Source organism: Mesoplodon mirus (assembly GCF_964341445.2).
Source record: "Mesoplodon mirus genome assembly, chromosome: 17".
Classification (NCBI taxonomy): Eukaryota; Metazoa; Chordata; class Mammalia; order Artiodactyla; family Ziphiidae; genus Mesoplodon; species Mesoplodon mirus.
Window position 1 is genome coordinate 68,738,152 of NC_138993.1, and position 1,153,433 is coordinate 69,891,584.

The 1,153,433-nt window shown below is 39.6% G+C and overlaps 5 protein-coding genes across 14 annotated transcripts in view; 2 read left to right on the plus strand and 3 right to left on the minus strand.

The window, feature by feature from the left end:
- The first annotated feature begins 27,011 nt into the window (after positions 1-27,011).
- LOC309792706 (uncharacterized protein) lies at positions 27,012-103,156 on the plus strand. Of its 7 annotated transcripts, XR_014291765.1 has the most exons (7): positions 27,018-27,149; positions 29,436-29,525; positions 29,647-29,823; positions 31,478-31,573; positions 36,415-36,468; positions 100,730-101,216; positions 101,964-103,156. XR_014291765.1 is itself a non-coding variant. In XM_082602470.1 (6 exons), the coding sequence occupies exons 3-6, from the start codon at positions 29,770-29,772 to the stop codon at positions 102,191-102,193; spliced, it is 438 nt and encodes a 145-aa protein (XP_082458596.1). In that variant the 5' UTR covers positions 27,027-27,149; positions 29,436-29,525; positions 29,647-29,769; the 3' UTR covers positions 102,194-103,156. The 7 variants fall into 7 exon arrangements, 4 of the variants coding, with proteins under 4 accessions (XP_082458596.1, XP_082458594.1, XP_082458595.1 ...); XR_014291764.1 differs by having other exon boundaries at positions 27,014-27,149; positions 100,730-103,156; XM_082602470.1 differs by lacking the exon at positions 100,730-101,216 and having other exon boundaries at positions 27,027-27,149; positions 29,647-29,827.
- Positions 99,289-361,175, minus strand: NALCN (sodium leak channel, non-selective). The gene is made up of 44 exons (XM_082602462.1): positions 360,689-361,175; positions 344,125-344,271; positions 341,071-341,253; positions 331,229-331,312; positions 329,519-329,658; positions 329,302-329,430; positions 321,805-321,959; positions 279,386-279,528; positions 279,153-279,257; positions 270,812-270,898; positions 263,225-263,356; positions 247,309-247,476; positions 244,771-244,962; positions 219,745-219,882; positions 206,198-206,272; positions 184,012-184,148; positions 182,546-182,684; positions 168,927-169,000; positions 151,320-151,421; positions 150,833-150,902; positions 146,723-146,814; positions 146,513-146,635; positions 144,459-144,515; positions 144,061-144,181; positions 143,834-143,965; positions 142,718-142,885; positions 140,852-140,956; positions 136,956-137,062; positions 129,087-129,207; positions 128,904-129,002; positions 122,869-122,962; positions 122,255-122,361; positions 121,977-122,051; positions 121,160-121,279; positions 117,151-117,219; positions 116,059-116,207; positions 114,698-114,791; positions 112,907-113,039; positions 112,122-112,237; positions 110,095-110,252; positions 107,322-107,472; positions 105,618-105,767; positions 103,260-103,377; positions 99,289-100,275 (listed from the first exon to the last, which is right to left on the minus strand). Exons 2-44 carry the CDS (start codon positions 344,230-344,232, stop codon positions 100,082-100,084), a joined length of 5,214 nt encoding a protein of 1,737 aa, XP_082458588.1. The 5' UTR covers positions 344,233-344,271; positions 360,689-361,175; the 3' UTR covers positions 99,289-100,081.
- On the minus strand, positions 242,517-243,797 carry LOC309792617 (HIG1 domain family member 1A, mitochondrial). The gene has a single exon (XM_082602347.1). It carries the CDS (start codon positions 243,756-243,758, stop codon positions 243,477-243,479), a length of 282 nt encoding a protein of 93 aa, XP_082458473.1. The 5' UTR covers positions 243,759-243,797; the 3' UTR covers positions 242,517-243,476.
- A 13,304-nt stretch (positions 361,176-374,479) lies between the features above and the next one.
- On the plus strand, positions 374,480-591,707 carry ITGBL1 (integrin subunit beta like 1). Of its 2 annotated transcripts, none has more exons than XM_082602463.1 (11): positions 374,480-374,887; positions 375,808-376,025; positions 470,452-470,598; positions 476,193-476,315; positions 480,422-480,562; positions 483,159-483,299; positions 493,430-493,576; positions 555,536-555,652; positions 578,209-578,355; positions 585,275-585,406; positions 586,364-591,707. In XM_082602463.1, exons 1-11 carry the CDS (start codon positions 374,790-374,792, stop codon positions 586,453-586,455), a joined length of 1,503 nt encoding a protein of 500 aa, XP_082458589.1. In that variant the 5' UTR covers positions 374,480-374,789; the 3' UTR covers positions 586,456-591,707. The 2 variants fall into 2 exon arrangements, with proteins under 2 accessions (XP_082458589.1, XP_082458590.1); XM_082602464.1 differs by having other exon boundaries at positions 374,488-374,887; positions 585,293-585,406.
- Positions 591,708-593,646: 1,939 nt separating this feature from the next.
- FGF14 (fibroblast growth factor 14) overlaps positions 593,647-1,153,433 on the minus strand; it is a gene marked incomplete at its 5' end in the record, with an annotated part of 593,007 nt that continues 33,220 nt past the window's right edge. Inside the window, 5 exons of one of the 3 annotated variants that reach the window (XM_082602466.1) lie at positions 593,647-593,803; positions 596,810-597,008; positions 721,969-722,072; positions 727,869-727,979; positions 777,150-777,342. In XM_082602466.1, coding sequence (XP_082458592.1) covers positions 593,667-593,803; positions 596,810-597,008; positions 721,969-722,072; positions 727,869-727,979; positions 777,150-777,342 — 744 coding nt within the window. In that variant the 3' untranslated portion in view covers positions 593,647-593,666. Of the gene's footprint in view, positions 593,804-596,809; positions 597,009-721,968; positions 722,073-727,868; positions 727,980-777,149; positions 777,343-1,153,433 lie in introns of those variants that run through there. The other 2 variants (XM_082602465.1, XM_082602467.1) reach the window with 2 other exon arrangements.

Genomic DNA, 1,153,433 nt, shown 5'->3' on the forward strand with positions numbered 1-1,153,433 from the left:
ATGCCAGAGAGACATTTTGGGGCAGCACATTTTGAGAGTCAAAGAACTTACTTGCCACTTTGTTATCACTCAAGTCTGTAATTTATATTACAGTTCACTCTTTATATTGTATCTTCCATGTGTTTTGACAAATGTCTAATGACCTGTATCCACCATCAGAATACCTTACAGAGTATTGGCAGGGTCCTAAAAATCCTCTGTGCCCTGTCTGTCCATCACTCACTTCCCACTTGCCCAGTCTGATTGGCCTCCTCTTATGATAGTTGCTCTATCATAATGCATATCCACCCCTCTTCCTTCTCTCTCCTCCTCTTTTTCTCCATCACCCTCTTCCTCCCTTCTTCCTCCTTTCTTTCCAAAGCTATTTATTGTGCATCAGCTGTGTGCTACGTTCTCTGCTAGGTATTGCGATAATGCAGTGGGGAGCAAAACAGACACAGTATCTGTCCTCATGGAAGACAGATTTTAACCAGTGTTCCCCAGATAAAAATACAGTGGCATAATTGTTGGGAATAATGAGAAAAGGATTGTATGAGAAATAACAAAGAAGGGACCCAGTTCAGGGTGTAGGAATAGCTTAAGCTGAGATCTACAGGAAGAATTAAGAGTTTACCAGGGGTGTAGTGTTCTAAGCAGAAGAAATATGTCGCCTTCTAGATAGGAAAACTTCTCAAGATTTCTTTTTGTTTGTTTGCTTTTAAGTAGACTTTTAACTTCAGAATAGTTTTAGGTTTATAGATAGCACAGAGATAGGCTTTCAAAGATAGTAGAGAGAGAGATTTTCAGAGACAGTACAGAGAACTCCTATGTACCCCTCACCTGGTTTCAGTAAGATATTGTTATTATCTTACATTATCATGATACAGTTGTCACAAGGAATCAAACTTGGTAGATATTATTAATGAAACTCCAACCTCTATTCACATTTCACCAGGCTTCCCTTAACGTCCATGGTCTGTTCTGGGTTCCAGTCTAGGACACCACATTGCGTTTAGTCATCGTGTCTCCTGAGCCTCCTCTGGTCTGTGACAGTTTCTGACTTTCTTGTTTTTCAGGTCCTTGGCAGTTTGAGGAGTACTAGTCAGGTATTTTGTAGACTGTCCCTCGTGTTGGCTTTGTCTGATGTTATTTTCTCATAGTTAAACTGTTTTTTTGTTTGGTGGTTTGTTTTGGGGAGGAGGACAACAGAGGTATAGCGTCATTCTCATCAAATCAAGGGGACATGTCACATGCTATCAACATGACTTATCACAGATGATATCAACCTTCATCACCTGTCTCAGGTAGTATTTGCCAGTATTCTCCACTGTACTTCTTTTCCCCACTTGCTTTTCTCTACTTGTTGGAAGCAAGTCACTAAGTGCAGCCCACACTCAACCTCCTTGATGGGGGAGTATCTACATAAATTATTTGGGATTCTTCTGTATGGGAGATATCTCTCTTCTTCTCCATTTATTTATTTAGTCAGTCATTTATATCAGTATGGATTCATGCATATTTATTTTATACATTGAGTTATAATCCAGTACTAAATTATTTTGTTGCTCAAATTCTTCTAACTGTGGCCATAGGGAGCTCTTTCAGGTGGGCTCCTGTGTCCCTTTTACATAATCCCATCTTTTTTTGAGTACTTCCTGACTTCCTGGCACTACAAGATGCTCCAGGCTTATCCTCTGTAATCCCCGTCCCAGCCCTGGAATCAGCCAGTTCTTCAAGGAGCCCTGGTTCCTTTTATTGGACCAGTGGTATTAGAAGCTAATAGGTGGTCCTAGGAGTGCTCATTGCTACTGGGGTGTCACTGCTTCCAGCCCTTCCCAGCTGAGAGAGCAAGAAGATGTATGCATGTAGACTAACTCATGTGTATACGTATATTTATAAATATTTCTATATGTATCCTTCTGTATCTAAATTAAGCTAAACATGAAGTCATACTGATGGTCTTGAACTCAAATCCATTACTCCCTGGATCACTCTAGTCTTCTTTTGCTTGTCTGTAATCTCCCACTCCAGTAGTGAAAAATCTGGCTCCCACCATCTGCCATCCATTTACTTAATTGTTCAGTTCCAAAATCTGTCTGTCTGTCTGTCTGTCTGTCTATCTATCTATCTGTCTATCTATGATGGCTTCAAAATTGTTAACCTCTTCCCCATGGGAAAACTTTATCAATTCGAGTACTGTGCTTATGTAAACTTCCTTTTACCTAATTTAGTCTTGCAACCTCTCCTCATTTCCAAAGTTACTTAGGTCGGCACCTTTTTCCTACCATCTCCGTACTGAAGTTATTTCATACATTTGTAGTAAAGTTAGGTTCTTTTGTCAAAATTCCATCCTGGGATAGCCTGACCTCCTAAGTCTTTTTTTTTTTTTCTACTTTCTTGCACTAAGATTCACTCTTTGTACTGTAAAGTTCATGGGTCTGGCAAATGCATGTCATCATGTGTCTACCACTACTGTACCATACAGATTAGTTATACGACCCTAAACAGTGCTCTGTGCTTCCAGCTAGGCAAACACTGCCCCCCTGCCCCCTCTTCAAACCCTGCAATCGCCGATCTGTTTTCTGTCCTTAGAGTTTTTCCTCTTCTACGATGTCAAGTTTATCTATATAACCTTTCAGACTAGTTTTTCTTTTTATTTTGCAAAATACATTTAAGATTCATGTCGTGTATGTAATAACTTGTTCCTTTTTATCACTTAATAATCCATTTTATGCACGTATCACCGTTTATCCATTTACGTACTGAAGGGCATCTTGGTTATTTCTACTTCTGTGCATTTTTTAATGAATAAAGCTGCTACAAACCGTTGCATGTATCTTAGTTCAGGCCACTCTAACAAAGCATCATAGGTGGGGTCTGTAGACAATGGAAATTTATTTCTCACGGTCTGGGGGCTGGAAGTCTGAGATCAGGGAGCCAGCACAGTCAAGTTCTGGTGAGGGCCCTCCTCCAGGTTTGCTGACTTCTCAGTATCCTCACGTGATGGAGAACAGAGAAGGGAAGCAAGCTCTCTTGTGACTCTTATAAGGGAACTAATCTTCTTCATGAGATTACCCACGTGACCTCATCCAATCCTGATCACCTCCCAAAGCCCCCAGCTCCTAATACTAACCACATCGGTGGGGTAGGGTTTCAACATACGAATTGTGAAGGGACACAGAAGAAACTTCCAAACTGTCTTCCAAAGGGACTGTACCATTTTGAATTTCCACTGGGAATGAGTGAGAGTGTCTCTTGCTCTGCATCCTCATCAGCATTTGGTGGTATTAGGTTTTTGGGGATGTTAGCCATTGTACTAGATATATAAAATAGTATCCACAAAAGTTCTAATCAGTTTTGTAGCCTCAGTGGCTAGCATCGGTATGCCAATATTGGAATGAATAAATGAATAATTAAATAGAACAAGAAAATGTGATTTTAAAATTTATGTTAGAGGTTCCTCTGTTATTGAAGGGGGTGCATTTGGGTAGGGATTACATTTGGAAAGAGACTGTAAGCTCAAATGCCTATAAAGTGAAATGGACTGAGTGTAAGGGCAATAGGTAGTGGTGAGGACTGTGGCAACATGGAAACACCAAGAGAATCAGTGAACCTAGTATTGCCAGATTTTCCAAAGTTTTAAGTTGCACCATAAAATCATTAGAAACCCTCCAATTTGTAAATTTTAGTAATCAGCTAAAAATTTTAAAACACTTTGTGGCATAGATAATACATGTTTGTAGGACAGATTTGAACAGCGAACCACCAGTTTTTAAACTATGTGCTTTGTCTCTGGGGATGTGGCATCATGGCAGTATGTCCTTAAATGGCCTAAGATTTGAGTCATTATTTGATTATTATTTATCATTTGAGGTTATTTTGATTATTTGAGATAATCAAAACGAGTTTAGAATGTAGGGGATACAACAGAAGAGGAGAAGAAAATCAATGTGAAGATTTCAGTATCAGAAGGGAAGCTGGAAAATGTGACTTGATGCCCAGTTTAGAAGCTTACGTTAGGGAACAGTATTCAGTGGTTAATTATTTGAACTTCTGTTAGTGTGAGAACTCCCAGTTAGGAAGTCACTTGGATTGATCAGTTTCATCTTGGAATGTGGAGCTTTCATTTAAGCTACTGCCTTCCAGAGCTTTGAGAATCTTTCTCTCTCCATAGTGGGGTTTTGTCAGGGAAAAGAATCAGACAGCCCACCAAAGTGGGGCTAGCCATTTCACTGACCTATTTTGTCTATTGTTTTCCTACACTTTTCTCTCCCCAATGACATAAAAATGTGAACACATTTTATAATTTATGGGGACAGAAAAAGTTATATGTCACAGGCAAGTAAATATTTATGAACTTTCTGCTTCTTAATATGAGGGTGTGAAAATAACTTAGCTCCTGATGGCACATAAGTCATTACTGTAAGTCTGGAGAAGACGAGAAACCCATAGTCCTGAATAAGGTCTCTGTTTCTGTACAGAAATGTTCCTGTGGAATTCTCTCTCCTTTTTGACCTGCTGATATCCTTCTGTTTCATTACTGTTCTAAGAAACCCCAAAGCTGTGTTTCAACAGAATCTATGCATTCTCTAATCAGAGACAACATGATGCATGGTAAAATGGTTTCTACGTCCTGCCTGGAATGGACAACAAGCAAGAAAAACACCCCCTCTCTAATTTTAATTAGAATTAGAAGGTTCCCCAGGCCTTGCTCAGTTAGTGAGAGTGCCCTGAAGGGGCCACGTTCGGACCTGGTTAATTTCGCTTAGTTCAGTAGCCACAGCTTGTACCTCTGGTTCTGCACTGTCATCTGGAGAACATGTCCCCTTAATCATTAAGGAAACGGAATGTCTGAGCACGGATGCATCTCCACTTCTGCAAAACGACTTAAAGTGCAGGAAGCCCTATTGATGTTTGTGGTCAGTACTATTTTCTCGACAGCCAAAGAAGAGAACATTATATGGAAAAATCCCATTAGCTGTGTGATAATGGCCTTTGACCTTTCAGAGCCTCAGCTTTGCTATCAGGAGGTTGGCAGTTAGGATTTAAAGATATCATGTCTGTGAAAACTCTCAAAATGCAAAGAGGGATACAAATCCAAAACAGGGTGGTTACTTATGATTCTTCTCTATGGAAAATAATCTCTAGTCACGGCAATAGCTTTAAATGGAAAATCTGCATTCTGTTTATTTCAAGAAATAATATTTTGATCTCATTCCAGCTCAATGCCATAAACAAGTGGAGATGTTCAAAATCTCACTTTGAACAGAAATCCATGCTTATCTACTGATTCTCCACCCCAGAGTAGTTCATACCCAAGGCCTCACAGCAACTGCGGTGCAGCCCTTGGTTCTGGTGTGGCCCGAGGGGTCGCGCGTGAGTGGGCATATCTGGGCTCTCCCAACCTGCCTCACCGCAACATGAAAGCTGTGCCTTCCTACAGTTTATTGACTGTGAATATCACTCACGTCCTATTTTTTTTTTTTTTTTTTGCGGTATGTGGCCTCTCACTGTTGTGGCCTCTCCCGTTGCAGAGCACAGGCTCCGGATGCACAGGCTCAGCAGCCATGGCTCACGGGCCCAGCCGCTCCGCGGCATGTGGGATCCTCCCGGACTGGGGCACGAACCCGTGTCCCCTGCATCGGCAGGCGGACTCTCAACCACTGCGCCACCAGGGAAGCCCCGTATTTTTTTTTTAAAGAGAGAGTTTTGCTATTTAAAGAGTTATGCTTAGAAACCACCATTCTAAACTATACATGGAAATGCAACAACCAACATCCAGACTGTGGGAAACTTTATGGAATAAATGATCTGGTGTTTTCGACAAATATATTCCAAGGGGATATGTCCGTATAGTCTACCTTCTCTCCATTATTTCTTTTCTCTCTCTTCTTGCAAGCGTGGGTTATTTCCTCTCAATCAGATCTTTGCCGTCAACATACAGACATGTTACTATTTTCCCCATCTTAAAAAAATTTTTTCCTGGCCTGACAGTGGCCACCAGTGGCCTCCCTTCTTTGCAGCCAAACCCTTGGAAAGTCTGTCTATAATTGCCTCCAATCTCTCTCCTCTCATTCTCTCTAGAAAACAATCCAAACAGGTTTTGGTCTCCACTGAAACTGATCTTATGAATGTCTCCACGGATCTTGGTGACATTCCATTGGTCCATCTCTGGTCTCATCATACTTCACCTTTTCATAGATAGGTCACTGTTTTTACCTGGCTTCCAGGACATGCGCTCACCGGATTTCCCCCCTATTATTCTGACTGTTTTCTTAATGCTTTTAAGTTTTCCCCTGGCTTCTCTTGCTGACCTCTGAATGTACACTGTCCCAAAGCTCAGTTCTTAGAACCTTCTCGTTTCTCTCCACACTGCTTGCCTCATGGATGCCTCCACGTTTGTGTCAGCAAATGCCACCCCTGCCGCTGAGCACTCTTTCTTTTTGCGGTATGCGGGCCTCTCACTGTTGTGGCCTCTCCCGTTGCGGAGCACAGGCTCCGGACGCGCAGGCCCAGCGGCCATGGCTCACGGGCCCAGCCGCTCCGCGGCATATGGGATCCTCCCAGACCGGGGCACGAACCCGCATCCCCTGCATCGGCAGGCGGACTCTCAACCACTGCGCCACCAGGGAGGCCCCGCTGAGCGCTCTTGAATGCTTATCTGTAGCCCTGCTGCGTCCCATAGCCTGCAGTCCCTTCTCTATAACTGCACACTTTCCATCTCACTTGGATGTGTAAGAGATTTCTCAGACTTAACATGTTCTGAACTTACCTCCCAGTATTTCCCACACTGCCCTTCAATAACCAGTTCTTCTTCCCGTTAGTGGCAATGCCAGGCCTTCAGTCTTCAGATGAAACATTCTAGTGTTATTCTGGTTAGAGAAAACATTATTCAGCACTTGCTAAAGTTGATAAGACAGACTTTATTGGGGGGGGCTATTGTAATGGGATTTGCAGTAGAGGAGAGAGAGATTGTGCTCAACTCTGAATACAACAAGGAAAAGTGGGAATTTATAGCCAAAGGGCAGAGTGGAGGTGGAGGGGGTGGCAGTCAGTGGATGGAAAGTTCTAAGAGGAAACATCAAGGCTAGGGGGATTCATGCTAGATCAACTCAACAGTATTCTTGCTGAAGGTAGCTGAGGGTGATAAGTCTTAGTTCAGGCCGCTATCACAAAGCACCATAGATTGGGTGGCTGATAAACAACAGAAATGTATTTCCCACAGTTCTGGAGGCTGGAGGTCCAAGATGAGGGTGCTGGCATAGTTGAGCTCTGGTGAGAGCTCTCTTTTGGATTGCAGACTGCCAGCTTCTCCTTGTATCCTCACATGGTGGAGAGAGCTGAGAGAGAGGAAGCAAGCTCTCTCCCGACTCTTTTAAGGGCACTAATCCCATTCATGAGGGTTGTACCCTTATGTCTTAATTATGTACCACCACATTAGGGATTAGATTGCAACATATGCATTTGGGGGGAGGGAGAGTCATTCAGTCCATACAGATATCAAAGGTGGGAGATTTTCACTAAACCAACCTAGCAGAATTCTTGCTAAAACTGGGCTAAATGGGCCAAGGACAGAGACCGAGACTGGGGTCTGAAGGCTCAGGGGAACCTGACTAGTTAGGTCACAGAAAGTCTTTGTCTTCCTCTCTTCTGCTCCTACTATAATCTGGTTTCCCAGCAAACTTTATTTTTGGCCCTTACCTCTAAAATACAGCCAGAATTCGACTACTTTTCACCACCTTGGCCACTCCTCTGGTCCAAGCCACCGTTATATTTCACCTGATATTTTCAATAGCTTCCTGTTTCTCGCTTTGCTTCCCTTCTTTAGATGTTCAACACTGCAGCCAGAGTGACCTTACTTAAGCCCAAGTCAGAGGGTTTCTCTCCTCTGATCAGGACCCTCCGATGGCTCCAAACTCACTTAATGCAAAAGCCAAGGTCCTCACTCTGACCCACGTGGCCATTTGTGACCTGGCCCCCATCACCTTCCTGACCTCACCTCCCACTGCCCTCTTTCTTTTTTACTGGTCTCCTTGCTGGACTGTAAATACCCACAGGCCATCTTTATTTTCTTTCTACTCCCACTCAAATGTAAATTCCACGAGATTATTGGCCATGTCATGCTTTGCAGAATCCCTGCTCCCAGGACAGTGCCTCATACAGAGTAAGCAGGCATTGAATATATCTTGAATAAAAAAAATTAATTTTTGGAAAGCATTGGAAAATATGCTTAAAGGTGCATGTTAAAAATTTTAAGGTAACTATTTAAAGAGTAAGTAATAGATTTAATTTCCAAGTAATTTAGGAGAAAAATAGAATATGGAAATTTTTACCAGTAAGAGACAGGGGAAAGAAAAAAGTTAAAAAGGTGCACATTAAACAGAAAACCAAAACAGGATAGCAGAAAGTAAAAGCATGTCAGGAATAACAATCTATGTGAACGACACAGACTCTCAGAATTGAATTTAAAAATCCCATTATGAGCTGTTTAAAAGAGGCAAATATAAAACCAAATGGTGCAGGAAGTTTGAAAGTAAAGGGAAGGAAAATTATATGCCAGGCAAATGTTAATAAAAAGAAAACAGGAGTAACAATGTTAAAATGACAAAATATAACTCAAGGGTAAAAGCATTGAGAAGGAAAAAGAAAAGATGAATTATATTAATAAAACACCTACCAAGAAAATAGAAGAATCATAAAGCAATTTATAATTTTCATCATAGTTTTGAAATATAAATAAAGTAAAGGAATAAACTGAAAATCTACATTCATAGTGAGATTTTAACACCCCTTTCTCAGAACCTGGCAGATCAGTTAGACAAAAATTGAGGGCACAAGAGTATTTAAATACCCCATTATAGGTTTTCTTGGGTCCTGGGTAAAAATTGTGCTCCAAATATATATCTAGAGAATCGTAAGGACTTAAAAAACGAGGAGGCACACATAAAAATAATCATATGTTTTATATATACTGCCTTAACACAAAAGATTCAATTGGGAATCCCAGTCCATTTTCTAATCTTTCAATGCATCTGCATCTTGACAGAACAGGGATTCTCAAAGTAAGACCCTTGGGTCAGCAGCATCAGCCTCAAGTGGGAATTTGTGAGAAATGCAGATCCCTGGGCCCAGCCCCAGACCTTCCGAGTCAGCGGCTCTGAAGATGGGCCCAAACTTAACACACCCTCTGGGGGCTTCTGATGCCAGCTCCAGTGTGAGACCCACTGGCACACATCTAACCTCAGAAGCCTACCTTCCTTGGTTTGCACGTCCTCAAGGCAATAGAAAAATAAATGCTCACACACGGTTCGCATTTCTATTCCATTATCTCGATGACGGTCTGTTTCACAGTAAAGCTCTAGTCTAAGACTCCAGGTCTTAGGTCATTCTCACACAGTTTCCTGGGTAATTATGGCCTGAGTCTTTATAATGGAATTTTATTTAAGTAAAAAGCAAAAATAAGTAGCTCTCATGCTGTGAATATTAAAAGTGTAAAAACTTTTAAAGGAAGAACTAGATGGCGTAAAATCAATCTGTTACGACAGTTTGTCGTGCCTGAATTTGATGTGTGGATTATGGGCAAAATTTTCACCTGTATCCGCCTCTGGCTTTCCAGTGCTGTGTCCAGGAGGGATGACACCAAGGATCAGGCAAAACTGCCAATAGAGGGAAATTAATTCCCCTGGCCCCCTTCTCTTCTCCATTCCTGAGGCATCCTTTCTCTGCTTCCATTCAGGCATATTCTGCCCAAGTAAAATGGCTAAAACTGCTCCCCGGGCAGCAGTAAGCAGGGCATGTTCTTTGGGGAATATTTGTTTTAAAAAAAGGGAACAGTATAATTTATGCAAATTTTAATTTGCATATGGCTATGGACCAATTGTGTCCCCCAACCCAACTCTTATTTTGAAGTCCTAACCCCACATGTGTTGGCATTTGGAGGTGGGGCCTTTGGGAGGTCATTAGGTTTAGATGAGGTCACGAGGCTGGGGCCCTCATGATGGGATTATTGCCCTTATAAGAAGAGACACCGGAGAGCTTTCTCTCTCTCTGCCATATGAGGACGTGGCAAGAAGATGGCCATCTGTAAGAAAGTAAGAGAGCTCTCATCAGAAACCAACCATACTGGCACCTTGATCTTGGACTTCCAGCCTCTAGAACTGCGAGAAAATAAATTTCTGTTGTTTAAGCCACTGTGTGGCAGCCTGAGCTGACGGAGACAGATTCATCTATAAAATTATTCAAAGATGCATATCAAACACATCACATTGGAAGCCTGTCGGGGGAGAAAAATAGGAATGAGGGTTGGGGATCAAACAGGAAAAAACAAAACACAAGAAAATGAGAGAAGATCCCTACATGAAACAACTATTATAATATGCCCTGAACACAGAGGTATGATTAATTAAAATCAATGTACTGAAGATCCTAAAGGAAAAAAAAAAGTTAGTTAATGGATGACCTTGAGTGGGTCCCTCCTCCTCTGGTCCTTCAGAGACCCCACCTGAGGCTTAGAATCCTGGTTTCACTGATGGGCTATTACCCTTCCTGCCTGGAGGAAGCTGACCCAGTCCCCCTACGAGCCTCAATTCTCCCTATTTCTCTCTGCATCTGTTCACTGGTGCCGAATAGAAATGCCAAGATGGAGTTTTTGGTGAAGTAGAAAAGAATAGCTTTATTGTTTTGCCAGGCATAGGGGGCCACAGCAGGCTAATGCCCTCAAAACTGTGTGTCCCGCCCTGGAGGGGGTAGTGACAAGTCTTACAGTGTTCAAGGAGCAGGGCGTGATCAGCTCATGGACATTCTTCTGATTGGTTGGTGGTGAGGTAATTGGGAGTCAGCATCATCAACCTTCTGGTTCCAACTGGTCCGTGGTCTGCGTGCTTGTGGGCAGCATACAGTTAACTTGTTCCACCAGCTGGGGGTTTCAGTATCTTCAAAACAGCTCAAAGGCCATGGCTCAGAATATTATCTATAGTCCTTGAGGAAGGACTAAAAGTCCCTGATTTTGTTTAATGGCTGAAGTGTCATTATTTTGTCTTGCTTGACAGTTTTCCTTTCTTTCTTCATTTTCTCATTTCTCCGATTAAATTTATTCTTTGATTAAAGTTTTTCTACAGACAAAAGGCAGGCGGTGGGGGTCTCTTCTGGGAAGGCCTCATAGGGTTCTGCTCGGTTACCCTTCTACTGGAGAATGTTTTAAAGGGCCAGCTAGGAGATAACTTTTCATCTGTGGATAGACTTTCATCAGAATGATCTGTTTAAGCTTTCAGATGATACAAGCTAATGCATTTTCACCATTGTTATTACCAGACACTGTCTCTTGGAAATCATTCATACTGTGGAATGCTTTTCTCATTGAGGGCCTTGCATTTTCAGACATGCAATGCCTCCTGTTCTCTTGTCCTTTTATACCCACCTATCATGATTGAGTGGACTCTAGAAAGTGATTTATTCATCAGTTTTGCTGGTGGTTCTTGGTGAGTTTAAAGTTCTTATTGCCCATTACAAAAAGGTATTTAAGCACTCAAGTGTGTAGGGAACTTTCATGGGCTGGAGAGTTTGAAAGATGAAATTGGGTTACTTGTTATTAAAAGCCTAGGTCCAACAGCTGATAAAGTGTGGGACAGGAAGTTTCTTTTAGAAATAACTCTAGCTTTTGAGAATGGAACATATACAGGCATACCTCATTTTATTAAACTTTATTTTATTGCACTTTGAAGATACTATGTTTTCTACAAATTGAAGGTTTTTGGCAACCCTGTGTCAAGCAAGTCTGTTGGCACCATTTTTCCAACAGCATTTGCTCACTTTGTGTTACTATGTCACATTTTGGTAATTTCCTGCAATTTTTCAAACGTTTTCATTATTATTATATTTATTTTGGTGATCTGTGATCAGTGATTTTTGATGTTACTACTATGACTCACTGAAGGCTCAGATTATGACTAACATTTTTTAGCAATAAAGTATTCTTTAGTTAAGGTATGTACTTTTTTTTTTTTTTGTGGTACACAGGCCTCTCACTGTTGTGGTCTCTCCTGTTGCAGAGCACAGGCTCCGGACGTGCAGGCTCAGCGGCCATGGCTCACGGGCCCAGCTGCTCCATGGCATGTGGGATCTTCCCGGACCGGAGCACGAACCCGTGTCCCCTGCATCGGCAGGCGGCCCCTCAACCACTGCGCCACCAGGGAAGCCCCAAGGTATGTACATTTTTTAAGACATAATGCTATTGTGCATTTAATAGACTACAGTATAGTGTAAACATAACTTTTATATGCACTGGGAAACCAAAATATTTGTGTAATTTGCTTTATTGCACTATTTAGTTTATTGCAGTTGTCTGGAACCAAACCTGCAGTATCTCCGAGGTAGGCCTGTATAAATTTGGAGGCTAATTAGAGGTTGACTTAAGCTGTGGGCCTGATATGATTTTAGGCTTGAAAACAAAAATATAGCTCAGGGTTTGGGGAAGGCGGCCATGAATTTGAATCTTAGCTAAGCTGCTTACTTGCTATTTTACCACAGACTTGGTGTTTAGTCATTTTCAAATTCACGTTTCTCATCTAAAAAACAGGGCTAATTCTATCCATTTTACAGATTTGTTGCAAGAATTAAATGGGATACCCATACATAAAGAAACAAGCAGTGTGTTAGGTACAGAGTAGGTGTTAGTGCAAGTCGGTTTCTTTCTTCTTCAGTGGAGCGAAATAAGACTTTTACTAGACAGTGAGCATGGGATCCACACCACCTTACCTGCTTTTTCACAATGTGATAGTATTGCTTACACGGAAAGGTGTGGTAGAAATGATACCATCTTTGAGGGTTGATTAATTTTATGGGAACCTAGCTAGCCTGAGAACTATTTTCAGTGGTTCTTAAAGTTGTGGACCAGGCTCTTTATCTAACTCATTTACGCAGATGGGTGAGGAACAAGATGCTCTCCCCTTCTCCTCTCCCTCCTCGGCCCCCCTCCACTCCCCTCTGTCACAGTGCACACTCGTCCTGCTGTGCAGCACTTGGGATCTGTGCTATCGTGTCTGTTAAAAGGAAGCCAGACTCAGCATCTCTCATTACTCAGTGATAAGACTCTGGGTGAGTCCCTTAACATCCTTTAAAAATGAAGAGTTTGGGTATTCCTTGGTTGTCCAGTGGTTAAGACACCGTGCTTCTGTTGCAGGGGGCACAGGTTCGATCCTTGGCCGGGAAACTAAGATCCTGCAAGCCACATGGCATGGCCAAAAAAAAAAAAGAGTTTATCTTCGATAACTCTTAGGTCCCATCTCACTCTAGCATTTTCCAATTCTGCATTTAAAGAGTAATACCCTCTATTAATCCCACGCCTAAAGATCATTCTTTGATCATGGAAAATTAATGTGCTACTTAGCTTTGCTGCTCAAGTGTCCTCAGTGGACCCGCTGTATCACCATCACCTAGGAGATAGTTAGAAATACCGAACCTCAGGCCTCACCCAAGCCTCCAGAATCAGAATTTTAACAGGGTTCCCAGTTGATGTGCATCCCTTTAAAGTCTGAGAAACACAGCTTTAGAGAACCACAACTCACTTTTTTTGTTCATGTGAAATTCACTGCCTTCATCTTCAAAGTATGTCTCCGGAAACCACATCAAATCCCAGAAAATTCCCACGAGGACGCTCACACTTTGGCCATGTTTATAAAGGGAAAATGAGTCGGAGAAAAAAGGGGGCTTGATGAAGGACTCGGGGTGGTGACTGTCGTAGGGAATGCGACCGTAATCATGCAGAGATAGCTGTCGGCATTTCCCGGCTTGTTGTGTGTGGTGTTGGGATTCCCAGCGGAGCCAGAACAGCCTTTTGATACCCAAGCTAGTTAAACAGTTAGGATACAGGATGTCATTTGCACAAGATGATGCCCTTTGGAAGCTGTCAAAGTTTCTTTGAAAGGGAAGAGACTGATTTGTACACTGGTATTTTTAAGCCTTGATTAATGTCATTCTATCTATTTTGGCCACCCCGGACTTTAATTATAAAATTATGCAGTTTGGAAGGAGACTGTTGCCCCCCACCCTCCCTGTGCCAGGGTTAACTGAACACATTTCTCACTGGTTTCTTGACATGGTGTGGGCTCCCCACAATTGATCCTCCCTTCTGCAGTTGGCAGTCATGCTTTTTTTGAGCACAAATGCTGATGGCTGCTGCTGTGGCCCTTTTCAATTGGGCTTCTGAGGAGACTAACTTCATTTGGCGGCTAGGGGAGTGGATGAACTTGAGCTGCTCTCAAGCCATCGGTTCTGAATTTCTCTTTTTCTTGGAATGTGAATTCTCCCTCTAGAAAGGGAATTACAGGTGGGCAATAAGAAGTATGTCCACCTAACTCACCAAGAAATGCATGGGAAAAATGGCAGCTATGCACAGGAAATGCTATGAAGCTATTTTCTCTTAAAGTCCTTCCCCTTATTCTTCGTGTCCTGTGTAGCTGTGTAAGCTTCCTTGTCATCAACTGGAGCCTCTTATGACTCACAGTTTTAAAAAGGAGTTGTCCCTTTTCCATCTTGCTTCCACCCTTGATTCCTAAGGAAACCAGAACAAGCTCTTGGGTAGAAGTCCTGGGAAGTAAAACTTGGACAGAGTCCCTTTCAGGTGCTTCTGGAACCAGATAGTAGTTTTAAATGAAACATTTCCTAGACATGATTATGTCAGATTTTTGGTTTTTTAAAAAATGACTGTATTTCAGACTTCAGTTTCCTCAGAAGGCCAACTCTATAATCTTTATTGTATAGATAGTTTTGGTTTTCCATTCTTAAATTTTGTAAATAAAATTCCAACATGCTTTTTAACACCTTGTCTCTGGTGAAAATTAAAATGTTGCTTAAAATCACACCGTGGCAATTCTATGCAGAATATGAAGCTTTCACATGACTTGACGCTATTCTAAATCATTCATATTGAGAAAGTGTCAAAAATGACTAGGATTTAGTATCTTAGGGAATAAAATGCTTTTTTTCACTCTTATTGAAAGAATTCTAATGTAGTTTGAATATCTTGGGAGATGAGTTTATTCTGTGATGATGGACATGTTCTATTTTTGTGCTGTCCAGTATGGCAGCTGTTGGCTGCATGTGGTCATTGGGCACTTGAAATGTGGCATGTGCAACTGGGGAAGGGAGTTTTAAATTTTATTAATTTAAATGTAAATAGCCACATGTGGTTAGTGGCTACAATATTGGTTTAGACCAGGGGTTGATAAATTATAGTCTCTGGGCCAAATTCAGCCTGCTGCCTGTTTTTGTAAAGAAAGTTTTTTTGGAATATAACTACACCCATTTGTAAAATTTCAGAAAGAGAGTGAAAAGTAAAGAGTGAAAGTATTTTTCCATGCATCAGTAAGCTCCATTACAGAGCAAATAATATCATTCCGTATGTGGTGTCCTACAGATTTCATGTTATCTCCTTTAAACACTTTATCTTAACATTTAAAGACTTCAAACATTAATCTGTCCCATGGCCAATGTAAAATATCACTTCAGTGATCATTTCCTCTTTTAATTTTCATACTCTTTAAGTTTGTAATATTTGTGTACAAGTGTAGTAATGGAAATTTCAAGCATTTAGCTATGTTTGAAATCTCAAGTAAAGTTTTATATACGTATATATGTCTACTCCAAATTTCAAGCATAAGACTTTTGATAATATCTCTTAGAGTTAAATGTGAGAGAAAATTTATTTATTTTTTAATTAGAAAAAAAAGTTTTTAATTATCTGGCCCTATGTTCATCACAGCATTACTTACAATAGCCAAGATATGGAAACAACCTAAGTGCCCATCAAGGGGTAAATGGATAAATAAGATGTGGTATATATATATATATATATATATATATATATATATACACACAATGGAATACTACTCAGCCATAAAAAAAGATGAAATCTTGCCATTTGTGACAACATGGATGGACCTTTAGGGTATTATGCTAGGTGAAATGAGTCAGTTGGAGAAAGAGAAAATTTAAACTTACTATTTACCCCTGCAGATCTAAGAACAAGCAAAGAAAGAAAACGGGAATGTGTGAGAACCTTAGAAGAATCACACAGGGTTATTTTCCAAATACTGGGAACTGGGTGTACTATATAATAAAGACATTGATTCAACCAAATTCTTTGGGCACTGACTCAGTGATGGCTAATAGGGCTGTAATATAAAGGGAAGATATGGTAGTAACTTGGTTTATGGTCTCTCTGGGTAAAATGCAAGACAATGTGTAAATAGAACTCAGTCAATGTCAAGGAACATCTATCTTGTTGCTCATTTTAACCTGTGCTCTGGCACATAAACCTCAACTAGGCACTTTGATGTGAAGCTCAAGAACAATAAATGAGTCCCGCCTCCCTGGAGTCAACATCCATTTGGTACCCAGGGAACCATGCTGATTCCTAATGTGGAAATGGATATTGTGTTAGTTTGCTAGGGCTGCCATTACAAAGTACCACAGACTGGGTGCTTTAAACAAATTTATTCTCTCACAGTTTTGGAGGCCAGAAGTCTGAAATCAAGGTGTTGCCAGGGTTGGTTCCTTCTGAGGGCTATGAGGAAAGGCTCTGTTCCTGGCCTCTCTCCTTGGCTTGTAGGTGTGCCTTCTCCCTGTGTCTTTATATCATCTTCTCTCTGTACAATGCCTGTGTCCAAATTTCCTCTTCTCATAAGGACACCAGTCATATTGATTAGGGCCCACCCTAATGACCTGTACAAAGACCCTATCTCCAAACATAGTCACATGCTGAGGCTTGGGGTTTAGGACTTTTTTTTTTTTTTTTTTTTTTTTTGCGGTACGTGGACCTCTCACTGTTGTGGCCTCTCCCATTGCGGAGCACAGGCTTCAGACGCGCAGGCTCAGCGGTCATGGCTCATGGGCCAGCCGCTCTGCGGCATGTGGGATCTTCCCGGACTGGGGCACGAACCCGTGTCCCCTGCATTGGCAGGTGGGCTCTCAACCACTGCGCCACCAGGGAATCCTGGGGTTTAGGACCTTGATGTATGAATTCTAGAAGGGATAAAACCCAGCCCATAGAGATACGCAGCCAATTTGTTTTTCTAAAAGGTTGCAGTACTGTTTATTTTGGGGATGTGGCCTTTGTTTGAATCCTTCTAACTGGAATTTCAGGAGCTGAGTCAGAGTTTGAGTTGTGCCTGATTTGTATTCATCCTCTTTAAGGCTGAACTTGGAAGTGTCAGCTGATAGCAATAGCGGGCTCATGGAGCCACGGCTGCCTTTGGCTTCAGTGTGCAAAGGGCTACATGAAAAAGATAGATGTAAGGTATTTGGTTTATCTGAGTCACTGCTCCTTCCTGTCTCAAAAGACTATTTAGAGATTAATTGGATAAAAATTGCAACATAATTGGGCGGTTGGGAATTGGAAGTAGTGACTCAGATTCTTCACAGTACCTGGTATAAACGATAAGTGAGGGCTGGTACACTGAAGCTTTTGTGTCACTGGCTATGTGGAGGGCACGTTTTATATTGATTGGGTTTGAATGGAAAGGAAAAAGGATCTGGGACAGGCTTTGGGGTCTGTGTATGTATGGTGTGGGGTGGGGGATGTGTTTGAGCCGGGCAAGTCAAGGACACAGAGGTAAGGAATGACCTACAAGGAACAGCAGTCCTCAGTCAGGGGGAAGAGAACCCATTAAAGGAAGGCCAGAGGCCATCTGTGTTAGCCCTGCTGACCTTTGCAGACACAGAGTTGTAAACCTAAATGTCTGAGACCAGTGATGCGCCCTCAGAGGATGGAGGTCCCAAGTTGGCTTCTTTCCTCATTTTCCTAAGGATGGAACTTTGAAACGTTCTGAGGCTCAGGTCCTATCTGCCACTGCCTCTTTCCAGTCTCAGATCTTGCAGAACACTGTGATGAGGGGCTCACCTTATCTATTTTGGAAATGGACGCACACCCTAATGGTGCTGTCTTAGCTTTGCCCTGCCCAATGGACACGAATCCTAGAAGAAGTCAGGCTGAGTGTTACGCAGCTGACCAGGTCACCCTTCCTGTTCTCAGAACACAAGCACATTGTGTCTGATAAAGATCCCATGATGACTGCAGTGTTTTTGTTGAGGACAGAGCTTCCTTCATTATCCCAAGGGGATACAGTGCAAAGGGAGGGGAATTCTGCTTTATACCACTTTTGAGTCTTCCTGCTCTTGTTGGTGGCTCACAGTGGCTCTGTGTCTGGGCCTTGCATGAGATATGCAACCTGCCAGAGTATTTAGAATTGTTTATGACTGTTAGGTAAAAGACATTCATTTCCGGGCTTCCCTGGTGGCGCAGTGGTTGAGAGTCCGCCGGCCGATGCAGGGGACACGGGTTCGTGCCCCGGTCCAGGAAGATCCCACATGCCGCGGAGCGGCTGGGCCCGTGAGCCATGGCCGCTGAGCCTGTGTGTCCGGAGCCTGTGCTCCGCAACGGGAGAGGCCACAGCAGTGAGAGGCCCGCGTAGCGCAAAAAAAAAACCAAAACAAAGACATTCATTTTCCCAAAGGAAATCTTATCCTGCCTCTGTGTAATTCTGCTCTTACCTGAGAGTATAAAAGCTGTACTCCTTGCGCTCTCCTGAAGAGAAATCTTTGTTTTCTGATCTTTAACAAGTAGGATGAGTTCAGAATGAGATGAGATTTCAGCCTTTTCCTCTGTCGTAGTCAGTCTTTTCAGAATGAAGCGTTCGTGGATGCAGAAGCACTTTTACATGCTTGGAGAAGTGTTCTCGTAGGAGGACAAGAGGTAATGTTCCTTGTAGAAGCCAGTCTAGTCTTTCGTGTGAAACCCACCAACACTAAGATTTTGCACACCTACACCTTCTAGCTGTGCTCTTCTGGAGGTGCTGTCTCTTTGCTGTTCACTGTTTTCTCCTTGTTATATATGCCCTTGGGCTTATTTACTTACTTTTTAAAAAGAACGCTAACTCCTGAATGGAAACAGTGGCACCTTTCTAACATGCTTAGTTTTGTATTTACCATAGTACCGTAGAAACATACAAATGTCTCGACTGTTTATTCACCTTCATGAAAAAGGATTAAAAACCTGCTGGGAATTGAATTTGAAACTCTGTGAACTGATCTTGCAAGATAATTAGCCATCAGTCTGCCTTCGGAATGCTAAAAAGAACATAGAAGATGAGCTTAACATCTGATTTTTTATAAAAGTAAAACAGGAAAGAGAAGGACCCTAAGAGATGGTCCAGGCATTTGCTACATGGTTCCAGTAGCCCTGGAGGCTGGACTGAGCCCGGAGACTGGCACCAGAATCTTGGGTCTGCAAGAAACAGGGCAAGGCTATGGTCACTAGTCTGCTGTGCAATGGAAGTTTCCTTGGTCATCTCCAGTCTTTTTGAAGGACAGAGGAGGACTGGGGCTGCCTGTTTACTAGCCTCTACTAAGAGTGAGAATAAGGTCAGTGCTGGCATAGTGAGAAGCCTAGGTCTTTGGTATAGGATGAGACAGGTCAAGTGTATTAGTTATCTGTTGCTAGGTAAAAGTTATCCCCAAACTTAGTGTCTTAAAACAACGGACATTTACTGTCTAATAATTTCTGTGGGCCAGGATTCTGTGCAGCTTAGCTAGGTGTCTCTGCCTCTAGGTCTCTCCAAAATCTGCAGTCTAAGTGTCAGCTAGATTCTCATGGGCTCTTGCACTGAGTAAGGGCTTAGGTTCTTGCTGGCTGTTGGCCAAAGACCTCCCTCAATTTTTTGCCTCATGAGCCTCTCCATAGAGCAACTGGTTTCCTCAGAATGAGCAAATGCGAGCAAGAGAGGGTGCCCAAGATGGAAGCAGTCTTTTTGCAACCTCATCTCACAGGTGATATCCAGTAACTTCTGCCACATTTTTCTTTTTTTTTTTTTAAGACTTTTTAAAGAAAATTTTATTTATTTTTGGCTGCATTGGGTCTTCGTTGCTGCACGTGGGCTTTCTCTAGTTGCAGCGAGCGGGGGCTACTCTTTGTTGCGGTGCGCGAGCTTCTCATTGCAGTGGCTTCTCTTGTTGTGGAGCACGGGCTCTAGATACGCGGGCTCAGTAGTTGTGGCTTACGGGCTCTAGAGCGCAGGCTCAGTAGTTGTGACGCATGGGCTTAGTTGCTCTGCGGCACGTGGGATCTTCCTGGACCAGGGCTCCAACCCGTGTCCCCTACATTGGCAGGCGGATTCTTAATCACTGCGCCACCAGGGAAGCCCATCTTTTTAGAAGTGAGCTGGTAAGTCTACCAGGACTCAAGGGGAGAGGATTACACAATGATTTGTCTACCATGAGACAGAATCACTAGGGTCCATCTTAGAGGACTCCCACTATATCAGGGAAGAACAAGATACGAATAGCAGAGATCAGGTCACATGAGCAGAAATATGGAGAATCCAAACTCTAATAATAAAAAACAAACTCACAGGAGTTTGGGCTTTGGAACAGATAGCCAGGAAGGACAGACATGAGACAATGAGACCTTACAAGCTAGGATAAATTTTGCTTAACTCATGAAAAGGGCAAGGACCATAGTCTTACACATCTTCATCTTCACTATAAGGCTAAGTAAGTACTATGTCTTATACATATTTGTTGAATGCACGAAGCAGAGCATTTCATATGTTTTCTTAGTTATAGTGATCGGCTTTTCTGCTTTCTTACAACAGTTTAAAGAATTTGAATCTCTTATAGAGTAAACCCAGATGGAACTAGGGTTTCTGTCATGACTAGGTGGCTATATAGCATATTGTCCAAATATTTTGCCAATATTCACTTTTGAAAATGAGAGGGGGTACTATTAATGACTATGCAAGTTCAACAGATGTACACTGAGATCTTCCACAAAACTGGGGTATATAGTCATCCTAGCTGTTACCCTGGGACCCTTGCAATAACTTCAGAATCCTCTAGTTCGGGGAAGACCTCGGAGTCCTCCCAGCTAAAGAAGCTGCCGGGAGGACACTCTTCCTCCAGTCTGGGCCACAGCTTCCTTATTTGTGGAGTCGGGAGGGAGTGAGACAATGTCCCATTTTGCTCCTAGCAATTGACCCTGTTATGTTTCCTCCACTCTGGAGATTAATGTAATTTTGAGGATCTCCTGGGTACAGTGAGTAATGGGAGTATGAGTCGACAAATGATTGTGTGGATAAGCAACTGTTCCTAACACAAGCTCAAGTTCTGACTTTGGAAACCACTTCACCTTGCTGACTCTCCTTTTTCCTTTCCCTGTGAAATTTAAGGGAAATCTCCTTTTCCTGGAAATGAAAGTAAACAGCTCATGTCCTGTGGTGATGGGAATGAAGATTCTAATTGGTTCAAATACTTGGTAAATAAAAGATATGGCAGAAAGGACAACTTACCTTCAGCATTATCACAATATTTACAAAGAGACTTAGATTCTCATATCAGAATCAATAGCTTTTGATCATTGAGCACTGTGAACTTTCTCTTCAGGCTCAGGGCCATATCTGTGCCAGAACTGCCCCGACAAGGCAAAAGCATCATGTGAGTAAATCTTCATAACTAACTGAGATGTAGGTAGTCATAATCTTAGGTGTAGCATTGAGGAGAAACCATTCTCAGATGAGATAAAGGCTGGTGCCCTGAACCATTTGATTTTCATTTGCCAATGGCTTCTAGAATTTGCTGGAAACATCTGAGGTTGAATCTGAGTGTATATCTTGTAAATCAAGGATCTTTTCCCCTCATCCTCAGCCAACCTGCCTTAACTAGAGGGAAAACTCCCTCATGTCTCCATTCTAGCTTTTTTCCTTGGCCAGATGTATGCAATTATGAATTGTGCTACTGGTCTAACTCCATTGATATTCTGGGAAAAGTCCATCTTATCTGTAAAGTCAGAAGGAAAGATGGAAACCATGGAGAAAGACAATAGATTTTTATAGTATGGTCATGGAAAAACAACAGATTTCACAGTTTATCTCATATAATGGAAAGAGACTCTTGAATAGAGAGAGTCTTAGATAGAGTATTTTACCCCAAATTATGCACAGATAGATAAATGGTGCTTCTTTAACGAATAGGAGTAAAAGTAACCATTTAACCCATAATGTTATGTTCAGTGCAGTTGAAACAGAGGTGAAAACAATGGGCTGAAAAATGCAAAGCTTCCCTTGGAAGCTTTTCAATTTTCAACCCAATTCCATCTGACTTCTATTCCATACCACTCCACTAAAACAGCTTTCACCTAGTTCATCAATGATCTCTTAGTCTATTCAAAATTTAACTCCTTTCAATTCTCACCCTACTTGGCTTCTCATCCTAGACTGTTGTTGAACAACTTCTCCTCCTTGAAACTCTCACACACCTTGGCTTCCTGATTTTCCTCCTATCTCTGTGGCTACTTCGTCTCATGGAAATCATTCTTTCCTCTCTGATGGCCTGTCTTTATTCTCCACCCATTCTTCTATCTTCATCTTCTTAACAAATATTAATTGAGCTCTATGTCTGAGATAGCACAGACAAGTGAATAAGACAGACATGGTCCTTGCTTTGCATAGTTTGCTATCTAGTAGAGTACAAACTATTATTTTTTTTTTTTTCTTTTTGCTGTATGCGGGCCTCTCACTGTTGTGGCCTCTCCCGTTGCGGAGCACAGGCTCCGGACGCGCAGGCCCAGCGGCCATGGCTCACGGGCCCAGCCGCTCCGCGGCATATGGGATCCTCCCAGACCGGGGCACGAACCCGTATCCCCTGCATCGGCAGGCGGACTCCCAACCACTGCGCCACCAGGGAGGCCCTACAAACTATTATTAAAGTGAGCTATGGGATTACGTATCAGGAGACCTCAAAGCTCATACCTCAAAGCTCAGATAATAGCTGTTTGGCCACAGTGAGTAGCTAGGCATGGGAATCAGCATGCTGGAAGGTCCAAAGACAAGAGAATGTGTTATGTTTAAGTAGTTGAGAGATAGCCTGGAATGGCTTCCCCAGCATGGGGAAGAGCAGGGAGAGACGAGACTGGAAAGGTAGGCAGGGGCTATGCTGTGTGGAGTCTTGTGAGCAGAGTGTGGGAAATGAAACACATTGGCTGGAAGGAAAGTGGCCAGAGCAGTTTGAAGTCCAATGTAGTATGTCAGGAGAGAGAGCCTGATGACTTGGCCAAGGGTGACGCATGTGCCAAATAAAACAAATTCAAATTAAGGAAGGAGAGACTTTATTGGAAAGTATTATTGCAACAGGGAGCCATGGGAGCTATTGCAATAAAGAGAACTCTCTGGCTCTGAGATCTTTAAGCATCTCCAAGGTCGGGCAGGAAAGGTTTCTCTTTTACAGAGAGGAGTGAACAAGGCTGGAAAGAACCAGCTGTGGGCAAGTGGGATGAACAAGGAGGGTGGCAAGATATAGGACAGTAGATCAGTTTTACCCTGAGTTCAGCCTATTCTGGGATTAACCTTTAAGGAGGGGGCTGTATGCTGACTCAGGCCAAGGGTGAATCCAAGTTCAGGGCTCTAAAGGAAGGAGAGAAGCTGGACTAAAGTTTGATCAAGTCATGTTAATGGGCATTTTATTCTGGTTGATCAGTGGGGACAAGCAATCCTGTATGAGGCAAAGAATGGGAATTTGGAGGGTCTGTGTGTAGCCTTGTCATAGGTAAACAAGGGGATGTCCATGAGTCTTGCCTGTGTCATCTGGGGAAGGGGTGGGGGTTCTTTGCAATAGGCTGTTGCCCGGAAAACAACAGGGTAGGGGGACTTATTAACCATTCATGATTTACATGAACACGGGATTCAAGTAAAATTCAGCATTGTCAAGTGGGTTGTAAGAAGTAAACATATTTAAGGAGTAATCAGCTGTTGATTCCACAGGATTTGCTGATTGAATGTCAGGATAAAGAAAAGAGAAGAATTAAGAATGTCTCTCCAGGGCTTCCCTGGTGGCGCAGTGGTTGAGAGTCCGCCTGCCGATGCAGGGGACACGGGTTGACCTCAAAAACATACTGTTGAGATGCTAAGTGAAATAAGCCAGAACTAAAGGACAAATATCATATGATTCCACTTACATAAACTACCTAGAGCAGGCAAATTCATGGAGATAGAAAGTAGAATGGTGGTGACCCGGGTCTGGGGGGAGGGAGAAATGGGGAATTATTATTTAGTTGGTACAGAATTTCTCTTCGGGATGACAAAAGAATTCTGGAAACAGATATTGGTGATGGTCACACAACATTGTGAATGTGGCTAATGTCACTGAATTGTACACTTAAAATTGTTAAAATGGTAAACCGCATGTATATTTACAACAAAGAATCTAAAAATCCATAACGTTGAATGAAAAAGACAATTTGTAGACAGATAGGTACATATATTATTTGAAGACTTGTAAAATTGTTTATGATACATGCATATGTGTTAAAAGTATAACAACATGAACAGACAACTTTAAGACAGTGGTTTCCCCTGGAGAGGGAGGGTACAAAAGGAGGGACCTCAGTGGTATCTGTGATGATTCTTAAAAATGTATAAGTTCTGAAGGGAACATAACAAAATGTTCGCCCTTAATTCTTAGTGGTGATACATGTTCATTTGAAATATTTACATTTTAAAAATGCCCCAAATCAGAGTTTTTGGGGAATGCTCTGATCATTTAGTTGACTATTCCCAAAATTTACAAAACAGGATGGTGATGGGGAGGGAAAATGTCAGAGTCCAGGTACTACACGTCTCTCAAACACCTGTTTACATCTTTTTTACTCCAAAGAATTTAATTGCCAGACATTTCCATGTATTGTAGTGGACCAGGTGCGACAAGAATGGTCCCTGTGTTTCAGTAAACAAAGGTGAGCCAGTCTTTTGTGGAAGTCCTTCCACACGAGGTCCTCGAGTGAGGAAAATCATTTGGCGCCTTCTGGCTGGCTGGATTGTATGTGGATTCTAGCTAACTGTAAATAACCCTGAACAAAGAATATCTCAGTAGCCAATATTTTTCTCTGCTGGTATCAGATGAAATTCAGTTGGTATCAGCTGGAGTTTTTACAGTGCTAATGGAAGTTATTTTCAGTTATCACGTCAGTCCATAAGTACACAGAGGCAGCAATTGCCTGGTAATCTGGAGATCCGTCTGTATGTAGGGGGTATGCTGTAGACTGTTTCTGCAGTGTCAGCTTCTATCTTAAGAAATGTGGGGGCATCATAAATAGGGAATGATGAAACAGAACATCCAACAAGGGCTAAGGTTGGGCTTGGCAACATTTCCTAGCGCGAACATCTGAACTCCAAGAGGTGGTGATGTCCAGGAAGTGCTGGGCACGGTGGGGAGCGTGTGCATCTGAGAACTCATTCCGCCAAATGTAGCCTCCCCACTCATTCCAGTGACAGCACTTTAAATGCTGACAGCTCTGGCTTCTGTGCAGCCGCTGTTTGATCTCATTCCATGGGACGGAGGAACGGAGCTGGAACCATCGATTTTTGTTTTTTAATAAACTCATGTAATTTTGCCATACTCCCGCCAGGTACAAGAATGACAGTGTAGCCCTGTAAACAAAAATCTTCTCCCTGCAGGATTTTAATTATTTATATTCTTTCAGCAAACAGAAACCCCACCCGTTGTGATGATAGTGCGGGTGGAGATTAGAGGATCAGAATGCAGTGCCGATGTTGTTAGCCCAGTGAAGGGCCATTTAATGTTTCCCCTCTGCACATGGACCCGCTGAATGCCTGAGATACTTGTACCAAAAAATCATAACTGGTAGCATGGCAGAAAACTCATTTTGCAGTAAGAATTCCAGAGCCTAAGGGATTTTTTCCCCCAAAGCTCAAAGGCAGGGTCATCTGACTCCAGTTATTAGCATGGTCAGTGTCCAGCTCTTGGTAGAAGAGAGCACTGCTTTTCGAAGGAGTAAGCAAGAATCGTACACCTAAAAATGGCTCAAGTGGGAAGTTTTATGCTATATATATTTTACCACAATAAAAAATATGTAGGAGAAAATGAGTAAGCATGTGAACAAGGGTTGATAAATGTTGGTTAGGCATGAACACCGTGCCAGGTAGGGGGATGGTAAAGATTCCTTGAGACAGGATGCTGCCCTAATGCCTTCTTATACCGGCTTTCCCTTCTAATCTGTTTCCTAGCTCTGAGCAGAGTGCCTGGCTAATCATGGGAAGACAAATGTTTATTGAATGAAATAAAAGGTACACTCGTGTTCTCAAAGAACAGGACAGAAAGGGCACTATTTTACAAAAAAAAAAAAAGATCTAAGAGGAATTATTTATCTACATGTATATATCCTGTGTTTGAGTGCATCCGGAAGGCACGGGCTGGGTCTTATGTTTGCATCCTCAGCCCTTAGCCCAGGGCATGGGTGTGCAGTGGGCGCCATTGGGACCCCACCTAGACCCCTTTACCAAGCCGGTATACCCATCTTCCACCTCCTGGGAGCCTCGGAGCTCACAGCTCACGCTGCCATTGGCCAAATGAAAGCCACCCCCTAACCCCTTCAGATGGCCGCATCCTTGCCAGCTTTATTGTTCTATTCTATCCCACTATTCTCATTCTCCTCTGTGATTTATCTCCCAGTGGTGGAGCTTCTTGGTAGAAGCTCAAGGCGTTTATAGGAGTGGTTTCAACTGGAATATGTTTTTCAAGGGGTATATGGCCATGGCAAATTTTCAGGGAATCAGTGTTTAGATCCTTAAATTCCATAGGTCCTTTCTTCTCTAACTCATTCCTGGAGAACTTGCCTGAGTTCACGGTTGATAAGCCAGAATCAGGCCCCTAACCCTTCCCAAATTTTACCCAAGGATTGAAAATGTGCAAACCTCTTGGGCTTCCAACAAAGGGAGGGAGGCCCTCTTTAAATATTAATGAATGTCAATAAACCTGTAAGGATTCCTGTATTTCTCTATCACTAGGCTATTGAGGGTAAAATTTGGTGTTTTAGGGCAGGGTGGGGTGTTCTGGTTCAGATATAGGAATAGTGAGACTATGACAATTTTTGTTTAATGACTTCATTTCCTACATTCCTTTCCTTCTGCCAAAGAATGTAAGTTTCTGTGAGAGCAGAAGCAAAGTGCACTTTAAGACTTGATGATGCTAAAAATGACCTTTTTCATGTATTTTACTGTAAGCAACTCTTTAGCTATTCTTAGGACTCATCCTTAGTCTGTTTTATTAGCTGGAAAGAAGAGAACTTTGAACAGCCTGACCGTAGGTTAGTTCTCCAGAACCTTTGAAATGTAAGTGGAATGCTTCTAGAACTACTGAAAATTTTAGAATACATTATATAAAACCCTTGGGCGAAACTTTTATGCCATTTCTTTTAGATTCAGGATGTGTTTCTCAATTAGATGATTAAACATTATTTTATCGTATCATATAAAATATTTATTCTAGGTATAGTCAGTCTTAACTTCATGCCATAAAATGTTTAATATTTTCAACTTCTTATTAACATAAAAATATATATGGTAGCTTCTGAATGGATTGATTTTAGCAGTATTGCATTAATAGATGATTAATTTCCAATAAAAGTTTTCTTGATTATTATTCAAATTTGAAATACATTTACATTTTTGATCTGTTTACTAACAGTAATTTTAATGATTACATTATATGGAAGCATTTTTAAAACTTAGGACATAATAATCATAGGAAATGAAACAAATTTTAAAAACATAATTTCTATGACATATTTCTGTTGACTAAAGAGTGATGATGTGATCAATAAACGACTTCCAAGCATTAAATTTTTTTACATTAGGGTTCAAATCTAAAGGAAAAGTAATGGAAATATGAATAAAAGGAAGGAAATAGAAACATTTCTGAAAGTTTAGAAAGCTCATTTATATTCTGTTAAATTGATAATAGTAGTGTCAAGAGCTGTGACGAGTCTGAGATATTACTTCCCCTGCAAGCTAACAAGTTAGCCTGCTACGGTTTCATTCATGGATGCTGGTAGGAGACAAAAGATTCCCGGGTCAGACACAAAAGGTTCCATTATTCAGGGTACAGCGGGCAGCATGTACTTCATGTCTGGGCTGGCTCCTCGTGCCCGGCAAGGGCTATGGTGTGATGACTTTGGAGTGTGTCTACTTGCCTAGGCTGAACTATGTCTCTCAGGATTCTCTTTCCTGTATGTTTTTAGTTAGGATGGGAAGCAACAGCTATTTTGTATTTCATGCACATTGTCCCTGATCTACTAATTCCTCTTGTTGGTGTGAGGCTGCACCTGGGTCTGCAGGTATTCCACCTCCCCCCAGATCCTCTTTTAGCTTCTCTGACTCTTGGGCCAGGTTTGTTTGTTCACTTCTGTGATGAAGGGCCCTGGCTTCTGTAGGGTTCCTTTGTCACCAGGGTCAGAAGCAACAAGAAGAAGCAACTGCTTCCTGACAGGTGGCTTTCAAACCATTATGCGACTTAGATTTCATTGCATATATTTAAAAGGATGCTCTAGCTTTAATTTTCAAATTTTAGCATTTACAATCTGCTAGAAGTCACACTCTTTACAACTATTTAAGCTTATGAAGAAAGAAGTATAAATGTCAATTTGAAAGTGTGCAAAGGGGATACATTATTTTTCCGAATAATTTTATGGGGTATGTGAACAATCAAGTTTGAGTCTCGGTTTATAGGATGGTCTATAGGACAGTCAAATATAACCATGTAGATCTCTTATGTTTCTGGTACCCCAGGTGACATCTGGAATCATGGTAGGGCTAGGGCCATCCATAAGCCCAGTTCCCTTCTTCAGAAACAGTTCTGTGAGATAATCCCTAGAATTTTACTTTGAGAAGAAAACAATTTAATATAAAGCTTTCTCATTTGAGCAAGGAAAAACGCTGTTTGTTGATGATGGTGATGATGACAAAATTTCCCTGCAAAGGACGTTATCAGAAGTAGTGTTACAGAACTTGTTACAGAGTAGTGAGAATGTGGAAATCTGGGGAGACTGGCATGCCTGGAGAGGGCATGGAAGGTCTGCTCTCTTTCCCACACCCCTTGCCCTAAGCATCTCTTCCATCTGGCTGTTCCTGAGTTACATCTTTTTATAATAAACCAGTGACCTAGTAAGTAAAAAAAAAAAAAAAAAGCGATGTCACAGTAACAGGACCACGTAACAATTTTAAGAAGAGCAGGTAAGCCTGTGCCTAGAGAGTCTGCTACAGGCACCTGAATCAGATTGGACACTTTATCAACTTGGACAATGAGAATCTCTCTCTTGGGAATTTGTATCGGGAGATGTGGGTTGGAAGGCCTGATGTGAGTTACGCTTTTTGTGTGCCCACGGGCAAGTCATTTAATTTTTTTGACTACCTACATCTCTAAAATAGTGGAATTAACAGAGCTGTTATGAGAAGTAAACCAGGAAATATATGTAAAAATGCTCTGTAAAATAAAAAACGCTATAGAATTTAGTCTATGATTCCTACTACCTTCTCCCCAAGGCCTCTGTTTATGTGCATCCTATTTAGGATTGTGTTGGAATGTGGATTTGTGCATTCAGCCCCTCTGTGTATCCACAGAAAAACATCTATGAACATTTATTGGAATGTAAGAGATGCTGATGCCCAGCTGAGCAATCGGCATGTTGATCTGTGTGTAGTAAGTTCAAGGTGTGTGGTTCTTTTGGGTTTGTGTTTCCAAATCACTTTCTTAGTCTAAAATGTTTCTGCATCAGTGTCTGTGAACAGGTATTCATTTTAAAGATTTTCTTTTCTTTGTTCTCTTTACCAGTTCACAAGAGAGTTTCCCTCAGACTTGACGTGTGAGCCTGAAAGGCAGCCAGACAGGTTCATTACTCTGTCGAGTGGCTGTACCTTATGACCTCCGGTGTGAGGGAGAGTGACACCAGCTACAATGCCTCAAACGCCAGGTCTCGGCTCCTGGGGTTCAAACCTAGAGACCTTTCAGGCAGGTACCGCGAGTGATTTTAATACTGGAGGGTAAACTGTACTGGGAGAACATTTTCCTCTTGCCTGTTTCCTGGAGAACTAAGGAAAGAAAGGTGGCTTCTAAGGTTTCCAGAACCCAAGACTCTTTCTTGAATTTATAAGAAAGCAAAATGTTGGTTAATGCAGCTTGTAGGATGTGGATACAAGTTGAAATTCTGGTAAGACAAGCTTCCAAGTTGCGTAGACATCTGTATTAGTTTCCTAGGGCTGTCCTAACAAAGTACCACAAACTGGGTGGCTTAAAACAACAGAAATTTATTCTCTCACAGTTCTGGAGGCCAGATGTCTGAAATCAAGGTGCCGACAGGCTTGGTTTCTAGTGGCGGCTCTGAGGGAGAATCTGTCCTGTGCTTCTCTCCTAGCTCTGGTGGTGGCTGGCAATCCCTGGCATTCCTTGGCTTGCAGATTCCTCATGCAAAGCTCTTCTCCATCTTCACATGGCCTTCTCCCTGGATGTCTCTTTGTCCAAATTTCCTTCTTCTTATAAAGACACCAGTCATATTGGATTAAGAGCCCACATTACTCCAATACGACGTTATCTTAATTTAACTAATTACACTTTAATGATCTTATTTCCAAATAAGGCCACATTCTGAGATTCCAGAGGTTAGGACTCCTACATTCTATATCATTTTGGGGGGACACAATTCAATCCACAAGAATATCTAAGTGCTGAATGTTTGTCCAGGTGATCTCCCACCTGAAATCCCCCCAAACAGCCTAAGATCCAAAGTCAAGTGTTACTATTTCCAACGCAAAACCTTTATATTTTGAAGTGCTTTCATTTTTGTGATTCTTTTATTGGAAAAAGTTAGGAAAGGATTTCTCAGTAAAGATTTAATAATAGGCATTCAATTTGGTCATGGTTTTTACATTCAGCACTGATCTTGTAATACAAGAATTTTTTTTTAATGGAAAGATTTAGGGATTTAAAGCTCAAAGATTATAGCCTGAGGAGATATGATTGTCTCCTGTTAATTCCTTTAAGTTAGTGAGAAATCTCCTATAAGACCTTAATTAGACCTTCTATGATGCATTTTATTTTTTTCCTCTGTAGATTATCTCTTAAAAGCAGTGTGGGTTATGCTTTTGCAAGCACCAGGATGTTTGGGTCTCACACTTAAAGCTGTGGCTGTTGATCTCAAAGATATTTTATTTTCAAGACACATGGTCACTGAGCTTTTATATCTGGAGATTGAATTTCTGGTAGAAACAATTTAAAGAAATGTTCTTTGTGGGGTTTTGTTGGTTTTTAGCATGGAATAGATGAATGTTAACATAACCATTTGGCTATAATTATAGATACATCAGATGTGATGCAGTTTTAATTATACAAGGCCAACTGAAAATGTAAAACATGAATATGCGATTTTAATTAAGATACATGCATAATTACGAGGGTACTTCTCACAGGGAAAAGCATAGGAAAGTTCATCTTCGCTCCTCTTTCCCCCCTTCCTTTAAATGCTATTCTTGTTCATTAAATCCCCTAATATCCTTGGAAATGTTCTGCTCTAGTTTTCCTTTATTGCTGATAGACATTAGGAGTTAAAACCCCAATCCAACTAAAAGCCACTGTGAGAGCCTGGCTGAAAGCTTCATTGTGTTTTTAGGAGAATGGCAAAATGGTCCACACTGTTTCATTTGTACCATCAGCAAGCAAAATCTCAACAAAAGCAGATTTCTGACCCATCAACTGCTTATTGAAGGTATTTAATAAACATATAAGTAGAAGGAACTATATTACACTGTAAATTTGAAAGAGCTTTATACTTGGTTTAAAGATTGAAGGCTGCCCTTAACACTTATCTCCATACTTGTTTACGTGAGTCTTCATATTTGCATCCTCAAATAAATGCATAAACTTTGCAGATAGATAGTGAAGAAAACTAAGACCATAAATACTCATATACTGATAATACTTCAGTTAGTCACCTTTATTCCCTTTGAATTCAGTATGATTATATATATCTGTTTACTTTGTTTTTATTTATTTTTTATTTTTTAAATAAATTTATTCTTGGCTGCGTTGGGTCTTCGTTGCTGTGCGCAGGCTTTCTCTAGTTGTGGCGAGCAGGGGTACTCTGTTGCGGTGTGTGGGCTTCTCATTGCGGTGGCTTCTCTTGTTGCAGAGCACGGACTCTAGGCATGCGGGCTTCAGTAGTTGCAGCACGCGGGCTCAGTAGTTGCGGCACACAGCCCTAGAGCGCGGGCTTCAGTAGTTGTGGCACATGGGCTCAGTAGTTGTGGCACGTGGGCTTAGCTGCTCTGTGGCATGTGGGATCTTCCTGGACCAGGGATTGAACCCGTGTCTCCTGCATTGGCAGGCGGATTCTTAACCACTACGCCACCAGGGAAATCCCTACTTTGTTTTTAAATAACATGAAAGGTATAAGTTTCTCATTATCAGATGTAACTACCAATTACCTGATTAACCTTTAACAAATATATTAAAACCTACAAACCAATGGAACGATGCCTCCTTCAGTGTTCTCCCTGGAAACAAAGGCCAGTAGTGATGCCATTTCTCAAATCAGGGAGACCCATGATTTGGTCCATGAATCTAGTAGGTCTTTCTGGAGCAGTTCAGAGCTTCTTTCTATTCTTTCTTCTCCCAGGCTGATCCCAGAGCTCCTTTTTACCTGCAGTGTTAACATAATGCCAAGTGCAATCATTGCCTAAGGCTTTATCTCATTTACATCTGATTTCCATGCATTACAGCAATAATTATGCAGATCATTAAATATTAGTCAGTGTTGGGGTAAGATTTATTTATTGCTACACGAAATTCTATTCCCATATGATCAGTTCATATATTTTGTTGCTCAAGCAAAAACTGTTCTACTGAGAAAAACAAATTAAGGGGGCGCACTTTCATCAGTCTGGTTAAAACCCGATTTGGGATTATTCATGGAATTGCCTAGCAACAAACCGCTTTCATTTTACGACACTGGGTGCAATTTGACTACTCAGTGCACAATGAGAAGAAGATTTTCATTTGTCTGCTTAAAGATTTTCCATTGTTGCTGCAAATGTTTAAGTGGATTTCTCAGAAACACGTTGGAATTAAAAACAACAGCCTCCCTTGAATTAGTGCCTTTTTATCTTTTGAAGCCTTTTGGCTAGTGGGGAGGTCTTGTTATTCAACACCATTTTAGCCAATAACACAGTGATCATTGTGAAGATTATTTACCAAAACATTTATTAAAAGCTTTTTCCTGGATTGCAGAGCTCTGTTGCTGTGGCGAGGAACTGGTTCATTACAGAGTGCCTTAACAATACAAAATTTTTTTGCAACCTTCCTTGTTGCTTTCCCAAGAGTTTTGGGAGTCATTCCGATGAGCAATCAGCAGGAATTGAGGCGAGTGAAAAGTGGTTTGTAGTTTAAGTACTGCCAAACTTGACTTCCCAGCATTACCACTCTACTTAATTACAAGCCACTAAGATGATTATCCTTTGTCAGTCTGCCCTACAGAAGTTCCCAGGTGTCTGATTGTGGGTGTGCATTGGCTCAGAGGTGAAAGGCAGAACCACGGCGGCGCCCACAGAGTGGACTGGCTTCTTGGTTGTGTGAGAAACCTGGTTTGCCACTGAACGCTTTGGCTCAGAGGTGTCCCTGTACAACTGCTCTGAGAGCTGACGTGAGATCCCGAGAGATACAACTTTTTAACCCGCTTGTAACCTGTGCCTGTTTGAGTGGTTCAGATGGGGAATGAGAGCTCTGTTTAATCCACTTTTTTCGTTCACCGAATCTTACTGAAATGCAAATCTTGTCTTACTGCTTCTCAGTCACCAATTTTCAAACAACTAGAAAAATACACTTCATATGAAAACAAAGTGAACATAATAAGGATCTGACCTCAAATATCACCCCTGGAAAAAGCCTTTCCTGACTTTCCTATGTAAAGTCATGTCCCACCCTGATTATAATCACGCTCTGTTCCCAGACCAGGCCAATAATATGGTGAAGTGTATGTGGGGAAAAAAAGGTGGAATTGTGAGCCTTGGATGTTGTTGAATCCTAACCTTACCACTTTGTTCACTTCTTTTTTTTTTTTTTTAAAAAGAAGATGTTGGGGGTAGGAGTTAATTAATTAATTAATTAATTTTTGGCTGTGTTGGGTCTTCGTTTCTGTGCGAGGGCTTTCTCTAGTTGTGGCGAGTGGGGGCCACTCTTCATTACGATGCGCGGGCCTCTCACTGTCACGGTCTCTCTTGTTGCGGAGCACAGGCTCCAGACCCGCAGGCTCAATAGTTGTGGCTCACGGGCCTAGTTGCTCCGCGGCATGTGGGATCCTCCCACACCAGGGCTCGAACCCCTGTCCCCTGCATTAGCAGGCAGATTCTCAACCACTGTGCCACCAGGGAAGCCCTGTTCACTTCTTTAGCTTAATAATTTCCTGAGAACATCTCAGGACCACGTGACAAGGCTCGAAGACACGAAAAGGCAGAGCAACAGTTCTGTTGTCACTGGGTGATTTCTGTGAACTTCATGCATCAGAGGCTTATCCATTCAATAATAAGATGATTTTTTCTTTTTTCTATGACAGCCTCTCCTATTTTGCCTTTCAATCACAAATGCTTTCTATTTAAGAACCACTTTTTGATCTTGAGTATACATTTTTCTCCTGGACTTTTGATAAGTTTTTAAAATATAATCTTTTGACTTATGGGATTTTTGTTATTGTTGTTTACTTTTCTCAACTATGCACTTGACATTACTTCCTAAACCAATGCTATTATTTTATATTAGTGCCTTTTCACGAAATTGAATAATCAAATGGTTTTTCTCCCGGTGGTCATGTCCCTCCAGATATTATCATGTTAAATTTGATCCTGTTCTGAGAAAATATTACAGATTTGTCTCAGATATTCTCTGTATCATTTTTTATTGCTCAGGACCTAGTGTAATTTATTTCTTTTGCTCTGGTATACTAAAATGACTTATTCTATGAAATGGTAACTTATCTCATCAAAAAACGCCAAACTTTTGTATTTGGTCCTGGTGAATTTTTTTTCCACTATGTAGAAATCTAAAATGCTCCTTACCAGTAAATAGTCTAATTCTGCCTCTTCTTCAGTTTAAGTAAACATTTCCTTCTAGTCTCATTGCTGGTTAGGTGGTCTGTGTCTGAGGTTCCTGATTTGTGGACCATGAATTCCACTGGGTCAGTGATTTAATTACTGAGTCCACATACCCACTAAACATTGTCTGTAAGCTGAATAAAAAATGTCTTGGGTATGTATGGATAAGTATTTTTCAAATGAAAGTAGACACTTAAAATGAATAAAGTTCAATGTTTTGAAAACATTGACAAATTTATAGAGGTTTTTTTAAAAAATGTATTTTTTCAATAAAAAGGTTATAAAAATATAAATACTACCTTACCTAAGACATGTTTTGCTGTTAAAAGGGTCCTCATTTTCAACCTAAGAAACTCCATGTTACTTCCCTCTTCTAGTAAGATTTTTGCCCTATTATATGTTGTTGCCCCTACATATAATGCTACATAGAATACTGATCCTACACTTTCTCCTATTCCTCTCTTGCCTTTAGAATTTGTACTCAGCAGTGTACCAAATGGCTTTAAAAAGTATGGTACCCATTTACTTTAATAATATTTACTCATCCATTTTTCATACATTGAAAGTATGTATAGAGCTCACACTGAGTGGTTCTCATCCCTGACTGTGTAAAAAGAATCACCTGCAGGGCTTGAAAGACTACAGACCAGTTCCTCCCACCCCCCGCCCCCATCCACTGGATGAGCATCTCCTGGGAGGAGAGGGTTGTTGGGCACCTCTGTTTGTAAAGAGTTCCCCAGGAGACTCCAAGGCATAGCAAGTGGGAGAAACAAGAGCCAGCTGTGGGCCAGGCATCGTGCTCGGCACCCAGCCTCACAGGAGGGAAAAAATTAAGACTTGGGAATCATCTCCTCTACTACTAATCTGGTCTCAGGGGACTCTCATGCCAACTTCTCTGTGAGACCACTCAGCTTGTCACCAGTTGCATTGTATTTTGAGACCCTGCGCTCATTACATAGAAATGGTTTACTTAATTAGAAAATGCCAGACATAAGTGTTTGATTCTTGGCCTTCAAAGCTCAGATACCAGACTGTCTGGCTCTAAACTGCATGCCTGGCAAAGTGAGTGCACAGTGCCTGGCACGTGGACACTAATCAATAAATGCTTGTGTTGAATTAACCAGCAAGGAAAAGAGCAGTACTTGTAAAGGAATTGTTTGCCAACTTCAGAGTTTAGTTATGAGTAGTGGAGAAAAAGTGCCCAGAGGCAAAATTCCTGATTCACAGAAAACAGTCACTTCCAAGCAAGGCTGTTCCTAATTACATCTCCCAAGTGTATTAAACGTCAAGCATATTATAGTCCTTACTGCCAAATATTACAAATCATTCTTAATTCTGAGAAGAATAAATTAAGCTTGGGCTTCTTCCTGTGGAAGCACTTAGCAGTTCTTTCTATTTTTGTGGAGGGGGGCATTGTTGTTACTGGTTCTACTTACTGGTTTTTTCTTTCTTTTCTTTTGGCAAGGCGAAGACAACTTTAATTCGGCTGCTCACTTGCCTGCTTCTTGTAGAAAGTTGGGTATGCAGAAGGCTTTTTAATTTAATTTTTTTTTCATTTTAAACACACTTGGTTCCTTTTAGTTCAGGTACTCCATGTGTCAAAAACCAAAGCCCACAATCTTTAGAAACATACTTCTCTGTCTCTGTTTAATCCCTGGTGTTTTCTGCTTTTTATGTTGTTGTGGGATGATGTCCTTAAGAATCTTGAAAGCCCTTTTGTTGAACTTAGTGGGTCTACAAGGCATCTCCTTAATGCTCCAAGAAGTCTTAACAAAAGGTCTCATGGGTACACCCATAATTTGCTCTGTACCTATGTCCATGTCTTAACTTGAGAATATTTTATTGGCTTAAAAGGCTGGAGATGAAAAACAGTTTTAGCTTCCAAATTAGCAGAGGATGGCATCTCTATATTCTGAATTCAACTTGCAAGTTGTCCGGTTATTTTCTGAGTTCATCTTTTCCTTGTAATACTTTGTCATACCCAGCTAGCTGGAGCCAACTGACGCTTTCAATATTCTGCCTTGAAATTTCATTGCCAAAGTCCAGAGTTTCATCAGGAACATTTTCTGTCTTCTGCTCTACAGTTTGCTACTATGATAGCCGAGTCAGCAATTTTCCATCCTTTTATCACAGTTTTCTTGCCATTTTTTTCTGGATTCCTAGAAGAGTTTCATTTCCATTTTTCTAGGCTAAACCTACCACCTGTTAGGTTTCGGTTATAGCAACACCTCACTCTGTGTACCAGCTTCTGAATCAGTTATTTATCGCCATAACAGTGCTACCTAGCCAGCAGCTCCAAGCTTTATGGCTTAAAATAAAGTGTTTATTACCTATGCTGCTGTTCTTGGGTGAGCTTGTATATTTGGAGGTTGATTGGCTGTTAGTTGTTCTAGGACAGCCTTGGCTGATCACCGGAGCAACTTGGCCCTGATCCATATGCCTCTCGCCCTCCAGCAGGCTAGCCTGTTTGTGTTCGCACAGTCATGGCCATGTCCAAGAGCAAGCGAACACCAATGTGCAAGTGCTTTTCAGGACTCTGTGTTACACTGGCTAACAACCACTGGCCAAAGTAAGTTACATGGCCAGTCCAGGGGTAAGGAATTATACACCCTGTCCACTAAAATGTGAGGATAGTGGGACAGGTAAAGAACAAGGCCATTAGAGTAATTGAAGCACGGATGGAAAGTGACAAAGGACCATTACCTCTAATGCTGGCCCATGAAGGACAGTTGGGTGCTCCAAGACGCAGTGCTCAACTGGGAGTCAAGTACAACTTTCCAAATCGGAAGCAATTATCAACTTTTGATATCAGAAGAGGTGGTGGGGTTCCAGTTTAGCAGCAGGGCACCCAACCATAAAGGAGATAGGCCAGACAGCAAAACGGAAGGTGTGTGTGTGATATTATGATTTTGGATAATTTGTCCTCTCCTAGAAAAGAGCTCATCCAGTAGGTAGGGGATATTGGGAGCAGAATCCAGTCCTCTAGAGAAAGACTGAAGGAAAACTAGTAGGGTTAGGCCCTAGTCATACTAGTTGAGATTGAAGGTTAGGTTCTGTCCTACAGTGGGAAAAAACTAGAGTACAAGGCAGGGAAATAAATGGACTCTTGAAATGGGGATGCAAAAGGGCAGGGTCTATCACAGCTGAGAGGCTCACCCTTGGTATGCAGGCCCCAGGTATACCATGATAATCAGGTAGAGGCTCCCAATTTATCGCTTAACTAAATGAAGATCTTTTTCAGTAACTGGAGTGAGCTGGGCCCTAGAGCCCCTTACATTTAGGAACCATGGGCACAGACTCCATTTCCTTTGATGCTCCCACCCTGTTAGGTGGGCAGAGCAAGAAACATTCTCTCATATTTTCATGTGAGGAAACGGGGGCTCAGAAATGAGTTGCTCAAGGTTCCTGAGCTGACAGGTGATGAAGCTGGATTCAGAATCTGCATCGATGCAGAACACTTAGTGAGGAGTGATGTAACTGGAGAAGAGTCTCCTGGAAGAAGGACACAGAATTCTTTCCTCGTGTGGATTGTAGAAATGACACGGAGGAGGAGAAGTATAACTGATGGAGTCTTCCATTTCCCAGTCACCTCTGAGGGTTCATTCTGGTAGAAGCAGAGAATCTGGCACATTCCTGTTTTGCCTTGCTTAGGAAATAGAGGAATCAGGGAAGGGGGTATTGCTCTGCTGGCTTGTCTCATTATCACAGAATGGGTTCAGGATGTGGACATGATGGGGATCTGTGTAAACAGTGTTAGGTGTGAAACTGAGATGCGAGTGAGATTTCACCCTGCTTTACGACTTAATAGGTTAGTCTGAAACAATTAAGTATATTCTTACAAGAGGTCTCTGGATCAGACTGTTTATGACTCACAAAGTACTGTAGACAGATCCCCAACCCCAGTCCCTACAGAGCTGCAGGGTAAGTTATCTAAGAGGTTGTAGTTAAACCATTACGGGCCAAAGCAAAGTACTCTTCCTTCTGAGCGTGGCCAAGGTGATGCCACTCGTAGGAGGGTAGATGGGATTAGGGGCTGGGAGGGAGGCGGTTGGGAGGTGGGGAAAGAAGGATCAGCTGGGAGCCCTGGGTCCTGGCTGGGATCTGTGGCCCCTGACAGCCTTCTAAGCCCCCACTTCGATGGTGGCAGCGTCTGCCAGGAGCAGCAGTGACCTAGACACTCTCCTGGCCTCAGCCACAGAAGTTGAAGGAGCAGGTTTAGCAGGAGCTAGAGTTGCTTCAGGCCAACAAGGTCAGCAGGCAGGTCGACGGCCATGTCAGGGGCTGCGACAGAGCTTCCTTCCAGCCCTGCTCTGACCTTCAAATCCTGAACAGTAGCATGGCTGCTACTTCATTTCTATCTTCCTAATCTCCAGCAAAATGTCTCTTTCCCTCCCCCAGGAGTCTCAAACACACACACACACACACACACACACACACACACACACGCACGCACGCACGCAAATGAATTCTGGGAGATGTAGTTTCAGCTTAGTTAAATTGACAGTCCTAACCCCTACACCCAAATCTTCAACAGACTTGGGAGATACCTCTGATTACTCCCTTCATGAAGATCTTTCATATGGGCTTTCAAACTGTTCCTACATCTTTTAGCCTTCTCTTCTCTGCAATAAGCCACCCTAAGACCTCTATCTTTTCCTTCTATTTTTGCTATTCTTGAATCATACTCTTTCCCTTATTTGTATTCCCCGAGACTCCCCATCACTCTGTAGCAGATGTGGTTGACTGCCAGGCAGTACCCTGGCAAAGGTCCAGTCGTTCTCGGCTTTTGGGAATGAGAACCTCACGGTTCCCACACTTCATCCTACTGCCTATAATTTTTAAGCTGCATTTATGCCGAGCTAGGTGCATGTTGTGTTTCTGCAGTCGATTGCTCCTCATGAGGAAGCCTGTCTTGCATATATATTTACTAAACCAGGTGACTGCGTCCCCTGATTTTGAGTAGGTCAAAGTATTTTTCCTAACAAAGAAGAGCAGTATGCTTTGGCACAGCTGCTTGGTATTTTTCCTAGAATTCTAGAAGGAAGCAGACATTCATTTGGTTTTTGCCAGTCTCTCTTTGTCTAAATTGTCCTATTTGGCTTGGCCTGTTGGCTTTAGTCTGTTAGAATGGCGATGTAGGAAACTGTTCCTCTTGGTTTATGAGCTTGAACCCAAGTTCATCAACGTGTGCCTTAGCAGGACAGAAATTTACATAAATATTTCTGGGCCATCAGATCTCTGTGAAGAACATTTACATGTTCCAGATGTAGGGTATGCATGTGCAAATCCCACGTAGAGATCACAGCTCACTAACTTGTGGATGGCCCCCCAGAGAAAAGAAGTGATTCAGTATAATGGCTCTGTAGACTATGGAAGAGAGACCAAGAAACCACTATTCTGTTGGTGCTGTTTAAAATTTGGGCAAGGAGCCACATTTTCGAGACAAGAAGAACAGCATTTCCCTTTTCACAATAATAAAAAAAATTTTTCACATTTTGGAATAAGCAATATTCATCTCTCAATTAGTATTAACAGCTAATCAGGGTGCAGCAGGGTAGTGGAGCTCTCATCAAACAGCAGGTGGCTGGTTTTATTTTTTCAACGCCGCTTAAAGATTATTTGAAAAATCTCCTTCAGAGACCAGTGTGTGGGGAGCCACGTACTCCCAGTCAGAATTTAAAGTGACCCAAAATACAATATTAATGATTGATGCAGAGGCTCACAGTTTGGCGTTGGGGTTTAATTAGATAAGCATTGCAGCTGTTTTCGTGTGGAGGCAACTTGACGGGATGCAAAGCTGTTATGTGACTTCCCATTTACAGGGTATCTATTGAAGCGGAAACAGAAGCAAGCTACTAGGAATTATGATGATGACATTTTTTTTTTCAGCCCTGAAATGAGTAGAAGTCTGATTGTCGGGAGGGAGAAGCACTTTGTAATTAAAAAGATGGGCTTGGATCTTGCATTTCATTTATTAATGAACTCAACACTCATAAAAACCAAGTAGGGCAGCCCAGCCAGGATCTGGCAAGTCAAGTATGAAGAGCTTGCACGTGAGTCTCCTTTGGTCTGTACCCCTCTGCGCATACAAAATCCTCTTGTCTCAAACACATCCTTCACCTTCCAAGCATCACAGTAGTGTCAGGTTATGTAATATCTTACCCATGCAGATAAACTCCTACAGTAGCTGCTTTGGAATCACTCTCCCTCCCTGAAAACTTGAGGATTTAAACCAGGGTCGATAGCTTTTCAGTTCACTGGGTCCAAGAGATTGTCCACGTTTAGTCAGAGTTTGGAATCTTCTGTGTCGAATGCTGGAAGGGACTAGAACGCACGGTATAGTGTCTGTCTACAGCTAAGCTTCAGCGTGTGTGCCGACCTCCATCACGTGAGACGGCTAAGGAGAACAATTTATGGAAGCTCACTGTAAATTAAATGTGCAAGATTTTAAGAACGCGTTCCACCAGAATAAGGCTCGGAGCGCTGCACATTTAAAGTGGTATTGTTAGACTGATCTTTAAAACATCTCTATCCAATAAAAAGGAAGCCTGTCTAGGTGTTTCGTGTTGTGAATTAATTATAATAGCCATCTATTATAATACATTAATACATACAATCTATTATAATACATTCTTAGTTGCTTATTGTCAATATCTACAGAGTATGAAGTTATACGTGAACGCTAAGTATTATTATTTTTGGTGTGTAAAGGAAGTTTAATGAGCCTTCTCCTGATTGTTATACATCAGTTTGTGAGGATTTTGAATATACCTGACTCTTCAGTATAAGTAGGGGAGAAATGAATCTTTTTGGAGGTACATCAACTTTCTCTGGCTATTAAATTGTCATGCCTTGCCCTGAGAAGGGATTTATGCACTGCTTTATTCCTTTTTGTTAAAGAAGGGTGTGCAACTAGGAATTAGAAAATTTGAAAGATTAAGTCCTAGTTTGGCCACGTTCTTGTGCACTCTTGGTCAGTTGGCTAAACCTTGAGCCTCCTTTTTTCTCATTTGCAAGATGGGAAAAATAGGCCCTTCCCTCCTTATCTCCCAGGGCAATTCTGAGCATCTAATTTGGTGGAAAGCATCTTCAAGTTTAGACCTGAAAGTAGGTGTGTCTGATATTCTGCAAATATACTCGTAAGGAATTGATTGTTGTTTGATGAGGCAGTTTCCTGCAGTCCACGCCATAAAGCTCTTGAGAACACATGAGTCTTAAATTTTCTGGCAAGCAAGCGTCATGGCTGTGTTTGGGTTTCCAAAGATTTTCTAATAGTAATACTCTCACCACCTGCCTTTTGGGGGGAGGTGAGGAAGAGGTATAGAATTATTCACACAGATACAGAGATGAGGAAAGTGAGATTTTGTGCATGATCGAATGAATTACAAGTCAAAGCTTGGACCTGGGCCCTCTGGTCCCAAAGTGAGTGTTATCCCCTTTATACTGGATTGTCCCTGCAGACAGTCTGCAAATAAATGGAAATAGAGAGAATGGTTATCAAGGAAACATGTGGTTAACTTTGAAGAGTGCAGATGTCAACAAAGCAGGTAATTCATTAGAGCAGATCAGTAAGCTTAACAGCAGGATTGCCATGAGATACATTGTAGATAACTGCCTTGTTTATACATGAGAGTTGGCTATATTGTGGATTTTTAATAAGTAGAACATACCCTTTTTAGTTTCATGCAGTAATGATTGTTGATCATTTGCAAGTAATGTTACTATACTTGTTCCCTTGATAAAATAATTGATAAACATATGGCTCCTTTGTGTCTCTTCTGATTGATGCTGATGGAAAAGCTGACAACAATAAGTAGTAGGATTATTGCAATACTCCATCAGAATCTCTGAGGATAGAGATCGATTACAGTGCTTTAAACATCGCCATACATCCTAAAAGCAGTCAATAAAAATGACTGATGATGGATTGAATTGATGAACCAAAGCGTGGTGGTAATGTTGAATGGAAGGTAGGCATGCGTATTTTGGACAAAGGCAATGGGTGCAATGTAGGACATGCTAATAAAAAGTTAATGCATAGGTAATGAATACAGGTCTTGAAATGTGTGGACAAGCACTTAACTTACAGAATAATGCTAATTGTGACACATGATAACGGCACTTACTTTTATTTATTGGTGCTTATTCATCTTCCAACCCAATGAATCGTTTTTCCCAGAGTTCCAGCTGGGATTCTCTTTTCTGCCTCTACATAAACTTTCCTTGGGCTTTGTTATCCACCCAAGATTACACTTATCATTTGGGTAGCAATGAGCCAAGTCAAGCAACCTTGGTTATGCCTTAGTCACGCACACCTCTGAACACTCCTATAGCATTTTTAACTTGTCTCCATTATATTAGGCAGTTGAAATCATGCATCTGAACAAGATGGCCTGGAGAGCATAGATAAAGTAAGAAAGGGAGAGGGGCTACATTCAAGGATTAAGGAACCCCAACATTTCAAAGGCTAAGTAAATGAGGGTTTTAGACACAGAGCTAATGAGTGGTCAGAGGAGTAGGAGTGCAATCACGAGAGGACGGTGTCACTGTGGAAATCCAAAGGAAGAAAGTGTTTCACGAAGAAGGGTGAGGTCAGTAGGACTGAGATGTCAGGAAGGATGAAGACTGCAAATGCCCACTGGATCAAGCAACATGGAGGCCACTAGTGAACTTGGCCAGAGCTGTTTTGGTGAAATGAAATGGGTGAAAATCAGATTTCTGTGGATTGAGAAGTGAGTGGGAGTTGAGTCAAGGGAAACAGAAAGTACCATCATCTCACCTAGGGTTATTTTAAAATCCATGACGCCATTTACCACGCATTCCCTTGGAATCACAGTTAAGACAAGCTGTGAAGGATTCCATCCAGAAAGACCTGCCATCCGTCTGAAGCTAATGCTATTTCCAGCACTCAGTGAGGCTCCTGGGAACCAAACAATGCTGTTGCCAGCCCACCTGGTCTAGGATTTCCAGGAGCAGCTGGCTTGTTCCAGAGGAGTCCAAGTCCTTCAATCCATCAGAGACCTCAATCCGTCTGAGACTTCCAGGTCCAGTTCTTTGGAAATTTCTAGGCCGGTTATCCTCCGCATGACTCATCTACATTTTTCATCCAGGCTGAAAAATGCTCCTTCAGTTCCCCACCTCTCCAAAGTCCCAGCCTCCTGTATCTTTGTGCCTCCTTCTCCCTGGACCAGATGTCATTGTTTCCCTCCTAACCTTTCCCACTGTTCTCTTCGGAACCTCTACCTAATTGCAAACGACTTCCCACACACCCTTAACCTAGTCACAGTTGCGGCATCCATTTCCCGGCTCTCACTGAAACCTTTCCTCTCAAGTAGACACTCTCATTTGGGTTGGGGTCTTCCTGGCCCCCAAAGCCACTTGCAGATCTTTCCTCCTCCATAGTACCTCCTGGTCGTTGTCAGGGAGCCCCCGGGCTCACTGTCAAGCTTTTCATCTCAGGTATGTAGAATCCACCCTTCATCCTAGGCTCTTAACTCCTTTTCTTCCTTAACAGACCAGGAACCTGGTAGGACCTACCATCCAAATATATCCCAAAGCTGACTACTTTCTGCCTCTACTGCTTCCACCTAGTCCAGGCTACCAGTGCCTTTTACCTGAGGTTCTACAGCCTCATAAATTGGCTTCCTGTTTCTCCTCCTGCCCCTGTAGTCAATTTCCCACTCAGTCACCAGAGGAGTCTCCCCAGGATGTATCCCGCCATGTCATGTTCCTCCTCAGAACCCCCTAGGGGCTTCCATCACACTAGACTGAAATCCAGAGTCCTCTGGGGTAGGCATGCACACATCTCCCTGCCTCATCCCCCACCATGTCCCCCCCCATGAGGGCTCCACCCTCATGACCTCATCTCATCCTCATCTTCTCCCAAGGCCCCATCTCCTAATGCCGTCACAATGGGGGTAGGGTTTCAACATGTGTGTCTTGTGGGAGACACAAGCATTCAGTCTATAGCACCTGTGTCTTCTCTGCCCTCTACTGGGCAGGGACATGTGGGGCTTTGGTGTGAGGGTGAAAAGAAGACAGACCTTTCCTACTTGATTTCTGGCTCGTGTCCAGGCTGTCAGCCTCTCTGTGCTTTGTTTCTTCTCTTTGCAGGGATACCTCCCAGCAAGCCTGAAGGGGAGGTAGCTGCCCAATAACTGGAAGTTTCTCTGAACTTAAAATGTGGGGCTCTTAGTACTTTTTTTTTTTTTTTTTTTTTTTGCGGTATGCGGGCCTCTCACTGCTGTGGCCTCTCCCGTTGCGGAGCACAGGCTCCGGACGCGCAGGCCCAGCGGCCATGGCTCACGGGCCCAGCCGCTCCGCGGCATATGGGATCCTCCCAGACCGGGGCACGAACCCGTATCCCCTGCATCGGCAGGCGGACTCTCAACCACTGCGCCACCAGGGAGGCCCTCTTAGTACTTTTGTAGTCAGCTTTGGACCTAAGTTGCAATTCTGAGAAAAGTAGAAAAATCTTACTGAGCCCCGATGTCATCCTTTCAAGCTATTGGTTAGGAACTCCTCAGTCTCTGAAACCATGTAATACATACCCTGCTCTGACGTCAGCTCTCCAGTCTTCCAGCAGTCCCATCCTCTTTGACCCCTTCAAGACTTTCAGTCTCCTTATCCTCCAGCCTCTGGAGTCTTCCCTTGGTCCCCACCCTGCCTAGACCTCACGGGTCATCACTTCAACCTCCTCGGAGGTTGAAGCCCTTTCCGGACAACCCACCAGTATGCAGGCTCCTCCTCAGCACGGCATTTCATTCGAGCTCCTTCCACCATCAGCAGTTATGGTTTTCTTGTTTGCCTATTTGTTTCTTGTTTGTCTCCACAGCATAATACCACCACCAACCCTTGTCTTTTGGTTTGCCACTGTGTCTCTAATGCCTAGAATAATGCTTAGCACCTATTGGTCACTCAGTAAATATCTGTTGAATGAATGAATACATTTCAGCAATCCTTTTGCCAATACCCTCGACACCTTTGCTGTCTAACTTCTGCCCCATGCACCCACCAAAAGGCCAAGCTTGGTTTATCTGTCCATTTAGTTTCCCTGCCCCTGCCCCAGCCTGCTTAGTATTGTTGCAGAAAACTGTGCAATGCTTGGATTGCAGCTACTACCCATCCTTGATCATGGTCCTAACCTGAGCTGAGGGCAACAGCCCTTGGGTGGTCCTCAGTTACTTTTCTCCCAGTTTTCACAGTATTTGCCTCAAGGCTTCCTCAGTTTCCCCATGCTCCTGCTGGCACCTGGGGAAACAAAAGATAGATGGAAATTATCTCAACGGTCCCCTCTTTCTAACACTTGCCTTCATTCATCCTAACACATGCCTGCATTCATCCTAACACCCTTCATTCATTTCAGTATGAATTGGACTTCCCTTCCCTTCTCCTAGGTGAGTACATGCCCTCCACTGGGCTCCCCCCCCACCCCCTCAGGGACATCCCTCTCTCAATTAGCCTTGCTCCTGTAGCTTCAGCATCTTCTTTCTTGTTGCTTTTGCCATCAGTATTGAAACATGATCACATCTCTCCAGTGTTGAAAAAAATAAAACCCCCAAACCTACCCTCTCCCTCATGTTTTTTTTTAAGATCCTGTCTTATCTCATTCCACTCAGTTTTCTATATATATTTCATCTAATCCTGTTCTTCCTGTTCACACCATAACTCTACACAATCTTATTCCATTCCTACCACACCAAAAAACCCCTCTTTTCCAGATCACCATTGTATTATGCTGATGGATAATTTAGGCTACAGTAAGTGCAGATCATTGCCCCTGATCCATTCTTTGGGAGGTGGGACAGGCAAATGGTCTCTTCCATGTATCTGCACCACTGTGTTTCTCCTAAGGACTAAGTGGTACAAATAATGATGTAGAATTCGCACAGAAACCAGCAAAGTAACTCCTGTTCTTATCTCTTGGGTGGATTTTACAAGTCATCTGGGCTCCATGTATGTCTCATGCAAAGTCACAAAGGTTACAGTGTCCCAAGGTGCTATTCCAGGAGTCTGGAAGTAGCTGCTGTAGCTGGTTAGAGATAAATGTTGTGAGTAGCTTGGAGACAAAAATGCTGTGCAAGCTCAACTGAATTTTTTTGGGAAGACATGATTTTCAAACATTCATTAAGTCCGCTTGGGATAGGGAGAAAGGACGAGAGGTGAACATTTTGGAAAGAGGAAGGAGGGAACCAGTAGTGTTAAATCTAGAGTGAAGGAGGTGTGGAGGATGGACATGTTTTGCCTGGTTGCTGTGTAGAAGATGCCGTAGCTGCCACATTGTGCCTTTGCTGGCAGGGTAGTTTTGCTCATCCACCCTCCACGTTCCCCGTGTCTCACTCCATCCCTCCAGGTTCCCTTCACTCCAAAGCCACACCACACCACCTGCTAGCTCACAGCCTCACACCCCTTCAGTTTCCTTAGTCTGACATTTTCTTCCCCGTGAATTCCCTATTGAACTCATACTCCTTCGAGTCTCAGATCAAATGCCACCTCTTCCCTCTCTGATACCTACAGCGGCAACCCCAGTGGAATGAGCTGCTTCTTGCTTAGTCACCCCAGCATCTTACTACTTTTATCGAGAAGAAACATGGCTCAGTTAAGAGAAAAAACATGGGCTATGTGGAGTCAGACAGACCTGGGCTCACGAGGAATCAATGATTTACTCTGTGGGAACTTGGGCAAGTCACTTAATCTTGCAGGACCTCGATTTCCCTAATTTGGGAAGGTGATAATATCCACATCTGAGGGCGGTGGTGGGGACTAAGCGAAGTAAGACTATTAAGCTCTCTGCATATGCTCCGTTCTCTGTAAGTGCATCCCCACCCCTTGTATCCTGCTAGGCTTTAGAGTTAGTTATCTCTCTCATTAGATGGAAAGGTCTGTGAGGGCAGGGATGACACCCTTATCCTCCTAGGAGGCCTCAAACAATATTTACTAAGTGCTCAATAAACATCTAACAGATTAAGCCCGATTTTCTTAGCATATTACCTCCCAAATTTGTTCATCTCTTGGTACTCACAGAAAGTGATAATATTTGTATGGAACACTAGGGTCACCTGAAGGAGATTTGGGGGCATCGACCTCAGTTGGAGAAATTGAGTACATTTCCTTTATCCTATTAACTATAATAAGGAAAATTAAATGCTGAGAAATATATTAAATATTTTACTTGTATAAAACTTTAAAATGCTATAGTCTTTCAATTACTGGACTGAGGAAGTGTACAGAGGATGTTATCAAAATAGAATTCAAAAATAAGTTTGAGTGATTTTGAAAACGTTCTGTTTTACATTTTTAAAAAATCACTATAAAATGTTTACAAATGTTAATAACTGCCAGGACACTGGTGATCTGTTTTGGGGAACACCCATCAGGAAGACCAGCTTTAGTCAATGTTTATCCAAAGTTCCAGACTCTTTTCTAAATGAGGAAACTGACCGACCACAGGTGGTGCCCTAGTGGTGGGCGGGTAGGAGCCAGCACAGAAGGGGATTTAGGACAGCAGGGCCCGTCTGCACCCAGGCACCCGGCTGGCAACCAGCAAATAACATTGCCTACGTATCTCTTGACTTTCATCTGAGCCCAACTGCTTTTAAAAAAAGGGACATTGATCAACTGATGTGCTTTGTTAAAATGCAGGAATGTCCTGACAAGGTCACTGACTTGTTTGGGCCATGACTCATGCTTTTAACTCTGGGTTTCTGATTCTTGGTAGCATGTGGGTTGGCTTCGATTGCATAGCATCTTGGAATGACTTTGAAAGATACTGTTGATTCCAAGGGACCCACTGCCTGCCAAAACCATGTTCCAGGAAAAGAGATGGAAAGAAAGCAGAGAGGTACAACCTCAGGGATTAGAAAATTAGACAGATGTAGCCATCTGTTACTGCTCCCATCTAGCTTATGGGCGGCTGTTATTACAGGGTTATTTTTACAGGTGCACATTTGTGGTATGTTTGCCCTCCACTTGTCTTTCTGGGTTCATGTTGAAGCACTTGAGGCAATGCAGGAGCCCTTTGGCTCTGTAGAATAGCAGGATGTCTCAGAGCCCTGTCTGGTAGGACACCTGTCCTGACATTCTGGTGCACTTTCACATCCAAGGTTGGGAAGAGTGTTTGGTGGCAGAGGTGGGAGAAAGGGCTCAGTGGGGATGCCAGTTAGGCCGGATGAAAGATACTGAGCAGACATCTTGGGTTACCTGCAAGATAACTTCAATTCTCCCATATGTGCCAAACTGAAATACTTAGGGGTCATGCTGAGCCCAATCAGAATAAAACAAACCACACATACCTGGGAGAATAAGTATTTCCACCTTTATAATCTGACCCTGCAAGTGGTAGCACCCAACGGGCCAGGTTACCTGGGCCTCAGTGAAACTTCTCTCCAGGATAGGGCTCCATTCTGCTCTTGGAAGTTTTCATTCAGAGGGATGCTCAGGTTATAACATCTTGAGAGTTCCAAGCTTTCTCTCTGTTTGGCACAGATGTTTATCATGTATTTATGTTCTTCTTATATTAAATGCAATATAATTATTAAACATCTACCACAGTGCTGGGGACTCAGGACTGGATAAAATGGCCCAGAGGGGGGAAGCAGACACCTAAGTCCACAGTTCACCCAGTGTGACGTGTGCTGTAATGGAGTAGGGTGTACCATGGAGAGAGAGAAGAGGGGCTCTGAAGTCAGCCTGAGCTGCCGCAAGAGCCTCGGGCAAGAGGTAATGCCTGTGCCTCGATTCCTGCCTCCAGGAATAAGTAAATATTATTGGATGAAGGACGTGCAGAGAATAGAACGGGGATCTGAGGACATGGAGCAGCACATGCGAAGGCCCTGAGCTGTGAAACAGCCTGGCCTGTTTTAGGGACAAGGAACAGCAGGTAGTTTGATAAGGTGGAGAACAAGTTGTTTAGAAGGGACAATGGTAGGTGAGCCAGGGGATGCAAGTAATAAGTACTAGACCACAAAGGGTCTCATGTGACAAGCCAAGGACTTGCTTATGAAAGCAACGGGGAGCTGGTAAAATAGTGTGAGTAGGTGATAGCATGGTCATATTTGAATTTGAGAGCAATCAGCTTGGTGGATAAACTGAGGCGCATTAAATTTGAGGCGAGATGACCAAGAGATGAAAAGGGTCTGAATTATAGAGGTGGTAGCAGGATGTCGAGGGGAGGAGGATTTTCAGAACTATTTAGAGAAGACAGTATAGGTAGGACTCAGTGTCCATATAGATGTTGAGTTCGGGGACAAGGAGAGGTTAAGGATGACTCCCAAGTGTCTATGTAGGGAAACTGGTGGGCGGTGGTGTTATTAAGGGAGATACGAATTAAGCAGAAGAAGGTGTGGAAGGGACGGACAATAATTTCATTGTTGGGATGGTCCAATGAGTATTCCTCAAGTTCTGCTTTCTGCCTGATCATGCTCATCTCAAAAAAGAGCCCCCCGTCTGTAGAGTGAGCCTGGCATTCTGTATCTTTGAGACCTGCCCTGCTTCTGTTCTCTCCCCCCCCAACTCCTCTGCACGAGCCCTCTAGGCTTCCTGTGACCCTCTCCGTTCCTCTCGTCTGTGAGTCCTTTCCTTTGAAGCTCACCCTCCTTATGTGACTCGCCTTGGTAGTCCACCTAATGGTAATGTCCCCTGAGCAGCACTGTGTGACATCACATGTCATTCTGTGTGTCTGTGTTCTACCGTCTCTGATGGAGGCGAGGGCATCTGACATGATGGGGGTGGTCACGTGTAGCTGAGGGACGTGAACGTGGTTGGCTGAAGGAAAATGGTCCACATCCAGTCCATAGGCCCTGCAGGCTGCTGAATCTCTGTTTGCAGCATGAGGTCACACTAGCGAGGTGCGCTGGCCTTTGGGGTGGACACACTCATTCCTCACATTGACCCTGTTGTTCTGGCCGCAGCACCCTCAGAGCTGTGCATCTGAGCTTTTGCGAGGAAGCCCTGTGGGTTTGGGATCTGGCTTGTGTCTGCAGAGGGAGAACCAGCAGATGTCCTCCCTCCCTGGGTCAGCTGGCTATCCCAGTCTCACCTGATGACACACCTCTACACTGTGTGCTTCCTCCGCTTCCCCGCTTTCTGATGTACTGTGGCTGAACAGTCTGGGGGGCACAGCTCTGACTCTGGAGGTCTAAGACCCCTTGGTCGCCAAGTCCTCCTTTCAGGAGGGGGCAGTGCTGCACTCCCATAGGCTGACCAGCACCTTGGCTGGGGTGCTGCTCTGGATGCTTACCAGGGTTCTCCCATCCTCCATCACCTCGGATTTTCAGGCACTTGACCTTCTTTTTTTTTTTTTTTTTTTTTTTTGCGGTACGCGGGCCTCTCACTGTTGTGGCCTCTCCTGTTGCGGAGCACAGGCTCCGGACACGCAGGCTCAACGGCCACGGCTCACGGGCCCAGCCGCTCCGCGGCATGTGGGATCTTCCCAGACTGGGGCACGAACCCGTGTCCCCTGCATTGGCAGGCGGACTCTCAACCACTGTGCCACCAGGGAAGCCCCACTTGACCTTCTTGATATCAATATATGAGGCTCTGCAGATTTAATAAAGGACTATATCAGGTTGCGTATGCTTTTAAGGACAGGGACCCGGCCATATCCCTTTAGTACCTAGCATTTGACATATAATAAATGTTGAATAAATTTAAAGGCATGTGACTTGGTACATTTCCTGAAACGATCATTAGCAATAATATTTTATGTATATATAAATAATACAATCCTAGTTTCATGATACTGTTATTTTTTTCAGTACCTATTATGTGTCAGGCATTATTACAGGCACCCTACATACTTTTTTTCTGATCCTCTCAACACTTTCATTAAGTGTGTTCATCTTGTTTTAGACACGTATTTATTGAGGCTTCATGAGGCTACCTGTCTAAGGCACAAAAAAGTGTCCCAAACTGGGGTTTAAAAGTAGGTTTACTTTCAGCCACGTTCATGCTCTTTCATGACCTCATTCTTTTTTTTTTTAATTTTTATTTTATTTGGAGGACAGTTGATTAACAATGTTGTGTGACTTCCAGGTGTATATGTGTAACTGAATCATGACCTCATTCTTTATTTTATTTTATTTGGAGGACAGTTGACTAACAATGTTGTGTGACTTCCAGGTGTATATGTATAACTGAGTCGTGACCTCACTCTTCCCAGCAAATGTCTTTGACAGTAAAGTCTATATGTAAGTCAGCAACATCACATTGTCTTTGGGTCCGTTTGGCTCTGTCCTGTGTTTCCCACCATATGCACCACCAGCCGTGTGTGCTGCATACATGCGCACACATGTATGCGTGCACACACACACCCCTTCCTCTGCCTCTAACTCACTCGTACCCTGCACTCCACTGGGAATGGGACCCTTCCTGTTCCATAAAATGTTCAGTGCTTTCTTTCTTCTGTGCTTTTTTGTGTGCACGCTATTCTCTCTCATTAGAGTGTTAGGAGGAAATGCTCATCAAGGTACGAGATGTTAATAAATTACCTTTTTTTAGTGTTCAATCGTTCAGTTATTTCTGAAGAAAGAATGCCAGCTCTCTAAAAGTACAAATCACTTGGCTTTGCAATTTCTTTCCCTGACATGTTAGTCTTTATATTTCTCCTTCATTTTTTATTTCTCTTTTGAGTCTCCCTTTCTTCATTGTTTCCCTTTTGCATCTGTTGGGACTTGAATATTGGAGTTTCCTTGGAGAGTTCTTACTGTAAAATACTGAGCCATTTTATTGTAGGGCTGCGTAAATACTGTGACTTATTGTGGTAAGATCAATTTAATGGCAAGGAAATGCTTATGTTCCAAGACCAGTAATTACAACCCATTCCTCACCGGCTTCCCTGTTTCTAGCCTTGCCCCCCAGCAGTCAGTCCTTCACGCAACTGCCAAATGCATTTTTCTCACCTGCTACTCTTGACAGTGTCACCTCTCTCCCCAACCCCCACGGTGGCTCACTATTTACCCTTCATGTCCAGTCGTACCCAAAGTCGTCCTCTTGGTTTCAAGACCCTCACTCTCTAGGGTCTCTCACCTTCTAGACCTATTCGGCATTCTGATACAAATGCACTCACGTTGGTCCTAGCACCATTCCTCACTATGTCAGGAATCCATGGGGAGCATGCGGTGGATTCCAAATGGATTTCTGAGTGCTGCTCCCTTTGCCTCTAAATCCCTTCCCAAAATTTCCAGCCCTCAATCCCACTCCTGTCAAGGATTACCTGCTGAAATTTCACTTCTCCCTCAAAGCTCTTTCATCTAATAGAGTAATAAATTGTACTCTGGGGGAATTCCCTGGTGGTCCAGTGGTCAGCACTCCACACTTTCACTGCCGAGGGCCTGGGTTCGATCCCTGGTTGGGGAACTAAGATCCCACAAGCCACACGGTGCGACCATAAACAAATAAATAAATAAAGATACTGTGTACATGTTATTTATTTTTTAATTGTGGTAAAATACGCATAAAAATTATTATCTTAACCATTTTTAACTGTACAGTTCATTAATGTTAAGTAGATTCACACTTTTGGGCAGTGGATCTCCAGAACTCTTTTCATCTTGCAAAACTGAAACTCCATACCCATTAAACACTAACCCTCCATTCTCCCACCCCGCCAGCAGCCCCTGGCAACCACCGTTCTACTTTCTGTCTCTGTGAAGGTGACTACTCTAGGTGCCTCATATAAGTGGAATCCTACAGTATTTGTCTTTTTGTGACTGACTTTTCACTTAGTACAGTGTCCTCAGGGTTCGTCCAGGTTGTGTCAGTTTTTCCTTCCTTTTTAAGGCGGAATAATATTCCATTATATGGATATACCACATTTGTTTATCCAGTCATGCTGATGGACATTTGGTTGGCTTCTACCTTTTGGGTATTGTGACTAGTGCTGCTATGAACATGGGTACCCAAATATATCTTTGAGACCCTGCTTTCAATTATTTTGGGTATATACCCATCTGTACCTCTTTAAACTCAAACAGTAGTTTTCAATATTTGTTTAAAAAGGAAAAAAACAAAAGCAACTATGTAGTGCTTTCAACTGATTCATAGTAAGAAATGTGCTGATATTAAGATAGGTTGTATCTGCTCCAGCATCCAGTGGTAATAAATGGATATTTCACAATGAACTGTGGGTGGCATTTATTTGTTGAATGGCTCAAACCCCATAAGCACCGGGAGAGATGCTAATCTGAGAAATTATGGAGTGTAGTTAGCCAAGTAAATAACCTGAAGTAACTATACTTTAGATTTTACGGGTTTTAGCTCTTAGTCTTCATTTTTATGGCACCTATTGTAGTTTTGTGATGTCAAAATAATATGTTCGTGGTAGAAAACATGGGAAGCACAGAAATGTGTATGTGTAGCCAGTTTGCTAGGTGAAGAGTACACCCTGCCCTTCTTACGAAGAGGGATCCCCCAGCGATTCTGAATGCGTCTCCCACACTGCTCATGCGCTGTTCCAGGCTGGAGTGCATGAGGCTATAATGGTTACTTACTTTAGTCTTCCTGGCTTGGGATCTCTGCTAAATGTGACGCCTTTCCTCTCAGTTCACACCTGGTCTTACCTGTGACTCTTAGTCCTCTTAGGACCAGAGAGACAGGAAAAGAGGACCCCAAGGAAAAGAGCATCACGAGCAAAGACTGTCCTCTAAAACACACAGCAGACATGGCCGAAGCCCCCTTTGCCTCTTCCAGACCGGAGGCTGATTTAGGATATGCTCCAGAGGCAGACGCCTTTCCACGCAGAGACCAGGGTTTGAGCATCTTGTCTGGTCACAGTTAAGCTGCAGCACTGGCACCGCAGCTCTTTGTCCTTGACCTTGACCGTACTGCATGACGCCTCTCCCAGGTGTGCCTGCACGTGGCCTTCAGCTCTCATCTACTCTCAGCTTGTGCCACTGCAAGTCCGCCTGTCCCACACGATTTGTCCTACCTTCCCCAGTGGGGTTTGCCTTATGTAGCTCAGATTTAAAAAAATGAAAGCACTTCATTGTCAGCAAATATGTTGCAGTTTTGCACTTCAGTTTTCTTTCTTCAGTTCCCCAAATACAGATGCTAATATAAGCCTAGTTCTCGGGATGATTTTGTTATGCAAGAGAAGACTAGTGCAGAACAAAACATTTGAAGAAAAGTCATTCAATTACTCACCCTACCCTCTGACTCGTTATTTTTTATATCTTCATCTGGCTCTGATGGCAAATTCAATTGAAAGGGAGCTGATCTATCCACTTTTACTTCTAACAGCACCATGGAATTTCTCACATTAAAGCCAATCTGAAAACCCAATCCATACTTGTTTAAAGAACAAATTAGAGGCATCATTCTTATTTGAAAGTTAAGGTCCCCATGGGATCAAATAGAAAAGCCAAGCTTCCCTCATTTTTGGCCCACCTCCTTTCTCTCTCTCCAGGGTTTTTATTCTTGTGGCCATCTTAACTTCCACTTAATCCCCAACCTCCATATGCCATCCATTCTTTTGGACTTTTTATTTGGGATTCAGGATTTGGAATTGGCTCTCATCCTTACGGTTATTCACAGCAGGTGGAAGAAAATGAAAGTAATAAATGGATTCAAATTCCTTACAAGTCAGCAGTTTACAGAACAGACCCCTTGTTTCTCCGTAATATAGGGGCAAGATGTATACTGATAGAAAACTGTTGAAGGATTATTTAACAGGTTATTGGTGTCTTCCACTCCCTAAATTATCAAGGTATATTTTCACTACTATATCTTATTTTCTAACAGAGTTTCTTTTGGTGGGTTTTAACCTACAAGGCCACAGCTTTTGATATAAACTCATTAAAATGAATGAGGAGACCACAGGAAAGGGTCCCAATGTGGCTGATGTCATATAGTGGACAGAAGAGAGGGGACCTATGTTTATCTTTTCAAGTCTCTAAGTTTTTGAATCAGTAAGACCCTGCATGGCGCCTTAGCAGAAATGACCTGTGGGTTTTTGGAGTTTTTTGGTTGTCTATACCACCATGGTGTGTACGTTACTGAATACCTTCCACATCCCATTGAAGCCTCCTTAATACATCATTTGTAATGGAGTGAAATTAGAACTAAACCAGGGTGTGTGTGTGTGTGTGTGTGTACAAGTAAAATCTAGTTCAATTCTCACAACTACCTAGAAAGTATCTGTTATCCTCTTTTTACAGATGTAGAAACTGGAGGTCAAAGACATGACATAATTTGGTGTCTCACTGAAGTAGTGACAAAGCTGAGATTTTCACTGCTCTTCACGTGCAAAGCCAGTGTTCTTTCCATTTATATCATGCTGTTCCTTTGGGTGTAAAAAACAATGATTATCAGTCAGTCACTTACCCCATCATTTTCTCTCAAATAATGTCTAGCTTATAATCGTCCAACAGTTGTTAACTCCATTCCTTCTTGTTCCTCCCTCTCCTTTCTGGCCAATTTTCTTTGCTGAAAGCATTCACAGACTATCAAAATTCCCCAAACAGTTCAAACCAGTTCTGTGTATGAGCAAAATATAGAATCTGTCATATTGTTGGCCACTCTGAAATTATGTTTTTATACACTGTGCTTTTCAAATTGGGGCCAATCAACTTGTCATTCACTGAAATGTTATCAGCAGAGATTATGCTGACACATGGGGATGCATATGTTACTTTTATAGGAAAAGATTTAAAATATGATCATTCCACTGGCATCAATTCGTTGTTAACCAAAGACAAGGTTATTTAGATGCACTGAGCATGGCTTTTTTGGATCTCTCAGCTACTTGTGATTTTCCCCAGGCTGGAGCCTATTTCCTGAACCCAGGGTTGCTGAAAGTTTTGCTTTATTTTGTGTATGAATGCAGAATAGTTTGAGGATGCTTTTTGTGTACAGATAGAGCTTTTACCCATAGTGTATTTTTTTTGATGTGGACCATTTTTAACGTGTTTATTGAACTTGTTACAATATTGCTTCTGTTTTATGTTTTGGTTTTTTGGCCCCAAGGCATGTGGGATCCTAGCTCCCCGACCAGGGATCGAACCCACACCCTCTGCATTAGAAGGCGAAGTCTTAACCACTAGACTGCCAGGGAAGTCCCTGTATTTTTCTACTAGAATGTAAACTTTATGAAAGCAGACATCATTATCTTAAAAAAACCCTGATATATAGGGCTTCCCTGGTGGCACAGTGGTTGAGAGTCTGCCTGCCGATGCAGGGGACACGGGTTCGTGCCCCGGTCCGGGAAGATCCCACATGCCGCGGAGCGGCTGGGCCCGTGAGCCATGGCCGCTGAGCCTGCGCGTCCGGAGCCTGTGCTCCGCAACGGGAGAGGCCACAACGGTGAGAGGCGCGCGTACCGCAAAAAAAAAAAAACCTGCTATATACTTAGAACAATGCTTGGAAATAGCAGGTATTCATTGCATATTAGTTTAATGAGTGAATAAGCTGAAAAGTCCTAGTTCTAGACTCGGATGTGAAGTTGTGGGACTTTGGACAAGACACTTCAATCTCCTGAAGTCTGTTTTTTTCTCATATGGAGAGACTAGGGTCTGTAACTCCTACTTCATGACTTCGGGGTGACTCTCATGAAAACATTCCAAAAAATAGACCTCACTATGCAAATGTCATGTGGTTAAGGGGCAGCTGCTGCAGATGTGTAGAAGCCCAGTGGCCTCATATGCCCATCTCTGGAGCTGCCTGGCTGTCAGCCCTCACACTTAGTATTGTTCCTCTGAAAAATTATTGTTGCAGTAATCAAATTCTTGTCAAATTCTAGCTTAGGGCTAATGTGTAGCTGCAGTCTGAGTGAACCAAGAACAATTTGGACCATGGAAGAACTAGGCAGCAGTAGTGTTTACAAACTCCTGGTGAAAGGCCATCGCTATGGAAACTTCCCACTTTGCTTTACATGTGTAGCATTCTGAGCGTGACTGGCCAGAATGATATAGCTAGATCCTTGGAATATTGAAAATCACACATCAAATTATTAATGTCTTTGTGCCTCAGCCTTGTTTTAATGATGTGACTGTGCTCTGAAATTTAAAAATATATTGTTACCTGGGGTAACGAAAATTTTTTAATAAGTTCTTTATTAAAGCACTTGCATCAAAATCCCTTGTGATGGCCTCAAACTGATGCTTTGTAATTAGAGCAGATTCACTGGTAGATAGAATTTTAAGAATTTTAAAGGATTTTTCTTCATTTTTAACATTTCCTACCTATACGCATTGTGTGACATGCCTTCGTTTGTCCTTTAAGAAATTAAGATTTCTAAGCAGCTTAAAACTAAAATTTTAAATGTTTACTTGCAAAAGTAGTAGACATTCAGCCATACATATAAGGCTTTTTCTAGAGAGGATAGAAATCATTTTAATCATTCATTTATTCATTCAACAACTATCTATGTTCTAAACCCTGTGTTAAGGGATGAAGAAACAGTAGCCTGGAAATCCCTCTAGTTCCTGTTCCTATTCATGGAGTGTACAGTCTCGTGGGAGAGAGAGAAGTCAAGTCAATAATTAAATACAATTTAGTCATAATTCTGCTAAATGTTACCAAGAAAAAGCAAGAGACTGGACAGCAGAAGACCTAAGCTGGTGAGGGGAGAGGTAGCAGAACCCTCCCACAGTAGGTGTTCTTTCACCTGAGACCTGAAGGAGTCAGCCAGGTAAGGACACGGCGGGGGCTTGCGGGAGGAATGCACATTCAGGCACGTGGGAGAGTGTGTGTGAAGATCCTGGGGTGAACAGGAATGAAAAGAAGACCAGCGCACCCAGAACCTCACAGCAGGAAGGAAAAGGGGCAACACTCCGCAGGGGGCCAGACCATGCAGAGCCTTGTAAGCCGTGGGCAGAATTGTGGGTGATTTCAGGAATAAGAGGAATCTATTGAAAGGAGTCAAGCGGGAGAGTGGTGTGATTGGCTTTTACCCATTTAAAAAGATCATTTTGGGGACCTCCCTGGTGACCCAGTGGTTCAGAATCTGCCTGCCAACGCAGGGGACACGGGTTTGATCCCTGGTCTGGGAAGATCCCACATGCCGCGGAGCAGCTAAGCCCACGGGCCACAACTACTGAGCCTGCACTCTAGAGCCTGCGAGCCACAGCTCCTGAGCCTGTGTACCACAACTACTAAAGCCCGCACGCCTAGAGCCCAAGCTCCACAACAAGAGAAGCCACCACAATGAGAAGCCTGCGCACCACAACGAAGAATAGCCCCTGCTCGCCGCAACCAGAGAAAGCCCGTGCGCAGCAATAAATAAATAAATTTATTTTAAAAAAAGATCATTTTGGTATATGTCAGTACTCTGTAATGGCCTATATGGGAAAATAATCAAAAAAAAGAATGGATATATGTATATGTATAACAGATTCATTTTGCTGTGCGACTGAAACTAACACAACATTGTAAATCAACTGTACTCCAATAAAAATAAAAATAAAAAAAAAAGATTGTTCTGGGTGGTGAGTGGAGATGGAGCTGGAGGTGGAGTGGGGATGGGTGGCAGCACTTAACACGCTTCTGCACTAGTCCAGACATGTTTTTGGTGGCAGCGGTGATGGTGGTGATGGTTGTTGGCAGTGAAGATGGCAAAAAGAAAATCCACTGGACACACTTTGGAAGTAGAACTGACACTTGTCTGTAGGTGGATGAGATGTGTGGTTTATGCTTTCTCAAGAGGGTGTTGAGATATTTCTGGAGCAGGTTCCTAGGCACTAGATGAGGACAGCTGACAGAACGTTAGTAATGGATCCAGACTCAGACCAAGGATGACGGATTCAGCCCCTGGAGATGGGTGGTGACAGAGACCTCAGAGAGCTGATTCCATCCACTCCTCGAGGTTCAGTTCACAGCGTGGTATTTACGTAGCCCTGCTTCCAACTTCCAACCTCGGATTTTATGTCTGTGCTGGTTTCTGGAGGATGCTTCTTCTCCTATGCGTGTCAATAAGGGCTCATTCTCCTCTGTTTCCTAAGACCAGATCCCTAGATCTGTTAAGATTGTCTATTTCTTCTTGAGCCAGTTTTGGTAATTTGTATGTTTCTAGGAATTTTATATAGATTATCTTGATTTGTTGGCATATAATTGTTCATAGTATTCTCGTAAAATCCTTAACATTTCTGTAAGGATTCTGTAATAACGTTCCCACTTTCATTAATGATTTTAGTTATTTTCATCTTCTCTCTTTTTTTCTTAGACTAGCTAAAGGTTTGTCAATTTTGTTGATCTTTTCAAAAAACAAACTTTTTATTTCCTTGATTCTCCCTATTGTTTCTCTGTGTTCTATTTTGTTTATCCCTAATCTTTACTATTTCCTTCTTTCTTATGGCTTTAGGTTTATTTTGTTTTTCTTTTCCTGAGTTACTTAAGATGTAAAGTTAGATTGTTGATTTGAGATCTTTCTTCTTGTTTAATGTAGGCATTTGCAGCTATAAATTTTCTCTGAGCACTGCTTTCACTGCATCCCATAAGTTTTAGAATGTTGTGTTTTTATTTTCATTTGTCTCAAGGTATTTTCTATTTTTCCTAGTGATTTCTTTTTTAACCTATTGGTTGTTTAAGAGTGTGTTGTTTAATTCCCATACATTTGTGCTTTTCCAGTTTTCCTCCTGTTATTTATTTCTAGCTTCATTCCATGTGGTTAGCGAGGGTACTTTGATGATTTCAGTCTTTTTAATTCATTGTTTTAAGATGTAACATGTGGTATCTCTTGGGGAATGTTCCATGTGCACTTGAGAAGATTGTGTGTTCTGCTGCTGTTGATTGGAATGTTCTATATATGTCTGCTGAGTCTAGTTGGTTTATAGTGTTGTTCAAGTCCTCTAATTCCTTATTGATCTTCTGTCTGTATGTTCTATCCATTATTGAAAGTGGAAAATATTGAAGTCTCCATGTATTATTTAGAACTATTTCTTCCTTCAATTTAGTCAATGTTTGCTTCATATATTTTGGGGCTCTTTTGTTTGGTGCATAGATGTGTATAATTGTTATATATTTTTGTTTAATGGACACTTTTATCAATATATAATGTCCTTTGTCTTTAATTTAAAATCTATTTTATATGATATTCATATAGCCACCCAGCTCTCTTTTGGTTACTATTTGCATGAAATATCGTTTCTATTCTTTCTTTTTTTTTTTCACTTTTTTTTTTTTAATCTTTGGGTCTGAAGTAAGTCTCTTGTAAGCAGCATATAGTTGGATTGATTTTTAAAAATCTATCTTGACATCTGTGATTTTTAATTGGTGAGTTTATTTATATTTAAAGTGACTACCGATGATGCAGGACTTACATCTGCATTTTGTTATACATTTTAAAAAATAGATCTCGTATCGTTTTTGCTCCTCATTTCCTCCAATACTGCCTTCTTTTTAATTTTTTTTTTGCTTATGAACAATTTTGATTCTTTTTTCATTTTATTTTCTGTATTTTTAAAAATCTATTTTCTCAGTGATTATTGTGGGAATTACAGCTAATATCATAAGTTAATACCAATCTAGTTTGAATTGTTACCAACTTAGCTTCATACTTTACTCCTATCCAGCTCTGTACCTCCCTTTATGTTGTCACAAATTTCATACTTGTATATTGTGGGTCCCTCAGCATCCGTTTATAAATATGGTTTTATGCATTTATGTTTTAATTCATAATGGAAACAAAAGGGGAATTGCAAACTAAAAATATAATAGTACTAGCTTTTATATTTACCAGTGTCATTTTTCTTTCGGTTAATTTTTTTTTTTTTTTTTGATCTGCTATGTTCACGTTTGCCTTAAAATGTTGGCCGCATTTGGGTCATGTCAGCTGTCAGATTTCAGTTCATGTTGAGCAGACGTGGAGTCAGCCAGTAGGTTGGGGCAACATTCATACATTAATACAGGATGTGGAGGGGTTTGATTTCAGGATCCTACTCCCAAAATTTGCCCCAGCTTTACCCAGATTCAATTTTTTAAAAGGAGAAATCTGTGTTTTTCTCTTTTCTTTCTTTCCATATCCTTTCCTTTTTCTTTCTTTCCCCCCTTCTTTCTTTCTCCATGGAAAGCAGACACCTAGTTCTGCACTTGTGAGTGAAGGAGTTACCTATGTCTCAGTTGATTCTCCTGTTTTGAGTTCCATGTCTCCTCCCCCTATTTTGTTGTCTTTAGCATCTCTGAGTGTGGGGAATCTCTAGAGACTTACTGGTTAGTCTGCCAGTCCTCCACTTGTATTCTGAGCCATGGCTTCCTTCACCTTGGTTCATCAGTTACTGAGCCTACCTGTGCTTCCACAGGCCAGGAGTTATTGAACTGTCTTGTCCCATAATCATCTTGTGCCATGAGTTCTGTTAATCAGTTCTTGCTCTGATAATGCTGCGTAACAAACAACCGTAGTATTTCTCAGTGACTTAAAGCAACAAACTTTTTCCCCTTCATTCATGGATCTTCTGATCAGTAGTGGAAGTTCCTGAAGCTATGTTACAATTATTTTATTCTTTTAATATATTCTAATGTTATGTTAATGTTTAATGTTCTCTTTCAAATGTTTTTCCCCTTTTTTCCTGCAATCATATTTTTCAGGAAATCCATTTAAAACTTATTTTAAACATTTTACTCAAGTCTATTCATGTTGCCATTTAGTGATCTTGTTTTTGAGCCAGGTGTAGCAGAGTAGTTGGATGCAATAACTTCTGTGGCCACCATTGCAGAATTGCCCTTTCTAGTCAATCTTCAAAACTTCTAACAAAATATCATGAAAGAAAAAAGGAAAATCAACTCTTTCCATCCTACCTGCATCTAAGGTTATTGGCAGCATTTTTCTGTGTAAATAAGAACATTTAACCCTCTGTCAGCTTATTTTCCTGGAAAGCTTGAAGGCTGAAGAATGTCAGCTCAATCTTATATGCCTACTCCAGGCAAAATTGAGTAGTTCTTCCCTGTCTGTAGTTATGTGCATTACACAGAGTTTTGTGCTGCTTTTCTCCCTCTGTTCTGAGGGAGGGAATTTTTTCACCACAACGTTCTCAGTGGTGGATGGAACTTTGTTAGCCCTCCCAGGACTATTTGCATTTTGACAGGAATCAAGGTCTTAAGCTGAAGAAATGAGGTAGTATCGTTTTTGGTATCAGCCAGGGTAGGAGGACAGATAAAGCGTACGGCCTTTCCACATACTATCATATTCAGGGCACAGACTCAGATCCATTGTTAGTCTTTCTAGACTTTGTGTATTGATTTCACTTCTCAAGTTTTACCTTTTCTATCGTCTTATTCCTAGATGTCTGATAGGAGCCTTACATGCTGCTTGGGCTAGAAACATAGGTTCTATATTGTTTTCTATAAATAACACAGCTTGTGGTGGTGAACATTAAGTTGAGAATAATATCTATGGGTTTTATTTTCAAACTGATAGTTTTATTGTCCAGGTCTAGTTCATCAGTTGCCTAGTTTGCTTCTTTTTTTCTAGCTTTGATTTGTGGGCTTCTGATGATATGTCTGTTTGGGGAATATTTATTTATAATTGACACCACTCCCACTTCCCAAAAGAATTTGAGCAGCACACAGTAAAAGATGCAATGATAATAACACTTTAAAAATAGTAGTCAGACATTAGAAGCTGTATGGTAGAGGCATGATTTTAGTAGGAAAAAAAGAAAGCAGATTGCTGTTCATTTATCCTTGTATTCTCACTCTTTGTGTGTGTGACTGGTGGCTTGATTCCCTCCTGCAATTGTGGCTTTTTTGGTGCTTGTTATTTTTATTTCCCTTCTTTCTGGGAAGAGATGAATTTCTAGTTTATTTCCCTTTTGACACTCTCTCCCTCATAAATCTATCAGCATTACAAAGGACAGGAGTGTCTTTGAAATAAGACACCCCTAGAAAAATCAACCCCCTCAGACCCAGTCCCTTATATATAAACTGGAAGTAACAATCGTACCTACACCTTGGGGTTATTGTGACAAAGTATTTAGCTTGATGCTATCACATTAGCACAACTTAGAAAAAAAAATAAAGCTATTGTTACCGTGTTTAGAAGAGCAAATAAATGTACCCAAATCTCAAGCATCTCTTGTTCCAATGATTTTACTTTTTAACTTAGAGTTTCCTGGAAGGCCAGGGAAAAATATAGATCATTAAATTAGATAATTCCTGATGTGTTATGAAATGTGGATTTTGCTGGCCAATTGCCAAAGTGCAACCCCAAGAATTTATGGTGTTCAAAAAAAGGCATGGAATTCCTAAATAGCATTCTTATTAAGGGCAAATAGAAGCTGGGTAGGGGTAATGACTAAAATTTAATGAGTGTCTAGTTTGTACTGAGATCTGTTGTAGGAAATGAGCATATTTGATTTCATTTAATACTCTCAATGATTCTATCAAATAGATATTATTTATCTCCTGTTTATGGATGAATAAATTAAGTTTAAGGAAATTTAATACATTTACAGAGTCATTTAAACACTTAGGTCTAGAATTTGAATCCAGGTCTGTTTGATGCCAAAACTCGTGGTCTTTCTATGCCAATATCCACACACCTTGCCTAACCCCGGGCATTAAGTGAACACAGATCGGAGAGTCTACAAAATGTCTAGTTATGCCTAAGTCATTATTTTTAAAAATGTTTTTGTCTTTGCTGACATTGGCTGCAGACGTGGGGAGATTTCCTGGCTTGGTTTCTCACTGATCACTGGTTTTGTGTCATTCATCTTCCCTGAAGTCTTCTTGCACATTTTCTCTGACTTTTTCAGGATTCAGAGGAAGAATGATAGTCAGCTGTGCATTCTATTATCGAAATCCAGCAGTAGGACATGCATGATTTTAGTAGGAAATAAAGAAAGCAGATTGCTGTTCATTTATCCTTGTATTCTCACTCTTTGTGTGTATGTGTGTGTGTGACTGGTGGCTTGATTCCCTCCCACAACTGTGGCTTTTTTGGTGCTTGTTATTTTTATTTCCTTCTTTCTGGGAAGAGATGAATTTCTAGTTTATTTCCCTTTTGACACTCTCTCCCTCATAAATCTATCAACATATCTTCACCTTCCACCCATCACTGTTACCTCTTCACAGTGTTCCCCCACGGTGACAACAGCTGAGTCAAAACCATCTGCTAGAGCTTTCATGTCTACCCACACATTCAACAGCATAATATTATGCCCATTATTTGATAAAAGGAGATATTATGAATGGAAAATGTTCTTTCCAATAGCACTTCTACTGAAGCTTCAGAAAATAGTCTCCATAATGTTCATCCATAAAAACATGAAAGATGCTGTTTAAACCTGGAGCCACCTGGAGCTCCTTCCAAGTTTGGTAACACTTGCCAGGCTTACTTTGCATTCTTCCAGTGATTACTGTGAGTATCCGCCTAGTTGAATGACTAAAGAAAAAAAGGGCAAAGATTTATTGAGCCCACTGGTGATGGTCAAGTTACAGTCTGGGAGAAAATATTTGCAACACATATATCAAACAAAAGGCTTTTATCTAGAATATATAAAAACAATCAAACAAAACCCTGTATAACTATAAAATATAACAGCCCAACAGCAAATTAAATAGGTGAGAGATTTGAACAGATACTTGACAAAAGAAGATGTAGGAATGACCAATAAGCACATAAAAAGATATTCAACATTATTAACCATCAGTGAAATCCATATTAAAACCACATGGGATACCCCTGTATACCCAAGAAAAGGGCTGTAATTAAAAAGACTGACAGCACCCAGTGTTCATGAGGGTAAGGAGCAACTGGAATGCTCCTGCACTGTTGGCAGGGATGTAAGATGGCACAGACAAATTGGAAACAGTTTGACAATTTCTTAAAAAGTTAAATACACACTGACATATAACTCAGTCCCATACTACGTAGTATTTACCCAAGAGAAGTGAAAACTATATCTACACAAAGACTTTTACATGAATTCTCATAGCAGCTTTATACGTAATAGTTCCAAACTGGAAACAACCTATATGTCCATTGACAAGTGAATGGGTAAACAAAATGTGGTCTGTGTATACCAGGGGATACAACTCAATGATAAAAACGATCAAACAACCAATACATGCAACAACATGGGTAAATCTTAAAATCATTATCTGAGAACATAATGAGTATGAGTAAGGTGCTGGATCATCTTTCATGTGAGAGAGAGGAAGCAGAAGAGGACATCTTATACACACAAAATTGGTAGACCCAGGGGCAGTAGCTTCTATAGCAATTGAAGACATCACCCTAATAGCCAGATTAAAAGAGGAGGAAAATGGTTGCCGTGGGTACTTGTGAGTTCAACTAAAGTGAGTCTTGGGGACTCCTAGAAGTATTTGGGGATATACTTTTAGGGTGGCTGGAATTTCTGCAATTATGGGTGGAAATGGACACAAAATATTCTGTTCAAATTGCCTCTCTAACTTCTTCCAGAATGTTATACTTGGGAAACACATATTATAAACACGAACAATAATAACCTTAAAAAGCAGTCAGTCAGTGATCATGAACACAGCAATAAAGTGTGTTACGAATAAGGAGACTACATCATGTCATAGGTTAAAAACAATTATCATGCAGGTATTTTACAGAGTGAGTAACAGTCTTAGTTTCATCAAATTAAGAAGTTTTGTGGTATCAATAGACAGCTCTGTTCATTCCTACCTAAAATTTTTCTGTATGATGAGAATGCTATTAGTAACATTTCTTCTCTCCTTACGAGCTTTAAAACATCCTTTTTAAAAGGATTTATATAAAACCCATCATATAAAATTTACCATCTTAACCATTTTAAATGCATAATTCAGTGGCATTAAATACATTCAAAATATTGCGGAATCATCACCTTTATCCATGTCCACAGCTTTCTCATCATCCCAAACCGAAAGTCTGTACCCACTGAACAATTCCCTGTACTCCCCTCCCTTCAGCCCCTGGCAACCACTATTCTACTTTCCATCTCTATGAATTTGCCTATTCTAACTACCTCATATAAGTGGAATCATATAGTATTTGTCCTTTTGTGTCTGGCTTATTTCACTTAGTACAGTGTTTTTAAGATTCATCCAAGTAGTAGTGTGCATCAGAATTGTATTCCTTTTAAAGGCTGAATAATATTCTGTTGTATGGATGGACCACATTTTATTAACTATTCATCTGTTGATGGACACTTGGGTTGCTTCTACTTTTTGGCTCTTGTGACTAATGCTGCTATGAACATTGGTGTACGAAGACCTGTTTGAGTCCCTGCTTTCCATTCTTTTGGGTATATTTACCCAAATATACCTAGAGGTGGAATTGCTAGAACATACGGACATTCTATGTTTAATTTTTTAAAGGAAATTCCATACTCTCACTAGATTTTAAATAAAATTTCATTATTGCTTGCTCACCTTCTCCTCACTGTCTAGGGAGCGCTTGACCGCTGCTCTCTCAATTCCCAGGCTGCTTATGAAGTAGATGGAGGAGGATGGGTAGAGAGAAGAATGAGATTGTGGGAAGAAAATGGAACGGGTTCCAACTGGCCTGGTTAAGCCCTAGGTGTCCTTTTGTGGAGGAGAGTTGCGGGGTGGGGGGGCGGGGGTGGCGAGCGAAGACAAGCAGAAATAAAGCCAAGAACGAAGACAATCTCCATAAGAAAGAGGTAGGGCAGGAGAGAGGAGGTGAATGTCGGCATCTTGGCAAGGGAGAGGCACTGGAGCAGGTGCGGGATGCGAGAAGCTGTGGGGGAGGAAGCTTTTGAGAAATGTTACTGCTATGGAGTGTGACTTGGAACCGCTAATTGCTCTCAGATCAGCCTAGAGCTTGGAATTCCTCTTAAATTTCCTCTTGATTATTGGGCTGGGTTCTGGCATTTGATTCCTTGCAGAGACTGAGTCATAAGAAGCCCCTGGATACACGGGAATTACACCTGAATTGGCCAACGTAGCTAAAGTTTCTGCTCTTCTAGTCGTGAAATCCCTAATACTAAAGTAAATGAAAAAAGGGGAAAACCTCCCACTCAGTTAGAGACAAGGTTATAATAAAACATTAATTCTTTTTTCTTAGCACTTCAGGCTGTAACCTGTTAATAAAATAAATGTAACTGTGGGAGGATTATTTTCGTTGCCTGTAGCCCAGGCTTGCTCAGCTCTGGCTTTAACGGGAGTTGTGCACTTGAATATTCATAAGTATGAATTGCAAACTCACAAATTAGGATTCTTTTCTGTACAGGATACCAACCAGAAACAATGTCACCATTTATTTGGAAAAAACAATATGGTGTGTGGGATGGAACAAGGTTACGGTAACAAAATTTTCCTAACCCTAAATTGGGCTGTGTTCTGACAAACGGTCTGATAAGGCAAAATATTTTAAATCAGTAGAGTCTTGTAAAACCCAGGACATATGGCTGCCTTAGTTTGGGTGCTAAAATAGGATTCCTTATGTCGGGGATGGGGGAAATCTCTCCTTCTATCCTTCTTGAGTTCTTGTGGCTGGACTAATAATAAAATTGATACACCAGACAGATTAATTGGAGAAAAACCAATTTAATTTCGAGTCCATGGGAGATCGTAAAATAATGCTCAGTGAGTGACCAAAAGCAGGCAACTTTAATATCTTCTTATACAAAGAAAAAATAAATCTGTGAGGATTTGGCAGGACAAAGAAACTTAGGTTTGGGTACTTTAGTTAGTAAGGAATTTAAGCAATGTTTGGGCTTGAGTAGTAAATCAGTATAGAAGTAACAAGGTTTTTGTTCATGAATCAGTAAATCAAGGAATCCGTGAATATTTTGGGGTAACGCTGTTTAATTTACTGAAAAGATCATGATACAACATTCTGGTGGTGTGACCTAAGAACATTTTAAAAAACTATATATTGGTGTTTGAGAAAGCAGTTTTGCAGAGAAGAGTGCTATGAGTTTCTGCTGGTGGAAAGAGGGAGGAGATATGAAGTTTTTTGTCTAGCTCAAGATGATTGGCAGTAGACAGAATAAAAAAGAGCAACTTCAGCATAACTGGGTCAGAGAAAGATTTTTATTTCATTCACTCAAGAGTAGAAAGATATTATACAGGAGGAAAAAAGCAGTTTTCCTTCTGTCCTTCTAAATTCTCATTGGGGGACCCTGTAATGATAGAGATTAACAAGAGAAAAACAAACAGAAGTTTTTAAACATGTTTATCTCATATATACATGGGAGATACTCAGGGAAATGAGTATGGCTCAAAGGGATGGCTTAGAATTCAGGCTTAACCATCTTCAGCCAAATCAAAGGAAGAAGATCCTGGCAGTCGCTGGTTAAGGGGAGGTGATAGTAAACAGGATAAGATTAGTTATGTAGATTTAAGTGAAATTCTTCCCTGTTGATAAGATTTTCTTGTGATTTAGAATCATCCTTTTCTTCCTGGTACAAAGAGGGAGACACTTGCAAATGGAGATACCCTTTATAAATGTAAATTTCTCTTCCAAAAGGTACTTATGCTGTTTTCAGAGCTTCTCCTGTGTCTTGTTTCTCAAAATAATCTTTGTGGCAAAGAGGCATATTTGAGGTGGCACATCGTGGTCTCCTACAGTATCAAGGAGGGAGAAATTTGAAGTACAGATGAGGATGGAACCAAGTCCCAGAGACAGTGTGAGGATAGGATCAGGGGCAAAGGTAGAAAGTGTGGGTCTTAACAAGAGAATCAGGTTCTCTTCCTTAGAAATAGGAGGGGCAGGGAAATAGGATATTGAGGCTCTCGGAGGTACCTAAGTTCAGTCTAGAAGATAAAGTGTGGGAGGTGGATGTGGACATGGGTCTTGATAAGAGTGAAAAATTAGCCATAACATCAGCAGGGAATGAATATACTTGTGAGACAAGAGAGGGATAAAAGTTCTGCATCAACTTGTAGGGGACCCCATTGGCATGCTACCGTGGTCTTATGGTGCAGTGCTTTGGAGTTCAGGGTGAATGGAGAGAAAGTGGTCAAAGAGCTGCCCAGACAATGTTGTACATAAGTCAAGATCTAAAAGGTGAGCAACTCCAGGGGGTTGTGAACGTCCATTACAAAATAGCTCTGCATGTTCTCCAGAGCTATTTGGCAGGAATTAGTTGAAGTAGCATGGGGCAATGTAAAATTGGAGACTAGAGAGTGTCCAGGGGGCTAGGGGTTGGGGTTAACAGGTGGTGAGTTTGATCCATGCACAGAATGGGAGAGACACAAAACCAAGTTTTCTGTGGCCCCGGCACAGATTTCAGGTCCTTCCTAATTTTCAACTCTCTCATTCCCCTACTCCAGAGCATTTTATTGTGACTGTAATTACTCTACATAAAGCTTAAGAAATGAAAGCTTGGGGACTTCCCTGGTGGCGCAGTGGTTAAGAATCCGCCTGTCGGGGCTTCCCTGGCGGCGCATTGGTTGAGAGTCCGCCTGCTGATGCAGGGGACACGGGTTCGTGCCCCAGTCCAGGAAGATCCCACATGCCGTGGAGCGGCTGGGCCCGTGAGCCTTGGCCACTGGGCCTGTGCATCTGGAGGCTGTGCTCTGCAATGGGAGAGGCCAAAACAGTGAGAGGCCCGTGTACCGCAACAAAAAGAAAAAAAAAAAAGAAAAAAAAAAAAAGAATCCACCTGTCAACGCAGGGCATACGGGTTTGAGCCCTGGTCCGGGAAGATCCCACATGCCACGGAGCAACCAAGCCCGTGTGCCACAACTACTGAGCCTGTGCTCTAGAGCCTGTGAGCCACAACTACTGAGCCTGCGTGCCACAACTACTGAAGCCCACATGCCTAGAGCCTGTGCTCTGCAACAAGAGAAGCCATCCTGATGAGAAGCCCTCGCACCACAACGAAGAGTAGCCCCTGCTCACTGCAGCTAGAGAAAGCCTGCATGCAGCAACGAAGACCCAATGCAGACAAAAATAAATAAATAAAGCTATTTAAAAAAAAGAAAGAAAGCTTGGGGTAAACTTTTTTTTTTTTTTAAAGAAGAGATGAGTCCCTCATGAGGCCCCCATATAGCAGTGGTCCTCATGGTTACATAAATATGGATCCACATCTAGAGATGCCAGCAAGCCCCAGAAGCCCATGACATTTGGTCCAACAATCTAATGCAAAAAAAAAAAGGGGGTGGTCTTAAAAAGATTGATGACTCCAGGTGAAAGACCCCTGTGCCCCTGGAGAGCTACAGCCAGAATGGTTTTCTTTACCCAGAAGCCAGGTCCCTCGTTTCTAAATATACTGTCAGATATGTGCTTTTCATTTTTTAAAAGTAAACTTGGAAACATCCTTGTACTGATGGAACCGTAGAATCGAGGCTCATCTGAGCTCTTAGGTTATTAGCCCTGACCCACATTTCCACAGAGCCAGGTTTTCATCTACACATAACCCCACTGTCACCATCATCATCATCTGCTGCTTCTACCCCAATGTCTAACATTATACACTGGAAGCATCATTACCACAAACCGAAGAATTTCAGGCAGAATCATCTGTGAAAATACCAGAGGTCAAAAAAAGCCATTATAGGCTGTTGATGTCACCCTGAGGCCTTGTTTGCTACATTCATGCTCATTTTCCTGCACGTAACCCACTAGAGAAGGAACTGGACTATCATCAACAACAATTTATCGGTGCTAATGGAGGGGAGAGGAGGCACTAGTAACCCAAGGTGGTGAATAATACGACAGAAACAGAGGAAAGAGACCACATAAGCCTACATGCTGTTTCGGTATTATACATAGTATAAATGTCTGCCGTAATAACTTCGCAATTCAACTGGAGTGGTCTGTGGTCTGGGACCGGGAAGGTAGGGAAGCGCGATTGCCTAGGGACAGTGTACATTGGGATCACTGGCAGAGGCAGTGGGAGCTGTACAACAAGCAGAAAATTGACGGCTGATTTGCAGCCAACGACAGTGGGAAACAGGTGGCTGTTTTTGAGCCAGGTTCATACATCATGTCCCATTTTTTCATTTAAAAAAATTGCCAGACTACTTTTATTCTATAACTGATTTTTCAATGAATCACCTGAAAGTAGACCTTACTTTTTGGTCAACTCCAGGGAAAATTCGAATGCAGTATGGCTCCCAACTTTTACTCCTGTAGAAATGGACATGAAGCTTGGCATGTATCAGTCTGATGAAGGAACCCCGTCTTGACTGTCCTTGAAGGTTGCCCATGGGACAGGCTGGGAGACAGGCTGTGGCTGTCTGTGGACAGAGCACAGCATTCTTTGCATCTTGACATCGCATTTCTGTAGGAAGTCATAGATCATTTTGCTAGACTCAGCAGATAAGTCTAATAAATCAAAATCTGCTTTAGAACCAAAATCTCAATTACTTTTTTCATCAGCTGTGCTCAGGATGTAAATGGGAAAAAAGGCAGACACAGAATGTCAAGCAAAAAAAAAAAAAAAAAAAAAACCTGTTTTTTTGTATTTTAACAGTAGCTCAAAAAAATCAGCTTTATAGGACCTTCTGGTTTTTTTTTTTTTTTTTTGCGGTACACGGGCCTCTCACTGTTATGGCCTCTCCCGTTGCAGAGCACAGGCTCAGCGGCCATGGCTCACGGGCCCAGCCGCTCCGCGGCATGTGGGATCTTCCCAGACCGGGGCACGAACCCGTGTCCCCTGCATCGGCAGGCGGATTCTCAACCACTGCACCACCAGGGAAGCCCGGACCTTCTGGTTTTAATGGCTCTGAATGTGAGGCAAATCTAAGCATTGCCACAGTTTTCCCGTTTCTAAAATGTCATTTCCTCCCTCGCCTTTAACTGTCATGTGTGGTGTCATGTTGACCCATGACACACCCTTCACCCATGAAAGCTCATACTCCAGAGTCACAGTTTCTTAATATTTGTTTGGTTAAGTGCCACCTTCCAAGACCCAGGTATTACTGCAGCCAATTAACTATTTCACTGGCTCATGAAAGCTGTACTGCTTCTAGAAGCAATAAAATTAAAGCACATTTTTTAAAGGGCAGAGAGAATTGGCAGGACTTTCTGTTGTTGCTGTCATCATTGCTAGCTGTCCTTCATGTTTGAGAAGCCTGAGCTGAGTTGACTGTATCCTTTGATGTATGAAGAATCCAATTGAGAGCTTAGCCTGTGCACATTTTCCAGAAACTAAGCCAGGTGTTGGGATAGGGGAGTGGTATTTGCAAGGAGGTCTTCACAGAAGTGATGTTTTGCCCTAATAAATCAGGCAGAAACTGGGTAGTTCCTAACCAAACCCATTTCTCTTCCCTCTGAGCCCAGTGTTATATCACATTTTCCAGCCTTCCTTGCGGTGAGGTGTGTCCACATGATTGAGATCAAGCTGATAGAATGTGCTGGAAATCACATTCATACCTCTATGCCTGGCTCCACAGTCTTTCCCTTCTGGCTTGATGCAGACAAATGTGGTAACACTGAGAACCTGGTGTTGAAAATGATGGAGCCCTAAGGTCCCTGAATCACCTCTTGGTGGGGAAATGCCCACTGGTTGGGAGTAGGCTTTATTGATAAAAATAAACATGTGTTCTCTGAAGCCATGAGACTTAGGGTTTTATCTGTTACATCCTTAGTTAGTTCTTCCTTAACTAAAACTCTAAACCAGCATATACCTAAGTTTAATGCGTACTGACATCTTGGCTCACCACGGCAAGCAATTTTAGATTCACCTTTGTTAAAACAGATAAAAGGTTTATGCATTTGCAGTAGTTATCTATTCCAAATCCTTGTAAAGACAAGAGTTTCTTAAAGGTCAGTTAATATTAGTGATCAGAAGGCCTCGGTGTGCAAAGCATTCTTGAAGGCGTTGTGTAGAGACGATGGTCGTAGACAAAATACGATATAAAGGAATACAGGAAAACAAGGATAAATGACTAAAGTACAGAGACTGTGGAGGTTAATGTTCAGAACTCAAACAATTGTTACAAGACGGGGTGGGGAATTTTGAGACTTGCCAAAGACACACTGAGAGCCACACTGAAAGCCAGGAGCTAAATTGAGATGAGGAACCAGTACTTGAACTCATGGAGCTGAATTGATTTAGGTTTCCTTCTGAGGCTGCCTCAGGCCCGGGGGACACAGAGACTGGGTCATGGTTACAAGCAAAGTGACAGTGCTTTTCACCAAATCCAGGAGGTCCTCTGAGCTCTTGCTAGAGATCTTTTTATTAGGCTTCCTAAATAGACCTTAGTCCTCTCAGGCTATTTTTGTGGAAATAAAAAAACACCAGCCACATGAGAAAAACAGGCTATTTATTCAGAGCTTGTTATAGCAGGGAGGCAGCCACCGTCACTTGCGTTTGCAGAGACTCCAAGGCGGGCAGGGGAATGGGAGAGCTTCATAGCGGAGAAAAGGGAAGGCTCCACGTGTGCGCTGATTGTAGGCTGTTGGCTTGGGAAGCTGGAGGTGGGCTAAGTAGGAGGCAGGGCCCCTATGTGATTGGTTAGGGTGCCCATTTGGTTTTCTCTGATTGGTGGGAAGGTGGAAGCAGGGGTGAATATTAGGGAAACTATGATTTATTAATCAAGCCCTGGCCATTTGGGGCAGATTGTTGCAGACATTATTGTTTAGCTTCCTGGACTGTCACTAGGGATGGCAACCTGGCTTCTGCGAGTCTGACTGACAGCAGGCTGGCTTCCTGGGCTGTTTATTGTAGATAGGGGGTTGGCTTCCTCACAGCCTGCTGCAGGTTGTGGGTCAGAGTTCATTTGTATAAACAGTCTGCTTATTGTCCATTTTATATTCAGTCTCTCATTTGTTTATTTTTATGATTCCTTTTTCTAAACAGACTACTTCCTTGAGGTGGTCTTCCTTCTACTGTCATGTTTAAAAGCCTCCCTCCCTCAACATCCTTCCTACCTGGAAGCTAAGACCCTCTGCCCTCCTGGAGCACCTCTCCCGATGAGACTTGGGAGTAAAATTTATCTCTACAGTTTGGTTCCCTTGAAAGTCTTAATATCATCAGTCCTCAAAATCTTTTTCCTGTTTCTGTTTCTCTAGAGGCCGTGGCCTCCTCAGGCAAGCTGGTCCATTGGTGGGGTGGCTGCCCCCGTGACCCGCTCCTGGGTGGCCAGGAAGGATAGGCCTCTCATACTGTTGCATTGAAAAAAAAAGATGAATTAAGATAAAAAGCTCTGCCAACAGTTGAGAATAACTATTGGATATGTATACATTTGTGCATATTTTTCTTTTTGAGCCTGTTGGTTTATTCTGCTTTTAAATCAGACACGAATCTGGCCAAAAGAAGAAAATGAAATACTTTACATTTCCTCCTTGTGCTCCCCTTTCAGCTGTTCAAGGCTAATGACAGAAACCACCCCCTGCCAACCTCAGTATTCTGTGCGTTTAAAAGACCCTCAAGTATTAGCTCTTTGGAAGCCCAGTGTTTTAAATTTGTAAAATAGGCAGGCAGGGCATAATGCCATGATTCCAACTCCCTGGGACTCGTTTCAGGAGTTTGATTAACTCTGGTTTGGCTCAGCAAAGGGAAGCCGAAGTGTCTGCTTAAGTGAAGAGGTGGGGGGCATTCAAATGAGGGCTGTTGTCTGCCAAGATCAGAGCAGCGTTGCACATTTTAAAGAGTCTGATCTCAAGACCTCAGATGGTTGTAGCACCAACCTGAAGCCTATTTGGTCAGAAGTGGCCACTTGAGCAGTCTTAGGGCTTGGCGAGGAATTCTTTGTTTTAGAAAGTGCTTCCCACAGGGAGGAGGGAATGTGAAGTGAGGGAGCCCTCTCTTGGAGGAGGAAAGCTAAGGAGGAAAGTTTGGAGCCTGGGAAAGACCGAGACTGGGGAAGAAGGGGTAAGCTAAGGACTCTCAGGTCGCCTTTATTGGCAGGTAGGTACTCAGGAGAATGCCAGTCTGCATTTCTGAATTCAGCTCAGGGGCAAACCAACCACTGTTTTTAAGACAAAAGGTAAAGGGTATACTACCTGCAAGGAAAACTTTCCCCAGAGTATCTGGATTATAGGTGAAGGGTTAGAAATGTTCTCTGCTCATTTGTTTGGCTGAGATAAGAATTCTAAAGGTGGGAGTGGAGTGGGTGGAGGGGTTATATAGGGAGCTGGGAGCAGGCACCACCTTCTGCTCAGGGACACAGGAGTGCCATTTGAGTGTATTCCGTTTCGGTCCCGAGTCCATTTTCTTGGCTTTTCACAACAAGACTGACAGCAGAGATGATCCAAGTGAAGATAATCCGTGAATGTTTTGAATACTAATTTTGATGAGTGTGGTAAGGAGTTTCTGACAGGGCTTCCAGTGGGCCCCTCTCATACAGGAAATATGAGTAATAAATGTTGTTTCTGCAGCAAGAGATAGCTAACACACTGAAGTATTATTATTCCACTGCACCAACCTCCTTCTCCTCGACTATATACATCCACTTGGCTTCCAAGTTCTGTAGGGATTTATCTTTCTTTAAAGTTTTCACCTCTACCCTCCTCTCTAGTCTTCTAGCCACTGCCTATTCCAAGGAAAGAGTTAAAGTTCTTGGAAAATCATAGGAAAATAGAGCCCTGACATCTGCAGAATGTCCACCAGCCAAGTAGTGGTTCTTCCAGTATATCAAGTCTCCTTTAGCTGTGTGCCAATTAGATGGCCTTTGCCTGCAAATGACATAAAAATATGAAAAAATAGTGAATTACATAAGTAAAGGGTTTAGTTTTCTTATACAACAAAAAGCCTGGAGTTAGGTGTCGAGGATGTTATCCAAGCAGGGATTGGCAAACTTTGTAAAAGACCAGAGAGTAAGTATTTTAGGCTTTGTGGGTCATACAGACTGTCGCAACCACTCAACTCTGCCCTTGTAATGCAAAAGCAGCCAGAGAGGGGCTTCCCTGGTGGCGCAGTGGTTGAGAGTCCTCCTGCTGATGCAGGGGACACGGGTTCGTGCCCCGGTCCGGGAGGATCACACATGCCGCGGAGCGTCTGAGTCCGTGAGCCATGGCCGCTGGGCCTGCGCGTCCAGAGCCTGTGCTCCACAACGGGAGAGGCCACAGCAGTGAGAGGCCCGTGTACCGCAAAAAAAAAAAAAAAAAAAAAAAGCAGCCAGAGACAATATACAAATATAGACAAGTGAATAGCAGCCAGAGACAATGTAAACAAATGAGCATGGCAGTTCACCAATAACACTTTATTTATGGACAATGAAATTTTAATTTCATATAATTTTATGTGCTATGACATATTATGCTTCTTTTGATTTCCTCCCAACCATTTAAAAATTATAAAAATAAAAAATGGTAAAAACCATTCTTGTAGGCCGAATAAAAACAGGCAGCAAGTTGGATTTGCTGACCTTCATGTTAGCCTCCTGCTACCTTCCTACAGTCACATTGTAGTGTATGGTTTGGTCTTCATGGATGCATCATGACTGCTGCTGCTCCAGTCATTGTGTCTGCATTCCAGGGAAAACGAAAAAGAAAGAGGAAGGAAGAAGGAGTAGCTTCTAGATCAGGTCATCAGAAATCTCCCCCAGCTCCCCCAGCTTAGGTCTCAGTGGGCAGAACTGTGTCAACTTTTTTAGCTGCCAACACTGCAGAGTTGATAAAATTTGGGGTTCTGTTAGTAAGAAAGAAGAGGAAGGGTGTTAGAATGGAAAACAGCAGTGTGACCGAGCCGCGTTCCTGCTTTACCCTCTTGTATGTGATCCAGAGGCAATATCCAAGTGCATATTGTCTGCAGTAGCAGAGATCTCCTGAAACCTGATCATGCAGAATATTACGTAATTTTCCAGTGGTAATTCATGTTATATTGGTGATCTCCAGAAATTTTGGTGAGCAAGCATTTCAGAAATTTGACTAGTGATTTTTATTATTGCCGCATAAGTTTTCAGTGTATGGATCTATCACCAGGATCAAGTTTATGTGGGAACATTTAAAGTACAAAAGCAGCATTAGCTAGTATGTGCAGAATGATTCTTACCTTGGACAGCTTGTTTTGGCTAATTTTACCTAGGTAGCAACTAAATTTCTGGCTGCAATAGTTTGTAGTTTCCTATTTTGAGTCCTTAAGTTTAACAGGTTCTGTTGAAGTGAATTGCAAATTGGGAATTGAGATAATTCTTTTTTGTTGTTCATTTCTGTGCAAGTTCCACAGAGGTACCTGCTTTGGAGGTACTGACTTGGGAGATACCGACTAACACCACAGGAGAGGGGGCAGTTAGCCTTGCCCTTGAACTGTAGAGAAATCACAGGGTCTCTCTGCCCATCGACATTGTCCGTATATGAACAGACCACCACATTCTATGGCCCTACAACCGTGACACTTTCTAAAATGGAGAGACCTTAGGTAGCATATTGAAAGAGATGGCCCTGGCACATTTATTAGGATACGGACATTTAAAACCAAAATCTATGAATAAAATAGCATGACAAACGTGGTCAATCATTGCAATGCAGTTGTTAAGTTCTGGGCCTCTGACTAGCTGTGGCACTTCAAACAAGTCACTAATTTCTCGCCATCTCAGTTTCCGCTTCTCAAAACCCAGTCTCATCTTGCTTTAAAATGATATAAAAGAATGTGTAAGAGCATAGGCTTTGGCATTGGACAGACTTGGGTTCCAAGTTTTGGCTCTGCTGCTTTTGATCTGGGTGGGGTTGGACAAGTGACTTGATCCCCAGGAGCCTGAAATCCTCCTACTGTAAAATGGGGCTGAAATAATCTATTTCCACCTTGTTTTCAGGATAGAATGAGGAAATATATGTAATGCGCTTAGCATAGCACTTGACATCTAGTAAGCACTCAAAAATTTTTTTATCTCTTATGATTCTTTTTGTAGAGTCATATGATTGTTTTACTTACTATGTGTTACATTCCTTTGCGTAATATACTCTGTACATAAAACTGTATCTAAGTCTCCACTCTAACTGAGAGCTCACTTCTTCATGAGACAAGCCCAGTCAGCCTGGTGTTATATTTTGGAATTATCTTTCCAAAGAATAGCTGACACTCACTGAGTGCTTACAATGAACCAGGTGCTGATTTAAGCACTTTGTATGTATTATTTCATTAAATCCTCACAATAATCACACAAAGAAAGGAGTATTATTATTCCATTGTTAGGAATAAGAAACTGAGGCACAGTGCGGTCATACTGTCTGAAGTCATTTAGCAGCTAAGTGCTGGGATGGGAACTGGAAACTTTTAGGCCAGAGGCTCTCAAGTGGGGGGCTGATCCCTAACCCCACCCTCCCCAGGGAACATTGGGTCACATTTTCAGTTGTCACACTGGGGGAGGATGCTACTGGTACCTAGTGGGTGGAGGCCAGGTGTGCTGCTAACAAGGATTTATCCAGCACAAATGTCAATAGTGCCAAGGTTGAGAAACCTTTCCTAAGCTCATGTTCTCAACTATTTCTTTATCCAGTTTCCAGATATTTTCTACAGTTAAGACAAATATAATTTAAGATAACATGATAACTCTATGGGTTTCCCTCAGGTCTTGCATGCCATTCTGAAAAACTTTAGGAATAGTAAGTAATCTGAGAATTGATTACTATTTAGTTGTTCAAAGAAGTTAATTGTGCAATAAACTTTTTAAAAAATCCAGACCTAAGATAGTACCAGAAAAAAACAAAAAAGTTTCCTCCTTTGATTCAGAAATAGCAAGTTTCTGGGAGTGCATGGTGAACCTGAAAGGGAATGCTTAAGTGATGCTTCAGTGAAAAGTGCAAAACACTTGTGGAGGTGGCCTCTGCGGATGATGCCAGTGCCACGAAAGAGCAGACACGAAGCAGGTGCTTGCCTGCTTTCTCCCAAAGCCCAAAGAACTAAGCGGCACAGAACAGAATTAGCAACAGCCCTGGAAAACAAAACAAAACACCTCTGAGGCAGAGGTGTAAGACCGGAAGCTCAGGTGTCATCAGTGAGTTGATCTGGATGCTCCTCCTATGTGTTCCGGAGCACACTGCTTATGCCGCTCAGAGCACTTCTCACGCTGTATTATAATTGCCTGTCTACTCTGTTAGCATGTAAGAAACTCAAAGACAGAGACTACATCTCATTCCTGATTGGACTAACAGTGCCTAGCCCAGGACACGTCACTCAGTAGAGTTGAATACGTATTTGTGGAATGAACAAATGAATTGAATGAAAGGTGGGCTGGGCTCAGGTTGTGGATAATCCTGAAAAAATCAATTAGCATATTTTCACTTTCCTTGGTGTATGACAGGGAACTATTTATTGTTTTTTTGTTTGTTTTTGTTTTTTTGAGGAGGGAGGTAATTCCATCAGCACCATTCTTTGGCAGATTAGCTCTAGAATGAGTGCCAAGATTGGATGGGGTGGAAGAGGATCAAGTCAGAAGAACTAGGTATAAACCACTGTATGGCACAGGTGAGAGATAATGAACTGAACTTCAACAGGGGTTATGGGAACATTCAGAAATACGATCAGTGAGGAAGGGTCACAAATGATGTAAAGAAGTGGGAAGAATCAAGGTGATGTGGAGACTTCTAGGCTGCTTGAGTGCGTAAATGATGGTGCTTCTTTCCCATGACAGAGGATGACAGAGTATGAGGAAGCTCTAGCTGCTCAGTTGTAAGGATCAAGCAGGCTGATGCTCAGCTGGGATGGCTCTAGGGTTATGGGTACACTGAAATACTGAAATATTTCCATGGCAAATAGCTTCCATCACAAGTCCCATGCCATTGAGACTCCCCAACCATCACCACCGCCTCTGGGTCCCTCGATCCGCTCATAATTTGTTAGTAGGTGGAAGCGGTGGCTCCGTCGCTGCAACAGGAGTCAGTTCTGGTTGGGAAGTGCCCATGCTGTAACAGTTTTTAAATGTTTTGAATATCACCCCTGGTCCCAAGGGATGAAGGCATTGTGGGGAGGATGTCCCTCAACCATGGTTGAAGTAAGAGAAGAAAAAAAAGAAAACATAGACATGTATGTCTTAGAAGGATATCGAGGTGTCTTAGTCAGCTTGGTCTGCCATAAAAAGGCCCACGGACTGGGTGGCTTAAGCAGCAGAATTTTACTTTCTCACCATTCTGGAGGCCAGAAGTCCAAGCTCAAGATGTTGGCAGGGTTGGTTTCTTCAGCGGCCTCTCTCATTGACTTACAGATGGTCACCTTCTCCCTGTATCCTCACATGCTCATCCCTCTGTGTGTGTCTGTGTCCTAATCTCCTCTTCTCATAAGGACATGTCATGATGGATTAGGGCCCACCTCAGTGACCTCATTTAATCTTAATTACCTCTGTAAACACCTCATTTCCAGATACAGTCACCTTCTGAGTTACTGGGGGGTTAGGACTTCAACATATAGCTTTGGGGAGGGGCACAATTTAGCCCATAACAGGATGCGAAAGGCTAGAACATAAATTCAAACCACATGGGCAAAAACAGGTTCAAAAACAAAATGCAGCATCAGAAAAGTTGAGAAGGTGGGTATGAGGAAGGTGGCCAGGAGGAGTTTAGGAGCTAGAGTGCCACGTGGAGGGGTTCGATAGACCCCCAATGTTTTCCTTGACTGTAGGGGGTCAAGAACTGTTTGAATACAGAGCAGTGGAGATGCTGGTCTAGTGGCTCTGGATTCTACCAAGAGGAAGGTGCCTTCAGGACTTGCACTTGATTTCCAGGAAGCTGTTGGGGGTCAGGGTTTGAGCTGAGAAGGGAGGTCTTCCCTCGAGCACAGAGGTACAAGTCAGCCACATTGAGATGCTGCTGGATCCTGCCTCCACCCCCAGCAGTCTGGGGGTCCGTCTCGGGAAAGGGGACCACCTCTGGCTTGCTCCAGGGGCTCTCATCAGCTGCCATAAACGTTATGTTTAGTGGGGACACACTGTCTGTCAATTAGTGTCATCCTGAAATGACAAGCTAGGGCTTCCTGTGAGTCAGCCCTCTCCCTCCACTTAGAGATGCTTCCTGAAGTGACTAAATTCAGAACCGTTATTCCTTTCCGGTGTCCGGGGCACGAGGAACTCAAGCCCTCCCATTTCCCCTCATTGTTGCTGGCAGGGTAATGCCATGAAGATTTCCCTTTTAAGTTAGCAATGTCTTATTTGACAAGCATCTAGATCACCCTCACTCACCCTTGTTTTCTTGAGCAGAAGAGAGAAAACAAGAGATGAAGCATTGATGCTTCAGCCCTGTGGAAAAGTGGCAAAGATTACAGTATGTCCACAATTTGCCTGAGGAAGATAACTGGGAAATTACATTGCCTGGCTGGACAATCCGCAGTCCTTCTGTCTCTGTCTGGTCATGCAGTCTCGTAAATGTTCAGGGCTTCTATACCTTCAGGCACTTATAATTAATCTAAAAAATTGGAAGATTCTGTGCATAAACTGCCTGAAATTTTGAGATAAGTCAAAAGGGGAAGGGAAAGGGGAGTTTCTTGAAGTAATTGGTTGTTACGTTTTCCACATTGCCTTTCTTTTTTTTTTTTTTTAAAAACTTCTTTATTGGAGTATGATTGCTTTACAATGGTGTGTTAGTTTCTGCTGTATAACAAAGTGAATCAGCTATACGTATACATATATCCCCATATCCCCTCCCTCCTGCATCTCCCACATTGCCTTTCTAACCTACTCTGTTGAAAGAGATGTTTTCAGATCGTAGAGGTCCACGGCTATGAACGTTATTTCAGATAAAGGGACATGATAAGTCTCCGTCGCACCCAGGGGGATTCGTGGGAGATCAGCAGCCTCCAGCCTGCCCCACTGTGGCTGGGGGGGAAGACGGCAGAGAAGACAGGACTTGCCCACAGCACACCTGAAGTTGTACAGGGAAGTCTTAGTTGGAGTTTTTCAGTATTAGATTTTCTGGGGACTCCATTCAGCCAACCCTTTGACAAAGGGAATAAATCCTTTCTGTGTAGGAGCAAACTGGAAAAGAAATGTCTTCTCAAGTAAGGTCATTTCTGAAATTGAGGAACATGAATATAAAGTGTTATATTAGTCTGCTCAGGCTGCCGTAACAAAGTACCACAGATGAGGTGGCTTAACCCACAGAAATTCATTTCCTTGTGATTCTGGAGGTTGGAAGTGTAAGATCAAGGTGTCCGTAGGGTTGATTTCTTCGGAGTCCTCTCCTCTTGGCATGAGGATGGCCGTCTTCTCCCTGTGTCTTCACATGGTCCTCCCTCTGCACTTGTCTGGGTCCTAATCTTTTCTTATAAGGACGCCAGTCCTGTTGGGTTAGGGCCCACCTTCATGACCTCATTTGACCCTAATTACCTTTTTAAAGACCCTGTCTCCAAATTCAGTCACATTCTGAAGTGACTGAAGTCACTAAAGTACTTGGGGTTAGGCCTTTAACATGTGAATTTTGGGGACACAATTCAGCCCATAAGAGATGTGTATCTTATTTTCCAAAATAAAATTACAGATGCTTTTATTCTTATTCCTTCTTCCTTTTTCACATCTCTGAATTTCCTGTGTCAGCTTAGGTGATAGTAATTTAAATTGTCAGCTCTCTCTGTCTCTCTGTCTCTCTCTCACACTCTCACACGCACACACACATTCTTTCCTTCTTCCAAACCATTTTCTTGTTAAGCAAAAATGCATTCTTCTTTCATATACAACTTCCTACCCATTTCTCAGTGGGTGCTGGCACCAAAGGCAGCCATCTATTCGCTCAAGCCTGACTAAAGCTAAATCTCAATAAGTTCCATGAAAGATCTCTTTTACTATCTCCCTTAAGACATTTCACAGAAAACCCAAGGGGAAGCTGTGGCCCTCCATCAGAGATAGAGACGGCCAGGTTACAGGTTGCTGAAAGAGCCAAGGGTCTGTTCCGTACAGATGCTTCTGTTCCTCCTTCCTCTGGAACTGTATTAATTAGAGGAAAACATTTACTGGCTGTTCAGGTTTTCTTGCTGTCATTTCATGCCTATTCTTGCAGATACATAGAGTCATGCCTTCACTCTGCTGCCGATGTGGAAGCTGAGCTGATGATCAGGGACCTAGTGCTCCATTTGACAGATGGTGACATATATTTTAGAGTTGTCTGTCCATAGGTGGTAGTTGAAGCATGAACATCTATATAAGGTCCCCCCAGGAGAACATTTGGAAAGAGAACCTAGGAAAGATGCCTGGGGAACATCCGTGTTTCAGATTCAGAAAAGGAGCCTACGAGAGAGGAAAGCATAAGTCAGAGAGGTGAGAGGAAAACCAGGAGTGAGAGGCACCACGGAATCCCGGGTAAGGACGAGTTTCAAGCAGCAGTGGCTGGGGCTGCTGAGAAGTCTATGATTCTTGAGTAGCTAGGACTAGGTGCGGATTTCTGGAATGCTCCATCTAACTTCCTCTGGATTCATTGCCAAGGACTTTCCTGGGGGTCCCACCTGGGGACGGAGCTTTCCCTCTCTACTTTCATCCAGTGGTTGGCTTGGAGGAAGGGTAGAGTTTGCAGGCATGCTGGTCATCTCTTGAGCACCATTCCAACTCCTCTAGGTCTCATCTTTTATTGTGGCGACTGTGGGGCAAGCTGTTGTGCACAGTTCCAACCACCTTCCAGCAGGTGAGCCTGACAGCACTTACCATGCGACTAAGCAACCTCTCGCTTTGCACCTCGGACTTCCCCATTGTCCTGGCATGTGGTGGGGCCACTAGGACCTGCTCCGTGCGCGCTGAGTTAACTCAGTGCCGCGGGGGGATGTCCGGGTGCAGTAGCCGTTGTATGAGTGGTGGGATGGGGGGAAGAGCAGCCGATGGATAAACACATCCTCTTTTGTTCCCTTGGGACAAGGGTTGTGCAGAATGGAACAGCTCGTTGCCTACAGTGGCAGCTGACTCCAACTCTATAAAGACGTCTCCCTATGGACTCAGCCCTTCTTCGCTTTGCTTGATCTCCTCTGACTGCTTGGATCACTTCCCCAGTACAGTCCTTGCGCTCAGCTCTGGGGGAAACTGAGACTAAGAGAGTCAGCCTGGGAAGAGCCGGGTGACTCAAGTCAGGCAGCAATAAAGATAAGAGGTGGTGATAAGAGGGGTGCTGATAATCCTTGGTACCCGATGGCTTCCTGCTACTACCGTTCTCACCTGTGTTGAGTGAGATGTGCTGCTGGTGGAAGATGACTTAGGTGAGGGGTTGGCAAACTATGACCTGTGGCCTGTTTTTATATGTAAGAATGGATTTCTTTCACACGTTTAAAGGGTAATGAAAAATAAAGAATATGCTACAGAGAGTGTATGTGGCCCATGAAACCTAAAATATTTACTATCTTGACTTTACAGCCAGAGCTTGCCGACCTCTGGCTTAGGTGACTGAGAGCCACTTGAGCAATGCGAAAGTGAGAAACGGCCACGAAAGCTATGTTGCTGTGATGTTACCAATGAATATGAACACCACTCGCAGGGTATGAACAATAATGAGACAAGGCCACCCCATGGCTGTAGTAGAACAAGACAGAGAGACCATTCTAGAATGGTACGGGGACAAGATGGAGACAAGGACACTAGCAGTTCTCCCCAAATAACTGAACATTCCACTCTTCCAACTAACACGGAAGACTAGCACTTCTTACTGACTTACTCTATCCCACCTTCAAACCTCCTGCCTCCTAGTTAAAAATTACCAAGGTGACCAGTACCCATTCTGATGGGTGAATTGTGTACCCATCCTGATTTAGTCTTTGCCCATTTAGTCTTGAACTGCCCTTGCTTCCTTAAACTCTCTGTAGAATCACCCAGCACAGGGGCAAATACTGTAAGAAGCCCCTCTCAGTTCCCCGTGACTAAGATATCCCATGGGTCTGCGGAAATAAACAAGACCACCCAACTGAGAACAAGAAAAGACTGTCTACCCAGAACTTGCTCTGGGGAGGGAGTCAGCCACCATCACTGGTGTTTGGCAGACCCAGTGGGAAGTAGGGAACGGGAGGCTTTATTGAGAATAACAAGGGAAAGCTTCGAGAATGCCCGGACGGGCGCCTGGGGAAGCTGTAAGCAGGATAACTAGAAGCGGGCATGCGTGTGATTGGTTAGGGGAGCATACTTGGCTTTCTCTGCTTGGTCCTGACTTGGAAGTGTGGGCAAAAATTAAGGAAGCTGCTAGCTATTAATCAAGTCCTTGTTCCGCTTCAGGGGCTGTGGTTTGTCTTCCTGGGCTGGTTGCCGGAGGGTGTGGGTCAGTTCTGCAGTGTGTGGTCTGGCCGTCATCCGTCCGTGTATTCAGCTCAGTTCTCTGCTGTGCGTTCCCCTTGCTGCCATGAGCTAAATGAACTTGGAGGTGGGTTTTCCCTGGAGCCTCCAGATGGAACTCCAGCTCTGCCAGCACCTTGGTTTGGACCTGTGAGACCCAGCAGAGAACCCGGTTGAGACCACCCAGACTTGTGACCCACAGAGCTAGAAGATGATCAGTGGGTGATGTTTTAAGCTGCTAAGTTTCAGCTAATTCTTTTGACTGCAGGTGATCCCTGGTGGTCATTGGTGACGGGGCTTTGACAGCTGTATGAGGGCAATGACAGCTGTAAGAATCACAGAGTCAGCTGGGTTTAACTTCACTGAAGCCTTAATAAAAGAAAACGATACCCTTGGATCAGCCAGCTGTCAACTCCAGGCTTACTGTGAAAGCCAGAGGCCTCTAGGGAGGGTGTAAGGAACCCATGATCTCCCACAGCCAAGGGCAGACTGGAGATCTATGAAGACCTGGCCTGAGGCCAGCGCTCCTCAGGATGATGCCCGTTCTCCTGGGGGCCTGCCCTGCCACCCGTGATCATCTCCACACCAGTGACTGGGATCAGGACCCAGAGCCCTGCCTGCCCTGCAGACACAGGGATGGAGCAGAACCCAGTCACCGTTCGTCTGGGAGTTCTGTTCCTTTTAAGTCTGCATCAGCTACTGTTGCAAAACAGCTGAATTCTGCCTTGTCTTTCACTAACCTAGAATGTATTATTAGAGCAGGGATCTGCAAGTTTTTTTCTGTAAAGGGCCAGATAGTAAATATTTTCATCTTGGTGGCCTCGCCTCAACTCTGCCACTGCAGCAGCCCCAGGCAACACGTACATGAATGGGCGTGGCTGCGTTCCAATAAAACTGTATTTACAAAAGCAGACAGTGGCCAGATTTGGCCCACAGGCTGTCGTGGGCCAACCTCTGTCTTAGATAATCATTCAGTCTCTCTGGATTTCATTTCCACACCTATAGTATGAGAGTATTGATCTGAGGCAATGTTTTTTACACTTCAGCAAGCATTAGAACCGTCTGGAAAGCTAGTGAAAGCACAGATTCCTGTGCTTACATGTAGAGGTTCTGATTCATTGAGTCTGGAGGGGCCTGGGGATTTGCATCTCTAACATGCTTCCACAAGAAGCTGCTGCTGCTGGTCCAGGAACCATGCCTTCGAGAGCGCAGGTCTGAGGCAATACTTCTCATCTCTGGCTGCACAGAGGAGATTCGTTGTAAGAACTGAGGCCTCTGTTCCAACTGAGACCAGTTAAATTAAAAGTGGACCCCAGATTCTGGGCATTTTAGGAGTCTCCCTGGAGATTCTACTGTGTAATCAGGGTTGAGATCCACTGGCTGAAGTGAGCTCCAAAGCTTTGCACTCCACGTGTGGGCCGCAGAGCTGTGACATCCGCATCACCTGGGAGCTTGTTAGAAATGTAGAATCTCAGGCCCCGCTTTGAGCTACTGAATCTCAATCTGCGTTTTAACAAGATCCCAAGGAAATAGAGGCATAAATTAAAATTTGAGAAATGCGGCTCTAAAGGAAGGAATGAGTTTCATATTTACAAGTTGTTCTTTTGTACTGTACACCAGGCAGACTACTTAACTCACTTTATCTTCAACTTGCCTGTGTTAGTTTTCTACCACTGCCCTATCAAATTAACATGAACTTAGTAGCTTGAAACAACACCCCCTATTATCTCACAGTCTCTGGACAGACTCAATTGGGTTCTCTGCTTAGGGTGTCACAGGCCCAAATCAAGGTGTTGGTGTGGCTGGGCTCTTTCCTGGAGGCCCTGGGGAAGGAGCCACTTCCCAGCTGATTCCAGCTGTTGGCAGAATCTGTTCCTTGTGGTTGTAGGACTGAAGTCCCCATTTCATTGTGGGTTGTTGGCTAGGGGTTGCTCTCAACTTTTAGAGACCACTCTAAGTTTCTCCGTCTTCCATGATAGCAACTGTGCATCAAATTCTTCTCTTGTTTCTAATTTCTCTGATTTCCCCAAGAAAACTCCCCGCTTTTACAGAGCTTACGTGGGGCTCTCCTGGTGGCACAGTGGTTGAGAATCCACCTGCCAATGCAGGGGATATGGGTTTGAGCCCTGGTCCAGGAAGATCCCACATGCCACGGAGCAGCTAAGCCTGTGCACCACAACTACTGAGCCTGCGCTCTAGAGACCGCGAGCCACAACTACTGAGCCCACGTGCCACAACTACTGAAGCCCGCGTGCCTAGAGCCCGTGCTCCGCAGTGAGAGAAGCCACCGCAATGAGAAGCCCGCACACTGCAACGAAGAGTAGCCCCCACTTGCCGCCACTAGAGAAAACCTGCGAGCAGCAACGAAGACCCAATGCAGCCCAAAATAAATAAATAAATAAATTTATTTTTAAAAAAATAGGGGCTTCCCTGGTGGCACAGTGGTTGAGAGTCCGCCTGCCAATGCAGGGGACGCAGGTTCGTGCCCCAGTTCGGGAAGATCCCACATGCCGCAGAGTGGCTGGGCCCGTGAGCCATGGCCGCTGAGCCTGCGCGTCCGGAGCCTGTGCTCCGCAACAGGAGAGGCCACAACAGTGAGAGGCCTGCATACCGCAAAAAATAAAATAAAATGAAAAAATAAAGAGCTTACACGATTAGACTAAGCTCACCTGTGTAATCTCCATTTTTACTAACTCAAAGCCAACTGATTAGTAACCTTAATAACATCTCCCAAATCCCTTTTGCCACGGGTGTAATATCTTATCACAGTCATAGTCCTGGTGATTAGGGCTGAAGATCTGGGGCTGTGTAAGACTTCTGCCTATCATGTGGCCCAGACCACACAGTTTAAACAGTAAGGCTTAGAGTGAGATTTTGAATCTAGGTTTGTCTGAGCCCAAAGCTCATAGTAACTATTTTATTAACTTGTCTCTCAGTGGTAAAAATAAATGTGTTATAAAGAACTTTATAGTTATTCATGAGCTTTCACATGTATTGCGTCGTTTGGCCTCATTAGAAACTCTTTATGAGGTACCACTATTCCCTTTTATGGATGAGACTGGGGATTGCGAATGTTTAATTATTTGTTCAAGATGTTCTAGATAGAAAATAGCAAATTAAGAAATGAAGAATAGCTCTCTTGAGTTCAAATCCCATGCTTTTCCCTTTACATCATCATAATTTCCTAATTTCTTGTTTAGATCATTCTTGTTATCTATTTGGGAAACAAATTTACTGGGATAGAATAAAGAAACTAGCAGAGTAATTGCAGATTGGATGCAAATGTTTGAGTACTACAGTGGGCATGCGCAGAAAAATGGGCCCACCTGTTATGCTAATTGAGAGATGAATTCTGCCCAAATGCAGAGAAATACTCTATTCGAGTATTAAAAATTAATGTCCATACAGCAGATAGTCAATGAATTTTAAAATGTAATCTAGAAAACAACAAATTTGTGAAGTGAAACTTTTTGTAGAAATTGCAAGTCTATCACGTAATTATTTTTGACAGATTTTGGCAAACGGTGGATTTATCTCAACTTTGTGATTAGGGAGTTAGCTGCTCTGCAGAGGAAGCTTAAGAAGAGGTCATAGAAACATCCTCCCACCAGTGACTATCTTTTCATTTATTTCCTTGTTTCTAATGCAAAAAACCCCAAAACCCAAAAACAATGTGGCCTGAAAGAATACCTACAAGTAAAAAGTTTTATGATTCTTTCAGAAGTCAGAATGATGACTATTGGTTAGGGTTTTCCTGGTCTGACCAACTAGGATGCTGGCATATGGAACATCTCTCACCTGATTCCCCAAATAATTTAATAATTTTTCCCTCTCCTCTTGGGGCAAAAATTGTATCTAGTGAGAAACTATCCTTACATCGGCAGTTCAGAAGTTATGTTTAAAGAATGGCCAATCATTTATTCAAATAAAAAAGGCTAGAAATTCAATAGTATCTTGGGCCTGTTTCCTTGTCATCATTTATAGATGCAAGGAAATCTGTTACAATCTAGGATGCAGGCTAGGATTTAACCAAATTATAAAAAGAATTAGGCCTTGGTCAGGTCAATTTTACTAAAAGCCTTTAGATCTTGGAGGATCAATGAAGGCAAGAGAAAGGTTAACCCCAAGGGCTTCTGTTCGGTGAACAAACATATCAAAGAGAAATTACATTATTCCCTTGGCCAACTTCTGACATTGATATATTCAGATGATTTGAATAGATGTGGAATGATAAACACACACTGGTTATAAACAAGGAACTCTTTCATTACCTCTGTTTAGTCGGGGGGGTTATCCCTTTGTTTTTCATGAAGTGGGGTTATTTTAATAGTAAATGCTGGTAACAACAGTCAACATGCAATCTTTCATTTTCAACACAATCTTTCCTAAGACAATGTTTCTAGCATAGTCGACAGAAAGCACTATCTGTCTATCATTTCCATGGTCCAGTGTGGTCTCAGAAGCAGAAAAACAAGGAGAATGTAAGGAAGAGCTGGAGGAAAAAGTCAGTCATTTTGTGCTCTTTATATTTGTTTGAGAGGATCTGGTTTTTTTCCAGCCATATATTTGAGGGAGAATCAGTTGTAAGAAGAATGAAGATGTTGCTGGAGAAATAGAAGGTGGGCCAGAGCGGTCAGTAGCACATGTGACAGATGATGCTGATGTCATTATCTGAAAGTGCATGTGTCCATGCCTGGTAATTAAGACATGCAAAGATAATTACGACATGGTCCCCTCTGTCAATAATATAATAACGATGGATGAATATTTTAGATGTAATATTCTAGATTTGATCATTTAGGGAAGGTATGTCATGCCTCCATCACAATCATTTAAACAAATGCATAAAATGGATATTCGCTCTAGAATATTTCTGATGAAACTGCTTCTGAAGCTTACAAATAGGTGCTCAAAAACCTGTTGAAAAACAGTTTGGGGTGATCAGTCATGAAATCAAATGCAAACACTGTCATATTTATCTGGGCTTTCTTCATAGCAGGGAGAAGAACTAATAATCCAACGTAGCAGTCGTTTCAACTCTGAACTTGATGTCCCATTTTTGGGAGATTCAGCTCTACTCTTATAAATCAGAAAAAAACCAGAAGCAAGCAAAAAGCAGGCCCGGATAGCAGCAGGGGCCTGTGAGTCCGTGGCCAGTCGATACGAGAACCAGCTCTTTCCCTTCTTCCGTCTTTACCTTCCCAACCAGAGGCTGTTAGGTTTCACTCTCTAACGAGTCAGTTGCCTGAGGGGGAAAAATCTTCACATTGCATTAGGTATCACTCATTTCTCTTTCCTATAGATTGCCGCCCGCCCCCCTTCCTGGGACATTGATTTTCTTCCTTGGGTTTTGGAGAAAGCTTTGCTCCTTGGGCATCTCTATCTGGCTTGCTGTCCGAAGCATTAGTCACACTTTGCCAGCAGCCGTGCAGATTGTGACATCTGCTGCTCGGCTAGGCTCCTACCTCTGGGGGACAGTGGTGGGGATTTCTGGTGGGAGCCGCCGAAAACCTTTGAAGGAAAGAGATTTAAGAACTCTGATCTCCAAGGATAGCTCACAAGCGCTTGCTTTACCTATCGCTGCGTGGTAGATGGTGCCTTCTGTGAGATTAAACAGTTTACAGACTGGGAATGGGCTCAGAGGGAAAACCATGCCCGTCTTGAGGTTTACTGAAGGGCTTGGGATGTCCCAGCCCTGCTTCCCACACGGCCATCTTGTCACCTGTGGCCCTGAAGAATGGAGATTTTGTGAAGAATGGAGATTTAATGACAGTGAGGGTGATCTCTGAAACCCGTTGTGAACGGGTTTGATAATCGCCCGCGTTATTCACATGTGCCTTTTTACAGGCTATAGAAGATGCTCACCAACATCTCATGTGACCCTCACAGTCTTAGTGAGAGGCGGGCAAAGCAGGTATCAATTTCATTTTACAGCAGAGAAAGGAGAAGGCCTGCGAGGTGAGGTGACTTGTGGGAAACCTGCCCGGTGCTCCAGGGAAACAGTGGTGATCAAGACACCCTCCACCCCACCCCTGTGTTCTGAAAAACTGTTTACTGCAAAGAACCACCCTTCGCCACAACTTAGATAGGACTCTCTGCTGTCCCTTGTTTCCCTGTGACAAGGCCAGCCACAGACCCTCCAGTTCCCATTCTTTGCCTCATAAGTGATTAGCTCACTATTTGACTGGTTAAGACAAACTATCTGCTAACTTGACCAGGTCAAACTTTCGTCAGACTTCTCTCCTTCCCCCAGACCCCTGAACTTTGACCCACCCTAAGCCTGAGCCAGATGGGAACGTGGAGACCACTCCTTAAGGCTGACCTCAGGGAAAGACGTTTCCTGCTCAAATCTCTAACCACGCCCTCCATTCATCCCCCACCCCCCCAGCCATACCTGCTTCTTCCTAGCTTTGCTTACCCCTCCCTGTTGCCTGACCTTTGAGAAGATTAGAGCGTTCTTCCTATTGCAATAGTCTTTTTGAATACAGTCCCTCCTTACCTAAGTCAGGATTTGGTTTTTATCTGATGGGTCACAGGCTAAGGATCAAAGGTGGCCTCCTGTCACCTAGCCTTCTTCACCCATGTGGTGTGACTTTTGCACCTGCCAGGGGTGGGTGGTTGAATCGTGGCCCCGACCCCAGGCCCTGCTTATTCCAGGCTTGGTTCCCATGGGTCACTCTCTGTGTTCCTGCAACACTGTGCCCTGTAGGATTCTCTGGAATAAAGCTTTTACAAGAAAGGAAGACTCATCTCATACATCTGGGGCTCCAAGGGCAGATTTGTGTTGCTTTGTCTCCACTGGTGTTTTACCTGAATCTGAGAACAAGTTGTCTGTGTCCCACAAAGGAGTGAGTTAAAGGGAGGAATGGAACAAGAATTCAGGATGAAAAACATGAGACATCTTCCCAGTGGTTGATGTTTTGGGATCAATGCCAGGGATATCAGACATTCTTAATTGGAGGTGAGTTAAAAAAACAATCCAAAGCAGTTCCATTCTGTTAAGCTTTAGGGAGCAGAACTGAGAAGCACACACGTGCCTCCATGCTCTTCAGAGATGCCTGAGCTGCAGAGCTGGACACGGCAGCCAGCCTTGCCCACAGAGGCTTTTGGTTTCATGGAGGATTCAGATACCTGGTCAGGATTGGAGAAGCGAGTTCAAGGTTACCTGCAAAGTGGCCAGTGGGCTCATTAGTACTTGGGTAGTGGTCTCAGTGGCTGTGTAGCCTGTTGGCCCACTTCATAGATTTTTTTTTTCTGCAATACCAAGAACATAGCAAAAGGATTTCATGTAGAAATTCTGAATTTCATTATTATATTGCTTTGTAATAATGATAATCTATGACCTTTGCAGTCAATGTTTCTGTAGCCTCCTGGTCACCACACACTGTATACGCTCAAGTTTGCTCTGGAGAAACCTTCTCCATGAGCCACCTGCAACATTATGGGCTTTTGTGGCTGGATTCCTTCAAATCCAATATATTCTGAAGGACGTGGTCAGTAAGCAGATGGCTCAGCCCTGTATACACGCCAAGAAATGAGGCGCCTAATGAACAGTTCGCCCAGGGTGTAAGGCAATTGCAGAGGGGAGTGCAGACCCTGCCTGGGCTGGGAGACCCCTGCGTAAGACCATCAGGGCTGGTGGTGTGACGTGTCGGCTCGAGGTGGCTGTCGGAAGTGAGGACCCAGCCTGGACCTTCAGGCTGTGCTCCTTCGGGCTTTGCAGAGTTCCCAGTTATCTCTTGACCTGGCCCTGAGCAAGGCCCCTTTTCATTGCCCTGAAAAAGGAGTCAGTGGATCGAAAAGAACACCCGATTCGAAGTTCTCCATGGGTTTGGCTCTGAAGTTCAGTTGGTAGAACACAGAAATGTGGTGTTTGCTGGGATGAGAGCTTGGGGGAGGCAAAAGCAGGCTTCTGGAGTGGGGCAGTTTGGGGCCCTGCACGGAGGTCAGGAAGAGGTTATGTGAGAAGAGCCTGATGAACACCTGAGGGGGGTTTCAGCGAGTCTGTGAGTCCCCCCCAAGGTATCAAGAGAGCCTGGACTCCTTCCTGCCCTCTTGACTCTTGGCTCAAACAGGACCAGAAAGAGGCCTTTCTCTGCTCTGGACCTGGGTGAGCCAGCTGCTGAGTGTCCCCAGCACCAGAGGAGAGAGCTGAGTTCGCTGTGACAGCTCTCCCTGGGGCCTTTGGAATACACGCTCAACCTGTTGCCAGCCTGATGTTCCCTAGCTGACTGTTTTGTTGTTGTGCTTTCAGTGTTTCCCTGGGTAGGGCCCTATATGCTGTTTCCAACGTGAAATGCAGACTCTGAAAGAGAAGATAGTGCCTGGGGTCTGACATATCCCAAGACAACTGTCCTAATGCTCCTGGGACCGATTAAGACAGAGGAGGTCAAGCCTGTACCTGTGGGGAATGACGTGTGTCTCAAGTCCTTTGACGTAGCCTTGTGAATCAGGATGAGCACGCTGCCAACAAATAAACTCATTAATTCAGTGGGTGGTGATGCCAGCCCTCTAAACGTTCAAATGGGACTTGAATATTTACTGGGCATACTACAGGAAGATTTTTAATTTTGAATGAGTGACATACAGCATTGGGGAAAATAATAAACTATCAATATTAAATTTAAACTAGGTATACTGGTCAAATACAGAAAGCAAGGGGGATGTGGAAGCGTAATTTAAGTGTGGCTTTAGGATTGTTTTGTTATTTTAATTTGGCCCCTAGCTTTTCGGATCAGATGACAGAGTATATTAAAAATGAAAAAAATTAATTTTGATAAAATGCATGTAACATAAAATTTACTATTTTAATCATTTTAAAGTGTACAGCTCAGTAGGGTTAAATACATTCACATTGTTGTGCAACCAATCTCCAGAAAACTTTCATCTTGCAAAACTCTACACCCATTGAGTGACAAGTCCCCCCTCTCCCAGACCCTGGCAACCACCATTCTACTTTCTGTCTCTATGAATATGACTTCTAGGTGCCTCATATAAGTGGAATCATACAGTATTTGTCTTTTTGTGGCTGGCTAATTTCACTAAGCAAAATGTCCTCAAGGTTCATCCATATTGTTACATGTATCACAATTTCCTTACTTTTTAAGACAGTAATATTTGATCATTTGCATGGACATTTTGTTTATCCATCCATCAATGGACATTTGGGTTGCTTCCACCTTTGGCTATTGTGAACAATGCTGCTATAAACAGGGCTGTACAAAAATACCTCTTTGAGACCCTGCTTTTGATTCTTTTGGATATATACTCAGAAATGGTAATGCTGGAATCATATGGTAATTCTATTTTTAATTTTTGGAGGAACTACTATACTGATCTCCATAGTGGCTGCACCACTTTATCCTCCCACCAGCAGTGCACCATGGTTCCAGTTTCTCCATATCCTCATCGACATTTGTTATTTTCAGTTTTTTAAAAAATGTTGGTAGCAGCCATCTTAATGAGTGTGAGGTCTAGATGTAATTTTTGAAGGTAGTAGTGTGGCAATGATACTACATGAAAGTAAGTTGCTGAACTGAGCTTACTGGGGAAGAAAGTCTCTAGCCGTGAGTTTCCAGGCTGCACACAGGGATTTAAGGTATCAGTGTTTTGGTGGCTGTCTCTTTCCACATACTGACTCAGAAAAGTGGACCTCTCTATTAATTCTGGAAACATGGGTTTTGTGATTTTAGGCTTCTGGGAAGCAAGAAAACTCAGAGTTGAGTGTACTGGTTAGGGTTCAGGCAGGCTTGGGGCTCACCTTTTTGTCCCCTGCCAGGCTATTCTAATGTGCACCACTGCCAGGGAGACAGACCCTGTTATGGGCTGGATCGCGTCCCCCTAAAATTCATATGTTGAAGTCCTAACACCCAGTACCCCAGAATGTGACTGTATTTCGTATCTGCTCACCCTCTTAGATATTAGAAACGTTCAGTGGTCCCCATAGGTAGCAAATACAGTTTCAATTCAGAAACTGGAATGGTTCAACTTGAACTTAATATCAGATCTTTTCCCTTCCACTGACTCAGGCCTGTTTCAAGCTGGAAACCTGCTATGGTGGATAGAAAAGTGGCCCAATTGACAACGGGTCAACGGGGGATTTTGGTTGGGAGGTTAGACAGCTAGTGCAATGGTTTGGGGTATGTTGCACATCAGCTCAGACTAAGCCCACCTGGCAGATTTTGTGAGGCACTCAGGTAAACGGAGTGAATGAATTCACCTCTCCTGCCTTTCGTAAAGCAAGAAGCTGAATTTTGTCTCAGAGGTATAACACTCAACCAAGATTACACCAGGAGTAACTATAATAAATCCAGGACTTGAAAAATCTGTGGAACTCCAAAGCTCATGATCTTTGAGTTATATGAGTGTTTTTCAAACTAGTTTCCTTGGAACACTAGGATGGTTCAGGCCGTCTTTGGGGGATGGACTGGGCTTGTGAGTTGTTATAACGAAATACTACAAATTTTGTAGCATTTGGGTGGCTTAAAACAAATGTATTGTCTCACAGTTCTCGTTCTGGAGGCCAGAACTCTGAAATCAAGGTGATGGCGGGGCCGTGTTTCCTCCAGTGCCCCTGGGGGAGGATCCTTCCTTGTCTCTTGCAATGACGTGTCACCCTAGGCATTCCTTGCCTGTGGTGGCGTCACTCCGGTCTCTGCCCCTGTCTTCACATGGCTGTGTCTTCCCTCGGAGCCTGTGTCTTCACGTCGCTTTCTCCTCCCTCAGCGTCTCTCTTATCTTCTTATGACGCCTGTCGTATTGAATTAAGGGCCCGCCCTACTCTGGTATGACCTCACCATAACTTAACTCATCACATCTGCAAAGACCCTATTCCCAAATAAGGTCACATCCACAGGGGCTAGGAGTTAGGATTCCAACGCATCTTTTTTTTGGGTAGGGGGGGACACAATTCAGTCCATAACAGGCGGGAGACAGGCCATGTAGGTGGGGTTCTCATCTTCACCCAAATTTCAACTAGGGCTGCCTTGCTTTTGCCTGCTTAGTATTTTGGGATCCTCCGAAGGACGTTGAGAAAGAGTGCCACTGGTAGCAATACACTGGAAACCACCTGTCTATGGTATATGCCACTTTCTACAAAGAAACAGGCAAACACATCATTCAACTGGCCTAGAAACTGCTTTTGCTAAAGGTTTACAAGCCCAGTATCTCTTCTGTGTGCTCGATCTGATGCAGCGCGGGCAGGGCACAAACGGCCAGTCCCCGCTGACGGCTGTGGCTCTTGAACCACCACTGAGAATAGAGTGAATAGCCTCAGTCTGGCCATTCTCTCCATCCCTGTTCCCTTTGAGTCCCCTTGAATCGCCTTACGTGCAGTTCGTCTGTGGTCTGTTCCCCGGGGGTCTCTGTGTCAAGTATTCTATCCCTTACACTTTCTGATGCTTTCGGAACCCAAAGCATCCCTTAATTAAAGGCAGTGGGTGGCATGACGACAGGGTTAGTATCAGTGTCTGCCCTCCCTAAGGACCAGGGGACATTGTGGCTGACGTTTTCCCATCTGCATAACCAGCCTGTTTATAAGTTGATGAAAAATCTAAAAGGGGGTGAGGCATGTATCTTCTGGGCTTGCCGTCTGCTCTCCTGGCTTCAGGAAAAGAGTGGCGTTAGGTCCCACAGGAGTTGTCTGGTTGTTTCCCTTCCTTGCAAATGTAGGGTGCCGTGGCTTTAAGTGCACTGCTGTTCCGCCCCTTGCTTCACTGCAGAATGAGCAACAATGACGTTCTGCTGAACATCGATTACTTTAGGAAGGGCTCAGCCGTTCTGTGAGAATGAGGCTGTGTTACTCAAGTGTAATGAGCCAAGAGGAAACACATCTCATTTTCCTGCAGCACTAGTACAGACCCATGCGCTGGCTGCCGAAGGTCCTTCTGTGAGTGTGGAAGGTACAGAGTAGTCACTCAGCCTTACGAGCACGAACGGGAAAGGAACCTTCTGGCTCAGGAACTGAGCCGAAGTGAAGAGCAGGGACAGAGCTTTTGCCAACTAATTATCGACGGAATATTCAAATACGGAGTTCGCAAAACGCCAGCTCCTTAGGGGCCCCTCCACCAAGCCGTCTCCTACCCCCCAAACCCACACATATGAAAAGGGTTTAGAAATGGTCATCAACTCGAAGTAAATTCTTTTACAAACCCAATATTTATTTTATTTTCTCATGTACAAAAAGTAAACTCTAAATGAACATAACGGAATAAAATCCTTTCGGCTGCACTGACTTTAATTGCCCATTATCTTATTGTCACAATTAATCATATAAACACTATATGGACTGTCACCACAATGTCACATTTGTTATACAGAAGGAATGTGATATTTGGCTAGTTAAGAATGTTAAATAGACAGAAATAGATCATAAAGCACGGGAGTAGGGTGGTGGTCAAAGGATTCTGAGATCAACACTGTATTAAAAGAAGTAATCTAGGAATTTCCCTGGTGGCGCAGTGGTTAAGAATCCGCCTGCCAATGCAGGGGACACGGGTTCGAGCCCTGGCTCGGGAAGATCCTACATGCTGAAGAGCAACTAAGCCCGTGCGCCACAACTACTGAGCCTGTGCTCTAGAGCCCGTGAGCCACAACTACTGACCTGGCGTGCCACAACTACTGAAGCCTGCACGCCTAGAGCCCGTGCTCCACAACAAGAGAAGCCACTGCAATGAGAAGCCCACGCACTGCAACAAAGAGTAGCCCACGCTCGCCGCAACTAGAGAAAGCCCGCACGCAGCAATGAAGACCCAAGGTAGCCAAAAATAAATAAATAAATAAATAAAAAAGAAGTAATCTAAACAGCAAATCTCCAATCAAGAATTGTGTAGTTAGGGCTTCCCTGGTGGCGCAGTGGTTGAGAGTCCGCCTGCTGATGCAGGGGACACGGGTTCGTGTCCCGGTCCGGGAAGATCCCACGTGCCGCAGAGCTGCTGGGCCCATGAGCCGTGGCCGCTGAGCCTGCGCGTCCGGAGCCTGTGCTCCGCAACGGGAGAGGCCACAACAGTGAGAGGCCCGCGTACCACACACACAAAAAAGAATTGTGTAGTTAAAGGCCCAAATGCACTTCTACTTGGTTGACCCAGCATAAAAGAACCACTGTTGCATCCAGAGGACATGGACAGCTGATGTGTGAAACATAGACAGTTGAGCTGTGAGGTAACTGAATAGTGAGTTGGGAGTGAGATTTTGGAGAGTACCGTTATTTCTATAGGGGAGTCTGGTAGCAATGGCATCATTTTGAATTGAACATTGCAGTAGTGTGTTGAGGGCAACTCAATGTCTTTGCTGATTTATGGCAAAACAGACCTACCTTGGGTAAGAAATGAAGCCAAGGGTAACATCACACATGCAAAGATTTTTAAAATAAGCTGAATCATGTAGTTTTACTTCTTTTTTTGCTAAACTCTATTATTAAAAGGCTTTTTAAGAAACTCAACATCTTTAAGTAACTGTGTACCCCAAGTGATCCATGTACACGTTTGTTTTAAACCAGTCAGCTCTTTGGGCCCATTTCTTTGCTTGGTAGCTGCACACGCAGTTCTCTTGGGAGCAGGCCAAGGGGACAGACATTGACTTGCTCTGATCTCTAATAGCTTGTGCATGTTTTTTAAAATAACATGAGATAAAGAGTATACTTTTTAAAATTCAGAATCTAGTTTGTAAAACTACTATCATTTGAGTATGAGCTCAGTGTTGACATTTTCAGGTCAATCATAAATATTAAATTCTCCCAAGAGAGGTATCTCTAGAGGAAGTAGGAAAAACGTGAACTAAAGATATAGCTCCTGCGCCATAAATATCAGCCACTTTGGGCTAAGCACTCTTTCAGGGGGTGAAAATAATGCATAAGAGCATACATGAATATATCTTAGTTTACATAGATGGAATATATGAAATTCTGAATGATCTACATCTGGTATAGTTGGTATAGTTTCTAATATTACGAAACTGCCATTTTGCAGATTCTCTTGAACGCGTGATAATAACCCATCACACACACAGCTTTGACAGACCCAGTTTTATGCCTTCCTATGGCAGGACAGAAATCAGTTTTAAAAATCTCGTTACAAGTTGGACTTAAATTATACATCAATTACGGATTGCTCACTGGACAATGAAAGAACATATCAGCAGTCAGTTTTCACCAGTGGACTTGCATCTTCACTGGTTTCCATCTAAATGTCCAGAAGGTCGTCTCCGCTTTCGTCACTCTCCACGGTCAGCTGCCGAGTCCACCACTTCTTAACCTCGGAACCGCAGGAAGCTGTGTCTGTCATGGGGTTCATTTTGCACACGACAGATTTCATTGTGGTCCGCCCTCCAAACCGTAAGTTGACCGAAGACACCGAGTGGCTTATTGGTTTTGGTGCTGTGGAATCAACAAGGGTCCCGTGAGCAGCCTGGTGTGGCTTCCCCCCATCACTAGCCATCCCTGAACCCCCCAATGGTCCTGTCAGTCATACTTCCCAGGAGCAAGTCCTACCTATAGACATCACGTATGAAACCTTTCAAACACTTGGTTCTTTATATCCATAATGGACTTTAAAATCATGTTAATGGGCAGCTAGTAAACAACATTTGAAAAAAATATATTGCTTGCAATTTGAGATAACTACAAAAACTAAAAAAATCACTATAAGTTCCAATTTGGGCAAATCAAGTGTCATAGAAATGAGTCAGTGTTCATTAGTATATACATATAAAGAAACAACAAAGGAAAAGAAGGGATAGTGTAATAGTGAGGGGAGAGGAAGAGGTTTGGAGAAGGTAAGGGAGGAAAGGTGTGGGTAAATAACTTTTTTTTTTTTTGTAAAAACAGACAGAAGTGTAGCATCAGAGAAGAAGGCGTGATTCCTGGACAGATTTGAAATACGCTAAGGGCAGCATTCATCTTTCCAATCCATGTGCCTGAATAAAGCAACTTGTTTGAAGACTTTGTTGACACACTCATGGCTTTGGGATTCTATCAGTCATGGTTTGGGGTCCCACTTCTGTGACCTGTAAATGTAACCAACATCAAGTTCACGCCTCTGAACCCAAGTTTCCTCAAGTGCAAAATGAAGAAATTACAAGTTTCCTCACTGGACTATTGTGAGAATTAAAATAGATTAAATGAGATGACCTAAGAAAATGCAGAGCAGAACCGCCGTGTGGTCCAGCACTCCACTTGAGGGTGCACACGTGAAGAAGACAAGATCACTATCTTGAAGAGATACGTGTACCCCTATGTTCATGGCAGTATTATTCACAATAGCCAAGATATGGAAACAACCTGTGTCCATCGACGGATGAATGGATAAGGAAACCGTGGTGTGTATTCAATGGAATATTACTCAGCCTTAAAAAAGAAGGAAATCCTGCCATTTGCAGCAACATGGATGGACCTGGATGGTATTATGCTAAGAGAAATCAGTCAGACAGAGGAAGACAAATCCTGTATGCTCAGTTACATGTGGAATCTAAAACAGTCAAATTCATAGAAGTAGAGAGTAGAATGATGGTTACTATGGGTGGGCAGGTGGGGGAAATGGGGAGGTGTTGGTCGAGGGGTACGGAGTGTCAGTTGTGTAGGATGAATGAGTTCTGGCGATCTAATGTCCAGCAGGATGAATATAGTTAATAATACTATATTGTATACTTGAAATTTACTGAAAGACTAGATTTTAAGTGTACTCACCACACACACACACACACACACACACACACACACACAAATGGTAGCTTTGTGAGGTGACGCATATGTTAATTAGCTCAACTGTAATAATCATTTCACAGTGTGAACGTTTATCAAAACATCACATTGTACACCCTAAATGCATACAACTTTTACACAAAAATAAAAGGGAAAAAAGAAAAAAGAGAAAATGCATAGCGTGACACTGGGGGGTGCATCGCTGGTACCCCATCTTCAAATGCTCTTTTTCCTGCCCAGTGCCTCTTCAAACTCAGGGCGTCCCCAATACCATGTCCCTTTAATTATCACCGTTTCTGGCACTGGGGCCACCTATGGGCCTTGGAAGCCACTTTTGACAGCATCCTTTCTTTCATCCTTTTAAGTGAACACCAAGGACTGTGCCTCTCCCCGAGGTCGTCTCTGCTGTCCGTCCCTCCATGGCCTGGACCCCCGCCTGGTCTGGACCTCGGTTGCACCACTGCCTGGCCTGGACTCCCGCCTCCGTCCGTGTCCTCATCGCCTCTCGCCCGCACTACTACACCATCCTGTGGCTCGTAACCCTGCCTCGGGGCTCTGCCACAGACAGCCCACTCTCTGCACTGCCGCCATGTGAGTCTCCCTCAGCAGGATTCCAAAGGTCACGTCTTGCTCAGAAATCTCTCCTGGTGCCTGACCGCTTACAGGACGAAGCTGAAACCACTCAGCCTGTAATTTGGGGTTGTTCGTGGCCTGGCCCCAGCACTTACTCATCTTGTTTCCCCTCACTCCCGGCTTTCCTTTACCAGGTGGAGGGAAGTCCGGGTTCTCTCTGATTCCTGCATAATAGCCTCCGGGGTAGGAGAAAAGAGATTCCCCTCCCTGGTGTTAAGTAAGCAGCGCTGGACAAGGGTAAGGCACACTGTCTTCTGCTTTGCGGGACAGACGGGCTACGGAAGACTTTGCAACAGTCTCTGTCTCCTCACCTGAACCGGGCTGAGGAAGGGACACAATTCTAGAGCCTAGGAAGCCCCCGCTTTCCCGCGGGCTCACTTCTCCACAGAGAAAACCCTGGGCCGGGCAGATCATTGCTCTCCTGCCGCCTCTGTGTGCCCTGAATGGGATTGTCCTGGCTTTCCAGACCCCCATGTCCCTCTAGAAGAAAACGCTCTCACTGAATCAATAAAATGTGGAAAATAATAGGACCGTGAGGCTTAAAGGAGGGAACACGTGTTAAGGCCTTCACAACAGTGATTGGCTGTTGGTACTATAACAGATTAGATTGCACTAAATAAGTTTTGTTGTTCCTTCTTTGAGAAACCTGTGTCATTTCTGAGTGACATGTATCCACCTACTCCCTCTTAGATTATGTGAATGTTGCCTACGTTTGGGAATGCCTGGAACGTGCACCGGAAGTCCCTGGTGGTAATCGCCACCACTTTCTAGATCGTGGTTATGGTGTCTTTGTTAATAGGTGCTGCCTTCTCTATTAGCTAAACACAAGGGCTAATACTGTTCTGTTCAGAGAAGTTATTTTGAGGGAAATGTTTTTGATGAGGGAAATACCTTTTTCATTGTTCACTGTCTATAAATATAACTTTAGAGGCAGACCTGAATTTTGAAGTTCAAGACCCCAAACACACAAAGAGCATGGATGCCCTGAAAATGCCCCACTTGCTCGAGAAAGGACTTGCCATACATACCCGAGGGCAGGCGCCACTGGCCGAACTTCCTCTGGGGCTTCCCGGCCTCGGCCGCGTCCTGCCGACTGGCTCCCCGGTCCGACAGCGTGGGGCTCAGAAGCCGCTGCCGGCTGCTCGTCTGCAGGGGTGCGGGCGGGAGAATCAGGCGGTTATTCCTCGAGCTGTGCTCTCCTCCTCCTCTGTGCACTAGCCTGGACCCTCGTTTCATTTTAAGGAAGGAAGAAAGCCCCGCAGGAAAGTAAGTGGCGAAGACAACATGGACCCATAGTGTCAACAGTGGGGACAGGAAGAGTGAAAATGGGTAAAAAGAGTCAGGGAAAGTGAAAGAGTCACCACTGCACAGGGTGAGGAAGGCAGGCCCGACCCTGCAGGCAGTGCTTTTTCTTGGGCGTCCCTCCCAGACTCCTCCACTCCCAAGGCCACACACCTGCCACCCCTGGGGGCACCGCCACGTACCAGGGCGGGGGGGGGGCAGCGGGACTGCCTGGTTTGGGGACAGTACACGCTTGCCAACCTAGAGCCTCCAGAAGAGTTCTCAGCGGACAAAGCTCTAGGATGAGCCCCGGAAGAGAACAAAACTTAAACCAATTAAGACTGAAGCCAAAGAGAAATGCTCAGATCTCCGTGCATTTCACCCCGTCTCTGGTTCGCCATCCGCATCCCTTTCCTTATCAGCACCGTAGTCCTCCCCTCTCTTCAGTGGCCCCTCTTGGGCTTTTTGACCTAAAACCAGAGAACTCTGTTGCCATCACCTCCCCTGTCGCGCTGGCTGTGAGGCAGGAGATAGATGGGCCCCAGGCTGAACAGCTGGAGTGCATCCCCCGTGGACAGAGTCCAAGACGAAGAGGAGGAGAGGCTGAGCCCTGCCCAGATAAGAGGCCACATATTCCTCATCCTCGAGGTCAAGGAGACCTTCTCCACTACACGTGCGCAGAAAGGTTCCTTGGAGGTCAAAAAGGGAGGGGGGCGCCACCCCATGGTAGGTGATGTCAACCTACCCATAGGCCTCTTCGCTTGAATCCATCTTGGCTAAGATGGAGTGCGCACACGGGGGAGGACCCTGAGATATGCCAAATACAGGCTCAGAACCAGGCAAAGCAAGATGACTGGCCAAAGGAAGCTGGAAGAAATGCCGCATATGAGTAATTCAGACCACCACGAGGGCGCGACTCGCCCTCTGAGCCCGCCCGTGTGTCTAGCCACACGTATTCTTTTTCCTCCTAAAAAACACTTGACTTGTTTCACTACTTTTTTTCTCTTTGTGGCAATTCATTTCTACACAACTGACAGGCCAGGGCCTTGTCCCTGGTGGTCTAGTGGCTGGGATTCAGCGCTCACACTGCTGCAGCCTGACTTAAGTCTCCACCCGGGGAACCGAAATCCTGCTTCAAGCTGCTGCAGGCCAACGTCACCCGAGATCAGCCGTCTTGCTCTTACCCCGGCACCGCACGCGACCACTGCCAGCCATCCTCAGGGCAGACAGGCGGCAGGGCCATTGTAGAAGCCCCACGTCCCTGCTGTGTTGACCGTCCCTGCACAAGTAGTCGGTGGCACGTGATTCCTACTGGCTGGGGAGCCAACGACATGAATCCACCCAAAACTGGGCTGTGGAACAAGAGGGCCCCTTGGAGCGTCCTGCTGGTCCACGGAGCCCCAGGCTTCAGTGTCTGTCACCTGCCCCGACTGTGTCACCACACACCCAGATCCGAGACCAGCTCCAGCTGATTCATAACTAAGCCTCACAAAGGCCAGGCCTCCTGCCAGCTGCTTCTCACACACAAGCTCTCCAGGATGCTGGTGACTCTGTGCTTTTTTTTTTATGGATGTGCAGATGCAGTCTAGAAATGAAGCTATGCCGGGCCCTAGTACACAGAAGGTCCTCAAACTAAGACTCCCCGAATTCCATATGCTCTTCTGATGCCCAGCTAAAGAAGGACAAATCCTCAATGAGCCCGACTATTTAAGGAGGTGGAAGGCCAACTGCAAGCATTTTTGCTCATTTTACTGCAAGTTTCTGTGACTTGGTGAGGAGGAGAAAACACTTAGGACAGAGCTTCAGGCAAGCCATGTTCTCCTAAGTCATGTGATGTGAACTCTTTAGACAAAAATCAACAGGATTATTAAGTGCAGAGCCTTCCCACTGTTTTTTGTATCTGGACAAATCAGAATCTTTTGAGATAACCTCCACTGATTCAGGATGACAAAGACACAACATCATCTGGATCAACGTGTTCCAGTTTTCTTTTTTCAACTTCCTATTAGAGATCGTGTCACTTGTTTAAAATGACCACGTGAACGGCGTCGATTCACGTGTTGCGAACACCCTCCGGTGACGGACGCCTCCCGCCCGGGCCGTACCTCGGGTTGCGTGCTGTTCTCCTGACGGTTGGCGTTCAGGTCCTCACTGGGCCGCGTGGTCTCGATACTGGGCGGGGTCAGAAAGCGGCTCAGCTCCTGCTGTTGGCTCTCTCTCAGGCTGTGGATGATGCTGCAGGACTGCTGCTGTTTCTATGGAAATAGGGTGGTGCTTTCAGGGACCAGGGTTCCAGCCCAGCATCCCCCTGCCCGCACCGCTCAAATCGTATTTTCTTCTGTCTTCTTCAGAGGACCTGAATGCCTGGTGACCTCTTAAGAGCTTCCAAGTAAAGGTTCTTAACTGATTTCCCTGAGGAGTATCAGATGGCTTTAAAGGAGGACTTGGAGACTTAGGAATTGCCTTCCCATCCTGTTTTCATTTGCATAACAACTGGAATAGTTATGCTCACTGATAATACCTTGTGTTTTACTTTAAATAGAGTTTTTTTCCTTCTTTGAAAACATTTTTTTTAAATCGAAGTCTAGTTGATTTGCAATGCTGTCCTAAGTTTCAGGTGTACAGCACAGCGATTCAGTTATACATATAGATACAAATATTCGTTTTCAGATTCTTTTCCTTTATAGGTTATTACATAATACTGAGTACAGTTCTCCGTGCTATACAGTATAACAGAAGTTTTAGATCATTAACATGAGTTCCTATTTTTTTCCCTTCTTATCTTACACTGTGCTCACTAAGCCAATGTGGATCGCTCCTTTCCTCTAAACTGGAAGAGGCAGGAGACTTGGGTGGGTGAGTGAAGCCCTTGCTTCGCTCTTGTCTTGGCTCTGGTTGGAGCAGGCCAATCCGGCAGCGGGCCAACCTGTCTTGGTGCACACTGAGGCCTGGACGGTCTGGGGTGAGTGGGTACTGCCCGTGCCCTGTCAGGGCCTGTGGGGGGCAGACGTGATCCCTGACCTAGCAGGGCTACGGTGGCCCGGCTGCTGCAGCTGCCTTGCTATTCGAGGTTGGACTGGCTCCTTGCTCTGGGGACCTTTTCTCCTCCAATAGATATGTTTCGAAGTTGGTGTTGTTCTGAGAAATAGGATAAAAAAAAAAAATCTGTTATGGATAAATGTTTAGTGGTTAGTTTGATTTTTTTCCCCTGTATGTGAAGCATAGATCAAAACCACTCATAAAAGTAATAACCTAATAGAAGTGCCCACTGTAAACACAGTCTATGTCAACACAGTATATGTTCATGGATTTATGAGTTAGAGAGTCTTAAAGCTTATAGTTCAGGAAGCAGATCATAAACTCTGGGGAGAGGCGGTCTTTAATTAAAGATCAAACAACATTGTCAACAACATGTTGGTATTTTTAGGAGTAACTTAAAAGTAGTTTTGTAAATTCAGTTGCCGTTCAGTATGTAGAGATTTCTGGCATTGTGAACACTCATGTTTCATAAATGGAGATCATAAATATTTTAATATCCATAAACTGCTTTTTCAACATTCATGCTAATTTATAAAAATGTGATTCAATGGAAATTTCTTATGGACTCTGCTCAAGAGGGTATGGCTGAAGGTGGACCAGAATTCAGGTTTGAATCATCGTAAGTGGATAAAGGTGACATGGTTGTGGGCTCATAAGGTGATTACAGAAGGCTCCAGTGTAGGTACTGAAGGAGCTCTTTTCCTTTTGACCCTCCTTCTCCTCCTCCTTTGGGAGGAGGAAGTAAAGCCTGATGGGCCCGGCTCACTCACGGCTCTGATGCGCTTTAAGCACTTCTTCAGCCACATGCGGATGGTCTGCTTGGCCACCTCCTCCTCGATGGTGTACTCCAGCTGCTCCCTTGCGAGCAGCTCCTCCAGCTGCAAACTCTTCCGGATGTCAACCGACCGGTAGGAAAGCATGCTGGTGGGGGAAACACGCAGTGATGAGCTCTGAGGTACCTGGCGTCTAGACTCTCAGAATCCAGACAGAACATCACTCCATCCAACCAATGTAACATTTGGACACCAGCCCTGACCAGCTGGAGGGCTTGGGCTGGTTATGTCACCTCGCTGTCTCTCTACCCTCATCTGTCACACGGGGAGAGTCATGAGACCTACCTTACTACATGACGAAGTTCGCTAGTATTGGCAAGGTACTTACAACACTATAAGCTTTTGTGAAACAGAATGTCCAGGCTAGGCCCTGACCTACATTATCAGCTGCTTAAGACTCTGGAACTTTCCCTGTAGAAGGAAGGCTGCTCTTTCTATACTTTCTTCACATTCAGATCCAATTGGTGATGGTCAGTAGGCTTGGCTGTGGGTCATGCATCCAATCCCCCCCGCCATTTCCCTCTCAATTTATCTCATTTGCCCCCTACATCTTCCTCATTCATGTTAGATGGGTGCAAAGCCAGGGTGGAATGTTCACTCCCATTTGGCCCTTGATACAATAGGCCCAGGCAGTGGCAAATGAAAGCAACACAGTTGACGTGCTGCACTGGGGCCCCTGGGCAATAAGGCACCTCATGCGTCCAGGCTGAGGGGCTCAGAGCCAAAGGCACAGCGCCTTCTGGTGCTCCCTGGTGCAGCTGCGGTACCCAGGTTATTGCTCAGCCTCTGCCTGCCCCGAGCTTCGAGCTCAGAACCATCTGCTTAGTCCAGATCACAGCCTGGAGGCGCCTGAGGGGCCCTCCCCGTGCAGGTGCAGCCCTGGTACAATGACCTACTCTTGTTTGCTAAGGTTCTTCCCACCGTGGGGGAAGAAAGCACGTTTGCTCTTCCTCTCTTCTCTGCCTCATCAAGAATCTCATCATTGTTGAACAGTTGTCATCATATCCAGGGCTAGAGGGGTAGGGAGAGGCAAAGGATGCCACCATCAACTTCTCCTGGGTCCGTGTCATCAGACACACCAATGTGATCCAAAGAGGCTGTGTGTTAATTATTAGGGACAGTGATACGTCTATGCACCTGACTTTCAGCCTAAAAATATTTGTCACTAGGAGGGAAGATGGAGTGACATTCTGAGAGAGATGGCATCCTTTGCTGTTCATTGGTGTTTTCTGCCTCATCTTTTCCTGCCTTTTGGCTTGCCCCTGGAAGAAGTGAAGAGAGGGAGGTAAAATCGATAACTTGAGAGAACTACTCTCAGATCTTTCCTCTGTTCTGGTCTTTTTTCAAATTCCAGTCACAACGTATTTCTGTACGCCTGAATGCTCCTGAAATTTGTGACACAATACCCAACATTTAACTTGCCAGGTATAGGCAACATGATGAAAATAGTTACTGGTGGCAGAGGAGGGTTCTTGACTTTTTCTGGGGCATGGATCCTTTGGCAGCACAGCTGATGGGACATTTCTTAGAATAAGGTTTTAAATGCATTAAAAAATCTGCATTACAAAGGAAACCGGTTATATCGAAATACAGTTCTCAAATTATTTTCTTTGAAAAGGTGATGACGTAGTAACATATTATTATTATTACATTATATTATTATCTGTATTATTACATTAAATAATAACATCTAGCTGAGGTCAAATGACTACTGTAACTCAGAACTGGTGAGCATAACGGATATTTTAAGATATCAGACACACAGTAATGCGTGTGAAAATGTGATTTCTACTGGTGACAAAGATACAGGTATATCATTGAAGAAAATGCTGCATTTCAGTGAGTGATTAGTGAAAATAAAGATGTAATTGTTTCCCTTTCCAAGACCACGGACCTCTGAATTCTATCCATGGACTCCTGTTTAAGAAGCTGTTATGGGTTGCGTTGTTTTCCCCTCAACAAAAGCTGTGTTGGAGTCCTAACCTCCACTACTTCGAAGTGTGATCTTATTTGAAAATAGGTCATTGCAGATGTAGTTAGTTAGGATGAGATCATGCTGGGGTAGGGTGGGTCCTTAATCCAATATGACTGGTGTCCTTATAAAAGGGGACATCTTGGACACGGACACAGACACAGACACACACGCAAAAGGAGCATGCCTTGTGAAGATGAAGGCAGAGATGAGGGTGATGCCTCCACAAGCCAAGAAACACCAACAATGGCCAGCAAACCACCAGCAGCTGGGTGAGACCTGGATCAGTCCCCCCCTCAGAGCCCCAGTGGGAACCCAGCCTGCTGACACCTTGAATTCACTTCCAGTCTCCAGAACCGGGAGACTAAACTTGCTGTTTAAACCGCTCAGTGTATGATATTTTGTTAGAGCAATCCTAGTGAATAATACAGAAGCCTCTCAGAGAGAAGAAAGGGCCAAGCCTCTGTGGGCCCCTTTGTCCCGTCTGGGTTCTCAGGAAATGGCTGGAAAATGGGGTTTGTCAACCAACCAGGGGCAACCGTCCCCGGGCGGGCCAGGCCGACTGTGGCCGGACCCGTGAGTGAGAAGGTCCGGGGGCTGTAGCTCCCGCTTGACCACAGGGGCCTGAGGAACGGAGCAGGTGCCCGGCCCTCCTGGACCGCTTCCTTCCTGCGGAACGAAGGGCGGCCCGGCTCCCCTCCCCGGGCAGCGGAGATGCAGGGCTGTGCACCGCGGTACCTGAGCACGTCATGGAAGGTGACATCACCGCCGTTGTGCAGCCTCTCCATCTCGTAGCACATGTGCTTGAACAGAAGCTTGTCCTTGTCCAGGTCCACCTCCAGCCTCCCCCGCAGAAGCCGCAGCAGGAACTTCACGCGGAAAGTCGGGATCACCCCCTGGGGACAGAGCACGGTCACTCGGAAACAGGCCACAGTGATTCGCTTGGGCTTCTGTCTTCACAGCAAAAGAGCCCACAGCCAGCTCTCAAAAGCTAACGTAATCAGCACCCGTGCAAGGAAGCCTCTGGCCTCCCCGAGGCCGGGGGGCCCTGTGCACCCAGGGGAGCCCGGGATTAGGAGCCCAGCCCGTGGAGTTGCTGCCGGAGCATCTCTGGTTCTAGGGGGCGTCCCGCCGCCACGCGGGGGCGAGGAGGCAGAGTGGACCCTCGGCCTCCCCGGGCCCAGCTCCTACTCTCCCCCCCTTCCTGTTGCCCGCTGCACTGCGTCAGCCCGTGTTCACCTGTTTCTCTAACACACGTGCCAAGTGGGCCAGTAACGCACGTGGCGGAAAAAATGGGGCCGACACGTGTGTACGAGCCTCCACTTAGTCCAGATACTGGGAACTTCTCCCCACGGGCTCTGAGCTACCCTTCTAGGGAAAGACCACTCCTTTTCGGGGCTTCTCTGTTATTAGGACGATGACATCCAGCAGGACGGGGCTCCCAGCTCTGCCCTCTCGCTGGTCGGAGCAGATCCAGATTCCGAGGACCTAACACATGTCACTCCGTTCAGGGCAACAAAACCTACGGTGCCAGCCTGGCTGTGACTTTGAGTTAAGGAGTTGGGTGAGAGGCAGGGATGTTGGTAGCCTGTGAATTCCTGTCCGTTACGAACGTCTACACATGTGAGCGGTGGTGTCGCCTTCCGTGTGTGTCAGTGGAAAGCAGGTTCCTGGCGGCGGCAGTTACGGAGACCTGAGTGGATCCAGGTGAGACAGAGACAGGGCCAGACACCTGCACACGCAGGTCACTGTCTCGAAAGAAACCCCCCCCGCAGGCCAGTGCCTGGGGGCCCCCAGGGAGAGAGGGAGCAAGCCCAGGGGCTGGAGGAAGTCCTGCATGGCGGTGCAGACCCCAGCTCTGGTCCAGGACCCCGTGTGCTCCGCCTCTGGCTCCCTGGCCTCTGTGTCTACCGTCGTATCTTCCAGAAACTATTTTCAGATCTTCCCCCAGGTCTGCCCCTGGCTGAACTTCCCTCGTTTGTCAGGTGTGACGTCAAATAACACGTCCTCAGCCAGGCCGTCGAGACCACCCCGCTAAAGCATCTGCCCCCCACCTCCAACCACTCTGTCCCGTGCCACCACCGTCTTCAGAGTGCGTATAACTTCCTGAAATGGTAATAATTATTACAATCATTATTGTTTCCCCCTTTATCGTTTGTCTCCCCACAATGGAACACAGGCTCTGTGGGCACGGGGACCTTGCCATCTCGTTCACTGTCACATCCCTGGTGCCTGGAACTGCGCCTGAAGGTTTGCTAGGAGAAGGGGGAGGGCGGCGAGGGGGAGGAGGAAGCATCTGCTGCTCTGCCTAACTCTAGGAAATCTGGGGTAAGACGTATGATGAAAACATCCAAATAATAAGTCCAAAATGATAACTTTCAGAAACCACTTAAATAACTCCTTTGCACTTCTAATCAGAATTGCCGTGTGAGAGCTGGGGTGCTCATGAATCTGTATCACACTGTCGCTTCGGTGATCTGAACTTCACCCCCCGCCCTGCCCTGAGCCCCAGCTGGTCTCTTCAGAGCTCCCTTGGTTTCCTTGCCTTGCCAACCTTCTGCATGTCTGAAGGAGAGGACGTCTGTGGTTGGAAAGAACACGATGTCCCTCCCCCTCCCTGGCACATTCTTCTAAATTGTCAACGACAGCTTTCTGCAATTCAGCAGTGGCCTTTGCAAATTCAGTACATGTCCACTGAAAACAACAAAACCACTGAAACGTCTGCAGTACGGCAGTTGGGGTAGGGGTGAGGCATGAGACAATACCTCTCTTTTATCATCCACCATGTTCCATATGATTTGGAAGTGGCGAAGATCGTTGTAACTTAAAAGCTGGTCCTCCTCAGTGGAATAAAACAAGGAGAAATTCTCCACAATTATGGCTAAAAAAAAAAAAGAAAAGAAAAATGGGGATGTTAGACAATTATACTTATCTGTCATTTTTCAGAAAAAGTACAACATCTATTATAAATCATGAATTTTATCACCTACATTATAAGCCAAATTATTAAAGGGCTTTTAGTATGGTTTCCAAGTTGGCATGTTTTACACTTGGACTGAGCTATTTATCCAGCTTCCACCTTTCCAAAACATTGAGGGTCATGAGCATAAACACGCATTCTGTGTCTAAAGATGCTCGTGCCAGCTGGCTTCAATTCTTAGTTGAGTTCCAGGGCAGTTTTTAAAGGTCAAATTGAGTTCTGGATGGTCCCACATCTGGGGGGACAGTGTATATCTTTTGAAAAAATAAATGTGATATTTCAAGCCTGGAAAGGTAGCCTTCCCTGGTATTTGTCCAACTGAATCCATGAGAAGAGCTTTTGAAATTAATGATCATAATAAATAGAACAACTCTTGAAATTGCAATCAACTGTCATTTACATGCCTTTCAAAGGTCTTTTCAGCTTCTGGACCGAGGGGCAACAATTTATAATTAATGCCATAAAACACCCACCCCAAGCAATCCAGGATAATTACTTGGAAGTAGTACATAATTATCTAATAACCTGAGTTTAAAGAGATTGAAAAATAATTCAGTGAACATCACTTACCTACAAGCAGATTTAGCATGATGTAGGCAATGATGACATAAAATGAACAGAAATACATAAGTGCCCCAGCGTAATTCCCACAGTCTGTTGCCCAGTATGTAAATTCATCTGGAGTACAAAAGGGGGGCTGGACCTGCGGGCCCATGGCGGGGAACGGGGGGACAGGGTGAGAGCAGAGAAGATTACAAATTTCCGTTAACTGACTGTAGTTGTGAACATATTCCTAACGATATAAAATATAAGTAACTTCAAAGTGATCTTTCAAAGGCCCATACATTGGGTACCTCATCTGTGGCAAAAATCAAAAAGAATATTTCATTTATACTATGCTTTTGGTCTTGTAGAATCCCAAGTTCATTGCCATTTTAGAAGCACAATGAACACGAACTCCCTTCCTTCAAGAGACACTCTTTCTGCCACCTCCACTAGCCCCAAAGAGTAAGTAGTCACTGTGATGCAAAATGCAGAAAGTCAGAGAAAAAGGTGTTTAAAAAAAACTCTCTGACTTAAGTAATGGGTTAAAATTTAGGAAGATTTGCTATACACAGCAAATTCACATTCAAATTGTGTAAGGAAAAGCCAGTAATCCTCCTTCTTGGAGCATCGTTATGGAATATCATTAAATGGCACAAGATTCGGGTTATCAAAAGCCTCCCCATTCTTCACTGGCCCAGTAAAACTCCAACACCTCTGAGAAACCTCCTGGTTTCTTTCAGTCAGAGAGACTAGTTCTTTCTTCTGCATTTCCATGGCATTCTGCTTGTTTTTAATCTAGAATTTATTTAATTCTGCCTTGTATTATTTTTGATTTGGTAAATTCCATCCCCACTCATTCATGCATAAATTTCCTGAGCTCCTCCTATATGCTAGGTTTATGCCCAGTGTTGGGGACAGGCTGGTGAGCAGGACCCAGACCCCTTCCCTCTGCCATGAAGCTGACAGTCTAGAACCCTGCAGTCCAACATGGTAGTGGCTAACTCCACGTGGCTATCTAAATCCAAATGTATGTTCATTAACATTCAATACAATTAAATACAGTTGAAAATTTGGTTCCTCAGTTGCACTAGTCACATTTCAGGTGCTCAATAACCAGGCATAGGTGGTGGCCACTGAATTGCCATCTTTGCAGAAATTTCTTTTAACAGTTGGTCCGGAGGGTGAGAGGGAGCTGAAATAAACCAATCAAGCCGATAACTCACTGCAGTTGTGCCACACACTACAAAGGAGAAATACAGAACACTGGGAGGACACAGAACCAGCAGCCTTAGCGTTGGGCAGGATTCCTGGGGGAACTGAGCTTTAAACGGAGACCTGAAGGATGATGAAGAATTAGGCTCTAGAAGTGAGGATAGCTGAGGGAGAGTATTGCTCAGAGCCTCTGACATAAACTCCTGGAGAATGCCTTGGAATCGCTCAAGACCGAGCGCCTAGTACAGGGGCCAGTACAAACCAGGGGCTCAGTGAATATCTGCTGAATTAAGTCAGAGAAGTGGAACTCTCCTGTTTGTACTTGACTGCCAAAATGTCGAAGATGGGAGGGAAAGAACAATGCTCACATAATGCAAATTTGTTGAATGGAACTACAATAGCTCGAGTTGGGTTCACTGGAAATTCTTCCTGTATGTCCATGTATTGTAATGTAAAAGAATGCAATTTTATGGACTAAAGGGCCAGGATATGTGTTTTGTACACAGTCTAGATGCTACAAGGATGGCGCTGCCTATATCGTATCACCAAAGAGTTTTATCTGCTTCTAAGTCAAGGCATCGCGAGTGATGAGGAGACGTTTACCATGCAGTCATGCATAATCTTGTTCCAATCTTCTCCTGTGACAATTCGGAACAGTACGGTAATAGCTTTGCCAGCTGAAGAAAAGTTTGCATGCCTAATTTAAGGAAAAAAAACCAGAATGTGAGTAATACGGTTTGTCATGTAAGGGATGTCACCACCAAAACACGTGGATTTTAGAGCTAATGTGATTGCTAAGTTACCATTTCCAAGGGTTACACCCTCTTATTTGTTTCTTATTTATACTTGCCTCCAAGTATAGCTATCTCAATAGTCCAACCCTAGCATGGTGCCAGCCATTTATTGCCATTCATCTTGAATGACTGAGAAAGCAAGCTTTGACAATTAGAAGTGATTCCTTCTTTTATGTGGATTATGCTATAAAAGATGGGGCCACCATATATCAAATAAGTGATCTCTGCAACAAGACACGTTTGTATTTAATTTTTTGTGTAAGGACTTAAAAAAATCCCCTCAGAAATGGTTCCACAAAATTTAAGACAACCTTTGAAAAATGCTTTCCACATGTAACCATTTGGGGGTCCTAACTTCCCATGTTTTGCTTAAAAAAAACAAAGCCATCTCAAAATTGTTTAATTAAAAAAAAACAATGTATCATTTCTGGCAGTATGTGGATAGAAGAATTGCTGGAATTCACCAGGATATTAGAAGTGGTTATTCCTGCATGGTGGTGGAATTATGGATTCTTTTTCTTTTTCTTTTTTTCTTTTTTTTTGCGGTACACGGGCCTCTCACTGCTATGGCCTCTCCCGTTGCGGAGCACAGGCTCCGGACGCGCAGGCTCAGCGGCCGTGGCTCACGGGCCCAGACGCTCCACGGCATGTGGGATCTTCCTGGACAGGGGCACGAACCTGTGTCCCCTGCATCAGCAGGCGGACTCTCAACCACTGCGCCACCAGGGGAGCCCCTGTTTTATTTCTGAATTTTCTAATTTTCTAACAGTAAGCATGCATACTGTTTCAATGAGAAAAATGTCATTTAAAATTTGGCCATTTTATTTTGTTTTAATTTCCAAATGATTGCTTCCCCCTCCCCATCTTTGTCTAAAAAGCATGCAGATATGTATCCATGATTTCATTACTAAAAACATTTGCTTAATATTTGAATAGAAAGATAAATAGGGCTTCCCGGGTGGCGCAGTGGTTGAGAGCCCGCCTGCCAATGCAGGGGACACGGGTTCGTGCCCCGGTCTGGGAAGATCCCACACACTGCAGAGCGGCTGGGCCCGTGAGCTATGGCTGCTGAGCCTGCGCGTCCGGAGCCTGTGCTCTGCAACGGGAAAGGGCACACAGTGAGAGGCCCACGTACTGCAAAAAAAAAAAGAAAGATAAATATATACCAACCTGTTAATGTTCTCTCCGTATTTCACAGTACCAAATAAGACGACTCCAGCAAAAGCATAGCACAGCAGCAGTATGAACATCCCCACTATGATAAAGAAGCTCTTATACATGCTGACGACCACTGTCAGCAGGAGCATCTTCAGTGTCACCTGTATGGAGGTGAGGGTGGGGGCGGGGGTGGGGAAAGAGGAGGAGGGAGGGGACATTCACCTCGTCAAGCCATGGTGAACCCGGAAAGTAAGTAACATTTAAGCAGTCTGGCACAAAAGTGATTCTCAAGGATATCACTTGAAAGTTGCTTCCTATCTGGTATTAAATTTGAATATTATTAAAGACCATTAGACATAGAGAAATTCTGCTCATATTTCAAACTTCAGCCTCTTTAGCCAAATTAATAAAAGTTCCACCACAATATTTTAAGCCTTCTATTTTTCTCTTTTCTTCCTCCCTAATTCTTTATTATACAGGCTGTACATTTTTGGCCAATAGCAAGCAGACCCAGGATTCTTCCACAAACAGACAATCATAAAAACAAAACTAAACGATGGTAAAATACCAAATAACCATCAAATATTTACCATACTGATTATGTGGATATATGGACTCTACATGAAATGTAGTAACAAAAAAGAAAACAGTGCTGTAAAAAATGAAAAATATATGTGGAATGTATTGAACATTAACAAAGAACATCAATAAATCTGGAATCATAGGATCATGAATATTTGTTAAGATTATTCTTCTTTGCAGTAAAATTATTTAACGTTATTAAAAATAAAAACAATAAAAATAAAGAAGCATTTAGAAAGACCATTAGTCTTTGCTTTTGTGCCTGACATGTCATCTGTAGTTGATGATTGAGTTCACTTAGCGAATGAGAAGAATAACTAAAACAACACAAATGTCAGGAAACGAGTCACAAGACAATTAAGCTACCGATTCATTTGATTATTTGCTCATTTTGACTTATGATGTCTAGGAATTTGTTAACTCCACCCCTGGAGACCCAGAAGGGCAGCTAAAGTCAGTTAGTCATCACTCCTTTCTTCAGTGTACGCGTGACCTATGACAGCATCTTCACAGTGTACTTACGTGCTTCCCGCAGATAGAGAAAAACCGGAAGACAATCACACATGCGCCCATCATGTAGGTGTATGCGTTCTGAAATGTAAACAGAGGAGAGCCTCTTGTAATTTGCACGAAAAATCGTGTTACAGTTCCATTTTTCATTTTAAGTCTTCCGTGAAGTCTACTGAATAATGAGTTTAATAAAATGTGAAAATTCCTCTAAGAAATGTATCTTAAAAAGGTGCTGAAAAGGTCACTGCCAAAACTCATGAATAAATATTAGCTATAAAATCAAATCTTAAATGAAACTTTCGTCTCTGTTTTGCTCAGCTGAACTCTGTATTTTAAAACTTATTTTACACGAAGTAGTGACCAGGTCCTTTGAGGAGCGAGAAAACCCTAGGATAACAATGCGAGTGAAGCAGTCGAGGGAGACAGGAGATAAAAGAATCCTGGCTTCCTTTGACAACTAGAGGGGGTTCTGGTGTTGGAAAAGATTGCCGGGGGTCAGCTTCAGCTTCCTTCTCTCTGAGGGAAGCTGAAGCTGGCCACATGCACATTTGTCTGAGCTGATTTCAGAGAAGTCCTCCCTCGGAAACACATCCAGCTCTTCCTTCAAGTGTGTGACTGGCAGCAAGAGATGACTCGGTAATATCCCTTGTGTGGGTACCAAGGGGGAAAGGGTGGTGGTGGGAGGAATTGGGAAATTGGGATTGATACATATACCCTATTGATACTATATATAAACTAGATATCTAATGAGAATCTACTGTAGAGCACAGGGAACTCTACTTAATGCACTGTGGTGACCTAAATGGGAAGGAAGTCCAAAAAAGAGGGGATATATGTATATGTATAGCTGATCCATTTTGCTGTGTAGTAGAAACTAACACAGTATTGTAAAGCAACTACACTCCAGTAAAAATTAATTAAAAAAAAGAGAGATGACTTGGCGTGCTCTGTGACTAAGAAAGCTTCATCTGAGAACAAAGACCCCACCGGCTACAAGTGCAGTAACGACAGTGGCATTAAGCTGATGCCCAGGTGTGATTATTCCCCCGGAGCCTTGCTTAGTCAAATGACAACAGTCACAGATGGTCCCCAGGAAGGGAAGATCCTTGGTGAGGTGCAAAGAAATGAATGTGTCTGCACAGAAGCATCTTTGGATGGGAACAAGGACTGCGTCTTCTTTCACAGCAGTCCACTGCAAAATAGAGTGGAGAAGGAATGACCTTCCAGGACCACAGGTTCTTGGTGAAGAGAGCAGAAGCAGTCAGGCAAAGAGGCAAGCTGGCCTTCCGGGTATGTGATATCCTCTCTGGGGACACCCAGAATTAGGAAGTTTACTCATTCTCCTGTTTGGACCAAATAGCTTTTGGCTACAATTTGTCTAGAAAAAGATACAAACATGGGCTTTGCTGCTCCTCCTTTCCACGTTAGCTCAAAGCCTATTGTAGATACCGTCTCCCTTTGCATTCTGGAAGGGACGACATCCCACAGCTTCTGAGATGATGACTTAATCCTTTACCTGGACTACAAGCTCCTGAGAGGTCTGACACCTTCTTACCCAATCAGATCTTGTACCACGTTCCCCTCGCTCCTTCTACTCCAGCCATACTGTCTATCCTCCTGAACCCTCCCATCATAGGGACAGCTGCCTGGAATGTTCTCCTCTCACCCTACAGACTGATCCCAGGGGATCCCTCAGGGATGCCTTCCAGGATCTCTCTGATGAAGCCATCGTGCACTCTCCTGTGTCATCACAGGGACACGTGTTTCTCCATTTCCCTCACCATAGCTGTAATTCTCACTGACCTGGGGGCATTTGATGAATACCGATCTAACATTCCAGGCTGTGAGGTGCATGAGAGCAGTGACTGTCTTTGTTTTTGCCCATTACATTCTTCTCAATTGCTGGCATGGTGACGTGCAGCTTTTTAGTGCTCTGGATCATTTGTCGTTTAAGGAAATGAATTGGGGTGACAACTGTTTTAAGGACACTCAGTATCTTCCTGAGCACAGCAATTTCATCCTAAAGCAAAGCCTCTGTGGTGTGTAAAGGGGTTCTCTGTGTCAGTGTAACCGAGCAGGACCCTATGGGGCCTTCCCGTAACAGAACCTCCTGCCCCTCCAGCCCATGTCCTCTGCCTAACTCCCATCTGTAGAAAAACTTTAGCCAAAGAATAAATTTAATTGGAGAAGTGAGAAAACGCAGAAGCAAAGAAAAGTAGTCAAATAAGACGAAGTAATAATATTTTAGCCATTAAACAAAGTCAAGGACCTTTAGTTCCTCCTCAAGGGCTATAAATAATATTCAGGTCACTGTATGACCAATTTCAAGATGATTGTCAGAGCTGACAGTGCTGTTCTGCACATAGCCCCCTCCCTCAACCTAGACAACCCTGAAACTCCCCTTTAAAAGCTCTCGCCCCCTGGTTGGCAGTGGCGAGTTGGTTCTTCGGGACATGAGTCCACCTTCTCCCCAGACTGCTGGCCTCCTGACTAAAGCAACCTTTCCTTTCCTACCAACACTTGTATCTCGAGTATTGGCTTTTATTTGGCACCCATTTGGCAGCCAACATGGTGTTGGAACCCATGACCTTGAGATTAAGAGTCTCATGCTTTACTGACTGAGCTGGCCAGGGTCAGTAACATTAGGGATTATTTTCCTGCATGACTCTTAACACTGGAGAGGATGGGATATTGGACAGAAGAGCAGGGCAAAGTAATCCCACCCATTTACTTTTGGGTGGGATCAAGGAAGACTAAAGAAGAAAGTATTTATAATAATGTGTTATGGGGGTGGTGGTGGGATGAACTGGGAGGTTGGGATTGACATGTACACACTAATATGTATAAAATAGATAATAAGAACCTGCTGTATATAAAAAAATAATGTGTTATGGGCTTGTATAATCTTTACAGTTAGAAGAAGTTCACATACTTGACCTTCATAATGTGCATATGGACTAGGTAAATTATGAAAATATATGCCCAGTTCAGAGCAGGGAACAAAAGATCACTGAAGACAAATAACTTGACTGAAGTGCTGGATTAGGAACCAGGTCTTCTGGACCTGTGTTGTCCACCATGGCAGCCACATGTGGTCAGTGAGCATTTGGAATGTGGCCAGTCTAAATTAAGATGTGCTGTCAATGTGAAATAGGCACTCAAAGATTGAATACCAAAGAAAGGATGGAGCCTCACTCCTTCATAATTTTTACATTTCTGACATGTTGAAATGATAATATTTTGGAAATGGTAGGTTAATAATGTATTATTAAATTAATGTCATCTCTTTCTTTTTTTATATCTTTTTTATATTTTACATGTGGCTCCCAGAAAATTTAAAATAGCATCCAGGCCACATTTTATTTCTATCGGACAACACAGCTCATGACCACAATCAAGTACACCTATGGCGTAGAGTCTGAGCTGAATGGAGGGTGGGGAGGCTGAATGCATTTTAGGCAGAACAGTGAGAACTCAGGTGTTGAGATGGGGAAGGATGGCTTTCAAGAAATGGCAGCCGGGTGTCTGGGAGACAATAAGGCAGCAAAGTATCAGAGAATCATACTGTGAAATCCTAATTATAATGTAGTGGCACGGAAGCTACACTTCCACTCAGAGAACTGGGTTCAGGTCCTCTGATTCTGGCTTGTGTGTGAACTTAGGCAGGTCTCTTCATCTCTCGGTTTCCATCTCTCTCTCTGTCTCTCTCTCTGTCTCTCTTGTTTTTTATCCTTTGAGAAAATGAGGGTTAAACCAGAGGATCTTGAAGGAACTTCTCTTTCTGGCTTGCAGGCTCTAGGACTTTGAGGGTTCAGCTTTTGTCTGTGTGAAGAGTTCGAGTGTGTGCACACGTACACATGTATGTGTGTGTGCGTGTGGGTGCAAGCATGTCCGAGGGTCCGAATTTTAGGGAGGTTAACCTGACCCTTGAGAGTAGGCTGACCTGGAGTGAGATGAGACTGGAAACAGGGTTACCTGAACTGAAATTACCAAGTAAAATAAACTTTAGTGATGCACTTACCAGGAGGGCAAAGTGAAGTACCACCCAGACAACGCCGAGTGACGTCACCAGAAGATCGTACCTATTTCTTCTGCTTTGCCAGAAGCCGGCAGGTGACATCGCTATGATCTTCATTGTAACCTGGGGAAAAACAATGAAGACAGTGAACTGAGGCTGAGTGTTCAGCATATATTTAAATGTACTAACCTGAGGCACATTATTTTTTTAAAGGATGTAGAAACCAAAGAGAAGAATTTATTACTGATGTGTCTGTGTATATATGTAAATCTATATTCTCCACACTCTTTTCTCCTTTTTTTTACGACTAGTTCTGATAGCAAGACGTTTTTCTTCCTCAAGTAGAAGACCATAGATTTTGGGAAACATCAACCGGTACAGGGTAAAATAAAAATCTGCTTGCATTTCCAAGAAGATTGCACTGGAAAGCAATGTGATGTGGACCACGTATTAAAATAATCTTGTCTGGGCCAACTCCCTCTGCCACCACATTGTAATTTGAGTCCCTGAATTACAGTGGTTCGTGCCGTTTGCTGTAAATATTTGAACTGACATAACTAGACAGGCCAACATTCAGATACAACATCAACAGCAGTTAGTAATTCTTGCAGTTGGAAAAAATAGAAATATAAAGTGAAGTCTTTGTTCAAGCGAAGCAGAACAGCCTGAAAAGGAAATATACTAAGAGCATTCTGTTCCCCAAAGAGGACTTCAAAAGCAACGGAACGCAGAGGTGAAAGGAAGTGCCATCGAAGAAGGACTTTGTTTTGCTTTAAAATGTGCACTGCAGCCCCCAGCACCAGTTGACTCATTACTGTACCTCTAGAACAAAGATGAACGTGAAAACGACCGACATGGTTGCCAAAGGAACAGTCACTGGGTCCTCGACATCCCACTGTAAGAGAAACAGCACACAGCTCTGTGCCTGCGTTCCATCAACACAGAAAGACTTTCCCCTCTTCCACCCATCTGAACATGATTGTGAATTTAAATTTTTTATAAATGTAGACTGTGAGTGGACATGGCTGCTTGCAATATTCTTGGACCCACCAATGAATAAAAAATTCATTCCCAGAGCGTTAGGGTGAAATAAAGTACCTTGACGGACAGCAACACCGACTGGGCCAGGACGAGTAATGCAATTGTCCTCTTAAAAAATGGATGCTGGGTTATGTCATACATCTTAGCTCTAAAACCATCATTATCTGAAAAGAAAGGTTTAGGCAAGGGCATTTTAGACATCGGTCACATTTACGTTCTTGCCTTTCATTTTCTTTAATGCTCGTCTTAAAACCCATTACATTTTTTTTTCTCCTACAGTTCAATCTACTGTGAAGTGTCTTGCAGGAATGGCTGGGTCAATATTTAAAACGACGGTGCATGACACTGTCTGCATTGGAAGGAGACTCGCATCATTCAATTTCTGTCAGTTTAATACATTTCACTCATATGTTTAAAAGGCAAGCACAAATATATTTATTCAACAATTCATTTTTTCATTAAGGCTTATCCTGAGAGCACTGAAGCATGGCCTTTGGGTGGTTGATTTTAATAGCCTATGGAGAGATCTGTAGTTTGGAGCCTGTTTTTATATTAACTTCTGCACAATCGCCTAGTGGCCTCATGATGATTATTTTAATTGAAATCTTAGACTCCTGGGGAATCATGAACACTAGTGCCCAACATGAATAAAATCAGAGCATCTTTGATACCCGGGCGAGGTGGCAGATGAAGAGGCTGTGCTATCTTCAGGCGGCTCTTCAAATCTTCCCATCTTCTCTGATCTACAGTCAGCAGAGCCGTCCCCTTAATAAACAAAGGAAAACAGAGAAAGACCTTTTGTCATGTGCTCCACACCAAGGACATCGCAAATGGGCTGCTGACACAAACAAGACTAATGTGGGTTTAAAACAAAGATATTCTTCCTATACCATGGTGGTTCGATAAACAGGGTCAGAATTCTCAAACGTGGTCTTCAGAGAAGTTCCAGAAAAGAGGGCCGGGGGTTCAGAGAAGATTCAGCAGCCTTCAGTTGGCATCTTTGAACATGTATATAATATTCAGGTTTGGGAAAATCTAAGGAAGGTTTTCTGTATGATTAGATTTTCTAAAAGAGATACTCTAACAGTGGTTAGTTTCCTTTCATAGAAAAAGCTGCAGCAAAATGATAGCTTATCAATGCTGCTGCTTCTGGTTAAGGCTATTGTGTCTTTTTAGAAATCATTCTGTTACATGCAATCGTGAAACTATTTTTAAGTGGTATGAGGTCAGAGAATTGCATATTTAAGAAATTTGTGCTGTGACAATCAGTTAAATGAGATCAGATATTCTTCGTTATACAATAGAGCACATCATTAAAATGCACTTGAATATATTACATTACATTTCATTACATTATATTACAAAGGCAGAAATATAATTTAAGAAACTGGGAAAAAAGACACCTCCCCTCTCCCATCCTGCCTTTCCTGACACAGAGCTAACTATCTTTCAGGGGTACATCCTCCTATGTTTTCAGACTTTTGCTGCTTATGTATATATAAATATATAAGAATGTGTTTGTTTTTAATTTTATAAATTTCTGTAATGGTATCCAACATGTGGGAATTTACGCAGCTTGTTTTTTACTATTTTTTTTTTGGCCGTGCCCCGCGGCTTGCAGTATTTTAGTTCCTCGACCGGGGATCGAACCGAGACCCCTGCAGTGGAAGCACAGATTCCTAACCACTGGACCGCCAGGGAAGTCCCCAGTTTGTTTTTATCTTCATTGAAAATTACATTTTCCGTACAACTAGATACTAGATCTGATTTAGTTTAGTTTAGTTTAACTGATCACACAGTATCCCACTGTACAAATATGTCAGAAGTTATCATTTTAGGTTTGTGGACTATAAACGATGCTGCAATAAACCCACAGGTACCGTCTTATGGTAAACATCTTGCTCTGTGGTAAATCTCTAGGAAAGGAACTGCTGGGGTCTAGGAGTTTACACATTTCCACACTTACCAGAGATTTCCAAGGTGCTATCCAAAGAGCAATAACCAAGAAAATTGGTTTCATTCTACAAGTGTTCCTATTTCCTTATATTCTTGCCAATACTTGACTTTATCAGACATTTTAATTTGGTCATTTGATGGGTGTGAAATGTATCTGATTTAGTTTTAATATTAATGAGACGAAACATTTTCAATGTGTATACAAGGTGATTCCTGTGTGTTCCTTTGTGAATTGCCTGTTCATATTCTTTGCTCATTTTTGTATTTGGATATTTACTTTTTGATGTTTTGTAGAAATTCTTAATATATTTTGGATACTAATATTTTGTCAGTTATGTGAGTTGTAAGTATTTTCTCTTAGTCTTAGCTTGCTTTTTAAAAAATTTTGCTTAGTGTGTCTATTATCATCCAGAAACTTTTCCTTTTAATGTAATCTGACTTATAAATTGTTTTCTTTATGGATTTCCCTTTGTGGTTAATGTCAAGAACTCTACAACTACTCCAGGGTCAAAAACACATTCTCTATGGTTTAAAAATGGTTTAAAATTTGCTTTTCATAGCTGGTTCTTTCATTCATCTGGAATTTACTCTCGAGTATGCTGTAAGGTAGAAATGTCAGTTTAACTTCTGAGATCTAGACAATCAGTTAATTATCCCAGCACCACTGTGGATGGTCTCATCCTCTCTTGTTGTGCTACTTCTGCTTCATATACACATGGGTCCCTCCTAGGGCTTTCTGTTCTATTCTGTGAGCCTAACTTTCTATCCCTGTAACAATGATGGCACTATTATACTTACCATAGCTTGTTTTTCCACATTTTTGTTCATGCTTACCCCTGTAAGAGTCTTATCAATCTAATTTATTTCAACAAACCACTCTTGAGCTTTTCTATAAGTTACTTTGTTTTCTATATCACTAATTTTCTGTTCTTTTATCTTTGTTATTTTCTTCCTCCCATTTTCTTCTATTTCACTTTGTTGCTCTGATTATAATTTATTGATTTGTGTATTTGGCATGTTAATCACCACTATTTGATTCTTCTCTAACATATACACTTAAAAGCTACAAATTTCCATCTAATTACTGATTTATCTATACCTTTTGAGTTTTTTTTTCTTTTTCTTTTTGTGGTACACGGGCCTCTCACTGTTGTGGCCTCTCCTGTTGCGGGACACAGGCTCTGGACGCGCAGGCTCAGCGGCCATGGCTCACGGGCCCAGCCGCTCCACAGCATGTGGGATCTTCCCGGACCGGGGCATGAACCCGTGTCCCCTGCATTGGCAGGCAGACTCTCAACCACTGCACCACCAGGGAAGCCCTACCTTGTGAGTTTTAATGTGATTTTTATAAATGATTTATCTAAATGCTTTGTGATTTTCTATTCTGATTTCTTCTATAACTCAAAAATTATTTAGAATGCTGTCTTAATATTTCCAAATTATGGGGAATTTTTTGCTATGTTTTAAAATTGTGATAGAGAACATGTTGTGTACATTATCAATTCTTTGGTAATTATTGTTTTATGACTTTGTAGATGATACATTTTGTACTTGATACATTTTGTACTTGAAAGTAATACATAGTCTCAAATTGTCAGAGTCAGAGGCCTTTATATGTCCATTGGACCAAATGTTTTCATTGTGTCAAATCTAACATGTTCTTTTTTTTCTGATTTATGAGGTTCTTAGAGAAATACATTACTATCTATCTTTCATTGGATTTTGGATTTGCTAGCTTCTTAAAATAATTTGGTTAAATATTGCTTTGTGGGCTTCCCTGGTGGCACAGTGGTTGAGAGTCTGCCTGCCGATGCAGGGGACACGGGTTCATGCCCCGGTCTGGGAAGATCCCACATGCCGCGGAGTGGCTGGGCCCGTGAGCCATGGCCACTGAGCCTGCGCGTCTGGAGCCTGTGCTCCACAACGGGAGAGGCCACAACAGTGAGAGGCCTGCATACTGCAAAAAAAAAAAAAAAAAAAAAAAAAAAAAAAATATATATATATATATATATATATATATATTGCTTTGTACATTTTGAGATTCAGGAATTCTATATTCTTGTGGTCATTAGTTTCTTTTGTCATTATTTAATTACACTGTTTATTCCTAATAATGAATTTTGTTTTAATTTTTTCTATATTAATAATGCTAAACCACTTTTTCTCACTAACTGCAAACAAATACTTTTCTCTGAACATAGAGACATGAGTATCATTCCTTTACTAAACAAATCTAGATATTTTAGAAGGTTGAACTCTGAAAGGATCCAAAAGAATAATAAGCATGGTGGTATCATCTGACCATTAATATATGAAAACCTCTGAAAGTTTATTATTGTGAAATTAAGTTTATTAATCAAGCATATTATCTTATAGTAGGGAAATTAAAAAATATGTATTACTGGCATAGACTTTGAACTTTTTAAACAGGCTTCCATTTTTTAGGGAAGACATAATTTTGCATAATTCTGAATTGTGAAAACATTGCCTCCAAAGCTTACCTATTGTCCATATCTTTAGATCTCTCTATTGCCTGTATATTTGGAAATCTATTTATATACCTTGGGAATGACCATTAGAATGTGAGCTCCATGAGGGTAGAAATCTTCATATGTTTAGTTTTTAGTTTATGTATTTAGTTCCTTATGTCCTCAGGGTCAAGAGCGTCTGGCACCTAGTAAGCGCTCAAAGAAATATGTTGAATGAGTGAATAAAAAAATGAATAAATGTGTTATATAGGAAGTAGCTCATGCACGACCACCTAAAAAACTTGCCGAAAAAAATCTTTCCTAAAAGGTTCACATAATTTAGAAATTTATATCTCCAGTGAACTGGTCATGTTTTTAATGTCTGTTACACAATTTCTGCCACTCTTCCGCTTTCCCTAAGCACCCTTTTGAGCTAACATCCACACTCCCCTTTCTCAGGCCAAGAGGCCTCTTTCCTCCTTCCGAACAGGACTAACACCAGTATTGTAAGCTGACCTCCTGTTATTCTTATTTCAGCCATTCCTCTAAGTTCGAGAGCTGCAATTAATTATGCACCTGCCTTCCGTTATGGGACGTTTTATGTTGTTTCATTTATGCTGCTGAATTGTGAGCTACCTTAGGACTGAGCTCGTCTGAAATCAGATCTGCTCAGAGGGCCTGGGAAGGTGTTCTGAGCAAGCAGTACCTAGACTCTGCTAACTGACTGATTAGCTTCAGCCCACGATCTGCAATTCCCAGTGTCTGCTCCATGGCATGGCTCAAAGGTATCTAAAAAGACCCATCTTCCTCTTTCCGCGTGGTATTAAATTGAACACACTGTTGGGCTTAAAGGAACTCGTTTATGAATGTGTTAAAGTAAAACAGGGGGCTGGGCAATATGATCTCTGTTTTTCTTTCTTTCTCTAAATTCCATGTTTCTGTGAGTTGGAGTAGTGTTGCGGCCCAAAGAGGGGGATTTTCAACTCGAACTCTTTGAAAGGCAGAACCAAGTGACATCCTCATTAGGCACACATCAAAGGTGGCAGTTGGCTGAGTAACTGGTACCACACACCTGGAACCTGGGGGGACGTGAATGAGACAGTCCCGTGTGCAGCTACACAAACCAAAGGGCCCGGCTATGAATGGCGTGCAGCAGCACGGTGCAATGCAGGCAAATCTAGCTTTAGTTCAATGCAGTGCATCGGGCGACATTTTTATACCCTTGAATGGCAGTAATGGGCACCACTTCTGAATCCTGGCCCCAGTTTCCACTCCTTATAAGCCCCACACCATGATTTTACCTCTGTAGTCTGCTTTTCCTTCAACTGTGCATTTCAGGGTTGTGAGAATAGAGAGATGAGCGTGTAAAACCTCAGTGCATGATTCCAGAGGAAGGCTGACCCTCACCCAACAGAGGGCATCTCAGCCACGTCCAGAAGACCGACATCGAAAGTTTCTCCCGAGCTCTCTTTTTGACAGGAAACTACACTTGCTGTTTTCTATTTGTGAGCTCTTAAACTGATCATTAGAGCTGTTACATGAACTCGGCATGCTTCCCGAATTCATAAAGTATGCAAAGTTTTTATGCGAAATTAGAAAAATCTTTTTATCCTATGAATTAGGATTTTACAATTTCTACCGCAACCTTCACCTCCATCCCATCAAAATTCTGAGTTCACCTACTGAGTTACACAGAAGCATCCAATTTACACTTAGTGAAAAGCATATTACCTGCAATCAGTGCATCGGTTTCGGCTACTGTATTTTATTTATTTATTTATTTATTTTGCGGTACGCGGGCCTCTCACTGTTGTGGCCTCTCCTGTTGTGGAGCACAGGCTCCGGACGCGCAGGCTCAGTGGCCATGGCTCACGGGCCCAGCCGCTCCGCGGCATGTGGGATCCTCCCGGACTGGGGCATGAACCCGTGTCCCCTGCATCAGCAGGCGGACTCTCAACCACTGCGCCACCAGGGAAGCCCAGCTACTGTATTTTAATAACTTGCCGCACATTCTTTCAATTTGAACAATAGGAAATGCGCTTTTTGGTCCTCGGCAAATTAATGACACCATTACCCAAAGAGGAAATTTAGCAAGAGAACTGTGCTCTGAAATAATGTGCCTGAAAGGCAGCAATGAGGTAGCTTGTAAAATAGTTATAGAGATTATTTACACCGGTCACTTTACAGTTTAATGCGACTTCACGCCGTGTGTGGAAAAGGGAACTCAAAATGAGCAGCTAGGAAAGAATAAACGCTGTGGAATTCAAACCAAGAATTCTTACCTTGTTTTCATTGAAATTAGCAATAACTACTCCAACAAAAAGGGTCAGTCCAATCATGCAACCCAGGAATACAAAAACGTGAATATAGATTCCATGCATCTGTATAAATGAAAAATACGGTTATTCATCAAAGCCAACGAAAGCAGCTGTGGTAACATTCAGAGGATTCCAGTGCATGCTTACCGGACCCACGCGATGAATAATAACATCCCTCACTTCCACCCAGCCTTTCAAGGAGAGAACTTCAAACAATGCCAGCATAGCATTGCCCACATTGTCGAAATTAAAGTTCCGAGGATTCGCCCTGCAAGTCAGAAAGAGGAATGTTCCGTGGGATCCCAGTGAGAAGCACCCTAAGGCAACATCTGTAACTCTTTCCAATCTTGGGTGCAAAGTATAGGTGGCACTTGTTTGCTAACTCATACGAATGCATCGATGTGTTAGAATTTATTAATTATGCAGTTAATTATTAGGCGATGATGGGGTGTTCTCAATCAAAAACAATAAAATGCTATGTCCCTCGACTTGTAGCTCCAGAGGTTCTGCAATGTTTCTGTCTGGTCTTGATTAGTATACCGAGGACTTTCTGGTTAGAACTTGTGCAGGAGATTCTTACAAAAGGGGCCTTGGAGTTTGGATGTGAATTTTGAAATGGTTTTACAGTAGAAAACCTTCCTAAAGGCATGAATTACAAATCCTGGTGTTAGTACAGAAAGTGTAAAATGAGTAGAATTTGGCCACTTTATTTAATTCTGTGTCATCACGTGAGCAGCATGCTGTGACCTAGTGATGCTTTAGAGGCTCCTGAGGTGACACATACCCTATGTGTCTCCAGATCACCCCCTCCCAGGTGGGTGTTTTTCTCTCATTAACTCCACAAATGTTCTCAGCAGATACTTCTTGTAGACCCCAGTGTATAGTGTGCTGTCTACCGCACAGTTAACTCCTGAGTTCTAAAACATTTTGGACCCTCTATTTTTAGGGGGTCAGGGGATGTCTCATTTCTTATTTTTCTGACATGTGTATACTTTTTTCTTTCCACTAATATCTTTCTACTACACTGCATCTCCCCTAGTCATTACAGGTCTTAGCTAACATATTTGTTAACAGAAGAAGATTTCAGTGTTTTTTTTTTTAATCCCCCTTTTCTGAGGCTATTTTAAATAATTAAAAGATTTAGACAACCACATGCTGGAAAATCATGACTATCACCACATTTCCTGAGTTTGATGACCTGAGCTCAGGATTATTGACTAGAGTAGGCCTACTGAAGCCTAGCTGAATTTTATATATATATATATATATATATATATATATATATATATATATTTTTTTTTTTTTTTTTTTTTTTTTTTTACTGAATTATATTTTGATAATTTTTTTTTCTTGCTAGCACATTTATCAAAAGTTAACCTTCACAGGAGGCAACATTCTAGCGGGATTCCGGTTTAGTATTTTTCTACCACCTTTTATGGTTTTTAAAACTAGAGACTATCATGAGATATACTTTTATAAGTTTTCTTTTTTTAATACTAAATATGTGGGAATCTAATAAGAAAACATAAAACTGAGACTGACTTGTTTTTAAAGGTTTAAAGCTGATTGGTAGAAATATTTTCTATATAGTAAAAAAGCCCCACTCAGAGATTAATATTTAGGGATTCTGATTTATATTTTTTTAAGTATGAAAGACAAGCATATTCTCTTGGATTTTTCCAACAATCTTTCCTTTTGGGGGTTTCAATTAAATTTAATATATTTTACAGCAGACAGACTCTGTAAGGATTCTACAGATGCCACAATTTTCTTGAATAAGGATTATTTTTAAACCAAGTGAGTCAGCTCTCAGATCTGATGTTGAACTTTCTTACCCATCCATTTTCTTTATGTAAAAGTGCTTTTTTTAAGCTGAATTTGCAGCAACCCAAACTATTCTCATGTTCCACATCCTTTAGAAGTTAGAATATGTTAAAATACACCTTCAGGCTAAAGCAAGAAAAGTAAAATGGAGAATCATAGACTTAAATTGCTGGAAGAATATACCACATTAAAAGTCTCAGTTTTAATCATATTGGATATGTTTATGCTTTGTTCATGATACTAAAATTGGAAAGTTTGAAGCTTTACCAATAACTACAGAGGACTTCAACAAATCCCAAACACAATCCATTATTGTCATTTTTCCTGTTGTCCTCCCTTGATCTGGAAGGCTATTTAAATATTATCTTTTCTGGTTAATTTTTAAAAGATTACAATCTTGTCTATCCAATTCAGAAAAATGAAGAATCAGTTCTGACCTCACAATCTGAGTTTTCTACCTCCCAGTGACAAGTGCTCCAGGGGCCCCAGGTCATGATAAGGAGAGCTGCTTCTCCTCTGGGAAGATGGGGGTGCCATGGAGGAGAGGAATCTAGCCTCTGCCCTGGGATGTGGAAATGCAGGGGATGACATGGTCCAAAATGGTACCCTGTATCTTACACAGCTCTGCCATCTAAAGAAATCAGAAACTAGTACTTTCTGGAATGCAGACTGCTTTTTGCCTCACGCTTTGGTCATAGCAATTTGAGTTTCCACAGCCTGCAACAATCTTACCTCTGCCTCGCCCCTCACTCTCACCTGCCCGTGGCTCCTCCCCCTTTCACCTGCCTAATTCCTATTCACCCTTCAAGAGTTAACTGTGTGTCTTCTCCTCTAGGTCCTTCTCCATGGTCCAGTCATGGTTTGGATTAGGAGCCTGTCTCCTGCGAGTACCACTGAACCCTTTGCCTCTCCGTACCCTAGCATCAGAGGCTGATACATCACAGAGCAAAAGAAACTTAAAGGTAAGCCTCAGGGCCCCTCCCTGACACAGGTCCCTTCCAAGACTCAGGAAGGGGCCCAGGAGTGAGTTCACATAGTCATATGTTCCTGTTAAACTTAAAAAAGCAAAGTAGTTTTATATTCTTTTTCTTAGAGAGTGTACCCAAATTGTTTGAGCCTTAGACTCGACAAAAAAAATCTGATCTCTTTCTGCCTAGAATGTATCACAGTGTAATTTGAAATTACCTAGAGGTAAGCTTCTGGTGAACTTCAAGTGAGTTTAGGGGCTTATTTATGTAGCATTAAAACTTCAGCATATTGTATGAAATTATTTTAAATTTTATTTTCTGTTCTCCATTGGACTTCTAGCTCTTAGGGGTCAGAGGCCATAGCTTGTTCCTAGTGACAGCATAATTCCTGGCCAAGAGTGAACACTTAGTAAATATGTTTATTGTAAAACTGAATGCTTTGTTGATTTCTCTCCCATGCATTTCCTTTTCCTAAGTCCCAGACCTCTGCTTAAGACAAAACACACAATATTTATAATATATGATATGTTTAATCCTTTTTACCAAGGTAATTTTTATCTCATCAAGTCTGAGTGATTTGGACGAAAATGAATGTATTCATCTGAAGAGAGAATGCAGAAGCCAGACTGTCTCCTGAATTAGCTAGTGCATACTTATGTCCTAATTATAATTATCATAGCATTCCTCTAGGCTAATTCCCAGATATAAGTTATTTTCTTAATCATAAATTAGCCAATATAAAATTACAACATTTTCAGCTGCTAACTCTTGACGAGATTATTGGAGAAACAAAATGTGAAAATTATCATGGTTACAGTTGACATTTATTTGATGAAAGATTTATATTTCGCTAAAACTAACCCAAGTCACAATATTCTGAACAAATGGGAAAAGCTATTGTGCTAACGTTCAAGGGATGTCCCTCTGTTTGCTTATGCTTTTAAAATGTCATTGAACTTGAAGTCCTTAATAATAGCTTACATGAAACATTACATTTCAGTTAGCTGATTTGAAAATCTTAGCTGGTTTTATGGAACAGGTTGAAAGCCGTACGGTCCAACTGGAAACAGCTCACCCTCCTCCTAACGCTACCTTCCAGTGCACCCTACTCGCTTCCTGACACCTTGGGGAGAGCCCAGAGCTTTTCGGTATATAGTCAGCCTCATTCTAAAATGCCCACTCCATTCAAACCTGTACCAGGATCCCACCCTCAGCAGCTCAAGCCTGACCCGTGGTCTGAGGAGGGAAAAAGAGTGTCAGCCACTCTGGTCCACTCCTCCTCTTGGTGACTGCCTGGGTCTTACAAGATGGGGTGAGGGCCTCCCTGGTGGCGCAGTGGTTGAGAGTCCGCCTGCCGATGCAGGGGATACGGGTTCGTGCCCCGGTCTGGGGGGATCCCATGTGCCGCGGAGCGACTGGGCCCGTGAGCCATGGCCGCTGGGCCTGTGCGTCCGGAGCCTGTGCTCCGCAGCGGGAGAGGCCACAGCAGTGAGAGGCCCGCGTACAGCAAAAAAAAAAAAAAAAAAAAAAAAAAAGATGGGGTGGGATGCAGCTGAGGTTAGAGACATCACATCTTGCGTGTCTGACTCTGCTGGACTGTGGCCATTGGCCTCTCCTCACAGAAGCCGTTTTTCCTTCTCGGAGCTCATTTTGGTGTTCCCAAGAAACACTCCATGTTTGAACAGTGTTTCTAGCTTCTGTGAGCTTGGCACTTGAGCATCTGTCGCACATACAGACGCTGGACGCACTGTGTTCTGGACACCCGGTAAGATGCCTGCGTCACCCTTCCTGGCCTTGTGCCTCCCTCGTCCTCCTCCCCACCTTGAGACGAGCCCTTTTCAGGGTGTGCTTTTCAAACACAAACCAACTAACCCAGAGTCCACCCCCCACCCCCCCCACCGCCACCAATCACCTCCTCTATCAGGCTGTCCCACTCTGGGCCACCATCCACCTGCCCGAATCACCCCAGTGCCAGGTACCAGACCACAATGGATGGCCTCTATGCTCTAGAGCCCATTAAAATTATTCAAACTAGCCATCCCTAAGCCTGCTTGCCCCGCCTCACCCATTCCTTCCCAGGGAAACCACAGTAAAGGCTCTCGGCACCAGCTCTCCCCGCCTCTCTGCCTGCTGACCGGCCCTGGTGCTTCCCCAGGTGGTCCCCCGTGGAGTGGCACGCCCCCTCCTCTTGGGAACGATGAGTAACAAACTGTCTTTTCAGTGGTAGTGCTCTCGATCCGTCGGCTTTACTGTACCGCACATCTTCTCTGACTACACTCCCCAGCATGAGGATGCCCCAGTGTGCGCTTCCTGCTGTGAGTGTAGCCTCTGGGTGATTCTCAGCTCCGACTCCTGGAAATGTTCCCACAGCTTCTTCCCATAGGGGCACCCTGTCCGCAGCACACAGCCCTTTGCAGCAGGGTTCCAACAAGAAGGCTCAGGTCAGGTGGCCCTTGGCAGGGATGACGTGGCCCTCCAGAAGCAGCAGATCGCCCCGTCTTCCCAGATGGTGACGAGGGGCTTGCCCACAAAAGCCTCTCTTCTTGCCCTGTCAAACTCTGATATCAACTGGTCCTTCCAGGGGTCCTCATAGGAACAGAAGCACCGTCCACCTTTCCCCACAGGGAAGGTGGTGTGATGCCATAGCACTCTCTGCCCTTGACTTCATTCACTACCAGGATGTTACCTTTGAGTGCAGTGTTTTCTTTTACAGAAGCTGGGTGACGGATGATGTTTTAGTAAGTTCTGATGGGGTTGGTTTAGTTGGCCTCTTTAGAATGTCAAGATACTTGAGTCTCCCCTTGACATCAACTTTGAGACTTTAGACAAAATTCCAAAAAAATTTGGAAAAAGAAATTGATGTCCCGATATAAGTAAATTATTTACGGTATAATAATGAGTTTTAATCTCACAACAAAATAAACATTTTATGCTTCTTTAATTTTTTATTGTAATGTAAATTAGACTGCTTTTCTAGTTAACACTGGGATAAAGATATTCCCATGTGTTATATACTTCTCTACCCATGCTCAAGCCTCACATCCAAAATTAATCATTTTTCCATAGTTCTTTGGTATTAAAAGAAAACCAATATAAATTGTTTTGAATTGTTTATGAAAGTGAATTTCATATTAGAGAAATGCCAAAGCAGGTAACAACGAGTCCTAAGGGTACAACTGGGTGAAATGCTATTCCTTTTAAAGAGTTTTGACATTTAGTAGAGAACATCAATTGTGACAAAAGCAGAGCAGTTTCTGTGGTTCACTCATTATTCTAAGAGGTAAAAATGAAATAAAAAGAAAACAGATAATGATTTAAAAGGACAAATGAAGTTGATGGAACACTCTGTGCATCAGTGAAGCAGACTGAGAGATTTCATTCATAGTCATTAGGGAAATGGTTGAGAAAGAAGGTACCAGATGCTTCTGGCTTTGATGTAAATGCTTTGAAAACTTATTTAAAAAAATTTTTTTAAAGAGGCAGTTAGATAAAATCAATTGTGTTACTGATTATTGCCTTCCAGGGTTTCAATAACAAAATCGTTCAATGTAAATGGGTTTTAAAATTGAAATAGTTTTATGATTTAGGCTTCTCTACAACTGTTATGAGGACATCAGATCTTCCTTAAAGATATAAAGTCAGTATGAGTTTAGTTTTAATTTGATTAAAATTGTTAAAATTTTTAAAAATTGGTTTAAAAGTTGAATTAAGATTTGATTAAAAATGGATAGAAAATCTTTTTTCTTTTAAGCCTCACTAATTTTTATTCTAAAAAATGTTTATTTATTTTTATTGAAGTATAGTTGATTTACAATGTTGTGTTAGTTTCAGGTATACAGCAAAGTGCTTCAGCTATAATATATATATATATACACACACACACACACATATACATGCTTCAGCTATATATACATATATATACACACATATACATACATATGTATATGTATATATAAATTCTTATATATATATTTATTTATATTTATATATACATAAATTATGTATATATATAAATTATATATATAAATTCTTTTTCAGATTCTTTTCCATTATGGTTTATTACAGGATATTGAATGCAGTTCCCTGTGCTATACAGTAGGATTTTATTTTTTATCTATTTTATATGTAGTAGTTTGTATCTGCTAATCCCATACTCCTAATTTATCCCCCCCCATCCTCTTTCCCCTTTGGTAACCATAAGTTTGTCTTCTATATCTGTGAGCCTTTTTCTGTTTTTTAAATAAGTTCATTTGTATCAATTTTTTTTTAGATTCCACATATAAGCAATATATGATATTTGTCTTTGACTTACTTCAATTAGTATGATAATCCCTAGTTCCATTCATGTTGCTGCAAATGGCATTATTTCACTTTTTTTTATAAGCCTAATTTTTAAAGCTATGTGAGTCCAGATACATACTTTAAAGTATTAGAAAAATACTGCAGTGATATTTCATTAGTTTCATGAAGCAACCTGGGGACTCAGTGTACTGCTTCCTCTCTTATTTATCATTTCTTTTATTTTTGCATCCTACTGTAATTCAGTGCTTTGCCTTGCATTACTTAAAATTATTTTAAGTAATTCTAGCAGAACTACTTTTAGTTTCATGCCATATTATACTGCTTTAAAACCTTATACTATATATACTTATAGAGAACATGGATGGACCATGAAGGCCCATTATGCTAAGTCAATAAGTCAGACAGAGAAAGATGAATACTGTATAATCTCACCTGTGTGTGTAACCTAAAAAAACAAAACAAAACAAAAACAAAAGCAACCCCCCCCCAACTAAACTCAATAGAAGAAGAGATCAGATTTGTGTTTACCAGAGGTGGGGGGAGGAGAGGAAGTGGAGAAAGATGGTCAAAGGTACAAACCTCCAGTTATAAGACAAATAAATACTAGGGATGTAATGTACAACATAGGGACTGTAGTTAACACTGCTGTGTGACACACAGGAAAGCTGTTAAGAGAATAGTAAGAGTTCTCATCATGAGGAGAATTTTTTTTCTTTTCTTTCAACTGGATCTATATGAGGTGATGGATGTTAACTAAACCTATTGTGATAATCATTTTACAATATATGTAAATTGAACCATCATGCTGTTTGCCTTAAACTTATACAGTGATGTATGGCAATTATTTCTCAATGAAACTGGGGAAAAACCCCTTATACTGACAAATATAGCATTTTTCAGGATATTTTTCTGATATGCTTACCAAACGCGGGGCACCCAAAATCCAGGTTTTTTCTCTCCAGGTCTTAATTTTAAATTTAAGTTCTTGGACACACTTACATTAATTCTGAATATTCCATTACAATCTTCCTAAAACAGGAAAAAATAAATAAATAAATAAAAGGAGGAGGAAAAGAACCTGGTCAGAAAATGAAGTCAGAAAAGATAAAAAATAAGAAACATTTTTTATGTAGAATGACAGAGGTCTCTTATATAACAGCAGAGATGTGCGTAGCTACTCAGCAAATAGTAACAAAGACTTCAGAGATAAGCAGGTGAAAGTTGATGCTGAAAATGTTAGTAAGTGGGCAAAGGATATGAACTGACATTCCTCCAAGTGAGAGATACAAATAGCCAATGAGCACATGAAAAGGTGCTCAGCATCATTAGTCATCAGGGAAATGCAAATCAAAACCACAATGGGATAGCATTTCCCACTCACTAAGAAGGCTCTAATCAAGAAGTCAAATAGCAAACTGACGAGGATGTGCAGAAATCTTAATCCTCATACTAGAATCCTCATACACTGCTGGTGGGAATGGAAAATGGTGCAGCCACTTTGGAAAATAGTGTGGCATATCCTTAAATAATTAAAGAGTTACCACAGGACCCAGCAATTCTTCTCCTAGGTATCTACCCAACAGAAATGAAACATATATTTACATGGAAATTTGTACATGAATGTTTATATCATTATTATTATAAATAGCATTATTTACAATAGCTCAAAGGTGGAAACAATTCAAATGTCCATCGATCAACAAATACATAAACAAAATGTGGTCTGTCCATACTGTGGAATATTATTCAGCCATAAAAATAATGAAGTACTGACACATGCTACAACATGGATGAACCTTGAAGATGTTATGCTAAGTGAAAAAGCCAGCCATTGAACACCACATATTATATGATTCCAACTGGAGACATGGCACCAGCAACTCAAGCTTCATGGCCTTTAAATGTGAGCTGTGTGATCCAAATGTTGGGGTATCTAGTTTCCCCTTTTCCTTGCGTGTGTCTCTTCTTTTCTAAAGGTAAACTTAAGTATCCCCTTCATCAACGTGACAAGCTTGGCTTTGGCCTCTTATGTTAGGACTAGAAAAGAATTCGTCCAAATACAAAGACACAGGCCACTGCTCACTATGCCAATTTGTTTTGCAATTATTCTGCTTGTTCCTGATGGTCTTTTGATGGCTAAGTTTTCTTAGACTTTCCTTATGAGCTTCCCACACATGCTTCATCATTCTGTGGAAAAGAATAAATGCCTCATGGTATCTGTATGTCTGTCCGTCCACCGTGTGCCCTCCGTCCCCTATACAAGTCGTTACTCTTTAGCTTGGGCTGGGTATGAGCAGGTAGTGTCAAATCACAAGGCTCTTAGGCCATTAATACTCCCCTGAGTCCTCCCCTACTCCTACGAGGCTTCATCTTGAAAGGTTGTTATTATCTTTCTGGCCTCTACTCAGGGTGGACCTAAAATAACCCTTCTTTCCGTACATAAGCTTGTGGACTAAGGCATCAGCTCATTATTACTGCCTTCATTTAGCTCATTTGGTACACCATGGCCTTTATACCATGTTCCTTGCATGTCTTGTCAGGTTTATCAAAATTCCTGGAACCTCTGGGAAGGGGAGTTAAAGGAAGCAGCGACCCGGGCGATACCTCGTGAAATGGCGTAAGGTCTGCCCGTCCTACGTTTGTCTCTTTCTTCTGCTCTGCGATACCTCGTGAAATGGCGTAAGGTCTGCCCGTCCTACGTTTGTCTCTTTCTTCTGCTCTGCGATACCTCGTGAAATGGCCTAAGGTCTGCCCGTCCTACGTGTGTCTCTTTCTTCTGCTCTGCGATACCTCGTGAAATGGCGTAAGGTCTGCCCGTCCTACGTTTGTCTCTTTCTTCTGCTCTGCGATACCTCGTGAAATGGCGTAAGGTCTGCCCGTCCTACGTTTGTCTCTTTCTTCTGCTCTGCGATACCTCGTGAAATGGCCTAAGGTCTGCCCGTCCTACGTGTGTCTCTTTCTTCTGCTCTGCGATACCTCGTGAAATGGCGTAAGGTCTGCCCGTCCTACGTTTGTCTCTTTCTTCTGCTCTGCGATACCTCGTGAAATGGCCTAAGGTCTGCCCGTCCTACGTGTGTCTCTTTCTTCTGCTCTGCGATACCTCGTGAAATGGCGTAAGGTCTGCCCGTCCTACGTTTGTCTCTTTCTTCTGCTCTGCGATACCTCGTGAAATGGCCTAAGGTCTGCCCGTCCTACGTTTGTCTCTTTCTTCTGCTCTGCGATACCTCGTGAAATGGCGTAAGGTCTGCCCGTCCTACGTTTGTCTCTTTCTTCTGCTCTGCGATACCTCGTGAAATGGCCTAAGGTCTGCCCGTCCTACGTGTGTCTCTTTCTTCTGCTCTGCGATACCTCGTGAAATGGCGTAAGGTCTGCCCATCCTACGTTTGTCTCTTCTGTTCTGCCTCTCCCTGGAAAGTCTCATTATTAACAGGACTGATCATGTATTTTGACTGGACAAAGATGTTACCTGTAGTTTCTAAAAATGCGAGAGCGACTAAGCTTTATAATTAGAAGCCTCAAAATGTAGAAATGTCATAGTAGTATAAAATTTATATTAGACAGCCGTATTTGCTGGAAATATGGGAATAAGTGTTGTAGTTCAGCTCTCGTAGCCCTTTTGGAAACAGGCATTTTAATGAGACTTAAGCATTATTTTACCTGGGTGGAAGAGGAAATACTCTTGCTAGTTTATACATCAGCAGAACTGGGTTCACTCCATTAACCTACTTGTAACATCAGGCAGGATTCTAAGAGAATGGGACAGTGGGCAATGCAGCAGAGATTGGCTAATTATTAACCAAACCCCGCCCCCTTTTCTACAAAATACACCACGAAACTACACATCACGGTCTCACTTCAGTCTGGTGAGGCCACGCTCTTTCCAGTGGAACGTGGGGTGAAGATAGATGCGTTGCTTCTAGGCTCTGCCTATAGTCCTCTGAGAGAGAGAGATGGTTTTCTGTTCCTAACTGCCAGCTAAACAGAAAAGACTTTGAAGACAGCAAAGGCTAGGGACACAGGACAGAGGAAGCATGAGCCACTGGGTGGTCATTTGGAGGAGAGCTGCCTGAATTATTCAACATGCAATAAATATATTCATTTCATTACGTTCAGCTACTGACATATTGGGGCTGTTCCAGAAGCCAGCCTCCTCTTCTAACACCGGCCAAAGAAAGAGAAAGAAAAGAGTAGAGGGACTCCCCTGGCGGTACAGTGGTTAGGACTTGGCACTTTCACTTCCGGGGCCTGGGTTCAATCCCTGGTTGGGGAACTAAGATCCCACAAGCCATGCAGTGCGGCCAAAAAAATAAAAAGTAGAATCGAAAGTATCAAGCTTGAATCTTAGTTGTCTTCATGGGGAAGATTCTGGGCCGCTAAGAGCTAATGCAAGGCCCTGACTTCCTAACAACAGAGGAATGTGGAGTGGATAAGTCATAAGAAGGGGTGTGGAAGTCAAACTGTGCCTTTTGTATTTTGGGGGAGCTGTTTGCTGATATGAGTCTCAGGTCACAGCAGAGACAGGATTAAGTTAGGGAAGACCTAAAGGGAAAGTTTTCACATGGAATCTTGGGTGACTATATGGAAGATGTCAACAGTGGCTTGACCTTGGAATAGGAGGGAAGAACAGGACTGTCTGAGATGTGTTTTAATCCTATAAACCTTTACCAGCCAGAAGAGACACACTGCCTGCTTTAAGCAAAGGGAGTCCATGGGAAGAGTATTCTTAGAGCTCTGTTCTCAAAGCAGCCTCAGCACGTGGCTACCCAGGGATGGTAAATGTTCTTGATTTTCATCCCAAAGACAGAAAGGATATCTTACCCTTCTAATAATGTTGGGATCATTGCACTTGGCCAGTTTTCCAGCAAAGAGCTGAACTCCAAAGCTTGCAAAAACAAGCATTAATGTCAGCAAAAGAATGGAGACCTGAAAGAAATGGGTGAGACAGCAAATCTCTTGGTAAAAAATTATAAACAGTAGGTTTGGTTTGAGCAGTGATTATGAACAGGACTTTTCAGATAACATCATATGAAATTCATAGTCTTTGGATGCTACCTTTTAACTTCTCTCCTACAGGTCATTCAGTTAGCCTAGCTGGAATGTTAAAAGAAGGAAATTAACAACAGATTTTGAATTTTTAGAATAAAAACATGACTTCCATGTAAGAAAGTGGGCTAAGGTGTTTTTGACATGACTTGGACTTTTCTGATTTTGAAATCAACACTTTGCTTTATTTTATTTAATGGAACAAAAGAAAAATGTTGAAATAATTCTCTTTCCCAGATTTTCTCAAAATGGATTCATGTGTCTGTTAGCAGAGCCTACGTAAGGGGGATAGTGGCTTTGCTTTCTTGCGAGCATGAGGGCTCAGGGCGTATCAAAGCGCCACACACAGAGGGTGTGAGATCAGAGTCTTGAGAAGCAAATCTGGTAATTGGCTGGTACTCCCTCTGCTGGATGACTATTTTGGTCTCAGCAGAGAAAAGTGGCCAAAATACTGAACAAACGATTGATCTCTACTGGTTGAATAATCTAAACGTATCCCTTAAAGATACTAAAATTACACAGAAACATCCTCTGAACCAAAGCTCAAATAAATCATCTTCTAAATTCTATCAGGGCTCAAAGATGCATACACATTCATTGTCAGGTGCTATTCTGTTTTCCCTCAATTCCAGCTGTGGGAAAAGCCACAGTTTTATGGCTTCAGTGCAAAAAAAATATGGAATTTTATAAATTTATTTATTTTTGGCTGTGTTGGTCTTTGCTGCTGTGCACGGGCTTTCTCTAGTTGCGGTGAGCGGGGGCTACTCTTTGTTGTGGTGCGCAGGCTTCTCATTGCGGTGGCTTCTCTTGTTGCGGAGCATGGGCTTTAGGCACACGGGCTTCATTAGTTGTGGCATACGGGCTCAGTAGTTGTGGCTCACGGGCTCTAGAGCGCAGGCTCAGTAGTTGTGGCGCATGGGCTTAGTTGCTCCGTGGCATGTGGGATCTTCCCAGACCGGGGCACGAACCCGTGTCCCCTGCATTGGCAGGCGGACTCTCAACCACTGCGCCACCAGGGAAGCCCCAGCCCTGCTCTTAGAAGACCCTAAATCAATATTTGCCTGACTAAAAAGTATATTTTCTCCTCAATCATATTTCTAAATGTTCATTACTGTATATTGAGGTAGGGTATACCTGTATGTTACAGTTTTGAAGAGTTGTTTTATGTTAATACTCCAAAGATCAAAGCCAAATTTTGTTCTATATGAATTTGGGAACATAGAAAATGAGATTACAGGCCTAAATGGGTTAACTCCTAATATTGTTTGTGAATTCGATGGTGTTGAAACTTCTTCTTAATTTCCAGATGGGGCAACTAAAACCCAGAGTATAAATTAGGGTCAAGAGTTAGGAATGGAAGTGTCAGAAAATTCTGTCTCTTTGGATTCTCCTTCCACTGTACTTTCCAGAAGGCTTCCCTTTAATTTACTAAAAATATTTGTTGAATATACCAATAAGCCAGAAGCATCCATGGGTGAAGTTTTTGAATCTGTGTTGTGTTTTGCTAGTACCTTTACAATCTTCTGGCAATAAACAAAATGGTAGACTTCACCTTGACAAGCGAGACTCACTTTATCCCCTCATTTGCTACATTAAGAGCTGGACTCCGTGAACCAGGAGTAAAGGGTGACTGTAACGTACCAGAAAAATTTCCTTGAAGCCGCTGAAAAGTTCTCGAACGACTTTCCTCATCTGAGGCACCAGCTTGAATATCCGCAGAGGTCGCAGGCAGCGGAGAACAAGTAAGAGCTGAGCTCCCGACTCCGCAGGCACGTTTTGAGGCATCCAACAAAGAAATATCAAGCTCACCTAGAGGGAAAAGAAGATCTCTAGAATTTATGCAATTTAGCCTCTACTATCTACATTTTCTGTGAGCCAGCTGGCCACAAGTTTCCTTTAGCAGAGACTCCACGTGTTATGTGGGACAAGCCTTCACTGGGTGTACGTGCAACTCACCTCTATGGACTTGATCCAGACCTGTGAGCAGCCCCAAAGGAAGTCATCGGGTGTTTGCAGGGGGTGTGAAATGGGGGTGCCCACACCGTGGGTGTGGGTGCTCCAGTGCCTCCCGCCCCTTCTTTTAACATATATACTGGAGGCTCCGCAGAAGTCAGCAGGATTGAAATTCCCTTGATCAAGGATACTAAACGTCATACTGGACTGAATACTCGCTATTTTGTTAATGATCTAAACATGCTACATGTTAATGGTCACAATTCTCCTTGTTGTGTTGGAAAAGACACTGATTTTATGCCTTCTTGGACATATAGAAAGAAATTTCTTTGAGTCCCTTCTTATGGTTTCCCCATTTAGTTTAAATAGATAGCTGAATGGTTGCCTTCTCTGGCCTGGTATTTTGTGTGTTGGAATTGGCATACTCTCTCTAGTTTGCTTTTAGTGATAAGCGGCTCATTGATCACTTATATAATGTAGTTTTGTTTTTTTTTTTTAGTATAGGTGCCACAGAATTGTGGTGTGAAACTAGATTTGCTATCTTAGACCTCATTAATGTATGTCTTATGCATACAGGAATGTGGTTGATGTATTTGAACCATATCCACAAATACTTTTAATGCTTTTTATTTAGATTTTACATGCATGCCCTTTAGTTGCTATAATAAACTACTGCTCTACTTAGGAACTCAGTTAATGGCACCTAAACCTCTGTGACTCACGTATCTCACTCTTGTACCAAGAAATGCAGGAGATTTTACAAAACCATTAAATTTTATATTCAGGAAATAACCGAAGACTTACAAGGTATATAAATATGTCCATGACCCCACCGAAGTCCCTGATGACAGCAGTTGGAGTGAAGAATAAGCCATCTGCCATAATCTTCAGATTAAGCTCAATGCTCATGAATATCACAAACACATACTCGGCGATCTGAAACGGGCAGAAGGCAGGTTGGTCACAATGAATGCAAAAATTGCAGGTCAGCGTTTCTCCGCTTAGCTGTGAGTTGAGATTCGGCAGAGTACCTGCAAAGTGGGTGCGTGCATGACTCTCCGGAAGGGGGATTCGAACATCATGGAAATGCAGGAGCAAATGGTTACGATAATCATGACCCAGTCCAGGTAAGTCACCAATCCCAGCAGATCACTGCCAAAGACCAGACAAAACTGAGAAACGCAAACACTCTAGGAAAGGTTGCTGAAAGTCAGAGACGATGCTTCTGTGATTCTATAAACGTGACTGGCATTCTTTAAATGAATCGCCAGTGACTGGCATTCTTTAAATGAATCGCCAGTGACTGGCATTCTTTAAATGAATCGCCAATCGTCTATTTCACAGCACAATATAACAAGAAAATAAAGCGAACTTTTATATTTTTATGCGGCATAAGATAGTACATGGAAACAGAGTTTGTAATGCTTACTAAAGTTGATGGTACTTTGTATTTTTCACAGCTCCTGTGACCGGATCTGTTTTAGATCTGTAAGAGAGAACAAACATATAAACTCTGTGACGCAGCATGCGTGTTATAACCCGGCAGCATAGTATGTATAAACATCTCATCTACCTAAAATTTCTCTCACATCCTCTACAAAATGTCTGTTATGATATATGTTAACTGTATGTGACTTTGGAAGGCAGAGAACATTAGATGAAAGAAAAATCAGAAGAGTTTGCAATTGATGCTTAGGAAAGCAAAGTTTACATTTTTCAAAATGCCTGATTTTAGAATTCATGACGCCATTCAACAATTTCTGACAAGGATATTACAAAATTAAATTTTGACTTCCATTTAAAAACATTTAAAGTCTTTGCCTTAGCAGTTTGGAGCTGTTCCTCATAATTATTTAATTAAATATCCATAAATTAAATAGAATTCTTTGCTCTGTATTTAATTGTGATCGTATGGAGTAATTTATATAGAGTTTCTTGGGGTGGGGATTTATAACTTTTACTTTCAGGAAGCCCGTGACCAGTCTTCAAGAATTAGCAATTAGATGTAAACATGGAGACAGCCAATGGGATAATTTCAGATGAAAAACCCAGTTTGGGAACCAATCAAATCAACGCTACACTGCCAGCTTCTTCCTATTGATGCTTTGTGAAAACTCAGCGTTTTAAATCATTATCACTCAGGTGCTTTAAACTGCGAAGGTCTTTCTAGAACAGCAGAAAGAACAGTGGACTGGCAGTCAGAGAGGGCCCTAGCTGGCGTCCTTGAGCAAAGCCCTTACCCTCGGCTGACCTAAATGCCCTCCTCTGTTGGAGAAGGGGGGACAGAAATGACCCCAAATGGCTCCTGAGGTCTCCTCCAGCCCTGAGGGGTTAGGAGAATGTATTAGTTTCCTAGGGCTGCTGTGACAAAGGACTGCAGGCTGAGGGGCTTAACTAACAGAAACTTATTTTCTCCCAGTTCTGGAGGTGGACGTCTGAGTTGAAGGCCGCAGTAGGGTTGGCACCTCCTGAGGCTGTGAGGGAAGGATCTGCTCCAGGCCTCTCTCCTTGGTGTGTAGACAGCCATCTTCACGTTGTCCCTCCTTAGAGCAGTCTGTGTCCAAGTTTCCTCGTCTTACAAGGACACCAGTCACGTAGGATTAGGGCCCACCTGAATGACCTCATTTTAATTTAATTATCTCTTCAAAGTCCTTATCTCCAAGTAAGGTCACATTCTAAGGGGCTGGGATTAGGGCTTCAACATCTGAATTTCTCTGGATGAGGGGGGCACAGTTCAGCCCATAACATACAGTAATGCTCATACATATGCTACTAATGATGGTATCAGGGAAGGTACAACTACTGAATGGAACATTTTCACACTTTCTCTAGACTCGTAATGTCTTCTGGATATTTACTCAGAGTTATGCATGACAAGAATCCCACTTCCTCCCCTGGTTGCCTGCTAAACTTGGCTTGGCTTGTCCCAAATGCAGCATCCCCTGGGCTGATCACCCTGACAGCCTCTCGCACATTTCTTCCACGTGGGGAGGGACAGGGACACTGGCCAGTGGGTTTTCTTATAAGAGTTGGTAATAGAAGCACTAGTCAACCTGATTTCTATTTTGCACTATTCTAGAATTAAGGTATTTTGACCACAAAGAAACAGCGAGTCTAAAAGAAGATGTGGGTAGTGACCTCAGCTCTGTCATTCCATCTCCCCTTGGTTAACTGTCTCCAAAATAAAATATGGAGTTAACAACTCTGCTATAAACGTCTTGGGCGCCTGTGGAACTAAACAAATAAGAATGGCTGTGAAGTGCTTCATAAACGTGTGTTTTCTATAAATGTTAACTACTTGGCAACCTTTGTTTGTTTCCCACCTGGTCGGCCACTCAGCCAAGAGGAGCAGCATGGTCAATCAGCCCAGGGTTTATCTGGTGACCCCATTAGGGCGACACGATCCTTCTTCCTCAGATGACAACTCCCCCTGCTGTCTGCATGACTCAGGGCCAAACCCGTGGCTGCGGTGGAGTCACTTACGCGTTGAATCGAGCTCGGACCACCACTCGGCAGAAGTTTCTGAACCTGTGCTCCCGACCCACGATGAACAGGGGCTTATCGAAGTACGGGTGGTTCTCCCTCAGTTCCTCTTCCTGCACTTTCCTGGACCGGGAACATCACGCAAGAGTTAGGCTAAGGGCGCGTCTGCCTTCCCTGAACAAGAGCCTCAAAACTCCGCCCTGCCCGTACCTTTTCATTTCTGCTTGCTCCTTTTTCTCCTGGATCATCTTGATTTCACTGTCTTCTCTTTGTGCGTTTCTATATCTCACTGTATTGGAATGCTAGAAATAAAATGAAAGGGGACACATCGACGTGGGAGATTTTTCTGACAGTCTTCCTCCGAAGATGACCATTAAAAAAGAAGGAAATAAATAGCTTTCTAAATATTTGAATGGCCACAGTCATCTTAGCAAGGATATTTTTTTTCCTCAAAAGGGTATTTTTTTTTCCAGTGAAAACATTTATTGAGAACCTATTATGTGGATAGGGCAAAAGGGGAAAAAATGACAAAAATCCCTGCTCTTGTGTGGCTAATGTTCTCATCAGGGGAGACAGATTAAAAATGAAATCAAAATAAATAAGGTTAGAAGAGGTTTAGTGCTCTGGTTAAAAACAGAGGGGGATAGAGCAGCGGTCCTCAAACTTTTTGGCACCAGGGACTGGTTTCGTGGAAGACAATTTTTCCACAGACCCGGGGGATGCTTCAGGCGGTAATGCAAGCGATGGGGAGAGATGGGGAGAGATGGGGAGAGATGGGGAGTGGCAGATGAAGCTCTACTCGCTAGCCTGCTGCTCACCTCCTGCTGTGCGACAGGCCGAGGACGGGTGTTGCGGACTCCTGGGACACAGGACAGAGAGCACGAGGTCATAGCAGGTCTCGTTAAGGAGCCGTTCCTTGAGCAAAGAGTAGGAGGATGCAGGTCACTGGACATTTGGAGAAACGTGTGCTTCTGGGAAGGGGCGGGTCTGTGTGCTCACAGGTGGAACAGCCAGGACGCAGGGTGGGTGCAGGACAGCACAGAGAACAGGAAGAGCTGAGGCCAGCAGGATGGCGGAAGGTGGATCATTAGGATCTTGACTCTGGAGTTTACTCCATAGAACAGGAGTCCCCAGCCCCCAGGCCACAGAACTGGTACCGGTCCGGGGCCTGTTAGGAACCGGACTGCACAGCAGGAGGTGAGCGGCGGGCAAGCGAGCGAAGCTTCATCTGCTGCTCCCCATCGCTCCCCATCCCTCCCCAGGCCTCCCCATCGCTCCCCGTCGCTCCCCATCACTCCCCGTCGCTCCCCATATGGCTCCCCATCGCTCCCCGTTGCTCCCCATATGGCTCCCCATCGCTCCCCATCCCTCCCCATGCCTCCCCATCGCTCCCCATATGGCTCCCCATCGCTCCCCGTCGCTCCCCATATGGCTCCCCATCGCTCCCCATCTCTCCCCATCCCTCCCCATGCCTCCCCATGGCTCCCCATCCCTCCCCATGGCTCCCCATCCCTCCCCATGGCTCCCCATCCCTCCCCATGCCTCCCATCCCTCCCCATGCCTCCCCATGGCTCCCCACCCCTCCCCATGGCTCCCCATCCCTCCCCATGGCTCCCATGGCTCCCCATCCCTCCCCATGGCTCCCCATCCCTCCCCATGGCTCCACATGACTCCCCATCCCTCCCCATGGCTCCCCATCCCTCCCCATGGCTCCACATGGCTCCCCATCCCTCCCCATGGCTCCCCATGGCTTCCCATCCCTCCCCATGGCTCCCCATCCCTCCCCATGGCTTCCCATCCCTCCCCATGGCTCCTCATCCCTCCCCATGGCTCCCCATCCCTCCCCATGGCTTCCCATCACTCCCCATGGCTCCCCATCACTCCCCATGGCTCCCCATCACTCCCCATGGCTCCACATGGCTCCCCATCCCTCCCCATGGCTCCCCATCCCTCCCCATGGCTCCCCATCACTCCCCATGGCTCCCCATCCCTCCCCATGGCTCCCCATGGCTCCCCATCACCCACATCACTGCCTGAAGCATCCCCCACCATACCCCACACCACTACCCCCCGTCCGTGGAAAAACTGTCTTCCATGAAACCCATTCCTGGTGCCAAAAAGGTTGGGGACCGCTGCCGTAGAAGATGGAGAACCATTGTTCAACTAACTGGATTGATTTTATAGAAAAGCATTCCTTGGATGTAATGATCTGTATCTTCTATCATTTGGAATAAGTGACAAAGATAAAGCTCCCTATTTTAAATGGCTTCTATTCTGGAGGAAAAGACACTAGGAGAGATCTCTTATGAAATTAGCCTAACCCCGTGACCTTTTGCTATGGAGAAGACGGGGTATGGATTTTTGTTATATGTTTATGTAGATAATACAATAAAAATTCTTTAAAGAAGAATTAAGCCTCTGGAATGGAGACTATTCAAACTGGGCCTTTTGTTGTGTATTTTTAAACACACATTTTCAAAGCCATGTTCTAATTTGATGCTTAAGTAGACCACACATTTCTATTGAATTTCACTGAAGGAAAGTGCTTTGAACTAGTGTTGCCTCTGAATTTTCATGTAGAAATTGTCTCCATGCAATATGCCTGACCCCAAATCATAAGTACACAGGCCATGTGTTGGATCCGATCACAATTCCACGTTGACAGTATGGTAGATTACATCTGACAGAGCTCTGGCTTAACAGCCATGGTGCTAACAGATGTTTGTGCCAGTTAGAACCACACATATTGTTAATGGTGATATCAGGTGTCCTCATCACCAACTTCCTCCTTCCTCAGTTTAGCCTGAAACACTTAATGAGGAGACTGTACTCTGACTAAGCAGTTTCTGCAGATTGAAGGCAGATGGACTGTGCCGAAAACTCCAGAAAACTCCAGTGGTAAAGTGGTGAAAAAGACAAAAACAAAAAACTCTAAGCCTTGCTAACTTTCTCTTGCTTTCTCAAAAGCCCTCCTTAGCTTTGAACATTCAAGACTGCTTTCTTAGCCAAGTTATCCAGACTCAACACCTATATCTTAATCAGGGCTTCACTAATGATAAGTATTTAGTATGTCCTTTCCAACTGTCTCATGGTAATCTCGGCATGATCTCACGGCTGGCGAGTCTAGCCCATAGGTTAGACTTTTGCCTCCTCTGGTTTCCCTGGGATTTTACATGGTTCGTTCACTTTTTTTGGGTCTCTGAGCTAATTCAGAGGTGTCACCCTCCTTTCTAATGTTCCCTGCCCCCAAATCTCCACCTTTGATTTCTTTTTTCTTGGAGTATGGTTGATTTACAATGTTGTGTTAGTTTCAGATGTATAGCAGAGTGAATCAGTTATACATATACATATATCCATTCTTTTTTTTTTAAGATTCCTTTCCCATATAGGCCATTAGAGTATTGAGTAGAGTTCCCTGTGTTATAAAGTAGGTCCTTATTAGTTATCTATTTTATATATAGTAGTGTGTATATGTCAATCCCAGTCTCCTAATTTATCCCTCCCCCACCTTATCCCCCAGTAACCATAAATTTGTTTTCTACATCCATGATTCTACTTACCACTTTTGATTTCTTTACACTATTTGATTTTTCTTTGTAGTACAGAGCAAACCTGACACAGCAATGAAGAGATAATGGAAACTAAATAAAAATCACACCCAGAAAGGATTATATTGATAATATTTGTTTGCTTGCTTATTCTTTGTGTCTTTTACTAGAATGTAAGCTCCTACAGGGTGGGGATTTTGTCTTGTTTCCCTGCTACTTCTCATCCCTTAGAACAGGACCTGGCTCATTGTAAGTAGTTGATAAATATTTTACTGTGTCAGTTAATGAATAAATGGATGACCTAGAGTTGAAAATCAAAGAAATTCTTGGGAAATCTTGTGCAGTCTTTGACAGAAAAATTCCTCTAGAAATAAAATTTTATTTCCTAGTATGTTGACTCTGAAATGATAGACACTGGACCTGTGTTTGGAAATTAGTAAATATTTAAAGTTACGGATGTGATTCATTGCCATAAAGTGCTTTAAATGTCTTTAATTTCAGTCAAATGCATCTGATATTTCACTTTTGTGTTACTATCTAAACGAAGATATGTGCTTTGTAGGATGTCCAGATTTTTCTACAGTTTATGGTCACTTTTCCGTACCTGGCCATTTAGTTTGCTTCCTGAGTTTCCTGATTACTTCTGGTATGAAGTGTTAAGCAGACGTGACAATGTGACAGAAGAACCCAGGTGCTGGAATTGTCTAAGCAACCATTTATATACGTTTTCACAATCACACTTCCAAAATCCAAAGCATTGCTTAGAACTTACATCTTGAGTCAGAGTTTCAAGAGATTTCCCCCTGCTGATCCTCTGGCTGTTTGATCCGTGTCTTAGTGACCTAAAACAATCACAACCAACTGATCAATACATGTCGAGATCAAATTTGGACTTTTAAGCGATGACCATCATAAAAATGAAATAAAGTAATTCCTGATAGCATCACAAATGCTTAATATTTCTTTTTATAGCAAAAGTTTTAGTCTATCCACCTGCCTTTGATCTCATCTAACAAAATTCAGAATTTTTTCCTTCTGATCTTAAAAGTGAGAATTTGGCTATCATCACCAAGGGAAGGGTTTTTGAAAGATGTTTTGATTCTTTGAATCTGATTGTGAGTTTTATTACTGTTGCCATCAGCAAACAGAACTCAGCTCTTCACCCGGGCCTGCCTCCTGACCAGGGCTGGGGTCAGTGATGCTTCCTGTAAAACTCCTTTCCTTCGTTTCTCTGCAGCCTTGGCTTCCGGTGTATTTACCTGCGCTCTTGGCGGATATGGTGCTGCACACTAAGAATTGACCTTTCCTTTGCCGGCTGCCCCTCAAATGATCCGCTCAGCATGCGCTGTCGAGTGCAAGCTCTAGAAAAAAAAGGAGCCGCAGATAAATGCCTGATTTGTACACTTGGGATGAATAATGCATAACTGCTCATTATTCTTCTTATTCTTAAGGAAACACCAATGATAAGACAAAGTACAGCAAATGACACATTGCCAATAATGTAAATGAGCTTTAGGTTCTGTGTCAAGAATACTTTCAAAACAGGACGGTCATAGCCACGAAAAGGTGCTGGAAAATAAATAGAAAACAATCCCCCCAACCATGTGTCCTCATTCCATCCCCACCCCAAACAGAAGAGCCTCTACCAGGATTCTGTAAGCCAAAGGGCCAGCCTAACCATAGGTACCCATGATGCTGGTTTTCAATTTAGACAGGGAGGTTTCTAATAAAAGCCCTTAGGGAAGGATTTGTCCACCTAGGCTCCTGGGCTGATGGAATATATGTTCCAAGGAGATTTTGCAGAACGCTAGGAAAGGGTAAAGTTAGAGGCAACAAACTAATAGAAAAGACAAGTAATTAAAGCTGGAATGAATACCTAGAGAAACGTCAGCTGAAAGCCTGTGGCTTACAGGTAACCAGTTGCCACTTTCTTTGTACTCACAAAGCTCTGAAGACTTTTTAAAACATGTTCGCTTTAAACCGTAACCGGGCTTTTGTTAATTTCAGATTTGCTAATGAGTGAAGACAATTGGGTGACTCAACACCTGTGGTGTGAATGATTCGGAGAGAAAACAACATTTCTTCTCCAGGAAGCTCTCTCCAACTGGAAATGACAGGAATTCCCTTGATGACTATAGTAGTCAAGTGGAAAGAAAAGAAATCCGTGGTTAAGAGACCTGTGTTCCAGGGCCTCCCTGGTGGCGCAGTGGTTGAGAGTCCGCCTGCCGATGCAGGGGATACGGGTTCGTGCCCCGGTCTGGGAGGATCCCATATGCCGCGGAGCGGCTGGGCCCGTGAGCCATGGCCGCTGAGCCTGCGCATCCGGAGCCTGTGCTCCGCAACGGGAGAGGCCACAACAGTGAGAGGCCCGCGTACGGAAAAAAAAAAAAAAAAAAAAAAAGAGACCTGTGTTCCAAGGCGACACTGTCATGAGCCAGTTGAGGGACCTTTGGGCTCAGTTTCATTATCCATAAAGCGAGGAAAAGGCCTTGAACTTGAAGAGAACTCATAGACTTAAAATGCAATGGTTTTGTGATATGCAAATTTTATGACACCATATGTGTTCAAACTGGAACCCATGTACTCTGTCACTGCATTCGTAACACTTCTGTATTTATGGTTCCTAAATTGCATTTCTAGATTGGCTTTGAGTTATATTTTTACTGTCTGTCTCAGAGTTAAGATCTTCGAGAAAAAGATCTATGTCTGTTCAGCATACTTAAAACAGCATCTCTTATGATATCATGTGTATTTTCAAGTACTTAAAAACGGTTTTGATGCCAGTGAGGATAATTACGACGAATACTTATGAGAAATCATACACATGCAACAAATGTAAATGCATTACAGGAAATAATGCCCCCAAATCACTCTTCTTAGTTTAATGAGCAACATGGACCATTTTGAGATAAAATCCAAGTCAAAATTTTATTGAACAACAAGGGTTTCTGGCAGTGATATATAGAGACTGTGCTATTTCCAAGACTGCAATGGGGTCGAAGAGGAAGATGCATTTGTAAGTTCAGCTGAGTTGACAAAGGTATAGGATGATCTCATATTATGTACATTATGAATTATTTTTTGGACAAAGGTCTGAAAATCATGAAGGCATTCTGAAAAAAATCTATTTGGAGAACAGTGTTATTCCAGCATAGATATACAGAGCCTTGTCATTTGTGTAAACAGTCAAGACTTAACCTTCAATTTTATATATAGTAGTTTGTAACTGCTAATCCCAAACTTCTAATTTATCCCTGTATAGCAGGTACAAAATACTATATATAAAATAAACAACAAGGTCCTACTGTATAGCACAGGGCACTATATTCATTATCTTGTAATAAACTATTGTATAAAGGAAAAGAATCTGAAAAAGATTCAGATATACATGTATATATGTAATATGAATCACTTTGCTGTACACCAGAAACTAACACATTTTGAATCAACTGTATTTCAATATTTAAAAAAAAGACTTGACTTTTAACCACTTAGTAACTTTTACTTTTTGTCACAAGACTCTTCCCTAAAAGTACATGAGACCTATAGGTCTTAAATACAAAACACATATAACTTGATTATAAAATACCCATTTGAGTTGGGCGTTCCTGCTATGCTTGAAGTATATAGAATGTAACTGGCTTTAAGCTGCCTGTGATTAAAAAAAAAACCAAACTGCTGGTGTCTGCCCGAAAGCCCAGTCTGAGGATGCCTGGGCATCCTTGCTGGAGAAGAGTCAGGACCACACCTGAGACACCCTCCTCTGACTGAACAAGACAAGCAGGTCTCCATGGAGACAAACCCATATTGGAAGTCCCCCTACCCCCACCCTATGATACCTCCTCTTCCATCTCCTCCACCAATAGCGTGACTGAAGTTGGGGTGAGAAAGCAACCCCTCTTTTCCTCTTTGCTTCAAGATCAGCTCCCTCTTTTCTGTTGGGTCTAGAGAATTCAGAAAATAATACTCAAATGGGCTGGAGTTTCAGCCATACATGTGACATGAATGTTTGCAGTCCATATGTGAGTCTTCAGGTTCTCGGTGATTCGCACTCATCTGGGGTGGGGTTGATGGGCGCTGGCTTTTAAGCTCTATCCTACAATCAGAAAACCCGTGCTTAATCAGACTAGGACAGCCACTTAAATGTAACATATAGAACCATTTGCCTTACTATCCTTTTCCTACCACTTCCTTCTACGTTACAAGCACTGTTTGCTGGAACAATTTCAAACTAGATACTGATGGGAAAAAGAGAAGAAAATGCTAACTCTGGGCCAGTTAAAACACGTAACAGGTGACTTCAGAGCATCAGCCTTGGTGGTTTCCGCTTCCTGGGCAAGAGGCCCCTGCCAGAATCTTCTTGTTCTCTGAGCAGAGGCTGCCAACTCACCTCCTCCTTTCCTGGGGTAACAAGGTGCCCTGTGATCTGAGCAGGGTGAAATCAGGCAGGTGGGGCCCTCTCGCCGGGCTGTTAATGGTCCCCTTTGGAGCCTCAGGCTCAGTGTGACTCTCTGACCCCCTGTGCCAGACCCACAGCCTCACACCTCACCCCCAGATCTGGTACCAAAACCAAGGCCAGCAGTCTCTGTCTCCATTTAGCAGCCAGTGCCCTCGCCGAGTCTCTCCTCAGACCAAACGCCCTGACGTCTCGTTCTCTCCTTTGAGGATATGCAGTGTCTTTCAAACTAGGAAACTCTAAAGGTAAATGCTAGGGTTTCTTTGCTGAAAACTGAGGGTCATATTCATAGCAAATTGGGCGAAGGCAATCTTTTTTTGAGGGGGGCACATGAAAGGCAGTTCATGAAAGGCTCTTAAAGGTTTACGCTTCCCCCCTTTTAAGTACAGTGGTAGAATCTTACTAAGATTAAAAGGCAAAATTTTCTTCTAGGCAAGGTATCCATTATAGTTAATAACTAGCTATTTGTCCATAATAATCCCCCTCCCCCAACAAAAACAGCTAATGGTACAGAAAAAACTTTTCTACAGATACATAAATCCATCTGAAAGAAAACATATGGGAAAAATCTAATTATATTATACAAGGAGACTAGTTGTCAAAAATGAGTTCCCTATGGATGAAGGAAGAAACTCAGATAAAAGGAGATGGATCTGGGGTAGGAGGGGCCTGGTGGGGGCAAGGGTGTGGGAAAGCAGGCGCACAGTACTTCCACCCTGAGGACACCTGGGCTTTGAAGCAGGTGTAGGAAGGAGGCAACGTTAGGAGGTTTCTGCATAGATAAGACAGCCTCATACATAAGCCATTGTCACATTCTCTGATGAATGTAAAATATTTTGTTATTTAAGAAAATAAACTTGGGAGAAAAGTCACTTCCATCTGGCACAATCAGATGCTACTAAGAGGCTACATATTCTCTAATGCAATGTGCCAAGGTTCACACACAAGTACGGTAAAAGCTTGCTTTATTATTTTTATTTTTATTTATTTATTTATTTATTTATTTTTGCGGTACGCAGGCCTCTCACTGTTGTGGCCTCTCCCGTTGCGGAGCACAGGCTCCATTCGCGCAGGCTCAGCGGCCATGGCTCACGGGCCCAGCCGCTCCGCGGCATGTGGGATCCTCCCAGACCGGGGCACGAACCCGTGTCCCCTGCATCGGCAGGTGGACTCTCAACCACTGCGCCACCAGGGAAGCCCTGCTTTATTATTTTTAAAAGGAAATACACTTTCATTATACATACAAGCATCAACTGTAACCCAAACTAGGAAGTACCACGTCACGTTTTGACGTGCGTCATACAATTACAAACTTTGATATAAATGGGTTCTGATAAGTAACATCAAGTGAGAAATATTTCACCGATGTGAAAGCGCAGAAGGATTATGTCTGCTGTTCCGTGTTCCTGCAGCCTGTTATTGGCCGAGCTTGTTTAATGCTTGTGGCATTCGGTCATCATTAGTTACCTCCCTTATTAGACTGTACATTTCTCAGGGACCATTTCATCACTCAAACCCATATTCCTAGAAGCGCAGTTCCCGGCACGCGAACGGGCTGACGGATGGACAGGACGGACACGTGAAGGGGGAGGTGGGGGTGTACAGTGAACTGGGGGGAGCATAGGGGGCAGGATTTACAACTCGCTCGTCTCAGGTTCAAAGTAGCAAAGCCGCAGAGGTTTGCAGGTCTCCACTCAGCAGCACAGAAGCGAACAGAAAGTTCTGCCTCTGTCTGGGGGCCAGATGGAGAAGATGATTTGAGAAAACACATGGTTTAGAACCACGCACTTCTGACCTCAGCTTTTCCCAGCTGTGGGACCTCAGGCAAGTGACATGCCTTCTCCGAGCCTCCGTGCCCCACGTGTAAGATGTGGTGACAATGATACCTTTGCTACTGACTTCATAGAGAGTGGGAGGAATCAAGTAGGATTATGAATGTGCAGCGCTCTGGAAAGGTAAATGCTCAATTTGAATGTTAGTTGCCATTATTGACTTTCTTTTCTTGTCCTATGTCGCGGTTGATGTTAAAACATTCCATAGAGGGTGGAGGAGAGAACAGCGAGTTGGACACAGATCGGTGTTGGGAAGGAAGTCTTCTCTGTTCTGACCGGTCAGCAGTGATGTACACTCCGGACCAGAGCCACAGCCTCTTAAGCGGTCTCCACAAACGTATTATTCTCCCAAGCAAAGTGATTTCTGAAGTGACCATCCACGGTGTGATTGCGGTGGGTGCTTCTCAGATGGCCCCCGATGACCCCACCTCCTGGTTTCCATGCCCATGTGCAGCCCCTTAGTGTGGGCGGGACTTGGACACTTGCTTTTTTTTTTTTTTTTTGCGGTATGCGGGCCTCTCACTGCCGTGGCCTCCCCCGCTGCGGAGCACAGGCTCCGGACGCGCAGGCCCAGCGGCCATGGCTCACGGGCCCAGCCGCTCCGCGGCATATGGGATCCTCCCAGACCGGGGCACGAACCCGTATCCCCTGCATCGGCAGGCGGACTCTCAACCACTGCGCCACCAGGGAGGCCCTGGACACTTGCTTTAAACAAACATAAGGCAGAAGAGATGGAAGAGGTCACCAGACACTGTGCTTTCATCTTCCGCAGTCTCTGGCTTGCTCTGGGGATGAAGGCTGCCTTGCTGGGAGCTGCGCTATGGAGAGACCCCCTTCCCAAAGGGGTGAGGCTGCCCTCCCATGAACAACCCTTGAGGAGGTGAAGCATTCATCCGACAGCCCAGGAGGCACACCAGCTCATCCGTAAACGTGCAAGCGAGCTGGGCAGGGCGTTTTGCCCATTCCCGTCAAAATGCCTGCAGCTTTGTGAAGGACCCAGAGCCAGAGACCCCACTAAGCCAGGCCCAGCTTCCTGGCTGAAACTGTGAGGTTATCCACGTGCTGTGTAAATCACTGAGTTGTGGAGTATTTGCAACATAGCAATAGATAACAAATACAGCTATCATCACTGTCTCAAAATCTTCAACATCCTACTGCTCTTCAGAGAAAGATGAAGACCAGAAGCTCAGCTTGACTTGCAAAGTCCTGTAGGGTCCGCTTCCAGCCTCACCCCCACATCGCTGTCACTGGTCCTGCAGCTCCCCACCCACGCCGCGCTCCAAACAGCTCCAAGACACTCTGCTTGGTCACTGATTACTTTACCTTGTACACAGTAGGCGCTCAAGAAACATCTGTTACACGAAGGAACCTTGACATCTTCTGCAAAGATCAAATGTCTTCATTTCTTTTTTGATCTCTTCATGCTCACGAAGCACGGAAATAATCACAAAGCAGAAATATGCCTTTGAAATAGGCTTTCGTGTTTGAAATATGCTTTCGAAAGGGGAAGTTAAATAATCTTAATTTGATCTCAAGTTAGAATACTACACCACTCAAGAAGCGGGCTGCACACCTATAATAGATGAGACCCTGAAACGGTAACAAAAAACCAGACATTGCTTCTTGCAAGTAGGAAGTTTATAAATCTTTAGCTATATTCTATGAGAGAGCTGTTAAGGGAAACTTGCAAGCCAGCATGAAGCTGAGCTGAAATCAATTTCTTAAACAGGAGATTGGATTTGTCACTGGGAACAGGGTCACTGTGCACCTTGTCTTACAGGAATCTACTGCCAAGCTGAAATAGTAAATAACTATTTAATAGTTATATAACTACTAAATAGTTATTTACTATTTCAGTAAATAACTGAGGAATTTGGCACTTTTCATACTGCACCAATAAGAAATGAGATGCACACATCGTTAAAGCTACTCAGGAATAGACCTAGTCAGAAGGAAAATTACTCAAATGTTCAATTAAGTTCTATTTTGCCACTTTAAATTTTTCATGAGGGTTTAGATGCCTTTTGGTCTCACATAAGGATCAAAGAAATATGTTTTCAGGAAGAAAGTGTTCATTGCTTTGCTGCCTAGAGAAAAAGCAAAGCTCAGGTATCGACACACTCTGTGATCTTCAGGGAAGGTCTCGCTCGTCTTAGGGGAAAGACCCTGAGAGTCGTGGCATGAAGGTTTTCAATATCTTCTCTTTATCTCTTCATAATGGCCAGTCCTGGGAGGCCAGTTTCTTAGAAACTCCATCTAGCGGTTTAAAATTAAACAAACTTGGTCGTCCTTCTTGGCTTCTGGAACCGGGAGACACAAGGCTTCAAGTGTCTGGTGAAAAATAATGAAGTCTTTTGTCTTGTCTGAGTGAGGAAATTCTCCATTATGCAGGCATATGTAATCCCTTTATCCCTGCTCCCTGGAGGAGAATTACAGTGGGGCATTTTCCTTTTCCCAGTTGGGGTTAATGTGATGCCCTCTCTACCTTTGAAAGTAAAACAAGCCTAGGACCCCTGAGGATGATTCAAATGTGGGAATATTCTTCAGCAAACACACATTCCCAGTTGCAAAAATATTACCCCTGGTTTCTTGCCAAGGCTTTGAAAAAAACATATGAAAGATTGACTCTTTTTTTTTCTTCTTCTCTGCATTGCCTTTGTGCTATGGAATTTCAATTGCCCCTTATATGACAGCCATATATTTGTATAAAATCTTTTATGGAGGTTGAGGGGAGAGAATCATGTCTTAAGAAACTGTCTCTATTTTTCTTGACATTTCTCCATCTAAAATATTTTAAAATTGGCCCAAAGGTGATGGTTCTAAGAGAGATCTTGGAGCTTTATTAGCCTTTAAACACCACTAGTTGTTTATAGAAACAGCAGCAGGGGGTCCTCGGTTTCTTTCTTCTCCGTCTCCACATTTTCTTTCTTAATGTTCCAGAACGAGGGTGTGGGAAAAGCCTGTACCTTCTGTAACGAAAGAGAGAGGCCTGTGAGTCTTCAAATTATTTTCATCCGTTATAGAAAACTTAGATTACACGACGATACTATCTGGTATTAAACGTAATTACCATCTAAAGGAACAGCGGTGTAGCTTTGCAGGACACTAAATTTGAGGGATTTTACTCACATCTTGAGCTGCACCTTGTCAAGTATTATCAGATGTGGTTAACATAATGTAATCACATCAACAGACAATAGGAAGAGAGTCCTTTAGTGGTAATTATGTAAAACTATGGCTGTAGAACTGGGTAAGAGAACAGATGATGAGTGTTTCCTGGAAGGGGCTCTTACCTGCCTCCATGTAAGTGACAACGTGATCCTCAAAAGCAGGGTCCCAGTGAGGCTAATAGGTGAGCGCCTCTGTACCGGCCTCTTGCTGCAATGAGGGAATAGCTGCGTTTTTACCCCAGTAGGTATCCTGCTCCTTTGTGAGTCAGCCCAGTCCCGAGTACGGCTCTTCATAGCAACGGTGAATTAGTTCCTTCCAATCTTGTGTTTTTCATGAAAATGTTTTCATATGTAGACATGTAAATACCCCAACAACCAGAACCTCTTGTAGACTGAAAAATGAAAGAAGCCTTACGTCTTATCACACATAGATACCATACGTGAAAAAGAAAGTGACCTCACGGGAAATCCATGCCTTTAGTGCATCTATCCAATTCAGCAAATAAAATGTCTGAAACCCCACACCATTCACTGGGGTTCGAATTTACTAACCCTGCTGTGGACTCAGAAAAATGTCAATTACATTGCAAAGCTTCAACTTTTTATTATAACAAAAGTGAAATTTTCCAAATGTTGCATAAACCATATGGACCGATTTTTCTAGAGATATGTATCCTCCTATATTATTTACTACTTGACCCTTCAATGATAAAATAGTAGAAGAAAAACCTGTTCAAAATATCTCCTTGAATTTGTTGGGTAAAATTTAATAGCAGCTCTCCTAACCCACAGAGCTATTAAATCACTTCGGGGGCTTACCTAAAAGTAATCTACAAATCATATACTATGTCAATGAAATATATATATATATATATATATAATATATATATATATAAATATATATAATATATATATATATATTTTTTTATTGAGGTACGCAGGCCTCTCACTGTTGTGTCCTCTCCCGTTGCGGAGCACAGGCTCCGGACGCGCAGGCTCAGCGGCCATGGCTCACGGGCCCAGCCGCTCCGCGGCATGTGGGATCTTCCCGGACCGGGGCACGAACCCGCGTTCCCTGCATCGGCAGGCGGACTCTCAACCACTGCGCCACCAGGGAAGCCCAATGAAATATATTTTGATTACCACAAATCAGGTACTACCTAGGGAAACACCTTTAGAATATATTATTTTCCTATGTAAGGTCACGGAAGTTGACTAGACTTCTTTGTGGTGATCATTTCATAATATATACAAATCCCCGGGAATCATTATGCTGCACACCTGAAACTAATATATGTTATATGTTAATTGTAGCTCAATAAAACAAATTTTTTCTAGAGTTCAAGGAAAGGAAGTTTGGTTGTTGAAAGCAAAAAAAAAAAAAGAATATAATTATTTTGTTTCAATTAAGTTACATTTCGCCTCCTTGAAACTTTCACCGTTTTATGTTTTATTCAGATGCATGTATCCACAGATCTTATTGCCTCCGTTTATTGTTCTCTGAATACACTTAATTTCCATCCATCTACTTAGTCTTTATATCTCCAAATGGCTTTCCAAACAATCTACAAGAGTTTTTAAGTATCGGAAAAATCTCAATAAGGAAAATCAACCATTAGGCAGCCTTAATAGAGTCACAGATAAATATTTACAATAATATTTAATATTTAAATATTTGATTACTATTTAATGATTTACTAGTAATATATTCATACTAATAATCTATGTATTTATATCTATAAATACAGTAAATATATTATAAACATTTAATAAATCAGATAGTAGTCATAGTTAATTAATAATGGCCTATTAATGCCCAACACCCTCTTTTCTTAAAACTTCGGGTTATTCTTGCCAATGGCCATAAAAATTTGACCCAGTCTCAGCCTCCTCCTCATCCTCAGGGTCTTCCCGTGCATCCCCTCCCACGGCTGGAGCACATCCCACAGAGAAGTTGGCAAGTCTGGCCCCGGGTTCTGGGGATGCTGCGCATGCCTTGCTAGCCGTGCCCAGAATGCAGAGCTGAAGAGAACTCCCACGACCTAATCAAAAATTGCTGAATTGCGGCACTAATGGACAAAACAATCATTTGAAAAGGAGAATTGCCCCAAGGGAAAAAGCAGAGCGGGTAAGAGGCCTGTGCTCTGCATCGTGAAGCACTCTTAGACTCCCCGGTAATGTGCCCACTTCAGAGACCTGGCAGCTTGGGTCTAGACAAGAGAGGACAGATAAGGATGAACAGGCTCTTCCCCCTTTCCTCAAATTCCTCTGCTCACACAGCTGACGAAGTGCGCAGGAGCAGGTGGCCTTCGGAGGGAATCTTTGGGATTTAACTTGAATTCCTTCCTCTAGAAAACTCCTATGATCTCCTCGGTCTCTTCAACATCAGGTTCACCATATCTTCCAGGGGAATATGACTTAGATGCTCACATCCCAGAGAAGAGCCCAGACGTCAGTTCATCTGTCCTAGACCCTGGGGAGAGAGAGCTGGGAGAACTGGGGCCTCGAAGAGGCCAGTGGACCGAGAGAAACACCCTCATTGAGCCTACAGCCCATGAAGGACCACCCCCAGCTAAGCCCTCATCCACCCCGAAGTTACGGAGCGCCAAAGGGATGTGCACACCGAAGGTTCCAGGCAGGTATTACAACCCATGCAGAAGATGATGCTATGCTTGTCTCAGCCCCAGCGGTCACGGATCTACCCGTGGTGCCCACGACGGCAGTTACAGCTTCTGTCCAGCTGCTCCCCTGCCCTGATCACCAGCTGTTCTCAGCCAATGATCTTGATTTAAATTCCACTCACCATCACTCTTCCAGCTGCCAAGTCTATCAGGCTTGACTTTACCAACACCTGTGACCCCCCTCACCTCTCCCTTTGCTGGCTGTCCCTGCGAGATGCTGATCTCTACCTGTTTGACTAGGCTTCCTGCCAAAGCCTCTGTAGGCTGCCCGCTTCTGAGATAGGACTGTTTGATTTCCTGGTGCAGCCAAGCAGAATGGAGAACTTGACAGCTGCCCTTAGGGCACTAGGACGATCACAGTTCTCCAAGCCCAGGACTTCCCGCCAGCCATCGGGGATGCCAACCTTGGCTGAGGAATCTATGTTGTTAGTTCGGGACTATATCCACCAATAAACAACCAGCAAATGATTTAAACAAATGATCTGATGATACCTTGAAGATGTTAGCCAGCCTAGCAAGGCTTAACTGAGTGTAAAGCTGAAGCAGATAGACTGCTTCCAGCTGGGTAAGCAAGAACCTTGGAATCAACCTGGAAAAAGAGTACACCGATGTATCAAAAGCACTTTATGCCCCTCAGATCTAGTCTCTGCTGGGCAATAGTGGAGATTCTGCACCACGCCCTTGAGGATCAGCTTTGAAAGGTAACTGTCAATTGCCTGCCTCTCAGGGGCAACTGTGGGTCTCCCCTAACTTATTGCCAATAATGAAAAATCACCTACAGATACCAACTCGTTTAATCCTCTCCTATAGGGCAGGGGTTATACATTTATAGATCCCATTTAACAGATGAGAAAACGGAGGTGCAGAGACATTAAATAACTTGCCCAATGTCAAACATCCATGAAGTGATGGAGCCAGAATTATAACTCAGTTTGGCTACTGAGTTGCCAAGTGAGTACTTGATACACATGCTCACTTAACTCCTATGAAGTCACCTATAGCCCTACTTGGCAGATGGAGGAGCTGAGCCTTCCCAAGAGTCACTGCTACTCAGGGCACTTAAAGCCAAGTGTGGTTGGCTGCAGATCCTGTCCTCTTTCCATGTCTACTACCCCGACACAGCATATTCTATGTGACTGGACCTGGGACAGGAATGAGGCGCCCTTTGTAGGTCAGTGTCAAGAAGGGCACAAAATTCCAGGCCAGAAATATATGTATTTGTAATCAATAAGAATGACTGTCTTAAAATGATGAGAAAAACTCACCAAACATGTGTCATTATATATATATTTAATTTTTTAATAGTAAGTAGCATTCAACTAAATTCAAAACATTATTAATTAAGTGTGTGGCAAGGAAAATTATGTCATCGATCCAAATATCAGAATATAAATATCATACCAGACTGAGCATTCAAAAAGATTATAAAGATCCATCCTAGCTAATGAGATGCTGATGGCAAACTACAAAAGGATGGCGCTTTCTAAAATAATGTAAAATGTTTAATTATTTTATTCTGACATTTCTCTATGTATTCAGCCTAGCAGGAATGATAATGTATTTTTGTTCAATTTCAGGGCTCAAATTAGAGAAATCTCAGTAGAGGGAGTGATGCTTTTGAAACGCACTGCTCTTTGTTTTGATTTCATCTGATGTGATGTAAAGGTCACTGCCTTTTGAAGGAAGCTTTCTTTAGTGGAGCTGAATGGTGCAGATGAAGTCAAAATAAGAGTGAATTTAATAGCAGCCCTGGATTTTATCATTTAGGTGGTGGGCCATCCTCTCTCACGATGCTCTCCAGATAAGTCTGGCCCATTAGTGCCAAATGAGTCACCTGCATTTAAGCTTGCGACACTATTCTCAAGTTCTGTAAAAATGCCCTACTTGTGTTTCTCATCAAAAGTGTTCCCATATGGGCTTCCCTGGTGGCGCAGTGGTTGGGAGTCCGCCTGCCAATGCAGGGGACACGGGTTCGTGCCCCGGTCTGGGGGGATCCCACATGCCGCGGAACGGCTGGGCCCATGAGCCATGGCCGCTGAGCCTGTGCGTCCGGAGCCTGTGCTGTGCAACGGGAGAGGCCACAACAGTGAGAGACCTGCGTACCACAAAAAAAAAAAAAAAGTGTTCCCATATATATCCAGAAGTTCATTTCAATTTTCAAAGCAGACAATTAATTTCAAAAAATAAGTAGAAGAATACAAATTAAACATGATTATGTGTAGAAATCGTTTGTGGACTTGAACTTCCTGTTCATAGGGAGGTATATAGCACACTCTTTGCTGGAATAATGCCGACCCTGTTTCAAATGAAAGATGGATATTTGGAAATGTGGGTCCCCTGAGAATTGAGCCCCCTGGTAACCCCACAGCTTAATTATCAATACTGAGAATCAAGACCGCTCCATCAACATGACTTGAATATTCATCCTAGGAAATGAATGTCCAGGAACTTAAGGCCTTAACCTTAAGTACTTTCATTGTTAGCTTCAGGAACTTTCCAAAAATCCACTCATCCGAGCTACAGAGTAACGGGCCATTTCCTTTCTCTAGACAACAACAGATCATCAACTGGACAAACCAGTCACGTCAGATCAACTGCTTCTCATCAAGACTCGGGCCAAGACACTGCCCAGGTAGGCATCAATCCTAAATATTTTAAGAATGCTGTTTCTAAAAATTAGTTGTATTTATTTTTTAAAGGTAATACATATATATGGTTAAAAATTCAAAAGGCATAGAATAGAACAGATTTCTGGAGTAGAGATGGAAGCCCAGAGTCACCATTTATTTTCCCTCTTCTCAGAATCACCCCAAATCAAGAAGGTAAGTGAAAATCAGAAGTGCGAACTCCATCTCAATGGCTGATGACTGAACTGTCATGCCATAGAGGGTGGAAAGAGCCCTGAAGGCAGTGGAGAGATGAAGGTGTGTCACCTCATCCTGTCCCCCACCCTGGGGGCTGCCCTCCCCCGAACAGTAATGGTTACCTGTCGATAATAACAAGTACTTGTTACTTGTATATCCTGAAGAGTCCTAAACTTTTTTAACTGAGGTGTAACTGACATATGACATTAGTTTCAGGTATACAACATAATGATTCAGTATTCGTACATATTGCAAAATGACCTAAACTCTTATTTGAAGAATTCTGCCCAATCTCAACCAGACCTCCCCAGTAAAAACACTTAAACTCAGACCCCCAACCTTATGAATATCCACCCCTGACCTATCCCTTCTGAGACATTGTTAAGACCGCTGAACTGGTGGTTTCCCTCATATAATAAGTATTAACATTTCACTTTGCTTCATCAACAGATAGTTCAGATGACCTTTTGGGGCAGTCTACACCACAAAGGCAGATGAGAAAACGGAGGCTCAGATAAGTGAGTAGCTTAAGGTTATAGAAAAGCAGAGCCAGACGCTGGTCCAGGCCTCCTAACACTAAGTCCAGTATCCTGTGTTACACCTGGGGGACCCTGAAGATCATCTCCTCCAAGCTTTAAATTTAAATAATTTCCCTGTTTATACAACAGTCCTCCAGATACCTTACATCTGGGATGTGTTTTGTATTATTTTCCCCAAATATTTGTTATTTTTTAAAGAGTTATTTCTAAGACACTAATATGTGACTAATGCCCGCCAGTGATGGACTTGCCCAAACGTCCCAGCTCAGGTCTTCTTTCCATGCCTCCCGGGGGAGGAACCTCTCAGATGAAACTAAAGACTATAAGTCTATGGAAACAAAACACTTAGGAAAATCAAGAGTGACAGGAACAAGTCTCCATCGGGCCTCCCTTTTGTATCAAGGCAGCCCCATCCATTAAGGTATCGAGTCTGCACCTCCTGGTCTTAAAGTTCTTTCCTTCTTAAAGCCTCCTTTCAAAATGCAGATGGTCAAGGGAGAGGCGACTTCTCCCCCAGCTTTATTGAGGTACAAATGACAAATAACATTGTGTACATTTAAGGTGTACAACACGATTTGATATTCATATATATTGTGAAATGAGTACCACAATAAAGTTAGTTAACACGTCCCTCTCCTCAGTTACTGTTTTTTGTACTGTTTTTGTGTTTGTGTGTGTGTGTTTCTGTATGTGTGTGTGTGTGTATGTCGTGAGCACACAAGATCTACTCTCTTAGCAAATTTTACGTATACGATCCAATATTATTAACTTCAGTCACCATGCTGGACATTAGATCCCCAGAACTTAAAACTGGAAATGTGTATCCTTTGACCAGCATCCCTGCATCTCTCCTACCTCCCAGCCCCTGGCAATCCCCTATCTCCTCTCTGTTTCTAGGAGTTTGACTTTGTTTTTAGATTCCACATGTAAGTGACATCATATAGTATTCGTCTTTCCACTTCTAAGTCACCTGGCAGAACTTCCTTAACAGAGAGAAGGGGGAGGCCTGGGGGAGGAGAGGGTCGGTGGGAGCACGGAGACCCTGGGAGAGTGCTGGAAACCTTCCTTCCTCTCCAATTTGTGCAGGGCTATTTGAACCATTGGCCCCAGGTGACTGTAAATGTTTTCCTTTTCTTTTTAATTTCTCTTCTCCTCTCTCTTTTTTTTCTCTTTTAGTTTTTGTTGTTGTTTCTGCTCAGGTACTCATAAATTTTCTCTTTTTAAAACCACTTCTGTACTTTTAAAAATCAACAACTAAATGTTCCACTCATAATGTCAATTAGCAGTAAAGGATGTATTTTCTAGCATTATTGTATATGTGCTTTAACATAACTTTAAGAAAATACTGGGGAGTCTCATCCATCCAGTCCATTCAATGTTATGACCCTGTGCACCCACAAAGTTAGTTTTTATTGCCAAACCAATCAGCGAATCTGTCAGAAGTCTGCTTGTTATTTTTCAATTCAAATAACATGTTAACACAGGCCCTTGTGACATCCATGTATTGCTAAGGCCTAATTCTAAGGCAGATGAATTCTCGGAAGGAAGTTTTCCAAAAATCTGTCGCTTGGATGGACAATAAGGTGCTGCCGATGGGGCCCTCGTTCTGGGAAAGCCATGCGGGAACAGCCCCTGTGTTCGGTCACCCAGAGGACTGGACATCTCAGATCAGTGAACCCTAGAACTTCACCTTTCTTTTGGGTGGATGGGAGCACCACCTTTCTTTTGTAAACTGGGAGAAGGTGAGTAGGAAAGGTGGTGGAAAAGGGAAAGTGGAAGAGCAAGTTTAAGAAAGAGTTCACAGGAATGGGGTGTATGGAGGAGGTCACCTCCTTCCAAGGGTCCCTGTCTGCCTCTGCTCTGAAGGTCTCTGGGAACCTCTAGGGCCCCTTCTGGAAACTTATTCTGGGCAGGTCAGTAAGGTCGCTTGATTCCTAATTTGGCAGATAGACTCTGGATATTAGGATCTCCTCGTGGGTGGTTTCTGGTTCCTGGGGGTGAACCAGAAATCCAGCACCCAGCTCATGACCTGTTTTGTGTGACCAGGGAGAGTCTTCAAGACCCTAGGGACTGACTGTGCCATGAACGTGTCTAGTACAATTCCAGCTGGATAAAGAACCTGGAGGACCACGTAGTGTTTGAGGCCAGCCTCGTGGTGTTATCTGATGGTAACGCCAGGATTGAGCCAGTTGGAAGCAAACTGAAGTTGGTTCACAGGTGGTTATATTTGCTTAGAAGCTCTCCTTTCTCTATTTCAATGAGACCTTTCAGTTTCATCTCATCATATTCTTTGGTGATAATATCTAAGCCCCAGAAATATTTATTCTTATCTCATAGAAGGGACTCCAACACACACTCAACTGTATGCATGAATCGTCAGCCAACATAAAGAATAAATACACAGAATCCTGTCTCGATGAGTTAGGATTGTTTCTGGCACACAAATTTCAGGTAGTGTTACAAAGTCAAAATAGTTTCTCAAATCATATCTATTAGCCTTATTTCCTCATTCCAGTTATCCAAGTTCTAGTGACAGAGATTCTGGCAAAATGCTTTCATGACTACTCTTAATAACTCAGGTGGGGTAGAAGAGAATCAAACTCCTTCCCTTTAGCACAGTTTGGATAGGGCTTCCTCCTATGAATTTATCTATTCACCTTGTCAGCCATTCCACCTCCAGCTCCAATATTTAGGTGTATTTCTTATACATGTCTATGTAATACAGAAACCAATAAATTATATTCCAAATACTTATGCATTTTTATAATGATCATGTTACTTTATATTAAAACATAGTCTTATAAAATACCCTTAAGCAGCTAGCTTAATTTTCCTTTCTGATACTTCAAGGCAGATTTTAGAAAGTAGCATTAAAATTATGTGCTTATGCTTATTTTATAAGCATTCTAAAATGGATATACTTTTGATTCTTATAGATTTTAAATACATTTATTTTTAATAATTAAAAAGCTTTCCCTTTTACCATTTTCCCCTTAGACTGTGATTTGTCTTTTAGAGATCACAAAAGACAAAATCTGTAAAAGTTATTTTCATCTTTCTGTAAATGTTTATACTTATAATTTATGTTTAAGTGCATGAAAGAGAAAAAATGGCTGGTTGAGCTAATAAAATATTACTTTTTCAGGAGAGACGTTAATGATGTGTTTGACATTATTTTAAAGTACATAGTTACCCAAACCTACTCTGTAGCAGAAAGTATATATTGATACTCAGAAAATTAGTTCATTATTTTTAAAAAAGCTCCTTTTTGCTTAACTTAATCCTATTTGTATTTAAATATGTATCAGTGTTAAACGATGTTACCTTAAAATTTTAGTGACTGCGGTCTCCTTTTCTAGAAGGTTCCTTGCCCTGATGCTGAAGACAGACTTGCGAAGCTGTAAAATCATGAGTGTGACTTTAGTTTCAGAATATAAAAGGGAGAGGGAGGAGATATGGGGATATATGTATACGTATAGCTGATTCACTTTGTTATAAAGCAGAAACTAACACACCATTGTAAAGCAATTATACTCCAATAAAGATGTTTAAAAAAAAAAGAGTGTAAAGGGGAAATATACTGACAAATCATTACACACACAAAACAGATAACACTATGAAAACAATACACATGAATTTTTTCATCATATGATTGATTCTATCATTTAATTTTAATTTCTACCTTTACTTTTATTTGAATAGAACTGCAAACAAGCTTGTGAGGCCACGTGTCACAGCTGTGGGGGCGACACACTGGCTATGCTCATTGGTAGTAATGTCTCCTTACATCCGAATAGGGTTTTCAGTTTCCAAAGAGTTTAATGTTGCAATGACTACTGGACCCTTATTGCCGTCGTTTAGTAAAATGTTGTCTAATCCACATTACATCTGATTCTGGGACCCAATACTAATCTGAATGATGAGTTCAAGAATTGTTTTGCCTATAGACATAGAGACAAATGAGACCAACTTTCAAGGTTTCTTCCTCCTTGGCGACGATGAAATTAACCCAGGAGAAAGGACTAAGAAAAAAAATTCTGGAGGCTGGCTACAAACCAGAAGATACACTCCGCAGACTCAGCTCTGTACTGCTTGATAGTTACAGAAGTAAGATTGGTGACAGGTGTACAGGGATCCAGGGTGGGTAGGAAAAGGGCAGAGAAAGAAGAGAGAGACAACACCAGCCTGGGAAGATTCAAGAACTAGGAAGTGTAGCTGCAGACCTCAGATACTTGGACAATGTCCCGTTCATTCTGATCAATAGATTAGACCAGATTTCCTGAGCACTTAGCATGATTTTAGTGACTATTGGAGAGTCATGAGATTATCAGTAAAAAGCAGGGTGCAGTAGCTAGTAAAATGCTAGGTGCTATGCCCCATAGAAAAGATAAGGGGGGCTGTAGGGCTCTGCGTCGGGGAGAATTAGGTGTGTCTCAAATAGTTAGCAAAGACTTGACTGAAGAAGAAGTCGTATTGGGCCTTGAAGGACAGTTAAGATTTCTACAAGCGAAGGAAGCAGTGGGTGAAGGACTAAAGCTGGACATGTGCACAGGGCAGGTTAACCTGGTGCAAACTCCCTGTGCAAGTGCTGAGCTAGGCGGTCCTTTAAGCAAGGAGAATGGAGGAAACACTTTCAAACAAAGTTGAGGGAGGAAAATCGAGCAGGAGACAGAATAACTGTATTCAGAAAAAACAGACCATCCAGTTTCTCTTGAACAAGAGATGGGTAACCTGAGGTACAAAGCCACAGAGCTCCAATCTGCAAACAAACCTATAAACGAATGCTAGATGTCAACCCATGTGGCCATATTGCCAGAGCTGGGGAAGTGCTGGTCATCACACCACAGCTGACAACCTACATAGCATCATCACTAGCAAGAGAACTTTCCTATTTCACAGCAAATCTGTAATGAAGGGAAGGGTCACTGCACACACTGGCTATTTCCCTCACGTGAGGAGAGGCGGTACACTCTTTTGTTTCCAATAATGAAAAACTGAGCTGGTTTCGTTATTCACTAGAACTCTTGGGAGAATAAATTAATGTGTAGATAAGGAAACCAGAGTGGAAGTCATTTTTTTTCCTTTTTGAAATTATATTTTCAGGGTAACACACAAAAGGCTGTTTGCCATGATCGAATCAGGAAACTTTCTTACATCTTCTCTCCTCTGCTGACGCGTGACTTTGTGCATTGATTGAACCTCCCCGAGGTGACAGCTCATCTCCTGAGGAACAGGGTTTAGAGTCACTTTGGAGACAGAAGACTCAGCTGAAAGTGCTCACCAGTTACGAAAGGGCCCAGGCTACAGAGGCCCCGGGAAGGCGAGTTTCAGGAGAGAACTGTGGATCCCACACTTGCCTCATCTTCAAAGGACGAAGACAGGCCTTAGCCGTCTTGCCCCTAGTGTAAGGTGATGGTCTGAACTCAATCACCCGGCTTCTGCCCTTGTAACTGGGCAGCTGACACTTAAAACAGCGTTCTTCACGCTGGGGAAAACCTTTGCAGACACTGGGACAACATGTGTTGTACTGTTTCCAAATTACTTCTCGCACTGCACATGGCTTCTAAAGGGCTTCCAAGTCTCCTTTGTCGTAAACTTGAACCAGGTAAAACAGAATATGCTATTAATCTGTACCAAGGAGTCCTTGAAAACTGCTTTTGTAATGAACAACAGAATAAGTAGAATAAACACCGTAATAGAATAACTTCAATTCAGGTTTGGGATATTCTTGAAAGAAGAAAGGAGATTATCTATAGCTATCTATCTACCTCATCTATCTACCTACCTACCTACCTGTATGTGACAGCCTTGATATGTACTTAGAAACTGTTCTTTCTGCTGGTAAATAAAGGCCTGTAGTGACTATCTAGTTCTATTTCTTTAGTAAAGCTTCGCGCAGTTCCTTCAGCAGACAGCACCAGCTACACTGCTCTGCAGTGCCCTCTTCTGGCTCCAGAAGATACTGACAGGACCTGAAATAATGATCAAAGCACTTAAGGAATGACAGCTTATGAAAGGTGTAACTGTTCACTCTGGATATAAACCTTTCAGAAATGCAGGACTTAAAAAGAAGGGTATGGGTGACATATTTACATAGCATTTGAATTGAAAAAAATAAAAGATTAGTTGAAAAGCCTCTTTCTTTGGGTGATTTTATATTTGTAAACCTGATGCATTCAGCTCCCCAAGATAACTGTTCTGTGACTGAATTAATAATCAAAAACAAATACATTAAATTTAAATGTTCAAACAAAACATAAGTGATTTTTTTTAAGTCTTAAAATTTTAATTTACAAGATTGTCCCAGAATTGTGCACTTGAACATGGAATTCAAGACCCTGGAACTTCAAATCATTTTGCATCGAGTTATCTGTGGTTGAATACGTTGGAGCTAAAGGGCGTAGCAATGGAGCGGTCGAGCCAATTTTCTGGCACTGCCTTTAGGTGTTTTCATCTACAGGTTCCTCTTTTATTCCCCCTTACAGTTGAAGACCCTGGGCCATTTGACCCATAGCTTCCTGGAGCCTGGATGTTGCTAAGTGTACATTCACGGTATAGAGTTCACCATATTCTTCTGTCCTCTGTACTTTCTGCAAATTGGCAACTGGATTCTGAGTTTCATCACACTCAGGTTTGATCAGAATGCACATCATGTCTGGTTGTCCCTCTTTCTGTGATGTTAGCAGTAGTGATATTCGTTGCTTAGATGATTGATTCATCCAGTTTGTAAAACTGTCATTTCTTTTTCATTTATTAGTTGGATTACTTTTATAATGAGGCACCTCCCCACATGTATTATTTGGTTACTCAGTAGTTCAGTTCATAAGGAGAAGGCAAGATATATGCTTGATTCTTTACCTGTCTATAGGATAGCATTCCCTTCCTGATTCTCTTTTTCTTGTAAGTTTTGTAGGGAACTTGACTTTGGTGATTTTCGGTTGCTCATTTTCATGCAAAATTTGTTTTCCTGCATTTCCAATATTTCTCTCCTAACTTCAGAGCTTCCTCTTCTGTTAGAATACAGGGATCAAGTGTGGCAGCTTTCCTTCTGGGATTTCCTGGCTCTGCTTTCACTCCCCCCTGACATTACCAATTTTATCTGGATCTGCTCTTTCCTTTATCACTCTTGTTATTTTTGATTCCACTCCTGGATGTTTTTCTGTTTCTTTAATTAATTAATTTATTTTTGGCTGCGGGCTTCTCTAGTTGTGGCACGCGGGCTTAGTTGCGTTATGTGGGATCTTTGTTCCCTGACCAGGGATCGAACCTGGGTCCCCTGCATTGGGAGCATGGAGTCTTAACCACTGGACTGCCAGGGAAGTCCCCTGGATGTTTTCCTTTAGTGTAGAGGGAAGAGGGTGTTTGCCTGTTCCCAGAAACATTTGATGCCCTGCAACTAACCTTGGCTTCTTCCCTACAGTGCTGTGTGTTATTGACTGAATGTTTGTGTCCCCCCAAAATTCATATGTTGAAGTCCTAACCCCAGTGTGATGATATTAGGAGAGGAGCCTTTGGAAGGCAATTAGGTTCAGATGAGGTCATGAGGATAGAGCCCCTGTGATGGGCTTCCTAAGAGGCAGCAAGTGTCCTGTTGCTGGCGATCAATAAACTGCTTCATAAAACCTTCCCTTTGCAAAAGAAGTACACATATGTTAAGCATTATTAATGAAATGGAGCAAGGGATGGCATTTTGCAATGATGCATTTGCCTGAGCTAAAATAAAGCAGTGACAAAAGTTCACAGAAAATAAGACATGTCACACCAAAAGGCATTTAGATTTAATTACAAACATAATTTGCAAAATGTTTAATTCAGAGAAAAAATCTGCTTTTATCTTTATTATCTCTTTCTTCCTGCTGTTTTAGTGTTTTGTTGGTTGATATTTTTCTAATTACCTGAGTTGAATACTTGGAACATTAATGTCAACATGTATTCCTTTATTAAATACACAGTCGAGGCTATGATTTTCCCTCTAAAAATGCCTTTAGCTACTTCTCATAAGTTTCATATATATTATGTTCATTATTTTTCAGTTCTAGATATTTTTTATTTCCATTGTGGTATCTTCTATACTCCCTCAGTTATTTGGAAGTGGTTTTAAAATTTTTAAATGTGTAGGTGATTTTTGTGGTTGTTATTTGGTTTCTAATTTTATGTTGGTCAAATAATTCCTTCTCTAAGATACTGATTTGGTTTATATTCAGAATTCCTTTGTGGTGTAGTAAGTGGTCATGTTCTATAAATCATTCATGTGTTCTTGAATCAGAATGTATATTCTTTAGTCATTGAATGAAGAATTGTATAAATGGCCATAACATGAAACTGGTAAACTGTATATTTCAAATCCTCTAAATCCTTATTCATTTCCTTGGCTGTTTGATCATGTGTTGAGGTACTATATTACACATTTTAAACTTAATCTTCAAATTAATCTTCATAGGTAGTATTATTATCTCTTTTTTACAGATGGGAAATCTGAGGTTCATAGAAATTAGGTTGTCTAATGTTACCCAGATAATAAATTGCAGAATTATGATTAGAGTTCTGGATTGTACAGCTTTTCACTACACCATGACGTCTATGTAAAATGTCACCATATTTTAAAAGTATTTTAAAAAGCAGTATTAAAAAAAAAGAAGTATAAAAAAAGAATTTTCCAAGCTATACTGTAATAAAACATTGTCTGCTTGACTTGGAAGATTTGGTTTGCACATATAACATGCTCTTACTTCTCCCAACTCCTAATACAAAATCTAAACTAGCCAATTTTTTTTTCTTTGTTCTATATATCCATAACTGATTTTCAGAATAACAATGCTGAAGCATGAAAAGAGATCAATGACCTTTCTAACCCATTAGAGCCAGGATGGTTTATAGGATTTATATTTTACATTTATTGAATCCTTAAAATCAGGGATCCACCACAACTTTTAGTTAACCAGAACATTAATTCAATTTATTCAATCACCTGGGAGTAACCACAAACCTACCAGGGAATATTAGATTCCTTTGGGATGCTCCATGCTTAGATCTAAGGAACCATCTTTCACTCTAGTGATCTTCAAAATGAAGCCATTAATATTTATTTGAGAAAGAAAACCACAAACATTATAAATATTCAACTAACTTTTCTGATTTGGAGTTGTTAACAGTACATTTCTGTTGCTAAGTGGGAAAAAGTTTGAGAGGCCTTATTTTTCTTTTCTCACTTTGAAAATATTAACAGATTGATATTAAGTGGGAGAGAATTTATAAAAACATATGACCATTAAGCCCCAAATCATGGTCCAGTGAACAAGGCTTGATGAATGTCATTTCTGTTGGAAAGGTATAGTGTAATTATTATAATGAGCCACTTTATTGAATAAGTCTCCCACATAAAACACAGTAATTGGAACTGAGCAATTACTTAAAATTACACAGGTTGAAGGTGGTACCTCATTTATCCGTATTTGAATTTTCATGCACCTGTGAACTGAAAATTAATCCCAAAGTGCATACAACAGATCCTGTGCATGGCAAGATGTTTCCATAAAATAAACTTTTTGCAGAATTGACATTATGCTTAGAAAGAATTTTAAAAACGTGATTAGTGTTGGTGGCAGCAAGATTAAAATAGTCCTATTACAATGTATATAAAGGTGAATACCATTGTATTAGGAAGGTGTGTTAGGAAGGTTTGAAATATGTCTTAGAATGTGACTTTTGTAAAAAGGGAGTTTTAGATGATGGGTCAAGATTTCTGATCTTAAGTTATTTCAACATCATAAATTTATTTCAACATCATAAATTCTGAATCCTGAGAAAATACCAGGCAGGAAGGTTAAAAAAAAAATAAAGATGTACGTGTACAAGCACATGTGCAGACACGTGCACACACACACACAAACCTCCCAAATCTTTACTCTTCCTTTGGGGTCCAGGGCACCCCATACATGTCAGTCCCTGCTCTGTGTGTGAAACATCTTTTTGTCTTTCTGTGAATTCCACTAGATCATAAGCTCCATATGATAAGGATGGTGTATTCCTTGTCCACTACATTTTCCTCCAGTCTAGCACTGTGCATAGTTCATTTCTGAGATATATTGAAAGAATGAATAAATTTCTTAATATTAAAAGATAACTCTCTCTGTGTTCTACCTTTTTTTTCCCTTATGAAATGAATCCTTAAAATAACAGATGTGAAGCAGGTAAAAATTACAAAGGAGGACTGCTTATTTTGAAATGTCTCTATTCACTTGAGATATAGGACAGTCTTGTAAAACTAGAAACTAAATGATTGGAAACTTCATTGGCTTGGCTTTTTGGCACTTGAATTTTATGACTGTGTTTTAGTCACTAATGCTTGTCATTGCAGAGTTGGTCAAATCTCCAACAACTTATATCTCAGCTAAACTAGTATAATAACTGATGAGGCAAAGCATGAGGGGAAAACATTATCTTCAATTACAGAAAAAAGTTAGATATGTTTATATATAGTGCTAACTGGTAATAAAATACAATACATGCTAGGGAGATTTAGATTATATAAGTAAAAAACAAAATGACTTTGTGGTTATAGTTCATATAAACAGAAAGACAAAGACTGAAAATCTGTGGATTTATGATTCTGGGAGAAAATGCCAGATGCTTTTAACCAAGCAGCTGTTTGTGAATTTAAAATCCATGGCACTCTGATAGTACAAGGAGCAGCTATTGGGCTCCAATTATAATTCAACTGTATTTGAACTTCAGATCCAAAGAACAAGAATGTCAGCAGAAGCACCAACTATAACACATTGAGACTTAATGGAAAATACAATTTATAAGTACGACTATACTCAAAGGGGAAGCATGTTTAAAAAGTAGAGCAAAATGTAAATTTCAAAGAGAGGTTTAGCTGCAGCCTCAGCTCTCCCAGACCTGTTTTGGAGACTGTACCAAAAACACCTGATCAAAAGCCTTCTATATTATGTATAAAAGATGCTTAATCTTAGACTGATTTACTTTTGACCACCAATAAATGTGCACCTAAGGAACGCAAACAAATTACATATAATTCCAAACTAAAAATGATCACACAATTAAATATTCTGAAACAAAATCATTGATAGGGAATTCCTATTCTCGTATTAGTTGAAAGCAGCAAAATGTGTTTTTAACCCATGTCCCAGCACACTGCATATAAAAGTCCTCTAGAAATGACTGTCAAATGAAGACTGTGCACATAAATGCAGCCATATTTTAATTTGAGCTCACAAACGTACTGCAAAGATCAATAAAAATGAAAAATAGTTGTCATTTAAATGACGCATCTCCATTATTACTGTGAATAAGTGGGCAATCAATTATCTACTAAAGCATTTGTATGCTGAAGAGAGAAGTGGTAGGGTTTTCATACTGGGTTTGATGGACACACTTCTTCCCTCCCTGGGACCACACTACTTTGTATCTTTGCGATACAGCTTCCGGTTAGCGGTAGTAACAGTAATCTGCCACGCTTCTCCTAGAGATGTGTCTTGAATGGCACTGCAGAGATGCTAAGCTATTATTTTAGAAAATTCTTTCAGAAGAGTAAAAGCCCAAAAGATGAAAATAGGCTATTCTCTTTTTTTAAAGTGAGTTAACGTTCATCCTGGAAATTATAGATCAGGCTGAGCAACTTGCTACATGTGGAGTTACTGGAACAAACCATCAAATACTCTATGATTACGTAGAAAATTATAAAATGCTGTATGGCAATCAACAAGGCTTTGTGAACAGTAAACCTTTCCAGAACAATTTAATTTACTTCTTGAGGCTAAGACACTAGGTAGGCACGGGGGTTGCAACTGAAATATCATCAAAAATCAGACTAAAAAAAAATCAGGCTCATGGACAGTAAGGAAAATAAATCAGTAACTAGTATATTGTGCTCAACTAGACTGTTACATCTGAAGGTTAATTTAAGTAAAAGTAATTTTTCTTGATTGATGAATATGTCTATTTGCTGAATCTGACTTCATGGCATGGTTTAATTAAAGTAACTTTTTTTTTCTTTTTTCTTTGGCTGTGCCGTGCAGCTTGCAGGATCTTAAGTTTCTCAACGAGAGATTGACCCCGGGCCCAGGCAGTGAAAGCATCGAGTCGTAACCACTGGACAGTCAGGTAAGTCCCTAAAGTAACTTTTCTTATCTGGTTTGATAGGCACATATCATATGCTATGCCAGGTGCGATGCTAAGCATTTAACATATATTATTTAATTCTCACAACAAACCTTAAGAGTAAGAATTATCTCTGTTTATAAATGAGGATTGGAACCTACATCATGTAATCAGTATTACTGGTCTTAATGACTATTCTATTCTGCTTCTCACGATCAGTTACATTAAGGAGATCATGCTGTCCATGTTTTGCATGTGCTTCCCTCCCTGCTTGGAGCAATCTGTTCTCTATGGCTCTGTCTTCCTTCTCCTGCAGGAAGGACTTAGGGGGTTCTGTCTCATGCTCCTGTAATAGTTTTTACTTTCATCCATTCACACGTGTTTCTCCCCATTAGACTAAAAGATTCTATAGGGCATAGTTCACATCTCACTCACTGTTGAACTCCCATAGCCCAGAAGAGTGCCAGATGAATAACAGGTGTTCCATAAATGTTTGTTGAATGACGGAGTGACTGTTGGAGACTTATGGAAATGTAAAGGGTAAACAAAACACAGTAATTGCTTTTTTTGTTTTCCTCCTCAATTTGTATACATGTGAGCTATTAATTATGAAGGCTTACTATGGAACTTTCTATGTGTTTAGCAGAAAAGAGACAGGTAAGAGAGAGAGCAGACATTGCTCTATTGTTGGAGAAATAAATCCTCACTGTTCTTTATCATATGGGTTCTGATTACTGTTCTGAGAAGTGCGGGGATACAAGGGGGTGACTGGGACAGCCCTCATCTCTCCATCTGTCTCATGCTGATGTGACTCTGTGATGGGCCCTCATGTTCCCCAGACACGGCAGATTCTGACCCCAGAAGTGGCTCCCCAGCCAAGACAGCTGGGCACAAAGACCAGGGAGGTCCGTCAGAGACAGAGAGAGTCCTTAGATCCAACCACAGTGGAAACCTTGACGTTGATGAGATGATTCACTTGAGGACAGAGTGAGCTGCTTTTATTAACGGTGTCACTGGAAAGCCAAGTTCACATCTCAGTTTACATAAGCACTCCACTTAAGGAATGGAGGGTTTAATTCCAATACTACAGACGGAAAAAATGAGTAGAAAACCACTGCCCGATTCCCTTCTGCTTGGAAACTAGTAAGACTCCTCTGAAGATCTGCAGGTGTATCCTTTAATCAGGAGGAAAGGGGACCCCTTGAAGATGCCCACGGGGGTGTAGGGGAGTGGAAAGGGAAAGAGATGTGGGAATTGGCGCTTGGGAATGCCTTTTCTGTGGGGTTTGGAAGGACACCCCAAGGGAAAAGAGGGACCACACTGTTTGCTGTCTTTTTCCTTTAGGATCTGAGCAAACCACACAGCGGCTTTAAAGGTGTTACAGTTTTGTTTGCTCATTGCTGACAGAGAAGGACAGGTATTTCAAACTATGTGATAAAGGTAATCAGGGCTATTTTTAAAAACATGGTCTCTGCAAAGTGAGGTTGCCATGGGAATTCCTTACAGTTGTTCAAAGCCAGGGTGATTACTTGAGAAAATCTTGCCTAACATGTGCTTTTGTGTTTCCACGTTGCTTAATCAAACAACTCCACCTCCACCCCTCCTGGCTTTTGTTGTCAGGTTTTCCCCTTAACTTGTGATGTCCAGGTCGCTGGGGACTCGGTGTCATTAAGAGAAAACTTTTATTTCATTGCTCCTTTGTTCACATTATGAGAATCACCAAAAGCCAGCCTCTCTTTTTCTTTTGATTTCTTACTACTCTTTGGGGAAAACAGCCTCTGTTTGCAGGGGGCCACGAGAGTTTCTTCACGCAGAGTGAAGGACCTTGCTGTCCACTTGATAATGACTCGCATTTCCAAAGGCAACTGGGATGTAAGAGAAATTTGCAAGCGCTTCCCGAAAAATACTTTATCAGGGGAGCTAACAGTGGTGTGGTCTCTGTTCAGGATTTTTCTCGTGTGTTTGTGTATTTTTGTTTTTATGTGGCTTTGGGGTTTCTTAAGAAAAATGAAAAAGACTTGCCATATTTAAAAATACAGATACCAGACTGCTTTCTCCTCGATTCCTACTTCCCTTAAATCCTTACCACTGAAATTCATTGAGTGGAATTCTCTGTTTTGGGTTTCCCTGGCCCCAAAGCCCTCAAGGATGACAGATCATAAGTATTTATGAAGAACGCCCGGAGCTCAAGCTGGAAACGGGATGGTGAAAGGAACTGTTAAGTCTACTTTCCTAGCAGCCAGAGGACAGTCACAGCTTTAAGGACGGGTGGCAGCATGGTAAGTCTTCTTTGCTGCTGCCCAACAGGGTAGCTACTGCTGAGATGAAGAGAAAGTATGTTCCCCATGTGCCCCTTTCCAGATGCTGAAGGCTGTAAAAAGATAAACAATATTGTTCTAACTGTAGTTTATCTACATATGGCCAATGAGCCTGACGGGGGATGAAGGGCACCTTAACCATGGCTGATCACTGTCCTTGTATAAGACCATGTATTGTGTGTTTGAATCAACTGACTTTATAGATGGGGGACGGCCCGCGGTCGCCAAGAAGTTCTAGTGTCTTTAGAGCTGAGGGGCTTGGATCCCGCCCCCAGGATCAATGTCTTTGCTAGTTCATTATATTTTAGGGGATTATGAGAGAGACAAGTGTAAGATTACAGAACAAAGCTATAATTGTTGTCTTACTTTCAGTTAGTTAAAAATAACTGTTAAATGAGAATATGAAAAGAAGCCACAAACATAGAAGGCTGAAAAGTCCCCTTAGACACCCCCCCATCCCACTCACCTGCCAAGAACCTTTTTATTTATTTTTTCTCACCAATTTCAAAATATTCTGTTCAGGAAATGTGAGAGACATCATCTTCCCTTTTAGAGAGAAAATAAGATTTCACAGACTAAGATTTTAATTTTGTATTTCCAGTGGGATATCGTTACTCTGGATTTAAAAAAGAAAGTTGTGGACTTGCCGTGTTGGGCCTCCATGATATCGACTCTTGGCACTCTTCCTGGAGAGCTCTGGGTGCAACCTGAGCCCAGACTGGGGCTTCACTGCACACCCTCTGGCTTAAAGTTCTGCCTTTGAAATAAATTTAGAAAATAAGCCATCTGTGTTCTCATGTGTAAAATGCAATTTCAGAATGATTGTCTGAAACCAGGCCATTATCCTCCCACTTGCTTATCCACTAACATAGAAACTTTTTGCTTCTATGCCTCGTGCACAGTATTGCGTGAACGTAACTACGGGGAAGGGACGTGACAAGTTTAGTGACAATTCTTTTAGAAGAGTACAGTCTTCTGAAAGTCTTTAAGGAGAGGTAACAGTATTGCGTGTGTGTGCCCCTCTCCACACACATTTCATGATTTTTTCACGCAAACTTTAAAAGCAAAGGATGATCTCAGTTGAAATCAAATTAGTGGCCTGAAAGATTAAGCAGAACAAATATTTCAAAACACAGAAGAAAAAGAGAGAGAACAATCATAAGAGAAAAAAGTAGGGGGGAAAAAGGAGCAGATGGAAAAGTAATAATTGAACAAATAATAAATGAAAATTTCTTATATTCTTAGTTGGCAAACTGAAAAGACTCCCCAGTTTGGGCAGTTCTGATGATAAAAGACATACAAAGTATATCCTGGTAAAGTTTTTGCACTCCAAGGAGACATAGAAAGTCTTACAAGCTTCCCAAGAGAAACCAGAAAACCAACCAACCACCAAAGAAAAACCGAATTACTTTCACATGGAAAAAAAAAATGATATTGGCATCAGACTTGTCATCTACAATCTCAGAATCTCTAAAACAGAGGAATAACATCTGTAGATAACTGAAAGAAAAGAATAAATGAAAATTCTTGAGTGAGAAGAGACACACTACAAAGGAAATCATTATCATCATAATTAAGAACAAAATCACTCAACTACAGCAGAGAAACAAGGAATGGGGGAGTGACAAAGGGCAGAAGTTCATTTCATTTGGGGAGGAGATGGGAGAAAAGGAGGAGGAGAGGAATAAGTAAAGGTCCTTTACAAGGGTAATCTCTGGAGAACGGGGAGAAACAGAGAATCTTGGAGCATGAAGGAGATGCTATTTTATTGTCACATGATAATAGAGAAATATGTATTTGATGACAAGCCATAGAAAAAAGGTGGCAAGAATTTAAAGGATTAAAATAGAAACTAGGACTTTCAAAGAGAAATACTTGCAAGTGAATTAGATGCTTTTGCAAACAAACTCTAATGTGTAATCTCTTTCACAAACTCTGCTATTGATCTTTCATTTTCTGACTGTAGAATCTGGGAAAAAAAATTCCCTATCTACTTTTCAAATGATAAAGACACAGGTAAATCAGAACATGAATAAGATAATGTGCCTAGAGATAATTCCTGCCACAGGCCTTAGTAAACTCAATAAATGGCAGTTATTTGGACTAATTTTAGAGAAACTTGGCTCTGGTTAGTCTCCCTGGCATAATAACTGGAATAAGTAAGGTCTCCTGCAGAAAGGCCACCATTAAACCTGGGCTGAACTTGAGAGCTCAGAGCCCTTCCTTCTGCACTTGAGAAAATGCAGGTTTGGGGAGGCTTTTGATCTACTGGAAGTCACCCGGCTGCCACGTGGCATGGCTCAAAACCTGACCTGTAGAAATGCAAAATTTAAATGAACAAATTTACAAATGTTAGGTTTAGTAATTTCTTCAACCACTAAAATTATTTTTTTCATTATTCTCCTGAGACATTAGATTTCAGGACCCCACCCAGTTACGTGGTTCTTTTCTCTAACACACAGGCTTAAGAAAAATCTGGTTATTTGAGACAGAGATTCTTACTTTTTGGTCGATGTACTTGTCCTCAATAGCAGACCGTTTGGAGTGATCACAGGATGAGGAAGAGGCGGATGGGAGGCTTCGCAAGAGGCAGCAGGTGTCCTGTTGCTGGCGATCAATAAACTGCTTCATGAAACTTTCCCTTTGCAAAAGAAGGACACATTATGTCAAGCATTAGTAATGAAATGGAGCAAGGGATGGCATTTTGCAATGATGCATTTGCCTGAGCTAAGATAAAGCAGTGACAAAAGTTCACAGAAAATAGGACGTGTCACACCAAGAGGTGTTTAGATTTAATTACACATATAATTTGCAAAATGTTGAATTCAGAGAAAAAATTCCTGAATCTTCAGTTATTCCTGTTTTAAAAAACTCACGTCCCTGAAATTACTTTTAAGCAACAATATTCAGTAATTAATGGTATCTTTTGACTCCTATTGTGGTAATAAGATACTTTTTTTCCCCTCTAAGATTTGGAGGAATTAGTTCATCTCTCTGAACTTTCATTTATCATAAGAATCCTTGAGAGATAATTTTACATTTAAAGACTCAAAATAACTCAAAAGAAACTTACTTCATCTGATCTTTAAAGCATGGGGAGAATTCAAATAACATCTTTTCAATAATCACTAATCTTGAATCTAATTTACGGCTCTTTTATATATGTCATATTTTTCACATTTTAAATTTTGTTTTTTTAAAAAATCAGAATTGCAAATATATTTTGATTTGAATTTTAAATATTATGGCACCACATCCAGTCTCATGCTTTTATAACCTCCCCATAGAATTGTTTTAAAACTAGTTACATAAAAAATGTCATATTTGATATTATTCTGGTTCTGTTTGTAATTTTTGAGCTATAACTGGAAGAATTTCCTTTATTTATTAAAAATAAGCATTTTGAAGCATCTTCAATGCAATTGCTTAACTTGAGGGCAAAGTAGTAGAAAATCATATTAGTATGAGTGCAAAATGCCATGGTTCTTCTTTTAAAAAATGGAAGACAAATTATATTGCACCCAGACATGGCATTCTAAACAAACGCTGTCACAGTAGTCTGGAAACCTGGCCAGTGGCAGTTTCTCCATTTCCTTGAAAATAAAAGGGCCTCAGAGGCAATTTTATCCTTACATGGTTGAGGGTCAGAGGCCAATGTCTACGTGCATCTTTGTAAGCTGGACCACCTGTGCCAGTTACCTGTGAAGTCAAATCCCTGAGGGGCCATCTCAGGGCAAAGCAGCGGTCAGCAGCCTTCTTGCCCAGGCTAACACACTTGACTCTGCTCTGGATGTACTGCTTAAAGGGGTCAACGGTTTTAAAACAGAGGAAGACAGAGTAGCAGTATGGATAACAACTTAAAAATAGAAAGAAACCACACCCACATGAGTTTCAAAGGGCTGAATCAGAGTTAAGATGAATGTTTTACAGTGTATTTGAGATATACAATTAAAGAAATACTTTAATACCTGATTTTAGGAACTGTAAAATCTGAAGGAAGCTTTGAGATTTTCACCATTTGCGGTCTGTTTGGAAATTTTTCAAAGATTCGAAGTCGCAAAGGGAGCTTTTCTTTGGTGTCTGCGTTTGCTTCACTTTGCTTTAACTAAAGAAAAAAAATAGAAAGAAGGGGGGAATCTATAGTAATATAAGTCACAGTCTATCAAAATTTTTGAATCAAAGGAACAATGAGTTATTACATGAAGAAACGGTAGATGGCAGTAAAGCCCTACCAAGTATATCTTGGTCTCCTGCCTTATTCTGAGTGTTCAAAGTCTGAGCACAGGGAAAACAAAAAGAAAGCTAAACAAAAAACTAAACCAGAAAAAAAATTAGAAGAAAAATATATGTTATTTTATTCCCAAACATAATCCCCTTTCCATACCAAATTTTTTATCATTGACTAATTATCACTAACATATTTAAACACCAAAGTGTTTTATAAATATGTGTGTTAGAATTAGAAATCAAAAGAATGAAAAAAGAAATGAAAATCCTAAGTGGTGATATTTGAAAGGGGGAAAATGTCAAAGAAATCGATCATTTAGCCTAGCAGATTCATGAAAGAATAGCTCAACTAGAAACAACACATTTGGTACATAAAGCAAAAGTTCTCTATGTAGTTGTAAAGATGCTTGGGAATTATTCAATTACGTGCCATGAAATATCTGGGAATTGACAAGCAAATGGTTTTATTATTTATTTGTTTGTTTATTTATTTCTATAAGTTTGTTTTTATATTTTTACAGTTTAAGTTTCACAGAAGCTGAGGCTTTACATCACAAATGCTGAGCTAAGAGGTCAAAGAGTACTTTAGTTCAGGCAGTCTTTCTTGGTGGGGTTATGGAAGCACGTTTCAAAAGGTACCAGCTTCTTACCCACAATGGGGTATATGTTTTGTTTTTTTTTTTGAAAAATATTGGATATATATTTCTTGATTTATAAAAAGTGTTCACAAACTAATTTTGGAAAAGACAAATTCACAAAATTATACAACTGCTTCAAAATTAATGAAAAGATGCTCAAACACAAATACTTACAGGTACTATAAACACACAAATAAAATTATTACTTTTGCATATCAGATTATCAAAAGCTAAAAAATGTGAGGTTATGGGGAAATGGGAATTTTTGTTAAATATAAAATGGTACAACTTTTTCAGAAGGCAATGTGATAATATGTTTTAAAATGTTAAAGATGTGTCTACTTTGATCAGGCAATATCATTTTTGAGACTTTAAGGAAATATTTGAACAAACGGGCAAAGACATAAATACATGGCAGGGACTTCCCTGGCAATCCAGTGGTTAAGACTTTGCCTTCCAAAGCAGGCGGTATGGGTTCAATCCCTGGTCAGGGAGCTGAGATCCCACATGCCTCGTGGCCAAAAACCCAAGACATAAAACAAAAGCAATATTGTAACAAATTCAATAAAGACTTTAAAAATGGTCCACATAAAAAAAATCTTAAAAAAAAAAAGTACATGGCAGTTCAATGCTACTCTGTCAGTAATATTAAAAAAATTAGAAATAAACTAATAAACTAAACACTTATCCCCAGTAAGGACTGGCAAAATAAATTATGGTACATTCATGCAAAAAGACTCTATGAAGCTCTTATAATGGATGACATAGATCTATAAATCTTAAATCTTATAAATCTTATAATCTGTGTGTGTGTATGTGTGTGTGTATATGTCCTTAAAAAATAGATAATATAAAAGAGTACATATTATGAGACCTCATCATTTATATATAACAAATCTGGAAGGATATATTCCAACTTGTAATAGTGGTTATTTCTAGGGGTAAAGAAGCATAATTATGAAATTAGTTTTCTCTGGTTTGCTCAAATTACTTAAAATTAACATATATTAGCATATATTATGAGAAAACATATTAAAGATATTTCCATAGCATTAGTTCCATGATTACCTCATTAGTTATCAGAAAGTTGCAATTTATAGAGATAATGATATATATCTTTAAAGACTTACTTGAGGCATAAAGTACATTAGCTTATTTTATTAAAATAATATTTTTAAATATTTTAAAATATTAAAATAACCAATGTTATTTTAGTTAAATACAAAACTTTAAATATTTATTATTCTTGGGACTGGTCAACGCATCTCTATTACAGCATGACAAAATATCCCCTAAATATCATGACAAGGGGGTATATGCTTTTACTTTATTTTTTTAAATTAATTTTTATTGGAGTATAGCTGTTTTACAACACTGTGTTAGTTTCTGCTGTACAGCAAAGTGAATCAGTTATACGTAAACATATATCTCCTCTTTTTCAGATTTTCTTCCCATTTAGATCACCATAGAGCATTGAGTAGAGTTCCCTGTGCTATACAGTCTGTTCTCATTAGTTATCTATTTTATATATTGTCGTGTATACATGTCAATCCCAATCTCCCAATTCATCCCCCCTCTTCCCCCACGCCCGGTATCCATACATTTGTTCTCTACATCTGTGTCTCTATTTCTTATGCTTTTACTTTATAATGACAATCTGTCCTGGATTTGTGGAAAGGTGAGCATGAGAGGCCAAGGAAGCTTTTATAATGAGAAGAGAGGTGGTAGCTCTTCCCTCCTACCATGTGGGGATATTCATAATGGCTAGAGAGAACATGAGCATTTTGGGGCAACATCCCAAGTTCAATACGATATATGGCTCAGTTGTCCAACTGGTTGTGAGCCCACAGTGAGATTCTACGTCCTGATTCCTAGTTCAGGAAACTTGCCTTTTTTTCTTACTCCACTATAGAAAATGTTCTTACATTTTGGTTTTATATAATATGAACATTTACCTTAGCCATTTGTATATCTTATATAGCTTTGTGAGTCATCTTTGACTTTCTGTCTTTGGTGGTATCTCATTTAGGGAAGGGGCCACCACTGTTCACCACCTTCCTCCCCTCTCCCCCTGAGAGGAACACTGACCACGGCACATTCTCAATAATTTGATGGTTACGAAGACAACGGTGATAAAGAATTAGCTCCCAAAGGCACAGAACAAAAACTGTGAGCATTTCCAGGAGATGCAGGCAATTAGAAAAATGGCTCCACATATAAAGAGATTCATGAGGAAGAGACTTCTTTTCCAAAAGTTTATTGCCACAACTAATAGAAAAATATTTGTAGTGGTAAGTAGAGCACACGCGGGAAAAAAAAGCAGTTAATATGTTGTCAGACCAAAGAGAAAGGCAATTATAAAGGGCCAAAGACAGGCTGAGAAGACAGAGCATAAATGAAGTATTTAATTCATGCGTCTGCTGACTCATTTATTGATACACCGATGCAGTCACTTATAAATCAAATCCCACAGGCCAGGACTTAGCAGGTTCCGTGCTAGGTTCTGGGGATATAAAAATAACTGAGGCACAGTATTTGCCCTCACGGAACCCACATTATAATGGATAGATAGTTATATAAACAGATAATGACAATAAAATGTAATAGCTATTCTAGCTGAGATATAAACAAAGTGAGGTGAACACAAGGTGAGAAGCAAAGAGAGAAATTAGAAAAAAAAGAAGGAGGTGCCGCTTCTCCTTCCAGAGACTTCTTGGGCAGTGGAATTGCTACACATGATTCTGTGAGTCAACGCTGGGGCTGTAGGCCTGCCGGGACTGGTATGTATATTTTATGAGAATTAAATGTCTTCAAAGAGACCCAAGGGCAGATGGTATATTAATCAGGACAATGCCATCAAAACAGAAACACGGAGCTCTTTCCTAAAAACTGCTCAGCTGGCCCATTCTCTGGATCCCCACCCTGCTTCCCTGGTCAGAGACACCCCCTGGCTCATGTCCTCCCTCCCACGGTCTCCTCATCTGGTTCGGCTCCTTCAAATCTATCCCGCATCTGGGTCATAGTAATCTTCTCACTTTTGGGCTTAGACCCTTCAGTGGGGGTCCACTGCTCTTGAGCAAAACCGTCAACCTTTAGGTTTTAACACCCAATTCTGTGTTACCTGTCCCTACCTGTCCAGCCTCGCCTGGCCCTGTGCCCACACCATGTTCCCGTCAGCTCTTCACAAGTGTCCAGGCCTCTGCCCCAGGGCCTTTGTCGCCTTGGTCCCTCTGCTGGGAGCTCCTCTCCTCCCCTTTCTCTCTTGTTCTTCATGAGCTTCCACTTGCTTTTCTGATTTCAGTTCCACTAGAAATCTCTCCGAGAAGCTTCCTCTCATCAACAAGGTCTTCCTCTCACAAGCTCACAGCACATTGGGTTGAACCAAATGAAGCCGCCATGTTTGTGTAGGTCAAAGCAGTCAAAATGGGCAATTTCTTACGGTTCAACCTAACACTCACTGTACTAGGTTCCTAGGACTATTGTTAACAAATCATTATAAGATCATTAGCTTAAAACACAAAAATTGATTCTCTCAGTGTTCTGGAGGCCAGAAGTGCTAAATCAGGGTACCAGCAACGCCACGTTCTCTCTGAAAGCGCTAGGGAAAAATCCTTCCTTCACTCTTCTCAGCTTCTCAGCAGTCTTTGTTGTTCCTTGGTCTCTGTCATTGCTTAGCCCTCTTCCCTGTGTGTTTCTCTGTCTCTCTGTCTGAATCTCCCTCTCCTTTCTCTTACAAAGACACCAATCATTGAAATCAGGGCTTGCCCTGAAGCAGTATGACCTTAACTGATGACATTTGCGAAAATCTAATTTCCAAATAAGGTCCCATTCTGAGGTTTCTGGTGGACATCGATTTTGGGGGGACACTAGGAAACCCACTACACAGAGCATTGTTTGAACTTACAGTGTATGACTTGAACTCTATATCTGTTCTTCCTGAGACTGTAATCTCTTGGAGGACAGGGATCGTGTGGGAATTTTTCACTATTCTGTATCCGGGGCCCGCCACAATATTTGACACAACGTAAGTTAAACAAATATTTGTGGAATAAGTAATTATACAGATCAGATGGCAGAACTAAACTCTCCAGCAGATAACTGGGAAATAAAAGAAAGGATTTGAGGTATATTCTAAAGGATGGAGAGACAAGCAGAAAACATCTGTTTCCCAATTGAATAAATCTGTTGGTGTGAAGTATCGGTGTCCCTAGATTCACAGAATAGAATAAAATTATACTCTGTGACATTTAACCTGAACGTATGTCTGCCACTGATGAACAGACGAATGTTTAGAATAAGTTTACACGTAATATTTTGTAACATTGAATCAACTACCCTAGAACATAATGTTTAACAGGTGTAGGTTACCAGTATTAAAAAATAATCCCCATGCCTATATGTTTTTCAAATGGAACTCATCTCATTCTAACTTGTATTAGAGTTATACTCCCCGAAGCTTGTAAGCTCCTTAAGGGCAAGATTCCACTTTTAATTTACTTTTATTGCACCTTTTAGAGAGTAGAAATATAATAACTGTTTGTGACCAAATGGATCTGAACTCAGCATGAGTTGATCATTGCACCGTAAAACTGCAAAGAGCAGGTGAGAAGCTCTTTAGATGGCTCAGAAGGTTCTTCAGGATCCTGCAATCCATCCTCTTGACTATCAGGCATTGCTGCCCCGTAGATGTGCCAAATGGGGCAATTAAAATAGAGAAAGGTGAGTGGCTGCTGGAATGGCAGATACGTCCACTTTCACTGCTGAGGCACTGACATGAATCTTCCACCCGTGGGAAGGGGCTTCTTTCTGAACCCCAGTGCTCTTTCGCTTGTTCCCAGAAAAGCAGCATCGATGAGGGATGAACATACACACGCTCATCAGCCGGGCAAATCCTCTCCTGGGCGTTAACCTCCTGGACACGTGTGCACGCCCAGCACAGCTACACCCTCCCAAGCCCACAGCAGTGTCACCTGTAAGAGTCCCAAACTTAAACTCTTCAAGTGCCCCTCAGCCCCTGAATGGAAAAGCAAATTGTGGTCCATTGAAACATCTGAGTCAACGAACAACAACCAAGCACAAAACTTGGGTGAATTTCCCAATAGAATAGTGAGTAAAGGAAGCCAGACAAAACAAAAGAGTACGGGCTGAATGGTTCCATTTATATAAAGTTAAAACATAGGCAGCACTAGTCTATCTGCTTGGTCCCAGGAGAGCGTTTACCCTGGGGTGAGGGGGAAGCATGCTGACTGGACAGGTGTACGGGGAGGGGCTTCTAAGGTACAGTCACTATTTCTTGAGCTGGGCACTGGGCAGGGGGTTCAGTTTGTAAAAATTCAGCAAAATGCCTCTTTCTATAAGTATATTATAGTTTAGTAAAAAGTTTTCTTTTTTTTTTAAGGGCAGATGATGCATTTGAGCACAATCATTTAATTCTTACTTCACTGCTAGTAACCTCCATAACCTTCACCATTGCTTATTCCCCAGCCCATGATCATGACTGAGCTACAAAAAGAGAAGAAAAGAAGAAAGCGCAAGATGGGATTAGAGAGCGTGTGTGTGTCGAGGGGCTGAGCAGTGGAGGGGGATCAGGAAGCCAGGATAAACGGAAGCACTTCATGGTATTTTGAAGCCACTATAAAGTTTCTTTAATATGGGATAAAATGGTATTCTAGCTTTTATCCAAATTCTTTCCCTTTCTGCATGTAAGCACAGATTTTCCAAGATTAAATTTACTTTGATGCAAGTGAGGGAAAACATGGATTATACTGGATATACTGGATAATAATTTAAGATCATTATACTGTATCACAAAAGCTGACCTTCTAACATATAGTAATTGTAATCGTAAATTTCCACTTAAAAATTATTTCAAAGGTTATGATTCTTGAGTGGAAGAAAAGTAGCACAGATAATCCCAAGATTTTATTCTCTTTATTGAAAAACCTAATGTAAAGAACAGTCCGAAGGAAGGAGGTTATAAAGGCTTCAACTGAGCGTGAAGTCTGGCTGTAGCATATAGATCAGATGATAGCTTTGCAACTGACTCACATGGTTTAAAAAAAAATTTGCAAAAAGGAAATTAGAATCAAAGGAAAAAATTTCAAACCTTGAGCTTTAAAATATAAATCATCTCAGCTCAGTGCTATTCTATGGCTCAGCATCTGTCTTGCTGAGATATCATTACACATTGGGTGGCTGAAAGGCTTTTCCTTTACTTGTGCTTCTCAAGAGAGTTGGGAGTAATTGGTCTGCACGACACATACCCCGTTCTGCCTCAGTGCTTAAATCTGCCATATTTCAGCCTGGGCTTTCTTCTGTTAAAATATTCAAGCATTATTCAGTTTCAGTTCCGTTCTGAATGCTGCAACGAATAACTGAATTGAAGGATTACCTTAAATAAATTTTTTTGGTAATTTTTGGTGTAATTTTCTAAAAGAAAACAATTTAAAAAGCATTCAGACTTGGGAAAGATTCTCATTTGAAAATCTAGTCCATTCTGGCTTGGAAAATGTGCAGACATCTGTGGGTTAATGTAACTGAAGAGTGGTTTTTGACTCCTCCACGTATGAAAAAGGACCACATCCCGTTTCACCCGGAGAAGGGAGTTCCTCAGTGTTATCTGAGTCAATTAAGGCTGAATTCTCTTTGCTTCTTTTGGTTTTTTGTTTTTATTTTTTTTTGGCTGCGTTGGGTCTTCGTTGCTGCGTGCTGGCTTTCTCTAGCTGCGGCGAGCAGGGGCTACTCTTCGTTGCCGTGTGCGGGCTTCTCACTGCAGTGGTTTCTCTAGTTGCGGAGCACAGGCTCTAGGAGCGCGGGCTTCAGTAGTTGTGGTATGCAGGCTCAGTAGTTGTGGCGCACAGGCTTAGTTGCTCTGTGGCATGTGGGATCTTCCTGGACCAGGGATCTAACCCGTGTCCCCTGCATTGGCAGGCGGATTCTTAACCACTGTGCCACCAGGGAAGTCCCATATCTTTGCTTCTTTGCATGATGGCTTTTGCTGGTTTTTCTAGATCTGTACATGACTCAGTAATTCAGAATGGAGACTCTTTCTAAAGCATAAACTACTATTTTTCAAGGAAGTTTCCCTTGCTATTTTGCACCTGTGATTCTACAACCCGAGCTGCAGATGACCTATCTGGAGTAATGATCAAACATGCTGGTTTTTGTTAATATCTCTATGTTACTATAAAACCTTCACATACAAATATGTATAAGGGATACTTCTCACTAGCCTATCGAATTCAATAGAGAGTTTCTTGGAGGGGAGAACCTTTCCTTCTTCCTCTGTGCAAATGTCCCTTAGCTACATAATTGCATGTGAGATAGCAATACTTTGTACTTTAAAACTGTTTCCTTTAAAAAGTGTTGAAGTCGTCAGGTCATTAGTTAGGGTCAGTGTCAGGCTGTTAGTTAGGGTCAGGGTCAGGGCAGCAGGATCAAAAAGGAGAAAAAAAAAGTGCTTAAGTCACTGCTTTTTCCTTCTTTTACAAAAATCTTCAATAAACCCTGTACCTTCCAACTTCAAATTGCAGTTTTCTGGATGTAAATTGGAGGGCTCATTTCTTGGTGTGCATCTGGGCCATAAAAGCTACATTTATTTGTGACAGATGGCACCCCAAAATGTTCAAGGTAATTTCATAACTTCAGCTGATCAGTGGCATTTCCTCTTCCACATCCCCCTTATAGCCTGACCCCAAAGAAGTGGGGAGAGGAGGTGTTTTTGGAGGAGCTGGGAATTAAGTGGCTGTTCTTTGCCTCCTGGTTTGGGAGGCCAGCAGCACAGATGCATTTACACCATCTTCTGACGTCCCTAAGCTCTACAGGAAATGTTCACTTTCATGCTCTTGTTACAACACTGAACCTAAGATCTTACGGGCTTTCAATGTCCTGCAGAAGGACATTTTTTGTGCAGTAATGTAGGTACTATTTGCAACAAACCTAAGCTAGCAGAAACTGTTAACAAGACAGTAAAAGAAAGAAAACTATTAAAAAACCAGAATACCAAATGATGTTGAACGGTTGTTTTTCTTTACATTATTGTCCCTTAAAATCCCACTAATGGAATGAACGGTTTCCTTGAGATAGTAACGAGTACAGTTTGCTTTTGCATGTTTTTTCCTCTAGGTCCAAACACCTCTGTTGTACATCGTATCTGTCTTGCGTTATTCAACCGAGACACGGTTGTTTCCATTAGGGAATTTACTGAGTCATAGAAACATGTTTATTATGACAAAAAATGCATTTTTTGCTCCACTTCAAATGAAATTATATTAGAGTTCCATGTAAACTAGATGTTTGGTTCTTGTTATGAGATGAATATTCAGTAAGTAATAGGAAAAAAAAAAAAGGCCAGACCATAGGGAATTCAGAATATACATTGTTGTGCACTCACATAATTGTCGTCCCTGTTTTGCTTTAGAAAACACAGGAGATAGCACAGTGCATCAGTAAACAAGTAAGAAGACGTACATTTAAATTTTTGTTACATTTTATAATCCCTTAACTGCTTTGGATTTCAGTGTTCTCAAATGAAAAATGAGGATCTTCACTCTTTTATATAAATGCCAGATATTTAAGAGAGATGGTGTGCCTGTAATTTGAATTACTCAAGGGAAATGTGCTATAAAAATCAAAGCTATCACTGAGCCACAGCAACTGCTGGCTCCACGTGAAAATGGTCTCATCTCAGTGAGGGGGCTAAATGGAGAGGATGCCGCATGCGCGCTGTCGACCCCTCCTCTCTCTAGCCTGGGGCCACCTCACCCTTTCCCACTCGCTCCAATTTCTTGCCCTTCGCTACGATGATTGATTTATTTTCTCACGATTCTTGGTTTAAAAAATGAAAATGAAAATAGAGAAAGGCAAACCTTTCTCCTCACCTTGTGTCCTTCCTTATTCTCCCTCCCTTTTCAAACTTGCTTCTTGAAGCTTGCTTACCATCTACGCGACTCCTAGGCACTAACTTCCCCTCGTCCACTCCCTCTCGGGCCCCAGGTCTCTCCCACCACCTCAGTGGTCCCAGGCTGCTGAGTCCAGTGGCACTTGGACTCACTATTACTCCTTAAACCCTCCCAACTGGGTTTCCATCTTAGTCCTGTCCCTTTAAATCTACCTTAAAGAACACCTAAGAAAGAAACACCGCCTTGTTCCTGGGCCTTAAAGTAATTCAAGGATGGTCACTTACGTGTAGAATAAGTTCTACTCAGCATGGCTTAAAGTATCCCCTCGTGCCTTGCCTTTTATACTCTAACCATATTGGTTTGTGTGTCCCTCCCACAGAGTCCCATTTGTGCCTTTGAACATACCGTCCCCCTGCCTGCAACACAGTTTCCTTCCACACTTGGTTAATTACAATACTTCCTTCAAAAACCATCTCTTCTAGGATGATTTCTCAGAATAACAATTGGTACTTCAAGTAGCAAACGTGTGCAGATACTCTCTGCTGAACGCTTTGTTCATTGCCTCATTTTCTAACACTATTTAATCCTCAAAATAGCCCCCTGATGTAGGTACCATAATTAGCTCCATTATGTTATAGATGAGGAAACTGAGGTCCAAGGAGCTCAAATCTGCTGCCTGGGGTTGCACAGCTAGAAGTGGTAAGCACTGGGATTTGACCACCATCTTTCAGATTCCAGAACTTCAGCTTCTCAACACTGCTGTATACTGTTTCACCAAAACAGCGTTTTTAAGCAATAGATGTGTTTTTACTTCTGCAATTTTGCACCTGCTATTTCTTTTATATGGAATGCATTTTCCCACTTTCCTAATAAAATTTGATTCATTATTTTTAGACATATCTTCTCGCCCTGGCTCCAACCTGAGCTAGGCACGTCTTCCCCCAGGCTCCCTGGGTCTTCGACCCTAGTGCTCAGGGCTTTGCACTATAACTCCTTAATTCTGTGTATCTCTCCCCTACTAAGCTGACAATTTTTAATTAAGGGCAGGACTCTCTGTGGCCCCATGCCTCACTGGATGTTTATACACAAGAGACAAGGATAACACAATGGTGACGAGATGAAGAACAAAAAAAGGCAGCATCAAGGGTGTCCCACGAACAGGCTAAAGTGACCGATTTGTGGTATTTCTCATCACTTGGTTACCCTTTCCTTAGGCTCTTTACAATGTGGAATCAGCCATATGAACCAGCACAAATGACTCTTCCAATTTCAGATGAATTATATTACTAAGATGAAGGGAAATGACAAGCCATATCAGATTTTCTATCAGAAACAAAACCATAAAAAACCATTTTGTTCCTGATGAAGTCTATGCTTCCAACTTTATAAGATAAAAAAAAATCGTAACTGACTATAAATTCTATACAACATATCTATGGTATAAAGCTTCACAAACATATGAATCTTTGAACAGGGCAACAGAGCAGCCAATTTATGTCTATATATAGTGTTATTAGAATTTACCATAGAAAATTCTTAGCCTGTTAAAAAAAAACCCTCTTTGTTTTGAAATAATTTTAAATGTACATAATAGTTGCAAAGATAGTACAGAGAGTTCCTGTACACCCTTGACCCAGCTTTTTCGTATGTTAGTATCTTACATAACCATAGGACATTGATCAAAACCAAAAAATTAACCTTGGTCAAATGCTTTGAACCAAAATGCAGAGCTGCTTTGGAATTCCCTGGATTTTGCAGGAATGTCTTTTTTTCTGTTTCAGAATCCCATCCAGGATTCCACATTCTATTTCACTGTCACGTCTTGACACCCTTGTGTGTGTGTGTGTGTGTGTGTGTGTGTGTGTGTGTTTTAAGCTCTTCCTTACTTTCTATCTCCACAAAATATTATACTTAAGTCTCATCTTGTGTTTTCCCTGCCTCAACTCTAGAATCAGCCACTTCTCCAAAGAATGTTGATTTGTTTTATTGGAGAATGGTTTTTAGAAATGAAAATTTTAGGACTGGGTTTTCTTGATGTTACTGGCATGTCACTGCTTCTAGGCTCACCCAGAGGAAAGACCTAGGAAATATATGTATGTATATGAGCCCTTGTATACACACATATCTATATTTAGTATCTACTTACTATGTTTGTATCTTATGTAACCACAGAGCTGTATATATGTATCCACCCTTGTATCCATGTATCTATCTACGTATCTATGTCTATATATCTACTGATGTATCTATGTATCTATATATCTATTTATGCATCTATGTATCTATCTATCTTACAATAACTGAGTTCATACTGATACTCCTATTCCAGTTGCCAGAGGGTTCATTCTGGCATCTCCTCTTTGCTTATCTGTAACTTCTTTCTCTGACTGTGTGAAATCTGGCTCTCATTATCTCCATAAATTTCTTTATTTGTTCCACCTTAGTTTACAGATAACTAGTGTCAGTGATGGTATTTACTATAAAATAAATCCCACACTGTAAATTGGAGGTTTGGAAGACACATATTTTGTACTGGAGTCTCCACACTGGGGTCTTGAACTCCCACCCATGCTCTGTCCTCTTAAGTAATTCCTTCTCAGGCAACCATCATGCATTTTCCAAGTATCATTCCTGAGTATGCCTGTGGTAGATTGTCTGTTGTTCAATTTTGCATACTATGAGGGCAAAGGGCTTATTAGATGCACTATGAAAATTCACATTAACATATTTTATGCAAAACAACATGGAAAGAGGGATAACATCAAATAAAATAACGTACGTATACATTTCTCATTTCTTAGTAATAATCTAAGTCATTCTTTTAATATCAGAGTAAAAAATATTCCATCGTCATGTGGCTGTGAGTGAGGATGCCAGCCGTGCCCCATCTCCCACGGTGACCCTTACTGAGCAAGGACAGCGGGTAGAATGTAAGGAAAGGCCGACAAGGAAACCATCAACCTTCAGTTATGAATAAAGAAAAAGACTGGTTGCCCTTCTTAATAAGTTCCATAGCTTTCTGGCCACCTTTGGTTATAAAAACATCAGTCCAGGGCAATCCGGTCTCATATGTGATTCAAGCCTTGCTCCCCTGCCCCACCCCAGCCCCACAAGTATGACTTCCTTTCTAGAACTGGGAAGGGGACCTGGTCTTTTCACATCTCCTTCTTTGGGGTCTAGCTCCTCCAGAGCAGAGGCCAGCGTGGAGAGTTGGGAGAAGAAAGGACTGTCTTAGGAAACCAGCCACATTTCAGGGGAGCCCACTTTGTGGTTTGGTCAGGATGTACCCTGTTCAAAGCTGATGGCTTTCTGTATGGCCGACCAGCATTGAGAGGCAGAGATACAAAATTCCAGCCTAAAAGGAATGATGTTGACTTGCTGGACCAATCAGATTCTTCTCCCATTGGGAGGTTGAACTTGAGACAGAAAAAGTGTTGATTATTTGTAACAGAACAAACATTTACACGGGACAAAAACAAAGATGGATTATTTGTGTTTCCCTAAGGCAAAGCACCAGCATCATTCAGCACCAGCATCATTATTTTTCCTTAAGGCTGCGGGATCTCTTTTCCTTCCACCCTATACAATCTCATCCAGATTTACAACTTCCACTAGTAGAGAGAGCGTCACTAGGACTGAAGAATCAAAGAGGGCAGACATTTCTGTCTGTTTTTTTTTGCTGACTTACCCCTTAGGCCTAGAACAGTGCCTGGCACATGGCAGGCACTGGATAAACAACTGAGAATGATACGGAACGTCCATATTTGTATCTCTAGCCAGCCAGCCCTTGCTCGTAGACTCTAGACCCACACATGCAACCAAGTATTAGGTGTCTCTGCTGAGTCTCAAACCCATCACAAACTCAACACATCCAAGACTGAGTGATGATCTTTTCCCACAAATAAAGTTCTGTGCTAATGTTTCTCGGTTCTGTGAATGGTATCATCATCCATCCAAGGAGATGAACCTGAAACCAGGACTCATCCTTGAGACTCTCATTTATGTCCTTAAATCTAAACATTCACCCAGTCCCTGCTGATTTTGCTTCCCAAACAGCTCTCCCATTCACACTGCCTCCCATCGTAAAAGCCTTCAGTGGCTTCCTATGGTTCTGGGGGCAAAGGGAAAAGTTCTTTTCTTTTTGGCCATGCCACATGGCATCTTAGTTCCCTGACCAGGGATTGAACCCATGCCCTTGCATTGGAAGTGTAGAGTCTTAACCACTGGACCGCCAGGGAAGTCCCCAAGGGAAAAGTTTCTCAAGGTGCTGCATGGTCTATGCCCCACTTACTTTTCTATACTCACTTTACACCACTTCTTTCTGGGGTCATGCTGAACATGTTTCCTTCTCTCTGGAAGGCTCTCCTCTCCCTTTCCCTATCAACACCCCCCATGAAGTTCACGGCTGCCCCTCCTTCATAACTCAGCCCAAGTGTCTCTTTCTCCTTCGCCACTTCCCTGACCCCCATCTGGGTCAAGGTCTTCTATTAACTCCTCACTCAAATGCTGTTCTTTTCTGCAGAAAGTTCATCTCACGTTATAAATATTTATTCACTGCTCTGATTATTTGATTGATGTCCAACTCCTCCATTAGACCCTAAGCTCCATGAGAGCAGAAAATTTAACTGTTTATTCTCATCTCCTTAATGCCTGGCCCAGTGTTTTGCACACAGTAGGGACTCAAAGACTGAAGGAATTGAATGAACAAGCAGATAGCAGAAACGTTTTGGGTGGAATAGACAAGTACATGGGCTTCTCAGAACAAAGAACAGATGGACTGCGTGAAAGCTGAGTCCCAAGGGAATCAAGGCAATGACACCACCTCATGTTGCGTGTATGGGCACACAGAGGAGAACATTCACTACCTCACTCCTGAAACATGTCTGAACGCAGCTACCAACGAGCCTGTTTGCAATTCAATGACCGCAAGACACTGCAGAAGACTGAAAACCAATTGTCACTTTTTTTCTTAGAACCATAACCGTCTAGTTTCCCACTGCCTGTGAAAGGATCTGAGGAAACCAAGCGCTGTTGGTGTTTAAAAGTTTTGTTTTCATGATTAAAGAAAGCAAAGTGAGATAGTGTCTCCATGGCTGGGCAGGGGGCTGAGGACCGGGCATGCTGAAGAGTAACCCTCTTGCCTGGTTTGTACACATTTTCCCTCCAAACCTCACTTAAACAAAAAAAATCGTAATAATGTCAAGAGCCATCTGATTTTGTAAGAATGCCTTTCTCATTCAAGATACTTCAGAATTTAAGAGAAAACAAATTGAGAGGTTATTTTGTAGAACGCTGTGATGAACTGTAATAAGAGTAATTCTGAATTAGCACAGTTGACACAACCGACAACTCCTCGATGTAGACGCGAACGGTCTCCCTTCATTTTATGTTTGTCCAATGTCAGGAGAGACTTGAGCCGCCTTATTAACCATCCTGAGTGCCAGGGGATGAGGCAAAGAGCAAGGTTTCTGAAAACAACAGCCTCTAAAAGTGATCTGGTTTGGGTCAATCACACATAGAATGAAATTTTGGAAGGGCTTAGAGAAACGCTGCTTCCAAGAAAGTCTCAAATTTATAAGATTTATTATTATGGGACTTGTTTGATTAAGGGCAAAAGGAAATAAGTCCATCTGTTGAGAAAGCTGTTCTTGGTTGGTGAAAGCTGCCCGCCATCCTGAGAGCACCTACTATCTTTCAGCTCTGTTACTTCCTGGCGGCCCAAAGCGGTTCTTTGTTTTTGAGGCCAGGGGGTGTATTAGCTTCCAAGGGCTGCTGTAACATAGTACCCAAAACTGGTGGCTTGAAACAGCAGAAATTTACTATCTCAGTTTTGGAGGCTGAAAATTCCAAATCAAAGTGTCTATGGGCTTGGTTCCCTCTGGAGGTTCTGAGGGAGGGTCTGTTTCAAGACTTTCTCCTAGTTTCTGGTGACGGTCCACACCCCAGGTGTTCCTTAGCTTGTACATGCATCGCTCTAGTCTCTGTCTCTGTGTGTCTCTCTTCTCCTTTTTGTATAAGGACACCAGTCATATTGGATTAGGGCCACCCTAATGACCTCACCTTAACTTGATTTCAACTGCAAATACCCTATTTTTAAATAAGGTCACATTCACAGGTACTGGGAGTTAGGGCTTCAGTATCTCTTTTTGAGGGACACAATTCAACCCATAATAGGAAGACATCAATTCTAACAGGTACCTTGTCTGTTTTGTTTTGACTTCCTGGATCCCTGACTAGTACCCGTTGAACTCCAAAATTCCAGTTGGCTGCTCCCCATTTTTGCATCGACTTCTAGATTTCTAGGCTGCTGTCTTTTTTTTTTTCTTTTTCTTTTTAAAATTGAGGTATAGGTGATTTATAATATTATGTAAGTTTCAGTATATAACACAGTGATTCACAAGTTTTAAAGGTTATACTCCATTTTTATAGGTATTATAAAATATTGGCCATATTCCCTGTGCTGTACAACGTATCCCTGTAGCTTATTTATTTTATGCACGGTAGTTTGTACCCCCATCTTATCTGTCCCTCCCCACTCTAGGCTGTTTTCTTATGCTGATAATTGATATCCTCAAATTCTTAGCTTCTGTTGTGACCTATTAGCTTGAACCCTGATCTGAATAGTTCTCAGTCTTAGCTACTTCATCTCTTTAAACAGATCTTATTGTTGTTTATGTCTTAATGTGGCATAAGAATTTATTTTTTAAAAGAAGCCTAACAGCTCTATCAGAAATAGCAGATCAAGTGCTATATAAGATGAGCTTTTGAGATTTCAGTTATGTTAAATTATGGGTAATAATATGTAAACTGACAACAAAAGAGTCATCTCTGACCAAAAGATTGAGAGAGTGGCTTCAAGCGGAGCTGGGTTACATCAAAGGCTTTGGGTAAAATGCTGAGTATTCCAACTCAGCCACTGATGATTTATAGCTTCTTTGGGGTATTGATCTTTGGCCCCTGGGCAGCTGAGTTTTTCCCGGAGCAGCAGAAATCCTAGTGTTGGATGCCTCCAGCCGCATGTGATTCCCAGCTGTCGTACAAATGTCACTCTCTGTGCAAACCGCAATGGGAAAAAAAAATGGTTGGGTAGCACTGTAGTAAATGATGTTACTACGTAGCTACAAAAATTAAGAATCAGTCCGTAACCAGGTGGTCTGTTTGGAAACTTAGAGCATGAGAAGTCTGAGAGGAAAAGGTTAACAGCTCAGCTTTACTTTCTTAGCTGTCATCCCTGCTCATCTGCTGCAATCCAGCTTCTGCACCACCAGAATCCCTGAGCCTGCTCTCACCACCTTACCAATATGGTGACCAATTTTTTATCAAAATTAAAAAAAAAAACTGTGGTCAGAAACACATAACATCACATTTATCATCTTAGTCATTTTTTTTTTTTTGCGGTATGCGGGCCTCTCACTGTTGTGACCTCTCCCGTTGCGGAGCACAGGCTCCGGATGCGCAGGCTCAGCGGCCATGGCTCACGGGCCCAGCCGCTCCGCGGCATGTGGGATCTTCCCGGACCAGGGCACGAACCCGTGTCCCCTGCATCGGCAGGCGGACTCTCAACCACTGCGCTGCGAGGGAAGCCCAGTTCATAAGCTATTTGAAGGCAGGAACAATGTCTTGCTCATGGTTATGTCTGGTGCCCCTAACACGACATCTGAAGTACAGCAGATGGGCATTCAGACCCCAGGATTACAAAAATGGGGAGATCTAGTAAAAGGAACACCTCAAGTGACATTAGCCTGATGCCATTACGTATTTGAATCACACAACCCTCCTTCTCCACACCCCACACTGATTCCCAGCTCACTGAGCTATATTCTGATTACAATTTGACCTCCAGTCTACACATCCACAGGGAGAGAATCTGCTGATCCAAAAATGCAAGCATCTCAACCAACCCATTTTCCAGACACTCGCCTTAGAATGAATGAATGAACGGATTCTCTGAGCAGGTTGTGTGTCACCTGCATTGGGGTCAGAAAGCCCTTATGATCCCAACTTAAGCACTTTACAAATTATATGAAATTGGGCAAGAAATTTATCTCCCTGAATGTTAGTTTCTGTGCCTTTAACATTTAGAATTAAATTCAGTAATTGCATATGAAGTGCCTGGCACCGGGTAGTTTTCAATAGGGAATATTTATTATTGTCACAGTTGCATCCTTCTTTCATGTTACGTTTGTTTGAGTTCACTCCTGTGAGACGGAAAAAGTACTGAGAAGACTGAAGGCTCACCTCAGATCAGGAGATGGCAAACGGTGCTTAGCTGAGTGGCTACTCTGTCCCCTTGCTGTTGCCCTAAATCCAGAATGACTTCAATACAGGAGACAAGACAGAGATGAAAATGAAAGCCCCCCAGGAAGGCTACAGAGAAACATTAACCTGGAGCTCATATATTTTTTTTTTTTTGGAGCTCATCTTTTTAAAAGGACTAAGATTTTTGTTGTTTTGTTAAAATCATAATCAACAAGAGAGAGAAGTCTCTTTACATGTCCATCCCTCACTACGCACTGGACGTCATAAAAGACGAAACTTTATCAAATTTGAACCAGACAAGACTCAAATGGGACTTAATACAGAGCTGGGGAAACAGTTTTAATTTCAGAGCTTTGAACTTAATCTACACAGACTATCTCTACTTCCCTTTTCAATGATTCTTTTCCCTGAGGCTTCTCTATGGGTCTTTCTTTTTCTCATAGCTTAATGAATCTTCTACTGCTTAAAAGAAAACCCTTTATATCTGTCTTGCACTGAATTTGCAAAAATCATTAAAGCTGCAAGAATTCTCTTGCTTTTCAAAGTTTGCAAAACTCCACCTACATTCTCCAGTGTCTTTGCTACATCACAGAGCGTGAAGGTCATTGCCTCCTACTGCTGTTTAGAGGACAGCAGTAGGCCAAGGGGGTTTTTAGCCTTTATATGAACTGATCTGGCTTCTCAGCAGCCAAATTATACATTTACAGACAATTTCATTTCTAGTCAATTTTCTGATCTTATGTAAAAACCCATTATATATCTCTATTTCTATCTCTATCTATCTCCAGGTCCTGTATTGGGTTTTGGTGATGCTGAAAAGAGAATCACTGTCTCTATTTAATTAGATACGGGCTCACATAAATTATGGCAGCTAGGAAATGATTGCTACTGCTATATTGCTGCTAGGAAAGCAAGAGATGAATTTTATGTGAATGCATAATTGGCATGTTTTTTCAGAGCATTATTTATTTTGGAGAGTGACAAAGGAAAAGCTACATTAGTGGCTATAAAGGCACAACATTGGTGATGGCATGGAGACAGGTGGCCTGGGAATGAGCATTTACATCAGAACCTACCCAAAGTCATCCCCAAGGAGCCCTTTAATTATTACCCTCTGAGTCCTCTCTTTAAAAAAGTTTCTGTCTATCAAAATACCTTTATTAAGCAATAAATAATTCAACGCTGTTTCTTTTTCCTTAAAGAAAAGCATATATGAAGAGCCTTCAGAGCATTAGCATTAGGGAAGCAGTGCTGCTGCCTAGAATTCACAAATTTCCAGCTAAAAGTATTAAAGTAGGCATTTTAGTCGGGTAAATGCACAATTCCCTTTAGGTTTCCTGAAGTGTTAAAGAAGGCTGCTGGTCCCATAGTTTCTCCTGAAGAGCCCCACGGGTTAGCATCCCTGGCTGGGAACGACTGTCTTAAAGGGCAAGGAGGCAACTTCAGAAAATAATGGGGAAACAATAAGTAGCATGTTTCTACTTAAGAAGGATACAGTTCCAGCACCATGGATCCTGCAGACTGCGCTTGCCTCAGGGAGCTTCTCCACAGAAGCTCTGGTGCATGGAGCAATCTGATGCAGCATCCGGTCACATTTCTCCCCCTTTATCACTGGCTTAGATGAATAATCTGTGCTCTTTCCTTTAATTTCATCTCTTGGATGTTTTCCTCGTTCACTTCTTCACTTCTTTCTCTTCTCCCATTCTAGTTTCTTCGCTGTACCATTCAGCTTTCTACCATCGTCTCCTATCCCATCTCCCTCCAGGGACATAATCCTTCTCCCAAGCATGAGAACCGACTTTTCCTAATAGCCCCCATTCAGTGTTTCATATTTAACGTCTCCATTTTAGAGGTGGCTCACACTGGTTTCTATTACTTTTGAAAAATGTCTAGGCACCAACATGTATATTTTAACACAACTGTTTTTACCACAATCATAATAAAGTACATTAAGTCTCTAGAGACCTCTCTAAAATGTTCATATGCTGCAAGCACCTTATGTCTGTGTCTAAGGAGGGTCATTGCTCCAGAAGGTCCCTGAGGGAACGGGTGCTTTGGCCAGTGTCTGCCATCAGGTGGAGTGAATGGTAAGCATCTGAGCTCTCAGCTTCTGCCAAAGTCCTAACTCCAGTCCCTCTAATTAGATCATCTGCCTTTTGGATAGTTTTAATGATTGGGTAGCTTAATTCACCTCCATTCCTCAAGAAACTGCCTGTCACATCAATGGTTATTTCATGAATATAATGACATTTCTGTCATCTAAGATATCATTATTTATCAACAAGTAACTAACAGTCTTATGAATGATTCTCCACAGTGGCATGGCTCATGTTTGGCATTTATATGGCTTTAATGTGACTCAGTATAGTGTAGAGGCTGAGTCTGGGCTTTTGGTCCAAATTGCCTGGGTTCAAATCCTAACTCTGCCACTTATTAGCAGTGAGACCTTAGGCAAGTTACTTCTCTGTGCCTTAGTTTCCTCACCTGTAAGATGAAGCTATTAATAATACTTGCATCACATGGTTGCTGGGAAATTTAAATAAATGAAAATACAAAGTACCTGGCACTGAGCCAGTACTCACACAAACGTGACTGTAGCCATAAGACCCTACAGACTAGTTGGTGGGAAGGGTCAAAAATTGAAAAAAAAAGTTTAAACTGAATAAAGACAGACTTTGGAATACAGAGTGCTTTCTGGAACTTGAAACATTAAGAAAATCAACTATTTTTTCACATTTTCCCCATCCTCTTTTCTGGGAATAATAAAAAGAGAGTAAAATCATTTGAATCCTGAAATAAATACCAGCTTTGTAAAGCAAGGACCAAGGTGGTTATACAGCAAGAGATATTTATTGGTTGTGTCTAATTATATAGTTGGTCAATTTCAATTCTGAACTCACTAATTACATATTTCTTCTACAACTAGAAACCATGGGAAGTATTTGCATCCATGGCATAAACAACTTCCCAACCCTCATTTGAAGAACCTAACACTGTTGCCACAAATTGAAAAGATCTGGAAGAAATCATGCCCACCATACCCAGATAACCATTTGCCTGTGTAGCCCCAGGACAGGGAAGAATTTAAACCCTTCCTTGATATGCTCACAGTGGGCATCTTTATATCAAATATGTTTTTTTTTTCTTTATTGACTGCCCTTGGTTAAAAGCATAGGCTTTGGAAATAAACAAGAGTAAAAAAAGGAAATGCTTAAAGTGATTTTCAGATATATAAATAACAACAAAAATTTAAATAGGTTATGTCTTTGTTTTTTAAAAAGTAGACAACTCTATCCAACTTGAAAATTCTAAATGTGTAGGGCTTTCCTAAAATTCCAGATAGGATCTTCCCTGGGATGTTAATAATCCCAACTATTGCAGTGCTGGGGAGGGGGATCCAAGAATATTTATCCAGGCTCCCCCCTTTTATAAATTCTGCTTCTCAAAGGGTCTCTTCTCTTTGACAGAGTCAAATATTCAAGCCAAGTATCTTCCAAGGAACAAAAACTATGAGAATAGCTAATCACACCTGTAATCTTTCTGCCATCAATAACATAATCTTCACACATTTACATTTACATTTTTGGAATATGATTATCAATGCCATAACACCCAATCTATTTTCATATACAACTGGGCACACAGTTGATCAATTATTCTATCCCATTTCGTATAACCACTTGGGGTACGCAGACTAAATTCTCTTTTAATGTCTAGTGGTCAGGCAAGTTTATGCTTAATATTTTTAAGATGAGGATCAAGAGTATTACATATAATTATGCCAAATGGCAATCTGGCCCTGAGGCATTTCATTTCCAAACTACCTTCATTTAATGGCAGAAGGAGAATCTAAATTCAATTTACTATTCTATGTCCATCTTAATTTTACTCAAAGTAATGATATAAAAATATTCCTAGGATAATCATAGAGCAATAAAAATTTCCTTTGTTGATATTAGAGAAGGTTAAACTTAGAAGAAAATTATTTGCCAACTCAGATTGTCTTAATTGATTAAAATCTATCTTTTTTTACTTTGAACCTTGAACTGCTTTAATACTACCTGTAAGCACATGTTTTGCCCTTATTTTCTTTTAATGTCAATTTAAAGAATCCCCCATACATTACTTACTTGTTTAAGCTTCTTTAGATCTTCATCAAGTTCTAAGTTGTCCAAAATAACAGCGACAAACAAACTCAGGAGGATCTATAAAATGGTTAAATAGCAATGAAAAAACCCACATGCCATAAGTATCAAAATATTATATATATGATATAGAATATCTACCTAAAATATATACTTATATAGAATGCATTAAACATGAGTTGTGAATCACTGCATAGGTATTTTAAGATACTTATAGCAAATACATTAAAGGAAATGCATCTGTTAACTGAAATAAACAATATAAAATATTAATTTGCTTTATAAAACTGATTTAAAATGAAAATTAAGAAAACTTTAAAAAAATAACTCAACAATCTTACTTCTAAGACTGTATTCAAAGAAAATAACCTGAAGTACTAATGAAAACCTTTATACACAAAAGTGCTTGAGAGGTTATTTGTAATAATGAAATACTGGAAATAACATCTAACCTTATGTAAATAGCTAATACAGTTATAGAGATCTTTATTGTAAAATTCATGCAGCCATTACAAATCCATTGTGGTAACTAGTCTCCAACATTGTGAGGCACTGGTGTTCACAGTCTTGTGTGTCCCCTTACACATTGAATATGGCTGGTCTGTATAACCAATAGGTTACGGAAAGGATTGTGTGTGACTTATGAGGCTAGGTAGGAAAAGACATTGTGGCTTTCACCTCGCTCCCCCTTGGATCACGCACTCTGCTGGAAGCCAGGTGCTGTGTCCCTATGGAGAGGCCCATGTGGCAATGAGCTGAGGCCTCCTGCCACAGCCATGTGACTGACCCATCTCAGAAGTGGATCTTTCAGCCCTAGTAAAGCCTTCAGGTGACTGAAGCCCCAGCTAACATCTTGACTGCAAACTCATGGGACACTCTGAACTACAGAAACACCCAGCTAAGCCCGTCTCAGATTCCTGAGCTGCAGAATCCACGTGAGATAATAGATGTGTATTGTTGTAAGCTCTTAAGTTGTTCATAATTTGTTCTATAGCAATAGATAACTAATACACTCATGAATTTTAACAGTAGAAAAAATGCTTACAATATTAAATGAGAGTATATATGGTAGAGTGCAAGTAGGTACAAAAGGAAATAACAGAGAAAATGCTAGGAGGAGGTACTTTAGAAATGTTAGCGGTGCCTGCCTTTGTGAAAAAAATGGACTCCCCCTCCCTTTTTTTTTGTATTTCACCATATTTTCCCAAATTAAAAAAAAGGCATATGCTTCATTTGGAATGGGTAAATATGGTAAAAGAAAGAAAACAACAAAAAAGTAGAATTTAAAAAATATTTTAATTTCTAGTCCCCTTTCAACTTTGAATTCTCTAAAGTACCACATTCATTTAATAATCTTTTTCACTCTTAATTTATATTCTTCCTTTTAATTTCCCTCTTAGCAGATTATTCCCATGTGTTACTATTAGACTGTTAAGCACAAAGGTAAGAAAATCGAGGCAATTTAGTCATGACTCTTAAGCACCAGAGAGATCATTATACAGAAGTTAATGGCTAGCTTTTTTCCAAGTTTAATGAGCGTATAACAAGGGGAAAAAAAGCCTCAACTACTATGAAGTTTTGACAATGTTTGGCTCCGGACAATTGCTAACACTCTTCCTGTGAATAGCCACAGCCTTTGGGATCCTACCAGAACTTAAAGAGGATACAGAATGGTCTAGAACAGAGATTTTTTTTCTTTTGTTTAATTTTTTTTTAAAGTGAAGCATAGTTGATTTACAATGTTGTGTTAATTTCTGCTGTACAGCAAAGTAATACACATATATATATATACTTTTTCATTATGGTTTATTACAGGATATTGAATATAGTTCCCTGTGATACAGGAACAATAGTAGGACCTTGTTGTTTATCAATTCTGTGTATAATAGGCGGCATCTGCTGACCCCAAACTCCCCATCCATCCCTCCCCCATACCCCCTCCCTCTTGGCAACCACATGTCTGTTCTCTATTAGACCACCGATTTTTTACTGATGTCACCACGTCCACCACACTGTGCACATCTGGGCACAGATATATTCAGGCTTACTCTAAACCAGACATTATTCTATACAGGACATTTCATAGTTCACTCCAAGTCTAGCCCTTGTCCTGTGACCTTGAGGTTGACCTTGACGTTATCATCAAAAGTACTCTCAGGGTAGGAGTCTCCCTTCTCCTGCTTCCTCTCCCAGACTCAGAGTGGCCACCTGAAGGGCTCCGCTGTGAATCTGAGCTGTCTCATACCACTTCTGTCTCTCCTGGGCACTGGAAGCAGCCCTGGCTCTGTGTCCTAACCTAACAGCCTTTCCTATTTCCACAGGGAAAGGGCCAACACAAATCTAAAAAGAAAAAAATAATTTCCCTGATTAAAAAAGGGAAAGCCACAGTTCCCCTCCCTTTGCTTAGCGCATTTCCTTTGGAAAACTTGTGCTTATAAATTCTGTCCCTTTGAGATGTATACAGATCTTTCTAAAAGCTAAATAAGTCTCATCATTTTACAACCCAGGAAGAGCACCCTGTCTCCCCTCCTCCATGGGAAGTTGGGGATATAACTTAGCCACCTGGACCCATGTTGCAAAACTACCTATTTATCATGGAGATAAGAAAAGTTTTATTTTCCTTCGGGTAAAGGCAATTAGCTATCACAGAGGGCCGCCCCAGTTACCAGGTGAATTTAGGGGGAACTGTATTTAACAAATGATGCCGTCAAGGCTTCTTGCCTGAGGACTACTTGTTTTCATCCTGAGAGAATGGATGTGATATGGGGATGTGTATCAAAGGGTGACACGGCTTTCTGTCTTTGCGGTCACTTTGGTGGATTGCCCGTGATGCCCATCACAGTCTGGTTCAGTGCTATTCAATAATAAAACTGTTTTCTTTCTTGTCTACCTTGGTGGAGGTTTTCTGGATTGTCAGGAGATTTTATTTTTAATTATTTTCCCAACACCAGACAGATGGCAGGCTACTTAACCACAGCAAGGTGATGCTATTCGATTAAATTGGACTCTGTCACTGTGTCAGACACTGCCTGGTCAGGAACATAAATGCAATACCGTGCTCACCGCTACGAAGCTCACAATCGAATTAAGCAGACGTGGGGTGGCAGCCTGGTGGAAAAGAGCAATGTGGTTGGAGACCTTGGCCGGCAAATAGGCTCTGACGGTCACGAGCTACGTGGCAACCACTAGCCCACCGTGAATTTCAGTGCTCTCATTTGTAAAATATAATGGCTAGAATAATAATAGCTTGACAAATTGCAGCTATAGTATTTTTCCATTTAATACTCCCGCAAGAACCCTGGTGTGTGGTATAGTCTATATGAAAATACACAGACGTAAACTTAGATATGCGATGCTAAAACAGTTTTCTTCATATTTTTACATATCAGTTGAATTTAGTTCATACACCCTCCATTTGTGTTGATGGCTGAAAACCAAATCTTGCTACATGAATCCGATTTTGTCCTTTAAAACTCAGTTACATTTGAATAAATGCTCCTTTTCTTTGTAGGTCTGGTTTAAAGTCAAAGATGTGACTGTCATTGGCCTCTGGTCCACTGTGGCCATGTGACTGGTCCTCTGTCCCCCATCAGGGGCAGTGATGGCGCTTATTTGGGGGACGCTGGGCTTTCTCTCTGCTGAACTGATCACCACCTCAGTTCCTGCAGCTCCTGCTAAGATCTCTGGTTCTCGGTGACACCCCTTGTTTTAGTTGCCTGGGGCTGCTGCAACAAATTGCACTAGCTGTATGACTTAAAACAACAGAAGGGGTTCAAGATCATGAGGGTCTGATCCTGAGTCCAGCCAGGTGCCACCAGGACAGCAAGATACCAAGGAGCAGGAGGATTTTGGCAGGAAGGGAGCTGTGAGAAAGTCTTTCCAGGTGGCATGAGGGAAGACAGGGCCTTGGGAGTATGGGGCTAACCAGGGACCTGGTGAGCAGGTGAGTAGGGCCAGAGCATGGGTGCCTGGAAGGAGGCTGGGGGAGACTGACAGGTAGGCCTGGGGGCTGGCAGTTTGCCCAAATGCCACCAAGGGAGGTCGGGAGGTGTGAGAGGGAGGTTGTAATAATCACAGAGTGATGGCATTCTTTTCTTCTCTGTTAAAATTTTCCTTTCACATGTTCTGGTTTTTTATGCAGGTAATGCAGTTAGTTTAAGCTCGCTCATTGAAATAGTAACGGGATAGTGTTAAGTGCAGTTTGACAAAAGTTATTAAATATGTAATGTTTTGTTACCTTAATTTAAAAAACAGTACATTTTATACCTCCCTTTTGGAGGAAAGAGGGAAAAGCTACCCTCAGGGCAGAAGGACAGAGACATAGATGGGGGATTCTAGCTGCACATTCTTTTTCATGGAGATAAGAGTTTGATTTTCATGGTAGAGAGAAGGCAAGCCTCAAAAAGGAAACACTTTGGCTTTGCTGAAGGGGCTTTGCAGGTAGAAAGCCCCTTGTTAACAGCGTCGAGACAAGCTCTTGGGGTGGGTTTTGGTAACAAATTTAAGCACAATATATGAGAAAGTTTAAAGTCTGCTTTAAACTTCATTAAACCTAGGTTCATTCACTATCTGAATGTTCAGCCTTTCCAGCTTAGTTAACATGAAGACGTGATGGCAAAAACAGAAACCGTATTTAAAAATGTGTGTGGAGTTCGAGTTTCCTTGAAACTCTGTGTGGACACGGACGTTTATGGATCCTTGTCACCGTGTTCCTGACGAGTAGGGCCCTGTGCTAAGGTGAGGACTTGGCACTTGGGGTCTGGCTTTGATGTCTCTCTGGAGTGGAAACAGAAGATGCCAGAGAGGCTAGGTCTGCAGCTGATTGCCAGGAGGTGAGAATTACTCGGTAGTTTTTTTCTCAGACTCTAATAAGGTGGCAATAACCACCGTGATAAAGAAACAGAAGTGAAGGGAGGGTGGCAGCTTGGTTTCCATCATATTTAATTTACATTGCCAGTGAGACATTATTTTCCTACAAACCGAGTGCTGTGCGGACTTGGACTTGAGCTTGCAGGCTGACTTGGGTGTCAGCCATTTCTCCCCCCATCCCCCAAATTAATGGGAGTGGGGGACAGATCCTAATCCTGAAAGCAAGAACTATTCCTCAGTCTTCTCAGTGTTGCTTTTTGTTGTTGCTGTTGTTTGTTCTGTTTTTTTTTTTTTTTTTTTTTTTCTTTTTGCGGTATGCGGGCCTCTCACTGTTGTGGCCTCTCCCGTTGCGGAGCACAGGCTCCGGATGCGCAGGCCCAGCGGCCATGGCTCACGGGCCCAGCCGCTCCGCGGCATATGGGATCCTCCCAGACCGGGGCACGAACCCGTATCCCCTGCATCGGCAGGCGGACTCTCAACCACTGCGCCACCAGGGAGGCCCTGTTCTGTTTTTATAGAAAGCTGAGGTAATGCTCGTTAACCTGAACCCGTTATGTTGACGTCTGAGTCTTATTTTCAGCCAATGTCTGCCTACTACCAGTACCATCCGTACTGTGCCAAAAGGCTTTTCATAGCCATTAAATGAGGTTCACAGTTTTATATTAAACGCTACTGATATAACAAAAGAATTTTTACAGGGATTTGTCACATTGAATCACAAGAGCTTCATCATTTGCATGAAACCCTTTTACCTTTACGCTTTGCTGGTTCTAAATTACACAGTCAACCTGTTGTGTGCATTGTTTATCTTTCATAATTTATATAATATTTAAATTTATAATGGGGCATGGAATTCTAAATCACTATTTTTTCTTAAAGATGTAATTTCAGGGGAAAAATGGCTAATGATATATCCTTTCATTTCCTCTTGAGCTTTGTTAAATAAAGCACACATATACTCTCAACACAGCGGTATTTAGTATGTGCAATGCTTTCAAACAAGAAATTCATATTTATATTTTCATGCACTGGCTACTCGCCACTTTTAGCAGATCTATAACACTGCATTATATTAATATGCAACACGTGTATTTGCTCTATCATGCAATATACAATGGATGTAATACATCCACTTCATTATTTTGTGATCAATATTGATACATTATGAATCACCGATTTCAATGAAAAAGTCAAGAATAGCTATTAAAATAGTCCAGGTATCTAATTCTTTATTTTTCTCAGATTACACACCCATTCTCAAGATATTTTTGGCATTGGCAATGCATTTGGTGTGGGACATCAGATCTCTGCAAGCCTGGCAAGTCTCCTTCCTAGAATTTTTATGAATGGGGTAGCTACTGCTTGGTGGGGTGCTGACCTTCCAGCTTAGTGGGTTTCAAACCCAATGTCTCCAGGTTCAATATGGCTCCCGCCACACGTGGCAGGAGGCGTTCAGCCATTGTGATTCCTCACGACCTCTTCTCCTCTAACTCCTCCTCTCACTCCTGAAAAAGCCAGATTCACCTGAGCTAACGTATTTGCTATGTTTAAGTTTGATACCTCTAACCACAGATAATTAACTTGGTTTTCTTCCATTGAACCATAATGCATTTCAATGAAATTCAATAAGTGACTGAAGCAGTGTGTTCCCCAGCATCATTATTTCCTCCAATTTTGTTGTGACACAACCCCTCTGTGCAACACACAAGGGTTTTCTCATTCTCTCTACTGAAGGGAGAGGCTAGGTTAGCATGATTCAGGCTGCTGAAAGTTATGGTGTATTTTCTCAAGAGGGTGGCTTTACTGTCTTAGAATGGGTCTTCTTGATTGAGAATTTCTATCTCTGTAGCTTCCAATCCTGTTCTGCATTCTCTCTAATTCTGCATATAGTCCTGCACCCACCCCATCCATCTTTCCTTTTTCATTTCCATTTCTTTTCTAAAGTTTCTTCTTATTATTTTCTTTTCCTTTTTATATAGCTTAAAGATAGCCCTTTAACTGAAATGTCACCTTTAATCTTAGTTCTTTCTCTACTGTGAACTTTATTAATAATTTCTATTTTTAACATTATTTTCAAGGATATAGTAGAAGCACAGCAGGAATCTGGTCAACACCTCATCATCTTGTGGTCTTCTTTTCCTTTTTACCATTTATAATCACACTCTCCTAAGCTGTCTTGCAGGCGGTAGTTGGAAACAATTTCATTTTTCATATAGGTCAACAAAAAGTCAAGTGTAATCAGAGCAATGTAAAATGGGAAATGCTCATCACAGAGGCACTTTTAAATGAATTCTATAAAATCAAGTTATTTAATTTACACTCTGGAATGCCCATTTTTGTCACCAAAATACGACTATTTTCTGAAAGCTGCTTCTACAGAAGCAAAATCAAGAGATTGCTGTGTTAATGTAAGCACTTCAAAGGTAACAAAAAGACTATACACAATGAGTGCTTAATTACATTTTCTCTCTTTCAGTATTCCCATCCCAGGGCTTTCCTTTGAAACAATAATAAAGGGGAAAACACTGAAAAAATAAAAGAGTCTTTCAACTGCTTGTCTTTATCGTTCTTATCCCCAAATCATTGGCAAAAGTGGGGGAAAAGATGGATTTCATAAGCATTTGGCAAAACTGCAATCGGTCAGGACAGAAATACAGAATATATACCTGGCGAATGAGAGAGACATTTTAAAGGAACAGTAGATAATGGTTATAAATATGCATTTGCTATACACTTAAGCCTGATTTTCATTGTGGGCTGACAAATTGGTGGCCCCAGGGGGCGATGGAATGGCCTGCTGTTTCTTATTCCAGAACAAACTGCAGCCGAACATTTTTTGTTTTTTTCTGCTTGGCACATGCCTGTTTGTCCCTGAGAAGACTCAATCAGGAGCTCCCCAGGTTGTGTGGCACCACCGGCCAGCGTGGATAAAAATCAAATCAGAGCTTGTATATTTATGTGGACCTTTAAAAATTTTTTCCAATTTGGGTTAAAATCCTTTGTAGTATTTTACAAGAAAATAAAAAACTCATACATTTAACAAAAATGCTCCTTTTAAGCTAAATCCAAGCCTAAAGACAGACTTATGGAATAGAGATTTTAACTTCTAAATGTTCAGTTTTGAAGGTTATGCGATGCATATGTAACACAGGCTTATCACCTTCACATTTGTATGTTGGTCCACAAATCATCTCCAGCTGCTTTACTGCCAATATTTTAAGAATTCCAGATCGGGTGGACCTGGAATGATTGGGCAGCAAATGCTTATCATGTGCATCGATCACACAGCAAGCAACAGCTGCCCTCCTGCCTCTTATCACTTGTATCATTAGGTCTTGAATCACAGCTTTTTTTTTTTTTTTTTTTTTTTTTTGCGGTATGCGGGCCTCTCACTGTTGTGGCCTCTCCCGTTGCGGAGCACAGGCTCTGGACGCACAGGCTCAGTGGCCATGGCTCACGGGCCCAGCCGCTCCGCGGCATGTGGGATCCTCCCGGACCGGGGCACGAACCCGTGTCCCCTGCATCGGCAGGCGGACTCTCAACCACTGCGCCACCAGGGAAGCCCGAATCACAGCTTTTATCTGTGTGTTTGTGTTTACTAGTCCAACTTCTTTACTGGTTTAGGTCAGAGAGGACAGAGATCAAGCCCTTTCCCACTATGGCCAGGATGTAGGTTAGTACTTACACATAGGTTAGTACTTATGCAGAGTAGTTGAGATTCAGTAAAACTGTGCTGAATCGAATTAGGCTAACTTGATAGAGCTCATGATAGTGACTGACAGTCTGAGGACATACAGGATAATAAAGCAATTGTCGATAATGTTTAAGCAAAATCTCCAGTGACCTGGGGAAGTGACTTCAGTCCCTAGACTTTTTGGGTAGTACGGAAGTAACACTTTCAGTTTTGAAAATTTAGTTATAGTGTTTTCTTTCACTGAATTAATTACTTCTCATTTAAAAAAATTATTTATAAATTAGAAAATCTAAATTGACCTCTTTGCTTTGTAGATGAAACCAACTACACATCTCAAAGTTTTAAAAATGTCACATAAATCTGGATGAGAAAAATTGATTTGTTTTGTTTAAATAATGCATTTCATCCAACTTATACTAGATATAAACAGTAAGTTGAGATGGGTTAAAGATCTAAAGATGAAAGGCAAAAATTTTAAATAATTATAAGAAGATAGGGGAGAATATTTTTATTACTTCAGGGTGGGAAAGAATTTCTTAAACATGAGTCCAAATTAAATGTTGACCGTAAGTGAAAAACTGATAGTTCTGACCACATCAAAATATAATGTCAAAAGCCATCACAGACAAATTGGAGTAACAAAATATTACCTGAGAGAGGATATTTGCGACATATATAGTAGTTAATGGATAATATCCAGAATCTGTGTAGCACTCCAACAACGAATTTAAGAAAGGCAAACTAGCTTTTAGGAAAAGAGAGGAAGCACACGATTGGGTGAGTCACAAAGAAGACAGCCAATAAACATACTAAGAGGTTCTCCCTTATTAATAACCATGGAAACCCCCAAAACGCAAGTTAAGGCAAAGAGATATCATCATTCAACTCACAAGACTGTCAAAATCTTAAAAGTCTAACAATATCCAGTATACATGAGAATGTAAGAACACAGGAATTCTCAACCACTGCATGTGGGACTGTAAATTAGTGCAGTTTGCCTGTAGAACGGGGGTCTGCAAATTAAAGTTCCAGATAGCAAATACGTTAGGCTTTGAGGGCCAAGAGGCAACACTGAGGATATTGCGTATGGACCTACACAACCATTTAAAATGCACAAACTGGGCTTCCCTGGTGGCGCAGCGGTTAAGAGTCTGCCTGCCAATGCAGGGGACACGGGTTTGAGCCCTGGTCTGGGAAGATCCCACATGCCGCGGAGCAACTAAGCCCATGTGCCACAACTACTGAGCCTGTGCTCCAGAACCTCCGAACCAACACTGCTGAGCCCATGTGCCACAACTACTGAGCCCGCGCTCTGCAGTTCCTGAAGCCCCTGTGCCTAGAGCCCGTGCTCTGCAACAAGAGAAGCCACTGCAATGAAGACCCAACACAGCCAAAAATAAATAAAAATAAATTAAAAAAAATAAAATGCACAAACCATTCTTAGCTCACAAGCTGTAGAAATAAAGCCTGTGGACCAGGTTTGGTGTGTGGGTTTGCAGACCTGTGCAATGGAGCCATTTGGGCAGCATCCAGGATCCTGGATTCTATTGATACTTTCTGGCATATACCCTAAAGAAACTCTCACACAACTGGACACAAAGTACGAACGTATTAGTTGCAACAGTATAAGAGCAAAACATTGGAAAACAACCTAAATATCTACCAGGAAGGGAACTGAGAAGCAAATATGGCATATTCAGTCAACGGACTACTATATCACTCTCTATATTAATGACTGAATTAGCTTTATGTGTATTAAGATGAAAAGATTTCAAAAACAATACTTGGTTAAAAACTCAACTGAGAATATATGTAGAGTTTGATCCTATTTATTCTGAAAATTGCTACTCCTAATGATTTGTAAGGAGGGAAACACATGATGAAAGGTAAGCTGGCCTCAGCATGGAGTAGGGTCATAACAGCAGGAGAAGTGTGCACACCAGGCATCTCCCATCTCCCCCAGGATGCCCATCAGTGCACTGGAGCAGCACTCTCAAACTGAAAAATAATATTGATCTTAAAAACTAAGGGTATAAAATGTCTGTAGGTGATAACCTTAAATTAAAAACATTCTATATTTTTAATGGATACATATATGTGTGGGAAACTACTGTAATCCATTGATTTTAAGGTGCACATTTATCTTCACATTTTAACAATATGAAATTGGGACGCACCTTACAATCTATGCGTATAGTTTAACTGCTGTTTTTTTTTGTTAATGTTACACAAAATATGAGTCTTTTCAGAGTTGACAGTATGTTAAATTTAGTAAAATATGATTTAAAAACTGGAAGACAGATTCGTATCCAATTCATCATAGTCACTGTCTGGGAGAAGGGGCGTGGGGAAAGATGAAAAGAGAGACGGACTTGGGCATAAGTGATACTTTAAACTGATCAATAATACTTTACTTCTATAAGTTAAAAACATTGGAAATAACAATAACATTTTAGCATTTATTAATATATAGCTTGAAATGCTCATATTGTCTTATTTAAACTTGAAGGAACTCAGTGTTGGTGAGAGTTACGATCATCCTCTTACACCATGGCTAAAACATCCTCAAAAATACAAGTTCACCTCACATGTACATGGCAACCTTGGAAAGTAGGTGTGTTGGGCCTTATTATTCTCACTTTCAGATATAACACAACACAGAGATCAGAGAAGTGGTCTGATTCTCCCAAAGTCACATCTAGGGACCAGCAGAGAGAGATCCTGAATCCAGGTTTTTGGACCTCAAGTCTGTAGTCTTGTACTCCACCATATTTACCAGACTGCCCTCATTGACATGTAGACTTTTCAATTCTCAACTGCTTTACAGATTTGAAAAAATTATGATCAAAAGAACAAACGATTTCAATTGTCAGCTTTAGAACTACTTTTTGAAAATCACAATGAAAAAATTACTGTACAATGAGAGTTTTGGGCAGACACTTAAATCAGTAGAATGAAGGTGTGTAATTAGATATGGGTTTTCAAGCTGTGCTCTGTAAATTCCTGAAGGCTCAAGTGAATCTCAGCAGTCCTTGCAAGTGCTTCAGTGTTCCAAAATCAATGCCATGTTTTTGGCCTAATAAGGAAAATTCAGAATGCCCAAGAAGTCTATTACCAGATTTAATATTTTATTTCATTATATTAGTGATCCCTGTAGAAATCCACTTGAAAAAAATTACTTTGCTAAATCATTTACTAGGCTAGATCATTTTTCTTCCTGCTTACATATTGTGTTAGTCTCTGACTTAAGAATCAAACCTTTCAGTGTGAAAAATCTGCAGTGGGGAGCGCAGAAGATTACATTGTTTTAAAAGAACAACAATTAGACAGACTATTCCCATACGTAGATGATTTCAACCATCTATCCTGCATTTAACCCATGATCAATAGTCTCCAAGGTATTCCATAGTCTTAAACACATAGTAGGTGCTTAATAAACATTAGTTGAATTCATGAATAAATGAATGAATAAGTGAATGACACAGATTAGACGTCCTGTCAGGGAGGATGCAAAGACCTTAGGGCCAAGTGCCTGCCAACACCAGTGCAGCCAGATTCATCTTTAGAAGCCAGACCTCCATTCCCACTGCTCAGTGTTCTTTCCTTTTGTGAATATTTTTAAAGTCACCCCATGTAAAAAATGCCAAAACTATTTCTACGTGATTCCACTATTTGAGCCCAGGACCTTCCGCCACATAACAATGTATCCTCATAGACCTTTTGATGGACGTGTTATCATTTTGAAGGTCTCTGCCTATAGCAAATGTGACCTCTAGTTTAACGCATGTAGTTTCTCCAGCACTTATTTGATTCATAGACATTTAGATTTGGAAGGGACCTTAGAGGTTGTATGTAATTTGCTTTATCTTAGTGACTTGGGCAGAGGTTTGATTTGCTGCAGACATTTTCAGTGACAATGACAAGCTTCAGAATCTAGGGAAGCAGCAATAAATAGTTGCAAGACCCCGGGCTTTGAGACCAGGCAGACTTGGGAATGTTCTGGCTCTAACATTTACACTCTTTGTGACACTGGGCAAATTAACTCCTCAGTTTCATCATCTGTAATGTGGGAATGTGACCTAACTTTGTTGTTCCAGATATTAGGAATAAAATTATAAAGAATTTTGCCACCCAATAAAGAGTAGCAGTTTTTATTTCCTGTGTTCCTGATGAAGGGTAACATTCTGGGTCCTTACCTTGGAACTCTTAGCATAATATTAGAGATTAAATTTGGTTCTTAAATATGTACAAATTTATTATATGGAGATGTACATTTGGCATTAGAAAGACCTAAGAATTACATCCCTTAGTATGTCATCGGACATATTTCATAACTTTTTCCTTTCTTTTTAATAGAAATACATCGAAGAGAAAAGTCTGTGTGACAGAGGAAAATTTTTCCTGGATTTTGGTATTCAGTTTTTATCACGCTTTTTACAATATTTGCAGCCATGTGTTTTATTTTTCCCCATGTGTTTCTTTTAGTCATACAAAGTGTAGTAACACTGAGCTAGTTTCTAACTGACTGCACCCTGATGTCTCCAGCTTCTGTTTTCAGTTTCATTATAGCTGTGAGGAGGATGCAGTGAAACTGAAGAGAGTGTCTCTGTATGATAAAAAAAAATAATAATGTAGTTCTGGTTTGATCCTTAGATCGCTGAGGGTTTGAATGCCTAGAGATGGATAAGTCAGTACATGGATGTGGGATGTCCATTTTGTTTTATCTTGTTTTCCCTCATGTAAACCACTTGACCTTGATGGAGACAACTTCTTACTTAGATCTGAAATCTAGTTCCTCAAGTAGTTCTTTGACTCATATACATTTAGAATGGAAGGGACCTCATCCAACGGGACTACTCTACCTTGGTTCTCTGGTTCTGATTCTGAAATTGACAATAGGCCAAAAATCTGTTGATGTTCATCCCGTTATGAATTGTAAGACATAATTGAAAAGAAATGCTAAACTCACCAGAGTGGCGAAGAGGTGATACAGAATGAAATAGATGGCGACCACTGGTGCCCACATGTGTCCCACAGCATTTAGCGTTTGGTCCATGACGTCAACCCATCCTTCCTGGGTAAGGATCTGGAACATGGACATAAATGCCTACAGAGGAAAAGAATGGAAGTATTAAACACTAGCCTTGGGCTTACATGCAACTTAGAATTAGTATATGGTGTTGAGGACTTTGATTTCAATGTTATTGATTCAGCAGGGAAAGAACAGCCTTCATTCGACAGACAGGAAAGGGCTAAGAACAAAGATTCTAAAAGCCTGATATCTAGCTATTCAATGTGGAAAACTAAAATAATTACTCTGAATTAAAATTAGCTTTGTTGGTGGTAAATACTGCTGATCAAGTCAGAACAAAATTCAGGAACCTTTGTTTATTGCCTTTCTTGTTTTTCCCTTTTAGCAAGCTAACTAACATTTCCAACGGATTACTGTATTTTTTTTTTTTGCTGTTAAGCACAACTTATTTTTATAGTGAATTACAGTTGATTGTCTAAAGGCAAATGAGAATAATAACATTAATTTTACTTTTATAGTATCCATCTATCAAATTATTTCAGTTATATTAAAAACATGAGACTCTTTAAAAAAGAAATTTTTCTAAATGATATGGCCATGCTAAGCAACTTAATAAAGATGATCACATTTTTCCTGATTCAAAAAAAATTTTTCAAGACAGAGTCAAGACCATGGAAGAAACCCCAAGATCAAAAATAAAATAAAATAAATAAAATAATTAAAACTAGAGCATTCCAACAAGAGCCAGCCTAGCTAAAAGACTCATTCTCTCTCTGCAAAGATCTTTGGTTAGTTTCATTCCTACATGTTTTTCTCATTAAATATATATATCCATCATTGACTCATATATCTTGTACACACTAGTGGTCAATAAATGTTTCTTAATGAGAACCTATGATGACGCTGGGGAAAGATGACAATTGGAATCTAGTGACTCTAAAAAAATCTTTACAGACTTTAGTATAATGGAAGACATAACTTGAATTCTCACATATTGGGATTCCAGGAAATAAGGTCCAGGATAATACAAAGATGGACTGAGCCCAAGATAAAAGCTCTGTTACACTGATAGTATCTTAGAGGCAACATGGATCCTAAAGGTAACCTAACCTGACTCATTCCTTTTGAAGGTAAGACTGTCAAAGTCTTTTTTTAAAATTTTATTGAAGTATGGTTGATTTACAATGTTGTGTTTAATTTCTGCTGCACGTGAATATAGTTCCCTGTGCTATACAGTAGGACCTTGTTGTTTCTCCATTCTATATATAATAGTTTACATCTGCTAATCCTGAACTCCCAATCCATCCCTCCCTTACCCCTCTCCCTCTTGGCAACCACAAGTTTGTTCTCTATATTTGTGAGTCTGTTTTTGTTTCATAGACATGTTCATTTGTGTTGTAGTTTAATTAATTAATTAATTAATTATTCTTTAATTGGCGTATAATTGCTTTACAATGTTGTGTTAGTTTCTGCCGCACAGCAAAGTGAATCAGCCATACGCGTACACACATTCCCTCCCTCTTGGACCTCCCTCCCCTCCGCCACCGTCCCACCCACTAGGCCATCACAGACCACCAGGCTGAGCTCCCTGCGCTATACAGCAGGTTCCCACTAGCTATCTATTTTACACATGGTAGTGTATTTCTGTCAAACCTAATCTCCCAGTTCATCCTACCCTCCCCTTCCCCCACTGCGTCCACACATCTGTTCTCTATGTCTGCCTTAGATTCCACATATAAATGATATCAGGGCCTCCCTGGTGGCGCAGTGGTTGAGAGTCCGTCTGCCGATGCAGGGGATACGGGTTCGTGCCCCGGTCTGGGAGGATCCCATATGCCGCGGAGCGGCTGGGCCCGTGAGCCATGGCCGCTGGGCCTGCGCATCCGGAGCCTGTGCTCCGCAACGGGAGAGGCCACAACAGTGAGAGGCCCGCGTACCGAAAAAAAAAAAAAAAAAATGATATCATATGGTATTTGTCTTTCACTTATTTACTTTGCTTAGTATGATAATCTCTAGGTCCATCCATGTTGCTGCACATGCAAAGCCTTCATTTTTAACTTTCTCACCTAGATCTTTTATTCCCTCTAATATAGTGTCAGAGAGTGATCCCAGAATCTCACGCCCATTATCAGAGTCCTGTTTCAATTTGTCAGCTAGATTTTCTTCTCTATGTTTTGCTGTCTCAGTATGAGGAGAGGGGTTTGCAGGGAGAGAAGTATTAGCTGAGGCCATGGGCAGCGATGCTTGTAATATCAGACTTCAGATATTTCCCACTGTGGGTAGATTCTGGAAATCTTTATTGCTGCCAGCCCGTCAGTCACCAGGTGTTCACTTCCTCTAATTCACCGGCTTCCTTCCCGCATCACTAGCACTCCGGTGACTCCAGGTGAGGGCAAAGACACGTTGATTCTGCTGGTCTTGGTCCTCTGGGGACCAGGAGAGGACAGCTGCGTCTCTCCCATCACTCTCTCCTTGGGGCTCCTGTTCCCTCCTGGTTTCTGTTTTCTTCTTTTCTCTTCATCCTTTCACTATGCTGAATTTTTGTTTATCATGGGAGATTCCTAGTTTTCAGAAATTATGATCATTTTGCTTTCACTCTCAAGCCTTCTTCCCAGCTGGGAAAATAAAAATGGTGCAACCTACAAGTTTATGTTGCCTCTGGTAAAATGGGGTGCATCAATCACATCTACACCTGTGGGAGATTCTTGATGCCTTTTCCAGGGCTCTGAACATCCCCACGGCCTGAGGCTCTCAAATTGAGGGAGATGAGAACATATTTTACGATTTGCTTTTCCAATGTAATTTCTTCTCAACTTCTGGAAAACAGGCTTCAGGTATGAGCCTGGAGTGTGCATCCTCTCTGATTCTCTCTCTCTCTCTTCCTCCCTCCATCTTTCCTACTAGCTGCTATTCAAAGATAATGGTATGAAATTGTGGCCTTTTCTTTGTGTGGTTACTGCTGATATAATTTTTTCCAGGCCGATAATTAATTGTTTTATTTGTTTCTGTAGGTTTTCGGGACGGAAGGTCTGTGATTTTTGCTATTTTGCCCCCAAAGTCCAATCCTACAGATGTAAATAGGGGTAAAGACCTCATTTACAAGTGCTTTTTCTTTTTTGTGTCTAATGACATAATCACATATTAAACACCCCTATGCAGGTCAGGCTCTGTTCACGCTGCAGGTGCCTGGCTGCAGCTAATTGAATCGGGGATGAGCAGTTAACCTGAGAATGGCCCAGCTGCACAGGACGTGATCTGGAACAAACAACTCTGCCCCAGCAGGGAAGAACAAAATCAATCAAAAACATCTCTAATGGACTGTCATACAGAGTGAAGGAAGTCAGAAAGAGAAAAACAAATGCCATATGCTAACACACATATATGGAATCTAAAAAAAAATGGTTCTGAAGAACATAGGGGCAGGACAGGAATGAAGACGCAGACATAGAGAACGGACTTGAGGATACGGGGAGGGGGAAGGGTAAGCTGGGACAAAGTGAGAGAGTGGCATGGACATATATACACTACCAAATGTAAAATAGATAGCTAGTGGGAAGCAGCCGCAGAGCACAGGGAGACCAGCTCGGTGCTTTGTGACCACCTACCTAGAGGGGTGGGATAGGGAGGGTGGGAGGGAGATGCAAGAGGGAGGAGATATGGGGATATATGTATATGTATAGCTGATTCACTTTGTTATACAGCAGAAACTAACACACCATTGTAAAGCAATTATACTCAAATAAAGGTGCTAAATAAATAAATAAATAGGGATAAGGAAAAGAAAGCCAGAGATTATTATGAAAATATCTGAGTCTACTTTCAACAACCTCCATGGCTCTTACCCTAATTTATTATACAATACAACAAACACTATACTTTTAAAAATCTTTCAGATGTTCTAAAGATTCTAAGATAAGTATAGATGCTACTTCCCTGAAGATGTTACAAGAGGGACACACTCCTTAATATAAAAGAATAAAGCAAAATTATAAAGCAGAAACTAACACACCATTGTAAAGCAATTATACTCCAATAAAGATGTTTAAAAAAATCTCTAATGAATTTCAAGTGGAAGCTACAGTGAAAAATCACACTGTTAGCAGTAGGACCTGGAGGTGAATGAATAAATGGAGACTGGCTATGCAGTCTGGTAGGAGCAAGAAGGGGTCATGACAAAGTCAGAGCTGTAATTATAAGCACATTGATATTCCAAGGAAGGAACATCTCTGAATGAACAGAAGTGGGAAAGAAATGCACTGACTGAAGAGACTGCAGTGATGTCCCCGGAATGGAGAAGGAAGGTTTTGAAAATCATTAGCCTGATGAGTACCTCTTTCTAATCATAGTGTGATGTATTCCCTGGGTATGTGGGAGCAAAGCAAAGGGCGCGAACCAGGCTAGAGGGTGAAAGCCATAAGACCAGAGTGTGAGGAAGTGAGCTGTTCCAGGGATGACGCAGGAGAAAACACATCTAAGAGCAGAGAACAAGGTCTTGGATCACTGGAGGTTCTAAGCGCCTCACTGTAGGGCCACTCAATTCACCACCAGCCCTTCTCAGGATCTTTTGCTGGCTTGTCCTCAATTTCCGAATCTCTAAAGGTTGCAGAGCCTCGGGGCTTGGTCCTCAGACCTCTTTCTTGTCTCTTAACACTCACTAGCTGGTTGATCTCATCCATTATAATGCCTCTAAATAGGGTCCACGTACTGATGACACCCACATCTGTATATCCAGCCCTACATCCAGAATCAACTCCATATCTCCACTTGGGTGTCTGTCTAACAGGGATCTCAAACATTAATGTCCCAAATCGAAGTCCTCATGCCCTGCTCCCTAAACCTGCTCTTCCTACACTTCCTCCCGTCTTGGAAAATGACAAATCCATTCTTCAAGTTCCTCAGGCCAATGACCTCACAGACATCTCTCTGGTCCTCCTCATTTCCTCACATCCTACGTCCAATCTGCCAGGAAACCCTGCTAAAGCCACCCTTGGTTCAGGTCTCAGTTCCACGTTTATCCCCAATATTCCTTAATATTCCTACCAAAGCATCTAACATTGTAGTTTCCCTCTTAGTGGCCTTATGTTTTGGGGCTGTACTTTCCTGCCATAAACTGAGATTGGGAGACTTGAATAAAAATAAGATCATCAAAATGGGGAGGAAGGAGAATAAACAAGCATTTTTACAGCTTCTCTTCTGTTCCAGCTAGCACCCCTTAAACATGGATCCCAGGTGGGGTGAACAGCCTCCTTGGGATCACGCTTCCACCAGGGCCGTCGAGGGCCCACACCGTAGGGTTGGCTGGTTCCTCAATGACAGGACATCCTTCTCTCTCTCTCAAGGCCCCATTTCGGACGCCAAATCTCTTTCTGATAGATCTTCTTAGAGTTGGGTGAAAGCAAAGCAAGGGTATTCTCCTATGTTGAAATAACAGGCTGAAAGTTCTTGTCTGAACCTTGTAAGGTAGTTCTTAGCCTTTAAAAAATATATATCACGGATGCGCTTTGATGACTTGATGACCCAAAGCATGTTTTGGTTTTTAGTATGTGTGGATATCAATTTAGGTTAAGAAAATTACATATTTTAAAAAGTAGGTGAGTAGGGCTTCCCTGGTAGCGCAGTGGTTGAGAGTCCGCCTGCCAATGCAGGGGACATGGGTTCGTGCCCCGGTCCGGGAAGATCCCACATGCCGCGGAACGGCTGGGCCCGTGAGCCATGGCCGCTGAGCCTGCGCGTCCGGAGCCTGTGCTCCGCAACGGGAGGGGCCACAACAATGAGAGGCCCGCGTACCGCAAAAAAAAAAAAAGTAGGTGAGTAAACATCTAGGTTTTCATTAACAGAGAGAGAGCAGAATATGCAGTATGATTCTACTTGTAATATACATATCTAGATTTTGTGTGCATAAAAGTGCTTGAAAGCCTATACAGTCAACTTGGAACTCTGAGGACTGGAATGGGAAGGACTGAGGAACTAGGGAAGGGGGTAAATATTCTTGTTTTTCAACTTTTTAAAGTAACAGCTTTGTTGAGATATGGTTTATAGACCATAAAATTCACCTTTTGAAGGAGTCAATTGAGTGGTTTTGTTTTTTCACAGTTGTGCAACATCACTACTGCCTACGAACTTTTTCATCATCCCCCCAAACTATGTATCCATAGCGGTCACTCCCCATCCTTCCGTCCTCCAGCCTTCAGCAACCAATAATACGCTTTCTGTGCCCATGGGTCTGTCTACTGTGAACATGTTCTATAAATGGAATCATATAATATGAGGTCAGGGTTCATCCATGCTGTAGTCTGTATCAGCACTTCGTTCCCTTTTATTGCCAAATTATGTTTCATTAGATGGATATACCACATTTTATCTACTCATCAGTTGATGGATATTTGGGTTGTTTCCACTTTTTGGCTATTATAAAGAATGCTCCTACGAACATTCGTGTATGGGTTTTTGGTGGACATAAAAATTACCTTATACTTAATGTATGTTTTTTACTGTGTATTAAAACATATGTAAAACATATATTTACTTTAAAAATATAGACATTAAAAATTTTTAAATGTGGTGAAGAATACAACTCAGGTCATTGACAGACAACTTTCATTTTACTATATAATTTGCATCTATCTTATCTATCTTTAGCTGGTTTCCAGAACTCTTTCACTACAAAAGATGTGCCTTCAAAATGAAATGCATTTGATAACTTATATAGTAGCTCAACCTTTTTATTGAGGGTGTCCCTGTTGTGTCTTACTACCAGTCAGCTGTAAAACAGAAGATTTGCCTTGATGGTATTCACTGAGTACAAAAGTGACACCTCCAGTTTTAATTGCCTTAATTATTCACCTACTCAATCTCCTTGCTTCTTCTTTTCCCATTCAAATAGGAATAAAATGTAGAGGAGTTTTTTTATCTTCTGAAAAACCCACTGATCTCACAATCCTTTAGTATTTCGCTGTACAGTTTCATTTAAAACTTATTCAACTATTCAAAGTTCTAACAATATTTAAAATGACATCAATACATAGCAAATTTTGGACCTACCTAATGTTGGAGTTAAATTTCTGAAAAGTACACTGGTTGGCAAAATCATGACCAACAAGATCAAGGTCTTATGGAGAATTAGGGGTTGGGAAAATCCAATAAAAATGACATTACATGCATTTAAAAACCTACAGTAAATAAAAGCTCTAAGAGGCACCACTTACCGTGGCTAAACTAAGGTGTCCATAAATACAAATACTGTGGATTTGAAATCTGGAGTAAAACCATAGTGCTGTAATGTTAAAGCCATTGGCAACAGCCATTTCTTTACTTCAAATTTCTCCCTGTCTGGTTTAGATGGAATTTCATGGCCTATCAATTCAAATACACTCTTCTCAGTTCTCCAGACTCCATCTTCCTTTTTTGCCAAACTCAGGAAACATGCCAACTCCTAGGTGAATCTAACTCTTCATGTCTGCACCTCTCCAGCCCCTCCACTGGTTCCATATGGAGACGGGCTCCCTTCCACCCTGGCCTCCAAAGAGACCTCAACACTGCCCAGCAAACCTCAGCCAGGAGCTTTTCAAGACTTCTCATCTGATCTAACCTCACCCACTGCATCTCTGCCTTCACTCTCAAGAGATGCCCTTCCCAGAAGGCAGAGCCAAAGGAAAGCAGTTTAAAATAGAGGCTGAATGAGCCGAGGATAAAGACGCTGGCCCTCTGCGAGTTGTAGGGCAGGGACGTAAAGAACCAAGGGTTCAGCTCTGCTGTCACAGGGCCTGAGTTTGCGGTTAAATCGCTGACTGGCTTAGCGGCTCTGGGTAAAAGCACGCGGCCAGCCTGACACCAATCTTCCTCAAATGTGCCATCACATTATCACTCTCTGAAGACTGTTTTAAGAATCAAAATAAAGCACGTGTGAATACTTTATTATAAACATTAAAGGGCTATACAGATAACAGTTGGTTTTTTGTTTGTTTTTTTGGCTGCGCTGTGTGGCTTGTGGGATCTGGTTCCCTGACCAGGAATAGAACCCGTCCCTCCTGTAGTGGAAGTATGGAGCCCTAACCACTGGACCACCAGGGAATTCCCAAATAATATTTTAAATAGTGATTTAAAAATCTGTCCCAAGGAAAAACAACTTCAATTACACTAGTTAAAATTTCAGAATTCTTGTATAGTTCTTACGACTTGAACTTTTTACATCATATACAGTGTGATTCCATTTTTGTAAAGCTCAAAATAATATATGATAAATTATATTTTTAAGAAGGTATTTCCTTCAGATACATGAAAGTGTGACAGTGCTTTTTTTTGGGGGGGGGGTACACGGGCCGCTCACTGTTGTGGCCTCTCCCGCTGCAGAGCACAGGCTCCGGATGCGCAGGCTCAGCAGCCATGGCTCACGGGCCCAGCCGCTCCGCGGCATGTGGGATCTTCCCGGACCGGGGCACGAACCCATGTCCCCTGCATCGGCAGGCGGACTCTCAACCACTGCGCCACCAGGGAAGCCCGTGACGGTGCTTTTTATGGCATCATTTTAGTTCATCTTTGAACTAAGTGATTCCTAAGATATCTTCTAGCTATAGGTGTCTACTGTTCTATGCTCTCAATTGGTACTGGCGGTCAATTGGAAAACTTTGTTTTTATACTTTCTGGTCTATTTTCCTTGACTATACTTTCACTATAAAAACTATAGAATAAGGTTACACTAAATGCTTTGATACTAATAGATACTATAAATTGACTTTTAGTGAGTGCTGTCAAGGATAAGAGAATTTATTGAATAAACAGTAAAAATCGTGGTGTTAGCAAGTGGACTGAAAGTAGGGGCTAAATAAAATACGAGCTGTACGTGCTCTAAGCCATCACATATACTGGAATCTTAAAACGCAATGGAAGACTGACTGAAACTTGTTGTAGGGCCTGGAGGGTTGTGAAGAGTTTAGTGACTTCTATGTGACAAAGTTTTTGGAGCTATCTCTCTCCATATACGAGCTCTTTTGAAATTTGAGATCTGTTGAAATCAACTACCCTTGTTAACAGAAGTGAAACATTAAAATATTAGTTTCTCTGTAAAGTGATTGTGCCTTATTCCTTGTGATTTAGAAAGAAATAAAGTTGAAACTGGTGGTTTCAATTAATTCTGTGACTGCCTTTTATGTTGGCAAGAAAGACCGAGCAGTTCTTTGCTTTTATTTTTTTTTTCAAAATGAACCCACATTATTTATTTTGTTTTTATAATTCCTAAGATATGCTTATTGCCAAGCATTCCATTTAAATGAGTAAAAAGAGAGAGAGGGGAGAAAAGCTTGTTTACTGGTCACATTTTAGACTACTATGGAAAAGTCTTGCTGAATCTAGACTAATGTAATTGGCCTTAAATGTCAAAATGAGCTTGAATGTAATTAGAAGCAAAGCGGAAATCAAAATGTTATGCCTATTCCAGCAGCAAATTACTTTAAGTAGAGTCTACACTTAAATATAATTTCAAGAGTAAAAGGAAAGATGGCAGAAGCTCATTTGCAAAAACTAGTGAATCTTTTTCTAGTTATGAAAGTGAGTGTAGGTATATCTGATCATCTCTTTTCTTATGCATGGCCGTGCTTGGGTTAACTTCTACATATAACACCATAAATGACCATGTAGGCCAAACCATAGATTTGTACAGTCTCCTAGGATTCTTTCAGGGTGAGATTTAAGAACATGAGGAGAGACACTGAGCCATGACTAGCATTTATACAGTGCTTTGCAGCCCCCAAAGCAGTTCATTGTCCATTATTTAGAGTAATTTCAGCAATAATCTTGTGTTAGTTACTGTACATTTTGCAGATGGGTAACTGAAGTACAGAAGCCCTAAATGACTGATCCAGGTTGGCAGGTAGCAAGTGATGTTTCTGGGTCTCTAGGCTGGAATCTGTTGATTTCAAATTCCTGCTGTCCTTTTGGATATTACAGGTAACAAGACGTCTTAAGATCTAGTAATTGCTGATCTCCTTTCCTTATCTAAATTACTAAAACAAACAATGCTCTAGTCTAAATAATATTTAAAATTGTTACCTCCTTTGTCTAGCACGGTACTGAGTACATATCTGAAACTCTGTATTATGCTCAAGTGGTTAATAAAAATTAGATATCTCCAGTATTTTTATGCTTTGCTAAATAAGCTTCACTTGTTACCATTTTTCCAAATGAAAAAGACACAACCTTTTCAATTTCATGAGAATCTAAAATTACAAACTGTCTTTTAATAATAAAAATATTTTAATAATTTAAGACTTAAACGTTAAAGTTCCTATATTAGAACATTTATCTTAAGGAAAAAAGATCGAGATAAACTGAATGAACTTACATTTTCCCCCTAACAATCTTTCTTGCAGAGCATGATATTTTTAGTTGAAAGGTATACTTCCCACCGATTATGTTAAAATAATTTTGAAATGCAACCATCTAGCTGACAGAACAAACAGCTGTGAAAATGAGACCTGGAGATTTATGCAAATAGGAGACTTCTGAATTAATTTTCCTCATAGAACAGACTGTCAAGTTCCTTGAAGTATTTATGCCCTATTTCTTAATTAGCGATTTTGCTAATGTCAAGTCATATTAAATTTTCATAATGTAAATGATGCATTTCACTGGCAAATATGTGCTATAAAATTGCAGATGAAAGTTAATATTTTACTTTGGGTGCAACAGAGATTTAGTAACATATACAAAAGAGCCAGTGCTCCTAAGAACACAGATGTACGTCTTACTGTGAAATAAAACTGAGGATTTATTCAGAAGACTTTTGTAACTAAAATACCACCGAGTCTACACAGGAAATTTCCCAGTGTTTTTTTACTATCCACTTGTAGAACTATGCCCAAGAACAAGGTTTTCCTATTTGGCTTCAAATAGAAAGCAGCATCAGTCAGGAAATGCTTATATTTTTGCATACTAAAAAAGCCCCCACTTTGGAAATGGTTTGCCTATTTTTTGCTCTCTTTTAATGGGCTTTGAGTTCTCATTTCTCTTCAATCTACGTTCACAGATAAGAAGCTTCACTGCAAATTATATATATATATATATATATTTTTTTTTTTTTCTTTTTGCGGTATGCGGGCCTCTCACTGTTGTGGCCTCTCCCGTTGCGGAGCACAGGCTCCGGACGCGCAGGCCCAGCGGCCATGGCTCACGGGCCCAGCCGCTCCGCGGCATATGGGATCCTCCCAGACCGGGGCACGAACCCGTATCCCCTGCATCGGCAGGCGGACTCTCAACCACTGCGCCACCAGGGAGGCCCTCTCACTGGTTTTTGAAGTTGGTGCAATGGAGTAGACTGATTATTAAAATAATATTTATGTAATATGGTAACTACTAGTTGGAAAACTACAAATAAGATTGAAACAGAGCAGGACCCTATTGTCCTTGCTCCCCATGTCCTCAGCCTGCCTTTTGTTTGTGGAAAAACTTTAGCCAAAGAATAAGTTTAATCAGAGAAGTGAGAAAATGCAGAAACAAAGGAAAACAGTCCAAGGAGACCAAATAATGATAGTTTAGTCATCAAGCAGAGTCAAGGACATTTAGTTCCTCCTTAAGGGCTATAGATAATATTCTGAGCCATATCCTGTGAGCTGTCTTATAGAGACTGAAACCGCCACCAGGTGGAAGAAGTTAACTACACGATGACCAGGCTGTAGCCATGACATAAGCTGCCACAATTCCGAGAACAGGCCTCAAAGAAATGGGGACAAACCGACCCTGGAACTGAAGATTAACCGTACCTAAAACAATCAAGATGACGCTGGTCAGACCACCAGTGACCAATGTCAAGATGACGGTCGGAGCTGCCTGTGCTGTTTCTGCATGCAGCCCCTCCCTCCGCCTATAAAAGCTCTTGCCCCCGATTGTCAGTGAGGGGAGTCGGCCTTTGCACAGGAGTCCGCCTTCACCCGCCGTTGCCAGCATCCGAAATAAAGGAAACTTTCCTTTCCACCAACCTGGCCTCTTTAATGGCTTCTGAGCTGCAAACGGCCGGACCCCACTTTCAGTTACAAGATGACTGGTAGAAAACTACCAAAATATGACAAGGTGCAAAAAAAGGTTCTCCCCCAAAGAATATGCTTCTGGGATCAGGGGTAGGAATAGAAGGATGCTTTATTCAAGAAATGTAATAATTCCTTGAATACTGAAGTTCAGTAGTAAGTGATATCAACACACAGCCACAGGAAAAGATATGGCCATTTCTGTGTGATTCGTGCTGCATTAAAATCATCCTCCAAGAGGAAGAGCACAGGATAGTATTTTGTCACTATGCCACTGATGAATCACCACAAATATAAATTCAAATAGAAGCCAAAGAACCTCAGATGCCATAGCAGAAAGGAAATAGAGTTAATTTTTCAGGTTTTATGAGAGAAGTGGTTACATTAAGCTATATATTGCATTACTTTAAAATTTAAACCAAATTGCTAGTTTCTATTGCAGGGCCATGTCCAGGCATGGATGACAATTTGGCTTAAGGCCTCAGATGGGACTGACTTTATGAGACTGTGGCAGATTTGACACAATAGTGGTCACACAGATAAAATAAAAAATTACCTCCCCTACTGCCCTGAAGATGCCAGAAGTTCCGCAACTGATCGTAAATTTTTGTCTTTGGTCAATAAAGGTGAGTTTTGTTCAATGAAAAACCTCCTCAGAGAAATAACATGTTCGTCAAAATAGCTCTTCCAGTATTCTCCAGGAAAAATAACAAAGAAAGTAAAAATCTTCAATGGCTCCCCCCTGTCACAATCCCAACCTCAGAAGATACCCAATGGTCAGGCTCCAGCCCGACACTGCAGTTCCTTTCATGCTGTGATTCTCCATGTCTCTGATGTACCCACTCTGTTTTCCTTACATAGAATACTCTCATTTAATGCCATTACCCAAATCCTCCTGGGGAATCATATTTACCCCTGATGACAACTCTTCATAAAGCTCTGCAGACTTCCTTCCCTGGAAGCAATCTCTTCCTCTCTTATTAAGATGAAACAGTAGTTGGAAGCACAATACATAGCACATAATAGGTTCCTGGAAATTTTTAAGTACACTCCAGGATATCTGTGATATTACTTTACAACTGACTACATCTATTGGAGCACATTTCACTTTCTAGCTTGAGTGCCTTCTTATGTTTCTACTAGGGGATAAGTTGAGTTCGTCCTTATGTGCTCAACTCTGCTGTAAGTGAAAGCACGTTGGTTCATGTGTGGCCACCGCATAGCTCCATCACATGGAGAATGCTGCTGAATTATAAACAATAACAAAATAGGCACACAATCTATTTAGTCTTCACTGTGAATGGAAATATGCAGTATTTGTGGAAAACTTCCGGGGGTGTAGCAGATGAGGGGAGTATAAACATTAGGATATAAGAAACAAAGTGGAGATAATATCTGTAATGCAAGCAAATACAAAGAGATGTATAAATATGAGGATATAAGAATAAAAGTGGAGGGACTTCCCTGGCGGTCCAGTGGTTAAGACTCTGCGTTTCCAATGCAGGGGGCACGGGTTTGACCCCTGGTCGGGGATCTAAGACCTCACGTGCTATGCAGCACGGCCAAAAAATAAAATTAAAAAAAAAATCTCAATTAAAAAAAAGAATCAAAGTGGAGATAATAACTGTAATGCAAACAAATGCAGAGAGATGTGAGGCTGCAGGTGGGGAAAGCAGACGCTAGGATGCCTGGCCTTGGGTTGTGCCTATAGGAAAAAAAATAAAGCTATCTATCTGCAAGATAGGCAACAGAGTGGTTTTCTTTTTCCCTTTTTTGCCTCAAAAATTTATAACAGAACCTCAGTGTCTGATCGTACAAGAGGAAAAAATGATTTAAAAACCATAGGAGGGGGCTTCCCTGGTGGCGCAGTGGTTGAGAGTCCGTCTGTCGATGCAGGGGACACAGGTTCGTGCCCCGGTCTGGAAGGATCCCACATGCCGCAGAGCGGCTGGGCCCGTGAGCCATGGCCGCTGAGCCTGTGCGTCCAGAGCCTGTGCTCTGCAGCGGGAGAGGCCACAACAGTGAGAGGCCCGTGTACCACACACACAAAAAAAACCATAGGAAATTCTGGACAACATGCAACAGACATCCTTTAAAAGGCCTAGTTAAGATCCAGGAATATAATGGAAACTCCAGGACCAAAAACTAACGGGCAGTTAGTTGAGTCAAGAAAAGGCACCTCCCTAGGGGATTTATGAGCTCTGCTAGACTTTGGTTTTTAATGTCACGTCACACAAGCGGCAAAGTCATGGACCCCTGAAAGGTGGAGATTGCTAAGCTGGATATTTACTGGGCTTCAGTGGAGGCTGACCAGAAAAAAATTCAATGGCAAAAGGAGATGAAAAGGGAGCATGTGTGACTTGACTTGGGCACACACATGTGGAATCGTATGATGACACAGCTGGTACCACAGAACCGTGGGGAATGGATAGACCAGTCAATAAATGGTACTGTGACAATGGGTTAGACAAACAGAAATAAGATTGTTCCCTATCTTATTACAGCAGCCACAAAAATCAATTCAGGTTAAACGAAGAACTAAATGTTTAAAAGCCAAACAAAGCCTGACAAGACCAAATATTGCTGAGTTGAAGCTGAGAACTTTCTCATATATTACAGATGCCAGATAAATTGGTAAAAGTACTTTGGAATGCAGGTTTATCACTATCTATTAAAGTTGAAGATATCTTTATTCTAAGACCCAGCAATTCCAGTCTTAGCTGCACACCCTAACAGTATTTTCACGTGCGCAGAATTTCACAAGTGCAGAATTCAGATGTGTGCAAGTTAACATGCAATGCTCAGAGCAGCACTGTTAGGAGTCACAAAATATTAGAAACACACCTCTCAAACCTGCATGCATTAGCTTTCTATTTCTGGGTAACAAACCACAAATTTAATGGCTTAAAACAACACTCACTGATTATCTCAGTTTCTGTAGGTCAGAGGTGTGGGCGGGGTGTAATTGGGTTCCCTGCTCAGGGTCTCAGATGCTGAAATCAGGGTGTAGGTTGGGCTGTGGTCTCATCTGGAACTTGGGGTCTTCTACCCTCATTTGGGTTGTTATCAGAATTCCCTTCCTGTGTTTGTAGGCCTGAGGGTCCTTGTTTCTTGCTCACAGCCCCCAGAAGCCACCCTCAGGTCCTAGCCACATGGCCCTTCACAACATGGCAGCTGACTTGTCCAAGGCCAACTGGAGACCCTCTCTTGTTTTGAAGCTCTCTCTTCAGAAAGGGCCCAGTTCCTCTGATTAGGTCAGGCCCACCCAAGAGAACCTCCTTTTTGATTCACTCCAGTTCCATCATTACCAACCTATTCCCAGGAGTGAAATCCCATCATATTCACAAGTCCTGCCCAAACCCAAAGGGAGAAGATTATGTGGAGGGTCAGATGTCTTGGAAACCCATTTTAGAATTCACCTACCACACGGGAGAATGGGAAAATAAATTGTGCAGTGTTTCTCTGAATAGTGCTCTCTCTCTCTCTATATATATATATAATATGGTGCAATGTATAGTTGTATATTATACCCCAAGGGAAATAAATAAAATATAGATACAAGTACTCATATTGGTAAATCTCACACACAGTGTTGAGCAAAAAAAGCCATTAGCAGAAGAAACAGTGCAGTATGAGACCACATAAGGCGGGTTTAAATTACGCAAAAAGATATGTGATTCTCAGCTGATGCCTATATATGTGTTCAAGGCATAAAGGGATGTACTAGGACAAACATCAAGTTCAGAAAAGCGGTTCTCTGTGGGAAAGGGAGGAGAGGGATGAGGGGCATGTGCTCGAGGACTTCAGATCCATTGCTAATCTGCTTTTTGAACTGCAAATGGCCACAGAAGAATACATTTTATTATTATTTATATACCTTTGCATGCCTGAACTATATCACAAAAAATTAAAAATACATGGAAGACCAAACAATAAAAAACAAAAATTAATAAAGATTTCGGCAATATAAATTGAACTAATTATCCTTTTGAAGATAAGGTAAACCCTGAATTGATTAAAAATGTAGCAAATGGCAAATGCTGAAAAAAATTAAGGGGCAAGTTGTTTCTTCAAATTTCTCAGTAATTCTTTCAATGCAACTAAAAGCATGATTAGCCATTCTGGTGGTGAGAGGAAACAGGGAAATTAATTTGTAATTAAGTGTTTTATAGTATTTACTGCTTATATTATTTAACTGCTTTGGACAAGGTTTTATAAGTGAAAATTCAATAGAACAAGTAATTAGTATTTAGAGAATGCAAATTAAGAAAACATATCAAATAAACAGTATTAAAATTCAAGTACCCTGTATTATGGAGGGTAGTGTATTCTTTACGAATAAAAACTATCCCCATTTGTAGGAATGCAAAACAAATGAGGCCTGCTTATTGTTATTTCAGTAGGAAATTAAAAGGAATAAAGATATTGAGCTATTTAAAGATCTGCAGGGGAAAAAAAAAGCTCTACAGGGGATGTTTATTGCAAGTATTTTAGCAACATAGAAGAAAGTTTCTTCATATACCAAGTAGAGGGATAAACAGAACAAGAACAGTGGTGAAATTGCACACATGAGCTTTTGTCGGGCAACCAGGACAAAACGCAAAACTGTTTCTGTCTTTGTTACAGAGAGATGTGGCTCTTGCCTATAGTAACCTGTCTCATGACCTGTATGGGCTTTTCCTTCATGAAAAGCTCATCTAATTGTTCTCCTTATAATACAACCTATTAGTCCCAACAAAACAGGAACGGCAGGATCTTGCCTCACAGCAGGACTTGATCTTGTTATTTCTACTTAGCGGTGTGTCTGTTTTGTCCAAATTAGAAGAGAAAGTTATTGGCTTGAGATGACAAAGTTGTTTTATTAAATTGTGTCAATGTCATTCTTTTTTTTCCCCACTGAAAACATTCAGGCTCCTTTCCTCCGTCTCACGGGGTTTATGCTGAGGCTCCTCTGGCTGTTTCCTCTCTGTCTCTGCGTCCTGATGCTGCAGGTCCCATGACACAGTGCTAGTAAGTGCTCTGAGAGGTGTCAGGAGGGAAGAGCACAGTGCTGCCAACTTCAAGCTACTTGCAGTCTAGTAGAGAAGATGAGACCTTGCATACGTGTCGATGGTGTGCGACAGAAGTAACCATAAAGATGGGAAGCAGGAACCCACTGTGTGCCAGGCCCTATGTTGGCTGCTTGGCAGGTCCTATGTGGGCATCTTGGAAAGGAGCTGGGACCCAGATGCTTCCGGGAGAGAAATTAAACACCAGCCCTCCTCCTACTCTGTGTCTATCTACACAGCCTGTTTGCACAGGGCATATGGGAGCTTCAGAGGCAGAAATGAGTGACAGAAATCTCGTCCAGGTTTTGGGTCTGACCTTTGTAGTGGCTTCTGCGGTTGTCTCCCCAGGATCCATCTCCTCCCCTATGATGAATCCAAGCCAATCACCTTGACTCTAGCCATCTTGCCAGCAATTCATTTAGTAGTGACCAAGTGACCCGATCCTTCTGGATGAGAGCTGAGAGTTGGTTTGCTGGGGGGCAGAGACGGGGCGGGGGGGAAGGCACTGGGAAAGGTGTCCTTGATTCTAAGAAGGAGATCTGGGTGGAGGTGACCCTCCTTCTTCTAGATTTTATCACGAAGGCTGAAAGTGTTGCAAATGTAAGAAAATGCAACATCCATGCAAATGGATGTTGCATCCATTTTGTTAACACATGAAGACAACACATGGACAATGAAACTGCTTTGCTTTGCTAGGGTTGCTGGTACCCAAAACTGGGTGGCTTCAAACAGTGGGAATGTATTATCTCACAGTTCTGGAGGCGAGCAATCAGAAATGAAGGCAGGACCACGCTCCCTCTGAAGGATTCTCCTTGCCTCTTCTGCTTTGGGTGCTTGCTGACAATCCTTGGAGGTCCTTGGCTTGTAGATGTCATGACAATCACATGGCCGTCTTCCCCATGTGTGTCACATTGTCTTCTCTCTGTGTATGTCTGTCTCGCTGTCAAAATCTCCCCTTTTTATAGAATATCAGTCATATTGGATTAGGGTTCACCCTAATGACCTCATTTTAACTTGATTATCTCTATTTCCAAATAAGGTCACATTTTGGGAGTACTGAGGGTTAGGATTTCAACACATCTTTTGGGGGCACATAAGTTAACCCATGACAACAACTGAGAGAATTTCAGTGAAAGACCCAGAGTCCTGGCTTCCGGAAGTCTACCTAATCCCTTGAATTTTGTGAGATAAATTTACTAATTGTTTAAGTTAGTTGGAGTCAATTTTCTGCTACTTGCAGCCAAAGCATTCAGACAGAATTATGCAGACATTGCTGATGGGATGAGGGTAAGGGCAGTGATGGAGGCTGACAGAGGTCTCGGAGCTGTAGACAACAGCAGAAGAAGGCATCTGTCCTGTTGAGCCTGACACAGTGTGAAAGGATAGGAGAGGTTTGTTTTGGTCCAGGACTATTATTCATTCTTCATCCAAACACCTATTCACCAGCTACCCTGTGGCAAGGATTGTGCTAAACATGGAGGATTTAAATGAGCAAGACAGACGCCGTTAGGACTTCCCTGGTGGTCCAGTGGTTAAGACTCCGAGCTTCCACTGCAGGGGGTACAGATTCGATCCCTGGTCTGGGAACTAAGATCCCACATGCTGCGTGGCTAAAAAATTAAAAAAAAAAAAGGCAGACACCATCTCTGCCTTTGAAAGGTGTGTTGGGGGAAATCCTGAAATATGAGCCCAAAGAGGTAAACGGGGCCAGAGAGGAAAAGATACTGAAAACCCTATTAAAATGTTTGTTATCTTGAGGGAAAGGAGAATCTTGAAGCATTTTAAATAGGAGAGTGCCATGAGGCAGTTTACATCGAAGAAGGATCAGTTTTACTGCAAATGGATCACAGGCTGCAGTGTGGTCGAATGAGGCACGGAGACCCACTGGGGAACCGGTGGAATAATCCTAATCCCTTTAGTATCCTTTCACCTTTGAGTATCTCCAGAAGCACCCGGGGTCTTCCAGTGTAGATGGAGCTGCATCAGAGGGTCAAGGCACTGGGCGGTTACTTAGTGTGCCTGGGTTGCTGTTGTCTCCTGTGTCCCTCTGACCCTCCAGGGTTCTCTTCTTGGGATTTGGAAGGGAAACCAGCCTCCCAGGTCCATATCAGCTCCTCTTAGAGGGGTCTCACAGCAGGTTGCTGGAGCCCAGGATACAATCAGGTCCAATCAAACCAGTGTTGGGTTTTACATCTAGTCCTATTTCCCTAGAGAGACTATATCTCCCCAGATGGCTGGGTCAAGGTCAGGTTCCAGAGACAGCCAGAGTAATGATCTCCCGGGCACAGATGCTGGGTCCCCTGCACCAAGAACACTCCTCTCTTCACGACCGGTCCTCTCTTGAGCCTCTCACGCCTTCCTGCCGTTGCTTCCTGCATCCCATGGCCCTGTGTGTGATGGGGGTTGCTAGCGTCCAAGACGGAGTGGATCCAAGTAAAGATAATACAAACAATTGCTGATTTTAAAAGTTCCGATTTTGCATTGGGATGGATCACGTGATTTTTCTTACAGAAAATCTGTTCTCCTAATGTGCTGTGCTTTGGCTGATAATATAATTAACCAACCTACCTCAACACCCAGCCACCGAGTAATGAGGGAGGTGTCCCATGAGGATGGAAGGGGGCAAGACCCGCAAAAATCAGGCATCGTCTGCCCTGTGTTTACAATCATCTTTCCTGATCACTTCATATCAGGCAAGTGCCACCAACAGATGATGCTTATTTTGGCTGGGAATGATAATGATGGCTTTTTGTAATTGTAATATTTTTAACATTTCTTGCAAGATTTGATTATGATTCAGGAATTTAACTCTTAATTGCGTTCATATGCAAGGAGAAACCTAGTCACTTCCCGTGTCAACGCTGTCAGCTGCTGTATAACTAACTGATTAGGGGCCCCATAGTCGCTGGCTGCTTTCATTAAGATGGTCACAGTAATCAGGCGGAAAAGCACAACTGAGTAATTGGAGATCTGAAAATGCAATGCTAGTTGATTACAATTATGGCTGGAAAATTAGAGCAAATCCCAAGGGGCTAAGGCAGGACTGGATCTAAAGCAGCCTTGTCTTTAATACAGAGTAGCCTCTGTATTATGCCAATTTCAAATATATTATATGGGCTATCACTTTTTTTTTTTTTTTTTTTTTTGCGGTACGCGGGCCTCTCACTGCCGTGGCCTCTCCCGTTGCGGAGCACAGGCTCCGGACGCGCAGGCTCAGCGGCCATGGCTCACAGGCCCAGCCGCTCCTCAGCATGTGGGATCCTCCCGGACCGGGGCACGAACCCGTGTCCCCTGCATTGGCAGGCGGACCCCCAACCACTGCGCCACCAGGGAAGCCGGGCTATCACTTTTTTAATGCTTTCTAAACCCAGAGTTGGGTTGTTTTTGTATATCATTCAACACACACAATGCTATGAGGAAAATACCATTTTTGCCTGTATTGTAGATGTGAAAAAATAAAAGCTTAAAGAATAATTCATTTGGTGTCACATAACTAGAAAGTGATGGAGCAGTAAGTATAGACTCTTATCCACAATGCTTTCATATGCAGGCCCACAGCCCTTATTCACAACTTCAATATTCAGAACATTTTGAAAATCCCCAAAGGTGTTTCGTTTGGTTTTGTTGGCAGCTCATTTAGTGGCAAAAGTCTGATCTGACCTAAGTCTTATTTACTGTCTTTATTTACCCTTCTTTGTCTGAAGGTTGACATTTTGCTAGAGAAATATTAATGTGTTCGTTACAGGGTGCTGATTCAGACAGCTGTGGAGGGTGATATCAGCCTTACAGTATCTAGAATATTCTGCACTCCAAAAATCATCTGGTTCAAAGAGGTTTTGGGTAAAGGATATAAAGTTGGTGGGGTGAACTGAGAGGAAAGGGCAGAAAAGGAAGATAAGGTATGAAATTAAGATAGGTCTGTGTAATAAATAAAGGCTTGTTACCATTTAGTACCCATTCCCCACCCCGGGCCTAGAACAATGGCTGACCCTTAGAGGGAGCTGAATTAAACTGGCCTGAGGGATGGACAGTGATCATAATGAGGACGGCAGTCTGCTCTTTGTATTTACCCAGGGAGGGGGCAGTGAGGGGGCAGTCTAAGAGAAGGTGGCCTTGATGACCACACTGTCATCTTCACTTACATCTCTATCCCTGGAGGAAGAGCTGGTCCCACTGCAGAGGAGTCTGGCTCCAGGCCAATCCTAAGTGACCCGACCACGGCCAGGGAGCAGGCTTTGCCCGGCAGGCTCATGCCCTCCCCACACAGTCTCGGGGCACAGCTGTGCACTGCAGTGTCTGCAGGGAGTTTCAGGCAAGGACTTGGCCCCCAGGCTGCCCCGCTCCTGTGCACAGCGGCATTCCCGGCCCGCGTGCCTCTGCTCGGAGGTCTCCCCACGCGGGGGCCTCAGCTGAGGCACTTTTCTCCATCCTGACTCAGTACATTTTCACTTCTAGCCCTTCCTCTAGTCATACCCCTACCCCCTCCCCGGTTCATAAAAGGGCAGGAGCTTTGCTCAGGGCTCCTGGGCAAAGATCCCTCCCTCGTCACCATGCCAGGGCTGGCCCACCTGCCCCTCACCCAGTGCTGCCCAGTGGGCAGAACGGGACCTGGGCAGCGGTGCCGGTTCCTGCCTGCCGCCTGCACTGTGGCTGAAAGTGAACCAAGGCTCGCTGTGACTTTTGGCTCGGCTTGCTGTCCTACAAGACCACCTTGACACCCGCCCTGTGCCAGTGCCCTGCGGGCTGCCTTCGGGACCTTCTGCCAGCATCCTCTTTAGCTCACACATCTTTATTGCCCTCTCCTTGCGCTCTCTCACTGGCATTTAATCGTGATCACGCTTTCACCAACTTAACAGTTCCTTGGCTTTATGTCCTCCTCTTGTCAGCGACTGTCCTTTCTCATTTAAGTTCTGGAACAAGACACAGCTCAGTTCAACCTTCAGCACACGCTGTCGCCATGACCCAGAACACGGTTCTCTGTGCACTTCCTCTGGCTCCATCCAGCTGTTCCTCACTAACTTCCTGTTCCAGGGAGCCTTCCTGGATTCTTCCATTCCTGGTTATGGCCCTCACCTCGGGGTTCCCAGAGCACCTTGTGCTTGCCTTTATCAAAGCCCGTCATGTTTTATGTTTACTTACTGGTTACCCACCCTCAACTGAGAATACTTGAAGACTAGGAACTTAATTGTTTATGTCTCAGGATGGCCAACACGGCCTGGTTCTTGATAGGCACTCAACAAATGCCTGGCAATGAGTAACACATTTAGTACAAGATTAAAAAAAGTAATAACCCAGGGCTTCCCTGGTGGTGCAGTGGATGAGAGTCTGCCTGCCGATGCAGGGGACACGGGTTCGTGCCCCGGTCCGGGAAGATCCCGCATGCTGCAGAGTGGCTGGGCCCGTGAGCCATGGCTGCTGAGCCTGCACGTCCGGAGCCTGTGCTCCGCAATGGGAGAGGCCACAACAGTGAGAGGCCCGCGTACCGCAAAAAAAAAAAAAAAAAAAAAAGTAATAACCCAGAGTATTTTAGTCTATCTGTTAAAATTTAAAAAAATAACCCAGGGTATATTTGTCTATCTGTTATGTTACAGACACGTTTGCCCTCAAAGCTTATTTTTTTTTTTTTTTTTTTTTTTTTTTTTTTTTTTTTTTGATGTGTTCACTTACTTTAATAACACTACATTTACCATGTTATCACCATGGAATGTAAATTCAGGTTAGACGAGAGAATTTCACAAGTACAACAAAGCATTCTGTAGTATACCAAAGTTTGTATAGTGTCTGACCAAACCAGCTTGCTCATAAATCACTTCCATTACAGGCAATTTATTTAGTTTAACATTTATGATTCTTTCAGAGAAAATAAACAGACTGCACACATTTAAAAAGTATTTTTCATTTACCTTTGCATTAGCACTTAAAATACACATTTCTATTTCAAAATGCCATTTAAAAATTATTCTAATATAACAGCAGCAAACTATAATTCTGCAATTACAAAACAGCTAAACGGGGATCTACAGTTAAGTTATTCTCATGTTTACAACTATGATTCTGAAACAGATACTACTTCAAAGCAGCTGTTACCAGCTCTTTAGGTTTGGTTTAAACACACACACATAGTTGCTGGGAGGTTTATAATTATTCCGTGCAGTGTTCTGAAAGGGTCCTTCAAGAGCCAACCAGACCTTAAAAACTGTACTCAGTCCACAAGGCAGTCAGAAAGAGTTAAATTAACTGGGGTAAATAGGATTCCTACATTACATCAAAAGCATATGATATTCTGCAACAACTGGGAGCATTTTCAGGTTTGGCATGTTGTCCTCTTTACAAGCAATTTTATCAGAAGAGTTTAAGAAGGTGGACACTGTACCACTATCAAATGCATTTAAAAGTGACATGTTTTTCTGCTAATCTGACTCCCCTGAATGACCTAGCGAGTGAACTAGTCACTAGGCAAATCAAGCCTACAAGAAAGGAAGCCAATATTCAAATTACTATGTTATTGTCCGACCCACAGAATTTATTTTTAACATAAACATATAACCTCAATATGAGATGTCTAAGTAAAGCAAGCACCACCAAGACCAAGACAGCATCTCCTCTTCTAAGGTTTAGGTTTTGCCCAGAATTCTTGATACATGGAATAGCCCATACCAAGAGTCATTGCTCCCACAACAAAGCCTTGGGCTGCCACGCGCATGTGGATCAGGTGAACAGACATTTTAGTATTGCCCCTGCTCTTCAATTTATATAATCCATATGCAACGATTGCTGCAAAACCTGCCACTCCAATGGGGACAAATGGTGCCTCTCTAGCTTTTCGGATAAGTTTAGATCCCTGATCTTCATCATATGAAGAAAGAGAAACATCTGTGTCACTTGACATAGTGATTGAAGAATCTTCAGACAACTAACTGCACGACGTCGCAGGATCCTACCGGCTTCTCAAAGCTTATTTTTTAAAAAAATATATGTTGTTCTTACCCCAAGGCTATAAAAATATCTATATATATATTCTTTGCCTTGGTCATTATATTTTTTCATATTTCTAAATCCACATGGAGTTAAATTTCAGGGTCGTTCTGATTAGGCGCTGTATCTTCTACACAAGTTCTTTATGGATTGACTGGTTTTTAACTTTCTTTTTAGCCTAAGTGAATTCTAATAAGAATACAGAGTTATTAACTAGATGATCTTTTTTTTTTTTTTTTTTTTTTTTTTTTTTTGCAGTACGCGGGCCTCTCACTGCTGTGGCCTCTCCCGTTGCGGAGCACAGGCTCTGGACGCGCAGGCTCAGCGGCCATGGCTCATGGGCCCAGCCGCTCCGCAGCACATGGGATCCCCCCAGACCGGGGCACGAACCCGTATCCCCTGCATCGGCAGGCGGACTCTCAACCACTGCGCCACCAGGGAGGCCCCTAGATGATCTTTTAAAGACACTTCAAATCTGAAGAGTTTGTGGAATTTATATATTGAAAATCAAAATTTCCTTCTAGATCATGCCTGACATAAAAATATATATGAACTGTAAAACAGATTTAAAATGTTAGCTCTCACAAACACATAAAAGCAAATTTTAAACATTTTTAAATTAATAATTTTAAAGTTCTGCTATATTTTCATGTATAGGTACTAAGAACCCTATCTTCCATCTTTACTGGTTTCTGCATCTCATTCTATTAGATTATTTCCAGAATTTTAGAATTGACACATAATCTGACAATGCTGAAAATGTTCTCAAACACCTGTATTCTGCAGAAAAGACCACTGTGAATATTAAAACTGAATTACTCCAAGTTATAAAAAAAGACAATATTTTAAAACCACTGTTAAAGTGAAATTACTTTGATATTAATTCAGAATAAATGAATTAAACTGACTGCAGTTTTTGTTCTTACCCTTGGAAACGTTGTAAATCTATCCAGCTCTTCGACAAAGCAGAACATCTGCAAACTAACTGCTGACATGACAATCAAGAGGCTGGCAGTAAATACAACCAAACTTCCGAGCTTTTTTCCAGGACCAAATATCTTGTACACGAAGTCTTCTAATGCAGGTGAAATTTTAATAAGCCGAACTACCCGAAGAACCTATTGTGGGAGAGAAAAACACACACACTCGATCGTTTATTTATACTGAATCTTAAATAAGTTCATACTAAAATCTCATTTTTCATAGCACTCTATAAAATCGCACTTAGCGATAAAACAATTTAATAACTAAGATATCAGTAGCTCAGTGACTGCCATATAGCAAGAACTCAATAAATCCCAAAGGAATGAAGGAAAATGGTGACAACTCAGTGTTTTAATATATGATGTGATAATTCAAAGTGGCATTAATTAACACATATTGTTGAAATAAAGTTGACATTTGTTCTAACGTTCAAATATCAAAGAAAACATTAGTTCAATATTAGGCATATTCATTGTCTCATAAAACAAATTTTCCTAGGGATTACTGTACATTCAAAAGGAAATTTAAAAAATCCATCTATCAAGGAGTCTTTACTCATGGCTGAGACTGCTACTCTAAGATCTATTCTAGCCTTCCTTTAATTAACAGAACTTGCTGAATTTTAGCCTAGCAAGGCTACAGACTGCATTTTCCAGCCCCACTTGTATCTAGTTGTGGCCGGTGGACTAGGTTCAGACCTATGGAATGTGAAAAAATGTGATTTTTGCACTTTCAATTAAATAATTTGCCCTGGACACTCTTTTTATACCTTCCTCTGGCTGGGAAATTAAAAAAACTGTAATTGTCCCTTTGGAACAAAAATAGAAGCCTCGTATAGAAGATGATAGATTCAGTCTAACCCAACAGGCCTGCTTTCTGGATGGCCCTGGGGAGCAGGGCCACCTACTTGCCCTGGACTCCCACCAACTGGAGAGAAACACACTTCTATCTTACGCGAGCCCTGTATTTTTTAGAACTTTGTTCTACGTGCTCAGCTGGTTATCCAAACGCACACACGTTTAAATGTTTTGCATATATATATATATATATTTATATATGCAAAAACTCCCACCCATAACTAATTAATTTTCTCATTCACTTAACAAATATTATTATGTGCCAAACACTGTGTTAGACAAATAAGATTCAATGGCTATTACTGTTACAAAGGGAGTTTAATACAAAGGCACAGCTCTTAAGGGCATATCCATAAGATTAAAAACATAAAGTAGAATATAATTAAAAGTTGAAGTATACAATATGGAAAAGTAGCATTTTTCAACAAGTCTAAGATGCCATTGATTTTTTTTATGTACCACTGAGAAATTGAAAAATGCCACCAATTAAAGCATAACACACCACTGATTATAAGACAGATTCCAGTTTAGAGATATTAAAATAGGAAAATTGTGGTCTTGGTATAAATGAAAGATGATAAGTAGAGTGGTAGTCCAAGATGGCTCGATATCAATAAGAGCTTAAGGTGTCTGTAAAGGCTTCTCAGGAGAAGAAAGAATAAAGTAAGGAACAGGAAATGCTTTAAAAACCTAGATTTAAGTTTTTACACAAAATAACACGCGTTTGGATTCTTCCAGCAACCCTAGCTTCCTAATCCTCCTGATTTTCCTTTGGCAAATCATTCCCACTCTGCTTTTAGTCTATGAGGTCCAGAAGGGACTTCCTGACCCCCATGGTCCAGGCCTGGCCAGGGTATTCACAATGACCTCAGTCATCAGAACTTTTGCAGGACCTATGAGAGGTGTCCTATTCTTTAGCCCCAGCTGGAATTACTGGAAGAGCCACATAAGCCCTGAGCTTCTGGGAGCCATCTTAGCCACCACATGGACAAAGACAGCTTAAAAATGATACCAACACAGAAGAAAGGTGAGTGGAGAAATGGACGGGGTCCCAATAATACCATGTTAGCCTCTGAATTTGGCCATCCCTGAAGCCACATTTACCTGCTACCCCCACACAAAGTAAAAAATTATAGGTATTGTTATTTAATCATCACAAAGAAAATAATAGGAATTCATAAATAATGAAGTATGACTAATTACAATCTGTAAAGGTAAGTTCTATTTCTTATTATTTCAACTGTAAGTTAGTGTTGAGCAAACATATTTAGACTTATTGAGAAGGGAGAACTACACTTGGAATTAAATTCATATTTCCTACTCTTTAAAGTGTGTGTCAACATCTGATGTAGTTTAAAATTTTACATGTATGCACAGATGCATAATATCCATGTACATATAAAATATGTACTTCTACACACTGTGCTGATTTATGAACTGTATGTAAAACATCTCCATTTATTACTCTGAATTTTCAGAGTCTTTAAAACGATGAAATGAATGCACTATTTTTGGTATTTAAAATGTCACAGGGCCTATTTGAAGTTTGTATTTACTACAGTTGTTGGTATTTTCCCTGGAAAGAAAAAAATTCTAAAGATAAATAGGCATTATTCGTATTACCTGAAAATATGTGAATTGAGAATGATAAAGATCTGGATATACATGAAGAGTGGTTCCAACTACGAGCAGCAGCTCGAATTTGTGGAGAGATGAGCTAATATATCCAGTAAATCCCAAACACCATATCTTCAGAAGTGCTTCCAAATCAAAAAGTACCGTAAAAGCCACCTAGAGGAACAAAGGGACAGTGAGATTGTAATCTAAAACTATAATTTATTTCAAAATATTTCATATGGTTGTTAGTGCATGAATTTTAGCCACTATCATATAAAATGAGGAGCCATATCATATAAAAATCTAGAACAATATTGTTAAAAATACGATTTTGAAACACACCAACTAGAACATCACAGACCAAATATATCTTAAACAATCAGAGAAAAATATGTTAAAATGTTAAATGTTTGTGAGTGGTATTATTTCCTCATTATTCATCACTTGATATTAATTAAAAGTCATCGCCATTTATAGAATTACAGTACTATATACAGAAAGGCTGCATTTTTCTATAATTTGTATTTTCTAAAAAAAGTTTCTACAATGCACATGATATAGTATAATTACACTTACATATTACTAAGTGTAATTAAACTACAATTTAAAAGTTTATATATCATTTATATCTTGGGTCACATAAACAGCAGAGAATTTTGGATTTTATTGGGCTGGCCATAAAGTTCGTTCGGGTTTTTCCATCACATCTTAGGGAAAAACCCAAACGAACTTTTTGGCCAACCCAATATAACAAGGAGTTTATGTGTGTGTGCATATGCACACATAAATTAATATGTTAATATGTCTACATTATTAATTTTGTAAATTAACAATCGACATTACTGTGTTAATAAATTCGTTCGATCTCTTAATCTATCACATTAATTCTAGGAATTTGCTATTGCAAATAACAATATTATAAAGTACATATACAAACATAGCATATTATTTTTTGTTTACTTGTCCTATGGATAAGAGCACTCATTTTATAAAGAAGTTTACAACTGGAATTAAAATGGCAATATAATACAAACTTTTTAAAATTTTTATTGGATAGTTGATTTACAATGTTGTGTTAGTTTCAGGTGTACAGCAAAGTGAATCAGTTATACATACATCCACTCTTTTTTAGATTCTTTTCCCATATAAGTTATTACAGAGTACTGAGTAGAGTTCCCTGTGCTGTACAGTAGGTCCTTATTAGTTATCTATTTTATATACAGTAGTGTGTACATGTCAGTGACATAAGATTAACTTCTAATTAAAGAGCACTAGTCATAACACATCCCTGTCAGAAGATACCAAATGATTTGTTGGAAGATAGGAATAAAGGATAGCTTGCTTCTCTTTTTCTAGGCCAACATGGAAGGGATTTTCTTCCACACACATTTGGAAAATGTGAGGAAAGTGGAGTTTTAATAATAACATTTTTAGGACTGGAAACTTAAAGGGATTGCAGATGGTTAATTTAGGTGTGAGGAGGAGATTGACATTACTTCTCTAGACCCACCTTGCCTCTTAATTTAAATTGACACGTCCCTTTTAAAAAATGTAACAGACACAGAAAAGAAACTTACGGTTACCAAAGGGGATAGTGAGGGTGGGACAGATAAATTAAGAGTTTGGGAGTAACATATATACACCACTATATATAAAATAGATAAGCAACAAGGATCTACTCTATAGCACAGGGAACTCAACTCAAAATCTTGTAATAGCCTATAATGGAAAAGAATCTGAAAAAGAATACATATATATATATATATATATATATATATATATATATATATATATACACACACACACATATATATGTGTATATATATGTATTTGACTGAATCACTTTGTTGTACACCTGAGACTAACACGCTGTAAATTAACTATACTTCAATAAAAAAAAGTGTAACAGAGTAATACATTTTAACTGTGAAATAATCCTAAATACACAAATATTAATAAAATTCCTGCCCACCTTTCCCAGGTGATTCATGGTAACCATGTTTTATATTCCCTCCTCATCCAAACATACATAATCACACAATGGGCTTACATTTTATGTGTCATTCTGCAGCTTCTCACTAACAATCATGGATGTGTCTTCAGGTTAAGAAATATAAGTTCTACTTATTCTTTTTATCAGCTGCATAATTTTGCATGGTATTCAATGTTTATTCAATTCAACATTTTCTCTACTGATTCGTTAAAGGGCAGTACTTCTTGGATAAGGAATCATCAGGAAAAGTGGTTAAGCATTTTGCTACTTCAAAAACAGACTGTACTGACCATCCTTATGCAATATCAGTTTTTATTGGGCTTTCCTATCTATAAGTAGAGCCTCAAACCTGGTACCTCTGGGGCAAAGGACATGTTTGCCCACTTTAAATTTTAGAAAGCATTAAGAGATTACTTTCAAAATGTTACATTGTCATTTGCCTTTCAGCAAGGTAGGAAAGTGTTTCTTGTCCTAAATCTGTACCATCACCTGATGTAATCAAACGTAATAAAACTTTTGCTTAGCTGTCCAGATGTGTATTGATGACTTATTTTTTTAAAAACAATTTTCTGTTCATAACCTTCCCAATTTTCTATGGTGGTGTTGTTTCTTTCTTATCAGTTTTTGGAGTTGTTGATATTAAGGACGTTCATCTTTGTCTGCTATATAAACTGAAATATTTTTTCCCTAGTCAATAGTTAGATTTTTAACTCTAGTGGAATTAGTTCTATAGGCACTTTAATTTTTATATGGTCACATGTGTCCATCTTTATAACTTTTTTCTTTACCTTGTACATATAAAGCCTTAGAAGAGTTAATAACTAGTCTTCATATCTAGAAACACACTATGTTTTTCTATTTATTTGGCCCATATTATTTAATAAAATTTTCCCCATAAAGATATGTTATTGTTTGATTTTGAAATTTATTTCTATTCATTTAATATTCCAGTCACTAATGAAAATGATTTTTTTTTACCTTTTTTATTTTTTATTTTACCATTTCTACCTAGTTATTTCCAGTGGAAAGAAAAGCTACTGATTTATTTATATTGATTTTTCTCAACTTGCCTTACTAAATTCTTCTATTAATTCTAAAATTTTTAAAATCTCTTGGGCTTTCTAAACATATATATATTTCATGTGCCAATGAAGATACGATGTTTTTCAAGATTTATTTTGGAGTTAATTGTATTAATTCATTAGCTATAATGGTATAGCCAAACAGTAATATATACTAAGTAATGTGGTGGTAATAACAGGAGTCCATAATATGCTCCTTATTTTCAATGAAAGTTTCTCAGTATTCATATATAATGGTTGCAGTGAGCTTAGGGTAATAATTTCTACCATGTTTAAGGACTTTCTTTCTCTTTTATTTTACTTAGAGGGCATTAGCCTTTAATTCATTGAAGCAATGAAATATATCACAGGAGTCCTTGGTTTGTATATTCCTAGGATAAACCCTAGATGCTTATGCTGATTTTATTGGATAATATTTTATTTATAATTTTTGCAGCTACTGTCATAAATACAATTGGTCTGTAATTTTACTTATACTATAATTATAAGGTTTGGGTTAAGCCTATGGTAGCCTGATCAAACTTATTATGGAGTTTCCCATCTTTTGTACAATCTGTAATTTCTTAAATAAGATAAGAGTTATCTCATCTTTGAAAGTAGATAAAAATCCAGCAGGAAAACCACATGGGCCCAATCTTTTTTGTAACGGTAGATCAAAGCTTTCCACTGTTCTTCTGATCAGCTTTCTTACCTAGTCCATCAACTTGGTAGTTTGTACTTTGCCAGGAAAGCATTAATTTCCTCTAGATTTTCAAGACCTGTGTTTAGAGTACATTTTTTTTTTTTTTCAGAAAGAACTGGTTCAGCAGAGGGCATGAGGTATCTTACAAATTTGCTACCCCTTTCAATCAATTTCTTGGCTGACATTTCTCAGACCTGAAAGTAATGTGATTTTGAACTCCAATCCCACGCGGGCAGGCTTGTGCTGATACATTTTCACAAAGCGTACTCTTTCCCTACTCTTTCGGACTCAAGGTCAAGACTGAAGGTTTCCCCACTGTTTCCTTCTGAGGGATGGACATTTTCCTTCTCTCACTGAGATACAGACCTCATGTGTCCTGATGTTACATGGGGCTGTCTCTGTTTTGACTCTTCACCTTGAACAACCCCTCCGTCTGTCCAGGATACAGCTCTTAAAATGGCAAGTTCTAGGTGACAAGCATATGCAAATACCCTCAGGACAGCCACTGGCCTTAGAGCCCATTAGCTGTTCTTCATTCACATCAACGCAATTTTTGGCCTTGAGAATATTCCTTAATTTTTTTTTGCATGGTCTGCTAAGTATTTAAACTGTTTTAATATTTTAGATGTCACTTTTAGTTTTTTCATAGATGATTTTCAGCCCCTTTCTGGGGCCACTTTGTATGCGTCTCCTAGAATCAAGATACTATTTGATTTTGTGTTTAAACATAATCATAGTTTCTATGATTTTTTAAAAATCTGCCTTTTAAAAAAGGCAGACCTTCTCTGTCCCAACCTTTAATCAGCCATTTCTCCTTTAAAGGCATATTTTCTATGATTTTTGGTAGAAAAATTCAACCCTCTCACATACAGCGTGCCAAAGTTATACCTGGTCTTATGTTTCTAGTTTATTGTATGTCATTGATATTCATCTTTTAACCTTTTCTTGTCTTTTCTGGCTCGGTCAAATTGTGGTTAATGTCTTTTCTCCCCCTTGTTTATTTGGACTCTGCTTTTCTAATCTCCCAGTTTAATTCCCAACTGTCCTACATCATCCTATACTTTTTTTTTTTTTTTTTTTTTTTTTTTTTTGTGGTACGCGGGCCTCTCACTGCTGTGGCCTCTCCCGTTGCAGAGCACAGGCTCCGGACGCGCAGGCTCAGCGGCCATGGCTCACGGGCCCAGCCGCTCCACGACATGTGGGATCTTCCCGGACTGGGGCACAAACCCGTGCCCCCTGCATCGGCAGGCGGACTCTCAACCACTGCGCCACCAGGGAAGCCCCAACCTATACTTCTTTATTATTGCATCCAAATTGAATAACTGTAAACTCCTCTCCCGCACAAATGTACTTGCTCACTCTTTCCTCACACCCCTGCCAACCTACAGACTTCATAGTATCCTTCTCTCACCCACACTCCCAGTGATATCACCCCTCTTCCTAAATTCTGCTTTTTCTGAGATCAACCATCAATTTTTTCTTTTTTTTTGGCCGTGCTGCACAGCATACAGGATCTTAGTTCAATGACCAGGGATTGAACCCATGCCCCCTGCAGTGGAAGCGCAGAGTCTTAACCATTGGACCGCCAGGGAAGTCCCAATTCTAGCTTTTTGAATTGTAATTATTTCTTTTTTTTCAAGGACCCTTACTTGACATTTCAATTACCATCTTCCATTTAGATTCAATACCCACTACTTTTATTTCCTTTTCATCTTATCTACCTAGTCCTGTGGACTGTGAAGAATTTATCTTAGGCTTAGCATACTTTGGGGTAGTTTCCTCAAATAAACATCAAGGGTTGTATACTGTCTCAATCCTTTTCTATCAAAAGTGCATTTTTTTTTTTTTTTTTCCCAGAACGCGGGCCTCTCACTGCTGTGGCCTCTCCCGTTGTGGAGCACAGTTTCCAGACACACAGGCTCAGCGGCCATGGCTCACGGGCCCAGCCGCTCCGCGGCATGTGGGATCTTCCCGGACGGGGGCACAAACCCGCGTCCCCTGAATCGGCAGGCGGACTCTCAACCACTGTGCCACCAGGGAAGCCCCTAAAGTGCATTTTTAACACTGAATATTTTGGCTGCATACTGTCTTGAGTTGCAGTTCTTTTCTCTCAGTGGTCAATATATATGTTGGTTCACTGCCTTTACTTTCCAATATTGAGGATGAGTCATCCAAAGCACAATATATTTATCTTGATTTTGCAGGTTATTTAAGCCCATTCGGAGGTTTAAAAAAGTTTTTTCTTTATGCTTGCAACCAAGGAAGGTCACCAGGATATGCCTAGGAATGTACCTTTTTTAAATTTATCCTCTCTGAGACTTAGTGAGCTCTTTCAATCTATAGATTTATGCTTTACCTCAGTTTAGGAAAATTTTCTCATCTCATTTATTATTCTTCTTCTTCCTGTTCCCTTTGTCCTTCAGGGGCTCCTATTGTTCACATCTGAGTGGCTAGTCTCTTGCTTTTCCCTCATGTTTTCTACCGTTTTTTAATTTTTTCCACTTGCTCTCCTATGTTTATAATTAGCTCTCATCAACGACCATGCCCTTTTCAGCTCACTTTTTGAAAATGTTAGTCAAAGTTCAGGAGGTTTGTTTTTTGCCCTAATTATCTAGCTTTGAGACACTGGGGGAAAAAACCCTACTCTCTCTCCCGTCAGTTCTACTCTACTGGGAAACTCCTATACTAGATGTTCATCTTGGATTTCCCAGTTCCATCCTCAGTTTCTGAATCCCTTTGTGTAAGAATATGTTTCTTTGCTTGCTCATGGCTATATGCTTTTTGTTTGTTTGTTTGTCTTTAACGGCCTCTTGAGTCAGACAGAGAAAGACAAATATACAATACCGCTTATACGTGGAATCCAAAAAAAGGCTACAAACGAACTTATCTATAAAACAGAAACACAGTTACAGATGTAGAAAATAAACTTATGGTTACCAGGGGGTAAGGGGGTTAGAGGGATAAACTGGAAGATTGGGATTGACACATACACAGTACTATATATAAAATAGGTAACTAATAGGGACCTACTGTATAGCACAGGGAACTCTACTCAATACTCTGTAATGGCCTATGTGGGAAAAGAATCTAAAAAAGAGTGGATATACGTATATGCATAACTGATTCACTTTGCTGTACACCTGAAACTAACACAACATTGTAAATCAACTATACCCCAATAAAATTTTTTTAAAAAAATGCTCTCTTGAGCAGTGGTAAACAAGGGATGGTATGAGGCAACATGTTTTTTTTTGTGGTAAAAGACCTAAAACCCCGCAGCCGCTTTGCTGGGCAGCAGGAGGAAGCTGCTTCGTGTCAGGATTCTTCCCAGGCTGGTGGAATCCATTCCCAACTTCCCTCCTGGGAGAAATTCAGCTTCTGGGGAGATTCCCTTCCTGGATCACTGAGATCAACAGGATTCTGTTAGACCTCCCAGGGCCACAAGCAACCAGTGGGCAGATGCAACTCCTTTGCAGGGTCAGCCTGAGGCGACCAGAGGTCCCAGATCCCTTCAAGTCATAACAAGAGGCAATTTTTCTCTAACCCTGGCTTCTCACTCCAGGGCCCGCAGCACGATGAGGAAGTCCAGCACCGGTCCCCTCCCCCAGGCATCTTGGCAGAGTTCAGGAAAAGCTGAAACTCAGATGCGTCCATCCTGAAGGTTCCCCTGCAGCCCAGCCTGGCTGCTGTATCAGCAGAGGGAGCATTGGCCACTGCCCACGTCTCCACTTCTCCCTCACCTATATTTTTAGACTTTCACTCCAAAGGAAGGAATGTAATCCATATCAAAGTAGGCTTTTTTTTTTAAAGCAGGGAACTACCAATAAATGCCTGAAATATATCCAAATAGATTGTCTAATTACATATAAATACAATTAATCACTTTACTAACTTTGCATTTGTTATCAAAAGAAAGATGGAATGACCTGTTTAAATGATCATAATTTATAATAAAATAGGCAGCTGGATCCATCTGCATTATTATTTGCCTGGTGGGAAAACTTATATGCTTTTCAAAGACACTAAAAGGCACTAAAAATGATTTAGCAATTAGGTGATTTAGCTATTAGGTGATTATGTATAATACCCATATTCCCACTGATTTTCCTACTAGAATTCCTGATTCCAATTCTCCTGGGAGCAAATACCTTTTTTCTAACATAGTTTGTTAATGGTTAACAAGCTAATGTTCCCATTCTCTGAAAATCAGTATCAATCCCAAAGTGCTGACATTTCATGGAAAAATATTATGCATATGTCTAACTTACTTGTAATTATGGGTTATTCTGGCATAGGGGAGAACTATGTCAGGAATTACGAAAGGGATTTAGGAAAATTAAGTTGTCAGTTATTTTAGTGTAGGTTAGAGGGTTTAGCATAGGATTCCAATTCAGCAGAAGATAACAGTTGGGAGAATCAGGGTAGAAGCAGTGAGGTTTTTTTAGTAAAACCTCTTTTCAATGGGTGGCTCCAGCCTGCCTCAAGGAACTCAACCTTGACAGTTGCTGGACAGGGTGGAACTTGCAACGGTCATGCTGTTGGCTGTATAAAAAGGAGGCTAGCGGGCTGTCTGCAGAACCCAGTTACCTGGAAGGGCTCCCCAGAAGCATCACCTAAGAATGTGTCCAATCTAGAGGTTATCTGCAAATCCTTTTTTTTTTAAAAATTTTTATTGGACTATAGTTGATTTACATTGTTGTGTTAGTTTCTGCTGTATGGCAAAGTGAATCTGCTATACATATACATATATCCACTCTTTTTTCGATTCTTTCCCATATAGGTCATTACAGAGTATTGAGTAGAGTTCCCTGTGCTATATGGTAGGTCCTTATTAGTTACCTATTTTATATATAGTACTGTGTATATGTCAATCCCAATCTTCCAATTTATCCCTCCCCCCCTTCCCCCTTGGCAACCATAAGTTTGTTTTCTATATCTGTGACTCTATTTCTGTTTTGTAAATAAGTTCATTTGTACCGTTTTTTTAGATTCCACATATAAGTGATGTCATATGATATTTGTCTTTCTCTGTCTGACTTATTTCACTCAGTATGACAATCTCTAGGTCCTCTGCAAATCCTTAGCAGTCAGCAGTGCAGCCTCGTCATTCCTAGCCTGGGAGCATCCATGACCTTGGCCCCTAACTCTTCAGTCCCCACGTCGAAAAGGTCACGGGGGACCTTTCCTCTGTCTCGAACCCTCAGAGTACATTACACCATCGGTGGGTGCTTCAAGTTGAAACTTGTCTTTTTAAGAGGGAAGGCAAGATTTGTAAGAGGATAATAAACTTTTCATAAATATTTTTGTCACATTATTTGAAAAAAATTGAAAACAATACATGAAAAAACCAAAATATTTCTTTCTTCTTACAATTTTCCTAAGTCAGTGTTTTGCAATCTTTTTTTTTTTTTTTAACCACCTCCCTGGCTGAGGAGTCTTTTTAGATATTTAGTTTCTAATCACTACACCATATGAAATTTTATTAGCACAGTTATGTTATAAATATAAACATATCAATCCCTTCTTTATATATGGCAAGAATAAGATTTTTTTGCCTCCCCAAGAATAATTTTTATCCCCTTAGAGGTGTTTTCACCTTCCTGTTGAGAATTCATGCTGTACAGATAAATCAGGTTTGATGTCACGACAGCAGAGTTTAACTAATATTTTCAGGAATGCAGGTTGTATGAGTTCTTTAAACACCACATTTTATTATTTATTTTCCAAATTTTCATCTTATAATAATACATATGTCATTTAATATCTACTATAACAAGCCCTCTTGTCCTCAAGGAAATTAACAATAAGGGAATGCAGATTTAATTAAAATTAAATAAATTAAATTAAATTAATAAATTTAAAGGAGTTACTGTCCTAAGAAACATTATTATATCTGTTCTTAGGATGACAGCACATAACTTGTGAAAAGATTTTTTTTTTTTTAGAATGAAATTTGCAAGAAATCAGTTTAAAATGCTTGTTTTCCAAAAGAACTTGTAATTGGATTTGTGAGGCTAGCAGGTAAGACAACAAGAGATTGCCAAATTTCTGAAGCTCAGGAGAAAAATAACTGAACAGAAAATGACATGCTTAATATAAATGGGACAATGGAAATTGTTCTGCACTTTTAATTCAATGAATAATGTATGAACATTTAGAGGTGACAAATTATAAATGAGCTGATTGTACTATGCAGGTCTGAGAAGATAAAATAGTAGAGATACTGCCCATATGTGCAAAGATATTTGAAATATATTATCCAGGATTTGTGTTGCAGACTCTATTTCATAATTTCAGAGAAACATAATGGCAATTCATGAGAAAATGAATGCATATTTATCACAGAAGAAGATAACAGGACAAATGCAATTCAGGCAACACTATTCTCCTAAATAAAATGCAGGTTAAATAACACCCAAATAAATGATGACCTGCATCATTCCAGAGGTGTCTGTAAATCACCTACTCTTAGTCTATAGTGTAACTTCAATATTCTAGACAGTTAAAGGGCAAACTTTGGAGATGGATTATTGAATAATCGAGGATGTCATTACTGTGTTATTTTTTCACCCAGCAAGATACTGCCCAAATCCTATAGAAACACATGAAAAAGCTACAGCCAAAAGATACTTATTTAATTAAAGTTACCCAGAAAATGAAATTAAACTTAATGACAATATGAAAGACTGCTGGTAGAGCAGGATGAGTTACTTTCATAATTCAGTCATTTCTTGTGATTGAGATGAAATACGGTTGTCAGATTTTGTTGGAACTAAAATAAACGGCTCTTTCACTTAATTTCATTTTAACAAATATCATAAAGCCAAATGTCTTCAGAGGAACACAGAAATCACTTTGCTAGAAAAGATAACTTCCTGTAGGACGGCAAAATGATTCTATGCTTATGAAAGCCCTTCTGCTTCAAAACACAGAACAATCATAGAAAAAGAGGAAACCAAAGAGACACCCTGGAGTTCTAAATGAGGTAAACCTCTGTCTCGACCAGAAATGCAACAGGGATATGCTGTTATAACTTCATTGTTCTCCTCTCTCTCCCACCAATTTATGAGTTTCTTAAAAGAGGAATTTAGTTAAAATTGTGAATCTTCTGTGCATAAGGCTGTGCTGATAAACTTCTGTTAAACATACAATCTAGTGGATATACAGATATATTTATATTTTTTATATAATAATAGGAGAGTATTGTTTAAGTTTTACTCTTTATTAAGAAAATGAGACTATACATTGTAAAATATAATTATGTTCATTATAACATGTGATTTTATGTATACTAATGACAATGACTTATCTTAGATCAAAATGAAAAATGAAACTCTTACAAAAGAAAGTAACTCTTTACCTCTTTATGTTTATGTAGAGCCTAGAAAACAAAGAAAAGTTTTCCCTGTTTCTCAACTAATTCTAAATTTATGTTAGTTAATCCAAAGTAACTAAACAAGTCCCCAGCTTCACAGTAGAAGCTAAGCAGGTTAATTTATGCTTAAAGGATGTTGTTTAGACTGCACGTTGACTCCTATTGGGTAGAGTGGTTTATTTTGGATTTTCAAAATAATTTATTCTGGAGTATGTGGGAACTCAAGAAATTACTTCTCTGAAAGCTCATGGCCTCTTGTGATCTATTTTAAAGGTAAACTTTTCAAAATATTACATAATGCTATTACTTTAAACACTATGTTATTATAGTCCATAAACTTGAATTGCTGTTATTATAGCCATTTTGAGGATTAAATGAGATAATGAATCCCTTTAAAGCACTTGGCAACATAATGGAGCCTCTAAAAAAATGGTAGCTATTATGTTGTTAGTCTTACTATATTTGAATTTAACCCATGGGGATGTTAGTTGGCATGCTCTGTGTTTCTACAGCTTAAACCAAGATCAAGCTTAATGCTTATTTTCATAAATAAAATTTCACTGGGACACAACCCTTCTGAGGCCACATTCACTTTTTGCACAAGAGCAGTAGAACTGAGTAGTTGAAACAGAGGGCACATGGCCTGAAAAGCCTGAAATGTTTACTATCTGGCTCCTCAAGAAAAAGTCTGTTGACTCCTGGCTTAAGCCCAAACCATTTTTACCAATTTTTTTAAAAGAGAGTATTTTATAAAAAATTAAGTGTGATTAAAATGACTTATCCACACTCATTTAAAACATACCATGTGCAAGTTTCTGATACAAAGAAAAGAGATAATGTGATTTGAATAAAGACCAAACATGCTTTGGGAAACTCAGACACCCCAAATTGATAAATAGATGTGGAAAAAATTCTGAATATAGTTCAAGAATAAAGTGATGTCTATACATTTTTTAAGTGAACTAAATCTCTACTACGTTGTTTATGAAAATCAAATTTACTTTCAGTGGTTTGGGAAGTGGGCAACAATTAATAGAAACACATGTGCCAGATTTTACTATACAATTCTCTCTTTCTGATCTTTTTTTTTTTTTTGTGGTACGCGGGCCTCTCACTGTTGTGGCCTCTCCCGTTGCGGAGCACAGGCTCCGGACGCGCAGGCTCAATGGCCATGGCTCACGGGCCCAGCCGCTCCGCGGCATGTGGAATCTTCCCAGACCGGGGCACGAACCCGTGTCCCCTGCATCGGCAGGCGGACTCTCAACCACTGCGCCACCAGGGAAGCCCTCTGATCTTTTTTAATAATCTTTTTTTAAAAGTTTTTTTTTGTGTGTGGACCATTTTTAAAGTCTTTATTGAATTTCTTACAATATTGCTTTTGTTTTATGTTTTGGTTTTTTTGCTATAAGGCATATGGGACCTTAGCTCCCTGACCAGGGATCAAACCTGCACCCCCAACATTGGAAGGTGAAGTCTTAACCACTGGACAGCCAGGGAAGTCCCTCTTTCTGATTTTTTAAATTAAAAAATAGTACTATATACAAAAAAGAACAATGACAAGGATTTTTCAACTACCACTGGACGCTACCTATACACTTAAATAGTATCAGTGAACTCTATGATATTAAAATATTTGAAATTTTGTTGGAATTTCTTCCAGCGTGATCATAAATCAGCGAACACACATAAACACACTAGGAAAGAGATCAATTTTGTTTATGAAAAAATTAGGTAAAATTTACTGGAGGATTCTGTTCTGTTCTTCGGTTCCCAGAATGGCTTATGTATTTACTGTATAGGATTGATTTAGTATGACTGAGTATGCACACTGGGCTACAAAGGAAATGTTAATGGAATCTCTAAATATCCAGGGCTCCCTCAGAAGCAAATATAATTTGCTCCTTCCAGTGAGACAGGCATAAGGTCAATCACGTGTAGCCATTTCTGTTTTTATTCTAGGCATTTCTGTCATCAGCCTTTTTGCCTCTGGTTCTAATACTATTGTGTGATTCTTCCACCTCGCCTCTCTTCCCACCTCATTTCACCCAGAGCCTTTAACTAACCTTTGGGTTTCTCGGTCCCTGTTAAACAATTTCTTCTTCACTCTCGATCTCTGAGCACAGGGTCTGCTTCTTCCATCCTTGTCTCTACGGGTCCTGTCCCAAATGCATGACTCCCCCCATTGCCCTGTCCAGAAAAGGATACTCATGCTCCGAGGCCCCGTGTGGCCCATGGAGGACAATGTGTGGATGAGGCAGAGATGCCCCACCCATTACTGCTCCACACCCCTTTGAGATGTACTCCGACAGGTGAAAACCCCCTCTCCCACACTCTCCCTGTGCCCTCGAGAGAGGGCCCTCTATTGATCTCTATTCATTTCTCTGTCAGTCACTCCATGTGCCACTTGCACTCCTTTCCAGAAGAACTGGCCTCACGCTCAATGACGTGCGTCACTGTGAAGATTTAGCCAACACCATACCCCGATAGTTCCCTGCCATCTTTGCCTTGACTCCATCATTACGTTTGAGCCACCCACATCCATGAAACACCCCAGATTTTGTATTTAGTGACCCAGAATTATTCTGAAATATAAATCCTGCACCCCGCTCTCTGATCACAGCCTTACCTTCTAGCTCTCTTACCCCATCCCTTTAGCTATACCTGTTCTTTGACCATTGGAGACCCTTGATCCTTCATTTTTACTCTTTCATTCTCCTCTTATTTTCCCTCTTTTCATATCCAACCTAGACCACAGGGTCCTCATCTCAACTCCTTTGCCAACGACCCATGTTCCCTGATCCCTTGTCCCTCAGCTCCACTAGACTGAAAAAGCTCTAGAGTTGGATCAGTCTGAATGTTGCCTTTCTCCCCTTTAGGAAAGGCCGAAAAAAGTCACAGGCCTGTCTCAATTGGCATCACTATAAATTTGTAGTCTCAATCTTCAGTGCTGCATTCGATGTATCAGTCATTAGCTTTTTTTGCATTCTCCACATTACCCTTGTCCGATCTCTCTTCTCCACAAGCTTCCCACTTTACCGTCTCATCATCAGGCTGGATGGAGACCTTGCTTCCTACTTCACAGGACAGACAGAAATTACTTGATGGGAATTCCTTAAAGTCCCATCCCTGTGTTAGAAATTCACCTGCAAGGATGACTCTTGGTCCATGTTTCCCTCTGCTTTCAATGACAAGCCATGCTTTCTGTGCTGGATTTGCAGCAAAATTATACCCATTTTTCAGGTGCTGGGCTGGACATAATTTCTTCATGAGCCCCTGTCATTTGTTCTCCACAGCATAAAAAGTTGTTATTGTTCACTGTCTATATTTTTGCTAAACTGTAAACTCCATATACGACACAGCTATCAGGCAGTGTCACATCACAGAGACTCTACTACAGTGAAAGTCTAATACTAATGATATTTTCTTACAGGAAACAAACCTCCACAAGAGGGGAATTCGTAAGTGACTCCTTAAAAGGTTCTTGACACCCACACAGATGTTTATATTCAATAGCTGTATACTATCAATTCTTTTTCTGAAAAGTTGATGTGTTGGTGAATTGACTTTTTATTAACCAAATCCATTTTTAAATGCACTGGGAGAAGTCTGCATATATAAGAAACTCAACTATAAGGCAAACTGATTTTGTATATGAAAAGTGGTTTTGTAATAAAAATAATCACATTGCTGGCTTCCCTGGTGGCGCAGTGGTTGAGAATCTGCCTGCCAATGCAGGGGACACGGGTTCGAGCCCTGGTCTGGGAAGATCCCACATGCCACGGAGCAACTAGGCCCATGAGCCACAACTACTGAGCCTGCGCGTCTGGAGCCTGTGCTCCACAACAAGAGAGGCTGCGATAGTGAGAGGCCCGCGCACCACGATAAAGAGTGGCCCCCACTTGCCGCAACTAGAGAAAACCCTTGCACAGAAACGAAGACTCAACACAGCCAAAAATAAATAAATATTTAAAAAAAAATCACATTGTGATGTTTCTGCTTTTTAAGTTGTCTTTTTCATATATTGGATTTCTTGAAGTGTAGCACAGCTGGATATGCATTCCTCAATTATATGATGAATGGGTTTCGAAAGACCTGTCTGTCAATTTTTACATAAATACATAACCACTGAATTCTAAGATATATTTTAGAAATAATTTTTTACAATGAATAAAAGTAGTGGTCTCTGGAAATCATTAAAAAATATTTAAGAATCAAATATTAACAAAGTTACCCCAGCAATAAGAAGTCTATTACAAAACTCTGGTATGGGATGCGGGGTGCTGGATGATGCTAATTTAATCACGAAACCTACCTGTTCCTGACTGGACATCTTTAGTGCAGGTTGCAACACCTCAGATTTTTAGAACAGAAATCTTTCAGTTTCTCTCCAGCCCCCTCCTTGGTACTGCTGAGCTGACTTGCTCATTTATAATATTCTGAATCTGTGCTTGCTTACACTTAGGAGGAAACAGACTAACACAACATGACAAAGGAGAGAAAATGAGAGGTTGATAGGAAAACAGCAAGATGGCCAGAGTAACACCCAGGGCAAGGTTACCGTGGCAATGTGACACACGGTGAGAAAGATCACTCAGGCCCAGGGTGACAGGAAACAAATCAGGCAACACGGTGACCAAGGGAAACACCTCCGAAGCAGACAATGAATCAGCTTTGGTCAAAGTCAAGTAATTACCAAACTGCAATGAATTTTCACATTTAAAAACGGTGCTCTGACTAGCCGAGGTTTTCGTCTACCTTGAAAAGTGACCTGCACCCCGTGAGCTGCTTACCTCCGCAAGATAGAACTCGTCGTAATTCCTTCTGAAGGTTTCTCCTTTGTGATAGTTGCTGGCAGCCACTATCACGTCCACAGTCACCATGCTGAGGATGAACATGTGGAAGACGGATGACCGCATCATTTGCTGAGGAGGCAAAACAGATGAACTCTTAACAAAGAAACAAACCCACGATTCGACAGAACTAGGTGCTTAGGCCTGGGTCTGCAACATCTTTGTGATATGCTGCTGTGCAGAACAGTCTTTTTTTTTTAAATTTATTTTATTGAAGTATAATTGATTTACAATGTTGTGTTAATTTCTGCTGTACAGCAAACTGATTCAGTTATACATACATATATTGACACATTCCTTTTCAGATTCTTTTCCATTATGGCTTATCATAGGATATTGAATATAGTTCCCTGTGCTCTACAGTAGGGCCTGTTGTTTATCCATTCTATATAATAGCTTGCATCTCCTAATCCTGAACTACCAACCCCTCCCTCCCCCACCCCCCTGCCCCTTGGCAACCACATGTCCAGAACAGTCCTTCTAAGATAACTTGATGAATTTCACTAAATAGTGTGAGCAAAGGAATCATTTTTCTGCAGGCAGCTAAAAAATAACTGGGGAGAGTTTCAGAGACTTTTGGTTAAAAGCCGAAAATACATTTCATTGAACTTGTAATATAGCCTATATCTTAATTTTCACTGATTAGTTAGGAAGCTTTTATCCTTACTACTGACTCTATGCAGAAATTATTTTTGGAAAGCTGATACCACATAACAAGTATTGCTTTATTCTGTCAAGAGAAAGAGCTACTGCTGAGGAAAGCATTTTAGAGATAATCATAAAACCAGAAAAGTGGGAGAAACCTAAGATCTATTTATTTTAAAATGTATTGCCTCTGTAAATTATTTATTTCTTTAAATTACTATTTTTAATAATTTACTCTCTGTGTTTTAAACCACTTTATTGAGGTATGGTTGACATTAAAAAAAGTGGTACCTATTGAATGTATACAACTCAATGGGCTTGGGGGTAAAAATACACCCATGAAAGCATCACCATCATCAAGGCCATATACATAGCCGTCACCTCCCAAAGCTTCCTTTCAACTCCATTATTATTATTATTAGTGGTAAGAACACAACATAAGAGCTATCCTCTTAGCAAATTTTAAATATACAATAGAGTATTGCTAACTACAGGCCCTTATGCTGTATAGTAGATCTTCAGAATTTATTTATCTTATATATTGGAACTTTGTACCCTTTGCATAAATATGTTATTGAAAATTATACTACAACTAACAATAGCTAATGTCTATATTTATAATTGTTATGTGCCTGGAGCTGTTGTAGGTGCTTTACATAAATTAACTCATTTAATGTCATAACGGCCCTAGGAAGTTACCCTAACTTTATAGAGAAGGAAACTGAGGCTCAGAGAAGTTAAATAACTTTCTCTCTGACACACACGTGTTGAAGATGGAACCACAATTTGGACCCAAGTCTGGTCCAAGTCTACTGCCTCCACTGAGGTGAAATAATTAGGCATTCCAAAAAAATGACTATTATTATAATAGCTACCATGTATTGAATACTATAAGTATATTATTTATTTCATCTCTTTTCATTTCCACCATATGCACAGTGGGATATATTAATCACTTCTTCCAGTGAGTTCAGAAAGATTAAGTCATTTGTCCAAGGCCACACAGCAAGTATATAGCAGAGCCAGGCTCCGTACCCATGTCTGTTTAAGTTCATTCTGGTAGCCCCTGCCCACTGTGGGGTAGGAAGTATATAAAAGGACAGAGTAGAAGCTAAAGGCCCTGGGCAGAAGAAGGAGGAGAGAGAGGCTGACCACATAACAAACCACTGAATCACATCCCTGGGCGCCAACTGCCCAGGGACTGGTGCCACCATGTAGCAGGGTCTCGCCTGTTCTTAGTACTTACAGACACATACGGACACCATTTGATCTCGACCTGAGACTCCTTTGGTCTTTGCAACTGAAAGAACATAACTAAAGCAGAACCTAAGAACAGAAAAAGAGGCAAAGGATGCCTCTGAGCCCACCACTGGCTCTCTGCATCCACATAGGCACATTCATATGGCTTCATGACCCTGCAGTCAGCAACAGCACGGGCTCTGAGCCAAAGTGTGTGGAGTTGAAACTCTACCACATACGAACTCTGGCCCTGAGCAAGATACTTAAACCTCTCTGTGCCTCAGTTTTCCCATCAGTTAAAATGGAGACAATACTGGACACTCTAAAAAGTTGTTATCATAAACAAGTAAATATCTGTAAGCTCTTACATCAGCACTTGCATATTATAAATGTTCTATTAAGACTTGCAGTAAAAAAATGCAATTCTGTGAATGAGGTATTTTTCTGTTCAGGAATGAGAAATAAACTGTACCAGGTCAAAGAATTAATTATGTTGTATATTTGAGTCCAGAACCAAGTGAGATAAATAAAAGTAATAAAGTCTAATAATGTGAGAGATGTCAGAGCCATTGGAAAAGCAGATAGCTAGTAAGGTTGTGTGTCACCATGGCTACTGATGCATTCTTACATCCATTTATTTGCCCTTGACTTTATTTTATGGGTAATACAAAATCAAGTTCCAGAACTGTCAATCAACATATTTAAATGCACATCAATTTGCCTGCAGGAACTACTGGCCTTCATAAAGTAGATAAGCAAATCAGTGGCCAAGTTTCTATCCTCATTAGAATTTTTATTTAGTCTTTCTTGCATTGTGAGAGTTAAATTCCATAACTATTATTCCTTTTCTATACTCTTTTCAATATAATGTTCTAGGAAAAACATTTCAACTAATTTCCACTTCATCTGCATGACAGAAAAGCCACAACTTTCTATTTTCCTTAGCTGTGGATTTATGTCCTAAGTTAACTGTTATTACTGAAAGGTCCAAACAAAGCTTTTAGCCATGGCTGTCAAAAAACTTTTAAATTGGTTTTGTAACTGTCACAGCTTCACTTTGGTACTGTCATTATAATTAGGTTGTTTTTTGTCTGAATGTCTGCGTATCCCTGTTGGTACAGAGTCATTAAAATAATCACTTACAATGGATTTTGATACGCTATAATCACCATTGCTTGGCTTTCTCCAAAGTAATAACTTTAAATATTAAATAAGAATTAAGGTAATCAGTATGTGCAGTAGCCAAATTTAAATAATAAAACCAGTAACTTTAGCTTTAAAGGTAGAGCTAGCTACATAGACCACTTCAACTCAATCCAATTCAACAAACGTTTGAACTTGGCTACAGGCTTCCTTAGTGTAGAACGGCTGGCAACATTACACTTAGAGTCACGCTTACATCTATGGGACAGTCCAAATTTATACCCCGCGATTTTTCATTTTGTTGTAAAAATTAATGTAAAGGAAAATGTTAAAGTTGTAAGTGCCACAAAATATTATATAACTTGAGATTTTCACAATTGTATGATTTAATATGGATGTAGGCTACATAGATAAACATACACATACATATGTATGTGTGTATATATATTTTTATATATGTGTATATATCTATATATTTATAAATATAAGACTCTTCAGATCCTGCATACACATTAGATTTTTAAAAATTCCCTTCAATTGCCATGTCTTTTTTTTTTTTTTGAGGTACGCGGGCCTCTCACTGTTGTGGCCTCTCCCGCTGCGGAGCACAGGCTCCGGACGCGCAGGCTCAGCAGCCATGGCTCACGGGCCCAGCCGCTCCGCGGCATGTGGGATCTTCCCGGACCGGGGCACGAACCCGTGTCCCCTGCATCGGCCGGCGGACTCTCAACCACTGCGCCACCAGGGAAGCCCCACATATGTCTTTTAAATAGATAGGTAGATAGATACACACATACAGAGAGAGAGAGCGGAAAAAATAAAGTATTATACATCAAACACCCAGAATCACAGAAGCACCAGTCACATCATGTATTTAGTTTAACAGTAGTGGGGAAAGTTAAGCCACATCAGTCAATCATATTTCATTAAATTACCTCATTACTTATAGCTGGTGGGGAAGACAGACAGACGTATACCAATAAACTAGACAAGGGTACAGAAAGCAGAAAAGAAAGTAAAAGTACAAGACACGATACCAGTGAAGAAAGTTAGCCAATGCGAAGCAATTTCACCTGAAACAAGGACAGAGATGATTTTTAAATGTTCTTCACTTATAAGAGAATTTGAGCCAGTCCCCATTTATGCTGAGTTAAGATTTCAACAGTTTGAAGTTATGAAGACATAAAACTTACGGGAAGACTTTTTGGGAATAATGGAAATTCACGCACTACTTACCCTTATGCCATCTTTGTAAACTAAAGTCACACTTCTGTAACTTATTTCATGGGTCACCCAAACAAAGGCCTCCTGACACCCAGCAGGTAAAATGAATGAGAACAGCAGACCCAGAGTCATGTACTAAACACACAGGGACCACCCTCACTTCTACAAAGAATCGGGTTCATTTCTCCTTTCTTTTTGCAAACAATGTTTTCCTTCATGCATGCATTTACGTGTGTATTTATATATGTGTGCACTTATGAATTTATTATTTATTTATTTTCTGTCCATAGAGTGATGGGCAAAGAGAAATACTTTGCTACTCTGAGAAAAGCGACCATACGAATCTGTGGATAAATAAAACACACATTCCCAGTGCTGTCGGGAAAACAAAATGGACCGTTGTGAGACTCCTGGAAACTAGAGAGACGGTGCCCAATGCGGTGGCCACTGCCCAGCTCCAGCCAATTACACCACATGGGAGTGAGGGTCCTATGTTGCCAGATCTTTCTATTTTACAAAAGCAGTAGGATATATGGGTTTTCATATGAAATTTCTGCTTTTTAAACTTGGGGTCAAATTTGGAAACTAAGTTCCACTTTCAAGACAAAATCAATAATTCCTAATACCCAAATGGGGACTCCCAGTCACCCGTTTACCATCTCAGATACTGCTTCTACCTCATTCTTCCAATCTTTTTCAACAAATGGCCAAATCACTAACTCAATTTAATTACAGCTGTTCAAATGCTTCATTCCTATAAATTCTACTTTTTTAGTAGGTAGGAATTGGTTTTGATTCTTTTCAACTGTTATTCCTAAGACTACATTTCTAAACACAGATGTATTTATTTCACATGCTGACCATGACCGTTATGATTCTTATTGTCATGGAGTTTCCTCTGGTTGGAAAAGCAGACATTAAATAACAAATTATACCATTAAATTTTTAAAATTAAAATTATGATAAACACAAAAGAAAAGCATAGGAGGATATGGGCACATATAACTGGGCTACCTGATCTGTTTCTTTGAGGACGAAGAAGGCTTCCTTAAGAAAGTGACATCTGAGCTGAATTCTGAATTCTGAGTGGGAGAGAAGAGTGTTCTAGAAAGAGGAAACACTATGTGCAAATGACAGGGCCTCCGGGAGGCAGAAATGCTGTTTTATAGAAGAGATATAATGTTTAAATTCAGGGGTAAAGGGTCTTAGGAGACTGGCTTCTAACGCTGACCGCTAGGTTACCTCTGGGAAGTGGAATGAGGGAGGATACTCGGAAGAAGTTAAAGCAAACTCTTACTTTTTATTTTATTTCTACAGTTTAAAAGTCATTTTAGAAGAACACACTCACATTTTGCTCGTTTTAAAAATAAAAAGAGCGACCGACAAGGGCTTAATTTCCAAAATATACAAACAGTTCACGCAGCTCAATATCAAAAAACCAAACACCCCAATCCAAAAATGGGCAGAAAGACCTAAATAGACATTTCTCCAAAGAAGACACACAGATGGCCAACAAGCACATGAAAAGATGCTCAATAGCTCTAATTACTAGAGAAATGCAAATTAAAACTACAATGAGGTACCACTTAACACCAGTCAGTATGGCCATCATCAAAATAGCTACAAATAATAAATGCTGGAGAGGGTGTGGAGAAAAGGGAGCCCTCCTACAATGTTGGTGGGAATGTAAACTAGTGCAACTACTATGGAGAACACTATGAAGGTTCCTTAAAAAACTAAAAATAGAGCTACCATGTAATCCAGCAATCCTACCCCTGGGCATATATCCAGAGAAAACTCTAATTCAAAAAGATACATGCTCCCCAATGTTCACTGCAGCTCTATTTACAACAGCCAAGACATGGAAGCAACCTAAGTGTCCATCAACAGAGGAATGGATAGAGAAGATGTTGTGTGTGTGTGTGTGTGTGTGTGTGTGTGTGTGTGTGTGTGTGTGTATTATTATACTATTTTTTTTTTGCGGTACGTGGGCCTCTCACTGTGTGGCCTCTCCCGTTGCAGAGCACAGGCTCCGGACGCTTAGGCTCAGTGGCCATGGCTCACGGGCGCAGCTGCTCCGCGGCATGTGGGATCTTCCCAGACTGGGGCATGAACCCGTGTCCCCTGCATCGGCAGGCGGACTCTCAACCACTGCGCCACCAGGGAAGCCCCTGCTCTATCCTTTTAATGGATACAAACAAATAACTATATGCTTAAACAGCCATATAGATGTAGCCCACAGGAGAGGTTCAGAGGACAGTATTTTGCTACTTGTGTACCAATCCTTGAAACGCACCAGTCCCCACCTGGGGAAAGATCCGAAAGAAAGACAGAAGATGTGTTCTCATCCTGAAGCAGGTGATAAACCTTTCCCCAAATTATAGGGGGGGATCTGAAAAACTATAAGAAGCAGTCCCCTTGTAGGAAGAGGATTTACAACTGAAAATAGAAAGAGGGTGAAGAAAAGAAAATTCTCCAGGAGGAAGAATCAGTTTTCTGCTCCCAACATGGGACAGCTTGAGTTTTCACCCTTAAAGAGGAGGCAAATGGAAATACAAAAAGCCCTGGAACGGCAGGGATGCCGCTCTTGTTAAGGTGATGCTGTTTTGAATGAGTTACTGCTATTGGTGGGCAGGGAGGGGGCACATGAAAGAGTAGAGGCCTCTGTGGTCCACTGAAGAAAAGGATTTTATTAGGCTTTCTGGGGAGCTCAGAGCAGAAGGTAAGTCCAGAAGGTTCACAGGCCAGAGACCGCATGGCCCATCCTCCGGTCGCTTGCCAGGACTTTGGGCCCCCCTGCAATCCCATCGCCTCGTGTCTGGTGCAGGTGCACTTTGTTAAGGAAGCGCCTTTATTATACCACGCTGCTTGGAGAGCTTGCAGACGCAGAACAACAGACTACATATTCAAGACATTTCCTTCCTGCGTACATGGTGAGGTACTCAAGTAAGTGAATTGTGATCTTGACTGCCCCCGGCCCCAAACAATTCAGGCCTTTGCAGAAGAATACCTTTACAAGGTTTAATGAGACAACAAAATTCTTCATCAGTTCATTACCACTGGCCTGCTTTTACCTGTGTGCGTTCATTTACCAGAAATTTACCAAATCCCTAGTGTGTATCTAAAAAGGATGCCAGGTCCCGGGAATACAGGATGGAGTGTAACATTGCCCACAAATTTGGGTGGATCTAGAGCTTGGAGAGCTGTAGATTTCCTCATATAAAATCAAATCAAAGACCTTTGGGGGTAACTTTTAGAAATGGCATCATACCGCACCTGGAGGCAAGCTGGGGCACGTCCCTGGGGTTTGTTGACATCTACGGCTACCAGCTGCCACCCGCCAGCGGAGTCTTCGTGAAACATCTTCAAGACAAAGGGGAAATGCGTCAGAGACACTTATAATGGAACATCAAGAACTCTAACTTTGTCTGCAGCTTTTTACGTTTCCTTTGTTATCAAAGATTTGTCTTCTTATGGCTTTATATTTAGAACATGAGTCATTCCAATGATGTCCATTTTAACACTGCAAACTTAAGTGAATAATCATAATAAAGATTATAGCTTGCATTAATTGAGCACTTGCTATGCATCAGGCCGTTTCTGCCTTACATATGCTTTGCATATAACTGCCCAAATATTCTTCTCCACAAGACTTTAAAAGTAGGTATTTTATCCCCATTATGTTGATTATTATATATAACACCTCAGAGAAAATGAAAATTAGAATTCCAAAGTGTGGTGTGTTTTTACAAAAAGTGGTAAACTTTTATCTTTATTTAGTAGACAGTTCTCACTGAACCAATAGAAAAATATTCTCAGGATAAATAATATAATGTGCATTTAGCATAGGGAAAGAGGGGAATGTTGTTTTATTTTATTTTTAAAATTAATTTATTTATTTTTGGCTGCAGTGGGTCTTTGTCGCTGTGTGTGGGCTTTCTCTAGTTGCAGCAAGCAGGGGCTACTCTTTGTTGTGGTGCGTGGACTTCTCATTGCGGTGGCTTCTCTTGTTGTGGAGCACGGGCTCCAGGCATGCGGGCTTCAGTAGTTGTGGCTTGCGGGCTCAGTAGTTGTGGCACATGGGCTTAGTTGCTCCGTCGCATGTGGGATCTTCCAGGACCAGGGCTTGAACCTGTGTCCCCTGCATTGGCAGGTGGATTCTTAACCACTGCGCCACTAGGGAAGTCCGGGAATGTTATTTTAATGGTAGGAGAATTACAAATCACTTAAAAGACTTTGTGAAATTAGCTTGTGTAAGCCACAATTAATCTGCTCAGCAGAAATTTTATGTATACATATTTATGAAGGGAAGAAGTAGTATCTTTTGGCTTAAAAGACATAAATGATGAAATTCAGGATAGTACAGGATGCTAAAATCTGACAGTCATTGAATTAGACATCCAGGTTGCTGGATGTGTAGGTTATCTTACTCATATTCTACAACCTTAAAAATTAGTTATCTAGGGGCTTCCCAGGAGACACATGAGACACACATGCCCATTAGACACAACTACTGAGCCCGGGTGCCGCAACTACTGAGCCTGCGCTCTAGAGCCTACGAGTCACAGCTACTGAGCCTGCGAGCCACAACTACTGAAGCCTGTGCACCTAGAGCCCATGGTCCACAACTAGAGAAGCCACTGCAATGAGAGGCCGGTGCACCACAATGAAGAGTAGCCCCTGCTCGCCGCAACTAGAGAAAGCCCACATGCAGCAATGAAGATCCAACGCAGCCAAAAATAAATAAATCAATAAATAGATTTATTTTAAAAAATTAGTTATCTATCAATAATATACTACACTGGAAAGCATGTACCACTTATAAATATTTTACCACAAATATATATTTTCTTTTCAATTCCTTACGTGTGCATGCAGGGGCGTGGTGGAATAGGGTAGAATTAAGGATTTTTATTTTTCTAAGAAAAGACACCAACTACAAGCACTCACTGTTTTATTCCAGCCTGAGCTCACTATCTCACAGACATAAACATTTCCTTTGCCATATTTATGTCTTCGTGTTCGTCTGACCCTGTCTGTGTTCAAAAGGGTAACTGTTGATGGAAAACATGAGATGATGCAAAGATCCCATTACCTAGGATTTATCATTATAATTTCAAACTCCTGGTAACAGAGGTAGTAGATCATTTGCAGAAAGAAAACTTGCCCTCTATAAAATAAGGGAGGTGGAGAGTGACAAATGCCAAAATTCATAGGCCATACATGTATTTCTAAAATGACAAAATGGTGGTGCACATTTACACAAAGATTCTCTGATCCAAGATGCCAATTACAAATGGTTCTTCTCAGCTGTCCATTTACAGGATTCTGATTCCCTTTAGAATGAATTTTAAAAGGTAAGTTTAGTGGTAGAATCAAGCACATCCATCACAAATAGGCTCATTCTGAGAATACATACATTGGTTGAGATGCAAACATGCATAAGTGCCTTTTAAAGTATCTGTCAAATGTCTGGGAGTCTCTTTTTAAGGAGAAAAGACAAAAGCAATCCCGCCAGTCACGAGGTAGGAACCCTCTGTACAAGCATCCTCTACTCTCTTACCATGGAGCAAAGGATCCCTGGGGCACATATGTGCTTTCATCAGAAGCAGACTAATTTTCTCTGTTAAATGATTTTTTTTCCAATAGACTAAAATCAAATGAATCAATTTAATTGTTAGTAAAAGTGTTCCCTCAAGGTCAGTTCTTTGTGTGAAATAAAGTGAAGGAAATGCAAACATGGTCCATTTCTCTTTAGTTCCCTGAATTATACAACAACATTTGGATTGGTTAATGTAACAGTAGCTACGTGAGGCACATGGTGGGATATCCAGAGCCATGAATCCTAGGGTGAAGTCCTTGGGGAGTGTGGCAGGGGCAGGAGCTGCCAGCTGTCCCTCCATATCTGTTCTTCTTGTCTTACAAACTAAGAAAAATTTTATGGCCACCAAAAAAAAAAAAAAGGACATTCTTTCCCTTTCTTGAAGCTCATCTTGACCATGTAATTATATATATATATACACTGGTCTATGAAATGAAAGTAGAAACTTTCTATTTTTTTCTTTCCTGCTCTTTGGAATATGGATTAAGAGTTAGAGCTACAGCAGCCATTTTAGTCCAGGAGGCAATTTGGGGAATGGAAGTGATGCAAGGCGGAGCAAAAAGGTAGAAGGATTCTGGATCTATAGCAACACAGACCACTGTAACAACCTTGAATGACATCCTCCAACTTTACATGACAGAGAAAGGAACTCTATCTTATAGAAGCCACTTATTTGGGGCTTTTTGTCCCTTGCAGCTGAACCTAAGTTAACACAAGTGGCTTAAGTTTGAATGTCCAATGACTTATTTCAGTTTTAAAGATACTAACTGTTCTCCTCTCGTTATATTATTAATACAGGTTTACTATTAAATACTTAGAAAATGTGTATGAGCTGTAAAAAAAAATCTTAAGCCCATTCCCCAGAGACAAGCACCCCTAATATTTCAGAGTTAACCTTTCAGGTATATTATGCCCCCACACACATATACATATAAACATGAGACCCTTTTACTGCATTAATATGTTATTTGCATATTTTCATATCGATAAAGTTCAATCATGATTTAATGGCTTGCATTTATTCTAATTTAATAATTTATAATCAATAATTTATGGCTGGAGTTAATTTTCTTTCTCTCTTTCTCTCTTTCTCTCTTTCTCTGGCTTTCTTTTTTACTGAAATGCCTCCATAAACATTCTCAAATGTATATCTTTGAGCATTGACCAGAATTTTTCTTAGGATAAATTCCTAGAAGTACAATCTCTTTGTCAAATAGTTTAAATGTTTTTAAGGCTTTTGACACATATTGCCAAACTATTTTCTAGAAAGGATGCTCTAATTCACACTTAGTAATTATGTATGAGAGTACCCCTTTCTCCACCTTTCAGTCAACAAGAAAACCTTTGTTTGTTTGTTTTAATAGAAAAGAGAAGCCAGAAAAAAGATAGCACATTGACAGCAGGGCCTGTAATGACCAAATTAAAAGGAGGTAGAATCTCAGGGAGCAAAACTGAAGACTCTTATGGCTGAGGAAGCTGGTGTGTTTTGTTTTTTTTTTTCGGTACGCGGGCCTCTCACTGTTGTGGCCTCTCCCGCTGCGGAGCACAGGCTCTGGACGCGCAGGCTCAGCGGCCATGGCTCACGGGCCCAGCCGCTCCACGACATGTGGGATCTTCCCGCACTGGGGCACAGACCCGTGTCCCCTGCATCGGCAGGCGGACTCTCAACCACTGTGCCACCAGGGAAGCCCAGGAAGCTGGTTTTGAGCCCCCATTCTAGCACGTACCAGTTACGTAATACTGGATAAAATAATTAACTTTCCAATCCTTGTCCTTTTTTAATCTGCAAAGCAGAGACAATAATAATACCAACTTCACAATGTTATTGTGAAGACTAAATAAGATTGCTTGTAAAGCCAATAGCGTAGTGCTTAGTGCAGCTCTCAAGATATGTGATTTACTGTAATAAAGTGTTATGAGTTAGTGGAGTATTACCAATAACCACGTGAGCACTTTCCTCTTAGTACAATCACTTGGGAATCCATGGAGGTTTCAGTCTTGAGAATCATCTCATGTTTGCCTGTTTGCAACTGCCAGTGTTTTATAAAGGGTCACTTGATTTTGCTAAGAATGCTTTGCGGATTGTTCTATTGTACTTTAGGCAGAATATCATCATCAATGACAATAATAACAGATTATCTAATGGGAGGTGGTAGAGAATGGATCTTGGTAATACAGGTGACCACTAGCAACTGAATTAAAATTCCAAACCCAAGACACACATACACATTTGGTAATGAAAAGAAAATCCCATGCTCTTTGGGTTCTTTCAAAATCAATCATCTTAAAAAACAGGTAATAGTCACTATCACACAAAATAATGAGGGTGGACACTTGACTTGATTTCTTAATTAAATAATATACTCAATGACTCAGACTCACAAGATATAATTCTCATGTATGGCTTCCCATGATGAATGTATTATTCCATTACTATAGTTTCTTATTAGAAGGAGCTCACTTTTGTACCTTCTACCAAAGCCTTCCCAGAAATTGCTTTCACTAAATTGCTTTCTCACATATTTTAATGATGTATATTCATGTGGAAACTAATAGTCTTGGAACGCAGTAAACAAATTTTTACTCAAGTTTTGTTTTGGAGCATTACGTTGTACACATCTTTTCATGGAGGAGAAATTCTTTTTATTTTCCATCATGTGCCTTCTCATCTATGCCTTTCTGCCTTTAAGCCGGTATTGCACATTTACACAGAAGTTGTTCCAGTATTGTAGGAACCCATATTCTGAGACGGTTCATGGAACTACAAAGGAGAAAGAATTCCTGTGTCCTTTTATCAACTCCACCCTTATCCGTCTTGTATCTTATTAATTCAGAAAACATGGGCCAGGAAATGTGCTCAGTCAGAGACAATGACAGACCCAGAAATTACTGCTCTCTTTAGACAATCAGTATATCTACTTACCCGTCCCTCAATATGACCCTACTGGGCCATGATTTGTATATAAAAGTTAGGTACGGATTGATTGCCGGAGGCTGCCTTGTGTCTCTTGTCACTATATATACAAAACTTAGCCTTGCAGGGCCCTAAAGTTTAGTTCTTACAGTTCTCTTCCAGGAAAAGTGAGATGAGCTCATTCCTACCGTGAATCAGCCTAGATCAGAAAACCACAAGACTGGCAACAGGTATCTGAGGTGAAGTGGCTATTAGAGAATGGGAGTGCAAGTCTGGACCAGACATGCACGATGCCCAGGACATGTTCCGCTAGCACATCGGCCCATCCCAACACCTTTCTCTGGGGCAACACCCCTACAAACATGTAGCATGGGAAGTCCTATTGTGGGCTGACACAGGGGGCTATTATAACCTGGATGTACAAATCTCTTGCACTTTAATCCAACATATAACTGAGCGTGTGGCAACAGTGACCTGTGTCAAATGATTATGCAGGTACGAGAGTCACCCTCCCCACAGAGTTCAGGCAAACTACTGACTACTAAACTGAAAATTTCCACATCGTTTTCCTGCTACCTACTCTATAATGGTCTCCATAAGACCTTTGGATTTAATTTTTCTATAATTTGTTTCTATGCTGTGACTCTGAGGCAGGTTGCTTTGTTATTTTAAAGAAAGAGTTCTCATCACTGATTCTCTTTTGCCTCTTAACATATCAGAGCCAATTCCTGTTGAATCTCTTAAGATGTCAGAAAGCCCCTACTTTATCCTGTTAATGTGTATAATTTTTCTTTCTACTCACACAGCCCTCCTGGAAAGTCCAGGGACTTAGAAATATCGACAAGTCCACCATCCTCAGGACCCTCTTTGCCCTCCTATGAGGATAACTTACAGAGAACAACTGCAGACATCCCACATACTAGAGGAAGACAAGAACTGACTTCATTTCTGAAAAGCTGTGTGCTTCACAATACACAACCATCTTTATTTTATTTCCTTAAAGCCCATCTGTTCTGTTAGAATTAGAAACTTGTGATTTAGTGTTTTAAACCATCGAACGACAGGGCCTTTGTGCAGAGCTGTCTCTGATTTTACAAACGTAACAGAATCATGGCAAATGATGCCTCTCCCTTCCACACACACAAAAGCATCTGGAACACTTGCTGAGTGGCTGGCGAGGGGATGGGCGGGGCCTGCGGCCTGTTGCCAGGCAGCCCAAGTGGTGTTTTACCAGAGAGGCTGCTGCTGGAGCTTCGGTTGCTTAGCAACCAGGTCCTCAGCCACAGCATTTTTCTTAATGAAGGTTTTTCACAATTCTCTGTGCGATTACCTCTGCTGAATACCTAGACGCATTACGTCTGAATCACCACCTTATTCCTCCTGATTAAGGACAATTTTGCATCAAAGCAATTTTATACAACTGTGTTCACAGTCTCTCCACATTTCACTTTCTATTGTGATTCGGTGGCACTTCCAAACACCACTTTTCCAGCTGTGGTTTTACAAATAAGAGTTACTTAATAAGCACTATATGGTTTTAAAGACATTTTAGGTCATCTCTCAGGAATATCGAATGTGAATTCTGTGTGGAGTTCATAGTTCTATGTCCCACTTCGTTCTCAATGTCTATAATGGAAAACACACCTTCACGAGGCCGTCACTCTATTTAAAAGACATGTCAGAATGGACTTGAAACTTTACGATTTCTCATAGTTCACTAAAAAGATGAGAGAAGAAATGAGTACTAGATGTGGCGGACTCACTGAAGGTTTTCCTACATGCCATCTGTGACATAACCTAGATAACACTTAAAAAAATCTTTCATGGCAGTTTGAATAGCTGTTTGACAAAACTGAATAATATAAATACTATTTCATCTATAATGAACTAGACCATTCGAACTTTCACAACATCATAAAAATACTGCCCAAGGCTCTTCCAAATATTAGCATGTTTAATAGCATTTTCACTATTAGTTATTAAATATAATAAATTTTATTTTTTACCTTCGCACTTCTTAATTTTATTCTTTTGCTTCCTCATCCCCACTCCCAGTGAGCCACTATCCTGAATCCTTTTCTTTATAATTTTAATACATAGGCATAAATATAATTATTTTTTTAAAATAATATATTGTCTTAAAAGTAATAATTATATAAATATAATTATTAAAAGTTCAATTTGGAGATTTTCAAAGTAAAATTTGTACCTTGGATCTTTCACAGATACATTTGTCCTAACAGACCTGTGTAAGTATTTACAAACTTATGTTAAATTTCTCTTAAAATTTAACATTAAAGCAATAGTTGCAAGGCATAAAGTAATTTCATTCTCAATTCTGGAATTTTTATTTTCTCTCTTTTTTATTAAGATTGATACCAGAAGAAGATATATAAACCTATTCTTCCTCTTTCTAACCACCAAAAAACAAACACACAAAACCAAACCAAAAATAAAAACAAAAGACATTGGATCTGAATTGCCCTCTTATGTAATAAATGCCATGCCACTTTTAGTCAAATTCTAGGATACTTCCAATTTCTCGGGAGCATAGTGGAAACCTTCTGAATACACAGTTATTCCTCAAATTTCACAGGCATGCATTTGGGATGGAGGGGTCTTCTTCATAATTTATTATATTGTGATTGGTTCATTCTGAATGAAATAAATTTTCCTTCTGAAAAATTCTAATCCTATACATAAGGGCCATTATATTGGTTTCAATTACGTGAATATTTTAAAATGGGGAATTCCACAGTTGCTATATTTTATCAGCAAGTCCTTGGAGGACATGGGATGGTAGAATCAAATCAAAGGTACATAATAAATATGATGATAAGCCTGGTTTTCTGTCAAACCCACCCATGGGGCTGTTAAAAATATAGGTGCCCTTGCACCATCACCCAGAAAATCTGATTTAGTCGCTCTGGGTTTGGGGCTCTGCACCTGTTATTTTTAAGCAGCTCCCTCAGTGAATCTGATTGCAGAATTTGGTGATAACAGGGTTTCTCAAGTCCCATCAAGTTCCATCAATTTCCAGGGTGGTGCAGAGGGACACGCCCAGTTCGAGTGGGTGACATCATCATCTCCGGATACCGTACCTGCGTCGTGGCTGTCGAAGTAGTGCTGCTTCTCGATCCCCACATCTGTTGAAACTGTACCCTGATTTCTGCAAATGTTTCAATGATGACAGCAATAAACACATTCTGAAAGAAAATGACAAACCACATTTACCGAGACTGGGCGTGAGGGAGTGAGGGCAACCGAAAACAAACACAAGATCTGCAGAAACTGTCAGAAGCATGGACTGGATGGGTACTAAATTTTAGAGTACCTTAACAAGCCAGGCAAGGAAGAAAATAAGGGTAATGAAGTAGAAATAGGAACGCCAGCGGGGAAAGCTGTCGATGGCTCTGTACATGAGGAATACCCAGCCTTCCTGGGATGCAGCCTCGTACACGGTGAAGATGCTGGTGCCTGTCGAGAGAGAGGGGAGCCGGCTAAGCTGGGGTGGACTTTTGAAATGAGAAAACGTTTTTCAGAAACACAATCAATATTTATCCATGCTCATTTTCTCAATGACAAACCTCTTCTAAAGGGACTCAAATCACATGCAACATTTTATTGCTCTTACTCTTAGGATTTTGATAAAGTTGCTTCTGACTTCAAGCCAGGGCAGTTTTAATATCTCTAGCAATGAAATAATTTTAGGTTACAGATTTCGCTGTTAAATGCATTTAACAATGAGGAAGAGAACACTAACAATCAAGCCAAGTAAAGATATAATAAAAAAGGATGTGTACCATGTACGCTTGCCACTCAGGGCTTAACACTTTCAGTGTGCTGAAAAGCACTTGAAATAAGTCCGAGAACTGCGTTTCATCTGAAATCACGTTCTCATGGGGAGAACTAAAGTATCTTAGGCTCCAAAAATTCATGTGATGGAGCCCGTCTTTGGATTCCATGGTGTTTACACTGAACACCAAAACGTAAGTTAGTAAATCATTAAAGAGTACTTTGTATCATCTACGAGAATTGCCTCATTGAAAATACTACTGATAATGAAAAGAAGGAAAAGGGAACAATATGTGGGCAGATTGAACGTATGGTTAAGAGAATCTAAAATGTCATTCAGAGGAAAGCCAGTGTTTAATCCTCACGGCATTATGAGTATGTGTCATTATTTCCCTATTTTACAGATGGGAAAACTAATGCACATAAAGTGTAGGGAATTTGTCTTAAGGATGCACACATAATAATTAGGGGAACTAGAATTAACCCAGGCACTCAGGAACGAGGACCTGCATATTTAACTGTGATAATATCCTGTCTCCTGACATCTTTTCTGTGGCTTAGTTTCCCCATCTGTAAAATGGGGAAATAATAATTAAGATGTACCGCAAAGTATTGTGAGGATTAAATGATTTCGTTTCTGTCAAGCACCGACATTTGATGAGCACTCAATAAGTTTTAGGCATTATTATAAACAATGAAAATAACTGCTCATTATTTTGTGAAAAACCATACAAATAAAAAATATAGTACTCAGTTGAAGTTGTTTACAAAACAAATATGATATGGGCTTTTATTCATAAAACTGGTAAACATTTGTTCCTCAACAAATTCCACTGCTAAAATGAGTTAAATTATTATAGAATATAAAGCCAATATCCACCCAAATATGTGCTAATTTAAAATTAGAATGTGCATACAATCAAATGTCCAAACTAAGAAGGAGGTTACTAAATTTGCCTGACGTCTGACTGCCTCTCTGGGCCTGTGCATGCAGGAAGAAGAACCAGAACATCAGTGAATTCGAAAGCACCCAGAGCAGCAGCAAAGAGTAGCAGCAGACGGGGACGAATGGGAAATAACAAGGCTTGAGAGAAAAGCTGAGAGAAAGAGGGAAAGCGGATCCCTGTTTGGTGAATGCCTATTAGGCACTAATCTGTGCTACGTAGTTTATGTAAAATATAACTTCATATATGCACTGCCGCTCATTTTAAGAATCATATTTGGTACATTGGTAAGTCGTTGCCATAGCAACTAGTATTTGTAGAACACGTTTAGTTTCAAGGCTCTTTCACATACTTAAATGCTAAGGAAATCCCTGTCTAACTAGGCAGGTAGATGGGTAGGTGGGTATAAGCACAGATAATATCCATCACATTGTACAGAAAAGCAAAATGAAGGTCACTAGATAATGAAGTTGTCTGAGTTAAAAAGAAACAAGACCAGAAATCTAAACCCACATCATCAGGCCCCAGGTCTTAAACTCTTTTTTTCTTTACCATTTACTTATATATTCTCTTGCTTGGCACCGGGGCTTTAGAAAGACCTGATTTTCTCTTATCCTCAATTCAAATGAAGTTATCGATAATTATTTTCTGAGGGGCTATGATGGCTAAGTTTATAGTCTATTGAGGAACTCATACCAGAATATAACTTTTAAGAGAAAGATTCACGGAGGAACAGCACACACCAAATACAAAATGGCAACAGAAAACAGAAGTGACTGTTTCCATTAATGATCCCTATATACTAAAAATATACAACGTTTTTGCTTTTATGGTCTGAATACGAAGGACAATTTTAACATGACGTAATTTAAGTCCCTTATTTTTTTCTAGTTATGTGAACTAAAAAAGAAAAGTGGCTGCAGAAATCCATTATGAATTACCATTAAAGTTTAATTGCTTTACCAATTGAGCATTTACAGGTAAAATACGAGGATCATCAATATAAGATTAAATGTGAAAGGAATACTGAAAATTATCCTTCCTCTAAGTTGCGCACATCTTTCTTTATTACATCTCCAGGGAAGATGCTATTTGAAATTAAGTAAAAAATAGTATGTTCAATGAGTAATCTTGAAGCTTTTACTCCATTTTTCCTAATTTGACACTGAAGAAAGAAAAGTAGGAACCTTCAGTACAGCTCAGAGAGCAAGGTTTGTTGCTACAAAGAGATGAGACACTTGTCAAAATGGAACCAAAAAACTCCCTGAGAAAATGCTTATTATTATTGAAAAAAGTGTTTCCCGTGTACGTGAACGATGCGATCAAAGGCTTTGGGGATGTCACTGAGTTGCAAGAGCAAAGGCAGTGAAATAAGACAGCCCTTCCTCACCAATTTCCTGCTCCTGACTTCGACAAATGTACGAAAAGAAAATCCCTTTGGAAGAGGCTTTCCAATGTTTAAACTGACAAAATAAAATTTATGATCTTTTTACTTTCTGTGAGAAGCCGACAACCCTGAGCATGAACTGTTGCTGCTCACGCTGACTTTGCACATCCTGCCCCCTCTGGCTGCCCCGGTGCTGCTCTCTGGTCCTCTCTGCCAGCTCCCCTGTGGTCCTCTAGCCCAGCTCACCTCCTGTGCCCTCAGGCCACTCGCGATGCTGCTCCTCCCAGAGAGGCCTGAGCTCACCCGTATCCTGTCACTTGTCACACTGACTTCTGTTACCTTGTTTGTCTCTCTCGCTAGATGTCAGCACTCTAAGTTAAAACTGTATCTTTCACTTCTGGACTTGGCATTGAGAAACACTCCAGAACTGGTGATAAATAAAACAATGATCAATAGTACAGAGACACAGGAAGGCCTTCCTCATATACTTGTTTTTTTTAATCGATTCATCCTTGGCGTAAATATTACACAGATAATTTGGAAACAAAGGGAACTATTTTAGAACTGACTTTATATTTGGCTGATTTTCACAATTCACTTAAAACACATACACATGTATCAATTTAAAAGCTCATGCTATAGAGAAACAGGAAAGTTTTCCTCTATTGTTCAATCCAGAATGGGACATTGCTAGAAAACAACATATTGATACATACAAAACACTTTTTCTAGTTATACTCCATAATATTTTTAGTCCATTTGAATTATGGAACTAAAATTTCTAGCTGAAAAGACCACACTTTTGTTAAATGAATAATGATTCTACAATAGCACCTGGAAATAGAATGCATTCTCTTTCTGGAGCCCGTGTGGCCTGCTCCAAAAATATTTCTGGGAAGCTCCTGGAACAGCATGGCTTCTTAGACCCCAAAATCTCAAAGCACAAATGCAAGCCATATAAGAAACAAAATCCCAACAGTGACACTCAGTTCATCAATTCTCTTAACTTCATTCATTCTTCTTGACCTCTTCCTATGGTGGTTTGAATTCACTAGCTAAAAAGACCCACAAGTCGACATTTAGAAGATAAATCCTCACCTGGGAACTCTCTACAGGCTGCCTATATTGAGACATAGTAGAGGAGTTTTTTAATAGTTCTGAACAAAATTATATTCCAATCTGTTTTGACTATCTTTAGGATTATATTTACTGCTTGGTTGTCTTCTGTGAACTCTTTTTCCATGAAAAAAAGGGAGAAATTGACTGTGTCCTGGGAATATTCCTTATTGTGTCTTCGACTCATACATTACGTGACACCATTGAGTCATCTGACTTTCAAATGACAGGGTCATGAAATTGTGGTGATAACTAAACAAGCTACAAACTTGGGGTTCCTATTCCACCAAACTGCCCCTCACCATCTCCCCATTTACCTCTTCACATGAGCTGTATCCTCAAATCTGATGGATGGAACTCAGGTGATAATAAATTTTACCCAACAGTGGTGATTAAAAAGTACATCTATTTGTCATGAGACAGTTAAAAACACATACTATGTTAAGTTAAAAAAAAAACGAGAGAGATGTGTATTCTTAAGGTGGACATCTGGATTCAGCATAATCAACTTTTGTCACTAAGGCTGGACGTATCCAGATATATGACGTGTGAAGAAGGTCAGGAGACCAACACAGCAAGGAAGGCCCACCCTGACTTACAGAGGTTTGTTGAGTAAATCAACAATAATTAAATTACTTGGGATGATGTCACCTTTCTAATGAAGAAAACCTTCATGAAAATGTTTTCTCTTCCTCGAAATTATGTTTAATTTTACTAAACTATATTTCCAAACTAATTATCACAAGTATTTCCCCTGATAGACTGTGGTATAACTTTATGATTATAATAATCTATACACAACTCATCCACATGCTTAGCTGATGATCGATTCACGGGCATTCAGCCTGAGGACTGCCGAGTGGCCACTGAGTTAACAAAACAAAGTAACATTTTTTTTTTTTTTTCGGTACGCGGGCCTCTCACTGTTGTGGCCTCTCCCATTGCGGAGCACAGGCTCCGGACACGCAGGCTCAGCGGCCATGGCTCATGGGCCCAGCCGCTCCGCGGCATGTGGGATCCTCCCGGACCGGGGCACGAACCCGTGTCCCCTGCATCGGCAGGTGGACTCTCAACCACTGCGCCACCAGGGAAGCCCTTAAGTAATATTTTTTATTGCTCTTCCAGAACATGGAGCAAACACAAAAGGACTTCTTTTCTTCTAAATGCTTCAAAATGTATTTAGAAACCTTATGGGTTTTGAGCTGAATTTTTGCTTAGAATTTTTTTTTTTTAAACATTTAAGCCCTCTTTTGACACAACTTTGCCTCACTGGTGAGACCACTCTGTCAGTTACCTTAAACCTCACTGTTCACAGCACTAAAGCTTTGTGACAAGATCAAAGGCCATATGGAAAAAAAAAAACAAAAACCACATATGTTTATATATATTTTCTAAGTGAAAGTTCTTTTATAAGTCATCAAGATTCTTAGTTGAAATGTATTTCTTCAGAGAGAGAATTTCTAAACACCCAAGTGCTAAATACAAAATACTTCTAGAAAAGGAGAGGTGAAAGCTTTAACTACAGTATTCACAAATGGAAAAGAAGTGTTGACAAGGCTGATGCTGACATTGGCAGGAAAGTTTAGGCATAAAGTAGAGCAGTTCCAAGGACGCCGAGCCCATATGCCAACTAAAACAGTCCCTGCCTCTGGAGCTGGGAAATGTACACGGAGGCTGGGAATAAGAGCAGCAAAGCAGAGGTCATGATAGGTAACTGTCCCGCCCCTGCCTTTGAAGAGCAGTGATTTTAGATCAGAAGAGCTTCTTGGAAATTTATTTTCCATCAGTTGATTAAAAAACAAAACAAAACTATGCTTAGCCGCAGTTAGCTTTCAGTGACCTTCCCTAGCATTCAAACTGTCCACTGCTTCTAACCTATATGACCTTCCAGGGCCTCAGACTCTGGCCATAATGGTACTTGCTGGTCACCACTAACACACTTAATAAATGTTCTTTAGTAGCTTTTAAAATTTTCTCAAAAAGCAAGCAAAACATACCATGTAGGAAATGTGGTTTCTTTTAGAGTGTTATAGCTTTGTCACTCACTTGTGAAAAATCTATTGGAAAGTACACTCAAAAGAAATCAAAGCAAAAAGGCCAGAACATCATGTAATTCTTAGGGAGTTACCAGTTATGACATTAGACTTTCATAATAGTCCAAAATTAGAACCAAGCATTTGGAAAAAGTACTAAGACTTTTTTGTCTTCATATCTGGGGACACACATGGTTCATATCTCTGCATTACCAGGCCCAAGCAAGGAAAATACAAATTAACTTTAAGGTGAAGTTGGTCAGTCTACCTCAGAATAGCCACAATAGTGAGAACTGGTTTTATTTTTAAATAAAACTGAACTAGTAAATAGGCAAAGGATAGAAAGATCAACCAAGATTGGAATTAAATAATTTTACTTTTTTGTTGAGAGGCATTTTAAAATCTGATTCAGGTCTAAGTGGGATAGAAGAAAGACACCTGAGTGATATTGACCAAATGTAATTAACAATAAATGAGATAAGAAATACAAGTAACATATGGCTTTAACTAAAAATAAAGTTCTTGTTTGTGTTATGATAAACATACAATTTCCATAATTTACAATGAAAGATTTAATTATATTGATTTAACCACTGATATAATATAAAACCGAAAACAAGAACATGTTCTAATATAATTCATATTAATACTATAATCGAACAGTTACAACTGAATAGGAAATAATTACTTATTGTTAAAAATTTTAAACTATACATAGGCAAATATTTGGTCATATATCTTCACATTGATATTATGTGTACAAAAATATTCACAGAATTTAGGATTTTGCTGTCTATTTTCTTCCATAGACTCCTGAGGCTAAAACAGGTTTTAAAATTCAGTTTTTCAACTGGTTTAGATTTATTTTTTGGATGTGTCACAGATATAAGTTTAGATTTCTTAAGGTTACACTAAGATTGAAAAACAGTTCTCATGTATTAAAAGCTGTGTTAACAAGGAAGCAAGATACTATGTTTTCCTACTAGGCCAGCATTTCCAATGTAAACCAGAATTCTACATAGGTGAGATAAGAATGTGAGCAAATAGTAAAAACTTTCCAGAGAATTAATAGACTTTTTTTTTTTTTTGCGGTACGCGGGCCTCTCACTGCTGTGGCCTCTCCCGTTGTGGAGCACAGGCCCCGGACGCGCAGGCTCAGCGGCCATGGCTCATGCGCCCAGCCACTCCGTTGCATGTGGCATCTTCCCGGACCGGGGCACGAACCCGTGTCCCTGCATCGCGCAGGTGGACTCTCAACCACTGCGCCACCAGGGAAGCCCTAGACTTCACTTATTAAGAGTAGTTCTGGCTTGCAGGAAAACTGAGTAGACAGCACCAAGAATTCCCATTTATCCCCTCTCTCTGCACCCTATTAACCTCTTGCATTAGTGTGGTACTTTGCTAAATTCGTGAACCCATGTTGAGCCATTATTATTAACTCAAGTCCATAGTTTACATTATAGTTCACTCTTTGTGTTGTACAGTTAGATCGGTCTTGACAAATACATAATATTATGTATCCACTATTACAGTATCATACAGGGTAGTTTCCCCATCCTAAAAGTCCACTGTGCTACACCTAGTTAACCCCTACCTTTCTCTGAAACCCTGGCAACCACTGACTTTTTCACTCTCTCTACAGTTTTGCATTTTCCAAACTGTCATATAGTTGGAATCTTAGAGTAACAGCTTTTCAGACTAGTTTCTTTCATGTAGCAATATGCAGTTATCATTCCTCTGTGTCTCTTGGTGGCTTGACAACTCATTTCTTTTTACTGCTGAACAATAGTCCTTGTATGGAGGTACCACAGTTTATCTCAAGTTATACCCTATGAGGGGGCATCTTGGTTGCTTCCAGTTTTTGTCAATTAGGAATAAAGCTGTTATAAACAATCACATGCAGGTTTTTGTGTGGATATGTTTTCAATTCATAATTGCTCAATCACATAGTGAGACTATATTTAGCTTAAAAAAAAAAAAACCTGACCAAGTGTCTTCTAAAGTGGCTGTACCATTCTGCATTGTCACCAGCAATGAATGAAAGTTCCTACTGTTCCACATTCTCATCAGTATTTGGTATTGTCAGTGTTTTGGATTTGTGTCACTCTGAGAGATGTGTAGTAGAATCTCGTTGTTTTAACTGGGAATTCTTTAATTACATATGATGGTGAGCATTTTTTATATGCTTATTTGCCATGTGCTTATCTTCTTTGGTGAGATGTCCGTTTTTTGCCCATTTTTAAATTGGTTTGTTTTCTTATTGTTGAGCTTTTAAGAGTTCTTCGTATATTTTGAATACAAGTCTTTCATCAGATATGTGTTCTTCAAGTTTTTTCTCTAGTCTGTGGCTTGTCTTTTTATTCTCTTAAGAGTGTTTTTTTGCATAACAGAAGTTATTGATTTGAAGAAGTCCAACTTAGTTATTTTTTCTCTTACGTATCATGCTTCTGGTGTTGCCAAACCCCAAATCACTGCCAAACCCAAGGTCACCTAGATATTTCTCCTACGTGATCTTCTACAGTTTTATAGTTTTACATTTTACACTTACGTCTATGACCCATTTTGAGCTAATTTTTCCGAAAGCTGTACTGGACGTATCTAGATTCATCTTTTCTTCGGGTGAATCTCCAGTACTTACAGCATTTGTTGACAAGACCATCCTTTTTCCATAGACTTGCTTTTACGTCTTTGTTGAAGACCAGTTGACTGTATTTTTGTGGGTATATTTTTGGGGGCTGTCTATTCTGTTCCATTGACCTAGTTTCTATTTTACTGCCAATACCACACTATCCTGACACTGCTTTAGATTAAATCTTGAATTTGAGTAGTGTCAGTCCTCAGACTTTGTTCTTTCTCAGCATGATGTTGACCATTCTAGGTCTTTTGCCCATTCCATATACACTGTAGAATTGGTTTGTTGCCATCCACAAGACCACATGTTGGGGTTCTGATTGGGATTGCACTGGATCTTTACCTCGCATTGGGAAGGACTGGTATCTTTGATGCTCTGTTGTTAGGTGCATATACATTAAGGACAGTTGTGTTTTCTTGGAGAACTGACACCATATTATTATACAATGCCCATCTTTCTCTCTGATAACTTTTCTTGCTCTGAAGTCAGCTTTGTCTGAAATTAACATAGATACTCCTGTTTACTTTTCATTAGTGTTAGCATGGTACATCTTTCTCCATCTCTTTACTTTTTTTTTTTTTTTTTTTTTTGCGGTACGCGGGCCTCTCACTGTGTGGCCTCTCCCGTTGCGGAGCACAGGCTCTGGACGCGCAGGCTCAGCGGCCATGGCTCACGGGCCCAGCCGCTCCGCGGCACATGGGATCTTCCCAGACCGGGGCACGAACCCGTGTCCCCTGCATCGGCAGCTGGACCCTCAACCACTGCGCCACCAGGGAAGCCCTACATCATATTTGGATATAAATATTTTCTGACGTTGGAAACAAGTGGAAAAGCAAGTCCTTGATTTGGCTTTTCAGGTCTCACCGTTACTTCCTGGTGCTTAAAGACAAATGCTGATCCTTGTGTTGACTGGCAATTAGTATCTTGAATTCAACCCTCAGATCAATGTGGACTCAGCCAGAACAGGGGGGCAGCTGCATTCTCCTGCATGCATTACAGAGGTCACTGGGTGCCTTTGTGACCAAAGCTCCCCTTTGTCTCAGGGGGAAAAACCCAGGTCTCAGGCCGGTTAGGTTCTGAGCAGCACAGTGACACCCTGGGCTGCATTAGGCAGCTCCTGCCTGAAGAAACCACAGACCCCTGGCCACGGAGCCAGAGGGACAATGACCCCGGCTCCCTGGGACCGTCATATATCACGCAGATGGAGAGAACCATCCTGGTACATGCGGGGCCCTTTCCACGTTTTAATTCTGTATCGACACCCTGGCAAGTTCATCCTTACCTCTCCTCATTTATAAATAAGGAGACTGTGGCCCAATGAGGCTACGAAGTGTCAACCACAAATTGGCACTTACCTTTAGCACTTGCCATCTACCTCTACAAGGATTAAATCATGTGCTGTTGCAGCTGTTGACTTTCAACACCCCCTGAAAGGACTTCAGGGTGGAGATCAGAAATGAGGCACTTGTGCTCTGGGGAAAACTGGCAGAACAGGCCTTCAGATAGTTAGATATTTTCAGGAGAAGATTTTATGAGCCCAATTCTTGTATCTCCTCATATCTAGAAAAGCACTAAAATCCTTCATGGTGACGTCTGCTCCTCGTGACTTGCAGAAACCTTCATGAGACTAGAAGAAACCTTCGGCAAAAAAATATGTGCTTGATTGCATGTACTCCACCTTCATCAGAATCTCATTTATACTGACCTTCCCCCCTACCTCTTTGGAGCAGTTTCTCAGAGCCATCTGAAATGCTGTCTCCCAGGCTATAGTCCTCATTTTGCCCCAAATAAAACTCAACTCACAACTCTCACATTGTGCTTTTTTTTTTTTAAGTCGACAGACAGAAGCTTGCCAAAGGTCAGCCAGAAGTGGCCGTCTGGAGCAGTGCTCCCACGCCTCTGCGCCTGCCTCGAAAAACTCCGTTCTTTCCACTCGGCCACACATGTCTGAACTTTCTGAAACGTTTCTTGGCTTGGTTTTGAGGAATCTGAACAAATTCCTGGCTGGTATACTTTGTGAAAGCAAAATTCTGCTTTTAAAATTAAACAGACGAGCCCCAAGGAAAGGGAGGGGAGGGGCGGTGAAAATTCCTCCAGTGTTTCTGGATTTGCAATGGTTCTTTGGTGTTTCTGTTTGGGGTGGGGAAAGAACACTGATGGGCCTCCTCTCCAGGCCCTGGATGGTCCTCAGATTGTTGTCTCACTTTAAAGTATGGCCAAAATTTAGTCACTTTCACTTATGGGGAGCGTCTATGAGGTAAAACAGAACCACATAAAGTTCAAAAGGGACACTTCAGTTTTGGTGTGTAGCCTCTGGGCATTCAGTGATACTATCTGAAATTCTATGGCTTTGTTCTGTGATACAAATATTTGAGAAGGAGAACATAAAATTGAGAAGTTCATGATATAACATGCATTTGTGTTCACTTGACTCTAAACGGCTGGTTTTTAGAAGATAGTTTTAATGGACTGGGCTCTTTGTCCTTTGCTGGTTGCTCTTCCAGACTCTTCCTCCCCTTCTTGTGGGCCTATGGCTGCTCAGCTGGAGAATATAGTTCCTGGAATTTCCTGCAAAGAGGTGTGGTCTCGTGACAAAGTTCTCCCTGATACGGGCAACTGCCACACCATCTACGAAAACCCTTTCACTGGACTCGTTTTTCCCTTCCCCTTCACCGGATACAAACAGAGAGGCCAAGGGCAAACTAGGAAAATACGTGTTGAGGATGGCAGGGCTGCCATACACGCTTACCCACCCAGACCCACAAGACGATGACTTCAGAGAGAAATAAACTTGTATTTTGCTTGCACCGTCCCATTTTGGGGTTCTCTCTTATGAGCTTTACCCCAACTATTACATAGACTAATAGTAGCTTATATTCCATGGGCACTGTTCACAGAAATGGCTGGTGTCCAGGGAAATGTCAGTCTGGAAAAATATGCTATCTCAAAATTAATATATAAACACGTTAGGATCTCATACAAATACTTGAAGCAGATTTGGTAGTTCAGGAAAACAAAACAAGGCAAAGTTCCAAAAGGCTTTCCATAAAACAGCTTTTTCTCAAAAAACCACTCTATTAACCTTGCCCGGAATTACTGGCATGCTGAACCACAGGAATTCTTATTATACACAGACTCTCAACCCAAAGAATGAATTCTAATCACAGATCTGAAATAACAAGGTAAAATTAACAATTTAATGTCATATAAAGACTTCCTTAAGATTCTTGGAAATATTCAAAGGAGATACTTTAAACAAGAGATTGTTACTTTTAAAATACAAGGCTTGGGTTTCATGACTAAATGGTTAGGACTTAACAATATGAAGTGATGAATTACTTCTCAAGAATAAGAGCTATACTTTATCTCATTTCAATGCTCCAAAATTTTTGCCAAAGGAGTGTTATTTCTTGCTGAAAAATATTAACACGTAGGCAAAGTCCTAAGAATAATAGACACACACTTACACACACACACACACTTCAATATTTCTAAACTCAGACACACCCACAGAAAGTCACATACTGGAAAGGACTATCAGTCTGAACCTTGTTTTTCTAGTCAAAGAAATATGAGAACTCTTTAGTACTGGAACAGGAAGTATTCTGGCAAACCACCAAAACGACTTGAACTCATAATTTATGATCATAACAATGGCCATCTCAGTGAGATATAAATCTAACACTGCAGAATCTGACGAAATGTAGGATGTATATGCTTAACTGTCCATCAAAACATACTCATTGGCTACTTCAGCACATCAACCAAGCTATTTTATCTATTAGCAGAGAATTCCTAACACAGGATGTTTGATGATTATAAAATAACGCCACATGGTTTAAGTGAAATTCACATTGTGTAGCCAAGCTTTTGCAAATCTGATCATTTTATGTTATAGAGAATATGCTCATCTCAGCCATTGTTGACTTTGTATTTTTGACCAAAATTAAGCAAGTCTCACTGATTCATTGTAGAGTCAAGGATGTAAGCTTTCTTAATTTAATCATGTGCACTTTTCATTAGTCAATCAAGTTTCCTGTTTGAAAAGAAAAAGTTACATGAAGAGGTTCCAACAGCTGTAGCATTTTCAGTCTAATCAAATCCCTCAAATTTAATCTGTGATGAAGGTGAGATCCTCATCCTCCCATCCTTCTCCACTAGTTAACAATGACTCTTTCTAATCATCATTCAGGTCAAAAACCTTGGAGTGATCTTTCTCTTTTAATACTCAGCCAATCTATCAGTAAAACCCATTAACTCAACATGCACTGTATATCCAGAATCTTCCCCCCGGCCTCCACGGCTACCATTCTGGTCCAAGCCACCACCATCTCTCACATGGGTTATTACAACCGTCTCCTAAGGGGTCCCCCTCCTCTGGCTGGTGCTTCTCTTCAGTCTATTCCTAACCCAGCAAGCACGTTGTTCCTGATCAGTCTTGTTTTTCTACTCCGAATGACCCCCTGGCTTTCCATCTCACTTAAGAGTAAGAGCCGAAGTCATTACATTGACACAGAAGGCTCTACATGATCTGCCCCTTGTTGCCTTTCTGACTCCCCTTCTACTCTCAAGATAAGTGCTTTTTCGTATCAAGAGGCAGTATTGAGCGTGTTCTCTCCTAGGGCCTTTGCACTGGATGGTCCCTCTGTTTTGCACAGTCTTACCCCCTGAGAGCCACGGGGCTTGCTTCATCACATTGATCACGTTTTTATTTAAAGGAAGCCTTCACAGCTAGTCTACCCCAAATCGCAATCCCTGCTCACAGCAGCCCCCTTCTCCCTTGCCTGCTTTCCTTTTCTCCTTAACACTTATCACCGCATGACACACTGCTTATTTTACTTATTGATCCTGATTATTTCCTGTCTCCTCTGACAGAATGTGTAAGCCCCACAAAGGCAAGGACGTTTTGTCAGTTTTGCTCACTATATCCTAGCAGGTCCTCAACAGTTAATAATTGTTGAACGAATAAGAATATTTTCTCAAATAACTGGCCAGGAAAGGAACTGAGAGAAAAACAGTAAAGAAACACATACATATACACTAGAAAGAAAATAAAATCAAACCTGAATCAGATAATAGGATATTCATAGTTGGAATGTGTAAAAATCTCATTAGTCATTCACTAGCTGCATGAGTCAGAACAACTGCAAAGAAAACATAAGAGTACATGTGAAATTCTGAGGCCACGGCCAGACTAATGTAGGAACAGGTGGCATTTTCCTAATGTGTTCCCTCTATGGCAGATGGTGTCTATAGTTTACAGCCTGCATAGTTCCGTCACTGTGATTTCTCTAGTTTCTAGTAAAATACAACATACCCAGGGGGTACCTACCCTACGGCACATCCCACATATAGCCAGGAATCACTTAGTTCTCTATTTTCTCTATTTGAACAAATGCACAGAAGAATTTTTCAGCTCAATACAAATCACGAATTACACTGATCAAAGTGAATTTCAGAAGTCACAGATCCACTAATGTGCATGGACCCACCGTTTAAGTCCCATTAACACCCAGGAGCAGCAGCCTCCGAACAGTGGCAGGTGAGCAAACTTTGCCTTTAACGTGTCATCTGGAAGCCGGTAAGGTCTGTTGGACTGTCTGTACTTAAGTTCTCACCCGAGGGTATACCTATTAGTCACTCACACTTCCCGCGGGTGGGTGGAGGACATCGCTGGGAGATGCAGAAGTAATGCTTCCTAGAAACTGCCTCCAATGAAAACCTAAGGAAGAGTTTTCCAAATGGAAAGAAATGCTTTTCGAATGAAAAGGGCACTGGGTGGAAGCTAGGAGGGGCCTCAAGGAGTAACACTTAGTCAACACAAAAACAAATACTCCCATAAAGACGATAAAGAAATTCCTAAAGAAGCCAAGCTGACTACCTAGAGACTCTCTGAGGAGCTCATATTTCATAAAATAACACGAGAAAAAGGCACATGGCTTCTTCACGTGTTATAATTAAAAACAAATACATTAGGTTGGCAGGTCTTTGTACATAATGTGTCAAGAAGGCCAGGGTTAAAATGAGGCTGAAATTTGCAAAGTAATGATGATTCCTGGCAATGTGGAACATGAGGAAAAACAAGGGAGTGACTGATCTAATACCTTGAGGAAGATAATCGTTAAACTGGGTAGAACACAACCAAGACAGTAGTAGGGAATGGCAGGCTAAGGGCTGTAAGGGAAAGAAAATGTGGGTAAGGTATCCTAATCACACTACCTAACAGACTACTTACTAGTAAATAAAGTAAGCTGTAATCCTTGAGAAAAACTGGTAAAAATGAGGACAATTGTCAAACCAGCAAAAAGCCAAAGTAGCCTTGACTGAGAAAGAAAAATTATCAATCATATAAAATAACCACTAATCTTAGAAAGTCTAGATACTCTGCAGACCTTTAGAAAAGAAAGTGAAAACTACCAAGAGCCAGCAAAGCTCACTAGGAAGGCATCAGTTCCAATCTGGTTTCCTTTCCTTTTTAAAATTTTTATTTAGGTATTGATTGATTGATTGATTGATTGATAGGATTACTAGAAAAGTAGATATGGTAGCATTTAATTTCAACAAGACATTTCACATTTTATCCTTCAGAAAACATGGAGCAACCTTCCTAAATGATAGTAGGGCTAGATGAATTCACAGCTGACTGAACAATCTTTTCTATACTAAGTTTCTATGTAGAAATTGAAGGAGAAATTCTATGTTCATTTAAGATATAACAGAAGAAAATTTCTCCTGCATATCACTCCATAAACATATAATCTCTCAAAAAAAGCCATTAAGAGAATTAATTCACTGATTTATAGCAATAATGGTGAATCAATGATAATGATTAATATCAAGTAATCACCTCTATTAATTAATCTAATGATAATGTTTCTTAAATGTAATTAACACAAAGACTAGAAAGAATATGCTTAGAAACTTCAGATGCAGATTCTTTCTAAGAGGGGAAAAATGAACAGTCATGGCAGAGGTAGGTACTCAGAGTTGGCGAGACTTGATTCCTCCTTTGAAAGCTGCCTGTTCTGTTTTTCCTTCTTAGTTAATATGCTCTTGATTTATCCTGAGTCCTGGCATCTCCCGTGAAATAACTGATGGATGGGACAGGGTTTATTACCTTCTTCTTTGTCTTCTTTCCAAGTCTTTCACTGTGTTCAAATTGGAAGAGAACCTAAGCCATCTAATACTCAAGTTGCAGCTGGAGCTCTGACACTAATTAAAAGAATGAATTAAACTTTGTTTATTCTGTCCTGTGAAGATACTTAGATTATATATAGGAAGGCACTCAATAAAGTGTAAAATGCTACCCAACCGTGTTCCTCTCATCAGAACTGTTATGTCCCATCTCCTTCCTCTCCTACACAGCAACAGATGATAGTGGTCTAATTTATCATACTTTTGAGTCAATAGATCAAATTACACACTATCCCTCTAAATTCAAATGACCCTTAATCTCACTGAACTACATACACTGTCTCCAAGAGCTCTTAAGAAAGCATCCAGGCATTTCATGTGAACCACTGAGAGAGACACTTGGGTTAAAGAGACTTCCAAGGATTCTAGATTTATTCTCCATCTACACAAAATTCTGGCACTGCCTACCATCTAACTGAACCAATACATCTTAGGGATTTCTCAAAATTACCTATTTATGCCATGTTTTCAAGAAACATCTTATTTCCACATTCATCTTTCCTGACTTTCAATAGGCACTGAAAATATTATGAAGTCCAGCGAAGATATTTTCCATTTCCTTAAGTTCAAACGCTAAATGTTTCTTGGATGGAAATTTTAGCCATCCTTCAGCACTATGCTTTCTTGTAAAGAATACACCCTTTTATACCTGTACCGTGGAAAATTCTTGTTTTAATTTCTTGCATATATTGCAAGAGAAAAACAAACAACATTCAGTTTATACGTTCCCTTTCTAAAGACCTCACAGGTTGGGACCACTATAGTCCTTTTTAATTTAAAAATTATGTCATTCTGTAGAGTATCACAGAATAGATTTATGACAAAAATTGCTTCACTGATTGATGCAAATAAGAAATTTTATGATGCTAAATATAATGAGGCAAATAAGTAATTTTATGATGCTAAATATAAAGTATTTGGTGTAATTTTAGATTGCTTAATGCCTTTTCATTTTAAAAATAAATTGTTATAACTACCAATCATAGTTAACCTACATGTTTCTAGTTTTTCTTAAACATTTAATTGAATTGCACAATATTCAATGTATTTTCCTCTTTTTGTCCTCATTTTAGGGCTTTCTATAAATTAACCAAAGTCAAATGTAATTTAGGGGAACTATTCAGTCAAATATTTTGAAAGGTTGTTCGGGTCTTTTAACTTTGTTTCCACTTTTTTTATTTTACAAAACATCCTTTTAAGAACATTTAATTATTGATATAAACAATATGCTTGATATGGAACATCTTTAAAATAAGGATAAGTATAACTTTACGAGATGATGTCAAGAAATTTTAGTCATGAACTAGAAATGCTCTGGAGATGCTACAGAATCAATGACATTAGGAATTTTGATCTGATTTACCTTTGTTAGGCATTGGCTCGCCAATATCTACAGGTGAAAATTGAGCACCAGGGCCATTGTCCAGAAAATCTAACTTCTCCCTTGTGGGTGTCATCAAATTAAACCCACACGACATGGTGTGGTATCTCTGATAATCAGCGACTGCTCCCTGATTGCTTTACAATGTCACTATTCAGCCTGACACTCCACATCTGTCTCAGCCCTCCATTACCTCCTCCTGTATCACTCAGGATTCCCTCAGGATTCCCTACGATACAACCGATCAAACGAATCAACTTAGAGAGTCCTGTATTTTATTTTCTCTGGTTGTGTGATCTCTAAAACAAAGTCGGCTTTCTTGCCTGTCTTTAACACCCTTCCCTGGAGTGGTTACCTCTAGAGGGGCCAGGGGCCACCCTTGGAGCCTCGGGTTTTAGGAAGGTTATATTTTAAGTTGGTTGGCGGGCTAAACAGTATTCATTTTATTATTGTTATGCTTACGTAACTCACAGAAATGTTACTTATGTTTATTCTTATATATATATATATATATATATATATATGTGTGTGTGTGTGTGTGAATTATTCCATTATTTTTTTAAAAAGCTAAAAAATTCCTTACTCCCTTTTTTGGCATTCACCAAAATGCCAATTCTTCTGGGATGACCCAATGATAATTTAGAAAAAAATACGTTCCTTTTTTTGTACAGAAGTACATTATTTACAAATATATATCCCCAACTAGATTATAAATTCGTTGATCTGTTCTATCCCATCCCCACCCCTCTTCCCATCTGTAGACTTGCATTCAGTGCTCAGTCTATGTCTGATAAATGTAAAAGATGAAACACTGTGTCCCCAGACAGCTTCCTACATGAAGAGCAAGATGAGATTATGCTGGCATCAACAATAGAAAATGATCATCTTACTGTTCCATATACTCTTTCTGAAAAAGTTCAGGATCCCTAAGCATGGACATTGTTGGAACAGTGAAGCTAGTACATTTGACCAGGAAATAACGCTTACATCTTAAAAGAGCTTTGTGGGGACTTCCCTGGTGGTACAGTGGTAAAGAATCTGCCTGCTAACACAGGGGACGTGGGTTCGATCCCTGGTTGGGGAACTAAGATCCCACATGCCGCGCGGCAACTAAACCCGCGTGCCACAACTACTGAGCTCGCATGCCTCAACGAGAGAGCCCATGTGCCACAAACTACAGAGCCCATGCACCCTGGAGGCTGTGCCACAACTAGAGAAGAGAAGACCCACACATCACAACTAGAGAGAAGCCCACGCGCCACAATGAAAGTTCCTGCATGCTACAACTAAGACCCAAAGCAGCCAAAAATAAAATAAAATAAAATAAAAATAAAAATAAAAAAGCTTTGTGGATACAGCTAAACATAATGCATTTGGAGAGTGACTATGGCACCGGGTAAGAGTTTTTTCACACATAGAGGATTTCATCAAAGCTGACAAATGACCCACAAAGACAGAAGTCCCCAACTACCCTACAAACTCAATAAACCTGGACCAAAGGAAAGGGAAATGCAATCCCATAAGTATCTAATTAACACCCAAACATGGGTAAAGTGTTGCTGGATGTTGCTATGAGTTGTATAGGTTGGGGATCATGAGCTGGGTACAATTAAAGGGGCAGCACCTGCAGACAGAATGCACCCCACGCTGAACATGAATGGGAAATACAGAGCTGTCAGAGGCATCTCTTAGCAGACGAGTGGAGGGAACTCCCAAGGGTGTAGCCAGATACATGAAAGCTCAGGAACTCTTTTCTCTGTTGGCATTTGGGCTTTTTCAGTCCTAATCTGCTCTATTTGCTGAACTGCATCATCAAGACTTCCCAGTTCCTCCAGCCTCTCCTGCCTGTCCTTCTTAGACCCTCTAGTTTGAGCCTTGCTCTATCCTGTGCCAGACCAGCCATTGTATTGGGGGGTTGTGACTCAATCATATAGACCCTCCAAAGGAGAAATAGCTACACTTCTGGAGGATGAAACATTTTGCTTTAAAAAAATGAAATGTTCAGTAAGTATATACCTCTGAATCAAAGAGATTTAATCATTTTCAAAATATTGGCCTGAAATAGATTTTATTGTATTTCATTTACATATTTTCACTTTTGGAAAATATGTAAACCATGTTTTCAAGATGACTTTTTTTGTTACATACCTTTACATTTTGAAACATTGCTAGAATGCTTGTGTTTTACTTTTATAATGAAACAAAACATTTTAACTCAAGCAACCTTGTATATTCTATACACACACTAGTACTCATGCAGTTTGAAAATACCCATTTGTTGTATAGGAAAAGGTTTTCCTTGTATATAATAAACAAAGAAGGCTGAATTTGGATGCCTTTTTAAACGGTGGACTCTACTATAATCAGGAAACATACCTAATTATAATTTTACTTTAAATGAAGTCCATAGTCCAGGGCTGTAAAAATTACAATTTATTAAAAATAATAATTATTCCCTAAGCCTCTGTGGATTTGCAAATAGGTGTTTTTCTTTCGAAATTGATCTCAAGTACATAATCCCTAAAATCACATTCTTCTTATGTTTCTCATGATAGACATGGCTCCTGTTCTCTCTGCCCATCTCATTTCTCACTCCTGTGTGATAACATTTCTTGGCATTCTGATAATTTTATCTTCCATCTTTTTCTGCCTGTTCGCACTGAGTGTACCCTAAGCTATTCAGTACTCTAAATCTACCTGCAGGTATTCAACTTATAAAAACAACAACAACAAAGCAAGTCTTACATATATGTGTGACAACTTCTCAGCTATGAAGAATTTTACAAGACTTGCCTAGTTTCCTCAGATTACAACTCACTAATATTAATAAAAAGTGACGACATTATGAATTTGCAACATCCTTAAATAAAATACTTGTTAGAAAATCTCTCGTTGCCATTTGAGGTTTGATTTTAGATTAAGGTTTTTTTTTCCCCCCTTATTTTCTGTTTTAAAAGTAAAATCACAACTTCTGGGACATTTTCCATGCTGAAGTCATTTGGTTTTTAGCTTTCTACCTTTTAGACACTTGAGATGCTCAGTAATGCCACAAAGTATGATTCTTGCTGTGTACTATTATTTCCAGTGCCATATAAAGTTGTTTTTTACAGGAGAATATTAGGATGGGGAAGGAAAAAGTCTCCATTTTTGTAACCTATTAGACAGTTTACTGCCTTTTAAGACACTGATTGTAAGGGATGGCTCATTATTAGTCTTTCAGGTTCTTAGAATCTGTCTCAAAGGCTTTTTGTTACCAACTGCAGTCAGGCTTCAGAGCTGTATCCTTGTTCCTGACCGATGCCCTCAATGAACTAATCCACTATTATTTTTGTTTTTTGTTCTTGGAATGGAGGCAGCTATCAACTGTGCCTCTCTTGCTACATCTATTCCTCCTTTTATTTGATTCTAATACACTCCCTTGTCATACATCCACTCTAGAAATACTTTCCCAGGGTTAGAAGAAAGGGTAATGGGATTTGTCAGTCTACAGAGCAGCCCTGTTAATTTCTCCATCATGATTAGGTGACAATATCGTTCTACGGTGCCCGTGTTGTGACCAAGACATTTCTGATTCTGCATTGCCCATTTGTGGTAAGTCCTTCATCCATGACACCTCACTCTTTTCTTTCTTTCCACAGGCCAAATCCTTCCTTAGAACATGGCTTCTGCTTAGAATGTTCCCTTGTACCTTTCTGAATTCTACATGTTCAGCATCTTTACTTTCATTAACTCTGAAATACTACAGCCTGGAAACAAATATCAGACAAGAGTCAAGTATACAGAATATATATAAGAATAAGGCAAACAACCCAAGAGAAAAATGGGCAAAGCATATAAAGACCGGCAATTCACAGAAGAAGAAAAATCTGATTGGCCAATAAACATATGAGAAGACGCCTAACTTGACTAAAACCTTGCTAGTTACTAGAAAGATACATAAACACCTTTCCACACCCATTTGATTGGCTACAATTTAAAAGTTTGATAGTATCAAACGCTGACATAAAAACATGCAGTACCCATAGTGCTGGCAAGAGTTTATAGGAGCAACTTGGAAGCATCTGTTAAACAACAGGTGTGCATACGTAGCACTTGTATTTACAGGTATCTGTTACAGAGAACTGTGCACACTGTGCACAAAGATACGCACGCAAGAGTACTGAAGACTCCCCTGTGAGTGATCACACACAAAAAGGAGATGTCTATCAGCTGTAGAAGGACAAATAAAACGTTTGACAGTCGTCGAATCAAAAAGTACCGAGCTGCTAAACCAAGTGAAGAAGATGCACATTTATTCATGTGAATAATAAGGAAACAGCACTACGCAGGCTTTATATAAACATACATATGCATATTCATACGCAGGTGAGCTTAAAGTCTGAAAGGGTACAGGGACTTCCCTGGTGGCGCAGTGGTTAAGAATCCGCCTGCCAATGCAGGGGACACGGGTTCGAGCCCTGGTCCGGGAGGATCCCACATGCCGCGGAGCAACTAAGCCCGTGCGCCACAACTACTGAGCCTGCGTTCTAGAACCCATGAGCCACAACGACTGAGCCTGCGAACCACAACTACTGAAGCCCATGCACCTAGAGCCCGTGCTCTGCAGCAAAAGAAGCCATCACAGTGAGAAGCCCGTGCACTGCAACTTAGAGTAGCCCCTGCTCGCAGCAACTAGAGAAGGCCCACGTGCAGCAACGAAGACCCAACGCAGCCGTAAATAAATAAATAAATAAATTTATTTTTTAGAAAAGTGTGAAAGGGCACAGATTGAACTCAGAATAATGTTATCTTGGAGATATAAGAGAGGGGGCAAAATTGGACAGAGTTATCAAAAAAGACTCTAGTTTAACATTTTTTAAAAGAATAAAACTATTTCTTATGTAATTGATTTTTTTTTTTTTTTTTTTTTGCGATACGCAGGCCTCTCACTGTTGTGGCCTCTCCCATTGTGGAGCACAGGCTCCAGATGCGCAGGCTCAGCGGCCATGGCTCACGGGCTCAGCCGCTCCGCGGCATGTGGGATCTTCCCAGACTGGGGCACGAACCCGTGTCCCCTGCATCGGCAGGCAGACTCTCAACCACTGCGCCACCAGGGAAGCCCTAATTGATTTTTTTTTTTAATTCAACAAGCATATGGATTGCGAGGCAGACGCTCTGTATTACTAAAGTTTTATAGAAGCCCCTCACTTTAAGAGTGAAACACATAGAAAAAATACAGTATTTATTCATAGATTATAATTCACTATCAGGGTAAATTACATGCCTATAGGATTTTTCCCAATGAATTTATCTTTTACATGATGTTACCTTTGTATCCATTAACTGGTTCTAGTTTCATGGAGTATGTCTGTGGATGTATATGAGTGCACGCTTGCATGCGGAATATAGGGAATCCACACAAATGGATTTATAAGTATATACTTTGAATCTCTCTAGTATGCAAAGCAATTGACAATTCACAAATATAGTTATACAAAGTAAAATGGGGCAAATGATAAAAATGTATGAATTTCAGAGTATAAGTTATTTGACAATGTACAACACACACTTTACAGTACGTAATATACTTACAAATGCTAGGCTAGATAGTATATGATTTCATCAGTATCAGTATGAAATTACTCACTTTGAAGTATGGTTTTATACCATCCCAAAAGAACAGTAATTTAAAAAATATTTTCAGTCCATTAATTCAGTATCTTTAAATAGAGTGTCAAAGAAATCATCTGTTTAATGTTTGATGTGCCTTTTATTTGAAGTCTAATATGTCTTGGCAGAAGGATGGAATTGATGATATATTTTGTTTCATCCCTCATTTCTATCACTTATGATTTATGTAGGAACCATTTGTTTAAACTGCTATGTGATTACTGAAAATAATTTAGTTAAGCATCTCTAAGTGTACATATTTTAAAAGAGAAGTCTGTTTTGTAAATAAATCTTTAAAAATTCTAAAAATGTACTCCTACAAAATAACAATCATGATTCACCATCTTTATTAACAGTTTCTGATAACTCAGTAATATTGTGATTTCATTTCATATATGTTTACTTAACATAAAACAGCCTAAGACTAATTGTATCAGTATACCAAACATCAGTCAACTAATAATTAATTTGGGATTGTAGGCAGTACATCAAGAATCATAAATAATGAACTTGCCAAATTTCTTAGCAGATGACAAGGCTTAAACAACTCATAATTACAGCCCTCAACCACTTGTATTAACTAGAATAAATGTCTTTGCGTTGTCAAGATTTGCCAAACAAATTACAAATTTAATGGCATAATCTGTTGACATCACCACCCAGTCTGTCTTCAACACTTCTCAATGTGAACAATGCAGTGCAACTTTACTAATTCAGCAAAAGTACAATATGTTCTTGGATTCTGTTTCTATAGGTCCCATTATTATTCCATCTTTTAAAAAATTTATTTTTAAGATTGCCTTTCCTTAATGCATGATGATTTTTTAAAGTCAATAATTAAAAAATAAATAACACCCATAACTAACCTTACGTGGTAATCCTTTCACAATATATATGTGTAACAAATCATCGCGTTGTAAACCTTAGACTTATACAATGTTCTATGTCAATTATCTCTCAATAAAGCTGGGGGAAACACTAAAACCTAAAAAGCAGCGCCTAAAAATATTGGCCTAATTCAAAGGGTAGAACATGAAGTCTCACATGTAAATCTTACCCTCTGCCCACAGCCTCAACAGACTTGGTTCAATTATTAGTTAGAATTCACAATCTATAAAAACAGAGCATTTATAATGGAATTTATCTGGAAGGAAAAACAGGTCTCATGACCTTCCATGAGTTCAGGAAGCATAAAAAAGGGTAATAGTCACATGTACTAACGTGCAAATAATACGTCTGTGTATTCTCATAAATCCTTCTCCTAGGATGCTGACTTTGTGGAGGTCTATCTGTATATTGTCTGAAGACTTGTGTTTGGTAAAATACCGTATTTTCCCAAATCCCTAACTTTATGCTCTGCCATTTTGCTGTAGGTGGTAAGGGAATTGCTGAGACAGGCTCCCCTGTCATATAGAGGCACGTGTCTGCACTGAATAAACAGTGGAAGGCTGAGTTCATCAAAACGCCCATCACCCAGCAAACCAAAGGAAGTGAAACTCAACCTGTTCATAATTTCATATGATATTAACATTCAGGAAATATACATTATCAATATAACTGTATTTAATCACGCAACCAGAGGGTCAAAATTTTATCAGGGATAAAATGGCTTACATACATCGTAATTCTATAACGTTTGGTCACCATCAATTTAAATAATTTTAGTACTCATAACATATTTCAACCAGCTCGTAGAGGAGTAGACAATACATACAAAACCCACATGCCCGCACAACAAATATTCAACTCTGATGAAAGGAAATAAAAATAATATGAAGGAGTAACATTTTAGTGGGCTTCGCTTTTGTAAAAAGAGAGAAAGAACCATTGAAACTTACCAACAACGGACTTTAAAATATTTTACCAGGTTATGTAGTCAATACATTTTAAATACATTTTGTTCTCTAGCAGCATTTTTTTGGGGGGGGGCGACAATTACCATTGGGCTTGCTCTCCTTTTCCTCAAAGGATTAAACTTCTGCACAAGCTGGTCCCTGGCAATATCACCACCTCACCTATCTGCCCACAGCTTCATGGAGGCTGAAGTGTGTATAGTACTGATGAATTTGGAATACGATAGAAAGACCTGAATCTTCTACATGAAACAGTACAGACTACAGACAAGAAATGAGCAAGCAGGTTGATTTTAGGAAATCTCTCCAAGAAATGTATAAACAGAGGTGACCACAGGTGCTTACACTTGCCAAGAAGCTACCCTTGACCTACAGGATAACTGTTACACCGAAGGGCTGCCCTGGATGTTAGGGTAGCTGACTTGGGTGAAAGTACCTCTCAACAGTGCTTGGCACAACGAAAGCATTGAATCTCTTCCCTCACTAACAAGCTTAATGGTCACCGTACAACACAACGATTCATAAGTCCTCTTGAATCATGCCACTCACCCTGTTTTGAGCTGTTCTGCCAGCTGCCGCCCTTGATTCCAGGCTGTCTGCCTTCAAGGCTTTCCTCCCAGCTTCCATTTCCAGTGGCCCAGGGCCCTCTCGATCCCTCTGTTAAGGTCTCAGTCAAATATGCTTCTCCCTACCAGCTGCCGCTTTCCTTTGTTCATCTTCCAGGCCACTGCCATCTGCTTTCCTGTGGCTGAGTTTCTTTTTAGCTTTTGCAGACTAGTCTCAGACAGCTGCAAGCTAATGAATGCCTCAGCCTCCAGGAGACTCCCCTTAGGTTCAAATGGGGTGTGGTGAGGACACAAGAGTCTAAGAAGATGTTAAGATGTGTCATCCATTATTTTGACTCAATTTCTGTTCGCTCTGGCCTCATTTTACAGAGCTTATAAAATTCAGTTCACCTCCACCAACAAAAATGAGCACAAGGCCCTCCGTAAGTCAGAAAGAGAAAGACAAATACCGTATGCTAACACATATATATAGAATTTAAGAAAAAAAAATGTCATGAAGAACCTAGGGGTAAGACAGGAGTAAAGACACAGACCTACTAGAGAATGGACTTGAGGATATGGGGAGGGGGAAGGGTAAGCTGTGACAAAGCGAGAGAGGGGCATGGACATATAAACACTACCAAATGTAAAATAGATAGCTAGTGGGAAGCAGCCATATAGCACAGGGAGATCAGCTCGGTGCTTTGTGACCACCTAGAGGGGTGGGATAGGGAGGGTGGGAGGGAGGGAGACGCAAGAGGGAAGAGAGATGGGAACATATGTATATGTATAACTGATTGACTTTGTTATAAAGCAGAAACTAGCACACCATTGTAAAGCAATTATACTCCAATAAAGATGTAAAAAAAAAAAAGAAGAAAACAGTTTTGTTTTAGAAACTTGCTTGAAATTTGAGCAACTGATCAAATTCTGCTGATGCTTAAATGGTCTTTTCTTATTAATTGTATTTTGGCCTACATGTTTCCTTTTAAAAAAAACTCAATGGAAAATCCTGTTTGGCAATTGATTTCTTGAAATCTAGCACTATGCTTAGGCTAACCAAAAAAAATTAAGTACAGAACTGGGAGTTCCAGAGCCTAAAACAAGTCAGCCCTTAAGGAAATCAACATATAAGCAAGTGTGAATTTTCAAAAAAAAAAAAGAAAATATAATGTCATCCATCTCTGGTTCTGCGTTAGCATACTCCTTGTGCCTGCCAGTGCTAAAAACAGCACCTAATGTATAGTAGGTTCTCAATAAATATTTGCTGAATGAATGAATGAGTGAATGAATGAACATCAGAGGACTACCTACAGTCCTTGCTTGAGCATTGCTCAGAGATGGAGACTGCATATCTCAGGTCTTCCACAACATTCCTGATTTCAAAAGTCCCAATAAAAACACAACAGAGCGGTGAGCAAATTACATCTCCCAAACTACCTCTGTCTTCAGAGATACTGATTATGCAATCTGTTTAATTTTTGGACGATACAGCATATAGTAGAGAGGAGTGCTTTAGAGTGTGATTTTGTTGCGTTGACTTGAGTCTGAATCCCCGACTTGCCACATGCTACATGAGCTTAGGCATGTTGCTTATATCATGACCCCCAGTTTCCTCTTTGGTAAATTGAGAGTTTTTCAATGATATGCGGCTGCATAACAAACCACCACAAAACATAGTGGATTCAAACCACCACCACTGATTGGTTCATGATTCTCTGGAAGCAACTGGGCTAGGGTCAAATAGGTGATTCTTTCCTGGTCTCACCTGGGTCACTCATACAGCTGTCGTCCAGAAGGTCATCTGGGGTCACAGAGTCTGAGAAGGCTTCATTCACATATCGGGGCAAGGGCTTGCTGTCAAGTGGGGGGCCTCAGCTCCTGTCCACACAGCCTCTCATCCTTCTCTAGGCTACTTGCCCTGAGCATCTCAGAGCAGCACTCCAATGGGCAAGACAGGAAGCTGCTGGGCATCTGGAGGCCTTGCCTCCAAAGCTTATACAATGTCACTGCGTTACATTCTCTTGGGCAAAGAAGTCACAGGCACCAGATTCAAGGGGAGGAGAAAGGCTCCACCTCTTGATGGGAGGGGCAGCAAAGTCCCAGGGCAAATGGGGCGTGTGTCCAGGGATAGGTGGATGTCACTCTGCCCTTGGAGATAACTTACTAGAAGAAGTAGTCGGTGAGTTATCTGAATATTTAAAAAGGCAATACTTTAAAGGGGCTATAAATGGTATTTTTTTTGTTTTTATTAGTCTTTTGTAAGCATAATGATCTTTTCCCCTTCTTTCACTCATTTTCAGTAATGTTTCCTGGCTAAAACAAGGCATTGGAGAATAACTGTTAGTATTTTGATTCTGATTTTCTAAGCAGTGTCTTTAACCATTGAGGCTCTTACACCCATATTGAGGAATACTCATTTAATGAAAACAATCAAGATTCATTAGGTTCTATGTCTAGCCTATCACCCATTCTTCAAAAATGTCTTACTTAACGTCAATGACAGATTCAAGGAACATAGTCTGTGTACTTGAGAGACCACAGAAAGGAGATGACTTTCAGGGGTGTATACAACCAGGGTAACTTTTCTTTGAAAATTTCATGTTTAGAGTTTAAGGGGCTTTGAATCAGGGAAGGAGAGTCTAGATTTTATCACAAATCTACATAAAAATAAGAGATGTGTGCACCTCTGAGTTTCCCAAGTCTAAGGGATGTAAGAAGAGGTGAATATAAGAATTGCCAAGGATTCTAGGCATCTGTGGAAAGATATAATTTAAAAAAAGAAGCACAGGCTGAGTAGTTTTTCCTACCGTTAGTCTAGTCTAGGGGTTGGCAAACTTTTTCCGTAAAGGATCAGATGGTAAACATTTTGTCTCTATGGGACCACAGCATTTCTGCTGGAACTCGAGAAATTCTGCTGTATTGTCAGAAAGCAGCCATGGACCATAGGGAAACAAACGGACATGGAGTTGCAATAAAACTTTATTTACAAAAACAGGCAGTAAGCAGGATTTGGCTCACAGGCCGGTGGTTTGCGGATCCTTGTTCTAGTCAATTGTAAACATACAACTTCAACACTGCTCTAACTCTTTAGAAGACCTACGAGGACAAAGCATCTCAGCTTAGAGATGGCTTTACTGGCAGCATCTTTAAGCAGTGCAGGAAATAGGAAAACATTTTTCAAAATTTTATTTCCAATGAAGGTGTACATGGAGGAGACAAAACACCAGTAAACAACATATACCAGCACAGTAAAATGTGAGTATATGTTAAATTGTGCGGTATGATCATGGATGTTTTGCCAGGACTAAAAGGAGGTAAGCTGATGCCATGGAAATAATATAGATAATAAGACAGATACAAATGAGTTTTGGTCCTATTCCTCCCACTTTCTAACTCTGTGACTTTAGAATAGTTTGCTCTATAATTCACTCATCCATTTACCTGATAACTATATATTTAATAAAAGTGATCATTATAATCAGAGCTAAATTTTACTGAGGACTCATTAGGCATGAGGATGAGAATAACCTAATCTTCCTACTACCCTCTGATATGTATGATATTTATCCCGATTTTAAAGCACAGAGAGGTAAGTAACTGTCCTATGTCACCCACTAATGAGATGCAGACTCCAACCTGAAACTGAGTCTTTCCCTTCCTCAGGTGAGAAACACATCTTCAAGGGCCAGAGAGCTTTCTCCCCTGGGGAGGAGTCACCTCCCTCTTCTCAGCACAGTTTTGATCAGCAGGGCTCCTGTATTAGAACTTGCAGCCCCAGGAGAGGTGGGAATCGCCTTCCCTCTGGCCCTACTGGCCTCGAGGGAAGAGCTGTGTTAGGACTTTCCTAAATGACATCATTCCTTTTTGCCCCAACTGATTAGATGGTGGAATTAATTTAATTTCATAGAGAGTCAAGGGAATTATGCTCCACTGACTGCCATCACCAGCAGGGAACGTTTCTTTGACTGTCAACACAAGGCTTCTCTGATGGTCTGCTCACTTTTGTTTCACAGGAGTATGTGGCTTAACGTGGAAGCCGCTTAATCTCAATGAACAATGTACTTAAAGGCTAGAGTCATATTTGCATTAAATTTACATTTCCAATCAAAAGGTTTCCACAGAATGTTGATTGAAAAAGGCAATGTGTCTAATATAAAATCCTCCTAAACGTGATCAACCTGTCCTCAAAGGCAATAACGAGCTCACAGAGACTTAGAAAGGAACAACAGGAAGCTTTGCTTCTCCTGGAGGACTGAATGAGCTAATTGGGAAGACAGGGGTAAAACACACGCACACACACGCACACTCACCCTAGCAGGAAACAAATCGAAGTAAGCATTGACTTTGTGCACAAACCTTGGTGTCATGGTTCAGACACAGGGAGATAACTGCTGCTAGTGCGGTGGGGAAGCTACTGGAAAGGAGGCCTGGGAGGTGAGTCCCAGACTGACAGGGCCAGTAGGAGGGAGGCATTCCAGGGAGAATGGAATGAAGAATCCAAAGAAAAGAGAGTGAACCGCTGGTGTTCACAAGAGCACAGAATACAATACGGCCTATGTTGTTTGTTTTTACTTCCGTATCTATGCATATCGGAAAGGAATACCTTATACTTTGTAGAACTCACTCTCACACAATAAGGGCTAGGCTGCGAATTTATTTTGAGAAATAAAGCATGAGTTATCTATAATGTTAAAACTGTGCATACCCTTTGACCCAGAAATTGTTCTGGGAATCCGTTTCTAAGAATACTCACACGAGGCTGGTGGCGCAGTGGTTAAGAATCTGCCTGCCAATGCAGGGGACAGGGTTCGAGCCCTGATCCGGGAAGCTAGCACATGCCGTGAAGCAACTAAGTGTACGCGTCACAACTACTGAGCCTGTGCTCTAGAGCCCGCGAGCCACAACTACTGAGCCCACATGCCACAACTACTGAAGTGTGTGCGCCTAGAGCCCGTGCTCCGCAACAAGAGAAGCCACCACAATGAGAAGCCCGTGCACTGCAACGAAGAGTAGCCCCCGCTCGCTGCAACTAGAGAAAGCCCGTGAGCAGCAATAAAGACCCAGTGCAGCAACAAATAAAAATAAATTAATTAATTAAAAAAAATTCACTTTATAAAAAAAAAAGAATACTCACACACATGCACAGGACGTGTGTGTGTGTGAGTGTGTATATTCAACACAGAATTACTTGTAGTAACACACTGAAAATCACTTAGGTGTCTATTGGTAGGGAAATGGTTACAAGTGTTTTATTAAATATCAAGAAACATGAAGATGAAAGAAGGAAGGAAGAAAGGAAAGAGAGAAAGGGAGGGAATTATATATGGCAGAATTTATTACTTTCATTAAATCTCATGTTATTTGAAGCATTATTTTTTTTAAATTTCTCTCGTGTTTATTTTTTTCACATCTTTATTGGAATATAATTGCTTTACAATGGTGTGTTAGTTTCTGCTGTATAACTAAGTGAATCAGCTATATGTATACATATATCCCAATATCCCCTTCCTCTTGCATCTCCCTCCCACCCTCCCTATCCCACCCCTCTAGGTGGTCACTAAGTGAAGCATTATTTTTATAATCTACAAATACTTAACATATAACTATAAGCATGCTAATTTCTTGGAAACCACTAGATATTTCCAATGAGTACTGTCTTCTATGTATCATGTGAAAAAAATCATCACTTCATGCCCTCAGAAATCCACTTTCAAAATTCCTTCTTTCACTGTCCAATGAAAAGTCACTCTAGCAGCTGCCTTTTCTAATCCATTCAGCAAGAACTTCTGAACACCTATCTGCTACATACTAGACAGTGTATATCTTTTTTTTAAATCATGTCTGCAATTTCTATCTTTACACCCCCTTTTTTCCTAATATTCTGAATATTTATCTGCATATCTAATTTTAGTTTAAATAAGTCTGTGACACTGTCAGAATCTAATGAAACCCTAAGACTTAGTTCCTTTAGAAAACCTCAAGCACACACTTTTGCATGTAACCTGAGGGCATTTATGATGACTGAACCCAGGGATAAAACACTGGTATTTGACCAAACACTCTCATAACTATTTCTCTTATTGAAGCTCCTAGATTTTATCCTTTATTTAACAAAAATATGCTGTTTTCCCTGTCCCATGATAAAGGAATTCCTTCAGAGATCAAGTAGAGAATTATCACAGATTAAAGTAAGCACTTTTGTTTGAATTCTAGTACCCTAGTTTTCTCTTCTACATGTGTTTTCATAAAAATCAGTAAGTAATTCCAGTAGCAATGATAAACATAAAGATTAATGCAGGGAAAATGACCCTTTGGTGCTTTTTCACAAAGTATTATAAATCTCAATTACATATTTCACAGATTAGTCTTTACTGTGTCTTTCTTGCAACTGCAATAAAAATGTACATTCTGTAATAAATCATAGTTATTGATACATAATAATTTTCTATTCATTTGTAAAGTTTTCATCTGATATCACATAGAGCCACATGAAATATGGTTTAACATCATTTAAATCTGAGGAATCAATTTTTAGCAGCAGCATCAAGGCAGTTCAATTTACATTCTATTATGATCTGAATAAAAGTAATTTCCTTTCACCAGATTTTATGTCCATATTTAATATCAGATGTAATAAGAGACAAATTATAAAAATAATAGCATGCCAGTAGAAAAAAACATAGGAAGGAATTTTAAAGTAAAGCAAATCCTAAAACGGAAACATTAGACTGTGTAGGTGGATTCACTGTCAATCCTCCTGCAGGAAAATACAGGGGTAATTCCAAGCACTGAACACCACTAGGGATGAAAATAACCTCTGATGTTATTTCTCATCAATATTTAATAAACCTGATTTATGACTCACACAGGGAGCTGAGTTTATATCTTATAGTCAATACTACCCAAAGTTAAATGAGGAAAATACCACAAAAGTAAGTAACAGCTAAAATATATTACCCCTTGGAGAAAAATGCCAGTCCCAAATTTCAGTTTCCATAGTAGCCTTCTTCAGAAGTGACTTGGGAGTATCTGTATAAGAATCTAGCAGGCTGCAGTCTACTGTAAGTTTTTCATTTTCTTGAAAGGCCCAATTAATTTATTGTTGCCAGAAAAAAATTTACAAAAATTGTAAGTCATCCCTTAAGTTTGTATTTGCATTCAAGACTCACATCTTGACTTCTGTGACGCCGATGACCTGTGGTTTTTCTACCTCATATTTTAAGGAGGGCTTTTTTATTTTAAGAAGAGCTTTATGGTTTTTATTTTTTTTATAAAGAGGACAAATAAGTTAAATGTTCTTTATTAATATGTCTAATAAAGAAATTAACTAATATGCATTTTCAAAATCAACTTAAATAAAACTGTTGGTTAATTTGCAGTATTTAGAAGGCAAACTTAACAGCTGCCAAATCGTGAGTCATGGGTATGAAATGTACAGGGTGGGGAACATAGTCAATAACTATGTAATATCTTTGTATGGTGACAGATGGTAACTCGATTTATCGCGGTGATTATTTTGAAACATATAGAAATACTGCATCACTGTGTTGTATAACAGGAACTAACATAGTGTTGTAGGGCAATTATACTTCAAAAACAAACAAACAAACAAACTCATAGCAGAAGAGAGCAGATTTGTGGTTACCAAAGGCGGGGTAGAGGGAGAGAGAATTGGGTGAAGGTGGTCAAAAGGTATAAATTTCTACTTATAAGGTAAGTAAGTACTAGGGGTAAATATAATGAACACTACTGTATGTTATATATGGAAGTTGTTAAGAGGGTAAATCCCAAGAGCTCTCATCACAAGAAAAAAGAGCAAACTTAAATACTCATATCTCAAAAGGAAAGAGAAAGTTAAGTTCAAATACGCAGGAGAAATGGATGCATGTAAGTGTAGATTACAAATAGTAAATAGATGTATCACAGTAGAATTTTGAATTTAGTTCAAATAAGTATGAACCTGACTGCAACGTACCAGATAACATATTTCGTTACTTCCAGAATTTTCTCCCACATCTCTAGTCAATGTGCCTACAATCTCACTTTGTATCAAAAGCATATTTACTCATTTTTGCTGCTACTCCCTCTAATCCTTGACCAAATGTCCATAGCTCGATAAGTATCTCGTAAAACTGCATTGCTGCCCAGGTATATTCTTTTTGTTTGTTTTTAAATTTTTTATCTTATATTGGAGTATAGTTGATGAACAAGGTTGTGTTAGTTTCAGGTATACAGCAAAGTGATTCAGTTATACATACACGTGTATAGATATCTGTTCTTTTTCAAATTCTTTCCCCACTTAGGTTATTACAGAGAGTTGAGCAGAGTTCCCTGTGCTATACAGTAGGTCCTTGTGGGTTATCTATTTTAAGTATAGCTGTGTGTAAACGTCAATCCCAAACTCCCAACCCATCCCTCCCCCCTCCCCATTCTTCCCATCTGGTAACCATAAGTTCATTCTCTAAATCTGTGAGTCTGTTTCTGTTTTGTAAATAAGTTCCTTTTTTTTTTTTTTTTTTAGATTCCACATATGGTATTTGTCTTTCTCTTCTGACTTACTTCACTTAGTATGGTAATCTCCGGGTATATTCTTTTTACGTTGAAATTTGTCCACATAATGAACGCAGATCACACACCAACTCCCTTGCAAGGGGCTAGATTCAAAGGCAGAGACCAGCCCCGAGTGGCCCTCGGTCTGCAGTGGACATGACCCTTCTTCACACTCACCCCTGTGTCCTCAAGACTTCAGGATGAGAAGGCAGGACGTCTGGTGGATTATTACATTGGAGAACATGTCTCCTCTTCCACCATCATGAGACTCTACAATGGACCAGCCATCCTGACAAGCCACAGGGAAGGGCGGTCACTCTTGGCTGACCTCACAGATAAGGCAGAGTTTGCAGACAGAAAACACAGGCTTTGACCTTGGCACATGGGGCCGTAGGCCTTGGCTCCCAACTGTGGCCTGTGTGTGACTGTGGGCGAATCAATTCTTTCTCATCTCTTTCTCGTCACTTACCAATTGGGAATAATGATACCTTATGGATTTATTTTGAGAATTTAAAAACGCAAGGGATGGAAAACCTTTTGCCTGATGCCAGATACATAATAAACAATCGATAAATGATAGCAGTAGTTGTCATAAGTAATGACAGTAATTATAATAATAAAGACTGTCTGCTGGACAATTAGTCACCATAAGAACATGGTGTTTGTTATTTCCTGGCTTTATCTTTGATTACTGTTTAGCTAGAATAAGGAAAATAGTCCACTATATATGGTCCATGTAGCATTAAAAGCATGTATAATTTAAATGTCTTTTTGATTAGCTATCTTCCAAATGCCCTGTTTATAGGTTGATCTTACTTACGGGCTTCCTTTATCTGATATAAATTGTTTCAATCAGGTTTAGTTCATTCTGACATTTTAAAAATTGAGCTTTTCTCTTTTGTTCTTATGATTCTGAAGGCAAACAACGAAAAAATGCCTGATAGCTATTTATTTCCTAAGTGACCTCCCAGGGTGAATTTTATCATTAAATGACATTCATTGGATTGTTCTATCAAAAGGAAACATGTTTTGTTTTTTACCTGACTGTACAATGAATGGAGAGTTAAAAACCACCACCTGAATAGCTTTGTATTCATCTTCTGTACCCAATTTCTTACCCTCTTTTGAAATACCGTGACAAGAAAATTGCCAGTTTCTTGGGCTGTGATTTCCTTCCCACACGTGATGGATTTTGTTGTTGCTTTTTGTTCTAACTGGCACATCACATCTGTTTGCATAGTTGTCCTCTCCACCAGCATTTTACCAAAGGTGAGTGACGCTAACCTCCTACTACAAAATTAAGAACACAGCTAAGCTTTGCAAGGTATTTTTTGAGTTTCCTTCTGAATTAAACACTGATCTGAAATGTAAAAAGGTCTGAGGGAGACAGTAAGTTATAGGGTGAGTCTGCGAATCCTGAGGAGGGAGTTTAGCCCTGACTGGTGTGGAGTTCTCTGGAATTCTGACCAGTCTGGCTCTGATGCTCAGTTTCTCCACCTGGAAAACTGTGTCAGTGAGCCACGGGACTGCCTCATCTTTTCCAGCTCAAAGCTCCTCTAATTTCACGTTTATGCTGTCACAGAAAATTGCAGTGTCTCGGGTTGTACGTCCTGCATGTTGATGAGCATGTGGTAAAACAGAGGAAGAGACAGGCTGAAAGGGGGGTAAATACTCAGGAAGCGGAAGTAGACACATTTTCTAAATAGACTAAGTGGATACGATTTGTTTGGTTTCACCTCTACAGCATGGGTTTTTTGGGTGTGCTCTCTCCACAGACCATTACACTGCGTGCTTACTACCTACATCCACACACACTTGCTTCAATCACAGAATCTGAGTGTCTGCTAAACAGATTCTGGGATCTTCAAATATGTCCTTTCAAGAACGTCTATTCCTCAGTAGGCCTGGACCATGGGGGTGCGGGGTGTCTCAGGTGCACAGGCTAACGTCTTAGAGAGGATGTGTGTGTTGAGGTCCTGAAGAATGAGCCACAGGAAAGGTTCCACTGAAACGATGATGCAGAGGTCTGTAAATGGAAGAGAGGGACAGAGAAGCAGCCAGCATCTCAGTCACCCTTTGACCCAGGGATTTAGGGGAGGACAGGAGACAAGCCACTGAGCGCTGGAAGCGGTCCAGGAAGCGGTGCGGCCGTGGCTTCTACTCAGTGCCCTGCCAGGTGCCCGGCCTAGGGCTGTGGAAGGAGCATCTGTTGAAAGGCTGCTAAAGACACGTGTGGCTGGAATCCGGGGCCCACAAGTTCAAATGCATAGGGATAAATAAAATTACATATCCGAGCCTTAATGAAACTGTAAAAATTCCATGGTGCAGGCTAAATAGGGATAAGATTCTAAAGAGACAGGTAAAACACCGGACTGAGGATAGTTTCCAGAGTGGCAAGAGAGGAATAATTGATTGACAAAGACTAAACACCACCAGAATGTAAAGTGGTGCAGCCACTATGGAAAACACATACGGTTCCTCAAAAAACTAAAAATAGAGTTGCCATATGATCCTGCAATCCCACTCCAGGGCATATATCTGGACAAAACTCTAATTCAAAAAGATACATGCACCCCGATGTTCATAGCAGCACTATTCACAATAGCCAGGACATGGAAGCAACCTAAATGTCCATCAATAGATGAATGGATAAAGAAGGTGTGATACATATATACAATGGAATATTACTCAGCCATAAAAAAGAATGAAATAATGCCATTTGCAGCAACATGGATGGACCTAGAGACTATCATACTAAGTGAAGTAAGTCAGAAAGACAAATACCATATGATATCACTTATATGTGGAATCTAAAATATGACATAAATGAACTTATCCACAATGCAGAAACAGATTCACAGACAGAGAGAACAGACTTGTGGCTGCCAAGTGGGAGGGATGGATTGGGAGTATGGGGTTAGCAGATGCAAACTAGTATATATAGAATGGATAAACAACAAGGGCCTACTGTAGAGCACAGGGAACTATATCCAATATCCTGTGATAAACCATAATGGAAAAGAACCTGAAAAAGAATGTATATATATGTATAACTGAATCATTTTGCTATACAGCAGAAATTACCACAACACTGTAAATCAACTACACTTCAATAAAATAAATTTTTAAAAAAGACTAAACAACACCAAATATTGGCCCTGTATACACTGATTAGAATGAAGTAAAATTTGAGATATTAGTTAATGGGAGAATAATGCAAAGTTAAGAACACCTTGTTCCCATCCCCTCCGCTCTTCTCCTTTGCTGTAAGATCCTGAACAACCTGAGGGACAAACTGGTTCAAAGAAAAGGAAAGAATTATCAGACATCGAGGTGCTAATCTGAAAGCATCTATATCCTGCCCTTCTTTGTTAAAGTGGTCACTTATTCTCAAATAACAGTGATGTATTCCTATTTTGCCACCGTATCTCTAATTTCTAGCTCATTGTGTGTCTGTGCTGTGCCAGACACTATTCTATGTGTAGTTTCTCAGTTGCTTCTGACAAGCCTGTAAGGTAGGTCTATCACTCATCCATTTCACAGATGAGGAAATCGAGGCAAGAGAGGTTCATTACTTTCCCAAGGTCACCACGCTAGTATACAGTACAGCCATGATCCAAACCCCAAGGCCATTATTTTAAGTTTGAATTTTTTCTAAAGTCGTTTTTGACTTTGTAATGCATTTTCATGGCAAGTATCCTTATGCCTCCATTGCTGGATTCATATATTGTATAAAATGATACTTGTTTTTTCCTGCTAAGTATAAACATCCACATCATCACCCTACCTCCCCTGTTGATCTTGTCCTCTGTTCCACACAATCACAGTTTGTAATATTTACACTATAGCCTGTAAATCCTACAGTTGTATTAGCTTTGCTCTTACAGTGAATACATACTAGAGACCAGGCCCATGACCAGTTATTCTTGATTGGCTGAATGGCTTCAAGAAGACTTCAGGTAAAATGAAGTCTCGGAATTCTTGCCTCTTCAAAAATAATCAAAAAGGGTTTGACACATTCTTTCCCTAAGGACCCTGTAAGCATTGTGACATTACATCTGAGAGCTGAATATGGACATGAAGTTTCAGGCCCCTCTGATGGTCCGCCTTAGAACTGACTTGATCTTTTTTTTTTTTTTCTGGATACCCAATGGATGCTTTCTTTAGCTTTGAATTCTAGCATCTTTACTAAGATACGCCTAAGTGTTGACTGTTCTCTGTCAATTTACTGAGTCAATTTGTACCCTTTTAATGTATATATTTAAGTCTTCTTTTTCTGCAATTCTTTTGAGTTATATATATCTTGAGTATTATTTTTCAGTTTTAAGTATACTGAAAGGCACATTTTTATAGAAGTGGTCCTGATTCTTTTTTATTATCCTTCACCTTTGACAGTGATTTTGACAGCACCAGATATTTGTCCTGTTTCATGTAGGGAAGGGTGAAGTTATGCTGTGGGGTAGGAGTGGAGATTTTCACAAGTTGGGTGTGTATCGGTGTTGCTGCAGTGGTTCACACTCTGCACGCATGCTAGAATCACCCGGAGGACTTTCTAGAGCCTTCTGTGCCTTCAGTCACTGTAAGGTTTCGATTTAATTGGCCTGAGAATGATGCTTGAGAATCGGCGAGTTTTAAAAGGCTCTCAGGTCATCGTAAGGTAGAGCCAGATTTGCAAAGCTGGAGTCCTTCCCTCATCCTAGTCTATGCTGATCAGCCGTCTCGGAGTGCTCACAGCTCTCTCTCCCAGCTGCCTGCAGAATAAGGGCCTCCCCTCTGTGATGCCACATGGAATTTCAGAAAACTCCTACCGTCAGCTACACAGTGATGCCCTGACTCGAAGAGAGGACTATTCTGCTTCTCTGAGAACACTGGTCATTTTATTTGATTTTATCTTTATTTTCTGTAATTTAATTTTTTTTTTTTGGTACGCGGGCCTCTCACTGTTGTGTCCTCTCCCGCTGCGGAGCACAGGCTCCGGACGCGCAGGCTCAGCGGCCATGGCTCACGGGCCCAGCTGCTCCGCGGCATGTGGGATCTTCCCAGACCGGGGCACGAACCCACGTCCCCTGCATCCGCAGGCGGACTCTCAACCACTGCGCCACCAGGGAAGCCCCTATAATTTAATTTTTATTGTTGAATTTTCAAACCGAATGGACAATGAACACTGGTTGTTTTAGAACGTCAGTCTTCTTTTGGCTCTGAGGTCCTCAGTAGCCAGAGCCTTTTCAGGAAGTTTTCTGTTAGACACCTGACCCTCTGATATTGTGGTTTATAGTTATAAGCTTTTCAGAGTCCTTAAATATGGAAACTGCATTTCTGTTTCTCAGTATCCTTGATGTTTGGATGATTTTAGAGACGAAAAGGTCTCTTTACTCTGCAATCTTACAGTAGGGGCTCTTTGTAGTTTTTTCTACCTAATGACTGTGGCTCTTAATATAGTTTTAAACTTTGAGTTTTTCAACATCATCAATATGAAATTTTAATGAGACATGAAGCTACTTATAAATAAAATTTTATAAATGCTTGAAATTCAAAGTATTGCATGATAATTTGGACTAGTAAGAAAAGGAAACATGCTCCTTTTAAATTAATCATGATTATTTATATATAGAGTGCACTGGCCAAATTTAAATACACAATTAGGTACCTAATTATGCTCTAAACTTAGCTGCATGCAGAAAGAGATGATCACATGTGCCTAATAAAATTAATTTCCTCATTTTGGTGAAACATTATCTTTTGTTTCCATGAGAACTTTCAAAATAATCTAAAACACTAGTTTTGTGTATCTACGTAGATATCAGGAAATAGTTCCCAATTTCAATCTAAACTCCAGTGACCTTGTTAACATTTTTTGATTATAGTCCAAAGCCAACATTTTCATTATCTAACCATTAGTGCTACAATGATGCTGAATTCAATCATCATCTGAGAAAAAGAAGCAAACAGACCACATTAAGCTTGTATAGAAAGGGAAGCCATGAGGAAGAATGAACACCGCCAACAAAAGCAGACGAAATCAGGGAAAAGAATAACGAGAAAACAACTTAATTCTCTATTATGGCTCTACATCCTAATACAAATATGACGTGTCACCTACGAATTCAAAAGGGCACATACTTTGGTCCATTAGTAAATATTTATAAAGGGTTTCCTACGAAGCAGGCAGTGCTCCAGACCCCGGAGACATGAAGATAAAAAGATGTGCTTCCTGTTTTCCAGGAGCTTAAATCCTTGGGAGATCAATGTGCAAATAAACAGTAGAGCTACAGTAAGATTACTGCCTTTGTGGGAGCTTACCACGCTCCAGGGCAATCCCCTCCTACAACTGGGCTTCTTAAGCCCACATGCTTTAGAAGGAGACTTCCTTGCTCAAAGAGGTATTGTCCCCTGCATTAGTTGACGCTACTGTAGGTCACAGTGAAAAAAGATAAATCCACTTTAATGTAATGCAGCAGTTGGAGGTTAAGGCACAACTGCTGCATTTAAAATGGTCAGGGGGCAATTTGATTTAGCAACATGATCTTAAAGGCCTGGAGGTTTCCAGTGCAAGGACAGCCTAACTCCTGAATGCTGGCCACTCTCCATACAAGACATGGGCACACTCAGCCCCTAAAAGAAAGAGCAACAGGCTCCAACCAGCCATGCATTCCAGTCCTGCCCCAGCTTGGAGCTTGCTCCGAGCAGGTTACTAAATCTATAAAGTATCTCATCTCCCACACCAAATCTGTGATTTCCTGCTCATGCCTGCAAGTCACTGGCATAATCTGTAAAAGTCTTTGCACTTTTGAGACGGGGGAAGGATGTAAGATTGGTTCCAAAGCCAGGGAAATATAAGAGAGACAGTAAATTAAAATGCTTTACATCTGTTGGCTTCTAAATTTTTATGAACCAGAAAACTGTATCATTGGCCAAAAGAAGAATGCCCATCTAACTATCAATGCAATGCTGGAAATTTACTATGAGGGCACACTAAAATATAAGAATAAAATTTAGGGATTTATTTGCAAAATGCACTCTTTAAAAATACCAACTATTTATGTTTCTTTCAGCCCAATTTCAGTATTATATTCAGTCCAAAGGCTGTAGCCTTGTGGTTTGGTTCATATATCTAGAACATATTCCTCACTCAGTGCAAGATCTTCACATGTTCTTTCTGAAATTCAAACACTTATCCCAGAGTTCATTATGCCATCCTGCATACCACTATCCAGGAGCTGCTACGACTGAAGGCCAGGGTGGGAATAGGATTTATCAGCTGCTCTGTCTGATGTGTGAAGGTGGATGGGCTGGGTTTGAACCAGTTTCCCTCCTGGGTAGACAGGGGTGATGTACTCTTTCCTGGCTATGAGATCCCCATTGTACAGCTGGCCCATTAAAAAGTGAAACCACACCAAAAGACAGATTAAAAATAAGTAGATTTGGCTTCCAAAAGAGCACCACCACCATCCTGTCACACACGGAAAGACTTTCCTCTTAGGACCCGGGTAAGAGTGTCTAGAACTCTCTTAAATGTACCTGAGCCTTAAAACTTTAAGAAAAAATTAAATTTTTTCAAATGACTCCAATAATTCTGCTATGGATTGAATGTTTACGTCTACTCCCTCAGCCCCTGCCATTCATATATTGAAGCTCTAACCCCCCAATGTGATGGTATTAGGAGGTGGGGCCTTTAAAAGTTGATTTGGTTTAGACCAGGCTGTGAGGCGTGGGGTTCTCATGATGGGATTAGTGTCCTTATAAGAAGAGACCAGAGAGCTTTCTCTCCCTCTCTCCCCACTCTCTCTCTCCCTCTTCCCCCTAACCCATCCCATGAGCACACAGAGAGAAGCCAGCCATCTGCAAGCCAGGGAGAGGGGTAACCAGACCTAACCATGGTGCATCCTGATCTCAGACTTCCAGCCTTCAGACTGGGAAGAGGTACATTTCTGTTGTTTATGCCACCCAGTCTACGATATTTTGTTATGGCTGCCTGAGCTGACTGAGACAGATTCTCAGAGCATAAAATAATTGTTTAGAATCCCATGGTTTTTTGCTTCAATCGTGAAAGATGTACAACTTGCATGGAATTGTAACAAATGCAGTGATACCAACTAAATGGCAGATGCCAAGTTCTTTCTCTACTGTGCGTGACGGCACGTTTCAGGACTTAGAAGGACAAGCCATGAATCAATGTACACGTTTGGCACAACATATTCACATACAAGCATTTCCCATACCTCTGTTATATAGTTGATGCACATTCATTAAGTATCTCATTAGCTGTATCCTGTCCCAGAATGACTTTTCGGCTCTCATGCACTCCTCAATGCCTAGTATTCCAGTTACTTAAGACTTACCTTGCCTACCAGTTAAATGTGGAAGGAAACCAAGTCTTGTTGACTCAAGGGGTTCTTTGAGTCCACAACCCTGACCCTTACTCAACAGACAAATAGTTTTAAATGCTATAATTAAGAATTGAGACATATTTAAGTCTATACAAACGTTGCTGAATATACAGACACAGACTGTAGATTATAGACTATAAGGGAGAATATATTAAAACTTACAGTTGTGTTTCTTAAAAACTACAGCCAGTCTGAACATAAAATATCAACTATACAACTATTTTCTCCATTTCATAAACATTGTAAAATAGAAACTGAAAAGGTGTTTTATCAGTGAGACAGACCTATCTCATTAAAGCCATTGTAGCCCAGCTCTTGCCTGCTAAGTCCCAGATCTTCGAGGTCCATGCATTTAAATCCTGGGGGGCACTGGTAGCCTTCTTCCAGCTCTGGTGAGCAGTGTGTATCTGGGATAGCTAAACTATTCCAGGTTACATTTCTGCAAACAACACAGAAAAGGATTAGACAATTTCAACAAGTGTAAGTGTTGATTAAAATGCATAATGTAATCATTCTTCATTAATAACTGCTGTATATGGGCACAGATTTAAGATTCCTGATTCATGAATGGTATTCATAACATTAATGCCATGAACATTCTCAAACGATCCCCAATTCATCCACACAGAAGCTCTTTATAAGAAGGTTATTGCCATGACAGTTTTTGTCACTGAAGACCAAGACTCAGAAAAAGCGAAGGAAGGAATTTTTCTGTATATTTGCAAGGAATGTTAACTTGTCTGGGGATTCCTTGTTATTCACAAATCCTTCTCCTACTATGGGCACAAATGTTACTTTTCCACTTCTAAGCAACAGTAAATGATGATAGTCATTTTCCATATGGTACAAAAGTACTGTAAGTCTCATAAATGATACTTGGCTTTCTTCTGGGTTGTCAGATGTTCAGTTTAGAAAGAAAACCAGATAACTAAAGTGAGACTGAAGGAATTAAAGATATCACATTGGAAAGAGAGAGATTATGGGCTGATTTAGTGATAGCTCCAGGAGTATTACAGGTTTTTATTTATTTTTTAGGTAGTTGGTGATATAATTACTTTTCATCTTTCTGGAGGACACACTGGACATTAAATTGATGTGGAAGGATTTAGACATGTAATGGCTTTCTTGGTAGTGAATACAGGTAACCACTGGAAAGGTGATTGTGGAATCTCATTCTGGGACCTTAAAATGGGCCCCAAATAGCTGCTACCTGAGACGACTGACATAGCTTGTGTAGGGGCCAAAGTTTAAGCTAGATGATTTCACAAACCTTACAAACCCATGACTTTATTATAGTCATTTCCCACGACATCAATGTTTCCAGGCATTTCCTAAATGGGGATCAACCTTAGGACTGTCTCAGTCTCCTCTGCTTATGGCCAAATTGAGGCAGATGTGTTGGGTCACATTTCTTTTTTTAATATCTTCTTATATTCAATTGGCCACTTCCTTCCCCTTATAGAGCATGTTTTCTCTAGAGTATGATGCCTAACTCTCCACGCTCCCTTAGCTGCTTGAGGCCACCATGCTCATGTGCACACACACACAATCTCCTACAGAGATATACACAATTGTACACAGTCCTATGCACACACATGCACACAATCCCTGGTAATACACTGCCCAGTTCCATCTCAGTCAAAACAAACCTCTATGTTTACCCCTTCAGGATTCTGCTCTTTCTTAGCAGCACGCAAGCTAATTTGTCGATATATCTCAGGGAATGTTTAAATAATTGTCATATTTTAAGCTCGTCCTTTGGACCCCACATGCAAAAGGAAAGGCTCTGCTGTGGAAATCACCACTTGGTTGTGTCAGAAAGTTATGATTATAGGCACACACATCACTTATTTCCCCTCCTTTTACATTCTTATATGTAGGCCCAATGATGCATCTTCGCTTAAGTCTAGCCTGTCTCTATGTTTCTGAGTTTGTACCCACACATCAGAACAAAGCAGTAAGGGGACTGGGCTTCAGAGTTTCAGAGGAAGGCTTTCTGGGTTGGCTCCAAGCTCTGCCATTGACTGGCTGGGTGACTTGAATAATTTTAAATGTTTCTAAGCTCGGTTTCCTCATCTGTGAAACAGGGAGAGAAGCTTGTGTGAGCTTTAAGTAAAATAAACCAAGTAATGCATTCATCACAGCACCTAGCGTGTTTCAAGTACTCAATAAATGCTTTCTATAAATGATTATTAGTCATTACAATAATAAAATGTGACATAAATCCTGGCAGGTGAAAACACAACAATAAAGGATTCTCAAAAGAATAGAAGGAATTTTGGTACGTGATCCTGAAAGCATTTTGTTCACAGAATTGTGCAGCTGAAAGAAACTTTAGAGATGACCTAGTTCTTAATTCGTAAGTGAGGAAGGTAAGGTGAAGTGCTGGAAGGGGAAAGTGTACTAGCCCCTCAAAATCAGTAATTTTTTTTCACTTCCAATACTTTAAAAAGAAAATAGCGGCAAATATCTGACAAAAACACTCTGTCTACACAAAGAAGTTTCAAAAAACATCATCTTTCAGTTATTTGGATAGCTCGACTCTGGCGCCAGTCTGTTGGGCGTGAATTCCGGCTCAGCCCTTACTACATGTGTGACTTTGCCAATTTGTGCCTCAGTTTCCTCATCTCTACGATGGTGGGAAAATACTTCCTTCAAGGAGCTGTGGGGAAAATGTTACGTCTGTAAAATACTTAAAACAGGCACTTGGTAGACAATAAGTGCTAGGTGTGACCTGTTGTAATTTATAGTTTGAAGCTTGTACGTTCCCTAGATTGAACCCCTAGATGGATGGTCTGCATCTTTGAGATGCATGTGCACAACAAATTTAAAAGCGATATATATGGAGTAATACAAATATATTGCATATCACTATTTTACAGATTCAGATGAGACTGAACCCCCTGGAATATAACCTCAACATAGAGATAGAAACCAGGTGTAATATGGTTTTAATTTTCTCTACGACATATATTATGAAGAGTTTATGTATACGGATGTGGATCTGTATGTGAAATAGGTTTATGAATGTGGGATTATAATATCACAGAGGTTGGTTAAATGGCAGCATAAGCATGGGATGGGAGTTCAAATCCCAGCTCTCTCGTTTACCACGTGGACACATTATTTAACCTCTTTGAGGCTGTGTCTCCATCTGCAAAATAGGGGAAATAATCCTTTCAGATTGTTCTAAAAAGTAGTTACAAGCAAAATATCTGAAACATAATAGGTGCTCCACAATCATTGCTATTAATTTATTTAGAAATCTACATATATCATCAGAGTACTTTCATTTCTTAAATATTAAAGAAAATGTTTCCAATATCCAAACTTCTTCTTATATCTCCCACTTGGCAGATATCTCAGCCTGAACCCTGTAAGTTAAATAGTCTTTTTTCATCTTTCAAAAGAAGTTTAAATATAAATCAAGAAGACTTCACAGACCTTTGCATGAATTTGAGGCACTTAAGATTTTACATACTCTACAAAATCCTCTCTTGATAAGTCCATGGAAATTAAAAATTAATATTCTAAGTACCATGTTTCTATTTTTAATTCTTCTGACCTCTCCATTTTAAAAAAACCTCGTTATGTTGTGAACAGAATTTATAAGATAATCATCCATTTATTTTATAAGTACCCTAAAGGGAAAACTTAAAAAATTTTTATTTGGACCAGCAATAGAAAACTGCCCAAAATCCAGCTTTATATTGTCTCTGGTCTAAGTCTTAGTGATATTTTATAAAATACCACCAAGTTGTAAAAACTGCCTTTGGGTGGGGTAACCATAAAATGTATTGTCCGTACTGAGGCTCTCCTGAGATCACAAAGGAAGTTATTAGTAATTACTCTGCAGCAACAGGGATATACCAGGATTGTCCTTGGTGCCTGTGACATGTGGTCCCCTACCTCTGGGTCTTAAAGCTGATGGTCCAGTCATTACAAATATTCACCTGGACTTGTGGTTAAATCCTCTCTCCACATAGTAAACTTTTATGAACTTAACATTTACATTTCCTTACCTTAAAGCTTTTCTAATGATCTCAGTCTTGGGGATGAGATGTCATTATTTGATACTAAGCTATGAATACATTTCTCTCCTTTCTCAGGAATGATAATCAGGTGTCAGGTAAATCTTCACCTTTTCTATTTCACCTACCAGCTCCTTTTCACATGTTCCTCTTTTAGCTTCAGGGAGATTTCTGCCAGCATGTTTGGCATTTTGCAACACCTGTTTCTGCCACAGGCCACTGCCCTCCTCAGCTCTCTTTAGGATATGAACTGCCTTGCTTAGTCAAATCCCATCACTTCTTCCATAATTGCCTTAGGTCACAATTCATTACCAGAGAAGAAGCTAAAGCTTTACTAGTAATGCTACAGAGGACACAGCTGAGATGCCCCTCTATCTGCTTTAGAAATCAGCTCCATTCAAAAGCAAAATTCCATGTATTGAATTCCTTCCTTATTTATCCTGTTTGCTTCACAGATTAACATAATCAGTTCTGGAGGTCAGCCGTGAAACCTAGGACATACAGGTTTCTGAACAGGCGCATCTCTGCCTGAAAGCTCTCCCGTTATTAGGCTACAGTGCATGCAAATTAAGCAGAGGTTGGAACAATCGTTAAAGGACAATGACAAAGAGAAATGAGGTCATGACAGCAACTGGCAACACTTATCTCTGGAAACACAACCATCACACCAAAGCTTAATATCCGACTCAGGGATGTTTATGAGAAATTCCTAGATAAGAGGCAACAAAAGGAAAGAAAAACGTTGGGAAATTCTTTTAAATTGGGATTTTTATATGTTTCATTCTGACTTTGGACACTGAGTCTCTAAAAAGAAAGCAAATTAATGTCTGGGCTGGAACAAACAGTAAAACTGTATTGACAGTTTTTCTGCGAATGAGTGAGACTTTAAAACTCAGTTAACACTGAACTGAAAATATTTTTTAAAATGGTGGAAATGATTGGTCCTTGAAATAAGTTATCAAACTTATGAAAATTGTTTTTTCATCAGTAACACTGCTCATAAAACCATGTGGCCAATTATGTATTTTCTTCTCAAATAGTAAATTAAGAATCACATAAAGAGAAGGCAAAATCCATGTGTGTGTACATAGCCATTGGGCAGATTTTACAAATATAAGAAAGAGAAAGTGCAGACATCTCCCTATAACTGCTATGTCTCGAGTAACTGAAAAGTCTGCCAACATGTATGAAATTCTTCCCAGTGCACTCCTTGTTTTTAGGATAACGGAATGAGATGGAGCTAATAGAATATGAGAGGTCTTTTAACATTTTTTTCAGACACTCATTTTTGAGAACAGAGTACAGCATGGAGCTGGCTAAGAGGACTTACTGAATGATTCGAAGGCCATGAGTTCAGATGACACTCATACCTGTCTGCCCTGTTTGTATTATATTTTCTGTGTCAAAGTTAAGTTTGCAGCATGATGCCTGATCTCCTAGCTGGGTTAACAGGTTTGAGAATTCTTGCCTTTCAACTTGGTTTTTAATAAAATGGGAACTTTAAACCAGCCTCCTAAACTCACTGCGGTTAGAACACAGCTGCTTCCTTACCCAGAAGACTTCTCTTTTCTTCACTTCTACGTCTATTGTCTCTGCCCACACGATATTTTTCCACCCTCATATTCATTCATGGAACAATCTAGACATATTCTACAGCCCACATACATTTCAAAAAAAAAAAAAAAACTACCTACAGGTTTCCTTCCATGCATTTCTTCCCTCACCCACACAAGTCAACTCCCTTACTCACCACTTCCTTCAGCTTTCCTATCCTGTGTTTGTACTAATTCACTGCTTTCCTCTGCTTTTAACGTTGCTTTTCTATTTTTTAACAATTTCTCCTTTGTCACTTTTAGCAACTTGCTTTTCTTCCTCTGTTCTTTTTTTATTTCCTCTTCTTTATCAATTTGTCATAAAGTTGTTATTATCTGTCTAAATATAACACATTATTAACCATGCCGTCAATAAATAGTTACTAAGTACTTACTCTGTGCTAGGATACTAGGTACTGACCACAGGGAAATGAATCTTACCGACCCTTTCCCAAATGTGTCCTTAAGGACCTCACAGTGTAATGAAGAAAATAGGGAAAAAAATAGCTGTGAGTGCCAGAGTGCTAATTCTAGCAAGATGGACTACATTAAATTTAGCTTCTTCCACTACAAACAGCTAGATCTGTTGGATAAACACTAACATTTAAAAATACATATCTGGGCTTATAAGAAAGAAAAATACATTCCAAAATGGCCACATGTAAGAGGAAACTAAAAACTAGAGGAAGGGAAATACATGAGTTGACTAAATGGTGGTCTCAATGGGGACTAAGTACCCAGTAGCCATAAGCTTGGGTTTTAATGCCTACAAGAAGCAGAAGACAGGGTCCTAAGCCCATATAAGTCTGGAAGCGGGAAATGGGACCTCCATGCATACAGACATATTATAATTTAAACGAGCTCCAGAGTGTGATACTGGTGAAGGTGTCGTCAAACAGGTCAGGCAGGCACAATAGAGATTATAGTTACAGACCCAAATATAGACAGGGAATTAGTAAATGAGAAACGTAGAGTTAAATTCTGTGAGTAACGACACACAATAAATAGTGCGGGGAAAACTGCCTTACCATATGATGAAAATCAGTTGTAGTAAGGTGACATACTTAAAAAGAACAGCTTGATAAATTCTGACACATGCACAGAACCACACTCAAGAAAATGAACATACTGACTAATCCCAAAGGTTCCCTAGTGCCCCTTGGTCATCTCTTTCTCCTACCCTAACCCTTATTCCCAGGCAACCAATGATTTCCTTTATATCATCATAGGCAAGCTTGCATTTTCTAGAATTTTATATACATGGAATCACAGAATATGTACTCTTTTTCATCTAGCTTCATTTACTCAATGTAATTATCTTGAGACTCAAGATGTTATATATACCAATATCTCATACTTTTTTTATTGCTAAATAGTAGTCATTACATGGATATACCACAATTTGTTAATCCATTTACCTGTTGATGGAAATTTGGGGTGTTACCAAAGTGGGCTATTACAAATAAAGCCTTTGTATGTATAAGCATACATAAGTCTACATATAAGTCTTTGTATGGACATAAGTTTTCATTTCTCTTGGTTAAGCCCCAGGAATAAATGAATGGGATATATGGTAGATGTCTGTTTAATTTTTAAGAAACTGTCTGACTGTTTTTCAAAGTAGTTATACCATTTTCCATTCCCATCTTATTTAAATAAGATATGAAAATATCCTGACGGTATTATGTTCCCACGCTGAGGAAACTTTCTAAATGTACACTTTGAATTCGCTGAATCTACTTTTCCACAGGGTTACATTTTTCAGTCTGGCTTGTCTTGAGTATTTGTCTTAAACATTTGCACAAAACAATTTGGAAGCAGAGAATACAGAACATAGAGGGCACATAAATACTTTTTTAAGAATTGAGACACAGAGGGTTTTCTCATGAGAACTGCAGAAAAGTCCTTATGAATCACCTAGATAAAAGTGGGAAGCAGCAGCACAGCACAGGGAGATCAACTCGGTGCTTTGTGATGACCTAGAGGGGTGGGATAGGGAGGGTGGGAGGGAGGCTCAAGAGGGAATGGATATGGGGACATATGTATGCATATGGCTGATTCACTTTGGTGTACAACAGAAACTAACACAGTATTGTGAAGCAATTATACTCCAATAAAGATCTATTTTTTAAAAAATGCAGTTAGTAGATAAACTTACCCTGGTTTCGTGTCATTTACTACACAGTGATAGGTAAATGTCCCAAACATCTGAACTCCTAAAATTCCATAAAGAAGTAGAAAGAAAATGAGGAAAATGGAAACACTCCATATTTGTTCTCCTGATCGCCTAGGGGGAAAAAATAGGTAAAGTAGGTAAAACTTACCCCCCAAAATCATAAACCTATCCCCTTAACTTACGTAAAAGCAGTGCTTACTTCAAAATATTTGTAATTCTGGTCCTTGGTAGTTCAAATCGGAAATAAATCCGGAATGCCCGGATCATAATTAGTGGCCGTGGGATCCGTAACATGCCCCAAGGGGACATCTGATCAACTATATCAGTGATTTCAAATACCTGCAAATTCAGAGGTGAACAAACAATTCAGACTTTCGCTTAGCAATGCTTGTAGTCAGGACTATACAGACAGCATCAGAGGTTCATCCTGTGCCCTGCATTATCTTCCACTGAAATCAACTTTCTTTGGAGTACATTTTGAAGCTATAGCTTTCTTAAGAGAAACAAATACATAAACTAATGAAAGTGTCATTAATCTTGTTCATTTCCTGTATAATCCATCAAGGCACAGTTTTTATTACAAAAATAAGTGCCAACGTAGAATACAGAATAAGTATGCTAAACCTTCCTCACTCATAATGGTCTTTGGTGGAACTTTTTGAGTATCTAGAACACAAGGTAATGGCGAAAGGGTTAAAAATACTATGAAAAAGATGAAAAAGAACTCCATTTACCAGTAGAGGCAAGATGATAATTAGGAAATGTTTGTCAACCATACAATAGTTATTAAATGGAAAAGAACACATTTAAAATGCAGGATAAAATTAATTATTGGAGAGGTGAGCTTTATAAAAATAAGGACAGGGCTTCCCTGGTGGCGCAGTGGTTGAGAGTCCGCCTGCTGATGCAGGGGACACGGGTTCGTGCCCCGGTCCGGGAAGATCCCACATGCCGTGAAGCGGCTGGGCCTCTGAGCCATGACCGCTGAGCCTGCGCTCCTCAACAGGAGAGGCCACAACAGTGAGAGGCCCATGTACCGCCAAAAAAAAAAAAAAAAAAAAAAAGGACAGCTTATCAATAAGCACCATGATGAGTTTGCAGGATGGACTACGAATTTATTTTATTCTGATTTTTTTTAAATGAAGAATACAGTAACTTCAGTTGAATTAAATGCAAAATCAAGCCTGAATGAATGCATGGGAATGAATTCTACTGGTTTTCAATAAAATCCGTCCTTCAGGCCTTTTTAGTCTATGTTCCTCATTTCTCATAGTAAGGCGTTTTCTATTAGCAATACAGCATATGTTAGCCAATATTTATCCCAATGTATTTATATTATTTTAGCTATTTTTAGTGAGAATTCAGTCACATAAAGGACTGGAATTTTAATTTTTAAATTCAAATTTTTATTCTACAAATAGAGAAACCTCACTCCATGTTCTTTCCTTTATTTCAGTGAATATATTTCTAACATCTGCTTAATAAGAAATAATCTCATATGGTACTAATTTTTATTTCTGATTGAGAAATAATTCAAAAATATGACTGACAATGATTAAAATGTTAGGCTTTTTAAAACCAATAAACATTTAAAAAATAATATTTTGGGAAATTACACAATCACATGGTCTTTGGTGGAACTTTTTGAGTATCTAGAACATAAAGTAATGGCGAAAGGGTTAAAAATACTATGAAAAAGATGAAAAAGAATTCCATTTACCAGTAGAGGCAAGATGATAATTAGGAAGTGTTTGTCAATCATACAATAGTTATTAAGTGGAAAAGAACACATTTAATATGCAGGATGAAATATATATATATACTCTTTAACACATCTATTTAGATTTTCAACGTAAAATAATGCCCATTTTGGAAAATACCCCCTTGTAATTTAAAAGTGTTTAATTACCTGTAACACCAACGAAACCCAAAGGCAAAAGACCATAAATCCATCAAAAACACACCAGCGATCTTTCACATAGGAACTATCCCCCTAAAAATAAATTTCACATGGTGTTATCAGACAAAATGAATAATTTCAAAAAACATCTGTGGAGGGAATAATCAAGTGTTAATTCAGTATAAGCTATCTACAATTTTTGTATCATAATTGAGCAGACTTTCCAAAGGAACACTTTTAGCATTTTAAATGGTATTATATACGAGGAAAATAATTTATAAAACACAAGTAACTGCAGAACTTTGCATGTAAAATTTTAAATTCATGCAAAGGTAAAACATCACTATTTTTTCTCTTAGCCACACAGAGTCTACCACATAAGGAACCAGAGGCCATCCTACTTAATAGGCTGCTTAGGTCCTAAAACCTACTCTTCCTATGAGAACCCAGGTTAGTCCTTCACTGACCATTGAGCACACAGTGGTCAGTGAAGGACTTTAAATCTCTGGGAACAACCATCATTAGTGGAAAATTAACCAGGAATTCATGTTGAACTGAATTAAAAGTGAAGATGAAGAAACTTGCCTTCATTTTCAAAATAAACATATATCGACTTAACTTTAATTGGGATTTTAAATGTAAAAGAAAGATAAGGAAGACATACTACTTTCATTTTTTACTTGTGAGTCTACTCTGACATTAGAATGCATTATTTTATAAAATTTTTTTAAATTTTAACTTTTAAAAAATGTAAATATACAGTATATTATGTTGATAAGTGTTACACAGAAAAATTAAAGTATGTATTTTCAAATTGACCTTTATTAAACAAATGTGTTCTTTACTTGTATGTTGAGCAAAAAGTGACAGAAAAATATCACTTGATCTTTATTTGAAGAACTAGGCATAATTGTGATTGCTTAAAAAATGTAAAAAATTCCAAAAATGAAAACTGAAATTTTATGGGGCTCAGCAGAGTACTATTTTAAAATAGTAACAATTAAAAGTAAATATTAGGCAAGAAAGAGAATAATTACAGATCACTGGGTACACAGGCACCCAAATAGAATGAGCTTATACAATATTTTTTCCCAAACACTATTACTATTTTATTCCTATTTTGCATTAAAAAATGTTGCATGTAGTATTACCACAATTAACCTCTATTGCTGCTCATAATTTGCTTTAGTAATGAATTATGTTCAATTAGATACAGGGTAAGAGCTTCTCATTATATTGAGGTTTATTTAAAATATAAAAAGTGAAGATAAATAGTGGTATTTCCCTGGGAGGGGAACAGAATGGCAAGAGCCAAAGGCGGAAGAGACATAATTTTCACAGAATATCCATACATGTGGCTTTTGACTAATGGTCATGTGTTTTTTTTTTTAATTTTTATTTATTTATTTATTTATTTATATTAGTTTCTGCTTTATAACAAAGTGAATCAGTTATACATATACATCTGTTCCCATATCCCTTCCCTCTTGCGTCTCCCTCCCTCCCACCCTCCCCATCCCACCCCTCCAGGCAGTCACAAAGCACCGAGCTGATCTCCCTGTGCTATGTGGCTGCCTCCCACTATCTATCTACCTTACGTTTGGTAATGTATATATGTCCATGCCTCTCTCTCGCTTTGTCACAGCTTACCCTTCCCCCTCCCCATATCCTCAAGTCCATTCTCAAGTAGGTCTGTCTCTTTATTCCTGTTTTACCCCTAGGTTCTTCATGACATTTTTTTTTCTTAAATTCCATATATATGTGTTAGGATACGGTATTTGTCTTTCTCTTTCTGACTTACTTCACTCTGTATGACAGACTCTAGGTCTATCCACCTCATTACAAATAGCTCAATTTTGTTTCTTTTTATGGCTGAGTAATATTCCATTGTATATATGTGCCACATCTTCTTTATCCATTCATCCGATGATGGACACTTAAGTTGTTTCCAGCTCCGGGCTATTGTGAATAGAGCTGCAATGAACATTTTGGTACATGTCTCTTTTTGAATTATGGTTTTCTCAGGGTATATGCCTAGTAGTGGGATTGCTGGGTCATATGGTAGTTCTATTTATAGTTTTTTAAGGAACCTCCATACTGTTCTCCATAGTGGCTGTACCAATTCACATTCCCACCAGCAGTGCAAGAGTGTTCCCTTTTCTCCACACCCTCTCCAGCATTTATTGTTTCTAGATTTTTTGATGATGGCCATTCTGACTGGTGTGAGATGGTATCTCATTGTTTTGATTTGCATTTCTCTAATGATTAATGATGTTGAGCATTCTTTCATGTGTTTGTTGGCATATTTTTTAAAATAGATTTTCAACATTAAACTTTTTAAAAGTTGAAAATTTTAGCTTTAACAAAAATCACTTTGTCAGTTGGTGCAAATAAAGTCAAATTTGAAAAATTTGGGCCTCACAAATTCACAACGTAAAGTTATCAGTAACAGAGTTGGCTGAATTTTTGTTTTTTATTTACTACATAAATTTGTCTGCTAAAGAAATTGATGTTGCAAAGCTGACCTGGAGTATAGTTTGAACTACATAAAAGGATTATTTTAAATCATTTAGGGTCCCCAAAAAAACAAAAGCATAAAAACACATTCGTATTTCAAATGACCTCATATTACGAAAACTGGCTTAGCAAAAACTACCACTGTATAATGTAGAAAGCTATTTCTGAATTACGAAGTCATTTGAGTTGCATTATTTGGAATGTTTTTCTGCTTTAGACGTTCCAGAAATTCACAGTGGCATCTGGCTGTCCCCAGTAAGAACCACCACATACTAGATGGCACGTAATGGTCAACTAAAACTGGCTTCTTTTTACTTGTCTGGTATAATATGTGAAATAATCCGCTGAGCAGAAGTTTTATACATTATGTTTTGGTTCCTGTTTCCAGGGGTCGTCCATTATTTATAAAAACCTTTAACAAGCTGTGTTGTAGTGACCTGGGATACAAAGGCCAATAACACCCAGATTTTTCCCATCTTTTCTTTTAACCTTTTGCCCTTTAGCATCCATTGTTCTTCATGCTGTTCCATCTTCCTGAAAAATTCCCCACAGTCTGTGCCAACTTTTCCCTCCAGACTTTGGTCTGACCACAACCTACTCTGATCTGCACTTTTGCTCACACATCATGCTACCACCAGCAACTCAGCTCATGTAAATAAATAAGGTTCATACTGTGTAACCTACAGAAGAGTCCTTTGTAATCCCCATCCAGTCGTTTAATGAGTTTATATTTTAGTCCCTGCAGTTTGGGCTTCCTACTTAAATCTTCTCTAAACGTATTCTCTGGTGTTGCATCTAAGAAAAGGTCTATTCCCCACTGTAAATGTTTGAGTTTGTTCTGAAGATTAATAGCATCTTGAAACTTACTAGACTATTTCGGATGGCACTCCCACCACCTAGCACCATGTACGACATACAGCAGATATTAAATGACTGATGAGATAAGCACAGGAACCATGTCTTAGAGCCTCTGTAGATTACAATGCAGACAGTAAGAAGTCAATGCATATGCATCATGAATGCATCCACGCATCTATCCAATCACTGAAGCTACTAAAATTGTTCCTTTAAAGAAATGATTCTTTGCGTCAAAAAGAGAAAGATGGAGTACCTTTCAATGCAATACCTTAGAGTTAAGACTCTTTTCCTTCATAATCATGAAAGATCACAGTTGAAATGATGAGGTAACGTTTGGATATTTCTTGGATTAGTGTAGTTTGAATCAGCCAAGACGATGTGCCATGCAAATAGGAATCAAGTCAAGGTTTATATAATTTTTGCATTTTAATGAAATTGCAGATATGATTGAGTTGTAAATATGAATTGAAATTGATATCATATCAATCATTATTGATAATCATCAAGGCTCCCTAAGTGTAAAATACCTTTTAATAAACAGAATAGGGACTTTGAAGCCTGGCACTTTGAAATATAATTGAAGCCAGGTGGGACCCTGCCCTGTCCCCTACCTCTTGTTTGTAGAAAAGCTCTAGCCTCCTAGGCCTTCCCAGAGTTCCAAAGAGCGAGTTTAACCACAGAAGTGAGAAAATACAGAAACAAAGGAAAACAAGGCAAAATAATAGTTTAGTCATAAAACAAAGTCAAAGACTTTTAATTTCTCTTCAAGGCCTATAGATACTATTCTGAGCCCATATTCTTTTTTTTTTTTTTTTTTTTTGCTGTACACGGGCCTCTTGCTGTTGTGGCCTCTCCCGTTGCGGACGGAGCACAGGCTCCAGACGTGCAGACTCAGCGGCCATGGCTCACGGGCCCAGCCGCTCCGCGGCATGTGGGATCTTCCCGGACCTGGGCACGAACCCACGTCCCCTGCATCGGCAAGCGGACTCTCAACCACTGCGCCACCAGGGAAGCCCTGAGCCCATATTCTTGAGGTGTTTTGCCGATACTAAAACCTCCATCGGGTGGAAGAAGTTAACTGCATGCTGACCACCAGCACCTAGACCCCAGACTGGTTGGAACCAGAAGGCAGTTACCTCACCACCAGCTCCATGAGCTGATCATGCACTACTTGACCCTCACCCTCACCTTGCCTTTAAAACTCCTTCCCTGAAAGCCTTCAGGGAATTTGGGTCCTTGAGCATTAGCCACCCATTCCCCTTGCTTGGTCTTGCAGTAAACACTGCACTTTCCTTCAGCACCACACAGTGTCAGTAGACTGGCTTTACTGCGGAGGGTGAGCGGACGCAAGTTTGGTTCGGTAACATAATCTCATATTGCATTTTGTGTCTGACATATTCATCAAGTTGCCTCTATTTCAATTTGTATTTTCAAAGACTCTTCACCATAGCTGGTTAAATGGTGCTATGATTCGATTTGTCAGTATGTCCAAATCCTTTTAAAATCCTACTGTATTAATGTTCAAGTTACAATATTTGTAAATAATAAATTGTCCCTTTCCCCTGCTTCCAAAATATGTAACCAGAACCTAACACACACGAAGGCCAAGTGGTATCTGAGAAATTTTAATGCCTCCAATATGAAAGAAAGGTTTTAACTTGTCTGTTGCATCAACAAGAAAGGGAGAGCAGAGAGTACTTGAGTTATGGGCAGAAATCAGCAGGCTGGTGCCTGAGGAGATGAGTTATTCAAGGGCTGTCCGTCAATTTTTATAAAGATAAACACTTGGCAGCTACCCATCAATTATACAGTATAAGAGAGGAACTTAAATTGCCATGCAAGGATTTAACAAGCAGAGAAACCAAACACATTTACCTGAAGACATTTATAGGGATATAGTTTGCAGTTACAAAACAATATGCTCGGGTGTAGTTTCATAAGCACATGATTTATTGTTCTGAGTCCCCAGGGCCCATCTGTCACTGTGTCTTGGCATTATTATTTATTACTTCAACAGTGCTCAGAGGATGCATGCTACTTTTAGCCAGGTCCATTGCCAGATGAAAAATAGACAACTGAGAATTGTCTGAAGAATTCACAGTCTGCACTACATGGAACGCTTTGCAGCAACACAAACATGTGTCACCCAAATGCTTTATTTTTGCCTGTAGGGATTTGGTGAGCTAGAATGCTTCTTGGAACAAGAATTAGTGGGGGAGGCAATTAGAAACAAATTATTGGGCAGTAGGAATTAATTGGCAGATGTAGTCAAGTTTGGGGAACGTTATAAAAGATGTGAAATCCTTTAAACACATAAATTCCTCTAATGAAAATTTTGAAGGACGTTTTCTGCCGGAAGGACTTTGTGCTCCAATTTCTCTCTCCTGTCGTGCGTGGGGCGTGTGACCTCCACAGTGAGCTTCTCAAATACAAATCAGAGGGTGTCACTCTCAGATTCATATGCCCCACGCATCTTAACTGACCACAGAAGGAAGCCTCAGCTCCTTGCAGGGCTGCAAGGCCCTCCACGGTGCAGCCGGGCTGCCTTCACAGGGTCCTTTCCAGCTGCTCCCTGAGCATTCCATCTGCTACTTCTGACTACACAGAGTGCCCCAAGGCTCCAGGGTGTTCCAAGCCTGTGTGTCTCAAAGCACTGCTTTTCTCTCTCTGTGAAACCCTTTACTTCTCTCTGCCAATACCCCCGCCATAGACTACACCTCCTCACTTCAAGACATCCCTTCACATTGCTCTTTCTTCAAGACTTCTCTGACATCTTCAAGCAGATTTTTTTCACTATTTTTTGTGCCCCCTTCCCCTGTACCTGTTTCAGACCATTATTACAGCATTTTCACAAAATACTGAAGGTCTATCTCTCACTATCTGAATTCTCACTACACAAATCTTTGCTATTTACACTTGCTAAAATACTTGCCCCCAAATCACTAAGTAACTAGAAGAACCACTATAGCAAATCTGTACACGTGCCAGTGGAAACACTGAAGTTGTCTGTGAATCCTGCAAGGAGGTATGATGTGCATGCAGCTCTGCTGTTCTTGGGGGCTAAATCTTGTGCTGGCAATGTTTATCTAAATACTTAACAATTGATAAGCATTAAGTGTATCACTACCTCCTCTTCCCTCTCTTCCCATTAGCCTTTCCGGGGACGTGGACTTAAGTCTACCAAACCAAATAAAGTATATGTGTGCATCGTGTTCTATTTTAAGCATCAGGTTACACTTTTCTTAATAAGTTTTCACATTGTTTGGCAAAGAGCTATACAGATATTTTAGCTGGAAATCAGTGCATAATAAACATACACTGTTAGTAAATTAAACAAACTAAATAGTGGATAATTTCATAAGAAAATTTACTTCATCAGACAGACCCCCAACAGACCAAGCAAGTCTAAACAGACCAATTTCCCTAGGAGAAACAGAAAGAAGAGGGAGTCCTACCAAAAAAGCACTAGAATCAGATGGTTTCACAGGGGATTTCTAACAAATTTCCAAGTTAAAATAATTTCAAGATTACTCAGATTATTTTAGAGAATATAAGTGCACACACACACATACACAGAGAAAATCTAATATCAAAACCTGACAAAGATTAGACAAAATTTAAACAAGGAAAATAATAACAAATATAATGAAATAACTGATTAAAACAGAACAAAACTGTGTCATGACCCAGCTGAGTTTTTTCTGGGAATGTAAGGATAGTTCGATTATTAGGAAATCCACGCTATTACAAGAGCTAAGGAGAAAAATCATCATTCAACAAAATGTAAAAGCTATTCAAAATACAACTCTCGAGGGCTTCCCTGGTGGCGCAGTGGTTGAGAGTCTGCCTGCCGATGCAGGGGACATGGGTTCGTGCCCCGGTCTGGGAGGATCCCACATGCTGCGGAGCGGCTGGGCCCGTGAGCCATGGCTGCTGGGCCTGCGCGTCCAGAGCCTGTGCTTCGCAGCGGGAGAGGCCACAACAATGAGAGGCCCACATACCGCAAAAAAAAAAAAAAAAAAAAACTCTCGAAAGTTGGAATTAATGTTTATTCCCTTAACTTGATAAAATATGCATACTTCAAACACAAATCCTTCAGATTACTTAATTAGGAAACATTAGAGGTGTTCTAAATAAAGCCAGGAGCTAAGCAGAGATGTGCACTGTCTCTAAAACTATTTAAAATTTTGTAGGTATTATTAGCTGGCCCAATTAAATAAGTGGCAGCAATTAGAGGCATAAGAATTGGAAAGAAAAAGGCAAACCTGTCTTTATTTGTATACGATATGATGATATGGAAATAACAAACGAATGAATGGAAAAACTACTATAAACAATACACGAATTTAGTAAATTTAGTAAAGTGGCAGGATATAATATTAACATACAGAAATCAACAGCCTTCATTTAAAAGAACAACAGTAAGTAAGAATACATAATAAAAGATAAGACCCCACGCCAAGAGCAAAAAATAAAAAAAATATATCAGAGCATAAATATAACAAAAAACGTGCAAAATCTACATGAGGAAAACTATAAAACAGTCCTTTAAGGTGTGGGAGCAGACTTGATAGAATGGAAAGATTGCCCATGATCTAGGACAGGAAGAAGTGTGTGTGGTACCAATAACCACAGGCAGAGCCAAAGACAATGACAAATGGGGAAAAATAACTGCAACTTACATCATAAAGGGCTAATATTCCTAACACACAAAAAGTGCCCAGAATTTGAGTGAAAAATAATGACAACTTGAAAATGGCCTTTATATACATAGAATCAGGTTCAACCTCACTAGTCAAACGGAAATGCAAATTAAAACCACACTGAGTTATCATTTGCCACCCAACAGATTGGCAAATATCCAGAAGTTTGACAACCTGTTTTGTGGTGACCCCGTGGTGAAAGAGACACCTATGTACATCACTGGTCAACAGTCAAAAAGGTTCAGGGAATATGGAGTAAACAGAAACTATTAAATAGAGCCACCAGGAAGCAATTATCCAAACCTAGACTGTAGAACATTCTGCAAGACAAAAGACTCACTTTCCCAATGGATCAATGACATGGAAAATTTTTTTGCGGGGCATGTGGGGCTGAGACCTAAAGGATTTAAAGAGACTTAAATAAGATTTTAAAAGATAACAAATACACTTTGTACAGCTTCTTTGAGTCCTGATTCAAAGAAGCTAACTGTAAAAGAAAATATTTTAGACACCTGGGGAATTATGAATATGGATGGGGTGTTAGCCTACATTAAGGAATTATTGTTAATTGTGCTAGATGCAATATGTAAAAACAAAGGTTTTGTCAGTCAGCGATGCATAAGAAGTTGTCTCTGAAATAATCTGATTTCTCAGATTTGCTTTAAAATGAATTAGAACTGGGCAAATACCGATAACTGTTGATGCTGAGTTAGAGGGATTCATTACAACTATAATCTCTACTTTTGTGTAAATTTTTAAAGTTCCATAATAAAAAGTTTTTAAAAAGTTAAAAGTGAAAAAAGTAGTGCATTGACTGTGAACCCCCTCTTTTAAAGATAGCACACAATGAATTGTTGTAAAGAGAAGCAAAAAAATTGACCCAATAACTGTATCTTAAGCATCATCTTGTTAAAGTCTTGAAACCCTTATACAAAATAAGGCCCTTCGTCATCAAAATCACCTCACTTGAGATGCCGATACAGCCAGTAAAAGAAAAGGCTAGGATTTGAGTCAAATCGGTCACTTGTCAGACCCTAACACCCATTCTGCTGTTTCATTATACCACTGTCTCTCTAAATAGTACAATTTGAAATACTTTAAAGACAGCATCATCTACATATTTTTAATGAAGGTTAAAATATAAATAAATAAAAACCCTCTGTGAAGGTTGGGGTTACAAAAGAAAGAGATATCCAGGGACAGAAATTTTCTTCCTTTTCTTTTTCTTTTCCTTTTCCTTTTATTTATTTATTTATTGTCTCCCAACGGTGCCAATTTCATGTTACACATTTCTTGTGTTACAGTCCTGGAATTCCTTTCCATTTCAAGTCCTTTCTTTTTCCCTCTTAATATGTTCAGAATGCCTCAGGCGAATGACATCCGGCTGATTACCATCGCACGGCAAATTTATCACATGACGCTTATTCTGCGTTCCATGAACCAACAGGTGCCTCCTTGGGCTAGGTGGCGTGCTCACCCCGTAGGTGGCATGAAAGACCCTCCTCTGGCCTTCACGAAGTCAGCAGTGGGGCCATCTAGCTCCTTCTCAGATATTCCAAGACTTTGTGCCTTACACAATTGACTTCACATTTTAATTATTCTTAATGTATTATATTTTCACCAACATCTGGAGTTATACCCTTTTTAAAAAGACTTCAATATCGATAAAATAAAGAGATGTTTTGTTTGACTGAAATTAATGTGAAAGCATTAAACTGACTTAGATTTTCAATGCACTTTGGTTTTTAGCTTAAATAACACGGAAACACTCACCTTGACAATCCCCCGGATGTGCATTTTTGCTATCATCTCTGCCGTGTAGAGAAACATCAACAGAGTGTCCAGGGCGAAGGTCACGTATTGCAGAGGAGGGTAGTGTTCGAAGGTCATGGGCGTGTTCATGCAGACAGAAATGACGCTGATGATGGCACAGATGCGCAGCAGAGAATGAACACACTGCAGAGATGGTCCAGAGTTACTATCTTGATGCCATGAAATATCCTAAACTTGTGTTATGAACCATGCTATTTGGAAAACGTAATAGCGAGATGGAAATATTTCACCAGTAGGGAGAAAAGGAAGAAGGAAACTAACACGTTAAATACTTGTAACGTACTAAATGTTTTCACGTATTTTACATCCCTTAATTCTCAAAGCAGCCTAATTTCCATATGAAAACACTAAGACTCAGGAAGGTTAGGGGGCTTGTCTGTGGCCCTGCATTAATAAAAGCGAAAGCTTCGATGTGAACCAGGTCAGGCTACCCCAATGGCTCTGATACTTACCAGGGCATAAGGCCATAATATAGGGAGATTCTGATTCAATCAAAATATGTATTGATAGAAAAGTGATATGCTATTACTTTCATAGGTTTTTATGTATTATGAGCACCTAGAAACGGGGACCATATTTATTGTAACTTCCTGGAATCTAGCACAGTGGCCTATCCTAGTAGACCTCAAATGCTTCTTAAAATAAATTGATACATATTCCATAAGAAGGGTTTTCTTTCTATTTTATCTTATATGTAACACCCTTGTATAAAAATATATTTTAAAATCTGCTCTCATCCTATATTTTCAAAGCTTAATAATAAATGGACTTTCCTCTTTACTTTGGAGAACATGTTTTATAAAAATTTAGCCCAGATATCTCTCCTAAAATGCCAAAAAATAAGTTTGTGTGTAATTCTGGCAGTGCACGTGCTGTTTGAAGACTTTCCTTAACCCCAACCTAAAGAAGTAGGAATTAAAAAGATAAATGTGTGTGTATACATCTGTATATGTGTAGGACATAAAATTACTCATGTATAACATCTTATTATGAAAACTAATACCTAGGATAAAAAATATTAATGCATCTGCATGCTAAACCTACACAATTTATATTGCTAGCCAATCAGTTAGTACACAATTCTTAAACGTAATTTCAATGTGTTATTTATTGGCTGTCCTGTATATATATATGCAGTCACATTAATCCTTTAATATACTCCCCCTGAAAGAAGATGTTTTAGTTTCATAGTAGATGGTTCTGCAGCTACACAAGCTAGCAAGCACCCACAATGAGAAACAGAAAAATTGTCAGAACTTTGAGGAGACTCAGACCCTTGTAGGCTGGTGAGTGGGTTATAATATTAATGACAGTTGTAATATTTGCATGAAGACATAATGCTGCTAATTCCATACCATATAAGTCACTGATGATTAACTTTAAAAGTTGATGTTCTTTTCATGGCAATTAGGAAGTGCTTCAATGAACATCAGTGTGTAAATTTAGCCCCATCTGGGCCTCCAACACAAAGGATCTAATTACACAAGAGTTTCAAAAGATGGGTTCTCCCACAACAAAACTGTCGTGAATCTAAAGAATGAATTCTCATTCAGCATCAATCATTCTAGTTAGTGTTTACACGCCTACCTCTATAAAACTACCTTCTTCAGAAGTTCTCAGAAAGCTCTGTGTGTGGTGGATACTAAGAAAAAGTTAGCGACTGCTTTATTGTCTATTCCGTTCAAACTCTCTAAACGTGAATGGAAGACCTACTACGTGTCAGAAATTATGCTGGGCTCTGAGGACACACAAATGGAAACAACACAGTTTTGACTCATCACTACTTTCAGTCTGATATGCATAACATAGATATTTATATACAATATCATTTCTACTTACATAAAAAGTAGGAGAAGTGGAAAGAGAAGAGGTTCATTCCATCTGTGGTGGGGGAGGGTCAAAGGAGGAAACTCAGAGTGGATGGGGGCAGGGGTCACATCTGAGCCAACCTTCATGGGTGAGGGGGATGTGACTCATCTGAGCTGCTGGGAAAGGGTCTCCGGGCAAAGGAAAGAATGTGAACTGGCTGAACATCTCGGAGGAGCAGGAAGCCACCGACGAGTGAACAGAGTGTGTGTAGATGCAGGAAAGGGCAGTTGCTGAACAAGTTAGAACCACAATATAAAGAGCTTTGCATGTGATACTAACGCATTTTGATTTGCACTGTAGGTAACTGGGATGTTTCAATGATCGTAAAGGAGAAGGGTGACGTAAACAGACACGGAAATGTGGAAAGAAATGTGAGCAGGCGAGAAGCAGTCTTGAGGACAGATTAGACGGGAAAGGGCAGGGGGACCAAGGCCGATCATCTTTATCATGGTCAAGGGAAAGGCAAACACTGCGAGAGTAGTGGTTCATTTCCTGAATTCAGCCCCTGCTGCTGGTTTGAGAAAAGAGTTTACACCGCTCAGGATCCCAGAGCTGAGCTTCCCAGCCCTGTGACTATGCCTTCCGCCCCAGCTCTGGCTGCTAGACTGTCTCGTGTACAATGACCCTTGGTGTAGCCAGGCTTCCCCTCAAGTTCCCATCAGCTTAATTAGGCAGAGAAGGTGACAAAATTCTTCAGAAACACTATCCGCTATCTCATTAACCTTTCCGTGCAACTCAGAAGGAGACCTTTAATTCCAAACGTCTGATTATCTCCTCAGGCCCCTGCATCATGAGAAGGTAAGGAAAGAAAGTCTGGTCGAACAGGTCCCTCATCTCGGTCTCCAGCTTTGGGTCAACCTGAGAAGTGGTATTAACTCTACATTTCGTGGCCCTGAGGGGAGGAGGGGGCGCCAGACCACCTCTCATGCCTTCCTCTGTGAATAACTCACAGCAGCACCTCATTATTTCATCGGGATTGTTCGCAACCTCCAGACTCCAAGACTCATCCACGTTCTACTGCAGTTCAGACATTTCAAAGCCAAAGCGACATGACTTTTGAATTAAATGAATCAAATTTCCTTTATATCGGCGTGGGCCTCGCCACACTTCCAGAAAGAAACTTACTGGCTTGTTAATCCAGAGTATGTCTGCGTTGTCCGACAGAGATTCATCAGGACCAAAGTCAGTGACCGGCTGGGCCTCCACCCTGGAGCTCTGCTTCCTTTTGAGCATGCTGAAGTTAGCTCTGGGGAGCAAGTTCAAAACCACTGTCTGCAAGAGGAAATGGAGAGTGTGTTAGTGCCCTAAACCATCCTTACCCTAACCACAAAAACAGAGTCTCCCACGCATGCCGAGGCATTTGTTAATTACACCCCTGTTCTATTATACTGTATATAATCAATACATGCAGCTAGAAAATTTAAAAGGATGAGATAAAAGTTAATAAAAAAACTTGAATTTTTTTCTCTCAACCCAACAGATCATCTTGTGCACGTCATACAACATTCTGTGTGCTACTTCAGAGACCACTGGGGTCTAGATGAACTGGGGTAAAATAGCTTTGCCTCTTAGGGTTCACATATTAATAGGAAATGGTTTGAGGTCTATGTTCATATACCTAGAGCTGTCTCCACTTAAAGGTGGTCTGTGCCAGAGCACAGCTGACCAATCCAGATAAACTACTCAGATCATTCTCAGAATTTTCCCCTGGGGTTAATTTAGTGTGACACTCGCAGACATTTATTTCCAACAATAGGATAGACCCAAGTTGACCTCCCAATTTTGTCCTTGCCATAGTGTATAGGAGCCAGAGAGAATGGGGCAGAATCTACTCTAAATAAAGCATTTTATTCTTTTATTGATTTTGTAACTATATCAATTCTTCTACCAACCCTGAAGTAAACCCAAAGCATACTGAAGAGGGGTACGATGAAATGCCTGCTTTCCACTTAGATTTCCACAATTCTGAGTCATCCCCATCTTGCTATACATGTCACCTCCCTTTAGCCATCTCTACCACCAGCCACAATCCAGCAGCTACACGTTGGGCCCTCAGGACACAAGTAGCAAATATAAGTGCAAAAATGTGGGAGGAGATACTGTAAAGGTAGGCGGTGCCTGATCACCCCTGCACCCACAGAGACTTCTCCTTTGATTAACACCTGCATTGAATCTTTTTGGGTTTTTTTTAATATTTATTTATTTGGTTGTGCCAGATCTTAGTTGTGGCTCACGGGCTCCTTAGCTGTGGCATATGAACTCTTAGTTGCAGCATGCATGTGGGATCTAGTCACCTGACCAGGGATCAAACCCAGGCCCCCTGCATTGGGAGCTCGGAGTCTTAACCACTGCGCCACCAGGGAAGTCCCTGGCTTGAGTCTTAAAGGAAGGAGAAGAGCTAACATTTTCTGGATATGAACTATGTTTGGGGCACTTAGCAATGATATTTAATTTTTACAACTGGTGGAAGAAAGGAAACATCTCGTCTTTTTATGCAAGCATGAGGAAGTCCAGTCTCGAGGCAGCAACCAAGGTCACCAAAGCAAACTTGAGGTTTTAAAAGAAGCTCTGACCACAAAGTCTGTGTTCGTAGTAGACCCAACTGGTGCTGAGGAATGATTAGGAGAATTTCTAAAGGCAGGTAAGGGAGGGTAAAGGTCCTCCAGGCAGCACACAGCCATGGCGACGCCGAGTCAGGCAAATGCAGTAGTTCTATCCCCAGGAAGGTGCGCTGGCTCTGCTCTCTGCTGCTCCTTGGGGCTGGAGAAAGAAACCTAACCGAGGTCAGCGAGTGCCACGCAATCCTCGTGGGAGCAGGAGAAGAACAAGAATGTGTTTGCAGATTGTGTACGTGTGTGCAACATTCACTGGGAAAGAGAACACGGAAGCTCAGGACCAATCGCCTTTGATCCGATTCCCTGTGTTCGAGCACCTACCTCTATGTCTGTTCTCCTTGATGCACCAAGGTAGGGGCATCTGCCTGGCCCTCTTATTCCCAGAAGAAATGAAGCTAATTGCCTTTAAGATGTGCTAGGTATTTCCAGGCTGCCTTGCCCTGAATATTGGATTTGAATATGGGTTTTGCAGGAGGCTGCACTAATTAATTTTATTTTACATAATTGGTTAGGGACTCTTGACATTGATATGTAAATATATGCAGAATATTCAAATTATGCTTGTTCTCAGATTTACTGTGGTGGGGGGGAACATCTGGTGGCCTCAATTTAGGATGCTTCTTGAATGACAGTCTCCTATGTACCCAACAACTGGATACAGAATCTTTTAGAAATCCTTCAAGATTACACAATGCAAAGGAGGAAATAAAGAGAGGTTTTACAATGTAGTTCAAAGATGATACAAGAAAAATGTATAGGCCTAGCTACTAGCCATTAATACCTTTCCACTGAGCCAGTGGAAGCTTATGAATGGCCATTGATTGCTCTGTGATCTGGCCATAAGTTAAGGTCTCAAAAAATTTTGATGTATAAATGTGAAATCTTCACATATGAATTCCATGCACCTTGTATTACTAATATTCCATCTGGAGCAAAACCGATTTTTGATTATGGATTTGTTATCTTAGAGAAGTAGACATCCAGAATTTTTTTTTTTTTTAAATCTCCACGATGGCTATATTTGAGCCACCAAAACAGTGCAACTACAATGAATGACATTAGTTATCATCCACTTTCAAAATTTACCTAATACAAAAGTGTCACCAAATCAAACAGTGCCCAGGAAAACCTGGTTAATCCACATATATATTAAAACTCAACAAATATGTATTTATCAACAACTAGCTCCTGAATCACTGAACCTATAACTGATTTAATAATACTAAATAAGTTCAAGTTACAAATATATGAAGAATCCAAAATTAATTTGAGGCAATTAATTGTAATAATTTTCCTTTATATATAGAAATATTGTCATACACATTCATTCATGTTGAATCAACATAACTGAGTACAGCAAACCTATTATTCCTCTGATAAAGACCAGGAGGAATATTTAAGTATCCTAGGTACACTTATTATTTTGATGGGAAATTGCTTCTGTGTATCTTAGTCTTATCACTATCATGTACTTATAACACGATGTTTTTTTTCTCTGTTTACAGAAGTGTCCTTCATAAGGCAGTGCACTAAATTTGACAAGCGGGGTTTTCAGTTGCTTTTTCATACTTATTAAAAGTAGCTGGTATTTAAATAGTTCAACAGTGGGTGGAGGCTGCAGAGTTATAATATGTTCATTGGTGGATCTTTTACTTGGAAACAGCTAGTGGCAACTCAGGGAGAAAAGACACTTTGGTTCATGGCTCTCTTTTAAATGGTTAAAATCCAGTTTTGTAGTCCGTGACAGCAATATTTTACTTCCTCAGGTCACCTCAGCTCTCTCTGGACCAAAAGAAAATATATTCATTTTTCTTTAGCTGTGAGGTACTTGCAACCCTGTTGGTCTTTTCTTCTCCTTGGAACTCTCTTGGGTTTGCATTCGTCTTTTGAATCTTCCATCTTCTACATTATGGTTTCTAGCATGTCCCTTACCTGCTGTCCTGTGTGCCTGTCCTCTGTACTTAACCCCTCAAATGAGCATCTGTTCCCACAGTTTCCATCACCATCTGTCGATGGCCAGCAGCTTCTATTACTGAGTCATGTACCTACGTGGCTTCTCCCTCAACTGTAGCCATGCCAACACCATCATCACTTGAAAATCAACAGGACAGGTGCTACCGGTCTGACATACTTCTACTTCACCCCTTCCTCTCAATTCCCAGATCCTACTGCCCTGAACTTTCCCAGTCCCCGCAGGCAGCTCTCCACACGTGCACAGATTCCCTCGTCACAGATCCTCACTGGTGACTTCTTTCCTCCTTCCTCACTCCACATATGTCCAAGGCCCCTTTCCCTTTATCCCCATTACTAGAGCCCTTTCCAGGCCATGGGACCTCAGGTCTGGATGGTCACAAACATCACCCCCTTTTTTTTTTCCGGCCACGCTGTGCAGCTTGCAAGATCTTAGTCCCCCAACCAGGGATCGAACCTGGTCCCGGCAGTGAAAGCACAGATTGTAACCACTGGACCACCAGGGAATTCCTGACATCACCCTTTCTAATATGTCCTGTCTTTTATATTAGAATCAGCTTCCCAACACACTGAGATGGTCTTTCCTGTAACCCAGGCAACCTCCCCTTATCCTGTTTCCCATTCATTCATTCACACAGAAAATACTACAAATCCACTGTGGTACCAGGCACCGTGACATGTGATGGGAACAGCAAGGCATTCCTGGAGCTTATTTAACCTTATGTTTCAAGGACACTGAGAGCCAGGGATTTTCACTTGCGTTTCTTTCATACTCACACCCACACACTCCACTTGAGTCGGGCAAACACCCCGTTGCCTGCCATCCTCCAACCTTTCTCAGCTGCTTCAGCACCTTTTTCCAGCTGTATCCCCTCTGTCGTCTGCTGCCAATTCCACATCAGTGCTCCCTATTCCCTACTTTAACTCAAAAAGGGTTTTTGTCTCTACATGTGATTCGTTTATTACACCTGAAAGATTTGATGTTTGGGAATAAAAGTGTAGACGAGAGAAACGTACCACTCCAGCAGACTTACAGCATCTATTTTATTCTAAAAAGCCCCCAAAGAAGACAGAAGTCACTGATTTATTTCTAGTCATTAGGTGTCATTACAACTGGTGACACATCGAAATCAACAACTCATCTTCTGGTCATTTATGTGCACAAACTCTGGGGTCTTTACAAGTTCAAGTGGAATCATTTAGCTACTGTCCTATCCAAGATACACACACATTTAAGGGTGGGCTTTTATCTCACTGCCGTCACAATTTGGGAAGGAAATTATGAAAACAAAATGTTCAATAATATCCCTCCAACTTCTCTCCCCAAGCTTTACTTCTTTGTCTTTGGTGGAGCGGCCTTCATTGCCGGCAGAGGTTTTTCATTCATTCATGCTTACATAAATGCATTCATTAAAAAAAAAAAATCATCCAAACCATCGTGTTAGGTGATGTGGATTCAGCAGTAGCAAAACACGCCTGGTCTCGTTCCTCCTGGAATTCCTGAATGCCCCATGTTCCTGACACAGCAGACACACTTAGTTTAAAAGCAGAGGAGATAATTAAAGGTGAGCCTCTGACCACTCTGCCCTCATTCTGCAACCTCCACCTGCTGGTTTTCTTATTCTTTCACTACCTCGTCGCTAGCTCCACATCACCTCCTATTGAATAGTTGATCCCCAGTGTGCCTCTGTATCTGTGCTACCAGACACAACGAGATTCACAAACAAGCCAGGACAGCCGACCAACTGGTCCCTTCCTAGACCTCAGATACCTAAACCTTACATTAAACTAGAAGAAAATCATTTTATTTTAATTTTATTCTCATTACACAAAAAATTTGTGGTAGGAAAATTAGAAATATAAAAACAAAACGAGAAACAAAGTGAAAACCATCAGGAATTCTAGGCACTCAACTATATTGGCAAAGTATTTGTTGAGTGCATACATTGCGCCAGCCACGAGGCAAAGTGCCGCAGCAGAGCTATAATCAAATATGCTCTCTCTCCTCCTGAAATTTCCTTTAGCTGGAGCGCTTACTCTCCAAAGGGATACGGAGTTTATCTTTTTTTAAAAATTTATTTGGCCACGCCGCACGTCATGCCTGCAGGATCTTAGTTCCCGGACCCGGGATTGAACCTGTGCCCCCTGCAGTGGAAGCACAGTCTTAACCACTGGACCACCAGGGAAGTCTGGAGTGTATCTCTTTTAGTATCTTCTTTTCCGTATACTGTTATGTTTTCCATGCATATATTTATTTTTAAGTATTTGTGCTTAAACGTTGTTTTGTAACCAGCTTTTTTTTTTTCATCTAGCAGTATCCTGTGAAATCTTTCTCTGTCAATAAATATGCAGGCACAGAAAACCCTAACTATTAATAAATACCACCTTCAAACATCTGTCCTTCCTTGCCTTTCTGGTCTCCTAAGCTCATTTACAACCTTACATGTGCAAGGCCTTGCTGGGCAAACAGATACAAGCACATCTTCCAGCTTAAGCACCAATGTTGAATTTGTTGTTGAGAAAGGTATCACCACATATTTTGGGAGACAACTGAATTTGAGGTTACCAATTTTTTTGATGTGGGCATTACAAACAATTCTTATTTCAATGTTTCTATGTCTCCCTCCTTTTTTAAATGGCCACAGAACCCCAAACAACAAACCACCCTGTATATCTCCATTGGAGCAAGAAGAGTTTCCTGCCTTTCCCCATATGCCTGCTGTATGCATATTAAAAGCTTCCACTGTACTTCAGCGCATCATAACAAGGTGAAGACCAAAGGGGATGCTTATTCCTCAAGCTGGAGCTGACAAATGTCACTGGTTCTTAAAGTTAGACTGTCTGTTTTTGTCTGGCCAAATTTTCTTCCTGACAGAGGACATCTCCATTCAGAACAAATGAATACACAATCATAACATCTTATGCCGTGGTTTTAAATTAGGAGGAAAAGCCCACTATTTCTGTCTTGTTTTCTGTTACCCCAAATCCTTCTGCCCCGCCTCACACTTAACCTACACTGGCCCTTCCTCCAACTCCTGGGTGCCCTGGAGCCTCAGAGCCTGGGGTGACTGCACCTCTCTCTGCCCAGCTGAGTGTCCTGTCTCCCCACCTCGAGGGTCTGAAACTTGTCCTCTAGTTCTCCAAGCCCAGATCAACTCAGTGCTCGGCTCTGGGCAGCGAGGATGGGTGTCCCGTGCTGCCTGGGCACCCTGCACCACCCTCCATGAGCCCGCCTCTTACAGCCTTGACAGCCTGGCACGTGGTGCTTTCCCACGCTGGGCCCCAGCGACCCCGGGGTTTCCTGTTCAGTGATGCTCTTGATCTTAACAAGCAACAGTGCTTAAGGGAAAGTGATACAGGTCGAATGTGATGTAAAACTGAAGAGATACTCCCTAGTCTGAATGCGTTATAAAAAGGAAAACAATCCTCAATTACACACACACACACACACACAGAAATCTACCAAAAAACCCAGAAAAAGGAGATGAAATGCTTTGGAAGACACAGAAGTTCCCCATGGTAAAGTAGTGACCTCATCAGTTGATTTCCTCCCAAATTAAGCTGACCGCCATGTAAAAGACTCCTTCCCACACAGATGTTTACTGAGGGCTTATCCCGTGCCAGGCCTGGTTCTAAGCATGTCATGTATCATGTCATTCGATTCTTACAAGAACCACTTCACAGATCAAGAAACTTAGGTACAGAGATGAGCCAGGATATGAATCAAGACAAAGTGATTCACGGAACTATTAAATTAAAAATTAAGTACATTATAAAATAGATAATAAAAAGAAAACGACTTTTCAACATTTTTTCTTTTCTTTTTTAAAGCATGATTTTTAAAAAATATATTTATTTATTTATTTGGTTGCGCTGGGTTGTAGTTGTGGCTCGCGAACTCTGAGTTGTGAGATCTAGTTCCCTGACCAGGGATCGAACCCAGACCCCACTGCATTGGGAGCTCGGAGGCTTAACCACTGCGCCACTAGGGAAGTCCCTCAACACTTTCTAATCATACAACCTTGTAATTCTAAACTCTCTAAGCATTGATTATTGTTTGCAAAAATACTACAGACATTCTCCTCTCTTAAAACTGAATCCATTTTTATATTATATGAGTCATATTATAGTTATTCCAGCCACACATTTATAAAAATGTGTCGATTCTTTTTTCTGGTAAGAAATCATCAAACGCCTCATCAGATCTATCTAAATGTCACTTTCAGATAGCTGAAGTTATTATGCATGTACCCAGCCTTTTTCCTTGAGGATGAATCCTAGAAATAGTCTATTATGCATCTTTTGTCTAAATTGTGGGGGAAAAAAAACCACATAAAGAAGCATTTACTAACTTCCATCTGATAATCTTACATCATGTAGTAAAGAGACAGCTGTCTTAACTTCCTAAGGATGACAGATTTCTTCATTTCTTAGAGTTAGTTTTAGTCTCATAAATTCTTGACCGAATGTGCTGAGAACATGAAAAATAGAAAACAGATCTGACTTATGATACATGGGTAAAAGAGTGTATGTTTTTCTGCAGAGATTATATTAGGGCAGAAAGAAGAGCTTTATTGAGAGAAGTCCTTCTGTCATAGTCAAAATGCAAAGCTCAGGGCACTGTCAGGGTTGTGATTCTATTTTGTAGTGTTCTTTGTTCTTCTAACAAGGAAAATCCAGACTAAATAGGAGCTACCAATCAGAAGTTAGCAAGTGGTAGCTGTTTATTCAACAAAAGAACCGTTTAATCTAAAAGTTTCTCATAATAATGTGTTTGGCCATCCCAAGAAATGGTACACTTCTTTCCGGATATTCTCAGAGAGAATGACTACACACACATCGTGCAGTTTGCAGAAAGGACTTCTATCCCATCTGGGAGTTTGCAATAGATTATCTCCCAAGAGACTTCCAATGATAAAATTTCTTAACACACTCTTGAAGCTGCTCATAATTTTATGCATTTTATCAACTCAGGGTAGCATGGTGGTCTGCAAATTACTGTACATAATTTTAGAAGAGAATCAAGCTTAAGCATTATGCACTTTTTTTTTTTACTTGAAAGATGAGAGCAAACATTTATCAAAAGCTGGCTCTGTGCCAGGCACTATTCCAAGGTCGTAATACCTCTTTGATGTAGTTTTTAGTATTACCCCCTTTGTACAGATTAAAAGTCTGAGGCAAGCTTGCCCAGATCCACATGAACTGGAAGCAAGTTTAGAACCCAGGGAGTCCATTTTGTTGGGAGAACAGAGGTAGGGGAGGGAGGGAGAGAATGGGCAGAGAATTTGACTTACTTTTTAACTTCAAGAACTTTTGTACAATTCAAATGTTTTGCAACAGTGATGAATTTCATTGTAATTTCTTTAAGACAAGTAAAATATGGAAATCATCAGTTTTTAAGCATAAACAAATGACACCTGACATTTGCTGAGGATTTATCATGTGTGAGGCTAAGAGCTTTGAGTGGATTATCTCATCAACTGCTCCCCACGCCCGGATAAACAGGTGTCTCCGTTATTCCTCTTTTACAGATGACAATTAAGTTCAGAGAACGTGAGTGCCTTACCCAAGGTCACTTTCTGACCTTTACCCCCATGATATTCAGTTGTCCTTGTCTTTCAACCTGACCTTTCCAGGGCTTTGTGAAGAGAACTTTCTCTTTCCCCAGCGAACAGAGATGGGGAGTCTCCAAGTTCTGGCCTCTCCCAGGTCTGAGTAGTGAAACTAAATTAGAGCACGGCAGCACCTAGACTGCAATGCCCCGGGGCAAGTGTCTCCTGTTCCCAAAGTACCCTTTGCTCTTGAAACTTAATTGGCCCAATGCGATGCATCTTTTCTTCTAATTGGTTCCTAGTGGTTGGAGGAAAGGCAGGCAGCTGCCTGAGTTCTAGGTCAGCCTTAGCAACAGCAGAGCACATCACTTAGCAGGCAAACTAAAACATCGTTAAAACTGGACCCCAGATCCCAGCAGCAATCTCTCTTTCTGTATCTCTCTGCCTCTCTCTCTCCAAATGCACTTTTCATTTGGGTGCTTTCTCGTCTACGTCTTGGCCCTAGCTAAATCGGGATGCAGCCCTGCAAAAACAGTGTTACATGCGTGGTCCAGTCTCAGCAGGATAGCAAGAGCCACCCAAGATGGGCCACCAAACAGAGCAAGCGAAACATTTAAAGCGCCACCTCCAACCGCAGGCTCTTCTCTCGTTTCCTTTTGTCAACACACTGATTAAAAACAGAAAATGGTTCCCCACTTTTTATACTGACTCTACTTCCTAAATCCCAAAGAAAAGCAGCATATTTTTTTTCTAGTTCTTTCTACAAATACTTCAAAACAGTCTCATTACTTCCTCAAAGATTCAGTTCTGTTTCATTTTTAATTGTGAAAATTGAATTTTCTTTGACCTTTAAAAATCACTAGATTTGGGCTTCCCTGGTGGCGCAGTGGTTGAGAGTCCACCTGCCGATGCAGGGGACACGGGTTCGTGCCCCGGTCCGGGAAGATCCCACATGCCGCGGAGCGGCTGGGCCCGTGAGCCATGGCCGCTGAGCCTGCGCGTCCAGAGCCTGTGCTCCGCAACGGGAGAGGCCACAACAGTGAGAGGCCCGCGTACCACAAAAAAAAAATAAATCACTAGATTTGGTAAAGGAATTCAGGATAGACTATGATGTCCCAACACCACTGCACCCTGCATGCCAAACTAAAACAGCCCATCAGTAGGAGAGGGTTAGAAGTTGTATTTGTCTCCTAAATCACTGTATTGATTACAAAATGAGGCAATCAGCTCACACATGTAGGCTGACCAGCCTCTTTCCAACCTCTCTACTCAGAAAATTCAGTCAATCCTTTTAACAAGCCCTAGCCTTTCACCCCAAGTTTAGAAAGGATATGCATTTTTAATTTTGTGAGTTATTTTGAGTACAAGGTAGGTGTAAGAAATTTTTAAGAAAAGAGTATCAGAGTTAAAAATCACCACAGGCTGATGGTATAATTCTTTTAGAAAGGTCCAGTTTCCTCCAGGTCGTGGCAGAAGTTTCATGGGTTTTCATCATCCAATGACGGGCATATTATTTTAAGAAACTGCTACTATCATTTAAATATTATGAAAGATCAGAAAAGGAGATTGTCTCTTTTTATTGTAGTTAATTAAAGTTGTAATGAATTTGCAATGGTTGGACAAAGAAGATGGATGGTTAAAACGGTGGTTTTCAAAACTTTTCCATACAGTAGTTAAATAGTATGGAAAATGAAAAGGAGCTATCTATTTATGTATGTGTGTGATTGTTTAATTTTGTAATATGGATTCACAAAATTTGGACAATGGTGAATGTTTTAAAATAGTAGTTTCCAAAGATGGTTAACTTCTGAATCATTAGGGAGGTTTGTAAACACCCTCAACCATGGGCATCTTCCACCTCAGACATACTAAAACAGAACCTTGCAGGGTAAAGTATGGGAAATGGTGTTTTAAAAAAACACTCCCCAGGTGATTCTTAACACACTCTCCCAGTGCTGGAGAGATGGAACTCAAGAGATAGTGATGGAACCACTGGTCTAGATGCTCAGAAGAGCATTTTGACACTACAGAAATTATAGGTGATAGTGAAGACTGGTTATTGGGGGAAAAAATAAGAGAGACTAGTATAAATAATAAAGGTAAAATAGAAATCTGAGACAAAAATTTTGATCTATAACTGAATGTATATAAAGTATATTCTAAGTTTTCCTCAGAGAACTTCAGAATTTTCCACAAAAATATATTTGATATATTTAAATATATTTGAAATATATTTGAATATATTTGATATACAAGAATACATTTTTGTCTTATGAGAAGACAACTAAGAAATTTGGTTTTTCCTTGACTTTTCTACCATAATTTTCTAGTCTAGAATATGGCTATTCATTTCTTGAAAGGAACAAAGCAAAAGCAATTTGTCTAGTTGAACTAACTAGCTTTTAACATTGCTTTCAGTTTTTACTTAATAAAAAGTAGAAAATTGTTTTGAGGCTCCCCAGAGTTTAAAATTTCTTTTCTCCACAAAGTATTGACATATGGAATTGAGAGAAATGGAAAGACTAATCCAACAAGCTCTAGTTCTGAACATTTAACTTCCCTATTTACACTATTTATCTTATTCTCTGAGCTTCAGCTCCTGGGAGGAATAGCCAAGGAAGTTTCCATACTTGAATTACCTTTTTTTTACCCCAGGCAAATTTTATAACATATACTCAATAGTATTTTAAGCCATCACTGACATATCTTGTCTGATACAAATTTGTATCTTGTCTGACACAGGCCTCCATAATTTGTACTTTTCAGAAATAATAAGTAATTTAAAAAAATCCTTCCTCTACTCCAAATGTGATATGTGAAGCTGATCTCCTGTGGATTTCATAATAACAATAAAGAACTAATAAAGAAATAAAGAAGCAAAGGATTTAACCTGCAGATACAGTTAACTGAAAGATAAAGAAATGATTCACTGTTCTACCTAGGCATTACAAATAGGAGGAAAAATGCCCACAATCACCCAAACTTGAGGTCCTGGATTCATTCCTCACCCACCCCTCCCTTTCATTCTGTTGGTTCAGCCACCAAGTTCTGTTAGCATTTGTTCTATTGATAAATCACCATCCAGCTCTGCTTTTCCATTCTTGTAGTCTGAGGTCAGTTACCCATCCTTAGAGTTTCATGCCCAGTTTCTCCAACACCTTCCTTCATTGGCCCCCATTCTTATTTTTCTCCTTCTTGACCTCATTCTTAGTTCTTGGCACACTGATGCCTCCTATAGATAGCTATACATTAATAGGCCTTAAAGACTGGAATGCTGGGCTTTATTTTTTTTCCATCAGATCTAAAACTTTTCTATTTCATCATGAATTCATTCATGTTTTTAAACATTCTGCTCTTTTTTCACCTCTCTAGTTCTTTTCTGTTGTTTTCTTTACTTCCTAAGCTGAAATGCTGCTTCCTTATCCCATTGTAGGTCATAGAGCTTTTGAGGAAATACTACATCTAAGGACCATGTTGCCCAAAATGAATACACACAAGAATAATTTTGACTATCTACACTATAATGCTATGATAATTAGTAGATGTATTATATATAGAAAGCTTGTAATTATAACTTTATTAAAGATAGCAACTTTTATTATTATAAGGTCCTTTTTCCTCATTTAATTCTTTTTTGAACTATTCTGTTTTTACATACTTCTACCTCACCTTTTATTTCTTTTGGTAGCAGGTGCCTAATATGTATTTCTTCATCTTTTTTATATTTCATTTTGATCCGTACTAGTATCGTAAGAGAACAATCTTCTGCTATTTTTCAGAATTACACATTTTCAGTATTTTACTGATCCTTTAATTTTGGAGGAGGAGAATGAAGCTAGTCTAAATTTTCCCTTGTGAATAGTTTTTTTCAACTTGATAAAAATACTGATGGAATATTTTCCTTTTTATATTTTTCAAATTCAAAGTGTTCACCAGGCTAGATCTACACGTGGGCTACTTTTAATTAATTTTTCCTGGTCCATGATAACCCATCTTCATCTGAATATCTTTCCATCTAAAACAAAATAATTATTATATTTCCCTTAGAACAAGGCCTGTGTTCCATTTGCTCTGTTCTCCCCATCAGGAAGAGCACTTATTTGTGTGTCTGTGTTGGCTGTCTTCCACATATAGCATCCTTGCCCCAAACAAAGTCCTCTTTTCATCTCCTTCCTTTGCATAACCGGAGGTAAGTCTCACTCTTGATCTCTGCATAAATGATTCCCTTGGCTGCAGTGTTCTGACTTCTCATACTTCTAATTCTCCTGGACTCCCTCCCCGGAACCCCGTCTCCTGCCCCAACCTCTGGACTCACAGGGTCAGTCCCTGTCATCTGAGCACATTCTATTTGGTGTGGCTGCCCTTGCCCTGGGGTCTCATGGAGAAACTGCCTCAGAAGTCAATGAATTCCGTCTTACCAATAGAATGCTCCACCTTTAACCTTCACCCCTTCACATTAAGGGCTTCTGCAGAAGCTCTGTTACTTATTTTTTGTACAGATCTCTGAGAAAGGGAATTGTGACCTGAACCTTAGTTTTACCCATCAGTTTCATGAGCCCAGTTCCATCGGTACTGAATCTACAAGAAATGCCTTAGGGTTGACAGCCTAGGAACAAACGGTCTTCTTCTCTCTGTACCTTTAGGGCACAGATTTCTCATTATATAAATTCCTTTGATCATTTATTTGAAGTCTGAGTAGGAAAGCAAAAAGCAGAATTAGACACCTGAGCTCAAAAATCACTTTTTCCTAAAGGACCTCGCATTTACTTACTCTTTTTATTCAGCTTTACAACTTTTATAGCATTCCTACTTTGATTTTACTCTAAGAGGTATATTTTATCAGCTGGATTTCAGATGAATTTGTTAAAGGTCAAGTCTTTATATAGTGCAAAGGTCATAAATCCAAGATATTTTATCTTCTATTATTCCTGTAAAAGAGGGAAGATGATCCACAAATACTAAAAAGAAGGCAGATTTACCTCAGAAAGCATATAAATCATCTTATTGAGAATTATAACCTTTAGAAAGTCAACTTGGAGCTATGTACATATCCATAACCTATAATATGTATTTCCATAAATTTATATATAATATATATCTACTTAATTTAGATAATCCATTTTTTCCAGGAATATCACTGTTTGGAATTTATCATGAAAAATAATAACTTCCAATAGAAATAAATCCCTATACTCTAACTATCTATCAGGACATTATGATGATGAAAAGCTGGAAACAGCAAATATCCCATGATAGAGTTATAGCCATGTTAAGTGAGCCTATATTCATAGGGCATAGTCTTATATAGCCATTTATAATTTTTTAAGAAAGAAAATTGTATAGAAACATGAAAAATACTTATGACAAATAATAAATGGAAAAAACAGCATAAAAAATGTACAACACATGACCACAGCTACACAAACGTCATATAGTCTTTAAAATACACAGATAGTACAATCTTTTGTATTACGTTACTGGGACTATGGTTGTTTATTCTCTTTTCACAATCATTTCTGTCATTTCTTTCATATCTAATTATTTTTAAATTGAAAGGATTAATTTTAAAATGTTAAAAGTTTGCACACAACGAGTTTTGAAGGTGTAAAAACTTCTTGCACAAGTCCTTGAGACAGGTAAGAATCATATAACATGACAACCTCCAAAGTGTTGATACGGGGGGGGGGGCAATTTATAGTTTGTTTAGACTGAAGGTCATAGTTTCCAAATCAAAACTAGAAACTAGGCTATCTCGTTGTCTCTCCACTTGATTGCATATTTGTCTTTCCTGACAGATTCATAAGTCCTGGTCTATCTCTTTTCCTTATTGAAACTCCAGCTCCTAGCCCAGCGCCTGGTTTACATTGGGATACAATGTTATGGGGAGATGTTTTGTTTTTTTTTTCTTCACAAACTTGCGACTCTTCCCCTGGGATATATTCACATAGCCATGAAAATTCTAAAATTATCACAGCATCATTGATAAAGGATGAAACAAATATGTACATGCCTGCCCAAGTGTACACACACATATACACACTCACAATGGACGCAGGAAAGAGAAGAGAAGCAAATGGAACTCATTTCAAAGAAATGCCCTACCCAAAGAAGAAGAAAAAAATGGTACCCAAAACTCCAATTCTCTAAACCGCAAGCAAATGCTACGATTTCAAGTCGATATTTTTTCTTTTACAAGTGTAATATTTTTCCTCTTTGGACTATGTCATAGCTAAAGTTGACCACCATTTCACACGGCGTGTCTTCAACTTTTGCAGAGTTCCTACTACGGTTACCATCTACTCTGCCAAAATGTCACATCTTCTATGAACTCCAAGTGGGTCCAACCAGCCTGTTCACTTTTTCATTTTTCTCTCAAACGTGACTTTTCCTTCACTCTGGTTTTAGCAACAGCCAGATCAAATATACTAGAGATGAATGGAAAATCCAACATCAAAGGCCCACAGAACGAAAGCGCACCAATTAGGAAATACATTTTTGCTGTTTTTGTAGAGGATTGAGAAGCCATGATTTTTATTTAGAACTGTCGAAACTTAATCTTTGAATGTTAAAAAAAAAACACCATTCCTGCTCTATATCTGCCTTGCGGATAACTGCCATAGGCCAACCTCTCCTCTCCTATTTAATTACAAGTCACAGTTGTAGCTATGAAAATATGAATCATAATTTTTTTAAAAAATAGCCACCCGTTACTTCCTGATCCCTATTAAAGGTCTTCGCCAAACCGGACCTCCTCGTACACAAACTCTCACCGCCAGGGCAATCCAGGCCTAGCTGATGACTGTACAAACATGAGATTAAAAACACATCCTTCCGAGGCCTGAACCTGAGTGCGTCTGAACACGCATCCTTGATCGTATATTCCCTGAACAATTATGCCTAAAATTGAAAGATTTACCCTATGATATTTCAAGCATTTATCAGGACCTGCGTTTAGACTTATCACGCTACCCTGAAAGAGGAAAATCTGAGTCCGAGAGACACAGCCCTGCTCAGGGTTCTGGGCCCGCCTTGAGTTTCCAGCCAGGAGACCCACACCGGTCTCTTAAGGGCTCAATGACAAAACGGTGTGGCTCTGGCAGGACCCTGCTTTGCTCGCCGTGTGGCCACCCTAATGACAGCCACTCAAACAGGCCAATTCATAAAAGAAGGAATGTGAAGCGCAGAGCGACGCGCAGGAGCCTGGCGGCGGGGTGGGCAAGGCCGGCCCGGAAACCTGCCGAGGCAGGCGGCCCTCACACCTGCGCGATGGCCCCGGGGAGCGCTGCGCATCCGCCTCAAGCCCGGGCACCTGGGCCCCGGGTGCCGGCGGGGCAGGCCGAGGTCTGGCGGCCCGGGGCATGCAGCGCGCATCCGAGGCGGGGGCAGGGGAGCGCTTCGCGGCCGCCCGCGCCCATTCCCCGCGCAGCCCGGGGGGCGCTCGCTCCGCGCCCCGCTCCCGGCCCTCGCCCCCCGCCCCGGCCCGTCTGGGCCGCCCGGCCGGGACCAGAGCGACCGGCGCGCCCCCCCGGGCCTCCGGCGGCCGTGACTAACCTGTAACCCCGGCGCTCAGAGCGGTCATGGTGCCACGGCGGCGGCGGCGGCGGCGGCGGCGGCGGCGGGCGGGGCGCGCACCCACCGCGGGGACGCGGCCCCTCACCTCCGCGGCTCCGGCGGCGCGCTCCACCCGGGATGCTGGGCCTGCGAGGGCGAGGGCGGGGGCGGGGGCGAGGGCGGGGGCGGGGGGGAGGGGTTTTTTCTTTCTGCCTTTTTTTTTTTTTTAAATCAGAGTTGGCTTTGCCGCAGGGGTTGGGATGCTGGAGGCACCCCGGGCTGAAGGGAGGAGACGGCAGAGGGGAGCGGGAAGGTCGGTGCCATCAGGTTCCTTGTCTCCGGCCGCCGCCACCGGCCCAGCCTCCCAGCAGCAGCAGCTGGGCTCTCCCCTACCAGCTGCTCCTCCTGTGCTCCCTGGTGTGCTCACCGAGCGCTCGTCGCGCACTCGGGATGGGCACACGTAGGGCCACGGCGGACAGGCGAGCGGGGCCCGTGTACGTGGAGTCTTGTCTTACTGGACCCAGTATCTGAGGATGCGGACTAGTTTCACCTTTGTGTATGAAACTGCTAAATCATGAGGGCATCGGTGACGTTGATCTCTTTTAAGCATGTTTACATTTTCTCTTAACATTAAAATCTTTCGTTATGTGCATGAGGCTGGATGCCCATTCAAAAAGTGGTCACCTCCAGGCGCTGTAAGGATACCCGGACAGGAAGCTGCACCTGATGTTTCCTGGGGCTCCCAGCGGAGCAGGTTTGGGGAAATCTTGGAAATTTGAGCACCCTGCTCAGACCCAGGGGACATTATCCTCTCAGCTGCATTTGTTGAAAAGTTTACTCAGGCGCTGGCATCTTGCTTTGTAGTCAGATATTAAACCCACCAAGAATCCTTGACGGTGATTTAGTGCTTGTGTGTGGTCCTGTCTTCACAAGCATCATACACACACAGCACATAAATACAGGGAGAGAGAAAACTGAATGAAACTTCCTCTAGAAGAGAAATCAGAACCCCAAACCAAAGAACAATTCCCTATTACAAAATTATAGTCCAAGAGATGGGAGTAAAATCACATACACACATTTTTAAAATAAAATTTCTAGTTCTGCATATTTAATTAACTTATCATTCAAAAAAGAAAAAAAAAACCCTTGCACAATCTATTCACATTGGGCCAGTGTTAGCACTTTTTTATTATTTAGAGGAAATTTAAAAATAATTAGCATTTCATGAAATACAGAACCATGTGGAATATATTTTTCTGAAGATTTTAGAAAGACCAACTATATAAAAAGCTAAGTTTTAAACAAATGAAACCATATGGAAATATTCTTCACAACACAAAATGGACACACAATCCACACACAATCATTTCGAGGCCAGGGAGATGAGAATGCAGAAGTTATAGATAGACAATTCTTTCAAAGAGTTTTGCTGTAAACATTTGGAGAGAAATGGTGTGGGAGCTGAAAGAGGAAGTGGAGAAAAGACAATCATTATTCTTTTTAAGATGGGAGGCATAACAATACATTTTTTGCTAATGCAGTGGATGGGGAAAACTTGGTGATGCAAGAAGATGATGAGTAAATAAAGCATGTCCCTGAGTAGAAGAGAGGGTTGAGCCTCACTAGACAAAGGAGGGCTGGCCCGACAAAGAAGCACAGATGATTCATACATTCATTCATATTAACAGGAAAGAAGGTAGAGTGTCGGGTCCTAAATGCAGGGAGGTGGGGAATTGGATGGCATGAGCTTGTGGAAATTATCTTCTAATTGATTTTATTTTTTATTTCACTGAAAGAGGAAGAAACTCATCAAGTGAGGGTAAAGATTGAGGAAGGATGTGTTGGAGGTTTGAGGGAAAAATAAGTTGGGAAATTGTCAACTAGGACAGTGGGGGAGTGGCTGCACTAGGGAACATGATTACTGATAATCTTAAGGACCCACTTGAAATTATTGATTATGAATTTATTATAAGAAATGCATATTTTTTCCTAGTCTTGTTTAGTTGCATGAGTGAAGGTAACTCCTATGAAATCTGTTTTTCTCCGGATTGTAGTTTATCCTGGCAAATAATACAATATCTTCAAGCCCAATACCATAGTAGCAAGGCTTCTTGTGAAAGTTCATTGATTTCACATCACATTGTTCCTGCAGGTATTACAATATTGCACCTGTTTGGGCCCAAAATAAAAAAAAATAGAATTTAAGAAGATAAAGTCAGATTTAGGCTACTTTCTGAAGTCAATGAATCTTGCGCTAACACAGGTTTCTTTGAATTCAATAGCCCTTTTGCTCATGGCAGATATCTACAGAGAGAAAAAAGAAATGAGAAAATATATTATCAAGGGGAAAGAAAGATGAAGCCATTTGGACAATGTCAAGTAAATAAAAGGATTCTTTAAGAAATAGGCATTGTGGTTTCTCTCCAAAACTATTCAACCTCATTAATCTCAGTGGTAACCTGCAAAGTTGATTTTGAGAAATATATTCACCTGATGTATTATTCTACATTAATATTTTCCAGTGGATAAATTGGTCCTAGTCTTGTTTCCATACTGTCTTTTATGGTAATTAGTTATAAACACGTCTACTTATTTAGATTTAAAGGCCCTTAAACTTAACCTTATAAGCCTTTGCATCCCTATTTTGCTTTGTCTAAAACTTTTTTTACCCAGTAAGGTGCTCAATCAATATTTGTTTAACGAATTAACTAAATACCAATTAGTTCCCAAATTTAATTGTCCAAGATTAAACACTTTGTGTGAATAATTTTCCCTTTGATGCAAAAGGTAGTTCTAGTGAGGCTGTCAAATATTTTTATATTAGGAACAGAAAATTTTCCATTCCCTTACAAGAAAGCAATCTCAAAACACAGCTGTAATAATGTCTAATTACTAAACTGCCAGGGAACTGAAGCTTCCTACTTTAGTGTGAAAATAAAATAGAGGATGATGTTGAATAAGTATGTCCTCATTAATTTTTGAAACATCCTCACATTGTAAGACTGGAAAAAGCCTGCAGAGGCCATTAGATTCAGTATCTACATCTAGGCAGGATGATAACTCAATTATACAAACAATATTGTTGCCTCTCTTATATAAGAACCTTCAGTGAAAAAACTTATAAAATTGTTTTAGCTATAAATTTTCACAACATTATATAACAAAATAAAAAGTATAGATATGATCTGGCTGTTGTGTTTATGTAACATTAAGCCATTGATGTAATGGATCTTTTTAACTAAAATTGCAGACTCCAGCAACAATTTTCTTGTTATTAAAAGCCTTCCAGTGATCCAAGAGTATATTTGTTTTTCCAAAGAGTCACCAGAAATCTTCTTGATTTAAGCCTATTTCCTGCCTTTGTCACCTTATAAGTGGATATAAAATGGTTGCTTATCATGAATTTTATTTTGTATTTGTGTATATGCCTATATGCTATTATTATTATATGAATTTTTTACTTCACAAAGACAGTAGCTAAATCTAACCCAATCTTTTTCTCCAAGTTAAGTAATTAATTACCTCTTGATCAACCATTCTATATTGAGCAACAATTGTTAGATCACAACCATTAGATCACTACCATCTTCCCTGGTCATAAACAGTTGAATAGCAGCGATTGCTTGTGGTTTGAACTAAGATATCCCACATAACATTAGGTGCTACATGTCGTACACGGAAAATATACGATATGGTATCTTAGTTTGAATTTCCCAAAAGCAGACACTGGGATGAATATGTGTGTACAATTAATTTTAAAAGAAGTGCTCCCAGGGTAAATCAAAGTGGAAGCAGGAGAGAAAGAGGAAAAAGAAGCGATTTGAGACGTAAGATTCACAGAGAGTAGGCTTTAACATGATGATGTGAAGGAATGCTGAATTATAACTTACACCTCAGAGATGTCTAAACCTAGGAAATTTGCTGGGCTTTCACCCAACAGTCATTGGGTGACTAATGACTGTTAGTTAATGGCATCAGGAGGGTAAGTGGGGGAGGGAAGAGGAGAAGGTAAGGGAATAAAAATGAACATCCAGGGGCTTCCCTGGTGGCGCAGTGGTTGAGAGCCTGCCTGCCGATGCAGAGGACAAGGGTTTGCGCCCTGGTCCGGGAAAATCCCACGTGCCGCGGAGTGGCTGGGCCCGTGAGCCATGGCCGCTGAGCCTGCGTATCCGGAGCCTGTGCTCAGCAACGGGAGAGGCCACAACAGTGAGAGGCCCGCGTACCGCAAAAAAAAAAAAAAAAAAAAGAACATCCAGGCACTTCTGACTCTCTGCACTTATCGACAAAGTGGTCCCAACAGTCTGAGGGCAGTGCCCTGAAGATCTGTGGGTGCCGGTCTTTGAAAGTGTACCAAAGGGGCACCACTTATACCAACAGAATCTGAGAAACTGAGGGGAACTGGGCAGGGCACCAACATCTGCCACCTATGGTAGATACCTTCAAAGCGCTGAGAAACTACAACCAACATATATAAGGCAGTTACAGTACAATGCGAAAATTAGTTAAATAGCTGTCACTATAAGTCCAACGTTAGCTGAGACTGTCAAGTTTATCCACATGGGCTGGAGAAGACTGAATAGACTTGTGAAAGGCATTGAATTAAAGTTTGCCTTTAAAATGTGGAAGATTTAATTGCATGGAGGGAAAGAGAGGACATTTTAAGTGGATGAAAAAGCAAAATTTTGCAGATTGGGAAGCAAATGTTGAGAAGGAATTAGGAATACAGAAGATCTGGGGGGAGTAACACCTGGGGAAGGGAAATGGAGGAAGCAAGATTGGGGAGGGGGAGCCATCAGAATGCTATGCTGCCCTGGCATTGCCCCGTGCCAGCCCCATGGGCAGCTGTTGCACTGTGATTGTCCTGTAGTGACACTACATTGAGCGGAAATGGCTGGACTCTCACCCCACTGCCTTATCTAGCCAGTGATGGGTCATCGTGAGAAGGGTCATGACCTTGACTGGAAAGCTGATGTAGTCTCTAGAAGGACAATTTATTTCACTTGTGCTTTCTCTTTGATTTATAGAATAGAGAGATATGATAAAAAAATATATATATATATAAGTCTAAAAGATCTCTTTCAATCAGTATAAAATAAAACATCTAACTGATAAGAACACATCACAGTTTAGTTGGCCACATTTTCTCTTTCTCAGTGGTGCATAAAATAATAACAAATGTTATATTTGATGAAATATAGCATGGAAAATGGTTGACATATCATAGGTTCTCAATGAAAGTGAAGGGACTTGATGTTTCAGTCATTTGTAAAGTCACCAATCTTAAAGAACTTAGATATTTAAGGGACTTCCCTGGTGGTCCAGTGGCTAAGACTCCGCACTCCCAATGCACGGGGCGCAGGTTCAGTCCCTAGTCAGGGAACTAAGATCCTGCATGCTGCATGGTGGAGCCAAAAAAGAAAAAAAAAAAAAAAAAAAAAGAACTTCGGTATTTAAGTCATTGCAATAATGCTTTGGAAGAACGAACACAATAAGAAGTAAAAACTAATCATGTAATTAATATCTTTTAAATACATTTGTAGTTTTAGCATTAACTGAAAGACATAGATGCCATCTCTGTTTCTAAACATGCTTATATCCAATCAGTTGTAAATAGTCCTAGGAAGAGAGTTAATTTAAAATATGACAATTACAAAACAATGAACTCAATTTTCCCATTGCTTTAAATATCCTTTCAACACATCAGGACAATATTAAAGATATTTAGGTTTTCAAGAACTGTTAAAAGTGAAGATTCATTCTAATCTACAATGCCAAAGCCACTGATTTACGTGCAAAATTAACTAAAAGAATGAGTTGTTTGACCATTTCAACCAGAGCTTGAAAGGCAAGTAAAATTTATGGTGTTGCCGAGGTCAAGAGGAAAGCAGAAGGTGAAAGGAGAAGAAATCGAGTGAGTTACTCAAAGACAAGATAATGAGCTGCTTATCTCTTCCACAACTGGCTTTATCATCCCAGTTCTTACTCAGCTACTCAGTTATTCTTCTTTTCGGTTACTGACCTCATTTAATGCCTCTCTTTTTCCTAAAGCAATTTAATTCATATCCCATTTACAGTGATTTATCTAGATTGATTACCAGGCTTCTATCAAATAAAATTTCTGTAAAACTGAATTTCTTCATTGTTTATGAAAATAAAAAGGTTTGCTGACAATTTTCATCACAATAAGAAAATGTTTGCAAGCTGCCTAGTCAAACATAGTACATCAAAGTCCACATAATGTTTTTTATACCTATAATTTCAGTTTATAAGTTGCATATTATTGTGGGAAAATATTCATCTCTGATCTGAGCTTTTATACACTTATTATTATTATTATCAATGTCTCTCAGTTGTTATCAATTATTATTATGCTTATCAATGTCTCAGAAAACACACTCAGGGCCCCTGACTCGGGGGCTATCATGCAACCTGCCAAGCATCTCTCTTCACCTAGATAATGTGCCTTTAGTCTGCTTATTTTTTTCTGATTTATGTTGAATGGATCCTTCTCCTGTTGGAATAATATTGAAAATAATGGAAACAGTTATATAAATATAAGTTTTAAAACAGGGTAGTGTATGGTGTACACTGCACAAAAACCGTGAGTAGTTAGGATGAAGAGAAAGCTGAGGGGCTAAGTCACTGACCAGCCTGCATAGTGAGAAAGGCACCAACCAGCACAGAGTTCACATAAAAATACATATAAATGAAATATATTTTTAACTTCTTTTAACTACCTACATACACTAGCTCTATATAAATGTCCATTACCAGAAGACTAAATACAACTTTCTGTCATTTCCACCTCTAATAGATGTGCATATGTAAGTGAATATATATATTTGTTTACATTTGCTTGCATATATTTATATACATATATATATATATATATATATATATATATATCCTATACCCCCTTTATTATTGGAAGACTTTGGACAAATATACAAAGAAAATCTAATCACAGAAATTTAGAATTGGGGAAAACCAACGTTCCCTTCACCCACGCCATTTGGGAACCTGAAATTCAACAGGTTAAGGAACCCAGTCAAGATCAGGCAGCTAGTGGATGGCAGAGCCAGCCTCAGAAACCCTTCTCTGAACAAACAGTTCAGTGTTCTCTCCACTTGTGGGCTCCTGATTTTATCTTCCCGGTTGTTAGTTACTGGTTAACCGTTGAGCATGACTTTAAGAATTCAGAGTCTATTAGTCAGGGTCAAATAACATTGAAGTGATAAATCTTTTTCCCCTGAAGTCAGTGAAAACCACCTCTATATTTTTTTCCCCAAATTTCCCTTCCGCGTCAACCAGAACTGTAAAAATATTCAGAAGACTGAAAGATTATTTCTTATCCGAGAAGTGCCTAATATTTCCAGGTGTTTTTACTACGTGGGAGGAAAAAAAATGCTTCTGGTTCTGCACTAATGCCTGGAAAAGATATTAACTAGACACCTTTTTATTCCACAGCTCTGGCCCAGCTGAAAAGTTATTTTTGTTGGAAATTGAAACTTATTTTTATTGCTGCCCCAGAATATTTAGCCTTCCTGAGAGCTTTGATGTATCCTTTACTATTTGAAAACCTGGACACTTCTTTTTAGCTGCAAATATTATCCAAGTGAGTTTTGAGTGAAATTGTGATTTTTTTTACTTCAAACTTGACTCTAAGTGATTGAACAATTCGTGTGGCACATATATGGAGAGATCAGTAAGAGCTGTTGCTTACCTGACTCTAGATTAGTTTTCTTGATTTTTTCATGGCAAATATAATTTTCTTGATGATTTTTATATTTTAATTGCCTTCATTTATCTCATAACGGTGTGTTAATTCTTCCCTTCCATTAAACCTGAAAAACCATCCTTTAGGCCAAATTGTTGCATCTGATCAAGGTGTATCAAACTTTTAAAAGTCATTCATTCATTCATTCATTCATTCACTTAATCATTCTCTAGGCAAATATTTGTTGAGATGCTACTCTGTGCCAGGCACTGGAATGACAGCAAAGAACAAGGGAGCCGAAGTCCCTGCTTTCATGGAACTTGTATTTAATTGGGGAGAGGTAGATTATACACAGTAGGTGAACAAAGGAAAACCATAATGTTAGATCCTGGGAAGGGTTGCCGAAAAAATAAGACAGAATAAAGGGTGCTTGGTCTGGAGGGCAGCTTTAGACAGAGTGAGGAAGAAGGAAGAAAAGAAGGAAGGAAGCAAGGAAAGAGGGAAGGAAAGAAGGGGAAAGGAAGGGGAGAAAGAAGGAAGGACAGGAGGAAGGGAATAGTAAGTAGATAAATACATAGATACATAAATAAACAAATAAGTAAACCAATAAAGACTTCTGAAAAATCGTGCTCAGCCTCACGTCGCACACATCTTGCTGTCTTCAATTTTTGACACTTTTCCTGCCCTGTCGACATGAATCACAATGATGGAGCTGCCCAGCTCTACCATTTCCATAAGGGAGGTGTTGCAAGGGGGGATTAGGGTACCATCTTGGATCTGAGTGATCAGCCGCAGGGGAGGCTGTTCCTGAGGCTTAGGGCAATTTCCAGCAAGGGGTGCAGCTGTGAGCCATCAGCGGCTGACACTGCCATCAGCCGGGGGATGGGTGCATAAGCCCTGCGTTGGGGGGGATCTGGATGGAGCATGCACTATGGATACCAAACATAAAGTGTCTTCTATGAAGTGCTAGAGTATTTGAGCTTTCTACTATAAACAACGGGGAGCTGTTAACTATTTTTCAACAGGGAGTGAATGTGATGAAAACTGTATGTTAGAAAGACCTCCCAGGGCTTCCCTGGTGGCGCAGTGGTTGAGAGTCCGCCTGCCGATGCAGGGGACACGGGTTCGTGCCCCGGTCTGGGAAGATCCCACATGCCGCGGAGCGGCTGGGCCCGTGAGCCATGGCCGCTGAGCCTGCGCATACGGAGCCTGTGCTCTGCAACGGGAGGGGCCACAACAGTGAGAGGCCCGCGTATAGCAAAAAAAAAAAAAAAAAAAAAAAAAAAAAAGAAAGACCTCCTAGGGAGTGGGATAAGGAAAGACACAGAGCTCTGAGACTGGATGCAGTGAGGCCAGTTTGGAGGCTATGGCAATGGTGTGCAAAATAAAAGTCAAAATAAAGATGTTGAAGCAGGAGGAATCAACACGATTCAGTGATTTACTGGACAATCCAGGTAAATTGTAGAGAGGAACCAAAAATAATTCTCAGAATAAAGACTATAAGAATTCAGTAAAATGATATAATTAATAAAAATTGGGAATATAGGAAGAGGATCTGGTTTTATTTGGATTCATGCTGTATCTGCATGATGATAGGAAGGTACTAAAGTTTGCAAATGCCACCTGACAACTGATCCAGAATCTTCTACATCACCTGCATCCTTTGTTGACTCCTAGATCTATTATTCATATTGTGCATCATTTCCAATTAATTTATTCATGACAGAAATATAATATGTATGGAGTATACAATATGTATTGGGTACTGTTTTAGGCCCTGGCAAAAACATGTAAAAGCCCAAGTTTTACCTGGTAAACTAAGATTAATATGGCAACTGATGGGAACTTTCATAACATTCTTGTGAACAAAATGAAGACATGGGCTGATTCCATACAACTCAGGACACTGGTAAGTGGTTAGATTTCATATTCAAAATGTGCTGATAAAGGGATTCTTATTGTCTTGAAGAAAGGTCTCTCCTAAGCTTGGTGCTCAGCCTAATTTTTTTCAACTACCTCATCAGTTATTTGGAGAAAGATACAGAAAGCATGCTCATCATATTTACTTTGGAAAGGGTGAGAGAAATATGAAATCTGTATCCATAATGATTCTGACCGTCTGGATAAAAGAACTGAGCCTAAAAAAAATTTAACAAGTATAACTATCGTCTTCTATTTGGGGCACATACATTTGTAAAAGCACACAACTGGAGTAATGAGACAGTCAAAAAGCTAATGTGATCTTCAGTTTATTAGCAGAAATATAACATATGAAATAAGAATGGTGAAAGCACCCAGCTGTTTCTGGTTGGTAAAGGTCAAGGTGAGGACGTGACCACCAGTTGACCTGTGAGCCGGACCTCAGAAATCAGAGTCTCCTCCTCTCTTCCTCTGCCCTTGGAATGTACCTTCTGTCCTCTTTTCCACAGTGAGAGCCCTTTAGAAGGATGCAACCCTGAGAGAGCAACGTGTCGTCGAGATCATCTGGACCGTATATGCTCCGTTAAGGCCTCCGCATAAACTTTTAAGATACTGGTGTGTAGGTGAGGAGATCTACTCGTTCTGCATCATCCAAGACAAGCCTCATATATAAGTTCCCTTGTTTATGACACCTGCCCCTTACCCATCTGGAATGGTCTGCCTTTCTTCAGTCTTTCTCTGCCCTCATGTACAAGGCCCATTTTCCCAAACAGCAGTTCCCCGCACTTTCAACCACACCTACCTTATGGTCTCAGTGGTGCCTGCCACGCTTTACAGAAGCATCCACACCAGACAAAGCAAAAATGCTCAGGAAACCAGGCTATTGGAGCCTTGACAGTGTAATACACAAGGAAGAGGTGATGGAAATGATGATGTGTATCTTGAAAAGGGTAGAATTATTTGGGGAGTATGTGGACAGGTGGTGGGCCTGGGGAACACATATATTAGACATCTTAAAATATTTTAAGCAGCTCATGGCCAGGACATTATTTTAAAAGGCCTCTTAGAGCAGATCTGGAACCAAGGGGTAAAAACTTCAGAGCTGCTCCCAGGAAGGGTGTGTTTCCCTTAATTTTCATTCTTATCGAGTAGACTCAGTACCTAATCATTTGGCAGGGGTACTGTACATTGTCAATAAATTTAATTTTAGACTAGACGACCTTTAAAATATCTCTTGAACCCAAGATTCTATGAGCTTGTGACTTGATGACTCAGAACTATATTTAAGAACTAAGATGTTTTCAATCCCTTTGAGCTTGGTTTCAGATGCTAGGACACCCCCAGGCCTTTCCCCCAGAGCTGTCACAGGGTCTTTGGGGTCAGTGAGAAACCCAGGACCTTTCACACAGCAATTGGGTCCTTTCCACATTGGCCCTCAAGAGATGTGTGTCCTTCAGTTTTCTGCAAACTAGGAGAGGGAAGAAAGTAGGTCGTTCCAAGATATTTGGTACTTTGGCAGAAAAAAAATAAATGAAAGTTTGCTAAAAAGTGAAAATGTTAAGTTATTTTCTTTTATCTTGCCAGAGTTTGTGTGGATCCAAGACTTTCTACTGAGTTACCAACTCAGCTGCAATATAACTATTTCAACTTTCTGGGAATATTATTTCTGAGTTGCAGTGGTAATAATGATCTGAATATGTCAATGTTTCAGTCACCTAGAACATACTATCTTTGCTTCACAGCTGCACACTGCTCATGATATTCTTCATTGCACGGGACACTGTAGGAGATTAAAAGAAATGTTTTAATTCCTGAAAGAAATGTTCAAACACCAGTTCCCTATTCCACAGCGATTCTTTTTTTCCCCCTCAGAAAATATGCAAAAAGTAATACATGACTCATTTATTAAAAGTTCCATGTTTTCATTGCAAATTCCTAGTGAGGCTTTGGAATGGATGCTTCCCTTCTATGGTTCCCATATTCTCTGAGTCACCAAGAGTTTTAGATGTTGGCAGGAGGGCCTGTTCCTACGTCCTCATAGAGTTACAACGTGGCCAGGAAGGAACAGGATGCCAGGAGTTGAACCAGGAGTGAGGGTGGCTACCATCCTTAGATCCAGGCATCCGTGGCCCCAGCCCTGGGCCCCCGGGGCTTGCCAAGCTTCCCAAATATGATGTGCAAATAGTGTTCTCAGCTGTATTGTTAAAATGTAGCCGGTGATTCTGTAGGTCTGGGGGTGGGGCTGAGAACGTTCATTTGTAGCAAGTCCCCAGGTGCTGCTGCTGCAGCTCGTTCACGGGCAATCACACTTAGGAAATGATTGGTTTAGTGACTCCCTCTTCTCCAGACAAACCTCCTCCCCTACAGGATGAGTAGCTCACGTGATCCAGGGCATCTGCTAATGAGCGTTTGCGGCTCCTAAACCACGCTGTGGGTACCCAGGACTCCAGAATTCCCTTCCCCGACCACTCTCTGGCCTTTGCACATGTCTCCCCAGTCTGTCCTCCGGATGGCAGATCGCTCCACCAGCGTGTACATGCTTGGGCCTAAGGGTCAGCCTTTTTTTTTTTTTTGCGGTATGCGGGCCTCTCACTGTTGTGGCCTCTCCCGTTGCAGAGCACAGGCTCCGGACACGCAGGCTCAGCGGCCATGGCTCACGGGCCCAGCCGCTCCTCAGCATGTGGGATCCTCCCGGACCGGGGCACGAACCCGTGTCCCCTGCATCGGCAGGCGGACTGTCAACCACTGCGCCACCAGGGAAGCCCAGGGGTCAGACTTTGAAGGAGGCTTAGCTGCCTGGGCTAAGGATGTGCCCCAGGCAGAGCCTCTTCTGGTACAGACGGATTCTGGTGAAGCAGGAGAAAAAGTGTGGGCTCTGTTCAGGAGACCTCTTTTTGCCTTCTTGCCCCAGCAGGTAAATGTTGGGGGTGGTCTTATGTCTGTTCAGGTAGGTAAATGACAGGAGAGATCCCATCCTGTTATATGATCCTTGATTTTAAGACCAGGGCCACTGCTTGAATGGTTCTATTTCATGAGGATCCACTGCATCTAAAGGTCTTCTTAGGGCAAAGGGAGAATGTTTCTTCCCTTCCCTAGAACCTTCTGCAACACCTCTCCCAGATGACCGCACAATGGAGGGGACAGTGTGGGAGCTTTGAGGGCTCACAGCTTTCAGCTGAACCCCAACTTCCTGTATGAATTTGAGCAAATCAGTCACTTTGAGCAAGAGGTCATCTTTTGCCCTCAGTTTCTCGATCTTTATAATGGGAATAAGAATGCTACCCCACTCTCTGCCACCTCTTCCCCATTTCCACCCAACTTACTTCTACTCCTCCTGCAGCCTTCAGCTCAAATGCCATCTTGACTAGATCAGATGCCTGGAGCTAAGCTAGAAGGAACTTTCAACCTTCCTTCCTTTTATCTTTGTGATTTTGTTTTAGGTCTGCCAGCCCAGTGGATTCCGAGAGCAGGGATCCTGTCTCCTTAATTCCCTGCTGTGTCTTCTCTATCTGGCCCAGAGCCTGGTACCTAACAGACGCTAAACCTGTGTTTGCCTAATGAGTAAACAAATGTGTGGTTATTGTCACAATTGGAGATATATGAAGTGACTGGCACATCGTATGTGCTTCATAAATGACACTGATGATTTTTCAGTGCCATTGACACTAATCACACATTTTATTTTCTCATACTTCATCCGTGGCGGAGAACAGGGTGAACTTGGGACAACTACAGTTTGAACTGTCCAAGTTAAGAAAAAATATGGTGTGATAAACTACTGGCCCAAACAACTAGAAGCATGACACCCTCTTTAAAGGATTAAGAAACGAGAGACCCATAATTTAAAACAAAGGATCAAAAGTCCAAAAAAGTGCTATTTATCAATTTTGCTTCCCCCTCACAACTCATACCCCAAACAGTCAAACAGTTCATCTTTTTGAAAAGCATGTGGTGAAACTAATTCCCTACGCAAGTGTTCTTGCTGACATCACCAACCTCCCCCTTCCCCATCCCATCGCAGGGATTATTTTACCTGTCCCTTTAACATCAGCCAGCCCAAATATCCTCTTGTCAAATATTTCTGGGTCCTGCACTTGAAGAAAGAAACGATTTTCTCAAATCTGTGAACAGGACTTTTTTTTTCTTTTTTTTTAATGTCAAAATAAACCATCTGCTTGTACAACTGTTTCTAATTACTTCCCTGCCTAGACTCTCCACTTGAGGGGTTTCGTACCAGCACCCCGCCCAGAGCAGTGCTGCTGCCCAAATCCTAGCAGGCAGCTCATCCACACCCTTGCAGCTCCGGTGAGAGCCCCGGACCTGCACGCCTGGGTGTCTGTGGGTCCTTCTGCCCGGCCATCTGCTGGTGGCACCTCTCCCCACCGGAGCCTCCCCGACCCCCGGCCCCGTGTGCGCCACCTTGCAGCAGCTCTGCTGGCCTCCACAGCCGGGAAACTCAGCATGCGTCCCGCAGGCTTCAGGAACTTCTTGCTGCTGGCGTCCTCCCTTCTCTTCGCGGGGCTGTCAGCTGTTCCTCAAAGCTTCTCGCCATCTCTGAGGTAAGTCTGGTTTGTTTTCCTTTCAGACAGACCTGCCCTGCTTTGTGTGGCAGGACTCAAGCTTCAGGATGGCTGCCCTAAGCCAAGAGCAGTCAGGAAGTTGGACACGAGATAAACTGTTTTCAACCTGATCCTATTTCTTTCCTTACATCTACACTGTGTATTGCTTTACCCTTGTCCTTTTGCTTTTCCTTCGGAAAAATACAATCATTAAATGAATATATAGTTTCCTCCTATTCCAATACATATCAGGAGGATTATCTGCCATCCTATGTGTACCTGGGTGTTCTCACTGCCTATAGGGCAGAGTTATTCCATGGGGTCTGTATTACATTCTGCATTACATTTTAAGAGAGAATTTGGGGCACATCACAATAACCAAACTTTTACATTTTAAAAGTATAGTTCATAAGCATCGCTTATTGCAACTTGAAAATGCATTAGGCACTAAGCTATCATAACATGTAAAGCTCTTTCTATATATTCATCTCTTATTTTTCATAAAATAACTGCCCCTGGCCACCAGCTAGCAATGGGACTTTTTAAAGAGAACTGAAAAGTCAGCCAAGGGTCTTACTTTGGATTAATTTGTATTTAAATATGCATGTAAGATTCAGTGGCAAAACGCCAAGAAGCAGGGCCGGATCACCTAGTCCACCTGGAAGACGGTCCTGTTCTCAGGTGGGCAGGTCACCACTTGGACATTTTGGGTCGTGGTCATTTCTTAAGGGATGGCCCATGGGTGGTATCAGTTTGGTCCCCAGAGAAACGTGGGGTCCCAGGCTTCCTATCCATGGGGTTGCACGTCTCTGTTTGGGATCTGGGATCTGGGTGGACCCTGGGAGGCAAGGTGGACCCCGAGTAGAAGGGGCAGTGTCTGGGCTTGACCGTGGCCCCGCTGTGGTTTGTCGCCCCTGCAGAAGCGGCCCGGGCGCCGCGTGCCGGCTCTCCCGGGCCGAGTCGGAGCGCCGGTGCCGGGCGCCCGGACAGCCCCCAGGGGGCGCTCTGTGCCACGGCCGCGGCCGGTGCGACTGCGGGGTCTGCATCTGTCACGTGAGCGAGCCCGGCGTGTACTTCGGGCCCCTGTGCGAGTGCCATGAGTGGATGTGCGAGACCTACGACGGGAGCACCTGTGCAGGTAAGGGGGCGGCGCTGTCCCCTCCGCGTGGCCCGCCGCGCCCGCCGGGGCGGGGCGCACGCACTCCCGGGGCGAGAGGGGTGGGGACGGCCCCTCCTACAGCCCTGGAAGTTATCGCCGCCGGGGAGGCCCTCCTTTTGCTCCCCAATTCTGGAATCATGTCTCTTAACGCTTGCCTCCGCCCTGGGGTCCAAACTTCAGTGGAAATAATACGTGTAAGATTCATTCGCTTAATTATAAATCTCACTTAGCTTCTACTTCTAGTTCCGTATTACGGACCAAATCTCCCAACTGCCTCGTAAATGGAATGATTTCGCTGGGCTCTCCTACCCTAATCACGACTATTAATCATAATATACGCAGACTGTAAGCCTGTATTTATTTTATTTTACTTTAATTGAAGTATAGTTGATTTACAATCTTGTGTTAGTTTCTGGCCTGTATTTTATTTTTACCAAGGAAACACAGGGGGATATTATTTCCCTAAATTCCAGTGGAGCAGATTGTGTCTTTGAACGTGGACTTGCCCTCTCATACTTAGCATATAGTTCACAAAGAGATGCACATATCAGAAAACTGTATCCGAAAAACAAGCAGGGCCCTATTTTCTTGGAAGCGATGGCTTTTGTATTGTTTTAGCTGCTCCAAGTTTTCGGCTGTGGTGCAACTTGGTATTTTGTAAGGGCGGAGTGAAAATACCTTCATTTCCCTTGCACATTTTTAAGGAGTGATTTGGATTCTGATACTGGAAAGGGTCAAGCTATTTCTTCATAGAGAATACCCCTAACCTCTAACCAGTGTCACATAACCGAGCTCTTTACTTAGGGCCAAAGAACCTCAATCAGGTCATTGTGAATGATCCAGACACTCTGTCAGTAAAAGGACTACACAGTGCCTTCCCACCAGGGTTTGGCAAATACATAGGAAAAAAAAAATCTACTTATTTCACCCACAGTGTAGCTGAGAACGAGAGTCCAACACTAACAGAGAGATCACGCATCAGTTTATAGCAAAATGTTTTTTTTTCCCTTGGCATCTGGGCCCAGAAGTGCCGGGGGGATACTTAATATGCAGGCTGTTTGGCCATGAAAAAAATATAGTCGTATGAGTAACTTGGAGGGGCACAGGTGCTTCTGAGTGTTTGTTTAGCCTTGAAGGCTGCGGCTCAATCCTTCAAACATATTGAATGCCACAACTTATTTTAGCTTTGTCACTCCCACAAGCTGCAGTGTTATTAAGGGCAGCCCTTTGGAATGAAAGCTAAGTATTGTCTAATATTTCATTCCAAATTCAACTGCTACCTGGCTTCTCCGGCTTTGATTGCCTCTGGCAAGGCCTCTTCAATATCATGAGTCTGAACACATTTTTCGGGCCTTTTGTATCACCATTTCATTGGAAAAGTAAGAAACAAGATGCAGTTTTTCAGCCAGTGAGCTAGTTTTGGTTGCCAGATAAAACTCCCCTTTTGAGGAAGCTGATCGGTTCCCTTTCTGTGAAACTAATGCTATGGTATGTATACTTTTGTTTACCTCCCATGGGAAATGATTCATTGTTTCCTCCTACCATCTTTGTCACTACATTCCTTCCTCCTTGGTACAAAATGTGGCACTGAGTCATGCGTGGTTTTATTTGCTAGTGTGTGCATTCCTGTAGAAGGTGAAATGTGTCTATTTAAGGCTGAATGAAATAACTGTGTTCGTTTTCCGTACTCTTCTGACTGTTTCTCATTGACACCTACTCTCCAGGCCTGGTGCAGAATCTGCCTCTGCGGCTACATTTGCAAGGGAAGTGAGGACAGCCTTACACACAGCCTATCTGGCGGTCCTGCCAGCTTGCCTGCCTGTTCTGTGCTTCAAGTTTAGCTACTCAATTCCGTCTTCAAGAAATAATTCCTATATTATAGCCAGCAAGATAGAAATGTAGCAGGTTGTCTTTTATGTTTTTATGTGCACCTGGGCCTTTACCTCTATGATAAGCCCCTATAGGTGATTTCCAGAAATAGAGTAGCTTCCAGAGACTTCCCCCACCTCCATGAAGAGAATAAAATCAGGCTCTGGGAGTGTCTTGTAGAGTGGTTAAGACTATGGGCTCTGGGGGAGATTTTCCAGGATTCAAATCCCACACTTAACAGCTGTATGAACTTGGGCAGTTATATAAACTTCCTGAGCCTTGATTTCTTCATCTGTAAAATGGGAATAATAAAGTACCTACCTTATGGGATTGTTGTGAGGTTTAACATATGCAAAAGACTTAGAAAAGTGTGTTGCACGAAGTGCTCAATACATATTAATATGCTTATATATGTCTATATAACACATTATTTTGTGATGCACAAAAGGTGAGCTGGGATGGATAGATGGATGGATAGAAAGATAGAGAGATTGATAGATACATAACCTGGCTTTGTATTTGTTGGTCATTTGATGCAGTGAAAGCAATTTTGTTTTGTTAATGTAGTCTGTGCCTGTTATTGATCCAAAGCTCAAAAGGTCAAGCAAGGATAACTGTTTTGGCCCAGCCTCAGAGCAGCTGTAGGAGATGCACCATGCCCTTTTAAAGTTAAGTCCATTGGGATCCTTACACTGTGAATCATAAGAGACATACTTATTTTAGTTGCACTGGTTGAGCGTGATGACGTTTACACTATCACAAGTGGTCTGTTTCTCCGAGTCTCCACTGGCTCCTGGCACATGAATCTTCCTTGGACTTCTGTAGCATAAAGTTCTGGCCCAGCAATTATTCCTGTGGGTGTGATTATCTAATGAGGAGTACACTCATTTTGGTTCTCATTTCTTTGAGAATAGTCCAATGTTTGGTTGCATAAAAACAAACTTTCAGTTAGTACTTCAAGGCATCCTGGATAACCCTCTGAATACCTGTGATTACACTTAAATAAAATATAGGTTTCTTAAACATCTTTTTAAATCACTTTTGAAATATATCACTTAAGAGAGTTTCATGGGCTTCCCTGGTGGCGTAGTGGTTGAGAGTCCGCCTGGTGATGCAGGGCACACGGGTTCGTGCCCCGGTCCGGGAGGATCCCACACGCCGCGGAGCGGCTGGGCCCGTGAGCCATGGCCACTGAGCCTGCGCATCCGGAGCCTGTGCTCTGCAACGGGAGAGGCCACAACAGTGAGAGGCCCGCGTACCGCAAAAAAAAAAAAAAAAAAAAAAAAAGTTCAGTTTTAGGAACTTGGAAGAGCTAATTGAATCCAATTTAGCAAATACTATGAAGTGCTGTATGTTTGCTAGACTCTCTGTTTGCTGTTAAAGGTGCTATAAAAGATGAGAAATATATTACAGCTTCCCACTGAGTGGGAAGGTTCAGAGAAATACCAAATGCCTATAAAGCAATGCAGACTATGAGTTTCTACAAATTTCTATGAGGGTTCCATTAAGGTAGGGATTAAATATTGTGGTTAAAAGTTCTCTAGAAAAAGGTAGCATTGGACATAAATCTTTAGGTATAAGGAAGTTTTTTGTTTTTTTGTTTTTTTTTTGGTACATGGGCCTCTCACTGTTGTGGCCTCTCCTGTTGCGGAGCACAGGCTCCGGACGCGCAAGCTCAGCGGCCACGGCTCACGGGCCCAGCCACTCCGCGGCATGTGGGATCTTCCCGGACTGGGGCACGAACCCGTGTCCCCTGCATCGGCAGGCGGACTCTCAACCACTGCACCACCAGGGAAGCCCTATAAGGAGGTTTTTAATCCAAGAGGTAGACTTTTGGAATTCTGAGTGAAGAAAAATTCAAGGAATGGTTTAGAGGCAGAAATGCACATGGGTGTGTTTGGAGAAGAGTGAGGGGCTCTGGGTTTGGCTTCGCTGGATCTTAGGGCTGTGGGCAAAGTGATAGAAGATATATTGAGAGTTAGAGGTGGACATGTGGTAGAGAGCTTTGAACCTGAATGTGAAGCTTGTGCTCAGTTAAGTAGCGTATAGGAGCCGTGAAGCAGTTTGAACATGGGAGCGATAGATGATTAATGCTTTGATGCATGAAAAGTAATATGGTGTCTGGGGGCGTAGCAGGTTGGAGTAGACACTTGATGGGGAGGAACTCAGGTTGGATGCTATTTAACTTATAGTCCTGGGAGAGAGAATAAGAATAGAACTATGAGGCATTTTGAAGACTTTTGGAAGGTAGAATCAGCATGCTTTAGTACCCAAGGATGAGTAAGATGGTGCCAGTGAGCGGGCCTGTGGCAGAAGTGAGAAGAACCAGATAACTCCTAATCAATGGTGCAAAGTCCGTATTAAATTAAAAACACTTATTTTTATCTGGAATTGCTGTAAAATGAAGAATTATTCCTAGAAGAATGAGTCTGGACTTTATGGCCCTTCTGGGGTGGGATAGGAATCTTGTCGGAATTGTTAACTTGGGTTAACTTGTTTCTGTCAGTCACCCTGAGAGTCATTTGATTTTTCTGAAACTTCGTTTCTTTTTCTGGAACGTCTTTATAGAGGTAAAGAACTTTACCTTCTGCATGGTATTATTCAGAAGAATTTTTAATATTTATGTATAAATATATTTAATATAATTTATACATTTATTCAGATTATAAAGATCCTTGTAAGCATTGATTTATATATGTAAACACACATGGTATGAAAATAATTAAGATACATGGAAATGCACCTAATATGCAAATATCAGTAACTTTTTTCTTGCAGATATTTCTGAATTCTACACGGTTAAATAAATAGTATAAGAATTGTATATAATTACTCATGAGAACTGGAACTGGACCTGGCTCTTTATAGCCTTTCCTAGCAGTGTTTGACCTGCTTTTTCATCACAGTTGCATTTTTCTTAGATTGTTGAATAATTGTCTCCAAGACTATTTTGTGGAATCACCCTTTGGTTTTTCCTTTCTTTGTCAGCGTCCATTTTCCACCTTCTCTTCCTTCCTTCATACCTTGTCCTGTCCTACTTGCCCGTTCCTTTACCTCTGCCTGGGCCCCCTGGTATTTACCACCTTTTACTTCTTCTTTTTTTTTTTTTTTTGCGGTACGCGGGCCTCTCACTGTTGTGGCCTCTCCCATTGCCGAGCACAGGCTCCGGATGCGCAGGCTCAGTGGCCATGGCTCACGGGCCCAGCCGCTCCGCGGCATGTGAGATCTTCCCAGACCGGGGCACGAACCCGCGTTGCCTGCATCGGCAGGCGGACTCTCAACCACTGCGCCACCAGGGAAGCCCCCCTTTACTTCTTTTCAGTATCTTCTCTGCCCCTTCACTGAGCACCAAGCACCTAAGAGCATTCACTGCTCTTTAGCGCCCCCTCCAGTAAACGAGTGTGTTGAACAGACAGACTCCAGTTTCTTTGTTGCCTCTTTGCTTGTGTTTTCATCCTGGTCTTCACATGTCTTGAGGTTTTGGAGAACACATTCAAGGAGCCCGCACCACCAGCTTCCCCATGTCATCCAAACTTCTTTTCTGAGCTTTGGCCTCTTAGGTTCATCCATTTTGGATAAATGCATCTTGTCTTACCCCAAGGGACACATAAAAATTAAAGGTTTTCATTCTCAAAGAAAGTGCCAGACCTGCACATGACTTTCTCTCAACTGTCTGGCTTTATTTGGACCGCACCCTGAAGCTCTACTGTAGACACCGAAATACCTTGGCTTTGGACCAGATCATCTCCACACCTTGATAATCCAGAAGAGCGTATTTATCACATCATAGTGTTGAGATCAAATAGTGTCAATGTGACAAGTTCAGCAGTCATCTTTTAAGTAAAATTTCACCAGAAAGAGAAGGGAACATGGGAACAAATTTATTTGTGATACAGATTTTAAATTTGTAGAGCATAAACTGCCACAGTAGGGTTCTCACAGACGTTCAGCATCTTTTGAGACATGATGCTAAAGCTGCCATCCCATGCTTCTTGGGATCAGAACCGCGCCCCCCCCCCCCAACCCCGCCAAAAGCTGCCCAGCTCCCTGGGCCTCAGACACAGATTGTTAAGTCTGATCTGGTGCCTTGTGATGCTCACGGCCTGGAGGTGGAGGACCAGTGCCATAGGAGCAGAGATCCGTGATTTGGTCCTTGGACGAATTCCCTGTCTGAGGAGTTACAAAGTGAGACCAAACATTTTCCTAAGTTCCATATCCTGCCTGCCATTGTGTTAGTTTTCTGTCACTGCTATAACATTGCCACTCATCTTTTGACTTCAACAACACAAATGTATTTTCTTATACTTTTGTAGGTCAGTAGTCTGACGTGGGTCTCCCAGGGCTTAAGGTGTTGGCAAGCTCTATTCCTTTCTGGAGACTCTTGGAGAGAACACATTTCCTGGTCATTCGACATTGAGAGAATTTAGTTTCATGGGGTTGTAGGACCAAGGTCCCTGTTTCCTTGCTGGCTGTCAACTCAGAGTGTCCCTTATCTCCCAAAAGCCTCTCTTGGGGCCTTGCATACCCATCTGCATCTCAGAACGAACAGCAGGTGTCAGATCCTTCTCATGATGCCTCCCTCTAAGCGTCTTGCACTGGCACATACCTCTTTCACCATAGCCTAGAAAAGTGCTTCACTTTTTTTTTTTTAACATCTTTCTTGGAGTATAATTGCTTTACAATGGTATGTTAGTTTCAGCTGTATAACAAATGACTCAGCTATATGTATACATATATCCCCATATCCACTTCCTCCCTATCCCACCCCTCTAGGTGGTCACAAAGCACTGAGCTTGATCTCCCTGTGCTGTGTGGCTGCTTCCCACTAGCTATCTATTTTACACTTGGTAGTATATATAAGTCCATGCCACTATCTCACTTTGTCCCAGTTTACCCTTCCCCCTCCCCATGTCCTCATGTCCATTCTCTATGTCTGAGTCTTTATTCCGGTCCTGCCCCTAGGTTCTTCAGAACCCTTTTTTTTTTTTTTTTTTTTTTTTTAGATTCCATATATATGTGTTAGCATATGGTATTTGTTTTTTTCTTTCTGACTTACTTCACTCTGTATGACAGACTCTAGGTCCATCCACCTCACTAAAAATAACTCAATTTTATTTCTTTTTATGGCTGAGTAATATTCCATTGTATATATGTGCCACATCTTCTTTATCCATTCATCTCTCAATGTACACTTAGGTTGCTTCCATGTCCTGGCTATTGTAAATAGAGCTGCAATGAACATTGTGGTACATGACTCTTTTTGAATTATGGTTTTCTCAGGGTATATGCTCAGTAGTGGGATTGCTGGGTCATATGGTAGTTCTATTTTTGGTTTTTAAGGAACCTCCATACTGTTCTCCATAGTGGCTGTATGAATTGACATTCCCACCAACAGTGGAAGAGGGTTCCCTATTCTCCACACCCTCTCCAGCATTGATTGTAGATTTTTTGATGATGGCCATTCTGACCAGTGTGAGGGGATATCTCATTGTAGTTTTGATTTGTATTTCTCTAATGATTAGTAATGTTGAGCATCCTTTCATGTGTTTGTTGGCAATCTGTATATCTTCTTTGGAGAAATGTCTATTTAAGTCTTCTGCCCATTTTTGGATTGGGTTCTTTGTTTTTTTGATATTGAGCTGCATGAGCTGCTTGTATATTTTGGAGATTAATCCTTTGTCAGTTGCTTCGTTTGCAAATATTTTCTCCCATTCTGTGGGTTGTCTTTTTGTCTTGTTTATGGTTTCCCTTGCTGTGTAAAAGCTTTGAAGTTTCATTAGGTCCCATTTGTTTATTTTTGTTTTTATTTCCATTCCTCTAGGAGGTGGGTCAAAAAGGATCTTGCTGTGATGTATGTCATAGAGTGTTCTGCCTATGTTTTCCTCTAAGAGTTTGATAGTGTCTGGCTTTACATTTAGTTCTTTAATCCATTTTGAGTTTATTTTTGTGTATGGTGTTAGGGAGTGTTCTAATTTCATTCTTTTACATGTAGCTGTCCAATTTTCCCAGCACCACTTATTGAAGAGACTGTCTTTTCTCCATTGTATATTCTTGCCTCCTCTATCAAAGATAAGGTGACCATATGAGTGTGGGTTTATCTCTGGGCTTTCTATCCTGTTCCATTGATCTATGTTTCTGTTTTTGTGCCAGTGCCATACTGTCTTGATTACTGTAGCTTTGTAGTATAGTCTGAAGTCCGGGAGCCTGATTCCTTCCAGCTCCATTTTTCTTTCTCAAGATTGCTTTGGCTATTCGGGGTCTTTTGTGTTTGTATACAAATTGTGAAATTTTTTGTTCTAGTTCTATGAAAAATGCCATTGGTAGTTTGATAGGGATTACATTGAATCTGTAGATTTCTTTGGGTAGTATAGTCTTTTTCACGATGTTGATTCTTCCCATCCAAGAACATGGTATATCTCTCCATCTGTTTGTATCATCTTTAATTTCTTTTATCAGTGTCTTATAGTTTTCTGCATACAGGTCTTTTGTCTCCTTAGGTAGGTTTATTCGTAGATATTTTATTCTTTTTGTTGCAATGGTAAATGGGAGTGTTTCCTTGATTTCACTTTCAGACTTTTCATCATTAGTATATAGGAATGCCAGAGATTTCTGTGCATTAATTTTGTATCCTGCTACTTTATCAAATTCATTGATTAGCTCTAGTAGTTTTCTGGTAGCATCTTTAGGATTCTCTATGTATACTATCATGTCATCTGCAAAAAGTGACAGTTTTACTTCTTCTTTTCCAATTAGGATTCCTTTTATTTTTTTGGTTCGCTGATTGCTGTGGCTAAAACGTCCAAAACTCTGTTGAATAACAGTAGTGAGAGTGGGCAACTTTGTCTTGTTCCTGATCTTAGTGAAAATGCTTTCAGTTTTTCACCATTGAGAACAATGTTGGCTATGGGTTTGTCATATATGGCCTTTATTATGTTGAGGTGCGTTCCCTCTATGCCTACTTTCTGGAGGATTTTTATCATAAATCGGTGTTGAATTTTGTAGAAAGCTTTTTCTGCATCTATTGAGATGATCATATGGTTTTTCTCCTTCAATTTGTTAATATGGTGTATCACATTAATTGATTAGTGCATATTGAAGAATCCTTGCATTCCTGGGATAAACCCCACTTGATCATGGTGTATGATCCTTTTAATGTGCTCTTGGATTCTGTTTGCTAGCATTTTGTTGAGGATTTTTGCATCTATGTTAATCAGTGATATTGGCCTGTAGTTTTCTTTTTTTACAGCATCTTTGTCTGCTTTTGGTATTGGGGTGATGGTGGCCTCATAAAATGAGTTTGGGAGTGTTCCTCCCTCTGCTATATTTTGGAAGAGATTGAGAAGGATAGGTGTTAGCTCTTCTCTAAGTGTTTGATAGAATTGGCCTGTGAAGCCATCTGGTCCTGGGCTTTTGTTTGTTGGAAGATTTTTAATCCCACTCGCAATTTCAGTGCTTGTGATTGGTCTGTTTATATTTTCTATGTCTTCCTGGTTCAGTCTGAAGTTTGTGCTTTTCTAAGCATTTGTCCGTTTCTTCCAGGTTGTCCGTTTTATTGGCATAGAGTTTCTTGTAGTAATCTCTCATGATCTTTTGTATTTCTACAGTGTCAGTTGTTTCTTCTCCTTTTTCATTTCTAGTTCTATTGATTTGAGTCTTCTCCCTTTTTATTCTTGATGAGTCTGGCTAGTGGTTTATCAATGTTGTTTATCTTCTCAAAGAAACAGCTGTTAGTTTTATTGATCTTAGCTATTGTTTCCTTCACCTCTTTTTCAGTTATTTCTGATCTGATCTTTATGATTTCTTTCCTTCTGCTAACTTAGGTGTTTTTTTGTTCTTCTTTCTCTAATTGCTTTAGAGGTTAGGTTGTTTATTTGAGATGTTTCTTGTTTCTTGAGGTAGGTTTGTACTGCTATAAACTTCCCTCTTAGAACTGCTTTTGCTGCATCCCATAGGTTTTGGGTCATCGTGTTTTCATTGTTATTTGTTTCTAGGTATTTTTTTAATTTCCTATTTGATTTCTTCAGTGCTCTCTTGGTTATTTAGTAGTAGATTGTTTAGCCTCCATGTGTTTGTATTTTTTACAGATTTTTTCCTGTAATTGATATCTAGTCTCATAGTGTTGTGGTTGGAAAAGATACTTGATACGATTTCAATTTTCTTAAATTTACCAAGGCTTGATTCATGACCGAAGGTATAATCTATCCTGGAGAATGTTCCATGAGCACTTGAGAAGAAAGTGTATTCTGTTGTTTTTGGATGAAATGTCCTATAAATATCAATTAAGTCCATCTTGTTTAATGTATCATTTAAAGCTTGTGTTTCCTTATTTATTTTCATTTTGGATGATCTGTCCATTGGTGAAAGTGGGGTGTTAAAGTCCCCTACTATGATTGTGTTACTGTTGATTTCCCCATTTCTGGCTGCTAGCATTTGCCTTATGTAGTGAGGTGCCCCTATGTTGGGTGCAGAAATATTTACAATTGTTATATCTTCTTCTTGGATTGATCTCTTGATCATTATGTAGTGTCCTTCTTTGTCTCTTGTAATTATCTTTATTTTAAAGTCTATTTTGTCTGATATGAGAATTGCTACTCCATCTTTCTTTTGATTTCCATTTGCATGGAATATCCTTTTGCATCCCCGCACTTTCAGTCTGTATGTGTCCCTAGGTCTGAAGTAGGTCTCTTGTAGACAGCATATATACAGGTCTTGTTTTTTTATCCATTCAGCCAGTCTATGTTTTGGTTGGAGCATTTGATCCATTTACATTTAAGGTAATTATTGACATATATTTTCCTATTACCATGTTCTGAATTGTTTTGAGTTTGTCATTGCAGATCTTTTCCTTCTCTTGTGTTTCTTGCCCAGAGAAGTTCCTTTAGCATTTGTTGTAAAGCTGGTTGGGTGGTGCTGAATTCTCTTAGCTTTTGCTTGTCTGTAAAGGTTTTAATTTCTCTGTCAAATCTGAATGAGATCCTTCCTGGATAGAGTAATCTTGGTTGTAGGTTTTTCCCTTTCATCACTTTAAATATGTCTGCCACACCCTTCTGGCTTGTAGAATTTCTGCTGAAAGATCAGCTGTTAACCTTATGGGGATTCCATTGTATGTTATTTGTTGCTTTTCCCTTGCTGCTGTTAATATTTTTTCTTTGTATTTAATTTTTGATAGTTTAATTAATATGCGTTTTGGTGTCTTTCTCCTTGGATTTATCCTGTATGGGACTCTCTGCTCTTCCTGAACTTGATTGACTATTGCCTTTACCACATTAGGGAAGTTTTCAACTATAATCTCTTCAAATATTTTCTCAGTCCCTTTCTTTTGCTCTTCTTCTTCTGGGACCCCTATAATTCCAATGTTGGTGTGTTTAATGTTGTCCCAGAGGTCTCTGAGACTGTCATCTATTCTTTTCATTCTTTATTCTGCTCTGCAGTAGTTATTTCCACTTTTTATCTTCTAGATCACTTATCTGTTCTTCTGCCTCAGTTATTCTGGTACTGATTCCTTCTAGAGAATTTTTAGTTTCATTTATTGTGTTGTTCATCATTTGTTCATCATTTATTGTGTTGTTCTTTAGTTCTTCTAGGTCCTTGTTAAATATTTCTTGTATTATCTCCATTCTATTTCCAAGATTTTGGATCATCTTTACTATCATTACTCTGAATTCTTTTTCAGGTAGACTGCCTATTTTCTCTTCATTTGTTTGGTCTGGTGGGTTTTTACCTTGCTCCTTCATCTGCTGTGTATTTCTCTGACTTCTCATTTTGCTTAACTTACTGTGTTTGGGTCTCCTTTTTGCAGGCTGCATGTTCGTAGTTCCCGTTGTTTTTGGTGTCTGACCCCAGGAGTAAAGTTGGTTCAGTGGCTTGTGTAGGCTTCCTGGTGGAGGGGGCTGGTACCTGTGTTCTGGTGGATGAGGCTGGATCTTGTCTTTCTGGTGGGCAGGACTGCATCCGGTGGTGTGTTTTGGGGGTGTCTGTGAACTTACTATGATTTTAATCAGCCCATCTGCTAATGGGTGGGGTTGTGTTCCTGTCTTGCTAGTTGTTTGGCATGGGGTGTCCAGCACTGCAGCTTGCTGGTCGTTGAGTGGAGCTGGGTCTTAGCATTGAGACAGAGATCTCTGGGAGAGCTCTCACTGATTGATATTACATGGGGCCAGGAGGTCTCTGGTGGACCAATGTCCTGAACTCAGCTTTCCCACCTCAGAGGCTCAGGCCTGACACCCGGCTGGAGTACCAAGACCCTGTCAGCCACATGGCTCAGAAGAAAAGGGAGAAATAAAAAAGAAAGAAAAGTAAATAAATAAAATAAAATAACGTTATTAAAATAAAAAATTATTAAAATAAAACAATTAAAAAGTAATAAAAAAAGAAAGAAGAGAGCAACCAAATCAATAAACAAATCCACCAATGATAACAAGTGCTTAAAAACTATACGAAAAAAAAGGAAAAGGACAGACAGAACCTTGGAGAAATGGTAAAAGCAAACCTATACAGACAGAATCACACGAAGAAGCATACACATACACACTCACAAAAAGAGAAAAAGAAAAAAATATATAAATATGTATATATTTATATATAACAAAAAAAGGAAGAGAGCAACCAATCAATAAACAAATCTGTCAATGATAATAAGCTCTAACACTAAACTAAGATAAACAGAAAACCAGAAACAAATTAGATGCAGAAAGCAAACCCCAAGTCTACAGTTGCTCCCAAAGCCCACTGCCTCAATTTTGGGATGATTCGTTGTCTATTCAGGTATTTCACAGGTGCAGGGTACATCAAGTTAACTGTGGAGATTTATCCGCTACTCCTGAGGCTTCACGAGAGATTTCCCTTTCTCTTCTTTGTTCACACAGCTCCTGGGGTTCAGCTTTGGATTTGGCCTCACCTCTGCCTGTAGGTCACCTGAGGGTGTCTGTTCCCTGCCCAGACAGGATGGGGTTAAAGTAAAGTGTTTCCCTTTTAAGGAGGCTTGTGATTAGATTGGATCCAGCCAGATATCCCGTATAATCTTCCCATCTCAAGATCCATGATCTTAATTGCATTGGCAAAGTCCCTTTGGCCATGTAAGGTAACATACGTACATATTTATAGGAACAAGGATGTGAACATCTTTTGGGCCCTTCTTTTTCCTACCGTAGCCATCCTTCTATAAAGCCCAAGAGGAAGGCCATGATGTGTGTACATGAGGGAGAGAGATTCCAAGGCCATTAATACCTGGCTGTTCTTATGCTCCATCCAGGCTATGCAAGTACTGTCTTTTCCGTCTTTCAGAGCTTATCTACAGGATCTAATGTTCCTAGATCCAGACTTTTCCACACCAGTGATGATAAGGAATACCAGGTTTTTGGTCCAGAACATGAAGCGTGACTTAGAACCTCAGCCACTGCTGAGGTTCAATGCCTGACATTATCACTTGCCAGTTGTGGAGCTACGGGCCAGTTACTCAGATGCTTTTAATGTCTGTTTCCTTACCTGTGAAATGGGGTCAATAATTGTATCAGGCGGGGATAATATTCATGCCAAGCACATACGAGTGATGAGCAGGTCACTCGAGTTACTATGTTTACTTCTGTCAGATGCTCCTGTGCTACCCTATTGTGATACTTGGTCCTAAGATATTTACTCCCCAAAAGTGATTTTCCTCCCATGTCATATCTTCTTCTGGGTCTCGATCTATGTTTCACATTTCCTCCTCTGACTGTCAGTGAGCGCTTGGAACTATCTCACCTCAGACAACAGGCCTGCCCTATAGTGTCAAGTCTGGGTGAGCTTTCAGCCCTGGCCAGCTTGAGGAGACCAAGACGCATGGGGTCATGCTCCAACTCAGTGGACTTCTAGGTTTCTGACCCTCATTTCTGTCTTTATCTCAGAAGCTGACTTGTGTGTTCCTGTCCCTGAAAACTTCACCCCAATTTTCACTATCATAATTGACTTGGATGGAAGTTTCCAGAGCCCTCCCCTCAATACTGTGTGATTAGTCTGTGAATCTGGAATTTTCAGTCGTTTTCTTTACTGGAAACCCCAAGATTTCTGCAAATTTGCAAGGCTTACACTCAGTGTGTTTCTGCTTCTGTCTCTTATTTCCACTGAGATGGCTGTATTTCCAGGCTGTTCTTAATCTCCTCCAAAGTCTTGATCTCAAATAGGTTGATCCCAGAACCCACTCATTCCGCTTACAGAAATGGGAAAAGCAATACAATACAAAACTAAATCAAAATAACTCACTTTCACAGAGTTTTTGAGTGCAGCTGACCCTTGAACAATGTAGGGGTTGGGTTGCTGACTGCCACACAATCGAAAATCTGAATATAACAGTTGGCCCTCCATAGCTGCCGTTCTGTATCTGCAGGTTCAAGCAACCATGGATCCTGGAGTGCTGTGGTACATGTTTATTGTAAAACATCCATGTTATAAGTGGACCTGTGCAGTTCAAACCTGTGTCGTTGAAGGGTCAGCTGTATTTAATGAACATTACTAAATGTTCTAGAGACATTGCGGTGGGGTTGTTTAATCACAGGAATGTAAACACCTTAAGACTGAATAGTAATCATTCTAGTTTGTAAAACCCCCAGGATCCCAGTTGTGTGCCTCAGTCATCCCTCTCCTCTTCAGACTCCTGTTTCTTTCACTACTCATAATTTTTATTTCATTTCCAAATTCTGCTCATTTGGGGCAAGGAGTTTAGCTATTATTATTATTATTTTTTTTTTTTCAAATCTAATACTGACTTTTATTTATTAAACAGTTTCTTTTTTTTTTTTTTGCCTTATAACAAATTTAATCAGTTATACATATACATATGTTTCCATATCCCCTCCCTTTTGCGTCTCCCTCCCACCCTCCCTATCCCACCCCTCCAGGCGGTCACAAAGCACCAAGCTGATCTCCCTGTGCTATGCGGCTGCTTCCCACTAGCTATCTATCTTACATTTGGTAGTGTATATATGTCCATGCCGCTCTTTCACTTTGTCACAGCTTACCCTTCCCCCTCCCCATATCCTCAAGTCCATTCTCTAGTAGGTCTGTGTCTTTATTCCTGTTTTACCCCTAGGTTCTTCATGACATTTTTTTTTCTTAAATTCCATATATATGTGTTAGCATACAGTATTTGTCTTTCTCTTTCTGACTTACTTCACTCTGTATGACAGACTCTAGGTCTATCCACCTCATTACAAATAGCTCAATTTCATTTCTTTTTATGGCTGAGTAATATTCCATTGTATATATGTGCCACATCTTCTTTATCCATTCATCCGATGATGGACACTTAGGTTGTTTCCATCTCCGGGCTATTGTAAATAGGGCTGCTATGAACATTTTGGTACATGTCTCTTTTTGAATTATGGTTTTCTCAGGGTATATGTCTAGCAGTGGATTGCTGGATCATATGGTAGTTCTATTTGTAGTTTTTTAAGGAACCTCCATACCGTTCTCCATAGTGGCTGTACCAATTCACATTCCCACCAGCAGTGCAAGAGTGTTCCCTTTTTTCCACACCCTCTCCAGCATTTATTGTTTCTAGATTTTTTGATGATGGCCATTCTGACTGGTGTGAGATGATATCTCATTGTAGTTTTGATTTGCATTTCTCTAATGAGTAAAGATGTTGAGCATCCTTTCATGTGTTTGTTGGCAGTCTGTATATCTTCTGTGGAGAAATGTCTATTTAGGTCTTCTGCCCATTTTTGGATTGGGTTGTTTGTTTTTTTGTTATTGAGCTGCATGAGCTGCTTATAAATTTTGGAGATTAATCCTTTGTCAGTTGCTTCATTTGCAAATATTTTCTCCCATTCTGAGGGTTGTCTTTTGGTCTTGTTTATGGTTTCCTTTGCTGTGCAAAAGCTTTGAAGTTTCATTAGGTCCCATGTGTTTATTTTTGTCTTTATTTCCATTTCTCTAGGAGGTGGGTCCAAAAGGATCTTGCTGTGATTTATGTCATAGAGTGTTCTGCCTATGTTTTCCTCTAAGAGTTTGATAGTGTCTGGCCTTACATTTAGGTCTTTAATCCATTTTGAGCTTATTTTTGTGTATGGTGTTAGGGAGTGATCTAATCTCATACTTTTACATGTACCTGTCCAGTTTTCCCAACACCACTTATTGAAGAGACTGTCCTTTCTCCACTGTACATTCCTGCCTCCTTTATCAAAGATAAGGTGACCATATGTCCGTGGGTTTATCTCTGGGCTTTCTATCCTGTTCCATTGATCTATCTTTCTGTTTTTGTGCCAGTACCATACTGTCTTGATTACTGTAGCTTTGTAGTATAGTCTGAAGTCAGGGAGCCTGATTCCTCCAGCTCCATTTTTCGTTCTCAAGATTGCTTTGGCTATTCGGGGTCTTTTGTGTTTCCATACAAATTGTGAAATTTTTTGTTCTAGTTCTGTGAAAAATGCCAGTGGTAGTTTGATAGGGATTGCATTGAATCTGTAGATGGCTTTGGGTAGTAAAGTCATTTTCACAATGTTGATTCTTCCAATCCAAGAACATGGTACATCTCTCCATCTATTTGTATCATCTTTAATTTCTTTCATCAGTGTCTTATAATTTTCTGCATACAGGTCTTTTGTCTCCTTAGGTAGGTTTATTCCTAGATATTTTATTCTTTTTGTTGCAATGGTAAATGGGAGTGTTTCCTTGATTTCACTTTCAGATTTTTCATCATCAGTATATAGGAATGCCAGAGATTTCTGTGCATTAATTTTGTATCCTGCAACTTTACCAAATTCATTGATTAGCTCTAGTAGTTTTCTGGTAGCATCTTTAGGATTCTCTATGTATAGTATCATGTCATCTGCAAACAGTGACAGCTTTACTTCTTCTTTTCTGATTTGGATTCCTTTTATTTCCTTTTCTTCTCTGATTGCTGTGGCTAAAACTTCCAAAACTAGGTTGAATAAGAGTGGTGAGAGTGGGCAACCTTGTCTTGTTCCTGATCTTAGTGGAAATGGTTTCAGTTTTTCACCATTGAGGACGATGCTGGCTGTGGGTTTGTCATATATGGCCTTTATTATGTTGAGGAAAGTTCCCTCTATGCCTACTTTCTGCAGGGTTTTTATCATAAATGGGTGTTGAATTTTGTCGAAAGCTTTCTCTGCATCTATTGAGATGATCATATGGTTTTTCTCCTTCAATTTGTTAATATGGTGTATCACGTTGATTGATTTGCGTATATTGAAGAATCCTTGCATTCCTGGAATAAACCCCACTTGATCATGGTGTATGATCCTTTTAATGTGCTGTTGGATTCTGTTTGCTAGTATTTTGTTGAGGATTTTTGCATCTATGTTCATCAGTGATATTGGCCTGTAGTTTTCTTTCTTTGTGACATCCTTGTCTGGTTTTGGTATCAAGGTGATGGTGGCCTCGTAGAATGAGTTTGGGAGTGTTCCTCCCTCTGCTATATTTTGGAAGAGTTTCAGAAGGATAGGTGTTAGCTCTTCTCTAAATGCTTGATAGAATTCGCCTGTGAAGCCATCTGGTCCTGGGCTTTTGTTTGTTGGAAGATTTTTTATCACAGTTTCAATTTCAGTGCTTGTGATTGGTCTGTTCATATTTTCTATTTCTTCCTGGTTCAGTCTCGGCAGGTTGTGCATTTCTAAGAATTTGTCCATTTCTTCCAGGTTGTCCATTTTATTGGCATAGAGTTGCTTATAGTAATCTCTCATGATCTTTTGTATTTCTGCAGTGTCAGTTGTTACTTCTCCTTTTTCATTTCTAATTCTATTGATTTGAGTCTTCTCCCTTTTTTTCTTGATGAGTCTGGCTAATGGTTTATCAATTTTGTTTATCTTCTCAAAGAACCAGCTTTTAGTTTTATTGATCTTTGCTATCGTTTCCTTCATTTCTTTTTCATTTATTTCTGATCTGATTTTTATGATTTCTTTCCTTCTGCTAACTTTGGGATGTTTTTGTTCTTCTTTCTCTAATTGCTTTAGGTGCAAGGTTAGGTTGTTTATTCGAGATGTTTCCTGTTTCTTAAGGTGGGATTGTATTGCTATAAACTTCCCTCTTAGAACTGCTTTTGCTGCATCCCATAGGTTTTGGGTCGTCGTGTCTCCATTGTCATTTGTTTCTAGGTATTTTTTTTTTTTTTTTTTTTTTTTTGCGGTATGCGGGCCTCTCACTGTTGTGGCCTCCCCCGTTGCGGAGCACAGGCTCCGGACGCGCAGGCCCAGCGGCCATGGCTCACGGGCCCAGCCGCTCCGCGGCATATGGGATCCTCCCAGACCGGGGCACGAACCCGTATCCCCTGCATCGGCAGGCGGACTCTCAACCACTGCGCCACCAGGGAGGCCCTGTTTCTAGGTATTTTTTAATTTCCTCTTTGATTTCTTCAGTGATCACTTGGTTATTAAGTAGTGTATTGTTTAGCCTCCATGTGTTTGTATTTTTTACAGATCTTTTCCTGTAATTGATATCTAGTCTCATAGCATTGTGGTCAGAAAAGATACTTGATACAATTTCAATTTTCTTAAATTTACCAAGGCTTGATTTGTGACCCAAGATATGATCTATCCTGGAGAATGTTCCATGAGCACTTGAGAAAAATGTGTATTCTGTTGTTTTTGGATGGAATGTCCTATAAATATCAATTAAGTCCATCTTGTTTAATGTATCATTTAAAGCTTGTGTTTCCTTATTTATTTTCATTTTGGATGATCTGTCCATTGGTGAAAGTGGGGTGTTAAAGTCCCCTACTATGAGTGTGTTACTGTCAATTTCTCCTTTTATGGCTGTTAGTATTTGCCTTATGTATTGAGGTGCTCCTATGTTGGGTGCATAAATATTTACAATTGTTATATCTTCTTCTTGGATCGATCCCTTGATCATTAGGTAGTGTCCTTCTTTGTCTCTTCTAGTAGTCTTTATTTTAAAGTCTATTTTGTCTGATATGAGAATTGCTACTCCAGCTTTCTTTTGGTTTCCATTTGCATGGAATATCTTTTTCCAGCCCCTTACTTTCAGTCTGTATGTGTCTCTAGGTCTGAAGTGGGTCTCTTGTAGACAGCATATATATGGGTCTTGTTTTTGTATCCATTCAGCCAATCTGTGTCTTTTGGTGGGTAGCTATTATTTTTATCATCTTGTTTCTTGCTCATCCACGGTCTTTGAAGTCTTGGCCTCTATCCTGAGAGTTGATGTCCTCAGGTATTAACGTTATATGTACATTTATGTTTTTTCACATCTTGCTTTATAATGTATATGTATTTATAAATAACATAAATAATATAAATAACAAGGCCTGAGATGGTTCTCTTTGTACATATATATTCTGATTGCCCATACAAGCATATATATGTGTGTATGAATACGTATTTGATACCTTAATTTTGTACGCACGTCATATACATGTGAATACATAAGTATGTCTTCAAACATGTTTACATATGTATGTGTTTATATCACGTATATGTGAATATATAAACATGTGCACAATCACATTCACATGTGTGTGTTTATGAATGTGTGTGCATCTAAATGTTACACACAGAGACACACACACATAACCCATCTTCCTGGGGGACTGCTACCTGTGGGGGGGGGAGACATTCCATTTTCAAATCTTTGTAATGCTAGTTCTCCTGATAGAAAAGGCACCTTGGGATTGTTATCACATGTGTAAACCTGCTACAAATCAGTATCTTATTGGGGAATTCTTTTGGCGACTGCCTCTTCAATACATTTCATGAAGACAGTGAGAAATTATTTGGTTGGCTCCTAATTTGATTGTCTTTTTCACTATTCTGTCAATTAAATGTTATTAGGCTGCTGAAGTCACATTTGAATTACAATTAATAGTTGGTAAAGAAGTTCTCTTTTTCTAACACTAAAACTTCGTTCAAAGACGGGAAAGATTAAAACAGCTTCCTTTCCTATTTTTTATGAATAATAGTACTACTCTTGTCACTAACATATTTTTATCCTACGTACATTTTATGGAGAGTTTGGAAACTCCTCAAAGCCCCCTGTTACATGCTAAAGCCTTGAGTCTAGGTTTGGATGCAAAAACCATCAGAATTTTTTTCATAGCTGGCGGTCTTAAAAATATAAACCAAATTGTAAATTTTCTATATTCTCAAGGCAATAATATCTTCTTGTATGGCTTTGCATATAACAATAAATTCTACTATTACAGAAATTTTATTCTCTGGTGAGTTCATCTGAATTTTCTAATCATACCTCCACAGGGAGAAAAAAGGAAATAAATAAAATGATGAGATAAACCAGCTTTATATTTCTCTGGATTTAAGATCCTGTAACTTAAGAAGCAGATTGCATTAATGGGAAGACAGCTGGATTAGGAGACAGAAGACACAGGGGGAGGTGTTGTGAGAACCAGAAGGGGGCTAACTTGTAGGAGGAATTTGTTTTGCCTTTCCACCTTTCTTCCTGCCTAGATTGCACCTGGAGTTCCAGCAGCCCCCCTTTTTAAAATTGAAGTAGAGTTGATTTACAATGTTGTGTTAGTTTTAGGTGTACAGCATGGTGATTTTCGGATATATATATGTGTGTGTGTGTGTGTGTGTGTGTGTGTGTGTGTGTGTGTGTGTGTGTGTGTGTGTGTGTGTGTGTATATATATATATATATATATATATATATCCTTTTATCCATTCTTTTCCATTATAGGTTATTACAAGTTATTGAATATAGTTCCCTGTGCTATACAGTAGGTCCTTGTTGTTTACTTTATATATGGTAGTCTGTATCTGTTAATCCTATACTCCTGTTTTATCGCTCTCCATCCCCTTCCACTTTGATAACCATAAGTTTGTTTTCTATGTCTGTGGGTCTATTTCTGTCTTATAAATAAATCTGTATTATTTTTAGATTCCATGTATAAGTGATGTATAATATTTTTCTGACTTACTTCACTCAGTATGATAATCTCTAGGTCCATCCATATTGCTGCGAATGGGATTATTTCATTCCTTTTTATGGCTGAGTAATATTCCATTGTATATATGTACCACATCTTCTTTATCCATTCATCTGTTGATGGACACTTAGGTTGCTTCCACATCTTGGCTTTCGTAACTAGTACTCCAGCAGCCCATTTGAATCAAGGGATGAGTATATGGCCACCTATGAGGATAGCTTAGCCACAAGACAGGAATCTGGATTTTTTTGAGACTGTGGCGCCTGCCACACCTGTACTGGACTGCCTACCTCTGGATTGCTGTTGCACATGAAAATAATAAACTTTTATCTCTTTAAACCCGTCATTTTGGGGTTTTCTGTCATCGGCAGCTAAATATAACTGTCTGAAACAATGGTTTTATTTTAAAAGTTCAAGTCTATTAAAGTAGGGCGAATAGAATATGTACAGTGGTTGAGAGCTTGAACTCATGAGACCAGTAGGGCTGGATTTCATACCTGTTTACCTGCTCCATGGATTTCAGCAGTTTTGGTAAACTTTGCAAGACTCAGTTTACTCCTCTCTAAGATGGGCTCTGATTGACACTCTGGGGAAGGTTATTGTAAAGTTTAAGTGAGAAAACACATGAAGCATCTAATGGAATCACTGATGTTTAATGATCACTCTAAATGGTAGCTATTATTACTGTTGTAATTAAACCTGGCATCTCTAAGGGGATTATTTTAAGGCAAAAGGGAATATGTCTTTGCTTTTAAATGTATTTACTAGTAACTAAGTGACCAGTTATGGACGTATATTCCCTGTACCTGTTTACATGGTCAACATATACTACTTTTTTGCCGAAAAGTATTTATGAGGTTACTATTTCCATGAGAAGACATAATTTTTAAATGTCTGGTTACCAGAATATAAATGACCAGAGAGAATACAAAAATTGTTTATGTATTTAAATATTTAAAAATTTTCAATTGATTTATCTGTATATTAAAATTATTAAAACGTAATACATGTTTGCTACAAAAAGTAAAAAAAAAATACGTTTATTGAATAAAAACTCAATACAGCAGCATTGCATCTTAGGCAGAGAACAGGTTCTACGTCACCGCAAAGATCAAACATCTGAAGTTTAAATATTACCCTGACAAATCTCCAAGGAAGGCTCCATGTCTGAGTTTATTCCACCATATCTCAGTTAGTATAGCACAGTAAACACTAGTAAATGGGGGTTTACTCCATGGCTAGAAGACATTTTCAGGCTTTGGCTGGATCGTTCTTTTGGGGTCACTCAGCCCAGTAATATGCTGACGCTAGGAAATAGACATCAAGAAACTCAGCCCCCAGAGGTAATGTCACTTTCTTGCTCCATTTCATAACCACTTGGGGCCTCCACTCAGTGGATGGAATGACAGAATTTCTATGCTTTTAAATTATTATTCCACCTACCTTTATTGCCAAATATATACCTTAATTGCCTAGGCACATATAATGGAAATCAAGTAAGTTAAATATATGTGTGCTGTGACTTCCCTCTAGACTTACTTTTAATCATAACCTCTGGAGTTAATATTAAATTAGGGTGTATACTTCCATATTTTCCCATGATTATATAAAGATGCATGTTAAGAACACACATACACACACTCACACTCTCACACACACACACACAGGTTGTTTCCCTTCCTCTTTCTTGCTTTTTCTCTTTAGGAATACATCATGGCCCTCATTCTAGTTTTTGTATATATTTATGATTAAGAATTCTCATAGGCATATGATGTTCTATATAGTATGGATGTATTACTTCATTAAACTATTTGCCTATTAGTGAACATTCTGGTTGGTTGCAGTTGTTAATTTTTGTGTTTTTTTTTTTTTTTTTTGCGGTACGCGGGCCTCTCACTGTTGTGGCCTCTCCCATTGTGGAGCACAGTCTCTGGACGCGCAGGCTCAGCGGCCATGGCTTACAGGCCCAGCTGCTCCGTGGCATGTGGGATCTTCCCGGACTGGGGCACGAACCCATGTCCCCTGCATCGGCAGGCAGACTCCCAACCACTGCGCCACCAGGGAAGCCTGCGTGTTTGGTTTTTTGATATAGGAGACTTGAAAGAGCATTCGATTTACAATTGCTTACGCACGCTCACACTCATACACGCACACAGCTCTCTAGCACTCTGGCTGTTGCACAAGCATGTACACATTTCCACTAGAGTGAGTCGGGCTCCAAGACACGCAAGACGGTATCACCAGTCAACAGAAGTGTTAATAAAAGTGTCTTCTTATGTTGAGGATCTTGGCAAAAGCAAACTTCAAACCGGGTGGAACTGGGAGATCTGAAGCCTTTGTCCTTTGGGAAATTTAGATTCCAAGCCTGGTCTGGGATTCAAGGTCATGAGTCACATCTGAGAAGGCGGGAGAAGTATAGAACTGCTGGGACAGGGAGGACCAGGGGGACCTGCCAGGGCATTTTCTGAGCCTCACACAGGTAAATTCTCAAGCTATTTTCCATTAACTCTTAACTTGATAAAGATTGAAAGCTGCAAGAAGGTTGCAAATCTCATTTTCTTTGGAAAAGAGTGCTTTGTCTTTTCAAGGATCACATTTCCTGGCAGATAAGAAACTATATTTTGTAATAGAACTCTTTCTTCTCTCTACTCTAAATCATCTTACTTAAGGCTGGGTAGAATGACGGCTTTGTAAAGGGAAAAGAAAAATAAGACCTTGAGAAGAATGCTTGCTGGTTTGACCTTGTGTAACCTCAGTCCTAATCTATGTGGTAGGACAAGTTTCTATGCCAAGGGCGCTATCATCCTAGTTGTACATAGTCACTCGTTCAAACATCAAATTATTCCAAGTCAATAGTTACCCACTCCAGTTTCCTGTTTTATTATTTTATCTGGATATTTCCTAGGAAAAGCCAGGCTAAAAAAATTTTTTTAAAAAAGGTCAATGAGTTTAGTATTGCTTAGAAACTTCTCTTATAGCAAGGCATTAACATAAATTTGTGATTTAATCAATTGGAGACAGTAAGAAGCCAAAATCAGAAAATCAAAGCATGGTAAATGTATTTCCTAACTGGTCATTACTGCTCTTTCAGGGCTGTCATTTTCTGCTGTGCAGAACAGTTAGACAAAACTAGTTATTTTTCTAAACAAAACGACTTGGCCATTTAATTAAACCTTTTCTTCTCCAAAATACAAAAGACAAGTTACAGACTGTTTTTTTTTTTTTTTTTTTGCTTTCTTGGTCAACACCATTACTTATATATATAAGCTCTAAGAGCAGTATTTCCATGAAAATAACTCATTTTTAAGAAAGAAAAAGAAAAATTTGTTTTTAAGAAAGAAAGAAAGAAAATATTTGATATGTTAGCTATGCACTGGATAGACTTCTTTCAATTGCTTGCTTGGATAGATTTGAGCCCTAAAATTAGTGCTGCATTAGTAATACAAAAGAATAATGGGAAAATATCTATTTATATTTGAGTACTTTGCTGGAAAATATTTTCATATGTATGAATTCTTTCACTTCTCATATAACTTGTAAGAGGTAGTCAAAATTATTATTCTCCATCTATCATACTGAGTAACCTGAGAAGAAATCTATCCCCCAAATCACCAGGCAGCTTCTCTTCAAGCATAATAAAGTTGTCCTAAAACCACATATTTAGGGAAAATATTTTCATGAATTTGGAGTCTTGAAATGAAAACACCATTTTCAGGGACCTCATTTTTTTTTTTTTTTTTGCGGTATGCGGGCCTCTCACTGTTGTGGCCTCTCCCATTGCGGAGCACAGGCTCCGGACGCACAGGCTCAGTGGCCATGGTTCACGGGCCCAGCCGCTCCGGGGCATGTGGGATCTTCCCGGACCGGGGCACGAACCCGCGTCCCCTGCATCGGCAGGCGGACCCTCAACCACTGCGCCACCAGGGAAACCCAGGGACCTCATTTTTACATTTAAAATATATCTTAATTTTTTTCTTAGAGAAGCAGATTTTTGACTCTTCTATCTGTCTTATGTCAGAGATAGTGGGCATAAAAGCTCAAATACTGGGCAGAAGAAAGAACGCCTCATTCATTTAGCATCAAAAGAAGTCCAAGTAGCAGAAATCACTGGGACTAAAATTATTTGTCATACCAACAAAGAGCACTTCTCTTAGCTGTAACTGAAATTCTTAGAGTGATTGCATTTAGCACCAAGTATTATCCAAATAAAAAGGATTCTCTGGAGCCAGCAGTGGGAGAAACTCTTTTACAACCTCTGGTTTTCCTTTTCTATAAAAGCAAAAGGAAACATAGGTAGGAGAGTTGAATATATATTTGTTATTTTCATGGACATTAACTAGTGTTGTTTTGTGTATTACATATTTTGGCTATTATGAACAAATCCCATTAAAGATTTTTTTTGCTTTTATAAAATTAAAGTGTTCATAATATGAAATCCAGAAATTCAAATACATGTAATTTTTAATATATAGAGAGCCTTGTTTAGAACAAAGAGATGTGAACTGACAGAAAGGCACAGGGAGAGAAGAAAAATGTGTATAGAAAACTGAACAATTTTGATTAGATCATCATGAGGGTTTCCTTTGTGCCTTGAAGGTGGGTATGTCCACCTTTGGGTCATGATATGAGGCTTCTGGGGACATCCTGCATATGTCACTCATCAATCTGCCTGGCGTTCCTGCATGTCTATATCTCAAGTATCCATGCTTATATGCCAAATGAAGAATTTTAAGACTTATGAGTGGCAATACACTGATCTGTCATTAATAAAGCCTTTGTTGAATTTTAATAATCTTTCCTGGCTTCCATAGTGGCACAGTGGTTAAGAATCTACCTGCCAATGCAGGGGACATGGGTTCGAACCCTGGTCCGGGAAGATCCCACATGCCACGGAGCCACTAAGCCCATGTGCCACAACTACTGAGCCCTTGCGCCACAACTACAGAAGCCCACATGCTTAGAGCCCACGCTCCGCAACAAGAGAAGCCACTGCAATGAGAAGCCTGTGCACCGCAACGAAGAGTAGTCCCCACTTGCTGCAACTAGAGAAAGCCTGAGTGCAGCAAAGAAGACCCAATGCAGCCAAAAATAATAAAATAAATAAATTTATTTTAAAAACTTTCCTTTGGGAGAGCTAAGTGAGAAGGTTTGGATAGGATGGAAATGCAGAGGCAGGCTGCTCAGGAAAGTGCCTGGGAATTAGAATTTAAAAATAAAACAAACTGTTCTTTCTTCACTATTGTCACTTACTGTGTGACCTTGTGCAAGTCACTTAACTTCTCTGAGCCTCAGTTAAATTACATTTAACAAGCATTTATTAAACATCTCCAAAACGATGTCTAGAGGAGAACAGGGCATCAGGAGCTGTGCTCTGCCCTCTCTACTCTGCGAGGTGGGTAGGCAGGAGGGCGTTGTGGAGCTGTCGGCAATAATTCTCTCAGCCACAGCATTTAACATAAATATTTGAATATAGTGGCTCTTCAGTGAAATTAATGATTGATGTGATTGTGGATATCTGATATTTAGATTTAATTGGGAGGTAATTTTGTTTCATTTTTAAGTGTAGCCATATTAAATTAATTACATGGAAAATTATATTGGCATCTTGGGGATTTTTATGAAGAGGCAAGAAAGTTAAAAAGAAAAAATGTATCTAGAAACTAATATTCAATGAAGGAATTCATATCAGTTGCGCAAAAAGGAATTCCCTAAATATAGATGTAACGTTCTATGAGTCAAAGGGGGAGTGTTCCTTTCCACTGTACTTAAATATACCAAATCTGTCATTTTATGGCACCTTCCAACTGATCTTTGGATAATGCATGTTCCAAATGCCATAAAATACAGTGATTCAATGAAAACCAAACTATTGATCCATGTTACCATGCAAGGAAATAGGTTCAGTTGTTGTCTGTTTCCATGTGCATGTTCAGTAAGCCATTTATCTACATTTTTGTTAAATTACTCTCTTTAATTTTCACACTTATTCTACCATAGAAGAATATTTTATGTAGCACAACGTGTTTGTTTTTTTGTGTTTTTTTTGCGGTACGTGGGCCTCTCACTGTTGTGGCCTCTCCCGTTGCGGAGCACAGGCTCCGGACGCGCAGGCTCAGTGGCCATGGCTCATGGGCGCAGCCGCTCCGTGGCATGTGGGATCTTCCCGGACCGGGGCACAAACCCGTGTCCCCTGCATCGGCAGGCAGACTCTCAACCACTGCGCCACCAGGGAAGCCTGCCTTTTTTTTTTTTTAATGCTTTCAAAATTGCATCAACCAAATGGGGAAAAAAATCTAAAACTATGTGAAGAGCTACAAAAATACATTCTTAGGGGCAATATTTTACAATAAACTTTTCTTTATAATATTTCTTCATAAACCTTGAACTTGTTTTGTGGCTTCTAGGTAATCCCAGTGATGTTAATGACCTATCTTGTTTTTTGTTTCTATATCTTTCTTAGGTAAAAATAAATCCCAGATTTAGCATATTACTCAAGCACATCAGATTTCACAAGAGGAATGTGTAGTTATAGCTCCAAGGCAGGTGTTATGATCCTGTCAGATTGCTCAAGCTAATTTCGAGCCATGTCAGGGCAGTTGCTGGGAGACGCTTGAGGAGCACAGGAAATTATATGGAGCCTGTGGATAACAGCACGTCCTGTACTGTGGCCTAAAATAATACTGAACCTGCCCCATTACCAACACTCTGGCTGAAAGAAAGGCCTGGACTGGAGGTTTACCTCAACATCACTGAAAAAAGAAAATTAGGATGCTTTAAAAATATGGTTGTGATTGTTGAAAAGTTGACAGTGAAAATATGGATAAAATTGGCAATTATAATTGTATTGGCAAAAATTTATTTTAAAATATATTTGATGTATAATTAAATTACTTTGGTGTATTTTCCCAGCTTGGGTGATCATAAGAATTAGTTGTGATGGTTTCCTGTCATCGGCTTCCTAAGCCCCTCTTCTAGAGAAATGCATTTCATAGATGTGTGTCTTTCATCAGTGTTCCAAGTAATTGTCAAGCTCAGACATATTGGCAAAGCAATGGCCTAAAGTAAGGAATTTGTATACTTTTCAAGGAAATGAATGTGGGGAGCTCATAGAAATATATCCAATCTCAGCTTATAAAATGTATTTCCTAGGCTCCCCTGGTGGCGGCAGTGGTTGAGAGTCCGCCTGCCGATGCAGGGGACGCGGGTTCGTGCCCCGGTCCGGGAAGATCCCACATGCCGCGGAGCGGCTGGGCCCGTGAGCCATGGCCGCTGAGCCTGCGCGTCCGGAGCCTGTGCTCCACAATGGGAGAGGCCACAACAGTGAGAGGCCCGCGTACCGCAGAAAAAAAATAAAAATAAAAATAAAATGTATTTCCTTACAGATTATTCAGGTCGGAAAGAAGGGTTAACGCTCCCTAACTCCACTGTTGCCTAGGAAGATAGATGGAAGGTTAGCCAGGTGCATGTTCAGTGTGTAGTTGTCACAGAAGGAGGGCTGCATACAGCTGTGCAGAAAGGTTGGGGCCTAGGAGGTGGTGATGATAGAAATCCTGGGGTTCGGGGGGGAGATCATCACAGTGGTCCATCACTGTGATGGGAGAGGGGACACAGAGGAGGAAGTTGGGACCCCAGTAAGTGGAGATATTGATATTGATATTTCCCAAAGGATGTCTGGATGACACCAGCCATGCCTTTCAAACCAAGGAATCAGCCCTTGCATTGGCATTCGGGGGAGAGCGTGATTCCAGAAGAGGCCAGAGTCGCGAGAGCAGTGGCTTTTCGAATTAGAAGGCATGGTCTTTTCAGAGCAGTCGGCTCATTCTTCGTTGTCATGTTAAAGGGAGTATAGTTTTCAGCTTGACATACACATTGAACGGACTCTATATCCTGACTGAAAAGAGTGGATGGCATTTCAGAGTTCATTCCTTTACTTTGAAGTAGGTTAAGGACATATGGCTGCTTAGTTCTCCCGTGTCGATTGTAAAAGTGGGATGCCTTCAGGAGTGGTCATGGGGGGAGATTCCAGGTCACAGGCTTTGGAACCAGGAAGACTTGAGCTGACTCTTAGCTCTACCTTGTGAGAGCTGTGTCAGGATGTAAAAGCTACTAAACCTGCCTGACAACCATCCTTGCCTACAAACTGAAGAATAGGACAACTTAATAGAAGGTGCTATTTACTCAGTATATACTGTGTGCCCAGGCACCGTGCTAGGTGGGCTATACATTATTCATGGAATTCTCAGTACATCATTCTGAGATCAGAGATCGCACTACTGCGTTCTGACAAGAGCAATAACTATTAATCTCTGTTACAGGACGTTTTGGGGGGTGGTAATCGATGAGATTAGAGACGGTCAACAAACAAAACTCATGTTCCAAATTCGGGATCAAATTCTACTTCTTTTGAGATATAAACCATATACAGCTTTGCAATGATAGGTTTTTTTTTTCCAACTCGCATCCATTAATTTTTTTTTGGCCGTGTTTTGTCATCATTGCTGCGCGCCAGCTTTCTCTAGTTGTGTCGAGCGGGGGCTACTCTTCCTCGCAGTGCGTGGGCTTCTCACTGCGGTGGTTTCTCTTGTTGTGGAGCATGGGCTCTAGGCGCGTGGGATTCAGTAGTTGCAGTGCGTAGGCTCAGTAGCTGTGGCTCGCGGGCTCTAGAGCACAGGCTCAGTAGTTGTGGCGCACGGGCTTTCTTGCTCAGTGGCATGTGGGATCTTCCCGGACCAGGGCTCAAACCCATGTCCCCTGCATTGACAGGCAGATTCTTAACCACTGTGCCACCAGGGAAGCCCCCATCCATTAAATGTGTATGGAACGCTTACTGTTTCTCTGTTAACATGTGGCGTATAGGAGGTGCTCAATGTGTTTTAGTTTCCCTTCAATACTTTGGCAGATGGCTTGGAAAGACCAGATGATGTAGTTGAATATATATAGGCTTCAGGGTTAAAAATATTGGATAGACAGAATCTTGTCTATCTTGGATTGGCTGTGCAACACCGAACGGGTTATTTCACCTCTTCTGAGTCTGTTTCATAGGAAGAATGAGAATCATCTCTCTTGTGAAGCTTAAATGAAATAATGTAACATGACCTATCACAGGGATTGACAAAAATTGGATCATATTTAAATGAAAAATGTCACACTTGAATGATCATTTGGAGAATAATTCTTTGTAAATGCAAGCCTACATCGTCAGATCTGCAGCAGAAAGATTCGTTTTCTGAAAAGCGTGAGTGGAAATAATGTTAGAGTAGCATTTGGTAAGATCCCTTCTGAAGGAAGAGAGTTAGTAAACTTCTGTTTTATTTTGTTTCATGCTAGAGGAAAAAGCCTAAATATACTGCTAGAGATGAGGTCACTGACATCAAAGGACATCAAAATACTGATGCACATTGATAAAATAGCATTCAGTTTGTCTGACTCACTGGTGAAAAAATAGAAACCATTGAGAGGTGGACTAAAGGTCTTGGTGTGAGAATTGCTAGCTTTTAGAATAGGTGAAAAACAAAATGTTTTCATTTTAGACTTTGTCTCAAGAGCTTACTTGCAGTGATGGAAACATTCAATAAGGGTAAACAGACTTCTTGATGGGCTGAAAGTTTGTGTCCCCCACTCCCCTACCCCCGCTGCCCCGTCCCCCAATTCACATGTTGAAACTCCAACTTCCGGTATGATAGTACTAGGAGGTGGGACCTTTGGGAGGTGAGTAGGGTTAGGTGAGGTCAAGAGAGTAGGTCCCCCATGATGGGACTAGTGCCCTTATAAGAAGAGGAAGAGACACCAGAGCTCTTTCCTCCTTCGCCATGTGAGGATGCAGTGAGAAGGCAGCTGTTTGCAAGCCAGAAAGAGGGCCCTCCCCAAGAACCAAGCATGCCAGCACCTTGATCTTGGACTCCCCGACCTCCAGAACTGTGAGAAATCTCAATGTCTGTTGTCTGAGCCACCCGGTCTATGGTATTTGTTATAGTAGCCTGAGCTAAGACACACTTGATGGGCAGCTATTACACAGAGTTCTCGTAAGCAAAACAGAATTGTCCAACCCTGAAGCCAAGACTGATTAAAATAATACTACTATAAGCAGAGGTATGAGTAATGGGCTGTTCACGTACTGTGTGAGAAGCCATTAATTCTGCCTGGGATTATCATGTGGGAGGTGGTGCCTCTGAGCTGGGTCTTGAAGAATGAGAGGGATTTGTATCCTTGGGGTGTGATAACTTCAGAGGGGTGAGAAATTATAAATGAGTACAGAGAAGAGGCTAGACTACAAATCAACGTATTGACAAAATATGCCAAGCCCAACAAGCATGGGCCAAGTCAAACGTAGTAGCTCTGGCTCTGTTTATCTTCTCGCTTCAGATTTTAGTGACAGATTTGCAGAGAAAGAGAGCAGAGTTTCTGGTCATTAGAGAAATCATCACGGAATCACATGCTTTTCTGTCGATGAGCTGGGAATCCCTTGGTATTCCCAGCACCAGCGTTGCCCCAAAGCCAAAGACATTTCCTGACGTTTGGTAAAGACTTCTCAAATTTCTTCTTCATATTGGCTCCACTGTTAATAACTGGTATACTAGTGTATTGCATATGTGAGATCTTTCTGTTTCTGGGTAAACCATTTGGCTGGAAATTCTATAAAATGATTTTTTGAAGGTTCTAATGACTTTTCTGCTCTATCATTTGTAAGTGCTTATATACCTCCAACTTATAATTAGGTAAACCACTATGAGTTAAATGTGTTTGAATTTTGTCGTTTAGGAAACTCTGTCTGTTTCTCTGTCTCTGATGAAAGATTGTGAATAAAGTTCATGGGTCTCCTTTGCAGATGTTTTCTCCTCTTCCAGGTCAACAGATGGCGGAGCTGATTAGGGCCAAGCTGTCCTTCTGACCATCCTTTTAGATCATCTTACCTTCCCTGTCTCAGCCACAATTTACCTTTTAAAGCTGATAGCTTCCAAATTAACCCACTTTTTGGCTTTCTCATCAAGAGAAAGTTTATATAAACAGGTACAAGCTGTGACATTGAATTTGGATTGTTAACGTTGGAAGATATTTTTTAAGGTTAGACAAATGGTAGCAGAGGGTCCATGTCTCCAAATGAATTCTGGCAACTTTTCTTTCATCATCCATGGCCACTTTCTTCTGCCACGCATTCCTTTGATGATTTTAAATATTTCACTTGGTTTAAGCTGAATTCTAAGATGGCAAATTCTGAGTCCCCCGGATGAACGTTTTCTTACAGGAAAATCTGGAGTGTAAGCAGCACCTTCTTTGTCAAGTTCAACTGCTTCAAAGATATGACTGTATTTGTGGTCATGCTTGACCCTTATTCAGTTAGGAGGTGATTTTGCTATTTTGGGAGAAGAGAGAAATGGAATAAATGGGGTTGCATTTAGAGTCCAGAGATGTATTTGACTCAATGGAGCTGACACACTTTATTGCAGTTTTTAGGGCCTCTTTGTAATTTAAAGTGGATACTAATTTCCTGTTCAGGTTTCCTGAGGCCACTTCTGTTAGTCAGAAAGGAGGCTAGGGCTGGCAGTGTTACCTGGAATTTCCTGAGAGGGGTTGTCAGAATTCCCCCTGCGGATCAGATCTGCTTCCTCTGCCTTCTTTTCTCTGGTCCCTCTTTTCTTTGTCTTTCTTTCCCCAGAATTCCTTAGAGCTTGAAAGGATGAGCTTTTCCTTTACTTCCTCTTCGGTGCTCCTGGGAAATCCATTTAGTAAAACACCAGCATTTAATTCAGCAGTCCCAGTGGGTGATAGGTTAAAATGTAGCCACCAAAGGAATTTAGAAAATCTCTAAGATCCTGGCTTTCAAGTGTACTGTCTTGCTCTACAATCCTCTTCTGAGTTTTAGAAGCTGAATATTAATTCTTTCATTCTCTTTGCATTGCTTTTCTAATAATCCTGAACCCTTTCACCCTCCAAATTTAAATGGAGATGCTTCAAGCTGCCTAGGGTATAAATGCATTTAACGGTATTAAACAATCTCTCTATGAAGGCATTTTCTGGGAGTAAATCCCAAGGTTTCTGGGATTGCTAAGCACATAGTAGATGCACAAATAAGTAAATATCAAAAAATAAATAGGTGAATGGGTGTCAGGGAGATGGAAATGACAGGTTTTGTTGAATGAGCAGATTTTAGGTCATGCTAAGCATTTTCAAAATTTTGGTCATAGGAGTTTTTGTTTAGAGCTAAGAAAGCCTCTAGTAGTTCATAAATAAAGGGCTATTTGAATTCTCTAACTTCCTTCCCTAGCAAAAATGGCACTCTTTGCTTTTTGATCTTTTACCCTTTCTCCCAGTGATTTGATGAAGGATGATGACCCTAATGAAGGCTGGGCAAACTTTAAGAAGACAGCATGTTTCAATTACTTTTTGGAAAAAAAAATTGCAGCTATTTCGCATTAAATCATTTTAATATGCCTCATGTCCTGTACTCTTTATTATGATGCTCAATGTTGCAGTAAATTGTGTCCTGAGAGTCTTCGACTGAAACGTACATTCTGCGTTCTCTTACTTGGACCAGAGTGTCTCTGATCTGCGGGTGGGAAATGACACCTGCACCCAGGACAGGCTTCAGCCACACTACTGTTCTCCTGAGTGATATGTGAGCTGGGCCTTCATCACCTGTTCATCCTGCCAGTGTATTTTCCACATCTGTCCTCCCAGTCACCCAAAGATTTATTTTACATGCCTGATGGCAAAATGTCCTTGCACCTGGGGGACTGAAGCCCAGGGAAATCAATCTCATCTTCTTTCTTTGACACTAGTCTATTAGCTTCATCTGTCTCGAGGACAACCCTGGCTAAGAGCCTATCTGATTTTTCTTCTTTGGGGACCTTTCAGAGTTTTAAGGTTATAGAGAAATTGGCTGTGCAAAGCATGTTGCCATCTGTTGCTGGTTTCTAACCTCAGATCCATTTAAGAGATGTGCCAGGTTAGATTCATACAGACGTTTTAACTAATGATATTTCCTTGTACTTAACCCAAGAGCACATATTTAGGTTTGTCCTATCAGTATCATTTATCTAAATATCCCACTACTCAGCCATTTTGGGGGGAACACAGTGTTTATCTGCCATCAATTGTGACAAGACATAATATGTGGTGTGTGTGTATTGGGTAGTCATGAAATAATAATGCGTACAAATGGAGAGCCAAGAAGCAAGCAGGGGGTTTGGAGATTCCTGTTTTGTTTTGTTTTAATTGAGAAAATTGAAACCCAGAGAGCTTATGTGGCTTCCTTTCAAAGTCTCAAAATGAGCTCATGTTTCAGGTGAAATTTGCCTTCAAGCTTTAAATAGACAATAGCACTGAACTTTTGGGTGACTGTTTACTTATTCCTCAGATTTTGTTTGACTCCTTGATTAATAAGTGGCAGATTTTAAAAGTTATGAGCATAATTTTTCTAGTAAAAATTTGAAAGGGGCTAAAAATTATAACACTTCAATCAGAATATATAACTATACAACTCTCTTTATATATATGTGTATATATGTACATATATACACACACCCCCCTATATATATATACTCACCTCTACACAAATAAATATAATATTTATATTAATATTCTGTTATGTTTTATGTTATTATATTACATATGCTTCATATTCACTTTCCTTTATTCACTTTTTCTAAGTTCTAACCTTAGAGACAATAAGCTCTCTTCTAGAAATTTATCCTGAGGAGATAACCCAGGGGAAGGAAAATGCTATATACATGAAGATGCTTAATGCATTGATGCCTATAAAAGCAAAAAGTCATAGGCAAATTATTTATCCAGTAGTATAAAATACATGATAGCACATCAAATTAATATGATCATTTAAGTCATTGAAATGATAAGTATGAAGATTTCATAAAATATAAAATCAAGTTTGAAAAACCACAACCACTATTGTATGTCTCCTCTGTTGTCAACTGTGGGAAAAGTATGTATGCATACAGACAACCGTGAAAAATTCTGCCAAAAAACAGGAATAAGTAACAGGAATGATGGCTGGGCCCCAAACCCCTGGTGTCCATTACTTAGAAATGCGTGATATTGAAGGGGTGGGAATATTAGCAACGGAGCTTGCCATTGGCATAACCATGAAATAGCCCCCCACACAGATAACACCCAGTCTCTATCCCAACAGACATAACCATAGTTACCTCTTCCCCAGGCTTGATTTTCTTTTCCCAACCTAGAGTCTTCTTGTCGAAACATACCTGTCCTCATCCCATCATCTCAAGGATCCTCAGGGCTTAATCTGTGTATGGGTGCTGTTCCTTCAACAGCGCTTTTGCTATGTGTATAGGGGTCTTCAAGGAACACAGGTTTTTTTTGGTAGAAAGAAGTAACAGAGGGAAGATTTTTTTCAAGCAAATAATTTTTGGTACTTCTCCAGTCATACTGTAGGAGGGGCCTCCCTCACATAGGGTGAGCCCAGGTTGGGGAGGTGGAAGAGGATTAAAAAGGTCTTTACCAGGCTTCCCTGGTGGCGCAGTGGTTGAGGGTCTGCCTGCCGATGCAGGGGACACGGGTTCGTGCCCCGGTCCGGGAGGATCCCACATGCCGCGGAGCGGCTGGGCCCGTGAGCCATGGCCGCTGAGCCTGCGCGTCCGGAGCCTGTGCTCCGCAACGGGAGAGGCCACGACAGTGAGAGACCCGTGTACTGCAAAAAAAAAAAAAAAAAAAAAAAAAGGTCTTTACTTGCCTCTGTCTGGAACATAATTAGGAATTAGATTTTACATTTGGGGGGGGGCGGTAAATTTACATGGTCTACATAACCAGCCTAGCTTCCCTTTGTCTTGACACAAGGATTCTAGGTAAAAGGAATTCATTGAGGTAAAAGTTAATATCTTGTAGCTTACAGTGTGTATTTATAATAGAGTGGGATATTTTCAAAAGCTTTATTGTCTCATGTCGGTTTTGTTAATACTCTTTAATTTTCCCACCATCATGTTTCCACAACTTATCTGCATGCAGATACCCTCCCCCGAAATCTGTGTGTTCCATTCTGTATTACTCCACAGTTACTATTTTTCATAGAACATTTCTACTTGAATGATTTACTAACCTCTGAAAATTAACATATTGAAACCAGGGTTTAAAACCTATTTCTGTTGCAAGACAACAGATAATACTCGGTATAGAATTTCACCCTCTAATCAAATCTCATTTACTCCAAAGGGAGATAAACTCCCAGGGAGGCCAGTGGCCAGCAGGGATGGAGCCCAAGGCTGGGAGTCAGGAGACCTGGGCTGGGGTTCCCTCTGTCTGAGCACAGCTCTGTGACCCAGTAAATCATTTAACGTCTCACACTTCACACCAGGGAGTGGCTTGACCTACATAATCTGGAAAGCTTCTTCAAGCTTAAAAATTCTGGTTCTATGATTTTAATATTTCACAATCTGCCTAATTGTGCTTGTGCTGCATGATAATTAGGCATGAGTGATAAACGGCTCACAATGAATGGCTGTAATTAGTTATAACCTACAGAGAACACATCAATTTTTTAGTTTTTCCTCTTCTCATTTTATTGGGTTTTCCAATATCAATAATCAGTATCAATGGTGTTTGATTTTCCCTTGAAACCTTGCATCCTTTTATCATTGCCATTCTCGACTTCCTTCTCTCCATCGTTTTCATTATAGTGATCACACGTGGACACATATGTTAAAGACTGTTAAGATGGATATCACTTCCCACATCCTCCCTCTTCTGAGTCTGTGGCACAGTGGTCCTCTCCCATGTCCTTCCCTCTCATCCAGTGAAGATCCTTTGGCGGCAGCTTCCTGCCCTTTCCTGAACAAAGGTTAAAAGCCTAGAGATGTGCCTGGAGGAATGAAGAAACCGGGTCTGTGCTCTAAGAGTGGACAATCTGGAGAGTTGGATGAACGCGCTTCTGGATCACTATCGCCAGGCTGGGTCTGGAGAGCCAGGGCAGCCAAGGGAGCGTGGCAGAGGGCAACGCCCAGCCGTGGGAAAGGCCCTGGAAACTGCCTTCGCAGTTGGGAGGTCTGATGGAGAGGGAAAAGAGAGGGAGACTTGGCTTTACGGGATGGAGGGAGCTAGAATGGAGGCCATTGGATAAAGTGGTCTTCTGGGCTCTGTACGTAAGTTTACCTCATAAGCACTGTATTCATTATCACAACTCATAATAACGGACCACTACGAATGTACAAGCATTATGGTAAGTGCTGTAAAAGGATTCTTTTAGTCCTCACGTTATTCCTCTTAGGTAACTTCTTTTTAAATTCCTAAATCAAAGGTCAAGAGTCTAAGGCTTAGAGATTTTAGGAAGCTTGGGTTCAGTCACACGGATAGCAGTTGCCAGAGCCAGCTTTAGGAAATGTCTGTTTCAGGCACAAGGAGAAGACATTTGCTTTCCCCTTCTGCTTACCTTATACTACCCACCCCCATCCCACAAATGTATAACTGCCATATTGATTTTTCCTATCGAGTTGGGCCAGGACACTTAAACCAGGAAGGCATCGAGACTCTGGAAGTTCTATGTAATTGAGCAAACTAGTCATAAGTGAAGACAGAAATGAAAGAAAAACTTTGATTCCACTTGGCATCTTTTAATTGAAATTGGCCACACGGAAGTCCTGAGCAAAGGTGCTCTGTGACCCAGGCGGCTGGTACTTGTCTTCCTGAGCTGAAAGCACATCTTGTCCCTGGTCCCACGTGACCATGTAGCTTTTCTTAAGGGCTGTTCCTTTGAATGACGACCGAGTGGTCTCTAGAAAAATTATCTGGAAGTTGATTCAGATGCTAAGGAGTCCTTGAGAGAAATAGCGTGTCCTTTTTTTCAAAGTAATTCAGCTGATAGATATTTTCATTTCAGGCAGGTACAAAATTCTCTGCTGCTCAAAGATGAGTGTTCCTTATGTAGGGTTTGATACTTTGACAGTTCCAGTAGAGGTCGGGGAGATTTTGATGCCAACCTCTGATTGGAATGTTTTTCCAATAATAGCATCTGGTTCCGTGGTAGGATTTCAGTTGGTAAGCTTTTCCGTTTAGTCATATGATTAGGTGCTTCTGGTATTTACATTCTCATTTAATGTATCTGACCCGTCATTTAAAATTTTTATTGCACTTTATTTTCTTTTAATTTAGTACCGAAAAAAATGTTCTCTACCTGAGACCTCATATGACTTCCACTGGGAGCTGTCTCCACTTTCAACTTCCATTTCCTTTGAAATTCCACTGGCTGGCCTTAGGTTCCACATGTGCAGATGACAAGTCTCTTGCATGAAGCCTGGTCATTGTATTTCCTTTGCAGATGTGAGTGCACTTTTCTTTTAACTTCTCAAATATGATGCATAGCCAAGACGGTTAAAATAATCTGTGATGGTGTGTCTGAGGGTGGAAATATGAGGCATAGTTTTCTATAGGGATATATATTACAATCATTCTTTTGTATATCATTTAATGCCTGTGAAATACCTTTATAAGTCCATATGTTTCCCCAGGTCATATGGGAAAGGGTGCTATTTGCACTAACTTATGTCTAGAGAGCTCTAGCGAAGTGTTCAGTGAGATTTATTTAGGATTCAAGTAATTTTGGCTTATCAAGGCTTTAGGATTTTACAAAAATAAAAGAATTATGGTGATGGATGCAAACTAGATTTTTGGTTGTAAGCACATTGTAGTGTATACAGTAGTCGAATTATGAAGTTGTATACTTGAAACTTATCTATATGTTATAAACAAATGTTACTGCAATTAAAGAAGGAATTAGATAAGAAGATGTGGAATATCTTTCAGTTTAACAAATATACAGGTCGTCTAAATAATTTATTCAGATGAATCTGCATACATATTTGCATGCATGGGTATGGGTATGGTATATATGTCAGCTTATTGAACCACCAATCTTATTTCCTTGAGCCTAGTAGCATACATGGCCCCTTGGTTCCCGAATGTCCTTTACCAGCACAATTTTGCTTTGCATCATCTGTGTCTTTAACTACATACTGGTAATCCCCTGGTTATCCGCAAAAAAAGAATTTCAGACTTCTTCTGCATTTACCCTGTATCCTTTTGTTATGGTATACATGCTCTACACCATGTATTAAAGAACAGCTGTTGCTAGATATTGGTTCCTACTTTGGTTCCTACTGTTCTTTTAACTCTGTCAACTCCTACCCCAGATCTTTGCACTTAGAATTACACAGAGGCACTGGATGCATAATTTATTGTATCAACAGCATAGAAGACTGCAATAGTGATTGCTTTACAGTGGAAGGTTGTACAGTTTTTTATGGCTTTTATCTGGAGAAAGAAAGCAGACTGTTTGCTAGCACTGAAATATTCTTTTATGGTCTTCATGTTCATATTTTCTCTTTGACTTTCACTATAAAATGCCCCAACTCAGTTTTGGAACTAGATCAACAAGAGCAAGGAAAGTTGTCCACCGTTGTCACTTCTGGCTTGGACAAGAAGTTTCTCACGTTGTTCCTATCCCCTTAATGTGAGTTGCCTATAAATAGACAGAATTTAGCAATTGATTTTTCTACTCGGAATCAGGTGTCCCCACAGGGATCATTAATGGATGGCTTTGAAAAAGGAAAAAGTTTCTGTGTGTTTGACGTGTTTTCATAACAGTAATCGGAAAAAAGAGAAAGAAGAAATGGGATGCAGCTCAGGCTTTGGGGGTCTCTGGGTCCTAATTTGCCCCTCAGATGGAACCTTGTGTGTGGAGCACATTCCTATCTTCTGCTATTTCAGCTCTTGCCTTTGGCTCAGTTTGGCTCTCCCGGTGGCTGCGGGCTGACCTTGGCCTCCCCGTCACCACTCCTTCCTCTGATACCATCTCCTGGTGCCCCTGTGGGCTACAGGTGTCATCAATAGCACCATCCCACCTGCCAAAGTGGTCCCCTAGGCACTCTCATTCCCAGTGATCTCTTGGGATAAAACCGTAAGGTTGAAGACAGTAAATTCAAAATTGCCTTTAATTGATTGATTGTGGTTAGAGTAGTCTTTGATCATGGCCTGCAAGCTTCAACGTACTAGCAGAAAGTCCACTAAAATGTCTCGTGAAGTATCTCTTGATAAACCATTTTCTTGAATAGTCATGAACAGAGTCCACTGGATTCCTACTTTTAATGGTGAATTTAATGTAGTGAAATTCCTGCTGACCAATATTGGAAATGAAAGTTTCATTTTTAAGGATGCATTTAAAGCACTGCCAAGGTAATGATGTCAGGTCACTCTTTGTCAGTGAGGTTCATCATGCTCTATTATTATATTTGTACAAATCTTTTCTTCTGAGGGGCTTAATGTTCTCTCTGAATGTTAAACAACTGCCACAAAATTCTTGTGAGATTATTATTCTTCCAAATTACATAAAATTAAAAAGTTATTTACTAATTAATCCTTCTGAATTTCTCCAAAATAGGGAGAACTCAGGCAGTCAAGAGCCTCCCCCTTTCCAATGTTGGGTTAGTTATCGGATCCCCTATACTTCATGTAAATCAGTCCTAGAGGCAGAAGAGGCATTCTTTTGGGGAATGGCATTTTACAGCCTTCAAACAGCTCTTTCAAAACAAATAAGAATCAAAACTGGGCACATGTGTAAGTCCTCTGGGAACCCTGTGTCTAGCAGAGGGATTTGAATTGACCCGAATATCCAGTCCGGAAGTGCCTTGGACTTTTCCAGGACAAAAGCAAATAAAGCTTGGAATCCTACCCAGTTGGTTACCAGTTGAAGTCACTCACAATTTATCTAGCCTTATTTTCTTCCCGCTTCCTCTTGACAGTAAATAGAATAATAATTAAAAGTGAACTTTTTTAGACATAGAAAACAAACGTATGGTTACCAAAGGGGAAAGGGGAGGGGGAGGGATAAATGAGGAGAACGAGATTAATAGGTACACATCACTATATATAAAATAAACAACAAGGATTTACGGTATAGCACATGGAACTATATTCACTATCTTGTACTAACCTATAATGGAAAAGAATCTGAAGCTGTACACCTGAAACTAACACAGTATTGTAAATCAACTATAGTTTCATACATGAAAACTCTTTTAAAAAGTTACTTTTAAACAGCGAAGTGAGATGGATCTCGGTGGCTATTGTTATGATTATTACCAGGTGCCCCTGTTCTATTTCACAGCGGGGACAGAGTTTGGTTTGACTTGGGTTCGCCTCTCTGCTCCTGCTGTTTGGCTTGATGACTTTGGCCTGTCCTGCCTGGCCTGTATTATAGGTTCTGGAATCCTTTCTGGGAAGAATGCAAGTAGCCTGTATCTGATTACTCTTCTGGAGGGAAAGAGGGTGAGACGGGGAGATGGTAAGAAGACCTTCCACAGTTCCAGTCTTTCTGTGGCGGCCCAGCCTTCTGGAAACGTCTGAGTTACGTGCCCCCACTGAACACTCACAGAGATGGTTGACCCTGGAGTGGGGAGTTGTCAGGCGATGTCCTGCCGTCTACAGTGACTGCCACCAGCCATTCTCAGCCAGCTCATCCTCTCCTACTCAGGGTCCTGATGGGGTGTGACCCTCGTGGCATGCAGTGCCCTGTCACTCTCCTAGTAATTCAGTTTCCAGGCAAAACCGAGGAAGACCTTTCCCATTGAGGGTCCGGCTGTCTGACACTGACATCCTCACGTGAAATACATTGATTGCAGGAAACCATAACGAAATCTTGTGAAAAGGCAAATGGGGCTTCCCTGGTGGCGCAGTGGTTGAGAGTCTGCCTGCTTATGCAGGGGACATGGGTTCGTGCCCCGGTCCGGGAGGATCCTACATGCCGCAGAGCGGCTGGGCCCGTGAGCCATGGCTGCTGGGCCTGTGTGTCCGGAGCCTGTGCTCTGCAATGGGAGAGGCCACAGCAGTGAGAGACCTGCGTACCACAAAAAAAAAAAAAAAAAAAAAAAAAAAAGGCAAATGACTCAGATATTACCCAGCAAGGAAACCAGAGTGTTCCAGAGAATCGTAATGCCCTATGAGAACCCTTCAAGTCCCTCCCCACTTATGATTTGTGATTGAAAGATCTGTAAATGGTGTGTGACCTTAGGCTCTACCCTCCAGTGGGGTCAGTTTCTTCCACAAAATAAGTTGTACTGCTTACTGTTGGGTTCCCGTGAGGTCAAGATTTCTCCAAGGTCCCTCCCGTGGATAAACGTTTGGACCAGTGATGAGCAAACCATAGTTCGGTGGAGGGCATATACTGCCTAATGGGCTTCCTGAAGTTGCTTATCATCTAATTTTTGGAAATCCCTTATCATGAAGATGGAGAAACTGAGGACCAGAGGATCAAACGTAAGCCAGTTACATCCTGTGTCCTCTGCATTCCTTCTCCCCAAGGGCTCCAGTGATCTGCCTGACCACCAAGGGATGCTTACATTAGCCCCATTAGTGGAAGTGAATGGATGCAGGCAAAACAAAGTGAGAATGTGTGCTGGCTCCCAAGGAGATACCCTCATTTAAGGGTTGAAGGGATTTCATAGGCATAAGTACACACTTAAAAAAACAAAACTGGGGCTTCCCTGGTGGCGCAGTGGTTGAGAGTCCGCCTGCCGATGCAGGGGAAACGGGTTCGTGCCCCGGTCTGGGAAGATCCCACATGCCGCGGAGCGGCTGGGCCCGTGAACCATGGCCGCTGGGCCTGTGCGTCTGGAGCCTGTGCTCCGCAACGGGAGAGGCCAAAACAGTGAGAGGCCCACATACCAAAAAAAAAAAAAAACAAAAAAACAAGATAGATTAAGAAAACCACACACAACCATGTGTGGCATAATGAAGTATTAGAAGATTGAATCCTCGGGCCAGGAAATTGAAAACTGCAGGCACACCAGAAGCCACGTGTCCCGTCCCAAATTTGACCTCACTCTTTCCCTTCAAAAGTAGGCATTGACTGGGTGCCCATTCCTTTAGTCACTTATTCAGCATTTGACAAGCATTTATAGAGTACGTGGCATACATCAGCCTTTTCTCTTCCATCTGAAACTTTTAGAATGGCATTTTAGATAGCCAAGACATAGTTCCAAATAAATTTGATTCTCCTGGCCTGGAAGCTCATTCTCAAAAACTGCTATTTATGTGGCAACTCTGTAGAGGGGCTGGTTCACACATTTATTAATTATATGTGCTTTTATTGATAACTTTTAATATTCAGCACCTTGTGTTGGCAATGATGAGCGAGACCAATATGATTAAATCACAATTTTATTTGTTTCTGTAGTACTTATACTGTAAGGGCAGCAAACATATTGCAAAGGAAATGTTAGTAATAAAAATGTCAAGGGTTCTTTTTCCCCTAAATTCTCATATGCCTGGTTATAGCTTTTGAGATGGAAGGAAAAAGAAAAATGTGTTTAGGATGTTTCTTTTCTCCACCAGCCATTTCCTGGGAGAGAAGAGAGAATGAGGCAAAATGAACTGGATTGTTCCTCAGTCTTTTCCCAGTTTTCCTCTCCCATCTACAGGTTCTATCCTCTAACAGTTTCCTTCCTTCTTCCTTCTGATTTAAATGCAAGGCTCCTGGGATCCTGCTTTATGTATACCCAGTAAAACAGCGTTAGTCTGATAGTGGTTTGTTCAGACTGGCACAAAATTTGAAGCAAGTGCTATTTTCAACCTGCCAGGTGTCATATTTGGTAAAAGAAATATGCGATAATCTACTTTATAGTCTCCAGGGTCTTACCGTGTTGTGAGATTTAGGGAAGTAAAAAACCAGGATTCAGGCAGAAGGATCCAGGACACAAAAAGAAATAAAGTTGTGTGCGTAGCCACATGTACATATTCTTAAATGTGTGAACCCACTGTTTTAATGCTATTTGTAGTCAGGGTTGGGGGTGAGGCTCTCATGGGCATGACCACTTCAGACACTGGGATATAATAGGGGTTCACCAGGCATCTACCCCCCAGAAGGGGCTGCTGGATTTGTGAAGAAATGGTGACAAGAATTTGAGCTGATAGTCAAGGTCTAAAGAATGGAAAATATTATTCTGAAATAATGAAGGAAAACACACCGTGGTCCTACCATGGGGACTGGGATCAAGGGAAGATCTCCAGGACAGTCAGGAAGTCACCCTTTAGCTGGGTGGCTGCCCTGTCCTTTTTCATGGTTAGTAGAGAGCATGCCTTTGAATGTGACACTGAAGGACAGCTCTGAAATGACCTCCCATATGGCCCCTGGAGGATGCACCTCAAATGTCTCAAAAAACAAGGAACCATAGAAATTGAGAGAGCTGGTTTCCTTTTTTGCGGGGGGAAGTTAGTTCCTGGTGGGGAAAAATCCTCCCTTGGCCTCAGCAGGTAAAACTGTGGGGAGGTAATAAGTAACAGTGCTGAGACTGCCCTCTTTTGCTGTTAAAGGTGACAGAACAGAGTCTTTCGGCATCAGAGCAACCAGTAACTAAACAGCAGCACATCATATACCATGATGAATGGTCATTGGGAAGAGGAAGTGTATTCAAGTCTGGGTATTCATAAATCCGGAAGTTACTACTCTAACCTTGATGGTCCTCTTAGGCTAACATGACCTGGTAAAGCGAGGATTATGTGAAAAATTCAGAGTGTAGCTGAAATATGGGCATACCTTTCAATCTGCAACAGACAAAAGCCAATTGGAAAAGAACACCTGATTTTAAAAGAAAGCATATTTTTTTCTGAATGTTGAAATAATTATTAAAAATATTTGACATTTTATAAAGATTTTATAAAGATGTATTCCCAGGGGAGCTGTCAACAGCACTATAGTTAGGATAGATCCATGTTTTTTAAAAAAAGGAAAATATTTTTGTTATAAAACTGTTCATCCCTCAGTACTTGATGTCTCCATCAAGTACTTGGTCTCCAGGTAGATACAAAGTAGATGGAAGGGAATCAAGTTCTCTGATAGAGTCAGTCTAGTGAGGGATTTGAACGTGACAATATGACTGCCCAGCCCGGTAACTTAACTGCTATTTTATATTACATCCCAAATTTGTTTTGAAGATCAAATAAGATAATAAGAATGTGTTGTAACATTATACACAAGTAAAATACCACTAACTAATTAAGCAAATGTTCTGTGCATGTCTTTAAATATCTATATCTAAGTATTCATCAAGAACATCAAAGTGTTACTATCCTTACTGCTACTGTTTGCAATCAACATTTTGACAAATTCATTGTAGATACACAAATCTAAGTATGTCCTGTATATACATTTTACATGAGAGGAGACATTAATAAATACTGAATTCAGCCGCATAGCACAGGGAGATCAGCTCAGTGTTTTGTGACCGCCTGGAGGGGTGGGATAGGGAGGGTGGGAGGGAGACGCAAAAGGGAGGGGATATGGGAACATATGTATATGTATAACTGATTAAATTTGTTATAAAGCAAAAAAAAAAATACTGAATTCAGAATGTTACATGAACATTCCACCTTAGCACCCATTTTGCAGGAAAATAACTTAAAGAAGCCAAAGTAGTACATGGCAAATGACAGCTGGCTGGCTGATTCATTGCTTTAACTTGCTCTGGTAGCTGCTGCTTCTATCTTGGATATGTTTAAGGGGAAAATATACCTAGCAAATTTCTCTAATGTGCGTTATACTATGCTTGGAGAAAATGACAGCTTCACATAATGTCAAAAAAACCAGCATCCTGCAACCTATTTGTATGTACAATTAGGGATAATTCTATGTAAGTGGGAGACGGTGAGGGCACAATAAAATGGTCAGCAGGTCATCTCTCCGTGCAGTGTTAGTAATGAGACATTTTGGGGGTCCATGCTGTGTTTTAAGCTATTACCAACTCTCAAGCTTGCCTACTTATTTATTATGAACATTAAAAGCTGAGACCTTCACAAAAGGCCAAAATTAACAGTCAGTGCATTCACACAAAGAAAATGTATTTGAATGAGATGTCTCTACTGTTAGATGGATTGTCAGAAGGATTGTCTAAAAGGGTATTTGTGCTTCTCTCTAAACTGCTTGCCTTTGACAATCAAGAACATGTAGATACCTGTAGTAGGAGTGTGCACATAAATGACATTTTTACTGATTTCATGAATACTCTTTGAATGCCTAGTATGTACTAGATGTTTATGTGTTTGAAGAACTCAGAGTCTAGCAGAAGATATAAATCAATGAATAAATAGAAATACTGTACTTGGTTCTGGGAATACACTGATGACAAAACATACCAGTGTCAAGAACAGAAAGGATCTGAGACTTTTACCCTCTTTGCAAGCTAACAAGTTAGCCTGGCAGTATCATGAATGCTGCCAGAAGACACAAAATTCCTGGGTCAGAAGCAAAGGACTTTATTTGTTACTCATGTCACAGCAGACAGCATACATTTCATGTTCATATCAGTTCCTCTTGCTCTCCAAATCTTATGGGAAATTGCAGTAAGGGTCCATGTGGATACTATGTACACAATTGTGAATTTATATTTTCTACTTACTGAGTAAATCTTACTGATTTATACTTTATGTCAAAATTACTTGTTACATTAAAAATTTTAAATTGTATTCTAATAATTAATTAATAATAATAAATAAATAAATAAATAATTCTTAATTAATTCTTAATTCCCTGTTACATCTCATGACCATCTGTGATGTGGACAAGAGGTCTGATCTCAGGGCTTCCTCTCAGGCTGAAGGACCATCAGTAACTGACGTTATCATCCTCTTCCCGCTTGCTAACACCCACAGAAGCAATTATACCACAGCTTTACCCAGCTACTGAACACGGGCAGTTTGGGGTGGCAGCTTTCCAGTTCTTCAGAAACTATTAAACTGAGGACAGAAAAGAAACTGGACTTGCTGGAACTAGGTCTGTAGATTTGAAAGTTGTTTTGGTAGCAGAGCATCAGCGCCTGCGTTCTCTTTTTTGGCTGCATGTCAGCCCCGGATGACAGTGCAGTAGTGACACGAGAGGAATCTATTGCCAAGAGGCCCAGCTACTTCTGAAGAGGTGGGTTTTCCTACTAAGTGAATATTCTTTTGATGGTGCGCCTACTGCAATGGGCTTACTGTGGAACTAACCTAAGGACATTTGAGAAAACGTCAGATGTCCTAAAATGTGATCATGTCCTGCTGAGCTAAATAAGACATTCCTGATGTGTTGAATTTTACTCCTTGGTTTGATTCAGGACAAAATACCAGGGGACATAACTTTCTACTTTTATATAGCATTTGTGATATTGAAGATAGAAGAAATGTTATTTATTTATTTATTTATTTTGGCCACATCGGGTCTTCATTGCTGTGCGCTGGCTTTCTCTAGTTGCGGCGAGCAGGCTTCTCACTGTGGTGGCTTCTCTTGTTGCAGGGCACCTAGGCGCGCGGGCTTCAGTAGTTGCGGCGCATGGGCTTAGTTGCTCCGCGGCATGTGGGATCTTCCCAGACCAGGGCTCAAACCCGTGTCCCCTGCATTGGCAGGCGGATTCTTAACCACTGTGCCACCAGGGAAGTCCAGAAATTTTACATTTTTTTTTATCGTTAAAGACAAAACTAAAATACGTCAACGTCAGTGCCATAGTTTCTTCATTTTGTTTATTTTGGGATACATTTCTAGGGTCATGTGTCAGAATAGCAATGGGATTTTGATGGGAGGCACATTTTCCCAGAGCAACTGTAAAGGCCACGTGCAGCAGGGTATTGGGATACTTAGAAGATGTGCCAGATGTTCAGGGTGAAGTAGCAGGTGCATAAAAGGGGAAGCAGGGAGGGTTCAGCTTAGCAGTGCTGGGTGTGGAGTGGCTCTGCCTTCATGCCCTCTCCCCACCCTCTGCCTGCAGGCTCCACAGAGCATCCCCAAGCCTGCGGGGGTTCCTGACTCAATAGGAAACACGAGAGACTCACTAACTGAGATGAAATTTGCTTCAGGTTCAATGTCTTCTTTTTGTTTTTTGGCCTCTGATTTGCATCTGATTTCTGATTTCCTTTGACTTGTGTGACATGAAGGATTCTTGTCTCCTGAGATCTCTCTTGACTCTGAACTGATTACCCAGGGTGATGTTGAAAAAATGAAACGCTTCCAGTTTCTAAGGATTGTGGATATCTAAAGAGAGTCATTTGTTTGTTCAGTAGAGATCGTAGGTTTGAAGGTGTAATTGGGAGAACTAAAGTTTTCTGTGCAAGGAAAGAAAAATAAAGACACTGGGGAAGGGACTTCCCTGGCGGTCCAGCGGTTAAGACTCTGTGCTCCCAATGCAGGGGGCCCGGGTTGATCCCTGGTTAGGGAACTAGATTCCACAGGCTGCAACTAAAGACCCCACGTGCTGCAACAAAGATCCCGCGCACCGTGCCACAGCTAAAACCCGGCGCAGCCAAATAAATAAATAGATATTTTTAAAATTATATATTAAAAAGAAGACACTGGGGAAGATCTGGGAGAGGAGGGGACTGCCGGGGTTGGGGAAGAGGAAATAAAGGAAACCTTGTTGCTAAAGGGTGTATCTAAAGAATACTCCCTCTCCATGCCCCAATAGGCTTCCCACGTAATACAGTCAGCCCTCCATAACCGCGGGTTCTGCACCCCCAAATTCGGAACCCACGGATATGGAGTAACAACTGTACTACACCATTTAATATTAGGGACTTGAGCGTTGACGGATTTTGGTATCTGTGGAGGCTTCTGGAACCAGTCCCCCGCGAACACCCAGGAGCAGCTGTATACAGAGTAAACCCTTTTCCTGCCAACCTCGTGAAATCGTTAGGAAGACATCACTCATCAATCTGTGGTGAAGTCCGAACTGTCTGTTTTCTGCTTTTCCCACCAGAAGTTCTGTAAGGGAGGAAGGATGGCCTTTTCTGTTCTCTGCTTCAGTCCCAACACCAAGGACAGTGCTTGGCACAGAGTCTTCCAGTACTTCTTGAACAAATGACTTATTCATTTAGAAATAAATCATTTTATTTTTATGATAGTATTGACAGGTAAATTATTTTTTCCATATTTATCATCCCACTTCAAATAATATCTATTTCTAGTACATATGGTTTTTAACTTTTTTATGATTAAAATATATAAAAATCCTTCAGTATTTTTAAAATACAGAAAAATGTGGGGCAGGGAAAGCACAATTTCAACTGCCTTAGGAAACCATTAGCTCTTTTGCATACTGTTTTCTAGTCATCTTGTGTGTTTTTATATAGCTGATGCTAACTGTAGCATCAGTCCTATAATTAACTGTAGCTTGTGTTTTAAGGAAATATGGATATAGCAAGCTCACAGACCCACAACACAGCTAAGCGTTTGGAAATAACTTCCCATTGATCTTATTTTCTTTCCGAATCTGCTTTATAAAACTTAGATCTTGTAGAGGCGTTGCTTGCAAGGGAGTCTGGGAAATGTAGTTTTAACGCACCAAACTCTTTCCTGTGTATTATTCCTTGTACTTTTATTTCCTTTGTCTAGAACTCTCCTCTTGTTGCTGTTCACAAAACTGACCCATTGACATATTTTAAGCCTCAGTTCAAAAGTCACCTCTGCAGAGAGACCTCACCTGCCCAGTGACCCCCCATGTGGCCTCTCTCAATTTATCCCACCACCCAGTTCATTTTCTCTAACATTTCTGACATTCTGTAATTCTTGTGTCTCTTGACTCTCTCATCCCCTAGAATGTAAGCTCCAGGAGGGCAGGAGCTTTGTTTCATTTAGTGGTGTATCCACAGTACCTAGCACTTTGCCAGGACTTAACATATTTTTTCCACATTTGTTATCTGATGGAGCCACCCAAAGTTGTACCTTTAGTTTCTTTCCAGCTTTACCACCTTAAGAACTGCAGTGATGGGCATCTTTGCACAAAACTGTCTGTGTACATTTCTGATCATTTTCTTGGCTTAAGGGAGGATGAGCTCTTGGATAGTCAGGTCTGGAACACTTCACATTTGCTGAGCTGTTTTATAAGAATACTGTTCCAGTTCCCTTTCCTGCCAGCAATGTGTGAGAGCTCCCATCTTATCACCTCACCACTGGAACTGAATATGTTCCTGTTTAAATCTTTGCTAATTTTTTTCCCACTGAAGTGTAGAGTTTTTAAAAAAAATTATAAATATTTTGCAAGTTTGAGGGTATTATGCATATTCATTCATATTTTTAACAATAAAATAAAAATTTTATTTTAAAATAAAAATTTACATTGTTTTGTTCCATGTTAGAAGTTTTAAACATCTGTGTAGTCAAAGCAATTGATTTTTTCCTTTGTGATTTCTTTTACTGAAAGAGTCTTCATCTAGAGACCAGATGAATATCCTATTTTTAATTCTTTGATGTTTTCAATGTTTCAGTTCTTTGAGATACTTCCTGTATCAAATTTTATATTCATGAATTATATTTTAAGGGCTTTTAAAATTATCTTCTTTATCAAATTTGAAACTGGCTTATATTAGTAGGTAATAAAAAACATTGGCTTAGAAACCAAACATAAATCACAGACAAAAGAAAGAAAGACCATGAAACTAAAGTTTTATATCTTATGTATTTGTCTATTCTTGTACCAGTGTTAGGCAAGTCTGAAAATCACATTCAAACACTCATACCCCATTTTAACTGTATTCACAAACCTAAATTAATGGTGTGTCCACATTCTAAATGGAAAGATGCCATCAAACCTGGTTTGCTCAGCACCATGTTGTGATTGTTTCAGTATTAATTTATTGGATAACATTATTGTTACTGGATGGTAAGGTTTGTACATGGACCTAATTGTAGCCTTGAAACGGATCGCAGTGACTTCCCATAAGTGAGGATGAATGGGCGAAATCTGATTTTAGCAATGCAGGAAGCCCGTCCTCCTCAGTGTCTGACTCCCGAGTGAGTGAATGGAAATAGTATGCGCTCCTGTTAATTCTTCTAAAGTGCTAACATATCAGCTGAAGCCCTTAGATGAATCTTTTTGAAAATCCACTTCTCCAATTTCCTGTTGCTAACTTCAGGTTGAAATTAAAATCACCAGTATTTTATAACTGTGATTAGTTACTATAATAGTTGATTTCATTTAATTTAACAATGTGCCTGTCTAGACACAGATTATGCAGTGACCTTGAAAGAATGAAGAGTACTAGAACAATTAAATATGGCCCATGCTGATTTCTTAGTTTTCCTAATTTATTGTCTTTAAAAAAATTTTTGGAATAGTCATTCTCTTCTACTCAGTTTTGAAAAAACTCCAGGAATAGGATGGAAGATGATTTTAATTTGCAGAAACTATGGGTTTACCTATTTAGGTATTATAAATGAGAATTGTGAAAGGAAGTTCAGAATTGAATGTATAGGGAAAGTAATTGAGTGTCAGGTAGTGTGACAGACACACCCTAAAGGGAACCCCCAATGAGTTACACCTGTGTATAGTCCATTTCTCTTAAGTGGAACCTGGGTGTTGCCTTTAACCAGTGGAATATGGCAAAAGTGATGGGCTGTCACTCCAGTGATTATGTTAACATATATGGCAAAGGTGATTTTGTTGATGTATTAGTCCCTAGTCTGTTGCCTCTGAGCCAATCAAAAAGGGAGATTATACTAAGTGGAACTGACCTAATCAAGTGAGTCCTTGAAAGGAAGATTCAGGCCATCCCTGAAGTTAAAGAGTCAAAGCAGCAGAGCTCTCCCCTCCTTCTCTGGCTTTGAAGAAGCAGGCTGTCATAAATCCTACAGCCACCAGGAAATGAATTTCACCAACAACCAGAGGGAGCTTGCAGGTGGACCCTTCCCTGTTTGAGCTCCCGGATGAGAACACAGCCAAACATACACCTTCATTGCTAGCCTTCTGAAATTCTGATCAGAGAACCCAGCTAAGCTATGTTCAGACTTCTGATCTACAGAAGATCTGCTTCTGATCTTACATGCCTGTGATATAATGAATGGGTGTTGTTTTAAGCCTCTCAGTCTGTGGTCATCTGTTATATGCTATAATAGAAACTTAAAACAAGCAGTCTCCTTGATGGCATCAGCTAAGGGAGGGAGAATTTCATTTCTCAGACACAGCAAGATGTGCAGTTTCTCTCTCTTTCAGTTTGCAGATTAATTTGCATATTGTCATTCTAATTTGAAGTTATGTTCATGCCTGAAGAACAGTCTGGTCTGGTACTCCTATTTCTTTTTGAGAATTATGTTTTATTTGATGGACAAAACTGAGGACTTAAGCCTGGAACACAGCCTCTCAGATAGCTCTCCTGTGGACAATTTTTATTAAGGGATGCTGATAAAAATACCAAAGGACGATTCTTGAAATAATACCCTCTCTGACTAATAGTTGTTCTTGTTTCTGTGAGTTTTGAGTTTCCCTATGATTCTATTACTCTTCTAATTTTTGTCTATTCTCATTTAAGCCATTTTGCTTCCCAACTCAAGTGGACACCCCCTTTCCACTTGTCATTGTGTTTGATGACCTGATCTCCTCTTCCCCTTGTTCTTTGTCCCTTGTCTTTTTCTGGGTGATGCTGTGTTTCCCCTTCACTTGTACATGGTCAGGTGCTTACTTCAGTTTGCATCGTCTTTCCATTCCCATCCAGGGTCCACTCTTGACCCTTCATCTTTGCATCTTACCTGTGCCACCCAGTATTTGAGAAATCTCTGCCTCTTTCCTCCTTAAGATTTATCTCCACTTAAGAATTTCATTTTCTGCTCAGCAAGTTTCAAATTTAGAAATGTGGAGCTTAGGCCCATTCTTTGTGAGATTCATGTTTATGTTTACCCTGCTCAAGAAGTGTACAAATCAATATGCAGCTTAGAGTGAGCACGGGATTTTTCATCATCATTGGATACACATATGAAAATCTCACCCAAGCTCTAGGATTGTGGACTATTAATTATAGGTTGTGAGTGAGCATGAAAACCATTCACAGTGGATGTATGATCCTTTGGAGCTAGAAGTATTGCAGGGAAAGTTGGTTATTCTTTGAGAAGAGGACATCTGTATAGATTGAATATTTGTTTTCCCCCCACCGAAATTCACATGTTGAAATCCTAATCCCCAAGGGGATGCTATTAGGAGGTGGGGCCTTTGGGAGGTGATAGGTCATGAGGGTGGGATTAGTGCCCTTGTAAAAGAGACCCCAGAGCAACCTTGCTCTTTCCACCACAGGAGGACACAGCAAAAGGCAGCCATCTATGAACAGGATGTGGACCCTTGTTCAGATACCAAATCTGCCGACACATTGATCTTGGAATTTCCAACCTCTAGAACTATAAGACATAAATTTTTATTGTTTATAAGCCACTTAATCTGTGGTTTTCTGTTATAGCAGCCTGAACAGACTAAGACAATCTCTTTTCTGGAGTATATGGTTTCTCACTCATGATTACCTTTCCTTCAGTTGATCTATGTGCCAGGGTCTCCCCTAGTTCTTACATCTGTGCCTCATTCTCAGAAGCTGGGATTCAGAACATATTATAACAGAATACATTATGAGGAGTGCTTGGGTGTTTCCTGTACCAGGACATAGCAGTGGCTTGGTGTCCTGCCCATTTGTGTGACAGGAAATACTTTTATTTGTGCTGGTGAATTCATTTTGTCTCAGACTCTTCCTTCACTAAAAACCTTGCATTCTTTTACTTAACAGACATTTAGTGGCTCATTATGATTTTTCAGGGAGTGTTCAGAGGGCTCTGGAGAGTTTAAAGATGAAAAAGAGTTACCTTTTCCCTCCCAGATGTAACAAATGTGGAATATACTGGGAAGGTACCACTGATGTCTGGTGGGTACGCATCTGCTGTGGCATAAGGTTGGTACTTGGTAAGACTAACTAAATGAAAATTTCTGGCTATGGAGCTTGGGGATCCAAAAAGCCTCCCATGTGATTCTTGTGCACACAAAGGTTTAATAACACTATTACCTGGTGACAAAATAACATTGTTGATGATGATGATGATCATGAAGAAGAAGATAAGACAGAACACCAGAAATTCCCTCAATTTCTTATTAAGTCTTTAAGATAATATTATAATTTTAAAAGAGAAATCATATACTCTTTAAAATTATTTTCACTTATCAAAATTAGCATTTGGACTAGAATTCCTGTACCTTTACAATTCTCTTGTAAGTCTAAAGCTTTTAATATGGTCTTTTATAATTATACTTCAGATTAATTGAGAACCATTGACCCTGTGAAATCAAGTTCTGAAATTGACCTACAAGTAATGAATTCTTAATAAGGATGTATTATTCACACCTGCAGTAATTTTTTGGACTAATTATATTCTAGATTAAAATGACCTTGGAAAATACCTTACATGCAATACTTCTCAATCTCAAAACACAACTTAATAATGGATAATGTGTAGTAACTTTTATTTTTCTGCAATAACTGGGAATGAGGTACTGCCCTGAGTACGTATAGATGTACATATATAGCACTCATTTGTCTAATGTTTGAATTTAATCACATGTAATTAATACCCTAAATTGTAATACTTTCTCATTACTAATCATTATCTTGTATTGTGAGATTTTAAACATATCTAAAGTTTAGCATCTGTTCTTTGTTTTCATGTGATGATATGTAAATGAGGACATATTCTAAAATTAGAAGCCAAATAGCCTATATCTAAATATTCCATCCTGTATATCCCCATCTTTTTGCACTGCATGAAGTGTGTTGATTGGTTTATAATTAAATATACATTTATTGCCAGAATGAAGATAAAAGGAAATGTGCATGTGAAAGTGGTCAAAATGTTGGCATCTGTTAAAAACCTGCCAAATTTCACCATTGACATTACCATGACTCAGTATCCTCCAGTAAATAGAATAAATGTCTCCCTTGGAAAAAACAAGGCACTTAAAGCACATTAACTCTTCCAGGTCAGCAAGGTACTGTTTCATGAATCACATCTAATTATTTTAATTTTTTTAGTTAGGAATCATTTTTAGGAGATAATTTCCTAAAGTGTCTCATTTCTCCTTTTGAGGTCATTTGTGTAGTGAGAGATACATGTTTATAAGTGATGATAAATATTAAAACAAGTTGCTTATATCTGTTAATAATTACATCTGTTAGTATTATGAAATTACAATTTTCCCTCCAGCTGTTCAAAATCACTTGCATTTAATATCTGAATTTCAATTCCTTTGATATTCCTTTTATATGAAAGTTTAAACTTGAGTCTAAAACAACCACTGAAAATATTGCCCTAAAAACTTGAGAACTTGAAGACATGTGAGTGTAGTGTGTTTACACCCTCATGTATCTGAACTTGGGTGATTTTAGTTCCTTCCATCTTTGCTTCTGATGCCCCCGGCCTAGAGGAACCTGAGCTCTACTAACATGCATTTAAATATTGGCCGCCAGAGGGCTCCCATATTCCTTCCATCTAAGTGTAAAAATACAAAGTACAAAAACTAACATAAAATTCACCATCAAACAAAAAGCATTGTTGGTATTTATGATAAAGTTATCTTTGGAAGAACATGTTCCAAACCCACTGTGTTCTTATTCAAAATGATTTGAATGAACAAACTTGAGAAACTAAACACTTTAATTAAAACAAAGTGATGAAATTTTGTGGTTGATTTTGTTTTGTTTCCAGGGACCAAAGAACAGACTGACAATACTTACTACTTGGTAACTCCTTTTAAAAAATATTGACATTAATTTGTGTATAAAACCATTCTACACTTACGAATGATGTAAAATATGATTCTAGTCACTGGAGTACAGTTTTGTTTTGTTTTGTTTTGCTTTTTAAATTACAAGCTAGCTTGTAGATTATCCTGAAATAAAACTCTGGGTATTTTTGTTAGCCCAGCTTTTGGTATTTCATGAAACTTTATAAAACAAGACGGTGGGATTTCTTTGGTTGGTCGTTGGTTGTAAGAGGAATAATGTCATAAGCTGTGGGTATTTCCACTGAAGAGTAAGGAAAGGATTGCTTCCTTTGTGGGTCTTTACTGGTTCTTTATGAGTTGTGTTTGCTGAAAACCAGTCCCAGGAGCTGAGGCTTTGCCAGGGTAACTCTAAAGGTTTCTAGAAGCAGCAGATGCATTTGCCATTTTCCTGTTTTCTTTTATTTACTGTCATTTGTCTGCCTTTGATAATCCAGGCACTGTCCACAGAGTTTATGTTTGCAGGCACATTTCTGCCATGAGATAGAAAGCAGGGTCAACATTTAAGGGAAATGCAATTTTCATTACATGCTTCGAAACAAGCATGTTTAGGAACTCTTTGAATCCAGGTGAAACATTTCAAAATGAGTCGACTGATCTTTGCTGATTTTTTTTTTTTTTTTTTTTTTTTTTCCTTTTGCGGTACACGGGCCTCTCACTGTTGTGGCCTCTCCCGTTCCGGAGCACAGGCTCCGGATCTGCAGGCTCAGCGGCCATGGCTCACGGGCCCAGCCGCTCCGTGGCATGTGGGATCCTCCCGGACCGGGGCACGAACCTGTGTCCCCTCCATCGGCAGGCGGACTCTCAACCACTGCACCACCAGGGAGGCCCTTCGCTGATGTTTTGAAGCTTCAATTCTTTTATCGTCAGTCACCGAAAAAGCAGTTTAACCATTTTACCTCTTTCAATTACTTTTTTCTCGAAAACATTAGTTATTATTTCTGCACTTAAATGTGCCTCAAAGAGAATAACAACATGGAGGGTCTGATTAACTCAATTATACACCCACACCTCCATGCCGTCTTTTTCACTGTGAGACTGCAATATTGTGTTACAGAAGAAAATAAAAGAATCTGTTCCCCCTTTTATCCGTTATGTTCGTCTGGTCTAAGAATTATTTTGCTTTTTCTCTGGAGAAAGAGAATTTAACAATAGAGCTAATTTTGTTTTATCTTGTACTTATTGAAATAGTTTTAAAGCAGCATTGCGAATACTGTTTTAATCTGTTTTGTTTTTAACATCATTAATGGAGTATAATTGCTTTACAGTGGTGTGTTAGTTTCTGCTTTATAACAAAGTGAATCAGCTATACATATACATATATCCCCATATCTCCTCCGTCTTGCGTCTCCCTCCCACCCTCCCTATCCCACCCCTCACCCCTCTAGGTGGTCACAAAGCACTGAGCTGATCTCTCTGTGCTATGCGGCTGCTTCCCACTAGCTATCTGTTTTACATTTGGTAGTGTATATATGTCCATGCCTCTCTCTCACTTCGTCCCAGCTTACCCTTCCCCCTCCCCGTGTCCTCAAGTCCATTCTCTACATCTGTGTCTTTATTCCTGTCCTGCCCCTAGGTTCTTCAGAACCTTTTTTTTTTTTTTTTTAGATTCCATATATATGTGTTAGCATACGGTATTTATTTTTCTCTTTCTGACTTACTTCACTCTGTATGACAGACTCTATAAGTCCATCCACCTCACTACAAATAACTCAATTTCATTTCTTTTTTTAATTTTATTTTTATACAGCATGTTCTTAGTAGTTATCCATTTTATACATATTAATGTATATATGTCAATCCCAATCTCCCAATTCATCCCACCAACACCCCCCTGCCCCTCTCTCCCACCTTGGTGTCCATACGTTTGTTCTCTACATCTGTGTCTCTATTTCTACCCTGCAAACTGGTTCATCTGTACCATTTTTCTAGGCTCCACATATATGTGTCAATATACATTATTTGTTTTTCTCTTTCTGACTTACTTTGCTCTGTATGACAGTCTCTAGGTCCATCCACCTCACTAAAAATAACTCAATTTTGGTTCTTTTTATGGCTGAGTAATATTCCATTGTATATATGTGCCACATCTTCTTTATCCATTCATCTGTCGATGGACACTTAGGTTACTTCCAAGTCCTGGCTATTGTAAATAGAGCGGCAATGAACATTTTGGTACATGTCTCTTTTTGAATTATGGTTTTCTCAGGGTATATGCCCAGTAGTGGGATTGCTGTGTTGTATGGTAGTTCTATTTTTAGTTTTTTAAGGAACCTCCTTACAGTCCTCCATAGTGGCTGTATCAATTCACATTCTGACCAACAGTGCAAGAGGGTTCCCTTTTCTCCACACCCTCTCCAGCATTTATTGTTTGTAGATTTTTTGATGATGGCCATTCTGACTGGTGTGAGGTGATACCTCATTGTAGTTTTGATTTGTATTTCTCTAATGATTAGTGATGTTGAGCACCCTTTCATGTGTTTGTTGGCAATCTGTATGTCTTCTTTGGAGAAATGTCTATTTAGGTCTTCTGCCCATTTTTGGATTGGGTTGTTTGTTGTTTTGATATTGAGCTGCATGAACTGCTTGTAAATTTTGGAGATTAATCCTTTGTCAGTTGCTTCATTTGCAAATATTTTCTCCCATTCTGAGGGTTGTCTTTTCGTCTGGTTTATGTTTTCCTTTGCTGTGCAAAAGCTTTTAAGTTTCATTAGGTCCCATTTGTTTATTTTTGTTTTTATTTCCATTTCTCTAGGAGGTGGGTCAAAAAGGATCTTGCTGTGATTTATGTCATAGAGTGTTCTGCCTATGTTTTCCTCTAGGAGTTTGATAGCGTCTGGCCTTACATTTAGTTCTTTAATCCATCTGGAGTTTATTTTTGTGTATGGTGTTAGGTAGTGTTCTAATTTCATTCTTTTACATGTAGCTGTCCAATTTTCCCAGCACCACTTATTGAAGAGACTGTCTTTTCTCCATTGTATATTCTTGCCTCCTTTATCAAAAATAAGGTGACCATATGTGCATGGGTTTATCTCTAGGCTTTCTATCCTGCTCCATTGATCTATGTTTCTGTTTTTGTGCCAGTACCATACTATCTTGATGACTGTAGCTTGGTAGTATAGTCTGAGTCAGGGAGCCTGATTCCTCCAACTCTGTTTTTCTTTCTCAAGAATGCTTTGGCTATTCGGGGTCTTTTGTGTTTCCATACAAATTGTGAAAATTTTTGTTTTAGTTCTGTGAAAAATGCCATTGGTAGTTTGATAGGGATTGCATTGAATCTGTAGATTGCTTTGGGTAGTAGTCATTTTCACAATGTTGATTCTTCCAATCCGAGAACATGGTATATCTCTCTATCTGTTTGTATTATCTTTAATTTCTTTCATCAGTGTCTTATAGCTTTCTGCATATAGGTCTTTTGTCTCCTTAGGTAGGTTTATTCCTAGGAATTTTATTCTTTTTGTTGCAATCGTAAATGGGAGTGTTTCCTTAATTTCTGTTTCAGATTTTTAATCATGAGTGTATAGGAATGCAAGAGATTTCTGTGCATTAATTTTGTATCTTGCTACTTTAGCAAATTCATTGATTAGCTCTAGTAGTTTTCTGGTAGCATCTTTAGGATTCTCTGTGTATAGTATCATGTCATCTGCAAACAGTGACAGCTTTACTTCTTCTCTTCCAATTTGGATTCCTTCTTTTCTTTTTCTTCTCTGATTGCTGTAGCTAAAACTTTCAAAACTATGTTGAATAGTAGTGGACAACCTTGTCTTGTTCTTGATCTTAGTGAAATGCTTTCAGTTTTTCACCATTGAGAACGATGTTGGCTATGGGTTTGTCATATATGGTCTTTATTATGTTGAGATAAGTTCCCTCTATACCTACTTTCTGGAGGGTTTTTATCATAAATCGGTGTTGAATTTTGTAGAAAGCTTTTTCTGCATCTATTGAGTTGATCGTATGGTTTTTTTCCTTCAAGTTGTTAATATGGTGTATCACATTGATTGATTTGCATACATTGAAGAATCCTTGCATTCCTGGGATAAACCCCGCTTGATCATGGTGTATGATACTTTTAATGTGCTCTTGGATTCTGTTTGCTAGTATTTTGTTGAGGATTTTGACATCTATGTTCATCAGTGATATTGGCCTGTAGTTTTCTTTCTTTGTGACATCTTTGTCTGGTTTTGGTATCGGGATGATGGTGGCTTTGTAGAATGAGTTGAGGAGTGTTCCTCCCTCTGCTATATTTTGGAAGAGATTGAGAAGGATAGGTGTTAGCTCTTCTCTAAATGCTTGATAGAATTCGCCTGTGAAGCCATCTGGTCCTGGGCTTTTGTTTGTTGGAAGATTTTTAATCCCACTCGCAATTTCAGTGCTTGTGATTGGTCTGTTTATATTTTCTATTTCTTCCTGATTCCGTCTGAAGTTTGTGCTTTTCTAAGCATTTGTCCGTTTCTTCCAGGTTGTCCATCTTATTGGCATACAGTTGCTTGTAGTAATCTCTCATCGTCCTTTGTATTTCTACAGTGTCAGTTGTTTCTTCTCCTTTTCCATTTCTAATTCTATTGATTTGAGTCTTCTCCCTTTTTATTCTTGATGAGTCTGGCTAGTGGTTTATCAATGTTGTTTATCTTCTCAAAGAAACAGCTGTTAGTTTTATTGATCTTAGCTATTGTTTCCTTCATTTCTTTTTCATTTATTTCTGATCTGATCTTTATGCTTTCTTTCCTTCTGCTAACTTAGGTGTTTTTTTGTTCTTCTTTCTCTAATTGCTTTAGAGGTTAGGTTGTTTATTTGAGATGTTTCTTGTTTCTTGAGGTAGGTTTGTACTGCTATAAACTTCCCTCTTAGAACTGCTTTTGCTGCATCCCATAGGTTTTAGGTTGTCGTGTTTTCATTGTCATTTGTTTCTAGGTAGTTTTTGATTTTCTTTTTGATTTCTTCAGTGATCTCCTGGTTATTTTGTAGTGGATTGTTTAGCCTCCATGTGTTTGTATTTTTTACAGTTTTTTTCCTTTAATTGATGTCTAGTCTCATAGCATTGTGGTCAGAAAAGATACTTGATATGATTTCAATTTTCTTAGGTTTACCAAGACTTGATTTGTGACCCAAGATATGATCTATCCTGGAGAATGTTCCTTGAGCACTTGAGAAGAAAGTGTATTCCATTGTTTTGGGATGGAACGTCCTAAAAATATCAATTAAGTCCATCTTGTTTAATGTATCACTTAAAGCTTGTATTTCCTTATTTATTTTCATTTTGGATGATCTGTCCATTGGTGAAAGTGGGGTGTTAAAGTCCCCTACTATGATTGTGTTACTGTTGATTTCCCCTTTTATGGCTGTTAGCATTTGCCTTATGTATTGAGGTGCTCCTATGTTGGGTGCATAAATATTTACAATTGTTATATCTTCTTCTTGGATCGATCCCTTGATCATTGTGTAGTGTCCTTCTTTGTCTCTTTTTCTTGTCTTTATTTTAAAGTCTATTTTGTCTTGTATGAGAATTGCTACTCCATCTTGCTTTTGATTTCCATTTGCATGGAATATCTTTTTCCATCCCCTCGCTCTCAGTCTGTATGTGTCCCTCGGTCTGAAGTGGGTCTCTTGTACTACCTGGCCTGCAGGGAGAACCCTCAGTGGGACTGTCTGGCTAGGAGAGAGAACCCGTGGCAGCACCGTCAGCCCAGTGGGGAGCACCCCCGATGGGGCCATCTGGCCAATGGGGAGAACCCCTGACTGAACCACCTGGCCAGCATGGAGAACCCCAGAAGTTGCTGTCTGTCCTGGAGGGATAACCCCAGCAGGGGTTAATCTGTGTTTTTGAAATGATATTTCTCATTGCAGGCTTTCTCTGAAACCTCCTCTATTCCAACCATTCCTGTCTCACTATAAGACACTGGTGATTAAAAAACACTGCAGTCCTTAGGTTTAGCTTACCATGTCTAAATGAAAGGTGCTTGTGAAATTATCAGAGTGTAAAATTTATTTTGGAAGTTCAGGTGGGGTTTGTTGTATTTACAGCCACATAGTAACAAATCTAGAGCAACTCACCCCTGCAATTCACTGGATTTGTTTTGGCACAGCTTTTGCTCAAGGAAACTCACAATGTTGCAAGTGGTAGTTAACTGCATTTTAAACCCTGCTTGTCTCTAGCTCAAAACAGGCAACAGCAAAAGAAAAGATAAAAAAAATTTGATAGCAACTGTATATCACCGTAGCCCACAAGCTAATTATATTATGTTTTACATTCCTTATGGAAGTCTTTGAATTAAAAATGAAGGAAAATTTTCTTGGTTAGATTTTGCTCAGGAAAGTCTGCTAATTGTCATACCGTTTCTAATTTTCTATTATTTAGGAATAAATATAGCTTGAAATATTTTAATTAACATGTCCAAACAATTTTACATAACATGCTTGGTTCCTGGGTTTCCTGAATAATTACTTCAGTTCTGAAATTCTGTATGTTTAGATACTGCACCAATTGTATGTATTTACCATTTAGAAAGTTCATTCCTATCTAGACTCGATGAAATCAAATTGGCATGAAATGAGCTTTGGCTCCAAAGCTTCTCCTGACATTCATTGACAAAGGTTTCTATGGCCAGTATTCCTGCAGCCGAGGTGACATTAGGCCTCACTGGTCACTAGAGAGAAATGTGGCTTTTCTCTTTACTCAATCTGGGTATGAGAAAAAAAGGAACTACTTGAGGATATGCCAACCTTGATTTTGATTTGGCTCTTTCTACCCCAAGCAGTACTTGATATTTACATTTCAGCAAAAGAGCAAGGAAGAAAACCCTGAATTCCCAGAACGGGGAGCCAATGATCAGGGAGGAACTTACAATGCTTGGCTCTTAAAACCTACATAAGTCCCTCATCCTAAAGCCACTGATGGCATCTAGAGGGCTTCCTTGCTCAAGCTGTTGATGTGTATCATTCTCTTCCCAGGATTTGGGATGTCTTTAACAAAAAAATATATATATAAACATTTATCTTAAAATATTGGGGCTCAATCTTGACTGCACATGACAGTCACCTGGGAGTGCTTTTTAGTTTTTAATACTCAGGCTGCATCACAGACCAGCTGATCATGATGTCTGCAGGTGGAACGAGGCATCCATCTTTTTAAAATTAATTTCTATTGAAGTTTAGTTGCTTTACAATGTTGTGTTAGTTTCTGCCGTACAGCAAAGTGAATCAGTTATACGTTACATATCTCCACTCTTTTTAAGATTTCCTTCCCATTTAGGTCACCGCAGATCACTGAGTAGAGTTCCCTGTGCTATATAGTGGGTTCTCATTCGTTATCTATTTTATACACAGTAGTGTATATATGTCAATCCCAATCTCCCAATTCATGTCCCCACCCCACCCCCACCCCGTTATTGGCCAAGCAGAAATAGAGTCACAGAGGCATCCATTTTTTTAAGCTCCCAGGTGACTACAGAATGGAGCCGAGTTCAAGAATCGCTGTCTTATAAACCCACATCCCCAAATGGTGTCATAATCATACATCCTGACATGTGTAGCAGATGAGGATCTTAGGCTACAGGTCCAAATGTTCCAGAAATGCAAGGTATTTTCTTACAGTCTAACTTAATTTTGATTATGAGGTGCACACTCCAACTTCTGTAATTCGACCAGTGTGGTAGAGTGTTGGTCTGGCCAATTTAGGATTCTTTCTTTCCCTGGGATTGCAAGGGGCTTACATGGTACTAATGTGACTGGAGACAGAGCTGGTCTAGGTTGCTACTTAACCACCTGTGCTGGCCTTGCTGAAAGCACACCAGCGTGTCTGTCCCATGATGGGTTGGCGGTCCACCAAGTCCCCACAGCACTGCCCTCCTACTGGGTTCCATCCCACCTGAAGAGCCCTTTCCTTCTCCCAGACCTGGTCACGGTGTGAGGCCTTGAGGTGAGCTGGCCGAGTCTGACTTGAAGCACCATCAACATTTCCCCTCCCCCATCTTCTGGACACTTGGGAAAATAGCTCCAGGGTTGCTGTTTCGTACAGATTTAGTGTGACGTTGAATGAAAATGTTAAGAAAGGAACCAGAATTAAACTGGAGCTACTGGTCTGCAAAACCAGAGTCTCCTCTTCTTCAGACAAAAGCCTGTAAATTCCTTTTTAGTGTATAAGGGACTGTAAAATTATGCCTCTTGTCTTTTTTTTTAAATATAAATTTATTTATTTATTTATTTATTTTTGGCTGCATTGGGTCTTCATTGCCGTGCGCAGGCTTTCTCTAGTTGTGGTGAGCGGGGGCTACTCTTTGTTGCGGTGCGCAGGCTTCTCTTTGTCGTGGCTTCTCGTTGCAGAGCACAGACTCTAGGTGCACAGGCTTCAGTAGTTGTGGCACGTGGGCTCAGTAGTTGTGGCTCGCCGGCTCTAGAGGGCAGGCTCAGTAGTTGTGGCGCATGGGCTTAGTTGCTCTGTGGCACGTGGGATCTTCCCGGACCAGGGATCGAACCCGTGTCTCCTGCGTTGGCAGGCGGATTCTTAACCACTGCGCCACCAGGGAAGTCCTATGCCTCTTGTCTTGAAGCAATTTTTTAGCATGGGATTGTTTGATTCAAAATTATCACTGAAAAGTATATTACTCTAGAAGTTCAACTCCAAATTGTTTTGCTAGATACATCTAATTTGTCTCTGTCTTCCTCAGGTACTTTTGTCATCTGTCTAAACAGTATGAATCACCTTTAAAATTGTATCAACTGGTGCCACCTCCAGGGAAACAGGGCAGGCTTTTTAAAATCCTATTAGTGCTACCTCTCTTGTCATTCAGAACCTCTCCTTAATTATTGATTTGCATTAATTACTTCATTTTAGTGAACCTTTGAAGCTGATTCAGGGGGAGAAGAAGAGTTTATTAATTAGCACCATTATTGTGAGGACATCTTTTCAGTTTGTCTAATTTTAGGGAAACTCTAGTTCTGAATAACCTTGGCCTTCAGAAAATATGATTCCCCCTTACAAAGTCCAAGTCAAATACTCATAGCATTTATGTTACTTATTATTGTAACCACAATATCCATTAATCATGTGCCCATGCTGTGTTGGACACCACTTTCATACCTTATAAAGATTGTCTTATTTTGTGTAACCATCTCCTTTTACAGATGAGGAAACTGCTCAAATCACTTCTCCAAGTTTACTCAGCTTGTTAATCACAGTTAGGACCTGCTTCATGTTCTTAACCATTTTATTGATACTTAGACATACAAATTGAAGGCCATTCTTGATGTTTGAAACTGATGATTGTAAACAGACACACACGTGCACACACACACACATACACACACACTAAAATACTGCTTTTCCTAGCAGGTACTAAACTTAGAAAATAAAGTTAGTGGCATGTAGTAAAAATAAATATGTTCAAATTCATAACGGAATTTCAAGACAAGCTTGGAAATATTTTGGGAATAAAGCTTTTGAAGGTAATGTGATAGATGCTACCAAGGCCTCCACGAAGTGTCTCGATACCTGTGCCTGATACAGGGGACTGTGCTAAGGGGACCATCGTCTAACCCAGAGCTGTCTGATAGAGCAGTAAGCTTGATGGAAACGTTCTTTATTTGCACTGACCAATATGGTAGCCTCTTTGCTTTTCTTATCATTTCTTTTTTCTTTCTCTCTTTTTTGCTTCTTATTGAATAAAGCAAATAAATATAAGCTTTGGAGTCAGACAAACAAAAGTTTAATTCCTAATAATAATAATCTGAGTAAATAACTGAGTTTTTCCTTTCTGAATGAAAAGAGTAAATAGTAGCACCTACTTATATGGTTATTTTTAGGATTAATGGGATGAGGCATGTAAAGCATCCAGTAGAGTTCCTGCTATAATTCATCTGTTGATGGTGATTTGATCATGTGATGGTCATACTGATGCTGATGGTGTGTCGTCCATTTAGCAGACGGGAAGAAAGTGTCATCAGTGTCTCCTGTGCTAAGTCATGCATTTCCTCATTAATAGTAACATCTGACATGTTGTTAATAATCACGCCATGTGTGTATACAGTAGTTTCAGACTATGGAGCAGTTTATCATCCGTGCATAATATGTACATGTGCTTTTGGAGGTAAGGGTTGAAATATTAGGCTCTTTTTACTAGTGGTAATATCAAAACTAGTAAGAGAAGGATTTGCTGTAGATCACAAAGAACTTGCACTGATTTCTTTCTGCACTCTCCTATTGCCTCCTAAAAAATAATGTGAAAGACTCTAAGACCTGGTGAAAAATATAGATGTTTTGGGGCTTCATTAAACCTTTCCGACGTGAAAGAAAATAATAACATATTAGAATCAGTGGGTTTAGTATGATCAAAATTCCAGAGGAAATGATTTTTCAGTAGGCTCCTCTTTTTTAAACAGACCATTAGCAGTGCTTTTTAGAGGGCAGCATTTATTTTGTGTAATCTGCAATTAGAAAGTTTCAGCCCAAGCCCCTGAAATGAGTGCAGTTGTGGCAAGTGGTAGAGGAAATCCAGTTATCCTGAGGGGATTAAAAACTAAAGAAGTAACCTTTTGGCCAGGAAACATGCCAAGTCATGAATCAATTTCCACCCTCCACCGCTGTCAAAGCTCCATGGAAGAGATGGCATGTAATCATGTTCCTCAAGGGTAAATCATCGCTCTGTTCAGGGTGTCCTGCTGACTCCACGGGGATGCCGGCAGGTTGCTGGCAAGGCTGACTCACTGGAACCGAGGGATTTAGCAAATGGCAGGAAAGGAGAGCGAGTTTAAGCTGAGAATACAAGTGATTTGCTGAGATTCCAAAGCAAGAAGAGTGAAACCAGAGGATCGCTGGTACATCACAAGTCCATGGGGCTAAGGAAGGGAATACGGGATGTCAGAAGCTGAGATAGGCTTCCAGTCAAACAGGTTGGTGCCTAGGGCTTGAGAAGGAGGTGGAAATAAGGAACAGACAGGAGGATGAAGGATGATGAAGCGGCAAACTCACTGCCGCCTGTCTGCTCAGGTACAACGATCCTTTTGTATCTGACTCCTGTCTTAAATAAAAATGCCACTTGAGAGGTAGGATTTTGGCAGAAATGAAAGCAGAAGGGGTTACCAAATGAAGGGATGATAAAAAGTACTGGAATGGAGAGATATTTACAAACTTTGGGTGGACTCAAAAGAACAGAACTTTGCTAATGGGATAATATTGGAAAGTTATCCCGTATTCATTAGTTCATTCATTCTTTCACTTACTCATTTTCAGACATTGTGTTAGAAGTGGGAGTCAAAGCAGCAAATAAAAACTGATAAAATTCTCTGCTCACTTTTAGCTTTCATTGTAATATGGGAAACAGACCGGAAGCTAGAAAAGAAGCAAAACATAAAGCCTGTTAGATGGTGATAAATAGTACAGAAAATTAGATGAGGAAAGGGAGTAGGGATTGTTGGGCTGAGGAGAGCTGTGGTTTTAAACCGGGTGGCCAGGAAGAGCCTGCAAATGCAAAGGACCTTCCTTTCTATTCAAGGACTAGCAGGGGACAGTGCAGCTCCTATGGAAGGAGTGAGGGGGGAGGGGAAGGAGATGACGTCAGAGGAGCAGTGGGTGGGGCAGAGGATGTAGTAAAGTCTGATGGAGCCACAGCAGTAGACGTGGACAAAGGAGATTGCCCCACTGCCCACGCTGGCATCAAGAAGGCCTTTGTCCTCCTAGGGAAGCTGAAGAGCTTCCCTATCCCTTTTCCTGACATATTGTCCCTCCACAATGAGCTCAAGTAAAATTGTAATCAAAACATTGTGTTAATTATGTCTGTCCCTCTAGGCTAGTTATTTTTCATACAGAAAACTTAAAAAATTAATTTATTTATTTTAAATTTTATTTTATTTTTGGCTGTGTTGGGTCTTCGTTGCTGCGCACGGACTTTCTCTAGTTGCGGCGAGCAGGGGCTACTCTTCGTTGCGGTGTGCGGGCTTCTCATTGCGGTGACTTCTCTCGTTGCAGAGCACGGGCTCTAGGCACGTGAGCTTCAGTAGTTGTGGCACACAGGCTCAGTAGTTGTGGCGCACGGGCTTAGTTGCTCTGCGGCATGTGGGATCTTCCCAGGCCGGGGCTCGAACCTGTGTCCCCTGCATGGGCCAGTGGATTCTTAACCACTGCGCCACCAGGGAAGCCCCCAGAAAACTTTTTAAAACTTTAAAAATGTTTAAAGATGACACTCCCACCATTCTATCCAATTTACCTCCATTGGCCCAGCCCTGGAGGTTATGATTTCTCTGGCTCCAATGGCGTTATCATGGAAGAATTTGAGATCAGATGTGAGATGCCAGTAAAGTGCTCTCAGAAGTGAGAAGAGATAGATAAAGCTTCCCCAGAAACATGATTTAGGAAGAATAATATGGACAACTGCTTCATGGGAGGCAGAAAGATTAGGAGCACAGAGACCATTAGAGCAGCTTTTAAAAGTACTCTAAGAAAAACATGGGGAGGCTCCTCAGTGGGACACTAAGGGAGGTTCATCCAGTCAGCAGAATTTATTGAGCATCTACTATGTCCCGATATCTATGGTGTCCTGTGTACAGGGTTCTAGGTGCCAGAACCAGTGAGGGCTCCTTGTACTCATGATATTTACATTTAATGAAAATCATGAAAAGTCAGATTTGAGGAGCTTTAAACCCAGGCACGGGAAGACATTTTTTTTTTTTTGCGGTACGCGGGCCTCTCACTGCTGTGGCCTCTCCCATTGTGGAGCACAGGCTCCGGATGCGCACGCTCAACGGCCATGGCTCACGGACCCAGCCGCTCCGCGGCATGTGGGATCCTCCCGGACCGGGGCACGAACCCGCGTCCCCTGCATCGACAGGCAGACTCTCAACCACTGCGCCACCAGGGAAGCCCCGGGAAGACATTTTTTTGATCCAGGCAGAAAAGTGGCAAAGAACAGGAGCAAAGAGTGGCAATGGCACGAAACCTTAGAGTTAGGAAAATGCAGTAATGACTTCAAAGGAAAACAGAGTGGTTGGTGATGCAGCTGCAGGCAAAATAGTGCTGGTGGACACAATACACATTCACTGCTCATCCGAAGATTTCACCTCCAATCATGCAGGGATTTTTTTTTCCTTTTGTATAAATCAAAATGTAAACTAAATGGAAATAATGCTGCTTTATGAAAATTCACTTTTTAGCTACCTTTCCTGCAGCATATGTGTTCCATCAACCCAAAGTGATTGCCCATCCTAGTTGAAATAAATATGGTCCTAGATCCAAGATTTCTTAAGAAATAGATTTTATTGCTGGAAGTGTTTCAGCACTCTGTGAATGACCCTACGTTACCTATTTACAAGAAGAGAAGGCCAGGGCTGGGGGGCAAACAGTAGCCTTGCAGTCTTCCCACGACTTCCTCTCCTTGGCAAACCCTCTCAGGCCTCTTTGTGAGAACCCAATGCTCTGCTTTTCTGGCCAACGGAGTTGGCTTAGAACATGTCCTGGAGTGTGTAGCTTACCACCCACCATATTGGAAACTGAAAGTGTTTTTGCTAACTGAATGTCAAATTAATGAGATTTTACTATCTCGAGAGCATATTTTGACAAAAATTCCGTGTACCTTTATTGACAGGGAGCCTTCTGCTCTGGATTCATGCTCATCTAAGACTGCTTGTTTTTCATGTCAGAAACCCATAAACTTGTGACTTCTGGAAAGTCAAAAACTGAACACATTGCTTATTCACTAGGGGAGTGTGTATAGTTCAAATTCAGGGTTGCTTCTTTTTATTCTCTTGACAACACTTTGAACTTGAAATATGGACACACATCAGACAGTGTGTAGCATGTCTGTGGCTGTAAAAAGAAAATAAAACCCTGTGCACCTGTGTGGGTCCATCCTAGTAATCTTCAGTTTTGTTCCAGAAGCAGTGTGCATCACTTCCAGTGATTCAGGGCCAGCTTGTGGGAGGGACAAGCACTCCACGCTGTCATGAGCAATCGCTGCGTGGACCGTGATGACTTCCCCCAAAGCTTTACTCCTCAGACCAGGTCTGTTGTGGTGGAGGTGAAACGTGATGGCTGAGAATTATAGATTATGGTCAGCTGAGTTGTCACTCCCTGGTCTAACGTGGGCAAGAAAGAGAAGGTGACAGAACCATTTCTACTGCAGTTAAATGTGATTAATCTTTGTCTTCCTAATGAGATTAAGGGAAAAGAAAACTATTTTCTTTTTTTTCACCACCTCTCCTCTATGCTACAAGTTAAAGTATTCTGCAGAAGTGATCAGCAGGGAACTATTGCTGCCTTGCTGGAAATTCTCCCAATTAAAAGTATAGCCTGTCTATATAAAACAAAAACAATGAATACCATTGGTTGTAATACATGGATTATATACCTCAGAGTACATATAATCTGCTCACATTGCCCCAGTTGTGATTTACTTTGTAGAGGAAATAATGCAGTGCTTTTATTGGTGAAAGACAGATTGTAGAACTCAACCTCGCCTCATTCATTCTTCTTGCCATGATTCTTAAATCAAAAAGTTAAAACATGACACTAGAGCTTGATATTTAAAATCGGGAATGTCAAGAAGAATGAATCCATCTCATGTTTGGGAAGGATTTGGATGGTCATTAGGCTATCATTTATTTTGATTTATTTATTTCGATAGCTATCATCACTGATGTAATGTTACATGTGTTTGTGTGACTACTTGGTTAAGAACTGACTCCTATACCAGAGTCTAAGGTGTATGAAGTCCGGACTCACAGACGTGCAGGCAAACTGTTCCCTGCAGAGAACCTAACACGGCCCGTGGCCCAGAGTTGGCTCTCGCTTGAATGTTTGTTGAGTTAAAGACTGAATGAATGAACTAACTAGCTATAACTAGAGTTTTGTGCAGTTTCTGTTTAAGGGGGTTGTCTAAATTTTTTGGAACACTTCTAGCAAAGAGGAAGCCTTGCATCACAAGGGTGCCCAATGCATTTTAGACAGTTTTGGCTATTAGAAAATTTTTTCCTTCATTGAGCTGAAATGTGTTGATGTCTAGACTTTATTATTAAAAAATAGAACATGGTATTGTGCAGAGTAGAATGACTGATATGCTAATGTCAAAAAATGACTAAGGAAAGTAAACTTACATGTAAGTGACATGTTTACATGTTTGAAAGTATCCTGGGCTTTCTTTTTTTTTTTTTTTTTTTTTACTATTGGAACTGTTACAGGTGTTCCAATTCATTCTATTAAGATATATTACAGGACAATCTTGTTGACTTAAAAAACCTTTGGAGGTATACGAGATAAACTTTAAAGGATGGCCGAGTTCATGAAATTCAACTGAAGTATTTAAACTATAAATTGATCTTTGTTGATTTTTGAAAATCTTATACTAGTTGGTTCAAATCAGAAGTATTACTTCATGTAATTAAAATGTGACTAAACAAGTCGCTAAATAGGAAACACAAAGAGTTGCTTACAAGGTAAGATTACAGGGCTCTGATAGTTCTACCACCACTGGACTGAAATTCCTTCTTATAGCTTCAAGTTTCTCTTTAAGCTTTTTGTATCATTAATATTTATTCACTTATTCAGTTGTTAAGTATTCATTAAGGTCCGCCTATTTTCTTTAGGTTAGATATTGTGCTGTTTTAAAGCAGTACTCTGAAGAGGTTAAAAATTAGCCATTAACAATAGTTGTGAAGTCAAGCCCATTGAGAAGGTTTTCACAAAATTGGAAGGGTGATGGGTACTGGAGAAGATGCCATGCCCATTTGCTTCATGGTTTTGTTGAGAATCTACCTTATCTATTAAGTAATTTAGGCACTTTATTGGTGATTTGGACTTTTCTTGAAGGTTTCATACTTTTTAATTTGCTCTCAAAGATTCAAGACAAATGTTTACATCTTAAAATAAGGCATGCACCCTATTTAAAGAACTAATCTTTCCAAATTATTCCCTAGAAGGCAGCTGTTTATTTGAAGACATGTTAATTAAAAAAAAAAAAAGATTCAGGTACTGTTAAGTGCATGTTAAAAAATGAAAAAGTAAATAAGCACTAAAAAATCATTTGCAGTAATTCTCTACTTTTCTAAGACGCTAATTTCTATTTTAAGAGCATACAGAGGATCAATATTCAGTACATTATCTGACAAGTGGTATGTTTATTCATTGCAAATTAAAAATCATCAAGTTCACAATTGTTCTGCTTAATAGATGCTTAAATATATTTTAGCAGATTCCAAATATATATTAATGTGTATTTTTGGAATTCAGTATCAGTATATTTAGATGCTAATTGCATATTAATCTGTCTTCCTATTAAAGTGTAAGCTCCATAGATTATAAACAGCACCCTTATTGCAGATTTTCGAAACAGTGTATATCTCCTGATAAAGTCCTCTTCACTTCCTGGCACTTAAGATTAGGAAAAGGAAAGGAGAACTATTGAACATATGAAATTCTTCTCTGAATATGAAATTATAAAGTGAGAATGTACAAGTGCAAAATAATTTTAGACTGTTACCTTGAAAAATGTTTTGTTTTCCATAACACTATTGTAATAAAGTAAAAAGATTGATCAAACTAATGAATCTAAATAATAGCCTTTCACTGTCATAAAGATGATTACAGTTATCAGTAGAAGCCTAGAAGCATTAGGTCCTAACTCCTAACATTAGGTCCAATTTTTATTGCATGGTTATTTAAAGGCATATAATTAAACTAACCTAGGATTATTTGGAATAGAAAAATTTAAAAACCCTGTTTAAGCAGCATTAATAATACATGATTGAGGTAACATATTCCCAATGAGTAGGTGTTAATATCAACATCCAGCTGAGTTTAGGCCAACACTGAATACCATCATCATAGAGCAAACTTCTAGAATGACAAGAATAAATCTGAAAATTGACTAGTAGTTTAATTCTATTAATTTTATCATTGAAAGGTTTAGTGGTCAAATTTCAAAAGACATACTGGGCAAACTAGCTTAGTTGGAACTTTTAGCCTCATTCAAAATATCTTTGAACCCCTATGAAAATCATACCTGGAGAAATTTCTCTAAACTTCCTTTGACTTGCTGGAATCTATGCTGCCTCGGAATGTGTTTCTGTGGAAACTTTATCTAAGCTTTAGGTCCAGACTCATTCCTTAAGGGTAAGTGGAGAGCTCTCCTGAGCATCTGAGATCTGTCCAGAAGTGGAAACAAGTTGACACTGATTGTCATAATCTTCACAAACAACAACAACAAAACATGTCCCAGACTGTCTTTAAGGTCTTTGAAGACAATTTGATTCCTCAAAATGTTGGTGGAGAGAGTTACAAAAACATTTTCCTTGCAAGATTTCCCAATTTGAAGCCTTTCTTCATAATCATTCTATTAAAAGTTCCAGCTGAATATTTTTCATGTGACCCTGAGGAAGTGTACATCAAACATTGACAATAGGCTTAATTTTTGTTGAGAAGTTTCTAAAGCATATTTCTCATGGTTAGTTCTATAGTTAAGCTTCTTGACATAAATTCTGCATTTGGTCCTCAGTTTATTTTATTCTCTTGTTCTTAAATATGGGTACCTGGAGAAGGCTGGTGGTCTTACATTTAAAAGGACTCTGCCTGGCAAGTAATCAGAAGACAAGGCTATAATTATTTTGTCTAAGAGCAATATTAATTGCTTTTCTCTCCCCCAAGTCAGGCTTACTATTAGAACAATGTTGCTTTTTTTTTTTTTAACTTCTAGAAGCATTTAGTTTCCAGAAGAGAAAATACATAAAACAACATCCAATTTCTCTAGCATAATCAATCTAGGTAAGATTATATAACACATTTTCTTAAGACATTATTCTAAAATAACGAACCATGGAGTCATGTATATACCTGAAAGTTATGTTGGAAAGAGGAAAAATTGAGAGTGAGTGTTGAAGCTGAGAAGTGTGGTAGAAATGACAAGTTCAGGGATACTGGGTTTGAATCAGACTTTATGATTTGAGAGAAGCCAGTCGGACTCCATGGGCCTACATGTTGGCTTCCTCATTCTAAACTCATAAGGTTTTGGTAAATAACCTAATGCTAATGAACATGAAGTACCTAGCACAGAGCCTGACTTATAATAAGTACTCAATGAGAGTTAATTTCCTCCTTTCTTACCCTTGTTTTTACCTTATGAAAGTTTCTGAGTAAACTCATGCAAGCCCTCTATTATTTTCCCATGGTCATCTCAATAGCAAATATTGCCTTAATCACAGAGGATGATTTCTGGTCAAATTATCTTATTTTAATCACATGTTAATAACTGCTCCCTGGAACACATTGAGGGCAAATGATATTTGTGCATATTCAAGGAATGAATGGCATTTAATAAACTTTCAATATATAGCATTTCTTTGCTTATCTCCACATTGAAGCAGACACTTTTTTTTTTCCTATGAGGAACATGATCTACATTTTCAATAAATTATTTCCTAAACCTATTCTGGCATCCAATGTTCCTTTCCCTGATTATGATCACACATTTTACTAGAACGGTGAGCATATAGAGATGACAGGGTTAAAGTGATACTTCCTGTGGCATTCCATGATCAGTCTCCTGAGATGTGTGAAATTCATAATACTTTAATCAAGTTGACTATTACAGCCCTGACTATGAAAGAATTATATCAGCTCTGACTGCCAGAAAGCACATCTTGGTAGTCAGAGACTGCCTCTCCAGGCCCTCCTTGAGAGCCCCTCCTTATCTTTTTTTTTTTTTTTTGAGAAGAATACCAAGAACTAAAACAAATTTTGGCCAAGAAATTTAGGCAATATTTAAAATAGAATACATATCTTAAGTGATCAAAATATATTAGATTAAAATAATTTCATGTACAACTTAGTCTTTAGAGATAGAGAACATTTCAAAGAATGGCTTTTAGTTCAGCCATTAGGACTGAAAATATATGGCAGTTTGAGGATGCTGTTGCCCGTGGTGTGGCTTTGGCAAAAGTTAAGTTGAAAGTATAAATTTTGACAACTGGGCATCTTATTTCATTCAACATAACAGCACTCTGATAATCTCACTGCATTTCCTAGATTCAAGAATCCTAATTAAATAAAATTATTAATTTAAAAACATACACATTTTTCATATAAAACAGAAATGTTCCTGTCCTCTCCGACCTAGATAATTAAAGTTGTCATATGGATCACAACCTATTAAATTTCTATAATGGACTCCCAGGCATTTTACCATAGAATGGACTCTAAATGTTGTCTATATCTTATTTGAAAAAGAAGGACTCTATAAGAGCGTTTGCATTAGAAGCAGTTGATTTTTAGTCATAATCATCTATAGTTGGTTAGTTGCAGCTTAATCAAAAAAAGAATTATGCAATACTTTTATGAGGGTTGATTAATCCTATGTCAAACTTTGGTTATATAGATAGAAACTACATTTGAACCAAGCTTTAAAATCTCATATGAATTAAAGCTTATTATTAATGTCTATGCAAGCCATACACCATAATTTTGCCAGTATTAGAATGAGTGAGTCATTTGCAAGTCATTTGAAGGATAATTATAATTTCAAGTATATAAAACAGGTTTTTGACCTAGGCTTGAGTCCTTTAACTTATATTCATATAAATGAGGAAACTTATTATGAATATATGAAAAAGTATGATTTGCAGGAAGAAAAAACTGGATTCATATGCTACTTTTATTATTTACCAGTAGTGTGCCCCTAGACAGTAATTTTATGCTGCCTTCATTATCTGTATATTTGTCAGACTTTTCTTTTGGCAATTACTATGTGCCAGAAAATCGGATAGGAACCAAAGATATAAAATTAAGATGACACAATCACGGTCCTAAAGAAGGTAACTGTTTAGTGGGGGGCAGAAAGCCATGTAAAGAGATAATTATGGGTTAGTGAAGTAATAGATATGTACATGGTATAATGGGAGCCTGGAAATGATTCCTCTTCCAGTTGAGGGTCGGAAAGCATTTCAAGCAGAAGAGAAAACATAAACAATGCAAGTCAAGAAGAGGCACTCACAACTGTTGGTGGAAATGAAAGTCATTTACAGACATTTTGGAGAACACTATGGGCATATCTATTAAACTTATATATTCATATAACATTTAATTCATCAAATTTACCTTTAGAAATTAACAATAAAATGTTTGCATGTATGTGCAAAGCAATATTCATAGAGAAGTTCACTTATCTGATTCCTTTCCATATTATCCTTTCAAAAATAGTTGTTCCATGGGCTTCCCTCGTGGTGCAGTGGTTGAGAGTCCGCCTGCCGATGCAGGGGACACGGGTTCATGCCCCGGTCCCGGAGGATCCCACATGCCGCAGAGTGGCTGGGTCCGTGAGCCATGGCTGTTGAGCGTGCGCATCCGGAGCCTGTGCTCCGCAACGGGAGAGGCCACAGCAGTCAGAGGCCCGTGTACCGCAAAAAAAAAAAAAAAAAAATTAAATAAAAATAATTGTTCCAGGAAAAATCCCTCTCATTCAGTGATGAATAATAATTAAGAAATTAGTATGAGGACTGTAAAAAAATAATATAAGAAATACAGAACATAAATAATAAACAAAACTCAGATAATAAATAAACATCTGAAAGATCAAACTGTGAAGCTGATAAAAATTATGAACAAATTTTCATGTTATGAGATTAAAAAGAAAGGATTCTTTTTTTTTTTTTTTTGCGGTACACAGGCCTTTCACTGTTGTGGCCCCTCCCGTTGTGGAGCACAGGCTCCGGATGCACAGACTCAGTGGCCATGGCTCATGGGACCAGCTGCTCCGTGGCATGTGGGATCTTCCTGGACTGGGGCAACAAACCCGTGTCCCCTGCATCGGCAGGTGGACTCTCAACCACTGCACCACCAGGGAAGCCCCAAAAGGATTCTTTATAATGGATATATTGCTTCCAGGCAATGAGCTCAAAGAGAACATGCAAGTACTCAAGGAGAAAATTATAGGAAAACAGAGAAAAAAATTTTAAGGATTTAATAAATATTTACATAATGTTTATTATGTGACAGTCACTATCTTAAACACTTTACAATTGTCATCTGATTTAATCCTTATAATAACTCTATAATGCAAATACCGCTATTGTTCACATTTTACAGATAAGAATTCTGGGATATATAGAGAGATTAAATAAGTTGCTGACTTTCACACAACAAAGCTATGTAGCGGGGATTTGTACACCAGCAGTACAGTGACAGAGTCCATGACTTTTACCTTTATACTGTGCTGCCTCTAAGAAGGAAAAATGATCTGACATTATATGGGGGAGTGGGGGAATATAAGAGAAAAAAATCACAGAAATGAATGTATAGAAAAGAAGAATAGATGCTCCCCAGGCCACTGAGGAACAAGGAACACAGGCTTGAGAATATTAACAATGAAATTAGAAATAAGATTAGGGAGAAAATGGTTTATGAAGAAGAAGAAAAAAAATGACCCAATATAACCATAATTGGTGTATCTATAGAAGAGGAAAAAAACAGGCAACAGAATGATTTTCAAATAGATAATTCAGGATTACTTTGTTAAAATATTTGCACATTAAGAAAGGGAAAAACATGTCCTAGAAAAAAATGCAGATCAGCCAGTAGTAAAGTATGGTGTGGTAGAATTATTGGACTTGCAAGATAAGAAAAGAATCCTGTAGGAGAACCAGGATAAACATAAACAAGCAAACAGAAATCAACTTCAGTATTTTACTGAAGGTGCTAGCAAGTGAAGTAAGAAAAAAAATAGTATAAGAATTTGAAAGAAAAATATTCTCAATATTGTAGGGTCAATAGTTCTGTATAATTTTAAAAATAAAATAAAAAACACAAAAGACCCTATTGATTATAAATTTTAAAAATTTCTCTTGAAACTCTTACAAAAAGGAAAATAAACCCAAACTGCAGCCTACCAAGACTTTAAAAATAATCAAAATACTGGTTATCAGAATTTATTATCAGGAATATAGTATTTGATAAAGGTGGCATTTTAAATCAATGGGAAAGGAATAAACCATTCATTAATGGTGTTGGAAAACCTCTCTAGCAACATGGAAAAATAAATTTGAACTCTTCTTACCTTACTTCTTACACCAAAACTTTCCAAATTTATGCATTAAAATCAAACTTTCAAGAAGAAAGCATGAGGGTATTTGATCATATGATTTAGAAGTATGAGAAACAATATATGTCATAAAATATTTGCATTATAATGACAGAAAAAAAGACTAAATTATTTAACATAAAACCTAATGCTCCTAAAAATTATGAAAATATCCAACAACCAATAGAAAAATAGACAAAATATATAAGCAGAAAATTTTAAGAAAATGACACAAAAATGATTTTGTTTATAAAATAAAAATGATTTATAAACCAAAGAAAATATGTTGAATCTCATCCATAATTGACATATGTCAACAAAAATATACAATGTAATTTTTTTAACATCTTTATTGGAGTATAATTGCTTTACAATAGTGTGTTAGTTTCTGCTTTATAACAAAGTGAATCAGTTATACATATACATATGTTCCCATATCTCTTCCCTCTTGCATCTCTCTCCCACCCTCCCTATTCCACCCCTCTAGGTGGTCACAAAGCACCAAGCTGATCTCCGTGTGCTATGTGGCTGCTTCCCCCTAGCTATCTGTTTTACATTTGGTAGTGTATATATGTCCATGCCACTCTCTCACTTCGTCCCAGCTTACCCTTCCGTCTCCCCGTGTCCCCAAGTCCATTCTCTATGTCTGCATCTTTATTCCTGTCCTGCCCCTAGGTTCTTCAGAACCATTTTTTTTTTAGATTCCATATATATATGTTAGCATATGGTATTTATTTTTCTCTTTCTGACTTACTGCACTCTGTATGACAGACTATAGGTCCATCCACCTCACTAAAAATAACTCAATTTCGTTTCTTTTAATGGCTGAGTAATATTCCATTGTATATATTGCCACATCTTCTTTATCCATTCATCTGTCAATGGACACTTTAGGTTGCTTCCATGTCCTGGCTATTGTAAATAGAGCTGCGATGAACATTGTGGTACATGACTCTTTTTGAATTATAGTTTTCTCAGGGTATATGCCCAGTAGTGGGATTGCTGGGTTGTATGGTAGTTCTACTTTTTGTTTTTTAAGGAACCTCCATACTGTTCTCCATAGTGGCTGTATCAATTTACATTCCCACCAACAGTGCAAGAAGGTTCCCTTTTCTCCACACTCTCTCCAGCATTTATTGTTTGTAGATTTTTTGATAATGGCTAAGGAATCCAAATCAGAAAAGAAGAAGTAAAGTTGTCACTGGTTTGCAGATGACATGAGACTATACATAGAGAATCCTAAAGATGCTACCAGAAAACTACTAGAGCTAATCAATGAATCTGGTAAAGTAGCAGGATACAAAATTAATGCACAGAAATCTCTTGCATTCCTATACACTCATGATTAAAAATCTGAAAGAGAAATTAAGGAAACACTCCCATTTACCATTGCAACAAAAAGAATAAAATACCTAGGAATAAACCTACCTAAGGAGACAAAAGACCTGTATGCAGAAAACTATAAGACACTGATGAAAGAAATTAAAGATGATACAATGTAATTTTTGGTGCTCAGATTGACACAGTTTACTTGATAATATTCTGTGGTGTGTGTTGGCATGTGTATCCTCACACATTGTTGGTGGGAGTGTATTTAGTATAGTTTTGGAAACAAATCTGTCTACGTCTATTAAAATTTTAATGATATGCCTACCCTTTCATCCATAAACTCTGCTTATAATAATTTATCCCACAGATCTATTCACACTTCGGCTTAAAGATGCATGTTTAAGGAAGAATCCTTATGACAACGTTGTTTGTAGTGGTAAATGATCAAAACTAGTTAAGTGCAAATCAATGAAGGATGGCTACATGTTGTGGTGTATACAGTGGAACATTATGCATCTGTGAGAAAGAGTTAGTTAGATCTCTATGGGTTGGGATGTTGATATGAATAGGTGTTGTGAGACAATTCTCCATGGTCTCTTGTGTTACTGTACTTTTTGTCAACACAGGTACTGATTGCTTTCATTCAAGAATCTCTTCTCATGGATGCTTGTACAGAGAGCCTTGGAAGATAGACCTGGTGTCTCCCTCTGGAGCAAAGGGAAGTTTGTTTATAGCCTAGTGTAATAAGAGAGTGTATCCTTCTGTGGCAGGTTCAGGCATGCTTACTCCCCAATGTAAGAGTCAGGATCCCTATCTGGGAAGTTTCTCTCCCACAATGCAACCCACCACATGTGCAGGAATCCCCTGCTCCTCCTGTGTTGTTCTGTGGGAACTGGGGTTTAGATAACTGACTCAAATTGAGATTTCAATTACTGATACTGATACGAGTAATAAAGTCCTCTGACTCTGACCCAAGAGTCTCATGTCTTCTTCCAGAATCCATGACACAGTGGCAGGCTAATTTGTTAGTTTCAAATAGAGGAAAATCAAATCTCAGCCCCCCTTTGCAGTTCTTGACAGAATCTCTCCAAGATATATTTTAGGTAGAAAAAATAAAATGAAGGGTAAGAACAAAGTATGTCGTGAATTTTAAGAAAACTGATAAATGAGTGTATGCGGCAGATTTACCTTTACATTATTTAACTTGGCTTGGATATTTGGATAAGCAAAGGAAATATTGCTTTTAATTCCTTTTAAAATTTTCTCTGACATTCCTCGTGATCTTTCCTCCTAGTTTCCAACTGCTCACTCAATGCCAATGGAAAAAAATAAAACAAAAGAAAACAATTAAACATGACTTAGTTCAAGCCTGCTTAAAACTTAGTGTGGGGCTTCCCTGGTGGTGCAGTGGTTGAGAGTCCGCCTGCCGATGCAGGGGACACGGGTTCATGCCCCAGTCTGGGAAGATCCCACATGCCGCGGAGCGGCTGGGCCCGTGAGCCATGGCCGCTGAGCCTGTGCTCCACAACGGGAGAGGCCACAGCAGTGAGAGGCACGCATACCGCAAAAAAAAAAAAAAACTTAGTGTGATTCAGTAATGTAATGATGATCTTAGGTGTAATTCTCTTCAAAATAAATATTCCAGTATTTTTTATTCCTCTTATTTTCCTTATAATGTGTAAGATGCTCTGGGAAATATGATTTTACTGATGCTATGTGTTCCGGCATGATGGAAGGGGGCAAGGAGGTGGAGAAGGACAAGGGGGAGGGTGGGAGAAAGAGGGGAAGACGCCAAAGGAGTGAGAAGCAGCTAATAAGATAAGGACTTAAATGTTAATTGAATTAAGGAATAAAAAGCATATTAATTTTTCTTAGAAAAATGTTCGTAGAATGGTAGGTTTGAAATCGAATTGTAGATAAAAGGTGAGACTGGGAGTGAAAAACTACCTATTTGGAGCTTTGAATAAGGAAGGGAGAATTGACTTGGAATAGAGACTAGAAATAGGGACGTGGGTATAATAGAGGGAGTGTGGATTACATTTTGTAAAGACCAGGAGACGCTTGTTCAGTTTCATGGTATAAGAGGAAGGTGCTAACAATGAAGCTGAGGTTGAACTAGAGGAGAGAGAGGAAGCAGGGCCCCCAGAGAACCAGATGGCAAAGAAATCAAGGCTCCTTGGAAGGAATGGACCTCGACACAGCCTCTGGGGCTGGAGAAGAGGCAGAGTGGATGAGGGTTACGTAAGAGGAAGCTGAGTGGGCGACTTGAGAGCTTGGTTAGAAATTTGGAGGAATCATTTAAAGACATTAACCAAGAATTTCCTTTTCTATAAGTGAGGGTGGTAATACTGGTTTTCTATTTTTTCAGGCCATTTTGATAACCAAATAAGATAATATGAATTAAAGTGATTTGCAACTGAGAAGTTTAATATATATTTGTTATTTTAGGCATTCTATTATAGTTTGGTAAAGCTATTTTCCAGGGTAGATATCTCTATACCAATGTAAAAAAGGAAGGCAAGGTACATTATCTAGAATGATGAAAATGGGATATTTTAAAATTGAATGGTAGGTTAGACTTTTCTCTTATGCATTATGATAACTATAACCTTTCAGAATGGGGAATGACATAACTCATGAGTCAAGAATAGGGAGGGGGTCCTGGGAGTTGGTAAGTTTTGAACTGTTTATATTTTCTTTCTTTTTTTAAAAAAATACTTATTTTGGCTGCGCCAGATCTTTAGCTGCGCCATGTGGGATCTAGATTCCTGACCAGGGATCGAACCTGGGCTCCCTACATTGGGAGCATGGAGTCTTAACCGCTGGACCACCAGGGAAGTCCCTTGAACGGTTTATGTTTTCATGTGAAGATATTCCTTCTGTTTGGAGCAAAGGCTACCTTTGTTGTTATTTTCTTTTCCAGTTCTCCAAATACCTTGACTTTAAATGGTTTCAAAACAAATGAGTGTACTGGCTATGACAACAACCTTTCCTTTCCTTCTGATGCCCTGAACACACTCCTCAGTAAGGTTTGCCCCTCCTCTTCCAATATATACGATTTCTAAAAGAGCTACTTGTCGAAGGAACTGTGTCTAGTTTTTTTTTCTTCCTGAAATGAGGTAGGGTTATCAGAACAGTGTGACAGAGTATTATATCCTAAAAAACATTGCTTGCCCTCTGGCTTTATTTCCAATTTAATTTTTCTGTCTACTGATCTAGATTTAAAATTTTTTAAAAGGGAACCAAAAGTGACACCTCGTTTAAAAATATTTTACCTTGTCCACAAGTTCCTTTTTTCAATTTTCTAAATGACTTCACGAGCTCCTAAAAAGTTTTAAAAATGAGTAGTAATGAACTGAATTCAGTCTCCATGCCAACTACTGATATATATTTTTTCTGGTGACTGATCTTTGTGTTGTAGAAAATATCATGATTTAAAGTCCTTTTACCTGCTTACAAGAGAGTGGTTTCATTTTTTTCCAGTCAAGTGAACCAAACTGTCAGCAACTTTTATTCACTATCCACTTTATAATAGCTTAGAGCAGAGGTACCCTAGATAGTTACTGAATTAATAGGAAAGTCCTTCAGTTAGAGGATTTACATTAAAGTTGACTGAACATGTAAATGTTTGTTAATTTTTGAACTAAGTGAGAAGGAAATTAAAAAGTAGTTACGGGGTTTCCCTGGTGGCTCAGTGGTTGAGAGTCCGCCTGCCGATGCAGGGGACACGGGTTCGTGCCCCGGTCCGGGAAGATCCCACATGCCGCGGAGCGGCTGGGCCCGTGAGCCATGGCCGCTGAGCCTGCGCGTCCGTAGCCTGTGCTCTGCAGCGGGAGAGGCCCAAACAGTGAGAGGCCCGCGTACCGCAAAAAAAAAACAAAAACAAAAAAAACCAAGTAGTTACCATCTGCTCCTTTTTAGTTGGATGAGGAGAAAATAACCAAAGAATTGCTTGATCATAACATTTGAAGACCATGAGGTGATCATAATCTTTGATTTAGCCATTGCACAGACTTCTTTAAGGAGCAATAAAAGAGTTCTTTTTAAAAAATAGATTTTTTAAAAGGTAGATATTATCAAAAGTCCAGGCTTTTTGTAAAGTCTACTTCTGGGCATATTTTGGAAGCTCTGTATAGGGGAGGCTTTCCACAGCCCACTGGAATTTAATAATGCAACAGGGCTAACAGGAGAGGTGTGGTATTCTTTTCAGACAAAGAAAGTGGTTTTATTTTCTAGAAAACAAGGTTTGGGGAATGGAGGAATCCTAAGCAGAATGATTACAAAGATAAGCCATAGAGAATCATTTTGCCCATTTCCCAGTGATCCATAAGCAGTGTGTTTCATTATATGGGGGATTCCTGTTGAATTCTTTTCCTATTGACTTTTGACACAAGGTGACAAAGAGAAATATGTACTTTTCTTTAGAGATTTTTGCCTTCTAATATCACCTTTAGGACGGTCCTGGGTATACAAGGTACCATTCAGATTTAGTTGTTTCTGCCAAGATGCAGGTAAGTGTCAGCCTTTATTTATGGAGTCATCTATTAAGCATGTGGTTTCAAATGTGCTGACTATGCCAGTGGGTGGCAATTACTTCCTCAATCCTTCAGCTCAGAAGTGTAAAATGATACACCTTCATTTTTCTATAATTCTTTAAAAACATACCTTGAGCTTCTGTATTAGTTTGTTAGGGCTGCAGTAACAAAGTACCACAGACTGGATGGTTTACATGACAGACATATTTTGTTTCCCAGTTCTGGGGCCTAGAACTCCAAGATCAAGTTGTCAGCAGGGTTGGTTCCTCCTGATGATTATGAGGGAGAACCTTTCCCATGACTCTCCCGAGCTTCTGGTGTTTTGTCCGCAATCTGTGGTGTTTTCTGGCTAGTAGAAACATCACCCTGATCTCTGTCTTCATCCTCACATGGCGTTCTCTGTGTGCAGATGTACCCTTTTTATAAGGACACTAGTCACAATAGATTAAGGACCCATCCTACTCCAGTATGACCTCATCTTAACTCATTACATCTGCAGTGACCTTACATTTTGAAGTATAAGGGTTAGGGCTTCAACATCTAAAATTGGTGGGGACACAGTTCAACTCATAACAGCTCCCATTCCACCTACGATAAAAATGGTTTTTGGTTTGATTCTGGGTGTATTCAGTTTGGGGTTTTCCCTGGAGTACAGATGCTAAGGGTGATGGGGACATAGGGTCTTCGGGAGGAAACCGCTCACAGTCCACAGGGCACTGCTGCTGTCTTCCTGTTCCAGATCATCTCTGGTTCTCTAGTTGCTGCAGGACAGTGGTGGCCTGTGTCAGGTACTTGCACCTTCACAGCCATTTCTGTTCTATTGAAACTGTTCTAAGATGGTCCAGAGTCAAGTTACATCTCCTGGAATGGGCACAACCCTATCTCTCTGTGTCCTGTACTCGACGCCCCCTGGAGGGGGCAGGGGACAGTGCCTTTTCCTGGAGACCCAGACAGTGCATAGCTCTTCCCTGCACCTTGCTTCCTGGCTTAGCCTGTACCCTTCTGAATAATGGTGTCCTCCCATTCAGATTGGCAGCTGCATTCTACCAGCTCTTCACAGACCCTCAGGTTGTAAAGATTAACCCCACTGTCTCTTCCATGCAGTGTTTTATGAATATGAGTCAGGGTGGTGACATCTCCTGAGAGCTGCTGAAGTCCTAAAACATCACTCCTTTTAACATCATCCCTTGTAGGAGTATTGCTTCTAACGGATGTGTTTTTTTCTTTTTAAAATTTTTGAGTAAAATATCATAAAGTATAAAAAATAATTTAAAAGATCAATATTGTGTCTCCACCACCTAGCTTAAGAAATAAAATCTTTCTTATAAATTTCCAAATCCATTGCTTACATCAATTATCTCCAAACTCCTGATCACACTTCAAAAAATTGAATTTACCTGTATTTGTGTATCCATTTATAATTTATCTAGAGATGAGCACCGCATTTTGGAAACCACGAGCTTGTGTCAGGACCTTTGTTCTGAAGCTGAAAAAGAAAGTTCGGCTTTTTTTTTTTTTTTGCTGCTTTTTGTGCTTTTGCTGCATTGCCAAATGCATCCAATGCCAAAGGCTAGTATGAATGTGGTGGGAATTTTATGAAGCTTAAAAAAGTACACAGACACCTGGATACATACACACACATAAATATGTATGTATTTAAGTGTATATATACTTGTTAGAACACTGTTTAACACACTAAAGTCTTAAACTTATTATTTGGGCACAGTTAATCATAGAATTAATTAATAGGTTTGTCTATTAGTTTTGTGAAATTTGGATCTCCCTCCTGGGAATATTTCTTATCTCTGTAACACATATGCATTCTTCGCTTGGATCAGGAATTTTTCTGTGCAATATTCGAGAGGAAGATACATGGATCAAAATTTGCACCTAATGTCCATTTTTTATTCTGCAAGCATACTTCTTCACTTAAGTTTAGGGTTGGGATTATCATGACACCTCTATTCGGGCTGCCTGCTCCCCAAATGCTTTCAGTAGAGATGTTAATAGCTGACATTGTATTGAGAGGCAGTGTTTTGAGTGCTTTATGGGCACTAACTCATTCCATACCCATAAGCACCCTGTGAGATAGCTGTTACTATTATCCCCATTTTACAGATGAGGAAGCAGAGATAATGAAAGGTGTTGAATTGTGTCCCCAAAAACATATGTTTAAGTCCTAACCCCTCGTACCTCGTAATGTGACCTTGTTGGGAAATAGGGCCATTGCAGGTGTCATTCGTTAAGATGAGGTCACGGTGGATTAGGGTGGCCCTACCCACCAATCAACATGACTACTGTCCTCGTAAGTAGAGAAGAAGTGACACAGGCACGGGCAGGGAGGGGACCGTGTGCTGGCAGAGACAGAGGTTGGAGGGATGCAGCTGCAAGCCAAGGATTGCCAGCACCATCAGAAACTAGGAAGAGATGAGGAAGTGTTGTACACAGAATCTCAAAGTCCATGACCCAGCTGACACCTTTTTTTTTTTTTTCCCCATGGAAAGGCATTTTATTTTACATATAGCAGTGTGTCCATGTCAGTCCCAAGCCAACACCTTGATTTGGGACTTCCAGCCTCCAGAATCGTGAAGGCAGTAAGTTTCTATTGTTGGGAGTCACCCAGTTTGTGGTACTTTGTTACAAACCTAGGAAACTAATGAAAAGCCTAAGTATTTGCCCAAGCTTACCCAGCTAGCAAGTTCTGGAGGCGGGACTTGAATCTAGGCAGTCTGTCACAAGAGGGCATTACACAGCTCTCTGGAGGACACAGAGCGTCCCCATGTTGGCTGTGAGCCATAAGGGCATAAACAGAGTTTGCTCTGCGGACAACCAGCACAGCTTGAGATGAAGAAGGCTAACATAACCAGATGGAGCATATTATTAATATTTCTCAGAGATACACATACACAAAGTTCTTTTTAAAAAAACATTATTTTTATTGATATTGGTATAGTATTTTTTATAGATTTATTTATTTTTATTTATTTATTATTTTTTGGCTGCGTTGGGTCTTCGTTGCTGCACGCGGGTTTTCTCTAGCTGTGGCGAGCGGGGGCTACTCTTCATTGTGGTGCATGGGCTTCTCTTGTCGCAGAGCACGGGCTCTAGAGCACATGGGCCTCAGTGGATGCGGCACGTGGGCTCAGTAGTTGTGGCACATGGGCTCTAGAGCGTAGGCTCAGTAGTTGTGGCACACGGGCTTAGTTGCTCTGCGGCATGTGGGATCTTCCCGGACCAGGGCTCGAACCCCTGTTCCCTGCGTTGGCAGACAGACTCCCAACCACTGCGCCACCAGGGAAGCCCAGCACATACACAAAGTTCTGAAAAAAAAAATCTCGACATTGAGAGGGATGCTGATAAATACCATCCAATCATCCAGTGCTCTTGGTAACCACATTAAAAGACAAAGTTTAGAGTCTTGCTAAGTCTCATATATAAATATATATACACACATATATGTGTATTAATAAACACAGACATACATATACACAGACATACGTGTACACCTATCTCCATTGACCAGATTCCTTGACACACATATTTATCTATAATGAGGAGGAGGTGATGGTGAACAGGGAGTTTCATTTTGTTCTTAGTAAAACTGAGGTGATTTCAGTCATTTCTGGTCTCCTAGTCTGGTTGTAATATTCTGAGATTCTTAGATTCCAGTTCGATGAAGTTCATTTCCATCAGCTAAGAAATACTGTTGATGGACATTGTGTCTAAAGCTTGAGTGGCTTCTGTCATTTGGTGTATTTGAGATGAAGAGACACCTTTGAAGAAAATACCCCAAGACAGACCAAAAGACCAAGACAGAAACCAAAGGAAGTGAGGGCTCCTTTTATTTTTCTTTCACAGAAGAAAATGAAGGAATCTCTGTAAAGATTTCTGATGAATAAACTTGTAGAACTGGGAGCTGGAGGAGTAGAGGTCTGAAAGTTTCCATCTTCTGGTCCAATAGTCCTTCCTCTCTCTCTTTTCCTTCTCAGGACATCTGAGAAATACAGCACATGCTCTATGGGGCAGGGTAGGGGACACCAGCTTCCTGAGAAATGTGGATGAAACGGCAGAGAAGACAGTTCTAATCATTCCCCCTTAAAGACACATACTCTGCAACCCTCGAGAAATACTGAGTTTATGTACATGTTTAACTTACCAGACCAAAAAAAACATTGAGTCCAAAAAGTTCGAGGATTAACTCACCTGTTGAAGGTCACAAGACCAACTATGGCAGAATCTATATGAACACCTAGGTTTCCTGAATTTCCAAGCTAGTGCTTGTGTCTGAGTGTGTTTTTATAATTCTTGCCTGAATATGATATTATAGGTTTGACTTTATGAAATTTGCCATCTAAAACATTGTGTCTTGATTTGCTATAATTTATATTTTATGTTTTATAATTGTCTCAGGTTACCAGAATTCTAATGTTAAATCCCCCAATTTTAGCAGTATTCAACCCAAAACCCACTTTAAAAATAAACATATCAGGATAATCTGTGGTATTTTAATGGGTACTTTGAATAACAAACAGGATTTTGTTTCATGATTGTTTTCAGTAGCAAACAAGATTTGGTAACAATATCCACCACTACCACCCTGATTTAATATGTTGAATGCCCCATTTGAAGGAACTACCTTGGTTTGTTGTAAGAAAAAGAAAATGATTGAGGCTATAGTATGGGATTTTCAAGATGAAAGGAATCGGGGTTATTCAGTCCAATTTCTTTCTTTCTTTTTTTTTTTTTGCTGTACGCGGGCCTCTCACTGTTGTGGCCTCTCCCGTTGCGGAGCACAGGCTCCGGACGCGCAGGCTCAGCGGCCATGGCTCACGGTCCCAGCCGCTCCGCTGCATGTGGGATCTTCCCAGACCGGGGCACGAACACGTGTCCCCTGCATCGACAGGCGGACTCTCAACCACTGCACCAGGGAAGCCCTCAGTCCAATTTCTTAATTTTGCAGATCAGCACCCTGAGATCTAGAGAAATTAGATAACTAGATTCCTGAATTCTTCTATCTGCCAGCTTTAGCATTATTTAATTTTAAATAGTGAAATCTGATAATCTTACTGTTAGAATTCTTTCAAGGTGTATTGACTAATCCAGTTCTGAGCATGTGAGTTACAAAAGGAAACAGTGTCATCAAGCCACTAATCCATAGATTTTACTGGTACCACTTTTCCTAGAGCAAGAGGGTGCTCTCACGTTTACTACATTGCAACTAAACGGATCATGTTGGCTGTAATAGGAAAAACACAGCTTTTCAGCTAATAAACTGTGTGACCTTGAGCGAGCTAATTACCCTTTGCTCCTCCTATTTGTAAAGCAGGGAAACAAAAATCTGTCTCCCAGGCTCCTTATGGCAAAAAGACTAGCCTGTATAAAGTACTTTTCACTCTACCTGCAAACCCGTAATTGTTAGTTTTCCTTTCCTCTCTTCTTTTCCATTTTCTTGATCAAGGTTACGTGGTGGATTAGCGTCCAGGCAGGACTAGAGCCCAGATCTTTCCATTTCTGGGGCAAAACTCCCTTCTACACAGAATTCTTCCGTCATTCACATAGTAATGTTCTCAGAAATGGGAAACAGAAATATCTAAGAAGTCAGTTTTTAATTAGCCTGAGAAGCAAAATAGGGACTTGTACCTCTGTCTTGAAAACGGTCAAGTTTCTATTGCAAACCATGAAGTAATTGTAAAGTTAGCTAAGGGATCCTTGTCTTAGAATTTTAGAGGTGGCATTGTTCTTTAGTTTCTTATACCTAGAGAGGCTGGGAGATCTATAGTGGCTCAGAAAGAGCAGGAGAAAAATTGAGTGTGTCTGTTATTAAATGAACTTGTTTGAATCCACTGGACAATAAGACAATGCAGGTCCTGGGAGTTTACTTATTTGACCAAACCAAATAGATTTGCAGGGCCAACTGAGTGCTCAAATTAAAATATCTATTTCAGGGTTACCATGTGGCTCTATCAGTGGAATACCTAGCTTATCTGACATCCAGAGAGAATCACTTTTTAACATCATCCTCCTCTAGATAATAAAATTGTTGTCAGTAGTAATCATGGAATAATAATTAATCATCAAGATTTATTTCCAGCTTTATTAAGATACAGTTGACATACAGCGCTGTGTAAGCTTAAGGTGTACAGCATACTGAGGTACATATATTCCAGAATAATAACCACAATAACTTGAGTTAACCTCTGTCATCTCATATAGATACAAAAAAAAAGAAAAAGTTTTTTTTCTCCTTGTGATGAGAACTCTTAGGGTTTACTCTCTTAACTTTGGAATATACTATACAGTATATTTGTATGTATATTAACTATAGTCATTGTGTTGTACATGACATACCTAGTACTTATTTATTGTATAACTGCAAGTTTGTACCTTTTGACCACCTTCATCCAATTCCCCTCCTATTCCCGGCTCTGTTAACTACAAATCTGATCTCTTTTTCTATGAGTTTGGTTTTTATGCTTGTTTGGTTGGCTGGCTATTTTTAGATACCATATATAAGTGAAATTATACAGTATTTGTCTTTCTCCATCTGACTTATTTCACTTAGCATAATGCCCTCAAGATTCATTCATGTGTCCCAAGTGGCAGGATTTCCTTCTTTCTTACGGCTGAATAGTATTTCATTATATATATACTATATATACACGATATATACTATATATATACTATATATATACTATATATACACATATATCATATATATATATATACTATAGCTTCTTTATCCGTTTATCCTATACCTATGCCTACCTCTGTCTACAGTTATCTATTATCTATCTACCTTTTTAAGGCTTCAAAAAGACTTGAAGCCAAAAACATATAGCTAATCCAATAGGCACGTTAATTTTGGCAGTTTATTTGCATCCAAAGTATCAGTAGACTTGGAGGAGAGTTAAGTGCCATCCCCTTCAGCTTCTTTTTGTTTGTTCGTTTGGCAAAGAAAGGTACTATTACTTTTCATTGGTATATGCAAATGGCTAATTGATTTTTTAAAGTTCTTCAATACTGGCAAAGTATTTCCAATTGGAAACAGTTTGTTTTACTTTTTTTAAAGAAGCATCGACTTCTCCTCGCCGTACACTAGTGTGTCTTGTCATCACTCTGAGTGGCATGGATGAGCGCCTTTGCATCTCTTTGTAAAAGGGATCACGGAATAGCGGTGGGCAGTGCTGCAGTTGCATGGTTTATTTAAGAATCACAAACCCCAGTTTATTCTGTCTCTGTTGGAATGCCCTTCCTGGCTCAGTGGTGATCAAGGCTTTAGCTCATCTGGGAAGCACCGGAGACAGCCGACCAGGCCTCCATATTCTTACCCAAAAACGGAGACTAAACTACTGGATGTTACCCTCCCCCGTGACTTGTCTTCCCTTTCCAGCGACGGGCGACGCGACTCACAGCCCTGGGAGCAACGCGAATAGCCTTTGGCTTTTTCATCCTTATTCCTTTGTGGGGGTTGTTTTGGCATTTCTCTCACATTCTAGTTTTGTGTGTTTGTTTCCTCTTGACTCCTTGAGAACATATTTGAAGGGCAACAGATTTATTCTCAAGGATGTTGGATGGTTCGTTTTAAGACGGTATTTTGTAGTTGTGGAAACAGAGTTATCTGGAGAAGAGCCAGAACTGGAGTGGTCTAGACAGCCGGGAATGGTGGATGTTCTGCTGGTTAGGACTTCATAGTGCCCTGGGCAAGGGCCACCCTTCGACCTGGACAATAGGAGGGGTTCTGCTCTGGTCCTCCTCTGCCATCCTTTCCCAAGGCGGAGTGGGGTGGGACGCCTGAGAGGCCAAGGGGACATCGCCACCTGGAGCGCTGGGCCCTGCCATCTCTGCTTCCCTAGGCTGAGGTGCCTGGGACCCAGGACCTTCTACCCCGAAGGTCCCCAAATCTCTTCCAGAGCCTGCTGTGGCTTTCCTCCCAGTCAGTTGCAGTGCAGATGTCCTGAGGCTGGGCTGGTGGTCAGGGAGCAGCCACCGCAGGAGGAGCAGGGCAGGGGAGGGGCTCGCAGAGCTGTGGAAGCACATGTGGACCTGGGCCGGGCAGTCTGTGGGAATTCTCAGGCCCTCCCTGTGTAGGATAGAGACGGGGAGGAGGGGGCTTGCTGTCAGCTCTAGCCGATTTATTTGCATATCTAACAGAGAAAAATGATCCCATCTTATACATGACTATACAGCAGGAAAGAGGATAATCAGGACCTACTGTTTGCAACTGTTGAGGTTTAAATTGTGTGCCCCTAAAAGACGGGTGAAATCCCACCACCAGGTGCTTGTGGATGTGACATTTGGGAAGAGAGTCTTTGAAGGTGTAATTAAGATGAGCCTCTACTGGAGTAGGATGGGCACCAATGACTGGTGCACTCATAAGGAGAAAGATGTGAAGACACAGACACACAGAGAAAAAAGCCACACGAAGACAGAAGCAGAGCCTGGAAAGCTTTCACAGCTAAGGAGCACCAAAATCACAGGCAACCATCCGTAGGTAGGAGAGAGGCATGGAAGAATTTCTTGCTCAGATGCTCCAGGAGGAATGGATCTGCAGACACCTTGATTTCAGGTTTTGGGGCTCCAGAGCTGGGAGAGAGAAAATTTCTGTTGTTTTAAGCCATTCAGTTTATGGTACTTTGGATGGTAGCCGTAGCAAACTAATACACAGTGGATAAATTATTTTGCAAAACTAGATGTTTGCCGAAGCCATGTTATTGACACTGTAATGGAGATTACCTTGCTTTGATAATACAGCAACCTCATTCCCTGAGGTTGGCCAAAGCTCTTATTAACCTTGGATAAAGAGTAGAAATAGAAGATTATTTTCTTTCTAAAAAAAAATTATACATTTATCTCCAAATAAGGTTATACAGGCTATTACTTGGTAATTCTCGACAGTAAAAAAAAATCGGTTCTCATTTACTTTCCTAAATGGAGGAAAGTGAATCAAGAAGGCCCTACTGGGCATGAAGATTAGAAAGACCATAAAGACAGAGGACCCTGTCCTACATTGTCTGTCATCTTTGCCTCCAATCAGATGCTACAGGAAAAGCTGAAAACACATTACCTGACACAGTATGTGCCCAAGATGTTAGTATAAGTTGTAAGGAAAAAGGGCCCCCAATCAAAAAAATTGTATATTCTATGTAAAGTTACATAGCTTTTTCATGAAAGGACCTCTGATGGGCTTCAGTGTGCTAATATATATCATGGCACGCTAAGAGAAGAATATAGCATGTCTCTTTCCATGTTTATTTTATCATAGAACCTTTTATGGAAGAAGTTTCTGAAACTGGACCTCCATGGACTAACTTTGGGTTGTAAGCACCTAAAATATTCCTTCTGCTGATGCTTCATTTGGTCAGTGTGGGATGAATAAGTCTTTTCCTATCATCTGTACATTTTCCTTATTTTTCCAAATCTCCCTCCATTTCAAAACTCTGTAACCTTTGACCCACAAACCATTACCCACCTCTGTCATATATACCTTAATTTGGAGTTTAAGATGTTCTATCCAATATAAAAGAAGCACTGAGTATTCTTTTATTCTAGATACTTCATTTTCTTCTAAAGCGTTTTTATTTTCTTTGCAGTTGATATGGAGCTTTTTTATTGGGATGAACCATGACTGACATTTAACTTATAAAAGTAGCTACTTCATGTGGTTTAACCTAATACACTAATATTATTAAAGAGTTGTTACAGTTACCGAGATACTTAATTCACCAAAAGAGGCTTAGCCACTTCAAGAATTTGGCTTAATACTTTTATAAATAGACTGGATGGTTGGCAGGAGAGATCACTTATGCTTGTAAATGATACCAAGTTGGCTGAGATTGGCAATATCATGTAGGACCAGACAGGAATGCAAGACGATACAATCAGTTTGACAGAATAATGTGCACTTGATAAAATGAATCACAATTAGGGTGCAGGGAAGGTTTTGTTTGTAAAATAGAATAATTAATTCGAAAAATGCAACAGGAATAGAAACACTTACATGGACTGGGCCCCACGCAGGGGAGTTTTAAAGTCGTAGCCAATCACAGGTCCAGGCTCTGCCAAGCATGCCCAAATGGCATGCCTCTGAGCCATTCATTCTGACCGACCATCTGGACTTCATCATGTGGATTTTGGCTGCCACCTCGAATGACTGTTGGCCCGAGATCAATGATTCCATTCCATTGTGGCTATGAATTTCAGGCATTAAGACATAGTACTGTTACCTTGAATAATACAAGAATTTTCTCTCTGTAACCCATTCAAACTCTACTCACCTTCCAAGGCCCAGTTAAAAGTCAAGGAAGTGTAGAAAATCTTTTCCCTCTTATTTCTATAGGTTGTAGACTACCTCCCTCAACTTAACATAAGGTCCAACAAACATTTCTGGCTGAAGATAACACAATCCTCTTTGCATATTGGCCTCAACTTTTCAGTTGTAAGTTCCTTGAGGGCAAAGACCAAGGCTTGTATGTGTTTTGTACTTCTTTCTAATATGCACTCAATAAAACATTAGCAGGATTCTTCAAGCAGGACTTAATAAAATTAATAACCACAACAATAAAAACAGCAAAATGTTGATTTGAGAGCATGGAAGGTTGAGAAATTTTTGTGGCAGTAGATGAATATGGCTCTTAGCCTTTTGACTCTTGAACCAGATTACCCCATCAAGAAACAAAATATATACTTATTTTTCATGTCAATCTTATCCCAAAGTGGTATTTAATATATCTATACAATTTTATTACATATCAAATTCAAATAAATATAAGGCCAATGTTTAGTTTAGTGGAATTTCATGTGTTATAAAATGCAGTTAAATGGAAATTGTTTTTACGGGGCTTTTGTGTCTTGAATATGCCGGTGCTAGGTGGACTCCTTTAAGTGCTAAATTTTCTGATCATGTGGCTTTTCAGACCTCTGGTTTATTATCTATCCTAATGTCTCTATGAGTTAAGTGAATGTTTTTAGAATGATTTATCGAAGTTGATTATGAAAATAAAATCCACATACTTCATTATATGGTATATACATAGGATTACCCCTCAGTCACTGTCGTATACCTGTGTTTGAACTGATTATAGCTCGGTCCAGAACCAACATCACTCTTAAGGTCCTTAGTTACAGTAATGGTTTCCTTTGGAAAAGCATTTGAGTCTAACGGGATGTTGTTAAATTCTCAGGCCACGGTGCGTGTGACTGTGGAAAGTGCAGATGTGATGGAGGATGGTCTGGGGACGCTTGCCAGTACCCAACGACCTGTGCCCTGACAAAGAAACAGAGCAGCCACATGTGCAAGAATTCTCAAGATATCATCTGCTCTAATGCAGGTAAGAATTCCATGCCCTGAGAATTCTTAAATGACATAATCCAACGTGGGTTTTTAGTGGAAATAGGCAGGCGTTGAGAAATGTTGAACCTCCGAGTGAGACTGCTTTTGAGCATATTTTTTTGAAGTGAAATTCAGATAAATCAATTGGGGAAAATGTCCTCTTGCTGAGACTGGCAAGTCGGATGCTCTCCAGCTGTTCCAAATGCCTCCTTCAAGTAGGACAGTCCCTGGAAACACCACCCTGACAACATTTTAGGTAAATTGTGAGCCGTGATTTCGAATGCTGGATTAATCCTTTTAAAAAGGACTTGTATAAACGTACTTAATTATCTTCTGTTACAGATCAAGGGTGCTTTGAATTTATACCTTGGCATCAAATAGAACCAAACTTTTCAAATCTCATGGGGGTTTCCGATGCCCTGGATGTGAAAACCATTGCAGAATACAGTGAGAGCAAGGTTTTTGTTTGACTAAAATATTTTTATATCTGATAGACGTCATTTAAAAATATTTCTTAGAAATTTACAGAGGAGCTGTTAAAATTAATTACCAAAATCATATAAAACACAACAACTGGGGTTTTGGTTTCAATGGTGTTCAGCCAGTGTTACTATAATTAAATACTCTTTTAACAGTTGGGCACATAGAACCTCAAAGTCAGTTTTTTCTCAGCCCTGGTTGAACTTGAGAATGCTCCTGTCCTACACTGGAGGCTCTGATTTAATTGCTTTGGGGTCTGATATGGACTATAGTGGGGTTTTTTTTAAAGTTCTCTGGGTAGTTCTTACGTAGATCCAGGAGTGTGAGCCTCTTGTTCTGCATGCTAAAGGCCAGGCTTTGACCACATAAATGAGTATCTTCCCCCCTGAAGCTCCCATTGTTGGTAGAGTCCTTCTGCATTCAGAGCTGGGAGCTTTCCACAGTCTTTGATTGACAGGAATTGCTCTGTGTAGATTCAGTGCAGTAGGGTGTTTTGCTGATAGCAATCAGGTCTACTGCCAAGGCAAGCTGTGAGTGGTGCCTCCGGGGGACCATGACGAAAGTGCTAACGGTCAGATTACTTTCTGTGTTCACTGATACTCTCCTGGCTTCTCTCCAGCACTTCCATTTTTCTTTTCCTCTCAGTAGAATTTCTCTACTTCCCGTTTATGACACTCACCCTCTAAACACACACATACACACACACACACATAGACACACACACACACACTCACCATATAGCCTCTTTTGTTTGAAAACTTCATGTTTTCCAAACTTCTTTCAGTAATAAGACTTGAAATCAGTTTCAGTTTTGTTTCTTTGTACTCTATTTTCAGATTGATGGATGGATTAATTGATTGATTGGGTTTCAAATCCAGGATTATTTTTTCTTTTTAATAACACATTATAACCACATAGGGGTTAGTTTAGGAATCCAAAGATGTTTCAATGTTAAGGAATCTAAATGCATGATTCACTACATCAACACATCTTAAAGGAGAAAATTTACAGAAGTGTTTCAATAGATGATGAAACACATTGGATAAGATATAAAATACGTTTCTAAGGTATCTCCACCTCTATTTTTTAAACATGGGTACAATACTTTTATGTAATCTTACTGTCCATATTCCAATTGTGTCAATTGACCCAACAATGCCTTTTACATCATTGCGCCCACCTCTGTATAGGATCCAGTCTAGGGGCAGTGTTACGTCTGGCTGTCATATCTCTTCGATGTCCTTTAATGTGTCTTTAGACAATTTCCACAGGCAGCACAATCATTTTTTCTGTCTCTTACTCTCCTCTCAGTTTCTAAGCCTTTCAGGTTTACTTTGGGGATCTTGCTGTCACATAGCTTTCTTTTAATGCCTACTTCTTCCAGCCTAGTTCAGGACCACTGCCCCCAAACTGCATTAATGTCTGAGTTCTCTATACTAATCTTTCCCCGTCATATCGCAGCGTGATTTGCAGGAAGCAGCTTGGAACAGAAGGGGAAGAGGAGGTATATGGAATGGGCTGAAGACTGAAGGGCAGGGGGAGATGGAGATGGAGCTGGGGACTAAAGGAGTTCCAGAAGTTGACTCCGTAGGGGTGCAGAATGGCAAGGCACAGTCTGCAGAGCAAAGCAAGGCTCCAGCACCATTGCATCAGGAGTATATGCTGGTGTTCAAGACAGGGAGTCATCCTAGAAAGAGGCAGCTATATTAGGCAGAATGAAAAGTCAGAGCTAAAATAATCTAGCATAAAACAGAAGACCAATCCTAGAAACTGAGTTAACTGGCAACCAAGAAAGAGATGCAGGATGACACAGCATGAACACACGAGTCTGGCACTTTTGCCTGGGCTTCCATATGCCGTATCTTGGAGCCTCAGTTGTGAATTCTACTTGATGAGTAAGACAGGAAGTCTCTGAACTGTTGTAAACTTCCTGCATCACCCAGGAACAGTTCAGATGTGTGGATTGGAGTGAGCCAGCCTGTGGGGGACGTCAGTGAGAAGTTGTAGAATTCAGAGGCAGAGGCTGTTCCTTCCCGTCTTTCCTGAAAACAATGACTGCATACATAGCCCTAACTGTGTTACACCTCTCTCCCTACCCATGAAGGGCTCCTGGTATTCCAACAGATAAATTCTAAAATTCTTGACCAATATTCTTTTTTTTTTTTTTTGTGGTACGCGGGCCTCTCACTGTTGTGGCCTCTCCCATTGCGGAGCACAGGCTCCGGACGTGCAGGCCCAGCGGCCATGGCTCATGGGCCCAGCCGCTCCGCGGCATGTGGGATCTTCCCGGACCAGGGCACGAACCCGTGTCCCCTGCATCGGCAGGCGGACTCTCAACCACTGCGCCACCAGGGAAGCCCTTGACCAATATTCTTGATCCTATACTGTCTGCCTTTAGCCTACCCTTTTTTCCACACTAAAGCCAGACTCTTCACTGTTAAATTCTCCATCCTTATTCCTTAGCCCAGGCTCTTTCTTCAACATCACAAGTTTTTTCTCCATCTCCACTTGTTGAAATTCTATCTATACATCAAGTGCCAACTCAAGAACTTACTCCCCTACTGTGCCTTTCCTCCTTCACAGAGCCAGACTGAGGTTTATACTATCTTTATAGCATTTGTCACAAATCTGTTGCAAATGCCTTTGCATCATCTGGTTTCATATAGATATATGTATATGTAAAAATTATCAATCACCTAGCTCTTTCTTCTTGGTCTATGATTTACTTAGTTTTAATTTTATCCAATTTTATCCATCTTATCTTCTATAGCACTTATGACTTCGCCAATAATATAATAAGCAATGAGAAAATTTGATGAATGGATATGTGGATGGTTGAAAGACAGCATAAATAAATGTGAAAATGAAAAAGACGGGTGATAATTAGAGAACAAAGTGAGATGAGGCAATACCATGAATTGTGGCATTAGATTGGAAACAAACTTTTATAAATTAAAATAGTTTTCAGGGAATAAAAGCAAGAAAACGAAGTTTAATAGAAGTAAAATTCACACAAGTATTCTCAAGGAAGAAAAATAACAAGCTCAAATTCTGCAGAATCACCATTTATATGTGACTGTGAGAGAAAGAACCCTTACAGAGGATAGCAAATCACAAGTGACCTGTGTAACAGAATCATGCAGAGAGTATGAAAACAGGAAGTAGTGGGATCCATAAATATAAAATGCATCTGGAGAAAATATTTGGGAATATGGCTAATATACTCGATGTCTTAATGGGAGAAGACAAAGAACCCGACATTTTCTGGAAGTCTACAGTGTGCTAGACACAGTAGCATTTTTAGATAGATGACTGGGTGATGTATTTATCACTTGATCCACACAGCAGCTCTATGAAGAAGATGTTATTTGCAGATAAGGAATTTGAGAGTTAGAGAGAAAAGTAATGACCTCAAATATGTATAGCTAGTGGGGATTAAGACCTGGATATGCCTGCAAATCTACCTTAGTCCTAAATCTGTGCTCTTTCTGGTACACCACATACAGAATTGCCAGTATCCAGTAGCTCATTTCAAATATCCATAGTATCATCTTCGGTTCCTTCCCATCCTTTACCTCTCATACCCAGTCACCGAGTCATCTTTTCTTTCTCCTGAAAATATCACCATGTGTATTTGCTTTTTTCTAAACTCACAGCCATGACCTGGGTCAGCCTCTATCTTCTTTCCTGCAGACTAATGAACTAACATTCCCTCATATCCACTTGGCCTCATTTCAGTTCATTCTCCATATGACAACCAGAGTAACAGGGTGGGAATGAATACCTGATCACATGACTCCCTTGTTGAAAATATTTCAATGGCTTCTCATTTTTCTTCTTGATTCAAGTTGGAAATGTTTAATGTGACCTCTTAGACTTCTGTAAACTGCATCCTTAGTTGCCTTTTTCCTTTCATGACATTTTCCACTTCATTTTCTGCTATACGCCAGCTGTCTTTTTCTTTTTTCTCTTATTTCCTCTTTTACCTCAGAGCCTTTGCTGTTGTTTCTTGCTGGAAGTGGGCTTTTTCACCTTCTCAATTCTCTTAGCTATTATTTTTACTTGGCTTTCAGTTCTCAGTTTAAGAACCATTCCCCAGGGACTCTATCTCTGACTACCAGGTCTCAGTTAAATCCCCTTACTATGTGTTTCTGCAACACTTTGCACTTCTCCCCTGATTTTATCACATTGCTTTTTACTCATATAAAACTTTAAGAGGAGGATTATGGCTGAATCAATCTCCCATTGCATTTCCAGAGTCTAGGATGTTACTGGTGAATGGCAAAGTCTCAATTACTCTATGGTGACTGCTGTGATGATCGATTAAAAATTTAAAATAAGCATTAAAAAGGAAGCTCCTCAAATGGACATTCTACTTCTCAATATCCTTTGAATGCCGTTTTATTGTCAGTGAAATCACTCTTGGGGTTGTAGTCAAATCCTCAAACTTGGCTGGGTATGTTGTGTGTGGTAGACTAGATGACTCCAGTGCCTCTGTATCACCCTGAGCTGCCCTGAGGTTTTGGTGAGGTCCCAGGACTCTATGCGTAAGAAAACCCACTCTGGTCCCATAGTCATAATGACATGGCTATCAGTTTAACACTGTGGGTATGAAATTATTAGGGACACCTAAGGTTTTCATTTATGCATTTGATAATGAATTCTACAAATATTCATTATATAAATAATATGTTCAAATATTGTGCAAAGCATTGAGTAAATAACTGGTGAGGAAGATAAGCAAGGTTACTTCTCTCACAAAGCTTAGAATTTTCTGCTTTAGTTCACCTAAGACCCAGGTGTAATTAGAAGATATTCATTCACGCATTGATTGGATGGACATGTATAAAGTAGCTCTGCTCTTGGGGAGGTCAGATTCATGAAACTATTAGAGGTCAATCATAATAGCTGTGTGCTATAAAATATAACTGCTGGGCTACAATAATCTCAAGAAAGAATGTTATTATCTATCTCATCATACCCACAGTAAAACCTAATTGGAATACTAAATTGATTCGAATTGGCTTTGTCTATGAAAGAGATAGGTTAAAATTCATTAATTATAATTTATATGCATTTAACAATAATTTTTGCTCTGTTTTAATGATTTAGGTACATGTCACTGTGGCAGGTGTAAGTGTGATAATTCAGATGGAAATGGACTCGTTTATGGTAAATTTTGTGAGTGTGATGATAGAGAATGCATAGATGATGAAACAGAAGAAATATGTGGAGGTATGTATATTAACTTGGCAGAAATTAATAAAAGTACTTGATTTTTTCACCTATTTCATTGCACTTTTATTTCTATGAATTTCTGTGCTAAGTTTACTCATTTAAGTTGAACCTATGTTTATTTGGAATACACTTCGTATAGGGAAAGTTAGACTAAGGCATTCAGAGCAAACTAGTACATCTTAAAAATTGTTTATAGATTTTATTCTTTAACCATTATTTATTGAAGTATAGTTAATTTACAATGTTGTGTTAGTTTCAGGTGTACAGCAAAGTGATTCAGATATATATATGTGTGTGTGTATATGTATACACACATATATATGTATATTCTTTTTCAGATTCTTTTCCATTATAGTTATTACAAGATATTAAATATAGTTCCCTGTGCTATACAGTAGGTCCTTGTTGTTTATCTGTTTATACAGTGGTGTGTTCCTAATTTATCCCATCCCCTGTGGTAAAACATGTTTGTTTTCTATATCTGTGTATCTATTTCTGTTTTTCAAATAAATTCATTTGTATAATTTTTTTAGATTCCACATATAAATGATATCATATGATGTTTAGAGCAGACTAGTACTTTTTAAATGCAAAATCAGATTGTTTCCCAAGGAGAGCCAGATCAATATGGCGACAGGCCAACTGCATGGTTCTGTAGTGGTCCTAGCTGGACTCTATCTTCTCTGCTCACCTTAACTGCTTTTATTCTGCCTCTTTTATCCCAATCTCTCCATTGCATGTTTTAATTGCATTGTCTTTCCTGTTCGGAACCATAAAACGTTAAATAGTCTCATGTCCTATTGGGGACATTGAAGGCCAATAGGATTATTAGCCTAGAATCTATCCCTCGCCACCGCACACTTAGATAACTTTTTTCATGATTGTTTCTACAGACCACCATTACCTCAGTCCATTTTTCTGTTGTACCAGTTATTGCATGCTTGCTAATGTCAAGCACTGCAATAAGTACTTCACCTTCATTGGGTAACTTACCAGCATTTGGAATGACTTACCAGGGTTGAATGGAATTTAGACTCCTGTCTGTCTGATGCCAAAGACTGTGCTGTTGACCTCTCACCATAGAGAATTGCCCTGGAGTTTGGAGCTCCGTGAGAAAAGCCTTTCTCACCACCCGCAGTGCCCTTCTCTTCTGCTTACCTATCTGCAAGCTTGTGCCCAGAGAGAGTTTCAGTCGTGCTGGCACAGGAGAGGAAAGTAAACAGCAGTGAGAATCCCTTCAGTTTAGGTAAATTCTTCTCCGCTGTTATTAAGCGTTTTAACCTGGTTACCTCTGGCCTCATCTCTCTATCCATCAGTAATTGCTTCTTTCGTTGAAATCTGAAAAGACTCCGTGCATGGAATCCTATCGTGCATACCAGATGGGTGATCAGAGGAGTATTTTCCCTTGAAGGATCAGGAGCAAATGGGGCGAGGGGGAGCCGGAGGGCCATGCAGTGTCACTAAGCTGTCCTTTTGTTTACAGAAACACATTGTGGCTTCAATTCCTGTGGTCCTCCAGATGCTCTTAGTTTAGGTCAGCTTGGTTTTTTCTCTCTGGTTTCCTTGCTGTACAACCAACCAAGATAAAACCAACAAACACGAACCTTCATTTTTCAAGCCAGTGACCTAAGCTGGATGCTGCTCAGACAATTCTGCTGAAGGGCTCATTCCAAAATAATTAGAAAAAATAGATAAATCTACCCACAGATATTCTGTGTGTGTCCTGATATCTTATTTCCAATTATTACAGATCAAAAAAGAGGAAGGGAACATGTGTGAAGCCAGTGTTTTCTGATGCACACCACCAAAGCAAAGTCTATTTGCATGTGTAAATATAAACATTGAACTGGAAACAACAGGAAGTGTTTAACTCTCAAGCTTTCCACTCATTATTTCCGTTGGTTTGAGGCTAAAGCAATTTCATGGTGCAAAGTCTCTGACCACAGATACTAGCACTCCAGTAAACAGCCTCTGGGGATGACCTTGACTGGGATTCTAGATTTTTCCATGTGTCATTCACGTAAAACCAGTCTGTTGAGAGGTGATCCTACAGCCCAATAATGGAGCAATTCAAAAGCAGATTTTCTTACACCATTAGTTTGCACAAAGCAGAGAATGATGCTTCTTGTCTGGAGTGTGTATTGTCCTGAGGCTTATATTTTATGTCAATTATTCAGATATGTCTTATTACAGTATTTTCATTTGAGCTATGAATATATCTGCTTAATTTTCCACCTATATCTGCATACAGTATAGCCTTACATGATTTATCCTAGTAATCCTACTCGCCTCTACCTCAATGATTTTTTAGTAAAACCCCAATTCAATGCTGAATTTTATAAATGTACAAAGAATTTGGGTTTGAAGAATGAAGATTTATGATCATTTGTTAATCTCATGGTAAGCCTTACATAGATAGCATCTTAAATAAATTTCCTACAATGACAGAAGAATAAATTTCTGAAGATTTCTGAGATTATAGCGGAAATTCTACTTTTTGAAGTTTTAAAGAAAAACCTGACTCCTAGAAAAGTTATCTTGCTTTCTTCCAGTGTAATCCTCAAGTTCCTAAGGCTTGTGATGTAATACTGGAATGTGATTTTTGTGTGTGTGTGTATACATATAGAGATATTTTGAAGTTTCTAAAAAAAAGTATAGCTTTTATATTTTATTATTGATGGAATCATCTGATAGCCTTTATGTTTGCTTAAGTGAACAAATTAAAATTTGCTGTAGAAATGATCATTGTCTATTAGCTTAAAAAGAGGTTTTCTGTGGATACCCCAATTACAGCTCATTTAGACAGAAAACATGGCATGGTATGCTTGGGTCCCTGTCTCTTTTTCTCTATCTCGCTATAGCACGTTCTCTTCATCTCTCGCTCTCTCTGTCTCTCTCACGTATGCCTGCTGGCAGGAAGTTTCATCCGAGAGACAAGAATGTCATGAGACCAGAATATTCTACTGTATTTCTCCCTTCATATGTGAGTGTCTCAGGCCCTACTGACACTCATGCCATTGGCCAGATATGCCATAGTGTTTAGAAAGAAAAATAGCCTCACAATTGGTTTCCCATGGCCCTCTGGGATGATGACTGTTGGAGAAGAGAGAGGCAAGAGCAAAGGCTTTAGCCATAGACTCTGATAAACCATAAATTCCTGTAAACCACAAAGAATAGACTAAAAACCAAAATGGCCCTGGTTTTCATCAGATTTGCAAGAACAAGAGCATACATTCATGGTTGGGTGGCATAACTACAAAAAGGGAGGATATAAAAAGTGATTTGGGATAAAAGGTATTGTCATCTTTTGGGAATTTGTAGGATTGCTGGACATGGGTGCAGGAAGTGATGATGTGACTGTTCATTACAGATTGTTTGGACATAAGTACAAACAAGCAGAGTAACAGTTTACAGCATGGAGGCAGCTGAAATTGTGTGGAGGCATCTGGACACAAAATGATGGGCTTTCCTTACCTAGCATTTGTATCCTCTTGACAGATAGGAGGGGAATTTGATTGTAAGACCAAGGGTTCATGGTATTTTCTTTGTAATTAGTAGTTTAAATGACTACTAAACATGATTTAGCTGAAAACTCTTTTCCATGTGGTAAGACACAACAGCTTGCAGGACACAGTTGAATGAATAGATGAAGTATTTTCTCTGGTTTAAGAAATGGTCATTAATAATGTGCATCCAGGGAAGTATGCACCATTGCTTTCTCAATGGTTGATTTCAAATATCAAGAAAGGCCCTTAGAGTGAATGCTTATATACATTTGAGTTTGATGTACACATCTGAGATCGGAACAGAATAGACTTGCACAGTCTTTCATGCCATTTCTTTAAAATTCTGTCATTTTAATCAGCCACTTGGCTAGGACAAGTTAGAGGACACCTTGACTTGCTTTATGTGTGTAATTATGTAGGTATAGGCACATTTATGATGTTTTAGGGGCAAACTATATAATTTGATTATTTTAAGCAAGGGCTGTGGAGCAGGTGGATTATTTCCAAAAGCAAAAATGACCACCAAGAGGTAGAAAGTTAATTCTGCTTTTAAAAGTTGCTTTTTTCCTCACCGTATAAAATTCATTTTGGGTAAAGGCCACGGAAAGTGTTACTGTGGAAACTGTTACTGCCAGGCTGGTTGGCATGGAGATAAATGCGAATTCCAATGTGACATCACCCCCTGGGAGAGCAAGCGAAGATGCACATCTCCAGATGGCAGAGTCTGCAGTAACAGAGGTGTGTCTTTCGTACTCGTTACTATGTAATTGGGAAAAAAACAAACCTCTTAATTATTAACCCAGCGTTTCTCTATATTTCCTTCCATGTGGAAGTCATCTTTTATAGTGTTTGACTTTGATGTAAATCAACATTTCCTATACCAACAAGCTCTCTTTCTTATTTTTTATTGGGCAGGAAGCAGAAAGATAAGAAAGTTGCTGTCATACTTTCAGCTTCACTGAGCAGATAGTTAACAGAGGGACTGTAATTTCTTTGGCAGCCATCCAGAAATGGCATAGTACAGGGAAAAGGCAATTCTTGTAGATACTTCTGTTGAATGTCTCTTGACTAACAGAACTATCTACAGCATGAGCATCTAATTATCCGGAGAGCATTCCAAAAAAAACTCTCGTCTTAATTATGAGTAAATTGAAGGCTTGTGTTGCCATACAGAATTGATATGGAGTCATTTAACTTTTACATGCAATAATAAAAATGTGATATTGAACAAAATATAGCCATGTGGAATTGAGAGTGACTTTAAGCAGGAATTTAAAAAATATATTAGTATTGCTAACATATAATTTAACGCGAGTTAACTAAGCGTTTGATATCAAGTCAAATAGTTTTAAACACTTTTAGGAAAATCCTTGCAAATGCTTGTTCTTTTTCCCTTTGTCAGCTGTACTGGTAGATAAAGAGCCATGTTGGACTCTTCTGACTACTTGAAGATATCAGTGAGTGGTCAATTTCCTTCTATACAGTAGTAAAAATCTAGAAAGCTGGAAACTTATTTTTTTTTTCATTTCTCTAAATGAATGATACACTTTAATAGGTAATGCTTACATGAAATCCTGGGCACACAACCGAATTTATCTTTTTACAGGCTGTCATAGAAGAGTGAAATGCGCCAGGTTTCTGTACATAGAGAGAAAGGAAAGCAAAAGGCCTGACCTTGGACCAAAATTATAAAGAAAAGTCCTCTCTTTAATTTTTGCAGAGTAGATCTGATTATGTATCATACTAATTCACCTATATTTTCCTTTAATATATAAGCTCTGCATGGACCATGACTGCATGAATTCCCCATTGATGAACATTTAGGTAACTAGTGGTTTTTCAATAACATGAATACCATCATATTTAATATCCCTGTACGTGTACTTTTGTGTACTTTTCCTTTCCTTTAGATATGTTAATTGAAGTGTGCTGTTATATGTAACACACATTTAAAAAGTATATGTTGTGAAATTGCCACCCAGAAAGTTGGACATTTTGTACTCCATACCCTCACCAACTCTTGATCCTAACAGTCTTTTTTATTTCTGTCAACCGTATGTCTGAAATAATTTCTAACTCACTATTGTTTAAAAGTCCCTCACCCCTTCATCATGGTAGCTTGAGTGGTAAACATTTTTATGTTTATCTATCATCATAACTTCTCTCCACAGAATTGCCAGTTGGTGTTCTTTGCCTTTGTCTATTTTGCTGTAGGCATATTTGTCTTTAGATATGAATTCATAAGAATTGTTTATATGTTTGTGAAAGTAGCTTTGTCTTTTACATACATATGACCACTTGTTTCAGCTGTTTTTATCTTTTAGTTTGTTTTTGGTGTCTTGCCCCCAACCAAAATTTTAGATTTTTATGTCGTTAAAGCTTTTTCTTTTTTCCTTTAAATAATTTGCTTTGAGGCTTTTGAATAAAAATGAATTTATTTCATACTTTATGGTTGTATTTTATATCCTTAAATCTTTAATCTAGCTAGAATTTACTTTGATCTAAGAGGTAAGAAAGGGATTTAACCTTGTTTTTTGTTTTTTTTCACAGTGATTAACTGGTTACGCTAAAGATGATTATTAAAATTCACACAAAGTTAATATGATTTACAACTAAGCATTTCTCCTATACAAATTTCCAAACGACCAAAGTTATATCTCTCCACCTACACCAATGTCCTCTATAACCTGAGCTCATCTGATCCAGCCAACCTTACTTCTTAGTCTTCCTAATATGCACCTTCTGCTCCAATGAGTCAGGTCTACTTAGGATCCCCACGTCCATTCCCACCCTCCTTTGCTCATTCTTGCTTTCTTGACTTTCCTTGAGTTGTTCTACCTTCAGTCCTCCTAGAACATTTCCCATTCTCTATGCTTATCCAAGCCATCTACCTTAATTACTTCAGCCCACACTGATTTCCCCTTCCCCAAACTCTTACAGTATTTATGTCCTAGTTTACAAAACGTTAGTACTTGAGGTGCTTGTTTGTTTTTCATTAGCGTTTTTTTTTGGTCAAATAAATTGTAAGCTTCTTGAGGGCAAGGATTACATCTTACGTTAATTGTGTTGGTATTATCTTCGAGTCAAACCAGCACGGTGCTCATTTCACATCCTGCGATCGCACATAAGTATGGACATCGATAATAACTTTTGTTTATTAAAGAATCTCTACTGTTAACTTTAGATGGTGTTTTCCTCTATAGAATATTTTTCCTGAATACGTGTATTTTCCAAATATAAAGTAACAACAGAAAAAAAAAAGAGCAATGTGTAAGATGCTTTCTCTCATGATTTTTCTTCACTAGACCCATTTAAAATTATTTTTACCCTCTAGGGATTTGTGTGTGTGGTGAATGTTCTTGCCATGATGTTGACCCGACTGGAGACTGGGGGGATATTCATGGGGACACCTGTGAGTGTGATGAAAGGGACTGCAAGGCTGTCTATGACAGATATTCTGATGACTTCTGTTCTGGTAAGTGCTCACCTAACTCCTGTTTTTAAATAATAAAATAGTCATTTCCCCATTTTCAAGATTTACTCAGCTTCTCACAGAAACCATAAAAGAATGGAATGTGCCTTCTAAAGAATTCGGTATCCATAGGACTCCTAAAAGCAACGTGAAAAACTGTTAGAGGAATCACACATTGGGCAAAGATTTGAGATGAAAATGCACCCACTCTCTGAAAATTAGTCTAATTCCTCACCAAGAAGAACTATTACCTCCAAGTATTGAATACTCAACCATGAGAATACAAAGCTAGCAGACCTGACCATGAACAGGAGAGGTACCATTATGGCAGCCATATCAATATAGTACAAGACTTAGGGCAATATAGTTCTCATAGGTAGTTTAATACATTGCTTCTTTGGTATGATTTATATACTAGAATTGTTCTGCAGTGCAGCCTACAATTGAATATCAATTAGTGGTTTCAGAAATTCTATTCCATGAATTTTTATGGAACAGATACTATTTTCCAGGCTCTCGATACTATTTGCCAGTGGCCTCTGGGCCACTGGTACCAGCAGTGAAGGAGACAAACATGATCCTTGACATTATGGAGTTTGTAATCTAAATGCAAAGGAAAAAAAAAAATCCTACCAGAATTTCTAATAGAGCAAAGGGGGAAAAAAACAGGCAGTCAGATTTATCTGAAAAAGTGTCATTTAGCAAAAATAGAGTTACTCATTTTCAGTCTGGTTATATTGGACAATCGAGAAGACAGAGACATGGGCATATACACGTCTTTATGTTTGACTGCTTGGTTGGTACAAGGATATAGAGAGGAAACGCTGCTTGTCTACAGAAAGTTTGCCAGCAAAGGGAAATAAAAGAGCTGCCCTATTTATGATTATGCAACTGCAAAGACTTCTCTGTCCTGGCTGAGGAGAGCCTGCTGCTAAAGCTTCCCACTGCAGAAGAATTTCCCTCTTCTGATGACCCCTTGTGCTCGGGAGAATTTCCTAAAACATTTCCTAAACATTTTGTCCTTTGGCAGGACACACCCAAAGAAACTGAAGTCTACCATGTAGCTCATGGGGACCACATTCTCAAAAAGACACTTCACAAGGCAGCAGCTTTCATTTGTGGTTCCATCCAAGGGCTCTGTGCAGTTGTTGGTGGCACTGTCTTTACTGTCCCACCCCAGGAATGGGGTCCGTCCAATGCCAGAGACAAGGACCAAAGACTATGCCCTTTCCAGGCTTTTCTGTTATTCATTCTGGGTGAGTGTTCTTTATTATCCTCATTATCAACACCATGGGAATAAAACAGCTAACAGCTACTCAGTGACTTCTGTATGCCAGACAATGTGTAAAGCACTTCCCAGATTTGCATTTATTCTTCATAAAAGACTATGACATAGGGAACATATTTATTCTCATTTTACAATTGGGGAAACTGAGGTTCAGGGAATTCCATAACCTGCTGCAGGCTCCACCACTAACAGCTAAAATCAGAATGTTAACAAGGTCTCTGAATCTGAAGAAATCTGAAGGTTCTTTCTTTACTGAATGAATCTTTGTTTAAACTTAAACTTCAATTTAATATAACATTTATTGAGTGCTAATTATGCTATAGGCACTGTGTGAAATATTAGGGGATTAAAATATAAAAAAGCCTAGGCTCTGACCTTAAGAAATTTACTGTTTAGCAAAGAAAACTGCCACATAAACATACATTTCAATATACTATCGTGTGGGAGATTGGCATATTCATGCATATGTTTACTTATACTGGGGACATAACAATGAACACAACAGATAAAATTCCTCTCCTTGGGGAGTTTACATCCTTGTGGGCCTGGAGAGACAAAAAACAAACAAAATGTATAGTAGGTCAGTGCTATATATTTTCATGGCCATTGTGCTATAGACTAAAGTGAGCAGAGAAGGGGGTTGAGAATCTCGGGGCCTGGGCTTGTTTGACATTTTAATTAGGAGGGTGAGGCTCTTCACAGAGGTGGTGATGTATGATATGCATCGCACGATGCTTTTGGATCACTGTGCAGTTCTGCCCTAAAGGGTAGGCTTATGGGTCAAGAGGGATGGGATGGGCATCCCAGGAAGAGGGGAAAGAGGCATAAGATCTGTGCAGGGGCCTAGAATCAATTTGGTTATTACCAGAATGTACAAGTAACAAAGGGTAAAGCTAGCAATAAGGACTGAAGGACTTTTTACCTTGCTGCTGAACTAGACTCTGTTCTAAAGGCAATGCTAGCGATGGTTTTAGGCAGTGGAGTGCTATAGTCACCAGGTTTCTAGTCTGGTTGTCTGGGTAAATGTTGGTGCCATTTACTGAAATGGAGAATATAGAAGAACATTGTCAAATTCGTTTCTAGACATATCAGGCATAGAGGACCAATGGCAAACCAAAGCCGATCATTTTTTTCAGCCTGTTGAATATGCGACTCTGAAGGATCAGGACTGAACATGAGAATTTAGAGTCATAAACACTGAGTTGTCAGGAAAAAACTCTACCGGGGCTCAGGGAACACCATTTAAGGTTGTCAATTTTAAGACTGTATGATAAAACATGAATTCACATAAATTAAAATAGGAAAATGAAGAGATAATCAGATTACATATAAAAATCATAACTTTGTGATTTTCTGATAGGATGCTTTTTTTTTTAAACATAAGGAACACTCTTTCTCGTTAAACCCATGATCCTGATTTTGGAGTGGGGTTGGAAAATTCAAAATGACTACATCATAGTGATAATTCAGGGTCACGTGAGCTAGTCCATCTCACCGTGAGGAGTAGGGCCATAGGGTGAAGATGGGCATTGACACTTAGGCTGACACTTGGATCCTTTTATAAGCTCACAATTCCTGATGCACGTTATTTAGGCTTAGAGTTACTACATAGGTGGGGCAGGTGGAAGCCATTGAGGAGGTCTCCTTGGAATCTGAAATTTTCCATTTCATCTAATCCATCCCTCCTTCCTGCTCCCTCTTTTCTTCTTTCTCACATTTTCCATTCTTCCCTATGCTAGAAGATTATAGAGAAAGTTAAGTGATCAGGCAGTTATGGTTGTGTGGTTGGTAGAGTTTCTCATGGGAAGAGTTTAGGAGAGAATTTGTACGTGGTCTCTATGCCCTGGGTGTAGACAGATAGGGGTGGGAAGAGGTGATGGGGTAATAGGCTGTGATTTGAGCAATGAAACATCAGGCTGTGATTATGATTATTTTATTTATTTGTTGAAGTGAATTAAATGTGGATAGTTCTCCACAGCCTGTCTCCCAGACTTAAAATGAGAAATTTAGGAAAGAAGAAACACATTGACAGAGATCTTGCTCTGTTAGACACCCATCAAGTTCGTTCACACACCTTATTCCATTTTATGTTCGCCCTAACTCAGAGAAGGAGATGTGATTATCCACATTTTTTTTTCTCATCCACATTTTAACAGAAGAGGAAATGTTCAAAGAAATTAAGCAACTTGACAAAGTTCACACTCCCCTTAAGTGTCATCTGAAAACACATTACATGAGCCTAAGTACTCATGTAATTTAATCTCCGAGTGATGCAAATAAAATTCTTCAATTTTACTTTATTTTGGTAAGGAAGAGCTGTCCTCTGGATGCTCAAAATTCTTATAAAACTAAGCTTCTCTGAACATCATTCTGATCTGGGGCAGGCATCAGTCTCTGGAGTATTTCTTCATTCCCACTATATCTGTAGAATTCCATATATGATGCTTAGTGAATTATTAGTTTTTGCAGTTTTCCTAATTGCCTGTCGAAGTTGCACCACAGGAAGGGGGCCATGCAATTGATTACTGAATGTGTTAATACCTTAGTGATATAAGACGGAAGTACCCCAAGTACATGGATATTGTCTAGTGATTTATGCCGGGCTGGAGTGTAATAAGGCTCAGATGAAATGTAGCTTTATTTTTAGCTCCCATTCTTGCCCTCCTGAGAGTGTTGAGCTTATTTAAGTCCAAGGGAAATCTCCCATTGGATTATAGTTATCTTGTTTAATTGACCTTCTCATTTTATTCATTCATTCCCACTGTATCCATTCATCTATTCAAAAATGCACTTAAATGTAAATATTTTGTGCCTAAGGCATCATGGCTATAGGGGATGTGATACAAATTTTGAAACATGTTCCCTGCTTCCAAATAAATCAGTTGTATTCATTCTTTCTTTCACTCCTAAATGTTGTTCACTGACACATGAATTCATCCACACACAAACATGACTCATATACCCACAAAAACACACACACACGGCTCAAAGATGATACTATTGACAAATTTTGAGTGTGACTAAAATGACAGGGGCATGACCAGCCATCCTGAAGTGTACCAACTGCTCTGTTACTTCAATTCTATGAGCTGCTCCCCTGAATTGACTTTCTGATTAGGAAATAACTTCTTTATTCCTGATGGCTGTTTATCACTCTGGTCTATTTCCCTAAATCCCTTAATAGGAAAAATATGCTGCAGTGTGACTTTGCACCTTTTCAGCTTGTTCCTGCCTATCAAAATGATGAAAATACAAAGTTAGTCCTGGCTTAGAATTCCCTTGGTTTGGGAAGTGGAATCATTTGATAGAACCATATTATGTGGGGAAATTTGTCTTTGTGGATTACCAAAGCATTAAGGAAAGAAACTGAAGGAAATGATTATGTATATCCAGTTTGCATTGTCTTGAAAGGGAAAATAATATATCAAATGGATTTTTAAAAAAAATCAAGTACTAGTTAGATCTAACTTATCCCCCCCAACTTTTTTCTCTTGATGGTCTTCATATTACTTTGTAGGAAGCTACTTGTAAATATCAGATTCCAGTTCATGAGCATTTTTTGATCATTTTTCAGGCAAGAAATATCCTCTGTGGAAGAATAGTGTTCTGGAATGGATAGAACTACATTTGTCCTGGATTGATGTTTCTGAGGCTAGATAGCTTAACACAAAAGAGCTCAATGATTACAAAGAAAAAAATAAGTTTTGGTGTCAGCACGCTCGCCTATAATGTCCTGAGAGCCTTTAAAGCTCAGCATGGCCGTGATGCCACTTGATGTGTCTCTTGCTGCCAAATCCCTGCCCTTGTGATGCAGTTCAGGCTGTGATCCCATTTACATACCCAAACTAGACACCATGTTGTTCTTTCGTTGTCATGGATGTGTGTGTGTGTGTGTGTGTTTTCAAACAATGCTCATAGGTCTTTTGAAAGCAATTCTCTAATGTATGTTCTGCATATTTGCTGTCAGGGATAAACAATAACATTCTGTACCTTCATTTTGTCGATCCTCTGCCTACAGAGTTTAAAGGAATCCTTGTTAGAATCAATGAAATTAACTCCTGCAGGCCAAATATATGTGTATATATACTCACCTAGATTTGAAAAACTAGCATTGAAGCATGACATTTCAGATCAGTGTGGTAAAATTCACTTCTTCTAGTTCTCTCATTTTCAAGATAAAGTGAGATGAAGGCCAGAAAGATGAACTAGTGACACATTTATTTATTTATTTATTTAATTTTTAACATCTTTATTGGCGTATAATTGCTTTACAATGATGTGTTAGTTTCTGCTTTATAACAAAGTGAATCAGCTATACATATACTTATGTTCCCATATCTCTTCCCTCTTGCGTCTCCCTCCCTCCCACCCTCCCTATCCTACTCCTCTAGGTGGTCACAAAGCACCGAGCTGATCTCCCTGTGCTATGCGGCTGCTTCCCACTAGCTATCTATTTTACATTTGGTAGTATATATATGTCCATGCCACTCTCTCACTTCGTCCCAGCTTACCCTTCCCCCTCCTCATGTCCTCAAGTCCATTCTCTACGTCTGCATCTTTATTCCTGTCCTGCCCCTAGGTTCTTCATAACATTTTTTTTTAGATTCCATATATATGTGTTAGCATACGGTATTTATTTTTCTCTTTCTGACTTACTTCACTCTGTATGACAGACTCTAGGTCCATCCAGCTTAGTGACACATTTAGATAGAAGACACAGGCCTCCTAATTTCTTCACTTATGCCTTTTTACCCTACTTGTTTAGGAAAGACCTTGATATAGTATGTTATGGCAGTCTAAAGAATTTTCATGCTAAATAGATTTTATCATTTCTAAACTCTACTTTATAAATCAAAACCAAGCATTTTCATCTTCATTTTATCGCTATAAAATGTTTCCTTCTCTCTCTCTCTTTGGCATAACTTTTATGCTGGAATCGAGAAACTTGTGACCTCAGAAAAGAAATTGCAGTTTCAATTTTTGATTTCCTGCCTTTTCTGAAAGGCTAAATACCTGCTTCAGAATCTGGTATCAATACATTGCATTTCTAACTGATTTTCCTAACTCCACTGATAAAATACCATGAAGGATTTTACAGAAAAAGTACAGTTTCATTTAAAGTGGGATCCATAACATATTTTTGACAACGTGTGACTTTGAGTTATTAAAAGATGTAGAACATATTTAATTTTTGTTACTGTGAAAGTAAAGTTATGTTTATGTTTTAACTTGTCAAATTAATCTCTGATCAACATTTAGATTAGGCAGTACCACTGTCGATACTATTTTTCATCGTGCTAGACTAGTTATTTAAACCTTTTCTCTGTTACTTTTACATTTGCTTCTTCTGTGATCTTCATTGGGGCATTTGATTTAGGTATTCCTACTTTCCCAAAACAATGAAACCTTCAAAAACACTCTGTTTGCCACTATTTCATCATTTAACCTGGTTGCCATATATTCACTGACTCTCAGGAATTTCATTATGGATAGTTTAATTTAAGTCATCCATATTGTCATAACCCTTCTTTCCTCAGCTTGAACTTGTTCAGTGGATGTTGGTTTCTAATGGCAAAGTGTAGAAGACGCATTAGTGGATGATTTGAGGAGGGGCAGTGGCCGTCCTGAACTAGGCGATGTTCTCCCACTTTGATACTTTCCTATTTAAAGGCCAAATCTTTTATCCTAAGCCAAACACAGCAATGACATGATCTCATCAGTTCTTTTCAGTGTGTACACAATTGACTGCAGCTGTTTTTGGGTTTTTTTTTGTTTTTTTTGCGGTACGCGGGCCTCTCACTGTTGTGGCCTCTCCCGTTGCGGAGCACAGGCTCCGGACGCGCAGGCTCAGCGGCCATGGCTCACGGGCCCAGCCGCTCCGCGGCATATGGGATCCTCCCAGACCGGGGCACGAACCCGCGTCCCCTGCATCGGCAGGCGGACTCTCAACCACTGCGCCACCAGGGAAGCCCCTGCAGCTGTTTTGGAGAGTGTCTTTTGATCAAATGAAGCAGGGGCTGGGGTACAAGGCTGAGGCAGAGGCACGGAAGCTTAGGGATCATCACACACATGGTAAAAGTGAGGACACACTTTATATCGTCTTCCCAACTTTATTTGGAGTTGGTGATGCCTGGAGGTGATGCGGACACTTATAGGAGTAATCCTTGAGAATGTTTGTGATGCTGCATTAAATGCACAGAGAGTAGAGGTGAAGACCTTACAGGCCACATTTACCCCTGGGGTTTGTAGTAGTGCACAGAAATAGCAAAGGGATAGAAAAGTGAAGCTGCATAACATTAGCGGGGAAAAGCACAGAGCTTAAAGACTGAATGAGGAAAATAGAACAAAAAGAAAACAGAGTGAATATGAGGGCAGAAAGGGGAAAGACTTGCAGAGATTTCTTCTAGCTAGTGCATCTGTACATTTTGCAAAATTTGTTGAAGCACCCACAATTAATCTGACTTCTTTTGATATTAACCGGACCAGATTTTAATTCTAAAAATCTCTATTGATAGCTTCTGACCATCTTCACGGATTTGTTTTATGCCACCACATTTTTTTTTAATGTTGACATGTGAATGAACCTCAGATAGAAGGTAATGGCTGCTCTTAAATCAACTACAGAACTTGAGAACGTTCTCCCTTCAGTCCCCGTCTCCCTCCTCACAGGTTCCTACTTTATTCCACGTGCCAAGGGATCAGGACCTTCACTGCCTGTGAATTCCAGGCACCTGCAGCAGCAGGTGGCATCCTCTTGGGTAGTTACAGATTTCCTGGCATCCTCACCTACTGGATGTTTTGTTCTAACTTTCACAGCTATTTTAAAGTTTCAAGAGTAAAGCTTTTTTCCCCTTTCAACCTAACTCTGTTTTTCAGTTTTATTGTTGAAGTGTCAACTTGTCTTCCACAAATGGCAGCATGTTTTGTACTTTGTCCAGCATCCTCATGGCAGATCTAACTGCCCTTGAAATGAAACCTCTTGTCTCCAAGAATTTCAAAGCCACTGGCTCCCATAAAACAGCAGAATTGATTGTACTTTAAATGTTAAAGATTTTGTTTTAAAAACTGTTATTTATCTATGCATTTGCAACATAGCTCTGTTTGCAAATTTTGCTCTAAATTATTGGGTTGGCCAAAAAGTTCATTTGGGTTTTTCTGTAAGATGTTAAGGGAAAACCCAAATGAACTTTTTGGCCAACCCAACACACGAGGATTGGGAAGATGGGTAGGAACTTCTTAAGCCAGGATAAATGGCAAGAAGCCATGGAACCCAACAATCTCTGAGATATAATTGCTAGTAAGTCAAACTACTGTAATAAAAATTCTTATATTTGAAGGTCCAAATGATCATAGTCACATAATATGTATTTATTAGCAATCAAAAATTTTTTTCCTTTAGAATGTTGAGCTCTAAGGCAAAGTATTAGTATTAACAGCAATTTGTTGTATAGACTTTGTTACATAGTAGGTGCTCAATAAATGTGCATTGAATTGAATTTAGTGTTAAATGAGAGATGTGGACTCTGTGATCCTTAATAGCTCATCCTACTTTGACCTATGATTTTATGATTTGTTCCATGAAGAACCAGGTTTATAGATAGTGAAAAGCTTCCTGATAGGTGGATTGTCCAATACTTCAAACTCAAAAGATGGACATCTGACCACAGACCTCATGGAATACTGATAAAACAGACCAGCCTTCCCTGAAGACTGGTCCATACCAGTTTCCATATTGTGTGATATATATCAATGTCAGATGCCAAATACAAAATAGCAACGATTGTTATTCATTAGCATTATATTTGATTTACTTAAAGAAAGTGGAATTCCACTTCCTTTAAAATTCTTCATACATTTTTGGAGAAATTATAGAAATCTACTTTACATTGCATCTGTAATAATGAGTATCTGAATGGTTATTAGGAGTTAGGAAAAGCTCAGCTAAATTATCTTGCTTTCCTTTCCTTTCTATTCCTACTTGGTTGTATATGAGGGCTCAAGTGAATAAAAATAAAAATTTCTCACTTTTATGTAGCATTTTAAGATATGTTATGTACTTCCTGATAAATGTGGATAGATAATCCGATTTAAAATGAAGAACTAAACCTCAGCGAGGTTGTCATTTGACCAGCCCTACTCTGTAGGGAACAGGGTCAGGATTTGAACCTACTTATTTGATTGATAACCTGGTCTATCTTATGCTATACCATATCAGTACTTGTCACAGTTCTTTACAGGCTCTGTGCCCATGTAAATTTAATATCTTTCCTGACCTCTTTTGTGTATAGGAAATTAGTCTTCAAAGGTTGTGAACTCCACACAGGTTACTGGTTTTAAGCTAAGGGTCGATAGGCTAAGCTTGTAGTATGCAGTAAAAAGATATTGAAAATAAAGTGTGAGGGACTCTAGAAACTAAGACCCTGTTTCAAAAACACATTGTTTTCCATTTCCTATGGCTCACCTCCACGTGAATTAATTGCCCAATTCATCAAATCCTCCTTTTAGGCCCCAGCAGACTAATTCAGTCTCATGCAGTTGGATTTTGAAAGATTCAAGTTGATAGCCCTATGAACCTGTTTATCTGATCTGGAGTTGTTGCTTTTCTTTCCCCATGATCAGTCAATATACCTAGATCAGGTATTTAAGAACATTGAGAAAAATGAGCTTTTGCCTTAATGTTTTATATTGTGCTTAATTGAGATCGTGACTCATTTGTGACATTCACTGTTGAAATGAAAGTTAATTCTGGCTTTGGTATATTTTTCTCATATACATGTGCATATATATATATATGTATGGCTCATAAATACAATAACAAATATATATTATTACTCCCATTGTGAAGGTCATGGGCAGTGTAACTGTGGAAGATGTGACTGCAAAGTAGGCTGGTATGGGAAAAAGTGTGAGCACCCACGTTCCTGCCCGCTGTCAGCTGAGGAGAGCCTCAAGAAATGCCAGGGAAGCTCTGCTCTGCCTTGCTCTGGAAGGGGTAAGTGAGGGTCTCAGGCCTTGTGACCCATCGCCTCCTGTGAGTCAAATGAATTCAGTTCACATGTATCTTATTTAAAAGGTAGCTGAGATTCCTGAATGAGGAAAGATTAGTCTTTTCAGAACTAATAATGACTGCAATATCCATGAGTGAAAGTACATGGAGAAATATAATCTCATTCTTTCTCCCTCTCTGTCACACACACACACACACACACACACACACACACACACACACACACCCATCAGTCTACTTTAGCTCTGAGGTCTGTTCAATTTCTATTCGGTTCAATGCTACATTAAAAAAGAAAAAAACAGTTTGGATATTTGCTCAGAGCTTTCTCAATAAGATCATCTAATTGTCCACTGACATTTCTGAAACTTAATAACATCCTATTGAGTTGTACTGTTGGCTTTTGAAAAAGTATTGTATAGACAGATAGCTTGGAATAAGCTTTTCTTGTCTTAGACGGCATGTAGCCTCAGGTGTGCTCTTGGTATCAGATCAGTACAAATTGGAGGAGAAGGAAGAATTCATCTAGGGGAAAGCTGGTTTCATTCTTTTTGATTTATCAAAATAAGAAATACAATTTCACCTCTCACATGAAAATGGCAAAGTTAATGTGAAATTTGCTTTCAGAGGTACTGGTAATTGAAGTTATTACAAATTTTATTCATGAAAGAGGAAAAGGAGAAAGATTTCCTTTATCTGAATGTTAGATCAGAAATTGAATTTTATGTTGCAGGGTAATTTTTTTTTGAAAAGTGAACTTTTTAATTGAGATATAATTCAAATGTCATAAAATTCACTCTTTCAAAGTATACAACTTAGTGGGTTTTTTTTAGTATATTCACAGGATTACCCAACCATCACCACTGCCTCATTCCTAAACATTTTCTTCACAGAAAGAAACTCTGTACCCTTCCTGGGCACTCCCCACTATCCTCTCCACTCAGCCCCTAGAAACCATTAATCTACTTCCTGTCTCTGTGGATTTGCCTAATCTGGATATTTCACATATAAATATGAAATATGTGTTCTTTTTGCTCCTGTTTTTTTTTCACTTAGCTTAATGTTTTCAATGTTGTAACATGTCAGTACTTCATTCACTTTATGGCTGAGTAATATTCATTTGTATGGATATACCACATTCGTCCATCCATTCATTTGTTAATGAACATTTGGGTTGTTTCTACTTTTTGGCCATCGTAAATAATGTTCTGTGCATATTTATGTTCAAGTTTTTGTGTGGACTTGTGCTTTTGATTTCTCTTGGATATCTACCCATGAGGGGAATTGCTGGGTCATATTGTAACTCTATGTTTAACTTTTTGAGGTACCACAAAACTACCTTTAAAGTGACTACACCATTTTACATTCCCTCCAGAAGTGTATGAAGTTTCCAATTTCTCCACATCCTCACCATTATTTGTTATCATATGTCTTTTTCATTACTTATAGTTTTTTTGGGGGGAGGCAGAAAACTCCCAAAGTCTCCAAGATTATTTGTAACATAGTATTTTCTCATACTCTGATATTCATCCTTAATGATTATAAGGAGGAGGATAGGATATGGGTAGAAGGAATTTTTAATTTCAGAAGCATTTCTGAATTGCCCCATCTTTCATTAATACTCCCAGACTGGAAGCAATGTTCTACCAGCGTTAATAAAATATTGTGATTATAGTGCTTGAGTAAACCTATTATGCTCTTAAAATAACAAAGACTAAAAATCAGTATTCCTCGGACTACTGGTATTATTTATTGCTAAAAATAACAAATTATAGGACTTCCCTGGTGGCACAGTGGTTAAGAATCCACCTGCCAATGCAGGGGACACGGATTCAAGCCCTGGTCCAGGAAGATCCCACATGCTGCAGAGCAACTAAGCCCACAACTACTGAGCCTGCACTCCAGAGCCCACGAGCCACAGCTACAGAGCCCACGTGCTGCAACTACTGAAGCCCACGTGCCTAGGGGCTGCGTTCCGCAACAAGAGAAGCCACTGCAATGAGAAGCCCAGGCACTGCAACGAAGAGTAGTCCCCACTGCAACTACAGAAAGCCAGCGCGCAGCAACAAACACCCAATGCAACCAAAAATAAATAAATAAATACATTTGTTTAAAAAAATAAATACAAATAAATTATACAATGGAAAAATTTTAAAAGCATATAAAACATATCTCAAACATAAATAATGACTTTAAGTAGATATATATATATACACACACATATATGTGTATGCATATATTTGCCAGTGGTTTCTCATTTATCTTGAAATTTTTTTATATAATGCTAGTGCAAGAGAATTATCTGTGGACTTTATATATCAATGTTTAATAAACTCTGACAAACATATTTGTCTCCTACCTTTCTAGAGATTCATTAAGTTATTTAGCTACCATTTTTAAGCAATAGCTTATATTTAAAGTTTATTTTATTAAAAAGGTGTTGATATGTATAGAATTGTATTTTTTACTTTTTTGTAATTCATTCAAGCCTTTTGAAGCACTTTACAGATAAATATAAGCTTCTCTAGTTTCAGGGAAATGGAAGTATTGATGAGTGAAGTGATTTTCCAGGGAACTGTAACAAAATATAAGAATTTTGAGAATGAAGACCAGGGATTTATGACAGGCAGTCCAATGCTCGGACCAGTGGTTAGAGACTTCCTTTTTCATAGGGCTACATCTGCAAACTCCTGGGCACTGGAGGTCTTAAAGCAAATGGCCAATATGAAAACTTTCAAAGGATTAGTTTTGCAATTTATGAATGACAACTGCAGCTGTGGTTACGTGAGTGAGGAAAGCAATCACAAGGCTCATTGGTTCTCCAGCCAGAGAGCCTCAGCAGCTCGCTAGCTGGGGCCAAGGGAAAAAAACAATTCTCCCAGTAGAATTAAATTAGATTACTTCCTTGTGCTGCTGATGACTAAGTGTGATCATTATGTCTTAAAGGTTGGGGAATAATTTAGAGGATCTTTTAAATTCTCTATGAATTCCTGTGATTCCGTGATTTCTGTTCCTTCATTTAGTTAGATGACCTTCATAAAGACAATATTGATGTACAGTGATTCATCCTGCTCCTGGGGTGGAAGGTGGGCACAGCTTTCTCAATTCTCCTATCAGTGTTCTGCTCAAACATTTTAAATGGCTTATGATAATCTACACATTAGTTTTAAACTCTTCTTGATTAAAAATGCATTTTTATTATTATTGAGGTTCTCCTGAGTATGTGTCTAGCTTTGGCCAGAAAATGTGAGCAAAATGTGTCACTTCGGAGCAGAAGTTGAGGCAGTGAGAGATTTGCCATTCTCTCTTTTTCCCTGGCAGGGGGATTTGAAGTTTGAGATGGTGGCAGATCCATTAGCCTGGGTCTCTGAATGAGGATGATCAGAAGAAACCTCTGCTGACCCACCAAGGTTCTGTCACACGAGTGAGAAATAAACCTTTGTTGTTTTAAGCAGCTGAGATATTGGGGTTGTTTGTTATGGCTTCAGAACTCCTGACTCATACTCTCTTCTGCATACACAATTAGGGAACACAGGTAAAGCAAAGCAAACAAACAAGCAAATGCAACAAAAATCACACTCAATCCAAAGAGATAAGCATAAAAACGTTGAGGTTTATAACTATATATGTATATCATATCAGTATCAATATCTAAATCAACATAAATATCTATATATTTTATAAATGATGTTTTTATACAATTCTATCAACAGCATTTATGTACACTTACTCGACAAGTTAAATGCTAAGAGCACTGAATGCATTATCTTTTTTAATATTCCCCAAACACAATGAGATATGAAGAAATATAATTCTTTTGTAAAAAGAAAAAATTAGAAATTTGAACAGTTTACCATCTTACACAGTAGGTGCCAGATGTGCAACTTTTAATAAAAACTTTTAATACAGGCCCTCTGATGCCAGAGCTGTCATCTTAGGTAATTTACTAACATGCCACAATTTGTTAACGTGTTCTTTTAACATGTGAATTTTCTGAACAACTTATCATGAATATATTTTCTTGTTATAAATATTCTTCTGCAAAATTATTGATATGGCTGCATAGTATTCCATAATACGGTTGTAGCAAAAGAATTTAATCAACCCTCTTTTATTAGACATCTAAATTGTCTCTTATTTTCTTCAAGTTATAAATGTTATAATTTACATTCTTGAAGTGGAATATTTGCATAAATCCTAAGTATTAATTCTTAGACGTGGATTGCATAGATCTAAATGAATAAAAATATATTAAAACTTTTTAATAAAAACATTGCCCAAACAATTTATAGCATCTAGAAAAATTGTTCCAGTATACCCTCCTACCAGGAGTGGAAGAGGGGCTCCCTTTGCCCACCAACAGTGACAATTTTAAATAATTAGTTCGCTTTACTTGGTGTATTTTGCTCTTCGTGTTGTAAACTTTTACTTTATCAAACTCCTTTCACTGACTTCTGTAATCATCAAAACAAATGATTTATCTGCGGGCATTAATCTTCAGAAGTTTGTGTTTGCAGTATTTGCCTTCTTTGATCATCATTTGTCCTTATGTCTAGGTCATCTTTTTGTTTGGTATTGCACTCCCATGTGTTTTTGTTGTCTTTCCTCTGTGCCCTTTGGTTTTCTTTCATCAGACATGTTCTAAGAGGTATTGCATATGTTTTGGTCCTTCAACACACATACCCATACACCTCCACAAGGGGAGGTGTGGAGTGGAAGAAGAATGACAAATTGAAGCTAATTATTTAATATTGTAGCTTCCAGAAAATAGGAACCGTGTCCTCATTTTTATCAATTAGTATGCTTTAATTAATTAATTAAGCAAGTTGGTTCAATTCGTCACCTAGGAACGTACTTTCAAAGAATGATAGCATGCCAAATTCTCACCATCTGGAGATTTTTCAATTTAAGCCGTAATTTATCTCTCCTTTTTAGTGGCAAAGCACACCTTTAAGTTCTTTTGCTTTTATTAATCAGAGAAGTTTTCTATGATGCATGTATTTTTTTAACCTACGTGTTTTTGACTCTACGTGATTTTTTGGCAAACTAAATCATTTTTCTTATTCATGTATACAGAGATACAATTATTATTTGGAACATAACTTTTTTTTTAAAATTGGAAGTCCTCTAAAATTTTTTAAAAAATTTTTTGGGAGGAGAGTCTTTTAATTTAAAAAAATTTTTTTATCAGCTTTATTGAGGTATAATTGATATACAAAAACTGTACATATTTAATGTATACAATTTGATGAATTTGGACATGTGTATACACCTGTGATGCCATCACCACAATTAGGGTGATAAGCATATCCATTACCTCCAAAAATGTCCTTGTATCCCTTTGCTTTTGTGTGTACGTATGTGTGTGTGTGTATTTGTGTGTAAGAATGCTTAACACAAGAGAGATCTAAAATAGTCAAACCTATAGAAGCAGAAAATAGAGTGGTGGTGGCCAGGGATGGGGAAAGGAGGAAATGGGGAAGTTGTTATTCAATGGGTATAAGTGGCAATTATACACAATGAATAAGGTCTAGAGATCTGCTATACCACAGAGTGCCTATAGTTAACAATTTAAACTTTTTCTGTGTGGTTTTGTGGACTGGAAAACTTTTTTTTTTTGTGGTATGTGGGCCTCTCACTGTCGTGACATCTCCCGTTGCGGAGCACAGGCTCCAGACGTGCAGGCCCAGTGGCCACGGCTCACGGGCCCAGCCGCTCCGCGGCACGCGGGATCCTCCCAGACCGGGGCACGAACCCGTGTCCCCTGCATCGGCAGGCGGGCTCTCAACCACTGCGCCACCAGGGAAGCCCTGGAAAACATTTTTAAAATTAATTAAATAAAAAAATTTTTGGCTGTGTTGAGTCTTCGTTGCTGCGCATGGGCTTTCTCTAGTTGCAGCGAGCGGGGGCTACTCTTCATTGCGGTGTGCGGGCTTCTCATTGCAGTGGCTTCTCTTGTTGTGGGGCACAGGCTGTAGGCGCATGGGCTTCAGTAGTTGTGGCATGGAGGCTCAGTAGTTGTGGCTTGCAGACTCTAGAACACAGGCTCAGTAGTTGTGGCTCACGGGGCTCAGTTGCTCTGCGGCATGTGAGATCTTCCCAGACCAGGGCTCAAACCCGTGTCCGCTGCATTGGCAGGCAGATTCTTAACCACTGTGCCACCAGGGAAGTCCCCTGAAAAATTTAAGAGGATAGACCTCCAAACATTTTAGCTTAAGTACAACACCACCTAGTGTGATTTTGATTATATTTTTAAAATCCCTAGTGGCTTAATTAGATATCTTACTGTAAGTTAACTGAAGTGGGAAATGTGTAGAGTTTTCAAGAGGCAAGGGAACCCAGTGTGTTCTTCCAGTGGTCCTTTGAGAAGGAGAGTGGGATTCAGATGTCCTCTCTTCTAGGCATTCAGATTGATTGATCCACTCCATCTATCAGAGCTTGAGAACCCTGGGATAGTCATACACTGAATTATGACCTTTCAAACGTAGTTGTTAAGGATCACATCCAAAGAAGATGAAGAAATGACCCTGTAAAATTAACTGCTTTACTCTTCCTTATCCAGAAAGAATCATCCTGCTTTCAGTGATGCACAGAATGGGGATAACATCAGTGAACTGGGAAATAATGTCAGAAGCAAAAGGCTGTATTTTGTCATATAGACATATAGACATTAAATGATGAGAAATCAGTCTGTGGATCCCAGGGAGTCTTCTATGGATCTCTGAGCACATCTTAAACTTACAGTGCTCTCTGTTATGGCTGTTATGTGCTCTATTATCATGGAATAACCCACAATAGAAAGATGGTATCTAGGAAGAGAAAAGCCTGTTTGTTATTTGCTTCCTTTGTACTCAGAAAATACTTATTAGAATGTCTTTAAACTGTATATGCAATCCACACTTCACAGAACCTCAGGAATGTAAATACTCTTTCTTATGACTTTATTGAAGATAGTACAGAGACAAAAAGAGTGGGATCAAGTGGGAGAACTAAATATGGGGCCTCTAGCATCCTTTATGTCCTCATGATGTGTTGGGACTTCTGTGTGTTGGTGGGGCATTTTCTACCTTCATGAGGAAGCCAAAGGTGCAGGTGCCCAGAACTGGTGTTTTTCTGGATGGTCCTAATTCAATCCAGTATTTAACTTCTCAGTCATATGAAGAAGCAGCATTTGCTAAAGGCATAATTTGTGTACATTGAAGGAAACTGCTAAAAATAATGGAAACAAGCCAAGAAAAGATCTCATGCAAGACGGTTATGTAGGCACTCCCCTTTCCAGTGGGTAAATAATTACCTCTGTTCCTTATTTTGCCTTCTTTTTTCATCTTGCCTTTCCTCTTGCTATTTTTATATTCAGCAGAGCACAAAGGAAATTCAAAAGCTGAATTTAATAATTTTGTCTATCTTTTAAAAAGACGGTAGAAAATAATTCAATGGAAAATAATAAACGTAGTGTTTTTTTGGATAACCTGAGTATTTTCTAATCCATAGTCCAGAAAACTGTATCACTCCCAAGACAGAGTGAATATTTTTTTTCGTGTTCCAGTCAGCGATCTTGCCTAAATGCTTTATCTATGGCAACAGAACACTTTGTGTCAAAGATAGGAAGCGATCCAAATAAAAGGACAATTTTTATTACATTTTGCATAATTTTTATGTGGTAAATTGAAAACTGGTGAAATTTTTTGGCTGAGAAACCTTCCTAGGAAAGGCTGCAATGAATATTGTCAAAATCTATTTGAAATGAAAATAGAATATTGGACATGAATTCAACCCCGATTTCTTTAAGGGACCTTAAAATGAAACCTGTGACAACTATGACAATTTTGTTGCTTTAATTATATATTTATTTCTATTAAAACATTAAGCACACAGTGAAGGATGTAATGTGGGGCTCTAGTGGTTATTTAATTGATTTTATTCAATATAAATAAGCAAACCAGCTATTTTTAGTGGGAAAAAACAATCTCTTCTGCTATCAGCTGTAATCTTCGCAGAACTACACAGTCTACAGACTTTCTTTCTAACAGAAAATCAGTGAGGCAGAAGGTCATTATTTTGTCTAGGCGTTAGGGTCATGTAGATGATCAGAACTCTATGATTCCTTTCTTGGATACCTACGATGCCATTAAAAATTTATAAGGCTGGTCATTGTGTTATATTTGCATGATGAATATATGTGCAAATATTATATTCAATAAAAATTAGTATGTACAATGTATGATCATACTAGAGCACACTGACATCTTATGCATCATATTTTCATTAGTGATGTTGCTCATCGAATTGAATAAATCTAATATTTATTGATCACCTTACCAAATATCTCTATGCTAAGCTGGGGATCAGGAAACTAGGACCAGGAGGCCCACATTTTGTTTTTGTAAGTAAAATTCTATTGGAACACAGCTATGCTCATTTGTTTACATATGGCTGCTTTTTTGCTATCATGGCAGAGTTGCCACAGAGGTGTATGGTACACGGGGCCTAAAATGTTTACAATCTGGCACTTTACAGAAGGAGTTTGCTGGTTCCTATGCTAAGCATTTGTGATAAAAGTGACAAAGAACAGGTTGAGTGTCTTGAGGGTCAGGGGAAGAAGATATTATTTTCTAAATAAATTTGGGGGCATATAGGGCTTCATGAAGTGAGTGAAGCTAAAACTGAGTTTACCTATAAGTAGCATTAGACAGATACTGGTTTAGAAAAAAGAACATTCACGCTAGAGGGAACACCATGGAGAGAAACACTGAGTTAACAAGGGAATAAGTTTTTCAGGGGACAGGAGACAAACTCACTTTTTTTTTTCCTGCGGTATGCAGGCCTCTCACTGTTGTGGCCTCTCCCGTTGCAGAGCACAGGCTCCGGACACACAGGCCCAGCGGCCATGGCTCACGGACCCAGCCGCTCCGCGGCATGTGGGATCCTCCTGGTCTGGGGCACAACCCCGTGCCCCCTGCATCGGCAGGCGGACTCTCAACCACTGCGCCACCAGGGAAGACCCAAACTCACTTTTGATGATATATGAAGAATCAGACAGTGGTGGGAAGCAGCCTGGGGGCAAGTGCCATTTCTCCCATCCCCTGTTACCCTCTCTCCATGTTGTGATGGGTTTGAGACAGAAAAAACAACTTCTTTGCAGACCTCTTGTTCTCATAATTGTCATAGGAGGTTGATGTCAGTACGAAGGACACACACTGTAAGTACAGATTTTAAACACACTGCAATGATGTCATAGAAATGCCAGGTTAACCTTGCTTAGTGCCTACCCCCGTGCATCATTGCTAAAATACCAAGTTTAATGTAACTAAAGTGACCAAGGTTCAACCTTCCTATACGCAAGACAAGTATGCTAACATCCTCTCCTGAGCTTTTCTTCCTCTTTCCTATACCTCCAATCATGTTTATTTATCTACTGAGGGAATAGGAGAAGACAAACACAATTCTAAAGTGGCTGTTTTATTGAGTCATTCCTATTAGCAAAGTAAAATGACGGCAGTTTAGCAGTTGGATTGGTCTTTTGAGGGTCACATTGTCTGTAACGGGTATGCATACACATACCTGCGTGTTTTAAATGGCAAAAGGACATTGTGTCCTAGTGAGGCAAGATAGTGGGTTACTGGTTTGGGCTGAGAAACCCTAGACTGAGTCTGGGCTGTGCCACTAACCAGGTGTATGATCCAGCAAGTCACAGGCTACCTTAATGGTGACTTTGAACTTCACTTCTTCAGGCTACTTTTCCTCTCCTTCACTTCTCTCTACAGCAAGTGAACTTGACTCTGTGTTCTGACTCACTTGGATCCGTAGGTTCTGTATGCTCTCACGGGCCCCATGTGTTTCATTTATGACTCACCTTCCTGACAGACTTTGTCTCTGGTTTTGCATAGCTAACTAGATAGCTGACTACTCTTCAGGAGAATCAGGTGACTAGCCAAGCTGTTTTCTAGAGTCTGCTTTCTACCAAGTGACTGTTTTGGGTACAAACTAATATATTCTTTGGTTATGGAATCCTTTCCTTTGCAGTGTAACAGTTAAGATGGATGAGATTTTGGTTCTTCATAAATATTTATTTCTTATGTGATGCCTTTCATTTGGATAAAGGAGGAAAGACAGGATTCTTTGGCTTCTTATTTAAGTTTCTAAATAATTTTGGCTTCTTTGCTGCTCAAAATATCCATGCCATGTGGATGCTTGTAAATAGTACCAAATGGTCTGGCATAGTACAGTCATGGACCGTTTAAGGTTTGAACGGTCCCAAGGATGAAACAGAAAATATTTGAGGTCATATGTAAAGTTCTTTATAAGGACATTAAATCATTTGCCAGGATTTCTTTCTCTGGATTTTTTCCCTAAGGCCCTGTGTTGCACAATAGTTAACTGAAGGAGCTTCAAAGAAATGTAAAAAAAAAGATCGCCAGCAGATATAGAGTATACGGTGACTAGAAAGGTGTCTCACACAGCTTCACTTGATTAACTTGCTGGAAGTGTGCGTATCATTAATGTTAGTATTAAATTATAGTCACAACAGTGAGATGATCGCAGAACTTATACACTTGAGTGTAGTTTACTGTAATCATAGACAGTAGCAAAACCCAAGAGGTGTAATTTGTGCTTGACTCTAAAGGCACTGTTCTGGATGCTTCTGCGACATAAAGAGAGAAGCCCAGAAGGATTATTAATAGATGAGATCCTGGGTGGGGTAGGAGGCCTGAAGTCTTGTGGCTGCACAGAGGTGTGACAGGGCTGGAACATGCTGACATTGTTCAGCCCTGTTCCCAGATGTCACTCCCATCCTTCACTTGTACGGTCCCTGGGAAAACTCTCGACAGGCATCTGCTTCCTGTTTGGGTCGAGAGGCACACACAATGCTGCCAACTTGTGCTTCCTTTGAGCATCTATAGCCTCATCCAGTCAGTCACTTTCCAATCCTCAGGGCGTGTGCCTCTGCGGGGGCAGGAATTCAAGAGATGACCATATGGCCTATGAAAGCCTCTCGGGGCAGATGTGCTTACCCCACATTGTTTGTGTGGCCCTGGGAAGTTGTATTTTAGCTTTATGGACCTGCAGTTGTTATCTCTAAACACAGTATTATTATAACGGCTGTTTCCTCTAAAATGTTGTGAGGGGCGATTAAGATGGCACATAGGAAATTGTTTCATTAACTTTAAAACCAACATGCAGATGTGAGGGATTGCAAGGGTTTAAGCAGACGACATAGCAGCTGAACTCAAGGCCATAGAATTTAAGAGAGAAAACAAGATCAATATTCCTTCACTCATTCATTCATTAATTCATTCATACAGTCAACATATATTTATTGGGATCCTACTATGTGCCTAGAACCAGTCTAGGAGCTTAGGATGGAATAATAAATAAGACAGCCAAAGTCAGGGCTCTCAGAGAGCTTGTGGTAAGTTTGGTCAGAGAAGTTAAACAAGAAAACAAATAACTTTGGTTAGTGCTAGGAGAAGGAAATCAAGATAATTTGGCCAAGGTGGGGTATGGGGCCAGCTCCAGATAAGGTGGTCAGCGACCCTCTCTGAGGAGTCCTGCTTGGCCAGATCTGAGTATTGAAAAGGGGTCAAATATGAACTGAGGGAAGATGGCCGGAAAACAGAAAAAAAAAAAAGATTTATACCAAATTTCAGACTCAAGTAATGAAGGTTTTCTGGAAGAGATCAAAGTTGGGTGGGCTTTGTTCTTTAAGAATCCAGAGAGGAGGGACTTCCCTGGTGGTCCAGTGGTTTAGACTCCATGCTTCCAATGCAGGGGGTGAGGGTTTGATCCCTGGTCTGGGAACTAAGATCCCACATGCCTTGGGGTGGGACCAAAAAATTAAAAAAAAAAGAATCCAGAGACAAGACTTAGAGTTTGTTGAAGAAGTATTTTAAAAGTACCAATGTGAGCTCCTACCTGATTTAATTTGTCTGTGAGATGGCCTGGGCGTCAGGGATTTTAAAAGCTCACTGGTGATTCTGCTATGCAGCCACATTTAGAATCCCTGCTCTGCAGAGTTGTGTAATGGGCATAGTCCTGCAGCAGAAGGACGGACACTTTTGCTTTTGCCCTACTTCCTGCAGAGCAAACTGGGCTTCAGGGAGTGCTTAAGAGTTGCAGAAAAATTACTGTCCTGTGGTGTCTTTGCCTGATGCTCCATTGAATAGATGGGAGAGTGATGAGGCAGTGGGTAGGCACGGGGAAGGTATGCTCTTGGAGAAAGGGATAAAGAATTCTCAAAACAGAAAGTCCCATCAGGAGGCACAGAAATATGAAAGAAGATGGTATATTTGTTCAGGGAATTGCTCCATCCCAGTTTTTGTATATCTGAGCTGAGAGTGAGAATCTGTATTTTTAAATAGATCCAGTGAATTACGAAGCATTTGGGTATGAATGCGGGGGGTAAACCTCATTTCACAAAAATATCCTTCCATGGTTCTCAGTTGTCCAGAGGCCTAGACCTGCTTTTCAAGCTTCACAGATTGTTTTCTGAGAACTAATCTGTGATGTGTTTTTTCAACCAGAATATTTGTATTGTAATGAGGGATTCTTGGAATTCTATACCCGAGAATTCTTTGCCTGAAATTCACACAACTCTGGAGGTCTATGGTTGGGTGCCAGGACAATAAGCACCTCTTATAATAGCACAAATATATTATACATACCTTTTATATTTTTATAAAGAGAGGGTCTGTGGCTTCTTTTACCAGATTCTGTTGATAAAAGGGCTGCATGATATCAACAAAAGGTGGAAGTGATTTAGAAACCATTGCATAAAACCAAAACACTTTTAAAGAGATGTTACAGTAGATTATTAAGGAACGTATTTTGAGGTAGATGTGCCTTAACTAGACATTGTATAGTTTAATAGTTGAATTAGTAAATTACCCAAATAGTAATCAAATATAGAAATACTTTGTGAGATCTAGTTGTATTTGTAACTTACGATGTGTCTTCTTTTCTTCTTAATTGAGGTATAGTTGATGTACAATATTATGTAAGTTTTGGGGGTACAACATAGTGATTTACAATTTTGAAGGTTATATTCCATTTATAGTTATTATAAAATACTGGCTATATTCCCTATGCTGTACCATATATCCTTGTAGCTTATTTATTTTATAGATAGTAGTTTGTACCTCTTAATCCCCCGCTCCTGTCTTGCCCCTCCTCCCTTCCCTCTCCCCACTGGTAACCACTAGTTTGTTCTCTATATCTGTGAGTCTGTTTCTTTTTTGTTATATTCACAAGTTAGTTTTATTTTTTAGATTCCACGTATAAACAACATATAGTTTTTGTCTTTCTCTGTCTACCGTGTTTCACTTAGCATAGTACTCTCCAAGTCCATCCCTGTTGCTGCAAATGGCAAAATTTCACTTTTTATTTTACAGCTAAATAGTGTTCTGTTGTATGTATGTGTATATATATATGTGTGTGTATGCAAATATATGGGTGTATGTGTGCATACATATGGGTGTGTGTGTGCATACATATGCAGGTGTGTGTGTATATATATGGGTGTGTGTACATATATATGGGTGTGTGTGTATATATATGGGTGTGTGTGTGCATACATATGGGTGTGTGTGTGTATATATGGGTGTGTGTATATATATGGGTGTATGTGTGTATATATATGGGTGTGTGTGTGCATATATATAGGTGTGTGTATATATATGGGTGTATGTGTGTTTATATATGAGTGTGTGTGTGCATACATATGTGTGTGTGCATATATATGCGTGTGTGCATATATATGGGTGTGTGTGTGCATATATATGTGTGTATATAAATGGATGTGTGTGCATATGTATGGGTGTGTGTGTATATATATGTGTGTGTGTATATATATGTGTGTGTGCATATATATTGGGTGTGTGTGCATATATATGGGTGTGTGTGTGCATACATATGCAGGTGTGTGTGTATATATATATGGGTGTGTGTGCATATATATACACATACACTCCCCACATCTTTTTTTTTTTTTTTTTTTTTGATACGCGGGCCTCTCACTGCTGTGGCCTCTCCCGTTGCGGAGCACAGGCTCCAGATGCGCAGGCCCAGTGGCCATGGCTCACGGGCCCAGCTGCTCTGCGGCATGTGGGATCTTCCCAGACTGGGGCACGAACCCGCATCCCCTGCATCGGCAGGTGGACTCTCAACCACTGCGCCACCAGGGAACCCCCCCACACACACATCTTCTTTATCCACTCATCTGTTGATGGACTCTTAGGTTGCTTCCATATTTTGGCAATTGTAAATAATGCTGCTATGAACATTGGGGTGCATGTATCTTTTTGAATTTGTGTTTTAGTTTTTTTTTTTGGGGGGGCGATAAATACCCAGGAGTGGAATTGCTGGATCATATGGTAGGTCTGTTTTTAATTTTTTGAGAAACCTCCATACTGTTTTCCATAGTGGCTGTACAAATTGACATTCCCACCAAAAGTGTATGAAGGTCCCCTTTTCTTAGCATCTTTGCCAACATTTGTTATTTGTGGTCTTTTTGATGATAGCCATTCTGCCAGGTGTGAGGTGATACCTCATTGTGGTTTTAATTTGTATTTCTCTGATGATTAATGATGTGGTACATCTTTTCCTCTGACTGTTGGCCATCTGCATTTCCTCTTTGGAAAAACGTCTACTCAGGTTTTCTGTCCATTTTTTAATTGGGTTGTTTGTTTTTTGATGTTGGGTTGTATGAGCTGTTTATATATGTGGGGTATTAACCCCTTATTGGTCATATCATTTACAAATATTGATATTTTCTCCCATTTGGTAGGTTGTCTTGGCTTTTTTTAAAAAAATGTGTTCACAAGATTCAAGTTTGGAACGAAAAATGGACCAAACCCCAAACCATTTTATTCTAAGTCATGAGAATTTGTCACTGAAGTTTCTTATTAGGATAATTGGAAACACAGATGAAATTTCAAGCAGAGAATAAAAATTAAGTTCCTGTTTTTCCCTCAGAACAGAATGACATTTCTTCTATAATGCTCTGGGTTTTAGTCTCTATTCATGACAGGTGTCCATTCTGATTAATAAATGTTGCTGTCCGGAATGCTCATAAGAGTATAACCTGCCATTCTAGAAATAACAGGAGTATAGGAACAAGAACAGAAGGAAATTTAATTTGTATGCTAATCAAGTTCTAGTCGGAATTTTATTAACATATATAAAAATATAATACAATTATATTGTATTATACAATTGATGTTTTGCAATACCTCCATGGCTCAAAACTAAGATTTAGCCAGTCTATAAACTTCTTTCTAATCAACATTCAGTCATATTATTACTGTTTTAACTTTGGCTAGTTAATATCCATATGAGTCTTAGAAATATGAGGGATAGGGATAAATTATCAAAGAAAATTGCAAGCAGTGTGACAGAGCATACAACCTCAGGAAACAGTAGAGTAGATAGAAAAACAGGTCGTGGAGCAGCAATAACTTCTGTGGTTATTAATCTTGAATGATCCAGGCACTACCTCCTGGACTTGTAACTGTTTGCTCATCATATATCCATTCATGTATTCATTTCTTTATTCAATGCAATTAGTTACATTGACAATATAAAATGACAAGGAGGATCTCCCTAATATTTACTTTAATGGAATAATTTGGGTAGCTGTTATTTTAACTTTGATGTTGCTTCTAGATTCTGGTTGAATCCAAGGGCTTTATTTCTATGTATAAACTGGCTTCACTGAGAGAAATGATGCATAATGAGAATATTGGCTATTATCTGTTCAATGTAGGCAATACATTGGAAAGCGTTCACGAGACCATGGTTGATGCTTACTATAGATCAGAGACTCTCAGTAACAAAAAGGTGGAGCATTACTGCTGCCAGATTACATTTAAGAGAGATCCCCAGTTGTGGACATATTAAGAGTTGTTTGGTTTTTATGTTCTTAAAGAAGTCTAGCTTTCTTGATGATGTTTTTAATTCCTTTGTCATTAATTACAGTGCTGAGGATATAACAATATTACACAACATCTATTTTAATTGAGTCATTTGGATGCAAATGGCAGAATCCCAGTTCAACCAGAAACAAAAAAATGAGTTATGTGCTTACCTAACCGAGAAAGACAGGGGAAAAGATGACCTTTAGGAGGAGTGGAAAAGGGATTTCTCTCTCCTTCTCTCTTTGCTCTCTCTCCCTCACATACACACACACACACACGTGTGTGTGTGTGTGTGTGTGCAAGCACATGTCCACCCTCAACTGCCCCCAGCACACACATTTCTGCTTCTGTCAGAATTTTGCTGTTAATCTTGCCTACTGCAGATGAATTTTTCTCCATGCAGGAGGGTCATGGGTTTTAGCATCACCTAGGGTTGTATTTTTACTGTGCCCTGACCAAGGAAAATAAGAGACTTTGCCTTGGCAGTTCAAGGGAGAAACAAAAATAACCGGCGGATTACCTTAGCTTGGAACCACGATCAATTTTGAGCCAGTTCATATTTCTAAAAGAAGGGGTTGATGGAATATTAAACTTGGTTCCACTTGGGGGCAGTGCTGGGGTGGTGAGATGTAAGATTTTAAGACTTCAAGGAGCCCTTCTGAGCCAACAAAACAATGTTTACTGGCTACAGCTGCATTTCAGGCTGGTATTGGTCTTGAGAATCTTTGATGACATCTAGAGCCTTCTTGGTGTAGCAAGGATGATATATAGCATCTTTTTCAGATTCATAACCTAGGGACAGCACGCCATGATTAGGCAATTCATTAATGATTGTGGTAGGCAGAATAATGCTCCCCCAGAGACATTCATGTCCTGATCCCTAGAACCTGTGATTATGTTAGATTATGTGGGAAAGGGGAAAAAGTTGCACATGGAATTAAGATTGCTAATCCGGAGATTATAGTGGATTATCTGGGTTGGCCCAGTGTAATCACAAGGGTTCTTACAAGGGGAAGAGGAGAGAGAAGAGGAGCCATAATCAGAGGGATGTGACACGGGAACTTAACCTTCTGTTGCTGACTTTGAAGATGGAGGGATGGGACCAAGAGCCAAGGAATGTAGTTGGCCTCCGGAAATGTGCAAATACAAGGGAATATTGCCTTTAGAGCCAGAAGGACACAATTCTGTTGACACCTTTATTTTAGCCTAGTGAAATCCATTTAGACTTCTGATCTCCAGACTATAAGGTTATACATTTTGGGTTGCTTTTAGCCACAAAGTTTGTGGTATTTTGTTATAACAGTGATAAAAAACAGTGATCTGTGGATCACTAGTGATCTAGATAGTACAGTGATCTATGGAAATATTCTTTGGCCTAGTTACTAGAATATAAATCAGAATTTTTTTCTGAGTGAATTATGTATTCCCGTGAATTTTTTAGACTTCTTATAGACAATCTGAAAAAAACTAATGTTAAAAAGGTATTTCTTTTTTTTAATTTTTTTAATTTATTTTTTTATTAGTTTCTGCTTTATAACAAAGTGAATCAGTCATACATATACATCTGTTCCCACATCCCTTCCCTCATGCATCTCCCTCCCTCCCACCCTCCCCATCCCACCCCTCCAGGCGGTCACAAAGCACCGAGCTGATCTCCCTGTGCTCTGCGGCTGCTTCCCACTATCTATCTACCTTACGTTTGGTAGTGTATATATGTCCATGCCTCTCTTTCGCTTTGTCACAGCTTACCCTTCCCCCTCCCCATATCCTCAAGTCCATTCTCAAGTAGGTCTGTGTCTTTTTTTTTTTTTTTTTTTTTTCTTTTTGCGGTACGCGGGCCTCTCACTGTTGTGGCCTCTCCCGTTGCGGAGCACAGGCTCCGGATGCGCAGGCCCAGCGGCCATGGCTCACGGGCCCAGCCGCTCCGCGGCATATGGGATCCTCCCAGACCGGGGCACGAACCCGTATCCCCTGCATCGGCAGGCGGACTCTCAACCACTGCGCCACCAGGGAGGCCCAGGTCTGTGTCTTTATTTCCGTTTTACCCCTAGGTTCTTCATGACCTAAAAGGTATTTCTTTTACTGCTAGTATTTCATCTACCAGCATAAACATAAAAAGCTTAGCTAATGTATAATTTCCTCATTGACTTTCCTCTTGCATCATTTTAAAATAATGGAAGCTAGTTTTTAAACACAACTTTATATCCTTCTTTTTGTAATTATATGAGATTTTACAGTTTATTCCATGTTGTAATATAGTCTGGATATATTGTTTTTAATGGCTATATACTGTATTAAGTAAGATCTTTTGGCCAAGAATAATATTCATCTTTATTTCATCATTTAATGCATTATTCTACTTAAATGGCCCATGAACACAATTATACGATTTTAATATTATGGTCTGAATTTTTTTTCCTGTTTCTATATTGTAATTCTGGGCGTACATCATTATCTAAAGTAAATAGATCCAAGTTTTGTAGGGCCTACATTTTCGGAGTCTTTTTTAATAAAATGAATTCAAAATTACAAGAACAAAATTAGTTAAGGTGAATTTTTATTTAGGATGAAAAGGGAAATCAACATACTTTTTTTTAAAGCAGACAAATACCACAAACATTACAAAGTCCAGAATATGATGGAATTATAGCTTTATGCATCTTCTGTAAATGGCTCTATATACATCAAAACTTGTTTCTTCTCAACTTCCCTAATGTGGAAGTTGCCAAATGTGGGCTGGGCATTATGGAATGCATCACTGTTATGACTTGATCTCTGGCTTTACATTGTCATGACCCAATACTATTCCTAGTATTCCTAGAAGCCATTCCTACACCCTGAAAAGCCATGGAAATGACTCTACCCCACTAATCCCAAAGTCGATGTATCCTTGATTCAACTTCGGTCTGGCTGAAGCCCCAAAGTGCCACTTGACATGAGGGGAAGTGTGGCTGAGTGGAAGTTGGAATAGAAAGAAAGTGTGGTCTTAATCAATTCAGGTAAAATGTCTTATTTTTTGGAAATTTTCAAAAATATATGTCACCTATTACTAGGGTCCTCCCCAGCACTGTAGAAGGGACCCCTACATATTTGGGGCTTGTATCCAAAGTAGGGAATAGTGGGTTTCTACGTCCTGTAATTGACTTTCTATGCTTTCCTCTCCAAAAGAATAATAATCAAATCATTGGCAAATACACTTGCTGTGGCCTTCTTTATGTCACTATAAAAGATGAAGGCCACCTGTAACTGTTGATAATGCTCCCCAAGGAACTGTTGACATCTTTGTGGCCTGACATCTGTTTCATGATGTTAATATCATAAATATTCTTCTGAACTATTAACAGGATAGTATCTGTTTAGATAGTTCTATACAAGTAGATGCTTCCAGCCCAGGAATCTTTCCATTCCCTGGGTGTGCATGATACTGGAACTGTTTCTCACTTATCTGCTTCCAAATACATTTTAAAAAAATCTGGGAGTGTATAGCCTGAAGCCTCAGTATTTCTGTTTTTGTTTGTCATGCAGGATGCCAGTTCGCTACTGAACCCCTTACAGACATCAAGATCTTCCAGCAAAATATAATCATGACCTTGAGTCTTGGTTTCACAGTCCATAAAAAGCTAGATTTTAGGTGATGGAAATTCAGAGTTAGAGCCCTTCTATTTTTTCCCCTCACTTAAGAAGAGATAAGGAAGTTGATCCAGCCCAGATTGATGCTAAGCCTAAAATGAGCTTTGCATACTCATTGAAAAGTGTTCCCACACTCTAGAGCCTTTATTCTACCTTTAAAATGCTCTTGTCCATCTCCACAAGCCTTCGGAGACTGGAGATTTTCAGAGTCTTAATGCATTGATATGAAGATAATACAAAAAGAAAGCTTTTTCAATACTCTCTACGACTTCTCTGGGGGGAAAAAGCAGACCTTTATCTTCATCAGAAGGGAATAAGACTGTTGGTCATGACAAATTCAGGTTTGAGGGGATAATTGAAATCAGGAAATGGAAAACGTTGGTGGATTATCCCCAAAGCCTGAATCAGACAAGGAAACCAACCAGAGGCAGCACAGATTTAAGTGAAGATGTGTGCCCTCAGGTCAAGGGCCTGGGCTGCTTGGGAGTAAAGAGATGTAACAGAAGAAGAAATGGGAGAAAATGTTTTACTAGATTGAAGATAGTGGTGTGTGTGTATGTGTGTATACATACACACATACACACACACACACACACAGAGCTGTAGCAGATAGGGGTTATACTTTTTATTTCTTTTGTTTCCTTTGCCTGCACAGAGCCTAGGAATGTACTAGAAGCTTAAGTATTGATTGAATTAACCTTTCCCCATATACAAAAATCTGTATGATTCAATTTTTGTTCTAGTGCAGTGCATCCAATATTATATTGAAGATTTAATGAGTAATAGTAGTTCACATTTGATGAGTATTTACTATTAGCAATAATATGGGAATTTTCCATTATTTATGATTTTTTCTCTAATTGAGAGTAGATTATATGTACATTTTGCAGACAGATGAACAAAATTTTAACTTGTTAATAATATGTAATTTCTATGTCACTGATATTAACATTATTAAGATGGATTTAATTCTCCATTTAACTTGTGTTTTTGTTTTATTTATTGCGGTACACGGGCCTCTCACTGTTGTGGCCTCTCCCGTTGTGGAGCACAGGCTCCGGACACTCAGGCTCAGCAGCCATGGCTCATGGACCCAGCCGCTCCGCGGCATGTGGGATCTTCCCAGACCGGGGCACGAACCCGCGTTCCCTGAATCGGCAGGCAGACTCTCAACCACTGCACCACCAGGGAAGTCCTAACTTGTGTGTTTTAATCTTTGCTATTAAAAATACCTCATCACAAATTTGAAGAAAACTTAAAAAATTAATACAATAATGCAACCTGTTGTTTATTAATTTAACTTGACCCTATGATATAGTGATCTAATATTTAACATATGATCAACAATCTGTAAGAAATTTTAGAGATTACCTCTTAAATTATTCTAGGGTGTTAACTACCTACTGGTTTCTCTAAAAAAAAGTTTGTTTATTGAATCATCTCATATTTTCTTATACTGAAATTCTTTTCTTATTTCTGTCCAAATACCTAATTCAGAGTTCTATTTTATTTCTCATTCCACATAGAGAAGCATTATGTCATTATTTTTATAAAAGGCATATAAATGCATTTAGTTACTCCTTCAGGTATAGTTCCACACAGATTCCTAACAATATGATCCTATAAAATTATAAAACCTACGTCTCCTGTTGACTTTCATCTGACGACAGGTAATGAGTTCAGCTGTGAGTCATTGTAGTTCCAAAGATGTAAAGAAAATCATTGCAATCACACTTAACCTTCACATTGCATGCATCTAAGGGGAGATGCAAGATTTTAAAATGGACAGTTAACATAAGAACTTTCTCCTCCATGTTGGGTGAGATCATCAGGGCAGTCTAATGAATAGTCTGAATGTAGAACAGTTTATTTTTATTTTTTGTTGAAGTATAGTTGATTTAAAATGTGTTAATTTCTGCTGTACAGTAAAGTGATTCAGTTTTACATATATGTATATATACTTTTTTATATTCTTTTCCATTACGGTTTATCACAGGATATTGAATATAGTTCCCCATGCTATACACTAGAACCTTGTTGTTTATCCATTCTATGTATAATAACTTACATCTGCTAACCCTGATCTCCTGCTCCATCCCCTTTGGCAACCACAAGTCTGTTCTCTATGTCTGTGAGTCTGTTTCTGTTTCATAGACAGGTTCATTTGTGTCACATTTTAGATTCCACATATAAATGATATCATATTGCATTTGTCTTTCTCTTTCTGACTTACTTCACTTAGTATGATAATCTCTAGGTCCATCAGTGTTGCTACAAATTACATTATTTCACTCCTTTTTACAGCTGAGTAGTATTTCATTCTATATGTGTCCCACATCTTCTTTATCCATTCATCTGTCGATGGTCATTTAGGTTGTTTCCATGTCTTGGCTATAATGAAAAGTGCTGCTATGAACATGGGGTGCATGTATCTTTTTGAATTAGAGTTGTGTTCAGATACACGCACAGAAGTGGGCATATCTCTGGATTTGTTGCTCTTTGACTACCCCTACCCCTTGCTTCTTCCAGGTAAATTTCACTGCATCATACGGTAATTCTATTTTTAGTTTTTTGAGGAACCTCCATACTGTTTTCCATAGTGTCTGCACCAATTAAAAATGTAGAATGTTTTAAAGGAATGAGATATTACTTTTTTGAATATATACTCTAGCCTTTTGAGTCTGTCTTAAATTTCATTTCAAAATACCCCATTGCATAAAACAACTAATGGAACAAATTTCATAAATATCCCATTAGATTGATTAAACATGCTCATCTGCGGTCTGTTGAAAATAGCAATATATACGGGGCCGTGTATTCATTCAGAGCAGTCATGTGTACAGGGTGGCCCAGAGCCCCCAGGGCTCCTAGAGATATCCTGGAGGGATCCTGGAAAGGTTACTTTGGAGAGAGAAAAATCTGGATTTGTTGCTCTTTGGCCAGCTCTACCCCTCGCTTCTTCCATCTAAATTTCACTTATATATGTTTTATTTAGTAAGGATCTATTAATGATTTCATTTGGAATAAAATGTTTCTGCTGGTTTCTTGTTGCTGTTGTTGTTCAAGTGTGAAAACCTTTGCTTTAGTGAAAGCAAACACCATTTCTTCCTGAATTCATCTCCAGTCTAGGCAAACATTTATATTCTATGCTCCAATAACTACAGTGCATTTCATTTTCCCTGCTCTGAGCCTTTCAGTGTTCACCTGAAATTATTTAAAAATAGACTGTCACTCCAAAAGGAAGCGAAGTAAGTGTCTATGCAAGAAGAGTGGGAAGGGCTCAGGATTATAGATTCACCTGGGGTTGGTCATGGAGTGAGACCAAAAGCTGAGGAAGAATAAAATCAAAAGGATAAGAATGAGCGTTTGTGTCCAGTACTGACACATGGCTTGAAGCCGCTCTGCATTTTATTCCTCTTAAATCAGTGCCTCTACTGAGAATCAGGCAGGAGAGCCCGGCATCAAGGATTTCCTCTGCCTTCAAATCCTGGTCGCTGCAACCAGCTGGAGCCACCCACAGATGCCTTTGTTGATAAGTGGTTCAGGAAGGGAAGGGAAACCCTCCCCATCAGTAGGCTGTAAATGAACTGAACTGCAGCCGGTTCACTACGTAGCTAACAGTTACCCTCATTTTTGTAAGGGGTGGAAAAGGCATCTTTTTTTATAGTAATAAGGTGCAGTCTGTGAATCCTGCCATATACCAGATTAAAAGAGCTGCCGGTACATCAGTCCACAGAGAGAAGAAGCAGGTAATTATTCAGAGATGATGCTTCTGGAACAGAATGTTGTCACCCCATAATGGTCCCCTGCTGATAGATAAATGTAGAGGCAGAGGCAGTGTACTTATTTTTTAAAGCCAGAGTTGTTTTTTCGGTGACACAATTGCAGCTCTTGTGATTATCTTTCCTGTTTTACCAAATGAAAGGTTGTAGGTTTTTTTTTTTTTTTGATATTTCCATCACTTTATTATAAGCAAGTTCAGTGGAGGGGTATGTCTTATTTGTCAGGTCAACATTAGAGAAATGACATGATTTCTTTCCAACGATGTACATCTAATAATCGTGGCTGAAGCTTCAATCTTGTTTTGAATGCTTTTTCCAAGGTTGTAGATTTAATCATCATTGTGCCTGATGGAGAACTAATGTCACAAAGTGAAAGAAGGTGACTATAGCCTGCAGTGTGCAGACTGACTTAGTAAACAGTCCTGGTGCAGACTTGGAAGAACTGCTTAGTTATAAACGGATAGATTCTTGATTATGCACCTTCTAAAATTCTAAATTAGTTATATTCCTACCAGTTAAGACTGAATACGTCTTTGCTTTGACAATGAAAATTCAGCTGGGTAGTAACCCATGAGATGACAGATTTCATTTGATTTCAGGGGATGACACCATTTCATCTGTGGTTCGAGGGTTACCTGTAGGGACTCTATAACAGTATTCTCTGAATGGAGACAATCGCTTTCTCTGATCTTGTATTTATTAAATAACTTACTTCACCATTATGTGAAGTGGGTAGAAATAAGACTATATAACTTGAAATTTCTGAGCTGGCTATTAACTTATGGATCAAAAATACTGGGTAGAGGGTTCAAGAGAAATTTGGTGTGGTTTGTTCTCCTGCAATCTATTTGCCCTAACCCTTTTGTAACTGTTATAACTGGTTTTGATTTTCTGGATGTCACCAATTTCTCCTTGATTTTATCAGAAGTTGCCTTTGCTTCCTGTGATTTTATCATATTTTATCCAAATCCTATTCTCTGTATATATATTTTTTTAAAGGAATAGAATATTTGTAAATAAAGGTTTTTATCTTGTGCAAAGCCAAAAAAAAAAAAAAAAGAGCTCATCTGGCCCAACTCTGTATTCATATCCAATCATAGTGATAGTTAACTTTTATTGAGCATTTACAATATGTTAGACACCGTGCCAAGGACTTCACATAAATTTATCATTAATCGTATAACATTTAAAAAAATAATTTAGGGCTTCCCTCGTGGCGCGGTGGTTGAGAGTCCACCTGCCGATGCAGGGGACACGAGTTCGTGCCCCGGTCTGGGAAGATCCCACATGCCGTGGAGCGGCTGGGCCCATGAGCCATGGCCGCTGAGCCTGCGCGTCCCGAGCCTATGCTCCGCAACGGGAGAGGCCACAACAGTGAGAGGCCCGTGTACAGCAAGAAAAAAAAAAAACAGTGGATATTCTCATTCTACCCAGGAAGAAATTACACTCAGAAGAATGACTCGTGCAAGATCTCATATCATAAATGGTGGGATTTTGACTGACCAGGCCTCAGCCATTGTACCTTTGCTGTTCAAAGTGTGGTCCTTGGACCAGCAGTATCAGCATCACATCGCCTGGGAGCTCATCAGAAGTGCAGGATTCCAGACCCCACCCCAGACCTGCTTAATCAGACTCTACATTGTAATGCCATCCCAGGTGACTGGTATTCACCACAAGAATTAATAAGGGCTGCATTGTTGCTTCTGTTTAAGAAAGGAAGGGTTTAGGGTGTCTGGGTGAGTGATGACGCCTGCTTTGGAGACTCTATGACACATTATAGCAGTGCCTCGAGGCTGAGACTTTTCTCTGAGCCTGGCGGGAAAATGATTCTTCTAGTTTCAATGACAAGGGGCAAAAGAGTGCCCTGGGAAGCATCCCTATGAAACCCTAAAAGAAATTAATGATAATAAATTCAGGAAGATGTATTGAGGTATCCAAGTCTATTTTTTAAATAATTTCCTCTCCGGGCACCACGTGACATCTTTTGATTCTTGATCATTCTACTTCATGCCTTGGCACAATATTCCCTCCCACTGGAAACACATTTGTAAGGTCATTATGAGGGCCTGCATTTAGACCTGATGGAACCAAGTTACTGACTAAGGTGTGCTGGTCTCTTCTAAGCTGGACAGTAAATTTGTACAAGAAATTGAAATTTGTAACTTAAATACGCCAGTAACATACTTAACCTTTACAGTCTGAAATGCTTTCTCAACATGCAACAAAGTAAGGTTGATATTTAAGCATTTGATAAATTAATGTTCAAAAAGGAGGTCACTTTTTTTTTTATTTTGAAAGATTGCATTAATTATTGGAGAGGCCAGGAAATATACTTTAAATGGTTTTTCATCATGGGGTAGTATTTCTATTCAGTATTTTGCACAGACCCTAGAAGTAACATTTAAATATCAGAAACTAAAGGCGGTATGTGCACATCCTGAAAAATAAACCTAATTATTTTCATCATCTTTCATAATATTATGTTTGTTTAACTTTATTTGAACACTCAGTAGAAATGAAACTGATATTTCAGGCTCTGTGATGATTAAAGCTCCTGTCAGCTTTAATATCACCATCCTAATAGAGTAAATTTGAGTTGGAGTGTTCAATGAAATAACCACAAATTGAAACTTTAGAAACAGGTAGAAAAGGCTGGATATCAATTTCCTTGCTGTTGATAGTTGTCTAAAAAGGGACAGTGGTGGTCCAGAAGAGGTGCTTACATCCTGATACGCCTAGCATAACCTATTTTCTAGATCTAAGACATTCAGTGATGAAGCAGACCAATGACTGGCAGTACGTAAAAAATGGTTTGGGGAGTAGAAATGTTATATAAGATGTACACATTAAAAAAATTAAAATTAACAAATATTCATCAGTTTTATTATCCACAACAAATCTAAGCCTTCTTCATAAATAGTGCCTACAAATTGTTCATAACTTTTTTGCTATTTTAAAAGATGTATCATTATAACCCATACATTTTTATAGCCTTTCCCATAATCCTTGATCTTTTAAGCATTTTGAAAATGACACTCTAGTTTCATGGTGCAAAAAAGAATAACAGAATTTTGTGGGCATTTCAGTTTTTAAAAAAAGTGATTGTAAGTGAATAGCATCTTTCTCCAAGACAAGGAGCTGACCTTCAAAGTTAGTCACTGACTGGTGTTAGTACTTGAGTGATGGTCCTTTTGAAGAATCAGTCCCATCTCTCTCACCTAGTTTTTTTTTTAATTAATTTTTATTGGAGTATAGTTGATTTACAGTGTTGTTAGTTTCTCCTGTACAGCAAATCACCTAGTTTTTAAAAGTACCATCTACTCCAGGAAACCCGGCAATTTCTACAGTTAAAGGCAGTAGAAATTCAAACACATTATATAGGTTTGAATCTCCAATGCTTTGCAAATAAATATATCTGATTTTATGTCTCTGAATGGTTACCTTATATTATTTTTAAAACATAGTATAAATTTTTGCAATTATCAAGGTCTCCAAGTAAATGGTATCATGTGCCCTTCATCTATGGAAAATGAAAGATTAAACTTCATTTTATTTTCCTCTCATCTTTACTCACAGGAAATTATTATTATAACTTTGGATTTTAGAACTCATTAAATACAATTAAATTATGACTATTTCATACTGCTTCTGTTTCAAGCACTATTTTTTTTAACATCTTTATTGGAGTATAATTGCTTTACATTGCTGTGTTAGTTGCTGCTGTATAACAAAGTGAATCAGCTATACATATACATATATCCCCATATCCCCTCCCTCTTGCATCTCCCTCCCACCCTCCCTATCCCACCCCTCTAGGTGGTCACAAAGCACCGAGCTCAAGCACTATTTTTGACATTTTCATTGGGCTGTAATGGTCATTAAATCTAACTACTATAAGTAATGATTACAGTGCTTATAACCAGTCCCATTTTCCCCTTCTCCCATATTTTTGATACCTTTTATTCACATTTCTTTGTTATTCTCTTTGAAGTAAATTCTTAAATAATTTTCTTTTTTAAAAAATTTATTTATTATTAATTTTTGGCTGCGTTGGGTCTTCGTTGCTGCACGCGGCTTTCTCTAGTTGCACCGAGCAGGGGCTGCTCCTCGTTGTGGTGCTCGGGCTTCTCATTGTGGTGGCTTCTCTTGTTGCAGAGCATGGGCTCCAGGCACGTGAGCTTCAGTAGTTGTGGCACATGGACTCAGTAGTTGTGGCTCCTGGGCTCTAGAGCACAGGCTCAGTAGTTGTGGTGCACGGGCTTAGTTGCTCCGTGGCATGTGGGATCTTCCCGGACCAGGGATCGAACCCATGTTCCCTGCATTGGCAGGTGGATTCTTAACCACTGCGCCACCAGGGAAGTCCCAAAGAATTTTCTTTGGGTAGTTTATTTTTCAAAACCTTGAATATCTAAGATTATTTTTCTATTGCCCCCAAACCTAAACATCAAGTTCCCTTTAGAAATCATTACCTTGAGTGATAACATTTTATCTCTAAATGTTCCATTTCCTTCTGATATTTTAATTATAATAAATCTGCTCCTTTGTAGGTGATCTACATTTATTTCACATCTGTATATTTAACTTCTATCGTTATGTGAATCTCTTTCAATTGCTCTTTCCATGGAGCATGGTGAATTGTTTGTAGCTTCAATCTGAGATCTGATTTTGGGGTCAAAATGCCTTTGTCAATGATTTCTTCAATATCACTTCTGTACCGTTGTACTTGATTCTTCCTAGGAAGACCCATGATTTATAGATTGGATAATCCTACAGCCAGCATCATCTTCCAGTAATTTTGTCTTTATTCATTTCCTAGGCATTTTTTGGAAATATTGTCAAGTTTCTATTCTGAACCACTGATTAAATGGATCCCCGTTGCAAGTATTGCCCTTTATTGTTTTCATTAGAGACTTTAAATTACAAATGTGCTTGACTTTCTGTGTTCTTCTCCCATTCTCACCCAGCTGCCTTTTATCTTAGCTCTTCTGCATGGCTTTTTTTTTAAATTGAAGCTATATCTCTTATTGAAATCAACAAAGAAAAAAATCTTGTAGGGCTAAAATAGTTTTTAGAAGCATGTGTTTTTCTGAATTTGACTGTTGCTATGCTTGTTCTGTAGTTATTCTTATTGTCCCTCTGTGGATTACTCTGTCCTCTTTAGAAATACACAACGACCATCATTTTGCTAAAGGCACTGATGCATCCCCCAGTAAGGACACTCCTCAACTATCTCCAACCCAGTATCTCCTAAAATTTTAATTGATCCTAGAACTTTTCTCCCCACAAACATCTCACAGAGCCTGTGTTTCATGAAATTATATTTGACCACAAATGACTAAACATATATCATTATATAATCTGTAAATATCAAGAGAAATCCTTTGATTGCTGTAATTATCCACTAGTACTCATTTTCACTTTAGGCCAATTTACTACGATTTTATATTTAGTTAGGGTTTCTTTACAAATGAAAAGAAATAAAGATATGGAGTTGCCCAATGTTTTTTCTTGTTAGGTAAAACTAATACGTAGAAGTTAAGTATATATATATCTTATAATTCTTTCAATGATGAAAATCATTTAATGAGGTTGTTAGATATATTTTCAGACACCCACAAAGAGAAACTGAAGGAGAAAATTGCAAACCTTTATCACACACATCATACTATCCTAGGTCACACTGAAATATTGCAAGAGTGCTAAGAGATGTCAAAGTAACTAATTACAGCACAGGTACAGCTGGCCATCAAGGTGAGCCAATGAGGAAAGGAAACCTTTCAACAAATGGTGCTGGAACAATGGAAAAAATGTATGAAAAAGAATGATTGGACACCATACATAATCAAATGTAAAAGCTAAAACAACCAGTTTCTAGAAGAAAACCTGAGACGGTATTTTAGTGACGTTGGGTTAGGCTGAGATTTTTATAGGGGATGCAAGAACAAAAACCATAAAATAAATATTGATAAATTGAACTGCCTCATAATAAAAAAAATAAACTTCTAGTTGTCAAAAGACACTATTAATAAAAAGAAAAAGAAAATCACACATAGGATAACATATTCTCAATACATATGTCTGACACTAACTTATTTGTATTTAAAATGTATAAGCATCTTTTATTACTCAGTAATAAAGATAAACAACTCAATTACATAGTAAAAAGTCTTGATGAGACTTCACAAAAGAAGACATATGCTTGGCATAACCATATGGAAAAGTATTCAACATCATTATCAGGGAAATGTTAATGAAAACCCCAGTGAGTTACCCCTGTACAACCAATAGGATAGATGAAATTGAAGAGACTAAAAACACCAGATGTTGGTGAGGATGTAAAGCCTGGGACTCTCATACATTGCTGTTAGGAGTATAAAATGGAACACCTAATTTGGAAAAAGTAACTCTATGCCACTTAGGTGTTAACCCAAAATAAATATCTGCAAAAAATACTTATGGGTGAGTTAAGGGTGGTAATTCGTAAAATGAAATATTACTCAACAATAAAAAATAATACACACTATACATAATCATATGGGTTCTATGGATGATATACACAATAATATGGATCTATTTATACGACTTTTATCTCCACTGAAAAATAATTTTGGGAGGAAAACGCATTATTTTCTTCCTTGAGCTTAGTTTTTCTTAAAACAGACTGTCAGGTTTTCAAGTTTGGAAGTAAAAATGCTGCTCTTCTAAAATATTGCTTTAGAAAAGGGCAACTTCTGAGTCACAGACTAAATTCAGCCTTTAGTTTAATTTCCACCTGGTAATATTGTTTTTACATCTGATAATTGCTGTTAATGACAAAGCAGTGGTTCTCAGACCTTAACGTACATCAGAATTACCTGGAGTTTCAGATTCAGCCTGTCTGGGGTGGAGCCTGAAAATTTTCATTTCTAACAAGTTCCCAGGTGATGCTGATACTGCTGGTCCGGGAACAGGGGAGTACTGCTGGATAATGAACTTTCTTGGTACTGGTTGAAGAGCTCAGAAAAATCGTTACTTTCAAATTTGTATTTCAAAGAGTACATGAATATCAGAGTATGGTGGGAGAGCCTGCTGGGTCTTGAACTTCAAGGTAGATCACTGATCTGACTACTGTTTGAGTTCTTGTAAGCCACTTAAGGCACATTCATAATGAATATATCTACTTTTGGACAGAGTTTCCTGTTTTCATATCTACTTGGCCGGTGAGGAAGCGATTGTGAAATGTTATTAAGCCATGTCGCTGATGGAGTGGTAGATTTTATTACTGTGCCCAGTTCTTCTTTCCATGTGTGTTGCCATGTGACTTATGTTGCTGTATGGGGTGGGGACATGGGGAAAGATATATTCCCACTGGACAACAAGCTTAGTTATGTGAGTTGTCTTGGCCAACAAAAAGTGAGTGGGATGTACAGTTCTGAGGAGAAGCTTTGAAAGCCCTCCTGCGTTTTCCCCCCTCTGCCTTAAGAAGCGCGTGTCACAGATAGTGGCCATTCCGTTGGACAAAATGAGAAAAATACATGCAGAAGAGTTGCAGCCAACATGTAACCTGAGCAAGAAATAAATATTTGTTCTTGTATGTCAGTGAAATTTGGGGGCTATTATTGCAGCGAAATCTAGAGAAAATTATTGAATACCCCATACCTCCTACTTCATGCCAGGTATTGGGCTAGGCTGATTATGTGTATTACTTTAGTTTTAGTTACCACAATAATCCTATTAGTTAGATATTTTCCCTCAAATTATAGGGGAGAAAATAAGGTTTACAGGGTTGACTACATTAATTCTGGTAAGAGATTTCTTTCAATTATACCACGGTGTGGTAATGCATAAAATGTTGAACTATAAATAAAAAACATTATGTGGGAAGACAGTAAAGTTTATTAAGATATATTATTAGTTTGACCTTTCTAATCCCAATATCTCAATCAGTGAGCAACTATAGAAAATATAACCTCCTCCACCAGAATTGGTGTTTCCATTAAAAGCTGATTTAAAAAAATCTTAACCACTCAATGCAAAAACCTCCAGTTAAAAATGTTCACTCTTCAGAACTCTGAGTAAAATGTAATTGGGTTTTTTGGAGTAGACAGGCTAAGATTTTGGTGTTTCAAAGTAGAAGATAGATCCCAGTAAGGAGAATAAATGGGGAGACAATATTAACCAATTTAAGAAGCATTTAGTTGAGTAAATAAACATGATAACTTGATAGATCACTGAAAGTTTGATTGTTAGTGAGGCAGTAAGTGAGGAATTCAAAGGAGAGATGGTAAAAGACCTGGAATCCAAGGTTTGTGCTTAGGAGGTGTGTGTTCATGGGTAAGCTTAGGGGTATTCAAGGTGAGGTACTTTCCCATTAAGATGGGAAAGATTCCAATAAAGATGTTTTACTAGGAAAGATTAGAGAATCTACTGGGCAAGTCATTTAGGATTAGCTCTCTCAAATGTTTCATTTTTAAAATAAGTGTTTATAGTGCACCTACTCTCTGCCAGATGTGCCAGGTGTGGGTCATATGCAGCAAACAGGAAATAAACCTCTCACAGAGCTCTTACATTCCAGCAGCAGAAACAAGCAGAAGGGATGATTGTTTGGAAATCATAAATGCAATGAAGCGAAGATAAGGGAAGAGAGGATTGAGTGTGACGATTTGTGGGGGGGAGGTGGTATTTGCAGGAGGAGGGGGACAGTTGGGGTGAGCAGAAAAGGACATGGATGAGAACTTGATAGTTGAGCTGAGCTCTGAATGAACTAAGAAGACCAGCTGGGGAAAGATTTGGAGGAAGAGTGATCCTGGGTGGTACCAGCGAGAGGAAATGCCTTAAGGCAGCAATGAGGTTTTCATGTCACCAAGGCCAGTGTTTCCTACATTTAAAAAGATATATAGATATAGATCTTTTTGAAAATAAGGGTGTGTGTGTGTGTGTGTGTGTGTGTGTGTGTTTCCATTGTTGGGCTCCTTTTAAATAATTCATTTTATAGTTAAATAGGCTCAATTTCTATTTTAATTTCTTTTTGTCCTTTCCTTTGTAGCTTCATGGGCATATCTTAACTGTAACAGCTGTATTGGGAACATGTTAAATTGTATATTATATAGTCAAAAAGAAAATGAGAATGTACAATTATCTGGGAAGTTTCATACCATTCATACATACTTTTTAAAAACTAATTTTGGTTGCCTAAATTGTCTGTGCATCCTCTGCAAATAAGAGTTTCTCAAGGTTTTGTAGCACAAAATATTCTATGAAGCAAAAAAACTCAAACCAAAGAACATAAAACATATGTTAGATATCTGGATAAATAAACCAAATAAAAGAGCCCAAAGTAACTTCTATTTCAATAGAATGAATAAGAATATTATCTCTTTGAAATAAACTCCAGTTTAGTCATAAGCAAGTTACTTATGTTAGTCACAACGTTACTCCATGTCATATAGTTTATGCAGTAAAAAAAAATACTCTCAAAGCTTATTACAGTATAATTGTGTTATGTGCTCAAAGGGTTAGAAATACATAAAATGTGGCCCCATTTCAATTCTTGCTGTTGTATAAATACTTTATTAGTGTAGATGGTGGGGACAGGAGAAACATCCCTTAATCTGAATGCACTCAAATAGAGAAGGTTAAATGCACAGCTCTTTGTATATTTGGATTCGCTCCAATCATGTAAACCTGGACTATATAGAAGTTAGTGGTTATATATGAATAAAGATGGGCATATAAAGCCTTTTCAAATACTCTAAACAGTCCCTGCATTAATATTCTACTTTCATGTGAGGATCTGAACTGAAAGTCCAGACTAAAAAATGCTTCACCATTTATATTCATCATAACTTAATTTTGGCATAATTTGGCCAGTATCTAAAGAAAACTTAGGGGGAACAATTATTGTTTGTCTAACCATCAACACCAAAACCAAAAATCTGCTTTAAGTGGCATATTTTCTAGTGAGCTATTAGAAAATACAGAGCCTATAGAACTCTAAGAATTAACAATTTACTCAGTGATGAGATTGAATGTTTTTTTCCAGTGGGAAAGAGACCACATTTTGATAATTTTCCTTCCAGTTTATTCTTTTATGTTATACACTGGAAAAAATTCAGAATGTGTTTCCTTTTCAGTTTGTTCCTAATGTTAGCCCAGAGATTCCCAATGGCAGTTCAGAATAGAAGAACATGTAAATCTAGAAATGTACTTTTGGGAATCGGAAACCTTTTACAGATGCTTTTCTTGTCAGGGAGAAAGGCGACTTTCTCATTAGGCGGTGGCAAGCGCACCTGTTCTTTGACTCATCAAACATATATCTGCACAGTGGGAAAGTTACCTTAGTTTATTGCCACTTAATCTTACGATTCATTTTCAAGCTGAGTGAATTAGAAATGTGCATGACCTCTTGTTTAATGAAGGGCTACTGGGAGGAACTGGCATGTAGTACTCCCCATAAATATAGATTCTCCATATTTGATTAGAAACCTGTTCAAACATTTGTAGATTAAAGGCTTTAAATATACTACTTATATTTCCTCCTATTTAAAAATTAATTGGAACCTTTTCTTTGACTGTCTTTAGAGACACTGAGTTAGCAATGCTAGGTTAGCAATTTTTCAGTGCATTGAACCACTTAAAAATAGCTTCAGCTTGTGCTCTCCAGAGATGGGAAGGAGAAGCTGTAACAGATCATTATTCCTCACTTCCGCTGTGTAATAAACTGGTCATGATGACTGATAATACTTCAGTGTGTTCCAGTATTTCCGAATTGATATTGCTGTGTCTTGTGCTGGAAATATCATGTCATGGTATTTGTTTGGTTGCCAAAGATTCCGTCTACTGCCTTGATAAATTTTGTTCTAGCTCACCATACCAAATATGTTTTATGAAGGAATTTAATTAGATTCATTTTATCTATGGTATAATTAAATAATCACATCCAACTTAATTCTGAAATTAACTCTTCACTGAGGCTAATGTTTGAATCTACTAAATCTAGACAATTCCATGGGTACTAATTAGAAAGTTTCCTTTTCATAGTCATAAAGAGTTTTAGGTATTGATCACCAAAGTAACAAAATGGGAAGATACATCAGAAGTTGTTTAGAGCAGGCTTTGCTAAACAAAAATTTTGGCATTTTCAGTGACTTAGAGGTGATGGTATTTTCAAATAAAATAATTTTAAAACATTTCAATTTAATGTGTGCTTATACATATATAAAAATGTGAATATATGTAAGCATATGTGTGTGTGCATGCGTTGGCTTTGAAATCAAGTCAGTGATGGGCGAAGCAAAGTGAAAATGATTGGAACAATAATTTGTTCCGTCAATCATTGCTATATTGGCTGCATCACACAGACACAAGTACTCCCATTACTATATGCCAAGTACCTCTTTTACTCCTGGTTTTCATGGAAATTCCATGTCTGTGTGAAAAGAAGTATCCTGGGAATTGGTACTATACTTTCCCATTGTTCAGTATTGCTAGCACTTAAATTAATCTGATGTCATTTATCTGCTCATGACTCAGTTGAGTTGATTTTGTGCAGTATGACTTAGTTTTATAACAAAAACAAATCCTCACTTGTGTCGCCCCATTTAATTATTACTGAATGAAAACTCATTAAAATAAAATAAAGCCCTTTTTCAAAGGAATATTACTAGTACACCACAAAATATATTACCAAATAGTAATGTAAGGTTAGAAAAAAGGAAGGATCTGTAATGAAAAATATATCAAAAAAGATTTTTACTTGTCATCCATGGTATACAATTTCAGGGTGTGTTGAGAAGTCCTGATGAAAGTGTACTGCTCATCTTTAGAAGCTTAACTCCCCTCCTCAAAGAAGGTCAGGGGCATTATTTTATAGACAATGTGGTAGGAATGAAATATACCTTAATGCCTTAAAAAAGGAAAAGCATCATATTTGTCATTGCTACATAGTGGGTATATTATAAGTTGCTGCTGCCCTTAAGGAACAGCATTTGAAGAACAAAGGGAAGGGAATGTGGTGTCAGGTCTTAGCGTGAGTTGAGAATAAAATGAATTAGCATTTGGCTTCCAATATCCGTTTATCGTCTTACTCAAAAAAATAATCCCCCATTGCATTCGTTTTGCATAATTATGAAATACAAAATGAGGTAGAACTGAAAATCTTTCACAGTAATTTCTTTTGGAGTTTTGGCCAGTGTTTCCCTATGACAGAATTTTCTTTTATTCTGAGAGTCATGGGATGAAATTGCTTGAACAAGTGGTATTTGAGGGTACCAATGAGTGTTTCACAAGAAGCAAAAATACACATATTTCTTTGTCACTGGGAGTTGGGTGAGTCATCTTCAAATTACTTCATATGAAATATGATCAAGTCAATTATTTAAAGTACAGCCTACAGATATTCCTGAAATTGCTATTCTTTCAAATATATTTTAAAAGGAATTAAATATTTACTTATAATATTAATTCTAAAACAAACCGTTTTAGAACAGTGAATAGATACAAGATTTCAAATTGGGTTTTTAGGTATAAGGAAGGCTTTTCTTCCTGGCTTTTTAGTTTTCATTTTATTTAAAGTTGATTTTATTCTTCTGCATTTCATGCACAATCTTCATGCATTTTTAATTACAAGACATCCTTTCCTTGGATTCTTTCTGCTTTTTACAGTATTTTGTTTTTGTTTTTGAAATATTTTGTGCTTGTCTCCTCTCCAAAATGCATTAACGCAATTTCATTTAAACTTCAGATCATCCAATTATCAGAATAGCACTATGTAGACAACACATGAAGAAATGAGTCATCCACCCATTTCCCATCTTTTGTTTCCTCTCCTGATTGAAGGGTTCAATAAATTGCTTCAGCTCATAATGACTATGAAAGTTAAATACTATTTTTATACATTCAGCTGGGTTTTAAATACAGCATGTGGACCCATCATTCTGTCATGGGCAAAAGCTCTGGAACTTCTTGGCAACTTGTAATCTTTCCTACTCATATTCACAAGTAAAAATGATTGTACTTAATAGCAGGAACTTTACACACTAATTTTTGAATCAACTTTCAGAAAGGCAAGAACCCCATGAAAATTTGTGCCCTCATTTGCTTTTGGGCAAGTTCTTATCTCAGAGAACAAAGCATTCAGGGTTTAAGGATTAAATTTATTACTTGTTTGTCATAATTTAAAGAATAAAATATATGAAATATAATTATTAGTGATAACACTTTTGATTTACTTATATGTAAATGTTCTAAGATGAAAGTTGAGTCAAAACATTTGGGAGTCTATATGGTAGAAAACATTATTTCCACATAAGGAAAAGAGTATAACATCCTGGTCCATTCAGTTTAATCTAAATCAAACCAAGCCCTCACACTGTTTATCCCTTACCCTGGTATATATTTTTTCATAGCATTTTTTACTACCTGAAAGTGTATTTTTTTGTTTACTTCTAGAAGTCTCTTTTAGTCATTAGAATAGAAATTACAGAAGAGTACATGCTTTTCTTATTTAGCCCTTGACTACTAGTAAATGGCACATCAAGAACTATGGTGTCACTATGGGGTCCCAGTAAATAGTTGATAACTTACTGACTGACTGAATAAATGAATTTTAAAAATCCATTACTTAGTTTATTTAGTAGGAGTGTACATTTTTCTATCAAGTACTTTTCATACCTGTCATCTATGACTAAAGGTTTCGTAATAGTCACTGCAGGACATCACCATGGACCTTTATGTCAGTCAGTGTATTTTCTTATGCCTGTTTTCTGCATGTTATTATTTCATAGTTGTTATATATATATGTATGTATTATAGATTTTTTTCTTCTCAACTAAAATGTGAACATGCTGAAGGCAGGAACTTGTATTATCATCTTATGAGTTCTGTAATGTCTGACATAGCTTAGGAGCTCAGCGACTAGTATATGTCTGGATATATGGTGGGTGTCAAATGCTGGTTGTTGAATGAATGCATTAGTTCAATAATAGCCTGTCAACCAGTTTATGAATAGAGTAACACTCTCTCTGTGTGTATACACACACATGTATACATATGCTTTAGTAAAAAGAATATATTTCTTTTCATTTCCTCTTTATATGCATGATAAAGGAGTTAAAATAGATGCTTCTTAAACCCCCTTCAGTTTTTCCATCATTTATTTATGTAATTCTGGTTCTTATTCTCAGTTCTGCACAGAACTCCGTCATAACTTTTTGTGTATTTCTCCATTCCGTTACCATATTTAAAGTCTAGGTCTACATGTGATTTTTTAGTCACCAGTGAGAATGATCTGCTTTCATTCCCCGAAATTATTGGTACAGGGTGTTCATAGCCTGGGACCTGTGCAGGCACACATTCCCCACCCTCAGAAGGGCTGAGATTAGCTTTTCATGCTCTGCTATCGCTGTCTTGAAATTCCTAATACATTTTGAACAATGGGCCTTGCATTTTCAGTTTGCTTTGGGGCCTGCAAATTATGCAGCCTGTCCTTTTTGTACAATGTTGTAAAGATTAAATTAAATAATACAGTATTATGAAATATTTAGAACTGTACTTCATTAAAAATGAAATACACTTCCCACTTATTTCCTTCTTTTCATCCTAAGATGTATAGATTTGTGTATTTCCACAGACTATTCAATAATCCAATGACCAATAATCCAATCTGAATTAATAATAATGGACTGTATATAATACATTCCTCAATAAATTGGGTAGCTTTCAATGTGGAAAGACAGCATTCTTTTATAATTCAGTTAGGTACTTAGAGTTTTGCAAGGGACGTTTTTTTCCCTATAGTTAAAAAAACTGTAGAGAAAAAATATTCATCTTTCCTTTCTTAGGATAATGGTTAGTCTTAACTTTTCCCATCAGACCATTTCTTTTTGTTTTCTATATCTATTTCTGTTTTATATTACATCATACACATAATTATATAACTATATATTAAAGAGAATACATACAAATAAATGGCTACAATAATACTACCAATAATAGCCATCTCAGTTTTCCATGTTAAAATAATTTTATAAATTAAAATAAATTGGAAGGAAATGTATATTTATTTTATCTCTTTCTTTTTAAAATTTTTGGCTGCGTTGGGTCTTCGTTGCTGCATGCGGACTTTCTCTAGTTGTGGCGAGCGGGGGCTACTCTTCATTACGGTGCATGGGCTTCTCATTGCAGTGGCTTCTCTTGTTGCGGAGCACGGGCTCTAGGTGCGTGGGCTTCAGTAGTTGTGGCACATGGGCTCAGTAGTTGTGGCTCGAGGGCTCTAGAGTGCAGGCTCAGTAGTTGTGGCGCACGGGCTTAGTTGCTCCGCAGCACATGAGATCTTCTCGAACCCATGTCCCCTGCATTGGCAGGCGGGTTCTTAACCACTGCACCACCAGGGAAGTCCCTATATTTATAAAATAAGTATTCAGTCTATAATTAAGCAAAACTAGACAAAGTGTTAAAAGAACACAATAACAAATTGTGATAAATAAATATAAATAATGAAAGAAAATCGAAAATTTTAAGTCTATAATAGGTATGTAAGAACAAAACAGAACAAACGAATATAAGAAGAATGAATCCAAACTGAGAAGCATGAAGTGTCAATAATACAAATAAATCATTCAAATACTATAAAAATCCCAGGGAGGTTTGCTGTTGTAGTGCCATGAAGAACAGGGCACAGCAGGAGCCAGTGGGGTGAATTCCGAGGCTTCACACGGTCTGCGGAGGAGCCCCGAGCCCCGGGGCTTCAGTTGTCTCCTGGGCTTTGGACACAATCAGCCTCTTTCATCTTTGGGGTGTGGTGAAGGGTCCCTGGGAGCTGCACTCCGCTCTGTGTGTGGCTAGGGGTTTGGGGGTATCGGTGACCCTCAGGCTCTCATCCTGCCATTATGTGTTCAGCACTTCTGGTTTTGCAGTGAGAAGCACGGTAACTTTTTTTTTTTTTTTTTTACATCTTTATTGGAGTATAATTGCTTTACAATGGTGTGTTCGTTTCTGCTTTATAACAAAGTGACTCAGTTATACATATACATATGTTCCCATATCTCTTCCCTCTTGTGTCTCCCTCCCTCCCACCCTCCCTATCCCACCCCTCTACGTGGTCACAAAGCAACTTCTTAATCACTAGCAAGTTTTTTTTTTCAGTACGCGGGCCTCTCACTGCTGTGGCCTCTCCCGTTGCGGAGCACAGGCTCCGGACGCGCAGGCCCAGCGGCCATGGCTCACGGGCCCAGCCGCTCCGCGGCATGTGGGATCCTCCCGGACTGGAGCACGAACCCATGTCCCCTGCATCGGCAGGCGGACTCTCAACCACTGCGCCAACAGGGAAGCCCCCACTAGCAAGTTTTTTCCCCTCTTCCTGGGCTTGTAACCTAGTGATCCTCCAGATCGGCCCACAGGGTATTAGCTCCATTTCAACAATAGAACTGACATCTAGATTTCTAGAAACTCCTGAGAAAGCAGATCTGGCACCACTGACCCCGATCCCTGACTGGCCGTGTCCACTCAGCTGAGTGTGGCTGTATGGAAGGTCAGTGCCCTCCCCTTTGGTCTAATACTCCTACCTGCTGCCTCTTCTGATGCTTAGTGTGGCTGCCAGTTGTCTTTACACTTGTTTAGTTCCGTCAGGAGAGAAGAAAATATTCACTCTGTGCCTTCACTCACTTAATTTACAGGCTTGGTCAATGTAGGTATTTGAATTTGTCCTTTCCCCAGCAGAGTGCAAAAGCAGTGGTGTTTTATGTGTCAACTAGACGAAGCTGGCTAGGTGAAATTCTATCCTTTTTATTGCATTTGGAAGCTGAGTGATATTCACGGAGAGGACGACCAGAGGATTAAATATTAGAAGTGGTGTCTAATATTTACTACAGATAATGGTAATGGCAAACGATTGTGATACATGTAGATAGATAGATACTGATGTAACATCGAAGGTATTAAGTAGGATATACTCAGATTTCTAACTACACCCACAAGGAGATTACATCAGGAAAAATAAAATTCACCAAGCCCACACTGTAAAAGAAATTTTTAACAAAATCTGTCAGATGAAGATTAAAATTTCTCTTTTAGGGATTCAGCAATTACTTAGAAATCAAAGCATCTTTGCATGTAAATTGGTAGTAGTGGGTAAACACAACCTTATAGTTTATAAAAGGCTCTGTCACTATTCTATCTTCTGGATATCTTCCTGATTATAATACCAATTTATTCTATATGTTTTTTCCATTTCTGAATTAACCATGCCTCTGATTTTCCAGTAACTCTTTTTCAAATGAGCAGTATTTCATCATTTATATAAATAAGCAATTAACAAATAAAGGAATAAATTAGATGATGTGAAGGACCTGATTAAAAATTTTAGTCTGTATAAGTAAGAAGGATTTCTAAGTCATGTGAAATGTTAAGCACCAGATTCTGGGAGAGAATATTTAGTCAGTTGCAGAGGAACGGATGCTAGATAGAACAAAAAAATAATCAAAATAGAGGAGCAGCAGAGGAAAACAGAGATGAGGTAGTTGAATGGGTACTTCAGGAATTCCATGAGTCAGGAATAACTTTTGCCTCTGATTAACAGATACCCCCACTCCCAATCAAATAGTAACTTCAGTGAATGTCGGGGGCGGGGAGTGCCTCATTTTAAAGGAGTCTGAAGATGGGCAGTATAGGGATAGTATGACAGCTTTACAATGTCATCAGGGGCCCAGGCTTGCTTTGGTTTTGTGGTTCTTAGGTGGGACCACCTTTGCCCTCATGCTTTCAAGGTATCTACTGAGATGCCAGACATTATGCCTGTGTCTCAGGAATGATGGAGGTGAAAAGCCAAGGACAAAAAAAAGTTGTTTGCCAGCTTCACTTCTTTAAAGGAGTTTTCTCAGGAGCCTATCCATGGGTTCTGTTTTATCTCAGGATGCTATCATACCCAGCTACAAGGAAGCCTTGGAATAGAGCTTTTTATTTAGACACATTGCAAACATGGATAAAATAGTTTTGTCCGTAAGAAGTTAGGGGACCATTCTATTGTATAGACCACTAGCATCATGTCATATTTCTCTCATTCAGGAAAATGAAGTATGATAATACCTTGATGCATAGTTGGCAGGCTTTTTGCAAGAATCTTATCTGCTTTGAGCCTGGCAGTATCCATGTGAGTGAGTCAGAGTCTGAACACAGGCTCTTAGAGAGGAAGATGGGTTATAACATGGCCACCTCATGACTCGGACCTTGGGACTGCCTGATGCAGGAGTGATGAATGGTCGTTTCGGACACATGTATAAGGACATTGAATTTTGGTAAATGTGTTTTATAAGTGAATCTTTCATTTCTTGTCTTTTATTTGCTGGGATAGTTTCTTTTCATTTTTTGAAAATTAAATGAGAGGAAATCCTAGTGTTTAGCTTTCAATATTCGAGTTTTCTCTCTTCCTCCAACTGGACTTCTCTTCAGCCTGACTCAAGAAGCAGTCTATAATTTTGGTGCAGGAGTGATACAATGCTGTTCTCTGCCTAATGAAAGCAGAAAATAATGATTAATGCCAATGAGTGTGTGCTCAGTGGGAGGAACAGAACTACTGGGTGTGGTCCTCAGCTGTCCTTTAGATTGATGTGTTTCCATTGGCTTTAACCCTCCATTTCCTTACATGCACAATGGTGCGAACTTTAAGCACCATCTGGAGAATAACTTGCCTTTTGTTGTTTGGCACCAATTTAGTGTGTATTCTACCACTCCGCTGAGTTTCTCAGTGAATGAAGCACTGTTATAGTAACTGGTGTAATTACTTTCCCTAGAAGGAGTTCAGTAGGAAAAAAAATGTTATCATTTCTAATATGAAAAAGCCTAAATATTATATGAAAAATACAAATTCTACAAAAAAAAATCATCAAAGTATTTAAACAACTTCCCCAAAGAAAAAAATAATGAAAAATGTATATATGAAGGTTTCTTTAAAATGGAAATTTAAAGAATTTGTTTACAAATTGTTTACAGATTGGAAGAATGTTTTTGTGCTCTTCAGTGTTTAAGGATTCACTATGAGTAGCGTGCTGTAGCTTAAAGTTTCTTAGGGTAATTTGCCAATGTAAATTATAAGAGCCTCAAAAATTTATATCCCTGACCTAATACTTTTATTTCAAAGAATTTACCTAAGCAAAACCCCCAAAGGTGCAAAGATTTCTATATATAAAAATAGTCTTTGCAATTTTATTCCAATAGTGGGAAAAAGGAAGACACCTTAAATATCTAATAATAGGATTAAATGGTTAAATGCAAAAGGATGAAGAGCCACACTAAAAAAAAAAATGTTTTCAAAGGATAAATGAAAGACATGGACAATGGTTGTGATATAATAAGTGAAATAAGCAAGATTTAAAATACATCCTCAAGTTTGATATTATATATATTGTATATAACCTGTTTTAAAGAAAGGATGGAAACAAGGAAGCCAAAAATGTAAAAGTGATAAGCTCTGAGTGATAGACTTATAAATCATTTTTTTAATTTTCCAAATTTATATTCATTTGGTCACTAAAATGTGATGAAATATCTTGTTAGCATGATGTTTATTATTCACTGAACGATTAGAAGGCAATTTCTGGGACAAATGATATTAAAAAATGCCACATGATTATGAGAATAGTTTTTGAGACTTCTATTTGCCAAAATTATAGAAATCAATTAATGTTAAACAAGTGATTCAGTAGTAATAGAAATAGTTACCGAAATTAATATTTTCCATTTTCAGAATCCTCTGTGATGAGAAAAAAGAATATTTGCCTATAATTTATTTGTAATAAAATATAAAATTTTGTGTGGCAAAAATTCACTGTAAACACATTTTAGAAATTAATAAATTGTTCTATTTCTCACTATGATTAAATAGTTTTAATAGACCAATGCAGTGGCCAAAGACAACAAGAAAAGCTGCAGTGATACCAAACAAACAAAAAAAACTATTTGAAGGAATTGGGCTGCTGTTGAGACAGCCAGGGCTTGAGAAGCCAAGTTCTCATAGAGAAGTCATTTAGGTGTGAACCTGCTATTCTGTGCAATGCTTTCCCCTCAGATCATTTGCCGATTTTTACCTCATGCAGGGAAAGAGGGTGAGAAGCCAGCAGAGGGCTTGGTTACAAAAAGAGGAGACATTTGAACTTTCTGGAATCTGAAAGGGAAGGAAACAAAATATAGAAGGTTGAAACTGCCAAGACTGCCAGGACTTGAAGGGTCATGATCTTGGAGATAAGGGAGGTACAGAAAAGTGAGCCAAGTATCTCACCTTAGTTTCTCTCCAAGGTGTTTACCCATTCATGAGCAGTGAAAGGTTAAAGACTAAGAAAGGCAAGAAGAAAGGGACTAAGAAGCTGATTAGAACTTCAGAGAGTCATGTGGTGCTCAGGAAACAAACACTGAATTTCAGGACCCACTGAGAGCATGGATCACAGAAGTCTACAGAGGTGTTGGGGAATTAGAGAGAGATCAGACCTAGCAAAGGCTGCAGCTTAATCAAGTCAGCTCAGTCCCTGATTGGACTGGGGAGGTCTACCTCTAATGTTGGTGCCTGCTAGAAAATAAGATAAATGATTTCAGGAGAAGTATTACACGAGAGTTTCTTCAGTGTCCTGCATTTAATAAAAATGTGTCAAAACAAACAAACAAACAACAACCAACTAGGACCATTTGGAATACAGACCCAGAGATGCTACTGGAATATCAGATATATATGATCTACGTTTAAGAAAAGAGATGGCAAGATGTAGAATTTCAACATAAATTTAGAATCAATATAAGAATACAGTTACTAATATGGAGAGCTCAGATGGTGAATTTAATAGCAGGTTGGGCACAATAGAAGAGAGGATTAGTCAAAAAAATGAAAAATATATTTAACAGTGAAATGTTTAAAGCAAGACAAGGATGCCTGATGGTACCTCTTCTATTTAGCATAGTTTTAGTGAACCTAATCAGTACATAAGAGAAGAAACTTATAAAAAGACATGAGGAAAGAAAAGAAATAAAACTATCATTATTCACCAATGACATGGTTATCTATTTATCTAGATATTCAAAAGAAGTTCAGGCTAACCATTAAAAATAATAAATGAATTTCAAAAATTCCTAGAAAACAAGAATCTAAGAAAAAATAAGTTTTAAATCTTTATCCTAGGAACAATGCTAGACACAAAAGAGTGTATTCTATGTGATTCCATTTACATAAATTTCAAAAAACTACGGATCTAGTATAGTAGTAGTAGAAACTGGTAGTTATGTTTGGGGACTGTTGAGAGGCATAGTAGAGGAACATCTGGAGGTGTAGATAAAGTTATATGTCTTCATTTGCGTGTTACATGGGTCTGTTCACTTTATGAAAATTCATTGAGTCATAGGCTTATGACTTGGGCACTTTTCTGTACATATATTATAAGATGACTTTAAAATTAATACACTCCAAATACGAAACACCTACATAAGATTTTAAATATTGAAGAGCCATAATTAAAATTATGATCAACACATTTTCCTCTTAATAAAGAGGAGTATACCTATGAATCAAGAAATGGATAATTCTAGATTTAGAATCTTGTTGGCTTTTGAACATCTGTTCGCAGGTTTTTAATTTTTATTGAAATTCACACATGAAAATACATCTGTTTCTCTGATTCATATTTTTATGGTGAACTCTGGAATGAGACAATTGTTGTGAACCCAAGAAATCATTCAAAACACAAGGGTTGTATCTTCATATTATTTATGGGGAAGAAGTACCCAGTAAAGTCCTGAAATCAGCAACTTGTATTGCCGGCTGGTTTACATGAGAATTTATATTAAATATTTACATTTTTACTTGTGTATTTCTGTCTTTTTCAATTAGAGTATAAGACCAATGTAAGTTGGGTCCCTAAATAAACAACTGAAAAAGAAATGAAAGCATGAATAGCTGGGTTATCTTTTGAATTAGAAATAGATTTTAAAAAATATTTTAAGATATTGGCTCTGTGGATTATAATATTTCTTATGGGAATTTTATACTTCTGCAGTTATTTTCCTTTTCAGTCAAATGAAGAAATGTCAGATGCTCTGCACCCCTCTGTCATCCCGTCCCCCAGATCATCATCTCTCATTGCTCTAAGAACCTCTCACCTGGTTTCTCCATCATGTGTTTTATGTACTTTGATTCAGGTTTTCTCCATACTGCTGTCAAGGTAATCTTTCCAAAATTCAAATTTGAGTTTCTAATTTTCAAGCTTAATGCATATTAAACCTTTAGGGAAAGTCCTGACTCCTTTCCTCTCCCACATCCACTTAGGCTAACTTTAGACCTCACTCACGTGTTACTTTACTTTTTCTAAGAAGCTGCCTGCATCTCCGTGTTCCTGCACCTACTTTTATCACATTCTTAGCATACTGTGCTATAATGTGTAGGTTTCTTTGTCTGCTCTTCCCAGTAAAGTATAAGATGGCTGAGGAGCAGTGAGAGCCAGAATGACAGAGAGAGAGAGGGAGAGAGACAGAGAGAGTGAGAGACTGAGATACACAGTTGGCTGTTTGGCTCTCTTAAGTTCACGGTACCATTGAATCTCAATATTCTCCTCAGATCCTTAAATGCCCAAAAGATTTTTGAATAAGGTAAATATAATCGATGCCCCACACCATGGTTTTATATTTTGTCAGATATATACTAATAGAATCGGAAGATGTGCCTTATTTTCTTTCCTTTAAGAAGAAACATTTAGTTTGTTTTCAAAATGAACAAACTGGTTTGCAAATGTGTTTTGTAAGCAGGTGATACAAAGTTTTTCCCCATGCCTGATGTTACTAGATACTGTTTGTGTTAGACCCTTCCCCAGTACCTCCCCTTGCGTTTAGAGTAATTGTTACATCATGACCCTTATTTCATTCTGAAAAGCAAGAAATACATTTTATGCAAACTGATAATATTAACTAATTAATTGTGGCATTTGTCCAATCAAGAATAAGTATAACCCAGTGATTTAAACTATACATTTGTGAGTAAGCCAGATACTGAATTGAATCCTGGCTCTACTATTCACTGACTGTGTGACTTCCAGTAAAGTACTTAAACCTTGTAAGTCTGTGGGCCTCATCTGCAAAACAGGGATACAATCAGGACTTTTTCCCAAGGGGTCATGGTGGAGAAGAAATCAAACAATGGACAGAGAATATTTAGTACAATACCGGGAAATGAGTTGAGTGGTTGTAGTCACACAACTGCCTCAGGGTAGGACTGTTTTCTTGCAGATGTGTAGTCTTAGGACATTGTCAGGAATTCCAACCCCAAGATCAACCAATGTGTGGAAAATCCAAATTCATTGCCTAAGGACAATGGAGGTCTCAGTGAATGTCTTATCCCCTGTAACTGCTTTGTTATAATTAAATGTATCCACTACTAGATAGGAAAAAATGGGAGAATGCTCAGGAACACATAGAATGCGTAAGAAGGAAATGGACATGCCAAAATTACCACTTTGATTGATGGCATAGAATAGGTGTTTGGTTTATCTTCTCTATTTTCGGATGTGGGAGGAGTGGACATATTGCAAAAAGCAGTTGTTAGACATGCATATTTAAATGTAGCGAAACGAGGTGGTAGACGAGATAAATTTAGTCAAATTAGTGCACTAATAATTCATCCTCAGAAAATGCAGATCCCTGTTGTAGTTCTCTTCCTCTTCCTACATATGTAATTAAAGCACTCGTAATGTAAGGAAACCACAGAACTTGAGAGCAACCTGGTGTATAATGAAGGAAACATTGACAATGTTATTATAAGTTTCTCCTCTGCTTCTTAATTAATATTTCTATATCTGTAAACCCAATTTTTGCTTCCCCTTTCTATGATGCTAATTGCTCTATCATCTCTTTGCCTACGTTTGAAACAAACATCCACTATTATGTCTAAAATTCATTTGCTTCCCTATTGTTAAGTCAGATGGTCGCAACCTCCCACTATATGCCATGTTCGGGTACATGAGCTGACTGGATGTTGGCAGTTCTTGTTACAGTGGCCATACCTTTTCCCATCAATTGCTGCAATTGATAATTGGTAGCGCCCTTAAGATAAGCAGTTGGAAGCCTTAATATCCAGAGAATATGATGTATATTCACAGAGAATTTAAGGGCCATCAGTGTCAGTGTAACACCCTACTTTTCAAAATGAACTCATGTTTTAATTTGTTTATAATAATCGGCAATATTTTCCTTTCCTTTGTGGATAACTAACCCTCACCCTTATTGAACATGTTTTGGAGGAATAGTTTAACATTTTTTGCAGCTCCACGTGTACATAATATATTTTCACATCCTCCTTCCTTACTTCTTTTTTGTCAATAAAATACATCTTAGATATATATTCAGGTTCCTCTTGTGCTCAGATAGTGTTGATTAAGTTGATTAGACTGTATTCCCCGTATTGTCTCTGATGGGAAATTAGCCCAGATGCGGAAAGGAAAGTGCCTTGACGTGACCTTAAACATAATAAAGCTGATGTAGTGTGTGTGGGTTAAAATGTTAGTATGAATATAATTGCTACATTTAGGTTGTATTAAATCAGTGAGCTTTAAAATTATGCTTAGCCCAGTGTACCTTCAGTTTTTAATTCGAGTTGCATAAAAATTCATCATTTACTGTTTAAATAAATTATTTATTGTTAACATTTCATTTAGTTCATTGTTTTAAGCCTTTATCAAACCTGCCACCTCTCTGATGATCTGATGATATACTGATCCTGGTAAACAACCTAACACATACACCAAATCCATAAACAAATTACACCAAAGGTATCATTTTACTTTCCTCCTCACTTGCTCATCACACATAAAATAAAACTTTTTAAAAAGCATCTTATGATACATTCTTATCCCCATTCTGCATGTTACTATGGGCCCCTTTCTTTCGTTTTGATTTGTTTTATTTTGTATTACTCCCCTTACGTGTTAGCTAAACCTGCCCAAAGTGCAGTAGTAGTTTTCTTTATAGTTACAAAATATGTTGAGGTCAGTTTTCATTCTGTGGAAATTGGAATTCATATTGGAGGGTAACTTTCTCTTCCTTGGGGCCATCAGTCTTCATAGAATCATCTATTTGATTTAGATTTTAGCCTCTCTCCCTCTGTGTTCCATACAACACCTAGAATGCTGTTCCCGTAGTTGAATATTAATGATTGTCTCCACAGATTATGAAGCAGAGAACAAATGGTTCTCAACTGAATAATCTGCATTAGTACAACCCTGAGTGAAGGGGGCAAAGGAAAGACTCCCCCCCCCCCACCTTTCCATCTCTTCTTATCCCTTGGGTGGCACGCATGACAAAGAAGCTCATTTGTAAGAGTTCATGAGAAATTTCAAAAGAATAGTGTAGAAAGATGAATTTCTTCTCCCACAGATGGCCTACTAACTGATTTTTAAGTGACTAAATCAGCATTCTGTCTCTACACAGAGAGAATGGCCAATAAGTCAAGTTTTAAGTAAATTAATCTACTTGAAATTCTGACAGCAGGAGGAATTCAAGTGTGTGCAGTAGAGGTTTGGGCTGGTACCAGATATATCTGCTCTTTAAAAAATATAATAACATACTCTAGGATTAAGTCCAACCATAGCTTAGGTCATGGAAAGGGCTACTGGAAGAACGATATTAATTAAAATGAATCCTTTACAACATGCTCCTAGCTAAGATATTTATGTTATAACTTGAGATAAAATTATATTGCCTTGTTTACTCATATATGTAAAAATAAGTGTAGATGAAAGTCTAGAAGGAAATTCATTACAATGTTAACGATAATTGTCCCTGGAGCTGAGTTTAATGGGGGATTTCCTGCCTTGTATGTATTATTTTATTTTCATTTACATTTATCCTGCATTGATTTATAATTATGTATTGCCTTGATAATACTACATTTAAATCAGTTAAATCATCATTTTAAAAGTAAAAGGGACTTTGTGTTTGTGTTTGTGTGTGTGTGTGTGTGTGATATTTAAAAATCTTGATTTGAAACTAAGGAAGTGATTTTTTAAATAGGGGATTTTTAAAATAGGGGATAATGGGAGAATACATTTAAAAAATATAGTGAGTGGGAGTCTTACGTAATGGCATAAAGTTTTAACGATTTACATAAAAACTGAATGCAAGATGCAAATGAGCAGCCTAGATTAAAAACTGTTAAGCAGACTCAACACCATGGAGTACATTTTAGATCAACCAGTATCTGTTTAGATTGATCAGTATCGATCAGTATCAGGCTAGAGTGCTGCCAAGGTTCTGTTTTAAACATCATAGTGATACCTAATCAAGCCTTCAGTGGTGGTTGTATATGGGGACTGAGGAAGTGGCAGACAATGCTTCTTAGAGGGGGTGACAATGATCAGTCTTAAAGGAGGAAGTATAGACTCGGGTGGGCTAATTTTCATGTGAGTGTCTATATGTGCATATGTATGTGTGTGCATGAGTGCAGATGCCAGTGTGTTTGGACCTCTTGGAAAGGGGAGGGGTAAATAAGGAATAAATGCAACTCAGCCTCAGGGGAGCTCATCTCTATTTGGATTAAGGTGATCTGCTGTCACTTATCTTAGGGTTTCTCAGTAGCAGCACTATTAATATTTTGGGCTGGATAATTCTTTGCTGTGGGGCTGTCCTGTGCTTTGTAGTATGTTTAGCATTGTTTCTGTTCATTACTTACTAGATGTCAGTAGCACCTCCAACCCATCATTACAGTCAGAAATATCTCCAGACATAGCCAAATGTCCCCCGGGGGGCAAAATTTCCCCAGGATGAGACACATTGCTGTATCTGCTTACAAGAAGTGAACTATTTCTGGGGAAAAGGCTATGATCCATAGGCTCTGTAATCTTTCCATATGCAATTTCTGACATTCAGTCAGAGAAATAAGAAACAAAACCAAGGAAACAACAACAACCAATAGAAATACATGCATAAATGACCCATTTACTGGGATTATCAGATACAGATATTAGAGTCACTATGGAAAATATATTCAAGAGAAAAGATAGCAAGACAGGTTTCTAGACAATATCAAGTCTGTAGCACAGAGCTAAAATTAATATTGTTTTTGCTGGCTTTCACTCATGGTGGTTTGTTTCCTTGTGTGTACCTATTTGTTGGTCTTCAGTTGTAAGCTTATACATGGTTTATTCTAAACGCTAGAAAATCTTGAAGTGTAAATTCAGGACACCTTTCTTCAGTCAAGATTTGTGTTAGATTCTCCCAGGATATTACTGATCTTGGATCTCTTTAGCCTTCTTTCCAGAGTCCCCAGTTTACTCAAGGAGTCTCAAATTCAACTTCTCCACTTTCATTGCTTGAAGTGCTGATGTAGGCTTTTACCCTCAGGACCTCTTTCATATGGGCTTATGGTAATTGCCCTTGTTCCAGCTCATAGGTTTTTTCTTTTTTAATAAATTTATTTATTTTATTTATTTATTTTTGGCTGCGTTGGGTCTTCATTGCTGTGCACGGGCTTTCTCTAGTTGTGGTGAGTGGGGGCTACTCTTCATTGTGGTGCGCAGGCTTCTCATTGTGGTGGTTTCTCTTGTTGCAGAGCACGGGCTCTAGGCTCGTGGGCTTCAGTAGTTGTGGCATGCAGGCTCATTAGTTGTGGCTCTTGGGCTCTAGAGCACAGGCTCAGCAGTTGTGGCGCACGGACTTAGTTGCTCCACGGCATGTAGGATCTTCCCGGACCAGGGCTTGAACCTGCGTCCCCTGAATTGGCAGGCAGATTCTTAACCACTGTGTCACCAAGGAAGTCCCCAGCTCATAGTTTTTGAAGAATTACATGACTTCCCATAAGCCCAGCAATGGAACAGACACTTTATTTTAGGTCCAATATTTTTTTGTTCTTCATATTGCTGGAAGCTAAAGCCTACATACTATGTACGTCATTGTAATATATCTTTTGTAATACTATTTCAAAAAGTGAAAGTTAATGAAAACTCATTTAAAATCATATCTCCCCACCAAAAAATAAAATAAAATTTAAAATTAAGTGGAGGATAAACAAGAAACTTAGATTTGGAGGAGAATAAGTTTAGAATGTTTATTAACTATACTTCCCACACAGCAGTTGTCATTTGCTAGGAAAAAAAAAGGAATATGCTATTTAAAATTCCCAGTGGAATTAATGCAGTTTCTCATTACATAACACATCATGGGCAAGCAATCAATCCTTTGGACTCTCAGGCAATCAGATGTATTTAAGCCAAAGATGTCTCAAGACAAGAGTAATCAGGGTTCCTCCAACAGTGCTTTTTGTGTGATGTAGAGTTTATCATTGTTTAAAGCATCACATAGGCTTTCTTTGTTTTCTTTCATTACCTCATTTCATTCCCTGAATAGCTTTGGCAGTAGCAATGTTAACTCTTATTGCTATAAGTGATTGAATGGCCTATTTCTTTTGATACATCAGGTGAAAGCAGAAGTCGTTTCACTGAAGAGCTGATATTGCAATTTCCTGTTCCTTCAAAAAAGACATTGCTTTTCAAGCAAGGGCATAAATGTTTTTGACCATTAGCAATTACGTGTGATTTTGTTTTTATTATTTTATATTCACTCCTTTGATTTTATTGAAGATTTGAATAAGAGAGACACATAAGCACAGATTAACTCATAATATGAAGGGACCCAAAGTAAGATCAGGTTTTATTTCACACAAACTACTATTTCTCCTACATTTCCCTATAGTCAGGGAGATGTGAAGGTTTGCATGAAAGGTCTGCATTTCCAATACCTTTATCTTCTGACCTTCTTTTCCATTGCTAATACAAGCAGATAATCACAGGTATTTGAGAGTTCTTTCTCTTTTAGCACCCTCCTTCTTTCCTCTTTCCCTTAATTGGAGGCATATTTCTCTTTCTTCCTACATCTGTACACTACCCTGTGATACTCTTATCAAAATGAAATGTTTCCTTTTATCTGGTAACGTCCAAGAAACATAGAGCACCCTCATCGATTTGGTCATCATTCAGTTTTTCTAGGCAGCTAAGATTAGCCATGAAGTCTCTGTGGTCTCTGCTATGACTAAGTATTTCATTTTCTTGAAATAGTGAAAAAGAAGGTCAAGCAATTTTTCTCATAAGTCTTCCCCCATTCTGAACTGTTTCCATGACTTTTAACTACTGTCTTTTTGCCTTTACAGGCACTATTCATTAGGATATACTTTGAGAATATATCTATATTTCCATCAATCTGGATCACTTATGACCCTAGTAAGTTCCATTATTTGGAATTATGTTTCTATATTTAGCCAATGGTAGGAAGTGTTGGTCTTAGTTTCTCCAGAAAATAAATTGATTTGAAGGGAACCACAAGCAACTTTCTATTTGTGATGGAAGGCCATAGTTTAAATATTTAGATATAAGTTGTATAAATTAGTATGATTTTTATATTTGCATTGCATAGTAACAGTCTTTGAGAAAAATACTGCAAGTAATACCTTGGTAGCTGCCGTTAGAGTCTAACAAATTATACAACTTGACCAGACATATTTGGAACATTTAACTAGAAAACAGGTCTGGTAGCTACAATTGATGATTTATGAATCAAATTCTGTGAATACATCTGCGACACTTTAGAGATCATTTAGTTCAATAGCATAGTGTAACAATATGTGAGAAGAGAACAGATAGCAATCTCTGAAAAGCAAAAGTGACTAGTCCAGGCAAGATAGAACCACTTATTGAAAAATCAACCTTTCCCCACTGTACTGTGATGTCATCTCTGTCATAAATAAAGTGACCTTATATTGCATGGGTCTTTTCCCAGTGTTTTCATTCTGTTCCATTTGTCTATTTGTCTAATATTTTACCAGCAATACACTCTTAAATGCTATAACTTTATAGTATGTATTAAAATCTGGTATTGTAATTTCTCCACCCACTTTTCTCTGACAACAATGCTTTGGCTATTTTTGTCCCTCTGCATTTACATACCATTATGTCCAATTCAGTCCATTACAGCACTATTGGAAGTCTTATCTATGACCTCTTAAAATATTACTTCTGCTTCATCCTGTCTTTTTTTCTGGGTACCCAATTAGATGTTTTGGATATTATTTCATGTCCAGTGTATTTCTCAAGCTTTTTTTATCCATTCTTTTTGTTTTCTATGCTTCAGTCTGGATATTTTCTACTGACCTATCTTCCAGTTTACTAAGCCTCTTTTCTCCTGTGTCTGATTTGCCACTGACTCTCTTTATTCAGTTTTTAATTTCAGTAACAGTATTTTTAAATTCAGAATTTCTACTTCATTTTTATAGGTGATTCTCTGAATAATTTCTCCATTTAGTAATATAGTTTTTTGAATATATTAATCATAGTTATTTTAAAGTCCATTACTGACAATTCTAGTTTGGCCACCTGTATCATTTTTGGACCTTTTTGTATTGTCTATTTTTCTCTTTCCTTTTTAGTCATTCTGTCTTGTCTATTGATATAACTATTTTTTAATTGGGTATAAATATTGTTTAATAAAATTGGTAGAATTTTGTAAATGATGTTATCTTCCATGAAGAGATAATTTACAATTTACTTTTTGTCTGGCAGACATATGTACAAAGGCAGATAACCTCAATCCAATCAGGCATTAAAATGATTTCTAAAGTGAAAACCTGGGATGTTTATGTTATGTTTATCAATGCCCTCCTTCTCAAAGGTCCCTGAGTTCCAAGTACTGTCTTTCCAGCCAGATGAAAAAACCAAAAGCTCTGTTTAGTTTATTCATCTTTTAGATGTGGCTTTCTGCTTAATGCTTTATCCTCTTGCCCTAAAAAATTTCAGGCTTGACAAATGCATGAAGGGGATTATTTGTGTATTGGGTAGAACTCACTACCCTGTGGTTCCTTTTTCTCTAGGATCTTGGCCACTTAAATCCAGGCTGCCTTAGGAGGCTTTGACTTATATATTGATGTTTTGCTAGTCAAAAATTATTTCTGAGGCTAGAGATAAAACGGAGATAGGACTTTCAGGTGCCATAGGAGTTTGTTGAAAAATAATGTCAGAATAAAATACCTTTTAAAGAAGTAGCATTACTTAGTACAGAAACCATAAGTTATCTGAAATATATTGTTGGCAGAGCAAAAAAGGAAGTAGACATTCATATTGAGGGAGAAACAGATTAGCTGTGAAAAAATGGTATATTACTTCCAGTTATATAAAATTATAATATGTGGTTCTATTTGTGAAAGCCTTTTACTCTTCAAGTTATACATTTATTTATTTTTTTCTTAAAGTTTAAACACTGTGCCACAAACAAATATCACAGTGGTACTTAGGAAATCCAAACAGTAATACTTAAAAAAATATATTTCTGTTTTGGTGTCCTTAAAGTTACTTATTAAGTAGGTATTCCCAATTTTGAAAATTTTAAAATAGAAAGGTTTAGTTATTTTCTAAGATTATAGAGCATATAAGTGGTGGATATTAAATTCTATCTTAGGTCTTTCTGAATCCAGAGCACAAACTCTTAACTCTTATCAAAGACTGCCTTCTTGGCTTCAGTTCCTTCAGTGATGGAAGCTTACTCCCTACCATGGCAGCACATTCCATAATGGACTACTCTGATGTGTATAATGTTATTTATTACAGTATTAAACTCTGTTTCCTTGTAACTCTTACCTATTAATCCTGAATATGTTAACTGTGCTATAAAATGACAAAGTTAAAGCAAGTTCACTATAGCCTTATATTTTAAGTTTATTGAATTTCTGACATTTTTGACTACATGATTCCCAGGCTCTGCATATATTTGACACTGCTTTATTGAAAAAAGATGGGCTTAAATCCTGAATATGATGTTAAAGGATATTTTCCAAAAGTGAATGTAAAACACGTGGCTAAGTGTATATATAATTATTGACAAGACTTTATTTTTTAAAAAACATTTAGCTGCATAGATAAATTATGTTTAGAATTTTACTTGCATATTTTTAAAATTTAAAATATTTTTATTTTGAGATACTTTTGATCTTAGAAGACTTAAGAATAGTACAAAGAACTCTTTTTACCTGAGCCATTTGAGGATAAGTTGCTCACATGGAGTTACAATAACTTCAAATTTAAATGTACATATACTCATATATTCTGATATATGTATACACTTACATATATACTCAATGTTCTTTCTAATGTTTTATGATTTGGGAAAACTAATATTGGTAGATTCAGAAATAAAGAATAATTAAAAAATAAGTTAGGAGAAAATATTGCTTTATGGTATATTTTTTCTTCATTTTAAAAGATTAGCTTGTTGATGGAAATGTATTATTTATTGTTAGATGGATTTCATTGTTCAATTTGTAAAGTAAATTCTCTCATTATCCCTGATGTGGGAAGAATGTCCACACTTGTTTCAAATCAATTTAATTAGCACTCCTGAAATGTGTATTAAGGAAGTGATATATTCACTCACACTTTTGAATGTTTTAAAGTAACAGAACCAAGCAAGAATTTAAAAGTGATTAAGGCCTGATTCTACCTTATCCCTTTTTTGCCCAAATATAGTTTATCTTCAAGAAACTTTCTATAGAAACGTTTCTCTGTATCAAATCTTTCACTGGTAAATAGCATTTGTTGTCTGTTTCTATCTGTGACATTTGTCCCATAGAGTCTTTCATGGTGAATTACAATTGCATGTGTTTATTTATGCCCTATGGAATCAATAATTCAATACCAGGCATAGGCCTGGATGTGATAGGACTTTTGTTTGCAGAATCCCAAAACCTTGTTTCTGAAGCAAGGTACTGCCCACTGTCCAGTCAATGGGTTTATCAGGTACAAAGAATGAGATTCTTATTCTAATTTATATTGACTCATTCAGGATGGGCCACATTGATTAATTACTTAATTGATTAATTACCTAAGCTCCACATTTCCAACCTCATTCTTTCTCTGATTTTTTAACCTTGGGTCTATCGCATAGTTTCTTAGTTATATTGGTAAACAAGTATGATATTGCTACTTAATTCATAAAATTTTTGTTAGAAATAAATGAATTGAGTAATTTTAGTTATTGTTATAGAAACTAATCTTAAGGTTGAAATAACGAGATACTCTTACTTAGAGTTCTAATAGACTTCCTCTGTGAAGTTCTGCTCAATACCTTGGAAAACCTTTAGAAAAAAGTGAAGCCTGCTACTCCCATATCCCAATTTCAATTTTAGACACTCTAAGGGCAAACAACAGAAAACTATATCAGTACAACATTTGCTTAAATGTCTTATTTCCTCACAAAGGTCTGTGATTAATTACTTTAATCCTTGTGTACTAAGAAAACACAAACAGAAGGATTGACATTTATCCATGTTTTTAAAAAAGTTACGAGCATCTCTTCCTTGGCTAGCAAATGTAGTGTCAAAGTGTGGCTTGAATTATAAGAAGTCTCACTGCTCATTTTGAAATGGAAGGTGAAAGTTGCCTCTTCACTTTCAAATGTCTGATGGAAGATTACTTTATTCTCACACACAAAATATTTGTACTTAGATGAAATAGTACAGAATATTATAGTTCTGAAGTGTTTAATTCCTTCTCATAGAAGTTTCAAGGGAACTTCGGGTGCATTTGGCAGGAGCTTTTCCTAGTACAATCAGGTTGCTATGGTAAACCTATTATTTTAGGCAAAGGAGGACTGTGTTAGTAAAGTGCTAATCTCTTTTCTGTTTTATGTGAGCCTCTAATTACTCTCCAAATATTGAGCATGTACTGCAAGTGTGGTTTTGCCCTTTTAAAAAGTGGAAGAAAATAAGGTTGTAGAGAGTGTACCTTCTGTTCCCAGGCTAGCAGGTGCATTTGATGATATGGTGTTCTTCTTAAATAATCTCATTCTGGATCAGGAAATACAGTTGGTTTATTTTTTTTAGAGAAATAGAATCAGAAAGTTAAGGAATGGATTTTATGTGAGTTACTGAAATTCAAGCCTCCCAATATGTTTTTTTAATTATAAAAATATAAATAATAATATCTATTATTTATGGACCACTTACTATGTGTCAGGTCCTGTCCTATGTACTTGATATGTATGATAATATTTAGCCTAACCAAAACCTTATGTGATCAGTTTTATTATTATCCCCATCCTGTAGCTGTAATAAATGAGGTTTAACTTAGTCTTCCAAAGAATCACATTTAACATTGGGTGTGCCAGGATTAAAATACAGATTTATTTAAAATCAGAGCCCATTCTTTTAACTGAATCTTACGTTAAAATTTATTTTCTTTCTTCTTTGCCTGATTAACATTTAACAAACACTTTAAGACTCATTCCGAATTCACCTTTTCCAGGAACCTTCTGTAACCCTGTAGGGTGTGTGTGCTCATGTACTTTACCTGTATTCCCTCTACTATTAAAAGTTTTTAAATGTCTATCTTAATTTTGTATCTCTCCAGCATTTATTGTTTGTAGATTTTTTGATGATGGCCATGCTGACCGGTGTGAGGTGATACCTCATTGTGGTTTTGATTTGCATTTCTCTAATGGTTAGTGATGTCGAGCATCTTTACATGCATTTTTTGGCTATCTGTATGTCTTCTTTGGAGAAATGCCTATTTAGGTCTTCTGCCCATTTTTGGATTGGGTTGTTTGTTTTTTTGATATTGAGCTGCATGAGCTGCTTGTATATTTTAGAGATTAATCCTTTGTCAGTTATTTCGTTTGCAAATATTTTCTCCCATTCTGAGGCTTGTGTTTGCTACTACCTCAACAGAGAACTTTGCTGGCTGCTAATAGGTTACAAATCAGCCTGGACCATAAATAGATCACTATGTATGGTAGGGTTCAGGCATGTATTTATTTTGTATAATGTGTGCATTCACTGATCTACTAATGGTGTGAACCAAGTACTGTGGGATCAGAGAGAAGGAACAAATCCTCCAGGTGACCAAACAGGGATGGCAAGGAAGGGTTTATAGAGGATTTCAGATTTAAGCTCGCTATTGAACACTAGGTCAAATTTTATAGAGAAAGTTGTAGAGTGCATGGCAGAGAGAAGAAATGGAGCACAAAACGAAGTCTCTGAACACGAGTGCGCTGTGATTGTTGGATATAAGCTTAGGAATATGAGTTGGGTCTTGTGTAGAAAGCCCTGTTGAGAAATTTGATCTCTGCCTTAAAGGTCATGTGGGACCGTCACGGGAAGGGGAGTTACATCATCATAGCTATGTTTTAAGAAATTAGATTTTATGAAATTTGAAATTGAAAGGAGAAGAATGGTTAATTAAAAGAAGGAAGGGATCAAGTATGTCGTCAAGTTTTTTCAAGACCCAGTGACAGATTAAATGAATAGCGACCTTCTCCGGGATAAAAGAATCCAGGAAAAGGAGTAAGTTTGTGAATAAAGGTGATGAATTTGCTGTGGAATGTATTTCATTGATGTAACTGTGGAAAACACAAATGAAGGTATTCAGGTGATTGGAAATGCCTTTGCATTCCAGGGAGAAACGTCTTATTCTAAATTCAAGTTCTTCCATTAAAGCTCATGCTTTGTGTCAAAGTTACCAAACTATTTACATGTGATTATTATTTAGTGCATCTGTTCAATAAATATTGGTTTAAACATTATGAGGACACATGAGAAGTGCAGTTAATTCTGGTGTTTTTGTGAAGATGAGTGATTAGGAGGGTGCAAGTGTCATGGATTTGGTGGAATTTACTTTGGATCTTAAAGGATGAGCGGAAATTTACCTGGCAGGTCTATGTCCTGGTAGTGAATGGAGTGAAGTTGTGAACTGACACAGCAAAATAGTGCCCTTTAAAATGTGGACCACATGAAGAATTTACTCTTCTTTACCTTTCTATCTGTGACAAATTAGCCTTTCTTGATGCTTAATGCTTTGCCATCCCATCAGAATCTACTGTATCCTATAAACTAAATTAGAGCTACATACATAAAGTTAATTCAGCTAATATTTGCCTTAACATATTTTTAAAACACCAACAGATACATGGCCTAAAAAATGAATTGCAAAATGGTTAATTATTGTGTGATATTTTAAACAGATGCTTGAATTACAATCTGTCAGGGAAAAAAGGTACCTAGGACCATATATTAACACTTTACTATCCAACTGTATAAAAGGTGGGGGGGGGATAAATTGGGAGAAATAGAAGACCCCATCCAGAATGAAAACAGTGAAATGGAGATATTTAAACACATATGCCAGTAGTTAGTTCATCCTTTTCAAAGAAGCCAATAATACATATTCAGAAACTTCCTGTATGCCTCAAAATGCTAATAAAATGGTCAGCATAAATACATATGCCCTCAAACTTAAAAAGTGTTGTTTTCTTGGTAACTGGGAGTGGATTACCTGTCAGGAATGATGTGGTTGAAGTTTCCCACATCTGTCCGCCATGGACTAGTTAACCATATAGGGCCACACTGCTGATGGTCCTATATTTTGCCTCTCTCCACAATCTGGATCGTTGTTGTCCTTCACACATCTACCTATGAGAGAACCAGCGTGTTTATGCACAGGAGGAGGTTAACCAGGCCTCAGAAAATCTGGGTTCTAGCACCAACACTGCTTATGTCTACTTTGCTTGCCTTAAGCACGTCATTTAGCCTCAGCATACTTGAGTTTCCTCATCTATTAAATAAACTGCAGAAAGTCATGGATCCTCCTGACATTTTATAGCAAATAAACACGTGCTGGTATATCTTTCCAGGGAGAGATCTGGGGTCTACCAGTCAGAGTTCTTTATTTTTTTTGCGGTACGCGGGCCTCTCACTGTTGTGGCCTCTCCCGTTGCAGAGCACAGGCTCCGGAAGTGCAGGCTCAGCGGCCATGGCTCACGGGCCCAGCCGCTCTGCGGCATGTGGGATCCTCCCAGACCGGGGCACGAACCCGTGTCCCCTGCATCAGCAGGCGGACTCTCAACCACTGTGCCACCAGGGAAGTCCCGCCACTCAGAGTTCTTGATTGCGTACAACAGAAACCGAGGTCATTAACTGGGATGAAAAGTCATTTTATTAGAAGAGTTTAGGCTCAGAACACAAGCTTGGACAATCAGTTCACGCAGCACCCCAGCGAAGCAAGGCACTGCCGAGGACCAGCCCCTGCAGCCATCACTTTTGAACTTCAGCCTCTGTGTGCCGAGCTCTACTACCCCTGGATGCTCACTGCTGTGCTGTTACACTTGGCATTCTGCCACAGCCCTGTGCCTTGCTTTCACCCTCATGAATCCAAGCCCCGGCCAAGAGCGTCTGGCGTGTCTCTGTTCTGTCTGCCAGTCCATAGGAAGAGGGGGTATCACTGGGGAAAGAGGAGGGGCTCTGACTCCTGCTGAACTTGGCACTGCCTCCAAGTTGGCGGAGAGATGGGTTGAAGGGTGGCCAGAACAACATTATCTATCACCATATCTTCCACTGGATTCTCAAAGGGATCATAACCCCACCATTTCTGCCACAAAAGATTATGAGTCACTGCATTAGATTATCATCTTTAATTACAACTCTGAAATTATATGATTCTAAATACTAATTTTTCTTTCTTCCATCATATCCCAGCTCAGAATTTCTTTAACGAGACACAAATGCAGCAACAGAGTGACTAACAACATTGCAGGGTCAGCCCTGAAGTATCTTATGATCATTTCAGTGGGTGTGTAATTATGATGGTTGGGATAATGACAGAGAGTAACAGATGTCTCGGAGTAGTCACTCAGCTGAATTTCCGGCAAACCAGTACCAATTCCTCAGAAAAAAGAAATGTACTTTCTCATACAGCCTCCTGGTGCTGCATTATGAGGATATTAAGATACAATATGGCTTAATGTTTAGATGCACAAACTTTAAGTGTAATGAGAATGGATATAAATTTTGAATCTATCCCTTAAGAACTGGTTCACCGGGGAAAGTAACTTGGCCTCAGTACGTCTCCATATCCTGTTTAGTAAAATGACAGTGATAATGCTAGTCAATGTGTGATATTATGACAACAAAATGACAGAATTGAAGGAATTATAGTGTTTGAGGCATAGTTACAGCTCCAGAAATAATGACAAAAGACATAAAGATAAATAGTTAAGAAATCCCCAAACTATGAACCAAACTCATTCCAAAACATGTTTATATTTTTCAACTTTAAGTCAAGGATAATAAGATATTTAGGTCATGCACTCGGACATGTGTTCCATGTTGAAATGACTTCTATGAACTCAAAAATGGATGCCAAATCATCACTAAAATATCACTATGAACATTTTTTCTTCTGATGTGGCAGACAGACCCACACTAAAAATATTTTTTAAATGACCACATTATGGCAAATTATGTCAAAATATATAAAATTGACTCAGTTATGTTAAATGGTCTCATCATAAGTGGAATATGAAATACCGAGAGAGTTTAATAGTTGGATTATTCTTCAAAAATGAATGAAACAGAAAGTGGAAAGTAGAAGATGGGAACGACATGAGCCAGGAGTTGTCTCTTCAGCTCCCACCGACCTCCTTGGCATTTGCGCTTGACCTTCAGCTTAACCTTAGGGAGGTAGGAAAAGGTATTTGCTGAGCTATTATCAGCCACAGACTAGAACTGGTCCAGGAAGTCTAATAGGATGCTTGCTTCCTTTCAAAGCCTTCCTGATTCTGTGAGCCTCCTACTGAGTGCACTCTGCCTTTATGTTTTGCAGGTAAGTGTGAGTGTGGCGAATGCACTTGCTACCCTCCGGGAGGCGGCAGAGTATACGGCAAGACGTGTGAGTGTGACGATCGCCGCTGCGAAGACTTGGACGGCGTGGTCTGTGGAGGTGAGCAATTCTCACAGCCCTCTGCTCCCTACCTGCAGCCTGCTTCACCTGCCTTTCTTATCCTACTTCTCCTTTTTTTTAAAAAAAAAAAAATTCTGTTAAAAAGAAGATAAACAAAATCAATACACAATTGGACCTAAAAGCAATATACCGTTAGGTTGGTAAGGACCTTGGACTCTTGATTTAATCCACGTGTATGTATGTGAAAGGATAAAGCATGCTATTGATAAAAGATGGTGGAGACTAAACCAAGTCCTCTGAAGACATTGAAAGGGTTTGCTTCAACCAGTTTACAGTTTTGATTACTGATAAAAACGGATCGGGGAAGTAAGTATCACCTGAGACTTGGAAAATAAAGCAGTAAGACTATATTCAAAGTTAATTACACAATCACCAGAGATATACACTCAGTTTCCATGTTGGCTCTGAGACCCCAAAACGAACTTACTGAAGTAATAAACCGTGCAAAGGAAGAATGAGACAGATGGAGGGTCGTCACGAAGGTTAACACAGCAGAAAGGAGAGTCCCAGGCGTAGAATGTTGCCAGTGTCCACCTGAGCTTCATCCAGGGGAGGGAAAGGGGGTCACCAGGGTTCTAGTTCAGTCTTGCAAAGCTCCGTATTGTAGAGAGGGTGCATGCCAATTGTGGTTCCTCCCAGGTTTCCAGGACAATTGAGGTGAACTGGACGTGGAATCACACTAAAAGAATATAACTCTATCTCTTTAAGACAATTATCATAATGCAGTTGGGCACTGTTATTGGGGAAAAAGCCCGCACATGTACGTACAAGTGATGGAAGGCTGGCACACCACCCGCCTCTATCATCTCTCTGACCTCCATGTATATCTATCTAGCAACTCTCTCTCTAACCAACTATAAAACACTTGGAATTTGATCAAAAATATTTTCTTCTTTCCTTTCTCTGTGAGCCAAGGGAAAGGGCCCTTTTTAATAACTGTTGGGCCGGGTCGTTTATCTCTCGCAGTTCCCATGACAGACATCCTCAGAGATAGTTCCTGCTTTTCTCATTTCACAAATGGAAAAGTGAATGAGGTTTGAGGTGTTAATGTCCCATCACTGAAAAGCGCCAGACTCAGGGTTGCAGCTGTGGAGTTCAGTTCACAGATCTCTCTCTAAACCACAATTTCCCCCAGAGTGATATCCCACTGTTTTGACTTTATGTCAATATTATTTTTAGTTTAGATTCTCTTTTCACTCGTGTTAGTTGTCAGACATATCTAAACAGATTATAGTCCTTTTTATTGTTGTTGTTAAGTACTTGACATTTTACAAACCTGTCATATCTACATACCCATTAAATGACCAGTCCCCCCTTCCCCCAGTGAATCTCTCTTCCTCTCTCTCTTTGGGGAGGAAAGCAAAGATGAAAGCAAATCTATATATCTGCTTGTTAGAAGAGATCAAATGTTTACTAGTTAAGTGAGAAAGCATCTCACAAAGTGATAATTTTTTAGACTAATTCTTGACTCTGCGTGTCTACACTCTGGATTTGTCCATTGACTGAGAGTCCTCTGTGTTCCAGAGGGACCTGACTCCCATTAGCCAAACTAGTAAAAGACCAATGTACAAACCAGAACACCAATTACTTGATATACAATCAGAAATATAATTGCCCCAGAGACTAGAATTATTTTTGTAGAGAAACTATGAGAAGTAAGAATCTGAGATAAGGATTTGGATGCAAGTCCTTGGAAAGGGGAAGGAGTTTCTGGTAGGAGAGTGGGAAAGTGTGGCATGGAGGAGGGGCAGCCGATTAAGACTGTGCTGTCAACCCAGTTACTGCTGTGGTCAACTGGAGCTTCATCCCAGCACAGAGGATGGAACTCTAGGAGCCCGAGTAAAACACACAATTCTTATATCATCAGTCATTGGTTGAGGATTGCTTCTAGGAGACGTTAACTGCCAGGCCACATCCAGCATGCCTCACAGGTACAGGATCAGAGCAGGCTTCTGCAGCTGGAGAAAACCTCGGGGCAGAGAACCCAGGGGGTGCCAAGTGAAAGTCATCATAACAGAAAGGATGACGTTGCTGGGAGACTCCTGCAGCTGCCAGAATACACATGCGGAAGGACCGCAACTCTCATGCCGGGTGGTCTATCCTCTGGATAGTGCAGATTCTCATTCTTTACCACCGTCTAGATTTTCCTACCGACAATCTGTCCTCTCTTTGATTGGATACAGGATGGGGCACAGTAGACTAGGCAGTAGCTGGAGACAGGCTAATATATCTTATCCTCCTGGTAGAGCCTTGGCTACGATTTGGGAGATCCTTGCTTACACAGTTAGAGATTAATTCTTAGATGTTGATCTTCCCAAATATAGATGATATTGAAACATAATTATCAGAGCACAAACGTGTTTTCAAGGTTGGAAAAACTTTGCTGCTTCTCCTGTGTCAGCTAGCAGCCAACAAATATTAGTACAGTAGTAATCAGATAAGCAAAGCATCTTTGATCACTATAATTGGATGGATTCTATTGGTATTTCTTCTTAAATTTTAGCAACCAGCTCTAGGAAATCACCTATGCATTTTAATTTTATATTTTAGATTGTATTAAAGACATTTTACTGACCGAAAGATCTTGGAACATTTTTCAAGTAGGTAAAGGAAACTCACCTTGGAAATTTTTCTTGAAAATATTTTGTGTTGTTATTCTTAAATTTCACTTTGACATACAGATAATGTCCTTGAGAGATTTAGGGTTAAGATAATACCAGTAATTTCATTTTTTTTTTTTTTTTGGCTGCATTGGGTCTTCATTTCTGTGCGTGGGCTTTCCCTAGTTGCAGCAAGCGGGGGCTACTCTTCGATGCGGTGCATGGGCTTCTCATTGTGGTGGCTTCTCTTTGTTGCGGAGCATGGGCTCTAGGCATGTGGGCTTCAGTAGTTGTGGCGCACGGGCTCAGTAGTTGTGGCTCACGGGCTCTAGAGTGCAGGCTCAGTAGTTGCGGCACACGGGTTTAGCTGCTCCGTGGCATGTGGAATCTTCCCGGACCAGGGCTTGAACCCATGTCCCCTGCATTGGCAGGTAGATTCTTACCACTGCGCCACCAGGGAAGTCCAATACCAATAATTTAAAAGATTGTCTGTAGGTAACAACGATTGGCTTCACTTACCTTCTCCTGCTTCATCTGAGCTCTGCAGCCCAGTTGACAGCCTGGAGCCTTAAATTCTGCCACACATCTGTACACATTCCAGTGTGTAGTTTTTTGTGACTCTTTACTCTGATGGTCAGTCCTATTGCTTGGAGGGGGATAGTTCCAGGAAGGAGAGGGAGAGGGATGTCCCCATCCGTGGTCAGCTCATGTGTATCTGAACTGACGTGTAGCTAGAAAAGCTGCACATAGTTTACAGTCCACACTGATGCTCTGTTAGTGTTCCTCGACAAGATAAGTCTAGTCTTGGTATTCATGGTGGCTGTGGTCTATAAAGTTGTCTTGAACAGGGATTTGGCAAATACTGACTCACTGCTCCTGAGGGAAATACGGGACTAGCTAGGTTCCTGCCTCTGTTTGCAGCATTTTTATCAACCAATCAATACATAACCTTGTTTTATGTGTGTGTCTTGTAAAGACATATTGTGTCATATGTAGTTGATTTATTAACATTGAACTCGGCCAACAGCCCTATAACTCATGCCTGAATGAAGATTATTTGGCTCACGGATTTTCTCCGTAAGGCACATCGCAGACTATTTTGCACTTAGGGACACTGGATAGCACTTCAGCACTGTACTTGGGGGCCATCTAAAAACATTGAAATCACCAACAAAAAGCACAAAAATGCAAAATGTACAGCACCAAGTATATTGGGAAAAGGACACTTGTTTACAGCGTAAGAGCTGAACAAAGAAGGCAGAGTGTGACCTTCTTTGATCTTTGCTGGGAATGTGAACCTCAGGCAACTGAATTTTTTCACCATTCGGTCCGTGTTCTCAAATGACCTGGAAAGCTTCTCGAGTGTTGATTTCAGGGATACAAATAAATTTTAGCGAGTAGGCAAGTTATCAAATGCGAAATCTTCGAATAGTGAAGATCAACTGTAATTCATGTTCTCACTGGAAACATCACCTCCCACGTGAGTTTTGCACTTGGCCTCCAGTTATGATTTAAGACAGTTCATCAAGGTACTGTGATTTTTAATTCCTCTATTTTCTGAGCACTGCTTTATAGAAGGAATTATTTGAGCCTTGGCTATTATAGCCTTGAATTTCATTTATGTCGCAGCTGTTCTCTGGACAGAAATTACAAGAAACATGCCATTAATTAACAAGTTTGAACGTACAGTAATTTCAGCATTAAAGTATACGACATAGTAAACCTGCTGATAAGGGGATCACAAGTTCCTTTCACAAACATTTATGTAAATGTACTTAACTATTTAGAAATGTAAATGGCAACATAGTACAGTAGTTAAGACTATAGACATGAGGCTTTCTTGGTTCCAACCTTGACTCTGCCACTTACTCCCCATATGACCTGAGGCAATTTACATAAGACCCATTTCTCACCTTTAAAAGATGATTATAATGTATGTCTCTTGTAGGGTTATTGCGAGATTAAGTGAGTTAATGTGTATAAAGTACTTAGCACATGTGTCATGTATATACATTAGATATTATCATTAGTGTTATATACATATAGAGAGAATGATAGACATAACCACTCAGGTGGAATTTTATGCTGTGGATTCCAGTAAATATGCAACACAGAACAGAGCTCCACGTTTGCTTTTTAATTCCTTTTGTAACCACAGTTTATTCAGAACTGTGACTGTCTTGTCTTCAATTTTGGGTGGCATAGATGAATTCTCCTGTCTGTTCTTTTTACATAGTGCAGTTTCTATCCTCACACTTGACACTGAGCTACCAAATCAAAGTGGCCATATGCATCTCAGAAGTATTTTTAGTGGCTCTTACTCAGCAGGGCACCTTCCATGGAGAAGCTTCTCATGGGTTTGCAAGCAGGGAGGAGCACAGGTAAGAAAACACTGGCCGTTAGGGCTTGAGTAAGAGCATGCATCGCCAAAGTTTCTATATTTCTCAGTCTATCTGAAAATATCCATTATCATAAGAACATCTCTTCTTATTTAATAATATCCTATCATGTAATAATTAAATCAACAAATACTCATTGCCTACTTACTTCGTGTAAAGCCCAGCACTGCCCCTCAAACACAAGCATGTCCTTAAATATTTTTGATCTCCTTGATGCCTTTACCTCTGACCTGTATGTCTGCATTCCTCTTGGTTCAATCTTCAACCCATAGAAACTTGCTCTATCTCCCACCATTCTGTATAACCGACTCCATGGGGTTTTTCATAATTCTTAGTTGCCCAAATCCGGGGTGCCGTTCAGGTCTCATTCTACGTGACCGCTTTTCAGTGTAGATCTGTGGTTACTCTACTCAGAATCCCCCTTGACATGGTCTCCTGGACCTCAGAAACACCTTCCCCCTGTTTCTTCTCTCACTTCTCTCATAATCACTTGATCTTTTTTTCTTGCTCAATTCTCAGAGCTTACTAATAAATCTTAGCATTTCCCTAGAAATGGCCTTTGCATGTCTTTTCTGCTCACTGTTTACTGTCCTCGAGTAATCTCCGCTTCTTTCTTCCTCTTTTATCTTGAGGTCAGTGTCTGCCAAGATGATTTCTTAGCATCATTCCCTCCTGGCTTCATACTCTTCAAATTCGAATTAAATATTTCCAATGTGGAAATTCCTCCACATTCTGCATGGTTGAAACTGAAGTAATCGTTTATTTTTTTCTTTAATTCAAGAAATATTTGTTGAGCTCCAGCTCAAACAGCTCAAACACTGTTTGCCAGCCCTGGAGATTCAGTGGTGAATCTATTGGAGTTGATGATTATGCTTAAAGGGTAACATTGAGAAAGGAAAGATAATGAGGCGGATGGTCTGAAAGGAGAAGCACTAGTTCAATGGAAACATACATGATAGGGGCTTTGACATAGACTGGAGGCTATGGAAGGCTTTGCTAATGCCTTCATATCTGGTAAAAATGATATGATGCATGACATGTGCTTGACATGTATTAATCAGCTAAGCATCATGACCACCATACTTGGTAATTGAATGCATAGAATGTAGCCAGGTGAGGAGAGATGGGTGGGACCCAGGAGTCACAGAACAAAGTGTGCCGAGGCATATGCAGGAAGGGAGGGTGACATGTTTAAGGGTTTTTTGAGAACTGGAGAGAAACCCTGTGTGATAGATGAGAATGCAAAGGGGAGCAGGGTATGACAGATTTTGTAAATTGTGTTAATGATTTGGGGCTTTACTCAAGCGATGATCGGAAGCCATACAAGTGGTTTACACAAGACAACAGCGTTATCACTCTGTTTAAAAGGTACCTCTGGCTGCCGGGTGAAGTTTGGATTGCTGGGAGGAGTGTGTATTTGTGGGGTTGGTGGGTGAACGTGGATTTAGGAGATGCGTCCTAGTGAGAGATGAATGTGGTTTAGCTAGATGGAGGACGGTAAAGATGGAAAAACTTGGATGTGTTGGAGACAGTATTAGAAATAATATGGACAACAGGCTAACAAAACCCTTTACTTTGCTGCAAGAGACTCTGACCCTCTGTTAACCTCCCCACTCCAGCTCCCTGGAAACAGATGAAGATGGTAGATGCCAATGTTACCAGGCAACGTTGCTCATGGTAATGTGAACTATGATCGATACATTTCAACTAGATTAGGAAGGGTTGTGAATGAACTGTGAATGTCTTATGGGAATGCCATTGTTTTTGGCTTCCATGAGTGCTGTGACTCTGCCACCAGGCATGTCCCTTGTGGGTTTTCTGGAAGCTATGCTTAAGGAATAATGAGAAGAGATTTTGGGCTCCTATGGGGCATAAGACTTCTAAGCCAGAGAAGCCTCAACATCTGTGCGATATGGAGTTCATTGAAGTGTCCATCTCCAAAACAGGACAAAAAAATACATCTGTTTTAGATTTCTTGATTCACCAGCTACAGAATGTTTTGGAAGGAAGTTGGCATCATACGAATCAGCAGTTCTGTGCCTTGAGGAAGGAATGGCAGCTACTTTGTTTAAAGCATTTGGTCTCCCCATGATGTGGCAGCCAGTGGGGGACGAATCTCACTACGAGGAGTGTGTGAAACACATTAACATCACCCCTCTGGTGTAGCTTCTGAGAACAAAATTGACATCACAAATTTGGGTAATATTCTCAGTTCACTGCCAGACACCGAGCCATAGTGTCTGTGGCCTTCCACCTGGAGGGACGGACAAGAAGCACGTATCTAATGTGTGGCCAGAGATCAAAATGCGGGTCCCTGGCTCCAAAGCAGGGACTCCCTGAGCACTTTAGCAAACAAGGAATAAGTAAAACCAAAAATAACTGTAAACCTACCTAATCAGTGGGCTCATGAGAACTAAGCCAATGATGTTTATCCACCTTCTCAACAATAACACTGAAAGTGATTAAACCAATTCTGTGAGGCTGGGATAAATTAGCAAGTGTACCTGAAGGTGAATGTAAGCAATTACGTAATTTTAAGCAGTTCAGTTTTGATTGCACCAAAATTACAACCTGAAAATGAGGGTCATGGCAGGGACTGTCAAAGAGAAAGTCAATAGGAAGTAAGACCATGCCTCACTTACTTACTGGTAAGTCATGTTCAATGATCATAGACCACATGTGGATCTTCTCAAAACATCCCTATTAACAATAAAAATTTTATGTGACCTACAACTGCATGGATTTTTAAAATCAGATGTCACTACTGAAAGAAAAACACACTTCGTCCAGAGAGGTAGTCCCTAAGATGTATTCATTTTTAGGGTACTTGATTTTAAGATTTCATAAGGAAAATATATCTACATGTTGGCTCATGTGTGTTTAATTGTTTTGAATTAATATAAGCTAAACCAGAGATCTCCCTCCTGTACTCCATATACCCAGGGTGAGACTAAGAAGTGGACTGGTTATTGCTTTTCTCTGCTTTGTCCTCTCTGCTCCTGAAATGAGACTATGAGTACAATTTAAGAAACAAGAAGGGATAATGAAGAGCCACCTCTTAATTATACAGTCAGTTCACATTTCATCTCTTCAGGGAGTTCTTTGGTTTGTGGCTGCAATTTGAAGAAGATCAGGCAGCCTGAGAGTATGAGTGCAGTGACCACTACCCCCTTCCCAGGCATTGCTGGAATTCTCACATTGAGGAAGGTTCAGACCACTCACTCAGGCCACGCCTTTCTTAGCTGGACAATGTGGGTAGCAGTGTGGTTATCTCCAAATTACCTCTTAAAATCACAAACCTCTTTCCTGAGTTTGTAAGTGTACCAGTGTTGGGATGCACCCTGCAGGCCTATAAACTTTATAGTTGCCCAACCTGGAGACTGAAGAAAGAGACATCAGTCGTTTACCGGGCAGGGGATCTTATAAGTCTGCAGCAAAAGGTCCTGGAGTGACACCGCACCATTTATGGTAGAGAGCAGGACATGGCAGCAATCTTTGCTACTCCAGGGAGGAGGAGGTTACCATTTATGGGGGGAACTGATGTCAGGTTGGCTCATCAGCTACCAGGGAAACCAGTGGCTGGGGCAAGGGGCAAGTACATAAACAGTATGTTTATTAAGCCTATAATTAAGAGGATTGGGTGGTCAAGTGAGTGAAGCAGGGACTGGTCGAGCAGGGGATGTACAGAGAGCAGGGGCGCAGCCATCCTGAATGGCCTCACCACACAACCAGTTAGGACCGTGTTCAGCTACAAGCCTGCAGATTGTCACTTCAGGGATGGATGGATGGTGAGGTAACTACCTGAGAGCCGTCAAAGTCCCACACACCTTCTCTCTTTATTTCCTCTCTGCCCTTCGAGTATAACTTTTGTGGTCACGCTCCTTGAAAATCTCCCATTGTGCTCATCTTCCAGGAAAGAAAAAAGGGAAAATAGGACAAAGGGCAAAGGATAACATGCTAGCTGAGTCTGTCCCATTTTCTTTGGAAGACAATAGCTTTCCTGGAAACCTCACCCAAGAGATTTTCTCTTATATCTCACTTATTAGAGCTAAGTCCTAGGGGCACTTTTAGGTCAAAAGGAGCCTGAGTAATCAAATATTTTCCAGATGAACTATTATCACCTCTCTGAAAAAAATGAGGCTTCCCCTAGAATTAACAAGGGGAAAAGAGTATTGGGCAGGCAATATGCAGTATCTGATGCAATTAGATACCTTTATGTGTCAGTTTCCTAATTGAGAACCATCACTGCAGTGTATTGAGGAAGTGTGTCTCGGAGCCCATGGATTCATTGGAAATGTCATTGTCTAGAGCATCACTGTTCAATAGAATTTTCAAAAATGATAAGAATGTTCCACATCTGCCTTATTCAATACAGTAGCCACTGGCCACATATGGCTGTTGAACACTTGAAATGTGACTAGTGCAACTGAGAAACTGAATTTTAAATTTTACTGAATGTTAATAAATGTAAATAGTCACATCGACTAGTGATTACTACATTGGACAACACCTATCCAGAGCATTCTTGGTGAATAATTTGGTGTGGGGGAAGGGAAGAGAATAGGAAGAAAAATTTCTGTTGCTCGAGGGGAGTGCCAAATGCCAGGAGGTAAGTGTCTGGGAGAGGATGAATGGCACTGGAAATGAAAATTGAATGGAAAATTGCTCACCTGTATGAAGAGTTGGGAAGTCACGTGAAGGCAGATTTAGTGGACTTCGAATGATTCATTAGGCTGGTTCTCTCTACAGGTTCATTCTTGAATGATCTATCATATACTTATTATACACAGGTAACCTCACTGTGGATTCTACCACCAAGCAGAGATGTTGTTCTCACTGAATGGTGTTTATAGATGATTCTCCCAGTTCTGCTACCCCTGGATGTTCCACTCATAGGCCTAAGAGACAACTTAGTAGGGTTGGCCTGGCAAAAGTTGACTGAAACTACTCTTATGACCTTTATGGTCTTTTTTTTGTTAACTCCAATTTTCAGAACCATTCTACTCAATAGGCCTGCTTTATGGAATATGCTCCTTGTCATCTTGCAAGACAACATAGTCATCTCATTTTTCTTCTTCTTGACTGGATGACGCTACTTGTCTGGCTTCTCCCCTCTACCCTACCCTAAATATTGGAGTTTCTCAAGACTTATTTCTCCCTAGGTGGGCTCATTCACTTCTAAAGCTTTAAATGCCATCTCCTTTTGGAAACTCCAACACATACAGACCTAGCTCCAACCTGTCCTCAAACGCCAGGTTTGTGTCAGCTGCTTACTTGGCCTCTCCTTGGTTGTCTTAAGAGTATCTCAGACACACAAGGTTCAAAATGGAACTGATTTTCTGCCCTCAACCTCTCCCTCCTGCAGCTTCCATATCTATTAGATAGCATCGTTATTCACAGGATTTCTTGAGTCAGAAAACTAGTCCTTTCTTTCTCTCACCTGCCACATACAATCCAGCAGCAACTTCCATGGGTACCCCCATAAAGGTAGATCTCCAGCCACTTCTCTCCATTTGCACTACCACCACCCTGCTTGAAGCCTGCATCACCTTTCACTTGGACTCTGCAATACTCTCTCACTTTCCCCATCCTCACTTCCTCCCAACACACCTTAATTTCTCCCATCTAGTTGCCAAAATGAATTTGCAAACCATAAATTAAAACACATCCCTCTCTCGCATAACACCTTTCTATGATTTCCCCTTCCTCCTGGAATAAAATGTAGATGCCTTACCAAGGACAGATAATTTTCTCTGTTCTCATTCCTAAATATTTCTCCAACTTTATTATTTTTTCATTTTTTCTTACTCATTACTCTTCAAATACATTGGTCTTTTTTTCACTGCCTATAACATGTGATGCTCTTTCTTATTCCGAGAATCTTCATTAGCTTTTCCAGAACATTAGCTATCTGGCTCTTTCTCAGCTGCTGGGTGTCAGAGAGCTGGCCACTCCAGTTAATAATGTTCTCTCTGCTGAATCTACCAACACCCTCCTTAATTCTTCCATAGCTCAAGTGTATTTGTTTCCTCGTTGTTATTTGTTTTCTCCCCTGGTAGCCTATAAGCCCATGAGAGTAAAGCTAGTAAAATGCCTAGTACATAATAAAAAGTTCTTGAGTGGATGACTAAATTATTAGAGTTTATAAAGAAGATATTATTGAAAGCTTTAAAAAACATTATTTAAGTAAAGAGAAGTCATGTAAATAGCAAAGCAAAACATTTAAATAACAATGCATTTTGACCATTGTCTGGGCTAGATGCCAACTTAACTTTGTGGAAGGATGTGATAAATGAGCTAATAAGTGAAAAACAATCTCCTATTTCCTTGCATATAAATTTTATATTAAATTACTTGTGGTGAGATGTCATTTAATCATTCTCAATGAGATCCTAAATCAAAGGCAGAATGTCTTTCTCTGCCATAGAGATTAAATTATTCCAATTATGTCAAATGATGGTAATTCTTACTAACCCAGGGCTCGTAAGAAGCATAAACGTTTGAAAAGTCCATAGCTGGATGGTATTGATGCTAAAAAGCTCTTTCTCTTCCTCCTCCTCCTTCTCCTTCTTCCTTTTGTATCACACATTATCTGCCTCCAAAGGTAGATAACTTGGATAACTTGTTTTGAACTTCTAAAGTAGGCTTCACTTTAAGTGGACTTTTGTTTTATTGGAGAAATCAAGATAGAATCAGTTTTCATAACAATTCATTGAGTATATAACTCTTACACAGATTTGCTAACTTCATTCCACTCTAAGGCCATAGAAATAAAACAGAGCCATCTAAGAACAGTCTGTTGACTTTGAAGGACAGTTTATTAACCAGATGACCTGTAAACATGTCCTGTATTCAGTTTATGGTTGTCAGTTGGGATTTGTGGGAAAAAATAAGAAGGGGATTTTGTTGAAAAATAACCTTACTCTACAAGTGTTTTTTGAGGATCCACTATGTCTAAGGCAATGCTTGGCACTCTGAAGACTATAGTGATGGATCAGAAGTGATTCCTACCATCAGAGAATTCAGTCAAGTAATGGGTCTATCTGATACATAACTGCATATTATGAGGTAGAAGATAAAAATGTTACACAAGAGGTGAAAAATAAGATAGTATAGAAATTCAGAGGAGGGGAAGATGAATTCCGCTTGGGGATATTAGAAAAATCTTCCAGAGGTGTAGTCACTTTCCCTGGGTTTTGAAAATTAAGCAGGATCCGGTTGTGTAGAGTAGAAGGCATGGATTCCCGTCTCACCAAAGTCGTGAAGTCTGGAAAACACCGGAACTATGTCGGGAAAGATGAGTGGGTCAGGAAGTGTATGAAGGGGAGAAGAAGTAAGGTTGGAGAAGCAGCTGGGAATCCACTTCAGGAACCTAAGACATAAGGAAGGTTAAAGTAGGTGCACTTCATCCCATAAGCATTAGGGAGTCACACAGTCCTAGATCTCAAGGCTGTGATGTGAGTAGAGTCATGTTATGGGAAGCTGAGAGTGAGAATATTGGAGAAAGATGTGATAGAAAGTTTCTCAAAGGTTTCTGATGATGATAGGAGTGGAAATTTTGAGGTTGTTTCAACAGGATCTGGCAACTCTTTGGATGAGGGAAGTGAGAGAGAGTCAAGTATGATCTGAATCATCTTGAACTGGTTGGCTAGAAGGAGAGTTGGGCTGTTAAAAGAGATGGGTGATACAGAAGCGTAGCTTTTGGAAAGAAAATTATACATGCAGGTCTCGATGTATCAATTTCTGATGCTAGTAGAATATGAAGTATGGAATCACGGGAGAGGAATTTCAGAGAGATTGAGGGGCTGGAGATAGAGCCCTGTAATCATTGTGCTTATCTGAAATCCTATGATGAATTTTTCAAGAGAGAGATGGTAGAGAGATAAGAGAAGATGATTAAGGATAGACAATCAGGAGCCCGGAGGAAGATGGCGGAAGAGTAAGACGCGGAGATCACCTTCCTCCCCACAGATACATCAGAAATTCATCTACACGTGGAACAACTCCTACAGAACACCTACTGAACGCTGACAGAAGACCTCAGACCCCCCAAAAGGCAAGAAACTCCCCACATACCTGGGTAGGGCAAAAGAAAAAAAGAATAAACAGAGACAATAGGATAGGGACGGGACCTGCACCAGTGGGAGGGAGCCGTGAAGGAGGGAAGGTTTCTACACACTACAAGCCCCTTCGCGGGCGGAGACTGCAGGTGGCGGAGGGGGAAAGCTTCGGAGTAGCGGAGGAGAGCACAGCAACAGGGGTGCGGAGGGCAAAGTGGAGAGATTCCGGCACAGAGGACCGGTGCCCTCAGGCACACACCAGCCCGAGAGGCTTGTCTGCTCCGCTGCCGGGGCGGGCGGGGCTGGGAGCTGAGGCTCGGGTATCGGCTTTCAGTCGGAGCGCAGGGAGAGGACTGGGGCTGGCGGCAGGAAGAGAGCCTGAAGGGGTTAGTGCACCACGGCTAGCCCGGGGGGAGTCCGGGGAAAGGGTCTGGAGCTGCTGAAGAGGCAAGAGACTTTTTTCCCTTTTGTTTCCTGGTGCGCGAGGAGAGGGCATTAAGAGGGCTGCTTGGGGAAGCACCGGAGACAGGCGCGAGCCGCGGGTAAGGCGCGGACCTCGGAGACGGGCGTGGGCCGCCGCCGCCGCCGCCGCCCACCGCCGCCGCCCGCCGCCGCCACCGCCGCGGGGCCTGTGTCCGAGCGCGGGTCACTGTCCGCCCCGCCTTCCGGGGGGCCTGTGCACCCCGCCACTGCCGGGGTCCCGAGGCCCGGGGACGGCTTTCCTGGGAGAGCGCACGGAGCGCCACGGGCTGCTGCAACGTCACGCCGGCCTCTGCCGCCGCAGGCCCGCCCTGCACTGCGCGCCCCTCCCTCCCCTCTGCCTGAGGGAGCCAGAGCCCCCGAATCAGCGGCTCCTTTAAACCCGTCCTGTCTGAGCGAAGAACGGACGCCCTCCAGCGACCTACGTGCAGAGGCGGGGCCAGGTCCAAGGCTGAGACCCGGGAGCTGTGAGAGCAGAGACAGGGAAATCTCTCTGTGCAGCCTCGGAGGCAGCGGATTAAAGTTCCACGGCCCATTTGATGTGCCCTGCGTCTGCGGAGTGCATGAATGGACAGCGAATCATCCCAAATTGAGGAAGTGGACTTTGAGGACAAGATTTAAGTCTTTCCCCCCTTTTCCTCTTTTTACAACGAATTATCCCAAATTGAGGAGGTGGGCTTGGAGAGCAAGATTTTTGATTTTTCCCCCTGCTCTCTTTTTGTGAATGTGTATGTGTAATCTTCTGTGTAAGATTCTCTCTGTATAGCTTTGCTTCCACCATATGTCCCAGGGTTCTATCTGTCCTTTTGTTTTCAATAATTACTTTTTAATTTTAATAACGCTACTATATTTCATACTTTATTCTATTTTACTTTACCTGCTCTTTCTTTTTTTCCTACCTTCCCTTCCTCCCTCCCTCCCTCCGCTCCTCCTTTCCTTCTTTTTCTTTCCTCCCTCCCTCCCACCCTTCTTCTTTCCACTTTCGTTTTCTTTCCTTCCTCCCTCCCTCTCTCCTGTCTTTCTTTCTTTCTTTCCTTCCTCCCTCCCTACCTTCTTCCATTCACTCTTCCTTTTGCTTTCATCCCTCCCTCCCTCCTTTCTTTCTTTCTTTCTTTCCATCCTCCCTCCCTCCCTCCCTCCTTTCTTTCTTTCTTCCTTCCTTCCTTTCTTCCCTTCTTCCTTTCTTTCCCTCTCTCTTTCTTTCTTCTACTAATTCTTTCTTTCTACATTTTCTCCCTGTTATTCTGAGCCGGGTGGATGAAAGGCTCTTGGTGCTGCAGCCAGGAGCCAGTGCTGTGCCTCTGAAGTGGGAGAGCCAACTTCAGGACACGGGTCCACAAGAGACCTCCCAGCTCCACATAATATCAAACGGCGAAAATCTCCCAGAGATCTCCATCCCAACACCAGCACCCAGCTTCAGTCAACGACCAGCAAGCTACAGCACTGGTCACCCTATGCCAAGCAACTAGCAAGGCAGGAACACAACCCCACCCATTAGCAGAGAGGCTACCTAAAAACATAATAAGGCCATAGGCACCCCAAAACACACCACCAGACGTAGACCTGTCCACCAGAAAGACAAGATCGAGCCTCAACCACCAGAACACAGGCATTAGTCCCCCCCACCAGGAAGCCTACACAACCTACTGAAACAACCTTAGCCACTGGGGTCAGACACCAAAAACAACGGGAACTACGAATCTGCAGCCTGCAAAAAGGAGACCCCAAACACAGTAACATAAGCAAAATGAGAAGACAGAAAAACACACAGCAGGAGAAGGAGCAAGATAAAAACCTACCAGACCTAACAAATGAAGAGGTAATAGGCAGTCTACCTGAAAAAGAATTCAGAATAATGATAGTAAAGCTGATCCAAGATTCTATTTCCAAGATCCATAATCTTGGAAATAGAATAGACAAAATGCAAGAAACAGTTAACAAGGACCTAGAAGAACTAAAGATGAATCAAGCATCAATTAAAAACACAATAAATGAAATGAAAAATACTCTAGATGGGATCAATAGCAGAATAACTGAGGCAGAAGAACGGATAAGTGAGGTGGAAGATAAAATAGTGGAAATAACTGATGCAGAGCAAAATAAAGAAAAAAGAATGAAAAGAACAGAGGACAGTCTCAGAGACCTCTGGGACAACATTAAATGCACCAACATTCGAATTATAGGGGTTCCAGAAGAAGAAGAGAAAAAGAAAGGGACTGAGAAAATATTTGAAGAGATTATAGTTGAAAACTTCCCCAATATGGGAAAGGAAATAGTTAATCAAGTCCAGGAGGCACAGAGAGTCCCATACAGAATAAATCCAAGGAGAAATACACCAAGACACATATTAATCAAACTGTCAAAAATTAAACACAAAGAAATCATATTAAAAGCAGCAAGGCAAAAACAACAAATAACACACAAGGGAATCCCCATCAGGTTAACAGCTGATCTCTCAGCAGAAACTCTACAAGCCAGAAGGGAGTGGCAGGACATAATTAAAGTGATGAAGGAGAGAAAACTGCAACCAAGATTACTCTACCCAGCAAGGATCTCATTCAGATTTGATGGAGAAATTAAAACGTTTACAGACAAGCAAAAGCTGAGAGACTTCAGCACCACCAAACCAGCTTTACAACAAATGCTAAAGGAACTTCTCTAGGCAAGAAACACAACAGAAGGAAAAGACCTACAATAACGAACCCAAAGCAATTAAGGAAATGGGAAGAGGAACATACATATCAATAATTACCTTAAATGTAAATGGACTAAATGCTCCCACCAAAAGACACAGAGTGGCTGAATGGATACAAAAACAAGACCCATATATATGCTGTCTACAAGAGACCCACTTCAGACCTAGAGACACATACAGATTGAAAGTAAGGGGATGGAAAAAGATATTCCATGCAAATGGAAATCAAAAGAAAGCTGGAGTAGCAATTCTTATATCAGACAAAATAGACTTTAAAATAAAGACTATTAGAAGAGACAAAGAAGGACACTACATAACGATAAAGGGATCAATCCAAGAAGAAGATATAACAATTGTAAATATTTATGCACCCAACATAGGAGCACCTCAATACATAAGGCAAATACTAACAGCCATAAAAGGGGAAATCGACAGTAACACAATCATAGTAGGGGACTTTAACACCCCACTTTCACCAATGGACAGATCATCCAAAATGAAAATAAATAAGGAAACACAAGCTTTAAATGATACATTAAACAAGATGGACTTAGTTGATATTTATAGGACATTCCATCCAAAAACAACAGAATACACATTTTTCTCAAGTGCTCATGGAACATTCTCCAGGATAGATCATATCTTGGGTCACAAATCAAGCCTTGGTAAATTTAAGAAAATTGAAATTGTATCAAGTATCTTTTCCGACCACAATGCTATGAGACTAGACATCAATTACAGGAAAATATCTGTAAAAAATACAAACACATGGAGGCTAAACAATACACTACTCAATAACGAAGTGATCACTGAAGAAATCAAAGAGGAAATTAAAAAATACCTAGAAACAAATGACAATGGAGACACGACGACCCAAAACCTATGGGACGCAGCAAAAGCAGTTCTAAGGGGGAAGTTTATAGCAATACAATCCCACCTTAAGAAACAGGAAACATTTCGAGTAAACAACCTGACCCTGCACCTAAAGCAATTAGAGAAAGAAGAACAAAAAACCCCCAAAGCTAGCAGAAGGAAAGAAATCATAAAGATCAGATCAGAAATAAATGAAAAAAAAATGAAGGAAACGATAGCAAAGATCAACCAAACTAAAAGCTGGTTCTTTGAGAAGATAAACAAAACCATTAGCCAGACTCATCAAGAAAAGAAGGGAGAAGACTCAAATCAATAGAAATGAAAAAGGAGAAGTAACAACTGACACTGCAGAAATACAAAAGATCATGAGAGATTACTATAAGCAACTCTATGCCAATAAAATGGACAACCTGGAAGAAATGGACAGATACTTAGAAATGCACAACCTGCCAAGACTGACTCAGGAAGAAATAGAAAATATGAATAGACCAATCACAAGCACTGAAATTGAAACTGTGATTAAAAATCTTCCATCAAACAAAAGCCCAGGACCAGATGGCTTCACAGGCGAATTCTATCAAACATTTAGAGAAGAGCTAACACCCATCCTTCTCAAACTCTTCCAAACAATATCAGAGGAAGGAACACTCCCAAACTCATTCTACGAGGCCACCATCACCTTGATACCAAAACCAGGCAAAGATGTCACAAAGAAAGAAAACTACAGGCCAATATCACTGATGAACATAGATGCAAAAATCCTCAACAAAATACTAGCAAATAGAATCCAACAGCACATTAAAAGGATCATACAGGGCCTCCCTGGTGGCGCAGTGGTTGAGAGTCCGCCTGCCGATGCAGGGGATGCGGGTTTGTGCCCCGGTCTGGGAGGATCCCATATGCCGCGGAGCGGCTGGGCCCGTGAGCCATGGCCGCTGGGCCTGCGCGTCCGGAGCCTGTGCTCCGCAACGGGAGAGGCCACAACAGTGAGAGGCCCGCATACCGCAAAAAGAAAAAAAAAAAAAAAAAAGGATCATACACCATGATCAAGTGGGGTTTATTCCAGGAATGCAAGAATTCTTCAATATATGCAAATCAATCAATGTGATACACCATATTAACAAGTTGAAGGAGAAAAACCATATGATCATCTCAATAGATGCAGAGAAAGCCTTTGACAAAATTCTACACCCATTTATGATAAAAACCCTGCAGAAAGTAGGCATAGAGGGATCTTTCCTCAACATAATAAAGGCCATATATGACAAACCCACAGCCAACATTGTCCTCAATGGTGAAAAACTGAAACCATTTCCACTAAGATCAGGAACAAGACAAGGCTGCCCACTCTCACCACTCTTATTCAACATAGTTTTGGAAGTTTTAGCCACAGCAATCAGAGAAGAAAAGGAAATAAAAAGAATCCAAATTGGAAAAGAAGAAGTAAAGCTGTCACTGTTTGCAGATGACATGATACTATACATAGAGAATCCTAAAGATGCTACCGAAAAACTACTAGAGCTAATCAATTTATTTAGTAAAGTAGCAGGATACAAAATTAATGTACAGAAATCTCTGGCATTCCTGTACACTAATGATGAAAAATCTGAAAATGAAATCAAGAAAACACTCCCATTTACCATCGCAACAAAAAGAATAAAATATCTAGGAATAAACCTACCTAAGGAGACAAAAGACCTGTATGCAGAAAATTATAAGACACTGATGAAAGAAATTAAAGATGATACAAATAGATGGAGAGATATACCATGCTCCTGGAGTGGAAGAATCAGTATTGTGAAAATGACTCTACTACCCAAAGCAATCTACAGATTCAATGCAATCCCTATCAAACTACCACTGGCATTTTTCACAGAACTAGAACAAAAAATTTCAAAATTTGTTTGGAAAAACAAAAGACCCCGAATAGCCAAAGCAATCTTGAGAACGAAAAACGGAGCTGGAGGAATCAGGCTCCCTGACTTCAGACTATACTACAAAGCTACAGTAATTAAGACAGTGTGGTACTGGCATAAAAACAGAAAGATAGATCAGTGGATCAGGATAGAAAGCCCAGAGATAAACCCACGCACATATGGCCAACTTATCTTTGATAAAGGAGGCAGGAATGTACAGTGGAGAAAGGACAGCCTCTTCAATAAGTGGTGCTGGGAAAACTGGACAGGGACATGTAAAAGTTTGAGATTAGATCATTCCCTAACACCATACACAAAAATAAGCTCAAAATGGATTAAAGACTTAAATGTAAGGCCAGAAACTATCAAACTCTTAGAGGAAAACATAGGTAGAACACTCTATGACATAAATCACAGCAAGATCCTTTTGGACCCACCTCCTAGAGAAATGGAAATAAAAACAAAGGTAAACAAATGGGACCTAATGAAACTTCAAAGCTTTTGTACAGCAAAGGAAACCATAAACAAGACCAAAAGACAACCCTCAGAATGGGAGAAAATATTTGCAAATGAAGCAACTGACAAAGGATTAATCTCCAAAATTTATAAACAGCTCATGCAGCTCAATAACAAAAAAACAAACAACCCAATCCAAAAATAGGCAGAAGACTTAAATAGGCATTTCTCCAAAGAAGATATACAGACTGCCAACAAACACATGAAAGAATGCTCAACATCATTAATCATTAGAGAAATGCAAATCAAAACTACAATGAGATATCATCTCACACCAGTCAGAATGGCCATCATCAAGAAATCTAGAAACAATAAATGCTGGAGAGGGTGTGGAGAAAAGGGAACACTCTTGCACTGCTGGTGGGAATGTGAATTGGTACAGCCGCTATGGAGAACGGTATGGAGGTTCCTTAAAAAACTACAAATAGAACTACCATATGACCCAGCAATCCCACTACTGGGCATATACCCTGAGAAAACCATAATTCAAAAAGAGACATGTACCAAAATGTTCATTGCAGCTCTATTCACAATAGCCCGGAGCTGGAAACAACCTAAGTGTCCATCATCGGATGAATGGATAAAGAAGATGTGGCACATATATACAATGGAATATTACTCAGCCATAAAAAGAAACGAAACTGAGCTATTTGTAATGAGGTGGATAGACCTAGAGTCTGTCATACAGAGTGAAGTAAGTCAGAAAGAGAAAGACAAATACCGTATGCTAACACATATATACGGAATTAAAAAAAAAAAAGTCATGAAGAACCTAGGGGTAAAACGGGAATAAAGACACAGACCTACTAGAGAATGGACTTGAGGATATGGGGAGGGGGAAGGGTAAGCTGTGACAAAGCGAAAGAGAGGCATGGACATATATACACTACCAAACGTAAGGTAGATAGATAGTGGGAAGCAGCCGCAGAGCACAGGGAGATCAGCTCGGTGCTTTGTGACCGCCTGGAGGGGTGGGATGGGGAGGGTGGGAGGGAGGGAGATGCATGAGGGAAGGGATGTGGGAACAGATGTATATGTATGACTGATTCACTTTGTTATAAAGCAGAAACTAATAAAAAAAAAGGATAGACAATCAGGGGATTCCTACATTAATCAGATGAGACAAAAAGTAGAGGAATAAGTAGACGAAGGAGGAGGGTTGAAAGGGCCAGGAAAGTCCAATGTCATGAAAACCAATATAGGAGAGACTTCTTAAGAAGAAAGTGCCCACGAACGTCAAATGTATACCTTCATACTATGCAGCAGGTTAAAAAGACAGGAATTAAGAAAAGGCTCCTATGTGTCTCAGATTGATAGTCATTGTTTATTTTCCAAAATGAAATATACAGTCAGTGTGACATGGAAAACGAGGGGACATTGAAATTAGAGAAAACTGGAGTCGGGTTCTGATCCTGTATGGTTGAGTTGTGTGATTTGAGGAAAAATTACTTAATCTCTCTGAGCCTTAGTTTCCTGACTGTAAAATGGTGATAATGCTCGACTCAGAGGGCTGTGGTGAGATGCAGTTCAATAAATCAGCATATGGACAAGAAGAGGTCGGCAGAAATAGGTCTGTTCATCCAGGTGTCTTTTAAGTTTGCCTCCCATTTGCTTTCCATTCACTTCCAGATGGTCACATGTTACAGAGAACTATCACTTGGGTCATGAGTACTTAGGTGTTTTAATCTGAACAATGAATTGCGAACAATTAAATATTGGCCACCAATCCCTCCTTGTGCAGAAATGAGCGTAGAAAGAGGCAGATGGGAGAAATTTACTAGTGAAGATCCCGCCAGAGCAAATGGTCAAGGCAGAATGGTCTCAAAAGGTCCAGTGGGGTTGAGCAGTCTGAATGACGATTTCATATATCCCTGCAAGTAAGGCAGGGACCACCATAACCATCATATTTGATTTTGCATCCCCTGGTGCCTAGCAAAATGCTCTGTTCATAGTAATTAGTAAAATTTTGCCAAACAAATAGCTGTTTTGTTTGTTCTCTTTGGAGAGACCTGGCTGTAAGGTAATGCACCTATAGAAAAAGAATCGAGCATTGATGGGAAGAAAGAGAAATTAACATGGAAGATGATGCAACTGAACGGAGTGTTGGTGGCCAGAGACTAGTCAGATGTATATGCCAGTGTATAAGTGTCACAGATATAATGTTGCATACACACCAAAGAAAACATCCCCAAACCAGGAGCCAATGACAGAAACAAAAGGGAGGAAAAGATATTAGTCTAAGCCTCGTGCTGGTCTTAACTTCTATACAGCAATAGGGAGACACCATTACTTACACTTATGTCTGTTCTTATTAGCAAGCAGAGGAGCGCAGGGAGAGCGTAATATACCAGATGCCATTTGTCTGGAGGTGAACCTTTGGTTTTTATTTGTAAGTGATAGGAGAGTAATCAATAAATGGGGCAGGCAGTGGTGACGTGACTAGCTGTGCAAATTGGTTTGGGTGTCAGGGCGTGCACAGTGAGGAAAAGCCTGAAGACTCCATCCTTATAAAAATGCAAATGGGGGGCTTCCCTGGTGGCGCAGTGGTTGAGAGTCCGCCTGCCGATGCAGGGGACACGGGTTCGCGCCCCGGTCCGGGAAGATCCCACATGCCACGGAGCGGCTGGGCCCATGAGCCATGGCCGCTGAGCCTGCGCGTCCGGAGCCTGTGCCCCGCAAAAAAAAAAAAAAAAATGCAAATGGAGAAGTATTGTGTATCAAGAAAGGATGGTCACAATCCATTTTAAATTGTTTCAAGCTTTCTCTTCTCTCTTGAAACCATCTCTGATGCGACATTCCAGAGGATTGTTTTCAGCGAGAACTCTGTTGCGAAGTTCTTTTAAACACTCACATGCCAAACTGTGCGTGCGGAGAAAGTGTGTTGGCTTGATAGGAAAAGAGCTACTCTGGTTTACATATTTCTTTCCTAAAGACTGTGACTCGGCTGGCTCTCTGCCCATCTACTCCTATCACCCCACCCTGTGGTTGCCTCGCAGGCCACGGCACGTGTTCCTGCGGTCGCTGCGTTTGCGGGCGAGGATGGTTCGGGAAGCTCTGCCAGCACCCGCGGAAGTGTAACCTGACGGAGGAACAGAGCAGGAGTCTGTGCGAATCGGCAGATGGCGTACTGTGCTCGGGGAAGGGTGAGTGTCCGCTGCAGCTCTGGACAGAATCCCTGTTCTGACACGTGGTTTACAAGGCAGCAGGTACAACCAGCTTCTGCAGACTGCACTCTGCTGAACGCAGACCCCTCTGTCCTCTGCCCGGACCAGACTTTAAGCTTGGAATTTCTCCCATTCAAACGATAATGGAAATTATTATCAAAAGGAGAGCCTCAAATATACCTGTGTGCTGCTTTCTTTAGTTGTAAATGAATTTGTGATAGAAACATGGGTTTATCTAAAGCTCCAGGGACTATAGCTCACATGCACACACCTCCTCTGCGTGTGTGGATCTAAATAAATGCCACTATAAATGAAAATGCCAGAGATAAAATAATTTTTTAAATTAAAAAAAAAGTTGCCAAATGAAGTTCAGGGCCTGAGAAAATGAATTGCATGAGGCAGGTTTCATGTGAAAAGATCCCTGGGCACTTGCTATGTTCAACGTCACTGCTGAATAAAAAGAATTGACGATTGTATAAAGAAAACCAACAAGATAGACTGGGCACTGAATGGGCCAAAAAGGCAAAAGGATAAGTTGATTGAATAGGAGCCACTAACTCAATCAAACATTTACCGCAGAAACAGATTCTAGAAGAAAAGCCACCCCACCAGTGCCCCTTCCCCCCACCCCCAAAAAGGGCAGAACAGGGTTTTTTTTTCCTGAGCAGAGAAAGAATACTAATTAATAGATTGAATTGTAACTATCTTGATGTTGATGCTTCTGTATAAATTCTCCAAGAGACTTTAAAATCCTGCTCTCACAGTGCCTGTGGGCCCATCTAGGAGGCTGTCACGTTCCTCTTTGCTAGTGGCTAGGAAAACACCTAGGAAGATTCTGGAAGTGCACGGATTCTCACTAAATTTTCGGGAGCTGCCCTGCAGGGAACTAGATGTCCTGGAGCTTCCCAGCTCTCTTCTTCAGCTCACTAGCCTCCTTGCAGAGCAGATGATGCCCCCCCACCCCCGGCCCCTTTCAGACAGGGCAAAGCTCTAGCTGTAGTTGCATTTACCTTCAAACACCTACCCTGGGGCAGGATTAGCAGGTAAATATCTTTCTGAAGAAGACACAGGGAAGAAAGGGAATCTCTGAATACCAGTGGAGGAGCCCTCAGAGATGTGCCCCTAAACAGTGGCTGTTGCTTCCTCTCAAGGCTGATGCTGTCAGGTTGAAGGGGGCTTCTTGACACAATTGCAAAGATAAAATCTGATGGATGCTGTGACCACATAGGGTGCCGGGAGGAAGGCTGAAAATTGATACGAGCGTGATCATTTCAATAGAAAACAATGTTCTTCATTTCCAGGAATCCTGTATTTGAGGCTCGTGTTTTCATTGTTCAGGCAAGGAGGCCATGCCCTCAACCTAATGCAGTTACAGCAGTCAGGTGGCTCTCAAAGGAGATTAAAGCAATCACTGTGTACCCAGTTTGTTCTCCCATTAAATTCAATCTAATTCCAAATCCCGAACAAATCTTGTACCAGTTTGGTTCTCAGGGGGGCCTCAGCTCCTGGAAACACTTTGTTTGGGGTTCAGGCTCTGTTGGGAGAACCAAAAAGGAAGAAGGAGAGGTTAAAAGGAAGACAAAGGGAAGGAACTGAGGAGGAAGAGATTAATAAAGAAAACAAGGAAGGAGGTAGGGATGGAATTAACCTTCAAGGATGAAACAGGAAAGAAGAAAAAAATGCTATCAGATCAGAATGGAGGGTAGAAAAGAGTACTGAGAATGACTAATTTGTCTGAATTGGATTTTTTTGAGCATAGGTCCAAACACAATATCACAAAGTTTTAGTTGGTTTTCCATAATGGCATTATCCTTAGAATAAGGATATTAGCTTTCCGTATAAACTCTACTGAATGAAGAAACCCATTCATATTAAAAAATTTGTGTGCTTGTTTATATTTATTTTAAAAACCATCAATTGTGTGTGTGTCTGTTTACTAGACACACTATCACATCATTAACAGTGTCCGTAAGCAGGTCTTGGCTAAGTTATGTCCAGTTGCGGGTGCTGGAAGAAAACACAAAACCATGTTCACTGGACTAGTGAATAGCACTCTGTCATTGCCCAAACTGAATTTCATTCCAAAGGAGGAGTTGTCCCTTTCAAGAAATAAACATTCTTATTAAAGTCATTACATTCTTAGGAGAGTGACTCATTTTTTAGCCTCATAAATGTAGAAAATGTAAAAAAAAAAAAAAAAAAAGAAAAAGAAAAAAATAGGTTGACTAAATATTGGCCCAAAGGCATTTCCTCAAAATGAAACAAAACAGAACAAGAAAATCTCTCTCGTTAATGCCTTTTCAAATTGTTTGCTTTGGATGGTGGGAAATATATCCTTGTATCAATGAAGAGTTGACAGCATATTTGTCTAAACTATTTGTTTATCCTTCAACGGGTAGAGAGTTTTAAACTCAGAAGGAAATGTAAAACCTACCTCGAGGCTGTACATTTTGAGATTTCTGTTAGTGATGATGCTGGCATGCCTAGTGTTGGCAGCAGCTGGCTGTGGGCTCCTTTCTTTTCTTCCTATTCTGGAAGAATCCATGCTGGACTATAGAGCAAGAAAGTGCTACAAGTGAGATGGTGGACCTGTGTCTTTCAAAGAATAGTGGGGATGCAGAAGTTATCCTTGTCCCCATAGAGGGCACCATCCAACCCCCACCCCAAGAACCACAAGAAAAGCAGCTCATGAAACAGACTAAGGGTCTTCAGCATGGTGGCAGAGAAGAGAAATCCCTTCCAAGTTATGTAAACTGGGGCCATAGACTAAGGGTCTTCAACATGGTGGCAGAGAAGGAAATCCCTTCCAAGTTATTTAAACTGGGGCCATAGACTAAGGGTCTTCAACATGGTGGCAGAGAAGAGAAATCCCTTCCAAGTTATGTAAACTGGGGCCATAGGCTAAGAGTCTTCAATATGGTGGCAGAGAAGGAAATCCCTTTGGAGTTATTTAAACTGGGGCCATGTATTTCTGGATACATCTCATGGACTTGCCCAAATGCCATGTACTTTGTCCTCAAATTTGTAAATGAAAACCCCTCACCCCGATTTTCACAAAGGAAATCAAGTCTTTTTCTTTCTTCGATCATGGGGCAGGTGCGAGCAGTGGGCCTGAGATTCCCAGGGCACAGCACTTAGCAGCCTAGAGCTGGCTGTTTCCAGCAGAAAAAAACGAGGCTGAAATGTGTGCTCCCCAGGAGCTGTGAATAAAGCTGCTACCTCAGGAGACGATGAAGAAATAGCATTTTATTTCTTTACAAATTTATAGCCAAGACAATAAATCACTCCATAGAAAAATTTAAAACAAGATATACATTGTCGTGATCTTCATAACAGATGGAAGAGTTAGTACAATAGTGAAATCTGCCTGCTGGGATGTCGGGTTGCAGCATTTTGTCAGGCTTGATGGACGAAAAAGAAAGTCCGACTCTGTTAATGGGGCAGCTAACAAAGGTGCCTCGCCCTTATACTCGGTTGTTTGCGGGAATAACCAGAGATGATCTCAGAGCCAGGTCTCCCCTAAACCTAGCTACCTTTGCGGAATACGTGATGTAATTTATAGGCTGTTTGTTTGTTTGTTTGGGGATTTATTTATTTGGATCCAAGAATACACAATAACCTTCTTACCCTGATAACTTCAACCCAGATCTAGGTGATCCACTCTGATATCCTTAAAGATGCTGTTGTGTGACAATGATTCTAACTGCATGTCACTCAATGACCCCTTACACTCTTACATTGATACTCGAGTAATGCGTCGTCCAGATTAAGTCCACGGTACCTCCACCACCTATCCCTCCCCTCGGTCTGACCCGTTCTCCATCTCTGGAAAAAAGAAAGGGTGAAAGTCATGGTTCAAAAACCAGTCTTTACCCCATGCTCTAGTTGCCTCACCCGATATGGCTGTCGGGGCAGATCTGTAGGACACGTGACTCATTTTTTTAAACTATATGAAAGGTTTTTTGTTTTTTTTTTTGTTTCCCCTGGGAGAGGCATCACAGGTAGGTAGGTACAAGAGCAGATTGAATCAGATAGGAATCTTAGGTTAACTGATGTACTCTCATTTTCTCATCTTTGAAGGCAGAAGAATTTCATTTCTTTCCCCTTCTTGTGTCCTAAGGATGCTCTGAAGACAAATGAGAAAATGTGGCTGATTCCTGAGGAATGGAAGCCTGTGAGAAGCACAGAAGGGAGATCAGAGCACTCTTTAGGGTCCTTATACTAAGAAAGACAATAAATGGGTCAGTGATATTGTGGTCGTGAACTTACTACCCTAGAGATCCTGCCAAGATGAGCCAGCTTCTCCCTATAGCTGGACTGGGTCTCATGGGTGTGAGTGGAGCCCGGCCAGCTGAGCTGAACAATTGCTCCCCTCTTGGCAGTCATGTGGCCTGTGCCTGACTGACAGAATCCTTTGCCTCAGTTTTTCCCTTTCTAGAGATGGGCAGTTTGACCGCCCATTACTGATGAAAACAGAGCACTTTACAACGAAGGCGCTGCTATAAGAGGTCCTAACAATGATCACAGTGTGTTAGTATTACATGCTAGTCCTAGTTTCACAAGCAGAAGAATTTCCTACCTCTGAGAGGCACAAACAAGAGAGAACAACACAGCTGGGGAAAACGCTGACTGAGAAAAGCTACTTTTTCATAGCACATACAAAAATCAGTCCCCATTTTTCACTTTTTCAGCGACTAGTAGACTTTTGGAACTGGAATTTGTCAAATGGTCTACCCATGATACCATATTAACTTCAGCTGAGCTTACCAGTTTTAGGAAAATACTTTGCTATAGACCGAAGCTAAGCATTCCAAAAGCAAGAGCAGTAATTAAAATAGTTCCAAGGCCAGAGGTTAAGTTTAAAAATGAAATGTGAGATCTTTTCATGAATTGTGACAAAATACAAAAAAATATCCTAGGCATAAGATGTGAATATCATGGACAAATAAAGTCATTTACTTCTGCTGCTTTGTAGAAATAATTTTGGAATGCAAAGGAAATACTATTTTAGAAACAACTGAAAACAATCCAATTCTTCCAGTAATTACTCACGGAAATAAAGCACGAAATATGGTGCTTTCTGAGGAAATTTCAATGAAAAGTCAATGAAATGTCCCAAGTTGTTTTTTTGTTTTGGGGTTTTTTTTTTTGCAGATATGTTGCTAACCATTTACTAAGTGAGCAGTTGAATGGTGAACACTCCCATGCCTAGAAATTTGAAAGAAATCTTTAAAACTAGGATAAATTTCTAAAATAAGGTAACACTGTACCTGAATGAGACCAAGAAGGAGCCAGCCTTCCTCACAGACTGAGCCGGAAGGCCTCGCTCACTGGTTCCTAAGCAACCATCAGGCTGTCACTCACTCATCAGAACTGAAAGTTGTCTAGATTTTACTCAAGAGAATGCAAATCAACCAAGACCCTCGGGAAAGCAAGTCAAGACTAAATGAAATCATGCTGTGCTTAAGCAAGGACTTAACAAATGTAAACCCAGCTCTGAGCACATAACTAGTACTCTCTTACTTTCCACATGACAAGGAATGTGGAAGGTTTAACTTGGCCATTGGGGATTTTTGCCACTAAAATGCAGATAGTCATTTCCATGAGATGAAATACTACATAGTGCTTAATGCTTGAGATACATTTATACAGATCCTTTCCTGATTCCATGGTATGAGGAAATCCTTTTCTCTAGCCACTTTACTCAGTTTGTTAACTCATTTTTTAAGCACTGTGCTTCCTAGAGGCACTAATGATTGATTCCTGACCCTCTCCGACTATATTTTGAACTTACCGAGTCAGGAATTTTGTTAAATAAGTCAAAGTACTTTTTTCTAGTTCACAATCTCTTAAGGTGATTTTTGACCAGAACAATTTAGTGATAAGCATCTTTTAGTAAAAGGAAAACATGCTTGGAAAGACTAACCCATCCAAGGAAATAGAAGGAAGGGAAAGTCCTTTTTATGTGTTTTCCTTTAAATTTTAAAGGTGTCTTTACTGTGGTTGTAGACGTAATTTTGCCACATGGGGTTTTATAGGCCATCAGATGAAGACATTTAGACTGTGAGAGCTTTCTTCCCTTTGTGACACCATTTAATCCATATATTTTCTCTTCTTTTAAACATATTTAAATAATTAATAAAATTATTTCTCAGCAAAGCAAAATGTTTTTAATAACTAGAGGAATTTTTAAATTAGTGACATTAATTAAATAATTAATTAAAAAGAGGGGATGTGTAAAGTAATGGAAAAGGTGGTTGGACCTAGAGCCTCATAAAAGATGGACATTTTGGGGGAATTAGAGCTATCCTTGATTATGGCAGGAAATCCTGAGAATGAAATCTGATAAGTTGAATATACATGAGTTATTATGTGTGTATTTTTATCACTTTAAAGAGCTACCCAATATACAGGCACGTCCCTATTTTAAGAAAATCATGTAAACAAAAATCCAGAATTGTAAGCACAATAATTTAGTATTTCTTTTATTAATAAATGCATCCCCACTTAATAGAACTTGCTATTCAATTCCTTTAAAAAAACAAGCACCTTTAAAGCATGATTCAATTCAGAAAAAAAAGCAGGAAAAAACATCTATTTTTGAATACCTTTTTTGGAAGGCCATCTATAAGAATCAACCACATTCTGCTCACACTGACATTTCAACCAGGCTGGGCCATGGAACATTTGCTCAAGGCTAATTGCAACTGTCTAGATCCATAATGAGCCTTTCCTGGATAACCTTTACGAATTACAGTGAGTCAGGCTCCCCTCTGAGCGGCAGGCTATTCAATAAACTTTTCCCTTTGGAGGATAGGTTATTAGAGGTCTGTTGTCGCTGCACTGATGATTTTCTGTTCTAGACGGAAACCTTTAGTTAAGTGGTGACAGCAAGTAGTGCCCTTTGTGATTTCAGGTTCTTGTCACTGTGGGAAGTGCATTTGTTCTGCCGAAGAATGGTATATTTCGGGAGAATTCTGCGACTGTGACGACAGGGACTGCGACAAACATGATGGTCTCATTTGCACAGGTGCAGTATCAACCTACCCTAACTGTTCTATGTCACAGTTGGCAATAAAGACAGATGATACCCACCACGTACTGCTGTAGACAGCTGGGCAGGAGAGCGTCCGCGTAATCAAGACCCACTATTCACAGGAAGTCACCACAGAAGGGGAGTGGGCCTTAGCGGACAAAAGTAACCATGCCCTCAACTCACACATATGCAGTTATATGTTGAAAAGAGAAAATAATCGTCCTGACAACCATTTTACTTTGAGCCTGGTGTAGGGAATGGAGTATTATTTTAAACAGGACCCAGGTACCACAATTCAAAGATGGTTGATGTATTGGTTGGCTGCAGGGAGTGGGGTGTGTGTGTGTTGGGGGGATGAGGGAGACTTAGAAGTGTCATAGCTACTGTTGTCCCAAGTTATTGAATCCTGATAATTGGTTATAAAATACATCTGCTTGAACAAGTTACAGGGGAAAGAGAGACATGTTATGTTGGTTCTCCTTGTTTCTAGTTGAAGGTAAAAGATGAATGCTTGTGTATGTCATTAAGCTAGACATTCACTGTCTGTCCATCCCTCTGTCACAAGGCTCCTTTTCTAGCTGATTCCTCAGCTTACCTCATTCTATGTCAGGGGACTTTATGGTTTTTAGCATTTATTCATAAGTCAGACATAACTTGCTCTCTACAGGAAAACAAAATTATGACATGGAAGCCACCTGGAGTGACACAGGATGGTCACTATTAGATGATACACAGATGGTGGCATCAAGCAGATGCCATTAATTATGTGAAAAATCACATTTCCCATAGCTGCTAAATGAGATAATGATAAGATGGCTACAGAACAGAATAAGAAAACTGCAGAGGATGAATAAAATGGTCTTGATTATGAACTGCTGTGGTTTAGAATAACATATTTTAACTTGGTGACTTTCGATCATGATAATGACTCCCCTGTGTACTTTATTGCAGGGAATGGAATTTGTAGCTGTGGAAACTGTGAATGCTGGGATGGATGGAACGGAAATGCATGTGAAATCTGGCTCGGCACAGAATATCCTTAACAATCCATGGCAGAGAACTGGATTCTCCTTTTTCTAGGCCATTAAAACATATAAATGCAGAGGGAACCATATATAATCAGCACTAGGACAGGTCAAACAGACCACTGTATGTTTTTCTATTTCTGAATGCCTCAGTGAAATCTGGGTACCCATTAAAAATGAGTTAAGCAAATTCTGATGTAAATAACGCCAGAAAGATTTTTTTCTACCTTAATTTACATCAGTGGTTCTCAACAGGGCAAGTTTACCACCCAGAAGACATTTGGCAATGTCTACAGACAGTTTTCATTGTCTCACTGGGTGGGGTGGGAGGGCGTGCTGTGGGCATCTAGTGGGTGGAGGCCAGGGATGCTGCAAACATCCTCTGGTGCAGGACAACCTACCACAGCAAAGAATTATCTGACTTCAAGTATCAATGGTGCCTGAGCTGAGAAACATTGAGTTACATCGTTGTTAGAAATGCACACCCCTATACAAGAAAGACCATATTGGAGTCTAAGGAAAAGATATATCCTCACATAAATCTATTGACCATATTTTGCCAGTATTTCCATGTGGAGACATGAGGTATGTGGTATACAAACACACATGGGCTAGGGGAGTAGGCAGAAACTACATAACCAGTGCTTTTGAAAAAAAAAAAAACTGGTCATTTTAGCCATTAAGTCATTTGTCATTTGTCTAGTCCCACTTTAAATTCACACAAGGGACTTCCCTGGTGGTCCAGTGGTTAAGACTTCACCTTCCAATGCAGGGGGTACAGGTTCAATCCCTGGTCGGGGAGCTAAGATCCCACGTGCCTCGTGGCCAAAAAACAAAAACAAAAACAAAAACCAAAAACATAAAACAGAAGCAATATTGTAACAAATTCAATAAACACTTTACAAATGGTTCACATCAAAAAAAAATCTTTGAAAAAAATTAAAAATAAACTCACCCAAAAAAAGACTCTTAAGATTAAGGAAGATATGAAAAATGCAAAATTCGACATTTTTAATAAATGGTGACATAAGTTGCTTATATTCTGTGTCAGTATATATTTGCCTACTGAGGATTAACCCAAAAAATGAATTTTTATTCAGGGGTATCTATTTTCTGTTTCTAGAACATTTTTAAAAACTGGGCAAGAGCTACATATACAAGAAATAAGATTTTTTTACTGTTTACTCCATGGTAACTTGCCTTTTAAAAAGACAACATATAGTTAGATATATGATGGGCCTGAAATATACATTCACTTCTCAAAAGATTCTTATTTACAAGGATACATGACTTACTGGAAAAGTAGGGACATGCAAAGAAATCAAGAAGAGATACTATAATAAAAAGTCTGAAAAGCTCAGAGGATTTTTTAAAAAATCCAGAAATGGCTGAAATAGAAATTACAAATATTCACTCAATAATAAGAACAAAATGTTTATTTTCTTAATGGTGAAATTCTGCTCTGTATGAAATTCACATTGCATTATGAAAATGTACAATAATTTGGACTTCCCTTACATATTTACAGTTAAGTCTACTTATACACATTAGTTTAGTCAACCTTTAATTATTTAGAGCTAATAAAAACCCCACTTTTTTTCTAAATGTGATTTATATTTTGTAAAATCCTAGAATAATGTAACAAAATCATTTCCATATTGTTTAAGATGAAAATTTTTGCTTGGAAATTTTACTTGATGATGTAAATATTCTAGAGTCATGGCTTGGACTTTTCTAAGTCAAATCACCAAAGATAAGGAAACTATGTATCTGCTGAGTTACTTAAAAATTTGATATTGAAAATTATTTAAGAGAAAATTTAACTGATGCTGATTTTTATAGTACTAATAGTGTTCTCATACTTGAAGAGATTTATAAAATTGTCATCCCTATCCTGAGATTAAGGAATGCAACCATGTAAATTGTATCTCTATTATTAAGTATGTCAATTGATATATCAGTTTTTGTAAAATGAGGGGACTATAAGCAGTCAAGAAATAATACAGATTGTACTCTTTCCTCTTCTCTATCTAAACACTTTAAGCCTCAAACAAATCTGTTCTCATTGTTCATTTGCAATTTTGATGCCTTATGTGATGATGCACAAACATTGGAATTCATTACCTTATCCAGCTATCATAATACAAATGACTTTCAGTTTCCCCTCTTACAGAACCCTGCTTTCTATAAAGGACCAGATAGTAAATATTTTAGACTGTGGGTCACATACATCTCTTTAGAAGATTCTTGTCTGTTCATGTTTAATACTTTAAAATGGAAAAAATAAAAATAAAAACCTCATTCTGAGCTCCTGGGCCATAAGAAACAGATTGCAAGCTGTATTTGGCTTGCAGCTGAGCAGTAGTTTGCCATCCTGCTCTACTGGTACGACCCTTAGTTTCCTGTCTCATCACGTTACCCTAAGTGTGTCTTATTTTTCTCATTATTCTCTATATTTGTTATCCCTGCAACAAGAATGCTGCTCTTTTTATATTTTCGTGTAAGAAAAATGTTCTCAGCATTTATGCTTTTTAAGAAGTTTAAATATGGAGAAATTACTTTATTATAAAGTTCAGAATGTGATTTGTCCAAATTTTTTGACAAAATCTATTATAGTCCTCTATATTCTGTGGTTCATTTAGCCATGAATTATTGAACCAAAACTGATATAGCATAAGTCACATGGTACCTAACCTCTAATGAATATTTTTCTTTTAAAACAGAAATATTTTCTTTTTACCTCTGTCTGTCTGCTATAACAGTTCTTGTGCGTGTTTTTATGTGTGATTTTGTCTCTAGCAATGAAACATCAATAGATCTATTAAGAAGTGATTTAATTTACATGTTTTAAGTTGGAGAAAAATAAAATAAACATAGTTACATGTAAAGACATAGATTCTACCCTTCTTAAATGTAATTTTGTACTTTGACTTTTGATTCCATTACTAAGATAAAAACTCCCTCTTCAAAAAAAAGGCAGGGGAAGAACAAACTTGTAATAGGTGGAGGGAAAATATGCAAATTTTGTTGGCTTGTTCAAGTTGGTCGGCAGTTATGGTGGGATTAACGTCAACTGGGAAAGATGCGACACGTTTGCAGATGGTGTTGGCACCAACCCTGCTTGCTTGGCTAACCATCACTGAGGAATTCTTCCATAAAGGACTTTTTAATAAGATTCTACTAACGTCCTAAGACCTAAGAGAACCACTATATCCTGTTGTCTTCCTGGACTCTGAGCTAATCAAGATTCCTACTGCGCATTGGAAGGAATGGCCTCCATGACCTCAAATGCAAACACAACATGGGAATTAGACCAAATGATAGAGAAAACCAGGAAAAAACAAAAACATAACTCAGCCTTTGTTTGCGGATTCACTATCAAACCTTTGAAACCCTACTCAGTATTCGAGAGAGTCAACAGGCCCTGTGTGCCACTTTGTAAGCTAAGAAAGCTACACTATGAAATGTATTTTACTCCAAAGTAATACTATTCACACCTGGAGTTTGATATGCCTGCGTTTAACTCAAAAGCTTGCCCTGGATATAGTCTTGTTCTGAAATAACATTGAAAATTTTTAATGATTTTCAATTCCTTCTAAAATGGATTTCTTAGTCACTCTGGTTTCTCCTTCAAATGTTGTCACTCTAATATTAGGGAGAAAACTTTAAATGAAGTGATACATGTCTAACTTAAAAAGAAAGAAGTTTTTTTCTTGTTGTTTTTTAAAAAAGAACCAAATCTGATGTTGGTCATCCTGAAAACAGTGGACTGTTTTAGTGCTTTAGGCATTCATTAAGCAACTGGCCAGGTGTGATAAAGTCTTCTTACTCTCCAAGAGGCAAACAATTAGACGGACTGCAGCAGGAGACTTGTGGGCCCATCTTGAAGCCAGCCCTTAACCCAAACACTCAGGGCAAGGGAACATTTAGAGCCCGAATCTCTAAATTCTCCAAGATTTGTAATGACATGATGCTCAGTTCCATTTTACTCTTTATATAGGCTGAACCATTTGCGTCTCTTCTATAATTTTTCCAAGTAAAGTTGTAGCAAAATATTTTAGAAAGCAAACTTATAGGAAAATAAAATGATGTCACCTGAACTATCAAAACAATGAACATTCCAGAGCATTGTTGAGGAATGAGTGAAACAGCTACCATAACAAATCAGTAGACATAACCCTCTCACACCAGATATGGATGCAAAAGGAATGTGATATTGGAAAAAGTTGATAAGATCGACATATGTACATGGAGGTACAGAACACGTGGTGGTCTCTAAATACAAATGAATTCCATCAGATTTACTGTACAGAACACCAAAGGTGACAGATTGCACTTACTTAAAACAGCAAACAATTTTTGAGGGGAGAAAATGGTGGAGTCTTATCCTGGAAAAATAGCAAGAGAGGTATCATGAAAGAGCTAAAATTTTCTTTGGCACGGTAAAGGGGGAAAATGAGTTTACCAAACTTATTCACATGACATTTTTCTATATCTGTGGGCGATGCAATGCCATTTCATTACATAAAGTTGTTCAATGTTTTTGAATATGCCATCATATAAATATTTTATTCAATATGTTGTATTTATGAATACAACAAATGATATTCAACACAGAAACTGTACAATGCAGACAAACTCTTTGTATGTAGATTAATACACACCAATGGTTCTTGATACACAGGTCCTACAACATGCAGTTCATCAGTGCTGTCCTCGTTCCATGCAACAGGTCAGACCAGACACAGAGGAAATGATCTAACTAAATCACAAATAACAAGGACCCCTCTGCAATACATCTAAACATATATTAGAAGAAAGTGTTTTGACATCCATTCATAGGGATAAATGCCCTTATAGATAACTCATGTAAAAAACAAAACAGAGATACACATTTACTGAAATCTCAGTCACTTACAAAAATAAATCTTGTCATAATTTTAACCAATAAACAAGCTTACAGGGGAAAAAGAAACCAGCAAGTAGGGCTGATTACCAAAAAACATATAGGTGGGGTTGTTTGATGTGTGTGTGTGTGCCTGTGCACAGTAGGGTAAGTTCATCTAATTGGAATTTCAAGTTGCCACATATTATGGAATATATGTCTTCCCTAAACAATTGGTTAATGAAATTCATCTAATGTATTTTAACTTAGCCTGTTAAAAATAATAGGCTTTAAAATGGTGTAACAAGAAATCAAGAGAGGTCAAAAGAATCATTTGTTGTATTTGTACTTTAGCACTATCGACAATAAATCTACTCAAACGTTATGCTAACATTTTATTTATTAAAGTGGAATTCAATACGAAAATGAAATAAGCATAAACAGTTAAATTGATAGTAAATCTTTAATCAGCTAAGCAGGCCAAAATTTTTAAATGCTGGGCAAGGGCTGTCATGGAGACTTAGGAAAGCAGTGACAAAATAATTTCCCAGTAAATACAATGCAGATGGGAGAAAATGGCGACTGGGTCATCCTTCCACATGGAAATAATAACAAGAGGCCAGTACATTGATCCCACGTATAGTTTTCTATAAATGAGGTTCAGTTTGGTCTCAGTTAACTCTTCTGAGGAGAAAACATTGAAATTTATTAAGTATACACAGAGTTAACAAATATATTTCCAAACAGCTTAGTATCAAACATTTTGAAACTCTTTATATCCAATATTGAACATTTTGCATGGTTTCTTCACTGTGGAGTCAACTATTCATGGACTTTCTTAGTCGTTGTCTTCCCTAAGCTCACAATTCAGCAGTATTAAATTCCAAAGGAAGTTAAGAAAGCAAGATCAAAGAAAAGCAAAAAAAAAAAAAAATCAGACCGAAAACCTGATGTTTGAACGTGTTGGTTTGCCTTTAGTTTTAATCTAGAATAATTCAACAGACTGCATTCTGAGATCATGGCAAGGCACCTCTAACTCAGCCATTGGGCCACAGGGGCCCGAGAAGCTGAGTCAGAGGTATGGACTGGTGAATTACACAGTACCTGACTCAGCATGCTGAGCTAAAAAAAATATTTTTTTCCTAATATATCCAGTTTAAAAACTTGTTAAACACCAAAAATATTAAAGTCTAATTTATAACTAACGTTTGCATTGCTGCTGCAGAAAAGAACACAACAGCCGCCTTGCCCATGCTCTGCTGAGTATGAGTGGAATGCAGCCCAAACCAGGGATGGCATTGTTTGGTTCATTAAAAACAGGAAGGATTCTATCTGAAATGGATTTAGGTAACACAATTCTTGTAGGTTGTAATTATTGATTTTTTTTCCTTTTTTCCAAATAATGAGGATTCATAGATGAAAATGAACCTTAATCAGGCCTACAAGGCCTACAGAGTTCTTTGGACCCACTTTCTCAAAAACCAGTGGGTCTTGCTCGCTGGGCAAGGCAAATGTTACCATTACCAGTAAGCTTGTGATATGTATAAAACACACACACACACAAAGAAACTAAGGGGGATGTCAAACCCAGATCATAGAGCACTTCCCATGACTGGGTTTGACCCCGTTTCTCAGCCCGGCCACGCAGCCTTGGGAGCACAGTATCTGCTACTGGACAGAGCGTATATGTGTGTTTCATCAGTAGTGTGAGCCAGAGACAACACTCTTAATCTTTATAGATGCAATGTGTCATAATAGGTTTAGAAGGCTTTCTGTTTCCCTGATCGCTCTCCCAACTAAGCCAACCGCTACAGTTAAGATTGAGAGGAACACAATCCCTGCAAAAGGTCACAGACAGTGGAGCCAGCAGCCCTGTAAAAACGGGAAGAAGAGAACTCCATAATAGCACAGGTTTACAGCATCTAACTAGAAATTACTCAAGAGTATCTGTGTGCTACAAAATCGAACTTAAACACATGGAATTCGCCGAAACGGGACTCAAAAAGGAATATGGGTAGCTGTCAGCAGGCAAGGTATCGAGTGGACTTGTGAAGTAGGTCATTCACGTGAAGTGTCACAGTCACAGAAAAGATATTAAAAAGGCATTCCATATCTGGTAGGGCATTCCATGGTCTGAGTTGAGCTGGTTATCCAGGTGTCTTCTTGTTGTGAGGGCACAACACGTTGAGATTTATCCACTTGCAACCAAGAAGTTCGAGCCAGCGGGGAGCAAGCGTCTGCTTACTGCCAGCTGCTCCTGGGCCCCGGAACAGGAGGGTGTGGCCAGGATAAATCACTCAACGGTGCTCAGGGCGAGTCAGTCACAACACCTGTGAGGATCTGGCTATGTCGTCTTACTTTTGTTGACTGGTTTGCCTCCATTCATGATTGCAGATGCGCTTGTGCTTTTACTCGGCGTCACCCCAGCTTTTGGGACCGTTTCTCCGACGTCATGCAAAGATGGTTCTCGGTACATGGCAACTAGTGACGGGGAGGGCAGGAGGAAAAGGAGACGTTACCTGGTTAGCTTCACGCACAGACCTCAGCCGTTGGCCCAGTCCCGTTTCCCCTGAAGTCAAGTAACCCCATCAAGAGGGAATTCCTGTCTTAAAGCAGTAAAATCCAGCCCCCAAACAGAAAATATTACTTCCTTTGCATTTTCTGGTTTGTGTATCCAAAATACGCACCTGGGGGCACCTGCATTTTTGTCTAGGAGAGAAGGTTTAAATAGGGGATGTGGCTACACACACACACACACACACACACCCACCACAGGAACTATGTGAGAATGGCAGGCATTTAACCTAATTCTCTTTGTTCAGCGAGAAAAAGACTTTCCTTCCACTGCACGCTGTCAACACGTGGAACTCATTCTCACTCATCTTTTCCATTCTAGGTATTTACACCCCTAGGTCATTAAATAATTTTTCTCTCAAGTGCTTCAAAGGCAATATAATCACACTACTGTCAGCTTCAAAGCCATAAGAACAATACAAACAACTCACTTTCCTTAAGCCAGGGTCTTCTGGAGATCATTGTTTAGATTTCCTCTCCCGAAATCATGCAAAGAGACCCTTAAATAATTGAAGGCAAGTGTGGGGTGTTTTATATTTTTTATGCCTCATTTTCAGGTATAATCATGAAAATCTGTAATTGATGTCATATAAGGCAGAAGTACAGAATGGCAAGAGGGCAAGTGGGAATGACGTCTGAGGAAGCTCTGGGGAATTGATCTGGTGACATCATTAATCACAATAGTTCATGTGGCTTTTTTGAAAATGATTCCAGGGAATCCTGGGAAAGGAGATTTCAGGGTGACTGATGCTTGGAGAAACCTGAGTTAAAATCATCTGCCATCAGAAAGACAAGCTAATTAGAGCTGCCCAACCTGCTTTTTAGGGTTTTGAAAGCCTACATTTTATGAAGAGAACTTAAGCTTTGTTAGGATGAACCACTAGATGCATTCTCCATGTTCAAGGTGGTAGGATTTCACCTTTTGCAAATGCATCGTGAGATCTTTCAGCAGCACACAGACTTGAAAGCACTTGTGTATCAGACCTATAATAAAGGACTTAGCACGTGAAAAGGATTAAGAGATTAATCCATATCCTTGACACATTTTCCAGTCCCTCACTCCCACTAGTCATTTAGTTAGGCGACCACAGCATCAGAGTGCTAATCTTGATCGTCTACACAGTGAAGTTGTGTAAGAAATATGAATACCCCAGAGCACCAAAAATTCATCAAGAATCTAATTTGCCCTAACAATTCCAATGATATAATTTACATCCTGTATGGGTTTTGAAAGTTTGAAATTAATTTTCCCTATCAATTACACTATGTGATAACCTGTCTTTATAATACCCCCTTAATTGTCTTTAGAGTACTTCTGTCTGCTAGTTTTTTGAAAATTCTATTTCTCTCTTCTTCATGTATACATAAACACACAACAAACACATATACACACAACAGTTCAGTGTATTAATAAAATGCAGAGTGATATTACTACCCCATATCTTTAGGGTCTCAGATATTTCCTGCTGGATATACTAAATAGCTGGTTTCCAGATTTTGCCTGATTTTTGTAGAGTTGTTATGGGCTTAGTTTTTAAATTTTTTTCACTCGCATTTGAATATCTGACGGTCTCAAAGTTCACTTGAAGTGGTAAAGCCAAATCATGGATACGTTATTTTGGAAGAACAGAGAAACCCTCTAATTTCTTATTTTTATTCTCATTTTCCTTATGATCTATCATAGAATGAGAATAATTCACTCATATTTCAGACTGGAATAATTTTTCCTTTCCTAGATAGGCCCTGGTGGCTACTTGTTTGCGTTTCAATGACTCATTGTAGAGGCAAATTTAGTTAAGAGTGATAGTCAATATCACTGAAATTATAAAGACGGTATTAACCAACAAGACTGGTTTTCCAAACTTAGGCAAACTGAAAGCTGAATTATATACCCACAGATAGTTAATAATTAACTTCCAATATTTCAAATTATCTTATTCCTATAAAGACAATATGGATTATAAAACCAATATGCATTTCTCTTGATGGCTAATACTTTCCTGTAGGAATAAGAAACAAAAAGAAAAATCGAACCATGTAGGCTGACTTCAAATGTTTACTTAGTTATTGCAGGTCTGATTTTCTGCAAAAGGTAAACAAAAGCATTTGAATAGAAAACTTTTGAAAAACCTCAATATCAATTTCTTTTGGTAGTTCCCAAACAAATGTTACATAGATAAAATGACGCTTCCGGTAGAATCCTTAATGAGAAATGTGCAGATGTTTCTGATTAATTAAAATTTTGTAGCCTCCTCTCCAGAAATCCAATCAAAGTAAATCTGAAGGCTTCATTGTTTACAGCTGAGTGTCAAAGAAGGTCAAGCCACATTTGAATTTACTAAACAATTATGCAGTTTGGAAGGGAGATATCTAATATCAACAAGTTCTTTAAAGGCCAACTTATTAACTCTTTATATTTCCTGTAATTATACTAATTCACAGATATGTGGTTACTTTCAGCTAGATAATAGAAAAATGGGCAAATACTCAAACATTCCATAATACTCAAAACTTAGTTTTTCTAGTATACCTATTGTCATAGTCACAGCTTTATAATGTCATTGCAGATTTTAAATTTCTTAAATTAATTAATTAATTAAAATTATTTAGAGAGGTTGGGGTAGTGAGGATCTGAGACATGAGAAATGAGTACGGGCATATTTAAATTAATGGAATATATGTGTATGTATATATATATATATATACATAATATACACACATATACATATATACAGTGAAGTGTACAAATCTTAGATGCACAGCTTATGCAGACACCCGTGAATCACCACTGAGATCAAGATAAAGAACATTTCCAGCGTTCCATGAGGGCTCCTTGTGGCCATGGTAGAGTCATCAGTGTGAAAGATAAATGTGTGATAAACCTGATAAGGATAAAACACCCATAGCACTCACCTTCCAATGGCTTGGGTAGAAAATGAGCTGCTGCCTTGGTTTTCTTTACTCTGTTTCCTTTCATAACTTGCCCTTCCTTGTTCAATCCCAAAAACCAGGCTCTACCAGATTCCTGTTGTCTGTACAGCATCGATGAGTAGATTACATAATAGTTTTCAAAAACAGATTCTTTAAACTTGCATTCAGGGGTAAAAAGTTCCTGTTGAGAGAAAAGGAAGAAATGAAAGTTAGAGGAAGGAATGGGAGCTTCCTCATGCTTCCTCTTCCTTCTTCCATAAACTTGCCCATGATGGCCAACGAGTCAGCCCTTGGGCAGGGATGGCCAAATGTACCTCCTCCTGCAGGTATTAATTGTCCATATACATTTATCAACATACAATGAATAGAGAAGAAGTTGCTACTTTGGGGAATATACACACACACACACACACATATACATATGTGTGTGTGTGTGTGTGTATAGGCAAAAGTATGGATGTCCTTTAATTAGAAATTAGAATACAGGAGCAAACTCAAAATAATTTCAGTTGAACAGAATACAATTCAACCAGAGTATAAACAGAAACAACAGGATAAAGGAGCATCCTGTATTCACAACAAACTAAACAAAATAAAATATATGTGTAAGGTATAGCCTATTTTCAATATTTCCATAGGAATAATTACATGATACCCTGTTGCCAGTTGTTCACTAGGTCACTAATATTACAGGGTGATACATTTTACCTACAAAGAGACAAGCTGACACCTCAAACTAAGCCCCTGACAATCAGCTGGCATACAAACTAGCCCCTGGAGCAGAGGCCAGATGTCATGTTAACTGATCATAGTGACAGGAGCTGAAAATCACGACCTAATCCATGGTTCAGAGTCCCCCTGGAACTCTTGAAGTGAATCATCAACAGCTGCCCTGAATAAAATTTTTGGAGGGCTTCCCTGGTGGCACAGTGGTTAAGAATCTGCCTGCCAATGCAGGGGACGTGGGTTTGATCCCTGGTCCGGGAAGATCCCACATGCTGCGGAGCAACAAAGCCCGTGCACTACAACTACCAAGCCTGCACTCTAGAGCCTGTGAGCCACAACTACTGAGCCCATGTGCCACAACTACTGAAGCCCGCACGCCTAGAGCCCGTGCTCCACAACAAGAGAAGCCACCGCAATGAGAAGCCCGAACAGCACAACAGAGAGAAGACCCCACTCGCTGCAACTAGAGAAAGCCCGAGCACAGCAACGAAGACCCAACACAGCCAAAAAAAAAAATTTTTTTTGGAAAGAGTACAATGAGTTAACATGACTCTCAAAGCCATTATCTACACTGATTGATGAATAACACAAAGTTTGCTACCTTATGATTATCACTAATAACACAAATATTCATAGATGAGTTTTACATACTTCTAAAATTTAACCTACAAAGGCATTTCAGATAGACCTCTGTGAAAACTAATTTTAAAATTCAGCCTTCCTAGTTACAGACCATGGAAGTCACTTAACTAGTTTTTGTGGCTATTTTAAATAGGCTCAACACTGTGCTCTTCCATATTTATGAAATAGAGATGCAAAACAGAGCTTTATTGTCATTATCTTTTAAAAAATATCAGGTAGTTAAATTTTTTTTCACCTTAATAGATTTTTATGACTACAGAAAATAGTAACTTTTGTTTTTCTTTTAAAAAGTTATTTTCTATACACATTCTGAAAAACATATCCTTTAGGGTCTAAAAATATAAAACCTTTAAGAGTTAAAGTTATGCTAGCCATAATAAGGAATGTGACATTATTGTCTGTAGAAATGTTCTTTCAGTATTTCCCAGGAGAGTGTTAATTATCAAGTGGTGTCTCTTGCAGGATACAATTTATTCAGAGTGCCCCATAACTTTAATTCACTGAAAGTGAAATCGTTTTCCAAGGGGAACAGGTTTTGTTAATGGCAGGTGCTTTTTATGACAAAGATGATAGTTCCAGTTATTAATTTGATGAGGTTAAAACAGCCAGAAGACAGGTTTAGCCGCCCCCCAAAGGAATTTACGTAGACCTTCATTTCTTCGAGATGATGCTACATCAGGTTTGAATTAGATACCATCCAAATAAATATTCCGGTCTTCCGCCAAGTTTTATTTCTCCAAATATCCTCCTATTAGTTCTCTGACTAACAAATGATAGTCTCGGTGAGTCAGTCTCCAGGCCCTACTTCAGAGGAAAGACTGATAAAAGGGTGGGTATTCATACATTTGTGGTGAGGAAAATAAAATGGAATGCTCTAAGACTAATAAATATAAGATATTGGTTGAACGTGTACCTTCTAGGACAAACAGATTAGACTTTGGCAGGTCCTTTGTCTTTTTATTGAGACAGCCCAAGGCAGCTAAGAATACTATTTATTAGTACTAGTTAAAACCGGTTGTAGAACCAACTGGGAGTGGGTATGGTAAAGGCTGACCCAGTAAGTCACTCAGTGGGGAGAGAAGCTGGCACCTGCTGACTAAGATATCAGGTCTCTGCCTGGAGCTTTACCTTATTAAGAGGACCATTGAAGACTGACCTTAATCTCGAGACAGGAAGGTCTCCAGCTTTGGAAATGCAGGTCCATAGGGTGATCAACTCTTCCTTATATTCAATTGATCCCCACTGCCATAATGTATGAAACATGGAGGACACTACTTGCCTTACCATCAGCAATTAGAAGTGTATTGTCTCTACTCTAAATTGACTAAGTTGAATATGAATGAGAATGAAGACCCTTGATGTGGAAGAAGTCGTTAGGTATGTCTCTGTCACTAAGTCTTTTTAAATCAAATGTTTGCATCTTAAGGCTCCAAGGAAGTCAATAACACATCCCCTTTCTACAAGCTGTGCCAGTAACTTCAGAAGGAGGTGATTCTGTCTTCCACAGTGAGAGCCACTGCCTTCAGGTGATTGTGATGGTGGCGACTGGCTGGTACTTTTTCACCCTTCTTTATTCTTGGTTAAATAATTAATGTGCATACACATACTTACATGCATACACACTACATTCAAAGTTACTATTGTCTAATGCTTTTTGCTAGACTCCTCTAGACATTTCAAGAATACAATCTGCTCATGAAATATTGGAGTTCAAAATAATCCCATCATTCTCATGAGAACTGGTAGGACTAATGAAAGTCGAGATTGGTTACTACTTATTTGCTGTCATAAGGGACAAATGTACTTTCAATCTGAAAATGGGAGACAGGGTGACTATGAATGTCATCTGTGGAAACAGACCTCCTGGGGTCAACCCTGACCCCACTCCTTCCTGGCTGTGAGTCCTTGGGAAAATTACTTAATCCCTGGGCTTCAGTTTCCTCATCTCTAAAATGGGTACAAAAATCATAAGATAATATGGTGGTTGGGAGAATTGAGTGAATCAATACGCGTTACATATTTAGAAGAGGACCTGGCATATAGTAAGTACTCAATATTTATTCTAAAAAGCTTTCCCATTATGTATAGTCAAAAATAACCCTGTATCAGTTATTTCAATTCTATCAACAATTCTGCAAACCAAAATTTATTTAAATGATTAGTCAGTGAGAACAATTTTGTATGAACTGTTGGGCTCAGCCTCAGATGTACCAAAATGAACATATACAAAATGAACAGGATTCTTCCTGGAAGAATTTTATTAAAATTTTTGTGCTTAAAAATGCTAGTACCATGCAATATTTGCTGCGGTAAACTTACCTTCCTAGAGGGACTATAGGTGGGGTAAATGGTACTGTGAAAAACAAGATGTGGGCAATGCCATGGTATATTTGGAAAACTCTCATTAGTCCATTACTGGGACTCTGTGAGGGCCAAAGTGCAGAATGATGTGCTAGGTTAGAGAAATGTAATAAAGGGTCTTGGGCACTCTGATAAACAGGTTAGACTCCTTACTTTAAGCAAGAGGTAGATATGCAGAGTTCTTGAATAAGCAAGGGAATGATGATATAGTCTGACTAGTGTTTTATATTCTGTTGTCTTTGTGGAGGATGGTTTGAGAAGTTAGTAACCCTTATTATATACTGATGTGTTGAAGCCCAATCTCCTGTGAAATGGACTTGAAAACTGTTTGTAGGACATGTGTAGTTGTGTATTCATGTTAGTAATTAGTATTAATTTAATAATCAAGGGCGCATAAAGTAAGGAGAGAAATACCACCAGAGTTATGACACATTATTAAATTGAGTTCTGAACTTCCTGGTAGCTGAGACAAAAAGAGAAAGGCTTTATGTAATACAGATTATTAAAGAGAGAAAATCTTTTCTTTTTCTTGGCACTAACTTCTACAAGGTATTTCCTTGCAAGGAAAAAGTGACTTTGACCAAATAAAGAAAACATAACACACATAACCCAAGCAAAAATGCTCTTGATAGTAACTGTACAATGAATAGAGTCATAGTTTTGTGTTTGAATCCTATAATATGCTTTAGAGGGACAGATGGAGTGAATAGTCCCATAGGTAGGATTGGAAAAAATTGTAATTGATGAGATCCCCAGAGATCAGCTTTGTGGCTGGAGCCACAAACTCAAATGCCTATACTGACCAGGCAGATACAAGTGTGAAGCAGGCTGGCGTCATCAGAGCACCTAGCCTCTATGACCAGGCCCCCCAAGATGGCTGCTTTGCTGCTCTCAGGACATTCCCTGCTGGACCAGGGCCTGCTTCACCTACACCCTACTCACCTGATTGACCTTCCTACATACTTGCCCCTGTCCCAGCTAGTGACTGTTCTAATCTTTAGATCAGAACATCTCCGCCCTGATAGCTTAACAAAGGGGTGGGGAGGGGCATGCCCCTCGCTAGTTTCCCTGGTAGCAGATGAGCCAAGCGAATGTCAATTCCCCCTATAACTGGTAACCTCCCCCCTCCCCCCGGCGGGGCAAAGACTGCGGCCCTTCCTGACTGCCATCCGCCAAACACCGTGGGGTGTCACTCCAGGATCTTGCTTCACAGGTGTAAGATTCCCCCTGTCCATTAAACCACTGATTTCTCTATCACTGACTCCGGGCTCTTTCCTAGGTCTAGAAGCTGAGCAAGTACAGGGCTTGCAGGCCTGCAGGCTGCAGCCCAACATAGCATCATGTGAGGATAAATGCCCCCTACTCATGCTCAGAGCTGGACAGAAGAGATGGACAGAATGGCAGAAAGTATGACGGTTCTCATGGGAAAATAAAAACCTTAGATCTGCAGACGTTCTTCCTGGTTTTTCAAAGGAAGTAAAACATCCAGATTTCTGGATAAAAATCTCCTTTGTATGGTGGCAGCTACTTCTTTGTTCTTGTTGTTGTTTTTCAATGTAGCACGGACCAATGGTCTGAGGTGGACCCCTGAGCACCCGGTTTGAGACCTCCAATGTAGAGTGGCAAGAAAACTACTAAAGAAAGAAGGAAGCCCAGGTGGCTTATCAACGCAGCCCTAACCTAACTGATGGTATTTATCTATTTGAGTCATACCACGACTGTGCCAGTGAAACATTCTAAAACTGGCAGTGATAATATGAGAAGACTTATTTAAATTTAAGCTCAAATATAAACTCTTTGAAACTGCCAAAATGAAATAGATAAGGAGTTTGATGTGTCTTTTTCTCTTCTTGCCCAGCCTATATTTAGAGTCACCAACACCATCACAACAGAAATCAACAGCAGTTGAGTTCCAGCAGAAGCTTAAATATTAGTTTGTAACTTTGCCAAACGAAATCATCAAATAACAGAATAGAAAAACACAACAATTAAACAAAAATTTCATATCTCCTTTTATGTTGTGGTTGTTTTGAAATGAAAGGACCATCTGTGGTGTACTTATTATCTTAACAGTAGCAGCAGAATTCCTCTTCTGAGGGAAATGTCTTTGTTTAAGAAAATACTGTGATGGGCCATTTGCATGCACCAAGCAGGGCTTCTCAGTTCAGGATGAGAGGAGGGAGGTGGAGGGAATAGAGGACCCATGTTCCATAATTGGTAACCAGTAAATAAGCCATAAACCCAGATAATTCAGCATAATCATAACCTAATAGCTATCAGTCACCTTGAGAATCTAGCCCAGTGGTCGGCAAACTACAATCCATGGCCAAATTCATGCTACAAAGTGCAGTGGAGGGTTGTTGAGATTGTATGACCTGCAAAAACTGTGGTATTTACTGTATGGTCCTTTGCTAAAAAATTTTGCCAACTCTGATCTAAGGTTGGTAATCTAGTTTCAAATCTTCCCAAATTAAACTTGGATTGCACTTATGTTCATGTATACAAATGCATACAATTTGAATCAGCATTTTCATCAGAGTTTCATCCCCAGAAAAGCCTTTACAGTGTGTTATGAGCCTGGGCGTCTTGTAAAAGTAGTTAGTTATGTAGTAGTCCACAAATTCCATTTAGTTACTACATCTCTTTTGTTTTTATTTACAACTACATGAAAATTATGTTTGGTTAATATTTACAGGTTTGCCTAGTACCAGCACCACCACTGTTTCGAAGGGAAAACATAAAAAGAAACATTCCAGACAAATTTTTAGCAGTTATTAGAATACAAGGCAATTCCAAAATAGATTAAAAAGAGAAATGATATTAGACATATTGTGGGAAATAGCACATAATAAATGCACAGCAAATAATAGCTATTAATTATATTCTAGAGTCATCAAAACCTCAGTCCCCTCCCATCAACAGCCTAATAATGGCCCTGACCCTGGACTTCTTATGAATATTTCTCCCCAGGCTTAAGTTGAGAGGAGGAGGGAGCCTCAGACTTCAAGTTCTCACTTGAAGAATAACAACAAATTACAAAGGTTTCTTGCAAATATCAAATAAGATAATAGGGGTGGTTTAAATCATTACAAAAATAATTTGTAAATTATAAATTGAATTATAAACTATAGCTATATTATAATCTATAAATGGAATCCAAAAGTACAACTCAAATATTAATTGTTATCATGAACAGGGTAGTAGTTATTTACTCTTAACAGGTTTCAACTTAATTAGACACACCTTTAGATGGAAATCTCAATGATCCATTTAACATGTCTGTATCTCAGTTAGCTTTTTCTTCCCTTTCTACCTTTGGGAGATGTAGTCTACCCAGGTTTAGCCTGAGGTCAGTAGAAATTCATACTAATCTCCTTCATCTTCTACAATTTTAAAATTAATTATATCCTGGGACTTCCCTGGTGGCCAGTGGCTAAGACTCCACGCTCCCAATGCAGGGGGCCCAGGTTCGATCCCTGGTCGGGGAACTGGATCCCACATGCATGCTGCAACTAAGAGTTTCCATGCTACAACTATGAGTCTGCATGCCACAACTAAGATCCTGCATGCCACAACAGGGACCCAGTGCAGCCAAAGCAAAGAAACAGACAAATAAACAAACAAGTAAATAAATATTTTTTTAAAAAATAAATAAAATTAAATTAATTATATCCTTTAATGATACTGTTCTGACACTACCCAGTTTTTTAAAAAAGAAATACAGAACACTCTTAAGGTTACATATAAAGGAAAGAATATTCTGACCTTTTGGAAGATTTTATAGTCATGAATTTTGAAACAAAAAATAATTTGTAGTTAACGCTCAAAAGTAGAAAATTTAGTTGACTAATGCATTTTATTTATCTGAAATTCTACATAATCAATATGTACAATATCAGGCTGTGACTAATGCCCACAGGGAGAAAAAAAGTATAATTTTTTACATGTTTAAGAGGCAGCTTTTATTTGATTATAGGACCCAGTGATTTTGAGTATATTCCCACCAACAAAACAATCTCCACAAGTCCTTATATTTATAGGACCAGAAGCTGTTACTTAGTTTCTGGGGAAACAAAATTGTAAATGAAGGCTTTGTTTTGCCAGTAAAGACCTTATTTGACATTTAGAGATGTTTGATATATATATCTTTAGATATATTATTTCATTTACTAAATATTATATTTTAATTTATTATGTTATATTTAATATGTATTTTCTTTTTATGACATTATGCTTTTAAACAATTGTGGCAAGAACAACTTTTATTTGTTATAATGATTCATATTAAGTAATTTAATTATCTTATTTATTTAATGTAAATATATATTTTTTATATATATTATAATACATATATATAAGCTTAAATATATCATTGCTACTTAAAACATGGTATTCAGGGATCAATAGCAACTTCCTCACTTGGGAAGTTGTTAGAGATGCAGATTTCCAGTCCCCACAGCTGACCTATAGAATCAAAATTTGCATTCTAACAAGACCCCAGGTGATTCGTATGCATATGAGAGCTTGGGAAGCATTGGTATATGTTCCTGTTACCATACAGAACAAATTAATATCAATACATGATCACAAAATTTTAGTAAATATCAAATAAATTGGCATTATTCATAAGCTTTCTACCATCTTAAGACTAGTATAAAATTTATTAAAGCAAGGAAATGGAAGCAAAGATATAAAGTACTTGCAGTATATCTTTAAATAAGAACCTCTAAGATTATAATTAAAACATGTGCCAACTAGTTCTATAATGTTAAATCTGTTTTCTCTAGAATATAGACATGTATAATTCCTAAAATAATAATGCTTGTCACATGAACAGATGGTATCAGTGCTATAAATATTAGCAAAAAAATCACAAAATAAATACGCTTAAGAAAGTATTAATACAACCACATACCATTCTTAGAATTTGTCAGTGCTTAACAGTGATGCCTCAAAATAATAATGATGAAGATGATGGTAATAATAATAATGTCAATAACTACAGCTAACAGTCAAACTGTGCACACGTCTATACCAAGCACTGTTCTACACATTTACCTAATCAACTAATTATTCCACACTATAATCCTGTGAGATTGGTACTATTATTATCCCCATTTTAGAAATGAAGAAATTGAGCCCAGAGGGTTTAACTAACTTGCCCAAGTACACTTCTTTTCATCAAGATGAATAATTTAACTATTCCTACTCACTTATCATTCAATTGAAGAGATGCACTTTTCTAGATATGTGATCAATTGCAAAAAATGGCCTGAATTCTTCACCCTCCCTGGATCAAAGCTCTCATAGCATGTAATGTGACTTGTCTTCCCACTATGAGCTAAGGTGAAGAAGGCAGAGGCTTGACAAGCACTTGTACAAGTGGGTTTGCCTTCTCAGCCTCATCCACTGCCCTGAGAGCACCCCTGGGCTAGCCTGCTGGAGAATAGACACACGTGGAACACAGCCAAGTTGCCCAACCTAAACTAGTCTATTTCCAGACAGGTGATCAAGTCCTACCAAGATGTGCAGAGCCACCTAGCCGATCTCCATATGACTCCAGATGCACAAGCATTAATACACTTAACTGTTATAGGCCGCTTCAGCACTCGTTGTTTGCTACATGGTGTCATTAAGGAATTGATAACCGATACAGATAATTAATTCAACTGAATTATTATTCAGTTAAAACTCAGAAAATATGTACCTTATACAGCTGCTCTCTATCTACATCTAACTACATATGAAAACAAACACAGATGGAAAACAGTAATGAATGACATATGCTGTCATCTTGGCAAAAGTGTCACATGTCTTAGGATATCATTGTTAAGGGGGAAAAAGTATATTATTAAAAGAGTTTAAAAAAACAAGAAACAAGAATACATAGGAGTACTCAAAATGAATCTCTTCTCCCCTTTACCCAAGCTGTACGTTCCTTCCCCCCACCCCCCACATTGATCAGTTAAAGAAACGCTGAACAAAGCAGAAACTGAGTTGGCTACCCTCTGTTGCCAACCATCCCTCTAACTCACTGCAGTCTTACATTCCCCAGGGAAAGGTTGGAATGGGATGAGGATGTCATGGTGGGTCATCTCGTGATTAAAAACTGAGCTCTTAGATCAAATGTGTTCTGGTGTTTTGTCATACATCCGCTCCTCAACAGAAGACTTCTCCAACATGTGTAGGGTCAATTGTATATAACTTTGCCTAAAAGAGAAACATAAAACTGAGAGTGCTTTATGTGAAAGGAATCAGACTGGATGTATGTGATGAAACCCAGGAGAAGTGCTGCCATGACTTTTTAATAAGTTTCTGAACAATCAGAGTGAATAATGTCATGATAATAGCAGATGCATACTGTAATATGCAAAGAGTTTCTTGGTCTGAGAAATACTCAGAGGCTTCATCAGAGATTAGTAATGTCTCGAAGTCAGAGTGTTGGCATTACTTCATCCTTTATTTTAAGGATTTTTCAGATTCAGTTAGTGACGTGTAGTTTTGTTACAGCACACATATTACATAAAGCCAAATATATATATATATATATATATATATATATATATATGTATACACTAACCATGATAGTATCAGTAAGCATTTGAACATCTTAGAAATGAGGTTGCCTCATTCAAAAGGTAAATAATAAAATCTATTGCACAGTCCACATCATAGTAATACCTAAAGCATGATCCATGAACTGGTACCTATCTACAAATTATTTATTTCTGGTCTGCAATGAAACAAGTACAAAACTGAGCAAAAACACATATAAACTTCTATAGCAATTTAACAAAATATTTTTACTAACTGTTGAATATAAAAATAAAAACTCTGGACTTTTATTCTGTACTTAAAGTATTTTCTAGTAACTTAATTTGATTATATTTTCTGAAAGTATATCTCTGCAAAAGATTGAAAAAATTTAAAAAATACTATCCTTCACCACAAATAGTCTAGGGAACATCGCTCTATTATATATAGGGTTGGATGTGACTTAAATCTAATTAAAGGAGAACTAAAGTGAGAATTAGTAGCAATTATTATTTTTTTATGAATGTAAGCCACCACAATGCTAAATGCTTTACGCAAATTACCTCATTTTATTCCTTTAACAAAGTATGATGCTAAAGTTAAGTATCTTGGTGAGAATTTATATAGCTAGTAAGTGGTAGAACAGGAATGGATCCTAGGCTGTCTGAGTTTTTGACCTCGGCTCAACCTCACTAGTTATACCTGGTCAACCTAGTATACATAATTCTAAAAGGGAATCAAAGACAGGAAATGTGGCTTGACAACAGGCAGGGCAACCGCAAGGGAAGTAAAATAGTTCCAGAACAAAATTTCTCCAATGAATGACCCTCAAGGAAGGAGTAGAAAAGATTTTTAAATCCACTGGATAAATTACTTAAAATTATCAGCCATATTAGTGTTTATTTCTATTTCATTCCATTTCCCTAATGTCTCTTGAGTGTTGAGTTTGGATTAGGACTCGATCTGGTGTGACCTTCTACCTGGTCTAGGTCCCTCAGACATTTCATATACCAGAAATAGAAGGAAGAAATCAAGGGAGATAGCATTTAAGAAGTGAGTGCATAATTAAGGGATTCTAAAGTTTTGGGGGAAAAAAACCAAAAAAACCTGTGTTCTTAGCATCAGGGTACTAATGGTGGTGGTGATGGTGGGAGTGAGGAATGGTGATGCAACAAAGATTTCCTGAGTGGAACAAATGCTGCAGAAAATATTCAGCTCTTTTATATTTAACCAGACCAAGATATTATCACATACAGTAGCAAACATTTTCAATTCATATTGCACTAGAATTTTTTGTTAGCCAAAACAAGAGCAGAATTTGCTGTGCAAAAAAATTAAGTTTGTTAGTTTTTGTACTTAGATCAATTCAGTATTTTACCGTGTCCTACCCAAACTGAGTCTGGTTGCTTTATCTTACTTTATCAACGTTTTCTTTCATCTCCTTGTAGTTTTTGGCCCGTGTTATCTTGAGAAACTGAATATAAAAATGCCAAATATTTAACTGTGACTTTCACTTTGCCAAATTCTATGAGTGAACATGGGCTTGTTTTCATCAGGTTTTTTCTTCCACCTAACTCTTTGAACTATGTTTTAAAACTATTTTTACAGCTCTGCATGCTTCTCTCCTTAGGCCTATTTCTACATGCATCTACAAGCTTTTTCTACTTTCTTTTCTTTAAGCTCCACTTTAAGTTAGAACTTTCCATAAAAGTTTTTTTATGTGTGTTTGCATTGTGGATTTTTCCTAATAAAAACGTACCCAGTCAAAACCACTTATTTGTATAAACAAAAACAAAACCAAACAGATAATCAAAACTATCCATTTATCCAACCTATAAAATGCAAGCTTCCATAGAAAAATGAAGGAAGTACAAGCAGGTTCTACAATATTCCTAAAATGCCATATTCATTGAATAATATTAATTTGTATTGAGCTTTATGATTTTCAAAGACCATTCACATATATTTTGTTTGATTTAATAATGCTGTTAAAAATGCTTCAAGAAGAAGAATAGCATTATTCCATGTCATAGATGATGATTTTACATCTCTGAGAGTATAGGTCCTCATAAGGAATGGATTAAGATGTTTTTATTTCTATCCATGTGATATTTTATGTACATATTGCTGCTACTGAGCAAATAATTATTAATAATAACAATGTTGAAAATACGAACCAAATGTAAGAGGTTTAATTTTTTCCCCCAGAATATCAAATAAATCATGTTACTGGAATAAAAGAGGTCAGTATCTGATAAAGAATCACTAACACTAACAAAAAGAAGAAAAAGAATCATCATCAACACTGAATGTGTGGAATACAGAGGAAGCCCATGTGGTGCTGAAATGATAACCTGAGGATTGCTTTCCTTTGATTTTTGCTTTATTAGCTAGAAACACATTGGCCATGACTTCCCAGATTCTGGTTGCAAGTTGTTCGATAATTCCAAAGGTTAACACAAAAAGGACAAACATGGAACACTGAAGAGAAAGGTCAGGAAAGTAAGAAAAGGGGCAATAGCAACACTTCCTGGGAAGAAGAGTGACTGGGGAGAGGAAAACGTCGACCTGTTGGCTAAATGACTCTACCCAGGTGAAGCTGTCACCATGAAGCTCAATTCTGCCATGGATTTAATTGTCTAATTACCACTGAATTATTTTCATGTTATATTATGAAATTTTATAGGCATTAATGAATTAAATGGTTTTACTTTCAGGTTGTTGGTTGAGAATGTGACACTATTAAATGGAAAGAATTATATTAATTATAAATAATACTAATACTAAACAAATACTAAACATTCTGTCCCAGATATTACATAATAAATTTGAATACTGTGAACACATGGTAACATGTTTCCATTATTCTATACTTAATAATATCTAAAATTCATGCATTTATTTTTCCGTTGTTTATTGGTTAAATAAATGCATGAATTTTAGACATTATATACTTGTCAGTGACTGTCCTTGATCTGGAGATATAAACAATGAGCAAAAATGATATAGCTGGTACTCTTGGGGCATAAAGTCTAGGGGAGGAGACAATTATTTACACTACTGATCATATCACTACAAAATAAGACAAATCCCTACAAGAAAAGGAATGATTTCCATGAGAACACGTAACAAACATGCCTGACCTAGCCTGAGTTGGTACGGAAAAACATTCAAATCGGAGCTGAGATCTAAAACATCAGCATGAGTTCACTAGAGCGGGGTGAAGAATATTCCTGGAGAGGGCAACATCATGTGCAAAGGCCCTGGGGCAGAAGCAGAGACAGACCATTTGATGGACAAAAAGAAAACCAAAATTGGAATGCAGAGCATGAAGAAGACAGAAGTAGGAGTTGAGATCTGTGTGCTAACCACGTGCCAAACTAGATGGTCATGTTAAGAGTTTAGGTCTTTCCATAGAAACACTGGGAGAACATTAAAAGTTTTTATGCAGAGCATGTCACAATCAGGTAGGCATTTGGAAAGGCCACTCTGGCTAAAGTGTGAAGAATAGAAAAGAGAGCCCGTTTGGATGCAAGAATGCTGGTCTGTCTACTGCAATACCAGGCAAGACTTTGGCAGTGGAGTGGAGTGGAGAGAAAAGCACAGACTGAGGAAATATGTAGGAGGTCAAATAGTCAGTACCCTGTGATTGTACCTGGCAGCTAAGGGAGAAGGAGTGTCAAGCAAAGTATGTAGGTTTTTTGCTTGTGGAACTGGATGACATTTGGTGTGTGTTTATTGCTGTTTTTGAAAGGTCAAATACTGCAGTTCTGTATTCTTGGGCAAAATAAAGCTTACGTGTATAACATAAGTGTACATAGTGCTTTCTGTCCTTTTATAGAACATTATTTCAAATATTTAAAGGGTAATTTTCCACAATGTTTTATTTAAATTGTTTCCCTTAAGTAGCTTGTTTGTGTGTGTGTGTGTTTTCAAGAGTTTCAATTACCTTTTAGTAGAGGGGATCAATATTATGTCAGCAATCACAATACAGAGCTTCCCATGCTGTGCTGAAGACATAAGAGGCAGAGTCTAGAAGAGGGAATAGCTATTCCTGCCTTGGAGAAGGGGACAAGCTTTTGAAACATGATGTTATTTAGCTATAGGTTTTGGTTTTTTTAAAAACATCTTTATTGGAGTATAACTGCTTTTGAAAGGTGAATCAGAGTTTGTGAAGGTGAAGAAGAAAGAGAAAAAGCATCCCACTTGGAAGGAAAAGAACTGCCTTCTAGAAATTACGAGAAGCCCCTTGAGGTAGGAGTCTTGGACCAGCACGGCTGGAAGCTAAGGTCCGTGTGGTGATGTGAAACTGGGATACAGCAAGCCACGCTGGCCATGCCTTGGGGTTGTGACTTTCTGATCAACGAAGATAAGCTGCAGAGATTTTCAAGAAAATGGATGAGATTGTGTTTTAAAAGATAACCGGGGACTTCCCTGGCCGTCACTGGTTAAGACTTCACCTTCCAAGGCAGGGGGTGCGGGTTGGATCCCTGGTCAGAGAGCTAAGATCCCACATGCCTCGTGGCCAAAAAAACCAAAACGTGAAAGAGAAGCAATATTGTAACAAATTCCATAAAGACATTCACAATGGTCCGCATCAAAAAAATAAAAATAAATAAATAAAAAGAGAACCTATCACATGATCTAGCAATCACGTTCCTTGCTATCTACCCAAATGAGGTGAAATTTGCATCCTCAGAGAGACCTACATAGACTTTATTTGTAATTTCCAACTATTCGGAGCAACCAAGGTGGCTTTCAATAGATGAATGTATAAACAAACTGTGGTAAACCCATACAGTGGAATATTATTCAGTGATAAAAAGAAATTATCAAGCCATGGGTTATCTTAAATGTATATTACTAAGTAAAAGAAGCCAATCTGAAAAGGCTATATAGTGTATGATTCTAACTCTGTGACATTCCTGAAAAGGCAGAATTATGGAGTCAGTAAAAAGATCAGTGGCTTGCCGGGGCTGGAGGGGAAGGAATGAATAGGTGCAGCACAGAGGACTTTGAAGGCAGTGAAATTATCTGAATGATTCTGTAGTGGTACATGTCGTATATGTCCTACATTTGTCAATATCCATAGGATGCACAGCACAAAAAGTAAATACTAATGTAAACTATGGACTTTAGTTAGTAACTGTATACCAATACCAGTTCATCAATTGTAATATTTGTACCACACTAATGCTAGATGTTAATAAAAAGGGAAACTTTTGCGGGGGCGGGGAAGGGGTTTATGGGAACTCTCTTTACTTTCTGCTCAAGTTTTCTATAAACCTAAAATTGCTAAAAAAGAATAAAGTCTATTCATTTACAAAATTAAAAAGAAAGATAACTAACTCAGAGTAGAGGAGGATTTTAGTCCAGGGGCAGAGATTTGCAGCATCTGCATAGGTTCTCCCATTAATGTCTTAATAAATTCCATGGTACGAATAATTTGCAGTTATGCATTAAGGAAGATATATGTATTAACAATGCTCAAGAACAATATTTGAATGCCCGGGATGGGGAAGCAAAAGTGGAATCTCTAGATCAGTGATGAGCCAACTACAGTCCCCAGGCCAAAGCAGGCCTGCTAAATAAAGTTTTATTGTCACACAGCCAAGCTCATTAATTTACATATTGCCTATGGCTACTTTTGAGTTACAACAGCAGTTGATTGTATAGCAATTGAGACCGTGTAACCTACAAGCCTAAAACATTCATCTGGCCCTTTACAGACTTAAGTTTGCCAGCCCTTGCAATAGACTCTCACTGGGACTGGCTGAATATGTATAGCTTTCATAGGATTCCCTCATTTCAGAAGAAGTCATATTGAGATACAAAAACCTTCTCAGAAAAAGAAAAAAGAAAGAAAGAAAAGAAACAATTCCATCTATGGACAGATCCCTCTGAGAATATCTGAGATTTGGAGATATGATTCTGGAGAAGGTTTTCCAATTTGATCTATATAGATAATGTAGTATTCATTTCGATCCACTGAACAGCCCAATTATGAAAGAGATTGAGCGGCATTCTATGCTATATATTTTATTACTATTTTATTTATCACACCAATATATTTTAAATTCTATCAGCAAAGTTACAGAGGCACATTTCTAATGAAATCTGTGATTAAAGTATCAACAATTAAAGAGAAAAGTAGAAATCTGAAGCGTTTGCTTCTGTGTAACCACAAACAACATTTGAAAAATAGATTTATAGCATGTTTATCTTCGCAATGTTCTCATGCAGTGCTAATCAGAGAAGTAAACATAAGATAGTCAGAATCTGATGTAAATAAATTTAAAAAATATTTAATATAAACTTTAATCAGTTATATAAGGTACAGAAGGAGAGCAGTAAAAAAGCCAAACAAGCCTTATTATAATGAGTGATGATAAAATCAGCGCTTATAAGAATAACTAAAAATACTTGGGAGAGTCAGTCTCTGTATCATTTCAGAATGTGTGCAGCTACAAGGAGCAAAGAACAGACTATCTAAATTGCAGCGGCTTAAATATTAGAATTTGAACTTCTCTCTCCTGTGAAAAGTCTGTAAGGGTTTGTGCTTCCAGCTTTGGATCAGTGCCTCTGATTTCACCAAGAAAATATACATATATATATATTTTCTCTCTCTCTCTCCTTTCTGCCATGTTGAACGTATGTGTTGGCGATTTTCTCTCACAAAATATTGCTATAGATCCAACCATCACATTTTCATAGAAGAGAATCCCAATTAACATGGAAGAGGGTTGGGGGATAAAAGGGCTGTCTCTATTTTTTGAGGAAGGAAATATTTTCTCAGAAGCTCCTTAACAGAGCTTATTATTTATTTCATTGGTCAGAATAAGGGCATATACCCACACCTAGAATAATTGCTGGTTAAGTAAAATGGGGCTGCTATGATGGGTCTAAAATTTAAGCCTTAAATCAAGCATTATTAATTTCCTGGATTAGAGCATATGACCCACTCAAATAAAAGGGGGATTTTGTTAGCAAGGAAGAAGAAATTACTTTGGAATTGATTAACATTAAGCTAAACTTTTTCTTTCTCTTGCAATATTTTAAATATATGAAGAATACATATTTAATGGCATGATTTCACTATGCCTAACCCAATTTTAAACATGATGTGCAAATGCAACTCAGTAATACCTTATATTGTGTATGTGCAAATACACACACACACACCATACATTACATATTTGCACATATATAATATATGGTATTATACATATGTCTATAATTTAACCTGTGATTAAAGGGGACCTTAATTCCATTTTATTTCTCCCTTCTCAGCTAAAAATATTAAAGAATTTTATTTCTAAATATTGCTTTTGTTCCCTTCAATTTTGTGGTTTGCAAATTTTTATTATTGTTGAAAAGTTAATTTAAAAAATTCTTACTAGTGGTTTAATGGATGCTAATTCCTAAGATATTCAGTGCAATTTGACAACATGAATCACTCTTTCTGGATACTATACTTAGTTCTACTCACATAAAAGATACAAACAGGAAGAATTCTATTATAAAGTTAAAAATCAGAACAACTCATACACTGCCACAAAACTTTTAACAAGTGTCGTTCACTGAAAGAAATGAAACATATTTTCATGGTTGAAAGTTATGGCCATGAACTTACTAGTTGCTACCGATTGAATATTTTGCTCCCCCTGCCCCAAATCCTATGTTGAAATCTGATCCCCAATGCGACCATATTTGGAGGTGGGGCCTTTAGGAAGTAATTAAATCATGAGGGTGGAGCCTTTATGAATGGGATTAATGCCCTTACAGGGAGAGGACCGAGACCTAGCTCACTCTCCTTCTGCCAATTGAGGAGAAGGCAACAGTCTGCAACCCAGAGTAGGGCTTCCACCAGAACCCTATCCTGCTGGCACCCTGACCTTGGACTTCCAGCCTCCAGAACTCTGAGAAATAAATTTCTGTTGTTTATAAGCCACCCAGTCTATGGTACTTTGTTATAGTAGCCAGAATTAAGACACTACGCTATCTGAGAAATCTCTCTATACAGGTGAATCCTGGTGGCATATGTTATTTCAAATAATATCTAAATCAGTAGAAGTTGGTTAGGTGGCATTTGTTTAACAATAGAAATACTCATTCACTCACCCTTACGAACAGTTCCTGGGTACATTCTTTCAAAATAACTTTAATTAGTACATTGGTATTAAAAGAATTTTCTTTTTCCCAGTAACTTTCAGAAGATAATGCCATTATATAACACACAGAAGTCATCAGGATAGTAGATACTAATAAACTAAGAAGTTAGAGACCTAACTCAGATTATCCAATTTAGGAGTTGGCCAACTATTTTTTGTAAAGGGCAGAATAGTAAATAGTTATGGCTCTGTGGTCCATACGGTCTCTGCAGAAGTACTCAACCCCCTTCCAGCGTGAAAGCTGTCATAGACAACACTTAAATGAATAGGTGTGGCTTGTGTTCCAAGAAAATTTTATTTATGGACACTGAAATTTGAATTTTATATAATTTCATGTATCACAAAATATTATTCTTTTTTAAATTTTTATTTATTTTTGCTGTGTTGGGTCTTCGTTTCTGTGCGAGGGCTTTCTCTGGTTGTGGCAAGCGGGGGCCACTCTTCATCGCGGTGCACGGGCCTCTCACTATCGTGGCCTCTCTTGTTGTGGAGCACAGGCTCCAGACGCGCAGGCTCCATAGTTGTGGCTCACGGGCCCAGTTGCTCCACGGCATGTGGGATCCTCCAAGACCAGGGTTCGAACCTGTGTCCCCTGCATTAGCAGGCAGATTCTCAACCACTGCGCCACCAGGGAAGCCCAAAATATTATTCTTTTGATTTTTACAACCATTTAAAAATTTAGAAACTACTCTTGGCCCTTAGGCTGTACAAAAACAGAGAGGGAGGTCATAGTTTGCCAGCTCCTCATTCAGGTATTTCAATCAGGAGCGCCTAATTTGTCAGTAATTTGGGTTTGGACTGCCTGTGGGACCTGTAATTTTCTAAGACAGGGAGAAGCTTGTCCTTCCCTCCTCTTCACTCCTGCCACCCCACTAGAATCTGGAGATGCTCAGGAGAAACAAACTTGGGTCAATATCAGTCTGAGCCAACAAGACCAGTACCTACACCTCTCCCCAGTTTTTGCAGGTGATGACTAGACATTGCAAAGCCAAAGCTATGAACTGTATTTGGCTTGTTTTCTGATACCTGCTTTTCTTTTCTGCATCTCTCCAAGCTCCTGCCATTAACTAGGAGTTGACCTCAAATGCGTGCTGCAAAGAGAATGTGAGCCCTGTCCCAGTAAATAATTTAGGAAATGCTAGAGGCAGCCAATGGGGGGATATGCAAATATAGATGTTTCACATCACTCTGGGGCAGAGTAATCAAAAAATAAAAAATTGAAAATATTTCAAGTAAAGGGTGGACTTCAGGTTAAATCAAATATCTGTGACTAAAAACAAAAAACAAAAACACAAATTCAGTGAGGTTTCCCCTGCACTGTTCAACTTGGGTGTCATAATTAGTGGACAATTATTTCACTCTAATTGGCTTATGCAGACACAGGGCAGGTTATGGCAGCTTCCACTGCATCCAGTCTCCTCCCCATACCTCACTTCCTGCTACGCTCACCTCCTTCACCCCTGCCAGCCACACTGGCTTCCCTGATTTTCTTCATTCATGTCAGAGACTCTCATACATTAGGGTCTCAGCTCTGGTTATTTTCTTCCTGGAATGATCTTCCCCAGATACCTGGATGGCTCCCTCTCTACAGTCTTCAAGTCTTTGCTCAAATTTCACCTCACATTGGCCTGCCCTGACCACTCCATTTAACACTGCAACCCACTTATCGCTTCTGCAGCACACCCCAAGCTCTTTCCATGCTCTTTGTTCTTTTTCCTCTCTTTAGACTTTTTGCTTATTTTCTACCAGAATGTAACCTCTGTGAGGGATAGGACCCTTGTTTTATTCTCAAGTATGTAAGTGAGTTCCTGGCACCTAGTAAGAGCTCAATAAACATCCTCCAATCATCAGGCAGGGAGCACGGCCAGGAGACAGGAGACCTATATTTGGAGAACTTAACAGTATGGTGACTCTACACCCCAGTATCTGAAACAATCCTCTTTCTTTACCTTTTATACCAGCTAGGTAACTTTTACTCTTAAAACTGCCTCAGTTTGCCCATTGACAGATGAATGGATAAAGAAGATGTGGTATATATGCACAGTGAAATACTATTCAGCCATAAAAAAGAACAAAATAATGCCATTTGCAGCAACATGGTTGGACCTAGACATTATCATACAAAGTGAATTAAGTCAGACAGAGAAAGACAAATACCCTATGATATCACTTATATGTGGAATCTAAAATACGACACAGATGAACTTATTTACAAAACAGAAATAGACCCAGGCATAGAAAACAAACTTCTGGTTACCAAAGGGGAAGGGGGAAGGGACAAATTAGGAATTTGGGATTAGCAGATACAAACTACTATATATAAAAGAGATAAACAAAAAGGTCCTACTGTATATACTGTATATAGCCTAGGGAACTATACTCAACATCCTGCAATAAACCATAATGGAAAAGAATATGAAAAAGAATATATACATATATATATATATATATACACACATATACACACACATATATATATATATTTCCTGCGCAGAAGCGCCTAGGGGCCCAGGTCCTTGCTCAGGCTCCTGGGCTGGCAGGGGCTAGTCCAGGATGCTGCCTTCCAGAGGATCAGCATTCCAGGGCAGAAGACTGGTGACACGGGGCAATCTGAACACATGTGCCTCCTCCTGCCTCAAGGTAATTATGTATCAGGTAAAATAAGCAGAGAAGAGCCGTCTTCTTTGTTGCTGAAATTTCTGCCCAAAGGGTATCTTTCCCTGCTGTCCTCTCTTTTTCAGTGTTTTTAATGCTTTTACACCATATAATTAGAGTACACCTTTATTCTAATGATAAAAAATAAGCTGTCTTTTTTTTTTTTTTTTTTTTTGCGGTACGAGGGCCTCTCACTGCTGTGGCCTCTCCCGTTGTGGAGCACAAGGCTCCGGACGCGCAGGCTCAGCGACCATGGCTCACAGGCCCAGCCGCTCTGGGGTACGTGGGATCTTCCCGGACCGGGGCACAAACCCGTGTCCCCTGCATCGGCAGGCAGACTCCCAACCACTGCGCCACCAGGGAGGCCCAAGCTGTCTTTTTTATAAAAATAATCTAACATTGCCTATAATTTCCATTCTGTAAATGGAGAAACTGAAAATCTAAAATGCCACTAATAATGGTGAAGAGGTTGACGATAGGGCTTAAACCTGGGGAAAAATCAAACACCAATTCTCCGCATTTAACTGTAAACCAGAGTTAAAATGCTAAGTGGAATACACTTCCCAAGATAAATGGAAGTTAAATAAAATATCTTTCTGTTTAAGTAGTTAGGCAGAAGATATTATATATGCCAGATCAACTTGGTTGGAATAAAACAAAGAAATAGATATCAAAGTCTACACATGTAAACCTAGACAAATACTGTAGAATCATTACTATTTATAACATAGAAAACATAAAAATGTCTGGAAAACATAAAAATTGCAACATAAATGGTTGAAATTATTTCTGAATTTTGTGCACAAAGAATGCAGAAGAGACATTATAGTAATATTAGGAATAGCTAAAGTTATCTATATTTTCTCATATAGCTGGACAAGAATAAAATGAGAATAATTCTCACTCCACACTCCCCACCCTCTTAACCCTCATATATTCCCTTCTAGCTAGCTTTCTTTATGTCTGTCAATTACCTCTTAAACTTTACCTTAAAAAGGAAGAATCAAAACAGTTGGCTAAAAATGAATAAATGAAGCCTTCAACTTTCAAGGAATTCAGAAAAGTTCAGAAATCTAATCTTAAACTGGGGAGAGAATTGAAGATTCTGCCTGACGAGTGCCCTCCATATGCACACAAGCTGTCAAATCTTAACAGGTGATAGAAAATTAGGCAAATTAGTCATATAGTTTAGTCATAGTTTGCCATCGGGAGGCAAGTCTGAGTGGCACCATCAGGAGGGAATTAAATCGCATGTCCCTCTTCCAATTCTAATTTGCAAATGAGAGTTTAGGTCCACATCATTCTTAGACTGCGGTGGTTGTAAGAGTGTATATGCTTACACATAACCCCACGTAATTTTCAAGAATGCCTTCTATAGTTTTAAAGTGGGAGTTGTTTAATTAATGGAGAAATACCTAGTTTTAAACATAGGCTGCCTAATTTTAAACATAGGGGTAAACCTTTACAGATAAGTAATGCACGAACTTTTAATGCGTGAGAATTGTAAAAGTTATCAGAGCAGTTCTTACCAATTGTATATAAAAACATATGCAATTGCACAGAGACACTGTTCTATTGTAAAATCACAGCAGGCTCATTTTTCTGGGAAGGGAGGTTTTGATTCAGGCTGTGAGCTCTTCTTCCAAGAGTACAAAAACAATAAAAACACCCATCCTTCAAAGAAAGACTTACTTCTTCCAAAGGCAATCTCTTCTCATGAACTTAGATGCAAGATAAACATGGATTCAGACTAATTCATGCCACAGAAAAACCTTTCCTCATGTTTTAATAGATATACATTTTATAAGACAATGTTTTTCTGATTTATAGAGGTGGATAAAAATTAAAATCATTTGTATGTAGGAACCTAAGTTTAATTACTGTAGTCTTTTTCTGCATGAGGTTAATTGATTTTGTCAGTGCGACAGCTATCCTGTGCTCTAGAAACATCCTTTACAATAGTTTGAGAAAAGAAGCAAATAGTACAATCTACATATTTTAATAAAAAAATTGGCATTATCCTATGCTAAGATTTTTTCTTAAAAATTATTAAACATCAAAGTAGAAGAAGTCAAGTTAATATATAAGGATGTAGAACACATTAAATATTACTTGAATTCATAGTGTTGCAAAAGCTGAGTTAATTTTAAATGTTATAAAAAGACATTTACTAAGATAGTTTTATTTTTATAAATTTATTTTATTTGTTTATTTTTGGCTGCATTGGGTCTTTGTTGCTGTGCATGGGCTTTCTCTAGTTGCAGCGAGTGGGGGCTACTCTTCGTCGTGGTCCACGGGCTTCTCATTGCGGTGGCTTCTCTTGTTGCAGAGCATGGGCTCTAGGCGCGCGGGCTTCAGTAGTTGTGGCTCGTGGGCTCAGTAGTTGTGGCTCACAGGCTTAGTTGCTCCACAGCATGTGGGATCTTCCCGGACCAGGGCTTGAACCCGTGTCCCCCGCATTGGCAGGTGGATTCTTAACCACTGCACCACCAGGGAAGCCCTAAGATGGTTTTTTAAATAACACTGAACTCTGATGTTTAAGTGAAAGGTTTTTAGCAGAGTTATTATTCTAATATTTACAAATATTTTATTTCTTAAATCTAAACTATGAAAGCGAAACCAAATCTGGTGTTCAATATTAATTTCTTAGGGTTTTATCTAAACTGACTCTCTGAACACAGTCTGAACATCTTCATTGGGCTGTTCTTTGGTATCTAGAGAATCTGTTTGTCATATTTTTAAATCACCAAATGGAACTTAAAATCCTACAGCCTTTTTATTTTTTGATTCAATCGGGATATATTTTATTTTATTTATTATTATTATTACTGTTATTATTTTTTGTGGTGCGCGGGCCTCTCACTCTTGTGGCCTCTCCCGTTGCGGAGCACAGGCTCTGGACACGCAGGCTCAGCGGCCATGGCTCACGGGCCCAGCCGCTCCGCGGCATGTGGGATCTTCCCAGACCGGGGCACGAACCCGTGTCCCCTGCATCAGCAGGCGGACTCTCAACCACTGCGCCACCAAGGAAGCCCCAGCCTTTTGTTTTATTTTGTTTTGACAAAACAGAGTTCTCTTTCTCTTATTTTCAGTAGTGTTTTATTTGGGGGGGGCAGTGGGCATTTGAGAAGCAGAATTGAAACAGCTAAAGAATTTTAAAAATTCAGACTTGCATTTATTAAGAAGGAAATTCACCCTAAATACACACTGAGAATATGCAACAGCTCAGTTTTAAATGTCTTCGGCAGACTACTAGATCATTTAGAAACAGGTCTGAGTTGGCCTGAAATGGTGCCTTTGCCTTCTTCCTCACCTTGAGCAACGAGATGGCCACAGAGGATGCCCTTAGTTTATCTGTACCCTGACTCAAGATAAAGGTCACCCTCTAGTGGGGTTGACACGTATTTCAATCTCAATCACAGGGAGATCATCTCGGTGCTTTGTGACCACCTGGAGGGGTGGGATGGGGAGGGTGGGAGGGAGGGAGATGCATGAGGGAAGGGATGTGGGAACAGATGTATATGTATGACTGATTCACTTTGTTATAAAGCAGAAACTAATAAAAAAAAATCTCAATCCCCACTCTTGGAGAAGTGTCGCTCACCATGCATTTGAGTTGCGAAAAGATTCAGTTTGAAAATCTAATGCAAGCCCAGATTCAGCAAGTTTTATCTGGGTGTCAAGGAAGACGAGGTAAAGATGATTGTACTTTGCGCTAAGAAACTGGCCCCCATCTGAGATTAAGAAATTGAAAGTCCCACTAAGCCTATTAATGCCATGTTAAAGTTACTCGTGAATAAGTCTTAAAATGGCTTTAAGTGACAATAGAAAAATGGATAGTCTTGTCCCTATTTTAAAAATGGGGAATGAAAAAACCCTCATTTCCCTTAAGTACCACAATTTTACAACATCTGGATTCCTTCTATAACCATCATATGTAACATAATATGACTGCTTATATTATAGGCAACCAATGGATTCACCAGGAAGTACGCAATGAGAAAATAGGAGCAGCTTGAAGAAATTAAATATAGACTCAATGATATTCTTACTATGTGTTCAATACTTTCCTTGGGCCAAGTCCTTTTTGTACATTAGCTTAGTTTCAGAAAACAATAGAAAATAATATGAAGGATAACTATGAGGTATGAATTATTATTGTTTTTATATTACAGGCAAGGAAGCTTAGAGCAGCAGTCCTCAAACTTCGGCGTGCATCAGAATCATCCAGAAAGCTAGTTAATACTCAGTCTGGGGATGGCGCGGGAGAGAATTTGCATTTCTAACAAGTTCCCGGGTGATACTGATGCTTCTTGCCTGGGGACCACACTGAAAATCACTGCACCAAGTTAAAATGCCTATGTGACTTTTGCAGTGGAAATTCCTTCAGCGTAGATAGGATGAGTGCACAGTAGGAGCTTAATATATTTTAGTTTTCTGCCCTTGCAGAGCATAAAGACATAGTAACAACAGATACATAGTAACCATAAAGACAGTAACTAAATAATTTCAGGGGCTTTAAACGCTTTCTCCCACTTCTGGATCTACTTGCAGAACTTTCTAGTTCCTTATGTGACTGGCAAAAATTCGGGGCGGGGTTAGTGAAAGTATGTAATGCCCTACAGGAACATAGATATGAGACCCTGAGTGTAGCTCAGGGTCCTCAGAATTCAGTGTGCATCCTTATCTGGGCCCCGCAGATTTGGATGGGGTATCTGCTTTAAGCACCCAGATGATTCTGATGAAGGCAGTATTCCAACATGCCTTGAGAAACTCTGACTTACAGGTTTTTTGTTTGTTTGTTTGTTTGTTGGCCGTGCCACATGGAGCATGCAGGATCTTAGTTTCCCAACCAGGGATCGAATCTGTGCCCCCTGCAATGGAAGCATGGAGTCTTAACCGCTGGACTGCCAGGGAATTCCCAGGACTTACAGGTTTAACAGCCATCTGGTTGCTTCTGACATGAGAAAAACAGTAACAATGGCAATAACCAGAAAAATGCCTTTTCTCTAAGGGCTGCAATTTTGAGCCACATCTTGGTTCAAGCTGCCTGACCAGTGACTGCTTTAAGAGTCAAGTGAGGGGCTTCCCTGGTGGCTCAGTGGTTGAGAGTCCGCCTGCCGATGCAGGGGACGCGGGTTCGTGCCCCGGTCTGGGAGGATCCAACATGCCGTGGAGCGGCTGGGCCCATGAGCCATGGCCGCTGAGCCTGCGGGTCTGGAACCTGTGCTCCGCAACGGGAGAGGCCACAACAGCGAGAGGCCCGCGTACCGCAAAAAAAAAAAAAAAAAAAAAAAAAAAAAAAGAGTCAAGTGAGAAACAGAGCTACATGCAAAAGTGTGCAGATCTGAGCTGGGCATTGGTCCTTTGACTACTCCAGACCTGGGGAGAATCTCAACAGAGGCAAGAGGCAGGGACCCGCCTGCCTCCCCTCCCCCACACCTCCCCGTCCCAGCCGCAGCCACATGGGCACCGCCTAGGATCTAAGATAGCCAGTCAGACACTCTCACGTGGGGGTCTGAATCTACAGGGAATGGAGCACATACTCAGTGTATTAGGGACCTTGGTCAAGTAGAGATTGCAGTAGTGAAGAAGAGCAGGTGATGACCGAGCCCGCTAAGGACCATAAGGACAGCAGAGGGCAGTAGAAATGGCACCAGGTACAAATCAGATGCAGGCCGCTTCTGGCTGGGCTGGGCTTCTCTTGGTTCCCATCAAAGCCTGGTTATCCAACATTCTTCTACATCCTCTAAGTGTCCACTTCACTGCTGATACATTTCTATAATTCTTAACCTCTGATCTCTAGGTTGGAGAGGCAGGTTTACATCACCTACTTCAGCTTTACATAGGATCTTTCTACCCGTGTTACTGTTGGGGAAATAATTTAATTGTTTGGTCTCAGTGTGCTCAGCTGCGAAGTTAAGAGGAAGGACCCAGGGCTTCGCTGGTGGCGCAGTGGTTGAGAGTCCGCTTGCCGATGCAGGGGGCGTGGGTTCGTGCCCCGGTCCGGGAAGACCCCACACGCCGCGGAGCGGCTGGGCCCGTGAGCCATGGCCGCTGAGCCTGTGCGTCCGGAGCCTGTGCTCCGCAACAGGAGAGGCCACAGCAGTGAGAGGCCCATGTACCGCAAAAAAAAAAAAAAAGAGGAAGGACCCTTTGATCTTTAAGGCATTTCCCAGTCCTCATGATTTCATCCTATCCAGACTGAGAATAGATGCCCTCGGGTGGGAGCTACTACTGTGGAGGAAAGAGGACCAGATTTATTATCTGGCTCTTTTCTGCAGAAGTGGAAATGGAATTTAGATAAATAAGAGCATCAGTCTGGAAGCTTCAGACACGGCTCCCATTTCTCCTTATAAGCTAAACTTAGGGGGAGCTCGATAACCTAATAAATTCCTAAGAGGAAAAAGGATGTCCTAGCTGACAGGGAAACCTCACATCTTTTCAGCTGATACCAACCCCTGAGCCTACCCAAAATAAGGGTGATTCCAATGGTTCTTTCCTCACAGATTACAGCACGAGCAACTAAGGGAAAATCTACTTTTTTAGTCAAGGTAGGTTAACAAAGTGTTCTTAGATGAAACTATTTTTGACAGAGATACATCTGAGTGAAATATGAACCAGGACTCAGAATGAAAGGAAAAACTCTTCCAACTAAATTGTTTGCAATCATTTACTTCCCGGGAAATAAAATGTATCTACTTGGAGCTTACTCTACATTCACTGCTTCTTGTCTAGCCTGTATCCTGTATTAAAAAGCCCTTTGTTTAAGACCTCAGGTTGTCAGATGACAACATTCATTCTATCAAGACCTATTGTCAAATGTTGCCTCTTCACATAATTTTCAGAGTCACAAACACTATCACAGGGAGAATTAAAGTGCTAACGAAGTCTATAAAAAGTAAGCAAAAGTGCACTTTTGGCTTACCAACAGCCAAAATGGCTTTCCAACAGTCCTTGCAGCCTCCTGAGTTCCTTTCTGGAATGAAGCCTAGGAAGGATGGATGGGTAGAAAGAAAGATGGAAGGAGGGAAGGAAGGAAGTAGATAGGTTGGTTGATGGCACTAGTAAGGTAAGAAGGATCTATTAGCTTCTGGACTGTAGAAACTCTATGAGGAAAAATAAATCTCACATGGCACCCATCCCAGATCTCAACATAATAAGTGTTCAATAACTATTTGTTGAATAAATGAAAAATAAAAAAATAAAATAAAATGGCTTTCCAATGATTCAGGTGCTCAAAGCACTCACTCGGTTCCCTTGATTAAAAGCCATCAAGATATGGAAGCAACCTAAGTGCCCATCAACAGACCAATGGATAGAGAAGATGTGGAATATACACACAGTGGAATATTACTCAACCATAAAAAGAATGAAATTCTGCCATTTGCAGCAACATGGATGGAGCCAGAGTATTATGAAATGTCAGACAGAGAAAGACAAATACTCTATCTTATCACTTATATGTGGAATCCAGAAAATAAACAGATGTTTATAACAAAATAGAACAGACTCACAGATATAAGAGAACAGACTAGCAGTTACCAGTAGGGAGAGGGGTGAGATGGGGGTATGGGGTTAAAAGACACAAATTACTAGATGTAAAATAAATAAGCAACAAGGATATATTGTACAGCACAGGGGAATATAGCCATTATTTTGTAATAACTTTTTATGAAGTATAATCTATAAAAATATTGAATTACTATGTTGTACATCTGAAGCTAATATAATGCTGTAGGTCAACTATACTTCAATAAAGAAATATATGAACAAAAGCCATCAGTGGCTCCCCACGACTTGAAGTGTAAAATTTAAATTTCTTTTAACATGTGATACGATGAAATTGCCATAACCAATCATCTTATCCATCATGTATTCATTCTAATAACAGGTAGTTAATGAGCATCTCTTGTGTGCTAATTTACCAGTAATATTATTTTTCTTTGATTCCTTCTAACCTACTTCATACTCCAGCACATGACATTTTCGCATTGCTGTGTTTCCCTCCACCAGAAACATCCTCTCATTCTTTTTATCTTCAGCATTACAATTCTTCTTCTTCTTTTAATTAATTAATTAATTTATTTATTTTTGGCTGCATTGGGTCTTCCTTGCTGCACGCATGCTTTCTCTAGTTGTGGCAAGCAGGGTTACTCTTCGCTGCTGTGCACGGGCGGCTCATTGCAGTGGCTTCTCTTGCTGTGGAGCATGGGCTGTTGGCTCATGGGCTTCAGTAGTTGTGGCACGTGGGCTCAGTAGTTGTGGCTTGCGGGCTCTAGAGAGCAGGCTTAGTAGTTGTGGTGCAGTTGTGGGCTTAGTTGCTCCGCGGCATGTGGGATCTTCCTGGACCAGGGCTCGAACCCGTGTCCCCTGCATTGGCAGATGGATTCTTAACCACTGCACCACCAGGGAAGCCCAGCATTACAATTCTTCAAGCCTCAGATCCTGCTACCTACTCCATGGAGCCCTTTACAATGTCCCAACTGTGAGAAACAATTCTCTGTGTGTTTCCCCGATGATGTTCTTATAACTGTATTACAATAATACTGCCCATGTTCTGAGTTGTGTCATGTTTACTACTATATATGTTTTATCTATAAATCTGAATTACAAAGAAAATATCTGGTGCTTGCAAACTGTTACTTGCAAAATTGACTTAGTTACTAGGTATCTTGAAAAATCATTTCCATTGAGGTTAACTAAGGCAGAATTATATAAATTATCCCTATAACCACTTTTGTAATTTCTCTGTATCCTAATTCTCTTGTGGCCTTATCTCTGATTTTTCATCTTTTACTAAAATAATGCTGGTATTGGAAATATAAATCCAATTCCTAAAATTAAGAAAAGTTATGACTGCTATCTATGAAAGTAAATATGATGTATTATACTCATTGTTAAAAAGAAACACTAAAAATCAGGGTCACAGAAAACCAAGACCAGACCACTCCTCTTTTTGTTCAAAACAATTGCTTGAACAAACTTTAGAACCACCTTTGAAAAGTCTAATAACAATAAATAGCAAGTGACAATATTATGTTCAATTTAATTTAGTATTTTAATGATACGATTCCTAGTTTCCAACTATTAAATTTTGAAGGTTACCTGGGAAAAAAATTGAAATCCAACAAGTACTGAGCGCAAAGGCCTCCTTGTACTCCTTCATCCATTGCAAGGACTTTCCACCACAGGGCCTTTGTATTTGCTCTTTTTTCTGCTAGGAATGCTCTTCCCTTCAGATCCACAAGACCCATCTCTCCATCACTTGTCTCTGCTCAAATATCCCTTTATTAGAGACACTCTCAGAATCACCTTTTATAAAATAGACCCCTCTCCTCTCACCTAACATGCCCTATCTTGCTCACATTGCTTTATTTCCTCTTGCCAATACCCACTATTTTTTGTTTATTTGTTTATTAACTGTCTCCTTCCACTAGAACTGAAGCTTCAAGAGAGCAGTGACTTTGATCTATTCACTGGTATCCTCCCCACCTAGAACAGTCCTTAGCATAAAATAAGCACTCAAGGAGGATTTTTAGAATAAATTAAAATGTATTTTTTTTTTTTTTCTTTTTGCGATATGCGGGCCTCTCACTGTTGTGGCCTCTCCCGTTGCGGAGCACAGGCTCCGGATGCGCAGGCCCAGCGGCCATGGCTCACGGGCCCAGCCGCTCCGCGGCATATGGGATCCTCCCAGACCGGGGCACGAACCCGTATCCCCTGCATCGGCAGGCGGACTCTCAACCACTGCGCCACCAGGGAGGCCCAAAATGTATTTTTAAAAGAAATTTTGAAGTCAGCATGCTTGATACTTTGTATAATTATTGTCTTGAAAGATAAAACAATAGTATTAATTCTCAGAAGCCCCTTATTAAGAATTTAGGCTTTAGATAAAATTCTAATATAGTAATCTTGCTTTTTAGACCAAAATATAAATTAGGTACGTTCTTTTTCCAATATTATTTATTAACAAAGGTTATAAAGCCAAAGGCCTTAAGTTAGGGACATTTGTTACATGAAAACAACAAAATGATGCTGCGTGATTCTATGTTTGATATATATTAAAAATAATTTTTGACTCAAATAATACATATTGTGAATCTCCAAATAAATCACAGATTGTGTAGAGGACACCATAAAAAAACCTCCCCACTGTAATTTACATAACGTTTAAAAATGAAGAAAAACAAGATAATGACATATGGAAAGCTTTCCTAGCTAGTTGAAAAACTCCAAAGAAAATGTCATACCATAATCTAGGTTGTACTTTGCGGTATTTGAAAGTCCACAGTGACTAGTGTCTGTCACTTGGCCAGCCAGGGGAGAGATCAAAGCTTGGAACCCACCTGACCATGGTCCCTATATCAAGAAGAGCCCTTTTAGCTTTCTGAGCCTTACAGGAAGGCCATTGGCAGACACATGCTCATTTAGGCTTCCTAGACAAGTTCACAGCAATGAAAACCCCTCTATTCCTTGCTGACAGCAAAGGGATAAGCAAATATTCAGTTCACAACCCAAAGGCTTAAAATCACAATGAAAGGAGGCTTCCCTGGTGGTGCAGTGGTTGAGAGTCCGCCTGCCGATGCAGGGGACACGGGTTTGTGCCCCGGTCCGGGAGGATCCCACATGCCGCAGAGCGGCTGGGCCCGTGAGCCATGGCCGCTGAGCCTGCGCGTCCGGAGCCTGTGCTCCACAACGGGAGAGGCCGCAACAGTGAGAGGCCTGCGTACCGCAAAAAAACCCCAAAAACAAAAACAAAAATTCACAATGAAAAACTCCCATCTCTGGGGAAATAAGGTGACAGGGGAGTCACAGAGGGAGAAACTGGCAGGGAGTCAGAACTGGGGAGAAAAGTCCTTTTATTTCTGCTTATCTCAGTTGACATTCTGAACACAAATAGGATGCACTGATGATCTGTGCAGGACAAAATACCAGGTACTGTGTTGTACTATAGGTCGTTCCACAGCGAGAAGACTTGAATAAAGCTGATGAAGCCAAACTCAAATGGTAGGGCCATTTTGTCTGATTCCTAATTGCACTCTTAAACATGTTTGAAAGGGCCTATAGAGATGTGTGCTCACTTGAAAGAAGATTAAGTTACAGATGGCTGCATTAAATCTCATACAGTAAAGCAATATTTTGAAATAGCATGTCCTAATATGAAATCAGTGATATCTGCCTTCAGCTGGGTAAACTTTTCAGTGCACTCTTCTAACCCCATTGTGGAAAACCCAGACTTTCAGATTGAATTTGTGATTCTATCCAATAAACTCACCAATTGATTATACCAAAATAGCTTTTTAAAAAAATATAAATTTATTTATTTATTTATTTATTTATTTATTTATTTATTTATTTTTGGCTGTGTTGGGTCTTCGTTTCTGTGCGTGGTCTTTCTCTAGTTGCAGCGAGCGGGGGCCACTCTTCATTGTGGTGTGTGGGCCTCTCACTGCCGTGGCCTCTCTTGTTGTGGAGCACAGGCTCCAGACACGCAGGCTCAGCAGTTGTGACTCACGGGCCCAGTTGCTCCGTGGCATGTGGGATCTTCCCAGACCAGGGCTCGAACCCATGTCCCCTGCATTGGCAGGCAGATTCTCAACCACTGCATCACCAGGGAAGCCCCCAAAATAGCTTTTGTTAGGAGCACTACACTCAAGTAAAGTAAATTCAGGTATCATTGCGCTTTTTTCACTCCATATGCTTTAAACTATCCATTGAAAGACTAACAAGAAATATAACCTTAAGTAACACATGTAAATATAATACCAATTCGTGCCTACTGTATAGCACAGGGAACTCTGCTCAATATTCTGTAATAACCTAAATGGGAAAAGAATTTGAAAAAGAATAGATACATTCAGAATATAACTGAATCACTTTGCTGTACACCTGAAGCTAACAAAACATTGTTAATAACTATACTCCAATATAAAATTAAAATTAAAAAAGATATAAATATAACACCAATTCAGCCAGCTGTTGTTCACCTGTGTGATTACACAATATGGGTGAAGAAGTTAAAAAATGACAAAACCAAAAGAGCTGGCCCATCATGCACTGTTGTAAATGCTCCCCTAGTAAAATGGAGAGAACCACAGTGCAGTCAACATAATTTTAACACCTTTCTTTACACTTCAATACCTATACACTTTCTATACACTTAAATACCTGTTGGGAACCTGAAATGTGCCAGTTTTCTTTGAACTCCAAGGTATTAACAATTGTCACATTTCATTTTCCCAAATCTGTATCATGTCAAACCCTCCCTCCTGCCTTGTCATATTTTTCTTCTTGCCCCAAGGAATATTTTCATGCTAGTCAAGGAGCTGTATTTTAGCAAGCTGCTGACACAGCCGGGGGGAATATCTTTCAGTGCTGCACTAAACACACACCTCAACTCCAGCCTCTAGCCTTCCATCCCATGGTGAACAGGTCAGGGGCTATCTTTTGGACTACCAACTGCCAGTTCCCCTCTTGTCAAAAAGAAAGTCAAATGTAGGGCACTGAGTATGCTGGAAGTTTGTAAGAGGCACAGAGCTAAGAGCATTTGGTCTAATGGGTTTGGTTGGGGTTGGAATTTGAGTGAGTAGTGGGGAAATGGAAGGCACAGCACAGGGGTCTGTAATGACAGTTATAACACATTATTTTACCTGTGACAAAATCAAAGACTCATAAAATTCCCCCAGCCAATTGTCCCCAGAATTGGTAAGGCCAGCAGAAAGGCAGGAAGAGCCTTCTAGATCGCTGATTTGTAGAAAAAGGTTAGTTGACTCAGCTGTACTGAACGTACCAGTATTAATATGGAATCTGCCCAAACGATTTGGATTTAACAGTATTTTAAGGGCCTAGGTCTTCTTTCCCTAGACAGTTATAAAACTTCAGTTATAATATTTAGACTGGGATGGTAAAGGAGCTTTGTGTATAAAGACGACAGATGCGGAATTTGATACTATATCTATACACTCCCGTTTCCTCTCTAGTTTTCATTTGGGGTAAAGGTACTCAATGTCCCAAAGCAGTGGAAGACTAAGTCGGCAGGGCTAGGAGAGGTCTGTCTCGTGGGAAATAGTGTTTCATCGTTGACCGTGTTTAGAAGGATAATTCAAAGCAGTCAATTTCAGTTGGTTTCATTATTACTTTTTTTTTTTTTTTTTTTTTTGCGGTACCCAAGCCTCTCACTGTTGTGGCCTCTCCCGTTGCGGAGCACAGGCTCCGGATGCACAGGCTCAGCGGCCATGGCTCACGGGCCCAGCCGCTCCGTGGCATGTGGGATCTTCCTGGACTGGGGCATGAACCCGTGTCCCCTGCATCGGCAGGCAGACTCTCAACCACTGCACCACCAGGGAAGCCCTATTATTACTTCTTAATTCTCTACAGACAGTGCACTGTCCTGCTGCTGGAGCCCAGGGACCTCTCCCACGGGCTGCAGCCCCTCCCCTAGTGGGTCTCTAAGCTGTCTCTCCACTTCAGTTCTCTAATCTGCATGCGACAAATTGAGGACCTGCTCCCACCACCTCACAGAACTGTAAACATCACATGCGATAATGGGGGAGAGAGTGTGGGATTGTCAAGCAAATTGCAGCAGTTAAGCTCTTGATTATCTCAAGGTGTGGAGCAGAGAGAATATGATGGGAAACTGAAACTCACTGGAGAGCTCCTAACCCCATCTTTGCTCCAGGTGTAGAATGGTCCTCCACCCCACAAGTGAGTGACAATGAAATGAGATTGACTAGCTTGAAAGCCAGCTTCTTCCTTCTCCCTCTCCCTGTTTATTCCAAAGCAGAGTCTCTCAACATGGGCACGACTGACATTTCAACCAGATAATCATTTGCCGGGGGACGGGGTGCTGCCCTCTGTAATGCAGGATGTTTACCAGCATCCCTGGCTTCCCGTGAGATGCCACCAGCACCCTCTCCTCAAACTGTGACAAACAGAAGCATCTCCAAACAGTGCCTGGGGGGAAAAATCATGCCAGATAACTAACTGCTCTAAAGTAATGTCACTATTTGGGAACAAGATGGGCAAAAGGTGGAGGTCATGAAGTAAAGGAAGCCAGCAAATTTTCAAAGCAGTTAATTATTTTCACATAATTTCAAATTTACTTTTCTAAGGTAACTGATTCTACCTTTTTAAAAAAATTTCATTCTTTTTTATGGCTGAGTAGTGTTCTGTTATATATATATATATATATATATATATATTTTTTAATTTTATTTATTTTATTTTTGGCTGCACTGGGTCTTCATTGCTGTGAGCAGGCTTCTCATCATTGCTGTGGTTTCTCTTGTTGCAGAGCACGAGCTCTATGCTCACGGGCTTCAGTAGTTGTGGCATGTGGGCTCAGTAGTTGTGGCACATGGGCTTAGTTGCTCAGCGGCATGTGGGATCTTCCAGGACCAGGGCTCGAACCTGTGTCCCCTGCATCGGCAGGCGGAGTCTCAACCACTGCGCCACCAGGGAAGCCCCAGTCATCTATTTTATATGTAGTAGTGTGTATAAGTCAATCCCAATCTCCCAATTTATCCCTCCCCCCACTTTCCCCTTTGGTAACCATAAGTTTGTTTTCTACATCTGTGACTCAATTTCTGTTTTGTAAATAGCATTTTAATAAACCACAAAGTGATAGTGGTAACACTGGGTTCAATATAATCCCTCACAGACAGTAACTTCCCTCATCTGGGTTCTCCATGTATCTGCCATAAAGTGATGCTTCATGCGCACAGTATATAACTGGCACTTTGTGAGCCCAAAGCTCTCATTGTTCCATTTCGGATTGGTTCATCCATTCTACAAACTGTATATGAGAGTAGTAGCAAAGGATGTCTTCGGTCAGTATAACTAAACAGTTGACTACATGATATTACTCTGCTTCTGGCACTTGTATCCCTTTTCTTAAGTCTATTCTTTTCCCTCCTTGCTTCATATTTCAGTTGTAGGATATCTGAGTTAATGAAATTTGAATTGACTATTAAGATACTCTAACAAAAAGAAAAAAAGAGAGAAATTACTTTAAAATCTCCGGTATATACCAATTAAGTGCAGAATCTTCCTTGGTCAAAGCTATAAATCCATGAAGCCTCTAAATGGCAGGATCCAACAACTGACGATGTTGGTCAGGGGACCTCTGCCACAGGTTAGAAAAATGGTAATAAAATGATGCTTTGCTGTCAACCCTCCAATTGTGCTAGAAGGCAAGGTCAGCTTCCATTAACACCAGCAGGTCAACTGCCTGATTAGGTGAAAGTTTCAGACTTGCTCTGTGTTAAACATTTCCATTCTTCCCCTGAAGAATCTCTATTTGCTGAGTAAATATTCCACCCTACAGATTCCCAAGCTGTAGAAATGAAGATCACATCGGTGGATCAGCATTTAAAACAAAATCTTGTTGTGTATATATAGAATGCTTTTATTTCTTGAATAAATCTATGGAGATTATATTTCCCCAAAATCATGAGGCTCAGTAATTGACAAAAACAGGTTTCAGTAGTCATTGATCCTGATTTTTTTTTTTTTTTTGCAGTACATGGGCCTCTCACTGTTGTGGCCTCTCCCGTTGTGGAGCACAGTCTCCGGACGCGCAGGCTCAGTGGCCATGGCTCACGGGCCCAGCTGCTCTGTAGCATGCGGGATCTTCCCGGACTGGGGCACGAACCCGTGTCCCCTGCATCGGCAGGCGGACTCTCAACCACTGCGCCACCAGGGGAGCCCGTACATATATGTTTCTTGATGGTGCTCATGGGAGCAGACTGGCGCCTTGCTGCTGTGTGCAGGTGGGTGACATGCACCCTTTTTTCTTTTAATTGAAGTATAGTTGGTTTAAAATGTTGTGTTAGTTTCAGGTGTATAGCAAAGTGATTCAGTTATACATATATACATATATATTCTTTTTTCAGATTCTTTTCCATTATGGTTTATTGCAAGATACTGAATATAGTTCCCTGTGCTATACAGTAGGTCCTTGTTGTTTATTTTATTTATAGCAGTCTGTATCTACTATTCCCAAGCTTCTAATCTGACTCTCCCCTCCCCTTTCCCCTTTGGTAACCATAAGTTTGTTTTCTATGTCTGTGAGTCTGTTTCTGTTTTGTAAATAAGTTCATTCATATCATTTTTTTAGATTCCACATATAAGGGATATCATGTTCTATTTGTCTTTGTCTGACTTATTTTACTTAGTATGATAACCTCTGGGTCCATCCTTGTTGCTGCACATAGCATTGTTTCATTCTTTTCTTATGGCTGAGTAATATTCCATTGTGTATATGTACCACATCTTCTTTATCTATTCATCTGTTGATGGACACTTAGGTTGCTTCCATGTCTTGGCTATTGCAAATAGTGCTAACATTGCGGTACATACATGCATCCTTTTCTTTCTCTCTTCCTTTCTTCCAGTGTTTCCATGAGCCTGAAACCATATTAGGTGCTCACATACAGCCTGAATAAGTCACTCCCCCTGCCCTCTAGGATTTCACAGACTGTGGGAGAAAGTTATATAACAGACTTTTGCAACATGTTGTTAGGGATATTATGACAGAAGTAAGCAAAAGATGTAATACATAGAAGATCTGGCCAAGGGGCGGTTTAGGAAGAGTGCCGAACGACACCCAAAGCTGCAGCAGAGAAGTCAAGTAGTAACGAGCACTGTCTCCCCAAATTCACATCCACTTGGAACTTCATGTTGTGCCTTGACTTGGAAGCAGAGTCTCTGCAGATGTAATTAGTCAAGTTAAATTGAGGTCATCCTGGATTAGGGTCAGTCCTAAATACAATGACTGACGTCCTTATAAGAAAGGGCACATGAAGACATATGCACCCACGGAGGGGAGAAGGCCATGTGAAGATAGAAGCAGGGATTGGGCTGCGGAATCCACAAGCCAAGGAATACAAAGGATTGCAGGCCACCAGCAGAAGCTAGGAGAGAGCCAGGGAACAGATCTGTCCTCAGAGCCTCCAGAAAGAACCAACCATGTGGACACATGGATTTCAGATTTCTGCTTCCAGAACTGTGAGGGAATAAATTCCTGTTGTTTTAAGCCACCCAGTTTGTGGTCATATTTTACAGCACCTTAAGGAAACTAATACAAGGACTAAGATGAACTTTCTCTCTAGTGATCCTATAGAGAAATATTCTGAATTAAAAGCAGAATTTTCCTATATTATACATGACAGTCTTTACTTTACTAAACCAGAAACACAATTTATCACTCTCCTGGAATTATTGTCTGCTTGTCCTCAATTTATGACAGAAGGTAAAATAAGAGCTCTCCTCAAGTAGCCTAAACTATAGCCAGCCTTCACTTCTCCCTTTGTTCCAAAAATTTTCCTAGCGCCTACGTGATGATGAATTAATATAGACTATGATTAATATGTATAAGGAAGCAGCCTGCTGTATTGTATGGAGCCATGGTTTGACACCATCACTACATTTGAGAATCACCTGGGGAGCTGTTTTAAATACCGATGCTGGAAGGCTGGTCCTTGGAGATTCTGATTTAATTAGTCTGGTGTGATATTAGGTCATACATTTTTTTTAAAGTCTCCCCAGAGTTTCAAAAATGCAGCCTGGCTTGAAAACCACCGATACAGAGCAAGGCTTTCCTAGAAGCTGATACGCTGCAGCAAAGGATGTTAAATGACCTCCTGAAGCTACTAAACTGAAAATACAAATAAAATCCAAGAATAAGCTCTAAATTTGTGTTTATGCCTTACTAAATCTCTGTTATAAACTCATACATATTTTACCCCAATATGATTTCAATAGAAACTGGGGAAATTAAGAAAAAAAAAAGAAAATAAAAAGGAATATGACCTGAATCAGAGAGCTAGCAATATGATTGATGTGGGGACAGTTGGGGGTAGAGGGAGTGGTCCTCCCAGAGTAGCAGAAATAAGGGGGTGGAAATTTTAAAACAGTAATAAAACCATTATGGCCATGCTACCCTTTTGGGACAAACCTCCCCAGAAAAAGCAACTAAACAGAAGAGAAAAAGGGTCACTTTTGTTACCAAATGTGTTCTTCTAGAAATGATTATATTGACTTTTTTACATTTTTAAGTGTGGATTTACATTTAAGTATCTTGTTACACAAATGAGATACTTTTGAATACAAAATTGAGAATACAAAATTGAATACAAAAATGACAACCTAAAATATCTTTCTCATTTTCCTCTTTGATGTCACATTTCTATCTTAGTGTTTATACAATTTAGAGGAAAGCACTGTTGGTTCTAAATCGGAAATGGGTCAAAGGAAACCATAAAAGTCAACAACATGTAGACATCTTGGTGTGAGCAGGGAAGTCTCTAACTGTACATATGATAAAATATCTGTTATTTTTAGAATCATACATCCTAAAAAAAATTTTACTCCAAAAAGAGTGAATCAAGCATTAAAAATGTGCTGAATATCCACGTGAAATATTAGGAAGAAAATGTTTTAAAAAGTATATTTATATAGAAGTTTTTATTTCTCTGAATTTTCCTACATTCATGATGACAGAATAACTTATGAATGGTTGAATCTGACCATAACTTTTGTCTAAACCATTTGCTAGGGACTAATCGGTGTTGACACATTCAGAATAAGTGATGTTAGTAATTTCCCCATCTTTGCTATGTATTTGTATTTCTGTCTTGTCACAGTACATGTTATTAAAACACTGTGAAAGTACTCCAGGGCTTCCCTGGTGGCTCAGTGGTTGAGAGTCCCCCTGCCGACGCAGGGGACACGGGTTCGTGCCCCGGTCCGGGAAGATCCCACGTGCCATGGAGCAGCTGGGCCCGTGAGCCATGGCCACTGAGCCTGCGCCTCCGGAGCCTGTGCTCCACAACGGGAGAGGCCACAACAGAGAGAGGCCCGCGTACCACAAAAAAAAAAAAAAAAAGTACTCCAGTATTTTAACTGGAATATTAACTAGTGTTTATAAGTGGGATTTATTAAGACAACTATTTGAATAATACATGAGAGTTTAAATATTATCTGATTACTAATAAAGTAAATATTATATTAAAATATTAGCCTGAAATACTGATGTTAGTCCTATTTCCTAACCTCAGAGCTGTGAGTAGCTAAATTATTAATAATATAAAACTTAACCCTCTAATTATTTTCTTATAGGATATGTCTGTAACTATAAGAAAAAAATGTAAGTCACATATTGATAAGTAATTACTATGAAATTTCACAGTCAAAAATACTAAGTAAGAAGCTTAAAATAACTGAAATGACTTAATTTAGTGGCTAGATATTAAATCTGATGCTTTAAAAACTTTTTTGTTGATTTGAAGAACAGATAGAGCATACTACATTTCTAAACAACCCAGTCAATAGTATCAAAAGATATAGTCCAGTGTGCCAAGAACATTATTTGGAAACAAATAATGATACAGAAACAACTATCAAGGAACTGACTGGGGAAATATGTAAGCAATACAGGAAGAAATAGACACAGATTTAAAACTACTTGAAAATTAAAACAGTGCATCAAATGTATTTTCAAACTACCAATATGATATTTGTTGGGTCTATGGAATTTTAAGAGATGATTAAAAGTGCATAAATATCTCAACATATCTATAGTGAAGAAGGATGTTTTGGTGCAAATCAGCATGAATCTTCATGTTGAAAGACTCAAGTTTCTACAGGCTTAACTTTAGCAGGTAATATATTTCACTCACATATATAGTGCATTAGCATTCTATCTCTATGGGCACAATGAACAAAGAGGTTTAAAAAAGCCTTGGCAAATACACTGAGGTTAATAAGACACATGATGAAAGGTTAATTTAGCATGTTGCAAGGCTTTAATTATTTGATGTGATAAATGGCCCTTTTTTTCAAGTATTGACCTGAAAGAAAAGATTTCTTCTCATTACAGTTAGGCTAACAATCAACAAAAAAAGCATTAGTAGGTAATTATCATTTATGTGAGTCTATTCATGCTACCAAAATGAAAACTGAACATGACATAGACAACTTCATTGAAATTATACTGACTCAGAATTGTGGACTTTAGACAAATAAATATCTTGCTTTTTACTTAATAAGGTTGTTGTAGTACTGAATATTTATTTGGTCCCCAATGTATAACAGATAGCCCAATTCTCTGATCTGTGAATTTAAGGCATGGTCTGACAGAACATTTTCATGTAAAACTCTCTAAAGATTTTCAACTTGAGTTTTATGAAACTCTAGGGATTCTATATATTTGGTTATAACTGCTGTTTTCAAAACACATTTTAATAATTTTCAAACTAAGAATATACATAATTTAAGGGGAACCAATTAAAAAAAACTCTTAAATTGCTAAGTACTTGTATCACCTTGACTTTGCACGTACATTTATTAAAAAATAATGCTATTGAACAGATATGATTTGATGCCAGCCTTTGATACATTTCAATAAAATGCAGTAAATAAGAAATAATATATTTGAATACAGTAGCATTCACAGCTTCAAGGAAGGAAAGACATTATTGGAATAGAGCAAGGATTATTGTACTGACAAGGACACTGGGGAAATTCCCTCAACCAGAAACAGCCTGGATACATTATAAGAAGCCTTTGAACAACTAAGTAACAGAAGAGTGCCAGAAGAATTTTTTAGTTGCACAATCTAGCAGCTAATTCATTGTTATTTGTTAATTAGTCCTCCATGGTTTCATATAATTAACACAAAGTCATCTTTAAATGGAGAAATAAAATATTTCCAATATTGCTGACATAGATGCGCATTCCAAATAGTCTGTCTTTAAATCACGGTACCAGGATAGAACTTTCTATACTACTCATTACATTTTGGGGTGGGTACCCTCTTTATTTCCTCTCCTCTCAGGATAGAGAGGCTTTGGTTTCTGTAATAACTTCCCATTTATCTCTGGTTGAAAGTGGTGGAACTTTCTATTAATTAAATTTGAATCCTCTCTAATTAGCAACTTTAAGATAATGACAGGAATTGTACCACATATTGCAACCCAAGTAGGGCTGATGTAAAAGAGATACATTATGTGACTTAATGAAGCAATATTAAGAAAAAAGAATCCAGAAATTACTCAAGTTCAAAGACACAAATAAATTGTAGCATTAAAGTTAGAAGATAAGAATTGCCTTTTGTTAGGCAGATTTTGGAAAGAAGCCTGTGAGGGGTAGCACGTGTAGAATCAAAGATAATTTTCCTACATAGAGGAGAAAAAGGGGACTCACTGAAGACCCCAAATTATGGACTATTCTCAAATAAATATTAGTTTTTATAATGTCTGTTCATTATTGGTTTCTAAATATTTTTTAAAAAATAGACAGCAGAAGAGACTGTTAGGGGTTTCATGAAGCCATTGTCTTAGATTAAGACAAGGTTTGACAACTATTACACTTTGGTCATTTTGTATGGCTTTTGGGCCAGTATTTGCTGATTTGCTTCCTTTCATTAGTGAAGGGGGGGTGCTACCCATCAGTTCATATTTTGCATTTCTTTTTTTCCACACCAGAAGAAAAGTATTTAAAACTCAGCATAATGCTTTAAAACATATTGGATCATAAAACTTTTAATACAGGGAAATCCTTTCAGCATTCTCTAGCCTAGTTTCTTCATTTCACAGATGAGTAATCAGATTCTCTGAGAGAGGATGTTGTTTGCCCAAGGTCACTTAGCTGATAGGAAATCTAATTTGCAACTAATGACAAATTTCCTTCACACAAGCACTTGTGGACATTTTTTTTGCCAGTGATATAAGTGAACACAATTTCATAAAACTTACAGATGAACAGAAACAGAGAGGGAGAACTAATATGTTAGAGATGATTAAATAAAAGTTCAAAAGTATGTTGGCTAGTTAGAGTGATGAGAAAAAATGGCAAAATAAGATTTGATAGAAAATTGATGTAAAATTCTCCTTTAAGTTGAGTATACCTGTGTAGACCCCACCCAATTCTAGTTACAGAAAGGAGAGGATCAATCTAAAAAAGAGCTCATGCCAAAAAGACTGGTTGTCAGACAGACTAGTTTAACTGAACCTCATTAACATATACAAATGAATGTCCATTTCAATGAAGGCAATAGTCCTACTGAATTTGTTTAGAGGCAGAAGACTTGTACTGAAGTTCTACCTCTGTCTCAATTGTGACTATTATCTGAGTATCATCTGTAGTGATTTTTTAAATGTATGCCATTTCCACTAGATTACAAGAGGTACAGGAGTGGCACCATATTTGTTTTATTCCCTCCTATATCCCAGGATTTTGCACTGTGCCTGGCATATAGTAGGCCCTCAATAAGTACTTGTTGAATCAATTATTAAGGTATGTGACTAATCCTTCCTGAGCCTTGGTTTCCTCATTTGTAAAATTAAGAAGCTACAGTTGTTGCTGTGCATGTTCCATAAGAAAGTATGTAGAAGGGCTTTGGAAACTCCAAAGTGCTATAAATAAATAAGCGGTCACTATTCTTATTGATAAATGCTACCCATGATGCTTAAAGAAACAAACAATTTAGCTTGGAAAAGCCAGGGTTAGTGGAATGGTATAGCTGCCTCCAAATAATTGAATAAGAATTATATTAAAAAGAAATTGGGGGCTTCCCTGGTGGCGCAGTGGTTGAGAGTCCGCCTGCCGATGCAGGGGACACGGGTTCGTGCCCCGGTCCGGGAAGATCCCACATGCCGCGGAGCGGCTGGGCCCGTGAGCCATGGCTGCTGAGCCTGCGCATCCGGAGCCTGTGCTCCGCAACGGGAGAGGCCACAACAGTGAGAGGCCCGCGTACCGCCAAAAAAAAAAAAAAAAAAGAAATTGGACCCTCTTTTTATGTTGCTGCAGAGGAGCCAGTTGGCCAGGCAGGTGTGTGTCAGTGTCAGGACAATCTGTAACCACTAGAACGCATTCTAATATCTTCCCTCTATCACTGGAAATCAGTTGAGATGTCAGAATTTCTCAATGTAGGGCCTTAAAGGGTAGAGCAACCTGGTGGTAGACTGGGGAAGGGGACTTCAAGTGACCCATCATGAAGCAAGCCCAATTCATCACATAATAAGCTCAGTGTTTTGCTTTGCTTTTACATGTATTTATTGCACCCAAAGTGGTTGAAGAAGATTATGTTGGTTCTGAAGTCCTGTCCACCCTGACCCTCACTCCTATCTCTGGCCACACTTTGACACCACCATTGGGGGAAATGTTTAAACAAAAGCTAATATAGATGATAGAGTGAATCACTCATTGGGCAAGAGAGTGGACTTTTGAACTTCAGGGTCACATCCAATTGCAAGTTTCTGGATATACGTTGGAGAAACTAAAAATTTTGAATTTGGTGATGAATAAATGAGCTTAAAAAGGACTGGAAAAGAGGGATACAAAATCCTCTTTTTGCTTCCCTGTGATAGAGAAAACATAATTTAAGCAATGATTTATATTGGCTACACCTTCTACCTTCCAAAAAAAACCACTATATAAAATGCTATATAGGAAACAAATATAATTTTGTATTAATATATAAATATGACAGTTTGTATCTATAACACATACACATGCAAACCACACACACATATAATACAATTATAGAACTGTTATCTAATTTACATATCTCATTTTGGCACTTATGTGAATTTAGTTTTCAAAGGCATTAACCAACAGAAAACTCTTAGCGATTTCATGAACCTTGAATCCACTTAGAATCTGTCTTCTCTGCTAGAAAAAAAAAGAGTATGTTTTTAGAAAAACATTTGGCCCAAAGATGATATAAGGAAAAGCTTTTCCCATTTAAATAGCTGCTATTTTTATAAATGGAACCAAATCAACTTCTCCATAAGGAGAAAACACACTTGTGGAGAGCTGAGAAATTCTGAGAGGCTGACGAGAGGGAAGGAGGAGTTCGAGTTGCCAAGTTGTTTTCTCTTACATGTAAGCAACATATCTTAGGGGGAAAAAAAAGAGATGCACTGAGACCTATTTCCTTGCCTCTGTGTAGATTAGTATAGCAAAGAATGAAGTCTTAAGGGAGGATGAGGCTACTAGGGAAAAAGTGCAATTATGCCTAAAGGATTTCGTGTAAGTCAACAGGGAGTATAAAATGAAATTGGAAAGGCAAAGAGTCTGTGTTCCCCTTGATGCCAATATGTGCTTTCATTTGATATTAATAGTCACTGAGCCAAGGGGAAAAAGCACCTTTACCTTTTGAGTTATTCCTAGCTACCAATTATGTACGTGAGCTAGAATACTCAGGCCACATACACAGACTTCTCAATTAGAAACACTATATTTCTAAGAGTAATTATAACATACATCGCATGGCAATATTTTTCCAGGAAGATGGAAAGTTCATGAAAGCATTATATAATTCCCTGAAATGAAAAACCAGCCCAGTCAACAGGGATTACTGAACTTCTATTTTCTTAATCACATGACACATTTGGTAGTTCCATTAATATGGCTGGAAATTACGCACAGGTATCCAGGAAAGATGTCTCAGACCTTCAGCGCTTTCCGTTATAATCAGTGGGGAAATCAGAAAGCAGTTTTCTTTCTGAATCGTTTCTCTCTCTGAATGAAAGCTAGTTATTTAACTGCATTTATTGGTTAATCAGTCAGAACCTGAAGATATTAAAATTTAGAACGGGGCTCCAGAAAGGTAGTTGTTTTGTGAAACACCAAAATGAAAATTGCTTGGTGTTATTACTGCCGTCTTAAGTTGAAGCCATAATTATTAGGATGCCTTTCTCAAGGGCAGTGTCCAGGGAGCACACAGGTCATTATCAGAGTTTATTTTCTCCTGAAGCTTGCCATTCAGGGACTCTGTTTTCAGTTCAGAGACATTACAGTAAATACTCTCCCAATTTCTATAGATCAGTGTCAGATCTCAGCTGGCAAAAGGAAGCTTTCAAGCTGACCTCTTCAAGATGCAGAAGGCCATAGCTCCGAATACGGTCACTGAAAGCTGAGAAGAGCTGAAGGAAAACTCAGCTCGTGAATAAACCCCACACTTCTTCAAAGCACATCCCTGTGTCGAGGTCTGGTCACATGCAACATGTCCTAAAGCTGTGCTTCTGCCTCCTTGCCAACCTCCCACCCCCATAGCTCCTGTGTGACACCAGCCTCTCAACCTGCAATATTCCTCCCATGGAAGTACCTGGAATTAGAGGCCAAAGAAAAGACCAGTGACAAAACAGCAGCTCCAAGTTCTTCCCCAATCAGCTCGATGGCCGGTCATTGCAAATCTCTCAGAACGTTCTCATGAGTCCAAATGCTGCCCAGAAGAAATATGAGAACGGGCACGACCCTTCCTATCTACACACTGTTGTGGAGAGTTAGCCATGCTTGGAGGAAAAAAGTGACAAAATGAATGAAAAAATTATGCACTGGTACATGAGTCACCAGACTCCACAATTACTATAAACCAACAAGCTGGAGAGACGACTGATGATCTACAGCAGAATCAGGCAGACAGCTTTCTTTCTGAAAGGAGAGCACTGACAGCAAACTCCATCCGCCTCACACTTAGAACAACCTGGCTCGGCAAACTCTTTTTCTTTCGTGTTCCTTATCGTATCTCTCTCTCTCTCTCTCTCTTTTTTTAACATCTTTATTGGAGTATAACTGCTTTACATTGTTGTGTTTGTTGCTGCTGGATAACACAGTGAATCAGCTATACGTATACATATATCCCCATATCCCCTCCCTCTTGCGTCTCCCTCCCACCCTCCCTATCCCACCCCTCTAGGTGGCCACAGAGCACTGAGCTGATCTCCCTGTGCTACGCAGCTGCTTCCCACTAGCTATCTATTTTACATTTGGTAGTGTATATATGTCCATGCCTCTCTCTCACTTCATCCCAGCTTACCCTTCCCCCTCCCTGCATCCTCGAGTACATTCTCTACATCTCATTCCTCTGCTGCCCCTAGGTTCTTCAGAACCATTTTTTTTTTTAGATTCCATATATATGTGTTAGCATAGGGTATTTGTTTTTCTCTGTCTGACTTACTTCACTCTGTATGACAGATTCTAGGTCCATCCACCTCACTACAAATAACTCAATATCGTTTCTATTTTATGGCAGAGTAATATTCTATTGTACATATGTGCCACATCCTCTTTATCCATTCATCTGTCGATGGACACTTAGGTTGCTTCCATGTCCTGGCTATTGTGAATAGAGCTGCAATGAACACTGTGGTACATGACTCTTTTTGAATTATGGTTTTCTCACGGTATATGCCTAGTAGTGGGATTGCTGGGTCATATGGTAGTTCTATTTTTAGTTTTTTTAAGGAACCTCCATACTGTTCTCCATAGTGGCTGTATCAATTTACATTCCCACTAACAGTGCAAGAGGGTTCCTTTTCTCCACACCCTCTCCAGCATTTACTGTTTGCAGATTTTTTGATGATTGCCATTCTGTCCTGTGTGAGGTGATACGTCACTGTATAGTTTTGATTTGCATTTCTCTAATGATTAGTGATGTTGAGCATCCTTTCATGTGTTTGTTGGCAGTCTGTATATCTTCTTTGGAGAAATGTCTATTTAGGTCTTCTGCCCACTTTTGGATTGGGTTGTTTTTTGATATTGATCTGCATGAGCTGCTTGTATATTTTGGAGATTAATCCTTTGTCAGTTGTTTCATTTGCAAATATTTTCTCCCATTCTGAGGGTTGTCTTTTCGTCTGGTTTATGGTTTCCTTTACTGTGCAAAAGCTTTTAAGTTTCATTAGGTCCCACTTTTTATCTTTGTTTTTATTTCCATTACTGTAGAAGGTGGGTCAAAAAGGATCTTGCTGTGATTTACATCATAGAGTGTTCTGCCTATGTTTTCCTCTAAAGAGCTTTATAGTGTCTGGACTAACATTTAGGTCTTTAATCCATTTAGAGTTTATTTTTGTGTATGGTGTTAGGGAGTGTTCTAATTTCATTCTTTTATATGTAGCTTTCTGGTTTTCCCAGCACCACTTATTGAAGAGGCTGGCTTTTTTCCATTGTATTCGTGACTCCTTTATCAAAGATAAGGTGACCATATGTGCACGGATTTATCTCTGGGCTTTCTATCCTGTCCATTGATCTATATTTCTCTTTTTCTGCCAGTACCATACTGTAATGATTACAAAGCTTTGTAGTATAGTCTGAAGTCAGGGAGTCTGATTGCTCCAGCTGTGTTTTTTCTTTCTCAAGATTGCTTTGGCTATTCGGGTTCTTTTGTGTTTCCATACATATTGTGAATTTTTTTGTTCTAGTTCTGTGAAAAATGTCATTGGTAGTTTGAGAGGGGTTACACTGAATATGTAGATTGCTTTGGGTAGTATAGTCATTTTCACAATGTTGATTCTTCCAATCCAAGAACATGGTATATCTCTCCATTTGTTGGTATCATCTTTAATTTCTTTCATCAGTGTCTTATAGCTTTCTGCATATGGGTCTTTTACCTCCTTAGGTAGGTCTATTCATAGGGATTTTATTCCTTTTGTTGCAGTGGTAAATGGGAGGGTTTCCTTAATTTCTCTTTCAGATTTTTCATCATTAGTGTATAGGAATGCAAGAGATTTTTGTGCATTATTTTTGTATCCTGCTACTTTACCAAATTCTTTGATTAGCTCTAGTAGTTTTCTGGTAGGGTCTTTAGGATTCTCTATGTATAGTATCATGTCATCTGTAAACAGTGACAGTTTTACTTCTTTTCCAATTTGGATTCCTTTTATTTCTTTTTTGTCTCTGACTGTTGTGGCTAAAACTTCCAAAACTATGTTCAATAAAAGTTGTGAGAGTTGGCAACCTTGTCTTGTTCCTTATCTTAGTCGAAATGGTTTCAGTTTTTCACCATTGAGAACGATGTTTGTTGTGTGTTTGTCGTATATGTCCTTTATTATGTTGAGGTAAGTTCCCTCTATGCCTACTTTCTGGAGAGTTTTTATCATAACTGTTTGTTGAATTTTGTCAAAAGCTTTTTCTGCATCTATTGAGATGATCATATGGTTTTTACCCTTCAGTTTGTTAATATGGTGTATCACATTGATTGATTTGCATGTACTGAAGAATCCTTACATTCCTGGGATAAACTCAGGAATGATCATGGGTTTATGATCCTTTTAATGTGCTGCTGGATTCTGTTTGCTAGTATTTTCTTGAGGATTTTTGCATCTATGTTCATCAGGGATATTGGCCTGTAGTTTTCTTTTTTTGTGACATGTTTTTCTGGTTTTGGTATCAAGGTGATGGTGGCCTTGTAGAATGAGTTTGGGAGTGTTCCTCCCTCTGCTATATTTTGGAAGAGTTTGAGAAGGATAGGTGTTAGCTCTTCCCTAAATGTTTGATAGAATTCGCCTGTGAATTCATCTAGTCCTGGGCTTTTGTTTGTTGGAAGACTTTTAATCACAGTTTCAATTTCAGTGATTGTGATTGGTCTGTTTATATTTGCTATTTCTTCCTGGTTCAGTCTCAGAAGGTTGTGCTTTGCTAAGAATTTGTCCATTTCTTCCAGGTTGTCCATTTTATTGGCATAGAGTTGCTTGTAGTAATCTCTCATGATCCTTTGTATTTCTGCAGTGTCAGTTGTTACTTCTCCTTTTTCATTTCTAATTCTATTGATTTGAGTCTTCTCCCTTTTTTTCTTGATGAGTCTGGCTAGTGGTTTATCAATTTTATTTATCTTCTCAAAGAACAAGCTTTTAGTTTTATTGATCTTTGCTATTGTTTCCTTCATTTCTTTTTCATTTAGTTCTGATCTGATCTTTATGATTTCTTTCCTTCTGCTAACTTTTGGGGTTTTTTGTTCTTCTTTCTCTAATTGCTTTAGGTGTAAGGTTAGGTTGCTTATTTGAGATGTTTCTTGTTTCTTGAGGTAGGACTGTATTGCTATAAACTTCTCTCTTAGAACTGCTTTTGCTGCATCCCATAGGTTTTGGGTCATCGTGTTTTCATTGTCAGTTGTTTCTAAGTATTTTTTGATTTCCTCTTTGATTTCTTCAGTGATCTCTTGGTTATTTAGTAGCATATTGTTTAGCTTCCATATGTTTGTATATATATATATTTTTCCAATACGCGGGCCTCTCACCGCTGTGGCCTCTCCCGCCGCGGAGCACAGGGTCCGGACGCACAGGCCCAGCGGCCATGGCCCACGGGCCCAGCCGCTCCGCGGCACGCGGGATCCTCCCGGACTGGGGCATGAACCCGTGCCCCCCGCACTGGCAGGCAGACCCCCAACCACTGCGCCACCAGGGAAGCCCCTGTTTGTATTTTTTACAGTTTTTTTTCCTGTAATTGGTATCTAGTCTCATAGCATTGTGGTTGGAAAAGATACTTGATACGATTTCAATTTTTAAAATTTACCAAGGCTTGATTTGTGACCCAAGGTATGATCTATCCTGGAGAATGTTCTATGAGCACTTGAGAAGAAAGTGTATTCTGTTGTTTTTGGATGAAATGTCCTATAAATATCAATTAAGTCCATCTTGTTTAATGTATCATTTAAAGCTTGTGTTTCCTTATTTTCATTTTGGATGATCTGTCCATTGGTGAAAGTGGGGTGTTAAAGTCCCCTACTATGATTGTGCTATTGTCGATTTCCCCTTTTCTGGCTCCTAGCATTTGCCTTATGTAGTGAGGTGCCCCTATGTTGGGTGCATAAATATTTGCAATTGTTATATCTTCTTCTTGGATTGATCCTTTGATCATTATGTAGTATCCTTCTTTGTCTCTTGTTGATAGTCTTTATTTTAAAGTCTATTTTGTCTGATATGAGAATTGCTAGTCCAGCTTTCTTTTGATTTCCATTTGCATAGAATATCTTTTTCCATCCCCTCACTTTCAGTCTGTATGTGCCCCTTGGTCTGAAGTGGGTCTCTTGTAGACAGCATACATATGGGTCTTGTTTTTGTACCATTCAGTCAGTCTATGTCTTTTGGTTGGAGCATTTAATCCATTTACAATTAAGGTAATTATTGATATGTATGTTCCTATTACCAGTTGCTTAATTGTTTTGGGTTTGTTATTGTAGATCTTTTCCTTCTCTTGTGTTTCCTGCATAGAGAAGTTCCTTTAGCATTTGTTATAAAGCTGGTTTGGTGGTGCTGACTTCTTAACTTTTGCTTGTTTGTAAAGGTTTTAATTTCTCTGTCAAATCTGAATGAGATCCTTGCTGGGTAGAGTAATCTTGGTTGTAGGTTCTTCCCTTTCATCACTTTAAATATGTCCTGCCACTCCCTTCTGGCTTGCAGAGTTTCTGTTGAAAGATCAGCTGTTAACCTTATGGGGATTCCCTTGTATGTTATTTGTTGCTTTTCCCTTGCTGCTTTTAATATTTTTTCTTTGTATTTAATTTTTATAGTTTGATTAATATGTGCCTCGGCATGTTTCTCCTTGGATTTATCCTGTATGGGACTCTCTGTGCTTCCTGGATTTGATTGACTATTTCCTTTCCCATATTAGGGACATTTTCAATTATAATCTCTTCAAATATTTTCTCAGTCCCTTTTTTTTTTCTTCTTCTGGGACCCCTATAATTCAAATGTTGGTGCATGTAATGTTGTCCCAGAGGTCTCTGAGACTGTCCTCAATTCTTTTCATTCTTTTTTCTCTATTCTGCTCTGTGGTAGTTATTTCCACTATTTTATCTTCCAGGTCACTTATTCGTTCTTCTTCCTCAGTTATTCTGCTATTGATTCCTTCTAGAGAATTTTAAATTTCATTTATTTTGTTTTTCATCATTGTTTGTTTGCTGTTTAGTTCTTCTAGGTCCTTGTCAAACGTTTCTTGTATTTTCTCCATTCTATTTCCAAGATTTTGGATCATCTATACTATCATTACTCTGAATTCTTTTTCATGTAGACTGCCTATTTCCTCTTCATTTGTTTGGTCAGGTGGGTTTTTACCTTGCTCCTTCATCTGCTGCATATTTCTCTGTGTTCTCATTTCGCTTAACTTATGTGTTTGGGGTCTCCGTTTCGCAGGCTGCAGGTTCGTAGTTCCTGTTGTTTTTGGTGTCTGCCCCAGTGGGTAAGGTTGGTTCAGTGGGTTGTATAGGCTTCCTGGTGGAGGGGTCTGGTGCCTGTGTTCTTGTGAGGCTGGATCTTGTCTTTCTGGTGGGCAGGACCGTATCCAGTGGTGTGTTTTGGGGTGTCTATGAAGTTACTATGATTTTAGGCAGCCTCTCTGCTAATGGGTGGGGTTGTGTTCCTGTCTTGCTAGTTGTTTGGCATGGGGTGTCCAGCACTGGAGCTTGCTGGTTGTTGAGTGGAGCTGGGTCTTAGCATTGAGATGGAGATCTCTGGGAGACCTCTCGCCAATTGATATTCCATAGGTCCAGGAGGTCTCTGGTGGTCCAATGTCCTGAACTCGGCTCTCCCACCCCAGAGGCTCAGGCCTAACACCCGGCCAGAGCATGGAGACCCTGTCAGCCACACGGCATAGACAACTGTGGTAAAAATCTGACTGGTGTTTTGGATTTTCTTTGCTGGGCGATTTATTCGAGCCAGGTTCCCTTTGTCAGGAACACAGCAAGCCAAAACGCTGAGACATCCAAGGTTTGCAGTGAAGACAGGGCTTATTCACAAGGCAGCCAAGGAGAAGACAGGAAAACAAATCTCAAACCTGGCTTCCAGCAGACAAGGGGCTGGGGTATTTATGGGATAAAAAATAATGCAGCAGGGCCATCTGAGGTGTAGGGAGTGTGGGGAGCATCTCTTTATTGTATCTCTTCGTCTAACTTTTAGCTTCCCGGAGCAGAGTGCTACTGTTTGCAGCCCCTCTTCCACTGAGACTTCTCTAGATCAGAGTCCGTGGAAACCTGCTTTGTTACAAAAAGGATTTGTTCTGCACTAGTGAATGAAGGAGGGACAGTCATTAAGAGGGGTCATTTGTTAAAATGCCAGTCTTCATTAGACAGTCTTTGTAATATCCTAATTGGCAAAATTCAGAAATTGATGTGAGACCTGGTGTGACCATGTTACACTCCAGGGCTGTCACCAGAGTCAGGCTGACATCTGAATTTAACTGACACTGTTTGCTTGCTTTGAGGCTGCCTCTCCGTTGTGTCTCTAACTGCAAAGGAGAATGAATCCCTGAGGGAAACCTTTGGGATCGCAAATGCATAAACATCTGGGATTCAAAGCTCTTTCAATTACATTAATGATCTACTATGTGCAGGAGAAAGTTTTGAGTCTAAAATAACATTAATTTAGTCTCAAGGTTAGATAGAGAGATTTCAAACTTCCTGTACACCCCAAATGCCCTTTAAAACCCCAGAGGGGAAAAAATCTGTATGCATCCTGTAATGAAAGTGTGATTAGACATGTGAAGGGAACCATATCCTTGAGCTGCTTGGTGAGAGTAGCTGATAAATCAAATGGCTATGACTCTTGCCTCTGTAAATCAAGAAAGTCCAGGCAGCCAAATTATTTACTTAAGAAGTGGTTGTACTATGTTATTCTACCTGAGAGCAGTTGTCTGCCCACACTAGCTTAATGGTCAAATATAGTTAAATTTTGTTGGTCCTTTAAAATCTCACTTGTGTTTTTCCGACCTAATATTCTCCATTGCCATTAGCTAATCCAACCTATTGTCCACTTCTTGCCAATACTACCCACATCATGTGAATATTACAGCACCATTTCAGCATGGTTCTCCTTGTGTAAACAATTCACGCATCAGAGAAAGTCTAAACCATCAGCAACTGGCCTAAACTTGCAGCCAGTGCTTTTTCCCACTGTTCCTACAGGCAGCCTCTTCCAGCAGGCAGGCCGGCCTCCTTGCTGACTCACTGACATTGACCTACGATATGCTCATTGACTCCTGTCTTTGCATTACCTATGCTCTGCTCTGCTCACTTCTTCTTCCCTGTTCCCCATTATCAAATGTTCATTATTCTCAAGGCACAGTTCAAGTTCTTTTCCATTTATGAACCCTGGCTCTTTTGGTTCATACAAATCTCCCCTTCTCTATAGAGTGTATATAGACTGTACTACGGGTTTTGAATATGGTTGCATGTATTTGTATACATGTGTGAACACATGCATATTTATGGACACATAGACAGTAATTTCTTAAAGAAAGTGGCTTCTACTCTTTCTGTTTCTTCCAAAATATCGAAGACCAATTTGTAAATTTCCTCTGTTCTCATAAGGTATCCCTGGCAACAAAGGATTAGTTATACTTGTTAACCCTTCTGTCAATGAACAAAAAACGAATGACTGAAAAAGTCATAGAAGATGTCAAAGCATCATCTTCTCTTCTTCCCCTGGCCTCTTAATCCTGGTACCTCCCTTAGTTGTCTCATCCCTTTATCTTTATATGTTATTAAAGAATCATTTGAAAGGGCCAGAGACTGCAGCTGGGACCAAAAGTCAGGCAGACAACAATGTCATTTGTATACACTACTACTAATAAACGTTTCTTCCTAATTCAGAACATGGCTTCACTACAATCAAAAAAACAATAGCAGACCCAATACTCAAAGCCTTAGAGAGCTTCAACTATTTTAATCTATTTCGGGGACTAATAAAACTTTCAAAGAAAAAACAGTTGAGGGAAAAATTTGCCTCAACAATACTTTCAGATAAAAATATGCTTAAATTAATATTAATTCCATTTGAAATATTGCTCAAGTGTTTCTCATAAATGTAAAAAATGCTGAACATAAAAAGCATATAAATCAATGAATTAACATGTATCCAATAAGAAGCTATAAATATTTGGGGTTTGAACTGTTGGCCTGAATATTCCATGGAAAACACTCCTATCATTATTATTGTCTTAATATGCTCATTTAATGTCCAATGGTAATTTGGCTTATTTAAGGTGCTCCAATGGTAATTTGATTTGAGTACTATATTTACAAAAAGAAAACCTGACACTTTCTTTTCTGTCAAATGATAAAGTTTTGGAGGAGCAATGAGATAAATTATATGAGCTATGTGTTTCCCTAAGAAAACTTTTTTAGCACATAAAGTAGTATTTCTTTATTTTCAGTAAATGTAATGCCCTGAATGACCTCCCACTCTGCTGTTCTGTGTAAGATATTAAGGACACAGAGTTTGGAAGCCGATGGACTTGAGTTTAGTCGTGGCACAACTACTTATTAACGGAATGGCACTGGGTTATTCCCTTACTATCCTGGAGCATTGGTTTTGGTATCTGGAATGGCCTGAGTGGCAGTGGTTCAAAACTTACTATTCAAAGTTAAGATGAAGCTAAAATAACTCATTGCTAATAAGTTGTCCCAGTCATTTGATTGAGAGAATTACCATTACTAGCTAAGAACCAAGCTATAAAATACCACCAACTGTGTGGAGTTATAAAGGCACCCTTGGTTTCTTTGTTACCATGTATCTTTCGGAAGCAGCTGTCACAGTATCTCAGCGGCCAGAAATATTGTTGCCGATTTTGTGGTTTTTCAGCAGGCACTTGTGAAGCAGCATATGTTCTAATTTTTTTCTCTAAGAAATTCTTGCAACACTTCACAAAAAAGGATTCATTATGTGCAGGCCAATCTACAACTTAAAGTCTCTGCTACTTTTGTACTTAAACATGAAGTCAAAGTCTCCATCACTAACTTGTAAAGACTGGTGTCTGTCTAAATAAGGAAGCTGTGTATAATGACATATACTGAGACTTTCTTTTGTTCGTTTGAAGTAGGGTAAAGGAAAAGTATGTGCCCTGGAAATTTGTTTCATCATTTCTTTTTTTTTTTTTTCCAATTCAAATCTTCCTAAACCCTTTAAAATTGTGCGATTGTTTTTCCCTCGCTTCAGACTTGGAAGGATCTTTGCTGCAGTTCACCGTGAACAGAACTCAAAGCACAGCATTGATACACAGGCTATGGGCTGGGGGAGGAATTGAGAGGCTTAGAGAAGCACAATGTAGAGACTTAATAAGCATTTCTCTATCTGAATTTAGGAACTCGAATTTTCCTTCAAAGCAGATGATGCTACCGCCTTGCTCTAAAATCGCCGATGGCATCTCATCCCTCCGAGATGAGATTCTAGCTCAGAGGACCCACATGATCTTACCATTGCCCGCAGCCCTGACCTCTGGCCCTTGCCCATGCCACGCCAGCCACAACAGCTGTCTTCTTGCTGTTCCTCGTATTTCCCACTCAGGGCCATCGCATGAACCTTGAACTTGCTGTCCACGCCCCACGCACTCTCTCCCCAGCCATCTCCCCACGCTGATACCCCCTGTCCCCCATTTCATTTAAGTCTCATGTCCCTCGAGTATCGCATCTAAAATAGAGCTACTCCCACATAAATCTTGTCATTCTCTTCTGCTGCTTTATTTTACTTCAAAGAGTTTTTCACTGCCTGAAGTTATATATATTTTCAGTTTACTTGTTTAGGTCTCTTTCTGCCACTAGTCTAGGAACCCTAAGAAGAAGAGAATTTGTCCCGCTCTCTGATGTATCCTCAGCATCTGGAACATGTGTAATCATGGTAGAAACTTTAAGTCTAAATGAATGAATGGGTGTTACGCATGACTACTGAATAGTGGCCTTTTCAGGTTGCATTTTCTAAGGAAGTAGGGAAGAGTCGGGACTAATACTTAGTTCCCTGGCATAGCCTCTTTATCTGCATTAGCACATTTACTTATCTATCATCTATCTATCTATCATCTATCTATCTATCATCTATCTATCTATCTAACAATATTGTGGAGTATCTTTCATCCTCACTTTTTAGCGGAAGCCTCAGATTTTAGAACTTGCCCAAGGGCATATACTCAGCAAGTGACTACCAGAATTTGAGACCTGGTTTTTAGATTCCAAATTTGTTAATTTTGTCATGACACAGATGTAAAATAAGTCTTAAAGAACTTTTAAGAACTTAAAAGACTTTGATAATTCTTAGGTAAGTGTTTAATATTATAAGGGAACTCTGATTCAGAAGCTGGGATGTGAGACAAATAATTAAATAAATGTTTATATAAGCAAAGAATCAAACCACCATGTGAGTTAATAAAACCTAAATATTTCTCATTCTTCTCTGGCTTTCTGTCTCTCCAATTTCCCTTGATTATAGGTAGGTCTTTAAAATTCAGTATGTGTTCTTTTCAATCCATCGTTTGCCCTTTAGAAAATTCATCTTTTTGTATGGCTTCACAACTTAATTCTGCATTTCGATGACTGAACTTGCACTTGAACTCCAGTCTTGTCTCCTAATATCTAGCAAACACTCTCACATTGTAATCTAGCCATCATGTCCCTGAGCAAAGTCAATAGTCCTCCATGTCCCCAACTGGCTCCTTTGTCCTGAATTTTCTCCACCAATGACATCATAGTCTAGACACTAAGGATTTGCCATATTTAACTACTTAACCAAAAAGGAGTTATATTCTATCAATTCTTATTTAAATTACATCTATGCCTTGTTTTCATCTCATTTTTACCATTTTCATTGCCAATACCATATTTCAAACCTGTGTGGAACCATCTGGGTTATGAAATAGCTTCTTAATTGATTTATTTCTTGTGTCTCCCTATTAGAATTAATCCTGTACATCACTACACATTAGTATTCCTTACAGATTTTTTCAAAAAGTTACTGCCTACAGTTCAAAGTTTGCACACTGTAGCTTGGAAGTAGCCATGTACAATGTGATCCCATTATTTCTTTTCATACTAACTCCTACTATTCCTTAATATCCTCTAGTTCAGGGAATGCTTCCAAATATATGCCCTACTCAATTTCTGTTGCCAGGACTCTTCCCACACTCTCCCATTTCTTGGGATGCAGCCCCATTCTTCTCTCCATTTATGCAGATCCCTCAAGGCTCAGCTAATGACCTACCCTCAGGAAGCCTTTCCTGACTGAGTTGCAACATGGCTCAACTCCAGAAGACACCATTGACGGGCTCGTGCTCTGGGGTGCATATTTCTTTTTCACTCTTGGACATTAGCCTTTCTTCCTTTCTTAATCTTAGGTAATGCTTAATTGATGCCATTCTGAAGATTCTTTCATCATTCTAATGCTTGAATTGCACCACATCCTGAATATAATCTTCCTGTTCCCCATCTATTTGCTCACTCCTATCTCATCTTCCCCTTGTCCTACTTGTCAATTTCCCTCTTGGGTCAATTTCCCTCTTGGCTTTTGGGGCTCAGTCCGTGTTTATTAAATACCCGCTGCTGATCTTGGATTGTCTCAGGCAATGGGTGTGCAGTGGTGAACAAATCAGACTGATGTGTGCATCCCTCACATCGGTGCACATTAGTACCTGCAACCTACAAGACCAAGTGCTGAGGGGGTGGACTATCTGATGCTCGCGGAGCTGACCAGTGGGTTGGTGGGGTCACGGAAGGTTTAGGCTGGGTCTCTGCCATCTGTGTCATAAATAGCCCTCAGGATCCCCTCTAGCTTTACTCACACTCTTCCCCATGAAAAGAGAAAGGCAGATTCCACGTGTGCTGAAATATGTCCATTTTCCCCCATTGCCCCCACGATGCCCTATCTGAGCAGGAGGACAAGTGACATCATTGCTCCTCTACATAAAAACACAGCTCTCCCCGATATCTGCATGCAATGTGCCCATGGATGTGACATTGACATATCTGGAGTCTTCATCTTTTTTGAATTACATATAGATATGGAAACTACTCAAAGGCAGAGAGCATAGTTTCTTTTTGCTTGGATGACACATTCAAATAGGGGTCAGCAATCACAGCTGATGACGACTGCCTCCACTCTCATATTCACAGTTGCAAAGGTCAGCTTCCCTCACAAGCTAAAAGGAAGACAGGAAAATCAACCAAAAATATAAAGTAAAATGATATTATTTTTCAGGGCTGGGCAATTTGACGTATAGGTTTTTGCAAATTTAAACATCATTTTAGGCCCTTCTCGACAGTAGTTTAGTAACTGGGCACTGCAATTAAACATATCTACCTTTAAATTAAAATGCATTATGTATGGCTACCTTATTCCATTACCCTATTCCGTTAGGTACCTGACTTGATAGTAATATTGTGTTAAAGGACTTTTTCCTCCTTTTGTAAATTGTTTCTGTGTCTTTTATAGGTAGTAGAAAGAATTGAGTGTAAAAGATTAAGTTAATTTATTGTAGTTTTGTTTGTTTGTTTGTTTGTTTTGCTTGGGCTTTTTCTGGCTATCAGCATGTTCCTGATGTTCTAATAGCAACGCTATGAGAGCACTACTGCCCAGGCTTGAGAATGTAGACTAATCACAGCTTTTTCTAGTTTCATTATTACCTATTGTAGAACTGTACTGGGCATAAAATTGATCAGTGATCTGAAAGCCCCTTCTCCAATATCTGGCTCACTCCCTGAGTCTGTGTCCAGGAGCCTGGCTGATAAAACCAGCCACTGGATGTCACCCTTACCCTACACCAACTGGACCAAACTGGCTGCTAATAACTCCCATCAACGTGCCATCATTGGCCTGATATCCCAGACCAAGGCATTGGCTCATGGCTCAGACTAGGTGTTTTACACTATTTCACAGAATTATAAAAGTGCCAGTATTTACTAAGTATCATGAACTGCTTATTTCACCCATTTCTCTACAACAACAGGGATTTTACATAGGTAAAGACTTAACTGTTTGCATATAGAGAGTTCCATTGATTCTCACAATGAAGAGAAAATGCTTTTTGTCTTCGTTTTCTGGGGCTGTCATTACACAGCACCACAGACTGGCGGGGCTTACACAATAGAAATTTATTTCCTCACAGTTCTGGAGGCCTGAAGTCTGAGATCAAGGTGCTGGCAGGGTTGGTTTCCTCTGAAGCCTCTCTCCTTGGCTTATGGATGGCTGCCTTCTCCCTGTGTCTTCACCTGGTCTTCCCTCCTGAGTTACTGTGTCATAACCTCCTCTTTTTATAAGAACCCCAGTCATATTGTATTAGGACTCACCCTAATGGTCTCATTTTAACTTTACTTCTTCAAAGGTCCTGTCTCCAGATACAGTCACATTCTGTGGTAGTGAGGGTTAGGATTTCAACATATACATTTTGATGGGACACAGTTCAGCCCATACACTTTTCTTTTCCCAATTTGTCTGATTCTTGGGTTTCCTCCCATGGTAGCTGACTATTCAACCAAATACCATTTATACTGACTGCTAGAAGGTTGATGGTGTGCCTTTTAAGAAACTTAAATAAAAATCAACTGTCTCCATGATGGATACACACACCAGGAAGGTCAACGTTAATAGCTCCAGTTACGTTGCTAATTAATCCTGTTCCAACTGCAAATATGCAATCTGTTTTGTCTTCCTTATTATACTATGTTATGTACTATCTAAAAGCCAGAATCCAAGGATAATTCTACTTTTGAGTCTCCAAGTGAATATTCAAAACATACAATAAACAGTGTGGAAAAACCACTGGACTACAATTTAGAAAATATGACATCACCCATTTTACCAATTAGCTGTGTATTCTTCAATACATTGCTCAAGTGTATATTGTAAAACTAAGCCAATAACACTTTCCCTAACTTTCTAATACTGTTCTAACAAAGACAGTGAGAATCTATATAAATGTCCTCTGAAAGCCATAAAGCACTATCTAACCTACTGGATAGCCATTATTATTGGTTTTTGTGATCATCATTGTATGAGTGAATGAATGACCCACTGTTTTTATACCTCAAGCTCCATTAGTTCTGCCTCCCATGTATTCCCATAATGCTCTCCACTTATCCTTATTATGGCATTCGTTAGACTGTATTTTTTTTGAATTTTATTTTATTTATTTTTTTTATAGAGCAGGTTCTTATTAGTCATCCATTTTATTCACATCAGTGCATACATGTCAATCCCAATCTCCCAATTAATCACACCACCACCTCCACCCTGTGTTGCTTTTCTCCCCTGGTGTCCATACGTTTGTTCTCTACATCTGTGTCTCAATTTCTGCCCTGCGAACCAGTTCATCCATACCATTTTTCTAGGTTCCACATATACGTGTTAATATACGATATTTGTTTTTCTCTTTCTGACTTACTTCACTCTGTATGACAGTCTCTAGATCCATCCACGTCTCTACAAATGACCCAATTTCGTTCCTTTTTATGGCTGAATAATATTCCATTGTATATATCTACCACATTTTCTTTATCCATTCGTCTGTCAATGGGCATTTAGGCTGCTTCCATGTCCTGGCTATTGTAAATAGTGCTGCAATGAACATTGGGGTGCATGTGTATTTTTGAATTATGGTTTTCTTTGGGTATATGCCCAGTAGTGCGATTGCTGGGTCATATGGTAATTCTATTTTTAGTTTTTTAAGGAACCTCCATACTGTTCTCCATAGTGGCTGTATCAGTTTACATTCCCACCAACAGTGCAAGAGGGTTCCCTTTTCTCCACATCCTTGCCAGCATTTGTTGTTTGTAGATTTTTCTGATGATGCCCATTCTAAATGGTGTGAGCTGATACCTCATTGTAGTTTTGATTTGCATTTCTCTAATAATTAGTGATATTGAGGAGCTTTTCATGTGCTTCTTGGTCACCTGTATGTCTTCTTTGGAGAAATGCCTATTTAGGTCTTCTGCCCATTTTTGGATTGGATTGTTTGTTTTTTTAATATTGAGCTGCATGAGCTGTTTATATATTTTGGAGATTAATCCTTTGTCTGTTGATTTGCTTGCAAATATTTTCTCCCATTCTGAGGGTTGTCTTTTCATCTTGTTTATGGTTTCCTTTGTTGTGCAAAAGCTTTTAAGTTTCATTAGGTCCCATTTTTTATTTTTGTTTTTATTTCCATTACTCAAGGAGGTGGATCAAAAAAGATCTTGCTGTGATTTATGTCAAAGAGGGTTCTTCCCATGTTTTCCTCTAAGAGTTTTATAGTGTGCGGTCTTACATTTATGTCTCTAATCCATTTTGAGTTTATTTTTGTGTATGGTGTTAGGGAGTGTTCTAATTTCATTCTTTTACATGTAGCTGTCCAGTTTTCCCAGCACCACTTATTGAAGAGGCTGTCTTTTCTCCATTGTATATCCTTGCCTCCCTTGTCATAGATTAGTTGACCATAGGTGCATGGGCTTATCTCTGGGCTTTCTACATTGTTCCATTGATCTGTATGTCTGTTTTTGTGCCAGTACCATATTTTCTTGATTACTGTAGCTTTGCAGTATAGTCTGAAGTCAGGGCATCTGATTCCTCCAGCTCTGTTATTTTCCCTCAGGACTGCCTTGGCTATTTGGGGTCTTTTGTGTCTCCACACAAATTTTAAGATTTTTTGTTCTAGTTCCATAAAAAATGCCAGGTAATTTGATAGGGATTGCATTGAATCTGTAGATTGCTTTGCGTAGTATAGTCATTTTCACAATATTGATTCTTCCAATCCAAGAACATGGTATATCTCTCCATTTGTTGGTATCATCTTTAATTTCTTTCGTCAGTGTCTTATAGTTTTCTGCATAGAGGTCTTTTGTCTCCCTAGGTAGGTTTATTCCTAGTTATTTTATTCTTTTTGTTGCAATGGTAAATGGGAGTGTTTCCTTAATTTCTGTTTCAGATTTTTCATCATTAGTGTATAGGAGTGCAAGAGATTTCTGTGCATTAATTTTGTATCCTGCAACTTTACCAAATTCCTTGATTAGCTCTAGTAGTTTTCTGGTGGCATCTTTAGGATTCTCTATGTATAATATCATGTCATCTTCAAACAGTGACAGTTTTACTTCTTCTTTTCCAATTTGTATTCCTTTTATCTCTTTTTCTTCTCTGATTGCCATGGCTAAGACTTCCAAAACTATGTTGAATAATAATGGTGAGAGTGGACATCCTTGACTTGTTCCTGATCTAAGGGGAAATGCTTTTCAGTTTTTCACCATTGAGGATGATGTTTGCTGTGGGTTTGTCATATATGGCCTTTATTATGTTGAGGTAGGTTCCCTCTCTGCCCACTCTCTGGAAAGTTTTTCTCATAAATTGGTGTTGAATTTTGTCAAAAGCTTTATCTGCATCTATTGAGATGATCATATGGTTTTTATTCTTCAATTTGTTAATATGGAGTACCACATTGATTGATTTACATATATTGAAGAATCCTTGCATCCCTGGGATAAATCCCACATGATCATTGTGTATGACCCTTTTAATGTGTTGTTGGATTCTCTTTGCTAGTATTTTGTTAAGGATTTTTGCATCCATATTCATCAGTGATATTGGTCAGTAATTTTCTTTTTTTGTAGTATCTCTGTCTGGTTTTGGTATCAAGGTGATGGTGGCCTCATAGAATGAGTTTGGGAGTGTTCCTTCCTCTGCAATTTTTTGGAAGAGTTTGAGAAGGATGGGTGTTAGCTCTTCTCTAAATATTTGATAGAATTCACCTGAAAGCCATCTGGTCCTGGACTTTTCTTCGTTGGAAGATTTTTAATCACAGTTTCAATTTCATTACTTGTGATTGGTCTGTTCATATTTTCTATTTCTTCCTGATTCAGTCTTGGAAGGTTGTATCTTTCTAAGAATTTGTCCATTTCTTCCAGGTTGTTCATTTTATTGGCATAGAGTTGATTGTAGTAGTCTCTTAGGATGTTTTGTATTTCTGCGGTGTCTGTTGTAACTTCTCCTTTTTCATTTCTAATTTTATTGATTCGAGTCCTCTCCCTCTTTTTCTTGATGAGTCTGGCTAATGGTTTATCATTTTTTTTTATCTTTTCAAAGAACCAACTTTTAGTTTTATTGTTCCTTGCTATTGTTTTCCTTGTTTCTATTTCATTTATTCCTGCTCTGATCTTTATGATTTCTTTCCTTCTGTTAACTTTGGGTTTTGTTTGTTCTCTTTTCTCTAGTTCCTTTAGGTGTAAGGTTAGATTGTTTATTTGAGATTTTTCTTGTTTCTTGAGGTAGGTTTATATAGCTATAAACTTCCCTCTTAGAACTGCTTTTGCTGCATCCCATAGGTTTTGGATCATGGTGTTTTCTTTGTCATTTGTCTCTAGGTACTTTTTGATTTCTTCTTTGATTTCTTCAGTGATTTCTTGGTTATTTAGTAATGTATTGTTTAGCCTCCATGTATTTGTGTTTTTTACATTTTTTCCCGTGTAATTGATGTCTTATGTCATAGCGTTGTGGTCAGAAAAGATGTTTGATATGATTTCACTTTTCTTAAATTTACTTAGGCTTGATTTGTGACCCAAGATGTGATCTATCCTGGAGAATGTTCCATGTGCACTTGAGAAGAAAGTGTAATCTGCTGTTCTGGGATGGAGTGTCCTATAAATATCAATTAAATCTATCTGGTCTATTATGTTATTTAAAGCTTGTGTTTCCTTATTAATTTTCTGTTTGGATGATCTGCTCATTGGTGTAACTGAGGTGTTAAAGTCCCCCATTATTATTGTGTTACTGTTGATTTCCTTTTAGAGCTGTTAGCAGTTGCCTTATGTATTGAGGTGCTCCTATGTTGGATGCATCTGTTCTTCTGCCCCAGTTATTCTGATACTGATTCCTTTTAGTGTCTTTTTCATTTCAGTTATTGTATAGTTCATCTCTGTTTGTTTGTTCTTTAATTCTTCTAGGTCTTTGTTAAAACGTTTCTTGCATCTTCTCAATCTCTGCCTCCATTCTTTTTCTGAGGTCCTAGATCATCTTCACTATCATTATTCTGTATTCTTTTTCTGGAAGGTTGCCTATCTCCACTTCATTTAGTTGTTTTTCTGGGGTTTTATTTTGTTCCTTCATCTGGTACATAGCCCACTGCCTTTTCATCTTGTCTATCTCTCTGTGAATGTCTAGACTATATTTTAATTGTATGTTTATTCATCTGTTTTCCCACTGGATTATAAACCCCTGAAGGAAGGGATCATGTTTGCAAGCAGCTTTGCTTCTTCAAGGCATAACTTTTTATGGTTTTCAGTAGAGATTCTCCGTGCCCTCTGCTTACTGACTGCATCTCCTTGGAACACGTCAGCCTGATTTTCATTCTGGGGAGCATGCATCCTGTCCTCTTTCCTTCCTGCTCTCCAGACAGCTCACAGCCTCTGTCCATCAGTGGTGGTTGTCTAGGCCCACTTCCAATGCTTTTAAACAGTCACCCCACCGTGTGTGGGATTGTAATTGGGTTTGGTGTTTGTTTTCACCCATTGCTCGCTTCTGCCCACTGAGAAGGTGAAATCACATAGAAATACCTGGCTTTTTCCAATTACCTTTTTTGGCTCTGAAATCACCAGTGTGGTTCTGCTGGCATGTAGAACATGGGGAGTGCAGGCACTCTAGTGTTGGGTGCCTCAATGATTTGGGAAAACCACCCGGCTAATTCGAGGTTGCTGAAATGTCTGCCTTCTGATTTCCTGTTCAGGTCACTGCCATCAGATTAGAGCAATTAACTGCTAATTAGGAGTCTGAATGGGAAAATTAATTTGGGTGACTGTAATCATCCTCCTCCCTCTAGGAAACCTATACATGTGTGTGAGCACTGAGGAAAACTTTGAAATATCTTCTAGTGTAATAAAAATCAGCAGTCTTGAGATGGAACCCTTGGTTAAATTAACTTATTATGAACCCAAAGCATGTAGCTATCAGAGACCTAATCAATTCCTTTAATATGACTGGGCCATTACATGCTTGTCTTCCTTTCTTACTTTGAATGTGATCAAATTCAAAACCAAATACAAGGGGGAATAGATGTAGACATTGATTGGATTCTTCTGAGTGCATTTTCCACAGAATTGCCTATTTTGTGTTTGTCATATCAACCAGAAGGATTTGCTTTAAGTTCTAGAAGTATCAACAGCCTCACCTGTCTAGAGTTTTGAATATTTCTTCACTTTTTTTTCCCTCCAACATGCTCCCTGATTTAAGAGAAATCCTATTCCTTCATTGTTCTTTGCACCTTTAGGACTATATGTTTTCTAACTATATTCACTGTGAGACCTTCTTCCCTCCTAATGAAGGACCCATGATTTGCCTTGCCTTCTACTCTATACACACCCTCTTTTTAGGGGTTTATTCGCCACCACATTTTCAATTACCATGACTCAGAAATGTCTCTGATTGCATACCTCCCTTCTTCTCTGTCGTTGTGGTGTAATTGAACATGCCCAGAACGTTTTCGATTCTAATGTCTCAGTAGCTAGAATGAAGTGTATCTGAAATGGAGCTCTCTTCCCTAAGAAAACATTTCTCCTACTAATTTTTATGCTTCCCATCATTCTCATTGCCCTGCTGTGTCCTCAGGCTTGTAATTCTGGAATCCACTGAGAGTTCTTTCTCCCTGCATTGCTCCTGACAGGCACCAAGTACCAAATATTATTTTCTTTCAATTTCCAATATTATTAGTTTTTCAGAGTTTCACATGTACCCTCATGCCCCCTTGTCTGATCTCCATGTCTTCTAAGACTTTGCCTTCTTTTCCCAGCTCAAATCACAACTGGGGAACTGCCTAGAAAACCATGCTCTTTACTGTGCACCAAATGCAATCCTCTCTTCTTCAAATCTTTCAGATTCCCCAACCAACCTGAAGTCGATTCATATTCTAAACTCTTCTCTCGTTATTAGGATCACTTCAAAATTTAAAGCACCAACTACCATTCCCTTGAGATTAATGTGTTCTCCAGTTTTAGAAGATTCCTGTAAAATTCTAAGATTCATAGGAACTTAACATATTATATAAAACTATGGTGAAAGACTAATTTTTGGAATGAACATATGGAAGTCCTTATAGATGTTACTAGTTTCCTAAGATGGAACATCAAAGAGCATGTTAAATGAAGAAAATGTAAATTATGTTTTATACGTATCATATTAATGATAAAAGACCTCTAAATTTTAAAAGATTTATCGTCCTGGATCATCAGATAATTTTCAGAATCTCCCCACCTCAATGTTTCAGTGAAACACCTCCACATTACTATTTTAGTTTTATTACAAATAATACACCTTTCAAGGCTCCCCCTCCCTGCTTTTGGCCTTCAACCAAATGTTAAATGTCATTCTGATTTTATGAACCTTATATTCTGCCTCCTGAGCCCCATCTCCTTCATCTGCTCTTATAACTGTCTTAGCTTGTTCTCTGGATGAAGGTCTAATTCTAACATTTTCCTTTTGTTTTTCTTTAATTTTCCGCAAATCTCCTTTTAACAAAGCTTTGTTTATTTATTTGCAATAACCTCCCTTTACTCTCTGCTACCCACTCTACCTCTCTTCTTTTCAATTTGTAATCCAGGAGTTCCCTCTTTTTCTAATAATATCCAGTAGGAGTTACCATTATAAATGTGTGAGAACCAATCTGCTCCTAATTTCTGGAGAGTAGCTACAACTACATTGGAGGGACAGGAACTAGAACATGGGTAGTGTTATTGGCTGACTTTATTCGTTTTCTTTTAAATATCTATATTCACTGCAAAATTAAATGTAAGTTCACCCATAATATATGAAATACCTAAACTCCATAAGCTAGCTGTATTTCTCAGACTTCAGTGTGCCTCACTTTTGGGAAAGTGTTTAAAGGCTTAGTGCTGGGTCCCACCATGGACAGGTTGGTTAAATAGTTTGGGGGCTTATGGTCAGGAATAAGTAATTTAAATAAGGATCCAAAAGTTATTTTGATGTAACTTGACCTTGGGGTGTGTTATGATAAATGCTGATAAAGGATTAGAGGAGAGCAATTAGTTGTACATCTTTAGAGTATCAGCACTTTGTCATATTTGTTTTCATTATACCAACTACAATGTGGATTTGGTACAGACATTTGTGTCAAAGAACTCTTTGCATTTGAAAGCATTTGCTATTTTTTCCCTTGCTCAGTCAATAAGCCAAATGAAGGGAAGGACTGACAGTGTTGATGGAAAATATTTACTGTGACCTGCACACAGGTTAGCTATTCCTGAGGGTGGCTATGAAGGGGTGCTACGTGTGCAAGGAAGTCCTGGGCTCCATTTCCGGCCCTTTCTTTTTCTATCTGGGTGGGCTTTGAAACACAACATGTCTCAAATCTTGCTTCCCCTGAGTGTAATATGGGAACAACACCCCTTCACTTCAAAGGGTTGTTGTGAGCATTAAATGAGAATGTGATACAAAGTTGTATGAGCAGGAAACACACGTTAGACATTAATATTTTAGAATGTGAAGCATTGTGAGATTTAATATAGTAGATGAGGTCCTCTGGCCCTAGGGAGCTGACAATTTTACTCTCCTGCCATTCCTACAACCCCCCACCCTGCACTACCTTTAAATTATAATTTTTGTAAGTTCAGAAATCTCATCTTACTCCTTGGGAACTGTGTGACATTTAGCAGTCTGTAGAGAACAGTTTTTCAATAAATGTTTCAAGTGAGTTATTTTACAAGCACATCTACTCTTCGGGAAATATCCTCTTCTTGCTAGTATTATTTTCAACCCCTTTCTCCTACCAGAAAGGGGATTTTTATTAGTGTGTCTATCGAAACCTTCTTCAGTAGCTCAAAGACAGTAGAATGGCAGATTTCTAGAAGCCACGTTCCAGTCAAGAGTTGACCTACCCTCTCATTCCCCCATTAGTGTTAAAATTAACACTTTCATGGACAATTTCAAGTAAAGTTTATAAATGTTCAGTGAAACCCACAGTATAAAAAGGTATCCAAAAAATAGGATTTGTGAGCATTAAGGGAATGAGGCAACTGAGTCCAACTCATCCATTTGGAAAGTAAAGTTCTCTGGATGTCAAATGACAAGCTGGATGTGTCCATACATTGGCATTTAAGCTCAAAATGAACACAGCATTAACACTTCCTAGAGGATGAGTGCAATGAATTACAGCACCTACTAAAGGTAAGTAGAAAATGTTATTGAAGCCTCGTTTAGCCTTTATTTGTGATGAATGAGAAAAGAAAGTGTAAATTAAAGTGGTTACAGATAAAAGATCTGGAACTGTCACAGGGAATAATATTAAAACTGGAAGCCACCTTACTAATAATACAGAGTCTAAGAAGAATTCGGGTAAAATAAGTAAAAAGAAAGAAACAGAATTGGTGAAGATGATAAAAAGATGACCAATTACAATGAACTGTAAGCTATTTTCTTATTGTCAGATGAAATCGTTAGATGGGAGGTAAAGAGCCCTGATTCACATCCAGACACCACCATCTCTTTGGATCACTGAAACAACAGGAAATAAAGCAAAGAAGTTTCTGGTACAAAATGACAGCTTCTCATTTTAGTGTCACTTGGGTTGACAAATGATATACAGGACACATGTCAAAACTCATCACTGCCCATCTTGCAGATAGGGGCCTTGGAATTTTCCAGCAGAAAAGGAAAACTCAGAACAACACAGTGAAATCTTATTTCATGAGCTGAGCTAAGATCAAGGCCATTTTTGTGAAGGAAAAAAATATAGAAAATAATTACTGATTTATGCCCCAGACTGCCATTGCAAGAGGGCAATCAAAAATCAGCCTTGTGGGCTTCCCTGGTGGTGCAGTGGTTGAGAGTCCGCCTGCCAATGCAGGGGACACGGGTTCGTGCCCCGGTCCGGGAAGATCCCACATGCCGCGGAGCGGCTGGGCCCGTGAGCCATGGCCGCTGAGCCTGCACGTCCGGAGCCTGTGCTCCGCAACGGGAGAGGCCACAGCAGTGAGAGGCCTGCGTACCGCAAAAAAAAAAAAAAAAAAAAAAAAAAAAAAAAAAATCAGCCTTGTTAGTTTTAAATCCAACAGCATAAAACAAAGCTTGTGCACAAATATTTTCTTTTCCCTTTTCATTGTTTTTTTTTTCTAACCAATTGAACCCACATTTAAAAATCAGGAGAACTCACATAAAATTGAGATTTCTAGCTTCTCTTGAAAAATCAGAAGATTTCGCGGCACAGGCCCTATACACCTTTGACACACAATCAGATGGAGCTGAGAAGTTGCCCCTGTTGCCACTACTGCCTTTTGCTTCCTATAGCCAGACTGATTGGCTCATTTACCTGCCTGAGGTTATGGACATTGCTAAACCATAGAGCTGTTCTGTGATTCGTTGACTCTACATTTTATTATGAAAATGGTCAATTCACTGAACATATTAGTGGGACTTTAATGTTAGCAGCTCTGTTGACCTTAGGTGATAAGGCTTCTTGGAAAGATGCAAGGAGACACATAGCGATAGGTAAATACACTGAGAGAGAATTGGATGCTCCCCGTATTACACACACACACATGCACACACACACCCTTCCAATGTCACATCGACAACTCAAGCAGTTATCTCCTTGGAAAAGGGTGTAGTCTGCTTCTAACCACATCCACTCTGTCATTCTCATGACTCAACTTCTTTCCTTGCTTCACCTGTTTCTGCTTTATTTGCTCTCTCTCTCCCTCCTTCCTCCCCTCGACTCCCCCTCTCCAGCGAGCCACTACCCAGGCTCTCAGGAAGCAGAGGCATGCTCTCCCTCTCGGTAAGTCTCTAGGCATTCCTACCACTTGCAGTCTGCCCTTTTCTCTCTAGTTCTTGGCTCTCCAGGGGAAGTGTCTGCTTGGTCAGCCGTCGGTCCGTCTCAGATAGAATGGTCCTCTTGGCAGACTTCTCACAGAGGCTGTGGAGGAGCCTGGACACGGCTGCCAGCAGCCCAGCTCCTTCCTGCTCCCAGTCAGAGGCGACTAAGATAAATGGTCACAAGGTGCAAAACATGGCGATTTATGTACAAGGAACTGCCAGTGGCCTTTTTTTCCTAGTGCCAAATAGCAAGCATTTTGACCCATGTCGAGTGAATACATGGACTGTGTTTCTACGTTTAATCAGCAGTTCAGAGCCTGAAGTTTCTATTCTGGTGCACATCTTTGAACCCCTGGGGCTTAGAGATGCCTAGCAACAGGGGACGCAAACAACAACAACCCATGTTATATTCAACTGGATATTCTAATTTGTTTTTTATCAACTTCAGCTCTATTGAGGTATAATAGACTGTCATACAGAGTGAAGTAAGTCAGAAAGAGAAAAACAAATATTGTAAATTAATGCATATATGTGGAATCTAGAAAAATGGTACAGATGAACCAGTCTGCAAGGCAGAAATAGAGATACAGATGTAGAGAACAAACGTATGGACACCAAGCGGGGAAAGTGGGGCAGGGGTGGTGGTGGTGGGATGAACTGGGAGATTGGGATTGACATATATACACTAATATGTGTAAAACAGATAACTAATAAGAACCTGCTGTATAAAAATAAATAAATTAAAAAAATTCAAAAAGAATTGTACGATATTTAAAATGTAATGTAGTGATGTGATACATGTATACATTGTGAAAGGATTCCCCCCATCTTGGTAATTAACACACACATCACCTCACATACTTATCTTTGTATGCATATGAGAGAGCATTTAAGTCCTACTATCTCCCCAAATTTCAGTTATACAATACAGTGTTACCAGCTATAGTCACCATGTTATACATTTGATCCTCAGACCTTATTCATCTTATAGCTGAAAATTTGTGCCATTTTACCAACCTCTCCCTTTCCACCCCCTCACCCCCAGCCCCTGGCAACCATGACCTATGCTCTGTTTCTATGGTTTTGACTTTTTCTTTTTTTTAAGATTCCACACATAAGTGATACCACACAATATCTGCCTTTCTCTGTCTGGCTTATTTCACTTCATATGATGTCCTCAAGGTCCACCCATGTTGTCACGAATGGCAGGATTTCCTTCCTTCTCATGGCTACATAATACTCCTTCTTCCTTATTCCTTCATCCATTAATGGATATTTTGGTTGTTTCCACCTCTTGGTTATTGCTTGTTATTTCACTCCCAGCAAATAGTGTGGAAGTATTTCTTGGTGAGTGGAATAACAAACATAAACAAATGGTCGAGTTTCTAGTAAACCCTCTGCAAAATAAATGGCGAGGTTGGGAGATGGGAGGGTGGTAGCCACAACAAGAGCTGACCAAAAAAATACTTATTGGTAGATGATTAATCAAGAGAGAACACATCACATTAGCAGGCAGACTGAGCTTTGGTTTCAGCCTTTGCTTTTTACTGTTATGTACTGCTTTTAAAACAAATTGTACTCCATTTCTTCATTTTAAAATTTATGACCAGACCAAAGAAAATGGAAATTATCAACCTTAGGGATAAACTTTAGGGATTCAATTGTTATGAATTACTCTGTGTGTGTGTGTGTGTGTGTGTGTGTGTGTGTGTGTATTCAAACTCAATAGAAACATGGATGTTTAAAGTCAGTACAGAAAGAATATGTAGGAAATTACAAGTCTCTAAAAAACAAAATAATCTTTTCATTGTCTTGAAGTTATTTCAAAATTAGTTTTTTATTCAGAGACAAAAAACTATAAGGAAAGGCTGGATTAAGAAAATGCATATGGTTATTAGTAGCTGTTAAGATTTTTTTTAATTATGAAAGTATCTGTTAAAGGCATTTCCTATCCTTGGATAAGCTCTGGTCTGAAATTTCTTCCCTGTTATCTCCTTTCAGTGCTTTGGAAGGACTTTATTTTCTCTCTCTCTCTCTCTCTCTCTCTCTCTCTCTCTCTCTCTCTATATATATATATATATATATATATATATATATATATATATATATATATATATTCAGATTTGGTTAAGGACCTCTGCATTGTCATGCAAAAAAAAAAAACCCAAAGAAAACAAAACCTCATTTGAATGGCTTTTTTTTTTCTAGTGGAATAAAACAAACAAATCCCAATCTCCATATATATTTCACATTTTCCCCTAGAGTAATAATAAAAATAAAACATATTAAGAGCATGTAGTAGACATTTAATTCCACACAGATATTTTGCTATGATGCAAATCCAACAAATAAGGAGGTAAGGATTAGTTTTTAAATTAAGGATGTGTGCTCTAGAAAAGCTCTGGGACACTTTTTGGTTTTATCTCAGCCTCTGATCTGAAAAATATACTGTGATAAAATAATTTGACCTCAGAATAATTATTATGTTGATTCACAAACAGCTGATTTTATTGACATTGTAACTCATAACTCAATTTGTCCAGAAGATAATAGGTAAGAAAAACAATCTAAACTGAAGTTTGAATAATACTATTCCACATCTCAGATGTCTAACTGGTATTTTGGGGAGGAAAGCATGGTCAAACCTGAATATGCCTTGATCAACTGATGAGAAATTATGATGTCTTAATTTTTTTCAAAGACATAACTGTTTTTCTTTCATCTAGGTCCTCACAACTATGCTTTAAAACAAATCAGAAATATAAATTATTTTTTCACACTCTAATACTGAAAGAATCTTGAAATAAAATAGCAAAAATGTGACTTAAACCGTTTCTTCTTATAAGAAGTCACAGTGTTCTTATACACCTTTTTTTCTCTTTAAACTTTTTTTAAAAATTGTCATTGATTTCAAGATTTCAAACCATTCCTAAAGATCATATTTCGGTAAATTAAGCTAACATACTAGACAAGCATATCACATTCTATAGTTTAATACTTTGATCTCTAAAAACTTAAAGAGTTATCATATATTTGGCCTACAACAAATAATAGCAAATGTGTTTTCAATGTTATATTATCAAATACAGGTGGACCAAAATGGAGAAAATATCAGGAAATATTAAATTACTTATGTCTTAGCCATAGGAAACCACACTCAAATGGCATTATATGTGAATTATATTTATAGACTTTAAACCCAAAACACAGCCTTAGATCACATTCTCTACATATCACATCACATTGAGGACTGGATTCTTATTTCCATCCATTCACTGATGACGGTAGTTGTCTAAGTAGTGGAGACTAAAACTTCACCTACCACATATGTTTGAGCAATGGGCTAGAGATCTTTGGGAAAGGGTGACTTTAAAATAAAAGTTTATTTTCAACATAAACGCCTAAAGGCTAGGTTAGTCTAATTTTATTTTATGATTCATTTATATAATAAAACTCATTCTTAAAAAAAATGAAATATGCCTATAGGTCAATGAACAATCTTGCAATGAATAGACTAACACGAATTTTAAATCATATGCATCTCACAAGTTGTCATTTTAAGTTTTGTGTGAGAACGTAGGCTGTGTTTTCCTGTGTCTATGGGAGGGCTGTTCAGATAAATAACTGTCTATGTAAACAACTGATCTATGGGATTAGGTAGAGGGGTGTGTGTGTGTGTGTGTGTGTGTGTGTGTGTGTGTGTGTTGGACTTATGACGGTGTGGGCTAGAGTAAATAAAAAGCATAACAAATGACCTTGGGATGACATTTGTAACATTTTGAGCTAACTTCAATTTTGAAGTATTATTTCCTAAAACTAGTTACAGTATTCTACTACTGGGCAGAGGTATGGTTGATTAGAGCATTAATCACTTGGCAATGAGTTGATCTGAGGCAAAGACTACCCTGTACAGACATTTGATGCATAGGAAAGATTTCCAGTGAATTTTGAATGCATTGTGTGTGTACAGAATTCGCACAACACATCTACTCAAGTCTAAGTGTTATTTGGCTTTTTCTTTAACTCAAGTCCATTTGGGGAAGGAAGGTTGGAGACATTTATTTTCCCTGTCTGATCTTTCTCATTTCACATTCAAAGCTGTTCACTCTGATATCCCTTTTGTCTTTCAAATCTGAAGCTTCTTAGGCTATATGAGCCCAAAGGATAGAAAAGTCACATCAATGCCTTGGTGTGACATTGATGTGATGTCTCATAAACCTCCCTGCACTCTTTCCCAACTCAGCTGTTGTTCTCTTGGTAAGCAGAGGGGTGCCTATGAGCAGTGAGGGCAAATGCACTGCTGGGCCGATTTGCTCCAGCGAAATATCTCTTTTCATAGTTTGGTGCTGGAAAAAAAAAGATTTAGAGCTGAGAACCATGGCTTTACATCAGTTTGAATAATGTGTGGCACTGACAGAAACACTGAGCAGTCAAATGTTTGGGGGAAAATGAATAAATATGTGGTGTGTGTATTATTCTGTAATAGTCATTACTTTTTCTCACCATCCCAAATTCAGAATTTTGTTTCTGCTCTACCTGGAAGACCACTTCCCATTCCCTTCCCAGAGTGAAACATTCTTAGGATAATAGGAAGATAACCCAAGGCAAGGAGAAAAGCAAGAGGACAGTGATATAGTAAAACATTAGAAAAGAAAGCCTTTAGAAAAATACTTAGAATAATTCAAAGGGAAGAAGTCTTCAGAATTGTCAACAGTAATAATTTCATGGAAGTTATGGTAGGAATTACATGATAACAGATCTAGAAGCATGCACATGGGTAATATCAGCCTTAGTAGTGAGTGCAGGCAAGTGCATTGCCTTTTTGCTAAAATTTAAATAGAATAAATGGCTCTTTTTTCAGGATGTTCTCTGACTAGCTCTCCACAGAAACACTGAAATAGCACCATGATGTAATAGGCTTTTATTTTCATGAATTAATATTTTAGAATTTGCAAACAGAAAGGATGTCTTGAATTAAAACTGAGTATATCAAAAATCACCCTGGGCTGCATGTCAGCTGAAAATTTCTTTTACTTTCCTAATGGGACTATGCTCTCCTTTCTATTAAATGAGTTTCAAGATAATTTATAATTCAAAGATGACTTCAAGTCCTCAAAAGTGATTCAGGAATATAAAATATAAAAATTAATGAGAATGGGGCTTCCCTGGTGGCGCAGTGGTTGAGAGTCCATCTGCCGATGCAGGGGGACACGGGTTCGTGCCCCGGCCCGGGAAGATCCCACATGCCATGGAGCGGCTGGGCCTGTGAGCCATGGCCGCTGAGCCTGCGTGTCCGGAGCCTGTGCTCCGTGGCGGGAGAGGCCACAACAGTGAGAGGCCCGCGTACCGCCAAAAAAAAAAAAAAAAATTAATGAGAATGATACCTACTCTTCAAACTTAATTGCTAAATATAACAATAATCACAATTTATGTATATAATTGATAATGTAGGTATACAGTAATAATAATGCATATTATAATAATCATAAAGTATATCCAAACCTAAAGAGACTTATCCAGCTGTTGTTTGCATTAGTATGAAAATCTGGTCCTCAATTATCCCTCAATTAGGATAGCAAATGATCATAATACTTACCTTGACCATAATTAAAAAAAAATGCCTCCACTTGTAAAATAGATATCTACTTCACCAAAATGAAATCAGATTTATTTCTAAATCTGATTTATTTCTATTTATTTATTCTATAGAATCTCTATATTCTTCGAGTTTGTGCACTTCCAACTGACACATTTTGGTGAAGTACATAGCAAGATAATTTGACAAAGTACAGCTCAGCTGTATTGTGTATAAGCTTCTACCTCCTTCTAGAGAGCTTTGGAAATAGAATTAGTGCCTTATGAGGGTATCTCTTGAAACCATAATCAAAAGATAGAATATCCTCAAGCTTCACAAATACTTACTTAATGATGAAACTGCCTGGATAATGGACTGTTGAACTGTTTCAGAAAATCTGACATAATAGCCTGGCATAAATATATATTGCATATTTAATATGTGCTGAATGCAGGGGTCAAAAACTTTTCCTCTAAAGAGTCAGATATTAAATTTTAGGCTTTTCAAGACATAAATTCCATCTCATAACTACTCAACTCTGCTGCTGTAACATGAAAGCAGCCATTGATAATATAAGTAAATGAGTGTGGCTATTTTCCAATAGAACTTTATTTACAAAACCAGGAGACCTTCTGGATTCCGCCCAAGGATCCTATCTTGCAGACTCCATCTAACGAATCAAAGAAACAGTGGAGCAACATGATGAGATTTGGATGTTCTTGAAAGCTCGCTCTGCCTGACCTGTTGAGAGGGGTGATTAGAACAGGTGAGAGCACCTGAGGAAACAGTTAAGGACTCATTTGCAACAGAGACCCCAACAAGAATAGGGGCTGACTTGGACAGGCTACCTTACTGATGGCAGAAATGGAGAACAGTTGATGGATTTAAGAGCTATGTAGGTGGTAGAAAATATAGAATCTGGTAACCAATTGACTATATGATCTGATAGATGTGCCCTGGATGGCACCCAGGTTTCTGGCATGAGGAACTGGGCAGATGTTGCTGTATTTACTGAGCCAGGAAGCATTGGAGGAAGCCAGGTTTGGGGCAGAAGAACATGAATTCAGTCTAACACATAGTGCATTTTGGATGCATATGAGGTATTGGTGTGGAACTTTTGAAAAGGCAGTTGAATTAATATAGAAGTTTGGAGCTCAGAAGAGAAATCTAAACTAGAAATATAAATACAGAAGTCATTGGCATTTAGATGGAAATTTCGACTATGAATATATTTAGATGAGTGATATTAGAAAGAGCCTAAGATCAAGCCTTAAGGAACCAAAATATCTACAATTTCACTGGAAGAGAAACCAGCAAAAACACAGAAAGGAGGGAAGAGCATAGAAAGGTGTGCTACTGTGGATGTCACTGAAGTGGTTTAGGTGGGAAATGAGTGATCTATGTCTAAGGCCACTGAAAAGTCAAATATGATGAGCACTTAGCAGTATGTAGGGACTTTAGTAAGAATGGTTTCAATACTGTTTCTGAGTTTGAGCTGGGTAGGTGAGTAGATTGTCAAAGCCAGACTGAAGTGGGTGGTGGAGTAGATGGACAGTGATGAGATGAAGTGGAGGCAGGAATATCTACAATAGTGGTAATTACGATGGGTGGATGCATCCTAGAGGTATTTTGGGAATGTGTTGGTGTGTAGAAGCAAGTGCTGCTGGCATTTAGTATATAGGAGTCACAGATGCTGTGCCCCACAGTGGGTGAGATAGTCTCACAGGATAAGAAGGAATTATTCTGCATCCTACACAACTGGACCTTCCATAGGACATGCACATAGATGAAAACACTATTTCTAAATATCGGCACTTAAATCACGACTCCATTACACATACACAGACATACACAGACATACTCACCTCCTTAAGGTGATTTATTTTTCTTTTTCTGGAATAAAATACAATTTATAATGTTCTGCATGAGCTTCTATCCAGCCTAACATAGCCCACTAAATTCAGAAGGAGGAAGAGGCAGGGAAGATTATAAAGAAAAGCAAAACAGAAGAAATGGTGCAAGAAAAAGGACAGAGGAAGAAAAGGATGCGTCACGACTTTATTCACTCCAGACAGCACATCACTTTTAGTGGACTAACTGCCAAGGCTGAACATAAAATTATATTTTTTATCAGTTCCTGGGACATAACCAAGACTCTATTTACAATAGCCCGGAGATGGAAACAACCTAAGTGTCCATCATCGGATGAATGGATAAAGAAGATGTGGCACATATATACAATGGAATATTACTCAGCCATAAAAAGAAATGAAATTGAGCTATTTGTAATGAGGTGGATAGACCTAGAGTCTGTCATACAGAGTGAAGTAAGTCAGAAAGAGAAAGACAAGTACTGTATGCTAACACATATATATGGAATTTAAGAAAAAAAATGTCATGAAGAACATAGGGGTAAGACAGGAATAAAGACACAGACCTACTAGAGAATGGACTTGAGGATATGGGGAGGAGGAAGGGTAAGCTGTGATAAAGTGAAAGAGCGGCATGGACATATATACACTACCAAACGTGAGGTAGATAGCTAGTGGGAAGCAGCCGCATAGCACAGGGAGATCAGCTCGGTACTTTGTGACCGCCTGGAGGGGTGGGATAGGGAGGGTCGGGGGGAGACGCAAAAGGGAGGGGATATGGAAACATATGTATATGTATAACTGATTAAATTTGTTATAAAGCAAAAAAATAAAATAAGATAAAATTACCTCAAAAAAAAAAAAAAAGAATCTGTGTAGAAATGTGCTGTAAGGAATTCTGGATAATTTGAGGCAGAGAAATGGTGCAGTGTCACTTAACAGCTGAATGTCCATTTTCTCTGGCAGGTTAATGTAGTTTGCTGATGTAAATGTGTAGTAGTCAGGATAGGCTAGGTTATGTTGCACTAACATACATTCCCATTATCTCATTGACAACAAAGATTTATTTCTTGCTTATGCCACATGTCCCCTGTGAGTTAGCTCAGTCTTACATCCTCTCTGTTAGGGGCTAAGGCTGATAGAGGCTTCATCTTAATTTCCATAACCATCATGGTAGGGGGAAGAGCACGTAGTGAATTACACACTTACAAAAAAAAAATTATATTTTTTATCAGTTCCTGGGACATAACCAAGACTCATTCCCATTGCAGTTCTTGAAGAAAACTAGAATTGCATCAAAATATTGAACTTATTTATTTATTTATTTTTTTGTGGTACGCGGGCCTCTCACTGTTGTGGCCTCTCCCATCGCGGAGCACAGGCTCCGGACGCACAGGCTCAGCGGCCATGGCCCACGGGCCCAGCTGCTCCGCGGCATGTGAGATTCTCCTGGACCGGGGCACGAACCCGTGTCCCGTGCATCAGCAGGCGGACTCTCAACCACTGTGCCACCAGGGAAGCCCTCAACTTATTTCTTGAGCAAACCTATAACCTGATAAATACCCCTCAGTTGCTAATGCTGCAGAGCAGAATCAGTTTCTACTTGAGTATAGAAAGTAGATAGACACAATGGCTTTGTAACATTATGATTTTTCCTGGAATTATAACCTGATAAATACCCCTCAGTTGCTAATCCTGCCGAGCAGAATCAGTTTCTACTTGCGTACAGAAAGTAAATAGATTCAATGGCTTTGTAACATTATGATTTTTCCTGGAATTGGATGTAGATTACTCACCTTAAATGCTCTCTCTGAAACCTAAGAGGTATCAAAGCAAGCAGACCCATATACTCATGTGCTTACTGCCTCCTATTAAGAAGGCTTCCTTTTTCCTTTTTGGTACCATATGTTCATTTTTCTGAGTTGGGCTCTGAACTAAAGCATCATTTTTCTCCTCTAGTATTTTATAACTTGGAAAAAAATAAAAGAAGAAGAACATGCTGAGGGTAGGTACACAAGACACAGGCTAGGGAAAATAATTGCTGAATATACATAATTTTTTAAACTGGAAAGGTATACTTATTTTACAACACTTGCAAACAAAGGAGTGAGTGGAAAGGGAGTGGCAGGAATTGCAGTTTTGAATCGAAGGTGGTTGGGAGAGAATGGTACTTGTTACCAAGTCAGGGAGATATTTCCATTATTTTGAGCTCACGATTTTGTTTCTAATAACTTTCATAATATATACCATGGGAGTAAGAAAAATGCTAGATTCCTAGGCCCTCAGCTGGGTTTTATCTGATACAATAGTGATATTATTTTGCACAATGCTGGTAAGGCCCAGGAATTATTTATGTCTGGTAATCCATTCTGAATGGAGAATGTAAGGTTTTCGGATTGGTGCAGTTAAAAAGCTGTAAATAATGGCTAATGAGCAAGAAATATGCTTTTTATTGTTCTCCTTCATAGAGTTTAGTACTGTGTTTGTATCTAATAGGTACAATACATGTTTAAGGAATGAGTTAAATAAACTAATGAACAAAGGTTTCCAAAAAAAATAGCAATTAGCAACTCATAACTCAAATGATTTTCAGTATAATTATAGAAAAGAACATCATCTACTGTAACTTATATGTATCTGTGAATCTACTGAATATCTTTTTGTCTTTCTTTATCTCTCATCCCTATTCCTTCTCTTTTCCTTCTTTTTCCTTATCTTCCACATTTCTCTCTTTCTGTGCTTCTTATAACATTTCTCTATTAATTATTCATTTTTTGAACAAAGTGATGCATTTTCAATCCAATAAAAATTTGTAATCTCATGTTTAATTTTACAAAGCTGTTAATTTAATGTTTTCTAGATCTTATGGTAAAAAATTACCATAAGAAATTTAGTTAAGATTCCTTAATAAATTATAAAAAATAATGTCTCCACCACAGATCAAGAGTATGAGTAATCAGCTTTTGCTAACAGAACCAGAATGAGCTATTAGTGATAAAAATATGGCTTGAGGCTATAATTTGGCATCTCTGTCTTATTGGAAGGCATGACTCTACAAACACCTACGGTTATCTGGCAATACCTACTGGGACATTGGTGTCCAAATAGATAAGAGATTACTTATTCCTTTAGAATTTTTTTCTACGTAAAGGTTTTGAGCATATACTGGATGAAGCTGGCAATGTCTGGATATCAAAGAGAAAAATCAAAAGCTTATGTTACTTTTTAATACTTTGCTATGATTACAGGGAAAACACACTCATAAAATATAGTAACTTAGTACATGATGTAATTCAGAATTTCTTCTTTTCCTAAATCACGTGAAAACTATGTTTTAGTCCTTGCTACAATTCTTGGATATTCTGCTATTAACTCATCTTACATTCTTCCATTCTAATTAGTTACCAGAATGCAGGCAAAATTTGAGTGTAAGCTTTGAAGCCCTCTGGAGTTCTTGACTTCTGAGAGATTGGAGAATTGATCCAGTGCTATTTCACTTGCGTATATGTCCTATATTAAAAGTGTGACAGTGATGCCTATATTTTCACAATTCAGGCAAATCTTTTCACCTGTTTATATGTTTTACAGTGAAACAATGTCAAGATGAATTGATGGAAGTGTACATAGTTAGAAAAATACGTCATATAGAAAAAAGAGCTCAGTTTAGATTCTAGGATTTTATTTTTGTTTTCACAAAACCTGATTAAACATACTTAACCATGTGCCTTTTTACAATAGCCACTAAACACCACAGCAGTCATTAGCCTCACGTCACATCTGTGGATGTCATCACACACACACCTGGCTGTCCCAGGTGCAGGCTCTGAAGAGCTTATCATAAAATCTAAAAATAGCAAAACTCAGGATAATGAAAAAAGGACTTTGTCTTCTCTAATTCACAATTTATTAATTATCCTCAAATGACTGCAGAAGGCTGTTACCAACTGAGATGACCCAAACTAGCAAAGCCAAACAGGTAAAGGGACCTACAGCAAAGTAAGCAGCAACAGCTCAAAACAATTTTGCTCTCTGGATCTAGGGTAAAAGATTCATTCAAAATGCATGATAGACTAAAGGATTTTAATATAACAGAGCATGAAAAGTTCAACCAGAGATCTAGGACTCTTGAACTAAATGAAATTAACTCTTGGCTAAATGGGTCATGGTGTTTATTTGTTGATCCTAAAAACAGGTCTGGCTATCCAATAAACACACTTATTCCTCACAACCGTCCTATAAGATGTTTCCATTGTGATCCATGTTCTGTAGAGGAAGAAACTCTTGAAGGCCAGACAACTAGTCAGTTACGAGTGAGTTGGCAGAGCTTGTATTTGAATCAAGAGTTTGACCTCTTAACTAATTTAGATTGTAAACTTCTGGAAAACAGAATCTACATCTTAATCATTTTTGTACACCTATGGTATTTATAAGTTAATAGGCTTTTGGTTATTGTACACAATTGTTCTAGGACATGATTTCAAAAATCCCACTTCATCATTATCTTTCAAATGTACGTATTATAATAATCACAGCTCTTTCCTTCTCAAAATTCATTTCAAGTGAACAACACCATAATTCACTTTACATGCTGTTCGTAGCATTAGATACAGCATACTTACTGGGCAATCTAACACCACCAGTGACCGCATCATTGCTGTACCCTGGATCTCCTACTCATCTAGGCCAGATCCCTGTCTCCTTAGCAGGCGTCTGCAGGACTTCAGCCCTCTCTCATCCCGGCTCTGTTCATCTCTGCTTACAGCCTCCTCCTCACACCCCAAGCCTGCTCCGACACTGGGGTATCACCAACCAACGGTCAAGGGGACTCTTTCTTTAGGCTGGTTCACAGTTCATTCCTATAGAAACGGATGCTTATTTTACAGTTTCCAAAGTATCCTGTTCTCAAATATTTCTGACATTTTTGTTTGTTTGTTTTCAGAGAAATACCTGAATCCTGTCCTTTTCATGATGAGGTGCTGAAGGGCAAAACTGGAAGAGCCTGGGCCATCTCCTAACAGTGTGACCTTGGGCATGACACAGTTTCTATGAGCCTCCCTTTTTCATCTGCAAAATGAAAGGATTGGCCTAAATATTTAAGCTTATCTTTTAGGTCTCAAGTTTGAAGGTCTCTAACAAGTAATTTTGTTACTATCTGAATTACACAGTGAAAGATGAACAAGTAAATTCGTTATTTAATTTCCTAAATTGAGAGATGATATGAAAAAGGGTCCCAGAGATTGTTATTAGATCTAATACCAAACGATTTATCATTAACCAGTTATATGACTGCTAAACCACTTCAACTTTATCTAAGTTCCCTCATCTACAATAAAAGTGATTAAAAGACACTCATTTTCCCCAGTAGGGTTGTTCTCTGGAAAATATGTGATAGCATTCTGAATTATTTAACGATGTTACGTGATTGGAAACTCTTTATATTATTACCCAAATCATCATCAGTTCATTGGTAAAGTTGAGATCTTGGAGAGTTTCTAGGGAAGATGTTCTTAATCTGGGGACCACAGACTCCCAAGCAGTGAGTGAACTGGATACAGAGGCTTTGCAAACTAAAATGGGAAAGAATGCATCTTTCATGTCATTAATCTTTTACTGAACTTTAACATTTTCTTCCACGATGCACATAGCAGCAAACCACGGTGGTATTATCCATACCTAACATTTTGTTATTAATAGAAAGTATAGGTATTTTCATTTTGTAATTAGTTGCAGAGATCTCAAAATATTTATGCTCATCACTATTTAGATTGGCCACTAGATCTTATTTAATATGTTAATTTGAAAAAACACATCACTATATCATTTTTTATATTTTGAAAAATGTATCAATGTAATTGTTTTCCTTAGCAATCTATGGACTTTTATTTTGTGCATTTCAGAATGCTTTTCTTAGGAGAGGCCCAAAGGCTTTAACAAACTGTCAAAGGGGAGAGGTTCATGGCAAAAGCATTTCTAGTTTACAGGTGAAGAAAGATGTGATACCATCCTCGCAGCAGTACATACAGGCAGCAGCAAAACCTCCAGCCGCACCCAGATCTCCTGAATGTCAGACCAGTGTTCTTTGTCCCATGCCATGCCTTCCCTCTAAGTCACCATTACAATGTCCTTGGTCTCTGAACCATAAACACTATTTGGTCAGGAAAAAAAGAATTTCAAATTGATTCTGTATAAAGTCTTCTAGAAACAGATATATTTAAAATTAAAATAGAAAAGAATATAAAAAGAACGAAAATATATGTATAACTGACTCACTTTTCTGTACAGCAGAAATTAACACAACATTGTAAATCAAATATACTTCAAAAAATAAATAAAATTAAAACAAAAGTTTCATGTATTTGAGTTATATTACCTCTAATGGAAAAGTGTATGTAGGTAAGTCACTCCTTCAGAACTCTATTCTCAGAGACACTTGTTCCTAAAACAATCTTAACGACAGGACTTTGATGAGGAATCAGAGGAAATAAGATGATCTTTGGGCTTAATTTAAATGGCCACTGAGAGCAGTACAAGGCAGCAACCTACATTTTAAAGGTCGAAGGACTTACACAGCTACAGAATTTAATCATCAAACAGGTTCTTTCCATACCATAAGCTGTCGGATGAAATGATGAATGCTTCTGCTTATTTGTCATGGAAGTCAAGTAATGCTTAAAGGCCAAGCAAATGGAGAGACAACCAAACACTTCCTACAAAAGCATGGTCCCCCACCAGAAACACAGGCACCACCTGGGGGCTGGTAAATGCAGAATCTCAGTTCCCACCCCAGAACCATTGACCTAGAACTGCTTTTTAGCAAGATTCCCAGGTGAGTTGTGTGTGCATTAAAGTTTAAGAAACATTGTCCAAAGAAGGGGGATCTGAAAAAAAAAGTAAAATAGACCTATGCAAAAGTATAGTTTTGAGGACTTAAAAAATGTATCTACACCATTTTTAACAGTTTTAGTAAAGCAGAATGGGTGGGATAGGGAGGGTGGGAGGGAGACGCAAGAGGGAGGCGATATGGGGATATATGTATATGTATAGCTGATTCACTTTGTTATAAAGCAGAAACTAACACACCATTGTAAAGCAATTATACTCCAATAAAGATGTTAAAAATAAATAAACGAAAAAAAAAGAAAGGTAAACTGTAAAAAAAAAAGCAGAATTTATATACCATAAAAGTTACTCATTAAGGGTGTAATTCAATGAGTTTGGTAAATTTAAACAATCATGCAATCATAACCACAATTTAGTTCTAGAACACTTCCATCATCCCTATAAGTTCCTCAGGTCTCTTTACAATCTATCCTCTCTTCCACACCCGCTCCTCGATAATTACTGATCTGCTTATAATTTTGTGTTTTGTAGCAATCTCATATAAATGGAGTCATATAATATTTAGGGTTTTTTTTTTGGTCTGACTTTTTCACCTAGCATGATGTTTTTGAGGTTAACCTAAGGGAATCAGTAATATGTTTAATGTGTTTCGTTTTATTGTTGAATAATATTCCCCTGTATGGATACATTGCATTTTGTTTATCCATTCACCAGTTGATGGATATTTGGATTGCTTCCAGTTTTGGACTTACTGTGAATAATAATGCAATGAAATTTTGCATATAAGTCTTTGTGTCTCCAAAATAGTTTTGATAACTATCAATCAGCAATCTGATTTATAAATAATGAGCAAGCAAAAAAACCCCCCCAAAACCTAAACAGACTTATTAGTCTCCTAGACAGTTATTCTTACAATAACCATTTATACCAACAAAGCGGGCATCTCCTAATGTGGAGAGAGAGCCCAGGATGTCAAGTAGAGGAAAGAATGGAGTTGTTGTGTAACTCTACAAGAGGGTTAGAGGAAGACTGATTTCCCTACTAGGTCTGGATCCTGATATTTGGGCTGGTGGAAAGAAGGTGAAAGTGGGAATCTATATTAAGCAACAATGTTTATGGGAAAGTCCAGTAATAAGATTGTTGTGGTGAGGAGGTGAAAGGGTGGAGTGAATCTTAAGTCTGGGAAACAAATGGCAGATGTTTGTGAAAGGCAATAGAGGAAAGCTACTCAGAAGGTAATTTTAGGATGAAAGGTAGGTTTATGAAGTGTGTGCAAGCCTTAGGTCTTGAAAGAATGCTCATGGACTGAACAATATGGCACCCCAGAGGGTTAATCATAGAGAATCTCCATCAGCTAGCTCATAGAGAACCACCTGCAATTCTTTTGTGTTGTTGCAGCTAACAGGGCTGTGACTCAAGGTACTTGAGGCTGCCCTTAACCTTATATTTTAAGAAGCACTGGAGACAAGGGAAGAGCAGGTTGGAGACACTTTGGCAAAAGCAGATGAATGAAGCCAAATGAGGGACATCACATTGTTAATTCCCTCCCCTCATTGACTTAAAAAGGATGTGTTTGTCTGCTAGGCAGCTCACCCAAGATACTAACCAGTTACAGCTGGAGGGAGAGGATGATGGGTAACATTCCCTTATGTAGATTTTTCCTAAGCACTTTTCCAAAAAAAAAAAAAAAAAAAAAACTAGGTGTGAGCTGGGAGGAAAATGTTCCATGTACCTGAGTATGCAAAAGTCAAGGCTGGCTTGAGAAGGAAACTAAGGAGAGTAGTGCGGACAGGTGGGTGGGGGGTTATGAGCAAGAGATGCGATAAGTTCTCTTAGCTATAGAACTCTAAAGGGAGATTTAAGGTTTAAAAGGTTTGTTTGACATATACATCTTTGACTTTTGGAACTTCTTGCTCTCCCTCCCCTACATAGCATGGCAAAAGAAAGGGATTAAAAATACACCTATAAGTGAAATGATACAATTGTCTAACAAATAACATAATATCAATTTATTCCCTAAGATAGAATTACCAGGGTTGGAATTTTGATATGTCATTTATGAAGACAAAATTATGTAAAAGCCCTACAGCTACAGAGATTTGAAAAGAATTACAGAGCATAAACAGTACTTTAGTTTGACTGGATTAAAAAATTTAGTCTATCTCAGCATGATTTTTGCATATTTTAATAAAGAAAAATATGCTATTTTTGTACTTCATTAACCTTCTTATACCCTCATTCATACGTCCTATTCTATTGTATAGATGTCTCATTTCAAAACTCTAGGTTAAAACAGAGAAATCCAATGTACTATTTTTGGGGGGGGCGGGGGGTGGTTTTTTCTGTACGCAAGCCTCTCACTGTTGTGGCCTCTCCTGCTGTGGAGCACAGGCTCCGGACGTGCAGGCTCAGCGGCCATGGCTCACGGGCCCAGCCACTCCGCAGCATGTGGGAACTTCCCGGACCGGGGCACGAACCCGTGTCCCCTGCATCGGCAGGCGGACTCTCAACCACTGCACCACCAGGGAAGCCCCAATGTACTATTTATAATACTTATTTTTATCAGAAAATAAAAGACATACATTCACATATAGAAAGTATATTTTTAAATTATCCCTATTCCTACAATGCATAGATAATCACTGTTAATAACGGGAAACTTTTTTTATTGTAATAGTAGGTATAATTGTTATTTTGCTAAACTCAAATTCTTTATCAATTCTGACTAAATGGGCAGGTTTTAAAAACTATGTAAAATCATTTTATCTTCAAAGAAAGATGTTTAAGGTCACATCTCACCTGCTTCTTCCTCTCATCTTTAAAGAATTTCGTACAAGGAAGAACAGAGAATTCTTGTTCAATTATTCTAAGAACTTAAGTGGCTATTTCCAGACAGGTCCATGAGTTAACCCATGGTTATAATCTTCTCTCAGGATCCTGGTTTCTCAATGGGCATCTGGAATTCTGGCAATGTTCAGGCCACACTCACTTCATTTAATAATCAAGTTTCTACTCCCTTCCCCCACCTTGTTTTTCTGGTTCTGTCCTTTAATCAATGGATGTGAAGTTTTTCTTTCAATTCATGAATTAGCAAAAGCAGCTTTGAAGTGCCCGAAACAGAAATTTTAAAAAACACAAAATAAACCTTAAATAAAAAATTTTCTCTAAAATGTAAATACTGATTAACTAGTTGGGACTTTTCTATACTTAAAAAATGACACATTATTCAGAAGAGCAAGGCACAGACAAGCTATGCTCTTTCCTTCTGTCCGTTATAGCCTCAGGCACAGAATTTCATCATTACTAATGCTATTACTTGGTTTTGCAGTATGTTCTTTGAAGAGACACTTAATCTTTTATTTTCCATTTGAATTCATTTTTTCCCTCTTACTAGCAAGGCATTGGAGAAATAAGAGGTTAAATTTACCCTCTGAAATTCTGAATAAGGATGCTCTATTAAGTTACACTGCCTGCCTTTCTTCCTGTAAACTTAATCAGTACCCTGGATGCCATGAGGATCTAGCTCTTGCATGAGTATGAGTTTATGTAAAATAGAGAAAATAGTAAAACTTGCTAGCAAACATAACAGTCTGAGAAACACCTTTAACTCTTTGGTCTCATAGAGGATTGTCAGCTATGGTCTTGGTGATCAAAACAACACAAGAGAGAGAATCAGAGACTGTAAAAAATTAGTTACCATGCACAAATGTATAGAACATACATGATCTAAATAAATTGTAGGTCAGCCTCATCATTCTTCACTCACTTGCTCATTGAATCCCTCAGCCAAGATGTATTTATTGAGTGCTTATTATACATTAGGAACTGTATGCAAGGCTCTTGGAAAGTCAAGGTGACTAAGACATGAACCCTGACTTGAAGATGCTCTTGTTTTTCAGCTTCTAACCAAAGCCTTTGTCTTGGGAAAAATATCCACGGCCACATGAAACCTTCAAAAGCTCAATAAAGCCTGAATCCACTATGAATATTCTGTGTCAGAGTGTCAGCAGTGAAAGATTAGTTTTTGCCTCTTTTGTTATTTTCTTAAAACTTCTTTAGATGGAAATATTCCTGGACCAAACCCAAACTTAGCAATTGTGATAAAGAAATCATCCCCAACCAAACTATTCATTTCTCTGTCAGCTTTGGTGCTTCCAAAGGACTTGAGCTTGGATGCCTGGCAAAGCAGGTCTTCCCTCTGCTGTACAGGGTATTTTGGCTAATACACTCCATCCTAGTTTCTGTTAATCCTCTAATTTTCTTATAATGGTGAAAAGCCATTGAAAAAGACATATATGTATGTGCTGTGGTCCAACTCACACAAGACCATCACAATGGGGGGGGGGTCCCTGTCACACCACAACATCAATTTGAAACCCTCTTGGCTTCTTTTGAGGATCACAACTGTACTCTTAAGTGTTTGGATCATTTGGAGAGTTTCATCAATATTTACAAAGAGGTATCTTAGGCAGAATTGCAATCTACCAATAACGTTTCCCAATAAATTATATTTCTAGCCATTCTAGAACTCTTTATAAGCTTTCAGAGAATTACACAACTTAATCAATTTAAGGTAAACAAAGGTCTATTTTACCAAAGGAAGTGCAACATGAACCTGTAAAATATAAGTATCCCTGTGTAGAGGTAAGCCTACCTGATTTGTTTTTACTAATAGGATTTCCAGTCTACCTGTCTTTCCCAACTTTGCCTTGACTAGGCACTGCCCATCTGTTACTCTAAGTCAAAAGGATGGATAACCTCTTTATCCTTTCTTCCGTTCACTTCCTGTGAGGCTTACTCTCTGGGTCGTCTTGAGTAGTTATCAATTAAAAACAAATTGGAAACATGATAGAAGCCATTTGTTGTGTACTTACCTTATGCCAAGTGCTTTGTACCCATTTATTCCTCATAATAAGCCTATAAGGTAGGGTGTACTTATCCCAAACTGAAAGGAAAGGAAAGCAAAGCTCAGAGTTTAAGAAACTCATCTAGTATTTCGGAGCTCTTATATTAACTGAGGTGTTAAATTAATCCGTGACAAATTAAATTATTGAGAAAGGTAATGAGAAGGAAGAAAGGTGATAGAAAAACAGCCAAGATCTCTCCTTTACAGGCAGTTATTTTTCTTAAGAAAAATCAAATAGACTCAATTGAAAGACCCAGAAAGAGACATGGATTAGCCCAGAGGCCCATTGTGAGAGCTGTGTGTAGCAGTGGGAAGGCTTACATCAAAATTAAGTCCAAGGACTTGGGGTGAAGAAGAGAGAAATCTGTGTTTTAGTAAAGAAATAACTATCTTCCTATCATTAAATTTAGCTATCAATAACTTAAAATTTAATCTATATTGCAGACAAATAGGAAAGGAATAATATGGTATATAATTCTGGTACTTAAAATAAGAATGTGAAATTGAATATTTCAAGTAAACTGCAAACCCAATGATCTGCTTAATTTAGACTCGCACATTGAAAACAGTGCAGGTATCTACATCTTTTCTAGTACTGTCCTCCATTCATGCCCAAATCTATCATAATAATGGATTTTTAAACTTTTCATGAAGAGACATGATAGATCAACTACAGTCAGAGAGAAAACATGCATTTACATCTTCCATCTGGAGACCTGAAATCCTTGCTTTGTAGACATTCATTTGTCCCTCAAATGTGGGGACGCCCCCCTTGATGTGTGTGACTGACAGCTGTGCCAGGACACAGGTGTATAATTAGAAAAAAGGAGAGTGCTTGAGACTCAACAGTACACTCATCACTTTTGTCGTCTAAAATCTACAAATTTTGGCAAATCAACTTTTCATAGCTAGTTCTTGGCTGACAGCAGGTGAAAAGATTTAAGATGAGAATTAATTACACCAATATAAAACTACCAAGGGACATGCCAGTGGGAGATGTTCACTGGACCCAAAGGATATAAAATGTCAGAGAAAGAGCAGCTGCAATTTATCAGTGGATGGATGTTTCTGATGCTTGACAAAACACATTATGTCAATAAAAGACGTATGTTCTGTCATGAGATTGTATAAGAAAAAAATAGCACTTTTCAGCAGATAGACTATATAAAACAACATGGTTTCTTTATGTATAGCACCGGTGGCCAATAGATGAGTCCTATAAGGTTTTAATGTTTTTGCTATTAACAATAAGGGAAAATAAATTAGAATAAAGTAAGCATTGACTAATAAAGTTAAAATTATGAAATAGGACCAAAATTAATATATCTAAGGGGTAGGTGAAGACTTGGTGTTCAGTTTGTGATTCTGAGTTGAGCTATCATAGAAAAATCATAGTTAACATTTTAGAAGGAAATCTGAATTTGAATTTTGAAAAAAATACTCTGTTTCTGATACCAAAACTTATCAAAATGTAGTCAGGTCATTTTTTTTTTCATATAAGTGGAGAAAGAAGCTATGGCAATTCAAGGGTGATTGTGAAAAAGAACACTGAAAGTGCTTTTTAGGTCATGTTTACTCCCTCTTTTTTCTTTCTATTGAAGTGTAAGTTACATATATTAAAGCATCCAAATAATAAGTTTTGTCTACAGATTCATTATATACACATACACACAACACAGACTCACACAGACACACACATAGACACATGCATGTAACACAAGCATATACACAGACACACATACACTACATATAAACATATATAAAAACATACATACACACACAGCTACCAGATCAAGATATAAAGCATTTTTTGCACCTGAGTAGGCTCACTTGTGCCCCCTTCTAATCAATAATCTCTCCCTGAAGGTAATTACCTTTGTGACCTCTATCATCAAAGACTAGATTTGCCTGATTTTCAGTTTCATATATATATATATATATTGAATCATTCAGGATGTACCCTTTCATGTCTGGCTTCTTTTGCTTCTTATTATGTCTGTGAGATCTATCCGTATTCTAGTGAGTTTATAGTTTCATTGCTGTGTGGTATTCTATAATATGAATATATTATAATTTTTTTATCCATTCTACATCTGATGGACATTTAGGTTGTTCCAGTTTGGGGCTATTATTAGTAACATTGCTATTAACATTTTCATACACATCTTTATAGTATAAATAAACATTCCTTTCTCTTGGCTATATACTCAGGAATGGAATTGCTATTCTTTAAGAAATAAGTATGTTTAACATTAGTAGACCTTGTCAAAAAGTTTTCCTAAATAGTTGTACCAATTGGCATCCCAATAGCAATATGTGAAAGTGGGATTTTTTGCTGTTGTTCTATGTCATTGCCAACACTTGGTATTCTCAATAGTTTTAATGTTAGCCATTCAAGTCAGACAAGAGGCATCATTTTATCACTTTAATTTACATTGTTCTGATAAGTAATGATTCTGAGAGCCTTTTCATAAGCTTATTGGCTATTTGGATATTCTCTTTTGTGAAATGCTACTCATTTCATTTGCCCATTTTTAGGTAAATGACGTCATCTTTAAAAAACAGATTTTGTATAGCACTAGAAGATGTCCTTTACATTTAAAATGCAGATGGCTTGGTATTGATGACAAAACAGTTACCAGAGGTAATACAAACATTAATAAGTATTCAACTCTTAATTAATTAAGGATAATAAAATGTTGTCTCAATCTCCCACTGTTCCAGTAGTTTGGCAGTGGGATAGGGAGGGTGAGAGGGAGACGCAAAAGGGAGGGGATATGGGAACATATGTATATGTATAACTGATTAAATTTGTTATAAAGCAAAAAAAAATGTATTGTATAATTCTTATTAATAGCCATCTAAGGCTTGTTTTCCATAAATTCTCCTACGGGTGTTTTCTACACTTCCTTCAATCTCCAGAAAGAGTAAATCTCTTCATAAGATATGTATGAAAATATCTGTGAAAATATGAACTTACATTCATTATTCCAATTATTTCTGTGTAGCTTATTTATAAAGAAAAATTGAACAATGAAAACAGTATGCTTTAACCTAGACTTCTGTACAACTCAGATTGTCTGTGAGTTTAAGACCATTCATGGTAACCTTAATTATGGAATATGAAAATAATCACTGCAGACTTAGTTGTAGTAACACCAAGGTACAATGTTTCACTTTAGTTGCATTGATTAAATCAAGCCAATATAGATCTTTACTATTGGGTCGCCCTCAAGTGCTCAGAGACATTAACCTGAATCATTATAGATGAATTTAAACAAATCACCTGCAAATTTGACTATTTACTAAAAAAAATGCGGCACTGTGGTAGGCTCACCCTAGGAATGTCAAAAATACAGATTTCAGTGTCATGTCTGAATGATTATGAAATCTACTCCTCTATTCTTCTATCCCAAGTGTAACTCATTTAAGTAACTCATTTGTATATTATAAATGAAATACATTATATATATTACACATTGTATCTCATGTATGTGTAATATTATGAATATTTTTAAAAGATTAAAGCCACAATGAGATGATCTGCAATGGTTTTAATGCAGTAGTTGCACTATCTATGCCTGTCAATTAGCGAACCTCAATGTGTCCGAAATGTCAACAGCTTTGCTCCTCTGTGGCTGATTCAAACACAGTTCAGTAAATCATTTCCATAAAACGGACTTGGAAGCTGCTCATTGAGAACTGAATATCCCCACTAGATCCTCCAAACCATTTAAAATGCACACATTCATCCCTGGTAACTGTTGTTGTCACTGTATGACACTCATTAACTCTTGAACAATTCCTAGAGCGACTTCAAAGACTTTAAAAATAAAACAGACTTTTTTTTTTCTTTTGGCAAGGAGATGAGGACAAGCATGCCTCGTAATAACTGTTTCTGAGTTTACTGGGTAATCAATGTTATCATGAAGTTTCCAAACAGGATTGCAAGGACGTCCGGTATCCTTAGTACTCAGCACAGTGCACTGAGCTTTACACAGGCACACAGCTGGCACTGAATTTTAGATTAGAACCATAATAGCCATGCTACGCTGAATGGACAGGTTTAATCCATGGATTAATTCAATTCCTTACATGCTCTAATTTTATTCCATTTATGCTTGCTGGGTTGAGATAAAAATATCTCTGGCTTAAAAGAAAAGAAGTAACACATTTTAAAGAAATCTCTACTGATTTGCTTTTGTTGCATTTATTTTTACATACACACTCAGGAAGGGAAGTCAAAGAGTGGAGCCTCTCTCATACCTTTCTTGTCTTCTCAGTGGAAACGCATTACCAGAGTCACAGCCGGCAACAGAAACTCCTGATGGCAACTAAATCAAGGTCAAGGAAGCTCATTTGTGGTCTCTGCCCTTCAGGGTCTGAATTGCTGTGCTCCTGATGCTTCCAAATTCAAAGCTTTGCTATTTATCCCTGGGCTGAGACACAGATCTAATTGCAGGTGGGCATTGACATCAAAAAGAAAAAAATAAACAGAAGAATTAAGGAATAATATTATTTCCATCCAAAACTCTTTACAGAAAGCACAAATGAATTAAGTTGGAAAATGAACCAGCTAGCTCACAGCCAGCCTGATTCTTATACATCCCTGTGAGGGAACCACCTTTAAAAATGCAGGTGTCAAAGAGCAGGGAGATAACAACTTGGACTGAAGCTCTGCAAAATCAGTTCCATGTAATATGACAAGGTGCGATCATAGGGTTCTCCTCTGTTTAATTTATAAAGAAATGCCAACCACAATAAGAGAGAGAATAGAAATTATATATTTACAAACAATGAGAGCCTTAAAACAAGTACTTTAATAGTTTAAAAAGTAGTGAGTTACATGTATTATACCAATTAAGAGTGCATTAACCAGTCAGCATTGCCAAACACTCTACAGAGTGTTTACTATTCTATTGTTCTGGAGGTACTGGGAACAAATGAGTCTACCCTAACTAAAACCCATTTCTGGCCTCATAAAAAAATCTGTGGTCTGTCAGGGAAACCGATGACCCAGGGCTAAAGTAAACACCAGGATCTTTCGAGGTTGGAAGAATTTCAGAAACAACTGCCTTGTCTGAATGGCCCCATCACTAACCCACAGTAGATTCTAGATCCTCTAGAGGATAAGATTTCCGAAACTATTAACGTTCAGTTAACTTCTACCACGAGGTAAACGTTTTCGTGCATTACCCTATTTAATGCTCATAACAAATATACAAGGCGAGATCTTTACCTTCATTTTGAAAGTATTTTAAATGAGGCTTAAAATAGTTAAGTGATGTTTCCATGATCTTTAAGTATCGACTTAGAATCAAACCGGGTTTACAGACTTCAGAATGTTTGCTTTTTTCATTGTAGCACAAGGGGCTGGAGGAGAAGAACAAGTGGTCCTTATTGCCACCTCTTACTCCCTGGGGGGGGGGGTCTCAGGCAGGCTACTGAATCTCCTTAAGCATTCGTTCTCTTCCATGTAAAATGTATCTGCCTGCCTACTGCATAGAGTTGTGGTACCTGAAATAAAATAGTGGCCATAGTAGAAACCTGAGAAAGCAAACAATAACTACATAGAAGTATAGCATCGCCATTTAATTTTTCCTCCACGTCAATATCACCATCATCATAATTATTTTGGAAGAGGCTCTTGCTGGCATCTTGTAGAACTGTATCTCTTGTAAGGACTGGGGAGCAGCTGGCAGTAAAGAGAAACTGTGATGATGAAGGACAGAAGGGAAGAGGAGCAGAGATGAAACAAGGTGTAACCAGGGCTGTTTCTTCTTTTGGAGACTCTAGGGGATAATCCATCTTCTCGCTTTTTCCGGCTTCTAGGCTGCCTGCACTCCTCGGCTTGTGGCCCCTTCCTCCATCTTCAAAGCCTGTAAGGGCAGTCAAGTCCTTAGCATCACATCATGCTGCCCTCCTCTTCTGCTTCTCTCTTTTCCACTTTTGAAGATTCTTGTGATTATCCTTAGTCCACCTGGATAATCTGGGATTTCTCATCTCGGGATCCTTAATCACATAAGATATGTCTCTTTTGCCACGTAAGGTAACACGGTCACAGGTTTGGGGAATTAGAATGTGGACATCTTGAAGGGAGCATTATTCTACCTCCTCCACCACCTCACGTGGTTTGGTGAGAATTAAGTGGGCTAATATGTCAGGCACTTAGAAGAGAGCTAGACATGGAGTAAGTGCTATGTATGTTGGTTACTATTGAATTCTCAACAGAGAGAGTTACCAGATGTTCCTGTAATTGCATCTTTCATAGGATGCTTCCTAAACATTTCCTGTTGTAGAAAACCCAGGCTCATTAAAGGAAGAGCTTGGGTTCAGGGACATTGCCATGCACGTACAGGGAGATTCTGCAGGTCCAAGATCAACCTGGGATCCTAGGTCACTAAAAAGTGAATTTCCCTAGGAGACAGAAGGTGTCTGGTGTCCCAAGAATTTTCTGGATTTGGCAATTAACTCATTCATTTACTCATTTAATAAGCATTTCTTTATTTAGTGTAATGAGATCTTTGCCTCAATTCACCTGTTAAGTGGCTAGAAAGTTGGATGATCAATTCCTGGATTAAAATAAGGTCAATTATCAGTGCATTCTGTTGCCAAACTCTAATAGAAAGGCTGGTCTGCACTAGACTAAAATCTGTGGGATTATGGCGAAATGGGTAGCACTCCAATGCTGCCAGTGAAGGCTTGGTAGAAATTAACTCTCCCATATTGGGCATGGCAGTGTTTGCTTGGGCAGTACAATAAGTTCAGTAAAGGTCATCAGAGATATCAGGTCCTAATCCCTGGAATTGGTAAATGTCACTTTATAAGGAAAAAAGGACTTTGCCTATGTGATTAAGTTAAGGCTCTCACCATGGGGAGATTATACTATATCATCTGGGTAAGAACTGAGTTCCATCATATGCCTCCTTGTAGGAGAGAGACAGAGGGAGACTTGATGCACACAGAGAGGAGGGGCAATGTGACCATGGAGCAGAGACTGAAGTGATGTGGCTTCAGGTCAAAAGATGTTGGCAACAACCAGAAACCAGAGGAGGCAAGAAATCGATTCTTCTCTAGAGCCTCCGGGGGGACGTGGCCCTATGAATACCTTGATTTTGGCTCAGTGAAACTGATATCAGACTTCCGGATTCCAGAACTGTGACAGGATAAATGCCTGTGGTTTTAAGCCACCCAGTTTGTGGTAATTTGTTATAGCAGCCTTGGGAAACTACTACAGGCAGTATTGATCAGTTGGGGAATTCAGATGTTTACAGGGAAGGGAAGTCATTAAATCTAGGAAGAAGGTCGAGTGAGTGATTTCTGAAGAAATTTTAGAGATCAGCTGGTATTTGTAGAAGAGGCAAAACAAGAAGAGAGAGCAGGATGAGGTACAGAATGGTTGACATCTCTTAACCACAAAAAGTATGGGAAGAATAGAAGAATAGAGTGGAAGTAAAAGCAAGTAGACTTAAGGTAGCAGCCGAGACCAAAATCGTACTACCTTCTCCGACTCCTGTGTACCCTGGAAATGAGACCACTGCTCCATGATCATGAGGTTATGAGGAGAAAAAGTGTGTTCATTTTTTTTTCTCTTTCAGGTTCTTTTTTTTTAAAATTGAAGTGTAGTTGATTTACAATGTTGTGCTAGTTTCAGGTATATAGCAAAGTGATTCAGTTATACACATATATCTATTCTTTTTCAGATTCTTTTCCATTATAGGTTATGACAAGATATTGAATATATTTCCCTGTACTATAAAATAGGTCCTTGTTTATCTATTTTATACAATATACAGTAGCGTGTATCCACTCCCAAACTCCTAATTTATCCCTCCTCCCCTTTCTCCTTTAGTAACCATAAGTTTGTTTTCTATGTCTGTGAGTCTATTTCTGTTTTGTAAATAAGTTCATTTGTATAGTTTCTTTAGATTCCACATATGAGTGATATCACTTTTAAGTAAACAGTATGATATGGAGCCACAAGAGTCCCTGAGGGACGCTTGTAGGAGTCCTGTGAGATGAGTTCTATCACAAAAATTAAGATAAAGAAGAAAGATTGGAGTTATTCATAAAATGGTTTGGAATCTACATTCTTATAAAGAACTTCTCAATACTGCTCTTCTCCTGTGCTTTTTTTCACTAATTCTGGTCAATTCCATGTAAGTATTAATAAATGAATAATTACTTTGCCCAATCTCATTGGCACTACTGCCAGAAAGCAGTGGCTCACTGTCCCGGGAGCAGGGTTCTAGCCTGGCTGTAGCAGAGGTGCTTTCCCATTCTTGCTCTCACTCAGGATGGCTGAGTCAGGCCAGTTTGGGGAGAAGATAGAACCCTTTCACACGGTACACAGACCCTTTTCTCACACTGTCCCGAAAAGGCATGACATTAAAAGCTTATTTGTTTTTAAAATATAAATGCAGCCTTGATTCTCAACTATCTTTATGCAGAAGTACTTTTCAGAATGGAGAACTTTTGTTAAGTGTTAAGTGCCCATAAAGACAAATATTTAGCGGTCTGTTGTTATTTTATATATACTTTTCTTTTTAATTGTGAGAGAAAAGAAGCAGGATTCCCATTTAAGAAACATTTTCAGCTGTATTGACTGGATAGTTACTACGGGCATTAACTACTCAATGCTTGTGGATATAGAGATGAGGAAGTAGGATTCTTGTTCTCCAGAAAAAAATACAGTATGTAAGTTTAGCTAATATATAACTGGACAACTGGAAGGCAGTCTCTTAAAAGTTGTTCAGTTACGTGAGAGACTTGCATTTTTAAAAGGATTATATAGTATATATAGTACATATAGGACTAGATAGTATATATAGGACAATTGATATATGTACATCAATAGAGGAAACCATAGACTATTTGCTTTATGTTGGCTAGTCTGCACACAGTTTAAATCTGTAAGTAATTCATCATCTCCACTGGTTTAATTACAATTCAGCACCCTGCCAATTGGCATTAAAATTCAAAGGCGGTTATTGTGTCTTGATGCTTAATTGTAGACTTGGGGAAACCAAAATTACGCTGAATGCAGAAGTAAACAAACCACCTAAGCTGATGAATGCACTTTGTTATATCCTGACATAAATGCAAGAAATTTAATGGAATGTTCCATCCAAAAAAGATCATAGTCCTAATTCATATGTAGTGCTATTCAGAAGTTAACACTTGGCTATTTTATTTCTCAAACCAATAATATATTTCCCTACTGATCAAGCAATTACCTCCAAGTGAGAGTATGACTCAGGTAGAAAGATGTAAAATATTGGAACCTGAACTGAAATGCTAAAGTGTTCCTAGAAAATTTTGATAGTGCATCTTTATTAAATATACAATCTCTCTGATCTTGCAAAATTCATTCATTCAATTTTGCAGTGGCCCATTATCACATTGCCGTATTGATCTCCAGTTACTTTCCAAATTTGTATCAAAGCATTGTTATAATCTAAACATTTGAGAATGTGGGTAACTTGAAGCTGTCTTCTTTAACAAACAAAATGAGACATTCCTAATCAAACAATAAGCAAAAGGATGACAAATACAGGTGGTCCACAGTTATAGATATGCACTACTACAGATGAAGTCTTTTCATTAATTCACTATTGATTCCTTAAATGAAGTCAAAAGGTTTTTCCAAAGACCCACTTATACGTGCTAAGTAGTAGGCAGTATATATTATTATTTTCAACACTAAAATTAGACTATCATTTGTCATAAAGTAGGACTTCAAAGAAAGATCTGGTCAAAGAACTGAGTACTTTAAAATCTCTGTTCTCAGTGGAACAACCACATGGGATGTAATTCTTTCTTTCAATTACAGACAATTCAAGACAAAACAGGACTGGAAATGTATTGTAGAAGGCAGTTAGTCCCTCAAACCTCCTAGATGTCAAGGTGATAAGGCACGAATAAATATATAAGAATCAAGGTTCATAATTTTACCAGCACAAGAGTCATATATGAGAAATGAGTTAGAGACCTAAATACACTGGTTAAGATATTCTGGTACCATAACTTTCTTGCTAATTTTGATCAAGCCAAAGTAAACATGTAACGTTCCTATAAATGGTACTCATATTCACAAGCCACACATGGACTAGGCAGAAAATATTTGTTGCTAGTTCCACAGGAAGAATCAAAGTTTAACTACAATGGCATATAGACATTTGGAAGCAATAGAAAGAATTATGTTAATTGTGACAAAGAACTGTACTTTAAATCATTTATAATAAATCTATATTCAGCTTCCCTTATTGTTTCAAAATAAGAAAGCTTCAAATTTGCTCTTTAGATTGGCAATAAACTTTTCTGAAGATAAATAGTGTTGCTTCCACTCAGCCTTCCTAGGGAGGCAGTGTGTGTGTGTGTGAAATTTATTTTTTTCTTTTTCAATATATTCAATATTTAAACAAACTTCTCCTAAATTAACCCAGCCAAGATCAACTTAGATAACAAACCTTTTGACTCCAAGAGAAATATAAAGCATTGCAAAACCAAATATGACTTCACAGAGACATATTAAAGCTTTCCAAGTTTATTACAAAGAAGGGTAGAACTAGACAACAACTATGAAAATAGTAAAAGAAATGTACAACATTCTTCTAGCATGTCGTAAATCAGCTGCACCAGTGATAAACCTTACAACTTCAGTTCCTATCTTCCCCTTGGGTTGGTGTCTCCCCACACCCTGTGTGCACACATAAAACTCTTCGCTAGGACCCAAGGGTCAAAAGGACAGTGACGTGTGCCTATTTTGGTCACTACTGTATCCTCAACACTATGAGGAGTATCTGACATGTAGTAATTTCATAAATATATAAAAATATAAAGAAATATTTGGTGAGTGAGTGAGGGAACACATTTCTCTGTATAAAGTCAAAAATCTGAACATGGAAATTGCACATGTTGTTCTTCAGAAATACATGTTTCATTGGTGTTGACTCAATAAAAAAGACAAGAACTTATTTTGACTTGCTTGACTCCCTGTAACATAGAAGATATCTGATAGGTTTTATATTTTTTCTTTCTTTATTTTGGTATACAGTTAATGAAAGTGTTTTTTAAGACTGTGTTCAAATGAATGTTGCCTGTCTAAGTAGTCATTTAGGAAGACAGTGGATTCATTCTAATCATCCTGCCATTGAGCTAAATGTTTTTTTAATGTCTTTCCTTCTCACCTTCTCTCTGTCACTGTCTTGGTCTCTGTCTCTGTCTCTGATCTTAATGTAGGCAATTCTCAAAATACTCGTCCAGTCCTGGCCTCCGACCGACCTCCTGTTTTACGTTCTCATTTCTTATAGCTGGGGCCATGCTACTGCATTCTAAGTATATACATTGAAAAAATAAAACATCTGGTTGCCCAAGTACAGGTTATTCATGATCTTATTTCAGTCTTAATTATCAATTAAGTTAAAGTTTCTGTGCCAGGTAACCAGGTTCCCTCTCTATTTATTCTATCTATAGCTGTTCTCTCTCTCTCTCTCTCTCTATCTATTCTGATTGAATAAATCAGGTATATCAAATAGATCTTATGTAAAATACTGACAGATTGCATTTACGGGGACTGTGTGAACTTTAATATGTTTTATAACAAAGTAATCTTATATTTATATGGGAAGAACCCACAAAACATCAACAAATCTTATATTCTTGGTTCATTAATTACTTTATGCTAAGATAAAACATCTGAGCTCACATTTTTATCAATAAAAAATTACACTGCATATTAAAAAACATGCAGTGAAAGTCAATACAGACCTCTATGAGTATACTATGAACCACCAAAGTAATTAGAGATCTAAGGAATAGTTCTCAATTTATTGCCAGCTGGGACCAATAAAATCTTTTAGGTTCCAAACATGGATCAGCGTCACATTTCAGAAAAGTTTGTAGCAAAATGTTTGGGTATAGCCTGCCAGTGTTCTTTGTGAAAATAAGTAGGATTGCTCTTTACCGCATTTAAGAAGAAAACCAGAATATTTCATCATTATGTGCTTCAAAAGAAAATACAAACAATAATACTATTAAAATAAACAATCCAAACTATCCCATTAAATCAACCGTCCTTTTTTTTCAGTAATATGTATTTTAATAGTAATTGTTTTTAAGCACTGGGTGCTTCTAACATTCTCCCAACTGTAACTTAATTTGCAGAAAGGCGGACAAAGGAAGAATACAAAAATTTCCCTCACTCCCCTCACCAAAACAAAGGAAACAAACAAAAACAAAACAACAACAACCAAAAAAATTAAACAAACAAGGAAATGTGGAAAGAAATATAAAATTCTTAGTGTTGGATCCAAGATTCATACTAAGTCATTCTTTTGATTTCCAAATTTCTTTATTTTCTTGAATTATTTAATCACTCTAAACCACATAATCAATGAAGAACACACTTGGACCACCTCCTCTGTATAAATTGTTCGGCGGGTGGGATACAAATGATGTGTTGGACATATTTAAGTGAAAAATCACAGATTTTCGAAATGGAAATGACCTTACAAATGAAACTTCCTAATTTTGCAAACATATAAACAGCCATACCTAAAATCTGCATAGCACTTTGCAAATTACACAGTACTACCATGTATTACTGCCTTATCCAAATCACAAACCTAAGAGACCAATATTAACAACTACCATTTCACATATGAAGAAAGCTCAGTTAAGTAACCTACCCAAGGCTAGACAAAGAGTAATTGTCAGAATGTTAAATGTTCTGAGATAGAGTTTAAGAAGCTTACCCCTACACCTCAGTTATTGATTAAACACTGCCAAGCGATTTAGTAGCATATGTAAAATTACAAACCATTTTTGCTCTACCATACTATCTCAGTCCTAATGGAGAAGTCAGTGGAAACAGGAATGCCTCGTAAATGCCTGAACCTACACAAAGCAAATAAACACATATGGTGGTTAAATTAGAAAAAAAAAATAGTGCCATATTTACACCTAAAACATGAACCATGGAGGCAAGGACAAAATCATCAAATAGTAGAGACAAAATTTCTTGGAAGAAAATATCACATAGTAAAACCAGTGGTTATCAAACTTCAGTGTATATAAGTATCATCTGAAGTGCTTTTTAAAATGAAAACTATAAGATCCCACCCCCATCTGGAGATTCTAATTCAATAAGCTGGCTAAGATTTAAAGCAATGGTTCCCAAATTTTGCTGTATGTGAGAATAACGTGGGTTGCTTTTAAAAGTCCCAATGCCCATGCTGCATGCAGAGGAATTAAATCAAAATGTCAAGGGGTAGGAACCACGCAGTACTTTTTTTTTTTAGGTATTTTTCTCATGGATTAACTCAAAATTAGTATTTAAATGTATTTGTTTTGAATAAAGATGAGAAAAGTATATATATAATTATACCAATATATTCTGAAATATATTCTAATTTTCCTCAACAGGAATTTCATCTTAACCGTGTTCGTATTTCAAATTAAAAAGGCCATATCTGTGGCCCTGCAACTTTTTGCGTCTCTGGGGAGTTTTGTTCAATAATGTCCTACTTCTCGTAAGAGGACGCCTGGAATCAGAGGGCTCCCTGGTGATTCCTGGCTGCACCTTGGATGCTCTGCTCCATCCCCGACAAAGATTTTGCTAAGGGCACAGGGATTCATCCTGAAGCCTGAAGCCACAATGTGCATGGAAGTCACTATTCGAAGATTAACATTTATATTTGAAAGAGAAATGCTGGTAGGACTAATGAGTGCTTATGCAAAAAATTTTGGTTGCTTGGTAATCACATAACTTTCAAAAGAACTCTTCGAAGCTAAAAGTACTTTCAAGCATTCTGCTCTTATAAGGATATAAAGTAAATAGACAAGAAGTCTGGTGCTGTGCAAAGTAGACAGAAAGTAAAGTCCTCACATAAATACATTTTGGCATAACGAGCTTAAACTAAGCAAGCAACTCAGTAAAAACAGAGTTATTCAGAAAAAGAAGCTGCAGATGGTAGAAATGATGTTTACCTAATTACCACTCAAGTAATGAGAAAGCTGATAAGTAAAGAATATCTAAGCAAAATTTCCAAGGAACATGGGTGATCAGTCGGGTGAGAATTTATAGTTTCTAATTGTTCTCAAATAATTTTGTTTGTTCGTTTGTTTGCTTTTTGGCTTGTCTACTGTTAGAGCTATAAGCAGATAAAACCTGAGATATCTATTAAAAATTAGTTAGAGAGCTTTCAAAACGATCAACTGAAATGCCCATACCTTTTCCCGGAACAGTTATATTCTCAGGTGGTGCAGCCAGGCATTAATATATTTTAAAAGTTGCCCAACGTGTAGCCAAGGCCGAAATCCACTGCTTTATAGTAACGTGAAAGATACGATAATACTAATAATGGTGTATATCTATTAACAAATAGAACCTAAAAATTAACACTTCTCTATTGCTCTGCACTTTGCAGTGTCTGATGAAATCTATAATTTTAATTTAGTATTGCAAAGGCTTTTATGAACTTTAAGTTGAAGGCAAAGGTAGGTTCTCTTTGGTTGCTTCTAGTGATAATGGACCATGAAATACAATGTGAAATTTAATTTGTAGCCCATATAGCTCAAATGCAATATTGAGAAGAGCCTTGGCTTTTGACTTTAAAGAAATTAAAAATTCAATATGTGAAGAGGATATTTAGAAATAAAGAGAAAGATGAAATTATGACTCACAATAAAGGTAAAATTAATGTAAAACTCAACTCTTAGAATTTCCAGGTTAATAAAGGCCACAACAAACTGATAGATGAGCTCAGGATAGTCTCAAAAAACAGAATTTGAACATAAGGCTTCATCTAAGTTTTGGCCACTGTGTTCTCCCAATTGCTCTCTTTTATTGTTTAAACTGAATTACAGTTCATGAAATATTAAAGAAAGCCCCACGTAAATAACACATGATTTAGAATATCACTTCATGTGTACAGGTGCAAACTGAAAAAAATTTAATGTTTGTTCTAAGCTTGTAAAACCTAACAGATAGTTCTTCTTCACTCTAGAGTTGTTTTATCTAAATAAGAACCTAACCTCCTGGACAGAGCTGGGAGCAAGTAAAATCAGTTCTACTCAGGAGTAATGGCTGATATGTTTTTGTGTCCCCTTAACACTGGTAGTTTTATAAATACTTGTCAAGTTCAATGCCCAATGAAGACATTATTGAAGGAAAACCAAGCCTCAATCTCTTCTTGGCAAATGAGAAATAATTGTCCTAAAATGTAAATACCAGTTCAATTAACTCCAAGGTAAAGAGCATTCCCATTGATATTTTGAATCTGATTTTACAGAAGAAATATTGACTATATGTATTTAAAAAGGATTCTAAATTTGTTTTAAATTGTGGAATGATCTGTAGTTCCTCTAGTCTATTCTTTTCAATTCACAGAAATTAATGCAGTCATTTTATATATATATATTTAAAAGTCATTATGGAGGGGCTTCCCTGGTGGCACAGTGGTTAAGAATCCGTCTGTCAATGCAGGGGACACGGGTTTGAGCTCTGGTCTGGGAAGACCCCACATGCCATGGAGCAACTAAGCCTGTGCGCCACAACTACTGAGCCTCCGCTCTATAGGCTGCAAGCCACAAGAGTCACAACTAACGAAGCCCGCATGCTACAACTACTGAAACCCACACGCCTAGAACCTGTGTTCCACAACAGGAGAACCCACCGCAATGAGAAGCCCGCGCACCGCAATGAAGAGTGGCCCCGCTCGCCACAAAAGAAAGCCTGCACGCAGAAAGGAAGGCTCAAGGCAGCCAAAAATAAAACAACAACAATAACAACAACAACAAAAAAAAACAGAAAAACACATTATGGAGAAGAAATTCCTAATTTCTTATATCTTATCCTATTGCTTGAAGGCAACTTTTCCTTACTTCTCTATTACTTAAAATAGGCATCTTAAGTGCCAATTATTTAATTTCCCTCACAATTTAAAAATATTTATGAATGTCTTTTCAGTGAGGTGTAATAACTCTCTTAAGCCACTAATATAATGATACACTTTCTAGTAAGTTGTCTGACCCCATTATGTAAATAAAGATGCACATTTACAAACTGATAGTTAAAAGATGCACAGAAGGATATTACTGAAATAATACTAAAAGAAATCGTGGATTTAAGTCAAAGAATTTGTCACCTGTATTGAAGTCTTTCATGCAAAGTAGCAAATGAAGTGTTCTGTACCATATATAACAACCAAATAAATATTGGCTTAAAAACACACAGGTAATTACACATTTTTCTCTAAAATGCCTTATACATTTCTATTGTCATAACCTTAACTATTCAAACCTATCTGCATCTGAAGACAATCAAGGATATGTGCCTTTATGCTTTAATAAATATTCTAACCATAGTTCCGTAGTTTAAAATTTTTTTTCTCTAGATAAAAGATGGATTGATATAAATCTATTATTAACAGGGCAATTATCATCTGGATTTCCATGTAATAAGGAGTTTACACTTTCAAGTGTGGGACTGTTTGCAATTTCAAGTGTGGGCCTCAAGTGGAAAAGTCCTACTGGGTAAAGATCATGGGATAATTGTATGTCCCACTATAGACACTATTAAATCAGGAAGTCCAAATAATATGTAGAGACATTGCACCCTACTGGTATTGGGTATCTCTGTCATTAGAAATAGTTATCCTTTGATTTTAAAAACAATCCTCTGTGGCATATACAATAAGGACTGATAACAATTAAAAAGACATTAACATTGTTTATTATACTATTTTTGTCTCTTTGCAAGATGTTATCCACTATGAATACACTGTAGGGGACTTCCCTAGAGGTCCAGTGGTTAACACCCTGCGCTTCTGCTGGAGGGGGCACGGGTTCGATCCCTGGTTGGGGAACTAAGATCCCACGTGCTTTGCAGTGTGGCCAATGAAATAAAACATAATAAAATAAAGTATTAAAAAAGAGAAAAGAATACACTCTAGGCATGGCCTATGGGGAGAGTGGTTTACCAGGAAATACCCCAAGGGCCACTGATTGAACTGAGGAAGATAATCCCATAGACTCTCATCCTAGTTTCAAGAAATCAAAAATATGTATGGATTGTTTTTGGTTCCATAATCTAAACTGCCTTCCAAGTCAAAGGAATTATGAGTTAGTCCATTTAAGTTAGAGTTTAGCTAATAGGTTTGTTCTCTAACACAATTTATTATTAAGCATACATACTATTTGCTTCAAAGCATACACAATGCAAAATCCCATCATGTTAAACTCAAACCAATTGAACTTCTTTCCATGAAATTATGAAACCCAAGACTAGGAGCAAGACAAGTGTCCAGGGAGGGAATGCAGTAGCCAGAATTTACTGAGCATTGGAATGGTAGAGTGTCCATAGAATCAGCAGCTAGGAAACCAGTGGTGACCCGATAGCAGCTGCAGGGTAGCCATGTTCCCATGACTCCTCTTCCTGTAGAGCAACCAATGGTCACTACTGTCAACTCTCTGAATCACACTCAGACTCTACATTGGACCAGTGGATATTTTGATAACCTGAGTGCCCCTGAGTCACAAACAAAAGAATTCCTGCTTCTTCCAGGTCTCCCCTGAACTGCCCACCTTTTTCTACAGCAGGCTCCAGAAATGTACTTTTTTGCATGTGAAAAGCATACTCACTATAGTTATTTGTGTGAACAACTGGGTTACTAAATATGCATACAACTAAATATACATCCATTTTTTATTATTTCAAGTTTTCCTTGTAAATATTATGATCTGCTTATGGTAACTCAGCTATAGATTTTATTGCCCTTTTGGTGTAGTTTTAGGATTACATCTCACCTTTTCTGAGGAACCTTGGATGCACAGTGATTGGAAAAAAGCAATTAAGCTCTGTCAGGTGCCAAATTCCCCCTGTCCCTCTTCCAATATTCTCCCCTGCCCTCAGACAACAGGCAGGGGTGTTTTGTCTGGCATCCTCCTTTCACCCTTGTGTTTCTTCTCTCTTTCTCTACTCTTTTCATCTTAATAAACTATCTGGTACTTTTCTCCCTTCTTACCAGCACATCAGCAATTCTTTTCATAAGGTAAAGCTTTACTTGTCAGTGTCATTACCTGTGAAACATTAGTTTTACAAATGGTAAATGGAGCAATAAAGATGCTCCTGGACACAGAACCTCTCAGGGCAAGGACACTGATAACTTCAATAAGTCAAATCCAGACTCAGAAGAAAGGACAGGTGAACAGATGTCAGCACACCTTCAGGAAGCCAAAGGGTACATGCTACTTGATGACTGTGTAGGAGATGATTAAAATGCTCTTTGGAAAGAAAAGGGCCGTGAAAGAGTATTGTTTCATGTGAAAAGTAATGGTGCTCATCTCTATACCAAGTAAGGAGAAGGAGAGAGTTGAGAAGAGGGAGAGAGACAGAGGTCAAGTAGGCAGGTTTCGACCAGTGTGGCTTGAAGAGCAATAAGCATCATCAAGCCAGAGTTGAATCCATAGAAGGAAAGCAGACGAATGTCTCTGACCTGCGCTCACTCTGGGCACATTCTCACGTGTGTGTCACCACATAGAATGGGAACTTTGCTTAAGTTATGCATCATGTGATGCTACTCACACAGCTGGATAATATATGCTGAAGTGGTTCACCTCTAGTTGTAGGAGGAGATGGCACTGTCAACAAATCCTCATGATGAAACATAATAAGGAGCAAAAGGATTATTTACCCAGAAATAAGGGAGGAGGGAAGATATAATGACTGAATGGGCTTCAGGAGGATCAGCAAAGGTGACCTTTGTCCCATTCTATGACCGATGAATGGAAGTTTTTGTGACAGAGTGAATAACTGGCGGCTGGGGCTGGGGGGTGGGAAGAGGAGGCTATGGAAAAAGTAAATTTCATGTAAAGGAGAGCCCTCTCAAACTCCATGGGACTTACAATAAGAACGTGGGACATAAATGTCAGTTATTTATACCTAGACTTTTAAAATTACTATAAGAAAGAAAGGACTGTAATATGATACTTGCAACATTAACCTATTGTGTCCTATTGTAAAGGTCTGCCATGGACAAGATAGGAGCATAACTGAAATTACATGAGTGTAAAGAGACAGATTGTGTTTCAAAGGTATAAGCTCTTTCAACCATGAAAATACTTTTATATGTCTTCTAAGTCTATTACTACAAACATCAGGACACAAATTGAAGCCACTAGAACATTCTTGAAACCATGACAAATAAGTCATAGAAAGAAGATCCCTGCATTGCTGCCAATTATGGACATTTACTAAAACTAGGAAAGCCAGATCCATGGCAAGACTAGTGTAACTGGTGATTTTTGACATTATGTCACCCATACATAATCTCACTGACCCCAAATGTTGTGTTCACTGCACTCCTATCCTCATTAAAAGACATTCCTTGACACTGGCTTGAAGCCCACGCAGGAAAACATCACCTTCCATAGAAACCATTTTGCTTTGGAGCCCTGGTGAGTAAAGGACATATATTTACAGCTCATTTATCATTATAACCACATATGTACAGGCTTTTTATTCAACATATGTCACAGTTCTCATCTCTTACCGTATGGCTGAGTTACCTTTGTTTTTAATTCTTTGCTCTACAGCAGAACAGAACTGCCCGTTTTATACTACATGGTACTCTGGGCTTAGCATGGGTAGTGCAGTTATGCTTCTCCCCTTTTATAATTCCCAAACATTAAGTGATGAAATCTAATCAGTACATAATTCTCAATGTATATCCTTAATGACTTTTGGTTTAGAAGGAATATACTTTCCCTAAATCATGTGCAGCTATTTGCTTGGGTGATATTTCCATAGAGGTACATGTGCGTTCTTGAATATACCTTGGCAAATTCAGAACAATTAACTCAGAGCAGAGTTGTGATGTTGGAAATCCGAAAGATCATACTGCAGTTGCCAGAGATCAACACTCCCACCTCCTCTGACATTGTAGAAATGTACAGGGATGAATTCAGATCAAGAAAATCTTTGTTTTGGCTGACTCTCTCTAGATTTGGTAGAATAATGGAAAATCTCTATGATCTACCTAAAATGGGAAGTCCCAGCCTGGAAGTTCTTGTTTTCTGAGATCCTTATCACCATATTGCTGCTGGTACTTTGTAAATGCCATGTAATGCCAGACATGCAGAAGACAGAAAAAAAATTATAAAGAAATTCCTTATGCAGTTATAAATATGATATTTTAAGGTATAGTGACTTTTTTAAAATGTCTGCAATAAGAAAAATTGCTATGGAACTTGTAAGTAACACAACCTTCATTAGTGAAAACAAAATTTCTTTAAAAGTGTAATATCAGTGGAAATTTAGCTATGTGTTGGATTTTTCAATAGTCATCACAACAACTTTCACAAACTGTTGCATGTTGAAAGTATGTCTAATCCAAGACCTTAAGTGTGTCGCTTTAATAGGTCTTTATGTGTACATAACTTATAAAACAACAAATAACAGCTCTAATCTGATAAGAAAACTTGGGGAGCAATTCCTCTAATTATAACAGCTGGACGGGGAGAATTACTGCTGGCACAGAAAAGAACGGACTGTAACGTGGCCATTTACAAAGATACGTGTGAAGGTGAATGATTAAATTGCAAATATCCAGTGGCAGAAACTAATTATGATTTGGGGGTAGTGGCGAAGGTCACAATACAGAGACAGGGAATCAGAGAAACGACAGTGCAGGCATGCTGAGAGAGACAGGAAAGAAATCAAGGGTGAGAAAGAAAGAAAGTGACTTTTCAAAAAGGTAGCTTGAGAAAATCTCTGTCTCTAAGCAAAGAAAAATGGTGTCAGAGCCATTAGTGAGGCACAAGTAGCATGTTACAGGTGTTTGAAGAAGAGAAGAGATTTCTCCTTGTTTGGGGGTGTGACGGGTGTAGGGGCAATGGATCAGGGAGGCTTCAGAGTTGAGGTTGGCAGAAAGCTTTGAACTCCAGTGCAAAGTGTCCTGACTGTCCCTCATGCGGCAGAGGTCAGTGTATAATTATAAAATAGCACGGAGAGTGGACATATCCAGTCAATGTGCCAACAATCTGGTCGGCATGCAACCATGTGTGTCTTTTCAGCGTTTCCCTAGAGTCCTCTGTGCTGCTCCCTTGCAATTCTGAGGACAGCAGCTTGATCTAATAGGAATTGTGTCTAATTTATTTGCCAGGTGTGCACAGTTCATTACTAGCGCTGTCATGATACCTAAGACAAAAGTAAAAGATTAAAAAAAGGATACTAAAAATAAACTATATGGTCCAAGAAGAATGATATAAACATACATAAGCAAAAGTAGTGCCTTATTTCTCCTGTAAATATTATGATTATTTAAAAAATGTATCAGCATCTGGAGAATCAATAATGAAGGATATAAAAGTAGAAATCTGTACAAAGACTAAGTATCTGACAAGCAACCTTATCAAGGGTCTTAGCAAGAATGAAAATGGAAATGGACTGAAATATTATTATCTGGGAACCCCCTTCAAACTTGAAGGCAGTAGAGCTGAACCAAGGACATGTTCTTCCCCTTCATTTTTTTTCAGTCTCTTTGACAAAGAAAACATTAACGTTTCATTCATCTTGGCAATCTGGATATCCAGAAATATCCTGGGTTGTTACACATACATTAAATAGGATAAAACAATTATATACTTCTTCATTATGACAGAGTTACAAATGCTAAATGGAAAATATACTGAAACCAACCTCACAGCTAAATATGGATGAAATGTTTTTCTCCTAATATATACATATCAGTACCTTGAATGCTAGTATTTTCCTTGCAATGGTGTTATTTCTTTCATACGAATATGATTAGGAATATGGTTAACTTTTCAATGATCACTGTTAGATGAAGAAATGTATCACAATTAAATAAAATATATTTTCAAAATCATCAATGTGATGACACACATTGTAATCATGTGTATCTTTCCCAGAAATTAAGTTTGTCTTTTCCAAATAAGGTGATAAAATGTCCCTCTTAAGAATATGACACAGGATACATATTACTGCAGGTTGAAATAAAAGTTTTCCTAAAATCATGACCAAAATGAAGTTATATCCTGTGTTTAAAAACTATAAAACCCACAGAATAAATGAATTTAGTTTTCAAGGAAATACATTTAAAAATCAGTCACAAGTTCCCCTTAGAATCATGCATAAACTGTTCATTTTTCTTACATACTTATTATACTGTATTGACATTTAATCTAGTTTTAGGACATAAAAAGATGCCATGGAAATGTTATTTTATGGGATCTACTTTCATGGGATTGTTTCTAGGTCATTTCAGTGACAGTGTGAAAGCAATGTGACATTAAGAGAAAGATAGTAATGACAGTTGTAGGCATGAGATAAAGAAACCCTGAGGGCCACCAATGAAGTGAACTGAGCTGTAAATCCTTAAAAAAAAAAAAAAGGAAAAAAAAAAGAAGAGAAAAGGAAATATTTTTACCCCAAAGCTCCAGATTTTCCTTCCTACGAGCTTGTTGCTTTAATAATTGGAAAATGACCTCAGAAAGGTTATTTCATTTCTCTTGAAAACTCACTAGACTTTATGAAACTTAGAAAACCAGTATATTTGCAGATCTCCTACAAGAATTGACACTGTGTGAGCACTAATCTGAAGAACCATGTACTTAAGTGTAATCTTTATTTGAGGTGATGACAAGTATGTACATACCCTGATGGATCAATATAAATGCCCTTTGCAGGTATCATAATTTTAGTCTTTTTAAAATTTTGAAGAGAGATCTTGGGACATAAGCAGAGAAGAGGAAGAACGCCCCCCCTCTTTCCCTGCTAACCCAGTGCTTCCACAGTGGGATCTCTCTGCGGCAGAAGAAGCGTCAGAGAGAGAATGTTGCTGCTGGCACTGTGCCCACCAGGCCAACCACACAGCTGGGGAAGTTACGACTTGTTCGTGATGTGTCTGTGATAGGCATGTCGATGTTTGCTGACCTTACGTAATTAGTTGCCTTCATTCTGCCAGAACATAATCACAATATCTGAAGATCAAAGAAAACAGGATTGAGTGTTCCATCCATTTCTTGGAAAGCGTTTCAAATGTCATCATCATGTTATAAAAAGTCATTCAGAATTCTCAGAGTCACCAAGAGGGCCCAAATGCTTCAGTGAGTGCTGGTGGCATTGACAGCCGTCAGTCTTCTAAACTGGGTATTTTCTCCTCCCATTATACACGTCCACCTACCAATCCCACTCTGTTGTCCATCTAAGAAATGAGTTGTAGAAGAAGAATTAAAAGAAGAACTCTTTGAAGAATTAAAAATAACTGGATTTGTGAATTACAATTCTATACACTATCCATAAAGATTGATTTTATGTTCATAGGACTTCACAATGAGTATTCAGAAAAATGCCTAGATGAGAACTAAGAGAAAACACCCATATTTACATATCAGAATACTTATTTCTATGTGTGTACCCTTTTCATCATGTGTTAGTAGTTTGTGGTTATAGAACAGCTAGACACAAACACACACACACACTACACAGAGCCCTCAGTAGAATAATTCTATTTTTCCCCTGTGGTAACATACTCAGGTATGATGCAGTCATCCCTAAAGACTATTGAGTTACCCTTGCAAAACTCACTTTGAAGTGGGATTAACAAGATTAGTTCATTAATACATAAAACTCTGGGGCTTTGCAGTCTCTGCATTTCCAGGACTTGGGCATTATGTTTCTACATCTTTATCTTGCTGCTCTCACCGTTACGGCCTCAAATGTAAAAACCTCTCAAGTAACCGATAATGCATTTCTACCCTTTTTTTCCAAAGTAAAAAATTATTTTAAAGGACAAAATGCTTGTAGGTAGAACACTGACATCAACAGAAAATACAATTAAGTATTGAGCAGAATGGTTAAGGTAATATTAACATGCCATTATTGGATCAATTAGTACACAGTAATTTGCCAGATATTCAGTGTTTCAGCAAACCCTTGGGCAAAGTCTCTTGTTAAGCAAATGACTGGAATATTAAATAATTGAAATGAAGTGCTACAATGTACCACATTCCATAGTTTTCCCTAGTCACATTAGGAACATAATGTCTAATGAAGTTATTATTCATTAAAAATTTAAATAACATGGTATTTTTGTCCTGGTAGTTAATGGTTTAACAAGTCTGAGGAATTTCTAACTGGTCCCAAAGACTGACCATCAGGAATAAAATAATAAAATCAGGACTGGTTTTCAGGGCTCAGAGAACCAAAGTCTGACACAAATCATGTTTTCCTGACATGGTTCCTTTTCCCTTTTTTTGGTTATTGTTATTGCATAAATGATGCATAAAAATTAATAAGAACTTTGCATTCAAATTCCTACAAGGTGTTATTTGGTTTTTTTTTTAGATAAACACAAGGGAACTACTGCCCAAGGCAATTCTTCTATCTACCCATTTCAATGTACAAGCATTCTCATATAATGTAATTTTAAATTAAAAGCTCACTGCTATTTCTCCTGGGTATACATTTGGCTTTGCTAAGTCTATAAAAACTGTCTTGTAAAGGACTCAAACTGCATTAGAAAAATAGTTAACCCATTTATGGTACCTGTGGAACATTTTCTTAATAATTTCCTCCTTTATATTAATATGATATTTCATATTAGAGTTTATTTCTCCATGGACATTAAGAGAATGCCTCTTACCTCGTCCCTAGGTAAAAGTCGTCTAGAGAACTTTTGAACAGTTTGAAAGTTGATTTTTTTCTGTTATTAATATTGCAAGAAACATAGAATTCTAATTGAAATTGGAATAAAACCAATGTAGGAGTTGGGTATATGGTAAGTAGAGTTATCTAAATTGCAAGTTCTTAATACAAAAATTTTTTTCCATTGCTTCTATTGATAACATTAATTGCTGGTTATAGGATAGAAAGCAAAACGTTAAATGGCAATATTTAAATAATGAATAATGCAGTAGGTGCCATTATTTCTTCCGAAGTTACATAATTTTATTTTTACCATTTAACACAATAGCAAAAATAATATGAGTAATAAGTACTGATTGCAGAGGAGGAGCTTGCAAATGAATGTGCATCTTTGCATTGTGAGCATTTTACATGCCTCCTAATAAATACAGTTGTTTCCATACCACAATAAATATGCAGCTCTTAAGGGAAAATAATTTGCCATGACAAGGATCTGGATCTCTTATGCACTCAGCCTCAGGTTTAGAGAGTGGAAACAGTGTTATAAAGGGTTCAGAGTTGAGAAACAGATGAGTTCACTGGAGAAGCTAACACAAAAGGGGAGTCAGTGAAGGTCAACCCTTTGTCATGATGCCCTTGTGAAAGGCATTCGCAGCTAATTTCTTACGTGACATGGACGCAAGGTCCTCCTCTCATGACATAAACCAATACTCACCATTTGTCAGGCTAGTACCTTTCGGTACTATTTGTACTAGCATAAGAGTAAAGTAGAATAATGTTTCCTGGTTGTCCAAATAACTATTTCTGCTAAATAGTGACCTGGATCCAGGATTAATAACCAAATAAAATATCTCCATCTTGTCAGAGATGTAGCAATTCCAAAGCCTCACAAAAATATCTCGTTCCCATTCAGTATCTTTCTCTACTGGGACAGCAAATAACAACCAATTATGAGGCTGCTGCATGGGTCGGGATGTACCTATTAACAAGTGACTCATCTCTTCATTTCATGTAGTTGTCAGATCTTAAAACCAATATCTAACTCTAAATAAAACTCTCAAGAGATCTACTATGTCCTTACTCAGAAGTACACTATGTACCTTTCCACGAACTTGCAATCCAAATTGAATACGTTACCTTAAGACAAACAGCCAACATGCAGTGAAACCCTAAGTAGCTCAGAGCACAAAACACCCTTCCATAATATAGAGAAATAATTCAAAGTTAAAATGTATGGAGTTCACATATGTAAAAACGATATACGTGAACAATATAATTTTCACTATAGGAACAATTTTTCCAATTTTAGTAAATAATGTGAAGAAAAACAGCCAATTTGGTTTTTCAGTAATGGTAACTATAGTAGTTTCTCTGGAAAAAAATGAGTCATATTTTTATGAATTATTTTCTAAATAATATTTCTTATTAATTCCCAGTAACTAAGAAATGGAATGTAAATTACTAAGAAATGGGCTGCATTGAGGAAACTGAGAGAAACACCCAATTTCTGTTCAGAGCCCACCATGAACTCCTGGCTCATGGGTTCTCAGAGTCCCTGGCAAGTAGCTTACATACAACCCCATTCCCAGAAATAGAAAGAATTCTCTAAAAGTAAAATACGTAATCAGAAACAAACCCCTTCAACTTTACTTGGGTGGATGGTGTATACAATTTCAATAAGGAGGCGTTCCACATACACAAACAATTTTTTAAAGAATCACAATTTTCCCCCAATTTTAGTAGTGTTAATTACTGCTTTAATGTTAGAGCTGATTTGTCATTCATTATATGGTATATTGGCCTTCTTAGCATTTATGTATTTGGTTTTTTTTGCCAAAGATTTTTCATGGTGTGGAGAATGAAAATAAACAGATAGTTCGTTCTCAAATATTATCTATCGATTTAGGACTCAATTTTTCAGGTAGTGTTTGAAATTCCTTACAAATAAAAACTCCTTTCACCATCTACCATCCATCCTCTACAAATACAGGTTTTTAAAAAATTGAAACATTTAGATCTAACCTAAATTTTGTTACTATCTACAGTATTTTATAGTTTTCACCCTAGAGTAAAGTAGGATAAAATTGCAAAATGCAATGATGTTTTTCTTTGACACTGCAAGTATATCATTTATGAACATATAGAAACAGTGAAGTCCTTTCTCTAATTATCATGATTCATGCTCTTGCTTTAAATTGTTCAAGTGGTAGCGACAATTTACTAGAAATCAGGGTTTACTTTTTTGCCTTGAGATTCTTTTTTAAGGTGAAGACAGCATCACCACTCACCCACTAATGTAAATATGACCATGTTATAGAGGCAGACATTGCATATCCGAGTTCTGCCTCTGTGAGTTTATCATGCCCTTTCAGGAAAGGAAATGTGTAAATAAGTGCTTTTCTGCAGTGCTAACTCGAGAAATTAACAGGCTCCTATCTTTTTTGCTGATGCTTAATGTTTTTTTTTTGTGTGTGTGGGGAAAAAAGATAAGTGGCATGCATAATAAATAGCATGAACGAGGAAGGCACTCAAGGAATAGATTCATAAAATTTGCTGGTGAAACTGATTCCACCTTAACAATAAGCAATCAAGAGCTACAGATTGAAGACTTCCTACGTATCCATCACTATCAAAGGAGTGATAGGAAACATACAAACATAATCATGGAATCGCAGGTTCTGAGAAAAGAGGAGAAAAGACTCTTAGAACTCATCTAGCCAAGATGCCCTCTGAATGATTTCCTAATATCTATTGGACTTTAGAGGGTTTTGGTTGTTGGTTTGTTTGTTTTTAAATTGGGAATTTTTCACGTATCTTTGAAGCTCCAGCACATACAGCAAAATAGCTGTCAGTGGGAGGCATACAATAATACTGGTTGATTTGAACGAGCAAATAAATGAATTGATGATTATACACATCTCTACAGAGTGCTTGATTCTTCAGCCTATATTTAAGTGTTGAACAATTATACTGAGCAGAGATGATCTATATATTTCTTGCACACTCTTGTTATCAGACATATGTGTTTAATTTTTGTGAGGTGTAGGGGCTTTGGTACAGTTAAGAAATTTATATAATGGTGGGCCCACATGGGATCACCCCACTCTCTTCACAGGACCCGGAAAAGAAGCTCCAAGCATCAGGAACCTGCTGATGGTCTAGGGCACAGGAGGCTTCCTTTGTTCCAGAAATGGGACTTGTGTGGGAAGGTCCTGCTTAGAGGAAAACAAACTTGTCTCCGAGGAAACAGAGGCTTAGGAAAAACACACAATTTATTAATATAAATAAATAATATAGATATATTTATTTTATAAGTAATTTAAAAAAAATCCTAGGGCTTCCCTGGTGGCGCAGTGGTTGAGAGTCCACCTGCCGATGCAGGGGACACGAGTTCGTGCCCCGGTCCGGGAGGATCCCACATGCCGCGGAGCGCCTGGGTCCATGAGCCATGGTCGCTGAGCCTGCGCATCCGGAGCCTGTGCTCCACAATGGGAGAGGCCGCAACAGTGAGAGGCCCGCGTACCGCAAAAAAAAAAAAAAAAAAATCCTAAAAAGAGTTCACTTCTGAAGCAACCCAGCTTTGTTGTCATTGAAAACCTGCTCTGACAGGATGTCCTTGTTCTGAACCAGCCCTTCAGGTCGGCAGAGCGCGCTGGCCCCAGGCTGATCATCTCAGGGGGAACCCCTGAGCTTTTCACATGGTGAAGACTAGTTTTCTTTCAAATTTGCAAACCAGCTGTTACTAGTTGCAAATCCAATGTCTTTGTTTCTATTTCTCTTACTTCATTTTCTCAAGTCTCAGCAAGATGCCTGTCTTTCCCTATAGTATCTTGATGCTCAAGGACACATTTCTTGTCCTATTCTTTACAGATTGAGCAGAGTGATCACAGCTGGGACTCTCCTCTGTGCAGTTCCTCAAAGGCCAGCTCATTTGGTCAGTGGGAAAGGTGACCACTACTTATGGTCACGTCATTCTGCTTACTTCAAAGGGGCTTGAACTGGACCATGAATTTGTACATAACAACAATAGCAATAATCAGAAAGCGACGGTAAATATAAAATCATGTCATCTCAGAGTCACAGCTCCTGAGACCGTGACGCGGACCCTTGTTTATCAAGGGGTACCCCTTCAGGCACGTGTGTCAGAAATGCCTGGGACACAGATTCAAAGTTCTGATTTTGAGGAATATCGAACTCACTGAATGGGAACCTTTTAGGTTAATGTCCTGGGCTCTGGATATTTACAATGCTATCTGAGTAAGTCTTATGTATAATGAGGATGGCGAGTTACTATAAGAATATCCAAAGGCCTGATACTTTGTTCCCATATGATTAGCATCATTTTTACAAAGGCACAAGTTATGAATTTACTCAGCTAGTTCTCTGCTCTACTACCCGGTGTCCAAAATTGCCTCTATCGATTCTGTGTATTTAGAAATCAAGCAAAATATATTAGAAAACTTTTTCAAGAAGTCAGGATACTTAATCATGTTCTTTCTAATATCTAACTTCATCCATGCAGATGCTGTTGACCCTATTCTTCATCTTTGTCTGACATTCAGCAGGAAAAGGAAAACAGTCGCCATCCATCACAGAACAATTCTTTCTCCATCTGCAAACCATTCTGAAGACACAGCCCTTTGATGTGACTCTTCCAGGATACATGAGTCATCATCCAGCAGTGGGATGATAACCCACCTGGAAATCCTGGTTCCAAAACTGAATGCAGCGTCTTCCTCCACCCAGGCTCCCTCCTCCTTCTGGGTTTTGTTTTCTTCCAGGGAAGCGTCACAGCTCACCAGGTTCTGAGTTAATCAAACCAGAGCGAGCCGAGTCTCTCACCTCCGCTACCCAGACAACTGCAGAGCTCTTCCCATAACTCCCCAGGAAACACTTTCAAATAGCTCTCATCCTTCCTAGTCCCTTAATTCCCAGGTTGCCAACGCCAGTGTCTCTAGGCCCAGAAACAAAGTTAACATGTGTGTAGAAACAAAGTTACTGTGTATATAGTGTCTTCCCTTAGAAATGAAGTTATTTACAAAACAGAGGTAGAGTCACAGATGTAGAAAACAAACTTATGGTTACCGGGGATAAAGTGGGGGGAGGGATAAATTGGGAGATTGGGATTGACATATACACACTATTATATATAAAATAGATAACTAATAAGGACATACGGTATAGTACAGGGAACTCTACTCAGTACTCTATAATGGCCTATGTGGGAAAAGAATCTAAAAAAAGAGTGGATATATGTATATGTATAACTGATTCACTTTGCTGTACACCTGAAACTAATACAACATTGTAACTCAAATGTACTCCAATAAAAATTTTTTTAAAAAAGGAGTAGTTGTCATTGTGGCCAAACTGTAGATGGTAGAGTACTTGCCCAACCTAAAGGCATTCAGATCACAGTGTATGTGTATGTGTGTGTGTGCATGCACACACAGTCTGTCCAAACAAAACACGTTTGCAGTTTGCAATTTCTATTTAATTCACTCTTTTTTCTTTTTCTTTTATTCCCCCATTCCCCTACCTTCTTGTCCCTGACAACTACAGTTCAAGTCTCTGCTTCTATGTATTTGACTTGTTTAGATTCCATGAGTGAGATTGTGCAGCTTTTTCTTTATGTGTCTGGCTTATTTTACTTAATATAATGCCCTCCAGGTTCATCCATGTTGTTGAAAATGGCAGGTTTCTTTCTCTCTTTAGGGTGATAATATTCCATTGAATACACTCAGCATCCCTCACCTGGACTACTGCAATGGTTTTCACACTGCCACTCACCTCTTTCCACTAATTCTTACAGGTATAATCCTTTGGAAGTTAAATACGGCTACAATACTAACCAGGCATAGCTACCATTCTGGAAGGGGAAATAGGTGAAAGTGGTTATGGGGATAGAGAAGAAAAAATATTTTAGGTGTGATTGGAACCTCCAGACTATGCTTCTAGAAGGAGGATTTTGTTTTCTCTACCCCATAGTGGGAGGCCGGAGCCAGGAGTCAGGTGGATTCCAGGAATGTGATGGAGGGAGTGAAGGTATGACCTGTCCTCTCTCCCCTCCTTGTGATGTATCTTCCCCATTTTCTTCCCTTGGCCGTTTCCTTTTCCCATCCTCCCTTCATTCTCTTTCTTTTCTCCCCCTTTTCCCCAAGGCTGCCTAATGCATCTTCCTATTGCTGATTTATTATCTCCTTTTTTTTCACTTCTTTTTTTTCCTCTCTTCTTCCTATTAGTATCTTCTCCATCTCAACCTCAATTCCTTCCTCTCAATTCCATAAAATGGCACTGGAACTTGGAGAGCCTGAACGTCTATTTATTTATTTTTATTGCCTACTGTCAACCTAATGTAGAAGAATAGGATGTTACACATTTTCCTTTTGTCCAAAGACGACTTAAAATTAGTTATATGTAGTCTACCATTTGCTTTTGTTTCTAAATTGTTTTTTCCTTCCGGCAAGTGACCTTAAGTAGAATGACAGTATTCTTGCCTTTGTCATAATCAATCATATTCTGTGCATCAGTATTCAGGGTCATAGGAACTACAGGAATGCTGGAGAGAAATTAACTGAAGCACTACACTTGCTTTCTTATTACTAGAAATTATCTGAGCCAAAATACCAAGAAAGGATAATAGCCATTTTGAGCCTGGATGATATATCCAACTGAGTCATAATGTGGAAGAGACCATAGGAAAACTTGATAAAAAAAGAAATATATATTCAGCATGGTAAGTAAACCTTTAGAATAGGTGTAAATTTTAAAACTATTATTTAACATTTCATACAAAGACATAGAAGCTCTGATCAGAACTGTAATCATGTAAATAAATGTGTGTGCAATTTAGGCACAATGTATAATTCCACTGAAATACACACAAACTAGATACACACAAATGATATATATATATATATATATATACACATACACACACACACAACACACATATATACATTCTCAAAAGGTGTTAGATATTGTTTGTGCAGAAAAACATGCATAGAGTCATAGATTCTTAGAATAACAAAGACATTAACAATCATCTCAAATTTAACATACTTTTAAGATAAAGAAATTGACCCATTCAGAGAGATGAAGAATGAAAGATGAAAAATGGAAGGGGCACCTCTGTGTAACCAGATGAATGGAAACCTGCTCAGTTATAGTTTTGCCTCCCGGCTCCCAGGGGTCACATCAAAGAACAAAAGGCTGGTCCCCAGGATGAGCAACCATCAGATGCTACTGAGGCCCTTGGCTCACCTGCAATGGATAGTGATGGCCAGTGACAGTCACTGTAGCTCAGATTACATGATTAATCTCATGTACTGCCTGGTACCTAAAGAAAAACAGAACACTGGGAGGCATGGCTAGGGTACCCCACCAGCACTGGGATAAATAGTGACCAGTTTCCTGAGGATGGATGTCCAGAGATGCTATTCAGAGACAAGATGGATATCACGGATGAACAAAGAACTCACACATCACTCCATGGGCACAGAAATACAAGTGCACTATCAATAGTTTATAGTTGGTCAACATGCATTTTTCCTAAATATCATTTTAAACTAATTCTTTAAAAAAGTATTTCCTTGTCAGTTTCTGTTCTGTGACCATGCAGCCTGCATTCTATCTTCAAGCAAACTGTTTGTATCTAACATCAAATCTCTTGAGAGGCATCTTCAAGAAACATATTACAATCATTATGACCACAAAAGAAATGACTCTTGTCATGTTGAAGAAGAGATTCCACAGGGAACAAGTGCCTTCAGCTTCGGAAATGTGATTATTTACATCTCAGTCAAGATACCTTCTTTCATCCCCCTGAGGTGGAATTATCTGACAAATTAAATATCTTTATTTGGATGGCAAGGGATTATGAGAGTTACTTCCTGAAATACAAATAGAGGAATATACACTCCAAGTCAGACCCCTAGTGTGACTTTCATTTAATGGAACTCACTTTGAATGATCTGAGTATTTTATTGCCTACATTCTAAATTTATAGATCCTCAATAAAAGCGGTCTCATATCAGACACTAGTCTAATTTGATCTTTTTAAAGTGGGCATAAGCTTAAAACAGATTCTTTCGTTTCTCGGACTTCAATCTTCATTAACTTTTTTCTTTAAATCTTAGCTTGAGTGGAGTTTTCCTTTTCAAAAAGTTATTCAACTTAGTTCAAAACTTCTTAGTTGGGTTAACCACGTCGACTTTAAAAATTTAAGCTCAAACGTTACATGTGATACATTTTAAGAATATTAAGCACCCAGTATATAATATCAACCTTTCCTCCGATAAATATCATTTTCTACGATTTTTTAATTTGAGAATCTCCAAAGGAAACAGATTATATTTCAAATGATACTTCTTAATAATTGAAATTAAGTTTCTTCCCTAGGTAACAATTCTCTAAAGATTTTTATTACATCATCTTGTGTTTAAAACTTCTTCTTAGAATGGGTGCCAGACCATTTTATGAAAACTGTTTGGCGCATGAAAGCAGTACAGTGAAACAGTTAAAAATGTAAGCTAATGAGTCAGACTAATAAGGCTCAAATCCTGTCTTCTCTGTCTACTCCCTGGGTGACTGAACGGATTCTTAAGCTCTCTGTTCATCAGTATTATCATTTTAACAATATTTGCTTAATTGGTTGGGAGAATTAAATGAGCTAAGACTGTAATGCACTTAGAACAGTGCTAGGCAGAGTGCACTAGATACATATTAACCATTATTATTATTACATATTATAGTAATTGTTATATTGTGTTGTTCTAGATTATTATTTTAGTAGGCTCTCAGAAACTAATTATGGAATAAAGGACTGAATGTGGGAAAACATTCTTTTTTCCTGAAATATTTGAAGTTCAAATTTCATTCCCTTGAAATAAACAGAGCACTTTAACCATAGAATATTAGTAAAAACTGGAAATCGCATTCAATTTTTATCTAAATCCTTTTCCTACAAGATGCTGAGGATTCTAAGGGCCTGGCCTGGGCAGGGGACCTTTTAGAGTAAGGCTGGGTGAATAGAGCGCTCCTTACCAGGTCCTGGGTTCAGAGCAAAGAGTCAAAAATGAGAAGAGGGGAAAACCAAGATCTGCAAACCAGAGAATCAAGACACCAAAAGGGAGGCACAGAAGCCAAGTACCTGGAGAATCTGGAAGGTGAGAGTAGAAAACAGTGGGTCAGATAAAAAGCTTGATGGTGTTACTGGGACTAATCCTAGGGCAGGTGCTGCCCACAGATCTGATTTTGGGGTGGAAAGGCCATATTTAAGGTGCCGAGGACTGGACTGGGCAGTTAGCTCTGTCCTCACTCTATTCTTGCTGCACCACTTAGACTGCACTGAACAGAACCAGCACTTGGATTTTAAGCTAAGACACATACTCGCGATGATATTCTCTACCTTTTAGAAAAACGGCATACATGTGCAACCTCATCACAAGAAAACAGAAAGCATCTCAGAAGCAAAAAGATCAAACAAACATTTGCATTTCCCCTACATCAATGCATATACCTGAGCAGGACAGCATGATAAAATCATCAGCAGAAACAGAACTAGAAGCTACGGCAGAAACTGCATCTAATAATTTTTAGGCATCTCAGAGATTACTTGCAGGTAAAAGAAACAAAAATAACAGAGCAAATGTCAAATCAATGAAACTGACTTTTATCTGAAATAAGGTATCTCTAGAAAATGATCTTTATCTGAATCGAATTTTTCCTAAAGGGGAGACAGGGAATTCTAGCTTCCTCTTGCTCCCAATATGTTGAATATTCATCTTGTGAAACAGAATGCAATTTGCATAATGTAGGGCCCAGGTCTGTGTGCAGGAACACCCTTCAGGGAAGGCAGAGGAAGGTTCCAAATGACAAGAGCATTTCCCAGCTCACAGCGAAGGGAATCTGCAGCTCACATTTCATCTTCTTTGACAGGATTTCCCGGATTTGCTGAAGAAAATATATCACATTGTATGGGAGGCCCCAGAGGATGCTTCTTCTCTGCTTAAGTTTTAGGTGTGTGTGTGTGTGTGTGTGTGTAAAATGTATGTATGTTTACATGTGTTTTTTTTGATGATGATATTTAACAACAACAGAGTTTTAAAGAATTTATACTAAGATGACATGCACCTAAATAAGAGAATTTTCTTTGAGGCTCCATGATTTTATCCACTTTTGCTCAAGGAATAGTGGAAAGAAGTATTTTCATCTAAGTCTCTATTGCTTGGACTTGTGACAGATATGAATTCTAACTGCATTATAATATATGGATACAATATATCTGGATATGAATTATTTGTAAACAGTAAATATTCCAGAAGAGGCTAGAAGGTGCCCAGCTACTAGTACACATTAACACAAAACCGAGACTTGCTTAAATTTAAATGCAATATCCATTTTGATATTAGAATTATTTTCCCAATAAAGCATTTACTCAATCTGAATTCTCACTTTTAAAAGAACTAATCTCTCCTAAATTTACTTTTTTAGAATCCCCATTTATTCTGTTTCTTTTTATAAAATAATCTTTTACAAGAAACTCCCTAAGACAAGCACAATTCTAAACAGTAGAAAAAGATTATATTAATATCAATGCTTTCAAAATTGCTCAATTTTCTATGAACTGGGACATATAAAATACGCAAACGCACAGTTTTAAGAGGTGCTATAACTCTTCCACTTGATACACTGATATTATCAAACACTGATGACTAATGAGTTAATAGCTCCTACAGCATTGCAGTAAAGGTCAAATACTAAAGCAAAACTGAGAGTCATGAGACAGAACTTTCTCATTTTTGTGGTTGATGTTTTTGCTATTTGGCAGACATTGAATGAATGGCCAATATCTTGGGCGTGCTACTTACTGATGGGTAGAGGTAACCTTCTCCATTCATGGCTATATACAACCCTGTTTTCACGCCCTGGATGGCCACGACGCGCAGTCCCACTGGTATGAGGTTGAACAGTGCTGTTAAGAGAAAGACAGTCTGTCACCAAAGGGCAGGAAGAAGCAAAGCATCCCCATCACTTTTCTGTTTCCTTTGTTCTATTTGAGAAACATTATGTTTGTTACAACCTTCTGAGAAGTTCCAATTCATTAACTTTTATTTCTCTATGTAAGAAGTTGCTGTTCCAAGTAAAATTTGCACTTGAGCTCCGATGTATAGATCTTAGCAGTCTCCCTACAGCATTCTGAAGAACTGATGGCATAATAAACAGAATCAAGCCTGTAATCGTGATTCTAGAATCAAGCCTGTAACCGTGATTCTAGTAGCACAGTCTCTGACACCACTTGATACCAAAAGAAATAAGCTACGAAGATGCTGAAAGGGCAGAATTTTAAGAGCCCAAGTTGAGTGTTTATTCTGGTCTTTTAAGTAGAAGGTTTGCTTCATCACTGCCATGTAGGACAGGCAAGAAGTTTAGAAGGTAATTCCAAAACTAAATTACATGATATGCCAGCAGAGCCCAGAAATGATGCACACCTGCCAATGTGCTAAATTTAGAAAGAACTAATCAAACTGAATGGCATGCAAATTTCATAGACAATTTTCTTTATTAATATTTCATAAAACTATGGTTGAAAACAAAGAGAGAAAAGTATTCAATTTTACCCACTTCAGAGATAAAAACTCATGTTTCCATGTTCTGTTTCTTCTCTTAGTGACAAAACGTATTTTTATGTATATTTCACATTGTGCAGACAGCAATGTTACCACTGATTTTTTTTTAAAGTCTTAACATCCTTAATAATGCATTTGCATGCCATGGTTACATGTGACCGTGTAGTGGGTATTCTAGCACCATTCTTGGTGATAACTGCTGGATGATTTTGGAGATCTTATCAGAGACACATTTATAAGATAACTGTTAATTATGGGAGGTTATCTGCTCCCATTCATGTTCTTAATTCAAGTCTAATTCTAAGTAATAGAACCAGGCCAGAAGAGGCAATGAAAACACTAAAATGTCGAAGTAAATGTACAAGTAAAATATCTTAGGTTAAGGCTCTCACCTTTATTCCACAAAAGATACATAGTTTGAAAAGTGTGGGCAATTTTGACTTAAATCGATAGGTTTACTCAGTACATAATTTTAAATGGACTTTCTAAATTGTGTTCTATTTAATTCCAAGGCACATGTTTTCTCTGAATAGGGTAGGGGAAAATTATGCCCTCTCTTCCAATTATTACATATTACTGATCTTGAGATCTCAAGATGTCTGTACTACTCAGATGATGAAAGGAAAATGGCAGGCCATGGCCCTAGAAAATTATCCTGCAAGAACACTCAGGGGCATATATGGTTAGGTGGATATTAGCTTTCATGATGCAAACTAATACTGGACCGTCTTCTGTTGGATTCTAGGGGCTTATGATATCCTTATGGAGGAATAAGGCTTATGTTTGCTTATTTCTATTATTTAATATTAAACGTGAGTGTGGATTTATTGAGTATTTGTGTCATGGTAACTCTCAGTATTCCTTCTTCATGGGAGAAAGCCATTGGCCATTTTCACTGTCTTCTGTAATACCTGAACTGTCCCATCTCCCTTATATTTTGAAGGGATGGGGATCATGGGGTTATTCCTGATTTATGTGCAAAAGTTTTTTTTTGAAAACCATAATTGTACATCTGTCCATGCAAACTGTTCTATCCTAACCTATTCAAACTTAATTATTCTAACCTTCATACATATCTAATGGTATTTGTAGGTGCCATATAATTGATATAGGCCAGATGGAATAATCCTAGAAGGTAAGTGCATCATGAACTCACTAAAATAATATAGTATGGGAAAGAGTAAAATTATAGAAGATAGTCTAAAATGACTGTACTAAAAAAAACCCTGTCCCCCTCCCCAGGATTTTGGTTGTGACCTGAATAATAATTATAATAATAGTTATTACAATTTACAGGATGAAAACTGAAAGTGAATCCATAGAACCACCGTAATGTGGGAGCCTATTCAGAGCTGACCATGACTGAACCATGGCGCTAATCAAACCCACAGATACCCACATTAAATGAAACATCATTACGTTTTTTCACTCTTTTTGTATATAACATAATTTTAAAGCAATATCACAAGACCTAGGGGAGTAAGAATAATGAAGATGTCCATGCTACTTTGTTCATTCTGTGGAACACTCCAGTCTCCATATAATAGTGAATTTCATTCAACCCTGGCTGCACTTTAAAACTAGCCGTATTCATAAAATAGGATGGCCATGCCCAACTCCAGACCAATGGAATTAAATCAGTCTCTGGGAGTGGGTTTAGGGCATCACGAATTTTTTTTTAAAAAAACGCTCCTCAAATGACCCCGACCTACAGCCAAGGTGAGAACCACTTCCCTAAGGCCTTTCGGGGAGTGGGCACTGTGAGTGACCGGTCATTTTCAAACAGCAAGTTATCAGGCTGGGAACCTCTAAGGTGAGAGGTATTGGTTTCTGTGAGGCTTTGATCTTGCAATAGTTACTGCATATGGATATTTCTATAGTCCTCTTCTGCTTGCAGTATCTGGTAATGGGGACAAAGAAGTTTAAGAGCACAGGAAAACCCCCGGGGCATCCCAGTACCTCTCTATTAGGACCAATGATCCATGATCAACTATTTTCTTGCCCAGATAGTTCTAGATCTCAGGCTGTTAAGCCTGGGAGGACATTAGTATCAGGCTCGTCTGCAGGCCTTTCTCCTTTCCAACACATTTAAATGTTTGACAAAGGAAGCTAAGCAGGTTGGTTCTGACTTTACCTAGTTTTAAGTAATCTCATAATTAGTAGTGGGCTATTTATTGAGCTCAAATCACGAAAATTTGAAGATTCAAGCCTCAGTTTTGTCATTTGATGACTTTGGGGATGGCATCAGGGTGACGTGTAGGTTATTTCTCTTTATTTTTCCTATCTATAGATGACTAATCCTTGTTTTGTATTCAGAGAAATATAAAAAAATGGAATGTGTTTGTGAATTATTACATCATAGCCTTCCTCAAGAAAAAAGGGCAGTGCTCTAATGAGGACCTGTCTGTCTGTCAGCATCTCTGATGCTCACCCCCATTTCTAAAGAACACTTTTCAGGGCTAACCATTTCCCTAGGAGTAGAAGACTACTGTGATAAACCAGAGAAAAGAAAATATCTTAAAATTCATCCTAGAAACCTGTGTTTTTCAATTAAGATGGTGATAGTACACAAAAGTAGAGTTAATTAGTAATTCCCATTGCTTTTATAAAGCTGCTACAACCTGCCAAGTTTTATTGACTTTTACAGTCATACAATTTTTATAACCTTTTGAGAAGGAAACATTTATCTCAGACTGTTTTATTCTGTTCTGCTTTGTCTTTGCAAATGTTGAAATGGTAAAGAAACTAACCTAACTGGCTTAAAGGGCACATAAAATGCAATGGTGACTTGTAAGAAAAGAAACAGTGAGCCAGATCTTTGCAAAGGAATCGAAATCCCTCTAGTGAGGTCACTCTGATTTGGTTCTGATTTGCTTGTCCACTGGGGCTCTTGTTCCTGCTTGGTTCCCAGAACTGTTCCTCACCAGTATCTAAGGGGATTAGAAAGGATTTCACGAGCCAGCCAGAGATTCTTGTTCCTCGGGGGCAGTTACACAATAGGAGGAAAGAAGCCTCATACATTCAGGAACAGAAGGTCTAGTATCTTTTACTATCTCAGCTTTCCAGTCTAGTGTTTAATATTATGCAGATAACCAGATATAATCACGTGTGTGTATAATGTCTACATCTGTACTTTCCCAATTTAGGAAATATTGTGCTGCTTACTCAATTGTGAAGCAATATGCTTTTAAAAGACAGTGTCTACCTGACACTTCTTAACTCGATATTGAGTCCATAATGAAAAATAACCAATTTGTTTGGCATTATAAAAACAAAAGGAGAAGGTAGGGAAAAAACTCATAAACCATTTGTTTGAAGGAAATTATTTTTCCAGGAAGTCCAACTAAGCAGCATTTTCATACGGCTATAGTATATTTCCTTTCTTGAAAACTTTTGTCAAAATGGATGGCATCAACCTCTAGTCTGATAAATCAGAGTGTCATAGCTCTTATCATAACCATAGTTATGGAAAACTTGTTCTCGTGCTCTACTAGACTCTGGTCGAAGAAAATCAGAGGACACTGAAGACATCAGAACTTAGGAATCTCTAAAGTCCATGACCCCCATGACTGTAAGATGTAAGAAAAAGAGAATGCGTTTTGTCAAAGAATGGGTAAGGAGTTAAAAGTGGGGAAAGGAAAATGAGCAGATATATATGTATTAACATGAATCAGAAGAAACTGACATCTTTTGTAGGTCAAAGATGGTCAAGTGCTGATGATTTTAAAAGTTCAACTTAATATCAAAATCCCAAGAAGTAAACAATGTTTGACATCAGTCTTATGAATAAAAATGTCTTCTCTTTCTTCCCTGTATCTGAATTGCTTTACCTTCTCTTTTTCTAAATCAAAAGAGAAAATAAAGTGAAAAAAATCAATGAACAAATATGACAGGGAAAAATTTCAAGTACAAAATCATGACATAATATAAACAAAGAGAGGAAAAGATTAAACATTGAATAGGAGGAGAATGTAGATAAACAAAGAAAATATTTAAAATTGAAAGAAAAATAAAAAATGAAGCAATGTCCAAAGTCTAAAATATAAACACAATGGCTGGGAAAATATTGATATTTCACTTAGCAATACCAAATGCAAAAATAGTCTATATCATTAGCTGCTCACAGAATCACTGCTTCTCAACAGTTGATTACTAGACTTTAAAACAGGAAGGATCTATAATTTGGTTATATGTATTCAAAGCCTCCTTCTTTCCATAGAATGATGTTCTATATATGAAGGATAAATGATAAATCAATGAAAAGATTCATATCTACTAGTAATATGTGATTAAGTATTTCTAATAAAATCAATTTTTGCTTTTCACTAATTCTCCTGAGCAATAAAAAGTGTGTCTATTTTAGAACTGATGCGCTAAACTAAAGGGAATCAGAGGCCAATATGAACAGAAAATGGGAAAGGAAAACACAATTGAACAAGAGGGGTGGGCACCAGAATAAAAATACAAAGAAAAGTTATATATAAAGTAATAGTAAAATGAAGACAGACATTAAAACAAGGGAAAGTGGGTGGCTTTTTAATTAAAATAAATAAATAAAAGCACAGACCCAATTTTATTAAATAAACAATTTGTACAATGCATTTAAAAGCACACAGCCTTCATGTTCTCTCTATAAAGAAAGATATTACCTTTTCTTGAACACAAAGAATTTTAAAAATAATATTTTTATTATTTGAAACATAAAATTTCTATTATTTGAAACAACCAATCCTTGTAACTCTTGAATTTCCAGTTATCATTAAAAAGCTACAAGCCTAATAAAGATAAAACTTCCAAAGTAAACATGTAATCAACTTTCACCTGAATGTGTTAGTGTAGTTACTTGACTTTGATGATAATGAGATTAAAGTAACAATAATGCTGGATATGACAATTGTTTGGAAAAAAAAACCTGAAAAGATTAACTAATACGTCTCTTAAAATGACAGGTTTCTTTTGTGGCTCTATGAATATTTCCATCCATGTGGTCCAGGTAAAATTGTCAATGGCATTCTATTGTGTAACATTTGTAAAAATGAATGAACATAACCCAATATTTGCAAGTGTATTTTTAAAAGTCATTTAAGTAGCAGCGTATCTTCTACCAGTTGTGTCACTGGTGGCCTGAGGTTGTCACTTACTAGAATTAGTGCTGTCATCCTTGGTCCCATCGAGAGCTCCATCGGGGTGCATTTGCAAGTAGTAGCCTTGCCTGCAATATAACCTGGTCACTATACCCTTGAGCTGGGGATCTGAAAGGCAAACATAGTGGTCATAAGCCTCACAATGTGTCACAATTGAATTTCTTTTCTTTTCTGTTTCTTTTCTTTCTTTTTCAGAAGTAAGAGTGTATTTTATGGACATAGCACCTTTTATTTTATGCTTCCCAGATGCCTCTGTATTTCTCAAACCTGGAAGATGCTAATCACGGAAGGTGAAGAAACTGTAGTCGTCAGTTGAAGCTAATAGGTCATTTTATGAAACTGATATGTGTGTATTTAAATGGTCGGTTAGTTAAAAGATTAAACTACTTAATCTGTTAGTTTAGTTATTAGTTAAGTCCTAAACTAACTAGCTTAATAGTTTAAACTAATATGATTCAGGATGGCAGGACAAGAGTTTTGCAAACTTCTGGCTTTAAGAAACCTTGTTAAATGCTTCTTAATGGATTTTTCTTTTTACTTAATTTGACAAGGAATTCCAAAATGTGAAAAAGCTGTATTAAAAAAAAGTCACACTAACATTTGGTACACATTCTTAGAAAAAGCCCTCATATGGAGGATGTTTCCTTGATGTCTAAATGGTCACCCTAACTTGCACAGAAACATCTGTGTTCTTATGTGTGATCCATAGGAAAATGTGTAAATCAACTTCTGAACTCAGGGCAAGACACAATAACAAACCTAAGCTCTCTGGCCATAATCTAGACCAATTAGATGAATTAAAAATATAATCCTATATAACTTATATAAGTAAAAAGGACAGTAAAATTATACAATATGGCTTTTGATTCTTGGCCCAAATGGCTTGAGGTTGAGGGCAGTGGAAGTTTATTAAAACCAAAAGGGAAGTTAGATGGTAACAGACTTCTCATTAGATGATTCATCTAAAAGATAGCCAGTCTAGTGGTCTGATGCTTCGCAAAGAGCCAATTGTACCTTTGAAAATAAACATTTGCAGGTGGCTTTTCAAAGGCCATCCTCATCTCATGACTAGATTTGATGGGGGGCATCAGAATCCCCGCCATGGCAACTGGCATCTCTCCACAACCCCTGAATAGCACATGCAAATGCAATCATGCTGTCAAAACAGGAGGATATTACAGAATGATGAAACAAAGCATCTTGTAATCAATCATAAAATGATGGACTTGCAAACAGCTGAAAACACACAAAAAAAGGCACATGCAAAAACAAACATAAAAAGCTATTCAAAACAGAATACCCTCAGCTTTATGTTTAGTTCTCAAGAAATTAGAAAGTGTGAACATCTGTTTCTATTTACATCTGAACTTGAAGAATGACCCCATGGTACACAGATTTTCTTCAAAGATACTATGATATTGAAGAAAACCTGGAAAATAATATATGAAAATCACAGCATTCATGTGATCAAGCGTGTTAGAATACAGGTGTTTTTGGAAGAGCAGGATTTTGAAAAGAAACCTCTACATGATTATTAGGGTTGTGTCATGTATGTTCCTTACTCTGTAGTATATAATTTTAAAAATCACATAATTCTAACATGTGCATTAGTGGAAAAAATTACTCTTGTGCCTTAATCTGCCCATCATCCAATAAGACTTGGCTGGGCTACTGACCCTTTAAGTACTGAGGACTTTTCCTAGTTTTGCTGCATCATATTTTGGCTTGTCACTGAAAATAGGTAGCACAGAAAAGGAAGGGAACAAAGGCGCGGACAAGGGTAGGGATTCTTAGTTGCCATGAAAACATATAAAGCATTTTAGAGATGGACAGTTTTTCTGCAAAACCTTTATGTTCTGGATCACTTATTTTTAGTAATCCTATATCGTAGCAACTATATCTTCTGCACTTGAATAAAGTACATCAGGCAAGGCAGTGAGAAGACCCATAACCCCCGCAAGTCCCTTCACACGCACACAGCGAGAGCCCTTCTCTTTTGTTTTTTTTGTATTAAAAAAAGATAAGAGAGAACAAACATTGGAGAGGATGTAGAGAAAAGGGGACCTTTGTGCATTGTTGGTGGAAATGTAAAATAGGTGCAGTCCCAGTGGAAAACAGAATGGAGGTTCTTCAAAAAATGAAAAATAGAAATATGATCCATTTGATCCAGGAATCTCACTTCTGGGTATACATGCAAAGGGAATGAAATCAGGATCTCAAAGAGATATCTGCACCCCCATGTTCACTGAGGCATTATTCACAGTGGCCAAAGCATGTAAACAACCTAAGTGTCCATCAATAGATGAATGGATAAAAAAAAATATGTGGTGTAGATACACAATGGAATATTATTCAGCCATAAAAGAGAAGGAAATCCTGCCATTTGTGACAAACAGAAGTGAACCTGAAGGACATTAGGTTAAGGGCATAATTTGTCACCACACCTCATGTCTGATAAGAAAGTACAAGTAAAACATGAAATTGCGTTTTTGAGTTCTTATTTAATTTTAAGACAAGAAAAACCAAATTGATTTCTATTTACATAGTTTCACATTATTTGTTTGTTTGTTTTAGAAACTGTAATAGCATCGACCGCGTTCTTCTCAGGTGCCAGGATTGACTCACTGAATTTTCACCTCAACTTACTTAATAGGAAGCCCATTTTGATGATGAGAAAGTGAAGACACAGAACAATGAATTAATTTGACAAAGAACATATGACTAATAAGTGCAAAGATGGGGTTGACATGATCCTGCCCACTTAACTACTAAATTATGTGGCCTGTAAAAATCGAACAATCGAATTAAACCATCTTAAAAACTTAAAATACAAACTCATCTGCTTTTTTAAACTAGGTTCTCGAAGATTATCTCTAGCTGTGTCTAACCCCTAACCCTGCATACTTGAAGCTGAATCTATAATATAAAGCAATAACATAAAGTTAGAAATGACCAAATTTCTTGAAACTCTCTTCTAAGATCTGTCCTACTTTGCCATTGGCCACATTTCCAATAAATCTCTACCCATAAAACCCTCACCAAAATTATAAATTTAATACTGTATAAATTTAAATTCCTACAGTATCATTTTCACTTTAATTCCCCCATCTCCACCAACTTCAGCCAAAAGTCAACTCCTGACTTGACACTGATGTTGTCCACCCCCTAAGACCAACACCATGCTTGCCTTTTTTATTCCACTTAATGGGTTGCCCAATTCCTACCGATGCTGTCTTCAAAATCTCCTTCACTCTTTTCCCTTTTTCTATTTTCACCGCCAGCAGCAGTTCAACCCCTAGTGGCCTCTCCTAAGTGGTCTTAAAACCTGCAGTATGCCTGTTCCGATCCATCAGATGAGGAAATATGTAGCCACTCTCCAATACCCGCTGAATTACTCACACCCTGCAGCAGTGGGGCACCATCCTATCTGACCAATCTTGGTTTCTACTGTTCCCACGCCATCCTCAGCACATAGCCCAACCTTGGGTCACTGTGGGCTGCCTACAAAGATCCCATAATCTCCCACCTTTATCCTGTTCCCTTAACCTTACGTGCCTCAAATACATCCACTTCCCTAGAGATGCTCCCCTGCGCACCTGTGCACACAACCCCACGTGCACACGTCTTTGCCTAGTTACTCCTTTTTCTTCTTCCCAAGTTTGACTCCATCAATACTTCCTTTGGAGCACTTGCCTGACACCTCAGAAGATGTCAGACTCCTCCTTGGAATGCTTTTATGGCAGCATTCTTTATAGGTGTAACATTTTGTAAACATCAAAATGATTTCATTTTGAAATATTATTAATACATTAAAAGATAGAGAAAGCAACACAACCTACATCCATGCACCCACCACTGAGATTAAACAGACGTTAACATTCTGCTGTATAAGTCATAACTTTAATTCCACATTTATTTGTGCACTTGTATCACTGATGTCTGTCTCCAACCTGGACTTAAGTTTCATAAGGAAAACTGAAATGTACAATATTGCTCACCATGGCATTTCCTAGGTCTAGATAAATGAGATCTATGCAATATATATTTCTTGAATGAATATTGACAAAGGTGTAGTTTTCCAGTAATTTCATATTGCAGGTAAAAGTGAGAACTGGAACAACAACATGAAAACTAAGACAGAAATCACAGAAAAGCCTTAAAAATGTCCACAACTTTTGATCAGGTAATTGTACTTTCTGCACTTCTAGCCTAAAAATAAATCCTCAGTGTGGTATAAAGTTTTGTGTAACAACATATGTATATATAACACGAGCATGACTATGTAAAAAATACTATCCATAGAGAAAATGGGGGAGGATATGCCAAAATGTTAAATATAACTCTATTTTGATGGTTATTGGAATATTTATCTTTCAATATTTTATTATTTGCAAAATATCCTATCATGATGGCATGCTAATTTTATAATGCAAATGCAGAAATTTTAATAAATCTATTAATGCCTTTGAGAAAGAATTAGTTAAAATAGCATTTTGTGGGCTTCCCTGGTGGCGCAGTGGTTGAGAGTCCGCCTCCTGGACTGGGGGCCCCCAGTCCAGGAGGATCCCGCATGCCATGGAGCGGCTGGGCCCGTGAGCCATGGCCGCTGGGCCTGCGCGTCTGCAGCCTGTGCTCCATGGTGGGAGAGGCCACGCCAGTGAGAGGCCCGCGTACCGCAAAAAAAAAAAAAAAAAAAAAATAGCATTTTGTACCTACTTGCAAATAATATTGCATACATATATGCAAGTAAACTAAACTAAACTAAACTAAACACCTATTACTGTTGTAGATTAACAGGTTGTCCCAACTTTTCAAGAATTCCACTTAATATTTTCTCTTTGCACATAATCACATGTCCATAAAACCTTTACTATGATCCTTATTTATATAATTGGCCATTGTGCAATTGGCCATTTATAGCTTAAAGTTAGTCTTTCAAATAATTAAAACAAACAAAAAAACCTTTTCTCCCTAAGCCTAAAATATGCAACCAAATAATCACAGCAAAAACAAAACAAAACAATTTTACTGACCAAAGAACCACATCAGTTATGTGCAGTCACACAAAGGTATGACTAATCTTCTAGATCTCCTGTGAATAGAAGGCTCTAACCCTTCAGTTTCTCACTCTACTTCAATACAAGTCTCAACTTCCGTCTAATATGTGCTGGACAGATAACTTACATGTATTATTTTATGACTCTGTGAGAGAAAAGTTGACAAAAAAGGACCAAGAAAATCTCACATAACTGCTGGAATGGATAGGACCCAGACTGTGCAGCAATTTAAATCAACAGCATCCAAAGTGGAGGGCCTCTCCTGGCCAAGGGGATTGTAGGACAGTGCACTGCAGTGTATGCAGACCCAGTATTAGAAATTACTATTTTATTATCTCCAAAAATGAGAAAGAACTTAAGCTTCACTAATACTTAACATGAATTGACATCAGAGTCTTCAGAGTCACATGTCACATTAGGTCCTTGAAGTACCTGAGGCAGGTGGGGCATCCCATGATGCTGAGGGGCTGGCCCAGTGACCCTGGCTCTCAGTCACTGTTCCCAAGGAATGCTTTACAGTATGTTGAAATTTACGTGCTCCTGGTTAAGCGGGCTTATAAGTTATATAATTTAGTTTAACTAAAGTTAGGATAGTGTAGGGGAAAAAAAATCCCAGAGATAGTATGGATCAAAGGTGATACAAAAAAACAAAAAAGCAAGCAAAAGCTTAACATGAAGAAAATAACAAAGATGACATACCTTCTACATGGATTATGTGGTTAAAAATAAGCATGGAGGTATGTACCAAAACAATGATAATCTATTCAAATCTCACATGAAGTCAGCCAAAAGATTTTTAAAATGTTTAGAAGATGATCTGAAATACATCTACTGTGATAAGAATGGAACCTCACCCTAAATTAATATTATGCCTTAGGATATAAAAGAATGGAAATATTGCTTGTGTGAAACAAACTTATCTTGAGGTTCATGTTCACATTTTTCTTTAAACTAATGGGATAAGAAGGTTTGGTGACAAAGTGCTACAAAATCAATGATCTTATTTGCAATACCGATATAGCCCAAACTCCTACAACTTGGACTCTCAATTAATAATTGAAGGATGAATAAAAATATCTGAAGTCCCACACCTATATTTTAGTTAGCCATATAAAAAATGCAAAATATTTTCCAACTTATAAAATTGTTAGAGTTCTTTATTCTCTTTTAAAATACTTATGCATATGTATGACTGATTCACTTTGTTATAAAGCAGAAACTAATAAAAAAAATACTTATGCATTCAGAATATCTACTCTGCTTAAGAAAATATGAAAACTTAGCGTGTCTTAATTATCCTTTTCCTTTTGTTTTGTCTTTTATATTTACTGTGCCTGCACATTTTACTAAAAATGTTCTGAGGATACTCCTTGAGTGAAACTCTAACTGTGCTCTCTGATAGTAATTAAAATAGAAATAATGAAAGCTAATGTGCATGTATATCAAGGAAAAAAAAGATGTTTCATAATATATTAGCCTCAACACTTAGAACTGAAAGGAATGCAAATCAGTCCAACTGCCTTCAGGTACAGGGGAAAAAATACCCAACATTTTTAATTAAAACAATCACTTTCTCAGAAGTGAGTTCATTTAAATCAATCACTGTCACAAATTATTTCATAAAATGTGCAGACTGACAAAAGAGAAATCAGGGTAACTCTTAGAATAATGTATACATAATGTAAATCATTATTTAAGTTGAAAAACATACAATATGGCATGGATTTTTATATGGCAAATATATAAGTGTATATACACACATACTATGTTTATTTACACATAAATCTCAGTACTAATTATAAGCATAGGTTCTTTTTTTTAACATTTTTATTGGAATATAATTGCCTTACAATGGTGTGTTAGTTTCTGCTGTATAACAAAGTGAATCAGCTATACGTGTATATATATCCCCATATCCCCTCCCTCTTGCGTCTCCCTCCCACCCTCCCTATCCCACCCCTCTAGGTGGCCACACAGCACCGAGCTGATCTCCCTGTGCTATGCAGCTGCTTCCCACTAGCTATCTGTTTTACATTTGGTAGTGTATATATGTCCATGCCACTCTCTCACTTCATCCCAGCTTACCCTTCCCCCTCCCCATGTCTTCAAGTCCATTCTCTGTCAGCGTAGGTTCTTAAATGTCACTCCTCTATTAGCTATGGGAAATCATATATTTTTTTAACAGGGTAAAAAGCAATTTTTGGAATATATATTTTTGTGGTAGCTAATTAGATTTTGGCACTCCTAGTAGCAGAAAATAGTATTGTGAATAATTTATCCAGTCATAAATTATCATATAGTCCAATCATAAAAATAAACCACGCCTAGGAGCTCTTCTAAAGAGCTGAAAAAAAGGGTGAGACAAGGGCGCTAAGGAAAATGATAAATAAAACTAAAGGTGTGAAAATATGCTACATCTTTCTGTTAATTTCTGAGAACGTCATTCAGTTTCCTTCCGGCACTGACCCCATGCTACCTCCAGAGCCCCATCCCTCTGGGAACCTTGTTTCAGCCATTTCAGAATTGTTGCTGAATCCACCACCCCAATCCAATGCATTATCATGTTTATTGAATTTTACCTGCAGATTCTACAGCCTACAATAGCCTCTCCACCTTTGCCTACTGGATCCTTTGCCTGTAGGTATGAGGGATACAATCTTGCCTAAAAGTACAGTTCTTGCTCTCAGAGAGCTTGCTGTCTATTGAAGGGAGAAGGAGAGAACCTGTAATATGATTTTATGCCCATTAATCATGAGTTAAATTATTGGGTTTACATGTCTATCTGCCTGAAAATAAATTATAAATCTTTTGATAATTTGCATCATTATTCAAAATAGACCGTCACTATGCTTTACAGAGAACAGCTGCTCAACAAATATTTATTGAACTGAATTCACCTTCTGTTTGTTTTTAAAAATCTATATATAAGCTTTAAATGGAATTAAAAGCAAAATGCATTTTTGTATCTTATTTAAGAATTAGAGGAGCAGAGTATACTTGAGATAAAGATAAATGCGGGGTTTGAAAGGGAAACATCAAAAAATTTAAAACTTACTTTCCAAAAATTCTTTTGGCCAAAAAATTCCCTCTAGGTAAAATATATTAAGAAAACAACAGTGGGTAAAGCCTCTTCCTGGGGAAATGTCTGAGAAGATCATTAACAGGAAGGCAAGCAGTGAAGATCCTGTTTAATATTTGACCCTAAGCTTCAAGGAGCAGACAGAGCTTGAGCAGACCTAGGTATCTTGGGATTCCTGGTGCGGCATTGAACTTTTCAAATATTCAGGGTCTATAAGCTCCAGAAAGAAGCCTATCTTTGAAGCTCACTTAGAAAAGCACCGCATTCCAATACTATTCAAAATCTTAGCAATATAGTTGCAGTAAGCACATATTACTAAATATGTTAAATTGCCAGAATATTCCATGCTCACTCAGCCAGTGTCTAAATATTTAATAACAACCTTCTTTCTATTTCTTATTACAGGATTATTTTTAATTAAGAAAACCACCATGGCAAAAACTGCTGCAGACCTCCTTTGGAATGACAGATTCTGAAAGCAAACTGTAGCATCTTGAAATACTCACAGGTTCTTTTTTTTTTTAATTTTTATTTATTTATTTATTTTACACAGCAGGTTCTTATTGGTTATCTATTTTATACATATTAGTGTATATATGTCAATCCCAATCTCCCAATTCATACCACCACCACCACCACCCCCGCCGCTTTCCCCCCTTGGTGTCCGTACATTTGTTCTCTACTTCTGTGTCTCAATTTCTGCCCTGCAAACCGGTTCATCTGTACCACTTTTCTAGGTTCCACATATATGCATTAATATACGATATTTGTTTTTCTCTTTCTGACTTAACTTTACTCTGAATGACAGTCTCTAGGTCCATCCATGTCTCTACAAATGACCCAGTTTCGTCCCTTTTTATGACTAATATTCCATTGTATATATGTACAACATCTTCTTTATTCATTCATCTGTCTGTGGGCATTTAGGTTGCTTCCATTACCTGGCTATTGTAAATAGTGCTGCAATGAACATTGTGGTGAATGTGCCTTTTTGATTTATGGTTTTCTCTGGGTATATGCCCAGAAGTGGGATTGCTGGATCAGATGGTAATTCTATTTCTAGTTTTTTTAAAGGAAACTCCATACTGTTCTCCATAGTGACTGTATCAATTTACATTCCCACCAATAGTGGAAGAGGGCTCCTTTTGTCCACACCCTCCCCAGAATTTGTTGTTTGTAGATTTCCTGATGATGCCGATTCTAACAGGTGTGAGGTGATACCTCATCGTAGTTTTGATTTGCATTTCTCTAATAATTAGTGCTGTTGAGCAGCTTTTCATGTGCGTCTTGGCCATCTCTGTGTCTTCTTTGAAGAAACGTCTCTTTAGATCTTCTGCCCATTTTTGTATTGGGTTGTTCGTTTTTTTAATATTGATCTGCATGAACTGTTTATATATTTTGGAGATTAATTCTTTGTCCGTTGATTCATTTGGAAATATCTTCTCCTATTCTGAGGGTTGCCTTGTTTATGGTTTCCTTTGCTGTGCAAAAGCTTTTAAGTTTTAATAGGTCCATTTGTTTATTTTTGTTTTTATTTCCATTACTCTTAGGAAGTGGGTCAGAAAGGATCTTGCTGTGATGTATGTCAAAGAGTGCTCTTCCTGTGTTTTCCTCTAAGAGTTTTATAGTGTCTGGTCTTACAGTTAAGTCTTTAATCCATTTGGAGTTTACTTTTGCATATGGTGTTAGGGAGTGTTCTAATTTCATTCTTTTACATGTAGCTGTCCAGTTTTCCCAGCACACTTATTGAAGAGGCTGTCTTTTCTCCATTGTATATCCTTGCCTCCTTTGTCATAGATTAGTTGACCATAGGTGCATGGCTTTATCTCTAGATTTCTATCCTGTTCCATTTATCTATATTTCTCTTTGTGTGCCACTACCATATTATCTTGATTACTGTACCTTTGTAGTATAGTCTGAAGTCAGGGAGCCTGATTCCTCCAGCTCCGTTTTTCTTTCTCAAGATTGCTTCGGCTATTTGGGGTCTTTTGGGTTTCCATACAAATGGTGAAATTTTTTGTTCTACTTCTGTGAAAAATGCCATTGGTAGTTTGATAGGGATTGCATTGAATCTGTAGGTTGCTTTGGGTAGTATAGTCATTTTCACAATGTTGATACTTCCAATCCAAGAACATGGTATATCTCTCCATCTGTTGATATCATCTTTAATTTCTTTCATCAGTGTCATAATTTTCTGCATAGAGGTCTTTTGTCTCCATAGGTAGGTTTATTCCTAGATATTTTATTCTTTTTGTTGCAATGGTAAATGGGAGTGTTTTCTTAATTTCACTTTCAGACTTTTCATCATTAGTGTATAGGAATGCAAGAGATTTCTGAGCATTAATTTTGTATCCTGCAACTTTACCAAATTCCTTGATTAGTTCTAGTAATTTTCTGGTGGAATCTTTAGGATTCTCTATGTATAGTATCATGTCATCTGCAAACAGTGACACTTTTACTTCCTTTCCAATTTGTATTCTTTTATTTCTTTTTCTTCTCTGATTGCCATGCCTAGGACTTCCAAAACTATGTTGAATAATAGTGGCGAGAGTGGACATCCTTGTTTTGTTCCTGATCTTTGAGGAAATGCTTTCAGTTATTCACCATTGAGAGCGATGTTTGTTGAGGGTTTGTCATATATGGCTTTTGTTATGTTGAGGTAGGTTCCCTCTATGCCAACCTTCTGGAGAGTTTTTATCATAAATGGGTGTTGAATTTTGTCAAAAGCTTTTTCTGCATCTATTGAGATGATCATATGGTTTTTATTCTTCAATTTGTTAATATGGCATATCACATTGATAGAGTTGTGTATATTGAAGAACCTTGCATCCCTGGGATAAGTCCCACTTGATCATGGTGTATGATCCTTGTAATTTGTTGTTGGATTCCGTTTGCTAGTATTTTGTTGAGGATTTTTGCATCTATATTCATCAGTTATATTGGTCTGTAATTTTCCTTTTTTGCAGTATCTGTCTGGTTTTGGTATCAGGATGATGGTGGCCTCGTAGAATGAGTTTGGGAGAGTTTCTTCTCTGCAATTTTTTGGAAGAGTTTGAGAAGGATGAGTGTTAGCTATTATCTAAATATTTGATAGAATTCACCTGTGAAGCCATCTGGTCCTGGATTTTGTTTGCTGGAGGATTTTTAATCACAGTTTCAATTTCATTACTTGTGATTGGTCTGTTTATATTCTCTGTTTCTTCCTGGTTCAGTCTTGGAAGGTTATACCTTTCTCAGAATTTGTCCATTTCTTCCAGGCTGTCCATTTTATTGGCATAGAGTTGATTGTAGTAGTCTCTTAGGATGCTTTGTATTTTTGTGGTGTCCATTGTAACGTCTCCTTTTTCATTTCTAATTTTATTGATTTGAGTCCTCTCCCTCTCTTTCTTGATGAGTCTGGCTAAAGGTTTATCAGTTTCATCTTCTCAAAGAATGAGCTTTTAGATTTATTGATCTTTGCTAATGTTTTATTTGTTTCTATTTCATTTATTTCTGCTCTGATCTTTATGATTTATTTCCTTCTACTAACTTTCGGTTTTGTTTATTCTTCTTTCTCTAGTTCTTTTAGATGTAAGGTTAGATTGTTTATTTGATATTTTTCTTGTTTCTTGAGGTTGGATTGTATTGCTATAAACTTCCCTCTTAGAACTGCTTTTGCTGCATCCCATAGGTTTTGGATCATCATGTTTTCATTGTCATTTGTCTCTAGGTAGTTTTTGATTTCCTCTTTGATTTCTTCAGTGATCTCTTGGTTATTTAGTAATGTATTGTTTAGCCTCCATGTGTTTGTGATTTTTACGTTTCTTTTCCTGTAATTTATTTCTAATCTCATAGCACTGTGGTCGAAAAAGATGCTTGATATGATTTCAATTTTCTTAAATTTACCGAGGCTTGATCTGTGATCCAAGATGTGATTTATCCTGGAGAATGTTCCATGTACACTTGAGAAGAAAGTGTAATCTGTTGTTTTCGGATGGAATGTCCTATAAATATCAATTAAATCTATCTGGTCTATTGTGTCACTTAAAGCTTGTGTTTCCTTATTAATCTTCTGTCTGGATGATCTGTCCATTGGTGTAACTGAGGTGTTAAAGTCCCTCACTATTATTGTATTACTGTTGATTTCCTCTTTTATAGCCATTAGCATATGCCTTATGTATAGAGGTGTCTCTATGTTGGGTGCATATATATTTATAATTGTTATATCTTCTTCTTGGATTGATCCCTTGATCATTATGTAGTGTCCTTCCTTGTCTCTTGTAACATTCTTTATTTTAAAGTCTATTTTATCTGATTTGAGTATTGCTACTCCAGCTTTCTTTTGACTTCCATTTGCATGGAATATCTTTTTCCATCTCCTCACTTTCAGTCTGTATGTGTCCCTAGGTCTTAAGTGGATTTCTTGTAGACAGCATATAGATGGGTCTTGTTTTTGTATCCATTCAGGGATCCTGTGTCTTTTGTTTGGAGCATTTAATCCATTCATGTTTAAGGTGATTTTTGATAAGTATGTTCCTACTACCATTTTCTTAATTGTTTTGGGATTGTTTTTGTAGGTCCTTTTCTTCTCTTGTGTTTCTCACTTACAGAATTTCCTTTAGCATTTGTTGTAGAGCTGGCTTGGTGGTGCTGAATTCTCTTAGCTTTTGCTTGTCTGTAAAGCTTGTGATTTCTCCATTGAATCTGAATGAGATCCTTGCTGGGTAGAGTAATCTTGGTTGTAAGTTCTTCCCTTTCATCACTTTAAGCATATCATGCCACTCTCTTCTAGCTTGTAGAGTTTCTGCTAAGAAATCAGCTGTTAACCTTATGGGAGTTCCCCTGTATGTTATTTGTCATTTTTCCATTGTTGCTTTCAATAACTTTGTTTGTCTTTAATTTTTGTTAGTTTGATTACTATGTGTCTTGGCGTTTTTCTCCTTGGGTTCATCCTGCCTGGGACTCTCTGCACTTCCTGGACTTGGGTGGTTGTTTCCTTTCCCATGTTAGGGAAGTTTTCTACAATAATCTCTTCAAATATTTTCTCAGGTCCTTTCTCTCTCTCTTCTCCTTCTGGGACCCCTATAATGCAAATGTTGGTGCATTTAATGTTGACCCAGAGGTCTCTTAGGCTGTCTTCTTTTCGTTCATTTTTCTTTATTCTGTTCTGCAGCAGTGAATTCCACCATTCTGTCTTCCAGGTCACTTATCCGTTCTTCTGCCTCAGTTATTCTGCAACTGATTCCTTCTAGTGTATTTTTCATTTCAGCTATTGTAGTGTTCATCTCTGTTTGTTCTTTAATTCTTCTAGGTCTTTGTTAAACATTTCTTGCATCTTCTTGATCTTTGCCTCCATTCTTTTTCTGAGGTCCTGGATCATCCTCACTATCATTATTCTGAATTCTTTTTCTGGAAGGTTGCCTATCTCCGCTTCATTTAGTTGTTTTCCTGGGGTTTCATCTTGTTCCTTCATCTAGTACATAGCCCTCTGCCTTTTTTGTTTTGTTTTTGTCTATCTTTCTTTGAATGTGGCTTTCGTTCCACAGGCTGCAGAATTATAGTTCTTCTTGCTTCTGCTGTCTGCCCTCTGGTGGATCTGAAACACTCACAAGTTCTATGTTTAACTTATGATACCTTGTTACAGTAAAGACACACACACACACACACACAGACACACACACACACAGACACACACCAGATAGCACAGAGTGAAGAAAAAGTTTTCATTTCACCGTATAATGTGGCCAAAATCACACCGCTTAATTTTAACAGACAATCTTTCACATTCTGCTGCCCAACACAGATGCCACTTTATACTTATTATAATACAAAATATAATTGCATATTATAAATATTAATCATGCTTCTCCCTATGTTCTTCATAAAGTTTGAGGCTAATCAAATGTAACTGAATGGCTTAAGGAACAAAGGCCCAAGAGTATTATTAACATTTGCTAACATTTTGTAGTCAAACACCATAATGAGCAAATTTCAATGCTGGAAATATGACTGAAAAATAATGTGAATGCTATATGAATCATATACCACAATCTGAGAGCTTAATAATTATGCAGACTTTCTTTAAACACTGAAATGACTTCTACTTCTGACCAAGGTAAAGTAATGAGAACCATACATACTCTCTCACATGAAACAACAAAAAATTAACAAATTAAACTTTGCAAGACACCGGACACCAAGAAATGAAAGGCAGAGGTCTCTGGAAGATGGGAAAGAAAAAAGGTGAGGTCAACTATTGCCTGACTTTAAAGTCTGAGAGATATTCCAGGACACAGTGAAGGAAGGGGAGCCCAGTGGATTCTCTAAATTGAGATGGAGGTGAGTCCAGGGAGAGGAGAGAGCTACAGAGAAAGAAAACTTCTAAGATCTACAGAGGGTTCCCTCGAGTATTCAGCTGAGTACTACTGAAAACTTGCATATGAGGAAACCACTCAAACCTGGGGAAAATCATCTGAGAGGAACAGAGGTAACAGTGCCTCAAAACACACACACAAGTATGGGCACAGTGCCTATTCCCGATAGTCAGACTGGAAAAATTCATAATTCATGGGGCATTGAGCAGAGTATAAATAAACATCTTGCCTTAGTATGGGGGGGGGGATTAGCTTAGTTTGAGCAATGCTTCAGTCTCACCTAACAAATTCTGAAAGCAAGAGCATATTGTTTCCAAGTAACTTAAATGCATCCCAGAATAAGCTTGAGAATATTTATAGGAATACAAAAATATCTAACATCCAAAAATGTAAAGTGAAAAATATTTGGAATTCAATAAGAAAACTACCAGGCATGCAAAACAGCAGGGAGATATGATCCATAACAATGGGAAGAATCAATAAATCAAAACTGACCTAGAGCTGCTGGCCCAGATATTGGAGTACCAGACAGGGACATGCAAACAGCCCTTAAAACTGTATACATTCCCTACATTCAAAAGTTAAGTACAGACACAGACAATATAAAGCCAGCCCAAAACAAACTTCTATAGGTGAAAACTACAGTTTATGAAATGAAAAAAATACATGGAATGAGATTAATGACAAGTTAGATTAACTGCAGAAAAAGAGTGGTGAACTTGAAGACATAGCAATAGAAATGATTCCAAATGAAACCCACAGAGAAAACAATTCTTAAAAAAAAAATTAACAGAGCCTCAGTGGGCTGTGGGATAACTTTAAATGACTGGATATATGTCTAATTGGAGACTCCAGGGGAGAGTGTCAAGAGGGCAAGAAAGAAAAAATTTGAAGAAATAATGGCTGGAAAATTTCCAAATTGGTGAAAACAATAAAACCAAAGATCTAAACAGCTTAAACACCAAAGACTAGAAACATAAAGAAAACTACACCAGGACACATCATATTGAAAGTACTTAAAACCAGTAATAAAGAAATAATCACTTTTTTTTCCCTGAGATCTGTGACTGCTTGGAGAGTGGTGAAGGGTCAGTGAGGAGCAGAAGGTCGGAGTACAAAGGGGCATAAGGAAACTTTTGGGGTGACAGACATATTGATAATGTTGAGTATGATGATGGCTGCATATGTTAAAACTTGTAAAATTGTACACTTTAAATACACACAGATTATTTTATTATCTTTTATACCTTTCCAGAGCTATTAAAAATTAAAGTAAAAGGATAGGGCTTCCCTGGTGGCGCAGTGGTTGAGAGTCCACCTGCCGATGCAGGGGACATGGGTTCGTGCCCCGGTCCGGGAAGATCCCACATGCCACGGAGCAGCTGGGCCCGTGAGCCATGGCCGCTGAGCCTGCGGGCCTGGAGCCTGTGCTCCGCAACGGGAGAGGCCACAACAGTGAGAGACCCGCGTACCACAAAAAAAAAAAAAAAAGTAAAAGGATAGAAAACAATATACCATGCTAGCAATAATCAAATGATATTAATAAAGGACAAAATAAATTTCAGGGCAAACAGTCTTACAAGGTATAAGGAGAGATCATTTCCTAATGATCAATAAGTCAATTTACTAAGAATCCATAATGATCCTGGATGTCTCTGCATCTACTGACAGAGCTTCAAATACATGAAGCAAAAACCAGGGGGACTTGAGGAAGAAATAGAAAAATCTAAAATTATAGTCAGAAATTTCAACTCTCTTCTCAAAATATATATACAAGAAATAGACAGAAAATCTATTTTCTGAAAAGGAGAAAAAGTAGGAAAGAAGTCTAAGGCTTAGAGTATTATATGTTAACTTTAACACACTCAGTTAAAGCACTAGAAAGTATGATGCACTTCTCCTTCCAGAAACTAGAAACGGGATTCCCTAAATTTAAGGAATCTGAAAAACAACTCCTATTTGACTCAAAGACTTTTTACAGCCAGTCAAACCTACAGCAGGTCATACTGAGTTGCTCTCCAGTCGTCCTTACGTTATCAGAAGTTGAGACTTAGCAGAACAAAAGCTATGATATTAAAGAATCAAGGGCATCTGTTGAAATTAAAGTGCACTATGGTTTAATAAAATTCAGCATCCAAAGCCCTTCAGTGAAAGTTAACATTGGAGTCGGGATGCATCCTATTGCACGAACCACGAACACAAGTATCAGAGCAGATGTGTAGTTTTATTAGCTTTCTTATGAGAAAGTGTAGAGCAGTAAACTGGGAACCTTGCCTGAAATGCAGTGTTTTCCACGTTTTAGCACACATTTGCTTTAGAGCCAGGAAACACTTCCCTAAATGTGTTATACCAAGGCAGTAATCAGGACAGTGAGCAAATTTTTAAAATAACTGCAGGTAACAAGGACAGGTCCATACATTCTCCAGGGCTGAGGCTCATACTTCTGAACAGTGTTTCAGAGCAGGTATATAAAACCCACTTTGCCCGTTCACATTCAGAACTAGGGAGAGATCTCCACCCAATGGGTAGAACTGTAAGAACAGAGGAAAATGGTACTGTTAAATACCTTATTTACTGCTATTTAAGGAAGCTGCAAATATCAGAGGTCTGCTTCCTTTTAAAGTTTCTGTCTCAGACGTTGTCTCCCAGCTGCTTCTACGAGGAGATGAGCCTTGTAAAAACCCTTTTGTTTTTCTTAAATTCCATATATATGTGTTAGCATACAGTATTTGTCTTTCTCTAAAAAAAGTCATGAAGAACCTAGGGGTAAGACAGGAATAAAGACACAGACCTACTAGAGAATGGACTTGAGGATATGGGGAGGGGGAAGGGTAAGCTGGGACAAAGTGAGAGAGTGGCATAGACATATATACGCTACCAAACGTAAGATACATAGCTAGTGGGAAGCAGTCGCATAGCACAGGGAGATCAGCTCAGTGCTTTGTGAGGGAAGAGGGAAGAGATATGGGAACATACGTATATGTATAACTGACTCATTTTGTTATAAAGCAGGAAACTAACACGTCATTGTAAAGCAATTATACTCCAATAAAGCTGTAAAAATAAATAAATAAATAAAAATTTCAGCAGTAAAAACAAAACAAAACAAAAAAAAAACCCAACCCCCTTTTGTTAACAATGTCAGTCCTCCAGAAACTCCAGAGAAGCAGGGTAAGAAGCAGGAAGGGAAGGCATTCAGAGGTATGTATTCATAATAAGTTGACATTGTCTTCTTCAACTACAGAGGGAACACACTTAAGCCAGTGTTTATGAAAATAAATTAAAACACACACACACACACCCTCCTGGAAGTCAATGTGGAAGTTCCATGAAGGATGATGCAGAATTTGGTCTAGAACTTAGAGTTCAATTGTGACCAGATCTATATACACTGAAAACTCAAACCTTCTGCATATTTTATCACAAGAAGTGGTGCCTTGCCACCATTTTTAATTAAGGCTTAAAATGAATGGCAGCTTATAACAACTTTTTCAACGAATCCTTAACAGCACATCAGCCACTAAAGTTTGAGAATATAGCTACAGGAATATATCATTTCACATGGGAAAATAAGAGGAGAAATCCTTCCTATGTTCTGTTTAGGAGTATTTCCCAAAGCCAAGATATTTAGCCAGGGTTTCTTGAACATGTACTCTGCCCCAGACTCTTTGCTGAGCTGAGAGGAAGCTATAGCCAAAGCAGATTACTGTCAATTATCCCCAGCATTGGTGAACCAACATATGAAGTGAGTCCCGAAATAATGAGGCTGCAGGAGCAGAAAGGTTATTCCAACGCCAATGATAACAACAGTAAGAATAACCACTATCATTTCCTGGGCATATACTTTGGGCCAGGAGCCACTCTACCTGCTTTACCTATACTAACTCATTTAATCTCATGGCAACTTTTTGAGGTAGGTGGCATTCTTAGTCTCACTTTACACAAGAGGAAACTTAGGTACAGGGTGGTATGTGACTTGCCCAAGAGAACACAACAAGGAAATGGTGGAGCTGGTACTGAAACCACTGGAGTCTGGCCTCCTAGCCTGTCCCTGTACACTGAGCCCTGCTCCGGTTGAGGACCCAAGTGTACTCAGACCGCACAGAGGTCACAATGACTTGCTGAAGGCACACAATGAGGGGACACTGAAGGCTTAGAGGACAGTGATTGACACAGTGAACAAAGAATGTTTAATCTGAAAAAGGCAAAAATCAGTCATTTTCCAATATTTGTCAATCTGTCATGAAAACAGTGGAATTTATTTGGAAGACAGAAGTAGGACAAATAAGTAGAGGGAAGCCTAGGTTGAATGCCCTTAAATGAGGACGGTGATGGTCATATCTTTGGTGACTACTATATTCCAGGTGCCTAGAACCGTGCCTGTCATATAGTGGGTGCTCAATAAATACATGATTAATATATGAATAAACTGATCAATAAAGATGGAGAAGTTCCCAACACTCTTAGCTGTCCAGTGAAAGAGAGAACCAACTCTCCTACAAAGTGATGGGTTCCCTGGCCCTGACACTGTCAAGAAGAAGTTGGATGTTCATCTATTAAGGGAATTGGGAAGAGAATGCTGCTGTGCATGCTCTAATTTCAAGCTTTCTTTTAAAAAAATCATTTAACTGAAGATACAAAACAAATATGAGAAAAACTCAAATTTATTTTTAAAAGAGTGGAAGCCCAGTACTGTTAGAAAGGACAGGTTTGGAACCACTGCCCTCCCCCCATACAATGAATAAGGCAAGCACTGCCCTTTCCTCTCCCTACAGGTTGGGCCAAAAGCAATCCGGAAGTGAGAAAGAGTAGGCACTTGTGAGGGGGCAGGAAGGAGACAAGGAAACTACTTCTCACTAAGTTGTTGAAGAAAATCAGACAAGCCTTGCTCATTAGAGCAAAAGGTAGAAAGCGGACATCTATAGCAGTGGAAAGATTGAGAATGTTTGCATACCTCATAAAGCAAACTGTGGGGTGTGGAGCTGTAGACAAGCCAGGCATATTTTTTTAAATTGAAGTATAGTTGATGTACAATGCTGTGATAGTTTCAGGTGTACAGCAAAGTGATGCAGTTTATGTATATACATATATATATATATTCTTTTTCAGATACTTTTCCATTATAGGTTATTACAAGATACTGAATGTGTGCTGTGTTATACAGTAGGTCCCTGTTGTTTACCAAGCCAGGCATGTTTAAAAGGGAGTTTGACCTACTCAATTCTGGGAGAAATGTGCACTAGCTTATGTATTCAATTTTCATTTTTTTGTATTTGAATTTTCTTTAAGTTCTGCTTTAACTCTTTCACAAATACAGTTTCAGAGTCAGAGTGTGCTAATTTAATAAACGATCTCGCAGTTTGGACATGTTTTTGGGGTGCCAGGTGGGCAGGAGGAAGAGAAGTGGGGAGCTGGCTGAGAGTCATAGCTTCCTTCCACCTCCCGCATCTCTTCCAAGTGCACACTTGAGTCTTAAGTCTTGATTTCCTTTGCTTAAATTGGATTTGGGGTTTGCGGCTTTGGCGTCAGATCCATACTCTTAATTTCTAAAAAAAAGAAATAAAACCGCTGGGAAGGGCACTACTCAGAGAGCGTATTTTAGCACAGCTCCTGTAGAAATGGCAAAGAGGATGACTTACTGCTCATCCCCACGGGGGGTTCTGTACCCGCACATCTACTCGCCTGCTCTCTTCGGGGCATAAAGTTCCTCTTCACCCCAAAGCCTTTCTGACCTGTAACTGACTTGCCACGGCCCCTGAAAGGAATCACAGTGTGCCGGAGAAGAACCAGAGAAGTAGAGTAGCCGGGAGCCACAAAGGAGGACACGATCTGGAAGGTTTGCAGTCCCACCTCAGTGAGCCTGGTTTCAGGTAACAAAGAATAGCGCAAACGAAACGAAAAGCCAAGCTTGAAATCACTGCACTCAGAAACACCACTTAAGCATGTGCCTGTCCATGCCTGTTCTTTTCTTTTTACTTTTATAATTTCGTACAGAATAGAAATTCCAACATGGTTACCAATTTTTAAATCCTGGTTCAGTCTTTCAGCACACAGGTATGGAAACAAATGAAAAAGTCTTCATTTCATTCCAACTCTGTACAAAAGACAGTGTTAAGACCCAAATCTACTAGAAAGTTTAAGGTGTCTTCTTCCTTAAAGAATTTACAGTTTTATGTGGACGTCAAGGTGGCTTAGACAGAAACAGATCAACAATAATTAAAGACTTGGGGACCTCCCTGGTGGCACACTGGTTAAGAATCCGCCAGCCAAGGCAGGGGACACGGGTTCGAGTCCTGGTCTGGGAAGATCCCACATGCTGCAGAGCAACTAAGCCCGCGAGCCACAAGTACTGAGCCTGTGCTCTAGAGCCCGCGAGCCACAACTACTGAGCCCACGCACCGCAACTACTGACGCCCGTGCGCCTAGAGCCCGTGCTCCGCAACAAGAGAAGCCACCGCAATGAGAAGCCCGCGCACCACAGCGAAGAGTAGCCCCCGCTCGCCGCAACTAGAGAAAGCCCTCATGCAGCAACGAAGATCCAACGCAGACAAAAGTAAATACATAAAATAAATAAATTTATTTTAAAAAATAATAAAAGACTTAATATTCATTTATAAATGCCACTGGCCAAAGAAGATGGCCATCCTTGATAACTAGCTGAAAAATGTGTGGTGGAGACATACACACTAAGAGCTGTCCTTCTAATCCACATGGTTAATGGAAGAGTTCAGAGACAAAGCGAGGTGTGGGCCAATCAGAGATGGCCAGGATGTGGGGTATGGAAGGAGGCGTGGGCTTCCCAGGTCAGGGGAAGGTGATTATGGGGCAAGAGGTTTCTGAAGACCTCTTGACTGACAGGCTAGGTTTGGAGGGTGTGAGGGTGATGCTAGATAAGGCTGGTTGCAGTCTGCAGGCAGCTCTAGGCATCCAGGAAGCTCAAGGTGAGCAGTTGGCACATTCAACAGTGGAGAGACAGTCAGCCTGTTTTGTCTGGGTTTTTTTTCCTTAATTGAAAAGTGATCTGATGTCATGACATTCTAGACGATGCTATCAGCTGCAAACTATTACCTTATATACAATGAAAGCTGGAGAAAATAAATTTTAAAAATTTAACCTGAGGAACTTCCGGGTAAGATGGCGGAAGAGTAAGACGCGGAGATCACCTTCCTCCCCACGGACACACCAGAAATACAGCTACACGTGGAACAACTCCTACAGAACACCTACTGAACGCTGGCAGAAGACCCCAGACCTCCCAAAAGGCAAGAAACTCCCCACATACCTGGGTAGGGCAAAGCGGAGAGATCCGCACACAGAGGATCGGTGCCGAGCGGCACTCACCAGCCCGAGAGGCTTGTCTGCTCGCCCGCCGGGGCACGCAGCGCTGGAAGCTGAGGCTCGGGCTTCGGTCAGAGCGCAGGGAGAGGACTGGGGCTGGTGGCGAGAACTCAGCCTGAAGGGGGCTAATGTGCCACAGCTAGCCGGGAGGGAGTCCGGGAAAACTCTGGAGCTGCCGAAGAGGCAAGAGACTTTTTCTTCCCTCTTGGTTTCCTGGTGCGCGAGGAGAGGGGATTAAGAGCGCTGCTTAAAGGGGCTCCACGGACGGGCGCGAGTCGCGACTGAAAGCGCGGAGCCCAGTGACAGGCGTGGGACGCTGGGGCTGCTGCTGCCGCTGCCAAGAAGCCTGTGTGCGAGCGCAGGTCACTGCCCACACCGCCCTTCCGGGAGCCTGTGCAGCCCGCCACTGCCGGGGTCCCGGGATCCAGGGGCGGCTTCCCTGGGAGAATGCACGGCGCGCCTCGGGCTGGTGCAACGTCACGCCGACCTCTGCCGCTGCAGGCTCGCCCCGCACTCCGTGCCCCTCCCTCCCTCCCGGCCTGAGTGAGCCAGAGTCCCCGAAGAGGCTGCTCCTTTAACCCTGTCCTATCTGAGCGAAGAACAGACGCCCTCCGGCGACCTACACGCAGAGGCGGGGCCAAATCCAAAGCTGAGACCTAGGAACTGTGAGAACAAAGAAGAGAAAGGGAAACCTCTCCCAGCAGCCTCAGAAGCAGCGGATTAAAGCTCCACAATCAACTTGATGTACCCTGCATCTGTGGAATACATGAATAGACAACACATCATCCCAAATTGAGGAGCCCGGAGTCAGTGCTGTGCCTCTGAGGTGGGAGAGCCAACTTCAGGACACTGGTCCACAAGAGACCTCCCAGCTCCACATAATATCAAACGGCGAAAATCTTCCAGAGATCTCCATCTCAACACCAGCACCCAGCTTCACTCAACGACCAGCAGGCTACAGTGCTGGACACCCTAAGCCAAACAACTAGCAAGACAGGAACACAACGCCACCCATTAGCAGAGAGGTGGCCTAAAATCATAAAAAGTCCACAGACACCCCAAAACACACCACCAGACGTGGACCTGCCCACCAGAAAGACAAGATCCAGCCTCATCCACCAGAACACAGGCACTAGTCCCCTCCACCAGGAAGCCTACACAACCCACTAAACCAACCTTAGCCACTGGGGACAGACACCAAAAACAACAGGAACTACGAACCTGCAGCCTGCAAAAAGGAGACCCCAAACACAGTAACATAAGCAAAATGAGAAGACAGAAAAACACACAGCAGGAGAAGGAGCAAGATAAAAACCCACCAGACCTAACAAATGAAGAGGTAATAGGCACTCTACCTGAAAAAGAATTCAGAATAATGATGGTAAAGATGATCCAAGATTCTATTTCCCAGATACAAAATCTTGGAAATAGAATAGACAAAATGCAAGAAACAGTTAACAAGGACCTAGAAGAACTAAAGATGAATCAAGCATCGATTAAAAACACAATACATGAAATAAAAAATACTCTAGATGGGATCAACAGCAGAATAACTGAGGCAGAAGAACGGATAAGTGAGGTGGAAGATAAGATAGTGGAAATAACTGCTGCAGAGCAAAATAAAGAAAAAAGAATGAAAAGAACAGAGGACAGTCTCAGAGACCTCTGGGACAACATTAAACGCACCAACATTCGAATTATAGGGGTTCCAGAAGAAGAAGAGAAAAAGAAAGGGACTGAGAAAATATTTGAAGAGATTATAGTTGAAAACTTCCCTAATATGGGAAAGGAAATAGTTAATCAAGTCCAGGAGGCACAGAGAGTCCCATACAGAATAAATCCAAGGAGAAATACGCCAAGACACATATTAATCAAACTGTCAAAAATTAAACACAAAGAAATCATATTAAAAGCAGCAAGGCAAAAACAACAAATAACACACAAGGGAATCCCCATCAGGATAACAGCTGATCTCTCAGCAGAAACTCTACAAGCCAGAAGGGAGTGGCAGGACATACTTAAAGTGATGAAGGAGAAAAACCTGCAACCAAGATTACTCTACCCAGCAAGGATCTCATTCAGATTTGATGGAGAAATTAAAACGTTTACAGACAAGCAAAAGCTGAGAGAGTTCAGCACCACCAAACCAGCTTTACAACAAATGCTAAAGGAACTTCTCTAGGCAAGAAACACAACAGAAGTAAAAGACCTACAATAATGAACCCAAAACAATTAAGAAAATGGGAATAGGAACATACATATCGATAATTACCTTAAATGTAAATGGACTAAATGCTCCCACCAAAAGACACAGAGTGGCTGAATGGATACAAAAACAAGACCCATCTATATGCTGTCTACAAGAGACCCACTTCAGACCTAGAGACACATACAGACTGAAAGTAAGGGGATGGAAAAAGATATTCCATGCAAATGGAAACCAAAAGAAAGCTGGAGTAGCAATTCTCATATCAGACAAAATAGACTTTAAAATAAGGACTACTAGAAGAGACAAAGAAGGACACTACATAATGATCAAGGGATCGATCCAAGAAGAAGATATAACAATTGTAAATATTTATGCACCCAACATAGGAGCATCTCAATACATAAGGCAAATACTAACAGCCATAAAAGGAGAAATCGACAGTAACACACTCATAGTAGGGGACTTTAACACCCCACTTTCACCAATGGACAGGTCATCCAAAATGAAAATAAATAAGGAAACACAAGCTTTAAATGATACATTAAACAAGATGGACTTAATTGATATTTATAGGACATTCCATCCAAAAACAACAGAATACACATTTTTCTCAAGTGCTCATGGAACATTCTCCAGGATAGATCATATCTTGGGTCAGAAATCAAGCCTTGGTAAATTTAAGAAAATTGAAATTGTATCAAGTATCTTTTCCGACCACAATGCTATGAGACTAGATATCAATTACAGGAAAAGATTTGTAAAAAATACAAACACATGGAGGCTAAACAATACACTACTTAATAACGAAGTGATCACTGAAGAAATCAAAGAGGAAATTAAAAAATACCTAGAAACAAATGACAATGGAGACACAACGACCCAAAACCTATGGGATGCAGCAAAAGCAGTTCTAAGAGGGAAGTTTATAGCAATACAATCCCACCTTAAGAAACAGGAAACATCTCGAATAAACAACCGAACCTTGCACCTAAAGTAATTAGAGAAAGAAGAACAAAAACACCCCAAAGTTAGCAGAAGGAAAGAAATCATAAAAATCAGATCAGAAATAAATGAAAAAGAAATGAAGGAAACGATAGCAAAGATCAATAAAACTAAAAGCTGGTTCTTTGAGAAGATAAACAAAATTGATAAACCATTAGCCAGACTCATCAAGAAAAAAAGGGAGAAGACTCAAATCAATAGAATTAGAAATGAAAAAGGAGAAGTAACAACTGACACTACAGAAATACAAAAGATCATGAGAGATTACTACAAGCAACTCTATGCCAATAAAATGGACAACCTGGAAGAAATGGACAAATTCTTAGAAATGCACAACCTGCCAAGACTGAATAAGGAAGAAATAGAAAATATGAACAGACCAATCACAAGCACTGAAATTGAAACTGTGATAAAAAATCTTCCAACAAACAAAAGCCCAGGACCAGATGGCTTCACAGGCGAATTCTATCAAGCATTTAGAGAAGAGCTAACACCTATCCTTCTGAAACTCTTCCAAAATATAGCAGAGGGAGGAACACTCCCAAACTCATTCTACGAGGCCACCATCACCTTGACACCAAAACCAGGCAAGGATGTCACAAAGAAAGAAAACTACAGGCCAATATCACTGATGAACATAGATGCAAAAATCCTCAACAAAATACTAGCAAACAGAATCCAACAGCACATTAAAAGGATCATACACCATGATCAAGTGGGGTTTATTCCAGGAATGCAAGGATTCTTCAATATACGCAAATCAATCAACGTGATACACCATATTAACAAACTGAAGGAGAAAAACCATATGATCATCTCAATAGATGCAGAGAAAGCTTTCGACAAAATTCAACACCCATTTATGATAAAAACCCTGCAGAAAGTAGGCATAGAGGGAACTTTCCTCAACATAATAAAGGCCATATATGACAAACCCACAGCCAGCATCGTCCTCAATGGTGAAAAACTGAAACCATTTCCACTAAGATCAGGAACTAGACAAGGTTGCCCACTCTCACCACTCTTATTCAACCTAGTTTTGGAAGTTTTAGCCACAGCAATCAGAGAAGAAAAGGATATAAAAGGAATCCAAATTGGAAAAGAAGAAGTAAAGCTGTCACTGTTTGCAGATGACATGATACTATACATAGAGAATCCTAAAGATGCTACCAGAAATCTACTAGAGTTAATCAATGAATTTGGTAAAGTTGCAGGATACAAAATTAATGCACAGAAATCTCTGGCATTCCTATATACTGATGATGAAAAATCTGAAAGTGAAATCAAGGAAACACTCCCATTTACCATTGCAACAAAAAGAATAAAATATCTAGGAATAAACCTACCTAAGGAGACTAAAGACCTGTATGCAGAAAATTATAAGACACTGATGAAAGAAATTAAAGATGATACAAATAGATGGAGAGATGTACCATGTTCTTGGATTGGAAGAATCAACATTGTGAAAATGACTCTACTACCCAAAGCAATCTACAGGTTCAATGCAATCCCTATCAAACTACCACTGGCATTTTTCACAGAACTAGAACAAAAAATTTCACAATTTGTATGGAAACACAAAAGACCCCGAATAGCCAAAGCAATCTTGAGAACGAAAAATGGAGCTGGAGGAATCAGGCTCCCTGACTTCAGACTATACTACAAAGCTACAGTAATCAAGACAGTATGGTACTGGCACAAAAACAGAAAGATAGATCAATGGAACAGGATAGAAAGCCCAGAGTTAAACCCACGGACATATGGTCACCTTATCTTTGATAAAGGAGGCAGGAATGTACAGTGGAGAAAGGACAGTCTCTTCAATAAGTGGTGCTGGGAAAACTGGATAGGGACATGTAAAAGTATGAGATTAGATCATTCCCTAACACCATACACAAAAATAAGCTCAAAATGGATTAAAGACCTAAATGTAAGGCCAGACACTATCAAACTCTTAGAGGAACACATAGGCAGAACACTCTATGACATAAATCACAGCAAGATCCTTTTGGACCCACCTCCTACAGAAATGGAAATAGACAAAAATAAACACATGGGACCTAATGAAACTTAAAAGCTTTTGCACAGCAAAGGAAACCATAAACAAGACCAAAAGACAACCCTCAGAATGGGAGAAAATATTTGCAAATGAAGCAACTGACAAAGGATTAATCTCCAAAATTTATAAGCAGCTCATGCAGCTCAATAACAAAAAAACAAACAACCCAATCCAAAAATGGGCAGAAGACCTAAATAGACATTTCTCCACAGAAGATATACAGACTGCCAACAAACACATGAAAGGATGCTCAACATCTTTACTCATTAGAGAAATGCAAATCAAAACTACAATGAGATATCATCTCACACCAGTCAGAATGGCCATCATCAAAAAATCTAGAAACAATAAATGCTGGAGAGGGTGTGGAAAAAAGGGAACACTCTTGCACTGCTGGTGGGAATGTGAATTGGTACAGCCGCTATGGAGAACGGTATGGAGGTTCCTTAAAAAACTACAAATAGAACTACCATATGACCCAGCAATCCCACTACTGGGCATATACCCTGAGAAAACCATAATTCAAAAAGAGACATGTACCAAAATGTTCATAGCAGCCCTATTTACAATAGCCCGGAGATGGAAACAACCTAAGTGTCCATCATCGGATGAATGGATAAAGAAGATGTGGCACATATATACAATGGAATATTACTCAGCCATAAAAAGAAATGAAATTGAGCTATTTGTAATGAGGTGGATAGACCTAGAGTCTGTCATACAGAGTGAAGTAAGTCAGAAAGAGAAAGACAAATACTGTATGCTAACACATATATATGGAATTTAAGAAAAAAAAATGTCATGAAGAACATAGGGGTAAGACAGGAATAAAGACACAGACCTACTAGAGAATGGACTTGAGGATATGGGGAGGGGGAAGGGTAAGCTGTGACAAAGTGAAAGAGTGGCATGGACATATATACACTACCAAACGTGAGGTAGATAGCTAGTGGGAAGCAGCCGCATAGCACAGGGAGATCAGCTCGGTACTTTGTGACCGCCTGGAGGGGTGGGATAGGGAGGGTGGGAGGGAGACGCAAAAGGGAGGGGATATGGAAACATATGTATATGTATAACTGATTAAATTTGTTATAAAGCAAAAAAATAAAATAAAATTAAATTAAAAAAAAAACTTAACCTGAGAAACTTATTGGTTGTGTTTCTAAATTTCCAAATCCAAAATTCTAAGCTTTGCTGTAGCGGATGTTAGCAAGTTAGCGGTGTGTGTGTGTGTGTGAGAGAGAGAGAGAGAGAGAGAGAGTGTGTGTGTGTGTGTGTGTGTTTAAGGCTGGTTGTGGTCTAGTAATGGAAGACTTTTTAAATGCTGTGACTTTAGGTCATTCAAGATCATTCCTACTGATATTTCCACCGGGGATTAATTGAAATAAATTTTAAGCAAGCTTACTCCGTTGCTTCATGAAGGGAGGGAATGTAACAAGATCATTAATAGAAAAAAAAAAGCTTTCAATCTTTATCAATATTTTCCTGAAATGTGTTCATATAAGCTAAATATATTAGTATCTCCCTGATCAACTCAAAGGGAGACAACTTTAAAAGGCTATATCTTCTTTTGGATGAGAAACGGAAAAAAAAATACATCTTAAGAGATATATTTCTACTTACTTATATATAATAGTGGGAAAGCCCCACAGTGAGTATCAAATGACAAATAAAGTTTAACTATCATGATTATTGATTTAGTGTAGAAACAGATGAAAAAAATCCGAGCTGCAATTTCCATCTCCCTGAATAGCTGTTGTCTTTTCTCATGTACTAACATGTTTGAAGAAATGAATTTGATTTAAATTTTGTGTCTCAATATTAGCCCTGTAATGCATTTTCCAGAGTTTAAAGTTTAAAGGAGTTACAGAATTATCTTATGCCCCCAAATTTAACCACAAGATACAGAAGTAAAGAGAAAAGACACAACTGAACATGTTTACCAAACCACAATTGAGGAAGTCCACCCATTTCTATGTTAGGAAACAAACCACTGATCAAAAAGAAAATGTTAAGGTGGTGTTTCATCAGATGAAAGAAAAGGGGAATAGAGTCTTCCTATATGTGTACTAGACCTAGAAACTTTAATGCACATGATTTATTTTAATCTTTAGCCTAACCTGTATAATACACAGAGAAAACTTGAATCTGAGAATATACAGCATTTGCCCACTCTTGTCCAGTTGGTGAGAGATGGAGTTGATTCCAAATCCTAAAATATTTTGGGATCTGAAAATGTCTTTGCCTTGTGGTGCTGCTTTGGTTACACATCCACATATTTATTAGACACATCTTTAACCAAACTATTTCCTCTTCTTCTATGCCTATCAAACTACTGCCCTACATCAAAGCCTTGCCTAGATATCCCACTGCCTTTGAAATGGTCTCTTACCCTCCCTATGGGGAAACAGTCTTTGTTTCCTTGATTTGAATATTTTACTAAATCATCTTTGTTGAGTTTTTTTTTTTAATTTTTATTTTACATTGGAGCATAGTTGATTAACACTGTTGTGTTAGTTTCAGGTGTACAGCTAAGTGATTCAGTTCTACATATACATGTATCTATTCTTTTACAAATTCTTTTCTCATTTAGGTTATTACAGAATATTGAGCAGAGTTCCCTGTTGCTATACAGTAGGTCCTTGTTGGTTATCTATTTTAAATATAGTTTGTTGAGTTTTAAAGCTCAATTTATTCAGATAACACAAAGCAAAACAAAACAAAAACATAGCTCCTCTCTAGTGAAAAATGTTAGAATTAAGTTCATAAAGTTCATAAATATTGACTTATGCCAAGGCCCTCACCATGTGCTGATGTGCAGATTTCAGAGCCTTTCTGGGGAGGAGGTTGAGGCATTCTTGTATGATGGCTTGTTTCTATCCTCATCAGCCTACATCTGTGGAATACCAGTAAGTTCCACTTGCAGAAAGTATTTCCTGACTTACCTGAGAAGATACTGATTTTATAAAATGGACTAATGCCGACTTCTAGGATTCTTGCATGAAATCTTTACATCTGTTTTACTCTGCCATGTGTCAGGGAGAGCCATTTGGTGACTGCTGTTCATTTAAGTCCCACCATTCAAATGAGATCTGTAGTTCATAAGGTCACCCCAGAAAGGCAAAGCTTGAAATACAGTTGGAACTAAAAAAGAGCCCTCAAGTCTCAGAGAGGACAGCATGCACTAAGTTGTAACAATATGAGTTGTAACGACAATGATCTACTCCTGGCACAGCCTACGTGCTGGAACAAAATGTCTCCTAGTCAGAGAAGAGTCTACTCTTTTGCACATTCATGAACGCAGACCCTGTTAATGGGGACCTCTCCTGAATAAATGCCTAACCTTTCAGAGACTGTTTTCTCATTCATAAGAACACACGTGGAATAATGTCAAACCATCAAGGTAAGACCACTAATGAGATCAGGTGTATATTGGTTTTAGAACAGCATCTGGCCCTTAGGAGAGACAAAGCAGAGGTTAAATTTTCCTTCTTTTCCACCATTTATTTCTTCTGCTCTTTTATAAAAAAGAATTTAAATTAGAATCCCCAATCTCCAAATCTTTGGTGAAATTGGAAACAATAATACAGCGAGATGGGTAGTTTGTGCGGGGAAATGCTCTACCCTTTTTTTTCTGTGCCTCTTCTTCTATAACAGCCTCTCTGGTCAGACACTCCAGATGCCTGGACCCTCACAATACCCTCACGCACCCCTCTCCCCAACTGTGTGGAAAATAACCCGATTCCAGATGCTCTCCCTCGAGATGGGTCCCCTTGACTCCCAGCGTTCAGACAGGAGCATCCCAGAGGAATAATTCACAGCAGCCTACTTCCCAAAAGCACCCCCATGCCTAGAAATGTCAGAATGCATCCTTCTTTCTCCTCACCTCTCTCTGTTTCCCACAGGGAGACACCAGTCCTCATGATCTGCCCTGTATCTTTCAACATGTAATGCTAATAATAATAGTGACAGCCATTATTTAGTCATTACTCAGTAGTGTGAAGTATCATACTAAGAATTTTATAAACATTTACATGACATAATCCTTAGAATATCATACATATCAATTATTATTAACTCTATTTTTAAAAATGTAAATACATATGCATAATTTGAGACTTACCCAAATAAGGATTTTTTTTTTTTTTGTGGTACGCGGGCCTCTCACTGCTGTGGCCTCTCCCATTGCGGAGCACAGGCTCCGGACACGCAGGCTCAGCGGCCATGGCTCACGGGCCCAGCCACTCCGCGGCATGCGGGATCTTCCCGGACCAGGGCAGGAGCCCACGTCCCCTGCATCAGCAGGCGGACTCTAAACCACTGCGCCACCAGGGAAACCCGAAAAGTTTTTTTTTTTCTGTATGTACATGTGTGCACACAGGCAGACATGTGTGTATCTGTGTGTATGTTTTATCTGAAATGGTGCAATGCTATGTTATACTCATAGTCCATCAACAAATTAAGAGAATCATTTCTAATCTGGCTCTGACAATGACTAACCATGAGACCATCATAGGAAAATTTACATATTTGGGCTTTATATTTGTGGGTTACCTTATCTATACAATAAGGTTAATGAACTGGATGATTTTTTTAAAAAAAATTCCTTCTAGGAAAGACATAGGAAAATACACTATAGCACAAATAAAGATAAGAAATGTGAAGATAATTAACCAATAACCTTTACCTTTTCCTCCCAGCCTAGATTTCCAAACCGATTTATGTTACTATTCCTGGGAATGAAATTAGAAACATAATGTGCTAGGAGATGTGTTGTTATGCATGCAGAAGAGGGGTGCCCTGATCAACAGATGTACTGAATGATTTTACCCAGGCCCAGGGTTTGCCCCTCATTATATGTATATAGAGTTTGGCAATTTACAAAGCACTTTCACGTGCATGATCTCATTTGCGTCTTACTTTTGAGACAAGCAAAATAGATATAATTATATTAACTTACTTCACAAATAAAGGTACTGAAGCGTGGAGCAACTGAGTCATTTATTCAAAACTACACTTCTCTAATCTGAAAGAGCTCTGCAAGACCAAGGCAGTTCAGGGTGGGGCATAAGCTAGTACCAACATCAAAGCATACGATAGGATTCAAGCAAGGATATTCTTGTCAAGTGTACTCCAGTCTTTTAAAGGTGTTTGTGAATACAAATAAAACTGTTTCCCAGAGTTATAGTAGCCTGGAGCATGGGATCTGCCATTTCATCTCTCTTGTAAACTTTAAGGACAAAGCCAAAATTAGAACACATACAAATCTTTATATTATTCTTTGCAAGCCCACACATTTTTAACATTCTGGAAGCTGGTTTGATGATCTACAACTTTGTTGCTGTTAGCAACTGCCAGGAAATAAATTTGGAAAATGAAAAAAACAACTCCATTTTTACAGTAGAACACTAAAGCCTTAAAATACTTAAAGCTGGCAATACAAGCAGTATAACAGCGTGACACAAATAATATACAAAAGGTTTATATCCAGAAACAATTATTGACAAGAACAATCCATCATTGCTCCAGATTTTATTAGAAATTAGAACTGAAAATGAATTTAGTTAGTAGATAATGTTCCAAAAGAGGAAATAAAATAAAAAGCTGGTCAAGAATTTTCTTCCAGCACAACGAAATGACTTAGAAGAAAATTTGTAACTGAATTGTTGATCATACCTATGTACCTCAACAGCTCTGTTAATTTTTGTCAAGATAGTGATATTCTTTCTATATTCAGGAAACGGGGACCAAAAAGCGAAATAGTATTTCTGAACTGCCAGTTTTTCTGAGAATTAGGATTTAAAATTAGGAAACCAATTTCACTGCTAGTTATGACCAACTAACCAGTACAAAACCAACTCTCTCATCATATGTGAAAGCTAGATACTTCTAAAAAGTAAAGAAAAGAAAAGAAAGAAATTTGGTTGAAGGCCCTGGAGAGCTTCCCAGGCAACCAGGACTTGAGGGGCCAACATCCCAAAAGGAAACATGGAGCCAAGCATGGTATTGTGCTTCAATTGTTCTCTCGGAATTTGCTACTTTAGAAGCAGAGGAAGGAAAAAGGTTGAAAATCAGAGCAGAGCTTTTGGCAGTCCACAATGCTAAGGAGACAAAAATTGGAGCCCAGGGCTTGCCAATGAGTAGTAGCCTTGGTAAACATCCAGGCTTTCAGTTGGAACCCCTATAAATCTTTGCCAAAATATAATCTAGAAATAGACAAGCTAACACACACACACACACACACAAACCCACAAACACACACTTGAGAATCAACTTCAAATATATTTAATACTAGAATAAATTGGGGTTTTCTGCTCCTACTCTAATTATCTGCAAAAAGAAAAAAAATATCCTCTCCAAAGAAGATAAAATCATAGACAGCCTCTATGGTTTTCTACCGAAAATGTTCAAAATTCAGTAAAAATTGCCAAATTACCAAAGAAAATACAACAAGATCCAAGAGAGAAACAGAAAATACAAACAGATTCTTAGGTGTTCCAGATATTAGAGTTAATAGACACAGACTTTAAAATAACTGTGATTGATATGTTTAAGAAAAGAGAAGAAATGATGACAATCTAACCAGAGAACTGAAGTAATTGAATGAAATTTCTAAAATTGAAATATATATATAATAATGGAAAGAAAATCAATAGATTTTTGTCTAACAGCAAAAGAAGACAGGATTAAGTAACTGGAAAATCACTCAATTGAAAATTTGCAAGCTAAAGCACAGAGCATAAAAGTGTACAAAATCTGGAAAAGGGAGTAAGAAAGTGTGAGACATAATGAAAATGACTAACATAAATGTAATTGAAGTCCTAGAAAGATGGAAGTGAGACAATGGTAATATTTGAATATAATTTAAAAAATTCTGAAGCTGACATAAAACCTTATACCTCAGGCTCAGAATGTGCTGCAAACCTCATGCAAGAGAAATACAGATAAAACTATATGTAGGCACATCGCAATAAACTTGCTGAAATAAAAGATGAGAGAAAAGTCTCTTTTAAAAAAGCCAGAGAAAAATGAATGCCTATTCCCTTTTAATGAGTGACAGTTAGATGACAGCTGAATTTTCAAGAGGAAATAATGGAAGCCAGAAGACAATAGAATGATATCATTAAAGTGATGACAGAAAATAACTTCCAATCTGGAATTCTATGACCAGTAAAAATACTATTCAAAAATAAAGACAAAATAGATAAATTTGCACACAAACAAAACTGACAGAATTCATAGCCAATAGACAATGTTAAAATACTACTACTACTACTATTAAAAAAGATGTTTAGGCAAAAGGAAAAAAATCACAGGTGGAAAAACAAGCATGTAGGAAGGAATAAAGAGCAATGAAAAACACAGTTATCTAAATAAATATTGAGTGCATTAAACAATAAAAATAATTTCTTATGAGTTTCATATATACATAGAAATAAAAGCATGCCAATAGGAAAGAAAAAGCTAGAGAGATTAAGTGGTAAAGTATAATAAGATTCTAATATTTTATTAAAAGTGGAATGATTCAAATTTACGTTAGACTCTATTAAGTCAATATTAAATGTGATAATATCCAGGGCAATCACTAAAATATTTATAATGGATATATAAACCTCAGGCTAATAACGGTGGAAAACAGAATAGAAAATATTCCTGACACATTAAAAGAATACAAGAAAACAACAACAAAAAGAATATAGAACAGGTTGGACAAAGAGAAAACAAATGATGGGACTACCCTGGTGGCACAGTGGATAAGACTCTGCACTCCCAATGCAGGGGACCCGGGTTTGATCCCTGGTCAGGGAACTAGATCCCACATGCATGCCGCAACTAAGCGTTCACATGCTGCAACTAAAGAGCCTGTGTGCCGCAACTAAGGAGCCAGGGAGCCAAAACTAAGGAATCCTGGAGCCGCAACTAAGGAGCCCCCCTGCTGCCACTAAGACCTGGCACACCAAAATAAATAAATAAATAAATAAATAAATATTTGTAAAAAAACAAATGTTAAGATGGTGTAATTAACCTCAACTATATCAGCAATTTCATTAAATGTAAATATACTGAATATTCCCATTAAAAGTCAGAGATTGAGTGTATTTTAAACAAAAACTAAAGTAAAACAAAATAAACTTATGTTTATAAGATGTCACGATTAAGTATAAGTATATAGAAAAGTTAAAAGTATGAAAAATAATCACCATGCAAATACTAAACCAAAGAAAGCTGGTGTAGTTATGCTAATAGCAAACAAAATAAACATTAAAGCAAAAAACCAAGATGTTATAATAAAACAGTATATCTATCAGTAAGATATAATAATTTTATATTAACCTATAAAGAAAAAAGAAAAAAGGCAAAAACTGACAGGTCTAGAGGAAACACAGAAAAATCTACAAACATATGGGAGATTTTTAATATAGTTGACAAAACTGACAAAAGTGGAGAAAAAAAATTTTCACTAGGAAAATTACTATTTACTGAGATTTTTACCAAAGAATGTTTTTTTTCTCTTCCACTCTGTCATGGTTTTTGAGAATCTTGAAGTTTCACTGGCTGATTGCTAATCAGAAACACATTAGTCTAACCTACTTTCAAAACCAGCACTTTTGATACAAATCCAACAGCTTTCGTCCTGTTTGACTAATTCAACTTCTTAAAATTGAGAACTTCACTGATTTAGTGTTTCTCCCTCTCCTCCAAAGAAAGTTTGCTCCTGCCATCAATTTCAAGTGTTTACCATCCAATGGTCTTATTTTTTCTAGTCCATCCAATGCTACCACGTAGATTACTTTTTCCAGTTTTCTGTTTGTCTTTTGTTTTCTTTTGCAGTACGCGGGCCTCTCACTGTTGTGGCCTCTCCTGTTGCGGAGCACAGGCTCCGGACACGCAGGCCCAGCAGCCATGGCTCACGGGCCCAGCCGCTCCGCGGCATGTGGGATCTTCCCGGACCGGGGCACGAACCCACGTCCCCTGCATCGGCAGGCTGACTCTCAACCACTGCGCCACCAGGGAAGCCCTGTTTGTTTTTTCTTTCTCATTCTCTGTAAAGCGTTCTAGTTGCTATTTAGGGACATGGTATGCTGCTCTGGATGAATGTGTTCAATATTACGTAAAGGACTTAAAATGGAAGATTGAAATTCCTGTGGGTGCCATAACATCCATTTAAGTTGCAGATCATGGTTGTGGGGTGTGTGTGTGTGTGTGTGTGTGTGTGTGTGTGTGTGAATTTATTTTAGTTACACCTTTTTTCTTCCAAGCTTGTCATTGTTTCCATATTTCCTCATTGAAAATTCATTCCTCTCAAATGGGTTTTGGCTTAGTACCTAGTGTGACTGGGTTTTATCTATCAAAGCTCTAGATTAAAAAAAAAATTCTGGGCAAATGTCAACCCCAGAAAAATATAATGAGGTTTGTTAAGGAAAAACAGAAAAAGATGTCTGAAAAAATTGAGTTCTAGAAGTAATGGGAGGCATTGAGCTGACTTTTAGTCGGGACCTGCGTAGGCTTCTTTTAAATTTTCTGTCTTAATAGTCACAAGTGTGAGCACATCAATTTTAAGTGTATGTGTGTGTGTATATATATATATATGTATGTATATATATATATATATATATAAATTTAGAATTGAACATACTTAGTACTTACTTTGTTTTTATGCCTTGCGTGATATCTGCATCACATAGCATGCTTTGCATTAATCTTTTATTTACACACAGACACACACATACACACAACATATTTTCTCTCTCTTTCTCTCACAATCAAACAAAAAGAGAAAGAGAAAAGGAGGAAGGGAGGAGGCGTAGCTACAACTGTCTCAAACTTGAACAACAGATAAGATTGTAAATGTTTGGATTATAAGAGGCAAAATAAATATAAGATACACGGATAATTAACCAATTATCTTCAGGCTATATTTAGTGAACAGCCAACAGGAAACATGGGGCCAAAGCAATTGAGAAAGCACATGGGTTGGGGAAGTGTGAGGGGCTGGGAATCTGGGGCAGGAAGACAGACACTGAGAACAGACAATTGAGAGGACAATTCTACTCTGTAGATGGCCTTTTAATGTAAATATAATCCCTGTGGCAAAGGAACATAGCTCTGTCTTGATTTTCTAAGGCCTACTATTGGGAGTTTGGGATTGACATGTACACACTGCTATATTTAAAATAGATAACCAACAAGGACTTACTGTATAGCACAGGGAACTCTGCTCAATATTCTGTAATAACCTAAATGGGAAAAGAATTTGGAAAAGAATAGATACATGTATATGTAAATTTTTTTTTAATTTTAAAAATAGGTATTCATGCACCCCAATGGTCAGTGCAGCACTATTTACAATAGCCAGGACATGGAAGCAACCTAAATGTCCATCAGAGGAATGGATAAAGAAGATGTGATACATATATACAATGGAATATTAGTCATAAAAAGAGTGAAATAATGAATGCCATTTGCAGCAACATGGATGGACCTAGAGATTGTCACACTGAGTGAAGTAAGTCAGACACAGAAAGACAAATATACGGTATCGCTTATATGCGGAATCTAAAAAAAAAAAGGGTACAAATGACCTTATTTACAAAACAGGAGTCACAGATATAGAAAACAGACTTATGGTTACCAGGGGGAAAGTGGGGGAGGGACAAATTGGGGGATTGGGATTGACATATACACACTATTATATGTAAAATAGATAACTAATAAGGACCTACTGTATAGCACAGGGAACTCTACTCAGTACTCTGTAATGACCTATATGGGAAAAGAATCGAAAAAAAAAAAGAGTGGATGTATGTATATGCATAACCGATTCACTTTGCTGTACACCTGAAACTAACACAACATTGTAAACCAACTCTACTCCAACAAAAATTTTTCAAAAAAGGTGTTCTTCCAAATCACCTTGCCTGGCCTGCTCCTTGCACACAGGTCTCTGCACATCAATAGAGTTTGCTCAGCCAGAAAGAGGCAGAGTGCGGCTCCGAGGCCCCAGTGTCTGAGTCCACCACACTCTCCCCATTACCGACCACACCACGGAGAGGGGTGTGATGTGAGGAGCTTGGGGCTGTATACTGGTGGTGGTAAAAATAGTGATGGGAGTGAATGAGAGAGGCAGCGCAGGGGAGATCTGGGGGATTGCCTTGCATTCACTTTTTAAGAAAAAAATCGATGGGCCTACCTCAGAAGACAACAAAGGGCATTGTGTAGGGGGTAAAAGAAAAGAAGTCACAGCAGTATGATGCCAGCCAACTATGAGGACGTATTGCAAGGTGCTGTGTTTCCTTTTGAAAAAGTGAATAGGAATATTTATGTTATAATTCATGAACTGAGGGAGATTGTTGAAATAATCCCTGGCTGCTACTATCTCACGGCAAAAGAGAAACCTATGCAGATATGAAAAGTTTACCTCTAGGCTGAGATGTTGGTGTAGATGTTGCCAAAAAGTGCTTATTCTTGTACTATAAGTCTCAGTTTCACTTGACCCTACAACAATGAACCATCCAGAGAGTAAAATGATAACAGTCATGGGAATATCTGGATACCAGGGACATTCCTAATGATAAAAACTGCATCAGCTCAGCAGCAGTAGCAGGGGAAGAGGAAACCTGTGCTTATTAACTGCATATTCTTGACACTTCAGCAACTTTTATCACTTTTACAACTTTCCAAAATGCAAAGGCCTTGGGATGAAAAATATAAAAGTCTGACATACATAAAATACTCCAAACCTTACAGGAAAACTTCATCATTGCCACACCATCTGGGATAGCTTACTCCAAAAGGAAAGTCTAAGAGATTATGGAATGAACCCATTACGGCTCTGCCTTTCTCTTCAGCTTAGTGACCGTTGTCCCAAGCATTGGAGAGAAATGGAAAAGTGGAGACAGAGCTGGGGACACACTTCTGAGTGAGGGCGTTATCCTGTGTGGAAGGTCGCTGGTCACAGTGGCTGCTGGAGCACCCAGGACAGAACACATAAAACCGGTAAGAATGGATAGGGGCAAACACTGTGGTTGACAGTCTAGCCCATCCCAGAGATGGATCCAGAAAGACACTGGAATACAATGCTGAATTCTATTATTATTTAAAATTCACTGAGTTCATTCTAAAAATATTCACCCTGTATCAGTCAGATCGGCATTCAAATACTACTTCTGCCAAGTACGAGTCTGTGGCAAAATTACTTCACTTTCTCTCATCTGTGAAAATAAAAGTGATGCTCCCTATTTCCCGCGATTGGAAGAAGTAAGAGATAAGATATACAACGCCTCTCATCCTAGCAGGTTCAGTGAAGATGTCTGATTACTTTCCCTACATTCTCCTTTAACGTGTCAGGCATGAAGCCAAGATAGATCCTTCTGTGTTGCATAGATTTGTCCAATCTCTGCATCTCTCCATTCAAGTCCGACCCCACCCCCAGAGAGAAGGTCTTCTCTACGGCAGATGTGTTCAGTCTTCTCTACAGCAAGGTTGGCCTCAGCATGAAAACAGCAGTGATCTCATTTGCTGGAATAAGGATGAGGTAATTATTGAACAATCGAAGCCACAGAAATGATTAAGGTGCTGGTGGCATTTACTTATGCAGAAACATTAATAGAGTTAAACAATTGTAAGCTGGCCAAACGGTAAGGAAGATAAAAAGCCATGAACAAATGTTTAAAGGGCATAATGTAACTCAGGCTAGGCAGGAATTATTTACAGAAATTTAAAGAGCTACAATGAGGCATGTGGTAGAATAAAAAGACATCAGGCAATGAGATTCTATTTTCAAGACCCTTTCAAAATGGAGAGAATTGTTGGATTCTGGAGAAAACAACTGTCCATCAAACATTCAAGATTTCCCTGTGAAAAGATACCATATTCATGTAGTAGCCACTGAACCCAGTAGTTACATATCCCCCTGGAGAAACTAACAAGAAGAGATAATAGAGCTCTGTCTATAAAATGATTCCTAAACTCTAATTGCCAAAACTTCACCATTTCCCATATCTTAGATGTCCTCTGTCATTCTAACAGGATATTTTAAAAAATCAAAAATGCAAATGTAAAAAAAGTTACCTTAACTTTGTCACCAGAGCTAATAATTATGTGTCTATTTTAATAGAGAGATACATAAGAGAACATATTAGCATTACTTGAAATCAAATATTATCAATGAAAACATTCCACATACAGAAAATAAATTTTGTTAAATAGCCCTCTTACATTTAGGACTGTTTCTGTACAGTGCTTGAATTTGAGTGACATTGAGTGATTATAGTTTGCCAATTATTATTGACTATGCTAGCAATGAAAGAGTTTGAAAATAGAGTGATTACCTAGTCACAAACCTATATTTGACAATAAAGAGAAAAATTTTAAAAATTATCTAACTCTTAGAGAGACCATTCAAATTCTTCTCTCTATTTTGTAGAGGCAAGTCACTCAGGCCCAATACAAATGCATGTGGTGAAAAGGATCTTCTCCCAAGTAAGAAAACACCATTGCCTTCTAGTGGTACCTGAGGACCAACTGAGTACCAACAGTGTCTGGCAGGCCATCACGGGGCATGATGGCAATAGTTAACCCATTAACATGTTTAGAAATCCAAATATGTCATAACTATGAAAAGATGACATGAATGGCTTTAGTGGTGTAAATGGCATGTGAAAAGTATTTTGATGCTAACTTTACCCACATTATAGTGAAAAATACAAATTTATTGTGTCAGTTGAATTCCAAATGCTGTACCAGTAGGATAAGGACTGAGAAGAAACCCTTGGATTTGACCACTTGCAGGTCCTTGGTGACCTTGACAAAAGCAGCTTATTGGTGGGGACAGAAACCTGATTAGAAAGGGTTCAAGACAGAGTGGGAGGAGGGAAACTGGAGATTTCTTTTTCAAGAAGTTTTGCCAATAAAAGATAATTGGTTTAATAACAAGAGAGGAATGCATAATCAAGAGGAGATTAACTTTTAAGATGAGCTATATTACAGCAGATTTATATGTTGATGAGAATAATACAGCAGGATATAGAAATTATATGATGCAGAAGAGAAAGGGAAATATTGGATTGATGTCCCTGAGTAGGGGAAACGATTTGTTCCTCAATTTGTAGAGGTCTTGACCTTAAATAGGAGCACTAAGAGTTCATTCCCAAGTTCAGTAGGGAAAAGGGGAAAGTGGATAGATCTGCAGATAGGTTTGTAAAAGCAGTTGTGGAGTATATGGAAATTTATTTTTGATTATTTCTGTTTTCTCAGAAAAATAGAAGAACATAGTTGACAGTGGGGATGGGGGAGGAGGTATAGATGTCTGAAGAGAAATAAGATAAATATAATCTATTTAAGTGGAAATAGATTTTTTAAAAATGTACCAAGGGCCCACGTGATGTTGCTGACTATGGATTTAAAGTAGACCAATCCATGCATATGTGTGTTTTTTTTTTTTTCAGGCAAAATCAGCTGTGTAGGTGGAGGCACAAAGTAGGTGGGCAGTTGGATTAACCAGTTAGTTTTACCACGTAAGCAAAGTAAGAAGAAAAGAAAAGTCAGATAAGCCAATAAAGTATCTAAATAACACAAAACTAGATTTGTAAGCCTGTCCCAGAAATAAACATTCATCCATGTGCAATCTCTATAAAGTACATAATACAATTTAAAAACAACTTAGCCTTGACTACATTACAGTTTTCTGGTATTGGTATTAAGAATAAGATCTAAGAACTCATAAAAGGACTATGAACCAATGTGTTAACTCAAAAGCAGCATAAAACATACCTTATCTAGATTTCTAACCATCTACAATTTTTATGATTGATTTATGACTCCATAACCTTGTTGGTTTGCTTCAGTTTATCATGTACAATAAAGCCAATAAGGAATGTAACCAACAAGGCTTCCTAACAGAAATAAGAAATGTTGAAAATATATAATCTAAGAAAATTAATGAAAAATTAATGAAAGACCTATCATGAAAGTCACTACATGCCCACGAAAGCCCTCCAATTTAATCCTTTTCAGAAGTTCAGGTCAATGCTGCAATTCATTAGGAAGATAACATCAAACATGTGTCACTTCCAAACACTTGTTGGAAAACCAAAGCTACAGTCCTATGTCAAAAAATGGCTTGGTAAAATACAGCATTTATTTATTTACTGTCTCTTTCCCCAAATCCCACAAACAAGTCTCTAATTCCAGGCAAACTTTCCTACACCCTCAATTTTAAAGAGTAAGTAACACATTATTACATGCATCCAATCAACAGATATATATGGTGAGCATCTACTATGTGCCTTGAAATAACGTGTCTTCCATTAATGTTGATGTCATGAAGAACTGAGAATGTAAAGTAGTGAGAAGAACAGATTGAAGGACCAAATCGCTCTTGAATTCTGGTTTTATCACTTGCTACGTGTAAGTCTTTTGGCAAAACTCAAATTTTTTGAGCGTTAGTTTCCTTTGCTGTGAAATGGTGATGAATCTCAACTAATTGAAGTAATGAAATAAAATATGTGGCAGTTGAGAACTGGCACTGGTCAAGAGTAGGGACCCTGGAGTCAGCCTGGAACCTGGCTTTTAAAACCAGCTCCACTCTTCAATGTTATGTCAACTTGGACAATTTACTCATTCTTTTCTTTAGTTTAGATACCTTATTTATAAAATGGATAGAAGGGTAATATTTTAGTGTATCATCAATTAATGCATAATGTAGCATACCTACTACATAGGCTGGCTGTGAGGATGAAACAGTACTCAAGGATGAAACAGTACTCAACAGTGCCTGAGTCAATTATAGCCGTTGCCATGTGCACACTGATCTCAACTGCCACTCTATGCTGCTGTTACTTGTAAATCCTGAGAAATACAGGATTTATCATTCATTCAGTAAATGCTGTGGCGTGTTAGCTATATGCCAGGCACTGGTGAGACACTGACTTTTAAGTGGCTGTCCCCCATCATCATACCATATGGGTCCCTATTAAACCTGATACCAAAGAACTATAAAAGCACAGGGTGAAACGCATATTCCGCAAGAAATATTTCACACAATACAGCTTTATGAAAATAACCTTTTCTTTCCTGAATGACAAAGTGGTAACTATCATAAAATGGTTTTTATAAAAGGTGGCTCGATTCCTACTACCCTGCCCTACTGCTAGCCTTCACCCCCAGGAAACAGTGAATGGTGATGTATTCATTATTAGATAAAACTACTAAATTATAGTAATTTCTTAAAATGAATGCTGGAATCATTATAGATAAAATTACTAAATTAGTTTTCTGTTCATGTCAACACAGTGCAGTTGACTTTAAATTGCATCAACCCCCCTAAAATGGTCTCTTATATGTTTGAGTTTACCATTATGTTTTTGGTTTTTGTTTGTCTTTAGCCCTTGAGTGCCAAAATGACAATATTTAAAACATCATACACAATTTGTATTATCTAAATATCATAGCCCTTTGTGGCAAAAATTTCTCACCATTTGGAGAGTAATTAATATACAGTTTACCTAGAAAGAAACCTAGATTTTGGAACTAAGTGATAAATCAGATTGAAAAATACTTCATCTACCTTTCCCTTTCAATTTCTGCCACTATTTTAAAATTAAGTAAATAAAATTTAGAAGATATCATTTTACATTGAAGAGAGGGGAGGTTTCTGTCTATTTTAAAATAATTTTCTTATAGTAACATTATATAGACTAAAATTATTAACAGACAAACAGAATTTGGGAGGTAAATGTAGAAGAGCTGTTCTAATAATTATACTAATTTGAAATATAAAGTGAAATCTGTAACTGATAACAGTAACCTAGTGGGGGGTTTGAGAGCAGTTGTTGCTTCCGAAATCTTGTATAAAGAAATATCAAAGGATTTCTTCACCAGTTAATAGTACTGACCATTTTCTCAATATATGTAAACTCAACTCAATCAATGAATCTAACTTAACCCAAAGCAAACCATCTTACTTAACCTTCCTTGCATCTTACCTGACCTACTATGCTATCTTACACTTTCCATATCCACCACTTAATTTATTGCACCATAGTGGTATTATCCTTTTTCAGAAGCCTATAGCGAATGCAGAATGTTTGAAATCATAAAAATTAAGCCACAGAAAAAATATATAAGGAAGCAAGGTCAATGTTTTTAAAAAAATCTTTAAAATTGTTTTATGTACCAAGTCAGTAATATGCCCATACTATCTCTTACTTAGAAACCCTACATTTGACAAAATAGCCCTTGTTAAAAGAATGAGACAGTTCAGATTAGAAAAACTATAATTTTGTCTTGCCTTAATAAACCTAACAAATAATAAAACTCTGATTATCAAAAAGTTAGCAACAGGTATTATCAAAAGATAGGTAGGAAGACTCCCACAGACATCACCCTAAAAAAGTAAAAAAAATACACTTCTGAAAAGAAAAGGAGGATGATCTTTTGGGAGAAAAATACTCTCTTGTTTTATTTTGACCTAAAGAGCCCAAATAAGCAGGCGGTCTTTGCATTTTCAATGGTGATGGCTCAGAAGCAGTAGCACAAGAATGGTGGACTTTCGATAACTTTTGGCTGTTGATTATTTTCTGAGGGTGAGCATGGCTTTCCTTAAATAGTACCTTGTAAGAAGGAAGACCACTTCTCTTTTATTAGGATAGCTGATGAGTTTCATTATCACAGAGGAACAAATAAATATATATAGGCATATATATATATTTCTGCCTTTTATACAAAAGAGTAAGTTGAAAACAATTTTTACGTAGTTCATTTTTCAGTCCTTGTTTCTTATGACATCCTGTAATTTATTTAAAGTAAATGTGTCAGTAAGAAACTCACAAAACTATTGAGTAAACATACATGACATATGATACCATGGCTCCTATGACAGTAGCCAAAAAAAAAAAAAGATTTCAAAACATAATTGCATTAGCTATACCAAAGATTTTGAAAGGTTATTATCCTATAAAAATGAAAGATCTTGTTTGGTTTAAAAGCTAATAACAAAAATGCAACACTTTTAGGATAAAATGTTCATATACGTCATTGCACATAGGTTCTATTTCAGTTTTCTTTTTTTCTTGTTGAGATTCCAAATAATAAAACTGTTTGCAAATTTTTGGTTTCCTTGTACCTTCTTATTTCTTTAGCTAAATTAACAGATATTCTAAGTATCTATTTTCATACATTAAGCCTTAGAGTGAAGTTGGTTATATTCTTGCATTCTTGAGAGTAACTCACAAATAGGTAGTCACATTCCAATCCCTGAAAAGAGGGATAGATTATATTGTGTATACTTAGGGAAAGTAAAAAAGATATAAAAATTTGAAAAGTATATTTACTTCTAAAATGGTCTAGTTAGAGCACTGTGGTTCAAAGGCACTTTTTCAGCTTTGGAGATGTTGACATTCCTTATCTCACTTCAATCTGAGGGCAGTGACAAGTACCCAGGGCATGGCAGACACTCTGTAAAGACTTGAGAGCCTATGAGTGCAGAAAACAGAGACACTGTTCCCAACTACAATCTACTGAATATGTGTGCGAATTAATTATTATTGGGCATAAACAACAATCATGAGGTATAAAATGGAGAATTATTTTTACTTCTCTGCAATGAGGGAAGACTTCTCAGAGGAGTTGGCACTTTTTTTCAAGCTTCAAGAAATGGGGGTAATTTCAACAGGTGAAGAGAGAAGAAAGAAGAATCTATGCATGGAGTGAAGCACAAACAAAAGCACAGGGACCTGAAACCATGTGGTTGAATTTTGTAGGGGTTTTTGGTTTTGTTTTTTAAAGACCAAGCATTTTATTTTATTTTTTAAAGATTTTTTTCTGACGTGGACCATTTTTAAAGTCCTTATTGAATTTGTTACAATATTGCTTCTGTTTTATGTTTTGGTTTTTTGGCTGCGAGGCATGTGGGATCTTAGCTCCCCAACGAGGGATCAAACCCGCACCCCCTGCATTGGAAGGCGAAGTCTTAACTATTGGACTGCCAGGGAAGTCCCTGGTTGAACTCTGAGTGATGTTTGGAGTCTAAGGAGTTAGAGGAAGAGTAGAGGAAGATGACTCTGGAAAGGTAAGATAAAGTGTGATGCTCACCAGGACCACTAAGCCACCTTGCAAATTTCTGTCCTTTACAGATACAAAAGCCATCCTTTTATGGGGGTAGGAGGTGGTCAGAGTTGGGGGGTAAGGTTTGACCAAAAGGGATAAATAAATATGTCATACTCTTTATATTAAATTACTACTTAAAGGAGGATTAAAAAGAAAAAATCCCTACATTTAAGAAATGTATACTACTCTTTCCCAAAAGACAAAATATCGAGCTAGTCCTTATTTTGTTGGCAAACATGTCAAATATATTTGTATTTCCTTGTCAAAATGCAAACTGCAGACAACATAGACATAATATAAAATGACAGTGTACTTAAAGTTTCTACACCTCCCTTGCTTCTCCCAACAGGCTAAGGTTATTCCCACCTCAGGGGCTTCACACACACTGTTCTTCAAACCTCTGCATCCTTCTCAGATGTCAGCATTCAACCTGTAGCTCTTGGTGTGGCCCACCCTGCCTACTTGATCTAATTAGGTGCCTCTTCCTACCCACCCTCACCCCCCGTGGTTCTCTACCTCAGCCCTCTTTGTGCTTTGTAGGACTTTGACTTTTGTAATTCGTATTAACTTGTTCCTTGCCATATGCAGTGACTTTCTACCCCATGTCTGTAAGCTCCATGATGGAAGGAGATTCGTCTGTTCTTTTCAACACTCCACATATAATACCTGGAACAGGACCTGACATATTACAAAGATTCAATAACTATTTGCCAAATTAATAATTTTCAAATACAAAGATATATGGAATGGTCATACCTAAAAGTTATATCTTTAAATTAACAAATCAGACTTTTAAAATTTCCTGGGGTTAGTTCTTATGCAAAGAGTGAGTATACGAGGAAAAGGAAAACATGCTTATGCTTAAAAAATGTTTCCTAAAAGAATATTTAATTAAATAATAATGTATAGTTATATTTAATAATATATGGTAAAATCATGTAATTATATATCAATATATGATTTACATAACATAGTCTTAGTATTTCTTTGGCTTAAATTAATAATTAATTCCTTTCTGATACTCAAGGGATATATCTATATTTTTCTTCACTAAAGAATATATTTCTTGATATATAAGATATATAAGAAGGATAAAAGGAAAGGTTTTGATGAAATTTCCTTCTGGCTTATCTTCTTCTCCATTCTCCCACAAAAAATAAGGTAGCAGAAGTGACTTCAAATATATCACTGCAAACTCATGAATGTCAAGAGAACAGTCAGGGTTGCAAATGTTGAAATAGACTATCAGAGAGCTCAGATGCCTTTCTTTATCTGGTAAAAAGTTAAAATTCATCCCCATCTTAAAATTCACAAGTGTAAAGCAAACCCTCCTCCATCACCCGATATGACACAGAACATTTATTGTTCATATTTATAAAATAATCTACTGGTTTATATTTAAAGAATATGCACTAAGTTTTAAACATAATTTATATTAAACAGTCCTATCTAGAAGAAAATATGTTTATTTACTTCAAATAGATGGCAACACTGGAGCTCTACCTGGTGAAAACTGTGTTCTAAAAGATAATCAGATGAAATTAGGGGAGAAGCAAATATGTTAAGTCATGATGATGTGACCCTCCATGGGTCAACAATTTTTAAAACAGTTGAGTTGGTCTTATAATACCAAGGTTTGCTGGATCATCCTCTAGGCTAAAGTGTAAAATTAAAGTCCATTTTTCTTAATAGCTTCTACACTGGTCTGAAAATATTGTCCCCGAAGTCTTCATCATGAAGTTCCTTCTTTCATAGCTCTATAATTTATCTACCTTAAAAATTCCATTCTGATTTTCCTCAGAAAATGTTTGCCTTCTAAGCTTGATTCTAAGAGCAAGTAACTCCAATTTCTAACTGTGACAATGAGCGATTAAAAAATTTTTTTTTAGTTCTAGTCTTTGTTTAAAGAAGCATTGAAACTTTCGGTCGTAAATCTGCAATTATGTGGGACATACACACACACACATTCACATAGATACACACGTACAACATATGCTTCTCTCACACATCTTTGGAACAACAGGGAACTTAAAATAAATACAGCTGGGCACCAGGAATACAATGTGCTGGGCAAACATATACTCCTATTAACGTAAATATATTCTACAGTGTTTCCTGCCGGGCCCACTTAGCAATGAAAAGCAAGCAATCCCCATTTCTCGCACAAAACACCCCACATGCTCTCCAAACAACCACCCCTAACAACTGGATGTGGAGGGGAGCGGAAAGGAACAAAAGGCGCTGGGCTGCAGCTCAGGAGTGAGTCGCCTTCTCAGACCCTGTCATTTTAAAGGCAGCAACAGAAGGTCATGCTGGGCACTAGCTATCTCTCAAAAAATACGTATAGTAAGGCAACTATTATAGTCATCCGTATGTAGTAACTGTTTCTTTGGCCTCACGTAATTCGCGAGTCCTTGAATCGAAACTACCACGTAGGAGGGACGTCTGCCAAACCCCCAATGGGGACTCGCTCTCCGCCCTCTGCGCCCCTCTCCTCATCCCAAGATGCGACCCAGGGGCTTCCGAGTGACCCGTGCTGCCCGCGAGGCAGCCTTCCGGTACATCTCAACTGAACTGGCTCTCAGCTCCAACACACCCTCGGCTCGCTTCTCTTACCCCAGCCCCTGCTGAGCGCAAGGCGGGGACCAGCCCCTCCGCCGAGGTCCGGGAGCCCAGGGGGCTCCAGGAGACCCGGGAGGCCAGACCCAGAAACTCCCGGCATCTCCAACCGGGCTGGAAGCAGCCGGCGCGACCCCGAGGGGAGCCCCGACCCTCAGGGCAGAGAGAGGTTTTCCCTGGGAGTCGGCCCGCGTCGGACTCGGAGGGCGAGAGGCAGCGGCGCGAGCGGGGCAACCTGCCGGCGCCGGGCGGCTCGAGTTTTCAGTGGCTACAGGTTGCCCGGGAGCAGATGCCCAGCTCCCGAGGGCGGCAGGCGCTCGGAGCGCTCGGGAGGGAGACTTGTGTTGGGGGGGTGGGGTTCACGGAGGGAGGCAGGGGAGCCCGAAAAGGCCCCACGCAGGCAGGGACAGGGGAGAGATCCGAGGGCGCGCCTCCCCACCGGGACCCGCACAGACCTTGGCGCCGCAACCTGCGCTTCTTGCGGCCGAAGATGCGCACTTTGGAGAAGATGTCCACCAGGTTGCCGTTGCAGAGCCCGCGGTTCCTGCTGGGGCTGCTCCGCCTCCTGCCGGCGGCCGGCCGGTCCCAGTGCTGCTCCCGCGCCTGCCGCTTCTGGCGGATCAAGCCGCTGGCGATGGCCGCGGCCATGGTGGCCCCGGGACCGGGTCCGGAGGAGGGCGGGGCCGAGGGGAGGGAGCTGGGGACACGAGAGCGGGAAGGGCCGGCGAAGAGGGCAGGCCGGAGGGGCCGGGGACGCGGGCCGGGAGCGCTCAGTCCCGCCTGGGACCCATCGCCCTCTCGGCGGAGCGCGGGGCCGGGCCCGCAAATGCGCCCGGGGCGCGGCGGGGCGAACGCCGGGAGCCTGAGGTCGTGCCCTCCGCCGCTGCGGCCGCGTCGGAGCCGGGACTGGGGCTGGGGCCGCGGGCGCCGCCGCTCGCGCCGCCTTCCTGCCCGACCCGCCTCGCGGGCGGGAGGTCGAGCCGGCCGCCTTCTTCCCGGGCAAGGGATGGAGGGCAGGTGCCGGCCGGGTCCCGCGCGTCGGTCCGCCCAGAGCGCGCTGGGCAGGACTCAGCGCCGGGCTCGAGCGGCCCCCCGGCCGGTGCCGCCGCTGCCGCCCGCTCTCGGAGTCCGCCGGTGATCGTCAAGTGCTTTGGAGATCAGCATCTGGAGAGCGCAGTCTTGTCCCCGGAGATCTCAAATCAGAGCGCTTCGTTCCCAGCCCGCTACACTCCCCTCCCGTCCCCCTCCTAGGCCAGTCTTCAGAAGGAAAGAAAAAGGTATATAGAATAAGGACTTTAAAAAATATTAGTAATACTGTAAAAGAAAGCTAAAACGGATGGAAGGGGGTGGGGTGCTGAGAGGCTGAGCCAAAGCGGGTGGAATTGAAGGAATTATCAGTGCGCTTTTTCTTGGATGAAACTCGCAGGTCTCCGAGGCTTCCGAGGCTCAGCGAGGGCTTCTGGATCTTAACGTGCCTCCTGGTCCACAGAAACTCTCAGCCGTGGTTGGAACGCAAGGTGGTTTCCACCCGCCTCCCGCTAATCCCTTCAGCACCAGAGCCTCTCCAGCCCGGGAAGGAGGAGGGGGCGGGGAGGGAGGAGAGTGTGTCCCGAGGAGGGAGGCGCCTCCGCTCCCTACCTAATCCACCCAAAGTTGCTGGACTCTCCCTTCTGCTCCCAGGAAAAGCAGGCTTGTCATGTTGAAACCGTCGCAGAGCGAGAAGGGAGGAGGGAAGGGGACAAGACGCGGAGAGGCGGTGCGGAAAGACCCCCTTCCCAGATTTGCTCTCTAGCACTTGGAGGAAGAGATGGCAGCAGCTGTAGCTGCTGCAGAACGGCAGCGGGAACGGAATGTTGAAGAAGCCACCACAGAATATTAAGGGCGGGCGGGCTGTCACAGTATTCCAGCGACACCAGACAGCAGCCAGACTGAGGGACACTCCAGTCTGAGCTGCCGTCTTTGGCGTCCCTGGGTAGGGAGCCAGGGAGCAAAGCACATGAACTGTGTCTGAAATTCAAATACAACAGCTGCTGCCTCTTCTCCTTGATTTCCTGTCTGTGTCCTGGCAGCATTCTGTCATGGATAACCGAAAATATGAAGGTCCAGGAGGAGGGGAGCCAGTGGAGAGCACCCTAGAAAAGGAGGTTGGGAGAGAAACAATTCGTGCTTGGATGAATACACATCCCTTGGTTCCTAGGACACACTCCGAGCCACAGAACTATGAGTAGCTTTTGCTCCTATGGCTTCTTACCTTTTCCTCTTCCCTTTAGACTGTTTGCTTATCATTCCAAGAAGGTAAAGGAAAGCAACGCACAAACTAGACTTCTCGCAATCCAGTGTGAAGAACGGAGGAAAGAGAACTCATCTGATAATTGGTACTTGTAACAGTCACTTTTCTGGTGACCGCTTTAGAGCTGGAAAGAGGAGAGACACACTCGGAAGGCAGCCCTGGGAGCAGTTCTGAACCAACACCCACTTTCTCTCTGCCTCAGGAATAGGCAGTAAAGTACTACAGAGGCTTGCAACCAGGCAAGTGGGAGAAGTTCAGACAAGGGCTGATTACAGGGAGGCTAGACACCTTCTGCTCTAGGGAACTTATCCACGGTCTCTCCAAGGAAGCAATTAGTGCTCAGCTGTTCTTCACTGTATTTACCAATAAGCCTCTCTTGGGGAAGAGAATTTCATCTAAGAGGAGTGTGTAGATTTGAGTCCAATGCAGATATCATTGGCTTTAGGATAATGTATATACTATTTAACATTAAAGAACATACTCTGTAAGCTTATTTTCCCCACCTTACCATGTTTTATCTACATGAAATCTATATATATAATAACTACGATTATTAAAAGGAATATCCATGAGTAATTTTCCCAGGAGTTTGCAATCCTTAATCTCCTATGAGATAGAAAAAGTGAAGAAAAAAGGGTGTGTTAACTATCTTGCTCCATGTCTAACTTTTTTTTCTCTCTCTTTTACATGTCTTTGTTCTTACATGTTTACTAAGTGTATTTAGTATTGCCATGCTCTTGCTTTAAAAGGGAAGGACATTTGCAGAGATGGATACATCTAATAAAAGCCTATTCAAGTGTTTCTTTTAAGAAATTCACCGAAATAAGTCGTATTGAACAGAAATAGTAGCTACTCCTACCTTCCATTATTGAAGAATGGCTATCTGGACATTTCAGTCAGTACAGATTGGAATTTCCAAACGACTTTACAATTAAAGCAAACATATTTACCTAAAGCTAGTAATGAGTTTTTCAAAGAAGCAAAATGTTAAGTATAGTCACCTTTTCAATCTAGTACAACTGCCCCAAATTACATAACCTAGTTAGCTTTTTTTAATCTTCCTGATATATGTGTGTAGTATAATAATTTGAACAGAGTGAGATTAAGCTGCTTCTTATTATAGCTGTGTTAATTCTTTTCTTTCCAGGCATTTTCTTACAATTCAGGGTTCTCCCCAGTTCCTTGGATCGTATAATCCAAAGGAAGGTCGGTTTTTTGTCTCCTTCGGACCCCTCCCTTCAACGCCCAGCTGCGGTTCAGCACCGCGGACAAGGATCCGGCCACAGCCAGGGCGCGCGGAGAGCAAGCAGGTTCCCCTGAGCGTGGGTGCGCTGCTGGCTGCGAGAGGCTCCGATACTCTCTGCCCTTAAAAGCAGCTTTCCGCTGCCCACCCCAAGCCACCCAAGGCGGGAAGGAAATTAACCCTCACGGCTTCCACTGGCATTAATAACCCGCCTTGGAGCATGAAGCTTTTCAGCTTTTTGAGAACCAAGAAATACTCTTTCTTTCCTGATTTATTCCAACCCCTGGCGCAGCGCCTGAAACAGCGGACTCCTCAGTCCCGGGGCGTCTACTCAGAGTGTGAATTTCACAAGCCTTAAACGCTTCTATTTTAGGTGGCTTCTGGTTTTAAGGGAGCATGGGGTGGGGGGCAGCACTTGGGCTAATCAAGGTCTTTTAGCTTCATCTCTCCGTTTTCCTTTTACCTCCCCAAAACGCTGTTTAATTGTTTACAGATAGAGGTAAGTGAAAGAAAACGCAAGAGAGCCATCTGCTGTCTTAAGCTGTGATAAAAGCGTGTGCAAAAAACCAGGGTGAAAACCGTTCAGGGCTGGTGAACCGAAATCCATACCTTGCTGTAATTCAGAAAATAATGTTACACTCATGAGAACCGCCTCGGTGTCGTTCATTTCACCTTGGAATGTACAAAAACAAACAATATAGTACTGACCAGGTAGAGTGGCTCCTGACCAACCTGTCAGGAGTCTGAACTCTGATTTCAGACAGTCTCGTTCATTTCTGGATTTTGCTCCATCCTGGCTGTATAATGACCTCCAGTGAGTTGCTTCAGTTTCTCTCAGTCTCAATTTCCTCACCTCTAAAACTGAGATGATAATAAAATCTCCTTTTTAATTCTTGTGAGGTTAAACTTAGTAAGTGAATGTAAAGATCCTTGTCCATTGTCTGGAACATCCTCAGTGCTTTAAAATGACAGCTATTATTGTCATGATGTCCCAGATCACTCATTTCTATCACGGAAATTCTTTTCCAATTTCCATGTCTTTTTCAAGATCAAAATGTATGTATTCCCATGTATATTCCTCACCACCGAACTGGGTACTTGAAAAGACTTTAAGTAATTAGAAATGTAAAAATTATTTTGTTTTGGCAAAAGAAGCCCAAGGTCAAACTTTGGTTCATAATTGACTAAATTTGTGAACTTAGCTCTGTAAGGCTCTTTCCCTACTCACTGAATAGAGATAATAAAAACATGTCCCTCCCTCACAGAGATTAATATGTGTGCCTATGAGAAAAGAGTTCTAAAACTGTAAAGTACCACACAAGCATTAGTTCATTGGAAGCTGATTATTCAACTACTTCCCTGTGCTCGCAACGTCTCCAGAAGATGCCATGCTCCCTTTGGCCCCTCTACTTTGCATGTGTTGTTCCTTCTACCTGGAACACTTTTACTGCCTCTTGCCCACACCCGCCTCGGTAATATAAAACAGTAGCTGAAATCACAATTGGAGTAAAGCAATCATAGGCTTGACTGTGCATCCTTGAGCAATTCATCTAAACCTCTCTGAGTTTCTATTTCCTCTTATGTAAAATGGTCACAATAATGCAATAAGGTGATTCTGAGGATTAAATGCAAACATGTATATAAAACACAGCAGTGCCTGCCAAATAGTGCAAATTCAATAAATGATAGCTACTGGTAATCATTTAACTCGTCACTCAGGTCTTCATTTCTTCAATGACCAAGTCCTACACTGACACTTCTATGAAGATGTCTAGTAGGCATCTCGGGCTTAACATGGCCAAGATTAAACTCTCATTCTTCTTTCTCAAGCCTGCTTTCCAATCTGCCCCATCTCTGGAATGACATCTCCATTCTTCTTCTTCCTCCGGCCCCAAAACCTGGGCATGATACTAACCTCATTTCTTTCTTTAGTACCTCTTATGTAATTCCTCAACAAAATGTATTCACTCTATCTTCAAAATAGATCTACCATATGATCACTTCCCACTATATGCACTGCTACCTACCACCATGATCTTTTGGACTATTACAATAGCAACCTGATTGGTCCCTTGGGATTCACCCTTGATCTTCTTTGATATGCCTTCAACACTGTGACCAAAGTGTTCAAGGTATAATTCAGATTATATTACGCCTCTATTCAAAAATCCTACACCTCAGTCCTCACGGTGCCTACAAGTCATGCTCCATGTGATCTGTATCTCTCATCTACCTTCACTTGTTATCTGACACCTTCTCTCTCTTCATTCACCAGTTGCCTTCCTCAACCTACCTGGCACGTTGCTATGGCAGGACTTCTGTGCTTGCTCTTCCGTCTGACTCTCTCACCTCCTGCAAAATCTTTGCTCACTTATTATCATCCCAGTTGAGATCTTCTCTTACAAATCGAGCTAAAATAGCAACCTCCAAACACAGTCAATCCCTTCTTCTTTCCCTGATTTAAGGTTCTGCATAGCAGTCACAACTTTTAAAATTTCTATGGATTTTTATATATGTATTTTAATATGTATCTTACTTATTTGGACTATCTTGCTCTTTTAAAACACAAGCCTAAGAGGGAACATATTTTGTGTCTAATTTATTGCCTGCCACATATCCAGTTCTTAAAATGTGGCAAGGCAGAGTAGGGGCTTAAAGAATTAAGAAGTTGGATACAAAGACAGCCAAACAGTTAACACCAAATATGAGGAACAGAAAATCTTGCTTAGCCCAGTCTGTCAAGGATAAATTACCCCATGGTGCTTGATCTCTTTAAGAGAAGAAAGAAATCTAAAATTCTATTTGGAATATACACAATCTCATCCCCGTAAATAGGATACACAGAGAGTCCTCTAGACTTTGCTTGATCATTTAGGCTCAACTTAACATGACATGTAACTTGTTTTTTTTTTTTAAACCAAAGCATTAGCAAAATATTTAATATGAAAAATCCATGACAATTCTATATTGGATATTTGGTTGGTCAAAAAGTTCGTTCGGGTTTCGTGTACCAGTTTACAAAAACCCAAACGAACTTTTTGACCAACCAAATATAATCATATATTTATACGATTTAAAATACCATTTCAATTATTTAAGACCTAAACCTTCAAGCAAGTTAATGCTCCAACAAGAACAATGACATTTATATTGTGGCTTCCTAAAACAAGTTGTTCATTATCACAACCTTCCTGAATCACCATTCTATATCCCTAAGATGACATGCAGTTTGATTTCTGAGTTCCAACAGTGATTCTTGGGGCTTACTGAAGGTTGCGAGACTGACTTCTCTTGGATTGGAGAGGACAATGCTACTGATCTTTGTGACTCATCCCGCCCCCCAATACACATCCTGTTTTCTCCCTTGCTTTCAGGTTGCCAATTGACAATATGCCCCCTTTTCAAATTTGTTACATTGAATCAATTGTTGGAAACTAGATGAACATATTTGATCATCTATAAAGACAAAAGTAAATAAAGCCTAAGGGAGGAGAATATATAAACAAGAAACTGCCTTATTGATACTGATTTCATTATTTAAAGAGCCTTTTCCCCTTGCCTTCTGCATTTTTGTTATATTCTAGTTTGTTTTATTGAGTAGGTTGCTTAAATTCCAAATATGTAAGTTTTTGTATGGTTTACAAAAAACAAGTGCATTCTTTCAACTTCAAATAAACAAAAAACTCTAAAGAACATATTCTGTGACACTGATGTCATAATTAAATGTTAACACTTCTTATTTTCACAAAGTAACAGTCTACCTATTTTTCTTCATATATATCATTGCCACAGCCATCATTTCAGTGTAACCAAATTCATCGGATCTAAGAAACCATCGACTTTAAGATGCATCATTTAGCTACAAAGGAAAAAAACCATTTTGTTCAACTATGTCACATCATAGATTACACGATGTATATCAATTTCAGAGATATTTATTTAAAAAAAAACCTTTGCATCTTAGACTCAACAAAATGGGGTAGAATGGGACTATGTAAGTCTATAAGTGGGACTGTACCCTTATTAACCCTGTCATGCTCTGTATTTTGCTTAGACATCATACATCTTTTGGTTAAAATAGATTTTAAGTGCTTCAGAGAAACTGTGTTCTGAAATATCTTTAGTTTCATTATTATTGTTGTTGTTGTTTTAATTCTTTTATCTCCCTGTGAGTCTGAATTGGAAGGATAGATAGGGTGGAAACAAATATTCCTCAAATATTTCCTGCTTATTTATTTGATCATCTCCACACAATAAGCGACTCATTCCATTTTGTCACATGGTTCCCTTTGTGAGTGAATCACTTTTTTTTTTTTTTTTTTTCTTTTTGCGGTATGCGGGCCTCTCACTGTTGTGGCCTCCCCCGTTGCGGAGCACAGGCTCCGGATGCGCAGGCCCAGCGGCCATGGCTCACGGGCCCAGCCGCTCCGCGGCATATGGGATCCTCCCAGACCGGGGCACGAACCCGTATCCCCTGCATCGGCAGGCGGACTCTCAACCACTGCGCCACCAGGGAGGCCCAGTGAATCACTTTTGAACACTTAAAATTAAGGATAAAATATGAAGGCCCAACATTTTTTCACAGATAAGTTATCACAAATTAATTTGGGATGAGCTTGAATAGGGTTAAAAAGGATATATTGACATTTATGTTTTCATCCTTTGTTCTGGATTAAATGGGTTTTATTTGAAAATGTATGAAGTAATTCTGAGAATTTAGTCAGTACTGATGACCCTTTTCATTTTTTACTCATTTGGAAGAACATCAAAAAGTAATGTTAAGATGAACTTGGGACAAATTTTCAGGTAGTTAATTAAGAATGAATATGTATCCCTTCCTTATAATTCAAGTTCAAAACCTTATTTTATTTTTTCTGTGATAGTATTATTGACCTTTATTTTAGATTCAAAGGATAATCGAAATGAATGTTAAAGTGTTTTAAGTTAGATTTTTCAAGAAGTAATTGATTGCATTAATGTTATAACAGTCTTGTTGATTAATTTTGCTGGATATATTTATTTCTCATAGGGACCAGATTTCCATCTATTAAAAAAAAAAACCTGGAAGGAATTTTATTGTCACTTAATATTTTGATTCAATAAAGAAAAAGTGGAAACTATTGGTACCGAAAACTTGTGAACATTCTTACCTGTAGAAGCAATACCAGATTGATATAAGCAGATGGCTTCGCTTTACAAATCTAGTGTATTTTTAAAATCTGGCTAATATGTTGGAAAAATACTCTCAGTGGTTTCCAGCCTGCTTTATTAAAGTGAACCCAAAATGTGCATAGCATTCATTTCAGAGTTGTGAGCAATGACTTATCTTTCCTCACTCTACATGGGTTGTGGGAGATGATAATAACATCGATTTAACGATATATCAGTGAATCGGGTTTTTAAAAAGAATATTGAATATATGTGTCGATGGACACTTAGGTTGCTTCCATGTCCTGGCTATTGTAAATGGAGCTGCAATGAACATATATACAATGGAATATTACTCAGCCATAAAAAGAAACGAAATTGAGTTATTTGTAGTGAGGTGGATGGACCTAGAGTCTGTCATACAGAGTGAAGTAAGCCAGAAAGAGAAAAACAAATACCGCATGCTAACACATATATATGGAGTCTAAAACAAACAAACAAAAAAAGGGTTCTGAAGAACTTAGGGGCAGGACAGGAATAAAGACTCAGACGTAGATAATGGACATGAGGACATGGGGAGGGGGAAGGGTAAGCTGGGACAAAGTGAGAGAGTGGCATGGACTTATATACACTACTAAATGTAAAATAGATAGCTAGTGGGAAGCAGCCACGTAGCACAGGGAGATCAGCTCGGTGCTTTGTTACCATCTAGAGGGGTGGGATAGGGAGGATGGGAGGGAGACGCAAGAGGGAGGAGATATGGGGATATATGTATAGGTACAGGTACAGCTGGTTCACTTTGTTATAAAGAAGAAACTAACACAACATTATAAAGCAATTATACTCCAATAAAGATGTTTAAAAAAAGAATATTGAATATTTCAACAGAAAAAAAATTATTCAATTTCCAAAAAAATGAGAAATGAACTTTCATTTATATTCTCAATGCGAAGATTCTGTGTGCACTTATGATATAGCCTTATCTGTATTTAACATTGTAACCAATTTATATTCAATGATTACTAGAATGGTCACTTTCATAGCAATTAAAGGTTCTAGGTTAATTATGTTCTTTGTATGTAGTATAAATGGGCTAAACACATATATGAACATGTGCACCCATGCACATATGCACACATATATACATATGCATGTGCCAAAACACATAGCTAAATTCATAACTCTGGTAAAGATAATTGTAAAGCATTAGTGATTTCCAAAGAAAAGTGACTTGCAAATTCCCAATTCAAGAATCTTAGAAAACTATTTTCATTACCACCCTAAGAATGTAGACAATATCTACCTAAATTCACTTTTGAAATTTTTCTCAATAATAGTTCAATGGAAATTAAGAATAAATTAGAGTATAGGTTTTAGCCATAATTCTTTGAACACAAACTGAGACTATGTCTCTCTCAATTTATAAAGCACCTAAATAATATTTGTATAATAGTCTGTGAAGAACTTTTACATGTATTGAAGTGGGTGTCATGATTTCCATTTAAGATAAATGTTAGGTCCCAGAGTTGGTAAATGATTCTTATGTTTACAATGCTAGAAAGTGGAAGAAACAGATCTTAAGTACATCCTTTTTCTACCAAGCTATCTCCATCCAGCTATTTAAAATTTGACTACGTGTCACAGCACCAACTCTAGGATGGAGACTCTCACATGGGATTTGAGGACTCTCAGCAGTTTCATGGATGGATTTAGGATTATCTGTTGATTCCCCCTCACATTTGTACTAAAGGAAAAAAATGGGGTGCATGTGCATTTTTATGGAACCTGGGTTCACAGTTTTCATCCAATTCTCAAAGTGACCTGTTTCCAAAGCAAGAATAAGAATCAGAACTGTAGAGGGAGGGAAAGAAGGAACACACAACACCCAGTACTACATTTCTGACTATAAAAGTTAATACATACTCATTAAGAAAAAGTTGGAATATAAAAATAAATGATAAATAAAATCACCTCTAATCTTGACATTAAAAGTTTTGGTGTATTTCTTCTGGCTAAAAAAAATCATTACATGAAAATTTGCTCTCATATTTTTGGCACACTTTAGTGACTAAGAAACACACTGAGGTAAAAGCCAGTGTATCATTCATACACTTTAGCTACATGAAGTCCATCAGAAACTACTATATTCTACATTCTATATTCTCTAAAGGTTCTTTACAACTCAAAGATCACCTCCTTGTAAGTCATGCTCTAAGTGTTCTAATTTCTGGGACCAATCCTTGCTTTAGTTTTCAGAGTTTTAGGAAGTCCAGCTAAATAATTTAAGCCTTAGGGTTCTGAAAAAAATTTCTATTTATCTCCTTCAAATCTGGGAATCTACTTCTAAAAACTGCAGGTGAAAGTAATTTCCAAAGTGCAATGAACTTAAGAAATGTTATCATTATAAGTTGATGCCATTTTGCGGGTTCAGCAGAATCTAGTTCCTACTTTGTACTTAAGAACTAAACAATTATATCCTTAAATTGATGCCCTGAGTCCTTCTCAGTAACCTACAATATGTTTCCTATTGCTTCTGTGACAATTTGCCACAGATTTAGTTGCTTAAAAACAATACATTTATTCTCTCGCAGTTCTGGACGTAAGAAGTCCCAAGTCAGTTTCACTGGGTTTTGGTCAAGATATCTACAGAGCTGGTTCCTTCTGGAAATGATGAGGAAAGAAACTGCTTGTTTTTTTAATCTTCTAGAGGTCAACTTCATTCCATGGCTCAGGGTCCTTTCCTTGTGTCATTCCAACCTCTTGCTTCTCTTGTCACATCTACTACTACTGATTTTGCCCCCATTCTGCCTCCCTCTTCTTAGGGTCCTAGTGATGACATTGGGCTCACCCAGATAACCCAGGATCATCTCCCAGCTCAAGATCTTTAATTTAATCACATCTGCCAAGTCCCTTTTACCATCTAAACATACAGTTGCAGGACTAGGGATTAGGACTTGGACATCTTCTGGTGGGGGGCAGTGGGGACAGCTATTATTCAGTCTACCAAGCCTACCCTCTATCTAAAGCACATGAAAATAGAGCCCTGCCTAGCATTTGATAATCACTACCCCCAACCCCAAGAGCATGGACAAGGTAACTTGTCAAAGGGGCTCCAGAATGTCAGTTTTTAAATGAGAGTACTGTTTCCTACAAAATATAATTCTTTTTAACAACAGCTGTTTACTTGATTGAACCTGACTAATGCCTGCTTCTGCACCCCCGTTGCTTTACTCCCTGCTCTCAGTGATGTCTTATTATTGGCTAGGACTCTCTGATACCACCTGCTTACCTGAATTTCTTATGACTTTAATTACTGCATCTCTCAGAAAAAAAAAAAAAAAAAAAAAAAACAGTACAGCAATTTTCAGACATTGTGGAAACAGAGCCATTTTGTTCCCCTGTGGGTTGTGAGGATGCATTTTCTGAGTCACACATAAATCCATGAAGAATTTAATTCCTTGAGTTTATAACAGCCTTTCATGAGATTTAGGGCCATAGAATTGAGCTGAATAAAACTAAAGCTAAACATGTGATGCTCTACAAGATGAGATTTAGGGCCTGAGGCTATCACCAAATGAAGGAAATAGATTCAGAAAGTGTTTTTTTCCCCATTCCATTTTCATTTTTTTTTTTTTTTAGCTCTAGGAGTAGTAGGTAATTGCTGTTTCCTTTCAGAAATTTAGACTAGCTCCTTAGGTAAGATTTTGCCTTCACTCTAGATTTGACACTGACTACAAATGAAAGGTATCACTGAGGTTAAAGATTTTTTTTAAAGGAATCAGAAATATTTTTCAGTGAGTTTGATATGGACAGAGGGATAGAGAAGGAGGAACCTCAGAAACAAAGAATAATTTCAGGCAGAATGTCATGGAGAGTTTTAAATAAACAAATTCTGTAGCCCTGGTCTCTAAATGTCTCTTTGCTCACTCCTCTGGCCCTTTTTCCCTTTTTACGTCGTCACTCACTTTACCTTCCTCTGAGTCCCTACAGAGGTTTGAAACTGGTTTCTAGAGATGAGAGTATCCAATGGTTGCAAGAAGTCTTTGGCTGTGAGTCTGGAATAGCAGCTATTCAACTTTGCAGGCAAATACATATAATTTGAAACACCGAGACATATCAGTAAATGGGTCTCTTCCCAATGAACAGGGATAAAGGGTCCAAGCAGAATTATTCTTCCCCCAGATACCTAACTGGTGCAGCCACCTGGGCTGAGGAGGAGAGAGCCCCGGTCATGCTCATAGACCTGTGTGCACCTCCGCATAAAATGGGCTTAGTGATCTTCTCCAGGGATTTAGTTCTAGCAGGACAAGTCTCAGATTAGTTTATGCCAGGGAATTCTGACTACAAACAGGAGACAGCAATTTCACATGTCTTTATACTACGAAGATTTGATTTTAGCTCTTGGTGCCCTGCTACAAGAGCCAGACAGATGCTCAAGCACTGCGTTCTACTTTTCAGGTTACTTAGGCAGATAAACCAGGGGTCCTAATTCCCAGACCTTTACTGTAACTTCCTCACGTGCCCTCTGAAGGGGAACTGAACCCTCCGCCTCAGTAAATGCATTCCCACCAACTCCCAGCTTCTCAAGCTTCCGGGGATGATCTCCTTGCCTCCCAAACACGTCCAGCCACCCGAGTGCATGGCCCCGGACCTGAGGGCTCGCCTTCCCAGGGCCTGGTACATGCGGATGCTTCCCAGCTACTCACTCAGTGACTGGGGAAGGAAGGAAGACAGTAAGAAAGGAAGACCCTTGGGTTCTGGACTTCTGGTCTCTTTAATTCTCCACCCAACAGTAAAACACACCTGCCCTCAGGTCCCATTTCCAGCCCTCACCTCCTTTCTCATCCCAGGTAACACTGTAACTTTTCAAAAGACTTGGAAAAAAAAAAAAAACCAAACCAGCACCTTCTCTGAAAGAAGCTACTCTCACGCTTGAAGCACTAAAAGAGGTCAAAGGGGCAGAGGTTTGTGGAGGTCTTCAGACCCCCTGATTTTCTGCTAATTTTTTCTGAGAAAATCACTAATAGGTGCATCAGAATCATATCTTATTCCTCAATTCCAATCATTTCTAGATTTGAACTGGAATCTTAATTTGTTATTATATCATTATGCCCTATCTTTAAAAGTTAGAACGAGAAGTAATCTTAGAGATGATCTAGTCTAATAACCACATTTTACTAAGCAATAAACTCAATCCCAAGGAGGTTAATTAATTTACTTAAGTTAAGTAGTAAGTTAATTACAGTAAGTCCCCAACATACAAAATGAGTTCCATTCCAAGAGTGTGTTCGTAAGTCCAATTTGTGTGTAAGTCCAACAAAGTTAGCCTAGGTACCCAACTAACACAATCGGCTATATAGTGCTGTACTGTAATAGGTTTATAATACTTTTCACACAAATAATACATAACAAACAAACAAACACAAAAAATAAAACATTTAAAATCTTACAGTACAGCACCTTGAAAAGTACAGTAGTACGGTACAACAGCTGGCACACAGGGGCTGGTATTGAGTGAACAGGCATGAAGAGTCACTGACTGGCGGAGGGAGAGGAGGTGGGAGACGGTAGAGCTGAAGGATCGTCAGCAACAGGAGATGGAGGGCAAGCTGCAAGTTCACTCGCGCCTGATGCTGATGGCACACACATTTGCATCTTTGAAAGTTCGCAACTTGAAGGTTTGTATGTCAGGGAATTACTGTAATAAGCTAACTGGAAGCAGCTCCAGGCCTGGATTCCGAGTCTCCTGATGTCAGGTGCAATGACCTGTCCATTGTACCTCTTACTTCTCAGAAGAGCTTGGCTACACTGGAGAAGACTGCCCATTATATGGTCCCCAGACAATTCTGACACACAAATCTCCTCTCTCCTTTCTGTTAAATGCAGCCCTCCCCTTTTTTTTTTGCAGATACACCCACTATTCTTAAAGAACCCGAGTTGTCTACGAATTACTTCATCTGATTTGCAGAATGGGCCCCCTTCGGTCAATATTTTCATAAAAAGGTAGGTTACATAAAGGCATATGTCTTAAGTGACATAATCAGCCTCCATTCATTCATCCATCCATTCATTGACTCAGTTAACACATCTATGGGGCACTAACTCTCCATCACTATGCTTGACCCAGTATTCAGACAGAAATGAAAAGTGATTCTACCCTCAGGCAGCTCAGACTACAGGGGAAGCTGGCTTCATACATAAGCGGGACTGAGTGTTAGAGATTCAGAGTGTAAAGCCTGCACAAGAAGAGTGGGAAGAGGAGCCAGCCACCTGGTGTGGGTCTGGAAGGGCCTCCTGGAAATAGTAACACAGCAAGCTGAGATTTAAATGAATGAATGAATGAATCAATCAATGAATAAATAAATAAATAAACAATAGTGGTGTTCTACCAGGTACACGAGAGGGGCTTGGGGATTCCAGAAGGAAAGTGTCAAGTGAGAGAAACCCCAAGTTAAGACACAGCTTCACATGTGAAGTTAAGTGAAAACCGTTTCATACACCAACAATGCCCAATCTGTGTTGAGGGGAGGGTATGAAGAGCCTTAGCTGGTGACCATATTAGGAGCTACTGGGGGAAATGTGCACCAGCACTAGAACCAGCCGAGCATATAAATATTATGTAAGGATACACAGAGTAATGTATTTCCGTGTATGTTTGCAATATGATCCACTCACTTACCTGACTATTTTCATGTCATGTCACAATTCTCATGCTGCCCTTTCTCCACACTCTTCTATCAACCTGAGAGCCAGGGTCATTGGAGTTAAATTGTACACAAAACAGTATCTCTGTGACATATGTCATTAAACATATGTCTATACACATAAAATAGACTGAAGGGCAATATTAACAGCGTTTATCCGTGGGTGGTGGGTTAGAGCTGTTTATATTTTTTATTCTTTGTACTTTTCCCCCAATTTTTCCCAAGGAGCATGTGCTAACTTCATAACCGCAAAAGGTTGCCTTTTTAAAAACAGAGATATTGATTTAGAAGAAATAGGAGGACAACACATGCAAAGGAGAAAGTCTTTACGTTTAGCTGTGGGTATCATTAGCTGATTAGATTGTTCTTTCTTCTAAACTGCAATTAATTTTATTTCTCCTTTTAAGGTGAGAACATATTCTATTTATACGGTATCAAAAGGCTTGTGTTTAGAACTCTTAAACATCAAAATCTTTCCCTTTCCCCTTCTGCTTTCAGAGATATAAAATTTTACTGTTCCAATAAGATCACTCTAAAAACACACACAAAACAACAAAAAGAGTAACATCGTTTTCTTTGAAAAATCAAGTTGCAATCTTTTTTTTTTTTTTTTTTTTTTTTTGCGGTACGCGGGCCTCTCACTGTTGTGGCCTCTCCCGTTGCGGAGCACAGGCTCCGGACGTGCAGGCTCAGCGGCCATGGCTCACCGGCCCAGCCGCTCCACGGCATGTGGGATCTTCCCGGACCGGGGCACGAACCCGTGTCCCCTGCATCGGCAGGCGGACTCTCAACCACTGCGCCACCAGGGAAGCCCAAGCTGCAATCTTTAAGACAACCTTCAATATAGATTTTTAGGATATGAGGAATATAATTCAGGGTTGATAGTGTTTACAAGGTCTGCTGTCATAAGGAGCAAAAGTAATTTCCTGCAGTAAAGTATTGCTCTTTTTATGGCCATTCCCTGGCTCCTAGATAAACAGACCCAATTTTAATTATAACACACTTATGCCCCATATCCCAGTATTAATGCTGTACTGATAAACACAGAAATGCAACTCTGTCATTGGAAGACCCAGTTCTCATGATGCTTTCTCTGTATGGTTATACAATCATTCTGTCATTTTCTTTTTACCGTAGAGGGTCTTAGTTACTTGCAAAGTTTTCTCCATCAACTTTCCTGGCTAGATGTTATCAACAGTTCAACCGCATCTTCCTCACAGAGGTAAGTTATTTTACAGTATAACAGTCCTTGACAATTCAGTCTAGATTAAAACACACACACACACACAGTTAAATAAATATTGCTAAACCCTCTGGGTTTGTCAAGGAAATAAAAATTTCTTCCACACAGAGTTCCAGAGACTAGTTTGTTAAATTCACATTTACCCTTCTGCTCAGCATTTCCATCAAAGAGGCTTCAAATCATCTAGTCCTGTTTTATTCTAGCAACACCATCCAGGAGATGCCTGATTTCCACTGGCACCCTCCATGGACTGAGGACATGATAGATCCAATGTCACCCTCTCCTTTCCAGATGGCTTGAAATTTAGAAGGTCCTTCCCAGTATTGGGCCTGAAGCCTGATTTTGTACTGCTCACTGGGAAAAAATATGTTTCCCTCTTCCACATAACCATCTTTAAATATTTTATTACAGAACACTATTGATTTCTGTCCCTCTAGCTTTCATACTTTTAAATGACATTGACCCACCCATGAGAGCTGTCACCAAGGTCATACAAAACCTAAAGGTTTTTTCTGCTTGTCTATTGACTTTTTCTGCTTGTCCCTCGAACTCAGGTGAACACTTACACTCTCGCCTCTCTGCTTCCTTGCCCGTGGCTTCCTGAGTCCTTACGTCCACCCACACGTTGTCTCCGTGCCAAGTCTTCACAGCCATGTTTTCTCTAGACCTTTCACTGACACTTCAATTAGTAGCTTATACTCAGTGTCCTTGCCGTTTCTTCCAAGGATACATTTTGATGTTCTCTTTAGTTGCAAACACTAAGACTTCAAAATGAGGCTGCCTTTGTCTTAATTCTCTTAAAGCCTCTCCCAGAGAGATTTTCAGCTTCACTGAGTCAGGGACCTTGTCTGCTTTGCTCACTCCTCATGCTTGATGCTCCCAGAGCCTGGCATCGTGTTTGGCCTCAGAAGTGTTTCAGTGACAGTTGGTGCAAGGCTTTGGAAGGTGGATTTCCTCTGGGTAAGCTGGACAGGGTGCTGATGGCCATGTTAAGCCTTCAGATCAGAGCTGCACACGGCAGAGACAAGTAGGGTCGAGATCTCAGTACCCTTCACTGTGCTGAGGGTCTGAAGAACAAGGTTGACCCAGCTTGGACTTGCCTTTAGCACCTCAAGTCTTCTGCACATCATTTCCTACACAAATTAGTTTATTATTTTAATCCAGTGGAGCTCCACAGCTGCTGTTCACGGGAATCACATAAGAAACCTAAAAAAAAAGAATCTTTGGGGGTCTTAGGTGGGTCCTAAGTATATAGAGAACCTTCTCTAAAAGCTCTCCAAGATCCATTTCAAATACTATGATATTATGTAAATGATCAGAACATTCCATTAAAATTAAGAGTGTATCTTTCCAAGATTTTCTGGAAGCTTATTCTTTCTTTCATGTGCTGATCTGTAGCATTGCTCTGCAATTTTTCATATATGGAAAAAGAAGTCCTTTAATGGAAGACAGTCTGGCCCATTGGAAAAGAGGCAGGTTCTTTTTCTGATTTTTAAAAAAGGAAACCATAAATACATAAATAAGCAATATCATCATAGAATTTCATGGGATGGTTCTGGGCAAACTTTGGCTCTTGGATCTCTTGTAACTACCAGCTGAATTGAAATATGTTACAGGCAAGTTTTCTAAAATGAAGGAGCTTTTTTGTTTTGTTTTGTTTTTATAATTGAAGTTATTTGTCAATCAGTTGCACTTATTCACTTTTGCTAAGCTTCTCTCTTTTTTTTTAATTATAGCAAATTAAATTAAAAAAAATAAAGTACCCAAGAAGAATTCTGAGGGCAAGAATCAGGTTCTAAAAGTCTAGTCAAAACATTTTTCCTCAGTGTTTAACATAGGAGACAAACTTAGAGGGAAGAGAAAACCGTAATCACATGATTTTGAGATCAGTTTTGGTGAGGTGGACAAAAGAAGCAGAGAGAAAGATGGAACAGCTAACCAGTTTTTGTAACACCCCGAAGCCCTGTTTTCTCTCTTTTGTTTCTTTTTCATTTTAAATCCTTTTTAGCCTTAATTTTTCACTGTATCCATTTCCATCTCTTTTCATTGATCATAACATGGAAATGACTGAATTATCATTAATAACATTGGTGATATTTTATATATTTTCTTCTTAGTATTTTAAAGGCCAAGTTATTTTTATCCCTCAAAACATGTTCAAACAGACACATTAAAACTAACCAAAATTACTGATGCCTTTTCCCATAAAACACAATTTGTATGTGTTTGTAGTCAGAACACACTCTCTGCTCAGCTCTAACTTCTCATTGTGTATAGAGGAAATGCTTTAATAGCAATACATCAGAAATTGACTAATAGAAGATTTTCAGATTGTCTTTTGTGAATATGTCTGTTGAATCAGATTGAATTAATGTTATTAATTATATATTGGTGTATTATCTAATTAGTTTATGATTCTAATTTCACATACTATTCTAATCTTCTCTACAGTTTAAGTAACTGAATATTAATCTATGTATTATTATTGCTTTTAGGTACAGAAATATGCATACTACATACATACATGTTTTTGGTTTCTACAACTATGACTCAGAGTAGAGAACACATTTTAATTTCACAAGTAATTTACTTTGGATTACAATTGTTGGCAAAGCATGAAACTATAAACGTCCATAACCAACTTGGTTACTATTCTCAAGTGATGACTTTTCTAGTAGCAAAGGGAAGATAAAAAACATTTTGAGTACTTGCAAGTTTCGGACTTTTAATTTGCTTCATCACTAAGGCAAGGAGGTAGACCTTGAATAAGTCAGTGACTCACAAGACAGAGGCCTTGATTTGATAAATAAATGCGGTCCATGCAACAGCAGAAAGCAGTCTCCAAGCTGCAGTGGTACTTGATGGCAGCTGGTTCTCCAAAACACAACATAAGGAAACAACCCAAATGTCCAGCGATAGGAGGATGGAAAACAAACTGTGGTATATTCACACACACCCTGAAGGACTCCCCTCCAGTTACAAAGAATTCCAAATCTCTGGTATACACAATAACAAATAAACCTCAAAAACATGATGTTGAACACTTAAGGAAGCCAGTCACAAACAAGTACAATCACGACTCCATTTAAAAAGTGGAAAATGTTACCTATGGACATCAGAAGAGTCTGTCTCTGAGGCAGGGGGTTGATTGGAGAGGACAAGACGGAACTTTCTGGGGTTCTTTGCCTTGATAATGATAGGGAAGTGTGCACATTTGCCCCAATACACTGAGCTGTACCACTGCAACATCTGCAGTTTACTTTGTGTATGTTACACTTCAATAAAATTCTGTTAGAAGAAAACAAATAACAATAGCAAAAGCACCTACTCAAAGGACCCTAGCGGCAGTCCTGTGAACAACCGTGGCTGATGGAGATTGTCTGGAAGACCACACAGCCCCACCCTCTACACCACTATCTCCATGAAAGATCCTCTGACACTGGGTGGAGATTGGGGGAATACAAGGTCCTCCTGGGGGTGGCTGGTAGCCCTACAGTCCAAACTGTGACAAAGGAAACTCAGTTCTAGCTTTTGTTTTCGACTGAGTGAGATACAAAAGGACATTATGGAGCTATAGACACAGTACAATGAAGTAAAAGAAAAGAAAAGGCACTTATTCCCAAGAACATGTTTTAAAAAAACATTTCCTGCTAAGGTTGAAATGGCAATGGGAAGCTTATCACTTTTTACAATTAGATTCAGGCAAATTGTGAGAGTGAGTTGATATGAGGCCAGGATCTTCCTCTCAACCCCTTCAGAGCCATCTCGAGCAGCCACTTGGTCCCCTGGTACCCGCTGATGAGTGCTCACTAACCAGGCCACCTACCAACAGACCTGCCCAGTGCTTCTTGGTCCTGATACCCAAGCTGCCCCCAACCACAACCACGACACACGCAGACACATAAAACCCAAAAGTTATACAGATGTCCAGCAAAGTGTCTCTCTCCTCGTGGGGCTTCTAAGTTGTCATCTAGCTACTGTGACCAGTTAATCTGAAAAAGCATTAAGTTTATGCCCTTTTCCTGCTCAGGTAAGGGGTTTTAATTCTTAATAAAATATTTTTAACCATATTGTATAATCTCAAAAGAATAAGATATTGGCAGTCCTGCATCAGGTAAATGAAGGGGAGATTCTGAAGGCTGGATGGCGGTGATGGAAAGGTCTTGCCAGGATCTCAAACATCCTGCATAAACGAACATTTACTGAGTGCCAGCGGACCCATAACATACATTATCTCTTAATCCTAAAACGGCCTTAATCAGTGAGAGGCCCGCGTACCGCAAAACAAAAAAAAAAAGAAGATGATAGCTATGGAAGACCAGGAACAGAGATTCAGCCCAAGAATTATGTTTCTAAAGAAGAATCCAGAACAATCAAAGAAGAAGCAATCATTGAAGATGCAGTGAAAGAAAACGTTCCAAAAAGGGAGGGGAAGAGGGAAAGCTGAGAGAATGAAACGGGTTCACTGGGTTCCAGGGAAAAGTAACTGAGACTCATACCTAAAAATATCCTGAAAAGTTTTTAAATTAAAATAAAAAGCATGTTTTACACACACACACACACATACACATACATCCATCCATCCAGACCAAAAGTAGGCAGTAAAAATATCTATGAAGAAATAAAAATCATGCTGACAAAAAAATAAATGAACGATCGAACGAATGAGGGAATACTCGCAGAATACATAATTGAAATCCTTCCCACAGAGCCTTAATTTACTTTCCAGGCATGTTTGCAAATGCATGTTCTTTTTCTAGACAGGAATATCACTGAGTACATGAGAATAAATCAGCTCAGAAAGGCCAGATTAAAAGGGTGAGGATGGGGGTCCCTGGAACACCAGCAGAATGAAGAACGTTTTACACAACTTGAAATACACATAAGCTCCCCTTGCTTGAAAGGATGGCACTTAAGTTTGTCACAGCACCTCCAAGCCTTCCTCAACCTTGAAGGATGCTTGAGAAGATTTGACACCCGCTGTCACTGCGGATAAAATTCTCTACTGTATCTATCTCCTTGTATGAATTAATGGAACCAATTGAAGATAATGAATACATCAGAATAATTCTTCACTTACATGACATTTATGTGGAAGCTTTTTGTATGGGCTGAATTGTGCTCCCCCCAGATTTGTATGTTGAAACCCTAACACACAGCATCTCAGAACGTGACTGTATTTGGAAACAGAGCCTTTGCAGATGGGTTAAATTAAAATGAGGCCCTTGGGGTGGGTCCTAATCCCAGTTGACTGGTGGCTTATAAAAGGAGAAAATTTGGACAAAAAGAGAGACACCAGAGATGTGTGTACAGAGGAAAGACCATGAGAAGACATAGCTAGACGGTGGTCATTTTCAAGCCAAGGAAAGAGGCCTCAGGAGAAACCAAGTGTGACATCTTGACATTGAATTCCCGGCCTCCAGAAGGGAATTTATTATGAGAAGACAAATTTCTATGGTTTAAGCCACCCAGCCTGTGGTACTTTGTTATGGTAGCCCTAGAAAATGAATACACTGTTTGAAAATAAACTCATTCTTCTGTTAAATGGAAAAACTCTGAAGTCAAGAAGGCCAGCCTTCACAGCTGTGGCACTGCTTAGACCAGGGGATCACTTTCTACAGGGTTTCGACAAGTGCTGCAGAGGTCAGGTCGTTCACCGGCTCTGCCAGCACAGTGTTGTTGTGTTGACTTCCATGGAGGTAAGAACAGGCAAATCATCAAGTTTTCATTTGTGACTTCACAGTCTGGTCTTGGAAACTAAGCCGATTTGTGCACATAGAGCACCATCCCCACACGACCAGAGACCCCTTTTAGCGATTTGCTGAATGCACAGCAAGGAAGTTCAGTGGCTCAGAGAGAGGCCACCCTGTGTATTTACCTTAGTCAAGCACTGTTAAAATTAATTATGATGAACATCTGGTGAAGAATGTCTTTGTGAAATTAATGTTTACAATGATTCCCTCTGCTCTTATTTCTTGGATTGATACTGAATATGAACATGGGAAGGATATTCATTTAGTTCCTAATACAAATTGCTACTAAAATAACATCATGGTATACTTCTCCTAATAAAGTCCAGGCCAGAAAGAAAACCTCATGCAAATAAAACTACTATTTATTTTTTCCTTTCATTTGTCAGTAAGATTTATGTAACTTATTTTCCGTTTAAATTTGTCTCCTTGGAATCTCAAAGCTTAATATGTTCTTTAAATGTAATTGTTATCTTCAGCCTAGATTTCTGGTATGACTTTCTCCCTCATCACTATATATTATTTAATCTTCAGTCATTAAACTAACAAATATGCCAAACCTTAATTTTTCCCATAAGCTTCTTGAAATTCTTTTCTAGAATTAGATAGGACATAAAGAGTAAATAAGAATTGTCCTTCTGAGAAGAAGGAATACCTTTATCCAGGAGCCAGTGGTTCTCCATTGGGAAGATTTTGCCCCCCAGGGCTTATATGGCAAAGTCTGGAGATGTTTTCAGTTGTCACAACTGGGAGTGACAGGGGCTCTGAGCATCTGGTGGGTAGAGGCCAGGAGTGCTGCTAAACATCTTATATTACTTCCCATAACAAGGAGTTAACCCCCCAAAATGGGAATAGTGCCGAGGTTGAGCAAGCCTGCCTTGGAGCTGGCACATCTGCAGTAATTAGGATAGCTTGGTAAAGTCACGGTTGAACATTGAACATTTGATGAATTAACAAAGTCTGATGAGTTTCAGATTCTCCATCAGTCTCTAACTTTTCCCGAGTTATACTTTCTAGATCCAGAGAAATAACTGCTCAGTATAATTCTGTGCATTTCATAGACCTCTGATCTTGACCTCTTTTTCTCTGAGTGTTGGTGGCAGGGCTTCTCCAGATCTCCTGGAAAAAGCTTTAGAGTTATTGACGGCACCAGTACACAGGCTCATTGAACGATGATTAGAAATGGCTCAAAGCTGTAGCCAGCTTCCTAAGCCCTCTCAGTCCACCCCCTCCTTTATTTTTGTCTGACTTTCCATGATCCCAAGAGTGAAAGTACATCTTTTCTGTAAGCCCAACTCTGACCTTTAGAAAGGTTGAGTGAAGAAGTTAGAATTTGGCCAGGAAGGCCCCTGGAAGTAACTCAGGACACTTACATGCACCACTGGTCCTGGCTGCATTTGCATATTGAGTAACAAAGCTTTGTAAAAATCTCCTCTCCACGCACTGACGGAACAGTCTTCCATCTTTATTCCGGATTCACAGACTGAAAATGCCAGTGGTGTTTTTTTTTTTTTTTTTTGCGGCACGCGGGCCTCTCACTGTTGTGGCCTCTCCCGTTGCGGAGCACAGGCTCCGGATGCGCAGGCTCAGCGGCCATGGCTCACGGGTCCAGCCGCTCCACGGCATGTGGGATCCTCCCAGACCGGGGCACGAACCCGTGTCCCCTGCATCGGCAGGCGGACTCTCAACCACTGCACCAGCAGGGAAGCCCGACCAGTGGTTTTTATACAACTGCACTACCCACCTGAAAGTCTCAATGTGAGGAGAATTCACCGGGGGTATAGACTTACTCTTTGTATTCAATCTATTTTATGGGGGAAAAAAGCTATTGGGTCCAAAGGCCACCAAATGCTCCCATTAAATGGAAATGGGGCAAAGAACTGTCATGCTTTGGAAGGAAACAGTATGAAGGGAAGGGTCAGAAAGTGAAAGAACCATGAGACCCAAGAGGAAGGGGTAAAAGGTGGGAGAGGGGAGAAAGGGAACATCGCAGAGGGATGTATTATAGCAGAAGAAACAAGGTAACTCAAAGAGCTCTGGAACGCGATGTAGAATTCCTGGGCTCTTCTCCTCCTTAAACTGGCAAAATGGCCTTGTCCAAGTCACTTAAGCTCTCTGGACCTGCAGAATAGAGGACTTGCTTTGAATGATCTTGATTCAAGTCCTTCCAGGTACTATGTGTGCCTTGGGTGGGCTAGCAAGAAACTCGACAATCAGCACGTCTAGATAAGCAGGCTTTCACACACAGGAGTGTGGGCCAGCAGTGGCCCAAGTCCCAGTCCTGGGTTCCCACGAACCAGCTCTGCAACCCTAGACAGTGCAGAAGGGGGGACTTCCCTGGTGGTCTAATGGTTAAGACTCTGCATTTCCACTGCAGGGGGCACGGGTTCAATCCCTGGTCGAGGAACCAAGATCCTGCATACCACGCCGTATGGCAAAAAAAAAAAAAAAAAAAAAAAATGCAGAAGAACAATGTAAAAGGGAGATTGGGAGGGTGAAACAAAGCCTCCTCTTCCTCTGGGAGTGTGTAGGGAAACACAGGCATTCAAGGGAGCCATGATTCTCCAGTGGGGGATGAATGAAAACAGTACTCCTTGCACTCACCTGTCCTCTCCAAGGTGAATTTTAAAGCACTAAAGGGAGATAGAGCGGCCTACTTTCTATTCTTCCAACGCACAAAGCTTGAGGCTATGGAATAAATTGCCCTTTTCTACCTGAAATACTTGGTAGGGCCTAATCTTTCTTGTCATCCAGGTTTCCACCCCAATTATCACCTGCTCAGAGAGCTCTTCCTGACTGTCCGATCTAAAGTCACTGCCAGTCTCAAGTAACTAACTACCTGAGCTCTTTCGATCACATCTAATTTCGTCTGCGGAGATCTGTTCTGAGTGTCACAGCTTGTCTGGATTTTTGTCTTTACACACTTGAGATATTTCTCCCTCCACCAGAGCAGAGGCTTCGCAGGTCTTGTTCGCTGCTCTGTTCCCAGCACCTGACACTAAAGCCAAATTCAAAAAAGATTTGTTCAGTGAATCAGTGAATACATACATATGACGTACTGCAAATAAAATTTACATGTGGGAGAATCTGAGAAACGGAAAATGGTGAGAACAGACGAAGTCCTTGGGGAGATAAAACTCCCAGGAGAAGTCACGTGGAAGACGCAGAAAGGGCACACAGACTGATCCTGCAGTTCAAGTGACACCTTGAGAGTCACAAGAGAAGAACCTAGTGCACTGGAAGCAGCAACATTGTGGAGAGATTGATGTTATCAGCCTACCCAGTCCTGGTGCCCAGAGGTCTACAGCTTCAAATCTCAACAACCTGGGTTTCATCACAAAGCAGGGGACAGGGCTGCAGTATTTCCACATACTTTAACAATCTTCATCAATAGGTATAGTTGTCTCGAAGGGTGTATGCTCTCTGTGATAGCGGGAGCTATTCAATCTCAAAGCTAATAAATGCTGAAATTCTACACTAGCTTTTAACTATCCAAGCTAGATTTCTCCCACTAGAATAGATCGCTATTTGTTGATTTCCATAAATTCTACCAACATGATAAGACCATTTTATCCATGCATCTTAATGCTTTTTCTTTCCTGTAGCAAAAATAAATAAATAAATAAAACTCTAGCTTTTACCATAGACAAATACACATTTTAAGGAGAAATATAAAAGGAGCAAAAATCTGTCCTCAGTTTCAACATATATTCTCAGAGTTACAATCTGCTGGGCCCTCTGCTGCCCGTTTTTGGCACTGAAATCCAGGAAGCCTTTCTAAAGCACATAGAAATCTTGGAAAAGAGGCCATTTCTAGTTAGGCTTTTATCCAACTGTCCAGTTCAATACATTTAATTCTTAGATTACATATTGCGTTTCAAAGGTTTAACAAACTGAGCTGTCCTTAAATATTCTGAATAAATTAAGAAAAAAATCCCATTCCAATAATCTTCTACTCTTCTTCTTCCAGACCTATGATAAATGTCCAGAAAAGAAAAAACCCAGGTAAATTTCTGGTGAATGATTGCTTGAAATGATCAAAAAACAAATTCAGTTGCATCACTGTAAAATGATAATTGACTTTACTTATTTGATACCACTAAACACAAACTTCTTTGTGAAAATTATGTTTTCTACTCTTTTAATATATTAAATCTCAACTATCTTAAAATAGGAACTGTTACTAGGTTATATTCTTAGATTTATAGAGGCAGCAAATCATTAATTAATGACTGACCTAGTAGAAAACTAACTTTTTTTTTTAAACCCCAGTGATGTCCATTCAGGATATATACCTTAAAACCCTTACCTGAAAATGCACACTGGTGAAGTCAACATGTTATTCCTCACATAGAGCAGCTCTATGTAAAAATATGGTGCAATTATCTGATTTACCAGCAGTGGACACTGTTTCTCTAGTTATCATCACAGAGTGATTAGGAAAAAGCCTGCTCAGTATCTCAGGAAATGCCTGCTCTTTAGTCCCTTAAATAGTAACATTGGTGACTATTCTAGAAAAATAATAAAGTAAATTTTAGGGAAAAAACCTCAGTGTTACTCTTGGAAACCCAAAGATTATTAAGAAATAAATATTTACATTTAAAAATATGGTTCTATTTGATTTTGTCTTTTTAATTTACGGAACATATCTATTAGCTGCAGAATAGCTAATCATCGTCACGCTCAAGTATATCTTAACGCGTCTACAAAAGATCTGTCTCCAAGAAGATGCTGACAATCGGCATGAGAAACACACTAAACTGACCAGCAGTGGCCCAAGTCCCAGTCCTGGGTTCCCACGAACCAGCTCTGCAACCCTAGACAGATCATCAGTCCTCTCTGATCTTGGTCATCTGTCTACCGAGAAAGCACCTAAACTTGCAAATTGCCAAAAACGCCTCCCTGGATGTCAGTGTTTCTAGGACTCTCTCAGGGCAGACTAGAGCAAAAAGTCTTCATAATCAGGTAAGGTGTTTGTTAAATCTCCATCCAAAAACTAGCCTTATAAAACAGCTATTCCTTCTGTAATGAGGCCAGAAACATAAGCTCCTGCCCCTCAGGGAAAGCATAATGGAAGTCAGGCAATGGGCTCAAAATAGAAAGCCTCTTACTCTCTACTTTCTTCCCTGCACAGCAGAGGAGTGCAACTTGCCATAATCAGGGCGTTTACTCTGGGCAAAGTAGGTGTTATTATTATTCCCATTTTACAGGTGAGGAAACCGAGGCATAGAAAATTAATAGATAGTCTATGGATAACAGCTAGTAATTGTTGGATCTGAATCTTGAATCTTGGCAGTCTAACTGGCAAGTCTATGCTCTTAAAACCACTAAGTTCTACTCTTCTGGGTTCCATATTGACTCTCAATACGATGCTCTCCACAGGTCTGCTGCCATTTACTAGATTGTGAATTGCTTTGGAAGAGGAAATAAAAGCAGCATGGTGGAAAGATATGGGTATAGACCAGTGGTTCTCAACCCCAGGGACACTTGGGAATATCTGGAGACCTTACTGTCACAGCAGAGGAAGAGGTGCTACTGGCAGCTAGTGGGTGGGAGCCACGGATGCTGCCGCACATTCCATAGGCTCAGGATAGCCCTCCACCGTGAGGAATGACCCAGCTCAAAATGTCAGTGGTACCAAGGTTAGGAAACACTGCTCTAGAGTAAGAGACTGGGTCTGAATGCAGGCTTTGCCGCTTACCAGTTGTGTGAACTTGAGCCCCTGGCTTAAGCTCCCTGAATCTCTCAGAATCCTCCCTTACAAATGGTAAAAAATAATATCTACCTGACAATTACGTTGTGGGAAATACTGAATGCTTTTCTACTGTGAAGTATACTTATACATTTTCAAAGACAGCACCACTTAGTAGAAAGAGCAGAGGTTTTGGAGTCAAAGGATATGAATTTTTAAACTTTTCAAGTCCCAGTTTTCATCATCTAATAAAAAAAAAAAAAGAGGAGGGATTTCTACCCCACACAGTTTTCCTCAAGGTTAAATGAGGTAATGCAGAGATCCTCTTAAACTGTCTGACCCACAATGCATCCCAAAAAGTGATTCTTACCACTCTCCAAAGTATGTGTCTATTATTTCTTGTCTCCCTAGTATGCAAACCTCCCTCTCCACAAACGACCTTCCTTCCTCCCTAAACCAAATCCAGTTTTGTTCAGATGTCCACCTTAACTTGGGCAGCCAAGTGCCTCGGAAATGACCCCATCCCCCCAATTCAGAAATAAGACTCCATTCAATCGATCCAAGGTCAATCCAATGCACTGTGCAAGTGACAGATTTAGCATCAGCCACGTGACCTAGTTCGGGCCAGTAAACTCAGGGGACTTTGGGACTTTGGTTTTCATTCCTTAAAAGTAGTCCCTGGAAGAGACAATCTCATTTTTCCACTGGAATTATTTTTGTCTATGGTGCCAGGAACTTCTCTAGTCACTTTGCTACCAGCTGGAGGAGGAAACCACCTCCACAGATGGCAGAACAAGGAAATGGGCAGTTCTGAATAATGTAATTTGAGGTCATAGTTGAACTGAGTTATCCATGTGAACTGCATTCCCTTTGGACTTACTGCAATATTTAAGAATAAATTTCCTTATTGTTTAAGCCAGGTTGATTCAGAGTTTCTGTCATCTGCAGTCAAAAAACATCCAAACTCTTACAAGTAGAACCTGGGACACTACCTCTGAGTCACAGTCTCCTGACCCTATCACCATGGTATAGGTTTCACTCAATCTCCTGCAATAATTGTATGTGGGCAACGAGTCTAACAGCCATTATAAAGTGGAATGGGAAGACAGCAATAGTGAATGACTCTTTGCTCTTTTGTTCAATCATTTATTGTTTTTAAATTGTGGTAAAATACACATAACATAAAATTGACCATTTAAACCATATCTAAGTATACAGTCCAATGGCATTAAATACATTGACATTGTTCTCCAAACATCACCGCCATCCATTTCTAGAACTTTCTCACCTTATGAAACGGAAAATCTGTACCCATTAAAGAGTAACTTCCATCTCCCTCTCCTCCCAGACCCTGGCAACCACCCTTCTACTCGCTATGAATTTCACTACTCTGGGTACCTCATATAAGTGGAATCATACGGTATTTGTTCTTTTGTGACTGGCTTATTTTGCTTAGCACCATGTCCTCAGGGGCCATCCATTCCATCCATGTTGTAGCATGTGTCAGAACTTCTTCCATTTTTAAGACTGAATAATATTCCACTGTACGTATACACCACATTTTGTTTATCCATTCATCCACAGATAGACACTTGAGTTGCTTCTACTTTTTGGCTAGTGTGAAAAACGCTGCCTGGTTGTAAATAGCAAGTTTTAATATGGCAATCCATTTTTAATCTCTAATGTGTATTTGACAGCCTAAGTCAGGGACTGACAAACTATGACCCTTAGGCCAAATCTAGCCCGATGTCTGTTTTTATAAATAAAGTTTTATTGGAACACAGTCATGCCCATTTGTTTATATATTGCCTAAGGTTGCCTTCACATTACAGCACAGAATGGAGCAGTCACAACAAGACCACATGGACTACAAAGCCTAATATATTTACTCTGGCCTTTTACACAAAAACTTTGCTGACTCCTGGTCTAAAAGGTGTTTAATGAACAAGACTTTAACTGATCTCCTACCACCCTTATGGACCATCTATCCTTCCTGGCCCCAGCTCATCATCTGCAAGACTAAAAGAGTGAATTTTCTAAAATGCAAGTTTTATTCCATCAGTCTGCTTTAAGAACTTCAACAGTTTCCAATCACCTTCAAAGAAGGCGCCCCAGCTCCCTGGAACTCACCCATAACATCCGGGATCCCTTCCCTCCCCTCCCCCTGCCTCTTCAAGCACCACTGGCCCTTTACTCAACCTCAAGGGCATGGCTCCCTCTGAGAAAGCCTTCCTTAACCCTCAAGAAACTTGCAAACACAAACTAGTTGTGCAGTCAACGTTTATTGAATAAATGAATGAATGAACTTTTTACCACATCGCAGCTACCTCTTGGGGAGGTTTGTTTTTGTGTTTTTACCTCTTTGTCACTTAGGTGTTTGGATAATGTCTAACCCTGCTGAAGGTGCCAGACAGGAAATGCATGAAAATGACTCGGAACTGCTGATGAATTTCATCATCCTCAGGGCTCCTAATTCAGAATGGTCACTTAGAACGAATATTTTAGAGATGGTTGGACTACCGTTTTTGATAATTAGCTTACATTTTAATTTTTGTGTTTTAAAATTCTATGTTTTCAATACAAGTAATAAGTAACATACAGAATGTTTATTCTATTTTGAGTTCCATTCATTGCCCTAAAAAGCAAACTGCTGTACAACATTAGAAATAAGAATTAATAGCCTATCATGTCAACATAGCTGCAGGCATATGAAACACAGATCTGATAAAATATTCTATATATCACTTTCCTTAAACAGCATGGTGTCATTTATGATTGATAAATCACTATTATATTATCTAGAGAGCTTGCTTTTACAGACATTGTTCTATATTGAACCTAGTGAAATTACTGTATATTATACCTAGAGGAAGAACTCTTTAACTCCCAGAGTTTTTAATCACTTAATGCTGAGATTTTCTAATAAAGTAATCCTAGAAATAAATCTTTCTTTAGTTGTCCCCCAAAGTAAAAGTATTATGTAAAAGGCAATCATTTGGCAATTTAATGGTAGAAAAAAGATTTTTTAATCTTTTTTCCAGGGCAATTAATGGATATTAATTCAAATATAACCTTAAAGCTTCACTTTTAAAGAGAGGGAAACTTTGTTGAGAGGCATTGATGTCCAAGTAGGCCTTTAGCATGCATTTCCAATACAGTTTTATCTTTTGTCAACTTTGAGAGTCGTATTCAAGAGGTCTTTTAAATATGCTAAACTTTACCAATGATGTACAGTAAAAGTCAGGAGGAAGCAAAGACTTATATCTTCGGAGGGGCATATTATATATTACTACTGGAGTTTATTTTTATTATCAGTCTTAATTTATTAGCCATCAAAATGAATTTAAAAGTATGTCAGGTTAATTGCCCAATATATAGCATGCCAAATACACATTGAAATTTAGTGTTATTAAACAATTCTATATGAATGACTGAGAAAGAAGTGTGTGTGTGTCTGTGGGTGTGTCTGAGAGACAGAGAGAGAGAGAAACTGATGTCATTTTCACCATCAAAGGGGCAGACTTCTAGACTTCTCTAATGAAGTCAGCTTAATCACAAATACAGACATAAAATGAGCTCACTAGTAATGACATTAAATGAGTTCCCATGCACAAGCCTTCTTAATGACAAAGAAGGTAAAGTTAGAGGGTTTTTCTCTTTTATTAAAAAAAAAAAGAAATAAAAGAGAAGTTTGACACAGAATTTTCACATCTGCAAAAAGTCCTTATAATTTATACAACCACCAGACATTTCTAGATTAGGACACATACCAGCTCTAATGTGCCCTGAAAGTCTGAAGTACAAACATAACCTTCCTCCAACTTTGCAACAGGTTTTTTTTTTTTTTTTTTTTTGGACTCAGCATCCTATACACTAAGTCCACTTCAAATGAGAGGATGCTCTCAACTGCAAGAACCTGAAGACACATGAAAGACAGAAGACTGAATTATTTTTCCTTTTGTGTGTATATTGGGGTGGGGAAGGGGCGCTGTTAGAGGAGTTACATGAAGGACACAAGGTAACGGCACTGTTCCTACCTCATCAGTGGTTCCACTATCTCACATTTATGTAAAGAGTATAGTAAATGCAGTATACCTTTACATTTACACAAGTCCTTTCTTCTGTCCATGAGTAGAGCTGCAGAGATTCTTCATTCAGAACTATCACATCTCATAAATTTATTTCTAAGTATTTTCTAGTCATATTGTTATTAAAAATGAAGTCTTTTTTTTTACTATTAAGACTTTTTTTAATATATGAAGGGTGATTTTTTATATTAATTTTATAACCAAGAGCTTAACTTAATTCCACTATTATTTGTAATATTTTTTTCAGTTAGATTACTTTTTATTGTAATTTAATATTAAATCTTGTAACCTAAAAAAAATATTTCTGAGCCTCAGTTTTCCCCTCTGTGAAATGGCCCATGGATCTCATATTGAGATTGAATTCTGGCCATAAATTGAGAGGGTGGCCCAACATTTTCCTCTTCCAGGAAACTTTCCTAGTAAGAATCCAGGACGCTGCTCTATTCCCTGATGTAATCACTGACCAATGTGGACTTCGATGATGACACACTTTGATGAGTACTAGTTAGCAGTCCTGTCTATCTGCAAAGTTTCTTTAATACTCTTCCCCTATGCCTGTCACAGCTGCTCAGTTGTAGGTCAGCAGAAACCTGAGGGACTGCGTGCATCAGTAGCTCTTTGGGGCCACTTGGGTACTATTTAGCAAATGAATGCCATTTTCAAATACTATTAACTTGGTAAGTGCTAAAAAGTAAAAAGAAAAGAAATTCAGTAAAGGCACACTGGTGCTTAAAAATGTATGCCCTTTAGTTATTGTATTATGGGGAGTTTAATAAGCTCATGCAATTCTCCAAATGCCTAAATTTTCCCCCAGAAGGATGTTTAAGTATCTTAAAGGACCTAGAGAAGAGCTAGCAAAAGATTTTTAATTGCTTGGTGTAGGAGACACTAAGCTTTCACCAAAATGCATCCCATCCATTTTTATCAAAGGAATCCTGACTGTTCACTGTGGCGATATGCTCAACCCCAAGGAATGAAACACAATTGCTCTGAGCCCACTATGGCTAGCCTGCTTCCCTTTTATAGAAACTTATTTCCCCAGCTTTCCTTGGAGAAGCATGCAGCTGTGGGATCCAGTTCCTGCCCCATGAGGTGCAAAGGGAAGTCTTCTAGTGGGGAGGAAGGGGGTGTGATGGGAGGGGTGCTGGGAAAGATTTTTGTGTTTTTCCTCCTTGATAAAATGACAACCCATTTTGCCTGGCCCCTTCCTTTCTGTTTGGGACATTGGTATAAGAAAGAGATGCCTGCAGCTCTGGAAGTCATCCTGTGGCTATGAGGTGCCCAATAAGGACAGGAAAAGCTGATTTTCTAAGTCATCGATGAAGCAACTGAAAAAGCCTAAAATGATCTCCCTCCAGACAGTCCAATTAAAAAAAAATCACATACTTATAGATTAAGTTACTTGTAGCTGAATATAGCCTAACTGACACACTTAGGTATCTTCTAGGTGTAAATAAGATTATATTATCTTTATATATAACATTATAACATAACATTATAACATAATTATTATAACGTTATCTAGCTATCCTTAGAGGAGCTTAACTCAGGAACTCCAGGGATAGGAATACTGTTATCACTAGTGTTGATCTAGGCCATTTTCATCTTCTCCATTAGTTAGTGAAGTTCTTAGTGATCAAAAGCATGCCTTTGACTGACTTTTAAAAAATCTTATCTGTAAACACTACACCTAGAGTGAGGTGCTTGAGAAATACTAAATTAAAATTTGAGTAACTGTCAACCCAGTAATGTCAAACAACTTAGGATCACAGGACTCAGCCTCTTAGTGATATCTTTTTATTCAGTCAAAACCTCAAAATAACTTGTAGTTCAAAAGGAAATGCTAGTTAAGCAATGTCTTTGCTCGCAGCGGGTTTTGTTTTTGAATGCCCAATTCAACTTTAAAAACATGTTCGATTATGAGATTAAACAGACATAGTTCTTGCTCTAAGGAGTTTTCAAGCTAATGGGAGAACAGATCTGCATAGTAAAAAGAAAATAGTGGCTTAAAAATGGCATGATAGCAGGAAGAGAAAGGGGTTATTCCTGACGGGAATGTTCATATACTTTAAATAGGAGGAAACAGTTGAGCTCTGCTTTGAAAGTTAAGAAGGTTTTCAATATGTAAAACATATCTATCCAAGACATACAGATGGCCAACAGGCACATGAAAAGATGCTCAACATTGCTAATTATTAGAGAAATGCAAATCAAAACTACAATGAGGTATCACCTCACATTGGTCAGAATGGCTATCATTAAAAAAATCTACAAATATGAGATTGGTTCAAGATGGCGGAGTAGAAGGACATGCTCTCACTCCCTCTTTCAAGAACACCAGAATCACAACTAACTGCTGAACAATCATCGACAGGAAGACACTGGAACTCTCCAAAAACATACCCCACATGCAAAGACAAAGGAGAAACTGCAATGAGATGGTAGGAGGGGTGCAATCACAATAAAATCAAATCCCATAACTGCTGGGTGGGTGACTCACAGACTGGAGAACACTTATACCACAGAAGTCCACCCACTGGAATGAAGATTCAGAGCCCCACGTCAGGCTTCCCAACCTGGGGGTCTGGCAACGGGAGGAGGAATTCCTAGAGAATCAGACTTGGAAGGCTAGCGGGATTTGACTGCAGGCTTTGGCAGGACTGGGGGAAACAGGGACGCCACTCTTGGATGGCACACACCATCAGGACCCAGGGGAAGGAGCAGTGACCTCACCTGTTCACTGTGGTGAACCAGACCTACCTGCTAGTGTTGGAGGGTCTCCTGCAGAGGTGGGGGGCAGCTGTGGCTCACCAAGGGACAAGGACACTGGCAGCAGAAGTTCTGGGAATTACTCCTTGGCGTGAGCCCTCCCAGAGTCCACCATTAGCCCCACCAAAGAGCCCTTGTAGGCTCCAGTGTTGGGTCGCCTCAGGCCAAAGGATCAACAGGGAGGGAACCCAGCCCCATCCATCAGCAGACAAGCAGATTAAAGGTTTACTGAGCTCTGCCCACCAGAGTAACAGCCAGCTTTACCCACCACCAGTCCCTCCCATCAGGAAACTTCCACAAGCCTCTTAGATAGCCTCATTTACCAGAGGGAAGACAGCAGAAGCAAGAAGAACTACAATCCTGCAGCCTGTGGAACAAAAACCACATTCACAGAAAGACAGACAAGATGAAAAGGCAGAGGGCTATGTACCAGATGAAGGACCAAGATAAAAACCCCAGAAAAACAACTAAAAAAGGGGAGATAGGCAACCTTCCAGAAAAAGAATTCAGAATAATGATAGTGAAGATGATCCAGGGCCTAGGAAAAAGAATGGAGGCAAAGATTGAGAAGATGCAAGAAACGTTTAACAAAGATTTAGAAGAATTAAAGAACAAACAGAGATGAACAATACAATAACTGAAATGAAAAACACACTAGAAGGAATCAATAGCAGAATAACTGAGGCAGAAGAACAGATAAGTGACCTGGAAGAAAGAATGGTGGAATTTAATGCTGCGGAACAGAATAAAGAAAAAAGAATGAAAAGAAATGAAGACAGCCTATGAGACCTCTAGGACAACATTAAACATAACAACATTCACATTATAGGGGTCCCAGAAGGAGAAGAGAGAGAGAGAAAGGACCAGAGAAAATACTTGAAGAGATTATAGTCGAAAACATCCCTAACATGGGGAAGGAAATAGCCACCCAAGTCCGGCAAACGCAGAGAGTCCTATACAGGATAAACCCAAGGAGAAACACGCCAAGACACATAGTAATCAAATTGGCAAAAATTAAAGACAAAGAAAAATTATTGAAAGCAGCAAGGGAAAAATGACAAATAACATACAAGGGAACTCCCATAAGGTTAACAGCTGATTTCTCAGCAGAAATTCTATAAGCCAGAAGGGAGTGGCATGATATACTTAAAGTGATGAAAGGGAAGAGTCTAAAACCAAGATTACTCTACCCAGCAAGGATCTCATTCAGATTTGATGGAGAAATCAAAAGCTTTACAGATAAGCGTGAGCAATACAGCAATACAATCCTACCTCAAGAAACAAGAAACATCTCAAATAAACCACCTAACCTTACACCTAAAGCAATTAGAGAAAGAAGAACAAAAAAGCCCCAAGTTAGCAGAAGGAAAGAAATCATAATGATCAGATGAGAAATAAATGATAAAGGAATGAAGGAAACAGTATCAACGATCAATAAAACTAAAAGCTAGTTCTTTGAGAAGATAAACAAAATTGATCAACCACTAGCCAGATTCACCAAGAAAAAAAGCGAGAAGACTCAAATCAACATAATTAGAAGTGAAAAAGGAGAAGTAACAACTGACACTGCAGAAATAGTGTCAAAAGGATCATGAAAATTTACTACGAGCAACTCTATGCCAATAAAATGGACACCCTGGAAGAAATGGATAAATTCTTAGAAAAGCACAACCTTCTGAAACTGAACCAGGAAGAAATAGAAAATATAAACAGACCAATCACAAGCACTGAAGTTGAGACTATGATTAAAAATCTTCCAACAAACAAAAGTCCTGGACCAGATGGCTTCACAGGTGAATTCTAACAAACATTTACAGAAGAGCCAACACCTATCCTTCTCAAATTCTTCCAAAATATAACAGAGGGAGGAACACTCCCAAACTCATTCTACAAGGCCACCATCACCCTGATACCAAAACCAGACAAAGATGTCACAAAGAAAGAAAACTACAGGCCAATATCACTGATGAACATAGATGCAAAAATCCTCAACAAAAGACTAGCAAACAGAATCCAACAGCACATTAAAAGGATCATACACCATGATCAAGTGGCATTTATCCCAGGAATGCAAGGATTCTTCAATATACACAAATCAATCAACGTGATACACCATATTAAAAAACTGAAGGAGAAAAACCATATGATCATCTCAATAGATGCCGAAAAAGCTTCTGACAAAATTTAACACCCATTTATGTTAAAAACTCTCCAGAAAGTGGGCATAGAGGGAACCTACCTCAACATAATAAAGGCCATATATGACAAACCCACAGCCAACATTGTACTCAGTGGTGAAAAGCTGAAACCATTTCCTCTAAGATCAGGAACAAGACAAGGTTGTCCACTCTAATCAGTATTATTCAACATAGTTTTGGAAGTTTTAGCCACAGCAATCAGAGAAGAAAAAGAAATAAAGGGAATACAAATTGGAAAAGAAGAAGTAAAGCTGTCACTGTTTGCAGATGACATGATACTATACATAGAGAATCCTAATGATGCCACCAGAAAACTACTAGAGCTAATCAATGAATTTGGTAAAATAACAGGATACAAAATTAAAGCATAGAAATCTCTTGCACTCCTATATACTAAAGATGAAAAATCTGAAAGAGAAATTAAGGAAACACTCTCACTTAGCACTGCAACAAAAAGAATAAAATACCTAGGAATAAACCTACCTATGGAGACAAAAGACCTGTATGCAGAAAACTATAAGACACTGATAAAAGAAATGAAAGATGATACAAACAGATGGAGAGATATATCATGTTCTCAGATTGGAAGAATCAACATTGTGAAAATGACTACACTACCCAAAGCAATCTACAGATTCAATGCAATCCCTATCAACTACCAATGATATTTTTCACAGAACTAGAACAAAAAATTTCACAATTTGTATGGAAACCCAAAAGACCCCAAATAGCCAAAGCAATCTTGAGAAAGAAAAACGGAGCTGGAGGAATCCTGGACTTCAGACTATACTATAAAGCTACAGTAATCAAGACAGTATGGTACTGGCAGAAAAACAGAAATATAGGTCAATGGAATAGGACAGAAAGCCCAGAGGTAAACCTATGCACATATGGTCACCTTATTTTTTATAAAGGAGGCAAGAATATACAATGGAGAAAAGACAGCCTCTTCAATAAGTGGTGCTGGGAAAACTGGACAGCTACATGTAAAAGAACACCATACACAAAAATAAACTCAAAATGGATTAAAGACCTAAATGTAAGGCCAGATATTATAAAACTCTTAGAGGAAAACATAGGCAGAACACTCTATGACATAAATCACAGCAAGATCCTTTTTGACCCACCTCCTAGAGAAATGGTAATAAAAAGAAAAAGAAAAAATAAACAAATGGGACCTAACAAAACTTAAAAGCTTCTGCACAGCCAAGGAAAACATAAACAAGATGAAAAGACAACCTTCAGATTGGGAGAAAATATTTGCAAATGAAGCAACTGAGAAAGAATTAATCTCGAAAGTATACAAGCAGCTCATGCAGCTCAATATCAAAAAAACAAAAACCCAACCCCAACATGGGCAGAAGACCAAAACAGACATTTCTCCAAAGAAGATATACAGATTGCCAACAAACACATGAAAGGATGCTCAGCATCACTAATCATTAGAGAAATGCAAGTCAAAGCTACAATGAGGTATCACCTCACACCAGTCAGAATGGCCATCATCAAAAAATCTACAAACAATAAATGTTGGAGAGGGTGTGGAGAAAAGGGAACCCTCTTACACTCTTGGTGGGCATGTAAACTGATACAGCCACTATGGAGAACAGTATGGAGGTTCCTTAAAAAACTAAAAATAGAAATACCATACAACCCAGCAATCCCACTACTGGGCATACACCCTGAGAAAACAATAATTTAAAATGAAACATGCGCCCCAATGTTCATTGCAGCTCTATTTACAATAGCCAGGACTTGGAAGCAACCTAAGTGTCCATCAACAGATGAAAGGATAAAGAAGATGTGGCACATATATACAATGGAATATTACTCAGCCATAAAAAGAAATGAAATAGAGTTATTTGTAGTGTGGTGGATGGACTCAGACTCTGTCATACAGAGTGAAGTAAGTCAGAAAGAGAAAAACAAATACCATACGCTAACACATATATATGGAATCTAAAAAAAAAAAGGTTCTGAAGAACCTAGGGGCAGGAAAGGAATAAAGACGCAGCAGATGTAGAGAATGGACTTGAGGACATGGGGAGGGGGAAGGTTAAGCTAGCACGAAGTGAGAGAGTGGCATGGACATATATACACTACCAAATGTAAAATAGATAGTGGGAAGCAGCTGCATAGCACAGGGAGATCAGCTCGGTGCTTTGTGACCACCTAGAGAGGTGGGATAGGGAGGGTGGGAGGGAGGTGCAAGAAGGAGGGGATGTGGGGATATATGTATATGTATAGCTGATTCACTTTGTTATAAAGCAGAAACTAACACAACATTGTAAAGCAATTATACTCCAATAAAGATGTTAAAAAAAAAAAAAAAGACAGGACAGGCCATTACTGAAAGGAAGACAGCATGATCTAATACAGAAGCTATCAATGACCCCAAGCTAGTAGTTCATAGTGTTCAATATATGTGGCATATTGTTATGTTTTGTTCAAAATTTTTAAATTGCACACAGCATCATCATGAGCCTGCAGTGGCAAGCTGGGATGCCTCGGTGCATAGTTTGGGAACCTTGAGTATAATCATAGTACTTCATGTAAGGTATTTTACATAAATAACTTTATAATCTTTTCTATTCCCAGTTAAGGTTTATATTTAATCTATTTATAGAAACATAGTTAATACAGAAGGGTATATAAATCATGAATATACAGCTAGAAAGTGAACAGACCCATGTAACCTCCACCCATGAGAATCCCTCAGGCTCCATTTCCAGTCACAGCCCCCATCCGTAAAGGTAATCGCTATCCTCACTTGTAACACCATAGGTGAGATTTGCCTGTTTATGAGTATGTAGCGCTTATTTGAAACACAGCCATTTGGGAGTTTCAGTGAAGTGTATTTCTGGTTCCTTCTCCATCATCTTTGCCAACTTTCCCACACTGTGAAGTCGCTCTGAAGATTGATCCCAAGTTGGTCTAAAGGCTTAGGAATGGACTTGTTACTTGAACCCAAACCAATCACCCCATCCGATTCCCTGGCCAGAGGAGGGGGGGCAAGTGACGTAAGATGACCGATCAGAGAGAAGTCCCCAAATTTTCTTTCCTCCTTCTCTCCTTCCTTCCTTCCTGTCTTTTTTTCTCTCCTTCCCTTTCCTTTTTTCCTCTTTTAAACATAACACTTTCTCTGTTTCAGCTGGACAAGAAAGGAGGTGACTCTAGGGCTGTTGAGAGCAAACCTGCACTGAACTAGCCTTGGACCAGAATCAGCATCACACGGGCAGATGAGAGAAAACAAACAAAAATACAGAAACAACGCATGTTCCCTGGTATCATCTTAGAGCCACTGAGTCATGACTGCATTTTATGTAAACCAATCAATTCTGATTTTGTATATGTGAATTTGAGTTTACTTCAACCTAAATACTTATTGAATCATAAGATCAGCTAAATATCAACTAGCTGGAAACTTCAGTCATAGAAAACAACCCAGTTCCAGGGTGGAAAAACTAGAATAGAATTTTCCCAACAGGAAAGAAAATGCTAGTGAACTAAAATTTCCATTTGAAAGAAAAATCAGTTAAGCCAGTTTTTGCTATAATTACATTATATTTCTAGGGCTCATTCACTAACCCTCCACTCATGCCTCTTGCAAAAGAAGGAGACTTAAGCATGTTAACCAAAATGGGGGTTCTTTCTGATGGGTTTAAATTATTCTGTTCAGTGAAATCGTCCATCCACAATAGACAACCTCCTCTTTTAATAGAGTTGCCTTTTCAAAGAAAAAAAACCCTTGCTGTCCTTATCTTGCTAATGAAGTTTCCGCTTACCTGCAATCTGTGTAGAATGGAGATATTTGATGTGGCATTTTCTTGACATTTCTATCCTACCATAATCGCACTCTTTAATTGTCTCTGCCTCATATGCATAGTAGAACAGACATCCCAGCCTAGTTTCTGATTTTAATCATAATTCCATGGAGCCAGAAGTGTTACTAAACAGCATTCAGAAAACACTGTTATCAGAGACATTTTCCCAATGCTTTGAAAGACCAAAGCAAACTATATTTTTCTTTAAAAAAAAAAAAGAGAGCATTTGCATATGTGGCAAAAATAAAGGGATGGCTTTTCAATTAAATACCAAATGGGCTTTCTAAGCCTTAAAATAGGATAAGTGCAAAACGAGATTAGGATGTACCTCTTAAATTATTGAGCTGATAACATCATCTGAAGTCATTAGGCATTTGTAGAAAACAATGATAAGTCTAGTAAAACATCAGCTCTACTTTCAGAGGATCCCTGTTGGATGAATTACCTCTCACAGGCCACTAAAGGTTACTGTGGTCCCAGAAGGAAGACAGTACCCCTAATGGATGAGCCCTCCCTTGAGGAGTAGGATTCACTCACCTCCCCCTCCACAGGCCATCTCTTGCTATGCATCACACCACACCTGCTGCAAAGTGATGTGGAGGCTTTCTTGGAAGAATGGCCACTGTGTGTTGGAATTCTAAACAGAAGAATCAGAGAAGAGAGCTGAAGGACAGGACTGGTAGCCAAGGTAGCAGCCATGAACAAACCCCCATGTAAGGAAATGTGTCACCTTAAATCCTGTTTTTTGAGCAAAGAATAAAGAGAAGGCATGACCAACAATTAGGAATCGTGGTAGGGTTAGGACCATGAACTCCCCAGACAGACCTCCTAGTCCAAATCCTGCTAGAACAATCGCTAGCTGTATGACCTTCAAGGAGTTACTGAACTATTTTGTGGTTCCGTTTTCTTGAGTATAAAAATGGGGAAAAAAACAAGACCTATTTCTTGGGGTAGCTATGAGAATTCAACTAATATTTGTAAAGTGCTTATAACACTTATTAAGCATCACACACGTTTGGTAAAGAAATAGATTAGAAAGTAGGACTAACATTTACTGTGGCTGTTTGCTGCAGTAGTACTCTTTTCTTGCTCCCACAAAGGGGAAGGGAATGAAACTGTGTTAAATTTATTTAGTAAAACAGATATTTTACTTTGTCTCATTAAATTCCCTTGAAAAAATTTCAAAATAGGCATTATTAGCCCTAATTTACAGAAGAGAAAAATGAGCCACAGGGAGCTTAAGTAACTCTCCCCAGTGCTCTATGATTTGCATCCAGATCTCTGTGGCCCCAAAATCTGAAGTGTTGTTTGTTTGTTTTTTCCACTGTACAACCTTATATCCAAAAGGTTGGAGTAAAATGGGGAAGGCCTGAAATTGAAATAGAAAGAGGATAAACAAAAGGAAGCAGATAAAGACAAATAATAAATAGGCTGAAGGCAAAAGAGGAAGGTCTCTCATTTCTATTCTCACAAAGTTAGCACACCCCATGGAATAACAAAGAAAACAGTTCTACATAGAACTGGTTAATGATGAACAGGAGATGCCAAAAAAGAAAATGAGGCAAGAACAGTACAGAAACTCACTCTGATGACAATGCAGAGCCATTTACTGCAGGCAAAGGGCAAAGTGGAACAAGAAAAAGCCTCAGAAGTGCAGAGGCTTCCAGATTCCCTTCTCAACTGTCAGTCAACATTTAACTGTTGGCTGCAGGGAAAGCAGCTGCCCTCCATCAGTAGTAAGTCAAGCAATGGACTTTTTACTAACTAGAAGCGCCAAGACTTATGGTGTTATTGCTACTATTTATAAAGAATGAAAGGATTAATTATCTGCAAGTAATGCCAGCTCATTACTTTTGGCATTCTCCAGGGGAAAAAACAACCTGTTGTTCCATAAACAGATAAATGTGCAATAAAGCCTCATTTAATTAAATAAAATTGCAAAGGCAAGGTAACTACTTCTAACAATTTAGGTTACCTAAACAAAAACATAGATAGAATAAAGGTTAGTGTATTTATTTTGACTTCCATGGATTTAAGGGTTAGTTTTATAATATTACTCATTAGAACAAAAATGACAAAAACCAGAGCTCAAAGACATTCTAAGGTTTTCTATTATAGGAGTGCTTTTAAAATCTCTGCTTATATGACCATGTAAATGGAGTCTATTAAAAATGGAAAAATGATAAAATTTAAACTAGGGCATCATAATGATTTTAATAAACTTGCTATTGGAAAGCAATTGATAAGGGAATAATTTCCAGATGTGGATTCACACTTGATTTGTCAAGAAGCTTCAGAGCCTTAGAAGAAATGACTATTTTCTCAAAAACATCTCTATGGACTCCAAAATATTCAAATACATTTGTTGCAATGGATCTAGTCATTGTGTATAGAAAACTCCCCTCCCCTATGAGTGCAAGCCTGCCATCGGGGGGTAAACACATCAATACATAAACCTTAATGTTATAGCTAAGTTTCACAGCACAGGGCAGGACTCAGAAGGTATGGGGTAAAGACAAAAATGTTTTTGGAACAAACCTATTCAGGACATGTGACAGAGACGGAGAATTCAGGTAGAGCCTAACCCACACTCTAGTAAAGCGAGCACTGCAGGGGCTGTAGGTTTGAGAAAGATCAGAGGATGAAAACCATAGGAGAGAACATTGTGATAATGAAAAAGATAAACTCAAAATCGTACTGGGATGGGGAGAGGGAATACAAACCATTGATCCTTAAGCTTACTTCAAGATAGGGTTTTAGGGCTCCATTGAAAATTAGGAAGGCTCCTTAAAAGAATAACAAAGTCCTCTGACTCTTGGCCAAATGGGCAAGAAGGACAGACAAATTGGCTCCACCATTAGGACCAGTAGCAAGAGGGAGGCTGATGAAAGGCATCAGGCCAATTAGCAATGCCAGCCTTTGAAGGAATCCACCTTGAGTCCCACAGACTTAGCTACCATGGTCAGTTCTACACACTATTTGGGGAATCTCAGGAAAGAAAAGATGGCTGGGAAGGAGACAGAGTGGCCTCAGGTATAAACAAGCCTCCTTAGTGTCCAGTATAGTCACTGGGTAAAAGATGGGTAGCAACCACCACATTTCTCTAATTTTACCAATTAATAGGGTGACTATAAAGTTTGGCATTCAGAGAGAACCCTTTAGAGAAGTGCTGCTGGTAATAATTACGGTAGAACAAGAGATAGAAACAAACTAGTCTAACTCTTCTAATTCCAATGCTAATTATTATTATTATTTTTTTTTCAGTACGCGGGCCTCTCACTGTTGTGGCCTCTCCCGTTGCGGAGCACAGGCTCTGGACGTGCAGGCTCAGTGGCCTTGGCTCACGGGCCCAGCCACTCCGTGGCATGTGGGATCTTCCCGGACCAGGGCACGAACCTGTGTCCCCTGCATTGGCAGGCGGACTCTCAACCACTGCGCCACCAGGGAAGCTCCCAATGCTAATTTGATACACTTTTGCTCTATCACAGTTACAGAACACATCAAATATATATTTGTAATTAATACACAGTTTGCAAATTGTGTCTTTCCATTTTACACAGCAGGTTTTGATCTAAAAGTATTTGTTTCCAAAATTAAATCCATCCTCAAAATATTAAGGTTTGGCACCACAAAATCTTCAAAACTGTGCCACAGTGTAAGCTAGCATCACAAAAGAGAATTTCCATCAAGGCTTTGAATACTGCAATATGCTAAAATAAGAGTGCACTCACCTTGCCATCCTGCAAAATGATGAATTAAAAGGCAACAGCTTTTATATGGATGTCTAACTTGTAGAATATTCTCTAAAAAATAGATCACAACAATTCATACATTATCTAAAAGTGCAAATTTGCATTTTAAACATGTTTGGGAGCTAGACATGTTAGATCTCAGAGAAACCTAAGGAATGTGTTATAGAAACAAAAATTCCTATTACTCATGTTACTAGAGATACACTATGAATATAGCTGGCCTACTCTGTCCCAGAGAAGAGAAAGAAAAACTGGAAAAATAAAACCTTACTTACTGTCTGATTTAAACATCCTATTTTGGGTAAATCTGCAGAAGGCTCTTAAGTTATTTCACCCAAGTCAATCTTCTAGCAAGCAGATGGAAAAAACTGGAAAGAATGTTTTCATGTACAAACCCATATTACCTAAGAGATGTGATACACCTGACTTGCTCAGATGCAGTAATGTTATGTAGAAGCTCCTCTCTGCATGAACCTTCTACCTAAAAATTATGGATACAGTCAACTTAGATGCCCACATGAAAGCATATCATTTGAGTACTACCAACAGCTGATGTGAGTGGATGTTGTATAGTAGCTCTTTGGAATTATAAATAAATGACCTGATCAAGAGCCTTTGAGAACTAACTTGTTAGAATGTAGATAAACTTTTGTGCAGCTACTTACTACCCAGAATCATTTGTATTCCCATATCCCTCCAAACCAGCGCCATCATTCAGTATTCCTGTCAAAGGAATTAACCCATGCGCAAGGGTTAGTTCGATATCCTTACACCAGAATTATAAAAGATTCCACTAAATATTGAACTATCTTTGCAACATCATTTTACACTTAAAATATTTCCAATAATGTGTCATTGTAATTCTCACTTTTGGCCAGTTCTCAAACATTAATTGAAAACTAAATTTAAATACTTAAAAGTAAATATAGTTCTTATTAGGAATGAGGTAATATAATCAGTAGGGAATCCAACCCCCCCTCCCCGCAAAAAGGTAAGAAAACATCTTCATGTTTTTGATTGTTAGCCCTGGATCCATCCAATAAAGTAGAAATAGCAGGCCCGGTTACTGCATTTTTCTGTGGTCAGTTTACAGTTTTCCTGCCCTTAGATCCTTCATTGGTTGGAATACATTATCTCTAGGACCCAAGGAGCTGACCCTCATATTGTCCGCAGGTGTCCCTGAGGCAGCATTAACAGGAGAAATATTTCAAAAGATTCAAACCCAGAGCTGTGCTAAGCCATTTCTGGGCAGACATCAATTACCCAAAAAATAAGACAAAGACTTGTGCTTGGATAAAGAATGAGCCCTGCCACTGTGCACCTGTCCCACATGGACGCAGAAAGGCTCACCAGCTGGGTTCTCCATGAGAGAACTTGATGGCAGGTGGCCACGCAGGTGATGGCATTTCCTGATGGTCTGGGTTCAGTGCTTGGTCACAGAGGGTCGCCTACACTTTGAAGTCAGAGACATCTGAGTTCACTTATTATTGCCACTTCTTATTCCTGTGAACTCAGATAAATTATGTAGCTTCTCTTTTAGCCTGTTTATTCATCCATAGAATAGAGATAATATCATCCTCATGGCATTGCCGTGGGAATTAAGGGAAATAATGCATGTAAAGTAACAGGCCTCCCCAAATATGACTGCCTTTTATATTGATTTCATAAAGGGCCTGGGAAAGAAATCCCAAGATTGACATTGTGATGCTTTTCAGTTTCGTGTCTTGGCCATAAGTATTTCACACCTAAAATGTGTAAAAAATAATTGCATCTATAAGCCATTTTGTAGTCATAAATCTTCTAAGAACCAAGCTGAATTCAATCTATCATCTATTGCCACCTTGAACACTGAAACAGATAGATAAAAAAAATTTTTTTTCATCTATCTAGTTCATGATTTCCACTCTCTTCAATAAGATGGAGAAATCCTGTGGAATTACTATTCTTTGAAAGTCATTCAGTTAAAAATAAATAAAATGGATTTTACTAAAACTCATTTCCAACTGCAATTTTTAAGAATACTTGAAAAAGGGGTTAATTCAATTCTACATTATTTCATTATTATTCAACACTAACCAACATTATATTTTAAGTCCATCAGAATCACCAATTCCTATAAAATGTAGAACTCTCATGGGAGGGGGGCTATACAGGCAATTAGGATCTGTATTCCCCAAAGATACACACATGAATTGAAAAAAAAATCATGACAACTAAGTTGTATTGAACACATAAAATTTTAAGAAAGGAAGTATTTGGTGGGGGAAAACATGCCTGAGTTGTAAAAATATTACAATTACATCTATGAGGACAGCATCATAAAACCTGGATAATCTATAACAAGAAAAGTACAAAAATATTCTTAAAAATATAAATTTTTATAAAACTCAGTTGGGCTATGGATTAAAATCTGTGATTTTATAGATTAGGAAAGACAATACTTAAAATGTAAAAAAATAGCTGTACCAATAAGCCATTTTATTAGTCATGAAGATATAAGAATTGATCACAAGTTCAAGATTTTCAGCACAACAAAAACAAAATTATCTCAGAAATTTGCTTTAAAAAAGTTTTTCTAGTTTCCATGTAAGCAGATCATCAGGTTACTTCTATTATCTTCCAAAAGGATCAACCTTGAATGGATACTTAAGCTATGGAGGGAGGTCCCAAAATGCTAGCAATTTTTAAGTTAGCTTAATTAAGTAAATTGATCAAATTCCCAAGTGTACATGTGATTTCTATTTAGAAAAAAAAGAGTTATATTTATGTGTGTGTTGTATTATTTTCATAGAACTCATTCTCGTGTTAAATAACTTCTAGAAATTAAAAAGATTAACACTCATTAAAAATATCCCATGCACCATGTGTTAAGATGATTGCATTTCTAAGATGCAGAAAAATCCCATTATTTCAGTATCTTGCTGAGTTTTAGTGAATCATCAGCATTAATCATAGATGACACATTGCTAATGCATTAGTGCTGTCCTTCATGGTGTGAGAACACCTACCAGGGAAATAGCTTTTCCTTTGTTGAAAAAAAAAATCCATGGTTCAGATGAAGAAACCAGAAAATACGTGTTTTTCATCTTCATCTCTGGCCCTTTTTTGCAGCTCCAAATGAAATCCTGTAAGATGCTATGCATGGCTTTTTGAACAGTTATTACTATTCAGTTCTATTTAAAAGTAGAATAAAATGGTATGCCAGCTTCCCTTTTTCTCCAAAGTTTTGTCAAAATGGCTGCTTATTCAGCTCTGCCATTTTCACCATTCCTGCCAAATCTGCAAGGATTCAGAAGACACTCAACTTCTACCCAAACCCAGGGTCACATCCATGGTTCTTAGTGACTGATCCATGTACACACAGAAGACAGTCAAAGCAGAGAAAAATCCCATTTCAAGGTTAAGAAATTAATTTTGAGCCCGTCCCCCAGTCCCCGCCTCCAAACTGTTAGGAAATTGTCAGCCTTACCTTCATAATATAACTAGGACTTCAACTGCTACAGCCTTAGTCCAAGCCATTATCACCTCCAGCTTAGATTACTGTAAAACATCCCTAACTATGACGCTAATTCCACTCTTGTCACCTACAGGCTACAGTCTGACCTCCACATACTATCTTCTTTCTTTGAAAACATAATTCAGATGGTATCACTCCTCTCTTAAAACTCCTGCAATAATTTCCTATCCCACTCAAGGTAAAAATGCCACATTCTTGCCCTGAGCACCACTGCGGTCTCTTCTGCTAACAGTCTTCTCATCCCGATTCTGCTCCCAGCACTCTGGTCTCCTTGCTGCTCTGCTCAAGCACACCGAGGAGGCTCCTGCTTCAGGCAGCCTGCCTCTTCCTGCAACTCTTTTCCCCAAGATACCCGCATCTCTTGCGTCCTCACTTCCCTTAGGTCTCTACACAAACATCACCTTATTGGAGACACTATTCCTGACAACCATATATGTAAAGTCTTTGTCTCATCTCTCTCTTCTCTCTTCCCTGCTTTAATTCTTTTTCATAGCAACTTTTAGCACTTAATTTTATTGATTTATCTTTTTATTAATTATTTTCATTTTCCCTCTACTAGAATCTTAGCCCCATGAGAGTATGATTTCATTTGCTTTCTTTCCCCCCACATTTATCCTCAGCACCTAGAACAATGCTTTGCATGTGGATATTCAACAAATATTTGCTGCATTGACCCATGCAAATACATTTAGTCTATTTCTGTAAAAAAAATCTAAGAAGCTTTGAAATCTACTTTCATTAGTATTTTTAAGGCAAATTCGCCATAGACATTACCTGAGTCACTGGTCAAATGATCATCTCTTTCCATTAGACCATAGGGTCCATAAGGATAGGAATGAATTTTATCCTGTTTGTTGATATATTGCCAGTGACTGCAACTGATCCTGGCACATCTGTTAAATGTTGAGCGTATCGCTGTGGTTTCCTTTCATTCCCACTCAAATGAAATGCATACAAAACAATATTTCCTGAATAAGAAGCCATAAGCAAATTTCTTAGAGACACTTACATTTAGATGGGAAAATAAAGAAATTCAGATTTGGGAAGGTGAGAAGGATCCTGAGTCATTAGCAAAGACAGATGATGAATAAGGGTCTTAGGTGGTGGTAGCAGAGGTGGAAACAAATGGTGATCAAATGAGAAGTTTGCCCCAGTATGAGGAGCAAAATAACTAAGAAGACAATGTAATTGCAGAGATGGCGACCACAGTCTGGAAGACACATGGAGCAGTCAGTAAGCTGGGGCACAAGCTAGTGGAGGGTCAGTCAAAATAGCTCAGAAAGAAGAAATGAAGACAGGATGACTAACTACTGCCATGGAGAGTGCTCAACAAGCTGACATTTTCCAGTGGGTTCAATCCAACCCAAATTAATGATTTTTATCCACAGAGAGACAACTTCTACCTGAAGGCTTCATCCCAAGACAGAACTTTATTGCTGTTAAAAGCTGAACGTACAGGTTGAATCTGACTTCCCAATGTCAGGGAATTTTTGAATTTTACTGATTGCTGGAGAAAGGCCTCTTGGATGATCCTTATCAGTCTTCTTCAGCCCTCTGATCCCTCTGATACTACATTGATTTAAAAAGAATCTTTTGATAATCACTTTACTTCAAACAAACTTTTCCAAAGAGCTGTAGCTGCTTAAGAGGGTTAATAAACTCTAAAATAATCAAGTAATTTACTGCCCTCTCTGGAATATACTTTTCTTTGTAAATTTCAGTGTATTAAATGTATAAAAAGTCAAAAATTTTAATGTATAATTATTAAAAGTTCCAATTTATAAAACTGTCATATGAATTCTTATGTCTACCAACTTATCTTCTGCTCACAAAACAATTGTCCACTAGTTCTTGTTTGTCTGAAAGATTATAGGGAATTCTGTATAGATTATAAAGAAGGGTGATGTGCATTTGATTCCCTATATCAAAACATGTTTCCTTGCACTTAATAAATACTGGACTATTCTTAGTCAATTTCACAGTGGCCATTTCCTAAATCCATATGTAGGGGTAATTAACTAATAGATGAAATTCTATGGTTATTCCATTAATAAATAAAGCTTTCATAGACCGTGTCATATATGCATGTGTATGTATTCTTTTGTGTGTGTGTGTGTGTGTATATATATATATATATATATACACACACACATATAAAACTGATCTTGGCACATTTTTTAAATATTGAGTGACTAGCTGGGATAATATATATGGTAATATATTATATATAAATTAATAAATATGTTTAATTAATAAACATGTATTAGTCTTAAACTGCTTGGCAAACAGGTAAGCAAGCCTTAGAATTTTCTCCATGATAGCATTTATCAGCTTTAACTGGGTTTTCTCGTATGGAGGCTCCTGTAAGTGTTAATTAGATATCTCATTGAACCTATTGTTTTTTATCCTTTTGGATATCATCCTGAAGTTATTTCACTGAGAACTTCTAACTATAAATTCTTGCCAAGTTCTCTCTACTACTCATCCCAAACACAAGCCAGATTTATTATAAGATTAATAAGTTATCCCCTAAGAAAGCTCTATCTCACAGTTTCTTCCCTATATTTTTTGTCGACTTTTAATTTGAGAATAAATTTCCAAAATCACAAGAGTTGTGGTGCTCATAAAATATTACATCAAAGCTCAGAACATAAACAAGAAACACTCACTTGATTCCTACCTGCTGTCCCTGAGCTAGCACCTTGATTCAGAGCTTAGTGGCACTGGCCTATGTAGTTACAAAAGGGCATGATTTTGAACAATAATTTAGGATGGAGGTTATCAAAGCTCTTTTATTTGTTTACTCCAGCTTCTGTTTTAATTAAATACCCATTCATATCTATATCTAATTCTGTATCTACAACTCTATTGTCCACTTCAAACTCATTTGGCTTCTAAGAGTGATTGTACTTCAAGGGTGATGTGACCGTGAGAACAAAAGGGTGACTGCCCTTTGCACTGCATTAGTGTGGGGCTCTGGGTGCCTGTACCACACTGGTTGTGTATAGGTCTCTGGGGATGCTGACTTAGCAGTTAGGATGGTAGGAGTGGGAGAGGGGCAGCACCGTAAATTAACTACAAATAACATTATAACCAGAGAAAATGGTTACAGTCAAGCTTAGCTCTTTATGAGCTACATGATCTTATACTATTTTCAGAATCTGTTTTTCACATACAGCATTAAGATAAAACATACTTCACAAAGTTGTTACAGTAATCAAGAAAAGTAACACGTAAAGTCAGCAGGGCACCTAGCACAACTGAATCTGAATTTCAGGGAAAAGAAACAATACTAATGGACTCATATTAACACTAATACCCTTCCTTAACCCTGCAATTACAAAACTTTGTATTGCATCTTTCAGAGAGGTTAATTTCTCAGGATTAACCATATACCCAATATATATTTTTAAAGATAAATTTAAGATGCAAGCCCATACCATAAAAGTCACCCACTTAAAGTATACAAATCAATGGTTATTAGTAATTCACAGAATTGTGTAACCACCACCACCCAAAACACAATATATTCTTAAATTTCTTTTGCAACAACCCGAAGGATGCCCCCTCCGTGAGGAAATAGTCTGACAAAATCATAAAGTAAAACTTTTATAATTCAACTGGCAATAGCGATGTTAAAGAAGTTTGAGTTCAGTTGAATGGTTTCTAGATTAAGGTGGCTACAGGGGTACAGCAACCAATTGAAATGTGTGACACTTGATTGGTTGCTGGGTTAAACACAGAAAAGCCATGGGCTTCCTGTTTCTAATCTGACATGTAAAGAGCTTAAAAGTTGTCACTCCCACCCTCACAATAAGGAAAAGCTAAACAAATTGAAAATCAACAACTTTTCTTAGTTCTGTCAGAGAATTGAGATCACAAGTCAAACTGCTTCCCTGAGAACTGTAAAGACAGGTGGGTACAGAGAATTATATCTTATCAGGAGCAGAAACCCAGAATCAGAAGCCCACAGATGGAACCAGTTCTGTAGAAACACTTAAACTGTAATTGATGAATTTCTGGAGGCTCACTGTGGACTCGCTTAAGAGTTAAACACTCTGGAAGGGGTGGGGGGGCATACGTCACACTTTCTTGAGTTTTACATGGAGGAGTTCCACTAGGTTTTCAGAGAAAAATACCCTTGGGCTCCAAGCAGGGAGAGGTTACTCCAAAAGTAACCATTTTGAAATAGATCCAGGACCCTCTGTTCTCCTTACCAAAGCCTGCCCTCTAAGCAAACTATTTTACCACAGTCTAACTAATTTGGGTTTTACCAAATAACAACCAATGTGGAGGAAGGGAAATATCCAACTCCAGCCCCCTATGCCCTTCCCATTCCACTTACAGGGAAGGGGAGTTGCGAAGTAAAGGTCACAGGCCAGGGGCATAGGCTCACTAAACACTTTTGCGAAGTAAAGGTCACAGGTCAGGGGCATAGACTCACTAAACACTAAGTGCTAACCATAAGATTTTATAATGCTTCCTCTCCCTCTACACCTTACCACAGTAATAATAGGGCTTCTATACATAAAGAGGGGTTTACAGCTGAAAGAAGTACAATGTATATAAGAAGTTTCTAGGGAAGTCCAATGACATGAGGGGAGACCAAAAAAAAAAAAAAAAAGGAAAAATTTATCCCTTGACACCATAGTTACAACCCGAATCTTAGGTAGATGAACATAAAACCTCACATTAAAGAGCTACTTACTTAGTTCCTTTTACCTGATACATCATGTCTACTTTCAACAAAAATTACAGGCATGCTAAAGGGCAGTCTAAAAGACAAAACAAGCATGAGAATAAGACTCTGATTTGACAGAGAACTAGGCATTATCAGAGCAGGAATTTAAAATAACTGATTAAGAGCTTTAATGGAAAAAGTGGACGACATGCAAGCACAGATAGGAAATGTAAGCAGAGAGATGGAAACTCTAAGAAAGAATCAAAAGGAAATTGTCAGAAATTTTAAAAAAAGAAACTGAAACAAAAATGACGAATGGGAGGGAGGTTGGGGTGAGCAGATGTGAGCTTTTATATATAGAATGGTTAAACAACAAGGTCCTACTGTAGAGCACAGAGAACTGTATTCAATATCCTATGATAAACCATAGTGGAAAAGAACATATTAAAAAAAAAAAGAAAATGAGGACAAGGAAAATAAAGTCATCATCACCTTAAAAAAATCTTGATTAAAATCCTCATTTAACTTTTAAGGTATCTTTGAAGAATCTCAAGACAGAGGACTTATTGTCAGTGAACTTGATGATTTCTTTCTTTAAATTTACAAGTAACACAGTCTTTTGTGTATGATACTGCTTATTTTTACTCTAATTTCCAGAGAAATTGGTTTTGCCCACAAGAGGTTACTGAGTCATTAACTACTGGTTACTTAAACCCATAAATCACAAATTGTGAAATTTTTATTTCAATTCACAAGTAATTATAATAAAATTGTGTAATGAAAAGTAATCTGAGGTTTATAAGAACTGCAGGAAATAAAATTAGTAGCATGTGAAATTAAAAATGAGCTAATAAACACATTTTTCAAGATTTACAATGATATCTCATGTTACTCCTTATTGGAAAATGTATTTCCCCCTTAGTCAATTTCCTAGTTATTTGGAATATGTCATGCATTCTATACTATGATCTCACCACAATTAAAAGACCTGCTATAGCACTGTCAGGGCTTGTGTTATGCAGTCAGGCACGACACATTAACATATGGCTAATCAAACTGCAAGGGCATTATAAACACCAATCTTTCTTCTTTAAATTCTTTGTACTGTATCTTAACCACAAGATAGGAAATAATTATAGCAATTTGAAGAGAACATCTGCTGGTTAGAGTAAGGATCATAATGTCTGTGATCAACTGTCATGTGTAAATGGTCACAAAAATGTCTGAAGGGCAGTACTTTTCTAAAAATTCATTGAAAGTTTCATTTAGCATTTTGCTTTTTCATCATCTTTTGAAAGACATACATTTGCATGTTTGTGTTTTGTGTGCGTGCTACTCGATATAACATGGATATATGAGGAACTTCTCTAAACAGCACGGTCCTAAACCAAAAAAGGTTGCATTTTAAGGGAAAGAAAAGAATTCTCAGTAAGTAGAAATTCAGAAACATGGTTATAACATGGTTTAGGAAAAGAAAAGAATTGTTTTCCAGCTTTGGTGGAGTGGGGCAGTTAAGTCAAGTATTCTTCTTAAGGGAGAGCTAAGTCATTTTTTAATTTTATAACATATACCATGCCCACTTCCAATACTTAATGCTATTCAATTTAGCAAGTAATTACATGTATAACATTGTCCTAAGAATTGGAGTGACATAAAAGTGACTAAAACCTCACTCTAAAATAGGTCACAATCTAATGAGAGAAAAAGGTCAACACATAACTGTAATACAAGACAAATCGCTAAATAGAAATAAAACCAGCTGCAGAACAGAGAAGGGCAAATTTTCTCTTTAGTTGGAAAATCAGGGAATCCTGCATGGAGCAGCTGGTACTTGAGCTATGCCTTGAAGTGTGAAAGGGATTTTGAAAACTGGATTAGAGAGTGCCAGCTTCTTTGGGTTTTGAACGAGTATAAATTGTAGGGTATGTGGGAAATGAGAGTGGGAAAAAGCAATTTGGGGCAGATGATGGAGGATCCTGATTTGGGGCTGAATAGGCTGGACCTGAGCTCGTGTCAGTGGAGAAGCTTTCTGAGGAGGGTTGTGACTAATGCCCACGTTTTTGGAATCCAACTCTAGTAGAAAAATAGACAATGAATTGAAGTGGAGAGACTGGAGCCAGGGACAGTAGTTAGGGGCTGTGAGGATAATCCAGGTGAAAACTGATGGAGGTAGTCAAAGATACATCCAGGAGACACAAATGACAAATTCAGATTCGACTGCTGGCAAGGGGATAAAGAAGAAAGGTGAGATCAAAGATAACCCAAGTTTCTGACTTGGTTGAAATCTTGCCCCTAAAATGGAACAAAGGAGAAGAGCTTAGAATAAAGAGCTGAACTTTATGCATCTATGTTTGGGGGCCCCTGCCCCCAAATCTAGTTTGCAAGTAGGTTAGAGATCAGTGATCGATAAAGCAAAGGTACACCTAATGTGCCAGGCAATCCTCTCTTAGTTTTCCTTTGTTCTTCCCTCCAGACTTGCGAGTGACAAAAAGGACACTGGTTTATCAAATCACTACTACGTGGACCAGTTTCTTCTACCTCCTGAACAGAGACCAACAGCATCCACCAGACCCTAATTATAAGCAATGTAGTAAGTGTGTTGTCTGATGTCTAGCACATTCCTGTCTCAAGACATTTGCGTCTGCAGCTCCCTCTGCCTAGGACTCTACCAGGTATCTGCATGGCTCTCCCAGTCTCTCCATTTAAATGATCAGAGGGTTTCTGCAGCAGCTGAATTAGCAGTGTTCCCAACCCCGGGCACTCTTTGTCCTTTTAATCAACCTCAGAGCACTTCTCACCACTAGTCTTGACACTGTATACTACTCAACATGGGTGTACTTAATCTCTGTTTATTGTCTGTCTTTTTTCCAGTAGGAAAAAACAAAAAAAAAAACCTGTTCCATGAGATCAGGGACTTTGCCCACAACTGTATCCTTAGCTTCTGGAATAGTGCCCATTATGCAGCGGGTCCTAAATAAAAAATCGACTGAATGAATGTTGCTTTTATTTTGGCCTTAAGACTATCAGACATCCTAACTTCAAGAGTTCTCAAGATGATTAGTTACTACATGTGGAATTCTCAGTCAACTGCCCGTATCATAAGGCAACTATGCCCTTTCTTATTTACTAAATTTAAATGAAATTCTTTTACGTGTGTAATACTACTGTTTCACTCACAGTTGACTTGACAGTGGCTTGGCATTACAGCAGTGGTTCTCAGACCCAAGCATGCCTCTGAATCACTTGCTGAAGTGGATTCCTGGCCCCAGTCCTAGAGATTCTGATTCAGCTGGTTTGGGGTGGGTCCAATAAGCTCCCAAGTTACACTGATATTGCTTGCCAGGGAACACACTTTGGGAACCCCTGCATTACCAGCTATAACATAATTACAGCAGAAATATGCTGCAGAGTCAGGGAACTGAGATGTTTCCCTATTTTGGTGATAGAAGAGTGGGTCCCACTCTCCTGCTCCTCTATTCACAAGGCTTACAGCTTTCTAACCTACTTTTAAAATACCTAGAAAACATCTTTGCTTTCTTAATTGGATCAAAATTTTACACTCCGTTTCATTCAGTTGCATTACACTGCTCAAAAGAACTAAATTCACATTAAAAGAGCGTTGAAGATGTAATAGGAAACAATGAAAGTTACCGTTACAAGGAGAACGCACCATGTGACTTCTAGTCCTGTCAAGACAACATGAAGACAACATTACAGACTGTCAGAGGATGTCTGGATGTAAAAATGCACTTTAAGACCCTGGGGAAATTCCTCTTTCATGTGATCTCTTGGGCTCTTATTGATTCTTGACCCAAGACCATACAGATTTAAATTATTTCAGAGAAATGTAAATAGAAGGATCACATTATTTATTACACAAACCAGGCCACTTTTGAAAGAGAATGGGGTGCTATCAATTTCAGTGGGTTAATAGCTGTCAAACAGGAATGTCACGGGTGGGGAGGGTACGATCATCTATGTGAGGAAATTGTATTGAATATTAAATGAAAATTGGATAATTTCATTATTATTATTTTATTTAATGAAGAAAAAGTGAAGGTTGGTTTGTTGTTCATTGGCTGGTTTTTGTTTCCTCATTCCAAAGGGATTTCTGAAATTCATTTGCAGTTGCCTTTGCAAGGTCTTCAGAAAGTCTTCCCTTCCACCCTCACGCACTGCAAATCTTCAGATTAGCACATATGCTGGAGATTCCCATTGGTGTGTGCATATGATCATGGTGCAACAGATGAACTTGGGAGTTGGGCAAAATGCAGTTTGCACCCCAGCTCTGCTACGTGGTCTTGAACCTCTCTGCACCTTTGTTTCCTTAGAGATAAGTGATGAACAGTAACACTTAATGCCATAGAATTATCTACATAGCATGAACCACCCAGAGAGGGCCTGAGGTACAGTCCATGCTTCGTAAACCATTTTCTTTTCCCAAAATGTACATAAGGCAGAAATTTAACCTTACTATTCTAAGAGATTCATATAATTTATTAAGTCCAGTTTAGTGATTTCAACCATGTTTCTCAGAATATTTGAGAACAGGATGTGGAGGTAGAGATGGGTGGATGGGCGGGGGGTAATTTAGAAAGCAACCGATGAGGAAACCTCAACTTCGTAATCTAAACAGCTGCAGTTTTTGTTGTTGTCATTTTTTTTTTTTTACAATTTGACATTTTATGAAAGGAGAATGTAACTTTTAAGATCTTCATCAAAGGTGACATGAGTTTACAAGCAATGAGAAACACTAACAGAAATCAATACATAATTAGTTGATTTTCTGGATAGGTTTCAAAGGAAATGAAGAAAATCTAGCATTGTGTACAGAGTCATTTAGAGGCCAGGGAGTCATAGGGTGGTAAGTGGATCACCCAGGGTCACCTAACAGCAGCTAGGTGCTTCTTATAGCTTCTGCTTTTTATAGCTTCTTTATTTTATTCTTCTCTTAAACACACAGATTCTCCAAGAGCATCAAACTAATTTTCAAAGTGATGCTTCTTGGTGGAAGCATCTGCTTGCTAAAGATAGGGGTGAGGGGTCATTGGGGGACAGGAGAGTTCACCAACGGGTGGTGCTTTGGAAATAGGACAAGCTTTATTCTCATTCCAGGAGCTTAGCCCCAAGTTCCATATTTCTGGGCTTCCATCAGAATCCCTTGCTACATAGCCAACTATTCTTTGTGCATTGTCCTCAGTCATGCAGAGTTTTTAAATGTCCAAGCTGAAAGGACCTGAGAGGTAAACTAACTCAAGACCCTAATGATGTAAATGAAGAAAAACAGCCCAGAGATGTACAGTAACTTACACAGGGTCACACAGATGGTAGGTCATATAGATGGTGGAAGGTCTTGGCCTGGAAACCCACTCCTGTCTCCTGGAACTATGCTCCTTTCAGTGGATCACTCTCCTCTCCTCTACCTTAGCCCTTAAATGTAGACTCAAAGGGGATTTCTCCATGAGTCCTTTAAATGGGTCCGTGGAGTTTTAAAAAGTTGCTCTTAAAAGACTTAGACATCCAACAATAGGGGATTTACTAAATAGATTATATAAAATCTATATGCTGAACCACAGTTTATCCATAAAGTTCATACTCTAGGATACTCCACAGCATATGAAGATGTTTATGACATACTGTTTAAAAAGCAGGTTATACAGGTGATTATATTATGGCTTGTGAGTATTTATACATGTAAAAGGAAGGGTATGGAAGGTTACACACCAAAATATTAACAACCACTAACTCTAGGTGTTGATATTGCTGGTGAACGTGTAGTTTGCTATGATTTCCGTATGTTCTTCAAAATAACATGTTATTTTTGTAACTATGATGTAAAAGAGAGAAAAAAATAGCTGGATAGCAAGTAAATATTTCTATAAGTAAATATTCTGAGACTTTTCTGATCTTTTGTTCTTGGCTTTCTCCCTTTTTCCATGACTCTACTTTTCCCCAGATTTTCATCTGAGACCCCTGATAACTGCCCTCAGTGTTTCCAAATAGAAATGCTCATATTGGTCTTCAGCTTGCCCGCAGAGTGCACCTCTGGTCTCCATTATGCTCACTTATGATTCCACTGTACTAGAACATTCCAATGAAAATATTCTGGAACCAAGTGAAACTACAAGTGAGAAAAGAGGGCTGGAGATGAAGGTTGAGGAGTCATCTATCTACAATACTTACAGAGAACAGCAAAAGCCAAGAGGGCAGAAGCCAAGGAATTCTTAGAGGGCCAAGAGACTAGGACAGACCTTCAAGGCTGGAGTTTAGGGCGAGAGCCACCATTTGGGGTCAGGATGAAGAACAGCATCAGGGAACAAAGAGGAAAAGCAGCAAAAAGCAGCATCTTGGAAACCAAGAAGAAAAATCAACAGTATTGAATGCTGCTTATTTACATATACGAGCAGAATCAGGACAATTAAAGAATAAGCTGAAAACAGTGAAAACGAATGATGGCCAAGACATTATTTTGATCATTTAAGAACATGGAAGAGTAATTCTGGGGAAAGAACGCACTGAAAATTTCCCATATGTTCTTTTATAATTAGAAATGAGGAAAATCATCCTTAGCATAATACCTGGTCTCAGAGGAAAGATAAAATCCAGGAAAGAAATTTGTTGGTGATGGATGCTCATCAAAGAAGCCTTATGACAGAAAAACCAGCACACGTTAGGCTCAGAGAGACATCTGGAAACCATATGCTGGACCACGGAGATGCTAATACAAGACACTTCTTTGCAAAGAACAATCTTAGGGGTGAGAGACAACTGGCCCCGCTCCTGTCTCTTAGCCCCCAGGGAAGGGCTCCAAATTTTTGAAACTTACTAGCAAAACGGTACTGAGCCGTCACTGCTTATAGGGAACAATGACCTCCTCCCAGTCTTTGGACCAGCAGAGGACACAGCAAGTCCTTTTCCTTTTTCTATTTATGCCTTCCCCTCCCCTCCCCCACCTTTTTTTACCTTTTGTATCCTACCCTGACAATGAAAGAGTGGTTAATGATGGAAGACAGTCAAAGCATTTTTTTCCTATTAAGGTTGAGATGATTTTTTAAGAAACTAGAATTTAAAACAATTCAGGGATTTATTATTGCAAATAGATTTTTTTCTCATGTAATCATACTCTAACTTGTGGCATGGAGGAGGGATGTGTCTTGAAGACGTGCATGCAAAGGTGACTCTTTGGCCGGTATTATTATAAATCTAAGTTCCCACAGAAAATGCCTGGAGCACAGGTGCATTAAAAGGCAGCCTTTCTATTACAACCATGACAATGATCATGCTGACGTTTGAGGAGTGTCAGGTGTTGTTTGAAACACTTTGCACACATTGACTCATTTAATTCTCACACAACCTTACAAGGTGGGTGCTACTATTGTCTTCATTTATAAAAACCGAGGGGAGAAAGTTTCAACAGCACGTGCAGGGTCCCAGAGCCGGTGACAAAAGAGCCAGGAGTTTTTCACACAGTCAAGCTTCAAACCATCACCCTATAAGCTGTCTCTCAACAACAGCAGTTCATGTCCATTTTTCACACCCAAGTAGATTGAAACTATGAATTCATTTTTATTCATGAATTAAAGTCCGGAAAAGTATTCCCAGAATATCAACTGGTTGTTAAGTTGTCATGATCATTTAGCTATTGTTTCTTCAACTTTCTGTTTTCCTACTCACAGCCTGTGAAATAGACTTGTGATGCTGCATACCAGAAAAGATTCAATCTCTCTAGAATGACCTTTTTTTTTTTCATTCAGTAAGTATTTATCAGGTTCCTGTTATATGTCTGTCAGGCACTGGACCTGGTTCTGGGGGACAGTGATAAAATAACCTGACATGGGTCCTACCCTCAAAGAGCTATACTATCATGGGCCTCCCTGGTGGCGCAGTGGTTGAGAGTCCGCCTGCCGATGCAGGGGATACGGGTTCGTGCCCCGGTCTGGGAGGATCCCATATGCCGCGGAGCGGCTGGGCCCGTGAGCCATGGCCGCTGGGCCTGCGCATCCGGAGCCTGTGCTCCGCAACGGGAGAGGCCACAACAGTGAGAGGCCCGCATACCGCAAAAAGAAAAAAAAAAAAAAAAAAAAAGAGCTATATTATCATGGTGATTCCCAAGTATTTTCAAACCTGGCCTCAGAGAAAAAAAATGATAACCTTTGTACTGGAGTAAAGAGATGAGACCATGAACCAGCAGTTGATCCATTCTGCTACCCGGCTCTGCCGAGTGCCCTGGGGCTAAGGGATCAAATGGCCCACACATTTGATCCCTTCTAAACACATGGGTGTATCCACGCCCATAAGAGGAACTTTGGAGGAGAGAATAGAAATAAATAGATATACTATTACATCACGGGGACCGAAGTCCCATGCTAGGGAAATCACAAGGGACTATAGAACCACTTACAAGGGAAGCCTAATTCAGTCTAGGGTAGGTCGAGGAATGATTCCCAGGGAAATAACATGTAAGTTAAAAACCAGTGAATGGGCTGGCCAGGTGAGTAAAGAAGAAAGGGAAGAATGCTCCAGGAAAGCAAGAGAATGGGAGAACAATCAGATTGACTTTGAGTGACTGAACTCAGTTCGATGTGTGAGCTGATGTGCGTCGCGTCGTGGTGGGCAGGGGAGTGGAGAGGATGAGATGACTGAGGAATCATGTGCCTGTTTCCTTGGAAATAAGATGCTAAGCTGGGAACATTCACATTTTGAGACCATGGGCCACAGTGGAAGCTTAATCAGTTATATCAAGGATGTCAAACCAAGTGGCTGGTTTTTGTTGCAAAGGGTTGGCTTGCATTTGTTAATGTCTTCAGGGGAGCAATTCATAGAGGACACATCCAAAGGGGAAATGCATGCCTTTTCCTTTGCCAGCTCTCTTCTCGTTTCAAAAATGGCAGCCTCCCGCAGGGACGAATGGATTTGTTCAATGTTTCTAATGCCCATGTGTAGAGGCAAAACAGACGTTAAACTTGACAAAGAAACTGAAGTCATCATCCTGTTAGTGATCAAGTGGAAAACAGAGCTCAGCCTTTCAACTCACTGTCTGGTGCTTTTGTTGTTATCCCAAGCATCCCCTCTGCTTTCTCATTCCTCTCCCTAGAGAGTTAGCTGTGCGTCATCCCTACTGACAGAAAAGCTGCCAAGTTGAATCAAGTGCTGCTGAGTCTCAGAATTCATCAGGGAAGTTGCAGCCCTGGCTTCTGCATTGACTGGCATTATTCAAACAGTATTTGTTCGTCAAGTTGGAAGATAAAGCATCCAGTGCCTTCAGCAGAGAGGAAGGGAATTTCTAATAGGCTTATAGTTGAAAAGGGACTAGATTATTCCAGACATTTTCTATCAGCCTGGTTATGCTTGGGGAGAGAAAAGAGATGAGTCACTTTAGAAGCGTTGTTTACGTGATTCATTCAACACAGGAGTAGAAAATAGATGTTTCATCCGATCAGATGGGAACTAAGTCCTGGCATAAGCAGAAGTATGACCTGGAGCCCCCTTTTGGACCCTTCAGCTCAAGTATTCCTTAATGGCCACCTGAACACCTGTCAACTTGAGTGATGGCCTCCCTGAAGGACAAGGTATCTATCTAGAGTCATGGTTCCTCCCCACATGGCTTAGCCTCATTAACTCCAGGACCTGAGGTTATCCTATCCCTCAGTAATGATCTTGGCTGATTTGCCTTTGAGAAACAAACATTTACATGGTGGTATCAATTTCTTTCCAAAGAAGAGAATGCCTTAGGAATGTCAGGCAATGAATGACGCTTTGGCCTTTTGGACATTTGATTTAATTTATTCCTGGGACTTATTCTCTAGGGAAGCAATCCAAAATTTAATACAAATTGTGCAAGCTTTGCTTTACTATCTATTTTCCACAGAGAGGGCTGCTTTTTAGTTCTTATATCCATTAGTGATGCTGTTACAAAAATCCCCACATAGATTCCTAATTAAATGCAAATAAGCCCAAGAAGTGTTGATTTTGCTCTTGAATTACATCATTCTCTATGCAAATAGTAGCTTTTAAACTTGCACAGAGCTTTCTCTGCTTGATGCCAGCACCAGACAAAATATCTTAATGTGGCCTTGGCTTCAACAGTTCATGGCTTTTCATCTTTTTCTTTACACAGAGGATCAATGTCAGTTGCAGATCTTTCCAATACACTATGTGTGTTTTTTTGATTGGTTTTTGAAGGGCAATACACTTCAAGACATGGTCCATCTAGCTGACTTGGGTAATGACAATATTTACAAAGATAACCCCCTAACTAAGAATTTCAAAGCCAGCTGAAAAAGGACTTTGGGTGATACCCCCCTTTTCAATGGCTTCTCATCACTGATCAAACTTGAAACAGTCTGGTGATGTGAATTAATCTTATAAAACTAGCTTGTAAAATACATTATTCATATATAATATATGAAATAAATGTCAATCTTTCCTAAAAGATTATTCCTGTGATAACTTGTAGTCAATTTGGAGAAATAGATCCACTCTTATCTCCCTCAAAGTTTCAGGTAAAACCTTTGTAGAACTGAAGCTGCCATTATAATCCCCTAGAAAAGACATAGAAAATTTTAAATAAATGACAGCTTGCTCCTGAACCTGTGGTTACATTGGTATTTGTATCATATATTTAGTAAATACGACAACCACTCCTATTTATCTATAAAATATAAATCAGCTAAAATATGCTTCTTTAGTTGTCTATCTCCCCTCAATGTATTAAAACACAATGATTAAGTCCTAGGTACATGATGAGTTCTTAGTGCTGTGAATGGCTTTAGAGACAACTAGGATATGTTCTTTGTCAATAAGAATTTTAAACTCTTATTGGGGAAAATGGGAGAAGCTGAGGAAAGCTTATAGAGAACCTGTCTGTACTATCTTTGCAACTTTTCTGTAAGCCTGAACTTCTTTCAAAATAAAAAGGTTATTAAAAAATCATACTGGGGAAAAGGAGCCCTCCTGCACTGCTGGTGGGAATGCAAATTGGTGCAGCCACTATGGAGAACGGTATGGAGGTTTCTTAAAAAAACTTAAAGTAGAGCTACCATATGATCCTACAAGCCCACTCCTGAACATGTATCTGGAGAAAACCATAATTTGAAAAGATCTATGCACCCCAGTGCAGCACTATTTATAATACCAGGACATGGAAGCAACCTAAATGTCCATCAACAGATGAGTGGATAAAGAAGATATGGTATATTTATACAATGGAATATTACTCAGCCATAAAAAAGAATGAAATAATGCCATTTGCAGCAACATGGATGGACCTAGAGGTTATCATACTAAGTGAAGTAAGTCAGACAGAGAAAGACAAATATCATATGATATCATCTATATGTGGAATCTAAAAAACAATGGTACAAATGAACCTATATAAAAAACAGGAAGAGACCCACAGACATAGTAAACAAACTTATGGTTACCAAAGGGGAAAGGGGGGGAGGGATAAATTGGGAGTTTGGGATTAATATACACACATTACTATATGTACAATAGATAAACAACAAGGACCTACTGTATAGCACAGGGAACTATACTCAATATTTTGTAATAACTTATAAGGGAAAAGAATTTGAAAAAAATATATGTATGTATAACAAAATCACTTTGCTGTACACAACACTGTAAATCAACTATACTTCAATAAAAATGTTTTAAAAATTGTATTTGGGAAATAATATATGTTCGTATGCAATTATAAAAAGACAGGACATAAAGACAGCTGAGGAAGGTTAACAGAAGGTGGTTATACTTAATTGTTAAATCAATTACATTAATAGTAGGTCCTGGAGAAGCTCAAGGCAGTCCAGCCACATGGTAGATTTTTATTTTAGAATAATAATTTTTTAATTTTGGAATAATTTCACATTTACAGAAAAGTTTCAAAACTTCACCACATGAGGCCACCTATTTTCAATCCATTATAATTTTGTAAGTGAAACTCTGAAAGAAGGCTAATTTTACAAATACCACGAGTTAGCACAGAAATTCTACAGAAAGTCCCACCTTCTAAAAAGGTGTCTCCACTTTATGCTACCTGAACACAGAAACAAACTAGCCCAAAGTAGCCAAGCTGAAGTTTTCAATACACAGACCTTTTCTGAAATAAGCCCCAATGAACAACCAAAAGCCTTGGAAAATGCCACAGTCTGGAATACGAGTCATAAAATCTTACTTCCGAGAGGTGGACAAATATCAACAGATCAAAAAGAAATCAATTTCCTAGAAAACAACAGATGTGACACTTAAACCAAAAGTTTTCAACTACAGTTCCCAGTGCGGTTATCTCAGCTACACAACCCTCTGAATCTGTTTCAGAGGAAACGGAAGGAAAAGAAAGGAAGTAGGGTTCTCGTGGATAATAACTTCGGGTGTCACTCCCTCTGAATCACGAGACGGTCTAAACCGGATGCCACGCACAGTGGGTGGTAGGGTGTTCACACAGGTCCGAGGTATATTAACGGGTTTCATCTTGAGGCAAACGTGCCCAGTAACCAAAGTGCCATGAGTGCTTTTATAATATAGTATAGATGTGAGAAATAGGATAAAAGTAAAAATGGGCAAACTCTAAAACTATGAGCATGTTTCTGAACTAACAGTTAGCGAACAACACTTATCAAGGGTGGGTGGGGAGATGTGAGCTGCATCACTGCTCTGAAACCATCCAGTAGGCAGTGACATTCAGTGACTCAGTGACTCAAATCTTTTATTTTCCAAACTGTGCTAATCAATCTCTTCCTACCAATCAAATCTTGCTGCGGTGAAATGCCTAAAAGCTCTATGAGAGCACATGCTGAAAAGGGGCGACCTGTGAAAATGCCTGTGATTTTGTGACTCTTTTCATAATAGCAAACGGTGGTTACTGATCTTTCCCCTATATTGTTACATTCCAAAGACATGACCCTCCCGGTGATGCATCTGAGTTAATACAATAATGAAAAAAACTATAATGAGGTCCTACTGTACTTCCAAGACATTTCATTATCCGTTAGAATAAACTGGAGCAGAGGAAGAAGGAGATCAGAGAATCGGGGTAGAAAATAATGAGCCTTAGATCCCACTGAGGATCAAGGTAGGGAAGCAACTAGACTGCAGGTCACAGGTGAGTCATCCGATCTCACGGCACCTATACTCGTAATTTATGTAGAAATTACCACAGAAATAAAGTCAATTTTCCAGGAGCTTACACATCCTCCAATTCCATCTTATTAGACAACACTTTTATGATCACCAAGAGAAAATCAAAAGAAAATCAAATTACCCCTTGCCATCTAATTGGTTTGTATGTGCTGCTGGGGACTCTGGCATGAATCTTTCATATGTGAAAGCTATGGGATAGTCTTCTGATCTGTCTGTCTTGAAAACATATGGATCCATTCTTCATTGCCCACAGTTATTGTTTCTTAATTTTTCCCAAAGTGAGGGAAAGCCTTTCCAAATCACTCCATAGTTATTAAAGCCATTTCTCCTGAATGTCCATTTGATGAACAGACCTCAGTACTGAATGGTGCTGTTCTCCACTTCCTGAGGCATTTTTGTATTTGGGGATTACCCAAGTCTTGCCATTTTAAACTATGTGTATTGTAGGGCAGGCGCTAGAATGACTCTACATCTTACACCGGGAAACACAACAATGCTGATGCTTAACCAAGTAAGTGTCCCACTGCCTTTAGGTCACACCTTAGGACAATACACTGCACACTAGGACAATAAATAGCAAAATGACAGATATATTTCTCAGTCCTTTCCATGTGATGATTTGATTGCTCTGTTGAACAAAGAAACTATAAAAGTGGATGGAAATGTTAATGCTTTGAACTTGTTATGGGAGCTAACCTGTCTAAAATAAATCAAATAATTTTCAATCTTCAATAGGGAGACTTAAGACCAGTGAAACAGGTGATACGTGATCACAACCCAATTCAGTTTTTGGGTGGAAAAGATTAAGAGTCATTTGTCAGTTACCTCTCTGCTCTAGGGTCTAATTTCCCAAATTCTATATCTATATTATTCAATATATCATCAATTAGAATCAAATATCTCCACCCTGATTTGCAGAAAACTAATTGAAAATTTAGGTCAGTTTGAATATTTATCGGTTGTGAGGAAGGAATTACAAAAAAAAAGTTTTCTCAATGCAAAAGTCATACCTGCTCTTTGAAACATTAAAAGTAGAAAGAACAGATTAATGAGAAAAAATATAGTTCCGTGTATATTACATTTTTAACATCTCATTGTATATTCTCTCATACCTTTACCATATATACTTGTGTGTTTGGGTAAGATCATATTGAACATATTTTGTAACCTCCTTTTTAAAATAATGATATATTGTATATAAAATAGTTAAACAACAAGGACCTACTGTATAGCACAGGGAACTATATTCAGTATCTTGTAGTAACCTATAATGGAAAAGAATCTGAAAAAGAATGTGTGTGTGTGTGTGTGTGTGTGTATATATATATATATATATATATATATATATATATATATATATCACTTTGCTGTACACCTGGAACTAACACAACATTGTAAATCAACTACACTTCAATTAAAATATATTTTAAGCATCTTTCTATGTAAATAGATTTGATAGGTAGATGATAGATAGTTACACCATCATTTTTGTTGGCTAAATAGTAGTATATTCTATTGGTAACTTTTCTAACCAATTTCCTGTTGTCAATTAGTTGAAATGTATTCTTTATGGGTTTGATGTTCATGAGTTTGTGGTTTCACTGGGCCTTGCAATAAACATATATGGAGTTTACATCTGTATGCATGTTCCAAATTATTTCTTTAGGATATGATTTTAGAAATAGAAAATTTGTGTCAAAATAGATGTTCTTTTAAATATTTTTAATAGAGGTTTCAATATTGTCCCTCAAAGAGTCTCCACCAATTTACACAGCTACCATCAGGAAATGAGCTAGAAAAAACTAGTTATATCTTGCTTTAACATTCAAATACATTAATAATTTTAATAAAAGATTCAACTTGTTTATAATGAGGTATACTATAGACTGATTACCAGATTCCTGAGAGAAATAATTTAAAGAAGTCAGAGTACCTCCTCTGTTTTTTTTTGTCTTCTTCCCCAATACATATGCTATAGTAAGATAAAGTTTATTAGTCAAGTTTCCCAAAGCCAGAGATCATGCAAAGAGCACCGATCCTTTCCAGTTCTTTATAGAAACTCTGACAAAGTTGACTACAAAATTTCAAATTCCAAAAGTCCTTGAATTTTGAATAATGAAAAAATATACCCAGAATAAAATGGAGGAAAGAGTCAAGTCATTCTAAAATTAAGCAGTAGAGGAAAAAGAAGGTGGTATGGCTGCTTCCTTGGGGCCCTATTTAGTTACTTTCACACTTTAAATGAACCATCTCTTTTTACTAAGTACATGGTTGAAATAGCATAACTCCTCACTTCAGTTTAGAAACAGAACATTCTCTCACAGTGGGTTTATATTATATAACAGGTTTGAGACAGAAAATAAAATTGATGTGAAGCCATTAAAACAAACAGTTAAAATGGCAGCAGATGGCACCAGCCATGAGGGCAGGGGCCATTCCTACAAAGAAAGGAAAAAGCCCTGAGGACAACTTCAGCTTATTTTGGTCCACATTTCGAGTAAAGAGATGTGCATATTCCACAGAGATAACAACTAGGTCTAATCAGCAAGTACTCTGCCCAGAATCTACTTCCTGTTCTTAGGTGTAAACACAAAGAAGAAAAGGAAAATGTGTTTAACTTTTATAAAGACAGAGTTTCATTCATGTATTTATTTACACGATAAGCACTTATTAAATATTTTTATGTCGCCAGGGCACATTGAGATCCTGAGAAGACAATCACAGCTCAGTGTCTAGAAAAAGCTAGGTTTTAAAATCAAGGAGACCTAAGTCCAAACTTGGTTTTCCCACTTACCAACCATAATACTTGCATATGTTAACTTCTCTCATCTCAGCTTTCCCTTCCACAAAATAAAGATGATAATAATAATGCTCTCTTGTAGGATTACTGTATTATAGATAATTCATCCGACAACACAGGGTAGAATGGTGAATGGTAAGACGTAATGTGATGCTGTATCAGAGTGACAACCACTTGCTCAATTTCAGTCATCAGTGGGCACAGATGAAGGATAAGAGAATGTGGAGAAAAGGACACTTCAGAAAATCAAAGTGGGCTTTTGTTCTCTTTCAGAAAATCAAAGTGGGCTTTTGTTCTCTTAACGCTGCATAAATAAATCAGAATATGCTAAATTTAAGAAGTGAATATACTTAGACTAGGTTTTCTATTTTTAATGATGCCATTGTTATTTTAGTGCATTATTTTAGTGATGTGCCCTTTACAAGAAGCTGAGAGTCCCATTTCCATGGGAACACGGTTTAAAAATTTGAAGACATTGTCTTTCTCATAGTGTATTCATTTGGGAATCATTTAGAGGGGCATTATTATAAAAACATTTTATTAATTGCTTAGTTGTTCATTATGTTCTCCTAAATACTATATGGAGAGGATTACTATGGTGACATACCTTAATCTTTCTCTCAACGAGTTTCCAATAAAATTCACCAAACACATTAAAAAAACCTTCACCTGTAAGTCACACTCCTTCCCTCTTCTTAGCCTCTCAATACCCAGAAGAAAGACAAGATTTAGGTGTATTTTCCTTATGCTGCACGAGTATTGAGCTGAGCCACAGAGTTTAAAGAACAGCTCAAACAAACATGAGCAAGATTACTTCAGGATGGTGTTTTGAAAATGTTCTGCCATCCAGATGGGGTATTCCATAGGACGGTGTTTCTGGAAAGACCGTAGAAATGCAAAGTCTTTGGTTCCCCAGATCATGAGCATTCTCTGCCGTGATATGATTGGGCACACTGATTCTATAAATACCCTTCTCCAGATGAGTCTTCTGCCCAGGGAATATTTTTCCTGCACCTGAGTTAAACAGAGAACTGTCTCACTAAAAAAATGGATGAAACAAATCATCTATCTTCAGCTGTCACTCACAACTTTGTTCATGAATGAACTTGTGGCAATGTATTTATTTTTTTTCTTGCTGTCAAGAATAAACATTGTTTATTGAGATTTTTTTCTACATTTAGCTTGGAGATCAAACCAGGAGCAGGGGTAAAATAATCATGATCTCTTATGCTGCCACTAGGAGAGGTATCACATTAAGTCTTGAATAATCTCTAATTCTTTAATGTAAGGTTACTCATCAGTTTGCCTGTCTAGTGACCTGACAAAGCCCTGTGGAACCACAGAGAACACAAGGATCCTGGGTCATAGAAAAGACCATGGCCTCAGCTACACAGTACCATGAATATTATAAAAATTAAAACGTGGCTATAATCATATATCTCACTCTTCATACTTGGGTCTGGAGAGAAAAACTGAGTCCTTTGACGCTAATGTAACAAGTAGTTACTCTCGTAACGATTTAGATGTCTTCACGGGGCTCCCCCCTCTGGAGGACTTTTCTCTAGATTATTTTGTCTGCACGTGGAGGGTTCATACACACCCTCCTGCCAAAGTTAGTGACCTGGAGAAGTAGTTGCAGTCACTGGTAGGGTATCGCAAGACAAACATGAAGCCGTTGATAAAAGACAGGCAAGACATAACCTCAGGTTGTTTCACAGTGGATTGGTGTTTGCGGTGAAATAAAATTGTCTTAAGGGCAAATGAAATAAAAGAAGTTAAATAGATTAAAAATAAAGTCATGCGGTAACATAACAGATGGGTTTTCAGAACTTGACAAAGTTAAGGTGGTAAGAGAAAGAAGAGGAACCACTCCCAAGGTGGAGTTTGTGAGGGTAAAGAGAAGCTCCCCTGTGGCACCACCTCCCTCTCTATTTCCAACCTCTCCATCCAGGGCTCTGGCTCGGCCTCTTCTGGGTGCCCCATCCTCCTTACTAAGCCCTCTCTGCTTGTTCTTTCAAAGTGATGCCAAATAATCAACTCTTGGTTTTAGATATAAGTATAGGAAAGAATGAATTATAATGGTGTGATGAAGCACCGCTTCAAAGTACCTTATCATTCCTTTCAGAGGAAGAATATGGATATAAAACAGAATCACTTGAAAACAGATCCACACAAAAACCTGCATGTGGATATATAGCAACTGCATTCATAACTGCCAAAATCTGAGAGCAACTAAGATGTCCTTCAGGAGGCGAGTGGATAAACTGTGGTCCATCCAGACAATGGAATATTATTCAGTGCTCAAGATAAATGAGCTATGAAGCCATGAACAGACATGGAGGGACCTTAAATGAGTATCATTAAGTGAGAGAAGTCAATCTGGAAAGGCTGCATGCTATTTGATTCCAACTATAGGACGTTCTGGAAAAGACAAAACTAAGGAGACAGTAAAAAGACCAGTGTTTGGGCTTCCCTGGTGGCGCAGTGGTGGGGAGTCCGCCTGCCGATGCAGGGGACATGGGTTCGTGCCCCGGTCCGGGAAGATCACACATGCCGTGGAGCGGCTGGGCCCGTGAGTCATGGTCGCTGAGCCTGCGCGTCCGGAGCCTGTGCTCCGCAATGGGAAAAGCCACAGCAGTGAGAGGCTCGTGTACCGCAAAAAAAAAAAAAAAAAAAAAAAAAGACCAGTGGTTGCCAGAGGGAAGGGATGAATAAACAGAGCACAGAGGATTTTTAGGGCAGTGGAAGTACTCTGTGCCGACCGTAATGACGGATATGTGTCATTATACGTTTGTCCGAACCCACAGAAGGCACAACGCCAGGCGTGAACCCTAATGTAAACTATGGACTTTGGGTGATTATGACGTATCCATGTGGGTTCAATTGTGACAAATGTCCCACTGTGGTGGGGAATGTTCATAGTCGGGGCGGGGGAGGCCATGCGTGTGTGGAGGCAGGGGGTGTATGGGAAATCTCTGCACCTTCAGCTCGATTTTGCTGTAAAACAGAAACTTCTCTAAAAATATAAATTCTTAGTAAAAACTTTAAAAAATTGTAAACGGGGAGAAGGAAGAGGAGGAGAGGGAAAAGAAAGAGAAAGAAAAGATGAAAAAAGTTAAAAGCACTATTAGCCCTTCTTAGTTAGAATTGCCTACTTAGGTGTGCCAAACTTTAATTTTTAAAAATTGACTAACCATAAGCCTTCCTGAGAAAGTCATTGGAACAAATGTCAAAATGTCCCCTCTCGGGGCTTCCCTGGTGGCGCAGTGGTTGAGAGTCTGCCTGACGATGCAGGGGACATGGGTTCGTGCCCCGGTCCTGGAGGATCCCACATGCCGCAAAGCAACAAAGCCCGTGCGCCATGGCCGCTGAGCCTGCGCATCCGGAGCCTGTGCTCCGCAGCGGGAGAGGCCACAACGGTGGGAGGCCCACGTACCGCAAAAAAAAAAAAAAAAAAAAAAAAAGTCCCCTCTCGCTGAATGATAGAACGCGGGGCCGGGAGGTCTCTGGTGGACCAATGTCCTGAACTCGGCTCTCCCACCTCAGAGGCTCAGGCCTGACCCCCCCGCGCCGGAGCACCAAGACCTTTCCCCTCCCCCCACCACCGAGGACCACCCTCTCCACTCAGCCCTCTGGACTCAGCCTCGGCCGCAGCAGGAGAGGGCTAGGGGCCTCGGCTTTTGTTCCCTGGGGCTGGCAGGTCCATCTGGGTCGGGGCACACAGGAGATGCCGTGAAGGTGGGTATCCCGGATGGGGGATGCTCACTTGCAGCAGCCCTGCCAGCAGCAGTAGCGGCGGTGGCAGCGGCGGCGGCAGCAGCAGTAGAGATGGCGCCGGGTTGAAACTATTTTGAATCCCTCAAATCTTCCCATTCTAGGCACACAAAAAGAAAAGCCAAAGATGGCAGGTGTACTTTCCCAAATCTGTGAAAAATGCCAAATCTATACCAGAAGTTTAGAAACATTTTAGCATATGGCTGTCTCATTTATTAAAGTACCCACCTTTTGCTTGCTTAGTATAATCGAATTTGCCAGTTATAGCCTTTAAGATCAAAGACGGGTTTAGATATAGATGGAATGCATGTGTGTGTGTGTGTGTGTGTGCGTGCGCACACGCACGCATATGTGTATTTGACTTAGTTTATTGGCTCATCACCCTCAAAACTTACATGCATTTATTATATGCCAGTCTATTGATATTTCTAAAGCAACATCTCAAAATGGTTTTGATTTTTGTGTCACTAAAGAAGGTAACAATCTTAGGCACCCTTTTTTCTTTCAACAGAGAAACTAATAGAAGCAGTTATGTTCTCTGATTATTCATCATCCTTCATTTGGAAAATAACACTCCAGGGTTTGATTTGGTATCACTTGATCCCAGGCATACCCAAACTTCTCTCCTACCTGCTCTCAAAGGTACAACACAACTCTGCCAACTGTCACATTAGATCACCCTCAAAACAGAAAGGAAGATAAATTAAGGGAGGAAGAAAAGTAAAGTGTGCCTTTCAGAAGGCAGCTGTGCCAATGCCTTTTCTCTCTTCCTCCCTCCCTTCCTTCCTCAAGCATTTATCGAATGTTTATGATGTAAAAGCAAATGCTCCATGCACTGAGGACACTGAGAAAATTGGCCATTGCCCTGGCCCTGGAGTCTTCACTGCAGGGGATTTCTTTTTTCTTTTTTAAAGCTTTAAATAACAAATATCCTTCTGCTTTCAGAATAAATGAAGATTGAAGGAAGAGAAATTTAAAAGTGTAAACAAATTTCATCCAATAAACCATGTTACCTAAACCCCTCCCTGAATGTTAATCCTGAGCACAGTGTCCAGGCGTTCCAGGCTTTGCAAGTCTCCTGCTTTGCTGGCTCTGCATTTTATGAAACAGGAAGAAGCCATCTCTGCCCACAGGGGAAGAAGTGCTCAGCTGGAGACAAGGCTCACAGAACACACTCCCCGTGCATGCTAGAAATCCACAGCTCATCAGTGCAGAAATCAAACATGCCTCATTTATATACAAACAGTGGTGATATGATTGTCACAGCACACATGGTGACTTCACTGGCTTGGGAAATTATCCAAAAATCAACTAACAAGCACTTCAAAGAGGAGGGCGGAAAAGGACTCTTGTGTTGCCTGCCATGTGTGTCCTTCTTCAATGTCAAGTGGCCAGATCTCTTTGGAACAGATGTTCTTAGGTCTAAAAAAAATGCTGATTTGGTGAATTCACTGCCATTATGCATAATATCAGATATCTTTCCTTTTATAATAGTATAACTTAGAATGCAAAGACATTCTCCATCTCATCCTCATTAACTAAAAATCCCATATCTACAAACTACCCCTCTTATAGGTTCCCTCTGACCATATTCAATCCTTTGAGGAATACATTGGTGAAGTGACACAGCATTCATTCTGAGGTCTGATAGAGCTTAGTTGATTCCAGAAACGTCTGGATCCAGCAGATAAAGAGTTCTGTTACTATGTTGTAAAAAGCTCTGGGGAGTAGGAAGAAGGCAGTTAATTTAAAACATTCATTCCTCATCCAATCTTAAGATCATTATGAACTTCTGGGAACAAAAAAAAAATTCTCTATATAACTATTGATTCTGAAAAAGGGAGGAAGCAACACAGAAAGCAGAAGATTTTATTTACTGATCAAATAGGTACATGATACTTTATCTTACTCTAGATTTAATCAAATGAACAAACTGTCTTGAAGTAATAAATGCATTTGAGAAATGAAATAACTTGAACCACTGTAACACTGTGTATGTAGATTGACATGAATTATGTCATTAAAAACTCTCAAAGCTTAATAAATTAAACTAGATCACTAATGCCTATTGTAGCTATTCATTTTATGATTTTAAAGAACCTAACCCAGAGTAGAAAGCTATAGGGATAGTTGACTTGGAGATTTTTACAAGAGAAAAAATTGGAAATCTTTGGAATGGTATGATTTATGAAACAAAATTATTTTTTCTCTCTACTCCCATCATTTATCTGTACAGGACAATGACCAAAATAGAAATAGAACTAATATGTTCTTTGGGAATCAAGACAACTATTTAATAATAATGATGGGGAAAGGCTCCAGATTATTCAGTTCATTAGATTATTTACCATATATTAAGCCTCTGTTATGTCTTAGGCTTAATGATAAATACTAGGAATATAGGAGTAAACAGAAGAGGAATGACTTTTCTTGTCTTCAGAGAGCTTATGATCTGGTATAGGAGGGAGACAGTGAGTTAACAAGCATATACTTTATGAACTCTCCTTGTTAGAAGGTGAGAAAGAGGTATTATGTGTCCAGTACACTTTACAATTTTTGGCAATACTAGGTCAACTACGTGAGAGATTTCCATTCAAACCACCATTATTGATTGAGCCTCCAAATCCCTAAGAAAAATAATATACTTTAATAAAAGGAATATATCTTTGTCTATGTATAATTTGTTTTCAGACAAACTTATTGGAAGCCAAAAAAACAACAGACATCTTGACTTTGTAAAGAGTACTGGATGGTAAAAATCAATGGGCTAATTGAACCACCCTGCCCTAAGTTGCAGAGATCAGTGTTCTGGGGAGGACATGCCACCACATGGCTTCAAAGATGAAGCAAGGAGACCAAGGAGTTAGTTTGTGTCCACACAGCCCTGAACATAATCACTGTGAAATAGCTGCAACCAATCAACAAATCTTCAACAACAAGAGGTATCAAGGCACAGGGAGAGCCGTTAGCTAGGGAAGGTCAGTGGGCAACGAGAGAGGGCTGAAAGGGATGTATTCAGGGAAAAGATGAACCTAAACTTTGTGGTTCCACACCAGAAAGGGTCCTTAAGATAGTTTCTGCTCATTCTGATTCATCTGATCCTTTTCTTTGCAAAATATTGAACAGGAAGAGTCCATTTCCAGGAGACCTCAGGAATCCAACTTCACTGATGTCTTTGGTTGATTCCTATCTCACCAAAGTCACAGGTTCAGTCTAAGTCCTGGACAGGAACTTTGCGGAAGCCTGGAGGAAAGGTGTGGAAGCAGACATAAAATGCTCTCCAGCTCTCTCTCCTATCCATTTCTCTTCCCTCACAGTAACTCTCTTGCCTTTGTCGCCATAACAAGCCAGGCTCCCGAGGTTATTCTCAATTGAAAATATAAGTGAATACTCAGTGTAAATTTCAGTGGGTTCACCTTGCAATTCTGATATCACAGGGGAAAATTAAGATCCACATGACATAGAAATGCACTAGGCAATACTATCTCCATGTGAAGCGTGACTTAAGCTGTTTGGCAACAGCTTTATAACAAGTGAAAATAAAATTGGTTTCCATGCCACCCATATAGTTACATAAAAATCACAAGTAGCAAAAATGTTCATGCTTTACATTTATGGCTTTTACATTTATGTACCAAGCATTTGTGCATTGTTGTATTATATAACTACCCACAAAGAATATATAAACTGGTTAATTTTCTTTCCTTCTATATAGTCATTTACATCTTTTATAACTGGGAGCTTGATTGGTTGTGAAAAAGATCCAAGCATAAAGTTTTCTGTAGTGAAAAATGAAATCTAAATTGTGCTATATTAGACTGAGATAGCTATGGCTTGCACTTGGCAACGTGTTGCACCTCATTTATTCCTCACAATGAGATAAGTATCCTTATGCACTGATCATACTTGAGGCTCAGAAATGCTAAGTAATTGGCCCACATTTGTGTAGCCAGTTCTGGGATTAGAACCCAGATCTGAGTTTCTAGGAAGCTCACATTCTCTTCAGTAAAAGTTCTTCTAATTCCTTATTTATTAATAGTTTGCTTAATTTTTGCACATTAAACTCTTGTTATGAAATTAGAAATGTAAATATCCCTCCAGATGGGAGACTGAAAAATCTATCTTTTCTTATTTGATTGAATTCTGGCCTACAACCCCAATAAGGTACAATGAAAGCACAGGACAGCAAAAACAAAAACAAAAACAGGTATAACAATATCATCATTCTATATCTTGGACCACTGAATAGCTTTGAGTCTATAAGAGAGTCTCAAATGACCTTTAGAAATTTATTTCCTTGAGACTAAAAGAGCATATACATACAGCCCATGAAAATAGCTATAGTTGAATCTATTTATGTGAATATTTAATAGAACATTTTGTAAAAGAATGAAACATTAAAGAATCATTATGATGAGATTTCTATTCACTTATTCATCAAGGTTTTTTTGAGTGTAACAATGAAATTAACATAGTGACCTGCACATTTCTAAAATTACAAATCTGTTAAGTAGCTTCCTGGAAACAGAATCATGAAAATGACGGGGGTGGGGGAGTGGGACTTGAACTCATAACATCAATATAAAGGTTATAAATCTGCTACTCTTGATATTCTAAATAAAGAAGTTGAATGCCTGACTCTAAAACTCCTGCCGGTCCACAGCTCTGTATTCCCTTTACACAGCCGCTGGCAGCACGAGAACCCTGCCCACTGGAAGCTTCTATTTCTGACGGATAAAAGTTACTGAAATGCAACTGTGTTCAGCTTTTCCTCTCCCTGCTGAGCACTAGATATTTGTTTGACTTTATTCAGCCTCTTCTTTCTCCTCCCTTCCAAGGAGGGTCCTGCTTTGTCTGCCTGTTGCCGTGCTCTGTGACTAAGAATCAGAAAGAAAGAGGAAGAAAAAGAGGATGATACGACAGGCAAAAGGAAGAGGACTGATGGAATTTTACAGGAAAAAACAAACAAACAAACAAACTTGGGAGAAAGGAGAGAGAGCAGCCATGGGGCATGAAGGCAATGAAGGGGAGGGAAAATTAGTAAGAACTTAAGATATTTTGAGAAACTATGTATTTGTTCCCTTCAGGGTACTGAGGGATTCCAGCATAGATCTTGAGTTATTTTGAAATACGATTTGTTCTGCTGTGTTCCTTTACGCTCGTACCCTCTAGGGCTGCACCATGGGGTTGCTGGTGTATGAGTGTTGCACAAGCTGGGGCAGGGGGAGCCAGGCATGGGAACAAACACTGTACTGACATTCCGCTTTTCCCCAGGAACAGCACTGTCCTCAGAGTTGCACTGTCACAGCCCTATCACGACAGCATCGTACTGGAGCAGAGATGCATGAGGAAGAGTCTCAAGGGAAGACATCAGGAACCCAGAGGTGTTCTACTCATCCCCTTCTGGACGTTCATCTCTTACAGGGCAAGATTTTATTCCCTGGGACTGTCCTTTAGGAGCCTGAGAAGGAACAGTGACTAATTGCTCGGAGGCCAACTTTGCTCCAAGGTTCTTCAGAAGAAGAAATCTGATGAGCTTTATTGAACATTCAAGACCTCACTTGACCCAAACTATGTATTTGCTTTCTGGAATTTCCTCATGTGCTAGAAAAATGCCTGGCAATTAAAAAAAAAGTTCTTTAATACTCTACATACAGACTTTAGAAGTTGGAACTTCTTTCCATGAAAACTCATGCTAGTTTTCATAGTATCTTCATGATCTGTTACTTTTTCATTGCATTTCAAGAATACTCTGACTTACAGAACATTTTGAATCACATCTGATTGTAATGACCTGTGTAAAACCACAAAAGTGTGCCAAACAGCAGCAAGGTCATAGAACACAGCACAGATGAAATAAAATCGTTCTACAATAGGATCAGCATGAAGAAATGACTGGTTAGTGGGGCACTGAGAAAGAAAATGTTCAGGCTGGACCAAATCCTGGGAGAAAAGAGGAACGTTCTATATTTTAACAGAATACTCAGTTTAACAGACCCATCCAAATCAATATTTCAACACACACACACACACACACACACACACACACACACACAAAGGGCTTATATACTTAGGCTTGTTACCTCAGTGTCACATTATCTTGATTTTTAAAGCCCCTTTGGGACAAGATCTGAGCTACTTGGGCTTAAATAGACACTCAAGAAAGGGAGGAGGGCCTGGCACTAGGCTGCATTAGGATGCAATGTCTATTCAGCAAGAACTCCTACTGGTCTAAGGCATTTATGTTAATTTTAAAGCTTATATTCAAAGAATCATTTGGTTTAAGCAAAGCACAGACACTGAAACAATTTCGCAGTTGTAAAACAATGCACTTGAACCGACACTTCTTATCAGCTCTACTTCCCCACACCTGTGGACATGTACTCAATGGGGAGGTGGGGTCTGTATGTTGCAGGACATGTACTCAATGGGGAGGTGGGGTCTGTATGTTGCAGGGTGTCGGTGCTATAGCCGTCTGCCTGAAAAGCAAAATGCTGCATCTCTGGAGAACAAACCTAAAACAGTGAGGCTCTCACATCAGAGGAAGACGCAAGCTTTGTTTTCCCCATGATTTCAACAGCTGTGCCTCCCTTTTCTCTGGGACCAATGCTCTCTTTTCTCTAACAGCAGGAAAGGAGATGACTGTGTAATGGAACAGCAGATATAAAAGCAGAGGATGTTAATATGCAGAGGCTACAACTTGGCATCCCTGGAGGCTGTACCACCAGGAGCCCAGAACTCCAGGACCCGACAGAGCGAGATGGAGACGGCTCAGCAGAGTGTGACGAGTCATCACATTACGAGTCAGCTGGAGCTTCTGATGGAGTCACAGTGTTTTCTGGCTGCTGGAGAGAGACCAGTGGATGAGAAGGCTCTTAAAGAGTCAGAAGCGTAGCTGTGAGGCAGGTGATTTGTAGAGATAAGCCCTTAATAATGCCGGCTGTTCACACAAACAGAGGATGCTAGTGGCAGCGAAAGTCACTGCATCTAGACTCTCTATCTACAAAATAAGGAGAGCATCATTCTCCTGTTTACCCCCCTGACCAGAATGAATGCAGCAAGTGAGGCACTAGCCTTAGGCACAGAGTTTAAGGGAGTGCCAAAGAACTCAAAATCAAGATAATAGTTCAATACAGTATTTTAAAATAAATATTAATGCAGAAATATCCAGGCTGAACAAAACATCACATTTTTTTTTGCAGTACGCGGGCCTCTCGCTGTTGTGGCCTCTCCTGTTGCGAAGCACAGGCTCCGGACGTGCAGGCTCAGCGGCCATGGCTCACAGACCTAGCCACTCCGCGGCATGTGGGATCCTCCCGGACCGGGGCACGAACCCGTGTCCCCTGCATCGGCAGGCGGACTCTCAACCACTGCGACACCAGGGAAGTCCAAACATCACATTTTTAATTAAAATAGGATACAACCCTGCTTTTGAACCACCCAACCTATGTGCCTCACCATGGCCCTGGTCCTGCTCTTCAGAGAGATGTTGAGATCATTATATGATGGATATGACAGATAGCGCTACGAAGAAAGAACAGCACCTACTAAGCACCTATTACCCCTGAGCACCTACTAAGATCCATGCCTGAACCTACTAAGCTCTTTAGACATAGTGTCCCATTTAACCCTTGTCACTTTCTGAGCTCATCATTATTTTTCCATCGCACAGATAATGGAAATAGGTTCTCATAAGTACCAAGGCCAGGATTTGAACCATGGGTGTCTAACTCCATCTCCTGTGCTATTGCTACACCTACAGTGCATTATCCCCGAAAAATAAAACTTTTACTGAAACCTGTCTGGTGCATTCTAAAGGCTTGACGTAACACAGAGAGGCCAGGCGGTGCTCTCTGTTGCCCGAGCTGAGAGTTAGACAACTGGGTACTCCTCAAAGAGCCCTATGTCCCAATAAATGAGACTGTCAGAAAAATCCGTGTCAGAATTAAGGTTCTAAGGAGATTTGACAGTGAACTCTGACCTGGACACAGGAAGAGAGGGTGGAGGTGAATGTATGTCTTCCTTTCTGTGATTCTTTACATATATATTTCTCTTTTGCTACAATGCATCTGGATGAAGATAGGTTCAAAGAAACTTCCAGGAAGAGTCTCTCATCCCTGCCCCATCTCTCCTGTCCTGAAATACTTTCTAACAATCATCAGCAATGACCTGTTTAGTTCTGTACTAGACTGGTCTTGGGCTCTGCTACCCCACAGGCTAATGATTTTACAACGAGTGGTCTTAGGGTCACTGTACCAGGCCCCCTGGCTGACCCAGGACGGTCAGTAAGTCAAATCGCGGCCCCTAAATCTTTACCTAACATTTTCCCATGCTTTGCCTTGCTGACTTTAATTTCTCACTGCCAGAGCTATTTTTAGTCCCTCTCGACCTCACAGAGAAAGAAGCTAACATTCTTTCTTAACATCTTAACATTGTTTAGCACTTTTTAATTATTTAGGTTCTTTCCCTCCAAGATCTTTCTGTTGAGTCAGAGGATGAACAGTCCACTCCCCATCTGTGCCTTGGGTGTAAAGGCAGTTGCTCTACACGTGGGCATTTGCACCATCTGACCTGAGAGTCACCAGTGGTCCTTCTAGCTCTCTAGTTCTGTGTCTGTATTTCTAGGAAGAGACACTCAAGACAAAGATAGAGGAAGCAAAAATCAGAGCACAGAAAGGGGAGATGAATCAGAAAGAATGGCCTGGGGGAGAGAAGATCAAGTTCAGAGGAAACACCTTGTATGTTATAAATTGAGAGCGGAAAGATTAATTTTTAACAGGGGCAGAAGAGGAACAGCTGCCAGGCTGTAACCGGGGCCGGGGTGTGAGAGGTAGGCAAATAGAGGGAGAGAGACTATTCTAGACATTACAGACACAAGAAGTGTGTTTCAACAAGCTCTTCAGGTGGTTCTGATACTCACTAGTTTCAGAACCACTGGGCAAAGTATAGTACCAATGCTTTTCAAAGATATTTCCATTAAATGACCTGTCTCAACACCAAAATGACTGGGGGGAAAGTCAGAGAGCTCTAAGAAAAGGTAAGAATGTGGTATGAGTTCTTGGGAAACAGGGATGTGACAGCCAGTCTGCACGCCCATTTCACAGATGTCCCTAGGAATGTGGTAAGCATGATACTCCTCCTGCCCTTATGATGATCAGATGCCAAGCTACTGGTATGTCCCAGAACTGTGACCCTGTAACCAAAAGGAGGCACACCGTTTACCTCTAAGTACTTGAGAGCCGCCCCTGAAGACAGAGGAAGGGAAGCCACTCCGGTTCAGGCTAGGCTGATCGGGTGAGAAGCAGAAGCTTCGAAAACAACAGCTTACAACGCTACTAGTGGAACTGTCCGATGCTGTATTATAACGTACGCAATTTATCACAAGTTCCTAGAGAGGTAAGGAGAGAATAAGAAATTAAAAGACTGGATCAAAGAGAGGGAAGAAAAAGAGAAGAAAACTAGGTTCTCGTGATTCCATACTGAGCAAAAACAAGTATAAAAACACATTGCAGGGCTTCCCTGGTGGTGCAGTGGTTGAGAATCTGCCTGCTAATGCAGGGGACACGGGTTCGAGCCCTGGTCTTGGAGGATCCCACATGCCGCGGAGCAACTAGGCCCGTGAGCCACAACTACTGAGCCTGCGCGTCTGGAGCCTGTGCTCCACAACAAGAGAGGCCGCGATAGTGAGAGGCCTGCGCACTGCGATGAAGAGTGGCCCCCGCTTGCCACAACTAGAGAAAGTCCTCGCACAGAAATGAAGACCCAACACAGCCATAAATAAATAAATAAATAAATAAATAAATAAATAAATAAATAGCCAAGCCTTTAAAAAAAAAAAAAAAACACACATTGCACCTAGGATCAAAGTTATGGACTTCTGGGACTTCCCTGGCGGTCCCGTAGTGAAGACTTCACCTTCCAATGCAGGGGGTGTGAGTTCAATCCCTGGTCAGGGGGCTAAGATCCCACATGCCTCGCAGCCAAAAAACCAAAACAGAAAACAGAAGCAATATTGTAACAAATTCCATGAAGACTTTAGAAATGGTCCACCTCAAAAGTTATGGACTTCTATATTTAGTTTATGAGAAATGCAGAATTCTAGGTCACAAAGACAGTTGAGAGCAATGAAGAATATTAATTTGGAAAAAGAAAAAAATGCTAATGTTTGCTTTTATATTTTCATAATCTTGCAAAGATGAGACTGAGGAAGAAAAGGAGACATCTTGCCCTCTTACCAATCATAAAATCTGAAAGAGACCACAGCGAAATACACAGAAGAGCAAGGTTCCAGAAGAGTCTACTGTCTGAATTCTACACACTCTGCATCCAGGTGGGTGACCCTGCTGGCCAGGAAGCGTTTGGGAAAAACCACGTGTTGGGCTCAAGAGTTTATTGGTGAGTAACTATTACTGTGGATCAAAACAAAGGCTCTGTAACTCTTTACTAGTTTTCATTATTAAAGTATATCTCACAGTCTTACTCTATTGAACTAAGTTCCTGTTTTTGCTGTAACAAATTGCCACAAACTTAGTGGCTTAAAGCGACACGAATTTATTATCTCACAGCTCTATAAGTCTGAAGTCTGCCGCAGGTCTCACTGGGCTAAAATCTTGAGGTAGGCAGGGCTGTGCCTACACTGCTGTCCGAAGGCTCAAGAAGAGTCTGTTCATTGCCCTTCCCGCCTCTCATGGCCGCCCGCATGCTTTGTCTCCTGCCTTCTTCCTCCATCTTCAAAATCAGAAACATCACATCTCTCCGTGCCCTTCTTCCAAAGTCACACTTCCCCCTCTGACCACAGGCAGGGAAGGTTATCCACTTGTAAAGACCCATGTGATTAGACTGAGCCACCTGGATAATCCAGGATAATCTCTCTATATCCAAGCCCTTCACTTAATTACCTCTGCAAAGTCCCTTTTGCCATGGGAGGTAACACATGCACAGGTCCACAGGTTCCAGGGATTAGGACATGGATATCTTTGCTTTTAGTCATAATAGATGAGATATTTAGTTAAGCATTATTTGTTAAAGGAGTAAAATGCTTTAAAACCTCATCCCCAAATGTTCAAAACTGTAACTTCCTAAAGAAATCTATCCTGAAATTTAAAAAGGGAGGAGGTGAAGAGAGAGCATTCATCAAGAAATAGGAAAAAGTAATGGAATGGAGGAAAGATCATAGTAATGTCTACAACTTTTTGTTTTGAAAGTGTGTATTTTTTTCTTTTTTTAAATTGAAGTATAGTTGATTTACAATGTTTCAGGTGTACGGCAAAGTGATTCAGTTTTATATACATATATTTTGTATATATATAATATATATATATATTCTTTTTCAGATTGTTTTCCATTATAGGTAATTAGAAGATATTGGACATAGTTCCCTGTGCTGTAGAGTAGGTCCTTGTTGTTTATCTATTTTATATATAGATATGTGTATCTCTTAATCCCAAACTCCTAATTTATTTTTTCCCCTCCCCCTTTCCCCTTTGGTGACCATAACTTTGTTTTCCATTCCAGAGTTTATTTCTGTTTTGTAAATAATTTCATTTGTATCACTTTTTTTTAGATTCCATATATAAGTGATATCATATTACTTATCCATAAAAAGAATGAAATAATGCCATTTGCAGCAACGTGGATGGACCTAGAGATCATCATACTAAGTGAAGTAAGTCAGACAAAGACAACTACCACTTCTAACACGGGAGAAGTGCCTAGTGCATGCCAGATTCTCTGCTTGTCAAAAGTCAGTAGTTTGGTAAATTGATTTAGAATAAAGACTTGTTCCAAAATGGCTACATAGAACTAACTAAAGAAATAAAAATGAAAGAAAATCAGTTGCACATCAACCACATGACAAACCAATATCCAACGAGTTGAGTTTAGTGATGCATTCATGTCCTCAGTGTTTGACTCTCACTCCTGTTCATCCACTGAAGAGCAAGTAACTCCCTAACCAGGATAAAGATCTCTTCTTTTATACCAAACATTTGCTGTTCCTCCATGTTATACCTGCAGTATGAACAAGCAACAAAGCAGTAAAAAAAGATAATACGAATGATGCAGAAATATGAGTAAAACTGATTTTCTGCACTGGTCTAAGAAGAGTGGGGTATGGAAGCTAGAAAGACTCTAGAGCTAGAAAGATGACTGAGAAGCCAATTAAAAACTTTTAGGCTGGGGATCCACAGTACACCTTCATTATTTTGCAAAAAATACTGTAATATTCAAGTTCAGAAATACCAGTGTTGAACTGTACGTCCATAAATTCATTCTAAAGCCAAATACCAATGGGTTTAGGCCAACCACCATTAAATGTTTCCTAAATTCTTTTATTCCAAAATGGAAAATAAATAATATTACTTAGGGTAACAGTTTGTTTAAGATTATATGTTTTAGTAAGCACAGCCATTTCAATGAACCATTAAGTTGCTCTACACTATAATTACACATACAAAAGTACAGCACATTGACTGAAGCCCTGCTCCTAGGTCATGCAAAAAACTGGAAAAATCCCTATGAAGGGCAGTTGCCAGTGGGCAGTTGAGAACAGTTATATTAGCCATTTTTCCTAACTCTAATTTCCTGGGTGTTTTAAGTTCCTGATTATTACAATGTGAACCATAAATTTTCATTTCATTCATCATGAATAACTTGTGTTCAACAAATTTACTGAGTAGGGACTTGGTGTGTTCCCAGCATACAAGTGATTTCTTCTTAATTTGATTTATTCTTTATCCTATTTAGTTGACTCTATTTGGTATGTGCACTAGTTTTGTACCCTTGAATGGAAGTGACTGAAAGATAGACCTTCTTATGTCATTTATAAAGCAAAGGCAACATATTTTAATCCAGTGTGAAATTTTTAATACTATATCTCCAAATGATTAAGTGAAATGTATATTTATTCTAATTTATTAATATTTATTCTTAAGAAATAAAGTGATTTTTTCAAAATATTACATTAGCAGAAGTCTGATTATAATGCCTTTATAAATATTGCTTTAAATTTACAAGTCATTTCTCTTTCCATCAATATAATGTATTTTACATGGAATCTTCATCTGAACTCTTTTATGTTCATTTAAACTTTTTCACCCTGGTATTTACAACATTAAAAAAAAAAAAAAAAACAAGGATAGACTAAATAGTTATCCTTCTCAAAGAGTGATCGCCAGGCCAGCAGAAGTAGCATCTCCTGGGAGATGTGAGGATGCTAATTTCCAGCCCTTAAGGCAGCCCTACTGAGTCAGTTGATCACCAAGGGTGACACCTATTACTTCATTAATTTATTCACACTTTCAGGACTAACATCTTCTTTGGCCAGCATTAGTGTATATCAGTGATCCGTGAACTTGAGAGAACATCAGAGGTCACCTGGAGGTTTTGTTAAAACAGATTGTGGGTCCCCACCCCCCAGAGTTCCGGCCCACAGGCAGGGAGCTCTGTGTCTGTGGGCTCAGTGGGTACAGTAGTGAGAGGCCTCCCTCTTCTAGACCCTTCCTCCTATTCTCCTCCCAGGAGGAACCCAGAACTATCATGGACTCTCTACTATCTTATCCCTGTGACATTAGAAGTTGCTTTGGAAGTTGCTCCTGCAATTTAGACATAGTGCCACCGCTTGGCTGTGTATGTCAGCACTGAGTTTTTAAGCATAAAGGCAGAAACCATAGGGAATCTGAGGTTACCAAGCCTTTCTACCTCTTCCATAAATGGAAATGATTCTGTTTAACCTTCCCTGGAAGAGACACGCCTGGGCCACTGAAAAGTTTCCTTAAGTTGTGACCCAAATTCCCTGAAAATTCATAAGTTTTGATGGAGGCATATCAATGAAAAGCTAGAAAATGCATCTTGGTTACTTCATCTTCTTTCTGGGTGGTCAATCCAGATGTACCTGAGAAAATCATAGCTCCTGTCTACTGTTTCTGTGAGATTCACTGGCTCTTCATTTTATTAATTTACACTCTGATTAATTTCATAAGGGCTGTGAGTTAGCTGGCTCTGCCTTAAGATTGAAGGTCAGGGCTTCCCTGGTGGCTCAGTGGTTGAGAATCTGCCTGCTAATGCAGGAGACACGGGTTCGAGCCCTGGTCTGGGAAGATCCCACATGCCACAGAGCAACTAGGCCCGTGAGCCACAACTACTGAGCCTGCGCTTCTGGAGCCTGTGCTCCGCAACAAGAGAGGCTGCGATAGTGAGAGGCCCGCGCACCACGATGAAGAGTGGCCCCCACTTGCCACAACTAGAGAAAGTCCTCGCACAGAAATGAAGACCCAACACAGCAAAAATAAATAAATTAATAAAAAAAAAGATTGAAGGTCAGCGACTATCCTAGTTATTATAACCTCCTTTATCTTGTATTTAGAGGTAAGTAGCTCCTCCTCTGAGTAAACTAAGAGAAAGTTCCTTCAGACTCTGGCTTCCTGCATGATTTTCTAACCTTTCATCAGCATACACAATGAAAGCCTCTCATTTCCTTCCCATTTCTTCTGAAGCCTTATCACTAGAGGGTACACATCTTTGCGCCCTGAGAGACCAGACAAAGCTCAACTAGGGAAACTTACCTCGATATCCGATACAACAAAATTTATGATAAAAATGAACGTACCCAAGAAACGAAAACTTCTCTTCATTAGTCATTCCCTTTTGCATAAAATATTTTTCTAAAACACAGAATTAATTTTCACATAGGAGTTCTGGTTCACACACTACCAGTGCACGGTCGGGGCCTATGTGTGGAGTAAAGGATGATGATGAGGCAGCTCACGTCTGCAGGACAGCAAACATGGAATGCAAGGGAAAGTACGGCAGTATTTAGTAAACCACTGAACTAGGAAACGTGTGCTAACTCATCTCATTGCCAGCGAATTAGTGCAACTTGCTCGTGTCTCTCTCACTCCTTAGTTAACTGCAGTCTAACTCGGCAAATTTAGAAAGTCAACATCATTGTTTCTTTGTGACCTTGTCTATTCTCACACTTATTACTAACTCTGGCACATTTCTTAATAAGTAGTCTACACCTACTAGAATAGATTCCAACAGGACAAGGATTTTTGTCCTATCTATCCAGATATATATCCCCAGAATCCAGAAGAGGGCCTGACATATAGTGATGCTTAAAAAAAGGTCTGAAATGAATGAACAAATACATGAACAAATACTATGTCCGGAATGTATGAAGTATCATGATAAACAAAAACAGTTTTAAAAAAACCTTTCATGTGGAGAAAAAGGAACCCTCCTATACTGTTGATGTGAATGGAAACTGGTGTAGCCACTATGGAAAGCAGTATGAAGGTTCCTTAAAAAACTAAAAATAGAGTTACCATATGATCCCGCAATCCCACTCCTGGGCATATATCCGGAGAAAACTCTATTTCTAAAAGGTACCTGCACCCCAGTGTTCATAGCAGCATTATTCACAACACCCAAGACATGGAAGCAACCTAAATGTCTATTGACAGATGAATGGATAAAGAAGATGTGGTATATATATACAATGGACTATTACTCAGCCATAAAAAAGAATGAAATAATGCCGCTGGCAGCAACATAGATAGACCTAAAGATTATCATACTAAGTGAAGTAAGTCAGAGAAAGACAAACACCACGATATCACTTACATGTGGAATATAAAATATGATACAAAAGAACTTATTTACGAAACAGAAACAGACTCACAGACATAGAGAACAGACTTATGGTCACCAAAAAGGAAAGTGGGGGGAGGGATAAATTAGAAGTTTGGGATTAGCGGATACAAACTATTATATATAAAATAGATAAACAACAAGGTCCTTCTGTAGAGCACAGGGAACTATATTCAATATCCTGTAGTAAACCGTAATGGAAAAGAATATGAAAAAGTATATATATATATATATATATATATATATATACCTCTCTGCCCTCACAGAACTCAGTCAAATGGGGAGATTAACTCATAATATTAGTGATATGCTTGCTGATACATATTTTGTATATTCGCAGGAGAATATCAAAAGCAGAGAACCAATATTTCCTGTGGCTTAAGAGACACTTGATAAAATTTTATTCAAACAAAAGCAGGCATCTCACCCTCAGCATGATTGACATTTTGGGCTGGATAACTGTTGGTCGCAGGGGGCTGTCTTGTATATTGTAGAATGTTTATTGTCATCCCTCACCTCTACCCAGTAGATGTCAGTAGCAAACCCACAGTGTGACAACCCAAAATGTCTTCAGACATTTTCACTAAATGTTCCCCCAGAGGAGAATCACTGGTCTAAAGAATATGAGTTTACCAGACAGAGGAAAGGAAGAGGAGAAAACCACGATCTCCTGTATGAGACAGACTGAGTTGTATCTACCTTTGCATTCTAGCAAATAGCTTTGCGTCGATAAGAAGAAATAATAAATGCTTTCTACTTATATTGTTCTTATGAAGTTCATTCATATATATGTGATCCTAACAACGGCCTTGTGGGACAATACGGTTGATATTTACTTCTTTTATAAAATAAAAATGCAATCCAGATAAGGAGAGTGATGTGCCGAAGGTGAACCTGAGATCTCAGTGCTCTTTGTTGTTTTCAGGCCTTTCCTGCAAGGATTATTGTGTTTGAGTCACTCTAACCACTTAGATTACGTATTCTTCCCTCTGTGCCTGGCTGCATCAAATCACAGTTGTTGAATAACATTCAAGCGACACGTTTCACTTATTCATTTAGCAAAGTGTCTGACATAAAGTAGACATTGTGTATTCTACTTTATTCCATCGTATTAGGGGCTATGCTAAATGCCAAGGCTAAAATTCTGAACAACAGGTTTCTTTTTAAAAGGGCAAATACTTCATAGTGTGTTGAAAGTGGGGCATTTTTTTCCCTAAAGTAATAAGACTGTGGAGTGAAGATGAAGGTCTTAGAACTCTAAAAGCAGGGTTGGGGGAGAAATTAAAAAGAGAGGGAAGGCAGTTTGACACATGCGGTTTGAGATGCTTTTCCAATAAGGCCAGAAAAGAAAACACAGCAGGATACAAGTGAAGACCGACCAAGAATGGCCCACATGAGAAATGTGACACTGGATGAGGAACTCAGAAACCTGGCTTCTCTTCCTGTTCTCCTGTTTGAGTGGTTAACCTTAAGCATCTCATTTCACCTTTTCGGGTCTCATTTCAGTTTATCTCAGACGCTAAGGACAGCTTAACTGACATGTTTTGGCGATGTCACTGCAGTTTCCGGATGTAACCCAGCTGCTAGGCTATGGTCGCTGCTGCTGCATTGTACTTGTACAAGTGGCAATCAGAAGGATCTCCAGGTTTACAGTTTCAAGTTCTATTAAGCTTTGACCCTGGGATGCTATGAGTGGGCTGCACAGAAATAACATCGGGATGGTAAAGTCTAAATTCAAGGCCAAATGGCTCCGGCCAGCTGTGTTAATTGATCTTGAAACCCATTTGTACAGGGGGGACCTGCAGAGCAACTGTACTTCCCCCTCTGAGTGTCTCCTGGGGCTGGGATCAGGACGGCCCACTGATACGGCTTGTGGCTCCACAGGTGCTGCAACTGCAGGCGCTTTCTAACTGGATTCTCCACTTTCACAGGTAGCCTTCTCTTCCTGACCGACTGACTCTTCTCTAACTGCTAATTACCCAAGAGAAGATTCCCCTCCGTGTGCTGCTCCCCCCAACTGCAAAAAGAGATCAAAACTATGAAAGCTGCCTTTGGTAAGTAAATTAGATGAATGCTCTATTTTGAGGAAGAAGGAAATGTGTCAATAAATTTATAATAGTCCATGAAAACCTGGGCTACACCTTCATCATCCAGTGGTAATTGTTTTCCAGATCATAGAGTCTGCTGAGAAAGGAATGAAAGCAAATACTCCTCTTCTTTAAAAAAAAAAAAAGCATATGCACCAAATTTTGTGTCACTTTCCAGTCACACGGGGATGCTCTGAAGCATTGAGTTAAACCCAGTTTGGAAAGAGCTGCCCTAAAATGGACTATGACATTAATCATTTCCAAACCCACGATCCCTCAAGGCTACATCATGGTTGCACAGGCACTTTTAGAGGGAGATTGGGACCTCAGATGACTCGCCACCATCCAAGAAGAGGGAAGAAATACACTGTTAGACCCTACACCTCTCTCAAACCCCAAACTAAATCCCAAACACATTATCTGACCAGAAAAATGCAGACCACTTAAGGTTTAATGAAAATACTGATGAAATATGTCAAGCAAAGTAGACCACATCTACTGGAGAAATGTCACTGATGTGCTCTGACTCCCCACCATGGCCTCCAAACAGGGATGTCTTCTTGTCATCATGCTTGCACAAGCAGAGAACAGCAACAGTGCCCAAAGTACGTGGCTGTAACCTCACTGTAAACTTTCCACATCCGTGTCAGTTAAGTTGACCTCAGAGTCTGAGGTTATCTATTGGCTTTTGCTCGTCTGATAGTTCTGATGCTCAGTCCAAGTAGTTACAATGGACGCTGGAAGATGAAGGTCCAAGAAGCATCTCAGATGCTTCCAATCAAGACCCTGAGTGAGCACACAGGTAGACTGAGGATGTCACAACGACAGGTAAATAGACATCCTTTAGGAATGATTAAGGGAAAACTGCTGTACAGATGAAAGAGAGGCTGTCACACAGACGTTTCAGTTCTCACAGGATGCCGGAAACAGGAATGCTTGAACTCTTCCATAAACATTAAGTTTTTAGAATTCCGTAAAGGGTGATGAAAATATGCAGAAGGGCACAAAAGACTAAGATAGGAGGACTTGGTTGAGATACACAGAAGCCATCAGCACAACTCAGTTTTCTGATGTGGATTTCTATGCAGAGCTGTGATGTCTACCATGAAAATTTCTTAACAATCTAGAAAAGAATGGAAAGCAGCATGCAGGGGCAGGGTGATGGGATATAGAACACATTATCCTGTTCATAGGGACCTCCTGAAAGGAACAACTGCAAAGTTTGTGTGTCTGGAAAGTTCTCATTCTGATCCCTGATGCCATTTAGAGGAGCGCGATGTGTACCTCTCCTTCCCCTTGATTCTGGTTGCATGTCTTAAATTGAGCAAATAAACTGTGTGACTCAAGCATCTGAATGTGGCCTGTAAAGCTCTGCTCCTTGAGCTCTAGGCTGGCCTGCCTGGCAGCTACGTGGAGGCTACGACAGCATGAAGAGGGTCATTCGTGCAGCAGTGTCCAGAGTCTGAAAATCATACTGAGGGCAAGCAGGGCAAGACGATGAACACCCAGGTTCCTCTCCAATGTGTCCTCACAAGATTGATCACCAAGTCATCAACAAGTCACCACAGTCTTGTCCCTTCCCATCAAGGGTCTCTGTTGATCTGTTGATGTCACCTCTCTAAACCCCACTCCACTCGCAAGAAGCAAAGAGGTGCCTTTTACCCTTACCCCAATCAAGACACCCTGGCTGTCCAGTTACCCAACTCCTAACTCCTTCTTCCAAAGCTTCTCTCTAGTCTCTATCAGATTTCCAGAAAGATATTCAGAATAAGATTATTAATGTACAAAAAGAGACTTTGATAAAAAAGAATTATAAACATAGATGGATGATGTTTACATGTACCCGCAAACAAATAAATTTGCCCATCCATAATGGCTGGGAAAAATCAATGCATATTTCCAGGAAATATTTTTGAGTCTTATTAATATAAAGAACACTAGTATAACAGCTCTTACAAGTTATTATTATTTTACAGCAACATGAATTAACTATGAAGAAGCACAAACAGCAGGAGTCTGATAATGCAGCAAAGATGACAAGTGAGCAGAGATGCTCAGGCTTACTTACATTTGGAGTCTTAGTCACCAAGTTTTATTAGACAGTTCAGCTCACTGTTGTGTTAAACTACCATATTGCTTTCCCTAGTCCTCCCTCAAATGGCGCAATTAACAAATTACAAGTGCTTTTTTGATATCCAATAGAGGGTGGAATATCTTGAAAAGGTTTATTAAAATTATTTTATCTCATCTTCAGATAATCGTGGAAAAGCACAACACTGTGTCAATAGACAGAAAGCCTTAATTTCTTTTTTACCATCAGAAGGTGAGGATTAAGAAAGAAAATGTAAGTGCATGGATTTGCTAGACTGAAAGTATGATTTCCACATCCATAAATTAGTTCAGAATAAACATTGCTACTACCCCACTAGTTCAGGTCTCTCCATGGCCACCACTGTCATATTTAATTTGAAAAAAATGTATTAATTGGGCCACAAAACCATCAGATGTAGCTTTTCGTGAGGTGTTCGGTTAGTGTTACACTTTAGCATAAAACTATTAAGAGTGTGTTACTTTTTAGCATTCAAAGAGCCAGACACATGCAACTCTGGATATGAATTAAAGAGCTATATTTAGAATGCAAAACCCATATATCAAAGCAAGTAAATATTATATATTCTTCTTGTGTGTAGCCTAAATGAGAATGACATTTAAGTGAGAAATTTTAGTGATAAAATACATGTACATATCATAAAATATCATCCAAAGATTATTTTTGTTTTATTAAACAAAATTAAGCAGTTCATAACCCCCTTTCACATACACACATGCACACACACAGAGGCATGTATCTTGTCATTTCAAATTTTTGGTTTGCTTTAGGAATACTTCAGATAATAATGCAAGCCTGAAAGATTCTTATGGTAATCATTTCATCTCTTGAGAGATATTTAGAGATACTTATTTTTTAAAAAATCATTAGCCTATTAAGCATAGGCTAAGAGTTGAAATATTTTAAACATCTGCATCTTTATGTGTATTTTTGTCAGCAAAACATATTTTTATTTAAAAAAAGAGAATGGATCTCTTTAGTTGGTCTGGTGCACATTCCTTTGTAGTAAGACTTTCTTAAGCCTGGTTTATCATCTTGGCTATTAAAAGAAGCAGCAACTGATAACGAAGTTTTTCTTTTTAACCAAAGTTTACACAAAAGAGATTAAGAGAGTTTCTAGTCCATGAAATGATGTACTCTAGGCTGATATAATCAGATTTTTTTTCTTTTTTTCTGCAGAATGGTCCAGCACAAGCTGTTTAATGGTGCAGAAGAGTGGGAAAAAGTGAAGCTCTTATGTCACACTCTGGTTCTGCCACTTACAAGCTGTTATTTTCTTAGGAAAAATATTCCATCTTATTTTTCTCTTCTGACAAAGGAAGGTAATAATAAATACGTACACTGTGTAGCTGCTGTGAAAATTCTAATGGGATAATGGATGTGTGCAAAACAATTAGCAGAGTACTGGATACTCTGTAGATTAGTGTGTGGTAACTACCATTGTTTTGTTGTATCTTCCATGTGGTTTCCCAGGTTTTACGCTCACACCATCACTCTGAGATAGATTATAATCTCCGTGTTAGAGTTGAATCATTTAAAGCTTAGAGGTTTGGTGACTTTCCTATTGTCACACTGAACTCCTCTGCAAGTCTTCTGATTCCAAATTCAGAACATGCTTTTCCAGACTTGTCCTGCCTGGACCCTACCTTAAAGCAGGTAGGGGGCAGCCAGGGAACACTGTGTGGTGAGCATCTGGGTGAGAAGGGGCTGCTGCCCATGTTATCTGGCAACTAATCCAATAAGAAGAGGCTGCCAGGGATGAGTGGCCTTGGCCATTGGAAACCCGTGGTAGCCAGAGCTCAAGTCCAACTTCAGAACTGAGGTTGTCTACACTACGGCACATTTGTAATATTAATTGGCCTTTGCTTTACCGGCTCTGGAGGAAAAGCAGGTTTTTCTTATTCATTACTCTGGATTCCAAATCTAATTCCTCAGATAACGTCACATCAATTATTTAAATCTGAAAACCTTCCTGCCCTAAAACAGCAGTCTTTGACATTGCTGTCTTTTAGCTGATAATGGAGGAGAAAGATGTTGGATTCAAAGAAAAAGCAAAAATTAAAAAAAAAATTATGATACAAAATAAAAAACGAAAACCTGTGTCTCCTGAGAAAACAACTTATCGATAGTCAAAGGAACCCCAGTCAACTACATGAAAGGAAAATTGTAGAAGAAAAATGCAATCCATACAAATTTGAGATGATATTAATCTCAAACATGCCAGAAAATCCTCCCAGGCCATATATAATTTATAATAAAAGGCACAAACTTTGGCTTGCACAATCTGATGCCCTTTCCTTTACCTCCACATACTTGAGCGGCATGAATCAATAAATGTGCTCTTTCTCCATCTAAATGAATCAGAGAATCCAATTTCTTATTGACTCTAAAATCATTATTCCAGGACAGAGCACAGAGATGGAACAGATTTTCACAAAACTTCACTGTCACCGTGAACCCTTCTTTCTCTTTTGGATGGGTTTAATAATTTTGAGCCTTCTAATAATTTGCTAGCTTCCAAACGGAAGATGCGAATAATTTTTTTAAATTCCAAATCATCATAAATATCCATTGTTTGCCTGCCTGAGTGTTATGGTTTGAATTGTGTCCCCCCCAAGATTCATATGTTGTGGTCCTAACCCACAATACTGCAGAACGTGACCTTAGTTGGAAATTGGGTTGTTGTAGATGTAATTACTTAAGATGAAGTCATATTAGAGGAGGGTGGGCCCCTCCTCAGACATCAGACACCAATGTCCTTACAGAAAGTAGAAATTTGAATACAGATACACATGTAGGAAGAACACCTCGTGAACATGAAGGGAGAGATGGGGAGAGGCATCTGTAAGTCAAGGAAAACTGAAGATTGACACAAACCACCAGAAGCTGGGGGAGAGGCATTGGACAGATTCTCCCTTGTGGACTCAGAAGGAATCAGCCCAGTTGACACACTGATCTTGAACTTCCAACCTCCAGCACTGGGAGACAATAGATTTCTGTTGTTGAAGGCCCCCAGTTTGTGGTACTTTGTTACATCAGCTCTCTTAGCAAGCTAAATACATCGAGGTTGTCTCAGCAACATGCTCCTGGAACTTGGTGTTCTGTTTTCCAGTTTTAAAAGCTTTAAAAACAAATGGAAATACAAAGGCAAAGTCTAAGGGAGTTTATTTCCTTTCAAGGCCAAGTGTGGATGATTCAAACATTTTAAGAGGAAAATAAACAAGAAATGCCTGTCAAATACCTGTACTTCCTTCTGCTTCAGGAGCCGGTATAAGTCAATAGATTAATAAACTCATAAAATTAAAGGCTTTCTAGATCTTATACATCAAACTACCTTGGGAGTTGAGGGAAATTCTCATAAGCAAAGAAAGAAAACCATGTAGCTTTGGAACCACACGTCACTGTCCTCACATCCTCTATCACCATAACCACTGACTTTTACAGATCACTGTAGAACTTGCAGAAAGTGTAGCTACACCTAGCTCAGTATAGACATCCAGTAACTGAAAGCCATCAATATACCCATACCCATCTTAGAAATAAATTGATGTTCTGACTGATCATGGGGATTGGGAAATTAAATTAGTTGATAAATGCATCTATAGCTATTCTTCATTTTAAGAGTTAAAGCACTATACACTGATTGGGAAATTAAATGAAAATGAATTAATTTGTAACCAACATATCATTATGATATCTTTTCCAAAATATATTATACTAAATGCTTCTCTTAAAGGTTCATTTCAGAGTAATTTGAAAATTTTCAAATCAAAACCTGGTTCAAATCTTTTATCAATAGATACCTGGTCCTCTTAAAAGTGGATGATTATTTAAAACCAAATTTAGTTAGTAGCAAATAAAGACACCTAGTGTCTCCACAGCGATATTTTAGATGATGACAGTTTCATCCAACAACCTGTGAAATTAAGTATTTTCAAGTAACTCTTATTCTGATTGACAATACTTTCAAGAAAGTCTAGCATTTTGATGATTGCTTTTTTACTTTCTGTTAAACTATTTGGATGGAAAAACTCTGGTCTCATATTAGAAATCTTAACCTCTGCTTGATTTTATACAACAAAAAGCAAACAAAAAATAGCTTTCAAGACATTGATTTTCAGAAAGTGGATGTGGTATATACATATGTAAACACCAGAATCATACCTGTCAGGATCATCCTATATCTTTCCAGAAGTTTCACAATCCCATATCTATCATCAAAACCCCAAAATATTTGAAAACCAAAAGTTTATTTGAACACATTTGGTGGCGAAACCTGACCCGAACAGATATGTTGGTCTTTGCAGCTCTTATTTATCCCACTTGGTATAAACAGTCATAGTCTCCTGCAGATATATTAAAGTGCTGAGGTGCTGCCCAGAGCCCAGTGGTTATAGACAGTACGTGATACACTATATATACAATAGTACATGATATTATATAGATACAATATGATAGACATCTAAAATTTTTTTAAATCTTAATTTTGAAATATATCTTCCTTCCTTTGAGGTAAGGGATTATGAATTTTATGTTGTTTTAACACATTCTACCTCACACCAATAGAAGAAATTGATCAACAAATTCTTGTTAGATACCGATTGTGTACTAGATTATGCAAATAGGACAGAGTCTTCATTTGTTAACAGTTTATAACTTAATTGAGGTAATAAAAACATACATCCACTAAAAGAAAAATTATTCTATAACAAATGTCACAGATTGTCCAAGATTAACTGCCAAATTAGAGATATAAAAGCCTCCATTTGTCTATCCCTTGCCCAAGCAGGCACCATTCTTTCCCTCTGAGAAAGAGATTGCCTGAAAACACTCCTAAACCAGGCAATCTCACTTGGCACATAAGAAGAAACTGCCTGCCACCCCAGGCAAATAAGTGTAGAAAATAAGGTCATCAATTCAAAACACAATAAATGTATTAGGTTGAACTAAGTTTAACGGAGACCCATAAAGACCCTGCAGTGCTTAGTGAAGTTTTCCCACCATGAACCAATACTTATTCTAGCACTTCTAAGTGTCAGATACTTGATCAATGCTTTATAAGTGTTACATCATTTAATCCTCATAAAAACCCAGGGGCAGATATTCATCTCTCAGAGAAAAAACTTCAGAGAAGTTAAGCGACACATACAAATGGCCTAGAACTCCTAATTTGCAGAGCTGGGATTTGGAAGGGGATTCATATATCTGACTCAAAAGTTTATACTCTTTCTACCAGTTTTCCTTATAGGCGACAGTCAGAGTATATTACAGGGAAAGAGACTGAAAGGATCCACTTTAAAAAATTATACTTGGGAATCCTGATCTTAGTTATGCCACTTTACAGATTCTCCCCTACCATGATGTATTCAGTGATTATATCATTACATACAAAGGTAAATAGAATTTCGGTTCTACATTCTTTATAGGTCATCTCCTTTGTTTTTACTAGATTGTCAGATGCATGAGAATAGAGGCTCAACACTTAACACAGTACTGGCAGATAGAACTCACTCAACAAGTTTTACGTGAATGAATGAAGCTGTCAGTGCTCAAATTCCTTTAGACAGCTGGCATGTGGGCAACATTTATCTAATGGCGGATATGTATGTCTCCACAGTTATGGACATTTCCTCATGGTTTTCACACCATCCTTAGGAACAAGGCAAGACAGAATAGACTAAATGTAAAGAAGGAAAAACCAATCTGTTGTCACTTATGCAAGACACTACTGAGTTCTTTTTTTAAAATGAAGTTTAAGGAGTAAGATTACATTTTGAGAAATAAAAGTTAACCATGATATTAAAAGGCTGAAACTTTTTTGCGGTACGCGGGCCTCTCACTGTTGTGGCCTCTCCCAGTGCGGAGCACAGGCTCTGGACGCGCAGGCTCAGAGGCCATGGCTCACGGGCCCAGCCGCTCCGCGGCATGTGGGATCTTCCGGGACCGGGGCATGAACCCGTGTCCCCTGCATCGGCAGGCGGACTCTCAACCACTGAGCCACCAGGGAAGCCCAAGGCTGAAACTTCTGACCATACTTTTCTGGTAGGAGATATACTAATAATTTCCTTACAAAAATAAATTAAAATATCAGTATTTCAAGATTTTCCTTCCTGGTGTTTTAGCACCCCTTTTATAATGGACATCAATTAGAGACTATACATGTATACGTAACTAAACACAAGCCATTTGGTAATGTGAGGGAGAGGTTCATACACCTCTGCTTGGCCATTTCCCCTGTAAAATAATGGACAAAGCATACTGCGCTGCAGAATTACTTCCAGGATTAGAAAGTGTCCGTTTCATTAATCTCCTGCTCTCTACTGATTCCCCAATACTTGTACATCCTTCACCTTCAGCATCCTGCTAGACTCTGCACCTGAATGTCCCAACCCGGTTCAACTTCTGTGTCCAAACCATAAGTCACTCTGTTTCTCCCCTCCTTGTCCACTCCTCCTCTCACCACAAATCGAGGTGGCCCTCCTTCTACATTCCCTAGGTCATTATCAGAGTCATCCCTCCTTTTAACTTATCCCCACCATAAAACCAATCCCCGAATCCCATCAGTGTTACTTCCAAAGTATCTTCTGAAACTAGCTTCCCTGTCTGTCCCCAAGGTCCAGCCTTCATTTTTGGTTCTCTTCACCTTCTACTTGGATTACTGCACAAGCAGGTGACAGTTTCCCTCTACTCCAGTCCAATATCCACACTACAGTCCCAATTTTCTACCTAAAAATAAAACCTGACCTTACCCACTTAAGACTTGGCCAGTTCCACATTTGTTTCTCACAGTTCAATGACCCATTTGCAGCACACAAGGATCCAACCTAGTTTTTCAGTCTAGCTCCTGTCTCACACATGTGTTTTTCTACTCACTTGGATTTTTTGCATCATCTCCAATATATGCTGAGTCCTTTTGGAGTCTTTGCTTTCGCACACATTTTTTCCCTCTGCCTGACTTGCCTCTCCCTGCCTCAATGTCTGGCAAAATCCAAGACGCCCTTTGCGACCCAGATCAAATGTCATCTGCTCTGTAAAGCATTTATTGATTTCCCCTGGAAGGACTAATTTCTTTTTTCTTTCTGTGTTTTCACAGTACTTCATTCATTCTCCAAACAGCAGTCAAGGGGATCTTTTTGAAACATAAATAAGATTACAACGTATTCCTGTGGAACATGTGCAACTTGCTCTTTATTCCACCGAGAATAAACTCTAAACTCCTTACCCTGTCCTACTCAAGAGCTTCCCTTAGAACTAGGAAGTGGGCCTCTGCCCTGGGCCCCACCATTCAGCAGATCAAAAACACACCCATGATTCATTTATTAACGAACACATGGGTGCCTCTGTCACTTGGATCTGGAGTTCAGTGACGGCACTTCGTGGGGGGCAGGGGGTGGGCACCAGACCACAGTTCAATGGCCAGATCCAGCCTGCCTGATTTTGTCAATAAAGCTTTATTGGAACACAGCCACGTCCGTTCATTTACCAGTAGTCTAAAGCTCCTTTTGCTGGCTATCTGTTACAAATTGTATGGCTCGGAAAGCCAAAAATATTTGGCACTTTACAGAAAAATTTGCCAGCCCCTCGCACAGCCTGTAACCCTGAGCATCTACTCTTGTGACCACCCACACTCAGGCCCAAAGAAACACTTCTCAACGTCTGTTGACCTTTGTTCTCAAAACAAAGGCTACTTTTTGTCCAAGTGATACAAAGGTCCATAGGTTGTGTCATCAGCATCAAAAATTGACATTTCTTTGGGAGCCAGAGAGGATTTGAATGCTTTAGATATAATTAGGTATAGTAATTATCCTGTCAAATCCTTCCTCTAAGACAATACGGATGTGGTAGACACCTATGTAATAAAATATTATTTCCCCAAAATGCTAAGTGTCCATTTTCTTACTTTTCTTCATGTTCTTATTTGTGGTTCCAAAGGTACTCACAATTTATCACATTGTATTCAACAGTGGTGCATGACAGTCAAGAAACATTCCGTAATATTAAAACATTCATTTTTGTCTTAAATTTAAATATAAGTTGGTCTAGATATAAAATGCATGAAGTGTGATCCTAACTCTACCCTCACAACTGTTCAACACTGAATACCAGCAATGCATGACATTTATAAAATATAATATAGACATATAAAAACTAAAATGAACATAATTTTATATTTATATAAAACATAATTAAAATTTTAAAATAAATAATTTTGACATACATGTTTTATAATTAGTATTTCCCTTTTAGTATAATACATAATTTTGAATATTTTATTTTTTTATGTTTTTAATTTTTTTTGAATATTTTAGAAAAACAACTATTTTTGAAAATATATTTAAACATTTTTCAACTTTTCTGATTTGCCTTGACTTGCATTTTTGGTGACGCATTTAAATTTTGTACACTTTGAACACAGTTACATTTAATTTTTTAATCCTTTAGATCATTGCAGTCACTAAAATATGTTATGGACTGTTATTTATTGAAGCTTAATTCGTGATTTTGCTAAAATGAAAGCAAGAAAAATAAAATCTAAGGAGCAATGATATAATTGTTTCTATAAATTATGAGTGTTTTTCTTCTTATGAATACACGATCACTGACCCATTAACAGAACATCCAAAAATAATCAGTAATAAAGAAAAATCGGTCATCTTGAATCATTTGCTAACATTTAGTCATCCAAATCTTATCGTTTGATGGGTATTTTAAAATCTTGCCTTTGTGAATGCATATTTGTCTAGGCAGAAGAGAGAGAATGTAGTCCAGTCCAGTCAACACAGTCCAGTGATTTTGATCTATAAGGTTAGCTCTTTAGACCTATGGCATAGGGGTCTCCATATTCCCCTCCTGCCTGGGTCCCACAGCTGGAGGGGGTGGGCCTGCTTATGGGGCTCAGTGTCTGGCCCCTGCTTCCTAGGTTCTTGCCTCACTCCTAGCTGCTTCCCCTGGGAGCACGTGCATTCCCGTTCTCTCTATAGGAGGTACAGAGATTCCTGAGGCCAGATTCATTTGATATTCAGACCCCAGGTTGCAGCTTGGCCTTCTGGACCAACAACCTAAGGGAATTTCCCAGATTCCTTATCACATCAGTTGTCATTTTCCTCACAATGCCCTTGGCAACCTGTTATCTCTTTGTTAATTTGTTAACTTAACATCTGACTCGGCCAGATATTGATGATCTATGCCAGAATAAGAGAAAATGAAGCAAGATAGTAAAAGAAGAATGAAGAAATCAAGTTATCAGGACTAGTAGGGAGCATGAAATCAGTTAAATACAGAGAAATAAATCCTGACAAACATTCTAAGCAGTGTTACGAAGTTAATGCCTCACAATATTTTGATAGAGATTATCTATTCCTTACAAAATGTTTTTATCACTTTAAATTAATAAGAAAAAAGAAATGAGCAAGAAACATCAGCAAAAAGTCCTGATTCCAAAAGGAAGACACAGCCATTAGAAATAATGTTTTTCAATAATTTTTAGACTTTATCATTTAAGTAAAAAGAAAAAGGTTAGAAAACTATAGTTGCTCTAATTACAAGTTTCTTTTTCAAGTAAAATTTTAAAAATCAAAGCAAATACAATTAATGGTGATCATCTCTAGTTCACGAAGCTATTGGTGATTTTATTTTTATTCTTTATGCTTTTCTGTACTTCTCGTATTTTCTAAAAGGAGCATATACTATCAGTATAATCAGATTTTTATCTTATTTTTATTAGTACAAATATTTTAATCTGGCCTTTTATTATCTCCAACAACACTTTAAATGTAGTATAGCCTACGGGTCCTTCCTTGGTGTCCTACTATCTCACTACATGGGCTAGATGGCCTTTTTCAAATCCATAGCTGCAAATGTCATCTGTGTACTGACGACACACCCAAATATATTTAACTACTTATTAAACATCTTCACTTGTTGATGTGGACGAAGCTTAAACAAAAAATGTATGTTCAAAATGGAAATCATTCTTCTTCAACAAGTCATTCCTCTTTTCTAGAGTTAACTATTTCATCAAAGACATTTAATTTACCCAGCTGCCCAGATTAGCAGAAGGATGTTGAAGAATCATAGTATTTGAGTGAATGATGGTTTTAGGGGAGAAATGACATTTGAGATGGGCCTCAAAAAATTACTAAGGTACCACCAAGTGTAAAACTAGGACATGATTTGCTCATGAAAAATCACTACATCTTATCAGAGGTCAGAATGAAAACTGAAGTCATGCAGATAAAGCATCTTTAATTTGAGATATCTAAAGACAGAGATGATTGGCTTCAGATGAGTTCCTACTTGAAAGTATACTGAGCTGATCACCAACATAGTTGAAAAAATTATTGTTTGTACTTTTGAGACACAAAGTGCAAAGTAAGCCTCTGCTGATAGTGGCCTAGAGAGATACTGGCTTCCACCCTTCCTTTCAGAGATCTGAAGACAATATGTTTCATGCATGGACTTAGAAGTGGTTTATGTGTTTCTTAAACTTTCAGAGGAGATGTATTGCTTTGGTTAAGTCCAAGAACATGACAAATGAACACTTGAATTTTGATGTCAGAAAATGTTCATTTATGTTGCATTTTCTTGTATCATGTTTAATACAAATTGAGGACCCTCTTCAAATCAGTTTTAAACAGCTCAAAAGAAGAAAAATCTACTGCCTCTAGTATGTGAATTTCAAAAACCAAAACAGTATATGTAAAACTTAATCTAAATATATGTTACATTTATGGGAAAAAACAAAATGAAAATAAAAGGTAGCCTTAAAAATCAAGGCATGTATATAGCACACAATTCAAATATGTACAATTATTTCTTTTAACAAGCTATACAACATAAAAAGCAAACTGAATGCTAATTTCTATCATATATATCAGATAAGTGATATTATAATGTCACTCTCTTTTCAAAACTAAAATGTTTTCATGAGAAACAATTCCAAAAGTTTATACACTGTTTAACTAAATATCATTATTATTGAAATAATTAATCAGTTTCAGCTCGGATTCCAGATCTATTAGGTCTGGATGGATGGACGTCATATGAAGGAGAAAGGAGATTGGACTTGTGGAAGTTTCCAGCACAGAAATACCCTTTTCTTTAGGGATATATATATAATCACTGCAGAAGTTTATAATGTCTAACTTGTGGCTCAAGGTAAATCATTCATATGTGATCTGATAAGAGATCTACGCTCTGTCACTAGGAATCAAGGTCAAATGGAGCCCAGTACCCTGGCTCCTTCACTCAAAACTTAACTTCAATCAACAGCAAAGCTTGGGAGTTTCCAGATACGTAACAATATAGTTTAAAACACCCCTTCAAAACACTTCTCCCAAATTAGCGTCTCTACCATTTTGAAAATGTAGTCCAGAGGTATCAGAAAGATAACATTGCTTATTTTAAAATACATGAAAGAGCAATAAATAACACACGCTTGGAAAAAATTAAATACATACAATAAAAAGGCCACTGTTATTTGACCAGGGATTTACCAAATCATCAAGTAACTTAATGACTATCGATCATTTTTCAATCATTATCTATGGTTATCTAACCTAATAAAAGAGTATTCAGGCAATTCTGTTTTCAACATATTAAAAGTCATTTTCATGATATAGATTTTGAGTAGAGGAATGTAGCTCTTGGCTCTATTTAAGCATATTTCAGATGTAACTAGTTAAGAATGTCAGTGCCCAAGAGTACACTTAAGTAATACATTAATAATAAAATTTGGCTTAAAATACACCCTGATTTTAAGCAGGGGATCATTAATGTATTATGAATCCATACTAATTATCATGGTAGAATGCCCAGAATTTTAAATGGGAAGCTAATTCATAATAGTAATTTCTATTTTTAAAGAATTAAGTTTAGTTCGATGTGTAATAAGTACCTTACCATTTGCCCCAATTCTTTATCATTGTTACTGTAGCTTATGATTTGAGAACCTCTTTAAAAGTTATTACTTTTTCTGACATCTAATTTGCATCAAGTTCTTAATTTTCAACTGGAAACCAATCAGGCACTCCAAAATAGAAGAACCAGTGAGATTACCTTCTCAGTAACAGCGCTATTCTACCAAAGCCAGTGAGGAGAAAAGACACTGACAGGCCTGAGTTTTTTACCATCAAATATATTTCACTCTTTGAAGTTCATGTTTACAAACTCCCATCAAAAACGCTTATGGAGCCAAATAAATAGCACAATGCTTATCCCCTCCAATTTGCTTTGGACTTTCCAGATGACACATTCAGTGTTTCTAGTTTCAAGAAGGAAATATTCCTCTTCCACACACATTTCTCCCTTTATTCTTATGAGTCCTAAGTCCCAAGTGTCTTTCTCTAATTATGGCCTAATTATTATAGAATCCTAGTTACTCTTCCAATAAAATCTCTCTTGAATCTGCAGAATACTTGTCGCCTCTTAGCCCAAATGTTTATCACTTCGTACCCAGACTATTGCAGGAACCTCCAGGCCTCATGCTCAGATTTTATTCCTCCCCACCCACACCATCCCTAGGTTCATGCTTGCATCATGAAATACACATCTTAAAACTTGCATGGGTCCCCCATGGCTTGCAGAAAAAAAAAAAAAATATATATATATATATATATATACTAAAAGCTCTCCACCGTCTGACATTAACTTATCCACTCACCATATCTCCTACTGTTTCCCAGCAAAAGCTCTTGTCCCCCACTTCACCCATTGAAACTATGCCTCCAGAGCAAACCTTGGTCTACGTTGAAGTCCCATGTTTCCTGAAGTCTCCAACAGAAGTTCCCACAAAGTAAGCAATATGTATGTGAAGCTTGGATTTATTTCAAGTCATGGGATCATTACATTTTCATGCTGAAAAGGCCATTTGAAATCATCTGGTTCAATTCTCTCATTTTATAAACACGACTCTGAGTTGCAGTGAAAGATAATGAAGTAACTTGCATATGCCCACCCAGTTGGATACTGATAAATCAGAACAAGAATTCGCCTCCCAGAGAACTACCATTTTTGGTTATTTCATATCATGCAAATTATTTAAAAGCATTGCTAATGGTGATGAATATGATGCAATGACATGCTTTCACTGCCTGCTGAAAAACTGTCTTGAGACCCTATTCTCTCAAACCCCAATCCCTACATTTGAGCTATTACATAGAAAATGTTTCCACTTTACACTTTAAGATCAGTATTTTGACAAAGAAATTGAACTGTACCAATGAGTTTTCATGGCCTATGAGACAACTGTGAGATATCTATTTAAATAAAACATGATGTTTTAAACAAGATTTAATTTTTCCTCTGTGGGTTACCATAGAAAGACCTATTTTCACCTCCTGTCTTCATGCATAATGCCATAAAGTCAAACCACATACACGTTTACTGCAGTTGGTAACTGGTTCTCTAAGGACTGCAACGTTACTGGGCAGAAAAAAAGATGATGATCAATAAAACTTTTCTACGCAAAAGCCTGGGGAAAAAGCCAGTGTGATCAAGTAACTTACAACGTTAAGAGCTTACACCACCAAACCTGTTAGCCTACCTCCTCTCTAAACCATAGGTAAACATCACAGGAGGAGAAAAAGAAATCAAACCCAAGAGTTATTTCCTGCCCTTGGAAGCTCTCCTGTGTAGACAGTAGGTGGCAAAACAACAGGGGGATAGAGCGCTGGATCAAGGTTGTAGGGGAATTTTAAAAATAGTGTCTTTGTAGACAAGCAAAGAGAAAACGACCAAAGCAAATTTTCCATTATCCACAGAAATCATAGTAAAATGTGTTTCAGAGAGGTTTGGGGTTGATCATCTGGCACTCCAGCTGTCTTCGGGGGGTATTCAGTTTTAAGTTAATGGCAGTAATCTATCTGGTCTGTTACTTGCCTTATTTTAACTTTCTACTGGTCTCCCTCTGTTTACTATTTGTTGTACTTTTCCTTCGTCTTCTTGATAATTTTTTATAACCATCATGTCAAGACTCAGTAACAATAAAACCATCCCCCTCAAATGCAAGAGTAAGCTGAGCTTCATCACTGTCTTTCTTGTGTAGATGTGTACAAGCAATTTTCTCAGATGTAACAGAAAGAGATCAATTTATTTTCCCCCTTTCTGTCTCCCATCTTTGTACCCCAATAGTAGATAACTAGGTACAGATACATTCAATCTTTCTCTACTCTTCATCCCTCCTTAGAAGATACCTACTGGGTAATAATATAGTGGCAATAGTTTCCATTTTTTATCATTGAAGTGAAACTTGAATGCAAGAGATCTGGGTGATAGGGATAGGAGGAAGTCCACTTTCAGTCCTGAAAAATACTAATAGGTGAAAATCTGCTGTGGTAGGTGCAGGCACTGAATGCTTATAAAGGGACTCAGTATTGGAAAAACGTAAATTGGGCTAAGACCACCCCCAAACACACAAAACACAAATGCGAAATATAAATATCATCGTCTCCATGCAAACTAATGCAAAGTAAGAGAAAATCATGAAAACTGAGGGGCAAAGCTCATTTCTGTGATAGGATGCAAATAAATATAATCTTTGTGGAAGAAGAACAGAAAACCATAAAGCAGGAAAGGTGGAGAATAAAGGTATTATAACCGGATGGTGGTGAGAAGGTTGAATTTTAGGACATAGAATTGCTATCCTTACTGAAGGCAGCAAAGAGAAGCATTAACTTCAGGGGTGCATTGAATCACTGATGTAAGGATGACCTACAGAAGCTTTCCTAGAAGTTATAAGAAAATAAAAATCAATTTGTAGACAATATAATAGAAGAGCCTACAAAAACAAAGGAGGGAGAGCAAAATATCATTCTCAGAATTAAAGGATTACTGAGGAATCATCAAGAACAGAAGCAATACTTTTAAAAAGCCTGAAGAAAGAAACGTTTCCTAACTAATAAAAGTAACTTGTAGTTCTATTTTTTTCAGATATATATCCAGGAATGGAATGGCTGGGTCATATGGTAGAACTACCAAGTGTTCACCAACAGATGAATGGATAAAGAAGATGTGATATACATATTACATATGTATACACACACACACAATGGCATGCTACTCAACCATAAAACAGAACATTTTGCCATTTGCAGCAACACGGATGGACTTGGAGAGCATTAAGCTAAGTGGAATAGTCAGACAGAGAAAGACAAATACTGTATACTATCATATATATGTGGAATCTAAAAAAATAAAACAAACTAGTGAATATAAGAAAGAAAAGAAGCAGACTCACAGATAAAGAGAACAAACCAGTGGTTACCAGTGGGGAGAGGGGAGAGAGGCAATACAGGGGTGGAGAGTGGGAGGTATAAACTACTGGGTGTAGGACAGGCTACAAGGATGTATTGTACAACACGGGGAATATAGTCAATATTTTGTAATAACTGTAAATGGAGTGTAACCTTTAAAATTGTATAAAAAATTGTGTAAATGTTTTAAAGCCATTTGTGTACAGGGCTCCACAAGTTTAAAACAGAATTAACAATAGCCCCCTCTCCAAATCCTGCCAGCATTGTCAACGAATATAGAACAATGGAGGGATATTGTACAGAGCTTGGCAGCAAAGCTCTTACGACCTCTTAATTTTACTCACAGCCGAGTTGCTTTGCTGCGTGAGGAAACTAGAAAGACATTTTTGGATAAACAAAAACGGAACAGCACATCACTCATTTACACTTCTGGAAAAAAAAATCACCTGAAACCTCAGATGACAGCAGAACAGTAACAAAGAACTTGGGGAATAGGGAAGTAAAGTTGTAAATTGAGGTCTCAAAAAGCAAATGTCTTACCAGAGGAAAACCAGTAATATAAATGTGCAAACTGGCTGATGCAAAGCCACAGAAGTAGCAGTATCTGTGGCAAACGTGAAATTTTACACCCCACCATTGAAATGCAAATGCTGAAATACATCCACTGCCTCCGTCCAGCCGGAGGGGCAACAGTGTTCCACCTCTGCTGTGAAAACACATTAGAGTTTTCCCTTCATGGCTTCCCATCCCAAAACAGCTGTCCCCTTGGATATCAGGTGGATTTTGAGGCCATGAGCAATCTTGGCCTTGCAGGGTTTCCCGAGTTTGCCCCTGTGCTCCACACACTCCTCTCTATTCCACCACTGGGCATGCATCACGCCACATCCTTTACCATATAGTTCCTGAGGAATTTAGCACCACTTTTGATGATGGTTAAAATAACCACAGGTTTTGTTCTATTCCAATACTAGCTAAGAGAGCCTAACGTGTATACATGACTGAAATGCTGTGTCAAGAAACCAAAATTCACCCAACAAAACACTTCCCCTTTTTTCAAGTTGCATAGAGAAACACTATTGCCAATTTCATTGCAAGATATTTCCACAGTACATTTAAAATCAGTGTTTAACTGATTGCTTAAATTTTACATTAATTGGCTAAGTCTTTCATGCTAATTGGGAAGAAGCAATAACTACCAAATGGAAGATATCGCTGGTTGCACAATATTCTATTTCAAAGGCCTGATTATACCTGCATTAACTATGTTTAAAAATTCACATTAACTGTTGAACTTAAACTATGGTAACCAACAAGGACCTACTGTATAGCACAGGGAACTCTACTCAATATTCTGGGATAACTTATATGAGAAAAGAATCGAAAACAGAATGAATAGATGCATACGTATAACTGAATCACTTTGCTGTACACCTGAAACTAACACAAAATTGTAAATCAACTATACACCAATAAAGTTAAAATTTTAAAAAAGCTAAGAAAATACAGCAAAGTATCTATTTTATAAAATTCTGGATTATTTTCTAGATTATATTTCTGTATTCAAAATTTTCTACATATGTGGTTTTCATATAAAGCAGATTAATAATTTAAAGTATTGTTCTAAAATCTGGGCAATGAATATGGATCATATTAAAATGAGAAATTGTCTTTCAATAATTTATTTATAACAATTCATTATAAAATATAATAATAGAAATAAAGTTGTAATCTGGTCATTTGGCATACAGATCCATCATTTTCTCAGAACAGGCTTTTCTGAATTAATGGTATAATTGTTCATACATTCTGAATAACCCAAACCCTAATTACCAGTCAACGGGTGAAACACATTTTGTTCCAGATCATTTTCTGAAAGAACACCAGTGAAAAAGAAAGTTAAGATGAGGTCTTTCCTCAAGCCTTTTGCAAAAATAACTTCTAAGTTGTTAAAAAGGTAAATGTTAAAATAAACTGATGTAAATAAGAAATAAGAAAAGGTATATCAGTAAATATATGTGGAACTAGATTACACATCCTAAGTGTAAACCAAAGGAAAAGGGTGGAGAGTGAAAATATCAATAGATGAAACTACAAATACAAAAATTTTGCTACCATTGTTAGGTAAAAGTAAAGATCAATAAGATACATATTGCTATAGAAAAAAACATGCAAAGAATGTTCATAAACATGAACTCAGGTATTCACCAATTCAAACCTCAAATTAAACATCAATACCAGCCTCTTTCTATTTTTAATTTTTTGGCCTAGAAAATTGGCAGAAGTTTATTACATTTTAATATCTTATTCTGGTACATATGCAGGGAGTTTGATCAGTGTCTACTGATAAGAGCAAATTGTTATTTTTATGAAAGCCATTAGACATTGAGAGTCTCAGAGGTTTTTTTCATAGCTTTGGTTTAACAATTCCACATCAAGGAACTCCTACTGAGGATATAATCAGGTCTATATCTATATCGAACAGCATGTTCATTGTGGTCTTATACATGGTTTATAGAACTAAAAATCACTTATGAACATAATAATTAAGTTCTTTTTGGTAGTCCAGGTGTTATAATAGTATACAGCCATCAAAGTGTTTTCAAAATTAGTTGAATACACTGCTGGTGGGAATGTGAATTGGTACAGTCGCTATGGAGAACGGTATGGAGGTTCCTTAAAAATCTACAAATAGAACTACCATATGACCCAGCAATCCCACTACTGGGCATATACCCTGAGAAAACCATAATTCAAAAAGAGACATGTACCAAAATGTTCATAGCAGCCCTATTTACAATAGCCCGGAGATGGAAACAACCTAAGTGTCCATCATCGGATGAATGGATAAAGAAGATGTGGCACATATATACAATGGAATATTACTCAGCCATAAAAAGAAATGAAATTGAGCTATTTGTAATGAGGTGGATAGACCTAGAGTCTGTCATACAGAGTGAAGTAAGTCAGAAAGAGAAAGACAAATACTGTATGCTAACACATATATATGGAATTTAAGAAAAAAAATGTCATGAAGAACATAGGGGTAAGACAGGAATAAAGACACAGACCTACTAGAGAATGGACTTGAGGATATGGGGAGGGGGAAGGGTAAGCTGTGACAAAGTGAAAGAGCGGCATGGACATATATACACTACCAAACGTAAGGTAGATAGCTAGTGGGAAGCAGCCGCATAGCACAGGGAGATCAGCTCGGTGCTTTGTGACCGCCTGGAGGGGTGGGATAGGGAGGGTGGGAGGGAGACGCAAAAGGGAGGGGATATGGAAACATATGTATATGTATAACTGATTAAATTTGTTAAAAAAAAAAAAAAAAAGAAAAGAGAATTTATTTGAAAAATCTTATCCAAGGATTTTTCTAACTGGTTCCAGTGTATATCATCTTAAGCTTTTTCTTTAAAAAAAAAGAAAATGAAAAAACCTGAAAAAAAAATTAGTTGAATAATGGGAAAATCTTCACAATAAAATGTTAAGTGGAAAAAAGTGTATGATTTTAATTATACAGGTAAATACTTCAAAAGCCCCATCATGGTTTTCTCTCAGTCATGATTTGCTAGGAAGTTTTTATTCTACATTTTTTGTGTATTCTTAAATATTCTATGATAAGGATACCCAACTTCCATAATTATAGGCTACTTCTCTTTTGTAGGGTAGATCTTTTCATTCATTCATTCATTCATTCATTCACTCACTTTACAAATATTCACTGAATGCCTAATATGGGTAGAATTGATATTTAACACCAAATTCTAGGTTATAAAGCTCATTCTTCTGTGTCTCTAAATTAAATATCACTAAATCAGCAGTCTCAGTTATGACATAATTAATCCAAATTTAAAAAATCAATATGATGATATGTTCATACCATTGAAAACCATGCAGCAATAAGAGAGAGAGTACAAACCATGGATACGTGCAACAAAATGGATGAATCTAGCTCTGTGTATTTGTAATATTTACTTCCATCAAAATTATTCTACTGACAATAAAATCAACACCATGAAAAAGTCTATTGTTTAGAATGAGTTGATTTAGAAAAAAAATAATGGATTTCAGGAACTGTCATTTTAAGTAGTTTTGCACATTTTAAAATTTGTCTTTGGCCATGGAGGATGCTTACTAACAGAACTTCCAGGGTCCATAAAAACGACCAAGAAAAAACACTTTCAAGGTATCTGGAAAGAGATGAATCATACAGCTTGAGATACTGCAGAGAGGTGAGAACATCCTTGCCGGATGTAATATGCTGCCTTTGCCTTGGTGAACTGCCAGGAGATGGGGCGGGAGCTCCTTAGGCACCTGCTCTGCTCTTGGTCCAGATCAGGGCTTAGAAAGTAAATAGACAGTGGAAGCCACGTGGGAAGCCAGAAGATAAACTTTGGGGCCTCTTTCCAGCATGTGAATTTCCTGAGATATAAATTATTTTAAGATATTTTAGAGTCATATGAAAATGGATATATTATAAAGTATAATTCAAAATCCAAGCATATTTTTCGAGTAGAATGTAAGTTTTCAGGTAGCTACTTGTACTCACTATCCAAGTCCCTGAAAAAGGGGTTTCTTCCCTTTTCATCAGCCACTGGGGAACCTTCACAGAGAAGAAGATGTGGATCACACTCTCTGCAAGAGGGCCCCCGAAGTCCAAACCACCTGTGATGCTCTGAATAGGGTAGAACACCCCTCTGAGGAAGCTTCATGGAACTGTCCCAGCCCTGCCCACAGGTGCCCAAGCCAGCCTCGGGGAGCCTCAGGCTCGTGTGTGTGTGTGTGTGTGTGTGTGTGTGTTTGCATGGGCATGTTATGTGCTGTGTGTGTGTGTGCCAGTGCATGTTTGTGTCACATAGAAGCATCTCAATGCAGATCCTCTAAGTGGTAGTTTAGAGGCTGCCAAGTCCTAGGTTGGATAAATTTCCAGGTACAAACAACTTCCCTGTTCTTTGATATTTAGCTTTCTGGGGCGGGGGGGTGTGGGGGGGAGTGTCTGCTGGGGTCTAACGATGTGGCACGTGAATGCTGCATGACTAAAATTACCTTTGGGGGTGGTCACCAATTTATTAGACATGGTAGCACTTACAGCTTTTCAATGGTTTTATTGTAGCCCTTGAAAGCAAATTGCAATTTTTCACCCTATTAGAGAACATACGTAATTGTAACTTATGTTTCAAAATGTATGCAGCTGATTCCATGCAGTTTTGACAATGCAGCCACAAATCTGACAATTACAACCTTCTTCCCGCAAGTCACATATTAGGAAGTTCTGTAAGTTTCAGTGGTGGGGAAGGAGGAAGACTCGAGGTCCTCCTGTGCAGCTCCACCTCTGCTGGGTGTGTAGCCTGTCATGTGATGATAGAAACTGTGAAGCACTACAAAGTGTTATGCAAGGCGCCTGGTACCACTTCATTTTTTGCCTCTCTCTTGGCTGCTCCAGGCCAGGAAGGCCTAAGTGTACTCACATTGTGTGATGAGTCCACCCAGGTAGGGTGGCCAGATAAAATACAGGACACCCAGTAAAATGTGGATTTTTAGATAAACAATGAATAATTTTTAGTGTAAACATTTGCAAATTGCATCCTGACGGCCCCATCAAGGTGGCATCTCCAAGACTTGCAGAGGGTCTTGATGATGACAAAAATCCAATAGTACAAATGTACTTATTTACAAAAGAGAAACAGACTCACACACATAGAAAACAAAGTTGTGGTTACCAAAGGGGAAGGGGGGGGGATAAATTGGGAGTATGGGATTAACAGATACACACTACTCTATATAAAACAGATAAACAACAAGGATTTACTGTATAGCATAGGGAACTATACTCAATATCTTATAATAAACTATAATGGAGAAGAATTTTTTAAAAGAATATAGATATATACATATATATGTATGTATGTATGTATAACCGAATCACTTTGCAGTACACCTGAAACTAACACAATATTATAAATCAACTATACTTCAATGAAAAAAAAATCACTGGTTCTTAGAACTCCAGAAAAAAGCTCAGGTCTGATTTCCACCGGTTATACTCAGCTTCCCTGTAGATGGAGCTCTTGGTGTTGTAGGAAGCAGCGGTAAGGAATGGATCTGGGACTATATCAACTCCTTGCTCATCTCCAGCCCCTGCAAAAGTACTGAGTGGTCTAGAGGGTGGGCTGAAGACCCAGCCTCTCAGAGCATGACCCCTGGTCAGCAGGGCACAGGACCAGGCTCCCTTCACATGAATCAGTTGCACTTTGCAAGTAGAGCTGGACCATGACACGCGGGAAAAATTGGGACTGTGTTTCACTCGTGGCTCTTAACAGGGATGGCGGTGCGGGAGGATACCGAGGACAAGGGGCAGAGGCAAAGGCCTCTGGGAACTAGACACTCAGAAAACGATGCTCAAGGTGTTCTGCTAGACAAGTTAGGATGTGGCGTGCCTGATCACGCCAGAGAATCTTCCCTCTGGGCTGCAGAGCATGGAGCCGAGAATGAACAGCCAAGTTGACTGTGCTAGTTCTCCATTTGCCCACACTCATCCGTCTCTACTCTTTCTGCTCTTCTCTATGCCCATGTGGGCTGTGGAGAGAGCCCCATGGGTTGCAGCACCCGGGATTCCTTGCCCTCTGACTGCTAGTTGGGTTTGGCCAACGGTAGACAGTTGAAGGAGACCAGACAGTATGGGGGAATTCTTCCGCTGCTCTCTCCTGGCCGTGGATTCGGCAGTGGCTGCTTTCCTCCAAGGCTCCTGTTTCTACAGGGTCGACCCTCCGCACGGCTCCAGCTCTCTCCAGCCTCTGGGAATGCCAGTGCTCAGGCCTATGGCATAAAGGGTCTTTGCTTGGCTGCTTTCAGGGTGTTTCCTCAATACTGCCCACATCCCTGCAGACAGGATCTTCATCACTGAGCTTTAAAGTCCCAGCCGAATAGGTTTCTGTTCCCTGTTCAGAGCATGAGTGATACACCATCTCTACTGAGTCCTTGATCTGAAGGTCATGGAGGATTTCCTGGAGCCGAAGAAAGACCCTGGTGGGAATCATCCCCAAAGGCAGGATGGCTATTTCTATCATTGTCTCTCTGCTCCCCCAACAAGGTCCAAGACAAAGTTTCCCCAGAGAAGAGAGGGCCACTATCAAAGGGCTAGTCTCTATAAAATTCCGCACATTTGTTAGGAGGAATGTGTGTTATCTTCTCCACCTAACTCCCTACCTGGGGAACATTCTCCTAGACTGTGACTCCCAGCTATTGACATCTGGGGAGACTAAACCATCATTCAAATCTTGAATACCTGAGATGTGGCAGGCATCGTGTCAGGCACTGAAAACACAACTGTAGACAAAGCAAATTTCTCTACACCTTCAAGAAATGTATAGTCCAGAGGAGACACCAGTATGTAAACATGGAATTCTAACACCAGGTGATACGTGCAATCTGTACTGTAAGGCAGGAGCCTACTGGACTCTTATAGAGACATCGAGCTCAGCTAAGCAGGTATCAGGGAAAGTGTCTCATCCAGACTGAGATACAGAAGATGAACAGAAGGATCCAGTCTTACAGAGTAAGATTTAAGGCTGCAGAGAGATCAATGTCCCCGAAGGCCCGGTAGTCTAAGAGAATGTGGTCCAGCCAAAGAGTGTTAAAAGCTGTAAGGATGGAGAGCCATGAAGTTGCAAACACCTATGAAATGTACTAAGAGCTTAAATTTTATTCTCAGATCAATGGGGAGGACCTGTTACAGAGTTGTAAGCAAGGACATGATACATCCACCTTTCAGAGTTCTCCGGCCATGGGAATGAGAAAGAAGAGGCAAAATTGAAGTCTAGGAAACCTGGTGGTTAGAATCCAGACAAGAGTTCATGCAGACAGTGAGAACGGAGAGAATAGAAAAGGCTACAGAGATATTTAGGAAGGAGACCTGAGAGGCTCAGCGGTTCTCTAGACACCACTGGATCTGAGTAATGGTCAGAGTTGTTCCTGCCCCTCTCCTGCCCTGACATCTTTGCTGACAGTCATCCGGAGAGCCCTTGGGTAGCTCACCTCAGTATCCCTTCCCCAGAGACATACAGGGACTCTGCCACTGACTCCTGTCTTATGTTCTCTTTTCTGTTAAATTCTTCCTTTTTCGGCACTTACTTAGTGTCTTTCAAAATTCACTGTTTACAATTTATGCTTTTCCTATGGTATGAAATGAAACCAAGTCTGAACTTTCAAGGTGCCACAGAAAGAGGGGATTAGCATGTTTTCTTTCCTAGAGGAACTTGTATTAAAGATAAAAGTTATTTGTTGGTCTAATCAATAAATAATTATTGTTCAAACAATAAATAATTATTATTTGATCACAGCAGTGATCAAAACAGATAAAGAGTCTATCCCCTTGGAGCTTACGTTCTCCAGGGGAGAAATAGATGATCTATCACTAGATCTAGATCGTTTTTACAGTTATATTACATTTGTCACATATATAAGTCTAAATATATTTAATAAGTCAACATGTAATATGCCCATATACAATGTGTCAGGAGGTGATAAGAAAGGAGACATTGCTATAGAGTGCCAGGTCAAACTTCATTGAGGAGGTGGCCTTTGAACAGAGACCTGAAGGATGTGCTAGAAGAAATCCATAGCTATCTGGGAGGAAAACAGTCTGAAAGCAGGATCAATAAGTGGTGACTTGCCTGGCATGTATGAGAAATGACCAGAAGGTCATCATAACTGGAGTGGATCGAGCAAGAGGTGGGAGGCTAGGAGACGGACTCAGCAAAGCTGTGCATGGGGTGGAGAGCTGACCATAAGGACTTCGGCTCTCACTCTTACTGATTTGGGAAGCCACTGGAGTGTTTTGAGCTGAGGTGTGATGCCATCTGAGCTGGGTTTTACTAGGCTCCACCTAGTTTCTGGACAGAGAATAGATTGTGGAAGGAAGGAAGGTGACAGAAAGACCAGTTAGAAAGCTCTTGTAATAATCCAGGAGAGGATGGAGATGGCAGCTTGGGCTGGAGAGGGTGAGGACTTGTCACATTGGGGTACATTCTGAAGAAGTGTCCATAGACTTTGCTGAAAGAACCAAGGACCAACTGAGGTGAGAATGAGAACTCAAGGGTGACTCCCAGTGTTGGCGCTGCTGACGTCTTAGACAAGCCTTTTAGACAAGTCTGCTGGGACCGTCCTCAGTTCCTCTAAATATGCCTCGTCACCCTCTGACTGCTGATTCCCCTACAAGCCATTTTCTTCTCTTTCAACACTGGCAAATTTAAACATCACTCTCTCGGTTCTCTACCTCATCTCCTTCCAAAAATCAACGATCTACATTCCAAATGCTTACAATGTTTGGGAAGACTAAGCTATTTTTAAAAGTGTTATAAATGATTAAGACCTAAAAGGATAAATGTTGGTGTTTTGTCTACATGGCCTCTTTTCCTCCCTCTAGAGCTAATTCTCAATATAGAAACAGCAGAATGGGGAATGAGCTTGGTTCCAGAAGAGTTCATCTTATTCTATAAGTAATGATCTATGCACCCACAGTTTATAGAAGTTCATTTGCTAGATATATCATATTGTACCATCAAGTTGAAGACCAAATAAAAGTTGCTTCTCAGCAGAAATCTAGGAAAGCAGAGAGCACCAGGAGACCACCCAGGGGAAGTCACTAGGCAACCAAGGTCGGAGAGGACCTGACTGTCCTTCCAGCTCCAAGGCCCATTCCTTTGGATGAGGATGCTCTAATGAATTTATCCTGCCTGAAACCTTCTCCTCATTTTCCAGGACCATTAAAAACATTTTGTAGAGAAGACTGAATAGCAGGAGGCAAAATGGTAACTCTTGTTAAAAGTTTTTAAAAGTTGAATTAATGTTTATGAGGATAAAAAAGGCACCTCATGCTATTTGGCGTAAGTCAAGTCGTTGCTTCTCTTTCCCATCACTCAGCCATAGCATAACCCTTAACCAGGCAAAAGAGAGAATTGCTTCATCTTGCTTTTTGGTACCTTTGGAGGTCCACAGATTCTTTGAAGCTCTTAGTAGAGACCTGGCATGTTTAAGTATGTACCAAAGGCTTCAGGTAAAGCCATAAAACTCTAATTACAAAGTTCAGGCATCAACCAGTGAGGGAGAATTGTAGGGGATATCAAGGAATCCCCAAGACATTTTATATTTTACTTTGCCTTCACTCAGGATGTGATGGTTTGCTCATTTCAATTCCACATTTTCAGCTCTGTGTGACTGCTCATCCCAAGAATCTCACTGACATTTGCTGAAATATTATCAGCAATATTTTCTACCATCCTTCATGATTTTTAACCACATGCAACTTTTTATCCTTTTGTGCCTTCATTATGACCTAATTATTATTTTGAATAGATACTCATGTTCTAATTTTTGTGATTGTGACACTGATACATAGCAATCATATAAGTATCTTATAGATTTTTAACTTATTTACATTACTATGAATACATGCCTTTGCCTTCCATGTGAAACTACAAACTCCCTATGTCTAAGGATAATATATGATTGCTAAAATGTGCCAAAACTCTGAGGTAGTGTTATACAGACTTATGTATTAATTGCAAACATGAATGGTAAAATTTGTAAAAGCAAAACTAAAATGCGTTTCCAAGTGTAAAATTATAATGTGTCAGATTTAGTATCTATAAATGGAATCATATGTATACAGCAGTATATTATTGCAACTGTAATTCTGAAAATAACAATTATTTTTTAAATTAGCTATAACTGTTTAAGCAAACAAAACAAATAGAGAAATCAAAAATTCCATATCAAGATATTTAATTTACCCATTCTGTTATTACTATACAGGGACTACATTTAAAATTACCACCAAGAAATTTATGGTGTGAATCCAAAATGGAAAAGGAAGAAACCAAATTAAGACCATAACATTTTGTCAACAGCACTCTAAAGAGATCACAATGCAGATAAATGTGAAAAATTACTGTGAAATGCTTTATCTCATAAAATGGACTTAAAAGGAAAAACCTATATAGTATACTTTAGGTCAGTTGGGATTCAGAAAGCCTTCCTCAGAGCTATTCCTTAGTCTTATTTAAAAAATCCTGAAGCCATGTCTTCTCTTGTTAGCTTGTGTTCATTATAGAAGAGAAAGCTGTGTTAAGGGACAAAATAGAACTGGCATTTGCCAAATGCCTCTAATCCATCTTCCCAAATGCTAGTTCTCATTAGTTTCAGGAACAGGAGTCACAACCAGAAAACCAACAACAGCAATAAAAATGGATAAATGGCTACTTAAATGATGGACTTTGAACCCTGTTCAATCCGAAACTCAGAGAGATGGGAAAACGTTTAAGTGAGGTCAATATTAAACATGAATACTGGTGAATAAATTCTTGGGCCTTGAATGAAAAGTAACATACTCTAAACTCAAATTCCTGGTTAATCTCTTAGAATATACTTCAGCAACTTATGTCATAATTTAAATGAACCCATTTTCCCATAAAATCACTTGACTTGGTTCCTTTATCCAGTTTCAGTAACATTCCATCTGTTGAAGAAACTTGGATTCATCCTTGATGCTTTTCTACTCTCAGTGCAACACCTAATTCATCAGCAAATTTTGTCTGCTCTACCTTCAAATATATCAGGGCTAATTGACATCACCCCCATTGCAATCACTCTGGTCCCAGCTTCCACCATCTTTCGTCTGGATTACTGAAAATGCCTCTTATTTCCAACTTGTTCTCCGTTAGTCTATTCTCAACCCTGCAGTCTTTTAACAGTTAGGGAGACTGTCATTCCTCTGTTCAAAACCGTGAAATAGAAAAAGTAGTTTTCCATTTCAGTCCAGGTAAAAGCCAGCTCCTCTAACGGCCTTGAGATTAGTCTCTCTTACATCTCAGAGCTCATCTAGTTCTCCATCCCTCTCTACTGTAGTAACTGGCCTCATTTTTTGTATAACTTATGCTCCAACTTGAAACCTTTGCTCAGGGTGTTCTCTCATCCTGGAATGTTTTTTCCTCCTGCCCACAAGATGAACTCTCCCATGGCCTCCAGACGTTTACTCAATATCATTCTCCCAGTGAGGCTCACCCTACTGCAAATTGCAACATCCCCACTCACTATGTCGCTGACTCCTTGCTCTGCTACATTTCTTTCCTCTGCACTCGTCTTTTAACATACTCTATATTTTTCTTATTTATTGTGATTGTTCTTCTTCCACTAGAATATAATAAACTCTATGTTGATAGGGTGTTCTGGCCTGTTTTGATTCACAGGCATATCCCAGCATCAAGAATTAGTTGTCAGTATCACAGACACAGAAAACAAATTTATGGTTACCAAAGGGGACGGGGGGAGAAATAAATTGGGAATTTGTGCTTAACAGATACATACTACTATATGTAAAACAGATAAACTACAAGGACCTACTGTATAGCTCAGGGAACTATATTTAATATCTTGTAATAACCTTTAATGGAAAAGAATCTGAAAAAGAATATATATATGTATATGTATATAACTGTATAGCTGAATCACTTTGCTGTACACCTGAAACATTATAAATCAAATATACTTCAATAAAAAAAGAGTGAGTTGTCAGTAAGTGTGTGTTGAAAAAAAATCAACGAATGAACTTTTTTTTTCTTTCTTCCATTTAACTTTCCTACTAACAAGGCATTTTTAGTTACATACTTTCTTTTCATGTTCTAATAGACATTCAGGGAGAAAAAAATTATAGACTAGTAATTAAAATGACTTGTATTACTTGCTGACCATTTCAAGATAAGGCATAAAATTAAGGCTGGTTCAGATACTTAGAGGTAAATATCATTATAATAATGGTATGAATTATATATAGTCAAAGGAAGCAGGAAGTTTTTGAAGCAATCACACTAAAAAAAAAAAAAAAAAAAAAAGGCAACAGGAAGGGCTTTGAAGATGTATTCCCCAGACAACTTACAATCAAAATCAGCACAAGAGAAAAGCATTTTGCAGGAGAGCCACCCCGTGCAGGTGTGAATTTTCTCATTAACATGCTGGATGGATTGCCTTTTAAGTGGAGTGACTATGACAGTCCCAGCCACAAAGAGCTACACTGGCAGGAATGGCTCCCCCCCAAACATTCATTAATATTGATTCCCAATGTCTCCTACTATCACAATTTCTGGTCTTTATTCTTTAAGTGGAAAGTTCCCCCCAAATCCCCAACATTTATCCTTTTACTGTACTTGAAATTTTCGTAGGAAATACCATTGACCAAATATGAAACAAAGCAAAGTTAAACGAAAGAAGTTAAAAAGTAGTATAATTGGCCTTAACCCTCACCATCTTTCCTCTGCACACTCTGCCATGCACTTTGTATACATTTTTTTTACCAATTCAATTCTATTTTAATTAAAGCTAAGTTTCTCTTTCTTTCTCTTTTTCTTTTCCCCCACTCCCTGTGTGTGTATGTGTATGGGGTGTGTGTGCGTGTGTGTGCGGTGTATGGTCTGGTGAGGTAGAACAGTTTATCAACCTCTCAGTATGTACCAAGCACCATACTTAACCCAAATTTATTTAATCTGAAAATAATCCTTAAATGAAAGTTCATTTGCCCATAATCCTTCAACTGATAAGGGCTGGAGAAATTATTTGGTCTAAGTTTTGCAACTTACAATTTTGTTATTTTTCTAAACAACACTACTGTTTCTGTTAGAAAAAATGAAGGTGATGACACTCCATTTTCTGATTTATTATTAAGAGAAGAACTCTGATGGAATAAACAGTGACTGCGACACTAGTTAGGAATGTAAGACATGGGCAATTTCCTGATTTGATACCCAGAACAATAAAACTGAGTTCACTCTGACAATATATAATCCTAGGGAGTTTGTAATTTATTTTGATTAAGGTGAGAATAAATGTCCTCTGGTAGGATGAAAAGCTTGGGTACCCAGAGACCTGTGCAGTAAAACCAATCACCCTACTTTTTCTTTGGTATTGGAAGGTCAGATGTGCTAAAACAGAATTTCCTCAACTAAACCTTAATGCAGATATAAGCTGAAAATATTGAAAGGAAAATCACTCTACCTCATGTATAAAGGAAAAGCTGAAGACAAGATAAAGAAGAGATAAGAAAGTATCTTTAATTTCTGCTCCTGGAATTTTGTTTTAGTAGCTGCCTTGACAATCAACCTTCTGATATTTTCCCAGCCCCATTAAATTGTGGCTAAACATAAATTGTTGTTTAGTATGTGTTTATTATCCAAGGTCCCTAAAGCAGGCAAAAGGACAAGTTACTATTTTGCAAACCCATGTAGAGATTAATCAATAGTTAGAAGGGCTCTGCATGTGGAGTTGTGCTGAATGACAAGTCTTGACTAAAAACTAAAGACAATGCTTTTCTTAAACCCAATTTTCATGAGCAGTGGTTGATCTCAACTTTAAATGCAATTTGCTAGTTAATTTCAATTCAAATTAAATATAGACTTTTACAATTGAGTGGTACTGCAGACCTTATTTCATCAAATCTCTTCATTTTACACAAGAATGTAAGTGACTTTCTCAAGAAAATTAAAAATCAAGAGCAACAACAACCAAAAACAATGATATATATATATCTTTATTAAAATTTTTTAAATCTCAGAATTCACATATGCTAAGACTGCTGTATATCAGATAATAAATTGGTTCTTTTACTTTCCTCCCATTCTGATTCCAGGCCCAGATAATCTACCTACTTTGATTGAAATTCAACACGTGCAATTGTAACTACCTTTGAAGATGGGTTAGCATACATGAAGCTTTGCGTTAAGCTTTTGAAACTCTGCAGAGTTACACAGGGTGAGTCAAGGCAGCTTAGACAGGGGTTGGTCTGATGATGTGGGGTAAATTTGGAATCATGACACTCCCCAAAGACTTCCATGGCTGACCTTCTGTGCTATCTGAAAGTTCCTCTATGAGCCTGACTTGTAGGATCTGAGGCCGAAGGAGCCAGTCTTTAGGGGGCAAATGTGTCATTTCTGGGGGAGGAGCACACAGATCCAAAAATAGCCCTGCCATGATTTAGTTCATCAGATTAGGTGGCTCATGAACTAGGACACAGGAGTGGTTCAAGTTGATGGGACTGGAGTTGGAAAACATCATTGTGCATTTCTGGAAATGATATACACTGGTGGGCCCTAAAGTGTGAAAATCTGTGCAACCAGAAATAGTAGGCAGCCCAGTGTAGGTGAAACATCAAAGAAGGAAAAGAAGAGAAGGATTAATGCAATTTAAGGGCTTCCTAGCAGTGAGACCTGAGCAAGGTTTCCTCATGACTACCTTGCCTGGACCTAGTGAGAATTAGAGATTTTAGCTCCGAATGCAGGGTCTGGCACAAAGCAGACGGTAGGCAAAAATGGTATTAGAAGTTGTTTTTTTATCTGCTCTGCACGTTCTCTGCATCACACGCTACACACGCTAAGCATTTTGCACACAACTCTTTTAATACTCACGACAACCATCCTATGGATGGAAATGTCAATTTCAGAAACAAGTATAGAAGATGATATTTATACAGATGTTTGATTTCAAAGCCAATGGCTTTGCTACTTCTCCATATGTGTGTAAAAATAATATGGAGAATTAATGTACACTGAGCACTTACTCAGTATTAGATCTCTCACTAATATTCACATCTAACGTATGAATTTGAAACTAGTATTCCCATTTTACATAAAGAGGTACTAAGGCACAGAAGGAATGGGCCACATGCCCAAAGTCACACTTCAGTAAGTGGGTTTGTTTCCCATTCTTGTTTGGGTTCATTTCACCACAGCACACAGCTAACACATAATTTGTATATATAATAACAGCTTGACTCAACTGTCAACCTGAAATGAGCCAGAGACTAAGTTTCTCCTGATATTTTATCAAGTTTTAGAAATGCTGTATTTTAATAAAGGCTCTCCCAGAGGTCCTCATCTCAGCATCATTACCCGGCTCCACCCAAATTCCTGCAAACTCCAGTGCTGGACGCCTCAGGCCAAACATCCAGCAAGATAGGAACACAGCATCAACCATCAAAAAAAAAAAAGAGACAACAGAAAAATATGTTACAGACAAAGGAGCAAAGTAAAAACCTACAAGACCAAATAAATGAAGAGGAAATAGGCAACCTACTTGAAAAAGAACTCAGTGTAATGATAGTAAAGATGATCCAGAATCTTGGAAACAGAATGGAGGCATGGATCGAGAAAATACAAGAAATGTTTAACAAAGACCTAGAAGGACTAAAGAACAAACAAACAGTGATAAACAACACAATAACTGAAATGAAAAATACAGTAGAAGGAATCAATAGCAGAATAAATGAGGCAGAAGAACAAATAATTGAGCTGGAAGATAGAATAGTGGAAATAACTGCCAAGAAACAGAATAAAGAAAAAAGAATGAAAAGAACTGAAGACAATCTCAGAGACCTCTGGGACAACACTAAATGCACCAATATTTGAATTACAGGGGTCCCAGAAGAAGAAGAGAAAAAGAAAGGGCCTGAGAAAATATTTGAAGGGATTGTAGTCGAAAACTTCCCTAACATGGGAAAGGAAATAGCCACCCAAGTCCAAGGAGTGCAGAGAGTCCTGTACAGTATAAACCCAAGGAGAAACATGCCAAGACACATATTAATCAAACTAACAAAAATTAAATTCAAAGAAAAACTATTAAAAGCAGCAAGGTATTTAGAAATTACCATAGGTCAGGTACAAAGATAAGTGCTTCATGCATAAGCTCATTTAATTTTCACAATTATCAAATAAAGTATAAAGTTTTTGATTTATAGTTCCAGCTTAGGAAACTGAAGCTCTAACAAGAATTTGGACCCAAGTCACAATGATGTCAAGATTTTGCCTCCATAAGACATTAATGGTCAAACCTCTTTCAACTCTAACTATTGAAAATATTTGTAAAAGATAAATATATCTGCCTAAGTAGATACAGAATTCAGAATACAATCTTAATTTTAGAGTGACGTTTTCAAGACTGTAGGGAAAACTAATTGAGTACCAAGGTAATATATTTTAAATATTTGTTCACATTCACTGGAGTGCAGTGAGTATAGTGTATCCTTTATGCTCACAACAAAACCAAATTGTATTCTATTATCATTTGTTTCCCATCTCAAAGTTGAAGGAGAAATTGTTTAGCCCAGAGGTGAAAAAGGTAGATCATTTCTGTAAATGTATTATATTTTATCCAGAAGAGGGCAGTGGCAGACGTTCAACCTAATATCTGATATTTTGGTCAGAGGAAAAGCCAAGCTCAAATAAAATAAGTGCCTATTTCAGCAAGATGTGCTCCTTTCATGCCCTGCAATGTAATCGGAAGGAACATTAATACATCTGGATAAAATGTCTTGAAAACTGATGCTAGTATTTTTAGCGGTTAGCTGATTTTACCAGCCAGCAGAAGAGTGCAATTCTGGTCAGTGTTACTGCCTAAGCGTTCCACATTTTCCCCAAGCTTTACTTTCAAGGAAGTCTATATTTGGTATTCAATTACAAAAGTCCTCTCTATCTACAACTATGTTCAGTATCATGTAAGGTGGCTATGAACAAAATGTTCATCATGACATCAAGTCTTCAAAAATGATTCTGCTTCACTGAAGCTTAAAAAAGAAATAGAAAACAATGGTAGTTTTGATAAGCCTGATTTCCTGAGTGGCTGAGACAAGTGATTTATCAATCACACAATTGTTTCTGTTCATTTTAATTACTGGCTTTGTCTTCAAAGCAACTCTTTTCTGCACTATATAGATGTGAAAATACTCTTTATTTTGTGTCCAAGGTTTTGTACTTGGAAACTCTCTGGGAATAACTGTCATTGGCAGAGCGTTGTCTCTTTTTCTCTTGTGTTTTGAAATTCCACTTGCCTGAAGCTCAAATGACAGGGGACCTTCTTAAAAAAAATCATTTTCTACTGTTGGGTAATTAGCTTTATTATGCACATCTGGCCTTTTAGAAAAACTGGATAGATGATGCGCTCAAGGTCAAAATGGATCAATTTGAATATTATCATTACAACAAACATTTTATCAATATACTCATATATACACAACAGATATTTACTGAGACTCTACTATGTATCAGGCATTTAGATTATGAATTTATTGACTCTTTCAGTTAATTAGTGTCAATTAATCTGTCACATAATTGTACTGTTTGCAAAAATAACCTCTCACAAATAATGAGTTTGTGTCATGCGTTGCTACAGGGAAGCAGAGTGAAAGGAAGTTATAAGTTGTAGAAAACAGAATGGAGCTGGGTTGTCTTAGGCAAGTCCCAAGGTCTCTGCATCAATGACCACATCTATAAAATGGGGATAATATTTACTACTTAGAAATTGTTGTGGGTAGATACATTGTGCTTTTAACCCCTAACAGAGTCACCGACTGCTGAGGAGCTCAACAAATGGTAGCCATTGTTTTTGAATGTAATTTTCATAAAAAGCCCAGGCCCTGACTGCAATGGGCCTCAGAATTCTGCCACTGGCCGAGGTGGCAGTGTAGAGAATGTCACTTCCCACTTGTGCCTTCACGACCCTTAGAAGTAGCCCTAAAAACCTGGGGACAACCAGAATGATGGCTGGGATTCACATCTCCGTTACAGCATGCCCATTCCGAAAAGAAGATCCATGGATGCCAACTATGAGAGGGTGTCTGCAGTGTGGTCAGAACATAGTAGCACATGAGGTCCTTTTCCTACACAAGCCTTGTAGCTGAGAGTAGATGGCCTGCCACGCTGAGCTGGCGAGAAGCTGACAGTCTAGAGTCCAAACGGATATTATAGCATCAAACCAAGACAGGGGGGGTCTTAATACTAGGAGACTCAATACCCACTTTTTGTAACAAATATTTTATAATGTCTCCTTTGCTTTCCTGAAATGAAATTATTATTTCTCTCTAAACATAATTTAAATCAATGTAATAGGATTATGTAATATAAAAGAACAGGAAACAAATATTGGGTTGGCCAAAAAGTTCGTTAGGGTTTTCCATAACATTGTATGGAAAAACCCAAACGAATTTTTTGGCCAACCCAAAACATACACTATATGTATTTATATTTATGTATATTACATGTATTATAATATGTATATGTGTATTTATATTTAAATACATTTAATGTATTTAATTAAATACACAAATGCCTAGGTATAACTATACTAAAAGACATGATTATAATGAGCAAGTTTGGATTCAGATGTAAGACAATCGCCAAGGGTACCACTTACTAATTCATTGTCTCTCAGTTCAAAACTTACTCTATCCCAAGTTCTGCTTTGTGTTGCTGGGTCTGGGACCCCCAAACCCCATCTCTGCTTGGCCAAGTTTCTCCCCGTGGGGATCTGCCTCTAGGGGCACTGGTGACCTCAAAGCTGGAGAAGGAAGAGGAAAGTGGCAGAAGGAAGATGCTCCTTCCATCTCCCACTGGGGAGCCCCTTGGCTGCCTAGGGCTCCTGTGAGCCTCACCCTGACGTACATCATCAGCTGCAGAGCCTTTCCTTGGTGGCACCTGAACGCAGTTTGTGGATTTGTCCACACTTAGAGAAGCAGCTTCACGGGCCCACTTCCCTCAGACACCAGCCAGCCATTGTTCCTTCATCAGAGGTCTGGATCCCAGTTTCACGGCCCCTCCTCTGAGCTCAGAAATGCCAGCACCAGTCCCGCCACCCTTCTCCCTAGAGGTCTGAGTTTGGGCTTCACAGGGTCTTGCCTTGAAGTTTCTGCATTTTTCCCTTTGTTCCCTTGTGGTGGTAGCTGCTTCCTTAAGTTGTTATTCCCAGGGTACCTTAGCATTTCTTTTTAACCTTTTAAGTTACCAGCTGACAGCTTTTTAGTAAGAATGCTTTGAAGTTTCTCTGTTCAAATATCTGTTGTCATTTCTCTCTCCTGACTAGACTCTGACTGCTACATCTACTGAAGATTGTTAAAATGATTTCTTTTTTATTCAAACATTTAAAATAAGGACTAACAGCGTGTTTATATATACACATAAAATGACCATAAATACAATCGCTACAGATACTGACTGGTACGAGGACGACACGTCAGTAATCGAAAAGCCATGAGCAGCATTGCCTTTGATGATGCTGCTTTCAAAGACGGTGAACAACTCTTTACAATGTGCCAAGCAAACCAAACTATCATCTCCCCTAATTTACAGTTTCATTCCTGGGAAATTCAGCCCATTTCTTAAAATGGTTAAAAAACACTTTGTGTTTCTACGTAAAATACAGTCACGGGAGACGTGGAAAACTCGTGCAGGACAGTCAGGCTTTGCTGTACATCTAAAGCCTCCCACCCTGGACACTCAGTGCCGGTGCTCTTCTCTCAGCCGCGGGCAACTGGAACTACACCCTCTAAAGCCACATCTGTTGAGAACCAAGAAAGGCAACACAGGCATACCTCGTTTGATCACACTTCACTTCATCGTGCTTTGCAGATATTGAGTATTGGTGTTTTTTTTGCAAAATGAAGGTTTGTGGCAACCCTGCACTGAGCAAGTCTATCAGCACCATTTTTCCAACAGCATTATTCATTTATTTATTGGCTGCACCATGCAGCATGGGGGATCTTAGTTCCCCAACCAGGGATTGAATCTGTGCCCCCTGCATTGGGAGCATAGAGCCTTAACCACTGGACCGCCAGGGAAGTCCCCAACAGCATTATTTTTTACAGAAGGTATGTACCTTGTTTTTTAAGAGATAATGCTATTGCACACTAAAGACTACAGTATAGTGTAGACATAAATTTTATACACACTGGGAAACCATTAAATTCGTGTGACTTGCTTTATTGTGATATTTGCTTTACTGTGCTGGTCTGGAACCAAACCCACAATATCTCTGAGGTCTGCCTGTAAGAGGCAGGTGAGGCAATTTCCTTTATGAAGTGAGCCAAGGGGCAACTCACCCAATTGGGCTTCCACGTGGACCGAACCTCCCCTCATATTTCTTTGCACTTGATAGAAGTCTGAAAGTCTGAGTTGAAATGAAGAGTGTTTCTTGGAGGGATAACACACTAAAATAAATTGCTGACTACCTATAGACATACTTTTAAATTGATATATGTCAATTTCAATAGGAAATAAAACTAATACATAATATGAATATATTAGGTAACAGTAATAATATTAACGCATAAAATATTATAGTATGCAAACGCCTTGGTACAACTACACTGGACCCTGACAGTGAATATGATTAGTGGTCTAGTCGTCCTGGAGGGTCCTAACACAGGACACCAGAAAGGTAATATGTAGTTTGAGAAAGGAAAAGAAAGATATAGTAATTCCAAATCTTAACAAAGATGTTATATGGCAAAAGTGTTATGCATGACGGGAAGTATGAAAGCATAAGGCTATAAGTCAGGGAGCCCTGAAAGTGCAGGTGGAGCTGAGTGAGAATTCACCCATGTATCTATACATATGGTCAGTATACATGTGTATTTTCACTCTGGAAATCTACTAGTGTGGACACAGATGTATACACATTGAGTACAAATTACACACATATCTTTACTTCTTTGGCATCAATTCGATATTATCGTTTTTGTATCTTATTCAAAATTGTTAGAGTTGGGATACGTCACTTTGTATATGAGTATATCAAATATATTAAGTCAGAGTTATTAGGGTAAAGTAGAAATAACAATGTATTTTAGCAAACGTTAGCCAAGAAATATCTGTAAAACCGGAAACGAATGACAATTTATAGAAGAAGGCTAGTCAAGTGAAAAGAAACAAAATTATAAATGCAGATGGTCAGGTTAAACTTCTGTCCAGATGACTGGCAAAGATAAACTAACGGGGAAGCTTTCACTTCATGCAGACGTTCGAAGTGGAGATCAGACCTCCTTGAAGAATGGTGATCAATGGCCTGGCATGTAAAGGACAGTCCTGATTTATGCTTGTTTTCCTGATGTTTTATTAATTTTCATTCTAAAGCAAACAAACAAACAAAACCCCAAAAAACCCTGACTTGGACGATGGTCATCCTCATTTGAAAACTTAGAAGAAAGGTTTGATTAAGAACACGCAACAGTCATTGAAAACCTAATATGAGCCAGGGAGTGTACTCCCAAGTTTCCATCTGTGATTTTATTTACACATCGGAATCACCAAGCAAGGAGGTGATTTCCCCTGTTTTACCTCTCAGGACTCTGAAAGACTCAGAGAAGGTACCTGACTTTTCCAAGGACATGCAGTTTCTGGCTGTCAGTGGCAGGTTTCCAACCCACAGCTATTGGACTTCAAGATGCCACTCACCATCCCTGGACTATTCTTTCTGAGCGGAGGGTGGGCACAGAAGACAGCTAACCAGGAAATGCAGGCTTCCTAGGTGCCAGGAAGGGAAGAAACTGGACCAAGCGCAAGCCAGGACCTTGTTTGAATAATGAGAAATTTTAAAAATTAAGAAATCACCCACAAGATACATGTGAAGCTAGACTAATCTATGTCCACTGCCAGTGTCTATGCCTGCCTGTTTTTATAGACAATAGCACATGAGTATGTAGAGTCTGTTCTCATATAAACCCTGTACTTGTAGTAAAATGGCTTCTGTCTGCCTCAGGCAAACAATCGGACAGCATAATCTTTTCACTGACTATGGAATTGGGTCATAAGACCAAAAAAGCTGTGTTCTTGAAAAAAATACCTCCCACGTGGAACTCCAAAATCCTGGATAGTTGCCTCAAAATGCCTATGACAAACATTTGTTGCTTTGCAATTCTGACTACCTTAAATCTGTAGATGGTCGGCATGTTCTTTTCAAAATACAGTCACGTGCTGCCTGTTCTAAAATGGCTAAGGTCTTCAGAACAGAAAGATTCAGAATTGAGCATTTTCCAAATTTCCCCAGATGGTCAGAGCCAGTGTTAGAAATCTACTGTCACTTGGTGAATCCATCTAGGATGACTAGCTTTCCAATATGCTCTAGACACATTTATGGTGAGCTTAATGAATTCTTTTGTCTACTTGATCGTAGTGCCAACTCAGATATATTTATCATATCACCTTTCAGTGAGCAGCAAAACAGACTGGGCTGACACTGTGCCACATTCTTTATGATCCAAGTTGTTAAGAGCCTGATGTCTTAGACCAACCTGACAGTGCTCAGAGTTACAAAAGCAACTTTGGAGCTGAGGGCCAAACTGTTGACATCAGAAACTCGCTGTGGGATGTAAAATGACTGAAATGGTTTTCCATCTTCTCATTGCCAAACTACCCACCTCGCCTCCTTCACAGGAGAATGTTTTTGTCCTAGAGCACATCTGTCAAATAACACTCCCAGGAGCGTTTGAAGCCATGCAGTGTGAACAGAACAGAGGCAATGGGAGAACAACAACTGCCTTGTGTGTCAAGCTCACAGCCGACAGAAGTCTGGGTCCAAACTGTGAGCCCAGAGCCCCAGGTCCACTCATCACAATGAGCAGTCAACCGAAAGGAAACTGCTGAACAGGAGCTTGCGCCTGGGAGAGCGGCCACTTACTGGCATGCACTAGAGCTCCCAATGTAGCCCAAATTGCATCTGTAGAGTCATGTGTTGCCCTCCCCCTCATTGGGGTGAGGCCTGACTCCCATCTCCAGCATTACCTGTGTTTTTGCAAATGAACCTGCTCTAATTCTGCACATTCGATGCAACTGCCTTAACGCCCCACCGACCCTAGCTCTGTGTACCATCCTCAGTAACAAACAAGAGCTCCCTTTCCGCCTCACACACCCTGAGTCACTATGCAGAAAACAAGCAGACAGTCTGTCGCCAATTTGCTTTTTTGTTTAATAACCCATTTCCAGAAAGGCATGTCCCTGGATATTCACACTTAGAATGATAATATGGCTGATACACCCAGATGTAACACCGAGATCACCTTCTAAGCTTTGTTTCTTACAAACAGAGCATCTATTGGTTTTTCCTGAGCAAATGCTGCAGAATCATGTGTGCGTGGATGTTTTTTCAGCAATTTACAGATAACTTCCATGTTTTGATGCTCAGGCAGTATGTGAGTTCAGAAATACACTGCATTTACAGCAATTCAGGATTTATTCTTGCTACATTCTATTGAAATATTTCTACAAATACACTGTGCATGATAATTAGCTTGATGAGATTTAGATACTCAACCGTGAAACAAGCAAGAATTTGCTCAGAAGGCGAGAGATGTTAAAAATGTTGCTGCTATTAAAAATGACTAAGACAAGAGGAAGTCAGACACAGGGTGTGAGCTGGATCCTGAGGTCTGTGTGCTCTGGGTGTGCCCCCTCACCCCTATAGGATATACAATCTATATCTTAAAGATGAGTAACCCTCAGCTTAGAAAGGTAAAGCCATTGGCCCAAAGTCACACAGCTCACTCTTCTTATTTCTGTAACAGGTAACCTTCCATGTCCCTTCTACTTAGCCTCTGGCCTTCTAGCAATGACCTTTTTATCCAGAAAAAGGTTATTTGGGAACACGATAAAATAAATAAACCAGTAAATGTGACTATAGTTGGTCCTTTCCCTATAATTATATAATATGATAGGGTAAACAATTTCTTCTGAATGCAGAGAACTCCAAAGGTAAAATAAGCAAACAGACACATCATAGACACACCTGACAAAAAGGAATGTGGCCTAAATTCACAATTTAAGTCTTTTTTAGTTGTCTGCCAAACATAAGGATTATGGACAGTCTTTAAAAGGCAATAGAGCACGCCTGCTCTTAATCTCAAACATACTTGTGTTTTCTCTAAAGCAAAGTGCATTTTCAGAGCATATAAAAATTTGTAGATGAATGAAAATCAGGCGTACAACATAGTCCCTTAGAAGTAGTAACTGTCAACATTCTACCAACGTTTCCTTTGTGACAGACAACCCCCAACAGAAGAAAGTCACCAAACCCTTATCGTCAGAGCACCCTTTCAAGGGACAAAAGACAAACCCTACTAAAAGCTGATCTAATAAACCGGGCATGAGTGATTTATTTTGCACAGATAACATAAGGAGCTATTTCCTCAATGCTCCCAGTTAAGCCATTTTAGAGGAACTCTAAACCAGAAGTAGCAAGAACAAAACATAAGAAGAAACAGCAGTGAGAGGTGTTTCATTGCCGAAAGCCACCAAGATATTTAATGGGGTTAGAAGTGGGTTCCTTACCATTATGACAAAACACTTGTGGTATTCTAACAAGCAATGCTAATGGACGTGCACTTTGTTGAGAACTATTGTTACCTTGATACGAAAAGTGGGAAAACTTTGTGCTAATTTCTTGTAAGCAGCAAAGTTGGGGGTTAGAGCTTTTGCCCAGCCTCCTCCTGAGGGAAAACCTTGAGGGGCAGAAGAGCCCTGTTTTGCCAGTGACTTCATCATCCTTGATGATCAATTAAAAGAATTAGAAAATGTGAAAGAAAAAAAAAAGATCACATGGAACTCTGCTCGGCCACTGAATATTAAAATAATTCAGACAAGCCAGTGAGTGATGGAATGTCCGATGCAGCACAAATACTAATAATAATTAATTTGTATACACATTAATGACAAACTTTTATATGCATTTTTCATATTATCCTTCTAACCCTCTGTGTAAGTAAAACAGGTATTATTACCCCATATCACAGATGGGGGAACTGATATTTAGAGAGTCACATAGTAGCAGAGAAGTAAGTCATATATAGGTCTCCTCCCACTTCCCCATCCCCATCTAGTGACCTTCCCAGGAAACTGTCTCTGCAGTCTTAGATAGCAACCTTTCTTCCTGTGGTGTCCTCAGGGGCTGGGGACACGGGCCAGCTCCCAAGCCTGCAGGTCCTCATCCTAGTGCACTGCCAAGGCAGAGTAAAAGAACTACGGAAAAATATCTAAATCACAAGGGAATCACTGTGAAATCTGCCTGGCAAAATATTATTTCTCCAAAAAAGTCAATTTTTCAGAGATGACACTGAAGGTCTATTTGCCATCCTTAAAAATCCGATGCAATCTGCTGAGTAGGAGAGGGCAAAATAAGAAGAGATTGACAGGAAGAATAGGTAAAGATCCTTGATTAAACTCTCTGTAAAGCAACCAAGCAAGAGAATGAATCCCAGTGGTAAATTATGGGCTCACGGCTCAAGAACTGCAAAAAATACCTCTGCTCTGGGAGAAAATGAAAGCTCTAGAAGCAGAGAAACATTAACTCTCTCACACGGTAAAATCACCACGTAGTTTTAGATCACAAGCCTCACAGAGCAGAAGGAAAAGGTTTACCTTAAGATGGACTCAAGCATTTTGACTAATTTCCGGAGACCAAGATGCTGGTACTTGGATACGCTCTGCCGTCATCACTCAGGCTTTGTTTGTTATCAACCGAATCCATGCTCTTTGTCTAAAGGTCCAAAGAGCCTCAGGTTATGAGTAAAACCATGTTTTCAGTTCCTTCCAGACTTGATTTGCTTCTTTTAACAACAACAACAAAATCAGTGCTTTGAGGCAGAACCACTCAAAGTGTGGTCCTCACGTAGGCAGCATTGGCATCACCTGGAAACCTGTTAGAAACGCAAATTACGACCCCAACTCAGACCTGCTGCAGGAGAGTGCGTTTTAACAAGGTCTCCATGTGGTCTACATGCACTTTTAGTTGGAAAGCACTGTTTTAGAGGTCCTTGACCTGAGTAGGCAGAATTTTAGGTCCTCACCTGCCTGTTGTATACTCTTTCTCCCATTCTCAGCCATAGGATAATGCAAAAGTCACCAACCATCTTGGAATCCAGATTACTAGCTCCGTGAAGGTCCTTCTGCATCATTGGGATCCAGGGACATCTACTCTGGCCATCCAACAAGTTGGTGACAGAGGCTAAGGTTCATTCTCTTTTCTCCAACTCCCTACTTTGGAGATCTTCCCACTTACTACTTTATTTTTATTGTTTGTCCTCCCTGTAATGCCCCCCCCCCGCCACTGTCTCCTACCAAAAAAATAATAGGTCATCAAGCAGGAATGACCAGTCCAAACTGTAAAACAATGTGTTTATCTTTAACATACCCAAGTATATACTGAGGAACTTTCTGGTTCCATCCTTTCCCTAAGCCAGTCATTAGCACCACTATCATAGTTACATTCACCAAAAACATGATTATATAGTGAGCTAAGCTCTGGACTTCTACTGATATTGCAAAGGAGTTTCAATAAGAATGAAAATGGTAACAACCAACTTCTACCGAACACGCAGTACTTGCAAGCAGTGACCTACGCATTTAATCCTCACAATGTTTCCATTCATAGTAACTCACAGTCATAGTGAATTCTGTCCTTATTACATTTTACAGGTAGGAAAACTTTAGGTAGAAAACTGCAGGAACTTGTTGTAGGTCATACAACTAGTGGCCTTTATTCATTTATCCCTGGCTTGAGGAGACTGGTCATTTAAGAGCTCTCTTTCCCAACGGTATTTGTATTCTAGCAACACTAAAAACCTTAAGAGAAAGGGTGAAATTTCAGCAGCCACCAGCATGAGAGCCCTCTTTTGCCCCTAAAGTCACAAGCCCTGCACCAGTGTCCTATTTACAAACGCAAAGGGATATTTAGGGATTAAATCAAGAGTAAAACACATTTTCAGAATTCAAATTAGGTTACAGCAAGGATCTTATCCAAAACCTAAGTGCAGAGTGTGTAGCAAGATATAACTCATGCAAAGAAAGTATCCATTTTTTTAATGTGAGGAGGTTCTGCTCCACCGAACTGTTGCCATGCTATTTTTATTGAAAGGACATTTGCTAAAGAACTTAGAAAAATGTGGCTAGTTGGCTCATTTCAAAATGTCAGTAAACTAATGATTGTGTCCTGGAGGCACTGTATTATGATCTGCTGCTGGAGGTTAGAACTTCACATTTTGATCAAAAGTGAAGTATTTTTCCATTATTTCAGGCAAAGTCTTTGGGTCTTTTTTTCTAAGAGAAATGAAGAAAATTGCTGCCAGTATTAAGTAGGTCTAGAGGAATAATTAGGTATTTTCCCCTGATCATTTAACTGACCATGGTTGACCTCTATTAGAGGCAATTAAATTTTTTTCATGAAGAACCACTGACCTATTTTATTCCATTTCCATGCCTCCCAATATTTGACAAGACGGTGAAAAAAATCTAGTTTGATTGTAAGTGTTTTTGAATCCCTGATTGCTAGAAATTCTAAAACATCTCCAGGTATTTTTATCACTGATAATCAGTAGCTTTGATGGAGAGCTTTTCTGCAATATTGGAGAGTAGATTTCTAAAAGTGTGAAATATTACAGTGTTAAATATAGCTAACTGGGACATGAAGCCTATTTCATTTATTTTGTTTTTCCAACAGGGCTTGGCTGACATGCTGGTTCTCGCAATACATTCAGCCATCCAGAACCAGTAGTTTTTTAAGTGGAAGAAATTAAGCGGGAACTGCCTGTCATTTTGTAAACCCAATTTTCATAGCACTTCAGTGCACTCAGCCAGATGAGTTAGGCAGTCAGAATATCACAATACTGGATTCAATACAGAACGTACTTAACTTTAAATGGTCAATGTCATCATCTATTAATAACTGTAAGTGCCAGCACATATTGCCACATATTACAATCAATAGTTTGCATCTTCAATAAACATTCTTTGAAGATGGTGAGATTCCAGACTGTAGTAAATACATTGATTACAGGGTCTCTACCTTTAGTATTTTACATTCAAACAGATCAACAGATTTAACACTGGATCACGGGATTACTACAGAGAAGCATCTCAAAAGTAATGAGGTTCAAAATTTTTTTTCTAGAGAAACAGAACTTCCTTTACTAAAAAATATTTAACTTGAATATTTGTTTTTGTTTTTGTTTTTTTGCGGTACGCGGGCCTCTCACTGTTGTGTCTTCTCCCGTTGCGGAGCACAGGCTCCGGACGAACAGGCTCAGTGGCCATGGCTCACGGGCCCAGCCGCTCCGCGGCATGTGGGATCTTCCCGGACCGGGGTGCGAACCCGGGTCCCCTGCATCGGCAGGCAGACTCTCAACCACTGAGCCACCAGGGAAGCTCTAACTTGACTATTTTTATGTTCAGTAAGCCAATGTAATGCAGAGTGATTTATGCCAAGATACACAAACCCGTTTGCATGACCACTAAGAATATAAATGATCTAAAGTTAAATCAATCTTAACAACTGATAAAGCTTTACCCCAAAGAACATGATCACAGGTAAACAGTCGTATGCAAACATTTCTATTTGTGTTTATGGTAGCTTCCAATATTTCCAGCGGGGCTGGTATAAGAGAAAATATGCTTACATGCTTTCTTGAGAACATAGGGGAAATATGACTTTTAGTTAACAAGTAGTTAACTGTATATTCATTTCATCTTTATTTATGCCAAAAATCACGTTCCATTAAAGTAAGCACTAGTTGTGAGTGAGGAAAATGGACCAGATGGCCCCCACCTGTACTGAGGATAATCTGAAAAGCTCATAGAACCATTTTAAGAAATTCTTCTATAGCGTGGACTGTTTCAAAATGGAAGCAACACACATTCATGTCCTGCTGATTTTCTCTCTTGATAGGCTCTAGCACACCTTGTAATACATCATTTGGGAAATTTAGCAGATTTTATCCGCTTCTGAACTTCAATTTGATGAGTACTCATTGTATTTTATGTAAAAGACACAGTTTAGGGACAACTTTCATAAAAATGAATCTGAAACAGAGATAGGTACAGAACTTTGGCAAACTGTCCTAGATGCTGACCGCTTTGAAATCTGGTTCCACAGTACTGCTGGCAAGTTGCTATGGAATTAAATGAGTAGCACAATATTTAAAGCTCAGGTCAGAACCTATGTGCAGGGCAGGAATAGAGATGCAGATGTAGAGAATGGATGTGTGGTCACAGTGGAGGAAAGGGTGGGTGGGATGAACTGGGAGATTAGGTGTGACAGAAATACACTACCATGTGTAAAATAGATAGCTAGTGGGAACCTGCTGTATAGCGCAGGGAGCTCAGCTCGGTGCTCTGTGATGACCTAGATGGGTGTGATGGGGTGGGAGGGAGGTCCAAGAGGGAGGGGAGAGATGTATACATATAGCTGATTCACTTCATTGTATGGCAGAAACTAACACAGCACTGTAAAGCAATTATACTCCAATAAAAAAAAATATTGAAGTGGCAGGTTTGAACTCTAAGGAAAGACACCTGTAAAGTTTTTTTGTTTGTTTTGATTTGCCCGATTCCATCTTGACACTTTTTATAGTGAGTAAAATTCAACTCAATTCAATACACATTTTGAGCACTACGGGGTTTTCAAAGATGAGGAAACAAGGCAACTAGCCATGGAGGAAGAGAATAAAGGAAAGGGTTATATTTATTGAGCACTTACTATGTCCTAGACACTTCCAAACACTTGTTATGATTTAATGCATAAAGGGAGATATAAGTGTTAATGTGTGTTTGTGTATAGTTGATGCAAGAAAGAGAAGCAACAGTATCTTAATGAAATAGCTGGCATTTAGACTTACTTTAAAATGGAGCTTAATTTTAGAAGTAGAAGAAGAAAAAGATGGCATTCCAGGAAGACTGAACTTCATAAGGAAAGGCACATGTGCAGCAGAACTTATAAGACATGCTCAGAAAACAGACTTACAGTTTGACTGCATCACAGGTATGCTGAAGCAAAGGGGGAATGTTTGCCTTTCTTAGAACTAAAGACAGAGTTCCCTTGTGTAGTTTATCAAAAAGACACCTAATCTCATTTGGGAATTCAGTACATATAAAATATTCTTAATGACTTTAATGGACTATATAAATATATTTTTATAGCATTTATTCAGGACATTTTAAAATTATTTAGACTAAATAGTGATGTTAAATTGAATTACATGAAATAGTAATTCATTATTCATTAAATATGAATTCACTAAATATCAATTACATAGTGTATGCCATGTTTTTCATCTTTGAAAATGATCAAACTTATTTTGTGCTCTAGATAGATTTTTAAATTTCATCTATTGTATCAGTTTTGGGGAAAATAAGTATAGTTTTCCTTATTTTCTTTCCACATCATAAATTTGTGTAACACATGTAACTTTCTTATTTATGAACCACCCAAATTTTCGTACTTATTACAACAGGTGATGTGGTTAGTCTCCTGTTTTAGTTGTCATCTGGTTACTTCTCATTAGGTTGCCTAAGTAAACTGCATCTTACACATACTTGTATTCCTAACACTAGATCTGGAAGACACAGAACTGTGTAGCAGTAGACAGCAGCAAAGGATTAGAAATATTTGCTGGATTGGAAATATTTGCTAAAAAGAGGTTTGTGTTCAAAAAATTAAATCTGGTATCAAATTGGATATCTCTGAACCATGCTGACAGTTTATCAGCTCTTTGTAAAGATTATTAGCCCTGAAAACAGGTTCTGTGTTTTAATCTCCCCCATGGTTAGGTATATATTTAAACCAGTATGTATGTATAGGTGAAAATGAATAGATGAATAGCGTGTGTGTGTGTGTGTGTGTGTGTGTAAGTTTATGTGTAGGTGTATACATGTAAATTGCACATTTAATTGTATAACCCTTGTTCACCTATGTGGGCTCCTCCATTCTTAGAGGGACAATTTCATTTTTCCTATGATCTGCCTGGTTTGTCAAGAAACAAATGGGACCAGAAGGTTTTAAAGAAAAGACCCTCATTGACTTAATAACACAATAAGGTTTTCAATTTAACACAATATTGTTTCACATTATGTACAATGTCAAAGACCTTTCAATATGACTCATCTTTTAAATCACTGACAGGGGAAAGAAAGTTAAAACAGAGGCTTTTCAGCTAGACTCCATTATGGTCACAAATCCCCTGAAATTGTATGTATGTACATACATATGAACATGTATATATGTAAAGTTATGTGTCTTCATGCATGTGCACACATTTTTTTCTAGGGAAAAGGTCTTTCACCATATTCTCAAAAATATCAGAGTCTCCAGAAAATTAGTCACTGTGTAACCCCAAATAACCTTCATTCAAAGTCAATTATAATTAAAGTTTAAATCATAAGATTTTTTGGTAATTTCTTTAAGCAAGAACTTTAAGAATACTTGATAAAATATTCTTTTGGAAATGTAAGGCACTCTATTATCAAGTAGCATTACAGAAATATAAAGATTTACATATCAGAATCCATAATCTTTTTTTTAACATCTTTATTGGAGTATAATTGCTTTACAATGGTGTGTTAGTTTCTGCTTTATAACGAAGTGAATCAGTTATACATATACATATATCCCCATAACTCTTCCTTCTTGCATCTCCCTCCCTCCCACCCTCCTTATCCCACCCCTCTAGGTGGTCACAAAGCACCGAGCTGATCTCCTTGTGCTATGCGCTGCTTCCCACTAGCTATCTATTTTACATTTGGTAGTGTATATATGTCCATGCCACTCTCTCACTTTGTCACAGCTTACCCTTCCCACTCCCCATATCCTCAAGTCCATTCTCTAGTAGATCTGTGTCTTTATTCCCGTCTTACCCCTAAGTTCTTCATGACCCTTTTTTTTTCTTAGATTCCATATATATGTGTTAGTATACGGTATTTGTTTTTCTCTTTCTGACTTACTTCACTCTGTATGACAGACTCTAGGTCCATCCACCTCACTACAAATAACTCAATTTCGTTTCTTTTTATGGCTGAGTAATACAGAATCCATAATCTTTTAACTTCAACTTTTGGTTATTTTGCATTCTACCATCATAAAGTTTTCTCTTAAGTCCATTCACTAAAAGGGGCAAAGGCATTTCCTATTAATATTAATTTTTAATAGCTCCAAAGGACACTTGTCTTATATCCTTAAAGTAATAAGGATATAAGAAGTGAGTTCGATAAAACATTTTTGGTAGAAAACTACATTTACATAAAGTTGGCATGGTGTTTGCCATCAGAGGTTTCTCTTCCTCAGCGCAGTTTTGACAACTAATCCAATGACAATTACCACATTAATCTAGTTATAATAAACCCCCAACCACTACAAAAATGATGCACAAATACATTTATAGTGAGCAACACATTTGCAGTATCTCCAGGGCTTGGCAACCACAGCCCACAGGCCAGATATGGCCCGAGCCAGATTTTGTAAAGAGTGTTTCACTGGAACACATCCATACCTTCTCCTTTAGGTATTATCCAGGGCTAGTTGCATGCTACGACTGCAGAGCTGAGTAGTTCCATTTGAACGATACTGGCCCTTGAGCTGAAAATATTTACTCTCTGGCATCTACAGAGCAAGTTTACCAATCCCTGCTCTAGACATTCATGACTTCTCAACGTCTACCATTGAGACTTGTCACTATGCTCCTTGGCTTGTGTCCCACTGTCGCCACAGTCTTCTAGGGAAAGAGTTCCGCACTTGTCTCCATCTTCTTCACTTCATTGCTGACTCAGTTTCTCTTCACCTGGGTGTGGACTGTTGCAACAGCTCCCTTTTTTTGCTTCCCTACTCCCACCCCATTTCTTCCTGCATTAAAATCATAATTTACCTTTCCTGAAATACCATTACCTGATACCCCCCTTATAAATGGACAAAGTTTCCGTTAGCTTGAAGAAAAATTTCAGAATCTTTACCCCGACATAGAAGACTTGAGGAATGTGCAAATCAGACCTTGGTTTACAGAATCCTCTTACAGACAGCCCTCTGCCCCGCATTACGTATCCTCTTACCTTCCAAGTCTTACCTACCGTAGCTGCCTGTTCCCCATCAAGTCCCCACCTTTAAGAAGGCCTTTCATGACCTTCTTACTCTCTGGCAACCACTGTTTTCTCCATATTCCCCAGCTACTACCACGTCTTGGCGTGTACATGGAACTGGGCACAGGCATCCACTAGTGGATCTAGGTTTGGGGTTCTGATTCTCTCTCTCCTACTGATTCAAATTCATCACAGCCACAACTGTGCCTCATGCCCCTTGATATCCTCAAAACTTAGCACAGTGCTTTGGGCAGAGTTAAATGTAAAATATACTCTTACTTGTGATGAATAATAGCAATAATAATAGCAATTATTGAATGCTTACTACATACCAAGACTGTGTCATGTCTTAAGGATTTCATAGGCTCAACAAAAAAAAATAATTAAAACAAAAGAGAAACAAAGAAACAGAAATTCCCCAGGAGCTTACAGTCAGTCTATTTAGAACACAAAAATAACCACAAGTTGAAATGAAACCAGTTGGACAAATATATCACCAAAGCCAAAATGCTTAGGGCTTTATGTGTTGAGTAGAAAGAATGAGAGATCAAAGTAAGATGAATTTAGTTAGCAAAGATTTTGGTGGAGAAAGTGAAATGGGTGATGATCATGGATTTGGGAGAAATGAAGTGGAAGAAAGCATCCTCAGTGGAAAATGGAGGGAGGGATTCAAATAAATTCCAAAACTAGAAGGGGGTGTTCAGTTGCTAATTGTATTAGTCAGGATGTCCTTTCCCAAACCTCAACTCTACATATACCAAAATATAGAAATGCCAAAGTACTGAACAGATAAAGTACTGAACTGTGGTCTAAACCTGGATCCAATCTTAGGGATGCTTCTATAGTTCTTATTTTCAGGATAATTTATAAACTCTCTGGTGGGACATATTATAACATATTAGAATATTATATATATGACATATATAAATTCTTCATTCTTGGTCATTTTTTAGATACTTGTTATGGTATAATGAGGATTTTAAAAATATAATTCAAAACTAATTCTAAACGTGTCTGCATTAAACACATTAAAACACAAATCTATTATACTTCGGTGTGCTCTAAAATTGCTTGGATTGAGTGAGGCTGAAATTTGTGAGAATGCCCCACATAATTTTTATGCAAATAAAGAATCTTCCTTGGGTGTTTCACACTCAAACAAATGTCAAGGGGGGAGGGGGGAGGTAAATCCTCCAGAGTAGAACTTTTGCTTGATTTCAAGCTATACAACCAAGTCAGGAACTTCAATAACCTTGTTATAGAGGCATCGTCTTATGTCTGGCAAAGAGTTTTAAAACATGATAGCAGATTTCTTTGAATGTCTTCATCACATATTTGGTTATTTTTCTAACAAAAGTCCTTCCTTCTCATATTTTTGCTCTCATGCCTTTATGGCTTTTAACCACTGAATACCTTACCATAACTCCAAATTTCCTAGCAGAAATTCTTTGTACAGCAGTAACTTTTTCTGCCTTGTTCTACCAATAGCATGTTCATTTCTGCTTTTATCTTTTATATGGATAATCAGTTCCATCCAGTTTAGTATCAAACAAATGAGTAACATCTTTCTTCCAGATTGTTGTAATAAACTGAACCAAAGCAGAGGTATGGTTGTTCCCACAGTTTATGCCTAGGGAGAATAAAGAGTTCTAGGTGTAGTTCACCCATATAATTATTGCTATAAATACGGTACATTCAAAACCCCATACATATACAAAATATGAAATCATTTTGAAAGAAACTGTGTTTTATTCAATAGTAAGGACCTTAGCCTTTTTCAGTGTGTTAATACTTTTTCAAGATACTGATAGTAAATATTCTGTCTTTGCTTTCCCCGAAGGGCTGAGCATTTTCTCCAAATACTGATCTCCCCTAACTGAACATAGCCAGTTCAGAAAGAAGACAGCACATTTTAAGGATTTATATTCGTATTTATGAAAAAAAGCTTTCAAATAAAATCCAAATGATTTTAGATCATGCTTTTTTTTTTAACTAGAATGAACTTGGTATAGCAAAAGTAGTACAATCTTCAAAGTTTTGAATATTGTCATTTACTAACACTGCTCTTGGAAAGGGTATTCAACCTCTCTGAACCTTCCCTTGTATGTACCTACCTAATTTGGGGATGATAATTTCCTACTTTATAGGTCATTCTGGGTATTAAATGACACCTGTATGTAATACACCTGGCACAGGATAAAGGTGAGTTCCCTTCCCTATCATTAGACAGATAATCACAGCCTGACTTGACTCTTAATAACTTTGCATCTTATTATCTCATATGTCACGCAAGAACTAAAAATTTCTTTAGAAATAGCCCTTACACTTAAAAAAATTAAGTTTATATTTTCTCTATTTAATTCTCATGTTATCCTCAGTTCTGTAGTTTAGGCTATACATTTAGTCCATTGCACAAATAAAATCTAACATAAGGCAAATCCAATTTGTAAAAATAATCACTACCCTTTATCGAGCACCTAATGTGAATTGGTACTGTTCTAGTACTTTATACTTATTATCTCATTTAATCCCCCTCAGCCCTGTGGGAGGCATTACTATTGTTATCTCCTTTTTAGAGGTGAGGAAACTGAGGCACAGAAGGGTGACTTACAGTCACCGAGAGAGTAGGTGTAGAGGCCAGGTTTCAAGCCATGTGGTCAGGCTCCTGAGCTCAAACTAGGATACATGAATCTACACGTTGGGGCCATGGTGAGGATCTGTAGGTTTCCTCTTTCACTCCCACCACTCACTAGTGCCAAAAAACCTAGAAACCAGCTTGGAGTCACACCACATATGTGGAATTCCTACACATCACCTGCGAGTTTTGTACTGATTCCTTTCTCAGAAGATTATTAGATCATTTGAAAAGTATATTTACTCTACTTCAAAATCCAGGTCTTGAAATAAACATTCATTTATTCATTCAATCAACATTTACTGAACGTCTACTCTGCTCTAGCCACGTGGAAGTTGTTCAAATTATCTTGGGGATGATGCTATTAAACAGGAATGGTTCTGGGTTATTTTAAAAACATCCTTAATAATTATTCTTATAATTATAATATAAATTGACGTGCTAAGTTATTTTATTTTAAAACTTGTGCAGCACTTTATAGTTTCTGCACTTTATACTTTCATTTCTGATCCTCATAATAACCTACAGGGTAAGTATAACATATTCCTCATTTTCAGATGAGAAAACAGACTTATCAAACTTGAGCAATTTGGTCATGGTCCTCTCTCTGAGGTCTTCCAACTTCGAGTCCAGAATTCCAGAGACTTGGGACACAATGCAGTATAAGATATAGTTCTTGCAGTCTTACAAAAGTAGCTCACAATTCTATGGAAAGATCAGACCTTTAGCTACACCTTCACTGACATCTATTTAATTTAGGATGTGACATTCTATGACAGAAAATTATTCTGATTGACTTTCACCGGAAAATTCAATTAGCAGCATGAACAGATCTAACGACAAATATTTTTCATTTACTAATTGCAAGAATCTAAGTTACATTAACAAGCTATGGCTCTCCATTGAGGGATGAATGATATATTGTAAAAATTGGATTTGCTGGTATAACAATGGAAAAGATCAGAATTGGCCTGAGAGAGGATCTTTCTCTTTGGTCTGGGTACTGTGCTCATTAAGATTCTAGACAAGGGCTTCTCTTCATCCCTATCTCCACCCCCTAACCTGCCCCTCTGTGGCATGTGCACATCCTTCAGGGGTAGGACATTGGCAAATCCTGCAGCTCTGTCCTGGAAGGGGCATAGCAGAATATGAACCCGTCCTCAAATCACAAAGATCCCTGGGGATCATTTACTGCCCAACACAGCAGTTGCCAGATTATCATAATTAGCATTCAAATGTGGATGTATCACTAGTCTACACTAAGTCTACCTAAAGTTTTGAGTCAGAATTACCTGTGGAATTTTTTCAAAATACACACATCCACATCCATCCCCAGACCTACTGATTCAGAATCGCCTTGCCATTTGTTAAAACCCAATGGCTAATACCAATTTGCAGCCACGTTTGAGAACCACTGACAGAAGTAAATACAAGACCAGGAGATGAGTATCTTGACCCAAGCACCCCATCACCCCAGAGCCAGGAATAAGAAGATGCTGACGGTAAAGTTATGATGGATTTACACAGAAGAAAACTATTATATTTAGGCCATATGTCTTCAAATTTCACCAGTATCAATAGTAAAGGGAATACAATTACAGGAAACAGTTACTACCTAGGCTACCACGCTGCAAGAAACAGACATACAAGAAAAGGCAGGGAAATATCCTTGGCACCACAGCCAGCATGTTGGGGTTCACCTGACTGTGAGGACAGCTGTTTTTACCTCGAGCTGAGAAGAAACCTGGTCCAGGCCAAACAGAATCCTGACCCTTCAACCATCAAGGGGCCAAAAAAAAATATGATGATTTGAGACTGGAAGTTAGATTGATCTAGAAGGGAATAAAAACGATGCAAGTAATCCAGTCAAAGAAGGAAGACATGACTGGAAGGGGTGACTTGTATGGGTTCCACCAGAAGCCAAGCTGGAGACAAGGGTTCAGGTGCAAGTAGTTTATTTGAGAGATGAAGGAAATAGCAAGTGCAGAAAGGAGAAGTGATGTAGGGACAGGAAGGCATCTGATGGGGACAGTGTTCTCAAGACAGCTACCAGTTTGGAAGGCTGGAGCTCAATTCCAAAGGAAGCTCTGGGAAGAGGTGGCCAGCAGCAAGTCTCAAACTGTCATGCACAAGGATCTCCTGGAGAGCCTGTTAAAACACAAGTTCCTGTGCCCCATCCCCAGGCATTCTGAGTTAGTAGGTCTGAGGTGGGGCTCAATATGGGCATGTCTGACAATCCCCCAGGTGATGCTGGTGCTGCTGGTCCGAGGACCTCACTTTCCGCAACACTGGTGTAGAGCATATACATGCATCCCACCCAAGAAGTAAGGGAACTGGGGTTTTTGTACACCGATTCGGGTCCTTCATTGGTCCATAAGGGCCACTGGAGAAGAGGCAATGATACTAATTCCCTATTGCTTAGAGAGTACCACCAAAGTGACCTTCCTCAGGCAAAGAAATGCAGATACTGGTCATTGGAAATTAGCCTTGAAGTGGTAAAACCAAAGGGAGATGAAAGAGCCTGACAGTGTCTGTTACAGCACAGGAGGAAATTAGTGTTTCAGCTGATTAGGCTGCTGAAAAATCAAGAGGTCATGTACCAACAATTTAATCTTATAAGTTGAGCTTCCCTCTCACTTATTCATTCATGCACATATTTACTTAGCTACCATTCATTGCACCAGACACTACAGTAGACCTTACTGAATATTGTCTGTGTGCATTAGAACATTTCATTGTCTAGCCTGAATTGGGCAGACAAAAATAGCAGGAAAGGATACTATTGGAAAAATGAATGTGCAGAATACACTGCCCACCAGGCATGTGAATTCAGAAGGCTGTGCCTTTCTTTATTCCCAGGGTGATGACAGCACAGCTACTTAAGCACAAATGGCACACTGGATGAGGAGGCTTCCTCTTAGAGGCTGTCCTGGGGAACAGATTTTGTTACACAGGTGATACTGATTCATGTCTGTACCCATGGTTCTTACTTCCTGCCCCAATAGCTCCTCCTCCTCCTCTCTCTGTGCTTACCATGGTCTTATCATATCCACACCACTGCAGTATTAGAAACAAATAATCAGGAATAATACCATTGCTCAAAAAGCAGAGTTTACCACCTCATACCCAATAGGATGACTATTATCAAAAAAATGGAAAATAGTAAGCATTGGCAATGATGTACAGAAATTGGATCTGTTATGAATTGCTGGTGGGAATTTAAAATGGTACAGCTGTTATGGAAATCAGTTTGGAAGTTCCTCAAATAAATTAAACATAGAACTCCTATATGGTCAGTAATCCTACTTCTAGGTATATACCTAAAGGAATTGAAAGCAGGGACTCGAACAGATCCTTGGAGGCCAATGCTCATAGAAGAATTATCACAATAACCAAAAGGTGGAAATGGATATGAGTGTGTGTGTGTGTATACCATAGACTATTATTCAGCCATTAAAAAGGAATAAAGTTATGATACATGACACAGCATAGATGAACCTTGAAGACATTATGTTAACTGAAATAAGCCAGTCATACTGCATGATTCCACTAATATGAGGTTCTATAATATGCAAATTAAAGAGACCTAAAGTAAATTACAGGTCACCAGGGCCAGAGGGCAGAAGGAATGCAGTTATTGTTTAATGGGAACAGAGATTCTGTTTGGGGGTGATAAAAGAGTTTTAGAAATAGATAGTTGGAATGGTTGTACATTTGTCAATGTAATTGATGCCACTGAATTACAAACTTAAAATGGTAAACTTTGTGTTATGCATATTTTACAAAAAATTTCTTTAAAAATCCAGTTCATCTCTTCATGGGTCCACACAGCCCTGCCTTACCTCCAAACAGTGACTTGGACCTTTCCACTCAGCATCATCACCTCCCACCTCCCCACCTATAGGCAGGTGCTCCTACTTTTCTCCCACTTTTCTATTCTTGAGGAACTCATGCTAGCGAAACTGAGGGGCTGGTTGCTCTCTTAAAAGAAAGAGTTTCTAGCTGTGCCAACTGTTTGCCTCAGTTCCCAAGGTCTTTTTCAGCTTCTTTCAGTTTGGAGCTTCTTGTCTGTTTTTCTACTTACCTAGCCTGCCTTTTTGGTTTCTATAGTTTCTTTCTTGCCATGACTGGCTTTGTCTTTGCAGGGGCTGCTCTGCTCTCCACATTAGATCTTTCTGAGTTTCTTGTCTGTTTACTTGATTCTACTCTTTACCTGCCTTCATCCTTATACTTCATGATGCCCTGTCATGCCCCCCTCTTCCCGGCTCACACCATGCTTTTTGCCTTTGATACCTGGACTGCAAATGTCTCTGCGGTTCTACACACCTAACTTTTAAGTCAGCCCATTTCCAATCCTAACTTTTATTCCAGGAATGCTCAACCCAGCTTCCCAGTAGCATCACTTGGAGAGCTTTTAACAATATTGATACTAAGGGTAGAAATCTACCTTGAGGACATAGCTCCACAAGTAAAAAATAGCAGACGCTATTCACAAACTAATCAAAATGGTTATTAATGGGGAAGCAGGAGTGAAGTAGAGAGGATTGGGGAAGAAGTAATTCTCTGTGTGGACCTTTTTATATAATTTTGATTTTTAGCTAAGTCGGTATATTCAAAATATAAAATATAATAAATGAACACAACTGTATGCCAAATCAGTAACTAATCGCAAAAGAAAATTATTTCAAGCAACTTTTTAACACAAGACTCTGAGTATACATTCAAGATAAAAGAAAACCTGATGTGAAAATATTAACCATAGTTTTAATGTTGGTAGTATACATTGCAATTGGAATTTTCAAATTATTATATTTGTATAATAGAGTAAGTAAATATACTGTTATTAGGAACCAAGATTGTAAATGTTAGAGAGAGAAACAAATAAAGAAGTTAAGAAAAACCCTGTAATATTAAAGTACTGACTTGATTAAAAATAATTTTTTCTAATTCTGACAATTAATACTCCAGTAGAATGAGAACCTCCATCACCCAGATATTGGTTATTATGTATGTTCCACACTCAGAGGATCCTGAGATTCTTGGATAAACAGCAGATCTATCTATTTTGGGAAAAATTAAAGATGCCACAGAACAAATAATTGCTCAAACACTAATGGGGGCTTTTCAGAAGGACTCGTGGGTGGACTCAAAGGGACTCCCACTGAGCAAGTTTGAAAAAACAAAACAAAACTTTAAAGTAATGCTATATTTGATTATAACATGTAAACTAAATAAAATATATGAACTCACAGTTATACCAAAAAAGGAAACTAAAAATCAATTCATTTACAACCACGAGATGTAAGTGTTACACACCCTTTCTCTGAACATTGGTAATAAAAGGAAGATAATTAAACCTTTACCCTACCTTTTTTGGAGTGAGTGTAGTTCACCTAGTTGGAGCTAATGAAGGTAGAAGAATCAAAGAATTAGAACTCAATTTCTACAACCCTTAATGAAATCAATGAAAGAGTTGATTCAGGCAAGGATCATTATTGGATGCTGAGATCTATATTAAAGGAAGATCTGACAATCATCACCTTAAGCATCAATAATAGTGACCTTAAGGGCCTCTGATGTGTTGCAGTATGAAGTTCACAGCATCACCTATGAGGCATCCTTGACAAAAAACTGAATCTAATTCATCTGAATCTAATCAAGCATCAGACCTAATGTCCTTGTTATAGGGAATACAAGGGTAGAGGAACAAATTACCAAATACTTTGAGAAAGCACTCAGATCAATCTCGAATGTGGGTACTGATCAAGACAACTGGAGAGTTCTTTTAAACAGACAATATCATGGGGTGGGGAGGAGTTAGGGAGACAGTTCTAGATTGGGAGGGACTAATGAGACACAATAACCGGACGCAATGTATGAAATCTGACTGGATCCTGGATTGAAAATAGCTCGGAAAAACAAGACAGAAATCTGAATATAGACAGAATACTAGATGATGTGGAGTTTATTAGGAAGACTAATGATATATGATCACATTAGATGAAGATATATATCATATATACATTTATATATAATTTATTTATATATTTATAGATATATTGACAAGTTTATCTCTTGATATATTTATAGATTTATAAATGTAAATTTATACATATATATAAATGTTATATATGAAATGTGTGTGTGCACACATACATGAGTTCCCATGCATGCATGTATGTATTCCAAATATAAGAAAATGTTAACGATGATCAAAACTGAATAGTGAATAAAAATGTTTATTTTCCAGTTTTTAAACTCTTCTGTATGTTTGGAATTTTTCATCATAAAAAGCCAGAAGAAATACAGACATGAGGTTCCACTCACAAAGATTCAAATTAGTTGGGATGAGGCTTGAGCATTAGTATTTTTAAGAAACTTCCATGTGATACTGTACAGACAGTGACTGTACAGCCAGTGCTGTGCCTTGCCCTCTCCCTCCATACCCCACCTTCCTGCCGCCCAACCTCACTTGACTTGGCATCTCCAAGTCCGAAAGACAGCTCCTCAGACCTCCTGGTGCCTTGCTTGAGTCATATCTTCAGGCTACCTTCAACTCACCATAAAGCAGATCTTTGGATAGCCAAACAAAATCCCACCAGGAGATGATTCGTCAAGAAGAGAGGTGACACAGAATACTGCAAATGCACATAAGTATAAAATGCAGGGGGGTATATAGGATAGATATGGAAAGCAACAACATTAAACAACTGAATAAAAAACTTAAGAAAACCACCAAGAAACTAAAAATCTAGTATAGTGAGAGTCCCAAGTGTATGGCTAAGCTGTGAGGTCATGATTATGAAAATTATGATTTAAACATGTCAGTAAGTGTATAGTTTTACAACAGACAGATCTATGAGAGAGAGTTCTGTCTGTTTGAGGGATTCAGTAGCTGGGATCCAGGGGAACAGGGAGAAAACGTAGATATACTTGGTCCTATTGGACAGTAACTTTCACCAGAAGATAAAATAATTTTGCAAGCAGCACAGGTGTGAGTTCTCAGATAATCTTCTGCCTCACCCACTTCCAACAAAGACTCCTTCCAGAGCCCTGGTTGAAATGAGGCTTTTAGAACAATTGATTAGTAGTATAATAGCTGTAAGAGATTTGACAGTACAGCATGGTGTTGCCTTGTGGCTTATGTACCATAGAGAAGTGATCTATACACACTACTATATATAAAATAGATAACTCATAAGGACCTACTGTATAGCACAGGGAACTCTACTCAATACTATGTAATGGCCTATATAGGGAAAAGAATCTAAAAAAGAGTGGATATATGTATATGTACAACTGATTCACTTTGTTGTACACCTGAGACTAATGCAACATTGTAAATCAACTATACTACAATAAATATTTTTTAATAAAAATAAATTAGGGAATGCGTATCCCAGGGCATACGCAAGCACTTTCCAAGGTACTCAGGAATTGATGGTTTAAGGGAATCAGAGTCCAAATCCTCAGCCTCCATGGGAACTCCTTCTAAAATTCTTCTGCCTCAGACAGCACCTGTCTGGGAGGTCTCATGCCCACTCTAAGCTGCTTGCTCACCTCCCCCTCCCACAAACGGGCTTCCCCCACTTCACAAAGGAAAAGCATACCTTTCACTGATCAGGAACATTACTGTGGTACATTGCCTAGAAACAGAAAATCTGGTCAAGGGACAATCCAAAATACTGGTGTTGGCAAAATCTCCTCTTGCCCAAGGGACCTTACCTTCACCACTCTCACCCCATTCATCTTAGGAAGATATGAACACCTAACAAACTTAGTTTTTCTATTTACCAAAAAAAAACCTCTATAATTAATTACAAAATTTTTTTAAAGGATCCTATTTTGGTTCATTGTTTACTACTAATAATTATAATGATAAATTAGCACAGGAGAAAAATTTAATCCTTGGAATCTTATTTCCCAAGAAAATTTTTTTAAATTTAATTTTCATTTGTGATCATATTTGGTTGCTGAAAACTATATGCTATAGATTGTTGAGTATTCAGGTAGAAATGTTTGCTTATGTTAATTAATACATCCTCCATTTTCCCTGAAAATATTCTTAAATGTATAAATTGTACATACCCAAATACTCCTATAAGACTGGAGAGGATGTCTTTGAATTCAGACCAAGAATGTAATGGAACCACTTTTGCTTTATCAGGTGGGTTCAGAACACAGCTAAGGGACTGTGAATATCATCAGGCTCCTAATCTCTTTGGGCTTAAAGGCAACTAAACATCAAATTCTCAATGTCTAACATAAATAAAGTTGTCAGTATAGCTTGTCTTAGGGGGCCTAAGAAAACTGGTTTTTTGCCAAGGGAATCATTTTTGGCATTTAAAAGTTATATTTCAATTGAATGCAATCAAATGTAAATCGACCAAGACAAAATGAGAAGCCATTAATGACTGAAATAGTGTTTGCAACTGCAACAAATCCACAGGCTATGTTAGCGTCATGAGTTCTGTTCTCCTAGGATGTTTTTGCATTTCAAACAACAGATTAAAAAGCAGTTTAATTTATTCACAAGCTCACCCAAGCAAAATGTCAGCTAACACACTGATGACTTCTATATATTTTGGAATTTTCTAGTTTCCCAGTAATATACCAGGCTGTTATTTTTATATTCAGTCCACATACTGGTAGCAGGATTTCTGGTCTCCGTTGGCACTCTCTCCTTACCCATTATAGATTTTCAAATTTCCTTCATTCTCTGGAAACTCAGCACATCCCGTCCCCACCATCAGACATACAGCTGGTACCTTAACCCTTCATCTCACAGTTTCCTGACAATAAGCCCCTAAATCTCATTTGCCTACATCCATTTTTTCCTCTTCTACAGATATGATGAGAGCAGGAGTATCTCACTGTACATGGTGAGTCTTTCCATATGTTCACTGGGGAAAGCAAGCACTTTTTACCTCTTAAGGTGATCTCCCTGCAAGATTTCTAGTTTTTACCTTACTGCTAAATTCAATGAGTATTTTTCAGTTGTTATGAACCTTGATTATTTGGTAGCATTTTACATTGCTAAAAATCAAAACACAACTTTTTATAAGCATTTTGATGGTAAGAAAAAGATTTAGTTATATCCCGTAGATTGCATATACTCTGGCAGGAAAGCGAACATTTTGGTTTTAGAAAGATTATTAAAATTACTTTTGAAATAAATATTTTCAATAATGAAAATGGCAAATATTGGTTGAAGACTTAAATGTTCCAAGTTCTCTTTTAAATGTTTCATATTTATTAATGCATTTGACCGCCCGAATAACTCTGAGATAGAGTTATTTCCACTTTACAGAAACTAAGGAGAAAGTTTAATTAAATTGCTGGAGTCCATAGAGGTGGCATGTGTTTGAACTTAGGCTGTCTGACTCTAAAGCCCATCCGCCTACCTACCAAATGATGCTGAGTCACCCATTAAATTCATTTAACCAGAATGCCTCAGGCCCCAAGTAATCAAATTAACTGTGATTTGGTTCTAAGGAATGTAGCCTTTACAAAAAAATTATATAGAGAGATGATGAAGAAGAAGAATGAGGAGGGGGAGGAAAAGATGACAGACAGGTACATAGATATATGATAGATAGCTGGAGAGCTGTAGATAGATAGACAGAGCCTGGTAAGAATGAACTAATTAAGACGACACCTCTATTTCAAGTAGCTTATTGGTAAGAATACTGAAACCAAAGCACAGAAAGATTAAAGAACTTGTTGAAGGTCATAAAATCAGGTTCTGTAACAGAATTTTCTAGGTCATATGCAGCCAACCATGTCTGTTACTAGATTGAGAAGAAGCTACATTTTCTCTTAAGCACTTTGCTAAGTAAAATGACAAAGATGGTAGGAGGAAGAATGCAAGGTTAATCAATAATTGAACGAAGTTAGAACATGAACTTTTGCTTAAGAATAAGATATTAAAGAATGAGAGCAATTAATTTAAATGCATATAATGCTGCTGATACAGGAATCTAGTCCAGAGAGAAAGATTAAATAAAAATTGATTGTTCTCAAGAGACACAATCATTCAGAATGTCAAGTGGTGGACAAAATAGAAATGGTAATAAACAAAATTTTTAACAGCCAGATGATCAAAGCTTTGCTTGATTTTCCAAATTCAAATAATATGAAGCTTTCAAAGTCCCTATATGGGTCCATGATCCCCATTATTTTTCTACTTTCATATTGCTCTACATTTTTTAAAAGAGTTTTTGCATCTTATGTAGCTGATGTCATCACCAGTTTTTGAGGTAACTGATTTTTGATAAATCTACCACCCCAACCCAAACCAGATTTTAAATTCTTTGTACGCTGAGACTCACGGTGTTTGATTTATTTTTTAAAAACTCCTGCAAGCCTATACACGTAATAAGCATGAAACAAGAAAAACGATCCTTTGTGTGAATTAAATATTTTAAAGTGGAAGTGCTTCAGACCTAGAAACATACACACAGTGACCTTAGTTAATGAAAATACTGCCATAGTTAAGATAACTCAAAACTTCTCCAGAATGCAAAGTACCTATAGAATTAGATGTAGATTTACATGTTGATAAAAGGTACTCTACAGCCTTATTCTCCAAAATCCAGGGAAGAGCACTGGGGCAGGAATAAGAAAGAATGGCAATGTGAAAATGGCAAGAAATTGAACTGTTCATCCTCAGGTAAGTTCTGGGAACAAGGCGTGTGTTATAAAAAGAGTGAAGAATAGAAAGTAATATTAATTAACAATCACTAAGAATTAAAAAGCTGTCCCATTTGAAAGTACTAACTAGGTTACTAAAAGAAACCTGGAAAAATTACTGTGGACTGTTGAAGTGTGGATCTGGGACAAAAGATAGTATACGAAAATGTAATTTATAGAATGGAAAATTAGGTGGAATTTTTTAAAAGAACATTAATTTTGACCACTAAAATGGAGATAATTGGACTTCCCTGGCAGTGCAGTGGTGAAGACTCTGCGCTTCCAATGCAAGGGGTGTGGGGCTCAATCCCTGGTCGGGGAACTAAGATCCCATGTGCCATTCAGCACAGCCAAAAAAATTTTTAATGACTATATAAACAAAAATAAAATGGAGATCATTATACTCTCAAGAAGAGAGAAATGTTGAGGTGTAGCCATACTGAGGTTCTGTTACAGAAAAAGTAGAAGATTATGGAACATCCAGCTATGAAATTAGGGAGGAAAAGGCCGATTTTCTATACTAATAGATTTTTTTGGCATTTGCTGAAATTAAAGAGATTTAAAACAAAAGGGAAAGCAGAATTCCTTTTACACTTAGAATACACCAGCATAGCATCAGATCTAGAAACATTTTGTAGTGGTCACCTGTTCAGTTCTCTGATATGCTGGACAGATTTTTTCTCTTCTCTTCCAAGAGCTGGAGAGCTAGCACATTCCTTGCTTTTATCAGTTTGAGGTTTCCCATATTTTCCTTTTATCTTTTTTTTTTTTACCATCTCTAGCTTTCTCTTGAGCCCATTTGTTTTTGCTCCATTTTCTGTGTTTAGAATGTGTTCAGAGAAAAAAATTCTTTGGCATCCATTTTAGGAATAGAAAGTTTATGATGGTAGAGACTTCCCTGGTGGCACAGCAGTTAAGAATCTGCCTGCCAATGCAGCGGACACAGGTTTGAGCCCTGCTGCAGGAAGATCCCACGTGCCGCACAACAACTAGGCCCTGTGCACCACAACTACTGAGCCTGTGCTCTAGAGCCCACGTGCCACAACTATTGAAGCCCGCATGCCTAGAGCTCATGCTCCGCAATAAGAGAAGCCACCGCAAAGAGAAGCCCACGCACCGCAATGAAAAGTAGCCCCTGCTCGCCGCAACTAGAGAAAGCCCGTGCACAGCAATGAAGACCCAACACAACCAAAAATTTAAAAAATAAATAAACTTATAAAAAAAAAAGAAAGTTTATGATAGTAAATATTATTTTTAGCTTCTTTTTCTCTATATTTAAAAACAATAATTCCTTTACCCTCTGCTCTAGAAATACTATCTTACTACTTTAGTATTCAGAACATGCTTCAGTTTCTCCAGGTTAAGTTTATAAAGTTCAGCAAACTACATGAAATTCCCATAATTCAAAATAGAATATAATAACCATATATTTCCATGAGATGTTGCTATTGTTTTTAGTTCACTCTTTAAAAAATTTTTGAGCTATTGGTTCCTTCTTCTTTTGGTAAACTAAACCCTCAGATATTATTATTTAATATGTAAACTTGATCAAACTACACCCATTGTATTCCGAATAATAACTTCTTTTGCTAAGGTTGTCAAGCTAGTTCTCCAATTCATTAGCCAATTAGTTTTTTTTTTTTTTCTGGCCACACTGGAAAGCTTTATTGACTTTTCTTGTTATGGGTGGAGTCATATTATAAAAATAATTTATACTCATGGTAAAAATGTTAGAAAACTTAGAAAAGTATAAGAAAGTTATTCATAATTCCTCAGCCTACAGATAGCCATTGTTAACATTCTGCTATGCATTATCATTTAGAATCATAGCACTACTTCTCAAAGAGTAATAAACAAAACACTTCACTTACTGATGTGTGAAAACTAGTCCTCAAATTAGTACAGTTAGAAAGAAAACGTTGGTTCATTATACCTGTTGATGTATGTGTGTATCCATCAGCCATTGGACACTAGCCATTCTGGCTCTGGAGATTTTCCCTCCAGAAGACTGCTGGACGGCAGGACAAGAAAGGTGGCCTTTGTACCCAATAAAGGAAATAAGTACTTGAAAAACTATTTGCTCGTTGAGCCTTACTTCCTATTATAGAATTATAAAATGGATTTGAACTGTTTCTTTGTATAATAGATTTTGCATAGTATAGTATAGTATAATACGCATAACAGTATTTTAACAAATCTTTATTGCCTAATTTTCCTTTCGGCAACTGATGAAGTGGTGTGGAAGGTGAAACAGGTTAATATGAAACCTCCAGGAAATTGATCAAGATGGCAGAGTAGGAGAACTCAGGATTCACTTCCCTCCATGAACACATCAAAAATACATCTACACGTGGGACAATTCTCACGGAAAACTTACTGGAAACTGGCAGAAAGACTCCGGTACAACCCAGGCTATAAGAAAGATGCACAATGAATCAGGTAGGAAGGCAAGAAAAGCGATCAGGTCGGGACCTGTGCCCCTGGGAGAGGAATCAGAAGAAAAGGGAGATTACATGGGCAGAGACCCGTCCTGGGGAGTAAGCAGTTCAAGCCACAGATTGGGTGTCCCAGTCCTGGGATCCTACACAGGGAAGACGAGCCCCCTTGGCTGTCTAGAGGACTGATGGGACTAAACAGGAGGCCTGGGGGAAACCTGGACTCCACTTGTGAGAAGCATGTACGCTGATTAGCCCACGGGGCAGGGTGGAGAGTTTGGACTGAGGACTGCCCCAGTGGTTGCCGGCATCATGTGACTGCCTCCAAGCCCACCCCAACCCAGGCCAAGCAGACTCTCCAGCTTCACTTATTCACGGATGTGGGGCTGCCATGACCAGGGAGAAAGCTCAGCCGTGGGAAGCAGAGGCGCCTGGGTCCTGGGCGGCATCTGGGGGCGGGGGCAGTGAGCGGCAGTACCGTTATTGATGCTTACTCAAGCAGTGCATCAGAAGCAGCCCAGAGCTCTGACGGCGGTCAGTCCACCAGAGCTCACACACACCATGAGTCCACGTGGGCCCCAGCTGCCCTGTGGCGCAGCTCCACAACAGGGCTGAGGCAGCTGAGGCTGGGGGTGTAATCAGCTGCAAGGGACAGAGGGGACTTGGACCTGCAGCTGTGTCTGCGCAGAACGAGGGAGACAGTTGCTGGCCCCTGCACAGGCAGCACATAGGAGACAGCTCAAACCTCTGTCTGCAGCTGACACAAGCAAGAGCCCCCCTTGCTTCAGCACTCCCCCGCTCTGGGGAAAGCGTGCCAGAGCTGGGACAGGGGAAAGCACACACTTAAAGGGAACAGAGCCAGCTCAGGCCAACCCTCAGGGCTTCTGCTCCTGCAACTTGGGATCAGACCCCACCCCAATAGGGCAGTGATGGCCACTGAGCAGGGGGCAAGCCCCACCTCACACCTGGCTCCAGGTCTAGCCCCACCATCTGCAGCCCTACCTCCTACCAAGGTGATAGTGGCCAGCATATCCTTAGGAAAGATGTGACTGGTGTCCACATCAAATCCAGCCCTCCTGCAAAGGCACTAGGCACACGCACTCTGTACAGGAATGCTCCCACATAAGGACACACCTTCAAGACTGCAATAGGTAACTGTCTCACCTAACTTCATAAAGTCAGGTAAAGTTAAGCAAAATGAAATGGCAGAGGAACTGCTCTCAGTTGAAGAGCAAGAGAAAACCCCTAAAAAAATAAATTATGAAACAAAAAAAATAATTTACCAAAGAATTCAAAGCATTAGTAATAAGAATGTTAACTGAATTGGGGAAAAGGACAGATGAACACAGTGATAATTTTAACAAGGAACTAGAAAATGGTAAAGATCCAATCAGAATGAAGAATTCAGTAACTGAAATAAAACACACTAGAAGCAATGAATAGCAAACTAAGTGACAGAGAAGAATGCATAAGTGATCTGGAAGATAGAATAATGGGAATCACCCAATCAGAACAGCAAAAAGAAAAGCAAATTTTAAAAGTGAGAACAGTTTAAGAGATCTCTTGGATAGCATTAAGCATACTGACATTCACATTATAGGGGCCCCAGAAGAAGAGAGACAAAAGGGGATCAAAAATGTATTTGATAAAATTATGGCTGAAAAATTCCCAAACCTGAAGAAGGAAACAAATATCCAAGTACAGGAAGGAAGCACAGAGGGTCTCAAGATGAACTCAAATAGACCGATACCAAGAAATATCATAATTAAAATGCAAAAATTAAAGATAATGAGAGATTTCTGAAGGCAGCAAGAGAAAAACCAAGAGTCATATACAAGGGAATCCCTATAAGGCTATCAGGTGATTTCTCTGCAGAAATTTTGCAGGCCAGAAGGGAGTAGCATGATATATTCAAAGTGCTGAAAGGGAAAAACCTGCAACCTAGGATATTCTATCCAGCAGGATTATCATTTAGAACAGAAGGAAAGATAAAGAACTTCTCAGACAAGCAAAAACTTAAAGAGTTTATCAATATTAAACCTACCCTGAAATAACTGTTAAAGGGTCTTCTCTAAGTGGAAAAAAAGTAAGAATCTATATGAAAGGGAAAATCCCACCAGGAAAGGCAAATATGTAGTAAAGGCTGAGGATCAACTACTTAAATGAGCTAGTACAAAGATTTTTTTTAAATGTAAAAGCAACTGTAACTGTAATAAACAGTTAACAGATAGATGTGATATATAATATATGACATTGAAAATGTAAATCTTCTAGAATGTGTTTGAACTTAAATGACATAAATCGCATCAATATTTTTTTGGATCTGTCCTAAGGCAAAATAAATAAGAGCAAAAATAAGCAAATAGGATTTAATTAAACTTAAAAGGGTTTGCACGGCAATGGAAACAATCAACAAAACGAAAAGACAACCTACTGAATGGGAGAAAATATTGGCAAATGATGTGACCAACAGGAGGTTAATATCCAAAATATATAAACAGCTCATACTACTCAATATCAAAAAAATAAATAAACAGAAAATCAGCAGGAAACCTGGAAAGACGTTTTTCCAAAGACATACCAATGGTTAACAGGCACATAAAAAGATGCTCAACATCACTAATTATTAGAGAAATGCAAATTAAAAGAAAGAGATATCACCTCATACCTGTTAGAATGGCTATCATCAAAAAATCTACAAATAGCATATGTTGGCGAGGATGTGGAAAAAAGGTAATCTTTGTACACTATTGGGGGGAATGTAAATTGGTGTAGCCACACATGTAAACACTAATTCAAAAAGATATACACACTCAGTGTTCACAGCAACACTATTTACAATAGCCACAATATGCAAGCAACCCAAGTGTCTACTAACAAATGAATGGATAAAGAAGATGTCATATATGTTCAATATTACTCAGCCATAAAAGAGAATGAAATTCTGCCATTTACAGCAACATGGATGGACCTAAAGAATACTATACTTGGTGAAATATGTCATACAGAGAAAGAAAAATACTGTATGATATCACTTATTTTTAGAATCTAAGAAATAAAACAAACAAATGTATATAGCAAAACAGAGACTCACAGATACAGAATACAAACTAGTGGCTACCAGTGAGGAGAAGAAGGGGGGAGGGGCAAGATAGGCATGTAGGATTAAGAGATACAGCCTCCTATATATAAATTAGGTAAGCAACAAGGATATATTGTACAGCACAAGGAATAATAGCCATTATTTTGTAATAATTTTTAATGGCATATAATATATAAAGAAATTGAATCACTATGCTGTGCAACTGAAACTAATAGATTATTATAAATCATCTATATTTCAATAAAAATAAATAGAAAAAAATTTTAAATAAAAATAAAAGAAAGGAGAACAAAAAGAAAACAACCTTTAACTTTTAACAAGAACTCTGAAGCTATGCAATTTTATGATTGTTCTCGGATCTCTGGGGAAAGCTTGCACGAGGATTAGGTTATCTGCTTCTCACCCAAACCTGCTCTTGTCTCTCAATTCCCTGTCTCTGTGGCTAGTATCACCATTCCCTTGTTTTCTCAGGCCAGAGAGGTCTTGACACTTCCCTTTCCTTTCATCCTGACACATCTATCTCATCCGCCTGCTTCCTATATTTAGATCATATCTACTCTTCTCTCCTGCAGTGCTTGGGCTCTGTGTTTGAGCCACGACTATCGCTCACCCAAGAGTCCTCATTGCTGCTGGTTTGCCTCATTCCATTCTTTCACTACAAAGTATCCAGAAACTGATTTTACAATCTGGACCCACTCTGGTCATGTCACTGTGGCTTTATGTTAGACCCTGGCTCTTCGTTCATTGCTCTGCTCAAGATAAATTCCAAACTCCTTAGCAAGGTATAGCAGACCTTTTACCACCCAATCTCCAGGCATTTCCCCCCCTTTCTTTTTTCCACCTTCTAACCTTGTACTTATGCTCTAGCTGTACCACAGGTGTCAGTCCCTGAAGTGCAGGCTCTTGTTCATGCTGTTACTTCTGCCTTGAGCATCTTCTCTTTCCTCACATCTTCTTTCTCCATGTCCTGCTTTGCTTTGCTAATTCTGTATCATCCTCGAGGTCTGTATTTAGGCATCCCTTCCTCTGGGAAGGCTGATCTGACCGCTATTGTTTGGGGATCTGTGTTCCTGCAGCCCCCGACTCTATCCCCACTCCTTTTTTTCCGATCATCTCCTCCCAAGACTGAGGCTCCTTGAGAATGGATTGAGATTTTGTTCCACTGGGTCCTTTCACCCACACAAAGTGTTTAATAAATAAATTAAAATTATGACATTTCTATCCAGTACGACTTTCATTACTAACAAGGATCACAAGCCCTAATTAATCAGAAGGAGGCATTTCGGTGGAATGCAAAAGATGTCATCACTGCCCTCCCCAGTCTGGTCTACTCACCTTCCCAGACATATGCTCACTTCACGCTCACCTTCTTGATCTCACTCATATTATCTGGCCTGTAATGAGTTCCTTTTCTCAAAACTGTCACAATATCAAGATCCCATTTTCTACAGGAAGCCTCAGTCAAACACTACAACACAGAATAATGTCATACTCCAAAATCCTATAGTATTTAAGGCCATAGATTGCTAATTTGTTTTTATATTATTTTTCTGATCTTCAAACATGTTCTAAGTTCAGTTAGACTACACCCCACATCTTGTTTTGTATTTCTCCCAGTACGTAGGACAGAACTACATGCTCAAGCTCACTAGTAATCACAGAAACACAAATTACAGCAACGATAAATAATGAAACAACACATTAGATCCATCAAAATAGTAGAATTTACAAAAGTTGACTTTATTAACCGCCAGTAAAGACATCAGGAGTCAAGAACTCTTGTGTATGTGTGGATATAACATTGTGTAGCCATTCTGGAAATCAAACTGGCAGGATTTATGAAATTAAGAATCTGTTTGCCTTAAGATACAGCAGGCGCACTCCTGGATATATATCCCAGAGATATCCTCACAAATTTCATCAGGGACATGGATGAAATGTTTGCCATGGCCTTTTATGTGACAATGGGGAATTGGAGTTAGCCCCAGGGTCCTGTTCTCAAAACCATTACAATAGTAGGGGGCTGAATGGTAGAATATACTGGTAGCCCATTCTAGAATAGTACTCGGAAGAGAGAAGCAACATGGCAAGACATAGAACAGACAACACTGAAAGAAAACAAAGACAAAAATCTATAGCACAATACTAGTTTTGTAAATTTAAAACATATATACACAAAACACTACATATTGGCGTGTTTAAGGACATTTAATGTGTATATTAGGAGAAAATAACAAGGAGTAAGTAGACAGATGATAGAGTGGATAAATTGGATAGATGATAGATACAGGTGATAGATAATGATAGATTAGATAGATAGATAGACAGATAGATAAAGGACCTTACAAAGACAGTTTTTCACATAGACCTAGTAAAGTCAAGGCATGATTATTTCAATCTGAGGTCCAAATTAAAGAAACAGGTGACAGACAGATAGATGTATATACACAGACTCTAGGAATTCTTTATTTAAAAGTTATAAGCAGTTTTTCTGTCTCCTAAGAGGGTTTATTTGGGCAACAGATCACATTACTTAGCCTTTATTTAAACCTGAAAGTGACCAATGAAACATTTGGTAGAACTGTTAAAAAGACTTTCAGGTGTTTTGTTGACCTAAATACATTTCCATTTGAGCAGTTACATTTATCTCTGAAAACATAGCCAGCAGGGAGCTTTGAAACATCTGCTATCAAAACCATCAAAACAGAAGGCCTTTCCATTCTATCCCCTACAATTACATTGAAATGAATCACTGACCAATATTTTCTACCCTCAACACATTTATTTTTCATCAACAATTTCCCACTGGTGCAGCACTATAATATTTTAATGGAAGTGTTATTTAAAAATAATTATTTTTTTTGTGATTCTATGTCTGTAGTGCTTTTAATCTGACAAACTATTCCAAATAGTTCTTTGTTCATAGTTATTATATAAAATTTAGAATAATATGACCAGGTTGGGATTATTTCTCCTAATTAAACAAATCTGTAAAGAAATATATATATATATATATATATATATATTTGTTTACACTTTAAGGAATCAAAGAGAATCACACTTATGAAAGTCTTATTAAATAGATTATAATTTAGACCATGCCAATCAGTTTTCTATAATATTTGTATATATGTGTCCATGTGTGCATAGGTATTATAGAAATGTATATATTATGGAAATATATATAAATATATTACCCACATATACTGTAGAAGGTTGAATATATGACAAAAGACTCATATAGAGAATAACATATAAACTAAGAGATTTATATAGAAATGGAAATTGAGAAGGCAGGATTTCCCAAAGAAAGAAAAGAACATTAATTCTAATGTATCAATCGTGATTCCCTAGATTGATGATCTAGTTAAAACAGTCCCAACATCTTTAATCCATTAATTGTTAGCTGACAATTGACTTGAAGCAGGATTAATTAGTTAACAGTTTCATTCAGGCTCATTAGAAGTGTGTTTTTAGCTTCTGTCATATAGCAGCATCAACCAGGGGCTGCCTTGTTTAGAATTCCCTGGTTTCAGCAGGTGGAGGTTAATACCCATGTCACGAGCACAGGACAGCCTAGCCCATGTACACAGGGAATGGACTGTTTACATGTTTCCTTACTATCTGTTATGGGAAATCAACTTTCCTTGATCTCTTTCTGAAAGATGCAGGTAGTAAGCATATGTCTGAAGCATCAAAAACAAAACCATGAACAAAAAATTCTGTTTATCTTGTCATCTTTCTTCTCTCGATGTAGTGTTTATTACATCTAAACACATATGTTGTCTGTAGGCCTTGAACAAGGCACCAGGCTAAACCTTGAGTTTCAAACACAGACAAATAAGACATAGCCCTGCCTGCATGAAGACGATAATCTCATCAGAAAAATGCAGGTGCACTGCATTATGAAGGGGGCCATGCTGTGAGCTTTGCTGAATGTGTTCAGAGAATGACACAAGCATATATCTGCCACCTCCAGGTAATCAAGTCTGATGGACGGAAAAGCAGTGCTTATGATTGGCATCTTCCCACAGGTACAGATATATACTCCCATGGAACTCAGTATTTAAAGTAATTATGGGCATCAAATATTATTTAGCCTGCCTTAGGACTTATGCCTTTGCATGTGACAGAGTTAATAATCTTAATCACCTTGGTGTAGAAATTGTGGGAACAAACTTACAGCATAACGTGACAAAGAGGTTTCCTCTCAAGTGACAAGTTGGGCTAATTGATAGTGGCTGTTTGGGGCACCAGGCCGAAATTCAGCAATATGAAGTCATGAATGTTCCTTAATAATGACTGAAATGGCATCTGAAACGGAGGAGCTCAAAATTAATGGTTTGTGATTATCTTTTTACAAAGTTGCTTAAATTAAGAATTTTAACGTTAAATAAAAGACAAATCTCTGTTGGCACAAATGTTTTCTGGACCTACTAAATTCTTCAACTCAAACCTCTTCAGTGTGTCCTTAGGCCAAGTGTCTCTGAATGAGCAAATCACAGAAGAAAAGTCCTAGAAACTGTTTCCACACACACCAGAAAAACGTGACAGTTGTCTCTTCTTAGGATCTTTGCTTCCATCTGACCGAACTGAGACCTGGTGCCAAGTCACATCTAAAAGGAAGCCCACTTGCACCATGAAAAAGCTCCACAGCATTTAGTTTCTACGTGTCATGTGGACAAATACTGCACGTGTCGGAAAGCGATTACATGAAAACTGTATCTGAGCTATAAGCTGAATTTTCATTCGAGTTCCTTTAACTGGCTGTTCTTATTACAAGTAGCATGACAAGAGTTAAAAATGAATAAGATACTAGGACTTTGGATGGCAGCTCTATAACAGAGTCTATGATATTTGGAAAACTGCCTGTAAACAGTATTTTTCTACATGTGGGATTTGAAGCTCATTTCCAGGGGAATTTTAAATGAGACTTTGGCTGTAATTATTTTCTCTTATTTTACACGTGTCAATGCATTTGCTTTGCAGAGCTGTGTTCTCCGAAAGAACTAAGATCTCCAAAAGTGAAATATATCATAGTAGGACCCAGAACTCTTTATCCAATGATAGTTTTTAAAATTCAACCCTCCATTTGTAGCATTCTGCATCTTAACAATAAAAATCTTACTCATATCTGGAATGCAAATGCTGACAGGTGATATTTATCAGACTCCAAATACTGTATTAACCAGTATATGTGTTTTAGGTCATGCAATACAGCGACCCTGTACAGTAGATACTATTATTATCATTATTACTCCTGTTTTATAGATGAGAAAACTGAGGCACAGAAAGTTCAAGTAGCAGGTCCAAGGTCACACTGAGAGCTGAAGGCGGAACTCAGGCAGTCTCATTACAAGTCTGCGTTCATGGCTGTTATACTAACCTGTTTTCCGTATTAGCAGCAGGAAAAAAATCCACAGAAAATACTCAGCTCCGGTATAGCCACAGCTTTGCTTGAAAATGGGCCCTCTTATTCAAAAAGATTTAACTGCAAAAAGCACTATAGCAACCAGAATGGTCCTGCAGGAAGAATTAGTTTTCCGAGGATCAACATTGGCAGTAAGCCTAGCTATAAACCAGCCCACAGGTTTAAATAAATAAATTCGAAGAAAAAAAAGTTCAGGTTGACAAGGTGAGTCCACAGGCTCGAACCGTGAAATAATCCAAAGTAATGAGGACTGATGTTAATAAGAAAACTTACTGTGTCCAGTTAGCCAACAAATAAAAACCAAACCACAAAAAAGTAACATATCCTCTATGATTGTTATTTGAACGAGCTCACTTACATTGGGTTTATTCCATGTAAAAATAAATTAATGCTTCAGAGTTATTCCCTTCCTGCCTCCCATACTTGGCTAATGGACCAGGTCTGGAGACTTGATCACAGTGAGGATAAGCCCTGGGACATCAGATTCCTCAGGCAAACAACATTTACAAAATTTGTCACAATGATAAGAATCTGAAATTAGGCCACTCTGCCCATTATATTTTAGAAACAGCAATGAGGTCAGTTCTAAACTCTGCTAAGTTTTTGGATGCTAATGTGGTGCCATCGGTTCACTGTGCGATTATACAGGTAGACAGCCGTTTCTCTTCTATCTGGCATTCTTTAATAAACTTGATTTTTCAATTGTTTTTCCAATGGTCACAATGTATTTATGTTGAAGCAACCTCATTCTCAGGCATCTATCTCTCTTGGCAACTACATCAAGATAATTGACAAAGGCTAAAAACCAAAAGCTATGACCAAATAGTGCTTTCTCTGGATAAACAAAAAACTTATTTGAGCAGGGAGACCTGGAGGCATCCTATAGTTGCCTAGATCATGGATTGCTCCGGCATAATAAAATAATTTTATTTTATATAATAATTTTATTCAAAAGCAAAAGAAGTTATGCCCTCAACTCACCCAAAGGTTTCTATACTTCACACAATCTACGTTCAAAAATTACTTCAAAAGAAGGCAAAGTTTATCATTCCTGAATTTTAGAGATAAAAGGCTGAAAAATTACCAGAGAGAGGTAACACATGTGAATGGACTCTAGTGTGCCTGTAACTTAGTATTTTGTAGTCTTGGTAAGCGAGAGTGAAAAAGTACGAATACACTATATATTTAAAAAAGAGATAGGGTGCTTCTAATTAGGGGTAAAGGAGTAGAAATTAGACTTGATAAACCCCCATCATGAAGAAGAGGTCACAGTTTTCTGCCACTTTCACAGAAACTCAATTTCCCACTCAATGCTCCCTCCATAAATTGGGTTATGAGAAAATTTGAGCAGAAAAACTGACAGTGTACCCAGTAGTATTATCATACTAGTCTGGTGAAGAGCGATCGAAGCTAAACTGAAAATCAAACTTACCTAAGGGAAACTAACAATTTATTGCATTACAAAATCCAAGGATGGATTAAACAACAGAAAAAAAAAGCCCAAAACAGAAAAATAAAACAACATGCAGGATTATGGGAAGGGCAGACAGCTGGATCTCAGTAAAAGTAGAAACCAGGAGTAGAAATGTCACCCAGACTTTTCTCCCCATCTTTGACTCCCCATCTCTTACTAAAATCTAGCGGTAAACATGGTCGTCGACATTTTCTCTATGTTGGAGGGCCTCCTGTACTAGAAAGAGACTTACTCCCTTTCTCAGTTCTAGTGTCAAAAACCCCAGGAGAGGATCCTAGCTGGCTCGGTTTGGAAAATGATTTCATTCCTGGACCAACCAACTTTGGTTATGCAAGAAAATGGATGTTTCAGATGGAGGTAGTGGGAGTTTCAGGAAGAAGAGGAAGAACTAAGCATCAACCCAGCAGAAGTCTAGTGGCGCCACGAGGCCAGGATCTAGTTCTATGTGGGTATTTTCTGTCAGAGCCAATTCTTGCCACGTTAAACAAGACAGTTTCCTTTTTCATGCAGCTCTTTAAGGATCCTCATCAACACAAAAATAAGAAACAGGTTATGGATTAATGCCGCAATTTAGAAGAGTCTTTATAAGGTGGATTCTAAAAAGAGAAAATGCATTGGTGGAAAATGTGCTTACTTTTCCTCAAAGAATCACAGCATTTGCTGGACAAATGGACCATAAACATCATGAGGAAATACATTTTTGTGATCTAAGAACTTTCTCTAGCTAGATAAATGGTGGATTTATTTTTCCAATACATAATTCTGATGCATTTTGAAAATATACCAAGCTCGATTACATGAGATTTTTCTCTATGTGTTAGCATTATTACTTAGTTATTTAGATGCTGAATCATTATGCACTCAAAGAAAAATAAGTCAGGTTTCTCTAACTTACTGCAAAAATTTATGCATCTACCACTAGAGGGCACAAATAAGACCTTCTGTGGGAAAAGAAAGGTCTTGAAAATGACAAAATTCCACACTTGGAATAGTGACTGAACTAAGATATGTAGATATTGCATGTTTTCCTTAAATCTGAGAAGAAAAATCAAAACATACTCACATTTAACCATGGACCATTTTGTTATGTTCTCTCCCCCCCCTCTTTCTCCCTGCAAAGGTATTCATATACGAGGAGTATAAAAAATATCAATGGCTCATAAAAATTTAGACATATACAAAATTATTGAAGTTAAATGACTATCGAAAATTATGGTAACATAAAACTACCGCTACAGCAACATGGTAAAAATGTCACAAATTGGCAAAACTATTCATAGTTGCCTAAACCACACTTAGGATGCTTAGAGTTACTCCTAAAATCATCAAGCACAATACAGTTCACAAAACGGATTCTAAATCTTGTAAGTCAGATATACATTGCCTCTCTTCTTAGCAAATGAGGCACTGTGGTAAAAATAGGATATGATTTGGTTGCTATCTTCACACAATACTGTGTTTGAGTGACACTTGCAGAATACCTCCATCTTCAACAGCTGTTTTACTCTTTAAAAACAAGAAAGAAAGAAAGAAAAAATAATAACCCAACTTCTCCAGAAAAAGCAAACACTCCTTCCTTATCTTGTCACCCTGGATGTTTGAAAAGTACTAATAACTATGGATAGGTGTGATGTCTCCCTTGATTTGTTTTCGGTTATTTTATAAGGAAGAGGGCTTTTCTCGAACCAGTGATTCTACCGGAAATGAAAACAAGATAAAAAAAAGAAAAAAAATATGACAAACTGAGAACAAAGTTTGCTGTTATGCTTTGAAGGTACAGAAAGGGTAGTGAAGTGACGGTATAATGATTTGACTTAGTGATGAGCGTGAAAGCGCCACTTTTGTGATAGTTGGTAGCTTCTATGCCTTTTACATCTTAATTTTTCCTGATACGTTTCAGGTCATTAATTCGCAGGTAGCATCAAAAATGTATCCAAATATAGGTTGCCTTCATTTTACTGAAATGTCTCTACAACACAAATTTTAAAAGTCATAAACAAGAAGTTATAGATTTTCATAGAATCACTCAGCTTAGTCCCTTCCAGTGCTGCTCTTTGAAAAAGCATATTTTTATTCTTTGTTTAATGTTCTATTCCACAAGCAACAAATCTGATACCTTCTGAAAATGTTTTCTCGTACTCAAATCTTGTTTCCTTTCTTGCTTCAGGTTTTGTTACTTTCCTCCTGATGCCACCTTAAGATTCCACCATGGTTCATCCCCGTAATCTGGACAGATCCACAGGAAATGGCAATTATGACACAAATACCCATTTATCCTCCCACTGATGGGCGTCCACGGAGTACTAAGTAAGTATCCTTTCTTAGCAAGAGCTTGTCTCCAAATCTGAGCCCCAGGGTAGAGTTTCCTCCACCAAATGCTTTTAAATGCTTTGTCCTATAGGATTTCTTTCGTATAATGGTTTTCAGAGGTATGGGGAGGGAGGCATAAACTACTTCCACGTGACAGAAGAACTATTACTCCTCCTATACAGCCTTTTTCACTTGTGTGTGTGTGTGTGTGTGTGTGTAAGTATATGACACATATACCAGAGGGTATATGTATACATAATGTTAATAATGTTATATAGACAAACATGTGTTAATATATGTTAGTAAGTTATATATAAGTGTGTATATGTATTGATATATATATTTAATGTCAACAAGCCTTCCAGAGAAACACTGAGGGGTACGGCAAACATTTGCAAACTAGTCATGAACATCTACTAAAATATTACCAATTTCATCCTTCCTCAGGGAAAAAAAAAAAGAAAAAAAAACCCTTTTGTTTCTCATTCTACACATTAATATTATAAGAAAGCAACCCATTGAAGAGACCAAAAGGAGTTTCCATATGCCCAGTAGTGTCTGGATTTGAGAATCAGCTTTAAACAGTCAAGCTGTAACCCATGTTTCTACTTAACTTGATATAGTCATATCGACCTTAAAATTATTTTTGAATCCCAAAGACACCGTGTTTAAGATCTCTGCTCCCAAAAAGCAAGACAAAAAATTCCTCTCTTTTGCACAGAATGGATCTCATGTGGCGGTAGACACAACAATCCATGCATTGGTAGAGTTTAGCATGGTTCTAGAAAAACGGGAGGAGGGAGGACTTGGGATCTAATTTCCCTAACAAATCCCAAAGCAAAGAGAAGAAGGAGACAGGAGGACCCTAGGGAGATAACAGAGATGCCCATGGAGAGTGCAGCCAACAGGGGGCAGCATGGTTCCTTCCAGAGCCTTGAGTATCTAGCCTGGAGGGTCTTTGTACCTCCTCTGTCCTTGCTGTCACACCTGGAGCACCTGAGTTTATGGACTCCATAGGATTACCTAGGTCCTGTAAGACAGCAGTGTTTATTTCTAAATAGCTTCTTACAGAGTAGGAGTGGTTCAGATCATCATGAGAAATGCCCTCAAGTCTTAAAACCACAGCAGTATGTATCATGCATCTTACGATTAAGGAACAAAACAATGCACACCGATCTTAAGTTACAACTTAGTCTCTGGTGGGCTCTATTTTTCCTCACCATTATCCATGATTTTCTTTCTAAAACATTTGATTACATCAGGATATAGACTGTTCTACACTGAAAGTTTTATTGAAAAGAAATCATCAGTAGAAGTCTAGCATATAAAATGGTTCAAGGATTTTATTAATATAAATTTATTGTGTATATATACATGCTTATGACAGGTATTTTTGAAGTTAAATGAAAATAGGGTCCATATTTATAAGAAAATTTGAAATAAACTACAACCTTCCTTCTGTCTATTCCTCCAGTTTACTTCTGTATTGGATCTTAGTTGTGGAGAACTGGGAAAATCCTGAATCATTCAAGTTAGTACTTGTAAATTGTAATAGTTTTTTTTAACAGTTTGCCTTGTAAACAGAATATTCTTCAATGATAGTGATCCAGGAGCCTCTGAGAAGGCTGACAGGAAAATTTTTCTCTAAAAATTGATTCATTACAATATCCATCATCTGGTATAATTCTTTGTCATCTGCTGTGGATTAAATGTTTGTGTCACTCCAAAATTCATATGTGGAAGCCCTAACCCCCAATGTTATGGTATTTCATTTAGATGAAGTTATGAGGATGGGACTCACATGATGGGATGAGTGCCCTCATAAGAAGAAACACCAGAGACCACTCTCTTTTTCTCTCTCTCAACCCACCATGAGAGCACACAGTGAGAAGTTGGGATCTGCAAGCCAGGAAGAGGGCCTTCACCAGAACCCAACCATGTTGCTTCCCTGATCTTAGACTTCCAGCTTCCAGAACTGTAAGAAAATAAATTGCTGTTTATGCCACTCAATCTATGTTACTTTGGTATAGAAGCCCTAGTAAACTAATACATCATCATAAACACAAAAGACAAATACCCGAAACCTTTAATATGCACATAACCATCTACATTGCAATAAGTTAATGGTAGCCTATGACACAAATTGCCTAAGCCTTGGCTGGCATTCAGTTAAGCAAGGCATATATATACTGTAGTAGCAATTGTACCATTTTTATACACATGACATGTGCAAGCCTAAGAAGAATGAACTAGTGTAAAGTCACAACTTTTGTAATTAATCACAGCTTATAAGAAAATCAATTATATACACTTATGTCTAGGGTCATTTATTAAGAGTCTTGCCCCCCAAAATAATTTAACTGGCAGCACAAGCTGATGATCTCCAACACATTAAAATTGTATATATTATGCATTACTGTGATATTTATTATAGTTTTCAATACATTTTAAAGCTATGCTTTGAAATATGTTCAAAAACAGTGCTAGCAGAATCTCTGAAGCATCTTCTCACAATTGTATTATTTCATGAAGCACGAATTGAAAACCTCTAAGTGAGATTATAAATATTGCCCATTATGGTCATTGGATGGTCAACATGGAATGATATCAATTTCCATATCCACTATTCTCTACCTACCTAAGCACCCTAGCTAAGGCACGTGTATTCATACGTTCAGCATTCATCAAGTCAGTGCGATACTCAACCCATCACATTTTGTTCTCTACTCTTGATATTATGCAGCTCAAAGCTTAAGTAAACAACATCAAAAGTGCATGTACGTCCAACTGTTTTCATCTGAATAAACAGCACATGAACATAAAAGGAAAAAGAATTCTAAAAATATGATCTAAATCAGAAACGTTAAATCATTTTAACAATGAACTCTCTCATCTACTATTTATTTTTAAGTCAAATAAATATATGACTACCAAGTAATTTTCCCAGTAATATATGACAACAAAATCCCGAAATAAACACTCCTGGAGTTTGTTAGGTTATTTGACAAGTGTGACTGATGATCTTGCTGCCAACAGCCATTATCTCATTTTTTCAATTCTAAAAGAACCTCGATTTTGTTCAAGATATTGTGAGTAGGAGTACAAATCATACCGCTGGAGGAGATTAAGCCCTCCCTAGTGCTACTATGTGAATGCTGATTACATCAAGACAATCACGATCATTACTTTTCCTTGCAAATGACTCATTCAGGAATGGGCATGAGACCCAATGCTGGCCAATGAGCTATATGAGAAGTTCTACTAGGGATGGGTACGCTTTGGACATTGTTAGGTGACACCTGAATATGCTCCAACCATATTGCAATCATGAGGGTAGAGGCCAATCCACCCCAGGTGGCAGGGATGAAAGATGTAAAACTAGATCCTAGATGAATGTCAGGAAACTGCTGGATCAACCAACTCTAGAACTTCCCTGCCTTCTGCCTTCTTAATTACATTTAAGCCAATTTTAGTTGGGTATTCTAATTCTTCATTTTGAAAATATGTTAAATCCTATGACCCAAATTTCTAAATGTGAATTTCCCTCAATGGATCAGTTATAACTGTTAATGTCTTTATGCTCCAAAGTCATGAGTTTTCATGGTACTCATAAACAGCTGAAGTAATATACCTTCTCCCCAGAGCTACGTAAGGCCCCCAAACCACCTCAGGAATTAGTGGTGCATTAAAATTATTTGTTTACCCTAATGCATTTTTGGAACAGGAACCCCTGCCAAAATGGAGAGTGTTTAGAGAAATATATTAACATTATTTTATTTGAGTACAAGAGAAATGAAATCCATTTATAGTGAAAGAAACAAATCAGAAAACACCCTTGCAAAATCATCCCTATTTATTTTTCAATAATGTTCTACTTAGACGCCAAAGGAAAAAATAGTGAGTACGGCATAAAAGAGCAAGTCCAACCTAGCACTCTGATAAGCAAAGCACATTACTGAATTCAATGACTCATGAACTTTTTTATTCTAAAAGTCTTGTTCCTATGAGTCATAAAACTCTTCCTGGTTGCTTGTCCAAAGTCACTTCATGTTGACTATCAATGCCAATGGGGAAAAAGAGTTTTATTTTACCACTTACAGTGTAATGTGCAATTTATATGCATGCAGTACATGGTAGTTTAGATTGACCTAGCAGCTCTGGGTAGGGTCTTGCAGAAGTAGCTAGCTAATGAAGGTGACTGTTGATTTTTGTGGTTCCTAAGGCATTTTATGGGATGAGCACCAAAGTCATTCATTCTAACATAATCGTAAATATGACACGAAAACAGTATTTGCCCGTTAACACATTAAGAAAGATGGCCCCTTTTCTAGGTTTGATGTCTGCTAGAGAACCCAAACTCAGCAATATCTCATTAATTCCCTAATTCCTTCAACAAATACTCTAGACACTGCCTCTATGACAGGATTATAGAGGAATAAGTATTGCAGCTAGAAAATACTCTTTTCCAAGCTCTTTATAAGTGAGAAAATGGAGGCCCAATGAGATGATGTAATTTACATCAGTATAGCTATTTAGTGACAGAACCCAATTCTAAATCCCTTACCTCCCAGGCCACTGCTCTTTCAACCACAACATGCTGCTTGGATAATAATAAGAATCCTCCAAATGACTGCCTATGTTCAACTCCACAAAGCAAAAGCATGAGCTTCAAATAAAAAGAATAAAATGTTTTTTCAAACCAGTCCTAATGATCTGACTCACTTGTGAAGAGTATTAATGAAAATGACTTGTGCAAAAGGCAGAGAAGACTATCACATAAAAATAACAGTGGCCAGGAGGGAAAAGAACAAAGTCCAAAGCACTGATGGAAGCTTAATGACCAACACTTGGTTCCATTTTAGCTTCTGCGATTGGGTTTTGGTTTAAACTCTGACACTGTGTGGAAGGAATTAATTAGGAGCTTGGGATTAGCAAATATAAAATACTATATATAAAATATATATAAAATATATATATATAAAATAGACCAACAACAAGCACAGGGAACTATATTCAATATCCTATAATAAGCCATAATGAAAAAGAATATGAAAAAGAATATATATACAACTGAATCACTGTACTGTACACCAGAAAGTAACACAACATTGTAAATCAACTGTACGTCAATAAAAATTAAAAAAAAAAAAACAACTCTGACACCAGAAGAGTTCCCCGTGATGCAAACAGACCAAATCCGAGTTGATAAATAAATAGCACCCACGAGCAAACCCTAGAACGAATTACAGTATGATTTAGAGGCTATAAGATATTTTGTTGAATTATTTTAGATTGCACTTAGACAAATATTTATTGAAAATACTTAGAAAAATATGTATTGAAAAATATCTTATTCATATCTAGGCAAGACCCTTTATTAGCAGATGAGAAAAAGCAACTCACCCAAAATGAGCCAAGAAGTAAGTGACAGGATTCAAATGTGGGTCTTCTGAACTCTAGGTCACATTTTCTTCTGCCCTGTGTTTGACCAGGTAAGATTCACAGACTTGTCAGGAAGGCGGGCCAGACCTTACGAATATGCAGGTATATATGTTTACAGTGCAAATCAGGTATTCAGCATTTCTATGTGCCACACACTGGTTAGGGGTTGTGACATAAAGATGAATAGGCAGGGTTTACTTTAAGGGAGCTTATGTGGCACAAAGCGAGACAGACCCATACACACACATGTCATTAGCATGTGGTCGATACCACCACAGTGGAGTGCTTTGAAAGATTACCAAAAGGACAGCTTTTAAAAACCACCTCTCCTCAGACTTCCCTGGTGGTGCAGTGGTTAAGACTCCACGCTCCCAATGCAGGGGGCCTGGGTTCGATCCCTGGTCAGGGAACTAGAGCCCACATGCCACAACTGAAGATCCCGCGGCCGCAACTAAGACCCAATGCAGCCAAATAAATAAAAATAAAACCCACCTCTCCTATACATATCAAAGATATCATCATCAAAAATGTCATTCTTTTGTACTAATCATTGGTCTATCTATCTAGACTTTGGAAAATGCAAACATTTCGGCATAGGAGCCCAGAGCCCTTTGGGCCCAGCGTGGCGGATCTGCCTGGTTCTCGGAAAGGGGAGGGGTTAAAAAGAGGCTGAAAGGAGTAAAGAAGTCAAACTTCACTTAATTTCCATCTGTCACTTGCTCTACTGAGAAGCTTTCACCAGACAAAAATGATTTGCTTGTTAATTTTAAGGACAAGAAGTGTGCAGGTTTTAGTCCATCCTGTATGCTAGGCTATGTTTTTCGATAACTGCCGTGTGCACATACAGTATGACTAATAAGTACTCTTCAAAACTTGGCAAATGCCCAAAATGCAGCAACTCTCCCATACCTGGGAGGTATGCAATTTTTAGCAGAACCTTTAGTTAATATATCTGAATTAAAATGTTTTCCAAGCATAGTGCCTCCAAGGCTCTAACACATAATGTGTCAACAGTCCTTGCATGGAAAATGAAAGTTGTACCGTATGTAAAATGTTCGTTTTTCTTCTGTTCAGTTGCTTTCTAAAGTCTTATACTTAAGTGTCCTGCAGTGTAGTCCCCTCCCCACGCACATTTTTATGTATATTAGGATGTGGAAAATGGATTATGGAGATATAGAAAATTGCAGCTTTTTACGAATAACAACTCATAGTTATTGAGCACCTACTATGTGTCAGGCTACGTGCTAAGTGCTTTACTTGGATTATTTTACTACTTAAAATAATGTAATTTAGTCAAAATAGAAATGTCTAAGGCAGCATGTCATTAATTAAAACAACTGATTCCCAGATAAGTGTTTGAAACATTTATTGATATAAAGTGATGTCTCCTATGGTGAATTCTAAGAAACATGAGTTTCTTTAACTACTAATAGGTATTGCTTTTTAAAAAAATGTTGTGATGGTTAATTTTCTGTGTCAACTTGACTGGGCTAGGAGATGCCCAGGTAGTGGGTAAAACATTATGTCTGAGTGTGTCTGTGAGGGTATTTCTGGAGAGATTAGCATTTGAGTTGGGAGACTAAGTCTTCTGCCCTCATCAATGTAGGCATAATCCAGCCCACTGGAGGCCTTGAAGAGAACAGAAGGGTAGAGCAAGGGAGAATCCTCTCTCTTCTTGAGCTGGGACACCCTTCTTCTCCTAGACATCACAGTTCCTGGTTCTCAGACCTTCAGACTCCAGGATTTACACCAGGAGACACCCCTTCCACCCTGCCCACCCCATCCCATCGGCTCCCCTGGTTCTCAAGTCTTTGGACTCACACTGAATTATACCACCAGGCTTCCTGGTTCTCCAGCTTTCAGACAGCACATGGTAGGATTTCTCAGCCTCCATATTCACCTAAGCCAATCCCCATAAAGTCTCCTCTTGTATATCTATTTTTGTCCTAATGATTCTTCCTCAGAAGAACCCTGACTAATACAGATGGCAAATGAGTTCTAGAGAGGATAAGATAAAGCAAGTCAAAGACATCTCTGTACCATAACACTTCTTGAAGACTTTATTACACAACTACACATGGAACTCTGTGAGAGAGTGAGACTGAAGACGGACATGCGTGCTCACACCAAGGCACACACTACATCAGAAAGCATCTCTCCGACCTGGTGTTCTGCAGAGCACACTCTGGGAAACACTAACACAGAAACTCAAAACGCAACATCATGTTGGTGTCAAGTGGGTAGGACACACTCCAGGGGGAGATTAGATTTGAAATCTGTTTGAAAGAAGACTTTCATTTGACTGCTGGAGGGAGAGGGGGATATGGGGGGTTGGGTGGGATGACAAGGACAAAGGCACACTGGCAGGCAGGACAAGACAGATGGAGATAACCCGGCAAAAGCAGACCCGGTCAGATCTGGGAAGGCCTTGTAGATCAAGTTAAGGCATGGGGTAATGAAGAGAGCTCTACTCTGACATGTCTGCTCTTCTTTCCTTCACTGAGGATAATAGAAAATCACAGGCCCCCATTCTACAACCTCTACTCAGTCATGATAGTGTAGGACTAAAAAGTGTAAACTTCCTTGAGAAGTTTATAAATCAACTCAGATACAAAAATCATCATATGTATACATGTAAAAGAACCAGCCTCATTAAGATGATGAACTGGAGTATCTCACAACATTCTGAATTGAAGGGAAAATGCTTCCCTGGTTTAAGCAGCAGCAGATGTTGGGAAGAGCACTGACCAGGGAAAGTAGAAATTTTTTGTGGTCCTGGTTCAACCATCTGGGTGCCTGCAAGCAAGTCCCTTAGCATCAATGACCTTCCCAGGGCTCATCAGTGAAGGCAGAGATGTGGCTGGATGGTCTACAGTCTTTGGGTGTCCTAACAGTCTATGCCCTCTAGAGCATGTTTTGTTTGGTAGTTTTTCCAACAGCAGCAGTAAATATTGTGATAGGAGGTAGGGGAGGTTATAGCCACCTGGAAGAAGTGCTACAAGGATGTAATGTAAAGGTTAATGACATGATGGAAACCGTTCCCTTACTTCTCTAAGGCACTGGCTTCTCCATGTGCCTGCCATTCCCACATATATTCTTCCAAGTCACCCCTCTCTCTCCATGCTCCATAGTCATCTTTGTCTCCTCATTCCCCATTCTTCTTGCCTCCCTTAGATGTGACAGGTCAAGGAGTCAGGCAGTAAAGGACAGTGACAGCACTGGGTAGGGAGGAGGGCTGAGGGGCAGATAGAGTTTGTTCTCATCTCGGCAGCAGCCTGCTCATCTCATTCTCACATTCTTCTCTGAGACTCCTCCAAGCATCATTCCCTTGATCTAGACCAATGGTCTTCAGTTACAGGCAATTTTCCCCCCAGAGGATGTTCAGCAAAATGTCTGAAGACATTGTTGGTGATCACAAATGGGGGAGAGGACTTGCTACTGTGGAACCTTGTAGGTAGAGACCAGGGATGCTGCTAAACACCCCGCAAAGCACAGGGCAGTCCCCACAACAGATAATTATATAGCCCCAAATGTCAGGAGTGCTGAGACTGAGAAACTGCCTAGTTGAAGTTTTCAGTTTAGCCAAGGAAAGGCTGTGGAGAATGTAAGGGCAAAGGGTACATTAGCAGTGGGTAACAGAATTGGGGGGTGGGGTTATACTTTTTTATTAGTTGAGCGCTTTTGTATTTTAAAAGATTTTTTTTGATGAACTTATATCAGTTAAAAAAATTTTTTCCCTACTATGGGGTGGGGCAGAGAAAGAAACATTATTGGAAGACTCCATGAATCTGAGGTTTCATTATGATAGAGCACAAAGAGACTGGTCACCATGAGGGGAAGTGCCAAGCTCTGTGATTCTTTGCCACTGGAATGAGCTATAACTCATGGATCAATCTCTAAACCCAAATGGAAGTGGCAGCTGTGGGCCACATGGATTATGTGATTCTGGGGTGCTAGTTCATCCAGAGCAAGGCTGTGGACCCCATTTTCTCTCATCTTTCCTGGGACCCTTCCACCACCTTCTTAAGCCTCAGTTAAAGAGTCAAAGAAAAGATGAGGGAATTTAACTTCCATACTAAGGTTAAATCACAGGCTGAAGATGAGTTGAGCTTCAAATGCCTCCAGTTCTACTTTTTCCTTCAACTAAAGGGCCCACGTGAAATAATGACTCACATTATTATGTAACAGTTACACTTATATAACCCTGTCGTTTACATGGTGCGGAGTTTCATAGCCATTAGCTCACTTATCTCTCACAACAATCTTACAACACATTAATCAGTCCATTTTACTAGTAAGAAAATATCCAGGAAGTCCACACAGCTCACAGAGTCTTTGAGAGAATTCCGATTACCCAGCGGCTACTTTTTCACACTGCCCAGCACACAGCATGAAAGTACGGACATTTACCTACACTATTATACTCCACATTCAGGGACACAAATGCTGGGTTTCTACCCCTGAAAATAAACATGGTGGTTTTCTTCACCACAGCGAGTTAGCGTTACTGCTGATAACCTTTCATTGTCATTTCATTGGAAATTGAAGACCTGGCAAAACTCCTAAGCCCGCTCACTACTGTCTCAGTCTGCTAGGACTGACGTTAACAAAGAACCACTTAAAGGCTTAAAGGACAGGAATTTATTTTCTTAAAATCAAGAGGCTAGAAGTCTGAGATCAAGATGTCAGCGGGGTTGGTTTCTCCTGAGGTCTCTCTCCTGGCTTTTACGTGGCCATCTTTTCCCTGTGTCTGCACGCCATCTCCCCTCTGTGTGTCGGTGTCTTCATCTCCTCTTAATAAGGACAACAGTCATAACTGAATTCGGGCCCACCCTAACAGCCTCATTTTAACTTAATTTCCTCTCTAAGGAAATTTTCTCCAAACCCAACTGCATTTCTGAGGCACTGGGATTTAGGACCTCAACTTATGAATCTGGGCATAACACAATTCAGACCATAACACTGATGTCAGGAAACTTTTTAGAGCTTAGATCTGGGTTCCATGAATAGCTAAAATGCAATTCCAAAATAGAAAGATCTTTTTCAAGTTATGATGTTCTGCCTTCACCTATAATTTTTTTACCCTGTTAAAATATACCTAAACAGTGCATTTTATTCTTAGAGCTTAGCTTTGTGCAGTGATGTGAAAAATGTATTGACATGTTAATCTACTAATGTTTCAAGTTCTGATGAACGTTTAATTTTAAAAGATGTGAGGGGGTTGTTCAAGAGGTCTATTTGGCACTGCTTGGGAAACCACTTTTTGACTTTCTAGGTGACTTCACCCTCCTCCTTCACCTCTGCAACAGCGGTCCCAGATCCTTTTGCTAACATCATGCATTGCACAGCTTCAGCGGGAGCTGCTGTGAGCAGAGATGTCCCTGCTCGCCTTGTTTCCAGGTGCATTAACCTGAGGTTCTCCTAAATGAGAAGTGATTAACTGTATTCAGAATGATCTCAAGAAAGACAAAGCCTTTCCAAACATACTTGACATTTTCTCAAATTCGGAGAGAGGCTGGAAGAGGGAGAAAGAGCATCAAAGAGTAGGGAACTGATGGAGAATGAAAAAGAACTAGAATTTCATATGTAGATCCCCTCCAGATACACATGTGTATTTTTTTTTTTTTAAAGAAGATGTTGGGGGTAGGAGTTTATTTATTTATTTATTTATTTATTTATTTATTTATTTATTTATTTATTTATTTTTGCTGTGTTGGGTCTTCGTTTCTGTGCGAGGGCTTTCTCTAGTTGTGGCAAGTGGGGGCCACTCTTCATCGCAGTGCGTGGGCCTCTCACTATCACAGCCTCTGTTGTTGCGGAGCACAGGCTCCAGATGCGCAGGCTCAGTAGTTGTGGCTCACGGGCCTAGTTGCTCCGCGGCATGTGGGATTCTCCCAGCCCAGGGCTCGAACCCGTGTCCCCTGCATTAGCAGGCAGATTCTCAACCACTGCGCCACCAGGGAAGCCCCACGTGTGTATTTTTCTCTGAGAAAAGATGACAGCAATTGATCTCTACAATGACAGCATATTATAAAAATATAAGGAACTTTATTCTTGGGCCATAAGGCCTGGATTATATCCCCAAACCTGTCATTTGTTTCTTGCATGCTCTTGGACAAATTGCCAACCTCTTGGAGGTCGACTTTTCATGTACAGTAGGTGGTTAATCATCTCAGCCCTGCTTATTTTACAGGTTTCATATGTATCAAATGAGGCACAATATGTGAAATGGTAATGTAAACTATCACCATTTTGAGAAGCAAAATGTTAAACAGCGACTCCACTTTAAGGATTCCAAGTTGGACTTGAGGATTTACAAGTTGAAACTTGTATACTGTGAGTCAGAGTGACTGGACTGGGGAAAGACTATGGAAAAAGCAAATTCATTTTCTACAGCTTTCTACTCATTTTCTTGAAGACAAATTCTGCCTTGAGGAGTTAAACAGATACTGCTAGATTTCAAGCATTAGCCCAAGCCCAATTGTAGGCTAAAATGTGAATGAAGCTCATGTTTTCAAAATAGAATGCTGGGAGTGTTTGGTACTCTTTTAAGGAACACAGTTACCACTCTGTAGATTAGGGTTTGCAATCTTGTAGTGGCTTCCATATTCCTTCTCCCCTGAGGGCACTGGGAGGGTGGGGAAAAGGGCACGAACACAAGTTTGCACACGGAGCACACCCGTGAACCTAGTTCTCCTTTCTTTAGTTGGAAATCCAACTAATCTCAGAGAATGAGAGAGAAAGAGGAGTCACAAATACTCTAAACAGGAATTATAAAAAAAAAACTGCTACTTAATAATGTCTGGGCACTATGTTAAGAATTTATGAGCACTACCTTACCTAATCCTCCCAGCAGTCCTCTGAGGTGGGCATTGTTCTTCTCCCTATTGTATTCTAGTTCTGAGGAAATGGAACCAATCTCTAAAGAGTTAACAGCCAAGGCAGGATCTGTACAACCTCATCACCCCTGCTTTTGCTCTGTGCTAGTTGGTGTCCGTGAAATAACAAGAATGTAAATACAGTTAAATCTCAGAGATTAAACAGCGACTCCACTTTAAGGATTCCAAGTTGGACTTGAGGATTTTCAAGTTGATTCAGAACTTGTATACTGTGAGTCACAGTGACTGGACTGGGGAAACATTAAGTATCAATCAAAATTGTAATAGTTCCCATTAATAAAATGTAAGGAGTTTGCAAATATGTTTTCTCATGTACATATGCAAGACTAGCCATAATAGATTATGGCAAATGTAATAATTAGTGATGTGAACAAATACTACAAAGGCAAAAAAAGGCATTAAATGAATCTGACACCATCAAGGAAGACTTCATGGTTTGGGCATTTTAACTGGGCCTCAGAGGAGAAATAGGTTTTCTCCAAATGGAGAGTAGGGTTAGCAGGAAGAATATAACATCAGTACAGAGTAAAGAACTGAGGAATGGATGGTATAATTCCTTCTTAATTGTAGCTTAAATAGCTCCCAAAAGAAAATTATAAGTCTTCTCCATTATTCGTAAATGGGTTTGCAGAAAACCATGCCAACAATGGCATTTTAGAGCTTCAGAAGACATTTCAGCAATAAAATCAGAGGTGTGGCTAATTGTTCATTTCTCTGTTACAGCACCCGTCAAATTGTAGCATAATTATGTGCTTATTGCTTTACGAGATCCTACCTTTTTTATTTTGTACACCAAACACCCTGCCTGGGACCTGACCCACAACAGAATATAACACACATTTGATTAAGTACCAGTTGCAAAATACAGTCAATACTGATGGAATTTCTATTAAGGCTTTATTTCCTCTTTTAAATTTTACAATTAAAAGTTTTCTCTGTCAGGTACTAAGAAAAGTAGAACCCATTTACTTATAACCAGTTTACTGAAGTATCTCCTCTCAATGATATATACCCTTTAAACAGTTTTGTATTTTCCTAATCAATATTACTAAATATGCTATGTCAAATCCTCCTTTCCTGCTGGGTAGAATATTTGGTCATTAAAACGTAGTCCAGACCAATTTAAAACTTCAGTCTCACCTCCAATTAAAGCTTTCCGTCCCCCTGCACAGGATGCCCTGCTCTGGGCACACCCTCTTCCTCCTCACTCTTTTAGGCTCCAACAGGAGGGCTCCAAGAAAGGACGGAGGGATGAGTGCATTTTTGGTCCTTTTCTTGTCAGTCCTTGCAGGCAACTGAAGGCAACACATATGCAAGCTCTTCTGAGAGATTCCCCATGCACAGCTCCCTGATGTGGGACAGCTGGTACCCCTCCACATCTCCCACTCTCCTCAGGTCCTGCCACGTATGGTCCACCCACTGTTTCTTGATGCTATGGTCTCTTCTCCCAGGGACAGTCCCCTACATATTGTCATAGCAAAACAGCTCAAGCCCGGCTACCCCCCAACACCATCCAGTTCACCTCCAGGAAAATCAGCATCTTTACCAAGACACACAGCAGGAGAGGGCTGGCTTCCCTGCTGCTGCACCTGACTTAAGCCTGCCCCTCCCCTACATCCAGCTCTCTCCCCCCACTCCCCACCTGAGGAAGATCTAGAGATGCATGAGCTAATCTCCACTTTCACTGATACCCAACTAGGGAATGAGATATCATCTCTCCTTTTTGGAAGACGTCCTATACTTGATGAGGGCTTCTCCTGGAACTCCTCCCACCTGGCTTTGGGAAGATGAAAACATACCCCACAGACAGGGAGAGAATTCCTTTTCATTAGAAACACTGCAATCCCCTCAAGATCAACAACCCCAAAGCCATTAGAATAGGAGAAGGGAGAATCTGAGGGATGGCAGGGCTTGGAGAAGAAGCCCAGATGCTGAAAGGCAGGGAAGACATCTAGGATGCTCACTGTTGGACACTGCAAGGATATGATTCGGGGTGTGTGAACATTATAATGCATATCTCCTTGGGGTGGCCAAAAAAGTGGTTGCAAGGTGGTAGAACAACTGGTAAAGATCATCTTCCAACCTCTACACTCAGCTCTAGCTTGAAGGGTGTTGAATTATGACTCAACAGAGGCACTTAAAACTAAACTTCAGTGCTTCAGTTGGACAGTCTTCAAAACCACATCAAACCATGCATGCATTTCTGCTTGGAAGATATTAAAAGTGATACTAACAGTTAAGATCAACATAGAGAAAAACACGAGAGGAAAATCAACAGAGGGTATTCCTAAGAGAAAGAAGAGGATGAAGGAAGGAGAGTGTAGTCAAAACGATTCCTCATAAAATCCAAATGGGTGACTAAGGCAAAAATGTCTCCCACAACTTATTAGGCATTAAAAGTTTTGAAGGAATGAATTAATGAGTAAAAGAATATATAAAAATAAATTAAGAGGGAAGAAAGGAGGAAAGGCAGGGCAGCTATCAGAACTCCACATCTATGTTTTGTGGGAGGTTTTCCTCACTCTAAACAAGGAATTCCTACCATACTCGAGGGAAGATTAAGCCTGCTGTTCCATTGCCACTCATGTAACAGTGCCTTTCTTGTCACCACTGTATCCCTGCTCTCCGTCTGGCTAAAGAGATAGGAAAGCAGCAAATACGCCCTTCCAGGGAGCAAATCTTACTCAGGATGGAAAACAGTTAAACAGTCGATGTATTCTTGTCTTTGCAAATGAAGGAAAATAATTGAGGGGAGCTTTTCAGGAATTCTTTTTATTTAATAATGTTTGCATTGTAAATATCCATATTTGATGCAACCAACTTTCCATTAATCATATTATCCACGAAAAAGAATACGGATGATAGAAACTTAAGAATTCCTCAGTCAAGGTTGAAGGGAAATTGGGAATGACTGCCAATGGATACAGAGTTTCTTTTGGGGGTGATGAAAATGTTCTGAAAATTGATTACGGTGATGGATGCACAACTGTATGAATATGCTAAACCTCTTTGCATTGTATACTTTAAATGAGTGAACTATATGGTATGTGAATTGTGTCCCTTTAAAGCCATTATAAAAGTCATTTGCAGCAATCGATCAGTGTAAAAAAAAAAACCTCCTCAGTCAGACTCTAAGCTCTGTGAGGGCTTTAATTAATCACTGTATTCCCAGCATGGTGCTCCTGGAAGATAATAAAAAAATATATTTTGAGAACGAATGAATGAGTGAATGTTACTGCTCACTGCGGGCACTGATTTTCATCTGCTTGTCAAGTAAAACAGTTGTATTGCCTTTTTCCTTCATCCTAAAGAAGTATAGTGGTTTAAGAATATCTCTGTAATTTGATTTATTAATACGATGCTAGAACTTAGAATCTAAATGCAAAAGCTAAATGAAACAATGAGTATCTGTTACATGTAAGACATCTTAGTTACAAGCATTTTTAGGTATCTTATATCTTGTTTTTTAAGAGATACTAACCCAAGGGACTAGAGTCAGTTGCAGGTGTCCCAACTCGGAGTTCTGTGAAAGCTCGTTACTGGCACATTTCAACTTTTCAAACAAGTGCTGTTTTAAATGGCAACTGAAGTTTCAGCAAACGCTGAATCTCTTGATCAGGGGCTGAACAAAGCCTGCTATTTTAGGCATTTTGTGATAAATTATAAGAATGGATCACAGGAATACATTTACTGGAAAGCAATTGAAGAGAAAGCTTTCAGAAAAACAGATTTTTGGCAAAAGCAGCCATGAGCTATTCTGGTCTTTCGCATTATGAAGCCCGGAGAGCAAATTTCCAAGGCAATTATTATAAACGAACATTACATTAAAATCAATTCTTTTAATGCCAGGAGATAGAGACTAATATCTAGTCTTACAAATGAGCACTTTGTGTCATTAAAAGTATCACAAAGGCTTGAACCAAAAGAGCTGATCAAGTTTATAGTATTAGTAACACTGCATGTTTTCCTGGACAGAAGACCTAATCTCTGAATATAAACCATAAAGTTTCTGGCATCTCCCAATGTAACATGAGACTTTGTTAACTGAGAGTGAACTTGGATTGAAAAATGGAAATTATATACACTAATATGTATAAAATAGATAACTAATAAGAACCTGCTGTATAAAAAATTAATAAATAAATTTTTTTAAAAAAGAAAAGAAAAATGGAAATAATAGAGACGCTCAATTACCTGGGAAGCCATAGTTATGGTTCCCTGGGTTTCTCTTGTGGGTAGAAAACAGTCAAAAACATGCCCCTATATGAACTATGTTTGTGCCCCAGCTTTGTGTGTGAGGGGCTGCCCAGCTTCTCTCTATTGTATGTTTATTAAAGACTTTTCCGGGAGGATGTTATCAACCTGGGTAATGTTCCTCTGGTCAGTAGCTGTGCTTAGCAGTGTCTCTCTCATTTGTATGTAGGTTAACGGTAAAGACAGTAAGGATAAAATAAATAATATTTCTAATCTAATATTTCTAATAACATTTCTAATCGATCTGCTTTGAAAATGCCTCTAAATAAATATCTATGCTGTGAACATACATCCACATATTTCATATGAATGGATTCATAAAACTTCCACCAATAGACGAAACATTTGATTTTCTTTTTATAAAAAGTTCATCGAGTACCAAACCCACAGCCACAGTATTAATGTAAATACTTTTAAATGTTTCTTTGCCCAATTCCACAAAATGACCTTTCACAGATAAATTATATCTGTGATGACAAATAAGAGCACCTGGATGGTTTATGGGTATTAAACTCGTTCTACTTTAATTTTATAAATTACCCTCTAGCAAGGAGATATCACACACCAAGTACAAAATCTTGCGTCATATGCCATGTTCTACCCGATAAGGAATTTTGCTATTCGTCTCCCATAGAGGAAGGATATTTAAATTAAGCACCTGCTGTGATAGACACTGTACTAGGCACCAAGCTTATACACATGAGTAAAGCAGTTCCAGGAGTCTGCGATTAAGGGACTTTTAGAGCAAGTGGGAGGACGGCTAGTAAACCCATGAAAACTTTCAGTTTAAGCAATGCTATCTAACCAGAGATAGCGTTTCTGTCTCACAGAAGCACCAGTGAGGGTACAAATCTCTTGGCAGGGTTGCTGGCAATAATTCTCAGAAGTCATTTTGGGCTGGGTCTCTGCAGGATGGTTATCAGGTACAAGCATTCTAGTAGGTGATCTGGCTGGGGCCAAAGACAAGCAATTCAGGGGCACAAAACCATAGCATGGATAATGCAAACATGATCAAGAGGAGGCTGGATTATGAAGATTCACAAGTACCATGCTGAGGAGTTGAGGATTTTCATATACAAAAGGGGGAGCCTTCAAAGGCTTTTGTGCAGGGTGATGAAACGACCTTTGCACCCCTGGAAAACATTCTGGATGCTACCTAAAGGATAGTCTGGAGCAGGGAGAGACACAGAGAGATGGGTTAGTGAAGCCATTCCAAAAACAGAGGGAAAATAGAGCGTAATTTAGACATCTGATTCCTGCTGTAGATTACATGACTTTTTGCCAACTGTTCTGATGGCCTCCATGCAGAAGGGTCATATATTCCCTCCCCATTGACCCCAGCAGCAGCCAGGCGACTTGCTTTGGCCAAGAAAATGTCACACGTCACTTACTGGCAGAAGTTTTAAGATGCTGATCAATTAGCAGAGACCCTGGATAGAGCCACAGTCAGGTTACAAGGAGTACAGGGTGTGAGCAAGAAATAAATCTCTGTCTCTGTAGGCTAAAGAGATCTGGGTGTCTTTTTGTTCCTAGCCTATCGTGACTTCTACAATCCCCAAATAGCATACATTTTATCTATCCTATTTTCTTGTGCTACAAAGTACTGCTGACGATTTATCAATAGGACATCTGCTTGAATATTAGACACTATGTTTATGAGGACCAGTTTTCACCCATAGGGACTTTGCAATTATGTTAGGAAGAGATGACATGAAACAAAACAATATCTTTGGGAATTCAGAAAGCACAGAAATCCCTTCCTCTGCCTGAATAGGGTGGTCATGGATGGTGGCCCCTCAAGGTGGAATGTGAAAAGGGAAAAATGAAGAGGGTAGGAAATAAAGACCAGGTTAGGTAACAGGGAGAGGGAGAAGTTATACAGGCAAAGGCAAGAAAGAGGAAATCTGCAAATCACCTTTGGGACACAGCAAGCAGCCCACTCTTAATAAGCAGTTGGTGTCTGTGCTGAGCCTGAGTGTCACCAGCCATAATAATTGAGCAGTTCCTCAGCCACATTAGTCATGGTTTGAGTGCTCAGCAGTCTCAGGTGCTGATTCAGGGCAGGTATAGAACATTTTCATCATTGAAGAAAGTTATATTGGACAATGCTGGTCTAGGAGAAGTGGGATATAAAATGAAAAGAATATGTAAAACCAGAGAGTCCTTGAACGCCAGGACAAGACTTTATTTCATTTGAAAAGTTTAAAATTTGAGAAAGGTGGTAACAGCAACAAAGAAATTGAAAAGGTTAATCTAGTGGCAGCAAGAGGGAAGAATAAATGAAAGACAAGGCAGGGGACAGTAATGAGGGGTCTGCAGCAATCCAGAATTTGCTGACCACGACCTACATCAGAATGATGATGGTAAAAATGGGGGAAAAAAAGGAATACAGTGGACTCTCATCATTTGCAGAGTCTGTATTTGCAAATTTACCCACTCACTAACATGTATTTAAAAATGTATTGGAACCCCCAGAATGAATATTGGCTTCACAGTCATTCACAGCCGTGTGCAGAGTGGAGAAGACTTTGAGACACTGATGGCTGTGCTCACCCCCAGCTGAGGCTAAGCTGGGTTTCAGCTGATGCTGTAAACAAGTGTCCTTTTCACAGTCTGCTTAGTGCCACGTTTTCTGCATTCTTGTGCTTTTTGTTGATGATTTCAGTGTTTAAATGTCCCCCGCCACCCCGAAGTGTGGTGCTGAACTGCTGTCAGGTGTTCCTGAGCCCAGGAAGGCTGTGATGTGATTATGGAGAAAATACGTGTTAGATAAGCTCTGCTCAGGCATGAGTTTAAGGCTGGTGGCTGTGAGTTCAATATTCATGAATACATATTAAATAAGGTGTCTTTAAATGGAAACACACAGAAAGCAAGGTTATGTATTGATCAGTTGATGAAAATAGACACAGTGGTGAAGGATTCCCTAACTCAGTGCTGGAGGTACCTAGTCAGAACATAACTACTGTGAATATGCAAAATCAGCTGTGCGGAGGCGGCCTTCCAAAGGACACGTCACAGAAGCTGGGCCCCAAGAGGCTGACAAAGACAGGACAAATGAATGGACGCTTCAGGCTGTACCTACTGAAATACTATGGTACCAAGTCCCAGACCAGCCTTTTCCTTTAATTAAAACATACGATTTGCTCACATCCACTGGAAAGAAGCCACCCATGACTGGATTTTTTGGCATGCATATTCAGACTTTTTTCTTTAAATCTACTGCTACTGAAAATCCAAGCAAAACCTTTCATAGTTTACCTTTTAAACTAAACTAAAACAAAACAAAACAAAAAACACTGGGTCTGGACGTTCTAATTTCCATGTGTCTGTGTGAATCATATACCTGGATTAATCTTTTTCCTATTTCTCTACCTGAAGAGTAAGTAAATAGGAAGCCTGAAAAATAAGTGATACATTGAACCCATTGATTTAACAACTATATACATGTGAGACTTTAGTTCCAAAAAGCCACGAACTTTGAAAAATCTGTTAGAGAATCCTCATTAAAATATTAGAAACTGAAGTGCCAGATTTTTTTTTGTTTTTGTGTTTTCAAAATATGGTTTGGAAGATACTGAACATATTTAAGGAGGAATCAATTTGTAAGAGAATAAAAGGTCATATATTGTAATTCTTCAGATAATGGATCCACAGGGCAAAGATTTCAAACCCCCAATGTCTCATTAAATTGCACTCATTCTTCAATATCAGTGTCCAATCCCAACACCGTGTCAACTGGTCTGTCACCATGTCGTTCATAGCTCCCCGGGATCACCTTTCAAGCTTCTCATAACTGTGAAATTCTACAGTCTGCACCTATTTAATTAACAACTCTCTCCCCAGTGAACTGTAAGCACCCCTCCTGGAGAGCTATTTGCTCACCACTGCGTTCTTAGCGCCTAGCACAGGGTCTGCATACAGCAGGCACTTGCTCAAGGAATCAGTTGTTAAGTGAGTGAATAAGTCAGTGAACCAGTGAATCTCTGTACTTTTCTAAAGTTGAAGGTCTGCGCCTCTCACTTCGGCACTCAGGAGGAAACAAAACGGCACACAAGGATAGCACATGCCTCTTACAATCAGACTTAAAAAGGGGGGCTTGAACCTAACACTTCCCCTGTGTGGCCCCTTCTCCCCACCTCACTGCTACATGCACAGGTCTTAGGAAAGTGTGCAGACATTCATATTTACAATAGCTGTCTCCTGGGAACTTTGATGAACACCCACAATCAAAAATGCCCTCAATTTCTGAGTGTGGCTTCCATCTCTGGTACCCAAGAGTACGCTGCCTACTTGAAGCTTGCTTTTTTTCCCCTGAAAAGAAAATATGGCTTTTAAGTACTGGGGAGGCTCAAGGAAACTAGTGTAGCAAACCAGTAAAGCACAATTGAGAGGATGATGCATGACAGTCATTTAAGGCTAAGAGGCTTGTTCCTCTGCACCAGGCTGGGAGGACTCAAGATTCAAATTTAGGTCTCAACAAAGATCCAAGTTACCATATATCATGAAATTTTGAGGTCACACTCAAAATGCACAGGAGTCAAATTTCAATTTCTCAAATTCTAAGGGTCTTCTCTATATCATAGTTAAAAGGAAAATTATTGTCCCTTATTCTATGAGTGGTCTGATTTTAATGATATAAGCCACATTTTCAAGTACACAGGACCTGGTAATTTATAATAAAAGTAATACTGACCTCTAACTCAGCTATCAGCACTTACAATGAATATTATGCTGGTCGTCTTCTCCCTCAATCATGATTCTCAGGGAGCTGACATTCATGTGTCCTTAACGTTGACATCACTACTAATTCTGACACAATTTGGATACGCTGTGAGCAGAGATAAGGTTTTTTTCTTTTTTTTTATGTGACCCAATTTTCCACCGCATACTATTTTTCCTTTTGTGTAACCCATTCCTTTAAATGTTGAATTAGAGGCTTCGGCTCTAATAATCTATGTTGTTCTCTCCTAGGAGAACTGGGCTGCAGAAGAAGGCCTCTGTGCCCAGAGGAACTTGTGCAAAATGTGTTCTGAAAATCTGAGTGTCTAATCTGGCTGCAGAAACACTCGTAACTGAGATTCAGCCTGAATAATAAACTATCATCCTATGCTGAACTAAGATAGGCCAGATGAGTGCAAAAGAAAAAGGAAAATGAGACGTATTTGCTTGCATGGAAAAAAGCAGCTGCCTTCTTTATCGTGCCAAAATAAAAGAAAGAACGAAAGAAAGAAGAGGGGGAAAAAAAGGAAAACTGCGTGAAAGGGAGCCACAAACTGCTTTCATTTTATTATTTTTAGAAGCAATGAGCACATGTTTGATAAGACCTCCACAGTGTGGGGGAAATATGGTATTGATGCAGTTAATTCTTTTCTTGGGGCTGCATCAGGACAGGCTATGGAGTCGAAATAGTGAGTTTCGGAGCTGTCCTTGCTTAAGGTGGTGAAACTGTCTGTAGAAACTGAAGAATACTTTAAGAAAGCCTGTATGAATCCAATGCACATAGCTCAATAAGAGCTGGATTTCTTATTCTGACCTCCTTATAAACCACAGGCACAAATGCTGTTTCTTTAAAATAAATTAGTATTTTATTGCTGGGGAAAATCTGCGTTAAAATTGATTTAGGCAGGATCTTATCACATTTTGTTTGTTTTTCTCAGACTGCAACAATGTTCTCCAGAGGGAGAGTCAGTCTAGCAATTTTTTTTTTTTTTTTTTTTGCCATAAGCGGGCCTCTCACTGTTGTGGCCTCTCCCGTTGCGGAGCACAGGCTCCGGACACGCAGGCTCAGCGGCCATGGCTCACGGGCACAGCCGCTCCGCAGCATGTGGGATCTTCCCGGACCGGAGCACGAACCCGTGTCCCCTGCATCGGCAGGCGGACTCTCAACCACTGCACCACCACGGGAGCCCAGTCTAGCAATTTTTAAAAAAAGAATCCAGAGAAGAGGGGATGGAAATCTTAAGCTCTTTTTCCCTTGGGCCCACTGTCCTCAGTTTACCCTGACCAAGGCTGAGGGCACCAACAAGATCACATACATGCTGAAGGCTGGCCCTTGCTATTCACAGCTGGGCGGCATAGGGGGGCTTTCTAGATGAGCAAAGGAGACCAGCCACACCCAGTGAATACACTGCAGAGAGCCTCGGAAAGGAAACAGGAGACTCCCAGGACACAGTAAGCCCTGGACAAATGTCTATTCCCTTCCTGAACTCTTTGTCGGCAAACGCACTCTGTGCCAAGGAAGGTCCCGGGCAGTGAGAGCTGCTGCTGATCCCTGAGCTTAAGGCGCTTGGATACAGTCGGGAAAGTCAGATGGAGAATTAAAGAGAGTTCGATGCTCCACTGTATCCGGAACAACACAGAGAGAGGGAAGAAAAAATACATACTCACAGTTTACCCTCTTCTTCTCTGAGAGACTGAGAGTTCTGCTCTGTCATTCATCCCAAGTCCTATCTTTGGACTTAAGAAAGGTACATCATCTTTAGACAACTTGATTATGCTGAAGGGTCTATGCCTTTAAGCCAAGGAGCCTGCTCTCATTCATAGGCTGGGCTCTTCCACATCCTCTCTTGAGAGCTGTTTTGCCCTCGGTTTTGCTTCCACACATTTTCCTAATACCCTCAGTCCCAGAGCTCTCACTTCCTCCCCTGTTTCCAGCCTCCCACTCACCCCTCCCACCCAACACCTGGTCACCCCTCCCAGCCTCCCTGTCCTTGAGTTAGCAGCCAGTTTCACTCAGGCCCCTGAGGACAGGACTGGGACCAGATGATCAGACCAAATTTTACGTGTCTCTTACGTGTTGTACCAAGTGCAATGGAAATCATAAGCCCCAGATGGGAAGTTACAAAGGGAGAGCCAGTCATCGCTAAGCACCAGCCCATAAGACATTCCAGATAGCAAAAGTACCAACAAAAGCCCCACTGCTGAGAAAAGAAATAATTCAACTCTTTAGAGTTATAGGACCAAATCTGCAAATTCACACTGCTGCTCAAAGATGTGCAAATAAAAAATAATAGTCTTTTTGTTTCCTATTAACTGATCTAATGCTGCTTAAAAAGCCCCAATCAGGGCTTCCCTGGTGGCGCAGTGGTTGAGAGTCCGCCTGCCGACGCAGGGGACACGGGTTCGTGCCCCGGTCCGGGAAGATCCCACATGCCGCGAAGTGGCTGGGCCCGTGAGCCATGGTCGCTGAGCCTGCGCGTCCAGAGCCTGTGCTCCACAACGGGAGAGGCCACAACAGTGAGAGGCCCGCGTACCACAAAAAAAAAAAAAAAAAAAAAAAAAAAAAAAAAAAGCCCCAATCAAAAGTAATCTAACTGGGTAAGGTAACCTTTCTCCCAGTCCATAGGGGGAAGTTCTTTCAGGAAATCTGCTTCCCCATGGGAAGAGTGTCACCGTCTAGTAGAACTCTCGGTGATGATGGAGATGTTCTAGAGCCACGCCATCCAACACGGTAACCACCGGCCACAAGTGGCCATGGGGCACTTGAAGTGTGGCAAGGGAGACTGAGGAACTGAATGTTTAAAACTAATTTAAATTTAAATGTATATAGCCACGTGTAGTTAGTGGCTGCCAAGTTGAACAGCCATCAACTAACTCAGAACTAACTAGTTCTAGGCTATAAAGCATAAATGCCCCTGTGGGTGTGTGGCTGACGCAATGTTATGGGTGGGCGGGGAGTCCTTGTCCCCATTCATCCTATAAGAGAGCCGGGGCTGGAAGCAGGCGGCAAGGGCTCTCCATCCCTTCTCTGGCTTATCCTCCTCCATCACTGAGCAGTCAGTAAAACGCTACGATGCTGTCAGCTCGTAAAGGAGAAAGTAGGGGTATTAAGATCGTAATTTTCTTTTCTGATAAATGATGGCTTTCATGCCCATTATGTTGACGACGACACAAAAACCCTATGTAGGAAACATCAGCTCCCCTTTTTCTTGCTTTCTTCTTCTCCCCGTTGCTGTCCTCCCCCTCTCCCTGCTCCCCATCCTTTTGCAGCAATGCTACTACTTCTGTCCTGCACCCAAGCAGACAGCTGTCCTGGTTTAGCAGAGACAGAAAGCCACTTACAGACAAATGCAGCAGGCTCAGCACAGTGTGATATTTCTAAACACATCTCCCATCACAAAAGCATTTATCTTACAATCAGTTCAGCACTGAAGTTCAGTGAAAGAGTTACAGTGACCAAGAACACGGGGAATCTTCTGTTATCATGAAACTATAGGTCGGCCAAGATGTTCCTCAGCAATTATTTTTAAAAACAAAACAAAAACCCTTCAGTGAAATTTAGCTACCCGGGGCTTATAGTCTTCCAGACTGTACAAACCAAAGGTAAGCCTCTGCAATAGCAGAAAGTGTGGACTGTGTTGCTTCTGTCTTCCTCAGAGCTAATCCATACCTGCATCTTATAATATGTGGTTTGCTGTAACTTCCGGATTCTTTGCATCTACATTTTTTAACCACTTATCTTGCAGAAGTCTTTGTGTGAATAACTCACAAAGCACAGTGAATAACAAAAAAACAAAAGCATTGTTTTAAAATCATTAACAATGGAAGTTTTAAAAAAATGCAAACAAGAATTTTAAATGTGATTGGTTTTGTTAAAGTTATTTTAATGAAAATGAAACCATAGAATGATAGCAATTTAAAGCATCCTGTAGTTCAAAAATAAGCATAAACTCAGGATATAAATAAATATTTGAGGCAACGTGGACATGGACACTTTAAATAATACCTGCAGAAAGATGTAATGCATTAATTGACCCCTTCATTTTCAGACCAGTGTCTACCTGTGCTGTCCCTATGTCAGTCTTTAAAAAGGAAGAATCAGCCGTGAGCAAGACACTCACTACTCCCGAGAACAGCAACGGAACAGTGACTGAGTTGATGAATGAATGATTGTACAGTGAAGCGTTCAGAAAGATACTTGCTGACAGTGTCTTCAAGAAATCCAGACACTGAAGCACTTAAGTTCATCAGAAATGACAAATGATAAGGGAGCTTCTAACAACAGACCCTTCATCTAGGTATAAAAGGAAGTTTCTTCCTTCGAATTAAGTTTTCCTTTAGAAAATCTTTCCAGGAAGAGACTAAAAGTCTAACCTTCATTTTTAGCAAATGAATAAACATAAGAAAATAAAAACAGCAAGCCTTAATGTCTCTCATTTCTCATTTTAATCTTGCTGGAAAATATTTAATTATTTGTACAAAAATGAATAAAATCATTGCAAGCAACAATAATTTTTCAAAAGAAAGTTCCTTTGTTTATGCTCAAAATAATTATATGTGCTGTTGAATAAAAGATATTCATATTGGAAAAGATTTATGTTGACAGTCAGTAAAACATTTTTAATGACAGTTTTTGATAAGGGTTGCTATTCGCTTAAGAAACACTACAAGATACCCCCATATGTTGATGACTGGACATTGCCCACCTTCCAACAATTCTTCAGTAAATGAAAACACAAAATCTTTCAGTTTTCTGTTTTTTCACTGCACTATATAATTTTAAAGAGATTTCAAAATAAATTTTGCAAAAAAGTATTAACTGTCTATTTACTTTTTAAACTTAAACTTACATGTTTCTAAGACATAATAATAAAATACCTATATCAAATTTCAGGAAACAGTTCATGCAGCTCAATATCAAAAAAACGAACAACCCAACGAAAAAATGGGCAGAAGACCTAAATAGACATTTCCCCAAAGAAGATATACAGATGGGCAGCAAACACATGAAAAGATGCTCAACTTCACTAATTATTAGAGAAATGTAAATCAAAACTACAATGAGGTATCACCTCACACCAGTCAGAATGCCCAGCATCCAAATGTCTACAAACAATAAATGCTGGAGAGGGTGTGGAGAAAAGGGAACCCTCTTGCACTGTTGGTGGGGATGTAAATTGATACAGCCACTATGGAGAACAGCATGGAGGTTCCTCAAACAACTAAAAATAGAACTACCATATGACCCAGCAATCCCACTCCTGGGCATATACCTGGAGAAAACCACAATTCAAAAAGATACATGCACCCCAATGTTCATTGCAGCACTATTTACAATAGCCAGGACATGGAAGCAACCTAAATTTCCATCAACAGAGGAATGGATCAAGAAGATGTGGTACATATATACAATGGAATATTACTCAGTCATAAAAAGGAATGAAATAGTGCCATTTGCAGAGATGTGGATGGACCCATAGACTGTTGTACAGAGTGAAGTAAGTCAGAAAGAGAAAAACAAATATCGTATAATATCACTTATATGTGGAATCTAGGAAAATGGTACAGATGAACTTACTTGCAAAGCAGAAATAGAGACACAGATGTAGAGAACAAACTTATGGATATCAAGGGGGGAAGTGGGGGTGAGATGAATTGGGAGATTGGGATTGACATATGTACACTACTATGTATAAAATAGATAACTAATGAGAACCTACTGTAAAACACAGGGAACTCTACTCAACACTTTGTGGTGACCTAAATGGGAAGGAAATCCAAAAAAGATGGGACATATGTATATGTGTAACTGATTCACTTTGCTGAACAGCAGAAACTAACACAACACTGTAAAGCAACTATACTCCAATAAGAAATCTTTTTTAAATTTGAGGAAGAAAAAATGTAAATATTCAATATTAAATCAATTCTTTCCAATGGTTGAAAACAAATCTGTTCTACTCAGATAACCCAGTCTCTCCCCAGTCTACCTTGGAATGATTGACCCTCAGTACTGTTTTTTTAGGGTACCCATGATTACGAACCCTTAGAAGCGTTGCTGGGCAGAAGGGGGCAGGCACAAGAAAAGGCAGGGTTTGGGCCTCCCTGGTGGCGCAGTGGTTGAGAGTCCGCCTGCCGATGCAGGGGATACGGGTTCGTGCCCCGGTCTGGGAGGATCCCATATGCCGCGGAGCGGCTGGGCCCGTGAGCCATGGCCGCTGGGCCTGCGCATCCGGAGCCTGTGCTCCGCAACGGGAGAGGCCACAACAGTGAGAGGCCCGCATACCGCAAAAAAAAAAAAAAAAAAAAAAAAAAAAAAAAAGAAAAGGCAGGGTTTAAGAGATAGAATTGGGGTGTTTTGATGAAGAAAGGAGGGAGGATTGAGAGTAGCTTAGAATCTAGTCCAGTTACATGGTGACGTACACATACACTCCCCTTGCCTGAATCTGAATTGGCTGGAGAACTCTGGTCAGTCATTCTGGAAATATGTCCCCAAACCTCCTAATATGCCTTTGCTCTGTCCTTGGACACTCTCTCCTTGAATCACCTCCTGTCTTAAGGGCACCCTGTGGCTGCTGCCCAGCCAGCTCAGCTTCTCTGCACAGCTCTCTCCCCTGTGTTCAGCCCACAACTGAAAGGCCCTTTTTGTTCACACAAGAGGGACATTTTCTCCTTCAACACACTTAGACTTTTTGCCTGGAACTGGAGGTCATCCTGCTAATCTGGGGCAAAATAGCGAGGCTCTGAAACCCAAGGGCACACTTGGATAACCTAGCATGTAACCTGTAAGCATCATCAGGAAAATGTTTTAGCCTTTGTTAGTCAGTTACCAAGCATGAGTGATACTCACTGTTTAACAACAGGTAGACATGGAAAGCAGCCAGATCTGCTGGCTGTGAAGCAGCAGGATGGTCAAACGGGGGCACATCAGCTGTATCCCAGCATTGGATAATACTTTATCTATTTGGATCTACTTAATCCAAAGCATCCAGTGGCTCAAACATAAGCAAAAACTGGGAATAAAAACATATGTTATTTGAAGCACTGTGTACATGAATATTTTTAAATAGTTGCAAACTCTATACTGTATTAATTCTCCCCTCATTTTCAGTGCTTTCCAGGTGCTGTTGCTTTGTCAGTCTTAAAAAAAGAAAGGTCATCTGTGAGCAAAGCATTCACTGTTTCATAAGAACAGCAATGGAAAAATGATGAAGTTGATGGATTAATGCCCACATGGTGAAGTGTGCACAAGCCCTGGGATCTACGTAGCTCAAATCCAAAACATACCTGCTGATTCTTCCCCAGGGACTCGTCCAGTGGGAAATATGTCTTTATGGAGCTTAGAATTCAATAATAAACAAACCTGAAAGATTCAAATTTTCTAGAAAATAGATATTTTTCTCATTCAGTTCATAGGGTAGAGAAGACAGCCTGACCTTGAGTCCAGGTAGTGGATCCCTCAGGAAGCCATGCCACGTCTGACAGCAACCAAGCTAAATTCAAACGCTGTCAGTGGTTTCAGTCCTAGCGTCCTTTCTACTGGTTCCTGGTGTGGCGGTCAGTGTCTAGATTGCAGGCTCCTCATTTTACAGGAAGAATAATGCGGTGATCTTTTTTTTTTTCTCAAGGAAAATCACTAGCTTTTTCAATTAATATGTGCGACAGTGACCACCATTTTTCAGACACACCATTCCTTTTCTGTATTGCCTCTTTCTGATTTGGCATCTGCCAATGTCTGTGCACCAAATCTATTCTAAACTGTTCTGTCAGCGAGTTCTTCACAGAAAAAAAAAAAAAAAAAAAGCCAACCCCTTGCAGTCTGCTTGAGCTTTTTCTTAGGGACCTTATGGCTCATTGAAATCCTGCATTCACTGAAGGGGGAGTCTATTACCAAGAGCTATTCAAGGCTGGTGTGACACAGAAGAAATAATAAAGAAAAAAACTCCCATCTCAGGAAAAAAAAAGCTCCCATCATTTCACAATTTCTACATAAAAGTTGATATCACTATACTCCTTTAAATCTGTTGCTAAAGAAAATAGACAAGATTTAATCATATCCTAAGAAGCATATATGGAAATAACACAAGCCCTGATGCTGGTCCATCACTTCCAACACACAGCATGTGTCTCTCTCAGCTCATTCCCCAGGCTTCCCCTGATCACAGCGGACATCACAACTCATGTGGATGGCCTAAGCCAGCAATCCCCCAGCATCACACCCTCGTCTCCAGCATAAATATAGGGCCAAAGCCTCCTTGATCAGCTTCCTTGGCTTCACTGATATCTTGACTGATCCATCCACTTACCTAGCCCAGAGTCTTGACTTTGAGAATGCCCAAAGCCCAGCGCCTTGCTCTGCTTCAGGAGCTTGACGAGAGTAAAGTGAAATTGCAGAAAGGAAAGCAACTACCAATGGGAATTACGGAAACACTACTATGTCTCAGAAGGCTGGAAGACCAAAACTCTGTAAACAGAATCATAATCCTCCCGTTGTGTAAACCATTGCCCCCATGGCCACTAAAAACCGACTTTGGTGATGTAAGACACCAGTTTCACTCAAGCTACCCCAGCTTTCCAATATAACTACTTAATACTCACCCATTCGTTATTTTAACTTTAATTTTACAATTGCATTTACCATTATAATTTAAACCCAAATGCAAAGATTTTATCTGATTCCCTGTTTGTAATCAGGGAGCTATGTATCCCTTGGGGACTTGATATTGTGGGAACAGTAAGCAGTGAGGAGGAAGAAATACTGAAGGAGCCATCTTAGGGAAGGACATAAAAAAAGAAAAAGAAAAAGGAGTGAAGGCTAAAAGAAATCCCAGATACAGCCTGCAGAATGGACTTTGGTAACACAGCCAATGGCAACAGTGTAACCACAGATCAAATAGCACAGAAGTGGGTTTGTGACATGAGGTCCCCACTCTCCCTTGGGCTTCCTACAGCAAGTGATAAAGAAATAGGGTACCATTGCAGCCACATATGGAAAACAGAATGGTGGTTCCTCAAAAAACTAAAAATACAGTTGCTGTATGATCCAGCAATCCCACTCCTGGGCATATATCCAGACAAAACTATAATTCAAAAAGATAAATGCATGACTGTGTTCACAGCAGCACTATTTACAATAGCCAAGACATGGAAACAACCTAAATGTCCACTGAGATAAATGGATAAAGAAGATGTGGTATAATACATATATGCAATGGAATATTACTCAGCCATAAAAAAGAATGAAATAATGCCATTTGCAGCAACGTGTTTGGACCTAGAGACTATCATACTAAGCAAGTAAGTCAGAAGGAGAAAGACAAATACCATATGATATCACTTACATGTGGAATCTAAAACGTGACACAAATGAACATGTCTACGAAACAGAAACAGACTCACAGGCATAGAGACAGACTTGTGCTTGCCAAGAGGGAGAGGGATGGGGGAGGGAGGGATTGGGAGTTTGGCATGAGCAGATGCAACTAGTATATACAAGATGGATAAACAGCAAGGTCCTACTGTACAGCACAGGGAACTAGAGTCAACATCCTGTGATAAACCATAATGGAAAAGAATATGAAAAAGAATATATATATGTATAAATGAGTCACTTTGCTGTATAGAAGAAATTATCATAACATTGTAAATCAACTATAGTTCAATAACATATTTTAAAAATTAAAGGAAAAGAAAGATGGTGTGATTGAGAAATACCCGGGTTGCCCCTAGAGTCAGTGCTATCCCAGGAACTGCAGAGAATACCCAATCTCTGCCTCTACCTCCCAGCATGCTCCTGGTCCTGGTGACAGTGTGACCGGCAGACTTCCTTCAGTCCTGGTTCAAGTGTTTCCATGATAAGCCAGGGTTTCTCAAGCTACCTAATTGTATGCTTAATGGTTTGGGGATTACATAATCTTATACTAGCCCTGGCTTCCACATTTCTTAACAGATATGTTCACTAATAAATGGCATCTTATTACTACCACCACCATCAACAGTACTACTATTAAACTACTGCTATTAATAATAATAATAAACAAACAATTAGCACTTATATAATGTTTATTACTCTCCAGACACTCTCCTGAACATGTTATACTTAGAGATTGTCTTTATACCCATTTCACAGAGAAGTAAATCAAGGCTTAAAGAGGTTAAGTGACCTGCAAGGACAGAGTACATGTGAAATTTAAACTCATGAAGTCTGACTCCAAAGACCATGTTATTTATCACTCTTCTATGATAACTCCCAAGGGTGAAACTTAGTAATAAACTTAAGAGTCCAAATATATAACTAAAATTGTGAACAATATAATTCCTCCCTCAAGAAAGCCTTATGAATGGGATCAAGCAGACCATTGATCTTATATCCCCTTTCAAAATACCTCTATGGTTGGTGCATTTCTTTATAAAATATGGATTCTAAAATAGACCTGCTGGCGAAACTTGATCAGATTTATAAATATGATCACTCCTCATCCCTACTTAACATTTCCCATCCCAGTTACCTCCTTAACTTCTCATTTTATTACTAATGCAAAGAAAAACCAAGTATGTTTCTGACAAGAGGTTATAGACTTCCTATGGAAATCTATTGAGAGAAAGGTTATTTAACATTGACCTCCAAGGTAGAACCATGGGCTAGCCATTTAAAAGTCAACGAGTATAATTTCCTTATTTGAAAGCTAACTTATTTGAAATTGATGACGTTTTTCTGTTGACAGTATGCGTGTTAATCATTAAGATTGTTTATATCATTTCCATGCTGTAATTCTGCTCAAATATTGAAGTTTGTCAATATCATTTAAGATGAGTCATATCATAAAAGAAATATGCTTTTACCAATTAGTGTTTTTCCTAAATTAGAAGCCTGATCATATTATCCTGCTTACTGGTAACTGCCCAAGAAGAATGCATGTAATATATGAAATAGGAAATTCTTTGCTGGGTTATATATATATTAGCCTAGAGAAATATACACAGGCAGTAGGATACTAGAATTCCTTTGAAATAAATCAGTGATAAATATTAAGCGTCCTAAATCTGGAAACTTTGTTCAAACTACCCAAAAGTGTCCATTTTACCATGTGGGTCACTCCCTTAGATGTAGTCCATCCTGACTAGGACTATAATTTCTAACGTATTTTTCAAATCATGTTTATCATTACACTGTATGGCATTTTTAGTAACACTCTAGTAGGTTTTGACTTATATAATATTTTGTTTAAAGGAAGAGTCAGCAAGATGCAGCCTGTAGGTCAAATCCAACTCTCTACCTGTTTTGGTGTGACTCATAGCTCAGAGGGATTTTTCCAGATTTGCAATCAATTTGATGATAGGGAACACTGATTTTGAATCCCAATTAAACCACGTTATCTCAAAAAAATAATGTTCTTATTAGTAAGTGTGGTTGACAGAATAATGGTTCCCCAAGATGTCCACACCCTAATCCCCAGAACCTGTGAAAATGTTCCCTTACTCAGTAGAAGGGATTTGGTAGATGTTATTGAGGTTATGGACTGTTATGGTTTGAATCATGTCTCCAAAAAGATATGCTTAAGTCTTAAATCCCATCCCGGTACCTGTGAATATGACCTTATTTAGAAACAGGGTCTTTGCAGATGTCAGCAAGTTCAGATGAAGTCACTAGGGTGGGCCCTAATCCAATATAAGTGATGTCCTTATAAGAAGACCGAAGAGACAGAGACACAGGAGGGGAGAAGGCCATGTGATGAGAGAGCCTTGGAGGGATGCAGTTACAAGCCAAGGAGCTCCAAGGATTGATGGCTACCACCAGAAGCCAGGAGGAGGAAAGGGAGGGTTCTACCTAGACGCTCAGGGGGAGCATGGCCCTGCTGACACATTGATTTGGGACTTTTAGCCTCTAGAACTGTGAGAGAATAAATTTTGATTGTTTTAAGCCACCCACTTTGTGGTACTTAGTTACCGCAGCTCTGGGAAACTAACTCGTGGACAGCGAGATGGGAAGGTCATCCTGGATTAGCCAAATGGGCCTGATGTAAACACATGGATCCTTAAAAGTGGAGAACCTTTCAGGTTGTGGTAAGGGAAGGAAATGTGAGGACAGAAGCAGGGTTACAAAGAAGCTATGCTGCTGGCCTTGAAGACAGAGGAAGCCAGGCATGACCTAAGGAACACAGGCAACCTCTAGATGCTGGAAAAGGCAAGGATGCAGATTCTTCACTGGAGCCTCTAGAAGGAACACCTTGGTTTTAGCCCAGTGAGATCTGTGTTGGACTTCTGACCTCAGAATAGTAAGATAATAAATTTGTATTGCTTAAGCCACCACGTTTGTGACAATTTGTTATGGTTACAGTAGAAAAGTAATATAATAGACCTATAAAAAAATTGTACTCAACTATCATTGTTATTGTTATATGAATTTCACCAAATTTTGTGGAAATTTGTTTTTTCTCTTATACCTACATAATGTCTTCGATTTTTTTATCTTGGCTCACGAAGCCTAAAATGTTCTCTATCTGGCACTTTACAAAGTTTGCTGACCCCTAGTTTTGAGTCTAGCAAGTTTCAGGTTTGTCAAAAGGAAAATACAGATGGTCCTGATGGTTTGACTTGCAATTTTTTGACTTGTGAAAGTGATATGCATTCAGTAGAAACTACTTCGAATTTTGAATTTTGATCTTCTCCTGGGCTAGCAATACACAGTAAGATCGTCGTGATGCTGGCCAGAGGCAGAGAGGCACGTGATCACGAGGGTCAACAACCAGTACACTTACAGCCATTCTGTACCCTGACAGCCATTCTATTTTTCACTTTCAGTAAACTGATCAATAAATTGCATGGAATACTCAACACATTTATTATAAAATAGGCTTTAAGTTAGACAATTTGTCCAACTATAGGCTGATGTAAGTGTTCTGAGCGTGTCTAAGGTAAGCGAGGCTCAGCTATAATGTTCATTAGGTTACATGCATTAGATGCATTTTTGACTTAGAATCTTTTCGACTTAGGATGGGCTGGTCAGGACATAATCCCACTGTAAGTCAAGAAAGGTCTGTACGTAAAGTGTGGATCTTTCATTTCTCAATATTTCTTGTCGAGTAGTTTATTGAGGTTCAGATTAGAGAAGCAGATTTATTGTAAAGAGTTGTATAATTGTAGCTCTCAAAAGGAATTAAAAGAAACATACCCACTCTTACTATATTTATTCATTTTAAAAATTCATTTGGGCAGTTTGTGATGTGACACCAAAAGTGCAGTTGGGACAGCAAACATATGAGTCAAGAATCAGAAGGAAATATTAGACAACCTTGAACAAAGGCAAGTTCTGACTTCAATTTCCAGAAACATATGCAAGCCCATTATCCCAGAGAGATGGGTAACACACTATTCCTACCAGCAGGTGGCTGGTAGCACTGGCACTATGCTAGCATTAAATACAAGTCACGTGTTTGACGGGAATGTCCAAGACTGGGAATAAGTGTGTTCCTAGTTGAAAGACGACATTCACCTATAATATGTTCGGAATTCATTCCTCTATGGGTTTTTTCAGAATTCAGAAATTCCACATTAGATCACCAGTAAAGTTAAATAAAACACTGTTCTTCCTTATTAATCATCTATTCAAAGAGTTCAAAACTTATTCAATCTTAATCACAGCGCTTGGAACTTGGTAGTCTCGTTTGGAAGAACTGGAGGTTAAGAGGCATAAACAGATTGCCGAAGACAGGCTGAGTCACGAAGGAAGGGGGTAAGCATTACCAGCTTGTCCCCGCTCTACGGACTAGTTAACCCTGCTTTTATTTGCAAGAAGATGGTAGCTTAGAGAAAAGCATCTCTCATTCGGTAATCACTAGTGGCTCTTTGGTATCTACCACGGGCTGGGAACAGAAGACCCAGACTTGACCCTTCTCCTCAGTGAACTCAGTCATTTGCGGTCAGAACAGAAGGGGTCTCTGGCATTTTCTTTCCTCCCTGCTCATCGCAGCCCACCCCACTCAATCCCACCCCACGCGAGGCGGTTTGTGTACCTCTTGAGCAGAGAGCAGGCACAAGCAGAGAAGTCCTCCCTCACTGCCAGAGAGACGGAGAAACACAGCAGAGAAGCCGCACATGGCCGTCAGGATCAGTCAGACTTAGGTTCAGATCTACTCTCCTCACTAGCTATGCGATGGTGGGAAAACAGTCTAACATAGGTGGCCCACAGTTTTCAAGAGCTCAGATCTAAAAAAAGGAGCACAGCTGCCCTCTGTGGGGCTGCTGGGAGGGCGAATTGAGAAAGCACACAAATGCTTAGCCTTCTTTGCATGGTTCTGTAGGACTCTTGTTCATCAGTGAAGTTTCTGTCCAAAGGCAGCTCTGCAAAGGAGCCAGTGCTATATGCATAGGCACCTTGTAGGTACGCGTAGTGGAACTGTCCTAGGATGGTGGAAACATGTAAGGGAAGGACAGCGTGACACATGAGACAACCTGGAACAGAGGCAAAGTACTGACTCTTATTTCCAGAGATGCACACGAAGCTTACTAATCTCAGTTTACTACAAGGATGTCAACAGTTTTAAATCGAGGGGAGAACAAAATGGTGAGGAAAGATGCATGGAAGAAAAGGAGAGAAAAAGTAAAAGGAAGGGTGAGGGGGTGATAAAGACAGGCAGCAGGCACAGAGGCGCATGTCACTAATTATCCAAAGCTTGTCGTCGAGATCCTTCATCTATCTAGACTCACGGGTATGGGACCGTGCTCATTCCGGCTCTAAATCTCTAAGATTGAAATGATTCTATTTTTCTGAGGTAGAGTGGTGATAATTGATAAGTGAGATAAGAAGGTGATTTAGACAGTTTTCAAAACAAGAAGATAAATGGCCAGTAAACATGAGCAAAACAAATGGCCCATCATTTGTTAACAGCACAGATTAAATCAATGGGATGCAATGTTTGCTTATCAAAGGAACAGAGAATTAAAAGGAGACTATCAATGCAGTTGAGGGCACAGTGAATAGACACAGTCAGACATCACTGAAGGAAGCGTAAATTGGGATGAGAGTTTGAAAATTAATTTGGTGATATTTATAAAAATAACTTAGAATGTGCATATCTTTTGACTTATTAATCCTTTTTAGAAACTATCATAAGGTAATTAGTTATAAGGAGATACACCAAAATGCCCACAAAATGTGATGTACAGAAGTTCAGTAACCCAGGGAGAAACTGGAAACCCCCCAAGTGTTCAATATTAACAGGATTTTTTAAAAAGCCAGAATATAGCCATATGGTGGAATACTCTGTAGCCATTAAAAATGAAGGTTTTTCAATAACATGGGGAAATTTAATAACATTAAAAATGTCAAGTAAAGAAAGCATATGTTCTCACACAAGCTAAAAATTTCTTGAGAAAAAGACACCAGGAGATTACTATTGCTGGAATTATGAACACACATTTCCTGATTCTTCATATTTTTCCAAATTTTCTAAGACCACATGCATTATCTTTAAGCTCAGAAAGGACATAAAGGTAATAATTACCATCATAAGAAAACAAAGGATAAAAGGAAACAGTTCTCCTCTGTTTTCTTTCATAGTTCTGAGGTCTTATGTCCTTGAAAAGATAAGAAAATGTTCGGTGGAAAAATAATTTTATTAATTTTTTTCAGAAAGGCCATGAGACAGTGGGAAGAGAAGAGGTGGCAACATAAATTATTGAAGAGGGAGCTATTTCTAGGAGAAAAAGCTTTCTAAACCTCTCTTCAAACTATATGCCACATAATGTGGCATTTGTCATATTCATTTTTCAGGCTTATTTTAACTGAATAGTTACCTAACAGAACTAAAGCTTTGGGATATACTCAGGCTATGCTTTCTTCCAAGATGCTTCTTAAAGTCATTCTACCTGAAATAAATTTCTTAGAAGTTAGGGAAAGAAAAGGTTTTCTCTCTGTAAAGGTCTTTAGAGTTCCAACACATTTAAGTTTAGTTTCAGCAAACAATGTAGTCCTTCACATTAATGTTTGATTATATCTTAATATAATTAAGAACAAAATTTTAGGCCGTGGTCCTTTAACTTTTTCAGCAGAGACCTTTAAAAAATTTTATTTTCTCCTTATCTTCTTCCTCTATTACTTGACTTTTGTATTTCAACCTGAGTTAAAGGATCTGTTGTATAGTTCTGTGTTTTATCTAAATCCTTCTTGGTAGTCAGCAGGAATATATATATATATATATACACACACACACACCAAGGTGATTCAGTTATATATATAGATATATATTCTTTTTCAGATTCTTTTCCATTATGGGTTATTGCAAGATTTTGAATATAGTTCCCTGTGCTATACAGTAGGTCCTTGTTGTTTACCTATTTTATATACAGTAGTGCATATATGTTAATCCCAATCTTCTAATTTATCTACCCGGCCCCTCACTATCCCCTTTGATAACCACAAGTTTGTTTTCTATCTTTGTGAGTCTATTTCTGTTTTGTAAACAAGTTCATCTGTATCATTTTTTTTAGACTCCACATATAAGTTATATCATATGATATTTATCTTCTCTGACTTACTTAGTGTGATCATCTCTAGGCCCATCCATGTTACTGCAGATGGCATTATTTCATTCTTTTTTATGGCTGAGTAGCATTCCATAATACTATACATATATTTTTGAATGAAACAATAATAACAGTACAGTAACCATAGCAATAATAATGACATTAACTAGACATATTGTGATGATCATTTCACAATATGTACATGTATCAAACATGCTGTATGCCTGAAACTAATATAATGTCATGTCAATTATATCTCAGTAAAAATATATATGTAGCAATAACAATAAAAATAATAATCAACAACCATGTCCAATGTAGAATAAGAAATTTATCTTCAAAGATTTCCATATGTGTTAATATTATATCTTCCCTAGATAATTCAACTTTTTTTAAAATTTTTCTTTATTTATTTTTGGCTGTGCCTCGCAGCTTGTGGGATCTTAGTTCCCTGACCAGGGTTTGAACCTGCACACCCTGCATTGGAAGTGCAAAGTCTTAACCACTGGACCACCAGGGACATCCTTTTTTTTAAAATTTCTATTGATAATTCAATTTCTATCCAAAAATTGGTTTATATTTTATTCAATGAAAGGAGCCTGAGGTTTGAAACCAGAGCACCTGCATTCAGAGCTGGATCTCCCAGGTTTATGAAAGGGACAAATCACTCCACTTAACCTGCACGTTTGTCATCTACTGAGTGGAAATGATATGGTCCCTGTCGCATTATTCTGACAATATGAGATAATATATGTAGAAGTGAGTATAGGTTGTGAAGTTATTATTTTAATTCTTTCACAAGAAAGCAGGGTAAAAGGCTTTGACAGGGCTTCTTACTCAACGAACATGCCATATATTTATTCAAATGAAGGAAAGATTAAATGTAAACTTTGTTGACCAACTCTGGAAAAAGTTCTTAGCCTGGACACAATACGTTGAACACAGCCTCAAGAAATTACGAGTTTTAATATGGTGTAATTTTTTTCTAGGTGAAAGAAAATGTGATTCAATAAGTAAAGCTGACAGTTTACAAAACAGAGAGATCACAGCTACCATAATAGTAAATGGAATATTGCCATTAGTAAGCATAATATATCCCTGGGTAACATAAACATTATCTTCCCTAAAATAACTCATTGGGGCCAACGGATTAGGACTTACATGCACTTCGGTATAGAATGATATAGTGTTTTGCAAGCTTAAGTAATGTCAAGAGCCTATTTAAAGGAAAACATCTTCTCATTAACTGCATATGTTAACTAATTATTTTTATGACAATATTAATGTAGAAAGCTACATATAAACTGCCTGCCTTATCCTTATGGCTTGTTTACAACTATAAAGCTAAAATTAACTTATAAGTTAAAAGCAAAGAAAACTACAAAAATAGTATGAAAAATAATAACGTTAATGTGAAGGACTACATTGTTTGCGGAAACTAAACAACTATTCTCAGTGTGAATGTGAGACACATGCACAAAATTGGACATGCCTAGAAACACAATTTTCTCAATGTTTTTCTCTGTTCAAACTTCTAGGAAATCCCCACTGGTATGGTGTGTGCCTGAGTTACACAAGCGGCGCCCAGGTGGGCACATGTAGGCATGCATTTCCATCATGTATGCAGTGCACGTGTGGAACACGTGCAGATACATGCCTGGCTTACGTATGGAGGACAACTCGAGACTTTTCCGTTAACCTAAGACAGATAAACAGCATCCCCTCGTGCTAATCATACAATTGGTCCAATAGAAAATGTGGGGACTGAAACTGCATGACCATTATGAGCCCCAGATGATATGGAACATGCTTACGTCGCTATTTGTAGACTACAATTAAAATGGGAATTATAAAGTTGATCATCTTCTTGAGTAACACACAGGCACTAGGAAAATGTTTATACAGCCCCATTTGAGAAACTCTAGCACCTACATTGTGAACTAAGTCTACATACTTTGTGACGTTTTTCATAAAGTGGAATGCTAGGATCCCTGAGGCGAATAGGACTGTCAGGGTGCCACGTCCAGCCCGATCGGACGGATTGATTTATGGGATGCTGACTCAGGCCAGCAGAATCAGCAACAGCATCCCCAGGTTGGCCGTTCTGGCAGCTAATTTAGTCTAGTCTTCATTCTCGCCCATTATCTTCTTCTCTTTCCCAACTTCTTTTTCTTCCCTTTTCCACCTTAGGGCCCTGCCCTTGATCTTCTTAAATACCACACACACTGGGAGACAGGCAAAACAGACATGCCATGGAAGCACATTTGCTTTCATCATGACGGCCTATAAAACGGCTTCTCTGTGGAAGGAAAGCCTCAGTTACAGTTGTTTACATGGCTAGAAATTCCAAACTCCCCTGCAAATATTTAAGGCTGATGCCCTTTCCCTTTGTTAACTGCCAAATAAATAGACCTCCAGGCCTACTCACTTGCACAGTAACACAAAAAGTAATGGACCTTCCACATATATGTGGTAGATGCCTCAAGAGCTTGCTCTTATATCCAGAGCTACAGTCTGCATAAAGGAAGCACAGAGACAAACAGACCCCCCAAAGGCTGATGTATTCAATTTTCAGCACTTCAGTCAATTTAACAAATAGTTATTAAGTGCCTATTATCTGAAAAATACTGCACACTTTTGATTTTTCTCTTTACATCAATAATGAAATAAAAGATCAAGACACTTATGTTCAAAGTTTTATTTATCCATCTCCTTTATGTAAAATATATACTGGCCATCTATCATGATGTGCTGCTAGACACTGTGTTGGGTGCGGTAAGAGGTTAGAGAAGGGAAAGACTTACTCAACTAGAAGACTGGGACATGTGTTATGGATGAACTGGCATATAAATTTGGACTAGAAAACATCAGAATTCCAACGGAGAAAGAGAGGAGAGGGAAAAGAAAGAGGAGAAGAGATAAAACAATATAGTTTTGTGGTTAAGAACATGAATATGGTCAATTGAAAAGATCCAAGTTTAAGGTGCAGTTTTTTCAATTAATATCTTTGTGACCTTGGGAAGTTATTTAACCTCTCCAAGCTATAATTTCCTTTTATGTGTCAGAAGGCTAAATAGAAGTAGCAACAAATTGTTTTGTTTTTGTTTTTGTTTTGGAGAATTAAATGAGATAAAGTACAGTATCTGGCACAGTAAAGTACAGTATCTGGCACAGGGTTGGTGCTCAGTAAAAGCAATAAAGGCTACATATTTTCATTGCAATTATTACTTTGAACATTCTAGTGTGAAACATAGCATAAGAAAATTCACAGAGACAGAAAATAGACTGCTGTGGAAATGGTGTGCCCTGATTTGGTTAAAGTTTAGATCTTAGAAGAAAAGTAGAAGCTGATAGGTTTGAAAAGTTGATTCTAGTCAAACTGAAAAACAGGCTGAGATATTGGGTTTAACATGTAGATAGTAAGAAAACTTTGAAACTTTTTCAGTGGAGTAGTGATAAAGTCAGAGGTGTACTTTGGAAAGATAACTGAGGATGGTAGGATGAGCTGAATGGAGAGACATAAAAAGAGAGAGGGTATTTCACGAAAAGTGTTTCAATTAATCAATTAAGACTTAAGGGTTTCCCTGGTGGCGCAGTGGTTAAGAATCTGCCTGCCAATGCAGGGGACACAGGTTCGAGCCCTGGTCCAGAAAGACCCCACATACAGCAGAGCAACTAAGCCCGTGAACCACAACTACTGAGCCTGTGCTCTAGAGCCCATGAGCCACAACTACTGAGCCTGCGTGCCCAGAGCCCATGCTCCACAACAAGAAAAGCCACCGCAATGAGAAGCCCATGCACCGCAACAAAGAGTAGCCCCCGCTTGCTGCAACTAGAGAAAGCCTGAGTGCAGCAACAAAGACCCAACACAGCCAAAAATAAAAATAAAAATAAAAATAAAAATAAATTAATAACATTTAAAAAAATAATAAATAAATAAATTCATATTTTTTAAAAATGACTTAAGAGGCAAAATGGGAATAGAGAGTTGACGTTCTATAAAAAGGAGGGATTGGATTTCAGAGAGACAGACTACAGTGGTACAATCCCTTACAACTTTCTGTAACGTATTTAAGTTCAGAAATTTTAGCTTAAATAGTTCTCACATGAAAAGCAAAGATCGGGACTTCCCTAGTGGCACAGTGGTTAAGAATCCACCTGCCAACGCAGGGAACACGGGTTCGATCCCTGGTCCAGGAAGATCCCACATGCCACAGAGCAACAAAGCCTGTGAGCCACAACTACTGAGCCCACACACCGCAACTACTGAAGCCCACGCACCTAGAGCCCATGCTCCGCAACAAGAGAAGCTACCACAATGAGAAGCCTGCATGCTGCAACAAAGAGTAGCCCCCGCTCACTGCAGCTAGAGAAAGCCCGCAGGCAGCAATGAAGACCCAACGCAGCCAAAAATAAAATTAAAAAAAAATAAAGAAGAAAAGCAAAGATCATGGCATAGGCCTAATTTGTGTCTTAATAATAACTCTAAATATTGTACCATTATGTACACATTATGTACCATTTTAGCTTCATGCTGAGGCTGAACATCCAGTGGATTTTACATCCTCACACAACCCAACCTTGAAGGAGGAAGAAGGAAACTTTTCCTCCAGCAGTTTGCAGCAACCTTCCCTCATATCTCCTGTTCTTGAATTGGTTACACCTCCGTTCTTGAACCACTAATTGTGATCATGGAATTTCCATGTGTTTTAGAACTTAAGCCTTGTTTACCTGAATCAAATTTTGTGTCTAAAAGAATGAGACTATATTAATATGGTTAGAACAGAGTTCTCAACCAGGGCAGTTTTCCCTTGCAGGAGACATTTGGCAATGTCTGGACAACTCTGTGGCTGTCATACCTGGGAGGGTGTTACTGGCAGCCAGTGGGTGGAGTACAGGGATGCTGTTAAATACCCTACAAAGCACAGGACAGCCCCCCACAGCTCAATTATTGAACCCAAAATGTCAATAGAATCAAGGTTGAAAATGCTGGATTAGAACAATCAGGGATTACCTCTGGATCTGAGGGTGGGATCAGCTCCAACCCAACTTCACATTCACAGAGAAGTATAAAATCAATGTCGAAAAGAAAACCACAAAGTCCATTTAATTCATATTGTGGATGAAAAATGTCACCTGCCATATCAATAAACAAAGGATGTTGAGGTCATCAAGCTGTCAGCCACCGTAGCCACCCCCAACTGTGCATCCTGAGGGGATTCAGGATGGAGAAAAACAGGATAGTGGCCCTAGACAGTTAAGGTGCATATCAAAGGAATGATTTCAGGGAGCCCAGACTTGCATCTTCCCATACATAGAAACGTGTTAAATTCATTAACGTGAAATGTCTGGTTTTCTTTAATTAACAGTAATCTTTTGATGTTCCCACTACCTGGTTTTTGTTGTAAAAGCTCCAATGTATCCTGGTTCATCCCTCACCTCTTTAGAGCAGTCCCTCAGAGCTGAGAAGCTGCCTCCAGGGATTAAGTCCTCAGCAAGTCCACTGAATAAAACATAATTCTCAGGAATTCCCTGGTGGTCCAGTGGTTAGGACTCAGTGCCTTCACTGCCGTGGCCTGGGTTCAATCCCTGGTCAGGGAACTAAGATCCCACAAGCTGTGAGGTTTGGCCAAGAAACAAAAAAACAAACAAAAACATAATTCTCACCTTTAGGGCTGTGCATTTTTTTCAGTTGACAATATACTCATTAAAAATTCATTGGGTGTGAGAGCCCTGCAGAAATGTGGCAGTAAAGACCTTTAAAAATATTCTCCTTCATAAAAACAATGAGAAAACTAACAATAATGTTAAAATCAACTTTTTAAGAACTCTGGAAATTAGCCAACAGAGGAATCCAAGGAATGTTTATTGAAGAAAATCAGCCGAATCTCAATGAGAACAGTGGTGTTTTAACTTGCCCTATTCCCATCCTCTCTCCCCAGCTCCACAGTAGCCTTGAAAAACAAGAGCTTTGCACACATGATAAATGTGAAAGCCAGCAGCCATTGGAGAGGGCAGAAAAGGTTCAAAGCTCCCCAGAAGCACCACTACCAGCTACTATCTGACCTGTCTGGTTTCCTGGAAACCTCCACTACCAGGACTGCCTTTCTTTGGCCTGTCTCAGAGATCATTCACTGCAAACAATCTTCCCTCAGGGCATTTGTCAAAAACAATCAAGGGTAATTGTTTAACATCAGAGCTACCTCAGAGAGTTGTGGCAAACAAGAAGCTGACCAAAGGGACATGTCTCAGCCTGCTCAGACTGCCATTAAAATAGGCTGGGTGTTTTAAAAACAGACATTTATCTCTCACAACTCTGGAAACTGCAAGTTCAAGATAAGATGCCAGCATGTTTAGGTTTTGGTGAGAACTCTTTTTCCTTGCTTGTAGATGGCTGTTTTCTTGTCATGTGCTCACATGGCCTTTCCTCGATGCATGCACACAGAGAAAGAAAGGAACAAGCTCTCTGGCGTCTCTTCTAAAAAAAAGGCACTAATTTCATCATGAGAGCCGCACCCTCATGGCCTCATATAACCATAATTACCTCCCAAAGGCCATTTCTGCAAACACCACCACACTGGGGAGTAGAGTGTCAATATATAAACATGAAGGTAGAGTGCGGAGACACAAACATTCAGGCCATAACAAGGACTTTGAAAAGTTCCAGCATATTGCTGGGAATACAGAAGTCCACACACATGTGCAGAAAGTGGAAAGACCAAAAGACCTGAGAAAGCCCTACTCTCTCAACTCTTGCTGACCTTGAGGCTCTGGGAAAGCAAGAAGTGAAGGCTAAGGCAGAATTTTTAACTGCCTACCAGGAAATTGAAAGCATTCTCCAACACAGAAACCAGGTTAATAGTTGATTTCTCAACAGAAATAATAGAGACAAGGAGATGACATAATCAAAATACTGAAGAAAAATACTGTCAATCAATACTTCTATGCTAGCAAAACTATTCTTCAAAAATGAAGGCAAAATCAAGATATTACCAGATAAAATGAGATAATATACTGCTCATAGAGCTCCCTGTAAGAAATACCAAAGGGAGTCCTCCAGACTGAAATAATGGGGCACTTAGACAATAAATAGAATCCAGATGTAGAAATATTAAGAGTAGCAGTAAAGTTAATATAGATATATAAATATAAAAGTCAATATAACTGTACTTTTGGTTTATAACTTTTTTCTCCTATTTTATTTGAAAGATATTTTATTTAACTCAACAATTATAAAACTGTGTTGATGGGCTTACAGTGTATAAACATTTATATTTATAATGTACAAGAGTACAAAGATGGGAGAGGGAATGGAGCCATATATCAGCAAAGTTTTGTATACTACTGACATTAAGTTGGTAGTGACCCAAACTAAATTGTTAAGATTAAGATGTCAAGTGTAATCCTCATTAAGAAAACAACTTAAAATATAATAAAAGAAACAATAAAGAAATTAAAATGCTAAAGTAGAAAAGATTTATTTAGCACAAAATAAAGTAATGGAGAAATAGAGAAAAAATAAGACATATAGAACACGAGTAGAAAAATGGCAGATGTAAATCTACCTTATTAGTAATTACACAAAATGTAAATAAAATAAACTGCAATCAAAAGGCAGAGATTGGCAGAATGAAAAGACAAACATGAACCAATTATATACTGTCTACTGGAGACACATTTTAGATTAAAGTCACACATAGTTTAAAAATAAAAGGATCAAAAAGATATGCCACACAGACTGTAACAAAAAGAGAGCTAGAGTGGCTACACTACTCTCAGACAAAATAGACTTTAAAACAAAAATTGTTACTAGAGACAAAGAAGGACATTTTATAAGGATAAAAGTGTCAATCCATCAAGAAGACACAACATTTATAGGAATATATGCACCTAACAACAGATCCTGAAAATGAGTGAAGCAAAAGCTTACAGAATCAAAGGGAGAAATAAACAATTCAGCAATAATAGTTGGAGACTTCAATAACAGACCAAATTGGCAAAAGCCAACAAGGAAATAAAAGACTTGAATAATACTATGAAACAGCTAGACCCAACAGACATACATAGAACAGTCCTTTTAAGAAAATTAAACACAAATTTTTCTCAAGTGCACATGGAACATTCCCCAGGATAAAATAGTCTTGATAAATTTAAAAGGATTGAAATCATGTGAAGTATGTTACCTGACCACAATGAAATGAAGTTAGAAATTAATAGCAGAAGGAATTTGGGAAATTCACAAATATGTAGAAATCTAAAAACACATTCCTAAATAACCAATGTATCAAAGAAAGTTCAAGGACGTTAGAAAATAATTTAAGACAATGAAATGAAAACAAAACATACCAAAACTTTTGAGATTTAGCTAAATGAATGCTTAGATTGAAATTTATACCTGTAAATGCCTATATTAAAAAGAAGAAAGATCTCACATCAAAAACCTAACTTCCTACCTTAAGAATCTAGAAAAAAGAAGAACAAACTAAATCCAAACCATGAAGAAAAAAAAAAGAAATAAGAAAGGTCAGGTCTGAAATAAATGAAATAGAGAGTAGAAAAAAAAAGAAAAAATCAAGAAAAACAAAGTTGGTTCTTTGAAAAACCATTAGACTGACCAAGAAGAGAGAAGACTGAACTACTAAAATCATTAGTGAAAGAAAGGGCAATACTACTGGGACTATAAGGGAATATTATGAACCACTGTTGTAGGGAATAAAAAGGATTATAAGGGAATATTATGAACCACCGTATGCCAAAAAATTAGCTAACCTAGGTGAAATAGGCAAATCATCAAAAGATACAAACTAATAAAACTGACTCAAGAAGAAACAGAAAATCTGAATAGACCTATAACAAATAAGGAGATTGCATTAGTAATCAAAAAAACTTCCCACAAAGAATCCCAGGCCCAAATGGCTTCCCCAATGAATTCCACCATATGTTTAAAGAACATGAATCCTTCACAAAAACTTTCAAAAAAAAAATAGAAGAGAACAGAACACTTCCCAATCATCTTATAGGGCAAGTGTTACTAATATAAAAACAAAAAAGACCTCCCCCCTCCAAAAAAATTGCAGACCATACACCTTATGAATTAGAAATGAAAGGAACTTCCTCAACCTAGTGAAGATCATGAAAAACCCACAACCAACATCATAGTTAAGGTGAAAGACTGAAAGATTCTCCCATAAGACAAGGAAGAAGAGAAGGATGTCCACTCTCATCACTTCTACTCAACACTGTACTGGAGTTTCAAGACAGTGCAATTACGCAAGAAAATAAAGTCATCCAGATTGGAAAGGAAGAAGTAAAACTATTTATATTCAGATATGACATGATCTTGTATACAGAAAATCATAAGGAATCCACTAAAAATCTATTAAAACTGATAAACAAGTTCATCAAGGTTGCAGGATACAAGATCCAAATTAAAAATCAGAGGTGTTCTGGATAGGGACATGTAAAAGTATGAGATTAGATCACTCCCTAACACCATACACAAAAATAAGCTCAAAATGGATTAAAGACCTAAATGTAAGGCCAGACACTATCAAACTCTTAGAGGAAAACATAGGCAGAACACTCTATGACATAAATCACAGCAAGATCCTTTTTGACCCACCTCCTAGAGAAATGGAAATAAAGACAAAAATAAACACATGGGACCTAATGAAACTTCAAAGCTTTTGCACAGCAAAGGAAACCATATACAAGACCAAAAGACAACCCTCAGAATGGGAGAAAATATTTGCAAATGAAGCAACTGACAAAGGATTAATCTCCAAAATTTATAAGCAGCTCATGCAGCTCAATAACAAAAAAACAAACAACCCAATCCAAAAATGGGCAGAAGACCTAAATAGACATTTCTCCACAGAAGATATACAGACTGCCAACAAACACATGAAAGGATGCTCAACATCTTTACTCATTAGAGAAATGCAAATCAAAACTACCATGAGATATCATCTCACACCAGTCAGAATGGCCATCATCAAAAAATCTAGAAACAATAAATGCTGGAGAGGGTGTGGAAAAAAGGGAACACTCTTGCACTGCTGGTGGGAATGTGAATTGGTACAGCCGCTATGGAGAACGGTATGGAGGTTCCTTAAAAAACTACAAATAGAACTACCATATGACCCAGCAATCCCACTACTGGGCATATACCCTGAGGAAACCATAATTCAAAAAGAGACATGTACCAAAATGTTCATAGCAGCCCTATTTACAATAGCCCGGAGATGGAAACAACCTAAGTGTCCATCATCGGATGAATGGATAAAGAAGATGTGGCACATATATACAATGGAATATTACTCAGCCATAAAAAGAAATGAAATTGAGCTATTTGTAATGAGGTGGATAGACCTAGAGTCTGTCATACAGAGTGAAGTAAGTCAGAAAGAGAAAGACAAATACTGTATGCTAACACATATATATGGAATTTAAGAAAAAAAAATGTCATGAAGAACATAGGGGTAAGACAGGAATAAAGACACAGACCTACTAGAGAATGGACTTGAGGATATGGGGAGGGGGAAGGGTAAGCTGTGACAAAGTGAAAGAGCGGCATGGACATATATACACTACCAAACATGAGGTAGATAGCTAGTGGGAAGCAGCCGCATAGCACAGGGAGATCAGCTCGATACTTTGTGACTGCCTGGAGGGGTGGGATAGGGAGGGTGGGAGGGAGACGCAAAAGGGAGGGGTTATGGAAACATATGTATATGTATAACTGATTAAATTTGTTATAAAGCAAAAAAATAAAATAAAATTAAATTAAAAAAAAAAAAAAAAAGACTCTGTGCTTCCACTGCAGGGGGTATGGGTTTGATCGCTGTTGGGGGAACCAAGATCCCACATGCCATGTGTCATAGCCAAAAAAATAAAAATTAAATTAAAAAAACTTATAGATTAAAAACATCCAGTTTTGCTACTAAAAATGGTGGGATTGGGAGGGGGCTACATCAACACTGAACCTCCATTTTTTACTTTGGTGACAGCAAGTTTATAATAGCCGCCCCCGTCAAGCTTGTCCTAAGGGGTAGATGACAAAGTGCCTAAGAGAGGATCTTTAAAAACAAAACAAAACTTAACTGCAGAAGAGGAAAATATGCCTTTGACATCAAGAAAACGAAGAGACTAATTCTGAATCATGTTTCCTAACAACATTTTTTGCATCTTCTTATTTCTCTGAAAGAGGAAAAAAAGCAGAGGAGGGACTTGTACTCACGTCTATTTAATTCCAAAGTAACTAATTTGAGGGGAGATGGGTCCCAATAACCAGAAAACACCCCAATTCCCAAAGATGAGCCACAAGGCAGTGTGGGAACCCCCCTGGTATATTTGGGAGATCCACCGGAATACAAAGCTCATCTTAAGCTCATCCCCCTATCCTCCCAGTGTGAGGAAAATGAGTCCAGAAAGCGTCTAAGTGCATAAATCAGACCCATCACGGTGATCATCTACACGGAGGACGCTCAGGGTTGCTCTGGAGGGGAGCTCGGTGTGGCCGGCCACTCGATGCAGGGCTCCCTGCTGCCTGCCAGATGCAGATTGGGTCCTCATGGGAGGTCTGCCCCTATAGCAAATGGTTATCTTTAAACCCATCCTTCATTTCCCCTCTTATCAGCAGAGGAATGTGGGGCGGCAGTAGGCATTAAGTGTGAAGGCATTTGGGATTTTCTGAGGGTGAGGGTGTCAGAATGGGGGGCTTACCTGCCTTCAACGCCTTCTCAAAAGAGGTGAGTGCGACCTGCCACAGTGGAATTCTCTGGTCCAGCAGAAAGTGTGAGCCTCAAAGACCATACAGATACTATTCAAAAGAACTAGCATTTTTGAGTCATTCCTGTTTGCGAACACTGTCTTAAGAACTTTGCACGGACGACCTCACTGAATGCTCAGCCAACGCTTTCAGCCAACAGACAGGTACTTCCCTAACCCAAAAAAAAAAAAAAAAAAAAAAAAAAAAAAATCAGAGGTGTTTCTACACACTAGCTAGGAACACTACAAAAACTGAATTTAACAATAGAATTCCATTTATAACAGCATCAAAAAGAATAAAATACTTAGGAATACAGTTAACAGGAAAAGCGTAAAACTTGTTCACTAAAATCTACAAAGCATCATTGAAAGAAACTGAAGAAGACTTAAATAAATGGAAAGACATTCACTTTCAAGAATCAGAAGACCTATTATTATTAAGATTGAAATACTCCCCAAACTGATCTACAGATTTGACACAATTCCTATCAAAATCTCACCTGGTTTCCTTGCATAATTTGACAAGCTGATCCTAAAATTCATATGGAAATGCAAAGGACCCAAAAGAGCCAAAACAATCTTGAAAAAGGTGAAAATAGTTGGGGACTCACCTTTCTAGATTTCAAAATGTACTATAAAGCTAAAATAATCATAACAATGTGTTATTGGCATAGGGACAGACATAAAGACCAATGGAATAGAACTGAGAGTCCAGAAATAAACCCTGACATTTATGATCAATTGATTTGGACAAGGATGCAAAGACAATTCAATGAACAATTAATAGTCTTCTCAATATTTGTTCCTTGGACAACTGATGTCCACGTGCAAAATAATGAAGTTGGACCCCTACCTCACACTACATACAAAAAAACAACGCAAAATGCATCAAAGACCTAAATGTCAGAGCTAAAACTATAAATCTCTTAAAAGACAACACAGAGGTAATTCTTCATGACCTTAGATTGGGCAACAGTTTCTTAGATATGACACCAAAGCACTAGCAACAGGAGAAAAAAATTGATAAGTTGAACTTCATCAAAATTAAAAACATTTGGGGCTTCCCTGGTGATGCAGTGGTTGAGAGTCCGCCTGCCAATGCAGGGGACACGGGTTCGTGCCCCGGTCCGGGAAGATTCCACATGCCCCAGAGCGGCTAGGCCCGTGAGCCATGGCCGCTGAGCCTGCACGTCCGGAGCCTGTGCTCCACAATGGGAGAGGCCACAACAATGAGAGGCCCAGGTACCGCAAAAAAAAAAAAAAAAAAAAAAAATTAAAAACCTTTGTACTTCAAAGAACACCATAATAAAAGTGAAAAGACATGTCTCCCATGGAACAGAAGAAAATATTTGCAAATTATATGTCTACTGGTCTCGTATTTCTTGTAAAAAGAATATTGAAAGAACTCTTACAACTCAACAATAAAAAGACAAATGACCTAAGTTAAAAAAAAATAGACAAATGATTTAAATAGACATTTCTCCAAGGATGATATAGAAATGATCAATAAGCACATGAAAAGATGATCAAAATCATTAGGCATTAAGGAATTGCAAAAAAAAAAACACACAAAAACTTTACACCACTAGGATATCTCTAATCAAAAAGACAGTAGCGATTATTGGCAAGGATATGGAAAAAGAAATCCTCACACACTGCTGGTGGGAAAGTAAAATGGGGCAGCTACTTTGGAAAACAGTTTGGCAATTCCTCTAAAATTTTAACATAGAGTTTATGACTCAGCAATCCCACTCCAAGTTTATACCCAAGGTAATTAAAAACATGTGTCTGCACAAAAACTTGTAAATAAATGTCCACAGCAGCATTATTCATAATAGACAAAATGCAGGGGAAATGAAAATGTCCATCAACGGATGAACGGCTAAATAAATAAAATGTAGTATAACCATTTGATAGACCACTATTCATCCATAAAAAAGGAATGAAATATTCATACATGCTACAACGGGGATGAAGCTTGAAAACATTATGCTCAGTGAAAGAAGTCACACAGAAAAGACCACATATTGCATGATTTCATTACACGCAATGTCCACTGTAGGCAAATCCAGATATAAATTAGATCCATGGTTGCTAGGGGCTGGGGAATGAATGGGGGAATAAAGAGTGACTACTAATGGGGAAAGCTTGCTTTTTCTGGAATGATAAAAATTTTCTGAAATTAGGATATTTGCACAGCTTTGTGAATATAGTAAATGCCACTGAATTGTACGCTTCTGAAAGCGTGGATTTTATGGTACATAAGTAATATGTTCATTTAAATAAAAACATTGGGGGGAACTGTGAGGTTGGTTGAGAAGAGAAAACATTAATTTTACTTAATTGAAAAAACAGTGTGTTAAATAATGGCAATAGGGTCATGAATATGAAGATGGTTACGATGATGATGATGATGACAGTTAAGATTAACCTTTACAAAAATCTTATGAAGCAGATACTATTTTTATCCCCAATTTTCAGATGAAGAAAATCAAGCATAGGGAGACAAGGAAGCCTGCCAAAAGTTACCCAGCTAAGAAGAGAAGTAGCAAAAATAGAATTCAAACCCAGGACCTTTGATATTTTTAGGCACTAGCACTGTCAATGTCTCTACTCTTCAGATAACATTTTGTAACAAAAAGAGCTGTGTGGGGGCTTCCCTGGTGGCGCAGTGGTTGAGAGTCCGCCTGCCGATGCAGGGGACGCGGGTTCGTGCCCCGGTCCTGGAAGATCCCACATGCCGCGGAGCGGCTGGGCCCGTGAGCCATGGCCGCTGAGCCTGCGCGTCCGGAGCCTGTGCTCCGCAACGGAAGAGGCCACAGCAGTGAGAGGCCCGCGTACCGCCAAAAAAAAAAGAGCTGTGTGCAAGGTGCTTTGGTAAAAGAAGAGGGAAAAACACAAAAGATGGCTCCGCGTTCCCCAGGAGGAAAGGACGAGAACATTCTTTGCAGATAACTAGAGTAACTGAAGCCCTGCAACCAGGATCTCAGACACTTTCTTGATGCCTTCTGGTATCCGCTCTCCCTCCCTACTTCCCTAACTTACTGTACTCCCCCTACACACATGAGCGAGTGCTCGGGCACGCATGGTATAGTTAGATATTAGCTGAGCTTATAACTATACAATTAGCTGACCCACACATTCTAAGGCAAATTGGTTTCTTACTCACATTGGTTTAAAGACTGTGCTTACATACTGTGGAGACAAGTCTTTAGGTACAGAGACCTTTCTCCTGAGCATTTTGAACTCTTTCAAGTTGTTCTTTGAAAAGAGTTCGTTTAAACTCAGTTTTGCATACAGTTATTAGCAGACTATTCAATGAACTATGAACTCTACCCTGAACAAGATATATGTTAACAGCTGTTAATCACGTAAGAGGAACTGCACCAAAAATCTACAGAGGAAACAACCACTGTCTCAAACACAGAAAGAAGAACATCACATTTGGATAATGATTTTTCTGATTAAATTTGTTGCAGACACACAGAAGACAGAATTAGATCAGTAGTGAGTTTACAGAGTAGCATTAGCAAGAGAAAGGAATTGAATCCACAAATGTCACTTTGGAGAGAGGAAGCAGGATGTATATGTCGTCTCCTAATAGATTAATTAGGATAAACTAAACAGCATGTTCAGAAAGTTTATAGGATTGGCAAATAATGTTTTGGTAAGGTCATTATAAACCATTCAATGGCCATTAGGATGGTAATTTACAGCCGTGACAATAGTCTAGACAAGAGAATTGAGACATAACTGGTTCCAATTTTAATTTGAAACAAAGCTAACCGTATCATGTTAAGTGTCCTGGTCTTGTGGCCTCCAGCCACTGGCTGCAAATGTTAAACTCATTTGCTGTTTTTCCCAGAACAGCTAACAGGAGAGGGCAGGGGCAGGAGAAAGAAATGAGACAATTGTGAAGAAAGTTGGACTCTAGCAAAAGGACTCAGGGAAGAACAAAGATCCTTCCTGCACAGCATTGTTATCCAAACAGCAGGGTTGTCAGATTGCCTGGTAGTGGAAGACATCCCATAAACAGCCTCTCGTAAAGGGAGAGATGGGGGTTTATCTTTGAAAGAGTCCATAGCTGAGCACAGACTCTGTTTCTCCTGCCCTTACAGAATAACCTTAAAGCAAGGCAGGGGCTAGTGGTCTCAGGGAATGGGAGAGAAAGTAGAAGGGAAAGACCATTCTTCACCTTTCCTAAGGAACCTCTAGGTTGCTTGCTCAGGAGCACAGTGATGGGTAGACCATTGCAAGACCATGTATTCATTTGCATTTGATAGCAAATTAGCCTTGTGTCGTTTTCCTACTGAAGTTTTATTATACTCTCTAGGCCAATTACTTCTTTTTTTTTTTACTTAGAGGAATGGGGTTGAACAAAAAATTTTATGAACAGTAATTTTACCTGTTTCTTTTTACTTTTAAAATCACTACTACAAAATTACGTATGTGGCTATTGTTGTCGGATGCTATTGGAAGGCACTGAGCTAAAGCTTCTGGTCCTGGTGAATGTGCCTATGACATAACCTGGAAGCCAGACACCACTCAGAGCTGTCTTACAAGGCAGGCCCACTTGTCCCACTCTCTGTGAGGTGGCCAATTACTTCTTAACATGTCTCTATTGGGTCCTTCCACAATGGATGTCAAGTCAGAGTTAGAGGGGGAACATCTCAGAATCACCCTTAGGACGCACTGGCAAGAGACCTAGCCTCGCACTTCCACCGACACTAGGAACCACTGCTCTAGACTCAGGATCGTGTGGGAGGGTGTCCGGGCTTGCAGAGAGCAACGTGAGTTTTAGTTAAGGTTCTGCCTTTTCCTAAGACCTTGGCCAAGTCACTCTACTGTCCTGGCCCTCAGTTTCTTTATTTGTAAAAGGAGGAAGGTAAACTTGTACCTTTAAAATTCTGTGATTTTAGATGACCATCCCATATGAAATAAATCCTCCACTTCCCTTAATATATAATATATAAATACATGTTTATCTATAAATATACTTTGTAGATAATAAAATAATATATGTCTATAAACAATAAAATAAATAATCTCCATTTATATGTAATTATACATATATAGCATAGTGCACATACAGATATACTATATAAACGCTATACTGTATAAACGAAATATATTACCGTAAGTGTGTTTTCAAAACAGTCTCCCGACAGCCCGTTCCAAAGTAGCTTTAGGTCAGTACAAAATTAGTTTAGGTCTCTCAAAATCAGAAGACAGAAAAGCCTCAGGGCACACAGCAGCCCACTCCTGATGGAGGGTGGTCTTTATCAATGGGAAACTTCTCAATGGATAGGAGCCAACATTGTAAAACATTTGTCCTGGGAGAAATGGCCTCAGACATCACGGTGAAGTCAGCAATTTTTACTTCTCCTATTCCCTCCAGAGTCCTCTCACCGGCTCTTTTCTCTTTCCCAGCTTTCTCATCCACCCACACACCCTGACTCACAGTTGTCATCAACTTCTTTTCAATCACACTCCCTTCCAGTGAGGTTTTACTGCAACTTGCCCATTCAAGGTAGACCTTGGGGCCAGCGGCAGCAGCAAACCACGGTGCTTTCTTGACTCACCAAGAAGAGCCAAGGCTCAGTGAGAGATAAGAATCAAAGCAAAGAACACGGTCTTCCAAGGCTAAGGGTGTATTATCCCAACTGGAAGAGGAAGTTAGACTACAATGGTATCTTCCAAGTATATAATTCTAGGACAAATCAATCCACATCAGCGTAAAATATGACACGTGAATTTTTTCTAGAAAGGATGACCCAGCCACTGTTAATGATTCAAAGAGTGGATATTTCAGGCAGGTGGGCCTTTCTGCTTCCACCAACATTATATTCTATTGGCAGCAGCCTATTCCTCAAATCACCTTTAGCAAGAAGCCACAGAAGACAGAACTGCAAAACGCAGCGGGGCTAGTCTTACTGAAATTGAACACAGCATCCTTCTGAGTGGAGGAATGGGGGTGTAGTAATTTTAGTTCTTCCTTCTGAAGACCAGAGAGGATTTCTGCTCTGCCTGACAAATTCCACATCCTTTTGGACTTTTTAAATAGTGCTCCTGGAATTGACTGTCCTTTAAATATTGAGAGGAAAATCTGCCAACGTGATTCGATTCTTCAAATGCTTTAAAGAACCGTTAAAATGCCTACCCTGTGGGATGAGAGGAGCTTGGCCCACCCTTCCTGGACGCCATTCTCAGGCAGCCTCCGACACAACTAACAGACATCCTTAGCCTCTCCCTAGGGCTTCAGGGTTTAAGCTCACTGAGCAATGGAAGGCACTTAGCCAAACTCTCACTCTTTGCCAAACTCTAAATCTAAAGTCTCCTCAGTGAAGCCCCAAATTATCCTCTTATGTCTCAATGTCGCAACAGTGACAAAGGTCCTGAAATATACAAGGAACTGACTCAAGAACATGAAGCATTATTATTCCACGACTACATACCTCTTAAGATTCGTGAGATGTGTAGGTGATTCTCAGTTTTATTATCTTTGTCATGAGTCACTAAGATTGCATCAGGTAGAAACTGTTCATCCAAATTAAGATAAATCTTGTCCAAAGAGAAGGCAGGTATTGATTGCTTATTAGTGGAAATGGTCCAGTGTCTGGGTTTAATAGAACTTTATTCCTTCCAGGAATTAACACTCTCTGTATAATATGTCATCCTTTTAAATCTCACCTCTTGCAACTTTACCTCTAATAATAGTTACAAATACAAATCTCATGTATGTTTAAGGAGTGTTTTCTAAATGCTAGGTACTGGGTTAGGATTAGCTTTATGTGGATTGGTTAATTTATCTTCAAAACAACAGATGAAGCAGGAACTATTATCACTTGTCCGGGTCACAAAGCTAGTTAGCAGTGGAGCTGGAATGCCAATGCTTAACAGTAAACTAGCTGACAGATTACCAAATCCTTCAAAAGGTTCTTATTATCCAGCCTTATTTATTTTACACCTTTTCCCACTGCTGCAAAAGTCCTAGAACTCATCTCTCTGACTCCAGGCTGAAACCTAGTCCACGGAGAGTCCCCCCAATCTTCCTAAAGTGCTATTCACCCTGCACGGTGGTGTAGTCACTCTAATTCTTCAGAAAAAATCCACACTCACACCCCCTCCACATTCAGACCCCATGTACTAAAACAAGAGATCTTACTATTTCCATTTAAAAACACTGAGTAAGGTTCATTCTCCTTCTTCCTCAACATGTCACATTCCAAACTCTAGAGCATTTCCTCTCCCTGTCCAAGATCCCCTTTTCTTCTGCACGTCCAAGGCTTTCCTCAAGCCCCACCTTCTCCAAGCAAGCCTTCCAGTTATATTACATGTTGGAGACTCATCCTCATGCTAGTTTAAGAGAAGAAATTATGCTTCAATAGAAAGACCACAGGGCTTAGAATCCAGAGATCCATGCGAAACCCTAGTTTTACTTACATGATGTCATGTGGCCTCAGGGATTTCATTTACGATGTGGAGTCATTAAGGATGCTATAAGGATTAAATGAAATTATAAATACACACATGCATATGTATAAATATAAATAAATATATGCATATGTCTATATACATATAATTTCATAAGGTATACTTTACTTAGTCCTTATACAATATTTATACATGAGTATACATATACATATTATTTTGTACACACATATAATAGCTTGGAAAATTATAAAATTTTCTAAAGAGGTAAAAAAATCATTAATGTGTCTTAACTGGTAGATAGAGAGACAGATACAGGTTTAGAGACGCAGATACAGATAGCTAGATGCTGGATTCCTAGAGGGTAGCAACCTTTTTTGCTGATAACCTTCTTAGGTTCTAGCATAATGATATACACAATAAATAATGCTCAAAAATACTTGAATAAGAATTCTTCCAGGTCCCTTCGGAAAAAAAATCATTCTTCCCAGATTATCCACTGGAAAAATGTAAAGCCTAGAGAAATACACCAGCGACCAGGCAACTAGTCCGGGGCAAATGCAAACCTCCGAATTCTCATTTGAGACTTTTTTTAATCAAGCTGTTCTGTCAGCTTTTTTCCCGATGAATCGGACTTCATTTTTCCTAATGACACTCAGAGAATGTACTCACTGTTTGTGGATGGCACCAAGTGGGCGGAGTATCAACCATATTTGGAGGGTGTCACTGCAATTCAAAACATTCCTGACAACTTGAAGATGTGGGCAGATAAACAACAGCACTGAGAAGGCCACACATTAAGAAACAAACTAATGTCTTCTTCATCAAGTGTCTCCTCAGGAAAGTTTAAAATGCACATGTTGAAACTTAAGATCTAGCAGACAATCTCTCCATCATAGTAAATACAACAGGTACCTTTGAATCCATCTCCACTCTCAGAGCGCCCAACTGGACAAGCATAGAGAATATGGAGGGGGTTGGAAGAGAATAATAAACACACCTAATGGATTAATAAACTATATTAGTGAACATACACAGTTCACAGGAAGAGACAATGCCTAATTGCACACACACACACACACAAGCAGTCACCATCTTTTTCATTTCCCCCCAAAAGACTTACAAATTCCTTAAGCATCGGGTTTGGCTAAAAAAAATTCTCTGAGGTGTAATATCATCATCTTAATTCTCTCTTCTGTTATCTCTGAACATGCTCTCCAGGGCAGATACTGAAATGTCTTTTGAACACATGCACCTGATTCTTTAGCAAGAGTTTAGGGGATGCTAAATCTTGGAGAGTCCAGAGCTTGAATGACGAGCGACTGAGCAGGACCGTTCAGATAAAGTGGAGAAGATGGTGGGGAAAAGTGTTTAACAAAATATTAACCTGGCACAGCTGTGATCCCGAAACTAAAGAGAAGAGTGAGGGACAAATACAGAGAGGTGGCATTGAAAACGAAAGAGTAACACTTCCCTGTGTCTGTCACTGGCGACAGACGACATGACCAGCTGTGCAACGTGACCAGCTGTGCCTCCTCTAAGCCAACGCACCAGGAAAAGTTTCCATGGCCCCTGGAACACGCAGTTGGTCCAAAGAGCCTGTCAGTGTGCAGACACTGACTAGCAGGGGCGGCGTGGAAGTTGATAGCGTTTGTTCTCAGTCACCTACAAGGAAAGGAGCCTCATTAGCAAGAGGCAAGGTTAGGATACTTCACTTAAGTGTCTGGGAACGTGATGAGTGAGGGAGGTGGCCAGAGGTCAGAAGGAGGAATCGGGAACCTTCTTGTACCGCCACTACTTTACTGTTGTTCATGTTACATGGAAAACACTTTTTTTATGCCAGACTGTATTCTGCTGCACTGGAAAAAAAAATCCTTTTTAGCTCTTTCCCAGAGTTAAACTTTCTCATCCTGGCACTGTTGCTGCTGGCTGCTGACACTACAGGCTTCCTGGTGAGGGCAAACTCATCTTAGAAAAGGTCGGACCTCCGTGTTTTGGGAGTTATTGTTTTTCACTTGTAATTCTAGACCTTCAAAAACACTTGCAGAGAAGTGCTATCCGTAAGCAGTAGACAATTTGGCAAAATTTCCATTTCTAAACTCGTGGCATTACTCTGACCACCGGCAACAGAAGGGCTCAGAGTCAGAATACCACAACGCTGACAACTTTTTTCATGCTCTTCCCAAAATTCTCTGAGTGTTGGAGAATGGGAAAAGGAGCTAATGGGCCTCTTTATCAGAGCTTTGGGGGCAGTACTGACACAAACATGACCACAGGCCTCCTCGAAATTCCTTTGATTTCACCATAGATAACTAACAACCAGATTAGGATCCCCCTAAGTGAGTCCAAGACTGAGAAAGAGCCCCCTTCCCAGCAAGGTTATGGAGACCTGCAACCAGGTTGTTGCAGGCGAGTTATGGGGCAAATTCTACTTCAGTTTGACACTGTGAAAGGCATGGGTTTTCCTTTGTTCTGATAACAGTGTATTTGCCTACTGAGTTATGTTTTGCTTAGGCAAATACCGTAACAAATCAGTTTGCATTTCCCAAGTACAGATCGAAAACTAATGAAGTGAGGCAGCCCCCAAAGGGGCTGGGTGGTGAGGAAAGAGAATCTGCTTTTTAAATTTATATTAACAAGTCTCAAATTGGATGACATTTATGCAAATTTGGGGTATAATTTTCAGACGAAAAAATACAATTCTGCGTAACTCTAGGAAAATAAAGCAATTAGGTCACTGCCTCTGGAGAGAGACACTGGATGGCTCTCTCTTCCCATATGCTCGTTACAATTTACTAACAGGCATCTATTACCTCTTTGAAATATATGACATAATTTATTGATTTTAATAAAGAATGAGACCAGTGAGAGAACATTAGTGGAATTAAGTTATATTTATTATGCTTGAAATCTAGAAGTCTCAAAACTAGGATGCTTATATTATTTTTGTTTAAATCCATTGAAACAGTTTATTTTAAATACTTGCCTGCTTTGCTTTTAAGTGTATTTCATGGAGTCTATTTTTTTCTTGTAGAATTGGGTTGCGATTCCTTATTTTTTTCCTCCCAATTAACACAAGTTTTGACACCAATTTACATGAGGACAAATACAATTTAGCTCGATGAGCCCATCTGCCCCTCCTCCCCATTAAAGTTTGCACAACTGGAAACAACTGCTAATTAGAGCTTAATTCTTACCTACTATGCACTTTTCATGTTATTAGATAAGTGGCTTCTGTTGGAACAACTAGCTTAGCTATGCTCAGTGGAAAAGACTAGATAGCCAGGTCCTGTCCATGGGAAAGGTCTCCAGTCTTGCAGAACATGGACTTCCACTGTGGCTCCAATTACAGCTCTCAGTTAGAACAGGGCAAATTGAATCCGCGGCAACAATAAATAAAAGTCAGGTTCCACAGGACGTACGTAAGTTTGGCAGGTAGGTAGCTTGACTTGCTCTGCCAAGCTTGTCACACTACCTGAAGTTTGTCCCAGACAGCTTTTCCTTAACCCGCTTAGTTGCCTTTTCCCAGGAGGCACACACCCTCCCCTCCTGACTCTCCTCTCCACCTCTCCGATGTCTCCGTTAAGATTTGGGGTGGATGAAGCAAACATCCTCACCTCCTATCACCTCTCTGTGCTACACCTCACGTCACTAGTCAGGAAAGCCTAGGAACAGAGTAGGCTGGTTTTGTTCTTCAGGGGGAAAAATGGATGCAAATCAGACTGGAAGTATTTGCCTTCTCCGCAGACTCTCCAGCCCCATCTTGAAGACAGTACAGAAGGGCTTCCTTCCCTCCTGTTTATGGAGTACCAGAAACTGAGAGAAGACGGGCTCTGTGTGTGGCACTGGTGTTTGTGTATGTGTGTGTACATACACATGCATGTGCATTAACTCAAGTGAGTTATTTAATCTCTGTGAGCCTTGGTGTTTCCATCTATAAAATGGGGATTGTTTCTAATAGCGACCTTACAGAGTTGAGGGAAATACTGAATGAGATGACGCGTGTGACATGCTTAACAGAAAACAAGGCACAAAAAATAAAAGCCCTCGGTAATACCTATTACCATTGTCATAGTTAATGAAAAGTACCAGCAGTTTGGCACACAGACTTTAGACATTATATATGTAACATATATTGTGCTGTGGGAGATATAAAGTATAGTATATAATCTCTGATCTCAATTTGCCTTCCAAGATGAGAGGGGGAGGAATCTATGTCACAGGAAGAAACTGGTGACCTGGACTTCATAGGAAAGACTCCCCCAGAACGGGGGATACTAGATTAGAAAGGGTACAAAGGGTCTTCAGAAAGGGAGAGAAACACGACAGCATACTGCTGTCTCTCCCCCAAGTAAGGGTTGAGAGACCAAAGGAAACCTTCAGGAACGAATTGCCTAAATTTGTATTGTAATCCAGTGTGTCTTCCAAAGACTGAAGGAGCACACCCAAAATGGGAAGTGGGAAGTGGGTACCTGGCAAGCAGTGACTAGTACACTCACGTTCAAGGCAGTGAGGATTATCACCCACCCAACTGTCCCACTGGACATACACAGACCTCTCCGTTGGACTTTGCTTCCCCCAGAAAGTACCTAAAGAACCCACCTGTGGAGGCTACAAGGGTCAGAGTATAAACTCATTTAGGTGTTGGAATGACGCTAAAGTATTGAATTTAACCCAGTAAAACTTCAACACACACACACACACAAACACACACTCCTTCACATTAATAGAGTGCTTAATTTCTCAAAGAGGATGTTGCTAGGTCTAAAGAATATTAGTATTTGCTATAATTTGGGGGAGGGTGGAAGAAATATTTGGGGCACTGTCTTATCTTAAATCACACTACAGATTACCTAAATGTCAAAAATTCATGACAAGCTGTATTTGATGAAATGGTCAGATACAAATCTTCCCCCCGACACCTCTGATTTCATATTTTCTCAATTCAGGTAATGTGAACGCTTCCAAGAAGCCCTCTTATGCCTCTAAGTCTCTAAACTCAGGAAAACTGTCATAAGACAGTCATCAAAGAAAGCCAGATTTGAAAATAAGCAATTGACCTCTTTCCAGATTACTAGGATTATCCCCAAAATGGGAGGAAGCAGGCTCCAAATTATTTTAACAATCCCTCAAACAAAAGAGAGCAACAGAGAGAGAAAAGGAGGGGGAATCAAAATGTCTGAAAAGCATTTAGATGGGAAAAATAACAAAGCATTTTAACAATTTTTTTGCAATATATCCCTTTAAGAAAGAAAGGAAAATCAGTTTTTATAAAAATTAGTGTCCATGGACCTAGAGCCCATAATGAAGGATTTGAAGGTGAAAAATGAAGTGTATATAAGATTCTTAAAGATGTCTGTGATGAACGAATGTTTGAAATCACCTAGTCCAAACCCTGCATTTTTCTAATTCACAATGGTGAAGTTCAGAGAGCCTGAACTACCTGCCTGTAGTCACACAGTGAACTGGTGATTGTTCTCACCCAGTGATAGAAGCTGGTTCTCCTGTCAGGACTACTTCCCACTCATTAAAACTGTGGTAACTTAAAAAATCTACAGATTATAGCGTTAACAAAATTTTCTTTGCTGGGATTGTGCCTTCGGTTTATGGAGAATAAAATGTGTCTTTCTGTTGTTTTCTCTAGGAACTGTCACTTCATTAAAACCTTAATTTCCAAGATAAGTTCCAAGGTTAAGATGGCCTTTGAAAACTATAAAAAGTTAACGCTCCTCATTCTGCTGAGTCAACACACAGCCATGGAGAAGCAGTGCTAGTAGAAAGTCAGCAGGGGAAAGATGGAATCACTGCATTCACACCGATTCTCCTTCTGAGCCATCTAACAGGCAACCAGAAACAGTGCTGGAAGTATCTGGAGATCCTGGAATGTGAGGAGACACAAATCAAGTGTCACTCATTAAAAATAAAATGCCTGGATGTTCAAAATTGTCTGTTACTTGTGTTGCTGTTTTATTTCCTAATCCTCCTATCCCTGGAGTCAGAGTACATGACATCATTCTTCCATAAAAAAACAGTAATTAGAGCTTTTAAAAATATACATATTAGCAGGTCACACACTCCTATCAGTTTATCTTGTGAATATCATAAATATCATGCACACAACAGATGGAAATGGCATAAACAGCAAAATATTGCATTATTCATAAACCGTAGTTAGCTTTTCCCCAGGCTCCATGCTACTGAGGATTATGTGTATGTGTCTATATGTTCTCTTTTAGAAACCAAGTCTTTAAACAACAACATAGTTGTCACTGAAGCATTTTAAATTGGGGGATTATCAAAGCCTTAAATTTGAGTATACTGCACACTCGAGTTTTCCCTACCTCTCTAACCAGAATGAAAACAGATAATCCAAAAGACATAACCCAAGTATTTTCGGCTCATTAGGAAATTATCAAGAAGAGTATTTATTAAGGTAGGTCATATTTTCAACAGCTGTCCTCCTGTTGAGTATAGATATTTCATACCACAAACATCACAAAAAAGATACCATCAAAAATAACCACAACGAGGAGGCTTCCTGGTGGCTCAGTGGTTAAGAATCCACCTGCCAGTGCAGGGGACACGGGTTCGAGCCCCAGTCCGGGAAGATCCCACATGTCACGGAGCAACTAAGCCCATGCGCCACAACTACTGACTGAGCCTCCGCTCTAGAGCCCGAGAGCCACAACTACTGAGTCCATGTGCCACAACTACTGAAGCCCATGCACCTAGAGCCTGTGCTCTGCAACGAGAAAAGCCACCACAGTGAGAAGCCCGTGCACCACAACGAAGACCCAACGCAGCCATAAATAAATAAATAAATAAATAAATTTAGAAAAAAAATAACCACAGCAAGTGAAATAAACCCACTGTATCATTTCCACCCCAAATTGAGTGATTTTTAAACTGCCTTCTGCAGAATCACACTCTTAAAGTGCAAGTTAATGAATGTGTGTTTCACAATGAGTTTCCTGGGAACAGATTCAGAGCGTCAAGTGGAGCTTGAGAGGTGCTCCCAGGAACACACCTACAAGGAAGTGAGGAAGGCAGGATTGCGCAGAACAAAAACTAAGCCCTCTGAAGCTCAGGCCAATTCTACAGGGAGCTCTGGAGCTGGGATGACCCTGCAGATCTGCCCCCAGTTGAAGGCAGGCTTTGTATCTCTGCACCAGCCAGTCACTGGCTGCAGCTCGGCGGGCAGTTCCCCGGCAGCTGAGGGCAATTCCCAATGAGCTGCGAGCCGTCAGTGGCCCATGTTGCCAGCACATCTGGGGATGGTACTTCTGATCTGAAGGAAGGATCTAGAAAGAACAGTACAATATTGCCTACAAAAAGGGTTTTTCATTGTAGTAAGCACCACCAAGCCAGATTTCAAACCATAGAAATCTTGATTCAAACTTGTAAGACCTCAGATACCCTTGAAGGGTGCCTAGCCAATGAAAAAGAAGCATCTATTAAACAAGAAAGAATAAGCATTTTTTTAAATTCAATACAGGGAAGAGAAGAAAGATGGAGAAATCTTTTTATCAACTTATTTACATGAACAAGTGTTCTCAGCACTTAAAACTATAAAAATTAAAATAGAATTGACACTGATCCTTTTCCTATTCTAGCAATGTGATAACTCACCCCAGATACAAGACCTAATTGAGATTTTTTTTAAAGCTCCATCCATTTCACTGACATGCATTTTAACATAATTTTATTTTTTGTTTATAACCATAAAATCTACAAATTATGCTGTTTTAAACAATGATTCTAATGAGGACCCAATGTAGAAAAAATATTTTTTAAGTTATAGAAATATTTTTATTACAGAGAGGTATGTAAGAGTGATCAACAGAAGGCTTTCAGGAATAGATTACTTTAAGTTCTGCAGGGGAAGTTAAATGAAAATACAAGTTCATGGGGGAAAGGAAATGATGGAAATTTTCCAAACATCAGAGAAGAGCTTGTTCATGTGCTTTTTAAATGAAAAATGGTGATTAACAAATCACCGTAATTTCCAGATGCAATTGTGACTCCGAAAAGAGAGATGTTATCTTTGATTTTTTAAATATTTAAAATACATTAAAAATTACATACTTTGCAACTATGATATAAAATTTAGGCTTCATTGTAAAATGTGCCAGGGGCAGAAAGATTTTCAAAACTTTTTGGGGGTGAGGTGGAAGGCAAAAGAGTTTAAAGAGCCTGTATTTTAACGTCTCTCCCAACACTGAGCTACTCATAATTATAAACCGTGAGCCGAAACTATTGCCTATGTAGCACTTCAGAACTATCAACAGAAACATGTTTCATTAAATGTCAAGGAAGCATTTTAAGAGCCCTATTCAACACAGCAAAGGAGTAAAAAGTGATCACATCCAAAACAATCTGGGAGAGACTATCACTGGAAAATGAGGGCTTTGCAAGGTAGAACAAAATCCAACTGGTGGAAATCAAGAGGGCCAAGAATTGGCGATGTTTACACAGGACTCTGTTCATACCCCAGATCAATTTCCCAAATAGAGCTCGGGCTCTTGAAGAAAGCATTTCAGGTGGCCAGCAGCTGAGGGTGAATTTTGGACTGATTTTCAGAAAAAGGACTTCAATTTTGAGACTTATTTTTGTCATTAATGCTTCTTAGTTCAATTTGATGAGCATAAAATTTTGCCCTATTTTTTCCATTTCAGTCCTTAATTCCTGTTCTATTAAGTCAAATACTCTGACTTTGCTTAAATTCCCCCTTCACCATTGCTCAGATGTTTTCTGAGAGAATATTTAGGGCCCCTTCATTTACAGAGTTTCTCTTGTTAGAGGCTAGCAGGAAGTGAACAGATGGCCCCAATTCCAGTCCCCTAACTGCTTCCACAACGTGCCTCCCCAGAATCAGCCTCTGTGCATTTTATTCCACACCAGCTCCTGCTGACTTTCTTCTCAGCAGTTTCAGGCTTCTTCCAAAACTTTTGTTGTTGTTTATTTAAAATCGTGTGTTTTCCTTAAACCGCTACTGTAGGTCAACCTGCTTCCCAAGCCAGAAGCAAATGGAGGGAGAGTCTCCAGAACAGCACACAGATTCCTCGCACTGTCAAGCCTAAGTGCAACAGCCCAGAACTACAACTTCACTCAGCAGCACTCCCCACCTGATACTTTTTGCGGTTGTTTCATCACATGCCTTGCTCTACGACCAGACCTTTAAGCTTCTGCAGGTCATAGGTCACATCATCCTTCTCTTTTTCTTGACTGCTTTATGGCTACAAGTGACATACTCTGGGAACAGCTTTGAGGATATGCACTGAATGAAAAAAATAGGGAATTATGATTCTGACATTATTATCAGATTAACAAGAACTAATTACAACACTGACCATTACGGGGGGAAAAAACAAACTATCTTCGTCTTCAAAACGAGCAGCACAGATATATCGGTGTAGTGGAAGCAAGATGGGTTGGCACCAGACTGCCAAGCAAGGCTTGCAAAAACCTTTGCTCAGGTAGGAGTCTGTATTCTAACCAGGCAGTATGCTTCCACTAAATCCAAATAAAATCTGCAACGCCACTTACCCGCGCAGTGCACAACAGTCTGAGCTTTCGACGAAAAGGACAGCAAAGTAAGCCGAATGGTGCCAGCTGTCAGCTTTTTTTTTTTTTTTTTACATATTGTTGCAACTGCCACTTTTAAAATTATTCAACACCTTGAAGAAAACAGTGACAAAGATGGAGATTTCTTAGAAAAGAGCTCTAAAGCAGCCCACTAAGCAGGCGATTCGTGCCTGCAGCCAGGGTTCACCCAGCCTGCTTTGCAATTTAAGGATCAGTACACATTAAATGAAATGAACTGCCTGGGGAATTCTACCATTACGTTTTTTTTACAAACAGCATAAACATTAATAGAGCTTTACTTATCTTCCATTAAGGGGTTCTCTATGTTAATACAGTAATTCACACTCGGGGGAAAATACAAGTCAAAGTGTTTAGAAACCTTTGCTTAGAAAATAACCTCGCCCTCCTAGAACATTCCTTTCACGTGTGGATCTCAAAGCACTTTGCATTCCTCAGCTAGTGGCAGGGCTAGGAATAGGATCAAAATATTATTCAGGGGCTTCCCTGGTGGTGCAGTGGTTGAGAGTCCGCCTGCAGATGCAGGGGACACGGGTTCGTGCCCCGGTCTGGGAGGATCCCACATGCCGCGGAGCGGCTGGGTCCGTGAGCCATGGCCGCTGAGCCTGCGCGTCCAGAGCCTGTGCTCCGCAACAGGAGAGGCCACAACAGTGAGAGGCCCACGTACTGCAAAAAAAAAAAAAAAAAAAAAAAAATATATATATATATATATATATATATTATTATTATTATTATTCAAATGGTAGGTGAAAGAAATGTCGTGGAGCATACATATCAAGTGGATTTTTAGGGGTCCATGAATAGACTCATCAAGTGACTTTAAAGTTAAGAATCTGTTGGAGTAACTGCCCATTAAATCAAGAACCAAAAGAAGTTCTTTGGAAACCCTGAACTACTGTACGTATTTAATCATTACTGTTGTTGCCAATGTTAATTTAAAAAAACAATAAATCAGGGGCTTCCCTGGTGGCGCAGTGGTTGAAAGTCTGCCTGCCGATGCAGGGGACACGGGTTCATGTCCCGGTCCGGGAAGATCCCACATGCCGCGGAGCGGCTGGGCCCGTGAGCCGTGGCCGCTGAGCCTGCACTTCCGGAGCCTGTGCTCCGCAACGTGAGAGGCCACACAGTGAGAGGCCCGCGTACCGCAAAAAAAAAAAAAAAAAAACCCACAAAAAACCCCCAGTAAATCAGAAGGATGGCATTGAAGAGTGAGAAGAAATAGGCTCAACAATTTAAATGGAACCATTCTTTATTCCCCTTCCCCAACAAGCAACCTCAACGGCACCTGCTTCTGCCTGCCAGCCGGCCAAAAAGTCTAACACTCCTCTCTCTGTACTCCAGGCACCAAATACATGTGTAGGTAACCAAGCTTGTCTAGATGGTACTGATGAAGAACATCCCACAGTCTTCCCATCTCCTTTCATGAGAAGGCATTTCTCTATTGCCTAAGGTGCCAGTAGTCTTTGTTTAGAATGCCCCAACCTCAGAAAGGAGGAAAGACTGATGCTGCCTTTCACCTGAGAAAGACTACAGGTGAGAATTCAGATCGGTACTCGAGAGTCAGGTCCTGTAGACAAGATACCCCTCTCCTGAAATGACTGACAAACTAGGAAACAAGCATTGACTCCATAATGGTGGAATGGTTTAGCCTTGACCTAACCTTTGACTTCACAGCCTTGAGTTGCACGGCACAACCTCTAAACGTTGACTTAGTTGCAATCAGCAGGGTTAACAATATTGCCCATTGTGGTCTCCTCGGGAAGAGGAGACACTTTCTCCACTTGCTCATTAATTCCCTTCTTTTGCCATAAATTATTTACAACCAAGTGATGAAATATTGTCATCAGAAAAGATTCCATTTATGTTGAAGACATGATTGAGTCATTTCATTCTCTTTTTTATTCTTAATTTGAGTATTGGGCCCACCATTTAAGATGCAGAAGCATTTAGAAAAAAAAAAAAAAGGCAGGTTTTCTTTCCAAGGGATGAGTCATTGGGTAGCTCCAAGAGGGGTCCACAGTCTTCTATGAAATCATGGGAGTACACTGGGCATCACACAGTAAACATGCCTAAGACACCCAATGTGCTAAGTTCATCCTTCACACTCTCTGAATATCACTGAGCCCTCAGCTCTCCCCATGGAAGTCAGGTAACCATCTGGAATGGTGTCCTCCCACTAAGCTGCTATGAAGTTCATTGTTTATCATATATACTTCTAGATCAGGGGTTCTCAACTGGGAGTGTCTTTGCCTCCTTTTCCCCAGGGAATATTTGGCTACTGCTGGGGGCAATTTTGATTGTCACAACTTGGGGACTGCTACCATCATCTAGTGGGTAGAGGCCAGGGATGCTACTCAGCATCTTACAATGCACATGACAGCTCCAAACAAAGAATCATCCAGCCCAAAATGTCAATAGTGTCGAGGTTGAAAAAGCCTGTTCTAGGTATTCTCTCCTGCCTGCCTTGTTCATATTTGGTGTGGAAAGACTCTTTTACTCATCAGCCTGAAGAGTTCTCATAAATCCTGAAAGAATGACTCACCTATAAATAAAGGAGTGGGAAACAGATATATTTTTTTGGTGGGAACTGAATGTCACCACCCACATTCTGTGAAGGAAAGGCAGATCACTATTCACTCTTCTAGGAAAATTAAGTTGAAAGTTTCGCAATTTACTTCTTTTTGGTTCACATGCAAATTATAATACACTGAAAATGGGAGACACTGACAGGTTAATTGCTCCCACGCCTCTGGTCCAGCTGCACAGAACTGATGCTGAGGAATCACGGAGCAGGAAAAAGGCATCAGAGAGGGTCAGCCCATTCCATGAAGCTGGGTGCATCAGTATCCCTTGAGTGTTGAGTTAGAATGACTGAGAATATAAGACATACTTAACATTCGCTGGTTTGATTCCAGCTTTTTAAAATAGTCTTTTAAGAAGAAGTTGGCACTGCTTTTACTCCTTTATTTTTTTCCTTGTACTTCTTAAAAAGAAAATATAAATGCAACATATGTTTCAGGCAAATTGGCTCAGAGCTCCAACAAGGTAAAAAGAACTCTCCTAGACAGCCAGTGCTCTGAAATAAAAATCATGCCCGGTCCCCAAGCCTTTCTAGTTACACAGTTTTTCTTCCCAACCATCAGATTAAACGACCACACATTTATCTTTGTCCTGAGACCTTTCCCCATGACCAGCAACATATTTATCATCTGTGCTATACGGTTTGTGTATGTGTATGTATGTTCAGGTTATTTATATTTCCAATTAGAACATTTTGTATCCTTCTTGAGATGATGAACTTTTCAAAAGCAAACTGTGAGTTTCTGAATCATCTCAAACTGCTTTTTCAAGCACCGGGTTATATATACAATACTCAACACATGTTAGTTGATCATTTTTATTTCTGTGTGGAGAGGGAATAGGGATGGTATGTACATTATTTTAGCCATATGCCTCCTCCTCTTAAAGCACTGTTCTTATTCATGATTGAGTTTGAGTTGATATTGTACTGTTCAAGTTCTTAGAGCAGCCGCAAAGAGAAAAGTAAAAGTCAGAGCTGAAGGTTTAGGTTCCAGATAGATCCAGACCTGTGAACTGAAGGCACGAGAGAAGATGAGCTGAGCAGAAAGGAGCCAGGAGACTAAACGGTGCATAAGTTAAGTAGCTGGAAGGAGAGAAACCATAAAAACCAATGCAAGCTCGGCAGGAGGAACTGGGGTGATCATGTGGCTTGGGGATACACAGTATTCTCTGGTGCTATGGTCACTCTCTCAATATGGAGCCCAGGTCTACAATGTGCCTCATTCTAGGCTCTCAGTGAAGCTTGGAGGGAAAGCAGGATGAAGTGAAAGAAAACAATAACCACTGAACCAGGCAGAACAGACTTCAGTGGTTGCACCACCTGCTAGTCAAATGACCTCAAAGAAGTCACTTAAATCTCCCCAAACTCCATTTCCTCATCTTTAAAATGGGGACAATCGTGATTTACATCTTTAAAATGGGGACAATCGTGATTACATATCAGGGTTGAGGTGACATGTGGAACGAACTGGCCAGTGTTATGTGGTGCACTTTCTCATCACATCACACAGTACTGGAGACATAATATATGAATAAAAGCCAAAGCAAAATTGGATTATGAACATTCTTAATCCATGGCAATTTAAAACAACATGGGCTAACCACTAATTCCCAAAGCAGATAATATCGTGTTCTCTTAGAAGACTTTAAAGCACTGAATTTACCGTATAACTAGAAAAAAACCCTGTTTTCCTGCTATTTCCTACCAGGGGAGAAAAACAAGGCATTCCTAAAACCTTCAGAGCAAGACATTTCTTTTCTAAAGGAAACAGGGGAGTCTTTTACAGAAATTTCCAAGTCCAACATCCGTGTTACATCCATTGTGCAGAGAATTCCTCAATTTATTACGAGCCAAAAAATCATTTGCATGTCTTAAGAAATAATTTGCTAAAAATGAGCTAAGTAGACATTTTATACTCAGGAAATAACACTTCATTCTCTCAACAGGTTTCAAATAAAAGCCTACTCTGTCTGTTGAAACTAGATTTTTTTTTTTTTTTTTTGCGGTACGCGGGCCTCTCACTGTTGTGGCCTCTCCCGTTGCGGAGCACAGGCTCCGGACGCGCAGGCTCAGCGGCCATGGCTCACGGGCCCAGCCTCTCTGCGGCATGTGGGATCTTCCCGGACCGCGGCACGAACCCGTGTGCCTTGCATCGGCAGGCGGACTCTCAACCACTGCGCCACCAGGGAAGCCCTGAAGCTAGAATTTAAGTTTCTAGAAGAGTGGCAACCATGAAACTCAGGGAAAGAGCATACTGACTCAGAAAAATAAAGGTAATTCATAAATAAGTCAAAAGTCACCCCCCTTTGTCTTACACAGACAAAGCAACATGCAACAGCACCAGCAAATTCAAGGTCCTACTGGTAGAGCCTTACACGCTGGGCTGGCCTCAGATGAAGCCCACAGTTATAGGCCTGCCGGTGGGAGGGTTGGAAAACCATGCTCATTAGAGGAAGCTGTGAAGCCAGGAGGACTAAAGTGAGGGTTCAGGGCCCGCTCAAGCCAACCACAGCTGCAAAGGGCAAGTCAATATTGCAGAGTAAAAACTAATGTTCAAAAATTAGCACTTAAAATGGTTTAGGAAAACTCTCCTCAGAAGCAAAATTCTGATCCTGTTTCAAAAGAGCCCTCTCTACCATTCATGTGTTCCATTTTTCAGTAGCACAATCTGCCTTTGGGCCCTCAACAGCTCCAGCTTTGCCTAACTCTGCAAATGCAGTATCGATTCCTGGGGGAAATCAATCCCAGCTTGAAGTCAGAACTTTCACCAAATCCCCATTTTTCTCCTCCACGACGGAGCTCTGCTTGAATTAAAAACGTGGCCCACAAAGCAAGGGTTTCTTTCCATCTTATTTGTTCAGCAAATAGGACTGAGACAGAGATTTCTGATCACATCAGGATGGCCCTTGTCCAAGGTTACAGGAGGGGCACCAGGCCCATGCCTGACCTGCAGTACTTGGTAGAGAATATCTGGGCGTGTGAAATTAGAATTAGAGGTGAGGGTAGAATTTTTGGTTTGGAAATTGTAACTGGAATATGTAGAATCCCTAGCTGAATTTTAAAGAGCTCAGAATCTTCTGGGAAGTGCAAAAAAATTTTTTAAACGAAAGGAAATCTTATATATTAAGGGAAAAATCAAATCATTCAGAGCTTAGGCTTATTTTGTGTTAAGAGGCCTCAAGTGAAGCTAGGATGCTAATGGCCCTCACTCTTCTTCATCGCTTCCTTTCCTCTGCACCCATGGTACCCACCACCTCCTCTCCTCCCACCCAAAATTACCATCTTGCTGTGGTTTCATTCATACCTTTATACTTACTGATAAAACAATATGCTGACATATATGAATATATACATGAGTATGTAGAAATATAAACATGTAGAATTTTTCTCTTTATTTTACAAACCTGAGATTATAAACTGATCTTTTCAGTTAAGAGCAAATTCATAATTAACTCATTATTTGTCATGCCTGCGTAACATCGCAGTTTCCCTTCTTTCTCAAATTCTCCCCTGATTTAAAAGAGCTGTACTGGTTAGATTAAAGACCATTTTTCTCTACTGTGCTTTTTGTTGAGTGTTGCTTTAGAGACTGTCCATTCCCAGCACCTCTACAATCTTCCCATTGCTAATTTCCCTGGAGGCATTTTCCCTCACAGTAACTCCACAGGGCTGCTCCTTCCATGCAATGGGCATCCCAGAGACAGAAGAAGGAATTCTGAACTTAGGACCTGATGCCAATTGTGCCCTCCAGCGTTTCTACTGTCAAGTGAGATTGTTCCACTTCAAGTCTTGTTAAAATCGGTTGTAGAGTTGAACCCTCTGAACTTGTTGTGGAGATTGGTTTGGCACTTGGAGACATGATGTTCTCAATCATGAAAGAAGTAATGTATTTCAGGTAAGAATTTATAATGTTTACTTTTAACTTCCTCCTGTAATTGGAAGGCCGGATTACCATTTTGGTGGGCGGGGTTCAGCTGTTGAAGTTGGAGTTAAAATACCCTCAGTTTATATATCTCAAGCCCTAACGCACAACTCACAGCTCTGGATTCTATAAAATGTCTCCAGCACAAGGATCACAGTAGAGTCAATGTAGTGTTGACTTTAAAAAAAAAAAGAGCAATGTGGGAGTTGCCAGTTAAGTTTTATTTGGGGCAAAATGAGGACTGCAGCCCAGGAGACAGCGTTGCAGATAGCTCTGAGAAACTGCTCCAAGGAGGCGACGGGACGAGCCAGGATATATAGGAGTTTTGCAACAAAAGGACAGGTAGTCGGGAATGTCAAAAGATTATTGTTAATTAAAGAAAACCAGACATCTCAAGTTAAGGAGTTTAGCGCTCTCAAGTTAAGGAGTTTAGCGCTCTTCTGTGTATGGGAAGATGCCAGAGCCTGGGCTCACTGAAATCATTCCTTTGATGTGCACCTCAGCTGTCAGGGGCCAGTATCCTGTATTTTCACATCCTGAGTTTCCTGAGGGCTCACGGCAGGGAGTGGTTGCAGTCTGGTGGCTGCTAAATGGCAAGTATTCGTTTCAGCCCTGAGTTTCCTCAGGGCTCACCGGCCCACATTGGAGGGCTGCAAATTGTTGATGACTGTGACATCCTTTGTTTATTGACATGGCAGGAAATATTCCATTCCATTTATAAATATTCCATTTATCAATAGCAATCAAAGCGAAAGATTTCCTTTTGATTAAACTTGAGCCATGTTCAGAGCTTCTCAAGAAATATTTACTCACCAAACCTAACCCTGGGACACTGCCTGTACTCTATAGCTTGGCTATAGCTTAATTTCATCTTGTTAGCAACATTATTAATATAAATAATCATATGAAAAGTATAAATGCATGGCTTTTGGCAAATGACCTTACATTTTTGGCTTTTTATTTTCAACTGCATAAAATCTAAAAGTTGGATGAGAATCTAAGGTTTCTTCCTACTTGGTGTTTTTGAATTCTAAACTTCTAAAATCAAATGACCCAGCAGTGCAGAGAGAAATGTTTTTACCTGAGGAGTAATTTTAGTAATTCTCCTAACAAAAATATTTGGCTACATTTGTCATTTAAGAAGGTAAATAAAAGTGTTACACAAACAATTCAGAATCCAGATTGATTCTGAAAGAAAGAAAAAAAAAACTTCTAAATATACCTCACCTTCAGTCATCAGCAGGATGACTGAAGGTGAGGTATATTTAGAGGGTTTTCTCAGTTTTCCTGCTGAGAGTTTTCAGCAGGAAAACTCTAGACTTACATATAAAATCCAAAATTTGTTATTTTCTGTAGTCATTACTAAAAACAGATGCAGAAATTTAAGGAAGAGAGCAAAGTATCTAGAAGTTTCAAGATGTTAAATGAATTATTTTTTATTTTTTATTTTTTTTTTTGCGGTACGCAGGCCTCTCACTGTTGTGGCCTCTCCCGTTGCAGAGCACAGGCTCCGGACGCGCAGGCTCAGCGGCCATGGCTCACGGGCCCAGCCACTCCGCGGCATGTGGGATCTTCCCGGACCAGGGCACGAACCCGTGTCCCCTGCATCGGCAGGTGGACTCTCAACCCCTGCGTCACCCGGGAAGCCCTTAAATGCATTTTTACTTATGGTTTTTGGAAAATACAATTCAGGTCACTAGAGGTGGTTAATATAATTACCATATGGCTCCTGTTTAGCTGTCTGTGACTAACACACAAGAGTAAAACATTGGATCATGTTCTTGCTCTAAAACACAGCAGAACTTTTCCAGGTAGTTTATACATTTTTCAAAAGGATGTTGTGTAAGTTGCTGTAACTTGGCACTAAAAGGCACTTCACACAGTGTCTGCAGCAACCATGGACTAATGTGCTTCCCTACTGAATTCACAGCACGTGGAAGTTCCACAGCATAAGGATATACATGCTAACATCATGGTTTACGCACGGAGGAAGAGAGAGCCCAGAGCTAAAACTTGCATGTTGGTCTCAGCTCAGCCCTTCTTTAAGCCATAGAATCTTAAACAAATCACTTAATCTCCCCAACATTCCTCTCCCCCTCGGTAAAATATGGGAATGCACTGCACGTGGGTGTTGAGATAACAGCTATAAAAGTGAAGACAGTTCTCTCCGTAGATGGGTTATGACAGCATTAACATTTGTCATGCTAGGAGAGCAAACATACAGTGGATTCTGGGACGAAATTTTCCGATGAGTCCTTAGTCTTTCATGTCCAAAATGTCCAAGGAACTCTAGATACCCCAGCAGTGCAAAAATTAAAGAACAGAATTTTTACAAACGTGTCCATGTGATTCTAATCCAACTGTAGTATGGAAGCACTTATTATCAGAAGAGAACTAGAATTGGAGATAAAATGTTTTTTTCAGATGGAAACTTTATGAAATAAATCAGAACTCCCAATCACCTAATGAACCCAAACCCACTAATTACAAAGGAAGAATGTTAAACTCATAAAAATATAGTTCTTTCAAGACCACTGAGTAAAAGAACAAGGAAGTTTCAGATGCTAACTCTAAACTTATTGCCTACCACCGCTCTGAGCATTGAAGGGATCCCCCCCAAAAAGGCTAGATCCCTATTCTCAAGAGAATCTAAAAAGGTGGGGCTCGAAATACATCAATGAGACACAGGAAGACTGTACATCACAGAAACTTAATGCATGACCATTTCAGCCATTCAGAATATATACTTGAGTGCTGGGTTGGTGGGGATGATATCTCACGGAGAAAATGGCTTATAAATGAAGACGTAACCATACGTTCTGTGAATTAACAGATAACTTGCAAAGGGGTGGAACGTAAGTTAGTCATGGTTGGTTGAAGTTCAACTGCAAACATGGAATTATGGCGTAATAAAGAATTGTTATTTAATTATCTCATATCATTGCTTACTTTCCCAACTAGACTGCAAGCTTCTTGAAGGCAGAATGTATATCCTTTGTTTTATACCCCACTACTAACTAGAAGGTATTTGGCATCTAATAACTGTTGGTTGCTTGTCTATCTAATCACTTAGTTGTGTGGGCAGCAGGAATTTTTACCACTGATTTGGAGATGATTAGGAGCTAGAAATGGTTTGTCTTTATCTTTGGCAATACACTCTTTTGTACTCAACAACTGGTACAACCCTAGAGCTTATTGTAGATTTCCAAAGCCTTCCCACCCCATAATAACAGCCTTCAGAGTTACAACAGCCCTCAGAGTTACACTCTGAGCATGGAGCACAGTAAAATATGGGTCACTCATGTGGTAGGTGTATAATAAATAGCTGTTAAATTCATTAACTGCTATTCCCTGGGTCCCCTTAGGACTTCGTTTACTCCGTTATTACACCACTTAAACACTATATTATACTTAGTCTTATGCATGTCATTCCCTGTGATTAGATTGCTAGACTTTTTGGCAGGGTCCATGCTATATTCAGCTCTGCATGTCCCAGCATCAGTACAGTATGTGGCACACATATGTTTGGCAGGGTATACAGTTTCGAAAGTGGAAAGCTTTTTTTAAAAGACATGTGTTGCCACCATGTACCCAGCTAAGAAATTCTGACCAGTGGTTTGCCAGCCTGGGCTTGAATACCTCTGCCTCCTGAGAGAGGGGAGGGGCCCTGGTTGTTAGAGCATCCTCTTCCGAGCTGAAATCACTCTCCTTGTGCCTCCTGCTTACTGGTTCTAACCTTTTATTAAGAGAAAAGCTGAATAGCTTCTTCTGCTACATCTAGAGGTTGTTCATTTGAAATAGAGGTCAGCAAGCTTGTCTCATTCGGGACGTTTCTTCCTCAGGATGTGTCCCGTTTTCTTTGAGTAATCCTTGTGGTATGTGGTCTCTAGATCAATGAGCATCTTAGTCATTCTCCCCAAATACTCCTCTAATCTATGCCCTTCTTGATATACAGCATCAGAAAGGAACACAGTCCTCTTAAAGGTACTGACTACATACCAAAATCCAGGCACAATTTCTCCATTAAGGCAGCCCAAGACCCTATGTAAGAGAAAATGGAGGAAACAGATTTAAACCATATTTGAGGGGGCTATTTAGCACTCAGCTTTCACTAGATCTTTCATCATCTATTGGGATGCTATCTGGGTCAGTTAAACTCTCCTAGAATAGGCTAGTTTTCACTTTAAAACCTCATTTCCTACGTTCCAAATATAGGTTCCAAATTATCTAGAGAAAGACCAACTTTGAAAAACGGTGAAGCCACACACATTCACACATTTACCAGAATTCAGGATGAGTGGGAGTAGGGTGTAGGCAAGACCCTTTGCTAAAAGATGTGACTGGTGACTCAATGCAAATAACATCAGTGATTAGATACAGAGACAGGTATTTGGCTGGGGGCAGAGGCAATGCAGAGAGACAGGAGCTTGTAGATTCAAGAGTGACAGTTGTCATGGCTACTGGAGACCAAGAAAGGGACCAGAATTGTTAGTAGTTTTTCTCTCTTTGATAACTTTTCTCTGTTTTTCTCCTCTGCAACAGTAGCAGCTATCTATCATGCTCCATCACTTTCAAAAGAGTTTTAACCTAGTTTTTAAACATTTTTAAATCATCAGTGTTTCGCCCTATCTTTTAAAGCTATTGTCATAATTCACATGCATCCTGTTTCAACCTCCATCAACATCTAGCCTACAGTTTGCTTCTGTTGTTCACCAGCAGAATGTATAAAATGTTCTACTTTGGGATATGTTATATTAAAAATTTTTTGATTTTTCGTTCTGTTGTAAATGATACGATAACACCAGGGTAATGAGAACTTGCACTGAGCTACAGCTGTCAGGACAATGAGAGGTGAGGTCCCATGATCTCTGCATATGGGCACTTTGACTTTATCATCTGGCTTCTCTTTTCATATATAAACATACTGAAACTAAGGAAAATGTCTGGTTGCAAAATGTTATCAAAACTCCTTTCATCCTGTGACTTTCCCCCACCATGATTAACAGAAAAAAAATTTGGAAGTTAGAAAATATATCTCTAAAACTGTACTCACGCATGAGTGCGCTTTGGAACAGTCCTTGTATTAAAAGACACTCTCTCTTTGTCATGTTGACAGGATCTAGACAGCTTAAGAGGAAACTCCAGGTTGGAGGGTTTTAGTATTAAACAAATATTATTTAAGAATCACCTCTGTGGTGGTGTCTCTATGGGAGAGTTCTTTTTCTAAATAAGAAATTATTTGAACTGTGCTGTGCACAGGGCCACTGAGGTATTAACTATTTCATGCACCATCATATGATACTTGATCATTGCTTTGGTGAATGAATGAATTCCATGTGTCATTTCCACAGGTTGTCCTAGGACAAAGAGAAGGCAAGATTCAGGGTCCTTCCCAACCGAAACTGAGACAAAAGTAATTTTAAAAAGCAGCGAGAATTGCTGAACACACTATTTGTAGATGGCAACTTGTGCTATATATATACCAAAAAGACTTTAACTATTAGATCAGCTGCTTTAAGCGTCCTCACACCTCTGAGTCTAACCACACTATACTACGCAACATATCTAATATCAAAAATAAGACATGGCTCAACAACTCAAACACTAGCTCTAGTTTTATCCCTCTGAGCAAGTACCTTGATGATCAATGATTAGGGCTATCTTTTTTTTTTTTTTTTTTTTTTTGCTGTACGCGGGCCTCTCACTGTTGTGGCCTCTCCCGTTGCGGAGCACAGGCTCCGGACGCACAGGCTCAGCGGCCATGGCTCACGGGCCCAGCCGCTCCACGGCATATGGGATCCTCCCAGACCGGGGCACGAACCCGTGTCCCCTGCATCGGCAGGCGGACTCTCAACCACTGCGCCACCAGGGAGGCCCAGGGCTATCTTAAAAGATGCTTTAAAGCGGAAATGTTTTAGCTCAATGTTGGCACATTCTCCATCTCCTAGTGACTATTTTTTATGCAGTTCTATGTCTTCAGCGACTAATCATTGATCATTTGTAGCTTCCATTGCTTTCCACTCTCCCAGCGTCCACAGAGAAGAGTAAAAACTCGTTTCAACACATACTCATCGAAATTAGTGCTTTAGAACTGCAACTTGGCCATTCATGCTGCACAGAAAAACATTTTACTCTAATTGATTCCTTTTTCGCAGAAAAGTTCCAAGTCTCTTCCCACTCCCAAGTCCAAACTCGGCCCCCAATTCCCAGCAGAAGAGAGCTGGCTCTTAAGTAGTAAGTGGTAGCACACTTACCACTATCTCCACCTGCCTTTCCTCTTGACTCAGAAAGCCCGCCTCAGCCCCTGAACAAGCCCTTCAAGCCCAAAGAATCTTCCTGAAACCCTGCCTTCCCCCAAAGTCCCCAGCACTTCAATGTACATCTCTTCAGTGCTACATTTCTAAACGCAGAACTGTTACCTCCATTTTTACTACTTGTTCATCCAGGGCCGGACCAGATATGTGGGTACCCTGGGCCAGCTCATAATTTCAAGCTCTTTATTTTATGATCTCCAAAGGAGACAATTTTCTATTAATGCAAACTGCATGCCTCTCTGTCAGTTCAAAATAAGAGATTTATTTCCCGCATTAAACCTATGTTACTGTTAACTAGTTTAGAATTGCCTTTCACTTGGCACTTTTTCAATCACCTCTAATAGATGATGTTAGTCTCTCTGAGTACACGCTAAGGATAGGAGTAAATTACAGATTAAAAGACTGAATCAAAAAAGTTTATAACTTTATTTTTACTTTCAGATCAGCAAAGTAGGTCTTCCCTTCGGTTTTCTCTCGCTGTTTTACAAACCAGACCACTTCTTGGAGGCATACTGAGGAAATTCACATTTAGGTAATAAAGTAAATCATCTTTCCTTGAAAAATAACATTCTGCCATGCATTTGTTTGGTTACAGAATTTACATATTGTGACTAGCAACTTGAGGCAACTATCACTGAGATAGTCCTTGACTTTGGGTTGTAGTCTCATATTTACACCTTTCAACTTGTGGCAGCAGGAGCCGTGGAAGAGTGATTTTTTTGTTTGTTTGTTTGTTTTGTTTTGTTTGTTTGCGGTTCGAGGGCCTCTCACTGTTGCGGCCACTCCCATTGCGGAGCACAGGCTCCGGACACGCAGGCTCAGCGGCCATGGCTCACGGGCCCAGCCGCTCCGCGGCATGTGGGATCTTCCTGGACCGGGGCACGAACCCGTGTGCCCTGCATCGGCAGGCGGATTCTCAACCACTGCGCCACCAGGGAAGCCCGGAAGGGTGTTTTTGTTTGTCTGCTTTAAGCTCCTGTCCAATCGACGTAGAGTCGATTATGCAAGAGCTCATGTGTGCTTTAATCTCCCCAAAGTAATAGCACATCAGGAAGCCACCTGGCTGATCCCCTCACCCCCGCCCCGGGCAGCACACCTGCACACACTGCATCTGACTTTAAGTCACTACAATTTGTGCTTAAAAAGTTGAGCTCTGTAGCCAAATGGCCTGGGTTTTAATCATAACTTGCTCGTTTACTGGCTATATGATCTTGATAAGGTTGTTTCATTTTTCCATGCTTCAGTTTCCTCATCTGAAAAATGGGCTAATGATTGAGGTGCTATTAGGATTGGAATGAATACACCAGACACCAAGAAAGGGCTCAAAGAATAGTAACTAGTTATGCTCATTTTAAATTTCTTACCCTGTTAAAATAGATAAATAAACAAATAAATAAACAAATAAATTTATTATCCTGTTTATCTGCTAAAACTACCCTTGCTATTATCTGTATAATGCCCAATATTCTCTCATTTCTTATCCTATTCTATTTTTTTATGACATGTAATATTTTGGAATGTGATGTTTTTGAAATGTTCTACAACACTGCAGCTTCAATACTTCAGCAATAATATTTCCTTCTGGTTTTCTTTCTTTTAAAACTTTTATCCTCATTCCTGAAATGTACTTATTCCTTATGTTTTTGTTCTTGATCTCTTTCTTCTCAATGTACCTGATCTTTTAAGGCAAAATCATGTACTCTCAGGCTTACAATTACTGCTGTGATTCAGATAATTCTCAAATCTGTGTCTGCCAGCCCACTTAAACCTAATCTTTATTTCTAACACTTTGAGAACATTTCTTCATAAATAGCCACAAAATTAAACTTATAATTTTGACCACACATCTTACCTTCATTCCTCCACTCCCTTCTCAAACCTTGCCTCTTTCTGCGTTCTGCATCTTGGTTAAAGGCACCGGCTTTCACCCTGGATACCCAAGCCAGCAACAACAGAATCCTATTTAACTCCACACTGTCATTCACGTTTGCTCTCCCAGTAAGCAGTTAGGAGCCAATTCTCCTTTACTCCTATGTTCTACCATTTCCAGTTCCAGGGCTTGTTTTCCAGCCTTACTGCCTGTGTCTCCCTAGAGTTCAGCTCTGGTTATTTTCTATCTCCAGTTTAATAACATTTAACAGATTCCCATTTTTCTCAAAATAAAGTCTCCATTATTACAACACCATTCAAGGCCTGTCATTATCTTCCTCCCATTCTGTCCACCATGCAGCCCCCACTAGGGTTCCTCCAGGCTGCTCCTTCTGGGGTGTCCTATAGTCTCTTGCCTCATGGAATGTTGCTTTTGCTTTTCCTCAGCTTGGCACGTCCTGGTCTCTCCATCTGCAAGGGGAGATCTACGTGTTCATTCCTCAATGCACTGCTCAAATGTCTAGTCTTCAGTTAACCTCTCATCCAGCCAAAATTGATCACACAGATTTTGGGTGTTTGCCAGTTCTTACGTTTTTCATACTGTCTTCCTATACTACGTGGCCATCTCGTTGGGGGCAGACGTGATATCCTATACGTTTTTGTCTCCCCCACGCCCCACCCCAATATCTATCACAATGTCCGACAAACACAATCATAAATTCGTGCCACCATGAACACTGGTCTACATCACACAAAACTATCTGATATCAGGCATAGATCTGCTTCTAACTCAAATGTTTTACTAATCCTTGTCTATTTATAAAATTATATTATTTATACTCTGCCTTATCCAAAGGACTTACTGCAACCTAGAGTAACAGATACAAGTAATAGAGAAACATTAAGTATTAAAAAAAAATAAGAGTCATCAATGAAAGTGTTGCGAAAATCTAGGATTCTGCCCATTGTGTGCTCAGAGTAACAGGTGGGTACTTTCTTGTCTTGGGTGCCATTCAAGCAAGCATACCCACCATCTGGCAGCTTGTCTGCTGAGCTACGTAAACCACACGCCTTTGTTTTACATCATATATTGCCTGCACCACATCTTTGACTCACAGACACTTCCAGATTTCTTTATTTGAAATACACTCACAAAGGGAAGCTCCACATATGACACCCTCCACTACTGATTGGGCAACAGCCCACCTTCCTTGTTGAGAGTTTATGTTGACCAACATTCTCATTCACGTTTATTAACTATAAAATGACTAAATGGGAACATACTTCCTTTGCTGCTTCCTCATGGCAGATTTTCCTATTTCAAAGATTTTTTTCATCAAATATGATGTTACCTTTATCCTACTACATTTATCCTCAGGAATGTTGGATAGTTTTACTTCTTTACCAACACAAGTGTATTTTCTAGTTGTTCAAAGAGAGCTTAAAAAATTAAGATTCATTACCATGTGGCAGGGATGCCACTTAAGAAATGGTGTAGATGAAATAAACAGAATTCTAAGCCACTCAAGTCTCAATGTGTCCCTTTCTATTCTGGCACTAATGGTGGTTTTGCTTACGCAGAAGTATTAATTGGATGGTTTTTGTGATTAAAGAAAGTTAAGACTAGAAATGCCTAATTGGTACTTAATATCTATTTTCCTGGGACTGAAAACAGGGTCTATCTATCTATCTATCCATCCATCAATCTATCCATCATATGCTATCATCCTGCAGTATCTATTCTGATTGATCCTCTCCTATGCCCGAGGCCCTCTGCAAAGTTTTTTCCTAATATTATACAATTTCATCCTTAAAGTAGTCCAGGGAGTTAGCTATTGTATCTCCCATTTAACAGAGAAGAAAACCAATGCTTAGACAAGTTAAGAAAGCACCCATGGGGGCTTCCCTGGTGGCGCAGTGGTTGAGAGTCCGCCTGCCGATGCAGGGGACACGGGTTCGTGCCCCAGTCCGGGAAGATCCCACATGCCACGGAGTGGCTGGGCCCGTGAGCCATGGCCGCTGAGCCTGCATGTCTGGAGCCTGTGCTCTGCAATGGGAGAGGCCACAACAGTGAGAGGCCTGCGTACCGCAAAAAAAAAAAAAAAAAAAGAAAGCACCCATGATCACACAGTAAATATGTCCTGGTGCTGGGATTCTTGTCTTGGGTTTTACTGGCTCCAAAAGTGTGCTCTTAACGGCTCCACTCTGCCGCCTTCTAAACATAGTGCAACTGTCCTCTGCAAGCTGAATATTAAAATATAAAACCTCCCCCTCTGCCATTAAGTGTATTTTTAGGAACAGTCTCAAATACATTTGGGGTTGATTCCAAAACGTTGTTCTCAAGATTACTGACTTTGAGCGTCTCTCCTTCATGGACGCCCTTCTCGTATCCCTTCATTTCCTGCCCTTTACTCCTCTTGGCTGCACCTTGAATGGCTATGCAGCCCGGGTGAGAGCTGTCAGAGTCCGACTACTCCTGAAGCCTGGAAGATCCAGAGTGGGTGCTGCTTGGGCGTTCGCACTCCCAGGAAGTTCTTTGCTTGCTAGGAACAAACATCTTACACGATGATATCTAGTTATATTTTACTAATTTCATTTGGCTCACACCACCAACAACAGCGTTAGTAACTAGTATTTATTTAGCACCGACAATGCGTAGGGCTCCATGCAGGGACTTCCTTCATCCCCAGGACAAGCTAATGGCATAGGAATGACCACTATCCCCATTTCACAGATGAAGTGAGAGCCATGATGATGTGAAGAGGCCACGAACTGGCACTTTGCCCAGTATTCCTTCCTTCCACTACCTCTTGCTACTGGTAGTGGTAGCTGTAAAAGATTGTACAGTTGTAATTAATCATGATGTACTGACTGGCAAGTGTCTTTTCCTGAAAACACCCTGCTCTCTTGGCTTGGGGGACTCCACTTCTCTGGCTTTCCTCCTCTCTCTCCAATCGTTCCTTCTCAGCCTCCTTTTCTCGAATCTCTTTCTTTATCAAACCACAGGGCTTCTCAGGAGGTCGTCACGGTGTAATAAAATAGACTCCGCCCTCCCCACACCTACATGTGTGGTTGCTAACAGACAGGATAGGAGGCTAAGGGCTAAATAAAGAAAAGGAGCTTTAACTCCCAATTTGCCAGATGAACTCTGGGTTTGGACAGTGGAGAAATCAGAGGTAAACTTGGGGTGAATTGTTTGAGTGTGCTGTGAATGGCTTTATCACATGAGAAAAATATTGAATAGCCTTCAGTTATGCAATAATATGTTATTTATCTATTCTAGGCATTGTTCTACTCTCTGATAAACCAAAATTATTGAACATAACCTTTGTTTTTAAAACATTCACAATCTAACAGAAACACATAAACACATAATTACAAATCAAAATGGAAAAAAAAAGACTTCTAAAATAGAGCTCTAAAAAAGACATACTGGGAGCACACGGAGAGGGTGTGGAGCAAAGGGAACCCTCTTGCACTGTTGGTGGGAATGTAAATTGATACAGCCACTGTGGGGAACAGTATGGAGGTTTCTTAAAAAACTAAAAATAGAACTACCACATGACCCAGCAATCCCACTCCTGGGCATATACCAGGAGAAAACCATAATTTAAAAAGACACATGTACCCCAGTGTTCACTGCAGCTCTATTTACAATAGCCAGGACATGGAAGCGACCTAAATGTCCACCAACAGAGGAATGGATAAAACAGATATGGTACATATATACCATGGAATATTACTCAGCCATAAAAAGGAACAAAATTGGGTCATTTGCAGAGACGTGGATGGATCTAGATACTGGCATACAGAGTAAAATAAGTCAGAAAGAGAAAAACAAATATCATATACTAACACATATATGTGGACTCTAGAAAAATCATATAGATGATCTTATTTGTAAAGCAGAAATAGAGACACAGACATAGAGAACAAATGTATGGATACCCAGGGGGGGATGGGATGAATTAAGAGATTGGGATTGACATATATACACTAGTGATACTATGTATGAAATAGATAACTAATGAGAACAGACTGTATAGCACAGGGAACTCTACTCAGTGTTCTGTGGTGACCTAAATGGGAAGGAAATCCAAAAAAGAGGGAATATATGTACATGTATAGCTGATTCACTCTGCTGTACTGCAGAAACTAACACAACATTGTAAAGCAACTATAGTCCAATAAAAATTAATAATAATAAAAAATATATACTGGGAGCACAAAGGAAAGAGTGGTTAATTTACACAGACTCCCGGGTCCCAGCCAGCCCAACCCCACTGTTGGGGATTAGACCTCAGAAGGCTTCATGGACGAGGTGACTCAAGCGGCCCTTGAAGACAGTAGCAGGTGTTAGGGATGAAGGACATTCAAGAAGGAGTGTGCCTGCCCTTTAATATCTCTATTATTGCGATAGTTAGTCCAGCAGGAACTTGTGTTGGTTATTCCTGAAAGCCTCTAACTTTTCTCAAGTTCTGCGTGAGCAGAGCATTTATTTGCAACCCATCAGAATACTTGTAGAGAGCATTAAAATATATGCAACAATCTAAGCTGAAGCTTATTAAATAAATGTATAGTTAGAGATGGCTAAAGACAGATTTTATAAATATTTCAGTAATATTCAAACCAAATGAGGGTAAAAAGGTATCCCTATTCACCTGGTAAAGAAAGAGACTTTCAGAGTTAAAGTGACTTACTCAAGGTCTTAGGGGAACTCAGTGGTTAGAATCTGACCTTGAGGATATTGATCCAAAATATATTCTTTCCCCTAATTTATTTTCCTTCTTCTTTTCTTCTGTAATATCATATTTTGATGTCTGCCAATCTGGTGAACTGAACTGCCACTAAATGCATTTGTTTCTTTCTTCCTCTCTCAGATACCAGTTTAGTATGTCGTAGAACATATGAATCATTCTTTAAAAGTCTTGAATTGTAAATTGATGGGGAAGAAGTGGCAGATTGCAAATCAATAGCTTATCAAGGTCACATAAAATAAGTACCCTACTTTGCATTTTCATCTGTTTCTTTCTTTTAAAAGTAATCTTCCCTGCCTTTCCGGCACACTGTGAACTTGGAAAAATCTCCTTCATGAACAACAGCAGTGCCAAGAGGTGAGCTGAATACAAGGATGAGCTAGAAATGTTTAGAAATGAGAGGAAAGAATGTAAAGCCAGAGCGGAAGGCAGAGTTGGGGTCGATGGAGGAGGTAGCACCACAGACAGAGGTAAAGAACTATAAGACATAACGTTTGAGACGTAGAAACTAGCTACCCTAATTACGCTGCTTTAGGGTTTTGTTGCTTCTTAAGTGTTCACTAACTGACAATCCAGCCAGAGGAATGCCCTTCTCTCTCCTAGGATCAGTCCAATGGCTATTTCATGACTCAGGAGAACCTATTAGAGAATGAGCAAGGAGTAAGATCTCCTCCATCCAGTGAAGTTAAGAGGAGAGACTGAATTCAGATACCCATCTCCATCTCTTTCTGGCTCTACATCCCTGGGTAAATTACCTAAGCGCTACCTAACTCTGTTTCTCCATCTGCAAGTAGTAAGTATGACAGTAATTCCTCTCCCGAAGATACCACCCTCGTTCTCAGTACCAGCTGCCTGCCCCTCATTTCTACCTGGACATCGAACAGGCTCATCATTTCAACAAACCCCACAACTCCCCTCTCGTGCCAGCTCTCTCAAAGTTTCCCACCTTAGTGAGTGACAGCTCCATCCTTCCAGGTGCTCAGGCCAAAAACTGCAAACTCAGCTTTCTCATCTTTAGCCAAGTCCTGCTGTTTCTGCCTTCAAGCCATGGTTGACCACCTCTATTGCTACCATCTTACTCCAAGCCACTGAATATAGATTGACTGAATTTCTCACCCCCTTCAGCAGTGGGCTTAACTCTTCCAAACTTGTCAGATCAAGTCACTGCTCTGCTAAAAACCCTTCAGAGGCTCCCATCTCATTCCAAGTAACAGTCAAAGTCTGTATAATTGACTGCAAGGTCCCATCCGCTTTGGTCTTCCGTCATCTCTCCGACCTCACCCATCACCTCCCACCTCCCCCTAGCTCCCAACTCTGCCACAGTCCTGTCCTTGCTGTTCCTGGACGGGACCAAGCAGCCCCCACTCCGGGTTTCCACATGTGCTCTTGCATCTGTGGAAGGCACCCACATAGCCCCTGGCCCCCTCCCTCTGAGTTTCACCCCTTCCCTGGGCCCACCTCATACCACCCCCTTTCCCCTTTCCACTTCACTTTTTACCAAAGCATGCCTCACCACTGAATATGTGGTATCAGTTTTACATTTAGCTTACTTTTTGTCTGGCTTCCCCAACTAGACTGAAAGTTCCATGAGGGCAGGGATCTTTATCTGTTCGTTCTGCCACTGAACCCACCTACAACAGAGCTTAGCAAAATGAAGAGCTCAAATTCCCGAAAAAAATGAATGAACCTGGAAGATCATCCCTGGTTCAACCTCCTGAGTTTGTAGATGAAATATACCTGAGCTCCTCTTAGCTGAAAGGACAGTCAGATGTGAGAATCTTCTCTGATATCACTCTGCCTCCACGGTTTCATAGAAAGTCTAGCAACTCTGTGCTTAATGGTGGTGACACACAAAAGAAGGAAGTCCATGAGAAACTGGGTTCTTGCAACCTTGCATTTACATCATGCTGACTTTTAATGTGTTTCTGATTGGTTTCCTCTTATGTTTTTAAACATCTTCAACCATTAGACTATGCAGTTCCATATGTGACAACAAAATAGTAGATAGTTTTCCATTTACACTAGGTACCTAGAATAATCAAATTCATAGAGACAGAAGGTGGAATGGTAGTGGCCAGGGGCTAGGAGGAGGGGAAATGGGGAGTTGTTTAATGGGTGCAGAGCTTCAGTTTGCAAGATGAGAGGAGTTCTGGAAATGGATCGTGGTGATGGTTGCACACAATGTGACTGCAGTTAATCCTATGACACTGTACACATAAAAATGGTTAAGATGGTACATGTTATGTTATGTGAAGCTTAGCACAATTAAAAATAAAAATTAAAAAATTAAATTAAAAAATCAGTAGGTGATTTTCAACATTTTTTTCTAGATATTATATTTCTATCTTCAAAGAGTTCAGAATTATTCTCTCAAGTTATGTAAATATTTTATTGACATATACACATATATGTGTGTCAGACACATTAAATGCATATTATTCATAAATTATAAAAGTTAAAGGTTTGATATCTCCCCAGTGGTGTACAGTGGAATTTGGAATCACATTTGTTATAGTCAAACAGTGTGTAGAAAAGACTCCAAGAGTCAGTAAAGCTTTAAAACACTGTCTGAGTGGGAGAACTAAAATTTTTCAAGGTAAAAATTTCACAGTGCAAAACTAACAAAACTCTAATCTGCAAATTAACAAACAACAATTACAAATCTAAAATAACAAATCTTTTAAAAGTAAAATGTTGAATTCAATAGCAAAGTGATTTGAGTTACAATAGATTCATATGCAAATTTTTGAACCACATATGTAGAGAAATCAGTGCATTGGCATCTGCTCTAAGCTGGTATTAGGGACACATATTATCTGAAAAATCATGTTTTTTAAATCTACTTAAATTTTAATTATGCAGCTCTTTATACTCCCCCTAAATCAAGTTAATTACCATTTATGTGCCCGACTTGTACATAATAGGCAACATTTTCTTTATCATCATTAAATTTGTCTCTTGACTAAAGTGCCATGCTTACTAAGTGAAATAACTGGGACATAAGAAATTCATATTGTAAAAGCTGCACCAAGTCAAAATATTCTGAGATATACTGAGGAGATTATTTAACAAGAAAATAAAAGTGACGCTTTAAGAGAATGAGATAAAGATTAATCTGATGACTAACAAATGCCATAATTCAAGATAAAACAGGTTGCAGGCAATTTTCTAGAGACTAAAATGTTTAGAATATAATGAATGTTTCCATCTTCTGTACTATTTTGTATACCCTGTCTTTGTACCTCCACCTAAGTCACAGAGATATTTCCTTCCTAGGATGCCATTCTAAATTACAAAAGATATGCATTTCATCAGCACGCCTGGCACTGTATCTTTTTCAATGAAAATTCATTTACATATCTCATATCTAAATCAGATGGTATTTCAGAGAGAAGCTGAATAAGATATATTTATGGACATAGTTCATACTAATGTAAAAATTTTAAATTTGTCAGTGAGCCAGAGCATCATATCTTCATCAGCAATTTCCCCATATTGTTAGAGGGGGAAAGTACAGGAAGTCAAGTTAGAAAGAGACAAGGATGAGACAGCCAGAGTCACTGATTCATTTTTACAGACAATTGGCAGAATATTTAGTTGGAAACTTAGTAATGTTAATTTAAGCTATTAAAATAACCTATTAGCGCTTAAACACAGATTTCCCCTTACCCCTAGCTCATTTATATGTCTAAGTGTCTGGTTTATGTTTCTGCCCTGAGAAAGGCAGTACATAAAGAATAAAATGTAAGTCATTGAAAAGAATAGTCTGACTGAATATAATTATGTAGCCCATGAACTATTTTGCTTATCAGCCTGACACAGTGGAAAGCGACAGTGCAGTCAAAGTACTGTAGAACTGAGAACCAGAATGCTTCATTTCAGCTGAGGGCAGACAAGACGTGAAATGATTTCCTGGTAACGAAACGGGTAAATCACAAAACCAGGATTCCAGCCCTGGTCTGCCAGACTGCAAAGCCCTGAGCTAGCTATTGCACTGAATAAACTTCCATTTCCTGGTTCCTGTAGATTTTTCCTTCTCATCATATTCTGGCCAAGCTAGGCTATTTTTTCTGTTCAAAGAGTATCTGATGTACTATTTTTCAAATGAGCTAAAGATAATAAGATCCAAGTGATGTTTGGTCTATTAGTGCTGCAGAACAGTGTTTCTCAAACATTAATCCTTTAAAATATGCAGATTCTGGGCTTCCCTGGTGGCGCAGTGGTTGAGAGTCCGCCTGCCGATACAGGGGACACGGGTTCGTGTCCCGGTCCGGGAGGATCCCACATGCCACGGAGCGGCTGGGCCCGTGAGCCATGGCCGCTGAGCCTGCGCGTCCGGAGCCTGTGCTCCGCAACGGGAGAGGCCACAGCAGTGAGAGGCCCGCGTACCACACACACACACACACACACACAAAAAAAAAAAAAGTGCAGATTCTGATTCACTGGGTCTGGGGTGGGGCATTGCCAGCGAGCTCCCAGGTGACACTACTGCTGCCGCTGGTCCAAAGACCACACAGAGCAGCAAGGCTCAGGGAAGACTATGATCAATTTTCTGCTTTGGGATTTGAATGAGGTTGACTACATTGCTAAACTGGGTGTCTACATTTACAGCATTAGCTGTACATCCAACACAGTGATCACCTGCAAGCTGGGAAAAAAAAAAAAAAACAGATGAAGATATGAAATAAGGTTCTTAGCCAAAAGGGGTTTCTATGGTTTCTGGAACTACTCCAAACAAATGGAGCCACTGAATGAGCAAGAAAATCTGGACACACTTTTACTGTGTCCTATAATTTAGGATTCACTTTTCTTACTGCAGTCCCTCTGACACTTTCTTAATTATTTTTGATTCTTCACCCACTCAGAATAGGATATCTTCCAAAAGGAGGATAAGAAACTCTTCTCCTCCAACACAAAGTTTAAGAAAATACACCTTTCACCTACTGAATAGAACAAGGAACTATAATCAATATTTTGTAATAACCTATAAGGGAAAAGAACCTGAAAAAGAATAGAGATAGATAGGTAGATGATAGATAGATAGATGGATAAACTGAATTCAGGTGCTGTACACCTGAAACTAACATGATATTGTAAATCCTCTATCCTGCAAGAAAGAAAGAAAGAAAGGAAGGAAGGGAGGGAGGGAGGGAGGGAGAGGAGGCGAGGGGAGGAAGAAAGAAAGAAAAGACACCTTTACAAAGTGTCAGTGGAAGCAAGAAAGTGTTCCAAAAGCACACCATTGAGACTGAAAAGTCTAGAATATAATTTCACAAGGAAAATACAAAAGATATTTTACTCTAATTAGGAAAAGACTCACTTTTTCAAAGAACCACTCCCCAGATGTGCTGTTTTACAGTGGAACTTTAACACAATGCATTGACCACCTCACAGTGCAGCCTATCTCAGGGATATTACCAGAAAGGTTGGCCATCCCCTTGCACCTGCATTATCATTTCTTTTATCAGCATCATGAGGAAGAAAATCCCACTTAGAGATACCATACCTAACTCTCAGAAGATTATGAACCGGCACTCAGAAGTTACGAATAAAATATCTCAGAGGTTACAGCAATCCTAATCCAAGACAGAAGAAAAAGCATATGGCCAACCAAATGTAGTCATTCTGGTGCCCCTGCTACTCCCTGCTCCAAAAACCACGCTTTCCCCAGCTCAGCGTTACATAATAAGGACTCATCTGCACTTGAAAAGCACACTCTCCCTTCCTACCTGTCCTGTAACGCTGCCCAACCAAAATCAATCTTTTCAGCAAGGTTGAGAGTGGATATTTGCCTCTGTAGAAATAACAGACCAATTTTCTGTGCCTCCCACGGCATCTGTTTCCTTGTTTCCCTTCTTGCACAGAGCAGCGTCATAGAAAACACACAACTTTCAAGTCTGGCAGCTGCAGCCCCAGTTCTCCCCATCTAGGGACCACTCTTTAAGAGTTGCTATGGAGGAGACAGAAGCAGAAGGAAGGGAAACCCCTACCCCAGAATAACACGTGGAAATTCCAAAAGGATTGAAGAATCAAACATCAGTAGGAAATAAGTGACACTGGGAGAAGCAACACGCAAGAAAAAATTTTACCCTCTTCTTGGGGAAATATTATCAAAATATATAGTAGTGAAATGGCCAAGGTCTAGAACAGGAAAAGCACTTCTACAAATCATTAAGAGAAAGGGGAACAACATACAAAAATGGGCAAGGCTTCTGAAAAGATAATTCCCAGGAAAAAAAGAAATGCAAAGGCCTGGTGAACATGGGTAGAGATTTTCAATCTCACCAGTAATCGGGAAAATACAGATTAGAAGAATTAGCGTCTATATTTCCCACCAGATTGATAATAACCTATGGCTGGAAGATTGCAGAGAAAGGGACGCTCTTCCACATCCTGCTAGAAGATTCCATCTCTCAGGGAATCCAGCATCTGTTTTTTTCTGTCACATAGAGAGGACAGACTACACACATGTATGAGCCATCCTTCAAAAAGGAAGTACAATTGCAAATTCCGTACACCTTTACCCCAGTCCACGGAAATCATAGGAGTCACTTGATGTCTTCACTGTCCCAGGGTTGCCCACACAACCCATGCAGCCAAACGTGGAAGCCCTGTTCTTCCCCCACCATAAAAAAGACTCTTTAGAAGAAACAACAATCAAGTTAAAAGATGCAGATTTCTTTGTTGGGGAGCAATCAGAAGGAACTGGGACAACTAACAAAGACAGCTCCAGAATCCCGCTGGAGTTACACTACGGAGAAAATATCCTTTGTCCACCTGCTTTGCTAATTTGAGCTCAAAAACTTCAAGATGAAGACAGTCTATTTTTTCCATTATTTAAAAAAAATCCTTTCCATGAGTAGCAGCCAACCTGTCCTCCCATTACCTACAGAACAATCCACTTAATGAAGAAGGAAAGTGTTTGTTTAGAGCACACTGAGGACAGACAAACCACTGGAGACAAGGTTCTGCCAATAAGAATCCCTAAAGCTCTGATCCAGCAAACAGCTCCTGCCAGGAAGTCTTATTTTTAGTTAGGAAATAATTTTCTACAAGCCATGTAAGTTTTGCTTGCTTTGTGTTTAAGATTTAAATAATCTTTGTTCCTGGCAACCTCAAAATGGAAAATATACTAAACGCTCTCTTCAGGCTCTAAGACCCCAAAGTGGAGTAATGACAGATACAGTGGCTTTTGGTGATGGGAAACCAAACCCCTGCCCCTTGCATTCATTGGCCTGCATTTCAAATCTAAAGCATTTGTATAATGAGCATTATCAGAATAACCTAGTTTGGGAGGCTAAAATAAAATAAGATACATGTAAAAGACTTGTAAACTGCAGAAATAAGTTTTGAGCACACAGAGGTCCTAGCCAGTCTTGCCCCCATCTCTTCTTTCTCTAGTATTCCTCAGGCAATAGAAAAAATATTACATGTAAGCACAATATTTAAATTTTTATTTATATGTTAAATATGTTTAATATTTTACAACACGTAAATCTGTAATTTTGAAAACAGGCAGAGCCAAGCCCTGACCACACCATGAAGTGACATGGTAGCATCTCCTCTGGGTATATCCACTATGCATATTTAACCTTTGTCCTTTTCTCAGTAGTTTGCTTGGAAAACTATTTGTTCAACCAATCCTACCTTTTTAGGGTACTGTTCCTTCCAGTGTGTGCCAGACTGCTAGCTTTCCCTCCAAATCAGTTCTCTACTCTTGCCCTGGGCACATGGCTGCACAGCTAGAGACCATGCTTCCCAGCCTCCTTTGCTCTTAGGCATGTTGTGACTAAGTTCTTGTCAGTGGAAGTGAGTGGAAATACATGCCACTCCTATACCTTGGCCATTGAAGTTTGGTGATGCACTCTACTATTCTTTCTCCCATTTCTCACAAGCTAGGACAGAGTTATAACAGTGACTCAGCTATAACCTTGAAGATGAGGACAAAGCCCAGAGGAGACAGAGCAACAATATGGAAAGAACCTGGGTCTCTGAATGACTTCCCAAAGCGGAGCTAAGCTATCAAACTAAATTGGTTGGACTATTACATTAAAAAAAAATAAATTTCTATCTTCTTTAAATGACAGTCATCTTGTCATTGCAGCTTAATCATTACCTTAATAAATGCAAAAGAAATCAATTTGTTCAACCAAATTCTGCTCTTTAGAAATGCTACCTTTTCCAGCAGTAGCTACATTTCGATATGAACTTCTGGCAACTCAAAAAAGTTTTAAAGTCCAAAACAGATTATCTAAGTTTTATAAACCCAAGCCATTGGTGAAAAATAAATGTCTAGGCCTGACATTTATACAACTGATTGAATTATTTAACTAAAACTAATTAAGGAGGGAAAAGGACCAACTTCCAATTATTGCTATAACATAAGCTGCGGGTATCAGTGTGGTAAAATGGAAAGAAGGAAAGCAGGCTATGGCTTAAATACAAGACCTCACAAACACTAGGCTTGTTAGTTAATTTCTCTGAGTCTTAATGTAATGTAATGCACATAATACAGGGATAAAACAATCCAGCACATGATGTTATAATAAATGTTCAGTCTAGAAATGGTAAATAGTAGGCTGTCAGCAACAGTGTAGCTACTAGCGGTAGTCTTTTAATTAATAAACATATTTATATACAACAGCTGTAAAGAACAGCCCTTCTCACTGAAATAATAAAATTCTTTAACAACCACACTGATGAGAATGCTTTCATTTCAAGCCCCATTCTGGTTGCTCTTTTTGGATTGTCTAGACTCAGATGATGCTCTTGAGTGCCTCTCCTGTATCTCATCCCATACTGTCTGCACTGAGATGTGTTCTTCCCCATAGAAGCCCCACATCATTATATTTAGAAAATGCTAATTCTTTATCTACAATTACTTCAAAGTTTCCTTTAAATTCTAAGTGTTTAACGAGAGTGCTGCTAAGGAGGTTTGCATCCTTCATGTGTTCTGTAAAATCTAAGCTGGTACTTATTACTTTGGGACAGGATTTCCTTGTAATTTGTGTAGTGTTGTAGATCTGCACTGGGTCGGAATTCTTCTGCATTTTGGGTTCTGTATTTGGTCCCGAGTTCTTCTTTAACTGAAAAGTGTAACTTGCAGTATGGGTGAAGTATGGGTGAAGGCCTCACCCCCAATGCACAGGAATAGGGAGACAATGGTTCTCCCTATGAAGCACCCACATCCTCCCTGGTTACTCAGAATTCTACTTTTTGACCAATTCACACACACCACTGGGTGAGCTTAAAAAAAAAAAGGGGGGGCTTCCCTGGTGGCGCAGTGGTTGAGAGTCTGCCTGCCGATGCAGGGGACATGGGTTCGTGCGCCAGTCTGGGAGGATGCCGCATGCCATGGAGCAGCTGGGCCCGTGAGCCATGGTCGTTGAACCTGCGCATCCAGAGCCTGTGCTCCGCAACAGGAGAGGCCACAACACTGAGAGGCCCACATACCGCAAAAAAAAAAAAAAAAAAAAAAAAAAAAAGGAACTAAAACACAGAATTTTTAAATGAAACAAAAATTCTTTAAAATTACATTATCGAACAAAAGAGTCTTGAAGCCTTATGCAAAACAACAGATGAGACAGCTGAGTGTAAAATTATCAGATGAATATATATGCATTATCTTGAGTCCTTCAGATTTTTCATGCTATGGCATGCAACAAGCTGAATCTTTTAACCACCCTACAACTTAGGGTGTCATGTGATCACTCATTGATTACTGAGGCACAACTGGTTTAAATATATTTTCTTCTCAAATAAAGGATATTGAAAATAACTGAAATGTGCCTGATCTGGTGCAGTGAAGGGGACTATTCCCCAGTCCCAACAGAAGCTGAGGGTACTGGTCCATTATTGTGAATAACCTAAGAGTCCTCTCTAAGGAAGAAACATGTTTCCGTGAACACACAAGTGCACGAGGAAAAAACGATTTAATGTATCTGAACCAGGGAATGAAATAACTTCACAGTGATAGCCCTTCAAAATCGTGGTGGAAAAACCACCAATTTGTTCTTATTATATAAAATGTAGAAACTATGAGCTATCTCTAATCAACAATGTCAAAGGAAAGAAAGAAAAGGTGTTATCTCCTGCTTAGGGGATGGCACCAGTGATATTTATTTCATCTTCCCTTCACAAATCCCAACCAGTAGAGAAATCGGCCTTGTGTGTGTGTGCCCCTGCTTTAAGTGATCCCTAAGGCTTGCTTCTGCCTGCCTAAGCTTGGGTGAGTTATTGAATCATGTCTAAAAAATAGACATGATGCTACCTGAGCCACCTCTCTTAAAGGTGCTCCAGAAGAGTAATGTAGGTATGTCTGGTCGACCTTGCAGCAATATGTAAATATAAGCACTTTTGTTAGAACCTATTAAAACATAGTCATCTTGCGTAACTGAAATTTTATGCCCGTTAATTATCAAGATGAATAAGCTCTGGAGACCTGCTGTACAACACTGTACTCGTAGTCAACAATATGTATTTTACACTTAAAAAAATGTGTTGAGGGGAGATCTTGTGGTTAGCGTTCTAACCACAACAAAATAAAAATTTAAAAAAGAATCAGTTACTTAGAAAACATAGAGAACAATTATTGGAACTTCCTTTAAAGTATTTCTGGTGAGTCTTTACAAAACGTAGACTAAGTTGCCCCAAGGAAGGGACCATGTTAGTTTTATCCATATTTTGGATGACAAGGGCTTGGCAAAGTGCCTGGCATATAGCAGGCATTTGATAAAATGGTTACTAGATGAAGAAATGAATTAACTAAGTAAGTAATAACATCTTGGAATTAGAAAAAATTTCCCATAATCTCTAACTTAACTACCATTAATATTTTGATATAGTTTTTTTCTAGCTTTTACTCCTACAGAGCCCTCATGAAAAAATAATTTGTGTAAAATGATAATAATAGCTAAGGTTTATTGAAAGCAAACTATCCATTAGACTAAATGAACACCTGACAGCATTATATCATTTAATAAACACAACTGCATGTGTTAAGGGATTCTTTCATGCTCAGAAAACAAATATGAGATTTGAGATATGGATTTAAAGTGTCATTTGATGTCCTAAATTTGGTTTTTGTTCAATATTCAGGGACTAACCCATGTGCACAAGAGATCCATTTTATCCAATTTAAAAGTGTAGTAAGGAAAACATTAATTTAGCAGCTTACAATCAATTAAAACCGTATGCCATTTTCCTACTTACTTCTTAAAAAACATGCAATTCAACATAGTGTGTAAAACATTATAAATATTTTGTTTTATTCCTTTCTTTTTAAAACAGATTATGTAACAGATGGATATTATCATTTTCCTTTGTCTTAGAAAAGAACTGAAGCACAGAAAAGTCAAGTAACTTGGCCAAGATACCCAGCAGGCTAAAGAGAGAGTTATTCCCAGGATTCATCTCTCCTTAATCTCTAAGCTCCTACTTCTGCTACATGCCCTCTCAAAAAAAGTTAATAATGATCACACTAAGTGTGAGAATTGAAAAAGCAAAGAACCATCCACATTAAAACTTACACTACCTTGCAGTCCTGGTAATGTTGTTATTAAGATTTTCAAATATCAATTAGTCCTCAAATGTTGAACTAACAAAGGGAAGCAAACCATGTTCCACAAATGTGACTGTGTCAACTTTTAAAAATCAAGACAAGTTGGCAAACACTCATTTGCAAAGGTACTTGAAAGAGATAGAGTTGGCACTGGCAGAGAAGGCAAAGCAAATTTGGATCGAGAAAAACACAAATCCCAGTTATCCTTGGGGAAAAGTGAGGAAATGTCATTTCCAAGTTTCTTAGAAAATTTATGACTGACTCTCATATGTTTTAATCAGTCAATATTAAATTGTACGTACTCCATTTGCAGGGCACTGTATGCAGCATTATGGGCTACAGAACGAAGTAGAAAACATTGTCCCTGTCTTTTAGACTCTTAGAAATTATTAACGCGTACTTCTTTACCAACTAAAGTAAAATGAGGGAATAGATAAAATGAGGAAACGTTGCAGATGTGCCTTATTACAGAAGTTTAGGGAACATATACCCTCTTCAGATTTTCAAGACTCAAACAAGAAGATAGAGCTGGGAAACTGACTTAATAAATTCAGTATAAAACCAAGCAGGCCAGTGTGACTCTAGCCCAGGGCTTGTGAAAGGAATAAGTGGAGGCTAGGTTGGCAGAGGAAGGCTGGGGACAGATTACACAGGGCTTTGGATAGCAGGTTAGATTTGCACTTAATTTGTCAGGAAATTGTGAGCTATCTATTTTGAACCAAGAACTAATAGAATCAAAGCTGTGTTTTAGGATGATTTCAGGTGAAACATACAAAACATATTGCCTGCAGAAAGAAATACGGGAAGCAAAGAAAAATGTGCAGTCTAGTCTCTCGTGATGTAAAAAATGACTGAACAAGATGAGTAGTGGGAAGAAAAGGGAAAGAAGCATTAAAGGAAAGAACCGTGGAGACCTGGTGACTGAGCACATCGAAAGCAAAGAAGCTGCTGCCAAACATCAACTTTCAAGCCTAGGTGATCAGATAGTGGCAGATAACAGCACCACTGCTACGACAGTGATAACTGAGGGAGCCCAGGAAGGAAAAGAAACAATTTAGCTCTGGATAGGAGTTCAAGGAACAGCAGCACATCTCTATAGACACACGTACTGTTCATGGGACACAGATGGCTGGAGCTGTGGAAATGGAGGCCAGAAGGGAACTGAAGGCCTGAAGGTGAAGATTTAAGGTTTGCAGCGCCTGAGATTTCCAAGAAGGGTAGGAAGAACCGGCAAAGGGCTGAGAGTTTATCCTCGTGTTATTCCCTTCCTTGGGAGCAAGAGAAAGAAAGAGACAGTGAAGAAGAAACGTTTAGAAAAGTAAAGAGAACCTTGATAGTATACTGTTGTTACCACGGAATGAGAAAATTTTGGATTCCGCAACCAGAAAGAAACCGGTGATCCTGCAGAGAGCAGCTCTGCAGAATGATGGTGGCAATAGCTGAGAATCAAGGGTACAGCAGACAGTGAAGAATGGAGGCTAAGTGGGAAAAATCACCAACCACTCAGATAGTTACAGTACTGCAGTAGAGTACTGAGAACAGCGTGTGTGTGTGTGTGTGTGTGTGTGTGTGTATTAAGGAGTATATTCTGTGGTAAAATGCATGACACCAGATGTTAGAACAAGACTTCACTTGAGCCCATTTCAGGCGAGCTGCCAACCTGGAGGCGTTCACGTATCCAAGGGAGGGGGAGGGCATGAGAGCCCCCCCACCCCATCCCCCAATTCCTAAGCAAAGTGAGGATGCAGTAGGATTCCCTCCTCCTCCTCATGAGAAATCCGAAATGGATTGCAGAACCCATGACTGTGGATGGGCTGGGGGAAGGGCTGATGGTCCTCTTTGAAGGCAGACCCAGGGTGACCTGAGCTCCCGGACTCATTGGGGCAGGGAAGCATGAGTGCTCCCCCTAGACCAGGCAGGAGTGAGAAGGGGCCTTGGCCCATCCCTGTAAGCCTCCTGGCAGAGCAGACCCCCGCAGAACAAGGTGGGAGCCATCGTGGCCCAGGGTCTGGGAGGAGACCACCTCCACAAAGAAAGAAGCATGTGTTCCATGTCCAGCCAACTCTGGGAGGGAAAGCCTGTGCAAGCACCATTAGGGGAGAAGGGTGAGCTTGAACAAGGGCCAAGACGAGGGGAAAGCAGCAGAGCTGGGCCACACCTGTCTTATTATCCTCTTACCTCCAACCCCAACCCTGCCAGGGAGGTAAGTGGCTGCTGCCAAACGGAGGAGCTGAGCAAGGGGGCAGCAGCCACCATTTCCTGGGACACAGGCGTCCAACTGAAGCACACCTGACCTGGGAGAAGTCCAAGACTGAGTTAAGGCACCTGTTTAGAACTGTACTTATTCACATGTTGTGCATATGCTTTTTGAATTGTCTGTTTTTACAGCAAGTGGAACGTTGTCACCTGAGAGTGATCCAACATCATGGCCTCATCCAATCCTCTGGCCAGGCGAGAAGGAGGTCACGCCACCCGATGTGTAAAGGGACAAAGTGGAGTTGAGTTTTAGTCATGAGCTTATATATGCATATGGCACAGGTTACATATTATGTTCCAAAATGCGTTTTAACATGTAAAAACTCCTGAGAAACCCTGCAATAAAGAAGCGTGTTTACTTCATTAATCCTAGGATTTCCCAAATTTACTTATCCAAGGAATATTTTTTTTCCGAGAACTGCAGTTAACATCCTTGTAATCTAATATTTCATTGAACAGACTTTTTAAAACGTCATTCTAGATATTTAGTATATTATGAAATCCCGACCTCCAAAACATTTTTGGAATATTTGATAATTTAATGGTTCATTCTAAAGAATGAGCTACACAGTGTTATTCCTTTATTTACAAAATGTTATGACAAAATAATTATTAAAGTACTTTACTTTGCAATTCTCTGTTTAACCTCATCAAGAAATTAAGCATAATAAATTCACTTATGTGACAAATACCTACATAAGTGAATTTTCATGATAACTAGAGTTCACTCCTATACATTTTAACATTCAAAACGTCAGCTATTAAAAATAAAACCTCTGAAAATAATTAAGCGATTTTATTACTCAGGGCATCCATTATAAACATGAATGTTATTGGTAGAGCATCTAGGCCCTTGGAGACTGGGGTGGGGGGACTCGGTCCCCTCCAGGCTGCTGACTTTTGGTGGCTTGGGCGCCCGCTGTACACTTTCTTCTGTTACCTTGCTTGCAATCCACCTGTCAGCTGTCCGTCATAGTCGGCGAGCTCTGAGCGAGGGTGCTAAAGATCTGGCCTCTGTGAAAGCTCTGTTGATCCCCCAAGAACCTTATCAGTTGGTCTGGGTTTTGTTTCATTCATTTCCAGCTTCAATCTTCTAAAATGTCAGGAAGTGGGATCTCATGATGAAACAGTATCTCCTTAGACCTCAGGGCTGCTGCACACCGTAAACAGCTTGTACACCACAAAAAGGACTGAGGACTGAGGTGAGTGGGGCTAAAATCCAGTGCAGGGGGTGGTCAGCCAGTCGTGAGCCTGTGGGGCTTCTCTACTGGCTAAGCTCGGCACTCACAGGCCTGCCCTACCAGGGCGGGCACCTTGTCCCAATCACCCAGGAGCACCCTGGGGGCGGGGGCATAGGCTGTAGTGACGGTCACCCCAGTAGCACTGGTGCCTCAGTCCATATTAGATGCCACTCCCCTTCCATGTTTTTGTTTTTTGTTTTTGTTTTTTTTTTAAACATCGTGGGTTTTTTAAAAATTTTATTTTTATTTATTTTTGACTGCGTTGGGTCTTTGTTGCTGCAGGCGGGCTTTCTATAGTTGCGGCAAGCGGGGGCTACCCTTCGTTGTGGTGGCTTCTCTTGTGGAGCACGGGCTCCAGAGCGCAGGCTCAGTAGTTGTGGCGCACGGGCTTAGTTACTCCGCGGCATGTGGGACCTTCCCGGACCAGGGCTCAAACCTGTGTCCCCTGCACTGGCAGGCGGATTCTTAACCGCTGCGCCACCAGGGAAACCCCCCTTCCATGTTTTTTAGGCTTCTCTTCCAGCATCCTCCAAATAATTTAGCTAATTCTGTCCTTCTACCAAGCCTCTTTTAATCGCCAAACAATATTCCCTTTATTGGCGAGAGTGCACCATTATCTAAATATCACTGATAAATCAGAACTGAAATTTACCCACCCACAAAGCTCATTTCACTTGTTCTTCTGCATCTCAGCCTACACAACCTATGACCCACAATAGATAAAACTAAGTCAACGTAATACTAGACTAGCCCGGTCACAACGTATTACTGACCCCAGACACCTAAATATAATATCTACAAAGTTTATCCTGTCTGTCTGGACCACGTTAGGAAAGAAGGCAACTAGGAGAAGCGTTGTGCGTATTCGCAATCAAACAGAAAAAAGTGAGCCTCTTGCTAAACGTAGGTAGCACTGAGAAGAGCCAGAGCGGGTTTGAGATAAGAGAAAAAATATATATATATTGGTCTCTGCCCCCAACTCCTTGCACAGAGCTCTTAAACCCTTGTAAATTCCAAGTGATAAGAGCGCGCTAGGAGCATCTTGTATGCTAATGCAGCAACTCTGAGTGGGCTTCTAGATGGCTCCTGGATGCAGGCTGGTCACCAGGACAACCAAGCCATGATTAGAAGCGTGGGAATTTTCAGCCCAACCCCCTACCCTCCAGAGAGGGGAGAGGGGCTGGATACAGAGTTAATCATTGATCATGCCTACGTGAGGAAGCCTCCATAAAATCCCAGTAGTAGGGGGTTCAGAGAGCTTCCAGGTTGGTGAACATGGAGATGCTGGGAGAGGGGTGTGACCAGAGAGGGCTGGAAGCTGTGCGCCCCTCCCCACAGACCCTACCCTACACATCTCTCCCATCTGGATGTTCACCTGGATCCTTTATCATATTCTTTAATCAACTGGTAAACGTGTTTCCCTGAGTTCTGTGAGCTGCTCCAGCAAAGCAACTGAACCCAAGGAGGGGGTCACTGGAACCTCTGACCTAGACCCAGCTGGGCAGATGCCCTGCGTGACCAGCATCTGAAGTGGGGGTGAGGGGACCAGTCCTGTGGGACTGAGCCCGTAGCCTGTGGGATCTGATGCTGTCTCCGAATTGGGCTGAATGGTAGGACATCCAGCCGGTGTCGCAGAGATTTGCCTGTCGTGGGGAAAAACCTCCACGCGCCTGATGACCAGAAGTGTCGTGAGCGTAGCGTTCTCTGGTAAAGGGGACAGACAGGAGAGCTGCTAGTTTCTGGGGTGGGGGGGGCGGAAAACAGCACCCAGGTTCTGATTCTGCCATGGAACCCATGAATAAAATGGGGATGAAAATAATGAAACCTGCTTCCCAGGGTGAGGCTTAACTTGAAACAATAGAGATGAAAGTTTTGTAAACTGTATAAATAAATAAATAAAAAGTAAGTATCGAGTACTTCTTAAATCTGAAACTCTGGTGATTAGAAATAACCTGAAAAGCTTCCATTCATTGTCTTGAGACAGGTCTCTGCTCCCCTCCTACAAAAATAAGATGCAGATTCCTTCCCCCACCTCCTGTTTTGACATCATGAAGGTCAGAAGAAGGCAGACTATAAAACACTGCACGTGTTAACACCCCTGCCGGGCAGTAAGGATTTCCACCCCCAGCAGTAGAGGGCAAGGGAGACCATGTGGGCGATGGTGAATTTCTCCATTATTTGGAGAAAATGCTTATTAAATTAATGACGCCTCCCAAACAACCCAAAAACTTCCAAAAATATGTAATGGATAGCTGTGTTCATAAAGTTAATCTAGTTAATATTGCTGTCAGTTAAGCTGGTACTGAGTGCCCACAACACCCACTCAGAATCCATGGTTCCTGGGAGGGTTCTAGAATTGCCTGAAATGCAGGAGGAAGGCAAAGTCGACAGAGGGGATCTGCCAGAGCTCTGGATCTGTCCTGAGGAGACAGGTGAACATCGGTTACAGACAGACCTCAGGAACTGAACCACGATCCTAAAACCCCTCAGCATCGGGTCTACAGGAGCTGCCAGGAAAGCCCAGGAACCCCTAATATTAAACCACTCCAAATAACCCAAACCCAGGAGCAATTTTATACTTTATTAAGATCCCTAAGGAGCAGTGACGGCCACAGCTCTCCACAAGACCTCTATTTGAGCCTAGTAGTCAGGAACACCTAACATCTGGTCATGGCCCAAGGTTTCTCAGCGGCAGCATTACTGATACTCAGGGCCGGATGATTCTCTGTGGTGGGAGCCTGAGCACTAGACAGATTCTTGTAGTAACTACAGCCCAGTTACAACAACTACAAATGTCTCGGACATTGCAAATGTCCCTTGGAGAGCAAAATGGCTCCGAGCTGAGAACCACTGGTGTTGCTGAAGTCCCAGAAAAAACATAGTAGAGGCTGCGTGCTACTGACCAACTTGCTTTCTTTTTCAATTCATGATTAATAGACCATTTCAGCAAATAGCTGGGTGACGCCTCTAAAATCACTGGTCATCTGAGGTAGTTCCATTTAAATTTACCCAGTGGTTCTTGCTTTGAGACAAGAGTTCAAACTCTAACCCCTTTCATTCTGTTCATTGTTCTCAGTTTCCATCAATTAAAACGGAATCATTTTGTCCTTGTCAATCAGAGAGACAGTGGAGGCCACCTCAGAACTTCTCTTTCATTTCTGCCTTCCTGCAAAAGCAAATGATTCTCCCATATTCTGTAACTCCTTTGGGCCTTTATTCTGATCAGAGTTGAGCAAAATTTGAGCTTGAAAGGGACTGAATGAAAAACCAGGACCGAGAGCAAATACAAATGTCCAACCATCTCTGGGTATTAAATACAGTGATAGGAAAATTTTACTGAGCTATATTCAGTCAATTAAACACACACAGACACACACACACCCCCACCAAAGAACAGGAAATAAAGCAGTGTTGGAAGGGAGACAATCCATTTAAGGAAGTAAATTAGAATTCTAAAACAGGAAAGAAAACAGACTGCCATGTACAGTCAGGTATCTTACTAACCCATAGGCAGAGATACCATCAGAAAGGTCTATGATGGAAGATTGACCCTTGCTTGTAAATGAGGCAAGATTACAAAGTAATGTAATTTCCTGGATAAACTGTGAGTAAGTAATTATCTCATCAAGGAATTCTGTTTCTGGTGGGTAATTAGATGGAAAAAAAAAAAAAAAAAACAGCCTTTCCTCTGTCTCAGAAACTCCTGCTGGAATACCAGAGGCTATTACTGCTTGATGTAGTATGTGTCTACTTGGGTTAAAAACACAAGTCTTCAGAGAGGAAAACAACACCTGCCCTCACCTAGTTTCTAAACGGCTAATCTTGTGACTAAGTAAACTTATCTGGGACCTTAACTCTTAGTACATCAATGCACACATCCTCTAAACTTTCCCACATCAGGACACCTTTACAAGGCATACTTGATGTGGGACAGATTCTGGTAGAGAAGGTAGGTTTTAGAAGATAAAACTGGAATCTGACAATTATAATAAAATATAATCATTGATTAGAGAAGGATCCAAGATCACTCAATTGCTATCTGGGAACTCAGTTTGGGTGCAGCACCCAACTAAACTCCAAATTATTACTGAGTGGTATTTTGATTGAGAACATGAAGGGATGGTACCAGCTGATGGAAGAGAGGGGAACAAATGAAAAGAAGAATGAGAACTCAGATCACACACATCCAAGAGGTCTTTTAAGAGTAACAATAGGGCTTCCCTTGTGGTGCAGTGGTTGAGAGTCCGCCTCAGGGGACATGGGTTCGTGCCCGGGTCCGGGAAGATCCCACATGCCGTGGAGCGGCTGAGCCCGTGAGCCATGGCCGCTGAGCCTGCGCGTCCGGAGCCTGTGCTCCGCAACGGGAGAGGCCACAACAGTGAGAGGCCCGCGTGCCGCAAAAAAAACAAAACCAAGAGTAACAATAGAAGAAGTAAAAACAGAGGTGCCCAGCAATTCATCAAATTTTGTAGGAATGTTTCCCAAACTTTTCTTGGGAACCATTGCATTAGATGTTCTAAAGAGTTAATAAATCTTCCAGAATTTTCCACACCTTAAGCAGAACTTACTTCCTCCACAAGATTTTGTCTAAATTAATATATAACTTACTAGCAATTGCTCATGCTAGAGCATAAGGTAAGCAAGCTTAGTAAGTGGGCAGCATTTCTTGATTTAAAATTAAGACGATGCTAATAATACTATAAAATTAGCCTATGTAGAATGTAGTTTGACTTTAAATTATGTGCTATGCAATATCAAGTTTATAAATTATGTGTAGGTAGTTTGGAATAAAACAGTAAGAATGAATGGAAAATTTATTGAAAATATAAATGGTATTTTTCCCAGCAAAATAACATTCCTTTGCCTTCACATTTTAAATGGGATTAACATCTCTCTATCCGAATTGAGGGGTTTGTTTCAAACTCATTTCCTGGTATGTAAGGAAAAAGGAAGTATTGGCTTGTATAATAATTGGCATAATAAAAACAGTAAGATTACTGCAAAATTAAGCATTGGCTGGCTTGAATTGACATTCTTCTCATGACAACGGCATTAGAGTAAATGATGGTGAATATATACAATTTACTCATTAGAATAAAAATACCCACCACCAGATGGAAATTCATTACACCCAAGAATAAGTGTTCAGAATAACATTTTTCTGGGAGTAGATTCTTTCAGTAGTTACTGGAAGTGGATGATTTCAATAGTCTACTGATGGTTTTGATGTCATCTTGGTCTTTTTCTTTTTCCTTTTCATGTGCATCTGAATTTCTAATCAGTAGAGTCCCCGACTACTTATCTTGTGACGAATGTGTATTTTTTCCACCTCTACTTCCAGTTTTCACAGTTGCTTCCACTAGGCCACAAGGAAAGGCTAGCTGCCTAAAGAAGTAACGGATGCTGACCAGACTGCCGGTGTGCAGTGTTTCTGGGGAGATCCCTTCTAGTCTCCTTTCTTCTCTTCAAGCTGAGTTAACGGGGGTCCCGCCCTGCTGCAGTTCCCCAGACAATCATGCCTACAGCTGGGGGCACAGCCGCGACCTGAGCCCCTGCACGGGGCAGGGGTGCTACACCTCTGCTCCTGTACCCTCCCCCAAGGTGGCATCAGGAAGCGGGCAGCCGCGGATCCTGTTTGCCTCCCCACTCCTGCTTGCCCGGTCCGCTGTTTTCGTTCTTCCCGCCCTCACGCTGCCCTCAGCTCACTTACTCCGCCTTAGCTCCCTTCTGAGCCTGAACACTGGCCCGCCTGCCTAGGACTCTAAGAGCTGGCCTATCGTTTGCCAAACCCCTGCTCCAGTGGCCAGCTCCTGCCTCCCTGTAGCTTCCGTCTGAGGACTGGGCGCATATGGGGAGAGTACGGTGGCGTACGGCGGCGGACTGGTGCCTCCAGCTTGTCCTGAGCACCTAGAGTGACAGCTGTCTCAATGAGTTATTTACTCCACCTATTTTATGCCATGGATAATGTCAGAGGGGCTACACATGAAATCGTGAGAGATGTGCTCTTGGTTTCATTAATTGAATGGAGGATATGAACGATAACGTGAAATTTTCAGGATCAGTTCAGGAGCTTTGGGACAAATCCCACTGACGTAAAACTAATAAAAGTAAATATACGACGTTAGCGCAGGGAGTTTATCCACTGTGAGCTTGGATGGTCTTCAGGGGGTCTCTCTGCCCCCTGCAACTATACAGATATATATTTACCTGTAGATGCATTTTTCTGGAGATAATATTCTCAAAACAGAACATTATCTGAATAAGTTAGAAACCATTCATTCTCCTCATTCATCTGCTCATTTGATAAATGTTGCTTCCAAGGCGCAAAGAGATTGTCCTGAAATGCAAAAGAAGGATCTCACCCCCTCATCGGAAAGATTTCTGTGGCCCACCACCACTCTCCAGATAAAATCCAAGCATGACAGACCCCAAACCAGCGTGGGGATCTAGCCTCAGCCAGCCGCAGCCTGTCCAGGTTCAGGCGCAGCCCTCATCAACACACACAGACCCTGCAGACAGACTCAGTGCTCACAGTTCCCGAGGGCACATGGTCATACTTCCCTTTATCAGCAAGGTCTCCCACCCCCACCTAACAGTGAAAGGCTCATCTAGCAGCCCTTCCTTTGTAAAAACTTCCTGACACCAGTCTCCATCAGGTAACGCCATCCTTGTTCTTACAGCAACCTGAGTACACCTCTCTCACAGCACATACCCTCTCCCACTATCAATATACATTTGCTTATCTCTGGGTTTGTCACTCCTGGGGAAGTCCTCCCCCTACATAGCTTTTTTTTTTTTTTTTTTTTTTTTTTGCGGCACGCAGGCCTCTCACTGCTGTGGCCTCTCCCGTTGCGCAGCACAGGCTCCGAACGCGCAGGCTCAGAGGCCGTGGCTCACGGGTCCAGCCGCTCCGCGGCATGTGGGATCTTCCCGGACCGGGGCACGAACCCGTGTCCCCTGCATCGGCAGGCAGCGTCTCAACCACTGCGCCACCAGGGAAGCCCTACATAGCTCTTTGAAGGTAAAGTTCTTCTGCCTTCACAATCCTCAGTCCTAAAACACCTCCCAAGACATTCTAGTTTCTCCACAAATGTTTGCTATATGAAGGAACAAATGAATGAATGAAACTTGAACTATAGACTAGTAAAGAGAAACCACTGAACACCTCCTATAGTCCAATATTATATTTTATAGCTAAAACAGGTCACCCAGGATACCACATAGCTAGCTGGCTTGTGACAGAGGCCAGGACTAGGAACCTGCTTCTGATTCCAATGATATTTCTTTCATGCTCCAGTGCTTTATGTCTTTGCTCTGAAAAAAAAAAAATCACAAACACTTTTTTCTTTTCAAAGCATAAAGGGTAACTGCTGCCCGCACAACAGTTCTGAGGGGAGGGAGCTGCCCCCACCTCTCTACAAGGATTACTCTGCCCGACACCTTGTCAAGCGATCTATAATTCACAGATTTGGTAAGAGTGAGTGCGTCTCCAGAGAAGTCCTTGATGTTTAGTGCAGAGAGAGAGAGAGAGAAGGGAGGGAGGAAGCAGAAGGAAGTGGAGGAGAGAAGCAGGGAAGAAGAGAGGAGGGTAAAGGAGGAAACAGGAGGAGAGAGGAAAGGAGAGGACAGAAAAATTTTAAGCAAATTTTTAAGACACCAGTTGAAGCCTGATTACCCGTATATACATAAATGACACTCACATCCTCAGTTATTTGTACCTCAAGTGAAAACTAAATCTCAAGTTATCTCAAGTACAAAATAAACCAACGGTTATGGTAACCCAAGCACACTGTCTTGAAAACAGGAAGTTTGATTCAGTATCCAGCGAAGACTGAGCAAAGCGATACCCCACCAGCACGGTGGTGGCCGCGAGCCAGTCTGCTGGGCTGTCCTGAGCCACTCTGCATTCGCTTTCTGGACAGTTCCAAGGGGAGTATCACAGCACCACTATGTTTTCATTCCCTCTGCAAGCCTGCAGTTGCTTCTCTTCTCCAATTCACCACAGCACACTAAAGATAAAAATGTTTTCCCCCTGTATCACATAACTACTGTCCATCGCACTAAAAGTGCCAAGAAGTAGAATGGACACCGGGATGGAGAGGAAAATAACTGGCCATATTCTAAGCCATTCTGTAAATAGGCTGAATCCTACCCAGCCACTTGATCTCTCCCCAGGGCAGCCTGTCCTTTGACATCTCCTGCGGTTAGATGAGGGATGCCTCTGCTTCCTGTGCTCTTCCCTGCCCCATTCCCCTTCTCTGAAGACAACCACTTTCACCTCATGGCTCAGCAGAGAAGTTGCTTCCCCAGGAAGCCCTTCCCAACTCCTGCAGAGATGGGAGCCGTCCCTCCCAGGGCTCCCATAGTGCCGGCATTGTAACCCTTTCCCTGTCTCTGCCCAATACACCGTCAGCTACTGAAGAGCAGAAACTGTGTTCATAGGAGACACTCAAAAATATCTGAAAAATGGAAAATTTAGACTGTTTTACAAATAAAATGCATGTAATTTTAGTTTAGATCAGTATCTGGGGAAAATGGAAAAGGGCAGAGGGTGCCTGGTAAGACCCATCAGGGCTGTCCTACCATAGGGCTCAACTAAGTACCAAAAACAGAGCGCAAGTTCTGTAAGAGGCAATTAGAGGATTCTGCATAACATTTAAGGAGCTTTACCCTTAGCTTCTTGGCTGGTATAAAAAGTTTTAATTCAGCCTCGGCTGCAGGTTGTAGAGAAAAATCTTTGAGGTATTTAAACCAATCACTGTGCTCTCAGTTATAAAGAAATGAGAAAAAAACAAAAGTAAATGAAAACCGATATGAATGTAGCATCTTTAAAGAATAATAAATTAGCTGGAACCAGCATCCAAATAGCAGTTCCCAAGATGTCACTATGTAATTATAGCTCATAAGCGTATGTCTTGCATATTCCAAAATAACCCGTTACACTACCCCCTTTTTTCCCTAACTTCGGAGGGAAAGATGACAGCAGGCCTCAAAAATAATAACTAAATGCTTCCTTACTAACAAGGGTGGCTATCAGCTTTCAATGTCCAATATTTCCTATAAATATATCACACATAAAGACATCTGCAAGTGTATTCCTAGAATTCAAATTACCCTTAGTCTATTTTCAGGGATTTTCATAACAAATCCCTGAAAATGATTTTTTCATTAGAGACAAAATGATTTTTTTTCTCTTGAATTTCAAATAAAGAGGAGATTATTACCATACAAATAGAGGGTAACCAACAGGTTTTGTTGGGTCGGGGATATGGCGGACTCTTTCTGCCCATGGCCTCTTAGGTGTGACCATCCTAAACAACTCACAGATGAGATGAACGGCTTCATTAGCAAGTGGTACCAGGAGTCGTGGAGGGTTGGTATTCATCTCAGTCCCCTGAGATTAGGCTGCGTAGAAGCAGTGGGCTCATGCACTCACCCCATATCAGCTGGGGCTGAGGCCTGGGTAAATTCCACTGGACAAACAGATTTGAACATTATAAAGCAGAGGCTGATCTTCAGGATGACGTAGTTGGGGAAAACTGCCCTTCCTGGATAGTACAAGAAGGACTTGTACTGTTTTTAATATTTTAAATACTCAAGATCAAACATTTTAAGGTTCATACGTCAAAAATAAACATTTTAAATGCTTAACATAAAATATTTAGATTAACCAATCTAAAATTTTTCAGAAGCAATAACTTACCATCTAAAATGGAAATAAAAATTCAAGATTGTTATTTTCCACCTTTTATTGTTTGGCCCTCCCTTGTAAGTGCTGAAACTCAAAAAGTTTTACTTTTCATTCCATGTTCATTCTGTCCCTGTGAGGGGCTATAATAAAGGAAAATGGTGCTAAAATCCCTATTGCTGAGAATCTTTCAGCATTACTGTCTCTAAATAGGCAGTTGTTTATTTTAGATGGTCTTTCTAAAATTCCTAGCAGGGATGATTACTTGTGATAATTTTTTATGTAAATTGTAGCTCTAAGAAAACTTCATGACTTCTTTTATTAAATCATGTAATAATAATCGAATATAGCCAATTATAGCCAAAATTTAGCACCTACTAAGAGGTAGGCATATGGTAGGCAGTGGACACGCAGAAGTAACACAGTTTCATTGGTATTTGGGCTTTTTATGAGGACCCCAAGTAGTTCACTTTTACCTGTATTTTATTGATGCTTTCACTCCATATCATCTTAGGAATCAGTGATTTATTTTTTAAAAGGAGATTTGATAAATATTCCTTTGGTGTTAAGCAAAGAAGACTTTTCACTTTAAAGAAAGGAAAAGGGAATATAGGGCTTCCCTGGTGGCACAGTGGTTAAGAATCCGCCTGCCAATGCAGGGGGCACGGGTTTGAGCCCTGGTCCAGGAAGATCCCACATGCCACGGAGCAACTAAGCCCCTGCGCCACAACTACTGAACCTGCACTCTAGAGCCTGTGAGCCACAACTACTGAGCCCGTGTGCCACAACTACGGAGGCCGTGAGCCACAACTACTGAAGCCCGCACGCCTAGAGCACGTGCTCTGCAACAAGCAAAGCCACCACAATGAGAAGTCCACGCACCGCAAGGAAGAGTAGCCCCTGCTCGCCACAACTAGAGAAAGCCCGCGTGCAGCAACGAATACCCAACACAGCCTATAAATAAATAAATAAATTTTAAAAATTAAAAAAAAAAGGAATATAGGTGGTGAAAATTACATGGTACTATGATTTAAGAACATAACAAAAATTTGGTCCCAAGTGCTAAGGGTTTTTATACTATCACGTTTTCTTCACTCTTCAAAAAACATGAGAGGCACTCACAGTGGAGATAATATCTGTTGTGCATGAAGATTAGAGAGATTATGAGATTAATAAATGCCAATATGCTCATTTTATGCCAACTTTTATTAAAACATATACCTAACTGCTTGTTTTTTACTTTATAAGTATTGATAGTTTGACGCTGTGGATTTTCATGGAACCTGAAATAATATTGTTTTTAGATAATAAGTATTAGTAAAGATAAAAATATTTCTAGTACAGTGCTTCAGGATATAAAATTGCCTTTAATTCATGAACTATTATTAAAATTCAGAATTCAAAAAAAAAAGTAGCCTAGAGGGAAAATCACAGTAAACACTCTTACACGGTGTAATGATTTAATCTCTTGTATAAATGGCTCTGTTTTAGGTAACAGCAAAAAGTTCAAGAACCAGAAAAGTTTGTCATTTAAGCGCAGAGCCCATCAGAAGCTTTAACCCAGTCTTTCCAAATCCGGCTGCGATCAGAATCACTGGGGTGAGGGTGAATGGGGCTTATAAAAAGATACCCACAGGCTGCACCCTTGTAGGGGTTTTTTTTTTCAGTACTACTCTGGGTTACTCCTGGCCCTCTGGATTTTTAGAAGAGCTCCCTATGTACTTCTGAGGTGCAGTCGGTTTAGGGAACCAAGTTTGATGGATTAAGATAGAGTTTGAATCAGCTCTGCCATTTACCATTCCTGAGACGCTGGACAGCTTAAGACCGTCTAAACTTCATGACACTCATCTATAAAAGGAAGGAAAAAATACCTTTCTTAGGAGAGTCTTACTTGGATTACATAGGATAATGAAGAGTACTGACACCAACACAAAATTGATGCTGGGGGTAGTGGTGGAGGGATAAACTGGGAGATCTGGACTGACATGTATGCACTACCATATATAAAATGGATTACTAATAAGGACCCACTGTATAGCACAGGGAACTCTACTCAATACTCTGTAATGGCCTATATGGGAAAAGAATCTAAAAAAGAGTAGAGTATGTACATATGTATAACTGATTCACTTTGCTGTACACCTGAAACTAATGCAACATTGTAAATCAACTATACCCCAATAAAAATTATTAAAAAAATTTTTTAAATAAAAAAGGGACGGATTATAGTGGTTCTGCTCACTGAACTGTCCTCTGATGAAGATGTGGAAGTATCTTACATCATGCTCATAGGCTAAGGCTTTTTTAAGAGGCAAATTGATTTAATTAATGAATACATCTGTATTAAATAAAGATAAGGTTGGTTATCTCCTTCTCAAAAAAAAAAGTCAATGCTCAGAAAAGGTTTGCATCCTTTCTTTCCTCTCTTTCCCTAAAATTAGCATCTACTATTGACATTGAGGCATACTTGCAGTTCTCTAACTTTGTGAAGTAATATTATGCAGACTTCCATTTAAAGCATGAAAGGTGGCCAAAAATAAATGTCCTGCCCATTTCAGCTGATTGAGCTATATGACCACCGGGCCATCTGTGTTTGTTCTAGGGGAATTCCAGACACTATAAAAATACTTATATAAACCAAGTAAGCCCAAGGGCCTCTTGCGGCATCATTCGGGCTTCCAGCAGAAAACAACACACTTCAATTGGGTGATTTGAGAAGGCGGTCTATAGAGGCATTGTTTACAAGAGTCTGGGTAGGACGTATAGAAACCACAAGGGATAGTAAAGGACCCTGGAACTGAAGATGGGGATCAGGAGGTTCCTACCACACCTGAGCCAAAGGGGCAAGGCAGCAAGTGATTATTCAAACCTGGAGTCAGATGACCCCTCTCACAGAAGCTAGGACCTTTCGTCAAGGGACACAGCTGGCCCACAGTGACACTTCAGGATGACAGTATGAGGAAGAAGTCCCCAACCTCACTTCCTGCTGGTTGCTTGCTAATGCTCCCCATTGGTCAAAGGTCAAGATTGGCCTTCCAGGCAGGACGAAGAAGAGCTGAGAGGAGACTGGAGTAGAAAAGGGAAGGCATCCCACATAAGTCCTATGTTATTCTTTCAGTAACCCAAAGAAACTTGGACCCTCACCACAAATTAATTTAAAAAATAGTTCTTTTTTTAAAGATTTTTTTGATGTGGACCATTTTAAAAGCCTTTATTGAACGTGTTACGATATTGCTTCTGTGTTTTTATGTTTTGGTTTTTTTGGCCATGAGGCATGTGGGATCTTAGCTCCCCAACCAGGGATCGAACCTGCACCCCCTGCATTGGAAGGCAAAGTCTTAACCACTGGACCACCAGGGAAGTCCCAGAAAGACAGCTCTAATATTTACCTGTCTTTCAAAAACATTAAAAGAAATCCAATTCATAACCAAAACACAATTTAAAAATGGCTTTTCTCTCTTCCTCTCCCATTCTGGCAAATCAGACAAAATTAAAGGATAAAAGGATAAACACACTGAAGAGAAAATAATAGTCATAGAAGATTAAAAAAATCTTCAAATGTGGAAAGTCAATATTCCTGAGGGAAACAAAAAATGAAAAAGAAAAAAATAGATTAATGAAAAAAATATTTCTTAAAATAAATGACTTGAAAGTAAACAGTCGTGCTTAATTTACAAAGAAAGTACTCAGAAGTATAAAGACTGAATATTCTGGTGAAGTTATTGGACCTCAAGGAAAAAGGTGAAATTTCCAGTCAAAACTATTGGGTTAGAATGATGCCCATACGTCAGACAACTGACTTGGAACTCGACCACATCCTACTCTGGGAGCTTCTCAGTGAGAGTCAGAGAATTTTCCATCCTTGTACCTCCAGCACCTGACACTCTGCTTAGCACACTGTAATGTAGGAAAAGCAAATTCAGGAGCATTTCAGATAGACCTTAGACATGTCCACGTCAATTTTCAATGTCCAACACAGTGGAGAGGTGAAAAAATATGTGACTCCCAAATTTTATACTCTGCCAGGATTTTGAGTCAAGTATATAGACAAAAGAAATGAACTTTTAGACATTCAAAGACATAAGGAATCTATTGGTGAGTCTTTAAAAACTTATATACCATACATATAAATATTATATGTATTTATACATATATACATACATATATATCCAACCAAATGATAAATCATAATGTGTGCTATATGAAAGATTAGTGCTGAATCAATATAAATGAAAAAATATATCTGAATAAATATGAGAATTACAGAATAGAATGCAAATGTTATAATCCTTGACAACGTAAAAATAATAATTTAAAACCCTAAAATTATGAAGTAAAGGAAAATGTAAACATTAACGACTGTCTCATTTTTCAAGGCAGGGAGAAATTGTATGAAGTTAATAATCAAGAAATGATTATCCAAATTTATTACCTAAGAATATTTTAAAAACCACTAAAAGAGACCAGTTAGTCCAGCTGGCATTTTTTTATACCCTAAAAAGCACAAAAAAGGATACAGTCAACTAAGAATAGATCAGAAGGGAAGCAATAAATCATGAAATACAGCATCCTAAGACATTAGAATAGGACCAAATAAACTTATGAAAATAAGAAATGTAAATGAAAGAAAATCAATTCTTAAAAGAGAAAAATGTTGCAATAGTGAAAAACTGAAAGCAATATGTGTCCATCCTTATGGGCACAAACTGTATGCACTCTGAGGAAGAGATCTGGTCTGTGCTGCTTACTGCATCCCTAGCAGCCAATCTAGGTCAGGACATTGCAGGAACTCAACCTGACTTACGGGCATCATTCTAACACAATAATTTTGACTGGAAATTTCACCTTTTTCTTCGAGGTCCAATAACTTCACCAGAATATTCAGTCTTTATACTTCTGAGTAATTTCTTTGTAAATTAAACATGACTGTTTAATTTCAAGTCATTTATTTTAAGAAATATTTCTTTCATTAATCTAATTAACTCTTTAAGGGTTAGTGGAATATTCATAATAATCCATACAAAGGAATAATGTGTAGCTGTGAAAAACAATAAGATCTAAAAATGACAAATGGGAAAAGTTTTGCATGATTTTGTAATTAAGTGAAAAGAGAACACTGCAGAATAATGATCTCATTTGTCTAAAAACAAGATATGTAGATACTATATAAAAGTTATATAAGTAATACTACATTATACACACATATAATGTTGTTTACAAAGAAAAATGTCTAAATTATATGTAAACTGCATAAGAAAATCTCAGTAGAGGTTCCAACGAGGGAAACAGGGAATAACGGATGAAGGAGGAGAAAAATTGTACTCTTCATTCCTGTCCTGTCATGTTTCAACTTTTTAGGATGAACATGTTAATTTTATAATTTAAATCATTTAAATTAAAAACAAAAACTACCAATGTCATCTGGAAATTTCTAGCACTGTTCCTTAGGTCACTAAAATATATAAGGAAAAGCACATTATATTATTCAAATAGAGACAAATTAAGAAAACTATTTACATCAAAAATCTGGCTAATCTTATGGTAAGTCTAATGATAAATTCACCATAGCAACCAATTTAATTGCTTCCATAACAAGATGGTTCAATGGGTCACCAAGAAGATAGAGATGTCATTTATGTTAGAGAGATAAGCTTTAGATTCTTATAATCTATTCTTATACTCTACTGCAAACTAGGTACATAGTAAATATTCCTAAATGAGTATGCACGGTAACAGCATTGGCAGTAATAATACTAGCTAGCATTTATTGGATGGCAACTACACACAAAGTACTGTTCTAAATACTGCATATGTGTTAATCCATTTACTCCACACACAAATATACGCGCACACAAAACTATGCAGTAGAAAACGCATACATTGATTACCCCCCATTTTAGAGATGGGAAAACTGAAAAACAGGAATGTTAAGTAACTAGCTCAAAGACACAGATATTGAGTGACACAGCCAGAACTTCAATTATGTCACACCGACAGGAGACCCCACTCCCTCAGCCATTGTACTATATGCATCTCATTTTAAAACAAGGTGGCAAATTCATCAGAAAGATTTTTCTCCTAGTTTTAAATCTATTTTGATTTAATTTAAAAACATATCTGATGAGTTCAAAGAACATTTCCAAAAATAAAGCAGATTGAAATCATATCTTAAGACCTGTCAGGAGATAAACAAAAACCAGTGACAGGAGAACTAAATCCAACGCCTACCTACCCTTAGAAAAAGGCAAAGACTTTCTTTCCTGTTAGCTAAGGGGAATGCACAGGACTCTGCTGCATTGCATTATTTTGACAAAAATGTAGCAACACTGGACATATGGTGTGGTTCAAACCCGTGCTGAGTAACTTTTGGACAAGGACACTCAAAAATACACCTAACCTGGTTAATAATAGCAAACCACTGATCCATCAACTAATGGTGTTTATAGGAAATAGAATTCATGAGAACAAGAAATAGCAGCATGAGACAGAATTAATCCACAACAGGTAATTTCCTTTTCTGTGCACAGCCTTCACCAAGAGGAAATCTGAAGATTTACCACCTGTTCAGATGTGCCTTTCATAAGATTTAGAATGCCCTACCACCAAAATGACCAAAGGCATTCATTTATCTCACATGATAAAGGTAACCATCTCATTGGCTGAAAGGTAAATTTTGTGATATAAAGAAGAATGGAGTAAAAAATAGTTACATTCTTAGTTCTTGATCTCTTCATTTTAGTAACAGATATTTTGTGTGTACTAACTTAAAACACCTGAAATTTAATATGCAAAAAATAGTGATTTTTTTAATGCTTATCTATGGTCAAGCTATATTTCCAGGATGTATATTCATAGGAAATACTTTACTCATCTTAAAAGTCTTCAACTTTCCTTTCTTTTTGTACAGACCAAGCTTTAATACTCCTTTCAACACACACACACACACACACACACACACATACACACTCTAAAAGGAGCCTTGGGTGGAGGAAATATTGAAAACCACTGCTTTTACCCATATCCTGGTCATGTCTGACTTGTGTATTACATCTTTGATTCTCAGCTACAAGTGCAGGAAACATGCCTGTATACTTTATGCCCAATGCAGATGTTTTGTTTTTACTCATCATTATTTAATAAATTTACATAATGGTAATCACAGCATTCAACTCATAAATACGTGTGAATTCCACAATAATTAAATGTATGTTGATTTTATGTGAACAAGATTTTATGTTGACTAGACAGAATCTCAGCATATCTTTGAAGCATTTTCTCCTGAGTGCTTGCTGTTATGTCCTCTGTCTTCACATTAAATGACAAAGGTGAACTATTTTCTCCACGGTGTGGCTTCGTGGATAACACTCTCTGTAATACCTTGCAGAAGCCTCTGCCTCTTGACACATCTCTTTTTTCACTCTACAATTATTAATGCTTCATCCTTGGTATTTTTATTAAACTAAAAATATACTGTCTAATGAAGAATTTAAATCATGATGTCCGGACTAGGGGTTATTTACCTTCTCTTTTTTCACAATCTCTGAAAATTTTGCATTAAAACTAGAGGGATTCCTCTACTAATCCTCAGATTAAAAATAACTTTTGGAATATTCAAAAAGTAAAGAAGGTAAAAATGAATTTGAGAATAATAAGCTAAGCTCTCAGAGAGGAAGGCACTCCATTGGGAAACAACTTAGCGATAATCCCAGTGCCTTATAGGGATCCTTGCAAAGAACAGCAGATGTAGAATTTGGGTCTCAGACTTTTGTGACTGACAAACTCCCAGATTTTAGAACAGAAATGACACTTCTAAAATCCCGTGCTGTGATGTGAATCCAAATTCTGGACCCTCAAAGGAGATTTCCCTTCCCAATGACCACCCCTGTTTAGCCCAATAAACTCTTCTGCCTTGAATTTAACTCCTTGCAAAATCTTCCCAAGACTAGGAAAAAGGAAAAATTATTTAAAGTGATTTTTGGCATATTAACTTTTAAGTGATCTAAATTCACTTTGCAAATTGAACTGAACTGATACGATCCCAGCTGTGTATCAGTTGCAATCTAACACAGATAATAATGACCTCGGCTGGGATAGGAAGGATGACAGACATATTCTGTCATCATATCGTGTCAACATATTCTCAAATTGGATTTAAGAGCAATAAACAGTAAAAAAAAAAAATAAACAAAACTTGCATCACACACACTTCTTGACCTACTAACTTACTACTGTGCAAATATGAACGTGGAATACATATACTATTATTAAGACGCACTGTGGGATATGAAATGACTATGAAGGTTGGCATCAGACTCGATGGAACGGTTTTCTGCAAATTACTCGGTCTGAGATTTTTTTTTTTCCACTAGTAACATGGAGACTCCAGGTTGTCCTGAGGAAGATTGCATGGGATGATATAAATTAAAACCATTGCATGGTTGAGGTCTCAATTATCATGCTTTTACTTTAACTACTGAGTTATATTAATTAGGGTTTTCTGGAAATTTCTGTCTGCCTAGCTTAGAAATATATGTATATATGTAATATTATATATAATTAGTTTATCCTTGTATATCAAAAGCACATCAGCAAAGATCTCTTAGAACCTTCTCCGAACTACTGAAATATTTAGATTATGGAGGCTTTCTTATAGATTATTACATTTGCTGCAGGCCATCAAACAAAAATTCTGCAGCTCTGAAAAGATTGTTTGCTCACTGTCAGTTCAAACAATTATTTATCCTTTTTAGAAGAGTTGTAAAGCCTTCGGTGCATTATTCAAGTTGCCTAAAAAACAAGTAACTGTCATGGCATACATAGTCTTCTTTCTGAAACACTACAAAGAGATGTATGTATCTGGCCTTTAATGTTTCTAGAGAATTTTTTATTTAGGCAGTATCTTACATAAGCAACTGGAAACACATGAATGATGTGCTTAGGTACAAACATGACATTTTAAAGTTGACAGTAAATGATGCAAAGAATTAGAGGTTCCAAGGTCTTAGAGATGCCATTAATAATAGAAGAATGTGGCTTTGACTAATTTGGTAGCGTGTTTATGGGTATCTGCGCTGATGGTCACCCTTATAAAATTAGTGGATATGCAAAAGCATAGATTATGAAGCCGGATGCTTGCTAGAGGGTATCAACCTAGAAAGATGATGCAAGGGGTAATATTTCGCCTGACTTTTTTTCATTTTTCATTTTAATTATTTTATCTGTTCAGGTATTTTTGTAGCTTTTAATTTTATCGACTGCCACATTACCAGAACATGGCCAATTTTATCAACCTTATTTTTAAACAGATGCTAGACAACAGAATTTGTGGTTTATGAAGTTCTATTTTAGAATGACTGCCAAGAAAATCTATTTTAGAAATCATTATTGACTTTATATTCCCATTTTAAATAACCACAATGTCTCTTTGCCTTAAATTTATACATTCCTGTTTAATTCTAAAGTTGTATTTAAGCTGAAAGTTATTCCAAACTTAGAAAAGCCACACTCAGTGTCTTCTAGGAGAGACTGCCCCACTAACAACTTCCGCTTTCAATCTCCCCCCATCGTGTGGGCAACGTCCAGGGGCCTTGATACTCTCCTCCAAGTGCACACGCAGCCTGTTGGTTCCACGCCACGCCCACCAGGTTTATTTAGAAGATTCTTCATAAACTTAACTCACCACCGGTCTATTGTAGCCTGGAGACTCACTCTTCCATTCCCCAGAGAGAGGGACTGGGAAGACGTCCAAGTGGAGGCCAACCCCAGGCTCTGCTCCGTTGCCTTCCATTATCCTGCTGGAAAGCATCCCATGCAGGGGAGGATCCCAGGAGAAGGAAGACCTTTCAAATCTTCAGTCATTTACCAGATCTCATCAAGGGAAAAGGGAAGGGAGTCAATGTTGAATACCCTTTTCCCACTAATTTTCTATCTGCTCAAATTCTTCGCTGACACACGTTTGCATCTGCTAAGGTGAACCCACAAAGGTGCTCCCGCACTCAGTGACTTCTTAGCCTACTTATGTAACTGATCTAATGTGAGGCATGTATCTTTAAAAATGTACATCCTTACTATCCCTGTCCAGGTCGTTATTATCTGTATTAAATGCAAATGATACATGGCTGGAGTTATATCTGTCCAATTCACTTCGAAAAGTGACTGGCCCCAAACCAAATGGGACTCCTAGAGTAAATGCTTCTCTTGGGCTGACAGTCTTTGAAGAGCCCCTTCAAGAACTGTAGTCAAGATGGGAACCCAGCCATCATTCAACTTAAAGGGCTCTGCTACCAGTTTCCATGACTAAACTCTAATAAAATAACACAAATGCAGCTCAAGTCCCTTTGACATCCTACTAACGTCTGCAGTCCATTAAAAGAGGCTTCGTTGTCACAGGCTAAGGGTCTGAAGAGTCCCTTTTTTCACAGATGAAGAAACAGAGGCTTGGGAGGTAAAATGGTTTGTGGAGAAGGATAGCACTAATTGACAGCTGTCTCCTGACGCTCAAGGGTTTGTCCGTCAGAGAATGAACAGTGGGCAAGTTAAAAATTCTAAAAGGACAGTTTCTAAGATAAGAGTGAACAAAATAGCAATATATGTTGACATCAGCCCCTAGCCATTCCTAAAGTTATTCTGTTATAAGCTAATGCATTTAATCAGCAGACTGGGTAGATTAAACAGTGGGTGGATGAGCATAGGTTCAAAATGCATCATTCCTTCAGAAAATAAGATCAAGATACTCTAAAATGCAGGATTTTATACACGTGACCCCAAAAGTAAGCTTCATTCTACATATACTTTGTGTACAAAAAAAAATTTTCATTAAACTTCAAGGTATGTATTACTCTGCAAAATTCTGCCCTGCTGCTATCATAATGTTCATTTGTTAATTTTTAAGCTAAATGATTGAAAGAAAAAACAATGGTGAAAGAGGGAATCACGTTCGACCAAATACAGAAGGTCTGGCCCCATGTGCTCTAGAGTGTAATGATGGCACCCACTGTGAAGCCACATAAGCACAGGATGTGTCTGAAGCCCTGCCTTCAGGGGCTGTGCATAAAGTGTCTATGAAACAAAGATGATGCGACAATATATAGTATATATTTTGTGGCTCATATACCATCTGGGTTAATTTTTATTTTATTTTATTTCAATGATGTTTTATGACTATGAAAGTATTGGGAACTTGAGGAAGAAAAATGGGAGGGGGGGGAAATTACCTGTAATCACTTATTGAAAGATTACTGCTTTTAACATACAGCTGTGTTTCCATCCAGTCCTTTATATATGTATGTATAGAGATAGATAGATGGATGGATGGATGGATGGATGGATAGATAGATAGATAGATGTAGATTAAATACAATATCTTAATCCTTCGTGCATGTAATACATTTATGTGGAAAGCATGATATCTTAGTAGCTACCATTATATATAAGCTTATATGTTTATTTCTCTATTGTTGGAGGTTCAGGTTATTTCCACCTTTTGGTTATTAAAATAACACTACAATTAGCAATATTTTAACAAAATGTACATGTTATATTTAATCAGTTCAGTTGCCAGAGTTTTCTTCTTAATGTTCCAACTGTGAGTTATGTCTTATATGAATATCTTTATTACTATTGTCTATCGTTCCTCATCAACTTATAATACTAATAATAACAAAATTATTGATCCCTTACTGTATACCATACACTCTTCTAAGCACTTTCCATATATTTGCACATTTTAACCTTCACAATAACTATAAGATAGGATTATTCTTATATTTTACCATCTTTAAGGAGAAAGGGAAACTAAGAAAGAGAAAACCACGGAGAAAACCCTCTGATTTTTCTAAGGTCACACATCTAACACAGGACGTATCAAGCATCGAAACCCAGAGTCCCTGGTCCCTGCTCTGAATTGTGTAAGTATACCATCTGCCTAAAGAACAAGATCATGTGTTTAACAAGCATGCTATTCTAATATATTTCCCATTTTTAAAAAGAGCACTTTCGGAATATTAATGTATTTGGATAACGAACAATTTTAAGGGAAAAAAATACAAAGGAAAACTGTCCCAGTGACTCAACTCCTTCACTGAAACAGCTTTATTCTTCCTACAAATGACATTTGTCTTACCCCTCCTCTTGTAGAATTACACAGTGCCGTGCTCATGTTTTTTGAGAGAAGAATAGGAATACAAAGTCGTAAGTTCAAGAAGTGAGTAATGGAGAATTGTGATTTCCATATTCTGAACTGTCATGGTGAGGTTGGACCCGAGTTGAATCCTAACTTTACTCTTCTCTGGATACAACCGTAGGAGAGATACTTACCTCTTTAAGTGCCGCATTTCTAATCTGAAAATAGTGATGCTAACCTCCCTCGCAGAGTTATTGTGAGGACGAAATCAAATACCAATATAAAGCAACTGGCACAGTGGCTAATGCATATTAAGTAATTGTTTTCTCTCCTCTGCCTTGCTCACTTCAAAAAAGCAAATAAAGAAAAATAAAATCCTTCTCGGAAACAACACAGCTTAAAAGTCTAAGCTTTTATGATATAACTATTAACATCTCATTCAGAATAAAATCCTTTAGGAACTCCATTTGAAATGTACCTAGGCTCCCCTGGAAAGTATCCAGTCATCCTTTTTCCCACTAAATGCACAGGATGCCTTCAGAGTCCGTTCCCAAATTTATGCTCATTGTTTACAGAGTTTACATCTTACTGTAAACAGAGTGATTTGGAGACACAGTGCTCAGGGGCCAGGCCTAAAGCAGTACTCTGTGCATGACTTAACATATCAGGGAGGAAGCTCTCTATATGGTAAGTAACAATTACAAGCATATTTTGAGTATATTGTGGATGCAGGTCTGTACATATTAAATAATTATTATTATTTCTTTTATTCACTCTGTTCAAATAACAGTCCCTACTTAGACCACAGGCTGCAGGGAAAATATGCAATTATTTCAGCAGTATCCACAAACGTCAGCCACTGAAGAATAAATAACATATTTATCTTTTTAAAATTATGTAGCATGTTGAAAAAATATCATTTTAACAGCTGGCACCAGAGTTCCCCTAAAGGAGAGAACTATCTTTGTTTAGGAAAAATACCTGGATAGACTGCTTTACGCAGGGAAGTGTGACCCAAGGGGAATGCTTTATGGGAAAACAGCAAAAGCAAGTAATAGCTTGACTGATCCATGAAATGTTAACAAAATCTGGAGGGTGGAGGAGGCATCTAGAGAGGAGAGAAGGCAAGTCATCAGTGAGAGTGGATGGGACAGCAGACAGCAACTTAATAGAAGGTTTGATCATGCAGAAACAGAGGTCGGTAAAAAAAATTCCAAGTGGCAGGCAAGTCAGGGCATTCAGTTATTAACCAAGTCAGAGTTTGGTTCTTCGAGGTAAACTGCCTTCATCACTGCAAACCTTCAGTAAAGCACTACACACCAATGCATTCTTTGAATGGTGCTTTTGGTTTCACTTTTTTTTTTTTAAATAAATTTATTTATTTTTGGCTGAGTTAGGTCTTCGTTGCTGGGCATGGGCTTTCTCTAGTTGCAGTGAGAGGGGGCTATTGTTTGTTGTGGTACGTGGGCTTCTCATTGCAGTGGCTTCTCCTGTTGCGGAGCATGGGCTCTAAGCACATGGGCTTCAGTAGTTATGGCACGTGGGCTCAGTAGTTGTGGTGGACGGGCTTAGTTGCTCCATGGCATGTGGGAATCTTCCCGGACCAGGGCTCGAACCTGTGTCCCCTGCATTGGCAGGCAGATTCTTAACCACTGCACCACCACTTTTGAATATACATGGACAGAGAAATAAGAATAGCTCCAGGCACTGAGATAAAAATGAGATTTAGAGTCAGCAGAAATATGAAAACAGCTTTAGGGGTGGAAGTGAGCACATGAGTCCCTGGGAAATAGCAGAAATTGTGGGGAGGATGTTGAACTTCCTACAGAAAATGGAGTTGGGAGTTTGAGTCAACTCTATGTAAATTCCAAAGGGACCTAACACCAGGGTTACATGAATGAATAGAAGTAATCTCCAGTCAACAGGCATAAAAGAAACAGAACAAAGAGGCACTTTCCAAGGTGCTTGGGGAACTGAATTTGGATTTCATCTATTTTTGCTATGGGTTTCTATTTTTTTTCCAAATGCTTGAGCTTTCAAGAGTGATATTTTCACAAAGGTAAATAAAAATAATTTTAAATGCATTCTAACTGAAATCAAGTCATTGTTTTGATGAAAAGTAAGACATTCCTTTTATTCGTTATAAATAGAGTAGCATCAAAACTGAGTTTCCTGGATGCAGGCTCTGAGTGGGCTCCAGTGGCCTGCGTTGCCACTGTTCCTTGAAGCTTTTATGGAGTTAGAATGTCCAGTGAAGAGGAAGCAAGAGTGACCCTTCCCATGAAAACTCTATTCAGCAGCCCAGCAAAGTAGAATGTGTCCTGTCTGCATTCTAGCACCTTCTGGCCCCACCTCATCTCCCTCCTCACGGTCATCCATTCCTCAAAGCAGAGCAATCAAACCCCCACCCCTATCTCTCCAACCTGATCGACTCCACCATGGTCATCAACAGCCTCCTAGTTATCCAAACTAACAATCTTCCCTTGTTGGAATCCCTGACTCTGTTTTTCCTAGTCATCACATTATTACTCTGGTCCTAACTTCTCAGTCATTCTACAGCTCTCCTTCCTCCACCAGTGCCTTAAATGCTTTGTTTCCCAAATCCTATCCTGTGTTTTTTCTTTTTATTCCACATATACTCCATGCTTCAACTGTCACTGAAAATGACTTCCAAATCTACTTCTCCAAGATTTCTCATCTCTCTGAGCTTCAAACCTCTACTCCCAAAAGCAGGAGGCACACATCCATCCAGATGTCTCTCCAAATATCTCAGGGTCTGTATGTCTCAACCAGTGGAGGCAACAAGGGATGACCTGGCCAGGATTTATCCTTCCTCCACCAGGTATTTCTCACAACTACACCAAAGAAACGAAATCGTACATTTGCACGCAAACCCTGTAACTTCTTCCAGCCATATAATGACCAATGAGCTCCACGCATATAAATTCAGAAGACATCAGGGATCCCAATCTTGGTCCTGAGTGTATCCCTATCTCGTTATAGGTCATCACATAAGCAACCCGAGCCATCTCTTATTTAGAAATTATTTCATCTATCTTAACATCATAGTTATAGTTATCATAGTGCTTCCAATAATAATTGATTTCATTTTCCTTCTAAAGTAATGTATTTCTATCTCCACAACTCTTGGTGTTCCCTAATAATATGTTGAATTGAATGGCTCTCTACACCAAAACTTCCTCGTGCCTGCCTCTACCCTCAAAGTACTACCCTCAACATTTACCTTAAGCTTAGCCACTAAGAGCTCCTAAAGTTGCAGTTCTCAAAATGCAGTCCACATCCATAGGATGCCCCATTTTAAAAATTATTTTCGCAATAAAAAAATTAGAAATACTGCATAATTCCTTTTTGAGATTCACCCCTAACATTCATCCAATAAGAGCTCTGAAAAGTCCTAAAATTTAAAAAAAAACACCTTTCTAGCTTTGTTTATGTAAATTTTTGTCTATGGATCCCTTCTCTCAAGTCATACTTATTAGTACCTGAAAAGGTTAGGGTATGGCTTGTCAATGTAAAAATGTGCAGTGGCTTCTAGATAGAAGTTGATCTCTTTGAGAGAGATAAGCAGTCAGTCCAAAGTGGACATGGTGGTTCCAAGATGTGAGGGACCAGGCTCCTTCTACCATGTTGCTCTGCAGTCCTCAACAGGCAATATTTCATATCCTAAGATGACTGCTCCAGCTCCAACCCTCACACTCATGTTCCAGCCAATGGAGAAAAGAAAAGTGGACATACTACAACTTCTATTTTAAGCAAATTCCCTGAAAATTATTCACACTATTTTCACTCATATCCTGTTGAGTATGGCTTGATCACATGACACAGCTACCTGCAAGGAAGCCTGGGAAATATAGTCTTCAAGAACATGGCCAAGCACTCAGCTAGAATATCTACTGCTGTAAAAGAAGGTGAGAATGGAGAGAGGAGAATTACTAGCAACCTCTGCTACAATATCTACAGAACCCATGTGGTGACATGTTGAATATGAATGTGAGACCTGATGAATGTGAATGAAATTATAGGGGACATATATTAAGCAAACTAGAAGGAAGTGCTTACTGGCATTATCCAAAAGTTCACACTGAAAAACAACACTTTGCCATAAGTTTTATTTTTTCATATCCTTCAGATTTAGTGTAGATTCCAACCATTCTTAGGAAATATAAGTTTTTTCAAAGATTTACATTGAAATATTTCTCTGAACTCATTATCCACTTCAACCATTCTGCATTGAAAATTACTTTTCTCTAATGCATATATTCATAAGGGAGACATTAAGTGACATTAAGTCATTTATTTTATTTCCTAATCCTTAATTTCAGAATGCCACTCACTGACAGTGTGAACTTGCGTGGGTCAATAAACTTTTCAAGTCTCAATTTTTCCACTGTAAATTGAAGATAATACATGCACACTGCAGTATTATTTAAATGGTTTAAATAGAATAGTAATGCAGGGCTTCCCTGGTGGTGCAGTGGTTGAGAGTCTGCCTGCCAATGCAGGGGACACGGGTTCGAGCCCTGGTCTGGGAGGATTCCCACATGCTGCGGAGCGGCTAGGCCCGTGAGCCACAACTACTGAGCCTGCGCGTCTGGAGCCTGTGCTCCGCAACGGGAGAGGCCGCAATAGTGAGAGGCCCGCGCACTGCAATGAAGAGTGGCCCCCACTTGCCACAACTGGAGAAAGCCCTCGCACAGAAACGAAGACCCAACACAGCCATAAATAAATAAATAAAAATAATTTAAAAAAAAAAAAGAATAGTAATGCATATAAAACACCGGAAGATAGTCAAGAGTTGTTGATATATTTACATGCTTAAAGTGGGTGTAACTAGATGATCTTTAACATTCTGTTTCTATGACCAAAAAACAGTGAAGGGTAAAGAGGTGTTACAGAAACAGTCCTGGCACTGGAGCTTCAGGAAACACTGTAGTCAATTTTGCTTTTTCCTTTTCCAATGACAGAGCAGTACTCAGAAACAAGATGGTATCCTGGTAGCATCTCAAACTCTAGGAAACAGCTCTTCTCCACACAAAAATATATTTCAGGTAGCCCACTCGAGAGTCTCCAAATATTAACTCTTTTACAAAGAACAATCACAAAACTTTCTAAGATTGTCTTGATCTAATCATCACCTCCATGAAGGAGTCTATAAAATGTAAATCCTCAATAAAATTTGTTGACGTAAGGGAATGACTGAGGGTTGCTGGATAAAGGAGGAACATACTAATGATAAATACGGCAAAGTCCTAAGGGAAAAAAAAAACACTTCAGTAATCTACACTTTGGCTAAAGCTTAACCCTTCATAATATGAACAATGGGAGGATGAACCGTGCAGCTACCTCTCATTACAATTCCTCATTTTAAAAATGGAATTAGACTAGATGCTCTGTAAGATATTTTTCTGCTTTAAAATTTTAAGAAGTTAAGTTTCTGTGTTAATTTTAATGTGAATTTTTTAGATTAAATACATATCTATGCATTGATTACAAGTACAGGCCCCCGTGTGAGTTTGTGCATCAGCTATAAAATAACAGAAATATAAAACTAAAGCATTTCAATGGAGATTTCAAACACAAATGCTTATTCATTGTTTAAATGCAAACAATCCTATTTTTAAAATTTTAATGACATTTCCTACTAACTGGTGAGTGTGGAAGACCCTAAATAATTAACACAAATATTATTTATAGGTCTTTAGCTGTGTGTGCGTGTGTGTGTGTGTGTGTGTGTGTATGACCATTTTGTTTGAACTGTATATATCACATATTTTGCAAAAAAAGGCAGGGAGAGTCACCAAAGGCATGAAAGAAAGAAAAAAAGAAAATAAATCTTGGAGGACCATAAAATTAAACGTGTTTATTCATTTAAAAATTACTACAAACTTATACCCTCCTGATGGCAGAGGAAATTACTCATATAGAGCAAAGATAATATTCATAACTCCATACAATCCCTTTGGTGATTTGATGAATGTTCTTGGTACCCAGATTAAAACTAGGCTTTTGGTTATGAATGCTGCTTCAAGCGCCATGTCACTACTTCATTAAGAATTTTCACATTGTGTTTGTGTGTGTTATATGAAATATATTCATGGTAGCTGTTTTCTGAAGATAATAAAAAGCCTAGGAAAGTAACTTCCTTGGAATGATTTATATACGTGCATTTCTAAAAACAGGAGGAACTAAGGATTGGTGGGATAAATGCTAGTTGGCATTTTTATCACATCAATAATAAACCTGGTTCCTAAATAACCTGGGTTGTTACACTCAGAATTAATACCACACAACCTTTGCCTGAGTTTTCCTCTATTTTGTCACTATGAGAGTACACCACATCCCAATATTTCTGATGATCTCCTTCACAAATTCTCCACTCTTTCAGATCTCTATTTAGTCAGGGAATAGATAAGCCAAGTCTTTGTAAACAAGCCAACATAATACTTTCATAGTTTTTTGTACTTTTATAGTGCTTAGCAAGTTCCAGGCACTGTTCTAAATGTTCTTAATACATAAATTCTACTGAGGTAGGAACTGTTTTTATTCCAATTTACAAATGATAAAATGGAGGAAAAGAGACGGTAAGTAATTTGCCCCGCGTTACAACAGCCAGTTACATAGGACATGAAGGCAAGGCAGATACTTCAAGGCAAACAGAGCTGTAGTTGCAGAATTGTGATACAAGGCAAGGCATTGGTAACAAGGACCAAGGAGAGAGAGTATTCTTCCTGGAACAGCGTTCAGAGCAACACAGCTGCAGAAGGAAGGAAAACCACCCTGAACCCTTGGTTCTTAGAACATGCTCTGACTGAGGGCAAAATTGGTCTTATTGCATAGGGCAGGCTCCAACCTCTTAGATGGAGTTAAGTAATCTCATCCACAGATGTTTTAATGTAAGGGGCCCGGAATCCTAGACAGTTGCTGAATATTCAGATGTGTTTACAGCCTCTCTCCTGAATGCATTGTGAGCATTTACTCCCCGGCACCGTCTTTGCTTATTCTGTTCTCCCTACCACTGTTCATCTGCCTTCCCTTGAAAGAAATTTCCTGCTGCTCAAACCTTCCCCATCACACAGGAGCTGATTAAGTTCTTCTTCCCCCTTTTCCTTTTAAAGGCTTAAATAGCCACGGTATTATTAACTGCATGTTACACTCAGTCAGCCATTTCGCTGATATGTTTTGGTCTTCTGCATGACAACTTACCCCTGTGACCAAAGACCGTGTAGTGTAGCGTCACTTCTCCCCATCACTCATAATGCGTGAGGTTTGTTTGTACAAAATGCCTAATGGACATTTGCTTAATGAAGGTACCAATGAATATCATAATTTATGTGTTACGCTACTTCTTCCACTAACCTATTCATTTCTGGAGCACAAAAAGTGCTCAATAAATCTTTATTGATTAATTACTTCACTGTTGAGTCAGAAATCTTTTGCAGTATTATGAAAAACGATTATGAATATAAGCAGTACTTGTTCTTTTAAATAAATAACATTTAACAATATGTACCTAAGGTGCTTTGTGTAATTCCATAAAAGCCACGCTATGAACACAATCCCTGGGATTCATTTCTAGAGAAGGCAAATATTTTCTTCCTTCCTTCAAGCGAGGATGTATGGCATACCTTTTGTTCCTGGTAAGCTTTCCCTCTTTCTGAAACACAGTTGACAACAAGAGAGAAATTTGAGTTTTAATAGTGAGAGCAATCAGGAAGAAGGCTTCTAACTCCAGGCTGCCAAGTCCCTATCATAAATATATTTTGGTTTTGTTTGGACCTTTCTGAAAATGTTGCATACGTAGGCAGCAACACAGGTGCATGTGCTCTGTCTGGCATTAGGCTAAGAGTGTGAAGGTAAATATGAAGGAGCCTTGGTTTATAACATTATTTGGAACATAACAACTATTAACATCTCAATTTCACAGAAACTGTTTAAAAGGTAGACCTGAAAATCTTTCAGTAATTCTCTGTGAAAACATCTCTATTGATGTATATAATGCCATATCTTCTTTTTCTTCTCCCCCCACAAATGTTTTCTACTTGTTTTTATTTACATTTCAGACCAGAACTGTAGAGCAGATCACATAATTTATATCTGTATCATGAGAAAATATCTCAGTTGATCAAACGTCTAACACTGAATGTTTAATTTTTAAAATCTTCTGGCTCTTAACATAAATGGCCCTAGAAAACATATGAAAATTCATCAAATGGAATTTTTAAAAATAAGAGACTTGTAAGATGGTTGTAGGTGTGCACAAAACAGTACTTCCTGCCGTTCTGCTACTAGACCGCTCAGCCCATTACAAAAATTTATCCTTGGGAGGATGATTCCTTGGCCACTGGAGTTCCACTTTTTACCTTTTTACCTTTTTGCACTTGAGCATGCTGGGAACTCACTTTAATCGTCCTGTTATTCCGTGCATAGCAGGCACAATGCTTGGCACACTGTGGGCACTCGATAATTGTTTGATCAACGAATAAATGAGAATCTCTTAAAGCCACACAAATGAACTAAAATCTTTTGAGGAAGGATGATAAAAAAAAAAAACCTTTGCATCAGAGAATAAAGTAGGCTTTGAAGTTGAATCTGTCTAAGAATCTAACAATTCAAAGGCTTTTCTATGTTACCCTAGCATTTTTTTTTATATCAGTACCATTCTGGAACAATGATTTTACTGTAGCTTTTTTCTCTCAGTTGCGATCAGGAAAGACTGATAAGGTGATTTGTGTTCATAGAAGCCTGCAAACTAAAGCCTATCGTGAACTTACAAAAACGATCTACCAAAACTGGGGGAACAGCCTTATTCTCACATATCCCCAAATTCTCAGTAATTAACGGGAAAACTGATTCAAAGTTCAGAGATGAATTCAACCGATTCAGCTTCGTAATCATTCTAAATGCAGACTAAGATATTTACTTAGGTTTTTTTTTGTTTGTTTACTATTCCATAATAACATTCAGAGAATTAGAACAAAAACACTTTGAATCCTTCAGAAGAAAAGTATTATTCTCTAAATTTTTAATAGTCTCTTCATCACACAAAAATAAGCACCTTTGGCTCATTTATGGAGCACAATATATTTCTATCATTTCATACACATGAACAGGCGCTGTCTTTTCTCTTTTTTAAAAGTATCTATCCTTCAACATTTTTCTCAATATACTGTGAATTTGTCGGTTTTCTTTTTCAGTTGCAGTACCAGTAAGTGCCAAGGGTAGCCAGTGAAGGCCTGAGAATTACAGGATGTTGTTTTTAAACTTATTCAATATTTCTGGCCCTTTTGCCTTACAAACCTGCAACACCAGATTGGAAGGTATTCAGTTAGAAACCCCTAAACACTTAGTATTACTAGAATTATGTTACCAATTAAAATTTGTTTATCACTCCTTCAGTGTGGTCTCTTGTGAGCCCTGTAAAGAATTTAACAAAAAGTGATGAATGGGGACTTCCCTGGTGGTGCAGTGGTTGAGAGTCCCCCTGCCAATGCAGGGGACACGGGTTCGAGCCCTGGTCTGGGAGGACACCAAACGTGGCAGAGTAACTAAGTCCATGTGCCACGACTACTGAGCCTGTGCCCTAGAGCCCGCAAGCCACAACTACTGAGCCCACGTGCTGCAGCCACAGAAGCCCACGCGCCTAGAGCCTGTGCTCCGCAATGAGAAGCCACCGCAATGAGAAGCCCACGCACCTCAACAAAGACCCAACACAGCCAAAAATAAATAAAAATTTTTTAAAAAGGGATGAATGTATTAAGGCCACTGTGGGTCTGCTTTACCGTCATTACATTTCTAGGTCCCATTATACAAGTTCATTTATTTATACACCTTTCCTACCCAGCACTTACCACGTGTGTATTTTAATGGTGTGATAATCTGATGAATGTCTTTCTACCCCACTAGAAAACCCATTGACATACTTTTTTGGGAAAGAGTCAGATACTAAATATTTTAGGCTTTATGGACCAAAAGGTCTCTAATTACTCAGGTTGGCCATTACAATGTGAAAACAGCCATAGGCAACAGGTAACTGAATGAGTGTGACTATGTTCCAATAGAACTATATTTCTATATCTGTATGCCCAAATTTGAATTTCATATAATTTTTCATGTACCACAAAATATTAGTCTTCTTTAGATTTTTTTTTTCAGTCTTAGCTTGTTCTCCTTACAAAAGCACTTGGTGATGGGTCATACTTTGCTGACCTCTGCTTCTGACAATAAAATCCACAAGAACAGATTCTGCATCCCCTTTTCATTTGCCGACACAGGTTCAGGCCTTGCATAGTTCTCTGGACATTGTTGGTGCTCAACACATGTTTATTATATTATTCACTGTTGAATAATTTATGGTTCTCATAACATTGTGATTATCTTATTTATGGTAAGCAAATTTATTGGCACCCTTTTTTTCCTCTCTCTTTCTCTAAGACTCTAGTGAGGCCAAAATATGCCAGCCTTACAGGGTTAAGTCATTTCCATTAAGTTCAGCATATTTAGAAAGTGACTGAGTTGTCAAAGCAAAGCTCGGTTAAATAAGTAGAAAGGTAATTAGCTGCATGGCACATTAGTGAAACTGTCACAGCTGCTCCCTTTCTGGGCCAGCTTCTGGATGCAGTAGTCACCAACCTCTAAGGTTCAGTGGAACTACGCATCTTTGGCTCTCTGGACCTGATCTACTTTGTTCTGGTGCCAATTACCAACTTTTCCATTAAATTCTAGTACTGTGCCTGAGCCCAGCCTCAATGTAGCATCATGCTCCTCTGCATACACAAGACTTGGCTGTAGCCTTGAACTTCTGTCTAGAGTGAGTGATAGGGGACAACCCTGAGCTAGGTCTAAGGCCACTGTCACCCTCGCCTAGCAGTTTTCCTGCCTTGTTCCTCCACATCCTACCTTTAAATCACATAGTTTTCATCCTATGCCATCATCACCAGCCCTTGCTGGAGCCACAGTGCCCCAGAGATGACACAGCAGCAGCAGAGAACCACCCTGTCTTAGTGAAACCTGCTCTATGCACCTATGCAAGCCTATGTATTGATAGTTTATAATTTTCCCTCAGCGGAACCTAAAATGTTGCAGAATTCAAATATAAGTTATTTAACCAATAACATTTAAAAAATAACATTATTCTTTTTCACTTTGTATCACTTTCACACACAAAAATTAATCAAAACAAAGAGTACACTAAAACTGAGCAAGTCTTTTTTTAGTAAGCAGCGTATTTTCTTGTTCATGACTCTAAAAGTACTAAAAAGATGCTTTTGCTAAAAAGAGTAATTGATATAGATTCTCTAACTTTTTAGCTACAAACTGTTGAAATTATTTAACTACCAAATAACTCAAAATAACATTATGAATTATCTTCTTTCCTATGTATGCTATCATTTAAAAGTTAATATTAAGCATTTTCTTCTTTTGAAGTTTACAAATTTCAGATACCACCCTGGGGATTTTATACAATTGGCTTGATCCTTACCTTTAGAGCAGAGAAAGTGCTCTTTAAAGAAAGTGCTATTTAAAGATCTCAGTGGAACACAGAGAGAGGAACTTGCTAGTGTGTTCAGAAAGTTTGGGAGAAAAAATGTGTGGAAGATTTCACAGCAGTACTAACAGAAGCCTAGTGGAGCTTATTTCTTCCCTGTATCAAGAAATTTTTATCTATTCACCAAAGTAAATAAATTCACAAACATAAATTAAAATAGATGGACTGATAAATAAAGCTTTTTAGAACCAGGTAATTATGCACAGAGCTAAGAGTCCTACATGCTGTCAAGCTACACTGGGAAAACTGAGGAAGAACTTCAAGGACTTAATCTGAATAAGATGGATGGGATCCTAAAAATGAAGCTGGCAAAAAAGACAGAGCTCAGAAACGAGCAGCTACGGTGCAGCTGGACGGATTCAGCAGGTGACCTCCCCTCCTCTGGTTCTGACCACCACGAATGGGACTGGAAGACCCCAGGCTGCCCCTCCTACTTGCCCATATGACATCCACTCAGCCTTCTCTCTGCACACATGTGGAAGCACTTAAAAGAGAGAAATGCTTCAGAGTCACTGCAATGAGTCAGCACATTAATGCTGACTCTCCAGTTACCTGAGTTAGAGCCAGCCTGGCTGGTGATCCTGGATCCCCTTTTCCCCAATCCCAACAGCTGCAGAATGGCCAGCTGACCAGAGCCAGTGCAGATTCCTTCTTCTGGCTTGCATTTAATTTTTTAACATGAATCAGTGGTCAATAGTGAACAAGCCTTCCCATTCAGAAGTCTTTTGTCACACCAGAAATGTGTTGACAGATTTCTGAAAATGGCTTGATCATATTCCACTTAGGAAAGCCTAAGTTTTGTGGGGCTTTGTTGTTGTTGTTAATAAAAGGACTGCTTTTACGAATTTAAATGAATTGGCAAAAACTCATGGGGTTTAAAAGAAGTCAAATCTTACCTGCCAAACATTTCACAATATACACTCCAGAGCAAAATAAATATGGAAATTTATGACCATTTTCAAAGCAGGAGATTTAAATGTATTATTCTTCTTGAGGGTAAGTCTTTCATGTTATTATCTTCCAGAATTTCAAATACAACAGGAAAATGTGAGATCAGTATCCTAAACCGTTTCCTCAGGTAAGAGTAGATTATTTTTTTAAAAGACATGCACATCAGTTTGTTCTAGGCTTTCATATATAAAGTGTTTACTATGATATCAGACACTAAGTACTCAATAAAGATTAATTCTTAGCTTTTCCTTTAAGGCTTTGGTAAGAGTTTGTGATTTCCAAGTCAAAAGTTAACAAAACATTATGTACCAGACAAAAGAAATCACTTCACCTAAAACAGTGGGCTTGACACGCAGCAGGATATAAGACGTCTCTATATGAATACATTTTTAAAAATATGGATTCAATCTGTATAAAGAAGGGCAGGGCAGCTAAAGCAGAAGACAACAATGAGAGCCAAGGGGGTGGTCTGGGCATGGCATCTCTTCTGAATGCAGTAGACCATAGCAATGGCGCTGGTTAATTTCCAGTGGCATGTGTGGCATTTGGCCCTCTTTGTTAGACATTGTGCAGAAACCAGAGATAAGGGAGCACTTGATACGTATTCACAGGCTAAGATGAAAACTACACATGCCCTCCTCCACGGCCCTTTGTTCAGAGTCTCTCCAGAACCAGCGAAGAAGGGAGGGAAGATTATTAGCCCCCAGTTTTTCAGGCAGTAGAAACAGAATCCACAAATCGCAGTCCCCTCACTAACCCCACTTTTCCATCTCTGGTAACCATCTCCCCAATCAACAGGCTCCATGTTTCTTCCTCCAGAAGATGGTGACAGATGGAGGTCAGGTATCAAAAAATGCCACTGAAGGCCCTCTCCTCTCTGCCATGACATTTTCTGGCATCTTGTCAGTTGGCTACCAGGTCTCAGCATTCACTTTGCAAAATGAATTAATGTATAAGAAATTTGCTGATAGTTGCAGGCTCAGCACTCTCAATATTAGGAAATGACAAACCTTACTTCTTGAATTTGTTTTTTAGAGGAGAAAGCCTCCCTTGCCTCCCATGGCCCTGGTCCTACCACGAGGACTACATGTGTCTTGACCAGCGTGTTAACATAAAGGGGCCACATCTGAGGCAAACGTCGGCTCCACATCTCATTTCCTGGTTCTCTGCTGAGGGTGTTGCTTACTTCCAGATGTGTAAATAGTTTGCACTTTAATGTAATCAAAAACTGCAAAAAACATGCCACTTGAAAACCGTTTGAGAAAAGAGAAAGAAAGGGGAGCAGGCCTCGGAGACGGTATCTCTAAAGCAGTACTGAATTTCACGACCTTCACGAACGGTGACTCGCATGTTTTACAACATTTTCCCATGGCATTATTTTCTAATAAATCTCCCTTTGTTTTGCATTCTTTCTGCCGTATAATATGCAAAAAAGAAAAGAATAATGACTGGAAACTCCGTCTCTGTGATTTGAAGTGCTCTCACATGCTGAGAAGTGTTATAATGACTATTTTTGGCATCGGCTGCTGATAGCGGCTTGGAACTAGCAGCTCTTGATTCAAAATGTCATGATACAATAATATACAAATTGAGCACACAGAGGAGGGAAATAATCATGCAACGTGTCACAGGTGCAGCAATTTTTCATGAGTATTCAGGGAGGGAAATGCAGACGTAGAAACCTGAAGTATGAAATGAATAAACAACATCTACAATACCAGGAAACAGAATTCTGAACAAATGGAACATAGCAAATTTTATGTTATCATAGCACAAATGGTTCCTTTCGTCAAAATCTTTTGGCATAAAGTTATGGTCTGGTTATGAACTAAAGTACTGAAGCCAGTGAGAAAGTATATTTACTCAATATGATCACATGCTTCTCCTGTTAAGAATTAAACTTAAAATAATAGCCCTTTTCTCCACGACTTAAACTTTGTGTTTCACTCGTCTTTCCTCAGAAACAGATTAAAAAAACAAAACAAAACTACATATCCTGAATATGATTAGGATAACTACTGGAATGGTCTTATTTAAAAAGTGTTTAAATATTTGCCATTCACTACCTAATATTAACTTTAAAAATAAATACATTCCAAATATTAATTTCCAGGATGTTTCCTTTTATACCATGGCATTCTCTTGTCTATATTCTGTCATTTGTCTTTGAACATTTAAGTAGTTACTGGTTCTGAATTGTCAATTGGTTAGCCCCTCTTCCTTTTTTATTTTCACTATTTTCCCAATTGCCCAAATAGCTATTTTGTCCCAAGTCTATTAGTGACATCTTCCCAATTTCATTTTTGTTTAATATTTATAGTTCAATGGCCTCTGTCCAAGTCCTGGTTCCCCAGAACCAGCTGCATGACCTCAGTCAAGTCAGTCCTTCTCTTTGTGTCTTGGTTTCCTCATCTACCTCATTGGGTGGCTGCGAGGATTACTGAATTAGGTTGGCACTGAGAACACTGCCTGGCACACAGTGAGCTCTCCACTAATGTTCTCATCTTAAAAGCTGAAGTTATTTAGATGTGAAAGCATATTATTCAAAATATTTCAAAATATTTATTTTTATTTGTTGTTCCCCTATTGGTCTATGGTTTACTTCAGCTTAAGTCATTGGTTTGATCATTGTAAGTGGCCATCCAGAGGATTTCAAAACCAGGAAGAACCTTAAAAGCCCTGTTGTCCAACTTCCAATTTCTATAGTGGATTCTTTATCATCATGATTATCGTCATCAGGTTTTTGTTAAACAACTAGTTGTAATTCTCATAATTGTGACGCCACTGAAGTACTTTGTAATCTAAGCTTCAGGCATGGAGATGTTCTCATCACTGTGGATAAATTCACTCTCTTCTCTGTCCCTCGGGTCCACTTTTTTTTACCAGCACAGGTCTTCACCACACCCTGCACTGCGATACCTAATAGTGGTGTAGGTAGAAAGGATTCCTGTAGACTTTTCCTTGCCATTTAGCAGACTCCCATTCTTTTGTTTCCTTTGATTTTCCAGCACAGTGTGGTTTATAATGCATTTGCACAATTAGCATCCACTGGATCCTAAAACTACCTTCCTAAAGATAAGCAAAGCAGTTATAATTGTCCCCTCAATCTCCCCCAGGCAACTACAGGTCAAAGGTTAGGATCTTTAGATCTTAGAATTAGAAGTGACAGAGGGAACTGTAAAACCAATGTCTTAGGATTTCCCTTCCAAAGGTGTTTTCACAGTGCCATGCTGCTTCTTTCCAAAATGTGTCATTTCATACTATGGTACCAGTGGAAGCAAATACCCTGGCAATAGGCAAAGAACCAAGACAACAACATAAGATGGTAAGATAACGTCTGAATGGTCAGTAAGCTGTTCACATCATTTACCTGATCCAGGTTAAGTCCACATTGAGGCTGTCCACGTGATGTAGATTTTGGGAAAACAGATGCATACGTTCTGTATTCAGCCAAGATTAAGTTGAAAAATAAAGTCCTTTGGGGCTACAGGAGATTAAACCTTGAAGAGAATTGACCTCAGCCTTATTTTCCTTTCACATTGATAACGTAGGATTAGGTTTAAACTGCCAGGACCAGTGTTTCTGTTCTTTTCTGAGAGTTAGAAAACCATTATTATTTTTAAAAGGTAGATGAATTTCAATTCTAAAATGAAAAGTTTTCACATTCTCACCATATAACTCTGGGTAAAAGGAAGTTTGTGTAACATCCTCACAATCTCCAGGCCCACAAAAGGCAACAGATGGTCTCTGAGGTTTAGAGATCTCTTTGTGTTCTATATTAAAATGTTTCCAATAGATTAGCATAGTGTAGGCGTCTGATTCTTTATTAAAAGATTGTTTCTCAGGTTTTGTGCAACTTCCTCTGTGAAGCATGAGAAATGAGAGGTCGTGGTTGCAGCTTGGGCCAATAGCGCAAAACTTTTCTCTACACCATATTGGAATAACTTTCCATCGCAGGGATGATTTACAATTGGGCAATGGACTTATCAATGCTTAATTGGTCTCGGTCATCCACTGATATGCTGCAAGGTGATTATCAAGTACGCAATACATTTCTGCTAAATGCACCTAAGAGTAGTGAGAAAACTTTTAAGTTGCAAGAAAACATTAACCACAGATTCAAATAAAACTGAATCAAGGAATGGCACATTTAGTCGAGCTTGAAATCCTGAATCGTGCAACTGAAAAAGCACAACTGTACAGCCAAAGTGTTCCATTTTCCTTCCAAACCACTGCCAAAAAAACATCTTTGGAGCCTGTGTTTCCCTCAGTTAGACACTAAAGCTCAAGAAACATGAAACAAGACAGCGAAACTGGAATTCAGTAGGAGTGCTAAGATGACATTAAGTGCATTTCTTTCAGCTACTCACAAAATCCTCATAAAGAGGTCAAACTATCTAACTCTATCATGAAGAGAACACTGTTGAAAGAATTCACCTACCTGCACATGTTCCCATTTCTCTGTAGCAAACCATCCGAGTACAAAAATCACACAAATGCAGCAGAGGAGACACGTGACTGCACTACCTCAGTCAGGTGATCAAGGTCAACATCAACAGTGATAAATTATATTGATCATATTGAGAGGTGCCCTTCGTATGATGTGACGAGAATGGTACTTTACCTCTGGGATCTTCCCCATAAAAACCCCTAAGCCCAGGCTAAACGTGAGGAAAATGCCAGACAAAACCAAACTGAGGAACATTCTACAAAACATTTGACCAGTGCCCCTCACAGCTGTCAAGGCCATCGAAAGCAAGAAAAGTTTGCAAAACTGTCACAATCTAGAGAAGCCTAAGGAGACATGACTACTAAATGTCATGAGGTATCCTGGATGAAATCCCTGAAAAGAAAAAGAACATTTCATTAGTTTTTCATTAGTAAAAACTAATGAAAGCTTAATAAAGTATGGGCTTGGATGAATAACAATGCATCAGTATGAGTTCATTAATTGTAACAAATGTACCACACTCATGTGAGATGCTAAGTAAGGGAAAACTGGATGTGGGGTATATGGGAACTCCATGCACTACCATTTTTGCAACTTTTCTGTAAATCTAAAACTTCTAAAATAAAAGTTTTCTTAAAAATAAAAAAGTCATTCCTTTTATTTTACTGATATCTATGGATCCAAATAATTGAATTAACCAACTATTTTTTATTTCTTCTGTTGTACAGAGGAATGTGATGGATGCCTACCGGATGCTGACCACATGGCTGGGATGCCCTCACAGACCGTCCATGCAATGAGGTTCTGTTCCTTCTAACACAGGCCCCCAATCTTATTTATACCAGTTGTACTTGTTATTTTAATTATGTAACTTAATTATTTTTGAAGTCACAAGTATAACTGCAAAAGAGAGAGTCATTATTTCTATGAAAAAATAGATTGAATGGCTTGAAAAAAAACCTGATAAAGGCAAATGGCTAAAAATACTCCTTTGAAGATGTATGTTCTTGTACCACAAAAGATTAGGAGAAAGTGTCAAGAAAGTCAAGAAGAATTCTGCACTCAGATTGCTTACATCCTTCAAGTTCTGCTCCACTTAAAGATACCAAAATTAGAAATCATAGATCATGGGTGTGATTTCTGCAGGAATTCAAATCAGTTCAACCATAATCAAAGAAAATACCATGGGGCTATCTCAAAGGACTGTTGAATGAGCTTTTATATATTTAATATAAAATAAAATGTTTAAGGTACACTTGTATCATTTTTAATAACTTCCCTGTTTTACTGCCTTTTTCATTAACTCATCTTTTCAATAAACCAATTACCACTGATCCCAATTGACTAACCAAGGCATTCTACTGAAGATGATTTTTACTTTCATCTTTCATGCAGTCATTTACAGTCCCTTTTGAGCTGTTTTCCACTTAACTGGTAAGCTCAGGTTTTTATTTTGCACTGTTTTATAATGAACCCATTGTGCAATTCTGTCACCTTTTCCCCCCAGTGGATTCTAGATGCAAGGGTAATTGCCTAATTATTCTGTGCTGCTCATAAGAAGCAAATTCGTCCAAGTTCCTTCTTAGATGAACAGTGTAAAGCATCCCGTGAAAGCGGGAGAAAAAATCCCTAAGAACAAGGGAACTTGAAAATGTTTGTTTGTTTGTTTGTTTTAAATTCAGTGTCTGGGGAAACAATATCATTTCCTCAGAATGAAGTGAGTCTATTTTTAAAGAACTCTAAATAGGAGTGAGGATGAAACCTGAATAAATGTGAGGTGCTTCTCTCTTGGCTTCTATGTAATAAATTCTGCACCAGATGAATACACTGGATGTGAATCTGTTTCTTCCATTATGCTGAAAGCAAGATCACGAAGACATACTTTACCCTTCCCAACAGAATCTCACTTTCTCGATGATGGTGACAAAGCTGTTTCTTTCTACATCGGTAGAAAACTCCTTCTAATCAAAGTTGAATAGTACCAAGCTGTAAGAATTTTCTAAGCAAAATGAACAGCAAAATGCTCTAAAGATACCACAAATGGAATGAAATGGTTATTTACAAATTCAGCTATGCAACCCCCCAAAAATGTTCTTTAAAAATTAGTGTGGTTTTGTCTGGGATACACTTCGGAGAAATACTTTTTTAAATAGGGCATTTATAAAAATACACTTGAGAAACAGATCGAGAGAGCCAAAATGGATACTAACTATCCCTTAGGAATATAAAGCAGTACAGAGGATCCAAAATCGATGCTTCCTAGGATTAAGCAATATGCAAGTTTTAAAGGTTAGGATTTGCAGTGTGCACATAGGTCTGGCTGGACTTTATACGTTTCCATTATGAGCAGACTATTGCCAGAAATACCAGCTGGCAAGTAGGCAAGATACTGAGAGGGAAATCAAAGAGGAAGAGAACTGCTGGGGCTCCTGGGTTTCTACCCACGACCCGGCACCGCCCCCCTCTCCCAGCTCTGGGGAGGAGACCAACTGCAGGGTGGGAGGTGAAGACAGAAGGAAAGGCGGCGAGTGAGCGAAGGGGGTGTCCACGAGCAAAGTCTCAGGAAGGCAAAAGCTTCCTCCTGTTTCCCCTCCTGCGCTTCCCCCAAGAATTAACCTTGAGATGAAAAGCACCACATAAAAAGGAAAGAGGCAGACAAGATGGGCTGGGCAGTACAGCAGACATTCCCTAGGTCCGAGGAAGGTCAGATTTTGAGAGTACATCAACTTGGCTAACAAAATGTGAGTATCCCCCAGTAATATTTTAAGAACATCAGGGAGAAAAGCAAATACATAAAGCAAATACAGAAATGCAATTAAACGTTAAAAGCTTGCTGATCTTGTCCCTAAACAAACTTCTGTTGGTATACATATTGCATCTCTCAAGTGTTGGAAATGAAAGTTGATTTAACTGACATTTTCATAGCTAGCTACTCTACCTTTAGAACATACTTCTATTCCCTGGTACATTCCCGTATACTTTCAAATCTGCTGTGTGATGAAACTACAAACCTCATATTCAAACACTAAAGTGACATAAAGTGCACTAGCACTGACTGTTTTACGGAGGCGGCGACAGTAAGCACCCTTCTCTTTACAGCCCAGCTCACAACTCACCACTCCCACCACACTTCCTGTTGCTTCCTCACATCCGTCCTTCCCTCCACCTAGAAACTGAAGCAGCCACATGTATGTGTCCTGGCTTCTCACCTAATTCCCACTGGATGTTTCCAGACAAATCTCTGTACGGACCTCTCAACTAATCTCGCATCATCTACATCAGCATCTTTCCTCACACTCTGCAGTCCTCTTGGATTCCCGACATAAGTTAAGCCAGCATCTTCTCAGGATCAAGCTTCTGTGTGATTGGCTATAACCCTCTCTTCCTAACACCCCACATTTAGTCAGTTATCCGAATTTACCCATTCTCTCTCTACAGGGATTCTAATTTATAGCCCCATTGGATTCTGAACCCCATGATAGCAAGAATCTTCTCTCTCTGTTTATCTGTTTTAATTACTATGGCCCTAGCATCTAGCATAGCACCGCACACGAGAAAGTGTACAATACAGAGCTGATGATGAAAGTCATGTATTGCTTGACCTCAAGGCTACACTCTTGGGTGTTAGTCTTTAATGTTTGGCAGTCACACACAAGAGGGTATTTTTAGAGCTCCTTTGCCAATCACTGACCTCTGACTTAACTTTTTTCATTCCATGTTCTATTCCTGACCCCACGAACCCCTTACCAAAACACACACACACACACACACACACACACACCTAGCTTTAATAAAATTTCAAATTGATAACCGTTATAAAAATATTATTTTCAAAAGAAAAAGGTGATTGCCTTTTTTCATCTTCTAGGCTTTCCTCAAAGTAAAATGGAAAATTGGCAAGCATTAGGTCAATTTGATTAAAATGTACACAGCTCAAATCAAATAGTTCAGGCCAAATACTTTATTGAAATATTTCTTTTCATCCAACTACTTAATTGACAAAATTGACCATACCGTCAAAAGTTTAATTTACCTCAGCTGTGCTGATACATCTATAATCAAAAGTAGCACTTTGGAGCAGAACAGCTCCTTATACATATTTATGTGGAGCTGACTTTTTAAAAGAGTTTTCAATAAAATTTCACATAATGCGACTGACGTATAATGACTAAGAAAAATATGAAAATGCAAACCAAATGACAGTTATGGATTCCCTACTTTGGAGAAAAAAACTGCTACAGAGTATGTTGGAAACATCAAAGAATGAGACATGGGCTTATAAGCAATTGGGGAACATAGAGATACATACAAATTATTAGAGGAGATAGATTATAATCACCGGCAAAGTGGAAAAACAGAAGGCTCTGATTTCTAAGCTTCCCTCACCCTCCTCCCACCCTCTCATCTGGCCTTACCCACGTGGATTCCATGGGGCATCATCATAATCACCCCTCCCTGCCTTACCCCATCTCACTTTGACCCACCAGCCAAAACCCAGTCTACCCTGTGCCCATGCAGCTGAACATAACTGGAGAAAAGTACCCAGCTTCCCCACATGCCCCCCTTAAAACCACGACTGCTAATCTCTAGCGGGTGGTCAGTGATGGAAGGCAAGCCTACAGTATTCCCTGGAGATTATTTTAGACTTCCCTTTTCCTCCAAACTCCACTCTCCCCCACTTTCACACGCTCCCACCACTATTTTCCAACCACCTGCACGTGCGCCCAGATAGGCTGCCTCCGTCCTGTGACTTCTGTGGACATGTCCAAGCTTCGATATAAAGCCTCCTCCACCTACAAGCCAGACCTTTCTCGTACTGCCTATTCAAGAGCAGTGCCATGGCAAGAGGTTCTCTCCCTGAGTATTCTTTGCTTCCTCACCAGCTCATGGAGAATTCAAAAAGGTTTTAAAATATGATATCCAGCTTTTTTCATTGTTTTTTCCAGAAGGTCAAATGGAGTGCACCATGTTGCAGACATATTAATGGTTAATCCTCAGTCATCATCTCATGCAATATGTCAGTAGCGTTGACTATAACTGCGTTTTTCTCTTTCATGCACCTTCAGGAAGCATGCCTTCTTAGTCCTCCTTCCTATCCGATGTTCGTGTGCTCGACAAACACTGGCTCATCCTCACACCACTCCTCTTCCCCATCTACACTGTCTCTTCAGCTGTGGATTCAGTCAATGACTTACCACTCCCAAAGTTAAGTCTCCAGTCCCCACCCTATCCCCTGAGTTCTAGACTTAGAGATCCAACTCTCTATTTACCATCACCACTTAAACGTCTCTAAAAAGCTTCTCAAACTTAGGATGTCTGAAACCAGACTCTTGATCACAGCTCCGACGTCCTCCCGCAAACTTCCCCATCCCAGTAAGCAACTCCATCTTTCCATTTGCTCAGCCCCCAAATCTTGGAGTTCTCCTTGACTCTTGTCAATTCTACTTTCATTCTATGTCCAGAATCGGACCTCTTTTCTACCACCTCCACCAAAACCTCCCTGGTTCAAGCAACCACTCTTTTGTTCCTGGACCATTTCAGTAGTGCTACTTTTAACTCTGGCCCCTGCAGTCTATTCCAACACAGTAGCTAGAGTCATCCTTGTAAAATGTAAGTCACATCATTATTCCCTTGTCTGAAATTCTCCAATGTCTTCCTACCTCTCTAGTAGTTAAAGGCAAACTCCCCACTATGACCTTCAGAACCCTAAATGAGTGGACCACCCACTGCCTGACATCATCCCCCCTACCACTCCCTCACTCACTCTGTTCCACCTGAAGTGGACTCCTTGATGTTTATCAACATGCCAAGTATGTCCCCACCTCAGGACCTTTGCACCTGCTGGAATGTCTTCCCAGACACCTGCATAACTCTTTCCTTCACTTCTTCCAGTTCTCTGGGCAAATGTCATTGAGGATTTCCTTGATGATCCTATACAAAATATCAATAGCATCCTCTTCCCAAATACAGCGCTTGCTTTCATCCTTCTCTGTTTTATTTTCTATATAGAATTTATCACCATCTTATACACTTTATATTTATATTTTTGGGCTTACTTTATGGCCATAAGCACCACCCCATGAGGGTAGTGATCTTGGACATTTTATTCACCTCTGTTCCCCAAAACCCAAAAATATGCCTGGCATATAAAAAGAAATCAGTAAATAATTGTTGAATAAATGAATTAATTGAAATTTGAGAAAGGATGTTTACATGAAAACTAAAAGCTACCATGTACTGAGTGCTCACTATCAGGCGTACTGAATGCTCTACATGTTTGCCTTACTAAACCTTCACAAAAATCTTTGAGGTAAATTCTTTTAATCCCCAATTTACAGATGAGGAAATTAAGGCTTGCAGAGGTCAGATAACTCACCGACACTCCCAGAGCCATGGGTGGTGGGCTTGAGATGGACACTCCAGCCTGATTCTCGCCACAGTCCATTACTTTTCTAAGTTGACTCCACCCATCTCAGAGCTGTGTTGCTGGAAGGAACCTCAATAGTGACATTAGTGTCCATTAAGCACTTAATAAATGTCAGCAGCTAGTGTTATTAAAAATTAAACTCCAGGGCTTCCCTGGTGGCGCAGTGGTTGAGAGTCCGCCTGCCGATGCAGGGGACACGGGTTCGTGCCCCGGTCCGGGAGGATCCCACATGCCACAGAGCGGCTGGGCCCATGAGCCATGGCCGCTGAGCCTGCGCGTCCGGAGCCTGTGCTCCGCAACAGGAGAGGCCACAGCAGTGAGATGCCCGCGTACCACAAAAAAAAAAAAAAAAAAAAAAAATTAAACTTGACACAGTAGGTACAATACTAAATGATAACTTATCAGGTTCAAAAAGCTCTGTAAAAACAAACTTACGGTTACCAAAGAGGAAGGGGGTGGGGGAAGGATAAATTAGGAGTTAGGGCTTAGCAGATACAAACTACTATTTATAAAACAGATAAACAACAAGGTCCTACTGGATAGCACAGGGAACTATATTCAGTATCCTGTCATAAACCATAATGGAAAGAATAAAAAGCTATGTAGATTTCTAAACACTGCATTTTCCAACAGAGATTTGGTATAACTTCACTGTCTTGCTAAATGGATACCACCACTGTAAGTCCGGAATTTTCATATCTTCAATTTAGTTACCAAAAGCTACTTGGTCTTTGTGGATGCTAAAGTTCAGGTTGTTAAAAATCTATTTGCCAGGGTGCTACCAAACCCAATTCCCCATAAGCACATGCACAAACCAGAAAAACCCATTAGATTAAATATCCTCTCTGAAGATAAACAGCTAGGGGTGCTTCTTGCCCAGCTCTCTAGGACCCATTCCCCACAGTTCTGTCTTCCTACGTAACCCCACAAACTCTCTTGATCAAAGGAGGCAGCTGCCCTGAAATGTGCCTGGTTCAATACCTACTATTCTCTGGACTTGTCTTCCTGACCCAGATTCCTGCAGCTACTCTGATTCTGAATCCAGCCCTACCATCTCCAATACTGCTACCCTATGTTCTGGCTCCTGATGCCTACCTGACACATGTTCTCTATTGAAGCCTAAGTAAATGTAAATCATATTTTCTAAGTGTGCAAAATCAGCAGTGACACAGTCAGACGGGCTTAAGGAATAAGAAAGAAGGATGGGCTGTGACAGCCTGCCTTCACGAGGACTCCGGTGATTCCCGCCTCCTGGTATTCATGCTTTTTTATAGCCTCCTCGCGCATTGAATAGGACATACCTTTGTGGCTAAGGCTAGGTCCTAAAGACCTTGTGGGGTCTTCTTTGCACTCTTAGACCCTTAGCTCTGGAGGAAGCCAGCAATCACACCATGAGGACACTAAAGCAACCGTAGGAAGAAGCACACGCGGGAAGGAACTGAGGGCTCCAGCCAACAGCCAGCACCAACTTGCTATCCAGGTGTGTGAGCCGACTAAGAAGATTCTCCCCCATCAGTTAGCCTTCAGATGACTGTGTCCTCAGCCAACATCTTAAATGCAACCTCATGAAAGACCCGGAGCTGGAACTACCCAGCTAGGATACCCCTGAATTCCCATCCCCCAGAAACTGTGTGAAAGATAAAATGTTTCTTCTTTGAAGCCACTGAGTTTTAGGGTAATCTGTTATGCAGCAAAAGATAGCCAAGAAAATATGCATTCAAAATCCATTTATAAGGAGGTAAATCTAAAAAGTCATATGCCCTGTAACAAGAAGAATTGTATATAAATACAACTCAGCATCCAAAATACATGTGGAGTATAAGACAGATAAAATAAGGAGTGTCTTTTTACAAAGTTGAAAGTTTTGATTATGGGTTTAAAAAAAAAAAGTTATGAGCTGACTTTTTCTGACCTTCAGTAAAGCCCTAAATGTCAGCACTTCAATAAATGTGTGTAATAGCACAAATAGCTTAAACTATAGAAAATGGAGCTCCAAAGACTTTGAACTTTAAACTCTGAAATCTGAGAAATGCTAAGAAACATAATTTTCTGCTGTTAATGAAATAACCCTGACTTAACATATAATAACCAATTGAATGCACATTTTCTAGGACAGAAACAGAAGATTGAAGTGCAGTACAGGAGATTAAAGACAATGCCAGGCCATGACTATGAAGAAAATAACAAGAGCAAGACAGAAACATTCACCTTAAGGTTGAATCTGGCATTAATATGAGAATAGCATTGTAAATGGATCTGTATACTTGCTGTACTTTCTTACAAAAACATGTTTGCTTTGGGTAACAAGCTAGAAATCTGAACATAAATTATTCTGCACGTGACATCAGTCATTCTCAACTAATCCTCTGTTGCTTTGGACTGATGTTAAAGTGACCTGAAACAGGTGAACGCAAATTGCCAATTGCAGACAATATAAGAAATTCAAGTAAACAGATGAAATGATGTGCACCCATCTTATAGAGGCATGTAATATTGCCAATACTTACTCTGATCTTGGTATATCATGCATTAATATAGGGAAGAGGTGCTATAAATCTAAAACTGAAGACTGAAGACCTGAAATAATATTTGGCTTCTGTTTTGAAGCTCTAGAAAAGTATTTAACAGATAAAAGTTAATAATTTCAGTGACCTCTCTTGCCCTCAAATAAAGCACTTTGCATCCATCTCTTCATGAGGAATGCACAACTTGCTTTGTCAGAGATGTACTGCTTTGATGCTTCCCTAGAAATTAGGCTGCAAACCCCTAGGGTACCACAACTGTGTCTATTTATGGCTCTGCCTCTGGTCCCAAGTTTTGCACCCTGTGTTTGGCCAATAGATAACCACTGAGTGACAGACAAATACTCATTTTCTAATCAGCACACTGGGATACAACCAACATGCTTTACATGCTTCTCTTCTATCAGGCACTGTATTAGACACTAAGGGTGCAAAGCATTTTAAGGAACAATCCTAGCTGTGAAGGACCTCACAGTGCAGCAGGGGACCCAGACCTGCACACAGACACTGCTGGGGCAGGGAAAACATGTCACAGCTGAGGGAAGACATATGATGGAAGGAAAGACAGAGAAAAGAATCCTAAATTCTGGAGAGAAGTACGCCATAGACAGGCTGAACAGAGCGCTACGGAAAAGGAGTGATGCAAACAATGACCTTTGAGCTTGAACTTTAAGTGGAAGGTCTCCCATGAACAGCTGACTTTTGACAAAGCAAGAATTGACAGTATGTCACAAACAAATCGGAAGCTTCTATGAAATAAGAGTGTGCTGGAAATATCGCTGAAAGAGGAATCAAATAAGTGTGTTCTAAGGGCCCATAAGACCAAAAGAATGAAGAGAGAAATTAGTGTGTCTTCCGGTGAGGTATTCTGCCTTTTTCACCTTCTGAACAATGAAATTTGGAGCTTGAACTATCCACAATTAACCAGGTTCATAGGCCAGAGTCATTTTTTGGTATTCTAACTGTGGTATATGCAGAACTATACCTCCCTGCAAAGATGTCTGCATCCCAATCCCCAGGGCCTGTGCATCTGTCATCACACATTGCAAAGAGGACTTTACAGATGTGATGAAGGTTAAGGACCCTGAGGTGGCGAGAGAACCTGAGTGATGCAGGTGGGCCCCACCTGATCACATGTGTCCTTAAAGGTGAGGAATATTTCCTGGCTGTGGGCAGAGAAACGGCAGCATTGGATGGACTTGGTACCCTGTTGCTGGTTCTGAGATGTATGTGGCTACATGCAAAGGCTGGAGAGAGGCCTCTCAATGCTAAGGGAGGCCCTTGAATCCCAAGGAGCAAAGTCCACCAAAAAAAAACACAAACAAACAAACAAAAAAAACAAAAAAACCACACAAGCTTCCCTGTTTGCTGAGCCATTTGACAATACCACCCACAAAAATCGCCAGCATAATGATGAACAGCGAGCAAGAAAATGGAGACCTGGACCCTCCAACCACATGGCACTGAGTTCTGTCAACATCTGGATGAGCCTCCAGAAAGGAACCCAGCCTGCTGACACCTTGATTTTAGCCAGGTGAGACCCATACAGGACTTGTAACCTACCGAATTGTAACACATTAAACTTACATTGTTTTGTATGACTAAGTTTGTGGTAAAAATAAGTTACAACAGTAATAGAAAACTAATACACCAACAAATTCTGTTTTTAACTTAAAGGTGGAGTTACAAACGCAGGCTTGTAACTTGGTCTTATAAAAATAAACACTGTTCAAGATCCAGAAATGTTGTTAAAGTGAAACCACTTGTTTTTATGGACCAGTTCTTCTAAAAGGGAGGAAAGAGTAAATAAGAAGAAGAGCTACTTTAATGAGTAAATATCATGGCCTAGTTACTGCACTAACCACTTTACAGAGCGATAGTAATTGCTGATTTTTCTGAGTGTATGTGTATGTGTGTTAGCAGGTGATAGGCACTGTCCTCAGCACTTTACACATATTGATTCATTTAATCTTCATAACAACCTTATGACTCAGCTTCTAGTATCATCCCCCTTCTACAGATGAAGGAACTGAAACACAAAGAACGTAAGTAATGTGTTAAGGTCACACAGGTAATAACACCTGAATCCCCACAGCAGCACTCTAATAGAAGCAAGCATATCTTAGGAGCCTGCAGTGTTTCAGCTTCAAGGGCAAGTTCTTCCATGCATCTGTGCACGATGGCCCCACAGCACCCTGTTTTGCAGATGAGGAACCCTACAAAGGCTTGGTAACTCGCTTAGTGTCTCACAACAAACGAACAGCTCAGGATGGAACTGACCCCAGAACAGACCCTCTTACCCAACCAGCTGTTCTACAGAAGCCAGTCAGGCTAGGCCAGCGGCATAAAGGTACAGCTACTTGAGGATGTCTTTTCCTGGACAATCTTCAGAGGAGCATTTTAGTTAAAAGCTTTCCAAACACTCAAATCATGGCAGCTCTCTCCCAGAGGACACTGGAGATCCTCTCCATTGGCAAAGGGTGGGCCTTACAGATGCCAAGTGGACAACTGGGAATATTTGTATTTAACAACAATAACAGAAAGCTTTAGTCAACTTCCCACTTCTCATTCCATCTGATTAAAAAATTGCTTCAATATTTATTGAGCACCTACTATGTGCAAATCACTATGAGCATTAAGGAACATGTGATTAGATATAACTTAGCTGAGTGTACTGATTTCAAACTTACAACTTTCAAAAGAAGTTAAAAGAGCTCCAGTGATCTGTTGGGTAACAGCCATGGCACTAAAGAAACTTAGAGGACATATTGGGGGAAATTCAACCTTCTCATAATATTCTAGAAAAATTCAATGCAATGATGTCAGAAAAAAATAAACTGGACTAAAGGTCAGTAGACCCAGGTTATACCTGAGTGACCTAGAACAAGTCATTTCATTTGTCCACGTCCATGTCCTCATCTGTGAAATAAAAGGATTGGTCTGTTAAATATCAAATATCTTCCTGGTTCTGATTTCTGTCCTTGCACAGTTAGAATGTCTAGATTCGGAAAACATGCTGGACAGCGGGACTGGAGTGGGGCCTTGTACCTGGAGTGGTACCGGGGGCAGAAGATGGTAAATATCCAAACCCCAGAGCCATTCATATATGAATTAGGAGGGTTTCATTCATATATATATATATATATATATATATATATATATATATATATATATATATATACAGAGAGAGAGAGAGAGAGAGAGAGACCTTGGAAAAAGAGCACTCCAAAGTATCAGCAAAAATGTAGTGAATTTTCCAAGACCTGGATAAAAATGGGACACCAGAAATAGTAACCTTGCTAAGTAAGTAATCGCAGATGTACTTGACACTTGGTTAATGGGATTTAAAGAAAAGTAAACATGCACCCACACAAATGCATACATGCATATAATACACACACACCCCTTGCACAGAAGTGAGTGAGCACTTCCCACTCGCTCAGGGGAGCACGGAGCCGATGCAAGCATCAACATGGAGCTCTTACACAAGCTTGCTGCACTGCACCAAACCCACGGAACACACAGTGCGCCTGCACACACCACCACGGTTTCCTACAAGCACAGGGGAGGCCCTGGAACTCTTCCAGACCCTGATGCTTTTATCAGCCAGGTAAAGGCATCTGGCCCCAAATGATTGGTTAACTCCTGAGAGAAGGAAGCCAGGTAAAGGCGTTCATTTAAACCAGTGGAAATGACTATCAGCCTGAACTCAGCAGCCGCGGGAAAGGCAGCTTCACAGCCCACTCGGCAGTACTGGAGAGGAAAGGGGATTCTGCCTGGATCCTGCCAGGAACAGTTCAAAGGATGAAGAAAGTTGCATTTTAGTGCCTATGAGTGCTTTTTCTTGCACAAAAGGATCATGCAGTTTGGGCACAAAACCTAGAAAAGTAAATTCAAGAGTAAACAGCAAAAATAGGGAGAGCACTGAAGCATTTAGTAAACAGAAGGGCAAAACGAGTGTTGTCTATTGCAAAACTGCAAGAGATGCTCCAAATGCATGTTCATCCATTAAAGGGATGATGCTAAGGAAAATTCTACAGAATTAAATAGTAACAATCTTCTCGTTCCCCACTCTGCTCCATGTAAGGTGTCAAGGTCCTCTCCGAATCTTCATCACACATTTTGTTTAGTCTTTGAATCTCAGTTACTCTTGAACCAGCTAAATTTCAATTTAGTATTTAGTGGAAACCACTGATAAGGTCTCCATGACCTTAATTTTTCACACACATGTGGATCCCTCTCACAAGACAGACAAGGTGCTTACTGCCCACACCTCTGTGTGACCCTAGTCATCACTGCCAATTAGAAAATGAGTCAATTTAGGACTCACTTTCTTACCCTATAAAATGAGAACTTTGCTTCCTTCTAGCTCCATGATTCTGGCATCAGCTTTTACTGGGAAGACCTTGGAAGGGCTTTAACTCTAACAAGTCCAGATGACGAAAAGAAGGGGAAATAGGAGAATAGTTTTATTCTTGCCCAGTTTAATCTTATTAAGGTAAAACACACACACACACACACACACACACACACACACTTACACACCCTCCCCCTTCCCCCTTTTATCTCTTGAGAGTCTTCTGGGGTTTTTTCTATTCTTTATTTAGATTATTAACTACTTAAAGTGAGGAATCCTGACAGAATCCTAGAATTTGAAAAATAAAAGTGACCCTGAGAAGCACAAGGAGAGAACAGGGCTGATAAATATTAAAAGAGAAGGGAATTTACTTTTTTAAACAGAATGGAGTCTTTTCTCTTTGAGGAGAAGCTGTGCTTCCATATGTATCTCTGTTGCTTCTGTCCTCAGAATTCGTGCCCATAGGGGACAGGAAAGTGTCTTCCTAGGCCAGGAGATAGAGGAAAGTAAGGAATAAAACCTCCTTTTTTCTCTGGGTTTTTTTTTTTTTTTTTCAGCTGCCATACAATGCCCTCTTCCTCTATCTGTGAAGTAACAAGCCCTAAGCTCCGGGTGAAGGAAGCTTGGCCTCCACCGGGCCTGAGGTTCCTTATCTCAGGAGTTAACCAATCATTTGGGGCCAGATGCCAGACCAGATTGTTCCCCCTTGGGGGCAGGAAATGATTGCCAGGGTCTCATCTTCAGGAGCTGAGAACTGCATCCAGGGCATGACCTAATTCAAGCCTGTGTCCCTCTACTGTGCCAGCATTACCTCTGTTGATATTACCAGCTGTGTCCCATATGGCCCACGTCCGTTCATTTACACACACACACACACACACACACACACACACACACAATTCGGAAAGGTTTGGTCAGCCATTTAAATAGGCTTGCTGCTCTGACTGCCTCTTTATTCAGTGTTCTTCCATTCATTATGTCCAGTGTGGTCCAAGGGAAGAGGTTATTTCTTAAGGGTGTGAAGAGAGATGCATTTGAAAGTTCATTCCTCAGGGAAAACTAAGCTGTTCTTTTCTAAGAAGGTCATGAACGGATCACAATGCATTAGGAGTTTCTCTTGCCCTGGTTTCTGGGCCCTGGAGGGTTGAGCTTTATGATCTACTAGGTACAATTATCTGATTGGTGCCGAAGAAAACATCTTTTCTGTGTGAGGCTTTTAAAGCCAAGCTTTTAAAGTCAATGATTCTCCCCAGAAAAGAAGGGTGTCTTTAATTTGAGCTCCAATGCCCCTGCTGGCAAGCATCCACACTTTCCCATAGCTGAATCGGGCTGATTTAAAAGTCACCTCATGAATTTGGGACAGGTTGGAGGTGTGGAAAAACACTACCATCGCAATTCAAAGTACTGCCATACTACTAATAACTAAGAATAAAGCTGTAGATGGCGGGGGTGGGTTGGGCGGTGGTGAGGTAAACAGAAGAGAATGAGCATCAGGCCAGGCCAAGTGTTACAACAAAGGCGCAGAACACAGGACGTGTAAAACACAAAGGACTGAGCTATTCCAACGCACAACTACAAACACTGTTCTCCAATATCTGCGAGCACATTTAAGAACAGAACAAGTTAACCCCTCTTCCTACTTCTTCGAAATACAGAAGACGCATCACAGCATCTACCGAATAAAACATAAGAACCTAAGTAGAAAACTTACTGATGCACTAAAAAGTTTCTTTCATGTCCAAACCAAACAGACATGAGTATTTGAATATTGTTAGGGACTCGTATTTCCCACACTCGGTTAAGGTAGTTCCCGCCCGGGAGCTTCCAGCAAAAAAAGGGGGTGAGGGAGATTCTTCACTCCTCTTTTCCAAAGTATTAACTACATTTTACTATTTCATATTTATGGGTTAGTAAAATTTGAACTTAGAAACCAAGAGACCTGAGTTTCAGTTTAGCTATGCTGCTAAGGACTGTTTGGCGTTTCATAAGTGACAAAGTCTGGTGTTTCAGGTCCCCACCTGCTAAATAAAGGACCCCGTTCTCTTTGAGGCTGCCTACGATTTACAGAACTACTATCGTCCCCTTTAGTACTCATGTCTCCATTGTGTGACAGGATGAACAACATACAAGGCCTAGAAGAAAGGTAAATCTGACTTGCTCATTTTGATGAAAGCAAAGAAAAAAGATCTTAAGTGGGAGAGAGCTGATAATAGCACCCACGTCTGGACGATACTAATATTTTGTTTCCAAAGAGGTTTCATGGACATAGTCTCGTTCGAGTGTTACAACAAACTTTGGAGGCTAATATTCACCACTGTTTTACCAATGGGGAAATTCAATGATTATCCAAGGTCAACGAAAAACTCTTTTTTAAAAAATAAACAGGACTGAAACTTGGGCCAAAGGTTTGAAATGTCTGTAGATCCCATCACAAATCAAATCCACCAGAAATCATATTTCCCACAGACAATTAAACTGCCAGCATCATGTCATTTTGCTATTAATCCCAGTACTGTTTCGGTATTCCAGCCCCTCCTGGATACCTTAAACTGATAAAGACACTCAGTGCCAGCCCTAGGGACACTATAACAGTGGTTATTTATACTGGAAGGAGGTTTATGTTCCTTTTCAGGGCACAGGTTTGAAAGCTGCCTACAGCAGGAAGCTACTGCAGATTATTTTGATCCCAACAATGTCCTCAGAAACAGAGAGAGAATAAAGAAACCAGCCTTCCGTCCACAGCTCCCCTGGGATGAGGGAAAAGAAGGTAGACAGGGAGAGGAGATGAAACCTGAGAAAGACAAGGGAGTCCCTCTCGTCCTCCAGGGAACACATGCAAATATGACATAGGCATGTGTGCTCTGCACGACGGCATGCAGACCAGCCTGTCCCTTCCTGGGCCACAGCCACTGGAGCAAATTTAAATTTAGTTCAAGGACGCTGGAGACCCCCCTCAGAATACTGATAGCCTTACAGTTCTGTAGGGGTAAAGGAAGTTCCAAGCAAGGCTCCATAGCAAGTTTCCCACTGATCTGGCCAACAGGAAGTTTAACAAGTATTAAACCTCAAACTGTGAACAGAGCACGGTGCCTTGAAGGTACAACTCAGTGTAAAACACAGTCTTGAACCTGAAAGAACTCACAGGCAATGAAGGCTGTTGTATAAATAGTCAAGTCACAAGTATGTGCTTGGTCTCTTTGTAAGTTACAGCAGAATCGGAGAACTCAGAAACTGAGACCTGGAAGGTAACATGTGAGCTTAATCTTGAAAGATGGATAGGAGTTTCTCATCAGAGCTGAGGGAAGGCCATTCCACTCATGGAGAAAGGCGTTTAGGGAGGAGCCCAGACTTTACAGGGAACGGTGAGCAGTGTGGGAACTGTAGTGAGTGGTCCAAACGAGAGATTCTTTGCGAGTTCTCTCAGAAATGCAAGGTGGAGGAGGGGCCACAACACCTTGATTTCTTGTCTTTATTTTTGGATTAATAACACAATGACATTGAAAAGGCCTATTTCCATCTTCAAGCCAAAGAGGAACATATTTTTTCTTTTCACCAAAGGAGATATTCACCAAAACCTTTCGGATTAAATAAATCATATGGGAAATCATCCCTGGTCATCAGTCCCTTTGATTTCAACAGTCCAAATGGAAGAATAACAACAAAGCCCAGACACTTCCCAAGTCCCTCCACAAAATAACACACAGTTGTTCAAGAAAGAGAAATAAAGTAAGCTTTAAAGGTCAATAATTAAACAACCAGGACTTACTGAATAGCAATTATCTACTCTGAAATCACCAAACCCGGTTTCCATCATCACTCAGAGGAAATGCAGCAATCAGGTAACAGCTCTGCCAGGCTGAGGCAGAAAGGCACAGCCAACACAAAACTACCAAGATGTTTACTGCATTTAAGAAAACGCTCTTGTGCCTTGCAAGTCATGGTCATGAAGCATTACATCCTGAAGAGAAATGGTTCCTAATCTGAGAGGTCAACTGGAAGTAAAGAGGGTGCAATTTCTTTCTGCTACTTGTACAATAGAAAATCTCTTTTGAGCCAGAATGAATTAACAGCATCATGGTTTCCCTGACACGGTGATCCTACAAAATGAAGTTTATCAATAAAGTTGCCGACATCTCCACTGGCGCACCATCGCGTTTTAGTCCAATGGAACGGTTCTTCTTTCCACTGATTCCCCAAAACATCTATGATATGCAAAACCAGGCAACACTTATCCCTTACTGAGCACTTATTAGTTCCTGATGAGTATGTCCTCAATGTGTCACATCCAGTTCCTGAAGTGAAGGAGCCGTGTCCATATGCCTTCATAGTGCAGGTCATTTCAACCAACCAACCATATCTTGACTGTTTCCCACTCACAGTACCCTTTCCAGATACTGCACTAGGTACAAGGATCCAACAACTAATGAGAGACCATCCCTCCCTGTGCGAGGTGGCGGCCCCATTTCATCATTGCAGTAACTCACAAAGCAGTTATTCACAGCAAGCACTCAAGAAATACTGGATGGAGAAACAGGTGGATGGACGTGAAAGTGAATAAATGCCAACCACTGTTTCAAAGAGGTTTAGGACAACAGAGTTGCTGTTTTTATTCTGAAAGTTCATTTCTGCTCTCAGAAAAAAAATCACCTCTCATGTATAGACCGTTAGGAATTTCCCATTAGGCTCCAAACCAAGCATTTGGCCACACCTGCCAGGAGGGTTTGGTGTTTGAGGACAAGGGAGCAAGTATAATGTTTCATTTATTTCATTTATATCAACTTTAGCTCCAAAATTATTCACATATATAGTGTATATATTAATATAATATATAATATACATATATGCATATACATACAAACATATATATACATATACACACATGTGCCTTCCCTAATAGCTAGGTCAAAGAAATCAGTGGTAAAGAGAAAGTATTATAAAACCTGCTATTCTCCCCTTTTATGAAATTTCATTATGTTTTCAAAAAGAAACACACATTGCTCTAAAAGTTAGTCACACTCCATGGACATAGGAGGCCACTTCCAAGGTGCCCCTCAGCCTGCATCCTGACTGAGCAGAGGAGACTGAGAACTATCCCCTGAAGTCTAGTTCAAGGAGCTCCATGAGCCCTCTCCTGTAAGCAGTACCTGTAATGCGTCACTGCATCCTTTGCAGGTCTGTTCTACTTGACTTAGCTCCCTGAGGGCTGGCACTGTGACCCTTTCTTCCTTAAATGCCAGGTACTCAGCACAGCCCAGGTCAGACGCCACAGCTTTAGGAAAGGGGACTCAAAAGCATATATTAGTTTATTAAAGTAAATTTTAAGTGCATTTTCTTTTGAGATATTTTGTAATCCCCCTAAAATCGTTGAGGTTCCCCTATCATATCACAAAATGACACTTGGAAATTTCTGTCCCAAATATCATGCCTCTAAAATATATTAGCTTGTGTCCTGTGTACCTTAGGGAGAACCCCAGGCCTGAAATAAACTAGGTAAGACCTCAAACACAGCAAGGCAGTGAGCCTAACACAGATTTATTAAAGCCTTAATTCCCTCTTCTTACCTTTCTAGCCAATTACTCCCTTTTACAATATCCCAGGATATTTAAAAAACCGTTGTGCATTACATTACACTCTTTCACGAATATACCAGCACCGTGACAGAGCAGAAACTAGGACACAACTACTTTGATGCACAGTTAAGTGCTATGCAATCCCATAGCTACACTGTTCAGGGAAGAATAAAGCATTTGGCCAGTGCAGTCTAATTAAGGGGAAGTATGCCCTGCCAGGACACAAGGGTCTAAACCAGAAGACTCTATGGAGTCTCACAGTAAACCCAGGGGGGTGCGACACACCAGAAACTGAGCTTCGTGCCTGGAGAAAGTTTTAACGTTCTTTAATCCTAAATTCCTGACTTTTTAGCCACAGTAGTCAACCGAGTTGTGATGCCACCCTATTATGTTACAATCTGTGGCTCTGTCACAGCAATGTGACTCTGTAAAAAGCAATGCTACCAATAACAGTTAAAATATTAATATTTGAAAACAATGAATTTTTAATAAATTAAGCCATATTCAAATTAACTCTCCAACATCATTTCTGTCACCTGCGTACCCAGTAGGTTTTCTTGAGTGTGAGAGAGGAGAATAGACATGTACAAGCACGTTAAGGACTGAACATTAGAGAATGCCATGCGCCGTGCAAGCTCACCATCAAATTCAGCACATAAAACATGGAGGAAGGCTAAGGAAAATTTAAGCAAAATATATTTACAGATTGCATGAAGTAGCTCTCTTGGACTACCTGTGTGTGTGTTTGAGTATAAAATGTTACAAAAGCTGACACCCTGTTTTCGGCCATAATATTATATATATATATACATATATATATATATATATGTGTATATATATATATATATATATATATATATATATATATATATATATATATATATAGTTGTTGGTCCGATATCTCAAGCAGACCTCTTTGAGAATCAGAATTTTAAAAATTTTAACTGCTTTTTTATAAGGCTGATGTCAGTATGCCCGCCTCTGGTGGGGATGCATTTTTCCTAAATATGAATGAAATTCTTTATTTCTCTATAGCTTGGAGATACGCTGGTTTTGAAACCTCCTTTGTTTCTTTTACACGCTTCCTCAAATATAGGACCACATTCTCGATGCACTCGGGAGGCTGGAAGTTTGAGAGGCACACAAGACTCCCCTCTGGGGCAGGACCTGCCCCTCTATCGCTGTTGGGGAGAGAGCATCCTACCCCATCTCACCTGCACTGAGCGCCACCATGTGCCTGACTGGCCCTGATTTCTAGGTCCATTCTCACACTCTCACATTCCACCTGGAGGCAGCTGGGCTCCAAAGTCCCACCTGACCAAGCGGAAACCCTCACTTAGTTCCTGATGGGTCCTTCCAACAAATTGTCCTATTTACAGTATCTTTGCTCAACTCAGATAAACCCTCCCCTGCCCCAATCTAGCCTCCTGCAAAAACTGCAAGATCATAAACCCCTGCAAGGCGAAAGTCTGATGCTATCATGGGCACTGGCCTTCACTCCGGATCCTTGGAAATCAAAATGGACCCCCATTATACTTTATTTTTTATTTTGGTTGCTTAGACTAGCATTTATCCATTATTTTACCCCCATGCCACATATGAATATTGATAAGAGCACTTGGCATTCTCAGTAACTGGAGGAGGTCCCTTCTAGTCACCTTGAGGGCTGAGAGGGTAAACAGGTCAGCACTCCTATACGACATTCAAGGCACAGAGGTGGGGAAGAGTTAAACCACTGGAAGAAGCCAGAATTCAGTGTGGACTCCATCCACAGAAGGAGGACTCTATCCCTGGACACTGTGTCAACTGAATGTAACCCTTGTGCCTTAGAATGCCCTACCCAACCCAAACTGGGTACGCAGTTGTATTAGTCTACTGGGGCTGCCATAACAAATTACCATAAACTGGGGGCTTAACCAACAGAAATGTATTGTCTCACAGTTCTGGAGGCCGGAAGTCCAAATTTGTTCCATGCCTCTCCCCTCACTTCTGGTCGTTTGCTGGCAATCTTTTGCATTCCTTGGCTTGTTGAAGCACCACCCCAATCTTTGCCTTCATCTTCACATGGCGTTCTGCCTGTGTGAATTTCTGTGTCCAAATGTCCCCTTTGTATAAGGACACCAGTCATGTTGGATTAAGCGTCCACCCTACTGCAGTATGACCTCATCTTAGCTAATTACATCTGCAGCGACCCTGTTTCCACATAATTTCATATTCACATGAAACTGGGGGGTTAAATGTCAACATATGAACTTTGGGGGGATACAATGCTACCCATAACACCAGGGATGGTATTGACCCCTATCTGTGGGTTACCTGAGACAGCGCCTGGCCCACAGTAGGTCGGTATTCAATTCATGTGCTAAATAAATGAACACGTGAATGTACAGTCCGTGCTGAGTGCAAGGATTCAGCCAGCAAGGATTATTCATCTGGTCTGGGGTGATGAAGACATGTGTATCTGGTTTGGGCTGATCTGGTTTTCATGATCATATTGAACACTGTACACTATTGAAGAGAAAAGCTGCTGCTGTGAAAAAGTTTCTGAGACTGTTTCCTGAAAAAGTGAAGCACTCTTAGCTGTCTGATCACAGCAGAAGGCTCTGAATTTGAAGCTAGAGTGCTATAAATAGCAGTTAATCTCATGCTTCCAAATGTTGAATGTACATATAAAAAAGATTTTAGTGTCAGATAAGAGTCTCTGAGTATTTCGATTTATAGGAAAAGGAGACCAGGGAGAACTAACTATACTATAATTAATTACATATGCAAACGGTGGACTAAATTTAGATGCACAATTACACGTCTAATCACAGCTGGCAAAGGTAGGAGATCGCGTGCATGGACCGAGGAGCATGCCTCCCTCTCCACTCAGGGGCTCAGAACCATCAGTCGCCTCTCTCAGGACCACTCAGGCTCTGGATGCTGAAGAGGAAACCTAGGAACGTGGTCCTGGAAGAGCCCAGGCTCCCGCCCCAGGAGCCTCGTTGATGTCACTCGGCCTCTGGGATGTGCTCTCCCCAGAGCAGCACAGAGACTGCACAGGGTGGGTTTCTGTGGTGAGGGCCGCCCCGAGACTGCAGCTCTCAGGAACTGAGGGGAGAGAACAAGGTGGTGTCCCTGCTACAAGCCAAACAGCCGTGATTGTGTGCACGTGCTACTTAAGTGCAAGCAATGTCAGGAAAGTCCTTCTGGATCCACAGGAGCTTCCCATGCACTCAAGCCAAGTGACAGGTCGCCTGTGTCCTCCCATCACCTCTGAAACAGTCAGCTCTACAGGCTGATGCTGATGGCCACCCTGCGTGGAAATGGGAGACGTTAGCTAAGGATAGTGATTGACCTATAGATATAAATATACATGTGCTAAGCACTCTGTGTGTGTGTGTGTGTGTGTGTGTGTGTACAGAGGGAGACTGGTGAAAGCCACTTTGCTGACATCCCCAAATAGCTTCAAAGTTTATGAAGCAATTGTAGGTGCTTTTTCTGAGACTACCTACAAAAGTGTATCATACAGGTGTGTCCTCTGTACACACCTGTATGATACACACCTGTATGGTTTCCATATTCAGAATGTATGCATGTGCCTGTGTGTGTGTGCCCTCCCAAAGCAGCTGTAGGTACTGCAAAGAATAATAGTTTGGGAGCTATTCAGGAATCTGAAGTTTGAGTCCCAGTCTGGCCACTGGTGAAAATGGAAATAATGTTTTCTACTTCCTAATCTGTGAGCATGAAATAAAAGAGGTTATGTGAAAGCACCCTATAAACTACAAAAAAATAAAACAACACTCATGAGTCTCACAGGTCAGGGAAGGTAAGAAGCATGTGGGGAAAGGTTCAGGCAACCTTGCGATCCAGATGGAGATGTGCCTGACCCTCCCTGGCTTCTGGACACGTTCTGGATTCTGGCTTCTGGATTCAGTTGGTGCTGCACTAGAGCAGCCATATAAATCACTCTGAGCCTTTGCTGTGGGACTGGAGGTATCCCAGGGACAATACACCAAGTTTCTCTTCAATGTTTATGCTTAGCCTTTACGCGGCCATTCCCTCTTTTTTGGAGACTAATTCCCTCATGCGGTCTGAGAGGGAGGGGATCAGGATTGCTCGTTCACAATAAGAGGCTGAGGTCAAGGAGGTGCCCCTACTTGGAGCAGGTGCTCTTTGAAAGGGGACCTGTGAGGACAAACCCGGGAACACAGGGAGATACGCGGACCGGCACCTGCCTCCTCACCCACGGGCCCCACGCCTACTTAACCATGTCCCCTTGAGCGGGTCTGAAATCCGGAAGACAGCCACATGAGATCGGGTGAGGCCATGGTGTGCGTTTCCTGTGGACCCTTTAGGAGTGAGACCTCATTCCCTATTCCCTTTGCTCCTTCCACTAAACCCTGAGCCACTTCTACATGAAGGAGACTCCCTCTGGAACCAGTATGGCTGTTCTCTGAACGGCTGTAGCTAACTCAGGCTCAGTTCGTAACCTGGGTGGTTGGTAGCAGTTGAAACAGAGAAAAACTTCAGGCTGTTCAAAAGCGTTCAATTTTCTGATTTCTGCTTGACATTCTGCAGAGGAAGGGGCACCAGTCTGCAAGGCACCAGGCCAGAGTGCAACCCCTCCGGGGCTACCTAACAGCTGGACGGCCCTGGAAAAACCCTTTCATTCCTATCGATTGCATTTCCTTATCAATAAAATGACTGAATATATATATATGTACATATATATAGCTAGAACTTCAACTTATATGAACTGTTTTAATTTCCATAGTACAGATAAATGAGATGGTATGCACGATATGATATTTTGGTTAACCTGGAGTCACCACATAACAATTCTCAATTTTCAAGGAATCACAGTGTAAAAAACATGTATTTAACAATGCAACTCTACAGAGTATGATTTTTAAATGAATTCGAAGTGTAATACCTCCCAGGGTCATTATAATCACACTTTTTCATTTACTAGTGAATGCTGAACTGCTATTTTTGATAAATTCTTGTTATTAGACTTTTCTATACTTTATTTTTAAAAGTATGTGTGTGTGTATGAGATTACTATAGGTGAAGGTAACTGAGCAGTTGGACTATTGTCAAAATGTGCGTATATTTCACTAATTTTGATTGGGCCTCAATGTGTTTTCTAAATCGGGGCAGGGCACACTAAACACAACAAAATCAAGATTCCACATCTGGTTCATAGCCAGTAGCATTCCAGTCATTTTTGATTCTATAATGAATAAAAATATCACGGTTCGTCCTTATTAACTGAGATTAATTTGCACCCCTTCCCACCTTACATTTTAATTGTCTTCAAACCCAAAGGTTCAATGTGACCTTTAATTTCTAAAAATCTTCTCAACCCAAAGTACACCAGAAACAGACCAAATTCCCTCAGGCAGACCCAGGCCAGAGTGGGTCTGAGCCCGGTAACGTCAGGATCCGAGGGAAGCACCAACCACTGGAACACAGGGTGGCTCTCTGAGCACCTTCCCCTCCAGCATTCACTGGAATGAGAAGCAAATGGGCTGCAGATATGCCTTCTAGGAAGAGCTGAAGCACTACTTTTCTAAACACACCTACATACTGCTTTCTAAATGTCACACTGAGATGAGCAGAGTACTGCCATGAGCTCCTTGAGCAGTTAACTCAGTGGCTTAATACTTGCAGTTTAGCAACTGTAAACTGTAATTTCCTGAAATGAGCTTTACCACCAAGATTGAGGCCTCACCATGGTAATGGAGGAAATCAATAAAATACACCCTGGCATGGAGACCAGGAACACATCTACTACAAATGGGAAAGACGTATTAGGCCTGTCCATCACCATGCCAATACCTAACGTATCCCTGCAGCTTCGGGGATCCCATAACTGCCATGATGAATGGTGGTGACTCAACGGGCGTTTATGAAGATGGAGAACATCAGTGACTATAGATTGGACTCTCGAGATGTCCATACTCTTAAAAAAATTATCCAAAACTTTGTCTAATATGTTGTCTTCTCATATTTCTAAATAAAGGTTTGGTTCAATATTTCCTTCCCTGCCCCCTACATGATTTCCTTCAGGTAAAATTATCTTTTTTTTTGGCCAAGCCACATGGCTTGTGGGATCTTAGTTCCCCAAGCAGGGATTCAACCCAGCCCATGGCAGTGCGAGTGTGGAGTCCTAACCACTGGACCACCAGGGAATCCCTGGAATCATCATTATTAATTTTGTAAAATAAGGTAAAACAAAAGCCCACATAGAATTTTTTAAATTTCATAAGATCACTATGGTTATTGTTTCCTATTAAAATGTATATAAATCACTTCTAAAACAGACTATGTAACATGTGTTCTAATCCCACATACCTTTTAAGAGATAAATATACATTTGTTCCCTTTGTGTCTAATGTCTACCTCTTCCCAGTTTATCTTCAAACTAAAAAAAATAGAAATAAAAAAGAAAGAAAGAAAGAAAGAAAATTCACTGTGTGATACTAAAAACAACAAAATAAAAGCTAGAGAAATGTTCTATTTTGATCTCTCCAGTCCTTGCTTTTCTCACAAATTGATCCTTATGCCAGCATTTCTTAAGCTGGCAAATAGCACAAAGGTGGGATAGAAGCCCTTTGGTTTCTGACTGTAACATAAATTAGTACTGATTCCAATGATTTTTTCCTTTTTCTTCCCAAGTGTAAGGTTAAAAAAGTTGCTGCAATGTCAATTTATAAATTATTGTTAATACTGTGTCAGCATTTGACACATTCCAGTATATAAGAAATACTGAGAAAAACTGCTACACATTCATCTGAGACCTTTTCAGCTGCATTAGTCACAAATTTCTCTAAGAATACCTGGAATTCTGAGTCTTCAGATGAAGGCTGGATCACTTGTAGCTATGGATTTATAATACCATGTTTTCTATAGTTCATTAACCTGCTCCTTTTTATTTTGTTTCCTGTCTTTATCATTGATGAAGTAAGCTAATTGAGTACCATTAAAGAGTCTGATTCATAATTTTCTTAGGAGTTATCTAACAAAGATACATAAAAAGCTGATATTCAAAAGGTATTAATATGACATTGGTAAGGACAAAACCCCACCTCAGAGTCAAACTGAAATTGTATTGTTCGTATATTAGTCCAGATTAAATTTAGCAAAAATATTTTAACTATAATTCAAAAAGACACATGCACCCCAATGTTCACTGCAGCACTATTTACAATAGCCAGGACATGGAAGCAACCTAAATGTCCATCAACAGAGGAATGGATAAAGAAGATGTGGTACATATATACAATGGAGTATTACTTAGCCATAAAAAGGAATGAAATTGGGTCATTTGCAGAGACATGGATGGACCTAGAGACTGTCATACAGAGTGAAATAAGTCAGAAAGAGAAAAACAAATATCGTATTTTAATGCATATATGTGGAATCTAGAAAAATGGTAGAGATGAACTTATTTGCAAAGCAGAAACTGAGACACAGATGTAGAGAACAAATGTATGGATATCAAGGGGGGAAGGTGGGGTGGGATGGATTGGGAGATTGGGATTAACATATATACACTGCCATTTATAAAATACATAACTAACGAGAACAGACTGTATACCACAGGGAACTCTACTCACTGCTCTGTGGTAACCTAAATGGGAAGGAAATCCAAGGAAGACGGGATATACATATACGTGGCTGATACACTTTGCTGTAGAGAAGAAACTAACACAACATTGTAAAGCAACTATACTCCAATTAAAAAACAAAACAAAACCCTTTACTGGCTCCTTTGAGAATATAAATTGTAAGGTCTTACCACGCTGGCCTCAATTTTTTTTAACCTTTGAGAACTTAAAAAGGTATATGACCTACAATAACCAATATCCAATAACCAATAACCAATCATCAGGGAAAAAAAGACTGGAATAAAACTAATCTCCTAGTAGCAATAAAATATATTACCTGGGGGGGGGGTGATTTAAATCCAGATTCTGAGTTTCATTTGCTGCTCTCCAATTTGTTACATACAACTAAAGGAAACAAATTTAGTCCAGACCAGTGATTATTTCACTGAGAGTAAACTAGCTCAAGGGATCATAAGCGAATTATGTAGCATAGGACTCCTCAAAAGATCCCAGTGTGCAGCCCATGTGTGTATGTTCTGAGCCTGTGTTGTCTGTGAGCACACGCACGTCTTTGGAGGCATTACCATGTTCATCTTGGCTGATGTTAAGGGGAAAAGGGAGAAAGGCATAATAGGCAGACATGACAATACTTTTGTACCCAGGACAATAATCGTAGCAATAAAATTCAGTATACCTAATACGTGATCTCATTCTAAAATCAAAGTGGAACGGAGGGGCCATGGACTTAGAAGAATGGAGGGAGAGACCACTCTCTCTGTTGCCCAACACACACTTACCAAAGCCTGCTGGTGTCGTGATTAAGAGCTTGGTCTCTGCCCAGGTTCAAAGTCTGGCTCCATCATTTATACAAACAGCGAACCATAGAGATGAGATTTCTTCTCTTGTGGAAGTGCGATCAGACCCTGGGTGCAAAGGCTTTACACACGGACTAGAACAGAGCAGCCCTCAGTGAGTGTTGGGTAACTGGGCGCCAGACATCATGTGAGGCACTTATGAACATGACCTCTAATCTTCAAATGGTTAAGATGGTTATAAACCCTGTTTTACTTGTGAGGAAGCTGAGGCTAACTGAGGTGAAGTCTCTTGCCCATTCACAGTTCTTTTTTTCCTTTATTAAAGAAAGACATCACACTTTCATATGAGAAACTCTGTTCTAAGCACATTACAAATATTAACACATTTAAATAGTTCATTAAAATTCAGTTTTTTACCACATTGTCTGCTAACCATTAATTGGTATTTGTTGTTATTTCTGTTGATACTTTTAGAAATGTTGGAGGTGAATTTTTTAAAACTTTACTGTCATTCTCAGTTCAATATCATAAACACACCACACACAGAGCAGTCATAAGATTTTTTTTTAAAAAAAAGGTATTTTTGAAATCATAGTACACCAAAGAGAAAACGCTCAAAGGAAATGGAAGGAACCTAAAGAGATGGGGCCAGATTTCCACAGATAGCTCTCAAATATCACCAGACAGAAACAGAGAATGAAGGATGCCAAGGAAAGATGAAAAGATTACACTGGTTTCTAATCATACCTGGAATTATTTTTTCCAAAGAATTTTAAAAAGAGGCAGAGAGTATCCAATCAGATCAAGGTTATCCACAAAAGAAAAAAAAACTTTTAGACAAATATCACTATGAAATTATTTTTCTCCCTTGTTGAATAGAAAGAATATCCGCAGTCCCCACAATAGCACTGTGGGCCATTTACAGACAGATCATTCCCTTCGATGACCATTTCCTTCTGATCTTGTCTCCCTCACATTCTCTCTTATTCTCATCACTCGGCCATTCTGACCACCCTGGTATTATTTCAATGTGCAATAGACACTCTCTGGCTGTTCCCTCTGCCTGGAACTCTATTTTCCAGATAGCGTCATGGTTAATGCCCTCACCTCCTTGAAGGGACCTGCCCTGACCTTACTATTTAAAATTCAAGTTTGCAACCTCACTCCCACCCCAGCACTCCTAATCCTACCTTCCCTGCTTTATGTTTTATCATAACACTACCATTGGCTATCACACTATATACATGTATCTACCATGTTTGCTCTTTGTCTATTCCCCCCCAAGCCCCCTGCCTATCCTAAATTGAATATAAGCTCAACGAAGGCACAGATTTTTTTGTTTTTATCCATCTGTTCATTGATGCACCCTGAGTGTACATAAACAGTGCCTGGTATAAACAAAGAAAAAGTGTTTGTTCAATAAATTTTAAATGCCAATTTTTTTCACACTTGCTCCAATGGACACAGGTGATGCTTAACAAAGCAAAATAAATCAGCAAATCAGTGCTTGTGCATTTGGTTGAGCATTCTTGAGAGAAAAGGAAAACTTATAGTCACTGTTATTTATGGGATTGAAATGTGAGATGAATCATAATCATTCTGATATTATTTAATTCAAGTTTTAAATCATAGTCTCAAATAACAAACCAAATGCAAAATGTAAAGAATAAGCCCAAAAGCCCAAGAACAATAATCAAACTTCAAATGCAAAGGACTAGAGAAAATAAATTTCTCCACTGAAAATATGGCAGCCAAAATTGTTTTCAAAAATGTCATTTAATATGTTAAAAGCCACAAACTGCACAATGCCAAATAAAACTGTTAATATAATCAGGCCAAACTTAGTAGAGAATTATCCCATAATCTAAGTTCAATTTAAATAAATCAAAACCAAAAGAAGAATGTTGACCCCCTTCTTATGATTTCCTTAGCCTTGTGAATTATTTTCTTGGGACAAATTAATGATTAGTAAGTAGACAGTAAATAGCATATTTAGTACCATTTCCTCATCACTTACTGGAGAAAAAAGTCCTCATCTATTACCATGTTGGTTAGGAAACACGGTTGGGATGACAGGAGGAACAGGGGCACAAGAAAACAGTTCAAAATGATTATAAAGCATTTTAAAATCTGATATGCTACTTAAATCCTACATTTTAAAATAAATTTAAAAGGGCAAAAGAAAAAAGATCAAAAAAAAATGCATGTGAGGAAATGAATGTTCCAGTGTCCTGGAGATTGTGCCTGAAGAAGAAAGGCCATAAAAGACCAAAATAGATAAATTATAGAATAAGAATGGAACAAAAAGTCAAGAAAATAATCCTAATTATTCCTCCACAGAAGGCAGACTTACAAAGAAGGTTCTGTTCAGCTCATGTGTTAAACCAGAAAAATAGTTCAGTCTAGTATAGGATAAACCCAGCAAAAATCCAAAAATTCAAATCGAAAACAAAAGTTAAATGGATAATTAGCTTCCAGCAACTGGGCTCACATCTCCAGGTATCTTCATCAAAATAAAGTTGAAGAATGTCAGGTAATCACTTGCCACCTAGGAATGGCTCTCCAGTCCTCCAAAATTGCATGAACTATTTCAACTACCTATTTCTTTGCTTTCAGTAACATTAATGAAAATATTTTTTTAAAAAGGGGGAAAATCTGCAGCTCCACAGCTGAGTACTCTCGCAAATGAAGAAAATGATTTCCTTAGCAGAAGTGTTTAGTATGAAACAAGCGTGTGCCCTAGCCCTGCTCATGTTCTCGGACTCAGAAGAGCATTCCAGATACGCTGGTGTTCAAGGTGCAACTTGCTCTCTGCAAGCCTCTGCAGCATCATTTTCAGGAAGACGAGAATCTCAAAGCCCCACGCGCTCTTGACCACCCTCCCTTCCTCCTCACTGCTCACCACACCCAGCCTCAGCACCGCTACCTGCCCAGCAAGCGTTGGCGCTCACTTGATTTTCCGCTTTGAAGTAGCCCAGGGGTTCCGGTCCATTCTACTCTCTCCATCTACCAACCCGTCCAGCTCTTTACATCCTCCTCTCTGGCCCCGTCCACTGCGCCCCAGCTCTTAAAGTTCTTACACCGTGTCCACCAAAGCCCATCCTCATCAGTACAACTCCTCCTTGCCCAGCCCCCTCTGTCTCCCCACTTCAGCTTCTTGCTCCGGGCCGAGACCTGGCTCTCTTCCGAGGACTCAGCTTCTTCTTGGCCCCGTGAGTGAAGGCTGCCTTTGTTTCCACACCACCAGGATGATGCGAGCTTTGTGTCCTCCTCGTCCCCCTCCTCCTCAGCAGGGGATTCTCCCCTCCCTGCTCCCTGAAGACCTACAGGTCCTCAGTCCCACTGGTGGGCAACGCTCACTGCAAGCAGACTATTCTTCCTTAAAACCCGTCAACAACTTGCTCCTTCCTGCGAGCACCGCTGGCCTCTGGCCACAACCACTCCCTTGTAGGAGTTCTTCAATCTTAGCTCATTGTCAATCTCTAGAAGAAACCCAACACAAGAACCCCAGTTCTTGGTGGTTTCCCTCTCCAATGAATAGTGATCTTTCAGGTCTTCAAATGATCTCATCCTCTGGCCCCCTCAGCTGCTCAGACCTATGGTTACAGCCAAGAAGACTTCAGTCACCTCATCATCAAACACCCCACTCTCAGACCACTACCCCTGTTTTCCACCTCAGTCCCTGGCTCTTGGACTCACCCAGGGCTCACAACCCATTGATCTCATCACATGTCCATGTTCCTCACCACCCCCCATGTCCTCACTTTCCACCTGCCCAGCTTAAATTTCATGATTATTATCTCCTTACTACACTCTTCTGGCAAAACCCCTTCCACCTCCTCTGTGCATCCTCACCTGGTTTGGGAAGCACGCTCACGCCTCAGAAACTGAACCCACAGTCACACCAACTGTCTCACTTTGAACACATGGCCACTAACCCCAAGTGGACCCTTAATGCTGGCAGACAATGAAACTGAGGAGATATGTTCCAGCCACTCTATCACTCTCGCAGTGAAAATTCTGCACTGTTCCCTCCTAGGATTTCCAACACAGCCTCGCCCATCTGCACCCTCAGCTCAAGATCTGATTTTGCTTCTTCGATGAGAAAATAGGAGCCATCTGAAGAGAATGCCCTCAACTTCCACCGACCTGTGCTGTGAGCCTCCCCTCTGCCTCCCCTCCGATCTTGGTGAACCATTTTCCATGCTCCGAAGATCGAGCCCTCCACTTCTGCACTAGGTCCTATCCGTCTCACCTCCTCTGAGACATTTTGGTACAATTCTCACATCTCTCTTGTGCATTATCAATCAATTTTCCTTCTCCACTAGACCATTAGCACTTAGCACTTAACCATGCAATGAAATATTAAATCTTAAAAAAAAAAATCCCATACTCTCCTGATCCAGGACCAGTTTTTGATACATGACTTCAAAGAGTTGTCTTTATTCTTTCTCTCTCCAACTCCTCTCTCTCTTCCCTTTCTCTTGAGCCCTTTCCAATATGTTTCAACCCCACCCCACTGCTGCTTCAATTACGCCTTCACTCATGCCCTTGCTCCACTGTGATCTTCTCAGCAAGGCCTCCCTGACCACCTTACTCAAAACTGCAAGACCCACCCCCTTGCTCATCACTCCCTACTCCCTTCACTGCTTTATTGTTCTTCAAAGCTGCCATTACATTACCATATGACATCCTATACATTTTACCCGTTTCTTCATTGACCGTCTTGCCTATAAGAATGATAGTTCCATGAGATCGGGTTTATTTATCTATTTTATTCTCTGTTTCCCTGGCATCAAAAAGAGTAATATGCCAATAAAAATGTGGTCAATGACTGGGTGATTTGGGGAGAATCACAGCATAGTGATTAGGAGTATGGCTTTGGAATCGGACAGTCCTCAAATTGAATAGCAGCTTTGAGTGCTTAAGCAGGTCGTTTAAACTTTCTGCAACTCAGTGTCTGTTTCTGTAAAGTGTGGACAATAAACTATGCCACAGAATTATTATACTCATTAAACAAAATGCTATACATAAAGCAGTCAGCAAAATCCTTAAAACACAGCAAACAGCCAACAAAAGAATGGCCACTTGTACATTATCCCAGGTCAAAAGTTACAAAGCAGTGTAATGATTATATTCTGAACTGCTCCATTCTCTAATATTCCAAGGCCCCAAAAGACATAGTTCCAGCTTATGCAATTTACCACAGATTCCAGTACAATCCCAATACCTTGGGCCCCAAATGGAAGTGATGTTCTGCTCCATCATCACATATGTGCATCCTCAGCCTGCATTTATTAGCTAAATTTTGGCCTCATTATTATACATTCACAGTTTGCTAGGCCCTGGGCTCCACAGTTCACAGTGCTATAATGTGGGTCTGCACTTACCACCAGAAAAGGCAGGGAGAATCATGACAGTGCTACAAAGCCCAGCTTGTTCACAACATAAGACCCACAGCAAAATGTAACCAACTGTTTAAAATAACTGAACCCTTTGTTTGAGCACTGTATCACCAAGGGGCATTACAGCACTATTTCTCATGCCATCTTTAAGACAAGGTGAAGTAAACATAAAACACAGCACGATGAATACAAGCTACGTGAAATGCACAATGAAAGGTTTTCAGGGTTCAACAGCACTTTTCATGTGTAATTGATTAACGGATGATAGAATCAAGAAAGTTTGGGGCTTCCCTGGTGGCACAGTGGTTGAGAGTCCGCCTGCCGATGCAGGGGACATGGGTTCGTGCCCCGGTCCGGGAGGATCCCACATGCCGCGGAGTGGCTGGGCCCGTGAGCCATGGCCGCTAAGCCTGCGCATCCAGAGTCTGTGCTCCGCAAGGGGAGAGGCCACAACAGTGAGAGGCCCGCGAACAGAAAAAAAAAAAAAAAAAAAAAAGAAAGTTTGGAGTTGGTCGTACAGCGTGCTCATTTCATAAATGAGGAAACTGAGGGGGTCCACTGAGTTTATGTGAAGAGAACAGGCACTAAGAAAGTTCTTCTTGTGGAAACAAAAGTAAACTTCCATAGAGCAAATCCCGCACCACATAGATGGGCAGGCGGCATAATGGAATAGGAAGGGCACAGAAATAGCAACCAGCACAGCACCCAGTGCAAGACATATTTGTGCAAGAACTGAATTATGAGTAAAATAAGTTACTTCACCTCTTTGGTCTCATTTTTCTCTTTGTACTTCCTTCTCAGTCAATATTTTCCACCAACTTAACGGCATGTTAGGTGGTTGACTGTTGTAAGGGTAGGAAAAAAGAAAAGAAACTTTCTAAGTTTTCTTGTGCTAAGAGTCGTGGGGCTTCCCTGGGGCATAAAGGCCTAAAGGTAACATTCTATTTCATACAGTTGAACACAAGGATAAGAATGAACAAATAGTTGACTGCCCATTTCTCCAAAGAAAATGAATAAATGAAGCAACTGAAGTAAAATGGTCATTATTACGAGATGCCATTATATGTTAATATTTTTAAATATATCTTTAAGATAGGATTTTTAATTATCACAGATTTTATTGACTCTGTGTGTGTGTGAAACATTAATAAGAATCCAAAAATGCCAAATAGTGAGGATCCCTGCTGCCATATTTGTAAAGCTGAGGGAAAATTCCATTTTCCCAGAATTTAAGGCTGCAATCCATGACTTCTCCAAAAAGAGCTTTACCGACATCTTTTTTATAAATTCAACTGCTTTGCATCACGTCCTCAAATACATCATGCACAGAGGATGACTAACTCACAGCAGACTTGTCTCCTCTCGAGGGCTGGCTGAAACGTTGCCACCCTTCCTGACAGTTTTAAGTATTGCAGTCATTAATAATTTTTACATCTGAGTGCCTTCACATTTATAAAGAACCCCTCCCAAAAGCCTTGCAAGTTAGACCGCTTTATTTTGCATACATATATTTTAAGCATCAGTGAAGAGACATGATAAGCAATATTTCTCAAGAAATAGTTATAAAGCTCGGTTATAAACCAAATCCGAAATAAGACCAGAAGTCCCACTTTTAATGCTCTGACCTGACTGTTCCATAATGCTTCTAGCTAACTAGTGAGACAACTTAAAGCAGATCACAAAGTAAAGGTCTTACGAAGATATTTCTATTTATGGTATTTCTAGAAACATTACCAGTTCTATGTGTCAAGCTATGTAAAATTTGGGAACTAGATTAACATACTGCACTAAGTAAGTCTTGGGATATCCAACATGCCACCCACAGGCCAGATGAAGCTTTCAAAATTGAAAAGCCTCATATATATATATATATATATACACATCTCAGATTCATTCCAAAAAGTAGAACTTCCCTTCTACCTTAACCCCAACATAGCTCTCACATATGTGCATACGTGAAATGTTTCCTGTTTGAAAACACATCAACGTCCGTGACAACTAGAAAATCAGTCTGCATGTGTGAGAATATGACTCATAGATTTGTGAGCAAGGTTGGGGGGGTCTTTATTCCAAATAAAGGGAAACTGGGTCATAAAACAGTCTAGTTCAAGGTCAACCTGTTAATATACGAATGATTAATTAATCATGCAATGATATTTCAAATCTTAAAAAATAAAAGATCCCACACTCTCCTGATCCAGGACCAATTTTTTTGACATGTGACTCCAAAAAGTTGCCAAGCTCAGGGTCAACTTGTTAATATTGAAGATGAAACAAGAGTTAAAGCTACAGTATTGGTCTTACTTAAACCGAGTCTCTCAATTACAGTTTCCTCTGGACTCAGTGAAGTGTCAAGAATATGGATGTGACACAAGAAGAGGCCCCTCAGCTTTCGGTACAGCAGGAACACAAAGGCACTGCCAGAGATACTGAGCCGGGCTCCTGTTTGTGATTTCCTGTGTTCTGAGGATGAGAGATGTAAACAGTTACCAATCAGTTACCAAAAATACTGAGCCCAGCCCCAAAGGATGCAAAGCATCTGGGAGAGAATAAGCAATGTTCCCTCCAAACCTGCTACTGTCCATTCAGGGCCAACTTTTGGTCCTGACATAAAAAGTCCCTTCTGAGGCATGAGTTGGCCTCATCTCCAGTTATGCTCATCTCCAGTGTGTGAAGGGCTCCTTCTATCAGAGAAATCACCCAACAGCCACCACAGGATGTTTCTTATTTTGATGACTGAAAGGTACATGCTGGGCCTGGAGAAGGGAGCCATTGATTTATTTTCACCACTTTTCTCTGGCTGACAGCAATTTAAAAGAGAAGGAACAAGCCAGATCACTCATCTGCCTGCCTGGAATGCCTGGTAGTCATGGGAGCCCAGATCAAGGCCATCTGTTCAGGTCCCAGCCTCTCCAAACACACACAGAGAGATGATGTCAAAAGGGGTGTGCTCCAGCCCTCCTAGCAAGGCACCTGAGGTAAACCAGAAGACCCAGCCTGAGCGGCCCACGCACTCTGCTGGATTTGGGCTGACACAATTATTTTTAAGTTGATTTGCCTAAACAAATGTTAAGTTGATTTGAACATCCCTGGCTTAGTCCTATCTTCCAGACGTGTTGGTAGGTAGATCCAGTGAATCAACAGAAATGCGTGTTGCACACAACCTACAACATGAAACCCACCTCAGAGGACACCCTACTCAGTGCTTTCCTGGTGGCGCGGTACTGCACCTTCAGACTTAGCTCTCAGATGCCCCTAAATTACTGCAGCCAGGAAGGCTGTTTGCAGCAAAGCATACAAGTGATAGCCACTCTTCAGAAACAGCAGAGTCATGTAGCTCTACTCAGGGAAGTAAAAGCAAACGACATGTCCTCTCTTGCCTCAACATTGCCCTGTTGCACCAAGATTCATGATCTATTACGAAGAACTGCCAATCATTACAGACGAGGTTGGGATAAAAGAATGCACTAGTACAAGGTTTCTGTGATTGGAATTCTAACTTCATGTTTCATGTTTCACACATGTTATAAACTCTACTGGAAATAATCTAGCTTTCTAAGATATTTTGAATTTTGCCTCTTGTACTCTAAAATGTGCTATGCTTTTTAGTTATCTTTGAGATGATCATGTGAAGGATGTCCTAGATTTTTCAAAAGAACCCACTATGATAAGAAGGGAAATTCTGAGATCTAGGGCCATTTTGGCAGTTGTGTCAGTGATGCCCTCATCCCCAGGAAAGCACCTGTTTTCAACCCACACTGACATCAAGGCTACCAGGCAGCACCTTGGCTGACTAGAAGCCACAGTGTTAGAACCATCTCCTTTTTTTCCTCTCTATGACCCCTTCCACCTAAACCTACTTTCCCATCCATACACATCCACAGCCCATTCCTTCAGAGGCCTTCCCATATCTCAGTACAGGAGAATTAATTCATGATCACATGTTAATATTTTAGGTCTCTCAGTTTATAGATCAGCATTTCCAATCAGGCTCCCTGTTTTACACAGCCCAATCTTGGAAGCAACCGGAGAGAGAGAGAACAACATCATCATAGATACACTAAAGTACCATAATGGTAGCCTTCATTTCATTATTCTTTGATAATTTCCATATAAATTACATTGTTTGGTTCTTCCTGATGAAATTTGAACAGTACTGGTTAGATTTTGGACCTTGTAGACTTTCTAAATTACTTTTAGTTGAGTTATCTATATACCTATAGCTATATACCAGTCTATGCCATACATAATGTAAGTCTTTTCAATAAGGCCAGCCTTTTTTTTTTTAACATCTTTATTGGAGTATAATTGCTTTACAATGGTGTGTTAGTTTCTGCTTTATAACAAAGTGAATCAGCTATGCATATACATATATCCCCATATCTCTTCTCTCTTGCGTCTCCCTCCCTCCCACCCTCCCTTTCCCACCCCTCTAGGTGGTCACAAAGCACTAAGCTGATCTCCCTGTGCTATGTGGCTGCTTCCCTCTAGCTATCTATTTTACATTTGGTAGTGTATATATGTCCATGCCACTCTCTCACTTTGTCCCAGCTTACCATTCCCCTCCCCGTGTCCTCACATCCATTCCTTAGTAGGTCTGCGTCTTTATTCCCATCCTGCCCCTAGGTTCTTCACGACCACTTTTTTTTTTTAGATTCAATATATATGTGTTAGCATACAGTATTTGTTTTTCTCTTTCTGACTTACTTCACTCTGTATGACAGACTCTAGGTCCATCCACCTCACTACAAATAACTCAATTTCATTTCTTTTTATGGCTGAGTAATATTCTATTATATGTATGTGCCACATCTTCTTTATCCATTCACCTGTCAATGGACAGGTTGCTCCCATGTCCTGGCTACTGTAAATAGAGCTGCAGTGAACATTGTGGTACATGACTCTTTTTGAATTATGGTTTTCTCGGGGTATATGCCCAGTGGTGGGATTGCTGGGTCATATGGTAATCCTATTTTTAGTTTTTTTAAGGAACCTCCATACTGTTCTCCATAGTAGGCCAGTCTTTTTTTAAGATTTAGTCACTTTAGCAGACAGACACCAAACCCAATTCCCACCAAGAAATGAGATACAGCCAAAAACGTTAGTAGGAATAAGGAAGGCGCCCACTGAGGAGGACACCAGCGAGATTCACTTCAATTTACCCTTCAGAACCTAGAAAAGGCCTAGGAGTTGGAAGTACAGGAAGAGTGTAAGGGAAGAGTATATTGGACTAAGAAGTTTGAAAATAAGAGAATATTTTGAAAGTCTCTATAAAGAGCATTAATTTTTCTGCATCCCCACCTCCAACGCACTTATTACATGATTACTCATCCCTCATTGCCATAGGAGTGTGAGGAAATATTCTACAGAGAAATTAAGCTTGAGAATATCAAGACTCAAGGACACCAGGGACAGTGGTGGGGGAGGGGTGAGAAAACACCGAGACACCCATCCCTTCTTCCCGCCAGCTCTAGGATGTCAACAGTTAGACTCATGCTACCTTCAAAGGAGACTGGGGAATCCTGTTCTAGAGAAACTGGGGGAAAATGTACTCAGACTGAATTTGGGGGTCCCCAGCCAAGAATGATCTGGCTGATCACAGAAAAGCTGATGAATGAACACACCCAACTTTCTCACAAAGCTTCTTATTGGTGTTTAAGCATGAACATGAGTAGAAAAGCAAGAATTACCAAACGCTTGAGAAAAGCCTCCAACTGAAAGATAGAGAATGAGACTGGAGAAAAAACAAAAGAAACAAAAGTGGAAATTTCAAATAATTCACAATGATAGCATCATAGATCAAAGACATTGCATGCATGCATGAATTAAGAACAAAATGTCATACAAAGGATGACAAAAATACAAAAAGAGAGTTCTTTGAAATTAAAAGTATGTAAGTAGAAAATGTTTAAGTCCAATAAAAGAATTAGAAGATGCAAGCAAGAAAATATGTCCCAAAGAGGAACAAAACGACAAAGAAAGGGCTTATAAACAACACCAAAAATACTAGTCTAGAAAATCCATATGGTCCAAAATCTAACTAATAGGAGTTTCAGCAGGAAAGACCAAACAGTCTATATATAATTATCAAAGAAATAAAAGAACATTCCTCAAAACTGACTGATATGAGTGTCCAAATTGAAAAGTCCTTGACAGTGTCTAGAAAAATCAATAAAGATCCACACCATATACTTAAAAATTCTAGGCAATGGAGTGAGAGAGAAGGTTTCATACAAAGAATTAGGAAAAAGTGGTATTGGATTCTCAATATTAACATTGGAATCTAGAAGACAAGAAAGTGATGCCTTCAAAATTCTCATGAAAAATAATTTTCATCTAAAAGTCTGTAACTGGCAAAATTATCAGCACAGCATGAGCATAAAATAAAGACATTTTTAGACATGCAATGTCACACATTTCTCCTTTCTCAAGGAATCACCATGGTTAGGAGTGATATGAGATCTGTGAGATAGAGGGTCCCACATATAAAGAAATTAAGGACATTTCCAAAATGATAGCATGGACTACATAACTCATAGTACTCAAGAATAAAAAGGAACACACCATATGAAGTGTGTTGAGCATCTATCACAAATCATTTTTCATTTTTACTAGTTTGCTAGAAGGCAACTGGAGGTTATAGTGGAGGTTAATGACATACTGAATAAGTTAATGACACACTGAATAAGGAAGTTGTCTACTTGGATTAGGATAAAAGGTTAATAGATTTTCAAAGGCACTTTGATAAGTTCAGTTTACTTTAAAAAATAATAATAAAGTAATACTTAATATCTTCAGATTTTTGGCAGACGTACAAAAAATCAACCAAATTCAGTTTAACTGCAATTCTGTCCAATGAGGCATGGCTCTGAATTTCTTTTCAGTTGTATTGTTTTTACATTAAAATTGCTCCTACCCCCACCATTTTGTGCCATTTTGGCAAATCCCTGAGAGGGGAATCATGTAGTTTGGAATTGGAAGCAATTGTATTTCACATCAGAAAGTATTTTTCTTTAAGAGGAAAGCATAATAGTAACATATAGTTAAAGCCTTGATTCTCTTTCTAGTTAACATCCAGGATTACTAGCAATCCTTTGCCCTCTCATCCTTGCCCCAGTGCAAAACACACATACACACACACACACACTCCAAAGAAGACTGTTAATCAGTCCTAGAAGGTCTGCAAAATATGTAAGCCTTTTACCGTGAATTCTTGTTATGCATCCCAAAGTATCTTTAGTTTACAATCAGAGATATTCTATTACCTAGTCAGTCCCTTTGTCTATGAATCGTTTCCTGATTCTGAAATGATAACTCACAACTATGATGAAAAGGAATACAGTAAAGTGTCCGACAAACCAACCTTAAAATCAATATATGGATCAAGAAGACAGTAATAAAGATGCAAAGGGCTTCTTATTGTAATAGCTAAAGTTCCTGCAAGAAGAAAAGGTAATCAATTAAATTACCATGATGAATGTACTTTTGTGGGCATTCAGAGTCCTTAATAAACTGGCAACCAGGTTTACTTCAAAAGAGTGACTCCCCCATATATCTGTAATAGTTTAGTCAATTGAGAAGTATTTATTAATTACCTACTATGTGCTCAGCACTGAATTAGATGCTGAGAATTTTTTTAAGTAAAATATGTGCTATTACTTAGCCTCATGTAATTACCGTAAGAAAACTAAATAAGCAAATAAGCACCAAGTAGAAACAGGAGTAAAGTTGAATAACCAATGAGGACCTTCACAGAGGACGTGCTGCTGGAGGGAAAATAAGGGGGAAAAGAAAGGCTCTCCAAGCCTGGGGGGAAAAAAGACTTTTCTTTGTGAGAATTGTCAACCCAAATCATCATAATTAGAGAAACCACTTATCAATTATAAGTAGGCAGACAGTAAGCAAATATTAAAAACCACCTTGCCAGGGAGTACTACAGTTTCCATCTTAAGTGTGGGAATATTCATCCTCAAAGAGTTTGAGCTGAGCTGCAGAGAATTAAGAAGTAACTGGGAGAGAAAGCACTAGGTACCGACCACTCCTTTAAAGAGCTGAGTGTCAAACAAGGGGAAAGGGTGTGGCAGAGAGTCAAGGGTTTCTGAAGAGGCAGACGTTAGGGAAGCGAGAGAGACAAGTAAGGGGTCAGGTCCCAAAGAAGGAGGATGGGAAGTAATCCAGGAGAAAGGTGGGTAGCTTTACAAAGAAGGCTCTTTTTTTTTCATGTGAGACTAGAGAAGAATAAGAGGATAATTCTTTTATTCATGCAAATAAAAAAGGAAGAAAAAGTATTCCATTATGAGGAGACAAATTTATGTTAGAGATCCTGTGTCATTCAAAATGACACAAAGTAAATGTAAAATATCCATATCCATTTATCCATCCACCATCCAACCAACACACCCATTCACACTCATTCAGCAACCACCTTAAGGTGCAGACTGCATGTTTAGCACAATTGTAGGCTTTAAAGGATACGAAAAAATGTCAAGTTCCTTCCCTTAAAGTGCCCCTGATGTAGGTAGAATTAAAGGCTGTTCTTTCCCCCTCCTCCAACCCACGTACTGTCCCTATTATCAGCTCAAAGCAAGAAGGCTGACAAAGCTGCTATTTGAAATGTTTTCTGATTGAAAGGGCTACCTTCCTGCAAGGTTTCCAAGATAGGGCATTTTTCAAGAACTTTTTATGTCCTCTTACTATGAATAAAAGGCAGAAAGCTGACACAAAGCTATGGTATTACTTTTTCTTAACTTGAAATTGCAAAATGATTAAAGCCGCCTAGCAACAATAGTTGACCTATTAAGGAAGAATGCCAGTCAGGTGCCAGGCAGGCATTGGTGTGGAGATATATTTATAAAGGACTCCAAGACTACCTGCATTTCTCTCTGAGACTGTTTTCCCTCCCTTGCCTCTCTTATTAGCTTATCCGTAGCTCCACGAGGCCATCTGTGCTGACCCTGCTCAATATGGAGTCTTGCAAACCACAGGCAAGTAACAGGCACACTTGTTAACAGGAGTAACTATAATTTGAGATCTTCACTCACTAGTCAAAGTTTCTGCTAATTCAAGTAGAAAATCAGCTTTTTTTAAAAAAAAATCAGCTTTTTGGATACTTTTAGGGCATCACCTAAAAGTATATAGTCACTTTGATAAAGCCAGTACTTATAAGGCAGCTTTGTGCTTCAATCTCTTAGTTCACTGAGGATTAATTATTCATGTGGCAGTCTTCTACAAAGGGACAATGAAAACACCAATGGAAAGCAAGCTACACTGTAACCCCACGCCTGCTACCTCCTGAGTAGTCTGGAATGGTTTTCAGATCCAAAAGGCAGGGGAGGCATTTTGGAAATACTTTGCGTGGGGCTCAGTGCTTCTCTGAATTTGCCATGAAATCCTAGATAATCACTTAAGATTCTAGACTTCAGCTTTCTCCACTTCAAAAATAAAAGGAAGATAGACAAAATTAACTCAACGCTCTATGCCCCAGTGATGGTGTCTACTTCAGAACTTACTTTTATGCCTACAGACAACAGCAATGACTAATTCTATAACTACATATAATACATAACATGATAATCTCTGACTTTATATAACTAAGATAACTCAGATGTAACAATAATCCAGCAGCCAAGATTAGTGACAGCTCAAGGAACAAAATAACACAGAATCACTCTAAATGGTTAGGAATCTAGCTAAAAATGGTGATGCCTTGCCTATGTTTGCTCCCCAGAAAATCCTAAACCCATCCAAAAACACCAGTGGAGGGCAAAATGGATCAACGGGCACATTTTGGAAGACAAATTTCTACGGGGAAAAAAGGTCAAAATTGAGCATTTTGCTGACTATGCTGGTTTTCTTAGCCTAAAGTATTTTCTTCTGTAGGAATCTGAGTAGTTGAGTAAGAGTTGAAATTATAAACCAAAGCTACTCAGCTCTAATGTTTTAAACTACAACATGAAAACAAAATCAGTAAGTATAATAATAACAGCTCAGGAAAACATCCCAAGCTGGAGACCATTTACGTTCAATACATCTCTCAGGTATGGGTGAATTCATAAATCTAGTCAACCAAGGGCCACACAGACATAATAAAAGCTTAGAGTCAAAGAGAGAAGAGTAATTGCATACACAAAACGTTAAGAGTGGCTTGAAAGGACAGTGGTGTAGTGGTAAATTATGGGTGCAAGAGAGGGGGTGATCAATTCCCCTGGGAGAATGGACCGAGAGTGTCCATTCCAGGCTGACAGGGATGGTTGCATTAAAATAAGAAACAGTCAATGGCTGAGGTGTTCTGCACCCTGGGAGTTGCTCCTTAGGGCTCAAGCATGGGTTTCAAGGGCAGTTATTTTCAAGACCTGCTTTCAGAGGACCTAGTCTGCCAACCTAATGTGTTTAGATTCCACAACTAAAGGGCTTGCAACAGATGAACCACCTAATCAGATGTGCCTTTAGAAAGATAACTGTACCAGCTGCGTGAAGAATGGATTGGAGGGTGTGATATTAGACAGAGTCACACGCAAGAGTGTGGGCTTTCAAACTAAATTTAAGTGACCCCTTTCTACAAATTCTATGGGTCAAACCTTCTACTAAACATAGCTCTCACAAGTCTCATATTGCCTTTTTAGAAGCATAGCAGAATCTAAACCTATTTTGAAGGTTAATATGTTTTTTAATATCCTGTTAGACTTCCTTAGCTGGAAAAAGAAAAGCCACTTAAGGCTGACATTGAGATACACTCCTTGGGTGGCTGTTTGCTCACTCGAGCCCAAACTTTATCTGACTGTAGTATTGAATATAACATCATTAAGCTTTTGCAGGGAAGAAATTCTAATAACCATATTCTCTGCCTTGTGTTTTTTGTACTCTGTCACAGAATGAATATGGAGTGCTTTTTAAGCTGATTATATAACTCACAGCAAGATCTGTTCCATTCTTAGTTATCAGTAAAATTATTAAGTTAGCAGCTGCAATCCACTTTTTTCTATTTCTACCAGAAAAGGAAAGAGATTCATCACTTACAAAATGATCCCCCATGAATAAGTTATCCTGTGGGTATAATATTTTAAAATTCCCTCATACCTATTAAAAACTAAATTTAATCAAATCACTTGGATGTCAGAATGTTTTAAAAAGATAGATATTGTCAAAATGCTACAATTTCTGATAAAGATTCCTCCAACCTCTTAGGGAACCTGAATGAAAATAGAACTGCTTCCTTAAAGAACCTTCCTAAATCCATTAGCCATTGAAATATAACACAGGTTGTTTCTGGATAAAAAATGCTCATGTTTTGCCCACTTGGGCAAAACACTAATTAGATATGTAACAATATAAACAATGGCTATCAATAGAGTAGCCATTTGAAAATTGTATTTTCAAAAATCACACTAAATTTCTTTCTGAATAGAATATGGTCTAAGGACATTTATTTATTCGTTGATTTAGATTTACTCTCCCATCCTATTTGGTACAGACAACCTGTCAGCTTAGCCCACTTGAACGACATTTGAGCAGTCACTACATGTTAGGTTCTGAGTGTGCTAAGAACTTATAGTAAAGAAGAGGCACATAAAGGGATAAATGTAACATTAAGAACCTTACAATGTCAAGTGCTAGGACGGCCACACATGAGCCCTTGCTGGAGGTTCAATGAAGGCTACTGGGAGAAGAGGAGCTAAAGTCTGCTACAGACATAAGAATCTTCCAGGTAGGGCCTCCCTGGTGGCGCAGTGGTTGAGAGTCCGCCTGCCGATGCAGGGGATACGGGTTCGTGCCCCGGTCTGGGAGGATCCCATATGCCGCGGAGCGGCTGGGCCCGTGAGCCATGGCCGCTGGGCCTGCGCATCCGGAGCCTGTGCTCCGCAACGGGAGAGGCCACAGCAGTGAGAGGCCCGCATACAGCAAAAAGAAAAAAAAAAAAAAAAAAAAAAAGAATCTTCCAGGTATAGAAAGGGGTGAAGGGCACTTTATTTAGATGGACTTATATTGCCTAAGACGCAAAGGCGTGAAGCAGCCCTGGTGCAGGGTAGGGAAAACTACTGGCCGCTTGGTATTCCTGCAACATGAGATATGCAGCGAGGAGCTCTGGGAGAGGAGGCTGTCAAAGCAGGTGAGGGCTGGATCCTGGATGTTCTTCTAGAACGTACTACTTGAGCCTGACTCACTCTCCTAGAATAGAACAAAAGGAAATTTTACTGAACTCTTAGATGAGGATCCTGCTAATAGAACCTCTGGTTTATGGCTTTAATTCCGCTAATAACTTGCTGCGATCTCCTGGGGAAAACCACTTAGCCTTTCTGTCTCTTCTCCTTTTTGAGAGATCCCCTACCAACCTACTGAGGTGCACTGAAGAACTAAAAAAAGATACTGAAAGGCTGCTTTTGATAGAGGGGTGGGATAGGGAGGGTAGGAGGGAGAAACAAGAGGGAAGGGATATGGGGATGTATGCATACATATAGCTGATCCCCTTTGTTATACAGCAGAAACTAACACACCATTGTAAAGCAATTATACTCCAATGAAGAAGTTAAAGGAAAAAAGGGTGCTTTTGAGAGCATAACCACAATATTATTTAAAAGTATTATGTTATTTTAATAATAATCATTATTATGCATAGAGTGAACCACCCCAGGTGAACAAGAAATGGTAAACATGTACGTTTCATAATATGCATAGGCAGCATTTATCTATATGCATTTTGCTATGATGACTTCTTTTAAATATGGCACTATTTCGGCATGTCCTTTCCTTTTCTTAACATAGAGTGTTGTGCCAAGAAAAAAATAATGAAGCAAATAAAGATTCTCTCCATCCTCCAATTTATTTCTTTCTCCTTTCTTTCCTTTCTCCCTCTAAAGCATACCTTCCCTTCCCCCTAACTCTTTTTAAAGTAAAAAGCTGTAATGGATCTATTTTATATTTTTATGTTGGTATAGATGTGTTGCTATAGATTTTCCTTTTCCAGAGGTAGTTACATTTAAATCATATGTCCATAGCTCCTATATTATGAATAAAAATGTTAAAATTTCGAGGAGCGAGTATGAGTTCACTAAAACTTCATCAGACTAATCTAACCTTATTTACTTTTATGAAACTCTTACTGGAGAGGTAGATTATGAGAATGCTGAAAAGATAATAAATTATTCAATCAGGGCTTCTGACAGCATTTCTTTCTCCTTTCCTTGGGACCAGAGAGGGAAATTGATCAGGAATATACCAATCTGTTGGATTGATTCAACACTCAATAGTCTTAGCCAAAGTCTCTTGATCAGTGGATTCACAGCCCTAGGGCGATGGCAGAGGGGGCACTACTGTAATGATAACAACAATGGGACGTGCAGTTCTCTACTACCTTTACTGTGCTTAACACTTGCATCTATAAATCGGATTAAATGTTGTCCAATTATCAAATTTATATATGATGTACCGATCCAAGAGATAAAGATTGAAAAGTATTTTAAAATTATTCCAAAGCCTGAAATATTGGGTTGAAGTCAACAAGATAAAGTTTAACAAGTACAAAAATATAAAATCCAACTTTAGTATTCAAAAATTAAATTGTAGAATTGGGGGTACCTAATCTAAAGATGCTATCAATTGTCATATCCATAAAATAGAATGCTATATAGCTATATGAACTATGTAACTATTTTAAATGGTATATGTTATATAACTATATAACTGAAATTTGGAAAGGGTAAGTAACCTATCCAAGATCATACAGCTAAGTAAGTGGTAATGGGATGTAGAGCCCAGGTCCACCTGGATTCAAATCCTGGATTTTTAACTACTATACACATTACTTCCCAAGGCAGAATAGAACTATATTTACTGACATGAAGAGACATCATGATATATGACAGTGTACAGAGCCATAAAATATATATAAAATGAACATATGAGCTCATGATACACAAACATGCATATATATATATACATATACACATACACACACATACACATGTATATACTTATGTCAATATAAACAGCTCATGGGAAAAGTCTTTAAGGTTATAAAATTTTAACACTGGATTTTTCTAAGTGACAGCATTATTTGGTGATTTTAAATTATTCTTTTTCATCTGAACTTTCTAGTTTTTTATAATGGTCATATATTGCTTTATTATTTAAATGTATCACGCAAATAGCTGAAGCACTGCAGTGGTCAGATTTTTTGCATTTGTCAGCAGTGTGACTCAGGGGCTAAAATCACTAAAGCAGTCCTGATGCGTATTAGAGACGGACCATGCTTGAATAGAGGAAAAGAACACGTCCATGTGTTTTGTGCTGATACCCAGAACATCCAAAAGTGGGTAGCCAGAATGGTAGGTGGTCTGGAGACCACATCCTATAAAGAAAAGCTAAAGAATTTAGCTCTGTCAGCAGAGCTTAGAGAACGAAAACAAAGAGGGTAAAAATGAAGGGGAGTCATACAATCATGGACAGTCAAATGGGAAAGTTTAGAAGCAGGGTTCTTTTTGTTTTGTTTTGTTTTTAATGTTATTCCAGATAGCAGACACGATGAAGGGAACCACTAGTCATTAAGTATGGAGGTCCTGCAGGCACCAGGCCTTATGGTTGACAGCATGGATTTACAGTGACCCCAAAAGTAGACACTGCCCTTAGAGAGCTCACAGATGAGTGTGTCATTCATCATATTATAATAATTAATTACACTGTGCACAGTGTCCTGAAGGAGAAGGACAGGTGCTCCAGGGTGGCTTGACCTGGGTGCCACGGAGGAGCTCTCTGAGGTCGTGAGTGATCATGGGCAAGCTGACAGCTGAAGGGTGACCAGCAGTTGGCTAGGCAAGGAGGGGTTGAGCTCTGTAAAAGTGGGAGGCAGCTTTAGAGCAGGTGCACGGGTGGGAGCGAGCAGGGCCTGTTGCAGAAATCAAGTGAAGGCCTCTCTCACTGCTGCTTAAGGAGCCAACGGTTCTAACAGTTTCTAACAGCGCGAGAATCCAAATCTCCCCCTGCCGTGAAGCACACCTAAAACGAGCGTATTGTAAGATCCAGAGTGACAGAATTGTCACCTTATGATGATTCACTGGGGTCAGCTAGGTAAGTAGAATCAGGACCAGGAAACCAGGTGGTGTTAGAGGCAACAGTCTACTCTGACCCCAAGTTGGAGTAAGATGGGAGGGTAGCAGAATATGCCACCCCAAAATATGCCGGGTTCCTTTATTGACTATTTTGAGCTGTAGGCACTTCAAAAGCCACAAATGCAGAGAGCAGTTTTCTCTGAACTCCCCTTATCTGTTTAAAGACAGATTTTCCAAAAGGAACTCAATTGTCCTAAGTCCCCTCCCCTGGAATTTCACCAACCAGAGAGGACTGACTCGTCACAGGAGAGGAGACCAGAGGTTGACACTACACTCAGCCAGACTTTGTCACATTGTCACACCTCCACAGATTCTTCTTAGGACGCTTTCATCTTTCCTGAAAACCATTTAGTCTCTCCCTTCTCCCCTTTCCCTTATTAAGATGGTATTTAAGTCTGGATTCTGATCCACCTCTGGGAGTTACTCATTTTTCCCTGGGTATCTCCCATGTACACATAAGATATACATGTTAATAGGCTTGTTAATTGTTCTCTTGTTAGTTTCTTTTATTACAGGGGTCTCAGCTAAGAACTCAGAAGGGAAGAGGAAAATAATTTTTCCTCTCCTACAGGATCGCGTGATTCTGCTTCTTGTGGACAGGGAGTTTGTTATCAACATGCCGCAAAGGGAATGCATCTGTAAAAATATAAACGGTGATGGTCTCCTGAGAGCCAATCTATATCTATTTAAAAATACAAAGCATTTTAATGACTAAGAAAGGACAGGATACAGCGATATCTCTAAGAATGCATATGGCCCTAAGTAATCTTTCCTGGGTAATAAAATGCAGTCTGATAGGGACATCTCAAGAGGATGTGTGAGTGGGCAGGAAATTCACAGATAAGCTTTGATGTGGGCAGGTGTAAAATTACACATTTATGCAAAATAATTCAAATGTCCCTTGTAGAAAGATGAGTTCCAAGAAATCACTTGCAGCTTAGAAAAGGATCTAAAAGTCAGATATTTCCTTAAAATGTGTTACTACAGTCAAAATAGCATATCAAATGCTGAGTGACCCCAGATTTTGGACAACTGTGGTGTATGTCTGTAACCCATCCTTATGGCACAGATGTCCTGAAAGATGGGCAACCCTAGGAGATGGTACAGGATGTAGAATGAGGGAAACTGAGTCTCACAGGGTTTGAAGCAAAGAAAAAAACATGCCCAGAGAGAGAAGAAAAGAGGAGGCATTTTCCCTTCATCCCTCAGTGCAGAATGTGAATTAAGGAAGACAATTAAGAACCAAGGGAAGTAAACAACGCAAGGATTAAATAGAAAGAGCAAATTGTGAACAAGAAAACCTGAAGGTAGCAAGCCTGAGCATGAAGAAAATCACAAAGGTAATCAAGAAAATTCTAACCCTAGATAATGGCAATGGTAGTTTACTCTAGAAAACTGTTTCTCAAAATGTGGTCTCTGTGATGCAACAGCAGCCTCTGGGAATGAGTTAGAAATGTAAAACCTCTCTCAGGCCCTCAGATCTATTGAACTAGCAACTCTGGGGGCCCAATTATCTGTAATTTAATAAACCCTCCAGGTGATTCTGTTGCACACTCAGATTTGGGAACCACTACATCTGGGAGCTAACAGCCATGAAGACACCGTGAAACTTAAGGAGACGCCCCCCCCCCACCAGCTCTGGGTAGTTACCTGGGAAGTTGCGTTTGTAGGTGGCCTCACCAGTCAAAGGGGCTTTGACATTCCTTTAGCAAAAAGGTACTTCTTCCTCAGCAATCTCCTCTTAACTGCAACCTTGAACACAGGCTGCTATCCTAATTCAGTGCTTCCCACAGGCATTATCTAGACCAGTGGTTCTCAACTTGGGCTATTTTGCCTCTCAGGGAACATATGGTAAAGTGAGGGGCAATTGTGGTTGTCAAAACTGGGGAAATAGGGGGTTCCCTGGTAGCCCAGTGGTTAGGATTCGGCACTGTCACTGTGGAGGCCAGGGTCGGGGAACCATCCCACGTGCCACGTGGTGCAGCCAAAATATAGAAGAAAAATTTAAAAAAAAAAAAAACTGGGAAAATGGAGTGGTTCTACCATCATCTACTGGGTAAAGACCAGGGCTGCTGCTAAACATGCAGCAACACACAGGACAGCCACCACAAGGAAGAACTGTCCAGCCCAAAATGTCATCAGAGCTGCTGCTGAGAAACTCTGATGTTGATCAGAGGCCCTGGGAACTAAATTCACACCAACATCATCTATTTGCTCTTCCATTCCCCCAAGTTAGTTCCACCAAAGCTTGTGAAATCCTGGTCCACTGATATAGTCAATTCTCCCTTTATACACAAACTTTTCCATTATCTGCCTTCCATCCCCTCATCTTAATTATACATGGCTTTCCTCAGGCAACACAACCCTCTCAGCTGCACCCTCCATGTCAATATTCATTCTACCATTTAAAAATCCCCAAAGAGAATTGATGTCCTGTTTTCAGCACTTCATCTTTTCTGACTTGAACATGGTGAATAAAAACAGAAAGATAGTTGCCATAATAAACTATAAGTAAACTATAAGTTACAGTCTGATTTTCAACTACAGGGAGGGTCGGCACCCCAACCCCTGTGTTGTTCAAGGGTCAAACTGTATACACACATGCATATCCAACACTGGAATCCAGTAATTTAATTTGACAATTAAAAATAACTATGGAATACCAATAGGGTTCTATAGAAAATAACAGGATTAGACGACTCACAGATGAAAATATGGGGGAAATTTTAACTACTAAGGAAACAAGTCATTTTAATAGCTCATAAACATTATCTACATTTACTCATACATTAGGACAAGTCCATCATTAGCTGTCAGTGATCACATAATCTAGGTCTCCTTTTAAGATACAGGTAAGTAAAAGAACATTGCATCTTTAGAAATACGAGTTTTCCTCTCCAAATATTCTCCCTTATAATTGATTGCTCTAATTCCCACCTCCTTCCCACTGCCTTTTTCTATTTCTCCTGTCCTTGAAAAAAGGTGTCTTGAACCGAAAGAGTTTGGATTTACTTTCCTCCTCCTCCACATGAAAGTATCGTCCAAATTCTGAAGTGTCTTGTCTAAAATAATTATAATTCAATGTCCAGTTCACAAGGAATCAAAAACCATTATATCTAAAAATAAAAGCAATATACCTGGTAAGAAGGTATACTTAACTCATATGAAAAAATATGAGACAGCCCATGAAAGCATGAGCAATAATACATTTAGGTTACTAATAAAGTGCTTCTTTTTCAGTCTATGTACTCTTTCTCAATCTCTTTTGCTGGCTCTCCTTCACCATCCAGGTGTTCACTACTGGTGTTATTTAGGGTTCCGTGTACGGCTCCCTTATCTTCTCATCTAAAGTACTTTCCCTGGTGGTCTTGTCAACACCCATGGCATCAAAAACCAACTAAATACCAGGATCACTCCCAATGCTGAACCCCCAGCCTCGGAATCAATGAGTCATCGATCCTGTCATACTTCATTGTTTACTACTGAAAAAAATCCAACTGTAAGTGGCCCTGCACAGTTCAAACCCATGTTGTCCTAGGGTCAACTGTATACACCACTGGCTGGAAGCTGAGAGTTTTGACATAGTGGGGATGCTTGCTTAAGGCCAATTTAAAGAGCTCCTCTTGTGTGAGACAGAATGTGTGACATCCCAGTACCTGAATTAACACAAACTGCACATCTTCCCAAATTTAGACAAACCTGAGTGTTCTATAGAAGGAATAGAACTTTAAGTAGGTCTACTCTCTAATGTTACAAAATCATTATTTATTTAAAAAAATTTTTTTACAACTTTATTGGAGTATAATTGCTTCCCAATGGTGTGTTAGTTTCTGCTTTATAACAAAGTGAATCAGTTATACATATACATCTGTTCCCATATCCCTTCCCTCACAAAATCATTATTTATTGACAGTATGTTCTCCATTGTAGTTTGTCTTCAGCATCTGAAAACTTTGTGCAGTACCCTTTAAATAAAATGTGAATATATTTATAACTCTTCCTTAAAATTAATTTTATAAAAAATTACAGAAAACACTCATACCAATTCAACAAAATGCAATAATAAGTTATCCTAAGACTAATTCAGTTCTTAGGGGGTTTTTTTTTGGTTTTTTTTTTTTTTAGTCCTTAGATTTTTGCTCCATCTCATTCCACTCTGCAGAGAGAGCAGGTAACAGTTGAGTTAGCACAATGTTCCCATCCCTCACAGACATCAATTTTATTGCCACGTAGAAGTCACTTGCTCAGGATTATTATTTTTGGAACTTTTCACAAAACAGTTTTAGCCCCTGAAGTGAGGTCATAACAGATTTTTAAGTAGAGGACTGGAGAAGAAGAAAATGATGAACATTTCAACAAAGAAAGGAGACTCTAATGAGTCCTTGCTGGGAAGCAATTGAAATGTATTACCGTTCTCAGATGAAGGTAAAACCAGACCCAGAAATACACCTCTTCCTTAATACAACCCTGCTACTTACTACTAGTGAAACATTTTTAGACCCAACCTTGCAACTTTCAACAAGACTGAAGAGCTCCTTCCAGGACAGGAATAACTGAAGCAGTTACACATATACCCAGATCTTCAGGTTTGAAACCCTTGTATTTGCCCGATCTTTAAAAACACAGTATTCAGAAAGCTAATACCAACATCTCGCCTGACAAACGTAAACTGAGCATTAATGAGTCAGCCAAACATGGAGAGTTCCTTAAGCTTCCGCTCCACAGAGTTGTGTGTCACATAAAATGCATCATTATTAATGAGAAACCTTGAAAATCTGCTAGAAAAAATATCCAAGAGGCAAGAAACACATTAGACTCAACACCTGAAGGCAAGATGATGTCCCTTTACCCTGAATATCCCACGTTCCACTGTCTGCTGATGCACTGAATCACACAATTGGGACACAACTCAATTTCCAATAGTAGGGGATTGGTTACATAAATAATTTTATTACTTTAAATGTTACTTGTTTTATTTACATTAAATAGATTCACGTTAACGGGACATTCGGCAAATATTTTTTTTAAATGAACCAATTCTCAATATACTGACATGGATTTCTGAAATCGAAAGAATTATAATTTATTAAGTGAAAAAAGAAAATGTCAGAACAATATGTATGTAAAGTATGATTTTATTCTATAAAATGCAAATCTGTATATATTCATTATAAACTATATATAAACACAGAAGGAGATTCATTTCTGTGAATACCTGTTAAATGTCTGGAAAGTTCTATCTCACACTGTTAAAAATTACTACCTCTAAAGTGGTAGAGAAAACCAAAAGACATAGACAGGCTGAATGGACACAAAAACAAAACCTGTATATATGCTGTCTACAAGAGACCCACTTCAGACCTAGGGACACATACAGACTGAAAGTGAGGGGATGGAAAAAGATATTCCATGCAAATGGAAATCAAAAGAAAGCTGGAGTAGCAATTCTTATATCAGACAAAATAGACTTTAAAACAAAGATTATTACAAGAGATAAAGCAGGACACTACATAATGATCAATCCAAGAAGAAGATATAACAAATGTAAATATTTATGCACCCAACATAGGAGCACCAAAATACATAAGGCAAATACTAACAGCCATAAAAGGGGAAATCAACAGTAACACAATCATAGTAGGGGAATTTAACACCCCACTTTCACCAAAGGACAGATCATCCAAAATGAAAATAAATAAGGAAACACAAGCTTTAAATGATACATTAAACAAGATGGACTTAATTGATATTTATAGGACATTCCATCCAAGAACAACAGAATACACATTCTTCTCAAGTGCTCAGGGAACATTCTCCAGGATAGATCATATCTTGGGTTACAAATCAAGCCTTGGTAAATTTAAGAAAATTGAAATCATATCAAGTATCTTTTCTGACCACGACGCTATGAGACTAGATATCAATTACAGGAAAAAATCTGTAAGAAATACAAACACATGGAGGCTAAACAACACACTACTTAATAACCAAGAGATCACTGAAGAAATCAAAGAGGAAATCAAAAAATACCTAGAAACAAATGACAATGAAAACACAATGACCCAAAACCTATGGGATGCAGCAAAAGCAGTTCTAAGAGGGAGTTTATAGCAATACAATCCTACCTTAAGAAACAAGAAACATCTCAAATAAACAATCTAATCCTACACCTAAAGCAATTAGAGAAAGAAGAACAAAAAAACCCCAAAGTTAGCAGAAGGAAAGAAATCATAAAGATCAGATCAGAAATAAATGAAAAAGAAATGAAGGAAACGATAGCAAAGATCAATAAAACTAAAAGCTGGTTCTTTGAGAAGATAAATAAAATTGATAAACCATTAGCCAGACTTATCAAGAAAAAAAGGGAGAAGATTCAAATCAATAGAATTAGAAATGAAAAAGGAGAAGTAACAACTGACACTGCAGAAATACAAAGGATCATGAGAGATTACTATAAGCAACTCTATGCCAATAAAATTGACAACCTGGAAGAAATGGACAAATTCTTAGAAATGCACAACCTTCTGAGACTGAACCAGGAAGAAATAGAAAATATAAACAGACCAATCACAAGCACTGAAATGGAAACTGTGATTTAAAATCTTCCAACAAACAAAAGCCCAGGACCAGATGGCTTCACAGGCAAATTCTATCAAACATTTAGAGAAGAGCTAACACCTATCCTTCTCAAATTCTTCCAAAATATAGCAGAGGGAGGAACACTCCCAAACTCATTCTATGAGGCCACCATCACTCTGCTACCAAAACCAGACAAACATGTCACAAAGAAAGAAAACTACAGGCCAATATCACTGATGAACACAGATGTAAAAAGCCTCAACAAAATGCTAGCAAACAGAATCCAACAGCACATTAAAAGGATCATACACTATGATCAAATGGGATTTATCCTAGGAATGCATGGATTCTTCAATATATGCAAATCAATCAACATGACACATCACATTAAAAAACAGAAGGAGAAAAACCATATGATCATCTCAATAGATGCAGAGAGTGCTTTTGACAAAATTCAATACCCATTTATGATAAAAACCCTCCAGAAAGTAGGCATAGAGGGAACCTTCCTCAACATAATAAAGGCCATATATGACAAACCCACAGCCAACATCATCCTCAATGGTGAAAAACTGAAACCATCTCCACTAAGATCAGGAACAAGATAAGGTTGCCCACTCTCACCACTATTATTCAACATAGTTTTGGAAGTTTTAGCCACAGCAATCAGAGAAGAAAAAGAAATAAAAGGAATCCAAATCGGAAAAGAAGAAGTAAAGCTGTCACTGTTTGCAGATGACATGATACTATACATAGAGAATCCTAAAGATGCTACCAGAAAACTACTAGAGCTAATCAATGAATTTGGTAAAGTAGCAGGATACAAAATTAGTGCGCAGAAATCTCTTGCATTCCTATACACTAATGATGAAAAATCTGAAAGTAAAATTAAGAAAACTCTCCCATTTACTATTGCAACAAAAAGAATAAAATATCTAGGAATAAACCCACCTACGGTGACAAAAGACCTGTATGCAGAAAACTATAAGACACTGATGAAGGAAATCAAAGATGATACAAATAGACGGAGAGATATACCATGTTCTTGGATTGGAAGAATCAATATTGTGAAAATGACTCTACTACCCAAAGCAATCTACAGATTCAGTGCAATCCCTATCAAACTACTACTGGCATTTTTCACAGAACTAGAACAAAATATTTCACCATTTGTATGGAAACACAAAAGAATAGCCAAAGCAATCTTGAGAAAGAAAAACGGAGTTGAAGGAATCAGGCTCCCTGACTTCAGACTATACTACAAAGCTACAGTAATCAAGACAGTATGGTACTGGCACAGAAACAGAAATATAGATAAATGGAACAGGATAGAAAGCCCAGAGATAAACCAACACACATATGGTCACCTTATCTTTGATAAAGGAGGCAAGAATATACAGTGGAGAAAAGACAGCCTCTTCAATAAGTGGTGCTGTGAAAACTGGACAACTACATGTAAAAGAATGAAATTAGAACACTCTCTAACAGCATACACAAAAATAAACTCCAAATGGATTAAAGACCTAAATGTAAGGCCAGACACCATCAAACTCTTAGAGGAAAACATAGGTAGAACACTCTATGACATAAATCACAGCAAGATCCTTTATGACTCACCTCTTAGAGAAATGGAAATAAAAACAAAAATAAACAAATGGGACCTAATGAAACTTCAAAGCTTTTGCACAGCAAAGGAAACCATAAACAAGACCAAAAGACAACCCTCAGAATGGGAGAAAATATTTGCAAATGAAGCAACTGACACAGGGTTAATCTCCAAAACATACAAGCAACTCATGCAGCTCAATATCAAAATCAAAAAAAAAAACCCAATCCAAAAATGGGCAGAAGACCTAAATAGACATTTCTCCAAAGAAGATATACAGATTGCCCACAAACACATGAAAGAATGCTCAACATCATTAATCATTAGAGAAATGCAAATCAAAACTACAATGAGATAGCATCTCACACAAGTCAGAATGGCCATCATCAAAAAATATACAAACAACAAATGCTGGAGAGGGTGTGAAGAAAAGGGAACCCTTTTGCACTGTTGGTGGGAATGTAAATTGATACAGCCACTACGGAGAACAGTATGGAGGTCCCTTAAAAAACTAAAAATAGAACTACCATAGGACCCAGCAATCCCACTACTGAGCATATACCCTGAGAAAACCATAATTCAAAAAGAGTCATGTACCAAAATGTTCATTGCAGCTCTATTTACAATAGCCAGGACATGGAAGCAACCTAAAGTGTCTATCAACAGATGAATGGATAAAGAAGATGTGGCACATATATACAGTGGAATATTACTCAGCCATAAAAAGTAAGGAAACTGAGTTATTTGTAGTGAGGTGGATGGACCTAGAGTCTGTCATACAGAGTGAAGTAAGTCAGAAAGAGAAAAACAAATACCGTATGCTAACACATATATATGGAATCTAAAAAAAACAAAAGAAAAAAAAATGGTCAGAAGAACCTAGGGGCAAGACGGGAATAAAGATGGAGACCTACTAGAGAATGGACTTGAGGACACGGGGAGGGAGAAGGGTAAGCTGGGATGAAGTGAGAGAGTGGCATGGACATATATACACTACCAAATGCAAAATAGATAGCTAGTGGGAAGCAGCCGCATAGCACAGGGAGATCAGCTCGGTGCTTTGTGACCACCTAGAGGGGTGGCATATGGAGCGTGGGAGGGAGACGCAAGTGGGAGGGGATATGGGGATATATGTGTACGTATAGCTGATTCACTTTGTTATACAGCAGAAACTAACACAACAATGTAAAGCAATTATACTCCAATAAAGATGTTAATAAATAAATAAATAGATAGATAGATAGATAGATAGATAGATAAAGTGGTAGAGAAGCAAGGACCAATGTTCACTTTACATAAAACCTGAGCTGTTTCATTTTAACAAGCTTGAACTACTTTCATTATAATGTTTTTTAAAAAATAAGTGTCCTAGGGCTTCCCTGGTGGCGCAGTGGTTGAGAGTCCGCCTGCCGATGCAGGGGGCACGGGTTTGTGCCCCGGTCTGGGAGGATCCCACATGCCGCGGAACGGCTGGGCCCGTGAGCCATGGCCGCTGAGCCTGCGCGTCCGGAGCCTGTGCTCCTCAATGGGAGAGGCCACAACAGTGAGAGGCCCGTGTACCAGAAAAAAAAAATAAATAAATAAGTGTCCTAACTCTTCATCAGGGTCGCTCCCTCACACACCATGGAGGCCTCCAGAGCATAGCACACCACGTGCATCGTGTTTATGGACACGTCGTTCACAGTGTACCTGGCAGATCCCCTCCAGAAAGGGAGGAGATGCAGCTGCACACACACCCCAGAGCTTTCTGAACTGGGGGCGCAGAGGTTACTGAGAGGGCCACTGCCTGTACGAGGGCACTGCCAACACGGTATGCAGAAGGCCCCTGAGAGCAAAGCCAAGGTCCAGAGATAAAAGAATACACTGTTTAATTCTGGAATTCTTACCCTCCCTTAAAGAAGGCAACTCAAGGCAACAGTTAAAACAGCCTGCTCTACAGACTGCCTAAATCTGAATCCTGAGCCCGTCCGTTATCAGCTAGAGAACTTTGAGCAAATTGCTTCTCTGTGCCTTATTTCTCAGCCTGTAAGTTGCGGATATTAATATGGAGATTGTGAGGTTTAAGTGACTTAGTGCAGAAAAAGTGCTTAGAACAGAGCCTGGAACGTAATACGTGTTCAATAAATGTCACTTTTTGATAGTGTTCTTGTCTCTATACCAAAAAGCAGTGTGTGAGGGGGAGGAGGTGTGGCAGAGAAGGTACTGAAAATGGGGCTCACTGATGCACCCACTTTATAAACGTCTCCAACCAGTCAAGCTCAGAGAGAAGCAGACATAAGCCGTCAAGGTCTGGCTTATCATTCTCTAGAGCTAGATGTACATATCTTTGGGCATAAATAAATGACCAGCAATTACATGCCAAAGAACTGTACGAGCAGCTGATTCATTTTGTTATACAGCAGAAACTAACACACCATTGTAAAGCAATTATACTCCAATAAAGATGTTAAAAAAAAAGAAAAGAATTATATGAGCAGAGACAACAGAATGGAAAGATTTTTCACCAACAGCAACCAGATTATTTCCATTTTGACAGAATATCTCACATCAGGAAAATCTTATTTCTAATGGGCAAAACTTGAACTTTATACAAAGAAAATTAGAGAGCTGTTCGCCTTTGAAAAATGATCATTAATTTAAAAAACCTTTGGTTTCTTCTAAATAGTGATTTCCCATAAAACAGTTGAAATATGAATCATTAACAAAAATATATCCACTGATACATGTTCAGTAATACATCAATTGTGTGGAACAAAGAATTCCTCCATCACGACTGTCTATGATCTTCACTGAGGCTTGATTTAAATTAGCTTTTGATACTCAGCAGACATTCACAGCATCATTAGAAGGATTTTCTAATATCAGGTGGGTATCCTGGTGGTTGTACGGGATTTCCTTACCTACAGGCTTTTAACCATATACTGTCTTGTTAGGAGGCCTGACTATGTAGAGTCTGATGCTATCAAAGGTTCCAGGGGTGCAGTGGAGAGAGTGCATGAGCTGTCAGGGCCCAGTTCAGCTTATGATTTGAGCATCTACGTGTTAACATGGTATGTGTGTGTGTGCGTGCATGCACACATGTGCGTTCTTACCTCTCTACTTGAAAACATGATAGGTATGTTTTGGTTCATGTTTGTTTTTACTTCCATGATACAAAACCATTCTCTCCATAGGCCACAAAAATACATTTTTTACCACAAATTAGAGCTTCATAATGAATGCACGGAAAAGAAGGACTCAGATGACAAAATTTCCTTTTCCAAATGTTGTAAATGCTAATTTGAGATACGATTCTACAATGAATACCAGTTAAACCCTAGAAAAATGTTCATTAGTCAATTCAGATAAAATTTATAACCATCTAATATGTGCCACACATGTCCATTAGTCAATTCAGATAAAATTTATAACCACCTAATATGAGCCACGCATAATGCAAAGAATGTGCTTTCACATACAGCAGAAGAGCAAATAAACTATTATCGCACCTTAATATTCCTCTCCATATTTGCATCATTTTTAAGACATAAAGTTCTTTCTACATTTTGATGTTTAAACCAAACGCCAAGGACTCTTGCATTCTATACATCTTGATAGTTTTCACTTTCTTTCTAATACCAGCTAAAAGGCAGCTCTTCCTTCACTCATTCCCTAAAGCAAGAAGATATGAATTTTGAAGTTAGTAACAGTGCATCTGAAAATATACAGTGGTTTAAGTAAAGCTACAAGCTGCTGTTTCAAATAAAGTTTCATTTTTAGCCCTTCATACCTCAGTGAAATTCTCCTCTTACGTTAAACTTTTGAATTAGATAAAGTAAAAAAAAAAAAATCCACATCCCTTATGTGTTAACTTTCTGAAATTCTAAACAGAATTCCATTGGGAAACTGCTGCAGTGGCTTAGAAAAGAAATTAACCAAAATTAACTTTATGTTAAAAAATAAGCAGTCCTCAGGGAGAATAATTTACTTTTCCACATTTACAATTTTTTTCTGGTACTTAAAATATAATGAAAGAAAATGTTATAGAATACAGAATACACATAGAATGAGTAGATTGGATTTTGAATAAAAATGTCATTTCAAATACTTTTCCCACTTAGGTTGTTACAGAATATGAAATTTGAAAAAGAATAGATATATGCATAGGTATAACTGAATCCCTTTGTTGTACACCTGAAACTAACATAACATTGTTAATCAACTATACTCCAATATAAAATAAAAAGTTAAAAAAAGTGTTATTTCAACCCAAAATATGATGATGTCTTTTAAAATAAAGCCGAAGAGCTAGAAAGATTAGAAAGAGCTATAAAACCTTCAAAGAATGGACTGACTGTCCATTTGCACCTTCATTTTTACTCAGCAATAATTAATGCCACGTAAAGCAATATCTTAGCATACACCCAAAAAGGGGTGTGCTGTGTATGAAAACCTGCTTTGATGGGGGATCAGGGTCATGCCTTTTGTCAGCTTGTGGCTACTTTAAAGCCATGGAACATCGTGTTCTTCATATCGAATTTACTAACTACATATGCAAACACATGGAGGCTAAACAATACACTACTTAATAACGAAGTGATCACTGAAGAAATCAAAGAGGAAATCAAAAAATACTAACTACATATAGATACAATTCCAAGAAGACCTTGTTAGGAACATTCTACAGATCTGAAAACTAACCTATCAAATAAATTACTTGCCCCCAAATGTACACTGCTTGCATTGCTTCAGGGCAGATAAACCCATGCATTTTAGCGTAGATGGCAATATCCTGATTCAAAATGTTTAATATCATGGATGAGATGCAGCAGTTAAGAAGGAATGATAGGGCTTGTCCACATCCTTTGAACACTAGTGACATAATTTTAAGAAAAAAATGGTATTCCATGCAGTGCTAGTTACTTAGTAAACTTATAACCTCAAGAGGTAGTATAAGATGAAAATATAAGTACTCACTTCAAGTGTACATAAATCATAGGTAATATCTCCACAGTAAGCTGAGAAAAACTGGAGATGGTAAGGGTGCAATTATCTTTGGAAGTCAATGTCAAGGAGGAAAATGACCACTCCCCATAGCTAATCATTCACACCTGTCTGAGAAATTTCCTTAGATGGACTTTGCTCTCCCTTGAAATACTATTCTTCATGTTCTATCTTTGCCAAGCCAGGTCCCACCGTACACTCCACTCTAGATGTTGCAAAGTACACACACACACACACACAACTGCATCAGCAGCAGACACATTCATTCTGTTAGTGCACAGAGCCTGTCTGTTGAAGAAGTGACGTGTAAAATAGGCCATGATGCCAGGATGTCTCTGCACCTAGGGCATAAACTGCAAAGCAAAGAAGTTAGCAGTTTGCTGTTTCATTTGAAGGTAATTCCACAATATCTCCTAGTCAAATTATATCATTGTCTGATTTGTAGAATTTATAATGGAAAAAAAGGAGGGTGGGTTAAGGTCCCCACGTCAAAATTATGTAACAGATAATATCTCAGTGTCTTAATAAATTAAGGAGTAAATTATAAAACACTGCATTATTAATTGATACGCTCTTTTCAGGTCATCCCATTTCAAGACAGACAGTCAAATCAGAGCAGTCCCAAAGTAAAAAGAAATGTTCCCGTCAACAGCATGTCAAATGCCCAGCACTCTCATCCTGCAATTATCTGCGGCCCAGGAGGAGCATTAGCTTAAACATGATAGAATTTGTTTTATTTCTCAAATAACAGTCCAAGTGTACTTAGTGTCCAGGGCTGATACAGCAATATCACAGCATCAGGAACTCAGGCTCCAACAGGCTTCTTTGTCTCTTGAACTCACGTCCTCTTCTGCACTCCCAAGGCCGCTGTCTTAGTTCAAGACTCCATCTTCTCTTGTTTGGACTATTGTCATGGCCTTCTTTCTGGTGTCATTGCTTCTGGCAGCTTCCTCACTATTTCTAGAAGATTCTAAATTCATTACCACCAGAGTCAAGGTCCTTCAAATCATGGCCTGGGTTTACCATTCCATCTCCATTTCCAGCCACTCTATCGCCATTTTCCAAACACTTCACAAACTTTTGTTCCTTCATGATTTTTGCTAGACTGGAACTTCCCTTCTCACCGCTGTTCTTTCCTTTTTCTGCCTCATCATTCTTCAAGGCCCACCATGAATGTTATCTCATTTGCTGAGTGTTAGCTCCTCTGTGAGCTCTTCTGACTTCTGTCTTCCAAACTGAATTCAATAAATACTTAATGAGAATAAAGAAAGGTAAGGACTAAATATACTGAGATAAATAAGAGTACTTCTGCCCAAAGTGGTTAAATTATTAGCAGATGAAATGGGAACTTTACTCATTATAATAAAACATTATCAACAGGATAACTGCAATATGAACAGAGTGATATGGGGGCACTTAATCTTGCCTGCAGACAAAAGCAACGGTTCTACCTCTATGTACAATCCTACTTTCTTAACTTAGTATTGTATGTTCAATAAATATGCTTGTATCTCTCTTCCTTGCCAAATTATGAGTTTGTGGAGAACAGAAACCATGCAACTTTTGGGGCCCAGGGCAAGCCACCCCCAAATATGCCTCAGTGGCATATTGATTATTTTGAATTAAAGTTACTTAAGAAACAGCCAATGCAAGAGGGACACTTTCGACCCTCCTGCCTCCCTGCAAGCAGGAAATAAAACTCTCATGTTAAAGGTACTGTCCCTTATCTCTAGACATAGGGAGTTTGGGGCCTGAGAAGCCTGTATTATCAAACCTTGTTACTTCTTTACTAATTTACTACCCAAACTTTGCTTAAACTCCTTATTAATTAAGCACCCAAACCTAAATTTCTTTGTCTTGTCAATTCCTCTCAAATTGATTGTTTCTTTGTCAAAAAATATAAAAGTTGCCTGTGTTAGGCACTCCTTAGGTCCCATTTCTAAAAGACTCCAGGCTAACCAGTTAAATTTGTTTCTTTTTCCCCTGCTAACCTGTCGTGTCAGTTTGAGCCACAAGAACTCAAGAGGGGTAAATGGAGAAATTTCCCCCTCCCCAATGCTACCCACACCACTATTTCATTCACTGCCAAAACAAATAGGGAGGATTTCATTTTGACACTTATTTGTGAAGTCCGTACAAATATAGGAAAAAGAATTCAAACTTTAAATAACTATATTGCCCTATAAAAATTTTAAAACCTGATTAAAATAATTCTGAGTTACCTTTAGCCATATTACGAAGAATAAAAATATTACATGTCAATTAAATCCAAGTGGAAAAGGTTACTTTTTTGAGGTATTGAAAAAGGAAAAGATTTATGCTCCATAGGAAAAAATTAATTGAAAATAATGAGCCTGTTAAGAAAACTAAACCATTAAAGCATATGCTTTTTATTCTGCTACAAATTGAGTTAACTTTATTATCACATGAAATACAATAAAAATTGGTTATTTTAAGATATACGCACGTGAAAGAAAAACATTGAAATAGCAGAGATCCTGAGATGTAATTCTGCACCAAGCTCTTCTAATCATATGTAAAAATTAATGTACTCCAAAGCTCAAATTAAATAGTTGATTCGACCTCACATTTAGATCAGTTGATTGTGACCTTCGGTTACTGCGGTTGCTAATTTATTTATAGAGAAAACACACTCTGATTAATCTATGTGAAAAAAAGCCCACTCATTCAGGATGGCACTAATTTCCTCATTTTGCAAGTAAAAGAAAGTGAATATGGGAGAGGTTTAGCAGTTTTCTGCATTTCACATGGTAGATCAGCTGGGAAATCAGAGATAGGACTCCAGCCTATTCAATGAGATAATAAATATTCAAAGAGCTTTGTAAACTGTAAAGAGCTATAAAAATGTATGTTCTGTTACAAGCTGGATTAGAACACTACGTGTTCAAAGACGCTTCAACTAAATTCTGTTACAAAAGACTCCTTTTCCCATGGCATGCAACTGCCATTAAGATGAATGTTTACTGTTATTCCAAAAGGAAAAACAAAAGGCATCTCCTCAAACTGAAGAAAATATGTAATTTTTTTTTTTTTTAATATGATGCCACTATCAACCGTTGAGGACGGCTGCCGGGAGTTCTCTGTCTTGTTGCCATTTTGAAGGGTTTGAATGACTTCCTCTCTATCCATCCCCACAAATTTATAGCCGAGATTCTTTACTCTCATATTTACCATTAAACGGGGAAATATTTGAATTTTTCATAGGAGCTTTTCTTGAAGAAAGGTCTTAACCGTGATTTAACTGCATTTGAATATCTTAGCCCCAAAACACACTTTCAACTTTCTTGTCTCTACCCGAGAGAGAGGGGCAGAGCCTAACAATTGTAGATCATGTGGACACCCTGGCTCATGGCAGTGGATCTGAAGCAAACTGTTACTGTTACCTTTTTATTAGAGAGAAGATGCTGTGTTACAGGATTTTCCTCTAAGCCTTTTAAATTAGTTGCCAACAGCACAAACGTGCACATCCATATTAATGTGATGGCACTGATTTCCTTAGTAAACGTTCGAAGGATCAAGAGCGGTTGTGCTGTAAAACATTTCAGGGGGCCATGCTTGAGGTTACGAGCCAGCAGGGATGATTTACCCTGACACTACTTTCATGTCAATTTGTTCTTATGGTTTCAAAGTTTTTATAACAGGCCAAAAGCTCATGGTGGACTCAATTCAACATTAGGAAGTTGCTAGCATGTTCACAGTAACTCTGACCAAAGCATTCTTCTGTAGGCTACATTGGTTCACGCAGTTTCAGATTCCAGCCTCACCACTTTAGTTCTTCACTGTCTCATGCTTAAGAATGTTTCCTGTTTACTACTGCTGAGGGGGAAAAAAAAAAAAGAATTGTGGCAACCAAAGAACTTCTCAATGGACATTTTTATACAGTGCCATTTAAGCCTAACAATATTTCACTTACAGAGTATAAACAGATCTATTGGAGGTTAGACGATAAAAATGGCAGAGAAAGGCCCTTGATAACAAAGTCTAAGCTTGTTTTCAATAAAAGGCACCCACCTCCCTCACTGGAACCATCCACAGCAGCAAGCTGATGGGGGTCAGAAACCACAGTCTCCCCAAACTTCCCCGTTCAATTCCTCTGTGGGTGGTCACCAGCCCGCAGCAGACTGCGAAATCTACTGTCTGTAGGAGGAACCCCAGAAGGGACTGGAAACCCTATGCATATACAGGTGAGTCGCAAGTCCTTTGCCTAGTCACAAAATCTATGAGACCTAAGCTCTTAAGTCTGACCTGTTTTCCTAACTGGGATCCAGAGCCAGCTCAGTCCCAAGTAAAAGTTTTCCTTTAAAAATTCACTGAATTCAACAGTCTTGCTCTTTTCTCTTCGTTCCACACTCAGGATTCTTCTCACCACGAGGTGCCTCCATCCTGGGAATGCACTTTTCCATGACTGAGTCATTAGGCAGGACTGCCCCTCCTACTTCATCATCCTTTTGGTCACGTGGGTCAGACAGTAACCAAGGAGAATCAAAGTTCTTAAGTTCTGTTGAGTCATGACCAATTTGAAAATCTCGAAGTCTGAGCCCTCCAACCAAGAAAATTCAGACATACACTCAAGTATACATGACATTTTAGCACTTTATGGATCCCCAGAGAACCACACATGGACCCTGGATTGAGGAATCTCTGGAAATAGAGAGATCTAAGTAGATCTGAAGACAGAACCCCCAGATTCAACTTCCAGTGTTGTTCCTTATTCACTGTAAGACTTTAAGCAAGTCAATTAAAATTCTTTGAGCCGCTGTTTTCTCATTCACAAAATGATGATAATTCCTGCCATAGCTACCTCTTTGGGTTCTATCAATAAAAACTGCTATGTATGTCAAAATTTTGTACTTATATATCCCTACGTAGGTTAAAGTATGTCTTTTAATTAGAAACCTTGGAGTTATCTTTGAGTCTTTGTTTTTGTGTGTTTCCTAACATCTATTAGATGTTCTTTCAATGCATCTCTCATCAGCTCACTCACCTTGTTCAGGTCCTTATGCCTGAACCCCAATCTCTGCTTCCCAGCTGTTATACATATGTGTTGTTACATATGAATAAATAAACATAAATATACATATATAATGTCTATATCTATGGTTGTGTATGTAAACATACAAAATTTCATATGTGAATGTAATGTATATTCATTGATCTCTCTGCCTTTGCTATGCTGCTATGAGATAATCATGTTTCCAAAAAGAATGCCTTGTTTGATCTAAATGATGTTCTCTCTAATCACTTCTGCACTGGCACAAAGTAAGTCAAGATAGAAAATTTAGAGGAGAGAAAGAGAGAATTTGCTGATGGGGGGGCAGGGGGCGTGGAGAGAAATGGGCATGAATAGCCAATGAAGAGGCTTTCGTTAAGAAAATTTCTTCTCATCCAATAGAACAAAGATTTTGAAACAGATATTAGGAAGATGTTAAATAGAACAGTATACCATCCTGTTGCCTTACGGGGCTTCACAGACTCTGGCAAGAGCTGACTCATATCAACCTTCTCTCTCGTGGTGCCCTGGGAAGTGCTGGGACCCCCAGCTTAAAGACCATTTCTGAAAGACTGTACAACATTCAAGAGTAAAACATGAGTGATTAAAACACATAGAGGTACATGATATCAGTACATGTCATACTGGGGTTCCAGATTATAATATTTCTGAAAATAATTATATTTCTAAATATCACACGTTCCTTGATTAATAATCTAAGTATCAACAATACAGAATCACATGAAAATGACGAGCCATGGCATCCAGGACATAATTAAGTCTGTGATCCACGTGTGGATTTGGCGAACATTTTGGTTCATCAGTGGTGCCAGTAATACTAAGCTTCACACGTGGCTGTCTGCCCTCCACTCTGCAAGATTCTGTTTTTTATCAATTCTACCCTCCTTCTGCCCAGGCAACACAGCACCGACCAAAACACTGAAAACACTCCTCCCTGCCAAGAAGCCAGCAGTTACTTCTATAACCCGTCCTCCTCCCTACAATAAAGTGTTCATAAAAACGTCCTGGCTTGTTCTTTCTCCAAACTTCACAAAGTGATTTAAAATATAAAATAATCTCAAACAGATAATATCTTAAAGCAGAAAAACACATATTTGTTGGAAAACAGATTGCAAAAATTCTCTTCTGAACTAGCACAGTACATCATTTTTTACTACAGATCTTTACAACAAATTTGCTTAGAACTACTAGATTGAATAAGACTTATTCAACTACAATTTCCTTACATACTACTGTGTGACAATCACTGTGAAATGAACCACTTTGTAATTCAGCTACTTTTAAAACTCATGGTCAGAAGCAGGAAGAATCCAGAGTTGAGGATAAAACACAATGAAAGGAAG

Excerpts from the sequence above, each read along its gene's own strand:
- ITGBL1 (XM_082602463.1), top strand. The coding sequence starts at position 374,790 with ATGCGTCCCGCAGGCTTCAGGAACTTCTTGCTGCTGGCGTCCTCCCTT. Across the intron at positions 483,300-493,429 it reads TTCTGATGACTTCTGTTCTG|GTCATGGGCAGTGTAACTGT; the intron begins GTAAGTGCTCAC and ends CCCATTGTGAAG. Across the intron at positions 578,356-585,274 it reads CGTACTGTGCTCGGGGAAGG|TGCCCTTTGTGATTTCAGGT; the intron begins GTGAGTGTCCGC and ends GACAGCAAGTAG.
- LOC309792617 (XM_082602347.1), bottom strand. The coding sequence starts at position 243,758 with ATGTCAAGTGACACAGATGTTTCTCTTTCTTCATATGATGAAGATCAG.
- LOC309792706 (XM_082602468.1), top strand. The coding sequence starts at position 29,733 with ATGACCTCCGGTGTGAGGGAGAGTGACACCAGCTACAATGCCTCAAAC. Across the intron at positions 29,824-31,477 it reads CAAACCTAGAGACCTTTCAG|GAGAATGGCAAAATGGTCCA; the intron begins GCAGGTACCGCG and ends TTGTGTTTTTAG. Across the intron at positions 36,469-101,963 it reads TGCTTCTTGTAGAAAGTTGG|TGAACACCAAGGACTGTGCC; the intron begins GTATGCAGAAGG and ends CATCCTTTTAAG.
- NALCN (XM_082602462.1), bottom strand. The coding sequence starts at position 344,232 with ATGCTCAAAAGGAAGCAGAGCTCCAGGGTGGAGGCCCAGCCGGTCACT. Across the intron at positions 279,258-279,385 it reads TCCTTGCCTGGCTTGTTAAG|AATGTGTTTATTGCTGTCAT; the intron begins GTACTCTAAAAT and ends ATTTTCTTTCAG. Across the intron at positions 169,001-182,545 it reads ACAAGTACATCGACCAAAAA|CTTCGCAAGTCTGTCTTCAG; the intron begins GTAAGAATCTCT and ends ATGATTTTACAG.